The sequence below is a fragment of the Caenorhabditis elegans genome, chromosome II (assembly GCF_000002985.6).
Source record: "Caenorhabditis elegans chromosome II".
NCBI lineage: Eukaryota > Metazoa > Nematoda > Chromadorea > Rhabditida > Rhabditidae > Caenorhabditis > Caenorhabditis elegans.
The window spans coordinates 5,077,824-5,991,586 of record NC_003280.10 but is presented as its reverse complement, the minus strand read 5'-3'; the positions used below and the strand labels follow the sequence as shown (position 1 = coordinate 5,991,586).

Here is a 913,763-nt window from a genome sequence, read left to right as displayed (position 1 = left end):
CTACTTATCCCTAATTGTTTATCATTTACATATTTTTCAGTTTTCTTCCCTGTCTGCCATTTTAGGTAGATTTTTTGTGTTCACAAGTTACTGAAAGTCATTTGAAATGAGATAATGGTTGTATCAAGTTTTCTGTTTCAACTTAATCTAGGCTAAATAGCTGAAACTTTTCAAAAAAATTACCAACTAGGATTTACAAAATGAAGGTTAAAATTGGTATCTTAAAATCTCATATTCCAATTTTATAATCAGTTTTAAACCTGAACCCCAACATAATTAATATGGGAATTCGTCTGTGTTCTCGTTTTTAGATTTGTTTTCCTAATATTTCGTATTCTAAGTGGGGGCGGAATCGGACTGTTTGAAGATACTCAGAATTGGTTTATTAGCCAAAGATTTTATGTGTACGCATGTGTAAAATGGAATATTAAAAAAACTGAAAATCTTGAAAATGTCTGATATCCTTTTGTTTTATGAAATATTTATGGTAAGATGATGTTTTATTTTCATATAAGTATACATCGAAACAACATCTGCAACTCAAATACCTAATTCTGTACTCTGCTGTGGTTTTTTATGAAAATTGCTTCCTTTTCTCTATTTTGCAGCATTTAAATTCGAAAGTTCAAAAACAAGTTGTACTTTACAACGTGCAACTAATACTTAGAAGCATATTTGGACAACAATTCTAAGCGACCGATCAGCATTGTCACCTGACGACGAGATTCATCCCACTTTCCTTCTTTGAGCAATTTCTTTTCTCCGCCCATTCTGTATTTATCTGAATTGCGCGTCACGCCTTCTTTTCTTTCTTTCAGCCCAAGAAGTCCAATATAAAACGAGTCTTGACACATTTATCAATTCCTGTTCTGAATAATGAAACTCTCCGTTGTTCTTGCACTTTTCATTATTTTCCAACTTGGAGCTGCAAGTCTTATGCGTAACTGGATGTTCGATTTTGAGAAAGAATTGGAACACGATTATGATGATTCGGAAATTGGATTCCATAACATTCACTCCCTGATGGCCAGATCAAGAAGAGGAGACAAAGTGAAGATTTGTGGTACAAAAGTTCTGAAAATGGTGATGGTAATGTGTGGAGGAGAATGTTCATGTAAGTTGTATTTGTTACAAACGTAGTAATTCAAATCTTATGGGAAATGTAAAACTCATTCAAAACGAAAAATATTTTCAGCAACGAATGAGAACATCGCTACAGAATGCTGTGAAAAAATGTGCACAATGGAAGATATAACTACTAAGTGCTGCCCTTCAAGATGAGAGTGCTGTGGCTGGAAAATAGGGAAACGATTCTCTAGATCAATTTACCCCTACATTACATGCCAATCTAATTGTCAATTTTACGAGTTGTCTCATAACTTCTTTCCGTTATCTCAAATACTATTTTGCTCTCACCGTCTATACCACCAAATCTTCATCCGTTTCATATACTTTTTTGTCAAAAATAAAATGACGTTAATCTTAAAATGCTTTGTTTACGGTTCCCTCTTCTGTCTTCACGTTTTCAAGGAAGTAGTAATCAAGGTAAAATTGTAGTTTGAATACCGGACATCAGTTGCCATCTCCGATAAAAACTTCTGAAACTTAAAAATGTATCTCTGGAGACGTGCGTCGGTGACGTGCGTATATTCCCACAATCCGATGTAACAAATATAGCATACTACTAATAATTGTCAGTGTATAAAGCAGGTGATTGTTTATCTGTCCACGATACTCATGATACATTTCGATGAGTAACTAGACACTTGTGACAATTCCTTGGGTCTAGCAAAATGAGCAAAATCACATGAACAATTGAATCATCAATAATCTAAGGGCTCCACGACTTTGAGGCTTCCCTTCTTTGAAATTTCAAATATTAACATTCAAATGCAAACAACACATGAGAACACAACATTGTTCTCTGGATACTGGATTTGAAATACAGCAAAAAGATTAGATCATACTTGAATTTAAAAAAAAATCAATTTCCGAATAATACAAGCACAATGTTCAAAAAGAAAAAACCTCTTGAGTCTCTAGAAAAAATTGTTAAAATTTGTTGTTCAAAATGGAAATTTTGGAAGTATAATCAGAATGGATTAAAAAGGCTTGTGCAGCAGGGTGAGCCACTACAAAATTTTAAATATTGGATAGACTTTAGATTTATGCATACTTTCCCACAAGGAGATGCAGATTTAGAACATTTATTTCGCATTGATATCATATGATACATTACGTGCAATAATATAAATACACTGAAGAAGTTTTAATTATAGAACAATTTGTACAATTTAACGGGGCTAGATTACAAATTGATAAGGCATCAATCAAAGGAATTTCATACCGAGAATATTAAGAAAACTAACATTTTGAAAAGTTAATGATAGTACGATATGTCCATAACTATTTTCTAAATGAATTCGGGCAGCAGACTCTGATGATATCTTGAACGTCACATTGTTTTATGCAGCAAATATGCGAAAGGTCTTCTGATGAATCTGAAATGTATCATATGTTTAAAGGGTGAACGTTTGAAACAGTATGAAAAACAATAGTTGGACTTTTTGACGTCCTGAAAATTCTTATAAATGTATGCCTGCCTTCAATGCGATCAACGCATGCAATGCGTAGACATGTACGGCGCGTTTTGTTGAAGTATTAATTTTCAGAAACAAAAAATCTTTCCAGAATAAATTGACAATTTCAAAATTTAATTTTTAATAGTAATCATTTTATTAACTCAAAATTTTCTAGAATTGAATGAATTTCCATTAAAGTTTTACGTTCAAAAATAATTTTAATACTTAAAAAAAAAGTCGTACCTGTATCACATTCTCCACATGTTGCAAGCATGAATAAAATAAGACGTCTTCCGCATAGACGTTTCTGGACTCTTGAGGCACGGTTTGGAGTTGGAGTTGACTCAACTGGTATGATATCAAGTTGATTGATGATCAAATGTTCATTTCTGTGTTCTATTCCTTTTCCGAAAACTTCATAAGTGGCAGTGACAGTTGTGAAGAGGAGACAGAAGATTATAGCGTTCATGGTAGATTTTAGAATGGAAAGGAAAGAACATCTACGGCACTTTTTGTTTTTATACCGTTTTTAAACGTAGGGAGGGCGTGGCAGGAGGCATCGTTTTTGGGATTAGGTAGAAATGGGACGACATTGCACAATGGTACGCGTAACAGAAGGACAGCCTGTACCGGGTGTTGTTGTGCAATAGCTGGTAGGTTGGACAGGTGGATAGCAGGAGATATGAAACAGATGGAGAATGGAGCAACACTTTTGATCATTTGAATACTGTTGGAAAATTGGAACGTTTGCAAGATTGAGAAAATGTATGTCTCTTCAGGTGGCTTACTCGTTTGTAAAATTGTATGATTTGAGGAGGAACATTTCAAGATAGTATTATCAAGTTCTGAAGAAATTGCATCGAAGTGGGACGATGGGGGTGCAATACTAATATGTAGGAAAAAACGACATAATTTTTTTGCTAATTAATGAACACCAAAAATTCAATGAAATTTTTTTCAATTCCATTTTTTAAACAGTTCTTCGAATTTACTCTAAATTGCAAAAATTATTATTTCTAGTTCAAGCAGTAGCATCGAAAATCAAAGGCAATTATTTACATAATACTCATAAAAAATTCATATGAACTGAAAATGCATTGGAAGTGTTCGGCATGTTCAGTTATGATTTGAGCATCTGAACCATTCTTAGCAGTCCTATTTTTCTCTGAAAAAAAGCTGTGTGGTGGATTCAGAGTGCAAATTGAGAGTCTGCTGTTTTGATGCAAAACAAAATATTTTCTGATGAATTCTCTAACGGGATGAAGTTTTTATTTTTCCAATTTTTTCGTGAGTATAATATTTGCATTATTCAGTCATATATTTTTCGATAACTACCTATTATTCTTACACATCTGTCTAGGTAGACATCGAAGAGAATCTGACGCTTTCTGATAACGTCACATTTGTAGTAGCCAAATACGTAGATTTAAAACTTATTTTTAAAACTAAAAAATTATTGAGACTTTTGATCTTTGCGAGAATCTGATTTGATGTCTTATATTTCCAGCTTAGATTTTGGATATTAACAATCATTTGAAATCCCACGCACCTTTTTTTGTAGCTTTCGACATTTTGGGATTTGATACAAAACCAATCACGAGATTTCGTATATTGACATTCAATTATGTTATTTCTGGTTAAAGTGCAAATGTTATCGGTCAACAATCTTATTTGTTAGTCAGAAGAACGATTTCAATATTTGGATTAACACTTTATGTTTCAAAAAAAAATAGAAAAAAAACAGATGCTCTTAATCTCGTCACACGAATTATTTTGTGTTTGGTTCTGATTTACATGTAGAATTGGTTTTAAGAACACTTGCAAATGTGACATTTCCAATATTCCTCATTTCGAATGCGATTGCGGAGTTTACGCTCTGAAGAGCATCGGACACGTCATCTGAATGTGGTTCCTGATTGAAAATGACGGCGAATGAAATGAACACTTTTAAAGGGACTTTTGAATATGTTTCTTGCACTTTTCAAAGAAATCCGAAAAAATTGAGAAGAGAATCGTCACAGGCACCGTGCCTTCTTCAATTTCAGTAGTAAGGGAGAGAGAGAAGAATACAGATTTTTCGGTGAAGATTGGTAAAGAAAACTTTGAAGATATTGGAGTGGAAGTTATAAATCCTCGATGAAAATGATTATTCTTATATCTTCTATTAATATTATATGACAACCAGAAACTGGGAGTGCCGCAACTCTAAAAAACTAAATTACAAAACTATTGTGTCCTAATCCAGCAGCTAGGTACGGATTTCAATGAAATTGAAGATAATTTTCGGAAATACTTCTAATAGGTCTGGGTTGCCAGAATGTGAATTTATAATGTTTAAATTCAACTTCAATGCCAAGAATGTTGCCCTCTCAGGAAAGCTGTTCTTTAAATATTTATTTTTAGTTGGTAATTTACTCAGACAGTGTAATGATTGTTGCATCCTATAAACATATCTCAGATGTTTTTCAGACCAACAGTTTAGACCAAAAGCATCTTAACTTTAAGTTATTTCTGTAAATGACAACACGATAATTATAATGTTTGCATAACATCCATAAAAATTTTCAAAAATTTAAAAAACTTTTGCTGACCGTGCATTTGAAAATCCAGAAAATTGTTTTTGATAAAGAATTTCGGCCAGTGGATATAAGTTTGAAATGTTTATTGTTCAGTTTTAATAGATCAAAAACCTGATCAAGTTTTCATATGAAGTTTCGCAGAAATTTGCATCACTATTATCTAAATCGTAGCCTTTGAGCCTAGACAATTATCAGTTTAGTTTACATTTAGACATTTTGCTGCAGTTATGTCTCCGATGCATTTTATGCGTCACACATCAGATGGAAGTCTCTGGAAACTTCTTGATCTGAAAGTGACATGTGCTTTGGGAATGTGTAAGGTGTGATAGGATATCAACTGTATCAACTGTATTGAGCAAAAAATTGGAGGTGTCCTTCTTGTGATCATTCCAATTATCCATTGATCATATTCTTATGTCAGAAGTTACTTTCGTAATAGGAACCATAAAACAATTGAAACCTTTTATTGAAACACATGCTCACGGATTTTGTTGATTTCTGTATTAAACATTTAAAAGTGCATTTTAGTTTTAATAACCAATTTGGATGAAACCCTTGTTTGATGTTTTAAACTTATAAATTCTCTCTTGGAACTAAGATTTAATCTAAAATCTGAAATCTGAAATCAGAACTTAAAATCAGAAGAAAAAATAATTTCGTTTAAAAACTACAAGGGGTTGAAATATTTTAGTAGAACATAGGAACTTTTCCATTTATTTCAATTTATCCAAAATTACTAAAATTTTTTGATATGGGAAACCGAATGTGCCGGGGCTTCTGAATTTTAAGGTGGCATTGAAAGTTGATATTTAAGTACTTACTACACATACTCTGAAAAAGTTTTCACAATTACATAAAACCATTGTTTTAATAGAGAGTTTTCATACTTTGATACTGAGTTTCACACGGTCAAAACACAAATGTTATTCTCCATTCTCTTCTATTTATCTGTTTGACTTTTCTGTGTGTTGTTCGGGGTGAATTTTCTGTATCCATACATCAACGACAAAACTAAACAACTTCAATAATCTCAAATCAAACTACAAATTGTTTTTGTTAAACTTGTTTCTTATCTTTTTCTATCTTTTGGTCATTTCACAACAACTAACAAGAAAAATTTGGAAGTCCAATTGAAATCATCAATTACATCGCATATATGTCTGGAGCGGCTGCGTCAATGAAGTCGAAGAACATTTTAAATGTTACCTAAATATACTCCTTTAAAGGGATTAGTGCTGGAAAAAATGATAGGTTGGGAAATACAAAAAACTTCGTTCTTAATACAAAACTTTATTTTGAGAATGTAGCAATTAAAGTCGGTAGGAAGAAAGGAGCAATTCTATATTTCAGATTCAAGGTTACAAAAAATGTTGCAAATGTTCTGTAAGGCTTTTCCAACATTGTAATTTTTTTAGAATTACTCTCCCAAGTTTGAGCCATAGTTGCTTTCTTGGCCACTCGAATCAACACTGGCTGATTTTTCCAATATTATCTGATCTGCAAAGTCGACTTCACACTCAAAGATTCACCAAAAAAAAAAAACTAATTTGTATTTTATTCGTGCTATGTCATTCTCTATTTTAACATTATTTTTTACTTGTAAAATTCCCACGGTAGCAGAGTGTTGTCTACGTTTTAAAAAGTTCTTGACATCACAAACCACTTCCGGAACATTGATTTATCAAACTATATGAATAATTCTACAAACCACAAAATTGTTTTCAATAACAATATGTCCTTTTTTTGTAATAGGACATTTGATAAACATAACATTATATCTGAAACCCTAATAACAGAAACAATTTTTGAAAGCAATTGTGACTTCCGTTTAAAGCGTTTGTAGTTTATGATCTGAACTCATCTGTCATTTATTTTTTTCAAAGTTTATGATTGAGAACATTAATCGATAGGTTACAAAGTGTGTACAAACGAGCGGAAGTATTGAGCAATGCAGAACGCAATTGAAGAAGAAACTTCCAAGAGATCAAAATTCGATGGCTCGGTGCAAGATGTAAAGTGTCTGTATTTCGGATAGCTGCGCCCGTGGTGGGAAGGTGTAAAGTGGAAATTTTATAAACGCACTTCAGACAAGTGATAACCGACAAACAAAACGATTGAATTTTGATCACGTAAACAATTCCGAATTTAATTTCAAGAATAACAAGGGACAGGGACCATAGATTGATTCGAAGATTACTAATAATTTTGGAGAAGAAAATTAAAAAATATTTTGGCTAGCACAAAATATAGAAAAATATCAGGAAGCTTGTCCAAAATATTCAGAACACCAATCTACCAAATTTGTAATTTTAACACTATTAGAGACTGCAGTACTAATAGAAGCTGCAAGACTTATACAGGAAACACGGTACGTTCTGCTATATAAGTTATATAAGTTTAAGCTACACTGTTCAATATTTGCCAACAATTTTCAATGCCAACCAAATTTTTTGATCAAATTTACAACAAAGAATTTGCAGAAAAGGAATCACATTCTCGGATTAAATATTTGTTATGTAGATGAATAATTCAGAATTCACAGTATTTTAAAATGAAATCTCAAATTATTTGCACTTGACTAATCTGAAATGAAAACGATGCTTGCTCATTCATCCGATTCTATTCATTGGCACCTGTAATCCTTGGTTGCATCAAGTTCATGGAATATTAATTTATTATCTGGAATTTTTTCTGATACATTGTCCAGCATTTTTTGAGACCAGTATATTTCGGTTCACGTTTTTTCATTCAACCACATACTCTAGTATTGTACTCTAATAATAAAACACAGCTCGTAAATCGGTACGGATAATTAAAACACAAATTGTTTGATGTTTTCTAAAATAGGGCGTTTCAGAAATAATTCTAATGATTTGCTAAAAAATTACCACACATGTGGATTTTATTTGAGGCTAATTTTTAACACACATTTCCGTCCCGTGTAGAAAAACTGCCATAACTCTCAAAATATTCACTATGTAGTTTTTAGTCAACTGAAAAATAATCCGGAAGAAGTTGAGTTTTGGTTCATAAAGTGTAGAAGACAATACAAATCCACCTATTGTATGATATAAAGTGTTTGAATACCAGGAGACTGAAGATTTAAAAATATATACCCATCATTTAATCTTTTTACTAATCTTTTCATTGTAATTTTCTAGAATACTCTTTTAAGCCCTCGTGCGATTTACTATGAAAACTTAAATATTGAATCACTCATCATTATCCCATTTGCACATTTTCACCTTTTTCCAGTTTGTTTTTAGTTTTTTCTGTTTTCTAATTTATTTCAGTTGCCTGTCATTCCCATATGAATCGAGTCTGGAGAACTTGTTCAAAACATTCGTCACAAAACAAAAAAGAAAAAAAGAAAGAAGAACGGGGTTTCAAATCTTCGTCGAACTTCCGACGAATATCCGCTGAAGAGACACCGATTGTCACTAACTTTCAAAAAAACACTTTTCACTTTTTATGTTCCAGGCTCTTCTTTGCAACCATCCTTTCATAAGAAGACAATTTGTCTCTATTTTGTATCATAACCCAGGAAATATCGAAAAAGGGAATTCCGACGTCATGAGCTTTTTTTCGGATTTTCTGTAAAAACTGTCGTGCTGCTAAATTATCAACGAAAAATATTAATACACCTGGTGCCGTTTATCTAGAGCAAAAATTGCAAAATTTTTCATCTAGGTAAATTAGGACACTCTAACTATCCTAGCCCCTATCATGAGGTGAGATACTTTAAAATTATAAATTAATCAATTGTCACAATTATTATCTGAAATTTTTTTAAATGATGATCGTACAGTCAAAGTCTGTAATTTAAGATCCTTTTCAGGTTTCTTACTAGGAAAAAGTGGCATGGTAGTGTAAAATATTCATGCTTGAAAGAAAAATTCAAAGTGTTTTTTCATACTTTTTACGACTTTCCAAATGTTTTCCAGGAGTTTGAAAAGTAATTTTCTATAAAATTTCGCATAAATGCGGGGACTAAAATATTTTTACACATTTTGTTGCAATTCTTTCAAAATTCGAAAAATAACTTATGGAGAATAAGTAAGTTGTTTACACAGTGAAAAAGCATTCAGTTCTAACCCTCTGAAATGTTTTCTATTGAAGCAAACAATTGATTGAGCTAATTCTTTGGTGTTTTTTTTAATTTAAAAGCTACTAAATGTGTGAGTTTACTTTAAGCGATTGGTGGTGTCTGAAGATTTTTGGCAAATACTGAAATACTACCTTGTGTTAATACTACTTTTGCTTGAATACTACTATTGCTAGAATACTACCTTTGCTAGAATACTACCAAATTGCTAGAATACTACTATTGCTAGAATACTGCCATTGCTAAAATACTACTTTTGTTGCTTAAATACTACCTTTTCAGAAAATTTTATAATTTTATTCATTTTTTCATTGGAATTCTTATTAAGTACTATTTCTGGTCAGATATTTTGAATAAGAAATAATTAACACAGCATTTTGTATTGTAGAAGTGGCTTGATCGGTTTTATTTAGGGATCAAATTCGAGAGTATTCATTTGTAGTGAAATTGATTTAAATTCAGCTGTAGACCGTTCTCAAAAAGTAACTCCGCTTTTAGTTGTTAGCTATTTTTGATTGAAATGGTTGTAAAACAACAATAAACTAATTGCAGAATTCAAATATTTCTTCCCAGAGTGAGGTTGTAAATACCCACACTCGTTTATAGTTTTACGACTACATATCGTCTCCTTTTTGTTTTGATGACACACAATTATGATTATGATGATTATGATTATGATTATGACAATTATGATGACACACAAATACTGATTCAAACATATAGCTACTAAAGTATTTCACTTTCAAACACTATATCTACAAGCAAACATATTTGCTTATCAATATCAGCCATATTGGACACCTTAAAAACATATCCCATCTTCAAACTCTCACGATGGCTGAAGAAAAAAATTTTTTTTTTAATTTTTCAATTTTTTTTTTAAAGTTTAGGTATTAATTTGCTTTGATGTGTCTAGATATTAAACAGCTATTTGATATTTTCATACATTCTTGTTGTCGCATGTTGATGATGCTCAATCTCAAAAAAGGCTAGGAAAAGTTATTTTTAAATTTGACCGGCGCTCACTTAAGAAACTTAAAAGTTAGAAGAAATAAAACATTACAAAATCAATAAACATGTTAAAAGCTACATTTCTTCAGTTAACCATTTTCATGTATCTCTTTTCGTTGCTGAGCTACGTTGTGTTTATGTACTCAGACGCTGTTAAAATTTCACTTCATACTATTCCAAACTCTAGCCTGTAGCTCAAATTTCAGTTGTCTAATAAAAATGCTGTCAACTGACAAAACATTTGTCGCACTATTTGGCACATTTGGTTTACTGCGAATAATGTCAAATGGTGTATTCTTGCAGACTTATGTATGCTCAATTAAACATAAAACAAGATGAGTTTGCGAGAAAATGGTTAACATAATTTTAAAGAAACAATTAAAAACTTATATGAAAAAAATTTTATTTCTTACTATTAATCAATTAAAACTACTCTCTACGTATCCGCATTGTGTTTCCGTGAAGAAATCTGAAAGAGTGAAATTTTACAATTTATGTTGTTTTTGTCTCAAATTGAACATAAGTCTGCAAGAATACTCCATTTGACATTATTCGCAGTAAACCAAATGTGCCAAATAGTGCGAAAAATGTTTTGTCAGTTGACAGCATTTTTATTAGACAACTGAAATTTGAGCTACAGGCTAGAGTTTGGAATAGTATGAAGTGAAATTTTAACAGCGTCTGAGTACATAAACACAACGTAGCTCAGCAACGAAAAGAGATACATGAAAATGGTTAACTGAAGAAATGTAGCTTTTAACATGTTTATTGATTTTGTAATGTTTTATTTCTTCTAACTTTTAAGTTTCTTAAGTGAGCGCCGGTCAAATTTAAAAATAACTTTTCCTAGCCTTTTTTGAGATTGAGCATCATCAACATGCGACAACAAGAATGTATGAAAATATCAAATAGCTGTTTAATATCTAGACACATCAAAGCAAATTAATACCTAAACTTTAAAAAAAAAATTGAAAAATTAAAAAAAAAATTTTTTTCTTCAGCCATCGTGAGAGTTTGAAGATGGGATATGTTTTTAAGGTGTCCAATATGGCTGATATTGATAAGCAAATATGTTTGCTTGTAGATATAGTGTTTGAAAGTGAAATACTTTAGTAGCTATATGTTTGAATCAGTATTTGTGTGTCATCATAATTGTCATAATCATAATCATAATCATCATAATCATAATTGTGTGTCATCAAAACAAAAAGGAGACGATATGTAGTCGTAAAACTATAAACGAGTGTGGGTATTTACAACCTCACTCTGGGAAGAAATATTTGAATTCTGCAATTAGTTTATTGTTGTTTTACAACCATTTCAATCAAAAATAGCTAACAACTAAAAGCGGAGTTACTTTTTGAGAACGGTCTACAGCTGAATTTAAATCAATTTCACTACAAATGAATACTCTCGAATTTGATCCCTAAATAAAACCGATCAAGCCACTTCTACAATACAAAATGCTGTGTTAATTATTTCTTATTCAAAATATCTGACCAGAAATAGTACTTAATAAGAATTCCAATGAAAAAATGAATAAAATTATAAAATTTTCTGAAAAGGTAGTATTTAAGCAACAAAAGTAGTATTTTAGCAATGGCAGTATTCTAGCAATAGTAGTATTCTAGCAATTTGGTAGTATTCTAGCAAAGGTAGTATTCTAGCAATAGTAGTATTCAAGCAAAAGTAGTATTAACACAAGGTAGTATTTCAGTATTTGCCAAGATTTTTTGGTGCTTGAAATTTAAAAACAAAAATAAGTATTGACTTTCTGCTTTGCTTTTGCAAAAAAAAACTCGTACTAATATAAATTTTCATAGAAAAAAAACAAAATTCTAAAGTATGCAGATTTCTACATGTTTTAAATTAGCGTTATGAATCACAAAATCAGAAAAAAATGATTAAAAATCAGCTAGAAAACGCGATTTTTAAATTTTGGTCCTTCAGCATTTTTTCAATTTTCTTATGCGCTTTGTATTTCAGAAAACAAACCTCCACTCAAACTATTTCCGGTTTATAGAGGATTACTGTAAGAACTATAATTCACTAAGATTAGATTTGTTCATCATAACTTTGGAGGTCGAACCGGAATCAATTTTATCACACAATTTAAAGTATAACAAAGATCACGAAGAATGCATCTCAACGACAAAAAACTCTCCAAATATTCTTAGCTTCATTATTATATTCTTCCTAATATATACGTTTTCAAGTAGACTTAAGCCAAATATTTTATTGATCTTAGATTTGCTTTATCAGAACCAAAAGTATAATATTAGAATGAACTTCAAAGTATTGTAAATGCCTTTCCTCTAAATAATCATTTTGTTCTGACATAATACAAATACGTTCTGATAATTCTAGAAGTTTTGAATTTTCAATTGTCACGTTTTTCTATAAAAGCATAGATCTAGGACTTTGAAGTTTGAAATTCCTGGCATAATCGAAAAAAAAGAGTTTTCTTTCTTCTGAATAATGAACATTTTCTATTTCTCAAATATAAATCTGAACCTTCATTCTTTTTATCCACAAGGATTTTTCCGGAGAGATGACGTGCCGGTGCACTCCAATCTAATCGCTTCCTCATTTCACACTGGACCCGTCTCTACAAAACGAACTCCGTTGGATGCAAGATGCACACGCATTGTCTTCTCCTCCCCGTTTTTCATTCTCTCAAGAGACCCTTCTCAGTTCTTTTTTTTTGGCTGGGCCACAAAGTTCGTGTCATGCTTTAGCACCCTATTGGGGGCGACAAGAACTCGGTTTGTCACAACTATGAGTACATCTACTTATTTTGACTTTTGGTCTTGGAAAACAAAAGAAATGAGTCAATTGAAACTGATACTATCATTTGGATATCGGGTCGCATAGGAGTAAACTACGTGACACTTCCCATGAAGAGACATTTTTCGGATATTCAATTCCATCGTCTTCTTTCTTGTCTTCTATTTTTGCAATTTCTTTTTTTAAATCCTAAATTGTGCCAACTTTGGATACCGCTATGATTTTCATGTCAGCCATGCCAGCAAGTATCTGAACTTTTCCAAACCCAGAGCTCTTACGTTGGTTACTATAGCACACTCTAAACCGCCTTGTGTCGGATCATTTTTACAAAACTCCAGGCTAAACTTCGACTTCTACTTACAGGAAACAATTATGTGATATTTTTTGAATGATACTAAATCTCTAGCGTATATACTATGTACTGCCTTTTCAGATCAAAACAAAAATATAAAAATATCCTATGAGGTTTTTATTGAGAAAATAAATACTCGTTTTTTCTATGATTGATTCTTTAAAGTTCGGAAAAAACCCAGCTAGCTGTACTTCTTATAGTTCAATTTTTGACAAAGAAAAACCCCAAAAGTTTCGGACGCATGTCATGTTAGCTTGCGTCATACACACAAAAAGATCTCTTTCCGGTCAGCTATCAGATATCATAGACCATGTTCAAAGCGGATTTTTCTATTCGTTGTGGTCCCGCCGTCTTCAATAACATGACATTTATCATTTGTAACAGCTTGGTTCAAATATCACTTAATATCTCCAGAATTCAATACGCCATTTTCGAGAAAAGCCGCCCTCATTTTTTGTTAGTTCGTACACATGTTCTGACAGCGGAAGACGCCACACTAGGAGTTATTCTGCATCTTTTTACGATTTTCTTGTTAAACCCATCTACGTTCATTTTGTCCGCTCGTGGGCAGTTGATGTAGTTTTAGAATTAAAAAAATCTTTATATAAAGCTAATTGTTGCTGCTATCCGTTTCAGAGCCTTTGATGTCAGCATATGTAGATATTCAGTTTGAGTTATGCAGTTTGTAGAAAATATCATTCTGGTTTGAAAGAAAAAGAAAATTTACTACTGTATCTGTCATAACCAATTTAAATTTAGATATTAAATTTTTGTTTTCTTTTCTCGTATATTTTTGAGCCAGAAATTCAATATATTTCAAAAAGCAGTTGCAACGAAATTTAATATCTAGGTGTCTCAAATTCACACCTATTGAATCCAGAAAAACAATTTTTCAAATGTGAGATCATCTTAGTAAATTTCTGTGCATTGATACAAAAGTTAAATATTTTTTACGGTTTCAAAGTGATAGCATAATGTTAAGTTGTTTTTTTCTTGTCAATATTATTATATTACCTTTGCACTTCCGTTTCTATAACTTGAATACTCACATTTTTTATCTATAGTTGGTTGAGATGTTGGCAAGAGTCAAGATCAAGAGCCTATCGATTTTCTTACAGGCATAGTGGATCTTAAATGTGAGTGCACTTACCTTTCTAGAATTTTCGTAAGTATTTTTTAAGACAAGTTACGCTTGTCTTTTAGGAACTCATGCAGCTTTTTTATTCTGTAGAATTCCTACGACAAAATTTATTTTGTATTCTTCATACGAATCTCACTAAACTTTGACCTCAGTACAAGGAAACACTACTCATAATTTGTGTACGTGTCAATCAGAAAATGACAAATTTCCGAGCTCAATTTGTTGGAGACACGTAAATTCATGTTGTCCCCCCGGTAATCTCGTTTACTTTCTTTTATATGTCCTCCCGACCGACCAAAAAAACTACTCTTACTGAATTAATCATTTCGAAAAAGGGAAGGTACTCTTCCTGTTTGGTAAATTGTTTAGTAATAAGTTTTCGAATGTCTGTTTTGGTGTGCAACTACCTAGAGTACTTAAACCCTGCACGGCATTTCCTGAAAGTAAAATAGTTTCACAAAATGATTCACGAATCACCAGAAAATTGTTTGTCCCCGATGAGCACAACAATTAAATTTCCATCATTTTAATTTAGTTTTTGAATGTAGGGGGTCTTCTTCAAAGTATAGGGTCTCTACAGCATAACAGCCCATTCTATTCTTGGATAATATGCATCTATGTCTCGGTGTGACCTGAATTAGAATGTCTTTCTTTTTTACAAGTTTCTTCTTATTTGTTGCTCATTGAGCACACGTTTTATGATGGACCAATCCAATCCTATCCTTTGCATTTTCTCTGTTTATTTTGCATTCAAACCGGTGAGCAATCTGGAAAATTTGATGCTGAAAGTTTTATAGCGAGCTTAACCTAGGCTAACGGAAAGAAAACAAAGCATGATGGGATGAGATTGGTCTTGATAGCTTCTTCTAACCCCCATTATTCAGAACTTTTATGTGCTCATAGGTTATGTCAATTAGAGAATATTTCTCCGACTCTTTCTATTTTTCAACTTTTTCTCTTCGGATCTGTTAAACAAAAATATGACAACAACTGACATGTAGCTTCAAATTTTTGTTTCTCTTTATTTTCATAATAGTATGAGTTGGTTTTCTTAGCAGGTGCCTTTTTTTCTGGAAATATCTATTTGTTCATAAAGATTTATAAATTCTTAGAGCGAAATGAATTGTATTGTCCTCTTCGGAGGAAAATCTTTTTTTCTTATCAAATCATTATTTTTCATAACAGTTTTCATATTTTAGCTAATCCGAAAATATTCGGTTGTTACTTTAATAAAGTTCCCATTTTGAGTTAAATAATATTAAACACATAAAACATTTGTTGGAGTATCAAAATAGAAGCTATTCCATGGTACTTTTAAAAATTAATTTGCACGCGCTTGATTTAAGAAGTTAGCAACAAAAATATAGCTGACAAAATATTTCTGTCATTTGATACTTTTATGTTTTTTATATCAGCCGTTCGTGTTTTGCCAAACACGCATGCACATTTTTTGTTCATTTTTGGTGTTCAATGGTAATTATTAACACCATTCAAAAATGTAGGCAATTAGGCCTACATGCCTACTTGCTGCCTGCCTACTGCCTACTGCCTACTTGCGGAAGTCGTATTTTGATTTTTTTAAAACTTAATCAAAAGTCTGTGGATAGTAATTTCCGTATTTTTGTTTATATGTTTGCATCCTACACATTCTCTGACATGCTTTGTGTTCCAGACACCGTAGATCTTTGTTTTCTAACCTTCTGACCCAATCCCTTTCTTGTTTCGCCCATTAGATTGTATTCTGATCCTAGAAAATCGCATCATACCAAATCCCAAGCCACACAAAATCCTTCCATTTGTATGATCCTCTCTCTATCTCTTGGTTTTTTGTTCCAACACCGCCTTTTTCGTAATGAAGAAGAATAATCGACTATTTGAAATGTCTATTTTAATGTCTTCTCGTATTTGTATAGAGTACATTCATCTACATTCATCTACGTTTTTTTCTTTTGAAATATGAGAATTTTTAACTCTAAATTTAAATTTCTAAGAACGCCCACTTGTCTCATCATTATCACGCATTATTTTTTAAAACTTTTTTTATTTTATTTTCAGACAATCAAATGTGCGAAGAAGATGGTCCGAAATCCACAATCTCGTTTGCTATAGTGATAGCTGGTGCGTATTCTGACAACAATTCACAGTCTAAAAGTCATTGTATAGTAATTTTTTCAGGATCTCTTATTTCAATTATTTCAATTTCGAACAATGTTCTTTTATTTATATCACTAATACGGAATAATAGATGCTTCAAATGCTATTTTCATGTAAGTTATTATCCTTGAAAAGAATAGTTTATCTACAAACCTCAGATTCTATTCATAATATTTAATTTACAGTTCATTCTTGCACTTTGCTTTTTCGACATTATCATATCTGTATGCTATATGCCTGTTATACTGGTAGATTCTTTAAAAGATTGGACTAAATGGATTGAACTCGCCAAGGCCTGGTGGCCATTTTTTGTGTATGGTCTGGCAATGACGCATGTCTGCATGACGACTGCATGGCAAGTCTCTCATTAGTAATTCAAACATCTCTATTATCAAACTTTCAGTTATATTCTGATAGCCGTAGCGTATGAGAGATACTTAATAACTGTCAGAAGTTACATGCTAAAACAATTTCAAAAACGACGGAGTTGGTGGTGCTTTGGTGAGTTCAAAAAACAACCAAAGATAAATTTGGCTACTTAGAGTACTTCTAAGTCGTGGTGCAAAGCCTCGTGTCCTTATAAATGACGCAATTAGTATTTCTTCCTTATTGACATACATACAAGGATGTTGTTTATGTTTTCCGTTCCTTATTCTAAAGTAAAAGTGTTCTTTTTTTTCATTAAAATGGATCAAAAGGTCCAGACCGGCAAAGGTTAATACCTTGGAAAGATTGTTGATTAAAAAAGGATAAAGGAAAGAAAATGTAAATGTGAAACAAAAAAGTCTTAAAAAAACGTTTGATAAAATAATAGGCCGTGTTCGGAAGATTAGAAAGACCGCTCAGACCCTAAATTCCTAAATTCCTAAATTGAAAATTTTCGGCAACTCTACAGATTCCTAATTCCTAATGTACAATTAGGAAAATTTTAAAGGTATACGATTTTATAAATTCAAGGAAATTGAATTTTTCAAAAATTATCGAGATCACAAATTTTTGATAAGTGAAAATCAAAATTTAAAAACTAATTACAAAAATAAAGAGAAGCTTAATTTTTCAGTTTAAACATTCTACGACACATTGCGGTACATATTTTGAAATTTAAAAAAAAAAAACTTCACATTGAAACTAATTTATTATTTCAGCATGCCTTTCCCTTGGAGTACTAACAAAAGGTGGAATGCTCATAGAGCTTGATGTGTTTCCAAATGAAGATCCTTCATGCAAAAATACAGTAATGGAGTATTATGTAGATGTAACAGATATTACAAAATCTGTTTGGTATGGTACAATTTACAAGTTTTGGATTCGAAACATTGCCACTGTGTTTCTTCCATTTGCCCTTCTCTTATTAATAAATCTTGGAATTGTCCTGGAGCTTCGATCTCAAATGCAACACGCTTTTGGGAATAGATCAAGAAGAAGATTTTCATTGAGAATGCAGAGTCGGGTATGTCATCACAGAAAACATCAGATTTGATTAATTTCCAAAGAAATATTTCAGACAAACGTACGTCAGGCGACAGCCACAATGCTATTCATTTGTGTCATTTATTTGATATCAAACGTAGTGAATGTGTTCATCACCGCTTGGGAATTCATTGATATTGAGTCATTGCAAACACGGTAGTACTGGAAAATACTATTCAAATTTATAAAAACATTTCAGGTTCTTGGAAGAGTACATGTTATCCGCTGATCTTTCTTCAGTTCTGGTAGTGACTGCTTGTGCACTTCGACTCCCAATATATATGGTAAGTGATTATAAATTTGAATTTGTCAGTTCGAAATTTTATTGTAACAATCCTCAAATTTACTGGCTGAAACGGGACGTTGCAAATGTTTTCAGATGTTTCTTTAGAGATATAAACTGTAACACAAAATCAACTCATACTTTTTTTCATTTCAGCTGTGCAATCCGGAGCTTCGAAGAGCTGTAAAAAAGTCATTCACTCATAAAAGCGAACATCAACAAAAGATGCATCAAACCTTTTCTCTGATTGCAAAGATTTTAGTTTAATAGTTTCAATTCTATGTATGTAATTCAATTGTTTTAACTGTGATTTGTAATTCCAAATGATCAACGGGTCATCGGTTTTTTTCACAATTGTGACTAAATTCTTATAAATATGTAAATTTCAAGTGTAAGCATGACGTCACATAAGATGTGATTCTTTCTGCGTAACAATACCATTTCATAGTTCACTGCGTATTTTTGTTGCTGGTCATAAAGATTTATTCATAAAGCTGTGATTCTGCAATTTTTTTGACAATTCAACTTAAATTATTCAAAAAGGGCAGCGTAAAAGATCAAGAACTATTTAAATATTTACAAAACCCGTAGAAAGGTCATGAAAATCTATGTAAGGGAATGTTTGAGAAAATATATAAAGATGGGAGAATTAAGATAATCTAGGCAAACTCTATAAGCCCTGGCAACTCTCGTGGTCGACTTGTTTGTGCCGTGAATAAATCCTCAGTGAACTCCTCTCTTGGCTCTTTATCGATACTGAACTCGACAGATTTTCTGGGGATTTCTCCATTGTTTGGCCCAATGAATTCAGTTTCAGAAGAGGAAGAGGATGATGAAGAAATTCCAGCTTCTCCTTCTTTTGGCCTCATTTCTCCAGTTACTTCTGGAATTTGTTCACCTTCTGGGAACCATGGGCGAGCTGAAAGAAAATTGTGTGAAAGGAATGTGAAACAAATTTAAAAAACATAGAGCTCCTGTTTTAACAAATCCCCACTGTTTCAATAAATATATAATCACATACGTCTATGTCTTCCTCCATTTTCACTTTCAGATCTTTCAGTACCAATTAAAGTTGGTGGACGAGTGACTCCCAATGAGAATGGAGGTGATGGAGGTGGTTGTTGAGGGGGCATTGGCATTCCACGACCTGTAATTTTTTATTTAAGATAGAAAAAGTTCCAGAGAAAGAAGAATTATAGATGTTCAAAGTTCATATGATGTACGTGTTAAACTTGAAATGGAAAACAAAGACATTGATGCTTGATCAAGATAACTTTATGAACAGATGATTTTCCTTTTGAACGATTAGCTTCTGCTTTCCAGAAAATTCCTATAGTCAAACTTACCCAAAAATGAGAAAAAGTTTTTGACATTATCCATAAAACTTCCAAACTGTCCGGCTGGATGACCAGGATTTGGCTCATTTCCAAATTGCACCTGACTTCCCATTTCAACACCTTCACGTCCTCCACCAATTCCCCCATCAACTCCAACACGTTGTCCGCCGACAAGAGCTCCATTATTAGCTGAAAAAGGAAATTATTGAATATTACATCAAAGGCAAAATACAGTAAATTTAAATGAAAATTATTAATGAAAAGAAAGTTAGATTGAGAAGTCCATACTGTTAAAAAATGTTATAATTATAAATAAAAAAAATAATTATATCTAACTAATAGTAAGATTGTTAAATTTTTAATAATTAATACATGCTAAATCAATTATAAAAATAAAAGTTGGGTACAACTTAAAAATAACTTCGCATATAAAGTAATGGGAAGTCTTCAAAACCTTGGTTTGAATCTAATAGTAAGCCAGTAATCAACACATTTTCAAAAGAAAACTGTAATGACTCGGTCATCTTTCGAGCAGTAGGAGCTATTCAACATATAACAATTTACCGATTGGGCATGCAGCCAGGCCTACGTTATTAAATCTGTACACGAAGAGTTCTTAGTCTTTAGAGTTTTGCAATTTTGTTGTTAAAAGTGTTAATACTCACATCCCAAAGCAAATCCAGCTCTGTTACCAGCTAAATTAAAGCTACGATCACCTCCAAATCCTAAAATATTTGCTCCTTGTCCCATTCCCATGTCGAAGCCGCCATTGTTCTGCTGAGGATGGAGAAAGAATGATCCGAGATTTATTTGAGAAGAGCCTGTAAAATTGAATAATACGAGTGAATTATAGTGAGGTCAATAGTTAATTTCAATAGTAAATTTTTGTATTATTGATCTAACTCTTTAGTTTAAAGCTGAAAAACCATAATTTTACTTATAGGGTGATAAAATGGATGAATACCGTATTGAAAAATATTTAAAAAAAACTGAAATTTTTCCTTTACAGATAGAGTCAAAAAGTGGAAATTGATTTCTATTACTTTTGACCACACATGATTTTGGAAGCCGATCAAAGAAAATTTGCAAATAATTTCGATTTTAATTTTTTGCGATCCTAATTCGAACGTTGTAAGTTTCTGAATATGCAGCATTTCTCAAAAAAAAATGCAGCATTTCTCAAAAATTTGGTGATTTTCCTTGTGCTTCAGAAGCTTCAGAAAGCTTCAGAAGATCTTGTTTCAATGATTTTTAAAATACACACACACTCCCCATTAGCCATCATATGAGACCCACCCGCCAAACTGTCTGCTTCACCCGTTTACCCCCTTTTCTGATCATGTGTTTTGTCCTCTGTTACGGTCATCTATTCATTACACACATACAACATTTTTGCCTCCTTTTTGAATTCTTTATTCCATTGTTCAAAGAGTGCCTGACTCATTACAACCTCGTTTATACTTTCAAACAAATGAATTTCTTGTCACTCTCAAATTGGGAAGGTGTGGGTGGTTTCAGAGATTAACAAGGAAAAGCATCATTAAGTGTATAACGTGACTGTTGTTGTCTTAAAAGTGATGTCAGAGTGAAGACAATAGTGATTCGGGAGGAAAATTATATGAAGATACGTACCTTGTTTGATTGATAACAGTAGTATTAGAAGTGTTGATTTCATTCTTGATGCTGAAAATGTTCAACTTTAAATTTTAATACTTTTAATATGTAACAGCAAAATTGAAAACCTAGAAAATAAGATAACAGTTTTAGAAAAACTACATAATATTCTATAGTTTCAAAATTTTCAAATTTAGATTTCAGATGCAAAAAAATTGACTCAGAAAAATGAAATTCTAAAATAACTTCAATTGTAAAATAGAAAGAATTTTACTTTAAAAAAATTTGAATCTTTTAATCAGTTAATTTGGACTGAAGTCAAAGCATTGAAACGATTCAAAACTATAACTGAAAAGTCAGCCAATTTTATGAGCGAAATGAAATTGAAAGGAAAAAGTTATACTAGTATCTGTACTAAATAAGATGAAAGTAGTATAAATTGAAAGAAATCACTTTCAGTTGGACGAAGAAGCGAGAAAAAAATGTAGAAGAGCGGTTTGGTCACTTTTATGAAAAGTATTCGCTATGAAACCATGTAACGAAACAAGGCGGACCGAAGGAATTGACCTTGGTCACCTCGTATTCTCGAAAATGATGGACGATACAAACTGAAACTGATTGAAGGCTGTGAAAGGGGCAGAGAAGAAGAGAATGACTGCCCTCCCCTGCTACTACTTCTGATGCCATTTTACACCTATTGTATTGTTGGCCCCAATTTGCATTTACAAACAACGAGATTGAAAAGGAATTTGAAATGAGGAGAAGAAGGTGGAGATAGATGACTTGGAGGCTGGATGTTTGGGAGACTAAAAACACCAGGTTTCACACTTTTTTTTGCTGATTCTAGAATGATGGGAAATAGAATATGATTAGTAAACAAGATCGTTTGTTAAAAAAAAGTCCAAGGAAGGTATGCCCATTGGTTTTTTTATGCTAAGATTTATTTAATCAATCTGATTCTATTAACAATGTTAAAGTTGAAACCATGTTCAATATTTTTTTTTTGAGCATTAAAAATATCCATATTCACCGTGAAAACTAAAAAGCTAACACTAAGATTTTTTTTGCTCGTTTCTTTCTACACGTGAAGGGAACAAATCCAGAAAAGCCATCATTTTGTAAAATTACGAAGTCACTTTTGATAGTTTCGTATGTGAGTTAAATTTTCTTGTTTTCTTAAGAAATACACTTGGCAATTACAGAATGTTATCTCTAACAGCTCATTTGGTTTTAATTAGCACAATCATCGTCAAATGTTCTGCTTTCTCCAAAAAGCCCAGCGAGAGAGCCAAGCCTGCAGCCGTAAGTAGCTATTATGATTTGAGATTCAAAAATAATGTTTTTAGGTGAAAAAAGCTGTGGAAGATAAGCAACCAGTGAAAGTGACAGCTTTCGAACAAGCTTCTTTGAACGAGTGAGTTATCTGAAATGTGAGCGCTCAACAAATCTTAATATTTTTAGAGACAAGGCTGAGGCGATGTCAAATATTGAGCCATCTCCCAAGATCTCAAACTCCACCGTGCCTACAGCTCCTACTCCAAAGAAGGAAAAGAAGGTGGTGGCCACAACCAAAAAAACGGAAAGATCTGTAGCTCAGGGACCACCGCTAGTTTCGGAACATATTAAAGATGGTAAGAATTAAAAAACAAGTATGAAATAATTAGTTACCGTTTCAGAGAAGAAAATGCCATCGGTTCATAAGCCAATTCGAAAAGGATCGATTTACGCGAATGAATTATTGACTGAAAAACCATTGACTGACACTGAACCAGAACTTCATCCAGACAATCATGTTGTGAAGGCCAAATCGCCAAAACCAGTTGCTCGAACTCCAACTGCACGCCATCGTAATGCTCTGAAACCAGGAAAAATCAATGATAAAAGTGATGATACACTTCATGATGCTCCATCGATTCAGAAAGTAGGAGGTCCCAGTTATGAAGATGTGAGTGATTTGTTGATATTCAAAATAAAAAATAAAAATAGTTACAGGCAGCTTCTGTCAACGAAAAAGAAAAAGATGTCAATCCGAAATGAATCAACGAAGGAATGAGCTCGAATAAAAATGTATTGCCCTTTGAATACGATTAAGTCAATAAAATGTTTGCTGTATTCTTGTTGTAAATCTCATTGATTTCTCGTGGTTAAAAATAAATTCTAACTTCGAGAATCGATTGAAGAACTCATAACTCACAATCAGATCGAAAAGGAGGCTACAGTTTCGGGAATCAGCTTTCAAAAATCGGAAGGCGACGATGGTGGCGTCTCCCATAACAGCATCAACCTAACCAATTGGCAAACAGTAAAAATCTAAAATATATTTGTAACTGTTCTCCCAGTTGGTCCCCAGAAACAACCAAGAGGTGAGCTACCATGATGAACATTGCGAAGCAAGATAAATAGTGAAAATATGAGATTATTAGAATATTATTCATTTATTTCCATCTTTCCATGTTTCTGTCTCACATACACACTTCAGTCATCACCGATTATCCATTTGAGAGCACATTTATGCTTTGACGCTTCACGATGTTATCCTAAATGGCAGGGCCATCTGTCATCGGTTCATGCTCATATTGGCTCAAGTTGCGAGAGAGAAATATGGTGTTTGATGATCGGTGTATGTGTTATTCGACTCATGTTTTAATAGTTAGTCGTGATTGAATGAAAAGTTTAAAAATAATGTTTCAAAATCAGATTGATATCTTCGATGGGTATTTGACATTCAGTAATTATAGGTTAGAAAAATTATTCACATTATTTTTTTCAAATGGAGTTTCAAAATAATGGCCACACAAAAGCTATTTATATATATATACAATTTAAATCGTCTTCTGAGAAATTTTAATAATAGTAAGTTGCGCCGAGTTTAACACAAAAATCAGAAAATTAAAATTTAAAATCAATTGAATTGGAAAATACAACAATTTAAAAAAAAAATCTTCTGAAAAACCACACAATACATATTCGAGACCTATATCCAATTAAAACTTAAGAGGTTTTGCTTTGATGTTTACCACTTCTTCTATTCAAATCTCAGCGTAACTCTGTCAATCACACATTTCCCGATTACGTAACTTTGTCATTTTTTGAATGATGTAGATAATAGTCATCTGCAGGAACAATTTCCACCCTCAACAAATGCAATAAAATGAAATATGACCTCTTTTGATGAAGAAAAAGTGGAAGATCAAGTGTCTCGAATTTCTCGAAAAACAATCCAATCAAACTAAAATTTTCCACATCCGACCTTCGCAGGAATTTGAAAAAACAAATGAGGTCCTCGGGGTCTCCCATAGCAACTCACTCTGCGTCTCTTCCTCTCACGCACTGTCTCCCCAATATTTCGTAACTCTTGTCTGCGTCTCGTGCTCTCTACTTCTGACATCCGGAGCCGTCGGTCCATGCGTGCGCGAATTCGTATGTCTGGGCACTCTTTCTCCTCTTCCAAAGCCATGAAACCTTTTCCCATTTGTCCTTTCTTTCCATTTGGTCTCTTTGGTGGTCCCTTTTCTTATATATCCTTCAAATTGTAGTATTTGTTGTTAAGATTGATCTGAAGCTTTCCAAAAATGTTGCAAGTTATGTTTTCAATTGATACATATTTTTGTTTGAGTTGTTTTGAACATTTTTGGGGAAAGAAAGCTTTTTCCTCTGACGATAAATTTGTGTTCTGAAAAATCTTAAACCCTTTGTAAAAAATTTAAATAATTATATAATGACAACCATTTGCTGTTTTCTTTTCGGAATTAAGTTAGATATTTCTGTAAATAACATAAGAATTTAGCAAAATACAAATGTTGAATTTTAATACTTGAATAGTAATCCTTTTCTGAAACTATGCTTAATTGTTTTGATGAACACGAGTGTGGCATAAAAATGCGAAAATTTTAGAGACTATAAAACCACTTGTTAAATTTTTTTGATGTTACATGCCATGAAAAATTGAAGGATTCGTTATGAAATTTTCAATTCCGAAACAAGATCCAAATGTGAGCCAATTTTTCCCTCATACAAGCGCTTTCGAAGTGACCGGAAATAATTAGAGTTTCTCGAAGCAGTTCCTTTTAAATTTGATTTCTTCAATAGTTCTCCGAATGTCTATCTCTCGTATAAAAAAACTTCTCTCTAATAACCCAATAGAAGAGTATCCCCGCCGAGCCGTCGACGAGCCGATAGCCATTGCATGTAATTGGGCTGCTTATTTTAATACTAAACCAACCCTCCATTTCACTTTCATATAGACTCCCCTTTTATGCTCAAAAAGTGAAAGGCCTGCCTGACACAGTAGAAGTACTCTCAAAAATAAATAGTTGGCGGGCCGGAGGTACGCATGACTGAACAATTATATAGGTGTGCTTGTGTGAAGCCTCTTCTCTTGAGTCTTAAAAACAACGATGGTCTTCTCTCCTTCTTCTTCTCCCCCGTTTTTCTTTCGGTTTGTTCCAGCTCGTCGAGCCTTCAGGCATTGGGTGGCGGCGAGCTTCCAACAACTTCCCCAAAGGACTATAGGCACATAAAAAGCAACACACACAAAATAAATGTAGTCGTTGAGCAAAGCGACAGAGAAATGGAAAAAAGGCTTCAACGCGTTTTTGTCGTTGAGATTTGCGATGGCGATAAAAAAAATGAAATAGAGTGTGAATTTGAGAGTGTCTACTACCACCCACTTTTTTCATATTTTCCCCTTTTGGTGTGCAATGTTTCTTCCAATTACTAAGTGAACCTATTTCAAAGATTAATTGAAACACCAAGGTTTTTTAATGCTAACTTTTTTTACTGAAAATGCTGATAATTACTGGTAAGCATGTACTCAGCCATGTGCTCAGTCATGGTGGCGTTAGATGTTTCTTTCCAGATTCCCTGAGATTTCAATTTTACGAACATTACATTCGGCAATTTCTACATAGGTAAAATTGAATCTTATCAAATTACAGGGAAAAACAATTTACTTTCTCGTGATTTTATCACGCAGCCATGAAACCCCTGTTTTCTCAGAACACATTCAATAAAATGTAATATTTTATTATATTATTAGTTCTAGAGAATGTAATAAATATCATTGATAACCTTTTACGTATATTATGTTTTTATTGAGAATAAATATTGTATCTGGTTTTTTTCTGTCATTCTCTATAAGGAACTCTTTCAGAAAGGCAGGAAGATTTCATAATACAACTTTTTTTCCTGATTTACTGTTTACATTGCTTTAGATATTTTGTCAAAAGATTACATTTTTTCATTAAAATTTATCGTGTTTTATTTTTCTAATTTTCTGTTATTGCAGACTGCGTAGAATATTTAGCAGTTCTAAGAAATCGTGCTTATTGCAAATACTCTGAAGCAATTTCACTAGTGTTGAGAATTGTGGGTTTTTTTTTAAATTGAAATGTTGGTGTGAACTTTATTCTAAGCTGTTCTCCAATTATCGAAAATTCAGATAAGCTGAAAATTTATTTTATTTTTCTAAATTTGACTCGGCTTAAAATTCGTTCCTATTTCATAGACTCATCTTACTGTACATGATTCAACTTCTACAAATGAAATCTCAACTTTAAAATTAACCCCCCTGAGAGCATAGCATTCGTTTAATCTTTCTACTTCGACTAAATGAAACTTCTAATGTTGATCTTTTTTCCTGCTTTCTCTTTTATTCAGTCACTCTCATTTCTCATTCAATCAAAGACTTTACGGAATTTTCTCACGGTCAGAAAGACTCCAAATGCTGACGTTTTCTATTTTCCAGACGAACAAAACCATCAATGGACTCAGGTGTGTTTTGTTGAGGCCGCCTCATCCCATGGGATTTTCTGTCGATGTCAACACAGAGTGAGACGAGAATAAAAAAAAGAGAACTTGCAAAAAGTTCATCTCCTTTAAACTTTCTAAGATTACATTGTTCCTTGTTCCTATTGTTCCTATTCCATGCTTTTGAAGCCACCAGGATCTATTTCCTTTGACGCTTCATTCAATTCCTTCGAGAACACTTTTAAACTACCACCATTTTCAGGCTCCATACTATCATCGCGTACCCATTATTTCTTCGGTTTTTTGTGTTGTTTTCTTTTGTCCTCTTTTGTTCCTTTCCGTTGGCCGTTGTCGTTTAGTCAATTGACTTGTTCAGCTGGTTCTTTCAAAACGAAGAAAAAACATGCATGATATGCGCTATGATTGATGAAATACTTGACACGGCTGCTCGTTTTTTTGGAGAACGAACATCGACTAAAAAGAACAAAAAAATGACTCGTATTATTGATAGATACGTTACAACTAAAGCACGAGTAAACAGCTTTCGCCTGCATGGGTTTAAATTTTTTGATTCTGAAAATTTTCTCTAGAAAACTCTATTAAATCCCCCACATTTTGTTTTAAGACTTTATAATGCTCGATGATTCTCAAGACAACTCACAATCAGAATCACATCATATTTTGTTCTCAGAATATAATTCCAGTGCTTTGAGACAAGACAATTTCCAGTTTGAATCCTTATAATCTATTTGAAATTGATATTCAAGCGTCCAGTATAGTCTATTGCAATGTTCATTGAGCTTCCCCTCTAATCTAGTTATATTAAATAAATTAGTTTATCGAAGGACTATGATTTAAATTAAAAATAATTTTGCGAGAGAATGTTTTAAAAATGTTTTGTACTTTCAGAAGTTTGCTTTTTAATTTTTGATTTTGAAGACTTTTTTAGAAGTTGTAAATTACAGCATTGAAAGGGAACTGAAAGCACCACATTTTTAAAACTTTAAAACTTTTTCGTGTGAATTTTGATACACCTCTTAATAGAAGGTAACTTTCTAATAGTAATTCGAAATATAATTTCAATGTTTTAATTTTTGCATTAAATGCAATTGCGTCACAACAGTTATTCGAAAATTTATAGTAACAGAGCAAAAAATTTTATTAAAAAACATATTATCAACGCCTACTTGCTCACGTGAACCTGAATCCAAAGTTGATTTTTGAACACATTCGTCACCAAAGAACTGACCTTTTCATCCAAAAGTTGCCAATAATTCTTCTTCTTTGTTACAACTTTGCTCATTTCCATCCTTCTCGTTTTCTCTATCCTTTTAAAGCCTCGTGTGGCACCATTCATGGATGGTTTATGGCAATTATCCAGCCACAAAAACGACATTACTTCCGAGAGCACTCTCCTCTTTTTTTCCAACTCACCTCGGCTTCTGCTCTTCTTCTATTTCATTCCATTGCTTCCTCGTTTTCAGACGTCTTCATCTTTTTTTTTTCTTTCCACCGAACCAAGCGCGTTAATTAAACGCCTCGACAATCGACGCGACTCTGCGAAAAATGACGACGTCAAAATAACATCTCATTTTCCTTCATTTTTCTTTCATGATGCTGACGTGGCACACTCTCTGCTCTCGCAGTCGCTTGTATTGGCGTCAAGTTACAACTAGAATATGTATGTGTTCTTTCACTGGGAGAAATTGATCTGTTAGCTTTAAAAGAGTGCAATGGAGGGTTCGAAACAAAAAAAATGATGAGAGCTCACCGAATAATCTAAAATTCGTGTTAACTCAATTCACACTTCTCTCATGGTCCTCCTCTGGCCTTTTGCTCTCTTTTTTTCGTCCTGCTCCGCTTTTTCATGTCGCATTTTTCTGACAAAGAAGGAAAAAAAGAAGCAGTCAAGTCTTCTGACGCCCCCCCGCGGGGTTGCCCCCTCCTACTCTCCTTCTTCACACTTTTTATCGATCGTCGTTTGAGTGAGCATATCCGGTCTATGAGTCAGTCAGTCACGCTATTCAACTCTCGATGAATAGAACACACCATATTTTCCCTCTTCTCACTCACTCGCTTTCCTCTCGGCTCAACACCTTTTTTGGCTTACTTTCAAACTGCCAGGTGTGCCCGTCCGAGGAAAACTTAGTTTTTTTTTTGTTGAATATAATTTTATTCGCAACATCCCGAACAAATATTCATAAACTTATTTATGATGCTGGGAAATGTTTTACATCCTACTAATTTTCTTTGATGTTCCAATCAAACCGATTTGTGCTCATTAACCTTAACATTAATTCTAGGAAACCGATTTGTAAGAAGCCATAAATTGAACTTTTGATAGTCATTTTTCTTTCAACATGTGTTTATTTCCAAGTTGATGAGTTTTCAAAAAACCAATTCTAATAACAAAAAATACTCATTTAGTTCTTCGCTCTCTTCTTCTGTTTCTTAATATTTGTGCTCTTCGTAGTCTTCACTTTTCCACCAGCTCCATAATTTTTCGTTCCCTTTGCAACTGCTCTTTTGGTTTTCCTATCCAAAAGTGTGAATTTTGAGTTTTCGATTTTCAGAAGACCAACTTCGTTACGCTGAAATTATGTAATCTGTGCATTCTGAAATATTTTAAGAAACTTACTCTTTTAGATGGCATGCTCTTTGGTACCGAATTCGCTTTTGTCGCTGTCGCATTTTTCTTTTGTGCCATTTTCAGCTTGATCAACACAATTTTAGTCTGAAACAAGTCTGGAAAAAATTTAATTCAACCATATCAAAGAAAAATATTGAAAAATTGGAATGATAGTGGGAAATATAAAACGAATAGCAAATGGGAAAAGATGTACAGAGCGTCGTAAGAAATAGAAAGGGAAATTGATTGTGAGAGAAACAAAGGAATAGGCGACACGATTACAGTACTCAAGGTATCCATCTATCAAATTTTTATCTTTCTAAATCTTTTGGATATTGGTCACCTTCCCTACTGCATGCTATTTTTCATATTGATTAACTTCATGTAGCATTTTTTAATTAGTAATTCTAGATTATTCTGACAACCATTTGAGTTTGTTTTCTATACTGTGAAGTAACCATGAAGTATGATTCACACCTTATTTCAAAGCGAGTCCAATTCCGGAACATTGATTTTCTAAGCTTTCCAAAGTTACGGTCTAACTTTTTCGAACCATCTTCTATATACGTGAATGTTTATCTTTATTGCTGCAATACAATCTTTTAATCAAAAACCATGCCCAGCTTCCACGCCTAGATTATCTTTAGATTCAGATGAATCCCGTAGTCTCTTTTGCCCGACACAAAGTAAAAATTCTCTGTTCTTTGACGTCAAACAATTCCCTTGTCACCTTTTTCTTGCTCGTCCTTGCTTTTTTCTCGTTTGAACAATTCTCCAAATCCTTCCTCCATATGTCCTTTTTTCATCACTTTTTTGTACTTCATGTCCCGTGCTGCCAATTATTGTGGCCATGCCAAAAGATAGAAACCTCTTCTTCTGTTTTCTCTTTGATCTATGAAGGACGAAGAAGGAATAAGCCAAGTAGTTGTGTGGCAGCAGAAGCACATTTACACGTTTTCGTATGTCAACATCAGGCAACGAGCGCGCGCGAAAGCCTCTAATTTTGTCGCCTCTGGGCGATAATTTGTATTTCTCACACACGCGATTACCGGACTTTACTGCTTTGTTTCTTGTTACATCGTGTGCTCCGCCGAGCAAGCTGCTGACGTAAAACACGGTGGTCTGAGCTGAAAATACAGGAATTATTGGAATGAATGTGGATATCGAAAATGTCAGCTTATCCGGAGAGTCATAACAAAACATGTCTGCTCGAATCAGGGGTGTGGACAAATATACAAAACAAACCATTTCGGTATGGTTTACTAACTTTTTAAAATAAAATAAATTATAGAAATATAGAAAAAATATTCGAATAATTTTCAATTAAAATTTAATTTTGTTTTAAAGTTCGAAAATAATCTGAAAAACTGGCTGAAAGTTGTTATTTGGCAAAATAATTTTTACTGCGATTTTCAACAAATGGCAACATTCGAACCAAATTTGTGTTTTCTCTTTTTTGAACAACAAAAATTAAATATTATTTTGGAATCGATTGGATATTTCCCACTATTTTGTTTGCTCACCATGCTTAAGTAGACCATTTTGTAGATTTACCGATTTATTTGGCTGCTTTGGATTTCTGATTTTAGCCAGGTTCTATAAAGTTCTTGTCTTATACTCATCTTTCTAACACAGAAATTTTATCATTTTTAATGACGTAGTCCATTTAACTTGCAGTTAATTATATGATCATTATTCGTCGAACAGTTCTTAACGTCATTTATTTTCTCTATTTTTCTCTATCTCGTTTGTAGCATTTCATAACTTTTTTCACAACAGATGTTCTACACCCCAAAGAAAACGGAACGCGTGGTTAGATAATTAGATAATTCTTGAAAATTCCCCCAAGCTCTCAAAAGTGTCTCGTGAGATTTTCAATTTCTTAGAAATAACACCTGAACGCTCTTGCTCTCACTCTTCCGCGAAAACATATTTATTCACTTTTCTTCCTGTTTTTGCAGTTCAATTCGAGAAATTCTTCAATGTTCATTCAACCGAATCGTCTCTCAAATTTAGCGACATTTGGTGGGCCAGACTCTAACCTTATTATCACCCATCTTCTCGCTTATTTCCCTCAAACCCTATAATTTGCGTGTGGAGACATCTGACTAACTACTTTGTACTTCTCCAGTCCTTTGAGTCTTGAATACACTTTTCAAATCAACTGCCAATTCATATGCAATCAGTGTACTTTTTGTATTTGGCTCATTCAGTCAGCCCACTCTTTTTTTTATTTTGTTCCTTTTTTCACGTAACCATGGAAATATGCTCGTAATCCGATCTCACGAGGATTTCATTTTTCACATTTTTTGGCATTTTATTTTCCTTCTCGAATATTTTATTATCCCCCAAATTCCGGTCTCGACTTCCGGAAACATTTTGAATTTATTTTGTAAATCACTTGATTATCAATATCTTTACCTCACATTCTCATTTTTCAACAGAATTTTTTAAAAACCTATATTTTTCTCCAGAACTCCTCGCCACTTCGTTTTGCATCAATACCCTCTTGATGCTTCTCAAAAACCAGTCGGATCATTGTCATCTGTTTTTGACACTTCGCACTTTTTCTATTCCAATGGCTATTAATTTTCTACCCACACACCCACCACAACCATAATCCGATAATCGAATTACTAAAAAACTGCTCGTAAAAACTAACGAGAGCACGGCGCTCCCGTGTCTTCTGGCCATCGTCCGTTAAACGGATACATTTATGACTTCCTTCGCTTTCGTCTTTTTCTTCGTTTTTTTTTCTTTTTTCTTGAAATCTTATCCATTCTGGCCAAATTCTTCAAATACATATAAACCTCTTTTTCCACATGATCAGGTAATACACTGGAACCGTGTTTTGGCTATTGGCTGTGTCAGATGATGAATTATGAATAAGGAATTATATTTATTGTGTGCCCCTCTCTTTCCATAGCCTTCCCAGTATTCTCTTGTTCCTCCCAAAATATCGGATGTCAACCTGTTTTCGTTTTCGAATTCGAGGAACTGTTTAATATTACTACCGGATATGTATTTGCGAACAATGCAAAAATCCCAAAAGTTCATTCCATGATAACAACAATTTACAAAAAAAAGTCTGAAGCAGCTGTAAATTGAAAATATTGAAGATTGATCTATTTTCGGATACTTTAAATAATGTAGTAAGAATGAATTAAATTATCTTAGAAACTCCTTTTTCGTATACCGTACTTCCTCTGAATCGACTAAAAATATAACTTTTGTTTAAACCTAATAGCAGGAATGCGAATTTCATAGAATTTTTGGGTTCTTTCCAAGAATGTCTTGCTAAAAAAAACCAAAAATCCACATACAAGTTTATTGGATATTTTCAAAATTTCTTATTTTTTAATCCAAGAATTCATGTTTTTTGTTGCTTGGTAAAATAAATGTATCGCATATCCATACGAACTAGTGCTGATCATCTTTGTTGTTAAATTCTAACTTGTTACACCAATTTCTTTACACCAATTCTGGGACTGTTTCAATCAATCAATATTCCATTTGACATGATTGACCTCGTTGACTCATAATCATGATCATCATCCTTTTATCTTGTAAGCATTTGACTTATTCGTCGTACTCCGTCCCCTTCGCGGCGGCGTCCTTCCTCTTCCGTTTGCCTCGTCTTTCGAATGCTCCACCTCTATTGACACATGCATGCTTGTCTTCACAACTCTCAACTTCTTCTTCTTCTTGTTCCCCTTCTTGCCTCCCTTTTTCAACCCTTGATTTTTGCATGTTCGGTTCTTCCCTTTTTCTACCTAATTTTCAATTCAAACCACACATGTTATGCTTGAAGAAAGAAGAATAAGAAGAACTTCTGTCTCTTCGCATTCTTTTGCTTATTCTCAGATTTCTTTTGGCGTTTTTTTTCTTCGTGCCTCACTTCACTCTGCCGACTGAGCTCCCCACATGAAACCATGACAACCAGCTCAATGTTTTCTCTGGTTTCTCATTTTCTTAACTTCCCCCAGCACTCAATATTTCATTTTCTGATAATCGGATGTGAAGAGGAGATTAGATGGTATGAGTAGGAGGAGCAGATGCTGACTCTCGTGCTCTACTTTCTCAGCTTCAACAAGGCTCACATTCCGTTCCAGCCACTTTTTCTCGTTTCTAGAATCTTTTTCTAGAATTCAATCATATTTTCATTGAAAAAACAGCTATTTATCTACGTCAGATTTTGTTCGTTTGCCTTTCTTCCTCCTTTTCTTTTTTATTCTACTTTTTCCAGTTTCTTAGATTTCAACCCTCGTTTTGTTTCAAACTCCAAATCCCAAAACATTTTAAAACTAAATCCTGGATCTTTGAAGTTTTAAATCAAAATAATGATGCCTCTTCAACGAATTCTCATATTCAATATTGCCATTTATTTATAGTCGGTGTTGAGTAGACGCACGAATAAGAATGAGAAGACCCGCTGCTCAAGAAAAAGCTCAAGAAAGCAGCCGAAAACAAACCTTTCCTTGACACCTAATTGAAAAATTCCCCGCATTTTCTTTTTTCTCGCTCGTGCCATCCACCATTTCATTTCGAAATGTTAGTGCTCCTGACGGCTTACCGGAAAACTATGGCGTGACCAGTGCCAGGAGCTGCAGAGCTGAAACGATTTTCACAAAAAAGAAAAAAGTCGGAAAAATGACGTGTGAGGGTGGAAAATGATTGAGGCATGAAGTAGTGGTGGACAGGGAGAGAGATAGAAAAAATGTGGTTCCGTCTTTTGAACACATTGTTTTGTATATCATCACAATTTCTTTCAATAAAAAATCTAAATCTAAATCAAAAAAATATTTTTTTAATCCAGAGAAATACGAAATCCGTAGAATTTTGATCGGTGGGTTAATCTCCACTCAATTATCTTATTGAAAATTCCGGTATTTAAAATCTACAGATACCCAAAAGCCTAGAGTTTTATCATTCCACTAAGACTGTTAGTCTGTTTTTTTCCAAACACATCCACATTTACTTCCTCCATTCACTCAACACATTTTCTCATTTTTCTGCCCTTTTTGTTATTTCCTTATTCCTTCAATTATTTTCTTCTCACCTTCTCTGCTCGCAGACCTCTACTCACGCACACAAAACCAATCATTTTTCAGACGCAAATTCCAACCAGGCTCTCTTACTCAAACCCACATATGCGAACTGCGTACTTTATTTTTGTCGGCGCCCTTCTAGGCGTCTCCTACGCCAAACATCACCATGCTGCTCGAGGTAACACTTACAGATTATTGGCCGTTAGTTCTTAAATTCCAATCTATTTTCAGCGCCAATAATCAATCTGCAAGGAGCCGAAGAGCTTGTGGCTGTCGTGCGAGAAGATGAGAACATTATCTCGACCGTGCCGGATTTTGCAATCCTCTCTGAAACCGGTGAGTTGGGAGATTAAAATAAATTGTTTTCAGCTCTTACGATTAAAAATCATGATTCATATAGATATGTTTATAATCAAGCCGGCTTGTTAGATCACAAGAAACTTTAATTAAATTTTATAGTTTTCCTTTTTCCTAATTGAAGGTGTGAAAACTAACAAACCTAATTAGAGAAATACAAAAATTCAGCTACTTCCTTTAAATAATCATGCTCATTAGTATTCATGGCATTTACATTCTCAATCTTCTTCTTTTCCCTCGTGTTTCCTTCCTGACATGCCCACCTCATTTGCACAAAAATCTCATCGAAAAAGCAATGCAGCCTCTCATTAATTGTTTCGTTTTCTTTTTTCATGTTTCTTCTTCTTTTCACGCATTTTCTCTGTTTTCTCTTTGATGATGAAGCATCGTTGTCGTTGTCAGCCTGGCTCCATACACACACACACAGGATTACGAGCCACCGACGACGACGACGACGATGTAGAACACGAAGGGATTGACGTGGAAAAGAAAGAGAAAAGAAGAGGGATTAACTATGACATGACATGACAGCCGATGATTCGAGAGAGCATGAATTGAAAAAGACGGGTGATGGAATGAAAGACAAGCTAGAAAAATTGGAATATCTATCCACAATTTGAAATTGAAACAAAAATAAAGCGAATACAATTTGAGGGAATTTTCAGGGCCAGTATGCAACTACCTCCTTACATCACAGAACAATGAGCCAGTGCCATTCGACATCCAGGTTGTTGATAAGTACACTGGAGCAGCTGTACTTCGAGTTAAGGTGAGACATGATGTCATAATGTATTTTTGGAGAATAGGCATCTAATGAAAATTCCAGTATTCATATTTTAATTCGTGTGTATCAGATAATTAGTGGAAAACCGTTTTGTAAGCTTAAAAATCAATGTGTTCTTAGAAGGAATTTTCATTAAACTTTATTCAATATTTCTAAAGAAAATTAATTCTTGATGAGTCACCATTAAAGTTCAAACATTTATTATTCAGGATGCTGCCACACTAGACTGCAAGAAGCCAGAATACAATCTTCAAGTTCAAGCTGTGAAATGCGATAACGACAATGTGAAGAGTGAAGGAGTGTCTCTGAAGATCCGTGTCAAGGACACCAACAATCATGCTCCAGAAATCGAAAACCCTTGGTACACATTCCACGTGGAAGAGGGAAAAGTTGTTGAGGAAGTTGGAGTACTGAAGGCATCTGACAAAGACTGTGGACATCCAAACGGAGAAATCTGTGAATATGAGATCACAAATGGACTTAAGGAACTTCCGTTCGCCATTAACAATCATGGAGTCCTTCGTACAACTCAGCCACTCAACTTTACTCAATCAAAATCATACATTCTCACTGTAGTCGCTATTGACTGCGCAATGAGGAAAAGCAAAAGTTCTCTGGTCACTGTTCACGTTGATGAGAAATGTGTTCAAGGAATCACTGCAATGAATGAGCGTGTCAACTATGCTCCAGGAGTTGGATCAAAGCTTCTCCTCCCAGACGTATCTCTTGAATTCTGTGAAAAGGAAACAATTTGTGAACCAAAGAGTGTGCAGTCAGTCATTGAACTTCGTGCTGGACACGTTACTCAAGGTTGTGCAAGAGACACTGTCTATGATAATCAGACAATTCAATCTTGTGGACTTTCAACTGCTACTGTCAAATTGCTGAACGAAGAAGCCCTTACCAGCTCGGCTGAGAATCAGATTCTTGCTGATCAAGGAATTGAGTTTGATGGAGCCAGAGGAGTGACTGTCTCTGATGAAAATCATCAAGGACTCATTCCGGATCACTTCACATTGAGCTTCTCCATGAAACATGCTGCAGGAACTAAGGACGAGCAAAGTAACAAGCAGAACATTCTTTGCGAAAGTGATGATTTCAGTGAGTTATCTCTTTTAGAAACAACCAGTGAATATGTGTTTTCAGACATGAACCGTCATCACTTCTCTGTCTACATTCGTCACTGCAAATTGGAGGTTGTTCTCCGCCGTGAAGCTGGAGCCACTTCAGACTTCCGTGCTGCTGAATGGCGTTGGTCAATGCCAGAAGTATGCGATAATGAGTGGCATTCATATTCACTTCTCTTCAATGGCATCGATGATGTTAATGTTATCGTCGATGGAAAGAGCTTTAAGGCTGACGAACGAAATCCTGAAATCCTCGACGATTGGCCGCTTCACAAGACCAAGGCAACAAAGACCAAACTTGTTGTAGGAGCGTGCTGGCACGGACGGCAACAGAAACTTGCACAGTTCTTCCGTGGACAACTTTCCTCTCTTTATCTTCTCTCTGGAGCTGTTGAAAGTGAACGTGCAATAAAATGCGCTCATACTTGCCCAGAACAACTTCAGTTCACCGGAGTTGATGAGCTTCTTGAAAGCCAAAGTGCAACATTCTCTCCAGATCAAACCTCTCTTACATTGAAGGCTGAAACATCAAAGCAAATTGGTCAAATGCTCAAGAGAGTTGCCTATGTTAACACTCAAGAGAAACCAGCTCCAGGACACCGTGTTTTCCTTGTTGAGACTGAGGTTACTTGCAAACAAGATGACAAGAAGATGAAGCTACCATCCAGCAAAGGATACGTTTTTGTTCAACAAGCCGCTGAACCAACTCTTTCAATCTCTGCTTCGTCTCAACTCAAAAGTAATCAACACATGGTTAAGGTTGGACAAGCTATGGTTCCAGATCTCACCATAACCATCAGCCAAAACAATGCTGGTAAGTTTTAAATGCAAATAATAAGAAACATTTCGGAATTTCATTTTCAGACGGAGAACTCGAAGATGTCACCCAATCCCACAAGATTGATTACTGTAAGATGCATTTGCAACCAGCACGTGATATGGATGTAGAGTACTTCTCATCACCGGCTTCACTCATTGCAGCTCTTAACATTGAGTTTGAGCATGACAAAGACGTAAGTCCCAGACAGATTCAAATCTGATTTCAATCTTCTAATTTCCTGCTCTTCAGGGCATCCTTCTTCGCGGAGAGGAAAGCGCTCAAGGGTACAAGGAAGTGCTCTCGAAGGTTCATTATTTCAACACTCGACCAGAATCATACGCCAAACGTGTCTACACCGTCCAGTGTGCCATGCTCAAGGGCCGAGTACTCAGCAATCAGTTGTTTGTCACGGTTAGTTTTTATGGATCTTCAAGTTTTTTCTATCTCACATTATGTCTTACGGCGTTGAAAGTTTGGAGCTCAACTATTCTAAGTCTATCAATTTCTAGTTTCATTGCTCAAGATCCTATAAAAACTTAAGGGCTCAAGAAACCGAGAATCTCTTCTCACATTCCACTGTAATTACTCATTCATTCATTCTCAGAAGAAATCTTTTTCACATTATGTACAAAATCCATTTATGTCCTTGCTCTTCTCAGCAGCATATAATGATTTGAGAGAGCGCCCCGTCTGTTTTCATCGCCTCAAAATGGGTTTTAGAGTGAGATGGATAGAAGGAAAATTTGTGTCTTCCATTTAGAAATTGCCATCATTTGTGCAATACGCACTTGGATCGTCCTTTTTTCATGTCTATAGTTTAGAATATTTGTTGATATCTAAATAGTTGTTTCCGAGTTCCTTTTGTATTCTGATTCTTAAAAACGGAGTAGCGTGATTGAGAATATTGCTTTAAATTGACAAAATAAACTCTAAATTCAGAAATTTGACATTAAAAAAATAATTAATCTCCATGTTTGAGTTAAATCCAAAATGAAAACTGCAACACCAATCAGCGATTCGCTCCGCAATTTTTTTTTCAAGAACTTCAGACTATTTTATAGCTACTCCACCTTTAAGTTCTTGGCACTATGACATAATCCTCCTGAAAAATTAAAAACTGCGTAAAAAATTAGCTATAATCTCATGTAAAAGGGTCTCGATAATCTTCTCGTTTTCCTCGCCCACACTCATACATAGTTGCTGCTCTCCGGATAAGATCACGAGTCTTACCGGAACTCGCGCATTTCTTTGAGACATTGCTCACATCGAGCCTCTCAAGCCATAATTGCTCTACTTTGCTTATTCCCGAGAGAGTGATGATACATTCAACATGTTGAGCCCACTTGTTACTTGCAACGTTTCTTTACTAGTTGAGAAGAGGCTCGCCTAGTTCATTTCTGTGTTTCTTTGCCTTTTTTCAACTTTTTCTCTGATATTTGTATTTTGAAATAACATCTAAAAGTTGATTCGAAGAAATTGGCAATAATTCCTTTAAAAAAATAGAATGCCAAGAAATTAGCTGGCAAACTGTAATATTTTTGGCACTGGCGAATCATGAGCTAGACTTGAAGCCCAACTTTTTAACGTTCCTTGGCTTGAAAACTGTTTCATCAAAAAATAAATAACAAAGACTAGCCAGAGTTTTCCGGTGGGAAAAACTGAGAAATCCCCCAACTTCTTGATTTTCTCACACATAGAAATTCTTTGAATCCAATTATTTTATCCTTGGCTGATTCACCGTGCACTTTTTTCTTCCTTCTTTTCCTTTTTCGAAGCTTCAACATCTCATTAATTTTTCATTGCTTTCTATTTTCATTTCAGTGATTTGAAGTAACATCATCCAGATACATGAATCTATATTTATTTGAAAGTAAAAGAAAGTGCGCGTGAATTTCAGAATAGAAAGAAAAGGCGCATGTTTAATTGGCATAATTTTGAGTCGAGCACTCCTGACACCCACTCATTTCCTTCTTTTTCATCTCATGTTTACATCAAATATAAGCAAACGAAAGACATTTTAGACTACGGTACTTGTTTTATATAGATCTTTGAAAATTTCAGATGACCATCGACGGAGTCACCACTACCACATCCACGACAACGGAAGCTCCAGCTCCAGCTCAACCAGATCCGATTCAATTTAACTTTAATTCTGGAGAGACTGCTCTTGATAGTTTGGAACTTATTGAGCGTCACTTCGAGCCAGCTTTCGATCAACTTGGAAGCTCTAGACTTCAGGTTAGTACTTTTAATTTGTTGAGTATTTTAATTTAATATAATTTTTAATATACTGGAATATTGTGGGACAATGGAATAGTGGGTTGAGTAATAAAAGAGGATGAGGAAAATGGAGGAATGAATAGAAAGTTATGAGCAGCAAAAGTGGAGAGAAAAGAGCCAATGAGCTCTCGCCACCCCTCTTTCGTTTTCTCATTTTTCATATTGCCTGCTCATTCGTTTCCCCTTTTTTGCTCCACTCATTTTCCGTGTCAGCAGCAGTGCAGTTATTCCTTTCAAACGCACTTCGTTTTCTTTTTTGAGAGTCATAAAAGTTGTCTTACATGTTATTCCGTGGTTAATTTTCGACACTTGTCTCCCTCCTTGTTTTTTGTGAATTTTTAAAACAGTTTTTTTTGCTAGTTCCTCATTCTCGCCTTCAATTTCGGTTGCTCCGGATTTCTATCTATCTCTCAAAAACATGTGAAGTGAGCCAGAGAGCACACGCACGTCGACGTCGCCATCGTCAAATGCAAGCAGTAGAAGAAACACAGAAATTCAATTAAACCCGACGCGTCTCTCAAACCATCTGTCATCGTGTGCTCCCTCCTTTCATCGGCTTCTCCCGTGCCCGTAGGCAAAAACCAGGTCAACGCTGCCACGAGTGCCGACGCCATTTCTCAATATTTTTTTCTTCATTTAATTCATCCCAAAGCGTTTTTGGATCGTTAATTATTTTCTCACTAATACTCGATGCATTCTTGAGTATTTTCTACGGCAAGCGAACCTAAGTAGTTATTCTTCATGATGCTCCTGTGACCATTTTAGCTTTTTTATTCAGCTTAATTGGCTTACAGAAGCTCAAAGTAGTTGTTTTTCAATAGACTAATTGCTAGATATATGTATGATATCACCAAAAAAGATCCAAAGAGCATATGGACGCTTTTTGATTTCTAAATAGAAGACTCGCCACAAAACAGTGCATAACTTCAGAGAGCTTATGTGTTCCCACTTACTATTAGACTCAAAACTATCCGGCAGGCAGGTATGCCTGAAACTACTTTCATTATTTCTAATTGAATCTCAAAAAAAAAGACTTAAGAACAAACATTGTCTGAAAATCTCTTCACTATACAACCCGAAACTATACGAAACTCATCAATCGTTCCGTTTTTTCAATTTCCGATTTTCAACCTTGTTTTCATTTCATCTGAAACTCCATGGAATTTTTCCATCAACTCGATAAAAAATGATGACAGAGCTGTCCGTCGTTTCTCTTTTTTTCTCGTTTCCTACTATGAATTATGAATGCGACTACATCGTCTTCTTTCTTCATCTCATTTCTCGAATCGCCACGATTTTCTTCTTTTTCTCATTTTTCATGGCTTTATTTCATTATTTTTGAAATTATTTTTCTGTGCGAAGATGAGAATCAAGTGGTTTTTTCTTTTCCAATTTCATTTCACTTGGCTCGGTGCGACTTAAGATACTCTTCATTTATTTTTTCGATTAAAACAGCTGAAATTGCTTTTTGCTCTATATCTTGACTACCGATCGTTTTGATTTTTAATTGACATTAGTCTCTTCATCTGCTGCATTGCCCATAGCAACGTGTAACTTCACTGAAAGCCCTTTATCGGACATTCTCTATTCCCAATGACGTCGTCCATGAGTTCATGTGATATGAGCTTCTGAGCATAACCTCAAGCTCGCATAAGCTCGCTCATCGAGATAAATAAAAGAACAGATGAAATATCTGAAAAATAGTTCGTGAGAGCACTACACACAATTTTTGACATGTTTCAAGTCTCTAGGGGCATCAATTCAAATGTTAACTTTTGGTGTGGGTGGGAGAAACATAAAAGAATTATTTTTGCAAGCTTTAAAAAGATGCGATCTTTCGCCTAAAACTTTGAGAATAGTAAGAAATATTTGATCAAGTATCGAAAACACGCAGTTAATTGCCAAGTATGAAATTAAGACGTACACATTTCATTCACTTTGCAATTCAATAAAAACCGCGAAGGCAGAACGTTGGGGATCAAAATTTTCGACTTGATCTGTATTTGAAGTTTTATTTGAACCCTCAAGGGAATTTTAATAATTCCAAAATTCACATCTCTTACAGCTCGAAGAAAAACACCTTTTTATTAGTTTTCAGCTGGTTCTTAAAAAATATGTTTTATTACATCAGAAAGTCCCTAGAGATTGAAGCTCTGGGGCTCTATACGTCAATGCTATTTTTCTCTTCTCATCCAACACGCTTTATCAGAATTACTAATTCACAAAGTTCATTAACCTGTCGTTCACTACAAGTGCATTACTTGCTCATAGTTCAGAGGTTGTCAAAGAAATGCGGAAACTCTCAATGTTTCTATTCCATCATCGCCAGCAGCTTCTTCCTCTCTTTTTTTTTGAGCATCAACATGAAAAACATGATGAATCTCTGTTCTTCAAAACGTGTTGATTGTGTGAAATGTGGAGACGCAGAGCACCTCCATGAAGTCCGTCGTTTCCAAAGAACGGGGCAAAGGAGGGTGTCCTTCCGAATACACACACACACATAGAGAACGAGACACACAACTGCCGCCAAATCTATAAAACTGGAGGAAGAGGGCGCAAGACGAAGGCGAAGAAATAAGGAAGGGCGCGAGAAAAGAAAAAAGCAGCGCCACTTTCTCTCCTTCCTGTGCCTCCATCTGCCCCGAAGCGACAAGCTGATTCCAGAAGAAGCTCTTGTCAGCCACCTTTTTTCTTCTTTATACACTTATTTCACTGCAGAATTCTGAAGTTGATACTTGTATTCCAGAATGTTCGTGGTAAGTTTCTTAAGTATTTCGATCATCTTCAAGGGTTCTTGTGTTAGCTCCAAAAATTGAGAGACCTTAGACAAGTAATCTGTTGACCAAGCCGCTCAATATTCAGACAAAAAGGATATCAAAGTTAATATTTTCGTGTATTACTTTGTGTTCCTCTAACTCATATTATTGAAAAAATACCATTGTTTTCAAATCCTTTCTGATAAAGAACCGTTGCCTAACAACTCAGTGGATAGACTGGAACTTAAAAAATATATATATCTACGAATACTATACAAAGGTACTAAACAATTCATTTGAAAAATGTTGTCACTTTGAGTCTCTGATCTTCCCACACAAATAATTGTAAATGTATGCCATCTTCATCGCTGACTGTGAAGCTCCCGACCAGCTGACCACACATAAGTTTGGTTTTCTTCTTCTTCTTCCTTTTTCCCCTTTTTTCTTCTACTACTTATTTGGAAGAGACGTGCTACGTGCTGAAATATGATTCTCTGGCACAAATTGGGCCAGCTCATTCGCTGCGCCTTGATGCATCAGATTTCTTGGCCGGACGGCTCTCAAAATTGTACCCCTACTTCTCTCTTCTCACTTTTTTTTTTTGCTTACTTTGAATTTCAGCTGAAAAGGTGATCGCTGGTGGAAACCGGAACTTTGTTTGACCGATTTCCTGTTTTCACTTTTTTTCAAATGCAAGCTCTGAAAATGCTTGGGGCGGTTTTAGCGTCACGAGGGATCTATCATTCTCAGAGACTCGGAAGCTCATCATTCATTCAGGGGCAAGATGTTTATGAGAGAACGCCGGTGGTTTTAGAGATAGGGAGGAAATAAGAAAAAGAAGAATGAGCACAGTTTCCTTTCTTGATATTATAATTTTCGTAACGACTGGTCGGTTGGTTGGTGTGAAGACGAAGAAGCTGAAGAAGTTGACAACAAAAACATCTTCTCAGATTCTTTTCTCACTCTTCCCTTTTTGCTACACGGAGCATACTCAGTAGTCGTCCATCCGAATTTGATTTAATCAAACCATTCTCCTCCACCTCTTCTCTTATTTGGCTTCAATTTCGTCCTTCGTCCACTTTCTTTCCGCAACGTCTTCTTTTGGGATGGCCTTTTGGCATTCCATGTATTCTCTAGATGAGTCCAAAATTAAGGTGACTGAACTGTCTGGCTAAAGATATGATTCAAATACATTGTCTCCAGAAAATACCAATTCTGACCTATGCACTTTTGATGCAATCAATTTGAACTAGTTTAAGTCTATGTTTAAACTTAAGCAGTCATAATCTAATTGTTTATACTTTTAGAACATTCTGGAAATGGACCTCCCGCGTCCGAAAGCACTGCTCTCTCATCACGGATACGATGTCGGACAAGGCGCGATCGCTGGTAAGCTTTTCTTATTTTCATGTTAAGCTGAGAGAAAGTAACAGTTTGTGAATGATCTATGAGCTGAAGTTTTTATACTTTCATGAATTTGTATTATCAATAAATTGACTGAATTTAAAGCAAAGATCGTTTTTATGACAAAATTCTGATTCAACAAAGAGAAAATTGAAAACAAAAACACGAACGAGTAATTATATTTCTATATTAAAACTTTATATGTTTTCAGGTGGCGCCGTCGCCGTCGTCGTCGTTGTTTGCGTCGGTTTCCTGTTAGTGTTGCTCGTCATCGGAGTGCTCAAAATGCGAGACACCCCAATGCCACGACGACGAAGGCAGAAGAGACAGGTGAGAAGATATCAAAGATCAAAAGAAATTTGCATGTGCACTTGCTCATCAAAAATCATAATTTTTGGAGAATTTAATTAGTCATTCTACGATGGTCAAGAGAAGCTACTATTATTGTTTGTATAGAAAGCAAAAATACGATTTTTGAATGATCTTGGTCAGCTACCAAGCTGACTCTCTAATCTGATAACATTGGTCAAAAATAGAAGCGAATGCACTTTTACTTTTTGCGACATCCATGAGGAAATTGAATCTTACGGCGTCATGTATTTCAGAGTGACGGAGGAATGCATTGGGACGATAGTGGCATGAACATCACAGTCAATCCATTGGATGACGTTGAAAAGAACGGTGGTGCAATTGATGAGTTCAGTGATGAGGAAGAAGAAGAGGAAACCGATGGAGAAAGGTGAGACAATTTTTAATATTAATGTGGAGCAGATTTTAATCTCAATAACCAAGGTTTAATGTGATCTCTGTTTAAAAAACTAATTGAGATAAAATGTCAAAAGCTGTCATTAAACTTTGATAGATGTTCTTTATTTTGAAAAAAAGTGAAATTACCTGGGAGCTCTCAGAAAGCATGTTTAAAAAATAAAACATCTTTTTGTTGTTCCAACTTATGAAAAAGTATCTTTCAGTCTTTCATGTAGGTACAAAAATTCCTTCAGGCATGTTGCATTATCGATCGCCGTGGCTAGTTAAGTTTTCCGATAGACATTTTCATGCCTATGTGCATTGTCAGAAAATTATAGAAAAATTGTGGAACATAATATAAAGCTCACATAGAACCACTAAAAATTTCTAGTTAGTAAAATTCATAAAATTAATCTAGACAATTGTATGCTCCACTCTAAAACATCTCTAATTTCAGTGAATGCTCGTATCGAGACGAAGAAGATGATGTGTCAGAAGATGAAGAAGATCAAACAGAAGTTCTTCCACATTTGGATGCAAATCAACGTGTCGTTGGAGGTCTTGAGTGGGACGACGAAGACGCCATCTCAACGAACGCTCGTTCTTATCGTGTCTAACTCGTGTTACTTTTTTCTTCTATTTTTAAGTTATGATCATCCTTCAATATTCTCATTTTATTCATTTTAGTCACCTCCTTCTTCATCCATTCTCATCGATCTCTTCATTTTCCAAAACTTCCTCTCTCTCTCAACATTCATGACTCCCTCCCTAACTCTGTTTTACTGATATTTTGTACATTTTGAGCTGAAAAAATGTTCTCCCACCCTGTTGATTACATCACATATACTGATAATAGTGAATACTCTCCAAGAAAGAATTCATTTAAAACATAATAATTGATAATAACTTTATTATATATTTCTTCAAAAAAAGTAACAAAAATTCCCCCAAAAATTATCTTCGTCTTCATACTGTCCTTTTCACTCCTTCCCCGTTCCTCTCTTTAGTCTCTTCCCTTTTTACAGTTTTCTTTTCATCTCAAACAATAAAATATGACCGTCCAAAATCTGACAATGTAGATCATATCAATCAAATATTCAATACTAGGAAAGTCAACTCAGCTTTCTGAAGCACTTTGCCGTTTTTCTGTCGAACATTGCAAAAATTCAGGTAAGATTCGCCAAGATACTCCTATCTGAAGTTTCCAAAATATGAGAGCGCCTACAGTTGTTGAGGTGAAAAATACATTTGAAGAGTTGCTAGTTAGAAAAATGTTTTAAAATCTTATGGAAAATTCACAGATCATCTGTTGATATTATTATGTTTTGTTTCGTTTAAGAAATTGAGTTTAAAGCGACACAAGTATCTAATTTTAAACTAATGTATCCAACTTCTATGCCAATATTCCAACAAATGTATCTTGAGAACAAGACATTTTCGTACAAAATGTTTAACTGGCAAATTAATGGAAAATATCTTATCTGCTTGTTACAAAAAACCTCTTATTGATAAGTATCCTAGTTTCAGAGATATAGATCTTTCTGAATTATCTTGTTCTGTTATTTCTTTGATTGTCATTAAATATTTAAAATCAGTTTAAATAAATTTTAAATTACCAAAATTCAACGTAAAACTTGAAAAAATTTAAACATCTAAATTTTGCCAAGTACGTATTCATCCAAGTTGAATGACCCTTGGATAAAAATCAATCGATTGTATTTGAACCATTGAAAGCAAGCCATTGATTGAACAAGTGAAAGCAAGCCTTTGATTGAACCATTGAAAGCAAGCCATCAACTCTCTGAATGACCTCACCTCTGAGCCACTGAGCTACTGAGCTACTGAGCAATGACTGTCAAGCCGTTACCTTTTTAATTAATTTAAAAAATAAATATTTAATAGTCAGTTCATTGAACATAAAAAATAAATAAATAGCGTATCTACCTCCGTGTCATTATCTTTGCTCCACATCTAAGCTCCGCCCAAAAATCACCCCAGGGTAAATTCAGAAATTCTGAACCAATATTCAAATTTTCCAATTTTGGAGTTTCATTGAAAAACCAAACGGCTTGTCAAACGAACATTCGAAACGGTCCAATAGCAATGGATGGATGGATTGATGGGGCTGTTGTTGGTGGCGATCAAACAAGAGGAAGAGAGAAAGAATTGAGAGCGGTTAGTTTATGAACCTGGAACTTCGGGTACTCTCCGATCAAAATTTATTTCAGGTGTTCCATCAAAGGTGGCTGTTCGAAGGATGGGCAATGGAAGGATAGAGCATGGTACCCGACAATGGAATGCTCCGATTTTATTCGATCGATAGATTTTTGCGACAAACCGTGGCATCTCTATGAAACCATTCAGGTCTGAACTGCCTGGCTGCTCAATCAGAGGTGGTTATGGTGGATCAACTACCCGGTTGGGTCTGGATGTCTCCTGGTGGATCGGATAAGGCCATGGCTTGTTGAAAACTCACTTTTTGAGAACTTGTTTATTTTTGATAATAAAGAGCATAACTAAAATTCATGTTTTTTTATTCTGAATGTGAGCGAAAAACAACTATTCCGAATTATAAGATCATAGTTACAAGTAAAGGAAGAAGATATGAATTAATGAATTAATTAAAATTACTATTGGAGACTTGTAGATGAGATGCTCGGAGGATATTTGCTCGTGTCGTTGGTTATTTCTGGAAAAATGGGGTTCATTTGAATCTACTTTTTCGGTAAATTTCAAATTAACTTTAGTAGATTATTTACAAAAAAGCGTGCATTATGTGATTCAATAAACCTTATTTTTCGATTTCTTTTTGTTTTTCTTAGAGTGCTGGATTTGCATTACAATTGTTGTTTCTTCTTTTTCGATATCCACTTGCTTATCAATCTTATTTTCCTCCTCTGCTACAGCCATTTCGAGTCTCTCAATCAAATATTTAAGAATTCCACTCCGGTGATCGATTTTTTCCAAGTAGATTTTTTGTGCAGTCAGCTGATCCTCATAATGTTCTACCAATTCAGGAAGATTGACACATCGAAGAGTTCGAATCACAAAATCAGTTTCAGCAAACCATTGATTTATAGCTGGTTGTTTTTCAAGAGAATAGTTATCAATGAGATCTTTCTCGTCGGTCAGTTTCTTGAGCCATCCACGAATATCTGCTGGAAAGTTGATTGTATTGTTTTCGATCTGAGACCAAATATCCTTTTTGAGAAGCTGAAATAATGTTGTATCAAATTGACTTGTTAACTTAGGCATGTACAGATAAAAATTGACAGTTTTAAACTAGACGTTCCGGTCGGTCAAGGCGAGACAAGGGCGCATTTCCTCTGTCTCTTCCTAGGCTCTACCGGCACAACCCAGAATGATAAGCTAGGGCATCCTGCATGTTCCGAACAAAACTATAAAGGTCAACAAATATTTGAAACTTACACTTGGAAAATAAGTGTCATCCATTGGAGGAGGAGGGCGTCCTCCAAAATCCATTTCGCCAATGATTACCCAGCTCCTTAAAAATGATGTTATCATTTTAAATAATAATTGTAAACGAGAAAAATGAAGAAAAAAAGGAAGAAGGAAGAATGCGAACGAAGAAGCAGAGGAGAGCGCGGCCACTGGCATGCACTGGAGATATGGTGAGAGGACAGACGGAAAAGGGGAATGTGAGAAAAAGAGAAATAGTTCGAATGAAGAGGTGACTCAAAGTGCACATGATTTGGACATAATAGGAAAGAGATCTTGTGAAATGGATTACTGAATACTTGTGTACACAGTTTAATGTTTTAGAGGTTTCGATTTTTGAGAATATCAAGAATTCGAGATTTTGAGCATAGAAGGTCTCCATAGGAAAAAGTGGTTTCTAAACTTCAATTGTATTTTTGTAAGAGCACAAATAAACGTAAAATATTGATTATAATCAGACAAAAAAAAAGGACATTTGTATGCATTCCAAATAATGTGAATTTTTATCGAAACTTGTTATTTTTGGAAAAAAAATATGGTTTAAGCTGAGGCAGCAAATTTATTTTTTCTGCAAATTTTTTTCTGAACCTTATTTTGTGTGTTTTCAAGTTTGAGCTGATTGAAGTTGATTGGAAAAGGATTTCTAATAGTGATTTTCAGGGCTGTGCGACAAATTTTTTTTGCAAAAATTTCAGTATGAACAACCAACTTTTTGAATTAAGAATTAATATGAAAATGTATGCCAATTTTTCAAGATATAATAATAGTATTTATTTTTGTTTTATTTTTTTTTAGAAAACCTCATATAGTGTCTGAAAGTTGCCGTTTGCCGAAAAAATTTTAACGGCAAAAGGCCATTTTCGGGCACCACTTGAGGCTTTTTTTGAACTTCTCATCTAAAATGAATTGCATAACATAGACGAGAAAATGTATTCATTCAATTTAGTTTAATTTTCTGATTCAACAAGTTGGATTATAATCTTGAAATCAGCAGTTCTGCACTTTTGCCGAAAAGATTTGTCACACAGCTCTGATTCACATTCTTCCAACATATTTTTTGGTGAAACTGTTTATTGAAAAAAAAATTTGTCCACCACACCAAATCAACGGAAATCAGTTTTTACAATTCATTCAGCAGCTGGCTAACCGTAAAATTACGGTAACGGAAAGGTCATATGTTATAAACAAATTGCGGAAATGTTCAAAAGACGATCTGACGCATATCGAAATAGAAAAGATGAAATAGAAAATATGAATATTTATATTTATATATTCAAAACCTTAAGCTTTGCTTCTGTTTTTCTGCCATGGCAACCGGGTGGTTCACAAATTTGAAAATGCTTTTGTCAAATCCCAAATAAAATGTGTTCATTGAACTTTGAATAAAAATGGAATATAAGTAACAAACAAAAAAAGATAGAGCCGTATAACAAATCATTACTATGTATATATTTCAAAAGTTAAAACAATAATTTTAGAAATTAACAAATCGAAGAAACATTAAAGTATGCGATAACAGAGAAATGAACGATTAGGCCCTCCAAGGCACAAAAGGTTGTCCTGATTGATTTTCAATTGTTCTTATTGAATTCCAATCTTTTAGTAATGTCACTCATTGGAGTGATGCCGTTCTAAAGTTTAAATAATCAAACATTTCAAAAATAAAAGGGTCTACCGAAACTTACATGTTGGAACATCATTTGAGCTCGTCTTTTCTGAATTTTCATCTTTTTTTCGATTTTAGCCTCGACATTTCTCAGCGAGATAATGGTATTCTTCTTCAAATTCTCTAAATATTTAAGAATATACTTGATCACTAGCAAGACGACAAGATTTGTCTTTGTCAAAGTGGCAATCAAGTTCAGGCAGTCCATTTGCAGGACTAGAGAATCAATAATTCTGGTGTACTTGACACGTGTTTCCTCAAGTTTGTTCGAAGTTACCAGATAGTTTACCACAATACGGAAAGTTTCATCTGAATTTGAATTTAATCTTGAAATAGAAGGTGAAGGAGATGGAGCAGACATTCTATGGAAAGTGATTGAGATTTGGAATGACCTCGCGCGGTACAGTGCCATTGTTTATAATATCGCAGCTCCGCCTTTCGTTTTGTCGGGGTCTTCTGTTGCTTTGATGAAACGTTTCTTTCTGAAAATCCAGTTGCTCCCAAAACGTTTTTAAAAAAATTGAAAAGTTTAGGTATCTGATGCATTTTTTCAATAACTGATAATTAAAGGGAAAACAAGTCCAAAAATAGAATACAGAAAATGAAACAAAACACACCTAAGAGCCTAACAGAACTGAATCAAATCGGAAACTTGGGTTGAAAAAATCGAGAATTGAGATTTTGTGGAAGGTGTGGAGAAGAGGTTGCAAGTATTGGGGGGAACTGAATCTGAAAGGGAGAAGTGTGGGGATGAATGTGAGGGATTAGAAATTAAAGAACAACTCGTACTAGACACTGTAGACTTTTTGATGGATTCTGTGAATTTCCAAGAAATATGAGAAGCTCGACGAGTTTTCTTCTGGTTGCACATGATGAGACGAAAAAAAGTACAAAAATAAATCACGGGAAATTGGGTTTTGAGTATTCAGGTAAACATGGAGAAAATAAGAAAATGGGAATGACTGGAACATATTATTATTATTTTTCAAATGAAATTCAAATGAATTCGTGTGACCGATTTTTGAAGAGAAGGAGAAAACGAAGAAAAGGAATGAATGAGTGTATAAATTAAGAAAAAAACAAAAAATATGGCAGTGTGGGAAGAGATTTTTCAAAATTCATTCATCAGAATCGCCTCCTCCATCGATTAGCCTGTAGACAGAACATGATGGCTCTGGTTCTTGTGATACTTCAAATACAAAACAGAGAACCATTAATAATTCATCAGTTTCGCTGTTTGTGACAATCTGAAAATTATTATGCTTTTCATTATGTGTACTTTCCAGTTTTTCCTCAGTTTTTTTTTGTTAAATTAGAACCCCGTATTCCTTTTCTTTAAAACCCCAGAATGTGTTAGAAAACTAATTAAAAAATTATAACACTGTTCAAACATTGTTCAGAATTTTAAGCTTTCAGTCGGAGAACATTTTTGAAAGCGACTTAAAAAGTATATTATTCATTAATGTGCATATTATTTATTCAATTCTAATGAAACAAATGAAACTTTTCAAAATTTTCTAGAGCTATTTTTCAACTTTGATTTAAGTTTTTGTGAATTTTTAGAGGTGGAGAAATGGCCGCTGACAAACTCTCTGAATAGGTTAAATATTTTCAAATATTCTTACCTGTAAAACTGTAAAATTCTCCAGCACGTTGTTCATTGTTTCTATTACATTCAGCTTCTTCAGCTCGGCAATGAACTTAACCATATAGTCACACATTGGGGAGTTGTTCAATATGAACGAATATGATCCATCGAATTCGATTGGGAAGTATTGCTGAAAAATCAACCGATTGTACATTGCCGCTTAGCTCATAATATTCGTACCTCTATTTTTTCAACTGCCTGGTTTCCAAATGAGCAAGCCATTGTTGAGACCTTTAATTGGAATTTTTCACGACTTGAGTAGAACGAGTCGACTGCGTATTGACAGTTTCTAAAAGGTTTTCTTTGAGTCAAAACTAATTATCAATCACATTCAATATAACTTACTGTACATCATCCGAAACATTAATATTTGCCCAACACTTTGCAAGGAAGAAGACATCCTTTTTCTCGGATTTCTCGAACAATTCTCGAAGTAATTTCGGATATTTTTCGTAAAATACAGAAATGTCAATATCATCTTTTTCCAGTGTATTCTCAATCTTCACGAGTTCTGTCCTTAAACTTGTCTTATTACATTTGACATATGCGGAGAAGCTGTGAAGTGTTAATTGTGAAGAAGCGATTGGTTTCGTTTCTTCTACAACTTCTGATTTCACAGGTGAAACTGTTTTGTCGGGAGAGGATTGTTGGAAAACAAGTTGTGATAGATCCATTCCGATAGGTAATCCAGGAGTTTGTTGGAATGACCACAAAGGAAGAGCTGGAAACATGAGAAAATTAGTTTGATGCAATAATTGTATCGCATAAAAAACTAACATTTAAATAGTTGTTGGGAGATTTGATCGGTTTCCACTTTTGGCACAATTGATGAGTAGCTACTTTGTGGAGAAATTTCAGTGATTGCAGCGACAGCTGCGGAAACAGGCGGAAATACTACAGCTGATGGAGATTTAACTCCTCCTGGAGGTGAAGCTTGTTGAAGAAGACTGGGAATATCACCCTGAAAAGTTTTCAATATGAATTTCAGTTAGACATATAGTAAATTAAACTACCGTATTCAGATGAAAAGGTACCTTCTTTTTTGCTTGTTCGTCTCTGAGCTTTTTCCTAGCAAGTACTTGAATATGTGATGACACTTGTTTCCGAGTCCTCGTTTTTCCACATCGCAATTTGATATACCTAGCGATTAGTTCGTTCCTTCCTGAAAATATATATACATATAAAATTCAAACAAGTAAATGAATGTTGCTCATAATGAAATCAGAATGTGGGAGGAGGAAGAAATAATCAGGTAACGAACAGGTGAAAAATTCAGGTCTGACGATGGAATAACTAAAATAAGGGTGACGTCGACTTGAAAGATTCTATGTTAAAAAAAGATTTCACGAATCAAAGTGGAAATTGTTAAAATTTAAGATTAAATTCTGTATTTTTCTATAGGACTATTATTTAATTGGCTAGACTAATAGGGAGATCAAGATTATTTTTAAAAAATACTGTATTGAAAACTTGAACCCTCTTAATTATATTTGCGTATCAATTATCACCCCACCCAAATTTATCACATAAATTAAGTGAGTAAAGACTATGGAATTTTCTCTGATAACATTATGTTTTCCGGTAATTTTTACGAAATAAAAGCGGATCAAACTGATAACCGTAGTAACGGGCATTGTTAAGAAGTCTAACAAAATTGCTGTTCTACAGTAGTCTCAAAACAGCGTCTGTGTAACTTTTAGTTGTCATCATTGTGGAAAAAGGTTTCTTTTTTTTTGAAAATCAAACAAATGTGCAAACTCTTTTTGTTTGTTACTGCCGGGCACTGCGCAGACAGTATTCGTGTTTTATGACGTGGCAGAGCACAAAGTCCAGCGAGAGCAGTTACAGACACGCTACGTTTCTGATATTCCTCAATATTTATAATTCTGATAATTTTAGTTTTTATTTTAAAATTTCCAGAGGTTTTTCTATTTTAAAATAAAATTTGAAATCTAATTTCAATTTTAAATTTTAAATACTTTAACCGACAGCTGAAAACGTGATACTTTGGGATACTTCGGTAACCCCCTAATCACATTTTCCTAACAAACTATGTTCCAACATCTAATCTAACGATTTGTTGATTTTGGTTGCGCGGGAGGGTCAAAAAGTCAAGACTTAGAGAGAGAAAGAGCCGCCCGTGGTTTCCCGCAGCGAAAATAAACAAATACAAGGAATATGGAGAAGTGGCACGGAAAGGATGGAAAGATGGTCTCTACTAATCCCGTAGTACCTTCTACTCTCTTCTTTTGTCGGTTTCTGTCTGCCGGTTCAATCCGTTTACATCATAATAATAATAAATATTAGAAAGAAAAGTCAAATGGAAAAGAAGTTTCTATCCCATGGATATGGGCAGATGTTCAATGAAGGCAGATGCACAGTAATGTGAATGTATTCATTCTTCTACCACTTGTATGACTCCAATTATGTATAGACAGTTCACTCACCATACATTTTCCCTTCGTCACTGATGATAATTTTCCTTCGTCCACAAGGTGGATAGATGGCTAACGCTTCTTGAAATGCTTGATCAATGTCTATACTCCACACACCTTCCGCGTCACCAGACAAGTCGGAAAGGGAAGAAGTCGATTCGGGAGCCATTGAGCCAGCGGAACCTGGTCCGTCACCGGCGGGAGGGGAGAGCTGAAATCCATGTTTTAGGATAAAGAAGTGTCTGATTGGGAATTTGAAGCTGGTATCAGAAGGGGTTGAAACTTGAGCTCAAAGAACGCTAAAAGGCTTCAAACTTGAGCAATGAGGTGCAAGACAATTAGATGAAATACTGTATGTATATTCCAATTCTAAAATATAAGATTTGAAATAGTTTTTGTTTTGAAAAGTATTTCAGATATTTTGCAAAATCAATCACTGTTCTCTAGTTTTCACTTATGATTTTTTTTTAAATCATATTTTAATGGCATAAATTTCTAGCTTTTAAAAATTGTGATAAACTTTTTTTTCATCAAAAGATTTTAAGTCAATAAAATCTCAATGGGAAGAACTCGAAAAAAAAATTGTTTTATCACAAACCGTCATCATTTGTCCGCCAGAGGTCGTCGTGGGCGTTGTCGTTCCTGCTGCTCCAGCGAGCCACTCTTTTCGAAAATGATTATGGGGCGGGGTTCTGCAATGATGGGACACTTTAGTTCTATTCATCTATTCATATTCTGACACCTTCTGACTCCGCCCTGCCCAACAAAATTCAACTTACCCATTGAGAATTGTTTGCGCCGTGACTGCTACGTCTTCCGACATCTGAAATGCAAAAAAGTTGAACGAAATCTACCGTAATCCATCAAAAAAGTGAATGGCAGGCAAGAGAAGATATGGAAAAAATCTTGAGCTAAAAGAGTTTAGTTTTTCGGTTTTCACCCCGTGTTCGGTATCTAAAATTACGATCTCTAACTGAAGAGCATAGACCTTAGAGATTGAGAGCTTTTGCTTAAAAGATGAGAAAAATGTGATAATGTCTAAAGTGTGACGTGGCATTTATGTCCGGGGTACTGAAAGTTTGGTCATGTGATAGGTAGAGAAGAGGAATAGGCACGTAAAAGGAAATTGATAAGAAGACAGGTAACTGTTGTGCGTTTTTTTTCTGTGGGAGCAGAAAAAAACGGACAAAATCAAATCAACAAGGAGGAAAAATCGATGATTGTGAATGCTGAATCATCATCAATGCTTAATGCAATTGCAGAAAAAACGTCTGAACTGAAAAATGTATGTTCGTGGTTTTCAGGGTGGGAAAAGAAAGAGAAAAGAAAAGACCAACGTCTTCATTGTTTCATTTCAGACGGTCATGTCAAATGTGAAATAAAATAAATAATTGGAATATGCAGAAGAAATGTAGAAGCTGAGGTCATTTGTTTTTTGTAGAGGTTGTTGTCATGGCAACCAATTTTGTAAGATTTTTCAGAATTGTTACTCAGTTATCTTTTGAAAACAGTTTAAAAAATATTTTTTCAAATTTTGAATTTCCATAAATCAATCTTTGTCGATGAAAACAATTATGGCGGAATTTTTCCATTTATTCCGGATTTTAAAGCAATTTTTTCAAGCCGAATTTTCTAGATTTTTTGAAAAATATTTTTGAGATCTAACTTGTTAAATCCAACTCAACATTGGAAGTTTCTGTTAAAATTTTTCAAACTAGCGAACGCAGACGGTTTCGCATTTTTCCAACACGCTTTTTTTTTGTTAAACAAATAAACCAGACTAAACAAGGAAAACCTCGAAGATGGATGGCAGGTGGGAAAGGGACTAATGGAATAATTAGTGATACTTAATGAACACATAGGAGATATGATGGAATCAGGAAATAAAGTAGAAAAAAAATGATAGACACTTTCAAGAAGGAGATGAAGAAAAGAAATAAGAGAAGCGTTAAGGATGACGCATCGGATCGTCCAGATCGACAAACGAAAAGAGATGAGAAAAAGATAAAAGAGACGGAGGAAAACGAATGGAAAATGATGAAGAAGGAACGGCGGGTTGGAAGTATGGATTCAGAGAAAAGAGAGTGATCAGTACCGTGAAGTCGTTATAATCATGTTGTAGACTTAACTTCTAAAAGAGATTATCCTAAAAAGAATTGAGGGCAAACTGTATTTTGGGCAGGTAGTCTAGGTTGGTAAAATTATTTGGTGCATTATGAGCTTTGACATTTTTATATTGTTTTCTATTTCATAATAGGTAAAGTAATTAATCAGTGTTTTTTTTTAATTTAAAAATTTCACTGAAACCTCATCAATCAACATAATGTACATTAATTAAAAACTCCGTTTTAAACAAGTGGCGATTTCTCTATTTTTGCAATCCACAATTTTGTAAGTCGGCCGAAAAATAATTAATTTTTACTACAAATTATATGATTTAATTATGTATTTCAATATTGTAGAAGAGCAAACATGTGGTATTTTTCTAAATTTTTTAAAATACTAAAGTTTTGTTTAAAAATTTGGAGCAATTCCGACTTTTATTTGCAATAAAACAGTATCAAAACTTCGAAAACAACTTTCTCAAAAATATGTATAAAATTTTTTAACTAAAAAAATATTAACACATTTGGAAATAAATATTCACTTGCAGTAAAATAAAATTTACTACCAACCATCTGCAAGCAACTTATTATAATATTTACAAATCTGCTCTTATGGGAATACTACTACTAATTATGCAAATATTCCGAGATTGGTTCAAAAAACATGTCAACTCGAGATCTATGTCATCTCATTTTGATTGACTATCCCTGGTTGCTTCTTCCTAGGTTAATTACTCCTGCTTTTGCATTCGGAGGTCTTTTTACTGTTGTCAGTTATTCAAATTAGGTTGAGATTTGAGAATATTGAGTCATTGGATACAGAGAAAATAGAGAATTGTTTGAAGGGATGCTTCAGGAAGAAAAGAGTCATGAAGGCGGAAAGAAAACAAGGTGGATATATGATGATAGGAGACAGCCAGCTGTTCAACTAATCGATAAAGTGATAAGAACCTCGAGACTTAGAGTGTCATAGGGAACTCTGTCTATCATTTCATGTTATTCGAGACAAGAAACTAGGCGATCTACACAACAGTGATATTGCGCCAAAAGACAGTCTCTTACTTCTTCCCCCAATATGGTGACCTTCTCGACGAAACAGTACAGGACTACGACGACGAACCCAGCCACCTTGACAGATATTACCGAAAAAAGTAATCAAAAGCGAAAGATAGTGTGGATGTGGAGGAGTGTGTGGGGCGCTAATTCGGATAAATTGGTAATTGGAGGAGTATGGTTAGTTATCTGAACAAGGACAAATGGGACACCTCATTTACGGTTTGTGGTTTTTTTTCAGTTAAGTGCTGACAAAAACAAAGAAAATATTTACATATTTTTCAAGTTTTTATTTTCTAAATACATACAAATTTCACTTTAAGTTGTTTTTGCAACTAAAACCTTATTTCAAAAAAAAAATCAAACTTCCTATCAAATCAATAGAACCAGTTTGTTCATGTGACATATTGTCACGTTCTATAGGTAAACTGCAACGTGGAATATAAAAACTTCTAGAATCGGCTGACTAAGACATCGTGCTTTTCATCAGAATATTTGAATGAAAACAGGTTAAAATATATCACCTGCGGCAGCGCTTGTTGCAACTCTGAACAAAACATTGAGTTCATAATCTTTGAAATAAGAACTGGGTACGCGAGGGAATACGGTAGTCTGGAAAAGTATATAATGCATTCTACAAATATGTACAACAAGGAATTACCGGTAAAATCGAAGAAGAATAGAGACGGGGCACGAATCGAGGAAATAATGGAATGGTATGCTGGAGAAAAGGGGGGAAGTGAAGAAATGCAGATGGCAGTCCCTTCTACGGTCAATCCACCCCTCGCGCTCCCGGTTGGGGACACAAACGGACAGATGGTTTTCTAATGGAGTGGATATTTGTGAAGAGTGTATAAAATGAGGAGAGCTCAGAATATGCAATGGTAGAGCACATACTTGTGTATGTGCATAGGCAGGCATACAATCTATCACATTACTGTATTACCCACAACGAAGCCTGCGGGCGTTCAATTGGTTCTTTAATCAACGGAATGAGGTGAGAAGAGAGAGGGAGGAAATTGGGGATAAGCATGAAGAAGGTAAAGAGGATATATTACACAATTATAATTGCACAATATAATCGCTTCCATGGAGGTATATTCAAATTCTGAATTTTTTGTCGCGGTAAAGAGTTTTGGTAAATTCCCAAATTGATGTTTACAATTTCTCCACTCAATTTCACCTCTTCACCAAAACCGAAATCTAGACTACTTTAGAGAAAACCAACATGCTCATAATTATGTTAATTCTGCTCTGAAATAAATTATCAAATTATGCAGTCCGCAAAAAAGTCTGCTGCAAATATATATTTTTACTGGTGCAATACATACAACCCTATCAATTTTTTCAAGTTATGGAACAACTGCAAAAAAATTTTGTAAAGTAAAATACATTTACTTCACTTTTTCAGACTAGCTAATTTATCAATAAATATTAAATTGACAAAAGATCAGAATTTAAATCCAGACTCATCAATCGTCGACACCTTTCCATTATCTCTCATCAATTCAGGTCATCACGCGGTCGGATGCTTCTTTCTCTCTTATCACTAGTTCTCTAATTTTCAAATCAATCCACGTCAAAGAAATGACGTCTTGTCGTCTCGAGATGCGAACTCTATTATTTTCTCACTTTTTGCTGATGCTCCATTTGTTTTTTTTTTCAGACAAAAAATACTCTAGCGAAAACAACAAACATATTAATTGAAAGTGTAAAGGAGGAAAACACAAGATAACATAAACCATTCATACTGTAACTAATCCAATTTGGTAATAAGGTAGAAGTAGAAGTACTTCAAACCATTTCCTATCATCATGCCATTAGAAGAATAAGACGAAGACGTCAAGAATCAAGTGGTGACTAATATTAAGTGATGACGTCATACATATCCTTCATATTCAATGGAGCACGTTTGATAAAATGGATTTTCAAAATTATGGTAGTGATAAGAAAATGGAAAGAGACGGAGAGAAGAAAACGGGAGAAACGTAAGAAAAAGACAGTAAAAAAGTCATGTTCGTGTCAATCATGTGCACACTTCTCTAGGTTAAACATTATTTCCGTCTGGGAAAATATAGATTTTAGGGTTAAAACAATTGGTGTAGATGTTGTAAGTTCAAACTAAAAATATAAATGTGAGGTTTGAAACAAAATCATAATAAAAATTAGAAATTATATGTTGGAGAAATAAGGTTTAGAAAAGCTTTCAGCTTGAAAATTGGAAGCAGTCAGTCTACCATAGCCAATCTTTCTTGGCATAATGCTAAATCATATACTTCGAAAAATTCAAGAGTAATGCATGCGTATGGTATACCTACACACTTTCAATTTTTCTTTTTTTTACATTCTGGAGTGAGCGAGGAGATCCGGAGTTTTTACAAATAATTAAGTTGTAGCGCATTTACATTTAGATGTGTTAGCTTAAACTTTGAAAAAATTATTTAGGCCCGAGGTAATTGATAAAAACTGATATGCTTTTAGATTTTCAGAAAATAAATTGAAAAGATAGAATGGATGTTGGAACAAAATGATCTAGATTGGCGGTGCTCAAGTTGGCCATCAACGGAAAGCTGCTGCAGGATGGCGCAAGTTCACTTCACTAGAAAAGGCAACAGTGTGCTCTCGGAGCGGAGCCAAGGGCATGTTGTCTCATTTTGGGAACTGTTGGTAGGTTAAAGAGTGAGCGGAGGAAAATAGTGTCTAAAGTCAAGACCTCCCCGAGAAAAGAAGACGACGATTGTGTATGTTTTGTGAAACACTCTCTGCATCTACCTCTCTCACACATTTGCCTGTCCCCGGGAGCGTGTCAGCCTTTGAGAAAGAGTGGCAACCGATCAAGAGACTTAGACATAGTCACCCACAGTTTCTTCTTCCTTCCCGTAGTCTCGAAACCCGTTTTGTTCATTTCATTTGTTGCTGACTGACTGCCTGGGTTGGACGACTTTTACAAAAGAGAGGAACACTTGTTGGCTCTTCTTGAGAACAGGTGATTTGCCTGTTTCATCGAGAAAAAAGCTTGAAGGTTGAATGAAAATGTAGGTTACATGATCAAGCAGATGCCGAGAAACCTTGAAAGGAGCCAAGGTAAAGAAGATTCTGTGGTTAGGTGGATGAGCTATAATTAAGTAACGGGACCGCACCTCAATGCGAACAGAAGGGGGTCACAAACATTCAGCTTACAGTTGTGGTAATTCGAGTGAATTTTTATTATTAGAAATGTGATAAGTATTAAGTTACAGTAATACCAGAAAAAAGTGCAACCTAAAACATAGGAGTTGCTGTTATTACGCAAGCTTAAAAAATGACTGAAAGGAGTTCAAAGTAGCTGATTAAACAGTGAAGTTCAAGTTTTTTAAGACTCAAGAGCATCATAAATTTCAGTGCCAACTATGCCAATCCTTCAATTTTTGAAGAATCGAATAATTCTAGAAAACGTTAAAAGCATCAGATGTCTCTTAGTGCCTTCTTTTCTGTTGTTTCTTATTGCTTTGAAGTGACATTCGATTGTCAAATGACTCATAAAAGTCGTGTGGCAGGGGGAAAAGGAGGAGAATTGAATGTTTCCAATCGTTCGCACCATCACAAAAACGTGTGCATGTGTGTGTAAAAACATATGAAAATAATAATAAAAAAGTTGAAGGGTAGCGAAGTCAGAGGGAACTCCTATCAGTTGCACTGTTCATATTTGATAGCGAGTCATAGTACTTGAAATTTCAAAAATTATGAAATTAACAGTTTTACATAAGAAACAGGAAACAGGAACACCATAACTATTGTAGAAAAGAGAAATAGAGATGATGATGAAGCTAACGGAGATAAGAGTATTTGTTTCTCTCTCTCTCTTTCTTTTACTCTACGTGCAGTCCGTGTGCCTTTCCAAATCGAAACGATTATGTGTTGGAAGAGAGTGTAAGAAAAAGAGCAGGTAAAATTGTGACAGAGTCAAAAGTCAAGAAAGTTATGCATTTCAAAAAAGAAGAGTGACCATCTGTCGTTTGAAAACTTTTGGTCATAGGTATTCAGTGTCAGAAAACGGAAAATCTATTTCGGGAATAACAGACAGAAATATATTTGATCATCAGAAAATTTAAACGGCCTGAAGGATAAGCATGGAGATCAGAAATATTCGAATTTCAGAAACGCCACAAATCTAAAACGAAAACGATTGAGGAAGACTGAAAGATCACTCTGAAAAACGTGATCGAATCAGACCAGGTAGGAAGTAGCTGATTTAAGATTTACATTGTTCATTCAATAATAGCAAGTCTGACCAAAAGGATTCTGAGATTGGGGTCTACTTCATTTTATTAAAATCATTTCCAAATTCTGAGCTATAATTTCCCTTCTATAATAAGGAATCGGAGTTGCAATCTATATTCCAATGATATTTAAAATTCACACCTGGCCCAATAACTCGAAAATCGATGGGTTATTCAGAAATTGAAAAGTGCAAGTTTTTTGAACTCTTGTTGTTAGTAGGTTCATCTCAGTTTGAGGTAAAATCATGTTAACTCGTCAAAAAGTCAGGGGAAAAATTAAAAGGAAGATGAAATTCGAGAAGAACAAATGACACTCGGTGAGCATACATCGTGCAAAACTGAGTAAGAAATGAGTAAGAAATCACATTAAGAAACCTTTGAAGATCTTTTGACCGTTTTCAAAAATCTATCAAACGCTATTTTGTTTCTCAATCGATTTCCCTCAAAATATGGCAACTTTTCACTTCTACATGAGCCTGGAGAAACAATCTGGTAACAACTACAGTAACCCTAAGATTTTTTTTCAGATAAATCTAGACTAGTATATTAGGTGACGGACCCCATCAATTCACAAACAGTCTGGAAATATATCAAAGGCTATGATATATATGTATATATAAGAAAATCCTTACTACAGGAAATGCCAAATCTAGTACCTCCTCCCGATTTCTCATGCATCTTTCAACAGTGTTTAAATTGTATAATTAGGTATTCATAGTTACATAGCTTTCCAATTTTCCCAGATTTTATTGAAAATAATTAGTCCCTTCTTTCCTCAATGATTCGATTCACTCTTCCGAAAATGTACACAAAGGAAGATGGGAAACGGTGGGAGCGGGGAGCTATTTAGGACAGGTGCATTTCTCATTTGGGGTCCCCTTCTCGTTTCAATTCTCACGTTAATTGAACCCTCTTCTGTCATTCAATTTTCTTTTTTTGTACAAAGAAAAATCTCACGAAAAGGAAAAGACTCACGAAAAGCTGGAATGGTAGTAAGTTTGGGAAGATGGATGACATGTTGAGTGGTATAACTTGAATCCAGTCTGGAAATGAAATATAGTTGAAAAGTAAAGAAAAGCGATATTTCAATGAAGAGAGAATAGGTGTGTCCAAAAAAATATGTATCGAATGCATAAAAAATCAGAAAATAGTGAGAGGCGGGTGGTCCTCCTCCGAAAAAGAGGTGAGAGCTTGAAAACACGTTATGCATATTCAAGAGACCGCCCTTCGAATCGACCACTCCGACTCCGCCCAATTTCCAGAAGAAGAAGAAGCTCATGAATTCAAGAATACGGTGGATGGATAAAATAGATACGGGGACTAGGTATCCGTGCTAAAGAATTTGAAAATTCCAAGATTTTATTCAAGGTACTTTTTTAAATCAAGATCGGAAATTAAATGTAGGAACACAGAGTTGAAGAGGATAGAATTTTAAATATGCAAAATGTACTTGAAAGAAATTTTACTACCTGAAAAAGTAGTTTGAACCGCAGGTGATTCATGAAAGTTCTCACTTTTGAAACAATTTTCTATAATATCAAAAATCATAAATTTTTCACATAAATTAGAGTTTGTGACAGAGAGGTTTTGTGTTTAAATTTTTAAAAATTATAATCCTTTATCCACCTGTAAATTCTATAAAACACAACTAGAGATAAAATCTTCCAGACAAATAGAAATACATAGGCTTGTTCTTCTCGTAACTCAGCCCAAGTGATAAATTTCTGTTCTTCGTGCTGACAGGAATCTGGAACTTCAGGTGGCATTATATCCACTTATTAACCAGGTAACAAAACTATTGCGTTCTCACCACACTGACAACAAAAATTTTGACGCTATCCCAACAAATTAAAAAAATTCTTAAATCCTATTTTTATTTAATTTTACAGATTATAATGCACATAAAAGGACAATAGCTACAGTAACTCGTTCGCAGCGTTGCGAGACCTAGATATGGCAAAAATACTGAACTATAAACGTTTGCGTTACCGTATATTCCCTATCAGTATGGCCCCCGTCACTCGACTTTGACCGTTTATATCTCGGTTGTCTTTGATCACTTTTTTTTCAATAACTCAAACGACAAAATTTGTTTCAAATCTATCGTTATGCTCTGGTATTTGAAAAAATCAAAAATCTTTTGAAACCGCTGAAATATAAGCCGAAAAAGTCGATTGGCGGAGGGCCATACTAATAGGGAATATACTTTATATGTTGTTAGGGACAACTTTTTAAAGTTGTACCTGGACAATACAATGTTTCACTTTTTCAGATCTACTTTAATTGGTTATTTTCTAAACTTGACACCTTTGGCACCTCGCACAAAATATTTTTCGTCACAGAATGCTCAAAGATCTTCCGCGAAAAAAAAACTTTGGAATGAGAAGCGTTCGTAGTGACGAGTGGGCGCAAGTGTTGCTGTGGAGCATGGTCCTTCCCGCTCTAATGGACTGGCACCGTCCGACTTTAGTAATAGAGTAGGCGTCGCCATAAGACGCAGAATGCACTTTGTGCCGCCCATCTCGTTTCATCGTTTGACCTACTCTATCATCACAACGGGACACACAAAGCTCTCAAAACGCGAAGCCCTATAATTTTCGAATGCGGTACATCTACCCAAAACCATTTGTGACACCACCGCGCTACGCGCCACCCCATTTCACAAAATTACATGCTCCCGGTGGATTACGGTAAGCGTTTTCCCTCGTTTTCCAAATCCTACAAAGATTATTTTAATAACGGGGAACATGTGCACAAATGCGAAACATGATACGAAAATGAAATTTTTTCGGCTGTGACGATTTGTTTTCGAAACGTTGTGTGTTGGCATGTACTGTATTGCACATTGAAGATTGACGGATAGATTGAGAGACGGTTCATTGTCAAAACATTTAGAAAATAAAAGAAATTGAAGAAACACGTAGGCATTCAACTTTTCGAAAATAGTACGGACTTTTTGAACTTTTTAATAGATCTTTTGGAAACTATTAAAATTATTATTTACTTGTGTCTTATTATTTTTGATATCTGCTTTCAGGTGTAATTTTTATTGGCTAATTGATTTCTAGACTGGAAAGTTACTGTCTAATATTCTAATTTAGCTATTTTTATAACTCAGAGATTTTTGGTTTGTAAATGTACAAGCACACTACTGTGATAATGTAATATGTTTGTTTCAAAATAATTTTGTAGAGTATCCATAATGGTATAGCGCAAACATTGAGAAACAACGAAATATTTTGATGGGGAAATATAATAAACTAGCCTGCAACGTAGGCGACCTAAGTCTGCCTCATGCCTACTCGTGAGCCTAATTCTAGAGTACACATGAACCTTTTTCCTCGTTTGAACGAACTATCAATGAATTATTCGAAATGATCAGTACTTAAACCAACACCTGAATATAAAAAACTTGGGTAGCAGGTAGGTATTAGTTAGGCACACCCGTCTGAAACATGGTACCTACCTATGAGAGATATTCTAAATGTAACAATAATATAACCCTCATAATCTTAAATGTTCTATTGATTGAATTTATTTTCTGTTTCTAGACTTGCATTCTAACACATTAAGTTTTCAATAAATATATTCCACAATATATTTAAAAAAAGAATCTCAAAATTGTAAAGCTCGTGGCAGAAAGAAATAGAAGAAGAATTCTTGAAAAAAATGGAATGATATTGTTTTAACGACAGATTTTTCGTCAAATTTATGATTGATTTCGGGCTTTTATTGATGATTGTATCTTGTTCGAAACTTTTCAATACATCGTATTCTTTTGAAGACAATTTAGATGTTTCATTTTATTGACTGAACTCCGAGAGAGTTGGGAGTTCAGCTCAACTCAGAAAACTACCGATTGACCATGATTTAAATTAAATAAATCTATAAAATCTGGGAAAAGGCGGAAATGTAGATATCTAAATTTGATCAAAATATTATTTTTATGCCTATTGTAAGTGTACTTACTATCTTAACTATCACTGGCCCTACAACATCTGTTTGAAAATCCTAGAAAGCCCGAAAATTATAATAAATAGCTGAACTAAATTTTTGAGGAATAAAACAAGATAATCTAATATGGTTTCAGTTTAAACATATTTGATTAAACTAGAAACAATTGAAACCCAGACATACCGTATACAGCCACCGCAATACTTGAACTTTGACAGATCACATCTCGGATACCTTTGGTTGCATAAAAAAGTTTATATCATTCAAATTTTCATTATAAGTTACTCTATTATTTTGTAGTCGAACTTTTTTATATTTTCAGAAGTAAGAGAGATACAGTCTTTTAAAATAGACCGCACACTGATAGAGGGAATACAAAATTCAAAATAAATTGCATTTTGAAACAAAGCGTCAAAATTGTCGGAATTGCCTTTACCTAGGTAAACTAACAGATGAAGTCAAAATATTTTTCGATTTCCAAAGAAAAAAGCAGACGGTTGATTGTCGAACGGAGGAGATAGAGAAGTGTTTCATCATTAGCCGGGTGGAACACTTTCTATGCTTCTCTGTGTCTCTACCATGTATTTGATATCTACAGTAATCAAATCATTGTCACTTCTTTTTTTCAGCAATCACTGTTTTGTTTTTTAGGGGACGAAGACGAACTGTCGGAAAACTGAGAAAAACGAAAATGGATAGCATTAAAAAACGATCAAATTCTCGTTTTTGTGTTCGTCACATTTTACACTTATAGGTGACTGTCTGGCAAGGATTGCCGGAGGACACCAACGATCATAAGTGCTAAACAAAAAAAAGTTGAATTTTCACAATGAGCCAAATATAAGTCTGAAACCAATCAGGTCAGCAGATCATCTGGACATTTTCAGCTGTCAACGGTTTCCACCCTCACATCGAAATACGTCAATCGGAAAAGAAGTCGTCGAAATGAGAGGGAACCGGAACAAAGAACCTGTTTCCCATTTTATTTCCAGCAGCACCCTTCTAAATTGTTAATTTCGTGATTAGTTCCTCTTAGGTTTCACCCACACCTACTCACAGTTCAGTTAAATTCATCAATTCAATCAGTAGTAATTTCACAAAATTTGAGAATGGGAAGTGAAAGGGGGATCAGAGAAGAGGGATCGTCGATAACAAAAAAAAGTGGAAAAGGGGAACTCGTCGCTGATGGACATCATGTCAGTGATGATAAGCCAAAAAAGGACGAAGAGATGGAGAAGGGATAAAAAACGATAGTACATCAAAACAGAATGATAAGTTGCAAAAAATTGGAGATCTAAAAACAATTAATGCCTGTTGAGAGCTCGAAACATATAATAATGAAAGAGACTGTAAGACAGGGAAAATAGACACGTTAGAGGAATCAATAGACGAAATTATGGGATGCAATGTGACTCGATTGAAGATTCCAATGGTTTACACTTCCGACGAGCAGCTCGAATCATCAAATGTTGGCTTTGTTTGACGAGAAGCAAGACGTTCTTTATACTTCGCACTGGTCTGAAACTCATTTATTAGATTTATTAGAATTGTTACTAGAAGAAAAAAATGTTTTCTAATTGATTATTTTATGACAGGGTTTTTGCAATTAGTATGACATTATTACTTTAGTAATCTGATAATAATATTATTTAAAGTTTTAAACGTATTCTAGGCGCTACATACAATTCTAGTTACTACATGCGATTTAATAGGCCATTTGGAAAAAAGAGACAATTTTGTTAACCTACAGTGAATAGCTATATTTACCTAGTTAACAAGTTTGAAAAGTAATTGAGGATTCATTACAGTAATTAGTATCAGGATTCATTTTTATAAAATGTTCATAACAAAAGTTCAATTCTATTCTACCTCTTTGATAATCATCGATCGTCTGCCTTTTGGAAAATTTCTGACGCCAGGAACTCTTCTCAACTCGGTTGGGCTTGCTTTTGTTGCTGAAGAAATTCCACTCTTTGTCTTCGCTTCTAAAATGTAGATGTATTTAATTTAATGCTTAAAATGAAAAAATGAGAACTCACTTTTAATAGCTGGAGTAATTAGCACTTGTGTCTTCAGAGTTATTCCTTCGCCAACATCTTCACTGGATTTTCTTTTGGATCTGAGACCAGACGAACTCGAAGGAGTTGAGGTTGTTGGAGATTTATCGGATGCAACAGAAATTGTTACGGGAACGAGAGAAGATTTGTTCATAGACAAACGCTTGTACTTTTGCTCGATTTTTTTGGCAACTTTATTAGAAGAAGCAGTTGATGACGTTAATCCTAGACGAATACTGCGACTTCTCGAAGTAGATGCAGCTGAAGACGGCGTCGTGACATCTGATCCTTCTCCAGATAATTGTACTTTACTTCGAGATCTTGACGACTTCGGAATGATGATTTCCTCTTCATCGTCGACATCCTCTTCCTTTGCTCTCTTGGATTTTGTTTGAGTTCTCGATGACTTTGATTTTGGATTTTCATATTGTTCTTCATTGTCATCTGAATCATTGTTGACTTCCACAGCTTTTCGAGTAGTTCTCTTTCTGGGAGTAGCTTTCTTTTCCGGTTTAACTTCCACTTCATCATTATCTTTATTGTCACTCTCTTCTTTCACAGCTAATCTCCGGGTACTTCTTTTTGGTGTCACTGCATTTTTATCTTCTTCGGCGAGTTTCTTCTGTCTCGTTGGCGTCTTTTTACCATCACTTGAAGTTTTCTGAATAGCGTCTGTCACCAATTTCTTCAGCTTTCCCATATCAACTTTGTCAGTGTAGTTGGTTTTCATCGATATATCGAACATTGATGCAATACAACCAACGACGGCAGATGATTCGTTCTGAAAATAATTGTGTAATTGGTAGGTTGGTTGCGTGTGTATACAAATATATCCACTTTTGAAGTTTTCTGACCCCATAATTTGGCTTCAGAGCATGTAGAGTTAGGTATAACACGGAATAGCGTGTAATGGGGTGGAAGACGTTAAGTACGAACCTTAAGTACATTCTGCAAGGTGCCTGGCAATCCAGCAATGAACTTCTGTTTGGCATCAAAAACCTTCTCGGGGGACGATTCGAGAGCCTGTAACCCATTCAAAAATAATAACGTTCGAAAAAGTATTAACTCACCATCCATGGCAATGTGCCAGTTGCCCACATCATCAGATTATAGGCAAGAATCTCAATATCACCACGGAATGATGGATTGTTACCACGATGTGCGTCAGTTGAGGTGAAGATGCATGTTCCATTGTGAGCTCGTTTCTTATCAGGCTTGTCGACGTTGTTCGTAGTGCGATGAGCTAAACCAAAATCCACAAGAACGGCTGTTGAATACACTCCTTGTTTTTCTAGAAGAATGTTGGCAGCCTTTACATCTGCGTGAGCATAGTCCTGAACAAAGAAGAATATCAGCAATTTAAATGAAAATGTTCACAAACCGATTCATGCAAGTACTCGAGAGCATCAAGAATACAGCTCGCGACAGTCAATGAATCCTTCATAGCCAGAGTACCACCGTTAGTCTCTCTTACAGCTTCCAATGATGTTGCATACTTCGGAATGATCATATATCGCATTTTTTCCGATTCGTATGTAAAATATCCATTGGCAATGAGGTATGGAAGACCGATCCAGCTAATTTTCTTTTTCTTCTTATAAGATTCAATTAATTCCTTTTTGAGAATTCTGTTGAACACTACAACTTCTGTGAGAAGCGGTCCATTTGTGGATGGTTCAATTTTCATCACCATTTGCTGCGATTTTCCTTCTTCGGTACACGTATGAATTCGTCCGAATCCACCGGTGGCAAACTGTTTTCCAACGATGAATGTCTTTTTGCTGATATCATTGATTTTATGACCAACACGAACTTCAGCAGCCAACTCGTGCAGCTTTTTGGCGGGAGCTTTTTTCGGTGGCATTCTACCTGAAAATGAAATGTATATAATTGGTTTTCGAAACACGCGAGTATTGCAATGATTTTAAGTTTTGTTGATTAGGGTTGGTGAAAAGCGAAAATAAAAGAAAGCAAAATGTCATATAACGAAACTAAACGAACAGGGAAAGTGGGAGTGCTTTGAATGCCCGCGATTTTTAAATCGAACGAAGGGGCGCACTTGCTACAGAATTTTTTTATTAAATTTTTTTCTTCTATTTAAATATTTATATTCTAGAATCCTGAAAGAGAAGATCATATTTAAAATTAAAAGTTTCAAACGGATAATTCAGCTTTGGCATTTTGCTACCGATAAAAATTCTGAATATTTGAATGGAATCAATATAAAATGTTTATTAGACAAACCAGAATGTTTCTTAGAAAAATCTCAATCAACCTATAAATCTCAAATGACAAATTGAATTTGATCTACTATCATTCTGGAAGGATATGGGATTCGGGGGAATCATGTGCATAAGACAGCGTCGCGATTTGTTCTTGATTATATAAAGAATTGGTGGGAAATAGTACATAGTGCTCAACAATGAATGGTATGGTGTTGCAGAGAATTTGCGAATAATTACGACGGAACAAGAAAAAATAAATTTGAGTCAAACGGGGTACAATGGAAAATCATCCTGGTGGTCTGGCTGGCAATACGAAAAAGTCTAATACCGGAGGATCTAAGAGATGGGTCACAAAAAAAACTACAAATAACAACAAATGAATGGTAAATGTATAATTTTCACAAATCGTTTCTACCTGAGAAAATGGGAAGCAATATGAATTGGAAAATTAAACAATTAAGGGAAAAGAAGAAGAAAATAATAATTGAAACACAAAACTGAGTATGTCGAAAATTGAAAGAAAAAAAACAGAATGACAGTAGATGGAAAAGGAAAGAATAACAACTATGAAACGGATAAAAGAGAAAATAGAAATAGAATTTAAAGTGGTGAATTAATGCTAGAAATTTCTTGATTCGCGATTTATTTTTTAGTTGATTTCAGGAGAGTTGACGATGATGACGTGGAAGAAGTGCTGCGCTCGAAAATTGGCTCCGCTTGTGGCCCAGTTCGGGGGCGAGAATGAGAAGTACGGGATGACGCAGAGGAAGAAGGCCGAGAAGATGTTACTTGTCTAGCTGACGATGGACGTGAAGCATTTGGCGTCGGACGAAGACGTCGTGGAAAATCGAAGGCATCCGTGTCTCCATCAATGAACGATTTCACAGGGTACTGAAAATATGCATACTTAACTGAATCATAATAAATAAAATTATACTTACGGGGTTATTATTCTTCAAGTAAAATGCGAGTGCTTTGTAAAGGAATTGATATTGTTGCTCTGTTTGAACGAGTCCAGATCGATATGTTCTGACGTACTTAACCATCTTGTATACATCCATCGGACACAATAATCCGACTTTCTTCACTTGGTTCAGAAGTGCGTCCAATACAAGTACGGTACCTGTTCTACCAATTCCAGCACTACAATGAACAACGATCGGCCCTTGAGGCAATGATGCAGCAATTGGTTGAGCATTGAAATAATCATATTCACGATCGACATCTTCGAGGAAATTGAGTACTGCGTAAGGATGTAGTGGACATCCATGATCTGGCCAAGTCAAATATTGTAATTGACGAATTTCCCTCGTATCTTTTCCTTTCTTCATGACCAAAGTGCGAAGAATGTAGCTGATACCATCACCATTAAGCTCAGCTTCTGGGACTAAACCCTTCGCAATTCGATTCGTTTTTTCTTGTTCCAATTCAGCTTTCACTTCATCAGACACAGCTCGCTGAACTTTCCGCTCGATAGTGCAAGTCAAAGAAATATCACCGTGCACTTCTGGCTTATTCACTTCTGCTGGCCAATATCTCGCACATTTCTCTTTTCGTTCATTTTCCATCGTTGGCATGACAATAACACGAGAATTCTCTTGCCAAACCATACTCCAGAAATCAGAGATAGTTGTTTCCAGGCATCCTTGAGTGGCAATGAAAGATTTCTCGCATGCAAATGTCACATTCTTCGTTCGCTGACTGTTCTCAAATCTCACATAACTTGCATTGATGTAGTCACTTCCAGGTGTATTTGGACGATCAGTGAGGATTACCCGAGTGTGATCAAATGGAACTATATTTTTGTATCTATTCTTTTCAGCATTAACTGGTCGTCGACCTTCGCGTTTCGACAGATACTGTTCAGCGGGAAGTGCTTCTTGAGAGAGCCGCTGAAAATTGATAAAATACATATATTTTCAGAGTGAAATTATTTTTTGAAAACGTACATCAAACTCTTCCGATATTCCAGTCTTTTCCATTGATTCTCTTGGATTGATCGGTCTTCTAATAATTTCAAAACGATCGACGAAAAGATCAGCTTCGATGAATGTATTGAACAAAGGCTACAAAAATAAATCAATATACAATAATTATTAAGTCATTTACCTCTTCTAAATAAAGAACTCGACTTGCTTCTCCTTTCTCGACGATTGGATTTTTGGAATACGAATCTATAAGCAACCAAGCAGATTGAAACTTGGTTCTATCACCATCAATGTTGAATCTTCCAGTACTTGGATCTTGATAGATAGTCAAATGTACTACTTGTCCTTCTGTCTTAGCGGAAATTACGAGAGCTCCTGGTATGTGTTGACTTGCTCTTAGAAGATACGTTCCATTCTTTTCAGTTTGCAGCAATTTGTTGGCACTACTTGCCGGTAAATTTCCATGCCACCAGCGATAAAGTTGCGTTCGTCGTTGCTCTTCTGCGCAAGCTTCCAGATGATATGGCACATAAACAGGTTTTTTCAGTTCAAGAAAGAGTCCATTCTTCTCCCTGAGTTTTTCTGGAAACTCCATGTAGAATTCGGCGAGTTCGGTGATGGAACCGAATTGATTTGGCGTAGTCCGTTCATCTTCGAAAATACTGAGCATGTCGCTTTCATACTTTGTCACCTTGATATGCAGAATTTTGTCTTCGGCGACTCTGAAAACGATTTCCGAAATTGTATTAATTTATTAGTGAATGACTACAACAAACCTGACAGAAATCGAGAAATTTTGCGGATTTGATTCGCTGTATCGAAGAAGAAAATCTCCATCTTCGCCATACTCTTTGAGCAATTCTTCGGCCTTTTCACCATTCACGCGGTAATAGAAGTTGTATTGTCTGAAAATTCGATTATGAACTAGTTAGAGTATATACACGATCTTACCGCAGCGCTAGGCGTGGCATTTGTTTGAAAAGTAGCAAAGCTCCAAGTAAAAATGACTTTTTTGTTGTAGATGGAGAAGAGTCGCCTAAATTTGAAAATTTTATGAGACGATATTAATCATGTTTACAGAAAGACAACGCAACCGCTTGAGATATCGGTTTAAAAATCGGAATAATACGAATTTATCAACTAATTAACATTTTAGAACATAAGGAACATAGAAGAACATAATAAATTTGGCACAAACGTTCAGAAATTGTAAAATTCTCATTTTGGAAATTATGCGAGAAAATTTGGTTATCTAACGACACTCCGAAATAACGAACCGCGCGTTGTTTAACGTAAATCTAGAACGGAGACTCTACGGAAAAGTTTTCGTGAATCTGAATCCGTCAGCACTTTTTGATAATAATCAGAGATTTTTCCACAGTTTCATTTTCATTAAACGTATAAAAAACGCTTGGGCAAGAAAAACTTTACCAGAAAAGTATCTAGACAATATATAACTAAGTTACAATACATGAGAAAACATGATACATCAAATATGCAAGAAAAAGAGAAAAATCGAGAGAGAATAGAAATCACATGATATGAAATCCGGATTAGACATGTCGCGAGAAATCGATTCGGTCATCGGCCAGAATCTTTCGGAATTCTCTGTTTAGAAGCGAGTCAAGTTGTTCACCATCGTGTGCATAAGTCCATCTGAAATCAAAAAGCGTTAATTTGTGCTCATCCTCTCCGCCTCTTTTCTGCACTTTACGCAATAAGACACTTGCATGTTACTCATCTCGGCTTAATCTCATTTGTCTGCAAACTGATATATATCTAAATCTTCTCTTTTGATGTTCGTGAAACCTTTCGTTACACGATCATCTTGATCATATTCGGTCTAGTGGAGTTGTGCTTTTGATCAAGATATACAATTTAAATAATGAAAATGTGTTTTTACTAACTTTCCCTCCTCTTCTAAATCATATCTTTTCGGACCAGACATCGGACTGGACAACCAAATTTGCTTATTTGGTGATTGTTTGTTAATAACATACGTTCCTGAAATTAAGTAATTAATTTAAGAAATACAAGAACCATCTCGTACCAACAGATTTCGATACATTAACAGTCAAAACTCCCATTGCATGAGATACATCAAATTGTTCGGAAACCGGAAATGAATCGGCAATTTGATCGAAATAGTCTGATAATCTTTCTAATGTTGAATCAGCTGCTGTTTCGTACTCATTTTGACTGAAAATCCGGGACGAAAATGAGCGACGTACAAAATTGTTTCGTAGAATAGTGGAGAGCATCTGAAAACTTTGTTATTCTGAATATTACTCATATGCGAAATTATGTGGTATTTGAGCCGAAAAAAAGGTCTCGACACGACAAATGTTATTAAATGCAAAAAGGTGTGTGCCTTCAAAGAGTACTGTAGTTTCAAACTTATGTTGCTGCAGAATTTTTATCGAATTTTTTCCAACGATTTTTCAAAAGTTGAGCGTTTGTATTGTTATATGTGAGTTTTTAGGATGAATAAATGTATTTTTGTCGAAAATATGAAAAAAAAAATGATGACAATCTGGCAGGAACATAAGTTTGAAATTACAGTACTCTTAAAAGGCGCATAGCTTTTTGCATTTAATGTTAAAAATTTAATGATGTGTCGTCGAGACCGGGTACCGTACTTTTAGAGGAAACATCGCAAAATTTCGCATCAGGGTAATAGTATTGTTCGATATTTGTATTTATGGTGATATAAATTACATAGTTGGAATTTTTCTGAACCTGAGCTTCATATAATCGTAAAATTAAGGAAATCGAATCTGAATATTTTATTAGGCCATCGTGTATGTATTAATAGCACAGAAGATGGTATTTCAGATGTCACCCGTAATGTGAGACAGTTAGCATAGGAGAGTGAAGCTAACAATGTAACTGATGGAGAGACAACAACCCGGACTTTAAAGATTCAGATGATGTAGTGAGAGGATTTACGATAATGTTGAGAAACAGAATCACAGACAAGAATGATGAATTTGGGGTTAGTGAAATTTGGAAATAAAATGAATAAATGAAACAATCAACATTTTGGTGGAAGTATCTGTCCACCCCATGCCAAATGAAAAACATTGTTTCGCCATTGAATTGTTGGTTGTAAAAGAGCTTTGATAAAGACGAAAGGAGCGGTGAGCTCACGCAAAAGCCAAATGAGCATAAATTGAAGTGGAGAGAAGCTCAATTTGCCATTCTGAAATTTGAAAAATGTTGATGTATATTTTATTAGAAAATATATTACCTGCATACTGTTCATTAGCGAGTAATCCATACTGAACCAGTAGATAGTATGAAGTATCAATATTGGCATTATATTCAATCCTACCAAATGATTCAAACTGAATGCCATGATTAAACCAGACGGGAAGCAATCCTATAATATTGGAGATTTAAAAAAAAGTGAATTTTGGAATTACCTGCAATGGCTCAACGAGAAGAATGTGTGGCAACATGGCAATCCTTAACTTGACCCATCTGCAAATTCTATCGAGAAATGACGAAACCGATACTGATGATGAGTTCTGGAGAGCTGGGTGAGATGATATTGCAGATTTGTAACCACGATTTGCGAGCTCTCTTCCGAAAAAGTAGTCCTCTGCAAGATATCCTCCAAAATTAGAAATGCCACCACATTCATCAAGTGCTTCTTTCTTCATCATTGATGACATTCCCGTGGAACAGACAAAGTCCATACAATTTCCAGCTAGGTATATACGTCCATGAGAAGTTCCAAAATACATCTAAAATTTAGAGCTCTTATAGATTTCTTTCTAAGGAATCCATGTTCTACCTGCTCAAAAGCCGCATCGAAACCTTCTCGATCCTTACAATACGGTGTCTGTGTCACTAATGCCATTTTCTCATGACTCATCATCGTTGTGGCCATATCCAAAACACCATCTGAACGCATAAATATTCCACTGTCACTAACTAATATCAGCGGATAAAGTGCAGAACGATACGCAGGCATCATGTTGTTGATCTTTGGATTCAGTCCAACGGTTTCACCTCCTTAAAAAAATAAAAGATTTTAAGAAAAATGTTCCAGAAAAGCAGTTGACCTACCAAAGAAAAGTTTCGCATCAACCTTCGGATATTTCTTCATGAGACACTTCACAACTTCCACAGCTTCATCATCTGAAGAGTTGAAACAGAACAAAAGTTCATATTTGTGATATTGTGTGGTGAAAAATGATTCTATATTCTCGTATAAATTATTATCTTTTCCAACAATTGGTTTAATTATAGAAACTCCAGGAAGCGATGAATCTTCTTTCACTTTGTGATGTAATCGATATTTTCTGCAAATCTCAAAAAACTTAAAACCCCGCTTTCTCAGACATGAAGCTTACGAATAAGACAATGCAATAATGTGAATAAGGTAGAGGCAAAATACGAAGACGAAGCCAACGATGGCAATCAGTGTCGTAACATCAAGCTGAGCTGCCATCCGTCTTGTTCCGGCAATAAAATATGGTGGTGGTTGTAGTCGGAGCAAGTGACGGAATGGAACTTCCAGCAGTAGAAATGATGAAGATGTGGATGGAGAGGCCGACGGCTGAGCCTCAGCCACTGCTGCTGCCGCCGCACCGATTATCGACGATGTTGATGACGCCACGGCTGAAATTTTGGAAATTTTGATATATTTTATTAAATAGAGAATTAAGTGATGCAGGTTTTAAAAGTTTGCAAAAAGAGCAAATGCTTTAATTTAAATTTAAAAATGCCCAATGGATTGATTAAAACTCAATGTTATAAGCAAACGCTGTCCAGAATCCGGAATGCGGTCAAGTGTTAAATGGTAAATTACCTTAATTAAAGATGTTTTACGTATTTCTAATCGTATGGTTGTATGGGACATGCAATAAACTAGAAAATGATGAAAAGATTTTCCCGGGGGAAAAACTATTCTACGGATGCGAAAACTTTGCTTCAAAAATACGGTACCAGGTCTCGAAACGACCGATTGTTGCAATTTGAGAAAGCGTGAGCCTTTAAGGAGTACTGTAGTTTCCAATTCTTCGTTAATGATATATAATGCATATTTTAACAAAGAAACGGATGAAACATTGAAAAATATTCCACAAAAACAAAAAGTTGGAAGCTACAGTACTCCTTAAAGGCGCACACTCTTTTTAATTTGAGAAAATCGATCGCCTCGAGACCGGGAATCGTTTTTTTGTGCAAAAAGTTTGATTGACCAAGTTAAATGCAAATTAATCAGTGAAAAAATTTAAGAAGCAAAAAACGGCAAAAATGGGGAGACAGAAACTATTCGGAGAAGATTATCATTGCTATCGAAAAGTTTAAAGATAAGATTGACACGACCATGGATCGTACAAAAACCAAGCACTCGATATGAGAAAAAAATGATGAAAATACAAGTGTTCTTCTTGATTTTAGTACTATGTTCACACCTGCCAAGTTTGATTTTCCATATTTACACATTGATATTTGCACTGAAAAGGCGTCGACTTCAAAAGTTAGGTTATCACATGAAACATATTGTAAAAGGCAGAACAAAGAACTGTAATACAATAAGCGTCTGATATTGATTATTTTTGGTTAAACTTTTTGAAATAAACGCTACAAAATATGAAACTGATAATGATAACTATATGTGTTATACATCTTTGGAGAATGTTGATAAGAATTTGAAAATTGCTCTAGAAAAGACGGAAAGTCGAGAGCATATTTCAATATGGCAGGTGTACAATTGGCTAATGCCTTCTTCAAAAGAAAACCCTAATTTCTGAATGAAAATGCAAAATCTTGATAAAAATTTTGAGGGAATTGCAAGATACTCATCTAACCTTAATTTGGATGAAGAAAAGGTAGGTCGTAGGTCATGACATAGACCTAAGTACCTACCAGCTATGTTTTCAAGGTGAAATTTTGCTCTTTACAACCTAATCATGTTACTATGATCTAGTTATTTAATAAATCTATTCAGTATTCAATACATTATTTATTTCTTCCACCAATTTCATGTTTCATGCAAGCGTAATAATATATACGGAAAAATTTAGCTTGTTGCCATGCCGAAATATGAAATTCTGCTGCTGATCTCTAGCTGAATAATTTCGTCTGACTCTCAAAATTCGGAATTTTTCGAATGAACTATTGAAAAAGTGTCTTTTAAAAAAGAGGTATACCAAAAACCAGTTGTACTGAATGCCATTTGTTTTGACGCAAAACGATTAGAGTACCCCGACACAAAATAGAAAACGGATGGCAACACGAGTTATGCTACATTATTTGGTGTTATCCTGGAATTATAGTTTTTGGAACTTTTGTTTTTTGGTGTGCTGGAAATAAATATTGGAATTTTCTATATTGAGCGGAAATGTGATACAAGAGAAAAAAGTGAAATTGGTCAGAAACCAGTTATTTAGCTTTCTATGAAAAGAAAAAGAAAAAGTCAACAGAGTGAAACGCTCTTCTCGAATAAGCTTCTTCATCATGTCCAGTAAATTTATCGGATTCCGCATTTTTGTTTATTTATCTCTCTCCAATGTTTCTTCAATTCTCTCTTTCTTGTTATTTGAATCTACTAGTTATACTAGAAAAAAGCATAAATATGCAAAACTAATTTCGAATTCGAAAAAAGGAAAAAATTTTCTCGTCTCATATTTCAAAAAACTTTTAGTTAGTTATTCCTCCCTCTGATTCTCTAAAATTGAAAGGTTTCTGGAGCAACGCATTTTTTGTTGTAGAATACAAGCAGGTCCCAGCAGGCATTCAAAGATTACTGTAAATTCAAACTTTCGTTAATGTGGGATTTTAAATGATGTTTTATAGTTAGTTCCACGATTTTTCTATTGTAAATGTATATCAACCGAAAAACTACGAAAAATTGATGAAAATTCCGCAGAAACGAAAACTTTTAAATTACAGTACTCTTTAAAGGCGCATACCTTGTTGCATTTAACAAGATATCGTACTTTTTGAGCAATCACAGAAAATAGCTTCTGGGGTTCAATTAAAACATCAAAAAAAAACTCACTTCTAAGTACTGTCGAGTTGGCCGCCGTGCTCAAATTCGTGGCCACGGCTTTTGCAACTTCCATCGGATGCAATAAATACGAATCGGGTGATTATTGTGGATCGAGTCGTTCTGACAATGAATATTTATTAATTTCTCGTCTATTAATTTATGGTAAAACGTGAAATTTATAGAATTGGAAACCTTTTTGTACAAAAAAGTCCAAAAATGGTCTGTATATCAGTGGAAAAGGTAACAATCGGAGAGAAAAAGCGTGTGAATCACACGTTATCTGCGTCTCTACCTGATAACAACATTTTTCGTCATCTCTCTGCTCTCTTCTCTTCTCTCACTCTCTTTTAAGTTAGGAAACATATAGTTAGCGATGGGAAAAAGCAGCGAAAACCACGCCATTTTCAGACATTATCAGTCAGTTCTGATAGAAGAAAAGTACTTTGGAACATTTGACAAAAAACATGGTGAGATGATGGGTTTTTCAAATTTTTAGAGAAAGTCAAGAGGAACAGAGTGTTGAAGTGAAAAGAGCAAATATATAGTAGATATGTAAACATTTTTCGAAATCGGACAGAGAAAAAGTGGAAATACAGTCGTGAATCACGCATCACAAGAGACATTCAACGAACAACAAAGTGCGCAAGAGCTCTGTGTTTAAATAAAAAAGACAATGTTGTTGATATTGCCAGAAAAATTGTATTTATGTTTTAAGTTGTATGATCAACGCGAAAATGTTTTTAAAACTTTTAGAAACTGAACAAAATAAAGACAATTTACGGCAAAATGTTTGCTGATATATATTTAGAAATCATATGTTTTCAGAGAATAAACAACAAAAAGAGAATTATATTGAAATGATGTTCAACTAGGAATTTTCTGAGTCACACTGAAAAATCTAGACTACCGAAAAAAGATTTATGTTTGAAATCCACTAAACACGAATTAATGGACTTTTTAAACATGTGGTAAATTAAATAACTTCGAAAAAAATAAAACATACAGAGCCGCAAGATTATTTTTAGAAAAATGAATTGAGCCGAAAAAAATTATGAATTTATAAAGAATGATTATTTTCAACAAAACATCAAATTCTCTAATCGTCACTCAATGATTCATTTAAGAGCGGCAATATTATTAATTGAAGCAGAAATCACGAAACACGATGGCTGAGACGGAGAATAGTTATGTAAACAGTTTAGATAATGACGTGGTAAATACACTATGCTCTTTAAAACTACAAGCAAACTACAACTTTTGGGAGTTTTGGTTGTAAAAAAATTAATTTCTTACCTTGAATCTAAAAAATCTACGAACGGCTCTCTGTTCCCCTTTCATACGATTTCCATGGACCTGAACACATTAAATTAATTTTATATAGACTAGAATTTATGATAAATAATGTATTGTAACTGCTTGATTAACAGGTTAAAATCGTGATATAATTTCAAAAATTATGTGTCAAGTGTTCATTGGATTTTTGACAATAAATATAAAAATACGCAAAAGATTTGTAACGGGGTGCGGTTAAACTTTAAATAGTACAATATAACTTTCATGTTTTGGAAGGGTAATCATTCAACATAAGTGCACAAAGTGGTGATGAGAACCCAAGTTATAGCGCCATTAAAAACTCAAAATCGTCGAATAATTGTAAGGAAAATTCAAAATATTATAGAACGGGGTATGATGGATGAGAGATATGGCAAGGTGGATGCACACAATGTATAGTATATATTTAAATATTTGAGAAACCGGAAAATTTGGGTAATATTCTGACGGGAAAGGTGGGGGGCTCTGATCACAATTGCATATTTAGAGACATCTTCAATAAAGGAAATCTATCACAAATTTAGAATGGGCGGTAACATAATTTTAAAAAAAAATAATTACATTTGAAAATGAGATAGAGAAGAAAGAGGAAAGGAAATGTATGCATAAATTAATTTTTGTCTAGAGTCCCTCATTTTAAGACGGAGGTTGCGGAAGTTCAGGTTCTGAACGAATTGTTGTCGCCTGAGCAGCTGCCACGTCAAGTTTCGCAAGCTGAAGTCGCCTAATCGCTTCACCAAGCTGCTTTTCAAGACTATCGGCTTCGGCTGATACATCAAGCTGCACCGCATTATCCTGAGTTCGTGCGATAAGCTCTTCAATGTGATCGACATTAACCTGTAATTGTTGATTAATTTCCAAAAATTGAGCAATTGAATATTAATACTTACCTCTGAACAATTATCTTCATAATAGTATGTGTAAGCTGAAAGCAACTGAATGAATAACTGTTGTTGCACTAATGGTTCTAGGCATTCTCGTGCAATTTTTGCTGCTTTTCTCAGAATATCCACAACCTTCTTCCCATTCTTCATTTTTTCGCCGTTTGTTTCCAAGGTTTGTCCATGCCAGTACAGCGCAGCTACAGTAACCAATGATCTTACTTGATCCGGTTTTTTGAACATTTTAGCAGCTGCAAGAACTGTCTGGTTTGCCAGTGGTTGCCAATTTTCTTCCGGTAAGTGAGTAGTTTTGAGCAGAGTTCCTACAGTCAAATGAAGACATCTAACACGATCACGAGAGTCAACTACATCATCTTCCAAAATAGACAATGCTTTCGATACAAATTCATAGACTACTGTGTGATTATCTTCGAAAGGAACACGATCGGCAGTGATTGCACCCTAAAACACATTTGTTAAAAATTATCAGTTTTTCTGAATACTTACATTAAGATACAACTTCATTGGAAGTTCTGCTAATTCAGCTGTCGATACAAGTGCTCCGATGGTTCCCATTGCACAAACGAACATTTTTCTAATCTTTGCATCCCACTTGTCATCTTCATCTTTCATGTCTGAAAATTGCAGAACCAAGCGATAGAGTTCAAAAATTATAGGAGGAAGCGTGTATCGGAGACGATGGCGGCCACCTTCACCCAGAGTTTTACGGGCACTGTTGAGAAGCTGAAGAAATATAATATTTTGCTAGATGTACTAAAACGATTTTTTACCAAAAATTGCGAATCAACATCATCCGCTCTGATTAAATGTAGCAATCTAGCTACAAGATTTTGCTCATCGGCAAATTCTTCGGTCTCATGTGAATCACTTGATTGTTTCTCCTGATCTTTGAGTAAAGATGAAATAAGTGAGAACGCTGAGTCGACGTCATCTTGATTACGGAAAACGGTTTCTTCTTCGAGCATATTTTGAATCATATAGGAAGCAATATTGCACTGTCCTCGATAATCGAAATAGTTCATAACTTTGATGTATTCGGGAAGTTGGGAAAGTCTGAGCACGTTTTTGTATTCATCTATTGGAATATTCAGAAGTTTTGTTAGCTCTCGACCAACTTTTCCGAACGCTTCGATGCTGAAAATACTTCAATGATAAAATTGTCCGAAGACTTAATTTTGAGAATTTAGGTTTTTAGTAATGACTCACTCTGTGACCCCCTTTTCCTCGATCACTTGTCTCAATCCTTGGAAAGTCATGTTAGCATAATCCTGTCGATCAGGATAACATTTAACTGCGAGTGAAACCAGCGAAACATGAAGTGCAACGATATCATCCAAAGGCATATCAGGCCGATTTTTAATGAGTGTCGTTGCTTGCTCACTGAAAATTTCGAATAGCTGCATTTTTGTGGGAGCTGGTTGTCCTTCGTTGTAAGATGTTGTGTAGAGAGCAAGACGATCAACGAGAGCAATCAGAAGAATCTTGATATTAACATCTTGTTGTAGTTGTCCGCATGCATTCAAAAACTCGGTTAATGTTGCCAAATGAAAGTCGTCGGCAAATACTTGAATAACACATTCCATTAGATACTCTTGAGATATCGGGTCTCGGCACGAAACAATTTGCTCTAAAATGCTCGGAAGAACATCTTTCACATACATTTCTTCAGTGAGTGCTTCAAGCTGAGCAAGTCGAACTAGATTTGTTCCAACAAGAATTCGAAGTTCCATTCTGTCCTTTTCCCGTTTTTCTTTCTCTTTCGATGGTCCCTGATGCTGCATTCTGACCCAAAGTTTGTTCATCTCAGCAAAATTGATGAGGACAAAATCGATAGTATCGTCTACTGTTCCATCTCTCGGCTTCAGTTTTGGCGTGCCTTTTGAGAGATTATCATTATGAGCGACGAGCATTTCTTCTGTTTCGGGGAAATCCGGTAGAACTGATCGTGTGCACTGCATCAAATAATTTCGGAGAAAGAGCCCTCGGAGAGGGTGTTGAACTCCGCGACACATTTCGACAAGATCTTTGAGGATTTCTTTGCGGGATCCTAGTCCACATTTGATGAATACACCACCAATCGTCACAAGAAGATACCTGCAAGAGGAAATTTTAATTTTAGAAACTTTTTTTTTGCTGTTTTTGAGAATCATCCCTAATTAAAAAAAATGTGTCGGAACTCACAATCTTGGAATAATCGCTGAAGCATATTGCACACATTCGTATAAGTTTCCAAGTTTAGCAGGTTCTTGAGCGTATTCTTGAACGAGATTTACTTCGAGGCACTGCAACTCGTGCATTGAATCCATGTCTGAATGTCAATTTATTTATATTAAATATGAAAAAATCACTTACATAATCTGTAATAGAACTTTGGAGATAATTCGGCGGTTCTCATCTCATTGAGCATCTGAAGAGCATGTTTCAATGCATCCATGGTTTTTCCCTGGAATTAAATACATAAATTTCTCAACAAATGCTTCAATTAAAAAATAAAAACAATAAAGAAATACAAATTTACCTTATCGAGACATCTCTTCATCTCAAATGACTCAGCTTTCACAACCCGAATCGACTGATCCAAAAACTTCTCCTGGTCGGTCGTATTCCCCGAATTTTCGTACATTTTACTGAAACAGAATAATTAAAAACAAAATTAAACAAAAATTTAGAGAATGAGTCAGAGTTCTCTTCAACAGAACGAAACTGTGGCTGTCATGAAAATGCCGAAAAACTAAACATTTGCTGCCGAAAGAGTCAGTGGATGTACGATAGAGCGCAATTGCACTGGTAAAATAAAAACCAAAATCAAAGACATTGAACGATGATATTATGAATTTTTTCATTTTATTTCGAGCTGACGACAGACACATAAGCTTTTTAAGTGATAAATTGAGTGCATTCAAAAAATGATGAACAGTTGGAGATGTAACAGTGGGAACAATGAGGAATGTGCTATGGTTGAAAATTTCGTTTCATGAGCATCCGATAAAATGATTGAAGACAATTGCCTTCTATTCCGCGCTTTCAGAATCTGAAAATGAAAATAAATGATATTTTTTCCAAGTTTACTTAAACATACGCATCGCAACATAAAACGACACTTTCGCAGTTTTCAGGAACTTGTACCTAGACTCTATTCGAACTTCGTATTGTCCATCGCCAATCTGTTTCGTTTCGGTAATCCTAGTTTCGATGACTTCACTCTCATTGCCTGAAAACAATTATTTTTAACGAAAATCAGCACAAATTGCTTACGATTATCTTCGTTAAAATCCTCGTTCAAAAGTACGCCATCGCAGTATTTATTAAGGGTTTGGAATCGATCTGAATCAACTGTGCAACAATTTGTAATCTTAAAATTCGTGTATTATTTACCAGGACTGCAGTTGACATATAACTGGAGCGGAATTCCGGCGGATTGATAGTAGCAGCGCAAATTTTTCAGAGTTCCGGGTTTCATACCATTTCTTCGAGAATAATATGTCTTTTTGGTTGAAACGACCACTTCACAATATTCGTCTGAAACTCAAGTATATAGTTGTCATATTGGTAATGAAAATGTATACCTTCTTTTCTCGATTCATCAATTCTTTCTGTCCTTGTCTGAACACTTGGCAAGTTTTCACAACGATCTACGTTTACTTCTGCTTTTCTGGGGGGCTCATCCCATTTTTGGCGGGTATCTGTACGATTCCACCAGCTCTCAGCTTCTGGGAACTTCTGAAAATGTATTTATTTGGAAGCAACAGTAAAATAAACAGCACCATTTCGTCAATTTGTTCTCTTTTTACGTTCGGCAACATTCCGTTTCTAGGTTCCAATTTCGTAGGAACGCGATTCTGCCAATCCATTTAACCCGCTTGAGGCTTCACTCTAAAAGATTTTAAAAATAATTTTCATATTTAAAAATAAAAAAAAACACATTGAAAGCGCATTGCGCGCATTTCGGCGAGAGAAAGTTTTTCAAAACCAGCGCTTAACGTGGTTGGGTCTCGCAGCGAATCATTCACTACGGTATTGAGTGTCGATTTACGGTGAACGAATGTGGTTTTGGATAAAAATGCATTAAATTTATTGGAGAAAGGGTGAAATATTTCATGAAATTGAATGGAAAAAGTTTGAAAAAAAGGATTCTTATTTTTTATTCTTTTTCGAAGGCGCCTTTTTCACAGGTGTCGGATTTTTCTTCGCCGTGTTCACTTTTGTGTCAGTTTTCTTCTGTGGTTTTGCAACGACGTTCGGTTTCTGTTTTGTTTCCGTGCTTTTCCGAAGTTGGACTTTGTTCTTAGTCTGTTTTTCCTTCTTCATTGGATGCTCTGTACTTTTCTTAGTCAATTTATCGTTTGAGTCGGAACTCAAAACACCATCATCTCTCGAAGTTGACAATTTTCCAATGTTGCTGGTTGAAGTGGAAACCAAAGTTGCATCAGTAGTTTCGGCAGTGTTTGTAGTTGTAACTGGAGCTGTGGTGCTATTCATAGTAGCAGTATGTTCAGTTTCTGCCGTGGTTGTCAACGCGGTTTGTGCATTCATATCTACGTCTTTCTCTGGTTCTATCTCTTTCTCATCCTTGCCAACACTTGTGGATGCTTCAAATTCAGATGGAAGGATATCTGGATTGAGTTTCTAGAAAAAAGACAGTAAACTTCATAAATTCCCAGGAAACAAACCTTAATAAGAGCTACAGAATCTGGTTGTCCAACATCAATGAGCCATGCATACGACGATTCCGAAGTTTCCAAGCGAGCACCATGTAATGTTGCACTAGACGTAACAAGAATTTGAGTGAGAATCAATGAGCATATGTGAAATCCAAGTACAAGGATCATTATGAAATCGTTTAGCTTATAACTAGGGAAATTGAAAAAAAGCCACGCATTGTCCATTTTTTTAACACAACCTGAACTTCTTTAGATAAAAAAAAAATATTCAGATCATCCTATACCGATTTTGTTGAACCATTTGTTGGTGATGTTTGCCTGGTCCCATCCATCATTCAATAATTCAACTTTTTGAGAACAAGAAACTGTTTTACAGCAGCTTAATGGTACTGAACAGTACTCCCATTCATTACAGGGCCATAGTTTCGTTTGAGTAGGTAACTTATTGTCAACTTCAGACAGATCTACGAAATCTTCAATGGAGTTCACACCACAACACGAGTATTCAATCTAAAAACCTTTTTGGTAAGACATAGAAATTGATTTTGCATCGTAGATCACTGACATGAATTCGATCAACAAGACGTCTACTTTCCATTGATTCGTTGTAGTTCAAATAATTCTGAATATGTCGAGTTTCATGATCAATCTATAATTGTCAACTTACAGTCATTAAAATTGTTGTCATTTTTGTATCATATTCTGAGGAAATACGAAGAGAAAGTGTATAACTCAGAACACAAACCATAAATGAAACACATAACAAGTAAATTGATATCTAGAAAATTATAGAAACAGTGAATTTGAAAAGAAGAATTTGAAATTTTCTTGACATTACCGAGTAGGTCTTCAAATTAACATGGAATGCCTCGCTCTCCTGAGAAGTCGCCACATCAAATACAAAAATTAATAGACAAACTGAGCACAAGACGAGGAAGCTCACAATAAAATTTGAATAAAGGTACACTGAATCTTGATCTCGAAGCCATTGAAAGATTCCAATACTAGAAAGAATCTATGAATTTTCAATTTCAAGGAGAACAACGTACTTATAAAACTCGATTAGTTTATCGTTTTTCAAAATAACCAGTAAAACCTCCAGAAAAAGTATAAATCCGATCAGAGCTCCATTGAATATTCCAATTAATTTTCTTGATTTCGCAGAGATTCGCATCAAACAAACGACCATTTTGTATAAAACTTTTATTCAGTTTTTATTCAAACGAGAAATGCAACAAAAAGCGAACAAGAGGAAGAATTAGAATGTGGCAAACGTGTACGCGTAAAAAATATAACTGAGGTTTTCGATTTTAGAAGAAAGATCTCGATTGTGTATCTGGAGTTCGAGCAACTTTTGGACGACTTCCAAACACTGCGGTGTAGTCTTCAGGACTGCTGAAATTTGTTTGCAATTTTTTGAATAATGTACCAATATTTATGTATTATATATTTGTATCCAAACATTGTAAGTTATTTAAACATGCGCCATTAATTTAAATTTCTCAAAATGACCGTCGAATTTTGGCAAATTACCAAAACGACTGAACTACTAAAAGTGATCTAATACAACATGAATTTATGATCTTGGAAACTTATGGACAGCAGCTGATTCTTAATTGATGTTTCAACTTGTACTAGAAGTTACTATTAGACTAACAAAAGTTCCTTTAACAGATTTTACGAGAAAATACATAAATTGGTTTCATTTCAAAACAATATTTTTAGAAAATCACCTTGTTGATTCCACAGTGTAAAAGTATGATGACAAAACAATTGTCTCATTGGATCCTTTGAAATCGCTGTTATTATTATTATTTTTCTCTGACGGTGGTGATCCACGTACTTCAGGAAGTGAAGCTGCAAATAAATAATGGAAATTTTTCAGAAAGTTTATTTTTAACTTTTTTTTTTGACAATCATTTTTGAAGGTCGGAGCTAGTTTTTATTGAATTGGTCTCTCACGAATTCACCGTTCAAAATTTATTTGGAATCCACCCATTTCTTGGCTACATTGTGTGTTTTTGCATAGAATATTTTTGTAGTTTTCATTAAATTTAGATTCAGAAACGTTTGATTTGAAATAAAAAGTTAGCTGGAACCTTTACCATTTAGGTTTTCTTTACAATAATTGTCAACTGAATTTTGAAACGTACGTTTTTTATTCAATGACATTCTGGATCCATTCACTTTTCTCCCCATAAATTTTTCAATCAAATGAGTTGTAGATGGCTCTGAGAGCTCCTTTTTCAGCAGAGATGGTGCTTTTCGGGATGTTAACTGAATGTGTCTCAACGCTTTCATCTTTTCCTTCTCAACCTTTTCTTTTTCTTTCTTTTTCTTATTTTCTTCATCTTCTTTCTTTCTTGTTATTTCATCTTGTGCTTTTTTATATTCAACAGCTCCATCACTCAATCCAATGTTGATTATCAATGGCCTACGTCTTTCAGTTTCAATTACAAATGTATGTTGTGACGTTGCAGTTCCAATTCTACCATCTCTTCCAGTTCCTTTTCTTCCACGTGAACTAAGCTTTGATCCTACTCCGTCTTTGATATCACTTATCTGAAAATTGCTCCCAGCTGTCTCCTTATAGGCTTTTCGAATAAGCAAACGAGCACCGCTCAGCTCGTTGGTCGATGGACGTAGAGGGTCAAGTGAGTCGATTTCTCGTTCACATGAACTACCACACTGTAAATATTTCTGGCTATACAAATATAAATTTAACATTCAGACAGAGCTTTTACTAACAAGAATGGTAATATATTAGTTACAAATGTAAACTTAAAACGGATTTCTAAGACACTCCTCCGAATAAAAGGTTCATTTTGAAAAAAAAAAACAAATAATTTTCTTCAAAATTATCCATGAAACTGAAACTCATCTGAGAATCTAAATTTTTCTAATCAACACTGTGTGAAAATTTTAGAAACACTTTCTCAATAGATTAAGCCATTTGATATAAATCAATTCTTTAAAAAGTTTCTAGAATATGTTAACTTAATGAAATTATTTCAAAAAAATCTTAGCTTCTCCCATAGAGGATTCTCGAAATAGTATTGACTAAACTTTTCAAGCTGCTCTAAAGTGACAATACGGAGCACCCACAGTCAGCTTCAATGAAGCTGTAGTTTTTCAAAAATTTTCAAGCCACTTATTTTATCTTCTTATTGTATCGCAATCATTGGCAACGCAAGTTTTGTGAAATTGGCAAATCTATTCGAATAGTAAAAATGTTTTATCGCAGAATTTCCTTCTACTACGTAAATACATACATTTACAAATACTCACTTTATCAGTTTCTCCATCAGTTGGCGTTAGTGGAACTCTATTGTAGTCGACTTCTGAAAATAATCGTTTGACCCTTTTCCCCGAATACCATTTTATTGGAACTAGCTCCCAGTGTGAAAAAAAACCCCGTGAAAACAGAAAAAAAGATCTGCTCAAACCGTCCTGGTACCCGGAGAGCCCAGGTGTGAAGCATCAATAGTACACTCACACTTGAGGTCTCAGGGAACAGGCCGGAAGCATAAACTCATAAACCAACCAAAACTCTAGAAATTGTCTAGAATCTAAAAACTATAAGATTTATTATATTCAGGAATAGTTTAGATATTTGAAAGGTAAGTGTGATGAGTCCGACCGATTGTGGTAGAGTCTATTGGAAAGAGTGACCGAAAGGGTCTCTGGGAGTGATGGGGCGGAGGATGGATGGACATGGGAGGAGTAGCTGAAGGAGGAGGATCGAAAGTAGAGAAGTGAAGAGACTGGGTCATTCGGTCGCTTCGTCGTTATTCTTTTTTGCCGCGGTCCCCCCGCGCACTGAGAGAGAGGACAGACGAGAAGCGGAAGGCACACGCAGCAGAGCACGGAGGGACACGAGCGCGGCGCCCCGCAAGCCTTTCCGTGAGGCTGGCACCACCACCGCTTGGCGACGCGTCCCCGAAATAGTGTTAGGTGCCACAGAGACGTAGACCACCTCGCTCCCCTCTCATTTTTGCAGTAAGGGAGACTCGGCGTCTCGTCGACTTTTATTGTCTCTCACTGAGTATCTAGCCTTTCAGGGCGGCTGTTTAGGGAGAAGAAGCGGTGCGGAGTGAGCGCGGAGTAGAAGAGGATGAAAAACGAAACATAGAAAGAGAGAGAGAGGTCGTGCAATTTTGATTGTCCCCTGTGCCCATTTGAACTGGACGGCTGGTACACATACACATTCGTTTTCGAAATTCGCCGTCTCTAGGAAGGGGTACCAAGACATAATGGGTGGGAAAGGTCGTTACAGTAACCTATGGGAAACTTCTGAGAACTTTATCTAGTTCTAAAACAACTGTGTTCAGAGAAATTTCAGAGAAGATGAGCATTGGATTGGTTGTTAACAATAACATTGGTAAGAGTTGGTGTACTCTACTAAATTGAATTTCTGCTGAAAGTTGGCAACACTTGTTTCAATTCTACATCATGATTTTGAGACTTCTAATCCTCGAAAGTAGTGAACTTTGAACTATCCTCAAACAAGGCTTAATGGGAAACACTGAATCAAGAATATGATACTGTATGTTTTATTCTGACCTATAAAATTTTGCAACAAAATTTAAAAAAATGGTGAGCTTTCCTATTCTGAAGCTTAGACTTTTTCCTACCTTCACATATAGAAAATACGAATAAAATTGAAAACTTTGCCATGTTGACTTCAGCTAGTAAACAATACATGTTTGAAATGACATTGGGCGTTTGGCGTGGCGGTGCTCGCGCCATTACTGCTTATCAGTTTACTTTGAAAGAATGGCGTAGAAAGAATGACACGGTAATACCTACATGCACATAAAAATTTGAATATATGAATCCTGGCACATCTTTCTCTTGAATTTAATTGTATTTAATTGAATTTTAATGAGCCAGGTGGTTTGGATTTGTCATTTGACAAAATAGCTCAAATATTCAATGGCAACAGTCAGAAAGAGGGGATAAGGAAAGGGATATGAAAGCCAATGGCAGTGTTCTTCTGGCCGATGGCGCCGCGTCCGTCATGCACGTCCCTATCTTAAATTCTCTTATTTTTGAATGCTCTCTAGATAGTGTCTAACTATTCTCGGTTCCACACAATCGAACGTAGAGAACACCCCTTTTCTCGCTCAAAACTATCGATCTCGTTTCATAACTACCTCGTGAAATCCCACAGTTTCTATGTATTTTCTACATTTTTAAAATAGACAAAAAAGCGATCAAGTGGCGTCAGACACAAATATTTTCCTCCTGAACCATGTGATAGAATATTGAAATTTGAGAGAACACAAGAAAACGAGTAAGGGGTACGGTAGGTGATTAGTTGGTGGAGTGAAAGAGAAGGAGAAGAAGAAGAAGAAACTGTAGAAGTCTAACTGGTTTTTCGTTGTTTCATTTCCCTCAAATGGGTACATGAAAAGTGACACTTGCAAAAATATGCGGAAAACGGCGCTGGTGAACAGTTCGATTATTATCAAACTACGGAATGGGCAGGACATGAACGACTGGCGCTGTGAATAGTGAAAGTAAAACCTCCCGGTTATCACTCAGGTATTGGAAGAGGAAATATCAGTTGAAATAGGGAAAAGGCAATGCTCTAGATTCAAATTTTTATTAGAGTGTTGAAATTGTTTTGCACATCGGTTAATGTGTTCATTTTCTATTCCAATTTCAATAACCAGAAAATATGATCTAAAACCAGAATAGAAAATGCTTCAAGTTCCAAATTCCAAAATTCCGTATTTTCACTATTAGTATTTCACCTTATTGTTTAATATAGCTTAGTTTTTGTTTGCTTTATACAGAAATTGTCAACAGATAAAATATTTGTTAGTTATTTTTCTATAGCTCTGTAATTAATTAATTGTAGATACTTTTAGAATGATCCGAGTTATAACCATTCAAAGTCTGGTGCAATACTAATAGAGAAACTACGGTAAATCAATTGTAAATTATCTGTTCACTGTTTTTTTTATAATTCATCTATGTGCTCAATTTTCTTTAAATTCATAATATCTATAAAATAGTTTAGCTATCATCAATTAAATGGTTCAGTTTGAACTTTTTAAAGCTGAATGGTTTTAGATGGTATTAAAAAAAACAAATTCCAAAATGAAAGTCTTGAGACACTTAAAATTGCAGTGAGCATTTTGAGAACTTTAAGTTGCAAGAAATCTTAGTATTTTATCAGGAGATGGCTGAATCATCTTAAACTAGAATCCATTTAACCAAAAATCAACTAGATTCTAAATTTAAAGATCGAAAAGTTCATAGAGCGGCTATTCATTGTTGACACATCATCCCCTTTCACTTTTGTTTACTCTCTTTTTTTTTTTGGAATCGAGCAAAATATCGCAACATTAACTTCCTTATTATGATTATTTATTTATGTTTTTTTTGTATTTCCTCTTGCACGACCGGAAGAGCCTAAAAGGAACGGTCAGATGAGTGCAAACGAGAGAGAAATCTCCATCCTTTCTCTCATTTTCTCTTTCTATTTTCCCATCCCGGCGCGTCCAGGCACCCGTGGACTCCTCGCTCCCTTTCATTTTTTTTTTCGGCTGGTGATCCGAGAGAGAGAAAGTGAAGGAGAAAGTAAAGGAAAAGAAAAACCAATTGGTCACCTCAATGGGGGGGGGGGGGGGGGGGTTTACTGACCGACTGACCTCAATTTGTGCAAGAAAAGGGAAAAAAACGAGGTGTTGAGAATGAGGATGCAAACGAAAACGAATAAGGAAAACAAACAAATATTAACGGCGCCGCGCCTTTTGGATACAAAATGTAACGTCTAGTGTCAAGGGGTGTAAGAGTAGAGATGAACAGAAAAAAGTTAGGGTCTTTCTGAACTTTAGTATACTCTCAAATGGGCCCATAGGATATAGTAATTTTCAGTTACAACGTGATAAAATTATTGGCTCTCTGTAATCCAACAATTCAAGAAATTTCAAAAATATGATAGTTTTTCTGTCTTCATTATCATTTTGTGAGTTTTCAAAGAAATTAACTATAACCAAGACATTTTATTGAATTAAAGAGTGTACTACTGGGTTATGGGTTACTACGACGGAGTTACTGATAAATTTGGGATTAAACACACTAACAAAAAATCATCAATTTCAAGGTTTTGGTTGGTTTATGGTTTTGTTAAATATTATAATTGCAAGCACATTTTTGAAAAATACTCAAATTTTTCAAATATTTCCTTTATATACTTATCTGACCAAATTATCAAATTTTTCTACCATATGCTTTTTCATTCAGTTTTCTTGTTACAAAAACCCACCTTGATGAACAACTGCGATTAAGAAAGGTATGTGAAGATTGCAAAGCGGACACGTTCTCCGAGTTTCCAACCGGATACGAATAGCCTCAAGAAGCTTTGTATCTTTGGCACGAAGACGGATACGTGGACACGAGAGTACCGAAAGGAGAAGAGTGTTGTACAGAGAGCATGAGGGCTGAAAATTTAAAGATATTAATTTGTGAATAAGGGTAATTAGTTTGAAATAAGGGGTTTTTAATTAAAATTAGAATTCAAACTATTTTAAAAGCTCCAAATTATTTCAAAAACTGGAGACATTTATCTTAAAAACTATACAAGCCACCCGACATTAAGCTGACTTGTGAATAACGAATGAAAGGAATGGAGCAGCAAACACAGGCGCCGCTCCTTATATGGCTCTTCATGGCACGAGAAAAACAAGACGGAGAGGCGCCTAATGAGAAGGACGCGGGACAGAAATGGAGCATCTTACTGCTTATTTGAAATACGCTTGAACGCATTCAATAATATTGAAAATACTATTAGTTTGATAATATCGATGTGAATTTAAAACTCACTCCATGTGTTATCTTAACTACCAAATTGGCAATCGAGTTTGCAAAAGAATCAGCAAGTCGTGTAATTAACGGATGGCTCAATGACTGAAATTGGAAATTTTTAGAACAATTATATTATTTTCAATGTTAGATTTCAGGAACTTACATTTGTTGACAGATTGACAATAAGTGCTGCGAGATATTCGAATGCGTAATTATTAAGCTTCTGGTCCAAATGATTCACCGCCCATTCCAACATTCCACTTTGAATCAACTCCTTCTGACAAGTTGCTCTACAAATTTTAATGTCATGTTAATTATTTTCCCTTTCAATTTTCCTACCGTATACTCATTTTCTGAACACATGCAATCAACTGATCATGTGTTGTGGATGGGATCCGTTTGCCACGGAGAACAGCAATTAGGCAAGGAAGGAAGATTTTGTGATGAACTGAATTTTAATTTAAATAAATTATAAATGTTTTTCAAATACCTGTAAAGTAACTGCGACCACTGGTATAACTGGCCATTGTGTTGATGAGCCTAGCCATTTGTTCACGGGAATCTACACCATCGGCTTGCAGAACTCGCACAAAAAGGCTCTGAAGTAATACAATCATTAATCGAAAAATGATTTTTATGCTCACATTTTTCTTGGATTTTAACATCAATACATCATGTGATACCATCCATTCCAAAGAGTCTCGAACGTATTCATCAAGCGTGGCTACCGACATTTGCTGAAAATACGATGGTTTCTATGTTTGCATAGGGTTTAATTGAACATGTTTTATTTGAGAAACCTTAGCTTTTTCAAAATCACAATAACATTTAAATAACGTTTACAAGATAAATTTTTCAGCTCACATTTAAACGTTTGAAACAAAAAATAGCAGCAGAAGAACAATTTGAATTAGAAAAAAAATCGATCTGCAACTTTTCAAACCACTTTTCGAGCTACTGGAATGATTAAAAAATTGCCTTAGTACATAAAATTGTACTGTAAAATTTTCCGATCGACTTGTTCCTTCCTATTTTAATTTTAATTTTAATTATTTCCTATTCTCTTTCTAAAAAAAATCGACGTCTAAATGTGATCTCGAACACTTTCCTTGTAAGTAGAGTTTTTGAAACTACAAATACTTGGAAACTCATTTTTTTAATCTTTTTTCCAGCTCTAATAATCAGCTTCGAGTATCAACCAAACAAGTACATATTCAGTTTATAATCAAAACTTTTCACCAACTAATTATACGTTTTATCATAAGATCAACTATACGTACTCGTTAGGCTACATAAATCAAAATTCTGAGAAACATGCTAATTTTTACGTTGCTTGTAAATCTGATCAAGAGCACGGAAAATTTTCTAGAAATAACTTGAATGGAGTAATTATTTAATTCTAGTTGTATATTAGCTATAGTTCAGCATTCTCCATTTTATTCTCACTTGTCTTAAAGCTTGTAAAATTAAAGCAGATGATCTTGCTGATGGATGTCCTCCCATCAAATTCGTTAATTTCTTGTCATCAATTTCTCGTAGTAGACAATGAACGCTTCTAAAATTTTTAAAGTTTTCAATTCAATTTTGTTTTTGAAAACTCACACATCCTCACTTCTACTTCTTGCTCTAGGGTCTGGAGGAGCTTCTTCAATTTCATCAAACTCGGATCCACTTCCTGCAACTCAAAAAAATAATCAATATAATTTATTTTTAAATTAGATACTTTTTGGGCAAGCTATCGTGGTAGTTGGCCGTTTCGAAGGTGGTTTTCTTGCAGTCGGAGGTTTCATTTTCCTTTAAAAAATAAAGAAGTTTAATGAGAAAAAGAAGAAAGAAAACATAACTAAACGCTCGAAAAACCACGATTAATTATAGATAAGCATGAAAAATGCAAAAGAGCACTTATTGTTTTCTTGTTTCTCCTTTTTTGTATTTTTTTTCTTTTTTTGTTGCATTTATGAAATTTGAAAAAAAGTAACAAGTCGAAAAAGAAAAAAGACGCGGCGACATAAAAAAGGAAGGTAAACGATTGTGTGAAAAACGGAAACCTACGAAGCAATTATGGCTCAAAAACTTGTCCCCGTGTCTCTGCATCAGTTTACTAGAGACACTTCTGACAGGTGTTTTGAAATCTTGAAATCTTTGGAGACTTAGAGAGAAGGCTGGCACCAGATTTAGAAAGGAACCTTGTGATAACAAGTATAGAGACTGGAGAAGTTTAAGAGAGATGAAAAATCAGTTTCCGGTTAATTAGAAATGAAAGCAACGGAGTAAAAACAAACGTAAAAGCTAATGAAGTCAGAATAGTAGACAAAAAAGTGTTCAATGAATTGTAGTTTTGTTGTGGGAATAAAAAATTGGACTATATCTACAAATTATGTTATTTGCGAGAAGTACATTATCCTTTCAAAAAGTGCATAGGTCGATAACAATTTCCTGTTCACAAGACTCAATTCTCAAGAGGACTAGACTGGAGAACATCAACTGTACCTAAAAATCAGATGTAAGCTATGAAAAACTATTCAGAAGTTGGACTTGTAAGAAACCAGAGAATTATAAAAATTTTGTTGAGTAGTTACGATAAAGTTCAAAATTCAGGCCGTTCAAGGTTTGCAAAAAAAATATAAAAGCGTGGTATTTTTCCTATATTCTACTATTAAAGAGTAAAAAATAAGGATTTTTTGGAAGTCACTTAAAACTATTTATTGCAACGTTTAAGTAAAATGTCCTTACCTGAAAAGGAAATTAATTTAAATTTGTGTAATTAATGCAAAAACTTTAATAAAAACACTTTGAAGCTGAAACTTTTGCAAAAAAAAAACTCATAGGAAACTCTAACATATCTTTGATCTTATCATATCAATATTTTATAATTAGATTTCAAACTCAATGTTTGCCAGGCACCATGTAAACAGATCAGGTGGTAAGATGATGATTTCGATTAAGCAGAGAAAATATAAATAACTTCCTTGTTATTAATGAAATGTCAAAAAAAACCAAGCAGACAAAAACACAATTTCATAGAAATCTCAAGAACTCATTACCTGATATTGAAAAAAAAGCATGTTGAGAAAAAAAAGGAGAAGTTTTGGATTCCAAGAAAAAAAACGAAAATAAATTTCGATTCAAACACCAGTGAGGCCAAAAGTGGTCCGTATTAAATCATCAAAGAGCACGGGAAATGGGGAAGTTGCACATTTGCTCTGTGATTTTTCTAAAATTCGTCTCCAAGATGTTTTAAAGTAACAAAAATGTGAAAAATTAGTCTTAAAACAATTACATTCCGCGTACGCTTTATTGGGATGCGGATTTCTATTAAGCATACCAGACAATTTCTTAGAAAAAAGCAAATTAAAAATACACAATTCAAAATTTCCCACAAAAACCAGAGCAGAAGTTGGCGTGAAACTAGAAAATGACGAGGTTATGTGAATCATGGATAGACCTAGAAAAATAGGAAATAGAGATTTTGCAATGATTTGAAACTTTTATAGAATCGTGAGAGAATTTAATTCTTATTACAGTATTGATAGTTAATCTGATTATTCACAATGAAAGGTTGATATTTCATTCTAGACATTCCCATGAAAATAAACTTTCCAATGATGTAGATGTTATCAGAAACAGAGAATGACTTCTCTCTATCACTCTAAAAATATCTTCTACTTTAATTCAAAATTCACAAACACTTCTTGAAAATGAGAAATGGGGAAATGAAGGACCCGATGGAAATGGAGAGAAAAGGTGTCCGTCCGTCCCAGCCGCGTGCCTCCGTGCTCTTTCTTTTCCTCTCCCTCTCACGGACGATTACCATTGAAATGCGGGGCGGTGAGCCGAACAAACCGACGACAATGGTTGCCGTGACGACGTGTTGCTTACCTTTTCATCTTTTATCTTTTCTTATTTCCTCCTCTCACACATCTTGGTTTCTTGGTTGTGAATTTGTTTCGAACAAATCAGAAATATAGTTTCGCGTTTCTGGCTTGAAAAGGTCGAGTCTGAGGTTGACTGGGAATTGCGAAATTTGGATAAGCTGATTCTTTGGAAATAGTTAGAAGCCAAGTAGTAGAGGATTATGGGAAATTTTGATCTTTCAGGACAAGAAGTGTCTTAATTAAACTTACCCGCTGCCAATTCATGATACTATATTTTCTTTACTAGTTTTGCGTGCAGGGACTAATTCTCGATCAGGACTGATGTTTACCAAAACATTCAGAGATCTTGAGAGCAAAAACGATTTATTCAAAAGCTCTAATAACAATCTTTCAGTCACTCCAATCACCTTCCACTGACGCTTTTCAATAATTGATAGCTTCTGGTTTATTGTACAGACAAAATACTACAGCTCTCTTGTTTTCCATTCACTTGTTTACTGCCCAATTCCGTAAGTCATAAGACTAGAGACAAGCCATTTTTTCAAGATAAACGGAAAACAGCAGGTGAAATGAAGTTAGTAGTTGTGATTGAAAGTTACTTTAGAGAAGAAAACGTTGGTGATAAGTTTATAAGTTAAATAAGCAACGTGCATGTTCTAATGGTAAGCAAATCTTGATCATAATCATTGTTCACAATTGGCAACCTTATTTGGTTGAGTTCTTTCATAATAAGTTCTTATCGACAATATTAATTCTGAGAAGGCTCAACGAAAGGCCAAGTTTAGCCAGCTCTTCTTAATAATTGAGCAACGCCAATCGATTCAGAATTAAAAATATTTATTTGAAACGGTAATTTACTTCTGATTGTGAGAACAAAATAATCTGTGAAAACACAAAGATTGTTCGAATAAAAAGTTTGACATGCAACTCAGGATTTTTCATTTTTTAATACCAATTTTTCCTGGTTTCCTGTTGAGGAACACGCAAAACGCCCACACCCTTCCCTATTCAACTGATTTAAAGAATCTAACGACGCATATAAAAACATCACAAAAAACCTAAAACGGGAACAGGTAACGATGCAGAATTGGAGCTCAGTTCTGTAAATGTCAATGAGCAAAAATTTAACGATACTAATATGACTGCGTTTTCCAAAATATAGTTCAGGACATAGTTAAAAAAAAACAGTTTCTCGGTAGATAAAAAAAAACTGTAAAATATTTGGAATACGTAGTTAAAAGAAAGTTTGAAAATCAGCAGGCTCCGTAGAAAAGAAACGATAGACATGATTATTTCCAAAATGAAAATGACCAGTTGAATTCTTGTATAATACTCAGTTGATGAAGAAGTATTGCATGTCTCATCTTCTCCCTTTATAAATTTTTTTGTTCTGTTTCCATTCAAAATGCATGGTTTTGAGAAAATGCATGTTTATTCTTCGTTTTTGTATCTTCTTCTTCTTTTTAAACTCTTCTTACACAGACAGAAATTTTAGTGAAACAACAATAAAAAGCTCGATTGAATTCAAAAATTGGTGATCGGCACGGAAAGAAGAGAAGAACTATCACTAACCATGAAAATGACAAGAATTTTCAGAAAAGACAGACGGAAAATACAAACACATGAATATAAATTATAAATATTCGAGGGGGGAAAAGTCGGAAAAAATGATGGGCAGAAAAATGCTATATATCACAAAATGTATGGATCATCAATGGGGTGCGAATGGAAAATTATCGTTGGGCAAATTGAAGTTTTGAAACAAAAAAAAATGTGTGTATCACTGGGGTAAAAAGGTCCAGAAAAAATGGGGGGTCGGAGGGGGATCTCAGTCTCAGATGTACATATTATGGATGGTATTTTACCCGTTAACGGGATCTATCTGTGACGTGGCACGCAATTCGAAAATACTGTTGGAGGGGGTAAAGGGGACTAAAAACGAGGAGATTGTACAAAGAAACATTTGAAGTAAAGCATTTTGAAAATCACAGGGATGGAGAAAAGAAAAAAAAAGACTAAATGTTGCATGCCACGTCACAAGGAATTGAGTGCCAATCGTTGATGACGTCATGTGTCTATTCATCCCCATCGAAGAAACGATGAGGGAAGGTAGGCGGAGATTCTTGCTGAAAGTGTCGGTGATGATGACTCTTCTGGAATCGATGATGACGACGACGTTGGCGAGGACTGAGATTCTCCGGCGCACCGTCAACTTGGAGAGGATTCCTGGAAAAAAATACAATCAGGCTGGACAAGATCGAGTACGACTTTTTTTTTAAATTCAAAGAATATTGTAAAATTCCACTTACACCTTCTTCTCCGATCTCAAGGATTTCTGGATGCCTCTCAATGACACGCATCAGAATTCCATTGATGTAGACTCGAAGCTTCTGATTGCAGATTTCCTGCTCACGAAGAGCATCTAGAAGCTGAGAAGAATCACCACCGGCAAGTTCATCAGCAAGTGACGGTGTATCGGCAATGAGAGATCTGAAGAAAAAATGTTTTTGAATGAAAACTTTGGAATGTCAACTCACCTTCCCCGTTCTACAGAAGTAGCCAATAATTGATCAGTCATTTCTTCTTTTTCTTTCATTAGTTCTGCTACTTTGGCTTTCAAAATTTCAATCTCTTCGTGCATATCTTCACGATCAGAGATACTTTCAGATCGGGGACCATCTACTTTTCTCCTTAATTCTTCTGTTTCCAAAGCCAACACTTCAACCATTTCACTGCTGGAATCAATATCTTGCTGAGCTTCTTCTTTGAATTTTCTGAATTGTCGTTCCAATTGAATTCGTTCTTCTTCCATTCCTTCTACAAGAAGTTGAGCTTCTTCAAGTTTATTTTCAGTCTTCTCCAATTCATTTCGAATTCTCTTTGTTTCTTCATTTGATCTTTCAGCATCTTTTTTCACAGAAATCAAATCTTTCTCAAGCATTTGATATTTCAAATTCCAACTTTCAGTTTCCAATTCTTTTTCTCTTTTCAACCTTGACATTGATTCAGTTCCACGTGCCTTCTCATCGGAGAGCAATTGCTTGAATCGATCCTCATTATCAGTCAACTGTTCCTCCAAATTGTGCATTCGTTCTTTCAGCACTGAATTTTCAGTTTTGAGGCGGGTACGTTCATCCGAGAGGGACATGTTACGCTCCTCGAGCTCCGAATAACGCTTCGTGAATGAGTTGAGCTGGTTCATCTGGAATATGATAGAATTTGTAAAATAGTACATGGAATTTGACACAAAATGCTCACTGCTTCAAGTAGACATCTATTCTCCATAACAAGATTACAAAGAAATGTTTTTAATTTGAAATGATTAATTAAACTTTAATCCATCGAATAAGGAAAGCACGTTAAAATATTTATTTTTGTACATTTCCAATGTATTCAAAATAATTTTTAAATGTTTTACATTTTACTTGATAACTCACTTGTGAACTGAAATCGTTGAGAGCGTCCTGATCACCTCCAAATGCAATTAAATCACTTTCTGAAGAGCTTCCACCAAGACTATCTCTACGAGACCGTGTTCCGTATAACCTGGAAGCGACCGACGCGCTGCTCGCCGAGCTGCCTTGTAATCGCATAGGCGAGTCCTGGAAATGAATTATGGATTAGTTAGCGTTTCAAATAAGTGAATATTTTCTGTCTTTCTTTTAGAATTTATAGGAAACGAACGAAAATGTAAATGAAATTAGAAGTGATTGACTGATCGAGAATGAGTGGAGAAGAATAGAAAAGAAGGAGGAGGAAAAATGGATGGAACAAGCGGAAACCGTATCAAATTAGCATCTTCTCAACATTTTCTAGTTCCGTTCTTCCATCTTATCTCTTTTAATTCTTTGAAAAATTCCTCCAAAAAAGCTGGAAAAGTAAAAAAAAATTGGGAAAGGTGGCGTATGTGGGGGCCAACGGAAGCCAGGTTGGCACAGCTGCTCAAATTGTGCTCACTTCCTGTGAAGCCCAATGCTCTAGTTGGAGTACTAGCAGCTATTGTTAGAAAGAAGAGCATTATGTCGTATTTACAAGCACTTTTTTCGTTCAACTATTTTTTTTTGAAAAGAGATGACGAACAAGGCAAAAACGAAAAATTCTAGTTGTTAAGGGATTTGAACTGGTCTACCCGGATTAATTGCCCCGATTTAGGGAGTGGAAAACATGGGATTAGAGACAAGATTAAACTAAATTAATTTGATTATATCAAATTAAAATTTCTTTGAAGATCATTTTCAGAACATATTACTCATAGGTATCATAAATTTTTTTTAAATCTGAAGACGATTTCAAATTTGTTTTTTACCAATTTTTGCTAATTAAAGGATACAATTACAACATACAATTACAAAAAGATTATATGTATTAACTCAAAACTCACATCAATCAGATAATGCTCTTTCTGGAATTCTTCAATTTTGAAGTGTGGCAGTGGTGACTAGGCAAAAAATATTAAAAGAGGTGGGAGAATAGAGGTGGAGCGGATTGCGAAACACCGAACTCTGAATCTCTTCAGCCTCGAATAATATTTATTTTTAAGCTGTCCCTGCTTCTACTGAGCCGCTCCTCGCGGTTTCTATGGATACGGACAGAGCAGACGCTATGAAATGACGCACGTGGGATTTAGAGCTAAAAAAATGTAGAATGATGTGAGTCAATGAAACTAAATACCTAAGTACTCGAAGGACGTTGTAGTTTTAAAACAAAGTTCCCCTCTAACAAATATGTTAGAAAAGAGCTCATAAAATGTCATGTCTTGTCATGTTCTTCTGACAAGTTTCTGTGCCACCTGAGCAGGCGACGATAAGAGTGATAAGAGACGCAGATATTGCTCGGAATGACTCAATTTCTTCACTTTTCCAGAGAGGGGGCGGGAGGGAACAAGCACTTCATTTCTTGACTCATAATGGAACCGAAACCTTTCACGTCATTACGAGCTTTGTCATTACAGAGAGGAACAAAAATGAGAAAAAAAATCTGAAACAGATGATTCAATAGAAAAGTTCAAAAATCTCTAACAACGACATTTGAGACCACGGCACACAGAGTGTGAAATCACCGGAAAATGAGAGATTAACGGATCAGAGAGATCAGTTTTAGTTGAACAGAAATAGTAGCGAGGAGAACAATTTTCCCTGCTGAAGTTTTCGATTTTTGGAAATAACGAAAGACAGAAAATGAGCGTAGAAAATAAATAAATGTTATTTGGACGATATAATTTGAAAGTGGAGTTGTATCAGTTGGAATTTTTTGAAGTACACTGATCATGGTAATTCAGTCCAAAAATTTCAGTTCAAATTTTGCAACTGTATTTGGTCAGTTAAGAAGGTTTTATAGAATTTTCTACTGGCGCTTTCTATCATCAAAATCATTCGATAATTGCTCAAAAATTTGATAAAGTAGATAGTAGTTTCTTAGTGTCTGGAGTTTCAATATCATAATTTTCGATTAAACCGTACACCATCTAGTCTTATATTTTGAGTCTCAAATGCAAAAATAATGCTTGAAACAAGACTTAGACTGCGTGATCTAGATATCTAAAATCTCACCTCGTATAGTTGGAACATTCGAGCTTCTAATTATCAAAAGAAAGAAATAACAAAAATAATGAATTCACAGAACTGGGAATACTTGACGACAGTGTTCACCTCTTTTTGAAAAGAGACTAAACTCGGGCAATACAAGAGATATCAAGTGACGGGAATGACGATTGCGGCAAAAAGGCTGCCTTGTCCGGAAAACGACGTATTTGTCGTTCCGCCGACGGTTTTCCGCGGACTCTCTCTGCCTCTCTCTGTTCATCTATATTCCGGAAGAGAACAAAAACATACATAAGCATACAGAATAGACAAACGTTTTTTGCGTGGAAAAGATGAAGAGAAATATGACGAAAAACGAGTGGATAACAAAGAGCGGCACACGGAAAAGCCTCGAACGGTTTGCAAGGCTTTTTTGAGGAAAGAAAATGGACAGTGGAAGAAGAAAAAAGTGCGTGAGGATTACGGTAAGTGGTTTGTTGGGATTTTACCAGGAACCGGACTACATCATGAAGCTTCACTAGAAACGTGCGCGAATCAATTTACAGACGTACATTTTATTAATGGAAACAACATGTAGATGGTAAAATTTGCAGATAACTTTTTCTCCATAAATAATTCATGTAAATGATTTTTCTAAAAATTTGAAATTCTCTGAAACTGTATTCAAGTTTTCAAAAGAGAATGATTATGTTAGAAATTATAAAAGATCATTTTTAAAAATATTAAAACTTTTATAGCTCTGAAAACCGTGTGACGTAAAAAATTGCGCTGAATTTGATGCTAACGGAATATAAAGATTATGCAATTGAAACCTGAAAAATTAATTCCACAAACAAAGTTGTTGATAGGAAAATACCGCAAGTTTGCCAAATTTGACCGTATTCTTTATCACGTTTGTCAAAAATTGAGATTTTGTATTCCAATATGGCAGTTCGTTTTATATAGCTATAAATTTAGTCAATTCTTGTGGAAAAAATCAGCTGTTGAATTCTCAAGTTGTTTTTATTTATTTTTTATATTCCCTTCCTATCAAAAGATCGACAAGACGATGAGCATTCTTACACGAAAAACAAATAGATTAGAACCAAAAAATTCCGATACTTTTCCCATTTTTATTGTGACGTGGCAACTGACTCATTTCCTATGACGTTTTAGACAGAAAAAAAATACAGAGTTCAGAGTAGATCATCAGAGATCATCAACAAAAGTTGTTTGACAAACAACACAAATTGGTGGGAACTTCTAGGTGAAAACTGAAATAATGTTCCACGTGACATGTGAATTCTAGACACTTCTCCCTTTTTTGACACTATAATTATGTGCTAGAATAATGTCATAGAAAAGGAAAAGAACATGGGTCTTCAGCTTCAGCATCTGAGAAAGAAAAAGGAGTGTATCGAAATACGGTTTTCGAGTGGAAAAGCTTCACTTGGAATAGAGTACACAAATTGGAGAGACTTAGAGACGGCGAGCAAACACTGTAGGGGATGGTCTTTTCAAAGGTGGGAAGACAGTTTTTCAGTGACTCATCCCTGTCCCAAATAGGTGGAAAAAAGTGGAGGACATTGAAATTGACATGAGGGAAATATGAACGATTATAAAGGTTACTGTCGCATGAAATGCATTCAAAAAAGATTGATAGAACCGTTTTTAGATTTTTTCATACAACAAATCAAAAGAAGCAAATGTGGTGTCCCTTGAAGCATAAATAAAATAAACTGTCCTTATTTATTGTGAAAGCTGAATAATTTGAAGGATTCTTTTTCAGGTGTATTATTTTCAACATTTCAGCTATTTAAAAAAACAATATCATCGTTAATGAGAAAAATTTGGTTAAAGATCGCCGCCCTTTATGTAAAATGGTAAGGAGAAGGCTCTGGAAATTCACATGTTTCTGATGAAAAAACGATTAGATGTTTAAAATGCATTTTTTAATGCTATTTTGTGAAGCTGCCTAGAAAATCACTAAAGTGCAAACTTGTATGACTGACTTTACTTAACCCCATTGGAATCAATTTCCCTCCGTTAATGTCAATATTGTAGAGTACTTACCGCATACTTGGACTCCTCTTCTGACACGAATTCAGTAGTCATTGTTGGAGAAATAAATGAGTGACAGAATGCCACCAAATCAATAGTTCAGAAGGTAATAGTAGCAGACGAGTGAATGCGGCAAATTGTACTGTGTTGAGAAGAAATGAGAAAACGAAGAGACTGTTATCAATTTCGAACCGCCTTCTTCAACTTTCAGGCCTGCGTCTCTCTAGCTTCAACTAGTCTCTTCAATTTTGCCAGTTTATCTTTTCAGCCACGGTCATCAGGTTGAGGTTGTAAACCCTCAATACAAAAAACAACCGAAGAAGAAGACGTTGAAGATGAAAGAATTGCGAAATCACAAGTGAAAAGAGAGGGAAAGCGAATCCGGTTTTTGGATAGTCATTGTATGTGTTCACTTGTTTTGTACGTCTTCTATTGAGCGCAATTAATCGATAGTTTTTTGACGGGTTTCGAGAAGCAAAGAAAAAACAATTGCAAAGCTATTTCAAATGACCAGTCACACCCAAGTAATTCTTGTGATAAGAGGAGATGATTAGACGATTAGGAAGTGAATTATGGGGTCATGATGTTTCTTGTAGAAGAAATTGGAAACATTAAAATTTTCAATAGTGAAACAAGGAACCAAAAATCTGTAGCGAATACTGAAGTTGGTACAAAGAGGAAGTTGAACGTATAGTCTCCCTAAATCGAAATGATTTATTCAATGTTCATACATAGAACCTTCAATGATTTGTGATTTAGCTCTAAGAGCTCAAAATGCATGGCTCTTCGAAACACATTTTTTCGAGTGATCCCATTGTTTTGTGGCTTTTCATCAACTCTGAATTGGGAAGAATGCTTTGAAAATAGGTTTACTTCTTTTTGAGTTAATAGTTTTAATTGCTAAACTTTAGTATTAGTGAGAAGTATACAGTAATTAGGAGCGGCACCGGCAAATCCACAAATTAAAAGAATCACGTCTATTGTTATAAGAATAAAAGGAAAAAGAGAAAAGGATGGTCATTTAAAGAGTCTGAAAAGTGGGTGAAAAGTGGATGAGCGTAAGATGAAGTATAATTTGAGATGGATTGGGGACAACACTCATTCCACTTTACGAAACAGGAAAAAAAACCAAAACTATTCTTTGAAGATAAAGGTCTCTAGTACAATTGAAATGCGAACATTCTATCTTGCCCCGCATTTTGTTGTTATGTGAACAAGGCTCAAGTTACTTTTACGGAATGGAAAATAGCCCGAGAGGATGAGAGGCGCAGCTTCAGGAGCAGGTAGATTCAATGTGTACTCGGGAAACTGAACAGAGTTGAAGGAAATGGGAAGGGAGGGGGAGAACGAGGTAAATGAGTCAAATGAATGCAACTATGAATACATGTTACATGACTCAACTGTAAATTATACTAGTTTTACGTACATGGCCTAGTTTGAGTGTGGAGCTAGATTTTCTTACAGTTTGGAGTCTTGAAAATATTAAAATGTTAGTAGTTTTTTTTGTTGAATGGAATTTTGCAGCTTCTCACTTTTTCATACAATAAGAATAGTCTTGCAAACGATGAGCATTTACAATTTGACAACTTTTGAAATTTCAATGTCAGTAAAAAATATTTTCAACAAATATAGATCCAAACAATTTTTCATTATTAATAGCTAGCTGTTTTTATGTTTTTGTAAATTGGGAAGCCTTGTCAAAACATATAAAAATACCAGTACAATCCGTCATACAAATATTAGGAGATGAGCAGTGTTCTGCCTAATAGAAAATTAGTCAATATTAGTTTTTCAAAAATAGATACCATTTTTTTTGCAAAATTATGAAGGAAAAAAGAATCATACCTCGCGGGCAGGCGACTCATACACGTCGGTCATGACGCTGTCGTGGTTCTGATTCAGGAGCCCAATGATGTTTTAGAAGATCGTTCGTTTCGATTTGATTGAGAGTTAAACTCTGAAATATTTCAAAATTTGATTTGGAAGAAAGTGGGAAAGCTATAAAAAGGACGACGGTTTGAAAAAATAAAAAGGGAATTTGAAAAAGATGGAGGAATTCGTATATGAAAGGAAAACTGTTAAAATGTGCGAGGAAGACTGTAAAATGAATGTGTATGTACATGTTGGAACTACCGGTACAAGAGCAAATATCAGGTGAGAAATATAAAAAATGAATGGTAACGCGAGAGAGAAATAGAGAAATAGGGGAAAATAAGCCATTTTTTAGAGGAAGTTAATGCTCCAATGCTTCAATGTTCAGGTATTTTTAGAGTGATTACAGGTTGGAATTCGAATTTTTAGAAAAACAAGCATACAAATTTAAATAATAGATGCGTTGTAGAACATTGACAAATTATCCGACTTTTGTAATTTTTTTGTGGCAAAATGCGGTCTAAATAAAATGACAAAAAGTTGAATGTGTGAACCAACAAAAGAAGCACTTTTTCATGATCTAGATGAAGAAGTGAGCCAACTGCTAGAATAATAAATTTTATAGCGGCTGTGACGCCAAGTGGAAGAAAAAAGAAAAACAAAATAAAGTAACCATAGTGATAACAGAACGTGATACCCATAATCAACTAGGTTATTCAGCTGTCTGTCAAGATCAAAAATTTAAGAAACGAATTTCTAAGAAAGAAATAAGAAAGTTGGTGAATAATTCGAAGCTCCGCCTATCTTGGCTCACAGAGTCTTCCAATTTGTCATTTCTCAAGGAAAAGGAGTGTGAAAAGTCATTCATCCGAACCCGTTCCTCCCCGTTTCCATTTTTTTGGTTCAAGTATGTATACTATAATTTATGTGTGAATCGAATCGTCGAAACGGGAAGAATGAATGGAATAAAGTGAGTGTTGAGGGTATTCGTGGTGGTAGTGGACAGAAGAACGGAAAGGACATTTTGCCCAAATACAACGACTACTAGTTTTTGAGGTGAATATAGAGGAAAAAAGAGAGAGAAAATACTTCTGAATTGGGGGGAAATAATAGGTAGTGGTCAGTTGGGTAGGTGAAGAAGTTTAAGTGGCACTTGGAAATTTGAAACATATGAGAAACTTTTATATAATTTTTTTTTAACAAAAAGAAAATTCGTAGAACAGTTAAAACACTGAACGCAGTAATTATTCCAAGTCTTATAGTTAGGTTTGAAAAACATTAATGTTTTTTTCAGAAAATACTAGAAAAGTTCAGTACAAAAAATATGTTTCTCTTTTGTGTATTCTCATCATCTTAAACAGTTAAAAAAAACTTATTTCTAGTACTTTCAGACTTCCTAACATTCGAAAATATTTATTTCTCATTTAGTTTTTTTTGTTTTTTTTTTAAGAAAAACACTCTAAAAATTATTTGACGACATTGCTTTGCTCTGGATATAAAAAACTAATTTTCACTGAATATCAAAATTGGTAGGTATGAGTTTTTTCAAACTTCCAGGTAAGGTAATAAGTTTAAGAGTTTCTAATAAATTCGAAAAAAAAACAAACTCTATTTTGCAATTTATTTGAAACAGTAAATGTTTTCATTTCCTCTCAGCATAATATTTTTTTGAAAATCCTCTAAGTGCGAAATCAGAGCTTTTCAAAAAACCACATGCTTCATAACTTCCTAAACTGAAAATTAATCTATCCCGGTGACGTAAATGAGGGAAAAAGTGGAATTTGTGGATGGAATCATCGAAATGCTTGCGCAATTGGCATTCATTCTTTCGATAAAATCTCGAAAAACGGGGCGAATCGCTTAGATTTTATTACACTTGAATGACTTTCCTCTAATTTTTTGTCTTCTTATTTTTTAACTCTGCCCTGCGAAAACTAAGAAAATATAACGATGATGAAGAAGCAGTGGGCGAAATACAAAAAAAAAGAAGGAGAAAAGCATGCATCACCGGAATGAATAATGAATGGAAAAAAGAAATAATAATAAGGAAAGGGCTGCTATGGAAACCAACGGAAAGGGGGGGGGGGGGTTTGTCTTGAGAAAGCTCAAAAATTGGAATTTCAGAGATTATTCTTCAGAAGACATTATTAAAAAGAGTCAAAAGCTGAGAATGAGCTGATCTTTTGAACAAATATAACATCAACACATTATCATAGATTGGCGTTCCGAGGCTTTGGCTCAAAAAAGGAATGGACAACGATCACATCGTTTGAGAGGCCTTGGGAATGTGCCATCCTTTCCTGTCTCTTTTTCTCTATTCCTTTCTTCATTTTTTGGACAAAATCAAACATTTAAACGGAGGCGCGGGAACAAAATAGAGATCGCGGGAGACGAAAGAGGCGCAGAAACTATGGCTCCGGCAGAGAAGAACTGGGGCGAGAGACTGGATCCTTGCGCCGGTGGACGAAAAACGGTCGATAGATTGATGTGACATATTGGTGGAAAATTGGAATGTAATAACCGGAAATGAGACAAAAAGTGAAGATGAAGCCGTTCGAGAATTAGCAATACATTTTTACTTTGGTCGTTCTTTTTAAATAAAAATCCTATAGCAAAAAGAATTGAAATGATTTTCTAGAATTGTGAAAATTGGAAATGAAAAAATTTTGGTACACAAGAAAGTTAGAAGCGTACGCCCAACGTTTTTTGTTCAAAAATGTTTTATTGAAAAATAGCAGTTCTTAGAATACATATTTATATAGTCATTCTGATGAATTTTTGGGATGAATACTAAATTTTCAAAATATGAAAACGAACGAACAACAAAACACAAACCAGGAATTGTCGAAAATCCGAAAAATGATGAATAGCCGAGAAGCCGCGAACATTCCTCTCACTCTTCATATTTTTTGTACTCTTTTTGGTTGAAGTGCAAAGAAAAAACAACAAAAAGTTTTGAAACTTTGCATATAACCAACAGAAGAAATAATAATTCATGTGTGAATAGAAACAAATAAGACCCCCGGGAAAAATGAAAGATGACTCTTTGAAAATGGAAATTGTTGAGATGGGAAATTAGAAAAGGGAACTTAAAGTAAATCAATTGAATAATCATATCAAACCTTCGAATAAAGTTTGCTCAACTGTCAATGAAAAAACAAAAGTGATTGGGTCACGAAAAGCAAACCTGTCTCAATGGATCAACAACAGTTATCAGGATAACCATCTATATTAAGATGAAAGTATTGAGATAACGGAAAGTGAAAAGGAACATAAGAGATTAGCAACTTCTTTTCTACAATTTCCAAAGTTTTAAATATCATATTTCATAGGACAATAGCCAAGCTTTTCCCCCATTCTCGCCATTGAATTGATATAAAAAGTTGTTTTATCGAGCTACCGATTGCTTCTTTCTGTTTGCTCGTTTGCTCACGGAGCTCTCAATCTGTTTATAATATACTCTGCTCTCATTGACGATTCACACGTTTATGTCTGGCTCACCGCTCGGAAATTGAAATATTAAAAGTAAAAAAAAATGGACAAACGGAGTCACATGGGGAGAACGACAAGTTGAACATGAAGGAAAATGTGGCTGTATGTGTGTAATTTATAAAATATGCATTCAACGACCTCCCAACGATCTTGAAATGGTTTTGGGAAAGTGGTTAAACCTAAAAACACGAGGGAATAACAGAAAACTACAAGCAAAAAGCGTTATTTGGCAGTCAGGACCAAACCGCAATATGTGAGAGATAGAGGCATGGTAGAGACGCAGACATGCAAATTACTGTAGATGAAGGTCACCTTAGCACTATGGATAGGAGAGGGCAATTAAGAAATTGAAGAAAGGACCGGAATGATGAATTCGAATTCAAGTGACGTGTGGGAGGGAAAAAGGAACAGCTTAATTCATATTGGAGGCAGAAAATTGGAAGAAGAGGCACTGTAGAGCTGCAGCTTTTCAGCAACAACGTTTAAAATTAGCGTATAAATCTTTTAAAAAATTCTTCAACTAAAATTTAGAAATAAACTAAACATAACCCTAGGTAATTTCTAAATAATATTTACACTGCAAAAGTTTCATAATGCCGCTTTAGAACTAGATGAAAATTCTACAAAAATCCTTTTGCAACAATATATATATTTTGTTGTGTGACTCACAAATGACTCTTCACCAGCACCAAAACGCGTCAGTTTTTAGTGTCAACTCTCTCGGGTCACCTAAAATTGGAAATTTGCAAGCTCTTTCCTGTGGTGGCTCCAATCCTCTCCAAATTTTCCTACTATTTCGTCTTTTTTGACACCATTCTCATTAAATTTTCATGAAAATTCAAAACGCGAGCTTTTGCCTCCAGCACTCTCTTCATGCACCTTTTGTGAAGCTTCAAGCATGAGAAATGAGGAACATGTTATCAAATATCAAATATTTGATAACTCGCTCTGTTAGTTTTTGTGGATTTTTGTGGAGTGCCTTAAAAGAAAAAAATAAAATAAACGAAAATTTGGAGCTGAATAACAAGAAATTAGAATAACAGAAAAGAAAGCACCTGGCTGAATTCTTAAGCGGCAGAAAGAATTAATAAGAGAAGTGACACCTTTAGTAAAAGTGAAATCTATGGAATTATGAGGATATGCGGCGTCAAAATGCGCACCAATCAAGAGTTTTAATCTCGAAATGAATTCGTATTTCTCATAATAATAACACGCATTCCCACTCAGACAATAAATCTTCCATTGTTTCGTGTAAAGAAGACACGATAATTCATACAAACAAAAGCGCCCGCAGAAATTGACAGAGATTATTCTGGAGGTATGGGAGAATGATTGGCGTAAAATTTTCCACATTAATGATGATGAAAATGATAACAATTTTGAAATATTGGATCGCAAGATATTTCTGAAAATAAACAATAATACTGAAATGATGTTAGTTGTTTTGCAGGAAAATGGAAAACCAGCAAAAATAACAAATTAGTTATGAATCATATTCACTGTGATCGACAGAAACTGCATTGATTTGTTTTTAAAAGTTTTAATACCTGTACATTTTAATATTTCGAGTTTTGAGATTGTTCTGTAAAAAAATCAGAACGAAAGGATCGGAAAGCTCAAAGATGGCTTCCAGATTTTGGATTCCTAACATTCAACCAAAAACACTATCGCATTTCAGGTCTGCCTAGGTACAAAAATGCATCTCTACCTTCTTTCAGGGCAACCTAGGATCTCACTTACTTCACGGAGCACAGGAACGATTTTTGATGTTTTAACTCAAAAATCTGTTAAAATAGAATTAGAACAGATTTATTATATGCGAAAACCAACTACCGGAGTTAGCCCAAAATATAGTAAGTAGGCATGTAGACAGGCTACAGGTGTATTCGCCTCAAAAAAAAAAACTTGCCTACTATGGAGGTTCACAACTATAAGCTATGGCTAAGGCAATTAAGATTTCAGTAAGTGTTACAATTCAGTTTAGAGAATAGAAATGAGTCTACGGCTTTTGAATCTTGAAGAGTACTGTACAAAAAAGACAGATGAATGCTTCTGGAGCATTCTTGCTCCTCCACAGCCGTCACCATCAACGCCATATCCGTCTTTTCAACGTGAAAGGATCGGACGGACGGAGGTGGAATAATTGAAACAGTGTATGTATGTGTGTATCAAGGAAGAAAAGAGTGAGAGAGACTGAGGGCGACAATTATTGAAGAGGGAAACCAGTTGGTTGACTGACTGACGGCGGGAAGGCGACATACAAAAAAATGAATGGGGATGCGGAGAAAGCGACGATGACGACGGTCGGAGTGCACTCGGGGGAATTCTGAAGAGGGAGAAGTTGACAACGACGACACTTTCTAAAAGTTTACTGGAAGAGTTATGAGTTCAAGGTTAAGAGCACACAAAGTTTGCACTGATGCGGACTCTACTATGTTTTGGAAACTGCAATATAGATGTAGATGGGTAAGTCTCTTAAGATCTTCTAACGGATTTTTCTTCAGGAATTTCCTTAATCATTTCCCGTAAAAAGGCACATCACATCCCGACCGCGTAGATGTCTAATCAAGAATTGATTTGATTGCAGAGTTTTTGTCGAGTTAAATTTTGGGAATTACTCTTTCTGGAATGCCACTTTTAGCCAAACGAAGATGGATAGGATGTAATAAGTTCTATCCTAGAACTAGGAGTAAGTTTTTGTCTAGGATGCTAACTTCCAATCAACATAAATAAATCGGCAACCGTTAAAAATATTTTGTATTTTGTGATATTCAAAATTTTCAAAAAAAAAAACCACGCCTCATCGTTTGTTCTCGATATTTTCTTTACTTTACTCTTTCTTTTCCTTTTTTCTAACAAAAACAAATCACAAGAGACTGCTCATAAATCTGCGGTGTGAAGTGGCAATTGCCAGGGATAAAGTGAAAAATAACTTTAAAAAACCGAAAAAAAGTGGAACATCTTTCAGGATTGATAGTGAAGAAGAAATCCAAGTGGCTTGCAAAGCGAGAAAGTGGTGCCGGATGTGTTTTATAAACTTTTTCATTTTCTTTTTTCCACCGCCATTTGGCTTTGTCGTCTTCGAGAAAAGTGTATGTGCGGAATCGCGTCGTAAAATCGGCGTGGAATGAGAAGCACATGTTGCAAGAAAGAAAGTTCAAGGATTTGTCAAATAAAAACGATTCAGGATTATAGACAGAGTCTATTTAAAAAATATACGGGAAAACAAGGCCGAGTAAAATGGGAATTGAGGTGAGGCGGTCATATATGGGGAAGTGAGGGACCACTTATTATTTGCCCCTGTGTGACCCTCTCTTTGCTTCTATGTGCCACCCACCTGGACATGAGAGGGAAGAGCTCAATATAGAATGAAGAAATAGAAGAGACACAGATGGTGAGGGAAAAAGGTGTTTGAGAGAGGATATGCCGATTTGGTTGGTGACACACCTTTTGGCGGACATGTTGGATAGATATTCTATGTATATGCTTTACAAGTCTTGCTAGAAGGATAAATTTCATTATGAAAGTATGTTATCAATATGTGATTGGGAGTCCAGGATAAAATTAATCTCCAAAAACTCTGCCGACCCTAGAGAAACACATCAGACTGTATTCAAGAAAAGTGTGAATAGGTCAAAGTTGTTGGACAAATCTGAATTCTCAAGCTTTAACAATAACACAATAACGCTCGACATGGATAAAATAATTTATTGAAATCAATCAAAGGAGTTCAATCATCAATCTATGGGACATTCTTTGCACAGCAAGCGACTTCCATCGTCATGTAGTTGAGCGGAATTCCTGGCTCCCAGTCATACTGGTATTCGGGCTTTCCGCAGTTGGCCAAGGCTTGCTTCATCAACTGAAAAAGTTAATTTTTGAAATATCACTAAAAATTCAACTAACTCTATAGAAATCTGCACAGTTTGGATCCGCAAAGTAGCCCCAGTTTTGCATATAACTCGTTTATTCCATTCAATCTCAAAATGTGATCTACTTTTTCTGCTTGAACTCGGCGAATATGGAAATGTTTGGAGTGCCGCTTTTAAGTTCTGAAAGAGCACAAAATTTGCAACAAAATGACTACGGGGATTTTCAGAAAAGTTAGTTTGAAGCCAGATATTAATTTTCAAAGTTTGGAAAGTCTACTAATTTTGCATATAACTCGTTTAGTCCATTCAATCTCAAAATGTGATCTTCTTGTTCTGCTTGAACTCGGCGAATATGGAAATGTTTGGAATGCCCTTTTTAAATTCTGAAAGAGCACAAAACTTGCAACAAAATGGCTTCGGGGATTTTCAGAAAAGTTAGTTTGAAGCCAGATATTAATTTTCAAAGTTTGGAAAGTCTACTAATTTTGCATATAACTCGTTTATTCTATTCAATCTCAAAATGTGATCTACTTGTTCTGCTTGAACTCGGCAAATACGGAAATGTTTGGAATGCCGTTTTTAAATTCTGAAAGAGCACAAAATTTGCAACAAAATGGCTACGGGGATTTTCAGAAAAGTTAGTTTGAAGCCAGATATTAATTTTCAAAGTTTGGAAAGTCTACTAATTTTGCATATAACTCGTTTATTCCATTCAATCTCAAAATGCGATCTAAAAGGTATAACTGAAAATGTACTTGTTCTGCTTGAACTCGACATTTTGAACTAATATTGGCAAAAGTGTTCCATACTCTAAAAACTGCGAGAAATACCTATCAAAGACGTTCTTTAATCCTCTGATGATTTTTGTACAAAAAAATGAACTCTTTCGATATTTACGACCATTGTAAACAAGTGATCATTGGCGTCTATTAAAACAACAAGTTATTGTTAAACAGAGTTTATCAGCTGATATCCTCATTCTCTCAGGATTGTAGATTCTCATGGATAAGTCTTTTTCTCAATTTTGATTTTTTCTTCTTATCAAAAATATCTTCTCCCATACTGTCTTGCCGAAAAAGATGAGAACTTTATAAAATTCCCATCTTTATCGGAAAGCAACTAGAACTGATAAAATGTGTTTATTTTTCTTTTGTTTTCTTTTCAGATAGCGATGATTCTCAAGACAAAACTTTTTCAAAACCACATAATTCGGCAAATTTCTTCGAAAAATAAAATTTCTTCCAATTTGGACGATTATGATGTAGTGATAAATCCTGATGATAATCTTTTTGAAGTTTTTATGCAAGAAGTAATTTCAATTAAATTCCTAGAACTATTAACTAAAATTATATTATTTCAGCAAGGAAATGGCCGATTTGATTTCAAGAAAGAGGATTATTCTACGTGGAAATCTTCATGGGGAGATGCTTACCGTTTTGGACTTATTTTATTGAAAGGTAATATTTGTTTTTTTTTAACTTATTACAAATTTTTCCATAAATGAAGGAGATTTAAATTGAAATCATTCTTCCATTTGAAATTTATTTGAATATTCAAAAATTGTATTCAGGAACTGAGAGCATTGCATATTCATTTCACACTATTCAGTACAAATCTTTGGGACTTCAGCCAGATTTTCGTCATCTTGGAATGGCATGGGTTCCTGAAAAATATCGTGGAAAGAGTATTCTGAAAGTTGTCACTGATTATTTAATACAAGAAGAACGAATGAAACACCAGAATATGCTGGCATGTAATGTGCATTGGTCTCAGAACTTTTGGTTAAAAGCTACAGGGAGAAGTGATATTGGTGCATGTACATATTATATATCGTATTATGAATTGTATGATTTTAAAGTTCCAATTCCAAAGATTAAAGATGATTGTGAAATTGTTGTCAAGGTGAGCAAACTGAAATTTTAAAGAATCAACGATCAATTACAGAATGTCAACACAAAAACAGTCACTGATGTCTTGAAATATGATACTTCAATATTTCCATTCAATCGGAAAAATTGGATAGAATCACTTTTTCTCGAAGGTATTGGAAGAGTTGCATATAATTCTGATGGAAATGTTGTTGGAATTGGATGTCTATCTACTTATCCATCAGGAGAATGTGTGATAAGTCCGTTGTATGCTGATAATACGAAAATAGCTCAGAAAATTTTTGGAAGTATGCTCGAAGAAGTAATTGAGAAAAATAAGAAAATACGGAGATTTCAAGTTAGATCAAATGATCAATGCAGTAATAGTTATGAGTGAGTTTTATTATTTTTTTAGTTTTGATATTTTTCACATCTTTAAAGTGGAGTACTATGAATGGGGATTTTTCTTAAAACTACTAACACCTGTCGGAAATTCAGAAAATATGAAGTAAAATTTTTGAAAAATCGAGAACGAACAATAAATAAAATTTGGCAAATCTCGCTGTTCGAGTTACTCCAAACTGAGAACTTTCGAATCAGATAAATTGTATGGTTGGATCAAGATTGGGCAGAGCGAATCGCTGATTGGTCTTACAGTTCTCAGTTTGGCGGAATTTCAAAAAAGTGAGATTAACCAAAATTTAAAATTCCTATATTTAAAAACTCGGATTTCCAATCTACAATTTGTTATATTTCCAGGTGGATTCAACCATTCTTAAAAATTCCACTTCGCCGCTCCCACCTATCAAATCTCTGCTACTCAATATATCCCCCAAGACATTATTTCAATTTCAATAAAGTTTTTGTGAATGCTCATCCGACGAATGCACCATGCTGACAAACTGGCTCATAAATATTTTACTCTATTTTAATTTAATAAAACGAAAATGTAGATCCACTGCCTGTCTGCGTCTCCTTATTTTCATTCAGTTTTACTACTCTGTGTTTACCTTTTCCTTTCGATCCTTTCAAATTTCGACCAAAACAACGATTGTCTCTGCGTCTACATGTAAAACCATGTGACTTAGGAAAATGAAAGCAGCTGGAGTACTGGACGGGAATCGACCCCCATATGACTGACTTGATATCACTCAAGTACATTTTATTTCAATTTACAGATGGAGTTCTGATTCAGTTTTAATTTATATAGATAAATTAATTAAATATGCAAAGTTGTATCTCTTTTTGAAAATGTGAAAAGGTATGCAGGCCTCACATGCGAAAGGATTTCGCAAAAACTGGTTATTCCATTTTTCCAAGACCTTTATATATATTTTTTTCAATAAATTGAACTATTTAAACAAATAGTATTTATTTGCTCAAGTTGTTTTACAGGATTTATATAAGACTACCGTAGTTGTGTCTATAGATCTGAAGTCTGCAGAATTTGTTGCTCGTGCGTTCTCATAGAAAGTGCGCTCCGTCGCGCACTGGTCATTTGATTCTTTTTTCACATTTTCATCCGGAAAAAGACAGAAAACTGCGATTCCGGCAACAAAAACGAATGCGACTCCATTTTTTTCTTTCGTTTTTCCAAAAATTTCGCATTCAATTTGTCGTTCTCTTCTCACTCGCCGTTTGACAGCCTCGATTCCTCTGATAACCGTATTATCTCTCATTTTTCTCTGCGTCTCTCGCTTCAAGAAAACGTTTGCTCACAGAATGAGAGATTGTTTTTCTTATATTTTCTTCAATTAAAACTAGATTCAATGATTGATTTAAAATTTCAGAAAATTCCCGATTCCAGCTTGGCAATCGTTTCAAGTTCAATGAGATGAGAGATGAGTCGACTAAGTCTTGGAGGTAACTTGTGAAAAAAATTGTTCTTAAATAATTAAACAATTTTTCTTTGGGAATTAAAGGCTCAATACGTCTTCACGATCTTCTGGAAGCGTCAGACGATGAATATGGATTTGTAAGGACCGAAGTGGAGCGTGCGCTTGACTGCAGAGATGCGACTGAGGAGGAAATAATGAGAGAATCACCAGTTCGATTCAGCTATAAGGTATGATAAATCGATTTATATCATGAGAAAAACTTCAATCTTCTAGAGAATTGATTCTAAATTTTGCTGAAAAGCTGTATCCATAGTTCTTATCAGTTTCAAAATATGCCTAGCCATGAGAACTTTAAAATTTTAACCATAAATTGCTGGTTATTAATAAATAGATATTAATTCACAATACTGAATGATATTGAAAATGATTTTTTTAAAGACCATTTCTCCATCATATGTGGAAATTTTTGAAACATAACAAAGTCACGATCTGATCGCTCCATTTTATTTTCTCTCGTTCAAAAAGTGACATCAACGTTCCAATAATGTGATCAGATCAGGTCATCAGTACCCAAGAGATATAAGTAAAATTAGATGTAGAACGCAAACAAATAGTCAACATGAAAAGAAAGTCAACACTCTGGTGGTCATTGACCATCGATCGATTTATTGTTATTTTCGGCTTGTTTTGTTCAATATGTTACTCACATTGCCGCTCCTCCTATTGTACCATATGAAATGTATTCTAGTGACACCATATTTTGTAAAATGGATGATTTTTCTATGCAAAAGACTGATTTTCGTGATTTTCGAAACCTAGGCGATATTTCTAGTGACGACTCGGACGAAGAGTTTGTGGTAAGCATGTTATTATCAAACTGAACTATGTTTCAAACAGTATTTTTATGCAAATCTCCTATCAGTGAACATAAATGTTTTCGATTTTTTTTTCAATCTTCCATTCGTCCACCAGTAGAGTGATAACAGGTTATCATAAGAGTTTTCACTCGAATATTTGTCGATCTGACTCACTTTTTGTTGGTTTTCGTCCTGTTGGAAGCACAAAAAACGGGGAAAAGCAAGAAAACGTCAAAGTCTTCCTTTCTAAATGTCTTCTACTTTTCAAAAAATGGTCCGTAAATTCAGCAGAACCAGTGGAGAAAATGGCAGGCTTGACTGCTTTGTGAGTTTATTCACACGCTTTCAAAAATTTCTTACTGAAAACGGAATCAGATTTTGAAACTGAAACTGCTAACCTTTTATCGTCTTTGCTCGCTCTTTTTTATGGCAGTACTTCGATTTTTTACTTCGTTTCTTGGCCAGCACCATCATAAATAAATATCATGTGTTCTTGGCTGAACTGCGTTTATAAACGTCAAGATTCTTTTTTGGTGAGCAATAATGGATAAATGAATTCAGCTGATAGGAAAATTTTGAAAAAAAGTATATATTCGCATTGTTATGGAAATCGAAAATAATGCAAAATAAATTCAAAAAATATATAATTTAATTTGAGTTCTTCAACTTTAAAAAGATATTTTGCTTTTTTCAGTAACTATTTTCCTCAAAAACAAAATCTGAGGAATTCTATAAATGTAGTGGAATAATGTCCTTTAATGTCCCAACCCAAGAGCGTAAGTCAATTGAAATCTGCTCTCTCACGCCTTCTGAAGAGTAAGAGCACGTACATGAAAAAATACACGAAAACACGAAATTGTCCTCCCCCTCCTCCTCCTTCTTCTCTTCTTCTCCCAGTCATCATTCTTGCTCTCCTTTCTCTCTTATTTCTTCCTTTTCCGATTCATTTTTTCATTGTTTCTGTCTGTGATGCTCTTTTGAGCCACGAACCTACTAAGCAAGGGATCATAAATCAAATGGCTCATGAAAGGTGTATGAGCTCATTGCTCAACACTTCCATCTGTCATAGTTTGTAAGAGGGAGCACGGGAGAGAGAAAATTGTGGTTTTAATGCAATTGCACTGACTAGTCGCCGCTGCTGAAATGAAGAAATGAGTGAAATGGAGAGGGTAAAAGGAATTGGCTTCGTTTTTAGGATTATGTATTTCACTCGATCGACGTTTTTTTTTTTGCAAGTCGTTTGCTCTCCATCAACTTGTCATTTTCCTGAAGAACGTTAAAATTCGATTTTTAATGTATTAGAATCTTAAATAGCTTACATTGTGGCATATCTCTAATTTATTTTTTCAAAATCACCAGTAATTCTTATTTATCTAATTAAAATGACACATCTTTCTTGTTTTTTTGATTTCACTTTCGTAGCTCTCTCCTCCAAGTTGAACTTGAAGCACTAACTAGATTTGTGATGTTTTTCCGGTCCGTCAGCTTCAGAAATCGTGCCTCCTACTCACGTCAAAATCTCTATAATTTCGTTATGCACATTTCGATTCGAAGCACAAGACAAAAAAAAATAAAATAGAGATTAGGAAAGAGTGTTACCCCAGGCAACCTCAATTCTTAGTTTTGTGCTCACTTGATCTTCTAGAAAAGAAAACAACAAAACGCAAGAAATATTTTTTTTTCTTTATTATTGACGCATTCTCCAGTTTCCTTCGTCTCTTTATCCACTTTTCTAAACCTGCTAGGTGTCCTTTTTCATTTTGCTTCTTTTTTTTTTGCATTTTCTCTCTTTTACTTTCCCATGACAAGTGCATAAACTTTTCGAAATATATTCAATAATTATAAAAACTATAGGTAATCATAAACGCTGTAAGTAGAAGTCGGTCGAAGGGACGCCGCGAAAAGTGGCTGGTATGAAATTGATGTTGTGAAATTTGTGATTCAGTGGAAACTATCAAAAAAAAAGCGTTAAAATCCATAATAATAAAAACTTTTTCAGCTTCCTGAAGAGCATGTCATTCCAGCGGGTGGAGAGCTTCAGAAGTCTTCGACTCCATCAGGATCTGTTGATGATGGTGAACAGAAAGACAAAGTTTCAATTGGGTCAAATGATTCGGGAAAGGTAAGGATTAATTTTTTGATAAAGTTCAATTTTCTAATTTTCCAGAAAGAATCCGAACAGAGCAAAATCGGAGCTCTTTTAGAAAAAGCAAAAAAGAAGACACACAAATTGGTATCAAGCAGGAAGAAGAACCATTCTGAATGCGGAACTTCAGATGTATCACCTCATCCTTCAATGAGATCATTAGATTCCATAAGTAAATCAGAAGAAAGAATTGCATCGAGAAGATCTTCTGGAGGATCGTCGGATCAATTGAAACAATCAAAAGTTCCTGATAATTCGAACGATGAAAGTGTAGAGATTCTTGAGGAAATCGTGGCCAAAAGAACTGCTAATCAGAATTTAATTGATCCTGCAGACCCATCTGATCCATTTTTGGTTCAATCATTCATTCATAAATGCAGAGTTTTGCCCTTCTTTCGTGCACGATTAGTCGTTTTCGGATCTCTGATTGCACTCACAATTGCATGTCCTGGTTTCATTACAGGACTCATGTGGGGGTTCTATTCGACTGTTATTGGATTTCTATACTTTTTCGTCAGCGAACCAAAACCAAAAGATGATCAAGTAAGAGTTTTCTAGAATAATTAAATAATTATTTTGAATTATTCCAGAAAGATGAATGGTTCACTGATGATGAAGTAGAAACTCATGCAACGACGTCTCCACTTGGTGTTGATAATATTGATGATCAAGGTTTCGGTCTTGGAGAAGGTGTGATCTACAGAGGATGGATGAATGAACTGAGAACTAGATATTCTCCTGCCAATTACCATGTCAATTCGTCACAATCGGTGTTGGTACGACTCGAAGGATCCATGTTGAGGATTTGTCGTCCGGCAAAGGCAGTATTGAAGCATGCATTTTATGATGATCCAACACTGAAACAAAATCAACCATCTATGGTATCTCAAGTGATTTACGATATGAAAGATGCCACAGTTTCACTTCGACCGAAGCGTCTGGCTCGACGTCGATGGTGGAGTCGAAAATACCCGATTCATATTCGGTTTGCACATTCATCAAGTTCTCTTGTGGAAATTGATCACTCATCGAAGGCTAAATCGAGAGGAATGTCTCGATCCGCATCAATGGCTCCACATCCAAACATATCAGAAACGAGTGAAGGCAGACGGCATAGTGTCTCTGATGAAGAGACAGACGGGTATACTGCCGAAAGTGAAGCTGAAGTAGAAGATGAGAAGCGAAAAATGGTACGAGCAAATTCGGCGTCGGATATTCAAGAATTTCGGGAGAGCAATTCTCATAAAAAGAGAGGAAGAAGTATTTATTTGTTCGTGAGAGCTGCAAGAGAAAAGGAACGATGGTTCCATTTGTAAGTTTTAATTTTTTGGAGCAATTATGAAAATTGGCTATATTTCAGACTTCGTGAAGCATGTGCTCGAGCCAGAAATTCCCCAAAAGTACGTCGATGCATGTCAGTAATCGTTAAAACGTGTTCCTCTGCTTCACTTCCAGAAGAAATTTTCCGTGGTGAAGATGATGCCACGAATACTAGTGTCGCAGTTGATGCTCTAGCTGCAGAGGTATATACATTTTTAAATTATTTTCGTAAAAAAAATATTTTCAGAAAGAAGACTTCAGTGAATCAATGTTCAATAGTCCTAAACGAATTTGCCTTCCAAAAGAGTATGAATATTTAAAATATCGCAGCAATTATGCCTCATTTGTCAAACAAATTGCGACGATTCTTTCGATTCAAGTACCTCCACGACCAGAGAAGAACAGTACAGTTTCGGTTGATCTTGGAACTATGAAATGGGCACCAGGAGCACAACAAATATCAACAGAACTTGTCGACAGTATCAATGTTCTCGCTACTCGTATCTTTTTCGATTTCTGTCGTGATGATTTTTGGATCCGTCAAGTGAAACAGAAGATTCAAAGTAAATTGGCTACAATTCATCTTCCATATTTTATTGAAAAGCTCGAATTGGGAGAATTGAAATTTGGAACGGCTGCACCGAAGTTTACTGCAGTCTACACACCAAAAGTTGACGAATGGGGAACTTGGGTTGATTTTGAGGTAAAAATATAAAATTAATGATTTTAATGGAGTTTCAATTTATATTTTCAGATGAAATATAAAGGTGGAATCCGATTGGTTCTGCAGACCAGTATCAATTTGTTGAAACTTCAAAGTGGCTCACACCAAGTGAAAACAGAGAAACGAGTAAATCGATGGACTGAATCAGTGAGAGTCACACGATACTCTGATTCTGATCTACCGGAAAGCCCTGAAAGCAGTCCTGATGAGGACTTTGGAGCGAAAAACAATTCAGAAGGGACAACAAAGGAAAAAACTGGAAAGAAAATCCTATCAATCGTCGAACGAGCGGCACAAAGTTCACTATTCCAGAAGGCAGCCAAATTACAGGCTGTCGCGAGGGTGAGAATACAATTAATGGCAATACATTCAATTTCCTTGTTATTTTCAGCTGATTGAGGACGTTTCAACGACACCATTGATGTTGAATGTTGAAGTTGAAGAGGTAGAGGGACCAATGACTTGTAATATTCCACCACCACCAAGTGATCGATTATGGTACGTTTTCTTATCAATTAGTAGAAATTTTGAATATAAGTTTAAAATCGAAAACTATATTAGTTTGAGAATATAATTGATCTAAATTTCCTAGAGAAAACATTTTTTACGATTAAAAATTCTAAAAATTATCCATTTTAGGTATGCATTCCGTCGTCGCCCAATTCTCAAACTCCGTGCAGTTCCACAAGTCGGCGATCGATCTGTGGATCTTTCAACTGTTAGTGAATGGATTGAAACAAAACTCCGTCAAGTTCTGGAAAAGAATCTCGTGTGTCCTAATATGGATGATATAATTCTCCCCGTTCTCTCTGGAAATCCCCTACTCCACATGGGATACAATAAGTAAACAGACTATTCAAGTCTTTTTTCACAAAATGTTTGTATATTATTTTGCGTTTTCGTGCATAGGCATTATTACTCATTTTGAATTCATCTTTTTATTTTTCGCCTTTTATTTTCCAAATCTTCACAACGGTGATTTTCTTTGTTGTTGATAGCTTATGATGTTCCGATTACCATTCCATTTTTACTTTGAGACATTATTTTTATTTGACATCTCCTCGTCACTCTCCCTTTATTGCTTTAAACTCCCAACTGAAATGTTCTCCACGATTTTATTTTCTTTCCTTTTATTGCACATCCTCAATTGTATTGTATTGTAGCTTATGAGGAATTAATCATTTTTCAAAAAGTTTATTGCAAGCAAGTAATGATGAAACATGTTACAGTGTCACGTTTTCGAAATAATAAAAATGAACATCAACATTTCACCAACAAAGCAAGCTCGGTGGGAACAGATCAGCCGTTAGGAATGCATCATGATAATCACAAAAGTGCTAGCTGATTCTGACTAATTTGAATGTCGCGCGGAGATGAAGTTCTTGCCAATCAGCGACGTTGGCCACGCCCCTTACCCACCGCTGATTAGTCAGAATTTGGCTTTGCCTTCATTCTCAAGACGAGTATAGTCGTTAAATAGTATAGATCATATTTTAATGAATATTCATAAAAATCAAAACGAACAATAATAAAGAAGAAAATATACTTAAAGGTACATCAGAAGAATTACAGAAATCGGTTGTACAGCAACACGTACGAAAGCCGTCGTCTTCGTTGACACATGTTGGTTGCTGAAAATATATTTTAAATTCGAGATCTTAGAATTAATGAAGTTACCGAGCATATTTGAATTGTTCCACAATCATATGAATACTCGTAGTGTTTGGATTTCTTATCAATTTTCGATTGTCTAAAATGTCAAAAATATTGGAATTTAATTGTTTAATAGCGCATCTTTTGAGGCCCGGTGCAGTGTAAATTACGTATTTTTGAAACCTGTACTTTGAGCGTAGGCCCGAGGTAAGTAGGTAGGTTTCTATATACGTGCAAACCTTATACCGTATATTCCCTATTAGGCTTTCACCCCCTTTGCTCCACTTTGGCGGTTTATATCTCGGTTCTCTTTAGTTTTATCAAAACATTATCAACTGACCAAATACGTGCAAAATATTTCTCTACATTTTTTTAATGAAACAATGTGTGTTAAAAACTAAGACAACCAAGATAAAAGCCGTCAAATTAGAGCAAGTATAAAATGGATAATACGATGGTTGAGTTTAAAGCTTACTTGAAACAGAAAAAATCAGACGGACAACTCGTTTTTACAATATTTGAAATATGAACACCTGGAGCAGTTTCTTCGATTCCTGAAAACTAACATATAAAAAAACTTATTGAATTTACTTTCCAACTTCTGAAATTGAAATAAAACGTTTTCTCTCCACGAACTCACCATAGAAACAGTTAATAGCCCCATCAATTGAAATTATAAGAATTGTAAATAAAACAGCTGAATAAAATAGATTATGAGTCATTCTCAAATTTAAATGTCAAAAAAGACTAGAGACGAGAATCATAGTTTCTTATCTTTTATCAGTACAATTGACGTTTTATGGAAATGTTTCAATAGTTTGAAAAGTTCTATGCGTTGAATCAAAACGTCTTTGATATATTTTTCTTCAAGCTCACATTTAGGCTTTCTAATGAAACCAAAGTTAGTGGCAAAACATCACTTTTAACTCAAAAAAGTTGATCGATCTGAAAAATGTGCAGAGGATTTTTCCTCTATCTTGATACTCGTTCATGTTGCTTTTTCTCGCATTTTTAAAGTTTAAGTGCACGCATCGAAATTTTGTACTGCATTAAATCTTTTTATATTTTTAAAACAACCGGCGTTCTAGGGCTATATGAGTAGGAAGGCACGTTTTGAGGTGTATGTGCCTTCCTGCCTACCGTCATTTGCGACTGAATGTTTCCAAAGCTGCAACAATAATCACTTCTTGCTGTTTATTACTATTCACTTGCCAAACTGATAAAAAAAAAGTGCCATAAAAATGTTTTCAAACATTACCTAATAGTTTGCATGATTTTTTGAAAGGTCATGACTATTATCAAACAGTATCAAAAATTAAAGATTATGAAACATTTTATTTCAAAAATACATACGTTGGTTTCATTTCTACACCGTTTCCCAATTTCATATATGCAGCTATCTGAAAATTATTTCAAAATATTGTTTCAATGTTATTCGAGTTATTTTTATTGGAAACAACTTAATTTTTGAGGTATTATAATAGAAAAATAATCAGAGCAGAAAGATACGCTGCAGGCATCAGACATCATGAAAACATTTGGAAATTGATTAAAATGAATTAAAAATAGACGTAAACAATGGAGAGAAGAAATTACGTATTTTTGAAACCTGTACTTTGAGCGTAGGCCCGAGGTAAGTAGGTAGGTTTCTATATACGTGCAAACCTTATACCGTATATTCCCTATTAGGCTTTCACCCCCTTTGCTCCACTTTGACGGTTTATATCTCGGTTCTCTTTAGTTTTATCAAAACATTATCAACTGACCAAATACGTGCAAAATAATTCTCTACATTTTTTACTGAAACAATGTGTGTTAAAAACTAAGACAACCAAGATAAAAGCCGTCAAATTAGAGCAAGTATAAAATGGATAATGGTTGAGTTTAAAGCTTACTTGAAACAGAAAAAATCAGACGGACAACTCGTTTTTACAATATTTGAACTATTGAAGAGAGTGTAGTTTTTGAGAAATCGAATCCAGAATTACAGAGGTCTCTTGTGCAACAGCAAGTACCGTAACCGTTTTTGTTTGTTGAACATCCACTGCTCTGAAAAATGTGCATAGGTTTAGAGGCTGTCATGCTGAATTCAACTAACCGAACATTGGTTAGTTCCACAACCATAAGTAGCATAAATATTATTGTAAGATCCCGTTTGGAAAATTCTGAATTTTTTTAAAATAAAGATTCCTTGTACAAATAACCTACTTCATGCAGTATTTAGAAAATGGGCACGGCTCACTAACAAATGGGACTGTTGTTTGTCCATTTACAATTTGTCCTGTAAGCAATATTGTTTTAATTGAAATACTGAACTGTGGATGTATCACATTAAAAATTTTAGAATTTTATTTTTGCGGTAGAAAACACACATAGTTTAAATGAGTTACTGAAAAAAAGGCAAAGTAACAAATAATATTAAAAAATACGCTGACTTGACAATGCCACTTTCAGTAATTGAAAGTTTTTATGAGTGTAAAAATTCTCTAGAAGTATTTACATTCGTGTAAACACTTTCATTCCACACTTTGTTTCAAAACATTATAAAATTGGTGAGTCCGTTGAAAAAAAATATTGCATCAATTTAAATACTCACCATAATAACATTGTAAACTATAAGCAACTGTCACGACCGTCAGGAGAACTGCCAAAAATAAGAGTTTGCTTGACATTTTCGATTCTGATGAAAATTGAATTTGAATGATGGTATTTATGCATTCCTTATCAGGTAAAATTCAAACCATGTTTCTATATGAATCATGATCGTTGTAAAAATTATGTTGTAAAATATCAACATGTGAAGACATATTTATAAATCTAAATAACTGTTGATTAAGATGAATAATTATCATAATTTCGTTTCTCAAGTTTTCAATTATTTTCATGTACTAAAGTCGTGTGAAGTTTTTGAACAAATTTTTGAAAAAAATTGTTTAAAGATGCATAACTTAATTTAACGAAATCAAATCATTTTGTAATGTTATTTAAAACCTTATAAATGTCCCGTAGGAGAAATGCACCAGTCTTAATTTTTTTCAAAAAATAGTGTGAAAATAAGAGCCATAAGACATAAGGACGATCTGAAAATAGACTCCGCTCCTTTGCGAATTTTTCTGCGTTTTTCAAACTTTTTCTGCGTTTTTCTCGTACTTACTAGATATTTTTCATATCGGTATTTTATATTCTTATTAATATGACTGATTGTGAGTACTACAGTTTTAGACTACAGTTCACAAGTGCTATTTTTGAGAACCCGTTTAATGTTTTGAATTTTCAACATTTTTTTACCAGTTCTAAACTTTCTGACAGAGTGATGAATGTATGTGAAAATCCATTTGTTCCATCATTTCCCAACTCCAAAAAACGGCAAAATCTCAGGAACCCTTCGTCTCATGGGAATCTTCTTTCAGATTTTCTTGGTCCGAGAATGTGAATCTGCTTTCGTGGTTTTTTTCAGTTGCATGCACAATTTATGTGGGAGAATTTGGAGAAAACGAGGATATTATTCGATTTGGTGACGAAAAGTGACAATTTTAAAATGCAAAGTGTAATGTGTAAACGCATCTATAAATGGGTTGACATGTCCCTGGAGACGGAGTTTTTTGATCATAGAAGAAAGTTTTTGAAATATCATTCAAATCCTCTTAAAATTCATGACATTCCGTAAGAAGTGTTTTTTTCAGTAATGTAATCTTTCAGGACACACATTTTTCAATTGTCTGAAGGTATAGGTTTCTTTGAAAACAGTTAGGCATTTTTGTACATATGCTACAAGCTTAGCTACTTATCTAAGTATCTAACCTGTGTATTTCAGAGAAGTGTAAATTTCAGATTCTATTCTCTACAATATTTAGACACATATATCGGAATCGATCTGTTTTCAAGTACTTCTCTCGCCTCTTCCCGACCACTTAAATAATTGTATTTTCCGTAGGTTCTCCCAAATATATTAGTTCCGTTTGTTTCATCTGCACACAGACAAATGAGTTTTTGTTAAAAAGTCAGTCGTAACTTTTCTTTTTTTGGTAGTTTTCAATACACATTCTCCCTCAACTCATAAATCTTCGTTCCCCGGGAGCGACTTGTCTATTGAGTTTCTCGAGAAATGACAGAATTTTGGAAAATAAAGTTGGAAAGGAAAAAAAAGGAAAAATCAGTATGCCTAATCTCTCTAGGAAATGACATCACAAAGTTACTGTTCGGTTAAGTTTACTATATGATTTCAATTTTATTACAAATGTACTGTAATGAAACAGGGTTCGAAATAGACTTCTGACATAGAATAGTGAAGTCCAAAATTTCAGACAATCCCTCATATTTTCAGCTGCGCTTTGGTCCTCGTTTAATGCTGCTCTCAGTTAATTCTAGACCAAACTCTTGATATAAAAATATTTGATCATGCTTCTCCAGGATCACAAAAGTATCCCTTTCTAAAAACTTTTGGCAAAACGTCCCAAATCAGTTTAAACCTTTACTAAAAACTTAAGATCAAACATTCCTATCTGAAATTTAAAAAATCATCAAAGGCAAATCACTGTTTCATTAGAAAGTGATGATCATTCGTTTTGACAATAAACTTTAGCAATATTTACAAGTCAGTTTTGCCATTAGAAATCCCAGGTGTATCTGCTCTGAAACATTGAATGCAGTTGTCCTTCTTTTAAAATATAACTGCAGATTCCATATGTCTTCAATAATAATAATCCGATGTAAAGTGTCGTATTCCAATCCCATCATATATCCGAAACTAAAAAAAAAACTTGAAAACCGCCGGAGGGTGTCATATTTTTGGAGGGCGGCGCACAACGCAACACTACGTCTTGGCCGAAATCTGCAATCTTCCTCTATTTTTGCTCCTTTCTCCACCATCGAATCTCCAGAGACTTGAATGTTTTGGGAAACAGAAGTGAACGAAGATGTTTCTCTTTTCAACTGGAAAGTCGATTTGAGACCAACCGGTTCTCTGGAAATTTCAATTTTATGTTACCATGCTCTCGTTTGGTGTTCCTTTTTCTAAACTTGTCTGCTCTTTTATTTGTTTAGTCTGAACGAAAAGAACAAAAAAGTAGTGCTGGTTCTTCAAAAAAGAGAAGAAGAGTCCGGACCTATTTGCATAAAAAGAGCGTCCCCAGGACCGCCCGAAAGTTGTTGAGAGGAGCTAAAATTTATGGGTAGGAGTGACATTTCTGACGGGGCGGAAAAGTAGGAATGGAAATTTTAGACGTGGGAGGAGACTCACTCTTGTTACGTATTCTCGAAACTTTTCAGTTTAGACATTCCGAATATCTGATTAACTATCTTTGACTATACGAACATTAAGCTCAAAATATCATGCTTTCTGATGTTTAGATATTTTGAGATATTGCGAAGAAGTACACACAAAACTAGACAATCGGCCCCATAGAATTGGTGAGGTGTATCCTGCCCGTCTAGCTTGCCGGGTGCAAATTGTCACGACATTCACAATATATTCCTATGCAATTATTTTATTTTCAGTTAAACATTTTGGAGCGTGCCGGGTGTGAAAGCGAGCCCTAGTGGAATGATAACCCAAACCTGTCTAAAACTTTCGTACATTGGGCCTAAAACTCAGAAGCCGATTGAAGTCCCCTAGTGGAATGATAACCCAAACCTGTCTAAAACTTTCGTACATTGGGCCTAAAACTCAGAAGCCGATTGAAGTCTGTATGATAGAACACATTTGAGATCATACTGTAGTAACACATTTCTTTAAAAGAGGTTTGGTCAATTTCTTTTTTCCGTTCCAGTTCTATGTCACTTCAGTTTTCGTTTCCTAATTTTCTCAAGTCTTCTACCCACTTTACTTAACTTTTGAGCCTACCATACCCCTCTCTTGCCTAATTTTTTTTCTTCTTTTTCTCCTCCCTTTCTAATTTTTTTGGATTGAATTTATCCCAATTAATTGAGTTTTCCATTCATAATTTCTTCTCCACCTCCTCTCCTCGTCGCTCCTTTGTTCCATATTTTATGTAAAATTTTGTGCCTCTGTCGCCACCAGCACACTATTCCATTGAAGAGCAAAAACAGACACATCGTTGAAGGGGAGGACAATGGGACTCTTTCGTCTTCCTTTTTTCTTTCAACTCATTCTTCTCCTTTAGGATCTTCCTCTTCTTGTTGCTCATCAACAAACGCATCCATCTCTATTCTGCTCACACTTTTCTGGTAGAAGACTAAAGAGAGTCTATGGGTAAACAATTTGTAGACCCAAGTAAAAAAAAGGAGAAACAACGAGTTTTGAAATGGAAAATGAAACCAAGTGGTTCTCAATGTTATTTTTTCTTTTTTCCGCAAGGTAGTTTGAAGTATGAGAAGAGTGATCTACGAAATTTTGACTAAAATGAAAGTCATATTACATTTAAAAATGTGAAATTTTCTTAGAGAATTGTAGCCGAAATATACATTTTCAAAGTGTTCCCGTTCAAACAAAAATTACTCAAAAAATGCCCGGTATTCTGAATAACGATTAAAATATGTCTAGTTTCGTAGAGCACATAATTTTTGCAACTGCTACAAAGAAAATCATAGAAACATCTGTTAATTAAAAAATTTCAGATTCGAGACATTTAAGATTTTTGTAAATATTTATGGCTGATTCTAAATTACCTCCACTCTTTTTACAACCATCAATTTGTGGTGGTGCATTTGTAATTTATATTTCTTCGATACTTTCATGCTGAAAACTTTCTGTAGTTGCCTCCTCTCATTCTTCCAAAAAGTCCATTCGTTTTCTTCGTTTTGTGCCTTGGCTCGTAATCTCATTTCCGACGCCTTCTTTCACCCTCTCTTCTCATTTTTCTTCCTCCAAAACAATGCTCGTCGTTCCATCTTATTGTTGTTTTACTTTTTTCTTTAGTTTTTATTCTCAATTATCAGTTATCAAATAATTTTTTTTATTTTGAAGATCAATTCATAAAAATCATATGTGATCTTTTTTGTTTTTTTAAAGAAATATCAGAAAAACAAAGGATTAACTAAAAAGAAAAAGAAGACAGATAACTTGGAGAATTATTTCTAAGCTGGGTTAAGTACTTCTTCTTTTTTTGGGTTGGGCTTCTGGGTGAAACTGGATACTCATGGTAAAAATAAATTCATTTGGAGAGATCGGAACCTTTGTTTTCGGGAATACGACCCTCCTTGTTGTCATTTTCTAAAAATTGATTATTTTTTGTCACTTGATAATCTTTGTATTTTTTTAAAACACAAACTTGTATTTTTTAAGTTCTAACTTGCTAGTATTATTTAGTTAATTTTTCTTATCTCATTAAAGCCAGCTCTAGAGAACTAGATCAATATTAAATATTTATCACTTTTTAAAGCCAATATAATTTATCATTTTCAAAACTATTCGAAATAAGAAATCAAAGAGCTAGGTACGTATTTTTTGCGTGTGAAAAGTTTCATTCGAAGAGCTTCCAATCAATCAACCAGCAGCTGCCCATTACAATTTCTCAATGTTCCGCTGATAAAAAAGAAAAGGAGGAGATGAAATTTAATTGGGAGACAAAAGAAAATACATATTATATCAAGGACCAATGGGTTCAATTGTTTTTTATCATTTGTTTTTTTTTAAATAAAGAATATTAAAAAAGTTAGTTTAAAATGGCAGGTACTTGTGAGAGTTGCCCAGTAATTTCACTATACTTTTACAAAAATAACTCTGTGATATATAATTTATCACTACTACTTTAATAATTGTTTGTTGAAGGCACTGCTGAATTTTCCAACTTGTTCAAGAATCAGAAACTTGAGTTCAAACATCTAACAGTTTTATATGTATTCAAAAAAAAGGAATTTAAATTTGACTTTTTTTCCATAAAAATAAATTTCACTGACTGAAGATGTAGAATTTGCATGTCGGATTTCTTATCATTTTTGAATGTACAGAATATCATAAATCTTTAATTTTTAGTTTTAAATAAAGTAGGGTCTTCGTGCTAGGCTAGAACATTTCCTACCTGCCTGCAGACACTTGTATGCCTACATAGATATGTCACTTCTAACCTCTCCATATAAATTAATTCTCCAAATAGAAAAACTAAAGAGCCTATTTATCGAATTCACGGCCCACAAAGCATTCCCACGAGCTCTATCAATTGCGGCATCGTCTTTTCCGTTTTTTCATTCAATTTCCTAAACTCGCCGTGAATGCATCCATCCATTTTGCCAGATTAAAATCTATACTCCGGTTTTCTCCATTCCTGAGAGCACACTATCCACACGGGTTTTTCTTCTTCGTTGACTTTTCTTTTGAATTTTAATTGAAAACAGATGCGTTTGTTTTTTTTGTTCTTTTTCGTTTTTTTTTTTTGGTTTTTGTGGTTCGCTACGAAAAATTGAATTTCTCGATTTAGCAAACTCTGTTCTTTTTTCAATGGATTAAAAAAAATCGTGTTTTAAATCGTTGCATTCATTTTTTTCAGATTTTTCCAGAGTAATGATCTGAAATTGAATAACCAGAATAATGGTTGGAGCATCACTTTTGCAGTCAGACGATGATTCAGATGTCCCCGATTTAGATCTCCGTGGGGCTTCATCCAGTTCTTCTAGACGGCGAAATTTTTTCAGCAAGTAAGTGGCTCAAAACTTACAAGGGATTTTTTCTGATAAATCTTAATATTTAAAAAATATTTTCAAATTTCCAGATCCACTGCTGATTATGAAGAGATTCGTCATCGACAGAAAACCTACAAAACCATATTCCTATTCAGTTTCATATTTATTTTCCTATTGGCTCTCTACTTCCTCTACAACGCAATGTGTCGACTGAAGCTCCTTTCAGATGAAATTGATGGTTTGTCAACCAATAATTATCCCTTTTTTTGACTACTACTACTAGATTTTTCAGATCTTCGGCAGAAAATGGGACACGTCGAGGAATTTCAGTTGGAGCTGAAAAAGATTCGAATGCAGTTTGAAGTGATTCGGGAGAATGAAATGGAGAATAATGAAATAAATGGAACTGTGAGGAGTTCAAGTACAACTGGAATGATTTATGATAAGCTGGCAAATATTTCCAGTAGATTTGATAATTTATGGGATGGGCATCAAAAGGTGAGGAAATCACTTATTTGTTGCAAAGCCAATTTCCATTGTTAAACTATAAAGTTTAGGATTCTCATATTTAGTAGTGATCCAAGAAAAAAGTTCAAACCCCGTTTTTTTTTAATTATCTGACTTTGCCAAAATATTTAAGATGTTTTCCAACAAATGCAATATCTCAAAAATTTATCTAAATATGTGTGGACATTCTTGAAATCAGCCATTGCAAAAAAATATTCAAGATCGAAAAACTCAGATCGAAATTCTATTAGGGGCCAATTAAGCCTAATCCCTAAACCTAAAATCAGTCCACTTTCAAATACATTTTTTCAGAATTCAATGAGCATGGAAGATGTAACTGCTCGAATATCCCGCGTTGAGAATAAATGCCTGGCAGTATGCCAACAACACGATACAGTCGGTGGTGTCTCTATGCCACGTGGCAGAGAGCAACCACGTCGAAGACAAGCAGCTGGGAAGGTCAAGACAACAACTGGAGGTGATGATCAAATTGTTTTCAGACGAAATGATTGAGCCAATTTAAATGTTCTCCCAATGATAACTAACGGGTTCATCTGCTTTTATTGATTTGCACGCAATCGAATCTTTCAACGAATTTGAGAAAAAATTCAATTATTTAAATTTATTTATTTATGTACACAACAACGCAAACGTTCTACATGTATTGGATTGAATATTTAAGAATGAAATTTCAAAGAACAACTGTTAATGTTTAATCACACTTCCATATACTTGACATTTTCTTTATGCTCATTTTGAAATCGAACTCTATGATAAAGGGTTAACGATCGGATCCAAGCTTGCTCATTTCCCCATTTGATCTTATAAACTCCGGCGCCTGGCATTCGAAGACGCAGATAATCAACAGTGGGCATTCCTGGAAATTTCAATACATTTTTTTCAGTTTCCCTTTTATACCTGGATAATCAAAATCTGGAGCCAATTCATTCATTTCATCAATCTCTAAACATTCATCATCTCCATGCCAAATACCCATTCCAAATGTTCGATCGCAAAATCTAAATTAAGCGGTCAAAAGTCATTTTTCCTTTTAATCTTAAGAGATTCTACCTGTTGATAACAATATAAACCGGTTCGGTGACACTTTTGTCAACTGTGTACGTGAAAACGGCCGATTTTCCGGGTCCAATATTAGTGCACACGAGGTCCTTGATGGCAGGAGTCTCGTGAGTTGGTGTCCAATAGAGCTCTTGTGGGATTGAGTCAAATGGAATATTCAAAATGTCACGGCACATTCCGTCACCGTTTTTATCGACTAGAGTTCCACCCCAGTGTTTTGGAATATTGTCGATGTGTGCGTGCTGAAAAAAGAAAAGATATAGGTTAAGCTTCTTAAAACGATACAATCAAAATCGAACTTCATTGGTGGAAAATCGGGCAGCCCGCATTGAATTACTTGAACCAAATTTTTGAAGAAATTTTAAATCTTAATTTCCCAACTCTCCATGTTTTAATTCCCTGTGGGTGGAGAAAAGCGCTGATTGGTCGGAATTCCTAACTTTGGAAGCAATTCAAATTTTAGCAAAACATTAAGAATCGTAGATTTTTGTCTTTATAGTGTTGATACATGTCAGGCTATTCCGAGTTTTTTAAACAACAAAACCGTCATTGATATTCTTTTGCTTTTAAAAGTAATTGATCACAAAAATGACAAAAATTGATTTTCGAAAAAAAACTAATTTTTGATTGCGATTTTGTTGCACTGACGTTTTAATACTTTTCTAGTTTTTAGAACTCTTCAGAAAACAAGCGCTCGTTGCAAAAATTCTGGACCCAAAAAAAAATCGCAAAAATTACCTTTTGAACTGATGTCTTCCAATCCGAGTTTCCCGAACAAATACGAACTTTGTTTCGAGTTCTTTCAGGTAGAAGTGGTCCAATGGCTTTCCATAAAAGAGTCATGAATGATGGAGCATTTATTAAAAATAGGGTATTTATCCATTCTGGATATGCTGTGTATACAGATGCCCAAAGAATTCTGTACGGTCCTGTGACAATACTAATCAATGCTGGATCGAATTTAAGTCCTTCTAAATCTAAAATATAGATTACTGAACATTGTGTTCCATATTTTCTTTCCATTTCATTCATTGCTGCCAACATTTTTTCTTGGAACTTGAATCTGAAAAGTAAAAAAAAACTTTTAAATTTACTTTCATCAATCCAACCTTTGAATCAAAAAATCAGAAAGATGAACAGATTTCAGGATTCCCATCAAATCAATTCGACCGGCACATTCAATCACGAGAAGTTGATTGTCTTTTCCAGTTTCACCTAGATAAAAGTCATGCATTTCCGAACTGTCATTTCCTGTACTTACCGACTAGACCAAGTGGGAAGTACTTTTTGAGAATTGGATGATCTGGTACATTTGTCAAAATATTATCGAGGTCGTAGTACTGACGAAAGCGAAGATGTCTACGAAGTTCAGCGAGAGCCTCATCTTTATCAAAACCGTATCCTTGCGCCCATCTGAGAAGGTTGAAGTCGGTATCGTAGTATTCAGTGAGGAGATCTTTGCACTGAAACAATGTATTCAGCTATTGTGTAAATTCGAAGTTGATAGGAATTCTCATAAAGAACATCACAAGTCTATTAAATTCTTCCCATTTTTCTAGTGACGATATGTTTGATTAAAAATATAGAACGAATTAGAGGTTTTTTATATTTCATTTCTCATACAATCGATTTGAAAAATTGAAAGAATGGCCAAAATCGATATTAGAATCTAAGCATATTTTGGCTATCAAACCAATTGAATGATGTCTACTTCGAAATTGTTGTGAACATATCTTCAAAACTTTTAACCAGTTTGTCATTTTTCACCAATTATAGTCATATACCATGCTTGATAAAATGCATATAACCCATGATTTCCCCAAAAAATAAATAGATGGTCAAAATCAAAAATTCTCTCATATTTGACAGCATATCAATAGATCACTTAAAGTTCAATATCTAATGAATAAAGCTTAAATTTTCAAGCAAAGATAGAACATTTTTCTCTCACAATAAGAAAGGAATTTGTCATTCAAAAAGAAGACCATTTTCTAAACTTTACACGCTCCTTAACCAATACACATGACATCCTAGATACCCATTTAGACCATTATTTCCTTGTTTACTCTGACCTCCATAATCTTAAACTGCAAAAAATACAAACAAACCTCGTGGCGAAGATAATCAACAAATTCTCGTTCCTTCTGGTTCATATTGTATATTTGGATAAGCAGTTGAAAATGGATGAATCGAGATAAATGTTGGGCGGTGTCCTTCAAAACGAATTTTGTTAAATCACGAGATAGAATTGAAATGAGAAAATGTGAGAATTGGAAAACCTGGGAAGATATCAGAAAACGGAAAAAGGTTAGAAAAAAGTGCACTTCTCAAAGTGATCAAGAATTTTTGACAGAATGGTAAAAATGGGTGGAGAGAACACAATGATCGTTGAGTGAGAACAGTGAGAAGACATTCGGGGAGAGAGGGGGTAAAGAACAAGTTATTTGGGTATTTTGAAACTTTGCCAAAGAATCCCTTGTTCCTTGCCTCTTTCTTCCTGCCAAAGTGAAACGAGATGGGAGGCCGAGATTAGTATTGTCAAAGAACTGTATATTGAATTGAAAATCAGATGGTGTTTTTGTCTGTTTTACCTATCAGATTGGTATCAATTGGAAGTGAGGAAAATTACGTGACATTGGTACTCTCAACAAATATTATCTGTGTAGAAAAAATGAATAAAAACTTTAAGCAAAAAGGGCTCTAACTGAACATGGGGAGTGTTGGCAAGTGTCAAATAAATTGTGGCACAAAAAATAACTCGGTGGAAGCTTCTTGCCAAATTTTGCGATTTTCCTTCACTGTTAAGCACAGCGTAGCAACTTTTGATAGAATATTGCCAACTTATGTAAGAGGTTTCCATAATGGAACTTTGGCATTCTACACAGATAATAGTTTTGGCAATTTCCTGTATCCGTCTCAGAGCCAATTGAAAGTATTATAGTTTGCTTGTTGCCAGAAAAACCTTATTTTGTGGTGATCCAGGTAGATTTTTTTTAGAGTTCAAGTAACCTTTATTTGAGTTCAAATAAAGTGAAAAAACGATAATTATCTATAAACATTTTGTAAGCTCTATAGTGGTATAGAAACTGCGCGATAACGCGCTAAGCGAATACTAACACAAGAAAAGCCTTATTGATAAAACTAGCCTGGAGGATTGATAGGTCAACTGAAACTAGCCATATCAGAGGGATTATAGATCACATAAGAAAAAGAAAGAACAATCATACAGTGTTTTGACCTAGTTAGTCAACGACCGATGCAAAGCGCTATCACTACTTATCTCTCTTTATTTATATCTACAGTTGAATGGAGACCAGATGCGAAAAAGAATGGACAGAGAAGAGGTTTAGTGGAGGCGGGGAAAGAATTGGTTGTTTTGAGACTATTTTGTTGAATAAAAGATAAATTGCAAATGTATGGGATATTGATAAAATTACAAGAAGAAATATTGACAGATCACTTAAAACCTTTTATATAGTCTCGAATATAAAGATCAAAAAGTCATTGAAAAGGGCAGTCATTTTTAATCAAGAAAAGTGTATACTTTTTAGGAGACAATCGAAACTTTCAATCATAAATTTAGCATCTTGAAAGGAAATTCTTCTGAGACAGGTAGGAATTTTATGTAAAAACCAGCTTAGTTTTTTATATTGTTTCCTGTTTCTAAGCAAATTAGCATGCATTTTTTGAAAGTTATTTCAGGAAAAGGAAATATCAATTTTCATTGAATTTTTTAATTACAATGTAAAATTGAAACAGTAAAAAGGAAATTAAGATTTAAAAAAGGAGCACTAAATTTCAAAGTATTTCTACAAAAACAGCTTGGTGTCGAAAGGTTCCGTAGAAATTCTCTGAATCTGTCGTAAAGTTGCGAGCAGTCATGTGAAACGGGTAAGTAGGGCACAAAGAGGAAAGGATGATCAGTGGATACCCGTCAAAATGGAAAGTTTTATTTGAAAATTGGAAAGTTTACAACAGAATATCAGGAAAAAGTTTGCGATGATGTGATTGAGGGTGAATGAAAACACACATTTAATTTTAGTTGTATGTCATTAGACCTCGTGAATCTCATTTGTCAAATTGGGAGGTTCGTGTAAATATTTTTGTTTTCTGGTCGAGATGTAAGTGTTCTAGAGATTCAGATTTTCCGATAATGAAGTTCTAAAATAAATAATGGACAAATTTTTGAAAAACACATATTTTATGTTGCAATTTTTGTGGTAGTAATTGTATTGGTTTGCCAACGGAATGGTGTTCCTATAGGTGTGCATGCATATCGTGAATGCAAATAACGGTCCAGCCGTGCCTACAAAGTGAACGATTTTCTTCCATTTTCTTGAGCACAACTGTCGTTCGAGTATTTTTCTTCCTTCTCTGTGTGTTTTTTAAAAAATCAGATACAATATTTTGGACGCCGAAATTTGTAATTGATTTTCAAAAAAAAGTTAATAAACACATTACCTATTCCTTCGCATTCAAATTTACTATCAGAGTTTCCTAGCACAGCTCACAAATTCCAGTGAGACAGCTGAAAACATAAAAAGAAAAAATTAATTACAAGGGTTACCTGCCTGCCGCCTCTTTCTTTTCAAGCAGTTATTCGCTCAACTTCGTCTCCTTTTCTCACTTACTTTTATTTTCAATTTCTGTGTTATTATTGCTATATGCGAGCGGTTTTGTATTGGTCCTATGTAGCTATTATTCATCTAACAGGATTAGTATTAACTCAAGACACCAAATTGGCAAAATGCTCACAACTTTCAAGTTGTGAGCAATGCGCGGGAATTGTTGATCGAGAAGTTAGTTGCAGGTGAGCAAAATATTAGAAATCTAATATTTCTATAATTATACTTTTCAAATTTTGCTTTATCGCAAATTTTTTCTTTTTAAAAAGAAAATTAAAATTGTTTTACAATTAATAGCGAGGATTCATCAGTTTTTAGTGAGTTTAATTGGAAAATGAAAAAAAAAACTTTCGTAGGCTCCTTGAAGGCTGAAATAACATTTTAAGATGGTGCCTGGGATCTTCTCAATGCTACCCTTCAAAATATATGTGCCATCCGTGGAAAACGGTACTACACGTGGAAAATTGTCCGATTCAAAAAATACCCACCACGTACAGTGACACATTTCTAAGGCATTAAAGTTTCCGAATAGTTTAAATGAATAAATATTTGATTTCAGAACTGAGATTGCTGCTTACATTCAAGCGGCAAATCGTGTTAGTGAATACTCACCTGTTGGAGCTCCAATGTCATGTCTATTGAAATTGAGTTCAAATGCAATAGTTAAGTATGAATTGGATGTACCAACTACATTAGAAGGTGTAAGTATCAAAAAATCACATTTTTTCAAAAATCAAGAACTTCAATCCAGCTGAAACCACGGGTACACAGTCCAATACACAGAGTTATTAAAAGATCAGAAATCTAGGTGTTGAGCACCATTCTTCTAGCCTAAAAAACTTAATAACGTTTTATTCATTATTAATGTTTAGAGAACAGTTGGAGTATTAATTGGTGTGAACCATGATCGACAACATATTTTTGTGGGTTTCCGATCTACAAACGATCCGTTCCAATTTGTTGCTCAATTCTACGTGTTCACAATGGGATGGATGAAAGATTTTCCACTGGGTGGGAGAATGGTTGCAATTTACGTTGAAATGTATAAAGATATTCTGGAATTTGGATTTGATGCTTCATTAGAGAAAGTAGTACAAGAGTATCCATCGTATTCAATGTTAATCACTGGGCATTCTCTTGGTGGAGCTATGGCTACTATATTCTCACTTCATGTTGCTCTCAAATATCCACAGAAGAAGACTAGTTTATATTCAATGTCTGCACCACGAAGCGGAGATGAAACATTTGTGAAACTTCTGAGAGAACATGTAAGCGATTTCAAAAAGTTTTTAAAGGGGAGTGAAAGTGTTTTGTTCTAGACGTCGGAACATTTTAAAAATAATTTTCTTTTTTGCCTGAATTCGGAAAAGGCATTCTGTACAGTTGTCTAGTACGGCCGCCTCCTCAAATCACCAAAAAGTACCTTTAATCGTTCCAAAAATTTGAAAATTCCAGGTTTTCGAGGAGTTTCGCGTTGTTCGAGACGGCGATTTTGTGCCCGACGCGCCGTTCCGTGTGTCACAAACAATCGAGACAGCTCATCATAATAGTTTTGAAATATTTTATGGAAGTCACATGGCTGTGGATAACTATAAAATATGTAATCAGCCTGAAACAGAATATTGTTTGAAAGGATCTTGGTGGAAGAAACCGGTGGCACACATGTATTTGTTTGATCAAACTTTTTATAATTATCATTTGGGTTATTGTGAATAAATATTTCCGTTTTCTAATTTTTGCCGATCTAAAATTGTTCAAGTTGCATTCATAATGATTTTTATAAATTTTCATTTTTTAAACCCGTAGAAAGCCCTTTTAAATCGTAACAAAAAATTAACTATCCATAAATCGGCCTAACACTATCATAATGGATATTCCCGTTCCGCCCATCTCGTATAACTCGGTTTACATTCCAATTTGTAATTTGGTTCCAGGTGATTCTTGTGGTAAAGAACCTAGAAATTGGTATATTTTTTAAGTTATAAATTCATTCAACTTACATTGACCATTTGTGCATAGTAATTTTCTTCCAGCGGATGATCTACTTGTCCAAGAAATGTTCGATTGTACAGTAGCTCGGCCGTGCATTCCACAATTGAGTAATCAAATGCTGGGATCATCTATATTGAAATTTAGGCACTTTGTATTTGGTAGATGGCTTACTTTGTTGAACATCAAATTGGGATATGCGGCAACTGTTCTCAAGTCCTCAATTCCCAGTAAGCAAATTGCATGTCGAACTGTTTTTGATCCACATTTGTGGGCACTTCCGTACATCCATTGTGACATTCTGCAATCCAATAACGTTAATATTTTCCAAAAAAAAAAAACCAATTTTACCTTGATACAAAATCAGTATTTCTTTTCTGTTTCAAACATTCATCCGTGAAATGTCCAGGCATTCCTAGATCAGCACTCACTTGAAAACTTTGAATAAACTGCTCATCTACGCCAGATGACTGAAAATTTAAAAATAAAAAGAAAGAGATTTGAAAAAATGTGTCTCACTCCTTCATTCCATTGGTTAATATAGGTTGAAAGATCAACTGTTCGAACCATCCAATCAACTGCCCCCCTTGACAATGAGCCTTGTACAGCTCCTTTTGCGAACTTCATGCTGGTGGTTAAAACATTTTTGTCGATTCCAGTTTCTTGAAATTTTTATTTTAACTCAATACAATCAATTTAGAACTCACCATTTCGAAACATTTTTAGAGAAACTGGGTCCCATTTGAACTTTTTATTATCTACACGTCCTGCTTCAGGTGTAATCTCGATGTCGTTTGCTCCACCAAGCCAATCATAAATCTGCTCTATTTCATATACGGATTTAACAATGACATCATGATTTTGAAGTAAAATGGCATAGTTCCAACCAGGTTTGTTAATTAGAACACGGAGGCAATTGTAATGTGCAAGATTGATGTTATGACCAGCTGAGTCCACTGATTCTTCATCTGAAATTTTATTTTTTAGATCTACGAGTGGGTTCTTCTAGATTAAGATAAGTATACGAACACCATATGAATTTACGTTTCATTTGTCATTTTTAGGCATTGTAGGTTTTTTTTAATTGAGTTCAAAAAAACAATTAAACATCAACGCAAAATTCCGTCTCCGCATTATAAAATTGTCAAACTTGATCCAAATATCTGAAGTCAAACAACTACATATTAAGAAACTTTGGAGGTTTTAAATCAACATTTTGATTGAAAAATGACATGTTTAAATTTTTTAAGCCATCGGCAATAATGTACCTGGAAGAAGCAAAACATTTGGAAGACACGCAGCCATTGCTCTGAGCCTTTCATGAAACTGTGACGGAGCTTTTTTGTCAATCGCGAAACAAAATGAATTTTGTGGATGATATGACATTTGAACTTGTTTCTCAATCATTTCATAATCTGTATAAACAATTCTCGCAAATGCAACACCATTTTTCAAAGGTTTCAAATCATTTCCCGATGGTAGAATTCGATTCATAATTGCCGAACATGACATATTGAGATTCTTATTTTCCACAATTTTTACTCGATCTTTTCCAGACACTGTTTGTAGGTAGACCTGTATGAATAAAAATTAGGTTTTAAAATTTTGAAATTTAAACAAAATATACCTTATCGTCAGCTAAGATTCGTCCACAATCGATATGATCCGTTTCTGGTCGTCGTGGATAAATTGCCTTCTGGAAATTCAATTAAAACTTATATCTGTCATTATATTTTTACATAAAAAATTTAAATAATATTCATACGCAGTTACGTAGCAACAAAAATGCATGCCTGTCTGATTTAAAATAAGATCTCTGCCTGACTTGTATATGTGGGCATATCTCGTTTTGTTAAATTTTTCTTGAATTTTGGAATTTTGGAATTTCGCAGAAAAACTTGATTGTATAATTGTTATTTCTTTTTTGATTTTTTTGTTTTACAACTAAATATTTGAACTTAAAATACAGTTATAGATAGAATTAAAACATTTTTCATGTTAAAAAAAACTCACGAATTCGGTTTTCAACTCCATTTTAACAAAATCTTTCTGCAGCTCGCTAATTATGGCATTTCTTTGATCAATCTCATTTCTCAAATCGTTTACCACTTGTTCATAAGTCATCGGATTTTGTTTATCAGTCGTCAAGGGATCTGGAAATGAAAAAAAATTTAAACTGTATAAAGTTTTTGATAATTTACCGTAAATTCCTTTTTTCGGATTGAAAATCCATAGATAATACGCAACGAAGCATACAGCAAGAAACAGTAAAATCCATATAAATTTAAATGTTTTTGGTGCTGCTGAAGGATCCAATAACTGGTAACGAATCTTGCTTCGCATCTGAAATTTTTTATAAAAAAGAGAAACATAGAAAACTGTTTAAATTTTGAAACCTTTATATTTTCTTGGAAGAAAAAACCTATACACAACGAGAAACGAGGAAAAGTTGCGGAGGAACAATTCAATCTTTTATTGTTGTTCTCTACCTCTCTGATATTGAAAACTGTCAATATAAACGGAGAAAAACCATGATATTTAGGCTTTTTCTCGAACAAAAATACAAATTTCAAAGTTTAGACTCGTTTTTCTCCGTTTTTATGCATTCCGAAAAATTCAGGGTCCATAAAGTTCTATGGAAACAAAACGAGGCATCCGTTTTTGGAAAGAAAATCGGGGAAAAACGTTTTTTCACAATTTTATGCAGATGGAAAATGAATTCATATAAAAGAAAATGAGTTGTCATGGAAACGGGACAACGGATTAGATTAGCACTATTATTATCAAAACGAGAGAATGGAGCAAGCAGGTGGAGATGGACAACAAAAGAGTTAAGTTTTCTCGCAATTGTGCCAGTTGGCAAGTTTTTTAAAGAGGAGTAGCTTATTTGTTTCCTTACTTTTTTGGATTAAAAAAAAAATTATTTCACACTTAATTCGCAATGTGCGAAAACTATTATTCGCATGCGCACATTACGATCAATTTTGTTTGCGTAAACTCTGCCAATCTTGTGAGGTACCTGTACACATCGTAAATTGACTGTGTTATTGGAAATTTTTCGAAAATGTTCTACAGGGGTTCTAAACTTCAAAGAAGTGGGGACAAATAAATGAACTAAAAACTGAAATTTGTGCAGCTTGTTTTTTCATATAGTATAGTACTTTTTCAGTCAATAAGTGCACAAATTTTTATATATTAACAGTTCATTTTCAGCCTCTGTGACACAGACAAATTTCAAACATCTGACTTGAGTTTCTAGCTGAATTTGGCCCATTCCGACAGCTGTCATGAACAATGTTTTGAGAAATTTTCGAGATGTATCTTTTTGACATTTGGACTTTTGGGACTATTGAGTCTATGATAGTAATAAAAAATAGTTACCTTTTTGCTCTCGTGGAAGGTAAAAGACTACAAATCCGTATAATACTTGGAAGCAAAAGTCCAAAAGGTTCAAATCTGAAAATCCAACAAATGGGGGCATTGACATTTCCAACTCTAACTGTTCTTGATAAAGAATATACAGGGGAAAAAGCTGGGAACAATGAACAACTTTTAGTATAAAACATAAAATACACTTTTTTGTTAAGAAAAGTAACGCCCTAAAAAGGAGTAAGCACTCAAACACATATATGGCAGGGAGTTGGCAAATATAACTTAGATATATCATGCTTTGTATCTGCGTCTCTACTATTTACAAACTATTTTTCACTCATTACTGATAACATTTTAAAAGAGAACAGTGGTGTGCAGACGTAGCTGCAAACTATTTAATAATGGAGGTGTTTTAGTTATAAATATTCATGTGTATTTTGTTGAAAAAGAAATATATTCCAAAAGTGATAAAATGTTATTTACATTTCTATGAGTAGTTCAAAGATATCTATAGTGTTTCTATTTTCTCTCAATTGCTAAAAAATTCTTCTTAAAACAAATTGGACCATTTCTCTGAGCTGCAGGGACTTTAAAAATTTAAGATAATTCTAAACGATCAGAATTTTTTGCCAACTTTGACCGAACATAAAACATTGTTGGATATTTTTAAATTAACATAGGTACCGTTTCTATTAGAATGTTTTAATATAGCGGGGCACTGTCGTCTTACTCTACTAAATGGTTAGATTACTGTAGAGAGATTAAAAATATTTCAAAGCCTTTTGAAACAAAAAAGTTGGATAATTTAGCTATTCAATGCAAAAATATAGTATACCTTCATTCTTCCGATTAACTTGACTTTTGCTCGATGTAGGCTGTGATAATATTTTTATACGATTCAGAAACTGTGCTCCTTTGTTCGCAGCTATACTTTTTGCAAGTAAATTTGAAAGAAACAGAACGTCTTTCTCTCCATTAAAACAACATAGCCTGTCGTTTTGTTTTCAAATCGTTATGTTCTGTGATATGTGTGATTTTCCTTTAAAAAAACATCAGATTTTATTCACAATTAAACTCAGTTTTCGAATCCAACAAATCATGGCCATATGCAACGAGATTCCCGCTTGCTTCAAAAAATCTGAAAAAAAAAGTAGTATTTACTATAACGCAGCGGAATGGGGTTCGGAGACATCCAGACCCAGCCGGGCACGTATTCAATGCACCATATGACGACAAGCACACGTATCACATCAAGGTTCCTAAAAAACAAGACCACCAACATGAAGAGACTTGGAGTTGATCCACCATGTGGAGTGCCCGAACCCAAGGAAGATGTACTGTTGGCAGTTTCATGTGATGCCTTCGCATTCGGACAAGACGACACCAACAACGACCGTATCACCGTCGAATGGACCAACACCCCGGATGGAGCTGCCAAGCAGTTCCGCCGTGAATGGTTTTAAGGAGACGGTATGGCTCGTCGCAAGAACCTCTCTATTGAGTACAACCCAAAGAACATAAATCTAACTTTCCCAACACTTCAATAACACTTTCAATAAAGTTTCATTGATAGATCGTTCTTTTTTTTTTGGATTGACCATATGTTCAGAAGTTGTGTTATCCAATCGAGAAAGAAAATCGAAACTCCTTCACTTTCATCTTTTGAAGTTTGAAAAAAAATATATTGAATCATCTTTTTTGATTCATCATAATCTTTAAAGTTCTTTAAAGATAAATTCATGTTTGCTTCGCCGGATAACCCCAGCGAAGCTTTTCCAAAAATTAAAGTTGTTTGACACTCTCTTTCGAAAGGTCAGAACTCCAGCGTACCTTGAGTAACTGGGTTAAAACCGACTAACACTGCGAGACATCTCCTCTTATACAAATGTGTGTACAGACATCTTTCGAGGCAAGCGAATAACTGTAAGAGAGTGCCTCCGACAGAGACGCCGACGGCTCGAAACTGGCTGTGTGTGGCCGAGTGGGGCAGGAGGGAGTGCAAGGCGCAATACACCAAGGGTTCGACCCCAATTCAGTGTTAGAGGGAAATAATAAATTTCACCATTTGTAAATAAAATTTTTAAAAAAAACTATAACTAAATTAGCAGTTTTATGGATATTTATGCGATGAAGAGAGTATGTTAATAATAATTTCCAGCATTCTTCTTTCTAGTCATCGGCGATCCTGATCCATACAACTCACAATGTTTGGCTCTGTTCGTTATCATTTTATCAGTTGGTTTACACTTAAATGCATCGGAGAACTGTTTCATTTGAGACATCAAGGAATTGACTCTCTGGTAGTTGTTTGAATGTGCAAGGTTTTGAAATGGAACTCTGGACATTCCATCCTGAAATTTCAATTTTTCATAAAGTTCAGACAGTCACAAGGAATACCTGATTGCAAAAGAAAACTGCAGCTCCGTAGAAGAATAATTGCTTTTTATCAAGGGCCTCATAGTTCGGAACAACCGTTTTTCTGGCATAGGAGTTTTCGTAAATTCTCCACGCAATTCGATACGCAGCTAAATCAGCAGCATCTTCTTCGAATGTTACTGTAGTATTACACGCCTGAAATTGAGTTTATAAGTGAATTTCGGTCAATCGGTTAATGTAGATTACTTGAAAATCTCCGATTTCCTGATAGGCCACAAAAAACTGAGAAAATCTCGAATTATTAAAAAGACTGACTTACAATTAGAATCACGATTTTCCAACTCTAATTTTTCTGTTTGAATTCCTCGCAGTTTTTATTTTGGAGGAAATTGAAAAAGGAAATTATCACTTACTGGTTTCATGTTATGCATTTCAGTTACAGTCGGAAACGTTTCACATGTTTTGAGTGCTTGATCCTTTACACAATCTGCATTTTTTGTCCAAAGTTTTGAAAGTGGCTTGTCTAGATCGTTATCGTCAAATACCAATGTGTGCATGATTTCATGGATCATTGAAAACCCGATGCTCCCGTACTGAAATTGAGAATGATTTCTTGTTGAAATTATGTGGGAAATTACCAAATCAGAAAAGTAGTCCGTATTCAGAAGAAGCAGGAACTCATTTCCAATGTAAACGCTATTCTGAAATAGTTTTAAAAAATATGAATTTTTGAAAATTGTTTCGTACATCAAACGAATTAAACATTTGCCACACGTCTTTCAGTATTCCTGCTTGGTCCTGTGGGAAAATGTCTTCGATGGGTTCATCCAGAAGTTCCTCCGCTTTTCTTGTAGCAACACCTTTGCAAACTAATTCTGCAGTTGGTTGAGAGAATGCAACGTCTAATCTAAAATTTAGGAAATGGGTAGTTTATGGAACATTTTTCCTAACTATAGATGGAACTAATTTTCAGCCAATTTTTGACACTTTGACATACATAAACGACACTTAAGCTCTAACAAACAGTAAGGAACCAAAATTGATATACATTGGGAAAGTTTCAAACGGAAAACATTCTTCTGCAATTCGAAACTCACTTTTTTCTACAATCTTTCTCAGTGCTCTCATAAAGCTCCATGCTTTTTTTCACAGTGATCCGAACATCAGCAAAAGTTCGAAAAGTGATATTGCTGAGCGCTTCAACATATTGCTCAATTGCTTTATAATTCTTCGCCCATGGAGTTTTTATTATTTCCTTTGAAATCACGCTTTTGAACTTATTGAATAGCTTTCTAGCTTTTACATCCAATTTTTCAACCAATTTACTTGTAATGAATCCATTCACAGCACTGACCAAAACACTACGGGTAGTTGTCTGAACCTTAAAATGTATATTCCTGATTTAAAGAAAGATATACATAATCTTCGATTTCTCCAACTTCTTTTATAATTATTGCTGCTTTTTCTTCACATGGATAATTTTCAAAGCCAGGGAATAATACTTCATCTACATTTTCAATTGTTCTATTATCCTGAGCGCTGATGAAAAACGACGAAAGGCGAGGTTTGCTGGGTTTGCATCTGCAAATCGAATTAGCTAAATTTTAGGTGCATTTGAAAATTCACAATTTTCGTTTTTTTCACAACATGAAAATATTATTTTCTCTATGAAAGCTCACTCCGATTTAAGTTGCTCAATGTTAAGTTGCTTCAGAGCTTCTGCTATTGCGAAGGCATCTTCCCCTTTCTGATGAAAAAAAATTAGCTTGCCCATTCAAAACACTTTAAAACTTACAAACTTATCAAATTTTGGATGCTTTTTTCTATATTTTGCTACCATCCCAGCTTTCAGCTTGCTCAGATCTTCCATGAAATATCTTTCAACTTTCCATGGACACACATGGGCATAGAAATCAACACACGGATCCACAGAGAAGTCAGCATGTCTGAAATTTGTTTTTAACTCAATAAAACTTTTAGATGTAATTCTCTATTACTTTTTAATATGCTCTTGAATGATATTCTTCGGTAGAGAGGCTTTTGATGTGCAAAAAAGAATAAAAACAGAAAATATGAAAAAGGGAAGAAGGGCCTTCATTTTAGGTGTCGAAACAAAAAATATGTGATGCACGGATACTTTTATAGTCGAAAATTCCCGCCTACAATAGCACAGTGAGGTGGCCGATTTCCCATATTGTTTGGAAAATTTCGAATAATTTGCATAACGTTTGTTTTATTGTCACTGAACATTTAAGGAAGCGAAAGAAGCTGAAGACAAATTCCAAAAATGAAAAGCAATAGTTTATTCAAACAAAACAAATTAAGGAATCAGAAACTCTCGAAAGGAAGCAAACCTTGTGCAAATGACAATGAGGAATCCACTCCGAAATAATGATTTTCCCATGTTGTACCTCGGAAATTTCGTTTTCAAACCATAATAAATCTCCGATTTGCCATTCATAGTTTCCAATACTTAAAAGCCATTTAAAAGTTCGATTTCAGACTAGTTTAGAAGTGAACAAAGGTTGGGCAAACTCTGAAAATATTTGGAAAATATAAAGCCTTATTCTCCCATTTCTTTGGATTTTTTTTGAACAGCAGGAACAGAAGGACCACCTGGAACGCGAACAGAGTGAAAACACTTTTACTGTATAGATGTTTGGTATTTTTGGTGAGATCTTCATAATGCTTCAAATAATGAACACATCACATTAAGGTTCTTCGACATTAGTACAATGTTTCAACATCCTCCAAGCTGTCCATGCGAACATCGTAAATCCATCAAACACCCCATGTGATGCTGCTCCCTTGGATACCTCTACACAATAAATATATTTTTCATTTTGAACTTTGAAATTTGTTGAGACTCTCATCTGCTTACTCATCCAGGAGACCAAAGTGTTTTTCACTATTTTAGTGTCCGTTTTCTGATCAAAGCTCAAACCTTCGCCCCCTCTGATATCTTCTCCGCATGGCCTCTGGTCGGAGCCTGAACATTCCAATGGAAAACAAGGAAAATGTGTTGGTGTAATATAATGAATCAATTGAAGAAAGGGGTGGAGATTCCCGAATCATCAACACATTTATCTTGCCAATTGTCCATGGCTCAAGAGTTTGAAGCAGCTTCTTCGAAAGTTTGCCATTTAGCTTCTATAGTGTCACGTAACATTCTCGCATGATTTTGAAGATGTTCTCTTTTAAAATTGTATTAAAAATCTTTCAATTTTATACTTGCAGAATGATAACAAGAACGATTGTCTGCTTATCTTTGGCAGCCTTGGTTTCATGCCAAGGAGATGCTTCTGATCCAAAGGAGACAAACTATAAGAAGTTCATCGGAGAACAAGAATACGTTAGTTATCTAGACACTGGCTAGAATCTGAAAATTATTGTTTCAAATTTTTAGAAGCTCCCATTCAAGACCCGTGTCAGTGAGCCACTTGCAGTTGGACAAACTATTCACGCCGTTGGAACTCTTTCTGAGAAGCCAACTCGTGTGGATTTTAACTTCCACAAAGGATCAGCTAAAGATGCTGATCTTCCACTTCATTTCTCTATTCGTTTTAATGAGGGTAAGTGTTTTAATGAGTAATTTCAAGATCCGGTATAGTATCGCAAAAAATTTGTACGACAGTACCCAAACTTGCAAGATCATGAATAAAGATAATGATAACCAATACTTACGCTTAAAAAGTAGCAATTCAAAAACAATTTCTATCATTAAAGAAACTGATGTCATAGTTGAATGTTTTCGTTTCCAGAACAACCGATCCATAAATTAAATTTAAAAAAATACTATAATATTTGAATTTCAAACAATAAATTTCAGGACTTCTCGGCAGCGGAAAGTTGATCTACAACACATTCGAAAACGGAAACTGGTCTGAAGATGAGCAGAGAATTAGCAATCCATTCAAAGCCGGACAAGAATTTGATTTGCGTGTTCGTATTCTTGAAGGAAAGTTCCAGGTCTTTGCTAACCGTCTTGAGGTTGGAGTCTTCACTCAACGACTTCCACTTGATGGAGTAAGTTTGATTTTAAAATTGTTTATCAAACAACTTCGAATTTAAGATTGATCACGTCTCAATCCGTGGAGATCTATCAAAACTTCGTCTTTTCCACTATGGAGGAAGAATCTTCCCTAACCCATATATGGCAGTTGCTGGTCTTACCCCAGGAAAGAGACTGGATATTTCTGCTCTTCCAAAAGGTACAAAAAATAAAATGTCCGTTTATTCACATGGAAAACTTTCAGGAAAGCGTGTCAATGTCAACTTGTACCGTGAAAACAAAGAGTATGCACTTCAAGTTTCCATCAGATACAATGAGGGAGCTGTTGTCAGAAACGCAATGACTAGCAATGTTTGGGGAAAAGAAGAGAGAGAAGGAAAAATGCCACTTGATAAGAAGCAAGTGTTCGATATCACCATCATCAACGAAGAGTACTCTTTCCAGATCTTCCTTAACAATGAAAGGTTTCAAATTCCTTAATTTTACTGATTTTAATCAATATTTTTGCAGATTCACCACATTCTCCCACCGTGGATCGCCAAGCGATATCAAGACTCTTGAAATTGATGGAGACGTTGAAATCCAGACTGTCACCATTAATGATGCTCCAGGAGTTTAAATTTTTGTTTTCTGAATATATTTTAAGTTTTTATATACTGTCCAGATCTAAATAAACATTCTAAGTTTCCTTATCCGTAGCAATGTTTTGTTGGCAGACTACAATAGCTCGATTTTCATGGAAAATGTTGCAGACTCTGTTTAGAATTAAAATTTCCTATTCAGAATTCGATGTATTCAACTTCAAATTGTCCGAATATAAAGGAATACTGCAAAACTTTTAAATACCAAACATTTTTAATCCAACTTTGAGGTTTTCCAAAAACATGCACTTTTGCGTCATGGTGTTTGCGTACACTCGATTTACGAAATGCATTTTACTTGACGCGCAGCATTTTTGTTTGTTGTTTTTTGCAAATTCCTCTTGCAATTAATTTTCTCGTCATGGGAGTAGACGATTTGCTTATTAAAAATGCTCAAAAAACTATTGATCGATTGATCCGGCAGTTAGCAGAAATAGAACAAGAAGAGTGAGTGAATTTTTTGTTTGTTTTTTACTTTCAAATGTTTCTTTGTTCAGGAATAATCTCGAAGAAGACGAATACAGGGAATTGCGTGAAGACACTGTAAATCAACTTCAGGAATATGGAAAAATAGTCGAACGCCTGCAAGGCGGAGATGTTTCTTTAATTGATGATCTCACGGCGACTAAAATTGCGATTCGAACAGCAATAAGTAAAGCCTTCAAAACACCTGAAATTATGGCTTTATTTGCTGGAAAACATACTGGTCTTTTACGAGAAAAATTGATGATGGTAACTAATCTCAATGATATTATCGTTTAAAATTTAATTTTCAGACAGAAACCAACTACCGATCTCAAAAAATGCCGAAGCAAGGGTATCTGGAAAGGAAATTTGAAATTTTGATGGCACTGAGACGCCTTGAAGAAACATTAACAGAAGATGAAAGGAAGTTTCTCAGTGATCGATTAGAAACACCAGAATTCCAATTAATTGAGGCAAATGCGAATCGTCTTTTCAGTGGAAATGTGTAATTTTTATTAAATTATGAATTTTTACTTGTATATAAACTATAATTTTTTTTTAATGTTTTTAATCAAAAATCGCTTGTTTTATATCGGTTTTAACCATGCTGCTCAATTTATCTTTGTTTCCCACGAATGATTTTATTCCTAGGACCTCACCAGTTTTCAGAGTACAAATAATGGCTTCTCCAAAAAAACCAAAAAAAGTTAGGTTAGATGATAAAACGGAAAATGTATCACCTCCATGGAAAGCCTGGTGGCACACGGAAAAGAAACGGAAGTTTTATACGAATGATAAGACAAAAGAAAGTTTATGGGATCATCCAAACACCCGAAAAAATGAGGAAAAATCTCCGGTTAAAGCGAAAACGAGAAAACGGAAAGATGTAGAGGAAAATATCCATGGGACCATGGATGATGATAAAATGGTAACTATTAATTATCAATTAACAGATTAATTTATTCATTAAAATTTAGGAAGTCGATGTGGTACCCCCGCCAAAGCGGAAGTCTATGGAGAAGTTGGATGATGAAGAGTTTTCATGGAAGAGGCCAAGAAGATCGGACAGTTCGGAGAGAATAACGAAAAAAGAAGACATTCCCAGCTGCAGTGGCGTTAGTGTTGATATAATTATTAAGCTCTTTTAAAATAAAAATCAGTTGCAGGTAGAATCTCATTCCAATAAAATGCTACCACGTGTTCCATGGTCTTCTGAAGTTCGACCATTCAAAGATTTGCATTATCGTGCGTGTGCCATATTCGATACCTGTGCTCTTCTGGGAAATCCTGATGTTCTCAATGCTTCCATCGAAAGTAAAATATAGAGAATGATATTATTATTGAAATTTCTATTATTTTCAGAACAAATTCTCACAGTCATTCCATATTTTACATTATCTGAGCTAGATGGTCTTAAAAACGGATCAGGACACACTCGAATTGTAGCTAATTGTGCAAATAATAGTATAAAAGATCTTCTGGAAGAGAAGAATCAGTACTTGCATGTCGAGACGAGCACAGAGCAACAGATTCAGATAAACGGCTTCAGTGCAAACACAACTGTTGTAGATGATTTGATTCTAAGAACTGCATTGCGAATAAAAAGAGAAAGTAAGTTTTTTTCTTAAATTAAGATTCGAGAATATACCACAATTTTCAGTAATGTCAATTCCATCTACAATGAACCTCAATGATCGTGCTATTATACTCGTCACCGAGGATGTGAATCTTTCAAACAAAGCACTGACTCATGATCTGCACGTTGAGACAGTTAAATCATTCATGGACACCATTCATGGTCGGAAGAAACAACAAACGGATTCGGATCAACTAAATAGTTCAAGGAAGTCTTCGAATTCTGATAGAAGACAAACTACTAGGAAAGAACATCATGCTAATTCTCATTCTAACAAATACACTAGCAACGACATAAAATACAAAAGGAACGAAGCTGTTAAAAGTGTAAAGAAACATCGCGAATTGGAAAGTTGGATCAACGACTTAGCCAAAAAAGATGCTGGTCGCAATGCTGGTTTTGTTAAAGAAAACAAAGTAGAGGTAACAAAAAATTATTATTTTGTAAATTAAAATATGTTTTCAGGCTCCCAGAAAATCTCGACCATCGATCCCACTAGCAGACGAGATCACTCTTCAACCGTCTTCCTCAAACTCGGAATCATTTAAACCAAGAAAGACATATCCCTCATCAACATATCAATCATCTCAAAATGGAAACGTAGTCAAGACGACCAAGCCAAATAGTAATCGCCCAAAAATTCCGTTAAGCCTTTCGGATGACGAATGTACCTTCAACGACAATATGGATTGTTCCTGAATATTGTTTCCTATTTATAATTATGATTTTTCTGCATTCCTGCATCCGGTCTCATTGCATGTACGGTGTACTTTAGTGAATTATTTAGTGAATAAATGTTTTTTATGTTTTTTTTTACTTCAAACTTAATAGAATACCGCTAAATCAATAGAAATGTTTCGATTGTTTTTGCTTTCTAAATATATAAATCCAAAAAGCAATCAGAAGTTTAAGAAGAGACACTGCAGAATTTCAAGAACGGGGGCTTGCTGATTAAAAAATTTGCAGCAAGCATTATTCACAAATTTTCTACAAACTGCTTTCATAAAGTTTATTTATATCTTTTAATGTTTAAAACGGCAATTTAAAGCACAGTAACTTTTCTTAATCAAAAATAGTTCGATAGACAACTAATTTTTCTCACAAATCGTTGTCTCCCGATAATCGATTCTTTTGTGTACAGAGAGCGCGCTCCAGTGAACATTCTTTTTTTGCTCGCGACGGAGACAGAAATGGAAATTCTCTGATAATTCGAGTGTTCCTTTTCATTTTTTTTTATTATTCCAATGAATAATTTGATGTTTGTATAACCTTTTCGATATTTCAAATAAGATTTAATGTTTTCTAGACTTTTAAGCGATTTCGTAATCCTCGAATCGAATTTCCGGCTGATTTATGAGACTTTAAATATATTTAAGTTTTCAGGTAATGTCTGGCACAGCAAGCTTAGTTCATACTCTGCCGGCCAGTGGTGATTCTAATCATCGTGGACTTCACAGCTGTATGTTTATTCAACCTTTCAAAAAACAATGCAATAAACTTTTCAGTGAAAAATTCGCGTCGTGCTGCCGATAATGAACCACTTCTTCGATTTCGAGAAGCTAAAAAGGTTCTTGGGGATGTCTATGGAGAACTGAAAGACAATGTGGCTGAACTAGAAGGTGTTTACAAAGGTATTTTCTGTTTTTTACTTCGCCGCAAATATAAACCCACAAAAGTTCCAGATATTAAAGAGAACGACTTTGTTAGTTCTGAACAGCGGGAAGAAATCGAAGCAATTGGCGATTCAATCAAAACTATAATGGACACATTTCAAAGAGATAACATGAAGGTTGTATTTTTCGGAAGAACCAGCAACGGAAAGAGTACAACTATCAATGCGATGCTTCATGAGAAAGTGTTGCCCCAGGGAATGGGACATACAACATGTTGCTTTCTGCAGGTGAGAATCACTTTTTTTTCATATTTTATTGTAAATTTTTGAAATTTCCAGGTTGAAGGTTCAGAAGGCGAAGTTGGCCATCTACAATTAGATGATAATCCCCAAAAGATTGATATGAAAATGCTTGGAAAAATTGGACACGCACTGAGTGACGAAAATTCAGATCTTCCGGCAATGGGACAGGATTCTCTTTTGAAAGTGTTTCATCCAAAGAAATCGGAATCAGGGGAATGCCGACTTCTTCAAAACGACGTCGTCATACTTGATAGCCCTGGTGTCGATCTTTCTCCAGAATTCGATAGCTGGATTGACAAACATTGTTTAGATGCAGATGTATTTGTGCTTGTATCAAATGCGGAATCAACATTGACACAAGCCGAAAAGAACTTCTTCCTTCGAGTCGCGAAGAAGCTTAGCAAGCCCAACGTATTTATTCTCAATAATCGATGGGACGCCAGTGCAGCAGAAACAGAAAACATCGAAGATGTAAAAAAGCAGCATTTGACGAGATTCCGTCAGTTTTTGGTCGATGAGCTTGAAGTGTGCTCAGAAAGAGAAGTCAATGATCGAATCTTCTTTGTTTCATCGAGAGAAGTTTTGGAATCACGATTAAAAGCTAGGGGACTGGTACAAAAAGCCTATCAAGCAGAAGGTCATGGCACAAGAGCCTTGGAATTCCAAAATTTCGAACGACATTTTGAGCATTGTATCTCTCGATCGGCGATTCACACGAAATTCGAAGCTCATAACAGGAGAGCTCATGAAATGATCGGAAAAATGCGGCTCAATCTGAATAGCGTGCTAACCTCTGCAGCTGAGCAGAGAAGCAAGCTTCAGAATAATCTAAACGAATCCACCAGGACTTTCAATGAATGCCGTGTAAACTTCACTCAATTTGAAAAAGCTTACCGTGAGCAGACAGAGCAACTGCGAGCCGAAGTTCATCTGAAAGTTTCTGCTGATTTCTTTGAAGAAATAGCACGACTTGATGCAATAATTGATCGATTTGAACAACCTTTCGATGGAAGCTCTTCCGGAATGACAAAGTATAAAGAGGATTTGGCAATCTTTGTGGACAAATGTTTGAGCAGTGATTTGGAAGCTAGATGTACCGGTGGCCTAATGTCAAGAATTTGGAATTTGGAGAATGATATGTTCCGTAAGTGTTTATCTGGGAACTGATGTGTTATAAAAAATTTTTTTTCCAGAATATGTGACAAAAATCCTCGCCGAACCTTATCAGAATAAGCTTGAAGAAGTGTGGCGATATCGTGCTCCTTTCAAATTTAGCATTTGTGTCGATGTCCCTGCTCTTGTCAAGTGAGTTTCGATGGATTTTTTGTGTTTCATTCTTACATTTTTCAGTGATTTCCATGAAGACCTCGAGTTCCGATTCACATTTGGTCTACACGCAATAATTCGTCGCATCATTGCGTATCGAAGCGGCCAACCTGTCACTGCAATCAACACCAATTTGCTTACTCCATTATCACTAAAACAACAATCCGAAAAGAATTCAGTGAGAGATGCAGAAGCTTCTGCAGCTTCCGAAGAACAGGCAATGATGACTCAAATGGTTTTGACATCAGCCGCATTTTTAGCAAACGGAAGTCTTGGAGTGCTAGTTGTTGGTGGTATTGTGTATAAGGCTGTTGGTTGGAGAGTAATTGCTGTCGGAGGAGCGGCCTACGCTGGACTATATGCATGGGAACGAATGCGCTGGAATTCGGGAGCCAAGGAACAACATTTGAAAGAACAGTTCAGATCACATTTAGCTGCTCGAATGCAACAAGTTTCAACAGCTCATACTCATCACTGTGAAACACAAGCTATCAGGTATTTTTTAAACCGTATAGTTTTCAATTCAATTTGTTGTTTTCAGAGAAATGGACCAAGTCTTTGACGGATTGAAAGCAACTGTTGGTGGAGTCCATAGAGAAATGAAAAACGATTTGGATGTACAGAAGACACAAATTGATGCAGTTGATTCAACAATTCGAACATTGGGAACAATCAAGTATGTCCTCTTAGATCTGTGTCAAGAATTAATAAAATTAATTTTCAGAGGAAAAGCAGTGTTTCTTCTCCGAAATCTCGAACAATTTGCATCTTCTTATCTCCGATCGGACTCTCCGCCAACGCCATGAAAATGACTAGTCTGAATTTAACTAATTTTGGTGCTTTTCCCCTTATTCACTCAGTCCTATAGCTTTTAATTCGAACGATTGGTAATCGGTTCAATGTAGATATTTTGATGAGCTGTTTTCTCGTTATTTCTAGACAATTTCAGTAGTTTTAGTGTTTTGATTATGATACTTCTATGAGACGAATAATAATTCGAATAAATTTTTGTCGTTTGATTTTTGAGAAGATATTCAATTATCTGTATTTATATTCATCAGAATTTCTATTTATGTGTTGTGGTATTTGAAAATAGGAAAATATAATTCAGGTATGAATGAAGACGACGATGTTGGAATTTCTGTGGAATTCGATCAATGCACGCAGGAGGTACTGTAGGGAACCAAATATAGAAATAGTTAGAACAAATTTCAGACAATGTTCTACAATTCTTGTCTAGAAGATCGTGACGAAGGAGGAAGCGGAGACATCTCACGTGCTGATTCTGCAGTATGTCTCACGACACCTAGAGATCCGTTTCCAGCTGTTCTACAGGTAATTGAAGATGAACGAAAACTTTTTATAAACTGTTTTTTTTTAGAAGTTCAACTCATCTCGTAAGAATCATCAAATAAAAAAGTTTCATGATAGCAATGTAAAACGATGTCAAGAGTACAGAAAGAGTATGGAACATCAAAGAAATGGGTAAGAAATTCGGATTTTCAAAAACGAATATTAATCATTTTATTTTGAGAACAGACAGTTATTTGCTCACTCAACAACGGCTCGCTGTTCATCTCATCGACTTTATTGATTTACCTGTTAAAGTTAGTTCAAAAACTAAAATAATTTTTATCAAAAATAAACGTTATAATTCAGAAAAATACTCAACGAAGAATATGCACTGATCGTGTGTCGATGCCTCTATACAGATTGACGTCTGGTGGTCTTGAAGTGAACTCGGATTATTATTTTCCAATGGAATCTCCGTATGCGAATATTCAAAAATCTTATGTAAATTTTTAATATTTCTTCTATCAATTATTTAAGTTATTTTAGCTACGAACACTGGCCGACCACCTCACTCGAACTCATCGGAAGCTTAACGAAATATGTGAATTTGTGGAGAGATGTGAAGAACACAGTCAACTGATGCTTCCGACACTGATTACTGTACTCTGTGATTGGGTGAAACAATTTCTTAGAGATCACGCTTGTCATCTCGACGAACTTCGTGCTGAGCGACTGGAAGATCCTTTACAGACATTGGCTCGACTAAATAAAAATATGGAAGAGGTGGAAATAGTGAGAGCAGTGATTGGCGATGATGTTGGAAGACATATTTGGTTATGGGAAGATATTGAAAACTCTTGGAATCGTGTATTCCTGTTAACACAAATGGATGCCATCGCAAAGAAGAGGGATGTTGTCAAGTTGTTACAAAATAAATGGATTCGCGCTTTGTTGTCAATTATGGATCATATTTTCGAAATTGGAAGAGTTCCTGCAGCTATCGACTATTTTGTTTTGCACAAGTGAGTTTCAATTTTATGATTTTTAAAGTTTTAAAACGTAAGATTCTTGCTTGAAAAATTTATATAAATATTTAAGAGAAGAAAAATAAATAATCGCATCTAATGACGTCTGTTCTTGTATCCCTGGTTTCCATTGACTGGTGCACTTTCCTGTCTTTGAGGACATGGACAATATTCGGCATCAGTTCCTGGCTCTCCCTCCTCTCCTGGTGCTCCAGCAGAACCGTTCTCTCCATTATCTCCCTTGTCTCCACGTGGTCCACGCTCTCCTGGTGCTCCTGGAATACCTTGAGCTCCGGTATCTCCTTGTGGTCCTTGATCTCCTGGTTGTCCAGTTGGTCCAGAAATTCCCTTTGGTCCTGGAAGTCCGACTTGATGTTCGACATCAGCTCCTGGTTCTCCTTCTGATCCTGGTTCTCCTTGTGGTCCGACTGGTCCGACTGGTCCGAGGCTTCCTGGCTGTCCTGGAGTTCCGTCACGTCCTGGCATGGCTCCTTGTCCGCGAGCTCCACGCATTCCACGAACTCCTGGCTTTCCTTGTGGTCCTTGTGGTCCTTGTGGTCCCTGTGGGCAAGTGAAGCATCCTGCATATTGTTGAGTTTGAGCTTGAGCATCGTCAGCATCCTGTCCATCGATTCCTGGCACTCCTGGAATTCCGTCGATTCCGTCAGATCCTTGAGCTCCCTTTGGTCCAGCTGGTCCAGCTGGGCACGAATTGTCAGCCTGGCAGTTGCAAGATCCTCCTGGATTTGGTTCTCCTCCTTGTGTTGGGTTGAATTGTGGTGGCACTCCGACAACTCCTGGGAAGCTTCCTGGATTCATTGGGGATGCGCCTCCTGGGAATCCACCGTGAGGTGTTGGGTTGGCTCCAGAAGCTCCATATCCTCCATACTGACGTTTAACACGGCCGAACTTTTGCATATCACGATAGAGACTGTCAGTTTCAAACTAAAATTTCACATTTTTATTACTATATAACATATAACGGACTTTATATTTACTTACCTTCCATGCATCCATCTCAATATTCATCTCATTTCGGATATCTTCGATGTTGGAGCTGATACCTTGAACAGCAAAAAGAATGAATCCGATCGAAACGAGTCCGACGGTAATAGCCGCGTATGCAGTAGCTGTCGACGTCATATTCAGACTTGACATAATTATCAGATTTCTCTCATTGCTTTTTATACTTTTTTCTAGCTATGGTCATTCATCATTCAACCTGTTTTCAGAATTTCCTCCAAAAATTCCATCATGTCAATTCTCAAATTTCTCCAGCGTTTTTTAATTTGATTTCCATGCGAAATATTGCATATTCGGAAGAGATATCTAGAGAGATATTTGCATATTTCACTTATTTCCGCTAGAATGGCCATGAGATAAACGGGTTGATATCAGGGTGTGGAGAATAAGTGATTAGTGATGGTGTTTGAAATGTTACTAATAATCAAAATAATCTGAAAATTATAACGAAAACTCCGTAAATACTAATTTAAAACTTTATTTTTAGTGACGTCAAACCGGATGCTCAAATTCTACTTTGTCGAGATATCAAAGAAGTTCAATCGTTACTTTGGGATGAAGAACTGATTGAAATCATTCTTGAAGCAGTCAAATGTCGGATCCGTGTTGGATTAATTGAATTTCCAGTCAAAACATTCACGAATGCATTTGATTCATTACGAGCCGCAGCTAAATTCACTGAAGATCTTCTACCATTTGATGAATTCCGATCTCTATTTTTTGATACATGTCTCCTACTTCAGGATCAGTTTGCACAAGAGCTACTCAATGAATTACATAGAAACAACCGATTTGTCAACTTGTGGGTCGACTTAGAGGCATGTGATTTAAATTTACTGATAAAAAAAAATATTATCAGTTCGGAGAATTGATGGGTGTCTGACAAAAACTTTTTCTTTCAGAATGTTGTCATTGGTTCGATTTCACAGCAATATGCAACAACAGTCTTCCGATCAGATTCCAATGTTACCAACTTTGCTGATGCATTTTGGTTGGCATCGAGAGGTCGGATGAGTAAGGAAAATATGAATATATTCTCATGGATTTCAACAAAATCTGAATTCACATGCAAGGTATTAGCATTGGAATAAAATTTTGAAAATTAAATGTTTTTCAGCTCGAGCATATGCTGGCTTCATTCATTCGTCCCGAAGTTATTGACGTCATGAATCAGTGTATGAAGTTTGCACACAGCGCATATCGAACCAGAGAATTGCTAGTTACGATGGCTAATGACAGTGAGCTTTTCAACCGGTCAAGGATGTAATTTTACATTTTTTGTTTCAGAAGAACTACTATCTCGAATGAAATGTCCACAATCCACAATCGATGTTTCTCTCGCTCATCACAAAACGAATGCAATCGAGAAAATGAATCGAGCACTTAGAACAAAACTTCGTTTCTTTGTATTCACACTCGAACAAGTTGTGTCACATTTCAGAGAGTTGTTCTCTGATAAGGTTTTCTTAAATATCTTTTTTATAATTTTCAAATATCCTTTTCCAGGTTCGCTATGTATTTCGAACGGCACGTGATCAAATTGTGAATGCAACAAGCTTGAAGCAGGTGGAAAATGCGATTACAGATGGTCACAAGAAGCTCTCAGATCTTGTTGTACGCATTGGAATCAGACGATTGGTTCATGAAAATATGGATATGTTTATGACTATGACAGATGAGATACGGTTACGGTAAGTTATACAATTATTAAATGCAAACATTTAAATTAATATTTTGGCACTTTCAATGCCATTGGATTTAAATTTCAACTTTCAGATCAGATCAAAAAGTTTTTCCACCGAAAACACAAAAAAAGCAACAAAAAACCAAAACTAAGAATTATTAAGTTTGAAACTTCATTTTGAAAATCTAAAACAAGTTGACCAAAATTGTACTTTCTTTTAAAATTTCGACTTTAATTTTTTTCTACTCAAAATTGTTTTGTGAAGCATAATTTTTCGTATTTTTTTCCAAAAAAAAAAACATTTACAGCCATGACTGCAGCTTTTTTGATTGAGCTTTTTAAAATGAAAAATTACTATTTTCAGATCAGTCTCCAACACGTTGGATCTTGACTATTTGGATCGATGTGAAACAAGTGTTCGAATTACTTTACAAAAGCTGCTTTCTCTACACGAAGCTTGGGGAAACGACAAAGATTCCATATTTTTCCATCTTTCTGTCCGAATAGGAAAATTGAATATGGGTACCTAATCACTTCTTATTCACTGCCTGGTTTTTATCGCCTTATGTTCAAAATTTTCATGCATAATCACTTTCTGAAAATATGGGTTAATTCAATAAAAAATTTTAAATTTTAAATGTTCATTTGTAGGCTAATGTTATTCGTATATAACGATTTTTGAATTATCTTTTTTTGTTATTTAGAAGTTCAATAAGTTGTGAAATCCCTTCCAGATGTCTACCCAGCTCGCCACTAGTATGGAAATTATTCGAAAAAGTCTGAGAAAGGCTGCTGAGGATGTTCTTCATATCAATTCAAAAAATGCTATTTCAAATGAAGTAGATTCTGAAGAATTCAAAGAAACATTGATGAAAGATGCAATGAAGTTGATGGAATTGGAGACTGAAGGTGCTCAAATGCAACACATTTTTGAAGCGTTGCATAATGACCTGAAAGATGGTTCAGACGAGGTTCCGAATGTACGTTGCAGATATTTAAACAAATTATATTAATAATAATTTTGCAGGAAAAAGCATTGGAGGAGTTATACGAGAAGGCGAAAAAAACCCATAAAAATGTGAAAGGCGAGCGACAGTACTTCAAAGACATTATCAAATCTATAAGGGATGAAAGTAAAAACGATGAAAATGAAATGGAAGTGATGCAAGTTCAACATAGTAGAAAGGATCCAATTTCGAAGAAAGATATTGTCAATCCAGTTATCAGTAAGGTAAGTTTTTAACATTTTTTCTCTATTTTTCAACATTTCATCCCCGTCTTGTCATTCGGGTTGTGCAAATATATCATCTGCAATTTATGACTCATTATTTTTTGATTGACCATCCTTGTTCGTTTATTTATCTTTCGAAACATTTCATCACCACCAAATTGCAACAAAAGTTTTATTTTATATCAATAAATCAATATTCCAGAACTGTGGACACGTCTACGATAGGGATTCAATTCATGAGTTTGCTGGCAAAAAGCGAGTTATCAAGTGTGCAATGCAAGGATGCTCTGAAACTATCAACATCGGCCAACTCGCCGATTATCCCGATTACTGGACGAATATTAAACAGCAACAATAAATTATTTGATGACTAATTTTAGTCATCTCTTAATCATTTCATATTGATCTCTTACTCTATTTCATTTTCACTTCACTTCTCAATACCTCTTCCTGCATTTCACTTCTTTTTTTCTCATTTTGTTTCATAAAAATTCGATACGTTCTCTCCCTCTCCGTTCGCCACCTTCCCTCGCCTGGTGGTCGAATAAAAAACCAGTTTGTCCAGTGCGATGAGTCGTTGAACATACGATACAAATACTACTTTTGTTATTCTTTCTAAATCTCTCATATCTATTCCTACTTTCAGAACTTCAGATAACGCGGATGTCTGCGGCGCCGGGGACAATCAGCCCACCAGCTCGCGAACTAAAAACTTCGGCAATCTGTGGATACTTGCATCGGGTACGGTAGTTTGGCCTAAATATATTATTTTCGGAAAAATTTCCAGAAAATTTAAAGATTTATTTTAAAATGTCCAGAAAATTTTAAAATGACATTACTATTTTAAATTTGATCCCGAAGAACTTTTAAAAACATTAAATGCCAATCTTAGGAATCAACAAAAATGATATCCACTGTTTCCAGATCGAAGTTCGTTCGATCGGTCTGATAACACGCCGTCGCTATTGGTTCGCACTCTGTGACTCAACTCCATATCTTTACTGGTATAAAGATTCAGATGACATAAAATGTATCGGAAGAGTCTCATTGAGTGGCGCAGCATTCACTTATGATCCAAGAGAAAAAGGCCGTTTTGAAATTCAGTGAGTTTAATATAATTAATTCGTTAAAAATCGACTTATTTCAGCTCTAACAATGAAGTAATTGCGCTGGAATGTAGTTCAGACAAGCAACGCAATGAATGGATGAAAGCTCTTCAAAGTACACGGAAAAGAAGCTGGAAGGCAACGAAATCAAAATCTGATTCAAGTCTAGATATTTCGTCTTTAACGGGAAGAAATTCGTCTTCGGTCCTCGAAGAATGCTCGTCTCCTTCTCCAGTACCACCACCAAGAAGTCCAAAACCAAAGAAACGAACACAATTCCTAACTGAAGAAGAAACAGACGCTGAAACATCTTCTGATGTTCCTCACTCATCTGAGGAAACTGCCGAAGTGGTTGAAGACACAGACAACACGAAAATACCAGCTGAAGGATCTGCAACGGAATGGTATTTGAATCCAAATGGACAGCTGAATGAACGATCTCTACAGATGCCAAAGGTAAGTGAACATACAACTTGAAAACTTTCAAATTATACTTTCAGACAATCGAAAGCCCAGAAACTGTATTAAAGCGACTAGCTGATCAAAGTATAGAAGCTCCTTTTCGAGCTATTCGAAGAAATCTTTCGACTTGGAGCAGAAGTCGGCAAAATACGTCCGATGAACCAGTTGTTGGAAGTAGAGTATGTTCAAATAGTGATCAAACATTCACTATGAGTAAAATTTTCAGAAAGGTACAGTATCTTCTGTTGATCTAACTCCTGAAGAGAAAGTTATTGAATTGTCTGATAAAGTTTCAAGTCTGGAGGAAGTTGTCGATTCGCTGAGAGCTGCTCTTCTACTAGCTCAAAGAAATAATGAAGCACTGTGAGTTTTATTATTTAATTAAAATCATAATAAATTGTTGAAATTTTAGTCAGAAAATCGAGGATATGGGAGATAATAAGGAGGAAATGCGAGAGTATATACTGGAAAAGGAGCGACAAGTCACCGAATTACATATTTCGAATAGCATGAATGCTCGACGAGTTCGTGATCTTGAAGATCAAAATGTAAGGCTTGAGGATACGATCAATGATTTGCAACAATCAGTAGAAGCTTTCCGAGAATCATTACGAACAAAAGAAGAGCTTATTCTTCGAATGTGTGAAGAAGAAAATCGAGAAGACTTACTAGGATCGATATCTGAAAGAAGCTCGAATATTCCTGCAGACGCAAATGGACTTGTATCGGATGTTGAGGTTCCTGAAGGCATTCTTGTCGATGTATCATCAGTTGATTGTGAAGAAGCTACCAGGAAGTACGAATTTATTTTTACAATTTAAATTTTAAAGTATTTTATTTTAGGGTTCTAGACGAAGAAAATGTTCGTGATATTGGAGAACTTCAAGATCTCGTAGAAGGATACCGTACCCAGAATCAGTTTTTGAATGCGGAAATAGTCCAATTGCATGCTATCACTCAATCTCTGGAAGATCGAGAGAAGAAGCTGATTCGTCAAAATTTCGACCTCGAAGCCTGCTATTACCAATTAAAAAGCCGTTATTTGATGGTTCTAAACCATTTTAAGTCTCCGACAAAACCAGGAAAAAGTGAGTTTTTAAACAATTTTCTGTTATAATATAATCACTTTTGCTCTACAGTAATGGAACCTGGTGTGTTGAAAGAATTACTCGAAGAGTCGGCAAGAACACCTCGAGAATCTCAGCAAAACCTCACGGATCAGTTGGGATTCTATAAAAAGGATGATTTTTCTGAAAGCGATGATCTTTTGGATACTGCCACGTTTTACATGAAAAAAGCGGGAGACGTAGTGGAAGCAACGAAATTGGAACAATCTGAAGAATACATGAAATGGTTACAATCGTGGGATGCGTTCCTTGTCAACAATACAGTATCCCGGCAGACTGCAATCATGTCTTCACCTGATCTAAAAACTCTTATTCGAACTGGAGTACCACCTGCCTACAGAGGTCGTGTATGGAAGATAATTGTGACACATTGGGTGAAGGATAAGCAAGCAGAATTGGGTAATGGATACTATCAAAGTATGCTCAGAAAGGCTGGAACAAAGAAGCAGGATGGAAGTTACGATGCAGCCATCAAACAGGTATATTTATATTATTCTAAATTCGAGTTTCTCATATTATTTTTTCAGATTGATCTTGACCTCGCTCGAACTCTGCCCACGAATAAACTTTTCGACGAGCCAGATTCTGCTAACATAGAAAAACTACGAAACGTACTCTACGCCTTCCGATACCATAACTCTCACGTCGGCTACTGCCAAGGACTCAATCGTCTTGCTGCAATTGCTCTGTTAAACCTGGATGAGCAGGATTCGTTCTGGTTCCTTGTAGCATGTGTGGAACATCTCCAACCTGAAGGATATTACACTAGCTCACTGATCGGAGCGGTTGCCGATCAGAAAGTTCTCCGCGATCTTGTAGCAGAAAAGCTTCCAAAATTGGCTGCACATTTGAGAGCTCTTGAAGTTGATCTTTCACTTTTCGCGCTCAGTTGGTTCCTGACGTGTTTTGTAGATGTACTCCCGCATTCTATTTATCTGACTATATTCGATGCATTCCTCTATGAAGGAAATAAGGTTCTTTTTCGATTCGCACTGGCACTTTTCAAAATATGCGAACCTCACGTTCTTCAATGTAAAACTATTGGTTTGTGACTTACAACTTTAAATTTATTAGTTTTTTAACAAGAATTTTCAGGCACAGTTCATCAATGTCTCAGCAAAGCTCAAGAACATATCATTGACTTCAAGTCGCTAGCTCAAGTGGCATTCAACGAACTGAATCCGTTCCCTCAGAAGACTATAGAAACTAAACGACAACTCTATTTGACACAATTGAAGGTAAACAGTAATATATAAATAAATTCTAATATAGCGATTATTATTTTCAGGATACTGGCCACTGTATGTAAATCCGACACGAACATTCTTGTACATCTAATCTGTATTTTCTTTCGATTTCTAGCATAATTATGTCTTCTTCACACAACTTTTTCACTATTATTTTCAAACTTCTGTGATTCTCCTTTTTCCTTATCAATTTCTTTTACGGTTTACTTCCCCCCCTTCAACCCGTTTACTTGTGCTCCGTTTTTACACATGAGACTGAAAATATCAAATACGCAACATAAAATTAATCTGCAAATCATTTACTATATATTATAACTCATAATTTACATAATAATCATGCATATTCATATTCTACAGTATATAACATTATTGCTCTGATTTCATAACCTAGAAAAGTGACAATTCAAGTGGGAAAGTGCAAAAAAACTAATCTTAAAAATGTGCATCAATAAATTATGTCGATGACTTGGCACAGGTAAACATTTGGGCAAAGTAAAACAATTTGACTGGCGTTGGGGCTTATAGTGGGTAAGGTATAATTATTAAAAATCAATTGAAAGCCGATCCAAAGTCCGCAAAATCAGCGAATCCAGCCGGTTGAGTTGATTGTCCTTGTGATGGGCTGAAATTATTTAGACTTTAAATAAATTGATACTCACTAAGACTTACGCAAAAGGATCATTGACAGGTGTTTCGCGAGCAGATTTTGGAGGAGCTGGGCGAGGTGGAGCAGGTTTTGCGGGAGCCGATTGTGCGAAGCCAGAATCCGATGGGAAGCCTCCTTGAGCAAATGGATCAGTTGGGAAAGCGGCATCAAAATGTCCAGATGAGCCGAACTGATCTACTTGGGCGAATGGATCAGCAGCAGGATCTGGAAATTGAATTTATGTTATATATTCATATTTCAAAACTTTAAGTCAGAATAAAAGTTTTCATAACTCTTTTTGTTTCTTAAAAATATAAACCTACTTGCTCTGGCGGATGCAAACGGATCAGGTGGTTGTTGAACATGATTTTGAGATGATGTTCCAGCTGTTTCTCCATAAACAGTGTCATCGGATAGCAACGATTGATCGATTACAGTAGACAATAATCGTTGTTGCGACCTCAGAATTTGAACCATTTCCTCCTCGGATTTTTCGACTGCATCTGATACTTGTTCTGTTAGTTTTGTCGTGTTCTCGATTGCAGCATCCAGCTTTTCCATTTGTATCTGATCTCTTGCTTCTTTTCGTTCTAGAGTTGTCAATTCGGCCACCTTTTGCTCTCTTTGTGATGTTTCTTTGACAATTTCTCCACGAACAGTTTTGAATTGATTATCGAGCATTTCAATTTCTTTTTTCAATTCTTCCATTTCTTTTTCATCATTTGCTTTACAGTCCTCAGCATTCTTTGCATCTTCATCAATTTGTTGCATTCGTTTCTCGGTATCTTCTTTCGTTTCTTTCTGTGCTTTACATGCTGATTCTAACTGTTCTATTTGAGTATCATAATCAGCTAATCTTCGTGTGGCTTCACCTTTTTGTCGCTCCAACTGTTTAACTGTCGACTCCAAGGTGGCCAATTCAACCTGCAGATTTTTGATACTCGAGTTCTTAATAGTCATATCAGCTTCTAGTTGTAAAACAGCTTCTTCTGCAGTTTTCCGCTCCACCAGCATTGATTGAATAGACTCTGCGAGCTGCTTCATCTCTTCGTTTTCGCCTTCCAAAGCTTCTTTAATTTCCATCGAAGTTGCTTCTGGGAGCTGTGGAGTTGAAACTGATTGAGCAGGATGATGCAAAGCTGAAGGTTCCGTAGGTGGGCGGAATGAAGGTGGAATCAGATGTAAAGGCAGTTCTGATGGGATGGACTCGCCTCGTTTTGCCATGTCAAGAAGATGCATTCTGAAAATTAATATTTAGTTACACTAGATATTTGGTAAACTTGAAAGACTTACGTCAAAGCAAATTGCTCCAAATTCAACTGTCCACATTTTTTTATATCTGCTAATGCCCAGACATGTGCTAATATCTGTGCACTCAATCCAGTAGTCATCATGGGAGCTCTCATATCCATGCCATCAACCAATCCATCCTTATTCGTATCAGTTTGAGCAAATTGATCAGCATAATCTCCTGTATTGATAGGCCATTCACCAGCAGGAAATGAGTGAATCGAGTGAGAAGCAGATATCGGAGTTGATGCACCACTGGTTCGTGATCCATTCACATGAGCCTGTGCAGAGTAAGCACGACCTGGTTGTGGTGGATATGCACGTGGCATCGTTGCAGAATACGATTGACTCATGTTCACATCATCCAATGACGTCACAGATCCTGCTCTCGATCCCATCATCGGACGTGGAGGATGTGGAGGAGCAGCGAAATTCGGTGAGCTGTGAGCATACATTGCTTTCGAAGGATGAATGAGATTTGGTGGGAGCTGTGCAGGAACCGGGTCTGATTGAAGTGATCGGTATACAAGATGAAGTGCAACAGACATTTCGATTCGATCAAGGTTTCCATCTTTGTCCTGATCCGAAAGTTCCCAAATTCGAGCCAGAGCATGAGCATCAAGTCCAGAGTTCATCAGAACCGGGCGTACGTGTGCACCAGACAATTTTCCGTTTACAGGATTCAATGATTGGAAGATGGAGTCATATTTAGCCTGAAATAATTACAAGAATATTTGATCAAATCTGTAAAGGAAAATAACTGTCAATTCTCTATTCGTGCCAATAGAAAGATTTTTTAAAAGTTTTTAATTCTCAGTTTTTGCTACCTGGTCAGTTGGTGTTATCGGCCATTGTGGTGGAAAAGCTGACGATGGATGAGCTGGAGAAGATTGTTGAGAAGAGATCGAATAAGGATGTGATGGATGTGGTGGTGGTGGCACTGGAGGAGCACGGCCAACCTGAATAATAACACTTAGAAATAGAGGAACCACTTTTCAGTCAAACCGATGGGAACGATGGTTGGAAATGATGCTGCATGTTTGCTGGTGGTACAGGTGGTGCAAACCGTGGTGGCTGAAGGGAAGAATCGTAGAGGGAAGAATTGGCGACGGGCTTCCCTGAAATATTTTGCTGTTAAGGTTACTTTTGAGCATATCGTATTTTCAACAAAATATGATTCCAAATAGGTAATAAAAGTTACCTTGTTGAGCAGCTGCGACTAGTTTAAAAGCAACAAATGCTCCTCTCTTATCTAATGATCCAACTTTTTGAGAGTCGCTAAGCTCCCATATCTGGCCTAACACAGGCATCGCCAAGTTTGATTTTTTAAGGAAAGTAGCTGCTTCTGCAGCTCCTATTCTTGGTGCTCCGTGAGGGTTCATCTGGAATATAACAATTGTTAACGTATTACAAATTGTTAAATATTTACCTCTGCGAATGCGTGATTAAAAACATCATTGTGCGGTGTAGCTATCGCGTATGAATCATCCATGTTGAAAGCTGAAACATTCCAGATAATAAAAGAAAAAAATTAAATATAGTGAAATTTAAGACTATTTTTAAATGAAACAGAAATAAAAGAAAGTTCACTAAAATGTATTGAAGATTGTTAAAAAGAAGAAGGCGTTGCGAGGAATAACGTCGTGTGTCTTCTGAATGAAAGCTCTCTCTCTGCGCCTCTCAACTACTTCCGAGCACTCTAGTACATCGATTTTCCGTCTCTTTTAAGCTTTCGTTTCCTTTTCATGTCGGTCCCTTTTCTCTTTTGGTGAACCAACGGAGGAAGAGAATGTGAAATATGCAAAAGTATTGAGTTTCAGTGGGAAGAGTCCCGGCCCTCTATGATAATGATTACAAAACAAATATATTGATTTAAATTGTAGCCAATTTTTGAAACAGGAATATATTTAACATTTTTCATTAACGGTGAGATAAAAAAATATCCCAATAACCCTATAATATATAATTATTATAAATAAACTAATTCGCAAAAGACTAAACCTGAATGACTCATTGTCGCAGTTTGTCGTCACTGTGTTTACACACACATTGTCAAGTTAATTTTATTCTGTCAAAACGGGAGAAAATAATCTGCGTATAATGCAATATTGTTTGCAATATATATTGTAATATTGTTTGCAATATATATTGCAAATAAAGCGTCTACATCGTAATTATTGAAAATAGTGATAAAATTAAATATTCAACAGATAGCATTAAAAAATCTTGCAACAGTAAATGAGAGAATTAATTAAAATCGTTAAATTAAAAACAATTAATTCTGAAAATTAAAATTTTCACTGTCGCGGACGAGTTTTCAGAAGCGCTCTATTGATAATTGTGAAAAACTTCGGCCGTGAACAACACGAGGACAATATCAAGAAACAGGCGAGCATTCGAAATATATTATTTGTAAATACAAGCAAAATAAATCAAATACACCCGTTAGTGGAATGTTTTCCTATATCATACATCTAATTTGAATATAAAACTCAAATTATCGTATCCCCATTGGCGAAATTTTCCGATTTTAACACCCAAAATACGGTACCGGGTCTCGACACGACTGATTTTTTTGAATTTAAAATCGTGTCTTTGAGGAGTACTGTAGTTTATTTCAATTTTCCAAGATTACCTTCTCATGTCCCCAGAATTAATTTAGTGAAAATCAAGGGAAACACAGGACACAATAAAACATTGAGTTTCGAAGACCTGGGACTAATTAAACAAAAGTAAGCCTGAAACCGCCTATCCTGAACCGAATGGCAATTTTGAAACTACTCCAGTTAGCTAGAAAAATATATATTTTGAGCAATAAAAATGTTTTCCGAGTAATCGAATGATAAACACAACAATGAAAATGAATAATTGTTTATTAATAATTGTTAGATTGTTAGATAGATAAAATGAAAGTTCTTTCAAATGCAGTCAGCTCCATCTTTCATCATCTCTTATCTATGAATTCAAGGCATTGCATATGATCTTGTTGATAATTCTGAAATCTAAAAAATTCGTTCTGTTAGTTCTCTAGAAACGGCTCTCGAACATACAACTTCTTCTCAAAATGATACATGCGAGGAAGTTCTGTAACAAAGTATTCAAAGAAAGTTCGTATATCACAATATCATATTTTGAAATTTGGAAACATGGTAGACAATATTATTTTTCAAATTATAAAATCAGCAACCAGTGAATCAGGAAAAAAATTATTTAGAAGTTCTATGGGTTGTATTCGATCGGAAGATTCTTGCAAGAAATATCTGTAGAAACAACGAAGCGACGAAGCCAGCTGATCTAGAGGATAAGCGACAAGTGTATATATATTCAATTTACAGAAAGAAACAACACAGGCATTAAACAATATTTATTTTACAAGGAACCTATGGGTTGTATTCGATTGGCAGATTCTTGCGGCGAACCATACCATCTCCCTGGAACCACTCGCGGCGGAACTGCTTGGCAGCTCCATCCGGAGTGTTAGTCCATTCGACGGTGATACGGTCGTTGTTGGTGTCTTCCTGTCCAAATGCGAATGCATCACACGAAACAGCCAACAGCACAGCTTCCTTTGGGTCGAGAACTCCACATGGTGGATCAACTCCAAGTCTCTTCATGTTGGTGGTTTGGTCTTGACGTTTTTAATGAACTTTTACATTTTATCATATTTTTGAAAATAAAAATAAAATTAATCGTTTTTAGAAATTTTCATTAATTTATGACCCCTTACAATGTAAATTGTCCAGTTTTCCGTTGCGCCCCGACTGGGCGGAATTTCTAGAATTTCAGAAAATTATACATAGTACTATATTTTTTGGCAAACGGAAATTCTGCTATTGCTGAAACTTCAAACTTTTGGCAAACTTTGTTTTTTAAAATTTTTGTTGAAATTTTTGAGATTTGAATGAGATTTGGATTTGAACTTGAAAACTGGACATATTCTAGGTTTCTCGAATTGATATAAAAATGAGTAAATTTGATTAAAAATATCTGAAGAAAACAGGAAAAAATTTCAAGAATACACACCATTCAGTGTCTTGCTATAAAAAAAATATTTCCAACGTTTTCGCAAATTAGCAAATCAGCCGAAAATAAAAAAAAGTTCCTCCAATTCTGCGAATTGGCACTTAACTCCTTCTTTAAATCACACTTCAGTTGAAAAGGTGTCTGAAATCCCTATTATTCTTGCAATATTTGGTAGTTTTACACTGACTTATTATCATCAGGAACTTGTTTAAACTTCAGAAAACTAGTCTTTTTTTGAATAATTTACACTTAAAAACGTAAAAAAATAGCTGATGAAATATTGTAAAAGTATGTATTTTTCCTGGTTTAAACGGTATCAAACTAGGTTTTGTCAAAAATTGGGCAATTTTCCAAAGTTATGAGGAATTCGAAAAATAGTCTTGCGTGTATACAGATGGAAATATGGTTTGTTAAATTAGAGGGATCACCACCAGGCAGTGTACCTGAATCCCAGATCCGCAGTGCATAGCACTTGAAGAACGGATCGTCCTTTAATCCTTCAATCCTTTAAAAATTCGATCTAGTCAAATCGCAACAGAGAATTCGGCGATTGCCGGGACCAAAAAAAATTTTGTTGACTCAGAAAACGTTGAAAATTATTTTTATTTTTAAAAATAATATAACATGTAAAAGTTCAATGAAAAACGTCTCAACCCAAAGGTGAAGATCTACGTGGCTGATAAGAAGCCCCCTCCCTATATAAGTTGATAGAATTCATAAATTGTTCATTGAGTTTTTATCAAATCTTCAAAATACCACCAACTAAAATATTCGCAAAAGCAAATGAGACAGTTCCTCCTGAGTGATCCTGAGCGAATCAGTGATACAGTAATTCAATAGGCTTTGAATAAATTATGAAATTGACAAAACAAAAAACTACGATTTTATTCATAAAAACCCTTTATTCAGTGTATCATAACTAATCAATTCCCATATTATTTCTTATTTTTCTTTGATCTCTTGGTTTTATCAGATTGTTCAACCTTTAGACTGTCCACTTTCTCAAGTGTGTCATCTTCATCCGACTTCTCCTGATAGAACCCATTCTTCATTTTCTCCTTCTTATCAACCTCATTTTCAGCCATCTTCTTCTTCTTCTTGCTCTCCGTCGGCATCTCAAACTTGGGGAATGGCTTTTGCGACTTGTCGACAGGTTTTGCTGCATCAGCAGCAGCAGCATCGCCATCTGGAGCCGGGCTCTTAGTCTCTCCTTTCTCATCCTTTGGCTCGTCTTTCTTCTCATCTGGTCCCGCCTTGGCCAACATACTCGGTGTTGGATCAGTTATTGGAGGTTTCTGCAAAATGAAAATAAAGAACTTGAAATTCTCCAACTTACAATTGCCGATTTGGGCGGCTCTATAGAATCGGTCTTCTTACAACTCGACGATGTTTTCGATGGTTTCTTCTTTCCGTGGCACAAGATCCATGATGGGCAGAAGACCAGCACAATCAGGAATAAATTCAGAAATATTCAAATTTTAAAGGAAATCTGAGCTCAAAATTCATACCTGAACGAGATTGAAATAGTCTCCAATTGGCATTCTAGAACTTTGTCCAATTGACACGAAAATCGCTATTCGAGACGATGAGATGAAGCTTACTCAAATTGTAAAATGAATGAAAATTTGAAATTGAACGAGATAGCAATATTGACGTGGTGATTGGAAATTCATATAAGATATTCAAACGTTTTTTAGATTTTTAATATTTAAAATAATGTAATATCTAATAATTGTTTTCCCGTAACCTTCCGAGTTCAGATCATAAGCCCTCCACGTTGCAACATGTGGCCAACCTTGACCACAAACTTCATAGTTTTGCAATCAGTACTACAGTGCGCCCAACTTCTATAGCGCCCCCCTATTTTTTCTCATTTCACCATTTTCTGACATTTTTTACAAAAAACTGCTAATGCCATTCGATTCCAAATGTCGAAAAACCCCCTGTCCAAAATTTTCATCAAAAAATTCAATAGACTGAGGAGACTAGGTCAAAAAGTCTCTAAAACGACCGCCCAACTTCTATAGCGCCCCCTCGAATTTTTGATTTTTTCTAATAAAATCCCCTTTTTTTGGCTTTTTCTAAGAACAACTTATTCATGACTTAAGTTCAAACTGATCCAGACATCTTGCAAATCAATTTTCAAAAGAAATTTATCAGTGGAAATTCATAGGATCTCTAAAATTGTCCTGAAACGCCTAATTTTATGTTAGAGGGCGCTGCGCGGCGCCCAATACTTGAATCAGCACCAGAATCAACTGAGATGATCTACAACATCTATTTCATCGGTCTGAAATTTTTTTAAAGATTTGCAACTCTTATTTTTATTATACTACTAGTACGAGATAGCACTACTGGCCTTCGCGCATTCACCATCCTCTAGAAATCAAAAAACACAACAGATTTTATTAACTTAGATAAAGTTCAATATTTCGTAGGACCTCCATTCTTGGCGATGACCTCAAAGATTCGATTAGGCATCGAATTGACCAGATTTTTCATCTCTGTAGCTGATATGGCGTTCCATGAATTCTCAATTCCGACTTTAAGAGCAGCAACATTCGGATACTGTTTTCCATTAGCGTACACGAGTCTCACGAGGGAAGCCCACATATTTTCGATCGGATTGAGGTCCGGTGAACAAGCTGGCCATTTAAGGAGTTTAATTTTCTTGCTGCTGAGAAAGGCACGAGTTGAATTGGCTGAATGAATACTGGCGTTGTCCTGTTGGATCAAAATGATCAAAAGCTCTACCAAACGACTGCCAATGATGCATGCATCAATCGTCTGAAAGAATTGAACGTATGTTTCTTTGCATTTCGAAAATTTGTTTATATTTCCCTATTTGCAGGTGGAAAGTGGAGCTAAGATCTACACTACGCCAACCGAACCGGGAACATTGGGTAAACAAGTGGATGTTGGAACAAACATCTTCGGAGTGGAAGTTACCAAGGAAACAACAGTTCACAGATTCGTGGTTCATGCCAAGGCCGATTTGACTTCCACGAAGGAAGTGACCTTCACTAAAAAAGGAAAAGAGGACTTCGTAGTGTTGGATCGTCGTGAGAAATGCTGCAACCTGTTTTTCAATGCAGTGGAGAAGAACCCAGATTTCTTCAAAATGAAAGACGGGAATCATATCGTATATGACGGCCAATCCACTCTCTACACTACGATCAATTTGTTCTCGGAACTGGATTGCAACCAGACAAAGTCTAAAGTCTTTCAAATCAATGGAGCGGACACGGGAAACGACGAACTCAAGACGTTGCCGTGCATCTCTCTTGAGATTCATGCACCACGAGACAATTCCATCACCATCTCTGCTAAAATCCTGGGCGAGCGTACTGCTGATCAAAACATTGAAGTGAACAATCGTGAATACACTCAATTCCTGGAACTTGCTTTGAATCAACATTGCACGAGGGAAACGTAAGTTAGTTTCGAAAATGCTTTAAGAATCGTTTTATTTCAGAAAGCGTTTCGGATGTTTCGAGCATGGAAAAGTATATTTCCTCAACGCCACCGAGGAAGGATTTGATCAGCGAGATTGTGTCGACGTTGGCGACGGAAAAGCGCTGTATCCTGGCCTCAAGAAGACGATCCAATTCATTGAAGGTCCGTTCGGTCGTGGACAGAACAATCCATCTCTTGTGATTGATGGCATGAAAGCTGCTTTCCATAAAGAGCAAACTGTGATCCAGAAGCTCTTTGAGATTACGGGACAAGATCCATCAAACGGGCTCAGTAGTATGGCTCGTGAGAAGGCTACTCCAGTGATTAAAGGACTCGATTGCTATTCAATGTACACGAGCAGAAAGCGTCATCTGAGAATCGTAGGAATCTTCCACGAAAGTGCCACAGGGACGAGATTCGAGTTGCCCGATGGGAAGACGTGTTCAATCGCCGAGTACTTCAGGGACAAATACAGCATAAATCTTCAATACCCGAAAGCCAATTTGGTGGTTTGCAAAGATCGAGGAAACAACAATTACTTCCCGGCTGAATTGATGACCATCTCGAAAAATCAGCGTGCAACTATTCCTCAGCAAACTCAGTCTCAGAAGACGACGAAGGAATGTGCGGTTCTCCCTGATGTTCGCCAGAGAATCATCATCAAGGGCAAAACTGCTGTCAACATCACAGCGGAGAATGAGCTCCTCAACGCTCTTGGAATCAAAGTTTATTCAGAGCCTTTGAAGGTTAGTTTGTGCAATTTATTAACAATAAATATGTTCATTTTTTCAGGAAAGAACTGGGATACCAGAGATCAACGGTCAAGTCTGAGTTGGGAAAATGGCGTCCACCACCAGGGTCATTTGTGAAACCCGCTGCTTTTCAAGATTTATGGGCTTTGTATGCTGTTGGAAATCAAAATTCCAGATTCTCCGTTAGTGACCTGAGGTAAGAATGATATGGTTTTCTCGAATTAACTTAATTTTTTAAGCCAATTCACCGGAATGTTCATTGATGCTTGCAAGAAGAGAGGAATGATAATCAAGCCTCCAAGTGAAACATCCCTTTGTCACATGGATAACATAATTTCCCTACTGGAAAATGCGGCTGCGAGCAAATGCAAATTTGCCTTCGTGATCACCGATGACTCTATCACTCATCTCCACAGTAAGCCGTTATTTTTTTTTTTTTCAAAAATATTAATTAAATAATTTCAGAGAAATACAAGGCCCTCGAACAAAAGTCGATGATGGTTATACAGGATATGAAAATTTCCAAAGCCAACTCTGTTGTCAAGGATGGAAAGAGATTGACTCTGGAAAACGTCATCAACAAAACTAACATGAAGTTGGGTGGTCTCAACTACACGGTCTCGGATGCAAAGAAGAGCATGACCGACGAACAATTGATCATCGGAGTTGGCGTTTCCGCACCACCGGCTGGAACGAAGTACATGATGGATAACAAAGGACATCTTAATCCACAAATTATTGGCTTCGCTTCAAATGCTGTTGCAAACCACGAGTTTGTTGGAGATTTCGTTTTGGCCCCTTCAGGACAGGATGTAAGAAAAATCGAGCATCTCTATTAATCACAATGTAACTTTTTACAGACAATGGCATCAATTGAAGACGTTTTGAAAAGTTCCATCGATCTGTTTGAGATGAATCGCAATACTTTGCCAAAGCGGATCATCATTTATAGAAGTGGTGCATCGGATGGCTCTCATGCGTCTATTCTTGCCTACGAAATTCCACTGGCACGTGCTACCATTCAGGGATACTCCAAAGATATCAATCTGATTTACATCATCGTCACCAAGGAGCACAGTTACAGATTTTTCCGTGATCAGGTAAATTTATTCTATAATTCCCGTTTTATCTCTTCTTTTCAGCTTCGTTCCGGCGGAAAAGCGACAGAGATGAACATCCCACCGGGTATCGTCTTGGATAGCGCTGTCACCAATCCTGCATGCAAGCAATTCTTCCTCAATGGACACACAACTCTGCAAGGAACTGCCAAGACTCCTCTCTACACTATTCTGGCAGATGACTGTAACGCTCCGATGGATCGCCTTGAGGAGCTCACATACACTCTTTGCCATCACCATCAAATCGTGGCACTGAGCACTTCAATTCCGACTCCTCTTTATGTTGCCAACGAGTATGCAAAACGTGGAAGAGATCTCTGGTCCGAGAAGATGGATGTTTCCTTTTTTCAATGCCAATATCATTAGTTTTTTACAGGGCTCATGGACCTAATGAAGCGAATGAATACCATGAAGAGCATCTCAAGGAACTTTCAAAACAACTCGGATACAAGAACACTGTCTTCAACAAGACTCGCATCAATGCTTAGATTGCCAACGGTGCATCCTCATACTTGACATTTCATGATAATAAAGTTTTTGCTGGGCATTTTTTTTTAATTTGGCTTGATATTTAGGATTGTGAGACGAACTATTTTTGAGCATCATTTTGCAAAGACATCACTACTGAGAATTTCAATACGAAAACTAGGTATATTAATATCAATTGAAACTGCTCCTTTCAATTTTTCTGGTTTTTTCTGTATTTTTCTATATTTTTCTGGAAGGAAGTTCGCTTGCTCTATCACCTAAACAATTATTGGCACTCTCCCAATCAAAAAACATTGGTAAAATACAAAAATTTGATCGATGTTTCTCTTTCTCCATAGAAAACCGTTGAAAACCATAGAAAACAGATTCATCCAATTTCAGGCAAATGAGAAGGATTCGATTTAGAAGTTTGTTTGTAATCAATCAGAATTTGAAGAATTCACTTAATTTCAGCTCTGAATCTTCAGATGGGAGAAAATTTGGACGTCAACGTAGAAGAAACGCGAATCTAATTGAATGAATTGAATCGGATGAAGATGAATTTTGAAAATATCACGTTTTTGAGTGTATTTGAGATATGATTTGATTCTGTAATTTGAGTAAAAATAATTCTGTGAAACAATTGAAACTAAAATATTTATTCGAAAAATCAAATGGGGCAGTTATCAGCATGGAAAGTACTATAAACTTTGGAGAAGTCCATTCCTTTTTCCTTGTGGTCGCACATCAAAGTGCAAACTTCTGAACGATGGGTCATTGTAGACAAGAATGGACGAATCCATCTGAAAAAGATAAAACTGATGAGAAGAAGTTACTTATGATTCTTACCCATAGCTTCCGGTATGTTGATCATGAGACCGAATTTGGAGTCTCCAGTACTTTTCAGCGTCCAGCGTCATCTCCTCGAGAATATTTTTCAGAATTGTTCGAGCAATGCGGATGTCATCAGCATACATCGGAGTAATTGCACATTCACCAGATGGATACACAGAAATTGCTCCAATTCCGATGACGTCGCCTTTCTCGTTGTATGCAACTCGTCCGAAGTCTTCTCGAATTTGTCCAAGAACGTATTTTGATCTTTCATATTTGAAAACTTTGGCATCATACTTCAAGATATCAGTATCAGGTACATCGCGAGCATTCTAAATGAAATTGAATTAATTGGAAATGTGAGGAATTAAAATACCTTAACAACTATTCCAGATGTATCCAAATCCTTCGGAATGCACAGATCACCAAAGTCATAGTTCGAGACGTAGTACTTGTGCAGATGATCCATTGAGCCTGTCAGATTCTTGTACTGATCCATTGTTTTCTTTGTTGCGTAAGCCATTGAATTATTTCCAACTGAGAAACCAACATCATACGATTGTTTGTCAGTGATATCCATAATCTCAGATCCACGAACATCCGGAGAAATCCACAAGTTTCCTCTAAAAACGAGGTTTTCAAGTCCTTTGCTATCCTTCAAAGGGCGGAATACAACATGTGAATTGGATGCAATCAATCGATCAGAATCTTTCAAAAATGTGAGCGTTTGATGATAATCATTGCCCCAAGCTTCTTTGAATTTTTTGATATCATCCTTTTTCAAATCGGAACGAGTTGAGCCAATCTGCAATTTCAATGTTGAATTTTTATAAATTGATATCGAACTGAAACTAACCGTTTTCCAAATTGCCTCGTATTCCCGATCTTGAATATTTTTGATGACTTGAATATTGTTCGATCCGACAGTAATCTGTTTTCGGCAGATGGAAGAACCAGAAAAACGACGAGCAATTGTAAGCATTGTTGCGAACCAAAAGTCGGGAATGATTGAAATATACGTGGAAATAACAAATTACAATTTGTAATGAAATAAAAATTCACGTGGAAGTTTATTTTTATTTTCAAAAATATGATAAAATGTAAAAATTCATTAAAAACGTCAAGACCAAACGGTGAAGATCTACGTAGCTGATAAGAAGCCCCCTATATAAGTTCGAAGAATTCACAAATGCTTCATTGAGTTTTCAAAAACTCCTACAAGAAGTCGCCATGGCCCAATCCGTCCCACCGGGAGACATCCAGACCCAGCCGGGTACAAAGATCGTCTTCAATGCTCCGTACGACGACAAGCACACGTATCACATTAAAGTGATCAACTCTTCTGCTCGCCGTATTGGATACGGTATCAAGACCACCAACATGAAGAGACTTGGAGTTGATCCACCATGTGGAGTTCTCGACCCAAAGGAAGCTGTGCTCTTGGCTGTTTCGTGTGATGCATTCGCATTTGGACAAGAGGACACCAACAACGACCGTATCACCGTCGAATGGACCAACACCCCGGATGGAGCTGCCAAGCAGTTCCGCCGAGAGTGGTTCCAAGGAGACGGTATGGTCCGTCGTAAGAACCTGCCAATCGAGTATAACCCATAGGTTCCTTGTAAAATAAATATTTTTAATGCCTCTGTTTTTCTTTCTCAAACAAAAATAGACTCACTTGTCCCTTATCCTCTAGATCAGCTGGTTCGACACTCTCCACTGGCTTTGAATTACTTATTTGGTAATTCCGAGGTTTGTCATTTCTGCAGACATTACTTGCAAGAATCTTCCGATCGATCTTTATTTTTCTTCAGTCTTTGTAAATGAACGGTCTCTGAATTTTTTGTTTTTGTTTCATCTTACATATAATTCTGAATCAGCTCACTCCCATAAGCACATATTCATAATGGAAACGATACAAATTTTTCCGAAACAACGCTCAATCCTAAGCATTACAAAGTGAAACTTTGGAAAATGAGACAACGACAAAAATATAATGAGTTTTGTGAGTGTTCAATTAGAGTGTCCTTGGTATGATCTTCAGAGATTGCGACACTTTTCCTGCTTTTAGAATTGGTTTGATTTTGCTTTTTTAAAGCTTACAACTTCGCAGTCCAGCAAAATAATTTCTTATGAGTTGAGTGGAAGGTACCGTATCCTTAAACATCTGCTGCCAAGTATCATGACTCATTGAAATAATTTAAACAAAAATCTCATTATCCTTGATTCATTGCCCACATGAATATCATCGCCCTCCGGAGGCCTTTCAAAAATCGTGGCGATCGTTTTCGTTGTGAACTCAAAACGAAAATAAGCGTCAGTTACACACTTCTTGTCGTCTGACGCCTGATTTATGAAGGGGTATAACCTCGATAGGTTGAGTGTTTTAAACGAGTGAAAAGAAAGTGATGGCCAGGTGATGATAAAATGAGCAAATGAAATTGAATTGGATCGTTTGTGGTGGAAATGGGACAGTGAATGAGGATGAGTTGGATGGAGGTAGATGACAGGTTGCCAGATGAAGTTTATGAATTTTAATGAATGACTCAAACGATGTAAAAATACTTATAGTGGATAATTACCAGAACATGATACCCTTTGACAGCTCTGCAAATAGTTAACGGTTCTAAAAATTACGACGTTCTCCTTCATTTGCAAAAATATATAATATATTTATGAAAAATATATATTTATGATTAACTTTAAAATATTTTTTGCTGAAAAAGGTTGTTTCACCCCTTGTGACATTCTTCAATTCCAGACAACAACTACCATCTGCAAATCGTCATCGTCACGGTGTTTCGTTCTCGCTTATCAAGTTTCATCACAACCTTTCACACATTTCCGTATTGTTTTTGCAAATGATTCATTTTCAAAAATCGAAACTCTTTCACAAACCACACCCAAGAATGTTTTCTAAATTTTCAGCATTCTACATTTAATGTCGGGCGCGTTGTGTCATCCTTTTTACGAGCAAGTGATAAAATTATCGTATTCCAATCTAGTACTAGAGACAGCGGAAGTGATTAAACAGAAAAGTTCCGTTTGAAGTTGTTTTTAAAGCTTTTGTAGCGAAGGTGTTGAAATTGTAAAATAACAACAGAAAGCTTGAAATGAATGACTCAAACGATGTGAAAATACTTATAGTGGATAATTACCAGAACATGATACCCTTTGACAGCTCTGCAAAAAATTTAACGGTTCTAAAAATTACGACGATCTCTTTCATTTGCAAAAATGCACCTTTTAAGATGATTGCTCTGCAATTTTCTGCGGAGAGTGAAGAAGAAGCCTTTCAGACCTCTGAATCATCTTCAATATTTCTAGATCACCTTTCAATATTTTTGAGAGTTGTGGAGCTTCTTCAAAACTCTGTTTTGCATATTTTTAATTATTAAAAAAATATTTTTTATACCGTTACACCTTGAAAACAATCCAAAATCATCAAGACCATTTTCAAAAGTGCATCACTTTTCCAAAGTATGCTTGATCAAAACATAGGAACATGAGCAAATTTTGTCCATATGATGTGTCCGTTTTGGTGTATTTACCCAATTGAAATCCCTTGTCTAGAGGAAGCTAATTCTCACTTTTTCACGAAAAGTGTGCAAATAGTTCGCCTACGAGCAACATCACAAAACAAATTTCGAGTAGTAACATTAGAATCATTTCTTGTTTTTTTTTTCACCTATTGACTCAATTTTGCGTGTCGCTTTCTATTTTCACCATCTCCATCTCAACTCATTCTCTATTTTTTCTATCAGGTACATTCCATAAATCACTTTGGTGGTCCACTGGCTTCTAATGAGATATTGAAGAAATAATTGAGGATTCAGAGAAAATAAAGAAAACAATGAGGGCGGAGTCATATAAGAGATACTCGAATGGTTTAAGAGCTCCGGCCTCTCAGTGTTCAACCTGTCAATTCAGTTTCATCCGCTTAGAGTTCTCTTTTTGATGAAGCCGCCGACGTTTAGGAGCACTAAGACTAAGTCAGACGGCGCCTAGACTGAGCCATCGTAATTCTATTGTCACCTCACGAACCTTGAACTACAGTAACCCTTAAGTGAAGATTGGTGTTCTGATATGTAGAAAAGATGCTAATATGTAGTAATTTGAAAACCAGGAACACTTTCAGTACACAGTATTGCTGTCTCATCTTGAAAAACGTATTGTTTGCTAATTGTTCTTTTAATTATTATACTGATTTCCTATAGGAAAACTTCTTAACATATTACACTTATTTATATTTTTTTTTATTCTATAAAAACATTTCACATGGAAAACTCTCGAAATAGTTAACTATATTTCGCAATTTCCAATAAAACGATTTTCTTGCAGTGTTGAAAACTAATATACTGTAACTTTTGTTTCATACAAATATATCTCAGAATTCCGCTGCAACTTATTGACAGAAGTTAAAAACTTATCACAAATCTTTAAATAAGTTACCAAGATTTTTCTGATACTGAGCACACTATTAGGAAGGGAATGTTACCAGAGTTTTTACGGGAAAGTTTTCTGGTAAACCCAATATCTTGGCCAAATATCCATGAAATTTTGTTCAGTGGCAAGTTTATGCTTTACAATATGTATAATATACAAAGTTAATGCACATTCAAATAAATCGTTGTTTTATTTCGAAAGTATAAATAAATGCTCCAAAAAAAATCGAAACATACCTCCTCCAATGCCTAATTAATTTGTGTTCTGATCAATTCTTCTACACTTCACTCATGGTGTAACTTTTCTATTATTTTTTATTCTCTTATCGCCCGTTTTGCTCTTCTTGGTGCTCTATTAGTGATTTTCTCTGCGCCACACAATCAACTGATAACTGATAACCTCTCACCGCCCGGAGCAAAGAAGGGAGGAGGCAGAATTCATGGAATGCTCTGCTTTTCATTCCTCCATTCAATTTGACGTCAAAATTGCGTGATTTTTTGCGGTTCATCTGCCTACATATTTCAAGCGTATTTTCCCTCCCACTTCTGTCCAGTCAGTCTGTCCTTTTCTATTCAATTCATACCAAGTCTCTTGACTTTTCGATTCAGGTTCTCACGTTGGTATTTATTTTGTACGTGTTGCAAAATGGTTGTTGAACTGTCAAGTGCTCTTGTAGAACTACTGAAATGTATTCAATGTGTGTATTGATTTATTACAATTTAAAATTATTTCTGACAAAGAATATCAGAAGTCTATCTATCTAGCCTTGAATTCAACTAACAACATTTTTCGGAACTTAAAAAAACCCTAAACGAGGTTGAGCCATACTGTAGCGTCGTTAATAAACTAGACGAAGTATGGATTATGTAAGCACTTTTAAGAGGCTTGATCACTAAAATAAGCAGAAACAGACCACATAATTTTCAAAATGTTTTTCAACTAACCTTTCATAACAGTCTCTCAATTTTTTCCAATTTTTGTGTACTTTACCTCCATTTTTCTCACTTACATTAGCAATTCCTTATTAACTTTTTCGAATTTACACATCTCATCGGTCTAAACACCGTGTCCGAAAAACAACTAAAAGTCACGGCGCTATCACAACTAATTGACCAACTTTTATAGCTTTTGCCTCCTCTTCTAACAAGAGACCATTAAACAATTGTCTGACTGAGACCAAAACCTACCGTACTCCGTTCATTTCTCCTTTTCTTCTATACATTTTTTTTCCAAAACTAATAAATCCCACGTCATTTTGCCCTTTCTTAGCACCTGCTGCTTTACATTGTTTTAATACAAGGGTCGCTGGTTTCTGTGTACTGAAGGCCATCAGAAATACCCATTCAATTTTGCTACAAAACCTCGTAGTTGTAGTAGTAGTACTATCCTTAATTGGGTTGAATTAGTTTAATTCCAAAAACTGACAACATCATCATCACCTTGTCTCATTTCTTTTATTTCCATCTGATTCATCACACTTTTCCTGTCGTAAACTTGGGTCGTAAGGTCTAAAAAAGTCTAAAATTGGCACATTTTGAAAGCACATGTACACAAATTATGATTGGCTTATCACTTTTTTGATTCGCATTCTTGTTTCCCTCCTTTTCTGCCATTCGCATACAAATAAATATGTGTTTTCAGACTCTAAAAGTATGCGGCTACTGTTGTTGTGTGCGTTGATTGCAGTTGCATCGGCTTCACTATTTCATCACCATCACAACAAACGGCGAATTTTACCAAGACATGTGAGTTTTCACGAAGTTTACTGTAGAGTTTAGTGACACGATGCAAAAGTTTAGTTATCAGAACTAAACTACAATAAATTGTTTTAATACTATTAATAAATACTTCCCATTTATTGTTAACTCTTCTTTCGAGTTTCTTTCGGGTTTGTAAACACACCAATGCTACAATTTTTACTTAGAATTAATCATAAATCTCTCTATATTTCAGCGCGTCCGATCGCCAGCAACTCGCACTCGAATCCATGTGAGATCAGAACGAAAGGCTGAAGAATGTCAAAAACACGAGCATCACTTGATCTGTGGACCCGAGAGACATTGTGATCGCACATGCGAGAACTTGTTCAGGTATGTATGTGTCGAAATTCTTAAGCGGCAGAAGGAAGGATGGTTGTGATAACTCGTCATTAAAAATAGATGCAATATGGTACATGATTGTAAAATTTCAAATAGTCTTTTACAGCCCACCTCACTGCCTGAATCATCTTCATCATGCCAAGTGCTACTTCCCGAGATGTGTATGCAACGATGGTTATGTAAGAAGCGAAAAGGGGATCTGCATTCGGCCATCTCACTGCCCCAACACTTATTACGAGCCAGCATCGATGCTCATGGATGAGACTGAAGTAAGTACAGTAACCTTCTGGGGTCAATAGATGGGTGAATAGAATAAAGACATTTTATTTCCAAAAAAGTGTTCTCTGTCTTAACTCGATCTTGCGATAGAGAACGTGACAACTTATACATTTTCTAAATGCTCAATTTTTAGATAATTTCATTTTGTTGACAGTTTGTACTAATTCACACCTAATAAAACTACCGTAACTATTTAATTATTCTTCCCGAAAGAAAATAATACGTCGAGTGGTCAAAATACAGTTATCTTGGTATCTTGTCAAAAAACCTTGTCGCGCCTCCATTAATATTACCATTAAATATTTAACGACTGAAACAAATATCGTTCGATTCGTTCAGCATATCTTTTGCACTTTTCCCAGTTCCGATTTTACGAGCTTATTTGAAAATTGATGGTGTTTGCACAAACATCGAACACATTGCGAAACAATTCAAATTTCTAAATTTCAAATCAAGAAAAGTGACGCAATAAATTGACCTAGTTTGCAAAATCATTGAATCTCGGTTGACGTAGAACATAATGCCTAGAATAACCTGAAATTGGCACGTGAGTTGAGTTGTGTCTTTTATGATTATCAGCAAAAATAATATTTGAGTTTTGCTAAGCGTCTTAAGGTGTCAAAAAACCTTTGAACCAAAAGACGTAAGTTCCGGGATTGTAGGGTTAAGTGAAACATACGCAAAACTTTAATATATGATTGTAGGGACACTTGCCTGCCATGCCTTCCTACCTCATATTCATTAAATTAAAAAATTACAGGACAACGACATGATGATTCAATTCAAACCAGTAAAATTCTCGAGAGTTGGAAATCATCGAGTGATGAGAATCTCCCGAAAATCTCGAGTTCATCGACCCTCTGAACTTGCAATCCGAATCTAGTTCAATTCATTTTTAATATATATCTCTTTCATCGCTTTTGGCTCACCAAAAGCAAAAAGTATTTTTAATTTCACATTCGATCATAATATGTGTAGATCTTGGTAGATCATGTACTATCCTTTGTACTATGTTATGTATGTACCAGTATTTTTGAAAAGTTGAATGAAACAAATTCATTTATTTATATTCTCATCAAATGTCTTCTTCCGTCTCAAAAGTCCAAAAACAGTTAAAAATGCCATAAAACCAAAAAGTAGCCAGAGGTACATCAAATCTTTCAAATAATTCGCATGGATGATGGTTGATGGTCTCTGAAATCAAATGATAAATGGAAATTTGTAATCCTGTTAGAGACAGTAGCTATAGTTGATAACGTTATTCAATTATAAATTCGAAAGACCTAAATATCGAAAGATAATTTATTTTTTAATGTTATCTACAATTAATTCCACTAGGTGGTGGAGGGATATTTGGCAAAAGTTTGAGCATAGTTTTAATTTGCTCCCAATTATTGTGATAATAATAGCTCACCAGTGGATTTGGCAAGCATTCAGCTGACGGCGTCAACTTATTTTTCTCATCCCTGATCCATCCTATCACACATACATCTCCATTTGTACAATGTCTGAAAAGATATGAAATAATTTTGAAAACTATTACTGAAAATTCTGAAAAAAAGAAAACTGAAAATTATTATCTCACAAATTAATCGAACATTTTCTTGGTTTTGGCATTTTTCTGTGATCATCATGTTGAGGTTTTGTCGAGAATATGAATTCTGTGCCAATAAAAACAATTTTTCCAAGTTTTGAATCGCAAAACGCGTGAGCCCAATTGATCGGAATTTTGCATTTTGCATCACATTGGACACGAGTTATGTAAGGTTTTTTGGGAAGAGAATGAGCAGTCACATTTACTGAAATATAACAATATTTTGTTATAAACCGAAGATTTAACTTACCAACAGGACAGTAATACCCTTTAAAGCATACACCGGATGGATGAGCGCTTCCAGATAGTTCATCTTGCTGAACTGCTCCAAAACATTTTTGTTCGTGACCCAGTGGTATCGGATTCCCAGGACAAAACTCGGTGTCAGCCGGAACTTTGTTCATGTTACCTAAGAAAATATACATCACAATGCATAAAAGTTTAACTAACCTGATTCACAGCTTCCAAACAATTCGGTGTCAAAATTGGCTAATGGTCCCTTTAGAAAATGTTCATACTTTGCATTTGGTTTGGGAATTTTTTGGTTTTTCTCTAAATTAGTACATATTAATTTTATATCTTACGACAAAAAGAAGACATCAACATTCACTTTTTTTGCAATACATGAATCCATCCATGTCGGTTGTGCACTTCTCATTTTCACCACATTTGATGGTTTTGGAACATCTATTATAGAAAAAGTTTTCTGAAAATTAATTATTTTAAGATTGAACTTGATTTTAAACAACTTTGATCAGCTGGACAACAGTGAATCTCTTTAGTGATGTTGTTGAGAAGAATACATGTCGAACTGGAAAAATTAATCTTTACACAAAAATCCCGTCGCGCAGTGCAATCATCCATAAATTGGAGGTTGGCATAATACGTGGACTTTCTCAAATAGGCATGTACTCTTGGATATATGCCTGCCTACCAGAGAAGCGATACTTGAGCTCATAGAAAATTAGATAAAAACCTTTCACAATCAGATTTGCATGTCACATTTACCGAAGATATGTAGAGACACTCATTATTTTCTGAAAAAAAAAACGTTTTCAGTCTCCAAAATTGCTGGAAAAACATTGGGCTCATATCAATACTCACTTTTATCACAAACTCCCAACGTTGAGCAAAACTCATCAGGTTGGCAATCTGATAATAATTTGCATGTAACTTTTAAAGAAGAATCGTCAGATTTTAACCGAAAGTGTTCTGAAAAATATTTTAAAATTATTGTTTAAAGGTTAGTTTTGTACCATTTTTCTTTACTCTGAAGAAGTTTGGTTCTAAGCAAGTTTCAGATTCTTTCAAATACAACTGTTTCAGCCAACCACCATGGTCACAGGCAGGAGTCACTGTGAATGAAATTAAATTTTTATAAAAACAAACCACATTACTTGTATCTTACATATCAGTTTCTTTCTTGCCACGTAGTTTGTGCCAACTGATGACAGAAATAAATAGATTAGCAGAATATAGTTAAAGAATATCATCATAAAATAGTTTGGGGAACACCAAATAAAATATTAAACGCACCATCATAAGCTACATATTCTTAAACTTCAGAAATTGTAAGTTCACGAAAAAATATTATTCAGAAAACAAAAAGGAAGAACTATTGAATTATTCCATCTTGCTGGTCATATTCTGTGCAACTTTGCTTCTAAAGAATTTTAATCCGTTTTGAAAAACATGAATTTTTGCAACATTACAAAATTTAATATGGAAAAAAGTGTGGGCATCGCTACGGAAAATTGGGCAAAAAGCTGCCAGTAGAGCGCGAGCAGGGCGATCGGAGAGGCGAGTAAGAAGCTCCTCCTCTAAGGGAGCATCTAAACATTATTTATTTTCAAAATATCAGAAACGTGAACTTACCAAATAATTAAAATATTATTTGTTTAAATTAGTACATTACGTCGAATTCCAACTCATTCAAAAATAAAAACACAAATGTCTCTCTGTTTGAATCATTATTCAAAGCTTCAAAGACAGGAACATCAAAGATGGCAGAGAAGAAAAAAGAAGAGAAGGAAAGCAAGGAGACCGAAGTTTTCATCCTCAAGCTCGAAAACACAACGGTATGACTTTCAGATATTTCCAGACTAACAACTTGAAAAGTTGAAATATTGAGAAGAGCTTGACAATATTACAACTCGTGTTGAGCCATAACTTGAATATTTATTCAAACTTTTGGTTCCATAGTTTATTGATGAGAATTTCATCAAAATAATACCGCGCCAAAACGAAAAATTATGGGTCCTCGCAAAATTGTATACTTCGGTATGGTCTCATTTAAAAAGAAAACAATGATCTCGAAGTCTCGAAGCAACATATTTTATGAATTATTTCAGGTAACATTCACAAACCCCAAGCTTGGCGATGAAGTGACCATTGCATCACTAAACCTGACAAATCCGACCAAGGATCGGTATGCATTCAAGATCAAGTGCACTTCAAACCAGCTTTTCAAGATCAAGTCACCAGTTGGTTATATCAATCCAGAGGAGAGCTTAACAATTCCGGTTCGGGTTTTGAATTCTTAAAAAAGAGATTGAAATTATATTCTCAGGTCTACCACTACCCAGCAACTGTCATTCCGGAGAATAATAAGCACTACTTCGTGGTCTACTACATCAAGGCTGCGAACACAGTAAAGGAAGTATGTAATCGTAGAGTTTCTGCATAATATAAAGAACAAATTTTCAGAAGATTCCAGTTCGTGATTTGTGGAAAGCGGCAGCATCATCAGAAGGAACCCGACGTGTCTTCATAGACTTCAAAAAACCAGAGCTGCCACCGACTGAAGCTGAAGATGGAAAGATGGGTGACGATAAGAAAAAAGGAAAGAAAGACGACAAGAAAGAAGAAAAGGATGGAAAGAAAGACGAGAAAAAGGATGGATCTGATGAAGAAGGCAAAAAAGACGAGGGGAAAGGAGAAAAGAAAGAAGAAAAGAAAGACGATAAAAAAGATGATAAGAAGGATGACAAGAAGGAGGAAAAGAAGGAAGACGGCGCGAAGAAATGAGAAGTTAAAGATTGCACTCGTCTCTTCCAATAAATGATTTGTAATTAATTGTTTTTAATATTGTCTTCTTTTTCAATTCAGTAATTCCATTGAGTCGGAGTATAACAGGAGCACTTTCGCATGTTATTTCTTCGCGCACTTTTTAGAGTCGTTCATCAAGTGTGAAGCGGCCCTTGGAATGTCTAGTTTAATCTCACTGATGACGGTTTTCCTGGTACTCATCAAATTGCTTAAAATGACGCTTCAACTACCAAAGTTTTGCTCTGCTGTTGATAATTTTCATGTTTTCCGAAACTGCAATTCCGAAATATGCTTTTTTACGAAAGCGAGTTTTTTTTAAAGTCATATTTAGTTAATTCGGAAAAAATGAAAATATGAATAAAATGTATTTAAAAAATCACGTAATGTTTTTTTCAAAAATAAATGTTTTTCCCACTTGTTTTAATTTATTTCTTTATTTTTACTCTATCGATTTGAGCGATGGGAAAGCAAAAGAATGGAAAGCATTCAACAAGTGAAATGGAGGTATGATATTTTCTCTTTATACAAAATTTATAATTCAAGAAATATTCAGGAAGCAAGCGAAGATGATGGTAGAGGCTCTCATCAAAGACCTAATTGCTGTGATACAACCATTATGTCAATGATGTGTTTCTTCATGATCATTGCGTTAGCTGCTGGAATACCAATAATTCTTGCATCAAAAGGAATCGGGATTGATCTTCTGGAAAAATTTGAAACAATTCAAGAGGATCAGAGTACTTAACTTTTTATTATGAAAATAAAGTTATTCAGTCAGATTGTATCGATTTTTGTATGATATTTGTTTGTATATTTAATAATTAAGTGAATGAGTCTCTCACAATCAGCCTACATATAACTGTCGCACATTCTAAACTGTTTCCAAACAGAAGAAAGAATGTGTCAGAAAGTTGTGGCGGAGTATCCGTAAGATTGCAAGAAAGCTTGGGGTCTATCATAGCTCTATAGCAAATGACTTGAAGTTGCTCGAAAAAATTTTGGTCGATTCCTCACTCTCCATGGAGTGTTCAAATTGATGTTTAGGTGAGCATAGAGGTTATTCCATTACATACTAATTAAGAAAATATGGAAATCGGTACCCTTTCAAGTTCCGGATCTTGTAAATTCAAAAACGCTGTAAGTTTCAAGCGTATGCGAGCGTATGAATGAAAGCAAGCGTATGAATCCCTTGTTCTTCCTAATTCCATTGAACCATAGCCAATTCAATACTGCACTTGGGAAATTGTCACAGGTTTCTCTAGCATATTTTTGGAACAAATTGATAGAAAGATGTCAGTATGCGGGGTACTATTCGATTACAAATATTCCAAACCACTCGTATTTTTCACATGTTCAGAAGATCGTCATTAGTCCACAAACTGCAAACAACTGAAACGTCAGTTTTCTTTGAAAATCAGTTCACACCGAAGTTTTGCAACTCTTGTTTCTGTATGATCATGGTGACACCGAGCTCAACTGAAATCCTATAAATGACATTCAAAGTCAGGGAATCTGTGACTTCTGGAAAGCTATCTCCATCATTCTCAAACTCAAACTTAAACCTGAAAATTTTTTTTATCAAATATAAAGACTTGGAACGTTATTCGAGAAGGTTCTAACTCCATTATTAATTCTTCACTGAGAAATAGCAAGGTCTCAGAAACCGCCAAATTTGGCGGCACCTTTCAACTCCATATTGGGAGAATGGGCTACTAGTCAGATAATGTATTTTAATCCTAAAAATTAACAAACAATGAGGTAAAACAATATTTATTTAGAAGTTCTCATGGGTTATATTCGATCGGCAGATTCTTGCGACGGACCATACCATCTCCCTGGAACCACTCGCGGCGGAACTGCTTGGCAGCTCCATCCGGGGTGTTGGTCCATTCGACGGTGATACGGTCGTTGTTGGTGTCTTCTTGTCCAAAAGCAAATGCATCGCAGGAAACTGCCAGAAGCACTGCTTCCTTTGGGTCGAGAACTCCACATGGTGGATCAACTCCAAGTCTCTTCATGTTGGTGGTCTTGATACCGTATCCAATACGGCGTGCCGACGAATTGATCACTTTGATGTGATACGTGTGCTTGTCGTCGTACGGAGCATTGAAGACAATCTTTGTACCCGGCTGGGTCTGGATGTCTCCTGGTGGGACGGATTGGGCCATGGCGACTTCTTGTAGGAGTTTTTAAAAACTCAATGAAGATTTTATGAATTCTTCGAGCTTATATAGGGAGGAATTTTATTAGCCACGTGGGTTTTTAACCTTTTTTCACGCAAAAATGCGTAATTTTGAATAAGAAAAAATCAAAGACATAACATATTTTACAAAGTTTCAACTATTAAGAGGGCGCTAGGAAAACTTTTAAAAAAACTTGAACTTGTGCTCTACAGAAGGCCAAGTTACCTTTTAGGAATCTCTACAAGTGTTGCAAGTTATACTTCATTGTATTTTTGGTTATTTTAATAGTTGAAACTTTAAAAAATATGTTATGTTTATGATTTTTTTTTCTTATTCAAAATTACAAATTTGCGTTACAACTTAGGTTAAAGATCTACGTGACTTATAAAATTCCTCCCTATATAAGCTCAAAGAATTCATAAATTCTTCATTGAGTTTCCAAAAACTCCTACAAGAAGTCGCCATGGCCCAATCCGTTCCACCAGGAGACATCCAGACCCAACCGGGTACAAAGATCGTCTTCAATGCTCCGTACGACGACAAGCACACGTATCGCATTAAAGTGATCAACTCTTCTGCTCGCCGTATTGGGTACGGTATCAAGACCACCAACATGAAGAGACTTGGAGTTGATCCACCATGTGGAGTGCTGGACCCAAAGGAAGCTGTACTTCTGGCAGTTTCCTGTGATGCATTCGCATTTGGACAGGAAGACACCAACAACGACCGTATCACCGTCGAATGGACCAACACCCCGGATGGAGCTGCCAAGCAGTTCCGCCGCGAGTGGTTCCAGGGAGATGGTATGGTCCGTCGTAAGAACCTGCCAATCGAATATAACCCTTAGAACTTCTAAATAAATATTTTTCTACCTCATCGTTTGTTAATTGTTATAATTAAAAATACATGGTCTGTCGAATGGCCCAATTTCCCAATATGAAACCATGAGTGGAAAAGTTTCTACTTGTTACTTACTTAGCTTAGTCGATCCGTTCTTCAGGAGTTGGTTGTGATACTGCTGGGATCATAGAAATATATACAATCCTCCAAATCGAATCCAACCTATAGAGCACTACACTTTCCACAATAAAATGGCTTTTAAAAAATTGTATTCAGTTTTTGAAAATTAATATAATTGAAGAGAGCTTAATTTCCGAGTTCCTGAAGTGCAAGTTCTTTTTTTGAGTTTGTATGACAATTAGAAATGAGCCCGAATATTCTTTTCATTGTTTTGGTTGCACATAAAAACTTTGCACTTTGAATCCTCGACTTTCTTCAATTTGAGTTGGAATCAGAATTATTCCGTATTTATGAATCGCGTCGGAAGAGTAAAGATGAGTTTATGTCCAGTTGAAGAATCCATCTAAATATATTGTTAACTATTGTATTGTTAATTTTTAAAATATAACATCAATTAACTGAACAAATGATTCGTCTTTTTTTTTAACTTGAAAAGTTTTGAAATAAGAACATATTTTGAAATCTATTTTTCCTGAATCTGAAATTTCTTTCAATAATTTTATTTGCAAAATGATTTTACAATGCAAAGCTTGATTCAACTATCTGAAGATGCTGTTCAAGCAACTATTAAATACTCGCTAGTTTTCAACTCTTAACGTTCTGAATAATTTTCAATATTTTTCCGCTTTCCTGTGAAGAAGCTTGGTTCTATATAAATCCGCGGAACCTGGGAAGCCACACGGGCACATACTACAATAAAATGAACGGTCACAAATACATTTATTAGTGAGAACACGGTAGAAAGTACGAAAGAAATAATTATGTCATTTTGCTGGTTCCATTCTTTGCAAAGTTCTGGAACAGTGTGCGACCAATGACCATACGTTGAATTTGAGATGTTCCCTCGTAGATTTGATAGATCTTTGCATCACGCATCAGTTTTTCCACAGGATATTCGCAGTTGAATCCAGCACCTCCGAAGATCTGAAAAGACTTGTTTGATGGAAACAATTTCTGCTTATATTTCAAGAAAAGAGTTCTTGAACATGTGTAAGCAAGTTTCTTTACACTTGGAGTCATACCTGACAAGCATTGGTAGCTGCTACATTTGCAGTATCGGCAGCAAAGCATTTGGCAATTGATGCATTGTAAGAAGAGACACCATAAGAGTCAACTTCAGCTGCGGCACGATATGTGAACAAACGAGACAATTCAAGGTTGATGGCCATATCCGCAATCATGAATTGAACTCCTTGATGCTGAAATTCTACAATAATTATTGAAAAGCTGATATGTTTCTCACATTGGCAATTGGGGTTCCAAATGCATGTCTTTCCATTGCATATTTTGTTGATTCATCAAGACATCTCCATGCCAGACCAACTGCACTGGCAGCAACTTGAGGACGTGTCAAATCAAATGCACCCATTGCCACTTTGAATCCAGCTCCTGGAGCTCCAAGAATGTTCTCCTTTGGAACACGTACATCTTCAAAAGTGATTGATCTTGTATCAGAGCATCTCTGTCCCATGTTATTTTCCTTCTTTCCTCTCGTGATTCCAGGAGTATCCCCATCAACAATGAATGCCGTGAAGGCTTTTCCAGCTGGAGTTTTTGGATTGTCATCAGTTCTTGCAAGAACGAAGAACCATTTAGCATGTCCTCCACCAGTAATCCACGCCTTCGATCCATTGATGATATATTCATCTCCTTGTTTCACAGCCTTCGTCTTGACTCCATTCACATCAGATCCAGCTCCAGGCTCCGTAACACAATACGAAGCAATGATAGGTTCAGCAGCCAACATTCCCAAATACTTTTTCTTTTGTTCTTCTGTTCCAGACAAACAGATCGGAGCAGCTGCCAGCGATGGTCCAAAGATAGCAATTTGAAGTCCAGAACATCCATATGATAGGGCCTCCACAATCAGGGCGGTATCCAAATTGGATAATCCTGGTCCACCGTACTTCTCCGGAATAATTGTGTTCATGAATCCCAGCGAGTGAGCCTGTTTCACGATTTCCCATGGAAACTCTCCACTTTTATCGAATTTTGCAGCATTTGGCACAAGAACGTCCTTCGAAAATTTTATAGCATGGGACTGAATTTCCTTTTGAGTGTCGGACAGTTCTGAAATTAAACAATTGATTTATTTATTTGATACATTTTTGGAACGTCGTATTATTTAGCTTAGACTATGAAAATATTCCTTCAAGTCAAGTCAAAGTCAGTCAATTGTCAACTGGCATATAACATACTCAAAAACATTGACAAAGCAAGTAAAAATCTTTACAACTGCATTTGGGTAAACATTTCTTTAAACTAACCAAATGACATTTGTCGGCTTTGAACGGCAATCCGATTCCAGGTGGTTCCAGATGAAAGACGAGTGAGCATGTCCACACAATGATTATTGCACTTTTGACAGCAACAACTTTGATGAATAAAATCAAAGACAATCGATTGATTTTCATCCAAGGGTCATTCAACGTGGATGAGTAGGGACAATTTATATTTTTAAAATTGTTTTTCAAGTTTTACGTAAAGAATTTTTGTTTTAAAATTTTTAACAAATTTATTTAAACTAATTGCAAGTAATGACGATCAAAGAAATAACAGAACAAGAGAATTCAGAAAGCAATTGTGAGACATTTTCAGAGATTAGTAAGGAACTGTTTAGAATACTGGAAAGTTCGGAGTTTTACAGTTGGCAGCGGTTATGATATCAGTAATATTGACTACTCGGCCTTCGAAGCGAATCTGAAAAATTAAAGATGAAAACGGAAACTCCATGTGAATATTTCTGAAGGATATACTCCTTGAAGACAAAAAACTTCACTGGTTTCAAGAGACATGAGCTTTTAGCTTACTTATCATTTGCCATCAAAAGCAAAAAACCTTTGACAAATAGAAATTAGAACCTGATTTTTAAAATTTTCTTGAAGATCAGAAAAAAGTGCAATCGCATATTCTGATCTTTAAAAAAAACTGTTACCTCTACAAACACACTGTCCGGACTATTTTCACATGCCAGCCGAGTTGCAATCGGCTCTCCTTGAATAATTCGTTTTCTTCCAAATCCGATGTCTGCTCGAGCCTTCACATTGTACAGCCTTGCCTCAAATCCGAGCCAATCATCAATTCCAACAATGAAAATTCCATCATTATCACATCCGGTGTAAGCTCCATTTGAGTCAGTGAAAAGACGAATTCTTCCAACGATTTCTCCAGCAATTGGTGAATAGATCATTGGTGCACGTGGTGAATCTTCATCATCATCATCAATCATTTGACATTCAACATCCCAACCACGAACTCCGTTGTAACGTCTGAAATTAATTGTTCAATGCATAGCTGTTTCTGTTAAAAACGCCCCTATTAGTATTGCAAGTTGTTTTGCGGTACCCAATTATTAGAGTATATAGTACGTATATGTATTGTTATTTTCTGGTACTTTGTCACTGGTTTATTTGGCTTGAAAACATAAATTTGCTACACAAGTTGGTAAAAAATTTGGCAAAAATTGAGAGAGAATTTGAAAAAAAAAATTGGTTTTGGCAGCGGGAAAAATTTAGCCCATGCAATTCTTCCATAATATATTAAAATCTAAAACAAGTGCTTACTTGTCAGTTTTAAAAGGGTCACCAAGGAGCACATTTCTAGTGTTTGATTCACAGATCTGACCAGTACACATGCCTGAAAATATGTTAGTAATTCTAAATAACCTGATCTTGACAAAAATTACAATTTTGAAGATGATGAGTCGGATCGATAAGTCTTCCTTCTTTGTACAACCGAATCTCAACATGAGGCTCGACATCATTTTGTCCTCTGTCATTGAAACAATATCGATTCAAAGCTTCTCCAATCTCATCTCCAGCTTCAACATGCCCTCCGAAAAAGGACAATTTAACAGAAGATATGTGCACTGCGTAGCCTTAAATTTAAAAAAATCAATAGTTTTATATTTGAAGTTCCAAAACGTACCCTGCCACTGCCCGGTTCCCTCAATTCTCACTCCTTGGTCGGCGCATGATTTCTCACGTTTACCTCCATATGGTCTCCAAAAGTACATTTCTCCTTCAATTGGAGCATAAATTGGCTCTCCGAGATGACATCGAACATCCACTCCATCGATTATTTCTCCTGATGTTCTGAAAAAATAAGTTGTCACTATTATAACATACATTTAGCAAAACTCTAGAAATAAATAAAAAATTGTATAATTTCAAAACTAGACATTTTAATATTAAAACCAGTGTTGTCTCGTTTCAAAAGCCATGTGTCATATCATCCGTTGTTTTTTTTTGAAAAGTGAGTTAGAATGTGTGTGATATCATCACTTTATCTCTGTTTCTTCTCATTTTCTCTTTTCCGCGGCTCAAAAGATCTGTGAGCTCACTTTTCGTGTTTTTCTTCAAAAGAATGAAACGACCGACTGCTACTGTTTCCAAGTTGGAAATTTCTGAATTTCGATTGTTGATCTATATTTTGTATGGAAATTTCGATAAAGCGTTTCAAGGTTTGTTTCGGTTATAACAAAATTGAATTCTTGAAATTCATAAAATTCCAGCATTGAGTTTTTAAAATAAAACAAAATTTGAGTGAAGTACAATATTAGTTTTGCATCTTGTCTGGATTGGGTATCTGGTTTTTTTAAAATTCATAACAATGATAAACTGGTTAGAATAAGTTGATCTATTTTCAAGATTTTTGTTTCTCAAAACTTTTTAAAATCACAACTGGAAGTAGAAAATTAATTGGAAAAATACGGAAATTAAGTTTTTCAGTAAATTTAAATTTTTAGAATCTCCTTTTTCATTTAAAGTTACTCTGGATCTTCTAGAAATCTATTATTTTTTATATGAGAAGTAAATATGTATTATAGCGGTCATTTAGTGTTGGAGTACTGGTATTCAATTTATAATATTCAAAAATGCTCTCAAAAATATTTTGTATTGCAATTTCAGTTTTAAATCTCATTTGAAAACTGCTACACCAATTTTCAAAAATCAAGGAAAAATGAAAGAAAAATTAAATTTCCAGATACACCACTGCTTCAAAGATGTGCAGTTATCGATCGATTGTTAATTTATCTTTTTCAACATTCTGTATTAATTTCAATATTTCAACTTTTCATTCACTATACTTTATTTCAAAATTCTGATTTTCTAGCCAATGTTCCTGACGACAAATGGCCATTCTTAGCAGTGTTAGCCCTTTTTCTTGAAATTTATTCAATTCGATGTTTAAATTTGAAATTATTTACTCAAACGTTAGTTTTCAGTTTGTTATCTCCTCTATTTCATTTATTTTTTGCTGGTTTTTACAATGATCTCGTAAACGGAGCAACTATAACTATTAAATTAGGAGCCCTTACAGTTTTAGGTATTATTTTATTTTTACTTGCAACATTTCTTCGATGTATTGTTATTTCAAGTGAATCTCAGCTTGTAAGGAGTCGTGAAAGATGTACAAAAGAAATTGATCACGCTATTTTCTATGTCTGAATTCATTACTATTGAAAAATAACTTCTTATGTTTTCACTTATATACAAAGTTTCTTTACAAAAAAATTAGTATAAAAAAGTTTCTCACCTCTCTGTATGATAATTACCGCAGGATCCATCAGTGTCCGGGCAGCGACGAAAATCGTTTTTTGCATTGTTTCCACAAACTTTTTTCATACATCCCAATGTCTGACCTGTAAATTAAAAATAATTAAAAGTTGATCAACTTCTTGTGCTGAAAATTTAGTGTTTGGTGCAATTAAATAAAGCCTTCAAGGCAACTTACGACTATCTTGAACCTACACGCTTGCCTGTTGCAAAGTGCAAGTGAACTTTCAGAATGTGAAAATTGGAGTAGCACCAGCGGCAAGTATTTAATATCTTATACGTCTTTAAAATAACTAATTTTTTTTTGAAGTCGACCAAAAATATACTGTTTTGATTATTTTATTCAAACACTACATGGATTCAAATCTGCGAGTATTCGCTCAATTTCTCAAAATTCCCCAATAGGTTATGAAGTTGGAAATTTGCCAACACTTGACTTACTATTAAAATTTTGAAAAATCTTAAAAAATAACTTTGAAACATTGTTTGCTTAAAACTTGTTTTAAAAAAACTCCGCTGCAATGATCAAAATATGTTTAACTCACCTCCTATGAATATCCCAATAAGTATTAGAAAATGCAAGGTTCTCAGATGCATTTGACTGCAAAAAAAGCCACTTAGGAGACTTTAAAAAGAAAAAAAAACACAACAAAAAAGAGAAGAAGGTGGAGAGAGAAAGTAATAAATAAAACGGAAAGCTCAGTTTGATGATTGCAGGCAAAAAAAGAAGAAATGTTCTTCCTTACTTTTCATCAACCCAAATCATCGAATGGCATGTCAAAAGAACGTCCTGAAGACACAGAGCACAGACAACTGACTCTTGTTTCATCTGCGTCTCTATCTTATCTGCGCTTGATCTCAGATCGATGTTAGTTATTGTGTTGTTGTTCAGGGTGTACTCACCAATAAATGCAATAATGGGGGGCACACTGGGTGAATGTGAGAAAGAGTGCTCACAGAGCAGCAAGTCGTATAGTTTTATGGGACTATAGAGGTATTACGTCTACTCAATAGGTCAACTTGATTTTTTCTGAAGAGTCACATACAGGAGATAATTATGATCTAAAAAACCTTAATTTATATAAAAACCCTCCAAAATATGTCCAATTTTAACAACAACTATTAATTTCGCAACAAATATCAAATACTTCGGCTGAAATATATTTTTTAACTTTATGTAAAAAAGTAAAAAAAAAATTAAGATCCTATTCTTCTTTCACACTCCCTCCTCCAAAATGTTCTTCCATCGTAAACCTAATAGGTTCTCGAAGCACGAAAAAATCCCTCGGAGTGGTTTTTTTCGGTTTCAATTTTCCATTTTCTATGCAGATATTTTTTTGCAGCTTCTGAGTCCGATGTGTATGATTTGCCAATTTTGTGTTATTCGAGAAACCCTGAACATATACAGTTCTTCGTCGATTACTTTGTATTCCAAACTACCTGATCACAAATTTTGCAATGAAAGTGTGCTTTCTTTTTGAGCTTGCAGAACGGACGAGAACAGGACTGAAATTTTAAAAATGAAATAGTTGTTGTAAACCTGAAAACTACATCAAGCCGTTTGGGAAGGGAAGTGATTGGACAACAATGGAGACCAACAATTTCAAATCCCTGTAAACTATGAATTATTGATCAGTGTCACAGAAGCTTTCCAGACTTCAAAAATTATTCTGAAAGAGAATAGTCATACCGTTTGACATTTGGCACAGTGCCAATGAGAACTGTTTCGGTTAAACTGACACCTGTCAGATCCACATGAGACGTCGATATGATAGAATATTCGGTCGTCAGGAATTTCAGAGTTTTTTAAATGGAACACGGAAAGATGATTTGATATCAAAAGAGCATCATTTGATGCAAAGTTACACCTGCAATAAAATATTATTTATTAAATGATTACCGTCTTCTGAAGAGCTACGCCCTGGATTTTACAAGATTTTTGTGCATTATTTTTCTATTCCTAATGGCAATCTCTTAAAAATAGGGCTTGTCCCCTCCACCGCCCAAACCTAAGCCTAAGCCGAAGCCTAAGCATAAGCTTAATCCTAAAAATTTTAACAATTTTTGGAACTGTACCGTTTGTGTCCGCAGTGTAGATGAGCTATTCCATGATATTTGCACAGATCATCATCGCAATCAAATTTAAAATAGTTTATTGACATCAGTATGAAAAAAAAAGGAAATTTCTCAGAATCCTAAAATTTAAGAAAAATGACAAAGCTGTGAAAAATGAATGTTGAAAATAGAAGAGGTTGTCAAGGATTGGTTTTCGTGGTCGTCATGTCTACGAGTTCACCAAGACGACTGTTTGGGCAAAAAAATACGGAAGAGTGAAAAACTAGAAAATAGGAAGGGAATAGTTATGAATTGTAGATGATGGATTGGTTGCCATAGATACACCTTCGTTGTTTATTGTGTAACATCATGTTTATTTAATTATTTTCAGACCAACGAGTACGTTTTTGAAGTAATAATGAGAGTTTTCTAGAGCAGGATACAATTTATTAGATATTCAAGAATTGGAATTGTAAAAACATCAACAGATTAGTAAGTCATTATCTTTAAAGTATACATTTTAGCGGGTCATGACTACGTTAGCTTTACACCCTGAAACGCATTTTATTAGAAAAAAAATAAAATTGAGAAAGATACATTTGCAAAATGTTTAATAATTTGGAAACTCTCGACCGGATAGAATGCCTACTTTGAAGTTATGTTAATTTGTTAAATTGATCTAAATATTCTAGACATTATCACTGAATTTTAGTCAATACGGAAAGAAAATAAGAAAGTATAAATGAAACGAACAGAAGTCCTCTGCCACTCCAAAAGCAAACAATTGTGAATGCAAGAATTTCAAACAATGATTCTAATGTCCACAGACGATGTAGGAACCAATTGATAAATTCATCTTCAGACAAATTTATTTGACAATCTTCGTGGAAAACTATTCTGAAATATAATGAAAGTTTGTTTTGGACCTTAATAGCAATAAAATTTTTAACAAATATTATCTGATTTTCAGTTGGAAACTGTGAGCAAATTATTTCCTGTGAACTATACCACATTTTTCAGATTTTTTTGTTGTTCCTGTAAATAAAATTAACACTTGAAGTTAAAAAAAAACACATAATTTTTAAACAATTTTTGAAACTGTACTGACCTTGCAACAACTTCCAAAGCAAACCTTATACATGTAGGTTTGTGCAAAACTTGATGACGTGGCATTCTGGCGGACAATACTCAAAACACGAAGAAAGACTATGTAGAGTAGTTAAATGAGTGAAATTAAGTGCTCTTACTCACCCTCTTCAATAAGATAAAAAGTAATGAAAAGAGAATGGAATAGTTTTTATTGCTGTTCAGAAGTATTCCATTTGAAAACCGAGTGGTGGAAAAATGACTTTTTTGAAAAACGCGAGTAATCAAACTTTAACAGCAAATATTTTAGAGAATCAAGAATCAACTTTCAGAACTGAATCAACTTTCAGAACTGTTTCAGTTTGATACTGAGGCTCCAATTCTACCAAAATAACAGTCCCACTAATACATTTTTTTGAAATAATTTTTTTAATTGCCGAATGTGACTTAAAACCTTTCCCGTGGAAGTTTAGCACACAACATATGCTGAAACTTGAACTTCCATTACACTCAATGATTGCAAGTTTAGCTTCAAAGCGGTTTATTTTACTTCAAATAATGCGAATTTCAATTAGAAAAAAAATTAGAAAAAAAACAATGTTTCACTGGGTTATAAATTTCAAGAGGCACTTATTTTTGATTTGAAGCGAATGATAGTTGCAATTTCACAAAATACCGGATTTCAAAAATGTCAAATGGTAGTTTTTTGGTCTGATGATGACTAGGATTTGAAAAATACCCGATTAAATAAAAATAACTGAATTAAAAAGCTAAAAATGATGAGATGGGAAAACAACTAAACAATCGTACTCGTATTGAATAAAATGTGAATTAAGGGAGTGTCAATGCTTGTAAGCTCGCAAAACTGGGTGATAAGTTTGAAATGTTACTCGTCGGTGGATACCAAATCGGGCATTTTGAAGTCCGATGGAATTTGAATATCTTGAATATCTTGTACTATTGAATTTGTACGACTCGCCTGAAAATAATTAAATTAATTAAAATGAAAACTTTTAAAGATTCAACTAGCATTTCTTGAATAAATTACGCTTGCCCGTTCCGTCATCCTTCTTGTTATAGCCGACGATCGTCGACTCAATGGTTTTAAACTGGAACAGAAAATTTAAATACTGAAATCACCAGTCCAAAACTTACTCGGCAATATCATTGGTGCTGGGATTTTCCGTCAAACTAATGCTTTTTGTCATTTTTTGATGACCAAACACACCAAAACGCCCCATCATGCAGTTTACTTGTTTGGTAGGTTCCAGGAAGTTGATAGCATCCTAGAAAATAGAAAAAAAAAGGAATTTTTTTTAATCCTTTATTGAACTTACATCTAATGTTTCCGGTAGTGGCTTCTCACTAGTTTCTGGTAATACGAACACCAACATTCCAGCAAACAATGAGAACACAGCGAAAATAATCATTGGAACGATTGGTAGAGAAATGTTTGACAACAGAGCAATGTAGGACGATAATCCAGATCCAAATCGAGCCACCATTGAAGTGACACCAACTGCAGTGTTACGAACAACAGTTGGATATAGTTCACTTGTAAATATATAGAGAATATTAAATGCTCCTTGTACAGCTATCTTTCCAAAATACATGAATGCCAGAGCTAACATGTAGTGGCCAGAAACCATTGAGAGCATTGCAACAATGATGAACAAACCAGAAGTTATCAGTGTTAACATTAGAGCTCTGTGAAAACAAGTTACATATCTTTTTTGAAAATATAAAAATGCATACTTTTTCCTGCCCAACTGCATCATCCAGACACACGCAAACAATGTTGGAATTTCAATTGCTCCAGCAATTCCGTTATTCAAATGGAAATAACCAGTGAAGAGAGTTCTTCCAGGTGCGGACTGGTCTGATAGAGCCATAACAAGCCCATAATACACAAGAGCAGTTGCCATAAAGACAATGCACACGGATATTGTTCGATAACGCAGTTCTTTCATTGTGAACAGGTCGAGGAATCCTATTTTACCACCGTTCTGAAAATTATTATTTAAAATTTATTTTTATTATTTTTTTTTTCGTGACTAGAAGTTCAGGAACTCTCGATATACCGGGTATACAATTTCAAGAAAGAACTGTACCTTTTTGTTTAATTTCCTCTCCCGATGCGAAACTAATTCCAAATCGGATGGCAAGTTTCCACATTTTGAAGTTGTGCACATATTAAATGGGAATGGAGGTTCTCTACACGCTTTTCTTATAACTTCTTCTGCTTCTGAAACTCTATTCTGAACCATCAGCCATCGAGGAGATTCCGGAATTGAACAAATAAATATGATTGACATGAAGTGAAGTCCTGCCGCAATAACCTGAATGGAATATGTTAATTTCGAAATTAACACCATATTTCAAAACCTGGATGGTTTTCCAACTTTTTGTTAAATAAGCTATAAGTGCAAGGAGAGCATATCCAAGGGCCCAAGGAGCTTGTAACATTGATCCAACCATCGCACGATATTTGGTTCCTAAATCAGAAGATTATAAATAAATCACATATAACATCCATCAAACCTGTGATTTCCATGCACAATGTGTAAGCTGCTAAATCAGCTGCTTCATTGCAAATTGCAGATAATAATCGAATCAGAAGAAACATTGGATAATAATCATTAAAAGGAAGGAACACTCCGAGCATTGATGAAAGTATTCCAAAGCCTATTATTGTTGGTTTTCGGCCGATTCTAAAAAAACATGAGTATAAAACTGCAAATGTGTAATGGAGATCTTACTTATCACTGGCAATTCCACCAAGAACACATCCTAGAAGATATCCAATTGAATAGAACATATGTGCATGACCTTTTGCGAACCAACTGTCACATACCAAATTGAAATCTGTTACGATTGTTTCTACCATAACCTGAAAGGTTGAAAATGGAAGATTTCAATAATATATAGTTTGAAAATCTTACGTCTTTCTCAAAATGATAAGCTTGACACTTTTTCTTTGGCGCGACATCTTTCCATGCTTCACTCATGGCAGTTTCTAAAGGCATTCTACGGAGTTGTCGGTATCGTTCTTCTGATCTTTCATAAAAGTAACACTGTAAAAAATGGATAATGATGGTTTTAAATATAAAAACTTACAGAATCCCGTTGGTAGGCTCCATCAGAATTTGCATTTGGGAATACAAAGGATATGTTTTTAATGTCATCAACACCCCAAAGGTATGGTCCATGAGAGGAGATGGTTGTGTCGTTTGTGTCATTGAAACCAGGTACCTGAATATTTTTGGAGCATTTTTTACTAATATCAAGATGAGCAAAAATTTTTTAATTTTCATGGATGTCTTACAAACATGTGATATCCTCGTGCCATCTTTACATGAAGGTTAGCAGATAAAAATCGCGAATTTTTAAAAGATAAGCGCCCATGAAACGGATTCACATTTAATTTACAATAGATCAATATCAGTAAATGTAACCTACTTTAGTCTATACTAGACATGTTCAAGTGAATCATAATATTGAGCAATTAAAAATGTTAATCTAGAAAATAAGTGCCACATTTTTTTATCAGTTTTTGTAAAGCTTTAATAGTAGCAAGTAACTTCTCCCCACCGATTTATAGATTTAAAATGCACCATCTAAAATTTCTGATATCAATATAAATTGAAAAGTTTTGAACTTGCAATCTATTGAATGAGAGCTTATTACATTATTCAAATCATTTCAGAAGCCCGTTTCCCATAACAATGATCTTTTGATAAGCTTGACCAAGCATGTTGTTCATGAAAACCTAATGCTAGGAAACCTTATCATCAACAACTTCATCAAAAAGCGGAAGTCTACTAATTCCCCGATGCCCAATCGCAAAGCACATCTGCTTACCATGCATTGAAATTCCGGATCATACATCATATAAACCACATTTAAATTGAACATTGCATGTGGAATTTGTTGAAGTGCAATCAACACATAAATCCAAATCTGCCACCATCGACATCCACCGATTATGTTAAGAATTCCTTCAAAGTCAATCGGATCCGTCGGTTTTCCTTCTTTTCGCTCTTTTTTGTTTACATCTCGATATATTTGTTGTACTTTCTGATGTTGTTCGCGGATTTCTCGAGTTGAAAACGAAGGTTTATGACCTTGCCGACTGAAAATATAAACTTTACCACCTGAACAGCAAATCTGAGTTAATAAGCAAAAAAAAAACGGTTGGGTTGTAAAGGCTCAAAGCATTGACTCATTCCAGATTAGCATTGGTTCATCCGGGTTAGTACTTACCCGTACATAGAAATGTCTGATTGATACATATTCCGATCTTCGGGTGCTGTAACTGTGAGAACACTTGGAGCATGAGATACGGATGGTTCTGGTTCAGCTGTAACTGATGCAGAAGTATTTCTCATTTCATCAGCGACGACTCTCATATGAGGAAGCAAAGTGTCACTTGCAGCAAATGATTTGTGAAGATTATATGAGATATCCGGCATGTTGAACAGAGCAGGTTCACTTAAAATGTAAGGTTAAGTGGGAGTAAATGAACTTCACTGTTCGAAAAAATTACCATATTTCCTTTTATAGAATTGCACCCGACTACTTTACTTTGAGAGCCTATATTTTGGTTACAAAATAATAGAAATAGAATTAAAAATATTTTTTCAGTTGACAATTTTTGTGTAGAACAAACGACAATTGAGACATAAACTGTCAAAGTTGGGCAATACTAATAAAGGACATAAGGTGATACAACTATTCTTTATGATCACCTTCTAATGTGTTTTTAATAAAAAATAGGGTTCTTGTGGTTTATGAACTTCTAATTTAAAAATATTTAAGGTACAATGTCAATTTCTAGAGAACAAGATTACTAGCGTCTAGAGTCAGAATTTAGAATTATAAAATACTCGAAAATAAAAGTAAACCCTTGGATGAGTTTTTAGAAACTACAGTAACCCTTACAGATTTCATTCACACATTTCATTTTCTGAAACACCGTTTAATACTCTAGATCTTACCTGTAAATCAATGGAATGAACTCATATGCCATATTATTTGGTGTAATGGATCTTCCTTCATCTTCATCTCTTCCAGTTGATACACAAAGACTTTGTGTATCATTTGGAATGTGAATATCAACTTCTTCAGGTTCTTCTGGATCACTACCTTCATATGTATGATTGGCATGAGCTCCAGGTGAAGTATCAAGATCTGATAAATTGATAGGGGTGATAAGGAACTTTTTCTCTTCTGTTGTAGCTGACATGATACCTAAAGGGTCTAATGGTGTTCGTGTGTTCAATGATCGATTCTCACTCACCAGGTGAAAAATAATATTATTCGAGACACCAGGAGCTAGCTTCCCAGGCTGAATATGTCAATGTCAATGAAAAACCGAGGGAAAATTGAAATGCACGAGAATTCCCAGAGCGAGCGGCAGCAACGCGCGGGGAAACCCCCTTTCTCGTATCTAGCCTTCAGTTGAAAATCAATGGAGGACACAGAGAAATGAACAGCGTGAAGAGTGTGTCAATGGCAGAGACACAGTCTGTCAAACGCTGAATGAGAGGAATTTGCTTCCTTCTGAAGGCGGTGCTGCAGATGACGTGGCAACTGTGGGAACTTCTGACGACATTCAGAAGCAGAAGTATGTGGGTGAGTGAGAGATTTAGACGATGTGATAGTGATCTGGAAAATAATATTATTAGAATCAATCTCGTGAGGAAAACGGAAACAGAATGAGATAGAAAAAGATACAGTTTTGTTTATAAATTTATAAATCCCCCTTTGTTTTCCAAGTTAATCTTTGATGCCTCTACGACAAGCAGTTGTTCTAATAATCTATTAATGGAGGAATAAAGCTTCGCAAACCGGATGCTAGACCAAGGCTCATGCGTTATATCAATGTCTATTAGAGTTAAATTTCTTGTCGCATCGGTGGTTCAGTGGTAGAAAGCTCGCCTGCCACGCGGGCGGCCCGGGTTCGATTCCCGGTCGATACAATTTTCTTCGCTCATTGCTCAAAGCAGGTTTCGTTGATCGAACAGCAAATCTCGACCCTAACATTTCCCGGATCCCCGCGACGATCTCCTTTGGGAGTTCAGGAAGGAATGCACAAAAACAAGCACAAACACGCGAAGATGAGCCTTTTGCGTCGCTTTTTCGGAACAAGCACAAGAGGAAGGAAATAAGAGAGCAGAACATAGCAAAAAATGGATGACTCGATTGGGCTCGACGAAGCAAATTCTGTTTTCGAGGAAAAAAAGAGATGGTAACGGAGTAAGAACGATGGCAAAAAAACAAAACAAATAAAAATTTGAGATCAGTGAAGAAAAAAAAGAGAAAGAGTATAGACGCAAACATCGGATTATATGGGAATTCCTCACTTTTCTCACCGTTTGAGCTGGATTCTCTTACACATTCAACATTAATGCGAGCAGGAGAAGTGAAGAATGAGTCAGGGTTAGAAAGAAAGCATGATGTGAGTGGAATAAGATGTTATTCGATATTTATGTATATGATGAGGGCAAAAAGAGCAAACAAATGAGCTCAGTACATTCGAGATCATAGAGGATTTAGAGGAGGACATGTATTAATCATGAAAAGAGCTTTTTATTTGAAGAACAGAGATGAAAAAACCATAGATGAATTGTATTTTCTACAGAAATTGTTCGTGGTGATGTCCGTTTCGAAAGTTTCGGCTTAAATTTTCAGAGAAATAATCACAAATCTAGAATTAAAAATTATAGGTTTTTAGATCAAAGAATATTCTGCTAGTATATGCAAAAACATGACGCTATTCGAATTTTTCCCAAGGAACGGAATGAATAATTCAGGAAAATCCATAGAAATCCTTTTGTTTTTCAGTTTTTTTCACTTGTTGCTCAAGACTTTTTACGTATAGTTGTGACCCAATGCATTCGATGTTTTTTCTTCTCCAAGCAGAAATACTTGTTGACATAATGGTCCAGTCGGCTCAGTTAAAAAAAAAATAAGGGACAGGTGTAAAGTTTTTAGGGAAGAAAATATGACGAAATGACGGATGAGCTGGACACAAAAAAACAATGGATTGGAGGGGAAAATAAAATTGAAAAGTTGGAGAATTTATAGAAAAAACAATTGAAGAAAAAAGGTTTTAGATGGATTGGATGATGGGGAAAGAATGGAAAAATACGTTGGGATATTATGAAAAATGGTAGATAAACCTAGAATTTCAGAGATTTCAAGATCGAAGTTCAAGGCTTCTAGGTTTTTGAAAGCAACAAAAACTAGAAAAATTTAAAACTTTGAAAAAAAGCATCCCAAAAATTAAAATGGGGATTTTCTTACCTGTTTGCAATGTTTAGAAATTTTAACCTGCTGAAAATGTTCAATTCATGCACAACGACCCCAATGTGCCAGAACAACCTTCAAACTTAAAAATAAGTATTTGGTGAATATTTAATAAATCAATTAGCACGATAGATTGAGTACAACGTCCTATATCTCACTTTAAAATGTTCAAAAAGGTAAGTGGCACAGTCGACGTGCCTCGTAACCACGATAGCTTTTGGTTTGAAATATTATTGTTCATCATCCAAAATATGTAAATTCCTGTTTCAAATAGTTGAAAAAACGTTTAGAAAATGTCATAACTTTGACGTGAGCCTACTAATCTTATCGTACAAGTTGAAGAAAGAAAGACAAAGTTCATAGAACCAAAAAATTTCAAAAAGAACTTCAACAAAGCGGCTGAGCTCCTTTTTTCAAACAAACCCAAAAAAGTTCCAAAGATCAGTAGTTCTATTTTCATTTCTTTTTCATCTTCTCCACTCTCTTATGTATCTAGTATAATCGTCCTACTGGTGAGCCCTTATGACACACAGAATCAACATGTTATTTACTAAGTTTTTCAGTTATCTCAGAACCACCTCTTCTTCCATTTTCAGTGATTTTCTCCATGAATAATCGATGATTAGATAACAGACAAAAAAGTTAGAAAGTGTATTGAAATGAGAGATTTAAGTGAAAAAGAGATGGAAAAAGAGTCGAGATGGGATAGAGAGAGTGACTGGCTGTGCTTCTTCCTCCAGTTGCTCGCAAAGCAAAAAGAGAGAAAGAGTACTCAATGCACCGACTCGAGAAATAGTATAAAAGACGAAGAGATTCAGACATTTGGCGACAACGATGAGGTCACTGAGCAGCTGAATAAGAAGAGAAGAAGAGCGGTTCTATGGTCGTGGTTCCAGTGTGCTGGTGGTACTGGGGTGGTCCAATTGACGACGACGCCTGCATTTCCCAGAGATGAATTCACAAGTACTCTTGCCCATTTGGAAAAGAGAGAAATGGGGGGTATTTGTTAGAATGTAATTGAAGTTGGAAATTAGAGTTTTATTAGAGTTGCCCTATGGTTAAACAAACCAAAGAGCACAAATTAGATAATTGCTGGTCGTCGGTTTTTGTCGCATTAAGATTAAAAAAAAAGAAAATTTCCATTTAATCAAATGAGGTTAAGGATTAGATAAAAGTGGAATAGTCAAGTTTTGAGCAATCTCTCATTGACTCTAAAATTATTGACTACTTTGCTTCTTGACTACCCGTTTTAATTTTCGTTCATGAGAATATAAAAGTATAGCGAGACTTTTTATTATTTTATACAACATTTATAAAAGTTGTTTTTTACAATTAAATAGCTAGACAATGACATATTCTAAATTTACCTCATTAAAATAATACCTGCCAGCAAAAGGTAATAGGCTCGGTGGTCCACAAAACTTCCTAAACTCGCAAAACTGCGTATCTTTAAACTAACACATCTTAAAAATACAAGTCCAAAAAACAAATGTTTAAATAACAAAATGATCAGAAATATGTTTTCTTTTTAATAAATTAATTTTTATTTTAATACGTTAATTATTTGTAGAGTTACACAGAGCCAAAGCCATTATTCCAAAAATCACGAAAACTTTTGGAGAACTCTTTCGCTGTACCCGCCACAATTCAACATCCATTGAATTTCAGAAGATAAAATTTGTTGAATTGTGAGTGAAAAATATTTCTCCATATTTTTTCAGTTTTAAGTTTTTCGATATTTTCATGTTCCGCCAAGTTATAGGCCGTTTTCTGAAAAAATCCAATTTCCGCCATAAAACTCTTCATATCTAACGTATCGACTTGAAATTTTGAAAAATGATCATTTTTTTGAGGTCTCTACAATATCCTAAAAAATCTTTCAGAAAATACTGTCCATCTCCAAAATCGTCCTTCGCTCCGAAAAATGAAATCGGATGTTTGCCTTTCGGAAAATGACCAAAAAATGAAATTGGGATATTTGGGTCGAAAAATATATTTTTAGAAAGCTGAGAACACGCTATTTACGAATTTCATGTTTCTTTTATGTTAGGTGATTTCTTCTCTGAAATGACCTAAAAATTAAACAAAAAGAACATAATTTTAATTCTCACGTGTAATTATTTGGTAATTTGCTCAGTATTTCAATTGTTTTAATGTAAATAAAAAGCATTTTACGTGAACCCATTTTTCGAAAAGCAAAAGTCCGATTTCATTTTTCGGAGCGGAGGACGATTTTGGAGATGGACGGTGTTTTTTGAAAGATTTTTTAGGACATTGTAGAGACCTCAAAAAAGTGATCATTTTTCAAAATTTCAAGTCGATACGTTGGATATGAAGAGTTTTATGAGCGAAATTGGATTTTTTCGAAAAACGGTCTGTAACTTGGCGGAACATGAAAATATCAAAAAACTTAAAACTGATAAAATATGGAGAAATATTTTTCACTCACAATTCAGCAAATTTTATCTTCTGAAATTTAATGAAAGTTGAGTTATAAAGGCTAAAACAAAAGAGTTCTCAAAATTTTCTGTAAATTTTGGAATAATGGCTTTGACTCTGTGCAACTCAATGAATGATAGGTTTTTTGCTACGAAAAGTAATGCAGAAGAAAGATAAAATATTTCTAATTATTTTGTTAGTTAAACATTTGTTGTCTAAACTTGTTCTTTTTAAGATACGTCAGTTTAAATATACGCAGTTTTTCGAGTTTAGGAAGTTTTGTGGACCACCGAGCCTTGGCTTGCACCTTTTGCTGGCAGGTATTATTTTATTGAGGTAAATTTAGAATGTGGCATTGTCTAGCTATTTAATTGTAAAAAACAACTTTTATAAATACTGTATAAAATAATAATGTATTGTCTCTAACAGGAATTGCATATGAGTATAACCTGTGTTGGTAATACACCTTCACTATTCTCCTTTGATAACTCATATCCTAATTGCCTTTGGTTTTTATTTCAAAAAGATTTTCAACTGGAAAAGTGTGGAGAAAGATTTCGGGCGTATTTCATCAGTTAAATTTATTTTGATTAAACTAAAGACATTTGAGATATACACTGTCAAAGTGATTTTTCACAAATTGATTAAAGCAAGATAATTAATTGCTGTCGCTATGGTAATTGAAAATATCAAAAGCCTTATATTTATTTCCTTATCCCTGTCAATGCCTTCCGGGATGCCATCTATTTGCCCTGTATATGTCCATTATGACCTAATACGTCCTTCTTCTCACAGTCTTGTTGTGAACACCTGTTCAGTGTTTACATAATGGGAGTTTGTTTCAAATATTGTGCAATTGGAAGATAATGAAGTGGTGTCAACAGACACTGTCGGTGGAATTCAGAAAAGAGGTGTGGAATCAACTGTATTCTGACACCTACTTCAATGGGATTACAGGTGCAGTCTTACGCGGATTATGGTATTGGATCGGGGTGTGAAAGAGTAACCGGAAAATAGAAAAGAAGACATTCACTTATTTTTCTGGAAAAAAAATTACCTAGAGGTATTCATATTGGGTTTTTCATTAAACCAGTTCATTTTAACAAAATAAAAATTCAAATAAAGAATCTGAAGTATATTTGTTAGTTAGTTTGAAAATTATCATTTTTCTTAATTAAAAAAAATCTCAAAATAATTTTCTTTATTGAATTGTGTATGAGCAGAAAATTGGTGCGTATTTCTGAGACTTATATAAAAATGTAGAAAATTGATTGTTAACTAATTAAGCAGTTGAAAATTTATTTTGAAATTTCCTTGTTTCCAATATGTGATTGCTCGAATGTTTAAAATTTGGAAAAATGCGGTTCTGGCAAAAAATAAACTTCAGACATTTCAACTTGTAAACCTGCTCGCGGAATTGGCCGACTTGGCTTAAAACAAAGGAATTTATCTGTTAACTTTTGGTTCGTAACAAAGAATAAATTACTTTTTTTTTTCATTTATTTTCCTAGAATCCACGATTTGAACCGGAATATTCAAGACCCCCAGGTCCTTAACTTCTTTTTTCCCTGAACATATTTTGTAAATCATATTTGACAGAGACATATTACATTCACAACCTTTGCCTCTTGAGTTGAAATCGAAAACAATTATTGTGAAGAGCCGAAAATGCACACAGATGCTCTCAACACCTTCAGTGGCTTCTTCAATTTCTTTTCAACAAATCATCATCATCGTTTACATAAATATGTATTTATATTCATCCCATCATTTTCTCCATTGAGCATATTGAGCACAAAAGCATCACAATGCTTCTTGTTTACAGTAATCGCGTGAAGAGGATAGATGAAACTAAGGGAAGAGCTAGTACACATTAGTAGAGACTAATATGTCACACCTGCAAAACAATCTTACTGTAGAATTAGGATATAAAGTGTTTCTTAATACCAGGAAGCAAAGAAAACATCTGCGTTGAGTGCACTGGGTGGCAAAATGTTTTTAGATGATGAATAAATGAAATCAGTTTATTAAATGTTGCATGTTTTTTCGAAATTTTATCACATGACTGAAAAACAATTGAAGTTGAAACAGATGAAAACGCTGTGATATTGTTAGTAGAGTAAATTTTCTCGCAAGTTTATCTAACTTTTTCTTAAATTCCTTGCGCATTTTCACAATTTTTTCGACCTTCACGGTTTTCCAACTTTCTCATGGAGTTCACCAGAAAATGAAGATGTGCATGAAAACACTGAAACAAAATACTGAGTTAGTGAGTTGTAATAGTGAGTTGTAAAACTGATTATTGACGGCTTCTAATAAAAATGGTACACGATCAAGTGGATTCAAAAATGTTCACAAAAAGCCTAGTTTCATAGGACTTTCTCAAAAATTTTGTATGCCGATATAATTTTGAAAGAAGTCGTTGACAATTTAGGTTATTTGAACCATTTTGCGTATATTATAGGAAAAAGGTTAGAAAAGTTACTCTTCAAGATATTCAAAGTCAGAGTTCAAATGATATTCGGGATGTGAATTTCTCAAATTAATCGATGTCGGGTGCTCATTCAGAGCAATGTTTTCAAAATTTTCGTTATTCAAAGTCTCAACGACGACTTTCCCTGGCGAGCTCACCAATGAACAATTAATCTTATTCAATGTTTTTACAGTTAATGTTCCAGACAATTTCAGCTGTTCAGTAGAATTCAGACAGGAAACAGGTTCATTTTTACACGAGGTGTCTACGTTTTCTGATAGATCTGCATAGGTTATTATAACGTTTTGGAGTGTGCCAGAGTGTATCTGTTATCTCCAGAATTCATTGGTAATTAAGTTAAATTTTGCACCAAACCAGGAAATTTGTGGTTCTTATGTATCTGTTCTTGGACGTTAAATTCGCGATCACTACTTCGAAAATGTACGCTCAACCCCATGCTTACAAATTTTACTTGAGCTCTCTTGTAATACACTTGTTCAGAAGTACACCCGTTCTCTTCTCTATCACAGATTACCTATTTTCATATTTAATGTGTAAAAGGCCATGCCGAAATCCAATCAAAACACAAGCATGAGCTTTTGCATTCGCAAATTCTAATTACAAGGGGGTGTCCACAACCAACACTCTTCTCCATATGTTATGATTATTGTTGTTAGCATACCCTTCCTTAGCCTCTTTAATACGTTTTGCGGTAATTTAAATTAGCATCTCAATCTCTACTAGTTATTTGTCATGATACCTTGTGATTATTACGCGGTTAGGCCCGATGCTTTTGTGGCAAACTTGTAATTATTCTGATGTTTAGAGAGCACACGATTTCAAATTGCAGCCTCTAAAATTGGTGTGTACGCGAATCTAGTAAGATGTAAACTTTATTGAAAACACTTTCAATTTTATTCTAAGAATTTCTTGTTGTGGTGGTTGGCAGGTGATTGATGGCTCGTGATTTGGCATATGGTGATGATATTGATTCCATAACTTCCATTCAAATCTTGAGAGAAGTTGCGCTACTTGCAGCAGGATAGGAATGTGTTCACATTTTTTGAACAAAATTAAAGTTTCAATGTTTTGTGGGTACAGTTTTTGAAAATGCATATCTCCAAGCGTCACCATTTTTCAACTCCGGAATTTTGAAATATGGCAACCATGGCCTAAAACAAAATGCAGGTCAAGTGGCTTATTTGATTTGATAGTCCCTACTCACTATCAGAAACTCGCCACACCTTCTCAAGAAAGGCTAGAAGCTTTTAACCAAGTTTAGCCAACTTTCGGTAGTTTTTCAGTGCTCATTTTTGGGATCATCCAAAATTTAACCAGCTTTACCTAACTTTTGCAACTTTTGCGATAACTTGCTAAAGTTGGTTGAAACGTTGCGACATACTGTCGAGTTATAGGCGATTAAGCAAAGAGCAGTTTATCCAGTTTTTTTCGATTTAAAACTATTTGATTACCGTATATTTTCAACATTCCTAAATATAGTGCCTTGTTATACACCCACTTGATTATTACCAAATTACTCAATGTTTTCTCACAGTCTCTTATTTTTTCTTTTCCTTCTACTACTATCTCTGGATATATCTGTTTCATTTGATCCTACAGTAACCCCTCTTTCCCCGACACCCTCTTCACAAAGGGTGGAGCTTCTTCCGGTTGGTGGTCCGCGCGAGCACTGATCGAAGAGCAAAAGGGGTGGGACTTGAGCATTCCTTTTGGGAACCATTACCTCTCATTCTGATATTATAACATTTCACCTTATTCACAACAAAATATTTTAAACAGAATGCCTGTTTCTCCGTCGTCAGTATCTGTGCTACCGCCAACTAGCCTCGAACAGATTCTTCGAATTCGTGCAGAGAGGAATCAAAGGACTCCGAAATGCGCGAGATGTCGGAATCACGGAACTACTTCTGCATTGAAAGGTTCGTATTTTAATATTCCATCAAAACAATTAACCATATTCATCAGTCTCATAGAATAAAAAATAAAAACCGAGATTCAAGCTGTCAAATTAAGCAAGACTACCAGAAAAATCATTTTGTTTAATCCTTAATCGAAGTACAAAATTTTTTTCAAGTGCATGTAATAGTTCCAGTAAAGCTTACTTCAAAATATAAGGGGACAATAACACTCGATGCTCCGGCTTCTGTTAAAACCATAAAATAAGTTGCTCTATAAGAACTTTCAATTTTTGGAAACACATCACCGATCTTGCCATCTTTGCGTGATTTGTGCTCTCGTGGAAAATCTAGAATTTAAATGTAATATTCCATAAACTTTCCAGGTCACAAACGTTACTGTCAATGGAAGGATTGTATGTGTGCAAAGTGCACATTAATTGCCGAAAGACAACGAGTTATGGCTGCTCAGGTTGCTCTTCGTCGTCAGCAATCTCAGGAAGAAAGAGACGCAAGAGATTTGGAAGTACTTCTGGGTTCTGCTGGAAATGGTAAGTCAGCTTATTTAAATATTCGGGGATTAAGCTGTGGAATGCTGGTGCTGAATCAGTGCATGTGTTTTTCCCGATCAAGTATTTCCGGTCATTTTTCATTCAAGTTGTGTCTTGAACAAGCTTCCCGCTGTGCTCGAGGTGCTAGACTAACTATTGGGTAACCTGACACTAATATGACCTATACTTGTTACAATACTAATAGTTCATTAGGGTCATCTTTGTATGCTCACACACCTTCTACAATGACACATTGTTCTCTTTTTTTATAGAATAACACGCTAACTTTTTATTTAATTTCTATTTTTTAGCGAATGATCTCCTCGATATTCTTCGTCTCGATGCCGGTGAACATCACGGGAAAAACCACGCTTCTCCGACGACCAACAACAATAATAATACTGGTGAGTCGACATGACAGCCTGTTCGAGACAGAGAAATGAGAGTGCGCTCTCTTCTTCCCGCAGTAATGTGAAGGCTACGGAGCGCCGCGTCGAATGGCCAGCACGATGGCCGAGTGGTTAAGGCGTTGGACTTAAGTTCCAATGGTGGATAACACCTCGTGGGTTCGAACCCCACTCGTGCTAAACTTTTTGCGTATTCGGAAACAGGTGCACTTTTACCCCATCTCCATAATCCCCGTACCTGGTTGCGTAAGTCAATTAGCTAGAGAGCACTGTAAGCTTTACGAGAAGCAGATGCATTTGAGAGGGATAAGCTATTCACAATATTGATGGGATTAATCTAGATTAGCACTTTACAAGTCAATTGCTCTCATTTAAAAGATTAACCTTAACTAACCTTGCACTACCTTTCAGAAGAAAAATACGAAGACTCACAGGGACAACGGAGTTCACCAAGCTCTCCAACAGGTTCTGAAACTGTTGTAAGCACTTCTTCCCCACCTGAGCTCTCATCTGAATCAACACCAAATACCAGTGGCTCAGTGATTCCAACAAGTCCAGTTTTCAAACCAAATGGATACTCTTCAATGCCAATGTTCAATCCTGTGTATGGAAGACCATTCATGAGATTTCCGAGTAAGAGAGCTTATTCAATATTATTTCGTAAATTAAACTTATTTTCAGTGTTTTCAGTGATGCCGCATTTCTTCGGAACTCCATCAATGTCAGATTTCGCATCTGCTGCGAGCCTCGCAGCTCCACCAGCGTTCTTCTCAGCCCAGCCAACAATTGCCACGTCATCACCGAGCACAATTTTCCCACAAACTGCTCCATTGGATTACAGTCATCGTTTAATGAAAAATGAGGAAGCCGAAGAAGAATACCGAGAAAATGATAAAACATTTTGAGAAATTGAATATTTTTTCTTATCGTCAGAATCAGAGTTCCAATACTTTGTATATTTTTATATGGTCACATTTAAAATTGTATTTATGATTTGTCTTCAATTAAAAAAAACTAAACTGAATAAAAAATCTTATTAAAATTGAAAAAGAAGTAGAAAACATTGAATAGAAAGATTTTTCGGTGGAAAATGAGCGGGGGGAAACACTTGAAGTTTGAACGGGAAAAGCAGTGTATTATGAAAAGAATTGCAAACGTTTTTGTTCTTTTTTTGATGTTTTTTAAAATGAATTTCAGATTAGCGATTTTAAGTGAAGAGTCTTAAGCAAATCAATTCAATATTTTGGTCAGTTTTAGGCAGTTTCAATGAATCAATTTAAAGAAAAAATGTCGAGAAGGTCTATCATCAAGAATAATAAGAAAATTATGGACAGAAACTAGAGAACTTGAGTGATTTTGGGGAGTTGTTTAAAAGAGAAAAAGTTGTTTAAAAATAATGAGAGCTTATTGTCCGGATTGGATGGTCTTCTGGGTGTGTGTTGCACGCTCCTCTCCATCCTTGTTCACCAATGACGTCACAACATTGGCTCCGATTCCCCAGGTGTTCTCTCCATCGAAGACAAGAGACTCTGGTGGGTTGTTGATGCCTCCTTGGTCACGGGCGTAGATCTGGAAATTTATTGGAATTGGAATATTCTCTTTTCGAAATTATGTAGATTAGTTTCTCAGCAAATGCGAGAAACCCTTAGACTAACCCGAAACGATTAAATTTCATAATGAGACCTCTCAGAAAATGTTTCCAAATTTCTTATGGTGGCTCAAAACTTGGGGAAAACATTTTCAAATTTCTAAAACCTGTAACTCTGATAAAGAGCATTAGAGAAATAACAACTGATTTTCCGATATTGCTACATGGACAATCTCACAAAATTTCAGATTTTAGCAAAATTTGGCCATTCCCTTTCAAAATTTTTTTTTTGGAAATTTTCAGGTGAAAGTACGTTTTTAACGGGCTTCAGACTATGTTGGCTGGGTTTCTCAAAAATATAGTGGCAGACTAAAAAAATACTAAGAATATTTACATAGCTACACACTTTTTTCTAAAACAATGATAAAAATAACTTACGGTCAAGTTCTTTCCTGGCTTGATAACAACATTGGCTGGAATGGAATAGACAATTTCGCGTCTTCCATCCAACTTTCTTCTGATTTTGTGCTCACCAACATTCTCATCCTGAAATAAAATTTTCAACATTTCAAAACCAAAAAGCTTCAACATACCTTGTTTCTGTGCGAGTTCTCAAGCTTGATGAACTTTCCATTTGGATCACACTCGGAAATTGTCACATTTCCCTTGGCGGATCTTTGGAAGGTGGTCTTGGTGGATACCTCACCGCGAACTGATCTTGTCGAATCAGTGTTTTCTTGTTGTTGGAGAGAATGCGTCTTGACGGCTTGCTCAACCATTTGGGTGAGTCCGACTCTGCAAATATATTTTTGAAACTTTTGAGAAAGGTTTTAGAACAAAATGATAACAAAACTGCCCAAAATTTGGCTTGCTGGGAATATTGATTAAATAACGATAATAATTACCTGGTCTCTTCTCCCTCGAGCATTTTTCTGTAGATGGCAATTTCGGCGTCAAGCATTTGCTTGGTATCCAAAAGAGCTTGAAGCTCAGCAACCAATGTTTGGCATTCCTCACGCATTCTTCTCAATGTAGCATCTCTGTCGTTGAGGGCAGCTTCGTATTGTCTTTGATCGTCGGTCAATTGGTAGTTCAAGTTCTGAACTTCCTTCTCCAAAAGTGAGTTCTTGTTCTCCAAATCTCCCAATTTTCCGCGGAGATCTCCAATGTTGTCTCTCATTCTCTTGACCTCATCCCTCTGGTAGGTGGACTCCATATTGGCACGGTTGGCAGATCCTTGAACCTCGGAAACCTTGAGCTTGTACCAGGACTCCATGTCTTGCTTTCCTTGCTTGGCAATGATATCATACTCATCTTTGATATCACGGATGGCAAGAGCCAATTCGTTTTTGAAGAACTCTCTGGTGTCAGCTGGAGCCTGAGCAAGGAGAGCTTGAAGTTCCTTAACCTCTTGTTCGTGAACTCTTCTCAAGAATTCGAGCTCCTCCATCAAAGTCTGCACTTGATTTTGGAAGTCAATTCTGCCAATGGTCTCATCATCAAGATCGCTTCTGGCCTTCTGAAGTTCTTCCCAGATTCTCGAGTTGTCAGCTGTAACACGCTTCTCCTCATCTGTCAATTGCTTGAAACGAGCACGGAGCATCTCAACTTCGGATTGAGCATCAGCGATAGCATTGGTCCATTGGGAGATCTTCTCGCGATCGGACTCACGGCGTTGCTGGATATCTTCGTATCTGAATAAATATTGATAAGCAACAGAAAATTAAGAATAAATAAACCTGGATCTGTACTCAGCCAAGTCGTCACGGTGTCTGGCAACTTTCACATCAACCTCTGCCTTTCTACGAGCAGCATCGTCAATGTCCTTACGAGCTGTTGAGAGGGATTCGGAGTATTTGATCTGAAATTAACAATTTGAATAGGAAAGAAGCTTTAAGAAGTTTGTTCCAAAATATAGGTTGAAATTTTAAAAAAACACTGGACAGGAAGCGCACAGATTTTCTTCTGGTAAGTTGAAGATTTTAAGGATGTTTGAGAGAATTCTCTAATATAGTAAATAAAATCTTGAAAGTTTCGAATATATATCTAAATAGAAATTACTGATTCACAATCAAATAATAAATGTTTTTTCTACAACTACTTCAGTTTTTTGCTTGCAGAAGCTTGCTTAAAATTTATTTGAAATTCACTAAAATACCTTAATCTCGGATGTGTCTTTTCCCCATTTTCCGCGAAGCTCATCCAAATCAGCAACCAATTTACGGTTCTGCTCTTCGAGTTTCTTGACACGATCAATGTAATTTCCGAGACGATCATTGAGTCCCTGCAGTGTCTTCTTTTCCTTATCAGTCGCCTCAAGGAACGATTTTGCTGCGTTTGCGGACAAGGCCGGTGAAATTCCTCCGACTGTAGCTGATCCCATCTCTGTCACCATCTTTAGCACGCGTCCTGAACGTTTTTATAATGATAATTAGGAGATTAGATTTGATTTGAGTGTTTTTATATTTCTATTGGGAATTTATATTTCGATATTCTTCTATTCTTACCTCCTGACATTGGTGCCTGTGGCGCTGATTCAGCCTCCATTTCTGATGTGTTTTAGCTTGAAATTTTAAAGTTTTTCTAGAAGATTAAGGGAAAAAAAATAATGAGGAACAAGTTCGAAAATTTCTGAATGAAAAATGAAAAACAAATGGTATAGAAACTAAATGTAAGTGTCACAAACACTATGCAAAATAACGGAAACCGTCGACCAATTCTGACCCTCTTCTGAATACTCCACCCAACGAAGAAATAGCATTAAATTTGTGGAGAACTTAGAGAAAAAGAATGAAGGTGTGTCAATGGTTTTGCCTTCCCGATCATCACCGATGATAGAAAATGGAGAAAGAGAAGAAGATATAATGGTGATAAGTTGAAGACAACGGACATGTACACATACGTACAGATTGCGAGTTGACTGTGCCTATGAATGAATGGATAAATTGGAAGAAAAGTGGAAAGAGATCAAGACACTACTTACTTAGAAATTGAAGATGAAGAATACGTCAAGGTTGTTGTGGGCGGAGTCAACTAAAGATAATCATCTTGATCAGATCTCAATCATTCATTTTTGTTATCTTTTTTAAATTGCGGGGAAGCTAATTAATTTAACTAGGATTCCATTTTTGACATTTTTTGGTAAGGGAGATATTTTTGTTTCAGAAACTAAATCTAATGGTAGGAAGGCTTATTTTTAGGCCAACGTACCTGTTTTATTTTTGTCAATTTGATAGAAATTCAATTAAGAAAAACATCATTTCCAGTCCTCAAAAATGTTTTTAAGTTTAAGAATCTTGAAACACGGGCCGCAAAAATTGACTTATCTCAAGTTAGAACAAAATTGGTTAAAAAATTAGTTTTGACAACTTAAATGTAAGATGGGACATTTCTAATTGAAAAAAAAAACTCTACACCATCTTGCAATAAATCGGAGAAATCCGAGATTCTATCCGAGAAGATCTCATAAATCAAGTGATAATCAGTATAATAAGTTCTTGTCACTGTTCCACCCAATTCTCACTCATTAAAACTAAATGACTAATCACACATAAAAAATGGGTGTTTTCCATGTCTCAGTTTCTCATCATTCAAAATAGTCACATCTTGGGTGTGGTCATTCCTTCCTTTCTCACCTATTTCTCATCTATTTCGTAACTGTATTCTAAATTAAAAGTTATTCAGGGGATTCTTTTAATTTTAATTCGTTACCCAAAAAAAAACAAAATTAAAATAAATGATGAATAAAATCAATAAAAGCTCGGATTTCTTCAAAGTCCGTCAAGTTTTCAAGTGTGTTGAGCAGTCAGCCGGCTGGCGGAAAGTGTGCCCAAGAAACAACAAACTAAACATTTTGTTGACTTAATCGGCTCAATGTATCTTTTTATACATGTTATCTCAACTGGTTACGAAAATTGAAATATTGTATTTAAAACTGTCTGAAATTTTGGTGCCTCTTTCAATCTGTTATTTGCTTTTTGCATTTTATTTCCAAAAATGTTGCCATTTTTATGTATATGCATAGTTGAAGACTATTTGCCTAACAACTCTTTCTGTCATGCACTATAAACTTGATGGAACTTGAACTTTTAAATTCAATAGATTTTTGGTTTGAAAATGAAGGGCGTTCCTCAGTGATTATGCTAATTGTGAGACTGTATCGAGAGACGAGAAAACCCAGAGATTTATGGGATTTTTTGGATGAGAAAAAGTGGATTTAATGACGGTTGAATAGGAAACGATATGGGCTGCCGGAAAAAAATCTTGTGGTCTTATATTTTGATCTTGATCTCCAGATTTGCTTAAAACAATAAAAAAGAACAATTTTTCTTTTGTTATGGTAATGCCTGCCTATTTTCTATTTTCACAGTGAGTTAACTTGCTCAAAGAACAACTAAAAATTACAAACATAAAAGATAACTTGTGTTTAGGCAGCAGATACGTGCGTAGGCTTACGGCAAGTTATAAGAAGCTAATACTATGTAGTAAGTTTACGTACCTAAATCTCTGACTTAACAAACAATTTTCAATTTCAAATTTTTACTGTTAAAAACTGTTTTTAGCTTTTAATTAAATATATTTCGACTGCAGTTTTTGAAGTTTTAATTATCCTGACATTTTATGCTAAAATTGCCAATTTCAAATTTTCCCCATTTTTGCCTCAAAACTCCAAAAATATTAATATTTGTTTAATTTTTGAGGAATTCCCCCATTTATTCACAGAAATTTCACTTCATAAAAACCTGTTTCTAGATTTTTGTTAAACTATGAAAAAGTGTGGTTTCTTGCCAAGTGAGCAAATATTAAGAAAACTCATTAAATTAAAAATTGCATTTAAAGGCATAAAGTATTACTTTTTATCTTTTAACTTTTATAATTTCGAAAATAATTGATTTTAAGTGATATTTTTAAGCAGAAGATTTTGGATCAACTCCGAGTAGAAAAAATGTAAAATCCCTGCTCAAAATATTATCCTCTACCAAACTGTTCACCTTTCTCAAAAACGTTTCGTTTAGCCAAGAACAAATCAACGCGTTCGCACTGATAACGACTCTTGCTCTCTTTTTCTCGTTTTTATATTTTCTTTTCATCCTCCAGGTCTATATTTCCATCCTCATTTCTATTGTATAGCACAGCAAAAACCAATATTTACTTCATCTTCCAATTGATTAATAAAACCACCCAAACTATTTTTTTGCAATCGGATGAACGAGAGAGAGAGAGAGAGAATAAAGTGTTCGGTTCGATTGATGCGACTGTTCACTAATTCGCTTTGAATTCAAATACATAATTATGGATGGGTAGTAGACGGATAAACATGTAAACAGAGAAATAGAGAAAGAAAGGAAAAAAGAATATTGGAATATTGGTTCAGTTAATAGTTGATCGGATGTATAGTGTCAACTTGAATTAAGGTCATCTATAAGACCGGTCCAGGAGAAAAATAGCTTGAAGGTTTACTACTTTTGAAAAAATAAAAGTATATTCTGAAACTCTCAATCTAACAGGAAAGTATAGAAAATACGTTGGAAATTGAGTGATCTCTGAAGCTTAGACTTCAGTAGGAAATTTTTTTAAAAGATATATAACTATCCGGATTTCAAATCAAGAATTTGAAACAAGAAATGCTCCTGGTATTGATGATTATTTTCAGAGGAAAGGATATAGTAATAGCTGAAATTTTTTTTAATCTTTACCGTTTTCAACTTTAAATTTTTTTAAAATCTAACTAACCTCCGGATCCTGCTCCATTTCCACCAGACACGTAGTTTCCAGACTGACGTGATTGAGAGCGAACCGCTGTTCTTGGCTGGATGGTGGATCTGTATTGCATCTCGTACTCGGAAGATTCCTTGTGAGACGACATCTTCTTTCAGAAGTTTGACGCTACCTGAAATTTTTTTTTTGAAAATATAGAAGCTGAATTGGGAAAATACAGAAAACTGAGCAAAAAGTAACAATTACAAATTTTAATAAAAAGTGTTAAACCTTAAAACAACAATATGATAAAAAAAAATGTTTCTGCATCCTTCGGCATCCAATTTGTTCCTTATCAAAACCCAAATAAGCGTGGCCGGTTTTCAACAAACATACACACTCATATATATGTTCAACATTTTTTTGAGTACACTCCACAAAAAAACAGAAAACAAATAAGGTGGAGGAGGAGTGACTGAACACGCCCATTTTTGTTCATGGAAATCAGAATTGAATATGGGTGGAAGGACATGATGGTGAGTCAACGTTAACCTGTCAAACAAATTGAAACACCCAAGCACATTCCGGAGAATTGTTAGATGGAAGAACAATAGAGATTGAATTTCTCGCGCATTGTGCAGGGAAATTTGCAAGAATTGGGTGGAAAATGACGAGAAAATGATGGAAGTTAAATGATTTTATTCATGATTTTTTTAAAAGATTATCTTGATTTTTTTTTATTTCTGCAGACTACAGTAAATGCTTCTTATAATTGTTTTTTTCGAGCAACGTGAAATGATCGCAAAATAATAAAAACCTTCTAGGTAGGCACGAAACCTACTAGAATTCACAGGAAAAATAGGATGCAACCAAGTACGAAAGCCGGCAAAAAGGAATGATTTCATGCCTATCTCCTTTAAAGACTTAATTGTTCAGATCTGAAAAACTTTCTAAAAAAAGTGGGACAGCGAAATTTATGTTGCATTTTGTTTCGTAAAGTTTTCAACTTTTATGAATGATTTTGAAAATGAATTGCTGTTTTTTTTTTAATTTTAGTATTCATATTTTCATACCTAAAGCTTGTTGACTCAAACTTAAAATCATAATAAAACTAGCAAAAGATGTGAAGAAACATGTGGGTGTTCAGTGAGTCATAAAGTTGGAAATTTATTGAGTAATTGTATGACCAAGTTCTAATTGACACTACTTGAAATCCTAAACCATTCGGTTACTCATTCACGATAGTTTAGAAAGCTTAAAGTAACTTTGGGGTGGAGTGAATAAAAGTAGAAAAAGACACAGTGCTCCTGCTCTGCTCGGAGTAAAAAAGTGAAGCGAAAAAAATGAAATCGGAAAGACACACACACACAAGCATTCCTACAGAATACCGAAAGGGTATTGTGAGGACGGTCTGTTGCGCCGGGGGTCGATGAGGCAGAGGCCCTGAGAAGCGCCCCCACCAATTGCTCCGCCCCCATTTTGTTGCCGAACCGTCGAAAAACGAGCTGCTATTTGCGTTCCTCCTTCTTTTTTCTCTCTGCGCGCTTCACTTTTTGAAATGATGCGCTTGGCGTATAGGCGTATTCCGAGAGAATTTAGAAGAGATGACGACTACTTTTACCTCATAGGAAGTGGCCGATTATCACAGTCAAGGACAAGAGAGAAATGATTTGAAATGGAAAAATGAGGAGATGTTAGTGAGGGAATTGGAAGAGGGGGAGAATAAGACATTGTTAACATTTTGTTTTCATTTATGGGTGAGAATGATGACAAGATTGGAGGTACAAGTGATCAAATAGTTCTACGAAAATGTTCCGTGCTGGCTAAGGTTTTGCATTTTTAATGTTGGGCTGTGGTAAAAAAATTAAGAACTCATTGTCAGTAAACAAGTTTTGTAAACATTGAAACCTGTAAAAAAATAGTTTAAAATTATCGCCGTCCAGTACTAAAGCTGAGGCATACCGTATTTTCCCTACAAAGTCTGCACCACAATTACTCTACTTTGACGGCCTATTTTCCAATTGTCTCAAGTGTTATCAAAAAATTCTCTACAACCAAAATATAGAGACATATTTGGTACATATTTGGTAGTTGACAATTTATTGATAAAATTTAAAGCAACCGAGATATATTCTGCCAAAGTAGAACCAGAAGATACAAGTCTAATAGGAAGAATACGGTAAGTTGAGGCCAATTTCTAATCTCGAGGCAAATGTGAAAACTAGCATGCACAAATATGCCTACCCGCCTATCTACAGGTACGACTCTGCTTGCAAGAGAGATAGGCAAGGAGGTAGGTAGGAAGGTAAGTAAGTCTACTGGTAGGCGGGTAGGCATCATGCGCTCATTTAGCATTGAAAAATTATAGCCGATATGATAGCTTTCTTCCCGGCTAAGTGGGTAGGTCTCAATGCGCCTGTATGCAGGCGGGTGAGCTTTTTGAATGAATAGAAGGCTACATAACGTTGACCCATCTAATAATACAATAACGAACAAATTTTGAAATTCAGAAAGGAATAAATCCAATTTCAATTAATCATCTACAGACTCTACAGACTAGGAACTATCGCTCTTGTTGTTCTGCCTTTTTTTTACTGATTTTTTTTGGTGCAGTTTGAACCTCTACCAATTAATACTATGAGTCTACTGGTTTTCAATAGATGGTTTCGATGAAAAAAAGAAAGAGAAAAATGAAACTGATGGATTAGGCATAGTTCTCAGTTTTATGTCGTCTTACGGGTGGGGTTTTGTATTTTTGTTTTTATGAACTATTTGAATTTTGCAAATGAGGAAATAGTTTAGATGTTTAAAAAACAAATAAATTAAAATAACGATTTCTCGAAGGATGTGTTATGGAAGACACGAGGGGCTAAACCTTGAAAAAAGCAAATTGAAGTCAAAAGTGATGGGGGCGTTTTACGGTTGGTCGACGTCCTCCTCCTCATTCTTCTTCTCCGCTTTTCTCCTTTTTTCTTGCGTTTCAACTGGATTCGATTCTTCGTTTTTTTTCTTCTTTTCTACCGTCCTCACCCGAAGTCTAACCATTTTCCTATTCAGAAACGGGACGACGCCCAATTTTCGTCGATACTCCGCAGATTCGGAGCGAAGAGGAATCGGAACGAGGAAAACGGGCAAAAACAGATGGAGAAGAGGAATAAGGAGGAAAAAACCACGAAGGATGATAATTGGGTTTGAAATGAATAGGAGGCGGGCAGAGGTGAAAGAAATTTGTATAGAATTGGGTTTTGAACACTTACAGACACCGTTCATGACGTTATAAAAGTACTTTAGTAGTGATGAGTAGTCATGAAAAACTGTAAAGGGAATATTCGAGCTACAAAATATTTATATTTACAGTAGAAGAAATTTGAGCCGAAAACTGTACAAAAAGGAATTAAGCCTCATTGCGTGTCTACTGTTCAGATTAAGATCCCGGTGACTGTATAATTTTTCAATGTTTTAAGGTGAAGCGTAAGTCTAAAAATAAGTTATCCCTGTCTTATAAGTGTCTAGATGGAAGCTAATCATATCAAAATCTTGAACTTATGAAACCATGAGACAAAATAAGAGAAAATTGGTTATTCTTCAGGGAGCTCATTTACAGATATTTTAAGTTTTGCACATCTGTATGAAAAGTTTCAAGGTCATTGTATGTTTTAAAGAACAGAAAATGAGCTGTAAAAGCTAAAACGGGTGCACATCATTCTAGGAATAAACCAAAGTTTACTGATAAACTATATTTCAGCTCAAGCTCGATTTTAGAACTTCAAACTTTTTCCATCTTTCACCTCATCAATCTAAACTAGAATCAACTTGAAACCCAGTACTGAATAATAATTGTTGTGGAAAATGCAAATAAAAATGTAATCCTGTACTGTACACACACACAGAGAGTGAGAGGCTGTTCAGTTCAAATGCGAGAACTGAATTGAAGTGAATGACCTGCTTGATTTCAATCGGAAAACTGTGAGTGCTTAGCTTTTGGATTGAAATTTAGAAGAATATAGCGAAAGAACGAAAATTATGAAACGGTACTGTAGGTTTCTTTAATCACCAAAAATTAGTTTTCAAAAAATAATATATTGAGAAGGAAGACCCAGGTTTTGCCAGGAACAAATGAACACAATAATATGCAAGGAACGCAACAAAATCCAACCATTTATACTTTTCATCTTCATTTTTCGTTGCCTTTTGATGACTCAAATGGGTGTGTCCCTTCCTCTTCTATTTATGTAAAGGAGGACACGCAAAAAAAGAGTGAAAAAAATGAAGAAAAAGAGGCGAGAGGAACGCCTTCTAATTGGTGTCGTCTGGACACTCGTCATCATTTTGTAACCAGTTTTACGGCATAGTTGTGAAAAGAAACAAACTGTTGACAAAAGTTGTTGTTAGTTTATTAGGTTTGAGAAAAAAAAAGATAATTCCGGGTTTTCAATTTTTAATTTGTTCTAAGAAAGTGTTCAGAAAGTATTATTTACAAAAGCTTAATTTCCGAGTTTCTATGTGATTTGTCAAGTTTGTAAGAATTGAAAGTGTAACTTTCCGGAGGCATGAAAATGTCCACCTGCAGCGTGCCAAAAAATTGGCTTCTGATTCCTTTTTGAAATTACTCGAGAAACCAGAAAATGCCGGACGTTGAAAAATACGGGAATTAGGCAAACATATGGGGAGGTAGGCAAGTAGGCACGAGGTACGTATCAAGTCGTCGTACAAAATTAGAGAGGCAAGAACAAGTGTGTTGTAAGTTTCATGCACTTTTCGGAAATCAAAAAAATGCTGAAGTTGATTGAGAATTTGTGAACCAATCATATCAGGCAAGTATACAAAACTGCAAAAAGATCTGATCAAAAGTTTCTCGGGATTACTGTCATTTCCGATCTCAAACAGTTCATAGTTTTAAAGAAACCTAGAAAAGGTAATATAAGCGGAATTCTGCCAGAAACCCTGTGTCGAATACGGATATTCAACTTCTGTCAAGAAAATAAAATACATACTATCAGCGGCTTATGACACTCGACACACGAACATCGCCACCAAGCATCGCGACTCAAGGAACCAACTCGCAAGCAACTTCAACATAACCACACTTCTACAATAACAAAGGTAACCCTATCACGTAGGAATTATCAATAACCACGTGGAACAACCTTTGCGACCTTTACGTGAAAGGTCATATCAGAGGTCTATATAAGGAGGAAATTGTGGAAGAAACATCAGTTCTGAATTGAACTCAAATGAACTCCCTTAGCTTCTGGTGGAAGCCGGGAGATCCCATGTAATAAATCGTTACTATAAGCTTGTGTAAAGTTCAGGATAAATTTTAAATTTAACAAATTGAAAACTTCAATGCTCCGAAGAAGCTGTCGTTCAAAAAAAGTCGCTGTGTATAAAATGAATTCGTCATGACCAACAGATGAGTGAAATATTATGCTACGCTTCCATCCTCCCATCGAAACTTTTCGGTATTCAGTATAATTCCGAATCGCGTACTACGCACCGTATAAGCCGGTTCTCGTTGCTTGCGCACGGGCGCCTCTGTCCGATGGCAGCTCTCTTTCTATTTCAACTATACTTCTTTCTCTCTCTCTTTCTCTTCTTCCTTCTCTTTATTTCTTTCGTCAACTACCCGAGTTAGGCGCATTTACAAATAGATGTTGATTCATGACAAATACCTCACTTTTACATAACGATTTGCCTGCAAAAAGTTCTTGAAATTTTCGAGAAGAAATCAAATGAAACCACACCGCACGAAAGTTAGATTTTTCAACAAATTATTACTGCAAATTAGATTATCAGAAAGTTCAAATTACTGGAATCTAGAGAAATTTGATTGTATAAAATAAATCATATCGTATAAATCGATCGGTCAACCTTTTAAAAATGAAGATAACATATTTTAACAATTGTTCTGCAAGTTGATGGGAACTGTATGTGAAACAAAATGTTAAATTAGAGGAGCTGTACTAAAAAAAAGAACAAATGATATACATTTATTGATCAATGTGTAATCGGATCTCTGTAACGTGTGAAGCTAGTTTTTCAGTTTTTTTTTTGGCAATATTTTTATCGTTTTGATCGTTACCCAATAACACTGACACACATTGGCAATGTTTCATCGTCGGATTAGTGGAACATTGGTTCGCTTTTAACTTCAATGCCTTCCTCGTTTTGGCTCATCGGAATTGGACTGCTAGGGGATTGAAAAGTAAATAGTTTAAAAGACGGGAAACTTGTGTGTTGGAAAAGCGAAGAAAAAGAAGATTCTGGAAGGGAAAATGTACGTGACAAAGAGTATCGTTCTAAAGTACAAGGATCAGAGCAAAGTAGAGTAGGGTAATCTGCAAGTACATGGTACACAGTAACTTTTGTCTAAATTTGAATTTGAGTTGTTTTTAGAAAAGTGTTAGTTTTACAAGCTGCTTGATGTTTGTTTTTTAGAAATTTGAACAAAATGCCAATTTCTCTCTTTAATTTTCAGGCTATCAAACACATCATGATGAACTAGATGATGTTTTGCTCAATAATCATTGATCAATCATTCAAACTTCTGTTAACCTTCTCCGTCAAAAATCCGGTTCATTGTTTCGCAAAAAAAATTTCGAAATTCGCAAATCTTTCTTTTATTTTTTCGTTTTCCAACCATTTTGCTTGCTCCTCTCGCAAAGTGCGCGGGCGGAAAAAGACGAATTAATTGTAGAAGCGTAGTCCTCCGTAAGCTTCTTTAGCCATTTTGCAAACATTTGGCTACCTACCTACGCTCGTACGACCCGAAGGGGGCCACCAATAATCATCAGCAACTTTTTGCAACAAGACAAAATGACAAAACTGTTACAATTAGGGGTATTTGGATGTATTGATTTGCATTAAGTTTGTTTTCAAAAACAAAGCATGATGTGTCGTCATGAAAAATGTGCAAATCTCAAAAACCTATTGAGTGCAAGATATTGCTGAAAAATAACTTCCTTCAAAGTTATGATTCTCCTGGATAACCTTGATCTTTCACGAGAACCATCACAGCCCGTATAGTTATATTGAAATGTCATGACGAATAAAACTCAAATTGTTATTCAGAGAGTTTATGTGAAATAAGCACAAAATTACTCGAGGGGGTCTTCTTTAGAAGAAGACGATGAAAAGCATTGAAGACGTCTTTTGTTGATTGGTGGTTCTACTTCTTTTCCAACTACTTCTTATCTCCTGCAGCTAGATCCTCGTACACTGAATCTTTCTTCTCTCCTTTCGGTCCTCCTTTCTTTCCTCCACAGAAGATTGCGACGGCCGGAAGGACGGCAACAGCAAGGGCCTGAAATATTTATATTAAAAATTTGTCAAAATCGTGTTTAAAGTTCCACAGAATTCGCCGTATTTCATCACATCAATCAGTCCAGAATGCTCTATAACCTTGCAGTTTTTGACTTTTCAATGGTTCTAAATCGAATCCACGCTTTACTCGTGACATGCATACAATGTCTCACAATCAGTGAGCACAGTGGACTCATCGCTATCGAGGATCGGGATACGGGCACCACAAAACGGTCATTCACAAGAGTTCCGAGTAGCGATGTTTGCATTGTTTTTTCATATTATTGGTGAATTCCTGATTAGCACAGCTGTTTAGTCTCGCACCCGTATACAGACCAATCACAAATTAGAGCAATCCAGACTGATTATAGGAATACGGCAAATCTCTGAAAACTCTGAAAACAAACTCACAAATGAAGCGATTATCATATTCGCTGGACAACGTCGACTTCCGAAATTTTTCTGAATTAATTTTTTTCTGAGAAAAATCGACTTTTATATGGGACCAATTTTCCATACTAGGGCATGTCACGGAATTAATTTTAATTCGAAATTATGTATTGTCTGAACTCCAAACAAAATAAAAACACATTTTGAAACACGTGAACAATTTTTTAAATCTATTTTCTGTTTTTTTTTTCTATTTTGACTATCTATTTTGAATTAAAATTAATTCCGTGACATGCCCTAGTGTGGAAAATTGGTCCCATATAAAAGTCGATTTTTCTCAGAAAAAAATTAATCAGAAAAATTTCGGAAGTCGACGTTGTCCAGCGAATATGATAATCGCTTCATTTGTGAGTTTGTTTTCAGAGTTTTCAGAGATTTGCCGTATTCCTATAATCAGTCTGGATTGCTCTAATTTGTGATTGGTCTGTATACGGGTGCGAGACTAAACAGCTGTGCTACTCAGGAATTAACCAATAATATCAAATACAGTGCACACGTCGCTACCCGGAACTCTTGTGAATGACCGTTTAGTGATACTCCAATTTATGATTGCTATGTAAAAGGATGCGAGACTACTAGCTGTGATCATCAGGAATTTAACAGCATTGGCATATGCATTTAATAGAGGAGACGAAGAGAGATCGCCAACAGTACCAACTACAATGCACAGACCGCTACTTGGAACTTTTGAAAATTATCGTTTTTTAATGCGCAAATCCCGATCCTCGATAGCGATGAATCCATTCTGCTCACTGTTTGTGAAACATTTTGTACAAGTCACAAGTAAAGCGTGGATTCGATTTAGAACCATTGAAAAGTCAAAAAGTGCAAGGTTATAGAGCATTCTGGACTGATTGATGGAATACGGCAAACAGTCGAATTTTGAATACTACTTTAACAAATTTTTCATATAAATATTTCAGGCCCTTGCTGTTACCGTCTTACCGGCCGTGGCAATCTTCTGTGGAGGAAAGAAAGGAGGAACGAAAGGAGAGAAGAAGGATTCAGTGTACGAGGATCTTGCTGCAGGAGACAAGAAGTAGTTGGAACTCCATCGACACCACCAATCAACAAAAGACGTCTTCAATGCTTTTTCATCGTCTTCTTCTAAAGAAGACCTCCTCCAGTAGTTTTGTATTTGAATATTTTGAATAAATATTTGAGTTTTATTCGTTATCACATTTCATACACAAGCGGCTTTCATTTTGGAAAAACTCACACTCACCCTTTTTGAAAGAAGTTCTGGTCAAGCTGAAAATTACTGCTTGACTCAGAAGCTGTTGACGTTCACATTTTGAAGCTCATGTTAGAATAGATTTTTATTATATGTTAAACTTGATCAACAATATTATATTAATTTAATGAAACTTCATTCATACTGAAATTTTTATTTTTGTTCATTTAGAAAACAAATAATGTTTCTTTTTGGTTTCATCTTTGCAACGGAAAATTAAATATACATATATAGGAATGATTAAAGTATTATTTGAAACGATTAATCGTAATGAGATTAATTAGATGATGGGTGTAATAACTGAAGGAAACGATCGATTAGAATGTGCGAAGCCTTTTCAATTCCGTGACTATTGTACAAGAATGTTTCAGCTTGTCTTCCTTGTCCCCATGATGCGTGAGATTCCATCACAATTGAGTCTGGTGTTAGGTTAATTTCTCCTGCATTGCGCCCGTAAATCTGTAATATTCCGGTTTCAATATGATATCTAATTTTATAATAATTATTACCTTAAGATGTCCGTGTTGTTGAATAACTAAGTGAGATGGGAGACGGAAAACGAAGGCTTGAACTCCATCAATAACACGACGGATTTCAAAGTTGCTTACATCTTCGGCCTGCAATTTTCCAATTTTTCATGTTCAAAATAAAAATAAAGATCTAAACTCACAACTGATCCACTGGTGTTTTCAAGAATGATGTACTTTCCTTGTGGATCGCACTCAACGATGCTCACATTTCCCTTAGCGTGTCTCTTGAATGAGGAACGAGTTTGAACCTCTCCAGAGTCCCAGTGATCTTGCTCGACTGGTACCAATCTGTAGAATTTAATATAACAATTCAAAACTAACGGGGGAAATAAGCTGAAAGTGCAACCAGAAACGTTTTTGAACTTCGCTTGGATAACCGTGGCCCTGCTCGACTACCAATCTTCAAAATGTTATTGTATAATATTATTTACAACTACCAATAAATTATCAACACATTAAACTATTTTAAATTATGAGCCAAGCCAGCAAGCATGACTTAGTACTTGATAATAAATCTTCCCAATTTTTAAATTAAGATGTTACATGTATTAGGTTGGTCCGGAAGTCTTTATTACTTTTTCAATCTTTTATTTCTCGAAGCAAGAGAAACGACAGGATAAATTTTATTTGCTATCATTATCAACAATATACTGTCTACATGTGGGCAACTTATTAATGCCCTGCTAACAGAACCCTTCCGGGCGCGAGTCGAAATAATGCTTGAGTGCCACATTGGTACTTTTATGGGTGTTGAAGATTCTCTGCTCGTGGACACGGGTCATATTTGAAAACGACTAGTATTCAGATGGAGTGAGGTCTGGAGAATACGGTGCGTGAAGGAGTACCATTCAACCATGGCTGGTCTGTTCCTACTATACTTGTTTCGAGAGATGGGGACTAGCATTGTTTTGCTGAAAATAGAGTTGCTTGTACTTCAAGGGTTAACGATCGATGACTTTCTTCAGGTTTCATGGTTAGATAACGTAGATGTCCCCACAAATTATTTTACCCTCAGGTAGCAGTTCCCAGTAGATGGGGCCGTACACTCCCCACCTCACTGAGAGCATGCCTTTTTTGGGGTGAAGGTCGGGTTTGGCGGCATCCTGTGGTGTCTCTCCTTCTCCAATCCACTGAGCACGCTTGTGGTTGTTAACGTAGAGGACCCACTTCTCGTTACCAGTAATGAGCCGGCCCAACCATTGATCGGCCCCGTGGAAAATGAGGAGGGAAAAGGAATCACCCACTAAAAAATAAAGGTTCGCTTGTGTCAAAATGTGAGGTATGAATCGACCCATACGTTTCTTTATTCCAAGAGGTTCCCAGCCTCGTACAATGTTGGTTTGACGGGGCTCAAGTGTGGTTGACAGCTCACGGGTGGTTTGGAAAGGATCCGTTGCCACGGCTTTCTGCAACGTGTCCAAATCCAATTTATGGGGTCTCAGAGTCTTCGAGAGAAAATTCGTCCTTCTCGAAGCTTTGGAACCAATTGCGTTTGATATTATTGTAGAGGACATGTGAATCATAAACATTCTTGAGGAGACTTTCCGAATCCTTCATCGTGGTATGAGAGAGAAAGAGGTACATCAAACCATATCGGATGTGGATCGCACTAGGGACATACATCGTTGGTTAACTAACTTCAGCCCAGAGGGAAGGGAATGAGGTGTTGCTTACAATGCAAACCCAGTTATAAAGACTTCCGGTCCAACCTAATATTAAGAACGTTTAACTGGTAGAAAAGTTTCATTATTTCATACAAAAGCGCATCCACCTGGTTCTGCCGTTCGAATTTGGTATTATAGTTCTGGATTGCATTTTCCCTTAGTGCTGAAAAATATATGTACAGCTTGCAACGTGTTCAATCATTTCCAAAAATTCTGTAGAATGTATTTTAATGTAGTCTCAGTCAAGAGCGAGTCACGACAACTCGGTTCAAAACCACTCCTAATTTTAATTATTATTACTATTATAAAAAACCTTCGAAAACCATAACTAAATGGCTTAAAACAATTGTCGAAAAAAAAAGCGAAAAAAATTTTTTTTAGAAATGGTTTTAGACCGAGTTATCGTGACCCACTTTTGACCAAGAAATTTTTTTTGGGAAGTATCGTGATAAGTACACTTCTTTTAATCATCAATGATTTTGAACTAAAACAATATTGAACAATTTATTTCAAAAAACAATTGGATTGGAATGTAGCAAGTATGTACGTCGAATGATTTTGGGAGTGAAGACAGCAAGGAAAGGATTCAATGGGCATTTCAGAATAAATTTAAATTCATCGAAAAAGAAATCGATTAGATGATGGAGATTTCTTAACGGGAAGAAGCGACCGTCGTCTGGATGTGCGAAGCCTTCTCAATTCCGTGACTATTGTACAAGAATGTTTCAACTTGTCCTCCTTGTCCCCATGATGGGTGAGATTCCATCACAATTGAGTCTGGTGGTGAGTTAATTCCTCCTGAATTGCGTCCGTAGATCTGTAATATTCCGGTTTCAATATGATATCTAATTTTATAATAATTAATACCTTAAGATGTCCGTGTTGTTGAATAACTAAGTGAGATGGGAGACGGAAAACGAAGGCTTGAACTCCATCAATAACACGACGGATTTCAAAGTTGCTTACATCTTCGGCCTGCAATTTTCCAATTTTTCATGTTCAAAATAAAAATAAAGATCTAAACTCACAACTGATCCACTGGTGTTTTCAAGAATGATGTACTTTCCTTGTGGATCGCACTCAACGATGCTCACATTTCCCTTAGCGTGTCTCTTGAATGAGGAACGAGTTTGAACCTCTCCAGAGTCCCAGTGATCTTGCTCGACTGGTACCAATCTGTAGAATTTAATATAACAATTTAAAATTAACGGGGATAGATTAAGCTGAAAGTGCATGTTTTCAGCTAAAAGCCTTGAGATTTGCTGACTAACAAAAATTGTTAGCCAAGAAAATGATAAATAGGTGATGTGAAAAGTAAGCAGTGTGTTGAGATAAGGAAGTGCGTGAAAAAGAGAAAAAGTGCAAGTGAAAGAGCATGAATTGTGAAAGCAATTAGCTATAAACTACTGTATCACTACGAGTAACCTTTGATCTGAAACTAGTACATTGGTACCTCTGCCAATTTGATGTTGAGATGATCTATGAAAACTATACTATGAATAACTAATCTACAATCTAGGATACCTTAAAGTTCCTTGCGGATACACTCTGAAAGGTATTACATATAATATATCTTGATTCTATTAAAGATTCCTACTCAGGATATTGCTGATATTGATGACTGTCAGAGTATTGCTGATCATTTAAAACAACGGGAGTGGAATCCCCTTCTGTTCTGGAAGTCAACTAGGAAATAAAACTAGATTCTAAATATCTACGTGTGCAGTATGTTAATGTCTATGAAGCGGTTATAGCTACCGAACCTTGTAGTCTCCTGCTGGGCGACAACGACCCCCTGTCCAACATGAGTGAATCTGTGAAAGTAAGGAAATGATAAAATGGAAGAATGAGACAATCAATTAAAGTATATGTTGCTCTTTTTGAGAGATATTTTTGTTACTTATATTACCTTCCTTCCTCGGACTCGACAAGCTTTCTGTAGATGGCAATCTCAGTATCCAAAGTTTGTTTGGTGTTAAGAAGAGCTTGAAGTTCAGCAATCAAAGTCTGGCAGTCTTCACGCATAAATCGGAGGGCATTGTCTCTCTTGTGAAGCTCTGATTCGTAAGCTCTTTGATCTTCTCCGAGTTGAATCTGGAGTGTGTTGGCTTCTCTCTCCAAAGCAGAGTTACGGGCTTCGAGCTCGCTGAGCTTGGCTCGCAATGTGGTGATGCTCTCGTTCATCTTTCTGATCTCCTCTTGACGGAAAACGGCAGCCTCGTTCTTGGAGACGATTGATGATTCGACGGCGCTAATCTTGCTCTGGAAGATTGTCTCAAGATCAACTCTGGTGGTTTGGATGATCTTGTCGTATTCAGCCTTGATTTCTCTGAAATAATTTAAATTAGACAATAAAACTATATCATTTTTTTTGAATCCAACCTGATAGCAAGAGCCAATTCATTCTTGAAGAACTCTCTTGTGTCGGCTGGAGCTTGAGCAAGAAGAGTGCGAAGCTCAGTGATTTCTTGAGAGTGGATTCTTCCCAAGAATTCCAGCTCAATCTTGAGGTCATCTTCCTCAGCTTGAAGGCGGCGGCGATCAACAATTGCGGCGTCAAGCTCATCCTTGGCGGCAGCCAATTGAAGATAGAGTTGATCTTGTTCAGCATAAAGTCTCTTTTCCTCGTCCAAAATGGCGGCATAGCGGGACTTGTTTGTGTCAAGCTCAGCTTGTGCTTGTGAAATAGCTCCTCCCCAAGTGGTCTTCTCACGCTCAACTTCACGACGGGCCTCTTCATATCTGAAATATTTGCCATTAGAATGGAATATGCAAATAAATTGTTACCTGTGTCTGTAGTCATTCAAATCATCTCTCAATCTGTCGACCTTAACTTCAACTCCAATAGTTCCAGAATGAGCTTCTGAGATCTCACGGCGAACTTTGACCAACGAATCGTTGAATTTGAACTACAAAACGTTGAGTTTATTATTCTGATGCAACATTATTAACCCCTCAAGATCAATTTCAATTAATTTTATTGGCAATCTTAACACACACATACACACCCATTTCCTCCAGAGCACTACTTGTCATCTTATCAGTGCCATTTTCAGTTTCTCTTTTAAATTCCTTACGCCTGCACATTTGGCAACGGGCGCTTTGTTTGAGAAGAATTGATATTATCTGATAAGAGAGAAATTGTGTCAACAACTAAAAGTGTTTCAGATTCTCCTGTAATTTCGGGGCACAAACCTTGATCTGTCCGATGTCATTTCCAAGTGATCCTCGGAGGGTGTCCAATTCAATCACAAGCTCCTTGTTACGATCCTCAAGTTGACGGACACGGCTGATGTAAACTTCAAGGCGAGAGTTCAACTGCTGCATCTCTTGCTTCTCGCGCTCGGCAGAGGCAACGAACTCCTCAGCGGCATGGCCGGCTGAGACACCTGAAATATTATGTAAACTGTGTTCCGATGTTTAAGCAGTGCTCCAAGAAGGACCATATTTTTTATTGTTATAAACTAAATTTTGTGAAAGTGTCTTATTGTGAAGGGTTTGGAAAAAGCAATACAAACTCATTTTTTAAAAATTAATTTAGTACGAATATGTAAAACAAAAGTCTGAATAAACCTCTGTTTTCCAAATTTTTTCACAATATTAAAATAGAAATTTTAAAAAATAGAGTTAGTTACAGCTAATGTTGTACTTTGAGATTTAAGATATACAATTTTCCGTGTTATATACCGTTTTTCCTATTAGTCTTGCACTCCCACTGCTTCATTTTGACAGCTCATATTAATTGTTGTAGGCTTCATCAAAATTGTTTAATTATAACAATGTAGAGTGATTTTAGTGTTGAAAATTATTTGATGAAATAATAACAATCGAGATATGATTTGTCAAAGTAATGCAAAGCAGGAGCAGAGTAAATTGGTTAAATGTGGCATATTTATTCTTTTTTTTTCACAATTTGGGCTAGCAATCAGAAAATTCCTACTTATAAGAGTGATCTATCTTGTCATAAACAATCTGATTTTTCACTGAAAAGTATTATATGCTACCATCTAGGAACAGGCCATTTTGCAGTTTGTCCCTACGCTGCAGTTCTCGTCTCAATTCTTTATTGATATCGTGAATTAAAAGTTAAGATCGAGTTTAATTTGTCGAAACTTATGGTTTTATTTAAACATCAGTTATTTTAACTTAAGCCCATAATCTAGAGAAACTGCTAGGATTAGTCGGCAATGTGTGAAAGGAGTTCACAACGGTGTCAATAAAGCCGACAAAGAGATTTGAAACAAAGAAAAAGATTGAGACAATGGAGGAGATCAATTTCAGACAAACTAGTGTCACCATATTATGGATTCCTCGGAGAAAACTCTCGAGGTCGTGTGACTGTTGGAAATTTGAAGAAAAGTGCTTACCTCCGTGTGATGAGGAGGATGTAGTTGTGGTGGTTCTGTGCATCGAATAACTAACCGCCGACATGATGAAGTCGCTAAAATTTTGAAAATAAAACAAAAGATGTTAATAACAAAAGAAGATAAAAATAAATAGAATAAGAAAACAATGTTATTTTCACACTTTCAGCAGTTAAAAAACCAACACCAATAATAAACGTTCAATCTTCAAAAAAATAAAGAGTCTTAACACCAAACCGTACAAAACGCGGAGTAGTAGGTTTGATTTTACAATGGCATTTTGAGAGAGCAAAGAAAGAGGGTTATCAGTTGGCAATGCTCGATTCCACTCTCTTTTATGGTGACTTATCAGTCCGAGTTTAGAGATGGAAAACGGAGGGGAGGGGGTGAAAAGAAGAAAAAAAGAAACTACTCTTTCTTACATTCTTTGTATTTATGAAACAAAATGACATTTGACTGGGAATGATGAGGAAGTTGACATTTGAAAAAAGGTGTTAAGAACCGCAAAGTCTGAAACTTTTTACTAGAAACTATGACGAATGAAATGTTAATAAGGTTACAACAGAACATAATCGGCAACAATGGAATATTTCAGAACTGAAACATTTTGTCTTCTAGATTCCTTTCAATTTAATTTTTAAGGATTTACAAATTTATCTGGATTTAATTGACAGAATATTTTCGCTTGTATTGTCATATTCAAAAATGTTTAATTTTAAAAATTCTAGAATTTTGAAGATGTGAAGGTTCAATCAAAATCTCTTCATCAATTCAATTCTCTCTTAAACTGTAATTCAAAAGCTACAAGTATTTCCTGAAAAAACTTTGTTTACTCTTGTTGTCTACTGAACTTGAGGTGTCTTATCTTAAAAAGACCATCTGTGTTATTTTTCACAAAAAAACAGCTACAGTAATTCCTTAAAAGTTCATCGCAATAATTTGATAACAACAAAATAGGTGAATCTTGCAACAGTGAACGAATTCCCTTGTAGGCACAAAAAACTCGAAGGTTACCTACGCGCTGTCTTGTACCTCTAGATTTTGTGCCAAATTGCAGACGAATATAACTAGGTAGGTAGGAAGACCTACCTACCGGCGGAGCGTAACTTTTCAAGTGTTCTGGTTAACATTTTATTCTGATTAAAGAGTTTTGTGAGTCATAAAACCCTTGCTAAAAAGTTCTTAAAAATTGTGCATTTTCGAAATTGAAAAAGCATCGAATTGAAACTATGATTGGAATTCCAAAATAATTCGAAACATCGCTTTAATTATTTAACCTTTAAAAAACTAAAAATCAACCACACCTCTTCTTTTTCAAATATTAAAGTCCGCGAGCTGCTAATCAGCATGAATTGGAATTTTGAAATTTTTGGAAATACAGTGTTTTGTTTTTTTAATACAATTCTTCCGTTTATGCTTCTTTCTCATTTTTGTGGTCAATTACTTTATAAAATTAGCCAAAGTATGAATACCAAAAAACAGGATGTTTAAAGAATTTTGCTTTTGGTATTCTCTACAACTCCATACATCTTGCTCAGTCCTCACGACTAGTCTTTGTACTTTCATTCAAACTTCATTTATCGTGTTCTTCATTTCGCATATTCTCTAACATTTGTTTACAGATGTGTGGCAGGCTTGGTTGGAACTGATAAAACAGCGTACTCCAATTCCTAGTAGAGCTCAAGTTTCCTTATCGTTTTTAACCGATAAAACGCGGACGCAAAAACGAAGACATTTTTGTGTTTTTGAGTGGAATGGAATGTGGTCTAAATGAGGGAGAAATGGCATTGAGTCATTAAAAATGACAGATGATGAGGGAAGGAAGCATATAACTTATGGAACCTTCCTAGGGGGAGTAAATGACTCAGAGTTCGTTTAATCTGAAAACATATTAGGAGAGAACTAACATTCTATAGTGATGAAGGGCTGAATAAACGTTACAGTAATGATTCTGGCCAAGTGTGCGTTGAATCAGAGTCTTGCAACATTTTTGGAGCTAGTTAGGCAACTATAATGGATAACACGATTTCCCTATGGAAGCTTTTTGACATTTCAAACGGAACTTTCAAAAATCTTAAACAGTTTTGAAAAGTATAGGTAAATCATTCAACCTCGTACAACTCGTTTCTCCAAAAATGATAACAGAAGTACTCTGATGTATGTTGGTGTAACTTTCAAAATTGTAGATCATGTTCAAATTTAAAATAAAAATAGAACCTGTTATTTTGGAGAAACTCAAGAATTTGAAGTTTACCGCAAACTTCTTGCCCCTCAACCACACTAATACCCTAGTCTTATTCAAACTTCCAGTACTCTTCTAAAAAATTTTGCAAACACCTGACTCACTAGTTACAGTAATCATACAGTAATCATGTACCATATCTACCTTGAATTTATACTTCTTGTTACTTCTCGCTTTTTTTCGTTGTTGGTCGCCTATTTCATTCAAGTTTGTGTCCTTGTGCACCTAAATTTTTTCTCGAATGAATGTTGACCAGATTGAACGTTTTTTTTGCTCCACCATAAATTTTAAAATGTCATTTTCATTTACACTTCCACACTTTTTGGCACTTTTCCAACCCTCGCAGCACTAATCCGACTTACACCTAAAACCTATCATCTCCTTTTTTCATTTTTTGTGCATTGTGGTGGTAAATACCAAAGACTCAGTTGTAGTACGCAAAGGTTTCTGATGATAAGCTTTTAGGAAAAAACGAGTGAGGAATATTATATTTCGGCGTCAAACAATTTGCGGCCGGGAACTTGCGATTTCTTCCGTTTGTTACTTCGCGGTTTATTATCGTTTTGTTAGATAAGTTGTGAATTGCACGATGGCACGGAAGAAATTGTGTGCAAGGTGAAAGGAATTGAAGTTTGCGTTTTTAGAGCGGAGTTATAGTAATACGTGAAATGATTGTAAAGGGCTATGATAATGCTGATGCAAAATTTTTGAATTCAATATTGAACTTTTCCTAATGGATATATTGTATTTTCAAAATAGCTGTAAAATGCAGTGATCAGAATAAGATCAACAGGGAATTTTGTTAGAATTTCCCAGTTACAATTTTTTAAATTATAAACTAGACTACATTTAGAAACAATATTCGCGAGATCAATATTTAAATCAAAACTAAATCATGATTTTCTCCGATTTTTTAAAAGATTTAAAGCATATTACCCTTAGATAATCTTAAAATACTATAGTTCAAGTGTTCATTTCATTCAGAATAAAGACTATTTTATTCTCAAAAAAAGATTCTTCAAGGTGTGAACTTGAACATAATCATACTAACGCCTATGAGAAAGCATGGTATCACAAGGCAGAAACAAGGAGCAAAGTTACATTTTTAGTTGGAGCAGCGCGTTCAAGGGAGAATTTCAAGTTTTTGGAAAACTGTCCTGTGACCTAAAAATGCTATCTATAGCAAAACTAATTATATTAAATGAAACGGTTGCTCAAAACCGTTTAATTTTTATTGAAAATTACCTTGAAAAGCTTGAAACAATTCTGCAACGTTTTGTTTATCGCAGACCTACTGAAAACAATTAAAATTAGAATAAATAATAAAATTTTGCAGGAAAATGATCTGAAGTTGTTGTAGCCATTTTCAGGAGAAGCTTACAAATACTAATCATCATTTACTATATATAAAGCGCTTATTCTGTGTGTCCATAGTTTGTAGTCTATGTAGTCTTTGTAGTCTGTGAAGTTTTGGCTTCTGGAGGGATAGTGAGTTAGGGTTAGTGTAGGGATATAGTCGGGGTACTGTAGTGGTACAATAGTGGTACGGTAGGAATACTGTAGGGTTACGGTAGTGTCATAAAAAATTAATTTTCAGCCCCAGAAGTCGGGGGCCGCGCCGAAGGTGCGGTCCACGGCTGGTTTGGAAATAATTTGGTCGTTATAAGAAATCAACATGCAAAAGCTAATGGGAAATAGCAAAATTCGAAAGAAACAAAACTGTGATTGCTCTGATCTTTAGTAGTCCCTAGTCTTTGAAAATGGAGTTTGCCTGTGGGGAATGAATTGTGGCTTGCGGATCGGTTTATTTTTTGTTTTGTTATCGTTAGTTTCAGTAGTTTTACCATTATTGCAAACACGTACCCATAATAATCGAAAATATTAAAAAGACCGGATTTTTCATATGGGAATGAAATGCTCTCAGAAATACCGAAAAAATAGAAAAATGTTACATGACTCATTCTCTAAAATTAATATTTTTAAATACCGTCTCATTTTTTACATTTAAAAAAATGCCGGTTCTTTTCTAAAGCTATATAAATCTAATATCAAGAAGCTTATTACTATTTGCGCACGGAGTTTTACGTATGTACTTACAATCTCTCGGAGTGCAAAAAATCGGTATAAATCTTGAGACAAATGCAGCATTCTCATCAAAATGACATCACTAGCGAGCATTTTTAATATTTTCTGATAAGATTCTTTTGTTACATATGTTGAAAACTATTGAAACAGATATGAAAAAAAATTGGGGTTCTTGAAAAAAGTATGAATTGGAAAACCTATAAATTTATTCAATATCTCTGAATCAAGTTGTCAAGTTATAGTAAAAGATTTTGGTGAGTTCAATAATAAAAAGAAAATTCGTCATTTTTTTTTGTTTTCAAATTATTTAAAAGATCCCACCAAATCCCGCGAAGTGCCCAGACTAGTCACAAATGTAATCAAAGTTTTCGATTCAAATATCGAATCCCCTCAACCAGAAAAATCCTAAACTAACTTGACCCTTTTGTGCTACTATTACAATGCCCATCTTATAATAACTGTATAGATGTCTTGATATCGATCAGTCAGTCAGGCAGGTGTTTCTTTCTTTTACAAGCCTTCACCTCTCCATAATTAGCTGTTCCTGGCAGATGTCTTTTCTTTTAATACCTCTGCCACGCTTCCTTTTTTCCAGATTGTATCTCAAGTTATGACATCGATATGCACGTTGTTCCGTATGCAATTACAATTAAGAGGTTCACGCAATCCAGTTACAACCTCTTTATAGGTATGACGTCATGGTTTATGACTTTTATCAGACTATTTGATTTCCAGGTCTTGGAAGTGTGGAGTATGATTTTATTGGATTTTTGGCGACTTCTGAGAGACAATGGAAAACAAAGGTAATTGGCGCCTTATTACAGAAATTATGATCTAAAAAAATATGAGTATTGTTTGGATAATGTTTTATTTAAATGGGCCCCGGAACTAGGAATTCATCTTCTCGGACGTAGTTTTCAAAATGTAGTTTTTCTGTTATTTTTCGAATTGTCCGAAAAATAACAGAATTTTAACAAACAAAATAATGCATTTTCTGAAGTTTAACTTAATAGCAATACTTTTAATTCTGAAAAAATGATGTAGACGGCATCTCGCGGTTCCAGTTAAAATGCAATATTTCGATTAGCCCAATTTGAAAACTTTCCGTTAAAGATACTTTTTTTAGTTTGAAGAATAACATTTAAATTCGAGAATTTTTTATTTATTTTCATATTGTTTATTTAGTTTCTTTAATAATATTTTAAAACTATAAATTATAATTAACCACTCTAAATGAGACATCAAAATTACTGCGTAATTAACGACATAGAGTCAATATCTTGACACCTTCCTGTTCCCCATAAACTTTGCTCCAGGGAAGCCATTTGCACCTTTTAATATTATTTTTATCTTTGTTTGATTTTTGACAAGAATTTTCGGGGCTTTGTACAACACCTCGTGTTAATCGAAAAGTTGCATTAGGTTACGTCCTCGCCAAGCCAATTCTTATCAGTTCGACCTGGAATTTTCATTTTCTTTTCATATAATATTTTTTAACTTCTCTTTCATGAATTCTCCTTTTTCCAATTTGCAGAAGAAATGCTGAAGCTTCAAGCTGAAAATGATCATCTGAAACTAGAAAATACTCGGTTGAAAAGCGATATGGCTGTGATGGAACATGAAATGAAGAGGCTCACTTCCAGAATTGGACTAATTCAAAAAAGCCGAGAAACTACCGAAATGCAAGCATCAGAAGTATTGTCAGAAAACAAGGAATTGAAACTGAAACTTGAAAGTTTAAACCGGAGATTTCAGGATTCTCCGATTTTAGACGAAAATCCTGTACACGTTCATTTTGAAGATACTATTTCTGTTAATTCGAACATGACGGGCACATCATCCTATAAACCAGATCAAGAACCACAATGGAGTACTGAAACTGGACCAGATTTTGATTCAAAATGGAGTAAACATATCTCAATTATCAAATCTCATCCCGATTTTATTGTTCTCAAGAATAATAGTAGATATCATGTGAGTATTCAAATTTAACAGTAATAGGTGGCTACATTTTTTGTTAACTGTAGTTTTGAATCTGGGTGTCAAGTCAGAGCTGAGTACTGTTTCTGGTATTTTTCACAGTAACTGATTCAAATGGCTAAAAAACGGATCTTCGTATAGTTCTCAAAAGCATTTTTTTACAAAATTATGAAAAAAAATCACAAAACTTTGAAAAACTCAAATCTAAAATTTTGCCAATATTGCAGCAGTCGGAAACAGTAGTTTTTTTTAATTCTTATCACAACTGAAGTTGATATTGCAAACTCATAAACTCAAAATTTGCCCAAACCAGCAAAAGTCGCAATTAGCGTTTTAAGATTTTGATCTAACAATAAGTTTCCCTTTTTTAATTACCCTACTAATTATCAAATTTAACAAAAATCAGCACGGCTACTCTCCTTCTCTAAATTTCCAATTAGGGCTTACTAACGCTTGCGCAATGTAAGTTTTTCTACTAACAGATAACATTTGAAACATTTTCTTTTATATTTTAGACTCAATGCTTGGACGATTTCCTTTTCTCACGAATCGTTGATGGTGTGGCCACAGTGAATGGAGTCCCGCTTCCAACCGGAGTTGTCATGCAGCCAAAATCCGAATTCACGGTAAAATATATGTTTCTTACCATCGTGAACTGATTGAATATTTAAGGTGTATGCTCAAACTTCACATGCTCGAGAGATATACGATAAAAGTTGCATTCTCCATCGATTCCAAACATTTGGAACTGGAAAAATCATTGAAGATAGACTATTGGATGCTGAAGGCAATGAGGCAGCTAATTATTTGTTCTGTGTTTTCAAAGCTCTTTAAAATTTCAAATATGTTAGCATTCACGATAGATGATCAATTTTTTTCTAATATGAAATTTTTAACGTCAGAATTTTGTTACAAGTTGTCGCTTGCTGGGAAAAATGACACACTTGTTCAAAAACTTCGATAACGTGATAATAAAAATTTGAAAGTGTTATCATGCTTCGAACTGAACCAGAATTACATTGCGGTAATTAAAACTGTGCAACTTTAAAAAAAAATTTAAGTTCATAGTGTCTTGGCAGCCACTTGGAAACTACTTCAAAAGGTTTCGAAGAAGTTGTCACATTTCAAGAAATGTTTTCCTCATTCCAATTTTCATTAGAATCGGCGTGCAAAATTTGATAATCTGTCCCAATCTGTTGACACATGTCGGTGCTAATCTAATAATCACAGCAGCAATCTTATGACCTTTGTAATGTACTCCCGATGACTTACCAAATTACATAATTCAAAGCAACCGTCCCTCCCGTACAGTAATCCATCTCTTTAATGTTTACAAACCATTCTCTCCTTCCTTTTCAAGCGGTATCTCTTTTGTCGGTACAACTTGTTCACAGTCAATGTATATGTGGGATTACCCATTTTCATGACAATATTTGTCCTTACTTGTGTATATATTGGTCAAACAAATTAAGGTGAGGAATAGGCTACCTGGCAATCGGAGGGCATGCTAATTGACTCTCGTCCGCCAAAAAAGCGACAACCAAAAAAAGAAAAGAGGAGAGAATAAGCGGATTCTCGTGATGGCAACGAATAATTACTGGCGGCATGCTTTGATTTGTGTGAATTGATAAGTCATTGGCAGGCTAATTGGGGTGAAGAAATCATCGGATTTCATTATGATTGTTGCAGACTTACTTTTCATTGTTGGTATGGGAGGAGAGTGCATGAAAACATTTATATTTTTGCAATTAACGTAAGGATACATTTTTGAATCTTCTACATTTAACAATTAGCTTTTTCGTTCTCGTTTAGATTGGAATTCGATTTTTCTCAATTTTGGTATCAGGCTGCAGCTTACTTCTAAGTTGCTGCCAGACAGTTTCCAAGTTATTACCAAAAAATTCGCAATTTGTTACAGAACTAATTAACGAACTTTGGCCGGGTGTGGAGATAATTAATTAATGATCAATTAATCATTTTTAAATTTTTGAAAAAGTTGACATAAAATTTTAATCTGGGAAGGTAGCTAAATATGTTCAAGTTTTTTTTTAACTTTAAAAAAAGTTCAAAAAAATTGCAAAATTCTATGAAAAATTTCCAGCAACATGACAACTTATAAAATTTATTTTCAATCAATTAACAGCTATATTGAAATTTTAGAAAGCAATAAAATAATCAATAGAAAAGTTTGTCAATTTTTCAGTTGACAATTTTCAGGTATCGTTGTTAGTTTTTATTTATTAGTTGGAATGCCGCTAAATGATAAGTTGTAGACTTCTAAAAGATTTCAAGAAGATAAGATCTTTAGTCAAACCACCATACTTTTTTACCAAAACTGTAAGAATACCATTTCCGACGATTTCGATTTCACAATGTCTCCTGGTTACCAGGATTACACGAATTTAGTTCATTCAAATGTGAAGTGACACCCTCGAGACACATTGAATTGGATAAGCAGTGTATTTGAGAAATTAAGACAAACCGACAGATGATAATAGGTTTATCCTCTTCGTATTTCCACACATCATTTCTTCCTCAAAATGACATCTGTTTCTGGAAGGTGAAGCCGTTTGAGAGAAGCGTGAAATGATGCGAGAAGCATGTAAAATCAGATATGATTGACGCTATTTCTTTGATCTTTCCGAGTTCCGAATGTTCGCAAACAGTGTTATTTGTCCATCACTTCCATTTTTCGGGTAAGTCATCTGTCAGCAATATGGAGAGGTGAAGAAGAAGCGGTGAGATAGTTAATTAGAGGGTTAACCACGAAGGAGCCGCCCGTGTGTGGAGAAGAAGAACTCAAGTGTTTTCTTTCGCGCATTTCATTGTCAACCAGATATTATACAGAAAATGGAATAGAATAAGAATAAGGTCCCATAAATCATGGATGGTTCTTCGATACCAAGGACATTTTGGAGTGGAGCTCGCGGTTTCTTTTTAGGTAAAGGCAAGAGCTCTTAGAGCCACAAGTGGTGGAAAATTGTTGTTATGGTTTGAGAAATAGGTGTCAGTGTAAATGACGTCTAGGAGTTTTATTAGCATTGTTTTCAAAACACTAGACGATTCCTAATACTGATCCCGTGACATTGGCTTCAACAACAAGCCTAAGAAGCTTCTGACTTGTACTTTAATCTGAGAAATTGTTTCATTGGGGAAAAATCCAGTATATTCTTAATTTGGAGAACTTGTTAATAAAGAACTCCTTTTGGTATTTCCCAAAATCAAGCCATTTTCAGCAAAAAAAATTTATTGAAAATTGAAAAGTTTTTAACTGATTGTCTAAAAGCCAGGCAGGCATTTTTGGACCTGCTTGAAAATAGCATATTGTGGAGTTTCCTTCAATTTTTTTGTACCAAAGACCGTAGAATCTTCAATTTCCCCGAATTAAAGTTTCACCCACATTGAATTAAAGTTTCACCTACATCTCGATACCCACATTCCAACAGTTTTTTCTTTCAAGGTAAACTGACCGCAAAAAACTATTCTAAATCACTTTCCTTCATGGCGGCGTATCTTTTGGCGGAAACATATTGTTCGCTTATTTCTCCCGCCATACAACTTTTTTGGTGATCTCTCAGGGTGGTAAGGAAATAGAAACAGATTGATGGAATGATGAGTAAGACTTTTTCAAAAGTCTTCCTGAAATGAAGGTCAGCTTACTTTTGGAAACCTTTTTTCCAAAAAAACATTTAATTAATCAAACTTCAACCTCAACTCTATAATTCTGAACAAAAAGAGCGCCGCCAAGAGTCTTCCGACTTCATTTTTTATGTATTCTTTCTCAATTCTCTGTTTTTGAACCTTCCGCCACGGATTATGTAACTTCGCGGTCAGTGAGGCGCACACTTTGCCCATCTTTTCATGTCTATTAAGTTAGCTAAGTACCAGTCAAGGTTAGACTACTGAAAAGTTTATAACTATATACTTTATATGGTTAGACTATCACAGTGTATGTCCTTCTTTTTGAATAATCTAGGATAAATTGAAAAGAAAAGAAAGAGGAAGAAAGACTGATCAATCAACAAACCAAACAGTTTCAAGGAGTGAGTGACCCAAAAATGATCGACCTTGTCACTGGATTTTTGCAGGAGAGAATATATTTAATTTGATGGTCGTGTTTTGAATTTTTCAAGAATTGTTAGATATGGAAATCTTAAAAATGGGGGGATGATGCTAGAATCTTTAATTGTTATTTTCTTGAACTCTCACAGCTGTAAGGTAAGAGGTATGAATATATCTTAATAAATATTTTGACATTTTGACACTAATAGTGCGAATACGGTATGTGTAGAACTAAATTTACTAAAAATATTCAAACTAAAAATTATAGTTTTCAAACTTTTATATTCCTAACTGTAATTCTCGTTCGTTATGATATAATTTGGATTTTCACCAATTTCAAATATTTTTTCAACGACAACGAATTGTCTTTATCTTTCTGGAATACAAATCTAATTTCCGAATTTTGAAATGTACATCTTTGGTGGCAACTTGGCGTTTTATAGAGTTCAAAATAATCTTTAACAATTCGTTTGAGCGTTGAGCATTTATAAGTCAGGGCAATATTTCAATTGGTCCGTATTGGTGCGAAATTATTTGAAAGAGCCAGATTGGGTGAAAGTACGGTAACTACAAAAAAATCTGGAGTTACAAGAAAAATTATTTAATTGGCCACCTCACGAAAACTTCTAAAATGATAGCATGAAATGCCAATCAGAAAAACAAGATTTTTTTAAGTTTTAGAGAGGGATCTCATATGTGCTCGTACAAGCACTGGTCATACCTCCCACATTTTGGATCGGTAGAAGTTTTTGTAACTTTTAACTCTTCAAAAGTTGATTTACAGGGTCTAAATTTATAAAACTTTTTTGTTACATTTTAATTTGAGAATATGGGTCTGAGCTCAGATTTTCAGATTTTCCAGATTTGTACCTCCTCCCAATCCTTTGACCTCGAACTCTTCAACTCCTCCCTCTATAATTTGGTGCCAATACGGTTTGTGCCAATATCCACCCTCCTAGTCCCGCCCATCAGATTGTCCCGTCCCGCCTTTCCTCTCACCATTAGCCTTATTCATTCAGTTCACCCACACTCACTCCTAGCCACCACCGTCTTCCCTCTCTCTTTTTATTTTCCCGCCCAACAAAAAAAGGAAGCAATGGCCAAGAAGAATCAAGTTGCCAGAAATGAGAGAGAACGCAAGCGAGTTCATCAGGTATGTACATTTATATTGAATCAATATTTTTGAGTACTAATTTTTTTCTAACTTATTTTGTCCCTCAATGTACATTTCTTAAATAAAACATTTTCCAGGTAAACCATGGTTTCGACGTGCTCCGCAACCGTCTTCAACCAAAGAATCATACCAAGAAATGGAGCAAAGCAGACACCCTTCGTGAAGCTGTCAAGTATATTCAACAACTTCAGGTTCTTCTCAATCAAGATCCACAGCAACCATCAGGTAAGATAAGTCTTCATGTGCTAAAAGAATTTTTGAATACATATAGAGCAAAAATATAATTATTGTAGTGTAACATCATAATAAGCAAAACAAATTAAAAGCTAGCAATCATGTGTACTTCTATGTTCTAGACTGTTCTAGACTGTAATTCTGTAAAATTCGATATGCAATTTAATTAGCATTTTTGTACGAGCTGTATCTAGAATAATTAAAAGTTTGCTTTAATTTTTTCCTCACAAGTAGTATTCTTCCAATTTTCTATTTTAGTTAATTCTCAAAATTTAAAATTTGATTTTACAATTCTCAATTAATTTTTTTCAGTTTCTTCTTCAACTCCCGACTACACGATGAACAACAGCAACAACTTCAACAATTATGCCGTAAAAGAAGAATTCTCGATGTATTTGCCTCAAAACTATTGCCCACAAAATCAAATGTCAGTACCTCATGGAGATGTTTCCCATAACTTCAATTCTCCAACATCATCAGTTTCCTCATCTTCTTACTCACCAACTCAAATGTGTTATCCTCCAGTTTCATATTCCAATTATCCACACCATTAATTTGGAAAATCGATATTTTAGTATTCCCTTCTTATCATTCAAAGATCTGGTGCATTTACGGGTCTCCATACTGTTTTTGTTTTTAATATTAATTGTTAGATTTTTTTCCAAAAAACTCAATAGCCAATAAATCAATTCCTACACATTAAAACTAGCTAATTCCGTGTCAATCGCCTCGCTTTCTCGTTCTTCTATTAGCCTATTAAAATCCGAGAAACAACCTTGGCGTCTTAGGACCCCTTTCCACGAAACCCAGTGGGGAGGCACATGCCGAGCCTTATTAATAATCCCCCGGCTGGCACCATTTCTGGGTCATGAACAGAAAAATACAATAGAAGAAAATGAAGAAGACAAGAAATAAAAAAGAAGGGTTTATGATGTGGATTGAGTGGAAATAGGGAGGGAGAGAGACAGGGGCATAAATGACTGAGTGACTTGTGTTTTCATTAGATTGAGTGACACTGATGCTAATGAAAGCGACAGTCCGTTTTGAGAAACATCTGAAAATTGTCTAGATTACCTGAAAAGGTCGTACTGTATTGAAAATTTGAAAGACCTCAAGTTGAAGAGTTTTGCAGAAACTGAGCCACTTGATCACTTATCAATTGAGTTACTGAATCCTCTTTACTAAAAAATTATTGGCATACAAGACATGTATCAAATCATCCTCTACAATTTTTAGTTGTTTATTTTTTGATATCTGCAAAAAGAACAAAGTTGTGACTTGGGCTCTATGGATATAAGTAGAAGAGCAATCAAAAATGTGGTGATCTCAAAAAATACAACTGTTTGCTTCGAGTTAAGCTAATTGTAAAAGTTGCCTAATTAAAAAAACTAATAATCAAGATCTCAATATAGCAAATAATCAAATTTGAAAGTCCTAAATGCCTGTATATCACGATGTAACCCACTACTGCAGGCGATGTACTTCTTTTCAAGGAGCTCATCAGATCAAGGACCTACAGTACCCCCGAGCGATTCAATCTTAACTGTACAACTCAAAATAAATCCACCGTTGCCTCAAAATTCACCGAAGCCTTCCACTTGCACCTTCAGCTCCTGCTGCAAAATTCCCATATGCACAAATATTCGCGGATCTTCTTACAAGCTGACAGGTGGTTGCTCTTTTTTCACTGTTGACCGTACATAACGGTTCTAAAATGACATTCGATATTTCATTGCATGTGATGATCAACACGGAATGAAGGAGAAGCCATTAAGTGAAACATAACAAATAACTACTCGGAAGACGTGTGCACGGAGGGAACCATTAATCAATTGGCATACATTGTACAAGAAGAAGAAGCAGGTGCAGTAGGTCGGTCCCCCACGCAAATTGTCTCAAAACCTCCCAATTTGCATTGTCTCTTGTCTTCGGTGCTCCCGCGTACAGCTGATTATCCATTCCCTTTCCATGTTTACTATAAAATGACATGGAAATGTGTCCGTGTACATGTGTATGGTATGACATTGCAAAAAGTGACACCTTTCCGAATAAATAGGGTCAGCACTCATTTTGATATATTCACAAATGTTATGGCATTATTCTGAAAGATCCATCTTCATCATTTTGGTATAGGTACGAACCAGCTACGTGTGCCTGAAGAAGAACTCATTAATTTATGCTCTTCAAATCTTTATTAATTGTTGCGTTTGGAAATGGGATAAAAATAAAATTTAAAACTACAGTACTACATGAAGAAGCACGCTCATTTGTCTTTAAAAATCGTGTTGATCACAAATACCGTCACTAGCTATTTTTCTTAGAGTTTTCTATAATTATATCGGAAACCTTTTCCCGACAGCATTTGTTCATAAATAAATCATGTCATATCTTAAAACAACAAATCCCTTCTTACCTTCGCCGCCTCTGTAATCCATCTTCTCGCGTTGATTTACTTCCGGTATCATCAAGATACCGCAAAAAGAAACATAAAGACTCATGTTCGACAGTCTCGATTTACAGCCGAGATATGCGACACGCGGCAACTTTCAACTCAATGTAATGAACGGTGTTACAGATAAGAATCTTTTGGTCAATTGGGTGGATGTTCTCGATTGGGTAACGAGTACATTAGCGGCAACACACACACACGGGGTCCATTTTCTTTTGAATTTGACCGCCCATATGGTTTTAGTACCTCGCTACTGATGATTATGTTGCAAGGCGAAATGAGGGAAATCGGAGAGATTAAATCAGTTTACTGTAGGGGAAGGAGATCTTTGGGAACTAATAGTAAACTGTAAAATTGAAACAGAAAAAATAGAAGGGCAGAAGAATTGTTGGGTAAAATTTATTGGATAATTCTGAAACTTTTTTTTCTTTTTTTTTGAGAATCGGACATTTACAATTTTAATTTTCCACAGTAACCAAGAACTCGCAATTTTTATTCTAGTGACCAAGTTTTCCAAATACATGTGAAGTCACCCGATATTTTCAAACTTTGGAATTTTTGAATCATTGCATTTTAAGAAATCTGAAACTTTGTATTATCTCCGTATTAGCTTCTTTTAATCTTTTCTTGGTCGTTCTGAAGTTTTGTAAAATATTGGCAAAAGTTGTATTCAGTAAAGTTTTATCAACTTCCCAGCCAAGTGTATTGGTCTTTTCAAAGTTACTGTTGTTCAAGAAGTCGCCGGCAAATACCAAAATACTGACAGCTGCGGGTAGCCGTCTCAGTAGAATTCTGGAACAGTTTTCTATTCGATTCCGGTACTTGTCATCAAAAGAACTACCGCCATATTACACATTTCATTCGCAATTTGTTAATTGTCCGGAACCAAAAGCGATTAAATTGTTCTCGCCTTCTTGCCTTCTTGGATAGGATAGTGTGCGAAAGGATTACGCAATACTTGACTAAAGAACACCGTATGTCACTCATGGCAGTTCTGTCATCAAAAATATTGACAGATTATTAAATGTATTGTGGGAATGTATGAATATTTTTAGATTTTTAGTTTACAATGAACAGTTTTCTTAATCTTATGATTATATTGTATTCCAATTTGACAATAAACCAGCCCAATTCGCACATTAGCTCGTTCTCTTGCGTTTCTCCAGTGACTCGTAAACAGTGCACTAAAAATCGTAAAACCATAATTATATTGTTTGTTGAATGCTATTCGACGCGAAATTAATCACTGTTTCTATTGTTTCTATTGAAGGATTACACGACGGAGCTAACAAGAGCACAAAACCAGTCAATGGGGTAATCCGTTGAAATTTCCCTCATTCTATGATTACTGTCACGTGGAAATTCTGGATTTTGGTATCTACGGGAAGAAGTTCCGTTGAGAATATAGGTTTAGTGTTGTTAAATCTGAAGTAGAGGGGTTTGCACTCCTTTTGGAAACCTGAATACCCGGGAAAATGATTTGCGAGGTAATTCAAATTCATCTACACTTTGTACTTTTCAATTAAAAATTTTTCCAAATTGTTTATATTTCTTTTGTGAAAGCTAGGAATACAATAATAATTTCCAGCCATTACCGTTGTGAGATTTCGATAAGAAAATCACATTTTTTGGACTTATTCTTTTGGCTCTGCAAATAAAAATTAACTCAGGCTAGTTTATACAAAGAAACTAAAAATTCCTAGAAGACACAGAATTCCTTTTGATTTTGAACACCCAATTTAACAAAGATGCTTAAAGTTTCAAGATATCACTCTCGAAATTTCAAATAAAATCAAGCCCAATTCGATTTCGCCAGTTCAATTATGCATGTATCTAAAACATTGCGTGACATGGCAGGTGGAATCAGTAGGCATCTCATCCAAATTCTTCGTTTTTCTTTGCGTGACACTCATTCTTCCCCCAGTTTCTTGTTTGCTTCCGTCCTAATCTAATGACGAAATAAGTAGGACGATATCAGATTAATTAGGTGAAGGGGCTCAACAGTAACTGGATAGTTGTTTGTGTACACTTGAGCAGATAGTTTTTAAGAGATACTTACGGTTACATCATGTGCAATACTACATGAATTAGACGGGAGATAAGGAGGATTTGACACGTGGCATGATCATCTTGTTGAGGCTACAAGAAGGATTTCCTGTTGATGAGCGGTAAGTATGTACTGGAGAGTTTTGGAAAATCTTAGGAAATGCGTTTTTTGAGCAATTTTCGAGCAGGTTTAGATGTACATAAAGTGGTAAGTATAATAATTCAAAAACCCTTCTAAACGAAGAAAAGTGTTTAAAAATATTTGAAGTGTTATAAAAATTATTCAAACTTTTTCAAATTTTGTCAATTTACCAAGACTTTGACAAACTTTTTTTTTTGAGAAATCTGATATATTTTTATGTTTTCAATTATGGTATTTGGCCATCCAGAACAGAATCAGTTAAAATCCCCACTGGTGATACTCCGCCTTTAAATTGTAAAAGATTGTTTAAGAAAACATTTCTACTCAATATTTTTCTGAATTTCTTTTCGGCTCCATCTCTAACGTAAAATTGGTGAGAGTTTTTATATTTTTTTGCGGATTTTTAAAGGTTCGAAGGCTTCTAGTGTAAACTTTTATGAAAAATTAAATTGTTTTCGGTAACCTTCAAAACACCAAACTTTCACCACCTTGCAGCCTTCGCACCTGCCCAAAAATACCATCCTCGTTCTCACCTAATGCACTAATCAGATAAGTACATACAGTAGTGTTTGTGCTCCTCCAATATTCCTTCACCTAAAACCAGATTGGTTAAATATATAGAGACCACATACACTCACTATAATCGGCCGTTATGTAACTTTGAACAGAATGGTGTTTGACGAATGACTTGAGATTGAAGCAAAGAATAAGCTGGCTCAATGGCATTGATTAGGTAATGTATTAGATAACGGTAATTGAGATTGGGAAGTGAGAAGTGGTTTGGGTGATTGAAAATTTGCTGAAGGAATAATTTAATAAAATTTTTAAAAGTTTGAATCCTTTCTTGGATTCATTGCATGGACTTGTTTCTATCTACTCTATGCGGAACATTTTTGTTAAACACATATTCTCGTTAAAGTGAAACATATACAGAACAAAATTTACATTTGAAACTTGGATAATTTTTTTTTAATTTAATTTAATTTATTACGATAGTAAGATATCGTGAGGTAGAAAAAAAAACACACATTAACAGACACAAACCATCACAAGTGGTTACATAATTGCCACATTTTTTTTCACGATTATGCTGCCAGCAATAAGTATTTTCTAAACTGTAAGAGAAATTTCAGAATGTTCGAGAGATGTCGAGCAATGATGGAAAAACTTAGGAAAAACACGTTAACTTTGAAAATTTTTTCAAATTAAAAATACTTATCAATAACTTCAGAGTTATGAGTATTAAGTTTGATCCAGAATTATTGGCAGCCCTACTTAACCCAGCATGGTTGCTAAAATAATATTCTGTACAACATCTTCCCATTCTAATTCTGACTTATGACATGTAGTCACACTCTCCAATTACTAATCGTTCTACGCAATATGCTGGAAAAGGTGCCGAACCACTTCACCGATTCACTCTCATTATTTATTGACTTGTTAGCATTCCGAAACTTACGCAACTCACTTCACTCTTCTTTACATTTTGTCATTATTAAAAAATGTCTTCAAATACCATTTGAGACGGCGTGTGTGCATCTACAGTAATACCTAGAGAGACTCAGTGGAGCGGAATGAAATTTGCGTCAATTCACGTCAATTGTTGATGGATAAGCGATTGGTAAGGGAGATGGATAAAAAATGAATAGAAAATAGATGCTGTTTGAATATTAATAGGAATTTATTGACTTATGGTATAAAATAAAGTTAACAAATGTTATTCCTACAATTTAAAACTAGACAAGTTTATATCCACAGGCCACTCCATTTGACACACCAGTACATGAAACGTCATTCAGTCTTTTCCAGGGTTTGATATCCACACTTGTCAAACAGTTTTCAGGTTCTCGACTAAAATGAGTTTGTTCTATTAGGAATGTGGATTCTGGCCGCTTACTTATTATTTATATGCGAAAAATCGGTATGGCTGGGATTTACCGCACTTTTTGAAACTGTATATCCATCACTCCATTCGAAATTCTAAAAGTTACGAAATTCAAGTCACCATAATTTTTAAATACAGTACATTGCATTTTATATTTGTTTCATTACAAACTCGAATTCCATCTACCCAAAATCTATTGCCAAATTTCGTTATTTCGTTGACTTCTTTAACTCTGCCTGTAAGAACTGTTTTTTTTTTTTGAAAAATAACAGATCTCACTCCGAAGCCATGAAGATTCATCAGTAGAAGCAACCCCAGTCAGTTTGTAGCCCATCCCTTCACAAAACAATATGGATTCATTCCTTGTAATCGGTTTTGAAAAATTGAATGTCTGCATGCAGACAACATCTGAATTCTCTCTATGAAACATTGTCCAATCTCCAACACATTTATCAAATGTCCATCCATTTTCAGTTTTCTTCCATGATATCGAGGTACCATTGAATGTAACAAATAAATCGAGGTTATCATATGAAGGACAGTTATCGGTCGGAAGAGTTGTCTGAAGGCAATGTTTTTAAACGGTATATAAAGGTACTGACTTTAATGGCAACCATATATCTTTCTGCTCGAGTATTCTCTAAAACTGTCAAATGTTCCGTTTGATTGAAGCCAAGAAGTACACAATAGTCATCTAAATTCATAAATGCCAAAATACAATCTTCTTGTTCAAAACAATTATCAACGCATTCTTTGTTTGAGATAATATTTCCACTTTGGATATCTACTTTCTCTACCATCCCGAATATTTTCATCATTTTCAGTTCGCCTAAAACTATATTATAGAAAAAAATTGTTTTGTTTTGCCAACCTGAGTTACAGACTCCCACAAACAGAATGAGATGGAGAAAAATCAAATTATAATTCAGATGCATTGAAAGTAGGCAGTCGAAAAAAGAAAATGTGAGATGTCTAGAAGAGTGTTGTAAAGTTGTAAGTAGGATGTTTCCATAGAGAGCATAATTTATGGCTTGAAGTTAGAAGATTTAATTTCACAGTTTTATGTTTAAACCAGACTACAAAAAAATCACATAACAATGATCAAACTTTTTTCAGGTCTTGGGCATCGGTCAGTCTCTGGTCAATCGTGCTAAATCACGAGGATCTCCACTAGGTGACAAGGCTTTCCAACTTTTCATTTCAAGAGATCTCTTCCAGAAGCCCTAATTGAACAATGATATATCCAACATCTGACCAATGTATGTTCAAGATGTACTTAAGGACTCTTCACAACATTTAGGTGTAAGTTACCAACAGTTGGTCAAAACCACTGTCGAGAACTTGATCTGTTCCAAAATTATGTTAGTTGATTTTTTCAATTATTTTATTTCAAATTCTGACTCTACAATTAAAAGTGAAATAATAAATTGTTTTTTAATGACACGGCAACAAACTACGTTGTGTTATGAACTTTCCAAAACATCCACGTGACTTAGTTTTTAGTTCCCTCGGAAGAAATAAATTCAGTTTAACTTTTACGAGCATCAAAGTTGTTCAAAATTTTCATTGCCGGATTGATTTTTTAGCTGCATTGCTGACAAGTGAGTTGAAATTACAGACATTTCAGGTACTATTGTATATGTCATTCGGGTTCAGATTTTTAGCCAGAGTTTAATTTCTTATTTCCAACTTGGCATATTTTAACTATTTATTTGACAAACTACGGAGATTTGCTTTCCACGAAACCTCAGCTTTTGGTAACTCTTGAGCTGCTGAAACTATTGATTGCTTGGTAAATTCACGTCATGCTGATGTCCAAAATTTTAAATCAAAATCAAGTGGATACCTCTTTTCAATTTATATTCTCAGGATCAAAAGAATGGACAAAGGAAAAGGTTCAAAAAGATCAACACCAAGTTTGCGCGCCAAGAAGAAAACTGGCACGGATAGACAGAAGCCGTCTGTAAAACAAAATGCATCTCAAAACTCAAAGAAGAGGTAATTTAATATATCTTTGAACTGGCTTTTAATATTTCAATTTTCAGTAGCAGACAGAAAAAGACCCCCAGTGTTGGAAAAGAACGGGAACAAGCAACGGATAAGAAACGAGAAATTGAGAAAAAACCACAGGAAAAGACTGCTTTGGTCAGTTGGAGAAATAATACGTAATCGATTACAATTGTTTTGTTTTCAGGATGAGCAGCAAAGGAAAGCTCAAACGGAGACTATCAGCAACTTGGAAATCCTTCCGGACAAGAATCCTGCTAAAATGGATGACGGTTATGAAGATTTCGGTCCTGGTGCAGCTGCTCGCTAAGTGCATCTTCTTTTGAGAATTCTGGTTTCTGGGAAATAAAGTGCTTATACTTTCCTCACGTTTACTACATATAATGCATTTGGGATGTTTTTTCTCAGTTTTAATAAATAATTTTGTATAGTTTCCTTCAAAGCACAACTAACAAAACGAGAAGGTTTAATGTTAAACATGTCGAAATATGAAGTCGCAATTCCCCTAGAGGTGTTTTAAATAAACACTTCTTCTCTTTTGGAATAACTGCTCCACTAAACTGTTCACACAGGAGCAGGAGAGCCTACCGATGAGCCTATAAGACTTGTGTAATTCATCTGAACAATTTTATACGAAACATGGGAAGTTTGAAGTTTTTTGCAGTGGTTTACAGTTTTCGCCAATGACTTGGTCTTAGACTGCTTTTGTTGTTTGCATTTAACATTGAAAGTGACCAGTAGTTGTCAAAAGAAGAACTTCAGCCAAAAATTGTAAAGCCTTGCAAAAAAATGCACGTTTGTCCGAGTTTAGTACAAAGTACAGTCTTTTAAACAAAAACCCAAAGGAGCGAGTTTTGACTGGCTTTCAAAAACTGAGTGATTACTAATTATTTTTGAAAAAATTAACAGTTGTGATATGATATTTAGACATTTTTGCAATATATAATTTGTTTGAAAAAAAAACATTTTTTAATGGTCTTCGAAGCTATAATAGTTTTTCGTAAAATTTTAAATAAAACAGCTGACAGATATCCACATTCAATAATTGAAAGTATGCAGTTCTCTTTTTTTTTGTCAAATAGAAAAAAAGTAACAGATGGTCAGATATAATCTAGGTTAATCTGACTCTGGTCATCGATGAACTCATTTTCATCATAATCATTCTTCTTTCAAATGGTCTGTTCGGAATTCGAATATTCAATAAATGGATATCTTATTAGATGCTCCGGATTTATTCCACCAAACTTCCAAGACGTAAGTTCAATTTAAACAAAATTACTATAGCTTGAAAAAATGAGAAAAAACGAGCAGATAAAAAAATAACAGAAAAAATCCATAAAAATGACGAGGGTTCCGTGCGAAAATCGTCATTGTTTTTGGCTTGCATCACACTTTTCCGCGAGTCAGCCACACTGTTTTATCGATTATTATTTTTCTGATTTCAGAAACCGGAAACTTACAACTGAGATGCTTTCATTTTGATTTTTTTAAATTTAGTTTTGATTTCAGCGATTTGTTTGAATATAATTATGCATGAGTTGGCTTTTGCATTTTTAGATAAATAAGTTCACATGCTCGGACAAATTGTGTGGTTTAATCTGTGAAAGTTTTGAATCTTCTGTTTGAAAAAAAAACATTTTTAATTTGTATATACGAGTGAATTGGTTAGGCCCTGGTTACGTTTTCCAGCGAATTCATTCAAATTTCTTATTTTTTCTATTTTTTCAATTAAATAATTTAGTTCTCTATCACATGTGTATGATCAAAATTTCATTCCTAATCGTAAGCAAATTTAGGCTCATCCGTAGTATAATTTTGTTATGAAGGGCTTCACAGTAAAAGCTCAAACTCCAACATTTAGCAACTAGCAACCAACAAAAAACCAAAGAAATGTCAGTTTTGAAAAGTCGTTATTTCTTTGTCTTCTCACAATTCACACATCATCTTCTCGTTTTCCTCCGTTTTTTTGTCGTGCTTCCTTCTTTTCTTTACACATTTTTCTAACCTTTTTTTAAGTCTATCCTCTCCTAATCCTTTGTACTCTCTAATCAGTTTTGCTGGTTGTGCTGCACAATTTTTATCAGATTTATGCGCGAAACAAAAGCCTCTCGCGGAGAGCTCCGCCAAATCCGGTCTTCTTTTTTCCTTGCCTATCGGATTTCACAAACATTCAGTTTGTCACTTGACGATGTGTTGGAGGCATTACTACTAGGAAGTGTTATTCATATTTTTTATTCGTTTCTTTTTGGTGACTAAACGAAATATTCCGAACGTTTTCCTGATTTCAGGCGGCGGAAACGAAGAAGACCATGAATAATCAACAGGCTGCCATTGCATCCGCCAGAAGTCGAGTGAGTTCTTTGAAAATCTTTATTAGAGTTATTTGTGACAATTTGCCACTTTTTTTTTAATGTTTAATGAATCTGTAACGAAATTAATACCAAGGGTGTCCAACAGAACTATCTGAGCGGTTATTTAATTTTTAGATAGTATATTTCTTCCGATCGTAACATACATATTTTCAAGCATAGTACTGTGATTTAAGTTACAGTTTTCCAATCAGTCTTGATTTTAATAAAAACTTTTCAACTGCAAAAATGCCTCTGAAGTATTTTTCTATATTTTTATAGTTGAATAATTTTTTGATTGGCACAAAGACCGCCGAGATATGAGCCGTTAAAGTAAAGCTGCATGGATTCAATATGGTTTGTATTTGATTGGAGTCACTTACATGGAAATATTTGTATTTAAATCTCATATTTTAAAACAAGACAAACACCAAATTAAATTTTTATTAATCTGAACATTTTTCAATCGATTTGGTAAACAAATTATTAGATGTTTCCCTCAAAAATTGTAACAATTCCTAAATTGTGGCACTTATAATAACATCGTCCTGAATTCTCAAAAAAAACCGAATGCTAAGAGAGATTTCGTTTAACTGGGACCTGTAACTGAATTTTCAAATATTGGCAGTTTTTGATAAACTGGGAGGGAAATCAAAAACCAAAACTACAGTACCCCTCGTGTTATAATAAATTGTCATTCACTCCTTTTTTGTTCCCAACATTTGCTCCCATCTCCTGACGAGAAAGAACAATTTTATGAGCACGGGAACCCGTGGGCGTCCATCCGTTCCTCCTGTGCAATTTCAGCCCCCTTCCTCTACATTCTCTGTGTTCCCGTTTTTATCGTTTTATGGGTATCGGGAACGGACAGATCGCTTCCATTTGCTTCTATTCCGTCCTCACAAGACGTCCCACTAACTGATTTTCTTCTGATTTCTTTTCACTGAAAATGGGAAAGAAAGAAAAAGACGATGAATCGACGACTTCTTCTCAGGAGAAGGTGAAGAAGAAGGATAAGGAGAAAGTTCATCTAAGGCTGAAAGATAAAGTAAAAAAACTTAGAAAATCTAAGTCGATTGCAGTATCTTCTCCAGCTGATTATATGACTTGTCAGTGTGAACCATGCAAAAAAGTAGCTCTCGAGGTAATAATTTTTAAACTCAATACGTAGTTAAGTTTGAACTCCTTTTAATTTACTTATCATCTAATTTACCGTCACAATAGTACTTCCATTAGCAATTATTTTAAAATTACATGCATAGCTTCAATGTTCGTTTTTTTGCGTTCTCATATCGTATGTTGTCTGCCTCTCGAATACTGACTGTCCGACTAGAATGTCCCGGTAGGATTACTGTACGGTCACTGGGAATAAACTGTTTCTGAAATCAATCTGAAATTCCGTAGATCTTCTTGGTTCAATTTCTTATTCCTCAATCTTTGGACAACGTCACCTTCAGAGTCGTCGTTGAGTATCCCATCATTAACTAGTCAATCTTTCTCTCTTTTTCATTTCCCCCAACTTTTCTGCATATTTTTTGACGACGACGACCTCGACGGCAACGAGAATACATTTATCTATTTTTTAGTATAGCATATATACATTTTCTACTTTTCTCTAACCCATTTCAGACGTATAGATTTTGGTTTTCGAATGCAACTTTGAGATTTTTCAAAGATCTTCAGATGGGAGCAGTGGACTGTCTATTTGATATTCTTAAAATGTACTCTATAAAAGATGAAACTGTAATGACCAATTCCCTACATAAATATTTTTAACTAATTGGTCGGATATTTGGGGATCAGAGAAGTACTTGTTTTTGCGATATTAATAATGATATATTTTTCTAGTAAAAAAATGTTAAGCGATTTGTGAATAATTAAGTTGGCTTGAAAAAGATTTTTTGATAGCTATGTATTTTGTTAATTTAAATCAGATTTTAAAACTTTATTATTGACTATTTATATATATTATATATTATATATTTTCATGGTTTAATCAAAATCTATTAAATTATTTCTAAAATCTCTAAATATCGAATTCTCTAAAAAGCTTCATCAACAAAAGCATTTCAATTATCTAACACAATGAGAATAATTCAAGAACTGAAATAGAAAGAAATCTAGAAAAAAAAGAGAGTGAGGTGCCCTATTAAATCGGTGCTCTCCTCTCTAACAGAAGCGCCTACACGCACCCAAGAGAGCTCTTTTTCTTTCTTTTTTCGGAGCACACATACACGCATACACTCCTCAGAAGTGTATAGAGAAAATGGGAGAAGAAGCGAAAGAAGACGAAGAAGCGGTTGTGATGTATGCATCGGGCGTTTCTATCTCTCTCCGTGAGCAACGAGCTAGTCAACCCATCGATCCATTTTTGTGAGCACACACAGAGAGAGACTCAAACACACTCACAGCTTCACACTGAGCTCCAAGAGCTCTGTAGAGAGAAGCCAGAGTATGCTTTCCTCGATTTTCCTAACGTCTTCTTCTTCTGCTTTTTTCTTTTTCCCAACGAGTTGTAGTCCACTAACTTCAATTTTTCCTCCAGAGAAAGAGTTTTAGAGAGACAGCTGATAAATACACTAGAGAAATAAAAAGAATGATAAAAATTTGCTATTTTAATCAGTTCCCTCTCGTTTCTCTAAGTTTTGTTGTTGGGTTGGGAAATTAAAATTGGAAAATGGAAATAACGTTTTTTTCTGTCTAATCTTGAATTCTCCAGACATTTCTTATTTCCTTTTTTGTTGCAAGTTTTTCTTCCTTCTCTAATTTTTAATCAAAGATATCTCGCTATGAACTTTGAATTTTTGATATTTTGATTCTATAAATACATAAAGTAATCTAAATGCTCTTTTAAAATAAATCTACAGTAGCCCTATTTTCAGATGGCGGCTGGCGGACAACCTCAAGGCGCTACACCGGGACAACCCGATCAGAACTTTGACTACATGTTCAAGGTGAGAAGAGCTTTTTAAAGTGGAGGCTTAAGATATTTATTATGAAATATTTATGATGTTGTTGACCTAGTTGGTAGGGTGTTTTGAAATGTAGAAGTTGAAATAAAATATCATATAAATATAGGCATGCCATCCCTATTAGTAACTATTTTTCAATAGCGCTTTTTATAAAAGGGTGAGATAATTCATTAAATCTTTGGGGATATTAAGAGGGACAGGATCAACTAATAGATTAAAAAAAAGTTTTAACTGGTATTTTCAAAAAAACCGCCCGGAATCGCCTCCTAAAAACTCTATAAAAAGACCTTTAAAAAATGCATTTAAAAATTTGATTTTATTTCACAACAGATCATAGTTTGCTTAATTTTTTTTTTAATTTTTGATTACTTAAAAGTCCTTTACAAAATTTTGCCAAACGACCAGTTTGAAAAATAATTGCGTTGTTAATTTGATCTAAAAACAGATTTAAAGTTTGTTTCTTCATTTTTTCCAAGTAACTAACTACATACATATAATTGCACCCTCTCATTCGTTTTTTTAAAACAAAAATTCAGAATGAATATTTTTTTTCTAGTAATTATTCTAACTAATTACTGTGTCTCTCGTTCTTTTTCCTACAATTTTCATTTTCCCTCCTCTACACGTTTTTCTCTTCGCCCGTAATTTCCAGTCGAGTGCTCTTTTTCCAACTCTCCATCCTCTCTTTGAGCTTCCCGTTGCTCCCAGAAGAAAAGAGGAAATTCGTTGGAAAAAAAAACTTTCACTTTTCTTTCTTCCATCCTTCAGAAATAGGGAGAGGAAAAGAATCGATGGGTGTCTCTGGGAGACTCTCTGGTTTCATATTTTATTTGACAAACCGGGACTCACTTTTTCGTAGAATAAAAGGGAGTGAGAGATGGAAATGGAAGAAGAATGGAAAAATGAGAAGAGCTACACGAATTCTGTTGCGAATATGAATAACACGAGAAAAGGAAATAAAAAAGAAAAAGAAATAGCTCGCAAAAAAAACTAAATTTGGCGGGGGAATCTGAAGATTGGGATAAATTTTTATTGACTGTGGAAAAGTGACAATTACTCAATTTTGCAAAACTTATCTTAGGTTTCAAATATATATATATATATATATATATATATATATATATTTTATCTTAGGTTTCAAATACCTAAATTTGAACATTTTTGGAAATGATAGCAATACTCCAAATTCAACAAAAATTCCAATCTTCGAAGGGTTCAATTTTAATGTTTACTTTTTTTTGGAATGTTATGAGAGTATTTATAAAAATTCCAGCAGACAATACTTCGCCTTTGAATAGATAAGAAACCGCAAAAATTGCCCAATCCTAAAATTTTATCCTAATTTTTTCAGCTCCTGATAATCGGAAATTCATCAGTTGGAAAAACATCATTCCTCTTCCGTTACTGTGATGATTCATTCACTTCTGCCTTCGTCTCTACTGTCGGAATCGATTTCAAAGTGAAAACTGTGTTCCGTGGAGACAAACGAGTCAAACTTCAAATCTGGGATACCGCCGGACAGGAGAGGTACCGTACCATCACCACCGCCTACTATCGTGGAGCAATGGGATTCATTCTGATGTATGACATCACTAATGAAGAGTCTTTTAATAGTGTTCAGGATTGGTATGTTGAGCATGGTTTTAAGAAAATATGTATCTTGATTCATTTCAGGTGCACTCAAATCAAGACATACTCATGGGAAAATGCTCAAGTTGTTTTGGTTGGAAATAAATGTGATATGGACTCTGAAAGAGTTGTATCTATGGATAGGGGACGCCAACTTGCTGATCAACTTGGTAAGTATTTTGAGAAAAAATTGTGCTGAAAAACGAATTTAATTTTAGGTTTGGAATTCTTCGAAACATCAGCCAAGGAGAACATTAATGTAAAGGCAGTTTTTGAGAAGTTGGTGGAGATTATTTGTGATAAGATGGCAGAGAGTTTGGATAAGGTATGGTTTTGGAATTGTAGATTTTTTAACTTGTTTTTATTTTTGAAAAAAAAACGTAAATTTTATGTATATAGAAAATGGCATGATAGAGATTTATATTCTAACGGTCTCATGGGCCTCATGATTTCCTGCATCTGAAAATTTTAGTTCGCTTCAAAACCCGGGGCATTATCTTTTTTTGAAAAACATTGCAATTTTTGTAAACAAATTATAATTTACAATTTATGTTAGTTTATAAAACACTTCCTCTTAATAAAAATCTTATTAAAAGTAGTTTTTTCAGGACCCACAGCAACAGCCAAAAGGACAGAAGCTCGAAGCGAATCCGACCCAAAAGCCTGCTCAACAGCAATGCAATTGCTAAAAATTCTACGTTCTATTATACTATCTATAAAAACTCAAAATTTTCCCAAATTCCAAACGCAATAATATTAATTTTCTAAAAGCGCGTAGCTCTCAGTTTTCCCTCTCTCAACATCTAGGCACCAGATATATGGATCGTAAATTAACTTATAAATCGAATTTCTATGATTTTTTGGAAAGTAAGTTTTTTTTTAAATTTAACTTATTTTATTTTAGGGCGTAGTTGGTTTAATTATCTTTTCAAATCCTTTTCACTGTCACTTATTAAGTTTTCATTCAGCGCTATTTTTATTAATATTTTAACTTATTCCAACGTTCAATCATATTCCCCATTTGTAAAAAATCAACAATTTCTCTCAACACTTCCAAACAATTCCCAGAGCTGTGTTTTCTAACTAATCATAGTCGCCTATTATTATTATTATTTTATTTATTGTATTTCTCTATTTCCTTATTTCCTAGTGACTTCCCAGTTCCCAATGATTACACCCACCCGCTGAAAGATTGATTTTGGAGGAAATTATTTTCGAGGCATAATAAATTATTTATTACAAAGAGATATTTCGAGTGAAAACATGTTCAGATTGTAGAAGGAATGGTTCGTAACCAACACTGTGGGTTGATGGAAGAAGAGATCGGGCGAAGAGTTCCAGAGGTCTGTAATTTCAATTATTATATTTTGAATCCCAAATTTCAAAATCTGACTCTGTGAATTCGATTCCAAAATGACGGAGAAGATCGAGCAATGGAGGTTTGTGAGAGTGTACTGACATTGGAACGCTGAAATTGTATTTTATTGGATGTTTCTACTATTTTATCGATTCCCTAAAAAGTGTGATTTTTGATTCTAATCATGGCATAGTGTCCTAGCACGAGCGAAACTTTTCACCCTTCCGTACCCCCACAAGTACTGTAGAGTTGCACTTTTAGTAATTTTACTGATTTGACTTTGAAAAAAAAACAAAAAATGATTGAGAAAATAGTGATAAATGTAAAGAAAATTGGGTTACGGTAACTGAAACATTTCTTCCGTCGCAGGACCCAAGATCTCGGTTTGTGATAAAAAATCAATTTTTGCAAAAAGTTAATAAAACGCCACCTGGCAAAAACAAAATTCTCCGGCAACTCAAACTTTCTCATCGAATCCTTTTTCTTCGCCAACATCAGTGATTCAAATGGAACTTTATGTTTTTGGTTATCAAAATCATAAACTGGATCTCCTTGTGTTGTGATTTTCAGCAATTTCCAAGTGGCAACAACTTCCATTCCCCATTTATCGAATCTTTCTATCATTTCTTCCTCAATTCCTATCCGATTTGTGATCCAGAAAGCAATCAGAGCATCATGAGTTAATATGACAGGAATATCGAGACAATCTAGAACTTCTTCGTCCATTTGATATCTGGAAATAAATGCATCTGTGGAGTTTCTTGAAAATTTCAAAACGCACGTTCGTTTTCGTTTCACTGATTTACTGAACCATGGTGGATCGGCAATGATCAAGTCGAAGAGGAGATCTGGAATCTAATACTTTAACATTTCAAACAGGAATTTGAAAGCTAACCATGTGCTCTTGAATACTGTTCAATATCCTTCACATCTCCAACATGAAATGTAGATTTAGGAGGTATATAGAATTTTGTTCCGTCTGAATTTTCAATGATACCCGGCTTGTCGCCAGAGCACCGTACCCAATTGTTGATCATTCCATTCGACATTAAATTACTCAAGGATTCTGATTTCTGGAACTCGATTATTTGCTCTGAAGATGCAGAAGCACTGGGGATTGACACGTTCAACGCTCTGAAATATATAAATGTATGATATTTAGTTTACAGCATTTTTCATCCACTAACGTTTCCGCAGCTTTTCTGGATTTCAAATTATTGTCCAAGATTGATTTTTTCTTAAAAATTTTTAATTCAGTGCCAACATTTTTAATCTTTAATGCCATTTGTTCCATCCTATTTGAATTTTCTGAAGTTTCTTTAATTTTTCTTTTTCGATTTGAAATTCCGCGACGCTTGATGGCTTCGAATTGCGAATCGGGCATAAATTTTGAGCTGATCTCATATAATTCTGAGCGAGTTTTCAGATTTAGTTCTTTGAAGACTGAATCGTAGTATTTCTCTTCATCAAGAATCGCAAATTCTGTGTCCATGTGAACTATTGACATCTAAAACCTCATGTTCTGCCAAAAAAAAGCTCATTAACAGGTGATGAATGTATTTCCCAAAGACCCAGAATCTGTAGACATACTGAAAGGGAATTCGAAAAATGCAAATTTTTATTATTTAAAAAAAAAGACCGAGATCAGAACGATGAATTTCAAAATTATGCATCAATGGATTGGGGGAACTTTGGGGAGAATGCTCACAACACATGAATTAAAGTGACTACAATTGAAGAAATGATGAATAAATATGAACAAAAAAGATAATAATTGAAAATAAGATAAATTAAGATGAGCTCAATGGTGCTCACCAATGAGTGATTTTATAATTACAAATATTCCGATTCCAGCGGCCACGAATAGCGACTTGACGAGTGAAATCCAATGAGAAGAAGAATGATTTGAGTGTGAATGAGTTGTGTCAGCAATAACATTCTGAAAATTGGGAAATCAGTTTTTGAAATAATAGTTTTTGAAATAATTGAAATAATAAAATATTAAAAAAAACTAACATGACTATGTCCATGACCTCCTTCTCCGCTGTCATCTGAATGCAACTCCATTGGAAGAAGCTCAACAAGAGCCACGTGTACAAAAGTTCCTGCTGCTAATCCTTCAAGCCAATATCTTCCAATTCTTTGCCACATGTCGTTTTCGATTCCGTCAATCTAAACTTTTCAAATTTAAAATTTAGAAAATATCGAGTTGATAAAAAATATACCGTTGTAGCGAGAATCATTCCAGCTGGAATTGTAGCTGACAAGAAGATTGATGAAGTCCATGCATACTTTCTTGAAGCATTATGCTTTGCCAGTTGAACTCCATACGAGACACAACACAGCACTTCATGAAAAAGGACGGCAATCAAAATCTGCCAAAACGCGTTTGAATCATTCTGAACGCCGAGAGCAACTCCTTCGAAGAATGAATGAACTGACATTCCAAGAAGAAGAAACCAGACACGAATGTTCATTGATCCACCGGGGGCAGTTCGACAATGTCCTGATGAAGGTGCATGGTGATGAGGGCTCGTGTTCTACAAACGTTACAAATGAAATTTGAAGAAATAATGCTTCTTGGTGTTTTTTTTACTGTACTCAAAATGACACAAAAATGCATTTTTCAAAATATTTTCCAATTTCAGCTAAAACCTCTTTTCCGTGTCATAGTGGATGGCAATTGATATTTATTTAGTTTTTGTTCTACTATGTAATTTTTTTTCCTTGATCCACGATAATGATATGCAAAACAGAACAATATTTTTTTTATAAAAACAATTTCCGTTTGCTACAACACGGAAAATTTGGCAAAGCTTAAGATTTTTTCTAAAATTAGGCTCTTTTGACCATTTTTGAGGTTTGAGTAGAATAAAGCAAATATAACTTTTGATCGATTTTCTTATTTTTAAGGTATGTACCTGTCGGAAAATAATTTCATCTGCATCATCATCCATTGCAACAAGTGGAACGTGATCCTCTCCTTCTTCCTCCTGAAAACTTTTTTTAAATATTAAACCCGGGAAATTCAAAAAACAAAAGCTTACATCGTGGAACTTGTTCATTTTAATTGAATCACTTGTTGCCAGTGGGCTGTGTCCTGAATGTGAATGGCCATTTCCGATTGAATGTCCGATTCCGTGAATGATTTGCTCAGTTATCAAAATTATCAGGAATCCAATAATAACTAATTGATCAGTCGATGGAATCCATCCATAACTATCAACTATCGTCTGATTCCCTCTTAAATGCATTTCTTGATGTCTGACATGAGGGACAAGTCCGAGGAAACACGTGGCAATGAAGACACCGCATGAAGCACATCCCAGGAATGAGATTGATGTTTTTGAAGCGTTTCTGAAAAAAAAAATTTCTAGTTTTCATTTGTTATTTTGGAATTTAAACTGACACACAACATGTCCTTAGAAAAGTGTACGGTATCGATGTTGAGATCAGAAGAAGAATGAAAACAGCAAAAGCTGATGTTGTCATAAACAAAAATTGTTCCATTTTTAGTGCATTTTCTGAAAAATCTGCTTAGCGATTTTGATTTGGTTGGACTTTTTAAAAAATACAAGATCGATTAAAAAACGATTTGGAAGTTATTCAATGCTTGCAACAACAAATTATTTTATTGGACATTACTAAAATCAGAAGATCAACAATAAAAATGGGATAACTGTAAGAACAAAATTTTGAAAATCGAAATCCATAACAAGGAAAAATCAACAATGATGTAACAAAAGTTCATAAATTGTAAATATAAAAATAGGCTTAACGTTTGCTTAACGTCTTCCGCGTCCACCGCGTCCTCCTCGTCCACCACCACGACCACGTCCACCGAATCCTCCGCGTGGAGCTCCGAACAGATCATTGAAGCTGAAAAAAATAAAATAATTTCAGGAAAGACCGATGAAGCTTCTTACCTCTCCTTGTTGTTTCTCTTCATTCCCTTCTTCTTTCCTCCATAACCGAATTTATCCGATTTCAGTTTTCTTTTGAGTTCTCCTGCGTTTCTCATCGATCCTCCTCTTCCAGCTCCACCTCTTCCGGCACCACCTCTTCCTCCTAGACGGTCACCGAATGCTCCAGTCGGTGCGTCATCATCCTGATCAAGACCATGTCTTTTCACGTTGTTCAGCATATCTTCCAATTGTTGTTTCATTCCCTTTTTGTGCTTCTTCACAGCTTCTGCGAGGTTCTTTTTCTCTGTATTCTTGGCAGCGAGAACTTCCTGAAAAAAATGATATTCATGTTCAACGATTTTATTTTTGTAAATTCTACAAAACGAATCAGAGTAAATAGCATGTTTTACCAATATTTTAAATTTAAATTTAGTGATGGAAAATAGAAAAAATGTTTTATCTGGAAATAGATTTTTATTTCAGTTTGAAACAATTGCGAAGTGCTCAAAAACTGTATCAAAGTTGGATATTGCTGCAAAAAAATTTTATCCTGCAACTTTCAACTTGCAAACATTTTTGAGTGTTTGTCCAATCGAACCATTAGAAATTAAAGTTATTTTTCCGTTATTTTAATTAATTTTTAGGCTGAAATTTTTCTGGTTTTTTGAACAACCATTACCTTCTGAACCTTAACAGCAAACTTTTTCTCTTCACGAATACGGCGGAATGCTTCTTGTCGTTCCTTCATTTCTTGAATTCCGAGAAGTCTCTTGCGAACTTTCTGCATATGAGTGTCACTCTTTGCCATCTCTGCATAGTAATCTGTTGGTCGCAGAACTTTGATACCAAGATTCAGAAGACGTGGATAGGCGATTTGAACAGCTTTTTCAGCTTGCTTATAGCTTTAAAAAATTAGAATTTTCGAAATTATACAACCCTCGTGCAACTTACAAATTCAACTCTCTTTGGAAGTCGTCATTTTCCACTTTCTTGTCCATTTCAGAATGAGGAGTTACCACTTCAAGAGTCTCAACCCATGGAAGATCTTTTGTGATTTCAGCCAATTTTTCTTTCATTTCAGCACTTTTGTTGATGATCGGACGCTTTTTGGCTACTTGAATGTTGAGTCCATCTTTAAGAAGACCAGCAGCGAATGCGGCTTGGAGCTGCAATCAGTTTTTTTTTTTGAAAATACTTTTTAAAAAAGTAATTCTCACCTCTCTTTCATCGTCATCGCCGTCTGATTCAACCTCTTCGATATCCATCGCTTCCATTGGTTTTTCCTCGATAGCATTATCGAAGTCAAATTCGGATCCGTCGGAATCGCTCTGAAATTTTGAATTATTTTTTAAAACAAAGTATTTTCCTCACTTCTGGTTCCGGTTGACGACTTTTTGAAGTGCTGGCGAGCCGCTTGGCGAGCTTATTCATTTTACGAACCATCTGAAATCGATAATCAATAAATCCATTAAAAATTAGAAAAACACAATTATAAAATATTAAAAACGCTGAAAACGTTTTCTTTTGAAGATCGAAGAATAGTAAAAAATTAACAAATTATTATTACAAACATTCACAAGAACAAGAAAAATATAATACATGAAAACAAAAAAATTATTAACAATTATTATTGCACATCGAATCGAGCACCAATGAGAAGACGGCTGGCTGAAAGTTTTTAAATAATTAGCTTGCACTAAAAAATTAACAAAATAAATAGTATTTTAATACATGAAACTTTGACAAGAAACATTTTATATCGGTAATGTGTCTTCCCAAAAAACAGCCAATAAATTCTTGGCCGAACTGCGGCGCATTGAAATTTCTCTTCCACAAAAGATTTCTCGTTCATAATGCTGCGTCCAAACCCGAAAAAATCTCAAATGTTCTTCATTTTTTTAAATTGAACTGATAATTGAAGAGAAAAACGATTATCGGAAGCAGCATAAAGATATATTGACCCGAAAATTTACGAAGAGACCCCCAGAAAACATTATTTAGATTGAATTTTCTCTTTGAACAAACACATGAATAGGTTTTTAGTCTATCAATTGATAAGAGTCGGAGTGCAATGGTATGTGCGATGTGACTCATTTTTCTTCGATTTTTTGTACAATAAGAAACAATTTTTCAGAAAAATTTAATGAAAATGAATAAGTCTAAAGATCGAACACCTACAGTATCCACGATTGAGAGCTATGGAACGTAAGTTTTAGAATCAAATTTCTATGATATCTGTACTTTACAGAGATATGCCGCATGAGCATTATCGTTACTATAGAGAAAAAAATATATGTGGCATTTCTGGACCAATATGCTTTTGTTCAACTCTGATCTTAGTGGGATTTTTGATTTTGCTAGGAATTTTGGCGATAGTTATATTTTTCATACTTCATCGTGAGTACTAGACGTCCAGTTCTTAATATTAAGCATGTTCTTTACAGATACGTTATGAAACGAGTGGTCAGCTTCTCACTATCAACGACAAAATTATATTTCTTACTATTCTAAACCCTAAAAATGGATTTTCAACGTTTATACATGAATGAAAACATATTTTACGCCTATTGTTTGATTGGAATGAATTCTAAATTGATTTGATGTTTTAAAACTTTAAAATACTCACCATTTTTGCGGAGGAACGGGCTGAAACTTAAAATTATTTGCAGAAATTCGAAACTGAAAACTCTGTTTTGAATTGCCGCTTGAGTAAGATCCGCAGGGTGACACGCAGCGCACTGACCGCAACGCTCTAGACGACACTTGCGAGCATAGTTTTGAATGTGAACGCAGCGTTCCCGCACTGTTTTTATTGGTTTTTTGCATGTTTCTTTGTTTTTTTAAGTATTTATTAAACGTTTATCTCTCTTTACGATATTACGACATAAATTATTTTCTATCTTCTTATTCGTTTTCTTTTTTACAGGGATCTATCATTTAAGCCATGTCCTTCTTCAACCCACCAGCAAACTCCAACCATGGTTACAATGACGACGTCAATACTGGTTACAATGCCCGAATGCATTCAAAACTCGCCGAAAGAGAGGGATTTCATCTCGGAAACGGTTCAGATGAACCAAGAACTTTGTAAGTTGGGTACATTGGAAAGTTTCGAATTTCTTGTTGAAAATTGTCAATTAATTTACTCTTTTGTTGCAGGTATGTTGGAAATCTTGATTCGACAGTCACTGAGGACTTTATAGCGACTTTGTTCAATCAAATAGGATCGGTTACAAAGACCAAAGTTATTTTCGACGTAAGTTTTTCGCTTTGGAACAAGACTAATCTTTACAGAAAACTCTTGCTTGCTCGCGGTACGTATGATTTTTATCCGCTTTTATTTTTACTTTTAAATGTGAATCTTTTTGATTATGATGTTTTCTAATTTCACAGGAATTGGGGTACCTGGCTACAAATGCACAAGGCGGCAACCAATCCACACCGACACTGAGACAGTGTATACCTTTTTCTTTTGAATTTTTTGTTGTTTTAATTAAGTACTAAGAGGAAAACATGCGTTTTGAATAGATTTTCATAGAGATTGAGAGAAAACCCGGGAAATCAAAGTATTAGTCAAACGTTTTCATTTCAGGGTTCTAATGATCCATATGCGTTCGTTGAGTTCTCTGATCATGGACAGGCTTCCCAAGCTCTTCAGACGATGAACAAGCGACTTCTTCTTGATAGAGTATGTTTTATTTGAAACGACAAATTAACTCCTGTATAAAAAACAAAATTTCGATATGATTCCACTGGGTTCCGATGTAAAATTTGTATTTTTTTAAGTGTTAGCAATATAGTTTATTTGCTTAAAAAATTAAATTTCGTTTATGTGTCATAAATAAAAAAAAGTAAATGTGAAAACCTATTTCAAAATCAAATTTGTTATTTTCAGGAGATGAAAGTCAACTGGGCCGTGGAGCCGGGGCAGCAGCAGTCAAAAATTGACACTACCAGACATTTCCACGTTTTTGTTGGAGATCTCTCGTCCGAAGTTGATAACCAAAAACTGCGCGAAGCTTTCCAACCATTTGGAGATGTTTCGGACGCCAAAGTGATCCGTGACACTAACACCACTAAGTCAAAGGGTTATGGTTTCGTTTCATACCCGAAAAGAGAAGAAGCTGAGCGTGCTATTGAGCAAATGAATGGACAATGGCTCGGAAGAAGAACTATCCGTACCAATTGGGCTACAAGAAAGCCAGGAGATCAAGAGAAACCAAGCCATTATAATGAAAAGTCATACGATGAGATCTACAATCAAACTTCTGGAGATAACACTTCAGTCTACGTCGGAAACATTGCTTCACTTACTGGTAAGTCAACAAAAATTTAATATTTTATAATACTTTCATTGAAAAATTCTAACGTCGAATTTATAATGTTTTTTGCAGAAGATGAAATCCGCCAAGGATTCGCCAGCTTTGGACGAATTACCGAAGTCCGCATTTTCAAGATGCAAGGATATGCATTTGTGAAGTTTGACAACAAAGATGCCGCTGCAAAGGCTATTGTCCAGATGAACAACCAAGATGTCGGAGGACAGCTTGTTAGATGTAGCTGGGGAAAAACTGGAGACGTAAGCGTTTTGATTAATTTTTTTAGTAAGGAAAATCTTATTTCAGACTGGAAAAACTCCTGGAGGATCTTATGGTTACGGTTATGGAAACTCATCGTCTGGAGGAAACTCACAGCCGTACTCTGGATATGGTGGTGGCGGAGCTTACGGAGGTGGTCAAGGAGGAGGAGGCCATGGAGGACCTGGACAACAGCAATCCAATGCCAACAGTCAGTATTGGCAATACTACGCCCAATACTACAATAATCCTCAACTCATGCAACAATGGTCCAACTACTGGCAGCAACAAGGAGGAGCTCCACAACAACAGAACTCTGGAGGACATCAATAAACTCCAGTATTTTTTAAAAACATTTTATATGTGACCCTATTGCCCCCGGATTTTGTCATTTGAACTTAATTCCAAGTTCCACCCATACCTTAATTTGTCCGGCTGTGGCCTTTCTGTCAGTTTTCTCTTTCTCGGCATTCTAACGCACTTTTCTATTTATGATTTCCTTTTTTTCTATGTATTTGTTATAATACTTCCCTTCTGAAACAATCTGTTGATCTTTTGACAATCATTATATCAAATTTTTTTCTGTTTTTTTATTTGCTTCCATTACGTGTCCATTCCCCACCCACACCACTTCATCACCTAATCAATATGTCTAGATTCAAAAAGAAAAAATGCACACAAGCAAACCCCTAAATTACACTGGTAGATTACAATGTTTCGTTTTCTTAATTTTGCAATGGCACGTATTCTTATCTGGTTCTGTCTTTTTTCGTTTTTTTTCCTGTTCCTGAAGCACAATAATAAATGCGAGGGTAAAGTCTTATTGAGTTCGAAAATGTTTATTTCCATTTCTGGGGGTTGAGGTTCTACACGTTTTGGGATTTTTAAATTTTCGGTTGTTGCAAATTCCAGCAAAGACATTTTGCACACAGGACGAACGGGTGAGACAAAGGGATGAAAAGTTAGTTGACATCAGTTGACTAGAAAATGCAATAGAAAGTGGAAGAGGATCACGGATTGAGAAAGTAGGGGGAAAAGCTATTGTATATGAAGAAAATGATAATATTCTCAAGTGGTCGACTCGTCAGTGTCCACATCAGTTATTGTGCTCCGCGCAGAGCTCATCGATCGGCAGCTTGGATGTTTGTCAAAGAATGATGATTTTGATGGTTGTAGAAGTACAGTGCTGATTAATGTGACACAGAATGCTTCAATTACTGTGAAGAAGTTCTTCCAGTCTGCAATTAAATTGGATTTAATGATAATTCGATTTTTTTTTTATTCAATCGCGAAGTTTTGTGATTTTTACTCCGAAAGTACGGTACCTGGTCTCGACACGACAAATTTTTGTTAAATGCGAAAGGATGTGGGCCTTTAAAGAGTGGTACTGTAATTTCAAACTTTTTTTGCTGTGTACTTTCTATTACTTTTCCAGAGAAAAACTAAGAAAAATCGATGAAAATCCCGCAGCAACGAAAGTTTGGAATTACAGTACTCTTTAAAGGAGAACACCTTCTCGCATTTAACAAAAAATTTTCGCGCCGAGACCTGGCGCAAAAATCGCAAAAACTTCGCATCTGAGTAATATTTAATTCAAACTCACAGAAAGAAGTCTCAATTGCTGGAAGTACAGTACCACATCCAAATGCTCCATATCTCGCGAGAAAATCAAAAACTGGTTGTTGCAATCCGAACACCATGAAGAAGAAATCAAGAAGACGGAATACAACAACATATCTGTACGAGATTAATTCATCCTGAAATTTAATGAAAAGTTATAGAATAAGCTTTTATTTAATTCTTACCATCCGAGAAACCGTTGTGACTAATATGTGAGTTCCGTAGATTCCTGCCAAAAGAGATGGAAGTGTGATAAAGTCGAGCACTTTTAGTGGGCTGAAATGAAAAATAATTATTAAATGGAGATATCAAATTTAGAAATTTAGGAATGGGCAGACTTTTAGAAAAATAAATTCAGTTTTTCTTCAATAAGTAGATTGCTTTAATGGCAAATATGTCAGAAAATATTGAATAACTCGGGGGAGAATTGCAACATTCTCGTGGATACTGTAGCCACAACATTTTCTTTTTTTTCAACGTTTTAAACAATATATTTGGAAGCAGCAGGTTTCTGATTATCAATTCCATTTAGAGTTTTTGAAATTACTCACACAAGGCCCTGATCTTGATATTCAAAGTAGATTACAAGCGAGACAAGTGTGGCAAATAAGCGAACGATCGGCGCTTGCATTACCATCAGCTCACACCATCTTATCTTTTTTCTGTAAATAAATATTCAATTTCAATTCTTCTTCTATTTAATAAACGAACCCTTCCAGTCGGACTTTTGGAAGACATGGAAATAGGCAACAGAATGGAGGTGTTGCTATCTCAACATACTGTAATCGCTGCATCATTTTCGTGACAAGGGCATGATGTCCATCGAATATGTGTAAAAGTAGACATATGATGACCCAGAGAGCAAACGAAAAATAGAGAAACGAGAGAAGATGAGACAAAAACCATACACGTGGCATGTACATTGCCACAAGTGCAAGTAGGGAAACTAGCTGAAAGGAGAACGAATTGAGTTCGAGGGTTACAGTAGCTAGAAACCTACCGGCGCAGTGCATGCCAGAAGCACAATGTGCAGTCGTCTACTGGAATGTGTGATGTAGAAGTGAATGTAGATGAGATGTAGAACTGCAAGGCATACTGTACCCACGGTTACTGCAGTTGCCACGGCCAGCGAGGCAATATATGTGGTTGTGAGCGCTGAAAATTCATTACATTCAATAAACTTTCAAGGAAAGTTAAACACAAATCACGGATTAGCTAAGTTGGAGCCTCTAAAGTTTCAAAAGTAAAAAAAACATATAAATTCTGACCACAACATTCTGGCATAGGTGCAATTGTAGGCACTGGAAAAAGAAAACTCACATCTAAGAAATGTTTTTGCATGTGGTACATCTTCATGAGTTCCTGTACAATTGAGTAATGAATCTGTCAAGAGCTTAACCAACGTCTCCCATGGTGATATTTCCAGCATTTTTTGATTGTTTTCAGTTGAGTGTTCGCAAATCGATCGATTTCAATTCGTGGTGGTGTGGCGATTTTTCTAGAAATGCAAATTTTTTTGATAAAGAAAGAAGAAAAAAGAAAATAGAAAATACGAAGACTTTCTGTTGAGAAAAAGAGTATCACGGGAAAGAATATATTTTATTTTCCCCCCGAAAACTGATCATTCTTCACTTTTCTATTGGCCATCAAAAACATAAAGTTGTATGTATGAGAGAAGGGAGGAGAATCGAACATTTTATGTGCTCTGCTGAAAGTTTAAAAAGTGATGTTAAAAAGCTTTTAATCAAATTTCAGAACAGCTGAAATTAAATTAAAAGTTTCCAGTACACGTCGTCCACATGTGCGGAGCAAGGGTGTCAATTTCCCGTAAAAATTACAAAAACGGGAAAACGGGAATTCCCGTTCCCGTGAAAATTTTAAAAACGGGAAAACGGGAATTCCCGTTCCCGTGAAAATTTTAAAAACGGGACAACGGGAATTCCCGTTCCCGTGAAAATTTTAAAAACGGGACAACGGGAATTCCCGTTCCCGTGAAAATTTTAAAAACGGGACAACGGGAATTCCCGTTTTTTTGAAACACTCAAAAAACGGGACAAACGGGCGGTTAAAAAAAAAAGAGTGCACAGTTGGCGCAAATTTTAGTGTATTCGAGGCGAATTGATTAAAAAAACTGCATGTAAGTCATTAATCTGCATGAATTTAAGTCTTGGTACAAAACTCAAAAACAGAACTTTAAAATTTGAAACAAAATCATGAGGAAAATTGTCCCGTTCCCGTGAAAATAAAAAAAACGGGACAGCGGGAATTCCCGTTCCCGTGAAAATTTTAAAAACGGGAAAACGGGAATTCCCGTTCCCGTGAAAATTTTAAAAACGGGAAAACGGGAATTCCCGTTCCCGTGAAAACACCCCAAAAACGGGACAACGGGAAAATCGGGAAACGGGAATTGACACCCTTGGTGCGGAGCAAGAAAAAATGTCTAAAAATTGTTCATAGCAGCGACTAGTCATGATTTCAGTACGCTTTTGAAGCGGATTTTCAGTCGGGAATATCCACCTTCTAGAGATTATCCTCACTTGTTCTCAAGCCCCACAGAAAAAATCCGAAGCTTTTGGAAAATATATTTGGAGTACATTAGAACTGAATTTAAATAATTGAATTCAAATTATGATTGAATTTTTGATTGTAACAGTTGTACATCTTTTTCATTTTGAACGATTTAGAAGCAAACATTTTTAAGATGAATATTCTTTGAAAAAATTAATTCCAAAATACAAAAACCCGCTAAATGGAAAGCCACCTTCAAGGTAATAAAATGGTATCTGATTGTGAGAAAAAATTTCAGAAATTTAAATTAATATATTTTTTTTCAAAATAAAAAGCACTACGCTCATCAAAACACATCAGTCACATGAAAACGACATTGTAAATATCCTTACCATTTGTCAACTTTTCAGTTTATTTTTTCACGGACCAAAAGCCGAACACAGAAATGAGGGGTGAAATATTTTGGAAGGAAGGATGGAGGCTGTTTGCGCAACTGCATGAGCCTCTTCACTCTTTCTCTCTTCCGCAGTTTGAATCTCTTTCATGGAGTTGAAACGAACGAAAAAAATAGAAGAAGAAGAAGAGCCGAAAAGTTGTTTTGACTGCCAAAAAAGTGAAGAGGAAACGAAGGAAAAGAAGAAGTGAATAGACACGAGAAGGCTCTTCAAAAGAGAATTGCAACACAGAATAACTTAATTTGTGTTGACTGGATCGTCCGAATTCGTTAATTTTTGAAAAACTCGATTTTAACGGAAAACATGGAAGACAGGATGATGTCAATATGAGGTTTGATCGGTCTATACAAAGATTACACCTGGCAGTTACTTCTGACAACAGAATCAAATGTAACTAAAGAGGTTTTCCAAATTCGTTTCTTTCAATGAAAAAGGTTCCTAGAATATATTTATTTATTGTTTCCTAGTTACAATTACTATATTCTTCTTTTAGAAGTAAATAACCCTCAAAAGTGATCAAAATTAATTATTTTTGAATATTTGGAAAAGTATCTGCATGTAGTGCTCACTTTCAAAAAATTTCCAAAAGTTCTAGAATTTAAGACAGTTATTTTTCTCTGGATGTTCATGTCATTGTTACCAAGTCTTGCCACAAACAAGATATTATTCGGTCGACGACGCGCGAAAAAATGTGCGTCTTTAAAAAAACAGTACCACTAACTTTGACTATACTTTTATTTGAAAAAAAGCATGAAAAGTAAAAACACTAATCCCTCCGGACAGACAAAAAAAATAACTCACCGAAGAAAATCTTTTGTGCTCTTTTCTTCTTTTTTTTTGTCGGGGCGCTTGAACCACTAACCACCTTGAGCCATGGAAATGGGCGGAGCCTTTGTTCTCTGGAATACCAAAAGGAAATTGTGCACTTTTGGAGTTTAAAGAGGGCGAAGGGGGTCAAACGTAAAACGGTTCGGGTCACGAAGACAAAACGAGTGAGAGAAAGAGGAAAAGAGGACTGGTCAGTTGAAACGGGAAGAAATCTTGTTTGTTTTTGTATTGAAGAAACATAAGAAAACGGACGAGATTGAGAGGAAGAAGAAGAAGATGGAGAATTGAAAAAAAGACATGGTTTAGACGGAAAAAAAATTGTTATTCTGTTGTGATGAATAAAATTATGGGCATTTCTCTTGTTATTATCGGTTTTCGAATATATTGTTTCATTGGTCATATGGTGGTCAAAACACACAACTCGTGGGATATTTCGGGAGTTTTATCCTTTTCTTTTTCCGGAAAATTCAAAAATGTTTTTTTGCTGTTTGTGAAGTCAATGTTTTAAAATTTTGATAACTTTTTCCAAGCTTTAACTTGTAAACATTATATCTTGTCCAGCTGTACTTGTCTTTCGTGCCACCATCACAACGACACCTTTGCCAGGTGCTAGAGTATTTTTCTTGAATATTTATTATGTCACTATATTTCACTGTAGGGCTGTTACAGAGCCGCAGCTGGTCCTAGAGAAATTCTACGAGTTTTTTACAAAGCCAAAGCAGTAGAAAACAAATTGGAAATAATTTATCTTTTAGGAAAAAAGGGAACTTTGTAACTATTAACCTGTACTTTGACGGGCCATATCTTGATTATTTTTGGTTCTTTCAAAAAGTGTTCAATTAGCAAAACATTGGTTGAATCTTTTTCTATACCTATCTAGTTTAACAATTGTCTATCAATGTGCGAATAACTGATATGAGAGTTTACAGAGAATGCCTATGTGGGAGTGATACTAGTCTAGGAAATGAGGAACTTTGTAACTACAGACTGGAGAGCCCTATTCTGTAATTTGAAAAACATATTGTTATCCCAAAACATGTAAATTATAGAAGTTTTTAGCTTTTCAAACGTCCAGTGTTTAAATGTCCTGTAGTGATCTTTTCTGAGAAGTCAAAAAGTTTAAAAAAAAAAAAACAATAAGTACAGTATTTGTCTAATAGCCTAGATAGTTTTAAAAAAATCCTAAACTTTTAGAAAAATAGTTTTTTGGTAGATTTTACTAGCAATTTACAAAATTAATCAGAAATGTCTTTTTAAATTCTAACCAAAAAATGTGAATATGTAAACTTATGTATCAGTAGACATATGGGAACAGCTTGTCCAGGTAGAATAGCGAATAACAAATGAATATCTAGACAATCGAGAAAATACGACAAAAAAGGAAATTAATTGGATCTATCTCGCCCAATTTCTCTTCATTTTTCTCGTCATCAAAACTAACGAAAAGATGAGTGAGATGGGAAATGAATGACCGAAAATCAATAAATTTCGAGAACTTTTTAAAAGAAATTTCTTGAAGGACACGACTTCTTCTTTTCATGAAACACTATATTATTAGTTTTATATTATCGTTTTTGTTATTGAGCGATACGAAAAGAAATGAGAAGATCGGTTCAATCACACCGAAAACAATATGACTGTCGGGTATGACACGAAAATTTGCATAAATATGATATCGGTACGATTCTAGTGCGACTTTCAGACTGATTTTTGAAATTTTCTAGAAGAATTACGGAAAAGAGAGAATCAACAAAACATTGAAAAGTGAAGATAAACTCCATTGGAAACGGTTGCCAGGTTATAAATAATTCGTCATGAGATGAGCAAGCTTCTCGTCAAGCAATATTACGGTAGATATTCCGAAAGATTTATAACGTTTTCAAAAACAATTTTATTGTAGTTTTAAGATCTCTGCAAAAATTATTTGTATTGATGGAAGAAGGAAGGTTTCAAAAACAAACTTTCTGTAGATTATTCCTACACTTTAGAATTTTTTAGTATTCAAGAAAATAAAAGATGGGAGATTGAGAAAGATTTTCATTTTGAGTCACCAATAAGTTTGAAATTTTTGAAAAATGGGGTACGAACTTTTTAGGGTTTTTTTTTCATAAAAAGACATTTTTTGAATCCCAAAAACCAGCTAGTATTCTTTCTTTTTTTTGAAACAGCTGTACAGATATCAAAACTAATGAAATAATGCACTGAAACATTCTCAGATTGTAACGTTAGCTTAAAATTCTGCTGTGGCATGTACGCAGTAAGTAATTTGATTTTTTGTACTCACTTTTATGGATTTGAATTATAAATTATTAGCTGACCGTCATCAACTATAATCCAAAGGAAAATGAAGAAAAATGAATACAAGAAAATATTTTAAATGATCTCATCAGTAGGGGTTAAGAAGATTCGCCCGGGAGAAAATATTACTCATTGTCATTTTCTATTTTTTCACTACAAAGAAATTGTGGTTTTGACTAAAATTCTTTGAAATTTATCTATTGCAAAATAATAACCTTGAAGGAGTCTTACATCTGCCAAAGTTTAAACCTTTGAGAAAAACCACTTGAGAAAAGTGAAATTACCGTTCTAAACTGAAACCCATGAATGGAAATCGAAACGAACTCGTTTACAGTAAATTTAAGCTTAATGGAATTGGATGTGACGTAGTAGACAAAAACAGTGCTTAAAAGAACGACCGAAAAGCTGTCGTAAGTAGCTAGTTGGATGAATGAAGAGTGGAAATGAGACAAAAAGAAATGAATAGAAGATGAGTTATTCTTGAGGAGACAAAGAATAAAGGGTCCTAGATGAGAGAAAATGAGACGAAAAGATGAAAAGACAAGGTCAAGGCAGAATGTGGGTTGTATGTAGAAGAGGTTGGATTATGCAAAGTATTCCTTTTTCCTCTTTTCTCCGGCACCAGCATTCAATTCACACTCTGCTCGTTTTTTATTCTTTTTGTCATATTTCCTCAAGAGCCCTTCACTTTCCGAAAACTTGCTACAGTATCGAGATTTGTGAATAGAGAGAGAAAAAGACAAGAACTGACTGGTCATTTTCATTTTTCCGATTACACAATAAACGGAAACACGAAGAAGAGAGAAATGGAGAAAGCAATGAAAATTGGAATGAGATGAGAGTGGAAAATGAAGCATCTCGTGTCCCACGCGTGGCTATGTTAATTAGCATCATCATGAAATAGAGTGAGAAGATTGGGAAAACGATTGTGAAGATAAGGGGATTTCTAGAATTCGGATTAAAATCTAGATTTCCAGAAATTATTGTCAGCTTTTCAAATATTGGGAAGAAGTCTGAAATTCTGAAAGTCAAATATCAAATTATCTTGATATATGTATTGTGAAAACAAAACGTAGAGGTACAGTAAGTAAAATTTTAATAATTTATTTAAGGAATTTGGCCTTGTTCTTTTTTTTTGTTTTCTTCAAATTTTCTAGTCTGAAAGAAGACTTATATGTTTTGAAAGTTCTCATATTTTAGTTCTAGAATACAAACATTTAACGAAATATTAAAGCTTAAAAATACAAGGTTTGGAGTCCTATTTCAGTTGAAAATACAAAAAAATTGAAATTCAATTTTAAAAGAAGACTACCGTATAATGAAATTTTTATCCGAAACTGGGAAATGTTCTAGTTAGCAGAAATCACGGTTCACAAATTACCCAAAAAATGAATTTTGAAACTCTACTATTGAAAAACCAAAAAACGCCTACAGATATTCAAGAGTTTATGAATTATTTCTGCATGGCAGGAATACTTAACACCTCTTTTTCGATCAAAGATTCAAGAGCGGATATGGAACTTTTTAGTTCATAGAAACTAAAAATGTATGATTTCATTGGAAATATTTCGAAAAACGGCCGGGACGAAGCGAATCTCAACAGAAAGAGGAAGAAAAAGGAAGAGGACAGCTGATGAAAGAACGAAAGAGATATATCTTTGCGGTTCAATCGAATTTTTCGAATTCCTCTCGGCGGCTGGGTCAATCGTAAATCTTTAGGTTTTACTTATTCAAACGAGAGACACATATAGTTATCTTTCAACTTTTACAATAAAATTATGCTCGGCGTTTTGAAATCACGATACTCAAAAAGTTCAATATTCAGTGACTGTTTTGATATATAGCCCTGATCAGCAATAACTGGAGATGTTTGCAATTCTGAAGAAACCTGAACGTTTTGGAACCTCTACATTTCAAAAAATCCTGATTAATTCAAATTTTTAGGTAGAAGTTATACATGTCAGCCTCGAAAAGAAATCAACTATAACTATAAGTTATTATTATGTTGGAAAATGTATGAAAATATTTTTGAAAGATTATTGGCAAGTTTCTAATTGTTTGAAAAAATGTCAAGACAAACGGACCGAAACATTTCAAAACAAATGTACGTTTTAAAATTAAACTCCTTTTTAAAATCTTAAAAAGTCTCGAAAATGTGGTGTTGGAAATTTTTTTAACAATCTCAAAGTGCACTGAAAACTGCACCGAAAATAGGAAGTGAATTTATTTTATTCACACTTACATAATGTTATAAATTTGAAGATTTGAAGACAAATAAAATGTTTCGGACAACTTGAAGATATTTCGAAACAATAACAAAAAAAGGATCGATAGATAACATAAAACACGTGTCCACTACCAACTGAGACAAAAGAAAACAATAACACAATGGTCTGAAATCGTCGGAATTTAATTGACCCCAGTGCCAAAAGCGGATAGAGAAAAAGAGAATGAGAGGAAAAATTATCGGGTACTGGGGAAAAGAGACACAGTGACAGATAGAATGGATGGGTACTCATGGACCGGTTTAGGAACACACATACACACGTCGACTTCTTCCGAACAATTTGAAAAGAAACTGATGGCAGAAGCTGCAAAAAGCTAGTCGCTGCCGTTTTTATGAAATTGAATTTCTCTTCAGAAAAGGCCTTCAAGATTTCATAAAAATTGTTCGCCGAGAAAAGATCCAATTATTCGGCCCATTATTATCCATTCTCTTCCAGTTCATTGCACGTCCAGTTTATGAGATTTTAATGACATGAAGAATGTTTGCAATTTGCTAGAAACGAGAAAGAGAGAGAGCGTTGCAAAAAGTATTGAGTTTTTGAGAGGAATGTCTAAAAGATTAGAAACAATTTTTTTGAAAGAAAAAAACGTTGGGGGTAATATTTTGGAAGTGTCTGTCACGTAAAAAGTGTTTGCAATAAATTTAAATGTTGTCCAATTATCATTTATGAAGTAGAAGAATGGTGCCCGGTCTCAGCACGACCAAATATTTTTTAATTAAAAAAAAACAGTGCACCGCCGAGGAGTGCAGTTGTCCCCAAAAAATTATAGCCGAATCTATATTAAAAAAAATAAAAATCAAAGGAAATTGTGACTATTTTAATCTCGGTCGTGTCGAGACCCTCTACCGTACTCTCAAGTGTGAATTTGCCTTGTTTCGCAACCGGATAATAAAAACTTGCAGAAGCACATTTGTTTTGAAGAATATAAATTGAGAAACAAAAAAACACATTCCGTTTTCCTTATCAACTTATTCATCTTTTTGTCCTGACCTTTCTTCCACATTCCTTAAAAAATTGAGGTCATATTAAGTTGTACACAAAAAATACAAACTCAATTTCAGAACAATAAGATTCAAGAAAAGAGAAGCTGGAAACAATTGATAATTCGTAAAAAGCACACGCTGATTCAAATCTACACACTGGTCACCGTTGAAGAGATACTTTACGTCCTCCTTGTTTGCTTTTCCCGCCACCAGAAACTATCCGCAACGTCGACGTCACAGCCGGTCCACACCTTTTTTATTCGTGTCCTTCTGTACAAAAGCAATGAGTCAGCAAGTGGTTGGAGACAGAAAAAAAATACTGGAAGGCTTCTGGGTTGTGTGTAATAGTGTTTGCAAGTCGAGGGAATTTACAGTTCTTTAAAATCTGAAATTAAGCTTAAAAGTATTCGGATTGAAGTTTATTTCTCAAAGAGCAAACCAATTCAGGTTTAATTTCCAAAATTTTTTGGCTCAGCCGGTTTTCTATCGTCAATCGCTTGTCAGAAACACGGATTTGTGATCATCACTGCCAGTGCCAAATGCACTATTTCATGAGGTCTTGCAGGGAAGCAGACGACACTTAGCGAGTTCCGCGGCGTGACACTTCTTGTGTGCGCGCTCGCTCCGCCCACAGCAGAGAACCGAGGAAAAAGTTAGTCATTTCGATGAAGATTTTTGTCGGATTCTCAATCCACCAAAAAAATTGAACGAGAAAATGGTAATTTAAAAATTTGAACTTCGAAGCTTGCAAAGTTAATACCGTTGATCATTATTGAACTGATTTATTGTGGAAATAAATTATGAAAAATACAAGGAGTTATCAATGTGTAGTAGTCATTCCAACTACTTTGCGTCCATAAAAGCTGGATTGTGCTCCCAATCAAACTTAAAGTTCTTCAACTTCCTCGCACTAATCACTTTTTCGAGTTTCTCATAAATATCCTCATATTTGGGCTCCGCGAAGAACGTTAGAGACTGAATGTACCTGAAAATTAAAATAATTAATAAATAGGTTGTTGAAAATACTCACTTGAAGATTTGAAAGTACTCCGATGGGCATCCAGGCAGAAGCACTTGCAAGTGAGGTTCAACGCTGGATCGCTTTTTCGCATCGCCGATTGCCTTTCGATCTTCCAGCAAACTCCAAGGAAGCTTCCCGACGGTGAAGTAGGCGAGGAGGTAAAACCTAGGGAAATACTTTTTTCGAGTAAGAATCTATTTATTTACACAATATCACAAGTGAACCCCTATCATGCCACTACAAAACTTCAAGCCCACTGTTTTCAAACTAATCAAGATTCCAAGTCGCTCCCTCTGCTGTGCTCACGAAGTTCGTGACTGACGATCGGTGCAAAGTCGAGAGTTCCTCGAAATTTGGTGATTTTCCTTGGTTGTCTGATAACGTTATTGTTGTCCACAAATCGTTTACATATACCATAATCAATTATGTAAATAGTTCTTAATCCTTGCCCAGAATTCGCATCCAGACAGTAGTTATTGGGCTTAATATCGCGATGGAGAAATCCAGCCCAGTGCATGAACTCCAATCCTTCCAGGCACTGATAAGAAGTTGCGACTGCTGTGTTCAAAGTCATGGAACCTCCAAGAAGCTCGAACACTTCATCCATGTTCTTCTCGAGCATTTGCATGATAATGAACTTGGTACTTCCGTGAACTCCCATATCTGAAAAATGCAATTTAAACTTTTTCAGGTGGAAATGTAATACATACCTCTCACTTTCAGAACATGTTGACTGGAAAACGTGTAGATTGCCTTCATCACCTTCAGCTCATTTAGTAATATCTAAACATAAGCACAATTAAAAAATATTGGTCCTTTTTTGCAACTCACGGGTTTCTTCATAGAGGAGTACTCCGATTTCATTGCGTACCGGTCACCAGTTTTGAGCTCAATGACCTCGTGGACGCATCCGTAGCTCCCCCCACCGAGCAATTTTGTGACCTTGTATTTGTTACAAACTTTGCATCCGATAGCTATTGAAGTTTTGTTTTCGGAATCCATTGTTGTTCGAATTCTGAAAAAGATAAAGCAATCAATGAATATTTGGATAATATAGTCCCGGCCATAATTCTATCCAAAAAGGGGTTTTTGGGGTATAATTTTTCCTGCTAATCCCTTTTGTGCCGGAGTGGTATTGTATTCACCGACTTCGCGACACCTTTTGCCAAAACTTTTATGCATGTGAAATTATTTCATTAACAATTTTGGTATAAAACTAGGAAATTAACGTTTCATACAAGTTTTTCAAAAGTTGAAAAATGTCGAAAGATAACTTTCGATAACCAAACATCAATAATATCAAATAGTTTTCTCCTGTATTGTTAATTGCGATCAGCATATTAGATGCTAATTGACTCTTATGAGTGTCTTTACATATTCTCCCCCATCCATATAAAAGCCCAAAAAAAGTCAGTAGCGATATGATTTCAACCGGATTTAATACTTCGACCCAGAATACTCACCTTTTAATATTAAGAATTTAATATTAAGAAAGAAAATCCCTCAAATTAGTTGTTTTTACAAACCTTAAGCAATTCAAATAAATTGAGCAATTGAATAAAAATGGAGCAAGTGAAAAGGAAAATGTATAAGCAAACCCGCGGACACGTTAGGGCCACACAGAGCATTCGCGTGATTCATGATTTCCCAACATTTCCCAACAAAATTTTTTTTGGTGCCTTGAAAAATTTCCTTTGATGTTTCTATATTTTTTGCTATTTCTTTGACATTTGTTGATTAACTTAACACGAATAAAGGCTGCTTGGGTACATTAAATGAAAAAAAAACAAGCAATATAGCATGGAAGATTACAGTACTCCTGAACGGTGCACACTTATTTTCGTTAAGAGGATCGGTCGTTTCGAGACCGTGTTCTACATTTTCCCACTTTTAAATCGCATCTGGGTGACACCCCACAGGCGTTTAAAGACCAAACAGTAGGCAGGCATGAGGCAAGCCCGTCAGGGAGGGTCGTCTGAAAAATTTATGAACTTCCAATAATATCAATTGTTTTCTTACTCACTATTGTCCCCACTCCTTACCAATTTAATGACCCCATTAAAAATGTTGATCGCTTCAACAGAAAAATCAAAAATTGTTCGCTCTCGAGATAGATTTCTAAGCGTTTGAACTCAAAGCACGGGTTGTTAGAAATGGGCGGAGCCTCTATCTTTTTGTTTTCATTTTTTGTCTCAATGAGATAGATAAAGTCTAATTTTGATATTTTTCTGTGCTGAAGATTAGGAAAGAGGTCGAAATGTTTGAGTTTGAGCAGCTGCCAAATGAGATGCAATTGGAAGTTCTGAAAAGGGTGAGTCATAAAAATGTGCGTATTTGTTTAATTGAAATGATAGAAACGGTTTTTGATTATGCATCAACCTTTAGAGTAAACATTTCCGATTAATTAATAAACTTATATTTTAAATTTCAGAAATAATATTAGATGACTGGAGTAGTTTTGAACAAAAGATTTTGCCTCAAATGTGAGGAATGCCTTAATTGCCCAATTCCCCATCCATGATTCACAATCCATGTTCATAATTGGATTTTATTAAATCTGATCAAAAGTTTACATTTTATCAGTTCCCTGGCATTTTCCTTCTTTTGTTTCGATCTTTTCCTCCATAGATCAATCTAAAAATCAAACCATCAAAACACCTTCTGTTCTTTTCTTTCTTCTTGATATTTCTGATATTGACACTCATTCATTCACATGATACTCCACAACGTAACACCTGATATCACAATTTACTTTGGCATTCCCATGATACTCTCGTCTCGGGGAATACCCTATGGACAAGTGACGGTGGTGGTAGTGGTGTCCGAATTTGGAAGAGGAGATAGGTTATCCAAAACTTGATATTTGTTTTTTTTGGGTATAGAATATCAGTCCATCAACATGATGTACTACAAACATATACAGAGATCAAAAATATTCACTAAATAAGGGAAAAACTGAAAATCGTTTTTTCCCAGGGAAAATTTAGACTTTCCATTCCAGATGCTCAGTAAGACAAGTTTGCTGTAACTTGTAGACTGCGTAGGTTCTAGATTTGCCGCTTATTTAACGTTTTTATTTAATCATTGTAAGGGCCTAAACATGTGACTATGGTCTAAATTTAATTTTAAAACCACTCTTTTTTTTGGTAATTTTGGATAATTACAAAAACGTTGTCTAATCATTCGAGTAAATCTAAAAAATTTCAAAGTCGTTAATTATCATATTTGGGCATTTCGATTATAATGAGTTATATTGTTTTATAAAATATACAAGTTTCCGTCTTACGATGCACCATCTTTAAAAAATAGTTTTGTTTACATAAACCTATCGACATTAACATTTACATTTTAGTTAAAATAATGTTTTATGATATACAAATTTTTAATAATTTCATTCTAGAATCTAGAATCTAGACTTTTCAAAATAAATACATTAAATTTCATTCCAGACTGAGTTTCGAACAATTCAAAGTATGAAGACTGTCTCTAAAAGAGTACAACATTTTATTCAGTTGTACCAAAGGTACATGTTGCCCATCCCGATTCGTCAGATGTTTGTTACTCCTGTAAGTACATTGTCATGTTGATTGATGTTTTGACTTCAAATTTAGGAAAAGATAAGTTTCACATTAGCAAACTCGAATGAAATCAACACTATCAATCATGATGACATGGATAAATATCTTCGTGGTGCTAAAGTGGATTTACTTTGGCTAGAGATGGTGAGTATAATTAAAGTTTCAAGAAATCAAATATTCAATGTTACTTCTCCAGAATGGAAGTGAAGATGAACCTATTGAATTTCTTCAAAAAGTTATTCAAAAAACAAATTTCACTAGAATTGATTGTTTGAAATTGGGAAGCTCAAAAGTTGAGTGTGACGTCACAAAATTGGAAAATTGCATGGCAAGTTTGGTGTGTGCAGAACTAATTGTTGACTGGAGATTCAGAGTTCCTGAGGATTTTTTCAATGAACTTCATGTTGAGAAGGTTTGTATTGAAAGGAAATTTCAATAGTTTTACCAATTTTATTTTGAAGTTAACTCGATTAACGATTGGAAATCAGGAATCTAGAAACTTCTACCACCCACTTTCGGGAGATCACTTCAGAAAGTTCAGAGGAGATTGGTTGGAAATTGGGCAAAATCGTCTCAGAAGTTCAGATATATCTACCTTCCTAAAAGTATGTTTCTGTGGAATTTGATTAATCACTCCATTTATTCGAATTTCAGAATTGGAAATTGGGCTCCATTTCTTGGATTGAAATGTACAACATTGTCATTAGTTTTCCAATTCCCGAATTATTGATTTTACTGAAAAATGAGAGTTGCCAGAAAACACCAACGACGTGGAAAGTGTCTCGGGATCTAGACGAAGGAAAAGAGGAACTTGAAATTGGATTCTTCAAAAGTACAAACTTCTCGAAACAGCCATCATTGGTTATAAGGCAATTGAAAATTTTAGAATATTTGTGGTGAATTTTGGTATCTTGTTTTGGAATAAGTTTTCATGATAAACAATGTGTATAAAAAAAGTGATCGAAGGCGATTATGATTTCTTTTTTTTTTCTTGCCTCCAACATAACCGCAGCAAGATATGTTCGGAATTTTTTAATGGAATTTTTTATAAGACTTCTTTCTATGATTTGCATCCAAAAAATATGAATTTTGAGCTTCTTCGTCACTTTTGGTATTTCACTGAGCATCAACTCAGAGCGTTGGCGTGTGATACGGAGCCTTTAAAACACATTATCCTTACAACAAATGATCTCTCACTTCCGATATTTGTGTTTTTTAATGGCAAACAAACACATATATTGATAAAGATATTTATTTTCTGAAATGAAATGGAATACATGGTAAAATAATTCTAGTTTAATTTGCATATAACATTATTTATTTTATGGTGAGCGATCACTTTGGGAACGCCTTGGTGTGGACTCCAGTAGCAATCATTGCATTGTCCCTTTTACGATAGAGTTCTGCCTGAAATAAAACACTTTTGTAATCAGAAATATTCAAGAATAAAAAAATATGATACCTTAGTGAATCCAAGAGAGCGCCCCTGTTTGATGACAGTAGAGTTGAGTACAAGAGTTTCTCCGATGTTTGCAGCTGTCAAGTATCTGGAAGTTACGATGATCATAAATATTTTCTCCTGAATTTCTGGCATTATTAGTTTACGAAAATGAACGATTATAAAGCTAAAATATAGGTATGGGGGTACTAGAATGAGCGAAACTTTTCAGTTACCGTACTCGTGAGTACGGTAGATTTCTCTTTTTTGTTGGTTTTGCAATAAATCTGTAGTTTTAAATTAAAGGTTGGAATGGAAAAATTAGAAAACATTAGAAAAAGTTCGTTGGTACCGTAGCTGAGAACATTTCGGTCGTGGTGGGACCCCACACTGAATTTTGGCTTAAATATTGCACTTGTTCGCAAGACTTATATGTTTCAAATCATTGCATAATCTAGGAAACCTCTATTTAGATATAGATACTCACGTAATATGCAAATCCACTGAAACACCAGGCCTCGCTTCCTTTGTGAGTAGAAGAGCACCAGTTGTGAAACAATCGATAAGTGCTGCTGTACATCCACCATGAAGTGTCTCGAATTGATTTGTCTGATCCTTTTCAACTTCGAATTCCACTCGTAGATTTCCTTCCTCCGCATGAACTGCTCTCACATTCCGTGCTCCAGCCGCATAACCGAATTGTCCTTTTGTCCCGAACATTTTGATCACTTCCTTCGCAATTTGCATGTATTTTGATGCCATTTTCAAGCAATCTTAGAAAAAATATATGATTTAAAAATATTTGTTTCAAAACAAAAATCTCATAACCACGTAGACTTGCGTGGATTCTCTTACCATCAAAACATGTACAGAGTACTCGGATTAAAACGAGTATTTATGGAAAATTGGAAAAAAAACAAGAATTCTTTACAATTTTATTGCGGAATAATAGTTTTGTACACAAGGGAAATGTTTTTCAAAACGATCAAATTAGAAATTGTGTCTAGGAATTATGTTTAGGAGGTATTCCAGACACGAAATTTTGCGATTTTTGGGCAGAAATCACGGTAGCCGGTCTCGACACGAAAACTTTTTTTATAACGGGAAAAGGTGTGTGCGCCATTAAAGTTTACTGGAAATTCCAACTCTTGATTTTTTTTCGCGATTTTCTGAAAAAAAAAAGTTTTAATTGATGTATGGGAGTTTTAAAATAAATTAATAAATGTTTTTTTTATCGAAAATTGATGGGAAATTGTTGAAAAATCAATGAAATTTCAACAACAACGAGAGTCTAAAATTACAGTACTCATCAAAGAAGCACACCTTTTTTCATTTAACCAAAACATTTTGTGTCGAGACCGGATACCGTATTTTTGGCGCACGGATCGCAAATTTCCATGTCTTGGAATATATTGATTAGTTTGCTTTCTTCACAGTTGGGAATGCTTTGGTATGTACTCCAGTTGCAATCATTACATTATCACTTTTACGGTAGAGTTCTGCCTGGAAAAAAATAATATTTTTAAAACTTTTCTTAAAGTTTACCTTTGTGAATGCAAGAGTTTTTCCTTGTTTGATGACGGTGGAGTCGAGCACAAGGGTCTCACCAATTTTAGCGGCGGTCAGGTATCTAAAAATCTATCAAATTCGACAATTTTCTTCTCTCTTTACGTACGTAACATGCAAATCAACAGATACTCCTGGCCTAGCTGGTTTTGTGAGAAGAAGAGCCCCAGTAGTGAAAATATCAATGAGCGTAGATGTACATCCACCGTGAAGAGTGTTAAAATGGTTTGACTGATCTTTCTCAACTTCAAATTCCACTCGTAGATTTCCTTCCTCCGCATGAACTGCTCTCACATTTCCTGCTCCGGAAACACATCCGAATTGACCCTTGGTTCCATAATTTTTGATGATTTCCTTCGCCAATTGCATGTATTTTGAAGGCATTTTGATTTAATCTGAAAATGGATTAACATCTTAAAAATTTAGAACAATTTATCCCCCAGACGCGAAATCTTGGGTCCAAAATGCGGCACCAGGTCTCGACACTTACAGTACTCTTTAAAGGCACACCCTCGTTTTTATCTCACAAAAAAAGCGTGGCGAGACCTAATACCTTTTTTTTCTGCCCGAAAATCGAAAATGTTCGCGTATGTGTAATATTTAAATTGGCACTGATAATTCACCAAGCGGATATGTTCAAAACGATAAGAGAAAGTTCTTCATGAATCTTTATGGAACCGAAAATACGAATACAACCCATACTTAGAAACACACGGGTATTTAATAAATAAAGAAAGACCGAATTTCAAAACAAAAAAATTAAGGTGTGAGGGAATACATTGAACAGATTTAATACTATTTGAATTTGCAAATTTCTCCAAATTTTCTTATTTCTTCTTTTTCACCGCCAACTCGGTTCCTTTCATAAATTTCTTGTCGATTCCATACGATTTTATCAGAAGATCAGCGATAAAATGAATTTGATTTCCTTGAACGAGTACTTGAGGACCTTCGACGCCAGGAACTTCCCATTGACTTGTAACACTAGTAGCCACACCAGTCTGAAAATTCAGAAATTAGTATTTAAGGATTAGCCACCAACTACCTGAATTTGATGGCAAATCGTTCGAATGTCAATTCCAAACATCGCTAATCCATTTAAAAGAGTAACTTTTTTGTTTCCAGCACGGTTTTCGATCTTGAATTCAACTCTCGGTGGAGATACTTTTCTGACTATTTCTCTGCCGTCAGGCCATCTTATGTGCCATGTTGCAGTCATTCTTGAATGGATTTCTTTCATCAAATTTGCCCATGGAGTTGTATCCGTTTGGATTTTAGTGACCGAAAAGATAATTGGATCAAGACGAACTGATCCTCCAGCAGCAAGTTTCTAAAAACATCATTTACTATATATAAAGCGCGTGTCCTTCTGTCCCTATGTAGTTTGATCTCTGATCAGAGCAACGAAATTTTGGGAAACCTTATGCTAAATGCGCAGCAGACATCGATCGAGGTCCGCGATAGACTCCGTATATCTAATGTGTTTTCTCAAAAAAGTCGGGGGCCGCGCCGTAGGTGCGGTCCACGGCTGGTGACAATTATAACTGAATAAGAATTATAAGGAGACTTACGTTTTCATTTACATATTTTGTGACAAATTCTTTGATTTGTTTCACAGTCAGAAGATCCCCTTTTGAGCAGCCAGGGAACAACTTCAGCGTTGGTTCGGTAATTGCAAAATATTCAGCTATCACGGGAGCATCAAACTTGGCCTTCTCCGCTGGAGCTTCATCAACAATTCGTTCATCAGTTACTTCAAAATCGCGGAATAATTTGTTGGAAAAGTTCACATCAGCTACGATATCAGCTCCTTTTTTCTCTTTACTCGGCGTAATCTTGATGATCCACTCACTTTCTAGTTCATTTATTTCTTGAAGAAACGTAGCGAATTTCTTGAAATGTGTCTTTTTCATATCCAATCGTCGGCCATCTGGAACACAAGAGAGAACACATTGCGTATAGAATTGTCCAACATCCATTGGGAGTTGATTTCGAGTGAATCTATGTTTTAAGCCAGCTAGGAAACAACGTGTCAGAAGATTTTCCATAGGTTCTTCTTGTATCACTTCTTGTTTTTCTTCTTCTTTTGGTAATGTTGATTGACAAGCATCCAATTCTTTCCTTTCATCTGTTTCCTCATCTTCCTCTGATTCTTCGGATTCTACTCCAATCTTGTTCCAGTCTTCTAATGAACATGAAGGAGGAACACCTTTTGGTCCAAAATCCCAAAGTTGATCTCTGAAGACATGCAACACTTGGACACCTTTTCCTTTGAATCCACACACAACCATTTCTTCAGACGACATCATTGAGCAGCCTACTGCCGATGGGCCTGAAACAGTTTCAGTTTCAGACGAATAAAATGCAATTGCCACTGGAGCTCCTTTTCGAAACGTTGGAAATGGGAAAATGGATGAACGAATAACACCAGGAAGCATAAGATCTGCTCCATTTTCTAGATACGAGAAAACTGGTTCATGGCAGATCAAGACTGGAAATGTCTTTTGATTATTCCACATATAATACACAGTGGGATAGATATTTCCATTTTCACTGAATTCGAAAAGCATCGGAACTTTGTCAATTGTGTAGACATTCATCTGGGTTCCTTCGAAAGTTGTCAGCTTTACTTGAGCGACCTGGGAAAAATTCGATTTTTTTTCAGCTCTTGTGCAAAAAATGTACTTACTTGGCCTTTCTTGTCAATATTCGATTCTCCATTGACTTCCTCTTTCAGTCGGTTAAACAGTTTTCGTCTGAAATTAAACAGTAGATTAGAAAATTATGCGGAGCGGGTAACTCACGAGTCAGAATTCCGCTGATTTGTATTTTTCTTGACTGTAAACGGTTTTTTGAACATTTCATTAACCTGAAATACACAATTTTTAACAAAAAACAAAAATAAATGATTGTAAATATACAATTTTAATATTTGCTGAAAAATTGTTGGAAAAATATTACAGCAAAAAAGTCGAGAGAAAAGTGCGCGGCGGACTTGCTGAAGACGGGAACGGTCCGCCTCCCAAAACCCTGCCGCAATTTATTATTTCTTTTTTCTTTTCGAAGCTTCTTGGAATTCATGTTTTAAACCTGTTTTTTTAAGTTATTTTGTTTCAGATCAGTTTGAAAAAGATTATGCAAAATTTAATTTCTTAGAATAAATCGTTTTTATCGCCAATTCCACTGAAAAACTTAGTTTAAACAAAAAATCCTGTTCAAAATAACATAATTTAAAGGTGATTGGCTTATCGCAAACATGGCGTTGATGAGTAAAATGGCGCCGGCGGCGGCCTGCGCCTGTCGTAGCGCATTTTTGAAGCCGTCTACCAGCGTTATTCCTGCTATTAGAAGCTCCCATGCCGCCGTATTCCGAAAACGCCCGGGACAATTGATTGTTAACAGAATCAAGGTAATTTTTGAGATTTGAAGTAATTTATTTACATCATTGTTGTTAAGGATGTGTGCCACTTCTATTTCATCGGAATCGGATTCCTCCCAGTGCTTTTCTGTCTCGCATACAATCACATCGTCTACGGAACTTGCGAATTGAAGGACTATCCAACAGAAGTACGTTTAAAGAATTATATATCATCAAACGATATGTTACTTCATTCAGGGACCAGCTCCACATCACTGGCAATTCGAACGTACACCAATTCGTCAATGGTGGGCTAAATGGTTCGGAGTATCGGATGTTGAGCACCACGAAAGAAATCTCGCTTACTATGAGAAGCAAGGAATTCTTGCCAGATGGAGGTAATATTTTATTTTATTGGCGGTTTAGTAATTGAATAATTCCAGGCAAATCGAACAACGTGTTAAGCATCTTGAAGGTGAACGTTGGGATTACAAGGGATGGAGCTATCAGCCAGTGTCTTCCACCTGGGTCGATTATGGAAGATGGCATGCTCTCCGCATGAGAGATCAATACGAGCAACACGGACACTATGCTCAGTAATTGTGAGTTTTTTTTTGAAATTTACAAAAATATAAAGAGTGTTTTTAATTCTAACAGTGGAAATGCATGCTTTTCATTCAGTTTTTTTGAATAATGTTTCTTCAAAAAACTGTTTAAAAAGTAATTTTAAAGCTAAAAGTTTCATAGTTTATTTTTATTTTAAGAATTAGTGGTAAAAGTTGAGAGTAAATAAGCAAATTGTAAGCTTTTCAACATACCAAAATCAATAAAGAAATATCTCATTTACAGCTTCATCAACGCCTTCCCGCAATGGTTGTTTGAATCGAATTGGCAGTTTCTACGTGTCAGCGCATCCGCCCGTCTTCCTTATCCATCCTTTCGAATAGTTCCTTCTTTTTTCTAAACGTTTTCGTTTTTTTTTCAGTGCTCTTCTCATTTGTTTTTCTCTGTTTTTTAGAGTGTAAATATTCTCTCGCGAAAGTGCACTTAGTGAATTTGTCTTTTGATCCGAATTAAATAAAAGTTGAAGTTTTTATTAATTAACGAAGATATTTTCCTCTCCAGTAAGACTTGTGTCTTCTGCAATGTATTTCTTATTTATTTACTGTAATTTTGAACTTCAAATGTTTTGAATGTTAATGTGAGCTCATCAATTTCAGAACAATTTCAGATTTCATCCATCAAACAGCAGTTTTGCGAGGATTCTGGGCAATTTTTGTAGCAGAGTATTGAAAAGTAAGTAATTATTTGATTTTTTTAATCACTTTTCACACAAATTATTTGGGGATAAATTGATATTATCTAACTATTTTGTATCGGCGATCGCCGATTGCCGATTTTTTTGGCCTGCTGCTCAGCCCTGATTACAATATCAATGTTTTCGTTTTTCCTTTGTAAAAATTGCAACTTTAAACAAATTTGGAGAAAAATCCCTATCTACAGTAATCCATTTTTAATTAACTTGCATAGTTCATTTAGTGTTCACTTCTCAACATTTCAGTTTCATAGACCGATTTAATCTAAAGCGTTTCTGATGACGAAATTCATTTTGTAAAGCAACAGCTTTTCAACTTGTCGGAAATCAATAAAACAATATCTTATTTACAGGGCTGGCAACGTCTCCGCAGTGGTTGTATGAATTGGCAGTTTCCACATATCTGCCGATCTTCTACATTCATCTCTTCAACTTCTTTTTAGTGCTCTTTTACGTTGTTTTTTCCTGTTTTTATAGAGTTTAAACATTATCCGATTAAATAAAAGTTCCATTTATATTTTAGTGATTCATTTGAATAATTTTGATAGTGAGACATGTGTCTTCTGAAACTTATTTGTTTATTATTTTTAATTGCTTTAAATCCAATTTTTCAGGTTTTCGTACAATTTTACAGTAATTTAAAATTGTTTTGTATTAAAAATTGAAGTTTTAAAACGAAATTGTGTGAACTCGAGTAAAAATGCTGTGGCCGGCAATTGCAGCGGCCTCCCGGCCACAAAATGCGTGGCGGCCGTCCGTCGGTCGATTGAAACACAATAAAGTACACACAACCGGTCACAGCTCGCTTTCACGTGATTTATGCATTAAAACACATGTTTTCATGAAAAACATGCAAATGGCAAAGGTTAATTCGAAAAGATTTCAGATTCGGTGCATCGATCAATAATTCTACAAGGATTGATGCCGGTTTTTACAACATAATTTTGAAAAGTGAGCGATGACTTCATTATTTTTTTTAACGCAACTCTTCTAAATTCAGAATATTAAAAAAATGCTGGAGAATGTGGTCGCATGGGTTCTAAACAATTATATTGGAGAGTATCTGGAAGATTTGAATACCGATCAGTTGTCAGTTGCACTTTTATCTGGTGAGATTTCGAAACATCCTTAAAATTGAATTAAATTGCGTGAGATAAGCTATGAAACTTTAAACAGAAAATCTAAAAATATTAGAAAAATCTCTAAGAATTCATTTATTTTTGTTGTTGTTTCAATTTATCAAAAGGTTAAATTAAAATCAGTTAAAAAATATTTCTATTGATTGTTCAATTTTTTAATTGCAGGACAAGTTGAATTGGAAAATGTTCCACTCAAAAAGACAGCTCTTCGAAAATTGGATCTTCCAGTCGAAGTTAAATCAGGTCTCCTTGGAAAACTGACATTATCAGTTCCAATTACTCATATAAGATCAGAGCCATGGACATTAAAGCTCAGCGATGTGCTCATTATAGTTGGACCATTATCTAGTGAAAAACGATATGATGTGGAAGCAGTTGAACAAGTAGAGCAACAACGAAAAGAGCAAATGCTGGAAGAACTCGAATTACGACACAAGACGGCGTTATTCGATTTGTGTGGAATTCCGATTCCAGAATCACAGGATTCGTGGTGGGGAGCATCACTTATTTCAACTGTGCTCAATAATATTCAGGTTAATTTAATTTTGAATATGAAGCTGGTTTTGAGGTTTTAAAATAAAAATAAAAATAATGGAATTATTATTTTTTTGACTATAAAACATTTTAAACCAGTCTTTTTTAAATTTAAAAACATAGTTGACACATAAAAAATTTTTAAAAAATAAATTAAAATGCGAGAAGTTCGAAGGTTTTTGTTAAAAAAAAAAGAGAAAACAGTCTTTATTTAAAAAAAAAGTTATCTTCAAGTTTTTTATCTTAATTCAATACTACCCATTTATGTTCTGAAGAATAATCAATTATTAATTGAAAAAATACAATTAATACCCAGACGCAAAAAAATCCGATTTTTTCGTCAAAATGACGGCACTCGGTCTCGACACGACAATTTTTGTTAACTGCGAGAAGGTGTGCGCCTTTAAAGAGTACTGTAGTTTCAAATTTTGGTTCTACCGAATTTCCCTCTATTTTCATAGTTTTTCTCTTGATTTTGATCAATTTTCAGTGATTTGCATGTGTTTATTTCTTTTTAATGAAAAATTATTTATTTATTTTATTTATCGAAGAACTATCTTTAAAAAATCGATGAAAATTCCGCAAAATTTAGCGTCTGGGTATTATTTAAGAAACAAAAAAATTCCGAGAAGTGAAAACTTTAATATTTGCTTCAAAAATAATAAATTTACAGTTAATTCTCAACAATGTTCACATTCGATACGAAGATGATACCACAATTCCTGGACAAACATTCAATTGTGGAATTCGAATTCAAAAAATGACAATGCAAACCACAAATCATCATTGGAAACCCGGATTCGCTGAACCACAAAAAGGAACGAATACTTTCAAGAAATTAGAATTAGGCGGTTTCAGTATTTATTGGAATTCGAAAACCACGATGACGGAAAATATTGAAGATTCGAAGCAGCTGAAGTTGATTCTTGCACCTGAAACATCCTCTAACGCTTATATTATTCAACCATGTAGCGCTGAATTGAGAATGGAAAAGAATTCGAGCAAATTTCCATTGAAAAGCAAAGTTCCACGATTTAAGTTCTTTATGAGGCCCGACATCTTAGGATTAGAATTGACGAGGCATCAGATGACACAGTTGAGAGCTGTAAATCGAGAATGGGCAAGATTTGAAAGAGCTAGGCAACACAGAAAGTGGAGACCATTGTGCACAATTGGAGAAAAGTGAGAATTTCAATATGAAAGTTATAAATTTAAAAAAATTAACGCAAAAACCTATTGAAAAAATCTGAAAGTCAATGCAATTTTTGCTGTAGTTTTCTAAAAAAAAAGGTCCAAAATGACCGAATATCATAATAAAACACTCCAATAAAATTTGGATTTTTCAAAAATTAAAATTCCACATATTTTGGCTTTTAGTTATTCCTATGATATCTGGATATTTTAGCACTATTGGAATAGTTTTTAATAATTTCCTAATGACCTTCAAAATGTATTTTAAATTCAAAATATTCCAAATTTTCAGTGCAAAAGAATGGTGGAAGTTTGCATACAATCGAGTTCTTGAAGAAAGTCGACGAGCCAATGCCAATCGAACGTGGGATTTTGCACACGAAAGAGCGAGTAGATTCAATGCATACTGTAGAGCTTATCGAAAACGACTTATTGGATTAATTGCGAATCCTAATGCAATTCAATCGACAGTTAGTACAGATGACTCGAATACAAATCCATCAAATGCTCTGGCCGTAGTTCCTGTGACAACTTCGAATGGAGCTTCCAGTAATCACAATCAATCTTTGGAAAGTACTGCAATCATGAAACAGATCGAACGAGATGCTCAATACACATATCACGAATTACATCTTTTTCGGGAAACTGTTTTTCGAAAGCTCATCAGAGAAAAAGAGAAAGAGTTGGGAATTACCGCAGCTCCAATTGACACTGAGGATGCATTTGAGACACTTGAACCACCACCGGATGAGATTATTGTTGATGAACCAACTGCTCCAACTGAACCAACTAATGGTGGTCTGTATGGTTGGATTACTGGATTCTTTGGGCAAGCTCAACAAGATGAGAAGCAGGAGGATAATAAATTTGACTTTGGCAATGTAGATGTTGGAGAGTTGAAAGATATTAATGTTAAAGAAATGGAAGAGGAGATTCTGGATGTTTTACACGAATCGTGGGATGATTCAACGCTTCTTCGAAGGGATGCTCTATTGGCTCAAATATCATTACGGCTGGAACATTTAACATTAAGATTTGTTGATAGTGATGTTCATGATGGTATCGAACAACAACGAGTTCTTGCATTGGAGTTATCTGGAGTCAGTTCACGTTGGGAACTCAGTCCGAAACAACATTATTTATCAGTTGATGTAACTGTTAACGATATGAGTGTTCAACGTCTTCGATCAGGACATCCACGGCCGAAAAGCAAGTTTGCAGAACTCTCGGAATCTCTATTATATTCAACTGCAGAAAGTACAAAAATGCTTTTGACAGTTGGTAGAGATGGAACAGATGTAATATCTTCAAAAGTTCCAATGTTCAGTATGCATTACATTCGAAAATCACCCAGATTGATTGTAAAACACATGGTTAATTGTCGATTGAGGCCTGTGAGTATTGTCTACGAAGAAGGAGCACTTGAAGGACTATCCACGTTGTTCTCCGATGATCCGACAGTTTTTGATGAGTTTATGAAGAAAGCGGCACAAGCAAGTGGATCCAGTGAATCGGATGAAGCATTGGTTGATATTAAAGTTGATGCTCAAAATGTTTCAATAATCGAATCGCATGTTTTTGTGAATTTGGAATTACCAGCAGTTCGAATGGAAGTTCGTGGTAGAGGATGGACCAGAAGAGAACTACGTCCAACTACAATATGGGAACCAGGAGAGCCGATTGCATGTTTGAATGTTGATGGGCTCAATTTCAATGTGGTTTCAAAAGAACAACACTTGACCAACGTATGTTGAAATATACTTTAAAAAAAACTAATAAAACTAAAATTTCAGTTGAAACTTGCTATTGGGCATATGGAAATGAGGGATATGATCGAGAATACATCATATCCACTATTCACCACTTCATCTCAAGCCTCACAAATGAAATCGATCTCGAATTCCTGTCCAGATCTTCATAAAACTGAAAAAAGTGTTCCTGCTCGGCAATCGAAATCTCATCAGAATCATCATATTCCAATAATTTCGTCTTCGGTACCAGATGAATCATATGCTGATTATATAAAACCTTGTAAGTTGATATTGATAGTTTTAAATTTCAATGCGTAAAAAAAGCATTAAAAAATACTCAAAAATTTTTTTTAGAATTTTATGTCAATTTTTTTTGGTAAATTACTAAATTCTAGACAATTTGAGCTTTTTGAGATTTTTTTATCATTGCTGCAGGTTAAAAACTCCTGTAAAGTTTAAGTAAAATTAATTGAAGCATAACTTTAAAAAAAAACTTGTAGAAAATTACTTTTCGACTATAGTCAAAATTAAGGATTTGAAACATTTTAGCACTATAAAATGAATTTTTAAAAATTATTTTTTGGCGAAAATCCACTTTTAAACAATTGAATTCTGTTTTCAATGTTAAATTTAATCGTTTTCAGTAAATCTAACGACGATGACAATTACATCTGCCACGTCAATTGACAATCACGCATTGACAAGTGCGCCGGCGCCCCCGATTCCGAGTAGAGTTATGAAGCCGGAAGTGACGATCAAGATGACCTATGTGGACAAATTGCACTCACAGTTTGAGAGAAAATATAAAAAGGTTAGTATTTAGAGGGTTATTATACTACGGAGTATTTTGTTGTAGTTTTAAATCTGGAAATCAATGAGATGAAAATGTACATTTCTCTTACCCGAAAATAGGAATAGGTCACGATATTATTCTCTAAAAAACTACAGAGGGCGTAGAGCGAGTGAGCGTTGATTGTTTTGACGATGATCATCGAAACGAGGAGAAGAGGTACTTGATGGGAAATTGTATAGTAGTAATGATATTGGTTATTGAACTTGTTCAAAAAACGCAGTTATTTATGGGAACAAAGCTCAACAGATAGGACTTTGTTTTTAATCAAAAGTTTAGGATTCAAATTTTGATTTGTATAAAATATTTGAACTCAATTTTCAACATAAATGCTTATCTATCAGATTTTGGTGCGATAATTCAACTTTTGCAATTAAAAATTAATATATTAATATTGAAAAAGTGTTTTAATTAAAACCTTTTGTTGAAGCTCAAAAAGATACTTCTTCATCAATTTTTAATTGTGAAGTATAAATTATCGTACCGAATTAGACAGTTTTGTAGGTTTTTCAAATCAGAAACTCTAAAATGTTTCAACGATCTATGTCAATATGAGTAAAAGTTACATTGCATGGCTAAGTTGATGGATGAACACGTGGTCATTTATAATAATATCACTGTTTAAAAAACATGTAAGATTTTGCATGTGTGTGGTCTTAGATGTGGTCATTAAAGATTTAAAGTGTTTAGTCATATATTGAATTTCTCTGATAAAACTTGGTCTTCCAAACCATAAATTCAGTGACGCTACTCTTATAACGTATCTATTTCCGTACATCTCCGAAGTTTTAACCCGATGCCGTCAAACTTGAAACCATCACACATACACAATCAATAACTATGACGGCAATGAAATTCATCAGATTATTGTTATCACACCACCTTTAGCTCTCACCGGAAGCACCGGATTCCATTTTCAATTTCCGTCAAATACGCACTTTCACTCTACTTTTCTATTGTATCACGTACAGGAAATTGATTGTGGAGGTGCGTATCATGGGATTTTTAGTCGTCAACAAAATGATTCTTGGAATACTTATTCCTCGGGTTACGGTAGCCAACGTCATTTTCAATGTGGTAGGTCCAATAATTTCCACATGACATTCTTCACCTTGAAACTGCAAATCGAAAGAGTTTAGAACTGAAATAGAATTCATGGGAGTTGTCCGAAATATATTCTCACGTCTGTTACCCGAATAGGTCAGTTGAAGTAAATCTGGAATTGAGAATATTATTCAATTTCTTCATAAAATTCAAACACGGAACAAGATATATTTGAATCTGAAATGGCGAATTTTCTTCAGAACTAGCCGACGATCTTTCTCAGAACGATTGTAGATTTCGCCCCAAGATATTGTAAAGCTCTTTTGGATTGAATTGGATTAGATGCACAACAACGACCTTTCGGCTACTCCCCACACGAACATAAATCTGCAGAAATTTAGTGCAATAATCTTTCAGAATTTAAGCACAGTTGGATTTCAAATTTCTTCAGCAGATCTAGTTCTCTAGTTCCGCAACTCTTCGGGCCACCAGCACAGCAATTGGGCTCCCAAGTTCACGATATGCTATGCATTATTTAGTAATTTGCTCTTCTTCGTCTTTTCTTTTTTTTCATTTCTCTTTTGATCTACAAATTTGTATCCGGCAACCCACACGAAATAATTTATTTGGAACTCAAAATAGAAATGAGTTGAAAAATACTCGACCAAATACATTTTGCACCACGCAAAATCCGCTCCAATGAAATGAAAACAATTCTTCAGGATGTGTAAGAGCCACTTCAACAAAAATTGTTTATTCGCAAAAAGAAAAGAACGGTTATGATGCTGTACACTGACACAAATCGACGACAAAATGAAAAGAGAGAAAAAAAGGGAGCGCTTCTGAATTTTTGAATTTTTATTTGATTGGTTGGTTGGCGAGAGAAACAATGAAAAGTAGATCATCAAATCACAGATCAGTTCGGGGTGATGGATTGTTCGAAAAACGGAAAGGGTATGGAAGAACCAGAGAAGCTTGCGATTATTTAAAGTTGAAGATATTCGACTGGTCTCCACCATAAATTGCACGCATTTCAGCCAATGAAATGTCAGGGGAAGATGATCGCTTTCCGAATCTGTAATTATTTGTTTTTCCTCGAATTAGTTTGTTTTCGGACGGATGGTATGACTATGAAAAGAAAACTGATAGCATCGCTAGAAATGACACCTACTACCAAAAGAACATAAAAGAATATATAAAATGTGTCAAAGATGCATGACAATAGGATCCGATTCCTTTTTTATTGTTTTTTTTTCGAAATTCTTCCTGGGTGGTCAAAACAATAATAAGAATTGAATGGGAATCTAATTTTCTAAATTTTGACTTCCTAATCATCCGCTTCACTGAACCTATGAACTTTAGCGCTATCCTTCTAAAGTGAACGGAAGCGGGAAAGATTTCGATTTTCGAGGTTTGAGGTTCAGGAAATGATGAATTTGTCATGGTTACCAACCTCATTCGCCCGCCGAGTCCCTTTCCCTTAAGCTCTCCAATGATATCTCCAAATGCTGAAGCTTCACGACGTTCCATGAAGATCGGACGCTCTTCGTCGATTGGCTGTAAATATGTAGATATATTACCATGATCATCTGAGATATCTTATATTTTATAGATATGACGGCAGTTACTAACTCCCTCGCTTGCAAATAGTTTTGATCTTATCCTCAGATTTTTCTAGTTTAAGCCGGCTTAAAGACTATATTTATAGAGGAAGTTATTATATTTGAATGCTGTTGACAAGAAATTCAAAGTCCTCTGGCTTTAAAATGATCTGTGGTTTCATAGATACTTCAAATAGCTTTAACACGATGTGACATCCACAAATTCAGATTAAGAATATTCGGTCCATTCAGAGCTGTGCGGCCGTTTCGAAAAAACGAGTGGGACGATGATTTTATTGGTCCCATGACTCAAATTTGTCTTGATTCTTTACAAGAAATGAAAACAAAAACACATCAGTCAATTTTAACAACATTGTGTTTGCAACTGGGAAGTTGTGATCTACAAACAAAATAGACCCAGTTAAGCGCACATTTTGGTGGGAAAGGAACGATTTTAAAGAGTTTATTCAATTTCGCCGAGCAATTATCTAGATTCACACAGCAGACATTAATCCAATAGTTTTCGAACATACGAATGCACATTACGCTCTTCCATTTATTTTCCGTGTAAGCTGAGCACAAAGAGATTCTACGAATCATACTAGATATACTATTATTAGTTTGAAATGAGGTGTAATATAAAATAAGGTTATGAGAATTCTACATGGTGGTTAACTAAAAACCCGAAATCCGCTTTACCTGAGCCGAAGAGAATGTCATCAAAGTGATGGCGACCAACAGGAAAGTAAGAATCTGTGTTAGGGAGAACATCTGAGGACGATTGTTGTGTACCGGAATAGCAACACCAAAAATGAAGTAAGCTCAATGGAAAAACGCCGCAGTCACCTCTGTGAAAGCCACGCCCACTTGGAGGGCGGAGCAATTGTGCATTCACGGGCGGTATGATGAGAGAAAGGAAGCGAGGAGGGAGCTCGGAATAATTTGAATGGGTTGTAGTATTTGGCAGAAATGGGTCAGTTGCTATTTGTGATGGAGGATTCTGATTTGACAATTGGACAGAATCACTGAAACAGATTAAAAAAATACAAGTTGAGAGATTAGCGTCTTCTGATTCTAGTCATTGCGACATATTATCTGATTTTTGTGAAACACCGCAATTATGCTATAAAATGACCATCGCTATGACGCCAATGATATCTATTTCTGAAATGAAACGAGTTACCGTAGTAATCCAAAATTTAGAATAAGTTGCTAGATTCACAAGAATACGCCAGGAATCTACGAATGAAAGTCGACTTTTTTATTTATTTTGAGAAATAAAACTGTACATTACAATTTTGATGTAACTGAAAACTATCAAATGTCACCTTTGGATGAATTTTTAATGTCGTGTTGTTACGATGTACTATGGTTGCCGAAAACATCGTTGGGAGTGAAATCATTTTTAAAATATATATTCACATGCTTACAAATGCATGTTTTCGGCTATGTTGTTTGTGCATTCGAATCCTTACCGCACTGAAGTGCTATCTCAAACTTTAGAGGTCGAATTTAAATGTCATGTCTAGACTAGAATCATAAGAAATAAAGTGACAAGGTACTAGTGAACACAGAGATTTTAAAAATGAAGCAATGCTTACTTTTATTAGCGAGAATATTATGGAAATTCAGATGGTGCATCAGGTGTGCATGGTCCGACATGTCCCGGGATGCGCCACTCAATGTATGTCTTTTCATAGGGCGAGTCGGATCCCGAGAGATGTCGGGCCATGTAGAACCAATACGAGAATCTCATCAGTCTGAATCGGGTGGGCTGCTGTTCGGCAAATTGTTTTTTGTCGACAAATTCGGCAAATCGCAAATTGCCCAAAATTTTCATTTTCGGCAAATTGTCGATTTGCCGGAAATGTTTAGATATAGGAACATTCATAGGATGCGTACAATTTTGCCGGTTGAAATAGAAATTCTGAAATTTCCAAAAAAAAGTGCAAAACCACAAATTTCCGGTTTTCCGGCAAATCGGCATGTTGCCGGAAATTTTGAATTCCGGCAATTTGGTGATTTTTCGGAAAAAATCGTTTGCCGCCCACCCATATTCTGAATTTCAAAAGGTTTTTCATTAATAAAACCTTGTGGACTCGGCAAATTAGTTAACTCGAAGGCGTTTACTAAAATAGCTGTCTCCATGTTCTCTGGACTCATTTTTTATTTGATTTGTTGACCCGAAGGTCCAGAATTGGTGGCAATTTTTCACGGTCAAATAGCATACGAAACTCGCATGAGGGGACTTTCTTGGACCCCCGTCTCTATCTTTTTTCTAAAGGGTACATATGGGCGTTTCCGCCCCCGAGATTTCCCGTATTTTTGGAAATCCGCGTATTTTCGTCGGATTATAAATAGCTCATCGGGAACAAAAAGGCCAAAACCACTGAGGGAAGAGATGAAAATTTTCAATATTTTGATGAGGGAGAAACACATGATGGAATAATGAATGAGAGTGTAAAATATGACGCGGTAGCTCTTTCCATATTCTTTTTTTTTGCAGCGCAATTGCTCGATCGAAATAGAAATGGATGAGATGGAAATGCAAATGAATCGACGTACATGGACAGCTCTTCTTGAAATGAGTGGTATACTTGGAGTAGATGAACATGAAAAGTCGGAAGAAAATGTAACAGTCACAAATAAAACAACATCGTCGAAAGCAGTTGCCTCTTTCCTTGTTGGATGTACTCTCAGAGCACGAAATTGGAGAGTTGGAATGCCTTTTCCAAAGAATAACACACGACTTGGTGTAATTTCACTGATGAACACAGAGCTCGAGTCAACAATGGAGCTTAGTGAGAGCAATTCGAATACGTTGGCAATGAAGCTAATGGTTGATGGAATGAGAATTGATGATTCAACACCATTTTATTCAGGTAATTATAATATAAAACTATCAACAATTAGCGTCGTAGGCTGTTACAGCACTTCAACTACAGTAACCCTACAGAAAATCTAAGCAGTAAATATCGCCCAGAAATTTTTGCACCATACATATGGTATTCGACATCACAAAGTTATGTTAATTGCAAAAATCTGTGCGCCTTTAAAGAATACTGTAATTTTAAATTTTTGTTGCTCCGGAATTAAATCGATTTTCAATTTTTTTTTTAATATTAATTAATTAATTTTTTAAATAAAATATTAAAACCATAAGAATTTGAAAAAGAAACTACAAAAACCAAGGAAATTCCGCACCAACTAAAATTTGAAATTACAGTACTCTTTAAAGAAGCATGCCTTTTGCATTTGAGAAAAATTGTCGTGTCGAGACCTGGTACCGTATTTTTTGGCGTTTTTTTGCAAAATTTCTGGGTAATATGATGATGATTTCTAGAAGATTACCTCGAAATCTATTGTCAATTAGCCCACAGTTTTAGTGAATTTGAAACATATTCCACATGAAACATTAGAAGTATAATTTATACAATTTTTTGAGTCAAAATAAGCTACTCACTTAATTTTAGAAACGTGGGTGGAATTTTGAGATGCCCTATTATGTTGTTGTTGCACTTTTGATACAAAGTCTATGAATAAATTTAATTTGTTGTTCACAGAAATGTACACGGAACGCTTGATCATGCTTGACGAACAATTTGAAAATGCATCCAGTGGATTTGGAGGCCCGACTCAAACGAAACGAAGGCTAGATGACTCCAAACGAATTGTGATCGATGTTGTGAAGTATTTGGGAGAAGATCCTTCGAGAGAATGTGATGTTTCAATTGGTTTTCATGTTCCATCGAATCAAAAGTTCTATTATGTTCATACTCATCGATTCTTCTGTGCTCTTATGGAATTCTGGATGCAATTCAATGAGTTAATGAATATTGTTACAAAAAGCAAGAAATTGAAAGTTGAAGAAGGAGCACGTGCAAAATGCTCACTTGATGTCGATATTCAATGTGCAGTTTCATTTCTGATGCCTCTGAACTCTACGTCACCTGAGATTTTATTGTGGCAAGCTGATTCGATGAAACTGAAAAACACTTTCAAGACCCTTTCTTCTTTGAAAACAGAGATTTTTGATAAATACTCGATCGAAAGTGACTATGGATATGATTCGAATATTGATTGCCTATTGGATTATGGTGATATGATTCTTTCGAATGTTCGTGCTCATGAAGCTCGTCAAATTGATCGTCTACAGAATATGAAGAATCTGGATTTAGTTGGAGAGAAAGCATTCCAACAAGCCGCTTTTGTGCTCACAAGTCCAAATGTGTTTTCTCGAAGATTTGATCTTAACAATAAGTTTCTTCGAAATTTAGATTCAGTGTTCTCCAAAAACGCACCGGATCTGACCATCATCACACGAATCAGTGGACTGAAATGGAGAATGACGACACAGTTTTATGTTCTGATGAGAGCAGTAATTGAGAAAAACTTTGGAGAACCAATGATCCCTGTGGCTGAAACGATTCCAACAGAGATTCTACAATTACCAACTGATGTAATGGAGGTGGAATGCATTCAGAAATATGCGACACTCTCCTTCCGAATGGTTTTCGAAGATGTTGATTTGAATTTGGAAGTTCCTAGGAAACTTGGTGAACAACAGAAGGCGGTTCTAGATGGAAAATGGCAGCCATTTGCAAACGTAAAGTTGGAAAGAGCACGGATTTCATTTGATGCATTTGAAGATAATCAATCGGAATTAGATTTGATTTGTGAGAGAGTCGAATTAGTTGACACGACCTCCAACGGACCGAAGAACTGTTTCCCAGTCATTTTGCAACATACCGATTCAGGAAAACAGTAAGTTATTAGAATCGATGTGCTAAAAATGTAGCAAAAAATTCGACCAAAAAACAAAAAATCAAATTTTTCATCATACTAACGAAAACATAAAATTTTTGAAAAAAACATTTCTTTTTTTTTGTTTTTTAGGTCCGCAAAAACCAAAAAAAAAAAGATTATATTTCCTATTTTCAAAAGATCTATTCCTATTTGCCAAACGGAAAATTTGCGATTTGTTGCGCTAAAAATACAGTATCCGGTCTCGATACGACAAAATTTTGTTACATGAAAAATCATGTGCGCCTTTAAAGATTACTGTAATTTCAAATTTTTGTGGCTGTTGTCATAGTTTTTCTATAAAAATTTATTTAAGACAAAAAACACAATTTTTAACAAATCTTATTTATAAAAAACTGTGACAAATATAGGAAAATTCTACAAAACTTTAAAATTACAGTACTCTTTTAAGACCCATGCTCGTTTTTCTTTTACAAAAAAAAACGTGTCGAGACCAGATATCGTATTTTTTAATGCAATATTTCGGATAATAAATGATCAAATATTACACAATTATAGTTTTTTTTGCAGTTCTCGACCAGCAACTCCTGTCACATCTTCCATTAATTCTTCTCTGATGCTTGAAGCACATATAATGATGAAAAAAGATGAATGTCCCGTTCTCACACTCGTTCTATGTAACGCCCGTGTCATTCTTGCCTACGATTGGCTCGACGATCTGAAACAATTTATAATGCTTTATACCGATTTTATTCCGAAATGTAAGTTGTCCAATGTTCCGAAATTCGATATTAGAAAATTTTTTTTGCAGATTCCGATGAGATTCCATATCACCTCACAGAGTCTGGGCGTCGTCAAACATTTTCGAAAACTCATGATGGAGCTATAATCGAACGAAATGCACATGCAACTGATTCCACTTCATCACAGTTTCCAACGTTTTCAGTTAAGATCACACTTCGAGATTCTGATCTTTATATACTGGAGAATCCGTTTGTAAAAAATAGTTTTGCAATGATAGCGTCAACTACTGCAGTATTGAATATGAATGATAATGGTGGATATATTTCTGCAAATTTGGAAATTCAATCAATGAAGCTTGGATGGTGTTCAATGCAACATGAGAAACAAACGAGAAATTTATGTTCAAATGATTTCTCGATAACTATTGCATTGCACATTGATACATCTTTATTTGTAAATCAATCGAAACAGAATAAGGGAATGGTTGTAACACCACCGATACGGCATGCTTTAGAGGTAAATTTAAATTTAAAATTTAAAAGCTAAATATATTAGTTTTGAAATCCCATATATTCTTCAATACAGGAACAAAATTCAACTACTTTTTTGATAGAGGTTTGTAAAAAAATGGGATGGATACGGTATTCGTGTTTCTTCGTTTATATATGTCGGGCGTTTTTTTTGTTGAATTTTTAATCCTTGTCCATTCAAAATTTCTAATTTCTAATTTAAAACGATGGGGTCTAATATTTAGTTTTACATCCCTGTTTTACGGGATTTTTAATTTTTAATCAAATTCCAATAACTACAGATGTGTTTCAGATCGAAGTTGTCAAAATGATTTGCCGATTGTCGTACAAAGATGCTCGTGCTTTGAAGGCAGTTATTCAAGGATATACCAAGAATTATATAGAAGTACTGAAGAAACCATTGATTCCAATTATTGTTCCACAACCACCATCTAAACGTATTTTTCCAGAATCAGTTCCAGTAGACTAAATATTTAACATTTTCAGCAATTGACATTTCAATGTACATGATTCAAACTGAACATACGGATTTATGGATTCTCGACGATCTTCAGTCCAACTCGATTCCATTGTTGAGATTATCAGTTGCTCGTGAGTATTTTAAAGGTTTATGTCTAAATTAGTTTCCCAATTTCAGATGTTTGCTTGAAAAAGACGGGTGAACGAATCATTGCTTCATTCCATGTTTCAATGGATTATTTCAATCAAAGAATATTCGGATGGGAACCTGTCATTGAAGAATGGAAAATTCTTCGCTTCCTGCACAACAAAAAGGATTTAAAACAAACTATCGAATGGGTCGCTGAGACGAAGAGTACTTTGAATATTAATGTTACCGAACAGCTCATTCAACAATCGATTCAATGGAATACCAAACTTCCGGCTATTCTTGCTTCATTCGAACGTGACGATTTCAGAAATCAGTGTACTCGATCGAGTAGTGATCATTTACCATATGTGATGAAGAATACAACAGGTTGTGAAGTTCATTTCACCACAGCCGTGGAAGATGTTTTAACGGCAAGATCGGAGCAGAGAAAGTCAACAACTAGATGGATGACAGTTGGAAGAGGACAAGAAAAGAATTTCGAATTCCCGGCAAGGCTTTTACTTTATTCACATCTTGAAAGGGAACCACCTCGTCAGTTGATAGTCCGTGTGTCAGGATGGGATGAAATATCGCCTGTTAATGTTGATTCGTGTGGAACTTATTTCCGAGTTATCAAAGCTCTTCGTCCACAACTCAAAAATGCTCGTCTACTTATTTCGGTAACGATGGAGAATGATGGAAAGAAAGTAGTTACATTGAAATCTTCAATTGATATCACAAATCATCTACCACATCCAATTGCCGTTCAGACTGAAGGAACAAGTATGTTTTAAATTTAGTTTCCCAGTTAAATTTTAATTTCTAAAAGTTTCAGAAGGCGGTGAAGTGATGAGTGTAGAGCCAAATGGAGTTGTCTCAGTGCCTCTCGAATTCGCACATTGTACATTGACCGCTTATCCTGTTGGACCAATGCCAGTGATTGAACATGCAGAATTATCATGGAAAAGTGTACGGATATCAGGAGAAGTGTGCAATCAGACACAGAGGCTCAAAACTCGATCTGACTCGAATCTCAATCGATTCTACTGGGTGTGCACTGCAATTCGGAGAGAATACTATCCGGAGCACGATTTTGAATCACTTCCTGGGCATTCTATTCATCTTGTTGCACCACTTTCTCTACAGAACCTTCTTCCGATTGATGTGGAAATCAAGATTCAAGATAACGTCTTCGCTATTGCTGCAAGTAAATCAATGCTAATCACATCTGTTGATATTACCAAAGAGCTGTCAATTACTGTATCAACTGACCGATTGCAATCTCAAGCACCACTTCTTATCAACAAAGCTTCCATCGGAGAAGGTACACTACTTTTCACAAAAATGGCCGATTCGAAAGGACATTTGCTTGATATGTATTGTCATGTGAGACTAGGTGTGGCTCAGGCGATTTCGGTATCTCTTTGGGTACCCTATTGGATTGTCAACAAATCTGGAATACCACTGATCATACAACAAGAAGCTGTTAAATGGGAAGCTGCTGGACAAATGGAAGAACATGAAAAAGCGAAAGATAGACATCCTCTGATGTTCTCATTTGCCGATGAAAACTGTCCGAAGGCTTGTCGTGTAAGAGTTGGAAATGCCTATATCAGAGAAAACGGATATCGATCAATTCTCAGTGAAAAATTCACATTAACTCCTGGAGTGCAAGCGTTAAAATTACGAGTAGAACACAAGACCAAACCGACATTCTATTACAATTTGGGAGTGGAGGTGCGGCCGGGAACCGGAAGGTATAAGGATACACAAGTTGTTCTTCTCACTTCAAGATTTTTACTTCAAAATCAATCAACAGTGGCTCTATCTGTCTGCCATCACGATCTAGTTGAGGTAGGAATTTATATTAAGATCGAATAGAAATTTTTAAAAATTATTTTCAGATGGAAAAGGACCACGTTCACCTTGCTGCCCAATCTTCTACCACTTGGAATGAAAACTATGCAGGAAGACGTATGTTGTGTGTACGTCGAGCTGATGTCAAACACTGGAGTTGTCCTTTTCTGATCGATCGAATCGGATCTTTTCATGTCACAATGCGAGATGCTGATGAAACTCCGAGATTCATTCGCGTCGAAATTATTCTTACTTCTGCAGTTTTCCAAATCACATTCACTAATGCCGATTTGTATCCACCACCAATCAGAATTGAAAATTTGACGGATGTTCCAGTACTTTATCAACAAGAAAGTAGTACTCCTGCTCGACCTCATCTACGAACAATTTGCAAATCAAGAAGTGTAGTGGATTATGCATGGGATGATTTGTATGGTAATAAGAAGATGGTGTTGCAAGTATTTGAAAATCGAAGTAAATCCTATGAAATCAGTCTTCCTGGGCCAGCCGAACCACTTGTTTATGAGAATAGTTCGTATATCCAGCTGGCTCATAGCTTCACAAAACGCAGTGGAAAAGGTTCCGGAGAATTCACAGATGAACAAGAATTAGTACTGGAAACGATGCAAAAGGGAAAAGTGATGTTGAACAAGCAGTGTAGAACGGAAGACAATCAATTGTGGAAGTTATGTGCAGATGGATGCATTGAAAATGTTGGAATGAATCATCGAAAACGAAGTGACTCTAGACTTGTTCTAGATGTTCTTGAAAAGACGGGAGGTCGATTAATGATGATGGAAAGAGACAAAAGGCGTAACAAATGGCAAAGATGGACTTGGATGCCTGATGGAAGATTATGTCTCATCGATAGTCCACACTTGATGATGACATCTAAACAAACAGAAGCTGTCGTTGTTGAAGCTGATGGACTTGCACCGAAGGGAGAAGATGGTGTTGCTGTTACTCAAATATGGAAAGTTCAGAGGCAAAGACCTGGAAGTGGTACACTTGGAGTCGAGTTTTTGCATTCCGGTCCGACGGTTCTGATCAGAATTACTGATAGAGAATTTCAAACAAGAGCAGTATCGGAACCAATGATTCAGGCAGCCAATAAATTAGGTTTGTTGTCTACTTTCTATGTGGTAATTACAACAAAAAATATTTTCAGCTGTTCTTGATGTAAGTATTACAATGCGTGGAGGACTAGGAATTTCGGTTGTGAATGGACTTCAAGAGGAATTGATTTACGCGCATTTTGGTGGGATCGTAGTCAGTGCACGACGAGTCGACAAAACATATCAGATGACAGGAAGTGTGGATGTTATTCAAATTGACAATCAGCTGCTATCGTCTGATCGATGGCAAGTGTTGTATTGTCAACCAGATGCTGGACAGAACTATGATGATCAGATGTTGGAGCTTCCTGCTGGTATTCCAGTCACTGGAAGACCTGCTTTGAAACTAGAAATGAATTGCACTTCTATGAAACACTATGATTCATTCGACTGCTTCCGTTTGAAAGTTTGCGACATGAGTGTTCAACTCGACGAGCTTCTGCTCTGGAAAATAGTTCAAATGGCTCAATCCTCGGACGCGGCTTCATCGGTTCAGCAGAGAGCACTCAACTTACCACCGAACACCGAACTTGAAAGACATGATCCTTTGAGAACGAGACGATGGTATTTTGGAACATTGGATCTGGAAATGGGACACGTTGGTTTGAGTGGTAAGATTTTGGAGTTGTTGGTATTTTATTATATTTTCTTTTCAGTTGTTACTGTATCAAAATCTGGTCTCCCACGTGATCTGCGTCTTCTCAAGCAACAATTCAATGTGAAGCTAATTTCATTCGAAAATGCTTCAGTTGCCTTACCCCCATTCCGACAGTACCACTATTTCGAGACATCATCATTTCTTCTAGAATCACTTCAGAAGTTCTATCTGGCGGAGCTTCAGAAGCAAACTTTGAGCATCATTGTGACCCTCGATGCATTCGGAAATCCACTCGGACTTGTCACAGATCTTAAAGATTCATTCCAAGGCCTTTTCATCGAAGGAGATGTTCAGAGATTTGTTGCTGGACTTGGATATGGATTGTCAAACAGTGTCTCAAAAGTGGCATCATCCATGGCTTCGGGTGTCGGTGCACTTACATTTGATCAGGATCATGAATTGAAACGTCGGCATAATATGATTCGATCACATTCGTCTTCATCAACTCCTCTCACACATCTATATTCTGGAGTCAAAGGACTTGGAGTTGGTGTGCTCGGCGGAGCAACTGCCATGTTCACGAATGTTGCATCGGAAAGTCGAAAGAGTGGATTAGTGAAAGGAATGGTTTGGGGAGTTGCGACTGGTGTTGTTGATACTGTCACAAAACCAGTTCAAGGAGTATTCGATTTTGTTGAAGGAACTGCATCGGCAATGAAGGAATTAGCAATGCCAGCTACAGGTGTCAGAAGAGCAACCGCACTATGGTGAGTTGGACTACAACATTTAGAAATTTATTTTCAAATCTATCCAATCAAAAATTTCAGCCGTGTACGAATCCCTCGTCTCTGTCGAAACCTGTACCACCTGCTCCCTGCATACAATCCAAACCTAGCTCATGCTCAGATGGAGCTTCTCAGAATCAATGGATACTCGTCAAGAGAGCAACTTCTCGATGTTGAAACATGCCTTGAGCACATCGACGCGGCGAATATAGATCGTATCATTCGTCAATATGTACTTATTTCGACAAAACAGTGTTATGTTTGTCGGCAGGTAATTTATTAATTTAGAATTGAGTTACTTAATATAAATCGTTTTCAGACGAATGGAGAAAGTTCGATTGTGATCCAAAGAATCGCATATAAATATTTGAAGAGTGTTGTTGCGAGACCTCCATTGGAAAACACGTTTTCTAGTATTGGTGAGTTGGAATTATTCTGAAAGTTCCCTTTTTCCTGAAATTCCAAATTTTGCAGAAGTAAGTCTCGATATGGAAGATGCACGTCTCCGCCAAATCCATGTATGGTGCAGTAGAATTGAAGTGGCACGCCGTCTAGCAGATAAAATGCAGAGAGCCAAGCAACTATATGATCACAACAAACGAACATTGAATGATGTTGCATGGACAAAATCTTTATTTGATTCGGAACGTAGACCCGAATAGTTTTGACATTTATCACACATTTATCACTTTCTTCCTTACTTTTTTAATTTTTTTTTTCTAACACCGGTTTTTAATACCTGAAATGGGCTAGTCTTTCCTTCTTATTTTGATTAGGAAATGATGATCTACTACTTTGGATCGTTCTTAATTATTTTTCTTATCGTGATGCTTTACAATTTCTACCCTCATCTTTATTTCATCCCCCTGTTATTCCTGTGATAAGATTTTTCTCATACTTGGTTCAGTTCCTTAATTGGTTTTTTTTGCTGGGAAAACAATTCGCTTTGACTCTTAAATCGTGTATGCTTGGACATAAAATCAGTTTCTTGTTTATTATTTATTATTCTTCTCTCCTTTATTATTATTAAATAAATGATTATTCAATTTAAAAAGTACAGCATTTTCCCCGTTTTCTAGGTTAAAGTTCCTAAATACATAGTCTTGAACACAATTCTTGAATTGGTAGCAATTTGAATTTTTAGATGTTGTCAGCAGCTCCACCGAAGCATCGATACGGTTTCAGAGTTTTCGTTGCTTCGTGTATTTTCACTACGGTTACGATTTGTAAGATTAATTTTTTTACTCGGCTGGTCTCGACACGACAAAATTTTGTTACATGAAAAAAGATATGCGCCTTTAAAGATTACTGTAATTTTAAACTTTTGTTGCTGCGGATAATAAAAAATACCTATTTGTTTATTAAGAACTCAAATAGGTATATAAATTTATAAAAAATCTGCAAAATCGATAAAAATTCTTCAACAAAAAAGTTCGAAATTACAGTACTCTTTGAATCCTTTTTGCAGTTAACAAAAATTTGTCGTGGTGAGACCAGGTACCGTATTCTTGACACAAAACGCTTCTCCGGATAGCTATAATTTTTAGAAATTTCAGTTGCTGTAATGTGGGATGAACGGCGTCAAAAGGAACGAAGGCAAGAAGGTGTTAAGTACAGATTAAATGCTATTCAACAGCACACGAATATGGAGGAATATGAGTTACAGAAAAAGAAATACGAAGAATATAAAGCTGCTAACTCTTAAATTCGCAATTTTTTGTTATGACTTTAGGATTTTTTGTTTAAAGACTGATTTGCGGGTATTTTTTAATGCTCTAAATAAAGTTCTTATTTTTCTATTTTTCAATCGATATTTTTAACTAGTTTTCTTCTGAAATGTATTTTATATCCAAATGTTTCTTTTATTATATTTTTTATATTTTTTCTCTTTCAGAATGCAGTCCGTTCTCAACTTGGGTAAAACTACAGTAACCACCTGCACATTTCTTCGTGCAGCAAGTACAAGTCTACAGGGTAAAGGACCACTAAAGACAAATTGGAAAGAGAATGTGGTATATCTTTATCAATTTCCACGTCCAGCTAATCGTCAACCGAATCTATCGCCGTATTGTCTGAAAATTGAAACATTTTTGAGAGCGAATCGTATTAAGCATGAGGTATTTCGTGGAAAAATATAAACTAATCCTCAATTCTGAGCTTTTTAGGTCGTTGGAACGTGGCTTACACTTCGTCAATCTCCACGAGGACTTCTACCATTCATTGAGCTCAATGGACAACAAATTTCGGATTCTCAAGTTATCGTATGGAAACTTCAGAAACACTTTGATCTCGATGACAAGCTTGAAGGATCGGATAGAGGAACGGCTCGAGCTGTGGAAAGAATGATTGATTTGTCAACTAATTAGTAAGTTCTTCAACTCCAACTTAATGTTATAAAAAAATAAATAAAAATCACGAAATCGGGCGAGAAACTATTCCAGCTACCGTAATCGCTAGTACGGTAGACTATAAATATTATATTTTCATGTTTATATTACCAACTTTTGCGGTTTGCTCCGAAAATACGGTACATGGTCTCGACACGACAATTTTTGTTAAATATAGAGATATGCGCCTTAAAAAAGTACAGTAGTTTCGAACTTTCGTTCTTGCGGAGTTTTTAAAATCAATTTTTAATAGATTTTTGTAAGTAATGTATTCATTTATTGAAAACTCTAACAAATCTATAAAAATATTACAGCAACGAAAGTTTGAAAATACAGTACTCTTTAAAGGCGCATATCCATTCGCATTCAACAGAAAATTTTCGTGTCGGGACCGGATACCGTATTTTTGGCGCAAAAATCACAAATTTTCGTGTCTGTGTAATACTGACAAAATTAGATAATCGTAATAGAGAGACTCGTAATAAATAGACGGTCGTAAAATCTGGCGATGCATTAGACCACTCAGCATTTGCAGGTGTTCTTGGTGTTTGTCTCAATGTGAATTGTCTTCCCAAGCGCTCAAATACGTGTCCTTCGTGGTCTAGTGGTGTACGCATTAGAATAGTAAAATATCGATCAGAGTTCTATTCTAATTCTCGCCAAATTAATCTGTCAATGAAGAATTGTGCAGGGGTCCTGAAATCGGCCGAGATGTGTGCCGATGGGCCTTTCGGGAATCTGGATATCGGTTTCTGGATCGAAGATTGGTTCAGAAAGATAGCACCCACCGAGACAGATTTTTGGCAGGGGATAGGCACGTAGGCTGGCTTGAGAAGGCACGTAGGTAGGCGGCAAAAATTTGCTAGGCATGTACGAAGGCATGAAATAGGCATATAGGCAGACACATGGACATATATCAAATATTTTATATGAAAAGTTCAGATTTATGTGATCTGGAACATTTTGGAAAAAAGGACCAAAAACTTGTGTTATTTCAAAACTTTATCATATAATATTAAAAAATAATTATATTACAGTGCTCTTCTCGTCGACAAAACTGTGAACAATGCTCATCTTCTTCTTGCAAGACAAGTCAGCAATCTTCCACTTCCATCTTTCCTCACCAACTACCTTGCCAAAGGATTCAGTCAGACTGTACGTTGAACTTCCTTAAATATGAAAATCAATCAATAAATTTAGGCTCGTAAACGTGTGAATGGAGTTCTCGGAAAACTGGATGTGGCCGAGCAAAAAGAACTGCTCAGACGAGATATTCGAGCAATCGATGATATTTTGGGCGACAAAAAGTTCTTGTTTGGTGACAGAATCACTTCGGTTAGTTGAAAACTTCTGAAAATTCTGAAAAAGTTGATTTTTAGGTTGATTGTTCCGTATTCGGACAAATCGGTGCCGTATTCTACCTCCCGTATCGTCAACAAATCAGCGATCTTCTTGAAGACGATTTTCCACGTGTACGTGCCTACTGTGACCGTATCCGTCAACACTATTATCCCGAGTGGAGAGACGATTGAATACAAGAAGATGTGTTGTAGACGACTGATTTTTTGTAGGAATTAAATGAGATAATTTTGTATGTATGTCTTTATATTCAACGACTTTCATTTTAACGTTTAATTGAAAAAAGTAAATGAAAAAAGCATTAATAAAAGAACAGCTAAAACAGTTGACCTCGTTTGTCATCACGCAAGTATCCAGCCACCACATTGTATTCAGTTTGATCTGTGATTGGCGGCGACAATGGACCAAGATGTACTTGGACGATTTCGTTGCCAGCATTTTCGATAACTGAATAATTGAAATTTTGATACAAATGAGGAAACTTGTAACTTACGAAAGATTCTTCCTGGCTCATAGGCAGTCTGAAGCTCCTTGAGCCGAATCTCGAGCAATCTACGATAATACCAACGGAAGGCCGCCATAATTCCGACCATAATCAAAATGAATCCCATCGTAAGGCCAATGAATAGGAACAATGAAAGTTCAACTGTCACAGAGAGTTTATCTGAAATTGGTTCATTTTGATACGATTATTTTCTAATGTAAACTTACATTTATCACTGAAAGCTGGATCATAGTCTGGAGCCTGTCTTGGTGCAACAATTGCCATATTGAATGATTGATATGAGTTGTAAAAGTTTAAAACTATTAATAATTTATTCGGCACAAGAGAAGAGACTAAATTTAAAAAATAATGCAAAGAGGAGGGGTCACGTATTAATTTTCAGCATCTTCATAAATGAAAAGTTCTTCATTTTCTCTGTAGAATATTTTCGGATTCGTCGGTGTTCCACATATCAAATGAAATCGAATAGTTGTGTCGAGACAGGTACCATTCCGCCAGAGAAGCCTGAAACGTCATCTCAGCTACCGTAATACTCTATTAGCCTACCAGTCTTGGCGTCTTCGTTCCAGATTATAAGTGTAGTGCTGGACACAAGAAGGGCTATTTGATGGGATCTTTTTGACCTGAAAATGTTTTTTTTTGTTTGAAAGTGCCTTTACACAGTATTTTTAGAAATACCAGTTGTGCTTCGAGAGATTCCTCACATCCCAAAGCGCAATAAGTTTTCAGTTTCTTTCCATTTTCATCTACTTCATCAAAGCATTCAGGATTCTGTTCAGGACCCAATTGTGGATGATTCAATACACAACGTGTTCGATTGACATCATATGTGACACAGGAAATCTCACGATCAGCTGAATAAATAATATTTTTGAATTACGATACAGATTCTGTCAACAAATTAATAATATATCATTAAATGCTCCAATGCGAAAATTTGAGATTCTGGTGATAAAAATACGGTACCGGGTCTTGCAACGACCGAAACTGCGCAGTTACAGTACCCGCGAGTGATAAATTATATTTTTTGTGTACCTTGAATAGCTCGTATTTCGCTTTTTGAAAAACTTACTCCAAAAAAATGAGCCGCTCGGTGGAGCTGCATCCACTTTTAATAAAACTAAAATAATAAAAATTGGAATAAACTTTAAAGGACAGTATTGCATAATTATTTGCGGCAATCAGCTGTTGATAGAATAAATGAGGCAAGCGGATTATACATAAAAGATGTATTAAATGATATCTTTTCGAAAGTGAAAGTGAGTCAAATCATCATTTGTTTTTTGTTTCTTCTTGTGTTGTGTTGTCGCTCCAAATCTTTCAAACCTTTAATCTTATCACGTTTTTATTAATCAGGCTTCAACAAGGTTCGGCAGATACTATTAGAAGAGCCGAGAAATGTAATAAAAGACAAAAAAGGACAATGGACAAAAGAAAAAAAAAGAAATGCGGTAGCCATACTGAAAGCAATTGAAAAACCTAATAAGTACCGTAATCAGTGGAACCTAGGAAGAAAATAGGAAGGGAAAGTGTTGATAAAACATCAGTATGACCAGTAAGGACACAAAGAGAGAGAGAAAAGAAAAAAACTGGATGAAATGAGCAAGAAAATTAGGAACAAAGAAGGAAAAGTGAGCACAAAATTGATATAATTACAGACAAGAAAAATGGTATTGGTAATGTGGCAAGCTTATGCTCTCCACGTAAAATTAGGCGCTAGACAACAAAAAAAAATACAATACAGAAAAGAAAAATTCACGAGAAATTGAATTGAAAGAGGAAAACAAAGAGAGATCATCACCGAATTTTTTGAGCGTTTATGAGACTTTTTCGGGCCAAATAATTTTTTTTGAAATTTTCCAGTTATTAAAGGAACATACCAGAGATTTGTGGGATGGGATTCGTGTTTAAAGAAAATGAAATGAAAACATGTTGAAATGGAAAGATTTTCAGGGCACATCATGTCATATTAATAGAACACCATCTGTAAAGGGGAAAAACAACAAGATTGGAAGGAAAGTGGTAGAAAAGTAACCCGAGAATTAATATCTTTTTTTAAGATTTTCAATTTTCACTTTTTTTGAGTTTTTGATAAAAAATTTTGAGTAAAAATATGAAGTCAAAAGAGGATATAACAACTGCAAAGATGTGGTAAGGGATGAGGTAGGTTATTACTACACGGGGACTTGAAGGAATACAAAGATTACGCAGTGGGACGTTTCTCTCCAAACCTAAAATTGTCTTCCGAGTAGTATTGTAGACTGTTGGGATATCTGAAATTGATATAATTCAACATAAAAATTACTTGAAAGCCACTTACTTGTGTAATAAAAAGTCCGGTCCCGTTGGATTTTCCAGATATGGAAGAATCAAAATTGGTCTTCGGAAATTCTTCACCAGCTGCACTTTCGTCGGATCCTTTTTCGTTTTAACGGCAGAAACTTCAAGTACTTTTTTAGTTTCTTTTTCAGCGAGTTGAGCACGAATTCGGAGCTCTTCCATCGATGGAATCAATGATTTCCAGTCTTTCAGCTTACTTAGAACAGGTTTAGGCTTATCATCGACTATTTCTTCTTCCTCTTCTTCTTCTTGCTCTCTTCTTCTGATAGCTTCTTGTCGCTCTTTCTCACGTTTCATCTCTTCTTTCTCTCGTTCTTTTTCCTGCATTCTAGCTGTAGGTGGAGGAGTCGTTGAACGTGGTATTGAACGAATGCTCTTCTCATATTTCCTTTTTGCGGATTCTTCTGATGAAACAAATGCTGGAGTTGAAGCAGCTGAAGTGAGACCGTTTTTACCAAGGCGGATGACCAGCGAAGGAAGACGTTCTTCAGGAATATTATCTGAAATAATTAAAATTTTTGAAAAACTTTGTAAGTTCCATAAATAGAACACATCATGTTCTTAGCCGCTCTTCATTACTTTATCTTCTTTTTTTCTTTTCTTTCTCTATCTCGTGACTTTCCCCCAAAGGACTCATCCTATCTGTCTATGTCTCTTTTCTGTGCTTTTTCACTGCCCATTTTCATACCAATCCCTGTTCTCACTATTTCGAGACCCATCTCACTAGTCAATTTGAAAAAATATATTTCAATACTTCTTAATTTTTAGCGGTAAGTTTTCAACCTCGTTTTCCGATTACTGAACTATATTAGTTGAGATACAATGATGGATTAGTGAGTGTGTAAACGACGACAAGCAGAAGCAACAGAGAATAGTGAGTGAGAGAAAAAGAAAAACACAACTCACTTGAAGACGGAGGCGTGACCATCGTTGTCGTCTGCAACAAGGGGGATGCCACTGCTGCTGGAGTGCCCGGTGCAGTGCCCTTCTGAATTTTTCGCTCGTATTTCCGCTTTTTCCGTTCAGTTGTTGTTGCTGAACCGAAGTTTCCGTAGCTAGCAGACGATTGAAGACTGTGTGCCAGCTGAAACGTGTTTGAATAATTTTTATTTTACTTGTAACTAGATTCACTCTAGAAATTGTAAATTCCTTTAGTTCAACTAGAAATCTTCATAATCTGCTCACCTCTTCATCTTTGAGCTCTCTTTTCACACGTTCCTCGTGCTCCCGAATGTCTGTACCGATGTCAATGTGCCCAGGAAGTGTCTGGCTCATTTGAGCGAAGAGCTCACTAGTGCTCTGAACAGCTTTTCTAGCAGCAGAAACAGACATGGTAGGCGTTTGTGGAGCCATTGTTGTTGGAGTTCCAGGAGTAATTGATACTGAAAGTGCAGCAGCAGCCGTTTTGGTTCTCTTGATTGAGGGAGCAGCAGCTTCATCGACGGCTTTCCGTTTTCCATTCTCCTTTGGTGTGATTGGTTTTGTAGAAAGTGATGCTGTTGCATGTTTCAGAAGATCTCCACCAACTGACGCTGACTTGTGCATTCCGTTCACAACGACGGAGGCAGCAACAGGAGTCGACTCGCCAGGCGAAACTTGACTACGTGGAGCATATGAACCGTTCGCTGGCGAGACAAGGCGCTGTTGGGAACCTGTAAAGTCGATTTAAAACAATCAACTTGTTTAAATCGAATTATACCTGGAAGGCCAGTAGATGTGACCCGCCTTCCAGCTGGTGTATTAGGTGTAATTCCTCGCTGCATGAGCCTGGCGACACTCGGAGAAAGAACATTCGGTGTTGTATTTCGAGAAGAAGCTCCACTTTGCGGCCTTTTAACCTGCAATTGTTTTTCGTAAAAATCGAGTTGCATTATAGTATCATCATTATTTTTAACATAAAAATTACATTCATCACAAGAATAGGAATCATAGAATTCACTAATTACCTCATCGCACACGATTTCGGACCACGATTTGATAACTTCTCTACTTATCCTCAAAAGAGCTGGCCACTTTTTGAAGTACTGCCTCCGAAGCTGATTGACGACGAATCCAATTCGAGTTTCCTGAATTAACAAATTCTTGTGTTTCTAGTATCTTTCCCCTTGTGAATGATTTTAGTTCGTTGCTAATACGCATTCTACACACTGCGCGAGATATCCAAGCATGCCAGTCTATTCAAATTCATCGATTGACGTGCGTGTCTCGTTGCCTACCCTCAACATATACATGAAGAGTTCAGAGAAAAGGGGGTAAGCAACGAGACACTGTGCATTAGACACGCGAGAGGGGTTCGAGACGCAGAGGAGGTATCTCCATCGGGTGTCTAGTCAGTCGGGGCAAAGCGGCCCGAGGAGGACGCGCCTGCCTTCTCGGCTCTCTCGGGCGGCTTCACGCCCAACAGTCGGGTAAAAAAAAGCGCGTGTTGGTGGCTTTAATAGACAAACCTTACCTCTAAAATTTCTCGACTCGTCACCAACGGCCGAACTTCGTTGAGCAGTGATTCGCACAACGTCTGATCATCCTGAAGCGAAATACATTGAAATCAAAACGTAAAAAAGAATGGTATGGGAAAAACTGTTTCAGATCTTCAGGATTATTTCCCAAAAAACTGATAATTCTTTATTTGTTTGTTTTTGTATTGAATTGAAAATAAAAATGGAAAATGCATTATTATAAAAATAAATTTTATTTATATATATAAATAATAAAATAACAAAACAGATCAGCAGGAAACCAAGAATTAAAGTAATACATGAAATTATCTACTCGCAACCTGAAAACACAGATGCTGGGAAAGCCCAGCTTCCATTTATTAGCAAAATAACCCTCATTAAAATGATTTTTTGTTTTATTGTGAAATTATCGATTTTTCAAAAGCTTTTCTATTGACGGGTGTGATTCATGGGACGAGGCTTACATTTTCAGCGGCTATTTGAAGCCGTTTTTTGATTTCTTCAACATTTTGAGCAGACGCAGCCATTGAAACCGCCAAGTGATTTGGTGGCTGCAAGGAGGAGAGCGCAGCGCAAGCGACCATCCATTCACAGCCCGAGCTGGGCGACTGAACGCGCGCGCGCGACTCTCCCTCTTTTATACCCCTCGTGGAGGCTGTTGCAGTGCGCTGATTGGCTGGCCACGCCTCTTACGGAGAGGCAATTGGCTTCTGGAGACATAAACCCCGCCCATCTACACGCTCCGCTTGCAGATGCGTTGCGGCTCGAAAATTTTTATTATATATTTATTGAAACAAACATTTTAAAGCTATAAGCTTCCAAAAATAAGGACTGTTAACGAACTTGAAAAGTGTTTTAATTGTATTGCTTGTAGTTTTTCAAAATAATTCGTTCCCCGAAAGAGCAGTATTGATTAAATTCTTTTCAGACGACGGGCTTCTTGTTTTGTTATTTTAATCTCAACTATCCTGCTTCTAAATGAACAGAAATAATGATAATACTCGAAAGTTTTTGCTGTTGTCTTGTGATTCACTTTGAGCACTCCGCACTTTGTTCTCGTGACATATTTCATAATTTTTCATAAGCATCTGTTTTTAGATGAAGCAAACGAGCCAGGATTCAGAATACAACAGCGTGCTGAGTCGGAAACTGGGAAGAAGGGACGATTCGGTGGGATTCTAAAGGTATTTGAGTTCTGAAGCATCTTCGCATTTTAAAATAGTTTTTAATTTAGGAAAATCCAATTAAAGGATTCAGCAGTGAGACTCTCACACGCCCTCTGACAGGTCTTTTTCGAAAAACTGGAAAATCGCAGAGGAAAACTGATGATGATGATTCACAGGAGACGATCGCTGCACCGCCAACCAATTTCCCGAATATGGCAAGGATTTGTAAGTTTTCATTTTCTTTTGGTTTTGTGCATAAATTATTACTATTAATTTTCAGCCGCTACTATAGAAAGTGTGCAGATTAATGATGAGTATGCGGGTTATCGAGACCGCAATCCGGAAACTGGAAGCAAGTTGACATTAAACGAAGGTGCGGGCGTTTTTGGAAATGCCATGCATCCACTCACACGATATTTCAAAGTCGGAGATGTTGGTGAGATTCGAATATCAAATTACTCTCAAATACACTTCAATTTTCATTCAGACGTTTCCATTCTCGGGCGATCGTTTCCAACTGAAAAGACGGTGGACGAAGAGGGTCCATGGACTGCTCAAAGCCTCTTCAATTCTCTCGAGTCTCGCATTAAAAAGGAAAGGATAGATGCGAAAGATCAACCGTCCGATTCTCGTTCCCGAAATGCTCGTGAAACTTTGATTTCCAGCAAATATTAATCTGTAACTGAAAATCTAAAGTATACTTGTGATATCAATAAAAATAAATCATCATCTTTCTACAATACTATTCCTTGAAATGTAAAGGTGAATATATCCTTCCAGAAATGCCTGACAATCTAGATTGCAATATTTATGCACACCATTCCTAACTATTTCAGATTTTCAGATGAGGGTTCGGCCAGCAAGTGTCTATCGATACCTGCTTCTCGGTGTTTGCGCTCTTCTCGGTATCTACACAGTATACTCGATTATCGGATATGATGATGGATCACACGTTCCAATTCACAGACCACAACGTCATCTTTACCTAACAGTATCTCAGGATAGAATCGGTAGCCGTTTTGGGAAACTTGCCCCGAAACGAATTCTATACTGGACTACAATATTCGGTGCAACTGTTCCTTCAACTGCTCTTTCAGACTGTCCAGGATTAACGGTATTATTGTAAATAAATACAGTTATAAATTATTTATTTTGAAGGATCGTTGTGTAATTGATACAAATCGCCATCAATTGGATTCGGCTGATGCTGTCGTATTTCATGCTGCTGATATTTCAAAGTTTCCTCTGCCTGTCTCGAGGAAACCTGACCAAATTTTTGTCTTCAACTCAATGGAAACCCCTGATAATAGTGGTCGTTTTGCAGTTCCAGGTTTTAAAATCAATGTTTTAAATATGAAACCGATATATTTAGATGGATTTTTCAACTGGACATCAACTCATCTTTACTCTTCCGACGCGATTCATAAATACGGAACATTTTTGATTCCAACTCAAATTGCAGAAAGTCGAGGATTCAAAGTGCAAAGTTACTATGTGCAACCGAAAAGACTAGTGAAAACGATGAAAGGAATATTCGGGCTCATTTCCAATTGTCATACAAAATCAAAAAGAGAACTTGCACTTCAGGAACTCGGAAAGTAAGCTCCCTAAATTCATGTTAATTTGTAAAAAAGCTAAAAAAAGACTTTCAAAAAACTATTTTATTGGTGTAAGTGTAGTGCTCTTATAGATCTTTACCCTTTGGGTTTTTAAGTTTATGGAATTTTTTTTTAATTTCAGACATATCAATGTAACAATTGGAGGAAAATGTGCATCCGATGATCGACTTAAATCTATTTGTCCTGCTGGAGTAGAGTGCATTGATGTATTCGAGCAGTATCCATTCTACATTGCGATCGAGAATACGGTAATATTACTCATCCCCGAAGACATGCGATTTTTGGCCCAAAAATTACGGTGTCCGGTCTCAACACGAAACATTTTTGTTAAATACGCTTTTAAAGAGTACTGTAATTTCAGACGCTTGTTGTTGTGGAAATTTTACCAATTTTTCATAGTTACACGATTTTTAAAATTGAATATTCAATGCAGATTCCGCAGCAACAAAAGTTTGAAATTATAGTACTCTTTAAAAGCGCACGTTTTTAAATACAGTGAACCAGAACTCCCGTGCCGAGACCATGTACCGTAGTTTTGGCGCAAAATTTCTGGTTTTGGACAATATTTTCATCGTCGATATTTATTTAGGTGTGTAATGACTACGTGACTGAAAAGATTTGGTCTCGAATCACCGTTCCAAGCATTCCAATTGTGATGAGACGAAGAGTGTATCAAAAGTATTAAATCATGCTCCCATTTCCACTAAAAATTCATTTAATTTCAGTATACTTCCTCCAAAATCGTTCATTGCCATGGATGACTACAAGAATCCTTCCGAAATGGCCAATCATCTCAGATCTCTCGAGGCCAATTCGTTAGTATTTTTTCCATCTGCAACCAATAACAATACTTTTATTTCAGAACTGCCTATGGAGAATATTTTGAATGGCGTCAAAAGGGTTTATGGACTTCTGCTCCTTGGAACGCTCCTGGATATCGCAATGGATTGTGCCGTGTCTGTGAGCTTCTCTGGAAAGCGAAAGATAACGAAACAGAAGTTTATAAATCGGTTGGTATTTCAATTGAAACTTTTCTTTTGATTAACCCATTTTCAGTACGACAACATTTGGAAATGGTTTGACAACGAATCTCAATGCGAAACGGACGAATTCGTGCGCAGTTGGCTCAGTGGTTAGAATTTGAGCCCATTGGAACTTTCTCCTGATGTATATACGATTTTTATATTGCAACGATGATGCTTTACTTAATTTCTCACTCTCCGGGTTACTATGCATACGCCAAACGATTTAAATTTGTCATAAATAAATAGGTTGATATACAATTTTTCATTGTACAAAACATATGGGGGGGTCGATTGGGTCTCAGTGCACGGTTGCACTGAGACCCAATCGATTTGAGAAAAACGGGAACACTGCAATTGAGATAGGTAATCGCGAAAATTTTCATATTCCAGGAAATATGTAATCCTAGGCTCTTTTTAAGTTTGCACAATTTTTTTGAATTATGAAATTCGCAAAATTGATCGAAGAAATGCATTACTTATTCCATGGTGCCTCTTCTCGTGCTTCCCCAATCAGTGTTTCTCTAATGTAATGTTAAAGTAAAATTCGAAAAATAAACTGCAGTTTGGTAATTTAACATAATCTAAATAAAAATAGCAAAACTGTTGTTTCCGCTTCATATAAAACATATCGAGTTAATAATAATATAAAAGATACATTATTGAATGAAAGATCAAAACTTTAATTAAAGGGGGAAATGTTCGCAGTTGAATCGTTCAAATATAAAAAAAAATGAGGTGAGGGAATGAAATCCGATTTATTTAAGGTTCTTCTTTCCTTTTCGGCTACCGGATGCTGTCATAATACCTTCAACATTTGGATCTTTACGGAACACTGTTCTCTTCATTCCAACATTTCCAGCTGGAGTCATCGGGTCTGGATCCATGGATGTTGAGCGAGAGGCGTCGGCAATTTCTTCAACTTGGATTGCACGTTTAGCTACACCACGTTTATCATCAAGATTCAGAGTATGTATATCGTTCATCACATGCTCGATAATATATTTTGCATGAAGATGAACATCATGATCATAACCATTGTACATTATTGCATTCGACAACATTCGATACGCCCGAAGAAGGAATCCAGATTCACTATTGATTGTTCCATTATCAATTTCCTTCTTTATCAGGCTCAAATCAATTCTTTCGAGGACTCCTTGATCGTATGTTGCTTCACCCAACGGCACTGGCTTTTTGAATGCTTCTGACCATTCACAATCATGAAGATAACGATACATTGCGAGAAGTTTCAACTGTAATTCAATTTTTAATAAATACATAATACTTCCAACTGAATCACAAACCTTCGTGGTATCCTCTCTCGCCTTGTCGTCTCTTCTATGTCGTTTGACTGGTGATTCATGTACTCCTGCAGATGGTAAGTCACTCGTAGCAGATACAAGTTGGAAACATCTATCCTCGACGAGTCCTGAAAGATTTTGTTTGATATTATATTTTTAGAAAAAGTTCTTACTCTGTCCAATGGCATCATCCGTCTCAACAATCAGTGTCATTTCTCGTTTTCCATCAACTTTTGCAGCTCTTTTTCCAATTTCCACACTGCTTTCGTTTGCATTTTCAGCTGCTATCTCCTAAAATAAATATTTTTAATTATAAAGAAAAATAAATAAAACACTTACCTTACAAGTCTCAAAACTAACAACAACGGGTTTGTTTGAATCAAGTTGAACAACTGTAGGGTGATAATTGGGTCGAGAATCCACGCGGAACACCAATAATTCATCTTTTTCAATATCCAATCGAATATTCGTTTGCATTCCTTGACTGCGCATTGCATTCGGAACCACGGAACTGCCACGTGGTCCTGGAGTCGATGTAGATGAGTTACGAGACACTGAACGAATTGATTCAGAAGGCATCATCGACTTTCGAACCTTTCGAGTAACAGGTGGAATATGACTTCGACGTCTTTCACCCATCGAAACTGCTTGAACGGCTTGACGTATTGTTATATCAGTTTGAACTTCAATTTCTCGCGTCGATGTATCCATTGGAGAAGCAGGAGCCGTTTGAAAATCGAAAGAACTTTCAGATCGAGCAATTGGAGGAACTGATGACATCCGAGAATGTGGTGTGCCCTCTTTACGTCTTCTAGTAATCATTGGTACGACTGTCGAGGTTCGTGGTCTTTTAGAAGAAGTATTAGTCGACGGTTCTTGAGACGGTTCCTTTGGACGCTTCTTCGAAGGTGGTGGTGGCAATGGATCCGGGCTTTCAGCTCTCGGAGTTTCTGGTTTTTCTGTTTTCTTAGAAGCACTCGAATGAATTCTGGGTCTTCCTCGAGAACGTGGTGTTTGAGTTGCTGGGGGTGATTGAGAAGGAGTAACATCTTCTTCTTCTTTTATTTCCTCTATTTTGACCTCAACAGGAGTAATCTCCTTCTTCTTTTGAGGTGTCTTTTGTGGGCTTTTTGCGGGAGTTGAAGGATGACTTATTGCCTTTGGAGATGCTGGAATTACTGACTTCTTGGGAGATGATACTGGTTCAGAAGCTGGAATTTCTTTTTCAGGCTCCTTTTCTGTTTTCGGTTTCTTGATAGGTGTTAGAGAAACTGGCTCCATAATTTCATCAGGAAGAGCGTCTTGCACTGGTGGATCAGGTTCAACAAATTCGGGGATCACTTCAACAGGTGCAGCTTCACGAACAGCATCAGCCAAAGTTCGCATTTGACGAGGTGGAGTGAAAAATGACATATCGAGTCTGAAATTAATTTATTCTCTTTCAATTTTGACAGATAAAATCCTGAAACTCACGCAGGCGTTGAATGTGTTGGAGTGAGAAACCCTCGAGACCCAGTTGTAACATCATCACCGGGAGGCTTGGTTGGAGGAAGAACAAGAGTTTCCAGATTCAAAGATCCTTCAGCTTCTAATCTGCCTGCGATAGCCGAGTCCAATGAACCAACTGTTCTTTTATAGGTCCCATCATTTCTGTGGCGTTCAGCACTTTGCTTCGCCATTTGCAAAATTTCCTGGAGTCTTGATTCGGAAATATCAGGTTTCAAAGCTTCTTGCATCAACTTTACATTATTTCTAACAGTAACCAAACCAAGTTCTGCCTGGGAGCTTCTTTGTTTGCGAACTTCTGTATTAAAGTGTTCAACCCATTTTTCCATCATAATCTTTCGACTGTAGACGAAAGTATTGGAAATACCAAGTCGAAGATTTGGTGTTGGAAGGCTCATGATACGTTCCAGCTCCTCGCGGCAAGACTGAAAAAAGAATTGCTTAGAGTGCATCGAAATTAGATGAGAAATTATTTGAAAAAAAGACTTACATTTTCAGTGAAGTATCCTGGGGGATAGTTATCCTTTGCATAAATATCTCTCATCGCTAACAATCGTTTGTCCCATTGCTGATGTGCTTGGCATACGGTCATCAGATTGAGTCGATCAACATCCTGCCAATGGCTTCTACCGAATCGGTAGGCCATCTAAAGATAATTAGCTTGAAAAAATTAGAAAAAGAGAGCATAGATAAAATAACTGGATGACGACCAGCTGTTTTTTTGAATAATTATAAACTAAAAGTGTATATTTTATGCAATCGAAAAAAAAGAAAAAGGTGAAAAGGGAAGTGAAGAAGAAAAATAAAGAGAATCATTAGAATGACTGAAGATCATTTGAAACTTGAATGTGTAGGATTAACAGAAAGATATGTGGTAAAATGTAGGAGCACATGAAGTAAGAGGAAAACTCATCGTATACTAAGTTATTACTATTATTGATGTAGTTTTCTCATACGTTCGCACAGCGTATGAAGCATTTCTGAAGCTCTGTCAGGTACTCGATCAGTTCGCATAAATCGTTGATCATCAGGACGAATCGCCGGATCTGTGAAAATGAATTGATCCGCTTTACTTGTGGAACATCGTAGCACACGACCGTCTGTTGCTTGAATTGATCGAACTTTTTGAGTTGTAGGGTCCTTCAAATAATACATTTATGCTTTACGGCTCTCAGATTGAAAACTTACAATTTTTATTTTATACTTTGATGGAGCCACACTAGGTGACGAATTTTCATCAGTTGATACCCTTCTCTGAACATTAGCCGATGATGCTCGTTGAGATGAAGTTGGTTTCGTAAGAAAAGGAGCCGAATGGGGAACTAATGATGGCTGATTGTTCGATAAATTACTAAATGGAAATCGGGAAGTTTGAGAAGATCCTGATGGCATTAATGAAGACGGCGAACTGCCAACCCTAAAATAAAGTTAGAGGGTCTTTGCCAAAAAATTCAAACTTACATATTAGTTCCTGCACTGAAAACAATGGGAAAGCACACCATTCCTCGATCCATTCCGTTAAGACATTGCTCGAATCTTATTAGATATTTATATACTTCATTCACTTTTGTAAGTGTTATTCCAGAAACTGCCTGTTTTTGGGTCGCGATTCCATCGATGCAATTGAAAATTTCACCATTATCCATTTTACGAACAATTACTGATCTCGGAAGTTTGATACGGAGATCTCCATTCTCCATAAGTTGAGCTTGAGCATCTGGGAATTGTGATGGACGTCGAAATGTTACTTTTGCTACTCGACCACTTATCGTCACAGCAACCATCTTTTGGAGACGCATATAATCGTTTTGGACTTCTTTTGGCATTTGGGAATATCTGAAAAAAGTTGTTATTGGTGATTTTTGAATTATTATGTATTTAAAGGTCAATTTTCCATTTTTCGATGTTTTTTCAGTGAAAATCTAAAAATGAAATAAATAGTTTATTTTTCTGTTTAGATGTAATTGTTGTTTATTCGAAGAAAAATCTTGTGACAAATGAAATATAATTGTTCAGCACATTATCCAATTTATTCATCAATCTCCTACAAGGTATCATATTCTCCTTTACTCTCATAATCTCAATTTTTTTGAAGAGAGATACATTTAGCTGCCAACACATCGCCATCCTCCCCATAAAGAGACACATTTTACAACCCAATGACCTACATACATATTCAATTATTAGCTCAATTAAGAAGGTATCAACACGTACGATACACGTACTGCTGTACTTTTATGATTATCCTTCCCTGTGGGAACCCTTTTTGAATAGATATTCAAAACCCCTACAACTTTCTATTCGCATTTATATTCTGAAAATGAATGATGGAGAAAAAGGTTCAAAAGAAAACATTATCATTTTTTGTAGGTTTTTTTTTTCAAAAATCAAAAAATTTTAGTTTCTCGATTTTCTGAAAAATCGAAAAACCGACACCCTTGCTCGGTACCTTTCCGATTTTTAATTCTCAAAAAAACACGAGATACGGGAGAAAGTGAAACAAGCTTAACGGAACGATAGATAAGATCTTGAATGATAAGATTTCGGCGGACCGAAAAAAAAACAACAGCAGTGGCTATTAAGGTGACGAGAAGCTATTGCGGATGAAAAAGTGCCCTATTTTGGAGAACTGAAGGCTTATTTCAGAAAAAGAAAAAAATATCGGAGATAAGCGAATAATATGTATAAAAGGGGTTCCGTCAGAAAGTAGAAGACATCTTCTCCTTTTAATTAGGAATTATGGACGAGAAGGAACTGAATCATGAAGCTTCTATGCTTCGAAAGGTTGCATTTCTCGGGATTTGCATCAGGTAATTGTTATATTTTTGTTATATTTTTAAAATTAATATAATTTCAGCACAGTATCAACTTTAACTTGTATTATCGCTATTCCTCTACTCTACAACTACATGCAACATGTTCAAACCAATTTGCACAGCGAAATTGATTTCTGTCGTCATAGAACAGTTGGATTGTTCATTCAATACGAAAGAATGCAATCCGCATCAGGAATCAAAGGAAGAAGAATTATTGTAAAGAAACAAGCTGGCTACGATTTCGCTGAATCGAATACAAATGCCGAGTCCGGATTCAGTAGCAGCAAATCCTCTTTGGCTCCAGGAGGACAATGCTGTTCTTGCAAAACCGGACCATCTGGACCACCAGGACCACCAGGAGAAGATGGACGGGATGGTAGAGATGGAAAACCAGGACTTAATGGAGAAGACGGTACAGATGCAAAGGATTCAGCTCCACGACGTGATGCAGCTGCACCATGTTACGATTGCCCTGTAGGGCCACCAGGACCACCAGGAAATATTGGATCAAAGGGACAACCAGGAAGAAACGGGAAAGATGGTCTTCCAGGAGTTCCAGGACTACCAGGTCAGCCAGGAGAACCAGGAGATGATGGAGAGCCTGGAGAGGATGGAGACCCAGGTCAGCCGGGAGATAACGGAGAGCCAGGAAAATGTGATGAAGTGAACGTTGCTCAAGGGCCTCCAGGAAGTCCGGGACCTCCAGGATTACCAGGACCTGACGGGCTGCCTGGAACTCCAGGAAATCCAGGACAAGACGGTGAACAAGGACCAGCAGGTGAGCCTGGAAGAGACGGGAAAGATGGTCAACCAGGAAGACCCGGACAGCCAGGACCACCGGGAGAACCAGGAACCGGAGGAGGATGTGAACACTGTCCAACACCGAGAACTGCTCCAGGATATTAAATTGTTCATTGTTATAATTATTGGCGGAATGAACGTTTTTAAAATAATTTCAGCTAAAAATTTAGAAAAGAAGACAAAATATGGTGTTACTAGTTTCTACAAACGTTTCCGTTTTTTAATAGAATAATTAACTTACGAAGTATAAACAAAAGGATTGTTCGTCAACGTAATCAATTCTTCTTCTCCATTTCTTCCGCGTACTGTTCTATCAGGTATTCGATGTACATAAACCGTTTGAACCATTTCATCAACTTCGACAATCAAAATTCGTTTAACGAAATTCCCTTGAGCTGCAACTTCAAACCGACAACGAGTATCCAATTCAACAATATATCGTCCTCCAGCAGTACAAACTCTTTGTCCTTCTAACCTATCCATTCGGATCGGCCACAACTGTGAACGGTTTCGATCTTCACGGCTTGGAGGTACGGTACCGCGGCCACTGTCTCTATCCCGTTCTCTTCCTCTCTCAGAATCAAATCCTCTTGAAGATGTAGAAGGCATCTAAAAATAAATTGTAATATATTTTTAATGCATTTAATTGTCAAAAATAAAATAAAATTTTTGTGATCTGCTGGAACACTTACCCTGTCATGAATTGGTCGATTGCTCAGCGGTGCTCTGCCAGAATGTGCAGGTTGACTCGAAGACCTTATCAGAGCTCTGCCATCTCGAGATCGATCATCTCTTGAGGATCTTACTGGTTCCCTCGATCTCTGTCGTCGTCCATCCCGCGAGTGTTCTCTCGAGAAGATTACCGCATTTTCATTCGTATTCTCGTACATGAACTCTGATAAAACTATCTGCGTTAACGGAATACGCTTCTTTGCATCTGTATCCATCATTTGTTCCACTAATCTAGCAGCATTTGGTGACATTCCGCAGGTTGGTGGTAGTCCTTTAGGTGGGGGATTACGAGCAGTGAGCATAGTATAGAGAACTGCACCAAGAGAATATACATCGGCAGACTGGGTATATTCTTGATCGTATACTTGTGGAGCAATGAATCCTGGTGTTCCGACAATTGTACATGTGGTCTCACCACGCCCAAGAGTGGTCGCGAGGCCAAAATCGCCAAGTTTAACCGTCATTTTCTTCTTTTTCGAGTCTTTGATGAACACATTACCAGCCGAGAGGTCTCGGTGAATAACATTCACCCTGTGCATAAAAGATACAGCAGAAATCAGCTGTCGTAAAACATGAACTGCTGTTGCGTCGTCCAGAGCTCCGTGCTCCCGCACATAAGCTTGAAGAGATCCTCCTTCGCACAACTCCATGACTATGTATGTATAACCATCTTCAACGAAATCTTCGTAAAACTCGACCACATATTTGCTTTTCTTCAATTCCTTCATCGTTTGAATTTCCGTCCAAACACGATTTTTTGGCACCTTTTTATCGATCTGAAAATACAATTTTTGTAAAGAAAAAAAGTAGAAAAATTGTCCCATTCGAATATCTTTAGAAAACAGCATGAAACTTACCCTCTTAATCGCCACCTTCTCTCCATTTTCTCTTTGTGCTGCATATACAACGCCGAATCCACCTTTCCCGATTTCTTTTAAATGTGAATAGGCCTGAAGAAAATATAGATTCTTACATGGTATCGGCAAAAATAGTAGAAATACCTACACTCAATCTTGAACCACTCTTCCCACCGCTCATCTCATAGTTGATCAACACTTGGTGCGCTAAAAATAAGATGAAAAAACACAAAAAATAGGAAAAATAAATTTGGAGTTTGAAAAATCCGTTTTGGCGGCCGAGGGACTAGAATTCATATTTCGGTCGTCTGTCAGTAGAGCGCAACTGTTCAGTTATCGGTTTTCTCTGCGTCTCTCGTTTCGTAATGTGTTCAAACTCAACGCGCTCTCCAGGTCTGCACAATTTTTCTTTTTATTCCTTTTTGGAGTTTTCCATTTATTTTAAACGTTTCCGATTAAAAATACATAAAATTATTGATTACAGGATAAGGAAACTTCGGAGAAAGCCATCGTATGTCGTTCGTCCCATCAGAAGTTCGACTTGATCACACATTTTTAGAGTGGGACAAAGAGTGGATATTCCAGCGTCTGCCAAAGGTTTGTGACAAGCTTTTCGAATAATTAAAGTGTAAAACCCGTAAGTATTGAAATTAAAATTATTCATTTTTAGACCGAGATTCAAATTCCGCGCGAGTTTGAGCCAGATATCGAAACCGACGCAATTCCCACCATTGCTCGTCAGCCCGCCGACCCAAACACTACCTGGAACGAGACTGGTTTGGATCAAATTCAAATGGGACCAACCATCAATAGTACAAAAAATTAAATCAAGGTTTGTGAAAGTTGATGTAATTTTTTAACTTCTTACACAAATTTTCAGATGGGAAACGAACAAAGCTCGTCAACAGCGGGCACATCATCTAATCCTCAAAATCAACAGTCGTCTTTTTCATTTCTCACTCGAGCCAGTACTAAACGATCAAAAGGCATTATCACGGTCAAAGATGGCAATATTCCTCAAGAAAAACTCGAAGATGATGAAATTTACAAAAGATTCACCGAAATTCCCCGTTTTTTGCCGGTGATTCCAGCCGTAATAGGCAAACGAGATCCACAAACGAATCAAGGAGCTTCTTACACTCATCAAAAAATCAGTTCGCGGCCCTTTTTTCGGTAAGATTTATTCCTTTTATTCAAAGTTTTAAAGTCACATATTCAGACTAGCAACACGATTACAAGAACATTTTGCCGTTAATGCGAAAGCAGTGGCAGCAGATCAAGCTAAAATTCCAGCAACTTGCAAGAGTGTTGAAGCGAAAATGATCAGACTTATTGAAGAAACAAGAGCTCATAAAGAACAACATGACGGTTTTATGGCTGCATTGAGCGGACTTAATCAATTGCACGATGACATCTGTAGTATTCAGGTGCGAATTAGAAAAAGAAACAATATTTAATGCATCATACCAAAATTGATTTTTAAAATGTTGCACCTTACATTTTTGCTCAAAAAACTTGCTCCGTTTATCAAAAATTAATTTTCAGATAATTCTTGAAGATATTGTGCCAATGGTTGAAACGCTTAATGAAATTCTAACTCCCGACGAACGTCTTCCTCCTCTTAATCTTGGCTCAGTGCTCGACAGATCTCCCGTTCCAAGCAGTGATAGCTCACTTCAAAGTACGCCCCGCCATAATCAAAATATTGGTCATATTGATCAAATTGAGCCGATTGAAGAAATCCGCGTAGTTGATCTACCAAAATAATTAATTTGTAAATTTTTATTCTCTTCTTGAATCTGTTGCCCTATCGCCCTTCCCAAAAAGTCTTGAAGGCTTTATCTCACTTTCTTCTCGCAATATCAAAATTCCATTGCCGTTTTGTGATTTTTTATTTAGTTCATGCACATATTTATCCGTCAATCCTATTTTGATTTCTAAATTTATCATAAATTCTAGTATTTTTCGCAAATTAATCTAATTAATTTACTTTGAATCTAACTTATATGGTTTGTGCCTTTTTCATATTTCCATTTCTTGTAATTAATTGCATCATTAATTAATTTTTAGATCACCAGCAATGAATGCGAGCTCCAGAACCAAACCTGCAATCGATTTGAACAAGGTAATATCTTAAAATCTCATCATAAAACTTTAAAGCTAAATTTTTTAAGGTTCCTCCGATCGATCATCACCGTACAGCAGTAACATTCAACTGTCTCATCATGAAAATGACAGAAATGCTCAATAATTTCGGAAATAAAATGGAAGACATTTTGGAAAAGGCAGAGCAGAGTTTAGACACTGCCGATCGAAAGTTACGCTTGATGGAATCGAAATTGGCAGGAATGAGTTTGGAGGATAAATCAACCACCGCCACACCATCATCAGCACCAGAAATAGACGAAATTCACGAATCGAATCCCAGCTCTTCACAAATCGTGGAGGAAACAGTGGAAGAGAAACCAGAAGAACATACTACGACGGTTCTTATCAAAGACGACCCGGCTTATAGTAAATATTTCAAAATGCTGAAATTGGTGAGTTTATCCACTTGAAATTGCTTTAATAATACTGTAATTTTTTTTAGGGAGTGCTTGAAGCTGGTGTAATACAGAAAATGAAATCCGAAGGCGTCGACCCATCAATTTTGAAACGCGGTGATGAACCATCTCGTCCACAGGCACAGACTTCACGGAATTATGAATCTTCTGGAGAATCTACGGCATCCTTCTCTGACTCTGATTAATTTATTTTTTGTATATTTTTACGGGTTCATAAAATGTATAAAACATTATTTTTTAATTTTCGGAATATGATGTACTACACTGTTAACTCGTTTTAACGATTATGATATACTTCTATTCATTTTTTTAAAATTGATATAATATACATACTAATTTCCCTTTCAGACAAAATGAAATCACATTCAAATGTAACTACGCCACAAGCAGAACTTGTGAGCCCAGCCATGGGTGAACTACTCAAAAATGCCATCATGAAATCTGTAAGTTATTAAATTAATATCACATGGAAACTTTATTTGAAATTTAGGCTCCTGTCGCTCTTGCACTTATGAAAGGTGAACGTCCTGGGAAGAAAAAGAAAAATAAAAGGGAAAAACAAGGTGAGCGACCGTTCGAATAAATGATTAGACTATCGGCAGTTTTTCAGAAGATGACGTGGAAGTTACACCAAAGTCGAAAGAGAAACGTCGGAAAAGCGAGAAGAAGGAAAAACCTCCAATTTTGAATTATTTGGACGATTCAGATTCTGATTCGGCAGATTTTTCATCATCTTCAAAACGTAAAAGGTCGAAAAGGGCGCTGGAGAATGATTCTGACGAGGATGTGGGAGATGATGGAAAAGAGGAGGAAATGAAGAAGAAAAAAGAAAAAGAGGAGGAAGAAAGAAGGGCGAAAGAGGAAAGAAAGAAGGCGAAAAAAGAAAAACAAAGACAGAAAGAGCTGGAAGAAAGAAATCGAAAAGCAGAGGAGGCTGCTTCGAAACGAAGAAAACGAGAGGCTGAGGTTGAAGCTGAACGAAAAAGGAAACGGAAAGAGATTTCTGTGGATAGTGATGATGACGATAAACCTGCTTTGTTAGAAAAGTACGCATTTTTTAAAATTAAAAACTCGGTTTTCCAAAATATTAAAAAATACTTTTTTACCTTTTAATGAGCAGAATAATTCATAAATATGTCGAACAAATTGTGCAAAAATAAACTAATTTAGCTATGAGGTTTCTCGGTTTGAAGTTTCGAAAAACTAGGATTTTATGTTTTTAGTAAAATCTCCCCTTTTTCCAAAAAAAGTTGACCTGTAGTATTTTTTCTAATTAAAAAAAACCAGGCCGCTGGGAAAAATTGTAGATTCTAGCAAAAATTAGCATTCCTCCCAATTTTGAACCCAATAAAAAAGTATTGAGTAATTTTTGAGAAGTCTCATTACGAATTATTTTGACAGCTACAAATTCCAAATTTTTCATCGCCAAAAAAATTATATTCTTCACTAAAAATATATAATTTCAGACGGAATAGACGTGATTCCTCTACTCAACCATCTTCAAGCTCTTTTCAAATCAATCAGAAACATCTTCAGCACATTGATTGCAGTGGAAAGTCACGTAAAGATCTTATAACCGAATACAATTGCATTTCAACAACACACGCCGAGTTAAAGGAATTTAATGATTTTCTGGAGGAACGCGATCTATTGAAAGAGTATGGTCAATCACAGACATATCTTGACGAGATAAAATTATTCCCTGAAGAGCAATTGCTCACTTGCGATTCTGAAGTTTGCCCATTCATACTGACATATCAAACGTTAGTTGATTTTTAATATCTATCAAATTTTAATTTTTTTTTCAATTTTCAGGCCGTTATCAGCACTTTATCAGGAAGCACGTAAAAAGTGGATACCTCCAATAAATGAGTCGCCTAGCACTTCTCATCTTCGAAAGTATGTTAAATTCTTGTTGTATCATAAATAATTTTTCATTGTTTCAGTAAATGTGTAAATTGCGACAAGATGTTGTCTATGGTGACGGAGGAGACGTGGAAACATTATTTGGGAGCCAGTAGTTACTACTGTTCAGTGAAATGCGTTGCTGGAAAAGTAGAAAAAGTTATGAGGGTTTGTTTTTTTTAGTTTAATTTTAATTTTATCTAAACATATTTTACTTTCAGACGAATCCCAATGCTGAAACTATTACAGTAATGAATGCATTGACTGGAGAGACTGTTTCGTCGGGTGTGTATTCACGCGAACTTTGCTCATTTTTCCTTCTTGCTCCGAATTGGATGCCGTTCAGTACTGTACCGAGTAAAAATCCAGAGCCATTGGATCCAGAAGCAATAAAAAAGAAGGAAAAAGAAAAGGAGAAAGAAGCTGAACGAGAAAAGGAAAAAGCAAAAGATAGAGAAAAGAAAATAGCTGCTCTTTCGAAACCGATTCCCAAAAAGAAGCCAGAAACCACGAATTCTTTGCGACAAGCCAATCGAACTCATATGGAGACCGCTGTCGTTGCTCGAATTGATAGGATGAAGTTAAAAGGAATTGATCGGAAGGAAATGAAAGATCTTGTTGATCAACTCGAAGAAATGTTATTTGATAAATGTGATCGTAACATTTCTCATCCTAAATATCGTGTCTGGAAACAGCAGTTCATTCACAATTTTGAAGCTGAAAGTGCCAAGGATTTCGTGACGGCGGTTGTGTTAAAACGATTATCTGTGGAAAAATTGATTGCATTGGATGCGAATTCTTTGAGAAATCCAATGTGCTGGAAGATAAAGCCAGTCGGCGGATTAACTCAAGCTAAAAGAAGGTCAAATGCATCAAAAAATGTGAGTTATTTCAAAAATTTTGCTCCAAGAGTACGGTTCCCGGTCTCGACACGGCAAATTTTGATTAAATATGACAAGGTGTGCGCCTTTAAACTTTAAAGTTTAAAGAGTACTGTAGTTTCAAACTTGTGTTACTGCAGAATCTTTATTGATTTTTCTTAACTTTTCTCGCGAGTTGTAAAATTTATGTGATTTTCTTTTTATATCAAAGTTTATTGTAAATAAATAAATTATTCTTCATTTAATACCAATTTATCGTGACGAGACCGGTTACCGTATTTTTGGATCAAAATTGACAATGTTTTGCGTCTGGGTAATATTCATTAATTTTCAGCCACTCGATTCAATCATAGGAGATGATTCTCGTGATACGACCGGCGAGCACATGTCTCACGCATTCTCAAAAACTTGCAAAATATGTCAAGCAAAGCAGCTGGCGGATGCTGAAGAAAAGCTTCGGAAGCAAAAAGAAGAACGTGATCTGGAAGAGCGGCGGGAGAGAAATCGTGAACTTCGAGAAGCTATGCGTCAGGATGAAATGGAACGACGGAAACGAGAAGAAGAATCAAGGCATCGGAGGAAAGCTGAAGAACGAGATGAATGGGAGAAACAGAGGCAGAAAAGACGTGAGGAAAGAGATCAAGATCAAGATGATAATGACTTTGGTGGTGGATCTTTTACACCAGTATATGATTTCGAAGGGCCTTCCGATTCAAATAAAAATGAAGAAAAGGATGTAGACATGCGAGAAAGAGTCGAAACTCGAAGTGAATGGGAATTTCCGATACGAATCTACATGGCTGATGAGCCATTTGATTCAATTGCTACTCCAATTTTTGCTCAATCCGATGAAAATCGTCCACTATTCCGTCAATTCGATAGATATCTCGCTGAGAAGACATTCAATTTGCACACTCCTCGTCGTTTACAAGAGTTTCTAATAGAATCTAATAATGCAATGAATGATACTAGATCATGTGCATTTGCTGTGCTCAAACTGACTTCTGCTGGTACTTCGAACAGTTATCAGAAGGTTTTGGATTACAATTTGGATCAGGATACTGTATATCAGCTCGATTTCACGGTTGGAGATGAGATTCTTTCGGTTTTTCTTTTTCCGCATAGAGGATCCGAAATATTGCATGGTAAATTTTTTGACTTTTGTCTCAAAAAATACTGTATCAGGTCTCGACATCTATTTTCAATAAAAAAATTTTTTAAAGTAATAATTATATATATATATATTTTTTTTTTAAATTAATAATAATTCTTAAAAAATGTAATAAAACATTACAATATACGAAGTGTTGTCGAGAAGTTGTCCAATTTTGAAATTTTTGTTCAGAGAAAATCGAAAAGTCGATAAATTGAAAAATAGAAAATCGAAAAATTTTACATACAACTTTTTCTAAAAAAAAAACAAAGTTTTCAGCTAATTTTTTCTAAAAAAAAACAATGTTTTTTTTCTAAAAATCGGAAAAACCTACCTATTTTCGTTTTTCTCGAAAATCTAAAAAATCGAAAAATTTTGTAAAAAAAGTAACGAGAAATTCAAAAACGTTGACAAAGTTTTTTTTATGAAAAAAATGATAAATATACAATTTTCTTCTTTTAAAGTATATCAATTTTCCAAAAAACATATTTTTTGAAAAAAAAAAACTAAAAATAATAATTTTCAGATACATTTGCACCAGTCAAATACAACATTGGTACAACAGAAAATTGTTTCATGCTGATCGTTGTTCTACGTCCAAATTTTGCTGAACGCTTTCAATATTCTGTTAGAGTGTGTGATCTTGAAATGAAATCTCAACTGTTGCGGATTGAACGGGAGAAGTTGATGCAAACATCTTGGAGACAACAGACTCAAGAAAATGAAGAAAAAGAAACGTGGAAAAAGGATAGTAGAGCTTCAATATCCCCAAAAATATGTTCTAAAGATGCTGAAGATGCAACTTCTGAAGCAGTTAATCATTCGACACCATCTACTTCTGAAGATTTGGCTTCCAAGAAAGTTAAATTTATCCTGCAAATTGTGAGCAGCGCGAAACAAATTAGTGAGTAAACTTTCCTATATATTCAAAAATTTTAAATATTTTTTCAGAAGAGATCGTTGCATCTGCAAAGGATTTTATGATGGATCCAGATGTTTCGGATTCTGATAAAGATAAGATCAAGCAAATTATACAAGAGAAAATTGATGAGGAGAAAGCACTTAAAAAGGCTGAAAAGATGAAGCAGAAGACTCAGACTAGCGATGATTTGGAAGAACCATCTATAAGCGAGCAAACTCTCAATGGCGCCGAAGTTCCTTCTCGCTCGAATCTCGACTTCAGCCGTCCACCTCCAATCTTCTCTCAACAATCGGCGGCACCTCATGTTGTCACTGCTTCCATGGATGTTCCATCATCGTCTGCTGCAGTTCAATCTCAGCATCCGATGACGGCTCAAAGTGTCACTCCAATGGCATCGCACATAGTTCCTGTGGCTGCTCCGGTACCTGTTCCAACACCGTTCACAATTCCTCCACCGGTTCCACCACCACCTCCGACAGCAACTTCAACACAATCTCAGCAACCTCAGTTCCTCGAAGGACTCGGAATGACGGATAATGAAATAGTGGCCGATGCGATCCGACGAGGGATGGTTGCTCCGATTCCACAGGAACTTCTTATGGGATCCGGTCCCGGGCACATCAGAGATAGATCACAACCTGCGCTCACAGCAAGTGTGCTCACTGGATCATCACTTGAAGCCGATATGAGAAAGTTGATGGAAATGAATAGACGGATTCAGATGGAAAAACGATTTGCACAAGATATGGATGAAGTCGAAGAAAGAAGAAATATAAGAAGAGGTGGATATAGACCACCACCACCGTTCCATAATGGAACTGATATGATGGAAAGAGACATGGAGAGACGCGATCATTCCATGATGAGACCTCGTCCAAATCACCCTCTTTTGCAAATGGATACAGGTAATTTTTTTTCTTTAGTAAGAAACTTCATGATTTCAAATTCACCATTTATGAATAATTCCAATAAACTCTGTGATTTACAGCTCCTCCTCAAAACGGATCTGATCCACCACAACCTTCCGAATCCTGTCCTGCTCCACCGAAGAATAGCTCTAAAAAGCGAAATAATCGGCGAGGAAATCGTCGGAACACAAATGAACACATCCAAGCCAATCATGAGGATTCGGATAGTTTCTCAACGAGTAGAAGTTCTTCCCCATCACCGCCTCCGCCACCTCCACCTCCACCTCCTCCATCTGATGATCTTACGCCGGTTCCACCTCCTCCACCTCCACCGCCGACGATGAGTAAGGCTCCAACTGGTGTACCTCTTCCAGTTCCACCACCACCTCCATTGTTCTCACCATCAATGATATTGCCACCTCCTCCACCTCCTCTTCCCAGCGAGGAAAAGAAGAATCCGTTGCCGACCGCTAATAATGGGCATACTGATAACGGTTCAGATGATATCGATAGGAACGTACCAACGCCACCATCTCAAAATCAGTATTCAATGCCTCCGCCAGTGATGGGAGGACATGAAGGTTCATGGAGAGGAGGTCCACCGATGCGTGGAATGCCACCACTCGGAATGATGAGAGGGAGAGGTGGACCACCACCGCCGAGAGGAATGAATTCTCCAATGAGAGGAATGCCACCACCAATGCGAGGTGGAGGGCCACCGATGCGAGGAGGACCACCTATGAGAGGAGGACCGCCAATGTTCCGCGGAGGTCCACCTGGTCCAGGAAGAGGAATGCCATCTCCAATGATGAGAGGATCCTCAATGAGAGGCGGTTTTCCTCAAAGAGGCGGAGGACCTGGAATGGGACCATCTCAATATTATCATGGTGAGTTTAGTAATTGATATCTGAAGAATACTTTGAAAAGTCTTTTTCTGTTTTAAAATATGCTAATTTCAGATTCTCCACAAAATCGAGGTCCACCCATGGGTGGTTTACCACCCCCACATGGTGGTATGAACGGTTGGAGAGGAGGTCCACCTCCTCCACGCGGAGGATCACATTGTCAAGGACCACCACCATTGATGGGAGGACCCCCACCTCGTCTGGGTATGCCGCCGCCTGGCCCGCCCCCACCAAACGGAGGACCGCCACCACCGTCAGTCGAATGGACCAGCAGATTTTGATTATCCCCGTTCACCTTCACCTGTTTACCTGCCTGCCCAATTTATAGCTCTCGTTCACTTTTTACATGACCGGTACAAAAAACAATGACTGACGAATATACTCCACCAATTAGTATATATCACTTGGCTTCTTAGGTTCTAAAATGATGCATTATGTGCCAATTTTCATAAGTTTATTTCGATTCTCCTGTTCTCTCTGCTCTCTTACGTGTATCACCTTCTCTCCGTCAGATTTTTAATTCATAATTTTATATATAACTTGATGTCTTGATAAAAGTACAGCTTCATCCCTTTTCTCCCTTCTCACAGCCCGTTCCTTTTTTTGTGTTTCAATTTCTTACCGCTTTTCGCTTAATAAAGTGATGAGTTGATTAAGGTTTCTTTCTGTTTTTTTAAATGAAAATGCCAATTACATAGTGATTGACAACTCTTCGAATTTTGCTCATGGGAACTATGTTAGATAAAAGTTCCGAACATCAACCTCTTTGTTCATCTAATTTGAAGTCGCGCACAAATAAGTGTTTTGAGATTCTCGGTCATATACTCCTCTCGGGCAAAGAATGAATTACAATTCCTGTGGTTCTTTGTGTTTTCACAGGCTTATTTAAGGTTTCTGTCAAAAGCTGAGAATTTGAATCACGAAACTTTATTCATAAAAAACATACGAGAAAACGATTAAATACATAAGTGTTGGATAATTGACAGAGACCATATGGAGTAGTGTAGAGTTGATAGAAATAACTTGATGTAATGGTTGAAAGTGACTTGATGAACAACAAGTTGAAACCACAAGTTGATATCAAGGAAGACGAGTTCTGGAAATTGAATATCAACTTTTGCGAAATAGGAAATAACTTACAACGAGGCCAAAGTGATTTGAGAGTGAAGCGCTTCTTAGAAGCCGGCTCCCAATCAAAAGGAAATTCCTTCAGACGGCATCTCTTCATTACTCGCCTCAATGCATCATATATGTAACGATAGTTTGGCTCCTCAAAGAAGCTTAGTCCATCGATATACCTGAAGATAATTTAAAAATAAAAATAAATAGAGTTTTAAGACTCACTCTAATATTTCCTTATATTCTTTTGGGCAATCATGCAACATTTTTGAGAGATATGGTCTTTCCAATAATTACTCTTCATTTCTCCGATCTCATCTAGTTCTTTTTCCACATTCAAATTCGACCATGGTAGCTTTCCGGTTGTCATCTCTATCATCATGTAGCCCCTAGAAAAATACATTTTTTTGTGTGCAAATCTGTTGATTCAAGAATGAACCCCTGTTATACCACTAGTAGCTCAACACCGCCCCTTTGTTCCCACTTACCAGCTTTCCAGATCACTCTTTCGGTTGTGTTCAGCTCGATTGTGGGATGCCCTGGGCGCATAAACGGGGGTACCCCGAAATTGGCATCTTGTTCGGGGCTGATAGATTACATTATCTTGACCACAGTATCGACGACTCATTCCAAAATCCACCAAAAAAATACGTCGAATGTCTTTTCCACTACCCACACAAAAATTCCCGGGTTTCAGATCCCGGTGCAGATAGTGGGACCAATGGACAACTCTATGGCTTCAAGGCATTGGTAGAGCGACCCAATGGCAGTCGATAATGAACATTTATTGCCTGGGAGAGCACCAATAATGTCTTCGAGTGATTTCCCGAACAAAGGCATTATCAAGAATTTCGTTCCATTGAATACACCTTTATCTGAAAAAAAAAACTTTCTCAAAATAGAAATGTACTACATACCTGTCACTTCCGGAACGTAACTTCGAAACACTCTTAGCATAGTAACCAACTCTATTCGAAGATCCTAAACTTATGAATAAAATTTAAAAACTTTGGCGCTTTTGCGAAAACTCACATTTGATGGAGAACCTGGTAGTTCTGCTTTTAAGACCAGCCGCGTACCGGTTGACTTTTCAGTGACTTTGAAAATTGCGCCGAACGATCCTTCGGCTATCTTTTCATTTATCGTGTAGGTTGAGATACTTGTTGTCAGTTCAGTTCCACCGGCTAAAAACGGAGTCGTAGAAGTTTCCATTTCGTCTGATTTTCGTCTAATAATTGAGAAATTAAAGACTGACTAACTTGAGTACAAAAACGTGTTTGTTTTTATTTCGAAAAAACAACTAAACTAATAAAAATGTGACCACACGTTTCCATTTGTGATTTAAAAAACTATTTTGGTTTGAATGAAGAAACCTTTGCAAAAGTGCTGTTTTCTGGAAAATGAAAACATATATGGCAATGATAATGTTAGAAATTGGTCTACAGATGTTTGTGACTAAACATGTTTTTCGGTAATATCTCCGTCGGTTTTGATAAAGCAGTGTAGAAAAAGTTTTCAAGCTAATATGTGGTATTATTATATTATCAAGTAATCAACTATGCGCGATCCGGAGCAGGGATGCAAATTTCCTGTTTCTTGTTTCTTGCATTTCTTGCATGCACGTGCACGTTTGCAAGAAATTTCTTGCTTCCATTTCTTGCAATATTTTTTGCAAGAAAAGTTTAAGAAATTTTTTTTTAATTTTCAGGTTTATTCCGACAAAAATCAGTACAAGATGGAGGAAATTCTATGAAAATATAAAAATGTTATAGTTGGGGCCCAATTACAATTTCATTTATATGACATTGAGAGAGTCCGTTCTCTGTTTTTCGTGTTTTTATTTCCTTTCTCTTAATAAAGTGATGCATCGAGTAATATGAGATTTGACGATATTCTACACCGAAAAGCACAAAAACAAAGTGGTAAAAGTCATTTTTCATATTCAATGAGCGGAGTTCGGCCACATCTGAGAATTGGCATCGATTCATCTCTGAATAATAAAGGTATTTAGAAAAGATTCAGAACTTTTAGCTGTTTTCTAAATTAAATTGTTGTTGACAACTATACGGATAATAGGAGATGTAGGATTACTGTAGGAGCAGTTTTCGATTTATTTTGGTTGTTTTAAACAAAAATCCTTTTTTTTTCGCAATAAAAGTTTTACTGCCAAAAATGAGTTGAATTCTGTAGTTAGATAAATCTAAAATTTATTCATGTAAGTTACCTTAAAACTCATAAAGGAATAAAACAGAGTATTTATAAAAACAGGATCAACATTCAAAATTGGACACCACGTTGGTCTAGAAGTCGAGCAATGTGAGACCTTGCTGAAAGCTTTAAAATGGAGTTACGAATTCATTCATTATAAAAATCAAATTGGACATATTCTTGCAAATGGAACTGCAACAGGTACCATCTTTTAATTTTTCATGAAAACAATGCTTCTGGTTTTTATAATGCTTCTTAAAATTGAGTGGCATTTTTGCTGCCAAATGTTTGAGAGCAGTATACCCTTCAAATAGAAAAAAAAATCTGGAAAATCTTGTTTTAAAAGTTTATTGTTTTATTCTTGCTCAATTATTTTTCTAAACATTTCTGAATTTCAGAAAATTGTGGACTATTAATATTATTCTTCAATATATTATATAAATGTGTACTAAATCTTTCAGGAATGTTGGGTGACATTCAAAAAGGAAGAATTGATATGGCTTGTGGTAGGTTCCGAATGACTGCTGACCGTGCAAATGTTCTTACATTCACTTATCCAACTCAATTTGAAGTGAATCAAGTATATCTAATAACTGATCCTCAAAAATCAGTCGACGTTGTTTTTCTATTTCATCCGTTCTCTACAACTGTCTGGCTTCTTCTCAGTTTGACAGTTTTAGTTGTTGCAATTGTATTCTTCATATTAAGATTTGTTGAATTCAAATCAACCAAGGAAACTGAAAGCTCTTATGAGTAAGTTTACAAAAGAAAGAAAACTTTATGATTAAAATATTGCAGATGTATTCAAAACAGCATATTCCAAGTTTTATTGAGCACTTTCAATTTGGAAATTCGAGTGGCAAAAAAGTCGACATTCTTCGCATTTCATGTAAATTGGGAAACCTAGGAAACATGAAAAATTAATAGTTCAAAGTTCGATACCACACTTGAAAGGAAACTTGTCAGATGGGAATAACCATCAAGAAGTGGGTGGGGCTTATTTTGGAGCATTTTCGAAAAATGGTTATTTCAAAGCTTATTGTGAAAATCGTAAAGTATAACAGAGAACCTACATATTTAACAATATGAGTTATAAAAATCAAGACAAATCTCAAACCTTTGCTCCACCCACATCTTGGACATTTTGCTGAATTTCCAATGATTTCAAAATATCTAAAAATATATAAATATTCAGCTGTTTTCTACAATATGGTTACTTGCTTGGTTTCACGTTTTTATCGATTTTTACACATCAGAGTTAAGTGGAATGATGGTTGTTTCTGACAAAAGACAAGTTCCATTTGATAATTTTTATGGATTTATTGATCACCTCAGGTAGGATTTTGTATAATCAATCATCTTTAAATTCATCGTATTAGTATAAATATAGCAAAAAAAAGTTTTTATCTGAGACTACAGTAACACCTAGTGTTCTTACAGTACTCCTATTACACAGTACACTTAAACTTTCCATAATCCCCTTTCGAAACTCCTTGGACAGTTTTAGACTGATTTTCCCATAAAACTACAGTACTCCTACAGTACCACTGTGTTTCATATTATAATTTAATTTATAAAAATAGTGCAAATATTTCAGAAAAGGAAACTATCGTCTGTTCACACCATCTGCCGACCGTATTCCAGAATGTCCACATGAGATAACAACATCCAAATGTAATGCAATATTTTCTGAAATTCTATCCAAACATCCTCCGGAATATGGAGATTTAATGCAACTCAACGATCGAGAATTTGTTTCATCAGTTTGTTCATACTACTGTCTTTTTGTCCAGACGCGAAATTTTGTGATTTTTTTTGCCAAAAATACGGTACCTGGTCTCGCCATGACGAATTTTTATTAAATGCAAAATGGCGTGCGCCTTCAAAGAGTACTGTAATTTGGAATTTTCGTTTTTGCGGAACTTTCGTAGATTTTTTCTCAGGTTAAAATTTATATGCTCCTATAGTCTATTAAAGTTTTTTTATTTATAAAAATATGTTCTATCAAATAACTATGAAAAATCGATGAAAATTGCTCGGCAATTAAAATTTGAAATTACCGTACTCTTCAAAGGCGCACACCTTACCGCATTTCACAAAAACTTTCCGAGGCGAGACCAGGTATTGTATTTTTAGCGCAAATATCTCAAAATTTTGCGTCTGGGTAATACGTTTCATCACAGCATAATTTCAGAGAAAAATACCATTGGTCGGATTTGGATGGTATCCAGCTCAACGAATCTCCTCAAAATTCTCCATTTGGACTCAAGAATTATTTCATTCAGATATATGGCTTATTAGAGACTTTCCGGTTTTTTGAGAATTCCGGATCAACTTTTTGTATTTTTGAGTATTTTCAGGTCTGCCCAGCCGCTTATATTGTGCGCCCAACGTTTCCATATCTTGACGAATTGAACGAAATGATCATTAAAGTTCTTCCAGCATTTAGTGTACAGACTGGGGAATTATTTTTCGAAATTTTAAATCAACAATTTTCAGAGAATCGATAATCATTACACACCAGCCTATCCAGAATTGACACTAACTGGAAAACCGTCAAAATCTTCGTTCTCTCTGAACCAACTTTCTTCAATATTTTTGATTCATCTTCTCGGTGCATTCGTTTCAACATTATTTCTTATTGCGGAACTTGTGATCGGTAAAACAGATTTTCTAACTCATATCGTTGTGTTTTACCGTACTCTTAACTTAGACTACGGTAAAATTTTCTTTTTCCCAATCAATGTTTCATCGTCTTATGGCTCATACTTTTCAGCTGAGTTGACCAAACGTCACAATATTGATAGCACACTTCAAACGAGACTGGATAATTCAAAAAGTTTGAAAATGGAAAATGGATAGCTTTCTACAAATGAAAAACGGTTTTTTAAATTGTTTTTTTTTTCAATTTTTTTCAATTTCTCCTAAAGCTTTGCTTTTGTTTTAGAATTAATTCTTAATTTGTTTTCATGAAAAATATGGAGAAAAGAATTCATTTGTGGGTGACTTTACAAAGCATACCAGCAGAAATACACTAGTAGAAAAGCGGGAAAATGAATAGAAATTTACAGAAACCAAGTAGAATAATCACATTCAATAAATACACTTTTTGAGATGATAGTTTTTAATCGGCAGCTGCCAATCCACACATCGAGTAATCTTGTCTTTCTGCTTCATTTTGGAATGCAGCTCCTCCTGACGAGCAATACTCAGTTTTCCCAATAATACTTTTGGAAGTAGACCGGGAAAACAGTATTTTCTATGTGTTTATATTTTAATTTCAAGTTTTAACTATTTTAGCAAGGATCTCTAAGTTTTTCGAAAAGCCCAATTCTCCAAATTTTGGAACTTTTAAACTAAAAATTTCCGTATTGATCAGATCAAGAACAAACTGAAAAACAGCTTTCGTATTCATAATATTAAAGGTTGAGTAGCGCCGGAATGGTTAAAAACCACTCCTATAGGCATATATGCAAAAGTGAACAAACATCATAATAACACGTTTCAAAAACATTTTATCGACAGTAAAAACATTTATTGAGAGACATTTACCGAGTTTTTACCATTTTTGAAAAAAAAACTATAGCACTATCGTTTGTTCGAATTCTTATATTGTTCGAATACAAATATCGTTATTTTTCGGATAATTTGGATTTACTAATTCACTTATTTAAGAAAAATCCATTTTCAGAATAAAAAGCTGCAAAACTTCGATCGAAACTGAAATCACACTGCAAACTGCTAAGCGGAATTCGGAGTCTCGTTTGGCCACGCCCACTCTGTTCTTTGCACTTTTAATGAATTCAACTTTCTAGAAAAAATTGTTCAGATTTGTCTTTTGAAATTTTGTTTTTAAAAATAAAGAATACAAAACTTCAAAGTTTGAAACAAAATCATACTTTCTGATCTCTGGTGAGTTGGCCAGACGTCACAATTTTGAATGCGCACTTCGAACGAGACTGGATAATTCAAAAAGATTGAAAATGGAAAATGGATAGCTTTCTACGAATGGAAAACATTTCATAAATTGTATTTAACGTTTTTTCAATTTCTCCTGAAGCTTTGCTTTTGTTTTAGAATTAATTCTTAATTTGTCTTCATGAAAAATATGGAGAAAAGAATTCATTTGTGGGTGACTTTACAGAGCATACCAGTAGAAATACACTAGTAGAAAAGCAGAAAAATGAATTTTTAATCGGCAGCTGGCAATCCACACATCGAGCAATCCTGTCTTGCTGCTTCATTTTGGAATGTACAGTGTCCACAGTTCCACACAGCTCCTCCTGATCCACCACTGCTTGATCCGGAGAAAGGATCACCATTTGGAATGACAGGAATATCTGAAACTATGAGAAATCGATTAAAATATTCTTTGTAAAATCGGAGAAGCAATCATTTTCAAAATTGTTGTTAATCACACTAAAATAATAGCTTACCGTCATTGCCGCTTCCTCCATTAGCATGCGCTAAAGCCATCAACTGATGCCAATCTTCACATTCCTGAGCCCATTCCATTGCAGTTCCTCTGTCCTGAGCTTTAACTGCATCACACAATCGTTTCATCCATTCATCAGAAATCTGCACTTGGTCATTGGTTACTAAATAGAGCAAAAAGTGGAAGTTTGTAGCCTGTTCCAAAAATTGATTTTTAGAGAATTCGGATGAATATTGAATCAAATTTGCACCTCCTTGAAGTTGTCCAATTGCTTGTCGATTTTCAACATTAAATTTGGCACTCTTCGATTTATTAGATGTGCCAACGTGGAACGTGTAGTGAGGCTCTTTTGGCATTCCAGCAGGAACATCCACCAGCAAATATTCAACTGGAAGTGGTCGTCCGTTTTTCATAACCTCGGCTCCGTATTCATTTTTCATCGAAAATTGAACATCAGTTATATAATGTTCTTCGGATAATGGTGTCTCTCGAACATAAGCCAATTCAGGAGTGTACAGTGTTGGACAGAGAATATCAGCTTCAACCATGGCCGCACATTGATTTGAAACTTGATATCCGTGGAAATTAACATGCATCGATTCATCACCAGATGCAACAACGGTCACAAATTTGGATCCATAGTGACGATCCATCGAGTACTCTGTGATGTTTGGATGTTGATTTTGAAGCATTGCTGCGGTGATGCATTCCTCAGCTGATAGGAAGAAGGAATCCTGAAAAATTATTCGTTTTTTGGGCTTCTCTTCGAGATTGTTCTCACCTTGTGCCGTGTATAATGTACAGTTCCTTCAGCACTATTAGCTGTCCAACAATCTGTGAAGATCCATCCAACACGTTGCAAGCCAAGCATTTCCAGCAAATTGTCAATAGTTTTTTGATTTTTATCCTCCAAAAACTCAATTCCATCTTCACGGCAGTGTTGTGGAGGTTCATAAATTGCAGCCACTGTAGCCTGAAAGTATGAGCAATGAAATAACTCGTCTCAAGAAATGAGTGATGAAGTACTGAACTTACCTTGATTCCTAGTGGAACTTCAAGGTGAGGCTGATACTGTCCAATTAAAAATCCAACACGCTGATGGCCCGATAGTCTCCAATAATCCAAAAACTGATTTACAAGCTCTTGATTTTCAATTTGAATGTTATCAACATGACGAAACTTTTGACGATTCAATGTTACAACCTGTGGTTTGCATTTAGTGCAAATTCCTTTCGGGAACGGCTTGTGAGCATCACAGTTGGGTTTTAATGAACATCGAAAGTTTTCCAGCGGTTTTTTGAGAGTCGTGCCCTTCCCCTGGGATCCAAGGAGCTTGCGAACATGTGCATGGAAGCTCATATGCTTGATATCTTTTTCTTTCAAATATTCTTCATCGAATGGCTGTAAATATTGATATTAGTTTCTATGAAAACAACAGAAAATATCACTTACATCAACAGGCAAACAATTAGTGCACTTTTGACGTACAGGATGCCGACAGTTGGGCCCTTTTGGACGCTGAATTTGACCATCTTGCGTGCTTAAAAAAACATCAACGTCGTTGACACGCTCAGTTTGAGGGACTTCAAGTACCATATCTGAAATAAAATAGATTTTTAAATGCAGGAAGATATGCCTTCTAGGTAGTGAATTGAAGATATATAATTTTGAGATTTTGCAAAAATAATGCAGCGGAAAGGGTATCAAATTAGTTTCCATACATATTCAAACATTAAACAGCAAATGAAATAAAACATTTTGTTTTTAGAATAAAAAATGTCATCAAAACTGCCTAGACAACATGAATGACGAGCAAATGCGTACACAAAAAACCGTGCGGCACTCTTGCGAAATCCCATGCAACGCTTGCAATTTTCTTTTTTCCATCACATTTTCCAATTCCTTTCATCAAATTTTACAATTAAAAAAATGTTTTCTCTTAATTTTAGCGTACCTTTTCGAATTTAGTTTGACATTTAAATAATATCAATATAAAAACCTTCTTTCAGTAATGTCTCGACGCGTGGAATTCGATTTATCCACTGAAGATCACTCTGATCGTCGTCGCACCAACACCTTTTCTTGTAAGTTCACAGAATGCTATTTTTCAGAATTGATGAATAAGAGTAAAATGAGTTGAAAAATGTTAAAATTTGAAACAGTTCGAAAAGACTGAAGACTCGGTCCTTTTTTGATTAACCGATTTATTTTAATTCGGCAAACAGACATTTGGAGAATTTGGTCTGAAATAATTTTGCATAAAAACTGCAGATTAACATTCCATGAGCAAAATACATAAAATTCAGAAAAACCAAATTTTCCAAATACTGTTACAGTGAAGAATCAATGCCAATTCTCAGAACTCCCTCATTGTATATGAAAATGACTACTTTTGTCATTTTCAGTGTTTTTCGGTGTCGAATATCCTCAAATCTCAGATTAAATGAATCACAGCTTTATTCATTTGAAAGAAATAATAAATGAAAAGGTGTTCATAAGAGTTCATAAGAAGTTAATCATTTAAAAGCCCGAGAGAGAAGTTGAGTATCAGAGGATCAATGATCGTGCATTGTGAAATCTTTTCAAAAGAAAAATTGATAATCAATCAATAGAGTAATTCTATAAACATATTTATGGTAGTTATTTAGGTGCTTGTTAACAACACAAACTTATCTCATTTCTTAATTTTTAACAGCTTCAGCCGATGAGGATGGAGTTCCAAATGAGGTCGCCGACTACCTGGTCTACTTTTCCCGCATGGTTGACGAACAAAATGTGCCGGAAATTTTGACTCTCTACGATCAAGCTTTTCCAGATCTCACCGAGAGGTAATATTTAATAATCTCAAATTGTTTTCTATTTATCTTTTAATTTCAGATTCTTCCGTGATCGCATGTGGCCCGATGAGAATGTTGTCGAAAGAATTATTATACAGTATTGAAATAGTTAAAATCAGTTCCTAAAGTGCTAAAATATCACAGTAATAGTTTCCAAAACTGTTCAAAATCACTTTAAAAGTACACACCTTGAACTAATTGGCAATTTACCAAATTTTGGCAAAATGTCAAAACTTTGGCAGAATGCCAAAACTTAAAACATAATTTTTCCACGGTATGGAAATAGTTGAAATCGGTTTCTCAAGTGCTCAAATATTATAGTAAAAGTTTCCAAAACTGCTCGAAATCACTTTGAAAATATACATTTTCGATGATTTGGCAATTTACCAAATTTTGGCAAAATGCCAAAACTTCGACAATTTGCCACAGTCTCTCGAGATTCTGAGCAACCACGACCATTTACGCAATTATATATTCGTTCTATGGAAAAATTATTTTTAAATTCTTGTGATTATCACCGTCACCTCTTATTCGGCCTTCACGTAATCTCAGAAGAACTCACAATATTTTTAATTTTTATGGATTTTATTATACACGTCTCTACAACTCACATTTCTTCTCATTTCTCACTTTAGAAGAGAACTAGCCTAGTGCTAATTTTGTTTAATAGAAGATGTGCTCACGAGACGATGTAATTATTGGACAAGGTGATATTGAAGAGAAGAATTCAATGCGATCAATTCACGAGTATGGCTCACTGGAGATAGAAGTAGAGTTTAAGAAAATTAATTTACAAATGTAATAGCCACGGTCTCTCTCAATTTTATCTATTTCAATTGAGAGAGTCTATCACATTATTTGATTTAGTTTTTTTGAAATTAAGAGACCGTTTTTCTATATTATTTTTTAGAACCTGTTCAATCATCAACCAACACGGAGACAATTTTTGTTGGATATGCTCAATGTTAAATGGAACGAACGTGCTGTCATAGTGTCTCCGAGTGTATCGATGAGTCCTGAGTCTGACACTTTGGCTCAATCTGAGTCTTCTGTCGGGATATTCAATAGCAGTTCGTCATGTTGGTTATCCTGCATTGTGCAACTATTGATCCGTGTACCTCAACTTGAATCGGTGTTGCTAAATTTCACTTCAATGGAATATCTTAACTACGCACTTCAATACAACAAGAAGAATCTGAAGCATGCTGAGCTTCTATACACCATAGTTGGAACATTCCGCGAACTGAAATCTGCGAGGTCAACTTCAAGACCAATTGAGGTTATTGCGTTGTTACAGGTGAGTAATTGTTTTTTCTACTACAAAAACTGAGTTTCTGTGGTTTTTAAATAATTCAACTATATTTACAGGTTCTGGAAAAAATGTCCGCCTCTCCAATCATCGACCACCAGCAAGATGTTTGTGAACTATTCACAACTATTAGTCAATGGTTGGAAATTGCTATAGATGATGCAATGGATTATCATGTGAATCACGAGAACAATCACAGTGAAGAGGAAAGACAGTTGTATATCAATCAAAAGAAGATGTTCGATCGCATCTTCCCTTCATTCAGACACAATGACTCGTTAGGAGTGACTGTGAATGCTCAAGTTGGAAATTTTCGTGCTTCAGTGGAACATTTTTTTGAGCATTTCACGTCGAATTCAGTTGATATGGTGTTCGTGCAATTTGATCGAGCAATGGAAGACAGAACCAAATCGAACGAGAGGATGGAATTCCCCAAAAGTTTCCAACCAAAGTTTCCAAAAGTTTCGAACCAAAAAGTTTCCAACCAAAGTTTCCAAAAGTTTCGAACCAAAAAGTTTCCAACCCAACCAAATGCCAATTCAAGTTGTTATTACAAGTTGACTGGACTCATCGTTCATGTTGGTTCCTCAGCTAAAGAAGGCCACTTCTACAGTTTTGTTCTTCGTAAGTAAACTAAGGCACGTTTCAATTCCGGCAATTTGTCGATTTGCCGGAAATTTCAATTCCGGCAATTTGTCGATTTGCCGGAAATTTCAATTCCGGCAATTTGCCGATTTGCCGGAAATTTCAATTCCCAGATTTTGCCGATTTGCCGGAAATTTCAATTCCCAGATTTTGCCGATTTGCCGGAATTTTCTATTCCGAGATTTTGCCGATTTGCCGGAAATTTCAATTCCGGAAATTTGCCGATTTGCCGCAAATTTCAATTCCGGCAATTTGCCGATTTGCTGGAAATTTCAATTCCGGCAATTTGCCGATTTGTTGGAAATTTCAATTCCGGCAATTTGCCGATTTGCCGGAAAAAATCGTTTGCCGCCCACCTCTAATTTTCATAATATTTTAGAAAACGTTTCATCTAATATTGCCAAAAATTGATAGTTTTCAACTGAAACTCATTCTAAATTAAATAACGCTTTACACAAAAATTTTCAGAAAATGAAAGCAGTCGGTGGTCAAAATTTGATGATGATAGGGTATCCAATGTTCGATGGGAGGATGTTGCGGCTCAATCATTTGGAACAGGATCCAGTAAGACGGCTTCAGCGTGCTTATTGGTTTACGCCAAAATGGACGGAGACTATGACGATATGTCTGATGACATGATGGTAATTCGACGTAATCCGCAATCTACACCTGCTGTATCGATTATGGAAGAACCTGTCATTGATGATTTTGCTTTGGATCCCAATTTCGGCATCGGATGCCCTCCCAAGTGTGATGTAGTGGGAAACGAAAATGATACCATCTCCACGCACTCCTTGCCACGCTTCCAACGGTTCCGACGTCGGCGATTTTTAGGAGGATTCTTCAAGAAACGGAAACTGATCCGTAAAACGGAGGCCAAAACTATCGTGCCTTGGAGTGATGCAAAAGTGCAAAAGTGAAATCAAGAAGTTCTTAGGGTATGGAGCCAGTGGAACAGCCTATTTGGTGGTGTGGGAAGACAAGGAGGTTGTTATGAAGGTGACAGGTATTCACCCACAGTCGATTTCGGTACTCCACGACGAACTTTTGATCACGCAGAAGATTGGCAAATTGTCAAAAAGTTGCCATAATTTTCTGCCATATCACGGATCAATCGTCATAAGCGACCTTCCAGCTAAAATGATGCGGAATTCCGAATGTGTCAACCATCTTGCGATTTTTATGGGTTATGGTGGAACAGTTTTGGCCGATTGGAGAACCAGCGACTACAGACGGTGTATCACAATTATGGCTCAATTGGTTCTGGCTATGAGGATTGCCAACGACAAGATGAAATTTGTTCATGGTGACATCTATATGATGAATATTTTAATTGCTCCAACAACCAAACGATGGATCGAATACAACATTGATGGCAAAACAATTACGATTCAAACATTTGGCATTATCCCGCAATTGATTGACTTTTCGAAAAGTTGGTGTGGAGGTTAGTTCATTTTTAATGTAGATGGAAACTCAAGTTAATTATATTTACAGCCGATCCGGAGCGTCACGACATCAGTCGTTTGCACACAGTCGCGAAACGCGTCGGGCATAGTTTGAACGGAAGTAAAAGGGATAAAAAGGTTTGTATGGAACTGAATTCAATAACTGATTATAAATTTTCAGAAAGTCCGGCAAGCTGTTAAAATGGTGGGAGCGGCCAAAAATTGGAAAAATCTATGTCTTGATCGCCAATTATTCAAGCAAGTCATTGTACACGAACATTGATCTTTTGATACTCAACTTCTCTTTCGGACTTCAGGACTTTAAATGAACTTATTATGAACTTTGTTCTCCTTTTTATTTATTATGTTTCTTTCAAATGAATAAAGCTGTGCAATATGAGATTTGAGGATATTCGACACCGAAAAACACTGAAAATGACAAAAGTAGTCATTTTTCATATCCAACGAGGGAGTTCTGAGAATTGGCATTGATTTTTAACTAAATAGTAACAGTATCGGTTAATCAAAAAAGGGTGTCAGAATGCCCAAATTTGGGTGTCAGAATGTCCAATGTTGGTTTGATCTTCGAAAAATGCGGGAGTTGAGATACAGACATCTCAACCAATTTTGCATGGTTAAGAGCGTGCTGACGTCACATTTTTCTGGGAGAAAATTCCCGCATTTTTTGTAGATCAAGCTGATATGGGGCAGCCTGACACCACGCGTATTTGGAGGATTTGGTTTTCTGTATTTTATGTATTTTGCTCTTTGTTGAATATTAAAAATCTAATATGTTAATCTGCAGACCGGATCTGTCACAAATTAAAGTGGATATTACCCATACGCGAAATTCTGCGACTTTTACAGCAAAAATACGGTATCCGGTCTCGATACAAATTGTTTTTATGCAAAAAATTATATCCCTTTAAGTAGTTCTATAATTTCAGACCAAATTCTCCAAATGTCTGCTTGCTGAACAAAAAGAAATCGAATAATCTAAAAATGAAAGAGTCTTCAATCATTTTGGAGTGCCTCAGTCTCCGATCAAGGAAATAATTTTGTATCCGAATAGAAAGGAAATTTAGGAAAGCTGAATTGTCAACAATGAGTTAGCTCGGTTTCTTATCATTCTGGAAAAGGTCTGAAGAGAAAGCAAATCAAGAAGCTACGAAGTCACTAATAAGAAACTTAGCGGAAAATCAAGAGTTAGATTGAAAAGAGGAATTCGTCTTATGAATAAACTGAGAAGATCGATGATGCTGTTTTCAAAAGGGGAATTAAGCACTTCTACAAAAAGAAAAACGCGATAAATTGTCTCCTCAGTTTACCGGATCTTACACAATCAAGAAGATGAATGAACTTAGTAGTCTTAGTATGGAAGTTCCTAATTGAATAACGAGAAGCGGGAAAACTACAGTTTCAACTTTTCACAAAAGTCTATACAAAATGTTCATCACCTAGATTAGGTTTCGGTGAGTCTAAACTATAGTAGCAAATTATATGACTACACTATAGTTACAGATTATCTTAGCTTAGGGTTTTTTTATTATTTCTTCTTTCTTCTTTCTTCTTCAATTCATCACAATCTTCTTTCTTCTTTTCATCGCCTGCAAGAGGGAAAAAGATTTGAAATACTCACCATCTTCGATTCCACGGGTCCAACTCCGATTCGATAATTTGCGATATTTAATACTGGTATTCCACCAGTTGTGAATAATTAAAAAAACGATGATATAATAAAAAATAAAGTGTTATTTTTTTTCACCAGATGCAACAAAGTTATTTTTTCCAAATTCTCCTAAAGCTTTGCTTTTGTTTTAGAATTAATTCTTAATTTGTCTTCATGAAAAATATGGAGAAAAGAATTCATTTGTGGGTGACTTTACAGAGCATACCAGTAGAAATACACTAGTAGAAAAGCGGGAAAATGAATAGAAATTTACAGAAACCGAGTAGAATAATAACATTCAATAAATATACTTTTTGAGATGATAATTTTTAATCGGCAGCTGGCAATCCACACATCGAGCAATCCTGTCTTCCTGCTTCGTTTTGGAATGTACAGTGTCCACAGCTCCAAACGGCTCCTCTTGATCCACCACTGCTTGATCCGGAGAAAGGATCACCATTTGGAATGACAGGAATATCTGAAACTATGAGAAATTGATATAAAAAATTCTTCGTGAAAGCGGAGAAGCAAAAACACACTAAAATAATAGCTTACCGTCATTGCCGCTTCCTCCATTAGCATGCGCTAAAGCCATCAACTGATGCCAATCTTCACATTCCTGAGCCCATTCCATTGCAGTTCCTCTGTCCTGAGCTTTAACTGCATCACACAATCGTTTCATCCATTCATCAGAAATCTGCACTTGGTCATTGGTTACTAAATAGAGCAAAAAGTGGAAGTTTGTAGCCTGTTCCAAAAATTGATTTGTAGAGAATTCGGATGAATATTGAATCAAATTTGCACCTCCTTGAAGTTGTCCAATTGCTTGTCGATTTTCAACATTAAATTTGGCACTCTTCGATTTATTAGATGTGCCAACGTGGAACGTGTAGTGAGGCTCTTTTGGCATTCCAGCAGGAACATCCACCAGCAAATATTCAACTGGAAGTGGTCGTCCGTTTTTCATAACCTCGGCTCCGTATTCATTTTTCATCGAAAATTGAACATCAGTTATATAATGTTCTTCGGATAATGGTGTCTCTCGAACATAAGCCAATTCAGGAGTGTACAGTGTTGGACAGAGAATATCAGCTTCAACCATGGCCGCACATTGATTTGAAACTTGATATCCGTGGAAATTAACATGCATCGATTCATCACCAGATGCAACAACGGTCACAAATTTGGATCCATAGTGACGATCCATCGAGTACTCTGTGATGTTTGGATGTTGATTTTGAAGCATTGCTGCGGTGATGCATTCCTCAGCTGATAGGAAGAAGGAATCCTGAAAAATTATTCGTTTTTTGGGCTTCTCTTCGAGATTGTTCTCACCTTGTGCCGTGTATAATGTACAGTTCCTTCAGCACTATTAGCTGTCCAACAATCTGTGAAGATCCATCCAACACGTTGCAAGCCAAGCATTTCCAGCAAATTGTCAATAGTTTTTTGATTTTTATCCTCCAAAAACTCAATTCCATCTTCACGGCAGTGTTGTGGAGGTTCATAAATTGCAGCCACTGTAGCCTGAAAGTATGAGCAATGAAATAACTCGTCTCAAGAAATGAGTGATGAAGTACTGAACTTACCTTGATTCCTAGTGGAACTTCAAGGTGAGGCTGATACTGTCCAATTAAAAATCCAACACGCTGATGGCCCGATAGTCTCCAATAATCCAAAAACTGATTTACAAGCTCTTGATTTTCAATTTGAATGTTATCAACATGACGAAACTTTTGACGATTCAATGTTACAACCTGTGGTTTGCATTTAGTGCAAATTCCTTTCGGGAACGGCTTGTGAGCATCACAGTTGGGTTTTAATGAACATCGAAAGTTTTCCAGCGGTTTTTTGAGAGTCGTGCCCTTCCCCTGGGATCCAAGGAGCTTGCGAACATGTGCATGGAAGCTCATATGCTTGATATCTTTTTCTTTCAAATATTCTTCATCGAATGGCTGTAAATATTGATATTAGTTTCTATGAAAACAACAGAAAATATCACTTACATCAACAGGCAAACAATTAGTGCACTTTTGACGTACAGGATGCCGACAGTTGGGCCCTTTTGGACGCTGAATTTGACCATCTTGCGTGCTTAAAAAAACATCAACGTCGTTGACACGCTCAGTTTGAGGGACTTCAATTACCATATCTGAAATAAAATAGATTTTTAAATGCAGGAAGATATGCCTTCTAGGTAGTGAATTGAAGATATATAATTTTGAGATTTTGCAAAAATAATGCAGCGGAAAGGGTATCAAATTAGTTTCCATACATATTCAAACATTAAACAGCAAATGAAATAAAACATTTTGTTTTTAGAATAAAAAATGTCATCAAAACTGCCTAGACAACATGAATGACGAGCAAATGCGTACACAAAAAACCGTGCGGCACTCTTGCGAAATCCCATGCAACGCTTGCAATTTTCTTTTTTCCATCACATTTTCCAATTCCTTTCATCAAATTTTACAATTAAAAAAATGTTTTCTCTTAATTTTAGCGTACCTTTTCGAATTTAGTTTGACATTTAAATAATATCAATATAAAAACCTTCTTTCAGTAATGTCTCGACGCGTGGAATTCGATTTATCCACTGAAGATCACTCTGATCGTCGTCGCACCAACACCTTTTCTTGTAAGTTCACAGAATGCTATTTTTCAGAATTGATGAATAAGAGTAAAATGAGTTGAAAAATGTTAAAATTTGAAACAGTTCGAAAAGACTGAAGACTCGGTCCTTTTTTGATTAACCGATTTATTTTAATTCGGCAAACAGACATTTGGAGAATTTGGTCTGAAATAATTTTGCATAAAAACTGCAGATTAACATTCCATGAGCAAAATACATAAAATTCAGAAAAACCAAATTTTCCAAATACTGTTACAGTGAAGAATCAATGCCAATTCTCAGAACTCCCTCATTGTATATGAAAATGACTACTTTTGTCATTTTCAGTGTTTTTCGGTGTCGAATATCCTCAAATCTCAGATTAAATGAATCACAGCTTTATTCATTTGAAAGAAATAATAAATGAAAAGGTGTTCATAAGAGTTCATAAGAAGTTAATCATTTAAAAGCCCGAGAGAGAAGTTGAGTATCAGAGGATCAATGATCGTGCATTGTGAAATCTTTTCAAAAGAAAAATTGATAATCAATCAATAGAGTAATTCTATAAACATATTTATGGTAGTTATTTAGGTGCTTGTTAACAACACAAACTTATCTCATTTCTTAATTTTTAACAGCTTCAGCCGATGAGGATGGAGTTCCAAATGAGGTCGCCGACTACCTGGTCTACTTTTCCCGCATGGTTGACGAACAAAATGTGCCGGAAATTTTGACTCTCTACGATCAAGCTTTTCCAGATCTCACCGAGAGGTAATATTTAATAATCTCAAATTGTTTTCTATTTATCTTTTAATTTCAGATTCTTCCGTGATCGCATGTGGCCCGATGAGAATGTTGTCGAAAGAATTATTGGACCTGGCAACAAGTTGTTCATAATTCTCTACAAGGAACTCTATTATCGCCAGCTGTATGCAAGAAATACTCGTGGACCACTCCTTGTCCATCGCTATGAGTCGTTCATGAACTATCAAGAGTTATTCTCTGAGCTTCTCTCAAGCAAGGATCCAATTCCATTGTCTCTCCCTAACGTGTGGCTTTGGGATATTATCGACGAATTCGTCTATCAATTCCAGGTAATATTTTTTGGTAGAGTTTGTACGTAATATAAATATTCAGGCATTCTGTCTCTACAAGGCTAACCCAGGAAAACGCAATGCTGATGAAGTTGAAGATCTCATCAATATCGAAGAAAATCAGAACGCGTGGAATATCTATCCAGTTCTCAACATTCTCTATTCGCTTCTATCAAAATCCCAAATTGTGGAGCAGCTCAAGGCATTGAAGGTTTGTTTAATTCAATATTATTTTTTTGCTTTCAACTCTACAGTCGTTCCAGGAAAAACGCAATCCGGATTCGGTCGCCGATGAATTCGGTCAATCGGATCTCTACTTCAAGCTTGGATATTTCGCTCTCATCGGACTTCTCCGCACTCACGTTCTTCTAGGAGACTATCATCAGGCTTTGAAAACCGTGCAATACGTGGATATTGATCCAAAAGGAATCTACAATACAGTTCCAACTTGCCTTGTTACTCTCCATTACTTTGTTGGATTTTCTCATTTGATGATGAGAAATTACGGAGAAGCTACAAAGATGTTCGTCAATTGTCTGCTTTATATTCAAAGAACAAAGAGTGTTCAAAATCAGCAGCCATCGAAAAAGAACTTCCAATATGATGTTGTGAGTACTTTCTAAATTTTTTGCACAATATTTGCACAATAATTGAATATCTAATGAAGACCCAATAATATTCTGCCGATTTCAGATTGGAAAGACGTGGGATCAGCTTTTCCATCTTCTTGCAATCTGCCTCGCCATCCAGCCACAAAGAATCGATGAAAGCATTGCTTCTCAGCTTTCGGAGCGATGTGGTGAGCGTATGATGCACATGGCGAACGGGAATATCGATGAATTCAGAAATGCTTTTGCTACTGGGTAGGAAACGAAATTAGTCAAGTAATTGTATAGTATTGTATTGTTGCAGATGTCCAAAGTTCTTGTCTCCAACCACAGTTGTCTATGAGGGAGTCAACCAATCGAAAGAACCACTTCTTCGTCAAACTCAATCTTTCCTGGAAGGTATTGAATCACAGATGGCGTTACCAGTTCTTCGTGGATACCTGAAACTTTACACAACACTTCCAACTAAGAAGCTTGCGTCGTTCATGGATGTTGATGATGAGCACTATGATTCGTTCATTGGAAAGCTTCTCACTTACAAGGTATATATAAGAATTTCCGATGATCTCGAGTGTTGATGTAATATTTTGAATTTCAGATGATCGTCAATGAGCTTGGCAAAGAAGCCGGACCATCATCAGCAGACGACGATGAGCCACAAACAGATATTGACTTTTACGTAGACCGTGATATGATCAATATTGCCGATACCAAAGTTGCTCGTCACGTCGGTGAACATTTCATTCGACATATTCAGAAGTTGCAAGAGGTTCAGGATGTGCTCAAACGACTCGATATCCAGAAACCATGATCCTTAAAAAGTATTTGAGCTAAACGAAACATGACTGGTTGATTTCCGGTTAATTTCGTTTAGTTTCACACCAACTCCCACTCGTTTGTTAACATTATATCTCTTGTTGAAAATTAAAAACATCTCTCCGTTTATTTATACCACTTTCTCCTGTTGTTGTCTTTTCGTTTTGGTCCTAAACTTCCTTTTTTTCTCTTATCTCCCAATTATTTTGTATCCATGGTTCATAATAAGTTTAGTAAATTTTTTTGGTTTTTCTTATGAAGTTAATTTATGATTGTTTATATTCTACGCTCATCGCAACTACTTCTCAATTTTTTCCGAATAATTATTAATCTCTCTTACGAGTAGTCTTGTATGTACAGTGATAGACTGTACTTTGACCTATAGGTCCATGGTTTTCACCTAGAACGTAGTCTTATGTGTATTCTCCCACTAGTTATGCCTGCGTCTCCAGTCTCGAGGGAAGATAAGTAGAACAGGAGGACAACAACAATCTTTTCCATTGATCCCGATTTTTTTTCCCGTTTGTTTTCAAAATTAAAAAAAATTATTGTTTCTCTTCTTGGCTCGCCGAATTAATTCTAAATTTCGGAGTTTCAGATTCTACAGTAATCCTTTGAAGACAGTGTCAATAATAAAATGTTCAACACTGGGTGAGTTATATAAATAACTTCCCGTATAATAAAGTTCTGATTCTACAGAAAATTTGTCGGGCGAACAGTTCTGATTACTGGCGCTTCTCGAGGAATTGGAAAGGAAATCGCACTGAAATTGGCAAAAGATGGTGCAAATATTGTGGTGGCAGCAAAGACAGCCACAGCTCATCCAAAACTTCCTGGAACCATTTACTCTGCTGCTGAAGAGATTGAGAAGGTAATATAGAAAATTGCTGGATATAAATAATTTTAAGGAAGTTTTTTTAAACAAAAAACAATTATTTCTAGGCCGGAGGAAAAGCCCTTCCATGCATCGTCGATGTTCGAGATGAAGCTTCTGTGAAAGCATCAGTTGAAGAAGCTGTAAAAAAGTTCGGAGGAATTGATATCCTTATCAACAATGCTTCAGCAATTTCACTTACCGACACAGAAAATACTGAAATGAAGCGCTACGACTTGATGCACTCGATCAATACACGTGGAACATTCCTCATGACAAAAACTTGTTTGCCATATCTGAAATCTGGAAAGAATCCGCACGTTCTGAACATTTCACCTCCACTTTTGATGGAGACTCGCTGGTTTGCTAATCATGTTGCCTATACAATGGCCAAGTATGGAATGTCGATGTGTGTTCTCGGGCAGCATGAAGAATTCAGACCACATGGTAATATATTTGAAAAAATATTCGATTTTTGAAAATCTCGAAATATTTTTAAAAAATACGTACAGTGAGTACTGTAGCTCCTAACTATCCGAAGTGTTAGGGGCTACAGTCGTTTTTCGGTTTTTTTTTGAAAATCGAAAAATTTAATAATATAGTTCTCTTTCGATGTTTCAAAAATCAGCTTAATATTTTGGCCATTATCCCTCTTTTTAGAAGAAATTTCTATGTTTTTTCTCATCATTATAAGCAAAATTAGATAAAAAATTTTATAATCAATTTTCTGAACATTTTTTCGATTTTTAGATTTTCCATAGAATCGAAAAATCGAAAACTTTCGATTTTTCGATTTTCACTGAAACACATCGAAAAATCGAAAAAGTCGAAAAATGCCACCATTGGATACAGTACCCCGTAAAGGTGCACATACTTTTGTACGTACCGAGTACCATATTTTTGTGTAAGAAATTTCAGTATATCGAACATTTATAATAGTAAAATATTAATTTTCATCGTTATTTTAATTTCCATAATTCAGGTATTGCTGTGAACGCTCTATGGCCACTGACCGCAATTTGGACTGCTGCAATGGAAATGCTTTCTGACAAAGGAGGAGAAGCTGGAAGCCGTAAACCATCAATTATGGCTGATGCAGCATATGCAGTTCTATCCAAAAACTCCAAGGATTTTACTGGAAATTTCTGCATTGATGAAGATATTCTGAAAGCTGAAGGAGTTACTGATTTTGATAGGTAATTGCTCATTTTCTGGATAATTGGAATTTATTAATTTTTCCAGATATGCATGTGTGCCAGATGCTCCATTGATGCCCGATTTCTTTATTCCTGCAGGAACTTACGATCACAAGTTCTCATCTGGAGCACAGATCGGAAAAAAGAATAAGACTCACGAAGCCGGAGTTGTTGAAGAAGAGATCAAACAGATATTCACATCTGCAAAGCGCCTGCTTAATGCTGATATTGTAAAGAAAACTGGATTCGTGTATGAATTCTTGTTAAAAGGTCAATTCCGTTTGAAATCTATAGTTCTATATGAATTTCTTTAGACCCAACTACAAAAAGCGAGAGAATCATTACTTTGGACTTGAAAAACGGAGAAGGAGCACTGACAGATAAGAAGGCTTCAGGCAAAGCTGATGTTAAATTCACACTTGCTCCAGAACATTTCGCTCCACTCTTCACTGGAAAACTCCGTCCGACGACTGCTCTGATGACAAAGAAGCTCCAAATCTCCGGTGATATGCCAGGAGCAATGAAATTGGAGAGCCTTCTCCGCAAGTTCACCGAAGGAAAACTGTGAATAACTGATGCATTTTGTAGAATAAATTGAAAACTTTGGAGTATTTTTTTATTTTTGAATTGGTTTTTTTGTATATTTCTTGTAAACATGATAATTTTATTTGTAAATTAATTTTTAGATATGATCTTTTGAATGAATTTTCAAAGTTTGAACCGTAATTCTAGTATGATGTGAGCCGAGATACTTAGTTGGTGATATTACCCAGACGCGACTTTTGCAATTTTTGCGCCAAAAATACGCAGCCCAGTCTCGACACGTTATTTTTCTGTACAAAACGAGTGGGCCTTTAAAGAGATATGTAATTTCAAACTAATTTAAAGAAAACTTTTCATATTTGTCGATTAAAAATGTAAAAACAAATTTTAACATTTTTAAGTACTTTTTGAAGGAACACACCTTTTCGCATTTAACAAACACGTGCCGTGTTGAAACCGGGCACCGTATTTTTTTAAAATTCGACATTTAGTAATTCTGAATTAACTAAAGATAAAAGTTTCATAAGATGAAACACATAAAATCAATTTACTTTAATCAGTGACAATCTCGTTTCCCGTATCCAATACAAGATTTTATTGTAACTGTAATATAATGAATTACAGTCAATAGACTCTGATCGTTCAACTGTCAAAAAATGTCATCAATATTCGTTCACTCTATCTGATTTCTTGTTTTCTGCGCGTACTATCACCTCATTTATCATCATTTATGTTATTTATTCTTTTCCTCCAACTGTTTTCTATTTTATTTAATAATCGACCTCACTTCCTTTTTTTCAGAATTCTAAAAAAGGTTTCTTCCATCTACAAAGTTCTGACGTGAAAGAGCCCAGAAAATCACTCTGGAGCAAGGGAATTGGATACACATGGGAACTTAATATAAATGAACTTAGACAAACTTAGGAATATACGTCACAAAGTGAAAGAATATCACGTCGAGGTGGCCGCCCGTCTACATAATTCGGTTTCACAGAGTTATTGTGTCAAAAAATAAACTTTATTATGTGAAGCTATGTAAAACAAAAAATAGCCGACAGAAAGTTTTAAAAAATCCTACAGGAACTCGGAAGTATTAAGTTTTGAAAATCCATCAGTTTAGACAAAAGTTAAATTTTCAGAATCCCCATTTTTACACTTTTCCACGTCAAAATGTAATTCTCCTGATGATCCTTCAAACTTTTTTCTAGTCGTACTAGTGCAGGTGTCTAAAATAGTGATGTTGTTGTCTAGAGTTCCAATACGGCAAGATGTAGTCGTAACATCTGAATTTATATTCCGTTATTTTTGAAATTTGTGGTAAGACAGGTGAATCTAAAAAAGGTAGATTGGAGTTTATTTTTGGTTTTTTCCTGTTCCAGAATAAATTAGACTATGTGGTAAGCTTCTATTTTTATACTAAACATTTAAAAAATTTTAGTATTATTATGCTGAACATTGCGATTTTGGCCTCAAAAAATAGGTGCCTGATAATAGGTGTCGACACGACTACTTTTTTTGGACTTAAAAGTGTGTGCGCCTTTAATGAGTACTGTAGCGTATAACTTTGTTTTTGCGGAATCTGCTTTGCTTTTGAATGGCTTTTTTTCGTTTTCCCTAAATTTTGAGGAGATAAGAGTAAAACTCTCAAAAAATCGAAAAAAAAATCTCAAATTTTAAGATCGAGGAGCACAGTACTCGCAGTACTCCTTAAAGGCGCAAACATTTTCGCATTTGAAAAATCGGCCGCGTCGAGACCGGGTACCGTATTTTTGCGGCAAAAGGTTCACAATTTTGAGCATTGATAATGTTGTAGTTTTGCAATTTTTGTTCTTACTGCATTTCTTTTTGCATTTCTTCTTTTTCGCTTAACTGAGCTTTAAGCTTAACTTCCTGTTCCCAAAAAATTAGATAATTATTCCTTACATTGAAAACATCGGTAACAATTGTCTATAAACTCAAAAAAAGTTATCAAAAACAAGAAATTCCCAGTGGCACGAGTAGGAGCAAAACTCAATGGCCATGTGACCAACTTGTGGGAAAACTTGAACATTGTTGTAGTAGTGATATTGTAATATTCTCAACTAGAAAAATATATCATACGACTACTATTTTGATTTCATGGGAATATACTACACATCGTATAGTTTTTGTTTTTTCGATTTTCTGTATTCTAATCACTTCCAAATTTTTATGAAAAAACAACAACAATTTCTTTTCTGAAATTCAAAGCATACCTTTTTGTTACTTTTTTTTCGAAACTTTTCTCCATTCGGAATTATTTTCTTCGTTTTCTCAAGCAAAATTCAATTTAATTAAGTTGTTTACCGAGTTGTAATATCATATTTCCTGATTTGACATTTTATCGAACATTGTGTTGTGGACTAACGCCCAACTAATTGGTAAGTTACTGGATTTTTATTTGCTTCACGGGCCGCCGGACAAAGCAATCGGCAAATTAAAAAAAAAAACTTGCCATGTTTCTAGTTAAATAAGTTTTTATATTACCTAGAAAAATTAGAAAGTTAATCAAAAGTATGAATATTGAAAAAATGAATTCAAGGTTGACGACATGATTCTTGGAGAGCGAAAATGCTATGCTAACTAAGAATTTTTTTTTGAATCTTAGGTTACTGTAGTTTTAGACATGGTGGGAGTTTGTACGTCTAAAATTTAGTCATAATCATACTACCGTCCTACAGTCTTTATTAGGAAGACGCTTAACAAGATATTAAATAGACCCACTTTCAATGCAATCTTAATGCTCTTCCAAGAGGTCTCGCCTACAAATATTACCAAATTTTACTAACAAACTCATTGCTAAAATTTACGGTATTGCGTCCCCAATGTTAGGTCAAAAAACCCTTCCCAAAGAAGTAATTGTCCATTTGATTGACACTTCCCATTTCACTCTTTTTCCAGAATTCTGACGTAACATCTTGAAAACGTGAAAACCAATGAATATTCTAGTTACGCCTGCTGCCGCGTTTAGAACATTTTGCCATTGTTACTCGTTTTCTCAGTTAGTCAGTAAAACAACTTTCTTTTTAAATGGTCATACATCCAGAAGGACACTAATTGCATCGTTTCGTTCATTTTCTCTCATTTTTCTTCCCAACTTTCCCCTGTCTGCCTTGACCATTTCATAAACTTTCAAAGTGACAACAGTCACAATTGTGCCATTTGTATTTCATTCCTTTATTCCTGTTTCCTCATTAGTTCTGCGTCTCTTAATCCCTTTAAATCTGCAAGAAGAGAAAAATTCTGTAACTACGAAATAGTGCATGAGAACATGAGACGGGGAGAAAAATCACGATTACTTCGAGATGCCATTGGCAGAGAAGATGCATAGATTCCCTGACATCAAGCTGAATGGGCGGAGCGTGTAGGGCCATACAAGTGGTATAAAATGTATCCGGTTTGAGGGATGAATCTCATCTCTCAACTTTCAACTTTAATTACATTTTCACTTTTCATTTGTTTCTTGTTTTCGATTTCTTATCAATGAGGGATTGATAAGGATTTATGACTTTTGAGAGTGATGCTTTTACTTTTTTTAGATTTCAATTTTAATTTATAAATGCCTATAGGCTAATGTCTGCAGAGAAGATTATGAAAAATTAAGATACAAATTAATAAGCCAATTACAGTAATAAGCATATCACAAAATTAGCTTGAAACGCTTCTATTTATGTACATTAAAAAAGGAGAATTACTCACTATCAGAATAACTTCTCCTTGCAAAAAATTAATTAACTGATTCGAACCTGTAAAAATGCTGGCAATTTTTCAAAAAGCTCAAAACTTGAAAAAAATTTGAGTGCGGATCGTCTTTTAATCCTCGTTTTATATAATAGGTTATAATAGGTGTGTTTTGGCAAAATCTTCACTTGCACTACTCCACCCTAAATTAAAAGGAAACATTAAAAAAACAATAACTTAAAGGTTCATCTTTAAAGTTTTCAATTTAGTGAAACATGCAAACAATGTAATTTGTCACTTTATATCAAATCACCTGAATCTTGTATTTTATCTGAAAAACCATCTAATTAATCTCATTCCTTTCTATTAAACTTTCATCTAGTTTCGATTATTCATATCTCTTTCACTCTCAAATCGTAATCATTACATTATATGCAATTAGGTCAAATTATGATCATCTATCCAGCCAACCCATTTGTCGTTTTTTTCCTCGGTTTGATTACCGTTTAATCGCCACAGAATCCGGTAGATCAAAAGGAAAAAATATTGATGGAGGGAAAAGCTTGAAGACTATTAAGTTGAGACTAATCTATTGCAGAAGTTGGTTTCAAGTCAATGAGATCAAATTGAAGGATTAAGAATAAATTAAATGTGGAATCTATTGAATTTTTTGAAAGTCGAACTTTAATATCTTTTATTTGTATTTTCTCAAAATAAAAACTGAACACCAAAACATTAAGTTCAGATATTTCCAATGAAGTCCCCCTGACCAAAAACCGTCATAAACTCATCTGAACTGTGAAGTAATTCTCAATTCCCAAATCAGTCAATGTATGTCATTGTCTAGTACCTATTCCCATGCACATCGTATAGAGAATTGATTTCAATTTTTGGTTTCATTGGTACGTCGCAGTTTGTCTGGAAGGCGAAGCGATACTTTTCCCGTAAAATATTCATTTGGTCTGCCCTGTTCTGAATATATTATAGGTATGTATGTAATTCAAAATTGTGTTCCATTCAATTTAGGTAATTTGACTTTGAATGGAACTAGAATTTAAATACAGAAGATACATTTTCACTCACTTTGCAAAAAACAAAAATCGTAGTTCTTCACAAATCATCAAAGAAAAAACAATTCTCACCAGTTTTTTGTTTCCTTCACTCTCCGAAAACCTTTTTGCTTCCTTTTTCATTTTAAGTGAAATGCAAAAAAAAAGTGAAAAATTGAATTTGTCGGTTCCGAAAACGAAACGAACCTTTTCCCCTCTTTATCGACACGAGTTATGTCCTTGTCTAGTGTTCCTTGAACTTTTTTCTTCTGCTGGAATTTTTTTAGATTTTGAAATTTTTTTTTTAATCCAAACCCAGGAAACACTTTTTGGAAGCGATTTTCAAGTGTCTAAGCACTTTTCCGAGGTGCTCAAAACTCTTAGGTCTTGCTAGATAAATTTTTACTTCCTGGAATTTCGGAAGTTTATTCAAAAAGCATTCAACTTTTTTTTAAATTTTGAATTTTCCGTACTTTGTTTTATTTGTTCCTTTTTCAAGTTATTTTTTCCCGAACTACAAAAGAAAAATAAATAATATTCTGAAGTTTAGAGGTGTTTGAAAAAAAAAATTCGCATTAGTTTTTAAAGATAACATTTCTAAATAACATTTTAAATTACAAAAAGGAATGCGTGGTAACTATAAAAGTCAACTTGGCACATTTGAAAGGCTGAATCTTTAATGAAAAAGATAAGTACCAGTCTTTGAAATTTCATAGATCACTCGATCTTTGAGATATTAGATTTTGAATATCATAAATCAAGAAAAAATAATAAAAATAGGTTAATTCAATGTGAAATGCCAAAAAAACCAAAACTTGGGTCCGACTTGGATCCCACTTTTTGCGGGTAAAGTTTCTCTTTTAAACATAGAATGGGAACTTTTTTTTCTAGATATAATAAAGTAGCTTTTTCGATTAAAATGACCAGTAACCCGGAAATTATGACCGGAAATTTAAAGAAGGCACAGGAAAATTCAACTTTTAAATTTAATTTCAATAAGTTTCAGTTTTTGTTCAAAACTCGTTTAAACCAATTTATTTGATTTTCAAATTAGTCAAGCCAATCAGAAATTTCCAACTTGGGAATAAATACAGAATACGTGCAATTCAATCTACATAAATTGGATAAGTTCGTTGATTGATACGGAAACTATTTCCTGAAACCAAAAGATTGTATTTGATATTAAAATTATAATTTGGAACTGGATACATCTGAAACTTTCTCTTGCTAAATTCTTGAATTCAATTTAAAAATGACTCATGTACTCGGTCTTCAATGATCTTTTAATGCCAACGACCTTGTAAATGACCAGATGATTAACATTTAATCCAAGGAATTACGGGTTGTGGTGTTGCTTTCTTCAGGAAATTTTGAAGTTATTTTAGAAAAAAACCGACTTTGTTTCGGTTGCTTCATTAAAATTTTAAAAATTTTTGCTGCAAGAAGTTAAATGCAATAATATTGAAAATACAGTAATAATGTGAAAAATCTGGAAATTAATTGATCCATATTGAATTTTACAGTCTTGTTGACTGTACTTCAAAAGTTTACAAGTTCTTAAAATACTCTCACCACAAACCGTTTCCTCATCTTCTTATTTTCCAGAAAATTCTAGTTCCTCCCTTCGCTAATTTTGGTCATTCTTCACAAAAATAGCTCCGCCTATCACGTCCACCTCCCCCGTTTTCAATAGAAAACTCAATTTGATTTCTTTTATCAAGTTGATATAAAAATGCTCAAATATCATGTACTCTGTCAGTTTTCAAGCTTTTTGTATTTTTTTGAATGAATTTGAATATTATTATCTTTTCCATAAATGCTCACTGAGCATTTCGTTCGCCGTCACTTCTAAATGATGTGCTGTTCTATAATACTATATAATTATCTTTTGTTTTGTTTATTATTTCTTTTCAAAATGCTTTCATAAGCACCAAACACATATAGATTGAATAATAATTTAAATGAAAAACAACAATCCCATTTTCTGTAATTAAAATATCTGAAAACTTGGCATAACTTTATAAAAGTGAAAATTTCAGGTAATATATAGTCTAGACTTTCTTTACCTATCCAAGCACCGATAAATTCTGAGATCTATAAAAAGGATTGAAATGAATTCAAATCTAATTTCCCACCACTTTTCCTTATTTGATTAGACAGCAATTCAATGACACCTGACTTTTTCTTTGATAACAAGTTCTTAGAATCTGAAAAATAACGTCTTGAAATTTTTCGTTTTTTTCTTCGAGGAAAATAGCCCATAATCAGAACATTGCCGTAAATTCAGTGTTAGAGGTTTTTGGAAAAACAAGCGACCTCATTAGAATTTGAGATCTGGTTTCTTGATAGGATAAATTTAAGAATTTGATACAATTTCTTTGACTTCAAGATTCGGGCCTAGTGATGTACACTCGTCAAGGCGAGCTTTGATACTTTTTTTACTACTTTTAATCACTAGTCATGAAAATTCATTTCGCTTCCTACTCTTACGTTAATTCTGATTCATACACAAATTTTGAAAATGTCTAGCTCATTCTGTATGTTTTTTCACGTCTGGCTGGATTGTTCTGTTTGAAAGAAAAAGTTCAATTTTACTTTTGGTGAAGGAGCTTGTTAGTCTAATAGAACTTGTTAGGCATTGCAAATTAAAACCGCCTCCCTTTTCTTTTTCCTGCACTTTAGATCTTTTGATGTTCGCCTTTTCATGTTTTCTGAAACTTTCCGTTCTTGTTCTACGCTCTACTTGCCTCATGTTTTCCTGGTTTTTATTTTGACATTTCTAGTACGTACTCTGCCTGAATAAGAATTACATAGAGCCCTTCTTGTTGTTGCCCTAACCTTCCGCGTTCTCCGAAGCACTCCGACTCAAAACAAGGCTTATTTGCTATCATTTTTCTTCTGAATTTCAGTTTACATAGACTTTAAAGAGCTCTACTGAACAAAATCAATTCGTTGGTTTTCATTTTTTGTATCTTTAAAATAAACCGAATAATGAGTTGTTACAATGCAAAACTAATAGAGAAAGGAATATTATTAAGATCACTTTTTAACTTAAAATTACGCCAGAAAAGATAAAAAAGAAGGTATCATATTTTAATTGTTTCCAATCCAGTTATACAAAAAGGCAAGCCGAACACATCTAATCAAGATGAAAGCTTTTGCCGTTCTCCACCAAAAAGATGATGAAGAAGACGAAGAAGCTAGTCATTATCGGTAATGTCCCTGTTTATTCCCGTCTTCAGTCCATTGTTAGTTGCCGTTTTCTCCATATATTCCTCAAATCCAATGCCGTGAATCTATCTATACTAACTCTATTTCTGCAAAAAATCAAAGATTCATGTGTATTTTATATCTAAACAACTTGTTGATCGTATGTATGTAAGCTAATATATTTTGATGTATTAAATGACTGATAACTACGAATATTAACAACTAAAAATAATAGGATGTAGTTTTGGAAACTTATATCAGGATATTCACGAAAAAACCCACTGAGTACTTTTTAAAGTCAAGTATCATCTAGAAATACCAGTTTTCAAATCACATCTTCAGTCTAACTAAAATCACTAAAGATAAGAGATAAAGATATCATCACAGATATCATAAATTACCATGACGTTCCAATATTTAGTGTTGTGTAATAAAAAGGCAAGTTGTAAAAGGTCAAATCACTTTCGAAAAGCTTTAAGATTTCATCGATTACAACTGCAATAGCCTTCAACTTGAGACTTTCACAGTTTTTGCTATTCTACAAAATTTCAATTTAATTTCAGAGTAATCAACTATCCTTCTATTTTTCGGGACTAATTTTTAAAGTTTCTGAGTTGATCAAAATTGTTTAACTATTAAAATGCAGCAAAAGACTGACACATATGTGGTGAACTGACTTTAAAAAATAATTACAAAATGAAAAAATAAAACAGATGACAACAGATATTTTAGATGCCAAAGTTGTGCAATGAGGTTGAAAAAAAAATAGATTTAGGAAATTCTCCTAAATAAGCAAAAATATGTTCTGGAGCAATTTTGCTTCCCTCGATTTTCGCGAAAAAATGCACTGAAAAATTTCAGATCCAAAAGGGTTAAAATTTCTCAAATTTTTGTGATTGCCTAAAATAGATAAAGCCTCGTTATGAAGCAGTTTGAGACTTGAAGCTTGAAGCCTGTGAACTCAACAAACCGTAGTGTCCGTTAAAAATCCGTTAAAAAAACTTATTCAAAAAGTCATAACTCTTTAACCTATTTGATCTTTTCACACTTTCATTTTTGTTGTCGTCGTCCTTCTTATTCTTCTCGTCCCATCATTCACTCCGCCTATCATATCGTTCTTTCTTCCATTTTTCCTTCCATTTTTTTTGTTCTCCTCCCCATCCAATCTTGATATCATCATTCATCTTTTTCATAAACACATCCACACTTCTTATTATTTTTCTCTTATCATTTATGTTCTTTCTTTAATCATTGTCAATGTACCAGTTGAATCCAAATAGTTACTGACAAATTGATTGAAAATAGGTTGATTAAAAAATAATAAAGTAACCGATGAGGACGCGGACGTCATTGATTTGCCAGTATTCTTTGACCGAAACTTTCAAATTTGCCTAAACCTTTTCCTCCGTTGTCTTTTAATTCCTAGCATTCGTTATTTTTTATCATGTGTTTTATAGCTTTGCAGTCGTGCTGAAAATACATTTTTCCAGTTTCGCATCCCCATCCCACCTTACACTACAAAATGGATCACTCGACGCGTTTCCGAGTCCACAATTGGCTCCGCAGTCGTAGGAAGCTCTTCCAGGTGAGCATAAAAAATTTTGAAGTTCTTAAAGTATATTTTTTCGAATTTTCAGAGTAGAATGTGTTTATTGATGCTGGTCATGATCAATTTCGTAAATAGTGTTATTTTAACGTTGGAGATTTGTGGAGAGGATTCAAATGTGGGTTTTTTTGAGTATTTCATCAACTTTCTTCCAAAAACTTCCAAAAACTAATTTAAAAAAGGCTGAACCAAAGTGAACAATCATTAAATAAATTTCAAAATTTTCAGATGACACTTCTTATGTTCTTCGTGAATACATTTGTCGTATTTCTTTCAATGTACGGACTATACAATTTCCGTCCCGTATTCCTATCTCCAAATGTGCTCCTCAAAATAATTCTCTCATCATCTGCACTTTTCTACGGTCTCCAGATGGCTGAAACTACCTCGAACTCTGCAATTTTTGTGTGGTTAACCATCTCGATTGTTTTCTTCATTTTGGAAATTCATACTATGTTTTCGACGACATTTGATATCATCAAACAACTCAATTTAAGAGCCTACAGTAAACCACCACCAAATTATAATCAAGTGAGTTGTTTTTTTCTGAGATAGATACCTTTGAAAAGGGTTTTGTAAACTTTGAGTTTTTACTGAACATACTCAAAAACATCCAATTATGAAAAATTCTGTAAAGTCATTTGAAAATGCGAAAGTATTTAGTAAAGCTTGAAATAATTGCCTAAAAGTTTGCGAACATTTGTTGAAATTTATCAAAAAAAAACAATTTGAATTTTTTATCTGAAATAAAATAAGAAAACGATGTTTCAATCATTAAATATTGTATTTATTGCAGGTTATGTCGATAGACGTACCTCCACCATCCTACGAAGAAGCTCTCGTACGGCTGGAACAGAATCGAACGGCTGCTAAAAATCAGAGCTCTCCAAAACCAGATCAACCTGCTCAATTGAACACTTGTGATTTAGCTCATCTGGTCGTATAGTTTTCTTCGTTGAAAACCTTTTTAATAGATTTATTATGTGTCTGTACATATTTTATGTGATTTCTAATTTCCTCGGTCATCACTTTTGTTCACCTGTGAATGTTTCGACAGATAATCGAAACGGGTCATTTGTTATCGAAAAATGATCTCTGCGACTAACTTTTCCTAGGTTTTTTGATACCTGATTGAAAAGATATTTGAACTTTGACTTATCTTTATTTGATACGAACGCTTAATGAATTATTGAATTTTTAAAGAGAAATTGATTTCATAAAAAGAAATGTGCAAAAGTATAAACCAAGAACCAACCAACAACTAGATTGACAACAAACTTCAAGATAAATTTTTGACAAACAAAAATGAAAACAAAATTTGAAACTCGTTTTCTTTTCTTTGGAAAAACTACTATATAGTTTGTAACTTTTCAGAAGCACTCTTGTAAAATCTCCATCCAGCCTACCCTATTTCAGAACGATCAATGCCTTTACACAAAACGTGTGATCTTTTCAAGTTTAGGCGATAGGCAGACCTAGGTATGATGACGTTGTTGCCTAGGTGTTTTTAAATACACTGCACAATTCTAAATTGAAAATGTCCTCTTATTGACCACTTGCAATTCAAGAAAAAAAATCAAAAGTTCCATCATACTACACACAAATAGTTCATGCATGCAGAATTTCAAAAAACTTGAATCTTTGAAAGCAGATGTTCAAATTCATAATAATCATGATAAATTTTTTATCAACCACAAGACTTTGCTTATTTTTCATTTTTGCAAAAATCTTCCAAAATTCAAACCACCTGGTCAACATCGATCAATCAAATATCACAAGTTTACACTGTCAGTAACACTGTACACAAAAGTTTTGTATTTTTAAAATTGAAAAAGGGGGAAAAGACCACCAATGCTATTCCGTTGATAGTTTGACCTTTTCTGGATGATTGATAACAACTTGATAAGGAAAATGATAAGAGATGAGAACATCAGACACGCATTGCAACATCAACTTTCGAAAATCGCCAGTCCAGTCAGCCGTGAGAAACAACGAAAAACCAGACAACGTTAAGTATTTTGTTATGAAGAAGAGAGAAGAGATACAGATACATCGATACGATTTGAGGTGACAAGTTCGTCGTCTCTGACGTATAAGTCTCCCGTTCTCTGTTGATCCAACTGTTGATTGAAGATAGGTTCTTTTCTCCCGTTTCAAAAATGAAAGATTAGGGATTGGAAACAATTGAAGAGACGCAGAGATTGTAACAGAAAACGGTTTCAACGTGACGAAGGTTTTTTAGGTACATTGAAATCAGATGGACGGCAGCGGGAACGAAAAAGTTCATAGGGAAAAGTAAAAGGGAACTGAAAGCACCCAGAAGTTGGTGGGTTTGGTTCTTTTTTGTATGACTCATAGAGGAAAACATTTTAAAAATATGTACTCGTGAAACTGGATATACGGTTCATGGGTGATTCGGCGAAGTTGGTGGCCCAAAAACAAATACATTTTAAATGCAAAATAGGGAAAAAAAATTATGCACCCATTAGAAGAAGTTTGTGCAGATTAACTCAAAACTACAGTGCGCCCAATTGCTATAGGACACCTCCCTCATTTTAGAGGTTTCGAACATGTTAAAACTTCTAATGGGAAACTAATCTGGAAATTGGGTTCAGCATATCGAAAAACTTTTACGGCTGAATGTTGATATCTCAAAAAAGTGTGAGCAAAAGTGCTAATAGTTGAAAAATCGAGCGCCCAGCTGCTTTGGGACATCCAGAGATTTGTGATAATTTTTCCGATAATTTTTAAATGAACAGCCAACATTTGTTGATATACTGAATCCTATTTCAACACTAGTTTATCATAAAATAAAAAAAATATCTGAAGCCTCTGAAACCCCTTAGAAGTTGGGCTTCCATTGTAGCTTTTCAGGTTTCAGATTAATTTCTCTTATTTGATAACTGGTTTCCGAAGCCCATGCCTATTTATTCACTTAACAATTATAACATCTCAAGAATCAGATTTTCAATGTCGTATCTAATTGTGTCATTAAATGTCTAAAAGTCAAAAAGTGTGTCTTGCCGTCGAAGCACCTACAGTACATTTAGAATTCCCCTTTGATAAGAAAAAAACAAAAATGATGTCAGCCATTGTAAAATGGGTACGAAAAAACTTGGAAACTACGAATTTCTACCCCATTAGGCTAAATTAGAAAAAGATGGACAAGGAACAATTACGTGCAAGACGAAAAATACGATCTGAATAATTTAGAGGTAATATGAAATTTTTTTGCAAAACAGTTAGGGTAGGTGGTGCACTCTTGATTATTTTTGGACTTGCAACTTGAATGTTTTCACATAACAACTTTTGAAAGGTATAAAAATTTGGTGGGATTAACCTGGTTTCATTTAAAACCAAACATTTCCGCAAATTTTTGAATAATTTTTTTCAGAAATGTTATGTATATTCTACAGCTGTCTACTGTTGAACAGTAAGTAATCTTTGAAATCCGGAACTTCATACTGTGTTACTAATTTTTGGAAAAGAAATTCCAATATCTTGCTTTTTTAAAAATAATTTTTTTGAAATTATTGGGTGGCATATCGAAAAGTATTTTTCAAAGAATACACGTACTTCACTATCAAAAATACAACTTTTAAGAAGTAATCAGTTTTTTTAGTGGTTGTTGTTTTCAATAATTTGAAAAATTAGTTTCGAATGTTATTTTTCAAAACTTGTTATTTAAAAAGTCACTTGATCCTTTCCTTTCAAAAATAAATAGTAAAATTTGAAGTACAGAAAATATTTAAAATAGTAAAGTGCTTATCATCTTCAATCAAAATTCGATAGATTAAAGATTATGTATCATGTTTTGAGAAGTTTATCTGATTAGACTTCCTGATGAGGTCGTCAGCTGACAGATAATTAAGTAAAAAATGTGGTTATTATGGGTAAATGTATTACCTGAAATGATGAACTTCACTGATAATTCCAGAACACCCCAATTCTTGTTTAAAAAATTCAGACAAGTAAATATTACATTTGACATATAATAGGGAGAAACTTAACCTCTGTAAAATGTCACATTTAAATCTAAATCCCCACACAAAAAAGTAAGTAATACATTAGAGTAATTAGATGAACAAGCAAACGATGAGTGCTTTTTTTGCAAGTCTTGTATTCCAAATAATAACTTGTCTCAATTCTACTTCTTCCTTCCTCTTTTGTATTTTGTTGTGTTCGGTTTCACACATACATCTCTCCCCGCTGACTAATGGTCTAATAATGGATTGAACGGGTTCCAAATTGAGACCCACTTTTGACATTTACTAGTAACTTTGTCTACATTCTTTAACTCTGTTCTTGACGAAAAATCATCAGTTTTCCCTCATTTTCTCGACTACTTTTTTTCTTGAAAAAGTGAAACGGTTTTCAGACAAATCCACCCTCTTAATTGTTACCAGATGAACTGATTTCCGCGTTTCGGAATATATTCTATCAGTGATGAAAAATCAAATTAATTTTCAAAAATGGTTGATTATTTTAACAATTATTTCCGGTCTCACTAGAGTTAGAAGTCAGCTGGAAGATATGTCAAATGTTGGAAATATTGGTGAGTTTTTAAGCGTTTTTATCCATAATGTTAATTTAAAAGCACTTAATCATTTAATTATAAATACAGAACGTTAAAAGGCAACCTTCGCCTGCTTCGCGCAAACAACTCAGTTCTTCATGTTTTAATTAAAGTTGAATTACAGTAGTAGTCAATAATTGTTTTTAAGTGTTCATAAATTCCAAATAATTGTTTCAGTTCTCACACAAGATCCACGAGACCAGGATCCATTCTATCAACATATGTATGCAAGAGCTGAAGGTATGCCATTAGCAGCAGTAAATTCATTGGTACACAACGTAAAGCATCAATCGGAAGGAAACTTCAAGATATGGGATCAGTTGCCTTCTGCTAGATTGCGTGGATATTCGACAACTACAAAAGATCCAAAAATCAAAACAACAACTCCTCCATGGGTACGAGGTAGGCACCGACCACGACATGGAGGACACGATAAAGCTCCTTGGAATCAAAAGTGAGTTCAATGTGTATTGTCTGCTAAGCATCGCCATTTTTTAATGTTTGGCTAATTTATAAGAGTGTAAGAAAGTTACATTTTCTTTCCTTCTCATACCTCTGCTGCAACTTTTTTAGCTACTGGAAAGTTAGTAAATTGGATTGTTTTTGAAATATTTCTTAAGATTCAGCGATCCAGCTCACAGCGATCATGATCATGGAGTGGATTATGATGAACAAACCACTCCTCCTCCACCAAGGCACCGAGGAAGGTTTGTTTCCAGTTTCAGAGGAATTCTAAACGGGATATTCCATATTACAGACGACCTACTGGTGGCCGAGGCAGACGACCTCCAACTCCTCAGGCGCCCGTCCGTGTGCCAATGGGGTAAGTGAAAAAGTGTTTTTATACCATACTTCAATTGTTACAGAAAACACGAGGATCTTGTAGAAAATGGTGATGGCGGCGGGGGATTTGTTGCTGGAGATGAGGGCACAAGGCATGCGGTGGTTGACTCAGAAGGAACAAAACATGGTGCACCCGACACAGAAGGTACCCGTCACGATGCACCAGATTTAGAAGGAACTGAAAATTCGGAAGGTGTTAAAGTAACAACGAAAACACGTTCTGGAAGAGATGGAGGAGGGTTATTTGCTTCATCGGATGGTGAAGTAAGTGTATTAAAATTTTAAGCAGTTTTGGAAACTTTTGTTCAATATGAAAATTTTTTCTCAAATCACATATTTTTGCTTAAGTTTTGGGGATTCCACTTCCGTTTAGGGGAAATGTATCAAAAAATGAGAGAGGCTAGAGGGAACGTCCCCCATAACTGCCATAGCTTTAAGATTCAAACTCGTTTTACTATGTAAAATCCATAACTTCCACTTCATGTATTCCAGGGCACTAAAGTGCAACCTGGAGCAGGCGGTGGTGACGGTGAAGGTACAAAAGCTGGTGAAATCGATTTGGCAGAACTGAAAAAGGGTGGTGGTATTCATGTGAGTTATTGTAAATTTGGGATGGTTCACGAATATTATTGCAGAGAATAAGAACAGAAGGAAAAGGAAAAACAACCGGTCAAGATAAGACTGATGAGGATGAAGATGAGGATGATGACGGTGCGAAGCATGGTAAAAAGTCAAAATCAAAAAAGAAAAAAGGAAAGAAAAATGACGATGACGAAGATGATCACAAAAAAGGAAAGAAGGGAAAGAAAGGGAAAAAAGGAAAAAAGAAGAATAAGGATGATGATGAAGATGAAGATGAGGACGATGATGAGGATAATGGAGATTTGGAAAGAGTTGATGGAATTGTAAAAATACCAAAAGCAATTGATGGAAATACAGATGATCATGAAGAAGATTATGAAGATGAAGATGAAGAGGAAGAAGATGATAATGAGGATGATGAGAATTCAAGGAAGAAAAAGAAAGGAAGAAAGAATGGTCGAAAAAAGAATAATGAAGATGAAGAGGAAGACGATAATGATGAAGATGATGATGGAAATAATGAAGAGAATGGATATAAAAAGAAACAAAAAAGGAAGAAAATCAATTGTCCACCACCACAAAGAGAACATTATCAACCACCACAACCACTTCCACAGAACTATAATATTCCACCCGATCAAGTACCATATCCCCATCCAGATGCATATGGCTACACGTTTCCAACAGTTACTACAACAACCACAATGCCTCCATCATACCCGTATTATCCCGGAAAAATAGGAGTACGTTCAATTTCAAAACCTCTTTCAAAAAATGTGTTCAATTCGAGCACTTAGATTTAGAAATAGAAATTGATCCGATATTTTTAGAGCATTATTTACTATTTTGGAGCCCGTAAAACTGCTCCAAAAGGTTTAGAAAAAAATCATACAACATTTTATCCCCAACCTGAATTTTGCGATTTTCATCCCACAGTTACGGTACACAGTCTTGACATGACAAATTTGGGTTAAGTGAGAAAAGGTGTGCAGTTAGTCGCGTTCAAAAATTTCAAATAAATGAATATTTTCGATCGAAAAACTATGAAAGCTCGTTGAAAATTCCGCAGAAACAAGAATTCAAAATTACAGTAATCTTTAAAGACGCACACCATATTGAACTCAAAACAAAATTGTCGTGTTGAGACCAGGTACCGTAGTTTTGCCACAAAAATCGCAAAATTTTACTTCTGGTGAATAAAATGTGTTGCCCTTGAGATAGCATTCTCTATCATTTTAAAATTAAATACAGTTTTATTTTTTCAAAAAATCATTTCAGGATGATTATCATAACTTTGAGAGTATGGATTGTAAGCAAGAACGGGAGAACTACGAAGAAAATGAAGATGGAGATGATTACTCGGAAGAGAAAAAACAAAAGAAAAAGAAGAAAAAATCAAAGAAAAATAACAAAAGAAAAGGAAAGAAGAAGAGCAAAAAAGGAAAGAAAGGAAGAAAAAATCATTTGAGTTTAGACTTCCTTACGTCGAAAGAGAAAATCGATCAGGGTAAGAGAAATCGAGGGCAGATTCTTGATGAATTACATGGTAAATTACCAAGAACTAAATATTCAAAACTTATTAATTCCAGCTGGTCAAGATTTGAAGAAACTTCAAAAGTCTTCCAAATCAGGAGAATCAGGTGTTGATTGTGCAACTGCAGTCGACGAGTTCCCCATGAAATGTGGTGCTTGGAAATCTGCAGGATTCTGTGATACAAATCAAGCAACACAATTTTTATGGTGTCGTAAAACCTGTCTCTGCTCATCGACAATCAGCACAACAACGAGTTCGTCAAATACCGAAGAATAGCTGAAACTGCCATATAATGATTTTTTCTTTCCGACCTCTATATAATAAATAAGTTTACAATCGTTGCTAATTGGTTTCCAAAATTATCAAAACCCGTTCGTTCGCCTTTATCTGCATGAACCAGAAGACGTATCAACTGGCCTGGGAGTTGGATCTAATTTCTTCATCACGGGTAGAAAACTATACACTTGCCGACTAGCATTTAAGTGAAGCAGCCGACTTATTGCGAGTTCCGCGTATTGCTATCTTCTCTGTGTCGGTATGCTCCTCCCCCACGAGGAGAACTTTGATGAATATAGAAAGTTTGGAAAGCATTTCTGTGGAAACTTGAAGAATTTCAAGCGCATTCCAAAAATAATTTTTTTGAAAAATATCTCCCATAACGTTTCATTCTAAAAACTTTTTTATTGTATGATGTTTTAGTAGCCTCAAACCCATAAAATAAACACGTTTTGAAAAAACCTGAAAAAAAAAACCAATATATACTTAAGAATAATGGCACAAAATGATATAAAAGTGTGGTACTAGTAGAACTAGAGTTCATTAAAAATTGAAATGCAGTATATTTATTACTCAATCATTATTTTGTTAACTTTTGACATTTCTACAGTAATCTCAGCGAAATTGATAAAAATCGTGAGTTTCTCTAATTCTTTAAAAAATGTTTCATATCATTGAAAACCAGAAACTTTGAAGGAACCAATTGATTATAATGTGGAAATAGATAAAACATTGGAAGGAATCGAAAGTTCAGTTCGAAATCAAAGTATTTCCGATTTTTCCACGTATTTTTCTGAAAGCTTTGACGCCAACGGTGGGTTATCGAATTGCAGAGATTTTTGCATCAATAGTACGGTATAAGGTCTCGTCACGAAATTTTTTTTGTGAATTGCAAAAAGGTATGCACCTTTAAAAGAGTACTGTAATTTCCAACAGAATTTTCCAATAATTTTTCATAGATTTTCTCTCGCTTTCTCAAAACTTGGTGTGATTTTTATATTGTTTTCTTGTTTTTTAAAATCAGTATTTCAAAAATAATAACGTTTCATCGAAAATTGTGAAAAATCAATTGAAATTATGCAGGTTGGAATTTACAGTAACCCTTAAAGGAACATACCATATTGAAAGTAACTAAAATTGGCAAAATTTCGCATCTGTATTAAACAACTTGAAATTGAAGAGTGGTATCGTAAATTCATGGGAAAATTGACTCCAGAACAGGCGTGTACTTATTCGGTAATTTCCAACTTTCCAATATTTTTTCAATGTCCAAATTTTCCAGCTCTCTCGATTTGTTGATGTAAAAGATGGCAAACTAGTCCAATTCACTGAATCAGTCACCTTGAGTGATTCTGTGACACGTCGAACCCCATTCAATGCAGTTCTTACTGAAATCCAATTGGAGACTGAGAAGAGACTTGTGATCGACTCTCTAACTGTGCACGATGGTCAGCCAGCCGATGAAGAAGAACATTGAAATCTCACGAAATCTTTCATGATGTTTCAACAAAATAAACAATAATGATGACAATCAAAATTAACAAAACCGAAAAATAGAACAAGATTAACGCATAAAATAACAGAACAAAAAATGAATAGAATAGTAGTTTTTAGTCTTCGACAACTTGAACATTGTAGAATGATACTGTGAAAAGGAAGAACGGATCAGATGATTTGCAATTGGCGTATTTCATAAACGATATCACACCAGGCTCACGGAACACTATTGATGCGGCGTTTGGTGATGGGGAAATTCGTAGGAGCTGGAATTTATTTTATTTTTCAAATTAAAAAAACGAAACTTTCAAATTACCTCTTCCGTATCACCTTCTTCGATGTAAATCAGGTCACCACCAGCTTCATCATCCCAATTGGTTTTCTGTACGAATAGGTGAACATCCAGACAGTATCCATCAGTTGAACTTTGTTCAGCATCTTCATCTCCCAGAACCCAATATGTTCCATGCTCCACACGACTAACTTTAACACTTGTTTGAGCTCCGGTTACTGTAACTCCAGTCAGTTTGGCTGCCAGTTTTGCAAAATTTTTGGACTTCAGACATTGAATTATTCTTTTAGTATTCTGCAGATCCGCAGATTTTTCTTCATCAAGACGTGCAACGTGGCGTTTGCTAACCGGGCCAACAGTTTCAAAGCAAGATGGGTTGGAAATTAATTCAGAATATGCATTATCATGAATTTCTTCCTAGAATTAAAACAAAATATATTCACGATATGAAAATAAATAACTTACGAATATAAATTTACTCAAATTAAGTTCAGAACTGTCAGCAAATGTTTGTTGCACTTCATCTTGCCTTTCTTTTTGTAAATATTCTTTGCTGATGAGTTTCGACAATTTACACGCCGCCTCTGGTACAAATCGTTGAATAGCTTCTACTGCTGGCTTTTTTGGTTCGATCCGTCGAGTTGAGTGGAACCATCCGTTGATCGATAAACGAGGTTCTTCGGAAAGCATTTCGGCAACTCGGTGCCAAGATTTTTCAGACACTTCGAATAGCATAAAGGAATTACGTAATGGTGAGAATTGAGCAGCCACAGAAGTTGGTTGTAGTTTTTCTGAAATAAAAATCATGTGAATGTGAATTTTATAATTAAACGTTTAACGTACTGTCGTGATTAAAAAGCTGCAAATCTCCACCATTCACTTCCGAATCCCAGTCAGCTGATGTGATGTAATAGACAAATGCGAATCGACGAGTTTCAATCTACAATTTAAAAAATGCAATCAAAAAATTATTAAATAAAAACATACGAGATCATTATGTGGTAATAGTGAGTCTGTTCTTGCGTAACAGCTTCCATTACAGTCAACTTGCTCAGTCAGCTCCACTCCTGATACGTTTTGGAGCCATTCTTTGACTTCCTTGTATAAGAATTGTCTGGAATTAACTTATTATTAATAAAGCAAATAGAAGAATCAAGAAAATATATTTCTTACCGAAAAGAAAATACAGCTGGATTTTCAACTGGATTAATTGATTTCAGATCATCAGATTGATACAAAGAGTACAGATCATTCTCTTTTCTTTTCCAACCTTCAAAGTTTTGTAGCTCGTCTTCGATCTTTTCTACCACGTTGTCGCTGTTATCCACAAAGTTTCGGAGTTGCCAATGAGGAAATGGGCCATTTGATTCTATAAAAATTGCAATATATCGCTTTTAAACTTTTTATTAATTGACTTACTCTCAAATCCTTTCTTAAATTCCGTTTTGAACTTGTCTTCAAGATATTTCGGACTGATATGAATAGGTTCCAGGACAACACTTCTTCTTTTCTTTAGCTTTGGTGATTTCGATTTGTCACTGGCTCCTCCAGCTTTCGATTTACGTTTCATAGCTGAATTATCTGAAATTAATACCTAATTTAATTGTGAAATGACAAATTCTTCCAGATAAAAACCATCGGTTATTAACCATAAGTTTTTAAAAATGGGTAAAGGAATTTTGTAATTATTAATAATTTTTTTTGCACAAAAAAAAAAGACACAACAAGTCAGGAAGTAAATAACACAACAAAACAACGGGATGAAGTAAAATAACAGAATTTGTAATCAAATGACAACAATTTTATTTAGCAACGTATCGATTCTCATCCTCAGCCAATGCTTCTAGGGAACTTGCGGCTTTTTCTTTGGTCATAATCTGAAAAATTGTCGAATTATTTTATTTTAACAATTTTGGAAATGATAAACCCATAATTCAGCGTTTTGTGGAAAAACTCACCATAATTACAGGAAGCCCCTGTTTTATTTGATATCCTGGCATGCTAAGCACCGATTTGAAATCATTCCATTCGTACACTTCCATCAAATATTCATCATATTCATCCGATACGAAGAACCGAACATTCTCAAAATTGAATTTGTGCTCCGGATCCCACTGAGCTGGTGAATTTAACACTTCTTTTAACAATTCTCCGACGGTTGTTAATTCATTTGTCTCGGTAAGAACATCAGTTTGACCAGCTTCGGGATATTGTAGAAGGATCGGCCATACAAGATTTAGATCATCATCGAATTTGACACATTCATGCTGAAATGTAGAAAATTAGAGAAACTCAAAGTTTCAGAATAAATTAAACTTACTGAATGCATCAACGGAAGGGATACGGTAAGTCTCGCCATATCCATGAGTTCGGGACGATCAAACGGAACGCGGGGACATAAATTCAAATTCCGTTCCTTGAGTGCATCTAATAGTTGTTTCTTCGATTCTGTCTCTTTTCTTTCTTCGGCTCTTGATTTTCTTTTATCTCTTTCTTCTTTCAATGACAGTTCAACTGATTTTACTCGAAGTGTTTCCAATTGATCTATGAATTTTTTCTCATCATCAGTAAGATCCGCTGTAAAATAAAATTGTGAAAATTTAACTTTTTTTTAAATCAAAATTGAACATACGAGTGTCAGAAGTTTCTTTCGTGAATGCGAAAATCTTTTTGCTGCTTTCAATCCAATTCAGCGCGTCTTTTGCATATTCCAATTCCAGAAGACATTCGGCTCCTCGAATTACACCTTTCAGATGAGTTGGATCAAACTTCCGTCCCATCGAGCAGTCTTTAATTGCAGATCGAAGATTACCGAGATGTTTTTGAGCTGCGGCTCGGTTGAAATAGAGCACAGCGTTCAATTTCCTATCAGGTGAATTTTCTTTGATGCCTGTAAATTTCTAACTTTAGTATAAAATTTTCTGGATTTCTTATTCAGAGATACCATTAGAATAGCAATCAGTCGCCCATCTATACTTCTTAAATTTGAAATGTTTGTTTCCTTCCTCTTTGTGATGTTCTGCATTCATTTGCTTATCCTCGTCGTCTTCTTTATCGTATTTCATAGACTGAATATTTGTACGTATTAATTCGATATTATTATCCATTTACTTGCCTGTAAAGCTTCAATAGTGTCCTGATATTTTCCATCCGTGGGCATTTCTGTCATGAATGCAGGATGTTGATCAATCTCTTTGCACCAGTCATCGAAATCAAACGGTTTTCGTTCTTCTTTCTTATCAGACTGAAAATGTAAGATTTAATGTCACGATTGCAGAGATTTAAATATGAAATTACTTTTCTCGCAGCCATTTCTTCCATGAACTGATCTAGGTCGTCATCAAGTTTCTTCGCAAGGGCTGCTCGCTCTGACTCAGTGAATTTCTTCTTCTGGGGAAGATCCATTGGTGAATATTGATGATTCATTCTGAAAATTAACGTTTAAAATAAATATAAAACAAAGAGTAACCGAAAAGAATGCAGTTAAAACTTTATTTTCAGAAATTTTAGGAAATAAAAAAGAATGAGACGACACCAGTTTTAGGAATGCGATCTTGTGGAAAGCGGGTGTATGAACAAAAAACAACGCAAAAGAGTATATTTTTTTAGTTGTAAAATCTTTCAAGTTTAGCTTTTTGGCTTCAAAAAAAGTTTATTAATTGATCAATTACCCTAATCATAGTAAACAATTGTTTTTTTAAAGAAACATTGTTCTCAGGTTTTGCATTCTTCTAAAGTGAGTGGTCTCGACACACGCGCAAGTGCGCTCCGCTGAGAAAAATTACATTCAAAATTTATTTTTGTGTTTTTTTATTCATTTTTATTTTTCAACAATCTTTTCTTTTTCTCCTATTGTAAGACATTTTGCATAAAATATTATTTCAATATTTTTATAATTTAATGGAAATCTCCAATAAAAGAAGCCTTCTCTGCCATCAGCGGCAACAAAATTTCTCAAAATCTAGTTTTAAATATGAATAAATTTATAATTTAAATAGTAGATGCTAGAAACGTAATGAATTTCAGAAGAAAAAAATTTTAAATCTGTATGTTTTAAAATCTTATCAAATCCCAAATTTTGAATCATATTTTATAAGTATAAAATATAATTATAACTCTTAGTTGCATTTTTGAAACTGCCCAAAATATATATATAGTTCTCAAATTAATCCAATTTCTTATATCTTCATTGAATTCAACAAAATCGATTTCTTCTCCTTTTTAATAAAATTCAATTCTTCTTTTCTTTGTTAGTAACTTGTTCATTTTCTTTGTATAATAACCAATGCAATACTGCCCTACTGCAAACAAATTCAAACACAAGACAGTCAATGTGACTGAACAATTGGCACGCTGCCAAACCCCGCCAAAGTCTCTGCGTCACCTTCATTTCCCTACTGTTTCCTATTCTTTCTCAGGGCCAAGTGCATCATCATTCTGTGTGGGAGAGATCGGGAAGGGACACTCTCTGCGACTCGTGTTTATTTCTTCTCCCAGCAGCCCAACCCAATTGCATGTCACATTTTTCACATCATTACTCGACATCTTATCACCTAATCGATAAATTCTTAGAACTCTCCTTTTATTTTCGTACAGTACCCGAATTCCTCTATTTCTTATTTACCTCTATTCTCTTGCTTTCCGAGCAGCTGAGCCAACTTTCGTTTGTATTTATCTAGCCACACAGCACGAACACAATCGTTTTTTTATTGCAGGCGCTACGGAATGTGCTAGTAGAGGCAGAACCATATAATAGTAATAAAAAAAATGAGAGAAGACCACTCCCCACGTCGTAACAATACAATTGAAAATACTTTGACAGAAGTGAGTTGTTCATTTTAAAATGTTTGAAAATCTGAAAATAATATATTTTAATTTCAGTTGCTACCCAATCGACTTTATTTCGGTTGCTTTCCCAATCCTGATGCTATCGACAAATCAGATAAATCAGTAAAGAAAACTTGCTTCATCAATATCAACAACAAGTTTCATTACGAACCTTTTTACGAGGATTTTGGTCCATGGAATCTTTCAGTTCTCTATCGATTATGTGTCCAAGTAGGCAAACTGCTAGAGGTGAGCTCATTCCAAGATTGATGATAGATTAGATAACACACTCGTTTAGGTCGAAGAAAAGCGAAGCCGACGAGTGGTGCTTTTTTGTCAGGATGATGGGACAGGGCAATATGACAAAATACGAGTAAATACTGCCTATGTACTCGGAGCATATCTGGTAAGTTAATGACAGAAATGTATATTTTCTAAAAATTCTTGATCTCTAAAATAATGAAAATGTATTTCAGATAATCTATCAAGGATTCTCTGCCGACGATGCATATTTGAAAGTGTCTTCCGGAGAAACTGTAAAATTTGTTGGATTCCGTGATGCCTCTATGGGATCACCTCAATATCTTCTCCATTTGCATGATGTTTTGCGAGGAATCGAAAAAGCATTGAAATTTGGATGGCTCGACTTCTCAGACTTTGACTATGAGGAATATGAGTTTTATGAGCGCGTTGAGAATGGAGATTTCAATTGGATTATCCCAGGAAAAATTCTAAGTTTCTGCGGGCCTCATAATGAAAGCCGCGAGGAGAACGGGTATCCGTATCATGCTCCAGATGTTTATTTCGACTACTTCCGTGAGAACAAAGTTTCAACAATTGTTCGGTTGAATGCAAAAAACTATGATGCTTCGAAGTTCACAAAAGCCGGATTTGATCATGTTGACTTATTCTTCATAGATGGAAGTACACCTTCTGATGAAATCATGCTGAAATTTATAAAAGTTGTTGATAATACAAAAGGAGGAGTCGCTGTTCACTGCAAAGCAGGTCTCGGGAGAACTGGGACTTTGATCGCTTGTTGGATGATGAAAGAGTATGGATTGACTGCTGGAGAGTGTATGGGTTGGCTACGTGTATGTCGACCTGGCTCAGTTATCGGACCACAACAACCTTATCTCATTGAGAAACAAAAGTTCTGTTGGTCACTGTCCCAATCAAATGGTGTTCATCTTACTCAAAACAAAGAAGAAAAAAGAAATGTACGACGTCTTGTTAATCAAGTGGATGATATAAATTTAGGAGAAGAAAGGATATCTCCGAAAAGTCGAGAAAACACTCGTCCAAATATCCTTCGAAGGCGTGTGCAAGTTCAAAATGGAAGGTCAACTGCTCCAGTAACAATAGCCCCTGCTGGAACATCCGAATCTAGAAGATCCACTAAACCATCTCGTGTCGTCGATGAGACTGCTCTAGACGATCAAGGAAGATCACAAGGCGACCGACTTCTACAATTGAAAGCCAAGCATCAACACGAATCAGAGACAACAAGTCCCAACAGTTCCTCGAGTCGGAGATTTGTCAAAAGTTCAACACCACAAATGACTGTTCCGAGCCAAGCATATTTGAATCGAAATCGTGAACCAATTATTGTCACACCGTCAAAAAATGGAACATCATCTGGAACGAGTAGCCGTCAGTTAAAAACAACACCAAATGGAAATGTTGCTTATCGAACTAGAAATTCATCAGGAAATACCACGTCAACTCTTACTAGAACTGTAAGTTATAAACAAACTTGGTATATTAAAAATGAGCTCTCATTCAACGCCAGAAAGTTTTAGTTTAGCCATAAACAAAACAGTTTCAGGGAAACGAGAGCTACAGATTCCACAACTCGTTGTTCTACGAGGTATAACTCTCACTCATTGTGTGCTCAAACCATTTTCTTTTTTCCCAAACAATTTGCTTTCAGTTTAAACGTGGTGTGAAATATTTTAGAGTTGCTTTATTCCTAATCCCTCATCATACCATTGTTTTAGATTACCATAATCAATTGAGATATTACTCAGATGCAAAATTCTGTGGTTTTTGCGGCAAAAATATCGTGCCCGGTCTCGACACGACAATTTTTTTAAATGCAAAAGAGCATGCGCCTTTAATAGAGTACTGTAATTTCAATCTCACGCTGCTGCGGAATTTCGTCGATTTTTCCGCAATAACGAACATTTAAAATTACAGTACTCTTTACGCCGTTGTGCGCACGCCTTTGTGCCGAAACCGGGTACCGTATTTTCTGAGCAAAAATTTCAATTTTCTGCGCCTTTGTAATATTCAATATTTTCATTAATTTATTTTTCTTTTTTTTCAGCCAGCATCTGCTGTATTCCCGTCAATGGCATCTCGAAGAAGTGAGACCACACGATACTTGTCACCGACTACACCAATAAAACCAATGTCCCCTTCATATACCGATGGAACCAGCCCCCGCTATAAGGCGAGACTCCGATCTGAAAATCCAATTGGAAGTACCACATCTACTCCATTCAGCCTTCAACCACAGGTGAGTAATTGGGGAAACTAAATTAGATAGATACATTGAAATTAAATCTTCTCAAAATTCTGCATGATAATTTATTTGGTTAATTCTTCCCACTTGCATGCTCCTTCTTAAAAGGACCATAATCACATCCCCGTTATTTATTTTAAATATCGTGACGTGGCAGTGTTGTATCTCGTTGCAGTTTGGTCTTGTTCGAGTGCCTCCTGATTCACCGCATAGTATAATGGCTCATCGTCCACCACCGACAACGTCGTCTCGAGCTCCACTTTCTCCACATAACTATTCAACAACTCAAGGATATTCGACATCGTCTCGTGGATTATACGGAGACAAGAAACCATTGGCACGTGGATCGGTTTCCACTTCAACATTACCGTCAATGTATATGACAAGAAGTTGTGAGCGGAAATGATGAATGTACACACTACCGTATCCCTACTCCTCTCACATTGCTACTCTCAATTCATTCAATCATTTTGTTGCCTTTTCTATCATCTTATCCGAGCCTACGGTACAGACAGTTTTTTATTTCGGGTGAACTTTGAAACTTTCTGAACTATATAAATTCAAGGCTGTTCCTGTAAATACCAAAAATTGAAGAATTTCTGTACAACGAACAAGATAGCTGCTCTTGCTCTAAAAATCAAATCTCGATATTGTCTACTAAAACCGTGCTCTTTTTTATTACACATTCTGTATGCTTTTCTTAGTTTGTCACGTGTGCTCATGTTGCTCCTTTTACATTTTGCTCTTGTTAATTGTCGTACTACATTCCATTTTATAGCATCTAACCTTCCTATTTGAATTTTGAACAGATTTAATAAACCTCTTTTTAAAAAAATCTATTCTTTCTTCATCGTTCCAGATAACCAAATGCTCTTTGACTGCTGAAAGCAAGCCACCAAAGCGGATACTCTCAATGCCAGGGACTTCTAAATCTACGTCCTCTCTCAAAAAAATTCAAGTCTCCCGACCAAGACCGTATCCATCAACAGGGGTTCGTGTAGAGCTATGTGCCAATGGGAAAAGCTATGATATTAGACCAAGGAAAGAAGCTCACGTTATTCCTGGAGCTGGTCTCGCAGCGAATACAGAAGCTCTTTTAGGGGTATGTAAACTTGTGAACACTTTGAGTTAGAACTTCATCAAGAAATATTAAGGCTCAATTTTTTACAGAAAAGAAGAAAAACTGCCTCGTAATTCGTAAGAACGACATCGAAATCAGATAAACTCTCAACTTCTCATAATTTTTCAAATTTCATAATATTCACTAGTTCTCAAACTTTTATCCTATTTCTAAAATACAGCTCCCAGCAAGCGATTGACATTTTACCTTGTCTAGTCCTTTCTCCGATAATAATGCCATAATATTACATCTGCCTTTACAAACCTTAGCTTTCAAACTTGTCGATCGAACGACTTTTGTATTCATGAATTAATCATTGTATGTATATTCAAAAAACTGTATCATAGTGCATGCCAACTGACGCAGGCGTCGAAAAATTTTATGTATTATTGATGGTTTCATTGCTTTATTCACTTTATTCATTGGAAAATTGTAAAATTATTGCTTGATTATAAATCCTAATAAATCTCGAAAAAAGTGTGCGGCGATATTGCAGTGGGCGGAGTTTCAGAATATTCAGTTTTAAATTTTGATATAATTTTTCTCTTTTGATTTCCGAAAATTGAGCGTTTTCTTTTAAATTCTATTTTTCAGATGCTAGAAAATAATAAATAAATATTTTTATAATTTTTTAATGTACAAAATTTATGTTTCAGAAATGTCTGAAAATGGCGCAGTGGAGGTAGAAATTACAACATCGTATGTCGAAGATAGGAAAGCCGCGGAACAAATGTAATATTCTGAGTATTCGGTCATAAAAATTTAAATCTAAAATTTCAGAGATCCCTCGTCAACACCACCAGAACCAAAAAGACGTTTCGTGCTGGTTTCTCGAAAAATTGTCTCAAAAGAGGTACCATCTGCCGGCCCTACGTGCAGCAATGATCCACGATTGAATTATGCGAGTACTAGAAAGCTTCCGATCAAAATGTATTTAAAAAAGCGTTGAATATTGACTTTGAAAACTTTTTTTCCAGCAGCCATCGTTTGTGCCAGATTTGCCGAACCATTAAACCTATTGCTGATATTTCGATGATGACCGATGAAAATGAAAAGCTATTCATTCTTTTGGCAGCAATCTTTCAGAGGAAACTGTTCGTGGAAGAGTGCACTCGTATCTACAAACAACCAGCCGTATATACATGCAGTTCCCATTATTCGGAGGCGTCGACAGCGATTTTGAATATGTTCGGTGTGGGCGGCGCTTTAAGAATATTCCGAGCCCGTCCGAGAAAAGTGTCTCAAGTCGAAAAGTTCGCGAGTCATTTGATGGGAAAACAGTTTGAGGAGGATAAGCTTATTCATTCAGCTTACATGTTTGTTCTAAACCATCCAGAAGCCGGGGTGAGTTGTTTAGAAAATTGATTCTAGTGAAAAATATGAAAATATTACAGGCTGTGACCGGTCCAATAATAAAAGAAGAGGATATTCCATTTGAAGAGACTGTCGAGTGTTCATCCACGACTGCTGTGAATGGAATTTTACCTAAATGTTTCCGACAGCCGAGAAAACAGAAACTTGAAGAAGATTCGTGTTCATCTTCAATTCTTCGAATTATCAAGAAAACCACACCCAGTCTTCCAAATAGATCATATACAATGATTAACCAAAACATGGAACATCCACTACAATGCTGCTACTGCTTGGAAGTGTACGAAAAGCGATACATGACGCAAGTTCCAAAAACCGAGCAACGAATTGCCAGATGGGTGGCAATATTAGGAGAACAATTCCGTATACGTCTTCGAATGAAACCTGCAAATTACATGTGTCGAAAACATTTCCCGCAAGCGGATTTCAGTTCTCGTGGACGACTTCTTAAAACAGCTGTTCCAAATGTTGTTTCCCAGGAGAAAGTACTGGCATTCAAGCTTGAAGGAAACACGTTCGTTGAAGTCAAAGAAGACAATACGAATATCAAAATGGAAAAGGGAACGGACTCGGAAATAGATATAGAAAATTAGAGCCAAGCTCGCATTGTTTTGTTGTTATTTGTTTTTAGATTCTCGTGTTTTGTTTTTTTGTAATAAACTTTATTTTCAGATTTTCATAACATATTGGGGGTACAGTTAGATACAAAATATAAGTAGTCAAATTCCACTTATTTTCGGAACTGATAAAATCTATTGACTTCCTTGAATGAATCCTCCAGCGTAGATCTTTCCATCCTCTTCAACAGCGTCAGCGGCCTTGAGCATAGTTCCAGCAGCATAAACATCTCTGTTGACAGTGAACTGGCAAACTTGCTCAACTTGAGCGAATTGTTTGACAGATGGAGTAGTCCAGCATCCGAACGCGCGGAAATCAGCAAAACTGGCCGGGGTCTCTCCATTGACACCACCTCCAAGGACATTCCAGTACCAGAGGAGAACATCATTTCCAATGCTGCTCCATCCGTTGGTGATCTGGTTCCAGTCGTAGTAGGAAGTGTAGATTCCGACAGTCATTCCATATTGCTGTAAATTATATGAATTTTGATATGAAATTTGTTGCAGAAGTATGAACTAATCGGTTCAGTTTAAAAACGTCTTAACCCAAAGGTCTTATCAGATTAATCAATGTTTTAGACTATAATACGAATCATTCGAGTTTTCGTATTTGAATGTATTTCAATTCCTTGAGCAAAAAATCAAGCTTCTACAGGAAACTTACTCTAGCTCTTGACACAATACTGTTGATAAAGTTGACATTGTTATTAGCATTGCTTGGCCAGTTGGTTGGAGAAGTGACCTGGATCCATACAGATCTGATTGTTATTCCTCTTGCAGTCAATCCTTGGTAGATCTCATCCAATTGTTGGTATCCTTGCTTGCTTGAAGCCGGCTGTGGAGTCATGTAGATCTCTGTTCCGAGTCCAGCGTTATACGCATTCTGAATAGTATTGCAGGAGTTGGTGTCGAAGGATCCTTGTCCAGCTGGGTTGTATGCACTGGAAATTCGATTTAATTGTTATGGAGTTTTAGAAAATGTTCATCAAATTATGAACGTTTGGAATCGAAAAATGAATTAATCAGAAACGAAAGCAGGCAAATGTTTGCCCAAGTTTGGCCAAAAATATTAAAAAGGTTCTGAAGTGACAATACATGACCAGAACTTGTTCTGGTTTAGCTCAAGTTTAATTCAACTGTTGACAATATCTTTACACTTGGGCCAACCTTGGGCAAAAAAAGATTCAACTTTTTTTTATAAATAACAATTTATAGATAGGTAAATCATAAAATCTTTTTCAATTCTTACCGGACAAAGACTGCCGAATAACCAGCTTGTTTGAGGCACTGAAGCTGGCTCAATGAAACTGGAACAGACAAATCAACAGCGAAAGCATATGAAGCCAAATTTGGTGGAACTCGTGGAGCAGCCTCAGCAATGACTTCTCTGAATTTGACTGGAAGAGATGAGTCAACGAATGGAAGGACCTTGACGGAGACTGAAGCCGAATGGCAAAGTACTGCCAGTACTGACAAAAGAGCCACTGATTTGAGAAGCATTCTAGAAAATGTTCAACTTGAATGAGTTAAGAGAAAATTATTAACAAAAAGAACAAAGAATAAGAAACCAAATTTTATAAAAATCAAATACTAAACCGAAATGTTGAAGAAACTGGAGTGGTTATCATGATTTATAGTCTTTATCAAAGAGCTGGCAAGTACCGCTTGTCCATCTGAATTTATAATTTCGGAAAACATTATCATGATATCACACTCTGTTATCAGTAACTGTGTACACACTTTTATGTCATTAATGTCGATGAAAAGAACATCACAAATTATGTGGAATACCGGTAATTGAGCGTGGGCGTTTTGATGATTTTTTCTAGGTTCAAATTCTCGTAAATGACAATTTGTTGTCTTTTATTAAATTGATAGTTCATAAGTGAACACAATTTTTTTCTGACTAACAGATAGTGGTAAGATTTTCAAAGCGATTATGCATATGTTTTACGTTCAACTTTGACCATAACAGCGAAGAAAATTGAAAGTTCTTGAAAACTAGAACTGTAAAATGTATGATATTCTCCTTCAGCACTATACCAATTCTTTTATACAAAAATCCCATTTGCAGCTGAATAAACATTCTCCTTCTTGTTCCATAATTTTTCCCATTTCACTATATTTTTACCGTTTAACATGTCTGTTTAAACTGTACTAACATCCAACGATAGCCCCTGTGAGCAATCCAATTGTTTAAAAATCATTAATCTATTTTTAATGTGAATTCAATTAGTCGAGATTTGTCTTTGGATGGAATAAAAACGAAGATGACGAGTTTAAGAAGTGATGTCATTTCCAGAGGAACAGAGAGTAAAGAATTCGAATTGTTGAAACAGCTGAAATTGTAGATCCATTTCGAGATCAATTTAGTATTTGATAATGAAAAGTGACGTGTCTGTCTATTCATTGAACAAATAACAAAAACGATAAATTTTAGTCCTGAAGCCAATTATTGGTATTTTCTAAAAACTTTGAAGATTTTTGATCCATTATTAATTTCAACTAATTCTTGGCCAAATTGTTGAATTCTTCAGTTAACGTATATTTACTTAACTTTAAAGTGGCTTCAATTATATCCAGGGACCTCTTTAGGCTCTCCTACCTACATTGGGTTTTCAGTATTTTAGTTTCCATCCGTACTTGCCTGCCACATGTCTACCTTCATGCCTGTCGTCGATGTTCTGTATTTCTTTCGTGATCCTACTGCCCGCCTGCCTGTCTATGTGCCTACCGCCTATTTCATTACTTTTAATATTATGCCACATTTTGATGTTCCAGATATCATATAGCTTGTTCTATATCCAATGTTCCTTTGAAAATTGAAAAATCAGAAATTCAATGATATCGTAAAAAAACGAATATATATTCTTTTTTAGCTTCTTCCTGTATTTACTTATGTTTTTTCCTTCTGAATACACACACATTTCTCTCTCACTTTATTATCATAAATCATCATAAAAAAATCATTGGTGACGTCAAAGTTTACATTTTTGGAGGTGCTGTGAAGAATTGTTGAAAGTCGAAGTTCTCGGTGTGATATGAAGACTTTGGAGGTTGTCGTTCAGCGATTTGATGCCAAGTGAAAGCGGATGTACGATGGAAAAACTGAAATGATAATTTGTGTAAATAAATAATATATTCAAAAAAAACTAACGCTCAACTCGACGAAAGCACTTTGAATTTCTCCGAGATGCAATATTTTGGCATTCACATACTTTTCCTTGATGAACTTCGAAATCGCTTGAGCACTTTCATCGCGAACACTTTGGGTTTCCGGCTTCTGTTGTTTGACAACCTTCAGCAGATCTCTCTTCATATCCACATACTGAAAAGTGAAACTTTATGGTTACATTTATGAAAAACTTCTGAAGAAACTAGAGCTTTGAATATTGATTCCTGATAACAAACCTTTGGATATTGACCGTAAAGAAACTTTTTGACTCTTTTGAGATGCTTGGGCCCTCGAGTCTGCAAGTTTCTTTCAGCTGATGCCAGAACGACCGCATTCTTTGCAATTGCATCGTTCATTGCTGGTTGCAACTTTGTGTCCGTTTTCCAGTTGTTTTGAGTCAACTGTACTTCCTTGTTCAGCTTCTCCGCTGCCGTTTGTCCTTTCTCGCTTACAATGTTCTAAAATATGTGTGGTTGAGCAAAGTAATTAAAGTAGAATGTATATTACTTCCATATCAACCGTCCCGTTTCCACGTCTCATCAGATTTACGAGTGTTGTGAAGATTTGTTCAAGAGCAATCTGAAATTTAGCAAGGTTTTATGAGTCTCATTGGAACACTTTTGTTTGAAAAACAAAAGTTAGAAAATAATGTGAAAGTAAATTCGCACTCAAACCTTGTATTCTTCCATCAAACGTGCACTCTTCGTAAGGTCTGCGTCAAGTTGGAGAGCAGTAATCTCGGATTCGTCTTTTCTGAAATGTTTTTGTATTAAAGTGAAATCTGATCTCGCATTGCGTGCCCAAAACTAATCGAAACAAAAAATATGAATTGTGTATTTAGTGAAACAATTCATTTCAAGCCTCTCGTGTGTGGAATGAAAATCTCTGGTCAAGTAGTTTTAATGAACTAGAATGATAGAGTATCCAAAAACTGCAAGGATACCCGTTTCTCTACCACGTCAAATACTTGTACGAGTGGAATTCATTTCATAATATTTCTATAATCTAGCACATGCCAGAAAGACGGTTTCCTTTCCAACAAACATCTAAGAGTTTCGAGTAAAATACATACGGAAGGGAGAAGTTTTTCAGCTTTCCCTCGCGAATACTTTTTTTTGATCGAGACGATCGTTCTTCTGCTTTAACAACCGATGGCTTCATGGTTTTCACATTTCCTCGAGAACTCTTCACATCTCTTCTTGCAGTCTTATTATTCTTTTCCTTTCTTTCAGCCTTCGATAAATCTGATGGCTTCGGCGGAGATTTGATGTCCTTCTCAAGACACTTTGCCTTTTGTTTTGGCCCCGCCGGCACAACTTCGTTCTCTGAATCCTTCTTCTCCGGTGAGTGCTCATCAGGACTTGTCATTTTTGTTCTAGAAAACATGGCCATTTTCTCTCAAAAAACCCTGTGATTAGCTTACCTGACTCCAGGAAATCTGAATATCGATTTCTAATTTGTTAGCAATAAATTGAATCTCGTGGATAAACGTAAAAGAGGATATACATCATTATCCGGAACAACACGTTCATAAATTATTCAAGAATTATTTAATGCAAAAAGTAATTCATAAATGTAAGAAAACATATCAAGTTACAACTTTCTTCAAGTAGTCAAGTGCCAGGTGGCCCACCTTGCTGTAAACACCCAAAGGTGATACTTTTGACTTCATTCCTCTTTTTATTGGAAAGATTTTTGATCATTGACAATACATATAAAAATTAACTACCTCTAATGTTTAAGATTTTTTGAAAACTGTCTTGTTTGAAGACTGAAACCATTTACATACCATTAGTATTGCATCCCCATTGCTTTTAACCCACACATTATAATTTGGCTTTTGTTCCTACTTAAATGGCTCTCTTTGGACTGGAAAAATACAAAAAAAAATTATCGAGATTGTATATTTGGTAATTGTAGTTTTAGTGTTAAAATGTGGTCTATGACTTTTAAAAGGACAACAAAGTACTTGAATATAACTCTTGAAAAGTATAAGAACCCATTCTCTCCTACCTTCTCATTTTGGTCTAATGATCCTTTGTTTTGCTAGTCTTTTAATTTATTTGAATCGCGTGAAATCCAATTTTCTAGACGATGAAACCGGGATTCAAGGATTTGCGTGCAGTTGGATATCAAACTGATGTTCCTTACGTGTCACTATCCAATTATTGTTGGTCATTCAATTGCCCAAAACCAGGAGCGGAAGTTGAATTTTTAAATATGACTTTTCAACTAATGAATTCAACTGCAACAATTGTACAAATTGATGCGGATATTGAGCAGTCAATTGATATGGTAGTTTTGTACCAGTTTTATATTTTTATATCTTTTGTATTAGGTTAGCAATGGATCTGCTGATATCACACTTGTCTCAGCTCGTCAAACATTGGATCGAATGAAAAAGGTGACCAGTTTATATTTAAAAAAAAGTTAACTCACATTTAAATTTACAGGTTGATTTCACTACTCCGATTGGATTTGTATATTATGGATATTTAGTCAGAGAGATACCTGAACTTGCAGTTGCCGACTATATAATGAGGCTATTTGATTATGATGTTAGGTTTCAGAAATTTAAAATTTGAAATTATAAAAATAACTTTTTTAGACTCTTGCAATTTTGATCAGTTTCGGGTTGATTATTGGAGCTTTACTGTATCTCTACACTTGGATTTTTGGCTTAAGAGTTAGATCACTTTTGGATTGGATGTTTATTAGTTGTTCGGGTGAGTTTTAAAATTTTAAGTTTATTTGAAAACATGACCATATGAATGAAATTGGCACCGTTAAAATCGATGTTTAATTTTTGGCAATTTTACCAAAAAAAGTTTCTGAAAAAAATCAAACTTATAATCAAATTTTCATTTTAGTTTTTAGATTTTTCCAAATTAGAAAATAGGAACAATTTTCAAAGTAAAAATTATACTAGAGAATATTAGAAAAACATTTTCAGAATTTACAGTTGAAAACAGAAATTTATCGGAGAGCATTGGAAAACATATATTTAAAACATATATCTCTATCGATAGATTTAAATAAAAAGTATGTATGTTTGTTTCAGGTATAATTCATCAATTCATGTTTCGAATCTCATCACCAATTTGTGCTCTAGTTTTAATTGGGTTTTGGCTTTTGTGCTGTTTAGTCATTATCACTTATTATGAAGCAAAACTTAAAAGTTTTCTTCTACTATCTCACCATAGAGGAACAATATTCAATACATTAGATGGTGTCCTGGAAGCTGCTGAACACAAAGGTTGGACTCTTGTAATACAAGAAAGAGGATATACTCCATATCTCTACTGTAATCCTTCGCAGTGTGCAAGATTGGATAGACTGAAATCGAGGTTCCGCTTTATTTCTTTGAGCCTTACAGATTGTAGCTTTTTGTTTAGAATAAACTTCATTGGAGCTGATGACGATGCAAACTTACTGTTAGGACAAGACAAACACGTTGGTTTCTCTGCATTGGCTAGTGATCTCGCTGAAACTGACATCACATATTTTGATTACCACTCCAAAATTTTATTTGTAAGAGACAAAATAATGGCTCCCGAATATTTGGCATACGCTGTGAATAAGTGAGTTAAAAATAAAGTCACCCATAGGCTTTCTTTCGAAATGTGTCCAAAAAATTTAAACTTGGTTTAGAAGTTTGCAAGACTTGGGCAAACATTTGATATAACTTGGGCAATATGCGTTTAATTGGCCGCTTCTTATTTGATTCAAGAACACAAGAACGATTCTGATTAAAGATTGGCATGTCTTACCAAAAATTGGGCCAAGTTTGGTCCAAGTTCTAAATCAAGTTGAATCTGTTTTTGAGCCAAACTTGCTTCAAACTCCAATTACTTTTTAGGAAAATAATTTGAATTTCAGAAACGTGAAAGGCCTCCGTGAGAAGTTTAATAGAGCTGTTGCCTACACTAAAAGTGGGTATGGAACTGTAAGATCTCGATATATAGCTTCATTTCCGTCGTATAATTCTGTGACTTCTCAAAGTCAAACTGTAAATTATCCTTTGAAAATTTTAAAACTTTCAAGTTTCTCATTTAGATAACCGTGCTACAAACTAGTCATTTCATTCAACTTTACAAATTTTGTTTTATCTTCTACGGAATCGCTATAATAGTATTTATTCTTGGTATGCTAACTCATGGATTGAAAAAAGAAATACACTGAAATTTTCAGAAATTATATTTCATCGTATGACGAAGAACTTTACATTTTTTGGACATAGCTACAACTATCATTTATCTGGATTCGAATGGAGATTTGCACGACCTAAATGGATACATTTTCCACGAAGAAACACAGTAATTCTACCATTATCAAAATCTTATAGTCCTGACAATGAGAGACGGGTTACTGTTTGCTAAAATTTCAAAAGAAGTCAATTGAAATTGAAGAAAGTATTGTTTTGTGCTTTTTCTTAAATTATTTTATTAAGCACTTTCTGAAGGTATTTCTTGGGCGGATACCAAGCGAGTATTATAACTTTTTTTAAAACATTCACTGCAAGTAAAATAAACATATTTGGATGGCAAAGTTTTCATTTGAAATAATACCAAAAAAAAACTAAATACTGTTTGTCGATGTGTTGAAATAATATTTAGATGGCAAATTTCAAAGAGGTAATACTTGAAAACAATTTGGCAAAGAAGCTTCGAAAACACAATAAATATTACTAAAAGTTCGTTGATTCGCAATTTGTACAGACATAGGTTGTGGAATGAAGTGTTTTTTGGCTCTTCTCCACCACGGTTTCGATTCGTTGCTTACTGTAAATATTATAATAATTCTATTATTCATTAAAGAAATCTCAAAACAAACCAATTTAGCTTGACGCTCAACCCATCCATCTATGGCAGATCCGATCTTTTGCTCATCTTCAGTCTCCTCATCATCTCCCTCATTTTTCTGTTGCTTGCGAGCCTTGAGTGGCATGGCAACTGCAGCAGCGGGCCAATTAGCGGTCATTCTTGCTACATCTGGCCAGTTGGCTGGAACTGGTGGAACGTAGTTGTAGAATGGAGTAGCTGGACGCCAGGCCGCTCCATAGGTGGACCCTGAAATGTTTAGAATTTTGGCTTCACTAATGTCGATTTCTTATGTATTTCTACAAGGTTCAGGTTGCACCCGGAAGAAATGAACAAATATTGACTGCCCCCGGAAGTCTCTCCTAGAAAATGTGGTCAGGTTTTGTTGACTATTGCCGCGTGTGCTTCACATTTCTATTCACACCTTTTCGGAGTGTTTCGTGTAAAGTTACAACACGTTGCAGGTTTTTAAAATCCCATTCTTTTTTTGGAACTTACAGATTGGGCAACAGAAATATGGTCCAATATCAACAGAGTTGGTGGCATAGCAATAAGATTGTGGTGGGCATTGTGGCCATGGTCTCTTTGGATCACATTCAATTGGAAGGGATGGTCCTCCTGGGCATTGTCCAACTGGTGCAACAACTGGAGCAACTGGAGCAACAATAGCTGGCTGTTGAAGCATTGGGCGGACCATTGGTGCAGCAACTGGAACTGGAGCAAAAGCTGGAGCTGCGGCAACTGGTACTGGAGCGAATGCCGGTCGGACGAGGGCTGGAGCAGCAGCTACTGGAAGAGCTGGAGCTGCGAAGAACAGAGGGTTACGTGGAACTTGAGCCGCTCCAGCGAGTGGAGCAATGTATTGACGACGTTTGCTGCTTTTGCCTTCTTCTGAAAATAAAAATATGGATAATATGAGGAAGTTATTATTTTGAGTTAGACTAATCGTATTTTGATTTGCAAATTTCGAGTAAATCTAGGCTTAACAACGGATTTTATCTGAAATTGAATCTATATTTCTATGTTTCTAAAATTCACGAAATAAAATAAACGAATTCTAAATTGAATCTTAGTACTTTTTATTCCAAAAATAGTGAAAACATTTTTTAAAGATAAATAACCTCTAGAAGAGAATGTGGGAGTTCCAACAAAAAAAGAGTCTCAAAATATTTTTGATTGGTATATTTGGATTTCAGAGAAAACCAATGTAAACTTTAAAAATCCTAGCCAAAAAAACTTTAAAAAATGCATAACTTACCAGTGGAAGGCGCAGCAAAAGTCATCGCAATTAAAAGCGATGTCGTCAGTATTTTTCCAAACATTTTGGATTGTTTCGATGGGTTGGAAAAAGCGAGAAGCTTGATGAGTATTTGTTGCCATTCATTTCACTTTTATACTCCATTGCTCGCCGAGTTCCGTCGTTTTCCGCCGACGCACCGCCTTTCTACCGCCTCCCTCCGTTTTTTGCTCGCATCGCCTTGCGGAGATTTTCCGGGGCACGGGAGGATGAAAAGTTACGTGTGAAGTGTCAAATTCAGGTTTTTTGACAGTTCTTCCCATGTGCACCGAGTTTTTAATGGATTGTCTGTCTATAATGTATTGAATTGAAAGGAATGTCAAAGGTTGCATGAGTCATTTGATGTGAAGCTAGTTTGAATTAACAATGTACATATACTTGAAATAGTGAACACTTGGAACACATTGATCTAAAATTATGATGGAGCCGTAGATTGTGATGACTCATTTCTTATTTTTACTGGAAAACAATCAAACGATGATTCGAAGATTCGGAAAAAGCTTTCTGTCGCACTTTAGGTCATTCATTTCACGTTTCGCCGAGATGTGAAGAATTTACTGAAAACTACCAATACTTTCCTATTTTTAAAGATTTATAGTTATTTAATGGAATAAACTTCATGGAATAATGTCTAGTTGTTGCAAAAATTAGCACTCTGAAGCTCCTCTACTGACATTAGTTAGGTCTTGAAGCGATACACTCTTTGCACCTTTAAAGAGGTAGGCGAAGATGATAGTATTTTGACCGTTTTTTTGACAATGTTTAAACTTTTAGCTCAACTAATATAATTAGTCGTTTGATTTCAAATTGCCTACTAGAAAATGAATTATATTGCAAAGGAGAAATAATTAGTATTATTCAAAAGTAATTATACAAAAATATCGAGTTATTTAAATCAATTTAAATGATCACGTGTTCCTTTTCAATTTCAATGAATTTTAATTTGTAAATAAACATTTTAATTTATTTCTCCATAAAGGTTTCCTGCAAAGCGTTCATGCACCTTCCGTCTCTCAACTCTGCACACTCCGCCGTTCTCCTTCCTGCCTGAATACTCGCACATTCTGGTTATTTTTCTTTTTCGTAATGGCCTATTGGGATCACTTTTTCGTCCGGTCCTATGGTGTAGTGGTTATCACGTCTGCTTTACACGCAGAAGATCGCCGGTTCGAACCCGGCTAGGACCTACGGTTTTGCAAAGTTTTAGAGCTCAGATTCAAAACAATACTGAAATCTGACAACGAAATTTATGAGCTCTGAAATTCGGGTTATTTTCCAATTGATTGATTTTTACCAGCTACTCTTCAATATATCAACTTTTGGCTAACATTTACACAGGTTTAGCGACGTTACATATACCGTATATCCTCTATTAGTTTTGCACCCCTTTCTCAACTTTGACAGCTCATATCTCATTTTGTTTTGAACATATAAATAATTAACAAACTACATACTATAGAAAAACATCTAAAAAATATTTTATCAGTTGACAACTTTTCTATAGAACAAACGACTACTGAGATATGAGCTGCCAAAGTTGAGCAAAGTTGTGCATAACTAATAGAGGATATACGGTATGCTACATACATTTACATACCGTAATTTCTCTATAAGTATTGCAACCCATTGTTCAACTTTGACAGCGTAACCCTCAGCTGTTGTCTTTTCTGTTCGAAAATTACAACTGACAAAATATTTGTAGAGTCACTCTTTTCGGTGACTCATTTGCAGTGACGTTTCTTCTTCTTTTCATTGTTCTCAGATTCCTCACAAATACTCTATTCATTCAACAGTTTTTTACATTCCAATTTCATCATAACCATCATCAACGTTCCCAAGCAAAATGTCTTGTGCTCTTTTTCAATCAATTTTTTCATTCAAAAATTTCCAGTGTCCTTTCTTGTGTGTCAGGCTACTTACGGACACCGTCTCGGCTTGACCAAACAATCCACGTGAGCACTGAAGAAAATTTGAGAGAATGGTCAATTCAGAACAATAGATTTGTTCGGTCGGGTGCGACATGGCAAAGGATGGCAGCAAAAAATGGGTTCTTTGGCAGAGTACAACAGCCTATCGCGCGGGAGAGGGACGAGAAAAAGTGTCTGGAGGAATGTTGAACAAACTATGAACGACTGATTTATGTGTACATTTCATACGATAAAAAATGAGGATAAATGTTGCGTTAAATATTTGTGTTCTGATGGAGATGGAGAGAATATGAATTGAATCAAAAAATACAAAGATCGTTCTCACCCCCATTCACACCGTGCTCTCAAGTGCAAGCATGTTGGAGTTTGCAAAACTTTAGCTCTGCTATCTGAAATGTTTGAAAAATATGGCGGTAAATTATTCGTGCACAAGTCGATAAAAACGTAGATCAATCAGCAAATTCCGTTTCACTGTAAGATTTTTTGCAAAAGTTCCTAATTATTTTTTTTTAAAGATTCACTCCAGTAATTGGAACAATACTCGTAGCCTATAGTAAGTAACCTAACAAACAGGTTTGACAGTAACCTAAAACTTTAAAGCTACCGTCATAGACTCCAAACTACAAATACTACAAGCTATGGACATGCGGGAATATCCGGAAAAGGGAGTGATCATATGTACTGTTTTGAATATATACGTATCTTTAAAGTTTCCATAATTATATTTTTCCACAATCCGATAATCTTTAGACTTTTTCATCCAATTTCTTTTGTTGATATACTACAACAAACACTTATCCATTCAATATTTGCGTTCACATAAATATATTTTTTTCGGAGCAAAAATCCCAACCGTTCTCCCACGATCAAATCGTTTAGATTTCCGGATCAACTCAAGCTGTAATATTCCCAAACGTCTGCTGCAAAGGATCAAGAAACAAAAATTGGGTTCATTTCAGTAATAGGATACATTGAATAGTCCTGTTAAGTAAATATGGGGAAATTGTATTGTTTCTAGATTTACGGCGGCCTGCAGAGGACACAGTGGCCGGAGAATGACACTTTTTTGTATTAAAACAGAAACAAAACTGTGTTTCAAAATCAGGTTAACGATATATAGACACAAAAGTTCCTGCTAACAAGACAAGGCAGGCCCGCTAAAATACTTGAATTAAGCGATAGGCAGGCACGATCGCCTTCAGCTGTGCCTGTCTACAATGGCCCACAATAAACTTCTGATTTTTTGAGTTTTAATTGTGATTGATCAAACTCCATCCGGTTCTCTCCTCGATCCAATTAATCTAATATCAGTAAGCACCGACTCTTCACAGGTGTCAAGTTGCTCTTTTCTCCGTGAGCTTACCACCCGACCGTTTTTGACGTGTAACCGGACCGGAGTTGAAAGAGAATAGCAAAGACAGTGAGACAGAGAGAATAAAATGCACAGTAATATTGACACACAATTTATTGGAAGAAATTACCGAATGAATTGTAGATTGGGGGAAATTGTTCATATTTTGATTTTAGGCTATTTTCAATTTTTCTCGATTTTCTGTAGCTTCGATTTGCTGTACGTTTTGTATATTTTTGACTAGCGGTTCAAAAAAATGTTTAAAATGACTAAAAGTGTATTAAACAAAACAACGAAAGATACATTTCATTAATGCGTTTCAAAACTGTTTAGAAACATCAAAATCTAATGGGAATCTCTAATAAACCAGTGCTATACAATTTTTAATAAAATAAACCCGACACACAAAGGTTTAAAAAATAAAATAATTGATTGGATATTCACATAAGCATCGCCTTCTTCACAACTTTGACGGTTCATCAGATTTACTTCTAACAAGTGCTTCCTGCTGACAGCTTGCAATTAAAACACCATCTCTTCTCCAAATTCTTCCTTCAATTGTTGCTCGCGATCCAGATGCAATGCGTGATTTGCACTCAAACAGAAGCCATTCATCTGCTTTAACTTCTGATCTATGGAACCATACACAATGATCAAGCGAGAAGAGCATCGAAGAGCAGAAGCCAGTGGTATAATGTGGGCTCACAGCTGTTGAGACAAGAAGTGAATCACTGTTGTAAGCGATCAGCCATCTGAAATTCGCAAAATTAGAATAATTTATTATTGATAGAGTTTCATAGCTGATTTCAGATAATTTATTTCTCAAGTTAATATATTCTTGGGCAAATTGCCCTTTGTTCTCTGATAGTCTGCTCAACTCCGACAGCTCTTGATTTATTTTAGAAAATTCCAATAAACAAACTACAAAGTTGTAACCAGTAATTCCACAAAAAAGACAGTGGAAAATAACCTTTGTTTCTGTGAAAATACCGGAAAAATGCTCAAAAATCGACAAAAAAAATTGCCATCGAAAATTGTTGAGAAAGGTTCGACTTTTCCAGCAATTTTCAACTTTCAGACAAGCGTTTTCCAATTTTTTAAAACTAACATAAAATAGAAGATATTTTCGAAAAAGAATTCGGCCATGACACCCTGCATTACCTTATAGTACGAGTATATTAAGTGAGTATTTTAAAGTTTGTTATAACTTCAAAAATTGTCTATAAAAACTCTTTAATCAAGTATTTTCCAACTTCCTCATTCTTCAAATAAATTTTAATTCCTAACCTGTGGAATCGTTCATCATTGCTCAAATCGCCTCGTGCTCTCATCCAAAAATAAAGTTCCGGTTTCTTATCACTGGCAAATCCATAATAATTACCCAAATTCGTGCATCTCATTTCAAAAAGATCTTGATCATCAGAATAAACTTTTGAATCGTATGATTGAAGTCTCGCAAGCATTGCTGGTGGTGGAGTCACTTCTCCCTTTTCAACAAGTTCCTTCATGTATGGAACTGCGTCTCGCATGCTCATCAGAACTTCTGGCTCCGGTACTTTTGGCATTTCTGATTGATGGATGATTGAGCTCTTCTCTTCCACGTGAAATGAGCATTGAAGAACGAAACACACTTTATCCTTTTGAACAGCTTCAACAGTTCTAGTGATGAATGATCGACCATCCCGGATGCGGCGAACATTATAACTGATGGGCTCCTTTGTGTCGACTGAAATTATAATCTATTAGAAAACAAAAATACATGACTGAAAAGGAAAAAGTGTTTATCTCATTTATTATTCAAAAAGATTTCAAGAACTGAACTTTATAAGTTTACATGGAATTTGAAAATTAGAAGACTTTCAGGTACCTATTTAATCAACATACCTGCTCCATGCCTACGTGCTTACCCACCTAACATCCTGCTGTTCAAACAAAACGTTCGATTTGGTGTTAGCCAACAAATTTCATCTTTGAAAATCAAATTGAAAAATGAAAAAAAAATCTTCTCGCGTACTTTTGCAGTAGGTACGCGTGTAAGTAAAAGGCAGAAGTAGGCGCACTTGAAGGTAGGCAGGTAGTAATTTTTGCCTTAGAAAAATAACTAACCATTAAGAATAAAATACGAATGCATAGAATGTGGTTTGAATTGCTCATCTACAGTTTTCTCGGCTGCTGCCAGAGCTTGGGAGAATATAAGTCCACCGTATGCAGCTCCATGATGAGCTTGACGACCATTTGATAATGTTGATGGACTGAAATTTATAGATTGTATGAAGCGAATTAAGAAAGAAAAAATTACCTGAAGGAATCCTTTTTGAGCTCGGTGAAATCGAAAAATTTGTGAGCAATTTCTTGAAAATTGTTCACTTTCTTGAACTCTGATTTCAACGGCACTGTTGTCATTATTCTGGAAATTGATTTTGAAAACTACTTCAAAAAATCATTGGAAATTAATTGTGATGTCAATAATGAGGTGACCCGTTTCTTATCAAAAATGTAGCCATCTAGAGTCTTCCTTTCTGTCTAATCTCACACACAGTAAACTTGTAGTCTAACTTTTTCTGTGTCATGAAACTTGGGTTCCCACAAAGTAAGGAAACGGAAAAAAAACTAAAAGGTCGAGAGAAATACTCACCCTCTTCTTGATATAGTAGCAGTGACTACTGGAAGCAGCCTTCTGACAAATGACATTTTTGAGAATAAAATTTTTGAAATGAACAGAATTCCTTGACGTGATTAAGAAAAGTTCAAGTTTATACGTAGATAAGTTCAAAAAACACAAAATTTAGAGACTACAAGTGATGGAAGAGACGCAGGAAGAAAAACGGGAGGAAATGATGAGAAAACAAGGAAAAGAGTATCGAACACATGGGACGATGTAGGAAGTGTGGTCAGTGATCAATGGGTACACTGTAGACATAGATGTAGTTGTTATAAATTGGAAAATGGTAAAAATAAGAGGTGAAGATCTAGATGTGCAGTTTGACATAAGAGGAAATTTAGGTTTTGATTATCAAAAGTTTGGTATCAGATCAAAACTACTAAAAAAATTTAAATTCTTCAACCTGCTCAATCGAAAAAATTTCAGATTTTTCAACAGAAATAACTTTAGAAAAGCTTCAATCCACCAAACAATATGAACGACTATTCTTTATTGATAGCACCTCTTTTCATTCAAATGTTCAGTATAATATTATCCAGAGTTCGATTGGCAGCCGCCGACGCCAATATCCGAAGCCGGCACAGGTGGTTGCTTCTTCATAAACTTTTTTTGGTGGGCACCCTCCGACTTCAGAGTCGGCGAATCGTATTGTTCGATACGAGAAAACTCGTCCAATTTTACCATTGTGGCAATGCTCTTGAGCCTGAAATTATTTGTGCTTATTAACGCTTTCAGTGGAAAAAACGGCTAGATGTTCTCATTTAATCACTCACTTTTCCAAGAACATTCCATCTTTGAGTGGTGTACTTGTCACGAACAACATTTGCACTTTCTTCTCGTCATCGTAGTCAGAGTCTTTGAATGCTCCCATCAAGAATGGTTGGATGGATTTTCGAAGAGTGTCCGTATGCTTTTTGAATTTGATCTTGTTTTTAAACCCTTCATACAACTCTTTGGATGGGACAGGGGTGGTGGTGTCCTTGTATCGCTTAGCGACAAACGCGACAAATTGCTCGATATACGAGGCTTTTTTCGACTTCTTCACATTTTGGCCAGCAGCAATATCTTCATCCAATGGTTCCGTTGTCGAATTCGAAGAAGAGTTTTCAGGAGCACGTTGAAGGTCCATAGTTTCATCACCCATGGTGTTGTGGCGACAGAGAATACTAAGACTGGCTTATATTAAAACCGGAAAAGTGAGGAATAATCGAAACACAGGAAGAGTTCACTTTGAAACGTTGCTCACGTCGATAACCAGTAAAGGTTCACGTTCCTATCCAACACATAGCATCTACGTTTCTTTGAACTTTGCACGGTCTCCTAGGATCAAAAAAACGTGAAAACTTTTTAAAAGTCTCTGCGTCTCTTTTTTGCAACATTATCTCGTTTTCATTTGTGAATTAAATAAATTGATTGACAGAAGTAGAGAAACAATCTGAAAATGGGCAGTTTTCTGGAAAAGCAAAACATACACGGGATGATTACTTGGCACCTCCCATGAGTTTCCGAGAGGCTCCAAATGACGGATATCTGAATCCCAATTGACGTTTTTCACGAACATTTATGCTGAAAGTGTTTTCGATTTTAAACTGTATAACAATTTTATAGGTAAAAAGTATCTAGAGTCTCCATATATTCTGGAGAAGTATTCGGAGTGTTTTCCATACACAGTTCTAGGAACAAATTTGTTTATATTTTGAAAAAACTTACTTTGCATCAATTGGTTGCAAAAAAAAATAATACTGAACAGATTGAAAGGAATATCCAAAAGTTGGTTTGCGAATTCATTTTTGTAGACTACCAGCTGACAACAACGTTCTACATCTCTTCCTATTTATACTTTTCGAAACATAACGGATAGAATGTTTATCAACAGATATTGGAAAACCAAAGACTTTTTAAAATGCTGTAGACTACATATTGATGAACGAAAATCGGGAATGGTTTGATGACGAGTTCGCGTGATTCTATAGCGACTGCGAGTAATGTGTGTGTGTCTACAAACAATTTTTGGCACGACGTTTTGAGAACGAAACATGATCAAGATCTAGGCGCTTTCCAAAATTTCAAAGTTCCAATGCTAGAAATAGGTGGAAATCAATAAAAGTTTGGCAGTTTGACACTGGAAAAATCAGCACCATTTAGAAAATTCATTTTTGAACACAATATGATTTATGGTTTTATCAGCAAAAGCTCCAGAATGCAATATTTCTTTGAATTGGTTCTTACAAGATATCAATATTCGTATGAACCGTACGTAGCACTCCTTTCTATAAGAATCTCAAAAAAAATCAATTCGAGCAAAAGCTCAACATATTATCATTCAAAAATCCTTGAAACGATTTTTTTAATATAAGAAAAAACAAGCGAGATAAGAGGTATAATTTGAATCAGATTGTGATGAATATTTTAATGAATTTTATTATATTAGGTTGGTCGAAAAGTCTTTGCAAAATTTGTACTTTTCTTCATTTCTCAGCGTTAATTCATTTTTTTCTGATTATGTTTTTTTATTTGCATAGTACGTAAAGTGCATGTTTAATATATTTAAAAAGAACTTTTGGGTGCTGTTCAAAATGACCGGGAATTTGCTCGCCGAACGTCACGCCCTCCGAGGGGTTTTTCTGTACGAGTTCCCCCAAAGCTGCAATTGCAACGAAGCTCGTCGTAACATGTGTGCAGTGTTAGGCAAGAACTCTGTCACCTACAATACCATGAAGTTTTGGTTCGAAAAGTTCACGAAAAAGAACTACGATCTCGATGATAAACCAAGATAAGATCGCTCTCGTTTGAATATCGACGAGGATATTTCGAGAGCCCTGGAAGATGATTTAAGAGCAACGTCACGCGAACTTTCTGCGACTCTCAAGCATCCCCAAAGAATCATCATCAACCATCTCCAAAAAACCGGAAAGATAGAAAAGTTCGGTCAACTCGTTCCTCACAAATTGTCCGATTCTCAGAAAAATTGCTTTGTGACCCCTCTCTTTCGCTGCTCACTAGGAAACGAACAACGGACTGGGTTAAGGATATCATTACCGGAAATGATAAATGGGTATTGTATGTTAGCCATACCAGGAAAAAAGAGTGGGTCCCGGTCGAGGAAACCGCGACACCTGACCTCAAATGAGAACTTCACGGAAAAAAGTGCTTCTCTCAATTGGGCGGGACAGTAAGGGTGTCATTTCCAGAGAGCTTCTTCCAGACTTTACTACAATCAACGCTGGCCTATACTGCATTTAATCGGAAAAGGTGGTCCATGCTCATCGATTACATCGCCCTAGAGGATCAAAGTTGTTGCTGCTCCATGACAACGCAAGACCGCATACAACTTTTAAGACCCGCCAGAAGCTCCAGACAGTCGGAATCCGAATTTTGTCTTACTCATCGTATTCGCCGGGCTTGGCTCCTACTGACTACCATCTGTTCCGCTCACTCCAGAATCACCTTGCCGGGCAGAAGTTTCATGATCGAAAGGTCGTCGAAACGGGGTTGGACGACTTCTTTGCCTCCTAATCGCAGGAGTTCTAGGCGGAGGGTACTGTTCAACTTCCGTTGTGTTGGCAAGAAATCATAGGCATTAATGGTAAATATATTACCCATTGAATCTTGTTCGCTTTGAAAAAATACTATTTCCAAAAAAAAATCAAAATTTTGCAAAGACTTTTCGACCAACCTAATACATCTCTACAATTCGTTTTCCTTTTCATATCTCTTTTTCTCAACAATTTTTTCTCGTATAACATCAGTATCGTTTCAGTTCTAACAATCAAGATGAGCTCAATTACACCAGATGAAACAGTAGTTGGACAGGATGATAATGAACGGAATGATGCTATACGGCCAATCAACGATTATGGCTCATTGGAGATTGAGGTAGAGTTTAAGAAAACTAAATTACAAATGTTATAGCCACGGTCTCTCTCACCTTTATCTATTTCAATTCTTTTGAGACAGCCTATCACATTATTTGATTTAAGAGACCGTTATTCTATATTATTTTTTAGAATCTATTCAATGATCCCCCTGCATGTTGGTTGCCATGCATCATGCAGCTTCTCTTCAGAATACCTCAACTGGAATTAGTCATGCTGTATTTCACTTCAATGGAGTTTTTGGATATTACTCTCCAATTCAACAAGGAGAATCTTATGCATATAGAACTTCTGTTCATCATCTGTGGTACATTCCGGGAAATGAGAGATTCAACGACTAGATCAATTAACATCAGTTCTCTGTTAAAAGTGAGCAATTGTTTTTTCTACTACAAAAATTGAGTGTCTGTGGTTTTTTAATAATTAAACTATATTTACAGGTTCTGGAGAAGCTATCTCCCTATCAGATCCGCGGGAACCAGCATGATATTTGTGAAATGATGTCAAATATAGCACAGTGGTTGAAAATAGCCATAGAAGCTTCAATGGCATACCAGATGAACCATGTGAACAATCGCTGTGAAGATGAGAATCGTCAAGTTGAGAATCGTGAAGTTGAGAAGTTTAGAGAGTTGTATCTCGATCAAATGGAGATATTCAATCGTATTTTCACATCCTTGAGCTACAATGATTCATTAGGCCTAACAGTCGATGCTCAAGTTGGAAACTTCCGTGACTCAGTGGAACGCTTTTTTGTGAATGCGAATCGGATTCAGTGGATGTAGTGTTCGTACAACTCGTTAGAGCGATGGAGACTATAAATGGTAGTTTTCATTAAATAATAAAATACGCACTAAAAGGCAGGGCTGAAAATGTACTATTTCTGTAACTACGTGAAACTTCTTGTACCTACTGGAATATTGTTGGTAAATTCTAAAAGAGCATAAAATTTACTACAAAGTTTCTGAAAGACATTTCAAAAAAAGTTACTTTGAAGAGATTTATGAAATTTTAAAGTTTGGAAAATTCATCTATTTTTGCCTATAAATGGTAGTTTTCATAAAATAATAAAATACGCACTAAAAGGCAGGGCTGAAAATGTACTATTTCTGTAACTACGTGAAACTTCTTGTACCTACTGGAATATTGTTGGTAAATTCTAAAAGAGCATAAAATTTACTACAAAGTTTCTGAAAGACATTTCAAAAAAAGTTACTTTGAAGAGATTTATGAAATTTCAAAGTTTGGAAAATTCATCTATTTTTGCCTATAAATGGTAGTTTTCATAAAATAATAAAATACGCACTAAAAGGCAGGGCTGGAAATGTACTATTTCTGTAACTACGTGAAACTTCTTGTACCTACTGGAATATTGTTGGTAAATTCTAAAAGAGCTTAACTCCGTAACTTTAACTCGTAACTTTGAAAATTCAAAAATCTCTTGAAAGTAATTTTTTTTGAAATGTCTTTCAGAAACTTTGTAGTAAATTTTAAGCTCTTTTAGAATTTACCAACAATATTCCAGTAGGTACAAGAAGCTTCACGTAGTTACAGAAATAGTACCTTTTCAGCCCTGCCTTTTAGTGCGTATTTTATTATTTAATGAAAACTACCATTTATAGGCAAAAATAGATGAATTTTCCAAACTTTAAAATTTCATAAATCTCTTCAAAGTAACTTTTTTTGAAATGTCTTTCAGAAACTTTGTAGTAAATTTTATGCTCTTTTAGAATTTACCAACAATATTCCAGTAGGTACAAGAAGTTTCACGTAGTTACAGAAATAGTACATTTTCAGCCCTGCCTTTTAGTGCGTATTTTATTATTTAATGAAAACTACCATTTATAGTCTCCATCGCTCTAACGAGTTGTACGAACACTACATCCACTGAATCCGATTCGCATTCACAAAAAAGCGTTCCACTGAGTCACGGAAGTTTCCAACTTGAGCATCGACTGTTAGGCCTAATGAATCATTGTAGCTCAAGGATGTGAAAATACGATTGAATATCTCCATTTGATCGAGATACAACTCTCTAAACTTCTCAACTTCACGATTCTCAACTTGACGATTCTCATCTTCACAGCGATTGTTCACATGGTTCATCTGGTATGCCATTGAAGCTTCTATGGCTATTTTCAACCACTGTGCTATATTTGACATCATTTCACAAATATCATGCTGGTTCCCGCGGATCTGATAGGGAGATAGCTTCTCCAGAACCTGTAAATATAGTTTAATTATTAAAAAACCACAGACACTCAATTTTTGTAGTAGAAAAAACAATTGCTCACTTTTAACAGAGAACTGATGTTAATTGATCTAGTCGTTGAATCTCTCATTTCCCGGAATGTACCACAGATGATGAACAGAAGTTCTATATGCATAAGATTCTCCTTGTTGAATTGGAGAGTAATATCCAAAAACTCCATTGAAGTGAAATACAGCATGACTAATTCCAGTTGAGGTATTCTGAAGAGAAGCTGCATGATGCATGGCAACCAACATGCAGGGGGATCATTGAATAGATTCTAAAAAATAATATAGAATAACGGTCTCTTAAATCAAATAATGTGATAGGCTGTCTCAAAAGAATTGAAATAGATAAAGGTGAGAGAGACCGTGGCTATAACATTTGTAATTTAGTTTTCTTAAACTCTACCTCAATCTCCAATGAGCCATAATCGTTGATTGGCCGTATAGCATCATTCCGTTCATTATCATCCTGTCCAACTACTGTTTCATCTGGTGTAATTGAGCTCATCTTGATTGTTAGAACTGAAACGATACTGATGTTATACGAGAAAAATTCGTTGAGAAAAAGAGGTATGAAAAGGAAAACGAATTGTAGAGATGTATAATAAAATTCATTAAAATATTGTGAGATCTTCTGACATTACAAGAAAGACGAATAAGAGGTGACGGTAATAATAACAAGAATTCATAATATTTTTCCATAGAATGAATTTATATTTCCATATATAAATTCCGTGACTATCTCAGAATCTGGAGAGACTGTGGAAATTGCCAAAGTTTTGATATTTTGTCAATCCCGACTGTTTTGAGAAAAGACTTAAGATATGCGGTGTCCATCGCGGACCTCGATCGATGTCGGCTGCGAACTGAGCATAAGATTTCCCAAAATTTCGTTGCAAAGATCAAACTACATGTGATGAAACGACACGCGCTTTTCACTCAAAATAATAAAACTGCGTTGCGCGTACGCCAAAATAGGCCCCGCCTTTTGATCGTCCACTCACGGGGAAAATAGGGGGGGGGACAGCTCGCCACACCAACAGTGAGAAAAATAGTGTGGTGCGCGGACCTCGAACGATGTCGGCGGCTGATATTGCCTGGGGTACCGCTTTTTGCGTTTTCCCCGTGAGTGGACGAGAAAAAGGCGGGGCCTATTTTGGCGTACACGCAACGCAGTTTTATTATTTTGAGTGTATATATAGTAAACCAGCTGTGGACCGCACCTCCGGCGCGGTCCCCGACTTCAGGGTCTAAAACTAATTTTTTCTGAAACTACCGTAACCCTACAGTGTTCCTACCGTACCACTATTGTACCACTACAGTACCCCGACTATATCCCTACACTAACCTCAACTAACTATCCCTCCAGAAGCCAGAACTTCTGAGACTACAAAGACTACATAGACTACAAACTATGGACACACAGAATAAGCGCTTTATATATAGTAAATGATAAATGATGATAGCCAAATTATCCAAAATGCGTACTTTTAAAGTGATTTCGAACAGCTCTACTCTATGTAACATGTTCAATTTACAGAAAATATCTCCTCCTAATCGTATGAAAATCCTATGATATTTCTTGTCTATAATAATTTTCTCAATGTCGAATAAATCAAAACATATGTCTAGGCTCCGTGAGAAACTTTACATTTTGCCGAAAATCGCAATTACTTTTTTGAAGGCTTTCTTCTTTTTAATCGAGTAGATAGTGTTGAAAAAGAAACGCAGAGAAGTTAAACATTTTTGTTTTAAAGGTGGTGTAGTCGAATTTGAGACTGTGTTTTAAAACATTGTCTATACTCTGACAAGTCGATGTTTTAGCTGATTTTTAGTACTTTAATGAGACTATTTGCGTTTTTTATTGATAATTAATTATTGTTTAAAGAGACAATAAATCATATTTTGTCAAATAGTTAACGTAAAACAAAACGAAAAATGTAGCAACAACTGGATAATTCCATAAAATGTGAGTTTTTGTCTTTTTTGTGTAATTAGGCAGTCAATCGGTTCAGATTGTATTTCAAGACTAACACTCGTCTTTAATACAATCAAAACACAAAAAAAAAACATGAAAAAGCACTTAAAAATACGAAAAATAGGCTAAAATTGCCGAAAAGCAAGAAATAATTATTTGATTGTCCGAGGAGTACACACGAGGGGCGCTCATTTGCGCGCGAAATTCAAATTAGATGGATGAGGAGATTTTTTTCGGTAATTTGAAGGCTTATAACTTCCGTTAGGGGCATGTTTGTGATGGTTCACTTTTACATATCGACTTGTCAGAGTACAGAGAATGTTTTTTTTATTTCGCGCGCAAATGAGCGCCCCTCGTGTGTACTCCTCTCGGACAATCAAATAATTAATTTCTTGCTTTTCGGCAATTTTAGCCTATTTTTCGTATTTTTAAAAGTGGAGTAGCGCCAGTGGGGATTTTGTCTAAATGCACTTATAATGATCCGAAACAACCGAATATCATAATAAAACACTTCAAAAAAATATAGATTTTCATAATTTCCGGTCAAAGTTTTGGCATATTGCAAAATTTTGAAAAAATACGAGCTTTTGAGAAAATTTAAAGGAATGTCGCATGTTTCGACCCCTACAATGTTTTAATACAAATAATTCAAACAAAATTAATACATAAAAATATCGAAAAAATTTTTTTTTTGTCGACTACCAAAATTATGAGTGGCAAAAACTGAGTAATTGCCACTTTTTGCCTGTAAACTGTCAGATGTGCTAATGTTTGTTGGCTTAAAAATGGAAACATTTATAGATGTTTATGATGACAATTATACAATAATTATACAGTCGTAATAGGAGAACACTCTCCTTCTCCGTATTCGCGACAGTAACGGTTGCTCTGAAAATTGGTAATTTTGAAATTGGTAATCAACAGAAATAATTAAAAAAAAAGCTTCCATTGAGCAAACATCAACAGTTTTTCATTCGAAACTTCCAAACGTCCAAAATAAGAATATGGATAATTTCAAACAGTTTCATAGTTTCGAAGTTTGTCCATTTTTCCCTCGGACAATTGCCTCTTGATGACAACTTGCAATCAAAACTCCATCTCTTCTCCATATTTTTCCTTGAATAAAACATATTCCTTCTGCGGATACTGATGATTTGCAATCGAGTAAAAACCAATCATCAACTCGAAAATCGTGATTATGAAAATATAGACAGTGATCTAATGAAGCATGAACACTGTCTTCGAATCCTTGTCTGCAAAAATGCGTGTTTTTGTTATAAACTTTTAAATGACAAACGGCCGAGCTCGGTAAATTCCGAGATCTGCTTAACACCCCTGGTCTGTAGCCTATTCTAAAAAAACAATGTAAAAAACTCACGAAAAATGCGCTGACATGCCTGCAGGAAGGAGAATAGCGTCACTCATGCAAGCGAGGAGCCACCTATAAGTTTGAAGTTTGAGAATAGCGTCACCTATAAGTTTGATTTTTTTAAATTTTGTCAATATCTTTAAGGAACTTCAGAACCTTCCAGGCTTTCCCTGAAGGTTTAAGAAAATCAGTCTAACTATGTTCAGGCGGCATACGCCTGCGTTTGCACGCTGCTCAAACTTCGACAAAAGAAACTAGGCGGTAAAAATGACGAGGAAGGCATGTTCGACCGAAAACCTTTTAAAATTCATATCCGACCAATCAAAATGTACCTGTGAAGCCTTTTATCGCCAGTATTCAACCGCTCTCTCGTTCTCATCCAAACTCTTGCCTGATGCTTCAAATCACTGCAATATCCATACCAATTTCCGAGATTTGTACATCTTGCCTGAATGTTTACTTTCAAATAATAGCTTTCAATTTTCTTAAACTAACTTCAAACATATCATTATTAATAACAAATGCTTTGTTATCCAATACCATAAGCCTATGCAACATTGCTGGTTTCAGAACAAGTCCACCATCGTTCACAAGCTTCTTTGTTGAAATTACAGCATCTTTCATACTCATCAAGCTTTCGGGATTTGGAACTTTAGGCATTATATCCTGATGTATCATCCCACTTTTTTCTGACTATAATCAAAAAGTACTTGTTTTAATTTGCAAAAGAGCTTACAATATGAAATGAAACTTGAAGTACAAAACAAATTCGATCATTTTGAACAGCTTCAACCGTTCGTATGATAAATGTTTTTCCGTCTTTTATTCTTTTCACTTTGTATATTGCAGGCGTTGAGTAGATCACTAAAAATCAATCAAAATACAATACAAACTATCCCGAACCCGGACGTTATGAGATTGAAACACGGAAAAATGACTCACCCGCGGATACAAAATATGCATGAATTGAATTTGGTTTGAACTCATCTGAAACTGTGTTTTCTGCTGCCGCCAAAGCCTGAGAAAACAATAATCCTCCATAGGCTGAACCATTTGGATTTTGACGAGCGTGAAACAAATAGTCAGCTCTGAAATTTTACATTTAAAAATATTCATTAAAAATCATCGCCAAACCTGAAGTTATTCTCATCGATTTTTTCAAAGGTATACATTTTGCGACCTTGTTCCTCAACGGATAGAGCCATTTTGATATATTGAACTGCTAAAAACTGTTTTTATAAATATAAATTATTTACAAAAAAGTTAAAAGAATAGAAAAATAAAGGAAAACATTTTGTTCCTGGTACTAATATCCATAAAACTATTTGTCTGATGATGGGAAGTGTCTAGTGATAAGAGGAGAGACAACGATCACAATCTAGGCAATTTTTGGTTGAGAGTGTTTTGATGATAAGGACAATATGTTTGTTGTATGTACTAAAACAATATGGTAGAAAATATGTTAAAATTGTGATAGTTAATGCGAAAATATGCGAAGACGAAGTTTTTACGCGTGTTTTTTAGTCAGGAATTTGTAAACTTTACCAAATAAATTTTCTGAAAACATTGTCAACAAGCTAAAATTAAATATATTGTTCCAAATGTGCTTGGTTACTGGAAAAGCTGAAATTTTGTCCATTCCACTGGGCATAACACAGGGACTTCTCAACCAACTTTAGCAGCTTTAGTCAAACCTACCAAAATATCTTGGGCAAAACCAACTGTTGTGTTAATACTTTTTCATCTGTAAATGAACATCCACATATGCAATCTTATGATAATGTTGTACGCGATCGTACTCTTTGCCCCGTGACTCACTCGCAATCCTCACATTATTAATGTTGTTTTGTTATCTTTTGCACCATTCAATTATGATTGCATTCCTATCCCCCGTCATTTTTACTTATCTTATTGATTCTCCGCCTACTTCATATTGTATATAAGCCATCACCTATCTGATGGCTCTATCCTTTTCATTTAATATCAATAAATGATACAAACCCCAGCCAGCTCTGAACTCGATTAAATGTTGTGGTAAAAAATTTTAAATTAAAAAAATTTAAATTCAGTTTTTCCAAGCGGCTTTCAAATATTGTCTAGATCAAGCTCCATTTAAAATGTTCATTCCTATTCACAGTCCCTTTCATTACAAAATTTTGCAGACCATCCCTTTCTTTCTTTCCAAAAACTTATTTCCGTTACTTCCTTTTTAACTATTATCGAATAGTTGAACAAAAGTTCGCCATTCTTCAAAATATGACCGTGAATTATTTTCAAGAGTCTCAAGGTTTTCTAATTTTCCATGCTTCACGAATTTTCATTGTCTTCAATTTCGTCTAATTAGTTGTGTTATTTTTTCCAGTTTTCTTTCCGTATTGACCTCGGAATCTTCGACAGACAAAATATGTAAGGAAATGCTTGTATATTGAAAAAATTAAGAGGATCAAAACAGGTGAAGTTAAGGTTTTAGTTGTCATTTTGATTTGGATGTTTAGTTCTGATAAAGAAGTAACGATGAAAAAATGAGTACAGAATTTTTGGGAAAAGGAAAAATAGGAAACCGAAGAGAAAAGAGATATGTATATGTTTTATGTGAATGTTCAAATATAATTAAATTGTACGAAAAAAAATACAAAATGCAAAAACCAATTTTACATGCAGATGATTAATAACACATTCAAGGGCATGAAATCTTGTACGATTTCCTAGGTAGGCAGTCATGCTCACTGCTCATTACAATTCATATAATATGATGATCGCCTTCGCACAGTTGAGACTTACGATACAAGAAAGTAAGGTATCACAGCTCCCAGAATATTATTTTCTTGTGTATCATTCGTTTCTAAAAATATGAATTCATTTTTACCTCCGACTAGAGCGTTTTTTTGTAAGTAATCCCTCTAGTTTTTCTTTGTAAAAACTTTCCACAAAATTTCAGCACAAACAATTCTTAGCTGCAATCTTTTCCTTGAAACTATTTTCTACGTAATTAATATTTCCAGCCACCAAACATCGTATTCTGATTCTGATTCTACAAATATGTTTACACATACTATTTTTCAAATGCAAATGTCATGTGCTCAACTACTAAGTGCACAGACTTTACTTTGTTGACATGTTATACCACATCCAAAGGAAGTATTCAGTTTATGGAACACAGTCTGAGGAAATGATGAGTATTGACTTCTGAGATATACAATTTTTCTGTGGTACTAGGCATCATAGAACACGAAATGATACCTCCTTCCACGCCCTGATCTTTAAAAATCATCATCCCTTTTTCATATATTTGCAAAGAACAAAATCCAAAAAAGTTCAATTGTCCTAGGTAACCGCCCGTGGCTTGCGCCATCTTCTAATCTCAGATATTTTGAATGTAAACAAGTCAAGAAAGACAGGCACCGACGAGTACCGATTAGGACACACATAGTTCACTTTTTTGGGAGGACATGGAATTGGAACGCAGTTAAGGGAAAAGGGCGATAATGATAGAGTGTTAAATCCGTGGAGACGTCGATTGGCGCAAAGCCAACCTGAAGTTTCCAGTTCTTATGTTGTTTATTTGTTATTTTTTACAATTGGACTTTGTGTGCAGCAGGAACTTGTTCTTAGTAGACCACTAGGTTATCAGAGTGTTTTGGAAATGGACTAATTCGGTCAGGCGGCTTGTTTCATTTCATATAGACTGGATATCGACGTAATTTGTTTGTCATTTGATCAAAACATGGATTCACATTCTTGATCAGGAAACCTGACATTTGCATATGTTCTCTGGTTATAGAAACTGGATTTCAGTGAACCGATCAACAGTTTAACACATGTGTGTATTTTTTAATGTTTATTCTCATCCCTGCTCAGTTATCAAGTTTTTTTCGCACAGCACACTACCTGAGAATTAGTGATAACTCTTAAACAAAAAGTAACTGTTTTCTGACGATTTATTATTTTCAAAATTTAAATTATTGCCGAACTTTTTCGAGTATGGCAAATTACAAAAAATATACGTCTGTAACATTTGCCTGCTTAGTTTTGTATTCAAACACTGTAAAGATTCAAGATATTTCTACAAGTATATCAAAATGACCAAATTTTTCAAAAACATTACCCAAGTTTTTTTGTTCCAACTCTTGCCAATATCTCAACCAGGTTTAAAACAACACGAGAAAAGTTAAAGTTGAAGACTGGCAAAACTTAGATAGGCTAAAATTGTGCCAAGTTTTTTGACAATAAGTTGCTCGAATGATTCGAATTTTTCAAAAGAGAGTTTCAAGTTTATTTTGCTTAAAATATATTTTCAAAAATGTTCATATGTTTGTTATCTATTATGCAAAACGTAAGTAAAATTTAGTAATCTTTTGTTATCAGTACCTAAAAGTACTACTTTAATGTTTACGATCTGCAACATGTTTACCTGAATTTGAAGAATTTGAAGTTTTGTAAATTTTCCAAAAGGCGTAATAACATGATAATATCAAGCTAATTCTGTGATTTGAACAGCTCACAAAAGCTGTTGCCCTAAAAAGTTGTATATATTACATTTGCATGACAGAAGACCTGCCGAAATCAGGAGATGAAAAACAGTGGAGCCGGGAGACTGGGAGCTTCCGAAACTGAGATCTCACTTTAGTATTTACGCGTCTCCAGTGTTATTCATCTCCCGATTTATAACTGGTAGGTCATTCTTCAAAATCACGTATTGCAAAACTAAATTAACCAGAAAAATTGTTTATGGGACGTAGAACATACTTTTGGCATTTTGCACATTTTTTCACCTGGAATTATTGTTTTAAAGTCCATAGTTTGATTGTTGTTGCGGAAGTGAAGTTGCCTGAATTAGTCACAGAGAAAATATTTGAGAGCTTATATCATACTTGATCTTACGGAAAAAATCATACGTTGTTAGAAAGAGTTGCATAGAAATTACTCGGAATTCGGTGGGAACTTTACACCAAATTTTGGAAACTTTCTGTCGGAAACTTTACAACTTCTCCAAGTTGCCGAGCTGCTCCCTATTTCCAATTTGAAGAAGTAAATTAAAGAGCTTCATAACAATAATTGTTTATTTTGCTGAAGGAGTTCTTCTGATTTGAAACTTAAACTCTTAAATTATGTCAAAACAATATTCGATGTTTGCACCATGCAAACATTTGAAATCTGACAATAAAATCTAAAGAAAATCCCGAAGATTTTGATTTCAAACTTTAGAGAGTTTCCGGAAATCTAGGTCAAATTTTTAATACGATTTTCTTCCACGCGCCTCTTATTTTAAAAAGCACACAAATATTCAGAAGAAGTTTTATAACGCGACAGAAAAGTTCACAGAATATTACCAGCAGGGCGCATGGAGAGCCAATATTGAGGCGGGGAAGAGACGCAAAAGTATTAAAATTTTAACTAGAAAGCGAGATTAGTCTGATCCATATAGTTTCCAGTCAGATTTCCATTTAAAATCTTTCAGCTAAAACATTATATTTACATAAATTATTTACCCAATCCCTTTCGTAATTTTCCGTTTATGATGCAGTTTGTTTCTGAAAGATAAAAACTATCCGACGTATCAATACACAACTCATGGAGTATGAAACTGCCTTGAGGTCACGTGCATCTTTAACACATGACGCCTAGGAACCTGAACCTCTTATCACCTAAAAGACAACCCACGCGTTAACTGTTTCAGCATGTTTTTTTTGTCTTAAAATTCTTCATGACGTCAATCAGTGTCCGGGGCTTTTCCTCTACCATTCCAAACGACATTTCAATGTTTTGTTTGGTTGGTAGAAATTATTTTCAAAGATATATTCAATTGTTTATATTTTACAGTCATTATGTACAGAATATTATATTAACAAGAAATGAGATCATATTATATTACACGAACTTTAAATGTCCCGAGTTGACTCTTCTGAGCTGGTGAGGGTGCAGCTCGCTAACATTTCTGTTAGCGAGCAGCTCTCCCGACAGCAGTCGGATGCTGTTCTCCTCAGAACATCTGGAAAGATTGAAAATTAAGAAATTAAAAACCTTCTTTAAAATATAATTACCTGCATCACCTTCATGATTACACATAACGTTTAGCGCCTTGAAAATCTTTAGGACGCATGCAGTGTGCCGTTTGTCATGGTGAGGCGCTCCTTGACCCTCATTGACGAAGAGAATAATTACAATAAGAATAATAAGAATGAACAATGTTTGACGGTAACTAGACATATTTAACGATTCCTACACAAACTGATATAAGCATGATTCTTTTCAAGCAACATTTTATATTACAAGATGTTAAGCGAATCAGGGCGGAGTTTCCTGGTTGTTGCAGGTGAATACGCAAAGAAAGGACTGGGCGGAGTCATGGAAGAACAAAACTACAAACTGTGAGAGGTGGTTGTTGCAAGTTCAGTTGCAAAAAAGTAGGTTATGTGATTAGTCCAGAAGTGTTCCTTCAGAGAGCAAAGTTTATTTGGATTAGAAACGCTTCAATGAAAAATCCAATGTTTTGTGAACAAAATTTGGTAATTAACTGGGAAAAAAACTGTGTGTCAAGAAGAACGTTACAGAGAATGAACTTGAAAATTATGAGAAATTTGTTTCAAGTTTTCAAGATCTCATTTTTAGTGCCAACGCTTAAATTTTGATCTAGGAGTCGCCAGAGCATTTTTCAATTTTTTAAACTGTGAAGCTTGGAAGCTTAGATGTTTGAAATCGTCCTAAAAATTGAAACAACGCAACATTGCCATTATGGTGGGATCTCTAATTGAAACTATATTCTTTAGTTTAAGGACTTTTAAACGTTTGTCATGATTTCTTGAACATACATAGATCGATGCCAACATATGCACCCACACAATACCGGCAACAAATTTCAAATTACTACTCCTGTCTCAAGGGTCGGGTTTAGAGTAAACACGACGGGGCGTTTTCTGAGTTCATTACCTGTTCCTGTTATTTTATGATGTGTGTTTCAACTTATGTGTGGGTCACAGATATCACACTTCCACCCACATTTTAAATGACTTCTGACGTCAGTTTACTTATACATCATATTGTTGAAATTTTCTAGATTCCAACTTCTCATATCATCATAGTTTACCACTTTCGAGTTTCCTCCGTTTCCAAATACCTTTTTTTCGAGTAATCATTCGAAGTGCCATGATGTGTATCATATAGTTCTTAATTATTTATTTCTGTGTTTGTTTTCTAAAAATGCCCCCGTACGGAACTGATAACACATATGTCATTTCGTTATCAATTCAAAAAACTACTCAGGATTCTTAGAATGAGAACTAAAAATCAGAGAACACAGCTCAAAACACGGAATGAACTATCAGGTACAAATAAGACACAAATACATTTGTAAAATTAGAAACATTTTTCCTGATTAGAACATTTTAAGCATCAGTGACGGTGATGGTCAATCTCTACTTGGTTGGATCTTCAAGGTCGGATCTCTTTTTGAACAAAATTGAAAGATAGCTGATTTAAAGTAAAACGGTCTTCAAATTTTGGAAAGTGAATCCAGAGGTCAAACTATTGTGCAAAATGTTGTATTATTGCCCTCTGAAACTTCACTTCTAAAGTTTTTTTTGCTTTAACGAAACTTCAAAAACAATAATTTCGTTAAAAAAATAATTTATTTATTAAAAACAATAAAAATTTTACACAGTATTTTAATGAAGGAGATCGTCGTCAAAATTGGGAGCAACAACACACAACGCCATCATTTCCGAAATCTCACAATTGTCTTGGCAACACTTAGTTGCAGAATTTCTTAAGAATTCTGAAAAATAATACATTTTATTTGTATGAATCTTTGCTGAAAATTCGGAATTATTTTCAAACTACAATTCAGTCAAGTTATAAAATTAGAACGTTTTATGTTCAGGTGAATCATGGCAACGAATTCGTCAAACTTGCATCTTGTTTATACATTTTGCTCATATCAAAATAGAAAAAGAAAATGAACAAAGTAAAGATAAGAGTGAACATGTCATTTTGAAAGACAGTTCACAGAAAGATCAAAAATCTTATCTGAGAACACGTGAAAAACTTGAGATGGGAGAGAAACAAACTAGAAACAAGACTTAAACTCTTGAAAAAGACTGTGAAATCTTCAAGAACGGGGAAGTTTTGAAATTAAATTGATATTTTGAGGAACAATTTTCAACAATATATTCAATAAGAAACCTGAACTCACCACTATAACCTCGATAACTACACAACGACTTCATCGCCAAATATAATTTATCAGAGCATTTTTTGTGTGTTTTTTCATGAGATGGAGCTGCACTGATTACTCCAAATATAAGCAACGCTATGAATAATGAAGCGGTGATGTTTGATTGCATTTTTGTTTTTGGCTGTGATTATTGTGGATTAACATTTCGCTTTTTATATAATATTTCAGACATTTAATGGACGGAGGGAGGGACAAGGGCGGAGAAATAGAGTGATGGGAATTTGAGTTGGTAATTTCGGTAAATTAGCGTTATGATGACGTACGCTTTTGGAAAGCTTTTAATGAGCTTACAGGAGAAAAATTACGAGATGTACTGGAAAAAGAACTGATAATAGACATAATCAAAAGTAATAAAGAACTAGATTGAAATTCAATCACATACTTTCCTTTAATTAAAAAGGTACAAATTCTAGAGAACGCCTAAAGGAAAAAATGCATGAAACATACCAACTAAGTACATATACTTTTAGTACGATGTGCTATTTCAGACACATATAAAACTGATAAAGGACAGTTCGAAGTGACCAAATTGCGAGGAAAATGTCTTCTGAAACCTGAAACCTGAAAAGTGAAAGGAGCGAAAATCGAGTTAGTGCTCAATTAGGATAAAACATTTACCGTAAAAGACTCAAATTTAATAATTCTTGAATTCTTGAAAATGTTACTAAACCACCAACTGAAAATGTACCTAAATCAAATTCCTTCCGTGCAATATGATAATTTTTTGTGTCCGTGTTAAATTTTTGGAAACTTATTTTTTCAAATACCAAATTTCTACATCCTGTTTTCACTGTTTTTCCGTGTTCCACCAATAAGCTATAGTACTCGATTTTCGACAACACACCCGGTTTCCACGAATATTGTTATTATTATGACTTATCATTTATACAATTTTTCTTGTTTTTAATAACTAGTTACTCAACTCGTCGTCAATATATTACGTGGGCATCAGGTCTTAAACAGTATACAAAAAAGGAAAGAAGCTGATAAAATGTTCACGTGTGTGGCTCATGAGTTTCATTCAATTCTAGGTTTTCCAGATGTGATAAGAAATTGAAAGTCAGGTGCCTGAATCAGTCAATGAATGAGTTGATACTTGATAAAAAGTTTGAAAAATTGAAAAAAATAACTGGGCAAGCGAGTTGGAAGAGAAGAATGAACTTTATTTCTGTTACATGGGAAGTACCGCTAAAAGTATACTAGCACTTTTGAACAAATCAAAGCGTGATGCTTGTATTCTTGTATTCAGTTGAAAAATTGACTGAAATTAAATATAACTAAACAAATGTTTTTTTTTCAATTATTTCGAACAACTAAATGGTTACTCAAGTGCAATGGTTACTGTAGCGCGATTAACTTTTAAAAATTTTATAATCTCTCTGAGGTACTTTCAAAACACAGAAAAATAATTTTCGGCATAGGAAACCATTTTCTTTTTGACAAAGTGTTCCAGAGAATACAATTAAAAACTTATGTAGAAGAAAAACCTCGAAACCCCAGCAACGAATGCAAGAAAACAAAATAAAATCGGAAATCAGTCGCGTTACAGTAACCATGGTTTTTAAAAATGCTTCAGCAATGTGAAAAATTTTGGCGAAATTGGAATTAAATGTTTTATGTACTTAAAAATATGTTGTGCCGTTTAGAAAAACGTTCTAGAACTTTCAGATCTTTCAGAAAAAATTGACCTCATTGTGCCCTAATGTGTCCCCAGTTTACATGTTCGATAGTTCAAATTGAACTGTATACACTGATAAAAAATAATACGATGTTCACTTTGCACCTATATAGTCTGATATTCTTGGAAAAAAACTCTTGAAATGCTTTAAAAAATACATGATAATTCCTTATCGTTTTAGCTTGTTTGCCACATTTAATACACAAATTTTATACGAAATAGACACAATGAGAAAAGATACAGTTCCAATGTCCAAATTCCAAAATTTTAAATTTTCGAAGAATTGAAACTAAAATAAAATCAAGGAACAAACAGAAAATGAGAAAAAAGGGGGACAACTATAAAAAATATATATGAAATAAACTAATTTGCTAACTGAGAAGCCGATGAAGTTCCGTTTATTCATTCATCTCATCCGACTCCGCAAACAGAATGGTATGAATGATGATAACAAATGTTCGAAACAATAAATATTTTCAATGGTCACTCCTATTTCAGACATCACGTGACATTTTATACAAAGACCTGTGCACAATGGAGTGATCAAAGGAGTTTCTGAGATTGAACATTGAAGTAAAAATCATACAAATTGTTGGAATTTTCCGTATCATTAGCGAATGAAGACTGTCACTGTGTTTTGTATACAAAGGAGTTGAAAAAAAACTTGCTAGCTTGATCCTTGTGATACCAATGTGACAAACTAAAAACAAACAAAAAGCCGGGCAAGATTAATTTGATTTATTATTCAAAATCATCAGGATCTTCGAGATTGACATTGTAGATATCAATGCTAGAACCACCAGCGTAGACGATGGATCTGAAGTAATCATTTCGCAGTTCTAACATTTCATTGTAGTCACGGTCGGTAGCAATGTAGTTTGGATGAAAGACTTTCAAAACTTCCGGTTTAATTTTGTTAACACAGTGAGAAAGAATTGATGCTGACTCAAAGTGAGGGGATCGCAAGATAATCTAAAAAATTAAATCTTTCAATTTTCAAAGCATATTCCTGTTCAAACATACATCTTTAATCTTGATCGCGTCAGCAACTGATGTCTCGGTCCATTCGATGTCGAAGGAAATTAAATGCGACAACTGTTCGATGGGAAAATTATCGAAATCCATACTAAGTAAGTATACGCGTTGTGCAAATTTCCATTGATCCATCTCAAACAAATTGGTAAGTTGAGAGAAATCCGTGAAGTTAGTAAGACGACCAAAATCAATAGTCTCTAGAGCTCCAGGTTTGAAAAACGAAAGCATTGAGATGAAATCAAAGGTCTTAAAACTAGACAGTGTGACGTTGGTCGAGTGAATTTTGTGTTGTGAGCCGACAATCTCCTGCAGCCACTTTGCAATTTTCGTGTTTTGATCGTCATTGATTGAAATATTAAAATAATCCAATCGAACCTTCGGATTTTTCAGAATCACAGCGCAGTCATCCAGCATTGCGCTCAAACTATCCTTTTCAATGTATTTCTTCGAATCCATGTAAGTAACATCACATCCAGACCAGGGCTGGGACTTTTTCGTTTTCGCGTTTTCGTTTTTTCGTTATTTTCGGGGTTTTGACGAAAACGAATTTTTTCGTTTTCGTTTTCGAAAGTGTTCGAAAAACGAAAATAGAACGACTTTATTTAAACTTGGTTTTTTCTCATTTTTTTTTTGGAACTATCGCCGAAATTTTGCTCTCCGGTGTGGATAGTATTGAAAAATCAATTATTTTCTCCTCAAACTTATTACTGAAGATCAACTTTAAGAACAAAAAATGCAACAGTTCTCAGTTTTGGATAAAAATTAAACGACTCTTTTACGTCAAAATAGATTCATTCATTTTATGACAAGACGTTTCCTTGTTCAAACGATTTGTTAATTGGTCATTAAAACATACTTTTTTCCGCTGAGTTATATATAGGATGTAGAACTTAATGCCTTTTTCGAAAATAAGGATTCTACTGTAGCTCAATTTTTAATCTGAAATCGTGTTTTGAACATTTTAATTGAAGAAATAACTAATTCTGCACTTTTTGACTAATATCTGATTACCGTATATTCTCTATCAGTGCTGCATGTAACACTAATTTCCAGGCGCTTTTCGAATCCAGCACTATTAGAGACTGCAGTACTACTGGAGATGCAGCACTAATAAAGAATATATGGTAATTTGTGAAAAGTTTTCGAATAAAAAGTTTGAAAAAATTTCGACAGCGGAAATTGTTTTCAAAACAAAAAAAAAACAAAAATTTTCAAGTATCATCAAAAATTTCTTACTATTAGATATTGCAGAAAAAAGTTGTATTTCCTGCTTGAATAAATTTCTAGCCAAATTCAATAATTACTTTCTTTACTTTCGAAATACTTTCGGTAAGCCAGCCCAACATTCTTTGGAGCTCTGAACAAAGAAACGTCCTATCATATTATTTACATATGCATCTTTTTTGAAAAAGTGAGTTAACGAGCAAAGTAAGTCAATGAGAGAGAATTAAATAAGTATTTGCCAACAAAAAAGCTTTTGAGACAACATATGGTCTAAAAACCGTAAGTACAGTTTGTGCCATTTTCGTTTTCGTTTTCGTTTTCGTGTTTTAAAACGAAAATTTTCGTTTTCGTTTTCGAAATGGAATTTCGAAAAAGTCCCAGCCCTGATCCAGACCCATTCGTACGATAGTCAACCCACGAGTCATCAAGTTCCAAACTAAAGTTCATATCCAATGAGGTTGGCTGATGAAGATGGACATCTTTGAATTTCGGATCTCCATCGAGTACATTCCGTAGTTTTCGGCAGACTTTTCGAATGACGAGTCTGAAATTCAATGGTAATAGGTATCAAGTTGACAAAAAATGTACATATTAATTGGATCCACGTAGTCGACAATATTGTGAATAACTTCAATTGGCATATCGGAGAGTGATGGGCCGTTATTGTTGAAATTATGTGAATTTTCTTCAAATTCAGATTGTTTACGTACAATCATTCCGACCGCATCTTGCTCATTCGCTTTAATTGCCGCCATTTTTTTGAGTGTGGGGAAACGCGGGGTTGTCTGAAGAAAAAAGAGAATCGGTAATACATTTTTCCTAATTTTTCAAAAAAACAAAGCAACATTTGAATTTAAGGTAAGAATTTACACAAAATTAACAATTTCGATAGGAAATTAGAAAATTCGAGAGAAATATATGGAAGATCTGGATCTTCGATAATTTTCTGCAGTGAAACAAATTCATTTGAAACTAAATTCCATCTTTACTGCAATTTTAATACAAAAATTAAAACAAATCTTACTTTAGTGGAAAATTTAAGAACGACTCTTCACCGTTCAGTAGAAAATAGAAAATAAATATTTTGAATATCCCCGCTGTCCAAAAAATAGTATAACTTAACGAGGGCAAAATTTACGCGAACCAAATTTTAACTCGTATGAAAAATTGGTCTATCAAAAATGGAGGGGACGACATTCGCGTTATGGGGGACGGGAGGCGTCCTTCGTACCCCTTTATGGGGACGAACACGCGCCCCATAAAAAGGGACTGCTCTCCCTATTTGCGAGTCAATTTTTTCAGATTAAACCGCGGGTGCCTAATAATCAGAAAAATATTTTTCTGGCGAATTAGGAAATTGCGATTTAAATGTTCGTTTGTGAAAAATCAGAATTTTAGGAAAATTCACCTAATGCTCCATTGCTATTCGACACTGCCAGAAGAATGGAGTTTATCCAGATGGAGCCTCCAAGCAATTTTGCCGCGAGTGGTTCCAAGGAGATGGTATGGTTGGAGAACATCTCAATTCAGTACAACCAATATATAGAACTTCCCATTAGAATCTAACTTATGATTCTCCGTTTGATCATTTTCATAACATAGTTCTGTCAGGTTGCCCAGTCAATATATGGCCATGTGCGGCAAGAGCAACAATTTTTTTTTCTCTGAAACTTTGGCTTTTCATTGAAGAATGCCAAATTATTTTCAAAATCTCGTGGAAATGAGCTCTTTGTTTTGGGATTTTTGCTTTCTTCGTTTGTTCACCAATCAAGTGCTAGTTTTTCATCCTTCCATTTTATCCCTTGTTGTTTTCCAGACAACGATTTTATTACAATAATAATTTTTGAAATGGCTCAAGTAACTCATACGGAAAACAACTAAAATCGTCTATTGATGGATTTTAACATTTAACGTCACATTAAAAAATAGTTCGAATTGTTCCGGGTAGGAAATGACGACAGTTTACAGGAAAGTTAGCTTTAAAATCTGAGATCGTTTTCAGGGCTCTTCAGGTACACGTACTTACCTACTTTCATTGAAACTCTAAATGTTTTTTGTATTCAAAGTGAAAAAAATTTGGAGAAATTAATATTAAAGTTTTGAAAAAAAATATTTTTTTGAGATTTAATGGAATATTTCAGGCCTAAAATCTATGAAGTTTCAGTAACCTTTAAATTTGCATACCAAGCCGTTCATCAATTTTCAGATTATCTTTTAAAAAGGGGTTTATTTCAGTTTAGTACAAACACACAATAGGGTCCCTTCACATTTATGATCACTGACCACACATCTTCGGAGTACCAAAGTAATTGTGTACCATTACACCGTAACCAGATGGCAAGCAGAGAATGTACAAAAGTGGGGTCAAAGTGCAACTAGAATTGGGAAATATCGGAGAAATTCCTAGTTCACACAATTTTATATGTGTTTTTGGAAGAACACCTTACAAAAATGTATTATATGGGATTTGATACCGCGAACGAGGGAATAATAATCGTTCCAAATCGTTGAAAAAATTTATGGAATTCTTTAGTGATTTTGAGTACTGTTGCAGGTTTTAGTACCCAGAATGTTTGAATAAAAACGATGAAGCACAATTAAAATAAAATCTCGTAGAAAAATGTTTTGTTCGACTTCCAGAATTATTATACTCTCACATCAGACTGTGAATACAAAAATTAAAAACAATTATTGAACAATTTTATGATATTTGGTCATTTTCTCCTATAAAGGTGGCTATACTCTACACTTAAAGATTTTTAAAGGTAGTTAGCTTTACGGAATATACAAACATATTGCTATAAATATTACCAAACATCTACATTTATTGAAATACAAATTCATAATAATCATTTTGTTTTGGAAAATATATCCCGAGCCAAAATTAAAATCACCACGATCGAAAGTTGAACGAAAAATCGAGATTGAATTTCAATTCATTTAATTTTAATGTATTTCCATTATCTTAACCTCATAACCACTTTTCGAGAGATTTTTGGGTACATTTCTCGTCAACTGAACAATGATCACTGACCACACACCTTACACCACTCATCCCCTCCCGTTCCATTCACCGTGGCCCTTCTAATGTTCTTTGTACCAACTGTCTTAGTATAAAAGAGCTCTTTAGATCATCTTGAGTCATTTTTGTTAAAGAACAAGTCGGCAACAAAATCTGTTTCTTTGAACCTAATTTCTTATCTCTATATCTTCGTTTATTGCCCTAAACAAGTAAACAACCACGAGACTTTTTTCCTTTTTCTTATTTTTTCCCCTTTTTGATTTTCATAACTACTCAGTTCTGATTCAGAATGTTCAAAGTTCCTCGTAAGCTTCCAATTTCTGCAATTTCGACATTTTCAACCACCGGATCAATCAGTGCTCAACAACAACCACGTGTATTCCCACTGCAACATCTCAATGAAAATGAAAAGAAACTTGTTGAAAAAGGTAATATATTTGAAAAATATTACTCTTGCTATTATTTGAATTACATATTTCAGTTAAAAACTTTGCTCAATCATCAGTCAAACCTCTTGTGCGGGAAATGGATCGCGATGCAAGGATTAACAAACAACTCTTGAAAAAGGCATTTGATCTGAAACTCATGGGATTAAAAATTGATCCGAAGTATGGAGGATCTGGAGTATCATTTTTCGAATTAGTGCTAGCAGTTGAAGAGTTGTCAAAGATTGATCCGGCGATTGCATTGATAATGCATTTGCAAAATGCATTAGTGGCACCTCTTATTGAAGAATTTGGTAATGAAGAACTAAAAGAAAAGTACTTGAAAAAACTTTGTAAAGATTCAGTGAGTTATGTTTTCTACATAGTCTGTTTATGAATACTGAAAGCAAATAAGTTGATCTACAACTGCTAGCATTTGTATGTAGTTGTAAACTGTCTGCCTACAAGGCGACCTACACCTGCATTGCACCTACTGCGTCAACAAAAACAGAAAAAACGCGTACTGATTTTTCATAACTTTCAGGTTGGCGCCTTCGCACTTTCGGAAGTTGTATCTGGATCCGATGCATTCGCAATGCAAACAGTCGCCAAAAAAGATGGAGACCACTTCATTCTCAACGGATCAAAATGGGGAATCAGTAATGCACCGATTGCTGATTTTTTCCTTGTTCTTGCAAATGCGGATCCTGAGAAAGGATACAGAGGTGTCACTTGTTTCATTGTGGATCGAGATCATGAAGGAGTCGTTCTTGGGGAACAAGTCAGTTGAACTGGATATCTATTGTACTGTAGTGTAAAACTTTCAGGATGATAATCTTGGAATGCGTGCAGGAACCATTGCTCAAGTGCATTTGAATAGTGTGAGAGTTCCAAAAACATCAATCGTTGGGGAATATGGAAAAGGTGCGTACTTACTAGTTAAAATAAAGCTTCTCGGCATTCAGAGGCAACTTCCTGCCACACTTTGGCAACTTATTTAGTGCCACTAAAATAAGTTGCCGAATTGCTGGCAGGAAGTTGCCGAGTTGTTGGCAGGAAGTTGCCGCGTAGTGGCAGCAAGTGGGAAAGAACGCTCCCAGGCATTCAGAGGCAACTTTCTGCCAAACTTTGCTTACTTGCAACTTCCCGCCAAACTTTTGCACATTCCTGCCAACATTTAGATGTTGCTGAGCGTTTTTTCCCACTTGCTGCCACTACGTGGCAACTTCCTGCCAACAACTCGGCAACTTCCTGCCAGCTATTCGGCAACTTATTTTAGTGGCACTAAAAAAGTTGCCAAAGTGTGGCAGGAAGTTGCCTCTGAATGCCGAGTTAATTGGGAAGAAGGTTATGATTGCGGGTGGGCGGAATTTCCTGCCGGGCACACATCTTCTGCGTCTTTCTTTTTGGTCCGGTTTCAAAACTAGAGACAATAAAAATCTGTAAAAACTTCGCACATCCTGGACTGAAAACTTTGTTAGTTTTCAGGATACAAATACGCTATTGAAGTTCTGAATGCCAGTCGAATTGTAATTGGAGCACAAATGGTCGGGTTAGCTCAAGGATGTTTTGATCAAACGATTCCTTATCTGCAAGAAAGAAAGCAGTTTGGGAGCAGGCTTATCGATTTTTAGGTTTAGATTGAAGTTTATTTGGCTTATTCCTGTACTATTCTAATGTTAGATGCATTTAATTAGATTCTAACTGGATAACAAGCAAGAACGACTGATTTACAAGGGTTCAATTTCTTTAAAATTATCCTTATTGAGCTTCCGAGAATTACATATTTTCAACAAACATACAAAAATAACACTGACAGCCAGATAATTTGGCTAACAGTTTCATTCTGTTCAAACGTTCCGGTTTAAACATTTTGGAATTTTTTGCAATTTTCTGCCAAACTTTTCTTTGAAAAAAGGAGAATTCACATTTTAACAAAACAACTTGAAGGGTCTTCAACACCAAATTGCAAAAATTCAAACGGAAATTGAAGCTGCTCGTCTAATGGTTTATAATTGTGCACGAATGAAAGATTGTGGAATGCCATTTGTCAAAGAAGCTTCAATGGCAAAGTATTACGCTCCAGAAGTATGATTTCCAAAAATCTCATACAAAATGTTTGATTCCTAACTGTTTCAGGTGGCTTGCAAAACAACAAAACAATGTATTGAGTGGCTGGGCGGTGTCGGATTCACTAAGAATTTTATGGCTGAAAAGTTTTATCGAGACGCAGTTGTTGGAGGAATTTACGAAGGAACATCGAATATTCAATTGAATACCATTGCCAAATTTATAGATAACGAGTTCAAACACAGAATTTAATGACTTCAAAAGTGATTTTGGGATACTTTATCGCTCATAATTTTTTTTATTTATATCCTTACATCAAAGTGCACTCAACAATTTTCCACTCATCCACTTAAAACAATGACCAGCTGCTGAGAAAAAAATTCTCGACGTTCTTCAATCTATATTTCAAATTCTTTTCGCTTCAAATTTATCATGAAGCTTTTACATATTTTTATTATTTTTCTGTTATTCCAATCGTGCTCTAATAAAATGTGTCAATATTCAAAGAAAAAGTACAAGGTATTCTAGAACAAGAAATTATTTTTTAACCACAGAAACATTCAGATTTGTGGAGTTAGAGCTCTTAAGCATATGAAAGTCTATTGTACACGTGGAATGACAAGAGATTATGGAAAATTACTCGTGACTTGTTGTTCGAAAGGATGTAATGCAATAGATATCCAACGTATTTGTTTATGAATTTGTGAACAATGATATTTTAAGTTTTTAAATTCCTATTGGTTTTTTTTGTTTAAATACAGATTTAATGGTGTTTGCTAACTTTACTATAATATCTAAAAAGTTTTTGACCACAATTCATCTTATTAGAATTGAACCCTTGGGTATCCATGTACAACGTCTCAATTGTCATCCTCAACCCACTACACTGCCAATCACTTTTCCTTTGATGTCTGGGTCATCTTGCTGGCTCACACTCGCCGTTCATCGCTTGCCTCGAAAAATGTCTGAACACAAAATTTCATAAGACGCAGTGTCTCGCAGTGTTAGTCGGTTTTAACCCAGTTACTCAAGGTACGCTGGAGTTCTGACCTTTCGAAAGAGAGTGTCAAACAACTTTAATTTTTGGAACTGCTCTACTGGGGTTATCCGGTAGAGCAAAAATAATTGACTTGGTTGATGAGTATGAGGCGTTTCAGTTGCAGTCAAAAGTAAGTAATTACATTTTAAAACTTCCATCCAGTTAAAAAAAAGCGTAGATCCACTAATAGTTTTAAACGCACGACAAATTTCCGATTGGTCTCTTTAGAGTTACCAGACTTATAAAAGCTTCCAAAAAAAATTTCAAGACGAAAAGTTTCTGGATATATTATCTACCAGAAACTCGTGCCGTTTGAACAAAGAAGTACCAATAAATAAATACGTTAGTTTCAGAATTTATACATACATCTCCAAAATATAGGAACTATCGCATAGTTTACAAATGCAGTCTACTTAACGTTGTATGAATTTTAATTATGCCTCCTTTTTAATAATTCTTAAACGGAAATCCTTTAGTGAGCCTATGTAAGTGACAATGTTTTCTAACAAACATTCATAGGACAATTAGTTCGTTTATTTTGCTCTACCGGATAACCCCAGCAGAGCGGTTCCAAAAGTTAAAGTTGTTTGACACTCTCTTTCGAAAGGTCAGAACTCCAGCGTACCTTGAGTAACTGGGTTAAAACCGACTAACACTGCGAGACGTCCCGTCTCATGCAAGTGTGTGTACCGACCGCTTTCGAGGCAAGCGAGTAACAGCAAGAGAGTGTCTGTTGTAGAGATACAGACTACGAAAGTGTGTCTTTTGTGGTGCAGGGGAGAATAAATGGAATGTACGAGGCAGAGCTCTCCTTAGGTTGCTGGTTCGAGTCTCAAGCAGTAGCGTCTTTTGTGTTTTTTTTTATTAATTAGTAAAACATTTTTCGAGTAATTTATTATATACTTTATCAGGATATGCATTATTGATATACTCAAAAGAATACCACCGTTTGTCAAAGTAAAACAATATTATTATTAGAGGAAAAATTGGGTGAAAAATTTGTTATTAATTATTTAACAAATGGCTCAAACACGACGGAAGTTGAAAAACAAAAGTTTGCTAGTTTTTTTAAATAGAAAAACTTCAAGAAATAAATGGAAAACTAACTTACATATAGTGTCAGAGAAGAAATTGAAAGTTTTACCTGACGTCAAACTCGAGATTTGTTGCATCTGAGTATGAAAGAAGATTGTAAATCTGTAAAATTCTGCTGAAAAAAATATTGAAAACATTTTCTAAACAAATTTAAATATTTTTTTAAACCAAACATGCTCAGACAGGTGCGAGTCACGGCTAACCGACTCAAAATCACTGCTAATTAGCAAAACGCCAAAAAACCAGAACTAATTAGCTTAAAACCATGGCTAATTAGCAAACCATTGCTAATTAGCAAAAAACCAGAGCTAGCCAGGTTGACTCTATCCCTGGTCAAAAAGCTAATTAGCAGTGATTTTGAGTCGGTTAGCCGTGACTCGCACCTGTCTGAGTGTACGAATTGATTATCAAAGTCATCCCTTCAAGAGGGATTCTCTTGTTCAATTAGTGAATGAAAAAAAAACGAAAAGTCCTGTAGCTAAAAGGAAAAACTGAGAGAAAAATGTGTGCATTGACGATTTTTATGAGTATTACAGATGTCGTCAATTTAATGTTGGAAAACGTAAATGCAAAACAGAAAGAGACAAATGAACTGTTTTTTTTTAAATGATTTTCAATTGTTTTTAAGAGAAATAGTAGCGATAATTGTTGGTCAGTAACAGTCAAAACATGACTCATTTTTTTGTCGAAATGGTTTATCAATTTTCGTGGAAGCCCCTTGTGGTCGGATCAATCAGACTAAAGCTGCGATTTTTATAGATCTTGTTATCTCTATTAACAATTGCGATTTTTAAGTTACTTCAGAGTAACCAAAACGAGTTCAGGTTATTTTAAAAATAATGGATGGCGTAAAACAAAATTTTTAGAACCACTTTTTGAACCTAACAAAGTATTGGAAGTATTACCAACAAAAAAAGTTTCAGAACTCATTTCCCTAAAACAAAGGACAAAAACATTCAGGCCAAAGGCAACCCTGTATACAGAAATAAGACAGAAATTATCATCGTTGCAACGGGGGGAGACAACAAAAAATCAGAATTGAGAAAGAGCCATGCACCATGAGTCAGGGATTTTTCGTTATTAATAGTTTTTGATAAAATTTGTCCCTTTTTGTTGAAGCTGAGGAGGCTTATTGATTTGAAAGTTTGTTCACATAACCTTTTAGTTGGCAATTGGTACACTTTGGAACACTGAAAACGGAAATATCAGTTTCAGTGATTTTGATTGAAATTGAATACTAATTTCCTCACCAATTACATTCAATCACTTGACTTGACTTCGCTATTAATTTATTGCTCATAGTTTCAGATCTTACCTTCACATCTGCTACAAAATGGACCGCAGAAAGCTTCAAAAAGAGGCAAGAAGTGAAATGAAAAAGGTGAGTATTTCAATCTCGTTCTGAAATTCAACTCATCTTTTATATTCAGACCGCCAATGGCGTCGACCGTGCCACATATAACCGAGCAAAGGCTCTTTTGGAGATAATCCGGAAGGTTAGAAATATACATTTATTCGTCATCACATTACATTTCTAGAATGCCTAGGACCGTTTCAAGACATCTGTGAGAATTATGGAAACCCGCCTTCAGGAAGAGATTGCCACAAATGATCTGGCTTCCTCCACGATCTCCAAGGTGAGTCATGATAATTTTGACTCGGCAAGTTTCCAAAAATTGTCTTCCGTCGTTGTACGATGAAATTTATGGCTTAATATATTAAAGAATAAAAAATAAAAAATTGTAATTTGGGAGACAGATGTGAGTATATTTAAGGTCATAGCTACTGCCATAGGATTACTGTAGCCAATATTCCAGTAGCTGAACTATTCCACGGGCAATCTCCGTTGTTATCATGATACTGTATGATAATTGTAATAAAACTAAAAATCGTTTCTGAGATCATGAGCGAAGATCAAATGAATTTATTGGCGGGTTATTATAAGGCTACTGTCGTGATACTGTAGTGATACTGTTGCCGAAATTCATATCATTGGAGCAAACAGGGAACACAATTTATATTATAAATCGTCCTATCAACTTTCAAACTTATGTCGTTTCAGTCACGCCATGCCATTTTTGCGTCCATAATCGAAGAGCTCAAATCAATTTCCTCTCACTTTTGCATTCCAGCTCTTCCAATATGATTGTTCTCCATATTTATTCTGTTGACCACTGTCAATTCAAAATAGATATCTTCTTATATAAAAATTATGTTCGAAGAAACTGTTGCAAATCAATCTTGTTTAGAATTACTGGCAAAATAATTTCAGTTGTTTTCTCCTATTTTATTTCTTTTCGAGATATTTCTGTTTAAAATGTTGTTCATCCGGTACAGTTGATACTACTATAAACTTATAGAATAAATTAACACAGTGCCAATATCCTAATTCACAGTCTCAGCCGGAATTTCCCAGGCAGTACCCAATCGATATCCAGTCGTCTAGTTTCGCATGGTCCCAAGACAAAACTGGAGATGTCCAGCCTCGTTCTCATGAGAACCTCACTGATGAACCATGGGAACCCATGATGGGGACTGTAAAAATAGAGATTTCAGAATAATTCCCATGGCTCCAAACGCTTGATACAAAGCTCCACCCTCTGAACAATAATGGAACTATAAAAGGTAACCATTTATTCATTGTTCATTTACTTTCTTGGTGGATCACTGGTCTGCTGGTTTAGTATACTTTTTGATAATTGTAACATCAGGAAAGTGTACTGATTTTGATCAATTACTTTTAAAGCATTCAGTGAACTGTATACTTCTAGAAAAACAGCACGAGTTATCTCACTAAACTAAATCAATTTGTGCTGCTTTCTTGGTCTCATTTTTCTGTTTTGTCACAATTATTCCTTTTATTTAACGGCTCATCTTGAAATTTTATAAATTCTAGATTTCTTCTTGATTTTAAAAAGATTAAAACTTATCAAATTTCAGATGCCAAAAGTTATCCCATCTTCAATGAGCGATTATCGTTCCGTCCCATACAATCAAACTCCAAAATCAGGATCTGAACGGAAAAGAAGAAATATTACAAACGAGTTGATTAACGAATGCAAGACGATTGTTCAAAAATCAGAAGAAGAACATATATCGTAAGTTTAAATACTCTGTTAGCTTAAAATAGTTATTAAACTAATTCATTTTTTAGACAAGAAGTAGTTCTCTTCCGAATTGTGAAACTTGTGACTGGAGTTAATCTGGAATCTAATTTCTCATCGAATGACCTCTCCGAATCTACAAGACGGAAGTTTGATACTGAATCCGAAAGAAGAAAAGTGAAGACTGAACGTGAAAAGATTCGAAGAAAGAAACAAGATGACTGTTATGCTGAATTGAAATTCTTCATTTTGAACAAACAAATGGGAAGTTACGAGCAACGGTAAGAGTTTCATTATGGCTAATAAAAATTCAAAAAATTATTTTCAGATTAAAACTTGAACGGATCACAATTCTAGAAATCATCATTGATTACATTAAACACAATTCCGATCTTCTGTATCCAGAAACAATTCCCCAAATACTTCCTCTTTTAGCTGGAAAATCAACTGCTACTTGTGAGAACAAAGAGAATGAAAAGCCAAAAACACGAATGGAAGTGAAGGATCTCTTCCCAAGATTGACGTTTCAAGAAGTTCAAGAATCCCCAACATCTACTTCTCCATTGCTCACATTTCCATGTATTCCAATGATCCCAACTACTCAGTTCAATGTCTTGTCAAACTACAACACCGTTCCATCAATATTTTCTGCTCCCCTCCGATTCATTCTTCCATCACTTCAAATCTTAACACCAGAAACTAGTGACGAGGAAGAAAATGAAGAAACCGTCGATATTAGTAACTAGTCTATCAAGTTCTTCCAGATCTTACAATTAGTTTCTGAGCAATTTTTCGAAAATCTTCATTGTCTATATTGCGTTTTTGATTCATTTTTTTATCTTTCTATGGCCAATATTCCCGAACTTTTTCATCCCATCGCGTCGCAATCTATTTTTGAAGATTTTTTACTACTCACGTGATAGTCTTGTCTAAATTATTCTGTTTGAAAATGAATGTTTATTCGGTAAAATTTGTTAGCCAGAATACAAGCAAGACAAGTATGTATAATCAAAGTTCCATTAGTCCACACCAAATTCCATCTCCCAGTCATACGGAAACTCTTCAATGTCCTTGTCTAGCATCACTTTTTGCAGTGTTGTATAGATCATCTCATAATCGGGCTCCTTGAAGAACGAAAGACTGTCGATATAGCTGGAAATGGAAAATTACGAATAAATCAGCTTTGGTAGAGACTCACTTCATAATCAAGCGAAATTCATCTGGGCAGCCAGCAAGGAATTGGCCCATGATCGGTTGGAAGCGGGAATTCTTCTTCATCGCACCAATCTCGCCAATCTCATTTACATTTTTCCAGGGAAGAGCTGCATTGGTGAAATCGACGAGCATGTAGAACCTAGAAAAACACATTTTCTCAAATAAAAACTATTATTCTTATTTTCAATTCTAAGTGATAACCCAATCTGGCCTTCTGGCATCTTTACAGAATATATCACATAAATGACTAGTTCTTAAATTGATTAAACTAGCCAGCTTTCCAAATCGTCCTTCAGTCCATGTTCCGCCGTATTATGTGATGCAAGCGGTGCATATCGAGGGCTTCCACGAAATGGCACAGTTTTTCTTGGCTCGAGCATCAAATTTTCGCGATCTACATACTTTCGGCAACATCCGAATCTAAGAACAAAAATGTTGCGAAGCTCGCCTTGGCTTGCTCTTCCGAGATAGAAGTTGCCAGGGTTCACATCTCTGTCCAAGAACCCACTCCAATGCAAATCTTCCAATGCTTCCAAGCATTGAAACGATGCCCCAATCGCAGAGCCCAAATGTCAAATGACCATCAGGCCCAGTCTTTATAGCATCTTGCAGGGATTTCCCAAGAAGCTTCATGACAATATAGTTAAAGTTGTCATGGCGTCCCTTGTCTGAAAGATGGGGTTACGGTTACCTACAAAAGTGTACTACATACCAATGAGAGTAGGCATGTGGCTGGGCGACTTCTCAGATACCTTTGTCATCACACAAAGCTCAATTCTCAGCGACTAAAAATAACATTTTCTGCTTAATGGTTCGACAGTATTAACTCACATATATCTCCTTGGTATTCAACTGAGCCTTCAAAACATGCTCCTCTCCAGCATCATCTCGCACAGCATACACTGCTCCGAATTCACCATCTTCAAGTTTCTTGAAAACCTTGTAACGACGAACTCTATAGTCAATACTTAGCTGAATAACGGGAGCCTCCGTCATCTCGTGACGAGAATAGATTTGAAAATAAATTATTTATGGATTTTCGGAAAATATTGATCTTGTCGTTGACGAACTTTTTTAAACACAACGTTATCACATCTTTGAAGTCCACGTTCAAAAAAAGTTTTTCTTGTTTTTTTCTGCAATAAAATTAACTTCATAAACTAGAAAAGGAGATTTTCAAAAATCCGGACTGTTGATTCAAAATTATTTCAAATTGTTTTTATTCTGATATATATATATATATATATAATATAAATTAACACAATTCTAATATCCCCTTTACATTCTCAACCAAAATTTCCTATAAAAAGGGGAAACTCACGCCCATAACATGGCCAAATAATTGTTTGTCCATCTACGGGTCTCGCAGCGAAAATCAAAGTTTATTCGGTGTTTTTTATTTATCTTTTTTTTTTGGGAAATTATGAAACTAATTTTTGTTAAAATGATTGCAATTTCCAAAAAAATCAAAATTTCAAATTAAAAAGCTCGAAAAAATAGTTTAAAACTGAACTCCCACTACAAACTGCCCAGCGGAATTTGGAGTCTCGTTTGGCCACGCCCACTCGGTTCCTTGAACTTTAAGTTAATTCAACTTTCTACAGAACATTTTTAGATTTTTTTTCAATTTTGTATTCAAAAATTACACTCAAAAACAAGAGAATTCTATAAAATTGTGAAAAATGAAAAAAAAAAATTCAAACAAACAATTTTTGTCAACTTTTTCAGAAAATTACATAGTTGTCAACTAGCAAATTATAGAGACATTCTAATTATTTTTTCCGAGCTCTAAATACAAAAAGTTACGCAATTTAAAGTTAGAACTAAAGATTTGTTTTTGAACATTTTCAAAAAAACACATCCCCTTTACATTCTCAACCAAAATTTTCTATAAAAAGGGGAAAGCCACGCCCATAAAATGGCAAAATAATTTGTTGTCCATCTACGGGTCTCGCAGCGAAAATCAAAGTTTTTTCGGTTTTATTTATTTATCTTTTTTTGGGAAATTTAGAAACTAATTTTTAAAATGATTGCAATTTCCGAAAAAATTAAATTTTCAAATGATTTAGTAGGGAAGATTATTAATTTTTCAAAAAACCTCAAAAATGACATCCTGTCCCAGCTTCACTGAATATCGGATGTTTCCGGATGATGTCGACAATCTGCTGACCGGCTTCATTTAAGAAAACATCGAAAAGCTTTAATTTTAGAACTTCCCCGTATGGAAAAGTTTATCGCCACTTTTTCAATTTTCCCTATGTGTTTTTTTTCCAGAATGGGACATCCCACAAAACTTTGACGTAAGTTTAAATTTTTTGAATTTTCTGAAGAGCGCACCATTGAATATTCTCTAATACAATACTCAGGTGTAGGTCAATAGGTTTGGTATGTGGCAAGAATGAACAAATTAATGTTGAAATGTGAAAACAAAATTTCAATTTATTAGAATTTGGCTTATCATAAGTATAATACATTTTCAATATATTGGCATTAGATAAACATTCAAAAAGTTTGGTGACATAATGAAACAATGACAAGTTGATATTGTGAATGTGGCATAATTTGAGATTACGGGGATGTGAAAAATATAATGAAAGAAAACCAGGAAAGTTTTGACAGCCTTAGAATAGAGTATAATAAGTTTTTTTTCAGAAATTGTAAATTTGCAGGAGATCGATAGACTAGTTAATTATATCGAGGGTTTCTTCATTTTCTTCCTCGTCACTAGTTTCTGGTGTTAAGATTTGAAGTGATGGAAGAATGAATCGGAGGGGAGCAGAAAATATTGATGGAACGGTGTTGTAGTTTGACAAGACATTGAACTGAGTAGTTGGGATCATTGGAATACATGGAAATGTGAGCAATGGAGAAGTAGATGTTGGGGATTCTTGAACTTCTTGAAACGTCAATCTTGGGAAGAGATCCTTCACTTCCATTCGTGTTTTTGGCTTTTCATTCTCTTTGTTCTCACAAGTAGCAGTTGATTTTCCAGCTAAAAGAGGAAGTATTTGGGGAATTGTTTCTGGATACAGAAGATCGGAATTGTGTTTAATGTAATCAATGATGATTTCTAGAATTGTGATCCGTTCAAGTTTTAATCTGAAAATAATTTTTTGAATTTTTATTAGCCATAATGAAACTCTTACCGTTGCTCGTAACTTCCCATTTGTTTGTTCAAAATGAAGAATTTCAATTCAGCATAACAGTCATCTTGTTTCTTTCTTCGAATCTTTTCACGTTCAGTCTTCACTTTTCTTCTTTCGGATTCAGTATCAAACTTCCGTCTTGTAGATTCGGAGAGGTCATTCGATGAGAAATTAGATTCCAGATTAACTCCAGTCACAAGTTTCACAATTCGGAAGAGAACTACTTCTTGTCTAAAAAATGAATTAGTTTAATAACTATTTTAAGCTAACAGAGTATTTAAACTTACGATATATGTTCTTCTTCTGATTTTTGAACAATCGTCTTGCATTCGTTAATCAACTCGTTTGTAATATTTCTTCTTTTCCGTTCAGAAGCTGATTTTGGAGTTTGATTGTATGGGACGGAACGATAATCGCTCATTGAAGACTGAATAACTTTTGGCATCTGAAATTTAATAATTTTCATTAATTTAAAATCAATAAGAAATGTAGAATTTATAAAAATTCAAGATGAGCCGTTAAAAAGGAATAATTGTGACAAAACAGATAAATGGGACCAAGAAAGCAGCACAAATTGATTTAGTTTAGTGAGATAACTCGTACTGTTTTTCTAGAAGTATACAGTTCACTGAATGCTTTAAAAGTAATTGATCAAAATCAGTACACTTTCCTGATGTTACAATTATCAAAAAGTATACTAAACCAGCAGACCAGTGATCCACTAAGAAAGTAAATGAACAATGAATAAATGGTTACCTTTTATAGTTCCATTATTGTTCAGAGGGTGGAGCTTTGTATCAAGCGTTTGGAGCCATGGGAATTATTCTGAAATCTCTATTTTTACAGTCCCCATCACGGGTTCCCATGGTTCATCAGTGAGGTTCTCATGAGAACGAGTCAGGACATCTCCAGTTTTGCCACGACTGGATATTGATTGGGTACAGCCTGGGAAATTTCGGCGGAGACTGTGAATTGACATTAACCATTTTTATCACTCATTTAATCAGCTTGCCTAATCATTATTTGTCTTTAATTCGCAAAGTTTCCAATATTCAAGATCTGATTCTAATAAAAATTACCAGATTGATGTATATGATAATGCATAGAACATACAACTACCAAATTTTACGGATTCATTCAGTTTATCACTCAAATATGGCAGTTTTTCATTTTCTGAAAATAATAAGCCAGTTTAATTTTAACATATAACCTTACTGATTTTGAGAACTCCGGTTTGCTGGAAATGCTCACACAGCAACAGAAAAAATTCACACCGGATACATGTAGGTGCCAAGTTATAAGAAAAGTGTCACACGCTGAGATGGAAACCTCGTAAATTAAAAATAAATTGAGATTTTTTTAAACTTGGATATTGTTTTTTAAAACATTTCTAGAACAGCTTGATATAAATATTTTAAACTATCATGTAAAGGAAAAATACTATAACCTAATTCATGTATTTGATTATTTGAGTTAATTAATATGCATTTTTATTTTAAATATTCTAAATTCTTCTTTTGTATTATATATTTACATTTTTAAATTCCATCGAGCTCCGATTTTACCAAATATTCATTTCAGGATTATTTTTTCCCACCAATCAATAACTTCGTTCAGGTTGTGACCCTTCGCATTGCTTGGGTTCTCAGGCTGCCACGGCAAGAACTGGAGATGTGGTACTCGATGCACCATGAGAACCACGCGTAATAAAGGTATGGATATCAGATTCCCATGATATTCCAAACGATGAGAATCCCCGCCTATTGAAGAAAAAACTCGAACATATAATGGAAGGTAGTCATTATGTTTTTGCATACTTGAACTGTAAGGTTGGTTCTTTTCAACGTTTTCATAAGTCTTTAATTTGAACTGCCTTTCATATTTTGTAGTCTCCCTATTACGGTTTTTGTCTAATAATCTTTTGTTAACTATTATTATTATATTTCAGATCCTTGACTCATAATGTCTTCCTCTCCAACTTCGTCATCATCTGGGTCCCCTTCTTCACATGGACATCGATCTGAAACAGAAAAACAAAGAAGAGATGATACTAATGATCTGTTGAATGAATTCAAGAAAATCGTTCAAAAATCGGAATCTGAAAAACTTTCGTAAGTTTTCTACTATTTTATTTAAAAAAAAAAAACGTACTCTCAACTAATGTCTATTCAGAAAAGAAGAGGTTCTATTTCGTATTGTGAAATTGTTATCTGGTATTCAACTTCATCACGAATCGTTTTCAACATCGCCTGGACCAATTAGAAGTATTAAAAAGATTAAAAGCGATCGGGAACAAGTTCGCCGAAATAAGAGAGTTGCCGCGTACAGAGAGCTCAGAAAATTTATTGCATTGAATAATTTGAGTAGCTCAGAAGAAATGTAGGTTTTAGATTTTATTGGCCATAAATTAAAAAACACGTATTTTTCAGAGACAAAATGGAGAATTTGAAGGTTCTAGAAATCATCTTTGAAGTGATTCGTGGAAAGTCGATCACATGTACAGTACCTTGCCTACCATTTCCAATACTTCCTTTTCTCCCAGTATTCCCAGTTTATTCGCCATTAGTTTTCAATTCATACAATCAATTTTCACTTTATCCTCCTCACATGCCTACAGTTCAGATTCCTATTGTCCCAAGTTCCAGCTTCGAAATTGACGCTCTGGAAATAGAAGAAAATGAGAAAGATATCGATATTGTTGGCTGAAGAGATTCAGCTGAAAATCGTATTGGTCTCCAATTTTTTTCAACAGTTTTCAACATTATTTAGACATCTTTTGCATCCCGATTCATTGAAAATTAATAAATTTAAAAAAGTAACATCAAGATAATAAATTCAAGTTTAACACACAGCAATATTGAGATTTTCAGCACAGTGTGCATGATAATTTGAACAGATGCGTAGCAATTGGAGAAAAATTATAGAACTGAATTGCGTTCTTACCAGGACTGTGCGGCAACCGAGATTTAAAGAAATTTCGGCAACCGGCAATTGCCAAAGTTGCCGAACGCTGAAAACTTCGGCAGCCAGCAACTTCCGGTTGCCGGAACTTCGGAAACTTTTCGGCAACCAGGTTTCAAAGTTTTTTTTGTCGAAATTAAATTTTTGAGCGTTTTGGAAAAATGTATGGTCGTTTTTTTCGTTTACAGTGAAATTCTAGCTTTTTCAGGCTCTCTGCATGTTTTTTTTTGAGTTACAAAATGTTTGACGTTGATATGGACAGTTGCCAAAGTGCCGAAAAAAGTTCGGCAACCGGCAACTTGGTTTACGAACCCTGAAAAATAAAGAAACTGTGAAAGAAAATTCAAAAAATGTCAGCACAACTATTAAAAATAAACACTTGGAACACGTGTTCAATTTCTTTGAATTGAAAATATAAAAACCATTTAATAAGAAAAATTAGTTTTTCAAGAGAGCTCGACCAACAACAATGGGACGCAAAAAGCGGCTGAAGGTCGAGCGAAAGGCAGTTGCAGAGGTGAGTGAAACATTGTATTTATAATTTTACAGGACTAAATTTCTCATAAAAACTATTATTAAAAGTGTATCTCTTCCTTATCTGATTTTTCGCAGAACCAATCACAAATCTTGACTATGGTGACTATTTCTGAAACGGAAATGGAGAAGGTAATTATTTGATTTTTTTTACATTTGATTCTGAAATCTTGTTCAGGAAAAGACGTATACAGCACTGCAAAAACTGAAATCAGTTTCTAATGATTTGTTCGAAGAATGTCAAAGGGTTTTCGCAAATACTAGCTTTTGCACGGTAAGCGGTAAGCTGCAAAACGTTTTTCAACTTTCAAATGTTACAGGCGGAACTGGAGAATATTGTTGGTTGCTTTGACCGTTATGAGAAGGAAATATCTACAATTCCGGACGAATATCGAACGGTTCGTTTGTTTTATGTTTTTCTTGCACGTTTTTTTTCTCTAGAGTGACTTGGTTTTTGCATTAGAATATTTATACATTTCATTTTTACAAAGTATGCATTGGCTGCCGTGAAGGCACCTGGAATGGGTTGCATGAGCTAATCAGTATTTATATTTGTAAAAAAATTAATTGTTAAATATTCAGCATCCCTGTGTAATCAAATTCCAAAATTGCATTAGAGCATTGTGCAACGTTGTCGCAAAAAAGTTGAACAACACAACTCGCGATGTTGAAACTCAGACCAATTTTCAGTCACCAAGGATTACATGGAGACAAAGGTATGACTTCATGATAACTAGTTATTTTCCATATTTTTTAATTTACAGGTACTGGATGCCATATTTGAACAAATGATCGTTACGGGATAGCATGTGTCGAAAAGAAGGCTTTTTATTTGAACAATTATTTTAGTACCAAAAAATAAACATTTCGAAGATAATTTTTCAATCAATAATAATAATAAAAATGCGAAAGAACAGATAATTTAATTAAACTGCTTGTTTGAAACCACAATTGGAAACAAATTCCAAATTCATACCTGAACTACTAGAAACTATTAGTTGTTCATTAATTTGTGATTTCTTTTTTCTGAAATTCTTTTTTTTAATGTTAACTTCCTCTGTGAGCTTTCGGAAAAAGTAGGAAGATTGGCCCTTTTTCTGTGAAGAATTCGGTGCACGAAAATTGAAAAATAGATAATTTTATTAAAGACGATTAAACTGTTGAACAGCTGCATTGACACGATTATTTTGCAAACAATTTTGACAAATGTTGAAGTTTGGGGGAAATCAAAAGGAAAATTACAAAAAAATTAATAAAAAAACTATAGCTTGCTGGGGCACATTATCTTTTTCACAAACTCCGATGAGCAATTCTGGGTGCAGCAGTCGATGGAGAGATCGTGATCAATTCTGTCGTCTGAAAGTAAAAACTTCAGGCGTACTAAAAACTAAAATAAAATTGGTATCAAAAACGCGGAGATCCTATCTTCTTTACTCCAAAGAACTTCAAATTTTATTTTTAAACTACAGAACATGCCTGGGGCTGGATCTCCACACGCTTGCACTAAAGAAACGATTCTTCTTCCGCAATGTTTTTTGTATGAAAAAACATGGCGGGATCCACGTGTCTTTTGATGGAGGGGCTTATAGAGCTCGATCAAGTTCTCCTCCTTTGAGATTTTTCATCGGGGGTAAAACTAGTTACAGTAATAATGGCGAAGGCGATGCAGACGAGGAGAAAAAGATTCATATTTTCCAGTTGAAATTTGTAATTTCAGCACTCTTCTGCTCTTTTATACAAATTTTTTTCACGAGTCCAAGAACACACTGAAAGGTTAAGGCGGAGTCAGATAATCTTTTCTCAGTGTTTATCTAAAAGGACACATCTAACTTGCTTCAGTGTCATGGAGCTAGAAAGCTAAAAATGGATGCATAAAATTGGATCAAAGTTCAAATACACTAAATATGGGCACTCACAAAACCTCTGGAAACATTAGAGATCAATAAAAACCCCAAAACCCCATGATAACAGTATTTTTTACAAAAATGCGTGCTACAAAAATTGTTTTTGAGAACAAAGTTCGAAATAGAAAATTCATTTTATTTAAATTTTGAAAATGAAAAAGTTGTACTTCCTCGTGGTAGTTGAGACCAAAGTGAAATTCTTCTGTTTCGCACGATTGAAATCTGAACATTTTGAGCAGAGCATTGAATACTTTGAACAAAGTTCTCAGAGTTCGCTTTTCAAAATCATTGCACTTTTATGAAAGTTCACACTTCGGAGCTAAATATATAGAATTTGCACAACTTCCCACAAAACTCAGAATGCCAAAAGTTGGAATTTTCAAACTTTGAATGAACAATGCGGAATTGGAGTGTGGTGTACAACCATTGAAGATTTTTTTAAAGGCTCAAACTCAGTTTGTATTGCTGTAATTTGAACGCGAAGAATTGATGAAATTTCTCAAAGAGTAGGCATTTTTGGAAAACTTGGCAGTTTGTCTAACCGCTTTGACTGAAAATAGAACAATCTAAAATTTCGAGTGTTTTTCGGTCTTGTTGGTTATTTTGGTATAATTAAACTACATCCTCACTGACAATATTCTACTTTTTAAAATTGCATATTATTTATTCGCATTATGAAAAGTTGATACGCATAAAGCTCAACTTGATTAGGAACAATCGATATTATCAGGTAAAACTTATGAGAAGCAAAAATGATTAGGGTTGTTTAAAATACAGATTTAAAGAAAATAAAAAATATAGGGAAACATTCTAGTAGCTCAAAAGATTTGAATTTTTTGAATTAATTTGCGAATTGCAAATAAACCGAAAGAGTGGAAGGCTGGGGGACTCGTACTAAAGCTATTGTAATTTCAAACTAGGTAATAATTTATGAGAAGGAGCATTGCTTCTTCTGATTTGAGAAGAAATGAGAGGTGGAGAATATAAATACTGGATTTTCAATGAGATTCGAGATTCTACTCATATTGGTAGTATTCTTGGATGTAGCCTTGGCTGCTTCCTTGAACATTGTCTTGACTGACAATTTGGACGTTTTCTTGGAAATTTCCGTTGATCTGGATGAATCCTTGGCAAGTTCCCTGATTGGTTCCTTGGTTGGAATAGTTTGGTTGATCAACAAAATACTCGTAGATTCCTTCAGAATCTTCACTTTGCACTTCCTGGATGTTGGTTTGATTAATTGGTCCTTGAGAATATTGCGTATATTGCACGTGCTCCTGATATTGAGGCTGATAAGCTTCAGCCTGAACCATGGTGTATCCCTGATAATTGTAGTTATAGATTTGTGGGGAAGCATGTTGAATGAAACCATTATGACTGTATTGGCTGCTTTGAACAATCTCTTTGTCTGGTTGAGATGTTGATTGGCGACCTGAAAAAGATTGTTTAATTGAATATCAAAATATAATTTTGTCCTTACTCTTTTGCTCGTCAATCTCAGCTTGAAGTTTTACTGGATCGACTATCTCCCCAAGAAGTTGAACAAGACCATCAAGTGTCAGATCACCTGGAAAAAAATTTATATTTGAATTGTCTTCGAATATTTTTAGTAGTGATATTCAAGAAATCAAAATATCAACTAACCTCCTGATCTCTTTTTCTTCGATTGAGCAATGGCTGCTCGTTTTCTCGATGCTCTTGGTTTTGTTGGCTTTGGACGAGACTTTTGATCCGACGCATGTGATATTTTAATTTTTCCAAATGGAAGATTATCATAACTTTGAACAAACTGCTGGCCGTTTGAGTCACTGTTATAAAAGGCTCCACCCATTCCATTCAAGTTTTGAACCGGATAGTTTTGATGTGGTGGAGCTTCGAGAGCTCTGCGATCGCAAATTGACACTGTCTCCTTGAAACCTTGAGGATCGAATATCTCGTGACCATTGGCCTCAGCAAATCCTTTTGAGTTTTCATTATTGTAGTCTCGGTTTCCGGAATAGGTTGTTTTATCATGCAGGAGGCAGTCTATTGATGGAAGAACACAGCCAGCTGGACGTTGATTATCTTGTCCTCTATAGAATTTTTGGGCAACAACGTTCGAAGTGCCGTAATAGTCGCCTCCTTGTTGTAAAGCCATGTTTGGATCTGAAAATAATGAAGATAAATGAAGAGAAAAATATGCAAACTACGAATGAAGCGGACGATGGTGAAAGGCTCAGTTGGTATTGAGAAACCTGCAGGCAATAAGAATAACTACATTCTGGCGCGTAAAAATGGCAGCAAAAGATCATTTGGCTATGAGAGATAGGTACCTTCGTTACAAATGTTCGCGCGCCAAAATGGTAGATACAATCATGATATGATGATTTCTCAATATTAAATAATCAATTTTAGATTATCTACTACATAAGTAGATACATAATCTAGTAAATATTGGATGCATAAAATATTAAAGAAGTTTAAAACCCCACATTTTAGTAACAGAGATAAGTAGGTCAAAAACACTTTTAAAAGGAGGAAATAAAAAGAAGACAAAGAGAGAAGAAGACCAGCTCAGAGGACACTGGATGACAATAATGATTATAAACATGTAAGACGGAACAGAACGCTGGAATGGTTTGTACATGGGCGGAGTTTACAACTAGTTGGCGATGCAGATGTTGGTTCGTGGGAAGGAACCTTGACCTTCTTGACTATACTCTATACAGTTTCAACAAACCTGGAACATACTACTGCATTCATTTGTTGAATTGTTGAAACCGAATGTTGAAAAGCAGGGAATAGAATCATAGGAAAATTGAATATGCAGTATTTCAAATTTTCTGGATTGTAATTTTCAGTTGCGAATGAATCTCCTAGTGTAGGTGACAGTCATACAGTCATTTGTGAGACCGCGCCGAAGATCATGTGTCCCCGCAGGAAACACGGCTCACCCAACACAATTTAACAAAACGTACCACACTGTGGGGACACATAATCACCCTTTTAGTGCGGTCTCTCATTTGTTTGAGATCAATACGTTGTTATTTATAGTCGGTCATCGTAAACCAAAACCCACCTTTGGAGGAAGAGTCGGCCTACATGGTCTGACGATGGGATGCACACATGCTGTGAACTAAATATCTTGAGAAAATTATCCGTAGTAGTTTGGAAACCAAATAGATTTAATAGCCACTAAAAAGGTTTCGAAAAGTTTGAAAAAAAGTATAATCTGAAAATGTTCCCTTGGCATTGTTTAAATAATAATAACACTGTCGTCTGTTTGCTGGAACTTGAACAATGTTTCATAGTAGATCCTAGCCTATAGACCCTAGCCTTCACTGTACAGTTTAGAATATGGAATTTCAAAAACTCATTTCACGATATCAAATGAACAAATATATGGCATTTTAGGCTAGTAGCTACCAATGTGACTTACTTTAGCACTCACTCTCAGAAAAGAAGAGTATTCCTCTAATGACACTTGTCTTCTTGTGCGTCTCATCACCAGGTCTTCTTCTCAGGTTCATGACGTGGTCATTGCAAAAAAAGGGTCTCACCTCCCTTTTCTGCAAACGAAACAGGTACGACTAGATATTACCTTTCTGGAAAAGGAAAATCAGACTTGACGGACCGATATCCTTGAGGAAACTATTTATTTATTTATTTATTTGAATACGATTTGAATATCGTGAAAAGAAAAAATATACATGAGGCCTTTTTTGGCCGCATATGTATAGTAGCCGGTGATTAAAAAGATTGTGCGCCTTCAATGAGTACTGTAGTAACCTTGTGTTTGTGGATATTTCTCAGAGTTTTCAAATTAACATTTACTCCCATTTTCTCAAAACTTATGATCTGTAAATAAAAATCAGAAACTACAGTACTCCGTTGTCCAAACGATCTAAGAAGGCGACACGGAGTATATAATGAGAAGAAGCTGTGTAAAATGCTCTGGAAATCAAAAAATGGTACGATAAAAATTTCTTCGTTGGGGAATACTTTTTCGATTGAAAATAATTACCTACCGTATTAAAGACGGACTCAAAAAGTTTTTGGTAAGCTTCAAAAAATTGTTTAAAAAAAAAACAAAATTGCAGAGAAAAACTAAAAACTCTCTAATTCTTATCCATACTGCGCAGTCCCAAAAAATTTATTTTTGTGGGCAAAATTTTTGAAAAGTTGGCAAGCATTGGGTAAGAAGTTTGAGGACCTCGGTCAGTGGCTGCAAATAGGATCTAGACATTGCCTCAACATCCATACAAGTTTCCAATCAATATCTACAACTATGTGGTGTGCTTCGAACTGGATAAGTATAGCGTATACCCGAGAGCATAAGTATGTATACTTGGTGCAATTAACCAACAGTGTACGGTTGTATGCTCGTACTTTAGTTTTTCGAAGTGAGGAGCTTGCCAACTTCAGAATCTCTACTTGTTTGTGCTGAGTACTTTTTTGTGATCCTAGTAGGTATACGAATATGTCAAGAGAAATCGGAAAAATTCAAGATTCTTGATCTGCAATTAAAGATTAACATGTTTCAAAATATAACCAGGATTAAGTTTTCAGGCGAATAGAACATCTGTAATTCCAGGCATACTCCGATTAGCACATTGTGACAGAGTAACAACAAAATCTGAACATTGCCTCAACATCCAAGTCTCCAATCAATATCTAGAACTCCGTGGTGTGCTCCAAACCCGATAAGTCTGGCGTATACCTGAGCATGAGTATACTTGGAGCAATTAACCAAAAGTATACAACTGTATACTCGTGCTTTAAATTTTCGAAGTGAAGTGAACAGTATACTACCGTAGTTCACGCCCAAAAACGCACACGCTCATTCTGGATTGAATCCGCCTATTTTTTGAAGATCCCAAAATTATTTCAGAATCAGTCATTCATTGTTTCTGGTAATCTCTGAAACATGTCGTTCAACTATTCCATGAATACTCCCAGTCCTTCAATGCTCTCTTTTGATATGGATATCCCTATCACAGCATTTCTTCATAATTCTGATGTCTTTCAATTATTTCATCCAGATATTATGGAACAGGTTGTTGTGAATAAGGAACGAGTCTTTTTTCCAACACCAAGTTTTAATGTTTTGAATTTGGAGTCTGATTGTCTGTACAAAATGAGTCTTCGATTTGATAAAACTAATAACAAACGGTTAGTTTTATTACGAATAATTGAAGTTTGAAATAATTTAATCTTCAGATTCCAATTCAACAGACAAACCAAACAGTGGACTGAATACGATAAAGTTTCAAATCATAAAGAAAGTGAGGTTTTCGTTCACCCAAGTGAAATTCGAACAGGAGATGATTGGATGAAATCTCCAGTTGAATTCTTCATCAAAGTGACAAATCTTAGAAGTTCGGAATCTGATGAAGTGGTTAGTTGTTATAAAATAGTGGAAACAATTTTTATTTTTTATTTCGAAAACCACCCACTAATTAGGAAGCCTGAAATTCAGAATGTAATTTTTTTTCCAGATTTGCCTCGAAAGTCAGTGTAAATACCAGCCAACACTTCTGATCCAAAAAGTCTTCAGAGATTGTTTTGGGTGTTTTCAAGCACACGGTCCTCCAGTTGAAATAAAGTTTGCCCTTTTAACTTTCATTGCAACAACACGATATTGTGTAAGTTTCTAAGTTTTTGCTCGCATTGAATTTTCAAAGATCATATTGTTTTAGAGCAGAAGAATTGCGGATATAAAGAGCTCACTCAACCCATTTTCCAGTCAAGACACCAAAAAGAAGAATAAGAGGAATACATTGAAAGCTGTATCGCAGGAAGAAAATCAACCAATTGAGAATAGCAGCTTTCATCAGAGTTTTTCGAATCAATATCTGTCTAAACCTGATCTTGACCTAAAAAGCACTACCCTTCTACAGATTGCACCAGATCATTCCTTTGAACCAACAAATTTTGTATCTAGCTCTCATTTTCCATGCTGGGACTCTATTTTCTGTCAGCAATCCTTTCCAACACCATCTTCATCACCGTATTCAGACTCGCTTCCTCATTTCACAAACGAATGGAATACTCCAACATTTTACAACGAAAATTTTATGTCGTATCCAAATTTTCCAAATTACTGATTTTTTCTTTTTAAAAATTAAGTTTAAATTTATATTTTATCAAAATTGTTCGTCTTCTGAAATCGATTCATGTTTTTCAAAAGGTGTTCTTAACTTGTATTTTACTTTTTTATTTAATAAACTTTTAACAAAAGCGTCTAGATGTTGTTTACCCTAGGAGGTCCGATTTTAAAATGAAAAAATTCGGGCTTCGAAATCAGTGAAACATTCACAAAAAAAGTTCTGATTGAGAAGTGACTTGAAAAATTGAAAAACCAGTGCAAAACCTCCGCAAGACAATGTTTTTTTTGTATAAATTTCCATATTCATTTTTGTTATCTCCTTGCATACTATTTTGCATCAAATATCCAGAACGAACATTTTTCTTCATTTTCTAAGTTCTCTGTTACATTTTTCGTTTTTATAATACATTCTGAGAAACAAAATGGAATATACTGAACCATTCCCAATAGAAACTCGAACAAAACATTGTAAGCTTGAGTATGATTTTCAGAGAATGTTAACTTATTTGCAGGGTCTGTGGAGAAGTAGATTCGTACTAGATTATCATTCGAAGACATTTTCCGAGGTTGGCAAGTTTCTGTCTGATTTTTTAAAATAACTTTAAGGTTTCAGATATTTTACATGTCGTATCCAATAATTCACTACCACTACTCATTTCTTGAAGGCCCACCAATATTTTTACCTTGTGGAAAATTGAGTCTATGTTAAGAAAAGTAACATATTTTATTTGTCGTTGAAAATGTTGCTAATGATATAAAATGAGAGAAACAGTGCAAAAGCTCAATTCAAGTATCATGTGTTCAGTCCATCTTTGGTTCAGCAGAAGTAGACTCCTCAGGCTTTTTCTCAACAAATGTTTCCAGAGCAACGTCGTATAACTCCCTAAGCAGTCAGAATTATTCAATTAAACGTGTCTATAACTACTTACTTCAATATCTGATTTCTTGACAGTTTCTGTGTACCAAATCGTCTGTCCGGCAGGAAACACATCAGTTTTTGAATCTCATCATCAATTTCGCTTTGTCTCTGACGTTCCACTCTGGAGAATTCCAATTGAAGTTTTTGAAAGAATTTGTAAGAAATGTGATTTAAATACTGAATTTTCAATAAAACTGCAACTTACTTATTTCTGTGGCAATCCGGTTTTGAATTTCCTTGGTTTTTGGAAGGCATTTTGATAATATTTGTGGAGTTCGTAGTCACAAGCTTCAAATGAAATTGACATCTGCCTAGACCGGACCACTCTTTAGCTCCGCCCATTTTCTTTCATAATATCCGGCAGAAAGTGCCCATATGGTGCAGGAGATAGAAAGTAAAAGTCACAACATATGATCCTTCAAAGGGTTAGCCAAAAATAGTTCCTATTTCGATAAGATAGCTTATTTTTAAATTCACGAATTAATGTATAAAAATATTCAAAAATGTTTGATTGATTTGAAAAGTATTTATTCAAGGTTTTTAGCATGAAAGTTGAAATTTAAAACAACTGCAGTGTTTAGGGAGGGGGAGATGCATTAACATTTAACAAGAAAACTGATATCTATAACTATCTATAACTAGCCTTCAATTTGTTAAATTTGAAGAGGTCTCTGGTTCTCATTGGGCTTGGCGCATTGATGTCTCGCTATAATAAAAAATGTTATGATTTATTAATAGCTTAAAATATACAAAATTTGCAAGCTGTGTTTTTTTCGCAAGTCGTGTTTCCATGGTGTTGCGGCTTCTGTAATCAATGACGCTGAATTACAAATGAAGACAGTTAAACACGGAAACTTGCAAATATTTCCTGCGATAAAAACCTGCGATGAAAAAGCAGAAATCAAAACTCAATAATTCCTGAGTAAATTCAGAAAAAAAATCAATAAAAGCGTACAAAGAAGACAAATATAATGTGATGGCGATCAGAATAATTCCATGGGAATGTGCAATCAATTACCATACATGAGAATGTCAAAGATAGTATTGTTGAGTGTGATGGAAAAATTGAAATGACACTAGTTGGAAGGCAATTTTGGAAAGGAAAGCGGATAGTCAAGAGATCAGCTCACAAATAGAAGGACCGAACATGAATGAGCATTCGTTAAATAGATCTCGTACTGTAAGTCTATTCGGTAACGTCTTCGAAAAAATAATTACGAAATTTTCTTTCTGTGGGACATATACAGAACATCTTGTCGGGCTCTTTCCAACCATCCAGACATCCAACTACATCCTGATTGTTCATCAGGTCGTTCAATTCCAACCACTCCAGCTGTACTTCCTGAAATAATCATCAATTCGGAATTTTGTTTACAAATGCTTTAAGATATCGTAATAGCTACGTCACAAGCTTGTAAATTTTACTAGAAACTTACAAATCCATCCGATTTGTGATTTGTCTTATCAATTCAGACCCGACTTCCGGAATAATTGACAGTAGACCTGCAAAAGGAAACACTGTTGAATAAAATTGCAAGTTGTTGAAACTCACACTTGGCACCAGACATGGGAGGCCGACCTACGGCTGTTCGACGGCAGATGCTCGGATGTTTTAAAACATCTACTGGGGATATCCGGTTGGTGCTAGATGACACCGGCCAGAGATGGGTACTAGACAGTTTTCGCATGCAAACAAAATACTAGCATCTGCAACTGTGAAAGTTTTTTTTTCAAAACTTTCACAAAAAAATGAGTGGAAAACATTGTAAAACATTACGAAAATAAAAAAAAGTGAAGCTGTTCGCAATCCGAAAAACGGCAGCCCGGTCGATAGAATTCATATATTGATTGCTTTTCAATTTTCCTTTCGAAAAAGATTTCACAATTTTCAACACTTGACAATAGATTATTTTCGTGATGCCCCACAAAATTTGAATATCACAAATGAAAGAGAAAACCGAGTCATTACAAATAAATATCTGGTCTCAAAGATGATTTTCGTTGTGGTGGATATTCTTGAGATAACCGAGAGTGTGTGGAACAGGAATTGCAATATTATCCAATTCCTCTTCTCTAATTTTTCTCGGCACTTCTCTGAGCAATCCAACAGCCATATAAACTGTAGAAGCATGAGCCACCACGAGGACTTTCAATTCCTTCTCGACAGTTGAAACTTCCGATTGATCCGCAAGTGCATTCAAAATCAATTGGATCCTTGCATTATACTCGCCATTTGTCTCTTGTTTTCCAACAACTGTATCTAGAGAGAGGAAGGGGCGGAACGTCTTGTCAACTGAACTTCGTGTGGGTGATGGAAGTACTCGAAGAGCCCAGGTTCAACACGAAGCAATGATTTACTTCCCGACATTTCACGGACCCGAGTGGCAGTTTGAATGCAACGAAGTGATGGAGAGCAGTAGATTACATCTGAAAAAGCATCGGGCTCATTGTAACATTTGCGCACATCACAAACCGACTGTAAATGCTCCAAATGTGTGTTAGTTATTTATAAATTTCAAATGATTGAAATTTAATTTTTTATGTCTTTTTAATTTGTTTTTGAATATTTTTTAAACGTGTAAACCACATCAAACAGTTATTGAAAAAGTTAGATATTAAATTTTTTTAAACGTATTTCTGGATTACACTTATTACGCTCTCTGGCGTGGAAAATAATAATACCGTACATGCAATATAAGCGCTGCACCCTACAGCTCAAGTTTGGATGCTCATATGCACCACATCCTAAATGATCCTTGACTTGAATTCTGCCTCATTTCATGGAACTATATGTTTCACTTCCGTTTTACGTATCAAGGCCTTTTCCAGTTGCTTGCCTCCTGTTACTATTTAGTAAAGAATGAATGCCAATTCTCAGAACTCCCTAATTGGATATGAAAAATGACCACTTTTGTAATTTTCAGTGTTTTTCGGTGTCGAATGTCCTCAAATCTCATATTAAATGAATCACAGCTTTATTGATTGGAAAGAAAAATCATAAATTAAAGAGGAAAAAAAAGTTCATAAGAAGTCCATGTAAAGTCCTGAAGTCCGAAAGAGAAGTTGATTTGAGGAGCATTAATGATCGTGTACAATGACTTGCTTGAATAATTGGCGATAAAGACATAGATTTTTCCAATTTTTGGCCGCTCCCACCATTTTAACAGCTTGCCGGACTTTCTGAAAATTTATAATCAGTTATTGAATTCCGTTCCATACAAACCTTTTTATCCCTTTTACTTCCGTTCAAACTATGACCGACGCGTTTCGCGACTGTGTGCAAACGACTGATGTCGTGACGCTCCGGATCGGCTGTAAATATAATTAACTTGAGTTTCCATCTACATTAAAAATGAACTAACCTCCACACCAACTTTTCGAAAAGTCAATCAATTGCGGGATAATGCCAAATGTTTGAATCGTAATTGTTTTGCCATCAATGTTGTATTCGATCCATCGTTTGGTTGTTGGAGCAATTAAAATATTCATCATATAGATGTCACCATGAACAAATTTCATCTTGTCGTTGGCAATCCTCATAGCCAGAACCAATTGAGCCATAATTGTGATACACCGTCTGTAGTCGCTGGTTCTCCAATCGGCCAAAACTGTTCCACCATAACCCATAAAAATCGCAAGATGGTTGACACATTCGGAATTCCGCATCATTTTAGCTGGAAGGTCGCTTATGACGATTGATCCGTGATATGGCAGAAAATTATGGCAACTTTTTGACAATTTGCCAATCTTCTGCGTGATCAAAAGTTCGTCGTGGAGTACCGAAATCGACTGTGGGTGAATACCTGTCACCTTCATAACAACCTCCTTGTCTTCCCACACCACCAAATAGGCTGTTCCACTGGCTCCATCCCCTAAGAACTTCTTGATTTGCACTTTTGCATCACTCCAAGGCACAATTTTCTTGCTTTCGGTTTCGCGAACAATCGCATTCACATCCTTGTGTCTTCCCTTACTCACACAGTTAATCACGGTCGTTCCAAACAACAGAATACATAACAATTGAATCGATATTTCTAGAATATCCACCACAGCAAAAATCATCTTTAAAAAAGAGACTTTGTAATGACTCGGTTTTCTCTTTCATTTGTAAAATTTAATCTTTGTGGGGCAAAGTTCACGTATTGAAAATTGTGAAATCTTTTTCAAATAAAAATTCAGAATTAAATTGATATCACATTGTTTTATAACTTGAAAGGCAAAATTGTTTTTCGGAGAAACAATTGTTCAATAAAAAATATTTTGTCTAAAACCCCTATAAAAAGGGCTTTAATGAATTGAAAATAAATTTAAATTGTTTGAAAAATGTTTTTCAAATTGTTAAATTAATTTTGAATCGTTTTCCCTGAAATCAAGACAAAACGAACATCAAATGGTTTTGGACAAGACGTTGTGGTGGATCTATTCTCCATACTAGACTCGGGTTTGGTTGCTCGTGCTCATTAAGTTCTTCAGGATATATTTGAATTCTTCGCGTCGAAAAAGATGGTTACCATATTCTCACACCACACTCACCACATTCAGCACCACATTACTGCGCACAGTTTGACAATTCAGCTGCTACAGTGAAGGTAGCTTGTGGTTGTGTAAAACATTTATCTTAATAATTGATGATGAAGAGTATAAACTAAAAAAGCAAAATGGCTCTGAAATTTGTGTGTGTTTAAAGAATGAATGACTATGAATGATTTTAAATAAATTTGCATTTTCTACAATTAAAGCTCATGTATTCTTCTCTACTGTTATTGTTGATTGCTTGAACTGTTGTTTTGTGCACATCGTTCACCAAAACAGTGAAGTTGTGTTTCGTTCCTTTTCCGTCTCTCATAGAATTCATCTGGCTGTTTAATGTGTAACACGGTGGAAAAGGCCACTTTTTCTTTGATTTCGTCATATTTCCCTTTTCGGCCTAAATTATATTTTCTGTACAACTTTTTAATCAAATTCAAATACTGCTTTGCCCTGAGGAAGCGTCGATAATTATGACGCAATCGTTTTCTTTATCGAAGTGTTTCGAAATCTTTATGAGCAGCAGTTCCTCTCATCGCTCATTTCGTATTGCATAACGATGGTATTGATCAATTTTGGAAGTTTTTTTCATTAGATACTGATATGTTTGAGAACCATTCCTATAATATTCTATTTCTGTTTTATTTTTAGGCTTTTAACAGAATGTGTTTTTGTAGGCCTTAATTTTTGTTCCTGTACCCAAACTTTTTTGTCGTGTTACTCGACAATTCGTTGCAACTTATCCATCAACTTCATCAACTTAAGCGTCAACTTTATTTTCTCGCAACTTTAAAGCTTCTTTTAGCAACTTCTTTCCCGACCTCAACATTTTAATCAAGTTTAGTCAAGCTTAGAAAAATCTCCTTTTTTTAAACCAAATTTTGGCAACTTTTTCGCTTGGAATTTCTAAAGTTGCTAAAGATGGTGATTAAGCTGCGGCGAATTGCCGAGTTAGTTCTCAAATCCTTCTATAATTTTTTTTAGTACTTTAAGTATTCTATTTTTTTCAGATCATGAACTTGAAAGAAATCCCGGTCCACGATCACTTCCGCGAAACCGTAGCATATGACTTCTGTGCTCCGCATCACACCTACTATTTTGACAAAATTTTTAACCAATACGTAAGGTAGCTTTCTTCCTGATACGGTAACATTTCAAGTTTTAGAAAAGTGCCTATCAAAAACCAGAAAAAGTCGACGAGGGAGTACAGACCACGCTTCGAGGTGATATCAAATTGGAGCCGTTCGAGAAAGCTGTTGATAGATTCAGAAAGCAGCTGTCTGTAGCTAGAGTGAGTTTGTTGAATTATCAAAAAGGAAACAATATAAATGAAACAATAAATCATTCCAGAAATTACGTGAGGAAAATCCAGATGCCGAGTCAGTTGATGAAGAGAAGGAGAGACTCGAGCTGTTCCAATGTGTCAAAGTAATTCTCGGAGAGGACATTTGGATGGAATACGTTATTCAATCTGGCAAATAACAGTTTTTCAAACAAAACAATTCTGTTCGGGTTTTAGATTGATGTCGCCATGTTTTAAATATTTATTGATTTTTTCGAATTTGCTGATTAGATGAATAAAATATAGTTTTACATACATGGTTAGTGGCAAAAGCACTTATAAATCGAAGTAGGTTGCAATGTCTGGAAGATTGTTCTCGAAAGTTGGCAGTGGGAGCTGTTGTGGGTGGAAATTTGGGTAGGGATAGCTATCAAATGGTGTGTGATCTTGATAAGGATTTTGAGAATAAGGATATTCAATTGGAGTTGATACTGGAATCCCGTTCATTGGAGGGCATTGAGAAAACATCGGTAGATCATAACTCGCGAAATCCTTTTCAAATACCTGAAAGTTGTTACTCTTGAGTTGAAAAAAATATTGAAGGTTTAAAAAACTCTCAAAGCCTTATAAAACTTAAATATTTTCTTACAAATGGCAATGGGAGAAATATTTTGATGAAGTATTGAATGCCTTAGATCACTTTTCATAGTTGGAGATTTGAAATAAATTTTCATTATAATAATAAATTGAGTAGTTATAATTTTTGGAAAAGTCAACTTCAGGCTACTTACAGTAAATTGAAATAAATGAAATGAACAACTTACCGCTGGTTGTGAAATTTCGAATTCGTGTGCTTCTTTTGCTTGCTTTTCCAACATTGTCTTCATTTTTTCTTCCTGCGGACATATAAGTTCATAAGCTCCTTCAGAATTTTTGACAGACTCACTTTAGCACTTTCCAAGTTTGCCTGCTTCATTTCGTTTATATGCGTGGGATGATAATGGTGAACATGTACCTGGAATATACTTTAAAATTCATCAGAAATAATTTTTTACCATCAAATTGTTCCTGCTTTTGAACGTTTTCTTCTTTTTGCAATATGGACAGTGGATGACATTTGACTGACGAATGTGGCCGTGATAATGACTGGTGAGTCCAGTTTTTTGAGTTGATTTGAAGTCACATAACTGAAATTGAAAAATTATCTAAAGCCTACTTTTTTCAGACTGATAGTGAGGTGTGTTTTCATATCTCCATGACGGCAAGTCGTCTCCATCCCCTGCAACAGCGGAAAAGCAACGCTTTGAGCAGATGGAACTTGACTTCAATTCCAGGAAGGATTATTTGAAAAAAAAAACGTAAAGCTACTCACCTAAACATGTCAAAAATGTAATAAAAACAACATTTTAGAAAAGAACTGTCGGAACATCAAACAAATTTTTAAAATTTACTTTAAGAAACCGTTTTAATAAACAAAAAAGACACCTACCTCGCATCTAAAATATTTATGTTTGCATTCCAAATCGACATGAGTAATCAGTTTTGGTTTATTCTCAAACTTGTTCCAACACTTTGGACATTTGAATGTTTTTGTGGGTGATTCTTCCATTTATTCTCGAAATGGAAAAAAAGAAAATTGTCAAAAAAGAAAAACTGGGCACATTTCGCTCCCCCGTATTTTTTATTAGGAGGCAGAATTATCACATTTTATTCGGCAGGGATACCAAAGGGAAAATGATGGTTGTACGTGGTGTGGGAAGAGGAGAAAATAAATATGCATAGAACATTGATCCGAACTGTAAGGAGGGAAATTATAGTTTTTGAAACAAGTTTTTTTTAATTGATAAAGCAAAAAAAGATTGAAAATGACGTGTACTTTATGATAAAAGTGCGGTTTCCGTACCTTTCCTATCTATACTCTTATAGTTTATCAGAATATGTCAAATGCTCATTATACGGTTTTAACATAGTTCTAATTTTGTTGTTGAAAATTGTTGAAAGCATGAAAAAAGCCGCGTCAGGTGGATGTGTCTGCCTGATCTTCGCTGTTTTGAGTTTTGAACAGTTTAGATTTCGTATTTGAATAATTTTCTTGGAAGTTCAATTAAGGCATTATCTTCAGTGGTAAATCAATGGGAACATGACAAAATTTTATAACAATATGTACAGTTCAACAAATGTTCGATTTTCAAAAGTTTCGGCCAATTGCTAAAACTGAGTTTTCGCTAGGAAAATCAATATGATAGAAAGTTTTTCTATTTTTTCTAAAACAGCTTCTTGAACATACTTTCTGAGTTATATTCCTATTATTTCAATCTCCTTCCAGGGGACAACAGTTTCAGTATACTTATGCGTTATTTATGAATGCTTTCTTTTCATCTTTTTCCCGCAACATGGCATGTGCCCCGTGACGTTTTACGTACTGATAAATGACAAGATAAAACCAAAGTGACCAGCAGAGTTCCCCTCGTTCTCGTCTTTTTCTCAATATTTTGTTATTCACTTTATTAACTTATTTTGTTTCAGTTTTGCAGACAATTGAACACTCGTCACCAGACCCTCTTCTCAACTACTGAAATGTATCACTTTAAGATCGAAACGGCAAGTTTTTTTGGTGACATTGTTACACCTATCAATGTTCGAATCGTCTTTAGTGTGGACAAGTGTGTGTCTGAAAATGAGATGTTGTTGTTTTTCTTTTTTTTTTATTCCTCATCACAACTTTCTGGATGATGGCATGGGACCAGAGTTTCGTGCTCTTTTGAGATAGTTGGTCCCTCATCACGTGAGCAATCTTAATGATAGTGAGGGTGGAGTTAGAGTACAAAGACACCTCAGTTATCACAGAATGTTCGGCACTTTTTTCTATGGCACGAACTTTAATCTTGGTTAAAAATAAGTTAAAGATAATGTGTGTTAGTAAAACATATTTTAAGTCTTCAAATCAATCACTAAAGTGTCCACCACTGCTCCTGAAAGGAGAGGTATCGCTAGGTCAAGCCCGAGTCCAACTCTTTAGCTGATAAGTTTTGGTAATTTTCTCAGTTAACAAATTTTTAAATGTGTAACATTTGCTGAATAGGTAGGTATCTACCGGAGTTGTATAAACCAAATATAGGGCTGATCAGTGTGTATTTCACTCAAACTATAATAAAACCCGTTAAGATCTAGTCACATTAATTTAACTTCAAATATTCTATCAAATCGCAAAGCTCTGGTATAAAGGCACAACCTGAACTACTCCAGAATTAACTGAACTATGAGATCTTCAGACGCTCCTACCGTAATCCCTACAGTAGTACTCTCATTACTTCAGGTTTTGCTGATACATATATATGTGTTGATCGCAAAAAAATGTTTCCAGAGTTCTTAGCGTTCGTTCGAAACTCTGACAAAGTAGGAAAGTAGGATCTACCGTATTCCTCATATTAGTGCTCTGATATCAACTACTCGTACTCTGAATGTTTGTTTTATTATTAATTCATCATAGTGTCCTTTTTAATACAAAGTTTCAAAACAATCATTCTATAAAAATCACGTGTCATTTTTTTGCGTTCCTTGTTGAGAGCCAAGTGATATATATATAGGTGCATAATGTTGGACAACAGTAATGATTTCATTCATTTCTATTGCAAAACTATTTTTAAGTCTGAAATGGGCTTTAGGTATTGAAATTGTGAATTTCAGAATACCACCACAAGTTTGAAAGGTCCCCGATATCGGAGTGCATCCGTCATGGACAGTGGCCAACCATGGTTTCCAAAGATTCACACAAAAGAAGTTCGGCGTCGACTGAGTTCTTTGAATATTGCAACCCCATCATCTTCCCCGTAAGTTTGTAGAGCTGCAGTTATGAGGAAGTTATAGAAAAAAGTTGGATCACCTTTTATTGATATTGTACAAAATGTAGTCGTCGCGTAGAACCTACTCAGATAAGATGGAACCACTTCTAATTAGTAAAAAACCAGTTCTAATAAGCTTTTTCGACCAATTCCAGAGACACCCAGATTAGGTACGGTGGGATATTGTATACAATGGCCCCAAGCGTACCCCTTCCGTAATTCCTACAGTAGTACTACATTACTGCAGGTTTTGCTGATATTTATAATATATATATAAAATATTAATTTTGTTCAGAAGTTGGCAGACCGTGAGCCAAATTTTGCCAAGACTTTTTTCCAAAAACTATTGAAAATCCGGGAAAAAATCGTTGCATCAATAGTTTGAAATTACAGTGCACATAAAGGGCACATTCGTGCATTAAACAAAAATTGTCGTGTCGAGACCGGGTACCGTATTTTTGGCGAGAAATTTGAAACTTTTCGCACTGGATTATACCGTAACTCTTGACTTTTAACTTTTGCTATCAATCTCACATGATGTCATATTTTTGTATTAGCATGTCAATATGTCTATTCATTTCCAATTCTCCTCTTTCCCACGTTTAAAACCTCAAAAATATTGTGACTGTTATCACTCCCCCTCTATAATCGACTCGAAACTAAAAATCATCATGCCACTGCAGACATCTTGCTCACTCTTAACATTCAGGTCCGTTGCAATTTCCGGATCCCAACTAAGATTACGCAATCTTAAAAGTGAATGTGATAAACAAAGTAATTAATCTTTTCAATGGGAAAAATTGACTTGTTATAACTTTCACTGTGACTCACCTACTTTTTTCAAAAAAAAAAGATCAATAAAAAAACAAAGAGAGAATTTAGCGCATTATCAGTTTGCACGATCATCAAAAAGCTCTTATCAGGAAAAAAAAAGAAAACCAGTGACTCCAGAACCTTGACCGATCATTTTTGACAGGCCTTGAGTTAATAAATTGTGCTTATCATCTGAATTAACTCCAACTTCCAGGACCTGTCCTTCCACGTGTACTTCTTTCTCACTCTAATAGCAACTTAAATAGGTAAAAGAAGGGGCATTGAGAGATTATATTTGAATGAAAATAATTTTTTAAGTTTTAAACTGATATCCAATGTGCTCATAGTTCGAATCTTTTCGTAGCTTTGCTCTATGGTATATTTTCGAATAAAAACAATGTTCAATAATTTTCACAGGAATTTTAACTAATATTAATTCAATATTATCTTTTTCATTAGTCAGAGAAAAGGGGCAGAAGTTAAATTATATACGAAATTATTCGAATTGAAACAAATACCAAGTGTTAAAACCACTCGACACAATCTACTTCCGTGCACTCCACACAGCTGCTCATATCTCTTCTACTCTCTATTCTGAATTCTATCTCGTAGTTGGAAGCTTTTCCTCTGTGCCTGCGTTTATTCAAAGCCTTTTTCTCTACTTTCTCTATGCAAAAAAAAGATGGAAAAGTGCAGAAACGTATTGACACAGACCGACGCGATTCGAAGACCATTCTTTTAATAAATAATTGGATTTATTTTTCGATTTTAATAATGTCGTTTATCAGTCTTCGTCGAGGTTTTCACATGTTTAGAGAATCATGGAGGCAGTGAGTTGAGCTTCTATCAGAATCTGAATTCAGACCTGAAAATTTAAATGGTGGCCTAGAAAGTATGGCCTAGAAACCCAAGCGTTGTGTACTCCTCGAGGAAAAACGGCATTATTCGAATTATTTTTTTTCTAATTAATGTTTCCGTTTCTTTTTTCAGAGAAAGAGAAGAACTTTCCTCGTTTTTGTTTTATTTAATTCTCTGAAAATAATTTCCTCCTCAGTCTCTGCTCTTTAAAATGACGTCATTGCGAGAAAGTGCGTAGTTCTTTCAACTTTGAAATTGTAGAAGTTTTACTTTCAAGCGATAAAAATCTGAAATTAAGCGATTACAAAGGTGTCACAATGTTATTTTAAAATACGAGTACTTCGAGAGATAACCATCTGCCGTCGTTGAGGGCTAAATTCAAATGAAAACCATCTTTCTCTTTCTTCCTCTTGCCTAAATAGAAAAAAGTTCACTTTGCACTTTTTTCTCCTTTTGTTTCATAAATCTTCAAAGTTTAGTTTTTTTTGTGTTTCTGGTTACTTTCATTCTTCCTATATTTTTTGGAGTTTTTTTCATTTTTGAGAATCATGTGACTGCATGAAAAGACAATTTAATTTCAAAATCCAAATTTCCCGCCTAAAGTCTGCTATCTCAACGTCGAATCTAAGTTTATTCTGGTTATTCAATGCTTCGAAAAAAATTCTCGAAATGTTTAATGTTTCAGTTCTTCAATTTCCATTACAAAAAATCATTTTGCTTCAAACTTTCTTTATCTATAATTTTTCAGCTGCAATATGAACTGGCAAAGCCTAGAACCGAAGCATATCATCAATGATAATGTTTATGGAACCGTCAAAGTGCCGAGACCAATCGACAAATTAATTGATACTGTGGAATTTCAACGGCTGCGTCATCTGAAACAGACTGGACTCGTCTATCTTGTGTATCCAAATTGTGAGCACTCGAGATTTGTGCATTCGCTGGGGTAGGACCATTACGTAGAAACGCTAATTAAATTAATTTATTTTGTTTCCAGAACCTTCTCACTCGCCTACGCGCTTGTCGATAAGCTCAGACATAGTCAACCATCACTAAATATCACAGAATCTGATCTTATCTGCACATCAGTTGCTGCTCTACTTCATGATGTTGGACATGGACCATTCTCTCATCTGTTTGATGGAGAATTCGCAAAACGCAATGGAAGCAGATTCAAGCATGAGGATATGTCTATTTTAATCATCAAGAAAATCATGAATAAACCAGAAATAAAATCTGAATTTGCTTGCATTCTTGGTGAAACTGACGAAGAGTATGCAAAAAGTGTTACGCTTATCACAGAACTTATCAGCGGAAAACCATTTGTAAGTGGTTTGTAATTGACAAAATAGGATATTTGATGACAATTGTTTTTCTTTCAGGATTTCCAAGATATGGACGGATTTAAAGATTTGCCTGCTGACGTGCGTGAGGAAACAGTCAAAAATGAATGGGCTATCATTGGCTGTGGACCAGAAAAATCATTTCTATTCGACGTTGTCTCCAATTCTTATAACGGACATGATGTCGACAAAATGGATTATTTGCTCAGAGATTCAAAAGCATCGGGAGTTGGTATTACATTCAGTGAATCAACACTCGAACGTTTATTCAATCATGTCCGTGTAGTAATTGATCCGAATAGTGGATTGAAGAGAATCGCCTACTCTATCAAATGCATCGGAGACTTGAAAGCAATCGGCGATTCACGACAAGAACTTCATTCGAAAGTTTATCAACATAAAGCCGTTAGATTCATGGAAACACTGTAAAGCCTGATTTTATTTTACAACAAGAAATATTCATATTTTAGAATGGTGGATGCTCTGATCAATGCAGGTGACTTCCTGAAGTATAAGGGATCAAATGGAGAACTATACTCACTGAAGAATGTCACAGAAGACGTTGATGCTTTCTTGAAAACTACGGATTATGTAGAGCAGGAGGTATTGCGAGAAGATAACTAAACAACATCAAAACTAGTTTTTTTTTTTAATTTCAGATTCTCAACTCCCAGATCACGGATCCAAAAATGATTGAAGCTCAGACAGCTCTATTGAAAATCCAGCGACGAGAAATCGGTTGCAAGCTTGGTTATTTTGAAATGAATCCAGAAAATGCGACGCAGTTGAAGGGGAATTGCAACAATCAGACTGGAGCTGCAGAAGTTGTCAAAAAAGTTGGACAAAAGATGAAAGAAATTTTGGAGCAAATGGATGATACTGAAGAAATGGATGGAAAACTGAAGGATATTCAGTTCACTGTAATGGTAAGATTATTTCCGTCCTGGTGCTGAGCAAAATTATATAATTTTCAGCATTCCGTCCTTGGTAGAGGTTTGGACGATAAAACTCATCCAATCGAACGTCAGATTTTCTACGATGGAAAACCGAGTGAGCATGAAGGGAAACAAGTTGTCGGATTCTATCCATCTGAAGATTATGTATGCTTATCAAATTTCTTGTCTGTTTCATTTAGAAATTTTTCAGGTTATCAACAATTGCCCTCGCATGGCCACAAAATGGGAAATCTTCGTGATGGGAGATCGTAGTTTGAGGAAAGAGCCACTGTTAGCGGATCGCGTGAAGCGTGCACTTCAACTTGCTGGGGAGTCTGAAAAGTTTTTGACCCCACGAAAAAGATCTCCGCAAGATTCTCCTGATGAAGTTTCATCGAGCTGCTCCACTGCCAAACGTCGTCTCGAATTTGGTAGCTCATAATAATCATATTTTAAATGTACTTTACATATACACATCAAATTATACATTTTACTGCCTCCTCCTGCTCAACATTCACCCAATGATTTTTCTGTATTGGTACCACATCTTAGCTTCTTACAAAGAAGAAACGGTTAGAAGTTTTCGCATTTTCTGTATGCAATTTTGCCTTTCTATTTGCTGTTTTTTTTTAATAAAGAAAGGAATGGAAACAGTGATTCATTCAACAACAATAATATCAAAACATTACAATAAGATTAACTTTCAGATAGAAAGCTCAGAAATTCCGGTATTCAGTTTGTTCTCGCGAGCTTCCAAGCTTTCGATTTCGGTAGCACTGCAAATGTTTAGATATTTTTGAAACATTGCCATTTGAATTTAAATCTCACTTTTTCTCAACAGCTGCAAATCTGTTCTGCTCTTCGCCTGTTCCACGTTTTTTCAGCACTATATTGGCCATTCGGTGGATCTCATTCGAATCTAATGTCATCTGTAAAAATAGTTTTATTGTTGTGTATAATTTGAAGATACTGGTCACCTTCGGAACTAGTTTTGTCATATCCGAGAGCATTTTCTGGTGTTCCTTGAGACGCTCGAAAATTCGAATTTCATTGTCACTTAATGGGACATTTTCGTCAACCCGGTGGAATAGCACATTGATTCCTTTTCGCGCACCTTCCATTCTTTCTTTTGTTTCGTGCATTCGAATTTTCAATTCTTCGACAGTGTTTGTTTCCTGAAAAGAATGTATTTATAAATCAACAATATGCAAAAAAAAGTTTTATTTACCTCAATCAGTCGTTGATCCACACTTTGTTGCTTTTCATCAAGAGCTTGAGCACTTGAAGAGACTGCGAGACATCTCTCCACGAATAACTTTGAGATTTCACAATGCTTCTTCAATCTTTCATCAACTGCATCGAAAAACTTCATAGCGGCATCAATTGCCTCTTCGCATGATACTTTTTCGGAGATTCTAAATTAGTACAATTAAGAATAAAAACTTGAATAATTTGAACTTACACGCAAGCTGCAAGTGGTTTCAAAGCAGCAAGTTGCTGCTCCAAAGAGCCCGTACTTTTCATAGGTGGCTGGGACACCGAATCTCTTCCAAAAGATGTCTTATTTTCAGTTGACCATATATTATCAAATGTGGAGATGTTGAATAAATGAGCAGGTTGACCATCTTTGTTTTCAAGAATCACCAAATGCATGATATTCTCAGATTCGGGGAGCAATTCTTCTTCCTCTGTTGCCAGGCTCTGTGTCAGTTGCACTGAAACAGCACGAAGCGCACGAGCTCCAGTCCATTTAGTAGTGTTCGAAAGTTCATCAGATGGAATAACTGCATCGACAAGCTCGGAAACTCGAGTCTCCTTTTCAAGAGTAGATGTTGGCGAGCTTTAAAAAAATTGTTTAATCTGATCTAAATATACGGTACCCGGTCTTGACACGACTACAAATGGCTGTGTCCCTTTAATGATTACAGCAGTTTCAAACTTTCGTTGACGTAGAATTTTCTTCAAGTTGTCGAAGTTTATGTGTTTTTGATTGATTTATTTTAGTTTTTTAAGCAAATAAATAAACCTTTAATCAGAAACTATGCGAAATCGGTGAAGCAACGAACGTTTAAAACTACGGTACTTTTTAAAGGCGCACAGCCGTTTGTAAAAAAACGTACATAGAAGTCAAAGCTTCAAACCAGGGGAAGATGTTGACTGAGAAAAGACTAGAAGATGTTGCAATTTCATATCTGCTGACTTTCAATGATCTGATTTGATTTTGTACTATTCTTGGATCGCCATTTGATGATGGGAGACGAAGTTGATCCTTCACAAGAAATCTGAAAAAAATTGTTTCAAAAAAAAACTTTTCGAAAAATAAAACTAACCGAAATTCTCCGAACTCATTTGGAAAAACGACTAGATGACTAAGAACTCCACCACCAGACACCAATACGAAAACCGAACAGATTCGAGGATTTGTAGTTTGAATGTATCGAAGATCCAGTGGATCACATGGGAGTCCGTCGACAGGTTCAATACGATGAATACGAGGAGCATAACCTTCTTTAAAACATGAAAAATGGACGAATGAAGTGTAGAAATCACAGTCGGAATCAATGGAAATTATTGAAAAATGCGAAGTATTCGGTTTTGGAGGAATCAAATCGAAGGAAACTGTAAATTTGATAGATTATTGAGCACTTTTCTCAATTACACAAACCTAATGCCTTCTGAAGTCCAAATGTGTTATTTGCCACATTTTCATCGTGTACTTGGTGAAGATGATTTCGAAAATCAACCGCTAAAAGCAGAGAATCGAACTTTTTCTGGAGATTGTAGAATCTGAAAATTAAAATTTTAGAAAAAATATTATCAGCGAGAATCTCGAGAAAAACCTAATACAGTTATCCGAGAAGAGAACTGCGGTCACGAAAGTCTTTTCGTCACATTTCTCAGGTAAAAGGCGAACTTTAACGACCGAGAGCGAAATATTCTGAAGAAGAAGACTGTCGTGGAGAGGGTAGCATCTGGAAATTGAATTTATATTATTACTATATCAAATGTTTTATATTCTCACTCGCAAAAGCATTCAGATGGCAAACGATCAGGTTTTGCCACTAAAATCTCAGCGCCAATTCTCACAACGAATAAACTTCTCGGACCTTCCAGAATCACATAGTCGCCTTAAAAATTTTATTATTTTCATAGATTTTTTAATTACAAACCATTTTTAGAAACAATAATTTCACGAATTTCCGCTTTCTTTGGAATCTCTGTCGACAGGAGAAGAACCTGAAAGCACGTTTTATACCAAAAAATTATAATTCACGACTACTAACCACTTCCTTTGTGTATTCTAAGCTATTACGATTGTTTGTGAATCCGACATAAACTTTTAATTCATTTTTATCGTAAATAATGACACTCGTTGGAGTTAAGGGAGTGATAACAGCTCTGTCGCTGAGAGAATCGATGAGATGGGTGATGAGCATGGCTGAAAATATATTATTTATGAAATTTCAATTAATATACTTCGTTAATAAAAATATAAAAATGAAGGAAACCCACTTTAAAAGAGAAAAACTAATTCAATTCGAAAATTTACTTCTCCGTCTGGTAATTTCTGCGTCTCCACCGTCTCTCTGTCGAGTGTCGATGGAGCGCATGAACCTAATTACAATTTCACTTTTTTTTAGAAATAAATCTTTGAACAAAAGTAAATCATTTGCCCAACTGGGGAAGCAAGAAACAAGAATAATATCGAGCTTAATTTATCATACAGAAGAATAGTAAAAATACAAGAAAAATTTTAATATTTTGATCTAAAATGGAAAAATTACAATTTTTTAAATTCAAAGGTACAATCGCCACGTGGTAGAAGAAGAGTTTCATAGATCTGAGTTATTGGATCTCCTCTGTGACGAATATCATAATTTCCACACAGCTTGGCAAGTGATGTTAGTAGATCCTGCTCGGCGAATCGTCGACCAGCGCACATCCGTGGCCCGAATCCGAACGGAAGATAAGCAAACGGATGAACTTCTTTCGATTTTTCAAGCCATCGTTGAGGCTTGAATTCGCGGGGAGAATCAGAGAACAGAACTTCGTGTCTAAAATGTAGCATTAATTGTGATCAGATTTTTAAAATTGCATACCTCATTAGAACATTTGTATTGATGTCAACAGCTGTCCCAGCAGGTACTTCATATCCGGACAGTATTAAATTTTTCTGGGTGACTCTTGAAACTTCAGTCCCAATTGGAAACATTCGGAACGTTTCCTTGATACAAGCACGGAGGAATGTAAGCTTGGAAGATGCTGGATCTTCTTTTATTTCTTTTTGAATTTCTTTTAGTGCTTCAGGATGTGTTGCGAGATTATATAGGTTGTATATTAGCATCGGTGCAGTCTAAAAAATGTTTTTTTTATTATTTTAATAAGTTACAGTCAGCTTACCGTGCTCAGACCATCTGAAAACATTGACAGCAATATTACTTTCACATCTCGTCTATTCAATTCTTTCCTGTTGATCAAATAGCTTGCAAACCTCATATCTTTGCTAGAGTATATTGAATATGTAAAAACTTTTCCCAGTCTTAAAGTGCAAACCTATCAGAATCGTTGACTTTCAGTTTGTCCAGAGCATCATCCATCAGGCGATCGACTTCTGAATAAAACTGATCCTCCAGATCTACCATTTTCCGCCAAGAAGGTGTTGAGAACAGACGGAATATCGGAAGACCGAGTCTCATTCTAAAAATCTAATTCAATTATGCATAAGTTTGCTTTAACCTAACTTGGCAGATAATTGAAAAATCTTTTTATTCAGCTCAATAAGTCCGTCGGCCCATTCCGATCGATTTCCTAGAGATCCAAGAGATTTTTCAAAAAGTATTTGACCAGCAGATTCGAGTGACCATCTTCCGGCGACTTTTTGCATATCTACAAGTCCAAATCTTTTCTGTTGATCTGCCACGTGACAAACCAAATCATTTGACACAATTTGAGAAAATGGAAGATATCTGAAATGAGAATTTGGTTTTGAGATCATAAAACTGTGCAAACGTTTGAACCGATTGTGGTCTCATCATTGCGTGTTGAACTGAAGATCGCAGACGATACCATTCAGGACCATTTCTGTAATAAAATTATCCTGATATCAATATTCGAATGTTTATTCTTACAGATTTCCAAGACCGGGATTCATTCCTTTCATTTCTCGATATTTTTGTGTTGTTTCTTGAAGTGGAACAATAAATGGAGTTTTTCCGTCCGCGGCCAACACAGTTTGAACATCAGCTGAAAATTGTATATTTGAATTAGAAAATCGAATAACTCAACTACCAGGATCAAATATATGAACAACGTATTTTCTTCCGAAGCCAAGATTTTCTTTCACAATTTTTCCATATTTTTTGTACATCTCTTCTAAGTGCTGATTATAGTTTTCGATCGTTTTCGCATCTAAAAAAAAAAATATATATATAAGATAAAAAATATTCAATAAAATTACTGAAAACTCACCAGATTTCACTGCATATTTGAAATACCCAATGTTCCCGATGACTGGAATCTCTCGAGGACCAGGAATTTCGGAGAATGTCCGTGGTGGAGTGTTGGGCGAAGAAGTTGGAGAATATGGACATTTTTCAACATTTTCAGCCAAGTTTCTTATAGATCTTCGCATTTTCGAAAATTCAAAATTAAAAAGAGAATTAGACACACCGGTTCGGAGTTTTTAGACAAAAACGAAACAAGTATCGACTTTCTGATAAGATAAGGCAATTGACCTATTGACAATGGTTTATATCAAAACAGATGTTTTAATCTTGAAAAAATGACTTTATTGGAATTAAAAAAAGTAAAAATGAGCGGAAATTTCAGCAACAATACAAACAAATGTTCATGTTGACGTGTATTCAGAGGTGAGAAGACAAGAAGAGACCATTTACAGATTAATAAATCTGAAACTAATTCGAAAAGTTAAGGTTAGCGTCAAAACGGCGTTCGTAATGAATAAATAAAAAGAAGTAGGATGATCTTTGAGGGGATAACAAACAATTAAGATTTAAGGTACAGTAAATTAAGGTACAGTAAAATTTTATCTAACGTTCAAGCCAACGTTTTTCGGCGCAGTTCTATCGAGAATGTTCGTACTCTTGTCGACGTTGAACAATTGGAATACTTTCAAAGTTTCCTCCATGTCTCCAATAAGTACTTCATCGAACGGAGATCCAACAAGATCCATGATAGGTTCGTTAGATGCTGAATTATTTATTTTTATTGTAGGAACGAATTTTGATAATGTTCTCACCTTGAATTTCGTGAGATAGCTTGTAGTTTGCATTGAATCGGTAAATACGCAGGAAACCATCGTCAGAAGCTGTTAGCATTTCAGAGTACGGACGATTGAATACAATACCACCGACACCGCCAGTTTCACAAACATTAAGCTCTCGAACTTTTTGGAACTGTCTCTTGACATCCCACAACTTCACAGTTCCATCGTTAATTCCACCGCCAGTGGCCAGGATGCCGTCTCGGAATGAACAGAATTGAGCTGTACGAACTTGACCAGTGTGCTCGTCAATAGTGAACATAGGTTCCTGAAATTTTGACCATGAATAATTAATATTATTAACTAGTTGGAAATGATACCGGATCCTGAATAACTGTACTTCCTCTGACGTGACGGCCATCCCAAATCTTTGCAGTTCTATCAGATGATCCACTGACGCACATATTCTCATCTGCAGACCATTCGAGAGCTGTGACGTCACGACAATGACCATTGTCGCCTCCCCACGAACTAACAACATGTTGAGAGATTCTGACGTCGTGATTAACAATGTCTCCTGATTTATAACCACATGTCATCACTCCTTGCTTTCTCCATGCAATTGAAGCTGAAAAAATAATGAAGTTGAAGCATCACTCCGTCTTTCATTTTAACTGACCACATCGTGAAGCTCCACCGACTCGAAGGGTTCTCAACTCACGCACATACTCAGTGGTTTTCGGACGATTTGGATCATAGATCTGAAAAAGGAAAACTTGATCAAATATATTGACAGCAATTGTACCTTGACAGCTCCTGATGCGTATCCTAGGGAAATATATCGACCTTCCTGACTCCATCGTACTGAGGTGATCAGACCTTCGTTAGTCGGAGCATTGTCTTCAAAGAGATTCTGGAAAAAAACAAAACAATATTTTGAAAGTGGCCATCAAAATCTTGCCTTGATGACACATGTCTCAGTGTTCCAGAGGTATAATTCGTGTCCTAAAGCGACTGCAACCCAATTGTGACATCCCCAATCAAGATGACGTGAATATAAGTCTTCTGAAATTAATGGAAAACTTGAGAAAAAAGAACACATATATTAACTCACTAGTGAGTCCAGGTCCATCCAGGACTTTCGTCGCAGTCTCTTTGACATGTCTCGTCGACTTTTTCACTGACGATGCTGGATTGATCACACTATTTGTACTATACAATACCTAAAATTAGAGTTTTACTAATTTCCAACGATTTTTAAATTAAATTAAAGTAATAATCGCTACTTTTGCCTGATTAATATATCCAATTGCTGGTGGTGGAGCGAGATTTTTCTTATAGCAAAGAATGCGATCTCCATCATCAGCATCGGTAAGAGCTCCAGTGGATTTGTGGCGCATCATTTGTTTCAGAGCTTCTCCTTCCACACTTTTCTTCTCCGGACTGTTGGGCTCGGACATGGAATTATTCAAATTCTCTTTCTGTAAATTTCATCAATATAGAATTTTATTCATAAATTGTTTCCACATACGTTGCTGTAGAGCTTACTCGTCATGAGATGATTAGCATGATCGAGTTCATCCTGATCCAGTCGGACTCCAAGAAATCGATCACCTACGAAAGTTGCGTTGGGTAGCAAGTTTGTGTTGCGAGTGGGTGTCATGTCTCTTTTTCGCATTGTCAGACCCTGCAATTGGAAACTTTATGTCCAACAATATAATAATTGAACTTCCTGTACATTTTGTTGTGCGGACGATCTGACTGTTCTTCCGGCACTACCGGGCGTGCGTCCTTTGTTGTTCATTGTGGAGAATCGATAGCTACTGAAAAACAATTATATTTTTCAAACGAAAATTGAGCTGAAAACTAGATTAAAATTCTTTCGAGGAAATTCAAGCTTTGTAAGAGCCGTAGGAAAAATAAATAATCAACGTTTAGTCAAAATGGCATGCACGTTCGAAATTGCCGCCAGTTGTGGTCGAAAAAGAACACCGCTGGGGCGAATTTGCATTACTTGTATGATGAGATTAAGATCTGGAGAACCGAGAGCAACCGGAAATTATGCTTCCCTAAAACGGCAGTTTTTCGACATAAAAACACACAATTTAAGTGAATAATGTGTAATTTATATTAAAAAACGTTTGTTAGTGACATAATCTAGCGGTTATTAATTCTTATAAATTCTGAAAAAGCATGCGTAAAGCCAGAAAATCGTCAAATCTCGAAAAATGAAATCAATGCGAGTGAAAAAGAAAAATATCGCGGTTTCTCTCCCATACGGTTTTAAAGGCGCATACTTTCGCAGTTAATTTGGGGTCTCGCCACGATTACAGTAGTTTTTGAAAAATGTTCAGTTTGGAACATTTATTGTTTTTTATTATAATAAATAATCATTATTGTTGAACTTTTTTCTTTAAATTTATAATGCATCCACAGCGAGAAGTAATTAAATTTCGAAAAGGAAGATTTTACAAAAATCCAACAATCTCAAGCTTCAAGAGAATAGTTCCAAGTAAGCTCTTTTCCAAAAAGCCAACTTCTAACAACAAATTGTTCAGGTAATCGCCCTGTAGCTGTAGATGTCAATGGATTCCCCCAGGTAACATCTTCAAATTATTTATCAAACTTACAACATTAGTAGTTAGTATGTTAGTCGGAACATAAAGATCGAGCGAACAGGATGTGAGTTTTAAAAAGTAATGAATTTTTCCCATTCCATTTTTTTTAAATAAGAAAAGAACACGTGTTCAAAAAAATTTATCATTGGAATTGTGCAATAAAACAGTGATGTGTTGTTTGCAGAGACATCGGAGACACTATGTTCAAGCTGGAATGTTCGCCAATGCCAAAAGTTCCCTCCCATCTTCTGCAAATGTTTCATTTCAGGTTATTGTTAAAGTGAAAATTAAAGTTAACCAACCACAGCGTATTCCAGAATTCGGACGATAATCTGAGTACATCAAGAGGGCGTTCAGCATCCCCAACTCCGATAAGAAAATTTTCAAATTTTCCACGCAGCAATATTTCAAAAACTTGGGATTTTAGCGATATTGGAGTGAAGAAAGATCAACAAACTCGAAATCAACTACCTCCAATGAAGAGATTAAATTCTGAAGAAGAAGAAGAACAACAAGGGAAAACTAAGACAACGAAAAAAGAAACCATTGGAGCTTCGACTGTGGGTCGTTCAGTGAAGCATGTTCTTCCGTGGCTGAAAAAGTGGGGATCCCAAGATGCAGAAAGCAATATGAAGCCTATGAGAATAGAAAGATTAAAAGTTTCTCCCACGCTGGACCAAAGTATAAATCGATTTTCTTCACGTCTACGCCGAATCGATTCAATTCGTCCGATCCCACTTCAAAATCACACCGGGACCACGATAGGAACAGTTGAAAAGGCTCTTGTCGCAGTTGCTCTAGCAAAGACGGTTGGATTCAGTGCTCACTGAGACATTAACGGAAATAGTGTGTATTTTTTTTCAGAAATCTGAAGAGTATCAGAAGAATCCAGTTTTCGATTATTTAATCGAGAGGTCTGATTGGTTGTTGTATCGTGAAGAATTCAATGATAAAATAGACTATCTACCACAAGATCCTTTCTATTCACATGATATTGTGTCGAGGTAACTTCTATTCAGAAAGAGCTCAATAATAGTACATATATTCAGTGATTTCGAAGAGTACGAGCAGGAAATAGAAGAAGCACGCGACCCGTACTATTTGGAAATTGGCTCGGAGGAAAAACAAGCTCCCATCAAAGCAAGTGCATCAAAGCCTAGATTTGATGAAGCCAACTTCCACAATGAGGATCCTCTGAATCTGGACAGCCAGGAAGACTTTGTAAGTTGAATTAAATTTTTGAAATGGAATTTCAAGTTTTATTAATTCAGTTTGAAACATCATATTTGCCCAAAAACGCGGATGAATCTAAAAAACATCAGAAAAGTATGCTTCCTTCGTTCGGAGACTATACGACAAAATCAGATGATGAACGACAAAAGAACAGACTAGTTTCATTCGACACCGATTCAAGTGTGCCAAGAACGTCGAGAAAAAGAAATCACCAAGAAGCCTTATCGCCGTCTAAATCAAATCCCGACTATTCTCCATTTAATTACGAGTAATTCCGAAATTTCCTATCAAATAGTATTAATTTGGCATTTCAGTCTCTTCTCGCCACCAAGTGTGCCAAAAAAGCCCAGCTCCTCGTCGTCGAACTATTCGATTTGGTAATAGGAATTTCAATGTTTTAAGCCATCTTGTAAATTGATCTGTTATTTGTAATGCATGAATTGATACTTTTTTTAATCAACGAATTTATACAAACGAAATTTCATATTTAAAACAGTGAGATCAGAATTGAGAACCGACTTATCGTCCATAGTATCCATTATTAAAACTGCTAAATCCTCCAGATCTTGAGCTCGAGTAGCTTCCCCATGAGCTGCTCCCATAGCTTCCACCCATTCCACCACCATACATTCCAGGATATCCACCACCATAGCCACTGTATCCACCTGGATAACCACCTCCGTAACCTCCTGGGTATCCGCCTCCCCAGCCACCCCATCGTTTAACACGGCTTCTGAAATTTAATTGGAAATTAATTCATAAATTTTTCTCCAAATAACTCACCCTTCTGAAGATCTCCATTGTAAGTTCTTCGGATGATTCAAGTCATCAAACGCCAACGATACAGCCACCAAGATACCAAAAACAACGAAGAATAGAGTAGTTGAATGCATGATAATCAAATTTAAAAACAGGAAAGACTGATTGTCTGGATCACTTTTTCTTTTCTTTTTATATCATTTTTTCTTCCCCCACCATATTTTTGATATTATGTTTTACTTCCCATTCCCGTAGTATTCACCAAATTTGCTGAAAACGTAAAAGAGACAATGATTCGTCAAACCACTGCATCAAATCAGGTTTTTTGCCGTCGTTATGTTCTGGTCGAAATGCACTTATGATGAGTCAATGGGTCAATGATTTTGGAAATATTGTAAACAGGGCTCTAGTGATTACAATAAAAAATATAAAAAATCAAGGTGAAGTTCGGAAATTTTAATTTAGTTTGCCGAATGTGTTTTTCAGTAAGCCTAACTGTACGAGGAAGAGGAATAGGACAGAATTGGATGAAAATAATATGCCGGTCTCATATAAAAAGCAGAGTAAAAATAAAATTTTGAAAGTTCAGAAATGCAATCTCTTCTTGTATTCTGTCTTGCCACAATTATTCTATCAAACTTCACAGAGGCTTCTGCAGATTTGGAGACAGCTTCACAAAGTCTGAAGCATCCGAGGAATTTGGGATGGAAGGCTCCTGAAGGGTGAGCGGTCGAATATTTTTCATATCAGCTTTTTTAAATACTAGTCTGAAACTAGCAATTATTATGGGGACATCACTGAAAAATATTTAGTGTGCATTAAAATGTGCATTTAAAATTGAGGTGCAAACACGCTCTACGAAAAGAAAATAAAACTCCGCCCTTAAACTTTGGGTCTCGCTAGGAATTGGTGACAGAATCAGAAAGTCAACCAGTCTTGTAAATATATTTCCTAAAAAAACAGCTACAAAGAATTTGAATTCGATGATCATGGTGATCGTTTTGGGTACGTGGTGTTAGGCTGTCCCATCACGGTTTGATCTACAAAAATACGAGATTTATTCGCCCAAAAAAGTGACGTGAGCGCGTTCTTAACTATGCAAAATCAGTTGAAAACTCTGCGTCTCAAATCCCGCTTTTTTCGAAGATCTACGTAGATCAAACCGACATGGGACACTCTGACACCACGTGTTTTGGCAAGATTCAAAGTTATTCTCATAAAACTAAAAAAACAAAAAACTTGGCCATTAATTTTTCGAGGTAACAATAATTATATATTTTAGACATCGCGAAAAACGATATGGTGGATGGGGAGGTGGATATCCCTACGGCGGCTACGGTGGATATGGTGGAGGTTACGGTGGCGGATATGGAGGCGGATACGGAGGAGGGTATGGCGGACGATATGGCGGAAACTATGGAAGCAGCTCATGGGGATCATATTCGAGTTATAGTTCTGGTGGATACAGTAGCTATAATAGCGGATTTTGGTAAAAATTAAATAGTTTCTCCTGTTAGAAATGTGTATCCTAGAATACTGTGAATAAAATGTTTTAAATCCGATTACTCTGTCCCATGTGATTTCTTTGCGTAAGATCTTTGCGTCAGAACTACTATTTCAGTTGTCGACAAAAGCTAATATAAGGTATCGTTTCAGGAAACTTGAAGGTTTGAATTATATGTATATATATATTTATAAATATATTTTATAAAAATATCAATGCGAGTTTTATGAGTTAAATTTTGTCTAACTGCCAAATTCCCTGAGATCATGTAGTGTTTTTAAGTAGTTAAAAATTTGGTATGTGAAAAAATTATTATTGCTTTAGAATAAAAGTAGATCTATATATTTATTTAACGTCCAGCCATTGCATTGTATCCCCAATAAGTTGGAAGATTACTTGGCACCTCCCAGGAGTTTCCGAGCCCTCCAAATAACGGATATCCGAATCCCCATTGGCGTTTTTCACGAACATTTATACTGAAAGTGTTTTAGATTTTAAAACTGCATAACAATTTTAAAGGTAAAATGTAACTAGAGTCTCCATATCTTCTGAAGAAGTACTCAAAACGTTTTCCATACACAGTTCTAGGAACAAATTTGTTTATATTTTGAAAAAACTTACTTTGCTTTAATTGATTGCAAAAGTAATATTGAACAGATTGAAATAAATATCCAAAAGTAGGTTTGCGAATTCATTTTTGTAGGCTACCAGCTGACAACAACGTTCTACATCTCTTCCTATTTATACTTGTCGAGACATAACGGATAGAATGTTTATCAACAGATATCATGATATTGGAAAACCAAAGACTTTTTAAAATGCTGTAGACTACATATTGATGACCGAAAATCGGGAATGGTTTGATGACGATTTCGCGTGATTTTTCTGTGATAGCGACTGCGAGTAATGTGTGATGGTTGACGGCTATAAACAATTTTTGGCACGACGTTTCGAGAACAAAACATGTTCCAGATCTAGGGTTTTCAAAAATTTCAAAGTGTCAATGTAGGAATAGGGGGAATTTTTAAAAAAAGCTTAGCAGCTTGAAACTGGAAAAAATCAGCACTTTAAAAAATTCAACTTTGAAAACAATATGATTTATGTTCTAATCAGCAAAAGCTCCGGAATGCAATACTTTTTTTTAAATTGGTTCTTACAAGATACATATTCGCATAGTTTTGCGTATGGGCAATATCCACTTTAATTTTTGACAGATTCGGTGTGCAGGTTAAATTTTCCAAATACTGTTACAGTGAAGAATCAATGCCAATTCTCAGAACTCCCTTACTTAGGGCTGTTACGGAGACGTCTCTTTTCTCAAATTTTCTCAAAAGAGAATGAACTTCTTCTCACGTTTTCCACAGTTTTAACGGTTTTACATTTCTAAAAACGGTAAAACAGTGGAAAACGTGAGAAGAAGTTCTTCTCTTTTGAGAAAATTTGAGAAAAGAGACGTCTCCGTAACAGCCCTATCCTCATTGGATATGAAAAATGGCTACTGTTCTCTTTTTTTTCAGTGTTTTTCGGGATCGAATATTCTCAAATCTCATATTACACAGCTTTATTCATTTGAAAGAAACATAATAAATAAAAAGGAGTTCAAAAAAGTTCAAAAGAAGTCCATTTAAAAGTCCGAAAGAGAAGTTGAGTATCAAAAGATCAATGTTCGTGTACAATGACTTGCTTGAATAATTGGCGATCAAGACATAGATTTTTCCAAGTTTTGGCCGCTCCCACCATTTCAACAGCTTGCCGGACTTTCTGAAAATTTATAATCAGTTATTGAATTCAGTTCCATACAAACCATACAAGCGACCTCTTTATCCTTTTTACTTCCGTTCAAATTAGTAACGATGCGTTTCGCGACTGTGTGCAATTTGCTGATGTCGTGACGCTCCGGATCGGCTGTAAATATAATTAACTTGAGTTTCCATCTACATTAAAAATGAACTAACCTCCACACCAACTTTTCGAAAAGTCAATCAATTGCGGGATAATGCCAAATGTTTGAATCGTAATTGTTTTGCCATCAATGTTGTATTCGATCCATCGTTTGGTTGTTGGAGCAATTAAAATATTCATCATATAGATGTCACCATGAACAAATTTCATCTTGTCGTTGGCAATCCTCATAGCCAGAACCAATTGAGCCATAATTGTGATACACTGTCTGTAGTCCAATCCTCCAAAACTGTTCCACCATATCCCATAAAAATCGCAAGATGGTTGACACATTCGGAATTCCGCATCATTTTAGCTGGAAGGTCGCTTATGACGATTGATCCGTGATATGGCAGAAAATTATGACAACTTTTTGACAATTTGCCAATCTTCTGCGTTATCAAAAGTTCGTTTCGGAGTAACGGAATCGACTGTGGGCGAATACTTGTCACCTTCATAACAACCTCCTTGTCTTCCCACACCACCAAATAGGCTGTTCCACTGGAACCATACCCTAAGTACTTGATGATTGTGATCTCTGACTTATCCCAGGGCACGACTTTCTTGCTTTCTGTTTTGCGAACAATCGCATTCACATCCTGATCCTTACTCACACAGTTAATCACGGTCGTTCCAAACAACAGAATACATATCACTTGAATCGATATTTCTAGAATATCCACCACAGCAAAAATCATCTTTAAAAAAAAGAGACTTTGTAATGACTCGGTTTTCTCTTTCATTTGTAAAATTTAATCTTCGTGGGGCAAAGTTCACGTATTGAAAATTGTGAAATCTTTTTCAAAAGAAAAATTGAAAAGCAATCAATATATGAATTCTATCGACCGGGCTCCCGTTTTTCGGATTGCGAACAGCTTCACTTTTTTTTTTCGTAATGTTTTACAATGTTTTCCACTCATTTTTTTGTGAAATTTTTGAAAAAAAACTTTCACAGTTGCAGATGCTAGCCGATCCGGAGCGTCACGACATCAGCAAATTGCACACAGTCGCGAAACGCATCGGTCATAATTTGAACGGAAGTAAAAGGGATAAAGAGGTTTGTATGGAACTGAATTCAATAACTGATTATAAATTTTCAGAAAGTCCGGCAAGCTGTTGAAATGGTGGGAGCGGCCAAAATTTTCAATTCCGGCAATTTGCCGATTTGTTGGAAATTTCAATTCCGGCAATTTGCCGATTTGCCGGAAAATTCAATTCCAGCAATTTGCCGATTTGCCGGAAAAAATCGTTTGCCGCCCACCTCTAATTTTCATAATATTTTAGAAAACGTTTCATCTAATATTGCCAAAAATTGATAGTTTTCAACTGAAACTCATTCTAAATTAAATAACGCTTTACACAAAAATTTTCAGAAAATGACAGCAGTCGGTGGTCGAAATTGGATGATGATAGGGTATTCATCTGGTGGATCTGCAAGTGTGCGTGAGATAAGAGGAAGCAAAGGAGGAACGACAGGAGGAAACGAAGGTGGCAAAGTGACTGGCCAGTGTGAAGCATTCGAAATCCGACGATGGAAACGTGGCGCTTATTGTTGGCGCTGTTAGTGGATCACTTGTTCTTGGTGCAATAGTTGTGGCTCTTCTCGTATTTTTCATCAACAAACGCAGAATAGACCGATTTGAATAAATAAAAGCTGGATGTCTATTTAAAACTTCAAATATAATAAATTATTGCAAAATAAGGACTATTACATATTTCCAATGTCATTTCTATCCAAAAAAAGGAACTGGAAACTTGGACTGGAAATGTATTGGAAAAATATTGATTTCTGAAAATGTTTTTTTCATGGTGAAATTGATTTTTTTTTCTTATTTCCCTTCCACCAAAACAATTGTTTCGCAGCATTTTGATAGTTTGTTGCCATAGGTTCAATAGATGAATACTTCCACTGACGTCGGTCCACAAAGTAAAAATGATTGCTAGATAATCGATAATATCTCTGAAATCAAATAGACTGCTTTGAATTTGAAAAGGCATTTAAAAAGAATTCCGATACGTTGAGCCAACGGTTTTTTAATCAAACAATTCGTAATAAATAGAGTTCCTATTGCCAACGTTAGTATTCGTAACATAACTGTTTCAATTATGTATAATATATTAACCTTGTAGTTTGAGTTATTTTATTCTCATTCAATTGACTCCAAGCTGTTATAAATCAGTAATACAATTTTATTTTTCACGAGAAGTTCACTTTTTGAACAGCTTCTTGGTGATTTCAAAAATGACCTTCTTCGCATAACGTGCATCACCAATGTTGCTCATCGGACTTCCAACAGCAAAACGAAGAAGGAAGACATCATGAACCTGGAAGAAAAATATAATTTTAAAAATTCAGAATTTCAGTACCGATGATGGAATTATGTGGATACGACAATCCTTGTTAATTGCATTACACAAACGTTCATTTTCTGCATTTGAATGCTGAAAATATTTTGATCGAGTAGTGTAACTGGAATATTCTTACATTTTTTAAGACGGAAACAAGCCAATCCAAGAATTGGAGGTGTGAATAACTCAAACATATCCCCTTCAACTATAATTTTCGAGAAGAAATTTGCCACAATCATAGTCTGAAAATATTATTTGCAATTGCACACTTCTTCCCTTTCTACCTGTCTCATGTAATTTTTGATATTTTCGACTCCCCAGTTTCTCAGTGTAAACCAAAGTTTAAGAGAACGGAAGCGACGTCCCAATGGAATTTCAAGATGCTGAAGAATCAAAGTGAATTCAGTTCATAACTATCTATAACTGACTCTGTAATCTGTCGCAGATGCCTGATATTCATGAACCAAGTGAACAGGATTCACATTGTAGTATCGAGATGCATAGATTCCATTCTTAAACCACATTGGTGAGCAGTCAAAATTAATCATTCCAGCTTTATGAAGATTTGTGTTGTATGAATCCACGTCTTCAACTCCGCGCACCAAATATCTATTCTCTTCACAAAGTGCATACGAACCTTTAATAGTTTGAATTGTAGGGTTTTTCCGAAAAACTGAAATACCAGCATAAGCCGAATCCACGTGTACATAAAGTCCTTCTTTCTTACAAATTGGAGTCAGTTTCTCAATTTCATCTACACCACAAGTAGAAGTTGTTCCAACAGTTACAACCAGCATGAAGGGAATGTAACCACGATCACTGTCTTCCTGCAAAAAAAAGATGGTGACTTTGGCATGACAGGCATGCATAGGTAGGTGCGTTGATAGGCATGAAGCAGGCTTATTAGGAAGATATGCGTTTGGTATGTGAGTTTTCATGAGACGGATACATTTGTCTCCTTATTGCTTTTTCCAGTTTTGTAATAAAAATGTTCTCAAATAGATAGTTCTTCGTGTCCATAAGTACCAAAGCATCTACCTTGATAGCCTTGCGCAGAGCATCCGGATCCAATCCATAATTTCCCAAATATTTCTTGTATGCTTTCAACTTTCTATATCTGACACCAGCCAACCAAGCTCCTTTCTCAATTGAAGAATGTCCTTGATCACAGAAATACATGACAAAGTGTTGGAAGACACGTGGATCGTGGTAGAACGGAGTGATAACATCTGTTGAATCATAGCTTATTCCATTTCCATTTGGACCAGAAAAGTTAAGAGTGAGAAGATCAAACACGAGTTTTCCTATCAGAGAATTGCAGAGCCACTTGAAAATTGAGGGATTTGATTTGATTTCTTCAACCTGAAAGAATACCTCATTTCAGCGATTTAATCCAAAAATACAGTACTTTTGAAGCTCTAGCTGTCAAAATTGCAATAAGAATTGAGTCTGAGCCAGAACTGAATAATTCCACAACCAGGGCCCGGGTGTGAATTCTTGAAATGTTCGGGAAGTCCCATCAAAGTGACAACCCAATCCAACATAACTTTCTCCAATTCAGTGATTGAAGGACACGCCATCCACGAGAATCCAACTGAAGAAAGTCCACTGCTAAGAATATCAGCCATGATTGAATGATAAGCAAGTCCGGCTGGGAAATAGGCAAAAAAGTGTGGATGATTCCAGTGAGTTGCTGGATTAAAAACCACTTTCTCCAAATCGCCATAGATTTTCTCCCATTCTTCCGGCGCTTCTGGTGGTGTTGATGGAACCTTTAAAAAGTGAATAATTAAAAAAAAAGAGAATTTTAAAACTTACTAAAGCAGTCATAAATCCAGGTTTCACATTGGGAAGTGGTTTTCTTTTCCTTAGTCCATACCAATAATCAGCCACGATGTCAATCACTCGGGTTCCTTCTGTGCGTAGTTTTTGAGAATCCATTTTCTCAACGATTCCGATTTTTGTAATCGGTAAAAAAACGAAATAATTGAAAATCGATTTGTTGTGTTTTTTGTTTATTCAATGTTTCATATTAATTTTCGCATTTTTCAAAGTGTCACGTTTCATTAAATTGTTAGGAAGATGATTTTTGCTAATAAGAAAGTTTACTTATTTATTATTAATGAAACTTGATAATTGTTTTAACCGAGTGTAACATTGGTTAAAACGATCGAAATTTCTAGAACTAAGCCCACTTTTCTGTAACATTTTTTGAACTATTTGAAAAATCGCAATATTATGCAGTTTTCGTAAACTGCCAACCACAAAAAAAATGAAACTTCCTCGCTTCTTCCAATCGCCTTGGCGTTTATTTCCAGACCGGATGGGAAGACTAGTCGGAGAGTCTTTCCGAGTTTGAATGATGATCTGTTATAATGTTAACGACTCCTTTTTAAGCTGTTAGTCTATTATGTAATAAAAACACATTCATTGAAAACTAAGTACTCATGAAGCCAGTTTGCATTTCGTCGGAGGGTTCATCTTTGTTCCGTTGTTACATTTAAACGCCGAATTGAATTGTGGAACACTCGCTAGAGCTTCATTCACGTTATCCGGATCCGAGGTGCACATTGTCTGAAACGACTGTTTTATGTTAAAATTTACTAATTAGACCGCATACCTTCACCATGCTGTAGAAAAACAAAGCTTCATCTGATGATTGCTGGATTCCTGGGAGCGTGGCATATGGTTCTTTAGTTGAATCATAAGCATTCCATCCAATACTGACGCTGACGCCAAAGACGTTTTGCTGAATAATAACTTATTGGTCTTGAACTAATTTGTTTTTTCCTACCATCATCCCATCGAAGCATTGTACTATTATTTGGAAGTATCGTTCTGTTTCAGTATTCCACCAATTACGATGATTCCCGTCCGAATCGTAGAACCTGCCACGTTCATCGAAAATGTGTATCATTTGGGGAAGAATTTTGGACGCGATAGTTGCGAAATTTGTATAGTTTGGAAGGTTTGCAGACATGAAAGGATAATGGAGAAGAGCTCGTGAAATTGCTGAAAGAAATTTCTTTTTTTTTAGAATTTCAGAGAAAGACTTACTTATTTCATTTTTCTCAACTGAATAGAAAACTTCCGAATTCAAAAACACTGTCACATTGTTTTCTGCGACAGACTTAAACATATTTCTGGTTTGCCAAAGAAGAACATTTTGAAGAGTTGATATATAATTGGACTCCGGTGTTATCTTCCCAACAAGCTCATCAATCAAATCTTCTCCAGTAAATCCAAAAACTGTTTTCGTTTTATTAAACTTTTTCTGTGCTTCTTCGATTCCTCGACTGTCCATCCATTTCAATGTAGCTAACGATCTTTTCAGTTGATCTTTAATTGTGTGGAGCATTCCATTTAGAAGGTTCAATGCTTCCGGTTCTTCGGATCCATAGAGCACAATTTTTCCAGGAATGGTTGTTGACAGCTGATGAAGACAAGTATCTTCCAGATCAGATGCTACTTCTGTTCGAAGGAATTTGAACGAAAAGCGAAGAAAAAGAAAGTTGTATATAGTTTCAGAAGGTGTAGATGAGATGATCGCATTTATCTGAAAAAAAAAAGAGTTAGATATTTTTAGAAAATTATGTTTCACCTCTTCATAATAACTGGTATTGAAGCCATATACTTTTTCTTTCAGGTGAGCATAGCCATTCGGAATCCAGGAATCAATCAGTCTCTTCCAATCAATTATTGGCATCTGTCTTTGAATCTCAGTCAGATTAACGACTTCTGGGTCAGCTTTGAACTCGATCTGAGATAAATTTGTTACTATTATTCTACTTAAACGTTTCAACTTTTACCTTTTCCAATTTTGTCTGAAGCTTGATCACATCATTCAGCTGCCTTTGTCTATCGAATTCCAGATCTATCATTCCGTTTGTGGAGCTCTCCGGTGCATTTCGCTTCAAAATATCGTACATATTCCGAAACTTAAAGTTTGTGAGAACAGGTGAGAACGGTTTGACGACGAACAACGAGAATTCAGAGTCACTTGATGGTTTGATTCCTACAAATCCAGCATCATCGGGGTTGTGAAGTATGATATGAGCCAATATTTTTGTAAGGAATGGGTAACTGTATGTCGTGGATGAATTTGAAGTAGAAATAGGATCAGATGGTTTTGTCCATGAGTTGTTGAGAAGCGGGAATGGAAGACCAGGGAGGATGATTGAGCTGAAAAAATTTCTTGAGTCAGCAGAGGTTTTCTAAAGTCCACTGCCTACCTCAATCGTCCAACTTGATGAATCTCTTCAGTTTTTCCCATTGCACATTTGCTCAACATTCTCCTCACAACATTAACTGCCTTTCGATGATCAGGCTTTTCCTGAATATTGATCAATTTCATGAGTCTCTCAAAGTCTTTCTTTCTTGGATTGAAGCCATTGCACACGTGGTGATGAAAGTTTTCGCAAGGATTCACCGAAGAATCCATCAATTCAAGCTGAAAATATTTTGTAATGTGATTATATATTGTAAAACCATTACCAGTTCAGCTGAATACTTTACACATTCCTTTGTTTGACACGGTAGATCCAGCATAATTCTCAGTGCTTTCTGGGGTTTTGGTTCCCATTTAAACGCCGAAATATCATGGAGACCCAGCGCTCCGAGAGCAAAAATGAGAAGCACCAGGATGACCAGGGTCGTGATGACAGCTAGAACGGTGCATGGTTCTGGACGATTTTGCAGTTTTTGCAGTTCCTCGATTGGATCAGGAACTCCGATTTCAACATGTGACACATGATTTTTATTTTTGTTCTCCGGATCTTTAAAGAATAACATTGAAGATTGATCTCTGAAATTGGGAGATTATTAATATTAAATGAAGTAAAAATTACTCACTTCGACATTATGTTCTCTTTTGGTTTTTTGATAAAATCCACTGGATTCATAAAGAATATTTGAAGTAATAAAGTGTTTTTGTTGAAAAATATTCAATAACGTGGAATTTATTTTTAAAAAATAGAAGGCATTGCGTGGCTGAACTTTCCTGGCATAAGAACGTGATTACTTATTGGCTCGCTCTTTTGGAGCAAACCTTGTGTACAAACGTCGTGTTCAGAACTTTATTTGGCATAAAATTGAATGAGTTCGAAGCTAGACACTTGAAAAAAGATTTTTGGCTTTCAAACTCTTGCTCATAATCTTGCCCTCATTTTTATAGTATCAGAATATTTGACGAAGAGAATTATGGCAGAAGTTTGCGACATATCACGGGTTTTTTTTTTAACAGTGTATCTTGCAATCCTTATAACTCAAGAACAACTATATTAAACGAAGCCTACTTCGGCAAGAAAAAGTCTACAAACGATTTTTTTGTTTCAAGAATTTATAAGGCTGTTCTAACTACATACCTCATTAGCTAAACTGAGTAGTAGCCCTGAAAACAAAAGTTTATATACAATTATGGCCGGCCCTGTACTAATTATTAAGCCACAACGAGTGCAGATCATGTTTGAATACTTTTAACTTGTTTTGGCTCTAAACAGCTCGAATTTGACTCCTTTCTCCAAATTCATAGAATATGCAAAAGAAATGGAGTAGTGACATAAATAACACTTTGGAGACCAACTGGAAAGCAGGCAAATTTTGTGAATAGGAAGGTTTTCTTCTTGTTCATCTTCCGCTACCTACTACTTTATTTGTTTTTGGGCACATTTTTCAGTTGTAGACATTTATGCGATTTCAGAGATTTGCCATGTTCGCTATTCTTTAATCTTTCATCTTGAGTCAAGTAATTTATTTTTTCATTATTTAGGTTTTAGATGGGATTCTAGATTGAAAGGAGATTTTTGTTTTAGATTTTTTTTTATCTGAAAGAGTGATTCAACATATTCTGAATTTTTCTGAGTTTTCTAAACAAATAATTGTCAAAGTTTCCGAACTCCATAATTTTCGGCAACCACGACCTTTATTTGGAAGTTGGCAGCTTTAGTGTCGGTTTCCGAACAATGATTTCATAGGTCTTTTGAGCACTCGAAAGAGGCCATTCTTCGTTTCAGTTATAAAAAATTTGAAATGGAGTTAACTCAATTTTTATTCACCCCAACAAATCAAAAATTCCCAGAGCCATAGATTTTCATCTTGTCCTTTTTCATTTTCACATTTTCCTTCTCGAAACTTCTACCAATTAATCATATTTTTCGCTTTCCCAGTAGGTCATCTCCTTCAGACAAAAAAGTGATTCATCTTTCGAAATTTCTCCTGCCAGGACAATTAGGCTCAGCATATGTCTTTTCCCAAGAGATATTCACAAGTATAAAAAGTTTCATAACAATCTGAGAATTGAACTTTTGAATTTTTCTTTTAAAGGGCGATAACAAGTTCTAATATTTCTCCAACATCATCAACTCCCCGGGCAGCAATTTTCGCCATTTTTAGAACTATTTTCTTGTTTTTATTTTGTTTTTAAAGCCGTTTTAGAGACTTCTCTTATGAGTCTTTTCCAAAAAAAAGTTCAGATTTTTTTCGTGGAAACTTGACAGTGATGACGTCGTTAGCTTTAGTTTGCAAAACTAGACAAAAAATGGAAAAGAGGACTTCAACATAGTTCCATGGTTTTAGAATGTTTCTTAGTAGGCCATTTTGAACACGCCAACTCTTACGTACATTGTGTTTTGATTTTGAGTATTGTTTAAATTTTTTAAATTTTTTAAAGTCAAATTCGTTTTGATTTAAAAATCTGGAAAACTTCTAAAAACATATTTATTTGCCTTTATATGAACTTTTAAAAAAATGAGGCAGGCACGGGAGTTGCAACTTTGCCTGCTTATCATCTTAAATGTTTTCTACTTTTCCATTTTTTTCTGTGTCCAAAATATTCTGTTCTTTGGAAAATTCCCAGAACAAGGAAGAGCTTTCTTGAATAACGATGTAGTTGAACAATGAAAAACCAAACTTTAGAACATAATGTATTCTTCCAATAGTTCAACTACACCCACTTATGGATATTCTGATTTCTGAATAATTGCTGTTCTAAATTATTTAAACTACTCCTACATTCTCCATTTCTTTTTCGAAATTCCATCAAATGTAATCCTCTCTTTTTTCGTATTCTTTCCATCATTGTTTTCAGTGTCATTTGTCACAATCAAGCCTATCTTTCGTTTTAATCCATCTCCTTTTCTTCACTCCTTTTCCTCATTTCTTTGTAGTTTGATGGAAAGGAAGAGATTTGCGTGACTCCTACAATTATTATTATTAAAAAACTAAAGCTTGTCGTTCTTGGAATTATTTTATAAAGTTCCGGTAGAGGACGCCGGAAACCTATTTACTTGTCAGAATAATGAGTTTGGGAAATGATATCTAACTTTGGTTAAGAGCTGCCTTATGCCGCGGAGTTGCCTAGGCCAAGGACTACAATCGGCCTATGATAAACCTAGTTATAAGCTTAGGAGTTGTCTTTACCGCGGATTTGCCTAGGACTAGCATAGGACTAGCCTATACCTGACATTAACCTAGACCGGGTCTTAAATGAGCCTAGTCATATGCCTGTCTCAAACGTTTCGACTAAAAGTTCATTGATCATATCCGTCTGAAACTTTCAACCAATTAATATTAACAATCTATGCTGTCTGTCCTTTTTCCTGTTTCCTCTACCAATTTCCTTCCTATTTTTCTTCTCTTCATCCACCTCCACATTCTCTTGTTTTATTTCAGCTGTCAACCCAATTATGTCCTTTTTTCACCTACTTTTCCGATTCCCACCGTGACTTTTTTCTGATTCTTCGCCTTTTCTTCGCTTCTTTACTTTCTAATTTTCGATCCCTCATAGTCCAAAAAACGCACCAAAAAAGTTCACGACCGTTGACCAGAAATGAGAAGCGAGCTGAGCTAAAAAAAGGAGATATGATGCCCTCGTAAAATTCAATTTGTTTGTGAAAACTTTCGGACAAACCTTCCAATTCTTATTCCTTTTTTCTTGCGATCTTCAAAAAACTCTGAGAAAAGTTAAAAGACCGGATGCTCAAAATGATTCAAATCTGACATTTGAAGTGGGGTTTCAAAATGAGAAAATGTACATCTACTTTGAAATTTGTCATTTTGTAATATTTTTCTAAGAAATTCAAATTGACATGCATTTTTCAACATTTTAATTTCTAAAAATAAGCACTTGTATGACTGGTATATCCGAAAAGAAAAATGATAGAAACTCGCAGATGATTTTTTGTCGCAATAATAAGAGGCCCGATTAGATCTGACTTTTAGAAGACAGGCACGTTTTCAGGCCTTGTGCTCCTTCCTTCTATCTACGCATGTACCTGAGCCTAAGCCTAAGTCTAAGCTTACGCTTTAAGCCAAAAATCTGGAAATCCCAGAAGATCAAAAAAGTGTTCCAAGAAGAAATCAAATTTGATTTGGCGACATCTCTGTCAACTATTCTCGTTACCAGAAATAAACAAAACACGATAATTGACTGCACTGAAAGAGAAAAGAAAGATATATCGAAAATAATTTAGTCTGTGGGGATTCTGTCTAGAGCTCCAAGTTGGTGTTGTTTCTCAATGTGATTTATTAGTACCACAGATGATTTTAATGTATTTTTGTGACCCTTTCTTCATTTAAAGTTTTCAAATATGAGAAATATTTGGCTACCTTTTATAAAATGGAAAGACTAATTTCTTATTCCGAACTATCGTTTCATTCTCGTTCCATTGTTTAAAGATTTCACAGTTTTACCCGACTCTAGTTTGTTTTCTTTTTTTACCAGTTTTCAGATTCTGAGAGATCTGATTTATTTTCAACACCCTTTTGCATTTACAAATACTTTTTTGGATTGAAAGTGATGTAGATCACCAATGTGCAAGTCGAGACAAGTCTGGTGGTCAATGGAACCCTTGAATTTTTGATTAATCCAAGCGGTAACTCCACTCTTTTCTGAGCCAAAAAATGACTTTTAGAAGGAAAAATAAGGCAGAATGTCAATCAAATGAAGTACATGTTCCACTCATTTCCCATACTCATTCCTCGTTTCCAAAACTTTTTTGTCCCAGCAAAAACCCCATTATTTGGATGCATTCACCCATAATGTCTGCTAAAGTTTTAGTTTAGATGGGTTCAGGCTTGTATCTATGAAATGACGTGGATTCTTTTGGAAAATTTATTGAAAAGCTGAAGCAGACGCCTGTATTATAAAATTATATTCTAACTAATTGGAAACTTTCGAACGCTCTTCTGTGCCTTTAAAAAATACAACACTAGCAGACAGTGAACAAGATCGGATATTTGCGCTGTGCTAGAAAGGTGCTAGAGTCAGCTCACAATGAACATTTGACAAATTTCGTAGCAACTCTGGCCTGCAGCCATACTTGAAACTCACAAAGTAAGTTCAAAATTTTTGAAAAATGGCAACTTACCAAAACTTCCGATGTAAAAAAAAATTGGAACAATTATTATGTTTTTTTCATTTAAAATCTATGTCCTGGGTAAAGCTGAACCGAATCTTTCTTTTATTTACAAGTCTATATTTACCCAGATGCGGATCATATTTACCCATTCATTGGAACAGAACACTATTTCATTTTCTATCTTTTCTCCCGCTTTTATTTTCATTCTCATCGTTTCCATAAAGATTCCTTCAATGTTTATTATTAAAGAATCACGAGATTTTTTCTTTTTATTTTCTCATTTTGTTCTCACCAATATTTGCATTTTCTTATTTTGTATGTGCCTTTTTCTCAATACGAATTGGTTTTTTTTGCAAGATATATGCAACATGGAGCAATAAGATTCTCATGAGCTCCACTGAAATCGAGCTAATTTCGAAGAGCAACGACTAAGATGAAGTGGATAAGACTAAGAGAATAGAGATTTGTAGGCAAAAAATAAATTGCAGAACATATTCAATATTTTGGCGTTTGTAAACCATTTTTCAAAAATATTTTGGCATTTGAAATTTTTCTTACATACCGTACTGTCTCTTAGACTTGCACCTCTATCGCTTTAACTTGATAGCTCTCCGTTCTCTTCGATTTTATAAAATATTGTCAACTTACAAAGTATGTGCAAAATATTTTTCTACAAATTTTCAGTTACAATTTTCCTGATAAAACTTGAGAAAACCGAGATATAAACCGATAAAGTGAAGCAAGTCTGATAGGGAAATACGGCAATTTCCACTGGTAATTTTTGCAATTGTAAGAGTTCAAAAAAGGGTTTTCTAATTCCTATAATTACATTGAACTAATAAAATTGTAGGAATATCATATAAGTTTTTGGAAACCCCATACGGCGTGCAAGGGACGCCTCTTTCCCGCCTCATCACATTGTCAGTGACCTTCTATGTATATATTTTTGTGCCATTTTTCATAGTATCTTCATTTTTCAAATATAGAGGGCGTTTACCGGGCAAATGGCAAAAAATGGGCGTTTCTGGAATATCGGAAATAAATGGTATACTGTAGTTATAAGTATAAATATGTGTACAATCCAAGTCCTCCTTCTTCAACATTTTATTATTATAAAACCTTTTTTTGTTATTGAGATTTCCCCTATCAGACATTTTAATCTTTGAAATTTCGAGTTATTTATCCATTTTCTCACAATCACAAACTTTCACAACTTTTGATTCCTAAGTCTTATGACAAAAATCATTGGGGCGTGTCTAAAAGATTTTGAAAACTGGGCGTGGCTTTGGAGTCCAAAAAGATGGTGTTTTGGTGTCCCAATAAACCCCCGCAAAACTCAACAAGAACACTTTCCTTCTCATGACTTTTCCCTCTTTGTTTGCATTCTTCCATCATTTTTTTGAGTCTCATCATCATTTCAATTCAAAAGTGCTCAAAGTTCAGGTGCTCAGTGAAACTTTGCGGGGCTCACAGGTCTCCAATTCCAATTTCCGCATAAATTTCATGTCATTTTCATCGTCGTCGTCTTCATTCAGTTGTCACTCATATACATTTATTTATTCATTAATTCATTCCGTCATTCATTCGTGCATCTCCTTTTTTTATCATTTATTTTTCACTTGTTCCCCTCGTTTTCTACTGAACATTATTTCAGCTAAAATGGACTCACTGAAAGAAGCTGAAATTCGTGAAGTATTTCGAGAGTTTGATAAAAATGGAGATGGAAGAATTACAAGACAAGAGTTGGAGGTTTGTTGTTATAATTTGTGAATTTTCGGACAAATATAAGTTTTACAGGTTGCTCTTCTTCAATTGGGAGAAAAAGCGAGCAATTCGAAGATTGAGACAATGATTGAGCAAGCTGATTTAGATGGTACGATCAAACTTCTATTCATCCTATTTTCCGTATATACTGACCATATTCTTGAATACATTCTAGTTCTTGCCAACAAAAAGTGGTATTTTCTTAAAATCTAATTTGAAACAATTGAGATTTTTTGTAAATCAAATATAGCATTTTCGCAACAAAAAACTGGATTTCAAAATCAGGTCCTGGCACCAGCGAAGCTTCTGCTACCGTACTCGTGATCTCTTGTGTTGTAATTCCCTCTTGATATTTGACGATTTTTCTTTATAATTTCACAATTAACAAGAGTTGAAAATGAAACACATGTTGGGGAAAAATGTGAAATTGCAAAATATCTTAAAGTTGTGAGCCTAGCTTTTTCAGTTACCGTACTCGCGACATACTTTACTTCGCAATTTCTATTGAAGAATTTTTAATAATTTCTCAAAAAATATATGAGCTCACATCAAGGGCTTTAATGCAAAAAAGAGTCTTTGGCTACTGTAGCGAAATACAGTATTCTCTCTATTTCTAGTGTACTAACAAGATTTCCGCATGAATAAGCTTCCACACCACTATAACTTCAAAAATTTCAAACAGCTGGTACATTTTGTGTTCAAAAATAGAACTAACGCGTGTGATTTCCGGAAATTTCCAACTTTCCCGTATTTTTACCAGAAAAAAAAATGAAAAGTACTGAGTGCACGATAACAGGAAGCAGAATATGTAGGTGGAGATGATGATGAATTGAAGCGGAATGCAACTTTTTTACGCTTTAGAACTTTTTGACGGACGAAACCTAACGTGTCTATGGATAATTTAAACTCATGGTGTGTTTTGAGTATTGGGAAGAAAAAGTTGAATACTTTCAGGAAATGGATGTATTGATATAGATGAGTTTTTGAATGTACTCCGACGACAAATCTGTGATCCGAAAGAAGAACGAGAATTGAGAGATGTTTTTAATGTGAGCACATTGATTTTGCATCTAACTAATAAACCTGTTTTGTTTCAGGTGTTCGATAAAAATGGAGACGGCGTGATTTCCATCGATGATTTAATTTTTGTTATGTGCCAATTGGGAGAGAAGTTAACTGAAACTGAAGCGAAAGAAATGATAAAACAAGGAGATCTAGATCATGACGGAATGATCGATTTTCAAGGTTGGAATTGATTTAATCTATATTATCTATATTTTGTTGATATTACAGAGTTCGTCAATATCATTAAGGGCCAATAATCAAAAGAATCAAAAACTATCTCATCAATGCTTTTCCATTCCTTCGCACAGCTGATCTACATCTCATTTTTCTATCGTTTAATTTTTGTGTACATATTTATAATTATTGATTAAAAATTAAAACAACAACATTTTATTTAATACAATAACAAAAACAAGTAGTATACTTCGAACAATTGAAAGATCATCATGAAACTCAATAGACTAAACTCTACCGTTGGTTAATTTTTTACCGGTGTGATGTATGGTTGTAAAACTTGATTGAAACAATTGTATATTCTATTTTCTATTCTATTATATTAATGGCCAAATTCAACATCCAAATGTAGCCACGCGTGCCGTAAGATCCTTGATACTTGTTTGATGATATTTTGATAGATGAACGGCGAATCGATCTCGTGCGTGAAACTTTTGATTGCATGTATGACAGGAATATGGTTTGATACCTAAACATTAATTATTTTTTCAGATATTAAACTTTTAGATTGTAAGTATTTACCATCATGAACATTAAAGTGATCGTGAAGTGCCTGTTCTGTTCGAAAAGTTTTTCCACAAGTAGTCTCATCACCATCTTTTGACTTTCGATCGCATTTGTACTGTTCTTGGTGTTTTGGTCCCGTGGATTTAACTACTTTCTGCGAATTTTCCGAATGATATACTCTGACATGCTTTCGAAGATTGTCTCTTAATGTAAATGTTTTAAGGCATATTTCGCAGCTGAAGTCTCCATGTACTCGACTTCTACTGTGCTTTCTTATTTTATTCGGAGGTTCAGTTGTCCCGAATTCAATTTCCTCATCGATATCGTTTATATTTTCCGATAAATCATTAGTAACTTCAGACACAGAATCACGTTCAAATTGACTAGAAGTTCCTGTGATTGTTGATAGTGTGGTTTCAGTGTTAGCATCATTCCATTCATCATTTTGAAGTGCTGGTGTCGATTGTGAAGAAGATGGTATATTTTGAATCAAGGATGAACATGTCGATAGATGCTCGCTTACACTACCGGATCCCAAATAAACACCACATCCTAAAGTGCATAGAGCTGGCTCACGTTCTTCATGAATTCTGAAATAGGTAAAATTATTCAAAAAACCGTTTTCATTTAAAAAAAATAATTTATAATCGAATTTTTACAACCTACCTTTGAACATGATCCTCAAGATCTTTCTGTTGTTGTTCAGGATCATCATCTGAAACATCAGGTTTGTATTCACATAGAGGGCACTTGTTGAAAGATAGTTTAGATCGAGTTTGTTCGGTAGACAATGGAATAGACGTGTGATATTCTTTGATGTGAGCTCTGAAATTGTATTAAAATGTATTTTTTATTAATCGATGAAACCCACTTGAGCCGATTTTTTGCTACTTTGATACAACAGCCAGTAATTGTACACGGAATACCATCAACATGGTTTTGTTCGAAGTGACGGCGAATGAATGCTGGTTTCTGAAATTCCAATATCAGAAGATGAACAACTCGATAATTCACACCTCATTAGTGTACGAGCACTGTGGACACTTATGAGAAGCCTTCGAATGATGTAGTTTGTGATGTGCTCTCAATTCACCATATGTGCCAAATTTGGTAATTGTCGAGCATTCAAGGCATTGGTAACGATTAGCTGAAAAAATAATTATCTAAATTACTAAATAAGAATGCTGAAACATACAATCATGAATTTTTATATGTTCTCTCAGCTTGTTGGGATATCGAAACTTTTTCTCACAGAACGGACATCTGTAAAAATGTTCGCATTTCATTTATATAAAAATATTCCACATACGGATGGAACTCGTCTTTCGTTTTTCCTCTTTTTCGTTTTCTGCTCGCAATTTCTTCTTTTTCAACTTCTTCAACTTCTTCAATGCATACTTTCGAATTGCTTCTCTCACTGTTGCCATCTTCTTCTCGGTATTCATCATCAGAGTCTTCATCAGAAGACGATGACGATGAAGATGGTGGTTCAAACGAAGATATCATCTGAATTTTGGATTTTGGATAACAGTAAAAATAATTTTTCATAGATAGACTAGGTTATAAGACCTGTTTTAATTAGAGAAAAATAAAGAAAACAATTAAGGAAATGTTAAACATTTATAGATAGCGTAATTTTTAAATCCTAGAACAAATTATCAAATATATAAAAATCAAATAATGAGTGAAAAATGACATGGAAATTATAAATTCTGAACTATGAGAAGCCAGCGTGCCTCCGCTATGTTGGAGTTCTGGAAAACGTAGCTTCAGAACAATAAGACATCTCATTGAGGGACACGCTGACTAAATAAACATGAAAAAGCATCGCACAGAAAAATCGAAATAATATACCATAATTAACCACGTATCACACCGTAACAAGCAATAAGCAAATAAAAATAACAAGTCTCTTCATGACTTCTTCACAACAATCGTCTTCGGATCTTCACCCTCATTGTCGGATTCAGATTCGGATTCCGAACTGGAGTCAGATTCCGAGTCAGAATCAGAGTCAGGGCCGCACTGTTCAGGTGGTAGGAGAATGAGTGGCTGGTTCTGATGAGAAGCCTAAAAATTATATTTCTAGCTGAGAACATTTTGAATGAACATACGTGTGGCTGGAGATCAACATCATCTTCGTCATCACTGTCCACGAGTGCTTGCGGGGGCACCAGGTTATACTTTATAGAAGCAGCAATGCGATCCTCTTCAGTTTGGATTGGAACAATGACGGGAGACTGACGTTTGAGGTGAAGCGCTGCGAGCTCCTGAAAATGAAGTTTTATAAATTAATCATAAAATTAAAACCCTCACGTCTTTCGGTTTCCATCTCGTTTCGAGCCAATTCGGATTTCGAACGAAGAATGACATCATACGACTAGCACAAAGGTTCCACTCATGAATCTGAGCTTCTGATATGTTTTGAGTGACGTTGGCTCTTTCTGTGTGCTCTACATTGTGCAGGAATGCAGTGAGTTGCGCGAATTGTTCAGGTACTGTAATTTCAGAATTAGAAAGATTACATTTTAAATTTTAAAATAAACTAACAAATGAAGGTGGGAAGGTTAAGAATCGCTAAGTTTGGTGGAACATGTGGAGAATAGTTGAATCTGACAACGGCGTATTTCTTACGAGCTTCCGGAAAATTGTGTGTTGCGTCCTAAAATGTTTTTTCTTGATTTTAAGAAAATCCGAGTCAATTGCCTACACGAATGATCATTTCCATAGCTGGCCCGAACAAATCAGCAAATGGTCGAGCTTGAACAAGCTGATGAGTCTCAGAAGCTTCCGTGTCGAGAATCTTTTCAGCGCAATCAGAAACCACAATTATAAATTTCTTTAGAGAGCTGATTTGATCCACTAGCCAGCGGGATGGAACGATTTCTGAAATTAGTATGAAAAGTTGAAAAATACTATATATTTTTTAAAAACTTACGTTCTGCGGTTATAAGCTTCTCCAAATCAAAAACTGGATCACAGGATGCACAGTTTCTGAGATTTTCGACAAGTTTCTTCACACAGTCGGTATGCAAATCATTGTCATCCGCATAAACTATCATAACCTTCACAAATTCAGTCAATGCTATATTTCGAACTTCTCGAGATCGAACTTTGTCTCTCCATAGTACATAACCAAATCCAGTTACAGCCAGAACGATGATCAGTATCAAAAGTACAACGACAGCGATGAAAATCTCGAAACCATAATCTTTGAACTTTTGCAATGCGAGCCAAGACAGTGAAGCTCTATTTTTGTAGATAACCAGGTTCAGATGAGTACGAAGACATTGCCGACATCCTCGTTCTTTCTTCTCGCAATAAAATTTGCATCCACGAATAGGAACGTATGCCGTCAGAAGGTATCTCCCTGCTTTCTGATTTTCCCATTTAACGGCGGTTTCTGGGCACTTCACAGTCAAAATTTCCAGAAATGTCACTTTTTGAGAATCATCATCGTGTTCCTTGTAGACATTAACAACCATAGTTTCGCATTCTGCCCTCTCCGCTTTTCCCAATCTAACCCAAATCGCATTCTTATCACTGAAATCAGCAGACAGCATCGGTGCCCAGAACGGATCCGTTTTCGTTATAATTGACTGATTGGTAGTTGGATCCACAAGAATCTCTGGGAACATGTCATCGAAGTATGGAGCAGTCATAATCGTTGAGACTCTACATTTTTGCGGTAGAATAGTTGCATTGATTGCGTAGACAGAAAATGAAGTGAGTCGGAAACAGGAATACGAGAATCTGGTGGGATATTGAACTCTCGACGAAAGATGAATTCCGCGACACGGCCATTCTTTGACTCCGTTGATGTACTGAAAATTTGAATTTTTACTGTATTACCCAGACGCGAAGTTTAGCGTAAATAATACGTTACAGGGTCTTGACACGACAAATTTTCGTTGAATGCGAAAAGGTTTGCGTCATTAAAGAGTGATGTAAGTTTAAAGATTTTTCTTTTTTATAGAGAAACGTTTTTTAAAACTACAGTACTCTTTAAAGGCGCACACCTTTTCGTAATCAACAAACATTTATCGTGTCGAGACCTGGTACCGTATCCCCGGCGTATTAACGTTCAAAATTTCGCGTCTTTTAGTTGTTAAATCTAGTTACCATGGCTTTCGAATTGGAACAATATACATCTGAACCATCTGAAGCTGACAAGCATTCAAGACGGAATGCAATGGTATCGACGGAAGAATGAGCAGTGACGGAAATATTCAGGTTGGCATATGGATAACTGAAAAAATTAACTAATTAAATTAAAAAATTTCCACAGTTTCTGACTGATTTCCAACCTTATCTGGGACTTTGGTACGTAGACTGGTTTGAGTTCCAGATCAATAAGACCAGGAGGACATGTTGGCAGCTTTTCAGGAAGATCTGAAAATCGGAAAATTAATTATCTTTCTGGTTCGGGAAAAAATGTACCATTTTTCTTGAGCCGTTCTGAGCATTCCTTAGTCGTGGAGTACGTGATAAAAGGATCGGATTTCTTATCATCAGCTCTCACATAGACGAATGAATCTTTGTAGCATTGATCGGAATGCTCAAAAACATTCCGAAGGACGTAATCAGAAGCATTGGTGTATGATGCTGCTGCGGACGATTTGACAGAAGATAGTGAACAGAGATAGAAGTATAGGAGTAATAAGGGACTGCCCGTTGCGCGATAAGCAAGAAAATTGGTAGTGCAAAGGCGGACCATTTTATGTCATTAATTAAAGTGCGGTTTTGAAGAAAGAAAATGAAAACAAGCAACTTAACAACAAAAAAGATAGAAGAAAATATAAATTCTAAGAGATTCTAGAAAGAGAAAAGTGAGATTACTGTGGGTGAGATGTCGCAGCGGCACCAGTTGACGCCTGAAAATTGATGTAAAAAGATTTAGCTCGTTATTTGCGGTAAAAGAATATCTGATTGTAAACATGTGAAGAATTTGAACCTAATTTGTTGACTTTTCACCTCTTGAGGCGAGGCGACAAGGTGAAAACGATATGTTTGTACACGGGAAAACTTTTAGAAAATCTCTATTTTTTTTAATGTTGCTGCGGTAAAAATCAGAGATTATCGAAGAAAAATTAGTTTTAATTACCTGCTCTTGTGCGACTTTCTCAGCTTCCGCGGCTTCTGCAGCTACCTTCAGTTGTTGATCGGCAATCAACGCCCTGTTGTCCTTGGCTCGAATGAACGATTTCGGGTGAATTGGGAAGAGTCCCGACAGGCCTGAAATGAATAAAAAATTAATTTGATCATCAAAACTACGAAAACAGTTGATATTTTCAGTAGATCAAAAATTAATTCAAGAATTTTTCCCGCAATTTTTTTCCAAGTGTATTTTCCAAAAAATAATTATCACAGTTTCTCCGCTCACCGAGAAGTTCAAGCACTGGAACGGAAATATGAGCGTTCCGTTCACCAATCCAATATTTGAGGCGTCCAAAATTCAGAGCCACTAGCTTCTCGTTCTTCTGATTTGGAAGTGGATCAAAAGTTCCCACCTGTAAAAATTAATTTTATTATAAATCATTCAAGCAATTTTTTCATTCAAGCAATTCTCACCTGTTCAAGAATGTTACCCTCGTATCTTCGACCTAAAGCCCGATCAGGAAATACACAAACGTGATAGAACGGTCGGTTTGTGCAACCAAAAAGAGCCAAACCGATCGAAGGACGTCCGTAATATTTTGGAATTACTAATTTTCGCATTTCCAGCACCAAATTTCGCTCATAGAAGGAGCAATCTGCAAAAAACAGAATTGAGCTCGTACGAGAGGCAGAATGTACTACGATCGTTATGAACGGCTGCAAATTAAGAATAAAATTTTTTTTCGAATAGAATTATTTCAAAACTCAAAAAACTATTTACACAATGTTTATAAAAAGTTTAGAAATTGTGGAGAGAAAAACTTTTTTAAATGTCGTGAAGTGCAGTGTCAAGTACGCAATGTTGTCCGTCGGTGTTTGCGGACACAAGAGTAATTTCGCGCGAAATTTAATTTTGATTTCTTCTGGTGTATTTTTTGTACAATCCTTCATTTCCTCGTTTGATTTGCGTACGAAACAAGAAAAGTTGAAAATAATTGACAAATATTGCACTTAAAATTTATAGAAAAATGTAATATTTTTTTGTTTTTTGGTACATTAAAAGAGATAGTTATGATAAACAAAACTGATTTAATTTCCAAAATTAAGGAAATTTTATTTCAAATTTTTCCGACTGCGCCAACAAGAATTCGTAAAAATCTGCATGTCAAGTTTCTTGAAATCTAAACTGATCTTAATATTATTTAGGAAAATATAAAACATCATCAAAATTCATAATAAATTCATTTAGATATCATATATATTTACACATAATAATTCAAAAAGGCAACAATATGGCTTTCGAGCAAATATCTGAAAAAAAAATCATCTGAAGTCATTGAGAAGGATCCGAAAGTTGCATACTCGTTTCTGTGTGTCGGTGGTGTTGGTTGAGGCGGGGAGTGTAGAATAGACTATTGACTAGTATTAGAGATTGGGTAATAAATAGAATTCATGAGGAAACAAACGAAAAAAAACATAACTGAGTAAAACTTTGTAATGAGAGGGAAATATGGAAGAGAGCACAACATTGACCCGTTTTTTGTATGCTTGTTGAATTTTTTGTGCCCAGAAAACAGCTAAAACGGGGAAGGCAACAACTATATTATGTGACTAGAGAGATAAATGGAAAAATATAACAACAGCTACCTATATGTCTTAGAGATATAGTCAGCTAGGGCTCTGTAACAGAAAGAATACTGCTCAAAACGGGTAAACATCATCGGTCGGTGTGATTGAAGTCCTTTTACTGTTTGGAAGACGTCTATCCGTTGTTCAGCTTTTTGTCGGAGCCATAACAAGGAAATGCATATGAAGATTCCGCTCTCTGACGATCCGTTTCTGAAAATTTAAGATTTTATTTATGATGAGCACTTGCTGATTGTCCTACCTGCAATGTACCACAATCGGAGCCTGAGATCCCATGAGACTGCTCTGACGTTGCAGGACCATCTCAATCAGATTCATCAAACTGTTCGCAGATTTTGGAACAATTGAATCCGAAGGCCATCCAGTATACGAATACTGTACAACTTCTTGGTTCGCTGGCATCGATTCGTTATCTTTCATAGAATATGATAAATTTCGAATGATAAAATCTTGATGGTGCTCTTCAGAGACACAGGTAACATTCACTGAATTACGTTCCGATCCAAAGTGACATTCTGTTCCAGAACCATCGATTGGCCAGTACTGAAAATGAAAATAAAATTAATTAAAACTGCTTATTTGCTTACAAACCTTTTCAACATCACTCCAATCTGTCTCATCACTCAACATAACTACCGTAGTCACATTTTGATCAGCAATCATTCTCCAGAAATCAAAAGCTGTTCCTTCTGAAACAGGATCCTGAGCGGCTATATAATCAAAAAAGTATCCTTTTATGTGTGATGCATTGATATATGAAGAGTCAGCATGTCCAATAGTTGGAGGAAGAATAACTCGATATTTATCAAAAGGTACTGCAGCTTCATATCGATTTTTAAGAAGGTTCTCGTCTTTTGCAGCAAAGTTTGAAGATAAAGGAGTAGTCAAATTTCGCTCCAACTTTTTGAATTCTTCTTCCAATCCAGTTTCTCCATTGGAAGTTGTCATTGATTCTCGAGATGAGACAATTGCTACTCTCGGAGATATTGATCCATTCGTAGATGACTGTTGATTAAAGCTAACTGCTCTATCTCTATTCGATGCACATAATCGTTGATAGTGATCTTCAAAATCTCGAACATCTTCATCAGTATCACCATACATGTGCCATTCCGCAAGTGCTTTGTAGATGAACACATATTGTTCAAGAGATTGAACCATCAAGTTCCGTTGGCGACGAAGATTGCACACGAATTCGAAAATGTTTGCTTTATCCTCCGCGAGACATTGATCAAGCATCGAATCTATTGAAATAAATGTTCCAGTTCTTCCAACTCCAGCACTTAAATTAACTATTAATTGATGAATTTTGGAAAAATATAAATACCTGCAATGTATCACAACAGGCGAGTTATTAAACTGTGGTAATTCTCGAAGACGATACATGAATCGAAGCAATCCAGTGGAACATTCCGGAGCTTTGTAGTCATTCCAATTGGTAAAGTGATACTGGAGAATACGACGGGCTGAATAAAAAATTAATTAAAAATATGAAACGATCGTTAATTAACGAATCCGCCAGTAACTCACAATTATTAGCAAATTGTCCTTTTACAATTGGCACATTCGCGTATTCGACGCCGTTTCCATTCGGGATCACATCACTGAAATATGAAGAAGTTAGCATACAATAATAATTATTCCGATGAAAACTCACGGCCCACATTCTCCTATATGTGCGATATCGAATGCACGAATCGCATAATCAGAATGGAACGAAAAACTGGCAGGCTCCACGATTATATCTCCATATCTGTAATTTTATTATTTTTTTTCAGAATTCTTACTTCCAAATTTTACCTTGTAATCTGTTCATCAGGCCAATACTTTGCACATTGCTGCCGGTTTTTCTCGGTTAAATTGGCAACCATCACAATTAAATATGACTCTTGTTCCCACACCATTCTCCAGAAATCTCCGATAGTGGCGTCAACTGGAGCCTGAGCAGCAATGAATAACTTCTTTTCTTTCCAGCTTTTAATGAAATTAGCGTTTATATAATCCGAGTAATCGTCTCCGTTGATTTTCTTCAGCTTAACTCGAGTATCATCGAATGCACGAATGTCGTTATATCGGTTTTTGATTGCATTTTCTTTTCTATTACTGGCTACAGTATCCAATTGAAAATGTGGCAGAGATTCGTATTCTTGTGCAAACAGAAAATCCGTGTCTCGATGTCGAACAACGTATTCAGTTGGAAGATCATCAACTGGAATTGCACCAAATGTCTGTTTCAGAAGAGTTCGTTCCACAACATCTTTTGACGTCATTTTTGTGAATAATGGACACCAAGTTGACAGCATATGTCCTTTTCGGTTTACAAAGAACATTGTAACTCCAGTTGCAAATGCTAAGAACAGAAGGAACGGCAGAATAATTTTCATGAAAATTCCGAATCCACTGCTTGAACTTTCCGTGTCAAGTAGTATTGGCTTGAAGTATGCAGAATATCCATACGCTGGCCCACTCAAATGAAGTTGACGCAGGTGGCGGCTCATGGGAGATGCAGTACGGGTTCGTGATGTTGGAGATACGCTTTTGTCAATTCTGAAAATAAATTACTGTATGAACAAGAAAATATAAAACGCCAAAAACATGGGAAGCCGGTCTCGACACGAAAAATTTTTGTGAAATTCGAAAAAAAAGGTGTGCACCTTCAAATAGTACTGTAATTTCAAGCTTTCGTCGCGAAATTTTTATCGAAAAATTTTCGTGTTACAGTTTTTTAGGCGCAAAAATTAGGAATTTTTCCGCGTTTGGATAACATTTATGTATACTTACAAATTCCTAAATATATTCGGATCAGCTCCATTTCGAACATCTTTTCTGTTCAATTCTTCTTCCTTATCGACACGTACAATTAGAAATCCGGTGTACTTGAGCCCACGCCGTAATGCGAGATCTTCAGACGAATATCGACTGAGGTACTGTACATTACAGGCTTTTAAATCAGACACTCTAACACCATCTCCTATCGTTGTTTCTTCTGGTAATTGAACATACGACTCGGCAATGTAAGCGAAAAATCGTTTCTCTTCAGCCGACGATGGGAGTAGATTGTTCGTGAAGACTTTTGAAAATGAGTGCATAACTATTTCCTCAGATTTTGGCAAGATATCCAGAGAAACATTTGCAGGAAGTGGAACTATTGCAATATAGTAGCAGCTGAAATTATGACAAGTTCAATGTATTTTTTAATGTTTTTTTAAAAAAGAAAGATACCTTATTGGCCCATTAATATCATCTGGCGGTTGGGGAAAAGTCAACGAGAATGTCGAATGATTATTAGACAGCAAAGGTTGTGGTGTTTCTACCATATCTGGCTGTGCGTAATTCGTAACACAGTTCTTGTGGAAAACTGCTGGTAGAGATCTCCCAGCTGAATTTTCAGCCCAAACAGTGACGGTATAATTTCGATTTGGCTGAAAATATTATGTTATTATACTGAAACATCTCTAACAATCTCACTTTTAATGGACCAAATTTGCAAGAATAAAATTCATTTGCAAAATCAATTGGATTGATTCCATTATGCTTTGATGTATTCTCATCACCATCCCAATTCGCACAACGTTTATCAACTTCTACAGCTGCTGGAAGATCATCTGGAGTTAGGGATCCGTCGGATTTTCGCATTGCTCCACGAACAGATACAAAATATTTTGTAATTCGACCATTTGGCTCCGCGGGACTTTTCCATTCAACTTCACAACTCAATGCTGAACCAGAATTTAGCACCCGCACATCCTCCTCTTTCGGTGGGAATGGACCTGAATAAAAATGAAATTTTGATTTTGGAACCGGATCTCAAAACACTAACGTTTCTGTTTTGTAGTAAAGTGTTCAGTGAACTCAAATGGTACTTGTCCATTATTCCCCGACACAAAAAGTGTGTACGGAGTCGCGGCGCGAAGATCTTTTATAGAAACTGGAGACGTTAAGTTGTCCTTACTGAAAACCACTTGTCCTCGGGTATCCGTACGTCGAACAAGTCTGAAAATTGAAGAATTTATAAATTTGAAACTAAAAAGTGGATCAGATAAACAGGTATTGGGATAAGTGCGAAAAAAAAACTGAAAATCTGTGAGTTTAAAGAAAAGCATATTTTAATTAATGGTTAAAGCACAAAAAACTTAGGTGAACAAAGGAAAAAACTCAAAAAAGAAAACAACAAGATTCCACTCCATTCCCGTGAATTGATTCTTACTTATTTGATTTTGGATCATCTGAATCCACTTTCAGAAACCTTCGACCTCGATGATGTAGTGATTTTCTGTTATTAAAGTGAAAAAGGTACAAGGAGTTAAATTGATTATTAAATTTAATAAATGGGGAAAGTGATCATATTTATAATTTAGTAAAAGCATATTCGAAAGAAAAATCTGAAAATTACAGTACCTCAAATCAATTGCCATGTCTTCTCCACCTTCGGATTCCCATGTAACGATGGCATCTCGTTCAGATGGATTTACAGTTAGATTCTTGATTTGGCGAGGAGCTGAAAAAGAAAAGAATATTAAATTTTGAAATTTAAAAAAATTGGGAAAAGAATGGGGAAAGCGGCGTAGTTCAAGCGATTGGGAAATTGAAATATATTCATGCCGTTATTTAAATTTTCGACGCGAAATTTGCGATACTTCCGCTACAAATACGGTCCCTGGTCTCGACACGACAAATTTCTGATAAACCCAAAAAGATGCGCAAAAAGATAAAAATTTGAATTAAACCATAGAGTAATGTTTGAAACTACAGTATTATTTTTTTCCGTTTTCGAAATTATGCACACCTTTTCTCACTTTTTCTCACTTAACAAAGATTTGTCGTTTCGAGACCGAGCACAGTAATTTTCGAAAAAATCGCGTCTTGGTAATAAATCCTGCACAGCCACCAAAACATGCAATTCGAATAAAATATTTAAAAATAATCACGAATCACTCCAATTTCACACTATTTTCATGCTAAACTTACTAGAATCATCATCATCATCTGAAGTTTTCAGTGATGACGATGACGACGGAGGCATAACTTTTTTCGGACGTTTGTACCAATATGAATGGGTACGACGGGCGTGTTCTATACAATTTTAGCGATATATTTATATGATTTTTTCTATTTTTTTTTAAATAAAAATTTTCTAAAAATATTCTCACCTTTAACCTCAAACTGCATTGTATCCGTAACGTCAAGATCTGAAGCACTCGCAGTGACCCGACACATATAAGACCCAGAATCCGAAGTTTGAGCATTTTTAATTTCCAGCTCCCAACACGAATATTTTTCATGTACCCGTCGAGCAAGTCCATTTCTAGGTGCAAATGGGTGTGATGTTGCTTCTCTCATAATTGTTCCATTTTGAATGAAAAATACGCTGGCAACATCAATAAAGCCTTCCGGATCAACATTTATGCAGCAGAATAAGGTGACATCAATTCCCTTCGAAACTGACGTCGATGGGTGAGCACGGGCTACAACAGCGAGATCTCCTGGAAATTGAATTTTATTTAAAAAAAGTTTGTGTGAATTGGCCGAAAGGGTTCATGGGAAAAAAGGTTTCTATTCCTTATATCGAGACTTTAAAGATCAATTCTTCGAAATTCGAAGGTTTCTCAGAAAATTCTAAATTATTTTCAATGTATTTTTTTCGAGTAAAAAAAAGAAATTCTCACTTTTGTCACATTTCGTTGGAAGTAGAGTAGAATTCAACCGCAGAGGCTTCTGATTTGCCGTAACATGAACATCATCGAATTGTGGTGGGCAGACGCATTTCCTCTGAAAAAAAAAACATTAATTTTTGAAAAATTATTCCCTGGATACCCTTAATCTTTTTTTTTTAACTAACTATTCCCTAACTATTCAGAAAAGTGTGCCACGTCACCACTAGATCGAATTAGTGAATGACAGACGACGCCACGTCCATGTCGATTAGTATCATTTAGAGTTTTTCAGTGGGAGAATACAGAATGAATGAGACCACCCAGAAGAATATATCACGTTCAATTAGGTGATTCTCAAAAGTATCACGCATTACAGAGAACAGAGTACGGTGAACGAATAAAAATCGAAAGACTTGAGAACAATTTTCTTTTTTTTTAAATTAAATTAAATTTAAAGATCACTCACTGAATAACACGTCGGCTCCTTCACATCATATTTCGATCGATAATCAGCATCCATGAGTAGACATGTGGATGGTGTTCGGTAATTGTATCCGCATTGTTTTGGAGTAACTGGAAATTAAATAATTTTAATTTTAATTAGAAAAAAAGTAACATACTTGCTGGACAACTTCTCGGGCACATACATATTCCATGACCATCGTTTCCACGGTGACATACTCCATCATGTACACAGTCTTGATTCGATTCGCATGATTTTACACCTGAGAAATTGAAATTTGATTTTTTTTTGACGATTCTGACTGGCGGTTCTGCGTTTTTGCTTACAGAGACTCAAAATTACCCCAAATAAACGGATTTTGTAATTAAACCTTACAGAAATAGGCTTTTTTCCAGCTAAAATCTCCAAATCTCCAACCAAATATGACAATCTGCACGCTGCGAAACGGAAAAGTTGGAAAATTTTGAGATTTTAGCGAAAATTCCCACTTTTTCGGTTTTAATTAATTTTCGAGAAATCACAAAACACCCAGAACCATCGTTAGTCCTTCTTTTAAAAAAACTCACCGAGTTCTTTTGCAGTTTTTGGCTTATCTGGTTCGATTTTAGTTGAATTAAAATTATCCAAATCGTCTGATGATTTTCTATCATTTTCCTCACTCGATCTGAAGCTAATTCATTTATTAGAATATTTATTTAATGAAAAAACAAATCTTACAAATCGGCCGCTAATCCCGTCCTGAGATACAAAAGAATGACCGTGGCCCACCAGATCCATCGATTTATTCGCATTTTTTCAGTTTCCGCGTTAATTTAAAAGCCCATCATTCGGAAAGAGATGAGGAGAAATTTGAATACTTTGAGAGACGGTGCTGAACGGAATATTTTGGGATTTTTGGTCCTGAAAATAGCAAGTTTCGTTGGTTTGGGTGAATGACAAGAAATTGGATGAGAGATTAGAAGAAATGGTTGTAGACGTGAGAGAGTACAGAGAAAAACGGAGAAGGAAGAAGGTGACCGATAGAAGATGAGCTCCTGTGGGGAACAAGAAATGACCAACTGACGAGGAACGATGAGAGATTATTGGAGATTTAAGAGACGCAGAGACACCGAAAACAATGATCGCCTTTTTTATGGTCCCCGTTCACACTTTTTATGGGTGATAAACACTTGGTGGTCATTAAAAAACTATATTCTATTAAATTTTTCATTTTTTGTAATATACGAGTCGCTAAATTGATCGGAATTTGAGTGAAACCATTGAAAAATCGACAAATTAAAAACTAAAGACGGCGAAAAAATTGACATCGCCGGGCCTGCGCCTTTAGTTTGGTGGTACGGTAATGCATCGGGTTTCGCAACGAAACAAAGAAAACACGCCTAGAATTTCCAAGTTTCAATGAAACATCAAGAAATAAGTGAGTTTCTGAATAAATATGTCTTTGTGAAATCTCGAAAACTGCGGGACATTTGTTTTCCAATCAAAACGAGTTTCAAATCATCAGATAATTGGATCGGAAGTGTCCTTACAAGTAATAATAGGCCTCATATGATTTAATATATTTCAAGTTTTTTGCAAAAAAATAGAGAGAGTACTATGATTCCATAACAATTCCAAACAAAACAATAATTAAAGTCCAAAAAACAGAAAAAGAAGAAAACGCTGACTGAAAGGACTTAAAAAACGAAGTGGTAACCCGGTTCTGGCGATAAAGTTTGTTTATAGAAGAGAGAGACAAAAAAGGAAAAATAGTATAGAATAGAATCCGATTGAAATTGATTCGACAATCGATGAATGTAAAAAGAAAGAATTGAATGAAAACGGATGGATAGGAGTAGTGGCAGTAGTGTAAAAGGTGACAGGCAAACGGAATAAAAGATGAAATGAAATGGATCGTGTAGAGTTTGCTACTTTTTTTTCTCTGTTTTGGATTTCTCATATTATTGCAAATTGTGGTGACTTTCAGATATATCTAGATAGGCAGATTTAATAAGTTCACCTTGCAGATAGCCGTAAATATTCCTTTCTTGTTTCGTTGATTAAATCATAACAAAAAAATTACGGAAAAATGAAAAGGGAACTCACAATTATCTACAGTACATTTAAAGGACCTTACACAAAACTTTTTTTCCATCTCGCACGACGAGACCCATAGTATTACTTCGAAACTACGATATTATTTCCAAAATAAACATAATACGTGAGATTTTTTATTCAACATTCGAAAGACTTCTAACGATTTCGTTGGGAGAAAAACTAGGAAACGAACTGATCAAATTGAGCGACACAGCTAATTAGACGTGTAGGTCAAACAACCTCTATCCGCCCATCCGCTCTCAAAAGGTATCATGGTCATTTTACCAGAAAATTGAGGGAAAAATTGTTGAAAAGTAATGGAAGAATCCGAGTAGACCCAAAAGAGAATGGAAAATTGGCGACCGGTTCTGCAACGGGGTAGGTCATCACCGGAAACTGGGGGCCAATAGTCAGGCGGTATACTCAGGTGGTATTACAGATTTTTGTTCTGCTAGACACTTGTAAGTCGTAATTTGCACAGTTCTGCCAAGTGGGAGAATTTGCAAAAAAATTGTATTCGAAATTTTCTGTCGGTGCATTTTTTTTTTTGAAAAATCAACATTTTCAGATAATTGTTGGCTAGTTTTAGAGAATTCTGTAGTAAAAATCTGATTTTAAAAACACAAAGATATTTTATTCGCATTAGTCTTGAACCTCAATGCTCCGTTTTGGCAGCTTATACATATCTGAGTTAATTATATAAAATTTTTACAAGAAATCTATAAACAAGAATTTGAAAGTATTTTGCCAGTTGACAGTTTTTGGCAAAACTAATGATCAACTAGATATGAGCTGATAAAAATGAGCAATGAGGTGGTAAACTAACAGAGGTTAAAGAACAATTTGAAATTTTGCTGCAGAAGTTCCAAAAAAAATTCCATACAAAAACTACATTATAGAGGTCAATTTGGCATAAAGTTTTTAAAAAAATTAGTTTGATAGAAACAAAAGATATTCTACAGAATTACGAAATCTTCATAGTTCCGCACTCAAAAACTCTTCCCCCATTCCACTTTGCCCGACAGGCGCCATTGAATGAAGTGAGTGGGTGACTACGAAGAGAAAAGAGGCAAAAAATTGGTTTCACACTACGCATCCTTTTCTCTTCAATTTCTCGATTTTTCTACGATTGTCGACAAGTTTTGTGCAAAAAGTGCATTATTTCAAAGCACAGAAAACGAGAAAAAGCGAAAAAGAAGAAGAAGAGGTCATTTTGAAAATGAACAGATGTGTGCGTGTGTCCATTCTTTTGAGGTCCCCACACAGTGGATAGACAGGGACACACATTTGCACCTCGGGGTCATCACAGTTGAAAGAAAATGACTGAGAGAAAGAAGGGGTGGACATCTGTCTTTTTGACAAACCGACCCCTGGACTATCCGGTGACATTTACTGACCGAACAAGTGAGATAAAATGTGAAAAAAAGAGGATCATCATGATAAGTGTGTTGCTCTTGATTATATTACACTAAATATTACAATGCGTTTGCATATTAATCGTAATAAAATGGTTCTCTATTTGAACAGTGTTCTGGTAGTGTTCATTGCTTGGTAGCTTAATTTAGGCAACCTACGTCTGCCTACATGCCTAGCGACAGCTCAAAATTGCAGAAAATTTCGAAGTTACACAAAAAGTTCATTGTTTTGAAAAATTGGCAGTTGGAGTTTATCATATCTATTTTGGCAAAGCGCCTAAGTTTTGCCAAATTAGGAGTGGTGATAAATTTAGAGTTTTAGAATATTTTTGTAACTCATATGATATTAAAATACAAAAATTTAATAGTAATTAGAAATAGAAAAGAAGTAATTAGAAAAATTAGAAGTACCTAAAAAATTTTTTTAGATCGATTTCCAAAAGTATGCCCAATTTTTGGAAAATTGACTGTACATAAACAAACCAGTTTCAATTTTTTTGAGAATTTTAGCACTATCAGAAAGATAACGAAAAATTTCAAAACTTGGAAAAGCTCACACACACGTTGGCTCAAATAACATGGAATCAATTTCCTATAGAATACAAAAGCAGTGAGCCGGTCGGCAACGAAAACGGAAATCCGAAAAGAGTAATCAAATAATCCGAACAACACACATAAACATCATGCCGCCCATCTTTCCAACAACTACCACCATCAAACATTACGAGTCCACGCAATTTTAGAATTCAAAATTGCTGGGCGAAAATCTGCGCGGGTTACCAAATTACGGAACGACGACCAAAAGAGATTGGATGAGTTACAGAGAATGGAGGGAGGAGAAAGGGTTTAGTACACATTTCTTCACTTTTGACGTGAAAAGGCGACGAAACGAATAGGCAGAAAAGATTTGAATGTCTCAAGGGAAATAAGGAAAGCTTGCGAGAATTTGAACGAAGGAAATAACTGACCATATTGCAAAATGTTGGAAAAATGAAACTACAAGGGTTACTGTAAATACTAGAAATAAAAAAAATAATTTCAAAATTTTTTCTGCCCATCAGAGATGGATTCTAGAATATTGGTTGTTGGCATTCATTTTTGTTAATTCTACAAAATAACTTATTATTTTTGTAGCATCGAAAACGCTTTTTCCGTTCAATCAAATATTTTTCTACATTTTGGCATTAATTTTTATGAAAACGCTGATTGATATCTAGTGGAGCAATTTTGTGAATAGAGACTTTGAGTTTCTAGAAAATTCCAAATTAAATTGGGACTATGGCTCCTAAGGTTTGACTTTCAAAACTTATAAAATTCATAGTAACCATGCACAAAATGTATTTCTTGAAACACCCTTTTTCTCCTTTTCTTTTCCTTCTTTTCACTTTCATTCACTCTTTTGTTCGTGCTCTTGCTCCTCCCTCAAGAGCAAGTCCGTTTCAATTCATTAATGCATTCATCCCCCGTCTCTTTCATACATGTTTACACCGATTGCGTTCACTTCTTCCGCAATCATTATAAATTGGAACGGAAGAAGAGAGGAGGAGGATGGTGATTATCACTTATATCACACAAATAATACACAATCAGACAATGTTTGCTCACATTTACATATTTCCAATTGATTAAAAAAACTTTTCTGATTGGTATTGGAATTGCAAATGCTCATGGGAAAATGGTATTCGTATAAAGTATAACTCCATGGAAATTTTAAACTGAAAATGAAGTAGGTGTACTAAGATTTCTCATTCATTTTAAGCAATTTTGTAGATCGTAACCTCATTCTCTATTAAAAACACTTCACCTTTAATAATAATAAAAAAGTAATAATGATCAGCAAGAGCAACGGAGAGCTCACAGTAAGTAGCAAATAAGAAATCAAGGTGTGGGGGCTCTCTCCCATAAGAGGTGTCACATTCAAGTACTTTTCTCTTTCTCTTTCACTTACTCCAAATGCTCAGAGAGGATTAGAAGAAACAAGAGGTTGACAAGCATGAGAAAGAATGAAACAGAAATAGAGGGTATTGTGAGAAGAAGAAAAAACGAATGATTTATGGGTATTAGCCGAGTCAATCGAAATTGAAGGTTGTGGTGGCTGAGATTACAAGAATTATGATGAATTTATGGGACAAGAGTGATTGGGATTTATTTGTACGGTTCAAAATGGCTCTCAAAATCACGGGTTTCAGCCGGGTAGTACAAGCTAGTAGTAGGTTGAAACTTGGACGAGTTACAGGTTTGAAAGATAATCCATTTTTTATAGAATTTTCAACTAAAGGCTTTTAAAATTCTAAAATTTTGCACTATTTCCAATATCAGTTTTTTTCAGAATTACAGAAAAACTTTGAACCAACAATTCTTATATTTTCAGTGCCAGAAAATGACGAATCATAACTGTTCTTCAACAAAAAAATGTGTTTGAATGATTCAAGCGGTGATTCAAGTTTGTAAATAGCCTTTTTCAAATATTTGCGAGAATTTGGAAAATATCCGTGACACAAACTTCTTGTCAAATGATGAAGAAGTGATGAAAGAGACCGAAATAAATTGAGACATAGAAGAATACACCGGAAATGGCAATCAATCGATAACCAGTGAGAATTTGGAGAGATAACAAGACGCAGATGATATAATAGAAACATAAACATGACCACAAAACATCGAGAAAAGGCAAGAGGAGAAAGAGGGAACGGGAAGACATTCAATATTCTAATTGTGGTGGTGACCAACGAGAGATGTATCAGCACATGAAGAGACTCAGACAGAACAGAGTGGTCAGTGAGTCACAAATGGTCATTGAGTGTGCATTTCTGACAGAATAGGAGCAAAGTGGTGGGAGGGAAGAAGCTGGGAATTGTGTGGAGCAAGTGGTGGAGTATGGGTCGGGAGGTTCTAGATGTTCAACTCTTTGTTGTTCTAGATACAGTATCACCAATTGGTGAGAGCAGTATTAGGGGAAAAAATACTTAAAGTGGAATTGTTATATTTACATTTTGTTCTAGATCTATGTTGCTGAAAACTTTTCAGCTTTCCCCATCGGATCACCAAATTATCAAATATTCTACAATATTACGATCTACCGAATATTACCATTGAAGTCGGTGGTTACTATAGCAGCTTTAGAAAAAAAACGTTGTCTTTGAATGAAAAGGAAAATGTATTCTTCTTTTAATATTAAAGTCACTTCAGAAATAAGATCTTAAATGTAGCCTATTTCTAGAGCCTTCCGCGCAGGCACTGGCGTGCCTACTTGCGCGCCTACATGCCTGATGTAACTCGTCTGGAATAGGATATCTGTCTACTAGCACACAAAACGCTTACTCTCGAAGTTTAAAGTAGGACATTTCCAAGGTGATTTTTGCATGTCCTGTAGGCACGTAGGTAGGCATTTTTTATGCCCGCGTTGAAGGCGCAGATTTTCACAAAGCTATCCATAGCTTTTGGATAGCTTTTGGAGATTTTTTATATTTAGCATGAGGGTCTACATATTAACCTGCCAATACCTTTTTTGTCTGGATTTAAATATTCAAGTTACAGTTAATTTAAAATATATAAAGATAGAGTATCGCCAGTGATGAAATTATTTTAAATCATTATTATATGTAGTTCTAAAATGCCAAAATATTACTCTAAAACTTTTCAAAATACTTTTTAAATTTTTTATTTACAGTCAAAAATGTCAATTACTCAGTATTCAGATACCATAATTTTGGGAAATTCAAGTTTTTCGAAACTTCGCTTGGCAAAATAGCTCATTCTGAACAGATATTCAATGATCGTGTAGTTTTTTTTGAATAATTCTGAACAGTATTCACCCATCACAAGTTTCTCTTTGTCCTGTCATCTCATAATTTTCTTCATTTTTCTTCTTCTTACAACATCATTATTTTCTTAAGACAAGAAGTGTTCAGGTCGACCGAATACCGAAGCGAAAAGGAAAAGTCAAAAGGAATTGTGAGAGAGGAATTTATCAGCGACACTGTCTTTTTGGCGGGTGGGGGAGGGTGTGGTTATCAATTTATCAGATCAAATTGAACGAATAGATTTGACGAAATAGTGTGTGAGATGAAGAGGATTAGAGAAATGGAACGGCGCAAAAAAAAGAAACCGAGGGATCCGAAAAGAAATGATGAACTAAAAACTTGCGGTTGTTTGTGATCGGATATCCTTTCAGTGAGTGATTCATCACTTTCTTATTTTATTAAAAATATGGAATCGGAGAAGTTTGATCTACTATTTGACCTGATATCTTTTTGGAATAAGAAATCAAGAAACCCCACTTGAAAATACTTTTCTTATATTTTATATTACAGCAATCTAGCGGCAGAATACTGTACTTGGTCTCACCACGACAAAACTTCGTTAAATGCGAAAGGATATGCGCCTTTAAAGAATACTGTAATTTATAACTTCCGTTGATGCAGAATTTTCAGAAATTTTTGGTTTTTTTTCGCGATTTGTTGAAAAATATTTATTTTTTTTTTGGCTTTTAATAAATAAATATTTTTTACTCGAAAAAAAACTGAAAATCAATGATAATTCTGCTACAACCAAAGTTCGAAATTACAGTACTCTTTAAAGGCGCATACCCGATTGTATTCAACGAAAAATTTATCGTGTCGAGACCGGATACCGTATTTTTGTCGGAATAATCACCAAATTTCGTGTCCGGATGATTTGCATTTCTAAAGCTACAGAAGTTAAAATTGTTTTTGCGATTTTTAATATTCACCCCTTAAACTCTTATAATTTTAGAACAAACAATGAAAAAAGTCGAAAAATGTCTCAAAACGAGAACCGATCGCCGGTCGGATCGCCTTGATTCTCTCTTTGAAATCACAATCAACATGAGGCAAAGTGTTATGAAAAGAAGATCGTTTGAGAGACATCATGGAACAATGAGACACCGAGAAAAGAAAAGGTTGTTAGCGTGTGAAAAGGGAAATTGATGATATCGGATGGATAAGAAAAGGGGATTGCTTCCGGTAAAAAGACGAAGGAATTGAGAATTCCATGAAATCAATGAGTTCCGATGTGAGTGTTCCGTGAACCATCCACCAATTTTTGTGCTTCACTCGATGTCCTCGACCTTGCCTGAACAATTTGTGGATTATGAACATAATCCACGGCAGAAAAAAATAAGAAAAACACTTAAGTCACAATCTTCTCTGCGAAAAGATTTATTAAAATCACACACAAAATTCTACTTCGGATTTTTTAGGTGTTAAAGTGGACAATTTGGGTGATTCAAAATTACCATGTAATGCGAGAGAGGGGCTACTGGTGTCATTATTGTGATTTCATTTTATTCTAAATTGGGGGCATACAAAAACATTTGAATACTATGGGAATGGGGAACGTGGGATCTAAATTCAATCTTACTAGAAGATATGAAAAGATCGATGGCTTCAGAAGCACATTATAGAATGGAACAATATTCGTAAGGAAGATAATTTGGATAGGAAAAAGAGAAAGAAACTAGCTAATTCTAGTATTTGAATCAAATATACAGTTGCGTATAGGATACAAAATACGTGTTTTAATTCTTATTTGGTAGGCACCAGAGCAATGGAATAGAAAACTACCTAAAGGACAGAAAATACTAATGACAAAAATGTAGAATTCGTATTTAATTATTCTTAGTGGGCGAGGAAATGGCTAGTGATTGGAGGGATGCTGAAAGTGGAGAAAGATGAACTGGATATCTGTGGTTCTTCTGATATTTCGCGTCTGGAGTCGAAGCTGATGACGATGGTCTCTCAGTGCGAGCTCCTGTAAGAATAAGAATAATATTTAAAAAAATGATTACTTTCTTTTAAAACTTGAATAAAAACACTGTTTCGAAAATCTAACCTTTGATTGGGCTTTTTGTCTTCTTATCCTGACATTCCGATGGTTTCCGGCTCTTCTTGCCTTGGCGTGGAGCTTGGAGGGGAAGGGAGAATGTATTTTCATTGTTTCCCATCGTGTGTTGTTGTGAAAAATTTCCCGGATAATTTTGATAGAAGTAGTTTGACGGATTTTGTTTGAACTGATTCATATCTCCAGATGGTCCAACCCAGTTGTTGTAGGCGGGATTATAGCCAGCGTATGCATGACTTTGATGGTGCTGTTGTTGCTGTTGCCAATAGGGAGCGGACATCATTTGTGGATATTGACCTGGTGCCAGTGGAGGAGTCATGTAGGAATAACTCGAATGGTACATTCCTTGGCTGTTCATGTACACCTGAAATTATATATTCGAACTGGTTAAAAAAAAGATAAATTATTGAACTCTACTACTTTGTAAAATCTGGAAATTACGTACCCCAGATTGAGCAAACTGTTGATATGGATGAGGACGGGTGTAGCCTTGAGAATAATTTTCATTATAGTAAGGACCTCCGTTGTTCGAGTCCATTTGTTGTTGCTGCTGCTGCTGCACATTGGAATTCCACTGCTGCTGACCTTGGGAATACTGAGTGTTCAACACATTTTGATTTGGAAGAAGTGGTTGTGGAGAAACTGATTCATGCTTTTCAGGGGAAACTTCGGACTTTTCAACTCCTATAAAAATTATATTTAAAAGATTTAAAAAATTGTTTACAAAAAACCTGCAACTGCACTCGCATAAGATCTTATTGGATCTTGATCTCCACCGAAGAAGACTTGTGGCGATTGTTGATGTTGCAGATTAGTAGGACTATTCTGCGGAGTAGTTTGTTGCTCAGATTGCTGCCTGCTTTGATCCTGACTGCGTAACGGAGGATAGACGAACATCTGAGGCGAAGCAGGATAGGAGTATCCGCTATATGGACTTGGAGATGCCGGAATGGCGTAGCTGAATGGTCCTGGAGATGCCGCAACGAGCTGACTTGGAGTGGCGATTGCGTAGCCTGTAAATTTTTTATTTTAGTCACTATAGAATTAAAGAAAAAAATCTTACTTGGTTGAAAACTATTGGAGTTTATTTTTCGGATCGCTGGACCTAGGTTGAGCTTCCTGCTACGGAATTCCAACTGCTTTGGAGTCAGTTTACGAATTTCCTCTGCTTGATCTTCGGTTTCGAAGGTGATAAATCCGTATCCCTTTGACTGACCATCAAGTGATTTAACCATTTTGACGTCCTTCACAGCGAAGAATTTCTCGAAATGTTCACGCAACTCAGTTTCTGTGGTCTGAAACAACCCGAGAGTTAGGAAGAACAGAGAACATATCAAGAAATTCACGAACCGAAGTTGGGAAGCCACCAACGAAAATACGGTTTGGAATCAGCTCGTATGTAGGTGGTGCTGGTATTAGTGCGGCTGCTCCGGTTGGATAAAGTTGTATCGGAGTTGATGGAAGAGAAGTCGGTGTTTGTGGCATGAAAGAGACCATCTGATGAGCAGCTTGCTGTGATTGATTTTGCTGATGTTGCTGATTTTGTTGGTCTTTTTGATACCGTAGAGGCGGCGACATCATAACCCGTTCGCTTTGATTCCAAGAACCTAAAAAAATGAATATTTATTAAAAAATGCTCAAATTGGGATAATTTTTAAAAAATACATTTAAATGAACAACAATTTAAGATTTTCGAAATTCTAACCATTAAAACTAAATTATTTGTTCAAAGCAATTTTTAGAACACTTATTTCTTGAAAATAAAGGTGGAAAGAAAAGGTTAATAATTAAAATTAAATCAAAGCGAAGTTAGATGTGCAGGTCAACATCAGCTACCGTACTGCACGCGCCAATTCAAAATACAATTTCAATATTTTCTAACTGTCTTTTTTCAAAAAGCTTTTAATTATTGTGTTTCAGAAAGACAATTTAATCTCATGAAAATATTTATTGTTTCGATAAATTTCACTGCAGGGGGAGTTGACAAAAACCAGAAAAAAAAACAAGAAACGAAATAAAATTTCACAAAAATAGATACAAGAACATGTTATTAGAAATTAAAATTTGTATGTAAAGCACAATTTCAGAGGGAAAATGAAAATTAAAAACAACTATTCTTTTCAGTATTAGGCAGTGGCCGAGTCACGAGTGACAGTTTTCTTTGTTGTAGGCACCACCGTTTCCTCATTCAATTCTTGAAGTGAAATTTCCTGTTCTGGGTTATTGCTCGTATTGTGCAATTCTGTCACACGTTTTCTCTGATGATAGTAGATTGGCATGATAAGGTACTTGAGAATAGTCCATGGGAACAGGTGGAATCCGAGCATTTGAAGCTCATGGTTCAAACATCCAGCAGTCTTCTTCGTCAATCCAATTGAGCCAACCGCCTGGTGGCAGAAGTTTTCTGGTGTCACAACGAATGTAGATCCTTTCTGGAAATAAGATTGTAAATTAATTTTCTAAGAACTTCGCAAATAACTGCTTACCGTGTAGTAGGTCATTTTTGTGGCGACCAATGCAGGGATCAAAGTTTGAACATTGATTGTACTGTACTCGCGATCAATCGATTCGCACAAGAACGTCATCAAAGCCTTTGTTGCACAATAAGCCGCAAGCATGGGTATTGGCCGTACTCCTTGTGAAGACGAGAGCACAACAATCTGTCCACCTCCAGATTTCTCCATTGGTGGGAGCACACATGATAGGAACTCGGCTGCACCCATTCCATTTACTCTCAATATTTGAGTGTCCTCATCTGGATTGTCTCCATATCTTTCCAAATTGTCGCGACCAGTTCCAACGCTGTTCACTGAATGGCAGCTTTGAATAAATATATTCAATGTTTCTTGGGATTTTCCCGTCAAAAGTTAGTCATATGAAACAGAATGTTTACAGAATCTCCATCTGTCAAATTACAATTACAGTAACCGGTTTTACTTGAGTTTTTCCTAATGGTCAACTTGTGATAATTGAATTCGCAAAACCACAAATGGCAGGTCAAGTTCTTTAATCTAATTGGGACAAAGTAAACATTCTTATTTATATTTCTTTCTAAAGTTTGAGACATTTTTCATATTACCAACTGAAAAGTCTCAATCCATATGTTCATTATTCAGGAATTTTCCAAGAAGTTTTAAGTAATCAACTAGCCAAATCTGCCCTACATTCCCTCATATTATTCCCCTTTTCACCCAACTTCTTACCGACAAATCCAACATCGATGTCGCTGATGTAATCGCGAAGGCTTGAGAAGTCGCCACTACCAAAGTCAAACACAAAAGTCTTGATTTGAGCGTCCGAGTGCTTCTCCTCTGAAAATTAAATAAATTAACAATACTAAATAATAATAAAACAACTTACCAATTTCTGATTTAACCGAATCAAGTTTCTTTGGATTTCTTCCAATAAGTACAAACTTCCGGAGACCTCGCTTTGCAAGTTCCAATGTGTAAGCTTTTCCAATTCCATCGGTTCCACCGGAGACGACTGTCCATCTGTGTTGGTACTGTTCCAGATTTGGTTTGTAGAAGAGAGGTGCAATTGTGTAGATGAAGATTGCTTTCAGGAATGCAAAGAATGTTCTGAAAAAATCAAGTTTATATCTCTACCATACCTCTACAGTAACCTGAACGCAACTTGTTTTCACACCTATGAGTTTTATATCACAAGACAACGGTTCACAAAAATGTTCTAATGAAATCTGTGACTTGAAATTTTCCGCATCCTCTTTTTCGCGGCTTTCATGAGAAGTTTAGAGTCGCGTCAAGACCTGGTACAGTATTCTTAAGTCATAGATAAAATCATTTTGCATATAGGTAAGTTTTCACTACAGTAATCTTACAGTACCCATTTTCCAATTGACTATTCAATTTCACTACATAAATACCTGTATAACCGATATCCCACATAAACGACTGGAATTAGAAGAAGCATTGTAACAGCTAATTGAGCACCGTTTTCTACGTGGAACGTTGGAAGAAGAGAGTGTAGAGAGGCAAAGAAGGATGTAGAAGACTCCTCCGGAATGAGGGTTGAGGAGAGAGGTGGAGGTGGAGTCGGCGCCATCTGGAATAAATAGAAAAGAGGTTCAGATGTTATCTTGAAGAGGTCAAAGAAGAGGATACAAAGATTGTAACATACACAAAAGAGTAAAGTAGACAGAATACTATTCGAGTAAATAAAATGTTTAGTGGAAATTTACTTTGGTCTTATTGGGTTGGAAAAGTATAGTGTAGTATCATTGCTTTCTCCAAATATCATTTCAAGGTTACATATCAAATTTTGTTAAATTTTGGTTTAGAAGTATATTAAATTTTTATCATGCGTTTAACTTCCAACAAAGCACCAAGTTTTTCAAAAAACATTATTAAGCTCAACTATTAACATTGAGAGAAAGGTGCCATGCATGTTTTTTCCAATTGACAGTTTTCTGAAAAAACCTTTTTTGTGCAGACATAAAATTAAGTTAAAAGGTTAAAAAACTGCCAATGCCATAAGACATCAAAAAGTTTTTAGATTCACAATTCGTTTTCTAATATAGTGCTTCTAAAAAACTATCTGTAAAAGATATTTTCTAGTCTATTATTTCAAATTTATGAAGAAAACTAACAAAGAACCCCATGAGAACAAAAATTTGCTAAAATGATGAGATGAACTGAATGCCCAGATGTAGGCTACACGACGGTTGTGTAGTCCACATAAAGTGGGGTGGGAGAGGGGAGTGTTATGGTCCCAGTATGGCAGATCATGCATTTAGATAGTGTGCTAATAGTAGTCTAAGAAATTAGTTAGTTTCTCAAAAACAATTCGAAATATTTCTTTAACTTACAGAAGTTGGCAATAAAAATTGTCGCCAAAAACTAAATACCGTAAATCCTTAAGTGTAAAATTTGCATAAAGAATAATACGGCAAAAGTGCAACAGAGTTAAACGGAAAAGTAATGTGCGAAAAACTGAAACCGTATGAATTTTTTTCAGCCAAAAAAGTAAAGGAAAAGTATCTTATAAGACCTCACAAACTACGTCGATTAGCTGGAATTTCTAAACGTGGTCATTTGAATAATTTTCCAAATCTTGACATAATTTAATTTCTGGTAAAGCTGTTTGAAATACTGCATAACTTCAAAATTAGATTCATTTAAACCTCAACTTATTCACTCATATTTACCTACATTGCTTCAAATTCATCTCTCAACATATCGAGAAAAAAAAACTTACAATGTCAAACATGGCAACAAATCGTAACTTTTAGAATATAGCAACAGAAGTGAGAAAGAGGTCAAATTGTGCGTGGCTATAGAATGAAATTGAAGCCATGCAAAGTTTGAAAAAAACCAGTTCAAAACGGAAAATCGGGGGATCATAGAGAACGCCGGAAAATACATATAAGGAACCTTTAATCTTTGAAATGAAAAATATATAGAAAATGCTATGATGGTTCCAGGACCGCCGCCCATATTAAAATGAAATAATAAGAAATTTCAGTCAGGAGGCAAGCAAATGATAATAGATCAACGGTTACACTATCATCATCATTTCCTGTATTGATGCCCAGTTTTTAAAAGTGCGGAATATAACAAGAGAAAGTCCAACTGGGTAAAAAAAACCTTGATCTACTAGTCAACGAAGACTGAAACATTTACGGCAACAAAAAGTTTTAGATTTATTAGACGACATTTGTAAAAATTTATGTTACTCATTATTATCTTTACCATTCCAAAAAGTTACAGGTATACTCTTATGCATTTAACGATGTTTTCTATGGTCCGTTTTTTGTATTAAACTGGTTTTTCAATAAGTAAAAGTTTTAAGAACATTATTGCACCAAACTCTGATATGCGAAAATCTTTAGAAATTTCTGAAAAACTATAAAATTGCAAATCCCAAATTTAGCAATTTTACAGTTTTTCTGAAATTTTTTTCTGAAATATTTACGATATAGGCATTTTCTGTAATTATGTCCCGTGTTGCCTACAACAATTATTCAGAAATAAATTCATTGAAAACTGTCGAAGATCAATATTTTCAGTTGAACATTTTAATTCTTCAATCAATTTAAGTTGTGCATCTTTAAAAAATGAAGAACATTTCGCATTAGAGGAAATGAGAATAAAAAAAGCGAAGACACTTTCATCTGTTCAGAATTGAGATGCATAAATTGAGAGACATGTTTTTTAAATGGTTGTGGTCTCACTTTGAACGACAAAAGAAAACCAAATATTGTAAAGGAATAGTACAAATAAAAGGGAACAAGTGATACCAGCTGATGGATGTAGGTCAGCGACAAAAGACAGGAGACGTATAGTTTGATGATTATGGAACCAAACTCAGAATTTAATGTTGGAGACGCTATAAAAATTGAATTGAGAAATTGAAACCATATTCTTGAATATCTCTCAATTTGGAATTTGGAAGTAGCCGTAAAATCGGCTAGCTAGAACATAAAAGGACTGATTTGCAACCTTGACCATTCATGATATCATTTCAATAAAAGAAGAGATTCCAATGACCAATCTTCAAGAATCACAATAATCACAACAAAACTAAGCAAAAGTAACAACAAATTGTTCAGGTAGACAAGTAGACATTTGGACACATTTTGCGGGGATGTGATGACTGTATAATAAAAATAAGTGGACACTGAGAGAGAGAGGAGGTCAGCAGGAAAAAAGAACATCGAACTGCTTGACGAATTGAAATTAGAATGAGGTGTCAGGCAGGTGACGATTACATGGTTAATTATTAGTGTTCTTTTTCTTCTTTTTGTGGATGCCGATTAGTTGAAATAATTGCATGGAAAGTGAGAATTCAATGTGAATCTCTTTCTTATTATGTTTCAAGTGGTATCTGGATGGAAGCTTGTACTTTTATGAATCGAAAATTGCGCCCAAGGTTGATTTTGAGATTATTCAGTAAATTTTTGTGCTGATTATTCAGTTAATGTAGAACAGAGACGCGGATGAAAACTTTTTTAATTTCTAAAAAAAAAGACAAAATGTGGTTAAAAAGTTTGGAAAATAATTGTTATATACTTCTTGAGAGCTTATTCAAACGGAAACCAATCATAAATAGTCGAATAGTCATTTAGAAAAGAGAAACTAGTTGATGTAGAGAGATTCAAAAAGTAAAATATGCAAATGATCCGTTTCTTAGATTTAGTAAACATTTACCAAATGAAACAGGAATTGTCGAAACAATTTAGAAAAGGAGAAGGAAACATTTGTTTATTTTCCCCTTTAAATGGCGGTAGAGGTAAAACAGCAATACACATAGTACAAGGTTATACTACTTTCAAAAGAATTTGACATCCCGCCGAGAAAATGTGGTGATTATATGGTAAAGTTTTCAGTTGGATATTATCTTCTACAGACGGTGATTCAAAATGATCAAAAGGGCAAGTGGGTGGTAAGATTTGAAAAATTGAGATATAGAACGTGCGATTTTGGTAAAACTTTTTGAACACAAGGCATATTTTTGAACTTTGAAAAACGCAAAATTTAAATTTTGTTAATTACATATATTTTGAACAGATTATGAATATAAGCAAGGCTACATAAAATATGTATATTTTCTTTTTACAAATATTCGTACACTGTTAAATTTATAGAAAAATCATTTATATTCAGAAAAACCTATTTGAACAATTTTTAGTTGCTCAATAACCAATTTGCACAAATTTAGAAAATATAATGGGGGCTTTTAAAAATTTAAATCCTCAGCGAATATTCCTTTGCGATTTTTTCGAACGTTTTCTTTCAGATTAAAAAATCTGAAGCAGAAGTAAATGAACTACCATAGAAAATTCACCAAGGATCACATTTTTACAAAGCCTCCGCCCAATTGTAAACTTGGGAATTTTTGCTTGTTTTCTTTTTTTTTTCAAAAAAGGAATAGTTGTTTTAAAGTAATTTACTCCCCTATGCTTTCTCCAGCAATCAGTTGTTCTCCCCATACTTTACACAATTATCAACAACTTCACATAGAAAACAAAACAACAAATCAGAAATTCCCACCGGTCACAGTCACAGATTCCCCATGTTTTGTTCATCTCATTTCTGCAAGAAAGTGACATCGCTGCCACCCAATTCGACAAATTGTCCAAGTGGTCATCAGGAAGATATGACCTTCTTTTTAATGATAATTTAGACTACAAAGGGCGTCAAAAAAGATTCAATGATCAGGGGTAATTGCTGTAAAATGTAGTTTGTATGTGTGTTTACCGTAGCCTATAACTGTAAAAATTGGTTTTTTAAAAAGTATTTCTGAGATTAAAAGGCTCCCCAAGGATGCACGATTCTAGAAGAAAAGCGGTGATTCTAAAGTAAGTTCCAATTTCAAATTTCCTAAACTATCGCATTCTGAAATTCCCCTCTGTTCTTTTTTTTTCTCGTAAACACGATAAAGCCATTCCATTATCCATTAAATTCATTTTATTATCTTCTCCCAATCTCTGGATCCCTTGATCACTGATCGCCGGGATTGTCAGCTGGTGGTCCACTCTTTCCCACGCAGTGTCACAAAAATAATGGACGCACATGTGTTGTCTGTTATAAGTTTAGATCAGGTGGGAGACAGAGAGAAAATGGGTCAGTTGGGGTGGGAGGTAAGCTATTTTAGATATAGAAGAAATGTTTTTAGGTTATTTGATACCTGAAAACACACGTAGTTGTTTGTAAACAAGAAGTACCCTTGGAATTGAGCCAACTTTTTGAATAGGAGGAATTTTACAGTCATTACGAGTAAGGCTTTCGATAAATTATTTTTGAATTAAACAGATATCTTGACTCGCTTGGCATTTGGCTCCGGTTTCTTGCTCAGGCGCGGCTCAAAAAATATTTTTTGGCACGTTATCCCAGAGTTCAGCTTTTGCCCAAGTTTGGCCAACTTCTGATTCGCGTTAATAATTTCTGGGCCAAACTAGGGCGAGAAACTGGAGCCAAATGACGAGCGCCTCTATTTTTTGCGACACTTGTGCTCTATAATTTCTCAATTTATTGAATCTCAAATATGTTTTGAAACCGCAAAAATATAGTTACTGCTTCTAAGAGCAAAATACAATGGCTTCATTCAGCGGCTTTTCGTAAGCTTCCAGTTTTTACTGCCAAGTCTTTACTGAAAAGTCAGCAAAAAGAATTAAACCATTGTATGTTATGCTCTTTCCCTTCTAACAATCCAACCAACAAACAATCCCGAGTTTTCCCGAGCCACTATAAAAATTTAAAGTTTCTCGGAAACTTTTTATTTTACCCAAACATCTGGAGGATCATTCATCAAAATTACTTGTTTGTCATGATTTTATCTGAATTTTTATGCTCAAGCACATCTGGTGTCAGAGACAAATTAAAGGTTGTATGTTCAAAAATAATACTATATGTTGTAAAGCATTAGAAAAGTAGTGGAAAGTGAAGGGTTTTCAGAATATTTTAAGGGTGTGGGGGATGAACAATGTACATGGTATAGAGCAAGGAAAATTTAAAAGTCAATAATTCCGAAGAGATGATTTCCAACGTCAGATTTATTTGTTGAGTAGAACAACTGATGGAAGTATGTGTTCCAGGTCTCTGGCTTCATTTGTGGAACGTATTGACCTTTCTTGTCCTGAAATAATTCCTTTTAAATTAATCAAAAAAATATTTAAATCCCACCACTGAAAACTTATGGAAAGCTGCATCACACTCGGATTGATCAAATCCATATGTACTCATTCCATCGGTATACTCGGCAAGATCCATGACTCCATCACAGGAAACATCAAAAAGTTTGAACATAAAGTTCTGATAGTCCTTGAACCATTTTGGTTCAGTCTTCGCATCGGTCTTCTTCAAAAGTCCGATCCATTCATCAATCGAGATCAATTGATCCTTATCAGCATCAGCAATGGAGCACAGTCCTTCCCAGAGAGCAGCAAGAGATTTCTTGGCAAAGCCAGTTTGAACTGATTCAGCTCCGTAAATGTCACGGACTTTCTGGAAGGTTAAAAGAAAATAATAGAATTTAGAATTCTAAAAATAATTCTCACCTTGACAACCAAGTAAAAATCTCCCCAATCGACTTGATGAGAAGCATTTCTATCTGAAACATATAATTGAAAGTAAAAAAGAGTGGGAAAACTAACCAAAAAATAGTGAGAAAATGCGTTCCCACTTCTTGACAAGGAACGGATCAACATCGGAATGTTTCTTGATAAGATCTTCAATGGAAACTGCTGCTGTAGGCTTTGCAACAACCATTTCTGAAAGTATAAGATTTGACTGAAAATTATAAAATTATGAACTTGAGAAAGTCTAGAAATCAAGAAAAAATATCTAGAAATGAACATTCCATGGGTTGTGAAGATGCTTTTATCTCACTTTAGAATGTCTGACTCCGCCCCTCTGTGTACGAATTGAAGTGCTCTTTTGTGATGATCATAGCTCCTCCTTGCGGCGACGCCCGCACACAGCACGAGATATTACACGGAATACTTATGTGATTCATAGGAAACAAGGAAATCGAAAAAATAATAGGATTTTGAGGAGGTATTTTTAGATGAATGCTTATGATGTTATGATGAACCCAAGAAATTCTGAATAGACATATGTCAGAACGGGGTAGGAGCTCCAGTGTCGCTTTTGAAATAAAAAATCAAGTGGTATACTTCTCGTATATACCCTTCTGAACTAATAAAATAATTTATCTTTTGAAAAAGTTTGAAAAAGAAAAATGCCCAAAACTTGAATTTTAATGTTTTGTATTTTGAGCATATCGTTCAAACGTCGTGATCTGAAAGTAGAAAGATCTAAATATTCGTGACACAGTTTGGTTTGAAGGTCTTAGTGGTAATTTTTTATTACAGAAGCAACAAAAAGTTGACATATTTTCAGAATTTCCAAAAAAACGTTTAAAATTTCAATTTCTTCGATAGAGTTCTAAAAATTTTTTGGAACGGATTTTGTAATATCCGCTGATAACCGTTCAAGAACAATTTGAATTTTGAAATAATTTAATCAACTAGTATCCAGTGCTCTTTCTCACTGCTCCACCCATTTTTCAACCCATTTCCTTTACTCAATTTCGCCCGTTTTCCTTTTGCTCAAATGTGCCCACCAAATCATCTTTCTTCGTCTTCTTTTCTCTTATTCGGAAGGAGAAGAGGTGAAAGTAGAATACGTTTTTTTGTTGAAAAGAGAAGAGCACTGCCACTTTTCTCTTATTTCCATCCTTCTACTACCTCGTTTTACTTTCCATTTAAAAACCCGTTTAAAGTTCCAAAATTTCAATTATCTTGCTTCTGTTTGGAACACGACAAACTTTAGTTTTGTTACAGATATGTTCCGAATATCAGTTATATTTATTTGGATATTTTTACAATTGGGATACACAATAGACTATAAAGTATCAGTTTTAATTGTTTCTGAGCCGAATCAAGAAACTTTCAAAGAATTGAAAGTTTCCGTTACGGTAAGTTTTGAAATTTTTACTTTAAAAACTTACAAACTCGGCATTATAGAAGAAGCTCCAAACTTTTAAATTAGCATATTCATATTCACAAAATATCATATTTTCAACTTTTCTTCTTAATTTCTTTCAGGCGGCATTCGTGGAAGTTTTTGGAAGCACATCATATCACTTGGGGAATGACACTATTTCCGCAGCTTTTGTAGATGCAAAAAGGTTTTCGAAATTATTATTTGTTGAGCTTTTCCCCCGAGAAAGACATTTCTTATATTCAGTGGAGATAATCGTCTGGAATTGACTCAGGATATTGTGTGCAGCCAGATGCTCAATCACTCATTGGCTTCTGTTATATTTTCTCCATTACTGACATCATCTTCAAGATTTATTGATTTGGTTACATCATCAGCATATACACTTTCATTTTACAAACTTCCAGTTGTTGGAGTAATGGTTAGAGATGCAGAGTTTAGTAAAAAGGTGATCGTTAAATAAATTGACTAATTTTGTTTTAAAAGTTCAATTTAGAATATCTATCCCACATTTGTTCGTCCAACGGCTCCACTTTCAGATGAAGCATTTGTATTTCTACATATGCTATTAAGCTTGAAATATCGACAGGTAAATCTAGAATGAAGATACATAGAATTGAAATGTTTTATATTTAGGTTGTGGTATTAAGTGTGAAAAGAGATATAAATGCCGATCAATTTGTGGAAGAGTTTGAAAAACGGCGAGTTGAATTCAAAATAATTGTGAGTTGATTTTTAGACAATACAAGTTTTGAGATCTAAAACATTTTCCAGGTTCAACGTTACATTGAGGTAGAGCTGAACGAGAACTTGAATGACACATTGGCTGAGAGTTTCGAGGAAGTTACATCTAATATCATTGTGCTTTTTGCAAAGTTTGCGACCTCGAACAAACTTCAATAACATAAGATTTTAGAAAAGACGATGCAGTACGTATATTTGCAAATGCTGGCGATCTTACTGGAAAAGGAAAAGTATGGATCGTGAGTGAAAGTGCTGGTGAAGCTCATAATGTTCCAAATGGATCACTTGGATGTCGACTCGGACAAACTGCATTTTCAGTTTTAAGAGATTCATTTTCAATTCTGAAATCTGCCATGGAAACTATATTTCGAGAATCGAAAATAGATATCTTCCCGCCAGTAGAATGTGATCGAGATAGTGTAGATGCTGAATGGAATTCCCTTCAAGCACCTGCTCTATTAAATGAAATATGTGGAACATCAACTAGTCGTGTGCATTTTAATGATAAATGTGAACGAATTGGAGTCGAATATGATATTATTAATTTTCATATGGAGAGGAAACAAGTTGGAAATATGGTTGGTTTAGTTGTATAAATCTTGAAATCCAAATACAGTACACCTATTCTCAAAGTAGTGCTCATTAATTCTGAGCTCTGCATCGGTGTTGCATAATACTATTCAAGCTTTTACATTTCAATTCTTCAGCGCCATTTTATAGAAACTGAAAAATCAACACCAAAAATTTTTACTGCATCTTCAACCCCAAAAATTAAAAATGTACAGAATTCGTAGTAACAATTTTCAAGTTTTTTAAAATTATATTTCCAATAAACATCCTGATTGATATTCCCCATAGAATGTGTAGTTTTCCAGGTTGGTGATATCCTTAGACTTGATGAAGATTCGATTGAATGGGCTGGTGGTACGAAACCTCTAGAAATATCTCTTCCAAAACATCTTCGCGTGGTTACTGTAGCTGATCCTCCATTCGTTTATACAACTCCAATTGGCTCACCGTCTCAGTGTGCAGAGCTAGGAAATACTGTAGTCGAATGGTCGATATTCGATAAAATTGTTGTGGTGAGGAAGTTTTACTTGAAACTTGAAAGTTTACAGCTATTTTCAGAGTGGACCTTGGTACTCTTGCCCGTTGACTTTGGAAAATTCAACTGAATATTTTTGCTGTGCAGGATTAGCGATTGACCTTTTATCAAATTTGTCACTTCCTGAGGTACTGATTATAATTTATTATATGCATTTAATGTTGTGCTTTTCAAGGCAAATAACTCAATCGATACAAGTTTCACTTTTTCCCTCCATCTCAATGAATCCTATGGAGTTGTACAAGCCTCAGAGACAGTGAGTTTTTATTTAAATATTTGTTTTTAAATTCAAAATAGATTCTCTAATTAATTTCAGACCGGAATAACTATAAGTGGAGTGATTGGCGAGTTGGATGGTGATACGGCTGACATGGCAATTGGTGGAATTACAATCAATCCTGAAAGAGAGAGAATTGTAGATTTTACTGAACCTTGGCTTTATCATGGTATCAGGATTTTAGAGAAAAATGTGAGTACTATGTTTTGATGTTACCGGGAAAGTTTTTCAAATCCTTTTCTGTTGTTCAAAAAAAGATAATACTTGAAAAAAATTATTTCCAGATTCCCAGAGACTCTCCAATGCAATCATTTCTTCAACCTCTACAATCCTCCCTCTGGACTGCACTCTTCATTTCTGTGATACTTGTTGGCCTTGCCATCTACTGTTTGGATTTCAAATCACCATTTGAAAGATTCTATCAAGCTGATAAGGAAATGGAGCAGGACCTGAAAAAAGAGTTCGAGCTTTGGATTGGGAAGGATGCTGATGAAAACGTGAATTTTGGAGAAGCAATGTGGTTTGTTTGGGGAGTTCTGTTGAACAGCGGAGTTTCAGAAAGTGAGTGGGTTTTCCAAGGAAAGAAAACTAAAATTTAACAATTGAAAACTTCAGAGACTCCAAGAAGTTGCTCGGCTCGTGTTCTGGGGATAGTTTGGTGCGGATTTTGCATGATTATGGTTGCATCATACACTGCAAACCTCGCAGCTTTTCTGGTTTTAGATCAACCTGAAAAAGGTTTAACAGGAGTCACTGATCCACGGGTAAGATTGATAGCGGTGTTTTTAAGTTTTGTCCATTTTCAGCTCCGAAATCCATCTGCAAACTTTTCATTTGGAACGGTTTTGAACTCAAATGTCTATCAATACTTCAAAAGACATGTGGAATTATCATCCATGTTTCGAAAAATGGAACCTCATAACGTGCGGCGAGCTTCAGAGGTGAGCACTAGTGATTGATAACCTTGTAAAAAATATTTAATTCAGGCTGTGCACTCTCTTCTCAATGGTTCATTGGATGCATTTATATGGGATTCAACTCGACTGGAATTTGAAGCAGCACGACACTGTGAGCTAAGAACACGTGGCAGTTTGTTTGGAAGAAGTGCCTATGGAATAGGATTACAAAAGAATAGCCCATGGACACCTCACATCACTTCTGCTATTTTAAGAATGTCCGAAAGTTAGTTTTAAGAGACTACAAGCACGAATAATGAAACATGTTCATTTTCAGGTGGAGTTATGGAAAAATTGGATCAGAAATGGATTGATAGAGGTGGTCCAAATTGTGTAGTTGAGGCTCATAAGTCACCAGCAAGACTTGGGCTTGTGAATATGAAGGTATTAGATATTTCTGAAGAACGTGGATAAAATGAAAGTATAGGAACATAAGTGATACTCAAGGTATATCACGCACAGCGGATGAAATAACTTCCAAACTAGCTAAACCGCGTATTTTCAAACTGGCTTATCTCAAGAAAAACACGTCTGGGAAACAATTGTTCAACTAACAAAATAATCAGAAATATTTTTTCTTTCTTTTGAACTGCTTTTAATTGTAAAATATCAAATATTTGTTGAGTTAAACCGCGGCAAAGACATTTCATCAAAACCCACCAAAACTTTTGAGAGCTTCTTTGTTGAACCTGTCATAACCCAACATCCGTTGAATTTCAAAAGAAAAATTTTGTAGAATAGTAAGTGATAAATATTTAGCTACATATTATCAATTCAAAGTTTCTTGATATTTTCATTTTCAGCCAAGTTACAGGCCGTTTTCTGAAAAAATCCAATTTCGTCCATAAAACTCTTCATATCCAACGTATCGACTTGAAATTTTGAAAAATGATCATTTTTTTGAGGTCTCTACAATGTCCTAAAAAATCTTTCAAAAAACACTGTCCATCTCGAAAATCGTCCTCCGCTCCAAAATAAGAAATGGGACTCTTGCTTTTCGAAAAATGGGCGAAAAAATGAATTGCGATTTTTGGGTCGAAAAAAAATATTTTTAGAAAGCTGAGAACACGCTATTTACGAATTTCATGTTCATTTTATGTTATTCTTTCTTTGAAATGACCTAAAAATTAAACAAAAAGAACATAATTTTAATTCTCACGTGTAATTATTTAGTAATTTGCTCAGTGTTTCAATTGTTATAATGAAAATAAAAAAATTAAACGTGAGAATTAAAAGTATGTTATTTTTGTTTAATTTTTAGGTCATTTCGAAGAAGGAATCCCATAAAATGAACATGGAATTCGTAAATAGCGTGTTCTCAGCTTTCTAAAAATATATTTTTCGACCCAAAAATCGCAATTTGATTTTTTCGCTCATTTTTCGAAAAGCACAAGTCACATTTCTCATTTTGGAGCGGAGGACGATTTTGGAGATGGACAGTGTTTTTTGAAAGATTTTTTAGGACATTGTAGAGACCTCAAAAAAATGATCATTTTTCAAAATTTCAAGTCGATACGTTGGATATGAAGAGTTTTATGGCTGAAATTGGAATTTTTCAGAAAACGGCCTATAACTTGGCGGAACTTGAAAATATCAAAAAACTTAAAACTGGTAAAATGTGGAGAAATATTTTTCACTTACTATTCAACAAAATTTATCTTCTGAAATTTAATGAATGTGGAGTTATGACTGGTAGAACAGAACAGTTCTCAAAAAATTCGTTTGATTTGGTAAACTGTGTTTGACGGTGTGTAACTCAACAAATAATTGTTATTTTGCAATAAAAATTGATGCAAAAGAAAGAAAAAATATTTCTGATCATTTTGTTAGTTGAACAATTGTTTCGCAGTCGTGTGTTTCTTGAGGTAAGTCAGTTTGAAGATACACAGTTTAGCGAGTTCAGGAAGTTATTCGGTCCGTTGTGCGTGATTGCTGTGCATGATAGAAAATGATTTTAGAGACAATGAGTATTTGCCAAAACTTACTCAGAAGATCAAAAACTATTCAGCAATTAAAAAAATTTTCCGAAAAAAAATCTAATTGTGAGCAAATTTTCTGAAAAAAATGATCGAAATTAGAACGTTTTACAAGCCAAATTCAATCAATTCTTTCAATTGAAAATAAAAAAATGTTTTCTTGTCTAACACAATTTTTATTCAGGATATATTCATACTTGTATCATCGGGAGTTGCATTGGGGATATTTCTGAGTTTCGTCGAGGTTTCTTATGGAAGACGGCTAGCTGATAAAGGGTTATTCAATGAACAACATTTTGATTTTAATTTTTTTAATTCAGGCGTCGCCGAAGAATTGTTACCCGGTATTTCCAAAAATGGCATGACCTCACACTCGGAAAAAAGCGACGTCCCTATCGATTGAAATATAATTTAGATCGAATGATTGTTAGGAGAGGATTCTCAGGTCTTGAGCGGTGTTCATTCCAAGAATTACGAGAACGAAGGCAAATTCGAGGCCTACCAACGTCAAAAGTCGATCCATATTGCTTTTGGCCTGATTTAGATTTTAAAGATAAACCTTTGGTTTTGTTTTGTTCAAGATGTAGGGTGAGTTTTTTTCTTTGGAAAATCTAAAACAAAAAGTTGAACCCCTAAAAATAAGTGAGTAATTGTTGCAAATAGTTTACTGAAACAAGAAACGTCTATACATAGTTTGATCCAATCTTAAAAGTGTAACATTAACTTTCTTCTAACTGTAAACGAGTTTTTCCTTGCAATTCCATTCTTCTCCTTAATTGTTGGTCACTTTTTTGCAGGCCAAGTTTCAAAACTGGACGCTGAAATAGAAATTTATGAGACCAACTTTTACCAATAACCAATAAATTTCAGAACATCGTGGAATCAGATGTGCATCGCGAAACGGGTCTCTTTGCTTTTCTCTCGTGTTTTCTGTTTGCAATTCTCTTTCTGTGGCCATGCTCTCCACTTCCTTGCTTTTTGAGCTCATTCAGTGATTTTGTGCACATTTGTCCATTGTGTTCTCATATTATGGGAAGGTTTCGAAGAGCAAGATCAACTAGATTTTATGTGTGAATTTGGCATTTCATGCTTCTATTATTGCAATCAAATTGTAAATATTGTCAACTCGAATAAACATTTAATTTATTTTAGCACAAATGAGCAAGTAAATGGGAACGGTTTATTCAGTGTCGTGATGCTTGTATAGCAATTTTTGAAACAGCAACACCGGAAAATGAAATCGGCAGTTATCTTCTGAAAGTAGACGTTTTGAGTTCAGGATTCCAGAAAATTATTGGAGAGAAGAAAAGAAACGGAGAAATGATGCATGACGTCAATTAGATATCTTCGTAATCGACAGTCTTCCCTTTTTGGTCTTCAGTAGTACAACTCAACGGAAGAAAATAGACATCAGTACAGTCGTCTTGGAAACACTGAAATTATATAAATTGGGATTTATATTCAACAAATATACACTTACAGCCAAATTGTCAATGATTTTTTCATGGTGATGCAGATTGCTAGACAAGTAGAGGACACGATTGATGAGAACGAATCCAGACGAGATTTCAGTGAGTAGAGCAGCAAGTTTTGGTCCAGTCTTTGGCCAAGTTCCACGCAACGATTGAGCCAGGATACGGATGGGAATATCAACCTGAAAATAGATCATTTATCTTCGAAATTAGCTCGCCATTCGCGCATTTTCGTGAGCACATTGGACACATTGAGGTCTAGGACAGGGCATTCGCATCAAAAATGAGATGCATCGTGCATCCACTATTCCAATCCTGTGAGTTAATGACTGTGGTTTCCTATTCGCTTTAATTTGCGATTTCGGAACCTTGTAACCGTGGTATCGTGGATGCACGGTGCACACATTGTCAACAAAATTGGCTACAATATGCAAATTGCAACGGGTTTTTTTTGTGATGCGAGCCAATCATGACCGATCCTCAGTTGCGATGAGTCAATTGTGCGCACATTGCGAATTGGCCGATTAAACGTACATCAATGTTTTGTGGTCCAAAGTGTCCAAGAAATGAGTTCGTGTATTGGATCAATTGAACTTCACTGCGAATATCATCCGGAACAGTTGGCTCCCACGAGTTTCTGTGCACCGAGCAACCACCTGAAAATCGGATTATTCCATTGTTATCAAGCAACTATTCTTACCTTCCAATGCAGAATCATGAATTCTCTGAGTATAATAAGAACTCGACGAAAGACACATTGTGTTTGAAACAACTTTCACGTTCCTATTAAAAATACGAATGAGTCCAGTTGGCCATTGTGCCAGTGCATCACTGATGAACATCGATGACAGCTCTGATTGAACTTTACATGTGAAAAGATTGCGCATCGATTGAAGAACGGTGTGGTACGGTAGATAAGCGTGAGCTTTCAGGAGATTAGTGAGCTCCTTCTCGAAAACTTTCAGCGAATCGAATTCAGTCTTAGTCCAACATTCCACTGCAAATGTCTGAAAATAACGAAGGTATGAGATGATGGAATATTTAGAATTTACATCTTGGACAATGTCTTTCTTCTCGAGAATCCGTCCCTTCGCACTATTGGTGCACTGTACCAACTCTGTGAGAGCACTCTCGTCGCCGTACTGAAATTTGATAGATTATTATATCGTATCACACTTGTAGCATTGGTATTATGAACGCACGATTCACATATCGCCAACAAAATTGACAATATTGTGCCCACCGAAACTCGCAATCAGGCATAATGTTCGCATGGCGAGCAGTCGTTATTGTGATGCGCACAAAGCGTTCGGTACTCAATCGCCATGGATCTTATGCGCCATCTAGGGCATTATACGCGAGTTAGGTGGGGGGAACACGATAGTCGAAAGAACGAAGTAGCTTTTGTATTATCTTTTAAAATTGAGTTTTACTAGTGCACTCCAAAAGCCTTCAAGATTGCATCCTTACCGTTCCATCAGGATAACAGAATCTGACGGCAAGAATGTGTCCACGATAAGAGTATCCATTTAAATGTTTCATAACTTTCAACGCGTCTTCCGGGCGATAAAAGTTCAGAAACCATTTTGCAGGTGGGACAACAACCACGTCTTGAATCGAAATGTCATGATTGAGCTCTCTTTTCACCAGATTCAAAATAATATTCTTGTGAGCCGATGGAAGGCTTGGCACATTCAAGAACAACAGTTTGGCACGGATCAGTGATTCGGAACTCAGCATGTCCGAAATCCGAACGTCTCGTGGAGTACCAGTTGTTTGTGCATCGTCAGAGTAGACACGTGTCCAGTAGTCCCATCCGGATTGTGACGATTGTTTTGGTGCAGCACCAGTGGAAGACTTGGCTGGAGTCACAAGAGCCATCGAGCTTGAGTTTGAAGAGTGCCGATTTTTCTTCTAAATTTCAATTATTATTATCCATAATTCAAAAAGAATGACTTACCGGATGAGTAGTTCGAGAAGAAGAAGAAGACGGAGGAAATGTCTGCGTTCGCATTGTTGATCGATTTCTTTTGAAATACATTTTTTTGTATTGAATTTTCGATTTTCGATTATTGAGATAAAATCAGTAAGCAAAAAAACACATGTGACCACGTACAGTTCACGAATTTCAAAAATGATTTCAACGGGAATTGAACTTTTGAAATTAAAAATATTTATTTTATTTTATTTAAACGTTTTCTGAGATTATTTAGTTCAAATTACAGGCAGACATTGTCAATTTGAAGTGATATGCGTCGTCAGTAGAGCCGCGTGTTGCAGGATATTGTCCTACAACTGCTGAAGTTGCTGGATCCGGGATATTTGCCAATCGGCGAAAACTCAAGTTCGAAGGTTAGAGAATTTCAATCCCAACCCAAAATTTTCGGCAACTGGCAATTTTCGATTCCCCAAATATCAATTGTTTGGCAATCGGTAAAAATAATTTTTGCGGGTGTGTAAATAATTTTTAAATCCTGTATAATCTTCAATAAGGCTTAAATGCTCGGTAGGCACGTCTTCGCGCATATATTCCTTGAGATATACTTTGGAAGTAGGCAGAAGGCAGGCAGATATATTTTTGTAATCCGTAAAGCATTTTTCAAGGCGATTCAGCGAACACAATTCATTCACAGATTACTGTTTTCTAATCTTTTATCAGAAACATCAAAAAGAAGTGTAAGTTTTGTCATTTCCTTTTTTTCATATATTTTTTCCTCCTTCTCTCCCTCTTCTATACCAACACATTTCCTTTGTCACACCGATAAAGTCGTTCTCCAATTTTCCTCTGAAACGTTGTAAGGTCACCTTGAGTGGGGTCAGTGACACTCGAAAAGAAACAGTTTCATGTACGAACCAATCACAAAATAGCACGAGTTGTGTGGAGACGCAGACTCGGAGAAGCTTCTCGTTTAGTTTTCCCACAAAAACCCATTGTTCGGACACAAACGGGCGGTCCTTTTTTGAAAGTTGGGACCCATATATAATGAAAAGTGAGCGTGTGAACTATCCGGTTAAGCTTCTCAATTTTATACTATCAATCATGAACAGTTATCTTTTTGTATTAATCGTGAGCATTGGGTTCGCTGAAAGTTCGAGTCCAAAGTCGAGCACTTCCTGCTCCCTAATGACCAGTTGTGCTGTTGAGAAATGCTTGGATAGAGGTTTACTTTTTGATAGATTTGATATAAAAAATATATTGCTTCAGGAATGGTAGGCAGAATCATAACAGAATCATCACGCGATGAGGTATTTGGAAACCTCGTAGAAAAGTAAGCTGAAACTTTTACTTTTATTTTTGAAGACTTTTATTATGAATATTTTTACGAAGATCAAAGAAGGTTTTACTGGAAATAATTAAGGCATCATACATTTTTTCTCTATTTTTGTGGTTTTATTTGGAATTATTTCCCAAAATTTTTTAGTTGAAATAAATAGGAGTTATTTTTCAAATTATTAGAATGATACGCCGTGCGGCTCGAAAAAAAATTTTTTTACACATTAATATATTATGCGGTATTCTGAAAGTGTCCCAAAAATGAAATTTACCTAGATTCGACATGGTTTGTATTGCTGCAAAATGTGGAAATGAGTGCTCTCAATGCAAGCACTGTCATTATGCTTTGGAGCAAATGAGCGCATTGGCTCAGGGAGAGAAAACTTGTAAGTTTGGATATTCATGGTAGTTGATATTTATGAGTTTCATGGCTCTAACTATATTTTATTCTCATATCTAACTAACAAGTAAGTCTAAATTTTCAGCTGGACTGTGCCCAAAACTTGAAACCTGTGTTTTCAATTGCCTTACTGAAGATGTATCAAAAGTATTATCTTGTGTTGCAACTCGGTGCAATGTTCACTGTTATGATGGAGATTGCCCATCTTGCAAAATGATTTCTAGACGCATTTTTTCCAATATCTGCAAGCAACATTCAATGACAACTCAACCACAAATTAAATATGAAGGTTGGTGATTCTAGAACATTTAAATCTAATTTCATATGAGTTTCCAGGAACTTGTCCAAATTTGTTCATGGAGCTCGCTGACGACTATGTTGCCATGAAGAAGAAGAAGCTTTAAATGGTAAAAGATTCTACTGGAATTTAAAGATCTCACCAGTTTCTACGATTTTTGTAAATATAGTATCGTGTTTTTATCTGTGAATATAGAATTTTGAAATAAACATTAATTTAGTAAAACTTCAAAAATCTAGGCGTTACAATCCAAAGTGACAATATGAACAAAGGACTGGTTCAGAGATCGTTATCTAAAAATCTGGAAAATATTTGTGCCTGGAATTCAAAATATTTTTGGCACAGAAGATATTCGTAGGTAATTAGATAAATTACCTATTTTCAAAATAGAGTACTTTTCTCAAAAAAAAAAAATCAGAAACCCAAAATAAATTTTTCTTGTGACCTGAACTCAAATAATTTTATACTTTAAGAAAACAAAGATCAAAAATGCCAGAAGCTCTTTTAAGTGGCACATGTCTGCTCTGTTACTTTTTTTGTAAAGAAATGTTTTTGATTTCTCTAAAATATTTTATTTTCGAATGATCTTACAAAAATGGAAAAATGGTTTTGATCAGTCTTCCAAAGGTAAACTTTCGATGTTGTTTTACAACTTTTTTATTTAACTTTCAGAATAAATTTAAATTTCCAATGTTTTTTGAAATAAGCGAAAATGTTCCCACAAAGTTCTCGCACGACATAAAAAAATCAAAAACTAAAAAAACAAAAAGTTTGAATTTCCGATTAGCATGCACTGTTGAGTGCAAAATCATGTAGCGTGGGCCTGATAATAATATTAAAAGAACGACAAGATAGTTTTTGGAATTTGTATTATTTTTTTTGAAAAAAAAACAATGACGTTAGCAGTACCTCGTGCAAATCACAAGATCCCTTTTAAACTTTGGAAAAAGCGCCAGAAATTACTTTTTAAAGAATAACTAACATTTTCACTACAAAACCTATCAATTTGTTTCTATTGAACTCTGAGTCGCAAATCTCAAACTTTATTGGATTATTCAGAAAATTTCTTTATTTCTATCGAATCTCGGGTCGGGAAAACTTGTCTAGTCAGAAAGTACCCAGCTTCATCTTTCGTCTAAATGAACTAATAAGGAGAGGTTTTGGACTTATTCTCAGATCTCCAAACGAGACATGCCTCATTTGGCAGAACTCATTGACGATGTGTCGCTGCAAAATTTTAAGCTGCAAACCACCTCTTTAAATTTCTTCGATTTGAAATTTTTTTCAGCACAATTATTCACTACTTTCAAGAATTTATTCAGTGGCTGTTTTTTGGCAGCTTTCTGGAAGCTTTTTGGTTATTTTTTTTAATCTGAAACTTGTTTCACCCAACTTGAGTTTTTCAGAATTTTTCAAAAGGTTAAAATTTTTTAAGAAGCGTCTAGAACGTTTACCTGTCCTTAAGCATATTTTTCAAAAAATTTAGGAGCAATTCTTGACATAAGCTTGAAGATAAATTAGGCAAAGATAGGTAGGTATGTAGGTATGTAGGTAGGTATGCTTTAAACAGGTTCATATACCTAAAGCGTGCCTTCCAAAGTTAATTTGCATTTATTCTCTGATTCTATTGAACTTTTTAAAGGTTTCCTACTCGTGTTTTTTCTTGGCATTTAATCATTCACCGCATATGTGATATATATAATTGAAACTTGCTTTACTCAGAATCCAAAATAAAGGTTGAAAAGGGATTTTTATGCAATAATATCAAACTGAATGAGCTTTCTAAGATATCGTATTCCGGGTTCGAATATTTAATTGTTTTTAGTGTTTTGCTTATTTTCTTTCTGAACTTTTGTTTTGTGTTAATCTAACACATTTTGTCACGATTTTTTATAATCAGGATAAATAAATAAAACCAAATAAGAATACATTTATTTTCGTAAATTATTTTTTCGATCAAATTTTATACGCAATTTCCCCAAATAAATAGTTCAATTACTCCTAAATCCAGTTAGAAAACACTTTTTTTTGACAAACTTCTTTATTTTCTTATCATAATGTTATAATTGTTAGCTCAATTTTTCATAAAACCAGAAAACAGAATGTGTAATCGTATTTTTCATTTCCAGGAAGAGTAGAGAGTTTCCTAGCAAGAACCATTTTTCACATATTTTTGCAAATTTGAAACAAAGAATTTTTCCGAAAAACATTGTTAGTTGAACTCTTTTTCTATCAAGAAATTTATGGAACAACTATTTTTTAAAATTAGCAGTTTTAGGGACATACCAGAGAATGAATTGTGTGCCATTCATATTAGAATTATTAAAGTTTTTTTTTTTGAAATTTGGAGCATATAGTGCTCCAAATTTTTATGAGAATATGTAGCTCGTATTAGGTTTGTTTATATATTTAGAAGCAAATTCCCAGGAATGGGATATTGTTTTTATAGCGACTATAACTTTAAAACATCATGGATTATAAATAACAAAATGCCCTTATATTTTGTCACGAAAAATATGCATTTGATTGTAATTTTGAACAATTTACTCATTTTATGAGAGTGAGAGAGATTGAAATCTCATATTATCTAACATAATAGTTTACAGAAATTGATGTTGATCTTACTTCTTTGTTTCATTTTTCTGGTTTTGACCGTTAAAAAATCAGCTGCCAATCGTCTTTTTCCGCCTTCTCTATTTTCATTTTCCAAGCCAATCTTCTCACCTGGTCTCCAATAAAAACAAAGCGTGTCAATATTCTGGAAATTGGCTCATTTTTCAGCTCATTCTGGTGTTTGGCAATCTCCAATAAAGTCACACATGACTCTGGTTCAAACTTTCATTCAAAATATAACAAGCTGACTGAGCAGGTTTTGACAATTCTTTGAGAGTATTTTATGGAGGAGTCGTCCACTAATTTGAGGATAATTGCAGCAACTTCTATGTTATTGGTAAGGTTTTTGAATTTTTTTCGCTAGAAAAAATCTAGAATATACATTTTTGTTTTTTTGCAATTAAAATATTTAGACAGCTATAATTGGTCTTCTTCTAAACTTTACAATTGCTATTTCATTATTTGCAAGATTCAAACTTAACAGTGGTTTTTTGGTAGTTTGCATGGTTAAAAGTATGGCAAACAATATAATTTGTATGGGTTTTATTGCTTGGCCAGTTCCAGTCACATATCTGTAAGTTGGATTACTATAATTTTTCAATAAGATACGCAAGTATGCATTATTGTTTAATTTCAGAAATTTTTATTTTCTACCAAGTTTCTACAATGTGCTTGCAGGGCAAATTATTGGATGGTTTGCGTGGACTTACAGTAAGCAATATAAAATTTAAAATAAAAATAAAATATTTCAATACTCTGTTTTTAGGTCCAACCACGCAAATTTTGTTAGCTGGAAATCGGCTAATGGCTGTCTATTTTCCAAAGGCGTATCACGCAAAATACTCATGTTCTCCGAATCGAGTAAGTTTTTTTTTTGGAAATTACAAGAAATCCTACGAAATCTGAGGCTTTATTTTATCACACAAACCGGAACTTTGAAAAAAGTAAATATTAACTTTCAGGTAATTCTTACCGGAATATTTGTGTTATCGATTTTTATATCAATACCAGGATTCATGGGTTAGAACTAGTACTCTATCATATTCATTCTCTAAAATCATTATTTCCAGATGGTTGTAGCTTCATCTTCGAGCTCACCGTAATCAGTTGGGTACCCGAGCAAACTCCTTGCTCCGGAAGGCTTAGTGCATTTTTCACCTATTTTGCATTTTCAATGTCATTCATCTCTAACACGTTCAATATTATAGTGTTCTTCAAATTAGTAGCTGATGCTGTAAGCCTTTGTTGAGCAATTTAAGCCAATGAGTAAATTCTAGAAAACTGCCAAGATATCATCAATGACACATATAACACGACAACGGAGAAATCGTAAAATGTTATTTCAAAGTGTTTGCCAAGATTTAATAATTGCAATTGATACGTTTAATAGTACATATTCTTGGAATTTTCATTCAGCAATTTGGTATCAATTTCTAGTTTGTGGATATTCAAGGATTTTAGCTAGAACTTTAGAAGGGTAAGATGAAGTCATGGTTTCGTTGAAAAGGATGCGACAATTTCAAGTTCGCATCGTAGTAGTTAACAGGGCTGTGCGGCGTCATATGTTTCGGCAATAGGCACCTGTAGATCGCAACCTTGGCGTAGGCAGGCAGTTATGCTCTACATAGCCTACACATCTACATAGATTAAGCTACAAACTTTTATCAATTCCATGTTCCAGATTAGTCATGGTGTTGATAAATGAGGCGATACGAGAAGCAATTCGACTGAAAGTTTTTGGAAAGAAGACGCTTGTTAATAATAGTGATACACCAGCAGTACCAACAACATTGGCAACTCATTCGAAGAATATTGTTACCACAAATCGATTATTTTCTGTTAGGGTTAATGGATAAATTATTTTAAAATAAAGTTTATATGAATTTAAAAATAAATAATAAAACTAAAATTATTGTTCTCTTTGTTCCATTGCAATTTCTCTTCTTTTCTTTCTTCTCTCCGCATTTTGTCTTCTCTTTGCCTTCTTTTCTTCCAGTTTTTGTTTCAAAACTTGTTCTCTTCTCTTCACTTTTTCAATTCTCAAATGATACAATTGCTCTTCAAATTCCATATCTTTCCTTTTCAATCCTTCCTGTTCGATTTTGTTCTTTACATCTTCATTCGCTTCCTTCACATGCCAATCTTCTTCTATCATTAGTCGTTTAATGCGTCGAGCTTCTTCCTTGAATTTCAGAGTTTGACGATCGACTTCTTCTTTTGATGGGATTCGATGCACATGTCTGGAAATGTAGTCTTATTTCGAAAGTTTTGTGTGAATCTAAGTATACCTGATTAAGAAATAACCACCACAGATGTAAGGAAGGAGCAGCAGATTTTGAAAATAGAGTAGGAGCAATTCAACATAATACATGAACATTTCACGGGTAGAAATTGCTGAAAACGTAGCATTATTTCAACAACCGGTACCTCCCACATATCTTTTGGCAACAATAAAGTAAGCCTGCCTAGGCATAATGAAGCTAGATGCTCACCTATATATTTCCTAGAAGTTTCCGATTTCGCATTCCTTATTTCAAAGCCAAAATGGATGATAAGAATTATATAAAGCACGATAAGATAGACTTTTTTGTAGATTTTCAATGCGTAAAATATGAAAAGTGCAATTAAACCCTGAAATTTTTAAAATTTATTTGCAATTCCATTCGGAAAATCTCTCACATTCTGTAGTGATTTAGTGGCACTTGTGCATGATCTCGTCGAATGGTGTTTATTGAATACCGGATTTATAAGCTCAAATCCATCGATCTTGAATTGCTGAGGCTGACAAACTCTCAAATTTGATCAAACTGATTAGGCTTTTAGGCTCAAATAAGCTACTAACATTATCGAGTAGTATATGGGAATGAAGCTGAAAAATATGAGACCAACTGAATACCAACGAAGATGTAGCTGGAAGAAATCAATTACTCTCAGAAACATGTTATTTGAGCTCACTCTTAAATTGCACTTTGCTTCAATAAAGGCATAGGTTCTTTTATTCAATTGCTTCTCGAATAATGGTTTACCTCATCTTCAACATCTTCCAATTCGGTTTCTTCGAGAGAGTGACCAACTGATTTATCCACTGATTTTGATGCACGTTTACGTGGTGTAACTACCATATTTTTTGAAAATACATTTTTTGAGGTAATTTTTCCGTCCACAGTCGGTCTGGTCGTTTCACGTTTCAACCAAAGGTCGAAGTATAATATTTATAATGTTATTTCACATTTTAAGCAGAGCATTGTGGACTAATCAGAAAGTGAGGCATTTATAACTTTAGTTTCAAAATTATGCTTTAAAATGTATGGTCATCTACAATCACTAGCTGTTATAGACACCTGTGTTTCACTTAAATAGAGAAACTTTCTTTCTGAAATAAATTAATTCATTTCCTCGAAATGCTCGTGAAATTCCGTGCAAAGTCCGCAGCGCGGTGTTTGCGTACTTTCGACGTGTAACTCGCTAAAATTATGTGAAGCCGGCGCAACTGAAAGACTACAAACCAACGTTGAAAATGGCTTAATCGATAGTTTTCAGTTAATTTTTTCACCAATTCTTATGTAGAAATCATTGACCATCATCTCTTATCAGTGCAACAACTTCCTGATCCACTAAGCGTTGAACGCCGATTTTTTTCTCTAATTTGGCAGAAACCGGTTTCTTTTCATTGATTTTATGTTCGCGTACAGCCATTTGACAGCTTTTCCCCCAATCTTTGCAAACATGTGTACCCAAGTTATTGATTTCATTTTTCAGGCAAAATGTCCGACGAAAATGGGCCTTCCAAAGTTGATTTGCAGACAGCAATGAGAAAAATGAGAGCTCTCCCACCGAACAAAGTAAGATTTTCATTTTGCTGTTGATTGAAAAATCTAAATATATATTATCTTGAAAATAAATAAAAAACAAAAACGTATTTTTTCAGCTCTGCTTCGACTGTGGTGCGAGGAACCCCACCTGGTGCACTGTCACATATGGTTCGTATTTCAAATAATTCTAATCACTCATTAAACATTTTTCAGGTGTATTTCTCTGTATTGATTGTTCTGCTGTTCATCGTAACCTCGGTGTTCACCTCACGTTCGTCCGTTCCACCAATTTGGATACAAATTGGACTTGGCTTCAGTTGAGAGCCATGCAACTCGGAGGAAATGGAAATGCGGTTAGTTTATTCGATATGAAACACAACTGTTGAATTCATTTTTTTTGCAGAATCAATTCTTCAAAGCGCATGGCTGCAATACCACTGAAGCTCAACAAAAATACAAAAGTCGAGCGGCTCAGATGTATAGAGATAAGCTCTCAACCCTGTGCCAGGAAGCCCAGCGAAAATTCGGGACTCAATTGATTATTGATACAGTAACTCATGCAGAGGAAAAGCCAGCTGTGAGTTTGACTGTTTTCATACTCGTCTTTATTTATTTATTTCAGGAGGAAGAAGATTTCTTCGCTCAAGATTTCGGTCACACTTCTGCATCTGCTACTTCCTTGTCTTCTGATGCATATATTGCTGATCACAAATCTGAAGACTCTACTCACGGTCCAAGCGTTGATCATCTCGACTCTTCCGTCGCTGTTCCTACCTCTGCTCCAGTTTCCGTGATTCTTAAAAAACCAATCAAGAAAGCCACTCTCGGCGCCAAGAAAAATGCTCTCGGAGCTCAAAAAGTGCGGATTAATTTTGATGAAATTGAGCAAAGAGCTGCTGAAAAAGAGAGACAGACGGCCGCCGAAGTTGCTGCGAACAAGCTTGCTTATCAAACAGAGCTTGATGGTAAGAAAAAATCCGATGATGCCGCTGCATTGCAAAAGCTCAGTGCCAAATTTGCCATGCAAGATATTGATGCTCAAAGAAAGCAAATGGAGGTAGGATTTCAAACAAATGACATTGGTTTTTAAAGTTAATATTTTTCAGGCAAAGGTTGCAAAAGATCCTACAAAAGCCGCTTCAGTCGATCGTCTCGGAATGGGAGGTGTCGGTAGATCCCGTGCCGCTCATTCAGTCGCTGGTGGTATTCGATCTATTAAACAGGATGATGTTCTTACGTTCAAGAAACCTTCACAGCCAAAAGAAGATGACGATTGGGAGGTTATTGATGATAAGTACGGAAAGAAAAGTACGAACAACGAGGATGATTTCTTCTCAAAAGACTATACTTCGAGTAGTAGCAAGAAAACAACAAAGGAAGATGATTTCTTTGACTCATTTGAGACGCAACCTGTGCAGTAAGTGAAATTATATAAAATTAATTTAAAACACGACTTTACGACTTTTTTCCAGAAAATCCCGCTATACCGCATCTTCTTCCTCTTCGTCAACATCCCGTGCACCAACGACTCGCCTGACTGCTGGAGCATCTCCAATTTCGGATGTTGATCTTCAGAAGAAATTCGGAAATGCTAAAGCTATCTCAAGTGATATGTACTTTGGAACGCCTGAAATGGATGTATGTTTTTATATTATTGGTAATATTTTTAAATTTACAATTTTATATATTTTCAGTGTGAAACAAGAAGTGCATTGACCAAGTGTGAAGGACAGACTTCATTTGGATCCGAAGATTTGTGGGGTAACGGAAGCCAGCAACGTCAATCTAGTCAAGTAAGCTCGAAGCTGTCATCGAAATTAAAATATTCTAAATCTAATTTTCAGGTTCCTGATATGTCTGATTTGAAAGATTCTTTCCGTGCCGGAGCTTCAAAGGTCGCTGAGAAATGGTCAACGCTGTCGAGTTCATTCTCTACTTACATGTCGGTAAGTAAATTTTTATTCCAAAGTTTTCTGGAGGTATTGAAAAAATATAAGACAGTTTAAAAATTAAAATAAGTTTATAATCCACAATTCAGCGTGCTCCTCCAGCAACTGGAGAAAAAACATAAATTCCTGGCTTTTAACGGCGAGTTTATCCCATCCGTAAAATTGGTTTTTAATGTTGTTTTCTTTTAGTTTTGTCTTTATCTTTTATTTTTCAACCTATGGGTTTTTGTATTCTCACTGAATTTCGGGTCTTTCAAAACTTTTTTACTTTATTTTATTGAATGTTGTGTGTCATTGGGTTTTTCAATTTCTTTTGTCGTTGTGAATGTTTCATATATCAGTTTTGTTGGGCACAAACTTAAGTTAACTTCCATTCAAAAAAAAACCTTCAAATTGAGAAAATCGTAATTGCAAGCTGTGTAGATTTACTGTAAACAACACACACATCCGGAATAACGGAGTGTCGTAGTTTATTTTCATTTTTTCGAATTTCGTTTTGTTTTAACAATTATATTTTTCTTCTAAATTCCTTAAGAGCGTTTCAATTTTTTTTTGTTGAAAATTGTCATGACTAGCATCTAACTCAGGGAAATTTAAAAAAATTTCTATAACTTGAAAATTCGCTTTGCATTGAGCCCTGACCAAAACAAGTCACCCTCTCAGCTGCTCATTTTCTTATTTTCGTCGCGAGAACGCAAACAAGGATAAACTTGACCAAAAAACACGTTTGTTTACCATGCAAGCTTTGTTTTTTGGTCCGAAATTGGTTTTTAATACGTAAATATGTACCCATAAATACTGAATAAAAGTATCAAAATTAATTCGAGAGACATTTTTTTTTACTTTCAATTTCCGAAGTAGATTAACGAAATTTCGTAATAGTTTGGTCACATTGTGATACGTAGCTGTATTAGTGTTCGTCTGGGTCTCTTCTTTTATAACTATAATAACCAACTTGAACATTTTTATTTCAGGACCGCTAACTTCGTCCTACTGCTCTCCATCGACTTCATGATTCAAATCCCAATCATCAATCGATAATTGCTCTCGTTCGCCTTATTTCCCAATTCTTCCCATTTCCGCTTCGTATCATACCTACTGAATTTTCTTATCAATATACTTGGGAACTGTCTTATTCTATGTGTGATAATATTGCCTTTATTCGCCTTCCTCATCATAATTTAGTCAACTTCTTCCATTGAAATTGAACAAAATACTAGCTGCTGTAGTCTTCACCTTTTTCTCTCTTCATTCTAGAATCACTTGATTCTCACTCAGTGAGCCTTGTCCCACCACAGTCTCTGTCGTCTCTTTCTCTAATCGAGAGGGTCAACGTGTCATGGGAGGCACCCGAGAACGACATAGAAGAGGGGGAAGGCCATTGGGTTGTAAACATGTGATTCTTCGATCGATTCTATCTTTTTTTCGTACATTTTTTGTCGTTTTCATTTACCCGTCTTTGGCTTTCCCCCCTTCTAGATATTTATTTTATTTATTGCACCATACTAAATTCTAGATCATATTTTCTAAACCAGTCCTTGTGACTTTTTGGGCAGTGTGGGAAAATCAGGAGTTTTTCATCAGTCACTTGTTTTCCTGTTTTGATTTTTGCGTCAAATTATTTATGTCGCGATCCATATTTTTCCGAATTTACATGTTAGCCCCAGTCTTCCAACTTTTGTTTCCTTCTATCAAAATGCTCTTCCCGTCTTGGAATTTTTCGAAGTTTAGGGTATTTTTTATTGATTTCTGTTTCACTTCTAATCCTCCCACACTTCGCGATTTTTAAATATTTTTCTGGTAATGAACTCATGTTTTCATTTTTGTCAAAATTCAGATAAAATCAGACAAGATGCAGATCAAAGATGATCACGACGACGCAGGTTCTCAGTCGGAAGACAACGGAGTTCCAATTTACGATTCATTGGAAAGCTTGCTATTTGTAAGATTTTTTTTAAAGTTTCAATAATACGGTACTGGGTATTTTGTAAAATTCCAGCGGGTGTGCGCCTTTAAAGAGTACTGTAATTTCAAACTTTTGCTGCTGCGGATTTTTACTCGACTTTTCATTGTTTTTTTCCCTAAAAAAATTGTTTTCAATAAACTAAAACAATGAAAACACAAACATTTTCAAAAAATTGCGAGAAAACTATGAAAAGTCGATGAAAATTCCAAGCCACTATACTTCGAACCTACTGTACTCTTTAAAGGCGCACATCCGGTTGTATTTAACAAAAATTGTCGTATCGAGACCGGGTACCGCATCTTTCCACAAAAAATTCCCGTCTTCGTAATATAATTATTAATGAATTTAGATTCCAAGGTCAATGTCAAAAGAATTGAGTGAAACAGCATTGCGTACACAGTTTTTATTGGACAAATGGAGCAATAATCGAAGAAAAATTGTCAGACAAATGGAAGGAATTGCTGAGAAGGTATGTACTTTAATGCGAGATTTTAATCAAAATGAATTTTAAAATTTTTAATTTCAGCTGGATAATTGGGAGAAAGGATGTGCAATTTCAACAGCTGTCGGAAGTACCGTTGGTATTGCATCTGGAATTGCAGTTATTGGAGGACTTATCTTGATGCCACCAGTTGCAATTGCTGGTCTCATCGTTGGAACAGCTTCAGGAGTTTCCAATTTGGCGACAGGCATCACGAAATTTTTTCATACAAAAGGGCAGCACAAAGAAGTAGCTGCAATGATTGCAGAAGACGGTGTACTTTTTGAAGAACTTCTGAAATCAAGAGAAGAACTTATGGAAGCTGTTCGGAAAATTGTTGAAGATGAGGAATTCTTTAAACATTTCAAAAACGACGGGGACATTGAAAATAAGCTGAAAACTGTGTTCGGTGGATCAGTTACTGGAATAACTGGAATTGGAACTAGATTTGCAATTACTTCGATGGTAAGCTCTTTTTATTATTTTTTTCATCAATATTATTTATTTTCCAGGGTCGCCTCTCCTCTTCTCTTGTCAAAGGAGTTCTTCACAGTGTAGCTGTAATTGGAATCGTTCTAGACAGTGTCACATTGGCGTTGAGCGCCAAGGTACAACAATTAATTTGAAATTTTCAAAATAAAATATACAAATTTCAGACTCTTGGAGAAGGATCCGTGTCGGAACTTGGATCTTCTATTTTAGAAGCATCTTCCAAAATGGAAATGATGCGCCAAAAAGTGGTAAAACACTTTTTGAATGAAGACGTCTGGAAAGACGATGATGACGTCCTCTCCGATGTTGGTTCTATTGAAATGGTGCAGCCAGAATCTCCAAATCAGTCACTGATAATGGATCCACATCAACAAGAATCATCTGTACAACATTAATATCGGGATTTTGAATTTTTCTGGGTTTCACTACTGTTTTGTTGTTATTTTGCGAAAGTTTCATGCGAATAAATAAAATAAATTCGGCACTTCAAGTGTGGGCATTGTGAAAATAACGGAAACCCGAAAATGGTAAATATCGATTAAAATCCAGAAAGAATGCGAGCTACAGTATACTCTACAGTACTAATTTAAAGGCTCAGATGTTCAATATTCCAGGTGGTCTTGAAAAGACACCTCATTGCTCAGAATAAAAATCAAAAACGAATCCGTGTTTTTAAGGAATTATTTTTTATTGTACTGTAACTTGTCTTCATTTAAATTCTTGTTTTCTTATTAAATTATTCACTATTTCAAATTCTAAATTAACTGATTCAGAGACTTATCTACAAACTGCAAAGCGATATGTCAATCTATGAATCTTTGAAAAGCACGTTGATGGTAAGATTTTTATTCAAATTCATTTTTTATAATTTATATTTCTTGTTCAGAATGGCGAAGAAATGCCAAAGGAACTCCAGGTTAAAGCCTGGGGAGCTCAATGGCACCTCGATCGTTGGAGCTCAAACCGACAAGAGATCATGAACCGAATGGAGGAGATTGCTAAAGATGTAGGTCGATAAAACATAGTTTTTCTATTTATTTTCTAAATTTCAGCTTGACGGATTGGAGAAGGCTTCAGCCATCGCAACAACTGTCGGAAGTTCCGTTGATATTGCATCTGGACTTGCAGTTTTCGGAGGACTATTCTTCATGCCACCAGTTGCAATTGCTGGTCTCATCGTTGGAGCAGCTTCCGGCGTCTCAAATGTCGCAACTGGAGTGAACAAGAAGCTTGCTACCGATCATAAAATCAGAGAAATCAATCGAATGCTCGCGGAGGATGCGAAGTTTTTTGAGGAACTTCTTCATTCGAGAAATGATTTGTTGAACGAAGTGAGGAGATTTGTGGAGGACAAGCAATCGTCAAAGATTTTCAAAAACTTCGACGATGTCCAGTCTCATTTGAAAACACTTTTTGGTGTTTCTCTCGCCGGAATCACAGGATTCGGAATTAAAATGGCCGCATCTTCCATGGTAGAATAGTTGTTTTTTTGAAATTTAAATTTTTACCTTCGTTTTTAGGGCCATCTCACGAATGCACTTATGAAAGGAATGCTGCAGAGCGTTGCAGCCATCGGAATCGTTCTGGACGGTGTTACCCTGGCCATGAGCGCTAATGTAACCGCGAACAATGTTATCAAAATATAATATTAATTTCATTTCAGACGCTTAAAAACGGATCTTCCTCTGAATTGGCAGGAAAAATTCGTGAAGCTTCCGGCAAGATGGAAAGGATGCGACACAATGTTGTAACCAACTTCTTGAATTACGACGCCTGGAACAGCGATTAGTTTTCACTTTTCAAAGTTTCTTGATTTTTTTCTTGTTGATTTTCTTTTCTTTTTGTTGTTTTCTCGTTGTTATTTTTCTTGTTGTTGTTCTTATAAAATCTGACACTGAATTAAAATGTTCATTTTTTTGACAACATCATAGATTCAATGTAATTTCGACAAAAAAAATGGGACAGATTTACAGCTCGAGCTCACGGAGCATGTTCTTCACTCCATCAATCTTCTTGAGTAGATCTTTGACGACATCAGCATCGTTCGAAATTTGAGCAGTCTGAAAATAAAGCCAAATTAAAACTGAAAATCCCTTTAAATCATCAAATCTCACCACTCCAGAATTATTGTGCTGAAGAAGAGTCTCGCGGGAGTATGCATAGTGTGGCTGCTGACTGCGTGGCAAGTATTCACAGACACCTTTACGTTGAAGACGGTCAGCAAGAATCGCTGTAAAAATTATTATGAGGGGAATTTTCAAAAGAAAAAACGCACATTTTCCACAGAACAGATTGATCATGTTAATAGAGCCTTGAAATCCACAAGCCATGGCGTGAAGCGTCGAATTTTCCATTTGTCCCCATTTTTTAACAACCTCGCGAATATTATCAAATGATGGAATGGCGACTGGTGACCAGGTAAGACCATCTAGTCCACACAAGGAAACCTGAAAATAAATAGAAAAAATATGTTAAACATTTGAATGGAACTCTTACCCTTGTCGGCATCGACTGGAAAACTTTTGGCAATTGGAAGCATTTTGCCTTCTCATAATTGATAATTTTTCCAAAATCAACGAGATAAAGCTTGGTGGCTGAGATGCGTCGAACGCGTCGAACGGAACGGGGAGCATCACGGAAGACTCCATCGTAGCCAATTTCGAGCTCCGAATCGAATGGAACAATTTGAGCATACGCGTTCATTTTCTCGTGCATTGAATCATATTTTTCTTTCATTGACGAATCATTTATGCGGAGAAGAGTCAACGCGAAAAGATCTGGAGCCACTGATGAGGATGGAAGATAGTCGACAACTTCGACCTAAATTGAAAATTTAATATAAGCTGAAGGAAAAGTAAGAAACCTCGATATCCTTGTTGAGTGGAAGCCAGGATGATGATAGAAGAACTGGTCCGCTTTTCGATGGTGGAGATGATACAAGCTTCTGAACGGAATTGGAAGCCATTGGGAGAAGAGATCCTCCGACGTTCTTATGATCGGTAACCTTAAAATTACAGTTTTAATTTGAATTTATATATTCGCAACGCTCACCTTCAACGTGAAATTTTCGCCGATCAGATTTCCGTCGTTCAAATTCTTGCGAACTTCATCAGCATCTGCTACCGACATCATGTTCACAAATCTGAAGATTTTAAATGAATCGTTTCTAGAGTCTCACTATCTTACCCCAATTGAACTTGACCATCGTTGGATTGTCCAACAACACGGCAATAACTGACTTTTCCAAAGTTTTGGAAGACATGGAACAAGTTCCAATCATTCCAAGCTTTCGGAATATTGCGAATATGGAATCCGGCGTCTTTCAGATAATATGCGGTCGAGCTGGAAGCCATCTCTAAAAAATGTAATTCTGAAACTGAAAATATTCTTGCTTTAATTTTAAAAAAATGCTTGAAATGCAAAAAAAGCGAGCAAAAATGAAATCTCCCATTTTTCGCGCGTATTCCAGCGGTGTGCAATAGAGCGCACTTGTTTAAAAAAAACTACAGTACCCTTGAAATCATTATTTACAGGCACAGAATTTCGAAAAGATTCATTATTTCCCACGGAGAACGATTAAAATGATTAAAAATTGCTTTAAAAAATTTTGAAAGACAAATGGACGGAGAAAATTAAAAATTATTGAATAAAATAGCGAATTAATTAATGCTGTGAATTTGAGAATCATTAAGATGATATTTCGTTGCGAGACCAAGTTGTGTGGATTGAAGAAAGCAGGTGATCACCAAAATTTGAGATAGAGTCCTCCGACGTTTGCAATTGAGTACAAGATATCTGATTTTCCCTGAACTCGTTCAAAAATGCGTATAGTCCTTTCGCCGGAATTGTTTGTGTGCACATTGTACAATTTTCCATCTTTAATGTATCTCTCCTTTCTTACACAAGAAGTTCCATCTTTATTCTTCCAAATTGTTATCATTTTATTTCTATAAATGAAGGTTGATACAACAATTCCACCGGTTATCTCATGAGTTCCAAGTTTCAAACAGCCACTGTTAAACGTTTTACAAAAAACTTGATTGTGAGATTTCAGATAAGTACCATCGAAGTTGTATACGGTGTAAGCAGCAAGAGTTTTCAGACGATTTGGGAACGATACTCCACGGGTTTTGAGTGTTTCATTATACTTATTGATCTCGGAGAGCCGCCAAGCACCGCAGATTCCAGTTGCAATCGGAGTGTAACGCTGGAAATTAAAACAAATTTTTGATGGAATATATATTGATAGGGAGGAGTTTTAGGAAAGCTACTCCCGAATTGTAATCCAAAATGAGACTGATTTTTCACAAAATCTTTTGTTTAAAGCCTATGATTTTTTTAAATTATTATGTAGATATTTCCAACTGAGAATGCCTATTACGCAACATATTTAACGCTCAAAATATCTCGAAGAGAAATCCACAGTAATATGTAAATGACTACTGTAACCCCAAATCTTTCAGTTTAGTTCGAATTGAAAAAGTTACTGTAGGTTTCGCTACGAGATATTTGCGCAGAAAATATGTTGCGAAAATTAAAATCCATTTAGTTTCAGGAGTTTTTTGGTTCAAAGTAGCTCTACATTATTCAAATTGCACTGGAGTTCACTTCCAAATGTAAAAAATTGAGAGTTGGCAGGCATGTACGCCTGCCTGCCACCGATGCCATGGATGCCTTAAGTTCCTTCCAAAAATTTACCTGTAATTCCTTCTGTCTCTCCCTTTCGTCAATCTCGTCGAACTTCAGTTTGAGAAGTCTTATCTAGAAAAAAACATTTTCAACTAATTTTATCCCTACAAAAAACTATACCGTTGAATTTTGTTTCACTTCCGTTTCTTTCATCTCTTCGATTTCAGATCGTAATTGGCGAATTTCAGACAAAAGTTCTGATTTTTCAATTTCGTTGGGTTCACCCACGAGAGGTTCCAATGCCCCAAGTGGATCACTGTAACGAATTTCAGTGGTCTCTGATATTTGTTGATCCTTAACGGCTTCAGCGATTTTTTCAATAAGATCATCAACTTTTGCAGTAAATCCCACATTGTTTCCAATCCCGAATTCATCGGTGTTGGACACTTCACGAGATATAGTTTCCGATTTTTCAGATTCTTCAGTATCATCATTCTGAATAACTTCTTGGGAAGTGTTAACTCCCGCTTCATCAGAAGATTCTTCTTTTACAGATACTGCTTCTTCGTCAGAAGAAACATCTCCATTGATGCTAAGGATATCTAAAGCATCTTGAACTTCCTTCGACCTCTGTTCCATTTTCAATGCCATCTTTGCCACTTGAGATTCGCCATCTTCCTTCACAAATTCAAAACTCGAATCACTGGATGATCGGCTATGCGAAGACATTGGTTAAGGAGACGAAGAAGAATGAAATTGGTACCAAGTCTGAAAATAAGAATAGGTATATTATGTGAGCAAAGGAAAATCGCCAAAAAAACAAGATATATGCAAAATCTTCGAAAGTCAGTATGCTTCCACTTCAGCACCTTAATTTGAATATCCTTATTGATCTACTTTTCTCTGGGTTAACTATGGAAAAAATTATCGACTGACGAACAGTGGAGGTGCAATACTGATACACTGGCTGCAACAGGGTATCTCTGCTAATATCAATTAGGGCTCATGAACTTTTTGAATTGAATAATTGAATAATATTTCTTGAAAATCGGGTATGTCGATTTCAGTCATCTTCGATATGATTTGTTTCAAGAACTTTAAGGAAGTTTGCAGCCTTACCCAGTCTAGCCTAAGCCTAAGCCTAAGATGCTCGAAACAGTACAATCTTCAACGATTTTTTCGGATATTTTTTAGATGTCGTATAAAAAGCTAGGCGTGGAACCTAGAGTCCTATGCCACTACAGTGCACAATAGCAAGACAAATAACAAAACGAAAACCGAAGCACGTAAAGAAAATGTAGATCTTTCTTGTTCTAGGAGAGGTCACACCACCACACGGGGTGGGTGTTCTCACACAATCGATGCGTAGATGGCGGGACCAAGAGAACAGAGAACAGAATAAGAGCATCTGTTCGTTTTCTTTGTTTCTCTTCGTATCACACACTATTTGCTAAAGGTGGTTATTAGTTCCACGGTACCAGCCAGCCAACCCTCGAAAATTTGCGTGTGAGAGAGAGTGAACGAGAAAGATAGAGAAATGGCCAAGAAAGAAAATTGACGGATTAATTAGATTTATTAATATATATTGGAACATGAGAAGCGGTACAGTAATCTATAGAGAGGAGGCAATTAAAAAAAAAAAGTTAATAATAAATATTCTGGCTCTCCGATCCGTAGATGCTTCTTGGGTAAGCACGTGAGTCTCTCTGGTCAGGAATCTGAAAAAAATAAATAATTATTTTGGAACGAGAAACAGATTTAAAAAAAAAAGTAATATTCCAGCTTTCAGTTTGTACCTAACAATAACACAACTCTTGTTAATCTTCCAATTTGAAAAACCTCTAAAATGAAAGCTTTTTATCAATCACTTGTCAATCAGTTGTCACCCCCTCTGATTGGTCTAATGTTTTTAGAGGGAATTCAAATTGAGAGTTGGAAAACGAAGATATTCACAAACCTTCTTGAAGATTCTCTCGCAAATGACTCCATTTCTCTCCCAGATTTCTTTCATTTGTCCATCGACAACCGATCTCTCAACTCGAGAAATCACTTTTTTCTTATCATTTTCTTCTTGTGTTACAGTTAGAATCAACTTATTCTTCTCCACAGAATACAATTCTCCCAGGGAATTCGGAAAATTAAAATAATGGATTTCTTCTCTTGCACGTGGCTTCCAACTTCTTTCATGGTACGATTGAGTTTTCACTTGATGTTTGTTCACTTTAAAGTACAAACATTGATTCTTAATTATCAAAGCATGGAATTGAGATATATCTTGAGCTGCAAAGAATTCATCGAAATTGCTGATCTTGATTACTTTCCAAGTTCCACTGATTGTTCGTTGAATTGGATTCTCGTGGAGACTGAAGAATGACTCTTCTTCCTGAAAAACAAATGATAATAAAAATGTCTAGTGAAATAAGTTTTCCACAATTTTGAAAAGTTTTTAAAAAAGGCTTTTTTAAAAACGAGTTATTTCGATGTGATGTTACAATAATTTTAACTGAATTTTTATGCCAAAAAATGGATTTTTACAGTTTTGAAAATCATACAAAACTAAAAGGGATAATCGCCAAACACAATTGCTTTCACTTTTCAGAAGTTTTTGAGCTTATTTTTGAACATTTCCATTAAAAGGGGATAATTTTTAAAACAATCAGAAGTTATTCCATGCTTCTGAACTTTTACAGAATTTTTGTACAGAATTTTTTTCAGAATAGTTGGGTGAATAGTTGGTAGACGAGGGCTTTTAGAGAGGTTTTAATATTTTACTGAAAATCTGAAAGACGTATAAGATTCAAAATTGTTAGGTACTCACAAGTTTCGCAAAGATCCTTTCAATATCATATCTGCACTCTCTTTCAGAGCGATTCAAGCTTGAGCAGTCGGCTCGAATAGCTACGAGCTCTGTTGCCAGTTTCTCACTGCGTTTATCATCCTCAATAGCTCGAATTTCTTCTAGTTCCTGAAATTTTAATAATCAATAAGAATTTTTCAAGTTTTATCTAAATTTACCCCAAGTTCCGCCTGATTCTTCATCACTTTTTCCAAAGATTTCTTCATTTCGTCATTATCTTTCTTGAGTTGTTCCATCAAAGAGTATAAGTCTTTATTTTCCAAACGAAGAGATTTCAATTCATCTTGCAGATCCGATACAGTAGATACTTCTTCCAATTCCGGAGATTTTGGAGCATCACCCCTAGTCGGTTGAGTTTGAAACTTTGGAACAAGCTCGAATTCGGTATCGCTATTAGAATCCAATGACATGTTGACCCAGTAAGACTATTACCTGAAATTGTGTAAGTTAAAGAAAATCATTAGAAACATGTTTTAGGGAAGTTTTTAAGGGGAATTATGCAAATTTATTGAACAAAAAGAATTACAGAAATTAAGAAGAAGGAATGAGAAGAGACAGAGACAAGTCCACAATCTGGCATTCAATAGAAACATATAAGGCTCCTTCTCGAGGTCAACCAGTATGTCAGTATGTTTACTCGACACAAAGAATCTCGCTGTCTGCTATCTCCACAGAATCCATAATATTTCTCACTTTAAAGGGTCAATTAAGCGCCTTAGGGTTCACTCTCATCAATAGAATATGTGTAATCTGCGCGCATATCACATGTCAACCAAAAATTGAGTTGATATGATTTATAGGATTGATTTGTCATTTGTGGGTTATTTGGTTTATTGATGTACGTCTGCAGAGAGTTTTTGCACAAGCTTTTGAATACAGTAAAAATTTTTTTAACTTTTAAAAACTAGGAATGATGATAACTACTGGGATGAAAAACCAAACATGATATGCATATGTATGACACCACATATATAAATTAAAAAATAAATAAAAAGAGGAGAAAGACAATCAAATTAATGAATAGATAAAAATGACAGTCGGAGAAAACAATACAATTATTATGGCTGATAAAGATTGATAAACACTGACGACATGCGGAAATATTATGAATAAAACATGTTACATCAATTAAAAAATGATTTTTCATCACACAAAGTCGGGGTTAAAAAATCTATGTTTGGAGATTACATTCTTGTAAAATGACAATTATTTTTCCAACTTTGGTAGATTACATAGAATGACGCAAAAATTCCTGCCTGATATTCTGCCGGCCTTTGCCTTCTAGGGGCCTTCTGTGTGCCTGCAGACGTGCCTCCATTTTTATTTGTTACTTTTACAAAGAAAATAAATTGAAGTTTTTTTGGTTCAGTCATTGTCCAAAAGGTATGAACAGCAGGCAATTAACTACGCACGTTGGTAGGCAAGCAGTCTTGAAGTAGGTAAGTAGGCAGGCAGGCTTGAAGTAGGCGTGTAGGCATGTAGGCAAGTAAACATATACTGATTTTATATTTTGCTTTTATATACTCTCTGATTGATTCCAGAGAAAAAGGTTTTCAGTTGGACAACTTTTTTTGTATTTTAAAATCCAATTCCCGGACTGATCTGGGTGAAAAATTGTGGAATATTTCGGGTTACGGTAGCTTCCGATCGTGTCGAGACGGAAACGAAATTTTGTACCAAAAAATGCCAAATTCCGCGAACCAAGCAAGTAAAACATGCCTATAAAATTCTCCGCATCTGCAAATAAGTTTCAAATTTTAAATCGTCAATCGAGAAAGAAGAAATCAAAGGTTTATTGTCACGGTCAACTTGGTTGAAAATACGAATTAAAAATAACGGCGTTAAATGGAATAAAAATAGTAATATCATAAGTTGTTCAGTTAACACGCTTGTATACTCTCTTGCACCGAAAGTTCCCTCTGCTGTTGAAAACCACAAGATTTCCATTTTTGATGAGTCTCTCCACTTTCCAAACAATCGATCCGTCAGCAATCCTCTTGCAAATGGTGCTCATCATGTTTCCTTCTGCATGCGTTGAAACCGCATTGTCGTCCCTGGCAATTGGCTTATCAAACTCGAAAATTGTAGGAATCAGAGATTTTCCGAGCAAATCGGTGTGAACATGAAGTTGATTGCCGTTCATCTTGTAACAAGTAATTCCGTGCTCCCAGGCCATTTGGGTTATCTCCGGGAACTTTTCGAGAGTGAAATATTCTTGGAGATTTTCAGAGGATGCAAGTTTCCATTTCCCGATCATGGCAGTGAGGATTTGAATTGGAGCCTGAAAATTGAAAATTTTACATCAGCAAAATGAAAAAGTGAATCTATTCCCCAGCAATTAAAACTTGATCTCACCTCTTTCTTCTTCTTCTCATTCGAATTGATATTTACTTCTTTAACAGTATTTCCTTTCGTTGAAACATATTGAAAATTCTCCGAGTTGTCAGTATTTTCAATTTTCTCGAACTTCTCTTCTTCGACCATTTCGAAGCTCGAATCGTAATCGATATCATCAAGAACTGAAGCAGTTGACATTTTCAGTTGGACTGTGGAGAATATAGAAGAAATAGGCGCAGGGAAGCAATGTGGTCGTTGCAGAAGGAATGATCAACAAGGTGAACGGTAGAGAATACATCTGGAAATTAGAATATTTACCGGGTAGATCAATTCTTAAAGTTTTGTTTCTAATTTCGAGCTTCGAGTAGTTCTAAATTTAAAACGGTTTGAAAGTTAGTTTTTTTAAATAATAATTTTTGATACTTACTTTGAAAAAAATCCAGCAGACTTATTGAAGCGAAGAGTAGAATTAAAACCGTATTATTCAATCAGAAATCGACAGATATAAATCTAGATTTTTGATTCATTTTTCGGAAAAAAACTTTGTATACAGTACTTTAAAGGCGCACGCATTCATTTTTGTAAACGGTCTCCTAACGAAATACAGTAACCTTCTTGCTCAGCTTTCGTTAAAATCTTTTGTTTCTGAGTACTGCTGATTTTCGATTCGATCTGCGCTAAAATTATTTCTTCCGTTGTTCATAAATTTCTAGAAAAATAATTTTAAAGGATCTTTACTGAAATTCGCGTATTTTCAGCGCTCACTGGAGTTCTCAACACACGAAATCGTCTAGATGGAGAATTTCCGGGATTATATACATTCGAAGCTTCAAAAACTTCATCAAGACACGGAGAAGATGCTTGATATGCTTTATCAGGTTTGTAAATATTAAGTGAATTTGTTCTCAACGTTTAAAAAGTTTTAGGATCCTCCAGTTGATCCACGATGCACCGAACATTTTTCCTTGCTTGATCGAAAAGTGGAAATAATATCGGAGGTTCAAGCGATACAAGAAAAGAAAATTGGACTTCTCAATGAGAGTTTGATGAACATTCAGAAGCAGCCAGCGACATCAGAGCCATCGAATGCAGAATTTATTTCGAACACCAAAACAGAACTTCGAGAGATGCGTTCAGAAATCAAGTATGTGGAAAGTGAGCAGAAGCTGCAAGATCACGAACTTCGATTGATGAGAAACGATCAAGATAATGATAAAAAATCAATTCAAGCTTTGAGCGTCGAAGTAACCGAATTGAAAAGTACCCAGAGGGATTCTGAAAATGAAAATGAATCGGTGATTGATTTTTGAATTTGAAATTTTTTAATAATCTTTAATTTTTAGATACAGTACCAAGAATTCAAGATTCACAAAGAAGAAGTTCTCAATGACGTGAAGTCAATTCATGGCGAGATTATGGAGATGAAAAAGAAACAAAATGTTTCCGAACTTTTCAATGAGGAAGTTATCAAAGAGTTCAAAGCAATCAACAGAGAGATGAAAGCTCTTGGAGCAAAAGGTTATAATGAGAAGAAAGAGGTTTGTTTCTGGAAATATAAAATAATTGGAATTTGATTCGATTTTTTTAGAAAATGGTTCTGATTGAAGAGGAAATCGTTGGAACATGGAAACCTTCTTCATTGCACAACTACCCACATTGTGCAAAACCTGAGGATCCAATTAGAAAGAGTCAATGGCTGAATGGACATCTGAGATATTCTCTCCACGGAGAATACTTGACATGGAAATTATTCGTTTTAATTGATAATACCTGGGATACTGTCAAGGAAACAACAATTCTTCTTGGATATGAAACGAAATATTCCGATCACACTGAAACTTGGACTTTCGAGAATAATCATCTCATCATCATTTTCAAAAACCGGACTGATCACACCATCATCAAGAAGTTCTTCCAGTTCACTGTCGACGGAAAGTTGCATATTGTATATCACAATTTGGTGGATGACGTCACATGCACTCGAATCTACGAAAAAGAGTAAAACACTCCTCGAAACTAATGCATTTTGTTGTTTCATTTTTGTACATTTCTGTTATGTTGTTACTGTTATAAATTGTTCAATATTTAAACGAGTGTTTTTGAATTTGTATTATTAAAGTCATAATTAAATGGTAATTTTCCCTGCAAATCTTACTTATGAAAATTTTAATTTTTTCCGTTTCAAAATAAACGTTTTCAGAATGAGTGCACAACCGGTTGGAAAGTCCGACATGCAGACTCTTCGCGATGAAAATGAAGTGCTTCGCTCACTGCTCGTCAAAGTAAGTTTATTCATCTTGAATACATTACCAAAATTACTGTAGAGTGAATTTTTGGAAACTGAGGTCATCAAAGCACTTTTGAATTTTTGTTTTAAAATCCGCCGAACCCTGCAAAAATGAATACTACGGAATTCATTTGCGTTTTGGGCGCTGCATAAACCATGTTAAATTCCAAACCATTTTCAGAAGTACACTTGTCCCGATTGTACTTCGATGAAAAGTTTGATGGAAAAAATTGCGGAAATGGAGAAAAAGTTGGATGCCGAGACCAAGCAGAACGCGTTGTATCGAAATCAATTGACTGAATAGATTAACAAAAACACGGCTGCTATTGGATCAGTACGAGTGGAGTTGAAAAATGATCAATCTTCGGTGGCCACTCAACTGGCTGAAACTTCAAAGCTCTCATGGACAAAGGGTACATTTTTAGTTTTTCGAAGTATAAAACTTGAAGTTTGTAAATTTCCAGCTCAATTCTCAACTTAACCTGATCCACTCTCGAAAATGGATCGATTTCGATGAGCAGATTGTTGGAACTTGGAAACTGGCTTCTTCGGAAAATTGTCCGAATTTCATCGAATGGTTTGGCATTGAAAAGAAGAAGAGCAATTATGGATATTATAACGACTTGACTCAGGCTAAACTCAATGAGAATCTTGTTTTCAAGATGAATTACAATAATATCGTTGGCATCCCGAAATTATTCCCACACATGTCTGAGAAAACAGTCAGGGAAAACCGGCATATCAAGACGACAGACGACCGTTCCCTGAAACTCACAATTGATCGATACATTGATATGGGCAAGCTTAATGTTACCATGGAGTTGAAAGTGAACGAGGGTAAACATGTTTGCACCTGCAAGCTCGTCTACGACAGAGTTTACTACTAAATGATTGTTCTTTTCTTTTTTGTTACTTCTTTACTGTTGTTTATTGTTTTGTTGATCAAATTGTTGAATGTTGAATAAAGTCTTTTTAAGACAGACACCGAATACTACAATTTATTGGGATAGAGTCTATCAGTTCGGGCTTCATTAATGCAAAAAACACCAAGGAAACGTGTTGCCTATTTTAAATCTGAGGTTTATTTAGAGGCGTGATAATCTAAATAATAGTAATTTCAAAAGTGACCGCTGTAGATTGCATAGACACCTTCCAAATGTTTGCAAGTTTGTGTATTACTCATCAAGTGTACTGTAGTCTACATGAGGAGTACGGTAGACTAATCTTATTCGTCGATTCAATATATTTCTAGTTATAAAAAATGATCTAAACTCGATTTTCGAAAAAAAAACTTTATTATGAAACTCTCATCATTATTGAATTTAATTAGGAAGTGTGTGATATTATCAAATTACGATACAGAACAGTAAGTAGTAAGGAAAAAATCAATTAAGGGTATCAGAAACACGAATCTAGTATGGATTGAATCGACGTCCTCTTCCACCACGTCCTCCCCGATTTGGACCATTTACATAGACATACTTGACAACGACTGTCTGTTGTCTTCCTGGTGCTCCGCGAGCAGCTCCACGTCCTCTTCCGAAGGTTCCTCTTGATGATCCACGTACACCATGTCCCATTCCAGGAATATTTGTTCTTTTGGCAGTGACCACAATTGGTCTGCTTCTGAACAATGATCCATTCATTACAAGTGCATTTTCAATGCTGGATGAGTCATCGAATTCAATGTATGCAAAACTGAAAAATAAACAATATGAATTAACTCTAAACATTTTGAATAAAACTTACTTTTTCTGTTTTTTCGTGAATTTATCCTTTGGAATTGTAGTTTTCACAATCTGTCCACATCCTTTAAAATGCTCTTCGATTTCTTCAATTGTAGAGTTGAAATCTACATTTCCAATGAAAACAGACTTAGCATCAATTGCCTTTTGTTCTTCTTCTGTTGGTGGAACATATGCTGCAGATTCCAGATGCTTTGCCATCTTGTTCTGAATTTGCTGGAGAATTGCAGATTCCGCTTCAATTTCCATTTCAAAATGGCTGTTGGAGTTGTTGTCAGCGGTAATGGTTGCCATTTTGGTGACTTTGTTTCTGAAAAAATCTTCATATACAGAAAATACACAAAAAATAGAAATGTAAATAACTGAGATATAAAAAGGAATGGGTGTTGTTTAGAAAAGAGGACCAACTCATAGAATACTAAATGATCAGAATGAAAGAGTATTGGTCAGTCTGATTATGTAGAGTGCTGCGTCGAGTTGGACTGTAAATGGGCGGAGTTTGGACCGGACTGGAGATGTTAGCTGTCTTTTGGGAAATGGCCTAACCAAACATCTAGTATTGATTAGATTTAACTACTGTACTAAACCTACGGCTGAAATATCCGTTTGGACCTCTACTGTAGTTTTCTGACGTCAGCGGATATATATAATCGTTTAGAATAATCATAACAAATATTTATGAATATAACATTAAAAGAGTTAGAGAAGGCATTTAAAGAAGCTGGTTAGTTCTTTTACTGTGCCAATTCCAAAAACTATTTAAAGTTGGTCATGGGCTTGTCATCATTCAAAAAAAAACTGCCATATTTAGCTTTATTTGGTTTCAAAGTTGCCAACTTTAGATAAATATAATAATAGTATTGTATGAAAAACCACAGCAAACTTTATAAGTTTAAGGATTTGGCAAATCAACAAGTACCAAAACTTGTGCACACCCTCCATATTGTTTAGGAACGGATAGGTACCTATTACAAAAAAGAAAACTAGACAATTTTCTAATCGAAATTGTATTTTTTGTTTAGTTTCATACAGCATTTTGGTACATTTTGGCAGTTGGATCTACCCGAATAAGGTCAGTTCCCAAAAGATAAAAAACATCTCCAATCTGATCCAACTCCGCCCAGGCCAACTGGAGGCATCTTCCAACTTCATTCTTGTGACCCATATTAATTCATTCTGGTTTTCTGGTGGCCTACTAGTTGGTCATTTATTTTTTGTGCTCTTGAAACCTTTTTTCTCCTTTCATTTCTTGTAGTTAATTAGATTGAAATTAATTTTAAATCTAACAAAAAATTGAAGAAATATTTCTATAAGTTTATAGGAACAGTTCTCAAGTTCGTTTTGTCTCAATCGATTCTAAAAGAAGAATTTGTAAGTTGGCTAGTTCCCACTACAGTAATCGGACACTATTCAAATCCAACATATTGTTTCAAAATAATACAGTACTCCTACAGTACCCCTAACCTTAATCAGGCATCTTCCTAACTAAATCTCTTGCAAGGACGTTTCCGTTGTCATCTTCACAGCAGTAAACTTTCAAAAAACATTACCATCTAATATCGATTTGATTCGTGTTTCATCTAGTGTAGTCTCACTGACGTATCGATTTAATTCTAGAGCGTTCTAAACATGATCGTCTCTTTTCTCCCATTCCTTTCACTATGACTCACCATTTTCATCGTTATTTATGGTTTCCCTTCTGTTTCTCATATTTTTATTTTAAATGTTTATATTTCAATATCAATTCTTTCCAGATCACACATTCTCTAAAAATGGCCCCAACTACCGTTATCGCTGACAACAACTGCAATGAAGAAAGTAGCAACAGTTTTGAAATGGAAATTGAAGCGGAATCTGCAATTCTTGAGCAGATTCAGAACAAGATGGCAAAGAATCTGGAATCTGCAGCATATGTTCCACCAACAGAAGAAGAGCAAAAGGCAATTGATGCCAAGTCTGTATTCATTGGAAATGTAGATTTTAACTCTACAATTGAAGAAGTTGAAGAGCACTTCAAAGGCTGTGGACACATTGTGAGAACTACAATTCCAAAGGACAAATTCACGAAAAAACAGAAAAAGTAAGTTTTATTCAAAATGTTTAGAGTTAATTCATATTGTTTATTTTTCAGTTTTGCATACATTGAATTCGATGACTCATCCAGCATTGAAAATGCACTTGTAATGAATGGATCATTGTTCAGAAGCAGACCAATTGTGGTCACTGCCAAAAGAACAAATATTCCTGGAATGGGACATGGTGTACGTGGATCATCAAGAGGAACCTTCGGAAGAGGACGTGGAGCTGCTCGCGGAGCACCAGGAAGACAACAGACAGTCGTTGTCAAGTATGTCTATGTAAATGGTCCAAATCGGGGAGGACGTGGTGGAAGAGGACGTCGATTCAATCCATACTAGAGCCAGAGATTCGTAATCTGTAATTTAATAAGTTTTTAAATGTTTTCATTACTTTACAATAATTTTTTTCTTTCATAATAATAAAGTTTCCTTTCTAAAAGTGATTTTTACAACCATTCATGAATTTAAAATCGAATTGAATGTCTTTGTAACCTGGAAATTATATGAATGTATCGTCAATAAGGATTTAATCAAAATACACTCATAATAGTACACAAATATTAAAAAAATTATTTTAAGTCAAAGTTTGGTAAACTGCCAAATTTTCCTAAAGTTGGACTTGTAAGTTGTTTTGAGCACTGTTGCAAATTGAAACCTCTAGAATGTTTAAAGTTCTTTAAACATAAGCATTTAAAACATAAAACTCGCAGAAAAATTTTTGTTCGACTTTCAAAATTTGACTGATGAAAAGTGAGGTTTTGGCAATTTTTCAAATGTGAATAAACAATTTCAAAAAAATATTTGAAAACTTTTACTATGGTATTTAGTCATTTCAAACTAAAAGAAGTGGGTTTCAATAACTTCCCCCACTGACTCTACTTCTAATTCCGATCTTCTGATCTTAACCGTTCACTTTTTTAACCGATACATCAACACCTTGCAATCTCTGCTCTATCGTTCCTGCAAAACGTATTGTTTCAGTTCAAATAATAACACTAAAAGCCCCCCGCAAAAACCAAAACCTAACCGTTTCGGGACAATAAAGCCTGCCGGAAATTCAAGGTATTCAAACATGCGCTCCTCATCAACACTTCTCATTGCTTTTGGCCTCTTTTTGGCTTCAATGTCGGTTGAAGCCATTATCAGACCAGGTGAGTCTTAGAGTTTTATCTACAGTTTAGTGAGAAGCACAACTATAGGATTACCACAAATATTTGTAGTTCGTACGTTAGGGTCTTGAAGCGAAAATGAATTTAAACCAAATTCGTGGCAAGACCCATCCCCAAGAAGCAATCTAGCCATCATTAACTATATGACACAGGTGCCCGGTCTCGAAACGACCGACACTTTACAGCTATCGTACCCACGAGAAGTACACAATTTTTCATCTCCTCCCAGCACGCTCCGTGTCTTATGATTTTCAACGCGAGAACTTCATATTTTGTTCAAAAGATGAATATCAAAATACATAAAAAAATCCTCAAAAAAAATTCTTACCTGGGTAAAAAGGAAAATACCTCAACCAGCTGAAATAACTATTCATTGAATCTCACTAAAACTTCAGGATATGGAAGCGGAGGACATCGTCCACCATCATCGTACCATGGAGGACATCACAATGATGATGACTGTACGACAAAGCCACCAAAGTCCACGAGTACTCCATCAACTTCCACATCAACTCCTACAACTACCACAACAACTACTACTACCACCACTACAACTCCTACCACAACCACCACCACCACCACGACCACCACACCTGAACCAACAACTACCAAGGTAAAAGTTTGTCCACAAGGATACACAAGCTTCCTTCGTACTCCTGCTGCTGACAACTCGTTCACTTCTGAATGGTGCATGCAATTGATATGGTCCCCAAGACAACCAATGCCGATCAATAATGCATCTGCTCTTTGCCAGGCTTCTAACACTGAAGCAGTTGTAACTACCTTCGCCAACGAGGAGGAGCTCAATGTGTTCTCTTTACAAATGGCACAACAGTTCGATCGTGTTGGACCGGCAACTCGTGGCGCTATTGCTGTCGACGGAAGACGTATTGCAGCATGTGTTTCAAGAGATCGAGGAATTCTTGACAGTGAGGAATGCAATGGTACAAATTCATTCGTAATGGTTGATAAGCATACCTCACCAGGTTTTACTTGGTCTAAATGGGCTACAAATGAGCCATCTGCAAATGCTTGGACATAGTAAGTTTATTCAAAAATGTGCAACAATAAATAAAATCTCTATTAGTGCGGCTCTCGAATGTTTTTGAAGATATTAAGACAATTCAAAAACATTAAGTATAGAAAAAGATTTAAAAATATGTTCTCAGTTAAAGTTTTTCTACAAAAACAAAAAATCACGAGATTATTAGCTGTCAAAGTCGAATATGCGGTATATAACTTGAAGCACACGGTGTCAAGCTTTTTTTGCTGCTCATAAATTTGGAAGGCGACCAAAAAAATTATTTTTCCTACATTTTTATACTTTAATTTTAGTTTAGTTATTCGTGTTAAAACATTCTAAGTGTCGGAACATGCGACATTGCTTTGAATATTTTCAAATTTTTTGGCAAATTGCCAAAAACTTTGAAAGTGAGAAACTAGGCCAGCTGGCCCCTCTTTTCAACTTTTTCTCCCAAAAAAAGGCTTAGAGAAATTGTGATTTATCAATTGATTTTCCAGTGACATCGAACAATGTATACAATTTACCGTCTACCCAGCGCTCACAGGACCAGGGGATAATCCATACAATATGCTCAACCGTAACAATAAATTCAACGATATCTACTGCAACATGGACAAGGCTCCAAATGAGCCAACCAACACCGCCTACTGGAACTTCGGTGCTCTTTGCGGAGTCCTCCCATCCTAAACACTTCTAATTCTAATGATGGTATATTTTGAATGTTTAAATGATAATAAATGAGGTTATTCAAAAACAAAACAAGTGTACTCGTATTTACTCTACAGACAGAAAACAAAGAACTGACATCAGAAAAAGAAGCAAAAATGAATAACTTAAATATTAAAAAATAAAAAAACGATAAGAAACACAGGAGACTGATTATTTGTTGGGATTGTATATCCTCTTCTTGACACGTGTGATACGCCAGGCATTTGCATCTGCATACTTGTCGAACAACGGATCGATTTTCTGGTTTCGTTTGAATGTTGATAATTTGGTAGAATCTCCGATTTTGAAGAATGACGGTGCAAATTCAACAAGCCATTTTGGATCGATTGCGGTGACCTGGAAATTGAAAATTAGGTTTTTATTTAATTTCTTATTTAGACTTAAATAGTTTTTGGCCCTAAATGAAAGAATAAAGTCTCCATATGCCAAATATGAATTTTAAAAATGTATATAATTTCTCTAAACTTTGTATTTTTTTTTCAAATTTTGAAAATATTTCAAAAGGGAGCATAATGGCCTAGTTTCGACATTTTTGTGTTTTCCGCCTACAGTACTTTTCCGTATATAAAATTGAAATAAACTTACTTCTCTCATATATTCCTTAGTTGTCATGACGAGTTCATGATATACAACCCATTCTGGTTGTTGTTGGAAACATGCTGATGATGGATGAATATAAACATTCTGTCCATCAGTCAATGTTCGATATCCTTCCTGTGGATCACGTTTTGCAGCATTTCGGAAGAATCCAGAGCAAATAGCCTTCTGAACTCTCGATACATCCCGTCCACAACTGACCATCAGAAGTTTATGACGATCCATGATTCCGAGTAATTGCTTACGAATGTCCTGAGCTCTCTTCATACTTCTCACTTGAATGAAATTTTCGAAACACCATGGTTGTGAGAAATGATGGTTTTTCCATGAATTGTAAACCGCTAGAAGTGTCAAATGATCTCCTTCTGGTTGATGGAATTTCGCCTTCTTCTGGTCAGCATGATCCTGTTTTTCTTTAGGTCGATAGAAAATGTTTTGCACATTGAGCATTGCCACAATCGTAAGAACTTCTTCTGAGCATCCCAGATCGACAGACATGATCAACAATTTGGAAAGTGATGGTTCCAATGGAAATTCAGCCATTCGACGACCAAGTTTCGTGAGAAGACCATCTCCATCAAGTGCTGAAAGCGTGTGAAGTGTATTGAGAGCAGTAATCATTGAATCCAGAGGTGGAGCATCCATGAAATCAAAATCAATCAAATTATTGATTCCCATAGCTTTAAGCTGAAGAAGTGTTGACGCCAAATTTGTTCGCTGAATTTCTGGAACAGGTGTCGGAAGCATCTCATCACGGAATGCACGTTCTGTGTAGAGACGATAGCATTTTCCAGGTCCCGTACGTCCTGCACGTCCTGATCGTTGCTTTGCTGCGGCTTGTGAGATTGGGGTGACAACCTGAAATTTATATTGTATTTTCGTTCTTATTTATCAGAAAATTGTTTTTTAATATCTCGAAAAAAATTATCTTATTTTGAGTAGCTAATAATTTTAATTCGTCTAATTGCAAACAATATTGAATTTTATTGCATCATTTTCAGTTTCTGGTGAAAACATTTTTTTTTCACTTTTTTTTCGAATCAAAATTTATGAAAAAAGGCGAAAAATGTATGATTCACTTTTTCGAAAAAAAATTTGTTAAAAAAAGGCGAAAAAATATTTATTCCACTTTTTTTCACAAAACATTACACTCAAAATTAAATATAACTCTACAAATATTTATTCTTGAAATAATAAGAATTTTCGTTTCAAACATTTCAAAAATATAAAATTTCAGTTTTTTCCTGTTTTTGGCGAAATAAATTGTTTCGCTTCGAACAAAATTTTTTTTCTTGTTTTTGGTCTCTCTGGTAAAAATGGATTTTTTTCTTCGTTTTTTTTAAGACAAAAACCAAAAAAAAAAAGTTTTTTTTAAAAAGAAATCCGAGTTTTTTTTGTTTTTGGCAAAATATTATTTTTTCGTTTTTCGTCTTCGAAAAAACTTGTTCTCCTGGTTTTTGAACTTTCTGGTAAAAATTGATTTTTTTTTTCGTTTTTTTAGCCGCTTTTCGTGTTTTTTGAAATTTTTTTTTCGTTTTTTGTCTTGTTTTTTGGTCGAATTTTTTCGTGAAATCCCTGACGGGTGCATAAATGCTTACCAAGGAATCCATTCCACTTTTCGGATTGTAAATCTTCTGTTTCACAAATCCTGGATCAACGACATAGAAAATTCCATCAATTGTCAAAGAAGTTTCGGCAATATTCGTAGCAATAACAACTTTTCGCTTTCCGGCAGGAGCTGGATCAAAGATTCTTGTTTGCATTTCACTTGGAAGAGCTCCGTAGACAGGAAGAATAATCAGCTCCGGCACATCAGGTCCCATTGATTTCATTCGTTCATATAAAACTTCACACGATGTATCAATTTCTTCTTGTCCAGTCAAAAACACAAGAACATCACCAGGTGGCTCAGTCAAATGAATTTGCATTACAGTAATATGTGCAGCTTCAAGGTAATCTGATTCTGGTTCTCTTGTGTACAGGATCTCAACGGGGAATGTTCTTCCAGGAATTGTAAAGATCGGAGCTTCCAGGAAATACTCTGAAAATTTAACTGAATCCAAGGTGGCACTAGTGATAATCAGCTTCAGTTCCGGACGTTTTCTAGCAGCAGCTTTCAATAATCCAAACAAGACATCCGTATGAATTGTACGTTCGTGAGCCTCATCAAGCATAATCAACGAATATCCAGAAAGATCAGGATCAATAAGACATTCTCTCAGAAGCATACCATCCGTCATGTACTTGATAATAGTATCTTGACTTGTACAATCTTCGAAACGAATTGTATATCCAACATCAGTTCCCAGCTTACAACCGTACTCTTCTGCCACACGCTTTGCTACGGACATTGCTGCAACACGACGAGGCTGGGTACATCCAATTTTACCACGTCTTCCAAGTCCAGCTTCAATTGCATATTGTGTCATCTGAGTAGTCTTTCCTGATCCAGTTTCTCCAACAACGACAAGAATTTGATTATCAATCATTGCTTCCATCAGATTCTTTTTCAACGCAAAGATCGGAAGACTTTCTCTCTGCTCAACCATACTCAAATTGGTTCTTCTTCCATAAGTCGCTTTTCCACCAGCTGTCACATGTTTCAACCATTCTGGCATTTCTTTCATTTTATTATTCCGATCCTTTGACTCATCAGCACTCCACGCAGTCGACTGATTTCCAGACATAGGATCAAGAATTCGAGCATTTGAACTGAATCCTTTCTGTGTATCCATATCACGCTCTCGTTGTGCTTGAATTTTCGTTTCTTTTCGTTCTTTTGAAAGAGCACCTTGCATTAAAGCTGCTTGAGCTAATGAACCATCCGGATTTTTGACAACTTTTACAGGTTCTATTTCTGCACCGCCTTTTCCATATCCACGTAAAAAGTCAGGTTCGTCTTCGACAAGCTCGATTTCAATATCCTCGCCATCACTTTCATCTGAAAATTGAAAAATTGTTGTGCTTTAAATGATAGAAACTTTATTTTAAATATTTAATGATTTTTTTTTAAATTTAGCTTTTTTAAAAATTGTCTTTGAATTATCGGGAAAATCATTTCCTTGTAATTTTTCGCATTTTCCTGCTAAATTCGAAATTTTTCCTTTGATATATGCAACTTTTGTCATATTTTGGCTTGTCTGTTGAAACTAAAAAATCGTCTTAAAAACGATAAATTAGTGTCGATTTTTGAGGAAAAATGTCTGCGTGCGCGAATTCAAAAACAATTTAGTCATTTTCAGGAAAAATTAATTTGTTTTAATTCAAAAAATTTTACAATTTTTCTTGATAAATTATTAAATCATAAATTTTATACCATCATTTTTTTCATGTTTTTTTTTCAATCTTGCTTAATTTTTAATTTTATTTGAATTCCCGGGAAAATTATTGCCGTAATTGTAAAGTATTCGCATTTTTCAGGCTAAATTCGATATTTATTCTCCGATGCATCTTTTGTCATACTTTGGCATTTTTCAGTAAAGAAAACCAAATTTAAATTTTGTTGAAAATAAAAAATCGGCTTAAAAACGATAAATTACTGTCAATTTTTAAGGAAAAATGTCTGTAAAACATCATTTTTAGTCATTTTCAAGAGAAATTGAAATTGTTTTCAATTAAAAAAATTTTGCAGTTTTTTTTTTAAATATAAATTATTTTTAAAAAATCATATACCGTATTTCCTCTATTAGTCTTGCATGCAAGACTAATTTTCGATTGACCCGTAGGGGTGCAAGACTAATAGAGACTGCAAGACTATTAGAGGCTGCAAGACTAATTTTCGAAGACCCGATAGATTTGTTCAATTGGCCATTTATCGTCACAAATTTGACTTGAAACAGTCTAAATCATGCAAAATACATACTTTTCTATTGTTTTATCAATTATTTTAACACTTTAAAATTTAATTTAGCTATAAAATGGCGAAATTGTTGAAGTTTTCACAAAATACTGCTGGTCTGGCAAGAATAGGGGTGCAAGACTAATACCGTATGTTCTCTATTAGTCTTGCATGCAATACTAATAGAGGCTGCAAGACTAATTTTAGATTGACCCGTAGGGGTGCAAGACTAATAGAGGAAATACGGTAAGCAAAATAAAGCACCATTTGCGCGGAATTCAAAAATAATTTAGTGATTTTCAAGAGAAAATAATTTTTTTTTCAAATTTATCATTAATTACTAGATCATAAATAAAATACTCACCATCATAATTTCTTAGAACTCCCATTTCTTCATCAAAATCAGGCATATCTGTGGCTGTGAGAACTCCGGCTCCTTGCATTTGTCTTAATTCCCACCGTTCAGGTGTCGAAATTCGAACTCTCGCCTTTCCACCACCAATTGAGGTCGAAGGACCTTGTCCTACTCCACTTGCTTCAGGATTCATCCACGAGGAAGTTGATGCTGGCGGTGTCCGTGGACGAACTCCGATTGCATCCGGATTCAGGTCGGTCTCGCGTGGATTCAAATCTTCTCCACTATTCTGATCGACTTCTTTCATTGACAACGAGATTTTTCCATTTTCAATCTTATTAACTTTAACTTTGACATTTTCTCCTCTTTTCAAAACATCTGCGACGGTTTGAACTCGTTCATTTCGAATTTGGGAGATGTGAACAAGTCCTTCTTGTTTTTGACGGAAACCTTCCAGTGTGATGAAAGCTCCGAACGATTGAATACTGTTTACACGACCATCGTAGATTTTTCCGATTTCTGCAACTTCGGATTTTCTAGCACCACCATCATCTCGTCGATCACGCCGATCTCTTTGTCTGTCGTCTCCTCTTCGATCCCCACGTCCTCTGTCTCTGTCTCTGTCCCGATCCCTCCTATCTCGATCTCTTCTGTCTTCACGACTCCTACTACGTCTCCGACGATCCCTGTCACCACTACGACTTCTTCTTCGTTTTCGATCACGACTCCTTGATCGACTTCTTGAACGGTTTCGTTTTGAATCTGATTCCTTTTGAAGACGTTTCTGTAAATGGAAAATTTATTTTAACAAATTTCAAATATCAAAGATACGTACCTCACTTTCATATCGGCCTTCCATCTTTTCTAACTGAGCCATAAGATCATCTTCATTATCTTCCTTTTCTTTCGCAGTATTTGCCATCGCTAGAGCTGGAAGTCGTGCTTTAATTTCTTCTTTTGCATCAGAAATCAATGTAATTTTGTGTGAATCCTTGATATCTTCTTTTGAATCACCACCTTTCTTGTTTTTCTTTTTAACAGCAGTCATGCTTTGTACTATACGAAGTATGGTCGCAGTGAGGGAATCATCAAACTGAAATTTAGAATTAAAGAGAGGAATATCGAGACTTTTATATTTATGAGACGAATAATGTTTTTTTTAAATCTCGATATTTGATATTCATCAAAATATTTTAAAACACCTTGAATTAAAATAATTTTGAAATTTCCTTTAAAAAAATAATTTAGTCGTTAAATTTTCTCATATTTCAACATACCTGATCCCCAAGTCCCTGACTATCCAAAGCCTTTTTCAGTTTATCAAATGTTGGATTCTCTTGAGCCAAATGAATAACAAACTCAGCGACATCTTTTTCGACGACACCAAAATGGTTCTCAACTTCACTGAGGACCTTGCTCACAAGTGAGAGGTGCTCAAGCTGGTCCATCCTGAAATTTACAGATAAAAAATTTAATAAAATAATTCTTTAAAGCAGTTTTAATTCCGAAAAACTCGAACAATAGAAAATTAGAGTAAAAAAACAAATTCGAAATCTAAAATAGTGGGCGTGGTCTTTCATGCAAACTGCGGCCCGCTTTTTCGCAATTGTGCCGCACAGTGTGCAGCTTTCTTTAATTATATTTTTTCAACAATTATTTTTTATTTTATTGAAGCTGCCGGCTTTCATTTCGTTTGTAAATATGTTTCATTGTGTTTTTTTGAATTTATTTTAGTATTTCCAAAAATGGATATATAAGTTTGTGTTAATGTAAAATCGTTATTGCAAATACCCTTTGCCTTCAAAGTTAACAAAAAACAAGGTCTTTTAAAGCATGATTTTAAATTTAAAAGCTGTTCAAAAACTGCAAATTTTCTAGATTTTCTTTGAATTGGTGCTTTTGAACGTTTCATAGTGACCAATGTGTCCCCAAGCATCCGAATGTCCCGTTTTCTGCGTCTCTTCACTTCCGTATAATCTCTAACCCGACTCACTGGTAAACATGCGCCATTCCTCCTCCGAACAACGACTAGTGAAAATCGATCAAAATTGTTTTCAAATTTATTATTAATGTTTCAATTTCAGAAAACAGTTAAACCTAAAAAATGGATTTCAATCGAAGCTTCACATCGAACCTCGGGAGCGCTGGAAGTGCTAAATCACAACAGGTTAGAGAACACAATTCGATTTTTTGTCTACCAAATAAATGTTAATGTGATAAGAAAACACTAGGGAACAGTAGCCAAATCAAATCATATGGTTCTGTTATCTTTTCTCTCGAAAAAACGTTTTTTTCACACATTTTCAATTTTTCAGAGTATGTTCAAAGCACTCCGCCGGCTTCATGGACAGAACTTGGAGAGCCGAGGGCTTCATGATATGACTGAAGCATTTCAGTCATTTGTCACAAGGGCACGGTTTTTCAGTATTGGAAAATTGAGGTAATATCAACATTTTAGCTCTGGTTTTTTCTAAATTAAAATTAAAATATTTTCAGGCGAACTTGGTCCCACTCTGCCGCAGAGTTTATGAAATATCGACGACTTTTACCAATGTTACTCGCCGATGGAGATGCATTTGATGGAGGAGAAACAGACGGTAATAAATCTTAAAATTTGGAAAAAAAATCAATAATTGTTTTTTTTTTCAGATTTCGATGCATCTATCGCTTTCCAACATACTTCTCGTGATGATCGAAAAATCGTGGTTTCGAATATTTCTGCTAAAGTCACCCAATCACAGCTTCAATCCTTCTTTTCTCAATATGGAAAAGTGTGTTGTTTTAATTATCATTTAAATATAAAATTTTAAAATTAAATTTCCAGATAACCAGCTGCATTCTGCCTCGCGAAGAGAAAAAGACATCAGTGTTCGGAACACTTCCAAAGCATTCCAGAAATTGTGGAACTGCTACTATTACTTTTAAGTATAATTTAAATTTTTTTGGTTTGTTCAGGTCTTTTTAATAATACAATTTTTGCAGAAAGTCTGAGCATGCTGATCGCGCGAAAAATGCGAATCCTGAAGAGTTGAAGTTTTATGATCAAGTTATGGTTGTCTCAGCTGTAAGTTTTTGATTTGGGATTTAATTTTTAAACCAATTTATCTTGTAGTATGTATCGAAAAAACGTGGAGGTAAAGGTCTCGTGCTCAGTGATGATGTTGGAAGTCGTGAAGATACTCCATTGTCCCGTGCTTCATCTACACAGTCGTTAGCTTCAGGATCCGAGCAATCATTCAATTTGGGAAACGTCCCGGATAAAATTCTTAGAAGGGTCATCTCATTTTTACCAATTCACGAAACAATTCGATTGGAACGAGTTAATAAAAAGTTCATGGAAGAATCAATTAAATCCTGGGAACTTGTCAATAAAATTGCATTGGCAAGAGAAACTGTATTCAACAAGCAACGACCAATGAGAACAAGTCATCTTAAAATGAGTTTGAGCTGAAATTTAAAAAAATTAGTTTTAAAAAGTTAATAAAAAATAAAAAATTTCAGGCGATTCTTACTCGTGCTGGTGCACACTTGAGGTCACTTGATGTTTCTGGAATTGTGCATCTTCTTGATGATCGCCGAGCACTTAAAGTCATCGCAACATGCTGTCCGAATTTAGTTGATCTTGATATTAGTGGAACTCATGCTCAGGCTGAAGCTCTCGAAGAACTTGGAGAATCACTTTCACATTTAGAACAGCTATCTTATAGAGGAATGGAAACAACTGGAGACAAGGCATTCTACTTTTTACTTAAAAACTGTGGTCATTCACTTAAATTTGTGGATTTACGAAATTCAAAACGGCTCCACGGACGATCATTCAAATTATTCGGGTCACAACTGGAAAGTTTATATTTGGATGGATCATCAAAAGTAGATGAGATGGCTTTTGAAGATTTATGCACCAGTTGTGGAGGTCTCAAAGAATTACGGATCAATGAATGCTATAAAATCACAGATGAGAATCTGAGTATGATCGCTAGAAGAATGGAAGATCTTTCAATCTTAACATTATGTGGGGATGGATTCAAAAGTTTAACGTCAGCCGGATTGATTCATATTAGTCACATGAGAAATATTACAGAATTGGCGTAAGTTCCATCTGAACCTATGATTAAAATTATATTTATCAATGTTTCAGCCTTGACTACAACGCTCTTGTTAATGATGAGCTTCTTATCTCAATATCAGCTGGTCTACCGCTTCTTTCATCACTCAGTCTTGCTAACGCTGGAAACGATTCGTCGATCACTGCAGAAGGAGTTTCAGCGATTAAAAATCTAAAAGAACTGACTCAGCTTGATGCATCGTCGCTGGCAGCTGTCAATTCAAAAGTTTTAGAGCAACTGGGCTCACTGAAAAAGTTGGAAATTATTCAACTGAGAAATTGCACATATCTTGGTGATGATGGTGTGCGTGCGAAGCTTAGAATGCCAAATATCCGCCACGTGGATCTAAGTGGTTCAATTTTAGTATCAAATGACTCGATTCAACAGTTTATCAAAGCATTCCCATCAGGACCAAAGGTTCGTTAGGAGGAAATGGATAAAATTAAAAATAAAATTTAGCTTCCACCAATCACCCTCGTTGTCGGTGGAACTGCCGCTGATGCTTCAAAGTTGTCAGTTCGAGGATCAAGAGTAGTCGTCGACTTTTCCGATTATTCCACGATTGTCACGATGCAGACAAGCCAATGTTCGTCATCCAAGTTTGCCATTGGAGGATCAGCGTCAGACGCTGAAGGCTCGGATGATGAATTTGAAGCATTGACCGCACAAAGTATGTTTTAAGATTAATTTAGTTCTTTAAAAACTATTATTCAAAAATTTTCAGGAAGTTTCTACATTGATGCTGTCTGTGGAGAAGAAGAATCACCAATTACAGACGATGGAAAATTGGCGGAATGGGCTGAAAAAGAAGCAAGAAGCCTCGGGCTTATTAAGGATTAAAGCTTCAGAATTTTATCGAACGAAGGAAACAATTTCATCCGTTTTATTGCAATTATAGGTTCTTATTTATTGATAATAACATTTTTTGTCATTTTCAGCATTTTTCTTGTCATTTTTTTTGTAACTAGTCTAATGAAATTTTCGATTTCTTAGAGACCCGTTTTGAAAAAATTACGGGTTTTCAACCGTTCTTTGATATTTGTTTCAATTTTAAACATTATGAGAAAAAGTGATGCTTTTTCGAATTTTTTTAAATTCAAAATATTTTTTTCTCTCGGAATTTTGTCGTTTTTCTCTTAAAAAACCAAAAAATTATATTAAATTATAATACTTATAATATTTTCAGTGTATAGAAGTAAGAATGTCTATGAAACGATTCGGAAAAGCAGCATATCGAATCGCAAATGAGGTATCTTCAAAATCGTTCTTTTTTATAATCGTTAAATTGAAATTTTTTAGTTAGTTGCAAAAGGTGGACGACTACCAATTTTCCAACGCTTCCTGCCGAGAATATTTCCCGCCACTTATAATTTAGGAGTTCATGTCGTACTCAAAAAGGCTCCATTTCCACGACAAAATGCTCTACGAATTGTAAGTTTATGAAAATTCAACAAAAAAAAATTAAAATTGAATTCCTTTCAGGCTCGCCTTGTAACTCGCCACGGTCGAGTTTTCCGGCCATTTTCCTCAGTAATAATCGAAAGACATCGATTTCAAAATCAAAATGATTGGCGTCGAAAGTTTCAACCGATTCGTAAAGAATTGCCAAGAAATGTGGATTTAGTCGAACGAATCAGGCAGATATTTGGCAATTCTCTACGATACAATGAGGATTTGAAAAGCACTGAATGGCCGAATAGAATTGATTCTTATGAGTTTGGTATGCTTTTTTCAGTGATATTTCTCCATTGTTTGAGTTTTCAGGGGAATTTCTCGGTCAAGGATGCAATGCAGCAGTTTACTCTGCGAGATTAGCCAATTCTGATGCAGAATCCTCAGGGAATACTCACTATGGTGCAGGGTTTAATGAAGTCACAAATATACTTGCAGAAATTCCGCCAGTTAGCAAAGTTGCACAAAAGGTAGTTGATAATCTTAATTCGATGATTAATATTGAAAAATCATTGCAGAAATTCCCGTTGGCAATCAAATTAATGTTTAATTTTGAACATGATCGCGATGGAGATGCTCATCTCTTGAAATCAATGGGAAATGAATTGGCTCCATATCCGAATGCTGCAAAGTTGCTCAATGGACAAATGGGAACATTTAGACCTCTTCCAGCAAAACATCCAAATGTTGTTCGAATTCAGACAGCTTTTATTGATTCGTTAAAAGTTTTGCCAGATGCGATTGAACGGTTAGCTTTGAAATTTATTGATAATGATTGAGAATAAGATTTTCCAGATATCCAGATGCCCTTCACACTGCACGTTGGTATGAGTCAATTGCCTCCGAACCGAAAACAATGTACGTAGTAATGAGACGATACCGACAAACACTTCATGAATATGTATGGACTCGTCATCGAAATTATTGGACAGGACGAGTGATAATTGCTCAACTATTAGAAGCATGTACATATCTTCATAAGCATAAAGTTGCTCAGCGAGACATGAAAAGTGATAATATTCTTCTGGAATATGATTTTGACGACGAGATTCCCCAATTAGTTGTCGCCGATTTTGGATGTGCACTTGCATGTGACAATTGGCAAGTAGACTATGAATCAGATGAAGTTAGTCTTGGAGGAAATGCCAAGACAAAAGCACCAGAAATTGCGACGGCTGTTCCTGGAAAGAATGTGTATGTTTTGAAGTTTAGAGTACTGTATATAATCAAAGTTTTTACAGAAAAGTAAACTTCGAAATGGCAGATACATGGGCAGCTGGAGGCCTTTCTTATGAAGTTCTAACACGATCAAATCCATTCTACAAACTTCTTGATACTGCAACATACCAGGAATCAGAACTACCAGCACTCCCATCTCGTGTCAATTTTGTGGCACGAGATGTCATTTTTGACCTACTCAAGCGAGATCCTAATGAAAGAGTCAAGCCGAATATTGCTGCAAATGCGTTGAATTTGTCATTGTTCAGAATGGGAGAAGATGTGAAGCAGATGATGGAAAAATGTGGAATATCTCAAATGACTACTCTATTGGCTGGAAGTTCTAAAGTTTTGAGTCAAAAAATCAATAGTCGTCTGGACAAAGTGATGAATCTGATTACTGCTGAAACTATCATGGCCAACCTAGCTCCACATTTGATTAGTCGAGCAGAACGACAACTTCGAGCAACATTTCTTTCAAGAATGAATCGAGAAGATATTTGGAGAAGTCTTCAATATTTCTTCCCAGCTGGTGTTCAACTTGACACACCTGCCACATCATCAGACTGTTTGGAGACTATTTCCAGTTTGATGTCGAGTTTTTCAAATGATTCAGAAAATTACGAGAAGCAACAGAAACCGGCTAAAAATGGATACAACAATGTTCCACTTCTTCTCAGAAATGTTATCCGTACAGATGCGGATGGAATCAATGGAATTGTACATAGAGTTCGATCTAAATAGATTTGTTTTAACGATTACTGTAGTTTGAAACCTCTAGATTACATATGTAATAACCTTTTTTTTTTACTTGTTGGTATTTTTCAAATTGTACAATCACTTTTCATGCCAGTCTATTGCGTTCTTTTGTCTAATTACGGTTTATCATTCCCTCATTTATGGAAAATATCATACCTTATTACTTTTTATTGTTCAAATACTGGTGGTTTTTAACCATTTTATACTACTTCATTACATCCTATTATTTCAGATCTCAGATCCTCTAACTGTAACTTTTAGGTGTATGAGCAGTCTTTACGTGCCATTAGTTTTACGGCTCGAAGTGAGAGACCGGACAAAAATCGTGCAATCTTTTATCGACGACTCGAAAGCAGGAAGTGAATCCCCACTGGCAGGTGAACGGACTCGTCAGAGACTAGTCAAAAAAGGAAATACTCCTCCAAAAAAGGAACTGAAAGGCAGAGAAGAAGATCCGCCAATTGGAGTTATGGTATATAGATCAAATTTTATTGAGACTAAAAGCTTAATCTGATTTTCAGTCATCCGAGCCATCACACAACTACCACAAAGGACGACGGACCTATTCTGAAGTGGTCATCGAATCTTTAGATGGAGAAAAACTTGTTGACTCGAGTTCTTCGGTTGCCGGAACATCGGAAAAATCTGGTGGAAGATCTGTTTCAGAAGGACCACGTGAGTTTGAAACATGTGAGATGGAAAATGAAATCTAAAAATTTCAGCTGACCAAGTTGCCTATTATTCTGGAAATCCTCTCACGGAAAAGACCGAAGGAATTATGCATTTTTACAAGTACAATGATGAGAAGTTGACAAAAGTTGCACAGTGCCGAATGTTGTGTATGTATGCTGTACCAGCACAAGTTGAAGTTCGTGAGATTATATCATTCATGTGTATCTCACTTCCGATGATTGTTAGTATTAAAGTTGTTCGAGATCCAGCGCCAAATCAGTATATGTTGATTATCAAGTTCAAGGAACATGTAGGTTCAAGTTATACTAACGATTAATTGGCAAATATTTATTTCAGAATGATGCTGTAACATTCTACGAGGAATTCAACAATTGCCCGTTTAATGATCTCGAATCGTATTGTTGCACGCTTTTCTTTGTGGATAGAATTGAATGTGTAAGTTATTATTATTTTATTTCAATAATTCCAGATATTTCGAAACAATTTATAAATTTCAGACAACGTCGAATGATCTCTTCTCCTCCGATGATACATCTCTTACGGAGCTTCCAACTTGTGCAGTTTGTCTGGAACGAATGGATGATAGTGTTCTTGCAATTCTATGTAATCATTCATTTCATGCTCGTTGCCTGGAACAATGGGCAGACAATACTTGTCCAGTCTGTCGATATGTTCAATCTCCAGAAGTTGTCGCAGAGCAACGTTGTAATGATTGTGGAATGAGCAACGATCTATGGATTTGTCTAATTTGTGGAAATATAGGTTGTGGAAGATACGCAGAACAACATGCACAACGACATTGGGAGCTCACTTCACATACTTATAGTTTGAAAGTTGGAGGAGAACGAGTCTGGGATTATGCTGGAGACAATTACGTGCATAGATTGATTGAAAATGGAGCTGATGGGAAACTTGTCGAGTATCAGAGAGAATCGAATGCGGTATGTTCATACTGGACCAAAAAAAAATTGTTGATTTAAAAACAATAATTTTTTGTTAAAAAACTGGTGGAAACAAAAAAAAAGAATGTTTTGAGGCTTCAAAGTGCCGAAAATCAACCTTTTCGTATAACTAATTTGAATTTCGCGCACTAATTAGTTTTGAAAATTCTCGGCCGTGTACTCCTCTCGGGCAATGAATCAATTAATTTTTTTGGATGCAATTTTTCGGGTTTTCTCATTGAATTCTATTGGTTTTTGTTTGAAAACAAATATATATATATATATATATGCGTCTGTAAATGCGTTTCAAATTAATTATCACACAAATACTTTTGTTCTGCCTAGGAATAAGTGCTAAAATCCTGTAATATATTCATTTTCCCCTTTATCGTTGAATAATAAGTATGATCATGTTCTAAAAGTGTTTGAAATCCAAAGTGTTTGATTTTTTACTTTATTTTTGCTATCATAAAGCAAAATTTTTTTTTTTTCGTGAAAAAATACCTTTGAAAAACAGAAAAAAAAGCAAAAAAAAAGTCCAGCACTGTTTTGTGGCCTTTTCATTCTATACAGAAAATTTATAAATTCATTTAAAATTTTGTTTTCAAGTATTCTGACTAAATAGACCAGAATGTTTAGTCTTCACTCAAATTCCCTAAAAATGTTGAAAATTGCAGAGCTTTGATGACAAAAACCAAAAGGGTGGAGACAAGCTTGAGGGAATCAAACTCGAATACACTCTACTCCTGACCAGTCAACTTGAGGATCAACGGAAATATTTTGAAGGTCTACGTCACGATATGGAGCAAACGATGTCAAAAATGGAGAAAACTGCTTATGCTCAAGTAGAGAATCTCGAGCATCAACTGACGGAACGATCAACTGAATTGAAATCATTAAAAGGAGATTTAGATGATACTGTGACGGCGAGAAAAGTGGCAGAGAAACGAGCAACGCAGACAAATGAAAAAGTGAATAAGCTTGCAAATGAGTTGAAAGATGAACGTGAAATAAATCAAATGTTGAGAAAAGATCAGCAAGTGTGGAAAGGTCAAGTGGAAAAGCTTATTGAAAGTCAGAAAACTGCTCGAACCGAGTATGAAAAGGTATTCGTCTAAATAGATTCCCTTGATCTCTTGAAAGCTTTTCTTTTCAGAAAATCGAAGATCTTCAGTCACAAGTCAATGATCTTTTGATGCATTTTGAAACTCAAAATAAGCTGAAAGAGCAGTTGGATGCTGGAAAAATAACTCAAGAGGTTGGTTAACCAATGCTCGCCACAATAAAAATGTTTAATTTACAGGAAATAACTGAAAGTCAAGTTGAACTCGATTCGTCGTCCTCCTCGTCGAGAAAATTGAACAGAAAGAAGAAAAAGTAGTTGGCATCTCAGGAGATCCATGTCCTATTTAATTTTTGCATATTGAACATTTCTTTAATAGTCTTTTCATATATGGTTAGTCTCACTTGAATATTTATTCGCTTTCTTTCGCGTATCTCATCGAATTTTGTGCGGTATATATGTATGCAGCCGGTAGTTTATTTAATGCATTCGCTTATGAATAAAATGATATCGTTCGAGTGTCTTTTGGTTTCATATTATGTACCATGTTTTCAATCGTTATTAAACGACGAGTCAAAAACTATTTTTCGAATTCCCTCCTCTTTCCTTGCTGACACATTTTCGGTGCTGACGCAACTCTTGTGTTCACTAAGAACGCACACTTCGTTTTAAACGTCTCCGCTGGCCATCATTCTTGTTTCCTTCGATTTTTCTCGATACTTATCTTTTACAAATTATTTTCTCTTTTTTTCAAGATTTCCATCAACTTTTAATATCACTGCTCTCATAATTTCTCGAAACTCTTCGTATTTCTCTAATTCAAAAGTTTTCTGCCGCATTTTTACACTCACTAACCAAGATTATCGATTTTTGGGCAATTTATGACAATTTGGAATCATCTTTTGTGTCGTCCGATAATGAGTTTCGTTCATCAAAAATGCAGAAATATCGGTATAAACAATGTATTAATCTAACATTAAATACAAATTTAACCTCTAGATACGGTTTACCTTGGTAGTAACATTCACCGACTAAATGTGCCTGATAATCTTGTCAAATGGAGCCAAGAATGGTCAGGATACAATCCTCCGGCTCACACCGATCCAAAAGTTGATGGAGCTGTTTGGGCAGACCCAGAAATCGATGAGAAAACGTTCCAACCGTCTTGGAATGCGATCGATGGGAAAATCAATAGAGTGTCATATGTTTGGTGCGTTTATGAGTGTATATACTCAATCAATCAAGAAACCTTCCAGTCAGTACTCATTTGATCCTGTCACCCTTCGCCCACTAAATCCTATTGGACGTACGGGACTTTCTGGTCGTGGTTTGCTTGGTCGTTGGGGTCCAAACCACGCAGCAGATCCGATCGTTTCTAGAACAAACGACAATGGTGATTTGGAGTTTGTTGCAGTTCAACGTCATGACAATGGCGAGTGGGCAATTCCTGGAGGAATGGTGGATGCTGGAGAGCATGTTTCACAAACTCTACGGCGCGAATTCGCAGAAGAAGCAATGCATGGAATTGTCGATTCTGAAAATCTTGATGAATTGTGGAATAATGGTAAAGAGTTATACAGGTGCATTCACAGCTCTTTTATCCCACTCAATGTTTCATTTACAGAGGTTACGTTGATGACCCACGTAACACTGATAACGCATGGATGGAGACTGTTGTTTTCAATTTTCATGATTCAAAAGGCCTTCTGAAAAATGTGGCTCTTCAAGCAGGAGATGATGCTAAAGCTTTACGCTGGATTGCAGTTAATTCAAATGAGCCACTTTACGCTTCTCATTCTCATTTTATTGATCTTCTAAAAGAATCTCATTCTCATTAACTACCACATGTCTCTCTTTTCTCATGTTCTCCTCTTATTTTCGCGTTTCTGTTAGCTATATTCAATTCATAAATGATTTTCATTTCAGAAATGAGCCGTGGAGGAGGTGGTGATCGTCGTGCCGCACCGGATATCAATGGTCTAACTTCGCTGAAAATCGACAACTTGTCGTACCAAACAACGCCCAACGATTTGCGTCGAACTTTTGAGCGATACGGAGACATTGGAGATGTTCACATTCCAAGGGACAAGTACTCTCGCCAATCGAAAGGATTCGGATTCGTTAGATTTTATGAGTAAGTTAAATTGGAACTATTGGAGAGAAAACATCAGAAAATCAATATTATTTTAGACGTCGTGATGCTGAGCACGCATTGGACCGCACAGACGGAAAGTTGGTTGATGGACGCGAGTTACGTGTGACTCTTGCAAAGTATGATCGACCATCGGATGAGAGAGGAGGCCGTGGAGGTGGTGGTGGACGTAGAAGGTTAGTATACTCAGTTGATTCCCCTTGTAGTTGTGCTCAAAAATTAGGCGCGAGACTTAATGGAACCCTTGTCTTCCTGACTTATTTATAGAACAGCAGCAGAGCCAGATGTTGCTGAGCTGAGCTGAATTTTTGCTGCTGTTGAAGCTGTAAATGCTTGCTGAGTGACACTTGAGTAGCAGAATTGCTGAAAATGCAGAGAAAAGCAGTTTTGATGTTGCTGTGTCTGCTGAATGAAACCAGCGGCGACAGTGTGGAAAAGGCAGAAAACAATTTTGTAAGTGCCCGAATATTTTCAATCGGCATATTCTACAGTTTGTTGCTGAAATTCAACTTTCGGTGGCAAACTGTATTGATAGACGTTGTTCTTTGTCTTTGAGTTGTCACTTCTTTCTATCGAATAGAACATTCACAGCGAGTAATGTATTTTGTACTCTATCAAAAACTTGATTCTTTTAAAAACTTAATAAATTTCAGATCCCGCTCACCGAGAAGACGCTCCAGATCTCCAAGATATTCTCGCTCAAGATCTGTAAGTTACTTTTAATGTCACCAATGTATTTAAATAATTTCAGCCGCGACGTTCTCGTAGTCGTACTCGTTCACCACCATCTCGTGATCGCAGAGATTCACCGGATCGTCGTGACAACTCTCGTTCCCGATCTCGTTCACCGCCACCACGTGAGGATGGATCTCCAAAGGAACGCCGTTCCAGAAGCCGCTCGGCATCTCGTTCGCCAAGTCGTAGCCGTTCCAACTCCCGCTAAATTCCGAAAAAATTTCCTCTTCGATTTCTGATTATTTTTCGTTTTCGTTTTCGTTTTTACTATGATTTACTCACTGATCCTGAAATTTCAAACGTCTTTTTTTTCCAGTTGCCTCCAACAAGACAAGTAATATATATGATTTCCAATTTTCCATCTAATTTCTCCAAGAGAACTGTTAAAATAAATCGAAATTCTGTCCGTCAATATTGTTCCAAACTTTTTTCTCTTGAATAAATTGGCTCAAGTGTCAAAGCAGTTAGAAATGTTCACCCAACCACACTTCCGGCTTCCGGTGTCGGAGCTCAGGTCTGGTTTTCAAAAAAACAAAATTTCATTTTCAATATGGGCTATGTTGGAAATGTCAGCTATCCTGATACAATTCCTGGTCAGGGAAATTTGGTTTTTGAAGCAAGTTTTGAATCTGGTTAGTTTTAAATTCAATTATAGACAAACAAGGAAGTAATTATATTATTATTTTTTGAATATTTAAAAAGTTTAAATTTTAAGGAAATTTGGGACGAGTCGACAAAGTTTCCTGTTCAGAATATGATTTATTCATTCGACCTGACACTTTGAATAATAAATATAGAGTTTGGTTCTATTTTGAATGCAAAAATGCATCTGAAAATCAGGTAAATGTTTGAAGAATTTGTATTTATTATTGATATTCGAAAACTGGATCTGAGGCGGAAACGTCGGGTCTCGCAGCGATTTTTAAAAAAATTCAATACCCTACGGGTTACTGTAGGTTTTCAGTTTTTTTCTGCAATGGCCATGGTTCTGAAATATTTACGAATTTTCCAGTATACCTAAATATGTTCTTTATTTTCGGGGAGAACATTTTGAGACAACTTTTTTCCTAGCTACAGTACTCTATTTTCCGCGCTAAAAGGTGTGTGCCTTTAAGAATACAGTAACCCATTCCTCGTTTTGAAAGTTACCGGCGGTTACTGTATTGATTGAAGGCGCACACCTTTTTGACTGGGTACTATTTGAAAATTAGTGTAATTATGCAGTTTAAACTTTAAAATTTTATTATCAAATTTGCAAATTCTTCAGCGGGCGATCTTCAATATTGTGAACTTTTCAAAACAAAGAACACTATTCGAAATGGGAATTGCAGCACCTGTAGTCAAATCAAATGCTCAAAATAGTTGGTATGATGAAAACCCCTCGATTTTCTATTTTAAAGAGCCATTTCAACATTTTAGGGCTCGAATCCCATCTCGCCATATCTACTACTACCGTAGTTCCCAACACAATGATCGTTGGATTCTTTCATTTGCTTTCATATTTGAATCACCAGATCCTGTTCAATTTGCATACTGTATACCGTATACTTATGGACAAATGCAGATATGGTTGAATGAGTTGGAATCCAGAAAATACCCATTTTTTCATAGAGATCTTTTGGTTCAAACTGTGGTAAATTGGAAATATTCATGGAATAGTCTGAAACTTTTTGGAAAATAATTCAGCAAAAACGTCGTGTCGACTTGATAACAATTGATGCAACACCTGACACATTCCAAGGATCCAAGAAAATGATTTTTCTAACTGCGCGAGTTCATCCTGGAGAGTCACCGAGTAGTCATGTTATGCATGGAATTATTGAATTTCTTGTTTCCAAAGATGATCGAGCACAGAAGTTGAGAAAAGTTTATTGTTTCAAAATTATTCCAATGCTTAATCCAGATGGCGTTTTTCTCGGAAATTATAGGTAACTTTTTGCAAACAGCCTAGGTAGGCATTCCTCGTCACCAACAACCTCTCGGCCCAGGCATAAAGGCGTACCTACCTACAGTGCCTACCTTATCAGAAGGTCATTTCAGATGTTCTCTAATGGGTCATGACTTGAATAGAATGTGGAGAACCCCTTCAGATTGGGCTCATCCTTCAATTTATGCTGTGAAGAATTTACTGACGCAATATGATAATAATCCGGTGAGAGCTGTTAAATTTATCGATATTGGGAATTTATCGATATACATATTCAGTGTTTTGTAGGACTTTTGAGCATTTTCATCAATTTTTTTTTGCAATTCCCATGATACATTCAAGTTGACTGTATCTCGAAGCGATCAAAATCCTAGATTACTGTAGACTATGGTTAAATTGAAACATTGTGGGAAAGTTGCCATGCTCACTGTTATGTGTCAATTTTAGGAATAAATGAATCAATAATTTGTAGAAGTTTTAGGATCTGTTCTTGAATATTTCAGCAAGCCCAAACTGTAATCTACGTTGATCTACATGCCCATTCTCAGAAGCCAAATTGTTTTTTGTATGGAAATGTGAATATGTCAGCTGTAAGTTGTGAATTTTTTTGTGAATTGGTTCGGGCAACTTCAAGAATCAGTTATGAGTTACTGTATTTCTTGAAGGGGTACAGCAACTATTGAAAATATTTTGTCCGTGGCGAGACCCGATATTAGCCGATTGAAGAACTTAGCGATTTTAAACAAAGTACCCGGTCTTGATACTACCGAAACTTAGCAGTTATCTACAGCATTTCACAATTTTAAACCCTAATCTTTTCATAGTTTCGCTCAACTTTGCAATGACCACAAAATTTAAATTTTCTGAAACATTTTTTTCTAATTTTCGGTCGAAGAAAAATCGACTTTCCGGCAGTTATGGCTTCCGCATTTGCTGGCAGATCTTTCCGAAGATTATTCGCTCGAGTTCACTCAATTCAACACGGATGTGGAGAAGGCTGGTACTGGCAGAAGGTGAGATTTTTTATATGGAAGGGAACGAATAATTTATTATGGATTTCGAATAGTCGTGATTTTAATTTGATGGGTCTTGCCACGATATGAATTTTGCAATAGCTAGTAATTTCTCACATGGTCATCCGTAGTATCTGCGTGCAAAAACACGACTGTGGGTCCTGGCGTGAGTGAACATTTCCAGCAACAGTACCTTTTACTTTCAATCTCTATTTTGCAACATTTTCTCAATATTTTGTGTGGTTTTATAATGATGTTTCTAGAAAATATATGCATATTTTCAAAATGAATACATTGGGAAACACGGAGTTGAGAAAAACACGCTGGGTTACTGTAGCAGAAAAATGCCAGTCGTGTCAGGACCCTTCATAACTTTTCAGAACGATGGGAGATCTACTTTCCTGCCTTTGCTATACACTTGAAGTATCATTCTTCTCTTATCGCCATACAGACTCTTCTGGAAATGGAATACAACATTGTACGCCATATCTTCAATATAAATGTAGGTTTTTTTTCAGTGATTTCCTACTGTAACTTGGTTCAATTTTCAGATGAAGCTCTCGGCGAGGCATTTTGCAGAGCACTTCTCAACTTCTATGAAGCCGACTGTGGACTACGAGAGATTGTGCTCGAACGTCCCTTTAAGACTTTTCTACCCGCCCGCGCCCAGAAAACTTTGAAAAAGCAAGCGAGGAAGGTGATTCAGACTGTGATGATGAAATGAATTGGCGCCCACATTAGAACTGATAAAGACCATTGAAATGCAATTTTTTTTTGTTTGTCAATAAATAAGTAAGGGAAGTGGTCAAATGGAAGAACATGTAAATTGAATTGAAGTTAAATCGAGTTCCACACGTGGCACAAAAGAAGTGTCAGATGGCGAAGAGACTACATTGATCGTAGTCTTCGCCGCAATTTTACATATATTTCAGGGAAATGAATGAGCTGACAAGAAAAGTAACAAGAAGGTGTATTTAGAAGGGGAGGTCATCAAGCATTAGGTATTCCTAGCAAGTATGAATAGTCTAGATTTTAACAGAAACCAAAAAAAATCACAACCTTTTCGGGATTGTAAGATACCACAAGACGAGTAGAAGTGATTGTTGCGAGAAAATGTATAACAGATGTTGAGAAAAAGAAAATAAGTTAGGATACTGATTATGCCACGAGTTAGTGTGTCATAGTATCGTATAAGACAGTGGGCGAAGGAGATGGGATTCGAGAATAATAATAAAAATCACAAAAAAGTATACCGAAGAAAATAAATATTTGGGACTCGGGGGATGGTGGGGGAATCAGACTGAATCTTCCCGACTCATTTGTAGAGGATTCACGTATTCAAATCCATCAAATTCTGATTGATCAATTCGTGCAATAACATCTGGATTGTCAGGTGATAATTGTGGAAGTTCGTCGGTGAACTGAAAAAAAAAACAAGCATTTTGAATTAGTTTTAAAATATTTTGATTCAATAATTTATTAGTAAACAAAAACTAATTTTTTTTTAAAGTTAAGTTCTGAAGAAATTAAAATTACCTGATGATCAAAGTGTGTCAAATCGCGATCACTTTCCACAGCTGGATGATATGGAGGTGCGACAGCCTTCTGTTCCAAAGCTTCCCAATCAATGAATCCACGGAAGAATTGATGTTCTTTCATATCACGAAGACCTTCATTAATGTCAAGCTTACATCCCAGACGTTCTGTTGGATCCTTGTTCAGGAATCCCTTTAGAATACCAGAAGCCCGTACAGAAAGTGATCTAGGGATTCGAATCTGTCGTTCAAGAATGATTTGGAAAAGATAATCTTCTGTATTTTCCTCGGAATTCTGCATTCCAACAATATCGAATGGAGATCGACCAGCCATCATTTCAAACCTAAAACGATTTAAATAAAATAAATGTTCAACCAAAAAAGGCTTACATTAACACTCCCAATGCCCACCAATCAACACTGAATCCATATTCATCACCTCTCAATATTTCTGGTGCAATATAATTGGGTGTTCCACAGAAAGTTGAAGTTAAATCTCCATCCTTAATATTCTCTTTACACATTCCATAATCTGTCAGTTTTATGTGTCCTTCAGCGTCAATCAGAACATTGTCCAATTTGAGATCACGATAAATGATTCCGCGAGAATGAAGGAAATGAAGAGCAAGAATTATTTCACCCGAATAGAATCGAGCGTGCTCTTCTGGAAGCTTCCGTTGCTGTTGCATGTGGAACATCAGATCACCTCCAGGAACGAATTCGATGACAAAGAACAGGCGGGATTCGGTCTGAAATTATCAAAATTTTGGTTTAAAATTTTTAATGCGAAAATTTGAGATTTGAAAAAATCGAAGAAAAAGAAAGTTACCAACCTGGAAGCAAGAATGTAATCCAACAAGGAATGGATAATTTGACGCTGCTTCGAATACTGACTTCTCCGTCTGTACCCAATCGATATCTTCATCTTCATTGAACATCTCCTTTTTGATAATTTTTATCGCGTAAATTTGACGAGTTGAAACATGTTCTGCTTGCACAACTTTTGCATAAGATCCACGTCCAATAACTGTTAAAAGACGGAAATCGTTCAGAGAAACTGCCCATTTTGACGACCCATTTCCATTCTGAAATATTAAAAAATTTTAGTATTTGAATCTATGTAACTTTAAAAATACTTTTCGCCGTTTCTTTTTATCTGATACTGGGAAGCACTGACAGAAAAGTGCCATACGTTGAAATATTAAAATATTTTGATATCAGGAAGAAATCAGAATTCGCAGCGAGGAAGGGAATTGTGGTTGGAAATGAATAAAAATTTTGAGAGCAAGAGAAAGAGTGAAACTACAAAAACTTGTTCATCCAAAAAAAAACAAAAAAATGTAGTTGAGTCTAGAAATCTAGAATGTTTTTCAAGAGTTACATATATCACGTATCTAGAAATTTGAAATTGAAATTGCAACAGGAAGAACCTAATATTTAATTGAACTTTGGATTAAACTTAATTAAATATTTCAATTAACTACCACTATTTCAAAGACTTTCCAATTTAAATTGTTTTTTTTAACAAGAGTTATTTCATTTTCAGCTATTGTAAATCTGAGACTTTTCAGATGGTTTTATTTAAATAAAAGTTATGTTTTTTTGGAAATAAACTAATAAATTTCAAAAAAAATTAACTTTTCTGAATATTAAATTAAATTTATTACGATCCCTCGGAGACGTGAAGACAAAGATATTTATATCAAATTTCAAATATATTTTATTTCAAATTTTGGCTCCAACTTCAAAAGCTTACCATAGCTCTGCTAGCATCATGACTCGTGGATCCGGGTGATTCGATTTCGTGCTCGTGGAATGCTCCGTTATCAATTCCTCCACCCGACCGCGTTGTAGATGAGCTTGTATTCGATCGAGCACCCTTTAGAGAACCACTTGCAGGAGCCATTGGGATAATATTCGGGCCTTGGAGAGCCTGAAAATGATTTAGATTTTTATGAGGAATTTAAAAATTTAAGCTTTAAACCTGTTTTGCACAGAAATTTGTAAAAATTGAAAAACAGAAGTCTGGGAGGTCTTAGTTTCAAAATTTTGGAATAATTTAGAAGCTATCCTCGCTACAAAAAAAAAGAATTACCTGACCACAATGCGTTCGCACATGCCGATGGCATTTTTTGTGCACGCATAAACGACAATCCACACATCGAAAGCCTTGCCGTCCAATTCCCCATATGTAGTCATGACAAATAAAGCATTGAATACGGCTGAAAAGAAAGAAGCTCCGGAGGCTGTAAATCAGAAAAAAAAACCTACCGATTCAGCCGTTTCGCTTGGAATCGATGCCCATTGTACAGATAAATTTTCTTCCATCGTCGAGCACCTCTTCGATATACAGTTTCTGGAAAAAAAACATTTCTCAGACTCGAAAATTTCCGATTTTTCCTCCGACAAATTTCTTGTTAAACGCGAGAAATTGTGTGCCTTTAAAGATTACTGTAGTTTCAAACTGCGGAAGTTTGATCTATTTTCCAAAATTCCAAAATTTATGTGTTTCTAATTGTTTCATTTCAATCTTTTTATAAAAATTGATAGAAATTCCGCTTTACAGTATTCTTTGAAGGCGCACATTTTTTCGAAATTCTAAATAATTTTTCTGATAGCTTCATGATACTTACTGTCTTCTCCTTGACACGGAAGCCCGGGCAGCTCTGGTTTTCCAACAAAAACGTGAATGTTCAACTCGGCTTCTTGACTAGAATTCAAACATCGAACTGCTTCATCAAGTTCCATTTGTGAGTCTATTGAGATTGGATCTCCATCTTCATCAATCCATTTTACAGTAATATCTTGTTTTTTGTGTTGTTTACAAGCATCTTTCAAAAGTGCAAAAAAGTCATCGAGAATGAGCGGTGGTCGAGCATAGAGTACTACTACCTGGAATTTAATTTTTATTAAAATTTGGGAGTCTGGAATTTTTCAGATTAAAAAAAAAAAGTTATACAGTAACAAAAATTATTTTTCAATTTTGCAGAATTTTTAAAAAATCAGTGGTTGTTTTTTTTTAATTTTAGCCGGAAAAGAGCTTTTTAAGTTTTAAACACTATTAATCAAATCATTAAAAGTTCAGAAAAATTAATTTTTTACAGTTTTATTCGGTTATCACGGTCTTTTTCTATTTTTTGTCTGGAATTTTCTCTCTGTTACGAATTTTTAAAGCTTTGACAAACTAAAATTTCGCATTGACGGCGAAATGATTTACACATTCTCACTGCAACGAAAAATTCATTTTTAGGGTATTTCTCGATTTTTGAGCATTTCAAAAGCCACTTTTCATATCTCACCTGTCCTTGAAACCTCGTTTTTAGCTTAATATCTCCGTCCTCCTCTAATGATGTCGGAGACGACATTCTGAAATAAAAATTGAACTAAAAACGGTTCAAAAAAAGGAGTTCTGAACGAAAACTGCGAAACTGAAACAGTGACGAGTTGGCAGTATTAGAGTAAAAAAGGGAAAAATGACTCATGAATAAACATGCACATACACACACACACACTGTTATAGCTATATATGCATTGACGCTCTATCGAACACCCCCATTTTGTCCAAGTGTACAGGTCAGTGAGAGCGGCCCAGCTTTGAAGAGGCATAGAGAAATGAATAATCACAGGTGACCCTCACAAACACTGTACAGGACGACGATGCGCGCGCACCGACTAACACGGGCGGTCTAGGAAAGTGACAAAAAAGTAACAGAGAGAGAGTCTCGACACATATTGTTTGTTCCTGAACAGAAACAGTTATATTCGAATACCGAGTTTATTTTACGGTTATCAAGCAATTTCATGAATTTCAGAATTTCAGTATCAAAATGAAAAATGAGTATAAATAAACCGTTCAGATAAATACTAGGGATACGGGGGAAATTAGAGATGTAAGACATTTAGTGCTTCTTGAAGTACTCTTGGCTTTCTTTGACTCCTGGCTTGATGGTGTCGGATCCTGGAGTCCATCCAGCTGGGCAAACCTCTCCGTGCTTCTCGACGAACTGGAAGGCCTGAACAAGACGAAGAGTCTCATCAACAGAGCGTCCGACTGGAAGATCATTGATGGTGATTTGACGGAGGTTTTGTGATGGGTCGATGATGAAGAGTCCTGAAATTTTATTTTTCAAATAAAGTACGAAAATATGAAGGATTCCATTCAGAATATAACTCACCACGGAAAGCAATTCCTTCGTCCTCCTTGAGAACTCCGTAATCACGGGAGATTTGGTGGTTGGTGTCAGCGAGAACTGGAATGTTCATCTCTCCGAGTCCTCCGTGCTTGCGTGGCTGGTTGATCCATGCCAAGTGAGAGAAGACAGAGTCGGTGGAAGCGGCGAGCACAACGGTGTTGATAGCCTTGAACTCCTCAGCACGGTCAGAGAAGGCGATAATCTCGGTTGGGCACACGAAAGTGAAGTCAAGTGGGTAGAAGAAGAGCACAACGTATTTTCCCTTGTAGTCAGAGAGCGAAACATCAACGAACTCGCCATCAACGACGGCTTGAGTCTTGAATTGTGGAGCTGGCTTTCCGATGAATGCTTTCGACATCTAAAAATTAATTAGTTTAACAAAAAAAAATAATACCGCGATAAAATAACAACCACAATCACAAGAACAACAATACGACAAAAAATGAAAAGGATATTGAAACCCAACGGCAACGAATTTGTTTGCAATGTGAAAAGAAGGAGAATAAGGTGACGGGCGGTGCTTATCTAATGGGAATGAAATACATTGGCAAAATTGGAGAGCGACGAAAGAAAAAAAATCGGAGGACGAAATGAGAACTAATAAAACATTCTGGGAACATCTTTGAAAAACCAAATTAATTGTTATAAAAGTGAGTGATCATGTTAAATAACAGAAATCGAGGGGTTTAAACTTTTCCGTGATTTAAATTAATATCTAAGTAACCAAATATATTTTTAAAAAACAAATAAGAAATGCACCTTTGGAGCGAGAGACATGATTTCACACTGCAATTTTTAATAAACATTTCTTTGCATCTTCCAAGAAACGAAATAAGGTCAGTCTTTTTATAACATTGCCACAAACTTTCATCATCATGTGACGCGATTTTTGCTGACAATTGTCGCGGCAGGGAGTAACAGACTACAACGTTTAGGAGGAGCGAAAATCTTAGGGTTCAAGGTCACTTTTAAAGAAAATTCAAATATTATTACCTGTCTATACATCTTGGCGCAGAGTTTTAGAATTTCAGCTGGTCGAGCAGGTCTTAGAATTCGAATTCACTATTTATCTTAAATTTAGCTGATCGATTCTATCTCTCATTTGGCTAGCGTATTCTTCCCCGGTTGCTATGGCTTCCTAGCAAGCTTTCATAAAAGTCGAAAATAACCTGAACTCGCAGACAAGATTGCAAAAAAATGTGGAGTATTTCAACGGGCGCCGCTAGGCGCAGATCAATAAATATGAAGGTGGTCAGACGAGAGAGCGGAAAAAAACGAGGCGCCACGAAGTAAACAAGTGAAACTACGCGAATGCGAGAAAATCTGCGAAAAAACTAACCGGTTGGAGATGTTGCGTCGAAAATCCTAAAAAGGGAATAATTCTGGAAGCGAGTTTTGGCGGTTGCGACAAAAAGTAGGTCAAAAAGTGCTTTTAGTTTTAAAATTGAAAAATGAGAGGTCTGGATGGAAGGAAACACGAGACTTTCATGTTTATTCGAGCGCTTTAGGCAAAATTGAAAAAAAAAGTTTGCGGGAAAAATAAAAAAATGTTCAGGTCCGCAATTTGACTTTGCGGTGAACCGCGTATTTTGAAAACTACCGTAGTTGGACAGTTGGTCTCGTCGCGACAATTTTTCTTAAGTACAAACGAGTGTGTGCCTTTCAGGAGTACTGCGAGATTTATCGATTTTTCAAAGTTTTTCGTTTGAAAACAGTATTTATCTAAAAAACTAAAATAAAACAATTAAAAGACGTTAATTTCAATAAATCGCGATAGAACCCATAAAATCTGTCAAATTTGTAGTGATTTTTCTACGATTTGTTCAAATTTATGTGTTTTCATTGTTATAACTTAGTTTTTAACTGAATTTATTTTTATCGAAAAAGTAAACGAAAAACGCCAAATATAACAATTAAAACCCATAAATTTCAATAAATTGTAAAATGTTGAAACTATGAAAAATAAAAATAAAATAAAATTCCACAGCAACAAAAAAATTACCGCAACATTCTAAATATATATGGTCAGATATTCAACATTCCGGTGTGGATATATAAGATAACAACTGAGAATATAATGTGTTCGGTCATAAAATATAATTTATTGAACCTTTCAAAATAAATAATTTAAAGCACATAGGACTATCACAAAAAATACACTGGCGATTCTAAAACGAAACGCTTAAAACCCAAATTTCAAGAAAAAACATTAATTAAAGCGTAGATTGAATAATCTCGTCGAGCTTTCTTGCAAATGCTTCAAATGCAAACACTTTTTGCACCCATTTCGGACCTTCCTCACTCATTCTTCGATACATTTCCTCATCTTTCATCAAATCAATCATTTTCTCAGCAAACGCTTCGGCCGTTTGATCAACCAAAAATCCCGTCTCATTATTCCGAACCGATTCACAGGGACCTCCAGTGTTAACAGCAATTACTGGGGTTCCCAAGTACATTGCTTCAACTGGAACAATTCCGAAATGTTCTCTATCAGGCGTGTAAAGTACCGCACGACTTCTCCGAATGAGATTTACTTTTTGAGTGTCAGATGGTGAGTGGAGAAATACGATCTGAAATTTAAAAGTAATTTATACTTTGCTAAATTCGTATTTATTACCTGATCAGCTGGGAGCTCCAGTTTCTTCATATGTTCAACAAGTTCATCATAGTGTTCGATGTTTTCTGGGTTTTTCAAATCATATCCGCCAGCAATAACAAGATGACATTGCGAAAATTCGTCGGCAGGAAGATTCGATTTCAATTTCTCTGCAAAATAATTTATTACACAGGTTTTTAAAAATATAAAATCTAAAGTTACCGAATGCGTCTAGAGCCAAAACGATATTCTTCTTTCGTTCAAATCGGTTCAGTGAGGTGAAAACATATTTGGTACCACGTGGAATTTCTTCACCAAAATCATCCGAAGCTTCAATCGAATCGAAAAACTCGGTGTTCAACGAAGGATAGAGTACGGTCAGCTCCTGAGATGCCAGTGACTTGAATGTTTCACGAACCACATTTTTTGTAAAATTACTATTGACACAAATGACATCTGCAAGTCCAGTTGTGTACTCTTCAATCCAATCAATAATATTTCTATAGAAAGCTTTCAGATTTCCATCACGTTTCGTTAAAAGTCGATCCGGGAAATGACAATAGAATACGAGTTTTGCCTTTGAGAAATGACGAAGAACAAATTGACTAGCAGATACAGAATCCGAAAGTATGACGTCAGTATCTTTGTGGTAGATTACAATGTAGAGAGCAGCAATGATCATTTTAAGATATGCACAAAGAGCATGACCTTTTCCAAAAATTGAACGGGGTATCCATGGAACCACAGTACAAATATCTGAAAAATGAAATCAGCTTGACGATTGGTATTATTACGGAGACGCGAAATTTTTTAGATTTTTGCGACAAAAATACGGTATGTGACTTCTTTTTTTTGAATGAAAAATTGCATGCAATTTTAATGAGTACTGTAATTTCAAACTTTTGTTGTCGCGGAATTTTCATCAATTTTTATAGTTTTTCGATAAAAATATATTTATTTATGTGATATCTAAATATATCAACAAAACACGAATTTGGAAATTTTTTCAATTTTTTTTTTGCGAATTTTGAAAAATGAATGTTTTTATTGAAATTTTTGAGTTTTAAATATTTAAACAAATAACTTTTAACACAACTTTGTCGTGTCAAGACCAGTTACCGTATTTTTGGCACAAAAAAACGCGAAATTTTGCATTAAGGCAATACGACTCACCCAAATCTAGAGTTTCTTGGAAACAATGCGATCTACTATATTGATTCGTGAAAATCCGAACAGAGTGTCCTCGATCCTGTAATCCAACAGCAGCATCAACAATCAATCGTTCGGCTCCACCGATGCCTAGATCTGGATGGAGAATGGTTACCCGGACCATACTACCAAATTCAATATTTTAATTCTTGTATTCAATTTTTTTAAAATATGAGCATGGTAATATAAACATAATGTTATATAAACTTTTAATTTTTAGAAAATAAAACAATTTATTTATTCATTCCTTAAAATCTCTGTAAAACTCGGGGTGGCACAACCTATTGTAACATGGATGCTATGGCAATTCGAAAAAAAAAGTGAATAGGGAAAACCTTAACAAAAAAAAAAGATGATAACAAAAACTGATCTAAAGACCCTTCAGACAATCATCAAGAAGACTGCTAGCTCCGATGCGGAACAAGTGAGGATTGAGCCATTCGTCGCCGAGAATCTGAAAAATGAATTTTATAATTGTATTTAGAATAAGTAACACTCACATCTTTGACAAGAGCAACATAAGAGAGTGCTTCATCAACAGTTTTGATTCCTCCAGCTGGTTTGAATCCAACCTTCTTTCCAGTGAGCTCATGCCAACGCTTAATGGCAGTACACATAACGTAAGCAACTTCCAATGTGGCGTTCACAGATTCTTTTCCAGTTGAGGTCTTGATGAAATCGGATCCAGCGAGAATACTTGCCCAACTTGCTCTGTAGACGTTGCTCAAGGTTTTCAGCTCTCCAGTTGCCAAAATAGTCTTGAGATGAGCCGAGCCACAAGCCTTCTTGCATGCCAAAACCTCATCGTGAACAGTTTTCCAATCCTCGTCCAATGCTGATGCTCTGCTGATGACAATATCGATTTCAGTAGCTCCATCAGCAACAGAGAGCTCGACTTCAAGAACTTTGGATTTCAAATGATATTGTCCAGATGGAAATCCTCCGGCTACTGAAGTGATATTGGAGTTTAACTTCGAAGAAGCAAGGAATTTCTTGACATCGGCGATTCTTTGAGGATAGACGCAAACGGATCCACAATGAATTGATGGATCAGTTGGGACTGGATTGATTGCTCTTTTTGCCAATGCAACAACTTTGCTCGCAGTATCATCACCATTCAAGGTAGTTAGATCAATATATTGAATTACTTTGCGAATTTCGTCTTTCTGAAACAAGCATTTTAATAGAAACAAAGAAGAATTATGCTTATGAATTATTAATCTTACATTTCTCAAATTCTTCGCTTCTTGCTCGTATTTGCTGATGGCCTGAGCAATCTCCTGATTATCAAAATCGCGTCCAACTTCTCTTTCGAATGTGGCCACGTCGAAACGGCCCTTGTAAGTGTCACGAACGAATGAGAAGAGTGTTGGCACGATCGTCGCCATTTTGTGACTGAAAATTGAATATTTTTAGAACATTTTTCGAATAAAACGAGGAGTTGAAGAGGAATTATATAATTAAAAATAAAAATCGTGGCGCACCGAGCAAGATTGGTGCAAACACTAGAACGGAAAAGTGCACAACTTTTTTATCTTGGTGGGAAACAAGAAACAATTTTTTGTTGAAATAATAAATACTTCACAGCATTGAAACAATCAAAAAATAATAATTGTTTCAAATTAGAGAAAATAAGAATACTTTTTGTTCGCGAAAATGGCAAGAAAAATCGTGAGACCAAACCGATAAAATAATTTCTTCTTTATCGTTTTGTTCCAGTTGATAACAATTTTGATGATTGAGGCCATTCGATAAGTTATATGTGATCCGCTTATCATCTCAAAGGTCGTTTATTGAAAAAATAAGAATTATTTATAATATGCGCATTTATGAAAGTCACAAAATTACAATAAACCACTTTTAAAATCTTATTCTACACAAACCTACTGTAAAAGTTGTAGAGAAAACTGAAAGTTGAAGAGAGCATAGAGAAATAGAGATATACAACTGCTGACGTCTTTTCGGCACTCAGCTGACGCACTTTGCGCGCATCTTCGCAATAGATTTTCCGGATTTACTCTATTTTGGTAATACTGAATTCAAGTATGGCAAACGACGAAGAGTTCTTTATTGTTCGATGTCGAGGACCTTCAAGCTATCGTGAATCCGTCTATAAATACCTAGTAAGTTTTTTTTTGTATTTTTAGTTACGATAAATAAAATTCGCAATATTTTCAGACAGGACAACCATCTGATTGGAATCGAAATTCTGTGTTTTTGAGAAATATGCATGTCGGAAGAGCAAAAAATGTCAAAGAAATCTTCAATTGCATATTACAGACACAACCTCTTCCTGTTGTACAACCTTGTAAGATTTTTTTAAACAAAAATTTGTATTTGATTGATTTTTAAGGTCACCCAGTAAGACAACCACGCGAAAGCTTTTACTCATCTCATGAACATGATCCAATGGATGAAGTTTTACTACAAGAAGTGAAGGAAGAAGCTCATTCACTGGCTTTCAAAGGAATACCAATTGAAACCAAGGGTCCTACACCATCATCAACTATTATGAATCCTGAAGTTACGCTTAGAGACGTTCTGACGTTTCACAAAAATATTAAAAGAAGACCACAAGAGACAAAACCGGCAAAATTTGATTTCTCCGCAATGCCATCAACTTCTCGGTAAGTTTCGTGATTTTTTCAAATTTAAAATTCAAAGTAAAAAACTTTTCAGACTTCCACCTACATCTCCAAAACGCTACCGCCAGTTTGCACCTCCTCCAATCTCTATGAAACAGTCTCCCAAAATTTGTGCCAAAACTGTTTCGTGTCCGAGTACGTCCGAAGTAAAGAGCCCACCAAAAAAGATGATTATACAGAAGATACAGAAACATCAGGAAGCACCGAAACCAGCAAAAGTGCCAAAAATCAAAGGCGAAAAGAAGAAAAAAGATGGTGAGTTATTTTTAAAAAAATCGATAGATGTCTGATACAAAAGTGTCTATTGCACCATGTTATTCTAAAATTTTTCATTTGAAAATAACTATATTTTTACATTGTTTTTTGAAGAAAAATTCTGGAATGATATGGAAAAAATCGTATTCTTAGGTATCTGTTACTATAATAAACTTATTCAGGTCGACAAGATGAACAAGAAGAAATTGATATTGAGTTGAAACTCAGCAAATCTACAGTATCCAGTCAGACATTGGTAATAATGAAAATAACTTTTTAAAAATTAAAAAAAAAAGTAATCTTTTAGAAACGACACAACATCAGTTTCGAACGAAAACCACAAAGAGGAATTTGAATGGAAAAAAATGATTGATTCATTATTATATGTATAATTGTATCCTATTAAGTATTTGATCAAAGCTTTGATAAACATTTTGGCAATAAACTTATTGAGAATAAAATTTTTTACATTGAAGTGAAGTGAAATTGAAAATAAATTAACTATAAGTAAATATAAATTATGCGTCTCTCTTGAGCATTGACATAAAGTCAGCTTTGAACATGTTGGCCATTCCCAAATTTGGAAGTCGTTCCGAATTTTCTTGTTGTCGCAAAGCAAAAAGTTGATCGAATATCTGATCCTTTGGATGGAACTGTACATGTTGTAGAACTTCACTAGCCAAACTACGAGCTTCACTGCCACTAATATCATCACGAGTCGCAATAACAGCAGAAAGCAATTCAGCAGGACAATTTGGAAATTTCCGAGCAAATGAAGTGGCTTCAAGTGACAGAAGAGATTTGTCTTTTAGAGAAATCACATCTCCAGCTGCAGCCACAATTGATGTTAGGAGTGGGAGCTGTAAAAATGTTTAAATTAATTTTTTAGAAATAAGATTTTGATCTCTACCTGATCAGCCATATCAGAACTTGTCGCAAATTCAGCATAAAGATTATCCAAACGAACAACATCAGCTTTCATTCTCTTTCCTGCAAGTGCACGCTCTTCATACGAATTGAGACTCACTCGCCTGAAATATTGGTGTTTTGAGAAAAAAAAATCCAAATTAAATGCTACTTACTTTGTTTCGATTGCCTTCAAATATTCGCTAACAATTCTAAATTGAAGATCCATAAGCAAAGTGGACCTTGTGACTGGTCGCAGATGCTTGTGATCGTGGTAATAATCGGAAATAGTCATACAAACTGTCTCGAGAGCAGCACTTCCGGTTAACCATTTTTTCGAGAAGATTTCAACGAGACTTGGAGCAATATCTGTGATGACTTCTTCTCGGAGATAGTTTACTCTGAAATTGAATTATTTTAATTTGGTGAAAAAAAAACGCTAAATTCATAAACACGAAACCCCTATCCTATCTGCTTATACACAGGCGCGAAATTTCGCGATTTTTGTACCAAAAATACGGTAGCCGGTCTCGACACAATTTTCAATTTTTGTTCAATGCGAAAAGCTGTGCGACTTGAAAGAGTACTGTAATTTCAAACTTTCGTTTCTTCGCAATTTTCATCGACTTTTTATATTTTTCGCAAAAAATATATTGATTAATTTTAGAAAAAACTAGAATAAAACAAATTAGAATCACATAAATTGTGGGAAATCTTGAAGAGCTACAGTACTCTTGCAAGACGCGTTTATATAAAATAAAAATCGTGTCGAGACCCGATACCGTAGTTTTTGAACGAAAACTTCGCGTCTCGGCAATAGTAATTTTTTTTTTGAAATGTTCACCTCCAGTCCAATGAACCAAAATTCAACTTTTCCAATGCTATATTAATCTCTCTAGTCCGGTCAATTTCCAATAGAAATTTGTGGTCATCAAACAGCACAGAGGGTATACTGGCATCTGTTGGTTCTGCGCCCTCTCCAAAAAAGAGCTGTTTCGTGTGAGTGCTATTGATTTTGCATAAATATTCGTGGCGACACAACGAACAATTTGAGATTTTGTTTTTGTTGGTTTTGCTTTTTTAAAATTATTTTTAAAAATAAAAGTGCAGGTTTCAAAGTACATATTCTTCCGTCTATGATGAACAATTTCTAATTATAAATAATAGTTATACGTCACTAGATAATTGTTATTTAGATGTCTCTATAATAGCAATATTTTTTGCAAAACTTTTAAAATGACTTTTCAACCATAAATTTAGAATTTTAATAATTGGAAGAAGACATCGAATTGTAATGTTTAGCAAAATTCGTGTGATTTAAAAATATCCCATTTTGTGTGAAATTAACCAAAATTTTTCAATAATTTATATTTGGACATTGTAGTAGTTGCAACATTGCTCAAAATTTTTGAAATTTTTTTGATTAGCGTAAATTTTGGCATACAGATTTGAAATTTTTGAAGTGTTCTATTATGATATTCGTTTTTGTTAGACTACAAAACCTCAACTTTTCTTATCAGATATCATTTTTCCGCTCTCAAATCTGGCTTTAAACCCCTCGCTTACGCTACTGAAGCTGCATTACTCCATTTCGTATTTAAAGCGTCCATATTCTCGATGAGTTGCTGTTGTCTAACAGCAGTACGTCGTCCTGATGCGAGTGGCGTTGTCATAGCAGCCGCCGCGTTTTGTTCTCCTTCCATTGATAAACGAATTTGTTGCTTATACTTTTCAGTTGATTCGATGCAAGTGTGAAGATTGTTGGCGATTGCAATCTGTTTTTTGAAAAAAATTGGTTATTTTAAAGATATGTAGATAGTTTATAATTTTTTTTTTCAAAAGGTTAGGAAATTTCAAAAAAATTTGGTTTTTTTTTTTGCGAGTTTTTCATAAAAAATACGGCACCGTCCTCAACCCGAAATGTAAAGGAAAATGGCATGCGCCTTTAAAAAGTACAGTAGTCCCCAGACATAACTTTTTTGGATTTTTCTTCGATTTTTTCTAGTTGATTTTCTTGAAAACGAGGTTATTTTTGTGGAAATAATTTTTTAAAAAAGTTATATAAAAATCATAGAAAAAAGTATAGAAACAATTTAGAAACACTGAGACATGGAGATTACGGCATTTTTAGCATTTTTTCGTGCCAAGACCGTAGTAAAGTCTCACAATTATTTCGCATTATGGCAATATCACTTTTTCAAAAAATGTTGTCTAGAATATTTTGGAAATCAAACTCACAATATTAGAAGTAAACTCTTGATACTTGCTCCTCTCCGCAAAATAATCCGTCTTGTAAGCAGTGAATGCATCTGAAAAATTGATTTTTTTTTCTTCAAACTAGTGAATTTTTTGCTCTAACCTCTATATTTTCCTGCCAACTCATTGAATTCTTGAATCGTCAAGTTGATGATGCTAGGAATAACTTCAACTGATACCTCCTTTGCCAATGTCACCTGAAATTAAATAATTTGAATAATGTCTTCAGATGGTGCCATCAGAGACATTGTACGAGGTTCTTCTAATTGGATTTCCTGGTCAAGGAAATGGAGGAGAGTATCTAATCAGGAAGATTATGGTGAGATTACTGTAGATTTTGGAAGATGTATTTCCCTATTCCTAGTGTGAAAATTTGAGATGTTATACGATAAAGAAAGCCAATATTTTCAAAATACCAATATTTTTAAACTTCAGGACCCAGCCTTGTCGTGTACCTCAGGCGACTTTCAATTGCTCACTTTTCTTGGACGCACCGAAATGTTACAAATTCAACGACATCAGAGCAACGACGGCTATTTTCCATTTCCACGCCGATTGTCTCAGAGAATCCTTTTACAAATGAATGCAACAAAAGCAATGCGTGATATTATAGTGGACTTTTTGGCAGGACGGGTGTATATCGAACCATATACTTGGAATTTTTTGGTATCTGGTGGTTATTTGAAATACTACGAGCCATCCCATCCAGCGAATATTGGTGAGTATAAGTGAAGTGATCACTCGGAAAACAAATTATTCTGATTTTCAGGCAACTTATTAGCTGGTCAACCTGCTCCAGTGGCGGTTGTCAGTCAAGGTATTGCACACTATATTCCACCACACCAAAATCTACAGAACATGCCTGTTCCTCGTCCAGCACCGGTAAGATTACAAGAAATTAAAAATTCTGACAATTTTCAATGCACGAGTTTTAGGCACAACGTGAAAATGAAGATGACGAGGATGTTGAAATAGACGTCGAGAAAGATGATGATGAACCAGAAGATCCAGATGGAAGAAACTCTGTCTCATCGAACGCTGGTTCGGATAATAGTATGAGAAGTCCATCGTTTTCACCACCTTCTCCAGCCTACTCTCCAGTATCACCGACATATTCTACCACTTCGGACGAGCAAGAAGCTGCTGAACCACCGATTCCAATTGCAGCAAGATCACCAGCCTTGGCTCGCCAACAAAATGACCTTCCTCGGCGTCCAATCCCATTACCACCAAACCGAGATCACTGGACGGGACATCCAACACTCTACTACAACAGTCCATACAGCTTTCCACGTCGCCCACGTCCAAATGACCGGGAAAACCCCGAAGTTCAGCACCTACTTCCCCCCTACGCATATATGATGCAGCTGCATCCATCTCTAAATTAATTACTAAAATGACGGCAATAATTAAAAATACTTCTTATTCAATAACTATCAGATCTTCGACAACTATCATTATATTTCCCGCTGTCTCTCATTTTGAATTGCTTCCTTTTTTAACGCACACGATTCTTTTTTATATCAGTTTGTTCTGCTTCTAAATTAATGTCCAACTGAATAAATATTAATTCCTTCCGAATCTATTGTCTGAATTCAGCTATTCCAGGTAGCTCAGAACGAAAACAGAAATGAAATATATTTTTACATTTCTCTAGTAAAAAATGCGTCTAAGTTCCGGAAAGAGTTCATCCAGGTCGTATGAATTTTTGAACGATGAGAAACATTTCTCATAACGAGAATCTGTCGAGCTGAAAAATTGATAAAGTTCGAGTAGGGGTTTTCTCATGGTGAATAATTCCATATTCTGCTTTGTCATCAACTCTAGAGTTTGCACAGATAAATCTAGTTGAACTTCATTGGTCTGAATTACCCTATCACATTTGAAGAGCTTTTAATGCTGAATGTTATTTTGTTGATAGTTCCAAGAGAAACCTTACATCTGTTCAACACAATATGTGATCAATTCTGTTTGTTACATATTAACCATTCGGATTAAAATTTGCTTGAATTCTTGAATTTCAAATGTTCGATGTTCATGTTTTCCATATGTTAACATAAAGAGATCTTAGGACTTGCTGCTATGAGACCTTTCTCTTTCCTAATCCAGGCGTGAGAGCTCTCATCGCAGTTTTTCGGTTCAAGACCCTTTTTTCAAAAATCTTCTGCAGAGTCTCGAGACCCCACGCACTTCACCTATTTTGGTCTTACGTCTCTTTACAAACTTTGCCAAGCTGTTCAAAGTTGGTGGAGTCCAGAAAGTTTCTCTTTCATAGGACTTCGATTCGTTTAACTTTTTTTTGTGAAACTCATCTGATTTAAAAACAGTGAGCAAAAAGTATCGAAATTCCATTTTCTTTTCGGTAGAGAAACCTAGAAAACCGAGCCCAATCCTTTCGAGGAAATTGGATTCTTCTCATTTTGCTTCTTGCTGTTTCTTCTTACTCTTTGTTTCTGGTAGAGATTAGCAACATTGGATTATTCGTTTGCGTATGTAGAATCTACAGTAACCGATAGTTTCCGAAATTAGCAAATCGGTATATTATTGGTTTTTAACCATAGTACTATAAATTTTGCTTCAAATTTCAAAATTGCTCATTGAAACCTTTGAATTTCCGGCAAATTACATTTATTTCCAATTTTGTTGACGTCATCTAAAAATTAAGGTGCAAATAGATGATTCGTTCAAAAAGATAGTACTCATTTTAAGATCATTCAGTTGCATTTTCTACATCCTTCTGAGCCGAAATCCGAGTCAATGCAACTAATGAGAGATGAAGACGGACACGTCGGCGGGTTGAAAAATGAATGACGAATCCTCGTATTGGTGTCATGTTGTGTGTATATGTGCAACATCCGTCCCTCTTGACTTTTTCCTGTTGTCTCCTGCACTTTGTGCTCCAGAATCACTAACGACAACACCAACGACTCGTCACCGTGTCCAAGCGAGAGAGTTATTCCATTAAGCAGATTATAAATGCGAATCTTTCAACGTTTTTTGTCGGCGGCACTTTTCTCTTCTGGTTTATTTTTGCATTTTTGCAGAATCGTACTAGACATTTGATATCTTATTCCGCCGACGATCCATAACTGATTTAGATTAATTCTGACATTTTGAAATTTTATTTTGAAAATTGAAACTCATGAATTGAGTTTCAATTACAGTAACCAAATCGTCCTGCTCATTCCTGTTCACTGAAGGATATTAGAGCAAAGTTTGAAACCTAACAATAGGCAGGTAAATTTAGAAAATTGTTGTCTGCCCCTTACTCTTTCAGTTGATGGAGTCCAAGTTTTAGATATTCGAACACCAACTTCTTTTCATTTTGCTTCTCTTTATCTCGTCACTATTTCAATTCAATTCACTCATTCATTGAATTCAATTGTGTCCTTCCAATTTTGAAACTCTGCAAATTTTGTTCTCTCTTTTCTTTCTCTCATCCCATTTTTCATTCAATTTCCCGCCACCCTGAGAAAAAGTAGAAGGTGTTCTTTGCAAACGACTCCACCCACTTATCTGCTCCGCATTAGGAGGGAGGAGGCCCCGCCCATTTTCTTGGACGCTCTTCTCTAACAAAACGCTGCATTATTTCTATTTCTCCTCTTCAGAACACGAAGACGGAACCAGCTTTTCTGAAAAATATGAACACATCGGTGGCTACAGTAATCTTAATGTGTCTTCTTGTTTCGATGCCAATTGTCAACGGCTTCTATTTGGTAGGTTCTCTGAACTCATTCTTTGGAGCACATTTTGTGTCTTGACTCTTCTTGGTATAGAAATTGCTAATTTGAAATTCTGGCATCATATTATTAGCTCAAAAAACACAACGATAGTCGTGTCAGTTGTAATAATTAAATTTTGAGCTAATGCTATTCATATAGTAATATCCGTATTTCAGTTCTTCCCTCAAGCCAATGATCGTATCATGGCTCTAGAAGTTGCCGATCAGGTTGTAGCGAAGCAATTGGCATCAGATGGAGATTTGTTAGTAGATCCAGAAGAAGCAATGATGGAAGCAAAAAGGGCATCGTCAAGCCGGGGTATGTCTTTCAAGCAGGAATTTGAGAAGAAGCTTTAAAAGCATTAAAGCTTTGTCAGTTATCATTTCCAAACTTGGAAACTGTAGATTTTGGTCAATTTAGACCTTGGAAGAAGCTCGATTAAAACAACTCTATAATTTCAGGATCAGTGATGCGACGACGATCTGCTGGAAGCTATGCATGTCCGTGTCTGCACAAGGTTTGCACCTATCATTGCATGACAAAGTAGAAATCAATGACATACAACCTCTTCCACCTGCTCTCCGATCATACATCGAATAAATCAGTTGATTCTAGTCTCTTCCACTCCATCCATCACAGCCACAAAAGTTTAGCGTCTAGGAATAAGATCTAATTGGCTCTAATGTTCTTGTAATTTTCCTCCTTTTTTGACAAACTCCCGGTCCAAAATTCGAAAAAAAAACACCACAACACGTCGATGTCGACAAAAAACCCTTTGCCATAACTCTAACTCTTCTCCATTCCATCAGCCTCTTTGACTATATTTCATCGGTTCACATGCATACCTAAATTTGTCTATTCTACTATCTTAAATTCTACTAACCATCCTTCTATACATTATATGTATTGATTCGTTGTCATTTCATTCGCATAATGTAATTTCATATTTTTCAACCATGAAAAGACACCAATTGGGATATTTAAACCTTTTTTAAAAAAGCTCGTGCACACCCCTCTTTCTGTTTTCACTAAAAAATATAATGGTGATAAAGAAAATAATTCTTGAAGATCCGAGAATGACCACAATAAAACACAAATCGTTTTTTCCTTTTTGAAAATAAATGAAGATGTATTGTTGAGACCTTCTTTCGTACGATGGGGCATCGTTTTTTCAAAACAATTTGCCAAGAGTTCAAAGTCACGTCACCACGTACCCACCTCCCATCAGAATGCAAAATGTGAATTTTCACAATGTGCAACATAAAAAACTATCAAGATTCTCACGTAGATCATCAGAGAATGATTCAATTGTAATGGATATTTCTAGATTTCGTTCAGATTACGAGAGTACCCTCACGTTGACATGTTTTCCTATGCTAATTATATTGGGAACGGGGGTTCTCATACAATTACAGTAACCTGGAGACTTTACGTTTTAGTTTAGAACACAACTTATTATAACAGGTGTGTAAAATTTTGGTACAACTTTGAAAATATGTTCTAGTAAATCTAAAATTGCGTAAAAGGAAATGATTGCGCGGAAAAATTTTATTAGAGTATCTACCAAATAAAAAAAAGTAAAATATTCCAAAAGTACTTCATGGATACGTTTTTCGGTATTTGGTATTGGCAACTAACCAAAAAATTTGCATTTTTTTAGTTTGTCCGACCAAATTTAGTCTATTGTGTATATATTTTGACATGAGAACAATTTTCTTCATATTATTTCAATATTCTGTTCATCTCGGCTATAACCCAGCATTCTTTTAGAAATTTTGCCTTTCATGAATTATTTTGGTGCCGTTTGATCTCAAATTGCTCCAAAACGACCATCTCATACAAAACAATAGAAAAGAAAGGAGCGTTCTTATATTTCGACAGGGTTTACTTCCTTAATTAAGCTTTAAAGCTTCAGATACTATGATGAATAGTGCGTAGGACTTTTGCATTTTTTTCATCTAAAGAAAGAAGGAACAACACACTTGTTCACTTCTCCACTACTAATTATTGCTTTCAAAAAGAGAAACAAAGAAGTGGCGTCATTTTCCACCAATATTCGCCCTCATTTAGCTTCAGCTCCTGGAGCCCGGCGAGCTGCTTCCAGGCGGAAGTCGAACATTTAAGAGCGAAAGCGAACGAAGAACTGACCCGAAAAGCTGAAAACCGACCAATAGGATAACTTTTCGAGAAACTAACGAAAAATGGAATAAGAAAACGACGAAGACCCATTTCTGCGTATTCTAGATGGTGCTAATTCAATTGTCGAGGTTCTTTGGGCTGTAACCACCCACTGATGATGATGATGAATAAGATATAGTTGTATTTGTGCATATGTGTGTGGGGGAGTTGTGAGAAAGGGGAAATCCTGATTCATTTAGTTATTCGTAAATCGACACCGCTTAAAGGGTGTTGCTGTTTCTTTTTCTCGCAAAACGAATATGAACGAGTTCAAATTTTTGGGGATTTCCCCGAGAATTCTGAAAAAAACTTAATCTCATTTCACATCTATATTTTCATAATTTTCGTCTATACACACCAAATACAAGTACGAAAATTTGTATAATCACACTACGACATTTAAAATGTCTTCTGCATACAAATAAACTACAAACAGAATAGGTCGCCACGACAAATTACTCATGAGCTAGCTTAATATAATTAAATTGTAGAAGAAACCTTCGAAAAAAGGAAGTAAGGGGGTCTAGACGACACTAAAATATTCATTAAAAATTTCGAATTTTCATTCAAATATGAATTTTCGTAACTGTTTCTAAAACTTGGTATTCGAGTTTATAAAAGGAATTCCTTATCACTATTCAAACTTGTCTGCCCTTTCAGGAAGTTCTCCAGACAATTCCTTGATCAAGCCTATCATCTCGGAGACAATATATGTGATCATCTGACGTTTCTTTTTTTCCTGATTTATCTTCATTATTAGCTCAATCACTCGTCCTCCGTGTGTACTTCACGTGAAATACCATGTGTAAACAAATAATTCTTTCTCTGACACTTGAAAATAGATATACAACGCTCACATTTGTCTTTTTTTTCGTCTTTCGTGGTGAATTTCGACAAGAGGTGGTGATGATGGTGACGTGAAGCGAACTACGACGCGGAATTACAAATTTTGCGAAATTAGAAAAAAAACCAACTCGGAGAGGGTATGCAAAAGCTGCTAATAATATGTGTGCGTTCTTTTCTCGGGCTTTTTAAATTCCTCGGCATTTTTTTTTGGATTTGAAAGGAAATTTCTTAGTTTCTACTAGCGGAAATTACAAATATTTTGAAAAAAAACTTACCGTGTCCTTGAGCATTCCAAAAACAGTATTTGGCAGATCAGTGTAGAAATATCCATGATTGTCCTCGCTTGGCCGCAAGTTTTTGTACCAATCCTGGAATAAATAATTTTGTAGAAAATTTACTTTTATTACTTTGTACGAAAAATTATATTTTGAATTATAGATTTTATTTTTGAATTCCCGCGCAAATTAATTACCTAGTTTCGACATTTTCGCGTTTTCTAGCTAAATTCATCGAACTTTCTTGACATTTTCATAGATATTTGATTTGCAACATTTTTTGTCAGATTTTCAGACATTTTTCAACAAAGAAAAATTATAAAATTTTTTAATTTTTAATTTCTGAGCCAATTTTAAGTTTTAGTAATTTTCTTACGAGAAATCAAGTTTTCTCTTCGGAAAAATGTCTGAAATTTTTTTTTTGACATTTCGAATCAAATATTAACGAAAAAATCAATGAAAACTGAACATTTCAACAGAAAAAACAAAATGTCGAAACTAAATAGATTTTTTTTTAATTAAAAATTTTAAAGTTTTTTTTTGACTATTACGGTTTTTTTCTATCATTCAGTCTTTTTTTTGTTGATGATTTGAAAATTTCAAGACAGAATTAAAAAAAAAAAATAAAACTTACATGAGTCTCATGAGAAACAGTATTTTTCAGCCATAATTTCAGATCATCTCTCGACATTTCAACAAATTGATCACAAAGTTGATTCAGAGTGCTTCTCGACAGAACAGGACTATCTTGTAATATAGCCTGTGCATTGATCCTCAGTTTCGGATGTCCTAGCATATCTTCAGATGCGTAAAATTTGATCCATGACATCAACTGAACCAGCTCGCTTTTTTCCAAATGTTCCGATGCCACTTCTCGGAGCTAAAAGCAAGGAAATGAGGAAACAATCGATTTTTTCAGTCAAATACTCACTCTTCTACACACAGATGTGTGATACATGTGAACATATCGATCGTAAATCTGCCAATCCGGTGGGAAACACGGAATCGCCACTTTTGCCAATTGTAAATCATCCATAATTACATTTTTACAAACTTCTAAATATCTAGCAAGCCACGCTTTGTTCAGAGATCGATCTTCGAGTTGATTTCCATCTACTCGATTTGAGACAGTCTTCTCAAGTGATCGTAAGGCTTTTTCTTTCCAGTTACGAGGTCGGCCTGGTGGAACAAATGCCGATGAGTTCTTGCTTCGAGCTTCCATGTAGAATTTATCGATTCTTAAATAAATATAACTTTGTTATCACATCCAGGGCTGTCGGTTTTTTGGGAAAAAAAAATATTTTTTGGGACCAAAAAAAACCGAAAAATTACAACACTGATTCAGCAAAACACAAAAAGAAAACAAAAATCCTTCCGTTCGTTCAGGTTCTAACATTTTTGAAAATTTCTCGTTGTGTCCCGTTTAAAATCAAAAGTAGTTTTTTTTTCTTCATAAATTCGATTTTTTGTCTTTTGGTCCAAATTTAAAATAAAATTTTCTTGTTTTGGTAGAATATCTTTTTGCAATAGCCCTGATCACGACAACTCATGAAATTATTACCTTTCTTCTCGTTCCACAATTCGAAGACATGTCACAACTTGTTGCGGTCCGCCACCTTGCTCATTTCCCTGAAAAATAATAGTTCAGGCAGGTTTCCAGGACGAAAATGAATTTTTAAAATGTTTATCCAACTTTAGAATTTTGAATTATTCTGAAATTCACTTTCCTGCAAAATGTCGTAAAACCAGATGTTTTCTCAGAGATTCAAATCTACAGTGACCGCTCGCAATTGTTTTAACTTTATTACAAGGTTTTGGAGGACAAAAAAATTCTTTTTTTTTTTAATTTTTCGGATCAAAATAACAAAAAAAATTCGCTGAAATCGGCGAGAAAATTCGATAATTCTTTTTTTTTTAACTTTTTTATTCAGTTGATATTTAAACCATATCAATATATATTCGAATAAAAAAATTACCTTAACCATTTCCAAAGTTCGACCGAGAATAAACCACATATTCTTCGACAATTCGGCGACAACCGAGTCAACTCCCTTGAAGAAATTGACGAGAAGCTGAAAAATAATATTATAAATATTTGGAAAATACAAAAAAAAAAACAAATAACCATTTGCTCTTTTTCCGTATTTGTTCCACTCATTTTATGAACTTCGGCCAGCAATTCGTCTCGAGCTCTTTCCAAATCCATAATATGTTTGTGAGCTAACAACAGATTTCCTCCAGACTTTTCATCATCCAGCGCATCACGAATTTCTTGAAGTGTTGTTTGTAGATTGAAAATATGCTTCAAATTCTCCATTGCAGCTGCATATTGACCGTGACGAGCATTGGCATCACGAAGTTCTCGAAGTTTCTCTTTCAGTTGGGGAAATGGTCCGAGACGCTCTCGAATATCGTGAACTCTGAAAATCAAAAAAATGTTTCGTTAAAGTGAATTTAAAATAAATACCCTTGAGAAATAGCGGTAATATCATCTGAAGCGGTTTGAAGATGAGCAATTGCAGTTCGAATTCCTTCTAATTGACCTTGAACACCAGTTCGGAGCATAGCCTCGACAGCGAGCTGAAATTTTTTAATTTTTCACACTTCAATAAACTTGGAAGAATTTATTAGTTTTACCTTCTTTCTATCAGCTCTCTTTTTGAGTTCCGGCAATTTTTCCAGTTGATCAGGACGTTGTAGTAGAGCTGCTACTTGCTCCAATGCCGCCTCTTCCACATCAACGTCCATTCTAAAATACTTTAAAAAACGCATTCAATTTTAAATAAAAAATATCAAAACAGTTGGAAACTGTCTGAAAATCTATAGAAATTAATGAATTAGAAAATATAATTTATGAGTGAAATATTATGTAAAAAGTAAGTGAAATGCAAAAAGGCACATGAGAAATTGGGGAACCTCGTAAATAAATATTTGATACAAATGACTAGGATATGTGAATATTATAGCTCTTTCTTGCCAGTTTTGAATTTCTTCGCAGGTCCGTCAAAGCTCTGTCCTTCGATCGTCACTTCGGAAACGAATTCTTGTTTCAAAAGGAATTTCTTTGCTTCGAATGCTTGTTCTCCGTTTTTGAACATGAAGATGGCCCTATTATCGTCAATCACAAAAACTTGCAGATCCACGTGATTATTGTAGAGTTGAGATTGCCATATTTGCGTCCATTTTTCCGTGAACGGGCGAATATCCGAGCGATCTGGTTGCGATGGATCAACAACTCCGACGAAGAGCATCAATGTTTGGCCTTTCTTTGACATCATAAGAAGATCCTCCGGGTCTTTGGCCTGTAATAAATTATTTTATGAAATTTTTTACACAAAAAAAATTCGCCTCACTTTTGCCTTCATACTTTCCAGATCCAATTGTGGCGGTTTTCTTTTGTGTTCTGGCTTCTCATCTTCTTCTAGTTCGTCCTCGTCGTTTTCCTCCCACTCTTCATACAGCTTTTCCAGCTCCGCATCTCTGTAATTAAAAATGAGGCTTTAAAATTGCATATAACCTCACGTGTAACTGGATAGATCCTTCTTTTTTTGTTTAACATTGGCAAGTCCGATATGAGCAGCTAACAGGAAAATGAATACCGTCCTCCACTTCATCTGAAATTATTGTAATAATTAATAAAAGTTGGATATATTATTAGAAAATAAAAGCAAATATTTCGAGTTTAGACAGTGAAGTTGAGTGAAAAGGACCTCGGTAGGAAAGGAGAGCATTGCGAAACATTATTCACACGCTGGGTGGTCCAAAAGGGTGTTCTGCGTCATAAAAGGAAGTCGTGACATCACCCTTGAGGCTGCCCTTCGCGTTTTTCTGCAGATTTCAGAGCAAAAATTGCAAAAAGTTTTTTGGCAGAGCCCTGCTGGCCTAGAAATCGCACCGCTCCCGGCCACTGCAATGGTGCGGCACGGTTATTGGCAACGTGCGCACAGCTTTCATGTAGATTTACGGCGACCAAAAATTAAAATATTCCATTCGATATCATTCGGGAAAAATCTGAATATTGCAACCCCGAAATATATTTCCATACTTTTCAATATATTGCCATATTTTTTGCTTGCGTTATCATTGTTTTCTGCGACAATTTATAAAACATCATTTTTCAGAACCAAATGGCGCAGTGGAACGTGTCACAAGAAGATAAAAATCTCCTACGCGATTTGGTTGCTGGTTCTAAAGAGAAAATAACTCCTGAAGTATCGAAATCATGTAAAGAATTCTACAAAAAAGATGTCGTGAGCTATAAAGATTTGGTGAATATAAAAGTAAGTTTTATTTAAAAATCAACAATTTTATATTGTTCGTTTAAGACGAAACTACCTGACGGTATTCCTGTTTTCGTATTCTTCGATCGGTTAACACTTCGTCGCGAAGATCATACATATCATGCTTCCGTAGAATTTCGTAAGAAAACTGAAGAATTGAGAATTCAGCAAGAACAAGATTCTTACAAGAGACTCATCAGAGATGTGGATCCAGTACAGAAATACGGAAAGACAGATCATATGGAGGTATTTTAAATTAATTACGGTTCAATATTTATTGATTTTTATTCAGAATTTCGGAGTTGAAATGCGAGCAGTAAATCGTCAAATGATTTCGGTTATCAACGTCGTTATCACTGTAGTTGGATCATTTTTCTTCGGATTCTCAGGGATCACATATGCATATCCCCATCTGAACCTAGATCTTCCAACACGATTCATTTTTGGTCTCGTTCCAGCAACAATCGTATTCTTCTGTGATCTCTATTTTGTTGTTAAAGGAATGGATATGGGTGAGAGTTCGGAGACGCAGCCAAGAGAGTCGACTGGGGAAACATTCAGCTTCAAGAATATGGAAGCCAAGAAAAACGATTAGATTTCAATTAATTCAAAAATTCTTTCAATTTGGTTTTGATCTTCGTTTGAAACTTTCACTTACATGTGTAAATAAAATCCTATGATCATTTATTAGAACAAATTTTGCAAAGTAAAATTATAATTTAAAACCGTGCTTTTTTGCAAAGATATCGTGGCTGGTGCAACAGAAACCATTCTAGCACTTTTCTCTATTTCAGTTGATAAAAATTCAACTCCAAGTCGTTTTCCGAATGCTCGAAGTGTATACCGACGGACCTGAAATATATATATTTAAATACTAAACAATTATCTTGAAAAATTTCCAAAAACCTACTGTAGTTGATAAAAACAATAAAGTCCATGCTTGCGGGAGTATAAAAATATCAATTGCAAATGTACGGAATTGGATTACTGTAGATTTCAGTTCCATGTCCTTCACAATATAGATTGAATAATAGAGAATACCCTGGAATACTGAAAATTGCCTTAAATCTTTCCAATTTTCAGAAAAACCTGCGTAAAAGCGTAGATCAATGTGAAAACAGTCATAAAAACTTCAAAAACAATCAAACTAATTTCTGCTTGAGACAGTTTTCTCAAGCTCAATTTAGCCAGTGCTATTAACATTCCAAATGTGAGGCATAATGTAAGAACTCCAAAAAGTACAGCAGCAATTGCTGCAGCCAACGATGAACTGATCTGAAAATTTATTTAAAAAATTAAAATATTTCAAAAATATTTTTATTACACTGAAAACTTTCTTATACTCAATATCCAATCCTCCACTTCCTTCAGAATCCAGCTCAGCGTAGCTTTTGCATGGTATCATGAACCACATAAATATTAAAGGAATAAGGAATCCGACGAGAACAAATAATCGACGATAGCGATCCCATAACTGGAAATATTATTTATTGAGAATTAATCTAGGCTCCAAAACATGGTGGTCTCGACACGATCACAGCTACAGTACCCACAGTGTTTCGTAATTTTATTATCATTTTATTTTACAATTTTGCTCAATTTTAAAACGCAAACTTATTTAATAAAAAGCCAAGTATAAAAAATCAGGGAAAACGGTTACTGTAGTTGCAGACTATTGTCCGTTTCGAGACCTCAAAAGTTATACTTCATACCTGAACTCCTCTCATTGGTGCCGCAACAATACTGAACCGATGAGCAGCAATTAGAGCATGGAATACCAAAATTGCAATTGGACAATATGAAGCAATAGTTTTATATGGCATCATCCAATAATTAGGTTCGCCAAAGTTTTCCAAAATGATTTCACAAAAAAACCCAAGTTTCACAAATCGACGAATTAAGAAATGATCCAAGAAGTAGGTGAGGCTCTGGAAATTTCTCTTTTTTTCTTTCCAATGTTTACATGAAACCAATCGCATGTTTACTCCTCTTTCCAGCCTGCCTAATTTTGCCGTAGGTCGCCCTACCTACACCGAACACCTAGTTATGTTCACTAAACTTCTACATTAAAAGTTCCAAAATTAAATTACCAATGCTGCACAACATGTGTACAATAGACTAAATGACTTGTCCAAATTATTTTTGTGATGTCGGAGTGCTCTTATATTGAATGTGTAGACAACAACTGACAAGAGCCCATAGAATCCTTTAAAATATTTGAAACTTTGACTGAAAATGAATAAAATTACTCACCTTGAAAAGCATAAATACCAATTAACCCCGCCATCTCGTCTTGAGGCGGATGACAACTATTCATCTGCCGATGCAATTCCTTTGAAGTTCCTATAAAGTTTTAGAGATTTGAGGAAGGTAAAGCCAACAGCGTGGAATAAATAAATTGAGCAAACGAGTCACAAATCTCGTTATCCAGAACAAGGACATTTAATATCTTTAAGCACAAGAGCAATATATCAGACAGATCATACGCGTTTTAATGTAGTCTCACAGAGATTTAATAAGACTTGGCAGGCTAATTTTTGCACGCATGGGAACATTTTTTAAAAAGTGTGTGAACTCTAAATTTGTATGAGCAAGTCTTAGCTTCGCTATTTCTTTTGCAAAACTTTGAAATAAAAAGTCTCGATGCAAAGAATTCCAAAAAAACAAAGCTGTGGTGAGCCGGAGACCTACAGTAATCCAAAAGTGACAAGATCTGGTTTTTGATATGCTGCTCTACTTTTAAAACAAAACTTTATTGAAAGTCTTTTTCTGTTTTCTTATTACTCTATTAAAATTGTTGAGTAGTACAAATTACGACAATCATCACAAAAGTTGAACTTTAAAATTTGAAACTACAGTAACCGGGGCTTCGAGACCCATGGCTCTTCAAAAGTATGTTTAGAGAAAAATTGCCTCTTTCGAAAATCTAATACTAAACAAAACTTGATTGCAAAACACAATTTTTACGAATTTTTTGTTTCGTTTTCAAATATCTTCTCGTTTCTCCCGTGATTATGTAAGAAATTGCATAAAATTGCCATGTTACGGTAGGCTCCGGTTACGGTAGTCTCGCCACTGCCAAAATATTCCAAAAGGGTAAAAAATAAGTAGAGAATTGAAAATAAAACTGATTTTCTGGTTTTCTGATTCACTAAACTAAACGGAAACCTCGGAAATCACAATTATCTACCCCTTCTCACTAAATATAAGAAATAATGTTTACTACGCTCTAATCACTTTATCTGCGAAAAACGCATTTCCCGGAATAATCGAAAACACTTTTTTTAACACTGATATCTGACTTTTGCTCCCAAATTTTTAGCACATTTGGAAAAGAGCTAAAATGTTCATTTACAAGGAACAAAATGAATGAAATACGAGAATAAATGAAATGAAAGAAGCTGCTAAGAGTGTCTTGTTTGTCTCGTGATTGGAAAGAAAATAGAGAATCTAAATGGAATCGGGAATATATATACTCAAGTTCATCTGAAAAAAGTGCCAGAAAATATGAGAAACTTTTCGTTCCTCCCATCTTCCACCCACTCATCTTCTCATCTTTCAGATATTAATTAGAAAATACTCGAAGATTCGGTGAAGATATATTTTTTTGGAGCCGAAACTGTGTATATCAAACATCTCATAATTTGAGCAAAAATATCGCATTTTTATATTCATGTGGACGTGAGAGAATTTCTGGAATTGTTGTAAATATGCGCTTGAGGTTCTTTGGTTTGTTGTAGTATGCTTACTACATATAAAATATAAATCAAGACTCTAAATACCCTATTACTCATTTTGATGATTCGACTATTGACATTATTTATTACTAATTAACTCAGCAGCACCCGTTCCCCTCGAAAAATAAATTGGGTTTTGGGATACTGTAGTCTTAGTTTTGGAGCTACAGTAACCCACGATTGGCACGTTGAAACTCGCAAACATCCGTTTTTCTGCAGGAGTTCCATCCAAATTCCGAACTAAACATCCCAATTTACTTTGAGAAACCAATTTTCGGCTGAAACTGACCAATATTTTAAAATCGAGTGTTTTGGGGTACTGTAGTGAGTGCGCATTTTCAGCTTTGGACGTCTAAATTTGGAGTCATTAAAATATCATCGTCCTTACTACCAATAAATTAAAAAAGCCTCCGTGGTCAAGTGGCTCAAAATTTTGGCGTTCACGCAGACGTCCACTAGTTCAATCCCAGCGGTGGCAACTTTTTTTGCTTGAAGTTTTGTGTCATCCTAGAAAAGGAATTAGTTGAAAAAATTATGGTTGACATTTTATTGGGTACTATCAAACATTCAGGACTCACTTTTTTTCATTTATTTATATTTATTCATCAGGCAACAATCATAATGATACAATTACAACAAAGCAGTGAAGTGAAGGAAAAAAGAATGAATAAATAGATATAAAATAATCATTTGGACCCGCAAGAGTCCGGTGACTAAGTATGAGGGGGGGAAGAGGGTAAAACATTGTCAACAAAAAGTTGACCGGGACGTTTTCCGAACAAAATTTCTGAGACAGGCTTTTCTGAGACAGGCTTTTATAGTCATGTAGACGTGAGAGTTTCTGGAATTTATAAGGCTTTTGTGTGTTTGGTTTCTTGTAGCATGCTCAATACATATTAAATATAAACCCCCTCTAACCTATTTTCCGATTTTGATAGATATCTTGGTTTCGTAGTTTGCATTTTTAATATTGCAAGCTATACAAGACTTTTCTAATTTTAACACGCTCATGGAGCTGACGGAGTAGCATTCAAATAAATATAAAATACACATTTAATACAACAATTATGGTTTTCAGATGTATCCGTCGAAGCCACCACCACCTCCGTTTCCACCGAATCTTCCATTGGGATCTCTCATGAATGGTCTTCCGTGACTTCCTCCTCCACGTGGCTGTCCTAATGGGCCCAGTGGATTGAGATCCGGATGATCAGGTCCACGGAACAGGTCTGGAATGTTTGGATTTCCGGCGCGTGGTACACCTGGTGGCAAGAAACCTCCGAGGGGATTGTAGTATCTGAAATTTCGGAGATGAATGCATCAACCTTTAGGAAAAAAAATTGAAATTAAATTTGACAATGAGAAATCGGAAACTCACTCAGTATCCGGATCAGGAAAACGATTCCCGTAAGGGTCATGAACAGGATGTCTAGGAGGATGACGTGGTCCACCGATCATAAGCGGATTTTCATTACGAACTGGTTCATTTCTTCTCGCTGTAGTTCTCGACTCATTTGCTTTCTGGCAATACATTCCATAGAATTTTCGGCCGGTGGTGATCGTATTTTGTACAGTTTCATTTCCAAAATCATTGTTTAAACGTTTCTTCCAGAATGTGTTATCGACCGCATCAGATGTAAGAATTTGCTGAGATTTCTTGTTCGATAAAATGAGTTTTGCAACACTCTTGGGTGTCAAGTTTTTCAGAATTTTGTCACGCAGAGAGCCGAGCATCAAAATATGATTGAGAGTAAGAGCTGATCCAATAGCAAGCACGAGTGGATGAAGACCTTCCGACAAATCAGATTTCAGAGAAGACGAAGGAGTTACTGTGAAAGAAGCTGCGATGGAACGGAGACTGTCTGAAAAATCGAATTATAACTGACAATTTTATTTTCAAAACTTACTTTTTATGACATATCCAGTTATGATTGCTTCAAATCCTCCATCCTCACTGATGAAAACCTGACCAACTACTCCAGAGTTCTGTGGAACTCCTCGCTTGGTGCCTCCGAATTTTAATTCAAATCCTTTCGTTTCAGGTCCGTTCCAAGATTTCATGCTTTCCTCCTGAATGAATCACGCTTAATTTGCTTAAAAGTAAAGAATTAACCTACATGTTGCTGCTCATTGAGCATTAATTCTCGAGTTTCCTTGAGAATTTCCGATCGGAAATTATCCATTATTCTGTGACTGAAAAAAATGCTGAAGGAACTGAAAAGTTCAATTCAAAAGAAAGGTATTTAAACAGTAACAGCAACTGAATTGGAATCTGGTAATTAAAAAAAAAGTGAATTTGAATAGTGAATTTTCTTTAAATACTAAAAAAATAACAAACTAAAAAATGGAATGTAAATCTATTTATTTTTGTATTCTCTGGCTCCGAACAGCTTGCTTCCCACTCGAACACTTGTTGCACCTTGATGAATTGCTTGAAGGAAATCATCGGACATTCCCATTGAGAGTTCTACTGAATCCGCAGATTCACCTGAAATCAATACTTTTCAAGTTTTTGTTTAGAAACTTTGTGGATCCAACATTTCAAAACATTTCTTGAAGCATAAGTTTTATTTTTTGACGTCAACCACTGACGGTTCTCGCTTTGATTTTTCTAGAAAATCTGTTCACCTGTTTGTTCTGCCCATGTTTGTCGGACTTTGAAGAGCTTCTCGAAATCCGGATTTTCTCCGCTTGCGTGGCTGTAAAATTGAACTTTTATTTTATGGTAAATATTTAATTTATCGCTTGTTAGCTTGATCATTATTTACAAGTAATAATTAATATAAAACGTTCATTTTCATCATTTCTTACACCTATTTCCATTTCACCTGCCACTGAACAACTTTTTAGTAGGATAGTCGTAACAATAAATAAATATATACCTGTTGTCAAACGATCCGATAGTCATGAATCCATCAAATTTCAAGTTTTGGCATTCTTTTCGAATGAATTCCGCAAGTTTCGGTGCTTCTCCAATCTCGATTCCTCCTTTATTATCTTCTCCGGATGTATTTACTTGCACGAGAACTCGTAGTGGTGACAAATTGGCTCCGTGTTTTGACCATTCCTTCAAGATATTTAATTAAAATAGATTAATAGTCACTAAACACACCTTGTCGAAAATCCGAGCATGTTTCTCAGTCTCCACTGTTTCAACACACCAAAGTCCAGGAGAATTGCAAATTTTTCCAATCTAAAAATTTTTAAATGATTAATAAATAAGGTAAATTTTCCATCAGAACTAACTTTATTTGATTGCACTTGTCCGATAAAATGCCAACGAATATCTAAACATTTTGACGCCAAAACATCAGATTTTTCTTCAAGCTGAACAATAAGGAATCATTTTCAAAAGTTTTGTTGATGATTTTTCTCTCACTTCTTGGACGTAATTCTCTCCAAAATGACGCTGATTTTGAGAATAACATGCCTCTATTAAATCAGCAGACTTTGTTTTACTGACAGCAACAAGTCGACATCTGAAAAATTCATTATTAATTTAGTTTCGCAATAATTTCCGGTTTACCAACCTTTTTGTGGCTTGCGAAGCAGTAACGGCGTCGGCAACGGCTTCAATAATGTTGAATAGACTTTTTTGTACAATTTCTATAGACATTTTCTACCTGAAAACTATATTATTTAGTTCTAAACACGGAAAAGGAAGGAAACAACAAAATAAGAAATTTCTAGAGGGGGTACGTTTTCGTAAGGGGATTTTTTCGTAAGGAACGCTTTCAGTAGGGCAATGTGCGGCGCGCCTTTTCGCAAGCCCGCCGCACAGTCCTTCGCAATGCGCCGCACGGCTTTTTGCAATGCGCCGCACGCTTCTTCGTATTTATTTATTTATTTTTCCAACAGGAAATTTCGAACGGAATTCAATTAAAAACGGATTTTTAATGGAAATTAATTAGTTTTATTCGAGCTAAATACGGATATTTTCAGAATTTTCGATGACAAAAACGGGTTTCATTCGATTTCGAATCGATCAAAATTAATATTAATCGAAAATGAGCGTTTCCTTCCCGGAAAAAAGAAGAACTTGATGCTGAGAGTGATCCAAGCGGAGCCAAACGCTTTTTTAGAGGCAAGTATTGATGTCTAAAGATTAATTGAAGAGTGAAAAGTATTTTTCAGCGTTCGACAGGGATCTAAAGAAGAAAAGAAATCCGAAAGCGTCTACTACAAATGTATGTGAATCGACTCCTGCAACAATCGATCTGGTTACTCCACCTGCATCACCACGTCGGTCTGATTCGTATATGCAGTTTCCTTCAAATTCTCGAGAGCTCGATGAGCCGAGATCCACTGACGATATCCCGGAATGCGATTCAATAGCCAATTCTACTCAGGAAACAAGCTTGGATACAACAGATTCCATGGCAAATACTGAAAGATTTTTTGATTTTTATCCAGCTGTATTTCCCGAAGAAATGGATCACGATCTACAGGAAACAAGTGAATTCAATCTTCTGTGTAGGTCTTAACTAATAATTAAATAGAAATAACAGACGTTGTATTTTTAGGTCACAATTCATATCAATCTCCGTTTGAAGACGAAGAGACTCCATACCATCCGGATTGGTTTTTGACAAATAGGTTGTTATTAATCAATAACTCTATCAAAATATAAAATTCCAGCAAGTCACACGTGTTACGTTCTCTGATGCACTATAGACCGATTGCCAATAGCCCAAGAGGGGTGCTTGAAATGGCACCGGAATATATCAGCGAGAATAGTTCAGATTTTTGGTATGCCTTCTAACTTCTAAAACAATTAAACATAGAAACTATGCAATTTCAGTATTTCGACGAAACGAGGAGCTCCATTGGTCATTTTCAACAATCAAAGCTATCGTCCGAGAGAAACACTGAAAAATGGGGACATTGTGGCTAGGTGAATTATCGCTAGGAAAAAATTGTCACACATTTCATTAATTTATTTCAGATGTAACGTTACACTGGAAAACTCGAGAAAGTGCCCCGGATCCGTGCGTATCAAGACTGAGACAGGCCATGTGAAAGTCAGTCGTGATTGTGATCACGAATCGAGGAGAAGCGAAATTGCAGTATACTGAAATTTACGTTTTTCAAAACTAAATTTATATTTTAGGTGCAATTAATTATGAGAAAAATCGCAGTTTCATCAATGTCTTCTTCACCATCAAAAGAACGCCTTTATGAGCTTGCTGTTACACTTTCAAAAAGATATGAAGTTGTTGAACTTCTCAAGAGCAACGTAAATAATAAATCGTGGAATCAATAAAACATATACTTTTTCCAGAAAGAAATCAGTCGCATACTGGACGGTATGCTGAGTAGGAAATCGACGAATAGTTTTCCACCAGCCCTCGATTCTGCCTATTTTAAAGGAGGAAAATGTTGTTTAGACAGTTCTGGAACGTTTGAGTCTAATAAGGATTTGCTAGTTGTGTGGCAAGCAGAGGAAGCTGAATCTTTGTATGGTGCGCACAGCTTGCATTTGGATGGGAAATTCTCAGAAATTCCGAAAAATTATCGACAGCTTTACATCGCAACAGTCACGGTGCGTATTAATTGAAAGGTATTTTGATGTCAACCAATGACATTGCAGGATCTCGATACGAACGTGGCAGTTCCATTGGTTTTTGCTTTGTGTGGCTCTGCCAAAGAAGATTTGTACAGACGTTTGTTCCTATCTTTCCTACGTAGTGGAATCCAACCAAAATACGTATTTTCAGGTAAACGTTGGTTATATTTATTAAATTTATCAACCTATCCAGACTTTGAAGTGGCCAGTGTTAATGCGAGCAGAGCTGTGTGGCCGAATGCGGACATTTTCGGATGTTGGCGTCACTTCAAAGTGAATCTTTTTAAAAATCTGCGAAAAGGTAAACCTAAATATTTAATGCTGCTAACCTAATTCAAAATTTCAGCTGTTGGAGACGATATCAATAAGCCGGAATTCGTGAATCTTTTAAAATCGATTTATACTCTCAGTTTTGCTCCACACGACAAAGTACTTCTTTGGCTCCGTCTTCTGAAATGTTGAACAGTTAATATTCATCCAGCATTGAAAGGTTTGAAAAATCTTGTCATGAAATCAATTATTCTCGTTTTTCAGATTTCTTCAGCTACCTCGAAAAATTCTATTTTGGAGAAGATGCTCGATATCCCGTTGATTTTTGGAACTGTAAAGAGAGGGTTCGAAACGGATTAGAGTTCACAAACAACCCGAGTGAGCAGCAATTTTCCAAGCTGAAGGCAAGTTTCTTTTTGTAGTTTTTTAAGTTCTCAAATAGGTATATAATATCGATTTGTTTTGTTTTCCAGAGAATGTATCATCACAACGACTATCAAAACCTGCGAGGAGTGATTCAAAAGACCATTCAACTATCAAAATCATTGATCCTAGACTTGAAGAGACGATCCGGAAATCGAACAACCGCTGTGCCATTATACAAAAACCCCGATTTCTGTACTTCAGTGTTTTTGAATTATACCGGTTTCAGTGCTTTTAATGAGAAACTTTTCCCTTTTATGGAAATTCCGAAATGCTATCACTGATCTCTTTGTTTACCTCTGTGCCATTAGATTATAGAAACAATTTTCCATACTCAGGTTATCCAAATTTCGCCATGATTTTTCTTACTTAATTTAATCGAATTAACTTTTGTTTGCAGTTTTATTTTCCATTTCGACTGAATAAAAAATCACTTCTATCATTTTAATCGTTTGGCTCCGCCTGGATCACTCTCAGCATCAAGTTCTTCTTTTTCCGGGAAGGAAACGCTCATTTTCGATTAATATTAATTTTGATCGATTCGAAATCGATTGAAACCCGTTTTTGTCATCGAAAATTCTGAAAATATCCGTATTTAGCTCGAATAAAACTAATTAATTTCCATTAAAAATCCGTTTTTAATTGAATTCCGTTCGAAATTTCCTGTTGGAAAAATAAATAAATAAATACGAAGAAGCGTGCGGCGCATTGCAAAAAGCCGTGCGGCGCATTGCGAAGGACTGTGCGGCGAAATACAGCTGGATAAAAATCAAAAAATCTTTCAGTATTTGCCATGGAATCTGTTGTATCCAAGCTTGTTTCCTGAGTAGAATTGGCTATTGAATCGCATTCCGGGATATCGTCAGTGGATCTCGGCTCATCGAGCTCTCGAGAATTTGAAGGAAACTGCATATACGAATCAGACCGACGTGGTGATGCAGGTGGAGTAACCAGATCGATTGTTGCAGGAGTCGATTCACATACATTTGTAGTAGACGCTTTCGGATTTCTTTTCTTCTTTAGATCCCTGTCGAACGCTGAAAAATACTTTTCACTCTTCAATTAATCTTTAGACATCAATACTTGCCTCTAAAAAAGCGTTTGGCTCCGCTTGGATCACTCTCAGCATCAAGTTCTTCTTTTTTCCGGGAAGGAAACGCTCATTTTCGATTAATATTAATTTTGATCGATTCGAAATCGAATGAAACCCGTTTTTGTCATCGAAAATTCTGAAAATATCCGTATTTAGCTCGAATAAAACTAATTAATTTCCATTAAAAATCCGTTTTTAATTGAATTCCGTTCGAAATTTCCTGTTGGAAAAATAAATAAATAAATACGAAGAAGCGTGCGGCGCATTGCAAAAAGCCGTGCGGCGCATTGCGAAGGACTGTGCGGCGGGCTTGCGAAAAGGCGCGCCGCACATTGCCCTACTGAAAGCGTTCCTTACGAAAAAATCCCCTTACGAAAACGTACCCCCTCAATTTCTACAAAAATTAATGCAAACATGCTCCACCGCAACCATCAAATTAGCGGAGATTCAAAATTGAGTTTTTGTCCCCATTTGCTCCTGATCTAGGGTATACAGGAAAAGTGTGCAAAAAGCGCAACAATTTCCAAACGGAAGAAGAAAGTTAATCTGAAATTAATTAAAAATTAAGTAATTGCGCCGTCTTCGTGTGCCCATAATCCCAACCGCTTTACACAATTCGAATGATCTCATCATGTTTTCTGAATTCCAGAGCTCATTCGTATAAAAGTGTGACACCGAGAAGTGTCGTGTTTCTAATGTTTCTCAGAGAAATATGTAACGTAATTATTCTCGAAGCAGCACTTCATCTAGATTTCGGTAGCAATTTATGCCCGTTTGGCACATCCTTTTCCTTCATTTTCCATTCGTAACCTCCTGATTTATTCGAAATTATATTTTCAAATGAGCTTTTTTTCGCGGGAGACCATGGATACAAAAAACGGGGAGAATTTATAATATTGTAATGAAAATTCGAGATTACTGTAGTTTCTGAGAGCTCTTAAAAAATGACGTAATAAATGTTTCTGTTCTTCTGTTTTGTTCGCGAACTTCTCTCGAAGAAAGAAAATTTCAAATTATAGTTTATGAGCATGTTGTCCACAAGAACACCAGAGAAATTGGTTCAGATATTTTAATGATTTGTCGTTTGGACTTTTTCTGGAAAATTGATCATTTGGCCGCATGTGTTTTGTAGTTCTACTTTGTTAAATGTTTTCAGATGGAAACACTGATAAAAACGAAATCTTTAAAAGCTCTTGTGTTCGTTTAGACCAGGAGTTGGCGGCAAATCTCAAAATTCGCCGAGCTCGGCAAATTCGGCAAATTTACTTCTTTGAAATTTGCCGCGCCCGGCAAACGGCAAATTCGGCAAATTTGACGCACACCATGGTTTAGACCATTTTAGGTCTAGTTTCAGAATGCTTAGAGTACAAAACGTAAAAACTGAAACCATTGCGAATTAACTGTCAAACTTATTGTTAAACTTTTCCTCGTGGATTACACAAGTCTTTGTAAACAAGCATAATTAACAGTGCCACAATCTTGCAACACAATGCTCCGGCTCCGCATTTGCGGCTTAACAAAATTCACGGAGCAATCATTCTGGGCATCAGCTGCCATTCTGGGCATCAGCTGCCATTCTGGGCATCAGCTGTAAGTTGTAGTAAAAGCTTTACCATTTAAGAAATTTACCACAAAGGCATCTTATCACTTTGAAAAACCATTCATGGTGTTTACTTACTACAACTTGATCGTTCTTTTTTTCATTTTGATCACCATCGTAACCTATACTTTCAGAGCCAATTCTTACCTCGTTTTCCCGTTTCCCTATTCATTATCTATTTCTTTGTTCGTACAGCAATTAAACAAAAGTGTCACGTCATTAAACCAACTGCTAAAATTGGTGGCTTCGAGTAGGCGTTACGAGGTACGGTAGAGAGCATTTGAGTGCTCCGATAAAATCCCGCCCTTTTCCGGCTCCAAAACAGAAGCTATGTTTCACTTCCTACTTTGATTTCATTTTTCATTTTATTTTAAAACTTTTCTCTCATATTTTCTCAAGTTCCCACGAAATCTTTTTTCCAATTATTCCTCACAATCGTTTTTTATTCAACTCAAAGCTTGTAGGTATCCCTTTGAGATCTGTCATTATGCGTTCCTGCATTGCGATTCTCTTCCTTTTGTTGATTGTGTGCTGCCACGTAGTGTACGGTGGTCCATTTGAACGAGCCGATCTGACAATGATAGAAGATCCAAGATTTGTTTATAAAAGAGCCAAGTGAGTCCTCTTTTGCTGGAAAATAAGTATTGACTCCAGAATTATTGACGACCTTTTCTCAATATCAACTCGTTTTCATTTTTGTTCATGATAACTTCAAGAAAATAAAAAGTATAGGGAAAGAAGTGAGAGACTGTAGGTACATCACGCTGAGAAGACCAAATAACTTCCTAAACTCGCTCAATTGCGTTTTTTCAAACAGACATATCTTGAAAAATATACGTCCAGGAAATAAATGATAAAGTAACAAACTGATCAGAAATATTTTTTCTTTCATTTGTATTACTTTTCATCAAAAAATACCAATTATTTGTTGAGTTACACAGAGTCAAAGCCAATTTATCAAAAACCATCAAAATTTTTGGGAAGTTCTCTGTTGTACCATTTCTAATCCATCAACCAATGAATTTCTGAAGAAAAAATTGTTGCATAGTAACTAGAAAATATTTAGCTACATTTTATCAGTTTCAAGTTTTTTGATAACTTTGTCATTTGCCAAGTTACAGGCCGTTTTCTGAAAAAATCCAATTTTGTCCATAAAACTCTTCATATCCATCGTAACAACTTGAAATTTGAACGAAACATCGCACTTTTTGGTGCTCTATCAGATTCCATCAAAAAAATTTCAAAAATCCTGTTAATCTCCAAAATCGTCCTCCGCTCCGAAAAATGAAATCGGGTGTTTGCCTTTCGGAAAATGACCAAAACAAATGAAATTGGGATATTGGGGTCGAAAAATATATTTTTAGAAAGCTGAGAACACGTTATTTACTAATTTCATATTCATTTTTGATGAATTGTAGCTTCAAATGACCTAATAATTAAAACAAAAAGCTCATTTCGATTCTCACGTGAAAATTGTTCTTCCCCAAAAACAAACTTATCAATTTTCCTGTTGTTTTTAAGAGAACAATTTTCACGTGAGAATAAAAATCGGCTTTTTGCTTTAATTTTTAGGTCATTTCAAACGATATTTCATCAAAAATGAATATGAAATTCGTAAATAACGTGTTCTCAGCTTTCTAAAAATATATTTTTCGACCCCAATATCCCAATTTCATTTTTTTGGCCATTTTCCGAAAGGCAAACACCCGATTTCATTTTTCGGAGCGGAGGACGATTTTGGAGATTAACAGGATTTTTGAAATTTTTTTGATGGAATCTGATAGAGCACCAAAAATTGCGATGTTTCGTCCAAATTCCAAGTTGTTACGATGGATATGAAGAGTTTTATGGACAAAATTGGATTTTTTCAGAAAACGGCCTGTAACTTGGCAAAAGACAAAGTTATCAAAAAACTTGAAACTGATAAAATGTAGCTAAATATTTTCTAGTTACTATTCAACAATTATTTTCTTTTGAAATTCAATGGTTGTTAGATTATAACTGGTACAACAGAAAAGTTTTCAAAATTTTTGGAGGATTTTGGTAAAATGGGTTTGACTCTGTGTAACTCAACAAATAATTAATATTTTGTAATGAAACGCAATACAAAAGAAAGGAAAAATATTTCCGATCAGTTTGTTTGCTGAACATTTTTTTCCTGGACGTATATTTTTCAAGATACGCCAGTTTGAAAATACATAGTTCAGCTGAAATTCTCATGAACAAAAATGAAAATGATTCGGCAAGGGGCACAGGTAGTCATGGAAAAATATAGTCAATGATTTTTTTCTTCTGTATTTTCACTGTTACTTTTTGAAGATACTTTCTGACTTACAAGAAGTTTTAAATTAAAAAATAATAATTTTTCAGTGGAGATCAAAAAGAACTGGTAATGGCTCGACTCCAACAGCTTCTTGGTCCAGAAGCATTCACAGAAATAGACTCACATGGTCGTTTATCAAATCTTCAACGACTTGGATAACACTTTCATCTAAAATACATCTTCATCGTCCAAACACTTCCACCAACACGTGCCGCACAAAAAGATCAAAGAGGGATTCAGAGATTCTGTTTAATTGTGTGTAACAACATTAACGCCATTTTCTAATTTTCATTATTTTTACATTCTGCTCTCGAACAACAGTCCATCACTCCAAAATAAAATGTGTGTTACCACAAAAAACATGTGACATGGGTTCCGAAAGGGTTAACGCGGGGGTTTAGCAAGGTGTGAGGCGATTTTTGATGAGTGGAATAAAATAGAAGTCACAGAACGTATGTCATGATGATGGTCATCATCAACAACTGAACAATTGTCTTTCGGTGACGTAAGTACGTAGATCACTGATACACATTGATTGATCTGATTTGTTGATTTGGGTCATGAGTCATTTGAGTTGCTGTTCGGCGGATTGAATCAACAATTTTTTGTGAAAAATCAGAAAAAAACGAGAAGAAATGATCACCGATCTTCGAAAATCTTCTAATTGAACTATCGATTATCGTAGTGAAATAAAAATTATATTTTTCTTGAACAAGTTTCGGAAAGACTTATGAGTCTGGCTTGTTTTGACAGTTCCCGTGAGTATGAGTTGCCGATTCTCTATCGATATGGAGCCATCGTGCTCACTGAGACGCTGCAAATAACCTGAGATGTAAATTTCATAGATTACTTTTTGCAACTTATTTAGATTTAAAGCTTTTCGCGGAGGCGCCCTAGAGCCGCCCAGCCAGTATTAAAATTGTATAATAATAGTTGGAAAAATATTTTGTATTCTTTGAAACCGGCAAAAAATGCCTTCTTGTGTTTCTGACAAGCCTCGCCGTAAAGGCGAACAAAGTGACCGCTACCGCTTCAGGCCCTGTTTAACTTTTTTCTTTTCAAAACTTAATAAAAATTCGACATTAGTCTTTCCATTGTTATGTTCAACTATGTTTTGTGACAGCTATCATCACTTTTTCCCCCGCAATTCAAAAATCAAAATATTGAATTTCGTCACGCCCTTCTTCAATAATCCTGAAACATTTTACCTGCAATTGGTGTAATTCTACTGAAAAAGAAGTTAGTGATAAACTCGTTTGTCTAATCAGCAACTGATCAGATTTGTGACGTAGCTACGTAGTTTGTGATGGAATAAAAGATTTTGATTCGAATGATTCGGATTAGAAATGAGTCATTGTAGATCATTCAAACTTTTTCGTAGTGTCAGGTTGTAGGTTGGATTGTTTGAAACTATAATAAAAAATCGGTGAAAACTAGTCAGGATCTTTGAAAATATGAAAATGACGTTTGGGGCACATATGTACATTATCTGGAATTTTTGCACAGATGTATGAAGTTGTGAGTTGAGAAGCAATAAAAGTATATTGATGATTTAAAACAGAGAAAGTACCGCAAAATATTAAAACCATTCCATCCTAGAGCGGCGTAAAATTACATTGTATGCTGGAACGTTTCATGCCTACGGGCCTACCTACCTACCTAGCTGATTTGCGAAGTGCGCATAAAGGACCCGAGATTTCTGATAAAAACTGTAATTTAACTGTGGGATGTTCCCGAAAATCTGATTTAAAATTTATTCAAAAGTTTCCAATTTCAATTAACTTTTCACTAAACTGACTGGCAAATTAGCGAAAATGCTGATACTGCAAGTACTGCAAGTGCAAGTGCTGCGAGTAGGCACACGTAGGCTGCCTTGAAGGCAGACCAACATTTTTGGCAATCGCGGAGAATAATTTAAAGAGTTGATGGAAGCCATTATAAAGTTCACATTTCTGGAAAAAAAACTACCAGATTTTTTTCCTTTTTCGTTTTGAACCATTTTTTGTCAAAAGTTGTATGAAGTTTCTAATCAAAAAGAAAGTATTCTTAATACGTTTTTCTTTGTGTCATCTCAAAGCTGTGTATTGTAATTTTGTGTAATCTAGTCTGCATTTTTGTAAAACATTTCAGGTTTCCAAGGTTCCTCTTCTCTGAAATTTTTACTTTGTAATCAACTCAACATAAATGTCAAAAAAAAACTTTTTTCATTATTATTAATTGAATTATTCTTTCAATTCCACATAATTAAATGTGTGGTACGTCAGGCTAGACCAGAATCAGTAGAGGTTTAAAAATGAAAAATTGGGGGTGATGTTTTGGTTGGTGGGGTTGAATGGTATAAATAAATGAAATTTGCCGGGTTATATACAAAAAATGTAATGTCAAATAAAGTAACATGGTTGATAAAATTGGGATACTCTAATGGATTCAAGATATAAAAAATAAAAAAAAATAAAAAAGAAACGGAAAGAATCGAACATCACGAGTTCAAATATTGCTTTTCATGAAGAAGAACTTGGGGAAGGGGGTCAGGGCTCAAAATCAAGAGCACACAGTACCCGTCGACACTTTAAAAATGTGGAGAGGGGGTGAAGTGGGATGGATTGATGAAGGGGATACAATTATCACATATTGTAATGAGAGTAATGATGTTGGGAGAGATGGATGAAAAATGGTTCTGATTGAAATAAAGAATTTTCAATCATTTTTCATAGTTCTTCTTCAATTTGAAGAAACTTATGTGTGGACTAGAGAATGATGTTCACAAAATTACTGGTGACACGGAATTTCCAAAGAGCTCGTCGAGCAAATTGACACCGAATCATCGTCTTCTTCTCCGACTTCGGGTTCGTTAAACCCCGATTCTGGAGACTCGGCATCTTCTTCTTCTGTAATTGCAAGAACTGGTGCTGAGATAATGATGCCGGATGATCGGAGACATTCTGGACGAGCTGCTCGGGAAGTTCCAGGGGTTGAGGAAGCCTGAAAATGTGAAAAATAAAAATTGATTCGGCTTGTGGGGGAGTTTAATGTAATTTCATTATACTAACCGGGGTGGAAGTTGAAGCTGGAGCCTTCTTGCTGAATACTTTAAAGAATCCCTTCATTCTGCATCTAGAAGCAGCTGATGAAGAAGCAGATGCTGGAGTTGATTGTGATCCAGATGGTGTGGATATCGATGATGATCCAGCAGGCACTTCTGTGCTGGCGAAAAATGGGTTCTCGACAACAATTGAAGACGATGATGAAGATTCAAATGATGAGAAATCAAAAGATGGTTCAGATGATGTTGAAGAAGAAGATGAAGCAGCTGGAGTTGGAAGGGTCAGAATAACTTCTCGCGAGCTAGATGCAACTGGGATGATTGGAGAATTGAAACATGGGTTGGTAAAGTTAAGAATTGGAGTAGATGGAGCAATTGCTTCTGGACCATTAAAGCTTAATCTCGAAAGTTCAGTTGATGGAGACGGCAGCTCCGCAACAGAAGTACCGATTCTTGATGGAAGTCCAAGAGCTTTTGGGCGATGGGGAAGTCCCAAATCCATGGTCATATTTCTCTTTCCATTGACATTAACTGTTCCTGACGATGTTCCTTGTTCACTTGTAGAAGGCATCGATGGAGGTGCAGATGCAGTTGATGAAGATGAAGCAGCTGATGATGATGTCTCAGGCTCACTTGCAGCTGATCCTTCTGATACAGAAGGAGAAGATGGTGATGATTCATCATGAGTACTTCCAGGGAATACACAGTTGGATGATGCACTTTTTGGAACCTTTGGTGGACACAGATCAGATGGCCCATAGTAGTCCATATGTCGGTGTGGTCTTGAAGCTTGATTGTAGTCAAGCACATGATCTTTGATTAAAACATTCTCGTATTCAAGCAATTGTCCCATAAAATTGAAGTTTGGCGAGATCGAAGGGCGACGCTCTTTCACATATCTGAAATAGAAGGAAGATTAGGATTAAGATTAAACAAGTCAAATTTTGCAATTCCTATACCTGTATGCATCATCGCTTCCCATTTTCATGTAGCGCATAATATACGAAATAGCCAGTGTGGGGCTTCTAGAAATGCCAGCCAAACAATGAATCAGGCACTTCTTTCCGGCTCTTCTGCATTTTTCAAGAAATTCATAAGCCATTGGAAAATATGGAGAAAGTTTTTCTTGATAGGAGTCATTTACTGGGATTCTCATAAAATTCTTATCTTCTTTGATGCATACGGATTTGGGGCAAGTCATAGAAAGGTTGATGACAACACTGATATCAAGAGCCTGGAAAAAACATTGAAAATTAGTCATCGTCCCCAAAAAAATGTATTGAAATTGGGTTTCAAAATAAAATCTCTGTATTCTTCTATTTTTCTAGTTTTCATTAAATTTTACCGCACTTTGAGATGAATCATTTTTTAGTCGTCGCCCCCCTTCCGATTACACAAGAGAGGCACATGTCGCCTCTGGCAGTCAGTTGACCCCGGGAGGTATGTAAATAAATGAAAAAGTGGGTGTCTTGTCTCCGCTATATAAAACTAAATGTGGAGAGATTTTTCTGGAATGAAACTATGGTGACGTGTGCACTTGTTGATGATTTCAGACTTATCATCACCATCACTTTTTGGGAAAGGAATTATGAAATATTCAAGAGTCAACAAACTTACATCTAACATGGTCTCATCCAAGCTATCAATTTGACTTCCGAGATAAATATTTGGAGTGATCAATGTGATTCCATCTCCAGTTGGTTGGGATAGACATGGTTGTGAGAGGCTTTGTGGCAAACGAGTCATTCCTTCTGAACTCTCGCACAATTGAGGATATTGTTGTGCGAATTGTTTGAAGCCACCTGAAAAATTCAAAAGTAAAATTATGTAGATTATTCAAAATTCTGACGGACCAGTATCTTGCATGAACGAAAGTGTGGGTCTTATCCGGGACACTACGCATGGGCTCATTTTGCGCTTGGGTTTTTGATTTGGATTTGGAATTCTGATAGAAGATAAAGATAGTTAGGCGGAGAGAATAATGTTTTCAGAGAACGATGGCAGACTAGACCGTGATAATAACAACAGACACTTTATATATTCAAATGAAAAAGGAGCAAGAATAGGAAGAGGAAGAAATGATAAGATAATAGCGGAAGTGTGTACCGCCTCGCCTTCCTTTGCTCCAGACGACGAGGAACAAGGCGGCGTGAATTTGATTTCGTTATGATTAGAAATTATGTATATATATATATACATATATATTGTTCACTTACTAATCATAGAATGTATGATGGTATCGGGTTGCAAAGAACAAAAATGAATCATCATCATATTAAATGAGAGGAGGGGAACGAGAGAGAAAGGAGTGACTGACTGATGTGGTGGTGTGTATGATCGTTAATTTGTTGGAAGGGGAGGGGGAATGACACTACTGACTCATATCTTTTTTTCAGCCAAAAAGATGTTAAAAAATTTTGAAACGTTTTTTTGCATATTTAATAAATGTATCGTCTCAAAAAATTTCAATTCAAAAATTCAAAAGATTAGCAAGAAAGTCATTTGCAAAAGAAAAGTAGAGTTTCAATTGAAACAAGGAAAGTAGACCAAAGTATCAGGAAAGTGGAAATTTTATTGAGGAAAAGCTGCCCCGACGTTGGTTTCTTATCAGTTAGAAGCTTTATCAGGAAAATCGAGAAACAGAAAAAAGTATTAGATATTGACTTCATTGTTTTCATTCTTCTAATTCAATTAAGAATAAATGAGGAATAGGTTTCAGTATCGATGTGAACAGAAAAGTAGGAGGAGATAGAAACTATTTTCTTCTTCACTTTTTTTTCTCTTTTTTCACCTCTATCCCACAGGTGGTTTTTCGTTTTCCCGCCTCTCTCTCGATGACACACTCACACACACTTATTGTGTTTTTCTGCTCTCTTATTTCTCTATATGCTCTCATGGTTTCATATTCTATCTCACTGTGCGTCATCCGTCTCACCATCTCTCGATCTCTCTCCCCCACCATCGGGCGCCGCTATTGACGAAGTGACTCATCGATGACAATGTCGCATTCCAATTTTTTTGCCTCTTTCACCCCTTCTCTCAAACTTGTTCAGGTATGTTAGGTATATATCTAGTTGTTCTATCACTTAATCATAAGTTATTGTAAACACTAAAAAGCATGATGAATGAACTTTTTGTTGTTATCAAGAAATATGATTCTAAGAATCTATGAAAGTGCGCAGTATGAGATCATGGAATTCTGAAAATAGTGGGGGTGAAATGAAGGCTGAAAACTGAAAACAAAGTAGGCGATAGGAGGGACAAATATTGAAAACAAAAATGAGTCACAATAGAATATGAAAATTAGTATGTCGACGACAAAGATTGTATTGAAAGCGACTCTTTCCTCTTCTTATCACACATTTAATTTTATATTGATTTGATTTTTAATACGAAGAATTTAAAACGTACCATTGGTTGGTGAAGAACTCGAAATAGGACTAGATGAGTTAGTAGGAGAAGAAGTGAGAGTAAGTTGAAGTTTTAGTCCAAATTTTTTAGCTGGGAATGTCGGAAGTGATGATACGGGGTCTTGCTCTTCAATTTCATTAGGAAAAGTGTTGGGAGTTTTGTTCTTTGAATTATTGTTATTTCTTCGTTTCTTCTTATTTTTCGTCTTCTTTCGTTTGCGATTCTTACGGAACGCCTCAAACGGTTGACCACCCATTTGAAAAATTTGGCAACTTGGAGGGTCCACTGAGCACAGCACTATAGCGGGGCTCGTTTGGAAGTATTCAGAAGGAGTGGAAGAAGTGGGAGGAGTTGGACGGGGGAGGACATAAGCCTAGAAGGTACCGCAGATTGTTAGAGGACTTCTCGAAATAGTATGTGTGGATGAGGGAAAGAACATAGAAGACGTCCACCCTGCCGTCGTCATTTCGGCCTTTTATGATCAATAGGATAGAGCGGTGGGAGAAAAAGGAAAGGGAAAAAAGAGAGAGTATGAGTCAGAAGAGCTTTGTGTGTATGTGCAAGATGGCAAGAAAAAGAGCATTTTGCATTGAAAAGTGTGTGATCATCTCTCTGACTCAAATACCCTGACTTGAAAACTACTTGTTTCATTGAAAAATATCATTAACCTATCTATCTACAAACTATTATTACCAATCAGAAAAATGTTGAAATTTTTGCAGACGTGTGAAATACCGGTTTGCAATCATTTTTCCAGAGAAAAGTGACTCAAAATTTGAAAAAAAAAGATTAGAATTGGTATTGCAAAACTTGCAATGTTTCTCAGTATTCACACATTTGATTAGTCTAATCACGTATTCATGCTCTTTGAGCTCTCGGATTATGAGTCATACTGTTTTAGAATTGAAAAGGCCGTTGGAGTATGATCAATGTGCTTAAATCACAGCACACTCTCTCACTTACTCATTCACTCACATACACACACACACGACACTCTAATTATGGTGCTTGGCACCGCGCGAAACGTGTTGCTCATATCATGAGAAGCTTATGAAAAAAAGAAAAAAAGATGATAAATCTAGAAGGGATTATCTGAAACTAGAAGAGGAGGAGGAGGAAGAGTGCAAATCAGAGAAGAGTAGCAAAAATTGAATGCTGAAAACGAATGGGGGGAGAAAATGGAGAATAAAGCAAAGAATTGGAAGTGGAAAAGAAACAGCATCCTTCTCGTTGAGAAGCAGGAGAAGGATTGCCTTTTTTTGCCCTAATGTCATTAGCAAGAAAAAAAAAAAGAAAAGGGAGAGAATAAGGGGCTTTGATTTAATTTCAGAGCTGAACATTATGTACCTAGATATCCGATCAACAAGTATTAAAAATTAAAAATTAAACCAGGAAGCGAATACGTGAGTTCTTAGATCTGAATACTTGGCACTACAATTTTTGGTTTTTGAGCAAAAAATCTAAAATCCCAAATCTAGAATCAAAAATCTCACTCTAATCTATCATTAGTCACTGGCAAGTCACACAAAAGAGTTCAAACATTACACACACACTTTTAATCACAATACAAGTCAACTCAATTTGACTAAACATTTGAAAGAAGGCCACCATGTGAAGAGCTCTAAGCCACACACACTGGGACTCTCAGTTTTTGACATGATGTGTCAGAATCAAATCCGCATGACATGTTTCTCGCTTGTAAACTTGTAAACTAGACGTGACATGTCAGAGAATACTATCAGAAATTCTAAGAAAGCTTACCTTCAAGAACCATGACGCTTCGAAATTTGTCAGTGTCCTCGAGTCGTTCTCTCAGAACTCGCATGATTTTTGCAGTGGATTCTGGAGCATTACACGACGCGATTCTGAAAGTATAGAGGTTAACTATGAAATCACTTGAAAAAAAGTATTACCGTCTCTTGTTTCCACGTGGCTTATCTTCTTCTGCGTATAAAACTAAATCAAGCTTCTCATCCATTTTTGTGCAACCTGACGAGCAGCTCATCAATTGATGAATTAAGCAGTTATCGTCGAGCTGAAATACAGAGCAATATGAATTTCACGTTGTTTACTAAACAATTCAAAAATAGATATCAAAATTTGAGAGTGTTGGTCTTTGACCATGAAAAAGAGAGGCTTTATGTTTGTTTGTGGCTCAACGAGCCACCCTGCTGACCAGTTGTGAATCATATCTTTGATTTGATTCTGGACAGGAGAAATGAGTCAATGGATGAAAAAGTTGGAAGATCAGACAGGGAGCAATTGACTTTGCAAGAATTACTAAGCACAAAAATGATGCAAAAGTCTTAAATGTGAGCCAGTGGGATAAAATGTTTGCATTGAGCCAAAGTGAAAATTCATGTTAAAAATGTTCTAGATAAGGGAAAAGTGAAATTAAAATTTTCAGACTTGTTGATTGTTATGGCTTTTCCTTCGTCGCATTTATGGCATGGCAAGGGCCGATAATAAATACGTGTGTCTCCGTACACATTTGTTTTTCCCTGCTCATGACTCAGCCTAACTTCTATAGAAAACATTGAAAGGCATACACCTTCTTCTTCTTCTGTTTTTTCTTTATTCCATTCTTATCACTATGTCACTAATGATCAGAAAATTGTATTTGTATGCCCATGTACATTACATATTCGGTCGTTTTTATTTGTTACGTCAGGCGAAGACACAAATGGGTTAGATGGATGGGGGGACAGAGAGTGTATACCTAGAAACGGAATGAACATGTGTTTGTATGAGAAAGGGATTGGGTGTGGTTGGAAGAAAAAAACACAGACAAAATAGATCTATTGCAAAAAATATTCAAAAAAAGAAGCCGGAAGTTAATTGTTTTGCAGACAAAAATATTTGAGCTGCCTAAAGTAAGTTCGAAATAGGTATTCGATGGGATTCCCGTGTCTTGCCCGGAAAACGCCCCCTAATAGGTAAAATTCGAAATTATTTAGCACCTCGGATATGCAAAAATATTATTTTCTAAGAATTTTCAGCGAACAAAGCGTATCGAGAAATGTACATATGTTATATTTTCAGAACTAGAATGTTTAGAATTCTCCCCCTAATTGATATTGTGCATCTTTTATCAATATTCATGTCATATGTCTATTTGCCGAATGTGACTTCTTCTATAAATTTTTTTAATGAAACAACTGATAATGATGAATAAAGGGACTTGAGATCAAATTTAAAAATCAAAAATCAAAAATTTCCAAAGCTATTTTCTTCAAAGCTATACTTTGACTGCATATATTTCAGTTAATTTTAATTATATCAATGAATTTTCAATTACAAAACTATAGAAAAAGGAATAAGAAACACTTTGACAATAGACAACTTTTTAATAATTCCAAAAACAGCCGAGATATAGGCTCCCAAAGTAAGGCAGGCCACAGCAATATTACAACATAGGAAATACGGTATGTACACGAAACTGACCAAAGTTGTAAATGGTTGCTCTCAATTTCTACGACTGACCAACATCAGGAAAGTGTTCACCCATAACACCGCCCATTTGTATGATGGTATACACTATTTGAGTCATGCGGTGGCGGCACCCGACGCGGAATGATTCACGGAGACAAAGAATTAGTCACCATTGGTTTTGCACGCGGCTAAGAAAAGACATGAATCATAGCTAGTAATAGCTTGTGATTCATTGCCGAGAGACAAAAAATGTTTTGAATTACCAGGAGGCCGTAAAATGAGGCTGTTCTGTATGATGCATAGATCCGAATCAGTGAGTAGGAAGTCATAAAGGACTGCTTTTTTGAAATTCAATGAGTCAATGGGCCATTTGGATCCTTGAAATGATGAAATCTACTGTAGTCTATTTAATTTCATCATGCACCTTTAAATGACTCATTTGCAACGTATAATTGCGTTATGTTACGGTAGATACATGTTTGCATATTGATGTCATTTTTTGAAAAAAAGTGTGATTTGCAGCGGTAGAAGTCAGACGAATTTCGTAAAAAATCCTATAATTATTTCGGGTGGTCACACAAAAATCACACAAAAAAGAGCCAATGTTTGGATAAGAGACACAAATCATGGCTGATAACGGGGTGCAAAGCGAGGAAAATGTTTGGAAGTTTCAATGAGATCAAAAAATAGCAAATCTAGAAAGGGAACTTATATAAAAATCTATAGAATTTTCAGAAAAAAAACATTTTGGCGCATTTATAAAAATCTTATAGTTCTTATGTTGTACATATGAGAATTGCTAGAATACTTTTTTTTAAAAGAATATCGTATTTAATCAGGCTAAAAGGTACGTTGTCAAATGTTTAGAATTAATAACTTTTTCAATATTCATGCCTGACGTGAAATTTGATCAACATACACATAAATAATTCAACACAATTAATCTATGCCTAGGCTATAGCTGACTCACTTTTGTTTCTCCAATTTTGCAGCTCAAAAATTACAAGTCTAGCTAATTGTAAGTCTAGTCTACAATTAAAGTGACTAAACCTGACTTGTGTATACCAATAATTTAATCATCAGTTTCAGAAATTCACCGAATGCGAGTCCCCCACCTGTTTGACTAATGTTGGTTCCATTGCACTAAAAATAAGGCTTTGACTTTTAGACCGTTGGTCTCTTAACGTTCTAGTCCATTCATTCCACTCTTTTTTGTGTGTTTCGATCCAATACCGTCCCCTTCTTATGACGTCAATTCGCGGCCCGCTGCGCCACTCACTAGCATTCACAAACACAAAAAACTAATCAATATTATTGGGAAGATTGAAAGAAATTTGGAGAAATCAGACAGAGTTTTTTACTCTATTGATATATGATTGTTCAAGGAAAATAGAAGAAAAAAGCAAGTAACGAGCAAATAATGAAAAACAAATATTTTTCCAAAAAAAAAACGACTTACCTTATTTTCAAAAAGACGTCTTCTGATGAGTTTCGAGAAAAATGCATTCATAGAGTGTCGAACATGAGATTCATTGTATTCTGTAAATCCACGACAATCGACAACAAGCGTTGTGTCTGGAGCCTCGCGAATAAGTGCAGCCAACCCGCATGTAGAGATTGTGACTGTGTCAAGTACTGTCATATTCTGAAAATTAGTAAATTTAGAATTTTCCTGCTTGAAGATTTATAATTTCAAATCAAAAAGTATCACCTTTTCATGAAAATTTGAAAATAAATATTAAAAATATAAAAATAAACGGGAGACTTAAGAAGGTCAAAAGCCACTTATTCTTTTACAGATGACGTCAAATGTTAAAGATACCGAAGAAAAAATCATAGAAGAATTGATATGAGAACAGATAGATTCTGAACGTGCTGTTGCAGAAATTACGGTCAAAATGCAAAGAAGGCACACCTGCCTGCCTAACCACTTACGTGCCTACGGGTATGCCTTTCCGAAAGTAACCACAGCTAATTTAATTGAATTATGAACAAGGTATTTGATGAAAAAAAAAAAAAGTTAACATTGGGGGCTCATGAAAAATGCAGAAAATGGGTAGGCAGGCAGGTAGGCAGGCAGGTAGGTATGAGGTCGGAATGTAAGAATAAAGCTTATTCATGGAAGAAATTTTTTTAACATCATCCTCTTTAAATAGAACATTTTGGAAAAGTCCTACTTGATCCCGTTGGTAACCTAATGCATTTGCAATTTGAAAAGTTTTGAAATTCAAGTTCAGTTCAAAAACTAGATTTTAAGAGAAAGTGTTTTAACATTTCGAAAGATCTTATTTTATCGAGATGATAATCTGATGTCACCATAACTAACAGAAAATAGCACAAAATATTGTGCTTAACCGGTAATGTTTACGTCAAGAATACAAGAAAAACTGTTGGCTAGCTAGCAGAAAAAAGATTAGAAAGACACAAAATTTGAGACTAAATGACGCTACCTAAAAGAACCAAGTAAGTTGAAATTTTAGAGACATTATCTATTAAATGATAAGATACTTCAAAGTACACATTTATCTCGAAGGTTATTTGAAATATGTCATCATACAGGGAGAGGGTTGTGACAATAATTTCGTAATGATTTAATTCAAAATTGCAACATGTGAAACTATATGAAACATGCGGTAAGAAAACATAATAAAGATATTTAAAGACAAACTGACAATTTTTGTTTTGAACGGTGGACACGAGGCTCCGCCCTATGGTAGAAACTGTCTTTCTTTCTGTCGTTTTGAAATCGACCGAGAAAGTGATGTCACTTTTATGAGAGACAGATGGAGACACATAGAGACAGAGAGAGTGAGGGAAAAACTACATGACAGTTGGAGACAGTACGGTCATCGAGGAGACGCAGAGAGCACGAGTTACATGGGAAACATGGAATTGGGTAGATGGGAGATACGTAAAATGACTTTTGGATTTTATGGGTTGGACGTTTATAAAATATTGTTGCATCAATCTTTGACATGACAGGTGAACCGATTTTACTGATCTAGAGAAGGTGGGTGACGGTTTTGCAGCTGCACATTTTAGGTCAAGACATTTCATTTTTCAATTGTAGCTATGGTAACTCATTAAAACAATAAATTTCCTTTTCCTTTTTTATCTTTAAAACATAGAAGGCAAATTTTGATTCGAATGACCGCGTACGGCTCAATAGTGCGTTTTGTCAGTGTTTGTTCACTAGAAAGATCATAGAACCAGGCAGCCGGAAAAGGAGTTCTTTGAGAAATTACGATAAAAGTAGTAAAAAGCAACAATATGACTAAAAGTTTTGAAATTTTCGCTTGACATCACAATTGTCATCGCCACTGAGAAGAACATTTCAAAACTTAACAACTGACTACAGAATGACTATAGAATGACTAAAATGCCAAGTTTAGGCAATACATTACGAAACTCTCTGGCTACCAGTTTTCTAGGCGACCTACACAAACCTTGTGCCTACACGTGTGACTAATTCCAAAGGACCTATTTTTATTAAACTGAATATACCACATTTTCTCTATTTCATTTTTTTTGGCTTGAAACTAAAATTAAATAAATAAAAAGAATCTGGATGCTCATCAAATCACGATCACACCTCAAAATGTTGAGCTAACGAAAACCATGGGAAAGTTCAAGAAAATAATTTGCAAAAAGCATTACTCTCGGAAAGAACCGAGACATTTACATATGTATTCGGAAGAAAGCTTGTAGTTTTTGTGATCTATTCTGACTAAAAAGTGATGTTTTACTCCAAAAAAGTATGGGCGCTTTGGGCATATACAAACCCATTTCTCATCTAAAGAGCCACCCGAAAGGAGTTCCAAAGACCATGACGGCATAAACGGACACTGCTGCTGGTGCTCGGAAATGAAAACATCATAATTTCTTGTAAATAGCAGTCAGGTGAAGCATGAAAAAAAACGAGACATTTCTAAAGAGCAGGTGAGTTTGAGAGGGATTTACTTTTCTACTTGGAAGACGGAAATAGTTGCCGGAAATTAATCTGATTATAGTTTCTAAGATCTTTATCGAGATCTTATCAGAATGGAAACATCAACGAGTTCCAAAAAAAAAGTGTTCCAATGAATGAAAATGATGTCAACTTCTAAAAAAAAGACGAAAAAGGAATAAATGATGAGAAAATGATGATGATGTGGAGGAGGATGAGGGGCGCCGAAAAACATTCATAGCTTGACATTTGCAGAAAAAAGAAATACATAATGGATCCGATTACACATTTTTTATATTAAAAATCTATTGTTTATTTATTAAGGGAAAACTCTCATGAGATCCATGAGGTGAAAGGTCGAAATGACGCTGAAATGTTTTTGATTCATTCTATAAAATTCAAGACAAATCCCCGTGAATCAAAAGTGGTCGATGTTAAAAATAGCAAACATATTAAAGTTATGATGATTGCACGTCATTTTGTTTTGAGATTAGAAGAGAAAGGCTCTTTGTAAACTCCTCATGGGGGGTCATAGGATCTTAGGGTTTCAATTGTTTATGATCTTGTTTACTGTGGAATAATCCATATGATACATTTTACAAAGAACAGGAAAAGAGTTAGAGCACGAACGTATTGTATTGTTCCGTAGTAGACATGGAACTCCAATGCTCTACTTTGACGGCTTATATCTAGGTTGTCTTTAGTTTTATCAAAAAGGGGTTCACTATCAAATATATGAAAACATATTTCACATATTTTGTCAGTTTGCAACTTTTTGATTAAACGAAAGGGAACCGATATATAAATTGTCAAAGTGGAACAAGTGAAGTGTAAGTCTACTAGAAGAGCTGCGAGGTTTATTGGAAATTGGAAATCAACTGTACGTATACTAGCAAATTTTAATATTATCCAAAAACTTTGACTGCCAACATCATAAAGATGTTTGATCCCCACTTGAGAATCACAACTATACTGAAATTGCTAGTTTCATGTATGTGAAGTTCAGTGGAAAAATGGCAGGAAGCTCTATAACAACTATTATTATCCTCTGAGATTCTTTCAATATCCCAATAAATGAAACGTTCATTTTGGAATCTGAAAGATGACGTGAATGGAACGGACAAGTGACGTGGGCCGAATAGGAAGTGAAAACGCTCCGACCGGCTGTCCAGCTACTAGAAGACGATGGATTTGAATTGAAAATTGAGAAAGAAGGGGTGAGTAGAGAAAAAACTCAGCCGCGTTTTTGTCCGATAAGAATAGAATGAATATGTGAGGGTGGATGTGACGTATTCTCAGTTTCTTTTGCAACATGTTTTTCAAATTTTTAACAACAAAAAAAATATCCAGTAGGATTCGAAATTCCCTAAAATCTTTATTGTTTTTCGCTTTGCCTGAAATTGTAAATTAAAAAATTCTATGAGATTCAGAACATTTTCAGCTAAACTCACATCATTATTGTCTGGTTCGAGTTTGACTAATTAATTCAAAACTGACAACTTTTGATGCTTGAAGCCAAAAAAAAATTGGTCAACAATCTGTACAGCGTGAGAATAAAAAAAATAAAAGGTGCCAAATCTGAGAAAATGACGTGGTGGTGTCTTGAGTTGTGAAATGAATAATTGAAAAGGTATTTTGAAATCCAGGCCCCTTCATAGACATGACGTTGTCCATTATTTCAAAATTTGCAGATTTTTGGGGGTTATATCCATTACCAAATGAAGTAACATAATCTTAAGCATTACGAAAGTTAGTAAATAAGTGAAATCAGAACGAAAAAGTTACGAAGAAGCCTGCAAAAAATAGAAAAACAATCCGTAAACATTTACAACGGACATGGGATCCTTCTAGATTTTCAGAAATTTTCAAAGACACACGTTTTTTCCATCACAGAATATCTGCTATCAACAAGATTCGCTGGGAAAACAGAAAAATGATGGGATTTTCGGAGACGGATTTATTGATGATATTCTATGATATTTGATGGAAAAATAGATGAAGATAAAAAGAGAAAAAACATGAGTGTAAGTCTTGAGCCGCATCATAATCCGCTATGAAAATATGAAGAAGAAGTAGAGGGTGGATGTGGGAAAAAATGGTAGCTCTTTCAATAGAACTGATTAGGATTTGCTTCTCGGAAGTGTGATCAGCAGCTATTTAAAGTTTTTATGTTTCAGGAAACTGGGATCTAGAAGGTATTTGCAAGTTTGCATGTGGTTGGTATTTAAAAAGTGGTTTTTGCAATATTATATTTATAATCGGAACGTTTTTTTAAGGAATGGGGAAACCAGGATGGGAACCCAGGATTAGTTTTAAGAATACTTCTGATAAGAAAAAAAATGGTCAGAAATTCTAAACATTAAATTAATAGGGAGAATTTTATATTTAGTTTAACTTCTCCAAAAATTAAAAGTTACTTTTTTTCAAAAATTTAGCTTTAAATTTGAGCTAAATGTCTTAGCTCCTCGAATGAAAAATACTACAATTAGAATAGATTGAAAAAAGCCCTGGGAAAATATCTAGAAACTCATGAATAAAAAATGGAAAAAATCTATAAAACCGGAAAAGGAAAGGTAACTCTCGTTAGGTGGGCTCTTTTGGGTGACGAGTAGTTTAGTGACGCCGCAAGGGAGCACTCTCTCTCTTTTTGTGCTCCCCCACCGCTTTCACAGAGCTCCCAAAAAGTTTCGTCATCGTTGAATCTCAGAATACGCAGACGTCTAGACGGACAACAAAACTACGAAATATAGAAATGGATCGAGAGATTCAGAGAACGCTGGCAAAATTAGTGACACAAACCAAAGCGTTCAAAGTGAAGAGGAAACAGAAAACAGGGAGAAGAAATGGGTGAACGTGACGTGGTTTTTCCTTCTCGTCGTGTGCTTCTCTAGACACTATGAACGAACACTAATCCATTCCTTGAATCTTTTTTCTCCTTCTGAAGACCTCGGCCATCTGTATTGAAATTGGACCCTCCAGCTGTCAGTGCCCTTTTATTGCGAAATTTTCGAAACATTCGGCGAATTGGATATTTCGAAAATTCTAAACAGTTTTAGACCACACATGTATAATGAAATAGCTCTAGAGAATTAAGAATTTTCTACAAAATTAGTCGAAAAAAACCTAGTGAATGAGAGAAAATACGGCAATTTTTTTGATTCTTGAATTTACAATTTGACAATTGTCAAGCATCTCTTAATTTTTCTCAATTTTTTAAAAATTAAGAAGCCATCAAAACATCATAATACATAACATTTCCAAAACCAAAAACTCAAGCGCTAAAATAGTATACGTATGAATTGGAAACTAATTTCTACTGCCTTAACAAAAGTTTGACACACCGAAATATTGCAGGTAGGCTATTCGGAACAAAAAATTAGAATGGAGAAGGTTTTTAACTGAGAATTTTGAAACATTCATATTCAAACAATTTAAATTTAAACAGCGTTTGAATTTTAATAAACATTTCAAGCTTCCATGAAGGCAGAAAAAGCTTACCTGCTTTTGGCAGCAGATAGTCATGGCAAAGTAGATCTGAAAAATTCTCAGACCACTGTTTCAGCTAAATAAAATATTTAAAAATTTACTTAAATTTTTTAAACGGAAAATTATTTGATCGAGCTGGGTAAAAAAGTTTTTACAACAAAAAACCTAAAAAACCTTCAGAATGTTTTTACACCCCTAGATAACCTTAAATTAATTAAAGTCAACAATTTTTGGCCAGGAAAAGAGTTGCTTTGTTCTAAAATAAAAACCACCGACAAGGAAAAATGGCAAAAATGAGAACGCATGGATCGACAACAGAGAGCATCGACTGATTGTATATATTTGCTCGATTCCACTCTAAAATCAACAATTTTTTTCATCTCTCTCACACAAAAATTCCATTCGTATTCACTATTTATAACTTTCCACATTCATAAACATTCACATTTCACCCTTTTTGATCTACAGTTTTTTACTCGTAAAAACATTGGACAAAAAAAGAGAAAAACAAGTTAAAAAGTCGACAGATGGATCTCTGTTGGGGAGTGAATTGAAAAGTTCGTTCGAATTATAAATGGAACAAATTTGAAAAAATAATTTCTGAAAAACAATTTGAAAATAATATTTAAAATTTAAAAAAATCCGATAATATTATGATTTCATATTTCCCATATTTATATTTTTGAAAACAGTTTTTCAAAATAAAAAACCCACTTTTAAAATTCAGATTACACTTTTGCAAGACTTTCAATCACGTCATTGTTTCTTTCGAAAAAATAGTTTCCTTTCTATTTAGCAAGAGAACTAAAAACCTGTTTTCTACAAAAAAGGGGTAATGAATGATGTGTGTAACGTCACTTTTGTTGTAGAAAAACACAATATTTAGGAAAAATTGCAAATTCCCGATGTTTACAGAACCTTTGAACTTTGAAATAGGTCATAAACAAATGAAGATAAGGAAAGAACAAATTGTTTCATAAATATTTTGGGGAAAAGGGTACAGAATGGAAAGCAAAGATTCAAAATGGGAACAAATTAAATTAATTGATTTAAAGGTACATCGGCAGTGAAAAAATATATGTGAATACTCAAATAATAGTCCAACATTATCAAATATCATATTAAATTAAAAACTCCAATAGTTTTTAAACTTTAAAAAATTTTCAGTTGGTAGATGGCCAAATTAACAGCAAAAAAAACGTTTCCAGAGCTATAGAGCAATTTTACAGGTTCCAGCTTCTAGAATGTTCAGATATCAGTTTTTAGAACTCAATTAAAACATGAAACTCGAGAACAATTTTTTGTTTGATTTTCAAAATTATGATACAAAAATTTTCTGAAAGTTTTACCAATTCGCAATTTTTCGGAAATTTTAGGAAATTGGGTGTAAAATGTACAAAACGGCTATTATTGAATTTCTGAAAGATAATTGGTGTTGTTTTTCTAGCTTATTATTTTTTAAAAATTATCATACTAATGTTTTTGGTAGTAATGAAGCTTTCATAATCTCGAACCTCTTTCTAACTTCTGAGTCATTTTCATTTTTCACACTTTTCCTTATAATAATTAGATTCCTTAAATGACATCAAAATATGATTTTGAAGTTCATGTGTTTGCACCGGTCAGCGACTCATACCTTTCTCCCTTATCACTGACATTTTCCAGAGCTCGGCAGAAAACACGCAGCTGATAAGAGACACTATGGAATTGATCATCTGTTCTCTGATATTATAACTTATAGAATACACTTAAAAAGTCTTAATCAATTGAAAAATCATGTTTACATTTGGGGTTATTCATCAAGTACCTACTGGGTACAATGTGCAAAGTTGCAAAAATCATTTAAACAGTGAATCAGAGGAGTGCAGTGTTTTTTGGAGCACTGACTTTTATAGAGTCTTCAAGAAAAACGTCATTATTTGTTTTTATGAGGTGTTCCGTTATCATTTCGCTTGACGACATTTGAATAAGAGCAAAAACTGGTCATAACCTTATACAGTAACCTTTACGGAATTTAAAACTAAATTGTAGTTACAAGGAAAAATTCATTGATACGAAAACAAAATATAGTTTACTAGTTAGATTAAATAAATACAGTTCGGAAAATGAAGAAAATAGATTGAAAATATGAAGATTAATGACATTTACAGTTATACATTTTTCCTAGTTGTGGAGCCTCATCGCCAAAAAACTACACATTTTTACCCATTTTGAAGATCCAATGTAAGTTTCTTGCTGATTGATCCCAAAAAGAGTGCAATCGGTGAAATTAAAAAATAGTGGCTAGATTAAAAATTAAAATCAATTAAAAAAATAACTTCATCACAATAGCTGTTAAAATATCTTTAAGAACACTTTGTAAATTCCTAATTTATAAATTTACCGTTTCAAAATAATAAAATAATAAAGCTCACCTTGAGCATTTTTTCAGTTTTGCTCAACTGATCGGCCGTGAGCTTTGACGACTCCAGCTTGAACTTTTGTTGTTTTAATTTTCAGAAAAAAAGTATTTTCGGACGTTAATCCAACTTGTCACAGGTTGCAATTGATTCCAAGTGTTGAGGATCGTTTGGGGCGCTTTTTTTTTGTCAATAACTGTATTTCAATTACAGAACCAAAAAGGAGATACTAATCTCCTTCTTTAGAGCAAAGACCCAGACGGTACGTCCATTCTGAATTAGGGGGAGGTAACCTGTAAGAATATAACGATGGGAAAGTGAAACGACACAAAAAAGTAGGAGAGAAAATTGAAAAAAAGATAGAAGAGGGGGCAATGACGTGCACTTGTCAACAGAAAAGACGTTGTTGGTTTTTGTATGTACAATAGGACATTAGAAGAAGAAATATTGAAAAACAGGTCGAAAAGAAAACAGATTGATCCAGAGAGTTTTGGGATTGGACATCTATAGAACAAGATAAGTAGATTACAAGGAAAGAAGATGGTTCAAAAATTAAATCCAGACATTTTTGGAAAGTACTGTATTCTCCCTATTAGTCGTGCACCTTCGTGCTCCTCTGACAACTTAGATCTAAGCTCTTGGAGCAATACCAAAAAATAGGCTTGCGATAGTTGAATAGCTAGGGTTTTTAAGATTAAGATTCCTTGCTTTTCGCGATTGCAATGTTCTTATGCAGTTTTTATAAGCTAGTTTTCATACAATTCATGATTGGTGACTTTAACAAAACCGAACTTGCCTGAATGCAAAATTGTAATTATAAATTTTAAGTTAATTCCCTGGTAGAACTGGTTTACAAGATCCTTGTTACTGTTCAGATCCCAACAAGGAAAATTTCTAAAATTTTGCCAAAAAAAGCCTATAGGTCTAATAAATCTAGAGATCACAATAATTAATGTGTATTAAAAATGAAGGGTATGTTATTTTGAAAGTCGTTGTTCATCTCACTTCTTCACAATTGCCTGCGTCATAGGGACACCAGAGAGGAGAGGCGCAGAGTTGTAGAGATACAAATATAGTATTGACCAATAAGAGGTGTAGACAAATCGACCTCAAAACAGTACCCAAAACAGTGGAGAGCGCCAGGAGAGATTGCTGCTGCTGGTGTGGAGAACCGGCCGCGCCGTTACGGTCTCTTTTGTCTCCCTTTCTCTGTACCCCCCCCCCCCCCTCTCTCTCTCTCTCTCTCTCTCTCTCTCTCTCTCTCTCTCTCTCTCTCTTTCATAGTTCTCTTTATAATTCATAGGTACCCTCTTACGAGTGCGCGTCGAACCGGCTGATCACTCACTATTTTTGTGTATAGTTTGTTGTATGACCGTCTCTTACTCTTTCTCTCTCTGTTCACAAATTTCTGTGCCTGTTTGCATCCAGGATCTTTTCACCACCACCACCGTCGTAAAAAATCAGCCCAAAAGCACTGTGGATTTCGCAATGCATGTGGTCAAACAGACAATCTCTTATCATATGCCATCAAAAATCAACGAAACCACAAGCAAAAAGTGACGATTGGAGGAAAATGGAATGATCCCCCCACTATCAGACAATCACTATTACAATTTGAATGAATTTGAAATGGTGTAGAAAACACGAAGATTTGAAAGAGAAGTTTGAACAGAAATAGATTTATATTAAAACTAAAAGTTTCGAAAACATTGGAATTCTAGAATCCTGTTTAGATCGCTCCGATGATTCAGAATTGGCAGAAAACATTTACACTAAACATTTAAATCTAAATAAACTAGGTTTACTTTCTCAGATATTCTTAAAATATCAAAATCGTTGTAAAAATTAACTACAACTGACTCGGAGTCCAACTGACTCGGAGTATAAATCTGCATCCGAACGCAATGAAATTTTTGAGCTCACTACAAACGCGGAGCCAAATCTATGACAGAAAAACTATTATGAAGATGATTAATGGTAAACTAGATCTCAACCTACCTCAATTTTTTACATATTCTGAAAACACACGAACTCGTTCCAAAAAGAAAGTCTCATGGAGCAGATGTAAAACTAAAACTAGAAAGCATTTTATTGTAAACCGTACGCTGAGTAACCCCAAGTTTCTAAAACATATATCAGATCTTGAATAACGAGATGCCTGACAACTGATGATTGCAACATGAACTACCCACATAACATTATTTCCTCCCGCCTGACCTAACTGTCCTGTTAACAAACTTTCGTTCCTATTTATTTTTCTTGTTTCGATCCCTCTTATTCAGTGTATTGTATTTATGATCTATTGTATGTGTACATTTTTCTTTTTTCTTCAACTTTTTCCACGTCTTCTCGCGAGCGTAAATAAATTAATAAATAAATTAATTAAAAGAAAATAAATTGGAATATATTTTAATTTTATAGTTTTCACCGTTATAAGTATCGGTAGCTTTATGGTCTGATATTTTTTATGATGTGAGTTTATGATGTGAACTGTGAGTTCATTCTTGTTAGCAGTTAGCATTATCGGTTTGCAGTTTGTTTTCCAGAAAATTCAGCAAAAGTTCACTTGCACCCTAAAAAATTTGGAGTTGCAAATTTTAGAATAATATCTTGAGTTACAAATAGCTAACGGGATAAAAATGATGTGTGGAAAATAAATAAGAAAGTCGTCGTCTCTATCATTTTCTTACTATTTCCCAACATACATCTGTTCAGAATTAATGTGTTTTTGTGTCTCAGATTGACGTCACTTCTCCTCGACCTTCTCCAAATTTCCCCTTTTTCCTGTAATTACCCATTGCGAAATCATGGTTTGCAATATAATCTAGTGCCTAATAGGGTTTATAGGTACGGTCCAAAAATTTCAGCAAAAAAGAGGTAGTTACAGTACAAACGTCATCTAGAAACAAGTAATCACAATAACTACAAGACTGATGGATAACTGAAGAATAAGAGATTCAGACAGAAATGGTCGAAACAGGAGAAAAAGAGAAAGAATGGTTGCTGGTTAGGGCGTTGAAATGTCAATAGAGAGAGGCAAAGAGAGAATTGAATGTAAAAAAGGCGGAGGGAGTGGTGGTGACAAAAATGGACGGACGAGACAGACAATCGTCTATTTTTGAAAATTCTGTGTATGTGTGCTGTATGTGTGAATAGAGGGGAAATTTTGAGCTTTTTGATTTAAATGCAATATAGTTATCAAATATGGCATTCTCGCAAAGAACCGATATAAATAATTGGTAAACTTTCGCGGAAAAGAGCAACGACAAAATTCACAGAAATAATGGGATTGAGCTCAAAAAATTTTCTTTGAAAATATCTAAAACTACAAAAACATAAAAATGCAAACTTGATAATGTACTTTTAGAAATTTCTGTCACCAGGTTTGATTGTTTTTGGGCATTTTCAGAAATATTCAATAAATTTCCAAATTCAAAAACCATACAAATTTATCATTAAATGTAATTTGACTTGCCTGGTGACATCACAAAAAATTCCAAAAGTTTTGGAAACTTCAGGTCTCACTTAAAATTTGAATACTTTATCTTTCAATGTATTCGCAGTTAAAATTGAAACATTTGAATGTAGGCTGAAATGTATTATAGTAACCAGGAAGTTCAGACTATTCGAATTTGATTGTTCCAAGTTTATGATTTTTTTTCAATTACGACAAGAAAACTTATTCAAAGTTTACAACATTTATTAAAGAACAAATGTAATATATTATACATGAAATGATGTGGATGAATCTGATGATGTGGGCCATTTGTTGGTATTTTTCTGCTTGTAATAACGGTTTCTCACATGAATAACCCGTAATAATTCTAAGAAACTAATATAATTCTACATACCGTAACCATAAGTATTCAAGCGTTAAGTTTTCCAGATTTTCGGATAATAATTAAAAACGCGGAAAACTTTAACCCGTTGGTAAGATGGGAAATGACGAAAAAAAAATGAAACGATATTATCGAAAAAATACGATCGCACAAATTTCTCATAATTTATTTTTGATCTACCTGTTGAACTTGACTCTTTCGACCAGACAGCCACAACAAAATAACAACGGCAACAAGATTGGGGGCGGAGTCAAGTTCAACAGGTAGATCAAAAATAAATTATGAGAAATTTGAGCGATCGTATTTTTCTATAATAAAAGAAGAGGGAAAATACAAGAAAAAAACAAAGATGATACAATATATAAAACAAACAATTTTTATGAACATGAAAGGGACGTAGAAGCTGATGAATCGCCGATTGATGATGATGGAATTGTGAGATGAGGATCCGAACTGTCTGTTAGAGTTCCACATTCATCCGGAGAGCACGAGACCGAACGGTTAGCTGAAAATGGAGAAGGTGAAAATGGGGATCCATAAAAGTTCAAGAACACTTACTTCTCGATCCATTTCTTTGCTCTCTTTGCCTTCCAGTCATTTTCCCCATCTCCTGCATCTCATAACCATTTGCTCTACCACTCTCATCCTCATCGTCGCAATAATGATTCAAATCAGCGTACTCATTGACACTTCCACCACGGAATCGTCGGAAAAGTCGTGAAATTGAGTCTGCTGGCGAAGACGTGTGTTCGTTGCTAAAATAAATGTCAAGTTAAACTTTTCATTCTCAACCTTTTGTCGTTTTACAAACCTTTTGTTCGAATTCCAAAATGGTTTTTTCTTTCCAAATGGCGACGCGTCTCGGAATCGTTTTGCTAGAGGAGATGGGTCTCGGAGGAATGAGTGCTTGTTTTTTCTTCTAGGTTGGGGACATGTTCTCAGAACATCTTCACTTTTTGAATTTCCATTTGATGTTAATAAGGAGTCGTTATCAATGAGTGCATCTTCGTCGTCTTCCTGAAAACATTCATTTGCAAATAGAATATTGACTCTAGAAGCTAAGAACAAACCTGGAAAATAATCTCATCAGGACTTGAAGCACGAGCGGCAAGTTTCATAGTGGGATCCAATGCTCTACACGAAGATCTTGGTGACACAGCCGTCGTTATTGATCCTGATGCTCCGTTCTCATTTATTTTCAAAGGAACCGCATCTCCACACGACAATGAACGTTTTCGTACCGGAAAAACGGTGGCTATTCCCCGTTTTCTTCTAAAAAAGAAACTATTTTCTCTAGTTGAAAAGAGAGAAGAAGAAGAAGCGGTATGGGTTCACAATTTACTTACTGATGAGGTCCTGTCGTTAAATCTCGATATGATGGATATTGGCTTTGAGATGGTGATTCCGATTGGGAACTGTATCCATCAATGATACTTGCTTTTCTAAAAACTGGCTCCAAACTACTGATATTGTTCGGAATTGCCGGAACCGAGTTATTTGCAAGATTTGTTGTCTCAATAAATTCCAGATTCAATTTTTCACCATCAGGAAGTGATGTGGATCGTTTCCGAAGTGCCAAGGTGTCATGATCAAATGTAGAAGGTCGAGATGGACGTGACGAAGACGCATTCGATATTGTAGATGAAAACATTCGAGACGCACTAAAACCATTGTATTTTGACGCAGTACTTCTGAAAATTACAGTTTTTTTAAAATTTATGACTTCGAAAAGAGAAATCAAATACTTTTTTCTGCCCGAAGTTCGTGATCCTAGCAATGATGCAGACTGGTTGAGTAAACTTTCGCGATCTTCTTCGTAAAGTTTTGGCATTTCGCGATTTGATGTTCCGCGAGAAGTGAATCCACCACTATTTAATGGTTGGTTATAGTAGATAACATCTTGATTATTTCGATTCATTGCAGCTGATTGCCGTTTCATTATCTGACTACTTTTTTCAGTTGCAAGCGACAAAGAAGACTCGCGATTGACTCCTAAAATAAAGAACTTATTTTCTTGAATATAAAAGCTAAAACTATCCAGTATTAACATATCTTCAGATGCTATGTAAAATTTAATATTTCAAAAAAAAAACATCGTTGTCATCCTATTCATTCGAATTCAAAAACATGCATACATTTCACAAAGAATCAAGCACGTGAAAATAATAAAGAAGAGTTCGATTTCACCAATCGTTTTCAATTGTTCAAGTATTCTTCACTAGTCGAGTCGGAAGATGAGAGGTTGGATGGTTCGAAGCGAAGGTTCATATGATCAGAAGGACGTTGAAATGGACATGCAGGGACAAGAGCAGTTAGTCGATTTGCTGAACAGAGAATGGTAAGGGGGACAATTAGGACAACAAGGGGTTAAGCATGCAGATACGGATAACACTAACATAGAACTTCACTAACTAATTTTAACATAGTATATTTGAAATTTCCTACTTACCCCAACTGGATCCTCGATTCTTGAGATTTGGACGTGGGAAAATGTCAGGTACAACCATCTTATCTTCGATCGTTTCCGTGAACTCGTAACCAGCTCTTCCATTCAACCAGTATGTTGTCATTTGTCCTTTTCCCTGAAATAACAATCATAGTTTAAAAAATAATATTTTCAACGTTACCTTAATAGCCAATGAGCCTCTTTCTTCTAACAAGAATCCTTGATCAATGGATGTTAAAACCTTCTGAGTTGAGGACGAGCAATGAATTCTCAATGCTTCTCCATTACTTTCCATTCTTGATGCTGTATTGACTGTATCACCAAACAAAGTATATCTTGGCATTGTTTTTCCAACTACACCAGCTACACATGGACCCGTATGCATACCGATTCGAATCATCAGCGGCTCACAAGATCGATGAGGAATCGAGAATGATCTGACAGCAGAGAGTATGTGAATCGCCATCATTGCAATTTGTTCCGCATGGTATTCCATTGTCTTGTACTGTGGGACTCCTGATACAACCATATAGGCATCACCAATTGTCTCCACTTTGTATACATCGTATCGTCGAATTATGCTATCGAAAAGTGTATAAAGCTTGTTGAGGAACGTGACAACTTCCATTGGAGTCGATTCTCCAGAGATCGTTGTAAACCCGACAATATCCGAAAAATAAATAGTAACCGGTGGAAATGCTTCAGGAATCACGTCTTGTCCAGCAAGTAGTTGCTCAGCAACTGAGCTCGGAAGCATTCTTTGCAATAAATGTTGACTTCTCCGTTGTTCATCTTTCAATTCAATAGTTCTTTCGTCAACAAGATCTTCTAATTGTGTTTGATATTTCTCCATCATTAATACCATATGATCCATTATATTCTGTTTATAGATTTGATGGAAAAGTGGTTTCAATTTATTCTTGATTGTTTTGAATTCAGGTCTTTGATATGGATCATGATGCCAACATGCCGCCATAACTTCTTTCACATAATTTTGAACCTCAAGATCAGAAGTATCCGGACGGAAATATGGATCACTGTATACTCGTCGGACTGTTTTTTCAACCAATGCTCGACACTCGACACTATCCTTCTTAGGAGCAGCCTCTCCATTGACATCTCCACGTTGAACATAGATTTTATAAGGTCCTTCTCGAGTAAAAATCTCATGGAATATAATACCGAATGAGTAGGCATCAGCTTTTGGAGTCGGCGGATTTGAAATTGCCAGTGACCCGTTGATAGTCATTGCTTCTGGTGCTGTCCATAAGAAGTTCTCCCAGATGTTATAACTACTATCGTACATGATTCCTTCTCGGAGCTCCCGTAATCCAAAATCAGCGATTTGAAGTGTCCAGCGGGAAGTGATGAGGCAGTTGGTGGATTTAAGATTTCCATGCATTTTCAGTTCAGAGTCATGAATATACACCATTCCTTTCACAAGATCATCTACGAATGAGGCAACATACATGTGATCCAGCTTTAGATTTTCGTTTCTCAAAATATCGTGAAGTGATCCTTTAGAGCAGTATTCTCTGACAACCGTAACTGAATATTGGCATACAATAATTCCAAGGAAGTTATTGACATTTGGATGAGCTAATTGTCTCATTGCTCGCAACTCTTTCTTAGCTTCCCGTGTCAGATCTTTCGGCTTCCGGCCATACATCAAATCTTTCAGCCCAACGAGTGTTCCCTTGTATGAAGCAAGTCCCCGCATTCCTGTTCCTTGAACCGGCGCTTTACTCCACCAAGGTGTTTTTGTTTTTGCAAACTGCATGACATCAGATTGCATTAGAGATGCTGTTGATTCATTGTTCACTCCTCCGACAACACGGCGAACTTCATATGGATCAATCTTCCAGATCATGGACAACTCTTTCTCGAAGCGGCGACTTCGGATGTAACTGAAATTTTAATGTTAAATCATTTCTTTCAGTTTTAAAAACTCACTTCAAAGTAAATCCAGTGAGCACAAGACTGAAAACTGCAATGAGAATCATAACGACCACTGTGAGATAACTGAAGATTCCCTTCTTCCGACAATTTTCGCCATGGAAACCACAAACAGGTTCATCCGGTGGTGGTTCTCCTTTCAACCATTGAATCCGTGAGGACTTGAATTGCAGATTTGGTAGTCTATCCTTATCAGGAGCTTCAACGAAAATAGCAGTCAAATCAAGAGCATGGTCCAATGGATAATACGATGGATCGGACTTGTTCATGATTGGTGCCACTTTTTGCCAACTGAGAAGCGAGAAGTTTCCTTTCGAGTTTCCTCGTTCGTCAATTCTCATGTCAAATCCTTGGATGCCTGAAAAAATGTATCAGTTATGTTATTGTTTTTAAAACAAAAAATCTATGTTTGCATTTGTTAGTCACTTGTATTTTTATTTGATAACAGCTATAAATACGGCTGGTTAGATGATAATTCAGCATTCCAAACCGAAAATGGTTGGCAGTAAAACCTTCCTCTTTTACTTAATTTCTGTGCTACTACTTTTTAAATTTGCTCTATCGGAAGTTGGCGAGCCACCAGTGATGACCTTAATCCCTGGCTTGGACAAGTTTATCAAAACCTATCATATCGGAGACGGCGTCGAGTTTCATACTACAATGAAACCAGGAACCGATCAAAATTAATTGTTTTGATTGACTTTTGTGAAGAAAAAAGATGTATAAATGTTTTTAATCTGGTTTAAAATTGAGACGATTTTCATAACATTTTGTACTCACTTCGATATTTCTTATTAACAATTCTATCGATAATAGCCTTCCCATCTGCCGTCGGATCGTAAGAATCATCATTACCATATTCTTCGACTAACTCGTGAATGGCTTTCGCATACAAGTAAACTGCATCGTAGAGGTAACACGCAATTCTATTTCCCTGAAAGAAATTAATGATACATCTTAACTCTCATATAATCAAACCTTCAAATTATCAGCTTTCTGGACTCCAAAATGATGCATATAGTCACCGGCTTTCTTCCAAAAATTGTAAAACCTTTGACTATTCAATTTGACTGGAGTTGGAATAATCGAAAGAGCACTTCTTGCATAATCGAGCATTTTTCTATCTGATGAATTGTTAGCATCCCAGGAATGATGTAAGTATGTCATAGTATCTGAAACAATGTTGCTTGAAATTTAAAAGAATTAAAGTCCATGCTTACTTCTCAAAAAATGATTATTCATTGAATGGTAGACGTTAAGCCAGTCGTAGTTGGTATCAACATAAATGAGCATATAATCCTGTTGAGTTAGTCCCATTTCTCCCATAATTGATAACATTGTACGGAAGAGTCGGACGTTGTCGAATGTCAGGTATACTGAAATATAACTGTTTAGCTTCGAAAACTAAATATAAAACAAACTTCTCGTTGTCTGCATCGTCGATTTTATGGCATTTTCAATGCTTTGAATGTCCTGTTGACTACTGATATCCATTTTCGAGAACTCGAGTTTTGAAACATTCATAATTTCAAACTTGTGCTCTTCAAATTTGTTTTCAGTCTCCACCATTCTCTTCAATGTTTCAAAAAGCTCGTTCTTCACTTGACCCTTCTTAACATCATAGACAACCGAAAATTTCCGCCAGTTGTATTGTTTCATCAAGGACATGAAGGCTTTGAAGATCTCTCCAGCTGGTGGTACAGTACGTGCAAATGTTCGATAGTGGTAGCTGAAAATAATTTATAGAACTGGAATCTTTGTTTCGAAAAATCAAAATCAAAAACCAAAAACTCACTCATCACGAGAAATATCCTGATCATTGCATCGATAACTGATGATTGGAAGGTTCTGTGAAGCAGCCATCGCAGCTTCAGTCTTGCAGTTCTTTTCAGGACCAATGAAGACGCGAGCTCCGGCTTGCCAGTGCTCCATGAACAAGCGAGTACCTGAAATAAGAAGTTGTTGGATATATGCAGAAGTATTTTTTTAACTGGAGATGCGTCATTTCAACTGATACCGTATATCCTCTATTAGTATTATCAAAATTTAAAAACAGACACATAAACGTGGCTTATTTTTTATTTTGTTTTTATTTAGTTTCTCCTTCCTGATCTTCTGATAGATGTTTCATTTTTAGTTCATTTCAAAGAAAGGGCGGTGCGTTTAAAAAGCCACGTTCGGGGTGTCGTCAATTGAAAATTTTTGAATAGAACAAACGAATACTGATATAAACTTTCAAAGTTTAACAGTGTGATGCAATGTTAACAGAGGAAACACCGTATTTTTTGAACAAGAAGTTCCAATTTAACTTCCCAGAGTTCTAATCACTTCAAATCCTCAATTTCACTGTACTCACTATGAGAATCGTTTCCACAAGTATTTCCAAAGACATATTTCAACTGATAAGCAGGAATGAGATCTTTATCCTGATTAATCTCTACAATAGCCGCCACTAATGCTCCCGAAACCACAGAAACGTAAGCATCAGTTGTCAGGCAGTGCACGATTTGATTGAGCTTTTTTGAGAAGCTTTCTCGATCTTTAGACGAATTTTGTGCAGAGTTTGAAGCTGATAAATTGAGAAGGTATTGATCAATTTCTCCCATTAGTGTGGGCACAGCGGCCAGGTAACTGATCAGGATTTCCTTTTTGTCGCCTTTTTTGGGAAGCTAAAAATAATTGAAGTTTATGACTATCTTGTAATAATATGACCAACTAACCCTTTTCACCAACGAGTCCAACAAATACGGATTTGCTCCCGCACCGAGTGATGGTTCCGCTTCTGGAGACGGTGCTGGAACTGCATCTGCATCGCATGACGTCACACATAACGCGGCAATCACAAAAACAATCGATAATCCGAAGAGCCGTCGCCGTCGTCCCGGTGAGAATGCAAATGTGTGGTAGAACCGGAGCGCTTCGACACTTGTCGGCCACATTCATCAACTCATTTCACTTTTTGTTTTCCAATAATGTTCCACTCGTATATATGACACGTGGAATTTTTGTGAATCTGGAATATGTCACGTAAGGTTACGGAGAACAGGGAAAATAAGAAAATGAATTTGACGGAGGTTTAAAAATATTTTAAATTATTGAAAATTAATATATTTTTCTGATTGTGAATAAAAATTATTAAACATTAATGCCACAAAAAATAGAGTTGAACAATTTAAGAAAGGATATAGAGTGCAACCACATCAGGAATACATCGAAGAGATCAAAAGAATACGGTTGGAGGAAAAAAATAATGGGAATTTAATTCGGATTTTTATGCGGCAATAAACTTTAAGTCTCAGCATTTTGTTTGAATTCTGATTTTATCGACATTCGCGTAATTTTGATACAAATGGTAGTTTGACGATTCCGGATTTTTAGAAATTTTTTGAACTTTCAACTTGGCCGCTGGCCTCAATACAAAGTTAGGTTCAGATAGAAGACGAGCGAATTCTAATAGAATCTTTTTTGCATAGAACTTGTTCAAGGACATGAGAAAGTTTTTTCTGCGAAATTTGCCCCTCTAGTTGTTCATCCCAAAAAAAAGAGAATGATCAAAAACCAAAAGGAAAGAGCACACTCATTTCTATGTTGCAAATATTCTCCTTTTTTTGAAAGATAAATATTGAGAGAACACTTATGGAAAGTCACGTCATTGAAAATTAGCATTCCACGTAGGCACCGGATAACTGCCACCCAGGTGGCCTACGCCTACCGTCTACCAAAAAATTTCTGAACTTTTTTGTTAATGAAACACTTTACAAGTCTATTGAATTCGTGAATTACATTGCACATACAGAGAATTAAAAATATGAGATAGGTAGAAACGAACGCAGGCAGGCAAAAAGTAGGCCTGTCTGCTTCCCTTCCTAGCCATCAAAACCATGAAATTTCATGGAAAAAGTCTTTAGATGAAAAGTTGTGTACATATAACATAAAAATGACTAATCATCTCTATATAGTCAAATGGCTAATCTTTTCAATTTTGAGATGAAAATGAGGCGGATAAGGGAGTGTCAGACACGAGAAAGGATTAGGGAAGGAAACGATGTAGGAGGAAAGCCGGTGTAAGAGAAAATGACTTTTTTTTTCTAATTTTTATTGTAGGAATTGCAAAAAATAAAAATTATGACGGAATTGAAAGAGATGAGCAGAAATCTGGGATTTCATAGAAATAGATGGAAAAAAATCCGGGAAGCTCTTTAAAATTTATGTTTTTTATATAATATTCCAGAAAAGATGCACGAAATCTGACATTCAAACGACACTTCTGACGTCTTCACAAAATTGGCGGGGAGAAAACGCAAACTGAGGTCAAAATAGACGAGGTGACTACGATTTTGGCTCGCAAAAAAAATCAGATTATTTTGAGAGATGTTGAGCTCTTTAACTCAAAAACTAAAAACTAAGCTGTTGGATTATTATGTAAGGGGGTTTGAATTATCAGCATAAGGTTGGACGAGATCTTTGCTTGAAAAAGATTTCGATCGTGTTGATCCGAATGTGAATGTTGGCATATAAAGATGTCAATTTTCGCTTTGAAAATGGTGCAAATATATTTTATTTCCGCAAAGAAACAGATCTGGTAGGGCGAGTGAAGAAGAAGAGGTGACCCTTGACGCCTCCAACGGAGTCTCTAGTTACCGTATATTCAAATTTGTTGCAATTATTGCTTCCAAGCAAAGTTTTGCGTTTTCCAAAAATGTTGCGCATCTATAGATTTCAGAAATTTGTAAATTTCACTTCAATTCGAAAAAAATTAAAAAAAAAGAAAATTCTTGGTATATCTTACAAAACCCCAATTTTGGTGTAAAGCCCATTTTCATCATATACGTTTGATTTTTATTTCCAATAGTTCAAACTTCCAATTCTGTTTCTACGAAACCAGAAATTCCACTGGCAGTTAAGTAAAAAACTACAACTCTCATGGTAGAATTAAATGAAACTGCAACGCTTTGGCAAAATTTGATTAAAACGTTTGGAACAAGCTATGAGACTAAACCTCCAAAAAATTTATCTTGACGAAACATCTAATAACAGGCACAAAAACTGAAGACACCTAGTGATCCATGTGCTTTGTAAAATCTAGGTCTACTTTGAGCTTCTCAGGATTACTTGTCACTTCTCTGTCTGAGGTTTGAGACGTCTGTCAACTGTTGGCTACAAGGAGGTGACAGCAAGTGACGGGAAAATGTTTTAAAGAAATCCATGAGCACACAGGCAAACATTGAGGAATTAAAAAATAAACTTCGGAAAATGAGAAAAATTAAGATTAAAAGAAAGTTACAATTTGGTGTTGAGAGATAAAAAAATAAAAATGTCACAAAACTTCAAAAGAGCATAACTCAAAAAAACTAATAAGATTTGCAAAATTGTTTTAAAAGACAAAATATTGACCATAATTCTTTTCTACATTTTCGATGTTGATAAATTGTTATCAACTCCACTGTGACAAAAGTTAGAGCAGCTGGCACCTTGCAGGCCCATTTTTGACAATTATTTAATGCCTAAAATTGTGCCTGCCTACCCAAAGGCATATCCAGTTTTGTTTAGCTCAAGCTTCAAAAGGGTACATTTTTTTGACAATTGCAATGAAAACAACAAATACAACTTCGTCATAAATAAATTCTAAAATCTAAAATAACACAAATATATTTTCTTTAAAAATCTATGAAAAATAAAAGAGGAAGAAGAAAATGAAAAACTGGAAAAATGGGGGCGAAGAGAAGGGTGGAATGTATATTAATTATACATTATATTCTCAATTTCTCCATCCTACATATCCTCTCTCGTTTTTCTTGACAAGTTTTGATGAATTGAAACTGAAACTGAAAATGAGACGAAATATGGAGAAAACGCGAGAAATAGAGAAAGAAAGAATTAAGAGGATGCACACAACGAAACGAGCATCAGACAGCTGCTCAAACGTTTGCAAAACCACTGCCCCGGGTTCCTCTCTTTTTTTGCATTTCGGATGAAAAGAGTGAATGAGGCGTGGAGGACGGACACGGATTTTTATTGCAAAAATATTTTTCTGTTCAAAGTGTCTGTGTGGTGGGGTCTATGTGGGAAACAAGACCGCCGACAAAAAGAGCAGAACACACACAAAGTTAAAAGGGCACATGGTGGATGAGAGTATCAGTGACTTCTCACAAATCTGTCAAAAAGGATCTTAGAATAGTGATCTTAGAGAGGTTTTCTCAAATTTAAAACAGTGTAAAAATTGAGTTTGGAGAAGTTTGTGCTTTGTGAAAATCAAAATATGTTGGAAAACGTTGATTTGAGAAGTTCAAAATTCAAAAATATAACATCTAAGGCTGCTCTAAAATATCCAGATTATTCTGCAAGATACATACTTTTGCTTACCTACCTGCCTCCAAAGAATTAGACATCACTTGTAGGCATGTAGGTAGGCATTTTTATGCCTGTGAAGAATGCGTACCTAGAATTATTGTCATTGAAAAATGGATAACACTGAAATTGCAAAATTAAAATTTCTCGGTACAAACAGTCTAGTAGAACTACACTGTAGTTATTCTTTTTGACGATGATCAATAGATTTTCTCTTTTTTCTTGAGCAATTGGATAAAAATCACTATTTTAGACACCTCGTGACACAACGAGTTCGCAAGTGTATATTTCATAAAACTGAACTAAATCTGAACTATCATTGCAAAAGGATAATCTAAATAAACCTTACAAACAGAGATTATGTTTGCAAAAAAAAAAACAGAGAAAAGTGATGTTAGAGTAAATACAGAGATTTGGTATAGGAAACAATTTGGAAGTTGATTTTTTTCTAAAATGGGGAAAAGTTCAAGTATTTGAAACCAAACGATCAAATTTATTAACTGTGTAGGCACAGCAATGCCTACCTGTATGCCTACAAAACGATGAACCTTTAATTTTCGACAAAATATTTTAATGAGAGCAATGAAAACGCGCTAAGTCATACTCTAACACCATAATAAATTAGACAATATATTTCAAAAAATCTTGAAACCGTAACAAATATTTTCCAATTTTTCAACCTTAGCCTCATAGTGACCAGAATTTGATCAAAATATGAACAAATTTTCAACACAAACATACACTTATCAGTAGGTTCCTTGAACAAAATGAAAATTCTGATAACAAATTCTGGGTAATGATTTGTTAAGCATAATGTGTCTGTCCAACCAAATGAGAAAACAAAAGAGAGCTTGCATGTACAAGGGCAAGAAAAAAAGTTATGGATCATAAACCCATGCAGAAAGAATTTTTTCGTTTGACGATAAAACAAGAAAACAAGTTTTGTATTGTGCAGAAAAGTTGAGTTTTGATATCGAGTAATTAAAAAGAGAACAAAAAATACTTTTTTTGCAAGAAAACCTGAACAAAACCTATAGAAAAGAGGAAGAGAATGCGCAAGAAAATGTAAAAATGTTCAGAAGGTGGGAAAAATGTCTCTTCTCCTCCAATTCGCAGGTGATAATTGATAAGAAAGCAGTGACACGAAAAATTTGTGAAAAATGAAGTGGATAGAAAAAAGAAAAATAATGAACGACTTGAATCAATGATCATGGTTTAGTTTAAACTATAGAAGGAAAAAACTTTGATTTTTCAAAAATCAAAAAAAAAATGAGTGAAAAGCTCATTAACCGACGGTCGGCCAATGGTTATCAAAATGCGATAAGATAATGTTCACACTTGAAATCATCTGGTTTTGATGTCACGTAGACTGATCACAAAGTGCAACTATACTATTAGCTACGGGTGATTGAACTGAACACATGTCTTTCCAGGCAAACAAAGAATACAAATCTTACAAATTCTGTACTCCTTGGACTATTATAAATGTCTAAAATAAGCCGACGCCGACAACTAATTGAAGTAGCATTACTGAAGATTCACAAGGTACTATTTATGGTGACCTACCTATCTGCCTACCTGCCTACCACCGCCTATTTTTTGGCATTCGTACAGTGTTGTTTTAAGATCTTCCTATTTGCACATTACAATTAATCCTTAAATATGATTGAAAATTTCGCTAAATTATCGCAAACTTAGAGACTAGGCACGCTTTAAGGCAGGCAGGCAGCCATAGGTAAGCTGAAAACTTAGGAAGTGAAACATACAAAATTAAAGAAACATTACCAGAGGCAAAAACTTGACATCGATTTTTCGATGAAGCGAGTAGACGTAAAAAAGTGAGTGCGAGGCGTTTCTGATGAAATTACTACCGTAAATATTATGCATTTCAGATGAAATTTTTTTACTGTACTTGAAGAGACGTTATTTATAGTACTGGTGCAACATTATTGTTTTGCAAAATTCTACAAAACTTAATGACATTTTTAGGGTCTCCTGGCTGCAATGCTGCAACTAAAATTGCTTCGTCCTCTCCTAAACTCTAGCCTACACACCAGAGAAATGAGAGTATAACAATTTTTTTCGAGAAAACATAAAAACTGTTTCCCTGGTGTTCACAATAACCGCCCCTCACCGGATCACCTGACAACTTGAGGAAAACGATGTACACGCAAAGAACAAGTGTGTGCTAATGAGTGGGTTGTGCAAGTGGAATCGAGGGCTCAGTTTCACCCAACAATACATAAAGTGCACATACAAACAAAACTAGAGCTGTAAACAATGGTAATGAATCACTGAATATATTCTGAAGTCACGAATGGGTTTAGATCAAAGTATCAGCACATGATCCTAGTGTGGTAGATTTTATAAGAGGACATATTATTGTTCTAACTGATGAATATCAGTAATATTGCAAATAACCAGCAATATGGCTAAAAGGAATTTGCCGAATTATCCGAGTTTGCCACATATACAAAAATTAGAAAAATTGACTTCCAGTGTCCGTGGTTTCCGGAAACTCCGGGCCTATTTTTGTGTTACTGTAGTTCTTCTTGTTCTTTCAAGACTTACTAAACGAAATTTTCAGTGTGGTAATGATTTTTAACTTTCGGATTATGCATGGAGACAGCCATATGTGACTAAAAACCATGAAAACTTGAACCCTAAGAAAATGAGAGCCCCATATATATGTAAATACACTGAAAATGAAGAGCAAAATCTAAACAATGCACCGAAATAGTTCATCAGCGGCAATTTATAGTAATTTTTGTGCAAGTGCAAACGAAAATGTTTGAATGTGCCTAATTAGTAGAACTTCCCAATAAAGTGTCTAGACAAGGAAACGCTTTTTGATGCATTTTTTTCTTAAAAAATCATGTTATCGTCTCGTTTGACTTGTTTTGATCTTATATTTTAAACTATTCCCAGAGTAATGAGCAACTATTAACACTAAACTTTTCAACAAAAAAAAAATTAAATTGCATTATTTACAGCCAAACAATGATCAGTCTTCAACTTTCGCCACTCTCAAGCCACCCTTAAAAGTTGAACAAAAAGTAAAATTTTGGAAAATTTTGAAAATTCAAAAACATAAGATTTTCTAGTCAAACTTTTGACTTTCTGCACCAAAAACAAAACAAAAAACCTGCCCGATAATCAACTCAAAATTCCCTTCAGACATATTGCTAAGACAAAACATGAAAACAAGAAGCAGGAAGCAAAACCGTTCCTGTTTTATTATCTATTGTCTAGTTCTTAAAGAAATGAAAGAAAACCGGGAAGCATGAAGTATTCAAAGTGAAAAAAAAAGAAGGGAGGAAGAAGGAAAGAGAAATGAAATTGATGATGCATGAGAAACTGACGACGTCCCCGACTCATTACGTTTTCAAATTCAAGTTGCACATGTACATAATCCATACAATGATCCTTGCACATACATCCGACGACTCACGACACCTTACTATTTTTGGAGAAACACGCGATCACTTTCCACATTTGCAGAGAGCTCTCTCAGTTTTTTCTTTCAAAAAATGAAAAATGAGAATGAGAGAAATGTTGGGAGACGGGGCGAGATGGATAATGGCGGTTTTTATGACTATTTTCGTCTGCTTTCTGCAAAAGGCAGAAGCTCGCGGTTTGCAGAATAATGATTTTTGATGTTTAACGCAAAAAGATGGACTCGGAAAATTTAAGAAAATAAAAGTTTTACCTCGGGGCTAAAAACTAAGAAAAGAAGGGAAGGCGGCAGCTGAAAATTCAATTGGAGAGTAGGAAAAGTGAGAGCTGGAAAATTGGAAGTTAGAACAAAGTTTGGGATCTACGAAAATTATTTGTTTAAAGGCACATAACTTGCATATTTTGGGAACAAAGTTGGTTAGGAGGTAAATAGACACTCGAGTTCTAGAACATTTTTTTTTTGATTGGATTTTTTTGATTTTAGGAAAAAACGTATCTTAATAGCATCTAGATATTTGATTGAATTTTTTCAAAAAAAAAAGTGTAATATGTATAAGTTATGTAGAGGTTAAATAAATTATAGACGACCGAAAAGAATTTGGATATTCTAAGAAAATATTTGTTTTTTTTTTGCAATTAAATAGTGAAGCTCAAGAAGTTCATTTTAAAATAGAAACAAACTGCAAAGCGCAAAAAATATAATCAAAACAAGAAACATTAGAGATTATACGGAGTGATATTTCAAAAACAATAGCTCCAATTTCCTGGGTTCGAAACTAAAGTCTTTTCAAAAAAGTCAGTTTTGCTTCCAAAAACTACTTACACTTAGACTCTATTAGTCAAGAAAATAATAGGATCTTAAGCATGTACTTTTGGAAACCACCCATGGTTCAGACTTCATATGTTTTATCCCTGGGAATGGGTCTCACGGCGTGTCAGAGCCAAAATAGATTTGCGATATGACAACCGAGTCGTTGAGTGACAAACAAAATGTTCTGTTAAGAGAAGAGATGGAAAACAACAATCAAAGTCAGAAATTTGGAAAAAGGGCTTAACTGATATTTATCATCTAACAATACCAAAATTGAATGAAAAACAAAACAAAAACTGAGTCATGAACTTCACGTGAGCCCGTCTCAAAGCTTCTTCCCCAACCAACACACGGTGCTTCAAGAGCAGCAGCTCCACGGAGTATTTTTGCAAAAAAGTGAGTGAGAGTAAGAGAGTCTTGAGACGGCGACGTCGGATGGACACGACGCCGTCAACAACACGGAGAGCACGGAGCAAAAATGTGTGTGTGTGAAATGATTAATTCCATTTTGTTGAAACGAAACTTGAAAAGCAACTACTCGTGTCGAATGTCAAGTGATTACGAAAATTCATTAATCAGAGTGAGTAGAATACGAATTCGCGGAGAAAAATGGAAAATTGTGGAAAACCTTGAACGCTGAAAACTTTTTGTTATTGTTGTTGTGAGCCTAAGAGATTTATTTATTTGGCAGAACGACTTACGTTAGCCCGTCTCTCCTATTCCGGAAATTGCCTTTAAAAAGTAAGAAATGCAAATCAAATTAGAAAAAGCACAGCAGTAACCGGGAAATTTTATATACACTTAAACATCAATTAAAAAATTTAGTTGATTTTTTAAAAATCAGTTTTGACTCACAAACCAAAAGGTGCCACATTTTAGAATTTGGAAATAGTGCGAACATGTGTCAGGCCCTTGAATTTTTGTAGTCCCGGTCTTTGCGCTGAACTTGACAAGCCTTTGAAGCTGCCGATTGGACCTTTATTTCTATGTTATTTTACATAAATTCTTATTAAACTATCAGAAATTTTCAGGATTGTGAAATCGGAAACCTTAGCCAATTTCAGTTGAATTCATTTTTTTAATTCACCTACATTTATTGTTAGGAATTAAAAACTTTTTTTGTTTTTCAATTTTTTCAAATCGATATTTTCACATGGTCTGTTTGGAAGGTTTCGAAATAAAGACATAAATGTTTTCTGAAAATTCAGCTAATTGGGTAGCTTCAGCTACTGATGTTACAACAAACATATGTATACAGCAATACCAACAAAACAACTTTATCGAAATGCCGAGAAAATTATATATTTTCGATAACTGACTAATGCTTCATAATTAATATGTTTGAAACTTAATATCAACGAATAGCGTTTATTCCAAAACCTCTTTCAGCAAGATCCTAACTGTAAAAAATAAAACAAAACCTGGTCCAGGTGAAAAAGAGATGTGGATGTGCAGTCGAAAATAACAACAGTTTTAAATAAAACCAGGTCCAGACAAACCGCACGAAAAATCATAATTTTTCTTTGGGACAAAAGGATCGCTGCGTTTTGCAGCTGCCATGTGTACAAAAATGAGTCATTTTTCTGATGATTAAGGTACAGAAAATGTAAACTTTTTTCTGAAGCGTATTGTCTGAAATCGGGGAAGAAATGTAGAAAAATGATTGAAGTATAGGCGAAGTAGCAGAATTCAGAGAAGAGAAAAAGAATAAAGGAAGGATTACGGTAATATCATGAACTGGAACTTCAATAAGAATTCAAGACTAGTTTGGAGACGATGAGGTTAAATAGGGGATGAGGATGTGTTAAAGAAATATTCAAAAAAAAAACTCTCAACCAACTGTAGCAACTTTTCAGACAGAATTTTTGAAAAAAGCCGAATAAATTTTGCAACAGACTTTTACACTTTTCTCCATAATTTTAGTATCAAAAATCTGCGTTACGAAATATGAGTGCTCTGCACTTTTTCTCCAACGTCTATTTTTCTGCAAGTCATTTTCCCATTTAATGATCTTTTGGTCCTTAACGTGAGACATCTCAAATATACGAGAAGGACTGGTTAACTTTATAGATGGGTTTTCGACAAAAAGAGTTCAAAAACCTTTCGAAAAGAAAAGCAAACCTGGTGAAAAACGGAGAAAAGTGAGAAGTCTTAGGCTCTTCTCGAGTTTTCAGTTTTCATGTGCATACATAATTATGGCCTTTTTTGAATAAATTCTACTTCTTCTCTCTCGCTCTTCCTCTCTCATTCCGTATCTCCCAACCCATCTCAATTTCAAATCTACTCTTTTTCCTCAATGAATGCAAAGTTGAAAAGTTTGCAAAAACTACTCAAGTTTTCTGCAAAAAAAAGAAGAAAAAACGTTTTTGCAAAGAGAAAAGAAGTCTTACTCAACTTTCTCTAACTGTCTGTTCCATGTTCCCAGTCAGTGCTATTTTGGAGTCGGCAAAAAGCAAAAAAAAGCCAGACGAAGAGACGTACTAATGTGCACAAAAAGGTCCTATTGTTGAAGAGGAAGGGGAATATGAACATAAATCGGATGGAAAAGCACCACAAAAAGTAAAAGGACAGGGCAAAAATAGAATAGGGAATAAACTTTTTTGAACAAGGATGTTGGATTTATAAAAAAGTTTTCCAGTTTTACATCCCACTATTAAAGAAAAAACTGAATGGAAATAGAGACTAGACAAACCACAAATTACTGAAAATGATGAAAACAAAATTAAAGTCAAAGCTGGAAGAAACCAAAGTAATATGCACCTCCTCTAGTAAACTACACTTAATTATCATTTATCACCTCGCAAACAGGTGCTGGACACGGGGTTATTCAATTTTAATATTGAATTATTTATTGCAACGTTTGGAGAAAAACTTGGTTCAGATCATACAAAGATCCTGCTTATTATTTAATCAAGGGCTACCATATAGACGACTAAAAGATTGCTATAGAAATATAGAGAAATATGTGTATTTTCTAAGAAAAAGTAATTTAAAAAAAGAAAAAAAGAAATTATCTAAAAGATTAAACTTTACCTTTTAATTCTTTAAAAGTCGGTGCAACAGTCAGAAAAAGACAACTTTGTAAATGTCCCAAACAATATGTGCTTCAATGTCCATTTATTTCGAAATACGCGTTTACTTTCAGGAATTGAAAACTAGGTTTAAACATGTTCCCCTGTCTCAATCTTTTTCCGTGTCACTTCCATTTTTCAATTTCAACAAAAAAGTCATTTCCTAAAATTTAAATTTATGGGTCTTGTCACTTCCAGTTTCCATTGAAGCTGCTCATTGAACGCTTCGTAAAAAAGAATGTAATTTCTTCTTTGCAAAATGAAAATTTACGACTTTTCCTATTTGTTTTCCAGGAGCGATTTCCACTTCCGCTTTATTTCTAAAGTATTGCAAAAAAAAATTAAAAATTTGGTATTCAAAAATGCAGCGGAAACAGGAATGATAAATAGAATGTGGGAGGAAAAATAAAAATAAAAATAAATTGAACAAGAGAGAATGATTTAAAGTGATGTGAGAAGAATTTCAAAATGGCACTGCCTGGTTTAAAAAGATGAAGAGACCGGATATGATGAAGCAGTGGGGGAAAAACAAAAAAGAAGAAAGTATAGACTATTTTCTGGAATTTTTCACTTTATCTAATGAAAGTCTTGAGTGGGGGTTTTTGCAGGAAAAAATGAATTGTTTACCAGTTCAAACCATCAAATAACACATAAACCTCATTGCAAGAGACCAAAGTATATTTAAAAATGTATTTCAAACTACATGTTCATTGTTCCTTGCAAGTTCCTGCATACTTTGAACTTGGCAAGTTTTAAAGATAATCAAGACGGGTTCCGAAATTGGAGAGTTTACAGAAAATTAATCAAAAATATGCAAAAATTGGAACTAAACTCAAAAAAAAATCTCCTAGTATTTTGAATATTATAATTAGAGAACTTCAATCTAACCAAATAATGAGAACAGACTGAATTACAACATATTATTTTTTATACCACACGCATTTAGTTTAGTTGATGTAACTAGTTTAGTTGATCGGATCAGAATTTTTTTAACGAAAAACTCTTTTAATAATCGAGGTAATTCTACGTTTTGCAGAAATATCTTGAATATATAAAGTTGTTTTCATTGGAATAAATCAAAAAACCAACTAATACGTGTCTTTGTATGAACATTCCGAGTACATTGAACAGAAAATCAGACACCTTGTTTTGTCTGCAAGGTGCAAAGGATGTGTGTTGTACGCAATTAGTGACTTGAGAAAAATGCATTTAGAGGGGATTTTTTGTTCCAAACATGTGCCTATTGGCCAAATAGTTAGATCCTAGAAAATATGGGGCACTGCAGAACAATTTTCCTCAGCTCAACGTTGTGCCAGGTTTACCGCTAAGCTTTTGATTTCTACCTAAGGTATAGGTAGGCACTTAGGCACGTGCGCCATTCTTGTACTTGGAAGTGGGCATGATTTTGCAAAATATTTTTAAAAACTACTTTTCGCATAAACTACTCCATTAAAAATTCTGTAAAAAATCCAATTCATACGAGATCACATTGAACACGTGGCTTTCAGATGACTAACGGAAAAAGCACATAAAAACATGCACTCCTCTGCCATCCGGTCTACTCCCAACTGAGCCATCATTCGGCTCTTTTTGCAAAACTCGGCTCGTTTTTCCCGTCTCTCCAATGTTTTGTGAACATCACCGAGCAAAAATGACGAAGAGGAAAAGCCGGCGGATATGCATTGCTTTTAGCGGACAAGAGCCGGGGGAAAATGGAAAAAAAAGAGTTCTTCTGCAGCAAAAATCAACAGAAAAAACAAGAAAAAAGAGTTAACTTGTAAGTGCTCGGGATGGATTCACTTGATCGAGTTCAACCAAAAAGATGTCTAAGAAAATAAGGTCTAACAAAACAAAAAGAGTCGCGGAAAACGCTTGAATGTCAGGTGAATTTAATTTTGAATGAAGAAAGAAAATCAGAGATATTTTATTAGATTCTTATAGAGGGTGGAAATATCCTGATAAGAATGCAAAAATGCTGACAGGTGCTTAAGGGGAAATATTATTGATAAGTCAGAACCTCATATAGAAAATGAATAGGTGAGCACGTGCTTTGGTTTGAATTTAGGGATTTTTAGAAAATTTAAATTAGAAGGATATATAACAGAGTAATGCGAAATATAAGCTCCAAAAGTGAGTATTTGTCAAAAAAAAAACAATATAGACTAGAACTTGCGCTAATGGTTTTCTGATACCTGTAGCGACTACTATGGTGGAGATCGTGACGAGACCCACTCAAAACAACATCATGTTCTTTTAAACTACCACATTGTTAGGAAATTCGTTATTGACAGTGTCCGGAAAAGTTTTAAAGCAAAGCGGGCTATGATTTTCAGCCCAAAAACAGATTGCAAATAAAATTGAAGAGAAATAGAGTAAATGAATGAGTGAGAACGCGGAGCTGGGCGAAAAAAAACGACCGAACCAAAAAAAAAGAGAATTCCTGTCGTCGCCGTCGTCGTTATTTTCAGAATTACTCAAACACCGTCGTCACGGCGAGCAAAACAAAAAGTGCGTGTTTTTTTGCTGCTGAAAAAGGAAGAATAGAAATATGGGGTAATAAAAAAACAGTTTTCTAGGTCTAGTCTGCAAGTCTATTCAGCAACATAATACGGGTAAAGATGCAGAGAAAAGGCGAAATTGTTTCGGCAATTGCCAAAAAGGATTCTGGGGTTTTCAGAGTTTTGCACAAATATACAAGCATACACAAAAAATTGACTTCCTATCCCAATTTCCCGGAAAAAGATTTCCGCCGAAAAAGTTCAAAAACAGAATCAAAAACAAGCTTGTAAGAAAAAACCGGTAGTCGATAGAAGCAAAACGAAAAACATAGAAGAGGTTTCTGAGAATAGTTGAGCTTTAATTAGTAACCACACACAAGAGTCAGTAGAAGCAGTGGGTTTTCATTTATTTTGATTCCTACGCGACTTTTGAATTACAATGAACGAACGGAAGTGTATGGAATTGAAATGGGTCACGACGGAAACCTAGCAATTACAAAAAAACAAATGACCTTTGAGTTAAATTGTATAAATTATGATGGACGGGTAAAGATGGAGAGAGCAGAGAAATATGAACATTTTTCAGAAAATGATGCTGCAATTTTTTTTGGAAATTGAGTGGTGCAATATTTAAATTATTAATTTAAATTTCCCTATTTTGCAACAAAACATTTTCCTGAAATTAAAATAAATTTGACGAGAGCTTGGTAAATTTCAGAAAATTATTTATTTCAAAAAATTGTTTGAACAGTTCCATTCTAAAATGACATCGTTTACCCTATCATCATTAACAGCATCAAACACCAAAACACATTTTCCAACAAAATCCAGAATGGACATAACGAAAACACATATTTGATACCGAAAAGGGCAAACGAAAAGTGTAAATATGGAAATTGGAAGAAGAATGCATGTCGATGTGATGATGAAGATAGATTGACTGAAGCGAGAGAAACTGACCCCTACCTCATTTGTAGATGGTATCTTTTTACGCCGCCAAGGCGACAGAAATATTGAATGACAGGAACATGTGTTCTGAAGTTGGCACTTGCGATTTTTCCCTAAAAAAGCGGTTCCCGGTCTCGACTCGACCGATTTTTTGAAATGCAATAGTGTGCGCCTTTCTCCCATTCTCAAATCCTTGCTGCTGCGGGACTTTCTTGCCAAATATTCGGACAATAAATAGTTATTGTTTTATATAACATTTACAAATATCGTTTTCTATAATTTATAAATGACACATTCTGAATTCTCTGTTTAAAAATAATATCTGTCAGCAAAAAATGCGAGCCAAAGCTCGGTGGTCCGAATAACTTCCTCACCTCGCTAAATTGCGTATCTTCAAAATGTCATATCTTGAAAAATACGCGCCTAGGTAACAAATTTTCAACTAACAAAACAAAGAACAATATTTTTTCTTTATTTTGCATGACTTTTAATTACAAAATACCAATTATTTGTTGAGTTAGACAGAGTCAAACACATTTTGCCAAAAGCTACCAAAATTTTTGAAAACTTTTCTGTTGCACCAGTTATAATCCAAGAACCATTGAATTTCCAGAGAAAACAATTGTTGTATGATAACTGGAAAATATTTTGGCACATTTTATCAATTTCAAGTTTTTTAATATTTTCATGTTCAGCCAAGTTACAGACCGTTTTCTGAAAAAATCCAGTTTTGCCCATAAAACTCTTCATATCCAACGTAACAGTTTGAAATTTGGACCAAACATCGCAATTTTTGGTGCTCTATCAGGTTCCATCAAAAATTTTTCGAAAATTTTACACATCTCGAAAATCGTCTTCCTGAAATTGGGATATTGGGGTCGAAAAATATATTTTTAGAAAACTGAGAACACGTTATTTACGAAATTCGTGATCATTTTTGATGAATTTTCGTTCGAAACGACCTAAAAATTAAAGTAGAAAGCTCATTTTGATTCTCACGTGAATATTTTTTGCTCAAAACAAAATGTTTGGTTTTCCTGTTGTTTTTAAGCGAAACAAATTTCACGTGAGAATCAAAATGAGCTTTTTGCTTTAATTTTTAGGTCGTTTGAAACGAAAAATCATCGAAAATGAATATGAAATTCGAGAATAACGTGTTCTCAGCTTTCTAAAAATATATTTTTCGACCCCAATATCCCAATTTCATTTTTTGGTCATTTTTCGAAAACCAAAAGTCCGATTTCATTTTTCGGAGCGGAGGACGATTTTGGAGATGAACAGGATTTTTTGAAAGATTTTTCAGGACATTGTAGAGACCTTAAAAAAATGATCATTTTTCAAAATTTCGAGTCGATACGTTAGATATGAAGAGTTTTATGGCGGAAATTGGATTTTTTCAGAAAACAGTCTGCAACTTGGCGGAACAAATAACAAAAATGTTTAAACTGACAAAATGTGGAGAAATATTTTTCACTTACTATTCAACAAAATTTATCTTCTGAAATTTAATGGAAGTTGAGTTATAAAGGGTACAACAAAAGGGTTCTCAAAATTTTCTGTGAATTTTGGAATAATGGCTTTGACTCGGTACAACTCTGTAAATAGTTGATGTATTGAAATAAAAATTAATGAAATAGAAATAAAAAATATTTCTGATAATTTTGTTAGTTGAACAATTGTTTTTCAGACTTGTATTTTTCGAGATACGCCAGAAGGAAGATACTCAGTTTATCGAGTTTTGGAAGTTATATGAAGAGTTTTTTGGGCAAAACTGGATTTTTTCAATAAACGGTCTGTAACTTGGCTGAACAGGAAAATATCAAAAAACTTAAAATTGATAAAATGTACCAAAATATCTCCCAATTATAATTCAATAATTGTATTCTTTGGAAAGTTATTGGTTTTTGGATTATAACTGGTACAACAGAACAGCTTTTAGTAAACTGGGTTTAACTCTGTGTAACTCAACAAATAATTGGTATATTTCATTTAAAAGTGATGCAAATGAATTAATTTTGTTCATTTTGTTATTTGAAAATTCATTTTCTTGTATTGTACTTTTTAAGATACGCCAGTTTGAAGATGCGCAATTTAGCGAGTTGAGGAAGTTATTTAGACCACCGAGCTTTGGCTCGCACCCTTTTCTGACAGGTATAATTTTAATGAGAATTTAAAATGCGCAATTAATAGATTACGGAAAACAGTTTTTATAACTATTAATCTGCCTGCTTCGTGTCTCCCTCTAGGCGTGCATGCCGAATGTATATTATCTGAATTTACTTTAAAAAACAAAGAATTACACTAAAAAGATTTTATTGCAAATCACCAATAATCATGAAGATTTATAGTACACAGATCGATTATTGGATGCAGCAACTTTGCCATCAAGAACACTTTCCATCGCAAGCCGAATTTCATTCATATTTCCACGATCTTCGGGATTTTGTGGCCAGCACTGACTGATCATGATGTTACGAACAAACGCTGGCATTCGATCAGGAGCATCCATTCTGTATCCATTTTTGACTTTCTGCTTCACTTCAGCCAATTTCATTCCTGGATACGGTATGGCTCCGTCCATGAAAATCTGAAAATCACCGTAATTGACTGTAATTTTCAGTTTCATTCCAACTTACCTCCCACAAAAGAATCCCGAAGGAATACACATCTGACTTGAAAGTGTACGTGGCAGTGACAATGACTTCTGGAGCAAGCCATCTGATCGGAAGCTTCGCTTGAATATCCTTCAACTTGTATTTGTGCGCCAAATCGGAGAGTTGCTTCGAAAGCCCGAAATCCGTGATTTTCACAACATTTTTGTGCATCAAGAAGTTACGAGCCGCCACGTCACGATGAATGCATCCGTGTTGATGGAGATATTCAAGTCCTTTCGAAGCATCAAATGAGTATTTCAATTTATCTCTAAGAGAAACATTGTTCTTCTCATTTTTCAGAAAAGAGTCGAGAGCTCCTTGACTTGCCAACTCCATCACTAGCATAATTGGCTCCTTTTCAACACAAACTCCGAAGAAGCAGACAACATTTGGATGTTGATATTGTCTCATGATACGAGCTTCTTTGCAAACATCTTCAATCATGGCTCGCGTGCTGATCTTCTCGTTTCCTTTGTTCACTTTTACAGCGACCTGAATAAAAATTGTTATTTATTCCAGCCTTTCACACGGTTATCCCATACCATTCTCTTTTCTCCTTTGCAATAAAATGCAGCCTTGTAAACACCACCAAAGGCTCCCTCTCCGAGCATTTTCCCGAGTTTGATCTGATCATGACGAAGTTCCCAATCTTGTTTGTTGATTGGATTCAGGAGAAGTGCCGGGCAGTTTGCAGAGACTGGTAGACGTTTCATACGAAGAGTTGTCACCATGTCGAGGACACTTTCAAACTTTCGTTCCTCAATCACAATCGAACCTGAAAGTTGAGAGCATTAATCAATTCAACTCTTTGCGAGAGGTTTCGAAGGCGCCTTCCCTGCCCTTTTCTGCATTTTCGCTCGCCCTCCTCGAGCTCAAGCGGCTGGCTTGTGCACAAGTTTAAGTTGGCGATTAAAAGTGAGAAACATTCATAATGCGCTTGCCGGGGTAGATGCAGACCGGAGAAAAGTCAGCATCTCCAAGTCCCAAAGTATCCGAAAAACGAATCGTACCGTCTTCTTTTTCCTGTAACTGCCAGTGGTGACACTTTCCTTTCCATTTAACAGAGAGCACAGTTTTTGCCGAATCTTGACCAACAATATGTGAAGTTCTGACAAGAAAATCTCCATCATTCTCTAGCAATCTGAAATTCGTCGATACTTTCTGATTATTCTCATTTAAATCGCTTACGTATTAATATCGGCTCTTGGCAATAAACCATGATACCAATCCATATCCTGATGCTTCTTTCGTGTTCCATCCGATCTAAGACTCGCTTCTACAGTTTTTTGTGCTCGATGCGAATCTTGCTTGCCTTGCATTTTAGATTCGATTACAATTCTGCAAAAAGTCAATGCAAATGCTAAAAATCGGAACCATCGCTTAAACGAAATTTGGCAGCAAAAGTCGCAAAACTGAATGAGTTAACTTACCAATTTCTCGAGGTGAGTTTGTAAAATGATGAAAATAAGAACTAAATTGAATCAAAATATATAAATTCTTTTAAATTCTTATCTTGATTGTTTTTTTTTCAATTCAAACACGTCAGTCAAAATTTTTCTGTATTTTTTCATTTAATTCGTTTCATATTGATGCTTCTACTACTGGCTAACCAAACGTATATCATGGCACAGTTCTGTTGCTACTCAAGACTCGCTTCCCTCACTTGATCAGAGAATCTGAGCAGGAGACGAATGGAAAAGTTCAAAAAAGATGTAATTTGAGAAAGTAATGCGAAATTCTGTAAAAGTATTCCGTTGCGGGGAATCGAACCCCGGCCTTATGGGTGAGAGCCATAAATCCTAACCACTAGACCACAACGGAGACGAAAATGTTTGAGTCAGCGTGCCTACACATTTTCTCGGTCGGCATCTCTTACAGTGTAACACCCCGCTGTTCCCCCATTAAACACACTAGGTCTTCAATCAAAACTTGAACGTTAACAGCCGTTTTTACCTTCAAAAGCCCGCAGAGAGTCGTCAAGTTTATATAATACAAGCCAAACAATAGCAAATTCACAATGAACAGGGATAAAGGCGAGGCGATGGAAACAAGAGAGAATGAGGAGAAGACAGCCAATTAAGAATCATTTTTTCAGAATATTTCAGCTTTTCGGATATAAACAGATCACATTATGTTGGTCCAGCTGGTCTCATCAAATTATGTGGATACTCTCCTTTCGTTTTTGGCGAGAAAAGAAGATTTGATCGATGTGGAATTGGATCATGTGGTCCTGGAGTTGGTACGTGACCCGCACAGTATACCTTGAAACAGTGATGGTAAAAATCGTCAGATTTCCAAAAAATCTACTCACCTCGAGATCAGTATTATCATTTCTATTATTGTGATAAGTTTTCAGTGACAACCGGGTTCCGCAAATCCAACATTTAAAACATCCTTTATGAAACATGGATCCATCTTTTAGGGGTCCCATCTAGAATAATAAATATTTATTTTCTAGAAAATATCTCGAAATTCTCGAACTTCTCCACAAAAAAATCATCTTGAACACTAACCTTATCATTGAAATAAGTGGGTCGTTTGCATCTGAAGCATGGCTCCTTCATGATGATTCTGAAACAAAAACCGTAAATGAAAAGTTGAACTTTTCTGAGTGGGCGAACAAAAATGTAGAAGAGAGACTAAAAGTAAATGCGGTTAGATGGGCAAAAATGTACGCGAAAGTAAGCAATGGTAAAGTTTTTATTTAACATCTGCGCTGGCGAACAGAACAGTAAACATTTCGGCGGTGCTATGCTCTTTTTCACCTCACAGAAACATGAGCTAATTTTATTTCATATTCCAGTTTTCGTTTCACAACTATTAATTTGTAAAACAAGCAGTATGTTTTATTTTTAGGAGAAAAAATTTCTGGAGGTATGGGGAATTGAACCCCAGCCCTCTCCCATGCTAAGGGAGCGCTCTACCACTGAGCTATACCCCCGCTGGCAAAGTGAGAAAAATGGGTTGTTATCTAACATGTGGTCATGTGTTCTTTTCATCCTTCTGTCTGTGTTTTGTCCGCAGTGTAAAGAGAAACAGATAGATAGAAAAAGGAGAAAAACATTTAAACATAGACATATCTTGCAATAATTATTTGAATGTTTCATTCACCCATCGATAGAAGGTTTATAACACCAGCTTAGAGCTTGTTCGTAAATTTAGTATCCCAACCCATCAAATTACAAAGCTTCTAAACATTTCTAAAACTTACGTACATAAATGAAAAAATATTTCTACATGATTTACTCATGAATGCAAAGTAAGAAATCGGTACTCTTTCATGAAAATCAGCTCCAAAAGTACCTACACTTTCCAATAAAAAGTGTAACCTATGAGGGTAAACTGCTGGTGAGTCTAATATCAGAATAGTGACCACCATTGATAATACCCCTCATTGACTTCATAGAGAAAATTGTAAACTGCAGTTTTTTAAAAAGAAATTATTTCATTTCTGACGTCCAATACGAAACCGGCGAAAAAAAACTAGTTACGTGAGTAATATTTACTTTTCGAATCGACTAGAAATAAAAATTAATACCAAAATAGAAGTTTTTGAAACTTTTGATAATCATCTAGGAATAAACCTTCCATCTAGATACAAACGTTCAATGCCTATATACCTACAAGGCAGGTATCACTTACCTTTCGACAGGTGGTCTACGCCTACGAAGCCAGGCATTTTGGGTGGGAGTTGGGAGTTTTGGTTAAAAGGGAAACCCCGCCAAAGTCTCCATGAAACTATTAAGCTATTTCAGATAATGATGGCTAAGTACGTTCTCGGGATATCGATCGATTTCCAAAAAAGTACTTGAGTTTTATAAAAATACATTTCAAGTTATTAAAACTATTTCAAAAATTTAGAGAAACCCCCCGACGAAAAGAGCAAAATGAAACACGGGCGGGTGGAATCGATCATAGAGCAACTGTATTTTTTTGCGTGGTAGCGCTGCGACTCTACCATCAATCCAATCCCAATCACAGTGACGTCTCTCATTCTTTCTTTCTCTAATTCTCTCTGATCCTAACACTATTTCATTGCGTCTAACCTCCCTGACACGGGAGTCAGGACAAACAGAGAATTCTTTTTGGTTGGAAGCAGCAGCAGAATGAAAGAGGAAAAGAGCACACATTTGGAGAGCACAACTTGTAGAGTGCGTGCCGCCCGCGCGTCGAGGGATCTGGTACAGACACGTGAAGGTGAATGGGTAAAAAATAGTGATAAGAGGGGTGACTTTATGAAAGTTGATAGAGAAATAGAAAATCATTGAGAAAGACTAGTTATTATGTTAGGGCTTTTAATATGAACGCATAGAGAGATAAATGTACTTTCCGTGATTGAGGGAAACTTTTAATTGCCTACATACCTACCTCATACCTACCTACCTACCGCCTAACTGTCTTAAATTTGGAATAGTCTCCAGTGCTAGGTGTTCGCATAGTGCATATTTAAGATATTTTTTTTGCTCTGAAAATTTTGTTGCATATTCAAATTCCCATGAACTTTGATGAACGCCTGTAGATTAGACAGGTAGGCACTAGGTAGGTCAACTTGAAGACAAGTTTTCCCTTTAATTTTATTGCAGATACTACGCAAGACCTCATAATATACAAAAAACACTTTTTTCTGTAAAAATGAAATTCAGGAGATTCGAAAAGGTGACGGACATGGAATATTGAAATCATAATCAAAGAATGTGCACAAATATTAGCAAAACAAATACAAATTTCAATATTTTATTTGATATCCCATTTGGTAGACATCAAGCTAATCACCAATAAACATCTTTCGACAGGAAACGGAAAATTGGGAATTTGTGAGAAAGGCGTTAAGAGAGTGATTAGCATAATAATGATGGCGATTTGGCGGGCAAAAAGAAAAGAAAAAGTGGAAAAAAATGGCACCGCGCGGAAAAGCATTTTTGTACGCAAACAATGGATTATAACTTGCAAGAGAGTGCTTAGACAGGAAGCATTTTATTGGTTGTTGTGTCACATTGACCTGTTGAAAAGAACATATCTACCACAATGGTTTAATCAAACCGTCTATATTCACAAGCAAATTATAAATTACTACATGTTAGATCAAATTTCTCAAATTCTTCCAGTTGCTCCTCGTTTCCATGACAAATGGTACACAAATACAGACTCGCATCCCATGAACTCGTCGTGTCGATCATCACAGTAGACATCTTTTCTGAAAAATTATGGTTTCCCTACTATTAGTTTTAAAAGTGTTATTCAAAAGCACCTTTCACAATCGATACGTCTGCTCCAGAAAGTTTGCTGAGTGGTTGAAGTAATAAAATCGTCTTCATCATCACATTCCTGATTGACATGAAGTTTGAAGAGACTGTATTGAAATAGCTTAATGGCTTCATATCCAAGATGAACTTACTTATCACGGATCCTTACAGACACCTTTTGAATGTTGTAAGGAACGGGGGCGACGTCAGCAGTTAAAACCACTTCAGTGATATTGTTGGCCGCGTGATCTTCGATCTTCAAAATAGAAATGTTCAGGAGTCTAAGATCTTTAGATCTCTGTTACTACACAGTGGAAAAACATTGTTGAACAAACATTAAAAAATACCTCAATTGCTTCCTTGGAGTTCCGGAAATGAATAGTTTCCAGAGTATCACCTGCATCATTTCTCAAATTCAATGTAACATTGATGTGATGTCCTTTTGCAGAATCATCACATAAAGCCAGCACTGCATAGTTCTTCCCTGTCATGTCACGCCGTGCCACGTGGAATGGTTTTCCGCCGAGTGTATTGACTTTGTCAAACAACAGAACCGCAAAGATGATAAGGTGTGAAAAGTTGAACATGCTGAAATATTTACAATGATAAGATCTAGATACCGTAACCCGAGAACGCGTTTAGAGAGAATGAGCTAGAAACATTTGCACCAAGATAATAGAAAAAAGTGATTCACTTTCTGGATGAGCTGAAAATGAGTTGGTAATCTAATAAATCTGAAAAAGTGGGCAGGGACACGTTCGATACACAAAAATAGAAGAAAATGGGATTCACAAAGTGGACGACGAAGAGCGGAAGGAGACGTCATTCGCCTGGGAATTCAATTCGTTTTATCATTTTTGCGCAATTCCCAATTCACTCCTTAGCAGGACGCAAAAAACTTCTATAGATTTGAATTTTTTTGGAGCAGATTTTTTGTCGGAACAAATGTTTCTTTCTTGAAGAATATTGACATGGGAATTATAAAAACGAATGATTGAGTTGAGAAATAACTACAGAAGATGAATGATAAACGTTGAAAGATCAGTGAGCATTTTTGAAAGTTCACATTAAGAATTGAACTTCATTAATATTTACATGCAGAAATCTGGGTTTATTTTGCGGAAAAGTAATACGTTTATGAAGGTAAGTAACACTTAAATATAAGAAAACATATAAATTAATAACATGCTTTCTATGCTTCCACTTCAACTTCAACAATTCGTTCGGGCTTCAAATCGGTCAGCAGAGACATCATCATTGCAGTGGCAGATAGTGTCTGAAAAGTTGATCAAATCACTACTTGAGCGATGGTAAATCACTTATGAATTGAAGAAATCTTAAAAATTATTTGCAGAAGACTTTGGATATACTCATTTACCCCTAAATCCTTAACTACCTGTGCCTATTGCCACCTCATTCAAAATAACTTCCAAAACCCGCTAAATTGCCTCTTCAAACTGGCGTATCTTGAAAAATATACGTCTAGACAACTAATGTTCTGAAAGGAAAATGATAAGAAATATTTTTTCTTCATTTTGCATTATTCTTCATTGCAAAATAACAACTATTTCTTGAGTTACACAGAGTCAAATCTAATTTAGCAAAATTCACCAAAAATTTAGAGAACTGTTCTCTTGTACCAGTAATCCAAGAACCTAATAATCCAAGAACCATTAAGATTCAAAAGAAAAAAATTGTAGAGTTATAACCGGAATATATTTTGGCACATTTTATCAGTTTGAAGTTTTTTGATATTTCCATGTTCAGCCCAGTTATAAAACGGTTTCCGAAAAAATTAAACTTCACTCATAAAACTCTTCATATCCAACGTATCGACTTGAAATTTTGAAAAATGATCATTTTTTTGAGGTCTCTACAATGTCCTGAAAAATCTTTTGAAAAATCCTGTTAATCTCCAAAATCGTCCTCCGCTCCGAAAAATGAACTCGGACTTTTGGTTTTCGAAAAATGTCCAAAAAAATTAAATTGGGATATTGGGGTCGAAAAATATATTTTTAGAAAACTGAGAACACGTTATTTACGAATTTCATATTCATTTTTGATGATAACTCGTTTCAAACGACCTAAAAAATAAAGCAAAAAGCTCATTTTGATTCTCATGTAAAAATTGTTTTGCCCAAAAACAAACTGACCGATTTTCCTGTTGTTTTTAAGAGAACAATTTTCACGTGAGAATAAAAATGAGCTTTTTGCTTTATTTTTTAGGTCGTTTGAAACGAGTTATCATCAAAAATGAATATGAAATTCGTAAATAACGTGTTCTCAGCTTTCTAAAAATATATTTTTCGACCCCAATATCCCAATTTCATTTTTTTTGGTCATTTTTCGAAAACCAAAAGTCCGATTTCATTTTACGGAGCGGAGAACGATTTTGGATATGAACAGGATTTTTTGAAAGATTTTTCAGGACATTGTAGTGACCTCAAAAAAATGATCATTTTCAAAATTTCAAGTCGATACGTTGGATATGAAGAGTTTTATGAGTGAAATTGGATTTTTTCAGAAAACGGTCTGTAACTTGGCTGAACATGAAAATATCAAAAAACTTAAAATTTATAAAATGTAGCAAAATATTTTATATTTATTATTCTATAAACCTTTTTTTCTGAAATTCAATGAATGTGGAGTTATGACTGGTAGAACAGAACAGTTTTCAAAAAATTCGGTGGATTTTGATAAAATTCATTTAACTGTATGCAACTCAACTAAGAATTTGTATTTCGCAATGGATAGCAATTCAAAAGAAAGAAAAAATATTTCTGATTATTTTGTCAGTTGAGCATTTGTTGTCTGAACATGTATTTTTCAGATACGCCAGTTTGAAAATACACAATTCTGCGATTTTCACAAGGCATTGAAATGAGTAACGGGTAAAGGCAAGAAATGTTTTCAAAACTTTCTACTGGGAGTTATCTTTTTTTTTAATTCAAAAACACAAAAATATTAGTTTTTAAAAATTCAGAACCTACTCCCAAAATCAATGGTCTCGAAAGTGTTGCAAATCCCCAAATGGAAATTCCCAATCCATCCTGCTCGCAATGACTGGCCAATGTTGTTGCCAATTGATAGACTTCAACATCATACGGCTGCCAGATATTTGAATTTCTACACAAAGAATGTTTCAGATTTTGACATTCTTCGTGAACACGAGCCGGTGCAATGGTTACCGAGCAGAATGCACAAGTGCAGAATAAAATGAACGGCATGCAAATTAGAAAGTCAGTGAAAGAGGAGAGATGTTGGTTAAGCATCATTAGAGTGAATATGAGGATGGGGATTACTGTAGCAAGCATGGCAAATGTATAGAGCTGAAAAATAATACATTTTTTCCTGGGATTCGGGGATTTTTTTTCATGTCTCCCACCCGGAACACACTATCCAACTCGGTGATGGCTTCACTCAACAATCGAAATGTTTCGACCTTCTTAATCAATTCTCCTTTAATGTATGCTCGGGTTCCAGCAAGATTTCTGATTTCCTTATTGAAAAATGATATTTCAAAGTACGCAGCATTAGCATAAGTTACAAATACATATGTAGTAGTTAGCCATACAGAATACATATACGAACTTATAATTGACATTATAAACCGAAGCTCTTTGTAGTAGAACATCTGAAAATAGCTGAAGTGTGACGGATGTTCTGAAGTGTTTCGAAGTACCTCTGAAATCTGAAGTGCCCAAACCGAATGTGATTTCTCGAAATAGTACTTTCCAGAATAAACCACATTGAATAAAGTTGTGATAACATAAAGAATAATGAACCATCGAGCACCGTCTGAAATTATTTCAAAAATCAGTTCTATTTTTTGAGGAGCTCACCATAAAACTTTCGAGTTTTACTTCTGAGTCCCTGGAAGTTTTGGCAAATTTCCAATTTAGCTTTTAACGACTCCAACTGCCCGCTGTATTGCCAGTAAACCAGAAATATCTGAGAAAAAGGTCTTATGAAATGAAAATCTTCTAGCTAAAAATTGTAAACAAAAACCGAAATAGATTGACAGATCGCCTCGAATAAAGATCGTTTTATGAGATTGTGATTGTGTAGGTGGATCACAATTTTGCACCTTAATCTTAGGATTTTCTGCAGGCGCCCGAGCCTGTCTACTTGCCTGCCCGCCAAGACATGCATAAGCAAAAGACAGGCGTAGGTCGCCCTCAAGGGAGGTAGGCATGCATTTTTCTTTCGTAAAAGGGGACAATCAACGTTGTCATTTCCAATACAACATACAAACCATTGAAAGAATCGATTCAAAATGCCAAATCATACTGAGAAGTTGAAGAGACATATCTAGAACATAAAACGACGACTTGTAAAACATTGTTTTTGCCATAAATCCGAGATAGTACATACCTGGAAAACTCTTGAGATCTGACAATAAAATTGATAACTTACTGGAAATCAGAAAAATTCCAGTGATCGCATTGTTAATTTTTCTTGCCCAACCGTCTGAGTTGACAAAATCCAAACGAAGAAACCAGATCGCCTGAAAAACTATTTGATAGAAGGGTTTTAAAAACGATTTTAATATTAAATGTTGAAACTACCTGTTCCACATGAATGAAAGGAGTGTTTTCATAATCTCCTTTTGATAAGCTAATTTTTGATGAAACATTTTTTAAAGATTCTGTTGAGATAATGGATATTTTAGAAACGGAAGTTAACATTATTTTTGAAACTGAACAATGAAAACAAAAAAAATGAGTGGGCTAGACGATGAACAGTATCCGCTATATAAGCGGATCTGTCGGGTGGTTTATTATTACAGTATTCAGAGTTGAAGTAATATTTGTAACCTTTGAAGGTTGGCATTTCAACTTTGAATTTGTTGATGGTAATGTAATATTTTATTGAAAACAAAATTGGAATGACGAATTTCAAGTTTTGAGATTTTGAGACCCAACATTCGTTGAAGTTCGGAAAGAAAATTTTAAAGAAGATGCCAGCCAAGGCGCGGTGGTCCACATTACTTCCTAAACTCGCCAAACTGCACATCTTCAATCTTGCGTATCTTCGAAAATACACGTTTAGACAAGAAATGCTTAACTGAAAAAATGATCAGAAATATTTTGTCTTTCTTTTGTATTGCTTTTCATTGCAAAATACCAATTATTTGTTGAGTTAGACAGAGTCAAACCCATTTTACCAAAATCCACCAAAAATTTTGAAGACTTCTCGGTTGTACCAGTCATCATCCAACAATCATTGATTTTTTGAAAAAAAAAACTGTTGAATAGTAACTAAAAAATATTTAGCTACATTTTATCCGTTTCAAGTTTTTTGATAACTTTGTCTTTTGCCAAGTTACAGGCCGTTTTCTGAAAAAATCCAATTTTGTCCATAAAACTCTTCATATCCATCGTAACAACTTGAAATTTGAACGAAACATCGCACTTTTTGGTGCTCTATCAGATTCCATCAAAAAAATTTCAAAAATCCTGTTAATCTCCAAAATCGTCCTCCGCTCCGAAAAATGAAATCGGGTGTTTGCCTTTCGGAAAATGACCAAAAAATGAAATTGGGATATTGGTGTCGAAAAATATATTTTTAGAAAGCTGAGAACACGTTATTTACGAATTTCATGATCATTTTCGATGAAATATCGTTTGAAACGACCTAAAAATTAAAGCAAAAAGCCCATTTTGATTCTCACGTGAAAATTGTTCTCTTAAAAACAACAGGAAAATTGATCAGTTTGTTTTTGGGGAAGAACAATTTTCACGTGAGAATCAAAATGAGCTTTTTGTTTTAATTATTAGGTCATTTAAAGCGAGATATCATCAAAGATGATTATGAAATTCGTAAATAACGTGTTCTCAGCTTTCTAAAAATATATTTTTCGACCCCAATATCCCAATTTCATTTTTTGGTCATTTTTCGAAGACCAAAAGTCCGATTTCATTTTTCGGAGCGGATGGCGATTTTGGAGATGGACAGGATCTTTCGAAAGATTTTTCAGGACATTGTAGTGACCTCAAAAAAAATGATGATTTTTCAAAATTTCAAGTCGATACGTTGGATATGAAGAGTTTTATGGACAAAATTGGATTCTTTCAGAAAACGGTCTGTAACTTGGCAAATCATAAAAATATCAAAAATCTTAAAACTATTAAAATTTAGAAATATATTTTCCAGTTATTATTCAACAATTACTTTCTTCAGAAAATCACTGGTTGTTGGATTATAACCGTCACAACAGAGAAGTTCTCAAAATTTTTAGTGGATTTCGGTAAAATGTCTTTAACTCTGTGTAACTCAACAAATAACTGGTATTTTGCATTGAAAAGTGATGCAAAGCAATGAATAAATATTTCTGATTATTTTGTCAGTAGAACATTTGTTGTCTAGACGTCTATTTTTCAGGATAGTTTGAAGTTACGCAATTTAGCGAGTTCAGGAGAATTTTTAGACCACTTGCATTCGAGGATGCCAGAAGCGCTCGGGAAGGCGAGTGAAGGTGTACAGGAGGCGTCCCCGTAACGCTTCTTTGAGATTGAAATTAATTGTTTTAAACTTTTTAACATTCTTTCACAAGTTAACTTATTGATGTTTGCTTTTTTGCGAGAATGTTCAACAATCAGTACGGAAAACAGTTTTATGGGATGTTTTAATTGACAAAATACTTTCTTGCGTCAATAATCATCTGGAATTGATAACCTTTTTTTACAATTTTTGATTGTTTGATCATTTCCTTCTTTTTCTGTTTCTCCAATTGCTAGAAATCAGTTGACAGATTTGAACTATCCATTTCCTTTTCTCTCACCACAAATTTTTAGAAATTCCGCGACACAAAAAAACCAAGGTCTTAACAGTTTTCGTAAAAGTATATATATACTAGTGATACTTTACAAAGAGATTCTCGTCTTGTTTCTGCAAATTTGAACATGATGATTGTATTGTCTATCTATCCCTTCTATCATCAAACATGACAATGATCAGATAAAACCGTGTAACAACTACCTTCTCTCGTCTCATTTTTTTTTCTGTCTGCCTTTCTTGAAGTCAGCCCTTTTTCTTTTAGTTTTTTTTGTAATTTCTGAAATAGTGTGTTCTGTTGGTTTTTGGTATGATTAGTCTTTTTATTTGAAAGTTCAAAATCAGATAAGACGAGTGTTCATTGAACGTGTCGTGTCTTTTTTCAAGAGAAGATGATATAATGCAGCAGGAATTGAATTTTTTCATTTGGCATGATTTTTAGGTAGATAAAATATACATGTTAATATAAAATCCTTCATTTTCCGATCTTCGCGTCTCAGTATAAAGCTTACTTAATTGAAGCTTACTTAAGAAAGACTTGATATTTATACCCTGTAAGATAATTGGTACATGTTTCATGTAGTTTAATTTAATTTAATTTTTAAAGTAAAGCTTTAATTTTCATTGTATCCGAGATTTACCGTCAAATCTTTTTTCTGCTGATGCTGACGTATGTTTTTAAAATGTGTCCTTTATCTCCACCACCTCCATATCCCCCACGTCATTCAGTTTCAGGTGTCAACATGTCGACCGACCAACAATCATCAGTTGAGGATCAAACTGTGTAAGAAATTCATTTTCAATTTTTATTCCTTGATCATATGATAATAGTTTGCCACCCACTTAGTCAATTGTCTTCCGTCCACGTGGGAACTTGAACACGTGATACGGTAGTTGGCACGGGGTATGGATGAGAATTTCTGTTTTATGGATAGATACTCTCCTTACGATAAAACAGTTTTTCTGATATTTTGTACTGCGTATATTTTACAAAAGTAAGTTTTAAACTTAAAATCAGTATGCTACCTTTTTATAATTATCACTCGTGATTACTTATTTAGATCTTTTTTCAATTTGTTTTGCCGATTTCGGTACATTTTCGGTCGATGGGTGCACATAGCATTTTTTGAAATTTTAATCGAAAATATCCTTACTGTTTTGAAAATTTGAACCGCTATAATTTTTTTTGGAGAAATTAAAGACGTTTCATTACGAATTTACTTTCATTACAATTTTACTTTCAATAACTAATTAGATTCTTGTCAAAAAAAAATCTAAAAAATCGTGGAAAGCACGTTAAAGATTGGAACCTTAGGAAACCAGCTCAATAGTTTAATTTCCATCTGAACAAACATGATTTTAGAGTTTTAGTTAGACATTGAAAGACCTTGTCTCACTCAGTTTCTCAGTTTTGTTTCAGCTAATGTTGAATGTCAACTACACATACCTGTTAGCTAGAATTTCCAGCACTTCCTCGTGTTCTGATAAGATAGGAATGACCATCAGAGTCTGACCACTTGAATTCCAAAGTACCAGTTTCTCAATGTTCTGCTCTATTTTCATCAATTTTCATTAATTTTCAAACTCAATACACAATCGTTAAATGGATTTGCAAGTATCTCTCCAACTTTTCTTTTCCGTTTTTATCTCGGTATCTACCGAAAGACACGCAATCTAGTCTAGCAAATCAGCGTGTCCCCGACATATTCTCCATCACAGAAAAATTAAGAAGATAGAAGTTATAACCTAAAACAAACCAACATTCGGATGATAATGATAGTGTAACTATTACTTGAAAAACTATAAAAAGTGCGGGAAGTTCACAAAACCATTTTGTGCTGTGTTCTACGTGCCAAGGCTCGGTAGGTAGGCTACCTCGTGAGAGTACACTGATAATGAACTTTTATGATGAGCGGTAAAAAATAAAATGATCAGATTGAGATGATATGGCAAACAATCAACTAATAACGAGAAACCAGTTGGTATGTATGACGTGTAAGACTGAAAAGGACAGGTTGAACATTTATGGTGATGTAGTTGATTTATTGATTTTAAGATTGAGAGGGGCTGAGTTGTAAATCATATTATAAAGATTTAGGAGACACACAAATGTAGTTCAAATTTAAAAAATCTTGTCGCGTTATTAAGAATTCTTAGCTTTTTTAAAATTAGGTCTTCTATGGTAGGCAGGCACATTTTGCGGCTTGCCTAGCTGCCTACCGACAACTTTCTGTATTTTGGTAGGAAATAAAGTGTTTTGTGTTGTCACAGGTTGGAAAGCATTTTTGTATCTACATGTGTTGCCAACTGAGCCAATTTTTTGCAAGATTTTAACCCAAATCACAAAGGGAATATAACCAAAAAAATTTAAAGTAAAAGTTCAGGTTTAGGTACTTTACAAAAAATACATCTACAAATGTGGATTAAAATTATTACCGTAATTTCCCAAGCAGACGTGCACCGTCGGCAAAATATTTTTCTGTGTTTTGACAGTGGCACATTTTTTGGTCAAACTTAGGACAACCGAGACATAATCAGACAAAGTAGAGCAATGTGAGGTGTAAGTAAATTAGGGAACCTACGGTATAAAAAAACTTAGATTTGATCAACTTCTCAGTACTCATTATCTGGTTCACATGTTCTATTTCCGATTATTGTTTGAGAATTCCATCGTTGTCTTTGTTTCTCGAAAATAGGCGGAGTCTCAGAATGGCCTGATCGGCAGGGGACGACAAGGGGGCGAAAAGTTCTATGCACCCTCCTTTTTAACAAGATAAAACACAATTCCATTTATCATTTTTTTTGCTTATACGGTGTGCGTGTTTCTGTTTTCCCATACCAAATCGTCTCCTCGTAGTCTCATTATGTCGCCGAGCTTGTTTGCTTTGGTGACCAGGAGAAAAACAAGTGCAAACATACTGTCATTGTTCAAAAGGAACCGGCAAGGCTGCTCAATTTTATCATTATTTTCAGAGCCATGGTGAACGTTCGTCGTGCTAACTTCAAAAGCTTCTGGGATAAATATTCCGACAAGCCAGACACCAACTCGATGATGTTGAACCATTCTGCGGAAGAATTGGAGTCAAGTGATCGTGCTGATATCTTGGCCAGTCTTCCACTTTTGCACAACAAAGACGTCGTTGATATTGGAGCTGGAATCGGGTTAGTTAACAGGACTAAACTATCCCTTTTTCCGGCCGCTTATATAAACGTTTTAGATATCGTGCTATCCGTAAAATATCATAAAATTTAAGTTTTTCAGGCGATTCACCACCGTTCTTGCCGAAACTGCTCGCTGGGTCTTGTCCACCGACTTCATCGACAGCTTCATCAAGAAGAACCAGGAACGTAATGCTCATCTTGGGAACATCAACTATCAAGTCGGAGACGCTGTTGGACTTAAAATGGAGTCAAACAGTGTTGACTTGGTGTTCACTAACTGGCTCATGATGTACCTTTCCGATGAGGAAACCGTTGAGTTCATTTTCAACTGCATGAGATGGCTCAGATCACATGGAATTGTTCATCTCCGTGAGAGTTGTTCCGAGCCAAGCACAGGAAGATCAAAAGCAAAATCAATGCATGACACTGCAAATGCCAACCCAACTCACTACAGATTCTCTTCTCTCTACATTAATGTGGGAAATCAAAATTATGATTATTAAAATCATTAGAGTTTTCAGCTTCTCCGTGCCATTCGCTACCGTGACGTCGACAACAAACTCTGGCGCTTCAATGTTCAATGGTCTTGCTCCGTTCCAACTTACATCAAGAGATCCAACAACTGGCGTCAAGTCCACTGGCTCGCCGAGAAGGTTCCAGCCGAGGATGGAGCTAAGGGAACATCATTCAACGAGTTGGTTGAGTTGATCAAGAACACATGGCAAAATGAGCAAGAGGCTTGGGATGCAAAGTTGGATGATGAGAAATACGTATGGACGGATAAGGTGAGATAATGATCATGTGATTGAAATTAAGATTAAACATGCAACAGTTTATAGTAGCAGTCTGGGCTTGAAAAATGGTGATAAGCAATCCTTATCTTAAAGAATCTGATACGAATTATAAAAACGTCTGCAACATTTAATGATTCTGTGAAATTTTAATTTGATAGCATTTGAAAATCAAAAGTTTGTTAGAAAAAATATTACTTACATTTGATTTTCATTTAACATTTAAGAAAACATAATGAAAGAAGGGCTTCCGTATAGGGAATAAAAAACCACCACTCTTAACCAAGGCAAACAAGAAAAATCAATCTTTCAGGTGTTCTCATCTGCTCTTACATCTCTCCCATCCAACTCGACATTCTTCCTCTACACTCCACGTACCGTTTCCCCATACTGCCACATCAATGCTCACACTCTTGCGGAAACATTCAATGCCAATGTCTGGAACACTGAAATCATTCCAGAATACTACCGCACATCACTCACAAAATCAAACAACTTGAAGGATCAGAGAGTTCGTTTTGGATGGAATCAATCTCTGACCGACTCTGTCACCTATTGGCAACAGAAGGATGCTCTTTTCGATGTCTTCGTTGCCACTGAATTCTTGAGCACTGTTGATGATGAAACCATTCGCCAACTTCCAAATGTTATGAGCGACGGAGCCAAGTTTATCACGTTGGAGCCAGTTGATGAAGTGAATGAGGCTGAGATGAAGCAACGCATTCAAGAATTGGGATACACACTGAAGTCCTTCACAGATGTCACTGATCAGTGCATTGAAGCTCAGGAACAATACTTCAAGGATCACGAACAACTGAGAGATGAGAAAGTTATTCGTAAGAACTGGGTACTTCTTGAGTTGACTCATTAGATTGTGAATATATCTTATTCTCCACTGGATGGAACTGTACACGTATTTTTCTTTATTTCAATTTCATTTCTTATCACTTTTTTTGTTTCCTGAAATTGTAATATTACTTTTTTCAATATTGATATGTTTTCTCATAAAATTTCTAATTTCCCTCTTTTACATCACTTTTCCCATTGTCGTGCTCTCTGATGTGCCCATTTTTCTTGTTCCGTTTTTTCTTTGCTGTTTTTTGTGTGTGTGAATAAAGCTACTAGCGTCAATTTTTTTCCCTATTCTTCCTCGTTCCACAATTTAAATATTATTGTTCCTCGTAGATATGTTGATCTCTAATATATATTTTCCAACTATCTTGGGAATTTTCAGTCTGGAATTAAAGATCTGTTAGGCCGGAAGAAGGAGGAGTTGGGGAGCACAGTCTACAAAATCGGGCAGAGATCTCATTCGATTGATTTTTGATATTTGAAAAATTTGGAGTCAGCGTAATATGGAAATGACAATTGGCACATTAAAAATAACATTTTCGGCGTTCAACACATGAAACAAATTGCATTTTGAAAGGTTTTGAAAATTTTTTACTATAATACTGATAATTAGTAATTTTAGCATCAAATTGTTGTTTTGGAACTATTCGACGGGGTACTGTAGGTTTTGAAATTGGACACTTGTACCTTAAAATACAGAATTTTTCAATTTTCCGAACTTTTGGAAATAAAAATAAGGAAGAAATTTTAAGGTACAATAGTAATTCAGATGAACTTGTTGTATGTATATGTAGAGTTGAAATTCCATATGCTTCAAAATTCAAAAAATGGAGTCGCACGAGGGATACTGTATTTCAATTTTAAATAATTTTAAATATTTTAAATAAGAAGCGCCTTACTTTAAAATTTTGCACCTTGGCTTTATTTGAGTTTACGAATAATGGTCATAAATTGAAGCTTTTTGATAAAACCAAAATTACTCAAGATACTGTCAACATAATAGAAAAATTCACAAATACGAAATTAAAAAAATAAAACTCCTCCTAGGTTCGTAGTATTTTTAAGTGACAAACTATATTTTAGTACTCCACTAACTAAAAGTTCAGAAGTCCTAGGAACAACGTCATAGGTCAATCTGCTCAAATATGTTCCCTCACTCGCTCTCATTTTTTAGGGAATTCCCACGTGCTCACGAACTAAAAAGCCTTACCGCCCGAGGGAAAATCTTCATTTTTTGCGGAGGATCCTCTTCATAGAGTGTCACGCAACCTTCTGGAATTGTAGGTTCGTTTTTTGGAATTGTTTTGTTTGTGTGGCCTCTTCCTGTCGTTTAGCCGTGAATCGAATTCTTTGTTGTCTTGCGTCCGTTATGCAATGCATTCCAAAATAGTCAAGGGACGGCGCGTGGCGGAGCACACGGAAAAAAATTGGCAAAAAAAGAAAAGAAAAAGGAAGTATCCATCCATCCATCTATCTTTCCACTCTCCCCTTCTTCTCACTTTTTTTTGCCTCTTTTTTCTCCATTTCAGAGCATGTGTTGGCTACGACGTCGTCGTCAGAAGCGGAGCGGAATGCATTGAGACTAGTCAAAACGGCGAGACTTAGAAATAAGAGAAACGAAAACTAACCCACGTTTTTGTGTGTGTATGTGTGTGTGTGTGTGTGTGTGTGTGTCTGAAGAAGAAGACACCGCCCGTTTTTTTTTTTTGAAAATTTGCAGCATTTTTTGAAGGACCTCTACAGTGATTCCACTTATCTGCAAATTACTAATCTGTACAGATTAAAGGATTATCTCTTACTTTTTAATTTCTCTGAGGGAGTTCCAAATAAACGTTTGCAAAGACTTGGAAACAAACAGGCTATTGTTTTTAATTTTTTTGAACCCCAAACAACATAAATTTTTTATGTGTTGTTCTAGAGGAGATTGTTTGAAGGATCAGCGATGTTCAATTGAAGTTTAATTGATCTGGAATAAACTTTTCTGTTATACCTGATTTTTTTAGAATTATTAGCAGGCGAAATTATTGTAGCCAAAATTAGCTTTGTCTTGGGTTTTATTGCAATTTTTAATTTTTGGAATTTTTCTTTTCTACTGAAATGACTAAGTTGCTCGTATTAAAGTGGAATTTTATATACCGAATAACTTTTTAATAAACTTTAATAAACTCTTTTATTTATAAATGTATTGAACTTCATATTAAAATTGTCAATAATCACAAGATTTGAGTATTAAATATTTTTCAAAACCTACACATTCTTGAAATTTTTGGTTTCATTTGTTTTGGAATAATTTTCTTATCATGTTACTTTGTACCATCTGAAAACTAGGCGTTCCAGACAATTGAAACTTTAAACAAATGCACCTGCTTGATTTGAGTATTCACCTGCCGGGTCCGCCCAATTTGCCATTCAGATGTTATAAATTCTTCACTCCCCCCACTCAAAAAAGTAAACGTCATTTATATTGCGTTATTCAATTCGGCATTGAGAAAAAGTGATTTAAAGTTTTGATTTTTTTCTTTCGCTGAAAGAAAAAACTCTGATGAATGTCGAAATTTTCTGAAATTTGAATATCACTTAGTTTTTGCAATGGTTAAATTTATAGGTTATATAAACTTATACAACGTAAAAATGAAACATATTGATTAATTAGAATGAAAAATTTGTGTCTTTTAACACAGAAAAACACCAAGATTAGGGTCTCCTTTGATATTTTTGTGTTTTCTTGTAGCCTACAAATTCGTTCCATTGTTTTAAAGAATTATCACAGCTCTCCTTTATTCAGACAGGCCTATTTTGAAATTATTATGCTCGGAACTCGTTAAAAATATTTTACTTGCATAATTCTAGACCCCCACCCATGCAATACTATTAGAAATATAAGTTTCAAGCTTCTGATTCTTTTATTCGAACTTTATTTCAAGATTTCTAGTTCTTTTTTTGTTGGAAATTCTCTTCAAAAAATGCATGATTGTGTTGTTGACTACGCCCTATAGACGATCATGACAACTTATTCTGACGACAAAATTGTCAGAAGTTTAAAAATAAAACTTCCAAGCATACAATTTCACGAATCAGAAGAGGAAAAAGATCATTACGTGACGCATACTTGAACTACTACAACAAATGGTCTATTACGTTTATTTCTTGAAATCTCACTTTTCAATCTTCTGTCCTCAAATAGTTATCCAATTATACTTTTCATCTTTTCGATGTATTCCGCAAAAAATTTCGGTATGATTCACTGCTCTCTAGTACCTCTCAAGTTTTTTTTTGCGGGGGCCCTCTCTGAAGAACTCGAGCGAAAAAAGTATGGGGCGACGAAAAAAAAACGGAGGGTCCAGTCATCATGAATGCATACATCAATGATTAACAAATCAATCCGAGTGAGAGAGGACGTCCTTTAACGGTTTTTTAAAGTTTTCTCTAGTTTTCGAATATATTTTACTTACACTGAATTGAGCCATTCGCATAGGCAAACAATTTACGGTAGTGCTGCCTTCACGGCACTTGAGTATACAAGTAAAGACGGTACGAACAGTTTACGCCAAAGGTAGGTAGCGGCAGGCGCAGGCCGTGTTATTAAATTTGCGAAAACATAATAGAGCCGGAAAACACACTTTTGAGGCAAATTTTCAACCATGCAATTTTTTTTCAGGTTTTTTCTGGCTCAAAGTGCTCCTCTATTGCCATTTTCAAAAATTCAAAATAAAACTTTAATATTTTCTTTCACTTAAAACACCACTCCTTAGATCAAAGTCGACGCTGCTAAAAATTTCATTAGAACTCCGGCACAGTATTCTATGTTTTTTGATCGCATATTATTTATTGACCTGCTTCTGAGTTTTTCACTTCTCAGAAATTATTGTCCACTACGTTGTCTAGAAAACAAGAAACACTCTTCGTCCTACTCATTCCTTCCCAGCCAACTTCTATTATTTTCCGAACCTTTCCCTTCTTACCGAACGCCCACCTGAATCACGTTCCTCCTTTTTCTCTCATATGGATCTCATCTCATTTCCTATTTTTTCTGTCTGTCGACGTCAACAACAGACATCCCACTACCACGACTGCTACGCAATAAATTACTCCCATTTTTTTTTGAGTAATCATATGCTCTCTGTCGTCAATTTTTTAGAGTATAAAAGGTATCAATCAAGCACCGGTACATATGGTAGCAAACTTTTGGATTTTTTAATAATTGGCACTTGAAAGTTGATTCTATTTTGAATTTGAAATTTAAAAATCTGAAGTTTACTTTTTGCAGTACGGTAATTTAAAATTGTTTTGAGTGATAATTTAAACTTTACAAATCAACGAATAGTATACTATAATCCTAGAAAATTGACCACACAAAAACTTACCTACTTACCTGCCTTTTGCCTACTACCAAAGTATCGTGAGATGTTTTTTTTTATTTTTTCAGTTGAACGGTAACCAAGTTTATTGAAATCTAACAAAATGAATACAGAACAACGAGATCAAATTATTGAAAATAGGTGGTAGGCAGAACAAATACTTTGTCTGGCCTAAATGAAGCATTTCCCAAGTCTTTCCTGAGCGTGGCCTAACTAATTTTTTGGCCACCAACTGCCAAGAGTTTTTTCATCTTGAACAGAGAAACATGTATGTTTTTGGATATGAAATAAACACCTAAAACACCTAAAAACATAAAAATCGATGACTAAACCTCACTTTTCATTTCTTCTGACTAACAATGTATTTTTTCCTATTTTTAGCGCCCTATTTCCCTATACAAATTGTTCATTTCCTCTCTTTTTCAAGCCGCCTTTCATGCAGAATTCCTTGCTGGAACAACAAGAAGACGAAGAATTGGATTGGCCAAAAACGAAACTAATCTCTAATTGGCCGAATAATTGCTCTCCATCCGATACACCCCTTGTGCCGTGCTCGAATACAAACGATTACAAAATTTTTTCCCAATCCCTGACATTTTCTTGAAAAAATTGTAGAAAAATCTGAAGCTTATGGCTCATGTGCTTCCACAGAAAAATGTCAACGTTTATTGCCATGTAACTATAGAAATTCGACATAAACCAAGTTTAGAAGGGGTTTAGCAAAAAAGAAAAGGGGGGACCTTGCCCAAAAAAAAAACAAAATAACATTACGAGAGCAAAGAAAATTTTATGGGCCGAAACGCTTTTTGTGTGTGTTTTCATTCTTTTTTCAAATCTTCTCCATTCTTTTGGATTTCTGTCAGGTTTCTTTTTTGGTAGATGGAAGAAGGAAAAGGAAGCATTCTTACCCCCAGTGATTTATAGAGAAATCGGATATTATTCAATGCTAGTACTCATATGTACGAATTCTATATTAGATTGAAAATATAAGAATGGGGGAGAAAAAGAGTAAAAGGTCAAAGAAAGGCTAGAAGTGAACATATCTAATTCCGTACATTACAGTTGGAACAGTTTTTCCTAAAAAAAAAACTAACGCCCGGATGCCCGTTTTCCTGATTCTGGGCGATCGTCTATTTTTTAGTGTTACAGAGGACTTTCAATAACTTGTTTGTCCAAATTTGTTTGTCAAAATTTTTTTCTGATATAATTCTCCGGTCATCCACTCCTCAATATTTCGTTTTGGGAAATTCCTCAAAAATTTTTCAAATTTACATAATTGCGGTAAGCTTGCAATGCTTGATCGTGAAACTTAACTTTCGGCAAATTTACTAATATTCACAGTTTTAAATTCACAACTTAGAGGGGGAGTACGGTCAGTGGGAAAATTATTTAAAATACGCCTATATGGTCATAATGACCGAATACCATGATGGAAAAATTCAGAAAATTTGTTCTAAATTTTATTTGATTTTTTGAAAACTGATAAAATCCGCTTTTTCCTGATTTTCACTTGAGCCACCAATATATTTCCGCCAATAAAGTTTCCGTTTTAATCTTTTAAAACAATTTCCCACTGGTTGCACTCTACCGTACCGTACCGTACTCTTAATTGTAAAATTCTTAATTTGAATAGTTCACAAAATCTCAAATTCTTGTTCAGCCCTTGCTCCTTTATCTGTGAAAATTGTTGCTACGTGCATCTGAGAAACCGGTCACAAGTTCGTAATGTTCCACCACCTCTTTTGAATATTTTCTCATCGGACCTCGTGGGTCCGTGTAACTCAAAACTCAAACTTTCTCCGTCTCTTTCTCTTGCCCCGCCCGAAAAAAACCTTTTTCTGCCCATCACTTTGTCCACTCCCTCTAGCAAAGTAAACTCAAAATAGGAGAAGCACTTTCCTTCCATACTTTTCTTTCCTTTTTTTCTTCTACTCGTCATCATGTTCTTTCTACTTTTCCTACATTCACTTTTGCCCCTGCTCCAATGAAAGGAAAAAAAAAGAAAAAAGAGAAGATAATTAAAAGTTGGTGTGGCAAAGAAGTGAGCAGAAGAAGAAAGTGGGCGGGGCGCGGCTCCTCGAGTCCATAGGAAATTGGACTCACTTCTCGTTCTTATTCAGTCCTTTTTTGTCTTTTTTGCTATATTGTTCTTTTTTCTTTTACTTTTTTTGGTGTTTGTATCTCTTTTTCACACTTGTCATCTTCACAACTTTTTGTTTCTCTTTGAAATGTCGTATTTTTCAGACTAGACGATATCGACCCAAAGGAGCCCAGTGATCTGCTGGATACTGATTTCAGCATTGAGGCCACAGCTGCAACCACGACGGCTGGCTCGGTTAGTTTTTGAGTTCGATTATTTATTGTAGAAAACGGTTTTATGAATAATTATTCGGCATATAAGGGCAACAAGCTTCGTATTAAAAAATGCTCTAGTAGGTTGCCAAATGCTCACATTTTTTCATAACTCCAAAAAATGTGCAAAATATCAGCTCTCAAAGTTATGTGAAATTCTATTTCAACAACTTTAAAACATTTAAAACAATGTAACGATTCAAATAGTTCATACTCTCATCGCTACCAAATTTCCAGGGAAGCAAAGTAGCCGAGGCGTCGACCTCGGACTACCGTGTCGCCGTATTCGGCGCGGGTGGAGTTGGAAAATCATCGATAACGCAGCGATTTGTAAAAGGAACATTCAATGAGAATTATGTTCCAACTATCGAAGATACCTATCGACAAGTGATCAGTTGCAATCAGAAGAATGTGTGCACTCTTCAAATCACAGATACAACCGGAAGTCATCAGTTTCCTGCGATGCAAAGACTGTCGATCAGCAAGGGAAATGCATTTATTCTCATTTATAGCGTTACGAAGTAAGTTCTAATGCGTTTTAAATAGATTATAATAAACTCGTTTCTTGTTTCAGTAAGCAGTCATTTGCTGAGCTAGTACCGATTATTGAAATGATGAAGGAAGTAAAGGGGAATGCAATTGCTGAAACGCCAATAATGCTCGTTGGAAACAAAAAAGATGAAGAATCAGTGAGTTTTATAAATGTTTAGCAGAAAACTTTTGAATGTAACATCATACTTATTCTTTAAAACACACATCAAGAAATATTCAAAACCTATAATTTAATAGTCTTTGTCAGTTTACTTCAAAAGAGTATATTAAAATTTGAAAATGGAATTTGAGGAAAGTTTTGGTGTCTTAAAAGTTACCGGAAACGGTACCTAAAACTCGCTCGTGAAGCTTTGGGAAAAATAATTTTCTGAATCTAGATCAAACTGAGAGCTGAGACATCTCAGGTAGCTCATGGCGGATAAAATATCACATTTTAAAAATAAATAACAATAAAAAATTAGAAAAAATCTGAAAAACAAAATTTGCAAAATTTCAGAAACGAGAAGTCTCTTCAAACTCTGGACAGAAAGTTGCAACAAATATGGAATGTGGCTTCATCGAGACATCCGCGAAAAACAACGAAAACATCACAGAACTATTTCAGCAGCTTCTTGCACTGGAAAAGAAACGACAATTGGCACTGACAATGGATGATCCAGATGGGAAAAATGGGAAGAAGAAGGGATGCCATATTATGTAGCCTGTATTTATTGTATTTATTTATTTGACTTTTTCAAAACTCTTTGATTTTTTTGAGTTTTGAAGCATGGGAATTAGTTTGAAAAGCAATAATGTTTCCAACAGAAAACGACTTAAACAATTCTTTCACTTCCAGATTTCACAGCTCTTGTACTTTGTATTCATATGTATTATTGTAGGGCTTCTATTGATTTCTCCATAACCCCGGTTTGCCTGAAATCTGTACAAAAAGTGCATTATATCTAGTGCTACGATTTCTCTTATTTTCTTATTAGATGGGTGGTTTTTTTTGTAATTTAATATTGGTCTGTTCCCGATACTGTTTATTTTGGGAATAAATGGGAATATTTTTTGAAATGTTGAACAATTCCAGATGGCTCCTTTCAGATTCTCTTTAGTCTCTCCAAAATATTGATTTTATGAGCCTTAGTTTAACAAAAAAAACCTTTTTGTGCAATCTCTAGGATCCGTCAAAAAAATTTGACGAAACATCATTAGAGATTGTTCCAAAAAATATTATGGTTCGTAATGTGTAGAAGCAAAATAATTGGAATAATCGAAATTATCAGAATGATGATATATAGTGGATTTGAAAAAAATTGAGTTTTTCGAGCACCACAATACCCAAACCTGCTCTAAAAACAACCAAAAAGGCTAGCTTCCAATAGAAATGATGTATTGATCCATTGACACTGGAAAAGTTAAAAATGAAATCCAATAACCACCACGGACCACGTTAAAAATCATAATTCAAATGAAATTTAACGGAGAGGCTTAATAAATAAAGCTACACGGAAAATAATTAAACAATATTTGTATTTGAACTTGATTTCATCTTGATAAGAACTGGTATAAAAGCTTGTAGTTTTAGTCATAATGTTCATTTTACGACTTTTTAAACGAAGGGTCTGCCGGCCGAAGAAGGTATGCCGAAGGATGAGAGGATGATGGAAACAACTGGGGATTGGTTTGCAGTTTGTGTGCCTCTTCCAACTGGAATACCTATGTAAGTGCGAACAAATAAGCGGTTCAGAGATGTAAATCTGGTGTTTTAAAATGTTATAGTCTTCACAGTTTTTCAAGTATTTCAACTTTTCTTTTCAGACATGCATCCTCCTAGCAGAAGTCACCCCTCCGGACACACCCAAAACAAGAAGTGCGAAAGATCAATAGAGGAAAGAAGACAACTCCAAAGTGGGACCTATTTGTAAGTTTGTTGGGCTGGGCGCGACGGGGGTGCCTCGACACCCTGTATGCAAATTTTGTTTCTCAAAATTCGCGAAAATGAAACTAATTGGATGCAAATTTAGGTAGGTAAGCTAGGTAGGTAACGTAGGTAGGTAAGCAAACTTGGTAGGTAAGCTAGGTAGGTAACTAGGGTGAGTAAGGTAGGTAGGTAAGGTAGGTAGGTAGCTAGGGTGAGTAAGCTAAGTAGGTAAGGTAGGTAGGTAAGGTAGGTAGGCAAGGAAGCTAGGTAGGTAAGCTAGGTAGGTAACGTAGGTAGGTGAGGAAGCTAGGTAGGTGAGCTAGGTAGGTAACTAGTGTGAGTAAGGTAGGTAGGTAAGCAAACTAGGTAGGTAAGCTCGGTAGGTAAGAAAGCTAGGTAGGTAAGCTAGGTAGATGAGGTAGGTAGGTTACAAAGCTAGGTAGGTAAGCTAGGTAGGTAAGCTAGGTAGGCAGGTAGGTAGATAAGCAACTTGGAAGGTAAGCTAGGTAGGTAAGGTAGCTAGGTAAGCAAAGTTGGTAAGAAAGCTAGGTAGGTAAGCTAGGTAGGTAAGGTAGGTAAGTGAGATAGGTAGGTAAGCTAGGTAGGTGATATAGGTAGGTAGGTAACCTGAGGTAGGTAAGCCAAACCTTGGCCAGGTACCGCCTAGGTAGGTAAGCAAGCTAAGCAAAGGTAAGCTAGGTAGGTGATGTAGGTAGGTGAGCAAGCTAGGTAGGTAAGTAAGGTAGTTAAGCTAGGCAGCTAACTAAGGTGAGCAAGCTAGGTAGGTAAGCTAGGTAGGTAAGCTAGGTAGGTAAGCTAGGTAGGTAAGCTAGGTAGGTAAGCAAACTTGGTAGGTAAGCTTGGTAGGTAGGGTAGGTAGGTAAGCTCGGTAGGTAGGGTAGGTAAGCTAGGTAGGTAAGAAACCTAGGTAGGTAAGGTAGGTAAGTTAGGTAGGTAACTAACTTAAGGTGAGTAAGGTAAAATTTGAGATTTTAGCTACAAAAGGGCCATTTTTTCCAAAACTTTGAGCGGCCATAACTTTTTTTGAAAAATTTTCATAACGTCTCATTACGAAATTTGGTAGTTTTAGACCATTTTGGAAAGCAAAAGCTCAAATTTCGATACTCCACCTTTAAGAGCTTAAAGTAGACGTGGTATGGTTTCATGATTGGAACTATGCTATTAGATTATGAAAACTCTAAATCGGCGTGGCATAGTTTCAAAATTGGAACTATATTTTTAGACTTTGAGATCTTGAAATCGAAGTGGTGTTGTTTCATAATAGAAACTATGCTATTTGATTTTGAGAGCTTGAACATAATAGACTGAAAGAAAAAAAAACTCAAAAATTTAATATATTTTCCCAGAAACAAAATAAATTACAAGTAATGGGAATTAGTGACTGAAAATATAATTTGATGACACATCAGTAAAATCTTGCAGCTGGTTTCCTCCAAGTTCATCTAATGGTAAATAATATGTTCTCAAAACGTTAATTTCATTGGAATTTAGAGTTTTCATAAACTGAATGACGTTGAAAGGCCTACGTCAGCACGAAAATATTTCCAAATGAATAAAAGGGATCTCACATATAAATATTTTTATATTTTATTGCATGATTTTTTGTATACCTTTTTTTTCCTTCTGAAATCCGACCTCAAACCTACTAATGAGAATTGGAAATTTGAGGTTTTTTTTTCCGTATTCAGTTTGATTCTTATTCCCTAAAAAAAATATATAAGAAATTACTGAGCTCACCATTTTTTCCATCAATTATTCACACAAGTTGAATGAAAGTTCTGATTCCCGTCATCGTGTCATTTTCAAGCAGGGCAAGAGTCATTCGCCTACTCAAAAAATCATAGAATTCATATAAATCTGTTGCCAAACAGATCTTTGAGTTCACTCGACAAAAATAGAAGCGAATTTTTGAAAATTGTCTCGAATCTTTATTTTATTTTATGATTTTTTTTGCGAAAACCTGTGGTTTTTAATTTCAATTTAAAAAAAAACAAATTGAAAAAAAAACGGCAAATTGTTTCCATGAAACATATTTTTGAATTTTTTAGGTTTAAAGTTTAACCATGTTTTACTTATTTTCTTTATTGTTTTTTTCTTAATAAGTAACTCGTATAAAATTTTTAAAAATCCTAAACATTTAGAATCACCAAGTACGTATTTCTAAAATATACGAACATATCTTTTTTGTCCCAATTCTAATTTTGATCCGAAGACTTCTCGTTGAGCTTGGTCTAGACATTAGAAAACTCCGAATAATAGTGAGAATATTTAAAAATAAAGATGGAGAATTTTTATAAATTAAGTGGAAAACAGAAATAAAATCTTTAACTTTTCTGGATCTTTCATTTCCTTTCATTCATTAAATTATTTTGTGCCACACAGGAAAATGTAACAATTCTATCTTCAGACCTAAGACAATATGTATTTCTTTAAAAAGTACTTACTATAGCAAAATTTTAAGCAGAAGAGCTTCACTGTCAGCTTCTGAATTTTCAATCCGAATACTTTCTACTTTCAAAGTTTAGCAATAGACAAACATTTTGCAACCGTTTCAGAAAAGTTTACTTTTTTTCAGTAAATTGAAAAGTTCCAAAAATCTTTACACGCTTCTTAACACCCATAGCCCTCGAATGTCTGCTATAAATTATGCCCCAGTAGTTCAATTTCTGAAAATGATCGCTATGATCTACAACACTGGTCCAAACATTCAAAACCTCCAGTTAGAAAATATAAACTTTTGAACTTTATCTATTTTCATCTGTTTTCATTCATAAAAAACCTGCGAGTAGATCGGATCGGATGCACCCTACCGCAACCTGATACTCTGATGCATTCTCGAGTGCTTGTTAATCGCGAACAATGAAATTATGTTCAATGTTTGTCAGTCATCTTGATGACAAAATTGAATAGATCACATCGAGGGGAGAGCTCACTGTAAAAAACAGTTCGATGATCCCTTCCAGGTAATTCCACTACTATAATCCCTCCTAGTCAGATGATTCTGAACTTTTTGGTGTTCGGTTTAGTATATGTTTGTCCGTGGTCAGTTCAAAAGATGGATGTCAATCAAAATTTCTATGTTATTCTAGAGAAAAGAAATTTAGAATTTCTCGGGTTTGTTTTCTTTCTTGAAATCACGGACTCGAATCTTGTCATAAACCAAACTTTTGACCTACGGTACCCTTAAGTACAGTAGATTTTTTTGCGAGACACTCGTGGGCACTGTATATGAAAATTTTCTATTGTGCCAAGAAAAATTCTAACTGAGACTGCTCAAAAAGTTTGCAGTTTCTTCTCATCATTTTCAAATTTAAACATATTTTTTCCAGATGTTTAGACGAATGTTTACTATTTCATAATCTAAACGTTTTCTACAATTTTATTTTTTTCGATATACTTTTCGTGATCTCAGATTTTATAATTTTCAAAGTTGAATTTGTAATCAAGTGACTCGCGTAGTCAACCTTTCTCCCCCATAATTATTTTTATTAATTACCGGCTTTTTACACTTTTGCTTAGTTGGTATGAATCACTTTTTTCTCCTCCTACACATCAAACTAAAAGTAAGGAAACAAGTTCTATCATCTATTTTTATTTAGAAATTAACGGAAACAGGTGGAATTTGAATCGAATTTTTTTTGGAGTTGTTGAATTATTTATATTTCTTTCGTCATTTTTTGGTAGAACTTTCATGATAATTTTTTAGACTTTTTCGTTTTTAGATTTTTTATTTTACTACGCTTTTTCTCTTGAAAAAAAAATTAAATTGGCATGAGCTCAGCACAAACCAAATTTTTGAGGTTTACATAAGAATTTAAAATTTTCAAAAGAACATGCCACGTGCAGTTTGAAAATTCAAAAATTGTTCGTTCCGCTTCATGCTCCCCCAAAACATTGAGTGTTGAATGCCCCATGGCACTATTCTCAAAATTTGAATTTACACTTTCTGTTTTTCAAAAAATTTTGTGGAGCTGGTATTGCTGAAAACAAGGAAATTTGAATGATGCTCACAGTATTTACATATCTAGTGTGAAAATTGCACAATTTTTCTATGAAATTTTAGATTGAAACGGCGCAAAAACTTGGAAAAGATCCATTTGTAATAGTTTTGCTTTTTCCAAAAACATTTCAATGTTTCTTTTGTGGACTTGAATGCACTCCTCGTGCTGTAAAAATGGACCACAGAATTTTGATTTTCAAGTTTTCATTTCAAACTTAATTGGCAAAATATGACTGTAGTTTTTTTCTAGGAAAAATGAGCTCACATCGAAAGACTTTTCAGCTGTATTAATGATCAGTCTGTAAAAAATTTTCGACCGATTAATGTAATTTTTCCTGCTAAAAATTAATCGCATCACTTAAACAAACAAACATGTCGCGGACTTGTTCTAATCATTTCTAGCTTCTTCTTATCAGGGTGAAAAGTAGAAGGTCGTAAACTTTCATGTCGTGTTTCGGTGTTTGGACTGATTCTTTAAAATATTTAGAATTTCAGATGGAATTTCCGATTACTTGTAACTTTAAAACCTCTATATACCCTCAAGGTTCAGAATTTGATCTTTACTTTGATCTCACTCCTTATTCTTTCTTTTTCTTTTATTTCTTTTACCATAGTCCGTTTATTTCATATCCGAATTGACATGAAATGCATAAAAGAAGAGGTAATAGTGGAGATGGGTGATCGTAAAAATATCCAGCTCATTTCCATTTTTCCTCTTTGTTTTCGCACACCTTTGCATCCTTGTTTTTGTGTGTGTGTGTGTGTGTTTGGCTTTAGAACAAAAAAAAGAAAACATAAATTTTTACTGGAAAACACATAAAACAAAAAGTTTTGAAATCCAACTAGCACTTTTCAAGTGGTAGATATTTCGAAATGACAGTTGGAAACTGGTAGTTTTAGTTTGTAGTCTTTGTGCTTTCTCGAGATATTCTAGTTAGGTAGATCAAAAGTTCGCTGCTTCACTGTTTGCTTGCTCCTTTATTACTTATTCGGATATTGTGTGCATGAAGTTCTCACAGTGACTCACAGTAAAGGGGAGGAGTTTCTTTTATCGGAGTGTCGTTGTGAAAACCTGTGAGTAACTTTTTTAGCATTTTTTGTTTAAAAAAATATCAAGAAATTTCTAGATAAAAATTATTTCCCAGATTCACAGTCTGTAAATGGGGGTTTATTAGTCGCGTAACCAAAAAACTTCTACTCTACCGACCTGATTTTTTAAAACATTAAAGTGATTAAAATCAATTTTCATTTTCGTCTTTGAATAATTAAACAAAACCATTATTGCATCCTCTATCTAAAATCATAGTTTGTAGCAGTTGATGCTATTCAATGGGAGAAATTAATATTTTTATATCACATTTTGCTATTTAATAGACAGTTTTCCGGCTCACTATCAAAATGTTGTTATTGTCGTTGACAAGTTGTTGAATGTTTTTCTCTAAACCTGTCTACAATTTTAAGTACTTTTTGATATTTCTTGTTTTAAAGGTATATTATATTTTTATCAACTTAAATGGTTTTAGTCAAAAACATAAACTCCTAATGTTTTGAATAACTATTTTAAGAACTCTGAAAACCTCCAAAACTTAGAATTTACAATGCAGTTTTTTCTAAAAAAATTACCAGCCTTCACCTGTTATTAATTTTTGGAATTCGCAAATATTTGTCTCGAATTAATTTCTTGTAATAATCCTATTACAAATTGTTTATGCTTTATTTCCTTTTTCAAACAATACAGTGAAACTATAGATTTTTATACGAAAATCTGTGTTTCTCTTTGTTTCTCAAAAAAATTTCTTTTTTGGATTACAAAGGGTCATGGGGTTGTGGTTTTTTGCTCATTCTTAGTTTCTACTTTTTTGGAGAAAAGATCAAGATTTTTGCCAATTCTTTTGAGAATTTCAAATGCGATTTAAGGCAAGGTTTTGATAAAAATAATTTAATAAAAACTGAAGGGCAAGTTGAAAAAGTTGTTCTACAAAATTAAAAAAAAAAAACCTAATCGAACTGAGAAGAAGCAGAGTAATTTATGATTTTCATTCTATTTTTGACACATTTTCTCATTGGAACCGTGGTTTTCGAACGGCCGAACATAGATTGTTTTTTCTCATTATGAGTCTCTAAAACTAATGACGTACCATAAACCACTTTCATATTCCTGGAAGAAAACTGAACAATTTTAGAATGGAAGTCCTTAAGAGTATCCAAAACCAATACTCCTCTTGTCTAATAATACAATAAGGCGGAGTTTGAGTTATGAGTTTTGAGTTTTGAGTTTTGTATCTGTCTGGAATTTTATTGTGACCATTTAAATTCTCATCTGAAACTATTTGAATTTCTAACAATTTTTATCAGAAACCAGGTTATCAACAGTTTGAAAATCATATTTTACTTCCTTTCTTGAGAACATTTATGCGATTAAATTTTTTCAGATGAGTTGGAAGCGCTACGATGTTTAATTTTTGGTTAGAAAAATAAATTTCTCAAAAACTTGAACAGTCCGTTTCCACTATTTTCAAGTGTTTTTCCAAGATTTTCGATAAAGCAGATCCTAATTCCAGTTAAGATTTGCAAGAAGAAAATAACTTTGCATATACATAAGTGTGCGACACAAGGAGAATTTTACCAACCTTCGTGTAGAGGACCCTCTCAGAAAACGGGCTGTTTATTTATCGTAATTTCGCATTTTGCTGAAACGCGTATTTAAGGGAGCACGAAGTTACTGTTTTTTTAAAAGTATTTTCTGTATTGTACTGCTTCGCCGTTCATTGTGAAATTTTTGGTAAGTTCTTAACTACTTATGTTAGGGTACATTGGTATGAAACACCACTTTCTGAATCTTGCTACAAGAAATTAATCAATTTGATCTACATCAGGGCTCTACGGCAACTGAACTTTTTGTAAATGTATTAACTTTTATGCAGAGATTTCAGAAAACTTTGAAATTACGCTACCATATAAAATGTTGCTTCTTAATTATTTTTAAAATCGTTTTTTTTTTCTTGGTTTGTGTTTTTTGCTTTGTCTACTGTATCCATAAATACCAGTTATGATCGAAATCATGATTGATGCTTTATACTACTTCCGCTTTTTTGTAAAAATATGTTTTTCGTGATTTAATTATTATCCGAGTTTGAGTATTTTAGAATTTGCAGATTCTAGACATTCCTTAAAAATGAAATTACCAAAATCTTCCTTGTTTGCGAAAAAAAAAATTAAAATCTGGTTGAAACCTCATCTTACTACGTGTAAACGATACATCAAATTGCGTATTCATAAACTTCAGTCTCCGACAAATAAATTTCCCACGCTACTTCATTTCCTCTTCATCATCACTTTAAAGTTTCAAACTTTTTTGTTTTTTATTTTAAATGTTATTCCGACCGAGTTTGATGACCTTTCTGTCATGAACTCATCTCCCTGAAGTTTCCTGTGCACGCCGAGAAACCTTTTTTCATCATGATGTTCTCAAAATAGGAATGTCCCATGATCTCTTACACACACCCTTTTCTTCAGAAATATTTTGTAGGAAGATTTGAAAGAAGAGCTCCTTTTCTCCATCTCTTCTCCCATAAAAACCTTCAATCTTTGCCAGACTCGTCCTTGTCGTCCGACTATCCAAACAAGTGAAAAATAGAGAATTTGGTAGAAGTAAAAGAAAAAGAGTCATTTTCCGGTCAAACATCCGTTAGACAAGTTACTCAGAATGATTTTCTTCCGACTTTTTGGTACAAAGAATTTTTAATAAAACATCATTTTTAATCATTTGTAATGTGATATTTTGAGATTTATGAGCATCTGATATTGTAACTGATTGCAGATTGAGTTGAATGTATGAGCTGAAACAATAAATAGATTCAATAAAAACCTGATAGATAAATGTCTACATGCCTGCCTATCGCCTATTGTTCTGCATGTTCGCGTGAAGAAGGGTGTTTACGTGGGAAGATGAGGGCGCCACTGACCTGCAGCGCTTTTTTCGGAACCTCCCGGAAGCACTATTATACTGTTGTCTGAATGTTCTTTTTAATTTTTTAATTTTATGTGTCCTTCAAACATTTTTCAGAAGCACATTCCGGGCGAGAAAAGTTAGAGCGCATGCAGGTATTTATTTTCTTGTCAACGTAGAAATTTCAGTTGGCTGATCTTCAGATGCTCGTCTCAATTTTTTAAACCTGTATTCCATGAAATCCACACACACTTTCTTTCTTGTCACGAAGACGGATGGGTATATTGCTAGAACAAAACATGATTGTATCTTACTGAAACTGCCATTGAAGCCAAAAACAAAAATACTTTTAGAAACGAGAAAATGTATAAATTATCTGGAAATTTTTTTTATATCTTTTTTCAATTTGCATCCACCCCCACTTCAAAGAAAATTGTATTTTAATTGCAATATTTTTTGAAAATCCATAGTTTAAGGATTACGCGTATTTTTTACTTCGGATATGTATTTTCTTCTAGCCTTGGGGCATATGAATAAATATGCTTGAATTTTTGCAATCTGGTAGAGTGTTCGACAGGCAAAAATATTGAAAAAAAACACTAAATTATATTGTTTATTTATTATCTAACTTTAATTAGTGACTCAATTTAAAGTTTGATATAAAATAATTCAATTTCCGAATAAAAGTTGGGATTGAATTGTGATTCAGAGCCATGCCAAACAAGTTCTAATAGACTCTAGTTCAAAACAAAGACGCGGGAGATTGGCGGTGCACCAACTTCCTTCATTCAATTAAACTATTTTGAATTTCTCACTTTCTTCGTTTTTGTTTCTTTTTGGTTTTCTCGATGATTGCTTGGTTCTTAAACTTTTGAAGGGAGACGACTTCTTGGAATTCATTGAATTTAAACTTTTGATCGTTTCAATACATTAATTGCCCGGTGAAAATATATGCACTTTTAAATTTTGGAAAAAGTTTTTGCGTTAAAAAGAAACTACCTGAATTAAGTAATTGTTTTTGAGAGGAGAACACATTTTTCAAGTTATAGAAAATTTTGAAAACTTCTGAAAAAAAAACTTTTTCGTTCCAATTTAAAAAATAAATAGAAACAGCAAAAATTTCACCAAATTATTATTGAAATTTGTGTTTTTGTTTTGTTTTTCAGTTGAAAACGGCAAGGAAGGTAAGTGAACTCAAATTGATAATTTCCAAGTTTCAATTTTCCGTGCTAAACAGACTATCTGCAATATATATCTCCATTTTCCCACATGGCCCTCTAACATTGATCATGCACCACCACTGGCCACCACCTCCATCTAATTTTTGCTCCTCGTTTTTCTGTTGAAATTTCATATTCATCTTCCTCTTGAACAAGGTGCCTTCCTTTTTGCAGAAAATATTAGTTTGCTCTCTTCTGTTCTCACTTCCTTTCCATACGTTTACCCATGTTCATTTTCTAATTTCTTCCGGCTCCTGCCACGTCATCATCAAAAACCTGTGCAGTTCTGATAACAATCTATTAGCTATTTCTGTGTTTGTTATTGTAATTCACCACCTAACTGACAATTGGATTTCTAGAGAAAACATTCATTTTTGTAGAAATTTTAAGGTTTTTTTCTATTTTTTAAACAATTCCTTGCTACTTTTTCCTTTTTGAAGCGATTTTTTACATTCTCCAAAATTTAATGACTGATAGTTAAAGTCATATAAGTTTTGTATGAAATCTTAAAAGTTCAGTAAATAATTCCCAGCCATCCCAAACAAAAAGCGGGAAATGCAAGAGTGCGGGGCATAATTATCTACGAAATTGTGTTTTTTGGTTTTTCTTGGCGTTTCTCCGGATGACAGAATATAACAGGCGGTGAACTGAAAGAAAAACATACTGAAAACAAGATCCGGGATTGTTTTAGTACACAGATCACTGTTCAAATCAAAAAATTCAGTTGATTCCTTGGAACTTTCCCAGCATGTTGCAAGCTCTTTTTTCAGTATCACATTTTGTTTTTTAGTATTAAAAAAAAAAGGAAAATTGATTTATTATAGACTTGCTTGAAATCATAAATCATCATAAAATTTGTGTTCCATGTTTATTTTCCTCGTTTTTTTCTGAAGTTTTTCCAAATTAGTTCCCTATTATTCTAATCTGAATTCCTTAGAAATATGCATGTTTCCGGTGTAGTTACTAAGAAGATCCTATAGAATATTCAATTGCAAAAAAAGAAACATCCTTCCAGATGTAAATTATCAACGGTGTTACTATTATTTGAAAAAAAAAGCTGGTTGATCGAAAATTACCAGTAAACTTTGCTTGACACTTTCCAGTTTCCCAGATTGTTTTCTCTGACGTCGAGCATTATTTGAGCTTATCAGTCAAACGTGTGAACGTCAGGACAAATGAGATTGTCTAAAAATGTCTGTTTTTCTTTGAGAAAGCCGTGATTGAATCATACGCAATACGTGTTGGTAACAACAACCAATTCACATTAGGAAATTGGAAAATGTCTGATAATTTTGTTGGAACACAGAACAATAGCCACTTTGGCATACATCTACCTAATTTCCTCAATCAGTATTGCAACTGCAACGTGTATAACACCCACGCTTTTTTAAAGTGTTTCGAGTTCCCGCACATTCTGACAGTTTTATAGAATACCGCTAAAACCAGTAAATTTCAAATGTTGGCAAAATCCCTCCAAGGATCAAGATTCAACTCAGGAGCAGCCTTTTCGCCAGTCTCTGGATTTCGAAATTTTTCGTTGCACTGTCACAGTGCAATAATAGGTTTTCATAATAAAAGTAATACGGTAGATGTTCTCTCTATTGAGTACTTTTCGCTGAAAATAGTACAATTTTATTGCTACAGCAGTCTGTTATGTAGAATAACTCGTGTGAGAAAAAAAAACAAAGAAAAGACGAAAATTGAATTAGTCAGATGTACATTTGTGTGAAAACATCTACAAGTCTCGTACATATTGTTTAAGGAAATAGTTGCTATTTACAAAAATTGTTGCCTCACTAATTTTTGGAAACGCCCGAGTTATAATAAGTCATCGACTTTGAAGACTATATTTGCCAAGACAGGAAGCCTAGAAAAACATACCCAGATGCTCGAAAATTCAGAAAATCTTACTTTTTCTGTCACCTTTCTCTTTCTTCTACTTCTTCATATTCTTCCCATTCACAATATTTTTACCTCAGTTGTTGTCTTGTTGTGTTGCCAATTCAAAGATCATTCGATGTGAGAAAAAAATATCCGAAAGACATTGAAGACGATGACACATTCACTCCTTACATACACCAATTTTTCTGCAACTGGCTCGAGAAGAATGCAAAACTTTTGAATTAATTTTTTACGTTTAGGAGAAAACCACAGTATTTAAAAATTGTTTTTAGCAGGTTATTGGGCATAAATGAGTGCTTGATGGTGGAACAATTTTTTTGAAGGAATCATTTTTGAATTATCCGAGCAAATTCGGTACTGCAAAAGTTCATTTTTCTGAGAAAATATCTGAATTTTTCGTCTAAAAATGTAGCACTAATTCAAGTTAAAGTCTTCAAAAGTTCTTGAATGTTTTCGCTGTCAAGTTCATCAAAGATTTTCCTAAATTTTACTTTATCTTCCTATTTGCGGAAGCGCTTAAAATCTTAAATGTTTGGAGCAAAACATTTTTTTGGGTCTCAGAGAAAACTTCTTTTAGACTATAAGCCAGTGGCTCTTTTTACCTAATCTTCATATAAGCTCTTGATTTGTTGTTCGTTTTCTTGAGATTGATGTTCCCACTAAACATTTATCAAAACATTTGTCCTCAGTAATCTCTTGATTTCTTTCTATTTTTAACATGACTTCTGTTCAGTTTATCTTTGACATGATGTAAAGATAAAAAGGATTTCTTTGAATTAAGTTTTTGTTCTGTACTCTGATTTCTCCATTCTTCCTTCCATTTCTTCTATTCCAAACTTTCTTCCACAAAGCCCCACACACACAACTTTTCAATTAAAGGTTTCGTGCTCTTTGGCAATTTTCACATTTCCGGTGCCATCTTGTCCTTGCTTTTCGGACCCTTTGGAATTTTAAGTCAAAAGTGAGAAAAACGAACCAAAAATGAAAAATAAACGCCCACATTTAGACAATGGAGATTTCGTTTTCCACCCACCAGTTTGGAAAAACTTTTGAGTTTCGATTCTAGCTTTGAAATCTTATGAAACATTGTTGGAAGAAAATTGCAAAAACGATGTGCAGATTTCATTAGCACATTTTACTCCTAGTGACCGTGACCAGTTGTGGTTTGATTTTTATAATTCCTGTTTTGTTTTCCGTAATTCGGAAAATTGAATTTCCCTATTTTATTAGACAATAATAAATTTAATCAGTTCTTTTCTCAACATTAGTTTCAACTTCCTTCTAAAAATCATTCAATGCTTCCGAAGACAAATTTAGAAAACGATATATAAAAAGACGCTTCACTTTTATAGATGCATTATCATTTTTCAATTCGTCTTTTAATGCTAGCATATACTTTTCATTTTTATTGGAAAGTTGCACGACTTAAGAATTTGCTCGCTAAAAATCATTAGAACAAAATTCTAGACGATCTGCGGCGATTAGTCTAGAAATGGTTTTTGTTCAGACGTTATTATTTTGAATAATATTTTTTTGAAGAAGTCTTTGAATTTTTAATTTTCAATAGATCATAAAAGGCTTTTGGTTTTGAAAAAAGTTATAACCAAATTGTTTTGAATAAAAACACCGATTTTTGGAGTTTTTGAATTTTTTTCAACGAAAAAAATTCACAAAAAAAAAAAAAGAAAACGTATGTTTTGTTTCTAAATTTCAAACTTACATTAAATAAAACTCACAATCAGTCGGCAACGTATGAAAAATTTCAAAATCTGCAGAAAATGCATTTTACTAAAAATTGACTTCTGCGTTTTGATCTCAGAATGAAAAAATTCGGAAGGTATGCCAACAAAACTTTACTATTTGGGAATTAATTCACAATAGCGTATTCCAATTTTTCAAACATAATTTTGCAAGAACCCTTGAAAGTTTCCATAAAATCCTTATCATCCTTACTAAACAAGATAAACACAGTTTTATGATCTTTGGCATGTTTGGCTCTTCCCACGAGACAAAATTGTTTCTTTAATTGGATCTAACTCGAAAAAGAAAACAGGGAACCATCATTATCAAATTGCATTCTCTGAAAAAAAACAGATATCCGGATCTTCGGATCAAAAGTCTAATTATAGATGATGTTCTTCTATTTAAATTCAAATTTGTCCTTTTCCTTCTCCCACTTTACACCTTAACCGACTCCTCCTCATTCTGCTTTTTCCTCTTCTTTTTTTGATGTAGTCGTCAGTTTCATATCGAAATTAGAAATAGGTGAGAAAAAAGAGGATCCTCTTCTTCCATTTTTTCAGCATTTTCCAGAACGCCTAATTACTTTTCATTGGTGTTCTTTGATGATATACTGAAAAACGAATGAAGAAAGTGGAAAATGAAGTGGAAAACAAGGAAAATGAAGACATGAAAATTCCTATCAATTCTCGTGTTCTCTTTTTTCTTATGTATTTGTTGCCCCCCGGGCTAGTGTCTAGACCCAATAATTTGCAGATCTTCTCCTCCTTCACTCTCTCATCACTTTCAGTCCCGCTTTTGTGCTTTTTTGAGTCTTGTTTGCTCTTTTTATGGGCTCTTCAAAGAACACTAAAGTGCCAATACAATCGTGTTCTTCTCATATGGCTTCTTTTTCCAAAAAGTTACATTTTCAGAGAAATGATGGATTCGATGGACTTTCACAGAATAATGGCTTTCGTGTATTTACCGACTATTCTGATTGGGCTTCTTGGTAATTTACTATCACTTTACGCATACAGTCGTAAAAATAGAAAATCCATGGTAAGTTCTAGTTTTAAAGCAAAAGTATATCTTGAAATTCAAATGACTTTAAGATGTCGGTTTAGGGAAAATTTATTTATGAGGTTTCCAGAAATTCATTAACAAAAATTAAGTGCATTCAGAAAGTTCCAGGTCTCTAGTATACAATTCTGTCGATTGGTTCATTTCCCCGTAAAAAAAACATTGGAACTAGGTAAATCTGAAATTGTTCAGTGCATTTTTTACTTCTTTTCTATTTTTTTCTGAATGTCAGAAAACATCTCGAAAATGTTTTGGAAGACGAATTTTCTTCGAAATCCCTAAACATTTTTTACCTAACTCAATCAATAAAATTTAGGATTGTTCTTCCGAAATTGTTTTTTTTCTGCAAAACACCTCAAGCGATTCACAGGTTCGCCAAAATCCTAAAATCGATTTGAGGATTGAAAAACAACTTTTCTAACAAAGCTATTTTACTATGAAAAAAATTGCCTGAAATTTTTCAGATCGACTTTTTTCTAGTTCAAACTGGCCATCTAAAGATTTAGTAAGAACATATGGTTAAAAAAAACATGTTCCAAGTTGAAATCCCAAGACTAAGAATCATGTTTCCTGTAAAATTGTTATTTTTGCAGGTCGGTTTCCTGCTGTACTCACTGTCCGTCTCTGACATCTTCCTGCTAGTCTTCGCTCTTCCACTTTTCAGCATCATGTATCTACCCATTTGGTAAGGTTTTGTGGGTGTGAAATTGGAAAGTGTTACGCATACCCACACACATCTCATTTGCACACAAGATGAGCGAAAGCACGTCAGGAAGGAAAATAAGATATTGCGCGCTTTTCTTTCACAAATGCGAGAAAAAGTGTTAAGGTTATTGCAGAAGGAAGTGGGAGGAAATTATGATGTGTTCAGGATGACCTATGGAGTTACATGAAATTAAAAAACATATTATTCTAATCACATTATTTAATTTCAGGACTGACGAGCAGAGAAGTTTCGTCGTCGCGTACACTGCTAAATATGTATATCCGTTGTGTATGATGGCAAAAACATGCAGTCTTTATATTATGGTATTGATTACTATTGAGCGATGGATTGCTGTTTGTCGACCACTTGAGGTACTACTTAACTTTTAAAATATCCGGGTAAAATGGACCTTACCAAATTTTTCTGAAAACAGGGAAATAGATTTTTGTCGCCAGGGGTTACTTTTTGAAATTACATGGAAAATGTGGTGACCTGAATCTATTTCGAATAATTTCACGAAAAATTAATGAATTGTTAAACGAAGGATAAATAATTGTATGGTTCCAAAAAAAATCAATAAAAAATTATCCGAAAAAACTGCAGCTTAAAATTCCAGCTTTCTCTATTTATTTTTTAATTTTCCAGGTCCAAATCTGGTGTCGATACACCACATCATCATACTCCATCGCCGCCATCATCACTTTCGCAGTGGTTCTGAATTTTGCTCGATTCTTTGAATTTGAAATTGAATACATCGATGGTTTGGCATTCTTCAGACGGGATCTTCTGGATTCTGAGAAACATTGGTGGTACTTCATGTTTTATTTCATCATCATTTCTATTATATTCGATTATCTCGTTCCATTTGTGATCATGTTTGTTGCGAATATGTTGATTATCAGCGAGCTGAGAAGAACGAAAAAGGAAAGAAGTTTGATGACAATTCAACAACAAAAAGAGCAAAATACGACAGTAATGCTTCTGGTTATCACAATTTTCTTTGGATTCTGCCACTTCTTCTCAATGGCCCTAAAGCTTGCGGAGAGTTTTGTTGGAAAGTTTCTAACAATTCAGGTAGCTAAAATCTGTTTAATTTTTATTTGAGCTGTACAATTTCAGAATATTTATCTAGAAATGCTTGGAGAAATTTTTAACTACCTCATTATCATTCACACCGCCTCAACATTTTTCATCTATTACATGTTTTCGGAGAAGTTCCGGCAAATAATCAAAGGAATTTGGAAGTGAGTTTTTACGAATTTTAAATTCATACAACCCTAACTTCATATAGCCCTAAAAACAATGTATTTTGGTTGAAAATGATGTAAAAAACTTGAAGTTTATTTAAAAATTAATCAGGCCCGATCAATACCGACACGGTAGCCTTCCTGATGGAACTCTGAACATTACTGACAGGTATCAAAAAATTTTGTGATGGTATTGCTTTTTGAAACTGCCCAGCTTCTTGATATGCCTCTTGCTAATGTCTAAAAATTATATTTCAAATGTTTTTATTGAAAAATCAATTAAAAATGTATTAAATTTAAAATTGGTACAATTTTAATGTAAGTCAGCACGATTGTATACGTTTTTTGGCAGACATTAGCTTTTGGAATGTTGAAATTAAATGCCTCTCGTAAATATTCCCTAATAATATTGCATGTGGTTGCTTAAATTTTAAACAATTCCGGTAAAAAGTAAACTTTTATAAGAGCCTGTAACTGTCTAAACATGCCTTCTTGCGGCTTATTGCTTGTTTTAATTTTAATGATTAAAATGTTGGGCAATTTTCTACTCAGGCAACTCAAATCTAATATGAAAATATTAAATAGCAATATTTTTGTAGTAAAAACGAGAAATAGTGCGTCCATATACGATTACTAAAAATTTCGAATAGATTTCAATTTTGTCTCAAAAGATTACAATTTGATCTCAAAATATTGCGAAAGTGTGAAAATTTCTAGGAAGACTTCCGTTTTATCTCAAAATATTACTAATTTGTCTCAAAAGACTGCGAACTAGTCTCCGAAGATTGAGATTTCATCTCCGAAGATTGAGATTTCGTCTCAGAATATTGCGATTTTGTCTCAAAATATTGCGAATTTGTCTCTAAATATTAAAAATGCATTCATCGACTATTCTAGAACTGTTTTGTGATAACTCGAAGAACTTTTGTTGCCATTGAGGGGAGTTGAACTTGTCCGTCGCTTGTCGTTGAGTCTATGAACCATTATCTTACCTGTTGAGCCATCCTGTACGTGTCGCATCTAGATATAGTTATTGCTTAAGTAAATAGTTGATGGGCGCACGTCCTTTTCGTTACCTTTGATGGGAAATCAGTGACTTTTCGCAAATTTTCTAAGTGTCAGAGCGAAATTGGATAACTTTCTTTGAAAGCGAATGTTGAAAAACGATTTATTTGTTATGCTTTTAAAAATGTTAGAATTGCAATTTTTCCGAATTTTTGTCAAAGAGAGAATAACATTTTATTTTTTCAATATTTATTTTCACTAACAATTTGATTAAAATGATGAGTATACTGGGAACATGCTTGCTGTTGACAATATTTTATGATTTCAATTGAAATCAGAAAATCTCAAACGCATCACGCGTGAATGAATAGTTGTAAGTCTACTTTAATGTATTTGACCAATCTTCGTGATTGTTTGACTGAATTTATAATATGACCGGCCAATTATCTAGAAAAAATTACATGAGTGGACAGATTTGTGAATTCTGTGGCTTTCTCTGCAAAAACTCCTTCTACAATATGCAACGAAAAATCAAATATCCGTTAACAGTGAGATACTCCATTATATAGATTTTCATGTAGCTGTTTTTTTACTTTGAAAAGTCTTTTATCATTTGGAAGAAAAGAGAATTTAGAACGGAACAGTAATCATAATTGTTGTATATATATATCACGATCATGTGAAGCCGATGGAAATTTGGAAATGGTGTTTTGTAATCTTTATGGACTGCAAAAAGATTGCAAATTAATCTTAGAATATTACACATTTTTTTGTAATATTTTTAGATTTCAGAAAGATTGCGAACCAATCTCAAAAGATTGCTATGTCATCTCAAAATATTACGAATTTTTCGTAATATTTTCAGATTCAGAAATATTGCGAATCAACCTCAAAATATTGCGAAATATTCTCAAAAGATTGCTCAATCTAAAAAGATTTCGAATAAGTCTCGGAATATTGCGATTTTATCTTGAAATATCACCCAACTACAAAAATGTTGCTATTTAATATTTTCATATTAGATTTGAGTTGCCTGAGTAAGCTAGAACAACATTCTGGAACGACGAAAAACTCACAAGTAACTTTGCAAAGTTTATTTTAAATTAAAAAAAAAACGTCCGCATGCAGAGAATGAAAAACATGCTCTTGAAATTCTCGTAAACCAATAAAATCAAAAAAATTTCAGTAAAAAGCGAAAGATCAACCGGCACGGAAGCAGCACAAAAATCATGTACCATACAGAAGCCACAATCATCCATAAGCCAGCATCTTTGAAGACTCGATATTCAAGAATTTCTTCCGAATAACTCTAAAATTTAAAACAAAAAAATATCCAAACATTACGTGTCATTCAGATCATACCAAACTTCAATACGATCTTCGGCTTTTCTTGTTGTATTTTTTTGTTCATTAGAGAACTCAAACCCCCCAAGGTATTTTGCATGTATTACGAGGAGACAGCGGGTGTATGATGTTTTACAAAAATCAATAAAAATTTTTGAAAAGTGTGAATTTTGTATGCAATTAAAAAAAAAACAGTAATTTGATGGAGTTGTTCTGGATATATATGTAGGTACAAAAAAGTCAGGATGCCTATCAGAGAAGTGTTACATAGGCTGAAGGCGACCTACGCTTACCTTTCGGTAGAGAACATTTTTATTAGTGCCGTATTATATTTATGAATGCTTTAGGGGCATCTGTTATTTTCAAGTCTGAAACTATACTTTTTAAAATGATTTCTCAGATAACAGAAGTTTCAAAAGCTGCATCGCAACGCTTTCGGAACTTGTAACTTCAATCCATTTTGGGACAATTTTTATATGAAAGTGTCTAGAAATTCCTAATAAATTTTATTTGTTTTTAGTTCCAAACGTTTAGTTTTCTGTTAGTAATATCCAATTTTCCCTCGATCTCTCTAGTTGCATAAGTATTGAATATCTCAAAAATGTTACAACAGTAATCACACTCCAATTAAATATTGATTTAGGTAATAAACCAATAAATAAACAAAAATAAATCAAGTGTTTTTGCATCGTCATGCTAAAAAGACCCCAGGAACCGTGGGAGGTCTGGATATAAAAAAGTAAAAAGAGGTGAAAACCAGTTCCTTCATTTTTCTGTTACCTCACTTTCCACAAAATTACTCTCGGTGGAGGGACACTTGCATCCTACCTCATCACCTCTTTTTAACCGTTTTGACTTTTAACCACAGCAATTTGTTGTTTTTTGTTCGCTCTCGTTGCAGTACAGTACTTTTTTGCAAGAGTGGTTAAAAGTAGGTTTCAGACAACACTCTTGTTATGCAAGGATATTTTTTTAAGAACATCAAATGGTTCTGCTTGATGCTTAGAATAGTTTTAAAAAATATTTATAGGGAATAAGTCTCAAATCAGATCGGCTTGTGGATTAAGCTCTTAAAACTCAAAAGTTGTTATTCTAAAACATAGTTTTGTATTCCAAAACTCATGAAGTTTCCAAGCTTACTATTATTAACTTATTGAAGCTTTACAAGTGAAAAGTTTAGCTTATCTATGAGAGGTGCAGAATTGGTAGTTATCCCGTGATCGGTAAATATTTTCTAATAGTAAGTCACATTTTTCAGCTCAAATATTTCCCTCCCCCACTTTTTCCAGTCCTGGTACTCAATGTTACATGTTCACGAAACTTTTCAACTTTAAAGTTACAAGTACTTCCTCTAAGAAAGTTCATAATTGCACCTTCTTTGCCAAAAAGTGAAACGAAAATAAAACTGTCACTGCGTTTTGCTTTCTTAACTTATTTCGTTCAAAAGTCGTTTGTTTTCTTAATTAGACTAATTTGAGGGTTCTTTTTAACTGTATGGATTTAAAAATAGAGAAGCATCAAATTTTTACTGCTGTGATAGAATAGGCCAAAAACTGTCTCGCAACCATTGGAAACTAATTTTTATTTATTTTCAGTATTTCGAGGCAATTTTATGACTTTTTCGGCAAATAAAACTCAATTTTACTTCACTTTTAATAAGCTTCCTAATCATCTTCCAAGTCCAGAAATAGAAAATCGCCAGACTATGAAATTCGGCGAATTTGCCACCAAGTCCCTTGTTCAATGCAGTGTTCCTTGCCAATCAAAAAATCAAACATGAAGGTCAAGAGAGAACTTTAAAAGTTGGATGTTTACCAGAAAATGTAAATACATGAAAAGAACTGAAAACCCAACAAAGTGTGAAATAAATCCCAAAAACAGGTAGAAAACACAGCATGCAGTCAATGGCATTGTATATCATCCCTAGGAGGAGGAGGGATGACAAGGAAAAAAAGAGAATAGGAACCAGAAACAGCGCGCCCATGATTTATTCCCATCGTTTTCCATATTTTTTCCTCCTTCATTTTTCTCGCGACATATTCATATTTCTTGAAAATGTTATTAGTGATCTCTTTTAAATAGTCTACATCGGTATTCAGTGCCAAACTTTTTGAAAATTCATGCAGGATGTATCGTCTCATATGTCTCTCATCTCACATGACTAAAACCTAAAAAAACATTTGAAAACATTTTGAAAGTTCGAGTATTCCAAAGTTTGTCCTGACAGTTTTCTTATTTTTCAACTGGCAAAAACGTGACCAAATTTGCGCATAAATTCAGAAATTCAGAGGCGTCTATAGAGCTGCAGGCATATTGAAAACTGCGGCAATTCGTAAATTCAATAATATGTGGTATTATAAAACTGTCATACGTATTCAGTTTTTCTTTTTCTTTCAGCCCCATGCCTACCTCGTACCTTCCTGCTCTTTATTCTATATTTTAAGTTACCATACTATAAACTGTCTAGACCGCGAGACCTAACACGATCACCCTTTGATGTGATTAACTGCTTTCATTTAGGCATCTCGACATTGTTTCCCTAAATAAGTAAAACCGAATCAAAGTAAATCCACTTCATTAGTACATATCTAAATGAGTACCTTTTTCTCCTAATTTCATCCGTTGATTAACGATAACGATGACGAGGAAGAACCTGTCGTAGAGGGTAAGAACAAGGACAACAACCTTTTTGGAGGGGCTTCTGCCTCTTTTCTTTTAGTCCGTCTCTTTTGCGCCGCGCTTATCATCACACCCTGTCCAAGTCGGGATGACGGTATTATATTGCAATACTTGCGTAATTTTTGTGTTTGCTATGATCTGCAAAGCGCGGCGATCCTGAACAGTTTTTACGTCGTTTGATTTGAAACTAAAATTTCAAGAAAGCGTATAACTTTTGCAATGCTGGGAAGTTGTAATTGCTTACATTACTTACTAGACCATAGGAGTATACTACCGACTCCAAATCTATCTTCCAGAAAATCCTCCAAGTTTTCCTGACCTTGACTTAATAATCCTCTTGTCGTCCTGAAAACCAACCTACAATCGTTTTTGCCACCTGCCTAATCTCTGTTCTTTTTCCCATCGAGCGTGACCTTTTTTACTCCCCTTACATATATATTTTTTGCATCGTCTTCTACCAAACCACCACCCCATCGATGCCATTGTACCCGTTGATTTGTCCTTGCTATTTTCATTCTAATCCCTCGTGAATTATTTTCCAATTTTCCGCCCCTTACTTCCCCCTATGACTGTACCACCTGGTGAAAAGATTAGCTGTTCTCCGTTTTTTTTCTTGTGGCGTCAAACAAGAAAAGCTGGATTAATTGTTTTCCGTGTACTTGGTACTGTCTGCGCTCGAATTTTTTTGATGTTGTACTTTAGTTGTTTTATTTTGCATAGATTTTAAAATGTTGGTTTTTTGAAAAAAAAAAGTTAGAACTTTCTAATTTGAAAAATTTTAAAAATTAGTAAAATCTTGGAAGATATTCTTCTTTCCCAGATTTCGAACTGAAAAATGTCTGCCTGCCTTTATCCACACGCATGCCTACTAAAAACATCCATTTTTGAAGCGGGAAAAAATGTGCTTCTCGCCCTTATTGCACACCGCTTCCCGGTACTATCCATTTTTTTTAAATTCCTGTGATTCTATAATGGGTCGTAGAACTTGAAAAATCTGGGATTCTGCTCTTCAAGTAATTTAAATTTTTAAAAACTTTTTTTATAATGTATTCATGTGTCTGATCCAACTTCCAACTTCCTCCAACTTCTTTCCAACTTCAATCCAACTTCCTATATAATAGAGAGTAAAAAATAATATTTTCTTTACATAAACACTACAAAGCCACTACAATATGATAGTATCATCAAGTCTATACACCTTTTCTTGTCTGGTTTCAATTTCATTTCTCCAAACTATTTTTTTCTCATTTTCGCAACTTTTCTTGGTTCACAACTTTCGGTGCTTATTGAGTACTATAGTATATATGACCTAGTAATTTGATGGTAGTTGATCTATAGATCAGTCAGATCAAAGATAATTCTCCAATCTTCTTTTCCAATTCTTCGATTTTCTGACCATTTTGTGACGTCGTACATAGTTTTGTCAGGTGGATATGCATTTGGCAACACCACAAATCATCAATCAAACCGGTTTTCTCACGTTGAATCTTGTTCTCACTTGTTATTTCGAGAAATATCTTGAAATTAATTTTTTATTCGTTAATTAAAAGAGTCTCTTAAAATTTCCAGATGCGATGCCGGATTCCAACTCTTGACAAAAAGCTGGAAAAAGTTTTCGCATGGTATACTAAACACCTTCTAGTTGATTATTATTATGTAGGTTTAAGATGAAGTTTCATACAAACTGGAAGATTAAAATTCAGGTCTTTCTAATAGCTCCTGTCATATTAACTGCCATATGTAGTTGTGGATTTTATTGGATTAAAGAATTGACACTTCTTGATGCAAGGAAGCTGTACACACCTGTTTCAGCACCAAGTTGGAAAGAAGAACAGGTTTTTAGTGAGGTTAGGTTTTTTTAGTTTGTGCTCAAAAAAGTTTGCAAAATCCAAAAAATTAGGCTTTTACGAAAGGATTCCTATAGGATTCCCTGCCTGCGTATCCACTTTTTGAAAAAAATCTTCGTTTGAATTTCAGAAATATAACATTTAATATTCTGTGTTCTATGCACATGTCTGCAAATAAATAAGGTTACGCCAAACTCCAAACGATAGAAAACTGTCTGTAGGTAGGCAGGCAAAGTCAGTAGCTTTAATTTTTGAAAATTTCCGAAGATTCTAAATTTCAATACCCAAATCATGAAAATTAATTTTTTTCCAGCTGTGGCCAGTGAAATCCTACGAGTTTTTACCTGAACGTACATTTCAATGGAATCGATATCTTTATCTAGTTGTTCACGGACGGCCATATGAGAATGGAACTTACCCCAATATTTTAGAAGGTTCTTATCTTAACGATATTGCAAAAATTGAAGAGGAATTAGTGACAAATGTCAGTTTTCCACGGGAAGCTGCACTTGAAGATAATCCAGCACTGATGAGGAAGAGACATTTGAATGAAACTGAAATCGAAGAGAACAGGAATATTACAATTACGTTTAAGGTATTTTCAACTTTAATTTTTGTGTAAACTCAACAAAATCATTCTAATTTTCAGGATGTGTGCATGAACTGGTATGGGGATTGTTACAGAGAGAAAAATGTCATCGAGTTGTTGAAACGGAGGCACGAACTCAACAAAAGGTAAAGTAAAGCTCAAATACACTAAATTTATAATATCATTTTTTATAATATGAAAATTTTTTCGTCTATAAACATAAAAATGGGGCTTACTAACTTTCTTTCAAACTATTAGATACAAAACCAACCTATAGCTTTATTTTGAAATTTCAGAGGAATCTCAGTGACATTCCCACAAGTTAACCAAGAAGGAACTCCAATATATATTGCATTTGTGATTGGAGGTGTAGATACATATCCGAATGATACTATCAAATACGCAAGAGCCATGCGACTTTGGTATTTCTTAAAATTTGACGACGAAGAGCAAGAGCAGTTGGCTAAATTTTGGGAAGACACAGCTGAAAAATTCGTTCGTGAAACATACGCAGACCATCCAACAATTCAATGTCATATTAAACATTCGAGAATTGTGGATCAGGGTCTGACCAGGAATGCAAATCGATTGAAACCATATTTCAATGTAACAATTGCCGTGTTAGTACTGTTCACCGCATTTTATTCTGTCAAATGGTACTTCCGCATGGATCATTCATGGCCACTTCATATTGATTGGCTTCGTTCAAAACCTATGCTTGCACTTGGTGGAGTTTTGTCTTCTGTTCTGGCTATTCTGAGGTAATTTTGGAAGTTAGGAAACAATTAAAATGACGAGTTTTCAGTGGAATTGGATTGCTCTTGTGGTTCGGAATGTTTTTTGCAGAAATCACACTCATCGCTCCGTTCTTGGTTTTATGTAAGCCTTATTTTCAGCAAACAATTTAAGCGCCTCTGACTGAAAAATTTTTGAAACAAACATCATACGATACCTTTTCAAATTAACTTCAGAAAGGAAACATTCGAACCCCGTTAATAAAAAACCATAAAATAGGTTTGGACTAGTTTTCAATTTGTTACTTTAATTTTCCTAATTATGCACATTTTCAATGTACTTCACAAAAACTATTCAATTTTCAGCTATCGGTGTCGATGACATGTTCATTGCGGTTGCCGCGTGGCACAACACTGAAATGAAATATCCGGGAAGAAGCCCAAAAGTGATGAAAAAAAGAATGATTGAAGCAATGTCCGAGTCAGCAGTTGCAATCTTCATCACATCATTCACTGACGTTCTTTCTTTTGGAGCTGGAACTATCACTGATATCATTGCTGTCCAGGGTTTCTGTGCAATGACAGCTGCCTGCATGTTCTTCACATTCCTTTATCAAATCACCTTCTTTGCTGCTTTAATGGTTATTTCTGCAAAAGCTCAAATGTCTGGCAGAAACTCTTGTATGCCGTGTATTACTGTAAGTTTTTTTTCAATTGTCTATATCATACATATTGAAAATCTTTAGGCCGGCGATATCTACACAATTGAAGATGGTTCATTGCAACCTAATTTGAAGAAGAAGAAATCAAAAAGCAGAAAAGATGCAAAAGCTGAAAAAGAAAAGAAAGATGAAGCTAAAAATGATAAAAATATGGAAATTGAAGAAAACGCCGAGAACGCCGAAAAGTCTTCATATGACTCATCGCCAGATCCATCCCAAATTCATATCCCAGTCAAGAGTAGAGGTGCGATGGGACATTTCTTCAGGTAATTAAATAAAAAAATCTGTAAATTTTCTAGGGGTAACCTGGATGATAAATACTACGATTTACGTGGAAAAAATATTATACCGGGTCTCAACACGACCGTGCAATTCTTAAGCAAAATACATCATCTCGGATATACCTTTTTACATTTCCATCATTTCAGAGATTACTATGTTCCCTGGCTTCTCAACTGGAAAACGAAACTTTTTATGTTCGTTACATTTATTATATACCTTGGAATATCTGTTTATGGAATTTGTGTAATGGAACAAGGTCTAGATTATGACAAACTGCTGCTCCATTCTGACCCATTGGTTGAAGCATTGAAACGAGAAATTGAACTATTCCATGGTGGAGATCAAATCGAAATTGCTATTCAAAACTGTCCAAATATTACAATTGCCGAGAGCCGAGATAGAATTGAACTTGTTGCTCAAGAGTTTGAAAATATTTCCTACTGTAAGACAACATTTTTCCATTTAATGTCCTATTCAAAATTTCAGCTCTTGGCGGCAAAGGAACATCATTTTGGATGAGAGAATACAAAAAGTACAGTAACCTCACTGGATCTTATTTGAACGATAATAGAGAAAGTTGGATCGTTGGAGTTTATGAATGGAGCCAGCTCTTTGCGTTTTATAAACTTTGGTCACAAGATTTTGTGTGGGCGAACGAATCCGATTATGATACTTTGGAGTTGAAGTCATATCGATTCCGGATTGGAGTTCATCGTCTTTCGACGCCTACAGATTTGGTTTTGATTACAGAAGGTAATTAGGAAAATAGAAGCTTGGCAGATTGCAATTGAGTCGTTGATAACGGGCGACAGAAAGTTAACAGTGCACTACTGAAATTGACGATTTGCGAGAGAAGAAAGATGTTGTAACAGACACGATGCATTAAAATTTTTCAGAGCTCCGTGGTGTGGCTGACCGTCATCCAGATCTGAATATTGTAACATATCAACAGAGTCGAGCAATCGCCGATCAGTTGAATGTGATCTTAAGTTCAACAATCACAAATGACACGCTGGCAATGTTTTGTATGTTCTGTGTAGCTCTCATCTTCATTCCAAATCCAATTTGTGCACTTTTCATTACATTTGCGATGGTTACTATTGATATTGGTAATTTAGATCCATCTCCTAATCTCCAAATAAAACCATGTTTCAGGTGTAATTGGATTTTTATCATTATGGAGTGTTAAGCTGGATCCGATTTCAATGATTACAATTATTATGTCCATTGGATTTTCAATTGAATTTTCCGCTCATATTACTCATGGATTTGTTAGTAATGATAGTAATCTGTCGGCTTTTGATCGATGCGTAGATGCTATGGAAAAGTTGGCTTGGCCAGGTAATCTTTGAATTTGAATTGAATCAAACGATACATTTTAATTTTTCAGTGGTCCATGGAAGTTTGTCTACAATTCTCGGAGTTTTTGTTCTAGCATTTATTGATTCCTACATGGTTCTTGTCTTCTTTAAAACTATCTCTCTTGTTCTTATTATTGGTGCCTGGCATGCTCTAATGCTTCTCCCGATACTTCTCTCAATGTGTATTCCAGTTATCGAACGACTTTCAGATGCATCCAAGAAAGCATCCGATCGTCGGAGAAAGCTGAAGGAAAATAAAAATAGTGTTTATGCAATTAATTTGCCGGTAAATGTATCCTCGTGAATAATGTTTAATTGTTGTTTTTTCTATTATTTTCTCGAATTATTTTGCTCATTCCAACCATCTTTCTCCACAATTATTTATTACGGGTATTTATGACAAATTTATAAAGTTTTTCACACATTTCATTATCACACAGAAACGCGAAACACAGTTTTCTCAAAGGAACAATTTTTAAAAAATGTATATTAAAAAACAATTTTGCTTTAACCTTTCGTTGTCCGAGTCTCCGATATGCATTTCTGTAGCTATATCATAGCTTCAATTCTTCAACCAATGGGTCAGAATGGAGTAACATAATCAAGACCTTGTTTCATTGCACAATATCCATAAACTCATATTCCGTTTGCACGGTTTGCGAGTATTTTAAAATTAAAATTTCCTTTCGGGAAACAGAAATACCAGGAGAATAAAAAACTTGAGGACTCAATTAAAATTGTTACAATTTCAGATACTACTATGCTCCCAGGCTTCTCAACTGGAAAACGGAACCTTTTATGTTTGCTACATGAATTATTTTTTTACAATTTAAAACTTTTCAGTTTCCGAAAATTTATCTGTAGTATTTTGTATTTTTAACGCCAAAATGTGTTTTTTAGAAAATTAGAGTTTAAAAAAAATGAATAAAATATTATCTTCACGTGTGTACAACAAAAGCAATTGAAAAACTAAATTCAGTTTATTTCTCGATTTTCTCGGGTCAGCTTTTGAGAAAAACCTCTGCAAATCCGGTGAGTACAATAGTGTTGTTTTCAGAAAATTGAGATTTTGATCGAGTTTAGAGTCGAATTTTCTGCACTAATTTTCACAAAAACAATGCATTACATTTTAAATTTGAGATACTTTCAGGTCCGATAGTTGGCAACCTCCACAGAAATTTTACATCAAAACGATGACACACCGCGGACATGGAGATTTTAAGAGTGAGCATTTTTCTGAAAAGCAATGCAATATTTTGTTTGTTTTCAGCAAGTCTCGAGTGGCACATGCCAGATCCAAAGGGCGGCTACAACTTTCATAAGCAATGTAGGAAGTGAGGAGATAATCGAGGAACGGAAACAGTAAGACTACTCACTTTTTCAAAATTTTTATTTTATTTTAACTAGCGTATCACAGCACAATCTTAATTTTCTACTGTTACGTTAAACAAAACTCAATTTTCAGATGGACATTGGATGGACACTTGCTCGGACATTTCCAGAGACGATGCGAGGAAAACCTGCGATGCTGCGATAATGTGATGGAGTTGAGAGCGGTGGAGTTGCGATGGAGATACTGCGAAGTTTACGAAGGTTTTTTAAATTTCTTTTTCAAAATTTGTTTCGTTTTTGTTTAATTTTATCATCAGCAATTAAGTATTAAGAGAACCCGTCGTTTACGAGCTCAACTTAGGTAGGTGCAATGAGTACTTGGGCGGCTTGTCATGATTCGATAAGATATGATAAGCTTGCTCTTGCAGTTTGCACAACTTCTGCTATTAGAGCAATTGAGTGTTTAGAGAAACTAGTTTACGAGCTTAACTTAGGTAGGTGCAATGAGTACTTGGGCGGCTTATCATGATTCGAGAAGATATGATGAGCTTGCTCTTGCAGTTTGCACAACTTCTGCTATTAGAGCAATTCTGTTGTTAGAACAATTTTAGTTTACGAGCTCAACTTAGGTAAGTGCAATGAGTACTTGGGCGGCTTATCATGATTCGAGAAGATATGATGAGCTTGCTCTTGCAGTTTGCACAACTTCTGCTATTAGAGCAATTCTGTTGTTAGAACAATTTTAGTTTACGAGCTCAACTTAGGTAAGTGCAATGAGTACTTGGGCGGCTTATCATGATTCGAGAAGATATGATGAGCTTGCTCTTGCAGTTTGCACAACTTCTGCTAATAGAGCAATTGAGTGTTTAGAGAAACTAGTTTACGAGCTTAACTTAGGTAGGTGCAATGAGTACTTGGGCGGCTTATCATGATTCGAGAAGATATGATGAGCTTGCTCTTGCAGTTTGCACAACTTCTGCTAATAGAGCAATTGAGTCTTTAGAGAAACTAGTTTACGAGCTTAACTTAGGTAGGTGCAATGAGTACTTGGGCGGCTTATCATGATTCGAGAAGATATGATGAGCTTGCTCTTGCAGTTTGCACAACTTCTGCTATTAGAGCAATTCTGTTGTTAGAACAATTTTAGTTTACGAGCTCAACTTAGGTAAGTGCAATGAGTACTTGGGCGGCTTATCATGATTCGAGAAGATATGATGAGCTTGCTCTTGCAGTTTGCACAACTTCTGCTAATAGAGCAATTGAGTCTTTAGAGAAACTAGTTTACGAGCTTAACTTAGGTAGGTGCAATGAGTACTTGGGCGGCTTATCATGATTCGAGAAGATATGATGAGCTTGCTCTTGCAGTTTGCACAACTTCTGCTATTAGAGCAATTCTGTTGTTAGAACAATTTTAGTTTACGAGCTCAACTTAGGTAAGTGCAATGAGTACTTGGGCGGCTTATCATGATTCGAGAAGATATGATGAGCTTGCTCTTGCAGTTTGCACAACTTCTGCTATTAGAGCAATTCTGTTGTTAGAACAATTCTTGTCGTGTGTCGCGAGCGGCCGAAAAAAACAGTTTTGTTGTAATAGTTTCCAATTTGTTCTCTTCTTTGCATTTGAAATCTCGAAAATGAACTCTTCATTTGTTTTTTTTTTTGAATTTTAAATATGTATTTCAGGTCATCAATAAATGTTTCAAATGTCCACCAAAACTATTTGGCGCAGGGAATGAACAGGCACTTTTGTGACAAAAACTCCGAAAATAGTCAATATAATCGGGTCATAATATGATGTTTCTTTCCTTTGTCCAACTTGCTACGTTCTTTTTTTTTGAATAGAGAGAAAGAGGGAGCTTCCGGTTGCTGAAAGTTGTTGTATTTTTTTAACTCTGTAACTTTTCAGATTTTTCACGAATGTTCTGTGCTCTGAATTCTTCGATCGTAATATTTTTGTATTTCTCAGACTGATACACAATTGGTTAATTGAATTATGTGTCTTCACATTTTTCCTTCGAGCCTTATTCCAAATCAGATAATTTTTTTCAAATTATTCTCGAAAACTTTGAATTTACTTTGCTTTTCCTGCGTATTTTTTCTCACGCTGATTACTACGTGACTAGCGAAAATCTAAGAAGTTGAAACATTTTTATAAATCTCTAATGTGCTCAACCTTTGGTCTTACTCAGAAACACCTACTACGACCACCTTCTCACCTAATCAAATCTTTTTTTTTCTCATGACATACTTCCTTCCGTTATGTCATGATTGGATAAGTTTCTGAATTAAAAAAAATATTTTGAAGGTTTGTATTAAATCAACAAAACGGAATAAAAAACAGTATGTACTCATAGAATTATAGGATTAAAATTGAAAAAAAAACGTTCGCCTAGACTTGAACTACATGAATAACTTTTTGTTTCATCGTTAAAATAGTTAGGAATAACTGAAAATTGACAATAAAAAATAGCAAAAAATTTGCTCGTGATTTATATAATTTGACAATCGATTTAAAAAATTACCTTCTTGATAAGTAATATTTTTGAATGATTGAACACATTTTGTATTCCAAAAAATGGTATTGCGCTACGCCAACATTAAAATAGATTTCAATTTTGTGGAAACTGTTTTAACATTTAAATTTTTTTTTGTTGCTATTTTCAGAATGAAAATTTATACAACATTTCAAAGTGGAGAAATAGGGTGAATCACTAAATAACTAAAATAGAAAATATGATATATGTTTTGTTACAAAAAACTAATAAATACAATCATTTTCAAAGAACCAATTTTCAGATTCAAACAATTTTTTGAAAGTACAATTGTGTAGAATCTTTAATAATACCCCTCATTGGCAGAGTAAACCCGTTAAGAAATCCATAAAGTCAACAGAGTTTCTGTGATTACTGATAAAGTGTCAACTTTGACGCTTTTCCTCGGTTCAATCCGCTTTTTTCACGCCTCTTCACCTTCTTTTTATTTGATTTTCATTTATTTCTACTCTCTCGTTTCATTGAGCAGTTTTGAACCTTCTTTTCTATAGAAAGTTAATTTATTCTTGAAATTTTCAGCCGGAAATGAAGCTTTTAATATATTCAATTCCCATTTTCCTTGTTCAACTTGTGGTATCCAATGCAGACGTTATGAATGGAACTATGAAATTGATGATGGTTCAGGCGGTAATTTCAATTTTGGTTTTAGAATTTTAAATGAAAATTTCAGATTTGGAGGCATGGAGATAGAACACCAACTGAAACTTATCACAATGACCAATTTACTGAAAATTATTGGATGTTTGGAGGAGGTGGTTGGGGACAATTGACTCCGGTATTGAAGTTTGTTGTTATTTTTATTTTCAAATAATTTTTAGATTGGAATGAGGCAACATATGCAGTTAGGCCAAAAGCTGAGAGCTCGCTATGTTAACGGACAACCGTATAAATTCCTAAACACACGATATAACCAGCAAGAGATTTTTGTGAGATCCACTGACAAAAATAGAACTCTACTCTCTGCATTCTCAAATATGGTTGGAATGTATGGAAATACGGCACAGGAAAACGCATCCATTGCAGGTTCGTGTTTAACAAAAAGAAAAAGTTTGCCGCCAGCAGGGGTCGAACCTGCGACCTTGGGCTTATTAGACCCACGCTCTAACCGACTGAGCTATGGCGGCTGTTCCAGGCGTCTCTTAAGTGCCATTATGTTCCAGGTGTTGACTACCCCGACGTAGTTGGTTGGCCGGTTGGCTTCGTGCCAATTCCTATTCATACGATACCAGACGCAGAAGATCATGTAAGAAATTCTCCTAATTCAACTTTTTCGGATGTAATTTTCGATAATTTTCAGCTTCTATCCGTCGATAACTACTGTCCACTTCAAGACACAATTTGGAATCTTGCCAAAACAACAGACACAGTATCGAATTATTTCAACAGTTCTGCTGTAACATCGCTTATGGGAAATCTAACAAATTATTGCGGAGAAGAGATTAATCCAGATAATTTATGGATTCTTTATAATGCACTTAAGATTGAGAAACAATATTATCCAGCTCAGTTCAAACAATTCACACCATGGTACACTGACAGTTTGTTTGAGCAAATTGATATTGTCAATTCGCAGGTTCAAGATTTTCAAAATGGTTTGGGTTTGGAAGGTGAGACATGTTTTAATATTAACAATTTCAGAAAAAAAATTCGGAAGGAAAAAAAAACAAGATTCTTAAAAATTAAACTCATTCCAATTTCCAGGAAAAATGGTAAACGGAATCGACATTGGAAAGATTCTTCGAAAGATTCGTGGTGGGACTCTAGTCAATGACATCTACAATCATATGAATAGGAAAACGCAATGTTCATCAAATAATGGAAAAGAGTGTACTTACACGAATCGATTGAAATTTTTCGCTTATTCAGCAGTGAGTTTGCATAATTTTTGTGATTTGTTAACAATCGCAATATTTCAAATTTGTGATTCATATTTTGTGATTCTTATAAAAATAAACTAACTTCATATAGTAGCTTACATGCTTTCAATTTTGATAGAAACTATTTTGCACAACTTGTAGTATTTTCATTGAAGAAACGAAATCTTTTTTGAACAAATGTTATTTGAAAAAAGTAAATGTAAAAAGTAAAATTTTTGATCCTTCCAGCACGACACAACCCTCTACGCCCTTTTTTCATTGCTCGGTGTCGCCAAATTGGCTGTGCAGCCACGTGGATATCCTCTCTATTCTGCATGTGCTCTTTTTGAACAATGGCAGGATGTGCAAACGAATCAGACTTATTTCAAGGTGAGCTTCTAAAATAATCGATTAGTTTTAATAAATTGATTGATATTCTTTCAGTTGATCTACCATCGTCATGAAAATGATACTCTGAGCAATGTGATTACATCAGGTGGGTTTTTATTCGAAATAGGTCAAATTTCCAAAGAAATTCAACTAAAAGAATTATATTTGCATGTCAATTTTACGAAATTTTAGGAATTCCTGGATGTGAGGGTAGCGGCGACTATTGTCCAATGGCAGTGCTCAAAAACTATTCCGACGTTTTCAAACCTGAAATGGAAATGAACCAGGTAATTGGGATTTTTTAAGTTTTTAAAAATAATTAGGGTTTCAGTGGTGTGATGTCAATATTCTGAAGAGCACTTCAACTTCATCAATCTTCTCATCTCTTCTGGCGTTCTCAATTTTTTATTTATTTGTTTCATCTAAATAATCTTTTATTATATTAGAATAATATTGATACTTGTAAATAAAATAAAAAATGTATTTGTGTCCAACATATAAGTTTGGGGAAGCCTAAAAACAAAAAAAAAGCAGCAGTTCGAGATGGATCTTCCTCAGATGTGACAAGTACGACTATTGTAGAGTTACTGAAGATGCAAAATTGCATCAGCCGCGACTAGTTGTAGAAAAACCAAAATTCCGGGAACAAACCAACTTGAATAAAAGTCGAATTTCTATGTAAACTGTACTAAAGAATTGGACACTCATCAGTGGCATGATGATAAAGAAGCATTGATCATTATCAAAAAAAGAAGGAGACGAATATTGGCATCGAGTAGCCAACTGATAAAAGACATTACTACAATTTCTCCGGCATGCTCCGGTTTTTTGTTTCGTCTCTGAACTTGATTTTCATTGCACAAAACTCTAAATCACATTTTCCGCATTTTCAGGGGTAACTTTTACTATGGTCTCTGCCATTTCCATTGTGGCAATTTTTGCCCTTGAGGGTTTCGTGACTACATACTCTGATGGTACTAAAGACCTTGTTTTTGTTCAAACGGTTGGTAGAAGTTATCTCAAGAGAAGTTGAATTTTTCGAGTTTTAAGCTTTGGAGACACGGAGATCGTTCACCAACAAAAACGTTCAAAACTGATCCATTTCAAGAGGATGCTTGGCAATTCGGAGGTGGTGGATGGGGACAGTTGAGCCCGGTCAGTTTTGTGCAAATTAGAAGTATCTAAAATACATTTGGTTCTGAAGAAATTTTAACTTTTTTTGCTTTCCCAGCTTTCACAGATCTTTCAAATTCTTCTTCGGTCATTACTTTAAAGTTTTAGTGACATTTTACAAATACTCAAATACTTTCACAAATCCAAGTAGATATATTTTCTACAGCTTAAAGTATCAAATGCAATTTTCAGGCAGGAATGAAACAACACTTGAATCTTGGTAAAATGCTCCGTAATCGCTACGTCACAAACTACAACTTTTTGCCTAACAAGTACAACGCCAAACAGGTAATTTTATAGATGTGCACTTTCCGAGTGAAATTATATTTGTTAAGATCTATGTCCGGTCTACTGATGTTAATAGAACAATTATTTCTGCAATGTCCAACTTGCTCGGACAATACGGACAAAATGACAACAGTAGCACACCAGGCCTAGATTATCCAGATGTTGATGGATGGCCAGCTGGATATGTCCCAATTGCTGTGCATACAGTCGATGATGACACTGATCATGTGAGTGCTACCGTAATCCGATTACTTTAAAATGAATTGTAGACTTAAGTGACAAAGTGCTGGCAAGTGAAGTTTAAGACGATTAGAAAAATGATAGGGTGGTATGATTAATTTACCTGAAAATATTTCGTAATGCCTTGAAACTGAAACTGAAGGAAAATTGTACTTTGTCATTTTGATCACTAAGAGTGGCATAAAAGCTAGAGAGAAGACTCCGATATAGGAAACAAACTTAAATAATTTCAGTTGGGTAACATGGAATCTACATGCCCATTCAAAGATCAAGTATGGGAACTTGCAAAAACTTCCGATGAAGTTAAGAGCTTTGTCAACTCTGCTGATGTGAGGCTTATCAGTGACATGAATTTTTGACATATTTCGTGTCTATTTCAGGTTCAAGCAGTGCTAGGAAATCTTACGAATTACTGCGGACAGCCAGTTGACATTGATAACCTTTGGATTATCACCAATGCTCTTTACATTGAAGTAAAAAGAGTAAAGATCAAGTATGACCCATTAATATGATATTTGCAGCAAATTTACTATAATGCCACTCTTCGTACAAAAAACAATTGGTTCACTGATGCCTTCTATGCAAAAGCTGATGCAATTAATGATCAAGTTCAACTTTTCCAAAATGGAATTTTTAAAAGTAGGTAGTTACTTTTTGTTTTGGAATTTTTACATACTATTGTTATTATTTATCTTTGTAACTGAAGCTTTTTCTAAATAGTTTTAAATCGTATTAGTGATAAGAAAAAACGTATTTGTTGTGTGCTCGGCAGTAGTATCTCATTTCTTGACTAATTTTTTATTATCAAAAAAAAATCAAACTTTGAAAAGTTGGACATAAAATGACTGAAACTTTGACGGGAAGTTAGGTCAAATGCTGGTCAAAAATGGGCGCCGAGAAAACTTCAAATTTCCCCATCCTCTGAGCGACTCAATTAATTGAGAAAACAACTCATAAAAGTGTAATTTTATTTTTCAGCTGTTCCAAACATTGTCAACGGACATGATGTAGGAGTGTTAACTCGAAAGGTCAGAGGTGGACCAATTTTGAATGATATGGTTATGCATATAAATCTCAAATTGATGTGCCAGGGTCAGACAACTCCAAATTGCACATGGATTAATAATTTGAAGAATTACATTTACTCTGCTGTAAGTTAATTTTACCATAAAACAATGGTTCTAAATATTTTTAAAATGTTGAAAAAATATTTTCCAGCACGACACCACAATCTACGCCTTCTTCTCCGCACTTCTAATTGAAGAATACGCTGTAAAACCGTCTGGTGGATATCCATTGTATTCTGCTGCAGTCCTTTTAGAGCTTTACATTGATAGTGTCGACAAGAAACCATACTTCAAAATGGTATATCACGAGCAAGACGGAAGTGGATTCAAAGATGTGACTATGGGAATTCAAGGATGTCCTCAAAATAGTTCATACTGTGATTTAGATATTCTCAGAAACTTTGCCAATACTATCAAGCCAGATCAACCAATCGATCAGGTATTGTTTTTTTTTTGTTTTTGAATTTAATCATGTTAACTTTTCCAGTGGTGCTTAACCGATTTGAACAAGAGTTCCAGCTTTGCTACAGTCTCAATGCTCTTTATTGCAGGTAAACTTTACCTAAAAGCTCACTTTTTCTATTAGAAAAGAATCAAAGTATAATTCTAATTTTTAATTTAATTACAGCAATTCTTGCCATCAACAACAACTTCCTAGGACTGTTTTAATTGTTTTGTTCTTAAATTTGTAAATTATTAGCATTAAATTGTAATTTATTCGCTTCGTTCCAGTGAGATAAATACACGTAAGATCGTACATGGTTATACATAACCATTTCAAAAATAAATTCCCCCCGTAATAAAATTAAATTATGATGTCGTGTATGTCCTGAGCTCCTCCACACATTTTTCGAGCATTCGCTTTCCTTCGGTTTTTCTCACCACTTGATCATTGAACCAACTTTGGAATGCTTGCTCAGAATTGAGTGCACTTTCCGGATGATTTTTGCGAAGATTTGTGAAGAACATATCACTTGGGTTTGAATAGACTTTTGACTCGTCGAAGAATGTTGCGCTTTGACTGAAAAAAAGAAGAAAATTTAAAGAATAGAAATTTAAAGATGTTACCAACCTTGCATAAGCGGTGAAATTTTCATTAACAGTCTTGATCATTGAAACTGATGAATGTGAATTGACTTTTTCCATTTTAACTTTTTCAATTGTACTTGGCATCTCATCAGACATCACAACAGCGAAACAGTTGTTGGAGTTTGCTTCTTGACCTGAAACAATTGTTACAGTTTTAATGTATACGAGCAAGAACAACATGCCTACCAACGTGCCTACAAAGAGTTCTTAAATGAAAGGCAACGTACTCAACCAAGGCTGTGACGAAAGAGTAGGGGATCTTTGAGATGTTTTAAAAACTCATACTCACCTGCCAAAATGGTGTACATGAAGTCGTTTGCCTTTTTTGGCTCAATTCGAATCACTTCTATGTACACCATTCCCTGATTTTGTCCAATTCTGGGATACTTTGATGCGATTTTATCTGTCAGATCATAGACAACTTTCCGAGTTTCATTCACTGTATGCGTTGATAATTTGAGCTCATTGGCCATGTGACTTGTGGAACAGCTGAAAAATTAATTGAACTTTTTGATACCAAGATACGTGTTGAAACTTTTTAAATATTTTTTCAATTAAATTGTTAAAAATTATTCAAGCTTTCAACTACAATGTTTTCAAAGTTGAGTTTTATTCAAAATTTAATTATAATCTAACTTTATTCAACATTGTTTTTATTGACTTTGAATTTTCGCGAAATGAGAAAAAAAACCACCAACTAATCAACAAGGCACATGTCCTACTATTCTGATTGGTCAGAGTTTTATTTCTCACTTTTGCACAAATATAAAATAAAAACCAGCTTTAACTTACTTTTTACAGTGCATGATCAAAAAACTGAAAATAGTTTTGAAGGATAACTTGGTATACTCGAACCAACTTCCAAATTTTATTGAGCAAGACGAGCAGTCCCCTCTCTTATCCTTTGTTCGGCAGCGCCACTGAAAAAAAGAACAACAATTAGAAATTAAAATCTTCACTAGAGGCTCAAAAATGCATGCCTACAAGGCATTTTGCGCTGCCTACTCTACATTTCTTCTAGGCGTAGGTGACAATCAAGACAAGTTAAGTCTGCTTTTTAGACACGTAGGTAAAGCTGACTGATCAATTTTAAATATAGTATAAAAATCTCCAACCTCATAGCAATTCTTTCTCCTTCTCAAATGCATCATTCGATCACACTTTCTGCACTGTTGCCGTTTTTTGAGCAAACCTCTCTGCATCATAGTAGTCACGATTTTTGGATAATTATCAAACTTTTCCACGAGATCATCAATAATCTCATTTGTAGTCGGTGGCCGTTCGTCATCATCCTCCTCTGCCATTGCAGATAAAGATGCTGGTTTGGGAAAGTGAACAGTCTCAAAATGGGGTTCCTGCTCAATTCCTGCATAGAGATCTGCATTCAGTTGGGAGAGCGCATAATGAAGTGGCTGCGAGAAATCAAACTCCTCAAGTCCGTCGGATTCCATGACGAATACTGAAATTTGGAAGTTGATTAGAAAATTAACATTAAATCGACGAGTATATAAATATATCTGAATCGATATTTGTAAGAAAAACGAGGGAAAGGGTTGGTATGAATGAAGAGATGGGGGGGGGGGTGTAGATAGAGAGAAGAGGAAAAGAATGTTAGAGAAAGAGTAGGAAGAGACAGGGGGGGGGCAAGGGGGGTGACACCCCCCTCTCCTTTTCTCTTTTCTTTTACACTATTGATCCAAAACGAGAGTATTATATGTAGTTTGCTGTTCTCGAGAGTCCATCAAATTTTGAGAATCAAACTGGTTTCTAGGTTACTGTACCTATATATAAATAAATTGAATTTGTTTTTGAAACATTGTGTTTGTGGATTCTCAAATTTGTAAACCTCTTGTAAATAAAACCGTTCAGGTTTCAATAGAAGGCAGAAATTTCTTCGTGCCCATTTTATGCCTTCCAAATTTTTACCGTGATCTCCGTATACTTGGGGTTTCCACAGTAGTCGTTTTTTGCAATAAACTTATAAATATTTGAGGATTTATTTAATATAATAGAAGAACGTATCTCAGACGACACGTATGTCGCCTCGCAGGCAGGTAGACAAGATTTTCAGTGGGAAAAAAATGAACATTTATAACCGATTTGCTGGAAATATATTTATTTTACAAGGAAAATGCACTAAAAAACATATCAGAATCTTAATCATATGCAATTTTAAACGAGTTTAGGTTTTCAAGGTTAAAAATTCACAGGGAGGGTTTAATCATAAAAACTGGGACAAAATGAAAAGGGATGCAGTGGAATAAAATAAGCGAGAAGTGATGGAGGAGTGATATGTGATATAGAAGTATCATAGACTAGAATGTCGTTTCTTCGAGCTACAAGCTACACTATCAAAAAAAAATTTGATTGTGTGTGCCACCTCATTGCACATAAATAATTTGAAGAGGTGCTGAATCATCATCCGAGTAGTAGGGATCGTCACGATTCCACCAGTATACAGAAGTCTCGTCAGTGATCGCGCTCTCCTCGTCGGAAACTTCTTCCTCATCAGAATCATTCTCCTTTGCTGGCTCGGCATCCTTAAATTATAAAATTTTCGCATGCACGCACAACAAATTTATTGTAAAGATAGCTGCGGCTCGATAGCTGCGGCTTCAGCAAGCTCCAAACGATCTTGCTCAGCATTTGCTCTTCTTTTCGCGTTGTGAGCCTGAAAGACCATTTTATTTTATAAACATCAGAAGAGCGTTTAAATTTATTAATCTTGAAAAATATATCTAACTGTTACATGACTCCAAAATAAAATGAATTATAAAATTTGTGCATGAACGTGCTGCACATTTATTGCAAACTTTAAGTTTTCACTGTACCTGCTTCATCTGTTAGGTTCTTCCACCAGTTCCTCTGCTTTGCATTTTTTCTTTGTCTGCGCAGTAATGAATATTTATATCGATACTAACAAAATTCTAACAATTCATGTAACAGGGGAGCGATACAAAAAGACAAAACAAAAAGGATAAAGTGAAAAGGTCAAAAATGAAGAAAACTTCGGCTCTTATTCTAGCTGGAATAGGGCGGGGCCTGATGGGGCGGTGACGACGGGTTATCAAAATGAGATTGCGCGCGAGTACGCGGTAGGTCAAAACAAAAAAGAACGAGCGAAAACTTATAAGTCCAGACAGAGTTCTCGATGGAAAATGTGCTGTGCGGTACCTTCTGATTGGCTTCGGCTTTGTATACGACGAGCGAAGGTGTATGTCCTGAGACGTTTAAGTCTGATCAATCGTGGAGCACATCATCCGAGTACTCTGCCTTTAATAAACTATTTAGGGTGTAGTCAGTTCTTGGTTGGGACACTGAAAAGATTAAGGGATTTTTTTCTGTGTGCAGTGTAAAGATTTCCTAAACAACAGGAGCAGAAGATTGAGAAAATGTTCGTTTTTAAAAGAATCTCGTAGAAGCGAGTAAGATGGTGTCCAGATAGTTTTTAAAAAGTATAATATAACAAAAAACCTCACGTTGCTCAACATTTTTCTTGATAGTAACTTTTCTGTAAAACTATGTTTATAGAATCCGATGTAATGCCAATTTATTTGCAGAACAACAAGAAGTTTCATCCGATCAGTTATTAGGTCGTTCAATATTCTGCAAAGTTCACTCAAAAACTTCAATTTTTTTACTGACTCATCCTTCCCGCATTGCCAGATGTTTTAGTTTTGTGTTCATATGTAATAATGACCAAAATCTTGGAATCCTGCCAGTTTGTCACCATAAAACACATTCCATTATGTGACGTCTTCTCGGCGCCTTTGGTGAAAATCGAAAAAATTAGTAAGGTCCTATGGACGTTCGTTCTGAGAGACATCTGGTATTCAATCCCCATTGTTTCGTACATTCTCATTCGGCTTATTAGTTTCAATGAGTGCCCTCTCATTCGTCTTGGTGCCCTCCCTTGTCTTCTTCTTCTTCCAATTCTTTCCTCCGTTCGGTTGTCACTCATCTCGCGCACAAGACATTCCACTTTCCATTCTACATGGATTACACCCCCTTCTTTTGCCAATACGTCGTGCATTGAGATGGCTTGTTGAAGCCAATGAAAAGGAGTTCTCCAATTTAATTTGCCATTTCCACGTGTCACTCAACTTACGGCTATTTGTCCACCCTTCTACGCAAGTGTTCTTGTCTTTTCGACGACTGGTCATTTAAGCCTCTTCCGGGCAGCTTATCCCCTACTGTAGCATTTGGTGTACTCTTGAAATGGCATCATCTCAATGAACCAGTTAAAAAGCTCTGGCGTTTGCGATAATTACCAATTTGCAGTATTTTTAGGATCTTTATGAATTTTACAACAAAAATAAGAATGGCTATCGAATCAGTCTTAATTTTTTTTATGTTTTTAACTGATTTTAAAAAAACTTGGAATATTTTTCTGATATTGGCAGCCGATAAGATCTGGCACACAGTCTAGTTATCAAAAGAGAATACGATAAAATTTGTGCTCTAATAAATACATAACAACTCGAAATGAATTATTAATTTATGCTACTTCATTTCCTTATTCTACTCTATTTAATTATTCATAAACGGAATATCTTTGGTGTCTAATTCCATAAACGTACTAAATATTAATATTTTAGAGCCCTACAGACAAAATAGTCAAATCCAGCCATTTGATCTTTCAACCTTTGGGATCAACCAGCTCTACATGCCACCCAAGCAACTTACCTAGATTTTTGAGGTATTTAGGTAAGCAGCAAAAAGACAAGGTCTGCAAACAACTCTATCTCACTTGAGCCCCGTGCGGGATGCTCCATCGACTCGTCTAGACGTCTGTGCCTCCCCATTTTGTAACTATCTTCCTGCCTATCTCTACAATTATTATCGGCGGGATGGATGCCTATGACGTAGCACCTCGTTCCCTCTTTCACTCTCTCACACCCCAATTTTCTCTGAGTATCTCGATTTCATGTGCTCTTTTGATACTCGCACACACACACAAAGTGGCCTTTTTCCTTTATTACATTTGGTGTGCCTGTATTCATATTTACCACTAACACCCTCCGTTCTTGGTGGGTGTTGCACCAAAAGTTTTATTGATTGGAAATGAGAACTTGTTTATTTTCCCAACGGAATTTGTTGTACTAAAGTGTATTGATTATCGTGTAAATCACCTATAATTTTGTGTTTTGGTACTGTAGTCAGATGGCAAAAGATGATGGTTTTAATCCACTTGAGTTACAAAATCATACACCAGATGGCAAATGACCTACTCCGTTTGTTACACTACAAATTACATTTGTGTTAATCAAAGTGTTTTTGCAGTTAGAATTTCAGTTATACTTAAAAAAAATAAATTGCTATTGATTTGTTTTTTGCTGAATATATGATTTTTCTTGTCAAATTTTTGTTAGAATTTTACAGATTATTAACAAAGTTTTAATAATTTAAATTACAGAAATTTACAGAAATTTAAAGATTTTCAAACTAAAAAATTTTAGAAACACCTAGGAACTAGTAACCCTATTTTATTCATTTTTTACGATTTTAAGTTTCTGACAAACTATTTCTGAAAATCACACGGTAAATGTTTTATTAGTTCCAAAGCTCAATAATCAAGTAATTTTCTGCAAGTATCATATTCTCCAGAAGCAACTAGCTTTAAATTTTCAAATTTTTGACTGTGGAAAATTATTATTTTTGGTAGCACCCCGTTACCGATATCCAAATTGAATTTCTAAAGTAATATTAGAACATGTGAGCATAATTCAGTTTCAGCTTAACGTCGTGACAGTTAATTGAATAACTTTTTGAGACATGAAAACATGTTGTGAAATTTTTTGTGTTTCGAAAATAAATTTATATCAATTATGCATTTTGAAATCGCAAAAAATCGTAGAATCATTCTATATTTTCTGTATTAGTAACTATTGGAAAAAGTTTAATTTTTGAAAAAAAAAAAATTTTTTATGAAGACTATATCACCGCAATAATCGTCAGATTTTTGAATAATATTAAATTTATTTTTAATCACATGGCTATTGGAAGTTTAGCCTTTTAGACCAATATTTTTTTCTCCATTCGTTTTTGAAGTTTTTGAAGTTTTTCAATACTTTTTTCTGAACAAGACTTAGTCCTCATCAGACTCAAAGCTTTCTTCTTGATTAGAATAAAACAAAAACAAAGAGCATTTGAGCTTCAGCTTATACCCAAAATTGCGTGTCGTCGTGCCTTATTGCTAGATGGACTAGTCCATCTTAGCTTCCTCTCTTACTCGTATAAATTCGGTGGCCAAGTGTCACCACTACCACCAACCCTCGTTTCTTTATATCTCTATTTCTCTTGTTACTCTTCACACAGTCGGACAACCATTCCACCACTTTCCCGCCAGAATCTCTCGCCAGTTTCTTCACCCAAACAACACCCCATTTCTTTCCATCTGTCCTTTTTCTCTCCTTGCCCATTCTTCTTCCATTTTTCGCTCCCCCCCCCCCTCCCCCGTTTTGTGAACAATTCCCAATGGGCTCCTACAAAGCCCAACACACTTTCCTGGACATTGAAAATTTTGCTCAAAAATTTGCGTCCGGCGGCAACTTTTTTCGCGTTTTTCCATTACTCTTTTCTATTACACAAGTTTAAACTTTTCCCGTTAGATCTTTTGCTTTTTGTCGCAAAATGTGCCACAAATTTCCATTATGTTCCAATAATATTTTAGTGTAACTTTTTGAACATAAAATAGAAATTCTTTAAATGTTTTGCAAATTTTAGTTATCATAAATATTGGATATAAATAATTTCATGCAATTGACCAAGAGCTCGACCAGTAAATTTATCGATAATTTTCAAAATTACTGAACTCAAAAATTTTGAGAAAATTTTATTTTCGAGTTTCGGCATCTGAAAATATTTAGATTCTAAAAAATGTATTTTTGGTGTTTAAAATTAGTGTAGCTACCAACCAAGTGTGGATTTTGAATTTTTTTTTTTTTCGAAACCAAAATTTGTCCTTGTTTCATTGAAATTAACACTGAAAATTTCCATAAATATTTTGTTTTGCCAGAATTTATTCAAAATTTACAAAAAATAATTTTAAAAGGTATTTCTGAAAACTTCTTGAATTTATCTAAACATAAAAAATTTACTAATTTTTGTTATATTTAAAAAAGGCTTTTAGTTCTTTAAAAAATGAATAAAAATACATATATATTTTTCTTTTCAACTAGGACTATGAAAATTCATTATTTTATTGGATTTTAAAATGTCAATAATTAAAAAAACCGTTCTACATAAAACGCATAAGCAAAGGCTAATTTTTTACCGTTTTCAATACTCTAACATTTAATAATAAACGACAAACTCCAAAATTTCAAATTTTAAAACCAAGTCAAGTCAAAAGTTGTCTCTTCTCTATTTTTTCACATGTGCAAAATGACGTGAGAGTGTTCACACATTCCCTGCGTCGTCTCGAGTCACAACATCACATCTTTCTCATCTCAAATATTCACATTTTCGCCCAAATTTTAATTATAATTTCCATCATTTTTCAGTCCATAAAAATGGCCGAGTCTCCACCTCCGGTGGACTCGTCATTAAATGCTCCAAACGTCGGGAGTCCGACAACAATGATGGAGAGACTCCGACTGAGAGACCAAACGGAGGAAAATGGAAAAGAAGATGGTTTGAAGAAATTTCTATTAAGGAATTCAAATGTAAACAATTAACTTTTCAGACTTTGACAATAAGTCAGTTTCTTCTGCTCAATATTCTCAAACATCGGAGGCCACAACAGCTGTCAAACAGCAACCATTCTTACATACTATGACCAAAGTAAGTTGTTTAAAATATGGAAAAAAAATACTATTTTGGCAAAACTTGCAATCTAGGTTAACTAGGTTAAGTCATACTTATTAAATTTTTAAAAATAAAACAAAGTAAAACTTTTTAAAAGTTTATTTAAACTTACTCAAAGTGGCCCAAAAACCATAATAATTAAGTTCCAAATGATGAGAATTTTTGAAAAAATGTTCGGTTGAAATTTTGGTCATTTAGCAAAAGTAGTATTTACGACAAATAATTTTAAAACATTTATTGGTCGGCTCACAAAATTATGAATGTTAACTTTCCTTATTTATTGGGAAGTTTTTTGAAACAAAATTTTCCAATCAATAAATAAATTTAATGTCTAGTTAGCAATGTTGTCTGGATCTTTGCCTTATTAAAATCTTACAAACTAGTAATTTTTTGTACCTGATTATAATAGGAGTTTTATCTAAATCAGAAAATAGATCATTCTAGCAAACTTAAATTTTTTCAAAACAGCAATTAATTAAATTCTACGTTCATTATACAATTTTCGAAAATTTTCAGGTATATTGCCATATCGACGATGAAACGGATCCATACATGTTAGAGGTTCATGTACCACCTGATCTTATCACTTTAGGAGACTTGAAACGAGTATTGATGAGAACAAATTTCAAATATTATAGAAAAGCATTGGACCCCGATTCTGGATAGTAAGTTCTATTTTAAATTATGAAAAAAAAAACATTTTAAATTAAAAATTTCAGCGAAGTAAAAGCCGAAATTCGTGACGACTCACAAAGGCTCACTCCCTCACCAAATAACCTTTTTGAGCTCTTTCTTTTGACAATTGAAGGATCAACTCATTCGGATGGAAGTAGTGGGAAGATGCGAAAATATCCTTCAGTACCTGGACCGGCGCCTTCAAATCGAAATGGACCACCTATGAATTATCAACATGCTGCTTATCAATTTGATAATTCCAGTGAGTTTTTTCAATCGAAAAATGTTAGAGAGAAGCTCAGAAAATATTCGATAAAATTATTTATAAAAAATGATAATAAATCATAGAAAAATTTAAAAAAAAACTGGCAAGTCAAGTTTGATCGGCGCCCAGAAAAATCCAACATGAAAATCTTTGGCTTGCCAGAAATTTGATTTTTTTTTAATTTCAAAAAATTATGTCAGAAAATATATGAAATTCGGACTTGGCAACTCTCTAGGAAATAAGAACTGTATCGGAATTAATTGGCTCCAAATAATCTAGGAATTTCTTTGGGGCCCAGTAGAAAAAATTTAGCGGAAAACTTTAGCGGAACCCCCAATGACAAAAGAAATTAAAAATTCAATTCATCTAGTAAAATTGTCTTCATACCCTCAAGTCATAAACCTCCAGATGTCTGTTTAATTCTCATTTTATTTCCCTCCCTATGGTCCCCGTGATCCAGTTTCTGGGTCTATTTTGTTTCTTTTTCAAAGAACTATAACTATTGTTGATACATTCAACGCAACCTGAATTTCAGTGATGAGCACCGATTCGGAATCAATGATCTCGGCAGCAATTCCTGGATACTTGAAGAGTGCTGCCTATAATCGACGGTTTCCACAACATTATTTGGGTTAGTTTCTTTTTTGTTTTTTGGAAAACGGGTATATACTCGATTTCAAAAAAAAAACACTTTAAATAGTTCTGCACAATAATCTGTGGGCCTCTCATGCAATCACAAAAGTGCCTAATTACACGTATAGCCAGTTGTCAAGGCTAGTGAGCATTTTTGTGAATGCTTAGATGGCTCAAGGCTTTGTATGGTAAAAAAACAAACATTAGCTTTTGGGGTAATTGAGAAACGGGAAACACGATGAACTTGGTCCCAAGTGTTTCAGAAAAAATTGGAAGAAAAACCTCGTCTCAAAAAGTTCTTAAGAAAGTTCTCGCAAACTTTTACATTGTGTCAGTGAACCCAATAAAACTTCCCCTCATAAAATCTTGATCACATCATTTCAACACTTTCACCCCATCATGTCCTTCCGTTGATTTTCATGTTTTATGTTGGTGTTAATGAGCCGATCTCCCAGATCACTTCTCATAGATCATAAAGAAATGAGAGAGCACAGAGAAAGGACCAATTGTTTCAATTCTATCTTCTGGGCTCATCTTGTTGGCTGGCTGCCAGTCAACCAACCAACACACATTTCAATGAGTGGAGATCTCCTCCTTCTTTGCTTTCATTCAATGTTTATACATACATTTCATTTCATTTCAATTTAATCACACACACACACATACATATCGATGATTTCCCCAGTGTGATTACGTGGAATTAAAATCACATAATTGTGGTTATTACCTGGTAGCTGGGTGTATAAATCAATTGAAATTCTCCCTTTTGTGTACAACTTCTTTTCAAAGTATTTTAGTTCATTGTGTTTTTCTGAAAATTTAATCTGAGGAGCATATTCTCAAATTCTATAAAATTCGTATTTTATAATCTGTTTTAATTTTCCTCCAAATTAGAAATTCATCCAAACTCTCTTTTGTTGAAAATTAAAAAAAAAGTATTTTGTTACTTTTGAAACAAATAGATTATTATTTTCAGGATATCTAGTTGCATTGAAAGGCTACCCAGCTGTTTTATTTCAAAAATTTTTGTTCTGAAATATCTGACAATGACATCTGAAAATGGTAAATTGCGAACAAGTCACAGCTAGTTTAGTTTAGCTTCGACATTAGAGAATAAAAAATTATTAACCAGATACCAAAAATATCTCTTTGCGACCTTAAGAACTGTAGTGTACGGTAGAATTTGTAAGCATTGTTAATTGGAAAAATATGTTCTTTGACATCCAATTCTCGATCTTTTGTAACATTAGTCCTTGAACTTCTCTGTTAGGGGGTCAACCGGGCTCCTTGCTTGCTCCACCACTTTTTGTGAGAAACCGTTCTCTATATCTCTGTGCTCGACGTCAGTGGGAATGAAAACCCGAAGACCGATGAGTTTATCACAGTGTTTATCAAGATGCTTTCCTTCTGTCTCTCTCTCCACTTGAACACTCTTCTCGAGACCTCATACCACTTCACCCCACTTTTAGTTAGTTTTTTTTGTCCGCTCACTTGTCGATTTCTGTGTATGTTTCTACTTGTCACTATTATCGTTTTTGTGTCGAAATAGTCTCTAGTACCCACCCCAGGATCTCATAATATTGCTCTCATTCTCGTTAACACGAAAATAGATATCTGCCTTATAATAGTGAGATCTGTGGTTTTATTTACTTTCGGATATCCCTCACTTGTGATTTCTATCATGATACCTATCGGGATTTTGGGGAGAAAAGACAGTTTGATAATGATCTTTTCTATGCTTTATCCGCTTTTCCTGCCTCCGATCAATGTTTGCTAGCCCATGTGTGTAGGTGGATTCAAACATTTGATTTTATACTTCGTCATCATCAAGAGCCATTGCAACATGTTTCAGTGAGATCAATTTGCAACTCTTTGTTCAACTAGTCATGATGAAAAATTTTCGATCAATATTCTTTAAGCAACTGCCATTTAATCTGACCATAGCAAATTGTGTTTTCCTCTGGATCTCTGCGGTGTTTGACTGTGAGCCATAAGTCAAGTTGCAATTTGTTGATATAAATAACTGATAGTGAGCTCTTGGTTTTAGTTGTCATGTGCCATTTTCCAGCCCACCAGTTGAAGAAATTTGTTAGTTGAGAAATGGTAACACTTATTCTGAAGCTCTTTTGCGAAACGGGGAAAATCTTATTAATTGATAGCCACATAGTTTCGACCGAAACGTATTGAACTATAATTTTAATTTTATTAGATGTATCAGTGAATGTTAACGATTAATTAAATAAAAGTTAAATGAAAGCAAACATTTGTCTTTCAAAATAACATCGAGATTTAAGCGTATAAAAACTTGAGTTTTTTTTAAATTTTTCTACTGTTATGGCTTGAATCTTAACAAACTCATAGACCAATTATATTATATTAAAATTATAATATCTCAATCTTTGCATTTCTCATTATATAGGAATTTATCAATTTTAGATGTCACTATCATAGTCGAGTCAATTGAGATTTAACATGACATATGTCAAGTCCGATTAAAGTTTAACGACAGTGTTTATGGTGTCAACAGGATTATTTTGAGTACCAACTTTCCCGATGTGTCGACTATTAAATTCTCAGTTTCTCTCTAAATTCCCAGCACATGATAAAAGTAAAACGAAAGTATCTGTTTCTAATCCAAGTGCATCATGAGCCACAAGATGGGATGCTGGGAAATTTATGACCCCCCATCGAGGTGTGTTTCTCGTTTCTTTCTCTTCTTTTTATTACCTTCAAGCTTTTTTATTACTTCCCAGCTCTATTACTATCAAAAACTTAAAACCGATTTTCTAGAGAACGACACGATTGCTCATAGCTCACTAGCGAGCAATGAGTATCAAGCTTGGAGCTCGAGATAGAGCCCTTCCATCTCCTTCTGGCTCCTCAAATACCCCATCCACTTCATCTGATATGATTCGCTCATTATTATTCACTTCAAAAGAACGAAAAGTCCGTTCGACATACACGGCTCCTCCACCAAATCGACAACACTCGCCGGGAGTTGTATCACAATTGATTAACAAGATTGAGTTGAAAACGTCACCTACAAATACATCGTCAAGACCAAAAAAGAAGAAAAAGGCTCCACCACTTGCTAAGATTGATGATCTTGATTTGGTTGATGATGAGAAAACTATCGTCTCGGAAGTTGTAAAAAGTCCAAGAAGGAAGAAATATACAGGAAATCCATTAGGAAATTTGAAAATTCTGAACAACATTCTCCCTTCCTCCAAAGCTTCTGATGATAAGGAAAATTCAGGAAGCCAGCAGCAACCAAGTACGGGGAAAAAGTTGAAGAAGAGCAGAAGTAAAAGTCGTGTGGAGCCGGAGTCTGAGGCACCATTTCGATTAAAACGGACTTTAACTGATCTCACAAATAATCATACACCTGCCGGATCCACATGGCGACAGATGGTCTCAAATGCGCTCGGTGGTCCACTTAAAAAACGGCTCAGCGAGGGGGCTCTCCTGTTTCCCGGCACCAGCAAAGCATCAGATGATTGTAACGACGAAGAGGGGGATAATACTAAGACGACAACGAAGCGCAGATTTTTACAACGACGGAAACAAAGCGAAAAAAGTGCAGGAGGCGCCAACGGAAAAGAGTCCGGTGGTGGTTCCGCCTCTTCATCGTTTTTTGGAGCTCTTATCAGATTGTCCCACTCGGCTGCAAGTTTAACGTCTTTAACTTCACTTGGTGGTTCAAAATCTCGGTCTGCATCTCCATCACCATCAAGTTCTCGATCTAATACTAAAGAATTCAAAGAGAATCTGAGCCCACCTCAGCCACCACCACCGGATCTCATTGCACCAGCTGCAGCATTAGCCAGACCAACTTTTTCCCTTGCGGCTCCTGATTCCCCTGTTTCACTTGCTCCGCCATCTAGGGAGCTCAGAAAATCCAAAACGTGTCAAATAACCACCGATCGTCCACCTATTATTCCTAGTATTACTATATCTGAAAGTCGAAGTTTGAACCGAATCGATAGGTGTCGGCCGGTCACTGTAGATGGAAGTGGTCTATCATCTGATTGCCGACCTCTTGTTTCACGAAGAAGCACAATGAGCCGTACAATGTCACTGATTCCAACTAGTCCATCGCTTCCGCCACTTTATGAGGAAGAAACAGCAAGTACAGCGGCAATGGTGGAAGAGGAGAGAGCGGATCGAGCACAGAAGCGCAGAATGCGAAGGTACGGCGGATCAAATACAACAAGTACTTATCAAGGAAGGAAAGATGTTGCACCGGATGCTTCGCCGAGAAGACATCTTATTGGATTTCTACATAGGACGTCACATCTATCCTTAACCTCTGAACTTAGTGCAGATGCATCGTTTTATTTGATCGGTAGGTAAATGATGGCGAAAAATGATGTGATCAAGTAAAGGGTAATAGGTTCAAAAAACAAAATCTTATGAAAATTTGAAAAAGCATCGAATTCTAAGTTTTCTTAAATTCCAGGGCACCGACGACATCTCGAAGAATCAACAATTGGCTCCGAATCCGATGCAAGAGTATTTTCAGATGATGATGATAGGTATGTTTTTTTTTTTAATTTTATAAACATAGGTTTCATTTCATTGAATTTTTATGTAAAGCCAGTACTCTGGTGACAGTGTTCCTTTCAAAATTTAGTGTATTTTATTCGGCAAATTTTTATTTATAAAAAATTAAAGCAAAAGTTTAAGTTATAATAGGGCTACATTCAGGTCTTGCAGGGCTATCTCAAGGAATATGCAACATTGAAAAAAATTTACATTCAAAATATAACAACTCATAAAAACAAAACCAAGTTTACGAATAGGCAATACCCCTTTGAAATTTTAAATTTTAAATATTTTCAAAAATTCGATGGTTTTCATTTTGCCTCTCAAATAGTTAATACCTTTTTTTGTGTCTTCTCTGTCTGTCACATAAAGTGACAAATGACTAGGCTTAAAGCGGGCCTTCATCCCCGCTCACTCTGCCCCCAATGATTTCGCCCTTCCGCTCCTCAAATAGTGAAATGAGCGGCTACATAACTGACGATGATTTCGCAAGCTCTGATGGTAAAGCCTATTATTCAACAACTTCCACTTCAACTTCTGATTATTACTATGCAATTGGAACAGCTCCGCCGAGCAGCACGGGTGCCACAACTCGCGACGTGTCAGTTCATTTATTCTGCGATAAGACACAGCTCGTTAAATTTGAGCAATTCCTGCTTGGCGCTTATCTTCTAGCTAAAGCCTGGTAGTGACTATCACAACAAGCTCTTAGTGTTGTGCACTATTTGAAGGAAACTAATAAAAATTGGGGAGGGGAAGAAAAGGACGTGAGAACGGGTGGAAAGAGATGGATGAGAAGTGGATAATTGCTTTCGATAAATCTTTCAGTTCTTTTCGGATTTTGTGGAACAAACTTCTAGGTTGTAACTTTAAGGAATTTGAACATTTTGTTTTGTGCAGTGCTCCGCTTATATTTAGAATTTCACGGAACACAATTCTCATTAGTTTTCCTTTTTTAGCTAGTGAAAACCATGTAAAATTTTAGTTGATAACGTTCAAAGTTACTCACGAGTTGCAAAAATCACTGAAAACCACAGTAAGATTTTCAAAAAATTATGAAATTTTTATTTACAGTCCAAAATGGAAATTAACCAGTTTTCGCTTATCATAAATTAATAATTCGATTTTAAAAAATTTCTACAGTTTTTTTTTAAATTTTAAAATCATTTGTATTTATTTTGTGGGGCATCGAATATGCAAAGCTTCTTTAAGTTTCTCAATAAGACTCAATTTTCAAAAGTTGGACTGAAAATTCTGAAAAATCTATAACAATTTCAACTATAAAACGTTCAATTTTTCAGAGGCTCTACAACAACCGATTTCACATCAGTATCCCGACAACATGAAAAAATGGCAAAGAAAAAGAAGAATAAAAGAAATTTCCGAAAACCCTCTAGAGCATCTTCGTTTTCAAGTATCACAGGTATGACCTCTTCGAAATTAGCATAACTTTTACCATTCGAATTCCAGAGTCCTCTATGAGCCTTGATGTAATAACAGTGAACCTCAATATGGATACAGTCAATTTCCTTGGCATTTCAATTGTTGGTCAAACTTCTAATTGTGGTGATAATGGAATCTACGTAGCAAATATCATGAAGGGAGGTGCAGTGGCATTGGATGGAAGAATTGAAGCTGGTGATATGATTTTACAAGTCAATGAGACCAGCTTTGAGAATTTCACTAACGATCAAGCTGTTGATGTGTTACGGTAAAAATTATTATTTTTTACTGAGAGCTTATTCTTCAACATATGAATTTTCAGAGAAGCTGTTAGCCGTCGTGGCCCCATCAAATTAACTGTGGCGAAAAGTTTTGAAAATGGGCAAAGTTGTTTCACAATACCAAGGAATAGCAGAGAAGAGCCTGTGAGACCAATCGATACTCAAGCATGGATCCAGCATACGAATGCAATGAGAGGAATGCCAAGTATAGTTGAAGGTATGGTTTTTTGATTGGAAGTGTAGAAAAACTAAACAAAATACCTGCCTGTTATTTGATTGATCTTTTTATTTTTTGCAAAATTATAAGCTGCACTCTCAACCTATTCAACTTCAGGCTGAAATTTATTCAGTGCATTTCTTCGCTACTTTCAAGTTGATGTTTTTCAGACTTCTGATGTTTTAGGATATTTTAAAGTAGAACAACATTTGGAAAGCTTTTTGGAATTTTCAATTTTTTTTTGAAACAAAAATAAAAATATGAAATTTTTCACATCTCTAATTTTGAAGGCTGAATGTAAAATTAAGTCAAACCTTTTTTCTGCACCAAAATTTTGAAAACAGGTAGGCAGGCAGGAAGACAGCCTCGATGTTGTTTTTTGTTCTTCTTCTACGTTATTCTCCTACAAATATCTATTAATTAAAAAATTTTTTCCAGAAAGTGCACCGACACCAATTCCTGGTGAATGGCCTCATGGTCGACCGCCAAGCAGCTCAACGGTGACCTCAAACGGATCAAATGGTCAAAATACAGTAGTCGGCGGCGGAGCTCATATTATTCTTGATATACACACTGACAAAAAGAAGGTTGTCGAAATAATGGCTATGCCTGGCTCTGGTCTTGATATCAAAAATCGAACATGGCTCAAAATTCCGATTCCCATGTCGTTCTTGGGTAAGTTTTGAATGAACGTGTAGAGCCTATTCTAATTCTCAATTTTAGGATCTGATCTGGTCGAATGGCTTTTGGATCATGTTGAAGGGCTTCGAGAACGGAAGACAGCACGAAACTTTGCGGCGGATTTACTGAAATTAAAGTATATTGCACATGTGGTGAACAAGGTCACATTCACTGAGCAGTGCTATTATGTCCTTGGAGATGAGTGTTCAGGTAGGAAAGTATACATTTATTCGGAAAATGTCAAAGTTTTTGTATATGAAGATGGAAGTGGGTCTTTTGAAATCTTTAATGCAATTTTTTTGAACTGAAATGTTAAAAATTTGTTTTAAAAAATTATTTTTTTCAAATTATATTTTTAAAACAAATTTTTCACTGATGCACAAAAATGTCTGCCTGTAATCTCCATAGGAATGCAAAAAAGTTGGTTGCATTCAAGGCTGCCCTGCCTGATTCAAAACATGAAATTCAACCCTTCTTGTTATATCTTCTAAATTACTTCCAGACTATGCCCGATTCCGAAATGAAGATGGTGGACCCAAATACCAATGGACCATCGGAATGAACGGAATGTCTGCTGGCAACGGAAGCTCTGTGATGCTCCCACCCCCACATTTACCTGGAGGTATGGCTGGCCCTCCTGGAGCTTTTAAAGGGATGGCTCCGTCAATGGTAAGCGACGGCGAATCGCGCATGTATGTAATGCACATTTAGAATGTCATCATTTTTCTTCATGTTTATGTTTCATTATGTCTGGTAATCAATGCCAAAATGGCATAATTCAAAATAGTTTCTCTCACAGTACACCATGTACCCGGTATTACAATAAGTTCTAATTTAATATTTTGTAACTTCTAAGTCTCCAATCATGAATCAAAATTTCATATGTTCCCGGTGATTGTAATTTTGGATGTTTTTCCTTTATTTGATTATTCTATTTTTGAATCTGTCCGTCGATTTTTTGTTGCATTTCCTTCTCAAATTCACACGAATTGCGATCTTCTTCACGAGTTCCCCACATCCTTGTCTGAAATAGATGCACCCTATACTAAGAAAAAAAACGTCTTGTTTTCTATTGCATTTGCCCTAAAATTATTGTTTATATTCGATATCATTGTTATTTTCTCGCCCCCTCATTTCTCAGTAGCATGTAAATGTATCAGTCCAATGTTGCCACCCACAAGAATGACAGAATAATAAATAATATTCTGAATCAAAAGAATGTTGTTATATTTCACACCACACGAACATTGCAAAGTGAGAAATATATTATTTGAAAAATATATAAACAGGTAAGTGGATATGCATCAATGCCGGCTTCACCATTCCCACCAGCTCAATTGCAGCAACAGAGAAGAGAAGGAAGTACAACCAGTGGAAGTAGTGGCGGTGGAATTAGAAAACAGTGAGTTTTTCCACTATAAACATACAAAGAAATTTTTGTATTTTGTAAAGATATATAGCTTTTTTAAACATTTTCAAGAAAAAAATAAAATTCAAAACCACACCAAAAGAACTTGTTTCTTAAGTTGGAAAAAAGTGAAAAGTGTGAGGCACTGGAAATTTAAAAACTTTCGTCTGAATTTCTCTGACTTCAAAAGTTCCAATTTTATATAACACGGTAGACTCTAACATTTTTGACATAGTTTTTCGAAATAACTCCCAATATAATTTTAAAATATTTCAGACGAGTTGTTGTTCTTCCCAGAAAACCATCATCGTCTGCAAATGTTCCATTTGATGATAGTTCTACAATCTATGAAGAATCAAATAATTCATTTCTTATGGCAACTGGACAAAGATACGAGTATTAACTGTTAATATTAATTCAATGTTTTGGTGCTTACTTTTTGAGCTGTATAAAAACTGTTATTTATTCAAGATTTTTGCTTATCCGCCGCCTTCTTAATTCTTGTCGCGAAGGCGGTTCAGTGGAATGCTTATTTATAAACTTCATTTATTAACAATACTTTATTTATATATTATCATTAGCAAATGGAGTTCACTTGAGTAAATTCAAAACTGATGTTTCTTCCACAATTTCCTCCTTATATAGACATCGGATATGACTTTTCACGTAAAGGTAGCAAAGGTTGTTCCACGGTGTTATTGGCAGTTCAATTGCATCCTTTTGATCCTAGAGTTCCTGTGTGAAAGGGTTTCCTTTGTTGTTGTAGACGTTTGGCCATGTTGGAGTTGCTTGCAGGGTGGTTCCTTAAGACGTGTCGCCGCTCGGTGGAGTGAGTCGAGTGCCATAAGCCGGTGATATAGTCCTTTTATATTCTAAACAGAAGTTAGTCGAGAATAGGAGAGGTTCATTCTGTCCGTATTTGCGACAAGTCTTACTAAACCCCATGGAAGGCTACGCGTAAAATTATAATCCTGTACAATTAAAAAAAAACTTCAGTAACAATAATTTATTGTATTCATGACATAAGTCTATGGACGGTTTTGCTTCTGCCTTTTCAGAACTTCAAGAGTTGAAATTTTGACAACATCTGGGTTGTCTCTGTGCAGTTTCCATTCAAATCGACATAGTGGGCACGCCTTCGATGCAGACGTATCAAACCATTTTTTCACACATCTGGAAACTGCCTAATTATAACATCTTCAATATCTCATATTAACTCACTTTTTACAGCCAATGACTTTGAGGCATTTAGGACATCCTCTCGGATCAACGGGCTTCTCAAAGCAAATGGTGCATTCCGAAGTTTGTAGAGCACTTCCTCGGTGACGTTGATATGGTGCAAATGAAGTTGATGCCGAAGTATTGGTGAATGGTGGATGACGAGTTGCCGTCGAAGTTGTTGTAGCACTCCGTGACACCGGCCAGATACGAATATGTGAGGAACCGCCTTGTGCCACTGGAAGAGCTCGCCATGAGCCTGATCTAAAATGTTGTGTTTTTTATATTTTAAGGCGTAATTAAGATAACCTTAGAACTAGAGCTGGTACCCGTGCATTCTCGGTTGACGGATGTGTGGTAGCCTGAGCTACTGGCTGCTCTGTGGAAGCCAACGGAGCAGATCTGAAACCAAACATCATATTCATCTTTCGAATCAAACGTGTACCTTGATGGCTCCAGCTGCCGTCGGTGGTGTCGAATGGGCCCCAACACGAACTCACGTTCAACGTCCTGTGCGTACCGCGAGTCATCGCGAACTTGTTGGAAACGAGCAAACTCAGCTCTGTAAAAATTGAATTAAATTTTGAATACTTTCTTCAAATGAACAAGTTCTGAGATTTAGGCGATTTGATTGAAACAAAAAACTTACAATTGAGCGTTCACATCGATTTCAGTTAAATTGATACTGACTTCTATATTCAAGTTTGTCGACATCTTTGCAAGTTGACTGATAAAAATTAGGAATGAATGAAATAAAGAAACTTGGAAGTCATTTTGCTTTTTCTCTTACTTTTGTTTTTTCAAAGAAAAGCCCGTGGAAATTATATTGATAATTTGTTCTTTTACTTTCATTATTCATTTATTGTTTAAAAAATTCTAGCAATTTTCCCTCGAGAGAAATGAGAACGAACACGGAAAACGAAGCCAGTATTTTATTGATTTTAGGCCATTCGACAACATTTATTGAAGATCAAGGGCAATTTGTAATTTTTCCCGATTGAAGTCTCCATGGACTGTCCTTCTCCTCACGCGAAATAACGAGATCCACAATATTCTCTCGAGGTCCGTCTTGATGTGAAGCTGTGAAGCTGATTTTTGAATCATTTCCATTGAAACTCGAGCATTTCGGAATCAACGGCTCGGGATTCGGAGTGGCCAAATGTTTTTCGACAAACGGGGCTGAAAGTATGCATATTAACTTTCAGATATTCCAGGGTCGAAAAACACGTACCTTTATTAACAGTATAACCGCATCCGAAAAACTGAAAATCATGCGTGAAGCAGTCAGAAAGTTTGTCGCGGGATCCAGCTGCATTCGCCAATTTCGAAATAAAATCCTTGACAATTTCGTTTGAAGCCTTGGGAAGTTGACTCAGTCGAGCTTTTTGTGTGTTGAAGAGGCGGAGAACGAGCATGTTAGCTACGCAAACTTCGCAATGATTGAGAATATTGAAATTTGGTGGGGTCGCGTCAAATTAAAAAAAAATAATAAAGGGAAAATGAATAAATTTACTACTAGTACACGTTTCAACAACGTGTCAAATACATTAATTTTTGATAGAAATGTTGTTGCTAATATGACGAAATTTGTGTCGCGAGAGCTTACTATTAGCGTTTTTGATATACCGGGCTCGTCAGTTTTAAATGTTGTGAATCTTTGGTTTCTGTGTGCCTAAGCCTAAGCCTAAGCTTTTTTTTTCCAAATTGTTTTATTATTCATGGAATTATGTCATTTTTGAATTTAATTAAACTTTCATTCTTTTTAGGCTTACAAATCCCTTCTAGTTTGTTTATTGTTTCTTTTCTAAACCTAAAAATGTAAAAAGGTCCCACATTAAAAAAAATTACTTCAAGCACCCTACTTTGATAAAGCACTTCAAAAAACAATTTCAGTTTTTTTTTTAATTTTATAGGGCATGTCTTAATCATCCGTGAATTTATTTAGCTCAGTTTGCATTATTACCCAAGATATAAGTGTTTTTAGGCAATTATGCATGATGTAGAATTGAACTCTTTTTTATTTATCCGAGCGAAGGAGCTGGCTGAGCCTGCTGGTTTTTTTTTTGAAGAAACCCTGGTTTTGAAAAGGTAACAGTGCAAAGCTAATTTATGCAGACTCTTTATTGCATAAAAAAGCAAAAAACAAAACTTTTCAGACCAATAATTGAACAGTCATCATGAGAAAAGGAAATTTGTTGGGATTTTTCAATTCGATACTCTTCTATTATCTAAAAATTGTAAATACCATTTCTTTTATCGATGTAGTTGATTCCTTTGAAAATGTCATTTTCCAAGACTAAATGGTGTTCGGCATCATTAAAAAGCATTCTGAATGTTTCGAGGCGTGCATCTTCTGATCTATTGTTTTATGAAGAGATTAATTTATTTCATGGTAAAACTGTTGATGTACATCACAAAAGACGCATTCTAATTTTTGAGTTGCTGAGAGGACTCGTTTTAATTATGCAGTTTTTTTTTTCAATAAACGTTTCCATATTCGAAAAATTTGGAGACGGTATTCAATTGTTAGATGGGTTCAAAACACACATCAGTGTTAGCTGAATGTGTTTTTTTTTCAATTTTTTTCTCATCACATCATCATTTAATTTTAGTCTATATTTTTCCACCCAATTTTCCAGGTAGACCCCCATTTTTCTCGATTTTCTATCATCAAATAGTTCAAGGACAGTAAGGTTTGAAATTCGTCAAACCGGTCAGTTGACCGCTCCAAAGTCTCCACTTGATAAATTCTTCAATCAGTTTACTCTTTGCTTCTTTTTTTCTCACCCAATTTTGTGTAGCCCGTGTGTGCCCAGGAAATCTTGTTTTCCAAAAAAACACATATCGACTGTTTTTATCAAATTTTTTTACCGGCACACAATAAGAACTATCAGGTGTTTCCGTATTGTCTTATAAAATAAAAATTATGATATTTCTACTAATACCTGTACTTTTATCAGCAATTATTGAAAGTGCACAAGCTTCTGTTCTAGATGATTTTCGTGCACGTAAAGCTTTTCACAGTGAGTTTTTGAAAACTATCTGATCATTAATATTTTAGAAATTTCAGATGAGCTTTGCCGGGCGCACCCAGAAATGTCAACTTGCGATCGTCCTTATTCAGTGAGAGACTATAGAGATGAGCTGGAAAAGGAGAGAACTGAAGAGCCAACTGATAGCGGAAACTTCAAGGTATGTTACTAACTATTTTGGAAAATATTTGTGAAATTTTTAATACCAACATTTTTTTTCAAATCATACAAGTGAAATTCTTTCAAAAATTTGTGTTTCAGGCGAGCCGCCGTTCTGATTGGGTAGATGATGAAATTGACGAGAAAGATCTAGAATACTATTTATGGAGAAAACGAAGGCGTCAATATTTAAGAACAAAAGCTGCCGCAATGTGAGTACTATTTTCTTTTCTTTTAAATAAATTGATTACAGGAAAGGTTACAGGTTGCGGGAGAGATATCGTGATAGAATGGATGAAGAGAGAGCAGATAGTGGACCTGATTATCATTATCATTATCATGAAGCCCCTCGATATGGTTATAGTCGATACGGTGATGGGTACGGTAGATATGGACCATACAGTGGATATGGTAACTCTTATTATCCATCCTATGGTGGCTACAGTGGTTATGGTGGAGGCTATGGCGGAGGATACGGTGGAGGTTACGGTAAGTGCCTAAAAATTTTCAATAAATTTTCCAATTTTCAATTTGTAGGTTATGGCGGTGGTCTAATCGGAAGTCTCGTGAATATTGGCGGTGGAAGCGGACTCGGAATCTCTACACCAATCGGCGGAATCGGAATCTCTCATGGATGGGGAATCGGAATTGGTTAACTATCAAGAATATCCCCAATTCCCGTTTCTATGTACATTTTGTTGCTTTTATTGCTAATAATTGAATTTTCAACAAACTTTATTTCACCGAGTTAATTTAAGTGCTATACGACAGGAAGAAGAACGTGGTAGGGAAATGGTGGAAAAAGACATGAAATAGATTACGGAAATGTGGATGAATTGGTGTGAGAAAACTACTGTTTGAGAGTATTTTGTACACGGAAGAGGTTGTAAAGCTCATCAACCAGAGCCTCGTGACGGAAGCTGACACGAATATCTGGAACATTGGTACGGTGGATATCGTTGCCAAGAACTCCTTCTTCTTTGTAATTTGGTCCGAGCCAGTGAATTTTGACCTGAAAATACAAGATTGATTGAATAAAAGTTGAAATTTGTGTTTTTTCTACTCATACCTTATCTTCAAATCCACTCTGCATGACACTATTTCTCGCGAGCTCACACATATCACATGAGCTGAGCTTCCAAACTTGAGCAGCAATCGAGAATTCTTCCATCAATGCTTCCTTGGTGTAGTGGAACTGGAGTGGATCATCAGTGGACAGAGAGACATTCAGTCCTTTTTGCAGATATTCTGGCAAAGGATTCCGCTGGTAACTGATGAACAACGAATTGTTGGACAGTGGTGACATGGCGATTCCAATTTGCGTCAAATAATACAAATACTGAAGAACTGGCACCTTGCGGAGAAGAATTCCGTGAGCAATACTTTCACTGGTCAGGTATCCGGTGAGCAGATGCGAAACGTGGCCAGCCTCTCCACAATGTGGACGAAGTGCAAAGGTGTTGAGTCCACGAGCACGGCGGAATGCATTCAAGGCGCAAATGTTGCGGTACATGTAGAAGAGATAATAGTTGTATGGTGGATTCTCCAAGTCAGTGTACTCTGGTGGGCAAGGTGTTGAACGATCGAACTGAAAACATGACATGTAATGACAAGAAATGCGCTGTGCAAAAACACACATTATTAGGAGATTATAAAAACTGTTGTAATAAGTAACTTACATTAACAAATTCATGCTTGCTCTCATCATCAACTGAATCAATTCCGGAAATTTGCTGAAGGAAGAGATGAAGCTCTGGATGAGACGATGGATCGTTGGTGACTTCGAATAACGGGGTGAACAGGTTATCAAGCATATCGTCAAAATTCTTTACCATATTCTTTGCACGATAGACGTCGCTGAAAATTTTGAATTCAAATATTTTATGCTACTTTTTATTCAACTCACTAGAGTCGAGGAATCTGAACGAGCCATCTAGCGTTCGGGCTCCATACATCATGTGTGAGCGCCCATTTCGCAAGGTTGTCCCATTCGTTCTTGCTCCTTCCGTAAATCGACAATCTTGGCTCCGCGTGCTGATACTTGCTATCCTCGAGGTCCGACAACACCTCCTTGAGCAAATCGGCAAAGTATTTTCCACCGACATAATTGTCAGTTTTGATGAAAATCTCGCGGAGAGTAGATTCTCCAACTGGATTATACTTTGTGTTGAACTTATCGAAACGATGGAATGTATTACGATCAGCATGAACATCAAGCATATCAACTGACAAATCGTAGGCATCAATTCCCATCTTCTTGAATACTTCCTTCATTGTAACCTTTGTTCCATTGTTATTCAGAACAACCGTGTCAGCTTCAGTCTTTATCTTCTTCTTGATGAAACGGAGCAAATGTTTCTGATTCATTGATGATGCGGCGTGGATGTGAGTGTCTACCTTTCTGATGTTATAGAAGTCTCGATGCGACACCCCCTTCTGCTCATGAAGCTCACGAAGTTCGTTGAGAAGAACATGAAGTTGAAACTTGTTTTCAAGGTAGGAAAGTCGACGGAAGCAGAATGATTTACTGAAAAAATAATTAATGAACAAAAAAACCGAAATATTAAACTAACAGTGGACCATCAACAATCATTGCTGTCAGCTTTTCAGTGTCATTTAAGAACTCCTCCTTCGTCACATTAACATTTTTGAATTGCTGATCAATTGAGCCATCGTCATTGCAAATTTCAGTCTGAAAATAAATTATTAAATTCCTTTCAGAAAACTCTTAAAGGCTTACCACTCCACGATTACGTCTCAAATGATAGATTTTCTCATACTTTGGCAGCGGATCATTTTTTCCCCAATGATCCTTTGGCGGATCTGGTGGATTGAATGATGTCTGGACGGCTGAAAATTAGTCTGGTAAAACTAGAAGAATCAGTTTCTATTTGACACAACATGATATTATAATTGGTAGAAGTAGAAGATGTCAAAAGGACATAAAGAGTGAGAAACCAAACAAAAATCAGAAACGCTGTTTGAATGTAAAAGGAAAACAACTATTAGTAGACAATATTTGAATCACTCGATGGATGACTGTAGGTTGTTGTTGTTGTTTGGTAATCTAGTCTTATTGAGAGTAACTGTTATCGGTTTAGACAGGAGATGTAAAAAACCAAAACATTAAATTTCGGATCATCACACTCAAAAAACTCTTACCCTCCAAATCCGGCACGCTGGGCGGATGGAATAGAACTTGGGCTAAAATAACATAATGGAATCTAGTACAACTTTTGTGTAGGCATACAGCTGCCTCCCGTCTGCCTACTGATAAAAATGTAATTTTTTGTTGCTTTTCCGAGACCCCTATATAGAGGAAGATATAGATAGACAAATAGTTCACAATTAGAAGTTTACTTTTTGTGTGAATCTCAACCTCAAAGTTGGTGCAAAAGTGCAGCTTACTATTACTGAAACTTTATGAATCATTCAATTCAAGTGTCATACCCCAGAACTTGATACTTACATAATTGTCTAACTGAAATAAAAAGTTAGAAATTGGAAACCGAGATAGATGGTTGTTACTCACTTGTTTCCGTATTCTTGACACGATGCTTTGGCAAGTTCGCCGGGTAATGTCCACTGAGGAAGTTGCGAGTCGTTGATGGGAACTGATTTCCAATACGTTCCATGTACTTCGAGCGGAGATGAAGAGCCTCGATGAGATGTCCGGAAGCGGTTTTGAGATCCTCCAGAGGTACTCCACTGAGTTCTTCTCCAGTGATAGCCATCCGTTGGTAGTTCACATCAACAGCATCTCTGAAAACGTTTAATTGAGTTCGCAGAAATTTTGAGAACTTGTTTTGAAATTACCTGAAAGTGTGCAGATCAATATGCTGTGGTGACTTGCATCTTGGCTCCGTTTGAATCTCGTCGAGCACCGATTTCAGTGATGATGGAGACAGACATCCGTCGTTTTGAGATTCCAGGCGTGCTCTGAAAATGGAAAGATTTGTCATGAAACATTAAAAGTTTATTGAATAATCTGGAAATCAATTAATCTTTCTGAAATATTTATGCCATTCATCAAGGCTATTGAACTGGGTAATCATAGACATTACGACACAAAACTGAACACACAATGTACAATATATCGCTTCGACTTACTGTACTTTTGCCCATATTACATGCAAATCAATATCAAACGACATTTATCGTCTGCCCCTGGTAATATTTTAACTTAAATTTTTTGTACTTAAAAATTCAAGAAAACAAATAGAGGTCTCAAATGTTAAAGCGCAGAGCAACAAACAACTACATTACGCGGTGCGTGGCTCATCAGCGATAAAGAGATAAATGCAATTTAGCGGTTAAATATCCATATTATCGCCTTCTTCTTCCGGGCGAGCGGATTATATGTCATCGATAAGGAGAAGCCTTGAATGAGACACCTGGTCGGATGACTTAAATTGAAAGAAAAAAGCAAGTGGATGGGAAGCCTTTTGAAACCGTAAAGTTGTTTTTATATACTTATGTCAAAAAATTTACTGAGCCTCAACTGATTTTTTTTGGGTGGAAATATCACGTAGTCAATTATAAATCAAGCGTAAAATCAGATTTCCAGAACGAACGTCAAATGGACTCTGGTATCATTGAATCAAGTGAACATTTTGTCTCGTCATTTTTTCTGCTTCACCATTTTCCCATAAGCAGTTAAAAAAACGAATGGGGAGAAGCATCCTCATTTCCTGGTAGGTGAAAATGGGGAGAAGAGATCTATTGTGGCTTGTGTGCTAGAAGCAGTTAATCCCTTCTTTCAAAATACAAAAAAAATATGCGGCTGCCCTACGAATTTTAAAAATATTGGGTTACTGTAAACAGATGTTAATTGTACTCTCTGAGCAACAACAAAGTGCAAAACATGCAAGGAAAGCTCTTAACCTGTGCTTTAAAGCTTTTTTCTCCGAATTTTGAGGCGACCAAAAGTCATCTCCAACCACTGCAGTTGATCCTTTATTGGCTATTCCCATATTGACATGAGCCACGGTCATTCGTCGATTTTTCTGATCCTTTGCAACTTCCACTTTCTTTTTGGCAGGTTTTTCTCCGGTGGTCGGTGCGGGCTTATCACTGCAAAAGACAACACACAATGTTAACACATGCACAACGGGGAATGATTAGAGTTATGGGTTAGAACTTTCACAGGAAACACAAGGAAATACATGTCAACGTATGTCCATAAACTTCCTATATTTTCATGATGCTGTTTTTGTAAGCCTGCTTGAACAAAACTACCTATCTGTCCGTGAGACCCGTTAGCCCCGTATCCCTGCAGGCAAGGAGATAGGTATTTTTTACGTAGAAGGCTTGAGAAACACACATAAAAATACATAATTACAAAAATTAGTAATATTTCTATGAAGAATAAATATTAGTAGAAAATGATAGAATACGAGGAAACATTGAACAGTTTCACGACGCTTTTTTCTCAAACTCACAGGCAAGACCATCGTCTTGATTTTGCGCCCTTCTCACTGAATTGTACTTCAGAACTGTTATTCTTAAAAATCTATGAAACTCACCGGTTCGAGATCTCAATAGTTTTGTGAGCACGAGATTCGTTAACTTCAATCGGAGTGGTTGAGATTTCGAATGGTGAAGCTGTCGAGTGGTCTGCATTTCCGAACTTAAATTTAGACATTAAAAAATTATTGGTTTTATTGTTGAATGTACCGCAAAGTTTTTCTTGAATGGTCCCGAGTCGAATAGTTCACTGTCGACGGTTTCTGAAATAAATGTTCGATGTAAAAGTTAAGTTGATGTATAATCCAGTAAACAATACAAATCACAAAACAACATTTGCCTTACCAATTTGAGCTTCAGTAATATCAGGTGGCAAGTTATCTAAACGTTTGATTCATTGCACGAAAAGTTATTCAAATATTTAAGTGGTAGTTTATAAACCGGGATAATCGATAGACTAAAGTATGCGAATCTTCAAAAATCTCACTCTTTGAACCATTGCTTTTATCTTCTTTCGTACTGATATTTGCTGAAATGCGGGACCGTTTCCTCTCTGCGTCTTCACTAAAATTTTATTTCAACTTAGATGTTCAGTCTCTCACTCTCACTTTTGTTTCTTCGCCTCATAATATCCTTTTGGTGGCTCAGAATCTTCATCAGACTTTTGTTTCTTTGCTTTTCTCTTTGGACTCGGCGAATCTGGCGGATGCTTACAGTCTGGCGGAACGTCAATTTTCTCCCTAATTAATTAATATATCAAAAACGAGAATTATTAAGAGCCAATCTCACTTTGAATTGTTTTTCTCATTATTCCAACCAGGAACTGGAGCAAACGAGCTGGACACACCAGTAATCGAGAAATCGATTTCTGTCATGTTAAATGATCGGGCTTTTCTCGCCTGGTTTGGGCCGACAATAGTGTCGGTGGATCCAACTTTTGAAAGATTAACATGAAAAACTGGATCATCATCCGGAGATTTAATGATAGTCGGTTGAATGTTCGGAGGATCCGTTGAAACTCGTTTCTAAAATCGCTGGCCAATGAAGAACGTTGACATTCTCAAACTCTTACCAACTCTCTTTTCCCTGGCTCAACATTTGCTTCATTAACACTTTTTGGTTGCTCGCTAACTACCGGCTTTTTAGAAACAGTTTTTACAGGGGCTTCAGGACTTTGATTCTGAAATAGACAAAACTTCAGTTCCTGAGGCCTGTCTCGTGCCTGCCTGCCTAAAGAGCTTCGTGTACCCTGGTAGTAGAATAAGCAGGCAACCAGGCAGGTAGGCATTTTGAGCCTACACGAAAGCCCTAGTAAAACTAAACCTGTTTTTTCACCGTTGAATGTTTCGATCCCATAATGTTTCCTCAGTTTAACCACTATTTGAAGATTGTAGACACTACGATGACACAATACGAAAATAATTTAATTTTATCGATTATCCCTTTTTTATAAACTTTTCCACGTTTCAAAAGTTTCCTCAGGAAGTTCACGGTTGACGAAAATTTAAACTTTGATTATTTTAAATTAAATAAAAAACTAACTCATTCCATACTCGCGAGCACTATCGAGTGGATTTGGACGGGCAACCTAGAAATTTTAAGGTTTTTACAGCATCAATTTTTAGAAGGCTTACATCAGAACTTGGAGAAGCTGCCGTAGTCTCTTCGTCACTATTATCTGCTGCTGGATTGAAGAAGTGGACACCGTTAGTGTCCTTCGGCATTCTTCCTATAATAAAATAAAATAAAATAAAACTATACAAAAAAGTTTAAGGTTGCAAGTGCACAGAATGATAAAGAGAAGACAAAGCCAACTGATTGAACTGTTATCATGAACTATATGGAGCTCCAGAGAGACGGAGAATGATCATAAAAATGTACATAAAAGATTAGAATGAAAACTGGCACCAGACTGGCGGACTTACTTACGAAATATTTTTTTTTTCGAAAAATAACGAAAACAAAAAGTTCAATGGATCACGTGCTCCTGAAAACAGAGTGGAGATGATGATTGGGCATTGACTGCCTTTTTGTTTACGAATATCTTTGGCTATCACCGTTATTTATTACAATCTTCGTTTGATTTTGTCCAAAAAGAAAATGTTTGTTCAACAGATATAGTTACTTTTTCATTCGAAAATCAATGAAAAAGTACAGTATTTTACCTATTATATGTATTTACATACATCCCCTCCCTTGCCCCACTTTGACTGCTTATATCTCGGCTCTCTTTGATTTTATTAAAATAATTTAAACGGACAAAATACGTCCAACACATTTTTCTACATTTTGTCTATAGGGAAAATGAGGAAAGTTGAAAAGTGATTTTGAGAACGTTTCTCTGAAAAAATTTAAAGTTTAAATATTTTTAAACGAGTTGCTTGAAAGTTTCAGTTGTCCTTCCTACTGTGTGCCATTAAATAAAATAGGGTTCCTCTTTAGGCGTAGGTACCTGCCTACCGCTTTCAATTGATTTGTTGAAAGTTCTGTTATGAATTCAAAATAAAAAAGCACAAGAGTAGGCACGAGGCGAGCGGAGGTCATTTTGCAAACAGTGGCAGACATTTTTAGGCTTGCAGCATCCTAAATCTGGAATTTCACAAAAGACAATGTAGCAAAAAAGTGAAACCAAAGCCTTTTAAGTTTCAGATAAAAAAACCAAAACTTCAGAAAAAAACGAAGTAACTGATATTGATAAAATAGCCAAGTCTACTGCACGCCTCACTCGCCTAATCGGCTTTTAGCATCCAGCTCGCGTGAGCCCATCGGCCGCATCATTTCTTATATTTATCTTTCTCCTGTCACTCACACTCTCTCTCTCTTCTTCACTCCCATTTTCAGAATTGATAAATTTTTTATGGATAACTGATAACAACATTGCATTCTCGCGTGCGCATTTTGGATGGGGATTATGGACGGGAGGAGGTTCTAGACACTTTGAAACAAGACAATCTATTATAATAGGTAGCGATGAAAACGGCAGAGACTGTTATCAGTTGACACAATGATACTTTTACCATTTTCACAGCTTTTATGGTTGTTTAATTGGAAGGGAGATGGACATGTGATGGAAATGTATCAGTCTGAAGAATGATGGCGACTAAGATAAGTTCAATAAATTCTAGAGACTTATTGAGAGATTACAAAAATTTGAAAAGTTCAAGAAGTGTCTACCATTTTTGAATTATCTTGCAAGGTGTTCTAAATTTCTAGAAAATTCGATAAGTAACTAAATAAAAAATGTTCAAACTCAAAAGGAAACACTTTCATAGCGACAACTGAATCCGACTCAATCCCCGGCAGAACGACGAATAGTATGAGAAAGCGATAAGTGATGAGAACAAAAACAATTTTATCCGATTTTCTCATTTACTTTATCTTTTTGAAAAATCTTCTTCTTGACAAGAAGACGTTGTCGAAGAAAATGCGTTGTTTTTTTAGTTAGAAAATAATTTTTCCTTGTCATGTCTCTGTGGAATTGGAAAAATAGCAGAGAAATAATAAAATCATCATTTGCAGCAAACACATTTGATTAAAATGTTGCAAACAATTGTTAGAATGTGTGAAAATGAATAACAAAAAAGTGTTTGTTAGAAAAAAGATGAAAAAGAGCAAAAAAGTATCAGGTGACCATGAAGCAGGTGGCCCGAAAATTATTTGGAAAATATGTTAAGCTCACACGATTGCTCTACAATTTTTTGATTCAAAAAGTAAATAGATCTTCTTCCTTCGATTTTTTTTCTAATTTTTTTTCCGAAAAGCAAACATATTACAAACATATTTTCAAACACGATTTGATGTGAAATCTATCAGATGGAAGAGAAACAGAGAAGCACACAGTGAACGAAAATAACAGCTTCACGGAATTTGAAAAGAGACGATGAAAAGAAGAGAAAAGGGAAATGTTGAGAGAGAGAGAGAGAGAGAGTGGTCACCAGACACAGACAAGAGATATGGAGATGTCAGAGAGGTTGTAGAGAAAAAAGGGGCAAGGACCATTTGAATGTTGAAGTTTTGGAATTTTGGAATAATAATAGTTATTTGTTCAAGTAAAAGTTGATTTACTGTTTCAAAATTATGTTTTCAGGTCACTGAAATCCAGGAAAAAAAGAAAAAATTTTAGAAAAATTTTGGCAGTATATTATTTTTTGATCAGCCTGTTGAAGTGAATATTTTCTAACATAAATATTACAACATTACAACTGTAGATCAAAATAAAATTCTGTAAAAAACGCGTTCTGGATGCGCGAAGTTCAACTTTAACTGAAATGGTTCACTATTAGGGGTCTATGGAATAAACTTTTTTCTTGAACTTTTAATTAATCTCAATTTTTCTTAAGTCTGGATTCCTTATCGTTAGCAGCAAAAGTTCACCAAGTTGTCCTTCTGAAGTTGTGTTGCAACGCATACATTTAAGTTAAATTTTATAAACTAACTTTCGGGGGAATCGGTGATGCTCCAGCAAAAAGATAAATATTACAACTTTTGCGTTTTAAACGCGTTTTTGAATACGATTATCAACTGCACTGGGCAAAAAAGAGCCAATAAAATACTCGTATAGTATACTCTAGGGCTCCCAGCTGAGTGAGGCGTGAAATGAAGTGCGAGAGGTAGTTATTTGAAGCGGCCGGCACGTTCGGGGTTCCGCAGCTTAGCGTGAAATGAGTAGCTTGGTGTGTGTGCAACGTAGTGTGGAGAGGTGGTTGTTCGGAAGCGGCCGACACGTTCGCGGTTACGCACCTCACTATACATGCGGCGTGGATAACCAAGAATACAAGAATATCATTAAATCTTATTCTGGAAAAACTCAAAAAAAATGAACGAGCTATCAATGAAACTTTATTGAAGACTGGGAAAAGTTCGATAATTCCTATGGGTTGTACTCGATGGGGAGGTTCTTACGGCGGACCATACCATCTCCTTGGAACCATTCCCGACGGAATTGCTTGGCAGCTCCATCCGGGGTGTTGGTCCACTCAACAGTGATACGGTCATTGTTAGTGTCCTCCTGTCCGAATGCAAAGGCATCACAGGAAACAGCCAGAAGAACAGCTTCCTTTGGGTCGAGTACTCCACATGGTGGATCAACTCCAAGTCTCTTCATGTTGGTGGTCTTGATACCGTATCCAATACGGCGAGCAGATGAGTTGATCACTTTAATGTGATAAGTGTGCTTGTCATCGTATGGTGCATTAAACACGATCTTCGTACCCGGCTGGGTCTGGATGTCTCCTGGTGGGACGGATTGGGCCATGTCGACTTCTTTGTAGAGTGTGAAAACTCACAGTGAAGTTTATGGCAAAACCTGCTCAATTTATAGCAAATTCCTCTCTTATCTCTGTCCTAGATCTATAGCAAAGAAACGTGGGGTCATTTCACGAAGAAAGTAACAAGGATTAAACTTTATTTTATTCCTAACTTTTTGCTAATTTTTTCCCGTTTCTTGCCAAGCGAAAAAAAATGTATTTTGTTTTAAAAATTTTGTTTTTTGTTTGTTTTGTTTTGTTAAATGAAAAAGTTAGAAAAAGTTAGTCCTTTTCCTTTTTTTGGCTTATAAATGGTTATTTTCTAAGTCTAAAGATACAAAAACTCCACACGTTTTTATTTAAAAATTTATATTTAAAAATGAGGGGAAATAATACACAGGTACCGAACATTTTTCAGAAAAACTCAAACCAAATCCGAGGCCAGCGACAAGACCTATTCGACAAGTTAAAGTCAATTTTTTCAAGAAGTGCAGAGAATGTAAGAAACCGACTAAAACACATTGAAATTGAATGAAAAATTTTTCGACAATAAAATTTATACGAGTAAATAATCAGAGTTTATGCTTCTTGGTCCTCTTGGCCTTCTTCTGATTCATATGACCACGGCGATTGGACTTTTTGGGCTTCGACTTCTTATGGGCTTTTTCCTTACTTTCTTCCTTTCTTCCTTCCTTCTTATCCTTACTTTTCTTCTTCGTCTTCCTGATTTCCTTCTCATTTTCCTTTGCTGCCGCCTCTTCCATCTTTTTCAACATCTGTTGCTTCACCTTCTTTCTCATTTTTTTCTTCAACGTCCGCCTAGCTCTTTTGACCATCAAAAGTTTTCGAACAACTCTCCATTCTCGAAGAATCTGTCCAATCTTTCGATTTCGATGCAATCTATCAATTTTCTGTTTCTTCATTCGACGCCTTTTTTTCAATTCCCTCATACGTTCCTTCTGCTCCATGTTCAATGCTCCTTTTCTCAGCTGGTACTTCTTTTTGCGATATCGGAGGCGATACTTTTGACGCTTTCGACGTCGTTTGGCTCCGCGATATCTCTTCCTCAACTTCTTCTTTAACCGTTTCCGCATAATGAACCGTCTCAATCGTCTCTTTGCTCTCAGTCTCTTTCGTTTCTTTTCTTGCATGGCTTTCTTAGTCTTCTTCGCAGTGGAAGCCTTCCGAACCTTCAACGTGAGCACGATTTCCTTCCTCTTCAGCACCTTCTTTCCATCAACTTTCTTCAGCTTCTTCTTCTTGGCGACGAACTTTGGAATCCTGGGCATCAAGGGTCGAACAAATTTGCCTCGCTTAACTCTTTTTGTCTTCTTTTTAATTCTCACAAGTTTCCCATTTCGCGATGCCTTATGCTTTGACTTCTTGTTAATCAGACGATGTCTCCGAAGACGAAGCCGTGTTCTGCGGGTTGGTGCTTGTTTTCTCCATTTTGCCATGAGAATCCTCGAGTAAATATCCACAAGATATTCATGTTTAGCTCGAATTTTCTTGCGACGCGGAACTTCTCGTTGAGGATACATCAGATAGAAAGCAATCAGAGCCTGAAATAACAATTATTATCTTTAAAAGTATTCATGTTTCAAACCAACCTTAAACTTTCTCTTGTGCTCCCGGCGTTGCTCTCTGTACATCTGCAACTTTATTTGAATCCGACGTCGTTTTCTCTTCCTTATCAGCTTCCTCTTCAACATTTTCAAAACCTCTTGAGCCTTCTTCTTCTTCTTCGTGCTGCTCTTTATTGTCTTGCTCTTCTCCCTTTCTTCCCTCTTCCTTTTAACTTTTCGCACGGCTGGCAACCAATCCATGTTATTCTGGTACAAAATCTCATACTCCGCGTTGGTCAGTGGATGACAATTCGGGATCATATTGACGGTACGCTTCTCCAATGACGGTGGTGGGAATTTGATATTCAACCAGTTGTCGAGCACACTGGTTATCTCTTCAAAGTTCACACGATCCTCATTCACACGTTTGAACACTTTGGTAGAGTAGAACGCATGAATCTCAGAAGAAGCATATTTGGGAAAAACCAGAAGATTGTCTCCGTCTTTGAAGTTTTGTAGTCTTGGTAGGGCTTCCTTCCACTTAAGTTCGTGGTATGGTGGTTGTCCATTTTGGAATACCTGAAAGTTTAACCGATAAAAATTCATATTTATTTTCAAGTCAATATTATATTAAAATTAATATCTTATCAATAGTACTCTTTCATTCGAGGATCAGACCAAAAATGCAATTTTGGCTCAGAAGTCGGCAGAAAATTAGAAAAGATTGAGAAAGACTTTGCTCTTCTAAATTTAAAGAAAGTTTAAATTTGAATATACCTCGACAGAAGTGGCTCCAAACATCCAAACATCGGTTTTCTCGTTGAATTTATTACCGCCAGTTTTTGAAACACTCTCTGGAGGTAGCCATGCTCGGGGCAAGCGTTCTTTACTTGTGTTCACCGCTTGAAGCTTCGATTCGTAATCTGACAAACCAAGATCGGAGACTTTTACAATCCCATGACGGCTGAACAGGACGTTTCTTGCTGCGATATCTCGATGAACAACGTTTCTTAAAAAATAAATTACTAATTAAATTTTATTCGAATTTGCGTACTCTTTGGCCATGAAGCTTAATCCTCTTGCAAGTTGCCACAGGTAGAGAAGTTTCTCCCCGATTGTAGTGTACTTTCCCTGAGAAAAAACTTTATATTGAAATAAAGCACATGGTGGCTTACATATTTTTGAAGATGATCGAGCAAAGGACACGCCATCAACTCGATCAGCAACATCGGAGGCGTTTTGTCAATCGAAATTCCAATAATCTTTGTGATGTAAGGATGTTGTAGTTTTTGCATGAACATTGCCTCTTTCAGAAGTGCTTCTCTGTCCAACAGCAACCGTTCTCCACTACTTGTCAGTTTTTTTATAGCCACTAGACGTCGTCGGTATGCACCAATTGCCACACATCCATACTGACCACTCCCTAGGTTCACCGCGTTCTTCGGGCACCTGAAAATTGAGTTTCATTCAATTACGGATTGGCGGTTTGAACACAGATAATTTTCAAAATTCAACAGAAATGATAATATCCAGAATTCTTTTCAGAACTGACATGATATTGTAGCTTTTGAGAAACCAATCCGGTTGTTTTGCAGCTGTTTTCAACTTCAATCCAGTCATCCCAATGAAGTGTCTGTTGTAGTAAGCGACCAGGTCAACCAATGTCTTGTGTCGAGATGGGTACGAATCCAACTGCCATTTCGATACAACTGGAGAAGCTTGAAATTGTTGGAACTGAAACGAAAGTTGGTTTAATTTATACATTGTTTCTTAAAAATTACCGTTCTAGACTTGTCAGAGACTACGACGACATCGATGACAACTATAGGATTATCTTGGAAGAGCATACTTCGAACGAGAAACTCTCCGTGGCGGCAATCTTTGAGATGTCCCTGGAATTTATTTGGTTGAAAAAAATTAGAACGGTGAAATGAATATTCAAGCCTTTCGAAATATTTCTTGCATGCATGCCTGCCTCACACCGGTTCAGGTGGTATGCATAGTGACTTTATTTCGCCCGAAATTCCGAATACTTCGCTTATAAACTAACCTCAGCTTCAGTCTGTGTTATCATTCCCCAGAACCAATCCTGTCTGAAGTATCTTCTCTTTCTTTCCTTCTTCCTCATCTTTTTCTTCCAATCATTTGGTCGACGTCTCTTCGATGATCCATAGGATGTTTCCAGTGGCTCTGCTCTGATCAGTGTCTTCGTCTTTCGTTTTCTTGCCGCATCCTTCAATGCAATCGTTCTCGGATGGGGATTGTTGCCTTTTGCTTCTTTCTTCTTTCGCGTTTTCTTGTGTTTTTTTCGATCTTCTTTCGAAAATTTTGGCATTTTGTTAATGCAGAAATAGAGAAATAATTTCTCAGAAAATTCTAATGAGGGTGGGATCGGAAAAAGATAACGATCTGACCTTTCAGGAAATAAAACAATTCAAAATTTTGTCACGTAATTTTTTGTTTTTGCAAATTAAAATTTTTTCGGAGTTTTATTGCACGTGTTGTTTACATGGAATTTCAGAATTATTTTTTGGCCACGGGTCAGTTTTTAATCTAGTATATTTTTTTATGAGAAGGCTCAATTTTGAAAAAGTTCTCATAAAAATCGTGTGAGATTCTTGAAATACTGTTTCGAAAAACTTTTGAAAATTGCATGGTGACAATTAATTATAGCAAGAAGATCATGTATTGATAAAAATTCCTGCATTTCCATTTTCCGAACTTTTAAACAGTTCACTGTTTTTAAGAATGCATGTTGTGACGTCACGTTTTCCAAATTTGCCTTTATCTCATCGATCTAAAAATCAACCGTTTTCCTCAATTAATTTTCGATTTTTTTGTTGGCACACTGCCAAAAGCCCTTTTGGAAAAGTCCCGCTCCGAACAGGTATTTCTTCAGATATTGGGCAAAGATTCCACAAATTTTCTCCTTTCCTCGTGCGTTCGAGAATTGCGATAATGGATCGATGGACCGTTTTCAAGAAAAATGTAAGTAATATAACTAATTTTCGGGGTATGTGTATGTGGTGTGGGGTATGTTTGAGCCTAATAGTTTGATACAATTATGACAATTGAAATTTCAAAAATTTTAAAAAGTTTCAAAACGAGTTTTGATGGAACTCGACATCCTGCAGTTTCTAATTTAATAAAAGGTAAAACCACTGGAACGAAAACAACATCTTCTTTGTGCAAAATAAACGATAGACACCATTCTCACTACAATTTCGAAAATATCTCAACTGCATAACTTTCCAAACTCGGAAAATATAAAAGAAGTGAAGAAAATGCACCACAAGAATTTTGAAAGACTTTATTAAAGTTTGGGAAAAGTTCAATTCATTTTCTATGGACGAATCCAAAGTATACTCTCGCTTGTCTTCCGAAAAAAAAACAAGAATATCATAAAATCATAAAATCTGGAAACAAGTAAAACAAAATAAACGAGCTATCAGTGAAACTTTATTGAAGTTTTGGAAAAGTTCAAGAATCCCTATGGGTTGTACTCGATTGGGAGGTTCTTACGGCGGACCATACCATCTCCTTGGAACCATTCCCGACGGAATTGCTTGGCAGCTCCATCCGGGGTGTTGGTCCACTCAACAGTGATACGGTCATTGTTAGTGTCCTCCTGTCCGAATGCAAAGGCATCACAGGAAACTGCCAGAAGTACAGCTTCCTTTGGGTCGAGGACTCCACATGGTGGATCAACTCCAAGTCTCTTCATATTGATGGTCTTGATACCGTATCCAATACGGCGAGCCGAGGAGTTAATCACCTTGATGTGGTAGGTGTGCTTGTCGTCGTACGGGGCATTAAAGACGATCTTCGTACCCGGCTGGGTTTGGATGTCTCCTGGTGGAACAGATTGGGCCATGGCGACTTCTTTGTAGAATGCGAAAACTCACAGTGAAGATTATGGCAAAACCTGCTCATTTTATAGCAAATTCCTCTCTTATCTCTGTCCTGATCTATAGCAAAGAAACGTGGGGTCATTTCACGAAGAAAGTAACCAGGATTAAACTTTATTTTATTCCTAACTTTTTACTCAACTTTACTTTATTTATTTTTTCTTTCTCATGAAATGATAGCTGTTTTTAGTCGAAATATTTTTTTTCAATGTATACAAATATTGCAATCACTTGAAACTTTAGAAATTTCATCCAATATTGCATTTTCAACGCTTTCAAACATTTTTTGCTGGCACGTTGCCAAACGTCCTTTTGTTAACATCGCGCTCCAAACAGGTATTTCTTCAGATATTGGGCAAAGATTCCACAAATTTTCTCCCTTCTTCGTGCGTTCGAGAATCGCGATGACGGATCGATGGCCTGTTTCCATGGAAAAGATTGAAATCTCGAGAAGGAAAATGAGAAGGATACGACATACAACACACTATGAACAATCCTTCGAATAAATTTAATCCTCTTTTTTCTCATTTTGGTAAATTTTGTGCAAGATCTTTTAAGAATAAAGAAACCTCTCTCAATTTTCTCAAATAATTTCCAACCCCACATTTGCATGAACAAAACGGAGCAACTTTCACCAAGATGGCCTAGATACGGTTGCCCATAGCACCATGCTTCTCGCAGAAAAAATTCCCTTTTTCCGTTGCCCTTCTTCTCGATTCCGCCTACTGAATAAAATAGCAAAAACGAGTAAACGACTAGATCTGGCAGTAATCCGTCGGACAAAGTTTTAGTTATGTCTAACTGATTTGTTTAATCGTTTTTCGATTTGGAAAATTGTGAAGAGATTGAGACAAAAAATTTTCGATTTCAAAAATTTTGTTCATCTTCATTTTATCGTTTGAATATACCTTTTATTTATGTACAAGCGTCACTCGAATAACTGAAAATTTTTAAAAAGATTTTCTGCACATTCTTGCCCCAAACTATTTTGGTATCTTCTGGATTTTTTCAGATTTTATTAAATTGTTTGGGATGATCATTTCTCAATTGAATTTTATAATATTGCTTTTTTTTCAATATATTGAATATTTCAAATTTCGGTTTTCCTGACTACTGGAATTTCTAGTGAAGTGTGTACTGTATATCAAATTAACATAACAATTGGCCAAAAAGATCGAAGTCTTTTCAATTGTTCCCATTTTGCAATACTAAAAAATGATAATCAACTAATTTGTATGTGTGATACTTTTTCATCGACTTGTTCCATTAGTTCATTCTTTTATTTGTACGATCTCCCATTTTAACACATCGTTTCTTTTCAGAAGGCAGGATTCCTCAAAGGTAAGTTCAAACAAAGAGTTTAATCGAAGATCGATAAACTAACGAGCGCAAAACTCGATTTTGCAGAGCTTCGAACCATCGAAATAAAAATTATATGACGTTTCCTTCACCAGAAAATGCCCATTTTGCGGGGGTAGTACGCGCCGCTTTTTGTGTTATATTGCATAAAATGAAAAAAGTGAAAAAGAAATAAGTTTCGCTTTGTTATTTGATTTTCTAGTTCTTTTTTCTATTCGTATATAATATTTTTTATACTTGAAAGTGCAAACATTTTGTACTATTATTAAGTTTGTTAGGTTTAAATTAAACACATAATATACGGTATACTAGTCAGAAGCTACTTTATTCATTAACTGTTTTTCTATGTACAATGATTTTGTTGAACAATTTTTGATATTTTTGAAGTGAACCAAGATATAGAGCAATGACAGAAAGTGACTGGTGCAAATTAATAGAAGAAGTACGGTACCAAAGTTGGGGTTGAACATCTTTAAATTGAAATTTGGTTCAGCTTCTAGTTTTAACTTGTAGACAATTTATTCCGTTTATGATTCAAGAAAATGGAGAGTAGTACCTACAAATTACGTTTTTTATGGAACTGCTGATAAATATTTGATCACTGTTTTATATAGTTTTTCAATCATTTGATATTTTTTGGATATTCCGACAAAACTTTTTATATATCCGGTCTATGATTCCTAATACTGCCTGTCAAAATTTGAATTTGAAAGGCTGACGCCTCAATTTCTAGTTTGATTATTGAAAAACTTTTCTCGTACCAAATTTTATTTTCTAAACAACTTTTTCGTCTCGCCAAAAATTTTGTTCGTGATTTTTCGATTCAAACATCGGCACCTTTGGCTTTTTATTTTGCCTGGTAAAACAGTCAGGAGTTTATAAATGAGCTGATAAGAGAATATTTAAAAAAAAGGGAAAAAAAGGTTTCGAACTATGAAAGTAACATAATCAAGTGCAACACATCATATTTAAATTGTAATACATGCAAGTAGAGCATCACTTCATAATCACTGATAACACTGGCCGCGCCCAATCGGCCTACATTTCAGCCCTTTTATTTCCCATATTTGCACTCGATGAGACGTTCGGTTTCATCATTTCTTTTATCATTTCTTCCTCTTTCTTTCTCTATTTCTATATTCTCTAAAATAAATTTTTTGTTTGAAAACCCTTTTTTGGAATAGTTGATGATCTTTCCCCATTTTTATTCAGATCCAATATTGGGGAAAAAAGTGAAAAAGCATGGTCAATTGACTAGGTGAAAGACGACAAAAAGCTGTATACATTGTTCGATTTTTTTCAATGTCTTCGTGTGAATTTTTAGTGTTTAATGGCCACAGTTTTTTTTTTCAAAGACGAGCCCATTCGTAACTATAAGACTTTCCAAAATTTCAAATATTACTTATAATATTTAAAATTGTTGGGTAGTTTTTCTTAAAACAATCGATTTTCCAAAAGTAAAGAGGTTCGGCGTTCTCTAGAATTTGAAATTTTTTGCAATTTTAAAATTTTGGTAAGTAAAAATGTTAAACGTTTCAAATTTTATTGAAATTTGAAGTAATGTTGTAAAAAAATCTGTAATAAATGCTCAAAATTAGTGAAAACAAAAAATTTATTTTCTTTTCGGTCGGCTCAATAATGATTTATTTTTAGAAAACTTGTACTACTCTACCTTTTTAGTCTAGCTGTTTTAGAAGTTCTAAGACGTTTCAAGTAATAAATTCAATTTTTCAAATCTTTTTGAGCTATCCTGGCGTCTGTCTAGTAGTTTTTTTTTAAATTTTGTATTGATCTCAAAAATGTCGTATTTTTCCCCAGACAGCTTTCATGAAACTTCATTTTTGCTCACGATCTTTATGTTGTTTCTCTGAGGTATATTGAATATATTTTCTTTTTGGGGCGTTTAACAGTCTGAATATTATACTAATGTCCATATCAATAGACGATCTTTTGACGTTTCTTTGTATTTGTACCGCTAGATATCTTTGAGAGCTAAGACTAGAAACAAATCGTGTATGGTAAAAGACATGTTCATAACTATGTACCTACGCCTACCTGCTACCTGCCTTCATTCATTTATGCATCTTGGCACTAACTCATAAGATAATAACCGTACTTTTGTAGTAGGCAACAAGGCATGCAGGTAAAACTTTTTAAAAACTCTTAGAAATTCCAGCCTAAATATTTCCGCTTAATTAGCCATCCCGGATATATTTCTTCATGTTGCTTCTTCTCCTTCATTTTCTCCTCCTCATTCTCAAAAATGTTGTTTTGTGTCCCCTATTCGTTCGCCTCCTTTTCTCTTTTCGGGGTGCATATCTATTTTGTCATCTAAATCGGCATCTCGTTGGTAGGTCACTCACAAAACCCAATTCCAAGTTTCCCTCAATTTGGATACTTACATATGGCTTAGGTTACAGTCATTTTTTTAAAGAGTATATTCTCTGGGTTATTAATGTTTAGAACACCAACTCCTAGACTTTTGTTATAAACATTTTAGTGAAGAAAATGGACTTCCCCTCCTGCTCCAACCCCGGAAGAATAATCAAAACATTAATGTCCTCCTCTCTCTTTTTTTTTTGTTTATTTTATAAGTGTCACAGACCATTTACTATTCTTCTTGGACACTGCTTACTCAACTTTTTACCAAAGTTTTTTTGAATTGTTTCGAATATTTCCAATAGGCAATTCATAACAAAAAAAAACAAAAATTATTGATCAAATTTGAGAAAATTCAATTTTGGAATCTATTTAGAAAAAACACCAATTGCGTATTATTTCTCTGGAAGTCTAACCAGAAAATTAAAGACAACATTGCTTCTTTTGAATACTTTTTGTTCTAGCTTCTATGAATTTTCTACAATTCTGTACATTCCCCCCCCTCCCCTACTTTAACTAAAATCAGAATTTGAAACTGAATTTTTAAAAATAACTTTCCAACTTTCAAATTAGATTTGTCAGTGCAAATACGGTATACTGAACACCGAGCATAGCCACTATGAGTGCGTTTTGAGCAAAAAAAGCTTTGTTCCTAAAAATTTAGATTTTTTGGTCACTGTCATTTATATTTACAAAAGTTGGGCCGTCCTTTTTTTGCGATAAATTGTGTACGTACATCTACTTCTTCACTCAACCAGTAACCTTCCTTCAGACATGGAAATAACAAAACCGTTCGTCTTCATTTCCATAATTGTTCCCACTTTCTCCTTACCAGTAACAAATCCTTTTTCTAACCCACAGAGTTCTAATTACTTTTCTTTAACGATGAAAAAATACCGAAAAAAACTGTCGGTTCTCATTAATTAGTGAGGAGATAGATATTCCTCAAAAAGTTTCCCGAGGGTCATTTTCGGGTAAAGGACATTTTTGATCTAATCTCACTCCCAGTCACTTTTTCCATTTGGCGCGATGACCGACATTCTCATTGCCAGTCCGAACTTTTTTTGCAATTAAATCTGAAGCTTGAAGCTGAAGCTCACCGAGTTTGACCTTTCGATTGCTTTATGTTCGAGTTGCTGCAAAATTGACAGTCTTTGTGCAGCTGGGATCGTTTCCTGTTCGAGTTCTCCTCTCATCGACCTCTCCTTTTCACTATCTTTCTACGCTTTCTGCAAAAAACAAAATACACAGAAAAAAGTGTGAGGATACAAGGACGAGACAGGCAGCTGCCTTTTTTAGTTTTGCAGCTGTTGCTGGAAAACGTTGAGCCATTCAAACGGACGATTTCGATTCGATTTTGTATACTTTTACGGAACTATTTTCTTTAGTAGGTCTTTGAATTTATGTTGTACGATGATGGTCGTAATTTTGCAATTTTCTCGAAGACGAACAATTTTATTCGGATGGGTCTCACCCCGAAAAACTTTTATGATATTTAGAATTTTTTGCTTTCGCTTAAATTTTGGACTCTCGATTCTTTTTTTGAATTTTTGTTGTTTCTATTTTGCAAGAAAAATATTTTTTTAAAATAATTTTCTTACGAAATTCCAAATTAAGGGAAAAATGAGCACTGAAAGTACTGAAAAGTGATACCATAATTTTTTTCGTAACGAGACCCATTCGAACAAATCTATGTGCCTTTGAGTATTTAACTACCGAAAGTGACATGGCAGGAAGAATAATTATGAAAAAACCGATGCAAAAAAAGTGGCAAGATATAGGACTTATCGAATTGTTTTATTTTAATTTATTTTTTATGTCCTAGAATTTTTCAGTAGTATTTGTTTCTTTTGATTGCTGAAAATTTTTTGCACTTTTTTTCAAAAAATCAGTCAGTTCTAACTGATAAGAACGAAAATTCAATTACGAGATATTCTTTCAGAGAATAAACGGTTAACTTGAACTTTATATAAATCTGACTTAACTATAACCTATTTATTATTCAGATTTGAAATACTCGACGTTAAAGTTGACGTTTCATACGCAGTGCAATCACCCAAATATCGAAAACATATAGAACTTATTTCGTCCATTCGTTCTTCTTCTTCTTCTTCTATTCGATATCAATGAATAGAGCACACGTATGTACAATACTATTGTATTCATATTACAAACAGTCCCCTTTTCTGTCTTTTTCTCTTCTCCGGAAAGATGCCGTCCTCCATGACCTATTTGTTTAGCTGCAAAACAAAACGAGAAGAGCACTGTCACAAATTGAAAAGCATACGCACGGCTACTTTAGGGAATTTCAGATAATTTTAAAATTAATTTTTTTAATTTAAATAACAATTTTAAACATCGAAAACGAGCCTAGAATTTTATTTAAATGGCAGTTTTGAAGCGAATACAGTAATCCTAATTCAAATTTAAAATTGCAAGTCCGCTGGAGCGCATTTGCATTATTTTAGTCTCCTAAAACTTTGCTCGTTTTCAACTGTCTTCACAGATTTTATCATCATTTTCTCACTTTTAAAACACAAAAACTCAGAAAAACTGTTGTATTTTTTGATATTTCAATTTGAAAAAAATCAATGTTTTCAATTTTCCTACTTTTTGTTACTTTTATGTTGCTTCCTTGATCGGGATTTTGTTTTTATCCGATTTGCTCCCAATTTTCCATTCAAATTTATTCTTTGTGTCCTCACGTATACTTTTCGCTTCTTAAAATCAATTTTTAAAAGAAAGTTTATTTTCCTAATCTGCTTACAAGCTTGATATTGTAAAAAATTTAAGATTTTTTGAGAAAAATTAATATTTTCGAAAGTGTTTTTCTTGTAAATAATTTATTATAAAATTAAATTCCCTTTTGTCACAATTTTCGGTCAAAATTCTTTGAAAAATCCGCACCACCGATATTGACACACCCGAAACGTTATGAGCCGTCCGTTAGCTTAGCTGTGATCATGAGCACCGTCCGTTTTCCGAAAAAGGATTATCGATTCAATAATATATTGAAATTTGCAGTCTGGAAGCGATGATGATGGACGACGACTGGGCGACGAGTGGAGTTCTCGAAAAAGATGTATTTATTTCATCTGTTCATGATGAGAAGGACACTCTTGATGTGAGTATCAACGTTTTCAAAAATTATTTTATTTTTAAATTCAAGTTTCTAATTTAAATCAGCTTTATTTCAGATATTAAAGCTCTTCGACAATGATATCGATGGATTCTCCGACGACAATTTCCGAATTAAAATGGAACCGAACGATGAAACTTCTGGTAAGACCTCTTTCTTTAAATATGCCCTTTCCAAACATTCAAAGAATTTTCTTCTGATTTATGGTCACATTTTGAAAAGTTATCTTTCAACTAATTTTGAAATATTACTGATAACTCAGTGCTTTTAACATTTATAACATCAAGCTACAGTCAAGTTGAGTTCCGTTTTTCGGAAGTTTCAAAATCAAGGCTTACAGAGAATGAAATTAAAAATGGAACTGAAACGCAAATAAACACGCATTAATCTTTGCACTTGGGAAGAAGAAAGGCTGGGAGATAAAACAGCAATTTCACTCTCCGTACTAGCGTTTTTCGTAACAATGTCTCTTGGTGCTGATGTTGATATAAAGTGATAACGTCATCGGTCACTGGAAAATAAAAACGGCAGCAAAAAAAGGAGCACGAGCGAAGAAAGGACAGTGATCTGATGAAAGTGTGATATCGTTGATGAGCATCAAAAATCAAAATGGTGTGAAACTAAACTTGACCAAAATTTTTAATCAAAAAATTGTGTCAAAATCTAAAGAAATACTTGATTTATCTGGAAATAACATTATTTTCAGCTAAAAAATCTAGCTTTGTTTTTTTGACAATCGGCAACTTTCAGGCCGTTTGTGTGCCTTATCAGATAATTCAGCTAGAGTAAATGTTATTTTCAGATAAATCAAGTGATTTTCTAGACTTTGACAACAGTGTTCAATGAAGAATGTTGGAACAACATGGTGCAACAGGCCATTTTGTAGAGTCGAACATAAAATCCCTACCAGCCGACTGGCTACAATCATCTCATTTGAAGCCTTTTATTAGGTTTCCGATGTCATATTCCTTATTTCCCAGTCCACAACAGTTGAATACGTGAGCTAATCATAGTCACATATCAAACATCAACAGCGTATATTCATGATTTCAATCCATAATCGTCAACGACAACATCTCGTTATCAGCTCTTCGACCGTTTTACGACCGCCATCAAATATCGATTAAGTACCTTTTCAGTGTCATGTTATTATTATATGTGACCAAAAAGGTGTGACTTTAATTGAGAAATTCATATCGCCATGTTTGTTTACTTAAATCTGCATCACTTTTTAGAATAATAATTAAATAAGAATTCAGCAAAAGTGACTAACATGTGTGCTCTCCCCTTTGGAGCACTGTGTTAAACTGTTATCAGTTTTTCTCTCCGAAACTTGTGCTCTATTCTACTGGCTTCTCATGCACTCTCTGACTATCTCGTTTATCAAATTAGCGTCCCCCCATCTTTGTATCTTTCTCCCCTTGTTGAGTTGCTGCCGCCTGCCCCACCTGTCAGTGGGGAGGAAAAAGAAACAAGAATAAGAACAGTATCACATTATTCTGGCTCTAACTTTTCCCTCACATCTCCGTCAGATTACTGTAAATATTGTACCACCAACAACTGTAACTATGAACTCTTCGTCATCTCGTTCATCAATGTCAATGCCAATGCCAATGGATATGCCACAGATGCATATGGGAATGAACAATAACTGTGAAATGAACCAAATGATGCATCCGATCCCAAATTTCCCTATGAAATGGGAACCATGTACTCCACCTGACGAAAAGCCTCATCCTTCTATGCTATTTCCTCCACTATCTGGAATTTTCAATCAGTCACGTCACAGTAGCACTGGGGAAGGTAGGCCACATTTTAACTCTCCGATTTCCCAACTTATTCATGAAGCTAAATTCCTAATAATTAGAATATTGAAAAATATTTTTTAATTCCTAATTTTCTCACTTCCTTCATCATTTTTTTACTTCCATTTTTTTCTTTTAATGATGACTTGAGAGTGTTATCAGTGAACCATCAGCTCAAAAGTTCACATTTTAACCGAATCACTTTAGAATCATCTCTCTTTCTTTTTCAGTGTTTATGATGAAATTGAAACTTTATCATTTAAAGATTATACTTTTATTATGCTTTAAAGTTGCCTTTGGAAGAGCATGTGCACAAAACACGATAACTGTGACTTGCTACTGACTATTCCCGTACATTGGAATTATCACGCACTGTTTTACTGATAAGCTTTGGAAAGTTGCTACAACTTTTTGTCGTTCCTCTGCCACATGTTCCACTGATGACGTACTGGTCTCTCGGAGAAATTACCTAATCCTACCTTGTCGCTGAACGTATATTGGCCTGAAATTTGTAGTACAGTTGCCACTTTGTCATCCAATTAAGTATGGCGTTTCCCGGAACCAAGAGGAATAATCGTCATGAAGAAAAGAGTGTCTCGTGTTGCAGGTCATTGACGTAAATGCACAATTTATGACCCAGTATATTTCGTCTCTCTATCTTTCTTCTCGAAACATTTGTTTACTTATCAAAAAAAGGGTTGGATGTAAGAGCTAGGAAGTTATCACAAAAAGTGAAAGGTAGCATGTAAAACAACTCTTAAATGTTTCAAAAGTGGAACAAAGAGTGATAGGAGATGAAAGAAAAGAACACGGTTAATTAGGAGGGTTCAAGACAGAGAAAAACCATTAAAATTAAAGAAAGGACAAGGTTTTTTTCGCTGATAACAAAACGAGTCAGGAGCCAACCCGGCGAGGTTGAAGTTTTTCATATTGGTGGCGAATTTGCTTTGAAATATGAAAAAAAAATTAGAAAATGGAACAAGAGGTTTTATAATTTCAGATCCTGGAAACTCCAATACTTGATCTTTTTTAAATTTATATTATTTCAGACTATCACGGATCATCATCGGGAAGCCCATCGTCGTCACTTTCATCGCCGAACGAATTCAAGGATGAGCCTCTCGGACTCGATGTTCATTTTGGAAATTCACTTTTCAATGCTCCGTTCAGTCCGTCGGCCACATCGTCGCAGTGAGTTTTGGAGCAAAAAGTTGAAAACTATCGGCGTGAAAAAAAGAAAAAAAAACGTAAAAACTCGAAACTAGGTCAGTGGGTCACAGAGACCTCCCAATTTGAAGACCTCCCATTTCTCGGTGTTCCATCCACGTGGAAGCATGTGGCTATACGTTTTTTTTTTCATTTTTAAAAAATCAATTTTCTATGTCAATTAATTAAAAATTTTGCAATTATCTTCTTGGAATTGACAATAACTTTGTTGAAAAATCGTTTTTTTTTTTTGCAAAAATTGAATTTCTCTCAGAATTTTAAATTATAATTTACTTTAACTACATTGAGACAGACTAATCGTTCGTAAGTATATTTCAGCAGCCCGTCGTCTTACGGAATGATGCACGGAAGTCACTCAATGGCTTCGCATCAGCTCCACCAACAACAACTGTCTCCTTTACCATCCGTGGCTCATTTCTCCCATAGTCACCATCTTCAGCATCATGTGGTTCAGCATCCATCTCAGGTGAGATCAGATTCAGCGAAATGATTTTAAATTTGACAAAAAACTATTTGTAAAATATTTTATTTAATTTTATAAAATTAATTTATTTTCAATTTAAATGATTTATACATACATACATTAAATTTAGAAACATTTTTGAAAATTCTTTTTTCAGGCTTCACTGCAAATGAACATGAACCAAATATTCTCCGGTCCCAGTCACCAATACGCTTCTTCAAGTGTCCCGCACACTTTCCTCTTCAAGGATTCAACAATTTATGAAGGAATGGGTACGTCATTTGAATATTCAAAAAACAAACCAAAAACTTCAATTAAAATTCGTATTTTTGAGCTTAAATTGCTTTCACATAGGTTCGAGCTAGATTTTTGAAGCTGAAGCTTTCCGTGCGCACAGATTTTTATAGACTTTTATCGTCTGAAATTTTACTTCCCAAAAATAACTCCCCACCTCAATGAACCTGGATTAATGTACTTCCTCGTCTCTAGAATAAGCCAATTATTTAGTTCATTATCCCCGTCACGATCAGATGACGTCAAAGTTGTCCTTCTTCACACTTGATCCTGTTTGCCACGTCATAATTTTCTATGTCTCTAGCCAGCAGTTTTTATTCATTTGAGAGAAACACATGCAATGTGACTAGTGAAAAACTCGTTTAAATTATACTTTTGAAAATTCCACGTCATAAGATTTTCAAAAACATTGAGGTTCTCCTACCAGATGAGTGTCAAGTGACATGACATAGAATTAGATGTACTTTTTGTAGAATTTAAGATTTTTCTAATGGGTTATTGTCTTCCAGCTTTATATTTAAAAAATTAAATGCCAAATTTAAAATTGGTTTTATTTTATGACTGATGCTTCGGGCAGTGTCTTTTGGCCGTTGCCTCGGAACGAGAATTGTGGACGTTTCTCCGATACGCAAGGAAAATAAAAATAAGAAGTGCCACGTCACTCGCCCATTGTCTGCGCTCTCTGAGAGAAGCATACTGTTTGTTGCAAGACTTTGGACGACGTGCCATTGCATTCTTCGTTTTATTTTTCAAGTCATGGCCAATCGGAAGGAGCACCTTGTGTGTCAGTTCCCATTTTCGCACGCCACGTCATTTCGCTTCTGCATAGTTGCATCTATGTTTAGTTACGACTGTGTGAAACACCAAAAATAAAAGAAGATACGAGAGAAAGTTTGCTGGTCTGCCACGTCAGTATGTGTGTGTGTGTGTGCAGGAAAATCTCGAAAGTGTGTCAGTCTGAAAACGAGATGTCCATGCGCCACACACATGCACACAAACTCACTCAAGAAGTGCTGATGCTTTGCGTTTTGCCACGTCATGTGACACGCGTCTGTCCCTTATCTATTCTCTATTTCTCTTACATCTGCATCGTCTCTGACACACTCCTGACTGCATTCTGCTGCTTACACCCTAGTCATAGACTCCTTTCGTCCTCTTCTCCTCGTCCACTTCTATCACCATCACCACTTCATCGACGTCGTTTTTTCCTTAAATCGACCCAATATTGTTGTTTTTTTTTCAACCACTTTTCCACGTCATTGGTTGATGGTAGTGATGCTGTAACAATTATTTTTTGAGTTTGCCACTTTCTGATTTTTACTAGGTTTGGGTTACTGTAGTTGATAGTTTCATGTTTTCTTAGCGTTTTTCTTAGACTCAATTTTGCAGCATAAGTTTTTAAAACAACAAATAAATGTTTGTCTCTATTTAAGGAACATAGATCTCTTAATAATCTAGATTAAAAATATAATTTTTTGTGGCGTGGCTATTCATCACACCTAGAAATTCTTTACCCCACGAGGGCACTCAAATTCCCACTTTATTATCGCATCACTTTATTTTTCTGCAAACAATAGGAAAATAGTGGTAGTAGAGAAGTTTGGCAATATACCTAGAAAGAGTAAATATTATGACGTGGCAGATGAGATGTGACAAAAAATTGTTCTACCCGTTTTCGTTCCGATTTTTTTGTGAACGTCATCGAGTTTCTACATGAGCTCCTATTTTTACCAGTCCGTGACCAACGGCTTCCGTCGCCGCGTCGTTTCCCAGAGCCATTGGGTACCCTAATGGCCAACGGGGGAAAAAATAGGGAAATAGCCACGAGAGAATGTGAAAGCAAGAAAGAGAGACACGTCCGTCTCTTTTCTATACTCTGACTTCTCTGACGTGGCAAAGTGTGTATATACGGAAAGAGACCGCTCTCGGGGTCTCTTCCTTTTCCATTTTCACTACGCGTGACGTGTCGGCGTCTCCGAGGTTATCGCGTGTCCAAAGCCCATCTCTATGCCTCTAATCGGTCGGTCCCCTCATCTGCCACGTTGCGAACTCTGCGTTTCTTTGTCTTTGACACTATTTCGCTGAGGGTCGTCGATCGAAAACCCTCTTCTCTCCTCTTCTTGCCCCCTATGTCCTCTAGATTCATTTACCCTTGGGGCCTTTTTAGTTCGTATTCTTATTTGCCACGTCATGTCATAATATTCATCATAATGAGTGGATTCTTTACAGTCCGACCAGTGCCTATTTTCCATAAATCTACTTTTTGACACATACAACACGATTTCTGAAAGTTGAATAAACAATTGTTTTGATACGGCTCAGGATGTATTTCGTTGTGGGAATCATACATTTTTAGTGGTAAATGTAGGTTCCGGACAAGTTGAGTACTTTTTTGAGTTCCAAGTCTCTTTCTCACTCTCTTTCACACCTTTTCTCCTGTCATTCCAGTTCATTTGTGGTGTCTGGCACCTCCAGCACCTGTTTCGTCCCTTCTGTCGTTTTCTTATTGATCATCTTAGCATCCTACCTTGTTTCTATCTAATTTTCTGAACATACTGAAATTCGTGTTACTGTAGAAAACCCAAAAAAGACGATGGCGACACGTTGTACCGCCAACGTCTTTATCAAAGACGAAATCAAAGAGGAGCAACTCGAAGATCATGGAATCGAAATGGACCTGTCAGCCCTTCTGAACTCTCGTGCTGGAACGAATTCACACGATTCGAGTCCTGACGAAGAAGAACACGACATGACAATTCATAGTGAAATGTTTTTAGCGGCAGCCTCAGCTGACGGATTGGACGGATCAGAAGGAAGTCAAGAAGTGATGGATGTTGATGACCTCTTATTGCGTACGTGAATATATGTTTCAAAAAACTAGCTCGAACCAATGTGAAAGTCAAAAAAAAACTGCAAGAAAAAACAAAAGTTCACATAAAACTGTGTGATTTTGTGCGTTTGTTTACTGTATTTATTAAACATCGAAAACACATTTTGTATTTAGAATTGATTTTTTTAAATAAAAAAAAATGCTATTTTTCTTCAGGTGGCATGGGTTTGGCGGCCGCTCAGCAGCAGTTGAAAGCGAGAAACAAGATGCACGAAATGGCTATTCGACAACATCTAATCACTGATCAGGTAAGTAAACTTTTTTTTTAAATTTTTAACTCTGATCTATAATTTTTCTAAAAGTAATAATGAAACATTTCAGAATATAACTGCCAATGGAGACTTGGTGTTGTCAGCAGAAGAGCGACGAACTCTTGTTCAAGAAGGCTATTCAATTCCACAGAAATACCCACTGACAAAAAGTGAAGAGGAATCCTTGAAGATTGTTCGTCGTAAAATCAAGAACAAGGTGAGTTTTTAAAATTTTCTAAAAAAAAGCAATTTGACATGCAAAATATCTCGTAGTGAAAACTACAGTAACTTTTTAAATAGCTACTGTAGCGCTGGTTTCAATTTACGGACTCAATTTTCGAAACGAATTTATTTTCGAATTGTGACAGCGATATTCAATTTTATTTTTCTGTGTTAAAAAATTTTATTGATTGATAAATGTTTTTCGTAAATCGACACCAGCGCTACAGTAGTCATTTAAAAAGTTACTGTAGTTTTCACTACGAGATATTTTGCGAGTCAAATACCTCGCGCAATACGCATTCCCATGATTTAGTGTTCCCGTAATAAAATAAACAGTTTCAAACTTTTCAAACTTTTAATATTTATATATAATCTTAAAAATTTCAAATTTCAGCTTTCTGCACAAGAATCTCGCCGAAAAAGAAAGGAGTACATTGATGCCCTTGAGGGTCGATTGCACTGTTTTAGTGAGGAGAACAAATCCCTTAAAAGTAAGTAATAAATATAGATTAAAATTTCCATAATTTAATTATCATAATTTTCAGAGCAAGTTCACCAATTGGAAGCATCAAATCGTGATCTTCAGCAGAAGCTGCATCAATACGAAAGTAAAGAAAAAATGTAGTTTCTCCCAATGTCCCTCATATTTTTATCTCGCTCCATTCTCTTCAAAAACACGAGTATTTTCTCCCATTCCCTTGATATTGCACCCCTTTAATAAGTCCAGTGAATTAGATAATTTTTATATACAATTTTTTCAAACGTTAATCGTATGTTATCAGGGAATGCAGTATAATTGCCACGCAAAAAATTGTTTTTCTACGATCAATAGGTAAACCATTTTCTCCCTAGGGTAAACCATTTTCTCCCCCTTTCGTGTATTTTCTGTGATATTTCATTGTGTCCTCCGCCTCTCCCTCAAAAGGCCTTCAGTTTTGAATTGTTCCAGTTTTAACCGCTTTTCATCACTCATGTTACATTGAATGATTCTTGTAACATCTCCTTTTTCTGTAAATCATAGCCTGGGTATTAATTATAAGAGTAGAACATGATTTCTTCAAAAGAAAACATTTTCACTCAATTTTCCAACTGATCGGTTTCTATTAATTTCTTCTTGTTGATTTTACTCTTTCTTGGGACACTGATTCTACCTCCTTGCATAATTACCCATCTATATGCTTCCTTTTTATGTAATTTTCATGAAAATACAACCACCCACTCCATCACATTCTGCTCCCTCAAATGTTATAGATATAAATTATTGATTTTAAATTTTTTTTCTGAGGTTTCTTGTACATTCCAGAAATTTACAGAGAGCAATGTATTTCATTAAACACGACTAGAGAAATTAAACTAAAACTACGAGCTGATTATGAACAGTTAAAACCTAGGAACAGGAATGGTTATAAGTTGTCTTTTAAAAACTCGTAGCATGCAAATACGAATACCATATACCAAAAATACGGTCGCCGGTCTCGACACGACAAATGTATTGTATAATGCAAAAAGGTGTGCGCCTTTAAACAGTACTGTAGTTTCGAAATTTCGTTTCTAAGGAATTTTCATAGATTTTGCTTAGTTCTTCGCACGATTTGTCAACGTTCCTTGTTTTGTTTTAGGTTCAAAACAATTGTATCGAACAATTGTTGAAAATCGATGAAAATTTCGCAGCAACGAAATTTTGAAAGTACAGTACCCTTTAAAGGCCCAGACCTTTTTTGTTTGAAAAAAATTGTCGTATCGAGACCGGATACCGTATTTTCGATACAAAATCATATATTATACTTTTCCGAAAATCTTCAATACCGATTACAGTAATTTATTGTCTTTGTGGTGAGACCTTTGCGCGTAAGATAGTGCGAAGAGTTCCATTTTTAGACGACAATGTAATATTTATATATATTTGAAATATTTGAAAGACATTTTCAGAGTCATAATGAAAATGAATAATTCGAAAATCTCTTAAAACATTCCAGTATATTCGTATTTTAGTGATTCAGTCTGTTTGGTATCGCATATTATTTTAATCCGAATATCCCGATGATTGTGCGCAGTCCTTGTACTCTGGTCGATCCCATATATAAATTTGTGTTTTTAACGAAAAAAATGTTAACCCCTCGGCCTCCGCCCCAATGAGTAAATGACACGGATATAAAATCGAAACTAGTCGGATCATCCTCACAATATTTTGCCGACAGTATTCATGACTCTTTTCTAGTTTAAATTTTCTCTTTTTTTTCTGATTCAAATTCATTTTTCTTTGATTTAACACATTTTTTGAATGATAAATTTCAGATTATCCAACAAGAAATGCTTTTCCGATTCTTTTTATTAATTGTCGCTATCCTCACCATTGTGAATGCAGGCGAGCCAGAACATGGAGCTCCTCCACCAAATGGAACAGATATGGGAAATGATACAATGCTAGAAGCACGAGCTGGGGGACCACCAATGGATGGTATGAATGGAACTGTTGTTCAAGAGAATGGAAACAAGACTGGTAAGTATAAGGTTTTATTTTACATACCGTTTTTCTTCTATCAGTAATATGACACACTATATAACTTTGCAAGGTAATCTCGGTTCATTTCAAATATGTCATTTTAGAAATAACAGCAAAACGATAAAAAATAAATAATAGATATTTTATCAGTTGACAGTTTTTGACTAGAACAAACTGCAATTGAGATATAAGCTGTCAAAGTTAAGAGAAAATATGGTACCTCCACGTAGATGCCTGCTGCCTAAAATCGTGCCTACTGCAAAAGCTGAAAAATTTTTAAATCAAGCAGGCACGTGCGCCTAAAAATGTGCTATATGTGACTGTAAATTGCAAAATAAAGATTCAAATACATTTGTATTGATTTTAAAGTTTTATTTACAGGAGGAGTGATGGATTGGATCAAATCAAAGCTTGGAAAGTAGACAAATACAACTGAACTTCTCATTTATGCAATTACTTTTGTAATATTTAATATTGGAAGAAATGAATGTTAAGTTAAAAATTAATTGAATGCAAAATTACAAAACAGGACTCAATCCTGTTATGGAAGTTTGAGATTTGGCGCGAAAATTCTCAATCGGTGGAACTTTTTTCATGGGCGACGATTTTTCGGTTTTCGGGATGTTTCTTTTTTCCCATTTCGCAATTATCGATCGGATTCGTTCTCCTTCTTTCTTTTCTCGTTCCAGTTGACGAATTCGAGCGTCTTGTTCGTTCATTCGCTTCTGAAATTAGAGGTTTACAGTGGATTCTAGAAAAAAATGTTTTGACTAGATACAGGGAAATCCTAGAGTGTTTTAGAAACTTGGCAACTTGCCAAATAAAAAAACACAAGATCGCACCCAGTGATTTGCGGCTCATTTAAAAAAAAATCAAATCAGAGAAATACAATTTTCCTAATTGTTGTGTTTTGCAAAAGTTAAAACACTTTTTTTCATACCTTTAGATTGGTCTTCTCAATATCCGCTGCTTTCAGTGTCTCAATGGTCATTGTTGCCAAAAGATCCTTATTCAATTTATCCATTTTATCAATTGTTTTCAGAGTATGTCGCTCCTGTAAAACAATAAGTTAATATTTTTCCAAATCAAACTTCTACTTGAATAATCTTTGCTGCAGCTGCCACTGGCGAAGCTGGCTGTTTTTTGTCGGAACCGCCACCGCTTTTCCCTGATTGAAAATCTTTTCTCACACTTTGAAGTCCACGGAAAATGTTTTCAGACTGAAAATTGTAACAATTTCCAGAGATTGCTAACTGGTTTTAAGGAGAACTCACAATCAATCTATTCTCATTGACTACAACTCGATAGACAGACTCTTGAGCAATAAGTTCTTCAATTCGATCAAAAATTGCATCGAATACGCCTCCAACATTAACATTTAACAGTTGAGATACCTGGAAATTAAACAATTGAAAATATTTCTAAAAAACTAGATTTTACTTTGGAAATACAGTTTTCTAGAGATGCAATTTTATGCTCCAAATTCTTCCGTTCTAGATCACTTGCCAACAATTCTTGCTCAAGCTCCTCAATTTTCTCCATCGATTTTGAGTATTCTTCTTCTGAAACTCTTGCTCTAAAAAGAGCATTTCTTTGTTGTTTTGCCTGCTCCAAGAGAACTCCTTCAGCATTTGATGCTGCCTTTTCAGCCTCAAATCGTTTTGTCTGTTCAGTATCTCGTTCACGGACAAGATCTCGGATAGTTCTTTTCACATTATTTTCGGTTGCCTCTTCTTCGGAATTCAACAAAACTGTGAGAGTTTCCAATAGACTTTTTCGCTCGGTTTCAGCAGATTTCAAAAGAATTATATTATTTTTATTAGATTGAGACATTTCCTGAGAATAGGAACGAAGGCAGCGAATTTCAGCTTTAAGCATTTCAAGTTCCATTTTCTGCTCGTTTATTAAAGAGTTTAGTAGAGTGACATCATGGTTTATACGATTTTCATGGTCTTGGCGGATTGCTATTTCCTAGAAAAATTAAAATTTAGTTATAGAAATAATTACTTAAGTTGAGCAACTTACTTTTTTGCAGATTCCTTGAATTTCTCTACTCTGCTCTTTGTTAATTTCCAAGTGATCCATCAAGGTGGAAACATGGTTCTGATTAACAGTCAATGAAGATGATAACTGAAAATATTTAATTGATGGATCACATATCTGGAATTTCGTAATTTTTCAGATGTTCACACAATAATTTCTCACTACAGAAACGTAGCGGATCTCGAAAAAACAAATCTCGAAAAATGTTTTTTTTTTGTGATGGGACAACCTGGCATCATCTGTCCTCCACTAGCAGGCTTGTGCAACTGATGAGGAGCACTGAAAGAGGTGAAGCGGGCTTATATTCTCCAAATACCGAATACTCAAGCAAGGAAAACTCGAGGAGGCATCGCAAGAAACATTTTTACTTTCGACTTAGCTTATTGCCACTTGGCAGAAAGCATAAAAATAAATGTTCTAAACTCTCCACAATCTGGATTCTGGAAGCTATTGAAAATATGATTGAGGGTCTAATATATGATTGATAAGCCGGAAGTACGTTGAAAATTATTGGGAAAATATTGCAAATTCAGGCACCGGACGTCCGACTTTGTCCGGTCCTATCCTAATGATTCCCAAAAAGTAAAATTCTTAAGTTGTAACTTAAGTTGTTAAGACAATTTTTCAAATAGTTTATTGAATGCATTTTCAAAAGGATTCATTATTTTATTCTGTTCAGCAAAAGGTTCAAGAAGTATTGGGATGGTGACAGTTCCAGCCGGCTGAACAGCTGCGAAGGCGGCTTGTGCATTGGCAAAGTGAATGACAAGCTTGTCCTCTTTTAGAGCACCAGATTTGCTCATGAATATGAGCTTGTCAGCTCCACCATTGACGAGCTTGTGGGTTGATGTACCTCCGGCGGCAGGCACTGTGCATGCTGGTGGATTGGTAGTCTTTGAACACCGTATCACATCCGGTGTTCGGTTTCATTGATCCATCTGGAACCACGGATGTCGTCATCACTTGTACTGCTGGTGCTCCAAAAGATGACAAGCTTGTCATTCACTTTCCCATATCTCCAGCCAATGCCACTGATGCTCAAGCCGAGACATGTTGTCGCTACGGTGGAAGGTGCTTCTAGGAAGACTGATTGAATTTGCAAGATTTCAAAGAATATATACCCTGATCTTATAAAAATTTAAAATTCACGAATATATTATTTTAATAAAAATTGAAAAATATTAATTTCTTCAAAGTCAGAAAAGGTCAATTTTAAAACGTGGAAACACTTATAATCGTAACCTTGTTTTTTTTTGAATTATTTTGTTCACAAATCATACAATAAAAAAAAATCAAACATAATTTATTCCTTAACAACAGTTTCGTTGGGAACTGGTTTCTCTGAGAAGCCTATAAGGTGAGTTATTTATTTCAATTATGGCGTCTTTGGAGTAAAGGCATGGAGGAAAGTCGCCTGCCGTGCCTTTTGCCTATTGCTTCCTGTCGTTTCGCGGGTTGCGCTGTCACTGTGCAATGGCGGCCGGCTTTGATGCTAACTCGTGCTCCGAAGTAAAGAAAAACTAATCCTTGTATTTTCAGAGAAACAAAAAACATTGAGAAATGGCGGACGACAATGTTTCATTCACGGATCAAGGGACTGCTGTCGGAGATGAGAAGAAGAAAGGAGGATCTTCTGCAATGCTTGACATGCTCGGACAGTTGGAAAAGAAGGAGACAAAGAAGAAAGGAAAGAAGAACAAGAAGAGCAAGAAGAAGGCGAAGAAGGGAAAGACCAAGAAGGTTCGAAAAGCAGACAAGTACGAGTCTCAAAACTTTCTGTTTCGAGTGGAAGGAGCCATGTTCTGTGCGGGAATTAGTTAGTTTTCAAGAAAAAGTTAAAAATTTATCAATTCAAACTTTCAGTCGTTGCTATGATTATGCTGTTCGTCATCATTATCTACGGAATAATCACTTCAAGTCAAACTGGAGGACAGTTCAACAGATACATGGCCCCACTATTCTGATTGGATCAGGACAGAGAAATGGCGCAAGAGACAAGTCGGCTTACTTTTTTGGTGCACATTTTAAGCACAATAAATTCATTTATAAAGCCCGGTGTTTTATTTATTTATTGCTATTATTGAGTAAATACTCAATCAGAGAAAATATTTAATTATTTCAACTAACCTGTTGCAATTTCTCTTTTAAAATCTCATTTTCCTGCTTCAAACTTATGCATTTCTCTTGATACTTCACAATTTCTTGCTCCAAAACGTCCATGTTGAATTGACTTAGACTTCCATCTTGTTCTTCATCCGGGTTTTGGAAGTATTCTTCATCCAAATTGAGAGTTGAGACAACCTTTTGATGAAACGTTTTTTGTGAATTCTCAATTTCTTCTAGCTTTTTCTGAACTTCATTCAGTTCTTCAACGAGTTGTTTATTTTGAATTTCCATTTCCTGACTTTTAACCTGCCATTCTTCTTTTGCTTGCACAGTTTCTGCCAGTTCAAGTTCTAATTCTGGGAGCCGTTTCGAGTTTCGTGTCGCCCGATCTTTCCATTTTTCAGCTTCAGCTTCAATCTCTTTCCGAGCTTTTTCATTCGCCTTGAGCCGTCGTTCCAAACTTTCCAACTTCACTTTTGTTTGTCGCTCTGAGCGGTTTTCACGGATGGTATAGGTAGCGGCTACCTGAAAAACTTTATGGAATACGTGTAAAACCGTTGTAAATGTGCTCACTGAATCAGGTGACCGAAGATCCTCACGCGACATAGAAGCATCACCCGCTCGTTTATATGGTGAAGTTCGAGGACGTAGAGTCTGTAACGAAAATTTAAAAAATTGCAGAAACCCTATCTTTTTCACTCACTGTTGTTATTTTATTGCCACGAATGTTCAATGTAGATGTGACCAGAGCTTCTGATGATAAATCTAATTGATGGATTGATTCCGAAGCGGGATTTGATCCTAAATATGGTTAAAATGATACAATTTCCCAACTTCTGAATTACCAATTTCTTCATGATCTTCTTCGACAGCATTAACAGCAGCTTTAACCTCTTCCATAATTCAAAGTAGTGTTTTATTCCTAAACTTAAAGACAAGTAGTTGGAGAATATGAAATTAAGTTTAAAAGATGTCGAGGACACCTCACAATTTGCCTGTGCAATGAGCCAGCTGGTAATTGGGTGCGAACGAGAGGAAACTGGTGAAATGAAGGAGAATTTGCATAAGTAAGTGAACAGGAAGTGGGGTTTGTAGAATATTAACTTTATAAAGTTGTTGAAACTTGACAATTAGGGTTCATGTGAAAATTATATAGATTTAAATCCTGTAAATACAAATCCAGTCGAACTGTTTGTGCTCTGGAAATTAAATATGTGAAGTTCCAAGGAAAATATGTTTACTTTTTCAATAAAAATTTCTTTTTCCATTTTAAATAGCACATTATTGATCTTATAGCTGATTGTAATCAATGATTGAATCTTTCCATTTGGTGTAGATGTTGGCTCGAAAATTGTGAATATCTAAAAAAGAATCAAATCTGGAATGTCCAAAAAGCACTCACCTTGAAGCTGGTTTTAAACTCATTATCACCCATTAAAGCAAAAACATTGTTCGGTGACAGAACTAAAAACATGAATCATTATTTATGAATCAATAAACTATAACTTTTAAAATACATTTTGGTTGAAAAATGGTGTCCAATATCACTTGCTTCTGTTCGAAAAGCTGACGAAATTGGTAAACCCGCATGTTGGTCAAGTATTCTGCGAGAGTTTGAAGTTGTAGATTCACAATTCTGAAAATTTTGAAACTACTGAAAAGTTAATTTCCTCAAATTTAAGCTCACTGAAACCGATTCACTCTCGTTAACTTGTTTTCTGAATTTGCTAGGGGAAAACATGTTTGAATAAAAATATAAGTGAAGATGAACCTTCTAATATTCAACATTACTCTTATTTTTAAATGTTAAATGGCAGCGAAAACGATGTATGTGATAGCTATAGCTATTTTATTGTTCCAACGGTTCAATAAAATATTCCGTAAAAAACTGTGGACAATGGGTATAAAAACTATTATTCTAATACAAAAAAATCTCACGACATTTCAGGAAAAAATTTGAATTGAATTTTTCGGATTTTTCATATATGAAATAATGCCTGAGTATCCCGCCTAATTTTTATAGTTTCAGACATTAAAAAAATGAAAAACTACTATTGTAATTGGCTTTAGCATATCAAAAGCGCACATTGCGAAATAACTGAGCTGAGAGATTTCACCCTTTTTTGCTTATTTTTTATCATGATATAAATACATGCTGAATCCGACTTCAATATTGTTTTTTTCATAAGAATTCCGAAGAAAGATCTCCCACAATCAAGGTTTTCAATTGGGATGTCTGTAAAATTACATTTTTTATTGCAGCAGTTTTTTACAGTGTTTATTATTTACCAAGAACTCATATTGTTCTTTTTCAATTTGCAATGAATGACAGAAATCACTAAATTAAGATATGACATGAACGTGAGCTGCAGCTCCCAGACTTGAAAAAATCTTCTAGCTCAATATCAACAGCTGACTTTGATTTATTGAGATTTCCTAAAATAAATAGTATGAATTTTTGGAAATAGAATTTATACTTATTCCCGTACAATACGTTTTGATTAATTTGCTCTAAATCGGAAGTTGGCAAACATTTTTGGTTTAAAAACAGCTCAAAGCAAAGCATTTGTATATTTATTGTTGCTATTGTTGTTCTTCGTTTCATTGAAAAATTGAAAATGAATATCGAAAACAAATGTGATTTGGCCTTCGAAGTCACCTATCATCCATTATATCGGGCTGCTCAATTCTGGACTTTTATTTTTTCAACTCTAGCAGTTCCTGCACTTTTTATTTTTCTATTGAAGCAAATTTTTCCACTTCCATTTCATGGGAATATAAAATTTATGTTAATTTCTTATTTTTTGTCCGCTTTTTTGTTCGCAGTTGTTCTGGCTCTAACGTTTGTAAGTTGATGATAGTTCCATAGTTTTAACAAATAAGAGGCTCAACAGTAACACAAGTTCTTGTGAAGTTTTTCTAAATTTTTCAGGGCTATCACATACTGGTTCCACTATTCATCACCTCAAAATGTGATTTAATAATTCAGCCATATTTATTTAAAGTTGGTCAATTATCCTTAACTTTGTTTATTACTCTTCAAATGATAATGCCGTTTGGATTTTCAATTGAAAGAATAATTGCGTTACGCATGGCTAAAAGTTATGAAAATGTTCGTACAGTATTAGGACCACTTTTGATTTTTGTATTGGTAAGTTACGTTTTAAATCTTACTTTTGTTATAACACAAATTTGTCAGATTGGAATTGATCTGATATTACTTTTTACGGTTTTTCGAGACGAAAGTTTTAATGATAGTTTCATTTCATTTATTCTCATTCCTGCAACTACTGCACAGACGTTTAATAGTTATTGCTGGATTCTTCTATATGCGGAACTTGGAAATTTACTTTGTAATTGCATAATTCTTCTGGTTCACAGCAAATTCAAAACAAAGTGAGTTCATTCTAAAATAGGTGTTCGAAATTTTATATTAAGATTTCTCCATCAACAACGATCTTTGTCTGTACGATATGAACTAGAAGAAATATCCCAAACTTCAAAATTCACGCTTATTGTTAGTTTCACACATATTCTATTTATTGGATGGTATCTTGGTGTAACAATTTTCATAAGAACTGTTGGGGAAACATTTTTTGGTAGTTATATCAACTACACAGTGGCCAGAGGTGTTTACATCAGTGTACCAACATATAATCTAACTATAGTTTTTGTTGGAATCAAGGCATTAAGTTTTATGAATCTGAAAAGGCAAAATAATGTTCAAAGTAAAGTTCAAATCAAATCGACAGGATCAGAAGGAGCTCGAAATTATGAAAATGCAATCGCAAGTTATTGGAATTCTGTGTCGAAAGCTTAGATGTGTTCAACTGTTTCAATTTTTTTGTTCAAACTTTCAATTAAATTGCAAATATTTTTTGAAATATGTACTACGTATTAGTTTTACCAATAAAATGTTTCAATATATGCATAATCTTCTCCTAAAATTGTTTTTGTTAAGGCATATTGTCATAATTTGAAGTTTTTGTCATAATTTGAAGAAAAATAATGGTATTCCGGAAATGATCCAGAGAGTTGAGGCCAAGAGTTGAAACATTCAAATTTGAGCTACACCTAGACGGGTTTTGAAGTTGTAGCCGACTTTGATTTATAAGGTAATATAGTTCAATTCTCTGAATCAGAATGTTTTATCTTTTTGCGATATGGAAATAATTGGCATAAATCAACAGTGCCACAATTCCAAGAACGACCAAGCTCATTTTTCAAGTATTCAAAGTAATATATGAGAGTTGACAGATTGGGCATTACCAGCGCATTCTGAAATTTTCTCTTTTTAAAAGTCGGATTTAGAAATTTTGCATAAAAATGAATCATATTCAAATTTTGGAGTATGAAAACGAGTGTCAGCTTGCCAACGAAGTAACATACCATCCGGTTTATCGGATTGCTCAACTTTGGACTTTTGTTGTTTCAATTCTCGCTATTCCTGCACTTTATATTTTCCTAATGAAACGCATCCTGCCTCTTCCATTTCATGGAAATATTAAGTTTCTATTGGTTTGCTATTTTTCCGCATCATTTGTGTTTGCAGTTTTATTAGCATTCCTTTTTGTAAGTTTTTTTCAAGAGCATGCACCTATAGTTTCATTATTTTAAAGCTATCACGTGGTAGCTCCACTGTTCATTACCTCAATGTGCGACCTTATAATTCGGCCATCGCTCTATAAAGTTGGTAATTTATCCTTAACTTTGTTTATGACTATTCAAATGATAATGCCTTTGGGTTTTTCCATCGAACGATTTATTGCCTTGAGCATGACAAAAAGCTATGAAAATGTTCGGACATTTTTGGGACCGCTCCTAGTTTTCACATTGGTTAGATTTTTTCAGATTTGTATTTTTTATATCAATAATTTCCAGATTGGAATTGACTTGGCTTTACTTTACCATGTATTTCGAGATGAAAAGTTTGAAGATAGTTTCATATCATTTGCCCTTGTCCCTGAGACCTCAGCCATACCATTCAATAGCTATTTTTGGGAGCTTTTATATGCAGAAATTGGAAATTTCATTTGCAATTGCATATTTCTATTGGTTCACAGCAAATTTAAAGCAAGGTAGGAAAAAATTTTATTGAAAAATTGAACCTTCCAATTTAGATTTCTCCATCAACAACGATCCTTATCAGTAAGATATTTATTGGAAGAAATATCCCAAACTTCAAAATTCACATTGATTGTTAGCTTCACACATCTTCTATTTGTTGGATGGTACCTTATTGCAACAATTTTTGTGAGAACTATTGGTGAAGACTTTTTCGGAGGATATATTCATTATACAGTGGCAAGAGGCGTTCATATTACTGTGCCAACATATAATCTTACAATAGTTTTTGTTGGAATCAAGGCATTAAGTTTTATGAATCTGAGAAGACAAAATAATGTTCAAAGCAAAGTTCAAATACGATCAACTGGAGCGGAAGGAGCTAGAAATTATGAGGATGCGATCGCAAATTATTGGAATTTTGTGTCGCGGACCTAAAAGGATTTGAATTGTAAATTACTAATTCATATTTTGCAAAAAAAAAATATATGTTTGGAAATAATCTCTAAGCGATTTTTGTAGTCAGGAAATTTTTTTTTAATTTCACTTTATAATCGTTCATGAAAATTTAGTTGTCCTGCGTCATAAAAGTGTGAGAACTGAAATCGCACATAACATTTTATTAGATTATAGTTATAACATTTTGTTAAAAATAAATCATCACAATGCTTGGAAAGTAACTTATTAGTTCCTGCTTGAATTTTTGAATGATTTCATGATTGATTAGATCTTCGCTAATACTATTTTCAGTTGAGTTCTTTTTTCTGTTTACTAGTTGAGAAACCAATTAGGTGAATTTTTTATTAAGTCAGAAATCAGTTTCCAGACATTCTGTTAATCTTTTGCTCAGACCTATCTGTAAAGCATTATCAGTTCAATTTCAGGCATACCAAGAATTTTGTCTAATTTTTCAATTTGATTTTCTTAGGTATCTTTGTTTTCAATTTTTCAAAAATCGGGTGTACGAATTAAAAAAAAAAACAACATAACTTTGGACCCATAAAAACAAGTGTTTTTAAATTTATTTTTAGAAAGAATTGTTCAAATAAATTCTTGAAAGCTGAAATAGCACACACATCATCATCGGATAAAAACTCGTGAGAAAGAATTTAATGAAACGTTTGAAAATATTTCTAAAGAGTATATTAGTTCCTGCTCTAAAAGTTTGTGATGTGAGATTTTTGAAAAATTTTCTGACTGATTAGATTCACACTTTTTGTTTTTATTTTTAGCGCCTCTTCTTTGGGTTTTTTTTTTCGATTTTCAGAAAATTTACATAAAAACAGTGCCGATTTTTCATTAACGATTCCTTATTATTCGTTAATACCTTTTAAGACGTTATAACTTTTTCTACGAAACCATGTTTTCATAATGAACATGCAACCGTTATGTTTTTTGGTTGAAAATTATAACGTATTTTTTCTCATTAATTTTTTTCATCAAATCTTCTTTTTCAAATTACGTGGCAATGTTTTGTTTAGTAATTTCCGGTTAGAATTAAAAATACATATAGATAATTTGCATTTTCAACATTAATTTTCTCATCCAATTATTTCAAAAATTGAACTGATCAAAATATATATGACCAATTTTCCATATTCTGAATTGATATAGAAAATTCGAAAAATGAAAAAAATAATTGAAAAAATACAACTCAATATTTTTATCGCATTACAATTATCTTTGAATCTTTTATCTGACAAAAGTGCAAGTGATCTAAAAATTAAAAAAGTTTAAGAGTTCATCAAATGCTAGAAACAAATGATTCCGTATGTGAACTTGCCTATCAACTCGCCTATCACCCAGTTTATCGAAGTTCTCAATTTTGGTCAATGCTTGTGTCATCGCTTTCTATACCAGCGTTAATTTATTTTATCACGAGAAAAATATTTTTTCTTCATTTCCATGGGAACTTGAAGTGTTTGCTAATTGTTTATTTTATATGTAATCTGTTATTTTCCATGGCATTGTGTTTTGCATTCGTGAGTTTTTTGTTGCTTTAGTTAGTTGTTTTCTGATAATAACATTGGAATTTCTTAACAAAACATTGAAGAAAAACGCAGGTTGGTGCCTTATTGACCAAATATCATAGTAAAAGTTGTCAGAAACTTCAGAAAAACAATGTTCTTATTAATAGCTAAAAAGTGAGGATTTTTAATATGATAATTTTTTAACTGAAACCGAAAAATTATATTTTAAAATGACAAATTTAAACAGCAAGGCTTCGAAAACCGAAAATTCAACCAAGCTCTGAATTGATTTTTAAAAATCAAGTTTTTCAAAAATTTGACAGTTTTTTACTGGAATATTGAGACTGAAAATGACAAAAATCAAAAACCAATAAAATCGATTTTTGCTTCTAATTGAATAGTGAGAGATTCTCGAAATTCTTCTTCTACGTCTTTTTCATTAAAATTTTCAGTTTTACCAATTTCTTATTCCATTCTTTGTAACTTCCAAGTGCCAGTTATTAATCAACACTACATTATTCAAATGGGGTCAGATTTGCTCATTTTTACTATTAACTAGTTCAATGCTTCTCCCTATTGGATTCTCAATAGAACGATTTGTTGCATTGGGAAATGCACAAAAGTATGAAAGTTCTCGAACGTTTCTTGGACCTGTTATTATATTTATAATTGTATGTTTTACAGTTTTTAATCTAAAAATAACTTTTAAAAATAAACAATAATTTTCAGATTGCAGTTGACTTTTCCATTATTTTTTCCGTCTACAAAAATGAGCCTTTTACTGAGGGTTTTTATTCATTTATTCTAGTTCCATCGACTACGGCAAGTCAAATCAATATGTATTTCTTTGTTTTGTTATTTGTGAAAATATTCAACTTACTTCTTAATTGTATATTATTAAGAATTCATAAGAAGATCAGAATCAAATATTATTCATTATCAGTTCGCTACGAAATGGAAGAAATTCTACAATCGTCCAAGTTTACTTTTATAATTAGGTTTACTCATTTACTATTTTTTGGATTCTACGTTGTAGTAATACTCTTTGTGAGAATAATGGGGGAATCATTTTTCAATGGAACTTTAAACTATTCAGTTGCACGTGGAGTATTCTGCACTGTTCCTACTTATAATTTAATTATAGTTATTATTGGTATCAAATCACTACGACACTTAAATTTGCAACGACTCAACAAAGTTCAATCAACAGTTCAGATCAAATCAACAGGGAAAGAAGGATCAAAGAATTATGAAGATATAATTACTAATTATTGGGATTCTGTGTCAAGTAGAACTCCATAAATTATCTTTTTATTTTAAATTGATTTTGCAATAACTTCAGGTTTTTACTGTCCAACAAAAAAGGAATGTTGTGTTCCTTCAAACTCAAAATTAATCAAATAGACAATATGAACTCTTCTGAAAATTAGATTCATAAATTACAATTTTTCTTCAAAAAATGTTTCTCAGTACTGCAGTTGTTTTTTTAATACGATGATTGTGACCATTTTGTTTTCTAAAGATCCGGACTGAATATACTTTGTTACTATAAAAATCTCAAATTTTTCCAAATGTTTTTTGTTTCAGAAAAAAAGGATGATTGAACAGTGTGAGCTCGCTTATCAGCTTAATAATCATCCAATTTACACAATTTCGGAACTATGGTCATGCCTAGTTTCACTTTTTGCCATTCCATCACTAATTTACTTTTTAACTCGAAAAGTTATGCTTATGAGATTCCATGGAAATTTGAAAGTTTTACTTATGGCGTATTTCTCGAGCCTTCTACTACTTTCCACAGTGACTTTTTTAGGATATGTAGGTTTATAAATTGCCAAAAATTGTATTTTATCAAAAACTTCGTTTTACAGATATATCAAATCACTAGTTCACAAGCCTCAAATTCAAAGTGCGGTCTTCTATTAGAATCAAAAATATTTAAACTTTCACACATTCCATTACTATTCATGTTAACATGTTCACTGCTTCTACCAATTGGTTTTTCAATTGAAAGAAGTATTGCATTAAGAATGGCCAAAAAATATGAGCATGTTCGGACATTTCTCGGACCAATTTTAGTGTTCATATTGGTACGTTTTACTGTATTTATCTTGTCGGTTTTGAATTACGATTTCCATCATGATAGACAGGAAGGTATTTATGCCTACTCATCTTTATGCCTACTCAGCCTACATGTCTGTACTTTGACCCACTTATTCATTTACATTTGGTGCTAGTCTAGGCACAAGAAACAATTATTTCCTTATTTTGATTTTATGAATAAAAAACTCTTCAGCATCAATTATAATTTTTTTTTCTTCAGGTAGGGATCGATTTTTTAGCTGTTAAGCTGATTTAGAAAACGAAACGTTTTCTGGACCTTATTTATCATTTATACTCGTTCCTTCAACTTCAGCTACTCAATTTAACATTTTCTTCGTTTTTTTACTAGCTGTACAAATATTCAATCTAATCTGCAATTGCTTTCTTTTGAAAATTCAACGACGATTAAACTTGAGGTATTTGTATTTTTTTTAAATGATTATTGGTATAATAACATCTAATCAGGTACCTCCGTCGTGATTGCTCACTATCATTACGGTATGAAATGGAAGAAATATCTCAATCTTCAAAATTCACCTTGATAGTGAGTTTCACGCATGCGTTGTTTGCTGGTTGGTATGTTATTTGTGCCCTGCTCACAAGAAAACTTGGAGAGTCATTCTTCAACTTTCCCAGTCTTCAATAAAGTTTCATTGATAGCTCATTCATTTTCTATTTTTTTCCAGTCCGTGCTCCATTAGAATTCGCAAAAGTAACTCATCTGTTCAACGGTCTCATTCTTTTAAAATGCGAATTGCTTTTTTGTCAGCTTTACTTTTCACGAAGTATTCCGTGACACAAAAAATGGAAGTCAAGCTTCAGTGGTTTTTTTTACTTCATCACAGATCTACATCAAAAAATTTCAAGAACAATACTCATCAATAACTTTAAATTCCACGAAAAATAAAGGCAAAAAGAATTTTCCGATTTTCTATCATGGCATGTTTTCCTGTGCTTTGAATTTTGACTTTTAAACTTAACCATTATGAATAAAACCTCTAAGTTCAGTCAACCAGGTAATAATTTTTGTGGCCGCTATGCTAACGAACCAAATGATTCGTTATTACTCGTATGTAAGAGTATAAAATGATATAAATATTTAAGAAAATAATTTATTCGAGAAAAAGAAAATGGCGGAGATTAATCAAACAAAATGTGATTTGGCTTTTCAAATATCTTATCATCCGATTTATCGTTTAGCACAGTTTTGGACACTTTCTGTTTCATTATTAGCCGTTCCTTCTTTGTTGTATTTTTTGTTAAAACGGGTATTATTGCTCCCATTTCATGGAAATCTGAAATGCTTATTAATTACATATTTTTCAAGCATTTTTCTATACGCTTTGGTTTTATGCTTTGATTTTGTAAGTTTTTTTTTCGAATTTCAATGCCTACATGCTTCATGCCAAAGTTTGCAATTTCCGCTAAACATTTGAAACATTCTGCCAAGACTTTGGCAACTTCCTAGCAACTGCTGAAAGAACTTATCAAGCCTCGCCAACAAATTTACAGAAACTACAAATTTTGCTTCAAATCATCCCTTCTCGAATACGTTGGCCAATTAAATAAAAATTGATTTTCTTATTTTACATTCACCTTTATCCTAAAACTAATTACGCTTTTCAGAGCTATCAGTGTTTGATTCCATTCATTGTCACAACAAAATGCAGCTTGATTATTGACCAAACTCTGTACAAATGCGGTCACATGACGTCATTATTCTTTTTGACAACACCTATGTTACTTCCTTTTGGCTTTTCGATTGAAAGATTTGTAGCAGTTGGAATGGCTTATAAATATGAGAAAATGAGAACACTATTGGGGCCTATTCTGTGCTTTATTCTTGTATGGTGTTCAGATTTAGATTTATTAAAAATCTTTCCGTTTTCAGGTTGCTCCAAACTTTGTCGTATTTTATTTTTTGTTTCGAGATGAACAATTCACGGATTCTTTCATCTCGTTTTTAGTTCTCCCAAATACACCAGCGGTTCAATTTAATAACTATCTTTGGTTCTTGCTTTATGCAAAAATTGGAAATTTTTGTTGCAATTGTGTGCTCTTGATATTTCACAAAAGATTTAAAAATACGTAAGGAACTTTTAAATATTTACGACGCAAAATTCAATTTCAGATACTTGAAAAAGAAAACTTCATTATCAGTTAGATATGCATTGGAAGAAATATCAAATTCATCGAAATTCACATTAATTCTCACATTCACCCATCTTGTTTTCTTTGGAGCATACACTATTGGAAGTATTCTAGTTCGAACTCTTGGTGAATCTTTTTTCGGAAACTTTCTCAATTTCTATGTTGCAAGAGGTGTAAATTGTGCAGTTCCGACATATAATTTATTGATCGCTTTTGTTGGATTAATATCTCTTCGACAGTTGAATTCAAGAAGACATGCAAAAATCTTGACAAAAGTTTTAATAAGAGTGACAGGGCAGGAAGGTGCTAGGAATTATGATGATATTATTATGCAGCAGTGGAATACTGTCTCCAACAGAACTCGTTAATAATATTTTTTATTTTTTATTTTTTATTTTTTATTTTTTTTTTTTTATAATATTTTTTAATAATTATTTTTAAAAAAATTAATGAAACTGTTCGAAACTAATTTTTGTTCTCCAATGTTTTCCCATGTTTTCAGATTTCATCTTAAAATATTTTGCGAGACCCTCCTCGCTTTTCTGCAGTCTTGAGTATAATAAGTAGAGTTTCTCCCCGACAGGATTTTCAGAAAAAATGCCACACCAGGGCTTCTAAAAATCTAAGAAAACAACTTATTATTTTTAAGTTTTAAATACAAAAAAATATCTAGAGGTGGCGAAAAAATAATTAATTTTCAACATTTTTAGGCATTTTTTTCAACATAGAATTTGAATGATCAAAAAATCAGCCTGTTTGCCGAAGCTTGAACGAAATTTCAAACAAGAAATTTCTGTCTAAGCTGACGTGCAGAATTCAAATTATCCAGTTTTTTTGTACTTTATCTTTTAAATGTTAACTTTTGTAGCACTTTGATAAGCCGTTTGGTTTTTCAATGAAACTTCAAAATTGGAAGTATTGAATTGTTAGTTTTGAATTTCTGATTTTACCCTGGGGTGATTTTTGGGCGGAGCTTAGATGTGGAGCAAAGATAACGACACGGAGGTGAACGCGCTTAAAACTTTTTTGAAAAATACAATTATTAATTTTTATACAATGAAGTTACTATTTAAAAAATTTTTAAATTAATTTTTAAAAAACGTGACATTAAAAATTGAAACAAAAACAGTTCCACCCCCTCCAGTTTTTGAAAAAAATCAATAATTATTTTGATTTGATTTTGCGGTTACCGTTGATATTGGCTTCTATTTCTCTCTTGCGAGTCGTTGAAAATGGTAAAAGAAGAAAGCACTGGTAGATATTCGAGGTTACGTTCAGCACTAAAATAAACTATTTCCATATGTGTCTGAAAATCAGGAAGAACCTGAAGAGTTGAGCCCGAAGACTAAGGCATTTGCGCCGACTCTTGAGAAGGAGCACAAGCTAAAATTTGATAAGATTCTCGGTGAGTTTATTAGCTCAAAAATGGCTTTCGAACGAAGTCTCTAGCTTTATTCTGAAAGAAGTTATAGCGTCTGAAGTTACTGGTGTGATTTCTCCACACTGTTTTCATCAAACTTAATTTCCAATGCTCACAACTTCCTTCAAAGGTTAGCTGGATACTTCGTTCAAAATGCACAACAATTACATGTTTAACTAAATCTTCAAATTTGCAGGCAGCGGATCGTATTCTCGTGTGGCCCGTGCCACGTGGGGTGATAAGAAGCTTGAAGTGGCGGCGAAGGTAATAAACATCACTTCGACCCGTGAAAAAGATGACTACATCAAGAAGTTCTTGCCACGTGAGAAGGAGATTGTGAAGCTTCTGAAACATGACAACATCTGTCGCTTGTACGAAATGATATCCTTCCCCGATCATATCATTTTTGTCACCGAGTTTTGTGCTGGAGGAGACTTGCTTCGAAAAATGAAGGACATCAAAACAATGAATGAAGATGACGCGAAGTTCACTTTCCGTCAGTTCATCGCAGCGCTCATGGTTAGTTTTCTGCGATTTCAACACATAATAACTTTACATTTTCAGCACCTCCAATCATACAACATTGTGCACCGTGACCTCAAGTGTGAAAACATCTTTCTTGACAAACACGAGAACGTCAAACTCGGAGATTTTGGCTTCTCTCGAATCCTGAAACCTGGAGAAAAGTCTGGAACATTCTGCGGATCTCGTGCGTATGTTGCCCCGGAGATTCTGCGCGGAAGAGAATATTCGGGAAATGCGGTTGATGTCTGGAGTACTGGAGTCATTTTGTACATTATGTTGGTTGGGTCCATGCCGTTTGATGACCGCAATCCGACAAAAATGATTGAGAGACAGTTGGCCCATAAGATTAAGTAAGCCAAGTGTACTAAAAGCAGTTTTAAATTTGAATTTTTTTTTTCAGATTCCCAAAACTCTGTACTGCCTCCGTTCAATCCAAGGCTCTGATCCTCGAGATTCTCCAGCCTCATGCTCCAAATCGTCCAACCTACAAGGCAATTTGTGAATCGGAATGGCTGAAGAGTCAACCGTACTACATGAAACCGGATGAGCACCCGAAGCTTCCGACTCCTTCCACAGCCACCACCACACCAACTGGACCACAGAAGCCGAAGGATAGCAAGAGACAACATGCATAAGAAGGCCCATTTTATGAACTAGATTTGAAAGAGTGATTTTTGATTGAAATAAATTACAAAATCCATAGCCACAACAGTTGTGAGCCAATCAGACGGATTGAGACATTGATGAGTTGAACATACATAGAACAGTAGATCTGATTTGTAATCGGTTTCTGGATTACAGTAATACAATATATCTAAACATTCTTATCGGTATAGTACTTATGCTGTTGTTGCTCTTAAATGCTTGAACCGTTCAGTTTCCAATTGTTCAGTACGGTACCCCTGTACCTTCATTTTCTTTGGAATGTAACCTTTTTAAAATGGACTTTCAAATCAAGCGACATAGCCAAATTCTCACGCAAGAAACTTTCAAATTTAAAAATTTAAGTAATCTGGTCAACTTTCCGAAATAATGTGTTCTGAAAGAATCTTATAAAACTCCAAATTTATCCTGTGTTGACTGATTTTTCAATAAGGAGCATATTAGTTTTTACCCAGAAAGAGATGCTCACTCGACTAGAAACTTTGAAACAAGTTTTGCAGTTCGGATTGATTTATTTCATGTTTGAACGACTATTTCCACTTCATTTTTATGGAAGTTTGAAGACTCTTTTAAATTTTGAGAAAATTAAAAATTAGAAATAAATTGCAATCAATTAGAATAAAATTATATCGCTCTGCCTTTATGTACTTAAACAACTTAAATATTCACTGTCAAAAACGTGATGAAATCCACGTTTTTTGAGCAAAGATCTAGGACAGAGATAAGAGAGAAATTTGCTATAAATTGAGCAGGTTTTGTCATAAATAAAACACTGTGAGTTTTCACATTCAACGCCCCGTACGACGACAAGCACACGTATCACATCAAAGTGATTAACTCCTCGGCTCGCCGTATTGGATACGGTATCAAGACCACCAATATGAAGAGACTTGGAGTTGATCCACCATGTGGAGTTTTGGACCCAAAGGAGGCAGTTCTTCTGGCAGTTTCGTGCGATGCCTTTGCCTTCGGTCAGGAGGATACAAACAACGACCGTATCACTGTTGAGTGGACCAACACCCCTGATGGTGCTGCTAAGCAATTCCGTCGGGAATGGTTCCAAGGAGATGGCATGGTCCGCCGTAAGAACCTCCCAATTGAGTACAACCCATAGGAAATAGATCTAGAACTTTCCCCGGACTTCAATAAAGTTTCATTTATAGCTCGTTTTGTTGTAATTCTGTGACACAAAAAAAATGAAAGTGGTTTTTAATTAATAGATCTACATCAAAAAATTTGAATTTGAATTTGAGTTTATTTAACTAAAAGAAGAGAAATAAACAAATAAAACGAGACGAACCCTAAAAGAGTTCAACTCGAGTAAAAGTTACATAAAAAAAGAAAGAAAAGATAATAGGGAACAGGTGAAACGGGGAGAAAAACGAGAATGGAGATAAAAGTGTAGTTATAACCGGGGGATGTTGAGATCAATAAATTCACAGAATTGATATGGGGACATAAAAACCGTAACATTTTTGAATAAATTGTTCCAGACAGGGATGATAAGAGCAAAGAAATGCGTGGAGCATTTGTCCTTCCTAACTAAAATCATTGGGTGCCTATTAGAACTAGAGAAAGTAACAAATTGTCTAAGGTTAGAAAAATGAGAGATACCTGTTAACAGTCTATACAGTAGTTTCAGTTGAGCAATTTTTTTTTTCAAGAACAATACTCATCAATAACTTCAAATCCCACAAAAAAAGCAAAAAAGAATTCCTCCATTGTCTTAGAACATATTGAACATTTGCAGCGGGAGTCTTGAAATTATATTTTCGACCGTTTCGACTTTTGAAAAAAGTTACTTTTAAATAATTCCGGCAGATCTCTGGCTTGAGCTTTAATTGTCTTTGGAATGCAAACTTTTCGAAACGGCGTTTATTTCAGCGCAAAATTTCAGACATAACCAAATTCTCACGCAAGAAACTTTCACACCTAGAAATATAAGTAATCTAGTCAACTTTCTGAAATGAAAATGTGTTCTGATTGATTCTCATAAAACTCCAAATTTATCCTCTTTTGATTTTTCTATAAGCAGCATATTAGTTTTCACCCAGAAAGAGGTGCTCACTCGACTAGAAACTTTGAAATAATCATATTTTTTATACTTGCATACGTTTACTATTTCTGAAATGGCGGGAATTAATCAAACAAAATGCGATCTCGGCTTTCAAATAACTTTCAACACAGTTTATCGGTTTTCTCAATTTTATACATTTTCTGTTTCAAGTTTTGCCGTTCCAGGATTGATTTATTTCATGTTTAAAAGACTATTTCAACTTTATTTTCATGGAAATTTGAAGACTCTTCTAATTGCCTATTTTATTAGTATTTTATTATATGCTGTCATGTTATGTTTCGCTTTTGTAAGTTGCATTGCTTGAAAGTTACTCATTTTGAACGAAAGATCCTGAAACTACTTTAAAAATTTTTTATCATCACCATCAATATTCATTTTCAACTCGGCCCAGCATACTGTAAAACTGCTATAATTTTCCACAAAAAAATAATTGAGAAATCAATACTGATTGAAGCCCTAGCTATTTGTACGTGAAATGACCTCACGTTGTTTGCTATAGATCTAGGACAGAGATAAGAGAGAAATTTGCTATAAATTGAGCAGGTTTTGCCATAATCTTCACTGTGAGTTTTCACACTCTACAAAGAAGTCGCCATGGCCCAATCCGTCCCACCAGGAGACATCCAGACCCAGCCGGGTACGAAGATCGTCTTCAATGCACCATACGACGACAAGCACACGTATCACATCAAAGTGATTAACTCCTCGGCTCGCCGTATTGGATACGGTATCAAGACCACCAATATGAAGAGACTTGGAGTTGATCCACCATGTGGAGTTTTGGACCCAAAGGAGGCAGTTCTTCTGGCAGTTTCCTGTGATGCCTTTGCCTTCGGTCAGGAGGATACAAACAACGACCGTATCACCGTTGAGTGGACCAATACCCCGGATGGAGCTGCCAAGCAATTCCGCCGTGAATGGTTCCAAGGAGACGGTATGGTTCGTCGCAAGAACCTCCCAATTGAGTACAACCCATAAGACCATCTCCTCTGAATCCTCTAATAAATCGTTCTCTGATTATGTGTTTTTGTTCATCAATTTGAAAAAAAATGTTTGCCTTGAGAGTAAGAAGGCCTTAGTTCAACTTTTCTGATTTTGAATGCCTGGAGAAGCACAATTTCGGTACACCCACATGCTTGATTGAACTTTGCACTTGATTTACTTTTGCACCACTGCTTTGAGTCCCATCAGCCAAATTTGAAAGATTTTCATTAATGTTCAATCCGTGCTGTCAAAGTTCAATTTTGACTTGAAAAAATTTGGCTTTCATAATAGACCTTCAGTCCTCAGATTATCAAAAGCTTCCAAAAATAAATTAAACCTTTTTTGCAGGGATACCAATTCTTTGTTCCTTTCTTCATCAAATCCAACTGTGATTTGATAATTAACAAAACTCTATTTAAATACATTCATACTTCTGTAATATTTTTATTGACTACCCCAATGATGTTTCCATTGGGATTCTCCATAGAGAGGTTCACTGCAATGGCTATGGCTTCTCGATATGAAAATATTCGAACTTTGATTGGACCCGTTTTAGTTATCTTTTTGGTAAAAGAATTTTAGAAACCGGTTACCATTTTTGCGTTTTTTCACACTTTTCAGATAATTCCCAATTGTATTATATTCTACTTTTTATTCCAACACGAAACCTATGATGATACATTCATATCATTCCTCATGCTTCCTAATACAACTGCAGTTAATTTCAATACTTATCTTTGGTTTCTGTTATATCTCAACATTGGAAATCTCGCATTAAACGTTTTACTTTTGTTGGTGCATCGGAAATTTAAAAGGAGGTTTGTGAGAAAAAAATAAATTGAATAATGTATAACATCAGATGATTTTTAGGTTATTGCTTCATAAAACTTCATTGTCTACTCGGTACGCAATTGAGGAGATATCGCAATCTTCAAAGTTCACACTCATCATCACATTTACTCATTTGCTATTTTTCGGGTGCAACACAATCTGCAGTATTCTCGTTCGAGTACTAGGAGAACCATTTTTCGGCTCTTTCATCAATCATTCAGTCGCTAGAGGAGTCAATTGCGCGGTTCCAACCTATAATTTGGTTATTGTTGTTGTGGGATTTGTCTCCTTAAGTAAACTAAATTCGAGAAGGCAACAGGAGGTGCAGACAACTGTTCAATTGAAGACAACTGGAAAAGAAGGAGCAAGGAACTATGATAATATTACTGCTAATCAATGGGCTACAATTACTCAGATAGGATTCTAATTAATTAATACTGATTGGGGGTTTTTTAATGCTTTTTTAAAATAAACAATTGTTTCAAAAAATCTGAGTTTTATATCAGGAAAAAATGCTAGCACCAATGTTCGATAAAGTTTCCAGCCTTCTGCCGTCATTTGCCAAAATTTGTAGGATGTTGTCGGGTTTTCTTCTCCCTTATTGGAGAATTTAGGATTTTGCTCTACAAGACACCAAATAGCCCAAAAACAGTTTCATAATGTCAAAAACATCTCAATTTTGTATGACGGTTTGAAAGTTTTAGAAAAGACCTACTTATTAACCCAGACCAGCCACAGACTCTGATAGAATTTTTATTTGCACTAATTTTTAGAAAAATTCTTCAAGAACGTAATAAATTTTTATTATTAATATTATGCGCCAGACATCCGGGTTGCCAGAATTATACGAAACATCACTTTCTCGGTACAATTTTTTTCGAACTCTCAGCAACCACTTGACATTTTGAAGCATTCACTGAAATTAAGTTATAAATATAGCTTATGCAGGGCAAAACTGCCTTCCCACATTTTTTCATGTTCTAGAATTTATTCAATTCCGCTCCAGCAATTGTTATTCTTTGTGGAATGCTCAAAAATTTGTATATCTACCAGGCGTATTATATTATTCCAAATTTGGTTTAATTTCCGTATTTACCAAAAACAATGAAACACGGCAACAAGCAATCACAAATCTGATACATATTAGATTGCATTTCTTGCTGTTGACGCTAATGTTGTAATATAAAAATACTTAGTTGTTTCTTACCAACTACTTTTTCCGTAATGTCGGAAGCAAACCTAACAGAATGTGAGTTGGCATATCAACTCACATATCATCCATTTTATATGATTGCTCAATTCTGGTCGTTTTTTGTTTCACTTCTTGCGATGCCATCGTTAATTTTTTTTATGGTTGAAAAAGTATTCAAGCTTCCATTTCATGGAAATTTAAAGTTTTTATTAGTATCATATTTCATTGGAACATTTCTTTTTGCATCAATTATATGTTTTACATTTGTGAGTTTAAATATTGGAATAATTGCCCAACAAATTTCAATTACCAACATAATTTGCAGGGCTATCACTTCTTCGTTCCCTTCTTTGTAACTTCAAATTGTGACTTAATTATTAATGCAACTTTATTTAAATACGGTCACATGATTGCTCTCATTTTTATGACAATTCCAATGATTCTACCGACTGCATTTACAGTTGAACGATTTGTAGCATTAAAAATGGCTCACAGCTATGAGCATGTACGAACTCTATTAGGTCCTGTTTTGGTTCTTGTTGTGGTGAGCTAATCAAATGTCTCATTAGTTTGAAGAATAACTAAAATTCAGATAGCAATTGACAGTATGTTTTTGTACGATATTTATGGACAAGAGAAGTTTGACAAGCCGTTCATAAATTTTATCCTTGTTCCTGCAACTTCTGCTCTTCAATTCAACTCATTTTTATGGTATATGCTGTATTTGAAAATTACAAACTTCATATGCAACCTTATTCTTCTTTTTATTCATAAAATATTACATCAAAGGTAAGGAGAAGAAATAAAGTTGTGAGAACTTTATGATATTTTCAAAAGTTCAACTTGGGTCTCCCAAAAAGTATCATATTGAAAAGTGAGCTATAATGCCAAAGTGATTTCTTTTCCATTTTCTGAGAAAGCTAAAGTAAACAAAATTGAATAAAGGTGCAACATATCTGAAAAGTGTGACCTGATTGTTAATCTTTCGGACAAAACACAACATGTTTCTAACTAGATTCTTTCATAACTTGAAATGGTTAGGAAATATTGTGAAATAAAATTTAAAATAGAAATAAAACTTAACAGTTGTTTCCTTCTAGGAAGATTACTCAATTTTAAAAGTTGAACATTTTCAAAAAATGTTTTAAGTTCCAGGTACCGCCGCAAGAATGTATCATTATCAGTAAAATATGAAATGCAGGAAATATCCCAATCTTCAAGATTTACATTAATTGTCACATTCACTCATTTATTATTTTTTGGCTGGTATGTATCAACAATTCTCCTCATTCGAACTGTTGGCCCTGATTTCTTTCGTGGATTTATTAATTACACAGTCATGAGAGGTGTTTATTGTGCAACACCTACCTATAATTTAGTAATTGTATTTATTGGATTCAAAGCTTTGAATCATTTGAATTTCAAACGGAACAACAAAGTTCAATCAACAATTCAAATTAAATCGACTGGTCAGGAAGGAGCTGAGAATTATGATAATGCTATTTCAAATTATTGGGATTCGGTTTATACAATGAATAAATCAAAACTTTAATAATAATAATTAATAATAATAATGCTGATCACAAAACAAAAAATAATTGATGGAAAAATATAGAACCAAATATCAAAATAGTTATTCAAAAGGCATGGGAATCTGAAACTAATTTGAAAATTGGTTCTTCATTCCTCTTGAAACACAAGCTCAATTTTTTCAGGTTTTTTCTTAACTTGCCCAATTACGTCCTACAGGCACAAATAATTTCGATTTTTAACTTTGAAAATTTGTGCTTTAAGATTTTTATTTATACAAAATTTCAACTATTTTTGAATGCTGTTTTTCTTCAATTTATGAAATATGAAAAAGATTTTTTTTGAAAAATGAACTTTGTTGCTTTTTGACGCATTCATCGGCATTGAATTGCAGCCAATTTTGCAATGATGAAGATGAAACAAGCAAACGACGTAGCAGTGAGGAGTGAAATTTTAGAAGATGTGAAATCCGAATCAAGCTCAAATATTGCACTCTTTTTACGCCTTTCCTCCCATCGTTTAGTTCCTGTCATTCCACTTTTCATCTACTTTTCCCACGACGTTTTTTCAAAATTACTTTCTAAAAAGGTAGAAAAGAGTATGTAGACAAAGTAAATTTTGTATGCAGTTCATGTGAGTACTTGAAAACCACACTTGAAATCGAAATCCTGAAAGTGAGAGAAAAAGTGAGAGAAGAACTTTTTGTAGTTCAATTTTCAATTCACAACTATTTGTCTATGATCTTTTTTGTTTCACTTTTTTTTAATTTTCAGAAAAAAATCTTGGCATGCGAAAAGTTAATATTGGAGTAAAAACTTTGTAAAACTTTTAGAGCTAACTTGAAAAAATGACTGAAATTTTTTGAAATCAATTTTTTTCCAGATTTTAAGAATGGTTCTTAAGCATCAAATATAAATTTATAATTTTCAAAATACTCCGAGATTCTGCAAAACTTCTATTCCATTTTCTTTTTTGTTAAAGTATTCCTCCATCACCAAACCTCAGTTTGATTTGGATAAGGTATTCACAGGATAAAGTTTAAATAACTATCCTTGAATTAAACTCCCCTACTTTCCCTTCTCCCACGCTATCCGTTTTCATGGATTTGTCACTTGACCGATTGAAAACATCAGCAGCGTCGAAATTGTGTCCTATTTTATCTAATCAGCTGTGTTTTGAAGATGAAGAAAACAATCAGATTTTGTTAAATTTCTAAGAATCCTGGGAAAAATTAGAAAAAAACCAAGTTATAAACTCATCTTTCAATAGATCCGTACTTATTTGGTAGAAAAAAAATGCAAAAGTAAAACAAATAACGGATTAAACAAAATTAAATCATTCTTCTGATGCAAAGGCTACACTATAGGCTGTTCAAATATATCTCCGGCAACAGAAAACAAAAAACAAATTCTCTGGCTCCACAATTTTTCACCTTGTTTTCCCGCAAGTGTATATAAATCGCTTTGGCAATTTTTTGCAAAGATATAATAGTGTTACTGTTTTTTTTGAGCTTTAAATTTTTGGTTTTGTTTCGGATAAAAGGCATGCAGGATTTTTTTCAGCTCATTTTTGGAAAAACTAATAAAATTCGATCTGAAAATTTTCAGAGTGCATCTTTTCCCCACTGCAGTAAATTGCTCAAAAATTGAATTTGCAGGTTTTGGATATTTTTGAGGGTGTCTAGAAGTACACTAAAATTATGGTAGTTTTTCCTCTTCTTTTTCGGACACTCAAATTTAATCTGAAATATTTCAATTTTGTTGAAAAACAATCTTATTTCAAATACCAAAAAAAAAACACATTTCAGGTTTTTCTTGAATTAGGTTCCCATATTGAAAAATGAACCTCCATCCCAATTATCTAGAAAAAATAAAATAAAAATGCAAATACGTCATGGCGCACATCAAGGACAACAATGAGATGAGCTTCTCTTTTTTGTTTCTGACGTTTTGCACATTTGCACATTTGCTCACATTTCTCGTTTTTCCCACATATCTCTTGTTCAACCTGAAACTCGAATGAATCTCAATGTAATTTTGAACGAATTCACTCAGCCAGATGAGCTAAATGAGGGCGAATCACAAAAAAATCACATGTTTTTTTAGGTTGGGAAATATTAGAAAAATCACAAAAATGTGTCTTCTTTTTCTTTTTACCTCTAACTCTCTCTCTCTCTCTTCCTTGGGAAACTTTCTTTGCTTGCTTAGAAACAAAAATACTCTATTTATTTAGGATCATCACTAAACACCCCTCATCTTTCCTTCCGAGTTTCTGTGTGTGTATTGACCTTGTCTTATCACTGATCAACTTGCCAATGTGAAAATATGGATCGAGAATTGATTGAAATTTGTAAAGAAGTGAGTTTTTTTCCACACCGTTCAGACAAAAAAATTTTTCTGAAAATTTTTTAAAGTCATATCTAATTTAATTTTAAACAAAGTTTTGCACACTGAAAATCAAATTCAGTAGACGTACCATGCATTTTTAATTGAATTTGAAAAAGATCCAGAAACCGGATAAAATATTTGAGAATTTCAAGTACTTTTTATAAACGGCTTTCTTTAATAATTTTTAAAATAAATTTTAAACAATTTTTCAGAACAGCGCTACGGCTTTCTCAGTTGGATATCAAATTGTATATCTTATATATGTTGTCCTATCCGTTACCTCCATTTTTACATGTTCATACTTTATCAAAACATTCATTTGGAACTCTACGTTCCACCCAAACTTCAAGGTAAGATTATATTCCTGGAACGTTCTAGAAACCCAATGTTTAATTTCCAGCTTCTTTTGACAATGTACTTTTTCGCTGCGATATTTCACTCATTCCTATTCACAGCTTCATATCTCATGATGATTGAACGATTTTTGGATTATCAAACAGATTGTGATATTCATGTTTCAATGGTCCCGTATGCTATTGTGCACAGCTCAATTGCATGTTGTTTATTTTGTGGAATGTTAACACAGGTTAGGTTGTTAAAATACTAAAAACAGAAAATGTCTGGACCATTTAGTTCAAACATGAATTCAATCTGTTTTTCCCACGTTCAAACATCAAGCAAAAATGTATAATTTGTGCAACCACCTTCTATTTCACAGTGTTTAAAAAATGATTTTGATAATCTTCAATCTTACAAGATGATGCTGATAATTTGTTCATTTTACACGGTTGAATAGAAATATCAGGTTTCTGCTGCAGATATATCAAGATTGAAAGTTCAGATGATTGGCCGAAGTAATTGAGTGAGAACATTTAGAAAAAAAAACGAATAAAAAATCATAACAAATATTTTCTAAACCAACTAATTTTTAGGTATTCATGGTAATTGAACGATTATTGGCAACTATCAAAATTGAAAGTTACGAGCACAACACTTCATTTTGGCATATTCTTGCTTACTTATTTTTCGTGAGTTATACATTTTAATTTTGTGACTTATTAACTTTTAAAGTTTCAGTGTATTGTATTACCCCTCTCTCTACTTGTTTGGGCTTACCAAGACGCTGATTATAACTCGCCAGTTATCACTGCAATCAGTCCGCCAAAAGGTGTGGAAATTAGAGTTAGTTTTCCAGGAAGAATTAAAATTAATTAATTTTTAAAGTTTCAGCTCAACATTCTCTACATTTTCTGTTTTTTCTTGGCTATTCTAGCACTTATTTTGCTTCAGGTTGTTCGATTTGTAAATAAACGGAGAGAGAGCAGGTTGGCTTAAAACTCAAGGAGTTCTCAAAAAAAGATGTTTCAGAATAGAAATAAGTTTATCGGGAAGATTTCAAATTGTTGAAAACATTGACACAACCACATTTATCTCATCAATTTTGATAATAAATATGATAATGTCTGTGATCTACATTGTGGGAACATTTACGCTCAGAAACTTTCAATTTGATGCTTTTATCAATAATCAGCCAGCATTGGCTACTGTCAAAACTATATTTTATGTGAGTTTGGAGGGGTTTTTTGTGCAAAAATCGTCAATTAAACGCTTCCACTGTAGACGAGCATAAATTCAGGCGTAGGCATGAAGGCAGACAGACAAACATTTTTGGAAATTAAATTGTGCTTCTTGAGAAGTTGCTTTGAAAAGTTTACTCTGAAAAGACGCAAATACATTATTTTGTTGTATTGGCAGGAATTGAAAATCTGGATAAAAAAATTGTTAAAGCTAGTCAATTTATTTTAACAATCAAAAACTTTCAAAAAAAAGTATTAAAAATTCGGATTTTTCAGTAATTGTTCCTGCATGCCAAATAGTCTCTTTTTTGGCGTAAAATCCTAGTAACTTGGCGCAAGGCAGGCGTATCTCGCATGGATAAAAAGTGTCTTCACTGGGCATAAAACAAATCAAAAAAATCAATTTAATTTTAATTTTTCAGCTGCACCCGTTGTTTTCCTTCCTAATGCCACTTATATCAAGTTATCATCTTTCAAAAATGCGTGAACGTCGAGTGAAACGAAGAGAACATTTAATGGCAATTAAAACAAAAGGAAGAGAAGGTTCTGATGCATATAATCAATTGCTTCATGATCAATGGACTCAACATTTTCTTAAGTGATTTTTTTTAATATCAGATATGTATGAAATAAATTGTTTTTCTATTAACTCGTGGCGGCCTTTTTTTATTTAATTAAAATTGTGGTTTTCCCCCCGTCAGACCCAAAACCACTTATTTCTCGATATATCGATTTATTTTCTCGTCACAAATTGATCAATAATGCCTGAAGATGCTGACAACGGATATGAACGACTTGAGGATATTACAAATGCAGTAAAGAACGAAGGAACAGAGGTCACTCATGTACTACGTGACGTCATCAGAAACTATTCGGATTTGGGACATGATTTGCAAGAATATTACGACAAAAATCTGAGAAAGTTTCCGGAAACTGTCGAGCGTACCGCAAATGACGTGTACCATTTCGCTGTAAGTTAGATGTAAATCGGAAAGAAGTGGAAATCATGGGATCCTAGTTTGAAATTCAAACATACACATTGTTGTCATGAATCGCCAAAAATTCATGTCTATGTATGATCTAATCAAAAATTGAATTCGTGGTAGGTAGGCACGCTTCCTCAAACCTTCCGCATACCTACCTAACGCCCGGTGGTGTCACAGTTCACCGAGCCCGACCATTTCTGGGTTTCGTGAGAATCATAGAATGTTTTCAAGAATGCATAATGTGTTTTGAAAGCAAGAATTTTTTTGAACTGAATGGAATTTTTACCTACTTTGCCGTAGCGTTGATGTAGGTGGGCAACGTGTAGCTACAGTTATTCAAAATGATGATCTCAGGATCTTTGAATCTCTTCAAAAGTTTGAGAATGTACGAGAAACTTTCATCGAATATTTTCAGCAAACTTTCAAGGAAGATGTCAACTGGTTCGGAAACTTGATGATGAACATGTCTCCTCCAGAAAAATCGTCTGGGTTTAACATCTCGAAGGTATTATTCAAGTTTTCAATAATTCAATTTCAAAGAATTCTTTCAGACTTTCGCAAACGCCACATTTCTTCTAATTGTTGCCTCCATCTCATCATTCATTGGTTCATATATCACTGCTCCAGTCTTTGGAATCATTTTCCTTAACCTTGGAGCAATTCTCGTCATCACTATTGTAATCCCTCTCATTGCCAGTTATGTGTATTACAACTTGAGAGTCCGATCATTGGCAGAAAAACGAATTGCAAGCTGTGCATTCATTTTTGTTCAGTCAGTACTAATTGGGTTCATAAATCAGGATGATTGGGTTGAATCTGCTCCGTTTACAGTTTTTACACAAATGGTGAGTTTTCTAAGTTGTCAATTGATAAAACGTTTAAGAATTTCAGATTGCATCATTTGTGTATCCAATGGTATTGATTCATACTGACAACAGACAGAAAATCCTTGGTTCTGTTGCTGGATTATCGATTTTTTGTCATTTGTTCATCGGACTCATCTTTTCTGGAATCAATGGACCTTTTTTGATGATGGCTGTCATGTATACTGTTCTTGCCGTGGCTTTAATTCAATATTCTATTGCTTTTCGGACTCAGACTGACTATGATATGATGCACTTGGCTATGCAATACGTATTTCTCGTTTCTGGTGTCAAAATGTTTGCTCTCATGGAATTTGGAACTGATACATGAACTATTGACCTAATAAATCGCTTTGACAATATTATTGTTTCTAACTTTTCTACAACTAGCGGGCGGCCCGCCACACCTTCGGGTATGGGTGTACTATGCAAAATTAGTAGATTTTCCAACCTTTGAAAATTTATATCTGGCTTCAAAATAACTTTTTTGAAAATCCCTGTAGCCATTTTGTCTGCATTCTTTCAGAATTTGAAAACCAACTTCACCAAACTCTCTGGCTTCACTAATTATTTTACTCTCTGGCTACACCGATTATTTTACTCTCTGGCTTCACCAAATATTTTACTCTCTGGCTTCACCAAATATTTTACTCTCTGGCTTCACCAATTATTTTACTCTCTGGCTTCACCAAATATTTCACTCTCTGGCTTCACCAATTGTTTTACTCTCTGGCTTCACCAAATATTTTACTCTCTGGCTTCACCAATTGTTTTACTCTCTGGCTTCACCAAATATTTTACTCTCTGGCTTCACCAAATATTTTACTCTCTGGCTTCACCAATTATTTTACTCTCTGGCTTCACCAAATATTTCACTCTCTGGCTTCACCAATTGTTTTACTCTCTGGCTTCACCAAATATTTTACTCTCTGGCTTCACCAATTGTTTTACTCTCTGGCTTCACCAAATATTTTACTCTCTGGCTTCACCAATTGTTTTACTCTCTGGCTTCACCAAATATTTTACTCTCTGGCTTCACCAAATATTTTACTCTCTGGCTTCACCAAATATTTTACTCTCTGGCTTCACCAAATATTTTACTCTCTGGCTTCACCAAATATTTTACTCTCTGGCTTCACCAAATATTTTACTCTCTGGCTTCACCAAATATTTTACTCTCTGGCTTCACCAAATATTTTACTCTCTGGCTTCACCAATTATTTTACTCTCTGGCTTCACCAAATATTTCACTCTCTGGCTTCACCAATTATTTTACTCTCTGGCTTCACCAATTATTTTACTCTCTGGCTTCACCAAATATTTTACTCTCTGGCTTCACCAATTATTTTACTCTCTGGCTTCACCAATTATTTTACTCTCTGGCTACACCAATTGTTTTACTCTCTGGCTTCACCAAATATTTTACTCTCTGGCTTCACCAATTGTTTTACTCTCTGGCTTCACCAATTGTTTTACTCTCTGGCTTCACCAAATATTTTACTCTCTGGCTTCACCAATTGTTTTACTCTCTGGCTTCACCAATTGTTTTACTCTCTGGCTTCACCAATTGTTTTACTCTCTGGCTTCACCAAATATTTTACTCTCTGGCTTCACCAAATATTTTACTCTCTGGCTTCACCAATTGTTTTACTCTCTGGCTTCACCAATTGTTTTACTCTCTGGCTTCACCAAATATTTTACTCTCTGGCTTCACCAAATATTTTACTCTCTGGCTTCACCAAATATTTCACTCTCTGGCTTCACCAATTATTTTACTCTCTGGCTTCACCAATTATTTTACTCTCTGGCTTCACCAAATATTTTACTCTCTGGCTTCACCAATTATTTTACTCTCTGGCTTCACCAATTATTTTACTCTCTGGCTTCACCAATTATTTTACTCTCTGGCTTCACCAATTATTTTACTCTCTGGCTTCACCAATTATTTTACTCTCTGGCTTCACAGGATATTTTACTCTCTGGCTTCACCAAATATTTCACTCTCTGGCTTCACCAATTATTTTACTCTCTGGCTTCACAGGATATTTTACTCTCTGGTTTCATCAATTATTTTACTCTCTGGCTTCACAGGATATTTTACTCTCTGGCTTCACCAAATATTTCACTCTCTGGCTTCACCAATTATTTTACTCTCTGGCTTCACAGGATATTTTACTCTCTGGCTTCACCCAATATTTCACTCTCTGGCTTCACCAATTATTTTACTCTCTGGCTTCACCAATTATTTTACTCTCTGGCTTCACCAATTATTTTACTCTCTGGCTTCACCAATTATTTTACTCTCTGGCTTCACCAATTATTTTACTCTCTGGTTTCACCAATTATTTTACTCTGTGGCTTTTCCAAATATTTTACTATTTTTCGTGTAACAATCTATTTTTCGTGTAACAATCTATTTTTCGTGTAACAATCTATTTTTCGTGTAACAATCCATTTCTCGTGTAACAATCTATTTTTCGTGTAACAATCTATTTTTCGTGTAACAATCTATTTTTCGTGTAACAATCTATTTTTCGTGTAACAATCTATTTTTCGTGTAACAATCTATTTTTCGTGTAACAATCTATTTTTCGTGTAACAATCTATTTTTCGTGTAACAATCTATTTTTCTTGTAACAATCCATTTCTCGTGTAACAATCTATTTTTCGTGTAACAATCTATTTTTCGTGTAACAATCTATTTTTCGTGTAACAATCTATTTTTCGTGTAACTCTCTGGCTTCACAGGATATTTTACTCTCTGGCTTCACCAATTATTTGCTCTGTGGCTTTCCCAAATATTTTACTCTCTGGCTTTCCCAATTATTTTACTCTCTGGCTTTCCCAATTATTTTACTCTCTGGCTTTCCCAATTATTTTACTCTGTGGCTTTCCCAAATATTTTACTCTCTGGCTTTCCCACTATATTTTACTCTCTGTGGCTTCCCACCATATTTTATTCTCTGGCTTCACCAATTATTTTACTCTCTGACTTCCCACTATATTTTACTCTTTGGCTTCCTTCCAAAAGCATCCTTCACCGCCGAGTTCAAGCAGAAAAAGTGAATTTTCAGTCATACCTGTTAGAGCAAATGGAATATACCTATATGCCGAATTAGTAGATTTTCCAAACTTTTGAAATTTATATCTGGCTTCAAACTAAATTTTTCAAGAATTCCCGTAGCCATTGTGTTTCAAATTTTGTGTTCTTTTAGAATTCAAAAACGATATCCCAAAAGCTTCCATAACCGCCGAGTTCAAGCAGAAAAAGTGAGTTTTAAAGCAGAATGCATTTTTCACACTTTTCAGATAAAATTATTTTTTGTGTTTTAAAAAATGTTTGTATCTAATTTCTACAAGTTAATATCGAATACAAATTATAATTTGGAAAATGGTGGAGTTGGTTGCTTGCTCAAAGATGCCATACTTGCTTTCATAATGTCATCTGTGAATAATTGGGACATATTCCAAGTGGCCTGAAACCATTTCTTCAATATCAACGCTTTCAAAAAACCATACCACATAATTCAAGCTATTCTCCACAGTATGATCTCTTGCGTAATTCAAAGCATTCTTAGTTCCCTGTACTCCAACCGGACTTTTCAAAGCAATCAGTTTCGCCATTTTTAACACCTCATTTATCATTTCCTCACGGGTATCGTAGACGCGACTAAGAAGACCTGAATGTTTAAATGATGATTGATCCAAAAAAAAGTTAATGCAACTTACCGAATTGAAGTGCTTCTCCAGCTGAGAAATGACGAGCGGAAAGGGAAATATCCTTGATCCAACTGTGATTTCCAACAATTTTAGGCAAACGATTGAGTGTTCCGACATCTGCAGCCATTCCAATATCTACTTCCTTTACAGAGAGCACAGCGTCTTTTGTAGCAACACGAACATCACAAGCAGTTGCAATATCCAATGCTGCACCAAGACAATAACCATGCATTGCGAGAATAACTGGTTTTGAGCATTCATCAATATATGTAAACTGTTTTTGCATGAACTTGATTGTTCTTAAAATTGATCTTCCTCTTCTTGCAGAATCATCAGCTTCTTCTCCATTGAGAAATGTGACTTCTGAAGATTTTTTATGGTTCCTGAAGTTACAAAGAGATTGCCCTACCACTCAAATCAAGTCCCGAGCAAAAATGTTTTCCCTCTCCTTGCAAAATTACCACTCGACATTCTGGATCTTCATCAATCAACTGGAAGCAGTCTCCAATTTCTCTGAAAATTCAAAATTCAATGAAAATATTTTTCCAAAAAAATGCTTACTTCCAAATCACCATATTTAAAGCATTAAACTTAGATGGGCGGTTCAGTGATACTTTATACACAAAATCTCCAACATTCTTCACTTTTACCAGTTTCAAGGAGTTGTATTTTGAAGACATCTTTGGATTCTGAAAAGAGATTATGGTGATACATGGTTGGAAATGATTTGAAGTAGATGTTTTGAAACAAACGTTCCAAAGTAAACTCTTTTAAAAAAAACATGAGCCATTTCTTTATAGACACATTTAATTTTTATTGAATTTTTGAAAAGTCAGCATTCGAGTTGGAGACATAATTTTTGTCTTACCGGCTCCCACGAAAATGTTTATTTTACTCTAAATACACTCACCGATACCGGATATTTATGCGAACTCGTGGTTTTTTCGAGTTTCAGAGTGCTCCATTTTAAGAAATAGGAATTTACACTCCGGTAATTGAAATTACAACTTTAAAAAAACAGAGAAATTAAAAAATCATATGGATTTATAGTGTCTGTTGAAAAAATTTTACTCTCACTTTAAATGGGAACTCAAAGTTGATCAAATGATCTTCAAAAATTCCCAAAAAGCAATAAAGATTGGCAAAATAAAACAATTTGAAACAGAACAATTAGATGTGTTCTTTATTTATACAATTTTTCCAATACACCAATTGATAAAAACACATCGTACCTCCTGAATACATTGTAGTCTTGCGAGTACCCCAAACTGTTTCTTTCTTTTTCCACTATTTATCTCTCATTTTTCACCAATATTTTCAATAACCCCAAACACACGTGTGTCTCTCCTATTTCCTGTGACTGATAACACAATGATTCTAGGCATGGAATCTACCGAATAAGGATGGCGGGGAATCACATAGCATGCTTAACATGAATAAGTATGTAGAAGGACACCGGGAAAGTTGTAAATCAGCCGCCTGGCGGGTCGAAAAGAGAGAAAAGTGGACACGGATGGGACGGAAAAGAACGTGTTTTTTGCAGCTTTTGCCCTCCGTTCACGTAAGCATACACAAGTGTCTCGCTCTCAAGGCAAGCTTCTTCTATTCAAACTAACTGTTTTCTCCTTTTTTTTCATTTCATTTAATTTCTCTTTTTTGATTTGTCTGACAGATAATTCGTTTATGTTCACCAGGTGTTCTCAGAGAAATAAAGATCAACCTATTAGCATAGTCTGTCAACCGTTTCCTGATTCCTACATGCGCCTGTAAAGTGCAAACCTCTTCTTTTTGGGTCACAATGATTTCGAAGAACACCTCGTTTTGTGGCTTCCTGATACTTGTTCTCGCAACATGTATGTCAGCTCAATTTGTATCAAATGAAAGCATAAAGGTGAGTGCGATCAATGTGGAGGAAGATACGGTAGATTTCACTAATCCTTTTTGAATTCGGCTTAGTCACACAAGAAGGAAAATACGATTAAAATTATGATATTTCTCGAGAGTCAGTTGAGATTTTAGCAAAATTAAACATTTAAAGGTAGAGAAATGCCAGTACGAAATAGCTAAAAACCACTCCTAAAATACCTTTATTAAAAAATTGTTTGGGTTGATTTTGACATTGACATTGCTCTGAAAATTTGAAAAAAATTGTAGCAATTTTCTCAAGATTCAAATTTAAATTAAACAAATTTTTCAAAGCCAAAACTGACATTTCAGCTACACGACATATTAAAACCGTCAGCTACTCATCGGTTATTCGATACACTGCAATACTCAGTAGAAGAACAATATTCAGATTCACATCTCTCTTTTGTAAGTTTACAATTTATCGGAAAACGTCGGAAATTTCCTTTTTCTTAAGGATGTATCCACTATTTACAACTACTCCGAGAAACCCATATCTATTGGAAAGTTGAACAAAAAATACAGGTGGGTTTTAAAAATGCTTGCCTGCGTCTACAAGCCAAACGAATAAACACGTAGGCTTCAGCCTGACTCGACTTACGCCCTGCTTCTCAACTAGAACTACCTTTTAATTTATATCATTGCGTTTTCAGAGACATATTGTTTGAAGGAGACATGGCGATTAGTTATAAACAACTGAGTATGATAGTCAATGGATCCACAGAATATCGAAAAGCCATTAAATCACGTCGTAGAGGCAATAAAATAAATGGAGAATCAACTGATAGGACGAAAAGACAAGCATACTTAGACAACAATTATCCGGCAACTATCTGGAAGAATGGTGTTGCTTTCATGTTTCACGAGTCTCTCAGTAAGTTATGGCTTATTTTAAAAAAGTTTCTCGAAACAAACTCTCCTTCAAGGCAAATTACGTCTGCTGGTAGGCACAGGATTTTATTACGTCTGTAAAATCAATCATATGCATCCAATTCCTGTCAAAAAAAATTTATTTCAGCGCCCATTGCGAAAACAGCTATTTTGAAAGCAGTTCATTTCTGGTATCGAGAAACTTGTATTGAATTTCATCCACGAACATTCCAAAAAGAGGTTATCCTTTTAAAAAATATTAGAACTATAATTGGAATTTTATTCAGTATCTCCTTTTTATCGGAAATGACGATGGGTGTTGGAGTACAGTGGGACGAGATGCATCACAAGGAAAACAAGTTGTTAGTATTGGAAACGGATGTGAGCATGTTGGTTTTTGTTAATCGTCAATTGTGCTCTAAAAAAGACGTATTTCAGTTCGGAGTCACATCTCATGAGCTGGCACACGCATTGGGAATATTCCACGAACAATCAAGATTTGATCGGGATGAATCTGTAGTGTTCAATCCAAGAGTCGTTGAAAGAGATCTTTTATTCAATTTTGCAAAAGTAGGTATACTTTTAAATTGGAAACAAGATATCTAATTTGAAGCAAAGAAAATTGTTTAAAACATTTAGGTTGACAGCTGAAACCCATCGTTAAAACCCATTGATGATAAAAAATCCACTTTTTAAATCAGAGCTTCAGATATCCCCTCGTCAAATGTCGACTTACGGCTTGCCATATGATATTGGGAGCGTAATGCATTATACTCCAACTGAGTGAGTACAAAATTGTTTTTATTGAATTTTCAATATCACACTTGAGATTCTCAAACATCCCTTCCATACCAACGTTAGCTGCAATCGACACAAATCTTCAGCAAACAATGGGTCAATTGGAAGGACCTTCTTTTGTGGATGTGCATATTATGAATCAACATTATCAGTGCCAAGGTTTGGGTTTTTGTTAGATTTTGATTTAAATGTAAATGTAATTTGTTTTTAATTTCAGAAAAGTGTCCAACTCAAGCTCCTTGCCAAAATGGTGGCTTCACTAATTCCCGTAACTGCAAAGTTTGCAAATGTCCAACTGGCTTTGGAGGGGCTTACTGTCAACTCATTGCTTCATCATTTTCCCCATTCTGTGGTGGCTACCTAAACGCGGAAGAAGTATGCCAAAACCGCAAAACAATACTAGAATAAATAGCTTTCTGATTTCAGACAACTCGAAGATTTGATATCACTATTCGCCAATCGACAACTACAAGATCGAAAACATGTGTTTATCACATAAAAGTGACTATAATTATTTTAAGATATTTAGAATGTTAAAAACATTTTTGCAGGCTCCAGAGGGAAAACGGATTATAATTGACATTCTGAAAATAGACTCGAAGTGTATTGAAGGATGCTGGCAAGATGGATTAGAGTTGAAGATGAAAAAGGATTTTAGGCCCGTTGGGTATAGGTAAAAACTTACTTTTGTTAGAAATCTTAGCACGAGATTGAACCTACTAATTACACTTTTTACAAAACTTTTTGAGATTTCCCAAACATTGTCTTTATAGGCCCGACATAAACATTTTCCAAACTATTTTTCTTTCCAATTCGGTTCAAATCGGTTCAGTTTTCTCCAGCCGTTTGTCAACTTTCTGCCGAACGTTTAGTATTGTTCATATTGTTTTTTTTTTTCAATTTGATTGATCATTGATCACGCAGTTGCTCCGATTCGCAAATTTTCTAAACACCTGAAAATTTCCATTTTCAGAATATTAACATTTGTTCATTTTCCATTGTTTGAACAGTTGATTTGTCTAAATCTCCATAGCAAATCCGATCCCTTGCTATTTCAGATTTTGCTGCCCTGAGTCATCTCGTCGGAAAGTGATATCAGAAGGGAACATGGTCCCTTTTATGGTTTTCTCAAAAGAACATGATTTTTCGGTTTCATTTGAGTACTCTTTTGGTGGGTTCATCCGAATATGTACTTTTGAAAACTTGATTTTCAGTTTCCACCAGCGCAGGATTTGACGACGAAAAGAATGATTCAGATGTTATCGTTGACAATTTGGATGGAGTTTTTGTGTCCGACACTTCCCTACTTCAAAGGATAGGATTTAGAAGACAGTTATAGTTTTTGATAATTTTATGAAAATATTCAATTCTTTATATCAATTTTTAGAAGTATTTTATTTTATTTTATTATATAATGTGTCCTTTTTTCAAGAGCTTTACAATCTGTTTTTGTCATGTGCTTTCACTTTTTTAGATTTCTAGATATTTATCGATAAATGATAAAATGTCAAAAAGTGATATATTATAATTAGTTGGCAAATTTCTCGAATAGTTAATATTATCACATTCAAATATCACACGAAAAACTTGGCTGATTTTTGTTCCTCGATAGAGTTGTTTAAGCAGGTGAATACATCGTTTCGTTAAACTGAAATTAGAATTTCATTGCAATAGGGAAAAGGACAGGTGAATTTAAATTTCACGCGACATTTGTGCTAGGACACCGTACTTACCTGATCAAATGAAAGTTCCATGATTGAGACTTTGTTATTTATCATTATGACTTCACGAATTCTCTGAAAATAGAATGGAAATTGTAGATCAAATATATAGAGATTATTAGTTTTGTATGTACTACTTTAACGTCAGAAAAAAGAATTCTAAGAGCATACAACTCTGAAAATAGAACTCTGAAATTTTCTTGAAAAAAGCAGAATAATTCTAAAATAATTGAGAATCAAAATATTGATTATTAAATAATGTACCAAAAAATAGAAAACTACAAAACTTGGAACACAATAACAATGGTAGGCAGGCGCAATTTTAGTCCCTTGAGCCTGCCTGCCATTTTCAAATTTAAAAAAAAACTCGACGTTTTAAAGTTATTTCTAGATTTTTTCAACAAAAATTTAAGTTATTTGTATAAAAAACACAGCTTAAAATTGCATTGTGAAAATCTTACCGGTGGTTCTCCATTTCTAACATGTCTTCTCTTGCATTGAATGTACGTCCTACACTTAATGACAACATAGAATCCAATCATTTGAATCATGAAAATTGTTGGACAAACAACGAGCACAATCTTCGCCATAGCAGCGTCTCGATGTGAGATATTACCCTGAAATAAGTGAATTGTTTCCCTTAGATAACTAGAAAGCAACCAACCTCCGAAAACAACTCCCCCACGGCAATTAGGCTGGTGATGGCGTTGAGCACAGCGATAAACAAATGATATGCGAAAGCAGGCATTAACCACTGAGTTTGAAGCTGGAAATTTTGGAATTGTAAGAGACTGAAATGTTGGGATATATTAACTTACTCTAGTAGAATACAGGGAATAAAGGATGAGACCGTGTGAACTGCAGCCACCGACCAGGAAGCAGATAAATGCAATTTTTGCTGTAACAAGAAACGCTTTGTTTTCATTAACTTTTTACTTTTTATCCTAATAGCTAGAAAAGCTGTACCAGAAATCAAAATGACCACAAAGTTATTGAGTACGCATCAAAGAGCACATTAGCCATGATTAATAGAACAAGAGCGGTCAAATAAAAATGTGGGTTCAGAGAAATTGATGTTTGATTGAGTGCTGAACTTAGGGCTTAGGCTCAGGCATGAAGACACAAAAATGCCTGCCTGCCCAAAAAACCAAAATTTACACTAGAACGCATAAACTAGGCTGTAGGCAGGTAGGCAGGCGTAGTTGCTTGAAGTACTTTTGGAAATTCTACTCGCTAGTTCAATTTTAAAACAGTTTTCCTCAAAAACCTTACCTGTTGTATTAACTGAATCTTCGTATAAATGCCATGGAAATATCCATAAACCAAATAAGAAAACACCTATCGTTGCAAAAACTCCAAAAACTGCACAAATCGAGGCGACATATTTAATATGAATTCCTCCGAACACACGAAACCGATCTGAATTCTCCTCGAATTCCATATTTAAACTGAAAAAAAATTAGTTTTTGAACAGATGGTGAAGAAAAATAAAATGAGTATCTGGGTAAAATAAGGCAAAGAAGATATCATATCTCTTGTTTTGACGACGGTCGTGATTTCCTCTAGAGAAGAATTTTCTAATTAACTGAAAACAAAAAATATAGTTGTGAAGTAAGCCAAATAAAATGAGTAAAGCTAAAAGTTTGGCTCTGTAGTTAATAGTAGGTTGATGATTTGAGAGTAGTCAGAAAAAAAGAAAAAAATTTGAATGAAACGTGATAGAGTATGTATGTGTGTGAATGAGCATAGGACATGTGAGGGTGGGAGGCCAAAAACAAAGGAATCATTGCCCAGGCAACAGGAACAAAAAGGTGCACAGACTCAACGTCATCAAACAAATTAAGCCAATTGATTCTGGATTTCAAGTTCATTAACCTTTGAGTTTTGCTTTCAATTTTAGGTTTATTAAAATAGAAAACATGACGGAAAAATGGGAAACTTCACAGAAAATTTGTAATTTCTTTACAATTCGAAAGTTGATAAATGTTTTTTTTTTGTAAATGATCCGTAAATTCCTTGAAACTAACATAGTTATGCCCTAGACATCTATCACACTATTTGCTTTAAATTTTTTAGAACTATAAAAATGCTAAATGTTTGGAAATTCAAACTTTCGACAACTAACTTACAGTCAAGAAATTGCAATCGCCACGCGTCTCTGCTTAAAACTATTTCAAATAAAATTATTATTTTGGCATTTCAGATTTTGTACTTCCTGAATGAAAACGGGCGGAGCCAGAATAGAAAATATTAATGGTACAATTTGAAAGATCTTGTGAAAAAATTATCAGTAGCACATTAACCAAACTTGTCTACGAATAAGAGAGAGTTTTAATTTGAGTTTCGATTATTGTAATGTCATTTTAGAAATATAAAACAGTGGTCAATTTTTATCCCAACTGATTGTGAGAAAGGTTTGATATTAATTTTTATTTAATAAATATTTTCAGGTGGAATTCACAGAAAACTTTACGGAAAATAAGTGTTTAAAACTAACTGAAAAATAAATTTTTACTAACAGGCAGAAAACCAAAATCATTTCTGAAGTATTTTTAAACCAAAAAGGTATTTTCATATTCGTGGAACGTCATTTCAAAATAAGAAAAAAAGCGAATAACACTGGTTAGAATCATGTTAAAAAGACATTCAAGAAACGACTCGGAGACTTGATGAAAAGTAAGTAACCTTTTGAATAGCTTTTAATCACTCTATATAATTTATACCTAGAAAGTTCTTTGATAGAGTCTAGAAAGAAACTTTAAAGCTATCCAAAAAGTACACGAAATTTTTTAATCGTCATCAGTCTATTTTCCAGAGAGGAGCGTTTTTTAAGAAAAAAAGCAAAAGACAAGAGAAAACCTTGAAGAGAGCTGAGCAAGTGTGTATGTTTGTGTGTGTGTGTGTGTGTGGAAAAATGTGATTTGCAACCACACCAACGAAAAATTAATCGAAAAATGTTGGTGGCGTTTGCTATGAAAAGCCTGCGTCAGAAGTCGTCTCGGAAAAATAATTGTGGAGAGCCATATTCTTGAAACACTTTTTTTCTTCGTCGAAATTTTCAGTTCCCATGGTCTGGCAATTTTTTTTCTCATAAGGATCAGAGAAGACAAATCACAAAATGTCGAGCCTTTCACTAATTAAACCTGTTTCGTTTGCAAAAAAAAAAAGTTTTGAATAAATTTGATTGAAATAAGACACGACTTCACACAAAAGTGAGGAAGGCAATTGGTAGGCACTTAGGTAGGCAGGTTCGATTCAGGCAAGTATGTATTTGCCTATTATGCCATGAGCTCTTATCAACCACTCGGAGAGTTTTTATAACAAAAAGTAATGACGAAAGTTGTGAGCTTTTAGACTAGACATCTATATCATTTGTATTTTTCCTTCGTCAAACGCGCGATTTGTCTTCATTGTTTTGATATAATGTATGAACATATATCAGACAATTTCCGTCTGTTTAGGTATGCTTCTTTACTATAATTTGACTCAAGTTTAGCCGCAGCGATCTGGATTTTTGAGCAAAAAAAAATAGGGAATACAAAATTACGCCATATGTAATTCATAAAATGCGTAGAAAACATAATTTGATTCTTCAAACTACATGCACTTTGAAATTGAAAAAAACACAATATTCATCATAGCCGGGCATAGCTAAAGAGTCTTAAAGCCTCCTTGCCTGCGTACCTACCTATCTTCAGTTGTCTAATATACGCAGTCAAACAATTGTGTTTCTACGAGGAAAGCTTAACCAGAACGCGTAACTGTTTTAGACGACAAAAACATATTTACTCCCAATAATAAGGAAATAAAATTGAGCTAGCTTGAACTTTCTATATTTATTTTGTTAGGAACTATCAATTTTCCTGATCTTTTCAAGACAAACAATTTTGATTTTTTTTGTGCGGAAGCCTACAGTGAAAATGTTTAACTTTTGAACGCATGCAAGGTGACTAATAATTCAAAAATAATTAGAAGATATGTGATCAAGTCTCTCACGAAAAAGTACCAAATCTCATTACCAAAAATATGAGAAAATTTTGTAAAAAAATATTTCAGAATATCGTGATGTAAGAAATTTCTGTTGCATTTACAAGTGCGTACTGAGAATTATAATAATTGCTTACTTAAGCTGTCTAGCTAAATGTCGAATTGCTCGTCTAGTGAATTTTGAACAAATTTAGAAAGATTTCAGCAATTATATTAGAAAATGAATGCATATGCTTGCTGAGCTGCGAGTGATCTTACGGTTAAACACGCACTTTCTCGTTGGCAATGTCCATTATTTCTCTGAGGGGAATCTCCAAGTAACTGTGAAGGATGTAGCTGACGTTGCTGATTTATCGATCTCTTGAAGTTTGAACAAAGTCCGAGACATTTCAAACTATTTTAAACCTTCAGGGATTATCTACCTAATAATTCTGAAGTTGTTTGCTCAGGAATCTAGAAAATCAAGCAAGACAAAAAATGAAAGTTCTTAATTTACAGCTAGCAGAAACTCACAAAATCACGGAAAAGCTAAAAGAAATACGGCGCCAGTGCCTCTGTGGCTCCATCAGTAATTGGATTTTTCAGAGCCCAGAATTTCAATTGCAGCTGCACGAACTCTGGTTTACATCGGTAGCGCTCTTGAAATGAAAGTTTCCGTTGAAAGTGTGATTCTTAGGGTGGAGCTTGTCGCAAATCAGCGCCAAATTGAGGAGTATGGGGCATAATTGTTGGGTTGAAATGTGAAAAAAAGCGAGATATTCTCAACAACTCGACATTCTGAAAATAATCACCTGTTTGAAAGAAGAAGAATTTGAGCGCTGCTTTCAAAATGATATATGTAATAAAAAAAAAGAAAATGAAGAATTTATTTTTTAGTCACAATTATTGAAATGTTTGGTTTTGAAAATTGTTCAAGCCCGGCTGAAAAATGAGTGAAATAACAAAAACAATTAAAAATTGGAAAAACAGATCGTACAAGGACAAGAATTGAGTTAACCCGTTCGAATGAAAGAATTCAAAGTAAAAGTACATAGAAAAAATGACGTTGGTTCCAACTTGTTTGGCAAAGAAAATACAATTGAATTTAGAAAAGCTTATTATATCCGCTGCGCTAGTTTCGTTCCCTTGATAAGTAGTACCACCAGTAGAATACTGAAAATTCAATTGATTAGTTGAAAGGAGACAAATCATTTTTAATTGTCGAGCGGAAATTTTTTCAAACTTAACAAAATTTTCAAGAAAAATTCAATTTTTTTATTTTTTAAATTTTTTAACTAACCATTAAAAGCTGCAAACATGGCCGGAAAAGCTTTAGCTGCAAACGAATCAACTCTTGCTCCCATATCAGCAGATGCTTCCCGTGAGCTGTTGTTCTTCCAGCTAACACCGTTTCCGTTTGTTTCTCCGCTGAAAACATTGTAATTATTGTCTGTTAGTAGAAAGAAGTTGTATTTCTGAGATATGTACTTTACAAACTTAGAGTGTTATACTGATTACACTGAGTTTTCAGAAGGAGCACTTCAAGTACAGAAAATTTAAAAAAAAGGATTTCAGCCCATGTTTAACACCTATGCTACTAGTATATTTTCAACATGTCCCTGATCAAAATCCCGGAAATAATTTATCTGAAAATAATGCCGTTCATTTTTCACTACTTTAAAATCCTGTAGAATAGCTTCAAAAGTAAACAATTGATTTTTTTTTTGAAAATAAACCATTGCCATTAAAACCACTGAAATATTCACAATGGTTAAAATGTTTATTACATTTTTTTGGTACTTCTATTAGGCACCAAACTGAAATATTTTACGAATCTCCAAGCTCAAAAAAATTATTGTATAGAGTAAACTTCATACATATGTCTTCCCAGCTTAACCCCAAAAACCATAAAAACTCACCTTATATTATACAATTCCTCGTCATCATTGTTATTGATGTTATATCTCACAGAATTGCACTTTGATGTGCAGGAGTACTTTCTGAAACTTACTGGCCGATCACTGAAACAACTGACACTAGACATGTATAACGTTCCCTCTTGTTAACTCACTTTTTTATTGTGCCTCCGGCAATTGCCCGCTGAAATTTGATTCTCCGTGACCTCCGCTTGATTTCTGTTATTTTATCAACGAATCCAACGACAGCCAACTCAACGAGCGAGAAAAATATAAATGCGACACAAACGAAAAACCAGAGATCAATGGCCTAAAGGATAGCCTGTGTTTTACTCATCCAAGAGATAAACTCACTTTAACAAATGAAACACGTGGCAGATTTTTGACAATATTACCAAATTGAAAGGTCAGAGCCATTAGAGAAGATACACCAAGAGTGATTCGAGCAGGAAGCGCCCGGGTATCAATCCAGAAAGCAATCCATGAAATGAATACGGAGAGATATGTTGGTAGGTACATTTGAAGTACATAATAACCATATAATCGTTTGAACCTGTAAAATGTTTGACTGAAAAGTATAGGTGTAAAGTTTTTGAAAACGGAGTATTTTTGTGAGTTTGGAAACCCAAAAATTAAGAATTTTTATCGGAAGTGATACATTTTACAGCAATAAATTCCAACTTAAAGTAAAAAAAAAATTTAAAAAATGTTTGCAACTTCTTAAAAAATTTAGAAATTTACAGTTCGTGTTTGAAGTTCAAGGGATTTAAAAAAAGGCGACTTTCACCTACATACTTTGACTTAAAAGTTACATCTCGAAATTGAAGAGAAGACAACGTTAGGGTTGTAGGCTTGTGTGTGACTTCTGTCTACGATCACCTAAACTTACCTAAAAGTAACTTTGAGTTGGTCCCACATTCCAGCCGTATACTCATTCGACGTTTTGCCCCAAGTTACATTATAAAATTGAAAATCAGGTAATCGAAAATCTTCGGGCGGTGGCATTGTCACAGGAGCCCATTGCTGCCAATTTAATCGAACTTCTGCTATATTATATGAATAAGATTCGAAGACAAGGTGACATTCTTGAGCATCGATTGGAAATCTAGACAATTCAAAACTGCATGGTGCCGAGACTTGAACTCGATAGTTTAGCCATACTGTTCCTGAAATCAGAGATTTTTTATTAAGAGAACTTCAAACTTTTAACCTACCATTAGGATAAATAATTAAAAGAATATTAGATGCTGGTGATTTGTGAACTTGAGTGCTTTTGCTATTCACAAAACACACATTCGGTGTCCACAATCGTTCGCTAACATAGCTGTCTAATGACAAATTTGTTTTGCAAGAAATGTTCCTAAAAAATAGAAAAAGATATTTGAGTAATTTGGGAATAACTCACCGATATTCTAGCCGAGGATCATACCACACTTGACTGAACCAAACATCGGCTATAAATGAACTTGAAATTTCTGATATTGATGAGATGTCCTGAAAAAACTGAAGATTAGTCTTAGGGCAGTGCAAATTACCACAGTCTATTATTTTAAACCTCTTCCATTAAAAATCGGTATGTAAAATTGAATATTCATATTTTTCTCTGACTCTATTGTATTCAAAATTTGCAAGCTACATAGCAGATATGATTTATTCCTTTGAATAGAAAGCTAACCTAATCTCAAAATTGTCTAGATATCCTAGGAGGCAACAACTTTTATTATTCGAGTCAAATTTCTTACCTGAACTGTGAGTTCCACACTAACTTGTACTGAATTATTTGATGGTACCATTGTTTTATCGTAGTCTTGTAGAAGATCATGAAATTCATTACAAATTAACTTTTTGAAGAGTTGCGCAAAAATAAATGTATGGGTGCCTCCAAGACCAAGAGCATAAAGAAAACTATTCAAATTGAAACTTACTGTTAATATACTTTTCCTATGATTTGAATTGTATTCACAATGTGCTGGATCAACTAGAGACTCTGTTTTTACTTCTTTTGCTACCGTAGAAATGAGCAGCATATAGATGACATCGTGTAGCATTCTAGAAATCATTTTTTGGAAATATGTGTTGGTTAAGTTCGTAGGGAGCATAAGAACAGAGCACACAGAAAAAAGACGAGAGGGTGTAAACGGAGAAACAAGATTCATGCGAATCCGGAGACCATTGAATTAAAGGCGGTAAGCGAGAAGCTTTGAGATGGGGTGAACAGATGCGTCAGAACAACAAAAAAGGAGTAAAGACAAAAGTTCGAGCAAATTTTCCGGAGGAGACGTTAACCAACCAAACGATAAACTGGTTAGAAAGAGACGCCAACTTTTAAACAGATTTTCAAGGAAGAGGTCGACAGTAAATAGAATATAAATAGAAGCCACACATGCCTGACGTCTTCTAAATCTTCACGACTTTCGTTTGCTCCAATTTTAGAGATTTTGGAAGATTTAGGCTTCCGGGTGATGTCAAATTGAGGAAATGAATTGGAAAAAGTGAAGGGTTCTATAGACGGAACATGTATAATTGACAGGTTTCAGTGGGGAAATTGAATAAGAAAAATAAAAATGGGAACCAATGACTAGACATTAGGGCAACTTTTATCATGACGCATCATTGAATTATGTCATTTATTAGGGAAACAATTATGTTTAGGGATTACTGTTATAATATTAAAATAAAGGAATAAGAGTCATTCTGATATATATAGGTTTATTGACATGAACAATTGAATATAAAATATAATAATGACTCCACAAAAGAGTCATTATTATATTTTTTGACAGATACCTTTTTCAATTCTGCACATCCACTGCTCATTAGATTTTGTTGTCTTGTGTTTAATCAAAAATGTGTCAACTTTTTCAATAGTTTGGTATTCTTTAATTTTGATACCTTTAAGTTACCATGAGCTTTCGAAAAAAAAATAATCAGGTGGAAAAGTTAAAAAGAAAGTACGACTTTTTTATTTGTCGAAAAGTAATTACATTTCTACAAAATATAATTTTCTACAGAAAAATCTTCCAATTTTTATCTTTCTGGTGAACTTCTTGGAACATTTAGCAACCTGAAAGAACTACCGAAAATAGGTTGTTTTGGCATTTTGAATCACATGGCACGGGACTCTGCTGGAAACTTTTTGTTGGTCTCTACATTTGAGTTTTTAAGTGTTTTTTTTAGGTTACTTCGCACTTTTTGTTATGGACTAATAATTTTGAATATATTAAAAAGGAGTCTCATCCAGATGGTTTGGAAAATTGAAAAAACTCAGATGTATTAACCTAATCGTATGTTCTAATGTTTTTTTTGTCTTCGTTAACCTGGATGAAAAGTTGGCAAAACTCAGGCAAACCCAAGTATAGCAAAACTTTCTTACCAAACGTTGATCCACCTTATTCTTGGGCCCGAAGTAAGAGAGTTTTCCTAATGTAAATTTTTAAATTTCTCATCGAAAACGGGAAAAAAGTTGGCCTCAAAAAGTGAACCCGTTAAGTACATTCAAAGACAAATCTCCACACAGAGCACGGAAAGTGAAAATAATAACTAATGCCTTGTGTCCCTCGTGGGAAACATGGAAATTCTAGGGAAAACTAAAGTTCTAAAAATCTGAAGCGGCACAAACATTTTCAACTTTCATTTTCCAACCAAAATAGCTGAAGAATTCCAAGAAATTAATGATTAACCCTGCCCTTGGTGTGCTCTTTCTGTGTATGACATGTTTAGATGATCATGACGAAAGAAAGTTTATAAATAAAAACCAAAAATGAGAAGAAGTGTTCAAGAAAGCAAAGAAGGAAGGGTTATGTCCGACTCGATTATAATCCGTAACCGAAAAGCGGTCGGGAGGACAAAAGTAACAAACCAAAAACAACTTAAATATTTGGACGGAGCATGGGAAGAAATTGTGGAACAAAAATGAACATTTTAAATAGTTTCAAGGAAAATAAAACCCTAATAATTCAGGAATGTAATCGCATTTCCTGTATTAGTGTGCCAATCAAATTTCTACTTTGAAAATTACAGTAAAATTTATTTTAACTAAATGGCAAGAGCAAAAAGGGTTTGAAAAAAATTAAAGTTAAATTGAACGAATATATGACGTTTAGTGATATAGAAAATTATTGATATTCCCGGAAAAAAATTTTAAAACATTGAAATCCGTTTTCAGAACCAACACAGTTTCCTTAAATTATTTTATCGACTAATTTTTCTACTTACTAGATCAAAGCTAAATTTAGAGTTTTACAGGGAAAGGGCACGTGTTTCAAAATTTGAAATTTTTACAAAAAATAGAAGAAAAAACTCAAATAGAATTACAGGGGATCTTCAAAAGGCAGAATGACAGGCACGAAGGCAACCATTTTTGGTTGGAAGTATTGCAGAAATACTTGCAAAAAAATATCCATAAAATATCTTGCATGCTAATAAAATGTTTTCGACAGTATTTCGGGGCTTGTGATTTTTTGTGGCAATGAGAAAATATTCCATTGATCTTGGGTAAATATTACAGCCTTAGTATGGTTTTTTGTAATATAATCCAAAATTATAACAAGTTCTATTAATAATTGACGTATAACTAAATTTTTTTTGGACTTCTATATTAGATATATCTTATTGAGAAAAGGAAACGGAAGTTATTCTGAAATTTGACTCAAAAACCAGCGCATGCATTTAGTCAAACTAAAAAATGAGCAGTAAGAGTAGAAAAGAAGGCGAAAAAGTGAATGAGGTCGTCTTTCCATCACATTCTGGAATTAGAGAAAAAAGAGGAGCACGGTGAGAGCACACGACGCTTATGATGACGTTGCAATCAATCGTTAAAGAACTTTTTCTATTTAAGAAGTTCTATTTTTTGTTTGGTTCCGCTTTGCAACACAAGGTTCTTTCACCGGAATAATTTTCATCGTTCATTCTCTCACTCCACTCTTATTTTTAGTGGGAAGGCGTCTAGAAATTGGAGTGCGCGACACAGCAAATAAGCATGGCGATGTGAACTTGAACGTTCAGTATTATTGAAGGTTTTTTTTTTGAAGAGAAGAAGACCTCAGAATACGTGAGTAGATCAGTGTTTTGAATTTTTAAATTCTAGGATTCATGATGATGATTGATAACTTTACATCAGCATATTTTTAGTATGTGATAGCGGAGGTTTTGATTTTTGGAAAAAAATGTTTTTCAACATTTGAGGATCCTCTGAACTATGAACCTTGAATATAAATGAATTTCAAAAAATTATAGGTGGTAAAACGAACGACGATTTTGTTTTTAGTTTGCCTTTTCTTCCATTAATAAATATTTATCAGTACAGACTTAGAACGTTAAGTCCGTGGGTGATACGCAAAAACAAAATCTGATAGGCACAAAAGTGCCTGCCTTATTTCAAAGTGTTAACTATGTATCAAGATTTTCGTTATTTCTTCAATTCAATTATCAATTAATTATCTAATTTAAATACGCAAATTACAATGTACGTTCACCAGCTGTTATCTAACTTTTTCTGTAAGTGATATATTTTTCTGCAAGGTATGCTAAGAACATGCTCACAATGTTTACAAGCTCAAAAATGATCGAAAAACACGAAAAAAAAATTCAAATAGCTGTGATTGTGTAAATGAGGCATCGTTTGAATAGAAATAGACACACATGCTCGGATGAAAACGTGGAGAAAATTGGGAAATTTGTGCTCGTTTCGAGAGTGGAAAAGTGTGCGTGTAGTAGTGGCAACATTACCGGGCGAATTGTCCCCCGGGATGGGACAGCCGGCTATGTAATCGAGTAATGAGAAGAACGAATAAACGCTTTTTTCTCACTGCTTTGTTTTCACTTCTCTCAATCTCAAAATCCCATTAGGAAGGGCTGTTAAAAGTATTGGTCAAAGTGCAGTTAGAACTACAAATAGGTTATCATACGGTTTTCATGATAGGCAGGTGCGCTTTCAGGCGTTCGTACCTGACGTGTGCCTACCTACTATAATTTAACTTTGAATTTAGGAATTGATATAAAAGAATCTGTCTTTCTAATTTCAATGATTTGGTGATCAGTTCAAACAATCAATGATGGAATTTAAACAAAAAACGATGTTCATGTCTTTGAAGGAAATAAAATATTATCAACTATGTAATACATACTAGAAAACCTATGCTGCAGCAAACGTTTTCTATAAGGGAACAGAGAAAAATAGAAGAAAATGTCGGATTCATAAAGTTATGGATATTCATAGTGTGATAAATAAGGAAGTGTCAAGCAGGAACAAGAAAAGCTTTGACAAGTTTTTAATATTATATTTGAATTTTTAGATATACCAAGAACCCTAGAGTCAACTAGATTTATGATCAATACCAAAAACAGGTAGCCCCTTTGTTTTCTGTACTTTTGCCGAGCTAACGGCAGAGGGTAAACTTGAATGAATAGAGGTCTCAACAATTGTTTGGATGTTACTACATTTTATATCTGATCTTAAATCTTAAATTTCAACGTGCATACATCTTAAATGACTAGTGTTTCAAAAAATTAATTTAGTTCATTTTCTATTAGCTTCTGAAAGATCACTCAATCTTTCCGCTTAGATCTTTGATAGCTGAACCTAATTCGCACAGAAGTAATAAACAAATGGTAGTCGTGGGAATTCCACGATTTTCAGAGACCACTAGAAAGAATGTATTATTATATTGTTCTGTGTGGTCCTAAGATTCGCTAGGGAATAGGAAAATGCTAACATTCTTAGGAAGTAACATATGAAGAATTGAGCCTTTCGTGTAGGCTCAAAAACGCATGACCGTGTGCCTACGAGCTAGGATTAGGCAGTCTTGAAATCCGTTTGTTTCTTAGAAAATGATCACTCAGACTGCTGATACTCACAAAGACAGTTTTTAAAATTATGATGCTCAAGACAACCTTTTATGGTAGGCAGAAGTCATATTTTCATGGTTGTCTCAAGCTTGCATACCTGCTTGCCGGCCTACTACCAAGTATCGTTTCGAAATATGTGATTTGTTGTAGAGATATGCGCGCACCTTGTTGAAAAAATGAATCTGAAAGTATATTGGTAAGAAATATGTTATATTATGATACCATCTATATACAATTATAGTTGTTTATCCTAGCATACTCAGGTACTCTGGTGGTATACTCAGGCAATCCCGAGGCAGGCGATTTACAGTCAGACTGGCGAGCATTTTTTTCCGAGACTTTCAACAAAAAACCAAATTTAGAAAATGTAGAATTTCTAGTTGATACAATTGGTGGAAAATAGATTGACATCCTCAGTTACCACTTACAATTTACACAGCGAACGATTTTCTGCCTAGATGATGTGAAATTGTGTTTTAGTCGGAAAAGTTCTAGAATTTGAGAAATGCCGACTCCAATAGTAGTGAGGATATGTAATTGTAGGGTTTCAGTCTAGGTGATTGTAACCTTCAATTTGTTTTGTACTAAAAGTTTACATTTTAAATTAATCATTTGATACTACACTAAATATTTTTTAACAATTCAGATCGAAAGTCAAATACTGAACGCAACGAACATGATAAGCTTTCTTGCTTCAAAATAACCTAAAAAAATAGCCTTGACAACTTTTTCAGACGTAACTGAATGTTTTTCTCATTCGGTGATAAATGAACCAGAACAAAGCTAAATTCACTAATTAGCCGACAAATTTGCAAGCAAAACTCCAGACTAATAGAAAGCACATGAAAGTTTTTGCAGAGAAAAAGTTCAAGACAAGCTTTTGGTGACATCTTGTACTTGCTAGGTCAAAGTTTCTAAAGTTATCCCAAAAAGAGAAATGAGGAAAAAAGAGGAATGGAATCAAATGAATTATGAAATGAGTGAGTATGCTCTCGCTTGGAATTTCTTCAAATTGGTAGTCACCAGGAAACAGAATTCCCTTTTTATCCCCGTCCTCCCACCTTCTCTTTTCCAATATAACTCCTACACGCAATAAAAATCATTGGGATCACACAATGTGTGGCATTTACAAGAAAACCCTGAAATTAGCCAAAATGGACGTGTGTTATGCCCTTTGCTCTTTTCGTCACTACTTGTTGTGGGAGTACTAGAAAAAAATGGGATGAAAAAAAAGAGGAGAACAAAAAAAGACGACATATAAAAATTTTAACGATAACCCCCCTCCAACAACCCATTGGGATATTAATTAAATGTGCCATCGACCTGAATTTTCAAGGTTCATGTCCAAGTGTCTAGTCACTACGTCAAGATGCACAAATTAGTAAAAATAGTGTCTGTATCAGGGATGTGCCCCAATTTAAAATTTTTGGCGTGCTACAGTTTTGGTAATTGCTCTTTTTGGCAATGAACTGTGCAACATTTCTCGGTTTTATTTAATTTTTTAAAATAAGCGTTAATTGAAACATTATTTGTGATCTATTTTTCTATGTCTTTTAATTGTGAGCTGCAAAAGTAGATTGATATGATGGTATATACAAGGACTGCTACGGTCTAGTTATCTACTCCTGGTGAGTAAAAAACTTTTTTCAACATAGGAACAAAAATTCAATGTGTGATGGAAATATGAGACAACTCACAATGCAACAAAAAATAATCATTTAGACATTTATGGCTTGTCAGACATGAGCAGCTGTCAGATAACAATCTATTATTGCTAAAAGAGTTCAACTCAAGCTATACATTCTAATATATTATCATGTTTTCTTTTTTTTTTACAAACTAGTCAACTTCTTGTAATAATATTTTTCGAAAATTAAATAAAAAAAATTAAAATCGGAAACTTTGAATTTAACAGACAACTGAAATATTCCAATCTCAGCAAAAATGTTTTTGGTTTTTTATTTTTTTTTTTATCTTAAAAATGTTCTGGAACAATTTAAAGAGCATCTGTTTCAGCTCAACAACATCTGGAATTGAATGGGAAGGTGTTTTCTTTTGAGAAAAATTACATTTTATCGCTTTTAATCTTGAAATTTTCTCATTCAACAAAACACGGAAATAGGTTTCAGGTGAGGTGAGACAGAATCAAACATTAAAATAAAAAACCACAATATACTCCTATCAAACATGTTCTCTCAAAAATTCATGCGGCTCCATTCGAGTCATTAATAATTTTAGCAAGAGATTGAGTGTGGACATGCTGTTTTATGGAAACAACACACAACAACGGCTCTATATATTTGGCAATATATTTTGCATGCTCTTGTGAGCCATTTCTAATATTGGGAACATTAAAAAAATGATTTTCGGAAATGGTTTGTTTTGGAGCAACATGTGGATCTCGTGGCTATTGAGATTTATGGTTGTAGATTTTTAGAGTTATCGTGTTTTTGGTTAAAAACAACTAAATATAGGCGGTTGGTAGGCACTAGTGCCTGAAAGTCTACCTGTCTATCGCAATTTTTGTCGTTGAAAATTTAATTTTTGCATAAACTATTCAACGGTTTCAAATAACTTTTTTTGAAATACTATGACGTGCATTTTGAAAAAAGAACGTTTTGTGCAAAGGTCGAGGATGTTTCAAAACTTTGCAAATTGTTTGCGAATTGCGTGGTCGTCTTCAATTAGCATGCGAATGAATTAGTCGCACGGACAAAATTGGCTCGGCTCTCTTTTCTGGTAGGTAGGTCAAACTACGGCGAAAATTAGTACGATGAGTTTGAAAAAATGAATGTATTGCCCCGCGTTCGTGTTTTTCGATTCTCTAGTTTTCAAGTGTTTTTGTCTTTGATTTGTGCCGTCGAGATGTCGTCAGAATAGGAGCAAAAATGGAGAGGAAAAGATAGAGGAAACGATGATGAAAAAAAGAAAAAGACCGGAGCAATTTGTGGAGCAATAGTTAGCTCTTTCTCTTGTCTAAGCACAGAAAAGAGACATTGATGGTGCTCTCTGCCACCAGGTTTGGAAAACCGACTCGATTAGAGAGGAGGAATGTCTCTTTTGGAATGTGTAGCAACATGCAAACCAATTGTTTCTTTTATGGAAAAAAAAGAATAGAAGAGGAAATGCGAGATGAAGGAAAAAAATGAAGAAGCAGGAAAGGTTTAAACATCTTCCAGGTCATATTCTTTATTATTTGTTCTTTATTGAAGAAGAAAATGAAGAAGAAAGATAGGAAGTAAATTTGGGAACAATTGGGATAGATCGAAAATTGCACAATGGCCTAGAGGCTGGTTTATAGGAAACGTATGTAGCAACGACTGAAAAATATTGAGAAAAAAAGTTACCAATAGGAGATAATTGAAAATCTAGACTTCAAATTTTTACTTTAGGGCCATGATAATAATTGAGTACGTTTAAGAAATTTTTTCGGGAAAAACTGAAACTTTTGGGCCCATTTTGCTTCAGACAAATTTCAGAAAAAAACATGCCTCATAGTTTTTCAAATGCTTCGCGCCGCTGCACACTACTCTGGGGTTACTGTATCATCCCGATATTAAATTATAAGTTATAAAGGTCAGATTTTTCAAATTTATTAATATAGTTATGGTTCGAATTTTTTTGTTGGTAAATCAAGATTCTGTGAAAGAATTTATATTTTTCTTAGAATGTCAATTCCTCGAAGTTATTAAAATCTATTCAAGGGTCCGCAGTCAAATTTGAAGAGGTAAACTAGAAACCTAGAAACTAGAAATACGAAAGGGTCAAGTGCTAATATTATTTTATTAAATTTTGAATTGGATTAGATATTGCATTGTTGTTCCAGCAGACTTTATTAGCAAAAGGAGTTCCGAACGAATTCACGAATCTCTGCTCTGTCGGCAAATCGCATTATTTTAAAGTTGAACGGCTCACGGCAAAGATGATGATAGAAAAAAAAACAGAAGAAGAAAGTATAAAAAAGAAAGACAAAGAGAACAGAAAAAAAAACAAAAAGGGAAACATACTGACTGCGATTCGGAAAATGCCAATTTTCCCACCTCACATACGGATTATAGTTGTCAAGTAGGCGAGTCAACCGATTTGAGGGAGGAGGATGACTGACAAATTCTAAATGATTGAGTTGGATTTTCCAGAACTGGGTTTTCGAGAAATGGGTTCAGGAGTGAGAGTGGCTATCAAATTAAATGATTAAATGAATAAGGGAAAGCTAGAAAGTTCAACTTTTGTAAGTATGAAGAAGCAGCTTGAAACAAAAATTAAATGCTGTGAGATTCTTAAAAATTAACTTAAAATATGTAACAAATTGATATAATATTTAGTAATCAATTTATTTTCTGAACAATTTTTGAATGAATAAGAAGCTTGATTACTAGATTTCTACACGACAGGTAACTTTTCAAACAAAAAATTGGGGGAAATCCAAACAGTTCTGAAGTTTTCTGAAGTTCCAGATATTTTCCAAAATAACTTTGTACGTGGTGTTCAACAGGAAAAAAAACGGATCTGTTTTTGCATCTGAGTTAAAATTTGTTTGACTCCGTTTAATTCAATTTAGATTTATTTTTAAAAAATTTAAATTTTAAAGTCACATATTTAAAGCTCAAAAACATAATTTTTCAATTTCTACCTGTCGTCTATTAGTCATCAGTTATCACCTCGAGAAAAAAGTTGCGAAAACTACAAAGAGCACAAAAGTGCGAAGAACTCCTCGTTCACAGCTTGTTTGATGATGATGATCGATCGACTTTGACCATCAATCTGACAAGAATAATCACATTTTGACGAGTCACCGACAAGTGGAAGGACCCTCGAGAGAAATGAGAAGATAAAAGGGAAAAAAAGAAACTGGTGTAATAAAAACATTTAGAAAATTTGGAAAAAGATGATTTATAGCTTTGAAATTTAAACTCAGAACTTATCTTTTGTGTTTTTTTATACTACTTTTGCTCTTTTTTTTCAAATTTGCAAATTGAAACTCATTTCCTTATTTGACCTCATTTGTTTTGGAACTCGGAAAAAAGAAAGGTTTAAGTTTTAGTCTGGCTAATTTAGTTGTGTTTTTAAATTGAGTTGTTCGCTAATTTTTGTGTGACGTTTTTAATTGAGAAACAGAAGATCAAAATAGGTTGGAAGTATGAAAAAATCAAATAAAAGTTCAACAAAAATTTCTAAGTTAAGTTCTCAAAATGAACACTCAAAACTTGTTAACGACAGTTGTCTACCTCTAAAGTACACCAAACTTTTAGAGGCAACATCTTGTCCAAAATCGAGTTATATTTTTTTGAAAGAAGCTTGAAATCAAAACGAAAAATATTTTTAATAATATCAAAAATATTTTAATTCGGGAGCACCCGCCGACCAATCAGTGATGCTCGAGAGGTGTGGCCAATTTTGGCAATAACTGGGATTCCTAACAATCATCAATATTCAAAATCAAGAGCAATAAATAATGAAAACTGTACGTTTATTTTAACAATTTTTCAGTAGTCTAAACTCCAACAAGTAATAGCAATAAAACTGGAGCGCTACATTGAAGTTTCATGAAAACGCTTTTACCACTTTTCCACTTGATCGTTTTTCTACCAACACCAAAGACTGAGAAGTTTTGAACAAAAAGTAGATATCATTTTTTGAAACGGATAGAATGAATGTACTCTTTTTTCCACTTTTCTCATCTCCCACCAGCCACATCAACCGCAACTGTTCATATCTCATCAGTGAGCATATTTTTCTACTTTTTGATGCTGACGATGATGATGATGATCACTCCGTTTTGTTTCTTTGCATTTCAATTAGCAGCATCACATGGAAAATGTTGAACAAATTTTGGGCGAAAATGTTAATTAATTTGGTTGATGTTTTCATGAGTTTCCATGAGTGGTAGATGAACGAAAATTGGAATTTCAAATTTGAGGGAAGATAAACATTTTGGGAAAAGGATAAAAAATGAAAAAGTTATTTTCAATTAGATCAAATATTTTTCTATATTGTATTTCAAAATAATTTTTACAATTTATGCAATTTTGAAAATGGTGGCCAAATAGTTTAATAAATGGAAAACAACCATTTTTTGCTTCAATTTTGTTAATTGGACGGCGCCCTTTGCTATGGAAAATAAATTTAGTGGCGTTGCAATTTTGTGCAAATATTTTTTTAAACATAAAATTGCAGAATTTTAAAAATTTGGCACGGAAACAATTAGTTTTGACTGATTTGAGCTTACGCAAACTTGATTTTTGAATAAATTCCGGAAAAAATTTAAAAATGTGACCGAGTACCATTTGTAAAAGTGATTCTAGATTTCTGTCAGAAGCAGCAAAATAAGAAAGCTTTCACATTTTTGCTCGTTCTCACCTACATTATCACCTACTTTTACCCATTATCACCCACATCGACAGCTTTTCGTGATGAATCTTAATGGAAACAAAAACAAAAAGAGGAACTAACGAGGCTCTTGAACTTGTTCTTTTCTTTCTTTTTTTGTTCTTGCTCCTGCTGCTCTCCATCAGGAGCACACAGACAATAACTGGCAATTATTCTCGGATTTCTAGGACCTCCAAAAGCTCGGCGAGGCGTGACGCAACTCTTCCGTGTATACATTCCCCTAGTTTTCGATTAGAGAGTGAGGTCTCTTGATGTGTACTGGGACAATTCATACAATATTCATTGGGTTTAAGTGCAAGACCAACTCGATTATTCGGTCATTTTTCGATTCAATTCCGTTTCGTGTACTATTAGAATGTACCAAAAACAATTGATGCCATATTGCAACCGAAATGAAATGGGAATTTGAGAGTTGATCAAAGATTTTGAGATCAAAAAACCTGGCAAACAAACATTTTTACATAATAAATGGAATACATTTGAATATGGGTATCCAAAAAAACCATCCGGGTTCCGGTTTTTTGAAAAATCTTAACATTTATTTTGTAAAGAAAAATCTGAAAAACACAAAAACAGGTGAGAGGAGACAGTTCCCCGCCAATGTAATTCCTGCTGGGCTTCATGCCTACCCCAGCCTATATACATATCATTTAGGCGGAGGTTTTTTTTATGCAGCTTTTGGAGAAAAAGCACGTCTCGGATCAGGCGAAAAGTTTTTGCAGCATCCAAAATGGATTCTGTGTCGTTGTAAGTGTCTAGCTTCCTAGCTCCCAGTTTTAACATCGTTCTAGAAATTTTTGCATTTTTTTGCGAAAATGTTCTCAGAGATCTCTTAATTTCAGAATGGCTGTCTGTAATTCCAACTGCTTTTAAAGAAATTTTTTATTTTTAAAAATCATTTTCACCACAAAATGTTTGAATTTCAAGCCAAAGAATGAACAGAATGAACAACTAAATCAACATGATGCCTTGTCTTCGATCCTTTCGATGCTTTTTCAGCTTCTCCATAAGTGACAACCCGTTTCTTGTTGCAGAATAAATACTTAAACTGATGCCGAAACTCGGCATTCAGCGACAAGTAGACAAAGATGTTAATGCCTGAGTTGACGCAAGTGAAGTAAGTGGATGGTTTTGAGATGAAGCTGACAACCTTAAGAATATGATGTATTGCAGAATCTTGAAAGTTGAAAGTACCTCTTCAAAGTGAACTGATAAAATTGATATTGCGTTTGGAATTGAGACAAGAACAAATGAAATAAAGGAAATTACTAGACTGTATCGGACATTTATGATTTGTCGGCGAACAAGCCTAAAATTAATGTATTGATTAGTTTTTGTAGGCTTTAATTTTGCAACATAAAAATTTTTATGTTTCAATCCCAAATTTTTCATCAATGATAAATAATTTAAAATCTGCAATTTTGTACAAATTACTCAAAAAACGAAACATCAAATGATTTTATTTTTAGATTTATTCAGAACTTATTCCCAAGACTTTGCTCTAGCTCTGCCAACTTCACAACCAAATTCATATTTTTGTGCCAAACTTGGGCAACAAGGTATAACTCACTTGTTTATCGTCGATGATGCTTTTATCATGGTGATACAATTAATAAGAAAACTGAATAAATATCCGGATATATTACAAATGTAAATAAATGTGGCATAGTCATTTCCAAACGCTGCTTTTCGACCACAATAATAAAGAACCTGGAAGTGAGGAAATTTAAAGAACTTCTAATTATCAAAAGTAGTTTAATGTTTTCTTGTAATTATTTGAACAGGTACTTTTAAAATTTAAAAAATAGTCAGAAAAACACTTCCAGTAAAATTATCGAAAGCATTTTAAATCTCGTAATATGACTAAAAAGTTTAGTTTTCTAGTAATTTATAAAATTCATTTGATTTAATTTTTAAAAGCTTCACAAAAATTACCTTCACATTCCTTTTTCGATATGCAATCACAAAGCCAATTAGTAAAGTCGGAAGTAGGATGACAAGAGTAGATGCAAACAGAAAACTTGATCTTAAAAATTTTATTCCCACTGCTATGTCATTATTTTCAAACCTATTCCTGCCATTTTTATGAAACCAAATTGGAGCAAAAACTGCAAGAGCTCTTTGTATTCCAATCACCATTTGCACAACTGGAGGCCAGATGTCTCCTGGAGAATGATAAAATAAAAAGCAAAAATAAAATAAAAACCTTTACCAATTCCTCTCAAAATGAGCCATGGTTCCAGAGCACATTGCCAGGCGGTTCTTATAGGAAGTTCTTCAGTTTGGATGACTTCTGTGTACAATTCGACACGATTCTTTCCCATAAACAAAATTGCGAGAGTATTGAATGTGTCAGCCAAACCAAGAATCATTAAAATCTGGAATTTGTTTCAGCTGCATTTTCTTGAAGTCGTAGATCACTTGCAGATCACTAGTTTCAACGCTTTTTGCTTTTTTGGAGGTTTTTTGTAAGATTTTGTTTTCAAAATTGTTGGAGTTTTGAGATTTTGTTCTAAATCTGTATTAAATTTCATTTTTTAACGGGCGGCAAATTAAACGGCTAACCTCTACGGCATGTCTACAAAAATGCCTATTCCTTTGTGATAACTCAACTTTTCAAATAAAATTAGATGTATAAATATAGAACAATATTTGATTAGTTTGGAAATAACGTTTATTTTTATTGAATAATTTTAACAAAATTTCAAAAACTGTCTGAAAACTGGCGTCGAAGGAACTGCTCCCGATGTCCTTCGGAATGCCTAACTTTAACACCTTATATATTAATTGTTTGTGGATTTACAGAAAAGTGATTTTTCGGTTTTCGGTGATTTAAAATTATTTTTTTATCAATTCTGCCAAAAAGATTTTCTTTCAGAAATTCTCATTTGCTTTTTATTGGATAGCTTTTCTCGTGCAACTTGGACATTAAAATTTACCCTGTTTCTGTGTTTTTTCCGTAGTGTTGGCGACGATAGAAAAACTGCGAAAAGAACAATATTGAGTGCAAAACAAATGGCTCCGAGGAATACATTCATTCTGCAGAAACCGTATATTTCAAAACTATAATTTTTTCATTAACGTACCGATGAAAAGATACATAATCATGAAGATCTGCAATAAGTTTAGGAGTGACACATAAATCACGTTCTCTGCTTGTATTCATTTGATAATTGAGTGGGAATGCAAATTTACATTTTATGATTGATGTGAGAGAGCAATAAAATAGAGAGTAAGAAGATGTTTGTATGTAGATGATTGTATGTCATGGAATGTCTTCTTTTGACCCATCCAACTCCATCTTGATTTCAACTAATTTCGTGTGAAATGGAGAGCTAGAGAGGGGGGGAGGAGGGAAATGAAGACAATGTTGGACAGTATGTGTTTTCAGTGGGAAATTGTCTCGTGCTATTTTCATTTTGCAAGTGAACACGTACAAGGATTAATATAATTTATTTGAAAATCGATAATTATTAGAGCGAATTACCAAACTTCTGAATCATTCCAAAAATAACCCGAATTTAATTTCAGAAAAAACGTGTTCATGTTTAAATGTTTTTGTCAAATATCAAAAATAAATAATCAATTAAATAAAAACGCCGAACCAAAGGTTAAAGATCTACGTGGCTGATAAAAGCTTCATTATATAAGTTGATAGAATTCATAAATTCTTCATAGAGTTTACATTAACTCCATCGAGAAATCGCCATGGCCCAATCCGTCCCACCAGGAGACATCCAGACCCAGCCGGATACGAAGATCGTCTTCAATGCACCATATGATCAGTATACAAGCACACGTATCACATCAAGGTGATTAACTCCTCGGCTCGCCGTATTGGATACGGTATCAAGACCACCAATATGAAGAGACTTGGAGTTGATCCACCATGTGGAGTCCTCGACCCAAAGGAAGCTGTTCTTCTGGCCGTTTCCTGCGATGCCTTCGCCTTCGGACAAGAAGACACAAACAACGACCGTATTACTGTTGAGTGGACCAACACCCCTGATGGCGCTGCCAAGCAGTTCCGTCGGGAATGGTTCCAAGGAGACGGTATGGTTCGTCGCAAGAACCTCCCAATTGAGTACAACCCATAGGAATCTGTGAACTGAGCTTTTATACAATAAAGTTTTTCTAGCAGCTTTGTGTTTCTGTTTTTTATACTCTTAAGATTAAGTAAAGTTGGAGCGATTTGCCGAGAACTTCTATCTCTTATCGAAAGTTGCTCGCTGAATAAAGCTTTGTTCGTTCATTGCCTGTTGGTTTTTAAAATTGAAAGAATATATGGTCTTCCAGGGATCTCAATCCCTCAGTATGAGATCATATGTTGCAAAGACACCAAGTGTTTCAGTATCAAAGAACTCGTGATTTTTCGTTTAACAATTTGACTAAGAATCAGAATTTTCTCGTATCAGGTCCTGAGAATTTGATAGAAGCAGTTGTAGTTCCAGAATGTTTGAGAGAACTTCCTTTTTTGAGAAGAAATTTTAGGCAGAGTTTGAATGTCACTGTATGTCTTCAGGTGGCAACTATTGTCATAACCCTTAAAACTTATCATTTATCAGTCTATTTTCAGATTCAAAAATTGCTAGAGATTCCGGATACGAGATGAAGGGAGGAAGGAAGATGGAACTGCCTTCGTTTGTAAAAAGTAGATAACGATATTTCATGAACTTTACAATTTTACAATAAACATTTCATAATTTTCATTGGCATGTTTAGCAGTTCTTGCAAAGTATTCCAGCAATTCTCTCACTTAACTAATATAATTCTGCTACCTTGGTAATTTTTGTAGCCCAATCCCAAACGGTCAATAATTTAAATAAAAACATGTACACAACCTGTCCAACCTGTCCAACAAAAACCTGTCCTATTTTATATATTGTCCTTCGCATCCTCGTTTCCAACTTCCCCAAAGCTGGGACGACTCTTATAGCATTAATAGTCGCGAGATCTTGGAAAAAAACCAATGTTGTTTAACTGTCACTTTATCACTATTTAAGATTATAACTACAATATTTTCGTAAAATTGTAAATAGAAATCTGTATGCCAAAGTCTTTATTATAAGTATTCAAGTTCTATGGACAAAGTAGTGATTGTACTTGGTAGTTAAGAACTCGTAGGTCACCGATGGAACTTGATGAGCCGCTGGAACCCAGTAGTTGCATTTCTAAAATTATAACTTTATCCTAGAAGCTTTTCATCCGTCACGTACCTTTTTGAGATATGCGAGAGAGCAGTATGGGACAGGAATTGCAATATTATCCAATTCCTCTTCTCTAATTTTTCTCGGCACTTCTCTGAGCAATCCAACAGCCATATCAACTGTAGAAGCGTGAGCCACCACGAGAACTTTCAGTTCTTTCTCGACAGTTGAAACTTCCGATTGATCCGCAATTGCATTCAAAATCAATTGGATCCTTGCATTATACTCGTCATTTGTCTCTTGTTTTCCAACGACTGTCTCCAAAGAAAGGAACGGGCGGAACGTCTTGTCCACTGGGAACACGTGTCGTTGAAGTTGGCTGATGAATCGTGGAACTCCGTGTGGATAATGGAAGTTCTCGAAAAGTCCAGGTTCAACACGAAGCAATGCTTTACTTCCCGACATTTCACGGACCCAAGTGGCAGTTTGAATGCAACGAAGTGATGGGGAGCAGTAGATTACATCTGAAAAAAAGGTTCAGTTGATTATCATCTGATAAATGTATTTAATTTGTGTTTGATTCATTCGGAACATTGCAGAATTAGCATTTTGGGCGTCGAAAGAATCGCACACCTCGTGACGCGCGTATTGTGACAGAAGCTCGATTGCGATGAATCCACTGGGCTTAGTGTGGCATTATGCCAAATGTGTGTGAGCTCACCTGGTGTGTTGTCAGTCATCAGAAGACCTCTACCAATCATTTGAGCAAGAACAGCCCCACTTCTAGTGATACAAGTGTCACGAGTGTAATCCTTGAGTGGACGTTGAATTGGAAGGCGTGTTGGCATGTTCAGATCGAATGGCTCGTATTTTCCCTCTTTGTTGCACTTTTCAATCCATCCTGGACAGCAGTCATCGACTCGCTCCGAATGACGCATAACCATCATGACTGTCGGTGACACGTAGATCTCGTTTGGGTGACTGAAAATTCATCGATATATTGAACATTCTTTGCCAATAAATTAAGGGCATGTTGCATAAAACAGCTTTGTTAAATTTCCCTTATTTCGGTAGGCTAGCAGTAGTTATGCCGGCCATTCGAGTCTCAGAACTTACTGGGCTCGGCGCGATGAATCCCGGTGATCCCGGTTTGATGGACAATTGTATGATCCGACTTCAGAATTGTCCTCTGCATTTTTCTCTGAAAATTGAAATTTTATTCACCAAAATAATAACGAATAAAAAACTCACTGTCTTGTTCACAACGACCCATTGGAATATCGTCAATCTTGAATTGCCAAGTAGTTAAGTAATGATTGAAATTGTCTTTTTCCGTTCTGTTTCAATATTTATTGATTATTTTTCATGTTTTAGATTCACGTGTAAACCGCATCAAAAGGTTATTGCAAAGTAAAATACTAAATATTATTTTCTGATGTTTTTTTTTTTAATTAAATATTCTTATTGTCTGTTTTCCTCGATAGACCTTGCATATTTCAATGAAATTAGCTAATTTGAATTAGTTGGAGCTTCAAAATTTTCGGAAACTTGTTGATCTGAATTAGGGCTTAAATCCCAAAAAAACCTGCAATTTCGAACCCGTCCGTGAAGTTAACTGATCTTAAGGGAATTTTCATTTTTAAACATCATTTTCATCACAGGATGAATTGAATTTTAAGCCAGCAACATGAACCGCTGTTCCAAATTTTCTACCTCTGTAGAAAAAACTTGTATTATACAATTCAAAATCTTGATAGTTTTTTATCGCAATACGATTTATTTTTGAGAAGTTGAAATTGAAAGTTTTTTTTTCCACAATTTAGATTTTATTATTCTTAAAGAGTATTTTTCCAAATACTTGTTTCAATGAATTTTTGTGTGTAACTTTCGATCCCTCACTCGGATAAACTTTTTGTTTCTTCTCAAATATCCTGACTTCTTCTTGAAGACCTTTTATGATAACATCACCTTCATATTTGGCAGTTTCCAGCAGATTTTGTCGAATGCTGAAATTTTGAATTGATACTTTATTGAATCGTTACAACTTACTGATTTGGGCAGCTTGGCTCATTTTTGACGGTGTGCCAGTGCTTTACAAAGGGTTCCTCCAGAAGTTGTTCGGCCGAAAATCGTTTCCAAGGTGATATTTGTAGCATCTAAGTTTTCAGAAATATATGATATTTCTAATATGAAACTGACCTTTGAAACAATATTTCTAGCTTCAATACTGGCATTTGGGAACATTGCCGTAAACGGAAGGGGAGTTTTCGGGCCAAATGAAGAAATATAATCTCTGATTGATGGTGATTTAATTCTTCTGATTACTTGTTCGTCGGGAGTTCCAAGATATTCAATGAGAAGTTGTATTTGAGAGTAGGAATCTGTTCCAGTAAATATTGGACGGAGGAGAAGCATTTCCGCCAGAATACATCCGGCTGACCAGATATCTACTCTTTAAAACAGTGTGGTTAATGAAATGAAAAGTATTCAAAGGAAATATCGATTTTATATTTCCTTGGTTAAGAGAAAATATCTCCAAATACAACAATAAAAAATTACAAAAATTATTTGCCAGTTGTAGTCAAAGTTTTTGGTCAATCTTCAACATTTGGAAGAATATATATTTTTGATATTTTTCAAGCTTTTATGCAAGTTCCTAATCTCCAAGTTGCTTTCAGATAATTTAGACTTTTTTTCAGAGTTTCACATTTATTCCATTTTATCAACTTACTGAGTATCATACTCGCCCATCGAAAGAAGAATTTCTGGTGCACGGTACCAAAGTGTTGACACATATTGCTGAAATTATAATAAATATTTCAAAACATTCGAATTCTTCCGCTTACTGATAAGTCGCCGCTAATGTGTGCATTTGGGCTAGTATTCGGTGTCGTTTTAGTGGATGGACCGGATCTTGACATTCCAAAATCAGCAATTTTTAATGAGCAATCTTCATTTAAAAGTAGATTCGCAGGTTTCAAGTCTCGATGAATAATTCCAGCGGAATGGAGATACTGAAACAAATTCTAAAGTTTTCGAAGAGAATTTAGAGTGAGTAAACCTTCAAGCCTTTGAGAATTTGATAAAAGAAGTATTGAAAATGTTTTTCGTTCAATGTCTGATTTGATTTCAAAACACTCAAAAGATCAGTTTCCATAAGATCCATAACTATATAAATATCCTGACCCGAACCACTTTCTCTCATTAAAACATCAGTTGAATTAATTATATTTTCATGAGAAAGTTCTCGAGTTATCCGAATCTCTCGCAGTGCACATTTTGCAGTTGATTGATTTTTGAAAACTCGCGTTATTTTTTTGATGGCTACTTGTTTGTTGAGCTTCTGCAAAATTGTATATTTCTGTTGATCATCGCAATGTTTATTTATTTTCCAATAAAAAAGGTGTTGAAACTGAAAGAATGATAAAGAAATTGGTTGAATTTCGTTTTGTAATTTGTTTTTGTAGTAATAAACAACAGGAATAGTTTTCAAATCATATGGAGTCTGTGTTCAAGGTTTTTTATCAATTTGCAGACGCGAGGGTGAAGATAATTTAAATTCGTTCGGTAATTAATGTATATGTAAATGATTACTCTCTTCGAAGTAATCAAAATGTCCTGACTTGGAATCCACTACACTAACAAGGAATCACAGATGGCAGACGTGCCTACCCTACTCCGAAAACCTTAAATTTTTTGAAGATGAGTCTCACACGATTCAACAGTTAATTTTGACATCTTTATACTTGCAGCAAAAAAAAATATTAAAAATAAGTTCCAGAGACACTTTCAGATTTTTTGTTGAAATGTTTTTTAAACAAAGAAACTTACTGAATCGATTGCTCTGCACACTACTCCAAAAGCCCCAGCTCCCAGGTTTTCTTGGGCCAAATATTGAGTTGCTTCCAGACAAAATAAATCATTTGAGCAAGATTTCGATCCGCTTTGCTCTTCAAGGAATACGTTTTTTGAATAATAGTCTGGAGCTCTGTAAAGAGTTACAGTTGAACGTGTCTTCAACATTTGTTTTTTTCTTCTCTGACCTTTCTTGTCAGCTTGTTTATGTCAGAACTCCGTGGGTTTTATTATGGAAATTGAGGCGTGTCCTGATAAGAGAGACAGACACTGCGTACTTTTGGTGATGTTATCAAATGTTTTCCGGTGAAGAATTTTTTAAAGAATGATTCCGCCTATGATTCAAGTCATCGTCCTCTGCAGTCCATAAGCATTCGAGAAATCATAAAAATTTCATCTCAGCACATGGTTTCTTATCAAAACTTCCTTTATGTTTAATGTAACAGATGTATATTTATCAGATTTAAGAAAAACAGATTCACAGTTGAAGAATTGATAATATTTCGTTCAATATTTACAGTTTAAGAATTGAAGTGGCTGCTCAACAAAGAAAGGAGAAGGAGTTTATTATTTTTATGCTATTGACAGATCAGTTATGTAATGAATCACAAACAAATATAATATTGCATATTGTGCTCTTCCCATAAACTTTTCTGAAAATATTTTAGTGCCGACGTTCTTTCTCTGTTTGTCAAGGTCTCCAGTTGGAAATTTGTATTCTCAAAAAAAAACGAAATTGAAATGAAGTCCTTCAGACCTTTTATAATTGGGTGTAGAGCTCTGGAAGCTTTTTGGAAATTTGTTTAACCTGAAAATGTTTTCGATCGAGTTGGGCAATAAGGGTTTCGGTTTTTCTTTAAAAATGATGCTGTCCAAAAAAGTTCCAGAAGCAACAAATAACCACAATTTCAGATTGAATTCATATTCATATTTTTAATTCAGATTGATTTAATTTAGAAATTAAAATTTGAAAAATTTTTATGTTTAAATATGAAACTCGGTTGCCGGTTGTCGCACAGCCCTGTTGCAGACCTCGAAAAAAAATTTTTTTAAATAAAACCATTCATATTCCTCAGTTTTTTTTTAAATTTTGTCGCCGGCAATAAAATACAATTATTTAATAAAATACAATTTTTAAGTTAATTTGGAACGGTTTAGGAAAAATCTGCAGTATTTTGAGGAGGAAATTCATAAGGGAGAGATTTTTTTTTAATTTGCGCATTATTCCTTTCCATTATTTAATTCCATATATTTTCCTAGTTGTTTATTCAGAACCCCTGCAACCATCAGTCAAACAAAAAATAACCCGTTTATCATATTTCATCACTGATCATCAAAAGAATTAGTAGAAGAATTAAAATATTACATACTAGATAAATTGTCATTGTCACACTCCACGGTCATCATCTTTACTGGTTTTCCTTAACTCCTGTCGAGACTTTCGCAATCTCACTATTCGATCTTTGTCATCAAGTTTTGATGAACTATCACTCTGAAAATTTACTGTTTGGGGCCAACAGAAGAAAATGTAAAATCTAACACTAGCTCGCTTGTCTCGAATTTTCGGAATAAATCGTCGTTTCTCACTGTATCCTTCTCGTATTCGGTCGATGTTTCTTCGATCCAGATGATTTTTCGATTTTTTTGAAGGAGGGATGCCGCCAGATAACCTAAACAATTTTGGTTTTAGTTTTTAGATTTAATATTGAATTTATTATATCCAAGCTTCTCAAAGCTTCTTTAACAAAGATCCTAATAGTTTTTAATTGTGTCAAGCTGTTCCAAAAGAAACATTTCGTTTTCGATTAAATTTTTCTGAAACATCAACTTCAAATTAAATTCAGTCTGAAATTTCAAGAAACTTTCAAATTTTAAAAATAAAAAACAATATAATTTTATAGATTTTACACATCATTTTGTGAACCAAATGTTTTGATTTCAATTGGACCAGTTACTTGAAAAATGGGCTCACAAAATAATGCGCGAAACCTAAGAAACCTAAGATTCAGAATCTTTTTGACTTTCCAAGAGATTTCCCAAATTTCCATTAGACTTTAAAAATATTTTTTTAAATAAAAATGTCGAGCCTTGCTTGGGAGCAAGTGTATAAGGATACTCATTTTGAAAAATTTACAGTTTTTTTCAGTAGAAAACAAAAACTTACATAGGTGGAGCACTAGAAATACTTGTAACATCCAATGGCCAATTAATTCCATTTTTAAAAATTTCCTGAACAATCAAATTCGCATTACTTGTTGATGGTTCCATTCCACTATCCGATGAGTAATTCTCCTCAGAACATTTTCGATGTAGTTCAACTTCTCGAACTGTATCAATTGTTTCAGCCGACGAAAGACTAGTTGGTGTCTCATCGGAATCTGATATATCATCATCCTTCTGCTCTCTGGCTAAAAGTTATAATTTAAAAAATGTTTCGAACATCTCAAAATGCTAACTTTTCTGAAATTGTCGTATCACTCCCAAATAGTCAGTTGGATCCTCTCTTGGCCCCATTTTTCCTTCTTTATCCGGTTCGAACGTTTGGTTAGATTTATCGTCAAGGTATGGAGGGGGTGTTTTTCTGAAAAAAAAACGTGTTCTTTTGTTTGAAATAATAGAAACATCACAACAGATAAGGTAACAGAAATGGGAAGAAGCATAGCGGAAGCGTACAGCTGATGCAGCATATTTCCAAATTCAACAAATATTTCAAAAATTAACGACAATTTTGAAATTCTTTTGCCTAGAAATGTATGTTAGAACGTGAGAATGGAGACATATTTCTAACAATGTATTGCTTGACTCTTCGAAGGCTGAGGAGCAGCTGAAGTTTATGCCATTGAAAATTTATATAATTTTTCTGAATTTTTTAATGATTTTTTTTCAATTTTGCAACAAATATTAAAAGGCTGATTTACTTTTTCAGCGCAAATGGTTGGGATAGTTATGTCATTTATCTACTGCCTGATGACAGGCCTGCGTACAGTTCAAGTGTTTTTGTTTGAAAGTTCGACTTGAACAGGCCTTCCGGCTAATGAATATTGCTTGTTCGCGACTGTTTTTCGCATTTCTTTATTTTTTGTTATTTTTATAAATTTAAAAAATGTTATTATGACGACAGACACAGTTTTTCGAAAGAACTGAGGAACATGTAGAGGTTAACTTTATTTTGTTAGAATAACATTACATTTACACAAAAGTTAACTATCCGCCCATATTGTCAGGCGCCCTCTTTTGAAGAGCAGTTGCAGAAGCGTCTCTTTGAGCCAACCTGGTGTCGTAGTTTGTGCCACGTCGCATCTCAAATATTCTCGCCTCCTCGTCGAGACCAGCAACCACTTGAGCTCCCTCGAATCGTTCAATCGCGTCTACATCCACTTGTACACTGAAAAAATATAAATTCCCGAATTTTTTCAAACTTTTTTCTAAAAATGTTAATTCAATTTCTTCTGAAAATGCATCGTTCCAGCATGAAAATTAAGAATCAATCAATGTAAACATTACCCAGGCGCGAAACGTTACCATTTTGCGCCAAAATTAAGATACTCGTTGTCAACCCGGCGATTCTTTGTTTAATGCAAAAAGAGGTGAGCTTTTAAAGAGCACTGTAATGTACACACCTTTTGCGCAAAAGTATGATTTCAGGTGAAACCTGATGCACCATGTTCAGAAGAAACCAGATAAAAATTTTACCGTGGAGGGCAAAGTGGTTCGTATTGATCATTATGGTATTGAGCCATGAACGGATGTTGTAGAATCTGATCTGCCGAATATCGTTTCCAGGGAGAAATTTGCAATAGCTAGAATATAAATTTCTCATTTTCCATAACTCAACATTATATAACTCACATATGAAACCATGTTTCTCGCCTCTGGACTAGCTTTCGGAAATATTGCAGAAAATGGAAGAGGAGTTTTACGACCACATGCTTCAATTGAATCTCTGACAAGGTCTGATGTTATCCTATTGATAACCTCTTCTTCTGGACTTCCCAAATAATAAACAATCATTTTTATCTGTGAAACGGAATCTTTTCCAGGGAATAGCTGACGTCGAAGTAGCATTTCAGCAAATATACATCCAGCTGACCACAAATCCACTCTAAATTACAAATTAGAATTTTTATTTTCGAACATTTTTTTCCTCTATTACGGGAACAAGTGAAAACTACAGTAAGAACTCAAATAACAATAGATATTTAAGCTCTTTCTGTAGTTTTCGCTAAAAGATATCGCGCGTCAAATAAAATGCACCAAGTACGCATTCTCATGATTTATTGTTCCCGTAATATAAGTATTTCACCCATTGTTGAACTTTGACGGCTTATATCTCTGTTGTCGTTGGTTTTATTCAACAACTGTCAACTAACAAAATATTTGTAAATTCTTTTTCTACCGTTTTGTAGTGAAGAATTTATTAATATCTTGAAAATGAACCAAGATATTACCTTTGAAAGTGAAGTAGTGTGGTACAATACTATCAGAGGAAATACGGTATTATTTTAAACTCACTTTGTGTCATATTCTACCATTGAAAACAAAATCTCTGGAGCTCGATACCAACGTGTTGATACATATTGCTGCACAAAATTAATTGAAATGTCATTATTTCAAGAAGTTAGCTTACTGTCATATGTCCTCCAACATTAGCGTCATCTCTTACTGTACTCGCAGAAGCATAAGCTCTTGCCATGCCAAAATCGGCGATTCTCAGTAGACAATCTCCATTTAAAAGTAGATTTGATGGTTTTAAGTCTCTATGAATAATTCCAGCAGAGTGAAGGTACTGAAAGTAAACTTTTATTTTGCACAGCAACTGCCATCTGCGCTATGCTACACAATCTCTTCACTTCATACTCTCGCTTTTTCATCTACACCCTTTTTTCTCACAGGTTCTCTGACATGTGTGGCCGAGTGGTTAGCGTGCGCGCTCTACGAATTGAGTGCGTTAGTTCAACCCGCTCGCAGTCGAGGAGGAAAGTTTCCATGCACCACTCTGAAGGATAGTGTGGATTATGGTTCACAATTTACTGAGGCTGTTTTGCTTTTTTTTCTTAATTTCCAGTTTTTAATTCATAAAAATTTACCTTCAATCCTCGAAGTAATTGATAGAAAAAGTATTGAAAATGTTGTTCCATGAGAGTCTGTCTTGAGTGGAGAATCTGATGAAGATCAGTTTCCATGAGATCCATAACTAGATAAATGTCCTTTCCATGAGCGCCCTCTGCAGTGAACATGTCTAACACAGCGATGATGTTCTCATGGAGCAGCTCACGAAGAATTCGAACTTCTCTCAATGATCGTTTGGCCAAAGTGTGTGCAGTGAAGGCTCGTGGGATTTTCTTGATTGCCACTTGTTTCTTATTTCTCTGTAATTGATTTTTCACAAGTTTTTAATTGTTTTTCAAAGTTTAAAGGAACATACCGTATCCATTGCTTTGCAAACCACACCATAAGCACCTGCTCCAACATTTTCCTCTGCCAAATACGGTGTTCCTTCTAACCAAAACCGACCGTCTAATCGAGCATGTGACTCTGCAGGAGCCGCCATTTTACTCTGAAATATTGATTTTTAATTAAACAATTTCTATCATAATCCACGAATAAATATGTTGTGTGGGAAAATACTATTACCTTATTGACAGTGTTTTTAGAAATTGAATATGTTTTGTGCTCTATAATATTGGTGGAATAATAATTAGGTGCTCTATAGAGCGTAGTTCTCGCACTCATTTTAATTTTGAAAAAAAAAGAAGTTTAAAATTATATTTTGTACCCTCTAATCCTTAGTTTTATATGAACAGAAAAAAGGTGTGGCATGTCAATTACAAGGTTATCAAATATTTGTTTTTGATATGAAAATTTCAAGAATGTTTCGTGCTAATTCGCACAAAGCACGTCGAAAATAGGAAAAAAGGTGCATACGTTTTCAGAAATGACGGGTTGATGACGATAAAGCTTCAACAGTACGTCTTATCACCATTTTTTCCCTTTCGGCTCCTCTCTCTCTCACGTTATCAGATTGAGAAAAAACGAGAGTTGGGGGTGGAGGGAAGCAGGAGGATGTCCTGTTTTTTTTCTGAAAAAAAAAAACATATTTTGTGATGTGGTTTTTAAAATATACACAGAAGTAGGCAAATTAAAACTGAGAAAAAATAATTGAAAAATTGTTCAGCTTCAAATAAAAAAACTGAATAAAATTTATATTATACTGGAGTTAGCTTATTTCAATTTCAGTGGAAGTACTTCATCTTCATTTTTTTGCTTAAACTTTTCAGATGACAAAAAATGATGTCATTGCACTGATTAAAAATTTTAAAGACGATTATTAAATGGGTCAAAGGAATTTGTAGGTGACAATTATGAAAAGTGAATTATCAGTCAACTTGAAGTGTGTTTTATGTGCGGTTTTTTGATTTTTAGCAAGATAAATTAAAATCAACTCGAAATAAGATTTTTCAGACGTTTCAAGAATTTGAAAAACAACTTTTTTCAATCCGTATTCTGATTTTCAAATTCCTTCAAAAAGTAACTGTATAACTGATAGTTTTAAAAAGTTTCAAAATTTTAGCTCTCACGAAAAACTGAATCGAAAAATCTTAGATATTCAGGAAAGAATAATATTTATCCACAATTAGCGAAGGAAATCGATAAGATCAGTGAAAAAAATAGAGGAAGAAAAAGAGAGATAGGAAGTGATGAAGAGAGTGTTAGAAATGAAAGAGACTGTCTGAAGAAATCAAGAAGACGTCTTCTTTCAATCAAGTTTTTCGTTTTTTTTTTCTGTCTTTTACCATTTTTTCTATCATCTTCTATCTTTTTCCTCTATCTCTTCTATCTTACTGTTGGAAAATGAATGAATGGTAGGCGATGATGAAGATGTAGATTTCGGATGATTTACACTGTGACTCATTTATTCAAACCGATCATAAAAGTTGGAGATTTTTTAGCATTAAAAAGATTTTAGGAATTAAAAAGGAAAAATGTGTTAATTATTTGAGAGCTATGAAAATTACTTTTCTGTCCTAAACCTACGTCTTCTTTGTTAAGTTACAGTATTCTTTCTGGGAAATTTTCAACAACTTGAAGGCAAAAGTTATTGTCTTTAATAATAATATAGTCTTTTATTTAATGTTCGGCTATTCCTCTTTCACATTAAAATTTCTCAATCTAATTCAAATTCTTTCGTGTTTTTTTTTAATTAAGTAGTTATCTTGTTAATTATTTGAAACACCTGTTACAAAATTGTGCAAGTCTGTTTCTAAATATTTTTAAAACAAAGTGATTGAAAGTTTAAAATATTAAACCAAGGAAAAAGTGTGTAGACATGAACTACTCTTGATCTTTTCTTTGTCAATTTTTGCGCAAAAATTTCTACGTATCAACTCTCCCACTATGCATCTCTCTTTATCTTTGTCTCTTGTTAACAAATTTCGGTTGAGAGGAGCGAAAGGTCAGACAACTGTGAGGAGGCTTTGTTTGATGATTATTGATACACTGTGATTTTCGAGTGTGAATTAGAATTACTTTCAAATAATTTATTGTTGAGGAAATAGTTGGAAAATAACTTAAGAAAATAAATAAAAATAAATAAAAAATAGTAAAGCAATCAACAATTGTCTCCTCCCTTGGTTGGTCGTCTCTTGATTCCGAGGGCTCTGTTGGCTTCATCGATACGAAGATTCTGAAGAGAACGACGTTTACGTCCTCCACCTCCGCATCCACAACATCCACATCCACATCCACATCCACAGCAACATGGACGGCAGCAAGTACAACATCTTGTACAACAGCAAGTACGGCAACATGTGCAGCAACGACGGCAACAGCAGCAGCATCTGGAAATTTTTAAATGTTCAATTACAGCGTCAGGCGTTTCCAAAAGTCACAGTATTGTTATTCATAAAAAGTATGGTATTCTACTAACCTTGGTCTACAACAGCAGCATCCGCATCCTCCACCTCCTCCACCACATCCACAGCATCCGCATCCACATCCACAGCAACCACATCCTCCTTGTCTTTTAACTCTGGATGATCCTAATGTATCAATTGATGTTTCAGATGATGAAGTAGTTGAAGCAGATGATCTCACTAGTGCAACCTCTGTTGAGGATACTGGCAATACGGCAGCTTGCACCTGACCGTAGTATGCTCCAAGAGCCAGAATCAAAGTTGAGAAAATAAATAGTTTGAACATAACGAATTGAAATGAAATGATCAATTCACTGCCCGTTTATATAGTCAGATACTTTTTTCCAGGTACACTTTGTTTGTTTGTCTTTTTCTGAGCGCGCGCTTGGCAAGCGTGATCACGGAAAATTTGACAGTTTCCGGACCGAACTGCCTGACGGAAATTTTTGGGGGTATAAAACTGATCAGTGAACACACCAAGAGTATTCCATCCCTTTGAAATGTCCAAGATCGCATACTCCACTTTAGCCATTCTGGCAATCATTGCAATTTCCCAGGTATCAGTATTTTCAGGTCACTCTTAAGAAGTTGAAGATGGTTGCAGGTTCAATCAGCAGTCTTGCCAGTGTCCTCAAAAGAAGTGGCGTTAGTAACATCATCAACTGATGCTTCAACTACTTCATCATCTGAAACATCAATTGATACATTAGGATCATCCAGAGTTAAAAGACAAGGAGGATGTGGTTGCTGTGGGTGCGGATGCGGATGCTGCGGATGTGGAGGAGGAGGTGGAGGATGCGGATGCTGCTGTTGTAGGCCAAGGTTGGTGGAAAACTGTACTTTTGTAGAAGAACAATATCACAAAAATCAATATCTCAATTTTTGACTTTTGGGAACGTCTGTCGCTGTAATTAAAAGCATAATTTTCCAGATGCTGCTGCTGTTGCCGTCGTTGCTGCACATGTTGCCGTACTTGCTGTTGTACAAGATGTTGTACCTGCTGCCGTCCATGTTGTTGTGGATGTGGATGTGGATGTTGTGGATGCGGAGGTGGAGGACGTAAACGTCGTTCTCTTCAGAATCTTCGTATCGATGAAGCCAACAGAGCCCTCGGAATCAAGAGACGACCAGCCAAGGGAGGAGACAAGTGCTAATTTTTTTAATTCGGGTTTAGGTGTTTTTTTTTCTAATTTTATTTAATTTACTATTAATATTGACAATAAATATAATCAATCGTAAACCTTTATTACAAGCCATTAATTAATAAAACAATATTATTACAAGTAGAAGTAAACTATCAAAATCCATAGATGTAATAGACGAGACTTCCTTTGGTAAAAACTCCAAATCCGATTTCAATGCCGATGAATGTCAAGAGCATAGTGAATCCAATGACTTGAAATATTAATGTTATTCAACTAACAGCTCAGCGGATAAAAACTTACTGAGTCCAGCACAAAATATTGTTTTCTCGATACGATACAAAACGTTCTGAGACTCGAATTTATCCACCTCCCGTTACCTCTTGTATATATACATATATATATTGTATATATTTTGTGAATTAAAAATTAAAATTTTATTTTTTTGTTGTATATTTTTGAGTATAATTTTCAATTTTATTTTTCAGATTTTCTGAAATCGACCGCGATGGCTCGTCCGAAACCTTTGATTGAGGAGAAAGTAAGTTTCCATAACCGATATAATTATCTTATTTACAATCGTTTTTTCCAGGCAAAGAAGCAAGAAAATGACGAGAAAAAGAATAGAGAGGCGAGCAGAAATTGTTGTGACTTGGCCTCAGTAGAGGTCCGCCGCCCCAACTTTGCGGATTATAATTATCGGCAAGAATTGCCCACAATCCAGCGATAATCATACGCCGGTAATTTACTCACACAATTCCGTTTGTTCGTTCTTAAATATTCCACCATTTAAATTAATTAAATTAAATAATTCTTATTTGAATTTGCCGCCAAGGATGCAAGCGCGCGCCATTGTACACATCGGAGTGTCGTAGCGCGCGCTGTTTATTCCCTTGCTCATATTAATTTCGGGCCTAAAATGTGGCTACTCTTCACTTCACTCTTCGTTCCCTTTCGTCACTGGCTGTCCGTCGCCGTTCTCCCGTTCTGTCCGTCGTCTTCTTGTCACTCCGAGGCTCTGGCTGCCTCTCGGACCGGAGTGTCAACAGAAATCGCTGGCAAGCAATGCCAGCCGATCAGAGAAGTCTGACTAACTCCGCCAAATACTCCCGATCTGTGATGAAAAAAGGAGAAAGAGCAGAAGGTTCAACCTGCGAAAAAGGCTGAAAAATCTATGAAAGAACAGGAGGAGGAGCGATTGGCAAAAAACAAAAAAGCTCAGGAAGAATATGCAAAAATGACGGCCAGCGCTAAGAAAGTTAGTTCATATTTATAAAAGCTAAATTTTCTGAGAATTTGAATACATATTGGTATCTGACAGTTGCCTTAATTAATGTATTTAATCTGTTAATCTAATAAGGAACTAATTTTTCTACTTTTTTCAGAGACGAAATGCGAAAAGGAGAGCGGGATGATGACTCGAGCACTGTGGCGGTGATTCGTGGAGCTGGAAAGAAATCTAAGAAAACGGCGAGCAAGGGGCCAAAGAAGGAGCTCAAAAATCCGAAGAAAAAGCCAAAGAAGAATCTGAAAAACAAAAAATCGAGAAATTCCGAGTCAGAAATGTCGGATTCCGGAAAAACGACGGACTGTGAAATGGAGATCAGCGACGCAGATGATTATCCACCAGTGAAGAGATATCCAAATCGTCGTCGATCACCACCACCACCTCCACCATCCGGTAGAGCTATCAGTGCTTATTAGAAAGGTATATATCAGATTTTTTTATTGATAATGTTTTAGTGATCTTTTAATCTAGTTCTACATTTCAAACTATTTTAAAATTGGACTAACGTGAATAATCTCGAATTCAGAAAATCCAGAAAAGAATGAAAAAAAAAAGCAAAATCAATTTTTTTTTTTCTAAATTCCTTCAAAATGAGAGCTCTCCGACCAATCAGCACTCTCGAACTCCGCCCACTCCATCTGATTGGTTGAAAATTGGGCGGAGCGAATTGCTAATTGGTCACGGTTCTTATTTCGGAGGGAATTTAGCTAAAATTGAATTTGTTTTTTTATTTTGGATCATTCTTTTCTATATTTTTCGTCCAATTTTAGACAATTTTGAGAGTTTTAAAGTAAAATCCTTTTTTAGTCTAAACCAGCATTCAACACATTTTTAATTCCAAAATGAAAATTTCCAGAAGACTGCCCATTCCGAATTCCTGTGCCATGTTCTTCGTCAATTCTGGTCTTCCCACGTGAATTTGTCAATTCTTCAAGTCAATGTTTGCAGCTGACATCTTACGAACTTGATTCAGACATTTTTATGTATGTATTATTATTTTTCGAAATTTAATTGTTAAAGGTCAACGACACATACTGACTTTCGCGAGATTCCATCAAGTTCAATTGGAAAAAAAAACTTTTGCGAAAAAAACCATGAAAAGGCAGTTTTCCGAACGATATTTTTTGTCTGAAACTCAAAAAACGATCATTTTCCTGAGAAATTCAAAAATTATGAACTTTCGTTTTATTTTTCAACAAATTTATGATTTTTTTTTTCATTAAATAACACAGCCTTTTGGACATTATTTCTGAAAAAAAAACCATTTTCTCATATTATCACAACGCAGGAAATTTCGTATTTTGAAATGGTTTTCATGTCGATAAAAATTGCACTTTTTCTAAAATTTCGAGTGTGATTTCTTGGGAAAAAAAAATCAAATTTATGAATTTTCGAGTATATTCTGAATTTTTCGCTTTTTCTATTAAAAAATCCAAAAATTGCCACGTAGAAAACGTCAATGCAGTCTCGTTGTGCTTAAATTAATCCCATTTTCCCCTTACAAAACAGTTCATTTATCCCAGTTACCTCTCTGCGTTTTTTAGTATTTTTTCCCCATTTCCCCATGCTTAAATTAATCTCATTTTACACATTTTTCCCCTATCAGCAGTTCTTTTTATCTCATTTTCCTCCCCTTTCTGCGTTTCTCTTAATCTGTTTTATGAACATTACTTAACAATTGCCACGAATAGCATACATTTATTTTTTGTCACAAATAATATTCCGGGTTTATTGCATTTTTTCCACAATACTAACCATATCTGTTATATAGTTGTTCGCATTATCCTCAACCTCATACACTTGCCGTTTTCCCTCATTTTTCTGTGAAAGTTTTTATTGTTTTTTATTGTGTGTGTGTGTTTTTTTTTATTATATTTCAATTGTGAATAATTTTGATTCGAGGATTTTTCGTTAGTAATAACTTTTGATTTTTTTAAATTTGTAATGGTCTAACTTTGAGAATTCATCTAATGGTCTAACTTTGAGAATTCATCTAATGGTCTAACTTTGGAAATTCATCTAATGGTCTAACTTTGAAAATTTATCTAATGGTCTAACTTTGAGAATTCATCTAATGGTCTAACTTTGGAAATTCATCTAATGGTCTAACTTTGAAAATTTATCTAATGGTCTAACTTTGGAAATTTATCTAATGGTCTAACTTTGGAAATTCATCTAATGGTCTAACTTTGGAAATTCATCTAATGGTCTAACTTTGGAAATTCATCTAATGGTCTAACTTTGAGAATTCATCTAATGGTCTAACTTTGAGAATTCATCTAATGGTCTAACTTTGGAAATTCATCTAATGGTCTAATTTTGGAAATTCATCTAATGGTCTAACTTTGAGAATTCATCTAATGGTCTAACTTTGGAAATTCATCTAATGGTCTAACTTTGAAAATTTATCTAATGGTCTAACTTTGAGAATTCATCTAATGGTCTAACTTTGGAAATTCATCTAATGGTCTAACTTTGGGAATTTATCTAATGGTCTAACTTTGGAAATTTATCTAATGGTCTAACTTTGGAAATTCATCTAATGGTCTAACTTTGGAAATTCATCTAATGGTCTAACTTTGGAAATTCATCTAATGGTCTAACTTTGGGAATTCATCTAATGGTCTAACTTTGGGAATTCATCTAATGGTCTAACTGATCAGAGCAGAGTGAATGAAACTTGCAGATGAGAAAAATTCGTGGAAAAATTTTTTGAAAACTTACCTGAAGCATGTGAAGGCTAATTCGCTACTTGGTTCCACCAGGTTAAAAAACGTCATATTAATTTATTCATACATATATCATATCTACCCAAAACCTTTGCATTGTTTACTCAATATTCGAGGTAATCAAATTTAAAATTACTTCCTTTTCCACAGACTACGAAAATACGAAAAATAACAACTTTAGTATGCCCAGGTATGAATTTAGTAACCTTTCTTTTTCAAGTTTTCATTTTGAGAAATTATATATTTTTATTCATCTTGTTTCGAAATTTTGGTTCATTTTTGCACGTCAATTTTTGGATTTTGAACCGATTCTAACTCGTAGATTCTATGAAGAAATAGAAAACCAGTGACTCATTTTGTGAGCAAACATTACGTTTTACACACGCTTTGTTAGAAGCAGATGACAAAAATAGTGGTTGCAATTGTCAAAAAATAGATGTGGTTTTTAAATTCTTTTTTTTTCAATTTCTAATACTTTATCTTCGCTTAATTTTTTATACTAGAATTTTCTCGTTTTTCAAAAATTTCCAAAAATACTTTAGCACGAAATAGACAAAAAAAACTAACTTTTGCCTCAAATTGAGTATGTTCCGCTTCACATGTTTCGTTCTAAACAATTAAAAAAGATGGAAATTGTGCTCTGGCACCCGGTGGCTCCGGCACTTCTCTTTCCAACATTTTTATTTTCTTTTTCTCAACCACACTCACAAATAAAAAAAAAACAGAAGAATATCTTCAGTTGTTTGTTGCAATTGAAAAATCAACTATTTTTCCTTCTCGTTTTCTCTACCTTTCATATTTCTCTCCAGCTCTTTTGTGCTCTCAAAAGTGTGAACAAGTTCTATTCACACTATTTATTTTCTTCATGTGCTTGTTCACATTTTATTAGAAACTACCTGATATTTGTAGTTTTGTATGATTTAGTAAATAGAAACATTGTGACCAAGCACAAAATATTCACCATGTTTCCATTTTCACAATTGCTCTACTTCTAAGTATTATTAATATATATGGAACATTTTGATCAAGAACGTAATCTTCTATATCGATACTTTAATTAATCGTGCAGTTATATCCTGTTCTCTGATAAGATGTGGTGTTTTGTTTCTTTGTTATCTCCCGAAAGCTGGCTTTTAATGTAGCGATGAAAAATGGTTGAAAATTTTGGTCATGCCAAGGAATAAACTGAAATAATTTTTCCAGTGAGTTATGTGCCATTTTCTGATTACTCAAAGTGACCAAAAACAATTTTTTAAATTAAAATATTAAAAATAAATATAATGGTTTTCTATGAAAAATGAATTTTAGCGGGTTCAAATTTCTCGCTATTTCTAGATTGGGTTCCCATAACTCTTCTTTAATTCTTATTTTTCATTTTGGTTACACGCAAATTTGAAATTGCTCCAATCTTTGGCACACTAATTAATAAGGTCTAAAAAATGGAGGGTGTCCATTTCACATAAATTCCTGTTCCTACTTGAATTGGCGAGAAATTTTTTTTTTCATAAAACATCCAGACACAATTAGTCTGATCAGTTTTTATCTGTATAAAAGATCAGCATCAAAACTGTATTTATTGATCCTTTCAAACAGACTAGATTGAGAAAAAGCTTTGAAATATATTGATTTTATTGGAAAACGTATGGTCTTAGTTTTGAGTAAATAAAACAAACTGCTCGTTTATTCCTGATTACATACTTGATATATGTACTTCAGTTTCAAAAAATATTTTTATTATTTAAATACGTTAATAATCAAGCATTCCTACAAGTAACTAGATTTATCGGCTGAGGAAATGCTTCAATTTGAGTCATCCACATTCCAACATAATTGCCCTCTTCTTCGCACGATATTGAGTAAGAATCAGTTCCTCCATCATTCCCTTCAACTTCAGTACCTGATTGATCGAAATATGCAATAGTTCCGGAAGGACATTGGAGCGTTGTTCTGAAAATTTTCTAAATTGAAATTTTGATTTGAAACATCTAACTAACTGGCAAGCAGTAGACCCGTAATCATTTATTCCAATTGTATAAGTCACTGGAATATCTTCTCCAATAGCACACCAATTTGTCGGACTGGGGACACCATATCCCATGCAACCAGTATTGTAGATTGGTGTGCAAGCAGAGCACGCTTAAAGTTTGATTTATTTAGAAAATTGAAAACCTTGAACTCACGATAAGGGACTGTTGTTGTGGTTGGATCTTCGGTAGTCGTTGTAGTTGTAGTGGTAATTGCTATTTTGGAAAATTATCTATACTCTTTCATAGTCAGTATGCTTGTACAACAACTCACGTTCAACTTCCTGAGTGGGAATACATCCGTTCATTATAGGCATCAATGAGAATAAGAGTAGAAACATAATATTGTCTGATCAAACTGTGACATGCTTCAGATCACTTTTATATCTTCCTTGCATATCTGTTCGCAACGCAATATTTCTTGTTCCGATTCGAAAAAACGTTCTTCATCCTTTGTTGGAGGAGACATTGCAATAAGTATCAAATTTTTATATTAGTCACGTGTAACATGCTTGAAGCTCAAAATTCGACTTTTTGTTTGAGCAGAAATATAGTATTTTCACTATAAGTCTTGCGTCCTTACGATCCAACCAAAAATTAGTTTTGCATCCTTTTTGCACTGGCATATTGCCAGCAACCTTACTTTTTGAAAATGTTAGTCGATTCAAAATATGGATAGAGTTTAATTAACTTACACCTGCATAAAGCGCCGATGAAATTAAGGAAACAAATTTTGATCAAGCGTCGGACAGGTGAAGCAGCAACAAGCTTTTTGCGCACCAAATGATATCCTGTTCTTTCGATTCATAACAAGCAATGATGTTTAGTGTCTTTGAATTTTTGCAGTTCAAAAAAGTGCGGTCTAGTTCCAAGTGAACATAATAGACATCAATATCAATATTTATTATATCTTGTATAATTTTAGAAATATTGAACCATAACATCTTGAAACTTTCATAAAGTACCATCAATATTTGTGCACTTCTACATGTTTCTGCATGTTGCTTGAGTAATTGGAGTAGGTATCCCACCAATTACTAACCGCCATATTCCAATATAAAAACCACCCGATTCTTCGCAGCTGACTGTGTATGAATCAGTGCCTCCGTTGCTTCCTTGCATTTCGGTTCCTGCTACAAAATAAGCAAATGTTCCAGTTGGGCATTGTAATGTCGTTCTAAAATATAAAGCAGTGTTCACTAGGGCATTGTGAAACATTTATGATAACTCACTCGCAACTAATAAGTCCTGCACCATCATCTACAAGTGAATAAGTAACGGGAATATCATCTCCAATAACACACCAATCTGTGGGACTTGGCATTCCAACTCCCATGCATCCAGTATTGTAAATTGGAGCACACATTGTGCAGGCTAGAAAGTGATTTAGGGTAGTTTAATTATACTCACAGTGATCTCACATCATCAATTATCATACACTCCAACAAATTTCGAATTTTTAAAATTTAGAAGCTTTTCATGAAACGCTTACGGTTCGGAGCTAATGTTAGAGTTGTTGTAGTTGCTTCCGTCGTTGTAGTTGTAGTAGTTGTGGTGGTTGTAGAAGATGTCGTTGTAGTAGTGCTGACTGGGTCAATAGCTGAAATTAAAGCAAGTTGTGCCACAAATTTTTTACTATGCAACATTCTTTCTAGGCATTCCAGTGTTCTTATATAAAAGGTTTCTAAATAATTTTCTCAATAACTTTACGATACAAGATTCAAAAAAATATTTAGCTAATACATTTATTTTCCATCAATTAAAAAATACTGCGAAGAACTTACGTTCAACTTCTTGAGTTGGGATACATGTAATAGCGACTTTAACAATAGAGAATAAAAGGAAGGCGATCATGTTGTCCCTGTAATGTCCTCAGACTACAATTCATTTTATATCGGTCTAGTGTTATGCAACATCGCTTCAATATCCTGTTTCAATGTGCGAATGATACCGATTTCTGTATTCGTGGATGATCTCAAATCGTAGAAGGTATGGATTTGGGTTTATTACGGGTTTCCTACATACCCAAAGATCAAATCAGACTTTTTTAAATCGAATTACGCCACTAGGTACTCCATGGGTTGCCTCTGGAAAACAAAATATCTAACAATGACTATCACTTTATTAGGATCTGTAGTATGGCCACAACCAACATGTTAAGGTCTTACCTAGGTGTATGTGTTCAATATAAATTCTGAACTGATAAACGAACAGCTGTTTACATGTTTCTTTGCCCACGTTTTTTGTTTCCACCAACCAACTTTTCATCTTCTTCTTATCATCTTCGCGTTTCATATCATACTCAATGCAAGGCATTTTTCCGTTTTCCTCTTCAAAATTCTAAAAAAATCAACATGGCATTGTTTTTCCCGCACGAATTAAGGCCTGCCACTTATTTAGTTGTAGCCAGTAATTTTCGTTTAAAATCATTTATTTCTCTGCATCAAATATCACCACATTCACACGAAGAACAATCAATATAATGTGGTTTTACAATGGTTCTGGCTCATGTAAACAAGCGCCTCAGAGATTAAAAGAACGGGCGCCGGAGAGATGGCGCAGAGAAGTAAAGTAAAAATGCATGTGGAGAGACATAACTGGTGTAGGAGAGGCACAAGACAAAGATAGAGTGCGCGAATGACCCCGTCTCCGCTATTAGTTGCTTCCGCGTGGGATTTTCTCACATTATATGAAAGATTTTTGCCGTTTATCTTTTTTTATCATTTGAATCGTCAAGAATAAAAACCACACAAAAAACCTCTTGTATCAGGTTTTTTGAAAAATTGTGAATTTCGATTTAAATTTTCTGAAGTCCCCGAAATGGGAGAAAACTGCAAAGAACAATTTTAAAAATCAATTTCGAGGAAATTTCGTGGTATTTTTCTCGAAAAAAAATCGACTTTATTCTTAAATATGATTTATTGCAATTTTGATGTCTTTTTTATTGCATTTTTTGCTTTTTTTCAAAATTGAAACAACAACGAATAAATTCCATCGAAAACACATTTTTGTTTCTCTACAAAAGGCGCCGATGGTCTCGCAACGAACCAGAAAAATTTTTTGGCAATGTGCATGCGCCTTTAAAATAGTACGGTAGACTACTTTTTGGAATCTTTCGAAAAAATTTAATTGTTTATTTTATTTTGTTTCAAGGAGTGTTTTTCTTTCACATTTTCAAACATATTACTGATAAAAATATAAAACTACAAAAATTGAACCTTTTTCAAGATGAATCACAGTATTTTCTTCATTTCCTATTACCAATTTGCCATTTCACAGCCAACTTTCTCTTTTTTTCCACACTTCTACAGTTTGTTCAGTGATTCATCACATTTTTCATGTTTCGCACTTGTAAAGATTACGAAACCAAGAAATATTAACTCTGAGAAACTTGCTTTTTATTCTTTCAGGGAGAAAACCCGCACTCCGGTCTGATTTTGACCATTCAAAGTCAAGACAGAAATATGGAGAGCGAAGATGAAGAGTCGCGGAGGCCTCAGACAACATCAAGTGGTCATCTGGAACCGAAAGATACAACTGAAAATAATTCAGGTTAGTTTTTCCGTGAAAATCAGAAATCACAAGGAATTCATAAATACATTTTGCACTTTTCCTTCTCTTTTCAAAAAGTTTCTTCTTGAACACACCAAAGTCAACAACATTTTCCAATTTCTTTTTCATTTTCAGTCGACTCATCTGTAATGCATGACCGTGGTATACCAGGACTCCTGCCAGCAACAAAAGCTTCAGATAAACAAAAGAAAGCTGTAATTCGGTTCCGAGAACACGAGGGAAGAGCAGACAGTCCGCCAAGCAACCTTAATGTCCGACGAGACAGCAAAACAGTTCACATTGATGAGGTAAGTGCAACTTTTCTTTTTTAACTCTAGATATTTATCTTTCAGGTATCCTCTCCACAGTCCTTGGATTATGGTGATAGTGATGATAGTTCTGATGACGATGAGATCCAATATTGTGACTGTGTTGCTGCTGCTTTACAGCAATCTCTTCCCGGAACACCTGGAAGAAAAGGTATTATTACTTTAAAAATTACTCATATTAAACGTGTTTGGTTAAGGAATCATTCCCTACATGTCAATTTATGATACTCAACAGCAAGCTCGTCGTCGAGGATATTGGATACCAGGAGTTCCGGTTAACGCGAAAATTGTAAAAGTCGAGAGAAATACGGATCGGGGAATTCACTTTATTAATACACTTCTGTGAGTTAGAGAATTTTGAAGTAAAATTGAAAAATCAACATTTTTCAGCTACACAATCGAGCTGGAACATGGACAATTTCGTTGGAGCGTCATCAGAAACTACAAAGATTTCACACTTCTCAACAATCGTCTCATGGCACATCGTGCTCGTGAACAATTTATGGCACCAATTAAAAGGTATTAATTGCCACTTTTTATTTTAATTTTCTCATTTTACACCTTTTATAATAAGTTTGAAGCTTTTTTTCTTGCAATTCACCCCATCGCTAACCTAAGACTAACCCCCATTCAGATTTCGTGGTAAAGTTCAGGATGAGTAAGTTTCTACACGCTGTTGTGCTTGTTTTGTTTATTTTTAGACTTGAATGGCTTGTTTTTGGACTGTTTTGTATGAAATTATAACTGCAAATTAATGTATTTTGCTATTTTTATTTATTTTCAGAACACAAGAGCGATTCGATAATTATTTGGAGCATATGGGTATTGATATTATTTCTGATCACAAGCCAGAGTGTCCATACTCAAATCAAAGCTCTAAACGGAAGAGACATCCGAAGGTATCTTTAAGAGTTTTTTATCTTATAAAGAAGTTTAAATATTTACAGCTGCAAGTTCTGAAGCGTGATTCGGATGGAATTGAAGAATCAAAGAATACATCTGCTCCACTAGCATCAGTTGAATCACCTGGAGAAGTAGAAGATGCATTCAAAAAGGAAGTTCACATGCAGCAAGCTGTACAATCTGGAATTCTCGATGAAACTGTCAATGAGGCTAATACATCCGAAGGAACACCTAAACGGCAGCGACGTCAACAGAGAAAGAAGGATCGGCACACTCTTCCACGTTTCCCAATGATGCCTGATTCGATGGTAACAAATTTGGAGCATCGTAAAGAGCTTCTCGAGAACTGGCTCCAAATGGTTCTTCACATTCCGATCAACAGAAATCATCACGAAACTGCTGAATTTTTGGAGGTTTCGAGATATTCATTTGTCAATGAGCTTGGTGGAAAACATACGGAAGGATTTGTCAAGAAACGTCCTGGAGGTTCGAGAGTGTTCCTTGGATGGAAGCAATGTTGTGTACGATATCTTCTACCGTGGAGTAAAAGGTTATTAAAAGTTTTGGTCAAAATTTTTCGATTTTTTCAGTAATAATCCAAAAATTCGAAAAATCTGAAAATCGACACCTTTTATCGTTTTTATCGAAATAAAATTAATAAAAACAATTTCAGATGGCTTATGGTTCGTGATTCATTTGTTGCATATATGGATCATCGAACTGAGCAGATTCGGATGGTATTGCTAATGGATCGTGATTTCAAAGTTGCAGCTGGAGGAAAAGAAACAGAAGGAATTCCGACAGGACTCATTATTACAAATAGTCAACAGTGAGATTATAATTCAGGAAAAATCAATAAAATCAAAATATAATTTTTCAGTGAGCTTCATCTAAAATGCCGCCGTCTTCAGGACACTGCCACGTGGAAATACATTATTGAGCAGGCTATGGGTGGAATCGGAAATACTTGGCTTCAACCACACAGATTCAGTTCCTCATTTCCAGTACGTGAGAACTGCCACGCGAAATGGTTTGTTGATGCGAAAACATACATGGAATATGCGGCTGATATGATGGAACTGGCTCGGGAAGAAATTTACATTACCGATTGGTGGCTCAGTCCAGAGATTTACATGAAACGGCCAGCTCTCGAAGGAAACTATTGGCGTTTGGATGAAATTTTGAAGAGAAAAGCTGAGCAAGGTGTGAAGATTTTCATATTGTTGTATAAAGAAATGGAAATGGCACTTGGTCTCAATAGTATTTACTCAAAACGGACACTTCAAGGACTTCATGAAAATATTAAAGTAATGAGGCATCCTGATCATTATCCATCAACTGGAACATTCTTCTGGGCTCACCACGAAAAACTTCTGATAATTGATCAATTGATCTCTTTTGTTGGAGGAGTTGATCTTTGCTTTGGACGATGGGATGATCATCGACATTTGCTGACTGATCTTGGATCCGTACAATATTCTGGTGCACATCAAGTTGCTACAAATATGGCCAGTGGATTGAGAAGCTTGATGACAGCTCCGTTAACGCTTTCTCCTTTGGGTCTTGAGGAACATGAGAAAGTGACGCCGAGAAACGAGAATGGAGGTAAAAATGGATCAGTAAAGCGTGTCGCTGTTGAGGAAATAAATGAAGTTGACGAGCCAAAAGAAGTTACTGGAAGAACACAAGAAACCGAATTGACCGATAATGAAGATATCTCTGAAGATTCTGATGTTAAAAAGATTATGGAAGAGACAATATTCACTGATAAAGAAACTGGTGGAGTCGTTGTCCGAACACTTAACCGATTCCCTGTGGATGAAGCTATACGTCATTCTAGTCCTGCTGATCCACAAAAGAACTGGAAAGAAACTAAAACAACTGTTGTAGAATCAACATCAACTTCTGGTGGAGTAACTTCTAAAACTACAACGACGACTACTACAACTAGAGTAGTAAAGGATAATACTCTCGAAAAGGAGAAGAATAAGAAAGAACTTCGTCGAGCTGTCACTTCATTGGAACGTCAGCGGAAGCATGTCCCACGTGAGATTCTGGACAAAGCTGGCCCTGCTCCGTCAATGATTGAGAAGGCTGCAAAGAGTGGAATGGATTTTGCATCGGCAGCCGAGAAATATAAGGAATACGTGGCAAGTGGAGCTGTTCAGAAGGAGAAACATCGAGCCCAGACCCCTCCGAATCGTCGAAAAGCCAAGAAAGATTCGAGAATAACTCGTGCTGTGGGTGCTGTGGGCAATTGGAAGAGCAACAGAGCCAAGAGAAAGTGGAAGCAAATGCTTGAAAGTGATGAAGCCACAATGGGATATGAGTTGGATTGGTTGCGACTTCGTGAAATGGACGAAAAAGGTGATGGAGATGATGAAATTGATGGAGGTGCAAAGTTATGGTATGGAAAGGATTATGTCAATTATATCGCGAAAGATTTCGTCGAAGTTGATATGCCATTCCATGGTAGGTCACTTTCTCTCAATTAAATTTCGATGATTAATAATATAAAATTTCAGATTTTATTGATCGTGGATCTACTCCAAGAATGCCATGGCATGACATCCATTCTGTAACTTTTGGTGCTCCAGCTCGTGATCTTGCTCGTCATTTTATTCAACGATGGAATGCTACAAAGACGGAGAAGCTGAAGGTAATTATCATCAGCAGTTAAATTTTCAACAAAAAAAAATCGAGAAAAAAGTTTTTTAAGTTTTCAAAATATTTTTAATTAAGTTTTTCTGGCAAAAATGTATTTTTCAAACATGTGAGCAAAACACACCGAAAATTCTGTAGTACTGAAAATTCATGAATATTTAAATTTTACATTTTTCCCGAAAAATTTTTTAAAAAATGCATTTTAAAATACTTATATATATATTTTTTTTTTGTTTCTCAAAATAGCTTTCCAATATTACAAAATGTTCGTTTTCTTTTTTTTCTCGTTTTTGTCGTGTATTATTTGCAAAAAAAAACTTTTCGTTCTCAAAAAAAAAATTCGGAGTACGGTAGTTTTCGAAACAGATCAGTTTCAGGCATTTTTTATCTTTGTTTTTTAATCTTTCTGTAATATTCAATATATAATACAACAAATTCCAATTTTAGTGGAAACGTTTCAAAATTTATTTTTAAACATTCGCAAAATTTATCATTTTCTCAATTTTTTAACCTTTTCTCTGGTGTGAATATTTCAAATTTTATCATGAAAAGTGTGTATTTTATTCAAATTTTAAAAAATATATAATGGATCCAGTTCTCCCAATTAATTATTTTTTTTCCAGGATGACAAGAATTATCCGTATCTCTTACCAAAAAGCTACGAGAATGTTCGTGTTCCACGTGTCTTCAAAACAGCGAATGCATCTGAAATGGTCAATGTACAAGTTCTCCGTTCCTTGTCTAACTGGTCAGGATTGATAAATCAAACTGAAGATTCGATTCAAATGGCATATCTTTCACTCATCGCCAACTCGAAGGTTTCATTTTTTCAGACATTTTTAGAAAAAATTAAAATTTATTCAGCACTACATCTACATTGAAAATCAATTTTTCGTTTCTATGATTGAATCAAATGATGTCACGAATGAAGTTTGCAAAGTTATTTATAATCGTATCGTCAGAGCTTACAAGTGAGTTTTATTTATTTTTTAAATTATAAATCAATTAAATTGATTTTCAGAGAAAAAGACAATTATCGTGTCTACATCATGATTCCACTTCTACCTGGATTCGAAGGAGACGTCGGTGCTCCTGGTGGATCTTCTCTTCAAGCAGTTCTTCATTGGACATATCAATCATTGAGTCAGGGACCGAATTCTTTGATTCAAAGATTGAAAGCTGTGATGCCTGATCCATTTAAATATATTCATGTAGGATCACTCAGAACCTATGATCAACTTGGACAGAAATTGGTGAGTTTCGTTGTATCATAGACATTTTTACTTTTCCCTTATCACTGGCCATTCTAAATATTTGGAAATTTTATTTGCATTGCATGCCCATTCACAAACAAACACACGTCTTTCATGTCATAAAATAAGCTTTTTCTCTATTTCTCCCACTCTCTCTTCACTTTATTCCTCATTTATACTATTTTTCAGGTATCTGAGCTCGTCTACATTCATTGTAAATTGCTCATCGTCGATGATGAGCATGTTATCATTGGATCAGCAAATATTAATGATAGATCACAGGTAATTTATAATTTATTTTAAATTTTAAACCGAAAAAGAAAAACAAGAAATTTGGATAAATTACTTTCTGAAGAAGCAAATGTAGACTGCGTAAAGTATTCCTGGAAGCCAGAAGAGCAGGCAAAATATAATATCAATGAGCACATTGATATCGCATTCTTTTGTGTGCCACCAGATTGCTAATGGCTGGAAATGAAAATATTTTAAGATCCCATTTTGAAAGAGAGGCTCAAATCAAAACTTACCGGGAGGAAAATGCAAAGAATGACCTCAATAATAACATCAGCATCTGTAGCCATCGTTCAAAAGTTCAAGCAAATATGAAAAAGTATCAAAACTCACTTCCTCTCATGTGTTTATATACGAGCCTCCTTGCCGAAAACTAAAAATTCTTCACGCCCGCCCATCCGCTTATCATCATAACTAAGGAATAGTGAAGTGATTCATGTGACATTTTTGCACTAAATGTGTGCTTAACTCGAAAAGAATGAGCAAAAAAAAAGGAAGAGAGTGAAATCAATGAAACAATAAATTGATTTTTCAGTGTGGAAATCGTGACTCTGAAGTATGCTGTGTGTACACTGACGTCGTCAAAGAACGTTCGGTTATGGATGGAAAACCATTCGAGGCTGGACGATTTGCAAAGAGCCTACGGATGCAATGCATGAGGGTACGGTAGTAGCTGTGCGGCAAATATTTTCGACAAATGCACAAAAGTGTCAATTTTAGTGTGATATTCCAACTTTTTGGATTTGAAATTGATATAAAAATGCACAAAAGTGTTTTTTGATCTAATAATATGTTTTCTTGAATAGTGCCTTTACCAACAATAGCGAATATTGTGATCAAACCATCATTTTTCTACATTTCTTTAATATTTCCTAATATATGTAAAAATTAGAATTAGCATACCGAAATCAACAATTTTTAACATTATCACCGTACATACCTGCTACGGTAGAAATCAGCAGTTCCACTCAATTTGCTTTTTTTTCAGGAACATCTTGGCCTACTTCCCGACTCCCGCCGGAAAGCGAAATTCCCGTATGCAGTGTCATGCGATGATCCTGTCGCCGATAGTTTCTTTGTTGATGTATGGCAATCAACTGCCAAGAGTAATGGTCAGATTTATGAAGAGGTTGGTTATATAAGTACATTGCAAATTTTGCGCCAGAATTACGGTACCAGGTCTCGGCACGGCAATTGTTCAATGCAAACGGGTATGCGCCTTTAAGGAGTACTGTAACTTCAAACAATCGTTACTGTGGAATTTTTATCGACTTTTCATAGTTTTTCATTAAAAATTAGTTTATTGAAAAATTGAACTAAAACAATTAAAAGCATATATATTTTTACAAATTATGAGAAAAACTATAAATAATCAAGGTAATTTTCGTAACAACAGAAGTCTGTAACTACAGTATCTTTTAAAGACGCGCATCCTTTTGCAAAATTTCGCTTCTCTGTATTAAAAGAGAATTCAAGTTCGAATAGTCAATATTTAATTTTCAGGTTTTCCGCTCCTACCCCACCGATTTCGTGGAAACTTTTGAAGAGTTCCAAAAATGGACATCACAGATTCCAATGTCCGAATATTCTCCACAACAAGCTGAGGAAAGAGTTCGAGATCTAAAAGGTTTGTACTTTGGAGTGTCTAGTTTAGCGTTGATGATAACTCCTCTTATCACTTGAGACATTTACAACTTTTGGCCTTTCAATTTACGAGAGAAAATGTGAAAATGTCACTGATGTCATTTCCTCGAATCGTTTCCGAAAAAAACCATTTTTTTGCAGGTGTCCTCGTCGATTTCCCACTCAACTTCCTTTGCAAAGCAGTTCTGACTCCAGGAATAACATCAAAAGAGGGACTTGTTCCAAGTGCTGTATTCACATAATTTTAATCATCAATTAATCAGATTTTCTGCCAGTTTTTTTTTGCTCTTTGCCAATGTGATTCTTTCAGAGTTTTCAGCTATTTTTTTGTGTGTAACTGCCGGTTTTCTTTTTTGTTAATGGCAGCTAAAGCCCCTGCTCCGCCAATTTGCCTGTGAAATACCCCCTAATAGTTCAATTGTCACTAATTCAGTGGAGATAACAAACCAGTAATTTTATAGTAAATTTCAGAGTTACTCTGAATAATATTGCTTGTATACCAAAAAAGACGAACCGAACTCCTCAATGCCAAATTTTTTAATTCTTATTTAGCTCATTTTCTCTATAAATAATGATTTTTCAAATTAATCATACAAGAATAAACATTTATTTTTATTTTTCTTCGTTATAACTGCATCCATAAAATCGTTGGTTTCGAGAAACTATCTGAGTCTTATTACCCAGATACGAAATTTTGCAGCTTTCGCCCAGAAATTACAGTATCCGGTCTCGAGGCGACAATTTTTTCTGAGTACAAACGGGTGCGCACCTTTAAAGACTACTGTAATTTCAAACTTTCATCGATTTTTCATAGTTTTTCCAACGATTTATTAAAATTATGAGTTTTTTAATGTCAATTTAAACGAAAAGTTAGCAACTACAGTACTCCTCAAAGGCAAACGATCCTTTGAATTAAGAGGAAACTATCGCTTCGAGACCGGGTACCGTATTTTTGGAGCAACATCTCGCATCTGGTTAATAGTAGCAAATATTGAAAAATAACAGTAATTAAATTTGTTTAAGAGAGCGAAATGGGTGATCAGGATGGAAAGAAAAGTAAGTCAAATTTGTTTTTAATTTCACAAAAAAATATATATTCTAGAGCCCCCATTTGATATGCCACCTCCACCGAAGCCACTTTCTTTCGAAATGCCAAAACCGCCAGTTCTCCAGCCAAATATTGCCTCACTTCTACAGAAAACTAACACTACTGGCGAAGACGTCAAATCAAAAGATGCACAACCATCAGTGACTCCAGTTCCACCTCCTACTTTCAATCCTGTACCGAATCCGTTTGCACCGAGACCTAAATCAGTGTCTCCGAATCCTCATCCTGATGTTCCAGCGGTTACTGTAGGAGCTTTGTCAGCTCCTGCTGACAAAAGTGAAACGGAAGGAGAGAAAATTGAAAAGCCATCTGAAACAGCACAGGCTCATGTGGAAAATGTGAAAAAACCTGAAAAGCCGTCAAGTTTGGGAACTCATCCTCTAACCACAGAAATTCCAATTACTCCAATGGTGGAAGAAGCTAAACCAGTAAATATTTATGATTTATTTCGAAATTTTAAATCAGAATATTTTAGATTACTTCGCCAGCCGTTGTAGAAGTCTCCAGTCATGCCGAATCCGTGAAATCTTCAATAGATTCCAGTAATTTATTCACTGATAAAGTAGACATGAGTGGTGGTCTCATGAGTTGGTTGACAAAAACAGTAACAGAAAGTAAACTTCTGAGTGATGTAGCTGGAAAAGCAAAAGCTGGTGTTGAGACTGTAATGACAACACTCGATCCAGGAATGAAACCTTTTCTTGCTGAACATGGCGTGGTTCGTTTCGTTTATAAATTTTTGCGATTTTTTTCACAAAAAGACAAAAATACTGTACCCGGTCTCGACGCGACATATTTAGAAACACATAAATTGCAATAAATTTTAAACTATGAAAACTATGTATGAAAAATCGATATGAAATTAAAGTACTCTTTAAAGACGCACACTTGTTTGTATTTTACAAAAATCGTCGCGTCGAGACCGGATACCGTATTTTTTTTTCTATTTTCCCGGCTGGTTAATAATGCTGAAATTATATTTGAATTTTCAGATTGAATTCGCCTTATTCAACTGTGACGCTGATTTGTTAACCGTCGCTTCTGATGCATTCACGAAATCCGGAGCCATGGCAATCTGTCGGGGACTCACGTCCGTTATCGCAAACTTCAGGCCATTAGTAGCTGGTGAAGAGAAGGCTCGCAAGATGTGTGAGATAAAAGTGGAAGCTGCACGAAAAACGAATAAAGCAAAAGAAGATGCTGCTGTTGTTGTGATTCAACCATTTTTAATGGAGATTTCTGGAAGGTAAATCTAGATCAAAAGTTCAAGACAAAAAATTACAGTCAATCTCATTTGCAGATATTACTCAACATGCAAAATAGTTCTACATCATGAATCGAAATATTTTGATGCGATTTCACAGCTTTTAGAAATTCCATCCACTCTTGTAGAAGTGATTCAACGAGCCGCCAAATCTGAAGGCCTTCCAGATGATGAATTTTCCACATCGGTGACACAAGCTATTAAAAATGTGAGACATGAAGTGGAAACATTAATCTTTACACCAGTTACTTTATAGGTTTACAAGACATCTGTTACCACGTGGGAGCCGGGAAGCTTTGCTCCGTACGACTCCAAAGAGCTTCTCTCAATTGCATTCGCGTCAGTTTCGCAACAGCTCTTGCGAAATCTGGCTCCAGTTAATTGAATTGGAGATAATGAGCTAACTCGATATTATATTTGCTCTCGCACTATTAGCATTTTAGTTTGGGTATCTGGTCTTTAAAATTTACATAACAAAACATTTATATTGTGATGATCTTTCCAACACCTCTAAATATTAACGCAATGGGATTCCGATTTTTATGTACAATAATTATTATGTCATTGGGTATACTCTTTGTCCAAATAAACAAACAATATTATTATCGATTTTCTTGATGAGTCCCCACATGTCAATTGACCTGACCTTGGCTGAAGACGCGTTGACATCTAATGAGAGCAAGAGACCACAAGAAGAGGAGACGCAGAGAAAGACTGTATGCATTTCTACGTCACGGTGTATGAACCTAATGCAAAAAAAAGCGCTAGTCAGACAATGTTCAAATTTATTGTCTTCAGGGTTCTGGTTTTCCATCATAAAATATCGGTTTTCTTTTGTTATTTGCTATGAACGTTTATCTTATCGGATTTATTTTGTACTTCTAGCTTAAAAGTATACTATTTTATTGTTTTTTTTTCTTTTCAGATAAGACAAAATGACAGATTCCCCTTCACCAATTGATTCATCATTTGACGCATCAGATGTTGCCACGCCTTGCACAGTTATTGCCGCAAAAATTTCTCTGAGAAATCGAAATGGTCTTGAGGAAGATCAAGAAAATCTGGACAGCTTTGATGCTTTTACAGAAACACATGAAACACAGGAATCGAAAAATATCGCACATGGAGAGCATGAAGAAGATGTTTCTAACATTTATGTGGATGATTTTTCCAAAGAGTTTGGTGATACTGTTTCGTCAGTTATGGAGCCACTTCCTAAACCTCTTACATTTGCCAGGACCATTACAAAGGTAATTAAGCAGGGATTTTTATCAATTTTAAGTTTAACAAAAAACAATTCAAATTCAACATTTCAGGTTTACTGTCACTTGGACGATCAAGAACATCCTTACATGGTGGAAGTGCACGTACCACCTGATTGCATAACTTTGCGAGATGTCAAACGGAAGCTGATGAGAACAAATTTCAAGTATTATTGCATCGCGCTGGATCCTGATACTGGATTGTAAGTTTTTACTGGGTTTTTGTTTTTTATTATCATGTTTATTATTGATAAACTGAATTTCAGGGAAGTGAAAGCTGAAGTTCGTGACGATTCTCGACGGCTATATCCTTTGAAAAATGGACGATTCGAGTTGTATTTGCTTACCGTCGAGGGATCTGTGCACTCTGACACCAGCTCAGGAAGACATAGAAGGAAGCAAGACGGATCCTCGAAGGGAAGCAGTGGATCGAGAGAATATCTCAGAGCTGCCCATCATTACGATAATCCAAGTTAGTTTAAAAAAAATATTTTCAAACAATACACTTGAATTTGCAGCTCCATTTTCTGATGACGAATCTCAAGCATCATCTCTTCCGACTTATGTTAAAAAGGCGCATGCTTACAATAGAAAACATGCACCGCAAGCTTATGGTAACTTTATAAAGGTTTTATATCTCCAAATCTCTTAATTTTGCAGAACGTCACCTGCCCCACATGAAGCACAACAACCGCCACAATCACCATCGTCAAAATCATTATGAAGAATCCACATTCGATGTAACAACAGAGTCGGATGATCATTACCGAGACGGTGTCACATATTATGATGAAGATGAAGACGACAGCAGATCCATCAATACTGATTTAACGTCGGTTTCGCAAGTTCATTTGAAGCAAAAATGGCGTCAACAGCAAAAGGAAATGAGGAACAAGTGGAAACGAATGCCATCAATCTCGACGGCTTCATCTTCATTTTCAAGCATCACCGGTGTGTATACTTAGTTTGTCTAAATTTTTGTATTCTCGAATTCCAATTCAATAATCCTGTCCTTTTTTTAGAATCGTCAATGGGTCTAGAAGTAATCACTGTTCGTTTGAACCTTGAAACAATACCACTTGGAATGACGCCTTCAGGACATACCAACGCTCGAGGAGATGCTGGTCTTTACGTTGGAGATATTCAGGATCGTGGAGCTGTTGCACTGGATGGTAGAATTGATATTGGAGATATGATCGTTGGAATCAATGAAATTAGTTTGGGAAATTACTCGAACAAGGAAGCAGTACAACTGTTACGAGAGGCAGTTCAGCGTCAATACTTGACATTGACGATTGCAAAAACTGGAGATCCAAAGCAAAATGCTTTTCCGAGAAATCCACGTGCAGAGCCAATTCGGCCAATTGATCCAAACGAATGGGTGAAGCATGCCACGAATGCTATGAAGGCAATGCCAAGTATATCTGAAGGTGAGGACATTTACATTTTAAGTCTGAAATTAAAAGAATTTTTCCTTACAGAAAGCTCGTCAACGCCCATTCCAGATGATTGGCCAACGAACAGTTCTGCGAGTGGAACTCCGTTTGGCGGGCCTCCGCCAGCTAACTGTTTGAACGTGATGACGGATAAGAAATATGTAGTAGAAGTAATGGCAGCTCCAGGATCAGGTCTTGACATCAAGGATCGTTACTGGTTTAAGATCCCAATCCCCATGTCTTTCTTGGGAACTGATCTAGTCGAGTGGCTTGTCAAGCATGTTCAAGGGCTTGAGACGAAGAAGAAAGCTCGTGAGTTTGCTGAGGAAATGTTGAAGCTTGGATACATCAGACCTGGAGTTGGAAAGCAGAGTTTTACGAAAGAATGCTACTACGTCATGGGAGATGAGTGTGCAGGTAAGGATTTGAAGAAAAATTCCAATTTAAAACATTTAAAATTCATTTTCTAGACTACACCCAACTGCGAGGACCTGACGGAGGATACAAGTATCCACAAAGTCACGCATCATCTGCGTCTGGTCATAGCAGCAACAATCTGATCTTCCCTCCATCAATGTACCCACCACAACCGCCAACAGCTGGCGCAGTGCAATCATCGAAATTCGGTCATTCTACCTTCTTCAATGACTGGCGGATACGCATCACTACCGGCGTCTCCATTTCCTCACGGAAAGGCATCTGTCAATGATTGCAGAAGGACGCGAGATGATCAGAGAAGTCAAGCGAGTGGGAGTAGTAGAGGAAGCTCGAGAAGGTGCAGATTGATAAATCATTTAAAAAAAATTTAAAACGTTTTATTCCTTTAGGTACGTCGAACTACCACGGAAGCCTGCATCACTCAGCAGTGGGTCTGGTTTAGCTGTTGATCTGGACCGCGTCGCTTCGAGAAGCTCGTTTCGAGCTGCAATGAACGGAAGTCATCCACAGTTTAACATTGATAATTGATTAGTAGATGTTCTTGTTTCTCTGTATTTTTTGATATGTTTTAATTTGTGTTAACTGTGTATTCCTCCCAACGGGATATTTGTCATTTTTAATCTCTCGACATCCACTGCCTTTTTCATGTTCTCATCTAAATAGCGACTTTTAATTTGATATCAGCACTTTTCATGTTCAATAATAAACGTTTTCAAAGTTTTAATAAAAATTTAATTTCGATTAAAAAAAGAATAAACGTGGCCACAATAAATAAGCGTGAAGTTAGCAAAAAATCCAAAGTTTGAATACATTTTCGTTTTGACGTGAATTAAAAACTTGAACTCTACACGTGGCAATCCAACTTGGAAAGGCTACCAATATCATTTTTATTTCGGCTTCCAATCAAAATGCCGTTGACAGTCCCTCTGCTCGGAAGAGAGCTATGTTTCTGGTGTATTGAAGGTAAAATTTCAGATATTTCCGAGCATTTTAATAGCTGAAATTTTAGCATTTCGAGAATGCCACATACACAACAATTTGAACGTTTTTTGGAACGACGTCACTGTGAGAAGCTACACAGGAGAAAGCGACGGTTTCCGGATTGTGGACGAAAAGGATTTGGTTAATGTGCA

The 913,763-nt window shown here is 35.2% G+C and overlaps 253 protein-coding genes, 5 long non-coding RNA genes, 131 other non-coding genes and 12 pseudogenes across 507 annotated transcripts, besides 2 other annotated features; 191 read left to right on the top strand and 210 right to left on the bottom strand.

Moving 5' to 3' along the window:
* Positions 1 to 818: 818 nt before the first annotated feature.
* Positions 819 to 1,488, top strand: ins-3 (putative insulin-like peptide beta-type 3). The gene is made up of 2 exons (NM_062794.9): positions 819 to 1,114; positions 1,196 to 1,488. Exons 1-2 carry the CDS (start codon positions 877 to 879, stop codon positions 1,279 to 1,281), a joined length of 324 nt encoding a protein of 107 aa, NP_495195.1. The 5' UTR covers positions 819 to 876; the 3' UTR covers positions 1,282 to 1,488.
* A 672-nt stretch (positions 1,489 to 2,160) lies between these two features.
* On the bottom strand, positions 2,161 to 3,063 carry ins-2 (putative insulin-like peptide beta-type 2). The gene is made up of 2 exons (NM_062793.2): positions 2,826 to 3,063; positions 2,161 to 2,501 (listed from the first exon to the last, which is right to left on the bottom strand). Exons 1-2 carry the CDS (start codon positions 3,049 to 3,051, stop codon positions 2,407 to 2,409), a joined length of 321 nt encoding a protein of 106 aa, NP_495194.1. The 5' UTR covers positions 3,052 to 3,063; the 3' UTR covers positions 2,161 to 2,406.
* A 3,825-nt stretch (positions 3,064 to 6,888) lies between these two features.
* Positions 6,889 to 6,909, bottom strand: 21ur-13598. Its single transcript, NR_051142.1, has one exon.
* A 9,699-nt stretch (positions 6,910 to 16,608) lies between these two features.
* B0034.5 (G-protein coupled receptors family 1 profile domain-containing protein) lies at positions 16,609 to 18,961 on the top strand. The gene is made up of 8 exons (NM_001393088.1): positions 16,609 to 16,675; positions 16,733 to 16,824; positions 16,897 to 17,066; positions 17,115 to 17,212; positions 17,857 to 18,161; positions 18,216 to 18,337; positions 18,381 to 18,465; positions 18,621 to 18,961. The coding sequence occupies exons 1-8, from the start codon at positions 16,621 to 16,623 to the stop codon at positions 18,729 to 18,731; spliced, it is 1,038 nt and encodes a 345-aa protein (NP_001379542.1). The 5' UTR covers positions 16,609 to 16,620; the 3' UTR covers positions 18,732 to 18,961.
* Positions 18,592 to 18,687, bottom strand: B0034.13. The gene has a single exon (NR_051141.1). It is a non-coding gene; the product is annotated as an Unclassified non-coding RNA B0034.13 (non-coding RNA).
* On the bottom strand, positions 18,925 to 23,250 carry B0034.1 (Glycine rich superfamily member). The gene is made up of 6 exons (NM_062791.6): positions 23,084 to 23,250; positions 21,434 to 21,484; positions 20,467 to 20,622; positions 19,811 to 19,990; positions 19,486 to 19,611; positions 18,925 to 19,383 (listed from the first exon to the last, which is right to left on the bottom strand). Exons 2-6 carry the CDS (start codon positions 21,474 to 21,476, stop codon positions 19,124 to 19,126), a joined length of 765 nt encoding a protein of 254 aa, NP_495192.2. The 5' UTR covers positions 21,477 to 21,484; positions 23,084 to 23,250; the 3' UTR covers positions 18,925 to 19,123.
* B0034.4 (uncharacterized protein) lies at positions 22,056 to 23,527 on the top strand. The gene is made up of 6 exons (NM_062790.4): positions 22,056 to 22,568; positions 22,618 to 22,717; positions 22,762 to 22,829; positions 22,877 to 23,046; positions 23,092 to 23,360; positions 23,408 to 23,527. The coding sequence occupies exons 2-6, from the start codon at positions 22,619 to 22,621 to the stop codon at positions 23,450 to 23,452; spliced, it is 651 nt and encodes a 216-aa protein (NP_495191.1). The 5' UTR covers positions 22,056 to 22,568; position 22,618; the 3' UTR covers positions 23,453 to 23,527.
* On the bottom strand, positions 22,431 to 22,529 carry mir-261. Its single transcript, NR_002355.2, has one exon. It is a non-coding gene; the product is annotated as a pre-microRNA mir-261 (primary transcript).
* Positions 23,528 to 24,556: 1,029 nt separating the features above from the next.
* Positions 24,557 to 24,832, top strand: B0034.16. Its single transcript, NR_051138.1, has one exon. It is a non-coding gene; the product is annotated as an Unclassified non-coding RNA B0034.16 (non-coding RNA).
* Positions 24,608 to 24,809, bottom strand: B0034.8. Its single transcript, NR_051139.1, has one exon. It is a non-coding gene; the product is annotated as an Unclassified non-coding RNA B0034.8 (non-coding RNA).
* A 1,067-nt stretch (positions 24,833 to 25,899) lies between the features above and the next one.
* On the bottom strand, positions 25,900 to 26,068 carry B0034.11. The gene has a single exon (NR_051136.1). It is a non-coding gene; the product is annotated as an Unclassified non-coding RNA B0034.11 (non-coding RNA).
* Positions 25,900 to 26,068, top strand: B0034.9. Its single transcript, NR_051137.1, has one exon. It is a non-coding gene; the product is annotated as an Unclassified non-coding RNA B0034.9 (non-coding RNA).
* Positions 26,069 to 28,698: 2,630 nt separating this feature from the next.
* B0034.15 lies at positions 28,699 to 28,832 on the bottom strand. Its single transcript, NR_051135.1, has one exon. It is a non-coding gene; the product is annotated as an Unclassified non-coding RNA B0034.15 (non-coding RNA).
* Positions 28,833 to 29,511: 679 nt separating this feature from the next.
* B0034.7 (PBCV-specific basic adaptor domain-containing protein) lies at positions 29,512 to 29,970 on the bottom strand. The gene is made up of 2 exons (NM_001026712.2): positions 29,802 to 29,970; positions 29,512 to 29,754 (listed from the first exon to the last, which is right to left on the bottom strand). The coding sequence occupies exons 1-2, from the start codon at positions 29,868 to 29,870 to the stop codon at positions 29,587 to 29,589; spliced, it is 237 nt and encodes a 78-aa protein (NP_001021883.1). The 5' UTR covers positions 29,871 to 29,970; the 3' UTR covers positions 29,512 to 29,586.
* Positions 29,971 to 30,740: 770 nt separating this feature from the next.
* B0034.10 lies at positions 30,741 to 30,840 on the top strand. Its single transcript, NR_051134.1, has one exon. It is a non-coding gene; the product is annotated as an Unclassified non-coding RNA B0034.10 (non-coding RNA).
* A 2,210-nt stretch (positions 30,841 to 33,050) lies between these two features.
* Positions 33,051 to 33,199, top strand: B0034.14. The gene has a single exon (NR_051133.1). It is a non-coding gene; the product is annotated as an Unclassified non-coding RNA B0034.14 (non-coding RNA).
* Positions 33,200 to 33,767: 568 nt separating this feature from the next.
* On the top strand, positions 33,768 to 33,907 carry B0034.12. The gene has a single exon (NR_051132.1). It is a non-coding gene; the product is annotated as an Unclassified non-coding RNA B0034.12 (non-coding RNA).
* A 996-nt stretch (positions 33,908 to 34,903) lies between these two features.
* casy-1 lies at positions 34,904 to 46,736 on the top strand (the record flags this gene model as incomplete). Of its 4 annotated transcripts, NM_001025939.8 has the most annotated exons (12): positions 34,904 to 35,018; positions 35,072 to 35,176; positions 35,863 to 35,966; positions 36,191 to 37,082; positions 37,128 to 37,922; positions 37,973 to 38,121; positions 38,178 to 38,339; positions 39,990 to 40,166; positions 44,272 to 44,353; positions 44,580 to 44,698; positions 44,974 to 45,107; positions 45,573 to 46,736. In NM_001025939.8, 12 exons carry the CDS (start codon positions 34,943 to 34,945, stop codon positions 45,730 to 45,732), a joined length of 2,955 nt encoding a protein of 984 aa, NP_001021110.1. The 4 variants fall into 4 exon arrangements, with proteins under 4 accessions (NP_001021110.1, NP_495189.2, NP_001391112.1 ...); NM_062788.7 differs by lacking the exons at positions 34,904 to 35,018; positions 35,072 to 35,176; positions 35,863 to 35,966; ... (3 more) ...; positions 38,178 to 38,339; positions 39,990 to 40,166 and adding an exon at positions 42,776 to 42,964 and having other exon boundaries at positions 45,573 to 46,182; NM_001404223.1 differs by lacking the exons at positions 34,904 to 35,018; positions 35,072 to 35,176; positions 35,863 to 35,966; ... (3 more) ...; positions 38,178 to 38,339; positions 39,990 to 40,166 and adding an exon at positions 44,071 to 44,118 and having other exon boundaries at positions 45,573 to 45,732.
* Positions 41,269 to 41,402, bottom strand: B0034.17. Its single transcript, NR_051131.1, has one exon. It is a non-coding gene; the product is annotated as an Unclassified non-coding RNA B0034.17 (non-coding RNA).
* Positions 46,737 to 47,218: 482 nt separating the features above from the next.
* On the top strand, positions 47,219 to 47,391 carry B0034.2 (Transposase; the record flags this gene model as incomplete). The annotated part of the gene is made up of 2 exons (NM_062787.1): positions 47,219 to 47,290; positions 47,344 to 47,391. 2 exons carry the CDS (start codon positions 47,219 to 47,221, stop codon positions 47,389 to 47,391), a joined length of 120 nt encoding a protein of 39 aa, NP_495188.1.
* Positions 47,392 to 47,633: 242 nt separating this feature from the next.
* Positions 47,634 to 48,660, bottom strand: F28B12.1 (uncharacterized protein; the record flags this gene model as incomplete). Of its 4 annotated transcripts, none has more annotated exons than NM_001356853.2 (3): positions 47,634 to 47,804; positions 47,906 to 48,328; positions 48,545 to 48,660. In NM_001356853.2, the coding sequence occupies 3 exons, from the start codon at positions 48,638 to 48,640 to the stop codon at positions 47,799 to 47,801; spliced, it is 525 nt and encodes a 174-aa protein (NP_001343762.1). The 4 variants fall into 4 exon arrangements, with proteins under 4 accessions (NP_001343762.1, NP_001343761.1, NP_001343764.1 ...); NM_001356854.3 differs by having other exon boundaries at positions 47,957 to 48,328; positions 48,545 to 48,640; NM_001356855.3 differs by having other exon boundaries at positions 47,799 to 47,804; positions 48,545 to 48,598.
* A 1,265-nt stretch (positions 48,661 to 49,925) lies between these two features.
* On the bottom strand, positions 49,926 to 50,724 carry F28B12.6 (uncharacterized protein). The gene is made up of 2 exons (NM_001267175.2): positions 50,260 to 50,724; positions 49,926 to 50,205 (listed from the first exon to the last, which is right to left on the bottom strand). The coding sequence occupies exons 1-2, from the start codon at positions 50,650 to 50,652 to the stop codon at positions 50,146 to 50,148; spliced, it is 453 nt and encodes a 150-aa protein (NP_001254104.1). The 5' UTR covers positions 50,653 to 50,724; the 3' UTR covers positions 49,926 to 50,145.
* Positions 50,725 to 50,756: 32 nt separating this feature from the next.
* On the bottom strand, positions 50,757 to 62,757 carry egl-44 (the record flags this gene model as incomplete). 10 transcript variants are annotated; one of them, NM_171850.7, is made up of 10 exons in its annotated part: positions 50,757 to 51,487; positions 51,866 to 52,018; positions 52,069 to 52,177; positions 52,234 to 52,609; positions 52,666 to 52,849; positions 52,923 to 53,050; positions 54,336 to 54,534; positions 54,922 to 55,015; positions 55,103 to 55,146; positions 58,006 to 58,094. In NM_171850.7, 10 exons carry the CDS (start codon positions 58,048 to 58,050, stop codon positions 51,359 to 51,361), a joined length of 1,461 nt encoding a protein of 486 aa, NP_741007.2. The 10 variants fall into 10 exon arrangements, with proteins under 10 accessions (NP_741007.2, NP_001370297.1, NP_741006.3 ...); NM_001356848.3 differs by lacking the exon at positions 58,006 to 58,094 and adding an exon at positions 62,716 to 62,757 and having other exon boundaries at positions 51,359 to 51,487; positions 52,902 to 53,050; NM_001356849.3 differs by lacking the exon at positions 58,006 to 58,094 and adding an exon at positions 62,716 to 62,757 and having other exon boundaries at positions 51,359 to 51,487.
* Positions 54,650 to 54,670, bottom strand: 21ur-12994. The gene has a single exon (NR_051130.1).
* A 1,517-nt stretch (positions 62,758 to 64,274) lies between the features above and the next one.
* Positions 64,275 to 64,411, bottom strand: F28B12.5. The gene has a single exon (NR_051129.1). It is a non-coding gene; the product is annotated as an Unclassified non-coding RNA F28B12.5 (non-coding RNA).
* Positions 64,412 to 66,748: 2,337 nt separating this feature from the next.
* On the bottom strand, positions 66,749 to 69,620 carry vrk-1 (Serine/threonine-protein kinase VRK1). The gene is made up of 6 exons (NM_062784.8): positions 69,133 to 69,620; positions 68,822 to 69,085; positions 68,688 to 68,774; positions 67,734 to 68,532; positions 67,564 to 67,679; positions 66,749 to 67,212 (listed from the first exon to the last, which is right to left on the bottom strand). The coding sequence occupies exons 1-6, from the start codon at positions 69,613 to 69,615 to the stop codon at positions 67,129 to 67,131; spliced, it is 1,833 nt and encodes a 610-aa protein (NP_495185.1). The 5' UTR covers positions 69,616 to 69,620; the 3' UTR covers positions 66,749 to 67,128.
* A 349-nt stretch (positions 69,621 to 69,969) lies between these two features.
* Positions 69,970 to 72,940, bottom strand: ptp-2 (Tyrosine-protein phosphatase non-receptor type ptp-2). The gene is made up of 6 exons (NM_001306583.2): positions 72,856 to 72,940; positions 72,681 to 72,809; positions 72,086 to 72,626; positions 71,926 to 72,042; positions 70,918 to 71,868; positions 69,970 to 70,867 (listed from the first exon to the last, which is right to left on the bottom strand). Exons 1-6 carry the CDS (start codon positions 72,873 to 72,875, stop codon positions 70,619 to 70,621), a joined length of 2,007 nt encoding a protein of 668 aa, NP_001293512.1. The 5' UTR covers positions 72,876 to 72,940; the 3' UTR covers positions 69,970 to 70,618.
* An 82-nt stretch (positions 72,941 to 73,022) lies between these two features.
* On the bottom strand, positions 73,023 to 74,165 carry frh-1 (Frataxin, mitochondrial; the record flags this gene model as incomplete). The annotated part of the gene is made up of 3 exons (NM_062782.4): positions 73,023 to 73,560; positions 73,812 to 73,908; positions 73,955 to 74,165. The coding sequence occupies 3 exons, from the start codon at positions 74,163 to 74,165 to the stop codon at positions 73,458 to 73,460; spliced, it is 411 nt and encodes a 136-aa protein (NP_495183.1). The 3' UTR covers positions 73,023 to 73,457.
* A 511-nt stretch (positions 74,166 to 74,676) lies between these two features.
* cgt-3 (Ceramide glucosyltransferase 3) lies at positions 74,677 to 80,263 on the bottom strand (the record flags this gene model as incomplete). Of its 4 annotated transcripts, NM_062780.6 has the most annotated exons (8): positions 74,677 to 75,106; positions 75,155 to 75,286; positions 75,330 to 75,653; positions 75,704 to 75,924; positions 75,979 to 76,214; positions 76,266 to 76,533; positions 78,920 to 79,030; positions 80,204 to 80,263. In NM_062780.6, 7 exons carry the CDS (start codon positions 78,981 to 78,983, stop codon positions 74,939 to 74,941), a joined length of 1,413 nt encoding a protein of 470 aa, NP_495181.2. The 4 variants fall into 4 exon arrangements, 3 of the variants coding, with proteins under 3 accessions (NP_495181.2, NP_495182.2, NP_001367789.1); NM_062781.6 differs by lacking the exons at positions 78,920 to 79,030; positions 80,204 to 80,263 and adding an exon at positions 77,331 to 77,361; NM_001381440.1 differs by lacking the exons at positions 78,920 to 79,030; positions 80,204 to 80,263 and having other exon boundaries at positions 74,939 to 75,106.
* Positions 79,016 to 79,036, bottom strand: 21ur-12205. Its single transcript, NR_051128.1, has one exon.
* F59G1.14 lies at positions 79,270 to 79,372 on the bottom strand. Its single transcript, NR_101694.1, has one exon. It is a non-coding gene; the product is annotated as a small nucleolar RNA F59G1.14 (small nucleolar RNA).
* Positions 80,264 to 80,331: 68 nt separating the features above from the next.
* On the bottom strand, positions 80,332 to 83,771 carry vps-35 (Vacuolar protein sorting-associated protein 35). The gene is made up of 8 exons (NM_062779.7): positions 83,663 to 83,771; positions 83,497 to 83,587; positions 83,326 to 83,452; positions 82,351 to 83,238; positions 81,915 to 82,278; positions 81,631 to 81,867; positions 81,133 to 81,585; positions 80,332 to 81,079 (listed from the first exon to the last, which is right to left on the bottom strand). The coding sequence occupies exons 1-8, from the start codon at positions 83,765 to 83,767 to the stop codon at positions 80,879 to 80,881; spliced, it is 2,466 nt and encodes an 821-aa protein (NP_495180.2). The 5' UTR covers positions 83,768 to 83,771; the 3' UTR covers positions 80,332 to 80,878.
* Positions 83,772 to 83,961: 190 nt separating this feature from the next.
* Positions 83,962 to 85,021, bottom strand: egc-3 (E Granule Component). Of its 2 annotated transcripts, none has more exons than NM_001129146.5 (6): positions 84,909 to 85,021; positions 84,711 to 84,864; positions 84,520 to 84,663; positions 84,400 to 84,477; positions 84,224 to 84,355; positions 83,962 to 84,175 (listed from the first exon to the last, which is right to left on the bottom strand). In NM_001129146.5, exons 1-6 carry the CDS (start codon positions 84,993 to 84,995, stop codon positions 84,156 to 84,158), a joined length of 615 nt encoding a protein of 204 aa, NP_001122618.2. In that variant the 5' UTR covers positions 84,996 to 85,021; the 3' UTR covers positions 83,962 to 84,155. The 2 variants fall into 2 exon arrangements, with proteins under 2 accessions (NP_001122618.2, NP_001122617.2); NM_001129145.4 differs by having other exon boundaries at positions 83,974 to 84,175; positions 84,400 to 84,468; positions 84,909 to 85,019.
* Positions 85,022 to 85,201: 180 nt separating this feature from the next.
* tsp-18 (TetraSPanin family) lies at positions 85,202 to 87,035 on the bottom strand. Its single transcript, NM_062777.2, has 7 exons — positions 86,855 to 87,035; positions 86,644 to 86,809; positions 86,473 to 86,583; positions 86,371 to 86,427; positions 86,090 to 86,315; positions 85,815 to 86,044; positions 85,202 to 85,770 (listed from the first exon to the last, which is right to left on the bottom strand). The coding sequence occupies exons 1-7, from the start codon at positions 86,992 to 86,994 to the stop codon at positions 85,279 to 85,281; spliced, it is 1,422 nt and encodes a 473-aa protein (NP_495178.1). The 5' UTR covers positions 86,995 to 87,035; the 3' UTR covers positions 85,202 to 85,278.
* Positions 86,993 to 95,417, bottom strand: F59G1.4 (the record flags this gene model as incomplete). Of its 2 annotated transcripts, NM_062776.5 has the most annotated exons (13): positions 86,993 to 87,200; positions 87,539 to 87,662; positions 87,959 to 88,493; positions 89,094 to 89,146; positions 93,085 to 93,259; positions 93,642 to 93,725; positions 93,787 to 93,913; positions 93,963 to 94,071; positions 94,114 to 94,222; positions 94,268 to 94,360; positions 95,070 to 95,178; positions 95,226 to 95,298; positions 95,347 to 95,417. In NM_062776.5, 13 exons carry the CDS (start codon positions 95,411 to 95,413, stop codon positions 87,116 to 87,118), a joined length of 1,743 nt encoding a protein of 580 aa, NP_495177.2. The 2 variants fall into 2 exon arrangements, with proteins under 2 accessions (NP_495177.2, NP_001293471.1); NM_001306542.3 differs by lacking the exons at positions 89,094 to 89,146; positions 93,085 to 93,259; positions 93,642 to 93,725; ... (5 more) ...; positions 95,226 to 95,298; positions 95,347 to 95,417 and having other exon boundaries at positions 87,116 to 87,200; positions 87,959 to 88,106.
* F59G1.11 lies at positions 88,831 to 88,986 on the bottom strand. Its single transcript, NR_051127.1, has one exon. It is a non-coding gene; the product is annotated as an Unclassified non-coding RNA F59G1.11 (non-coding RNA).
* Positions 89,232 to 89,376, top strand: F59G1.10. Its single transcript, NR_051125.1, has one exon. It is a non-coding gene; the product is annotated as an Unclassified non-coding RNA F59G1.10 (non-coding RNA).
* On the bottom strand, positions 89,240 to 89,333 carry lin-4. The gene has a single exon (NR_000799.2). It is a non-coding gene; the product is annotated as a pre-microRNA lin-4 (primary transcript).
* F59G1.12 lies at positions 89,521 to 89,783 on the top strand. Its single transcript, NR_051124.1, has one exon. It is a non-coding gene; the product is annotated as an Unclassified non-coding RNA F59G1.12 (non-coding RNA).
* On the bottom strand, positions 91,259 to 91,358 carry F59G1.13. Its single transcript, NR_051123.1, has one exon. It is a non-coding gene; the product is annotated as an Unclassified non-coding RNA F59G1.13 (non-coding RNA).
* Positions 95,418 to 97,363: 1,946 nt separating the features above from the next.
* F55C12.18 lies at positions 97,364 to 97,503 on the bottom strand. Its single transcript, NR_051122.1, has one exon. It is a non-coding gene; the product is annotated as an Unclassified non-coding RNA F55C12.18 (non-coding RNA).
* A 1,856-nt stretch (positions 97,504 to 99,359) lies between these two features.
* On the bottom strand, positions 99,360 to 107,035 carry rfip-1 (FIP-RBD domain-containing protein; the record flags this gene model as incomplete). 5 transcript variants are annotated; one of them, NR_151563.1, is made up of 6 exons in its annotated part: positions 99,360 to 99,724; positions 99,810 to 99,988; positions 100,036 to 100,700; positions 100,936 to 101,100; positions 101,880 to 102,127; positions 105,091 to 105,132. NR_151563.1 is itself a non-coding variant. In NM_001381439.3 (5 exons), the coding sequence occupies 4 exons, from the start codon at positions 101,089 to 101,091 to the stop codon at positions 99,360 to 99,362; spliced, it is 1,365 nt and encodes a 454-aa protein (NP_001367895.1). The 5 variants fall into 5 exon arrangements, 4 of the variants coding, with proteins under 4 accessions (NP_001367895.1, NP_001367896.1, NP_495175.1 ...); NM_001381439.3 differs by lacking the exons at positions 101,880 to 102,127; positions 105,091 to 105,132 and adding an exon at positions 106,924 to 107,035; NM_001381438.1 differs by lacking the exons at positions 101,880 to 102,127; positions 105,091 to 105,132 and adding an exon at positions 106,924 to 106,956.
* Positions 101,324 to 101,463, bottom strand: F55C12.15. The gene has a single exon (NR_051121.1). It is a non-coding gene; the product is annotated as an Unclassified non-coding RNA F55C12.15 (non-coding RNA).
* F55C12.10 lies at positions 106,294 to 106,500 on the top strand. The gene has a single exon (NR_051120.1). It is a non-coding gene; the product is annotated as an Unclassified non-coding RNA F55C12.10 (non-coding RNA).
* Positions 107,036 to 111,084: 4,049 nt separating the features above from the next.
* Positions 111,085 to 111,433, bottom strand: F55C12.8. Its single transcript, NR_051119.1, has one exon. It is a non-coding gene; the product is annotated as an Unclassified non-coding RNA F55C12.8 (non-coding RNA).
* Positions 111,303 to 111,449, top strand: F55C12.13. Its single transcript, NR_051118.1, has one exon. It is a non-coding gene; the product is annotated as an Unclassified non-coding RNA F55C12.13 (non-coding RNA).
* Positions 111,450 to 111,581: 132 nt separating this feature from the next.
* Positions 111,582 to 111,726, bottom strand: F55C12.12. The gene has a single exon (NR_051117.1). It is a non-coding gene; the product is annotated as an Unclassified non-coding RNA F55C12.12 (non-coding RNA).
* A 91-nt stretch (positions 111,727 to 111,817) lies between these two features.
* On the top strand, positions 111,818 to 111,967 carry F55C12.14. The gene has a single exon (NR_051116.1). It is a non-coding gene; the product is annotated as an Unclassified non-coding RNA F55C12.14 (non-coding RNA).
* An 843-nt stretch (positions 111,968 to 112,810) lies between these two features.
* On the top strand, positions 112,811 to 112,925 carry F55C12.17. The gene has a single exon (NR_051115.1). It is a non-coding gene; the product is annotated as an Unclassified non-coding RNA F55C12.17 (non-coding RNA).
* Positions 112,926 to 114,158: 1,233 nt separating this feature from the next.
* F55C12.2 (Transglycosylase) lies at positions 114,159 to 114,776 on the bottom strand. The gene is made up of 2 exons (NM_062773.4): positions 114,349 to 114,776; positions 114,159 to 114,304 (listed from the first exon to the last, which is right to left on the bottom strand). Exons 1-2 carry the CDS (start codon positions 114,397 to 114,399, stop codon positions 114,185 to 114,187), a joined length of 171 nt encoding a protein of 56 aa, NP_495174.2. The 5' UTR covers positions 114,400 to 114,776; the 3' UTR covers positions 114,159 to 114,184.
* Positions 114,777 to 115,433: 657 nt separating this feature from the next.
* On the top strand, positions 115,434 to 117,293 carry F55C12.6 (DUF1248 domain-containing protein). The gene is made up of 5 exons (NM_062772.4): positions 115,434 to 115,623; positions 115,675 to 115,771; positions 115,885 to 116,216; positions 116,259 to 116,575; positions 116,942 to 117,293. The coding sequence occupies exons 1-5, from the start codon at positions 115,486 to 115,488 to the stop codon at positions 117,078 to 117,080; spliced, it is 1,023 nt and encodes a 340-aa protein (NP_495173.3). The 5' UTR covers positions 115,434 to 115,485; the 3' UTR covers positions 117,081 to 117,293.
* Positions 117,294 to 117,972: 679 nt separating this feature from the next.
* tex-2 (SMP-LTD domain-containing protein) lies at positions 117,973 to 124,333 on the top strand. The gene is made up of 10 exons (NM_062770.7): positions 117,973 to 118,045; positions 118,105 to 118,247; positions 120,877 to 120,999; positions 121,045 to 121,566; positions 121,614 to 122,335; positions 122,384 to 122,546; positions 122,591 to 123,046; positions 123,098 to 123,409; positions 123,459 to 123,565; positions 123,707 to 124,333. The coding sequence occupies exons 1-10, from the start codon at positions 118,024 to 118,026 to the stop codon at positions 123,912 to 123,914; spliced, it is 2,778 nt and encodes a 925-aa protein (NP_495171.1). The 5' UTR covers positions 117,973 to 118,023; the 3' UTR covers positions 123,915 to 124,333.
* Positions 124,334 to 124,545: 212 nt separating this feature from the next.
* F55C12.19 (Activin_recp domain-containing protein) lies at positions 124,546 to 125,448 on the bottom strand. Its single transcript, NM_001356846.3, has 4 exons — positions 125,361 to 125,448; positions 125,196 to 125,274; positions 124,745 to 124,817; positions 124,546 to 124,698 (listed from the first exon to the last, which is right to left on the bottom strand). Exons 1-4 carry the CDS (start codon positions 125,440 to 125,442, stop codon positions 124,561 to 124,563), a joined length of 372 nt encoding a protein of 123 aa, NP_001343771.1. The 5' UTR covers positions 125,443 to 125,448; the 3' UTR covers positions 124,546 to 124,560.
* A 589-nt stretch (positions 125,449 to 126,037) lies between these two features.
* Positions 126,038 to 127,394, bottom strand: tag-234 (UPAR/Ly6 domain-containing protein). The gene is made up of 5 exons (NM_001393086.1): positions 127,317 to 127,394; positions 126,929 to 127,001; positions 126,819 to 126,885; positions 126,616 to 126,769; positions 126,038 to 126,120 (listed from the first exon to the last, which is right to left on the bottom strand). The coding sequence occupies exons 1-4, from the start codon at positions 127,390 to 127,392 to the stop codon at positions 126,650 to 126,652; spliced, it is 336 nt and encodes a 111-aa protein (NP_001379983.1). The 5' UTR covers positions 127,393 to 127,394; the 3' UTR covers positions 126,038 to 126,120; positions 126,616 to 126,649.
* A 1,830-nt stretch (positions 127,395 to 129,224) lies between these two features.
* On the top strand, positions 129,225 to 129,374 carry F55C12.16. The gene has a single exon (NR_051114.1). It is a non-coding gene; the product is annotated as an Unclassified non-coding RNA F55C12.16 (non-coding RNA).
* Positions 129,375 to 129,449: 75 nt separating this feature from the next.
* Positions 129,450 to 129,598, top strand: F55C12.9. Its single transcript, NR_051113.1, has one exon. It is a non-coding gene; the product is annotated as an Unclassified non-coding RNA F55C12.9 (non-coding RNA).
* A 3,216-nt stretch (positions 129,599 to 132,814) lies between these two features.
* Positions 132,815 to 132,984, bottom strand: F55C12.11. Its single transcript, NR_051112.1, has one exon. It is a non-coding gene; the product is annotated as an Unclassified non-coding RNA F55C12.11 (non-coding RNA).
* Positions 132,985 to 133,164: 180 nt separating this feature from the next.
* Positions 133,165 to 134,507, top strand: F55C12.4 (uncharacterized protein). Its single transcript, NM_062768.5, has 4 exons — positions 133,165 to 133,312; positions 133,387 to 133,535; positions 133,590 to 133,795; positions 134,117 to 134,507. Exons 1-4 carry the CDS (start codon positions 133,206 to 133,208, stop codon positions 134,315 to 134,317), a joined length of 663 nt encoding a protein of 220 aa, NP_495169.1. The 5' UTR covers positions 133,165 to 133,205; the 3' UTR covers positions 134,318 to 134,507.
* On the bottom strand, positions 134,411 to 137,165 carry H41C03.1 (CRAL-TRIO domain-containing protein). The gene is made up of 7 exons (NM_062767.5): positions 136,993 to 137,165; positions 136,146 to 136,347; positions 135,994 to 136,099; positions 135,623 to 135,947; positions 134,876 to 135,126; positions 134,723 to 134,823; positions 134,411 to 134,681 (listed from the first exon to the last, which is right to left on the bottom strand). The coding sequence occupies exons 1-7, from the start codon at positions 137,035 to 137,037 to the stop codon at positions 134,521 to 134,523; spliced, it is 1,191 nt and encodes a 396-aa protein (NP_495168.1). The 5' UTR covers positions 137,038 to 137,165; the 3' UTR covers positions 134,411 to 134,520.
* Positions 137,166 to 139,479: 2,314 nt separating this feature from the next.
* On the top strand, positions 139,480 to 141,242 carry H41C03.2 (Fungal lipase-type domain-containing protein). Its single transcript, NM_062766.4, has 5 exons — positions 139,480 to 139,694; positions 139,896 to 140,021; positions 140,069 to 140,210; positions 140,382 to 140,777; positions 140,965 to 141,242. Exons 1-5 carry the CDS (start codon positions 139,549 to 139,551, stop codon positions 141,223 to 141,225), a joined length of 1,071 nt encoding a protein of 356 aa, NP_495167.3. The 5' UTR covers positions 139,480 to 139,548; the 3' UTR covers positions 141,226 to 141,242.
* A 36-nt stretch (positions 141,243 to 141,278) lies between these two features.
* On the bottom strand, positions 141,279 to 145,810 carry H41C03.3 (uncharacterized protein). The gene is made up of 11 exons (NM_001393085.1): positions 145,706 to 145,810; positions 143,700 to 143,841; positions 143,512 to 143,651; positions 143,126 to 143,194; positions 142,767 to 143,073; positions 142,206 to 142,466; positions 142,018 to 142,160; positions 141,850 to 141,968; positions 141,673 to 141,799; positions 141,510 to 141,629; positions 141,279 to 141,464 (listed from the first exon to the last, which is right to left on the bottom strand). Exons 2-11 carry the CDS (start codon positions 143,839 to 143,841, stop codon positions 141,372 to 141,374), a joined length of 1,521 nt encoding a protein of 506 aa, NP_001379984.1. The 5' UTR covers positions 145,706 to 145,810; the 3' UTR covers positions 141,279 to 141,371.
* Positions 145,811 to 146,045: 235 nt separating this feature from the next.
* On the top strand, positions 146,046 to 146,333 carry ZK1248.17 (MSP domain-containing protein; the record flags this gene model as incomplete). Its single annotated transcript, NM_062764.3, has 1 exon — positions 146,046 to 146,333. The coding sequence occupies one exon, from the start codon at positions 146,046 to 146,048 to the stop codon at positions 146,331 to 146,333; it is 288 nt and encodes a 95-aa protein (NP_495165.1).
* Positions 146,334 to 146,612: 279 nt separating this feature from the next.
* sls-2.1 lies at positions 146,613 to 146,722 on the bottom strand. The gene has a single exon (NR_002629.1). It is a non-coding gene; the product is annotated as a small nuclear RNA sls-2.1 (small nuclear RNA).
* Positions 146,723 to 146,966: 244 nt separating this feature from the next.
* Positions 146,967 to 149,347, bottom strand: nep-25 (Peptidase M13 C-terminal domain-containing protein). The gene is made up of 10 exons (NM_062763.3): positions 149,244 to 149,347; positions 149,042 to 149,192; positions 148,926 to 148,993; positions 148,665 to 148,827; positions 148,344 to 148,621; positions 147,994 to 148,153; positions 147,885 to 147,947; positions 147,660 to 147,839; positions 147,268 to 147,441; positions 146,967 to 147,221 (listed from the first exon to the last, which is right to left on the bottom strand). The coding sequence occupies exons 1-10, from the start codon at positions 149,342 to 149,344 to the stop codon at positions 147,012 to 147,014; spliced, it is 1,548 nt and encodes a 515-aa protein (NP_495164.2). The 5' UTR covers positions 149,345 to 149,347; the 3' UTR covers positions 146,967 to 147,011.
* A 725-nt stretch (positions 149,348 to 150,072) lies between these two features.
* Positions 150,073 to 150,188, bottom strand: ZK1248.21. The gene has a single exon (NR_051111.1). It is a non-coding gene; the product is annotated as an Unclassified non-coding RNA ZK1248.21 (non-coding RNA).
* A 295-nt stretch (positions 150,189 to 150,483) lies between these two features.
* On the top strand, positions 150,484 to 151,948 carry lec-5 (Galectin). The gene is made up of 6 exons (NM_062762.11): positions 150,484 to 150,598; positions 150,653 to 150,818; positions 151,076 to 151,272; positions 151,319 to 151,457; positions 151,503 to 151,722; positions 151,769 to 151,948. The coding sequence occupies exons 1-6, from the start codon at positions 150,485 to 150,487 to the stop codon at positions 151,875 to 151,877; spliced, it is 945 nt and encodes a 314-aa protein (NP_495163.1). The 5' UTR covers position 150,484; the 3' UTR covers positions 151,878 to 151,948.
* Positions 151,949 to 152,172: 224 nt separating this feature from the next.
* On the top strand, positions 152,173 to 152,924 carry ZK1248.19 (Beta-catenin-interacting ICAT domain-containing protein). Its single transcript, NM_001027326.2, has 3 exons — positions 152,173 to 152,346; positions 152,397 to 152,631; positions 152,676 to 152,924. Exons 1-3 carry the CDS (start codon positions 152,261 to 152,263, stop codon positions 152,871 to 152,873), a joined length of 519 nt encoding a protein of 172 aa, NP_001022497.1. The 5' UTR covers positions 152,173 to 152,260; the 3' UTR covers positions 152,874 to 152,924.
* Positions 152,925 to 153,033: 109 nt separating this feature from the next.
* ZK1248.15 (WW domain-containing protein) lies at positions 153,034 to 154,806 on the top strand. Its single transcript, NM_062761.9, has 6 exons — positions 153,034 to 153,292; positions 153,342 to 153,479; positions 153,531 to 153,678; positions 153,727 to 153,975; positions 154,025 to 154,422; positions 154,466 to 154,806. Exons 1-6 carry the CDS (start codon positions 153,044 to 153,046, stop codon positions 154,697 to 154,699), a joined length of 1,416 nt encoding a protein of 471 aa, NP_495162.1. The 5' UTR covers positions 153,034 to 153,043; the 3' UTR covers positions 154,700 to 154,806.
* Positions 154,807 to 155,383: 577 nt separating this feature from the next.
* Positions 155,384 to 158,259, top strand: fzo-1 (Transmembrane GTPase fzo-1). The gene is made up of 8 exons (NM_062760.8): positions 155,384 to 155,459; positions 155,506 to 155,631; positions 155,683 to 155,900; positions 155,952 to 157,059; positions 157,109 to 157,220; positions 157,266 to 157,736; positions 157,783 to 157,917; positions 157,966 to 158,259. The coding sequence occupies exons 1-8, from the start codon at positions 155,387 to 155,389 to the stop codon at positions 158,045 to 158,047; spliced, it is 2,325 nt and encodes a 774-aa protein (NP_495161.1). The 5' UTR covers positions 155,384 to 155,386; the 3' UTR covers positions 158,048 to 158,259.
* A 91-nt stretch (positions 158,260 to 158,350) lies between these two features.
* gtap-1 (Dynein heavy chain 7, axonemal) lies at positions 158,351 to 162,905 on the top strand. The gene is made up of 12 exons (NM_062757.7): positions 158,351 to 158,411; positions 158,457 to 158,576; positions 158,623 to 158,726; positions 158,776 to 158,848; positions 158,901 to 159,035; positions 159,081 to 159,556; positions 161,070 to 161,400; positions 161,485 to 161,655; positions 161,700 to 161,820; positions 161,870 to 162,042; positions 162,089 to 162,273; positions 162,631 to 162,905. The coding sequence occupies exons 1-12, from the start codon at positions 158,355 to 158,357 to the stop codon at positions 162,794 to 162,796; spliced, it is 2,112 nt and encodes a 703-aa protein (NP_495158.3). The 5' UTR covers positions 158,351 to 158,354; the 3' UTR covers positions 162,797 to 162,905.
* Positions 159,565 to 161,213, bottom strand: col-74 (Nematode cuticle collagen N-terminal domain-containing protein). The gene is made up of 2 exons (NM_062758.8): positions 160,562 to 161,213; positions 159,565 to 160,504 (listed from the first exon to the last, which is right to left on the bottom strand). The coding sequence occupies exons 1-2, from the start codon at positions 160,700 to 160,702 to the stop codon at positions 159,656 to 159,658; spliced, it is 990 nt and encodes a 329-aa protein (NP_495159.2). The 5' UTR covers positions 160,703 to 161,213; the 3' UTR covers positions 159,565 to 159,655.
* Positions 162,906 to 163,000: 95 nt separating the features above from the next.
* Positions 163,001 to 164,000, top strand: ZK1248.11 (E3 SUMO-protein ligase NSE2; the record flags this gene model as incomplete). The annotated part of the gene is made up of 3 exons (NM_001393084.1): positions 163,001 to 163,246; positions 163,294 to 163,497; positions 163,700 to 164,000. The coding sequence occupies 3 exons, from the start codon at positions 163,001 to 163,003 to the stop codon at positions 163,853 to 163,855; spliced, it is 606 nt and encodes a 201-aa protein (NP_001380006.1). The 3' UTR covers positions 163,856 to 164,000.
* Positions 164,001 to 164,143: 143 nt separating this feature from the next.
* Positions 164,144 to 167,731, top strand: tbc-2 (PH domain-containing protein). Its single transcript, NM_062755.9, has 11 exons — positions 164,144 to 164,238; positions 164,422 to 164,600; positions 164,645 to 165,059; positions 165,104 to 165,244; positions 165,292 to 165,428; positions 165,478 to 165,861; positions 165,909 to 166,153; positions 166,205 to 166,671; positions 166,720 to 167,236; positions 167,288 to 167,430; positions 167,481 to 167,731. The coding sequence occupies exons 1-11, from the start codon at positions 164,161 to 164,163 to the stop codon at positions 167,499 to 167,501; spliced, it is 2,727 nt and encodes a 908-aa protein (NP_495156.1). The 5' UTR covers positions 164,144 to 164,160; the 3' UTR covers positions 167,502 to 167,731.
* On the bottom strand, positions 167,725 to 170,875 carry ehs-1 (Eps15 (endocytosis protein) Homologous Sequence). 2 transcript variants are annotated; one of them, NM_001027328.7, is made up of 8 exons: positions 170,805 to 170,875; positions 170,577 to 170,757; positions 170,381 to 170,493; positions 170,203 to 170,334; positions 169,379 to 170,088; positions 168,409 to 169,325; positions 168,109 to 168,310; positions 167,725 to 168,061 (listed from the first exon to the last, which is right to left on the bottom strand). In NM_001027328.7, exons 1-8 carry the CDS (start codon positions 170,865 to 170,867, stop codon positions 167,989 to 167,991), a joined length of 2,391 nt encoding a protein of 796 aa, NP_001022499.2. In that variant the 5' UTR covers positions 170,868 to 170,875; the 3' UTR covers positions 167,725 to 167,988. The 2 variants fall into 2 exon arrangements, 1 of the variants encoding a protein (NP_001022499.2); NR_151580.1 differs by having other exon boundaries at positions 167,989 to 168,310; positions 170,805 to 170,867.
* A 1,880-nt stretch (positions 170,876 to 172,755) lies between these two features.
* Positions 172,756 to 172,989, bottom strand: ZK1248.4 (MSP domain-containing protein; the record flags this gene model as incomplete). The annotated part of the gene is made up of 1 exon (NM_062753.1): positions 172,756 to 172,989. One exon carries the CDS (start codon positions 172,987 to 172,989, stop codon positions 172,756 to 172,758), a length of 234 nt encoding a protein of 77 aa, NP_495154.1.
* Positions 172,990 to 174,333: 1,344 nt separating this feature from the next.
* On the bottom strand, positions 174,334 to 174,941 carry ZK1248.20 (uncharacterized protein; the record flags this gene model as incomplete). Its single annotated transcript, NM_001027327.5, has 3 exons — positions 174,907 to 174,941; positions 174,735 to 174,860; positions 174,334 to 174,693 (listed from the first exon to the last, which is right to left on the bottom strand). The coding sequence occupies exons 1-3, from the start codon at positions 174,937 to 174,939 to the stop codon at positions 174,334 to 174,336; spliced, it is 519 nt and encodes a 172-aa protein (NP_001022498.2). The 5' UTR covers positions 174,940 to 174,941.
* Positions 174,942 to 176,104: 1,163 nt separating this feature from the next.
* Positions 176,105 to 179,212, top strand: wago-5 (Piwi-like protein; the record flags this gene model as incomplete). The annotated part of the gene is made up of 9 exons (NM_062750.3): positions 176,105 to 176,200; positions 176,250 to 176,830; positions 176,874 to 177,608; positions 177,647 to 177,802; positions 177,846 to 178,021; positions 178,072 to 178,418; positions 178,467 to 178,706; positions 178,749 to 179,044; positions 179,101 to 179,212. The coding sequence occupies 9 exons, from the start codon at positions 176,105 to 176,107 to the stop codon at positions 179,210 to 179,212; spliced, it is 2,739 nt and encodes a 912-aa protein (NP_495151.3).
* Positions 179,213 to 179,837: 625 nt separating this feature from the next.
* On the bottom strand, positions 179,838 to 181,021 carry ZK1248.5 (DUF1248 domain-containing protein). Its single transcript, NM_062749.3, has 4 exons — positions 180,883 to 181,021; positions 180,403 to 180,831; positions 180,042 to 180,358; positions 179,838 to 179,995 (listed from the first exon to the last, which is right to left on the bottom strand). Exons 1-4 carry the CDS (start codon positions 181,006 to 181,008, stop codon positions 179,863 to 179,865), a joined length of 1,005 nt encoding a protein of 334 aa, NP_495150.1. The 5' UTR covers positions 181,009 to 181,021; the 3' UTR covers positions 179,838 to 179,862.
* Positions 181,022 to 181,256: 235 nt separating this feature from the next.
* On the top strand, positions 181,257 to 181,640 carry msp-64 (Major sperm protein 19/31/40/45/50/51/53/59/61/65/81/113/142; the record flags this gene model as incomplete). The annotated part of the gene is made up of 1 exon (NM_062748.5): positions 181,257 to 181,640. The coding sequence occupies one exon, from the start codon at positions 181,257 to 181,259 to the stop codon at positions 181,638 to 181,640; it is 384 nt and encodes a 127-aa protein (NP_495149.1).
* A 3,598-nt stretch (positions 181,641 to 185,238) lies between these two features.
* On the bottom strand, positions 185,239 to 185,314 carry K05F1.12. The gene has a single exon (NR_051110.1). It is a non-coding gene; the product is annotated as an Unclassified non-coding RNA K05F1.12 (non-coding RNA).
* A 799-nt stretch (positions 185,315 to 186,113) lies between these two features.
* Positions 186,114 to 187,912, top strand: K05F1.10 (TIL domain-containing protein). Its single transcript, NM_001356845.4, has 4 exons — positions 186,114 to 186,217; positions 186,426 to 186,562; positions 186,678 to 186,840; positions 187,611 to 187,912. The coding sequence occupies exons 1-4, from the start codon at positions 186,125 to 186,127 to the stop codon at positions 187,731 to 187,733; spliced, it is 516 nt and encodes a 171-aa protein (NP_001343656.1). The 5' UTR covers positions 186,114 to 186,124; the 3' UTR covers positions 187,734 to 187,912.
* On the bottom strand, positions 187,892 to 190,205 carry K05F1.1 (uncharacterized protein). Its single transcript, NM_062746.5, has 11 exons — positions 189,853 to 190,205; positions 189,701 to 189,799; positions 189,549 to 189,656; positions 189,421 to 189,481; positions 189,194 to 189,255; positions 189,055 to 189,150; positions 188,895 to 188,996; positions 188,695 to 188,853; positions 188,436 to 188,649; positions 188,265 to 188,358; positions 187,892 to 188,044 (listed from the first exon to the last, which is right to left on the bottom strand). Exons 1-11 carry the CDS (start codon positions 189,935 to 189,937, stop codon positions 187,907 to 187,909), a joined length of 1,218 nt encoding a protein of 405 aa, NP_495147.3. The 5' UTR covers positions 189,938 to 190,205; the 3' UTR covers positions 187,892 to 187,906.
* Positions 190,206 to 190,411: 206 nt separating this feature from the next.
* On the top strand, positions 190,412 to 191,520 carry K05F1.9 (Major sperm protein). Its single transcript, NM_062745.5, has 4 exons — positions 190,412 to 190,522; positions 190,796 to 190,966; positions 191,014 to 191,103; positions 191,151 to 191,520. The coding sequence occupies exons 1-4, from the start codon at positions 190,448 to 190,450 to the stop codon at positions 191,469 to 191,471; spliced, it is 657 nt and encodes a 218-aa protein (NP_495146.1). The 5' UTR covers positions 190,412 to 190,447; the 3' UTR covers positions 191,472 to 191,520.
* A 413-nt stretch (positions 191,521 to 191,933) lies between these two features.
* Positions 191,934 to 192,271, top strand: K05F1.8 (Col_cuticle_N domain-containing protein). The gene is made up of 2 exons (NM_062744.2): positions 191,934 to 191,996; positions 192,046 to 192,271. The coding sequence occupies exons 1-2, from the start codon at positions 191,952 to 191,954 to the stop codon at positions 192,235 to 192,237; spliced, it is 237 nt and encodes a 78-aa protein (NP_495145.1). The 5' UTR covers positions 191,934 to 191,951; the 3' UTR covers positions 192,238 to 192,271.
* Positions 192,272 to 193,276: 1,005 nt separating this feature from the next.
* msp-142 (Major sperm protein 19/31/40/45/50/51/53/59/61/65/81/113/142) lies at positions 193,277 to 193,660 on the bottom strand (the record flags this gene model as incomplete). The annotated part of the gene is made up of 1 exon (NM_062743.6): positions 193,277 to 193,660. One exon carries the CDS (start codon positions 193,658 to 193,660, stop codon positions 193,277 to 193,279), a length of 384 nt encoding a protein of 127 aa, NP_495144.1.
* A 478-nt stretch (positions 193,661 to 194,138) lies between these two features.
* Positions 194,139 to 194,522, top strand: msp-63 (Major sperm protein 63; the record flags this gene model as incomplete). The annotated part of the gene is made up of 1 exon (NM_062742.5): positions 194,139 to 194,522. One exon carries the CDS (start codon positions 194,139 to 194,141, stop codon positions 194,520 to 194,522), a length of 384 nt encoding a protein of 127 aa, NP_495143.1.
* An 879-nt stretch (positions 194,523 to 195,401) lies between these two features.
* Positions 195,402 to 197,092, bottom strand: acdh-8 (medium-chain acyl-CoA dehydrogenase). The gene is made up of 4 exons (NM_062741.7): positions 196,963 to 197,092; positions 195,939 to 196,765; positions 195,718 to 195,894; positions 195,402 to 195,619 (listed from the first exon to the last, which is right to left on the bottom strand). Exons 1-4 carry the CDS (start codon positions 197,030 to 197,032, stop codon positions 195,455 to 195,457), a joined length of 1,239 nt encoding a protein of 412 aa, NP_495142.1. The 5' UTR covers positions 197,033 to 197,092; the 3' UTR covers positions 195,402 to 195,454.
* Positions 197,093 to 197,184: 92 nt separating this feature from the next.
* lect-2 (Leukocyte cell-derived chemotaxin-2 homolog) lies at positions 197,185 to 200,864 on the bottom strand. Its single transcript, NM_062740.8, has 7 exons — positions 200,799 to 200,864; positions 200,234 to 200,339; positions 198,623 to 198,789; positions 198,381 to 198,572; positions 198,259 to 198,331; positions 197,631 to 197,964; positions 197,185 to 197,395 (listed from the first exon to the last, which is right to left on the bottom strand). The coding sequence occupies exons 1-7, from the start codon at positions 200,848 to 200,850 to the stop codon at positions 197,312 to 197,314; spliced, it is 1,008 nt and encodes a 335-aa protein (NP_495141.2). The 5' UTR covers positions 200,851 to 200,864; the 3' UTR covers positions 197,185 to 197,311.
* K05F1.14 (uncharacterized protein) lies at positions 198,997 to 200,229 on the top strand. Its single transcript, NM_001356844.3, has 2 exons — positions 198,997 to 199,157; positions 199,682 to 200,229. The coding sequence occupies exons 1-2, from the start codon at positions 199,061 to 199,063 to the stop codon at positions 200,143 to 200,145; spliced, it is 561 nt and encodes a 186-aa protein (NP_001343775.1). The 5' UTR covers positions 198,997 to 199,060; the 3' UTR covers positions 200,146 to 200,229.
* A 548-nt stretch (positions 200,865 to 201,412) lies between the features above and the next one.
* On the bottom strand, positions 201,413 to 202,472 carry K05F1.13 (C2H2-type domain-containing protein). Its single transcript, NM_001346629.3, has 5 exons — positions 202,330 to 202,472; positions 201,944 to 202,121; positions 201,805 to 201,864; positions 201,694 to 201,759; positions 201,413 to 201,647 (listed from the first exon to the last, which is right to left on the bottom strand). The coding sequence occupies exons 1-5, from the start codon at positions 202,413 to 202,415 to the stop codon at positions 201,459 to 201,461; spliced, it is 579 nt and encodes a 192-aa protein (NP_001333552.1). The 5' UTR covers positions 202,416 to 202,472; the 3' UTR covers positions 201,413 to 201,458.
* Positions 202,473 to 203,911: 1,439 nt separating this feature from the next.
* On the bottom strand, positions 203,912 to 209,067 carry K05F1.6 (Major facilitator superfamily (MFS) profile domain-containing protein). 3 transcript variants are annotated; one of them, NM_001355095.2, is made up of 15 exons: positions 208,694 to 209,067; positions 208,392 to 208,644; positions 207,658 to 207,885; positions 207,256 to 207,526; positions 206,512 to 206,646; positions 206,337 to 206,468; positions 206,154 to 206,284; positions 205,936 to 206,105; positions 205,780 to 205,889; positions 205,506 to 205,733; positions 205,150 to 205,400; positions 204,732 to 205,101; positions 204,550 to 204,680; positions 204,425 to 204,503; positions 203,912 to 204,373 (listed from the first exon to the last, which is right to left on the bottom strand). In NM_001355095.2, exons 2-15 carry the CDS (start codon positions 208,637 to 208,639, stop codon positions 204,281 to 204,283), a joined length of 2,577 nt encoding a protein of 858 aa, NP_001342018.1. In that variant the 5' UTR covers positions 208,640 to 208,644; positions 208,694 to 209,067; the 3' UTR covers positions 203,912 to 204,280. The 3 variants fall into 3 exon arrangements, 2 of the variants coding, with proteins under 2 accessions (NP_001342018.1, NP_001022233.1); NM_001027062.5 differs by having other exon boundaries at positions 203,919 to 204,373; positions 207,664 to 207,885; positions 208,694 to 209,056; NR_149261.1 differs by having other exon boundaries at positions 203,929 to 204,373; positions 206,512 to 207,885; positions 208,694 to 209,063.
* Positions 209,068 to 209,298: 231 nt separating this feature from the next.
* Positions 209,299 to 209,378, bottom strand: F10C1.16. The gene has a single exon (NR_051109.1). It is a non-coding gene; the product is annotated as an Unclassified non-coding RNA F10C1.16 (non-coding RNA).
* On the top strand, positions 209,305 to 209,375 carry F10C1.t1. The gene has a single exon. It is a non-coding gene; the product is annotated as a tRNA-Gly (tRNA).
* A 95-nt stretch (positions 209,379 to 209,473) lies between the features above and the next one.
* Positions 209,474 to 209,666, top strand: linc-44. Its single transcript, NR_101693.1, has one exon. It is a non-coding gene; the product is annotated as a long non-coding RNA linc-44 (long non-coding RNA).
* A 7,500-nt stretch (positions 209,667 to 217,166) lies between these two features.
* F10C1.1 (uncharacterized protein) lies at positions 217,167 to 217,358 on the bottom strand (the record flags this gene model as incomplete). Its single annotated transcript, NM_062738.1, has 1 exon — positions 217,167 to 217,358. One exon carries the CDS (start codon positions 217,356 to 217,358, stop codon positions 217,167 to 217,169), a length of 192 nt encoding a protein of 63 aa, NP_495139.1.
* An 8-nt stretch (positions 217,359 to 217,366) lies between these two features.
* dmd-5 (Doublesex- and mab-3-related transcription factor dmd-5) lies at positions 217,367 to 219,533 on the top strand. The gene is made up of 5 exons (NM_062737.9): positions 217,367 to 217,557; positions 217,920 to 218,084; positions 218,396 to 218,488; positions 218,903 to 219,124; positions 219,173 to 219,533. Exons 1-5 carry the CDS (start codon positions 217,419 to 217,421, stop codon positions 219,394 to 219,396), a joined length of 843 nt encoding a protein of 280 aa, NP_495138.2. The 5' UTR covers positions 217,367 to 217,418; the 3' UTR covers positions 219,397 to 219,533.
* On the bottom strand, positions 218,241 to 218,355 carry F10C1.17. Its single transcript, NR_051108.1, has one exon. It is a non-coding gene; the product is annotated as an Unclassified non-coding RNA F10C1.17 (non-coding RNA).
* F10C1.18 lies at positions 218,506 to 218,700 on the bottom strand. Its single transcript, NR_051107.1, has one exon. It is a non-coding gene; the product is annotated as an Unclassified non-coding RNA F10C1.18 (non-coding RNA).
* Positions 218,588 to 218,671, top strand: F10C1.t2. Its single transcript has one exon. It is a non-coding gene; the product is annotated as a tRNA-Leu (tRNA).
* Positions 219,503 to 225,969, bottom strand: ifb-1 (Intermediate filament protein ifb-1). 2 transcript variants are annotated; one of them, NM_001393083.1, is made up of 7 exons: positions 225,813 to 225,969; positions 222,238 to 222,488; positions 221,819 to 221,940; positions 220,985 to 221,773; positions 220,673 to 220,874; positions 220,518 to 220,625; positions 219,503 to 220,060 (listed from the first exon to the last, which is right to left on the bottom strand). In NM_001393083.1, the coding sequence occupies exons 1-7, from the start codon at positions 225,943 to 225,945 to the stop codon at positions 219,896 to 219,898; spliced, it is 1,770 nt and encodes a 589-aa protein (NP_001379694.1). In that variant the 5' UTR covers positions 225,946 to 225,969; the 3' UTR covers positions 219,503 to 219,895. The 2 variants fall into 2 exon arrangements, with proteins under 2 accessions (NP_001379694.1, NP_495137.1); NM_062736.6 differs by lacking the exon at positions 225,813 to 225,969 and adding an exon at positions 222,587 to 222,642 and having other exon boundaries at positions 219,512 to 220,060.
* Positions 223,242 to 223,365, top strand: F10C1.15. The gene has a single exon (NR_051106.1). It is a non-coding gene; the product is annotated as an Unclassified non-coding RNA F10C1.15 (non-coding RNA).
* Positions 225,970 to 226,185: 216 nt separating the features above from the next.
* linc-122 lies at positions 226,186 to 226,546 on the top strand. The gene has a single exon (NR_101692.1). It is a non-coding gene; the product is annotated as a long non-coding RNA linc-122 (long non-coding RNA).
* Positions 226,547 to 226,551: 5 nt separating this feature from the next.
* Positions 226,552 to 226,701, top strand: F10C1.12. The gene has a single exon (NR_051105.1). It is a non-coding gene; the product is annotated as an Unclassified non-coding RNA F10C1.12 (non-coding RNA).
* A 444-nt stretch (positions 226,702 to 227,145) lies between these two features.
* On the top strand, positions 227,146 to 227,286 carry F10C1.11. The gene has a single exon (NR_051104.1). It is a non-coding gene; the product is annotated as an Unclassified non-coding RNA F10C1.11 (non-coding RNA).
* A 2,676-nt stretch (positions 227,287 to 229,962) lies between these two features.
* F10C1.19 lies at positions 229,963 to 230,103 on the bottom strand. The gene has a single exon (NR_051102.1). It is a non-coding gene; the product is annotated as an Unclassified non-coding RNA F10C1.19 (non-coding RNA).
* F10C1.13 lies at positions 229,963 to 230,103 on the top strand. The gene has a single exon (NR_051103.1). It is a non-coding gene; the product is annotated as an Unclassified non-coding RNA F10C1.13 (non-coding RNA).
* Positions 230,104 to 232,418: 2,315 nt separating this feature from the next.
* Positions 232,419 to 232,538, top strand: F10C1.20. Its single transcript, NR_051101.1, has one exon. It is a non-coding gene; the product is annotated as an Unclassified non-coding RNA F10C1.20 (non-coding RNA).
* A 287-nt stretch (positions 232,539 to 232,825) lies between these two features.
* F10C1.23 (Lipoprotein) lies at positions 232,826 to 233,547 on the bottom strand. The gene is made up of 2 exons (NM_001356843.2): positions 233,490 to 233,547; positions 232,826 to 233,079 (listed from the first exon to the last, which is right to left on the bottom strand). The coding sequence occupies exons 1-2, from the start codon at positions 233,505 to 233,507 to the stop codon at positions 232,960 to 232,962; spliced, it is 138 nt and encodes a 45-aa protein (NP_001343756.1). The 5' UTR covers positions 233,508 to 233,547; the 3' UTR covers positions 232,826 to 232,959.
* A 283-nt stretch (positions 233,548 to 233,830) lies between these two features.
* Positions 233,831 to 234,695, top strand: F10C1.3 (Variable outer membrane protein). The gene is made up of 2 exons (NM_001356842.4): positions 233,831 to 233,875; positions 234,452 to 234,695. The coding sequence occupies exons 1-2, from the start codon at positions 233,858 to 233,860 to the stop codon at positions 234,569 to 234,571; spliced, it is 138 nt and encodes a 45-aa protein (NP_001343625.1). The 5' UTR covers positions 233,831 to 233,857; the 3' UTR covers positions 234,572 to 234,695.
* Positions 234,696 to 234,900: 205 nt separating this feature from the next.
* On the bottom strand, positions 234,901 to 237,119 carry F10C1.8 (LTD domain-containing protein). Its single transcript, NM_062731.8, has 4 exons — positions 237,064 to 237,119; positions 235,433 to 235,580; positions 235,272 to 235,379; positions 234,901 to 235,221 (listed from the first exon to the last, which is right to left on the bottom strand). The coding sequence occupies exons 1-4, from the start codon at positions 237,105 to 237,107 to the stop codon at positions 235,039 to 235,041; spliced, it is 483 nt and encodes a 160-aa protein (NP_495132.2). The 5' UTR covers positions 237,108 to 237,119; the 3' UTR covers positions 234,901 to 235,038.
* A 327-nt stretch (positions 237,120 to 237,446) lies between these two features.
* On the bottom strand, positions 237,447 to 241,399 carry ifb-2 (Intermediate filament protein ifb-2; the record flags this gene model as incomplete). Of its 3 annotated transcripts, NM_001306596.3 has the most annotated exons (11): positions 237,609 to 237,773; positions 237,824 to 237,931; positions 237,985 to 238,132; positions 238,481 to 238,504; positions 238,554 to 238,631; positions 238,720 to 238,770; positions 238,866 to 239,285; positions 239,339 to 239,698; positions 239,744 to 239,865; positions 240,152 to 240,345; positions 241,324 to 241,387. In NM_001306596.3, 11 exons carry the CDS (start codon positions 241,385 to 241,387, stop codon positions 237,609 to 237,611), a joined length of 1,734 nt encoding a protein of 577 aa, NP_001293525.1. The 3 variants fall into 3 exon arrangements, with proteins under 3 accessions (NP_495133.1, NP_495134.1, NP_001293525.1); NM_062732.6 differs by lacking the exons at positions 238,481 to 238,504; positions 238,554 to 238,631 and having other exon boundaries at positions 237,447 to 237,773; positions 241,324 to 241,397; NM_062733.7 differs by lacking the exons at positions 238,481 to 238,504; positions 238,554 to 238,631; positions 238,720 to 238,770 and having other exon boundaries at positions 237,447 to 237,773; positions 241,324 to 241,399.
* Positions 241,400 to 241,557: 158 nt separating this feature from the next.
* Positions 241,558 to 241,672, bottom strand: F10C1.14. Its single transcript, NR_051100.1, has one exon. It is a non-coding gene; the product is annotated as an Unclassified non-coding RNA F10C1.14 (non-coding RNA).
* A 4,239-nt stretch (positions 241,673 to 245,911) lies between these two features.
* On the top strand, positions 245,912 to 245,932 carry 21ur-13630. The gene has a single exon (NR_051099.1).
* A 370-nt stretch (positions 245,933 to 246,302) lies between these two features.
* Positions 246,303 to 248,618, top strand: F10C1.9 (the record flags this gene model as incomplete). Of its 2 annotated transcripts, NM_001306567.3 has the most annotated exons (5): positions 246,303 to 246,335; positions 246,383 to 246,450; positions 247,182 to 247,621; positions 248,143 to 248,253; positions 248,300 to 248,461. In NM_001306567.3, exons 2-5 carry the CDS (start codon positions 246,438 to 246,440, stop codon positions 248,459 to 248,461), a joined length of 726 nt encoding a protein of 241 aa, NP_001293496.1. In that variant the 5' UTR covers positions 246,303 to 246,335; positions 246,383 to 246,437. The 2 variants fall into 2 exon arrangements, with proteins under 2 accessions (NP_001293496.1, NP_001022075.1); NM_001026904.2 differs by lacking the exons at positions 246,303 to 246,335; positions 246,383 to 246,450 and having other exon boundaries at positions 248,300 to 248,618.
* Positions 248,619 to 250,130: 1,512 nt separating this feature from the next.
* On the top strand, positions 250,131 to 250,295 carry C18A3.19. Its single transcript, NR_051098.1, has one exon. It is a non-coding gene; the product is annotated as an Unclassified non-coding RNA C18A3.19 (non-coding RNA).
* Positions 250,296 to 250,441: 146 nt separating this feature from the next.
* Positions 250,442 to 250,581, top strand: C18A3.21. Its single transcript, NR_051097.1, has one exon. It is a non-coding gene; the product is annotated as an Unclassified non-coding RNA C18A3.21 (non-coding RNA).
* A 436-nt stretch (positions 250,582 to 251,017) lies between these two features.
* Positions 251,018 to 251,152, bottom strand: C18A3.15. The gene has a single exon (NR_051096.1). It is a non-coding gene; the product is annotated as an Unclassified non-coding RNA C18A3.15 (non-coding RNA).
* Positions 251,153 to 251,412: 260 nt separating this feature from the next.
* Positions 251,413 to 251,525, bottom strand: C18A3.23. The gene has a single exon (NR_051095.1). It is a non-coding gene; the product is annotated as an Unclassified non-coding RNA C18A3.23 (non-coding RNA).
* A 1,166-nt stretch (positions 251,526 to 252,691) lies between these two features.
* On the top strand, positions 252,692 to 253,802 carry hlh-14 (Helix-loop-helix protein 14). The gene is made up of 3 exons (NM_062730.6): positions 252,692 to 252,842; positions 252,941 to 253,088; positions 253,410 to 253,802. The coding sequence occupies exons 1-3, from the start codon at positions 252,786 to 252,788 to the stop codon at positions 253,649 to 253,651; spliced, it is 447 nt and encodes a 148-aa protein (NP_495131.3). The 5' UTR covers positions 252,692 to 252,785; the 3' UTR covers positions 253,652 to 253,802.
* Positions 253,803 to 254,877: 1,075 nt separating this feature from the next.
* Positions 254,878 to 255,021, top strand: C18A3.22. The gene has a single exon (NR_051094.1). It is a non-coding gene; the product is annotated as an Unclassified non-coding RNA C18A3.22 (non-coding RNA).
* A 4,824-nt stretch (positions 255,022 to 259,845) lies between these two features.
* On the bottom strand, positions 259,846 to 260,554 carry C18A3.11 (PAN-3 domain-containing protein; the record flags this gene model as incomplete). Its single annotated transcript, NM_001047279.1, has 2 exons — positions 259,846 to 260,181; positions 260,222 to 260,554. 2 exons carry the CDS (start codon positions 260,552 to 260,554, stop codon positions 259,846 to 259,848), a joined length of 669 nt encoding a protein of 222 aa, NP_001040744.1.
* A 589-nt stretch (positions 260,555 to 261,143) lies between these two features.
* On the top strand, positions 261,144 to 261,990 carry C18A3.7 (Der GTPase-activating protein YihI). Its single transcript, NM_062729.4, has 4 exons — positions 261,144 to 261,220; positions 261,489 to 261,617; positions 261,665 to 261,764; positions 261,814 to 261,990. Exons 2-4 carry the CDS (start codon positions 261,499 to 261,501, stop codon positions 261,934 to 261,936), a joined length of 342 nt encoding a protein of 113 aa, NP_495130.1. The 5' UTR covers positions 261,144 to 261,220; positions 261,489 to 261,498; the 3' UTR covers positions 261,937 to 261,990.
* Positions 261,991 to 263,386: 1,396 nt separating this feature from the next.
* C18A3.20 lies at positions 263,387 to 263,447 on the bottom strand. Its single transcript, NR_051093.1, has one exon. It is a non-coding gene; the product is annotated as an Unclassified non-coding RNA C18A3.20 (non-coding RNA).
* Positions 263,448 to 263,627: 180 nt separating this feature from the next.
* C18A3.16 lies at positions 263,628 to 263,818 on the bottom strand. The gene has a single exon (NR_051091.1). It is a non-coding gene; the product is annotated as an Unclassified non-coding RNA C18A3.16 (non-coding RNA).
* On the top strand, positions 263,690 to 263,813 carry C18A3.18. The gene has a single exon (NR_051092.1). It is a non-coding gene; the product is annotated as an Unclassified non-coding RNA C18A3.18 (non-coding RNA).
* rab-3 (Ras-related protein Rab-3) lies at positions 263,734 to 269,820 on the top strand (the record flags this gene model as incomplete). 2 transcript variants are annotated; one of them, NM_001026802.4, is made up of 6 exons in its annotated part: positions 263,734 to 263,977; positions 266,857 to 266,928; positions 268,298 to 268,572; positions 268,621 to 268,745; positions 268,794 to 268,900; positions 269,184 to 269,820. In NM_001026802.4, 6 exons carry the CDS (start codon positions 263,936 to 263,938, stop codon positions 269,262 to 269,264), a joined length of 702 nt encoding a protein of 233 aa, NP_001021973.1. In that variant the 3' UTR covers positions 269,265 to 269,820. The 2 variants fall into 2 exon arrangements, with proteins under 2 accessions (NP_001021973.1, NP_001367527.1); NM_001381435.3 differs by lacking the exon at positions 263,734 to 263,977 and having other exon boundaries at positions 269,184 to 269,816.
* C18A3.13 lies at positions 267,265 to 267,432 on the bottom strand. The gene has a single exon (NR_051090.1). It is a non-coding gene; the product is annotated as an Unclassified non-coding RNA C18A3.13 (non-coding RNA).
* damt-1 (DNA N6-methyl methyltransferase) lies at positions 269,796 to 271,439 on the bottom strand. Its single transcript, NM_062726.3, has 6 exons — positions 271,120 to 271,439; positions 270,828 to 271,066; positions 270,714 to 270,780; positions 270,363 to 270,665; positions 269,969 to 270,043; positions 269,796 to 269,920 (listed from the first exon to the last, which is right to left on the bottom strand). Exons 1-6 carry the CDS (start codon positions 271,422 to 271,424, stop codon positions 269,812 to 269,814), a joined length of 1,098 nt encoding a protein of 365 aa, NP_495127.1. The 5' UTR covers positions 271,425 to 271,439; the 3' UTR covers positions 269,796 to 269,811.
* Positions 271,440 to 271,534: 95 nt separating this feature from the next.
* zipt-3 (Zinc/iron permease) lies at positions 271,535 to 273,456 on the bottom strand. Its single transcript, NM_062725.4, has 6 exons — positions 273,342 to 273,456; positions 272,980 to 273,289; positions 272,854 to 272,925; positions 272,158 to 272,472; positions 271,949 to 272,104; positions 271,535 to 271,871 (listed from the first exon to the last, which is right to left on the bottom strand). Exons 1-6 carry the CDS (start codon positions 273,440 to 273,442, stop codon positions 271,734 to 271,736), a joined length of 1,092 nt encoding a protein of 363 aa, NP_495126.1. The 5' UTR covers positions 273,443 to 273,456; the 3' UTR covers positions 271,535 to 271,733.
* C18A3.17 lies at positions 273,364 to 273,502 on the top strand. The gene has a single exon (NR_051089.1). It is a non-coding gene; the product is annotated as an Unclassified non-coding RNA C18A3.17 (non-coding RNA).
* Positions 273,503 to 273,548: 46 nt separating this feature from the next.
* On the bottom strand, positions 273,549 to 275,280 carry C18A3.3 (putative rRNA-processing protein EBP2 homolog; the record flags this gene model as incomplete). Its single annotated transcript, NM_062724.8, has 6 exons — positions 273,549 to 273,811; positions 273,859 to 274,166; positions 274,517 to 274,739; positions 274,789 to 275,003; positions 275,055 to 275,165; positions 275,209 to 275,280. 6 exons carry the CDS (start codon positions 275,278 to 275,280, stop codon positions 273,718 to 273,720), a joined length of 1,023 nt encoding a protein of 340 aa, NP_495125.1. The 3' UTR covers positions 273,549 to 273,717.
* Positions 275,281 to 275,336: 56 nt separating this feature from the next.
* Positions 275,337 to 276,663, bottom strand: lelo-4 (Late ELOngation arrest; the record flags this gene model as incomplete). The annotated part of the gene is made up of 2 exons (NM_062723.1): positions 275,337 to 275,505; positions 276,464 to 276,663. The coding sequence occupies 2 exons, from the start codon at positions 276,661 to 276,663 to the stop codon at positions 275,337 to 275,339; spliced, it is 369 nt and encodes a 122-aa protein (NP_495124.1).
* C18A3.10 (uncharacterized protein) lies at positions 275,970 to 276,434 on the top strand. Its single transcript, NM_001393082.2, has 3 exons — positions 275,970 to 276,042; positions 276,086 to 276,234; positions 276,282 to 276,434. The coding sequence occupies exons 1-3, from the start codon at positions 275,987 to 275,989 to the stop codon at positions 276,290 to 276,292; spliced, it is 216 nt and encodes a 71-aa protein (NP_001379693.1). The 5' UTR covers positions 275,970 to 275,986; the 3' UTR covers positions 276,293 to 276,434.
* Positions 276,664 to 276,763: 100 nt separating the features above from the next.
* On the top strand, positions 276,764 to 279,249 carry tiar-1 (the record flags this gene model as incomplete). 3 transcript variants are annotated; one of them, NM_001373724.2, is made up of 7 exons in its annotated part: positions 276,764 to 276,924; positions 276,997 to 277,093; positions 277,231 to 277,294; positions 277,430 to 277,525; positions 277,733 to 278,153; positions 278,232 to 278,416; positions 278,463 to 279,249. In NM_001373724.2, the coding sequence occupies exons 1-4, from the start codon at positions 276,782 to 276,784 to the stop codon at positions 277,435 to 277,437; spliced, it is 312 nt and encodes a 103-aa protein (NP_001359874.1). In that variant the 5' UTR covers positions 276,764 to 276,781. The 3 variants fall into 3 exon arrangements, with proteins under 3 accessions (NP_001359874.1, NP_495121.1, NP_495120.1); NM_062720.4 differs by lacking the exon at positions 277,231 to 277,294 and having other exon boundaries at positions 278,463 to 279,236; NM_062719.8 differs by lacking the exons at positions 277,231 to 277,294; positions 277,430 to 277,525 and having other exon boundaries at positions 278,463 to 278,747.
* On the bottom strand, positions 279,236 to 283,896 carry osta-2 (Organic solute transporter alpha-like protein 2). 3 transcript variants are annotated; one of them, NM_171004.7, is made up of 8 exons: positions 283,799 to 283,896; positions 281,355 to 281,532; positions 281,035 to 281,189; positions 280,746 to 280,984; positions 280,586 to 280,696; positions 280,220 to 280,310; positions 280,018 to 280,171; positions 279,240 to 279,652 (listed from the first exon to the last, which is right to left on the bottom strand). In NM_171004.7, exons 2-8 carry the CDS (start codon positions 281,461 to 281,463, stop codon positions 279,483 to 279,485), a joined length of 1,029 nt encoding a protein of 342 aa, NP_741003.1. In that variant the 5' UTR covers positions 281,464 to 281,532; positions 283,799 to 283,896; the 3' UTR covers positions 279,240 to 279,482. The 3 variants fall into 3 exon arrangements, 1 of the variants encoding a protein (NP_741003.1); NR_136363.1 differs by having other exon boundaries at positions 279,236 to 279,652; positions 280,220 to 280,696; NR_136362.1 differs by having other exon boundaries at positions 279,236 to 280,171.
* Positions 283,897 to 286,312: 2,416 nt separating this feature from the next.
* Positions 286,313 to 286,432, bottom strand: C18A3.24. The gene has a single exon (NR_101691.1). It is a non-coding gene; the product is annotated as a small nucleolar RNA C18A3.24 (small nucleolar RNA).
* Positions 286,433 to 289,860: 3,428 nt separating this feature from the next.
* On the bottom strand, positions 289,861 to 289,925 carry C18A3.12. The gene has a single exon (NR_003152.2). It is a non-coding gene; the product is annotated as a small nucleolar RNA C18A3.12 (small nucleolar RNA).
* C18A3.14 lies at positions 289,861 to 289,929 on the top strand. Its single transcript, NR_051088.1, has one exon. It is a non-coding gene; the product is annotated as an Unclassified non-coding RNA C18A3.14 (non-coding RNA).
* Positions 289,930 to 290,151: 222 nt separating this feature from the next.
* Positions 290,152 to 292,516, bottom strand: C25H3.1 (non-specific serine/threonine protein kinase). Its single transcript, NM_001393081.1, has 4 exons — positions 291,247 to 292,516; positions 291,126 to 291,198; positions 290,425 to 291,078; positions 290,152 to 290,379 (listed from the first exon to the last, which is right to left on the bottom strand). The coding sequence occupies exons 1-3, from the start codon at positions 291,415 to 291,417 to the stop codon at positions 290,687 to 290,689; spliced, it is 636 nt and encodes a 211-aa protein (NP_001379695.1). The 5' UTR covers positions 291,418 to 292,516; the 3' UTR covers positions 290,152 to 290,379; positions 290,425 to 290,686.
* Positions 292,517 to 292,617: 101 nt separating this feature from the next.
* On the top strand, positions 292,618 to 295,089 carry C25H3.10 (F-box domain-containing protein). Of its 2 annotated transcripts, NM_001373721.2 has the most exons (7): positions 292,646 to 292,726; positions 293,865 to 293,981; positions 294,027 to 294,137; positions 294,190 to 294,321; positions 294,366 to 294,405; positions 294,455 to 294,598; positions 294,648 to 294,969. In NM_001373721.2, exons 1-5 carry the CDS (start codon positions 292,673 to 292,675, stop codon positions 294,372 to 294,374), a joined length of 423 nt encoding a protein of 140 aa, NP_001359876.1. In that variant the 5' UTR covers positions 292,646 to 292,672; the 3' UTR covers positions 294,375 to 294,405; positions 294,455 to 294,598; positions 294,648 to 294,969. The 2 variants fall into 2 exon arrangements, with proteins under 2 accessions (NP_001021981.1, NP_001359876.1); NM_001026810.5 differs by having other exon boundaries at positions 292,618 to 292,726; positions 294,190 to 294,405; positions 294,648 to 295,089.
* Positions 295,090 to 295,228: 139 nt separating this feature from the next.
* Positions 295,229 to 296,204, bottom strand: C25H3.14 (Acyl-coenzyme A thioesterase 13). Its single transcript, NM_062714.9, has 3 exons — positions 295,919 to 296,204; positions 295,456 to 295,540; positions 295,229 to 295,400 (listed from the first exon to the last, which is right to left on the bottom strand). The coding sequence occupies exons 1-3, from the start codon at positions 296,191 to 296,193 to the stop codon at positions 295,329 to 295,331; spliced, it is 432 nt and encodes a 143-aa protein (NP_495115.2). The 5' UTR covers positions 296,194 to 296,204; the 3' UTR covers positions 295,229 to 295,328.
* A 145-nt stretch (positions 296,205 to 296,349) lies between these two features.
* On the bottom strand, positions 296,350 to 297,392 carry C25H3.3 (Acyl-coenzyme A thioesterase 13). Its single transcript, NM_182268.6, has 4 exons — positions 297,107 to 297,392; positions 296,977 to 297,061; positions 296,755 to 296,934; positions 296,350 to 296,600 (listed from the first exon to the last, which is right to left on the bottom strand). Exons 1-3 carry the CDS (start codon positions 297,379 to 297,381, stop codon positions 296,848 to 296,850), a joined length of 447 nt encoding a protein of 148 aa, NP_872068.1. The 5' UTR covers positions 297,382 to 297,392; the 3' UTR covers positions 296,350 to 296,600; positions 296,755 to 296,847.
* A 255-nt stretch (positions 297,393 to 297,647) lies between these two features.
* Positions 297,648 to 299,866, bottom strand: eif-2D (SUI1 domain-containing protein). The gene is made up of 5 exons (NM_062713.7): positions 299,802 to 299,866; positions 299,687 to 299,753; positions 298,569 to 299,636; positions 298,043 to 298,327; positions 297,648 to 297,998 (listed from the first exon to the last, which is right to left on the bottom strand). Exons 1-5 carry the CDS (start codon positions 299,855 to 299,857, stop codon positions 297,825 to 297,827), a joined length of 1,650 nt encoding a protein of 549 aa, NP_495114.3. The 5' UTR covers positions 299,858 to 299,866; the 3' UTR covers positions 297,648 to 297,824.
* Positions 299,867 to 300,233: 367 nt separating this feature from the next.
* Positions 300,234 to 301,450, top strand: ndub-5 (NADH dehydrogenase [ubiquinone] 1 beta subcomplex subunit 5, mitochondrial). Its single transcript, NM_171001.8, has 5 exons — positions 300,234 to 300,406; positions 300,454 to 300,564; positions 300,614 to 300,753; positions 300,799 to 300,957; positions 301,205 to 301,450. The coding sequence occupies exons 1-4, from the start codon at positions 300,254 to 300,256 to the stop codon at positions 300,953 to 300,955; spliced, it is 561 nt and encodes a 186-aa protein (NP_741000.2). The 5' UTR covers positions 300,234 to 300,253; the 3' UTR covers positions 300,956 to 300,957; positions 301,205 to 301,450.
* Positions 301,451 to 301,586: 136 nt separating this feature from the next.
* On the top strand, positions 301,587 to 302,156 carry C25H3.18 (annotated as a pseudogene). The gene is made up of 2 exons: positions 301,587 to 301,653; positions 302,026 to 302,156. Coding segments are annotated over exons 1-2 (198 nt in total).
* Positions 302,157 to 302,546: 390 nt separating this feature from the next.
* On the top strand, positions 302,547 to 321,816 carry vps-13D (Ricin B-type lectin domain-containing protein; the record flags this gene model as incomplete). Of its 4 annotated transcripts, NM_001361860.3 has the most annotated exons (22): positions 302,557 to 302,621; positions 302,671 to 302,779; positions 302,975 to 303,342; positions 304,017 to 304,525; positions 304,827 to 306,279; positions 306,328 to 306,565; positions 306,930 to 307,096; positions 312,287 to 312,662; positions 313,344 to 314,544; positions 315,115 to 315,305; positions 315,356 to 315,804; positions 315,874 to 315,903; positions 316,111 to 316,255; positions 316,305 to 316,409; positions 316,456 to 317,190; positions 317,237 to 318,261; positions 318,312 to 319,383; positions 319,433 to 319,990; positions 320,036 to 320,744; positions 320,805 to 321,033; positions 321,082 to 321,181; positions 321,237 to 321,814. In NM_001361860.3, 21 exons carry the CDS (start codon positions 302,683 to 302,685, stop codon positions 321,422 to 321,424), a joined length of 9,945 nt encoding a protein of 3,314 aa, NP_001348703.1. In that variant the 3' UTR covers positions 321,425 to 321,814. The 4 variants fall into 4 exon arrangements, with proteins under 4 accessions (NP_001348705.1, NP_001348706.1, NP_001348703.1 ...); NM_001361858.3 differs by lacking the exon at positions 315,874 to 315,903 and having other exon boundaries at positions 302,547 to 302,621; NM_001361857.4 differs by lacking the exon at positions 315,874 to 315,903 and having other exon boundaries at positions 302,555 to 302,621; positions 317,243 to 318,261; positions 321,237 to 321,816.
* Positions 308,920 to 310,583, bottom strand: flp-27 (EASAFGDIIGELKGKGLGGRMRF-amide). Its single transcript, NM_062710.8, has 3 exons — positions 310,480 to 310,583; positions 309,633 to 309,736; positions 308,920 to 309,254 (listed from the first exon to the last, which is right to left on the bottom strand). Exons 1-3 carry the CDS (start codon positions 310,549 to 310,551, stop codon positions 309,161 to 309,163), a joined length of 270 nt encoding a protein of 89 aa, NP_495111.1. The 5' UTR covers positions 310,552 to 310,583; the 3' UTR covers positions 308,920 to 309,160.
* On the bottom strand, positions 311,982 to 312,173 carry C25H3.20. Its single transcript, NR_051087.1, has one exon. It is a non-coding gene; the product is annotated as an Unclassified non-coding RNA C25H3.20 (non-coding RNA).
* C25H3.19 lies at positions 313,058 to 313,207 on the bottom strand. Its single transcript, NR_051086.1, has one exon. It is a non-coding gene; the product is annotated as an Unclassified non-coding RNA C25H3.19 (non-coding RNA).
* Positions 321,817 to 321,906: 90 nt separating the features above from the next.
* On the top strand, positions 321,907 to 322,554 carry C25H3.17 (PET117 cytochrome c oxidase chaperone; the record flags this gene model as incomplete). The annotated part of the gene is made up of 2 exons (NM_001267174.3): positions 321,907 to 321,988; positions 322,319 to 322,554. The coding sequence occupies 2 exons, from the start codon at positions 321,907 to 321,909 to the stop codon at positions 322,465 to 322,467; spliced, it is 231 nt and encodes a 76-aa protein (NP_001254103.1). The 3' UTR covers positions 322,468 to 322,554.
* Positions 322,555 to 322,656: 102 nt separating this feature from the next.
* On the top strand, positions 322,657 to 324,831 carry C25H3.7 (GST_C_6 domain-containing protein). 2 transcript variants are annotated; one of them, NM_001267173.2, is made up of 5 exons: positions 322,657 to 322,879; positions 322,928 to 323,127; positions 324,187 to 324,304; positions 324,350 to 324,484; positions 324,529 to 324,831. In NM_001267173.2, exons 1-5 carry the CDS (start codon positions 322,658 to 322,660, stop codon positions 324,679 to 324,681), a joined length of 828 nt encoding a protein of 275 aa, NP_001254102.1. In that variant the 5' UTR covers position 322,657; the 3' UTR covers positions 324,682 to 324,831. The 2 variants fall into 2 exon arrangements, 1 of the variants encoding a protein (NP_001254102.1); NR_155253.1 differs by lacking the exons at positions 322,657 to 322,879; positions 322,928 to 323,127 and adding an exon at positions 323,861 to 323,993 and having other exon boundaries at positions 324,529 to 324,681.
* Positions 324,770 to 325,296, bottom strand: C25H3.16 (Sensor histidine kinase). Its single transcript, NM_001026813.7, has 3 exons — positions 325,220 to 325,296; positions 325,002 to 325,172; positions 324,770 to 324,955 (listed from the first exon to the last, which is right to left on the bottom strand). The coding sequence occupies exons 1-3, from the start codon at positions 325,275 to 325,277 to the stop codon at positions 324,825 to 324,827; spliced, it is 360 nt and encodes a 119-aa protein (NP_001021984.1). The 5' UTR covers positions 325,278 to 325,296; the 3' UTR covers positions 324,770 to 324,824.
* A 9-nt stretch (positions 325,297 to 325,305) lies between these two features.
* On the bottom strand, positions 325,306 to 326,258 carry C25H3.15 (DUF7808 domain-containing protein). Its single transcript, NM_001026812.3, has 4 exons — positions 326,086 to 326,258; positions 325,692 to 325,867; positions 325,560 to 325,636; positions 325,306 to 325,517 (listed from the first exon to the last, which is right to left on the bottom strand). The coding sequence occupies exons 1-4, from the start codon at positions 326,177 to 326,179 to the stop codon at positions 325,385 to 325,387; spliced, it is 480 nt and encodes a 159-aa protein (NP_001021983.1). The 5' UTR covers positions 326,180 to 326,258; the 3' UTR covers positions 325,306 to 325,384.
* An 85-nt stretch (positions 326,259 to 326,343) lies between these two features.
* On the bottom strand, positions 326,344 to 330,406 carry mdt-26 (TFIIS N-terminal domain-containing protein). 3 transcript variants are annotated; one of them, NM_170997.5, is made up of 8 exons: positions 330,274 to 330,406; positions 329,806 to 329,877; positions 329,300 to 329,419; positions 329,053 to 329,191; positions 328,539 to 329,005; positions 328,260 to 328,437; positions 327,334 to 327,853; positions 326,344 to 327,286 (listed from the first exon to the last, which is right to left on the bottom strand). In NM_170997.5, the coding sequence occupies exons 1-8, from the start codon at positions 330,391 to 330,393 to the stop codon at positions 327,217 to 327,219; spliced, it is 1,686 nt and encodes a 561-aa protein (NP_740996.2). In that variant the 5' UTR covers positions 330,394 to 330,406; the 3' UTR covers positions 326,344 to 327,216. The 3 variants fall into 3 exon arrangements, 1 of the variants encoding a protein (NP_740996.2); NR_151552.1 differs by having other exon boundaries at positions 327,217 to 327,286; positions 328,539 to 328,978; positions 329,121 to 329,191; positions 330,274 to 330,393; NR_151553.1 differs by having other exon boundaries at positions 327,215 to 327,286; positions 328,539 to 328,978; positions 329,121 to 329,191; positions 329,806 to 330,393.
* Positions 330,407 to 330,800: 394 nt separating this feature from the next.
* On the top strand, positions 330,801 to 331,706 carry ift-43 (Intraflagellar transport protein 43 homolog; the record flags this gene model as incomplete). Its single annotated transcript, NM_062706.4, has 5 exons — positions 330,801 to 330,816; positions 330,908 to 330,993; positions 331,044 to 331,200; positions 331,256 to 331,411; positions 331,463 to 331,706. The coding sequence occupies 5 exons, from the start codon at positions 330,801 to 330,803 to the stop codon at positions 331,648 to 331,650; spliced, it is 603 nt and encodes a 200-aa protein (NP_495107.1). The 3' UTR covers positions 331,651 to 331,706.
* A 105-nt stretch (positions 331,707 to 331,811) lies between these two features.
* On the top strand, positions 331,812 to 333,873 carry fut-3 (Alpha-(1,3)-fucosyltransferase fut-3). Its single transcript, NM_062705.12, has 8 exons — positions 331,812 to 332,089; positions 332,134 to 332,305; positions 332,348 to 332,573; positions 332,716 to 332,842; positions 333,184 to 333,272; positions 333,320 to 333,409; positions 333,457 to 333,604; positions 333,651 to 333,873. The coding sequence occupies exons 1-8, from the start codon at positions 331,820 to 331,822 to the stop codon at positions 333,729 to 333,731; spliced, it is 1,203 nt and encodes a 400-aa protein (NP_495106.1). The 5' UTR covers positions 331,812 to 331,819; the 3' UTR covers positions 333,732 to 333,873.
* A 342-nt stretch (positions 333,874 to 334,215) lies between these two features.
* Positions 334,216 to 337,072, bottom strand: F59E12.1 (Bromo domain-containing protein; the record flags this gene model as incomplete). The annotated part of the gene is made up of 6 exons (NM_062704.4): positions 334,216 to 334,872; positions 334,924 to 335,048; positions 335,094 to 335,211; positions 335,260 to 336,340; positions 336,394 to 336,851; positions 336,917 to 337,072. 6 exons carry the CDS (start codon positions 337,070 to 337,072, stop codon positions 334,375 to 334,377), a joined length of 2,436 nt encoding a protein of 811 aa, NP_495105.1. The 3' UTR covers positions 334,216 to 334,374.
* A 92-nt stretch (positions 337,073 to 337,164) lies between these two features.
* On the bottom strand, positions 337,165 to 341,839 carry zyg-1 (putative serine/threonine-protein kinase zyg-1). Its single transcript, NM_062702.6, has 7 exons — positions 341,781 to 341,839; positions 341,633 to 341,725; positions 340,736 to 341,551; positions 340,285 to 340,652; positions 337,888 to 338,262; positions 337,615 to 337,843; positions 337,165 to 337,566 (listed from the first exon to the last, which is right to left on the bottom strand). Exons 1-7 carry the CDS (start codon positions 341,811 to 341,813, stop codon positions 337,360 to 337,362), a joined length of 2,121 nt encoding a protein of 706 aa, NP_495103.1. The 5' UTR covers positions 341,814 to 341,839; the 3' UTR covers positions 337,165 to 337,359.
* Positions 339,153 to 340,193, top strand: bli-2 (Nematode cuticle collagen N-terminal domain-containing protein). Its single transcript, NM_062703.5, has 2 exons — positions 339,153 to 339,236; positions 339,284 to 340,193. The coding sequence occupies exons 1-2, from the start codon at positions 339,166 to 339,168 to the stop codon at positions 340,146 to 340,148; spliced, it is 936 nt and encodes a 311-aa protein (NP_495104.1). The 5' UTR covers positions 339,153 to 339,165; the 3' UTR covers positions 340,149 to 340,193.
* A 55-nt stretch (positions 341,840 to 341,894) lies between the features above and the next one.
* F59E12.14 lies at positions 341,895 to 341,968 on the top strand. Its single transcript, NR_051085.1, has one exon. It is a non-coding gene; the product is annotated as an Unclassified non-coding RNA F59E12.14 (non-coding RNA).
* A 148-nt stretch (positions 341,969 to 342,116) lies between these two features.
* F59E12.17 (Anaphase-promoting complex subunit 13) lies at positions 342,117 to 342,792 on the top strand. The gene is made up of 3 exons (NM_001393080.1): positions 342,117 to 342,229; positions 342,303 to 342,464; positions 342,513 to 342,792. The coding sequence occupies exons 1-2, from the start codon at positions 342,146 to 342,148 to the stop codon at positions 342,456 to 342,458; spliced, it is 240 nt and encodes a 79-aa protein (NP_001380180.1). The 5' UTR covers positions 342,117 to 342,145; the 3' UTR covers positions 342,459 to 342,464; positions 342,513 to 342,792.
* sam-4 (BLOC-1-related complex subunit 5) lies at positions 342,301 to 343,605 on the top strand. Its single transcript, NM_001381430.3, has 4 exons — positions 342,301 to 342,464; positions 342,513 to 342,805; positions 342,852 to 343,059; positions 343,178 to 343,605. The coding sequence occupies exons 2-4, from the start codon at positions 342,513 to 342,515 to the stop codon at positions 343,397 to 343,399; spliced, it is 723 nt and encodes a 240-aa protein (NP_001367525.1). The 5' UTR covers positions 342,301 to 342,464; the 3' UTR covers positions 343,400 to 343,605.
* Positions 343,606 to 343,702: 97 nt separating this feature from the next.
* On the top strand, positions 343,703 to 344,428 carry ddl-1 (WASH complex subunit homolog 3). The gene is made up of 3 exons (NM_001383847.2): positions 343,703 to 343,757; positions 343,807 to 344,172; positions 344,223 to 344,428. The coding sequence occupies exons 1-3, from the start codon at positions 343,713 to 343,715 to the stop codon at positions 344,379 to 344,381; spliced, it is 570 nt and encodes a 189-aa protein (NP_001370457.1). The 5' UTR covers positions 343,703 to 343,712; the 3' UTR covers positions 344,382 to 344,428.
* Positions 344,429 to 344,544: 116 nt separating this feature from the next.
* On the top strand, positions 344,545 to 351,524 carry F59E12.9 (TFIIS central domain-containing protein). Its single transcript, NM_062699.5, has 12 exons — positions 344,545 to 344,639; positions 344,687 to 344,759; positions 344,807 to 345,242; positions 345,663 to 345,959; positions 346,012 to 346,095; positions 346,143 to 346,269; positions 346,323 to 346,982; positions 347,317 to 348,127; positions 348,662 to 349,039; positions 349,087 to 349,962; positions 350,046 to 350,852; positions 350,925 to 351,524. Exons 1-12 carry the CDS (start codon positions 344,550 to 344,552, stop codon positions 351,149 to 351,151), a joined length of 4,866 nt encoding a protein of 1,621 aa, NP_495100.1. The 5' UTR covers positions 344,545 to 344,549; the 3' UTR covers positions 351,152 to 351,524.
* A 256-nt stretch (positions 351,525 to 351,780) lies between these two features.
* On the bottom strand, positions 351,781 to 353,228 carry F59E12.3 (Protein kinase domain-containing protein). Its single transcript, NM_062698.6, has 6 exons — positions 353,022 to 353,228; positions 352,907 to 352,970; positions 352,478 to 352,864; positions 352,215 to 352,378; positions 352,011 to 352,168; positions 351,781 to 351,966 (listed from the first exon to the last, which is right to left on the bottom strand). Exons 1-3 carry the CDS (start codon positions 353,199 to 353,201, stop codon positions 352,683 to 352,685), a joined length of 426 nt encoding a protein of 141 aa, NP_495099.2. The 5' UTR covers positions 353,202 to 353,228; the 3' UTR covers positions 351,781 to 351,966; positions 352,011 to 352,168; positions 352,215 to 352,378; positions 352,478 to 352,682.
* Positions 353,229 to 354,660: 1,432 nt separating this feature from the next.
* On the top strand, positions 354,661 to 357,059 carry F59E12.8 (PBPb domain-containing protein; the record flags this gene model as incomplete). The annotated part of the gene is made up of 8 exons (NM_001377803.1): positions 354,661 to 354,950; positions 354,996 to 355,086; positions 355,393 to 355,532; positions 355,795 to 355,960; positions 356,392 to 356,508; positions 356,558 to 356,647; positions 356,697 to 356,856; positions 356,974 to 357,059. The coding sequence occupies 8 exons, from the start codon at positions 354,661 to 354,663 to the stop codon at positions 357,057 to 357,059; spliced, it is 1,140 nt and encodes a 379-aa protein (NP_001364714.1).
* Positions 357,060 to 358,302: 1,243 nt separating this feature from the next.
* npl-4.1 (Nuclear protein localization protein 4 homolog 1) lies at positions 358,303 to 360,236 on the bottom strand. 2 transcript variants are annotated; one of them, NM_062695.6, is made up of 5 exons: positions 360,085 to 360,236; positions 359,668 to 360,033; positions 359,414 to 359,605; positions 358,634 to 359,366; positions 358,303 to 358,543 (listed from the first exon to the last, which is right to left on the bottom strand). In NM_062695.6, the coding sequence occupies exons 1-5, from the start codon at positions 360,226 to 360,228 to the stop codon at positions 358,389 to 358,391; spliced, it is 1,590 nt and encodes a 529-aa protein (NP_495096.1). In that variant the 5' UTR covers positions 360,229 to 360,236; the 3' UTR covers positions 358,303 to 358,388. The 2 variants fall into 2 exon arrangements, with proteins under 2 accessions (NP_495096.1, NP_001370453.1); NM_001383846.2 differs by having other exon boundaries at positions 358,317 to 358,537; positions 360,085 to 360,230.
* Positions 360,237 to 360,635: 399 nt separating this feature from the next.
* F59E12.6 lies at positions 360,636 to 364,772 on the top strand (the record flags this gene model as incomplete). 4 transcript variants are annotated; one of them, NM_001393078.1, is made up of 7 exons in its annotated part: positions 360,636 to 360,716; positions 361,334 to 361,460; positions 361,510 to 361,612; positions 362,140 to 362,238; positions 362,380 to 362,766; positions 362,838 to 363,402; positions 363,892 to 364,772. In NM_001393078.1, the coding sequence occupies exons 4-7, from the start codon at positions 362,143 to 362,145 to the stop codon at positions 364,341 to 364,343; spliced, it is 1,500 nt and encodes a 499-aa protein (NP_001379688.1). In that variant the 5' UTR covers positions 360,636 to 360,716; positions 361,334 to 361,460; positions 361,510 to 361,612; positions 362,140 to 362,142. The 4 variants fall into 4 exon arrangements, 2 of the variants coding, with proteins under 2 accessions (NP_001379688.1, NP_001379689.1); NM_001393079.1 differs by having other exon boundaries at positions 360,640 to 360,716; positions 361,510 to 362,766; positions 363,892 to 364,343; another variant differs by lacking the exons at positions 362,140 to 362,238; positions 362,380 to 362,766; positions 362,838 to 363,402; positions 363,892 to 364,772 and having other exon boundaries at positions 360,644 to 360,716; positions 361,510 to 361,565.
* Positions 360,644 to 361,565, top strand: an mRNA.
* Positions 360,644 to 361,565, top strand: an mRNA.
* On the top strand, positions 360,644 to 365,154 carry F59E12.16 (annotated as a pseudogene). Its single transcript has 8 exons — positions 360,644 to 360,716; positions 361,334 to 361,460; positions 361,510 to 361,612; positions 362,140 to 362,766; positions 362,838 to 363,402; positions 363,892 to 364,870; positions 364,921 to 365,009; positions 365,053 to 365,154. Coding segments are annotated over exons 1-8 (2,665 nt in total).
* On the top strand, positions 363,211 to 365,272 carry F59E12.15 (Protein kinase domain-containing protein). The gene is made up of 3 exons (NM_001393077.1): positions 363,211 to 364,870; positions 364,921 to 365,009; positions 365,053 to 365,272. Exons 1-3 carry the CDS (start codon positions 364,324 to 364,326, stop codon positions 365,152 to 365,154), a joined length of 738 nt encoding a protein of 245 aa, NP_001380147.1. The 5' UTR covers positions 363,211 to 364,323; the 3' UTR covers positions 365,155 to 365,272.
* A 1,355-nt stretch (positions 365,273 to 366,627) lies between these two features.
* npl-4.2 (Nuclear protein localization protein 4 homolog 2) lies at positions 366,628 to 368,698 on the bottom strand. Of its 2 annotated transcripts, none has more exons than NM_001383842.1 (5): positions 368,547 to 368,692; positions 368,130 to 368,495; positions 367,876 to 368,067; positions 367,096 to 367,828; positions 366,628 to 367,018 (listed from the first exon to the last, which is right to left on the bottom strand). In NM_001383842.1, exons 1-5 carry the CDS (start codon positions 368,688 to 368,690, stop codon positions 366,870 to 366,872), a joined length of 1,584 nt encoding a protein of 527 aa, NP_001370454.1. In that variant the 5' UTR covers positions 368,691 to 368,692; the 3' UTR covers positions 366,628 to 366,869. The 2 variants fall into 2 exon arrangements, with proteins under 2 accessions (NP_001370454.1, NP_495093.1); NM_062692.5 differs by having other exon boundaries at positions 366,721 to 367,024; positions 368,547 to 368,698.
* Positions 368,699 to 369,103: 405 nt separating this feature from the next.
* eif-3.L (Eukaryotic translation initiation factor 3 subunit L) lies at positions 369,104 to 372,003 on the top strand (the record flags this gene model as incomplete). 5 transcript variants are annotated; one of them, NM_001306574.2, is made up of 8 exons in its annotated part: positions 369,104 to 369,178; positions 369,790 to 369,922; positions 369,972 to 370,245; positions 370,289 to 370,456; positions 370,509 to 370,853; positions 370,939 to 371,108; positions 371,158 to 371,395; positions 371,452 to 372,003. In NM_001306574.2, the coding sequence occupies 8 exons, from the start codon at positions 369,106 to 369,108 to the stop codon at positions 371,662 to 371,664; spliced, it is 1,614 nt and encodes a 537-aa protein (NP_001293503.1). The 5 variants fall into 5 exon arrangements, with proteins under 5 accessions (NP_001293503.1, NP_001293504.1, NP_001335534.1 ...); NM_001306575.4 differs by having other exon boundaries at positions 369,796 to 369,922; positions 371,452 to 371,664; NM_001348631.4 differs by having other exon boundaries at positions 369,106 to 369,178; positions 369,796 to 369,922; positions 370,500 to 370,853; positions 371,452 to 371,664.
* A 264-nt stretch (positions 372,004 to 372,267) lies between these two features.
* Positions 372,268 to 374,459, top strand: dhs-6 (Hydroxysteroid dehydrogenase-like protein 2). The gene is made up of 6 exons (NM_001026801.7): positions 372,268 to 372,320; positions 372,369 to 372,540; positions 372,612 to 372,990; positions 373,526 to 373,739; positions 373,786 to 374,009; positions 374,054 to 374,459. The coding sequence occupies exons 1-6, from the start codon at positions 372,307 to 372,309 to the stop codon at positions 374,305 to 374,307; spliced, it is 1,257 nt and encodes a 418-aa protein (NP_001021972.1). The 5' UTR covers positions 372,268 to 372,306; the 3' UTR covers positions 374,308 to 374,459.
* A 9,271-nt stretch (positions 374,460 to 383,730) lies between these two features.
* Positions 383,731 to 385,045, top strand: C17G10.7 (uncharacterized protein). The gene is made up of 4 exons (NM_062689.2): positions 383,731 to 383,825; positions 383,878 to 383,964; positions 384,075 to 384,377; positions 384,643 to 385,045. Exons 1-4 carry the CDS (start codon positions 383,763 to 383,765, stop codon positions 384,790 to 384,792), a joined length of 603 nt encoding a protein of 200 aa, NP_495090.1. The 5' UTR covers positions 383,731 to 383,762; the 3' UTR covers positions 384,793 to 385,045.
* A 758-nt stretch (positions 385,046 to 385,803) lies between these two features.
* On the top strand, positions 385,804 to 385,952 carry C17G10.11. The gene has a single exon (NR_051084.1). It is a non-coding gene; the product is annotated as an Unclassified non-coding RNA C17G10.11 (non-coding RNA).
* Positions 385,953 to 388,292: 2,340 nt separating this feature from the next.
* C17G10.6 (ShKT domain-containing protein) lies at positions 388,293 to 391,679 on the top strand (the record flags this gene model as incomplete). Of its 2 annotated transcripts, NM_001026799.2 has the most annotated exons (9): positions 388,293 to 388,401; positions 388,600 to 388,876; positions 389,049 to 389,129; positions 389,180 to 389,245; positions 389,289 to 389,529; positions 389,758 to 389,856; positions 389,901 to 390,590; positions 391,126 to 391,393; positions 391,437 to 391,679. In NM_001026799.2, 9 exons carry the CDS (start codon positions 388,293 to 388,295, stop codon positions 391,655 to 391,657), a joined length of 2,052 nt encoding a protein of 683 aa, NP_001021970.1. The 2 variants fall into 2 exon arrangements, with proteins under 2 accessions (NP_001021970.1, NP_001021971.1); NM_001026800.2 differs by lacking the exons at positions 388,293 to 388,401; positions 391,126 to 391,393; positions 391,437 to 391,679 and having other exon boundaries at positions 388,644 to 388,876; positions 389,901 to 390,644.
* On the bottom strand, positions 391,082 to 391,658 carry C17G10.14. The gene has a single exon (NR_147795.1). It is a non-coding gene; the product is annotated as an Unclassified non-coding RNA C17G10.14 (non-coding RNA).
* Positions 391,680 to 392,210: 531 nt separating the features above from the next.
* Positions 392,211 to 393,190, top strand: spig-18 (DUF4440 domain-containing protein). Its single transcript, NM_001267172.3, has 4 exons — positions 392,211 to 392,293; positions 392,354 to 392,471; positions 392,838 to 392,893; positions 392,940 to 393,190. The coding sequence occupies exons 1-4, from the start codon at positions 392,213 to 392,215 to the stop codon at positions 393,132 to 393,134; spliced, it is 450 nt and encodes a 149-aa protein (NP_001254101.1). The 5' UTR covers positions 392,211 to 392,212; the 3' UTR covers positions 393,135 to 393,190.
* On the bottom strand, positions 393,138 to 395,040 carry C17G10.1 (uS12 prolyl 3-hydroxylase). Its single transcript, NM_062687.9, has 7 exons — positions 394,866 to 395,040; positions 394,620 to 394,815; positions 394,434 to 394,560; positions 394,290 to 394,386; positions 393,912 to 394,237; positions 393,471 to 393,863; positions 393,138 to 393,420 (listed from the first exon to the last, which is right to left on the bottom strand). The coding sequence occupies exons 1-7, from the start codon at positions 395,014 to 395,016 to the stop codon at positions 393,268 to 393,270; spliced, it is 1,443 nt and encodes a 480-aa protein (NP_495088.1). The 5' UTR covers positions 395,017 to 395,040; the 3' UTR covers positions 393,138 to 393,267.
* Positions 395,041 to 395,110: 70 nt separating this feature from the next.
* ttc-4 (Cns1/TTC4 wheel domain-containing protein) lies at positions 395,111 to 396,873 on the bottom strand. Its single transcript, NM_062686.7, has 7 exons — positions 396,744 to 396,873; positions 396,562 to 396,690; positions 396,391 to 396,514; positions 396,079 to 396,336; positions 395,767 to 396,023; positions 395,405 to 395,713; positions 395,111 to 395,323 (listed from the first exon to the last, which is right to left on the bottom strand). The coding sequence occupies exons 1-7, from the start codon at positions 396,849 to 396,851 to the stop codon at positions 395,249 to 395,251; spliced, it is 1,260 nt and encodes a 419-aa protein (NP_495087.1). The 5' UTR covers positions 396,852 to 396,873; the 3' UTR covers positions 395,111 to 395,248.
* A 1,286-nt stretch (positions 396,874 to 398,159) lies between these two features.
* On the top strand, positions 398,160 to 402,549 carry cdc-14 (Tyrosine-protein phosphatase cdc-14). Of its 6 annotated transcripts, NM_001026798.8 has the most exons (8): positions 398,160 to 398,270; positions 398,328 to 398,522; positions 398,572 to 398,679; positions 398,750 to 400,012; positions 400,102 to 400,143; positions 400,603 to 400,794; positions 401,660 to 401,902; positions 401,971 to 402,549. In NM_001026798.8, exons 1-8 carry the CDS (start codon positions 398,214 to 398,216, stop codon positions 401,992 to 401,994), a joined length of 2,124 nt encoding a protein of 707 aa, NP_001021969.1. In that variant the 5' UTR covers positions 398,160 to 398,213; the 3' UTR covers positions 401,995 to 402,549. The 6 variants fall into 6 exon arrangements, with proteins under 6 accessions (NP_001021969.1, NP_001300510.1, NP_001368512.1 ...); NM_001313581.4 differs by having other exon boundaries at positions 401,660 to 402,361; NM_001381423.2 differs by lacking the exons at positions 401,660 to 401,902; positions 401,971 to 402,549 and adding an exon at positions 400,976 to 401,622.
* Positions 401,797 to 403,973, top strand: C17G10.13 (THAP-type domain-containing protein). The gene is made up of 5 exons (NM_001313579.4): positions 401,797 to 401,902; positions 402,577 to 402,652; positions 402,701 to 402,850; positions 402,898 to 403,264; positions 403,315 to 403,973. The coding sequence occupies exons 2-5, from the start codon at positions 402,579 to 402,581 to the stop codon at positions 403,882 to 403,884; spliced, it is 1,161 nt and encodes a 386-aa protein (NP_001300508.1). The 5' UTR covers positions 401,797 to 401,902; positions 402,577 to 402,578; the 3' UTR covers positions 403,885 to 403,973.
* Positions 403,936 to 405,409, bottom strand: lys-8 (LYSozyme). Its single transcript, NM_062682.6, has 3 exons — positions 405,158 to 405,409; positions 404,573 to 404,849; positions 403,936 to 404,376 (listed from the first exon to the last, which is right to left on the bottom strand). The coding sequence occupies exons 1-3, from the start codon at positions 405,406 to 405,408 to the stop codon at positions 404,044 to 404,046; spliced, it is 861 nt and encodes a 286-aa protein (NP_495083.1). The 5' UTR covers position 405,409; the 3' UTR covers positions 403,936 to 404,043.
* A 53-nt stretch (positions 405,410 to 405,462) lies between these two features.
* On the top strand, positions 405,463 to 405,609 carry C17G10.12. Its single transcript, NR_051083.1, has one exon. It is a non-coding gene; the product is annotated as an Unclassified non-coding RNA C17G10.12 (non-coding RNA).
* A 1,223-nt stretch (positions 405,610 to 406,832) lies between these two features.
* Positions 406,833 to 408,551, bottom strand: C17G10.3 (annotated as a pseudogene). The gene is made up of 7 exons: positions 408,507 to 408,551; positions 408,156 to 408,458; positions 407,758 to 407,836; positions 407,591 to 407,662; positions 407,320 to 407,541; positions 407,066 to 407,236; positions 406,833 to 407,016 (listed from the first exon to the last, which is right to left on the bottom strand). Coding segments are annotated over exons 1-7 (1,076 nt in total).
* Positions 408,552 to 409,177: 626 nt separating this feature from the next.
* T25E4.2 (uncharacterized protein) lies at positions 409,178 to 411,462 on the top strand (the record flags this gene model as incomplete). Its single annotated transcript, NM_001377802.1, has 9 exons — positions 409,178 to 409,378; positions 409,422 to 409,487; positions 409,537 to 409,641; positions 409,692 to 409,809; positions 410,145 to 410,430; positions 410,479 to 410,664; positions 410,963 to 411,092; positions 411,140 to 411,227; positions 411,275 to 411,462. The coding sequence occupies 9 exons, from the start codon at positions 409,178 to 409,180 to the stop codon at positions 411,460 to 411,462; spliced, it is 1,368 nt and encodes a 455-aa protein (NP_001364710.1).
* Positions 411,463 to 411,621: 159 nt separating this feature from the next.
* Positions 411,622 to 413,252, bottom strand: T25E4.1 (uncharacterized protein). Its single transcript, NM_062679.5, has 4 exons — positions 413,162 to 413,252; positions 412,402 to 412,794; positions 411,917 to 412,152; positions 411,622 to 411,864 (listed from the first exon to the last, which is right to left on the bottom strand). The coding sequence occupies exons 1-4, from the start codon at positions 413,223 to 413,225 to the stop codon at positions 411,862 to 411,864; spliced, it is 696 nt and encodes a 231-aa protein (NP_495080.1). The 5' UTR covers positions 413,226 to 413,252; the 3' UTR covers positions 411,622 to 411,861.
* Positions 413,253 to 413,317: 65 nt separating this feature from the next.
* Positions 413,318 to 413,455, top strand: T25E4.4. Its single transcript, NR_051082.1, has one exon. It is a non-coding gene; the product is annotated as an Unclassified non-coding RNA T25E4.4 (non-coding RNA).
* An 858-nt stretch (positions 413,456 to 414,313) lies between these two features.
* On the bottom strand, positions 414,314 to 414,405 carry T25E4.3. Its single transcript, NR_051081.1, has one exon. It is a non-coding gene; the product is annotated as an Unclassified non-coding RNA T25E4.3 (non-coding RNA).
* On the top strand, positions 414,315 to 414,387 carry T25E4.t1. The gene has a single exon. It is a non-coding gene; the product is annotated as a tRNA-Val (tRNA).
* Positions 414,406 to 416,580: 2,175 nt separating the features above from the next.
* Positions 416,581 to 421,015, bottom strand: C17C3.1 (Acyl-coenzyme A thioesterase 8; the record flags this gene model as incomplete). 5 transcript variants are annotated; one of them, NM_062674.7, is made up of 5 exons in its annotated part: positions 416,581 to 417,231; positions 417,767 to 418,205; positions 418,586 to 418,731; positions 418,779 to 418,886; positions 420,614 to 420,702. In NM_062674.7, the coding sequence occupies 5 exons, from the start codon at positions 420,700 to 420,702 to the stop codon at positions 416,940 to 416,942; spliced, it is 1,074 nt and encodes a 357-aa protein (NP_495075.1). The 5 variants fall into 5 exon arrangements, with proteins under 5 accessions (NP_495075.1, NP_495079.1, NP_001040743.1 ...); NM_062678.5 differs by lacking the exon at positions 420,614 to 420,702 and adding an exon at positions 419,115 to 419,354 and having other exon boundaries at positions 416,704 to 417,231; NM_001047278.5 differs by lacking the exon at positions 420,614 to 420,702 and having other exon boundaries at positions 416,743 to 417,231; positions 418,779 to 418,882.
* Positions 419,618 to 420,935, bottom strand: C17C3.15 (SPK domain-containing protein). Its single transcript, NM_001393075.2, has 3 exons — positions 420,852 to 420,935; positions 419,915 to 420,707; positions 419,618 to 419,844 (listed from the first exon to the last, which is right to left on the bottom strand). Exons 2-3 carry the CDS (start codon positions 420,283 to 420,285, stop codon positions 419,673 to 419,675), a joined length of 543 nt encoding a protein of 180 aa, NP_001379684.1. The 5' UTR covers positions 420,286 to 420,707; positions 420,852 to 420,935; the 3' UTR covers positions 419,618 to 419,672.
* A 702-nt stretch (positions 421,016 to 421,717) lies between the features above and the next one.
* C17C3.14 lies at positions 421,718 to 421,918 on the top strand (annotated as a pseudogene). The gene has a single exon. A coding segment is annotated over exon 1 (201 nt).
* Positions 421,919 to 423,190: 1,272 nt separating this feature from the next.
* On the top strand, positions 423,191 to 423,801 carry C17C3.13 (NR LBD domain-containing protein; the record flags this gene model as incomplete). Its single annotated transcript, NM_062673.1, has 2 exons — positions 423,191 to 423,385; positions 423,457 to 423,801. 2 exons carry the CDS (start codon positions 423,191 to 423,193, stop codon positions 423,799 to 423,801), a joined length of 540 nt encoding a protein of 179 aa, NP_495074.1.
* Positions 423,802 to 424,894: 1,093 nt separating this feature from the next.
* Positions 424,895 to 425,505, bottom strand: C17C3.2 (NR LBD domain-containing protein; the record flags this gene model as incomplete). The annotated part of the gene is made up of 2 exons (NM_062672.3): positions 424,895 to 425,239; positions 425,311 to 425,505. 2 exons carry the CDS (start codon positions 425,503 to 425,505, stop codon positions 424,895 to 424,897), a joined length of 540 nt encoding a protein of 179 aa, NP_495073.1.
* Positions 425,506 to 428,063: 2,558 nt separating this feature from the next.
* Positions 428,064 to 429,850, bottom strand: C17C3.3 (Acyl-coenzyme A thioesterase 8). Its single transcript, NM_062671.4, has 7 exons — positions 429,754 to 429,850; positions 429,562 to 429,707; positions 429,356 to 429,483; positions 429,115 to 429,312; positions 428,952 to 429,067; positions 428,629 to 428,691; positions 428,064 to 428,503 (listed from the first exon to the last, which is right to left on the bottom strand). The coding sequence occupies exons 1-7, from the start codon at positions 429,822 to 429,824 to the stop codon at positions 428,275 to 428,277; spliced, it is 951 nt and encodes a 316-aa protein (NP_495072.2). The 5' UTR covers positions 429,825 to 429,850; the 3' UTR covers positions 428,064 to 428,274.
* A 2,124-nt stretch (positions 429,851 to 431,974) lies between these two features.
* Positions 431,975 to 432,060, top strand: C17C3.21. Its single transcript, NR_051080.1, has one exon. It is a non-coding gene; the product is annotated as an Unclassified non-coding RNA C17C3.21 (non-coding RNA).
* Positions 432,061 to 434,413: 2,353 nt separating this feature from the next.
* On the bottom strand, positions 434,414 to 434,856 carry ins-11 (B-chain-like peptide). Its single transcript, NM_062670.3, has 2 exons — positions 434,661 to 434,856; positions 434,414 to 434,608 (listed from the first exon to the last, which is right to left on the bottom strand). Exons 1-2 carry the CDS (start codon positions 434,824 to 434,826, stop codon positions 434,499 to 434,501), a joined length of 276 nt encoding a protein of 91 aa, NP_495071.1. The 5' UTR covers positions 434,827 to 434,856; the 3' UTR covers positions 434,414 to 434,498.
* A 1,369-nt stretch (positions 434,857 to 436,225) lies between these two features.
* ins-12 (INSulin related) lies at positions 436,226 to 436,970 on the bottom strand. Its single transcript, NM_001026792.6, has 2 exons — positions 436,808 to 436,970; positions 436,226 to 436,390 (listed from the first exon to the last, which is right to left on the bottom strand). Exons 1-2 carry the CDS (start codon positions 436,956 to 436,958, stop codon positions 436,281 to 436,283), a joined length of 261 nt encoding a protein of 86 aa, NP_001021963.1. The 5' UTR covers positions 436,959 to 436,970; the 3' UTR covers positions 436,226 to 436,280.
* Positions 436,971 to 439,251: 2,281 nt separating this feature from the next.
* Positions 439,252 to 439,770, bottom strand: C17C3.5 (DUF38 domain-containing protein). Its single transcript, NM_062669.4, has 2 exons — positions 439,551 to 439,770; positions 439,252 to 439,499 (listed from the first exon to the last, which is right to left on the bottom strand). The coding sequence occupies exons 1-2, from the start codon at positions 439,650 to 439,652 to the stop codon at positions 439,269 to 439,271; spliced, it is 333 nt and encodes a 110-aa protein (NP_495070.1). The 5' UTR covers positions 439,653 to 439,770; the 3' UTR covers positions 439,252 to 439,268.
* A 1,286-nt stretch (positions 439,771 to 441,056) lies between these two features.
* On the bottom strand, positions 441,057 to 441,541 carry C17C3.6 (F-box domain-containing protein; the record flags this gene model as incomplete). Its single annotated transcript, NM_062668.1, has 2 exons — positions 441,057 to 441,330; positions 441,375 to 441,541. The coding sequence occupies 2 exons, from the start codon at positions 441,539 to 441,541 to the stop codon at positions 441,057 to 441,059; spliced, it is 441 nt and encodes a 146-aa protein (NP_495069.1).
* A 2,553-nt stretch (positions 441,542 to 444,094) lies between these two features.
* acdh-2 lies at positions 444,095 to 446,809 on the top strand (the record flags this gene model as incomplete). 5 transcript variants are annotated; one of them, NM_001356838.3, is made up of 7 exons in its annotated part: positions 444,095 to 444,236; positions 444,290 to 444,597; positions 444,778 to 445,014; positions 445,061 to 445,157; positions 445,722 to 445,780; positions 446,184 to 446,321; positions 446,373 to 446,806. In NM_001356838.3, 7 exons carry the CDS (start codon positions 444,098 to 444,100, stop codon positions 446,553 to 446,555), a joined length of 1,161 nt encoding a protein of 386 aa, NP_001343623.1. In that variant the 3' UTR covers positions 446,556 to 446,806. The 5 variants fall into 5 exon arrangements, with proteins under 5 accessions (NP_001343623.1, NP_495066.2, NP_001380222.1 ...); NM_062665.9 differs by having other exon boundaries at positions 444,097 to 444,236; positions 445,722 to 445,867; NM_001393074.1 differs by having other exon boundaries at positions 444,097 to 444,236; positions 444,290 to 444,547; positions 445,722 to 445,867; positions 446,184 to 446,809.
* ins-13 (INSulin related) lies at positions 446,723 to 447,075 on the top strand. Its single transcript, NM_001026791.3, has 2 exons — positions 446,723 to 446,822; positions 446,868 to 447,075. The coding sequence occupies exons 1-2, from the start codon at positions 446,736 to 446,738 to the stop codon at positions 447,000 to 447,002; spliced, it is 222 nt and encodes a 73-aa protein (NP_001021962.1). The 5' UTR covers positions 446,723 to 446,735; the 3' UTR covers positions 447,003 to 447,075.
* Positions 447,076 to 447,295: 220 nt separating this feature from the next.
* On the bottom strand, positions 447,296 to 447,414 carry C17C3.22. Its single transcript, NR_051079.1, has one exon. It is a non-coding gene; the product is annotated as an Unclassified non-coding RNA C17C3.22 (non-coding RNA).
* Positions 447,314 to 447,423, top strand: sls-2.3. The gene has a single exon (NR_002618.1). It is a non-coding gene; the product is annotated as a small nuclear RNA sls-2.3 (small nuclear RNA).
* A 456-nt stretch (positions 447,424 to 447,879) lies between these two features.
* Positions 447,880 to 447,989, bottom strand: sls-2.2. Its single transcript, NR_002617.1, has one exon. It is a non-coding gene; the product is annotated as a small nuclear RNA sls-2.2 (small nuclear RNA).
* Positions 447,889 to 448,006, top strand: C17C3.23. Its single transcript, NR_051078.1, has one exon. It is a non-coding gene; the product is annotated as an Unclassified non-coding RNA C17C3.23 (non-coding RNA).
* A 1,795-nt stretch (positions 448,007 to 449,801) lies between these two features.
* On the top strand, positions 449,802 to 450,603 carry C17C3.24 (uncharacterized protein). Its single transcript, NM_001393072.1, has 4 exons — positions 449,802 to 449,818; positions 449,870 to 449,933; positions 449,976 to 450,074; positions 450,500 to 450,603. The coding sequence occupies exons 3-4, from the start codon at positions 450,012 to 450,014 to the stop codon at positions 450,581 to 450,583; spliced, it is 147 nt and encodes a 48-aa protein (NP_001380100.1). The 5' UTR covers positions 449,802 to 449,818; positions 449,870 to 449,933; positions 449,976 to 450,011; the 3' UTR covers positions 450,584 to 450,603.
* Positions 450,604 to 451,373: 770 nt separating this feature from the next.
* hlh-27 (BHLH domain-containing protein) lies at positions 451,374 to 452,512 on the top strand. Its single transcript, NM_062664.4, has 3 exons — positions 451,374 to 451,535; positions 451,592 to 451,822; positions 451,870 to 452,512. The coding sequence occupies exons 1-3, from the start codon at positions 451,378 to 451,380 to the stop codon at positions 452,285 to 452,287; spliced, it is 807 nt and encodes a 268-aa protein (NP_495065.2). The 5' UTR covers positions 451,374 to 451,377; the 3' UTR covers positions 452,288 to 452,512.
* C17C3.11 (Protein kinase domain-containing protein) lies at positions 452,493 to 453,763 on the bottom strand. The gene is made up of 5 exons (NM_001383837.1): positions 453,588 to 453,763; positions 453,469 to 453,541; positions 453,030 to 453,424; positions 452,740 to 452,895; positions 452,493 to 452,693 (listed from the first exon to the last, which is right to left on the bottom strand). Exons 1-3 carry the CDS (start codon positions 453,750 to 453,752, stop codon positions 453,177 to 453,179), a joined length of 486 nt encoding a protein of 161 aa, NP_001370446.1. The 5' UTR covers positions 453,753 to 453,763; the 3' UTR covers positions 452,493 to 452,693; positions 452,740 to 452,895; positions 453,030 to 453,176.
* A 1,418-nt stretch (positions 453,764 to 455,181) lies between these two features.
* Positions 455,182 to 456,348, bottom strand: hlh-25 (Helix-loop-helix protein 25). Its single transcript, NM_062662.3, has 3 exons — positions 456,190 to 456,348; positions 455,903 to 456,133; positions 455,182 to 455,855 (listed from the first exon to the last, which is right to left on the bottom strand). Exons 1-3 carry the CDS (start codon positions 456,345 to 456,347, stop codon positions 455,438 to 455,440), a joined length of 807 nt encoding a protein of 268 aa, NP_495063.2. The 5' UTR covers position 456,348; the 3' UTR covers positions 455,182 to 455,437.
* A 1,496-nt stretch (positions 456,349 to 457,844) lies between these two features.
* On the top strand, positions 457,845 to 458,748 carry hlh-26 (Helix-loop-helix protein 26). The gene is made up of 3 exons (NM_062661.7): positions 457,845 to 458,013; positions 458,075 to 458,281; positions 458,332 to 458,748. Exons 1-3 carry the CDS (start codon positions 457,865 to 457,867, stop codon positions 458,606 to 458,608), a joined length of 633 nt encoding a protein of 210 aa, NP_495062.1. The 5' UTR covers positions 457,845 to 457,864; the 3' UTR covers positions 458,609 to 458,748.
* A 560-nt stretch (positions 458,749 to 459,308) lies between these two features.
* On the top strand, positions 459,309 to 460,274 carry C17C3.9 (Coiled-coil domain-containing protein). The gene is made up of 6 exons (NM_062660.3): positions 459,309 to 459,380; positions 459,476 to 459,529; positions 459,576 to 459,671; positions 459,718 to 459,795; positions 459,980 to 460,113; positions 460,162 to 460,274. The coding sequence occupies exons 1-6, from the start codon at positions 459,333 to 459,335 to the stop codon at positions 460,187 to 460,189; spliced, it is 438 nt and encodes a 145-aa protein (NP_495061.2). The 5' UTR covers positions 459,309 to 459,332; the 3' UTR covers positions 460,190 to 460,274.
* Positions 460,275 to 460,656: 382 nt separating this feature from the next.
* On the bottom strand, positions 460,657 to 460,910 carry ins-38 (annotated as a pseudogene). The gene is made up of 2 exons: positions 460,874 to 460,910; positions 460,657 to 460,753 (listed from the first exon to the last, which is right to left on the bottom strand). Coding segments are annotated over exons 1-2 (134 nt in total).
* A 1,040-nt stretch (positions 460,911 to 461,950) lies between these two features.
* Positions 461,951 to 463,446, bottom strand: ZK177.1 (uncharacterized protein). The gene is made up of 3 exons (NM_062659.8): positions 462,946 to 463,446; positions 462,782 to 462,868; positions 461,951 to 462,733 (listed from the first exon to the last, which is right to left on the bottom strand). Exons 1-3 carry the CDS (start codon positions 463,436 to 463,438, stop codon positions 462,318 to 462,320), a joined length of 996 nt encoding a protein of 331 aa, NP_495060.2. The 5' UTR covers positions 463,439 to 463,446; the 3' UTR covers positions 461,951 to 462,317.
* A 2,743-nt stretch (positions 463,447 to 466,189) lies between these two features.
* On the top strand, positions 466,190 to 467,486 carry tbx-35 (T-box transcription factor tbx-35). The gene is made up of 4 exons (NM_062658.3): positions 466,190 to 466,452; positions 466,501 to 466,678; positions 466,779 to 466,925; positions 466,980 to 467,486. Exons 1-4 carry the CDS (start codon positions 466,208 to 466,210, stop codon positions 467,385 to 467,387), a joined length of 978 nt encoding a protein of 325 aa, NP_495059.2. The 5' UTR covers positions 466,190 to 466,207; the 3' UTR covers positions 467,388 to 467,486.
* A 612-nt stretch (positions 467,487 to 468,098) lies between these two features.
* On the bottom strand, positions 468,099 to 468,650 carry ZK177.11 (BHLH domain-containing protein; the record flags this gene model as incomplete). Its single annotated transcript, NM_001027346.3, has 3 exons — positions 468,099 to 468,272; positions 468,319 to 468,429; positions 468,514 to 468,650. 3 exons carry the CDS (start codon positions 468,648 to 468,650, stop codon positions 468,191 to 468,193), a joined length of 330 nt encoding a protein of 109 aa, NP_001022517.2. The 3' UTR covers positions 468,099 to 468,190.
* A 972-nt stretch (positions 468,651 to 469,622) lies between these two features.
* ZK177.12 (NDK domain-containing protein) lies at positions 469,623 to 469,876 on the bottom strand (the record flags this gene model as incomplete). Its single annotated transcript, NM_001368588.1, has 3 exons — positions 469,623 to 469,650; positions 469,745 to 469,811; positions 469,861 to 469,876. The coding sequence occupies 3 exons, from the start codon at positions 469,874 to 469,876 to the stop codon at positions 469,623 to 469,625; spliced, it is 111 nt and encodes a 36-aa protein (NP_001355401.1).
* Positions 469,877 to 470,323: 447 nt separating this feature from the next.
* ZK177.13 lies at positions 470,324 to 470,748 on the bottom strand (annotated as a pseudogene). Its single transcript has 2 exons — positions 470,667 to 470,748; positions 470,324 to 470,601 (listed from the first exon to the last, which is right to left on the bottom strand). Coding segments are annotated over exons 1-2 (360 nt in total).
* A 527-nt stretch (positions 470,749 to 471,275) lies between these two features.
* On the bottom strand, positions 471,276 to 472,377 carry ZK177.2 (uncharacterized protein). Its single transcript, NM_062657.3, has 3 exons — positions 471,671 to 472,377; positions 471,532 to 471,620; positions 471,276 to 471,488 (listed from the first exon to the last, which is right to left on the bottom strand). Exons 1-3 carry the CDS (start codon positions 472,368 to 472,370, stop codon positions 471,387 to 471,389), a joined length of 891 nt encoding a protein of 296 aa, NP_495058.1. The 5' UTR covers positions 472,371 to 472,377; the 3' UTR covers positions 471,276 to 471,386.
* A 1,466-nt stretch (positions 472,378 to 473,843) lies between these two features.
* On the top strand, positions 473,844 to 474,430 carry ZK177.9 (uncharacterized protein). Its single transcript, NM_062656.2, has 3 exons — positions 473,844 to 473,956; positions 474,001 to 474,126; positions 474,186 to 474,430. Exons 1-3 carry the CDS (start codon positions 473,849 to 473,851, stop codon positions 474,315 to 474,317), a joined length of 366 nt encoding a protein of 121 aa, NP_495057.1. The 5' UTR covers positions 473,844 to 473,848; the 3' UTR covers positions 474,318 to 474,430.
* On the bottom strand, positions 474,369 to 475,745 carry ZK177.3 (C2H2-type domain-containing protein). Its single transcript, NM_062655.4, has 5 exons — positions 475,607 to 475,745; positions 475,173 to 475,304; positions 475,064 to 475,132; positions 474,942 to 475,013; positions 474,369 to 474,681 (listed from the first exon to the last, which is right to left on the bottom strand). The coding sequence occupies exons 1-5, from the start codon at positions 475,724 to 475,726 to the stop codon at positions 474,454 to 474,456; spliced, it is 621 nt and encodes a 206-aa protein (NP_495056.3). The 5' UTR covers positions 475,727 to 475,745; the 3' UTR covers positions 474,369 to 474,453.
* An 896-nt stretch (positions 475,746 to 476,641) lies between these two features.
* On the top strand, positions 476,642 to 482,565 carry sahd-1 (Deoxynucleoside triphosphate triphosphohydrolase sahd-1; the record flags this gene model as incomplete). 5 transcript variants are annotated; one of them, NM_062653.4, is made up of 9 exons in its annotated part: positions 476,642 to 476,718; positions 477,805 to 477,947; positions 480,379 to 480,576; positions 480,628 to 480,955; positions 481,013 to 481,398; positions 481,444 to 481,576; positions 481,633 to 481,899; positions 481,948 to 482,073; positions 482,120 to 482,565. In NM_062653.4, the coding sequence occupies 8 exons, from the start codon at positions 477,853 to 477,855 to the stop codon at positions 482,348 to 482,350; spliced, it is 1,764 nt and encodes a 587-aa protein (NP_495054.1). The 5 variants fall into 5 exon arrangements, with proteins under 5 accessions (NP_495054.1, NP_001412556.1, NP_001412557.1 ...); NM_001425627.1 differs by having other exon boundaries at positions 476,695 to 476,718; positions 482,120 to 482,350; NM_001425628.1 differs by lacking the exons at positions 476,642 to 476,718; positions 477,805 to 477,947 and adding an exon at positions 478,526 to 478,668 and having other exon boundaries at positions 482,120 to 482,350.
* Positions 482,554 to 485,495, bottom strand: npp-24. The gene is made up of 13 exons (NM_001393071.1): positions 485,422 to 485,495; positions 485,193 to 485,347; positions 485,079 to 485,145; positions 484,931 to 485,036; positions 484,749 to 484,880; positions 484,574 to 484,695; positions 484,239 to 484,527; positions 484,029 to 484,190; positions 483,371 to 483,748; positions 483,137 to 483,323; positions 482,886 to 483,083; positions 482,737 to 482,837; positions 482,554 to 482,684 (listed from the first exon to the last, which is right to left on the bottom strand). The coding sequence occupies exons 2-13, from the start codon at positions 485,343 to 485,345 to the stop codon at positions 482,612 to 482,614; spliced, it is 1,968 nt and encodes a 655-aa protein (NP_001379685.1). The 5' UTR covers positions 485,346 to 485,347; positions 485,422 to 485,495; the 3' UTR covers positions 482,554 to 482,611.
* Positions 485,496 to 485,611: 116 nt separating this feature from the next.
* cyp-44A1 (putative cytochrome P450 CYP44) lies at positions 485,612 to 487,543 on the bottom strand. Its single transcript, NM_062651.7, has 9 exons — positions 487,378 to 487,543; positions 487,198 to 487,317; positions 487,038 to 487,152; positions 486,919 to 486,990; positions 486,651 to 486,875; positions 486,463 to 486,606; positions 486,310 to 486,412; positions 486,009 to 486,262; positions 485,612 to 485,963 (listed from the first exon to the last, which is right to left on the bottom strand). The coding sequence occupies exons 1-9, from the start codon at positions 487,538 to 487,540 to the stop codon at positions 485,690 to 485,692; spliced, it is 1,470 nt and encodes a 489-aa protein (NP_495052.1). The 5' UTR covers positions 487,541 to 487,543; the 3' UTR covers positions 485,612 to 485,689.
* Positions 487,544 to 487,678: 135 nt separating this feature from the next.
* On the bottom strand, positions 487,679 to 489,954 carry fzy-1 (WD repeat-containing protein fzy-1). Its single transcript, NM_062650.8, has 10 exons — positions 489,870 to 489,954; positions 489,663 to 489,818; positions 489,418 to 489,612; positions 489,246 to 489,354; positions 489,093 to 489,196; positions 488,937 to 489,044; positions 488,811 to 488,892; positions 488,512 to 488,759; positions 488,168 to 488,459; positions 487,679 to 488,118 (listed from the first exon to the last, which is right to left on the bottom strand). Exons 1-10 carry the CDS (start codon positions 489,933 to 489,935, stop codon positions 487,955 to 487,957), a joined length of 1,524 nt encoding a protein of 507 aa, NP_495051.1. The 5' UTR covers positions 489,936 to 489,954; the 3' UTR covers positions 487,679 to 487,954.
* A 568-nt stretch (positions 489,955 to 490,522) lies between these two features.
* F12A10.8 (uncharacterized protein) lies at positions 490,523 to 492,436 on the top strand. Its single transcript, NM_062649.6, has 8 exons — positions 490,523 to 490,643; positions 490,690 to 490,730; positions 490,934 to 491,017; positions 491,067 to 491,558; positions 491,614 to 491,753; positions 491,799 to 491,970; positions 492,021 to 492,250; positions 492,297 to 492,436. Exons 1-8 carry the CDS (start codon positions 490,556 to 490,558, stop codon positions 492,361 to 492,363), a joined length of 1,314 nt encoding a protein of 437 aa, NP_495050.2. The 5' UTR covers positions 490,523 to 490,555; the 3' UTR covers positions 492,364 to 492,436.
* Positions 492,434 to 492,898, bottom strand: F12A10.9 (Glycine-rich cell wall structural protein). Its single transcript, NM_001136338.2, has 2 exons — positions 492,766 to 492,898; positions 492,434 to 492,715 (listed from the first exon to the last, which is right to left on the bottom strand). Exons 1-2 carry the CDS (start codon positions 492,873 to 492,875, stop codon positions 492,502 to 492,504), a joined length of 324 nt encoding a protein of 107 aa, NP_001129810.1. The 5' UTR covers positions 492,876 to 492,898; the 3' UTR covers positions 492,434 to 492,501.
* Positions 492,899 to 493,330: 432 nt separating this feature from the next.
* Positions 493,331 to 494,303, top strand: suex-1. Its single transcript, NM_062648.3, has 2 exons — positions 493,331 to 493,463; positions 494,024 to 494,303. The coding sequence occupies exons 1-2, from the start codon at positions 493,333 to 493,335 to the stop codon at positions 494,232 to 494,234; spliced, it is 342 nt and encodes a 113-aa protein (NP_495049.2). The 5' UTR covers positions 493,331 to 493,332; the 3' UTR covers positions 494,235 to 494,303.
* A 221-nt stretch (positions 494,304 to 494,524) lies between these two features.
* F12A10.1 (uncharacterized protein) lies at positions 494,525 to 495,047 on the bottom strand. The gene is made up of 2 exons (NM_062647.5): positions 494,867 to 495,047; positions 494,525 to 494,721 (listed from the first exon to the last, which is right to left on the bottom strand). The coding sequence occupies exons 1-2, from the start codon at positions 494,938 to 494,940 to the stop codon at positions 494,595 to 494,597; spliced, it is 201 nt and encodes a 66-aa protein (NP_495048.3). The 5' UTR covers positions 494,941 to 495,047; the 3' UTR covers positions 494,525 to 494,594.
* An 857-nt stretch (positions 495,048 to 495,904) lies between these two features.
* Positions 495,905 to 496,884, bottom strand: F12A10.2 (annotated as a pseudogene). Its single transcript has 3 exons — positions 496,201 to 496,884; positions 496,050 to 496,150; positions 495,905 to 496,006 (listed from the first exon to the last, which is right to left on the bottom strand). Coding segments are annotated over exons 1-3 (887 nt in total).
* A 197-nt stretch (positions 496,885 to 497,081) lies between these two features.
* Positions 497,082 to 497,502, top strand: F12A10.6 (uncharacterized protein; the record flags this gene model as incomplete). Its single annotated transcript, NM_062645.1, has 2 exons — positions 497,082 to 497,243; positions 497,287 to 497,502. 2 exons carry the CDS (start codon positions 497,082 to 497,084, stop codon positions 497,500 to 497,502), a joined length of 378 nt encoding a protein of 125 aa, NP_495046.1.
* An 892-nt stretch (positions 497,503 to 498,394) lies between these two features.
* Positions 498,395 to 500,476, bottom strand: basl-2 (annotated as a pseudogene). Its single transcript has 9 exons — positions 500,354 to 500,476; positions 499,944 to 500,307; positions 499,574 to 499,897; positions 499,218 to 499,362; positions 498,964 to 499,172; positions 498,820 to 498,918; positions 498,672 to 498,777; positions 498,554 to 498,628; positions 498,395 to 498,511 (listed from the first exon to the last, which is right to left on the bottom strand). Coding segments are annotated over exons 1-9 (1,562 nt in total).
* Positions 500,477 to 500,948: 472 nt separating this feature from the next.
* nep-5 (NEPrilysin metallopeptidase family) lies at positions 500,949 to 503,443 on the bottom strand. Its single transcript, NM_001377801.1, has 9 exons — positions 503,387 to 503,443; positions 503,030 to 503,339; positions 502,768 to 502,985; positions 502,345 to 502,717; positions 502,137 to 502,295; positions 501,593 to 502,091; positions 501,330 to 501,547; positions 501,156 to 501,284; positions 500,949 to 501,109 (listed from the first exon to the last, which is right to left on the bottom strand). Exons 1-9 carry the CDS (start codon positions 503,434 to 503,436, stop codon positions 500,981 to 500,983), a joined length of 2,085 nt encoding a protein of 694 aa, NP_001364754.1. The 5' UTR covers positions 503,437 to 503,443; the 3' UTR covers positions 500,949 to 500,980.
* Positions 503,444 to 504,098: 655 nt separating this feature from the next.
* F12A10.13 lies at positions 504,099 to 504,290 on the top strand. Its single transcript, NR_101690.1, has one exon. It is a non-coding gene; the product is annotated as an Unclassified non-coding RNA F12A10.13 (non-coding RNA).
* A 1,530-nt stretch (positions 504,291 to 505,820) lies between these two features.
* F12A10.11 lies at positions 505,821 to 505,899 on the top strand. Its single transcript, NR_051077.1, has one exon. It is a non-coding gene; the product is annotated as an Unclassified non-coding RNA F12A10.11 (non-coding RNA).
* An 80-nt stretch (positions 505,900 to 505,979) lies between these two features.
* F12A10.12 lies at positions 505,980 to 506,104 on the top strand. Its single transcript, NR_051076.1, has one exon. It is a non-coding gene; the product is annotated as an Unclassified non-coding RNA F12A10.12 (non-coding RNA).
* Positions 506,105 to 507,599: 1,495 nt separating this feature from the next.
* 21ur-12072 lies at positions 507,600 to 507,620 on the bottom strand. Its single transcript, NR_051075.1, has one exon.
* Positions 507,621 to 509,545: 1,925 nt separating this feature from the next.
* Positions 509,546 to 511,103, top strand: cal-8 (EF-hand domain-containing protein). Its single transcript, NM_062642.4, has 5 exons — positions 509,546 to 509,640; positions 509,689 to 509,764; positions 510,610 to 510,704; positions 510,753 to 510,900; positions 510,949 to 511,103. Exons 1-5 carry the CDS (start codon positions 509,551 to 509,553, stop codon positions 510,975 to 510,977), a joined length of 438 nt encoding a protein of 145 aa, NP_495043.1. The 5' UTR covers positions 509,546 to 509,550; the 3' UTR covers positions 510,978 to 511,103.
* F56D1.1 (Putative zinc finger protein F56D1.1) lies at positions 511,097 to 512,969 on the bottom strand. Its single transcript, NM_062641.4, has 7 exons — positions 512,771 to 512,969; positions 512,657 to 512,724; positions 512,478 to 512,608; positions 512,333 to 512,433; positions 512,128 to 512,286; positions 511,477 to 512,051; positions 511,097 to 511,423 (listed from the first exon to the last, which is right to left on the bottom strand). Exons 1-7 carry the CDS (start codon positions 512,965 to 512,967, stop codon positions 511,290 to 511,292), a joined length of 1,365 nt encoding a protein of 454 aa, NP_495042.3. The 5' UTR covers positions 512,968 to 512,969; the 3' UTR covers positions 511,097 to 511,289.
* A 91-nt stretch (positions 512,970 to 513,060) lies between these two features.
* Positions 513,061 to 516,341, bottom strand: ilcr-2 (Interleukin cytokine receptor-related protein 2). The gene is made up of 9 exons (NM_001027035.6): positions 515,902 to 516,341; positions 515,769 to 515,853; positions 515,584 to 515,710; positions 514,400 to 515,285; positions 514,172 to 514,347; positions 514,012 to 514,123; positions 513,778 to 513,959; positions 513,576 to 513,731; positions 513,061 to 513,531 (listed from the first exon to the last, which is right to left on the bottom strand). Exons 1-9 carry the CDS (start codon positions 516,176 to 516,178, stop codon positions 513,376 to 513,378), a joined length of 2,157 nt encoding a protein of 718 aa, NP_001022206.1. The 5' UTR covers positions 516,179 to 516,341; the 3' UTR covers positions 513,061 to 513,375.
* mrps-16 (Small ribosomal subunit protein bS16m) lies at positions 516,167 to 517,214 on the bottom strand. Its single transcript, NM_001383835.2, has 4 exons — positions 517,033 to 517,214; positions 516,845 to 516,971; positions 516,566 to 516,696; positions 516,167 to 516,335 (listed from the first exon to the last, which is right to left on the bottom strand). Exons 1-4 carry the CDS (start codon positions 517,177 to 517,179, stop codon positions 516,297 to 516,299), a joined length of 444 nt encoding a protein of 147 aa, NP_001370640.1. The 5' UTR covers positions 517,180 to 517,214; the 3' UTR covers positions 516,167 to 516,296.
* Positions 517,215 to 517,770: 556 nt separating this feature from the next.
* On the bottom strand, positions 517,771 to 525,229 carry clr-1 (the record flags this gene model as incomplete). Of its 5 annotated transcripts, none has more annotated exons than NM_001027038.3 (19): positions 517,775 to 518,397; positions 518,447 to 518,748; positions 518,797 to 519,487; positions 519,533 to 519,671; positions 519,736 to 519,809; positions 519,863 to 519,958; positions 520,006 to 520,752; positions 520,987 to 521,370; positions 521,428 to 521,627; positions 521,674 to 521,975; positions 522,026 to 522,198; positions 522,604 to 522,703; positions 523,174 to 523,278; positions 523,356 to 523,688; positions 523,872 to 523,974; positions 524,326 to 524,432; positions 524,480 to 524,584; positions 524,889 to 524,992; positions 525,040 to 525,209. In NM_001027038.3, 19 exons carry the CDS (start codon positions 525,111 to 525,113, stop codon positions 518,202 to 518,204), a joined length of 4,335 nt encoding a protein of 1,444 aa, NP_001022209.1. In that variant the 3' UTR covers positions 517,775 to 518,201. The 5 variants fall into 5 exon arrangements, 4 of the variants coding, with proteins under 4 accessions (NP_001022208.1, NP_001022209.1, NP_001334206.1 ...); NM_001347284.3 differs by lacking the exon at positions 523,174 to 523,278 and adding an exon at positions 522,413 to 522,478 and having other exon boundaries at positions 517,784 to 518,397; positions 525,040 to 525,113; NM_001027037.4 differs by lacking the exon at positions 523,174 to 523,278 and having other exon boundaries at positions 517,771 to 518,397; positions 525,040 to 525,228.
* F56D1.17 lies at positions 522,279 to 522,330 on the bottom strand. Its single transcript, NR_101689.1, has one exon. It is a non-coding gene; the product is annotated as an Unclassified non-coding RNA F56D1.17 (non-coding RNA).
* Positions 525,230 to 525,335: 106 nt separating the features above from the next.
* F56D1.15 lies at positions 525,336 to 525,475 on the top strand. Its single transcript, NR_051074.1, has one exon. It is a non-coding gene; the product is annotated as an Unclassified non-coding RNA F56D1.15 (non-coding RNA).
* F56D1.14 lies at positions 525,452 to 525,599 on the bottom strand. The gene has a single exon (NR_051073.1). It is a non-coding gene; the product is annotated as an Unclassified non-coding RNA F56D1.14 (non-coding RNA).
* A 474-nt stretch (positions 525,600 to 526,073) lies between these two features.
* F56D1.8 lies at positions 526,074 to 526,291 on the top strand. The gene has a single exon (NR_051072.1). It is a non-coding gene; the product is annotated as an Unclassified non-coding RNA F56D1.8 (non-coding RNA).
* A 2,029-nt stretch (positions 526,292 to 528,320) lies between these two features.
* Positions 528,321 to 528,530, top strand: F56D1.11. The gene has a single exon (NR_051071.1). It is a non-coding gene; the product is annotated as an Unclassified non-coding RNA F56D1.11 (non-coding RNA).
* Positions 528,531 to 529,178: 648 nt separating this feature from the next.
* Positions 529,179 to 529,371, bottom strand: F56D1.10. The gene has a single exon (NR_051070.1). It is a non-coding gene; the product is annotated as an Unclassified non-coding RNA F56D1.10 (non-coding RNA).
* A 2,454-nt stretch (positions 529,372 to 531,825) lies between these two features.
* On the top strand, positions 531,826 to 532,322 carry linc-127. The gene is made up of 2 exons (NR_101688.1): positions 531,826 to 531,986; positions 532,127 to 532,322. It is a non-coding gene; the product is annotated as a long non-coding RNA linc-127 (long non-coding RNA).
* Positions 532,323 to 532,977: 655 nt separating this feature from the next.
* daz-1 (DAZ protein 1) lies at positions 532,978 to 535,282 on the bottom strand. The gene is made up of 6 exons (NM_062635.5): positions 535,026 to 535,282; positions 534,739 to 534,970; positions 534,407 to 534,688; positions 534,121 to 534,359; positions 533,667 to 534,039; positions 532,978 to 533,585 (listed from the first exon to the last, which is right to left on the bottom strand). Exons 1-6 carry the CDS (start codon positions 535,251 to 535,253, stop codon positions 533,443 to 533,445), a joined length of 1,497 nt encoding a protein of 498 aa, NP_495036.3. The 5' UTR covers positions 535,254 to 535,282; the 3' UTR covers positions 532,978 to 533,442.
* A 327-nt stretch (positions 535,283 to 535,609) lies between these two features.
* dhs-5 (putative oxidoreductase dhs-5) lies at positions 535,610 to 537,740 on the bottom strand (the record flags this gene model as incomplete). Its single annotated transcript, NM_062634.7, has 5 exons — positions 535,610 to 536,107; positions 536,162 to 536,484; positions 536,879 to 536,986; positions 537,036 to 537,256; positions 537,562 to 537,740. 5 exons carry the CDS (start codon positions 537,738 to 537,740, stop codon positions 535,802 to 535,804), a joined length of 1,137 nt encoding a protein of 378 aa, NP_495035.1. The 3' UTR covers positions 535,610 to 535,801.
* F56D1.9 lies at positions 537,636 to 537,779 on the top strand. The gene has a single exon (NR_051069.1). It is a non-coding gene; the product is annotated as an Unclassified non-coding RNA F56D1.9 (non-coding RNA).
* A 5,173-nt stretch (positions 537,780 to 542,952) lies between these two features.
* cex-1 (Calexcitin-1) lies at positions 542,953 to 543,906 on the bottom strand. Its single transcript, NM_062633.2, has 4 exons — positions 543,790 to 543,906; positions 543,694 to 543,746; positions 543,320 to 543,640; positions 542,953 to 543,272 (listed from the first exon to the last, which is right to left on the bottom strand). The coding sequence occupies exons 1-4, from the start codon at positions 543,902 to 543,904 to the stop codon at positions 543,147 to 543,149; spliced, it is 615 nt and encodes a 204-aa protein (NP_495034.1). The 5' UTR covers positions 543,905 to 543,906; the 3' UTR covers positions 542,953 to 543,146.
* Positions 543,907 to 543,957: 51 nt separating this feature from the next.
* F56D1.13 lies at positions 543,958 to 544,098 on the top strand. The gene has a single exon (NR_051068.1). It is a non-coding gene; the product is annotated as an Unclassified non-coding RNA F56D1.13 (non-coding RNA).
* A 681-nt stretch (positions 544,099 to 544,779) lies between these two features.
* F56D1.12 lies at positions 544,780 to 544,911 on the top strand. The gene has a single exon (NR_051067.1). It is a non-coding gene; the product is annotated as an Unclassified non-coding RNA F56D1.12 (non-coding RNA).
* A 69-nt stretch (positions 544,912 to 544,980) lies between these two features.
* Positions 544,981 to 551,349, top strand: nmr-1 (LITAF domain-containing protein). The gene is made up of 19 exons (NM_062632.7): positions 544,981 to 545,114; positions 545,245 to 545,327; positions 545,387 to 545,588; positions 545,637 to 545,729; positions 545,777 to 545,863; positions 545,915 to 546,015; positions 546,057 to 546,462; positions 546,760 to 546,966; positions 547,013 to 547,117; positions 547,165 to 547,245; positions 547,306 to 547,458; positions 547,551 to 547,827; positions 547,882 to 548,030; positions 548,073 to 548,207; positions 548,253 to 548,448; positions 548,500 to 548,606; positions 550,383 to 550,474; positions 550,519 to 550,786; positions 551,069 to 551,349. The coding sequence occupies exons 1-19, from the start codon at positions 544,983 to 544,985 to the stop codon at positions 551,270 to 551,272; spliced, it is 3,078 nt and encodes a 1,025-aa protein (NP_495033.2). The 5' UTR covers positions 544,981 to 544,982; the 3' UTR covers positions 551,273 to 551,349.
* On the bottom strand, positions 551,331 to 553,706 carry F07F6.1 (uncharacterized protein). The gene is made up of 7 exons (NM_062631.7): positions 553,631 to 553,706; positions 553,141 to 553,584; positions 552,723 to 552,812; positions 552,371 to 552,677; positions 552,205 to 552,326; positions 551,679 to 551,852; positions 551,331 to 551,631 (listed from the first exon to the last, which is right to left on the bottom strand). The coding sequence occupies exons 1-7, from the start codon at positions 553,682 to 553,684 to the stop codon at positions 551,536 to 551,538; spliced, it is 1,287 nt and encodes a 428-aa protein (NP_495032.1). The 5' UTR covers positions 553,685 to 553,706; the 3' UTR covers positions 551,331 to 551,535.
* On the top strand, positions 551,617 to 551,761 carry F07F6.10. Its single transcript, NR_051066.1, has one exon. It is a non-coding gene; the product is annotated as an Unclassified non-coding RNA F07F6.10 (non-coding RNA).
* A 947-nt stretch (positions 553,707 to 554,653) lies between the features above and the next one.
* Positions 554,654 to 555,863, top strand: dct-5 (the record flags this gene model as incomplete). The annotated part of the gene is made up of 5 exons (NM_062630.5): positions 554,654 to 554,831; positions 554,876 to 554,939; positions 555,221 to 555,330; positions 555,430 to 555,633; positions 555,681 to 555,863. The coding sequence occupies 5 exons, from the start codon at positions 554,654 to 554,656 to the stop codon at positions 555,746 to 555,748; spliced, it is 624 nt and encodes a 207-aa protein (NP_495031.2). The 3' UTR covers positions 555,749 to 555,863.
* A 2,554-nt stretch (positions 555,864 to 558,417) lies between these two features.
* Positions 558,418 to 560,164, top strand: srx-114 (7TM GPCR serpentine receptor class x (Srx) domain-containing protein). Its single transcript, NM_170992.4, has 8 exons — positions 558,418 to 558,592; positions 558,669 to 558,829; positions 558,893 to 558,966; positions 559,022 to 559,116; positions 559,218 to 559,275; positions 559,326 to 559,489; positions 559,533 to 559,732; positions 559,937 to 560,164. Exons 1-8 carry the CDS (start codon positions 558,539 to 558,541, stop codon positions 560,109 to 560,111), a joined length of 981 nt encoding a protein of 326 aa, NP_740990.2. The 5' UTR covers positions 558,418 to 558,538; the 3' UTR covers positions 560,112 to 560,164.
* Positions 560,117 to 561,380, bottom strand: F07F6.2 (uncharacterized protein; the record flags this gene model as incomplete). The annotated part of the gene is made up of 6 exons (NM_001356837.2): positions 560,117 to 560,495; positions 560,544 to 560,649; positions 560,748 to 560,886; positions 560,935 to 561,046; positions 561,098 to 561,165; positions 561,211 to 561,380. Coding segments are annotated over 6 exons (780 nt in total), but the record flags the coding sequence as incomplete, so codon positions are not given.
* A 634-nt stretch (positions 561,381 to 562,014) lies between these two features.
* Positions 562,015 to 564,138, top strand: rfgp-2 (ARF GTPase activating Protein; the record flags this gene model as incomplete). The annotated part of the gene is made up of 10 exons (NM_062628.7): positions 562,015 to 562,097; positions 562,184 to 562,235; positions 562,281 to 562,420; positions 562,471 to 562,644; positions 562,690 to 563,124; positions 563,174 to 563,484; positions 563,540 to 563,705; positions 563,762 to 563,860; positions 563,912 to 564,013; positions 564,106 to 564,138. The coding sequence occupies exons 1-10, from the start codon at positions 562,020 to 562,022 to the stop codon at positions 564,136 to 564,138; spliced, it is 1,590 nt and encodes a 529-aa protein (NP_495029.2). The 5' UTR covers positions 562,015 to 562,019.
* A 1,715-nt stretch (positions 564,139 to 565,853) lies between these two features.
* F07F6.8 (Apolipoprotein L3-like) lies at positions 565,854 to 567,446 on the top strand. The gene is made up of 5 exons (NM_001393070.1): positions 565,854 to 565,958; positions 566,332 to 566,451; positions 566,509 to 566,928; positions 566,976 to 567,071; positions 567,120 to 567,446. The coding sequence occupies exons 1-5, from the start codon at positions 565,869 to 565,871 to the stop codon at positions 567,348 to 567,350; spliced, it is 957 nt and encodes a 318-aa protein (NP_001379858.1). The 5' UTR covers positions 565,854 to 565,868; the 3' UTR covers positions 567,351 to 567,446.
* A 282-nt stretch (positions 567,447 to 567,728) lies between these two features.
* On the top strand, positions 567,729 to 568,852 carry F07F6.7 (Apolipoprotein L, 1). The gene is made up of 5 exons (NM_170990.2): positions 567,729 to 567,791; positions 567,842 to 567,961; positions 568,008 to 568,427; positions 568,476 to 568,571; positions 568,619 to 568,852. The coding sequence occupies exons 1-5, from the start codon at positions 567,756 to 567,758 to the stop codon at positions 568,742 to 568,744; spliced, it is 798 nt and encodes a 265-aa protein (NP_740988.1). The 5' UTR covers positions 567,729 to 567,755; the 3' UTR covers positions 568,745 to 568,852.
* On the bottom strand, positions 568,850 to 570,339 carry tofu-6 (Embryonic developmental protein tofu-6). The gene is made up of 7 exons (NM_001306578.5): positions 570,142 to 570,339; positions 570,007 to 570,097; positions 569,819 to 569,959; positions 569,452 to 569,775; positions 569,231 to 569,402; positions 569,070 to 569,185; positions 568,850 to 569,015 (listed from the first exon to the last, which is right to left on the bottom strand). Exons 1-7 carry the CDS (start codon positions 570,306 to 570,308, stop codon positions 568,923 to 568,925), a joined length of 1,104 nt encoding a protein of 367 aa, NP_001293507.1. The 5' UTR covers positions 570,309 to 570,339; the 3' UTR covers positions 568,850 to 568,922.
* A 154-nt stretch (positions 570,340 to 570,493) lies between these two features.
* On the bottom strand, positions 570,494 to 572,358 carry EEED8.15 (PHR domain-containing protein). The gene is made up of 3 exons (NM_062626.8): positions 571,765 to 572,358; positions 571,654 to 571,716; positions 570,494 to 571,162 (listed from the first exon to the last, which is right to left on the bottom strand). Exons 1-3 carry the CDS (start codon positions 572,311 to 572,313, stop codon positions 570,698 to 570,700), a joined length of 1,077 nt encoding a protein of 358 aa, NP_495027.1. The 5' UTR covers positions 572,314 to 572,358; the 3' UTR covers positions 570,494 to 570,697.
* Positions 571,227 to 571,314, bottom strand: EEED8.19. Its single transcript, NR_101687.1, has one exon. It is a non-coding gene; the product is annotated as a small nucleolar RNA EEED8.19 (small nucleolar RNA).
* A 783-nt stretch (positions 572,359 to 573,141) lies between the features above and the next one.
* Positions 573,142 to 574,873, bottom strand: EEED8.2 (lipocalin/fatty-acid binding family protein). Its single transcript, NM_062625.6, has 4 exons — positions 574,600 to 574,873; positions 574,403 to 574,549; positions 573,542 to 573,967; positions 573,142 to 573,302 (listed from the first exon to the last, which is right to left on the bottom strand). Exons 1-4 carry the CDS (start codon positions 574,849 to 574,851, stop codon positions 573,228 to 573,230), a joined length of 900 nt encoding a protein of 299 aa, NP_495026.1. The 5' UTR covers positions 574,852 to 574,873; the 3' UTR covers positions 573,142 to 573,227.
* A 1,343-nt stretch (positions 574,874 to 576,216) lies between these two features.
* Positions 576,217 to 577,311, bottom strand: EEED8.3 (lipocalin/fatty-acid binding family protein). Its single transcript, NM_062624.7, has 3 exons — positions 577,206 to 577,311; positions 576,797 to 577,076; positions 576,217 to 576,722 (listed from the first exon to the last, which is right to left on the bottom strand). The coding sequence occupies exons 2-3, from the start codon at positions 576,974 to 576,976 to the stop codon at positions 576,318 to 576,320; spliced, it is 585 nt and encodes a 194-aa protein (NP_495025.1). The 5' UTR covers positions 576,977 to 577,076; positions 577,206 to 577,311; the 3' UTR covers positions 576,217 to 576,317.
* A 223-nt stretch (positions 577,312 to 577,534) lies between these two features.
* Positions 577,535 to 578,865, top strand: EEED8.14 (MATH domain-containing protein). Its single transcript, NM_062623.4, has 4 exons — positions 577,535 to 577,656; positions 577,705 to 578,073; positions 578,122 to 578,316; positions 578,367 to 578,865. Exons 1-4 carry the CDS (start codon positions 577,573 to 577,575, stop codon positions 578,778 to 578,780), a joined length of 1,062 nt encoding a protein of 353 aa, NP_495024.2. The 5' UTR covers positions 577,535 to 577,572; the 3' UTR covers positions 578,781 to 578,865.
* A 111-nt stretch (positions 578,866 to 578,976) lies between these two features.
* On the top strand, positions 578,977 to 579,391 carry EEED8.18 (Glutaredoxin domain-containing protein). The gene is made up of 2 exons (NM_001383833.2): positions 578,977 to 579,060; positions 579,247 to 579,391. The coding sequence occupies exons 1-2, from the start codon at positions 578,980 to 578,982 to the stop codon at positions 579,367 to 579,369; spliced, it is 204 nt and encodes a 67-aa protein (NP_001370633.1). The 5' UTR covers positions 578,977 to 578,979; the 3' UTR covers positions 579,370 to 579,391.
* EEED8.13 (FBA_2 domain-containing protein) lies at positions 579,020 to 580,045 on the top strand. The gene is made up of 3 exons (NM_001393069.1): positions 579,020 to 579,060; positions 579,248 to 579,478; positions 579,530 to 580,045. The coding sequence occupies exons 2-3, from the start codon at positions 579,419 to 579,421 to the stop codon at positions 579,950 to 579,952; spliced, it is 483 nt and encodes a 160-aa protein (NP_001379857.1). The 5' UTR covers positions 579,020 to 579,060; positions 579,248 to 579,418; the 3' UTR covers positions 579,953 to 580,045.
* Positions 580,046 to 580,351: 306 nt separating this feature from the next.
* Positions 580,352 to 581,120, bottom strand: EEED8.4 (Putative RNA-binding protein EEED8.4). The gene is made up of 2 exons (NM_062621.7): positions 580,815 to 581,120; positions 580,352 to 580,763 (listed from the first exon to the last, which is right to left on the bottom strand). The coding sequence occupies exons 1-2, from the start codon at positions 581,102 to 581,104 to the stop codon at positions 580,478 to 580,480; spliced, it is 576 nt and encodes a 191-aa protein (NP_495022.2). The 5' UTR covers positions 581,105 to 581,120; the 3' UTR covers positions 580,352 to 580,477.
* Positions 581,121 to 582,562: 1,442 nt separating this feature from the next.
* On the top strand, positions 582,563 to 583,327 carry EEED8.12 (Putative RNA-binding protein EEED8.12). Its single transcript, NM_062620.6, has 2 exons — positions 582,563 to 582,890; positions 582,942 to 583,327. The coding sequence occupies exons 1-2, from the start codon at positions 582,583 to 582,585 to the stop codon at positions 583,225 to 583,227; spliced, it is 594 nt and encodes a 197-aa protein (NP_495021.1). The 5' UTR covers positions 582,563 to 582,582; the 3' UTR covers positions 583,228 to 583,327.
* A 611-nt stretch (positions 583,328 to 583,938) lies between these two features.
* On the top strand, positions 583,939 to 585,840 carry clec-141 (C-type lectin domain-containing protein 141). The gene is made up of 3 exons (NM_062619.4): positions 583,939 to 584,039; positions 584,453 to 585,098; positions 585,579 to 585,840. The coding sequence occupies exons 1-3, from the start codon at positions 583,961 to 583,963 to the stop codon at positions 585,766 to 585,768; spliced, it is 915 nt and encodes a 304-aa protein (NP_495020.1). The 5' UTR covers positions 583,939 to 583,960; the 3' UTR covers positions 585,769 to 585,840.
* mog-5 (putative pre-mRNA-splicing factor ATP-dependent RNA helicase mog-5) lies at positions 585,777 to 592,049 on the bottom strand. The gene is made up of 6 exons (NM_062618.7): positions 591,878 to 592,049; positions 591,436 to 591,693; positions 590,610 to 591,384; positions 588,006 to 589,348; positions 586,396 to 587,265; positions 585,777 to 586,146 (listed from the first exon to the last, which is right to left on the bottom strand). Exons 1-6 carry the CDS (start codon positions 592,046 to 592,048, stop codon positions 585,961 to 585,963), a joined length of 3,603 nt encoding a protein of 1,200 aa, NP_495019.1. The 5' UTR covers position 592,049; the 3' UTR covers positions 585,777 to 585,960.
* A 635-nt stretch (positions 592,050 to 592,684) lies between these two features.
* fbxl-3 (Putative RNA-binding protein EEED8.10) lies at positions 592,685 to 595,695 on the top strand. 2 transcript variants are annotated; one of them, NM_001047292.5, is made up of 11 exons: positions 592,685 to 592,767; positions 592,916 to 593,040; positions 593,097 to 593,197; positions 593,250 to 593,371; positions 593,425 to 593,525; positions 593,583 to 593,664; positions 593,713 to 594,036; positions 594,102 to 594,688; positions 594,739 to 595,123; positions 595,166 to 595,376; positions 595,431 to 595,695. In NM_001047292.5, the coding sequence occupies exons 1-11, from the start codon at positions 592,705 to 592,707 to the stop codon at positions 595,544 to 595,546; spliced, it is 2,217 nt and encodes a 738-aa protein (NP_001040757.1). In that variant the 5' UTR covers positions 592,685 to 592,704; the 3' UTR covers positions 595,547 to 595,695. The 2 variants fall into 2 exon arrangements, 1 of the variants encoding a protein (NP_001040757.1); NR_003153.1 differs by having other exon boundaries at positions 592,705 to 592,767; positions 593,713 to 594,688; positions 595,431 to 595,546.
* A 197-nt stretch (positions 595,696 to 595,892) lies between these two features.
* pink-1 (Serine/threonine-protein kinase pink-1, mitochondrial) lies at positions 595,893 to 598,294 on the top strand. The gene is made up of 7 exons (NM_062616.7): positions 595,893 to 595,955; positions 596,006 to 596,137; positions 596,189 to 596,426; positions 596,471 to 596,628; positions 596,677 to 596,906; positions 596,954 to 597,352; positions 597,400 to 598,294. Exons 1-7 carry the CDS (start codon positions 595,908 to 595,910, stop codon positions 598,118 to 598,120), a joined length of 1,926 nt encoding a protein of 641 aa, NP_495017.1. The 5' UTR covers positions 595,893 to 595,907; the 3' UTR covers positions 598,121 to 598,294.
* A 102-nt stretch (positions 598,295 to 598,396) lies between these two features.
* Positions 598,397 to 601,346, top strand: brap-2 (BRCA1-associated protein homolog 2). The gene is made up of 8 exons (NM_062615.7): positions 598,397 to 598,607; positions 598,657 to 598,810; positions 598,858 to 599,117; positions 599,165 to 599,263; positions 599,326 to 599,769; positions 600,447 to 600,875; positions 600,926 to 601,027; positions 601,073 to 601,346. The coding sequence occupies exons 1-8, from the start codon at positions 598,401 to 598,403 to the stop codon at positions 601,148 to 601,150; spliced, it is 1,773 nt and encodes a 590-aa protein (NP_495016.1). The 5' UTR covers positions 598,397 to 598,400; the 3' UTR covers positions 601,151 to 601,346.
* Positions 601,347 to 601,705: 359 nt separating this feature from the next.
* On the top strand, positions 601,706 to 602,758 carry ndx-6 (Putative nudix hydrolase 6). The gene is made up of 4 exons (NM_062614.6): positions 601,706 to 601,783; positions 601,832 to 602,042; positions 602,089 to 602,412; positions 602,457 to 602,758. Exons 1-4 carry the CDS (start codon positions 601,750 to 601,752, stop codon positions 602,668 to 602,670), a joined length of 783 nt encoding a protein of 260 aa, NP_495015.1. The 5' UTR covers positions 601,706 to 601,749; the 3' UTR covers positions 602,671 to 602,758.
* rsp-4 (putative splicing factor, arginine/serine-rich 4) lies at positions 602,757 to 604,176 on the top strand. Of its 2 annotated transcripts, NM_062613.4 has the most exons (5): positions 602,757 to 602,966; positions 603,023 to 603,160; positions 603,252 to 603,437; positions 603,638 to 603,692; positions 603,736 to 604,176. In NM_062613.4, exons 1-3 carry the CDS (start codon positions 602,761 to 602,763, stop codon positions 603,286 to 603,288), a joined length of 381 nt encoding a protein of 126 aa, NP_495014.1. In that variant the 5' UTR covers positions 602,757 to 602,760; the 3' UTR covers positions 603,289 to 603,437; positions 603,638 to 603,692; positions 603,736 to 604,176. The 2 variants fall into 2 exon arrangements, with proteins under 2 accessions (NP_495014.1, NP_001379856.1); NM_001393068.2 differs by lacking the exon at positions 603,252 to 603,437 and having other exon boundaries at positions 602,758 to 602,966.
* Positions 604,177 to 604,269: 93 nt separating this feature from the next.
* On the top strand, positions 604,270 to 607,450 carry ccpp-6 (Cytosolic carboxypeptidase 6; the record flags this gene model as incomplete). Its single annotated transcript, NM_062611.6, has 10 exons — positions 604,270 to 604,351; positions 604,435 to 604,559; positions 604,987 to 605,084; positions 605,139 to 605,352; positions 605,406 to 605,647; positions 605,760 to 605,871; positions 606,150 to 606,236; positions 606,535 to 606,659; positions 607,040 to 607,161; positions 607,211 to 607,450. The coding sequence occupies 10 exons, from the start codon at positions 604,270 to 604,272 to the stop codon at positions 607,381 to 607,383; spliced, it is 1,380 nt and encodes a 459-aa protein (NP_495012.2). The 3' UTR covers positions 607,384 to 607,450.
* Positions 607,418 to 611,560, bottom strand: pkc-3 (Protein kinase C-like 3). The gene is made up of 9 exons (NM_062610.9): positions 611,494 to 611,560; positions 610,828 to 611,086; positions 610,466 to 610,550; positions 610,290 to 610,416; positions 609,951 to 610,127; positions 609,028 to 609,279; positions 608,585 to 608,943; positions 608,196 to 608,538; positions 607,418 to 608,080 (listed from the first exon to the last, which is right to left on the bottom strand). Exons 1-9 carry the CDS (start codon positions 611,557 to 611,559, stop codon positions 607,955 to 607,957), a joined length of 1,794 nt encoding a protein of 597 aa, NP_495011.1. The 5' UTR covers position 611,560; the 3' UTR covers positions 607,418 to 607,954.
* A 145-nt stretch (positions 611,561 to 611,705) lies between these two features.
* Positions 611,706 to 611,925, top strand: F09E5.22. The gene has a single exon (NR_051065.1). It is a non-coding gene; the product is annotated as an Unclassified non-coding RNA F09E5.22 (non-coding RNA).
* A 30-nt stretch (positions 611,926 to 611,955) lies between these two features.
* Positions 611,956 to 613,392, bottom strand: prdx-2 (Peroxiredoxin prdx-2; the record flags this gene model as incomplete). 3 transcript variants are annotated; one of them, NM_001381416.1, is made up of 3 exons in its annotated part: positions 612,094 to 612,305; positions 612,370 to 612,745; positions 613,381 to 613,392. In NM_001381416.1, 3 exons carry the CDS (start codon positions 613,390 to 613,392, stop codon positions 612,094 to 612,096), a joined length of 600 nt encoding a protein of 199 aa, NP_001367731.1. The 3 variants fall into 3 exon arrangements, with proteins under 3 accessions (NP_001370635.1, NP_001367731.1, NP_001300536.1); NM_001313607.3 differs by lacking the exon at positions 613,381 to 613,392 and adding an exon at positions 613,147 to 613,164; NM_001383831.2 differs by lacking the exon at positions 613,381 to 613,392 and having other exon boundaries at positions 611,956 to 612,305.
* A 1,083-nt stretch (positions 613,393 to 614,475) lies between these two features.
* On the bottom strand, positions 614,476 to 616,320 carry algn-2 (Alpha-1,3/1,6-mannosyltransferase ALG2). The gene is made up of 4 exons (NM_062609.8): positions 616,160 to 616,320; positions 615,209 to 615,742; positions 615,008 to 615,156; positions 614,476 to 614,960 (listed from the first exon to the last, which is right to left on the bottom strand). The coding sequence occupies exons 1-4, from the start codon at positions 616,317 to 616,319 to the stop codon at positions 614,601 to 614,603; spliced, it is 1,203 nt and encodes a 400-aa protein (NP_495010.2). The 5' UTR covers position 616,320; the 3' UTR covers positions 614,476 to 614,600.
* Positions 616,321 to 616,421: 101 nt separating this feature from the next.
* F09E5.3 (Putative deoxyribose-phosphate aldolase) lies at positions 616,422 to 617,590 on the bottom strand. The gene is made up of 3 exons (NM_062608.9): positions 617,422 to 617,590; positions 616,696 to 617,361; positions 616,422 to 616,649 (listed from the first exon to the last, which is right to left on the bottom strand). Exons 1-3 carry the CDS (start codon positions 617,581 to 617,583, stop codon positions 616,566 to 616,568), a joined length of 912 nt encoding a protein of 303 aa, NP_495009.1. The 5' UTR covers positions 617,584 to 617,590; the 3' UTR covers positions 616,422 to 616,565.
* Positions 617,591 to 617,759: 169 nt separating this feature from the next.
* Positions 617,760 to 619,607, top strand: agt-2 (AlkylGuanine DNA alkylTransferase). Its single transcript, NM_062607.5, has 6 exons — positions 617,760 to 618,318; positions 618,374 to 618,503; positions 618,549 to 618,822; positions 618,875 to 619,095; positions 619,278 to 619,351; positions 619,403 to 619,607. The coding sequence occupies exons 1-6, from the start codon at positions 618,241 to 618,243 to the stop codon at positions 619,448 to 619,450; spliced, it is 825 nt and encodes a 274-aa protein (NP_495008.1). The 5' UTR covers positions 617,760 to 618,240; the 3' UTR covers positions 619,451 to 619,607.
* Positions 619,405 to 632,035, bottom strand: sec-6 (Exocyst complex component 3). Its single transcript, NM_062605.9, has 14 exons — positions 631,916 to 632,035; positions 631,746 to 631,858; positions 631,404 to 631,698; positions 631,255 to 631,350; positions 630,840 to 630,907; positions 630,210 to 630,516; positions 629,913 to 630,158; positions 629,279 to 629,371; positions 622,361 to 622,454; positions 622,240 to 622,310; positions 621,568 to 621,776; positions 620,178 to 620,402; positions 620,006 to 620,126; positions 619,405 to 619,955 (listed from the first exon to the last, which is right to left on the bottom strand). Exons 1-14 carry the CDS (start codon positions 632,024 to 632,026, stop codon positions 619,614 to 619,616), a joined length of 2,391 nt encoding a protein of 796 aa, NP_495006.2. The 5' UTR covers positions 632,027 to 632,035; the 3' UTR covers positions 619,405 to 619,613.
* F09E5.12 (uncharacterized protein) lies at positions 620,846 to 623,835 on the top strand. The gene is made up of 5 exons (NM_062606.3): positions 620,846 to 621,000; positions 622,487 to 622,576; positions 622,693 to 622,975; positions 623,027 to 623,139; positions 623,193 to 623,835. Exons 2-5 carry the CDS (start codon positions 622,487 to 622,489, stop codon positions 623,643 to 623,645), a joined length of 939 nt encoding a protein of 312 aa, NP_495007.1. The 5' UTR covers positions 620,846 to 621,000; the 3' UTR covers positions 623,646 to 623,835.
* On the bottom strand, positions 624,437 to 624,561 carry F09E5.21. The gene has a single exon (NR_051064.1). It is a non-coding gene; the product is annotated as an Unclassified non-coding RNA F09E5.21 (non-coding RNA).
* Positions 625,842 to 627,118, top strand: nssp-18 (U-scoloptoxin(04)-). Its single transcript, NM_182253.3, has 3 exons — positions 625,842 to 625,973; positions 626,156 to 626,297; positions 626,441 to 627,118. Exons 1-3 carry the CDS (start codon positions 625,899 to 625,901, stop codon positions 626,524 to 626,526), a joined length of 303 nt encoding a protein of 100 aa, NP_872053.2. The 5' UTR covers positions 625,842 to 625,898; the 3' UTR covers positions 626,527 to 627,118.
* Positions 628,226 to 628,283, bottom strand: F09E5.23. The gene has a single exon (NR_051062.1). It is a non-coding gene; the product is annotated as an Unclassified non-coding RNA F09E5.23 (non-coding RNA).
* On the top strand, positions 628,226 to 628,283 carry F09E5.20. The gene has a single exon (NR_051063.1). It is a non-coding gene; the product is annotated as an Unclassified non-coding RNA F09E5.20 (non-coding RNA).
* An 82-nt stretch (positions 632,036 to 632,117) lies between the features above and the next one.
* bmy-1 (Boca/MESD chaperone for YWTD beta-propeller-EGF) lies at positions 632,118 to 632,892 on the bottom strand (the record flags this gene model as incomplete). Its single annotated transcript, NM_062602.3, has 3 exons — positions 632,118 to 632,580; positions 632,632 to 632,758; positions 632,801 to 632,892. The coding sequence occupies 3 exons, from the start codon at positions 632,890 to 632,892 to the stop codon at positions 632,239 to 632,241; spliced, it is 561 nt and encodes a 186-aa protein (NP_495003.2). The 3' UTR covers positions 632,118 to 632,238.
* A 111-nt stretch (positions 632,893 to 633,003) lies between these two features.
* F09E5.19 lies at positions 633,004 to 633,153 on the top strand. Its single transcript, NR_051061.1, has one exon. It is a non-coding gene; the product is annotated as an Unclassified non-coding RNA F09E5.19 (non-coding RNA).
* Positions 633,012 to 633,235, bottom strand: F09E5.18. Its single transcript, NR_051060.1, has one exon. It is a non-coding gene; the product is annotated as an Unclassified non-coding RNA F09E5.18 (non-coding RNA).
* A 164-nt stretch (positions 633,236 to 633,399) lies between these two features.
* Positions 633,400 to 634,279, top strand: F09E5.11 (Transmembrane protein 199). Its single transcript, NM_062603.3, has 3 exons — positions 633,400 to 633,558; positions 633,604 to 633,804; positions 633,851 to 634,279. The coding sequence occupies exons 1-3, from the start codon at positions 633,406 to 633,408 to the stop codon at positions 634,151 to 634,153; spliced, it is 657 nt and encodes a 218-aa protein (NP_495004.2). The 5' UTR covers positions 633,400 to 633,405; the 3' UTR covers positions 634,154 to 634,279.
* Positions 634,226 to 635,903, bottom strand: srg-69 (Serpentine receptor class gamma-69). The gene is made up of 7 exons (NM_001377800.1): positions 635,812 to 635,903; positions 635,649 to 635,764; positions 635,271 to 635,486; positions 634,883 to 635,032; positions 634,648 to 634,833; positions 634,469 to 634,600; positions 634,226 to 634,410 (listed from the first exon to the last, which is right to left on the bottom strand). Exons 1-7 carry the CDS (start codon positions 635,873 to 635,875, stop codon positions 634,246 to 634,248), a joined length of 1,029 nt encoding a protein of 342 aa, NP_001364743.1. The 5' UTR covers positions 635,876 to 635,903; the 3' UTR covers positions 634,226 to 634,245.
* A 1,924-nt stretch (positions 635,904 to 637,827) lies between these two features.
* Positions 637,828 to 639,500, bottom strand: F09E5.7 (PI31_Prot_N domain-containing protein). Its single transcript, NM_062601.8, has 4 exons — positions 639,413 to 639,500; positions 639,203 to 639,365; positions 638,674 to 639,157; positions 637,828 to 638,592 (listed from the first exon to the last, which is right to left on the bottom strand). Exons 1-4 carry the CDS (start codon positions 639,476 to 639,478, stop codon positions 638,370 to 638,372), a joined length of 936 nt encoding a protein of 311 aa, NP_495002.1. The 5' UTR covers positions 639,479 to 639,500; the 3' UTR covers positions 637,828 to 638,369.
* Positions 639,501 to 639,593: 93 nt separating this feature from the next.
* Positions 639,594 to 640,918, bottom strand: F09E5.8 (Pyridoxal phosphate homeostasis protein). Its single transcript, NM_062600.6, has 7 exons — positions 640,826 to 640,918; positions 640,675 to 640,774; positions 640,542 to 640,622; positions 640,408 to 640,488; positions 640,178 to 640,362; positions 639,924 to 639,994; positions 639,594 to 639,783 (listed from the first exon to the last, which is right to left on the bottom strand). The coding sequence occupies exons 1-7, from the start codon at positions 640,909 to 640,911 to the stop codon at positions 639,653 to 639,655; spliced, it is 735 nt and encodes a 244-aa protein (NP_495001.1). The 5' UTR covers positions 640,912 to 640,918; the 3' UTR covers positions 639,594 to 639,652.
* Positions 640,919 to 641,337: 419 nt separating this feature from the next.
* On the top strand, positions 641,338 to 643,838 carry F09E5.10 (annotated as a pseudogene). Its single transcript has 13 exons — positions 641,338 to 641,379; positions 641,430 to 641,768; positions 641,819 to 641,891; positions 641,934 to 642,044; positions 642,097 to 642,189; positions 642,241 to 642,361; positions 642,406 to 642,531; positions 642,577 to 642,837; positions 642,886 to 642,958; positions 643,013 to 643,162; positions 643,208 to 643,351; positions 643,396 to 643,535; positions 643,605 to 643,838. Coding segments are annotated over exons 1-13 (1,907 nt in total).
* Positions 643,839 to 643,984: 146 nt separating this feature from the next.
* F09E5.9 lies at positions 643,985 to 644,783 on the bottom strand (annotated as a pseudogene). Its single transcript has 2 exons — positions 644,642 to 644,783; positions 643,985 to 644,591 (listed from the first exon to the last, which is right to left on the bottom strand). Coding segments are annotated over exons 1-2 (749 nt in total).
* Positions 644,784 to 646,711: 1,928 nt separating this feature from the next.
* nssp-17 (Neuropeptide-Like Protein) lies at positions 646,712 to 648,921 on the top strand. The gene is made up of 2 exons (NM_182160.5): positions 646,712 to 646,862; positions 648,618 to 648,921. Exons 1-2 carry the CDS (start codon positions 646,735 to 646,737, stop codon positions 648,727 to 648,729), a joined length of 240 nt encoding a protein of 79 aa, NP_871960.1. The 5' UTR covers positions 646,712 to 646,734; the 3' UTR covers positions 648,730 to 648,921.
* Positions 648,922 to 650,757: 1,836 nt separating this feature from the next.
* On the bottom strand, positions 650,758 to 668,311 carry vhp-1 (the record flags this gene model as incomplete). 7 transcript variants are annotated; one of them, NM_001356833.4, is made up of 8 exons in its annotated part: positions 651,340 to 651,552; positions 651,621 to 652,512; positions 652,573 to 652,847; positions 653,231 to 653,415; positions 656,786 to 656,889; positions 656,938 to 657,059; positions 659,916 to 660,101; positions 668,303 to 668,311. In NM_001356833.4, 8 exons carry the CDS (start codon positions 668,309 to 668,311, stop codon positions 651,340 to 651,342), a joined length of 1,986 nt encoding a protein of 661 aa, NP_001343753.1. The 7 variants fall into 7 exon arrangements, 6 of the variants coding, with proteins under 6 accessions (NP_001364748.1, NP_494998.1, NP_001343753.1 ...); NM_001377798.2 differs by lacking the exon at positions 668,303 to 668,311 and having other exon boundaries at positions 650,758 to 651,552; NM_001434913.1 differs by lacking the exons at positions 659,916 to 660,101; positions 668,303 to 668,311 and having other exon boundaries at positions 656,938 to 657,029.
* F08B1.8 lies at positions 655,601 to 655,657 on the bottom strand. The gene has a single exon (NR_101686.1). It is a non-coding gene; the product is annotated as an Unclassified non-coding RNA F08B1.8 (non-coding RNA).
* anr-54 lies at positions 660,366 to 662,026 on the top strand. The gene is made up of 2 exons (NR_101685.1): positions 660,366 to 660,475; positions 660,862 to 662,026.
* Positions 668,312 to 671,969: 3,658 nt separating the features above from the next.
* On the bottom strand, positions 671,970 to 679,541 carry gcy-12 (Receptor-type guanylate cyclase gcy-12). 2 transcript variants are annotated; one of them, NM_062594.3, is made up of 16 exons: positions 679,249 to 679,541; positions 678,885 to 679,197; positions 678,324 to 678,474; positions 677,950 to 678,257; positions 677,749 to 677,904; positions 677,507 to 677,700; positions 677,309 to 677,462; positions 676,526 to 676,886; positions 674,754 to 676,479; positions 674,576 to 674,708; positions 673,872 to 674,118; positions 673,473 to 673,817; positions 673,197 to 673,398; positions 672,938 to 673,143; positions 672,685 to 672,881; positions 671,970 to 672,631 (listed from the first exon to the last, which is right to left on the bottom strand). In NM_062594.3, the coding sequence occupies exons 1-16, from the start codon at positions 679,465 to 679,467 to the stop codon at positions 672,504 to 672,506; spliced, it is 5,040 nt and encodes a 1,679-aa protein (NP_494995.2). In that variant the 5' UTR covers positions 679,468 to 679,541; the 3' UTR covers positions 671,970 to 672,503. The 2 variants fall into 2 exon arrangements, 1 of the variants encoding a protein (NP_494995.2); NR_134556.1 differs by having other exon boundaries at positions 672,504 to 672,631; positions 673,872 to 674,450; positions 679,249 to 679,467.
* Positions 679,542 to 683,463: 3,922 nt separating this feature from the next.
* 21ur-10456 lies at positions 683,464 to 683,484 on the bottom strand. The gene has a single exon (NR_051059.1).
* A 12,471-nt stretch (positions 683,485 to 695,955) lies between these two features.
* ZK622.1 (Tyrosine-protein kinase) lies at positions 695,956 to 697,787 on the bottom strand. Its single transcript, NM_062593.2, has 6 exons — positions 697,745 to 697,787; positions 697,503 to 697,652; positions 697,325 to 697,455; positions 696,857 to 697,089; positions 696,297 to 696,806; positions 695,956 to 696,247 (listed from the first exon to the last, which is right to left on the bottom strand). Exons 2-6 carry the CDS (start codon positions 697,631 to 697,633, stop codon positions 695,993 to 695,995), a joined length of 1,260 nt encoding a protein of 419 aa, NP_494994.1. The 5' UTR covers positions 697,634 to 697,652; positions 697,745 to 697,787; the 3' UTR covers positions 695,956 to 695,992.
* Positions 697,788 to 698,056: 269 nt separating this feature from the next.
* Positions 698,057 to 698,138, top strand: ZK622.6. Its single transcript, NR_051058.1, has one exon. It is a non-coding gene; the product is annotated as an Unclassified non-coding RNA ZK622.6 (non-coding RNA).
* rte-4 lies at positions 698,064 to 698,135 on the bottom strand. The gene has a single exon. It is a non-coding gene; the product is annotated as a tRNA-Glu (tRNA).
* A 142-nt stretch (positions 698,139 to 698,280) lies between the features above and the next one.
* On the bottom strand, positions 698,281 to 698,885 carry ZK622.4 (LIM zinc-binding domain-containing protein). Its single transcript, NM_062592.5, has 3 exons — positions 698,828 to 698,885; positions 698,626 to 698,745; positions 698,281 to 698,575 (listed from the first exon to the last, which is right to left on the bottom strand). The coding sequence occupies exons 1-3, from the start codon at positions 698,876 to 698,878 to the stop codon at positions 698,444 to 698,446; spliced, it is 303 nt and encodes a 100-aa protein (NP_494993.2). The 5' UTR covers positions 698,879 to 698,885; the 3' UTR covers positions 698,281 to 698,443.
* A 288-nt stretch (positions 698,886 to 699,173) lies between these two features.
* On the top strand, positions 699,174 to 699,257 carry ZK622.8. The gene has a single exon (NR_051057.1). It is a non-coding gene; the product is annotated as an Unclassified non-coding RNA ZK622.8 (non-coding RNA).
* ZK622.t1 lies at positions 699,184 to 699,255 on the bottom strand. Its single transcript has one exon. It is a non-coding gene; the product is annotated as a tRNA-Ala (tRNA).
* Positions 699,258 to 700,252: 995 nt separating the features above from the next.
* On the bottom strand, positions 700,253 to 700,540 carry ZK622.9. The gene has a single exon (NR_051056.1). It is a non-coding gene; the product is annotated as an Unclassified non-coding RNA ZK622.9 (non-coding RNA).
* A 496-nt stretch (positions 700,541 to 701,036) lies between these two features.
* On the bottom strand, positions 701,037 to 702,145 carry ZK622.5 (Cadherin domain-containing protein). Its single transcript, NM_001047366.7, has 4 exons — positions 701,905 to 702,145; positions 701,710 to 701,813; positions 701,563 to 701,664; positions 701,037 to 701,508 (listed from the first exon to the last, which is right to left on the bottom strand). The coding sequence occupies exons 1-4, from the start codon at positions 702,142 to 702,144 to the stop codon at positions 701,406 to 701,408; spliced, it is 549 nt and encodes a 182-aa protein (NP_001040831.1). The 5' UTR covers position 702,145; the 3' UTR covers positions 701,037 to 701,405.
* A 146-nt stretch (positions 702,146 to 702,291) lies between these two features.
* Positions 702,292 to 702,427, top strand: ZK622.7. The gene has a single exon (NR_051055.1). It is a non-coding gene; the product is annotated as an Unclassified non-coding RNA ZK622.7 (non-coding RNA).
* A 251-nt stretch (positions 702,428 to 702,678) lies between these two features.
* On the bottom strand, positions 702,679 to 706,258 carry gur-5 (Gustatory receptor). Its single transcript, NM_062591.6, has 8 exons — positions 706,126 to 706,258; positions 705,974 to 706,064; positions 705,813 to 705,931; positions 705,400 to 705,508; positions 705,240 to 705,355; positions 704,943 to 705,191; positions 704,548 to 704,886; positions 702,679 to 702,833 (listed from the first exon to the last, which is right to left on the bottom strand). Exons 1-8 carry the CDS (start codon positions 706,243 to 706,245, stop codon positions 702,750 to 702,752), a joined length of 1,227 nt encoding a protein of 408 aa, NP_494992.2. The 5' UTR covers positions 706,246 to 706,258; the 3' UTR covers positions 702,679 to 702,749.
* Positions 706,259 to 709,069: 2,811 nt separating this feature from the next.
* On the top strand, positions 709,070 to 713,497 carry pmt-1 (Phosphoethanolamine N-methyltransferase 1). Of its 4 annotated transcripts, none has more exons than NM_062589.9 (5): positions 709,070 to 709,118; positions 711,308 to 711,496; positions 711,597 to 711,972; positions 712,018 to 712,281; positions 712,601 to 713,416. In NM_062589.9, exons 1-5 carry the CDS (start codon positions 709,078 to 709,080, stop codon positions 713,156 to 713,158), a joined length of 1,428 nt encoding a protein of 475 aa, NP_494990.2. In that variant the 5' UTR covers positions 709,070 to 709,077; the 3' UTR covers positions 713,159 to 713,416. The 4 variants fall into 4 exon arrangements, 3 of the variants coding, with proteins under 3 accessions (NP_494990.2, NP_494991.1, NP_001379829.1); NR_002630.1 differs by having other exon boundaries at positions 709,078 to 709,118; positions 711,589 to 711,972; positions 712,601 to 713,158; NM_062590.4 differs by lacking the exon at positions 709,070 to 709,118 and adding an exon at positions 709,240 to 709,329 and having other exon boundaries at positions 712,601 to 713,497.
* Positions 713,498 to 717,939: 4,442 nt separating this feature from the next.
* C54A12.7 lies at positions 717,940 to 718,029 on the bottom strand. Its single transcript, NR_051053.1, has one exon. It is a non-coding gene; the product is annotated as an Unclassified non-coding RNA C54A12.7 (non-coding RNA).
* On the top strand, positions 717,940 to 718,029 carry C54A12.8. The gene has a single exon (NR_051054.1). It is a non-coding gene; the product is annotated as an Unclassified non-coding RNA C54A12.8 (non-coding RNA).
* A 1,712-nt stretch (positions 718,030 to 719,741) lies between these two features.
* drn-1 (GTP-binding protein drn-1) lies at positions 719,742 to 721,451 on the top strand. The gene is made up of 4 exons (NM_001346628.4): positions 719,742 to 719,832; positions 720,087 to 720,370; positions 720,424 to 720,538; positions 720,898 to 721,451. Exons 1-4 carry the CDS (start codon positions 719,776 to 719,778, stop codon positions 721,099 to 721,101), a joined length of 660 nt encoding a protein of 219 aa, NP_001333544.2. The 5' UTR covers positions 719,742 to 719,775; the 3' UTR covers positions 721,102 to 721,451.
* An 8,471-nt stretch (positions 721,452 to 729,922) lies between these two features.
* C54A12.9 lies at positions 729,923 to 730,208 on the top strand. Its single transcript, NR_165320.1, has one exon. It is a non-coding gene; the product is annotated as a long non-coding RNA C54A12.9 (long non-coding RNA).
* A 4,049-nt stretch (positions 730,209 to 734,257) lies between these two features.
* C54A12.6 lies at positions 734,258 to 734,328 on the bottom strand. Its single transcript, NR_051052.1, has one exon. It is a non-coding gene; the product is annotated as an Unclassified non-coding RNA C54A12.6 (non-coding RNA).
* Positions 734,329 to 736,051: 1,723 nt separating this feature from the next.
* frpr-4 (G-protein coupled receptors family 1 profile domain-containing protein) lies at positions 736,052 to 740,667 on the top strand (the record flags this gene model as incomplete). Of its 3 annotated transcripts, NM_001322729.3 has the most annotated exons (7): positions 736,058 to 736,180; positions 736,795 to 736,886; positions 737,137 to 737,278; positions 737,553 to 737,981; positions 738,027 to 738,151; positions 738,267 to 738,323; positions 740,346 to 740,667. In NM_001322729.3, the coding sequence occupies 7 exons, from the start codon at positions 736,058 to 736,060 to the stop codon at positions 740,464 to 740,466; spliced, it is 1,089 nt and encodes a 362-aa protein (NP_001309544.1). The 3 variants fall into 3 exon arrangements, with proteins under 3 accessions (NP_001309545.1, NP_001309544.1, NP_001309543.1); NM_001322728.3 differs by lacking the exon at positions 738,267 to 738,323 and having other exon boundaries at positions 736,052 to 736,180; NM_001322730.1 differs by lacking the exon at positions 740,346 to 740,667 and having other exon boundaries at positions 738,267 to 738,342.
* Positions 740,668 to 741,253: 586 nt separating this feature from the next.
* Positions 741,254 to 741,398, bottom strand: C54A12.5. Its single transcript, NR_051051.1, has one exon. It is a non-coding gene; the product is annotated as an Unclassified non-coding RNA C54A12.5 (non-coding RNA).
* Positions 741,399 to 744,749: 3,351 nt separating this feature from the next.
* On the top strand, positions 744,750 to 749,145 carry ptr-6 (SSD domain-containing protein). The gene is made up of 13 exons (NM_062585.6): positions 744,750 to 744,838; positions 744,886 to 745,029; positions 745,343 to 745,624; positions 745,679 to 745,764; positions 745,915 to 746,379; positions 746,424 to 746,497; positions 746,719 to 747,050; positions 747,099 to 747,340; positions 747,503 to 747,798; positions 747,843 to 748,109; positions 748,253 to 748,465; positions 748,512 to 748,697; positions 748,747 to 749,145. Exons 1-13 carry the CDS (start codon positions 744,752 to 744,754, stop codon positions 749,019 to 749,021), a joined length of 2,949 nt encoding a protein of 982 aa, NP_494986.2. The 5' UTR covers positions 744,750 to 744,751; the 3' UTR covers positions 749,022 to 749,145.
* Positions 749,146 to 749,926: 781 nt separating this feature from the next.
* T16D1.1 (DUF19 domain-containing protein) lies at positions 749,927 to 750,354 on the top strand (the record flags this gene model as incomplete). The annotated part of the gene is made up of 3 exons (NM_062584.1): positions 749,927 to 749,941; positions 749,988 to 750,079; positions 750,183 to 750,354. The coding sequence occupies 3 exons, from the start codon at positions 749,927 to 749,929 to the stop codon at positions 750,352 to 750,354; spliced, it is 279 nt and encodes a 92-aa protein (NP_494985.1).
* A 2,766-nt stretch (positions 750,355 to 753,120) lies between these two features.
* pho-4 (intestinal acid PHOsphatase) lies at positions 753,121 to 755,330 on the top strand. The gene is made up of 10 exons (NM_062583.8): positions 753,121 to 753,228; positions 753,272 to 753,376; positions 753,420 to 753,624; positions 753,762 to 753,844; positions 753,899 to 754,208; positions 754,303 to 754,469; positions 754,707 to 754,847; positions 754,902 to 754,953; positions 755,040 to 755,134; positions 755,179 to 755,330. The coding sequence occupies exons 1-10, from the start codon at positions 753,127 to 753,129 to the stop codon at positions 755,275 to 755,277; spliced, it is 1,359 nt and encodes a 452-aa protein (NP_494984.5). The 5' UTR covers positions 753,121 to 753,126; the 3' UTR covers positions 755,278 to 755,330.
* T16D1.t1 lies at positions 753,652 to 753,725 on the bottom strand. Its single transcript has one exon. It is a non-coding gene; the product is annotated as a tRNA-Ile (tRNA).
* Positions 755,245 to 755,558, bottom strand: linc-49. Its single transcript, NR_101684.1, has one exon. It is a non-coding gene; the product is annotated as a long non-coding RNA linc-49 (long non-coding RNA).
* Positions 755,559 to 755,740: 182 nt separating this feature from the next.
* pho-1 (Intestinal acid phosphatase) lies at positions 755,741 to 758,431 on the top strand. Its single transcript, NM_062582.5, has 11 exons — positions 755,741 to 755,850; positions 755,898 to 756,002; positions 756,213 to 756,308; positions 756,356 to 756,535; positions 756,782 to 756,877; positions 756,929 to 757,021; positions 757,070 to 757,187; positions 757,527 to 757,699; positions 757,767 to 758,054; positions 758,103 to 758,166; positions 758,244 to 758,431. The coding sequence occupies exons 1-11, from the start codon at positions 755,755 to 755,757 to the stop codon at positions 758,282 to 758,284; spliced, it is 1,350 nt and encodes a 449-aa protein (NP_494983.1). The 5' UTR covers positions 755,741 to 755,754; the 3' UTR covers positions 758,285 to 758,431.
* Positions 758,312 to 760,176, bottom strand: EGAP2.1 (DDE_Tnp_ISL3 domain-containing protein). Its single transcript, NM_062581.9, has 5 exons — positions 759,820 to 760,176; positions 759,497 to 759,624; positions 758,994 to 759,193; positions 758,688 to 758,838; positions 758,312 to 758,636 (listed from the first exon to the last, which is right to left on the bottom strand). The coding sequence occupies exons 1-5, from the start codon at positions 760,153 to 760,155 to the stop codon at positions 758,426 to 758,428; spliced, it is 1,026 nt and encodes a 341-aa protein (NP_494982.3). The 5' UTR covers positions 760,156 to 760,176; the 3' UTR covers positions 758,312 to 758,425.
* A 628-nt stretch (positions 760,177 to 760,804) lies between these two features.
* Positions 760,805 to 761,691, bottom strand: EGAP2.2 (Ribosome biogenesis GTPase RsgA). Its single transcript, NM_001377797.2, has 2 exons — positions 761,536 to 761,691; positions 760,805 to 761,375 (listed from the first exon to the last, which is right to left on the bottom strand). Exons 1-2 carry the CDS (start codon positions 761,542 to 761,544, stop codon positions 761,283 to 761,285), a joined length of 102 nt encoding a protein of 33 aa, NP_001364727.1. The 5' UTR covers positions 761,545 to 761,691; the 3' UTR covers positions 760,805 to 761,282.
* A 1,702-nt stretch (positions 761,692 to 763,393) lies between these two features.
* C34F11.11 lies at positions 763,394 to 763,534 on the top strand. The gene has a single exon (NR_051050.1). It is a non-coding gene; the product is annotated as an Unclassified non-coding RNA C34F11.11 (non-coding RNA).
* C34F11.10 lies at positions 763,394 to 763,534 on the bottom strand. Its single transcript, NR_051049.1, has one exon. It is a non-coding gene; the product is annotated as an Unclassified non-coding RNA C34F11.10 (non-coding RNA).
* A 1,408-nt stretch (positions 763,535 to 764,942) lies between these two features.
* C34F11.17 lies at positions 764,943 to 765,063 on the top strand. Its single transcript, NR_051048.1, has one exon. It is a non-coding gene; the product is annotated as an Unclassified non-coding RNA C34F11.17 (non-coding RNA).
* Positions 764,944 to 765,064, bottom strand: C34F11.16. The gene has a single exon (NR_051047.1). It is a non-coding gene; the product is annotated as an Unclassified non-coding RNA C34F11.16 (non-coding RNA).
* Positions 765,065 to 766,203: 1,139 nt separating this feature from the next.
* Positions 766,204 to 777,187, top strand: dsh-1 (DiSHevelled related; the record flags this gene model as incomplete). 6 transcript variants are annotated; one of them, NM_062577.9, is made up of 14 exons in its annotated part: positions 766,211 to 766,339; positions 766,392 to 766,489; positions 767,030 to 767,178; positions 767,233 to 767,450; positions 767,989 to 768,084; positions 772,546 to 772,621; positions 773,933 to 774,054; positions 774,102 to 774,342; positions 774,397 to 774,572; positions 775,011 to 775,247; positions 775,296 to 775,463; positions 775,756 to 775,922; positions 776,543 to 776,655; positions 776,938 to 777,187. In NM_062577.9, 14 exons carry the CDS (start codon positions 766,219 to 766,221, stop codon positions 777,062 to 777,064), a joined length of 2,109 nt encoding a protein of 702 aa, NP_494978.4. The 6 variants fall into 6 exon arrangements, with proteins under 6 accessions (NP_001431082.1, NP_001379730.1, NP_494978.4 ...); NM_001444150.1 differs by lacking the exons at positions 776,543 to 776,655; positions 776,938 to 777,187 and adding an exon at positions 770,877 to 772,431 and having other exon boundaries at positions 766,204 to 766,339; positions 775,756 to 776,465; NM_001393064.1 differs by lacking the exons at positions 776,543 to 776,655; positions 776,938 to 777,187 and having other exon boundaries at positions 766,210 to 766,339; positions 775,756 to 776,465.
* Positions 767,817 to 767,942, bottom strand: C34F11.14. The gene has a single exon (NR_051046.1). It is a non-coding gene; the product is annotated as an Unclassified non-coding RNA C34F11.14 (non-coding RNA).
* Positions 769,429 to 769,638, bottom strand: C34F11.15. Its single transcript, NR_051045.1, has one exon. It is a non-coding gene; the product is annotated as an Unclassified non-coding RNA C34F11.15 (non-coding RNA).
* C34F11.12 lies at positions 772,920 to 773,123 on the bottom strand. Its single transcript, NR_051044.1, has one exon. It is a non-coding gene; the product is annotated as an Unclassified non-coding RNA C34F11.12 (non-coding RNA).
* A 467-nt stretch (positions 777,188 to 777,654) lies between the features above and the next one.
* On the bottom strand, positions 777,655 to 778,612 carry C34F11.1 (RING-type domain-containing protein). Its single transcript, NM_062576.6, has 5 exons — positions 778,529 to 778,612; positions 778,325 to 778,441; positions 778,189 to 778,281; positions 777,883 to 778,143; positions 777,655 to 777,834 (listed from the first exon to the last, which is right to left on the bottom strand). The coding sequence occupies exons 1-5, from the start codon at positions 778,591 to 778,593 to the stop codon at positions 777,690 to 777,692; spliced, it is 681 nt and encodes a 226-aa protein (NP_494977.1). The 5' UTR covers positions 778,594 to 778,612; the 3' UTR covers positions 777,655 to 777,689.
* A 185-nt stretch (positions 778,613 to 778,797) lies between these two features.
* On the bottom strand, positions 778,798 to 779,317 carry C34F11.2 (DUF4440 domain-containing protein). The gene is made up of 2 exons (NM_062575.7): positions 779,111 to 779,317; positions 778,798 to 779,058 (listed from the first exon to the last, which is right to left on the bottom strand). Exons 1-2 carry the CDS (start codon positions 779,292 to 779,294, stop codon positions 778,850 to 778,852), a joined length of 393 nt encoding a protein of 130 aa, NP_494976.1. The 5' UTR covers positions 779,295 to 779,317; the 3' UTR covers positions 778,798 to 778,849.
* Positions 779,318 to 780,622: 1,305 nt separating this feature from the next.
* On the top strand, positions 780,623 to 781,807 carry C34F11.8 (Glycine-rich protein). The gene is made up of 5 exons (NM_062574.8): positions 780,623 to 780,902; positions 780,950 to 781,071; positions 781,173 to 781,282; positions 781,336 to 781,559; positions 781,608 to 781,807. The coding sequence occupies exons 1-5, from the start codon at positions 780,806 to 780,808 to the stop codon at positions 781,724 to 781,726; spliced, it is 672 nt and encodes a 223-aa protein (NP_494975.2). The 5' UTR covers positions 780,623 to 780,805; the 3' UTR covers positions 781,727 to 781,807.
* Positions 781,786 to 788,265, bottom strand: ampd-1 (AMP deaminase; the record flags this gene model as incomplete). Of its 4 annotated transcripts, NM_001356832.3 has the most annotated exons (16): positions 781,921 to 782,082; positions 782,140 to 782,658; positions 782,750 to 782,927; positions 782,977 to 783,597; positions 783,644 to 783,762; positions 783,811 to 783,920; positions 784,233 to 784,274; positions 784,603 to 784,832; positions 784,887 to 785,009; positions 786,596 to 786,699; positions 786,747 to 786,799; positions 787,024 to 787,100; positions 787,145 to 787,276; positions 787,326 to 787,561; positions 787,609 to 787,716; positions 787,860 to 787,892. In NM_001356832.3, 16 exons carry the CDS (start codon positions 787,890 to 787,892, stop codon positions 781,921 to 781,923), a joined length of 2,847 nt encoding a protein of 948 aa, NP_001343751.1. The 4 variants fall into 4 exon arrangements, with proteins under 4 accessions (NP_494974.3, NP_494973.3, NP_001040752.2 ...); NM_062572.7 differs by lacking the exons at positions 787,024 to 787,100; positions 787,145 to 787,276; positions 787,326 to 787,561; positions 787,609 to 787,716; positions 787,860 to 787,892 and adding exons at positions 786,512 to 786,547; positions 786,882 to 786,917; positions 788,079 to 788,124; positions 788,171 to 788,260 and having other exon boundaries at positions 781,788 to 782,082; NM_001047287.5 differs by lacking the exons at positions 784,233 to 784,274; positions 787,024 to 787,100; positions 787,145 to 787,276; ... (1 more) ...; positions 787,609 to 787,716; positions 787,860 to 787,892 and adding exons at positions 785,955 to 786,143; positions 788,079 to 788,124; positions 788,171 to 788,265 and having other exon boundaries at positions 781,788 to 782,082.
* Positions 788,266 to 791,406: 3,141 nt separating this feature from the next.
* On the bottom strand, positions 791,407 to 791,790 carry msp-50 (Major sperm protein 19/31/40/45/50/51/53/59/61/65/81/113/142; the record flags this gene model as incomplete). Its single annotated transcript, NM_062571.10, has 1 exon — positions 791,407 to 791,790. One exon carries the CDS (start codon positions 791,788 to 791,790, stop codon positions 791,407 to 791,409), a length of 384 nt encoding a protein of 127 aa, NP_494972.1.
* Positions 791,791 to 792,322: 532 nt separating this feature from the next.
* C34F11.5 (Tyrosine-protein kinase) lies at positions 792,323 to 795,783 on the bottom strand. The gene is made up of 8 exons (NM_062570.2): positions 795,398 to 795,783; positions 795,129 to 795,239; positions 794,900 to 795,081; positions 794,523 to 794,796; positions 794,402 to 794,478; positions 794,125 to 794,356; positions 793,393 to 793,926; positions 792,323 to 793,344 (listed from the first exon to the last, which is right to left on the bottom strand). Exons 1-8 carry the CDS (start codon positions 795,680 to 795,682, stop codon positions 792,355 to 792,357), a joined length of 2,685 nt encoding a protein of 894 aa, NP_494971.1. The 5' UTR covers positions 795,683 to 795,783; the 3' UTR covers positions 792,323 to 792,354.
* Positions 795,784 to 796,837: 1,054 nt separating this feature from the next.
* On the bottom strand, positions 796,838 to 797,221 carry msp-49 (Major sperm protein 49; the record flags this gene model as incomplete). The annotated part of the gene is made up of 1 exon (NM_001381414.1): positions 796,838 to 797,221. The coding sequence occupies one exon, from the start codon at positions 797,219 to 797,221 to the stop codon at positions 796,838 to 796,840; it is 384 nt and encodes a 127-aa protein (NP_001367576.1).
* Positions 797,222 to 803,173: 5,952 nt separating this feature from the next.
* Positions 803,174 to 803,305, bottom strand: C34F11.13. Its single transcript, NR_051043.1, has one exon. It is a non-coding gene; the product is annotated as an Unclassified non-coding RNA C34F11.13 (non-coding RNA).
* Positions 803,306 to 804,017: 712 nt separating this feature from the next.
* On the top strand, positions 804,018 to 812,558 carry crh-2 (CREB homolog crh-2; the record flags this gene model as incomplete). Of its 4 annotated transcripts, NM_170988.8 has the most annotated exons (9): positions 804,018 to 804,117; positions 804,191 to 804,275; positions 806,987 to 807,128; positions 807,483 to 807,630; positions 807,785 to 807,899; positions 810,968 to 811,059; positions 811,133 to 811,279; positions 811,679 to 811,775; positions 811,830 to 812,556. In NM_170988.8, 9 exons carry the CDS (start codon positions 804,034 to 804,036, stop codon positions 811,907 to 811,909), a joined length of 990 nt encoding a protein of 329 aa, NP_740986.2. The 4 variants fall into 4 exon arrangements, with proteins under 4 accessions (NP_740986.2, NP_740987.4, NP_001293486.1 ...); NM_170989.11 differs by lacking the exons at positions 804,018 to 804,117; positions 804,191 to 804,275 and adding an exon at positions 805,511 to 805,935 and having other exon boundaries at positions 811,830 to 812,558; NM_001306557.3 differs by lacking the exons at positions 804,018 to 804,117; positions 804,191 to 804,275; positions 806,987 to 807,128 and having other exon boundaries at positions 807,502 to 807,630; positions 811,830 to 811,909.
* Positions 805,313 to 805,451, bottom strand: C34F11.18. Its single transcript, NR_051042.1, has one exon. It is a non-coding gene; the product is annotated as an Unclassified non-coding RNA C34F11.18 (non-coding RNA).
* On the bottom strand, positions 809,607 to 809,813 carry C27D6.14. Its single transcript, NR_051041.1, has one exon. It is a non-coding gene; the product is annotated as an Unclassified non-coding RNA C27D6.14 (non-coding RNA).
* A 1,033-nt stretch (positions 812,559 to 813,591) lies between the features above and the next one.
* Positions 813,592 to 814,288, top strand: pugs-1 (the record flags this gene model as incomplete). Of its 2 annotated transcripts, none has more annotated exons than NM_001047280.4 (2): positions 813,592 to 813,784; positions 814,169 to 814,288. In NM_001047280.4, the coding sequence occupies 2 exons, from the start codon at positions 813,595 to 813,597 to the stop codon at positions 814,207 to 814,209; spliced, it is 231 nt and encodes a 76-aa protein (NP_001040745.1). The 2 variants fall into 2 exon arrangements, with proteins under 2 accessions (NP_001040745.1, NP_001367575.1); NM_001381413.1 differs by having other exon boundaries at positions 813,691 to 813,784; positions 814,169 to 814,209.
* On the bottom strand, positions 814,147 to 818,836 carry C27D6.1 (uncharacterized protein; the record flags this gene model as incomplete). Its single annotated transcript, NM_001365319.2, has 10 exons — positions 814,147 to 814,512; positions 814,728 to 814,841; positions 814,885 to 815,007; positions 815,062 to 815,181; positions 815,228 to 815,758; positions 815,813 to 815,917; positions 817,958 to 818,461; positions 818,510 to 818,590; positions 818,640 to 818,737; positions 818,782 to 818,836. The coding sequence occupies 10 exons, from the start codon at positions 818,834 to 818,836 to the stop codon at positions 814,306 to 814,308; spliced, it is 1,938 nt and encodes a 645-aa protein (NP_001352249.1). The 3' UTR covers positions 814,147 to 814,305.
* Positions 817,147 to 817,877, top strand: C27D6.3 (uncharacterized protein). Its single transcript, NM_062566.5, has 3 exons — positions 817,147 to 817,187; positions 817,370 to 817,646; positions 817,694 to 817,877. Exons 2-3 carry the CDS (start codon positions 817,391 to 817,393, stop codon positions 817,792 to 817,794), a joined length of 357 nt encoding a protein of 118 aa, NP_494967.1. The 5' UTR covers positions 817,147 to 817,187; positions 817,370 to 817,390; the 3' UTR covers positions 817,795 to 817,877.
* A 248-nt stretch (positions 818,837 to 819,084) lies between the features above and the next one.
* On the bottom strand, positions 819,085 to 819,677 carry C27D6.15 (uncharacterized protein; the record flags this gene model as incomplete). The annotated part of the gene is made up of 4 exons (NM_001368587.1): positions 819,085 to 819,297; positions 819,339 to 819,400; positions 819,443 to 819,572; positions 819,624 to 819,677. The coding sequence occupies 4 exons, from the start codon at positions 819,675 to 819,677 to the stop codon at positions 819,085 to 819,087; spliced, it is 459 nt and encodes a 152-aa protein (NP_001355408.1).
* Positions 819,678 to 820,554: 877 nt separating this feature from the next.
* Positions 820,555 to 821,756, top strand: srb-1 (Serpentine receptor class beta-1; the record flags this gene model as incomplete). Its single annotated transcript, NM_062564.5, has 4 exons — positions 820,555 to 820,782; positions 820,869 to 821,087; positions 821,136 to 821,332; positions 821,375 to 821,756. 4 exons carry the CDS (start codon positions 820,555 to 820,557, stop codon positions 821,754 to 821,756), a joined length of 1,026 nt encoding a protein of 341 aa, NP_494965.1.
* Positions 821,757 to 822,262: 506 nt separating this feature from the next.
* srb-2 lies at positions 822,263 to 823,440 on the top strand (annotated as a pseudogene). The gene is made up of 4 exons: positions 822,263 to 822,508; positions 822,556 to 822,772; positions 822,818 to 823,014; positions 823,057 to 823,440. Coding segments are annotated over exons 1-4 (1,044 nt in total).
* A 1,308-nt stretch (positions 823,441 to 824,748) lies between these two features.
* Positions 824,749 to 826,272, top strand: srb-3 (Serpentine receptor class beta-3; the record flags this gene model as incomplete). Its single annotated transcript, NM_062562.1, has 3 exons — positions 824,749 to 824,982; positions 825,423 to 825,641; positions 825,700 to 826,272. 3 exons carry the CDS (start codon positions 824,749 to 824,751, stop codon positions 826,270 to 826,272), a joined length of 1,026 nt encoding a protein of 341 aa, NP_494963.1.
* A 294-nt stretch (positions 826,273 to 826,566) lies between these two features.
* On the top strand, positions 826,567 to 827,719 carry srb-4 (annotated as a pseudogene). Its single transcript is given in 5 exon segments — positions 826,567 to 826,788; positions 826,842 to 827,060; positions 827,294 to 827,317; positions 827,320 to 827,489; positions 827,539 to 827,719. Coding segments are annotated over 5 exon segments (816 nt in total).
* A 484-nt stretch (positions 827,720 to 828,203) lies between these two features.
* Positions 828,204 to 829,592, top strand: srb-5 (Serpentine receptor class beta-5; the record flags this gene model as incomplete). The annotated part of the gene is made up of 4 exons (NM_062560.1): positions 828,204 to 828,437; positions 828,700 to 828,918; positions 828,965 to 829,161; positions 829,205 to 829,592. 4 exons carry the CDS (start codon positions 828,204 to 828,206, stop codon positions 829,590 to 829,592), a joined length of 1,038 nt encoding a protein of 345 aa, NP_494961.1.
* C27D6.13 lies at positions 829,270 to 829,416 on the bottom strand. The gene has a single exon (NR_051040.1). It is a non-coding gene; the product is annotated as an Unclassified non-coding RNA C27D6.13 (non-coding RNA).
* A 792-nt stretch (positions 829,593 to 830,384) lies between the features above and the next one.
* Positions 830,385 to 831,870, top strand: C27D6.11 (Protein kinase domain-containing protein). The gene is made up of 5 exons (NM_001377796.2): positions 830,385 to 830,478; positions 830,525 to 830,629; positions 830,841 to 831,163; positions 831,209 to 831,519; positions 831,570 to 831,870. Exons 1-5 carry the CDS (start codon positions 830,457 to 830,459, stop codon positions 831,802 to 831,804), a joined length of 996 nt encoding a protein of 331 aa, NP_001364716.1. The 5' UTR covers positions 830,385 to 830,456; the 3' UTR covers positions 831,805 to 831,870.
* Positions 831,871 to 832,712: 842 nt separating this feature from the next.
* On the top strand, positions 832,713 to 832,946 carry F58A6.9 (MSP domain-containing protein; the record flags this gene model as incomplete). Its single annotated transcript, NM_062559.6, has 1 exon — positions 832,713 to 832,946. One exon carries the CDS (start codon positions 832,713 to 832,715, stop codon positions 832,944 to 832,946), a length of 234 nt encoding a protein of 77 aa, NP_494960.1.
* A 1,015-nt stretch (positions 832,947 to 833,961) lies between these two features.
* Positions 833,962 to 836,151, top strand: srb-13 (Serpentine receptor class beta-13; the record flags this gene model as incomplete). The annotated part of the gene is made up of 4 exons (NM_062557.1): positions 833,962 to 834,195; positions 835,242 to 835,460; positions 835,515 to 835,711; positions 835,764 to 836,151. The coding sequence occupies 4 exons, from the start codon at positions 833,962 to 833,964 to the stop codon at positions 836,149 to 836,151; spliced, it is 1,038 nt and encodes a 345-aa protein (NP_494958.1).
* msp-45 (Major sperm protein 19/31/40/45/50/51/53/59/61/65/81/113/142) lies at positions 834,504 to 834,887 on the top strand (the record flags this gene model as incomplete). The annotated part of the gene is made up of 1 exon (NM_062558.8): positions 834,504 to 834,887. The coding sequence occupies one exon, from the start codon at positions 834,504 to 834,506 to the stop codon at positions 834,885 to 834,887; it is 384 nt and encodes a 127-aa protein (NP_494959.1).
* A 795-nt stretch (positions 836,152 to 836,946) lies between the features above and the next one.
* Positions 836,947 to 838,484, top strand: srb-12 (Serpentine receptor class beta-12). 2 transcript variants are annotated; one of them, NM_062556.3, is made up of 4 exons: positions 836,947 to 837,182; positions 837,242 to 837,460; positions 837,509 to 837,705; positions 838,072 to 838,471. In NM_062556.3, the coding sequence occupies exons 1-4, from the start codon at positions 836,949 to 836,951 to the stop codon at positions 838,466 to 838,468; spliced, it is 1,047 nt and encodes a 348-aa protein (NP_494957.1). In that variant the 5' UTR covers positions 836,947 to 836,948; the 3' UTR covers positions 838,469 to 838,471. The 2 variants fall into 2 exon arrangements, with proteins under 2 accessions (NP_494957.1, NP_001355415.1); NM_001368586.3 differs by having other exon boundaries at positions 836,948 to 837,182; positions 838,066 to 838,484.
* Positions 838,485 to 840,657: 2,173 nt separating this feature from the next.
* Positions 840,658 to 843,057, top strand: srb-16 (Serpentine receptor class beta-16). The gene is made up of 8 exons (NM_062555.4): positions 840,658 to 840,803; positions 841,046 to 841,183; positions 841,234 to 841,419; positions 841,766 to 841,861; positions 841,911 to 842,015; positions 842,064 to 842,158; positions 842,202 to 842,397; positions 842,833 to 843,057. Exons 1-8 carry the CDS (start codon positions 840,771 to 840,773, stop codon positions 843,010 to 843,012), a joined length of 1,029 nt encoding a protein of 342 aa, NP_494956.1. The 5' UTR covers positions 840,658 to 840,770; the 3' UTR covers positions 843,013 to 843,057.
* An 80-nt stretch (positions 843,058 to 843,137) lies between these two features.
* On the top strand, positions 843,138 to 844,620 carry F58A6.5 (uncharacterized protein). Its single transcript, NM_062554.6, has 4 exons — positions 843,138 to 843,381; positions 843,812 to 843,901; positions 843,948 to 844,241; positions 844,288 to 844,620. The coding sequence occupies exons 1-4, from the start codon at positions 843,172 to 843,174 to the stop codon at positions 844,588 to 844,590; spliced, it is 897 nt and encodes a 298-aa protein (NP_494955.1). The 5' UTR covers positions 843,138 to 843,171; the 3' UTR covers positions 844,591 to 844,620.
* A 2,945-nt stretch (positions 844,621 to 847,565) lies between these two features.
* Positions 847,566 to 848,668, bottom strand: F58A6.1 (Delta(3,5)-Delta(2,4)-dienoyl-CoA isomerase, mitochondrial). Its single transcript, NM_062553.7, has 5 exons — positions 848,541 to 848,668; positions 848,389 to 848,492; positions 847,989 to 848,342; positions 847,779 to 847,939; positions 847,566 to 847,735 (listed from the first exon to the last, which is right to left on the bottom strand). Exons 1-5 carry the CDS (start codon positions 848,657 to 848,659, stop codon positions 847,637 to 847,639), a joined length of 837 nt encoding a protein of 278 aa, NP_494954.1. The 5' UTR covers positions 848,660 to 848,668; the 3' UTR covers positions 847,566 to 847,636.
* A 731-nt stretch (positions 848,669 to 849,399) lies between these two features.
* On the top strand, positions 849,400 to 849,546 carry F58A6.12. Its single transcript, NR_051039.1, has one exon. It is a non-coding gene; the product is annotated as an Unclassified non-coding RNA F58A6.12 (non-coding RNA).
* Positions 849,547 to 849,550: 4 nt separating this feature from the next.
* nas-29 (Zinc metalloproteinase nas-29) lies at positions 849,551 to 853,068 on the top strand. Its single transcript, NM_062552.5, has 14 exons — positions 849,551 to 849,870; positions 850,197 to 850,292; positions 850,342 to 850,409; positions 850,538 to 850,758; positions 850,903 to 850,994; positions 851,042 to 851,143; positions 851,193 to 851,324; positions 851,464 to 851,537; positions 851,584 to 851,711; positions 851,770 to 851,927; positions 851,979 to 852,053; positions 852,104 to 852,225; positions 852,611 to 852,723; positions 852,767 to 853,068. The coding sequence occupies exons 1-14, from the start codon at positions 849,778 to 849,780 to the stop codon at positions 852,889 to 852,891; spliced, it is 1,599 nt and encodes a 532-aa protein (NP_494953.3). The 5' UTR covers positions 849,551 to 849,777; the 3' UTR covers positions 852,892 to 853,068.
* F58A6.2 (uncharacterized protein) lies at positions 853,019 to 854,870 on the bottom strand. Its single transcript, NM_062551.3, has 7 exons — positions 854,744 to 854,870; positions 854,546 to 854,723; positions 854,092 to 854,171; positions 853,938 to 854,039; positions 853,735 to 853,890; positions 853,286 to 853,348; positions 853,019 to 853,200 (listed from the first exon to the last, which is right to left on the bottom strand). Exons 2-7 carry the CDS (start codon positions 854,712 to 854,714, stop codon positions 853,171 to 853,173), a joined length of 600 nt encoding a protein of 199 aa, NP_494952.2. The 5' UTR covers positions 854,715 to 854,723; positions 854,744 to 854,870; the 3' UTR covers positions 853,019 to 853,170.
* Positions 854,871 to 858,114: 3,244 nt separating this feature from the next.
* Positions 858,115 to 861,206, bottom strand: lgc-56. Of its 2 annotated transcripts, none has more exons than NM_062550.5 (10): positions 861,081 to 861,206; positions 860,898 to 860,975; positions 860,561 to 860,649; positions 860,370 to 860,515; positions 860,045 to 860,321; positions 859,510 to 859,708; positions 859,311 to 859,465; positions 859,159 to 859,260; positions 858,540 to 858,667; positions 858,115 to 858,412 (listed from the first exon to the last, which is right to left on the bottom strand). In NM_062550.5, the coding sequence occupies exons 1-10, from the start codon at positions 861,201 to 861,203 to the stop codon at positions 858,372 to 858,374; spliced, it is 1,338 nt and encodes a 445-aa protein (NP_494951.3). In that variant the 5' UTR covers positions 861,204 to 861,206; the 3' UTR covers positions 858,115 to 858,371. The 2 variants fall into 2 exon arrangements, with proteins under 2 accessions (NP_494951.3, NP_001408257.1); NM_001421347.1 differs by having other exon boundaries at positions 858,118 to 858,412; positions 859,159 to 859,239.
* A 3,658-nt stretch (positions 861,207 to 864,864) lies between these two features.
* Positions 864,865 to 864,950, top strand: F09C12.11. The gene has a single exon (NR_051038.1). It is a non-coding gene; the product is annotated as an Unclassified non-coding RNA F09C12.11 (non-coding RNA).
* On the bottom strand, positions 864,865 to 864,950 carry F09C12.12. The gene has a single exon (NR_051037.1). It is a non-coding gene; the product is annotated as an Unclassified non-coding RNA F09C12.12 (non-coding RNA).
* Positions 864,951 to 868,812: 3,862 nt separating this feature from the next.
* On the bottom strand, positions 868,813 to 869,125 carry F09C12.13. The gene has a single exon (NR_051036.1). It is a non-coding gene; the product is annotated as an Unclassified non-coding RNA F09C12.13 (non-coding RNA).
* Positions 868,813 to 869,199, top strand: F09C12.14. The gene has a single exon (NR_051035.1). It is a non-coding gene; the product is annotated as an Unclassified non-coding RNA F09C12.14 (non-coding RNA).
* A 4,062-nt stretch (positions 869,200 to 873,261) lies between these two features.
* Positions 873,262 to 875,554, bottom strand: srsy-1 (G-protein coupled receptors family 1 profile domain-containing protein; the record flags this gene model as incomplete). The annotated part of the gene is made up of 8 exons (NM_062549.4): positions 873,262 to 873,538; positions 873,583 to 873,697; positions 873,959 to 874,098; positions 874,324 to 874,414; positions 874,457 to 874,553; positions 874,601 to 874,766; positions 875,328 to 875,427; positions 875,475 to 875,554. 8 exons carry the CDS (start codon positions 875,552 to 875,554, stop codon positions 873,311 to 873,313), a joined length of 1,017 nt encoding a protein of 338 aa, NP_494950.3. The 3' UTR covers positions 873,262 to 873,310.
* Positions 875,555 to 876,251: 697 nt separating this feature from the next.
* msp-74 (MSP domain-containing protein) lies at positions 876,252 to 876,485 on the top strand (the record flags this gene model as incomplete). The annotated part of the gene is made up of 1 exon (NM_062548.3): positions 876,252 to 876,485. One exon carries the CDS (start codon positions 876,252 to 876,254, stop codon positions 876,483 to 876,485), a length of 234 nt encoding a protein of 77 aa, NP_494949.1.
* A 948-nt stretch (positions 876,486 to 877,433) lies between these two features.
* On the bottom strand, positions 877,434 to 879,205 carry F09C12.8 (Protein UBASH3A homolog). The gene is made up of 6 exons (NM_062547.5): positions 879,065 to 879,205; positions 878,787 to 878,880; positions 878,652 to 878,736; positions 878,257 to 878,516; positions 877,605 to 878,059; positions 877,434 to 877,559 (listed from the first exon to the last, which is right to left on the bottom strand). Exons 2-6 carry the CDS (start codon positions 878,806 to 878,808, stop codon positions 877,461 to 877,463), a joined length of 921 nt encoding a protein of 306 aa, NP_494948.2. The 5' UTR covers positions 878,809 to 878,880; positions 879,065 to 879,205; the 3' UTR covers positions 877,434 to 877,460.
* Positions 878,792 to 878,812, bottom strand: 21ur-15067. Its single transcript, NR_051034.1, has one exon.
* On the bottom strand, positions 878,795 to 878,815 carry 21ur-15200. Its single transcript, NR_051033.1, has one exon.
* A 138-nt stretch (positions 879,206 to 879,343) lies between the features above and the next one.
* Positions 879,344 to 881,575, bottom strand: F09C12.2 (Mitogen-activated protein kinase). Its single transcript, NM_182269.2, has 7 exons — positions 881,367 to 881,575; positions 880,597 to 880,878; positions 880,382 to 880,549; positions 880,267 to 880,334; positions 879,735 to 879,987; positions 879,585 to 879,691; positions 879,344 to 879,541 (listed from the first exon to the last, which is right to left on the bottom strand). The coding sequence occupies exons 1-7, from the start codon at positions 881,556 to 881,558 to the stop codon at positions 879,355 to 879,357; spliced, it is 1,257 nt and encodes a 418-aa protein (NP_872069.1). The 5' UTR covers positions 881,559 to 881,575; the 3' UTR covers positions 879,344 to 879,354.
* A 1,110-nt stretch (positions 881,576 to 882,685) lies between these two features.
* mpk-2 (Mitogen-activated protein kinase) lies at positions 882,686 to 887,469 on the bottom strand (the record flags this gene model as incomplete). 3 transcript variants are annotated; one of them, NM_062545.9, is made up of 12 exons in its annotated part: positions 882,686 to 882,882; positions 882,931 to 883,060; positions 883,555 to 883,798; positions 883,847 to 883,971; positions 884,662 to 884,775; positions 885,084 to 885,190; positions 885,240 to 885,492; positions 885,903 to 885,970; positions 886,018 to 886,176; positions 886,478 to 886,759; positions 886,816 to 886,947; positions 887,025 to 887,123. In NM_062545.9, the coding sequence occupies 12 exons, from the start codon at positions 887,121 to 887,123 to the stop codon at positions 882,778 to 882,780; spliced, it is 1,818 nt and encodes a 605-aa protein (NP_494946.2). In that variant the 3' UTR covers positions 882,686 to 882,777. The 3 variants fall into 3 exon arrangements, with proteins under 3 accessions (NP_494946.2, NP_001021913.1, NP_494947.2); NM_001026742.5 differs by lacking the exon at positions 887,025 to 887,123 and adding an exon at positions 887,316 to 887,469 and having other exon boundaries at positions 882,688 to 882,882; NM_062546.8 differs by lacking the exons at positions 882,686 to 882,882; positions 882,931 to 883,060; positions 883,555 to 883,798; positions 883,847 to 883,971 and having other exon boundaries at positions 884,532 to 884,775; positions 887,025 to 887,146.
* On the top strand, positions 886,356 to 886,430 carry C04G6.12. The gene has a single exon (NR_003398.1). It is a non-coding gene; the product is annotated as a small nucleolar RNA C04G6.12 (small nucleolar RNA).
* A 283-nt stretch (positions 887,470 to 887,752) lies between the features above and the next one.
* C04G6.11 (uncharacterized protein) lies at positions 887,753 to 888,246 on the top strand (the record flags this gene model as incomplete). The annotated part of the gene is made up of 3 exons (NM_062544.1): positions 887,753 to 887,797; positions 887,853 to 887,918; positions 887,962 to 888,246. The coding sequence occupies 3 exons, from the start codon at positions 887,753 to 887,755 to the stop codon at positions 888,244 to 888,246; spliced, it is 396 nt and encodes a 131-aa protein (NP_494945.1).
* Positions 888,247 to 888,907: 661 nt separating this feature from the next.
* On the bottom strand, positions 888,908 to 889,603 carry idpb-1 (Intrinsically Disordered Protein, class B). Its single transcript, NM_062543.6, has 2 exons — positions 889,318 to 889,603; positions 888,908 to 889,228 (listed from the first exon to the last, which is right to left on the bottom strand). Exons 1-2 carry the CDS (start codon positions 889,587 to 889,589, stop codon positions 889,000 to 889,002), a joined length of 501 nt encoding a protein of 166 aa, NP_494944.1. The 5' UTR covers positions 889,590 to 889,603; the 3' UTR covers positions 888,908 to 888,999.
* A 182-nt stretch (positions 889,604 to 889,785) lies between these two features.
* On the top strand, positions 889,786 to 890,543 carry idpb-3 (Intrinsically Disordered Protein, class B). Its single transcript, NM_001377795.2, has 3 exons — positions 889,786 to 889,860; positions 889,908 to 890,125; positions 890,235 to 890,543. Exons 1-3 carry the CDS (start codon positions 889,804 to 889,806, stop codon positions 890,455 to 890,457), a joined length of 498 nt encoding a protein of 165 aa, NP_001364689.1. The 5' UTR covers positions 889,786 to 889,803; the 3' UTR covers positions 890,458 to 890,543.
* A 1,294-nt stretch (positions 890,544 to 891,837) lies between these two features.
* On the top strand, positions 891,838 to 892,149 carry C04G6.6 (uncharacterized protein; the record flags this gene model as incomplete). The annotated part of the gene is made up of 1 exon (NM_001381411.1): positions 891,838 to 892,149. The coding sequence occupies one exon, from the start codon at positions 891,838 to 891,840 to the stop codon at positions 892,147 to 892,149; it is 312 nt and encodes a 103-aa protein (NP_001367426.1).
* A 970-nt stretch (positions 892,150 to 893,119) lies between these two features.
* C04G6.15 lies at positions 893,120 to 893,635 on the top strand. Its single transcript, NR_136350.1, has one exon. It is a non-coding gene; the product is annotated as an Unclassified non-coding RNA C04G6.15 (non-coding RNA).
* Positions 893,636 to 896,128: 2,493 nt separating this feature from the next.
* On the bottom strand, positions 896,129 to 897,342 carry C04G6.13 (C6 domain-containing protein). Its single transcript, NM_001129105.4, has 5 exons — positions 897,182 to 897,342; positions 896,761 to 897,004; positions 896,643 to 896,702; positions 896,457 to 896,598; positions 896,129 to 896,409 (listed from the first exon to the last, which is right to left on the bottom strand). Exons 2-5 carry the CDS (start codon positions 896,825 to 896,827, stop codon positions 896,217 to 896,219), a joined length of 462 nt encoding a protein of 153 aa, NP_001122577.2. The 5' UTR covers positions 896,828 to 897,004; positions 897,182 to 897,342; the 3' UTR covers positions 896,129 to 896,216.
* A 26-nt stretch (positions 897,343 to 897,368) lies between these two features.
* On the bottom strand, positions 897,369 to 898,356 carry C04G6.2 (DUF281 domain-containing protein). The gene is made up of 4 exons (NM_062540.6): positions 898,271 to 898,356; positions 897,979 to 898,086; positions 897,719 to 897,860; positions 897,369 to 897,663 (listed from the first exon to the last, which is right to left on the bottom strand). Exons 1-4 carry the CDS (start codon positions 898,338 to 898,340, stop codon positions 897,471 to 897,473), a joined length of 513 nt encoding a protein of 170 aa, NP_494941.2. The 5' UTR covers positions 898,341 to 898,356; the 3' UTR covers positions 897,369 to 897,470.
* Positions 898,357 to 899,896: 1,540 nt separating this feature from the next.
* Positions 899,897 to 907,739, top strand: pld-1 (Phospholipase). Its single transcript, NM_062538.7, has 18 exons — positions 899,897 to 900,038; positions 900,174 to 900,346; positions 900,392 to 900,518; positions 900,565 to 900,709; positions 900,758 to 900,886; positions 901,152 to 901,266; positions 901,315 to 901,820; positions 901,944 to 902,099; positions 902,151 to 903,742; positions 903,796 to 903,929; positions 904,558 to 904,752; positions 904,799 to 904,905; positions 904,956 to 905,187; positions 905,377 to 905,469; positions 906,014 to 906,139; positions 906,467 to 906,607; positions 906,982 to 907,105; positions 907,264 to 907,739. The coding sequence occupies exons 1-18, from the start codon at positions 899,951 to 899,953 to the stop codon at positions 907,362 to 907,364; spliced, it is 4,284 nt and encodes a 1,427-aa protein (NP_494939.1). The 5' UTR covers positions 899,897 to 899,950; the 3' UTR covers positions 907,365 to 907,739.
* On the bottom strand, positions 900,288 to 900,433 carry C04G6.14. The gene has a single exon (NR_051032.1). It is a non-coding gene; the product is annotated as an Unclassified non-coding RNA C04G6.14 (non-coding RNA).
* On the bottom strand, positions 905,464 to 905,802 carry txt-9 (UPF0057 membrane protein txt-9). The gene is made up of 2 exons (NM_062539.5): positions 905,715 to 905,802; positions 905,464 to 905,655 (listed from the first exon to the last, which is right to left on the bottom strand). The coding sequence occupies exons 1-2, from the start codon at positions 905,766 to 905,768 to the stop codon at positions 905,530 to 905,532; spliced, it is 180 nt and encodes a 59-aa protein (NP_494940.1). The 5' UTR covers positions 905,769 to 905,802; the 3' UTR covers positions 905,464 to 905,529.
* A 406-nt stretch (positions 907,740 to 908,145) lies between the features above and the next one.
* C04G6.4 (Protein TIC) lies at positions 908,146 to 910,097 on the top strand. The gene is made up of 6 exons (NM_001383827.2): positions 908,146 to 908,178; positions 908,225 to 908,658; positions 908,706 to 908,948; positions 909,223 to 909,476; positions 909,531 to 909,702; positions 909,751 to 910,097. Exons 1-6 carry the CDS (start codon positions 908,154 to 908,156, stop codon positions 909,877 to 909,879), a joined length of 1,257 nt encoding a protein of 418 aa, NP_001370375.1. The 5' UTR covers positions 908,146 to 908,153; the 3' UTR covers positions 909,880 to 910,097.
* A 315-nt stretch (positions 910,098 to 910,412) lies between these two features.
* Positions 910,413 to 913,354, top strand: dsh-2 (DiSHevelled related). The gene is given in 10 exon segments (NM_062536.9): positions 910,413 to 910,744; positions 910,811 to 910,959; positions 911,023 to 911,228; positions 911,275 to 911,370; positions 911,417 to 911,707; positions 911,779 to 912,186; positions 912,238 to 912,609; positions 912,663 to 912,803; positions 912,805 to 912,967; positions 913,020 to 913,354. Coding segments are annotated over 10 exon segments (2,280 nt in total). The 5' UTR covers positions 910,413 to 910,429; the 3' UTR covers positions 913,159 to 913,354.
* The last annotated feature ends 409 nt before the right edge of the window (positions 913,355 to 913,763 follow it).

Bases quoted from the DNA above. Each gene is read 5' to 3' on its own strand.
- ins-3 (NM_062794.9), top strand. From the start codon at position 877: ATGAAACTCTCCGTTGTTCTTGCACTTTTCATTATTTTCCAACTTGGA. The intron at 1,115-1,195 runs GTAAGTTGTATT...AAATATTTTCAG, and splicing joins GTGTGGAGGAGAATGTTCAT to CAACGAATGAGAACATCGCT.
- ins-2 (NM_062793.2), bottom strand. From the start codon at position 3,051: ATGAACGCTATAATCTTCTGTCTCCTCTTCACAACTGTCACTGCCACT. The intron at 2,502-2,825 runs GTACGACTTTTT...GATACATTTCAG, and splicing joins ATGTGGAGAATGTGATACAG to ATTCATCAGAAGACCTTTCG.
- B0034.5 (NM_001393088.1), top strand. From the start codon at position 16,621: ATGTGCGAAGAAGATGGTCCGAAATCCACAATCTCGTTTGCTATAGTG. The intron at 16,825-16,896 runs GTAAGTTATTAT...TTTAATTTACAG, and splicing joins GCTTCAAATGCTATTTTCAT to TTCATTCTTGCACTTTGCTT. The intron at 17,213-17,856 runs GTGAGTTCAAAA...TTATTATTTCAG, and splicing joins ACGGAGTTGGTGGTGCTTTG to CATGCCTTTCCCTTGGAGTA.
- B0034.1 (NM_062791.6), bottom strand. From the start codon at position 21,476: ATGAAATCAACACTTCTAATACTACTGTTATCAATCAAACAAG. The intron at 19,991-20,466 runs GTGAGTATTAAC...TTCCTTTTTCAG, and splicing joins AGCTGGATTTGCTTTGGGAT to CTAATAATGGAGCTCTTGTC. The intron at 19,612-19,810 runs GTAAGTTTGACT...AAAAAATTACAG, and splicing joins AAACTTTTTCTCATTTTTGG to GTCGTGGAATGCCAATGCCC.
- B0034.4 (NM_062790.4), top strand. From the start codon at position 22,619: ATGTTATCTCTAACAGCTCATTTGGTTTTAATTAGCACAATCATCGTC. The intron at 22,830-22,876 runs GTGAGTTATCTG...TAATATTTTTAG, and splicing joins GAACAAGCTTCTTTGAACGA to AGACAAGGCTGAGGCGATGT. The intron at 23,047-23,091 runs GTAAGAATTAAA...TTACCGTTTCAG, and splicing joins TTCGGAACATATTAAAGATG to AGAAGAAAATGCCATCGGTT.
- B0034.7 (NM_001026712.2), bottom strand. From the start codon at position 29,870: ATGGCACAAAAGAAAAATGCGACAGCGACAAAAGCGAATTCGGTACCA. The intron at 29,755-29,801 runs GTAAGTTTCTTA...ACATAATTTCAG, and splicing joins AGAGCATGCCATCTAAAAGA to CGTAACGAAGTTGGTCTTCT.
- F28B12.6 (NM_001267175.2), bottom strand. From the start codon at position 50,652: ATGGCACTGTACCGCGCGAGGTCATTCCAAATCTCAATCACTTTCCAT. The intron at 50,206-50,259 runs GTAAGTTTCGGT...TTTAAACTTTAG, and splicing joins CTCAAATGATGTTCCAACAT to AACGGCATCACTCCAATGAG.
- vrk-1 (NM_062784.8), bottom strand. From the start codon at position 69,615: ATGCCACCGAAAAAAGCTCCCGCCAAAAAGCTGCACGAGTTGGCTGCT. The intron at 69,086-69,132 runs GTTTGTGAACAT...TTCTTTGTTCAG, and splicing joins TCGAGTACTTGCATGAATCG to GACTATGCTCACGCAGATGT. The intron at 67,213-67,563 runs GTAGAATAGAAT...AATGAGTTTCAG, and splicing joins GATCGATGATTATCAAAGAG to ACCAGTGCGAAGTATAAAGA.
- ptp-2 (NM_001306583.2), bottom strand. From the start codon at position 72,875: ATGCCACGCCTAGCGCTGCG. The intron at 72,627-72,680 runs GTTTGTTGTAGT...AATCGTTTTCAG, and splicing joins AATTTCTCGATTTCTGTCAG to AGTCGCCGAAGACAAAATTC. The intron at 70,868-70,917 runs GTAAGTATAATT...GCATATTTTCAG, and splicing joins ACTTGAAGAATAATAACCCC to TACCCTGTGAAATCGTTCAT.
- vps-35 (NM_062779.7), bottom strand. From the start codon at position 83,767: ATGTACGAAAATTCGGGGAATACGACCGACCAGGAGAAGTTTTTGGAT. The intron at 83,239-83,325 runs GTGAGTTCCGAC...TTCCTCTTGCAG, and splicing joins TCAGCGATTATTCCAAGATT to GTATCTTCTTGTGACGATTG. The intron at 81,586-81,630 runs GTAAGTATTCAG...AATGTGTTTTAG, and splicing joins CAATGAAGTTGTATCTTAAT to GGTGCAATCACTGCCGATCG.
- egc-3 (NM_001129146.5), bottom strand. From the start codon at position 84,995: ATGGATTGGCAGAATCGCGTTCCTACGAAATTGGAACCTAGAAACGGA. The intron at 84,865-84,908 runs GTGCTGTTTATT...ATACATTTTCAG, and splicing joins GAGAACAAATTGACGAAATG to AAGTTCCCAGAAGCTGAGAG. The intron at 84,356-84,399 runs GTAAGCAATTTG...AATTGTTTTCAG, and splicing joins GGATTTTAACGAAGATAATC to GCAATGAGAGTGAAGTCATC.
- tsp-18 (NM_062777.2), bottom strand. From the start codon at position 86,994: ATGGTCGTTTGTTTGATGCGAATCTCTGCGAAATCAAGAAAATTAATT. The intron at 86,045-86,089 runs GTATAGGATGAT...AAAGAAGTTCAG, and splicing joins CAAATGGTTCAACAAAATCG to GTTGTGTTAAAAAAATGGAC. The intron at 85,771-85,814 runs GTTTGTTTCCTG...TCTTTTTTCTAG, and splicing joins ATTCTGTAGCTCTTATTAAG to AAACTCAATCCAGATATCCT.
- F55C12.2 (NM_062773.4), bottom strand. From the start codon at position 114,399: ATGCAAAACTGGGGCTACTTTGCGGATCCAAACTGTGCAGATTTCTAT. The intron at 114,305-114,348 runs GTTAGTTGAATT...TAACTTTTTCAG, and splicing joins ACTGTGCAGATTTCTATAGA to TTGATGAAGCAAGCCTTGGC.
- F55C12.6 (NM_062772.4), top strand. From the start codon at position 115,486: ATGATTCTCAAGACAAAACTTTTTCAAAACCACATAATTCGGCAAATT. The intron at 115,624-115,674 runs GTAATTTCAATT...ATATTATTTCAG, and splicing joins TTGAAGTTTTTATGCAAGAA to CAAGGAAATGGCCGATTTGA. The intron at 116,576-116,941 runs GTGAGTTTTATT...TTATATTTCCAG, and splicing joins CAATGCAGTAATAGTTATGA to GTGGATTCAACCATTCTTAA.
- tex-2 (NM_062770.7), top strand. From the start codon at position 118,024: ATGAGTCGACTAAGTCTTGGAG. The intron at 118,046-118,104 runs GTAACTTGTGAA...TGGGAATTAAAG, and splicing joins GAGTCGACTAAGTCTTGGAG to GCTCAATACGTCTTCACGAT. The intron at 121,000-121,044 runs GTAAGGATTAAT...CTAATTTTCCAG, and splicing joins GGTCAAATGATTCGGGAAAG to AAAGAATCCGAACAGAGCAA.
- F55C12.19 (NM_001356846.3), bottom strand. From the start codon at position 125,442: ATGACTCATAATCTATTTTATTCAGCTGTTTTATTTACAATTCTTATA. The intron at 125,275-125,360 runs GTGAGTTCGTGG...GTTAGTTTTCAG, and splicing joins GGCTATTAACTGTTTCTATG to GAATCGAAGAAACTGCTCCA. The intron at 124,818-125,195 runs GTAAGCTTTAAA...TTGACATTTTAG, and splicing joins TCTGATTTTTTCTGTTTCAA to ACAATCGAAAATTGATAAGA.
- tag-234 (NM_001393086.1), bottom strand. From the start codon at position 127,392: ATGTCAAGCAAACTCTTATTTTTGGCAGTTCTCCTGACGGTCGTGACA. The intron at 127,002-127,316 runs GTGAGTATTTAA...TATTGCTTACAG, and splicing joins TAGTTTACAATGTTATTATG to GACAAATTGTAAATGGACAA. The intron at 126,770-126,818 runs GTTAGTTGAATT...CACATTTTTCAG, and splicing joins GTGGAACTAACCAATGTTCG to AGCAGTGGATGTTCAACAAA.
- F55C12.4 (NM_062768.5), top strand. From the start codon at position 133,206: ATGGTTGGAGCATCACTTTTGCAGTCAGACGATGATTCAGATGTCCCC. The intron at 133,313-133,386 runs GTAAGTGGCTCA...TCAAATTTCCAG, and splicing joins CGGCGAAATTTTTTCAGCAA to ATCCACTGCTGATTATGAAG. The intron at 133,536-133,589 runs GTTTGTCAACCA...TAGATTTTTCAG, and splicing joins CCTTTCAGATGAAATTGATG to ATCTTCGGCAGAAAATGGGA.
- H41C03.1 (NM_062767.5), bottom strand. From the start codon at position 137,037: ATGAACCAGAAGGAACGAGAATTTGTTGATTATCTTCGCCACGAG. The intron at 134,824-134,875 runs GTAGAATCTCTT...CGCTTAATTTAG, and splicing joins GTTTATATTGTTATCAACAG to ATTTTGCGATCGAACATTTG. The intron at 134,682-134,722 runs GTATAAAAGGGA...TGAAATTTCCAG, and splicing joins TCCAGATTTTGATTATCCAG to GAATGCCCACTGTTGATTAT.
- H41C03.2 (NM_062766.4), top strand. From the start codon at position 139,549: ATGCGAGCGGTTTTGTATTGGTCCTATGTAGCTATTATTCATCTAACA. The intron at 140,022-140,068 runs GCATTAAAGTTT...ATTTGATTTCAG, and splicing joins TACAGTGACACATTTCTAAG to AACTGAGATTGCTGCTTACA. The intron at 140,778-140,964 runs GTAAGCGATTTC...TGAAAATTCCAG, and splicing joins TGAAACTTCTGAGAGAACAT to GTTTTCGAGGAGTTTCGCGT.
- H41C03.3 (NM_001393085.1), bottom strand. From the start codon at position 143,841: ATGCGAAGCAAGATTCGTTACCAGTTATTGGATCCTTCAGCAGCACCA. The intron at 143,195-143,511 runs GTGAGTTTTTTT...TTGAATTTCCAG, and splicing joins TGGAGTTGAAAACCGAATTC to AAGGCAATTTATCCACGACG. The intron at 141,630-141,672 runs GTAAGCCATCTA...ATTTCAATATAG, and splicing joins CCAATTTGATGTTCAACAAA to ATGATCCCAGCATTTGATTA.
- nep-25 (NM_062763.3), bottom strand. From the start codon at position 149,344: ATGAAGGCCCTTCTTCCCTTTTTCATATTTTCTGTTTTTATTCTTTTT. The intron at 148,828-148,925 runs GTGAGCTTTCAT...TTCGATTTGCAG, and splicing joins ATTGAGCAACTTAAATCGGA to ATGCAAACCCAGCAAACCTC. The intron at 147,948-147,993 runs GTACGAAACAAT...AAACTATTTCAG, and splicing joins AAATGTTTAATTCGTTTGAT to AATAGCGTTTACATTGGAAA.
- lec-5 (NM_062762.11), top strand. From the start codon at position 150,485: ATGATAACAAGAACGATTGTCTGCTTATCTTTGGCAGCCTTGGTTTCA. The intron at 150,819-151,075 runs GTAAGTGTTTTA...AATAAATTTCAG, and splicing joins CTCTATTCGTTTTAATGAGG to GACTTCTCGGCAGCGGAAAG. The intron at 151,458-151,502 runs GTACAAAAAATA...GAAAACTTTCAG, and splicing joins TATTTCTGCTCTTCCAAAAG to GAAAGCGTGTCAATGTCAAC.
- ZK1248.19 (NM_001027326.2), top strand. From the start codon at position 152,261: ATGGGAGTAGACGATTTGCTTATTAAAAATGCTCAAAAAACTATTGAT. The intron at 152,347-152,396 runs GTGAGTGAATTT...TTCTTTGTTCAG, and splicing joins GCAGAAATAGAACAAGAAGA to GAATAATCTCGAAGAAGACG. The intron at 152,632-152,675 runs GTAACTAATCTC...TTTAATTTTCAG, and splicing joins TACGAGAAAAATTGATGATG to ACAGAAACCAACTACCGATC.
- ZK1248.15 (NM_062761.9), top strand. From the start codon at position 153,044: ATGGCTTCTCCAAAAAAACCAAAAAAAGTTAGGTTAGATGATAAAACG. The intron at 153,480-153,530 runs GTTAGTGTTGAT...AATCAGTTGCAG, and splicing joins ACATTCCCAGCTGCAGTGGC to GTAGAATCTCATTCCAATAA. The intron at 153,679-153,726 runs GTAAAATATAGA...TATTATTTTCAG, and splicing joins TCTCAATGCTTCCATCGAAA to AACAAATTCTCACAGTCATT.
- fzo-1 (NM_062760.8), top strand. From the start codon at position 155,387: ATGTCTGGCACAGCAAGCTTAGTTCATACTCTGCCGGCCAGTGGTGAT. The intron at 155,460-155,505 runs GTATGTTTATTC...TAAACTTTTCAG, and splicing joins TCATCGTGGACTTCACAGCT to TGAAAAATTCGCGTCGTGCT. The intron at 157,221-157,265 runs GTGAGTTTCGAT...TACATTTTTCAG, and splicing joins GATGTCCCTGCTCTTGTCAA to TGATTTCCATGAAGACCTCG.
- gtap-1 (NM_062757.7), top strand. From the start codon at position 158,355: ATGAATGAAGACGACGATGTTGGAATTTCTGTGGAATTCGATCAATGC. The intron at 158,412-158,456 runs GTACTGTAGGGA...AACAAATTTCAG, and splicing joins TCGATCAATGCACGCAGGAG to ACAATGTTCTACAATTCTTG. The intron at 161,656-161,699 runs GTATTAGCATTG...AATGTTTTTCAG, and splicing joins AATCTGAATTCACATGCAAG to CTCGAGCATATGCTGGCTTC.
- col-74 (NM_062758.8), bottom strand. From the start codon at position 160,702: ATGACGTCGACAGCTACTGCATACGCGGCTATTACCGTCGGACTCGTT. The intron at 160,505-160,561 runs GTAAGTAAATAT...GTGAAATTTTAG, and splicing joins TTGAGATGGATGCATGGAAG to TTTGAAACTGACAGTCTCTA.
- tbc-2 (NM_062755.9), top strand. From the start codon at position 164,161: ATGTCTGCGGCGCCGGGGACAATCAGCCCACCAGCTCGCGAACTAAAA. The intron at 165,060-165,103 runs GTAAGTGAACAT...TTATACTTTCAG, and splicing joins GATCTCTACAGATGCCAAAG to ACAATCGAAAGCCCAGAAAC. The intron at 165,862-165,908 runs GTACGAATTTAT...ATTTTATTTTAG, and splicing joins TGTGAAGAAGCTACCAGGAA to GGTTCTAGACGAAGAAAATG.
- ehs-1 (NM_001027328.7), bottom strand. From the start codon at position 170,867: ATGGATGATTCATACGCGATAGCTACACCGCACAATGATGTTTTTAAT. The intron at 170,758-170,804 runs GTAAATATTTAA...GTTATATTCCAG, and splicing joins TTAATCACGCATTCGCAGAG to ATGAACCCTCACGGAGCACC. The intron at 170,089-170,202 runs GTAGCAAAAACT...TAATTATTTCAG, and splicing joins CGATAACACCAACTGACCAG to GCTAAATATGACTCCATCTT.
- ZK1248.5 (NM_062749.3), bottom strand. From the start codon at position 181,008: ATGCTTACAATTGCTCGTCGTTTTTCTGGTTCTTCCATCTGCCGAAAA. The intron at 180,832-180,882 runs GTTAGTTTCAGT...TTGAAATTGCAG, and splicing joins ACGAGGCAATTTGGAAAACG to ATTGGCTCAACTCGTTCCGA. The intron at 180,359-180,402 runs GTATTTTAATTC...AATTTCATTTAG, and splicing joins CATCTGGAATAGTTGTTAAG to AATGCTCGCGATGTACCTGA.
- K05F1.10 (NM_001356845.4), top strand. From the start codon at position 186,125: ATGCGGCTACTGTTGTTGTGTGCGTTGATTGCAGTTGCATCGGCTTCA. The intron at 186,218-186,425 runs GTGAGTTTTCAC...TCTATATTTCAG, and splicing joins GGCGAATTTTACCAAGACAT to CGCGTCCGATCGCCAGCAAC. The intron at 186,841-187,610 runs GTAAGTACAGTA...AAAAAATTACAG, and splicing joins TGCTCATGGATGAGACTGAA to GACAACGACATGATGATTCA.
- K05F1.1 (NM_062746.5), bottom strand. From the start codon at position 189,937: ATGATATTCTTTAACTATATTCTGCTAATCTATTTATTTCTGTCATCA. The intron at 189,482-189,548 runs GTGAGTATTGAT...TTTTTTTTTCAG, and splicing joins GTTGGGAGTTTGTGATAAAA to AAAATAATGAGTGTCTCTAC. The intron at 188,650-188,694 runs GTAAGTTAAATC...GTTATATTTCAG, and splicing joins AGGGTATTACTGTCCTGTTG to TAAATGTGACTGCTCATTCT.
- K05F1.9 (NM_062745.5), top strand. From the start codon at position 190,448: ATGGCAGAGAAGAAAAAAGAAGAGAAGGAAAGCAAGGAGACCGAAGTT. The intron at 190,523-190,795 runs GTATGACTTTCA...GAATTATTTCAG, and splicing joins TCAAGCTCGAAAACACAACG to GTAACATTCACAAACCCCAA. The intron at 191,104-191,150 runs GTATGTAATCGT...ACAAATTTTCAG, and splicing joins CTGCGAACACAGTAAAGGAA to AAGATTCCAGTTCGTGATTT.
- K05F1.8 (NM_062744.2), top strand. From the start codon at position 191,952: ATGGGAAAGCAAAAGAATGGAAAGCATTCAACAAGTGAAATGGAG. The intron at 191,997-192,045 runs GTATGATATTTT...AGAAATATTCAG, and splicing joins ATTCAACAAGTGAAATGGAG to GAAGCAAGCGAAGATGATGG.
- acdh-8 (NM_062741.7), bottom strand. From the start codon at position 197,032: ATGCTCACTCGTCTTTCATCTGGAACCACCTGGAATCGGATTGCCGTT. The intron at 196,766-196,962 runs GTTAGTTTAAAG...GTTTAATTTCAG, and splicing joins AAGCCGACAAATGTCATTTG to AACTGTCCGACACTCAAAAG. The intron at 195,620-195,717 runs GTATGACTCCAA...AAGTCTTTTCAG, and splicing joins CAGCTACCAATGCTTGTCAG to ATCTTCGGAGGTGCTGGATT.
- K05F1.14 (NM_001356844.3), top strand. From the start codon at position 199,061: ATGAAACGACCGACTGCTACTGTTTCCAAGTTGGAAATTTCTGAATTT. The intron at 199,158-199,681 runs GTTTGTTTCGGT...TTAAATTTCCAG, and splicing joins TTTCGATAAAGCGTTTCAAG to ATACACCACTGCTTCAAAGA.
- lect-2 (NM_062740.8), bottom strand. From the start codon at position 200,850: ATGCATCTGAGAACCTTGCATTTTCTAATACTTATTGGGATATTCATA. The intron at 198,790-200,233 runs GTGAGAAACTTT...TTATTTTTTCAG, and splicing joins GGTAATTATCATACAGAGAG to AACATCAGGAGAAATAATCG. The intron at 198,573-198,622 runs GTACGTTTTGGA...TTTAAATTTAAG, and splicing joins GGGAACCGGGCAGTGGCAGG to GCTACGCAGTGCACATATCT.
- K05F1.13 (NM_001346629.3), bottom strand. From the start codon at position 202,415: ATGTCAATAAACTATTTTAAATTTGATTGCGATGATGATCTGTGCAAA. The intron at 202,122-202,329 runs GTACAGTTCCAA...ATTTTATTGCAG, and splicing joins CTACACTGCGGACACAAACG to GTGTAACTTTGCATCAAATG. The intron at 201,865-201,943 runs GTATGACTATTC...CATAGTTTACAG, and splicing joins ACTGTGCCAAATGTCAAACG to GGATTTGAAATTGTTGGTCT.
- K05F1.6 (NM_001355095.2), bottom strand. From the start codon at position 208,639: ATGTCAGCTACAACAGAAGAGAAAAAGTTCCTTATCACCCCTATCAAT. The intron at 205,102-205,149 runs GTATGCATTTTT...TTGTTTTCACAG, and splicing joins ATGCAGTTGGGCAGGAAAAA to AGCTCTAATGTTAACACTGA. The intron at 204,504-204,549 runs GTAAGTTTTGGA...TTTCTGTTCCAG, and splicing joins AGCACCAATGATATTGCCGA to TTTAAAACCATTGAGTCGAC.
- dmd-5 (NM_062737.9), top strand. From the start codon at position 217,419: ATGCCTGTTTCTCCGTCGTCAGTATCTGTGCTACCGCCAACTAGCCTC. The intron at 218,085-218,395 runs GTAAGTCAGCTT...TCTATTTTTTAG, and splicing joins TCTGGGTTCTGCTGGAAATG to CGAATGATCTCCTCGATATT. The intron at 219,125-219,172 runs GTAAGAGAGCTT...ACTTATTTTCAG, and splicing joins ACCATTCATGAGATTTCCGA to TGTTTTCAGTGATGCCGCAT.
- ifb-1 (NM_001393083.1), bottom strand. From the start codon at position 225,945: ATGTCGTCTCACAAGGAATCTTCCGAGTACGAGATGCAATACAGATCC. The intron at 221,774-221,818 runs GTTTATTTATTC...ATATTTATTCAG, and splicing joins TTGGCTGAGTACAGATCCAG to ATACGAAGATATCCAGCAAC. The intron at 220,061-220,517 runs GTAAGTTATTTT...ATAAATTTCCAG, and splicing joins AGCCAGGAAAGAACTTGACC to ATCTACGCCCGTGACCAAGG.
- F10C1.8 (NM_062731.8), bottom strand. From the start codon at position 237,107: ATGCAATCCAGAACTATAATACCAAATTCGAACGGCAGAACCAG. The intron at 235,581-237,063 runs GTGGATGCGCTT...TAAATTCTACAG, and splicing joins AATTCGAACGGCAGAACCAG to ATTGGTACCAGTCGAGCAAG. The intron at 235,222-235,271 runs GTAATAATTATT...GGAATATTACAG, and splicing joins AACAACACGGACATCTTAAG to ATTTACGGGCGCAATGCAGG.
- hlh-14 (NM_062730.6), top strand. From the start codon at position 252,786: ATGGCCAAGAAGAATCAAGTTGCCAGAAATGAGAGAGAACGCAAGCGA. The intron at 252,843-252,940 runs GTATGTACATTT...AACATTTTCCAG, and splicing joins AACGCAAGCGAGTTCATCAG to GTAAACCATGGTTTCGACGT. The intron at 253,089-253,409 runs GTAAGATAAGTC...AATTTTTTTCAG, and splicing joins AGATCCACAGCAACCATCAG to TTTCTTCTTCAACTCCCGAC.
- C18A3.7 (NM_062729.4), top strand. From the start codon at position 261,499: ATGGACAAAGGAAAAGGTTCAAAAAGATCAACACCAAGTTTGCGCGCC. The intron at 261,618-261,664 runs GTAATTTAATAT...TTCAATTTTCAG, and splicing joins TCTCAAAACTCAAAGAAGAG to TAGCAGACAGAAAAAGACCC. The intron at 261,765-261,813 runs GTCAGTTGGAGA...TTTTGTTTTCAG, and splicing joins CACAGGAAAAGACTGCTTTG to GATGAGCAGCAAAGGAAAGC.
- damt-1 (NM_062726.3), bottom strand. From the start codon at position 271,424: ATGGACACAGAATTTGCGATTCTTGATGAAGAGAAATACTACGATTCA. The intron at 270,781-270,827 runs GTTAGCTTTCAA...ATTAGATTCCAG, and splicing joins ACAGTATTCAAGAGCACATG to ATCTCCTCTTCGACTTGATC. The intron at 269,921-269,968 runs GTCAGATTTTGA...TTGAAATTACAG, and splicing joins TTTGGAATCGAATTCACAGA to ACCTCTGGAACTCTTCGCCC.
- zipt-3 (NM_062725.4), bottom strand. From the start codon at position 273,442: ATGGAACAATTTTTGTTTATGACAACATCAGCTTTTGCTGTTTTCATT. The intron at 273,290-273,341 runs GTCAGTTTAAAT...TTTTTTTTTCAG, and splicing joins TTTCTAAGGACATGTTGTGT to AAACGCTTCAAAAACATCAA. The intron at 272,473-272,853 runs GTACATACCTTA...TAACGTTTGTAG, and splicing joins ATGAAATTATTTTCCGACAG to AACACGAGCCCTCATCACCA.
- C18A3.10 (NM_001393082.2), top strand. From the start codon at position 275,987: ATGAATAAGTCTAAAGATCGAACACCTACAGTATCCACGATTGAGAGC. The intron at 276,043-276,085 runs GTAAGTTTTAGA...TGTACTTTACAG, and splicing joins ACGATTGAGAGCTATGGAAC to AGATATGCCGCATGAGCATT.
- osta-2 (NM_171004.7), bottom strand. From the start codon at position 281,463: ATGCTGGAAATATCACCATGGGAGACGTTGGTTAAGCTCTTGACAGAT. The intron at 281,190-281,354 runs GTGAGTTTTCTT...ATGAATTTTCAG, and splicing joins TGCAAAAACATTTCTTAGAT to CGCTCACAACCACATATATT. The intron at 280,311-280,585 runs GTGAGTAATTTC...TTTTCATTTCAG, and splicing joins TATCAAGATCAGGGCCTTGT to CCCACTAAAAGTGCTCGACT.
- C25H3.1 (NM_001393081.1), bottom strand. From the start codon at position 291,417: ATGGATTCCGAAAACAAAACTTCAATAGCTATCGGATGCAAAGTTTGT. The intron at 291,199-291,246 runs GTGAGTTGCAAA...GCTTATGTTTAG, and splicing joins ACTCCTCTATGAAGAAACCC to ATATTACTAAATGAGCTGAA. The intron at 291,079-291,125 runs GTATGTATTACA...TGCATTTTTCAG, and splicing joins ACATGTTCTGAAAGTGAGAG to ATATGGGAGTTCACGGAAGT.
- C25H3.10 (NM_001026810.5), top strand. From the start codon at position 292,673: ATGTTTGAGTTTGAGCAGCTGCCAAATGAGATGCAATTGGAAGTTCTG. The intron at 293,982-294,026 runs GTAAGTACATTG...CTTCAAATTTAG, and splicing joins GTCAGATGTTTGTTACTCCT to GAAAAGATAAGTTTCACATT. The intron at 294,406-294,454 runs GTTTGTATTGAA...TTTATTTTGAAG, and splicing joins ATGAACTTCATGTTGAGAAG to TTAACTCGATTAACGATTGG.
- C25H3.14 (NM_062714.9), bottom strand. From the start codon at position 296,193: ATGGCATCAAAATACATGCAAATTGCGAAGGAAGTGATCAAAATGTTC. The intron at 295,541-295,918 runs GTGAGTATCTAT...CGTAACTTCCAG, and splicing joins TCAGTGGATTTGCATATTAC to ATACTTGACAGCTGCAAACA. The intron at 295,401-295,455 runs GTATCATATTTT...GTTTTATTTCAG, and splicing joins GCTCTCTTGGATTCACTAAG to GCAGAACTCTATCGTAAAAG.
- C25H3.3 (NM_182268.6), bottom strand. From the start codon at position 297,381: ATGCCTTCAAAATACATGCAATTGGCGAAGGAAATCATCAAAAATTAT. The intron at 297,062-297,106 runs GTACGTAAAGAG...ATAGATTTTTAG, and splicing joins TCTGTTGATTTGCATGTTAC to ATACCTGACCGCCGCTAAAA. The intron at 296,935-296,976 runs GTAAACTTTAAG...ATTTTTTTCCAG, and splicing joins AAACTCTTGCATTCACAAAG to GCAGAACTCTACCGTAAAAG.
- eif-2D (NM_062713.7), bottom strand. From the start codon at position 299,857: ATGTTCAAAAAACCGTTTACAGTCAAGAAAAATACAAATCAGCGGAAT. The intron at 299,637-299,686 runs GTAAGTACATTT...AATTTTTCCCAG, and splicing joins ATATTGACAAGAAAGGCCAA to GTCGCTCAAGTAAAGCTGAC. The intron at 297,999-298,042 runs GTAGTTGGTGGC...CTGAATTTTCAG, and splicing joins CGATTTGCCATCAAATTCAG to ACTGGTGTGGCTACTAGTGT.
- ndub-5 (NM_171001.8), top strand. From the start codon at position 300,254: ATGGCGTTGATGAGTAAAATGGCGCCGGCGGCGGCCTGCGCCTGTCGT. The intron at 300,407-300,453 runs GTAATTTTTGAG...ATTGTTGTTAAG, and splicing joins TGATTGTTAACAGAATCAAG to GATGTGTGCCACTTCTATTT. The intron at 300,565-300,613 runs GTACGTTTAAAG...TACTTCATTCAG, and splicing joins TGAAGGACTATCCAACAGAA to GGACCAGCTCCACATCACTG.
- flp-27 (NM_062710.8), bottom strand. From the start codon at position 310,551: ATGTTCTCCCTAACACAGATTCTTACTTTCCTGTTGGTCGCCATCACT. The intron at 309,737-310,479 runs GTAAAGCGGATT...ACATATTTACAG, and splicing joins TGACATTCTCTTCGGCTCAG to CCAATCGACGAAGAGCGTCC. The intron at 309,255-309,632 runs GTTGGTAACCAT...AAATAATTACAG, and splicing joins GGACTCGGCGGGCGAATGAG to ATTCGGAAAGCGATCATCTT.
- C25H3.7 (NM_001267173.2), top strand. From the start codon at position 322,658: ATGCAGTCCGTTCTCAACTTGGGTAAAACTACAGTAACCACCTGCACA. The intron at 323,128-324,186 runs GTAAGTTCTTCA...ATTATATTACAG, and splicing joins ATTGATTTGTCAACTAATTA to TGCTCTTCTCGTCGACAAAA. The intron at 324,485-324,528 runs GTTAGTTGAAAA...GTTGATTTTTAG, and splicing joins TTGGTGACAGAATCACTTCG to GTTGATTGTTCCGTATTCGG.
- C25H3.16 (NM_001026813.7), bottom strand. From the start codon at position 325,277: ATGGCAATTGTTGCACCAAGACAGGCTCCAGACTATGATCCAGCTTTC. The intron at 325,173-325,219 runs GTAAGTTTACAT...AACCAATTTCAG, and splicing joins TCCAGCTTTCAGTGATAAAT to ATAAACTCTCTGTGACAGTT. The intron at 324,956-325,001 runs GTAAGTTACAAG...TCAATTATTCAG, and splicing joins TGAGCCAGGAAGAATCTTTC to TTATCGAAAATGCTGGCAAC.
- C25H3.15 (NM_001026812.3), bottom strand. From the start codon at position 326,179: ATGCAATACTGTCCTTTAAAGTTTATTCCAATTTTTATTATTTTAGTT. The intron at 325,868-326,085 runs GTAAGTTTTTCA...TTATTTATTCAG, and splicing joins GAGCGGCTCATTTTTTTGGA to CTGATCGTGAGATTTCCTGT. The intron at 325,637-325,691 runs GTATTTCTAAAA...AAACATTTTCAG, and splicing joins AATCTCTCGAAGCACAACTG to GTCAAAAAGATCCCATCAAA.
- mdt-26 (NM_170997.5), bottom strand. From the start codon at position 330,393: ATGGTCGCTTGCGCTGCGCTCTCCTCCTTGCAGCCACCAAATCACTTG. The intron at 327,854-328,259 runs GTGAGTTGTGTT...TAATTATTTCAG, and splicing joins GGTCACGCCTCCGTCTTCAA to ATAATATTCCTGAAGAACGT. The intron at 327,287-327,333 runs GTAAGTGGCTTT...TATCAATTTCAG, and splicing joins CCGGACTTTTTATTACACAA to ATATCCCAACAGTCTACAAT.
- fut-3 (NM_062705.12), top strand. From the start codon at position 331,820: ATGAGGGTTCGGCCAGCAAGTGTCTATCGATACCTGCTTCTCGGTGTT. The intron at 332,843-333,183 runs GTAATATTACTC...ATATTTATTTAG, and splicing joins ACATTGCGATCGAGAATACG to GTGTGTAATGACTACGTGAC. The intron at 333,605-333,650 runs GTTGGTATTTCA...ACCCATTTTCAG, and splicing joins AAACAGAAGTTTATAAATCG to TACGACAACATTTGGAAATG.
- bli-2 (NM_062703.5), top strand. From the start codon at position 339,166: ATGGACGAGAAGGAACTGAATCATGAAGCTTCTATGCTTCGAAAGGTT. The intron at 339,237-339,283 runs GTAATTGTTATA...ATATAATTTCAG, and splicing joins TTTCTCGGGATTTGCATCAG to CACAGTATCAACTTTAACTT.
- zyg-1 (NM_062702.6), bottom strand. From the start codon at position 341,813: ATGAGCGGTGGGAAGAGTGGTTCAAGATTGAGT. The intron at 341,726-341,780 runs GTAGGTATTTCT...TATTTTCTTCAG, and splicing joins AGAGTGGTTCAAGATTGAGT to GCCTATTCACATTTAAAAGA. The intron at 338,263-340,284 runs GTAAGTTAATTA...AACTTTTTTCAG, and splicing joins AATCCTTTTGTTTATACTTC to ATATTCCCAAATGCCAAAAG.
- F59E12.17 (NM_001393080.1), top strand. From the start codon at position 342,146: ATGTCGTTCGTCCCATCAGAAGTTCGACTTGATCACACATTTTTAGAG. The intron at 342,230-342,302 runs GTTTGTGACAAG...ATTCATTTTTAG, and splicing joins TATTCCAGCGTCTGCCAAAG to ACCGAGATTCAAATTCCGCG.
- sam-4 (NM_001381430.3), top strand. From the start codon at position 342,513: ATGGGAAACGAACAAAGCTCGTCAACAGCGGGCACATCATCTAATCCT. The intron at 342,806-342,851 runs GTAAGATTTATT...TCACATATTCAG, and splicing joins AGTTCGCGGCCCTTTTTTCG to ACTAGCAACACGATTACAAG. The intron at 343,060-343,177 runs GTGCGAATTAGA...ATTAATTTTCAG, and splicing joins ATGACATCTGTAGTATTCAG to ATAATTCTTGAAGATATTGT.
- ddl-1 (NM_001383847.2), top strand. From the start codon at position 343,713: ATGAATGCGAGCTCCAGAACCAAACCTGCAATCGATTTGAACAAG. The intron at 343,758-343,806 runs GTAATATCTTAA...AAATTTTTTAAG, and splicing joins CTGCAATCGATTTGAACAAG to GTTCCTCCGATCGATCATCA. The intron at 344,173-344,222 runs GTGAGTTTATCC...AATTTTTTTTAG, and splicing joins ATTTCAAAATGCTGAAATTG to GGAGTGCTTGAAGCTGGTGT.
- F59E12.9 (NM_062699.5), top strand. From the start codon at position 344,550: ATGAAATCACATTCAAATGTAACTACGCCACAAGCAGAACTTGTGAGC. The intron at 344,640-344,686 runs GTAAGTTATTAA...TTTGAAATTTAG, and splicing joins AAAATGCCATCATGAAATCT to GCTCCTGTCGCTCTTGCACT. The intron at 346,983-347,316 runs GTGAGTTATTTC...ATTAATTTTCAG, and splicing joins GGTCAAATGCATCAAAAAAT to CCACTCGATTCAATCATAGG.
- F59E12.3 (NM_062698.6), bottom strand. From the start codon at position 353,201: ATGGAAACTTCTACGACTCCGTTTTTAGCCGGTGGAACTGAACTGACA. The intron at 352,971-353,021 runs GTGAGTTTTCGC...TCATAAGTTTAG, and splicing joins TACCAGGTTCTCCATCAAAT to GATCTTCGAATAGAGTTGGT. The intron at 352,865-352,906 runs GTATGTAGTACA...TTTTTTTTTCAG, and splicing joins TTACGTTCCGGAAGTGACAG to ATAAAGGTGTATTCAATGGA.
- npl-4.1 (NM_062695.6), bottom strand. From the start codon at position 360,228: ATGGTACTTGAAGTCCCTCAAACTGAGCGTGTCAACGACGTTGATGTT. The intron at 359,606-359,667 runs GTAAGTTCAGTA...TCATACTTTCAG, and splicing joins AAGTTCCACTAGGAATCAAG to GCTACAGTGGCTGCAATTTA. The intron at 358,544-358,633 runs GTAAGCTATTAT...GATTTCTCATAG, and splicing joins TGGAGGAAGCGGCAATGACG to TTTCAGATATTCCTGTCATT.
- F59E12.15 (NM_001393077.1), top strand. From the start codon at position 364,324: ATGCAAAAGTGCAAAAGTGAAATCAAGAAGTTCTTAGGGTATGGAGCC. The intron at 364,871-364,920 runs GTTAGTTCATTT...TTATATTTACAG, and splicing joins TTCGAAAAGTTGGTGTGGAG to CCGATCCGGAGCGTCACGAC. The intron at 365,010-365,052 runs GTTTGTATGGAA...ATAAATTTTCAG, and splicing joins GAAGTAAAAGGGATAAAAAG to AAAGTCCGGCAAGCTGTTAA.
- npl-4.2 (NM_062692.5), bottom strand. From the start codon at position 368,690: ATGGTAATTGAAGTCCCTCAAACTGAGCGTGTCAACGACGTTGATGTT. The intron at 368,496-368,546 runs GTAAGTGATATT...CAATATTTACAG, and splicing joins CTAATTGTTTGCCTGTTGAT to CCATTCGATGAAGAATATTT. The intron at 367,829-367,875 runs GTGAGAACAATC...ATAATTTTTCAG, and splicing joins TACATTATACACGGCACAAG to GATTCCTTCTTCCTATCAGC.
- dhs-6 (NM_001026801.7), top strand. The intron at 372,541-372,611 runs GTAATATAGAAA...AATTATTTCTAG, and splicing joins CTGCTGAAGAGATTGAGAAG to GCCGGAGGAAAAGCCCTTCC. The intron at 374,010-374,053 runs GTCAATTCCGTT...GAATTTCTTTAG, and splicing joins GTATGAATTCTTGTTAAAAG to ACCCAACTACAAAAAGCGAG.
- C17G10.7 (NM_062689.2), top strand. From the start codon at position 383,763: ATGGATCACTCGACGCGTTTCCGAGTCCACAATTGGCTCCGCAGTCGT. The intron at 383,826-383,877 runs GTGAGCATAAAA...TCGAATTTTCAG, and splicing joins GTCGTAGGAAGCTCTTCCAG to AGTAGAATGTGTTTATTGAT. The intron at 384,378-384,642 runs GTGAGTTGTTTT...TATTTATTGCAG, and splicing joins CACCACCAAATTATAATCAA to GTTATGTCGATAGACGTACC.
- spig-18 (NM_001267172.3), top strand. From the start codon at position 392,213: ATGCAGTATATTTATTACTCAATCATTATTTTGTTAACTTTTGACATT. The intron at 392,294-392,353 runs GTGAGTTTCTCT...GAAACTTTGAAG, and splicing joins CAGCGAAATTGATAAAAATC to GAACCAATTGATTATAATGT. The intron at 392,894-392,939 runs GTAATTTCCAAC...CAAATTTTCCAG, and splicing joins AACAGGCGTGTACTTATTCG to CTCTCTCGATTTGTTGATGT.
- C17G10.1 (NM_062687.9), bottom strand. From the start codon at position 395,016: ATGAAACGTAAATCGAAAGCTGGAGGAGCCAGTGACAAATCGAAATCA. The intron at 394,561-394,619 runs GTAAGAAATATA...AGTTAATTCCAG, and splicing joins CCAGCTGTATTTTCTTTTCG to ACAATTCTTATACAAGGAAG. The intron at 394,387-394,433 runs GTATGTTTTTAT...TTTAAATTGTAG, and splicing joins TATTACCACATAATGATCTC to ATTGAAACTCGTCGATTCGC.
- ttc-4 (NM_062686.7), bottom strand. From the start codon at position 396,851: ATGGATCTTCCCCAGAAGAAGAAATTCACTGAGTCAGAGCGAGCAGCC. The intron at 396,691-396,743 runs GTAATTTCATAT...TTACATTTTCAG, and splicing joins AAGAAATGGCTGCGAGAAAA to TCTGATAAGAAAGAAGAACG. The intron at 396,024-396,078 runs GTATGTTCAATT...TTTATTTTACAG, and splicing joins GAAAGAAACTTCTGACACTC to CGGATCTTACTGATGATGAG.
- cdc-14 (NM_001313581.4), top strand. From the start codon at position 398,214: ATGAGAGAAGACCACTCCCCACGTCGTAACAATACAATTGAAAATACT. The intron at 398,523-398,571 runs GTGAGCTCATTC...ACACTCGTTTAG, and splicing joins AAGTAGGCAAACTGCTAGAG to GTCGAAGAAAAGCGAAGCCG. The intron at 400,013-400,101 runs GTAAGTTATAAA...AAACAGTTTCAG, and splicing joins CGTCAACTCTTACTAGAACT to GGAAACGAGAGCTACAGATT.
- C17G10.13 (NM_001313579.4), top strand. From the start codon at position 402,579: ATGTCTGAAAATGGCGCAGTGGAGGTAGAAATTACAACATCGTATGTC. The intron at 402,653-402,700 runs GTAATATTCTGA...CTAAAATTTCAG, and splicing joins AGGAAAGCCGCGGAACAAAT to AGATCCCTCGTCAACACCAC. The intron at 402,851-402,897 runs GTATTTAAAAAA...CTTTTTTTCCAG, and splicing joins AGAAAGCTTCCGATCAAAAT to CAGCCATCGTTTGTGCCAGA.
- lys-8 (NM_062682.6), bottom strand. From the start codon at position 405,408: ATGCTTCTCAAATCAGTGGCTCTTTTGTCAGTACTGGCAGTACTTTGC. The intron at 404,850-405,157 runs GTAAGAATTGAA...TCGAATTTCCAG, and splicing joins TATTCGGCAGTCTTTGTCCG to TGCATACAACCCAGCTGGAC. The intron at 404,377-404,572 runs GTAAGTTTCCTG...TATAATTTACAG, and splicing joins GTATTGTGTCAAGAGCTAGA to CAATATGGAATGACTGTCGG.
- T25E4.1 (NM_062679.5), bottom strand. From the start codon at position 413,225: ATGTTTGGAAAAATACTGACGACATCGCTTTTAATTGCGATGACTTTT. The intron at 412,795-413,161 runs GTAAGTTATGCA...TTTTATTTTCAG, and splicing joins TTTTGCTGCGCCTTCCACTG to AAGAAGGCAAAAGCAGCAAA. The intron at 412,153-412,401 runs GTAAGTTCCAAA...TAAACATTTCAG, and splicing joins ATATTTCTGTTGCCCAATCT to GGTCCACCTATGGAGCGGCC.
- C17C3.15 (NM_001393075.2), bottom strand. From the start codon at position 420,285: ATGGGTGATGAAACTATGGACCTTCAACGTGCTCCTGAAAACTCTTCT. The intron at 419,845-419,914 runs GTGAGTGATTAA...AAATAATTTCAG, and splicing joins GATGGAATGTTCTTGGAAAA to GCTCAAGAGCATTGCCACAA.
- C17C3.3 (NM_062671.4), bottom strand. From the start codon at position 429,824: ATGGCTCTATCCGTTGAGGAACAAGGTCGCAAAATGTATACCTTTGAA. The intron at 429,708-429,753 runs GTTTGGCGATGA...GTAAAATTTCAG, and splicing joins ATCGATGAGAATAACTTCAG to AGCTGACTATTTGTTTCACG. The intron at 429,484-429,561 runs GTGAGTCATTTT...ATTGATTTTTAG, and splicing joins TGCATATTTTGTATCCGCGG to TGATCTACTCAACGCCTGCA.
- ins-11 (NM_062670.3), bottom strand. From the start codon at position 434,826: ATGTCTAGTTACCGTCAAACATTGTTCATTCTTATTATTCTTATTGTA. The intron at 434,609-434,660 runs GTAATTATATTT...CAATCTTTCCAG, and splicing joins TAATCATGAAGGTGATGCAG to ATGTTCTGAGGAGAACAGCA.
- ins-12 (NM_001026792.6), bottom strand. From the start codon at position 436,958: ATGCAATCAAACATCACCGCTTCATTATTCATAGCGTTGCTTATATTT. The intron at 436,391-436,807 runs GTGAGTTCAGGT...ATTATTTTTCAG, and splicing joins TAGTTATCGAGGTTATAGTG to AATTCTTAAGAAATTCTGCA.
- C17C3.5 (NM_062669.4), bottom strand. From the start codon at position 439,652: ATGGATTTCGATAATTTTCCCATCGAACAGTTGTCGCATTTAATTTCC. The intron at 439,500-439,550 runs GTATGTTTGAAC...TTAATTTTTTAG, and splicing joins ACGCGATCAAGATTAAAGAT to ATTATCTTGCGATCCCCTCA.
- ins-13 (NM_001026791.3), top strand. From the start codon at position 446,736: ATGAAGCTTTTACATATTTTTATTATTTTTCTGTTATTCCAATCGTGC. The intron at 446,823-446,867 runs GTATTCTAGAAC...AGAAACATTCAG, and splicing joins ATTCAAAGAAAAAGTACAAG to ATTTGTGGAGTTAGAGCTCT.
- C17C3.24 (NM_001393072.1), top strand. From the start codon at position 450,012: ATGGAAACCCGCCTTCAGGAAGAGATTGCCACAAATGATCTGGCTTCC. The intron at 450,075-450,499 runs GTGAGTCATGAT...ATGTCGTTTCAG, and splicing joins CTTCCTCCACGATCTCCAAG to TCACGCCATGCCATTTTTGC.
- hlh-27 (NM_062664.4), top strand. From the start codon at position 451,378: ATGCCAAAAGTTATCCCATCTTCAATGAGCGATTATCGTTCCGTCCCA. The intron at 451,536-451,591 runs GTAAGTTTAAAT...TTCATTTTTTAG, and splicing joins TCAGAAGAAGAACATATATC to ACAAGAAGTAGTTCTCTTCC. The intron at 451,823-451,869 runs GTAAGAGTTTCA...AATTATTTTCAG, and splicing joins ATGGGAAGTTACGAGCAACG to ATTAAAACTTGAACGGATCA.
- C17C3.11 (NM_001383837.1), bottom strand. From the start codon at position 453,752: ATGACGGAGGCTCCCGTTATTCAGCTAAGTATTGACTATAGAGTTCGT. The intron at 453,542-453,587 runs GTGAGTTAATAC...TGTTATTTTTAG, and splicing joins TGAATACCAAGGAGATATAT to TCGCTGAGAATTGAGCTTTG. The intron at 453,425-453,468 runs GTATGTAGTACA...CCCATCTTTCAG, and splicing joins CCACATGCCTACTCTCATTG to ACAAGGGACGCCATGACAAC.
- hlh-25 (NM_062662.3), bottom strand. From the start codon at position 456,347: ATGCCAAAAGTTATTCAGTCTTCAATGAGCGATTATCGTTCCGTCCCA. The intron at 456,134-456,189 runs GTAAGTTTAAAT...TTCATTTTTTAG, and splicing joins TCAGAAGAAGAACATATATC to ACAAGAAGTAGTTCTCTTCC. The intron at 455,856-455,902 runs GTAAGAGTTTCA...AATTATTTTCAG, and splicing joins ATGGGAAGTTACGAGCAACG to ATTAAAACTTGAACGGATCA.
- hlh-26 (NM_062661.7), top strand. From the start codon at position 457,865: ATGTCTTCCTCTCCAACTTCGTCATCATCTGGGTCCCCTTCTTCACAT. The intron at 458,014-458,074 runs GTAAGTTTTCTA...ATGTCTATTCAG, and splicing joins TCGGAATCTGAAAAACTTTC to AAAAGAAGAGGTTCTATTTC. The intron at 458,282-458,331 runs GTAGGTTTTAGA...CGTATTTTTCAG, and splicing joins TTGAGTAGCTCAGAAGAAAT to AGACAAAATGGAGAATTTGA.
- C17C3.9 (NM_062660.3), top strand. From the start codon at position 459,333: ATGGGACGCAAAAAGCGGCTGAAGGTCGAGCGAAAGGCAGTTGCAGAG. The intron at 459,381-459,475 runs GTGAGTGAAACA...GATTTTTCGCAG, and splicing joins AGCGAAAGGCAGTTGCAGAG to AACCAATCACAAATCTTGAC. The intron at 459,796-459,979 runs GTTCGTTTGTTT...TTAAATATTCAG, and splicing joins TTCCGGACGAATATCGAACG to CATCCCTGTGTAATCAAATT.
- ZK177.1 (NM_062659.8), bottom strand. From the start codon at position 463,438: ATGGCTTTACAACAAGGAGGCGACTATTACGGCACTTCGAACGTTGTT. The intron at 462,869-462,945 runs GTTAGTTGATAT...ATTTTTTTCCAG, and splicing joins GAAGAAAAAGAGATCAGGAG to GTGATCTGACACTTGATGGT. The intron at 462,734-462,781 runs GTAAGGACAAAA...AATCTTTTTCAG, and splicing joins TGAGATTGACGAGCAAAAGA to GTCGCCAATCAACATCTCAA.
- tbx-35 (NM_062658.3), top strand. From the start codon at position 466,208: ATGTCGTTCAACTATTCCATGAATACTCCCAGTCCTTCAATGCTCTCT. The intron at 466,453-466,500 runs GTTAGTTTTATT...TTTAATCTTCAG, and splicing joins GATAAAACTAATAACAAACG to ATTCCAATTCAACAGACAAA. The intron at 466,679-466,778 runs GTTAGTTGTTAT...TTTTTTTTCCAG, and splicing joins GTTCGGAATCTGATGAAGTG to ATTTGCCTCGAAAGTCAGTG.
- ZK177.2 (NM_062657.3), bottom strand. From the start codon at position 472,370: ATGATTTTTGCTGTGGTGGATATTCTAGAAATATCGATTCAATTGTTA. The intron at 471,621-471,670 runs GTTAGTTCATTT...TTATATTTACAG, and splicing joins TTCGAAAAGTTGGTGTGGAG to CCGATCCGGAGCGTCACGAC. The intron at 471,489-471,531 runs GTTTGTATGGAA...ATAAATTTTCAG, and splicing joins GAAGTAAAAGGGATAAAAAG to AAAGTCCGGCAAGCTGTTAA.
- ZK177.9 (NM_062656.2), top strand. From the start codon at position 473,849: ATGAACTTGAAAGAAATCCCGGTCCACGATCACTTCCGCGAAACCGTA. The intron at 473,957-474,000 runs GTAAGGTAGCTT...TTCAAGTTTTAG, and splicing joins ACAAAATTTTTAACCAATAC to AAAAGTGCCTATCAAAAACC. The intron at 474,127-474,185 runs GTGAGTTTGTTG...AAATCATTCCAG, and splicing joins AGCAGCTGTCTGTAGCTAGA to AAATTACGTGAGGAAAATCC.
- ZK177.3 (NM_062655.4), bottom strand. From the start codon at position 475,726: ATGGAAGAATCACCCACAAAAACATTCAAATGTCCAAAGTGTTGGAAC. The intron at 475,305-475,606 runs GTAGGTGTCTTT...TTTCAATTTCAG, and splicing joins ATAAATATTTTAGATGCGAG to TTATGTGACTTCAAATCAAC. The intron at 474,682-474,941 runs GTAAGTTGTTCA...AACAACTTTCAG, and splicing joins TCGAAATTTCACAACCAGCG to GTATTTGAAAAGGATTTCGC.
- npp-24 (NM_001393071.1), bottom strand. From the start codon at position 485,345: ATGCTCATCACCCATCTCATCGATTCTCTCAGCGACAGAGCTGTTATC. The intron at 484,191-484,238 runs GTTAGTTTTATT...AATTTTTTTCAG, and splicing joins AATGAGTTCGGAGAATTTCG to ATTTCTTGTGAAGGATCAAC. The intron at 483,084-483,136 runs GTAAATAAAACT...CATTCTTTTCAG, and splicing joins TGGATCAACGACTGATTGAG to GAAACAAACACTGTCGAAGA.
- cyp-44A1 (NM_062651.7), bottom strand. From the start codon at position 487,540: ATGCGAAGATCTATAAGAAACTTGGCTGAAAATGTTGAAAAATGTCCA. The intron at 487,153-487,197 runs GTAGTTGAGTTA...TACAATTTTCAG, and splicing joins TGTTCATATATTTGATCCTG to CTGATGTTCAAACTGTGTTG. The intron at 486,991-487,037 runs GTAAGAATAAAC...ATTTTATTACAG, and splicing joins AATCCCGGTCTTGGAAATCT to AAATGGTCCTGAATGGTATC.
- fzy-1 (NM_062650.8), bottom strand. From the start codon at position 489,935: ATGAACAACAAAGGACGCACGCCCGGTAGTGCCGGAAGAACAGTCAGA. The intron at 489,613-489,662 runs GTATGTGGAAAC...TGAAATTTACAG, and splicing joins CGAGTAAGCTCTACAGCAAC to AAAGAGAATTTGAATAATTC. The intron at 489,197-489,245 runs GTGAGTTAATAT...CATTAATTTCAG, and splicing joins GGATGGACCTGGACTCACTA to AAGACTTATATTCACGTCAT.
- F12A10.8 (NM_062649.6), top strand. From the start codon at position 490,556: ATGCATCCACAGCGAGAAGTAATTAAATTTCGAAAAGGAAGATTTTAC. The intron at 491,018-491,066 runs GTTATTGTTAAA...AGCGTATTCCAG, and splicing joins CTGCAAATGTTTCATTTCAG to AATTCGGACGATAATCTGAG. The intron at 492,251-492,296 runs GTAATTCCGAAA...TTGGCATTTCAG, and splicing joins TATTCTCCATTTAATTACGA to TCTCTTCTCGCCACCAAGTG.
- F12A10.9 (NM_001136338.2), bottom strand. From the start codon at position 492,875: ATGCATTCAACTACTCTATTCTTCGTTGTTTTTGGTATCTTGGTGGCT. The intron at 492,716-492,765 runs GTGAGTTATTTG...ATTAAATTTCAG, and splicing joins CAATGGAGATCTTCAGAAGG to AAGCCGTGTTAAACGATGGG.
- suex-1 (NM_062648.3), top strand. From the start codon at position 493,333: ATGCAATCTCTTCTTGTATTCTGTCTTGCCACAATTATTCTATCAAAC. The intron at 493,464-494,023 runs GTGAGCGGTCGA...TATATATTTTAG, and splicing joins GGATGGAAGGCTCCTGAAGG to ACATCGCGAAAAACGATATG.
- F12A10.1 (NM_062647.5), bottom strand. From the start codon at position 494,940: ATGAATTCGCAAACCTACTTTTGGATATTTATTTCAATCTGTTCAATA. The intron at 494,722-494,866 runs GTAAGTTTTTTC...AAACACTTTCAG, and splicing joins TTGCAATCAATTAAAGCAAA to TATAAATGTTCGTGAAAAAC.
- nep-5 (NM_001377801.1), bottom strand. From the start codon at position 503,436: ATGAATCCAGTGGATTTTATCAAAAAACCAAAAGAGAACATAATGTCG. The intron at 501,548-501,592 runs GTAAGTCTTTCT...AATTTCTTTCAG, and splicing joins AGTTGAGAAAAATGAAATAA to CAATTTCACGAGCTCTTCTC. The intron at 501,110-501,155 runs GTATGCGGTCTA...CAGTCGTTTCAG, and splicing joins TTTTCTACAGCATGGTGAAG to ACAATGTGCACCTCGGATCC.
- cal-8 (NM_062642.4), top strand. From the start codon at position 509,551: ATGGACTCACTGAAAGAAGCTGAAATTCGTGAAGTATTTCGAGAGTTT. The intron at 509,765-510,609 runs GTACGATCAAAC...GAATACTTTCAG, and splicing joins TGAGCAAGCTGATTTAGATG to GAAATGGATGTATTGATATA. The intron at 510,901-510,948 runs GTTGGAATTGAT...TTGATATTACAG, and splicing joins CGGAATGATCGATTTTCAAG to AGTTCGTCAATATCATTAAG.
- F56D1.1 (NM_062641.4), bottom strand. From the start codon at position 512,967: ATGATATCTTCGTTTGAACCACCATCTTCATCGTCATCGTCTTCTGAT. The intron at 512,434-512,477 runs GTGTGAATTATC...TTGGAATTTCAG, and splicing joins AGTGCTCGTACACTAATGAG to AAACCAGCATTCATTCGCCG. The intron at 512,052-512,127 runs GTAGGTTGTAAA...TACCTATTTCAG, and splicing joins CTTGAGGATCATGTTCAAAG to AATTCATGAAGAACGTGAGC.
- ilcr-2 (NM_001027035.6), bottom strand. From the start codon at position 516,178: ATGGTCCGCCTTTGCACTACCAATTTTCTTGCTTATCGCGCAACGGGC. The intron at 513,960-514,011 runs GTTAGTTTATTT...CTGAAATTACAG, and splicing joins TAACCTTCCCACCTTCATTT to TACCTGAACAATTCGCGCAA. The intron at 513,732-513,777 runs GTGAGGGTTTTA...CTTCATTTTCAG, and splicing joins CGAGATGGAAACCGAAAGAC to GAGCTCGCAGCGCTTCACCT.
- mrps-16 (NM_001383835.2), bottom strand. From the start codon at position 517,179: ATGCGAAAATTAGTAATTCCAAAATATTACGGACGTCCTTCGATCGGT. The intron at 516,972-517,032 runs GTGAGAATTGCT...TAATTTTTACAG, and splicing joins AGGGTAACATTCTTGAACAG to GTGGGAACTTTTGATCCACT. The intron at 516,697-516,844 runs GTGAGCGGAGAA...TATTCATTTCAG, and splicing joins TCCAGTGCTTGAACTTCTCG to GCCTGTCGGGACTCTTCCCA.
- daz-1 (NM_062635.5), bottom strand. From the start codon at position 535,253: ATGTCGCCGCCTCTACGGTATCAAAAAGACCAACAAAATCAGCAACAT. The intron at 534,971-535,025 runs GTTCGTGAATTT...GGGTTGTTTCAG, and splicing joins TTGGTGGCTTCCCAACTTCG to ACCACAGAAACTGAGTTGCG. The intron at 534,040-534,120 runs GTACGTAATTTC...ATATAATTTCAG, and splicing joins AACAGTTTGCTCAATCTGGG to GTGTACATGAACAGCCAAGG.
- cex-1 (NM_062633.2), bottom strand. From the start codon at position 543,904: ATGGTTGTTGCAAAGCCTACAGCAGCAGTTTCCATTGAAGATCTTATC. The intron at 543,641-543,693 runs GTGAGAATTATT...TTAACCTTCCAG, and splicing joins ATTTTTACTTGGTTGTCAAG to AAAGTCCGTGACATTTACGG. The intron at 543,273-543,319 runs GTGGGATTTAAA...GAATTATTTCAG, and splicing joins CTTTCCATAAGTTTTCAGTG to GACAAGAAAGGTCAATACGT.
- nmr-1 (NM_062632.7), top strand. From the start codon at position 544,983: ATGTTCCGAATATCAGTTATATTTATTTGGATATTTTTACAATTGGGA. The intron at 546,463-546,759 runs GTTGGTTTAGTT...GTAGTTTTCCAG, and splicing joins GGAAACAAGTTGGAAATATG to GTTGGTGATATCCTTAGACT. The intron at 548,208-548,252 runs GTGAGCACTAGT...TATTTAATTCAG, and splicing joins ACGTGCGGCGAGCTTCAGAG to GCTGTGCACTCTCTTCTCAA.
- F07F6.1 (NM_062631.7), bottom strand. From the start codon at position 553,684: ATGCGAACGCAGACATTTCCTCCGTCTTCTTCTTCTTCTCGAACTACT. The intron at 552,327-552,370 runs GTAAGAATAGTT...TCCGATTTTCAG, and splicing joins TCATGATTCTGCATTGGAAG to GTGGTTGCTCGGTGCACAGA. The intron at 551,632-551,678 runs GTAAGTGTATAT...ATATAATTTCAG, and splicing joins AAATCATTGACAATTTGGCT to TGTTTCCAAGACGACTGTAC.
- srx-114 (NM_170992.4), top strand. From the start codon at position 558,539: ATGGAGGAGTCGTCCACTAATTTGAGGATAATTGCAGCAACTTCTATG. The intron at 559,490-559,532 runs GTAAGCCTTTGT...AGTAAATTCTAG, and splicing joins TCAAATTAGTAGCTGATGCT to AAAACTGCCAAGATATCATC. The intron at 559,733-559,936 runs GTAAGATGAAGT...TCCATGTTCCAG, and splicing joins TTAGCTAGAACTTTAGAAGG to ATTAGTCATGGTGTTGATAA.
- F07F6.8 (NM_001393070.1), top strand. From the start codon at position 565,869: ATGCAGATCAAAGATGATCACGACGACGCAGGTTCTCAGTCGGAAGAC. The intron at 566,452-566,508 runs GTATGTACTTTA...TTTTAATTTCAG, and splicing joins TGGAAGGAATTGCTGAGAAG to CTGGATAATTGGGAGAAAGG. The intron at 567,072-567,119 runs GTACAACAATTA...TACAAATTTCAG, and splicing joins CATTGGCGTTGAGCGCCAAG to ACTCTTGGAGAAGGATCCGT.
- F07F6.7 (NM_170990.2), top strand. From the start codon at position 567,756: ATGTCAATCTATGAATCTTTGAAAAGCACGTTGATG. The intron at 567,962-568,007 runs GTAGGTCGATAA...TCTAAATTTCAG, and splicing joins TGGAGGAGATTGCTAAAGAT to CTTGACGGATTGGAGAAGGC. The intron at 568,572-568,618 runs GTAACCGCGAAC...ATTTCATTTCAG, and splicing joins CCCTGGCCATGAGCGCTAAT to ACGCTTAAAAACGGATCTTC.
- tofu-6 (NM_001306578.5), bottom strand. From the start codon at position 570,308: ATGGCTTCCAGCTCGACCGCATATTATCTGAAAGACGCCGGATTCCAT. The intron at 569,960-570,006 runs GTGAGCGTTGCG...TGTAATTTTAAG, and splicing joins GCGAAAATTTCACGTTGAAG to GTTACCGATCATAAGAACGT. The intron at 569,186-569,230 runs GTGCGTTTTTTC...TAATTTTTACAG, and splicing joins CAATCTGTTCTGTGGAAAAT to CGATTCTTGCTGACCGTCTT.
- EEED8.15 (NM_062626.8), bottom strand. From the start codon at position 572,313: ATGTCTTCGCATAGCCGATCATCCAGTGATTCGAGTTTTGAATTTGTG. The intron at 571,717-571,764 runs GTATAGTTTTTT...GTTTTTTTCTAG, and splicing joins AAGTGAAACAAAATTCAACG to ATAAGACTTCTCAAACTGAA. The intron at 571,163-571,653 runs GTAAATTTTTGG...TTTAATTTCCAG, and splicing joins AGAGACAGAAGGAATTACAG to CGTTACACTCCGATTGCAAC.
- EEED8.2 (NM_062625.6), bottom strand. From the start codon at position 574,851: ATGTCATTGGATTCTAATAGCGATACCGAATTCGAGCTTGTTCCAAAG. The intron at 574,550-574,599 runs GTAAATTTAGAT...TTAAAATTTCAG, and splicing joins AGAATCAGGCGGAACTTGGG to GAACTAGAAGAAATTCGAGC. The intron at 573,968-574,402 runs GTGAGTACCTAA...TTTGTTTTTCAG, and splicing joins AAAGGATCTTTGCGAAACTT to GAAGAAGAGTCATTCTTCAG.
- EEED8.3 (NM_062624.7), bottom strand. From the start codon at position 576,976: ATGTCAACTGCTTCAGTTCTTGATGATATCGATTACGATTCGAGCTTC. The intron at 576,723-576,796 runs GTGAGATCAAGT...TTCAATTTTCAG, and splicing joins ATGAGAAGAAGAAGAAAGAG to GCTCCAATTCAAATCCTCAC.
- EEED8.14 (NM_062623.4), top strand. From the start codon at position 577,573: ATGGAGAATTTCCGGGATTATATACATTCGAAGCTTCAAAAACTTCAT. The intron at 578,074-578,121 runs GTGATTGATTTT...TTTAATTTTTAG, and splicing joins CTGAAAATGAAAATGAATCG to ATACAGTACCAAGAATTCAA. The intron at 578,317-578,366 runs GTTTGTTTCTGG...CGATTTTTTTAG, and splicing joins GTTATAATGAGAAGAAAGAG to AAAATGGTTCTGATTGAAGA.
- EEED8.18 (NM_001383833.2), top strand. From the start codon at position 578,980: ATGAGTGCACAACCGGTTGGAAAGTCCGACATGCAGACTCTTCGCGAT. The intron at 579,061-579,246 runs GTAAGTTTATTC...AACCATTTTCAG, and splicing joins TTCGCTCACTGCTCGTCAAA to AAGTACACTTGTCCCGATTG.
- EEED8.13 (NM_001393069.1), top strand. From the start codon at position 579,419: ATGATCAATCTTCGGTGGCCACTCAACTGGCTGAAACTTCAAAGCTCT. The intron at 579,479-579,529 runs GTACATTTTTAG...GTAAATTTCCAG, and splicing joins AAAGCTCTCATGGACAAAGG to CTCAATTCTCAACTTAACCT.
- EEED8.4 (NM_062621.7), bottom strand. From the start codon at position 581,104: ATGGCAACCATTACCGCTGACAACAACTCCAACAGCCATTTTGAAATG. The intron at 580,764-580,814 runs GTAAGTTTTATT...TTTATTTTTCAG, and splicing joins TTCACGAAAAAACAGAAAAA to TTTTGCATACATTGAATTCG.
- EEED8.12 (NM_062620.6), top strand. From the start codon at position 582,583: ATGGCCCCAACTACCGTTATCGCTGACAACAACTGCAATGAAGAAAGT. The intron at 582,891-582,941 runs GTAAGTTTTATT...TTTATTTTTCAG, and splicing joins TTCACGAAAAAACAGAAAAA to TTTTGCATACATTGAATTCG.
- clec-141 (NM_062619.4), top strand. From the start codon at position 583,961: ATGCGCTCCTCATCAACACTTCTCATTGCTTTTGGCCTCTTTTTGGCT. The intron at 584,040-584,452 runs GTGAGTCTTAGA...CTAAAACTTCAG, and splicing joins TGAAGCCATTATCAGACCAG to GATATGGAAGCGGAGGACAT. The intron at 585,099-585,578 runs GTAAGTTTATTC...TTGATTTTCCAG, and splicing joins TCTGCAAATGCTTGGACATA to TGACATCGAACAATGTATAC.
- mog-5 (NM_062618.7), bottom strand. From the start codon at position 592,048: ATGGACCAGCTTGAGCACCTCTCACTTGTGAGCAAGGTCCTCAGTGAA. The intron at 589,349-590,609 runs GTGAGTATTTTA...TTCAATTTTCAG, and splicing joins AGTTCTAAGAAATTATGATG to ATGAAAGTGATGGCGAGGAT. The intron at 587,266-588,005 runs GTAAGCATTTAT...TATAAATTTCAG, and splicing joins AAAGTGGAATGGATTCCTTG to GTTGTCACCCCAATCTCACA.
- fbxl-3 (NM_001047292.5), top strand. From the start codon at position 592,705: ATGGATTTCAATCGAAGCTTCACATCGAACCTCGGGAGCGCTGGAAGT. The intron at 593,372-593,424 runs GTGTGTTGTTTT...TTAAATTTCCAG, and splicing joins TCTTTTCTCAATATGGAAAA to ATAACCAGCTGCATTCTGCC. The intron at 593,665-593,712 runs GTAAGTTTTTGA...TTTATCTTGTAG, and splicing joins AAGTTATGGTTGTCTCAGCT to TATGTATCGAAAAAACGTGG.
- pink-1 (NM_062616.7), top strand. From the start codon at position 595,908: ATGTCTATGAAACGATTCGGAAAAGCAGCATATCGAATCGCAAATGAG. The intron at 596,138-596,188 runs GTAAGTTTATGA...AATTCCTTTCAG, and splicing joins GACAAAATGCTCTACGAATT to GCTCGCCTTGTAACTCGCCA. The intron at 596,427-596,470 runs GTATGCTTTTTT...TTGAGTTTTCAG, and splicing joins AATTGATTCTTATGAGTTTG to GGGAATTTCTCGGTCAAGGA.
- brap-2 (NM_062615.7), top strand. From the start codon at position 598,401: ATGAGCAGTCTTTACGTGCCATTAGTTTTACGGCTCGAAGTGAGAGAC. The intron at 599,770-600,446 runs GTATGTTCATAC...TGAAAATTGCAG, and splicing joins ATCAGAGAGAATCGAATGCG to AGCTTTGATGACAAAAACCA. The intron at 600,876-600,925 runs GTATTCGTCTAA...TTTTCTTTTCAG, and splicing joins CTCGAACCGAGTATGAAAAG to AAAATCGAAGATCTTCAGTC.
- ndx-6 (NM_062614.6), top strand. From the start codon at position 601,750: ATGAGTTTCGTTCATCAAAAATGCAGAAATATCG. The intron at 602,043-602,088 runs GTGCGTTTATGA...GAAACCTTCCAG, and splicing joins AATAGAGTGTCATATGTTTG to TCAGTACTCATTTGATCCTG. The intron at 602,413-602,456 runs GTGCATTCACAG...TTTCATTTACAG, and splicing joins AATGGTAAAGAGTTATACAG to AGGTTACGTTGATGACCCAC.
- rsp-4 (NM_001393068.2), top strand. From the start codon at position 602,761: ATGAGCCGTGGAGGAGGTGGTGATCGTCGTGCCGCACCGGATATCAAT. The intron at 602,967-603,022 runs GTAAGTTAAATT...ATATTATTTTAG, and splicing joins GGATTCGTTAGATTTTATGA to ACGTCGTGATGCTGAGCACG. The intron at 603,693-603,735 runs GTAAGTTACTTT...AAATAATTTCAG, and splicing joins GATATTCTCGCTCAAGATCT to CCGCGACGTTCTCGTAGTCG.
- pkc-3 (NM_062610.9), bottom strand. From the start codon at position 611,559: ATGTCGTCTCCGACATCATTAGAGGAGGACGGAGATATTAAGCTAAAA. The intron at 609,280-609,950 runs GTAAGCTTTTGA...TTAATATTTCAG, and splicing joins ATGATGCTAGCAGAGCTATG to AATGGAAATGGGTCGTCAAA. The intron at 608,539-608,584 runs GTAAGCCTTTTT...AAATCGTTTTAG, and splicing joins TGGGCATTGGGAGTGTTAAT to GTTTGAAATGATGGCTGGTC.
- algn-2 (NM_062609.8), bottom strand. From the start codon at position 616,319: ATGGTCCGGGTAACCATTCTCCATCCAGATCTAGGCATCGGTGGAGCC. The intron at 615,157-615,208 runs GTAACTTTAGAT...ATTATTTTGCAG, and splicing joins TTTGGCTCTAGACGCATTCG to AGAAATTGAAATCGAATCTT. The intron at 614,961-615,007 runs GTAATAAATACG...TTTAAATTTCAG, and splicing joins TGGAGCTCCCAGCTGATCAG to ATCGTATTTCTCCACTCACC.
- F09E5.3 (NM_062608.9), bottom strand. From the start codon at position 617,583: ATGGCGACGATCGTGCCAACACTCTTCTCATTCGTTCGTGACACTTAC. The intron at 617,362-617,421 runs GTAAGATTAATA...TGCTTGTTTCAG, and splicing joins AAGCGAAGAATTTGAGAAAT to AAAGACGAAATTCGCAAAGT. The intron at 616,650-616,695 runs GTGAGTGTTACT...TTCATTTTTCAG, and splicing joins ATGTTGCTCTTGTCAAAGAT to ATTCTCGGCGACGAATGGCT.
- agt-2 (NM_062607.5), top strand. From the start codon at position 618,241: ATGGCAAACGACGAAGAGTTCTTTATTGTTCGATGTCGAGGACCTTCA. The intron at 618,319-618,373 runs GTAAGTTTTTTT...CAATATTTTCAG, and splicing joins AATCCGTCTATAAATACCTA to ACAGGACAACCATCTGATTG. The intron at 619,352-619,402 runs GTAATAATGAAA...GTAATCTTTTAG, and splicing joins CAGTATCCAGTCAGACATTG to AAACGACACAACATCAGTTT.
- F09E5.12 (NM_062606.3), top strand. From the start codon at position 622,487: ATGGTGCCATCAGAGACATTGTACGAGGTTCTTCTAATTGGATTTCCT. The intron at 622,577-622,692 runs GTGAGATTACTG...TTTAAACTTCAG, and splicing joins ATCTAATCAGGAAGATTATG to GACCCAGCCTTGTCGTGTAC. The intron at 623,140-623,192 runs GTAAGATTACAA...CACGAGTTTTAG, and splicing joins CTGTTCCTCGTCCAGCACCG to GCACAACGTGAAAATGAAGA.
- nssp-18 (NM_182253.3), top strand. From the start codon at position 625,899: ATGAACACATCGGTGGCTACAGTAATCTTAATGTGTCTTCTTGTTTCG. The intron at 625,974-626,155 runs GTAGGTTCTCTG...TCCGTATTTCAG, and splicing joins TTGTCAACGGCTTCTATTTG to TTCTTCCCTCAAGCCAATGA. The intron at 626,298-626,440 runs GTATGTCTTTCA...CTATAATTTCAG, and splicing joins AAGGGCATCGTCAAGCCGGG to GATCAGTGATGCGACGACGA.
- sec-6 (NM_062605.9), bottom strand. From the start codon at position 632,026: ATGGACGTTGATGTGGAAGAGGCGGCATTGGAGCAAGTAGCAGCTCTA. The intron at 631,351-631,403 runs GTTATTTGTTTT...ATTATTTTTCAG, and splicing joins ATACGGAAAAAGAGCAAATG to CTTCTCGTCAATTTCTTCAA. The intron at 630,908-631,254 runs GTAATTTTTTTA...ATTATTTTTCAG, and splicing joins GAACTTTGGAAATGGTTAAG to GGAAATGAGCAAGGTGGCGG.
- F09E5.11 (NM_062603.3), top strand. From the start codon at position 633,406: ATGGCGCAGTGGAACGTGTCACAAGAAGATAAAAATCTCCTACGCGAT. The intron at 633,559-633,603 runs GTAAGTTTTATT...TGTTCGTTTAAG, and splicing joins AAGATTTGGTGAATATAAAA to ACGAAACTACCTGACGGTAT. The intron at 633,805-633,850 runs GTATTTTAAATT...ATTTTTATTCAG, and splicing joins GAAAGACAGATCATATGGAG to AATTTCGGAGTTGAAATGCG.
- srg-69 (NM_001377800.1), bottom strand. From the start codon at position 635,875: ATGAATAGTTGTCATCCGCCTCAAGACGAGATGGCGGGGTTAATTGGT. The intron at 635,033-635,270 runs GTATGAAGTATA...TAATATTTCCAG, and splicing joins CACCAATGAGAGGAGTTCAG to TTATGGGATCGCTATCGTCG. The intron at 634,834-634,882 runs GTAATAAAAATA...ATAAATTTTCAG, and splicing joins AGTATAAGAAAGTTTTCAGT to ATCAGTTCATCGTTGGCTGC.
- F09E5.7 (NM_062601.8), bottom strand. From the start codon at position 639,478: ATGGATAATTTCCGATCGGAAATTCTCAAGGAAACTCGAGAATTAATG. The intron at 639,366-639,412 runs GTAGGTTAATTC...TGATTCATTCAG, and splicing joins TGCTCAATGAGCAGCAACAT to GAGGAAAGCATGAAATCTTG. The intron at 639,158-639,202 runs GTAAGTTTTGAA...TCGATTTTTCAG, and splicing joins AACTGGATATGTCATAAAAA to ACAGTCTCCGTTCCATCGCA.
- F09E5.8 (NM_062600.6), bottom strand. From the start codon at position 640,911: ATGTCTATAGAAATTGTACAAAAAAGTCTATTCAACATTATTGAAGCC. The intron at 640,623-640,674 runs GTGAGAGAAAAA...CTTATTGTTCAG, and splicing joins GAGAGAATTACGTCCAAGAA to CTTGAAGAAAAATCTGATGT. The intron at 640,489-640,541 runs GTTAGTTCTGAT...AAAAATTTTTAG, and splicing joins GACAAGTGCAATCAAATAAA to ATTGGAAAAATTTGCAATTC.
- nssp-17 (NM_182160.5), top strand. From the start codon at position 646,735: ATGCGTTCCTGCATTGCGATTCTCTTCCTTTTGTTGATTGTGTGCTGC. The intron at 646,863-648,617 runs GTGAGTCCTCTT...ATAATTTTTCAG, and splicing joins TTTGTTTATAAAAGAGCCAA to TGGAGATCAAAAAGAACTGG.
- gcy-12 (NM_062594.3), bottom strand. From the start codon at position 679,467: ATGTGGCCGACAAGTGTCGAAGCGCTCCGGTTCTACCACACATTTGCA. The intron at 679,198-679,248 runs GTTAGTTGGTCA...AATTATTTTTAG, and splicing joins TGGACTCGTTGGTGAAAAGG to CTTCCCAAAAAAGGCGACAA. The intron at 673,399-673,472 runs GTAAGTAAATTG...TTTCTTTTTTAG, and splicing joins TTAACGACAGGACCTCATCA to AAGAAAACGGGGAATAGCCA.
- ZK622.1 (NM_062593.2), bottom strand. From the start codon at position 697,633: ATGCAAGGCAAGCAAGATTCGCATCGAGCACAAAAAACTGTAGAAGCG. The intron at 697,456-697,502 runs GTAAGCGATTTA...GACGAATTTCAG, and splicing joins CCAAGAGCCGATATTAATAC to ATTGCTAGAGAATGATGGAG. The intron at 696,248-696,296 runs GTAAGTTGGAAT...GGTGATTTTCAG, and splicing joins TCGGGATTCTTTTGTGGGAG to ATTTTCATGGACGGAGCCAT.
- ZK622.4 (NM_062592.5), bottom strand. From the start codon at position 698,878: ATGAAGGAGCCATGCTTCAGATGCAAACGACCCACTTATTTCAATGAT. The intron at 698,746-698,827 runs GTTAGTGTTCAA...TTATTATTCTAG, and splicing joins CCACTTATTTCAATGATAAG to ATGGGACCCCTAAAAGATGG. The intron at 698,576-698,625 runs GTGAGTAGATTT...CACTGTTTCAAG, and splicing joins ATGATAATACTGATCTCGAG to GTATACTGTGCGGGTCACGT.
- ZK622.5 (NM_001047366.7), bottom strand. From the start codon at position 702,144: ATGTTCAACTTTTCACACCTTATCATCTTTGCGGTTCTGTTGTTTGAC. The intron at 701,814-701,904 runs GTATTTTTTAAT...TCTATTTTGAAG, and splicing joins ACTCCAAGGAAGCAATTGAG to ATCGAAGATCACGCGGCCAA. The intron at 701,665-701,709 runs GTAAGTTCATCT...ATTTCAATACAG, and splicing joins TCTGTAAGGATCCGTGATAA to TCTCTTCAAACTTCATGTCA.
- gur-5 (NM_062591.6), bottom strand. From the start codon at position 706,245: ATGTTAACTTCCGTTTCTAAAATATCCATTATCTCAACAGAATCTTTA. The intron at 704,887-704,942 runs GTGGGAGACATG...ATTATTTTTCAG, and splicing joins AGTTGGATAGTGTGTTCCGG to CTCTATACATTTGCCATGCT. The intron at 702,834-704,547 runs GTAGGTTCTGAA...TCAACTTTTCAG, and splicing joins CGAGACCATTGATTTTGGGA to ACACTATCTGCCACTGCAAT.
- pmt-1 (NM_062590.4), top strand. From the start codon at position 709,262: ATGGATAGATACTCTCCTTACGATAAAACAGTTTTTCTGATATTTTGT. The intron at 711,497-711,596 runs GTTAGTTAACAG...TAAGTTTTTCAG, and splicing joins GATATTGGAGCTGGAATCGG to GCGATTCACCACCGTTCTTG. The intron at 711,973-712,017 runs GTGGGAAATCAA...TAGAGTTTTCAG, and splicing joins TCTCTTCTCTCTACATTAAT to CTTCTCCGTGCCATTCGCTA.
- ptr-6 (NM_062585.6), top strand. From the start codon at position 744,752: ATGCGATGCCGGATTCCAACTCTTGACAAAAAGCTGGAAAAAGTTTTC. The intron at 745,625-745,678 runs GTATTTTCAACT...TCTAATTTTCAG, and splicing joins ATATTACAATTACGTTTAAG to GATGTGTGCATGAACTGGTA. The intron at 748,466-748,511 runs GTAATTTAGATC...ACCATGTTTCAG, and splicing joins GATGGTTACTATTGATATTG to GTGTAATTGGATTTTTATCA.
- pho-4 (NM_062583.8), top strand. From the start codon at position 753,127: ATGAAGCTTTTAATATATTCAATTCCCATTTTCCTTGTTCAACTTGTG. The intron at 753,625-753,761 runs GTTCGTGTTTAA...ATTATGTTCCAG, and splicing joins GGAAAACGCATCCATTGCAG to GTGTTGACTACCCCGACGTA. The intron at 754,209-754,302 runs GTGAGACATGTT...TCCAATTTCCAG, and splicing joins AAATGGTTTGGGTTTGGAAG to GAAAAATGGTAAACGGAATC.
- pho-1 (NM_062582.5), top strand. From the start codon at position 755,755: ATGGTCTCTGCCATTTCCATTGTGGCAATTTTTGCCCTTGAGGGTTTC. The intron at 756,536-756,781 runs GTGAGTGCTACC...AAATAATTTCAG, and splicing joins TCGATGATGACACTGATCAT to TTGGGTAACATGGAATCTAC. The intron at 757,022-757,069 runs GTAAAAAGAGTA...TGATATTTGCAG, and splicing joins CCAATGCTCTTTACATTGAA to CAAATTTACTATAATGCCAC.
- EGAP2.1 (NM_062581.9), bottom strand. From the start codon at position 760,155: ATGGAATCCGACGGACTTGAGGAGTTTGATTTCTCGCAGCCACTTCAT. The intron at 758,839-758,993 runs GTGAGTATGAGT...CAATTGTTTCAG, and splicing joins CATGTACACCATTTTGGCAG to GTCAAGAAGCAAACTCCAAC. The intron at 758,637-758,687 runs GTTGGTAACATC...TCTTTTTTTCAG, and splicing joins AATTTCACCGCTTATGCAAG to TCAAAGCGCAACATTCTTCG.
- C34F11.1 (NM_062576.6), bottom strand. From the start codon at position 778,593: ATGTCGACAAACTTGAATATAGAAGTCAGTATCAATTTAACTGAAATC. The intron at 778,442-778,528 runs GTAAGTTTTTTG...CAATTTTTACAG, and splicing joins ATCGATGTGAACGCTCAATT to AGCTGAGTTTGCTCGTTTCC. The intron at 778,282-778,324 runs GTACACGTTTGA...GTTTGGTTTCAG, and splicing joins CGGCAGCTGGAGCCATCAAG to ATCTGCTCCGTTGGCTTCCA.
- C34F11.2 (NM_062575.7), bottom strand. From the start codon at position 779,294: ATGCTCGTTCTCCGCCTCTTCAACACACAAAAAGCTCGACTGAGTCAA. The intron at 779,059-779,110 runs GTACGTGTTTTT...GCATACTTTCAG, and splicing joins CGGTTATACTGTTAATAAAG to CCCCGTTTGTCGAAAAACAT.
- C34F11.8 (NM_062574.8), top strand. From the start codon at position 780,806: ATGATATTTCTACTAATACCTGTACTTTTATCAGCAATTATTGAAAGT. The intron at 781,072-781,172 runs GTATGTTACTAA...TTTGTGTTTCAG, and splicing joins CTGATAGCGGAAACTTCAAG to GCGAGCCGCCGTTCTGATTG. The intron at 781,560-781,607 runs GTAAGTGCCTAA...TTCAATTTGTAG, and splicing joins AGGATACGGTGGAGGTTACG to GTTATGGCGGTGGTCTAATC.
- C34F11.5 (NM_062570.2), bottom strand. From the start codon at position 795,682: ATGCCAAAATTTTCGAAAGAAGATCGAAAAAAACACAAGAAAACGCGA. The intron at 795,240-795,397 runs GTTAGTTTATAA...AATAAATTCCAG, and splicing joins TAACACAGACTGAAGCTGAG to GGACATCTCAAAGATTGCCG. The intron at 793,345-793,392 runs GTTGGTTTGAAA...TTGTTATTTCAG, and splicing joins AGCACAAGAGAAAGTTTAAG to GCTCTGATTGCTTTCTATCT.
- C27D6.3 (NM_062566.5), top strand. From the start codon at position 817,391: ATGGCGGACGACAATGTTTCATTCACGGATCAAGGGACTGCTGTCGGA. The intron at 817,647-817,693 runs GTTAGTTTTCAA...TCAAACTTTCAG, and splicing joins CATGTTCTGTGCGGGAATTA to TCGTTGCTATGATTATGCTG.
- C27D6.11 (NM_001377796.2), top strand. From the start codon at position 830,457: ATGGTAAAAGAAGAAAGCACTG. The intron at 830,479-830,524 runs GTAGATATTCGA...AACTATTTCCAT, and splicing joins GGTAAAAGAAGAAAGCACTG to ATGTGTCTGAAAATCAGGAA. The intron at 831,164-831,208 runs GTTAGTTTTCTG...TTACATTTTCAG, and splicing joins AGTTCATCGCAGCGCTCATG to CACCTCCAATCATACAACAT.
- srb-12 (NM_001368586.3), top strand. From the start codon at position 836,949: ATGTCGGAAGCAAACCTAACAGAATGTGAGTTGGCATATCAACTCACA. The intron at 837,183-837,241 runs GTGAGTTTAAAT...CATAATTTGCAG, and splicing joins CAATTATATGTTTTACATTT to GGCTATCACTTCTTCGTTCC. The intron at 837,461-837,508 runs GTGAGCTAATCA...ACTAAAATTCAG, and splicing joins CTGTTTTGGTTCTTGTTGTG to ATAGCAATTGACAGTATGTT.
- srb-16 (NM_062555.4), top strand. From the start codon at position 840,771: ATGGATCGAGAATTGATTGAAATTTGTAAAGAA. The intron at 841,420-841,765 runs GTTAGGTTGTTA...ACTAATTTTTAG, and splicing joins TTTGTGGAATGTTAACACAG to GTATTCATGGTAATTGAACG. The intron at 842,398-842,832 runs GTGAGTTTGGAG...TTAATTTTTCAG, and splicing joins CTGTCAAAACTATATTTTAT to CTGCACCCGTTGTTTTCCTT.
- F58A6.5 (NM_062554.6), top strand. From the start codon at position 843,172: ATGCCTGAAGATGCTGACAACGGATATGAACGACTTGAGGATATTACA. The intron at 843,902-843,947 runs GTATTATTCAAG...GAATTCTTTCAG, and splicing joins CTGGGTTTAACATCTCGAAG to ACTTTCGCAAACGCCACATT. The intron at 844,242-844,287 runs GTGAGTTTTCTA...TAAGAATTTCAG, and splicing joins TTACAGTTTTTACACAAATG to ATTGCATCATTTGTGTATCC.
- F58A6.1 (NM_062553.7), bottom strand. From the start codon at position 848,659: ATGTCTTCAAAATACAACTCCTTGAAACTGGTAAAAGTGAAGAATGTT. The intron at 848,493-848,540 runs GTAAGCATTTTT...TTGAATTTTCAG, and splicing joins TTAAATATGGTGATTTGGAA to AGAAATTGGAGACTGCTTCC. The intron at 847,940-847,988 runs GTAAGTTGCATT...TTAAACATTCAG, and splicing joins TGGAGAAGCACTTCAATTCG to GTCTTCTTAGTCGCGTCTAC.
- nas-29 (NM_062552.5), top strand. From the start codon at position 849,778: ATGATTTCGAAGAACACCTCGTTTTGTGGCTTCCTGATACTTGTTCTC. The intron at 849,871-850,196 runs GTGAGTGCGATC...CTGACATTTCAG, and splicing joins TATCAAATGAAAGCATAAAG to CTACACGACATATTAAAACC. The intron at 851,325-851,463 runs GTAGGTATACTT...TCAGAGCTTCAG, and splicing joins TTTTATTCAATTTTGCAAAA to ATATCCCCTCGTCAAATGTC.
- F58A6.2 (NM_062551.3), bottom strand. From the start codon at position 854,714: ATGGAATTCGAGGAGAATTCAGATCGGTTTCGTGTGTTCGGAGGAATT. The intron at 854,172-854,545 runs GTAAGGTTTTTG...TTCTTGTTACAG, and splicing joins AGATTCAGTTAATACAACAG to CAAAAATTGCATTTATCTGC. The intron at 853,349-853,734 runs GTAAGATTTTCA...TTCTATTTTCAG, and splicing joins TTAGAAATGGAGAACCACCG to AGAATTCGTGAAGTCATAAT.
- lgc-56 (NM_062550.5), bottom strand. From the start codon at position 861,203: ATGCTACACGATGTCATCTATATGCTGCTCATTTCTACGGTAGCAAAA. The intron at 860,322-860,369 runs GTAGGTTAAAAG...CTCTGATTTCAG, and splicing joins TTTAATTATTTATCCTAATG to GAACAGTATGGCTAAACTAT. The intron at 859,261-859,310 runs GTGAGTTAACAA...CAGTTGTTTCAG, and splicing joins GCCGGAGGCACAATAAAAAA to TGATCGGCCAGTAAGTTTCA.
- F09C12.8 (NM_062547.5), bottom strand. From the start codon at position 878,808: ATGGGTCGTTGTGAACAAGACA. The intron at 878,737-878,786 runs GTGAGTTTTTTA...TTCAATTTTCAG, and splicing joins GGGTCGTTGTGAACAAGACA to AGAAAAATGCAGAGGACAAT. The intron at 878,060-878,256 runs GTGAGCTCACAC...CCTTTTTTTCAG, and splicing joins GATGACTGACAACACACCAG to ATGTAATCTACTGCTCCCCA.
- F09C12.2 (NM_182269.2), bottom strand. From the start codon at position 881,558: ATGTTGAAGACACGTTCAACTGTAACTCTTTACAGAGCTCCAGACTAT. The intron at 880,550-880,596 runs GTTTACTCACTC...AATTTGTTTCAG, and splicing joins AAATTCTCAAAGGCTTGAAG to TATCTCCATTCCGCTGGAAT. The intron at 880,335-880,381 runs GTAAGCGGAAGA...TTATAATTTCAG, and splicing joins ACATTAGCGGCGACTTATCA to CAATATGTGTCAACACTTTG.
- idpb-1 (NM_062543.6), bottom strand. From the start codon at position 889,589: ATGTTCAAACTATTTATTTTCTCAACTTTGATTCTGGCTCTTGGAGCA. The intron at 889,229-889,317 runs GTTAGTAGAATA...AAAAATTTCCAG, and splicing joins TGCTGCTGTTGTAGACCAAG to ATGCTGCTGCTGTTGCCGTC.
- idpb-3 (NM_001377795.2), top strand. From the start codon at position 889,804: ATGTCCAAGATCGCATACTCCACTTTAGCCATTCTGGCAATCATTGCA. The intron at 889,861-889,907 runs GTATCAGTATTT...AGATGGTTGCAG, and splicing joins CAATCATTGCAATTTCCCAG to GTTCAATCAGCAGTCTTGCC. The intron at 890,126-890,234 runs GTTGGTGGAAAA...ATAATTTTCCAG, and splicing joins TGCTGCTGTTGTAGGCCAAG to ATGCTGCTGCTGTTGCCGTC.
- C04G6.13 (NM_001129105.4), bottom strand. From the start codon at position 896,827: ATGTTTCTACTCTTATTCTCATTGATGCCTATAATGAACGGATGTATT. The intron at 896,703-896,760 runs GTGAGTTGTTGT...TTTCCAAAATAG, and splicing joins TCCCACTCAGGAAGTTGAAC to CAATTACCACTACAACTACA. The intron at 896,599-896,642 runs GTGAGTTCAAGG...TCAAACTTTAAG, and splicing joins CACAACAACAGTCCCTTATC to CGTGCTCTGCTTGCACACCA.
- C04G6.2 (NM_062540.6), bottom strand. From the start codon at position 898,340: ATGATCGCCTTCCTTTTATTCTCTATTGTTAAAGTCGCTATTACATGT. The intron at 898,087-898,270 runs GTAAGTTCTTCG...CTTTAATTTCAG, and splicing joins CCCAACTCAAGAAGTTGAAC to CTATTGACCCAGTCAGCACT. The intron at 897,861-897,978 runs GTAAGCGTTTCA...ATCACTTTCTAG, and splicing joins TCTAACATTAGCTCCGAACC to CCTGCACAATGTGTGCTCCA.
- pld-1 (NM_062538.7), top strand. From the start codon at position 899,951: ATGGAGAGCGAAGATGAAGAGTCGCGGAGGCCTCAGACAACATCAAGT. The intron at 902,100-902,150 runs GTGAGATTATAA...ATAATTTTTCAG, and splicing joins ATTATTACAAATAGTCAACA to TGAGCTTCATCTAAAATGCC. The intron at 904,906-904,955 runs GTGAGTTTTATT...ATTGATTTTCAG, and splicing joins CGTATCGTCAGAGCTTACAA to AGAAAAAGACAATTATCGTG.
- txt-9 (NM_062539.5), bottom strand. From the start codon at position 905,768: ATGGCTACAGATGCTGATGTTATTATTGAGGTCATTCTTTGCATTTTC. The intron at 905,656-905,714 runs GTAAGTTTTGAT...TTTCATTTCCAG, and splicing joins TTCTTTGCATTTTCCTCCCG to CCATTAGCAATCTGGTGGCA.
- C04G6.4 (NM_001383827.2), top strand. From the start codon at position 908,154: ATGGGTGATCAGGATGGAAAGAAAA. The intron at 909,477-909,530 runs GTAAATCTAGAT...TCTCATTTGCAG, and splicing joins TTAATGGAGATTTCTGGAAG to ATATTACTCAACATGCAAAA. The intron at 909,703-909,750 runs GTGAGACATGAA...GTTACTTTATAG, and splicing joins TGACACAAGCTATTAAAAAT to GTTTACAAGACATCTGTTAC.